Genomic DNA, 1,110,510 nt, shown 5'->3' on the forward strand with positions numbered 1-1,110,510 from the left:
GGGATGTTACTGATAGTTCATGACAAGAACTACTGTCGAGGGTATAACAGATGTTTATATTACCCTTCTAATAATCCCATTTAATCGAAAGAAGTGCTTTGATATTACCAGGTCTTGTATTTTGTACTAGCAGTGTTACTGCCCATGATAGGTTCCGGAGCCGGGTCCTCACCGTCTGTGGCATATCTCGCTGTTAAAGCAGCAAATTTCTTCTTCTGAAACTGTGGGCGCTGACGAGGAAAATCGTCGTTTCTCCTTTCCGTCAGTCTGACAAGGTTGCTCACGTCCTTGTGGGGCACCTGAAACTTGTCAGGAGACCTAATTCTTGCACGGTCGTGCAAATCGTAAGTGCGCTCAGAAGACTCGGGTACCGGTGATGCTGTACACGACCCTGGTTTCTGTTGTTGCTTCCCCTGTTTTTTATTTATTCAATTCATTTTTGGAAATGTAGGACGGTTGTCTTTAGTAGACTGCGCCGTCTGTGTTTGCTGTTGTGCTGGTATTCTAGCAAAAGGCTTAACAACTAAACTATTGCGTCCAATGGTCTTGTAAGCATCTGCAATAATTTTTGGAAATTTGCGGGGCTTATCATCCTCTGGGACAAGGCGCAAAGCATTATACACTTGAAAGTTAACTGCATCTCCCTTGATGTTAGCAAGGATTAGATCAGCAACTACGTCGAACACTCCAACCAACCTCATCCCCAACTTCGCATACACCGCCGTGAACACTTTACCCCAATTTTTACAATCGGTTACTTCGAGTATTACGTCTTTCTGCAAACTAATTGTTAAAATCCTATGTTTTTCCACAGGAGGGGTATTTGGAAATACCGCTTCCACCTGGTCAAATTTCTCAGCAAGCCAGTAAGGTAAATCATCCTTATTCTGTGGACACTTGCCCATAACCAAGTTAACCATGACGGGACTAATAGTCAGTCCGCAAGGTCCAGCTGGTTGCGCAGCAACCCCAGGTGCCCCCACCTGTAGATTGCGTGAGACGTATTGTACTTGAGCCCTATGCACCTCGATTAAGCTGGTGTTCAAGACACGCAGTTTGTCTACTGGGACTGCTAGAGAATGTGGATGTGGTGTGTACCCGACCAAAACTGGCCAAGTGGCCCCTGGAATTGATAAAGGGCCTAAACTGCCTGGAGTCACTGAATGGGGTAGGGCGCCATTAACCAAATACGGTGTTGCCATGCCGAAATTGGAACTTCGAGAGTCCCATAAGGCCGATATACATTAGGTGTTGCAGTGGGAGTGTATACATGGAATAAGTTATTATCTCCATTCACTGCAGGAAAGGTTACCCAAGAATAAAACACCTCAAAGTGGAAAGCTGGATCATATCCAACTACAAAAATAAGTGCGATACCCGCGTCAGGCACTCCATATGCGTTCAAATGACGACGGAGCGGAGCGCGGCTATTTGCCGCAATATGGACATCAGCCATAAGGACTGAGAAAGAATAACAACTTAATGCGTGGCAGCGCAATAGGGTAGTAATTCAAAAGAAAAAAAAAACATTTAATTGTATCAAGCTTAAAAAACCTATAAAAACATTAATATAGGTAGGTTATGCCCTCACAGAGGTTTTTCCGGAAAACAGAAGCGAGGGTATCGTGGACAAGTGCAAGTATTACTAAAGTGCCTCGCATATAAGTACCAGACCAAACGTTAGGTGCGCCATGTTGCAGGGATTCTGCGCATACACAGAACTATGCGCAGGAAACCAGGACCTTGTGTGTAGTGGTGTACCTAAAAACCCACCTCGGTGCCCAGAACCCCAATCCGACTAGCTATAGTGTCTCATTCATTCTCCGTACTAATGCAAAGCTACCAATAATTAGACATCCTAGAACATGATACTTCGATCCTCTCAGGAATCGTGGGGACAAAAAAACTCATTTGTTCAAACACTCATACTTGTCCACAACATGATTATACAGAGACACTGTATAGTTTAAAATGTTTCTTTTAACTAACGTGCTCTATAATGCAGTACACGAGCCAATACTAGCAGCAAAATGTATAAGAACAATATAATCAGCATTGTTGCAATTCCATAAAGCACAAAAGGGGAAACCATATTATAATGACTGTGGAAACAGGACTACAGTGCCTTACCACCCTCCCTGTGCTAAGAGCTAGTTTATTATAATTATAGAAGACGTCTAGGCTTTGTCAGGGGGACCCCATACCGCCAGGTTTAGATGCAAGGATTTACATCCCGGACAAACACAGCTCTTCTTCATTGGAATGATTTTCTCCAAGTGCCTCTACGCGCATACAATGCCATATTAAAAGCACCGGAGTTTCAGTAGTGCAGCTGTGTTCTATGTTATGTCTATGGGCGCGGGACTGACCAAAGTGAATCAACAGCATACATTGTTTTTCGACCTTGAACACGCTGTGCAGAGGAGGAGCACAGTGTACAGCTAGATGTGTGAAAAGCAGACAGTTCTAATGTGAAAAAGCGCAAGCAGCGTATTTACGAGAACAGAGCCATGTAGTAACGCGTGCAAAAGCAGCAAAATGGCTGCCAAGGAACTACTAATTTAGGCTAACTTTAGCAATGCCTGCAGCTAATCCCATACAGCTCTTTGTTGACATGCTTGGATGAGGTTCACTAGGTTCTGCAGCGATGTACAGGCTTCACTTATGAACTTGCCCTTTGAGAGAGAAGGCAGAATGCACTTTGGAATGCTTTAAGTATAGCAGAGCTAGAGCACCAAACAATTTCTGCACCAATTCCAGCTATTCCAGAGGGCTGTTATAAAGGCTGTCAACCTTCCCAGCCAAGGATGCAGCACAAAGCCCAGTCCATTTGGGGCCACAGAATGCAGGCAACATGCAGGTCAGCAGGGTCACCAGCCCTCCAACTTCTCTTATCTTCCTACAACAGCCTTTATTTTGCCTGTCAGCGGCACATGCCCAATCAGTGGAGGGCAGGATTCACCACTTCCTTCCAGGTTGACAATTCATCACATCCAGCAGATGAGTTTTGCAAATTGTTCAAATAGGCTATGCTCAGCCTTTTCTCTCAAGCCCCACCCATACAGGAATGAATTGCAGCAGAACATCTGTTGATCCTGCTACAAAAGGTGTGCCTTTTTCTTGCAAGTGTGCTATTGAGAGGGTGCTCGATTCAGAGAAAAGCAAGGGTTGTTGCTCTTGCTATTTCCTGGTATGGAAAGAGGACTGCGGTCTCGAAGGCGTTACCTTCAGTTCAAGTTGGCCCAGGAACATTTTCAGTTTGCTTTGATCTCCTTCGGCCTCACCAGCACTCCTCGGATGTTCACAAAAGTGATGTTGGTGGTCCCTGCCCATCTTCGGAAGTCGGGACAAACATCGATAACTGGTTGCTGAGGACAAGTTCGTCGGAGTTAGTAATAGACCACCTCTGGATGACTGTGCTTTTAACAAATGTGGGTATCACCATAAATGAGCCGAAGCCCCACCTGATTCCCTCACAGAGGTTTATGTTAATTGGGGCAATCATGGACACAGTGGAGTTCAGGGCCTTTTCTCTGCAGCAACAAGTCCAGGATATTTGGGCTATGATTTCGATGATCCATGCTAGTTTGTGGATCCTGGTGAGGGTGGCTTGGAGGCTTCTTCGCCTCAAAGCTTTATGTATTCTTCTTGTCAATCACACCAGTTGGAACATGAAAGCCCTGCAGTGGAGCCTTAAAGTCTAGTGAGGCCAGCATCAAGACCAGTTTTCCAACACCATCTTGGTCTCGTAGAAGACTGCTCAATATATGGTAGCTTACCAATCGCTCTTTTTCCTGCTGCAGTCTCTATTCCCATCTAGAGCTAACAGTGGTGACAGATGGATCACTACTGTGCTGGGGGAGTGGTGATTTGGGAAAAGTGGACATCAGAGGGCTCTAGTCTACAGTGCAGGAGTGGCTCCACATCAGCCTACTGGAGCCAAGGGACTTTCATCTAGCCCTGAAGGCCTTCTTTCTGTCCATCAAGGTTAGGTTGATACAGATTCGCACACACAACACCAGTGCCATGTGTTACTGCGACAAGCAGGGCTGGAAAGGGTCCTTGTACTTTGTGCCTTGCTAGGAGACGTAGTACAGCTGGAAAAGAATAAGGGACCCCTGTATGCCGTCTCACAACTACCTCTCCTGCCTTGAGTTCTAAAGAAGATCAAGAACAACTGAGTGGCTCTGGACTGTGGATTGGGCCATGAGAGTGTGGTACCTGGAGCTCCTGTGCATGAGCATCTGTCCACTGTTTAAGCTACCACTTTCGGAGGACCTCCTGTCCCAGCAGGATTATTCTTAATTTGTATTTAATTCTGATATTATATAGCAGTAAAATAATCAATGGGGGAATGGATCACTTGTACCTGTACTCCCAGGGTCCGGAGTGGTAACCAACTTTAAAGACCCTCATTCACGTACAGGAGCGATCAGAGCGGTATATCTTGATTCTCCACTTCTCTTAGAACATGAGAGCATCATCATCCGTTTGTTTTGTAAAATGCTGCCCTCCACCTGGAGGTTGACCCACTGGTTTTGACAGTGGGTCAACCAGTAGTAGTGATCAGAGATTAGGTGAAAAAATAAAAAATGAAGGGATTAGGGTTTCCCCACGGTAATTGCACCCCCATTGGCTAAGGAGTTGTTCGCACCCACAAAATTGAAATTGGCACAAAAGTTGCACACCTGGCTTCAAGCCTCAGAACACCACTGGACTTGGAACAAACTGAACAGGGACTGCTCCTGCTGAGCCTGTGGGCCTCAGAGAGAAACTTTGCACCCAGCAAGACTGCACCTGCTGCACCTACTGAAACAAGACAGGACTTCAGAAAGAGACAGTCTGCTCTTGTTGTTGAACCGATCATGAGAGACCCCAAGGGCAGGACGTGCTTCCTCTTTTTACAGTGACCAGTGAGTGGGCTCCAAGGTCTAGTGTGCTAACTTCCTGTTTAGGTTTAGGGACATCAAAGCTAAAGAAGCCTGCAACTGCAAAGTGCTCAGCTTACTTGTGGATAGTGGACTTTCTGTGGACTCTACTGGTGTATCCTGTGAAATCAAGTCCTAGTTCCCAAGAGGTGCCTTTCAGGTCCCGGACACTGGTTGGTGCGAGTGTACTCTTTATCCCCACAGAACTGCAACTTGCGAGTCAAAGGCAAAAGATAACAGTTTTTGGACACAGAATCCAAGACTTCTAGTACTAAAGCTACTGTCTGGTTCGTGGGTAGCTTCGATCGCAGTCAAGAACCAAGAGTTCACAAGATTGCTGGACTGTTCATCTACATCAAGCTCAATGCCAGACTGAAGCTGCAGAAGACCCTGCCGACCTCACCATCAATGAGAAAAAAACAGAAAAGTTTCTAAGTGCGAAGGTAAAATCGTGGCTGGCCTAAAACTTTGACTTTGCCTATGACCCTCATGTTCAAGCCTCATAGACTAGCACTAAGAGTGAAAAGCAGTGATTCACAGACTTTAAAAAACTTTTTATAGTAAAAAGAAATGATATATGAAAATCTTACAAAAATCATAACTCCAATTCCCTTCATCTTATTTTTGTTGTTTTGGTGTCTATTTAAAGATATACATATACACTATTTCTATAAATTAGAGTGGGAATTGTTGTGTTTCTCACTTATTGGCTGTTTTGTTACTCATAAATACACATGTTGTCCTTTGAGTTAAGCCTGACTGATCTGTGTCAGAGCTACCTAGGAATGAGCTATGGTTTGATTTAAAAACCCCTGACTGCATCTGATACAGAGAAGTAACATTATTACTTGGTGAGGTCTCACAATCACCCCAACTAATAAACTGCTTTCTCACATTGAACATAACCCTTTTCTTTGTGCAAATACATGCCACTTATATTGATAAATTCGGACATCAAAATTGTACTCAAGGAGTTTGTCAGAAGACTGACAATAGTTATTGCATTGTGTTAAACCAATTACAACCAAGTCGGTTTCGTACCAGGCTGACCTAAAAATCAGCTCTGGATGCTTCTACATCTGATGTGGCAAGAAAAAGATGATTGTCACTGTAGAATCCCTCTCTTCCGAGGCTCCAAAAAAGGCTTCTGATTTGGGGGAATTGGGAGTTCTCCTTGGATTCCTAGAAAAAGCAGGCCTAGAACCAAGCTTTATCAATATACTTGAGTGCTTAGATCATGTACCCACTGCCCTGATAGTTTGTGGTGGATTCACATCAGACCAGTTCTCAATAGGCGGATGCACACAATGATGCTCTTTTTTGCCCCTACTATTCTTGATAGAATGGGAACCACTAGTGGTTGCCATACATCACTCAGAAATCATCAGAAGCATTCCCACTGCTACTTTGGAGTTAAAGTTGATGCTGTATCCCAATAACACCTTGTTGTTATTTCTGAATCGTAAGTAATTAGCATTGGCTCTACTCTCAAAGGATATAGATCATAGTACCACATCAGTGACAAACAGAGACCCCCAAACTGTAATCATTGAATGAGACCCTATCATTGGAGACCAGGGATTCAAAATCCTATACTGTCTAAAGTAGTAGTGCATTGGTCTGTCCAACTCAATACATCTAGAGATGAGCTACATTTGGTAATCATAAAGAGCTGAAGGTGGGTATCTACCTAAACCCAATAGTTATTAAATTATATTTCATATGATGAATTAAAAATGTTACAAAACACACCCAGGAAACCTTTTTTGCAATACCTTCCAACTATCATTGAATGATCTTAGCATAGGTGCACAGCCACTATTTTTGCATTACTGAATTGTGATCTTAAATGTGAAGGCATGGTAAGAGAATTGCCCACTTACTGCTTTTAGTTCGTGCCTTTCTAAGCAATGGGTTCTTAGAGGCAAAAAGTAGCAGGATCACTAGTTCTGTGGACCCCACCTGAGTATCTCCGGAGTGTCCCAGTGACAAATTTTGCATCCCTGTGTGATGCAGAATTTCAGCTAGCTGTCTGAATTGTGGTGTATTGTCCTCTAGACTTCTGTTTTTTTAAAGTTATTCTCTTACCGGTATAGCATATACATCTTCTAGCAGTGGAAGCTTTTAATGCAAAAAACATAACCAACATTAAGCAAGAGAGTATCAGAGTCTATCATATATATATAAAGAAATAAAGAAATCAATAGTAAAATAGGAGGATGTAGGTTTTCAGGAGAGAGGGGGTAGTTTAAGTCTCAGGGCAGGGGTTTGGGGCTGTTTTAGGGCAGGAATCGGGATACTTTTTAGGGGAGGCATAGGGTAGGTTTTGGGGCTTTGGGGGGGGATGGTTGCACAATTTTTAGGGCCTAGGGTTGGGTGGGGTAGTTTTTAGGGCTTGGGGGCAGGGACGTTTTCAGGGCTCGAGGGGGGAGGGGGTAGTTTTAGGTCTCAGGGCGAAGGCACTTACCTGAAAGGTCTGAAAGTATTGCTAGAGTCTAGTCTCTGTGTTGTGAGGCTGGGATTCGAGAAGGCACGAGGAGACAGCAAATCGGTCCATAGTGGCATGAAGTATTAATAGCAACTCAGAATGATACTAGAGCCGGAAAGTGCTTTGGCATCCACTCTCAAGGTGGACAAAGGGCACGATTATGACACCATCAAGGGAGGGTGCATAAATTGAGGCCTGCCAAAACCCAAATACCACGCTGTGGAACAAAGGAGATCCTCTCGTGGGTGGTATTCCCTTTCACTGCTTAGCCTCAGTGAAATTTGCTGCAGAACACTGGTTGTGGGGCGGGTCGGACGGGCAGAAAAAAAAACACTTGCCTGTGAACGCTCGCTGCCTCTCCTCCGTCCTCTTCTCTTCCTGACTCCCGGCAGCATGGAAGCACACAGGCACCCAGACTCCCCTAAGCCAATCATGACGCTGCTGCCACCACCATGACAGCAGCGTTGTGATTGGTCTGAGCGACCTGTTTGACCACTCAGGCAGTGCGAGGCAGCGAGGCAGCAGTGTGAGCTGGGAGAGTGAGAATTCTCCGAGTTGGCATACTGCAGGCGGGAAAGCGGGTACAACGGGGCAAGCAGCGCTGCAGTACTCACCATCAATAAAGTAGAAACTTACAACCCGGTGGGTAGAGGGAGAGTACGGAAGAGTAGAATCTCGTCCCAGTTCAGACTGCTGCCTTTAGGAGCCATTACGATGATAAAAGTGCTGCATCCAGGCTGGTAAGAAGATTCAGCATTCGCGTGAATTGGTTGTGAGGGAGGTAGCAGAGGGAGAAAAACTGAGGCAGCGGCACAGGGCCTGTCATGTCCCGATGTCCAGCAGGGTAGAAGAGGGCCGCAGGAGGACCCGTGCCAGCCTCCTCAATAGCCGAACCAGGCGGCTCCCCTGGGTATCGGCCATGTCGTCTCGGAGTCCCGGAAGTATGGGGATCTCGTCCCGGATCGATCGGTCGCCATCAGGAGCCCGCCGACGTATTCAGATCTTCGCCAAGGCTGATCTAACATCGGCAGTCCATGGCAATTCGTTCTGAGGGCAATATAAGAGGCAGAAGAATAACAGCAGCGGGACGAGGGATGCCATGATCCGATGTCCGGCTGGGTAGGTGTTGGCTGCAGGACAAACCTGGGCCAAACACCTCTTTAGCCGAACCAAGCGGCTCAACCAGGCATCGGTCATGTCCTCACGCAATCCGCTGTTGATTACGGGGTAAATTATGGGTATAATGAGGGATTTTGAGTGAAAATGGCATTCCCAGTCCGGGAGCTACCGGCCGGAGCTCGACACCTGGCGGTCATCTTGCGTTGTGTCAGGGGTGGTGCTACCGTACCTTCTGGCCCACAGCATCTCACCATATGGAATGCTTATTTTGGTGTTTCACGGGTGAAAACTAGATGCGTGCAAGGTCATATTTCCAGCAGTCTCCTTCCTGAATAACCTCGTTTCAAGCTTCCTGTTACCTATGTACACTTCCAGGTGTGAGAATGTGACACTTGTTTTACTTATATGGTGTGTGTAATGTAAGTTCAGGTTGTTGGTCTTTATCTCCTAGGAACAACTCAGCACTCTCTATAGATCCTCTCCACACTTCAAAGAGATGATCTATAAATCTCATCCAAACAATTATATGATTGTCCCATGCCCACCCGTGATTTCTGAGCAGCACCTGCTCCTCCCACCGGCCCATGAGTAAGCAGGCATTGCTGGGGGCGAAACAGGTGCCTATCGCAGTCTCACGGAGTCGATAGAACATTATTTCCAAAACGACAAAAATTGCTCTCCAAACACCTCTTGGTCAATGCGAGCAACATTTATGTATGCTTATATAGTTTTACCTGGTGACTCTGCAAATATTAATGCTAAGGCTATGGATGGTGACTGTATTGTGGTCAATTTTGCCAATCCCTTTAGAGTGAGCTATATTCTGAGGGAATTTTCGTCCATCTCTTCCTCACCTAGTTCAATCACTGTGCTTCCCTTTGGCTTTTTTTTATAAATCTCCTAGCGGTGTGGAAGTGGTTAGCCAGAAGGAGATATTTATTGCTTCCCGGAGGGTGGTATGATCTAATACGGCTCAGATACAGAGCCATTCCATCCTCCTGCATAATTATTTTGAAGCTTTAAGTGGATAGAATGAGCAAGATTGACTAGGATCTGAACTGGTTGACCCGCTCCACCTAATACGAATGCTAGCAGGACCTCTAATTTGCTAAAAATTCTGAGCTGGTATATAGTGGGGGCTCAGGGTAAATCAGGGGACCCTGAATTATTACGTTTTTTTTTAAATCACACAATATTATTAATCTACAGGAGACATGGAACTTGAAAGGGGAATTTTGTCTAGAAGGCTATGTGTCCTTTAGTATTAAGGGCATTCCATCCACAAGTGGCCGAGCTAGAAGGCGCCTAGTTACACTTGTGAAGTTAGATTTGGCACGCAATCCCAAGATGATTCCCATCAATTCCCACATTTTCTATGTGTTTTATTGAATTTTGATCATCACCTAACCATTCTTTGTATTAACATCTACAATCCTATTCATGGGAAAGAAAATTCTGAGGTTTTCGAGGACGTGTGTAGGTTTTTAGAAGCTTTCTTCCTTTCTACTCCAACCCAACAGAATGAGTTGATTATGTCAGGGGACTTTAATTTACACCAGTGTAGGGACTGCTTTTTATATGATCCCAAGGATTCAGAGGGTTCTCCAGTGGAACAGGCCCACCTTTAGCATTCCTTTCAAGGAAACATCCTAAATGATCTGGCTGCTGAATATAACTTATTTAACCTATTTTCTATACGAGAACTCAAGCTGCCGGAGGATGTCCCCACTTCTAAGGGCCTTGGAGCGGTGACTACTATTGACTATATTTTTGTATCCAGGGGACTTTTTAGTTCTCTGCTAAGTTTTTCTCTGGAATGGAACCCAAATAGTGATCATAATCCCCTGATCACAATTTTACATGGGAGGACATGTCCTGGGGCATAAGCAAACTCTATAAAACCCTGGTCACCACCAAAAATAGAGGACTTAGGATCAAATGGGGAGATATTATTTCTGGGGAATTTAATGCAAATATGTTGTTGTCATATCAGGAGGAGGTTAGAATCTGCCTTGATGATGAGGCCTCAGTTGCCCACATTTTAAAGCTTTTGACTCCATTTGCGAGTATATAAACCTGACACTTACTAATTCAGACTCACATGGCCCACCCAAGCCTTGTACGTAGTTTGATTAATACTACACCAGGGCAAAGAAGGAGCACTTAACACCACTCAAAAGTGCCCCTCCCGATAGGGTTGAGGTCAAAAGTTGTAGGGCAGATTTTAAAGCAGCAGTTGGTAACCAGAAGATGCAGCTTAAGAATGATTTGTAGAGTGACCTGGTAGTGGCCCACACATTGAAGGATAGCAACAAGTTTTGGGGTGTCCTGAATCATTCTATTTTAAAGAAGCACGACTGCCGGACCAGGCGGTCTCGGTCCTGGCTCAGGCCTGAGTAAACCACTTCCCAGTCCTTGGCTGTGAGGGATCTGAGCCTCTGACTCCTTCTACCAATAATACTGATATGTTTACAATTCATTGGCCCGTAATAAAAGAGGAAATTATATCTTTACCCCAGGGAAAGGCAACCTTGACTCTTGTGCCACTGATTAATGAGCCATTAATATTGTTTTGTATATATATATATATATTCAATGAAAAAACCATAGGTTTCAGGGGTGTTATAGTTAGCTGGACTTTTCACTTGTACAAAACCATTGAAATTCCCCCGTTATAGTTAGTTCAGCTAACTATAACTCGCGCGCCCGCAATGCACTGCTGATGACGTCAAATATTACATCACTCATGACATGGTCAGTGACATCACTCATGACATCACTGATGACATCTCAAATGACATCACTGATGACATCATCCAGTGAATGTGTGTTTTTCTGAAAATTAAATATGTTTTATATATGTATATCTCAAGGTCGATGGAAGAATAAATGGGTATATAAGTGTCTAAATGGATGATTTGTTTTTGAAAAATTGATTGTGTAACTGACTGATTAAGTGTATCATAGTGAATACATGGCTTAGTGAGTAATGTTTAAATATGTAAATATCTGTATCAGTCTCTCACTTTGTGTATAAGTGGCTGCATGGGTTGGTGAGTAGCTACATGGGTGTCTATATAGGTTATTATTTGGTTTTTTGAGTATCAGTCTGAGTGTCTGCATGGTTCGGTGGGGGGTATTACGTAGTGCATAGGTGCATGAATGAGTGACTCACTCTTTGTATGTGTTGAAGACAGCATGTGTGCAGGACTGTATGGGTGGATGAGTGTGTGTTTGGGTGTGTTAGTGAGTGAATGACTGCCTCAATACTGTCTTTATGAGTAACTACATATGTTTTAAACTAGTATATGTGACTATTGGTGTATATAAGTGAGTATATGTGAGAGTGAGAGATTGAAAGAGTTCCTGTATGAATAAGTATGTGTTTCTATAAGTGATTGTTTAAAAGACTAAGTATGTGTAAGTTTCCATAGAAGTAAGTGTGGTGGTGTGTGTATAACTGTATATGCAAATAAATGTATGTTTTATTCTTTATTAGCATGAGTGACTATGTGTGTGAGTAACTCTATGGATGAGTGGCATTGTGTAACAGGATGTATAGGTGTATGAGTACATATGATGAGTGAATACATGTATGAGTGACTGTATAGGACTGTTGGTGAATGAGTGGATGTGTATGTGGATCTTAGAATTATTGAAGAGGTTGTTGTAACTGGTATTGGTATGTCCATTGTTTTGAAAAGTTTAGTCTCTATTTTTGAATGTGTGTATCAAAGGTTATATTAGGGTGAGAGGAGGTCTGCCACTCTATCACAAGGATGATGTCATCAGTGATGTCATCGGTGATGTCATTTGAGATGTCATCAGTGATGTCATGAGTGATGTCACTGACCATGTCATGAGTGATGTAATATGTGACGTCATCAGCAGTGCATTGCGGGCGCGCGAGTTATAGTTAGCTGAACTAACTATAACGGGGGAATTTCAATGGTTTTGTACAAGTGAAAAGTCCAGCTAACTATAACACCCCTGAAACCTAGGGTTTTTTCAGTGAATTTCTGAGGATTTTTAAATGCTAATTCCTAAATATAACGTGCCTGAAACCTATGGTTTTTTTCTGTGAATTTCAAAGGTTTTTTAAATGCTAATTTCTAACTATGCCTACAGAGATAGGACATGTGAAGAAAGAAGAAAAAATGCACAGAAAGAAAAAAAAGAAGTGCAGAAAGAAGCAACAGAAGTCCTCAAAGACGAAGAAAAGTGCAGGAAGAAGGATAACGTGCAGAAAGAACAAAAAGAAGAGCAGAAAGAAGCCTTGTTGCAAAATCATCCTGTACCCTCAACTTTTTCAGACGGATACTGGTGGTAACTGAGTCTGACTAACCAGTCCTAGAGCCAGTGCTATGGTAAAAGACACTTAGAATACAGTGAAAACACCTACATACACTAGGGAACATTATGCGTTGGGGTCCCCCTGTGATTAGCATGACCTCCTCTGTAAGCCCCTAGTATATAATAGGGCAGGGGGATTAAAACTACCTCTTAAAACAGGCCACAGGGCGTTTTTGCACACGTTAACTGAGGCCCCGTCCCCTCACTTCACCACTGTGTAAACACGCCCTGTGTCCATTTTTAGTTGGGAGATTAAGTTCATTTGAATCCTGAGGGTCCCTAGGGTCCAACTAGCCCACTAGGTACCTCCAGTAAGTGCCACCGAGCTGCGTTGCAGAGAGGTGTAAAAAGTGGCACGGCCTGGACCACCTCTCTGCAATGCAGCTCAGTGGTGCTTACTGGAAGCACTTGGTGGGCTAGTTAGCCCCCAGGGGCCCTCAGTATTGAAGGAAAATTATATCCCCAATTTAAAACGTGCCATAGTGCGTGTTTGCGCACGTCACCTCAGGCCCCGTCCCCTCCCTTCACCACTGTGTAAACGCGCCCTGTGGCTGTTCTAAGTTGAGAGATTAAGTCCCCTTGAATCCTAAGGGTCCCTAGGGTCAAACTAGACCACTAGGTACCTCCAGTAAGCGCCACAGAGCTGCGTTGCAGAGAGGTGTAAAAAGGGGCTTGGCCTCAGAACACCTGTCTGCAGCGCAGCTCCCTGGTGCATACTGTAGATGCCTGTTGGGCTAGTTGGCCCTCAGGGACCCTCAGTATTGAAGAGGAATTAAGTCCCCAACTTACAACTCGCCAGGGGGCGCGTTTGCAGAGGAGGGGCGTGGCCTCCGGCACGATGCCAGTCTTTTATTTATTTTAATTTTTTAAGAAGGGGGGCTGTGTGGTTCCCCTCCTTATTCTAATTTATTGGCCCTGATGACCCCATCCCCCAGGGCCTGTCTCCTAATTATATTTTTTTGACCCCAATCCCCAGGGCCGGCCACTGTTTTTTATTATTTTTAAAAAATATATATTTATAGACACACCTAGGACATGCTGGACAAACCGTACATACCTATCACCATGACGATTTGCGTGATATTCATTAAAAGGCGACTATGCATACAATGAATCCACGTGGAATGTATTTACACCACTAGTGAAGCTCTGACATGTCTGATGCCCTACCGTGCCTAATCCCGGTAGACACCCTTGTCGTTTATTTATACAAACATGGGTAGCTATTGACGGGCACATTTAATACACATGCACACCAAGCCATTCAAAGGGGATTCGACAAAAATTCGACCAAAACTATGCAAGAAACCCCCCTCACGGTTAATAAAACACACATCCACTGCCGGATGTGTAATACTTTTTATTTTACTCTCTGGAAAGGGGACGAACATCACTTGAGAGTCACAGCGCGCTCCTGGCAGAGCCCAATGCTGTGTTACACCCACCATTGCCTGCTGAGTGCCACACACCTCTGTGTTGTATTCCACTAGCTAGTGCATATGCTATGACACTCTCTAGCCCATGTGCACTGTAACACCACCCCGTGAATATGTCATGCCACACTTGTCTTCGCACGGGTTATATTGCCCCATCTAACGTGCCTTCCTCGATGCCTATGTTATAACGCACAGTGCTATGCCATACATATTACAATCTGGGATCCATATCTTTGTCACAGTGCATATGCAACGTTACACTCCCCAGCACATATTTTATATTACAACTTTAGAGACTAGTTAGGTTGCACAACACTGCCCTGTGCATATTACACTCCAAGGCGCATATCGCATAGCACGTGCTAGTGCCTGTGCTATCTCGCGCTCTCCAATGAATCTGTCATTGCGCACAATGTATTGCATATTATATTTCACGCCCGGTTCATCTTATATCACACTTTTTGGTGCATAGTTTATACCATACACTATATCTAGTTTTCATTTTCAATCGTGCTCTCAGGACTATGTTCTATATAACACTGTGTTCACCTACCCTTTTCACGGGCATTACATTTTGCGATAGGGGGTGGAGGGTCAGGGGGTGTTTCTGCCAAGTGAGCCCGGAGTCACAGTCACAAACGTCCTCTTCTTCCTGACTAAAAGTGAGATTATGCTGCATACTTGTTCATATTTTAAGTAGTTCGCACAGACACACGTTTTAAAAACAATAAAGTTCCTAATACCCGCCTTCTCTGAACAGTTAGCTTGCTGCCCCATCCCCCTCCTCCCTATCCTCTGTTGTGTGAATCCATGGACTAGCCTCCTCCCTCCTGCCATGCATGGTCTGATGTGCTGCCACTGCCCTCAATTTAGTATGATGTACCAGTCCACTCCTCCTGCCCTCCATTGCCCAATTCTATGCCCCATCATTGACCTCCTGCTTAAACTCTGTGCTTAGCTTGCTGCCCCTATTCTCCTTCCCCCTGCCCTCCGATGTCTTTGTGTATGCCCCTGCTCCATCCTTTTTGCCCACCATGTTCCATGGACCTGCCACTCCTATCTACTCTGAGCGTTCTGTTGAGCTGCCACTCCCCTCCCACCTGCCTAGCATTGTCAGATGACTGTAACCTGTCCCTGCCACCTCCACCCTGCCTGTCCAAATGCCATGCTCCTATCCTCTTCCTCCTGTCCTATATGGTCCATTGTACTGCCACACCCTTCTGCCCTCCCTGGTCTGTTGTGCTGCAACTGCTCCTCCTGCCTGCCCCGTGCGGTCTGTTGTGAGGCCCCTTCCCCTGAACTTTCGTGTCTGTGCACAGGTCCTGACCCTCCCTTCTATCCTCCATCGTCCTTTGTGCATGCCCCTGCACCCTCCTTCTTGCCCATCATAGCCATTGTGCTACCACTAACCCTCCCACTTGCCATGCACGGTCTTCTGTGCTGCCATGGCCCCTCTCACCTTCCCTGTGTGGTCAGTTAGCTGCCCCTGAACCCCTCCCACCTTCCCTCCATGGTCTGTGTGTAAGCCATCACAGTCTCACTGTTGCTCTTCATGGTGTGTCTTGCTTCTAGTGCCCATCCTGCCTGACCTCCATGGCTATCTTGCTGCCCCTGCCCTGCCCCCTTGCCCCCAGCCCTCTGTTTACATGTGCAGACCCCTACTCCCTCCATCCTGGCTTGTCTGTTCCATTGTAATACCCCTGATCCATCCCTCCTGCCCTTTATGGTCTGTTATGCTGCAGCTTTCTCTCCTGTCTGTCCATTATGGTCCTGCCTCTTGCCCCTCTGTTCTCTGTTGTCCATGTGCATGGTCCTGTCCCCTCCCTCTTGCTTTCTATGGATTGTTGTGCTGCACTCCCGTCCCGCATGCCCTGTGTGGTGTATTGTGCTGCTGCAAACCCTGATGCCTGCCCTGCAGGGTCAGTTTGGTGCACCTCTCCATGTCCTTCCTGTCCTCTGTTATCCATGTCCATGTCCCTACCCCATTTCCTTCCATGATCCAATATACCATACTTGCGAACATTTTGAATTGGTAAGAGGGAGATTTTGAAAAAAAACTGGGGTATTGATTTTCCCCTTTGAGTTACATTGAAAAAGAGGAGATTGTAGACAGGAGACAGATAAAATAAAGCCCATTTGAGCTTAAAAACATTGGACGTTTCCTGGCTGAATCGGGTCTGTTGGCATGTATGGTTGTACTACCATTGCCTCTTCCTTCTGCCCACAATGGTCTATTACATTGCCACAGCCTCTCTTGCAAGTCTTGCATTGTTGGTTTGTTGCCCCTGCCCCCCTTTCCACTGCCCTCCATAGTCTGTTGTGCTGCCACGGCCCTTCCTGCCTGCTCAGTGTGGTAAAATTGTTGCCTTTGCACCCTCCTACCTGCCTTCAATTTTCAGAGTCCGTGCCCCTGGCCTCTGCCTCTCAACAGTATCCTAATGAACAACTAGATTGCTAACATTCTATATTTATTACAAAAGTGTGGAACGCCTGACGTCATCTTGATGTAATCAAAACTGTAATACCTAGAGCATTTCCTTTAGAAATTACATATATGAGAGGATCTTATTGGCATCAAAATTATGGTTAGTGCTCTAAAAGACTAAAATAAGGACATATTTTCTGAGTTTTCAAATAGCGAGAAAGCACTTTTAAATTATTTGTTACCTTTATGTTTTTTTATCCAGTCGACCACTTGATTAAATCTTGCACTTAGGGGAGAGGATGTGGTGTTACTTCCAGAACTGCAGACTTTGCAACTGGGGAACCAGGTTGGAGTTTCTGCTTCAGCTCGACATTCTGTGATTCTGATCAAATCACTTAGTCTCCCTATGTCTACAACCAAAATGAATTTGTTCTTGTGTGATGTAACCAATGCTCATGTAAAGCACTCCAATACCTGACAAGTCTGCACTATATAACACTGCAAAAACACAAAATAATAAGTGTTTTGCACACTTCTGTCATTGGGCTATATTTGGGCTACATCTGGGTGATTTTGGGCTACATTTGGGCTCTTTTGTCTCCGGTGGCCATCTTAGGAGATTTATTTGTTATGAAGTTTCCTAATTTCCTCATGTACTGCAGTCTCCTCAGTAGGAAAAGCTTTCATTTTTTTACTTTGATTCCATCATGAAGGTATTCAGATATGTCACACATTTGTTAGCACTCTAGTTGCTCATTAGATCACTGTAGTAAAACTACTGTTCACCATGGAAGTCTGCTCCTGGTATTAAAAGTGCATGTTTCAGTCTGCATGTCAGAATTTTTTAATGAAATAGAAGAGGATTTGAGAAGTCACTCAAAATGTGCCCTCATTTTCTTTCTTCAGCATTAATCATAATTTCTATGGCAAAATGAACCCCCTCATTGTGTTCCTTTTTAAATTAAATGTTTTAAGTGTTACCAGTTTATTCCAATCAAGATGGCTTCAGGTGTGCCATACTTTTGTGATAATGAAGACAGTAAGCGCTCTAGTTGTTTTTAAGAACACTCTGGGGCATTCTGTCATTGGGCTATACTTGGGCTACATCTGGGTGATATTTGGGCTACATTTGGGCTCTTTTGTCTCTGGTGGCCATCTTGGCAGACTTATTTGTTATGAAGTTTCCTAATTTCCTCATTTACTGCAGTCTCCTCAGTAGGAAATACTTTCAGTTTTTTACTTTGATTCCAAAGGCATTCAGATGTGTCACACATTTGCCATAAATTCAGAATGTTAGCACTCTTTTTGCTCATTAGATCACTGTAGTAAAGCTACTGCTCACCAGGGAAAACTGCTGCTGGTATTGAAAGTGCATGTTTCAGTCTGCATGTCAGAATTTTTTAATGAAATAGAAGAGGATTTGAGAAGTCACTCAAAATGTGCCCTAATTTTTCTTTCTGCAGCACTAATCATACTTTTTATGGAAAAATGAACCCCCTCATTTTGTTCCTTTTTAAATTAAATGTTTTAAGAGTTACCACTTTAATCCAAGCAAGATGGCTTCAGGTGTGCCATACGTTTATCATAAGTAGGACTGTTAGCGCTCTAGTTGTTCTTTGGAACACTCTGGGAAGCTGCAGTAGAACACAAAGGAATCAACTGACAGTCTCTGCCCTTGTTGGATGTACATGTTTTACTGAGAATGTCAGACTTCATTCTCATATGACTGAGAAAGATAATGTGAATTTACAGAAAATAAGCTCTCAGTTTAGCTTATAGATCACCTTCCAAACCTCTGTGGGAAAAGCATGAAACAAATATTTTTCTCTCAATCATGATATCCCAGCAGAAGGCTTTTTCACATGGTGAAATCACCTTAGAACATACCACAATTCCTAAAATGAGTATGGTACCATCAACAAATGATTTATAATGTAACTAAAGTCTTAAAACCTTCTATTAACTGCAATGCTTTTTAATGAGGTGCTATCATGTATATTGGTCCCAAGATGGCTGCCAACACTTCTTGGATGAAGTGCTGACAGCCAATCAGATCTCAGGATGAGATGTGTGGTTAGGCTCCGCCCACATATATATATGATTTTACTTTTGATTTTCTCAGGAACTAATGAACAGATTGACACCAGACCTGCAAAAGGCACATCCCTGACCTGAGGACTACCTCTCTGCCAAATTTCAAGTAATTCTGTTCAGCCGTTCGGGCTATACCTTGGACTAAAGGTCCCTATGGAAAATTGCATGGGGAAAATGCGTTTTGGGACCCCCCTTTTTTCTCAGCCCCCGCTTGACGAATCCCCCCGAGACTTTCAGGGTAGGAGCGGAGCGGAGCGCCCCACCTATTTTGAAACTTTTGTGAGAATTCGTCAACCGGCGCCAAAGTTATTCAAAATAGAATGTCGCGGATTTCCTATTGAAACACGGTCCTAACTATAACTATCTACTGGCGACTGCCAGTAGATAATATATATATATATATATATATATATTATACATTTGTATGTATATATATATATATTCACTGAAAAAATCATAGGTTTCAGGCACGTTATAGTTAGGAATTGGCATTTAAAAAACCTTAGAAATTCACTGAAAAAAACCATAGGTTTCAGGGGCGTTATAGTTAGCTGGACTTTTCACTCGTACAAAACGATTGAAATTCCCCCGTTATAGTTAGTTCAGCTAACTATAACTCGCGTGCCCGCAATGCACTGCTGATGACGTCACATATTACATCACTCATGACATGGTCAGAGACATCACTGATGACATCTCAAATGACATCACTAATGACATCACTGATGACATCATCCTTGTGATAGAGTGGCAGACCTCCTCTTCCCCTAATATAACCTTTGATACACACATTCAAAAATAGAAACTACAATGTTCAAAACAATGGACATACCAATACCAGTTACAACAACCTATTCAGTAATTCTAAGATCCACACACACATCCACTCATTCACCAACAGTCCTATACAGTCACTCATACATGTACTCACTCATCATATGTACTCACACACCTATACATCTTGTTACACAACGCCACTCATCCATAGAGTTACTCACACACATAATCACTCATGCTAATAAAGAATCAAACATCCATTTACTTGCATATACAGTTATACACACACCACCACACTTACTTCTACAGAAACTTACACATACTTAGTCTTTTAAACAATCACTTATAGAAACACATACTTATTCATACAGGAACTCTTTCAATCTCTCACTCTCACATATACTCACTTATATACACCAATAGTCACATATACTAGTTTAAAACATATGTAGTTACTCATAAAGACACTATTGAGACAGTCCATCACTCACTAACACACCCATACACACACTCATCCACCCATACAGTCCTGCACACATGCTGTCTTCAACACATACAAACAGTGAGTCACTCATTCATGCACCTATGCACTACGTAATACCCCCCACCGAACCATACAGACACTCAGACACTCATACTGATACTCAAAAAACCAACTAATAACCTATATAGACACTCATGTAGCTACTCACCAACCCATGCAGCCATTTATACACAAAGTGAGAGACTGATACAGATATTTACACATTTAAACATTACTCACTAAGCCATGTATTCACTAAGATACACTTAATCAGTCAGTTATACAATCAATTTTTCAAAAACAAATCATCCATTTAGACACTTATATACCCATTTATTCTTCCATCGACCTTGAGATATACATATATAAAACATATGTCATTTTCAGAAAAACACACATTCACTGGTTGATATCATCAGTGATGACATTTGAGATATCATCAGTGATGTCATGAGTGATGTCACTGAACCATGTCATGAGTGATGTAATATGTGACGTCATCAGCAGTGCATTGTGGGCGCGCGAGTTATAGTTAGCTGAAGTAACTATAACGGGGGAATTTCAATGGTTTTGTACGAGTGAAAAGTCCAGCTAACTATAATGCCCCTGAAACCTATGGTTTTTTCAGTGAATTTCTAAGGTTTTTTAAATGCTAATTCCTAACTATAACGTGCCTGAAACCTATGGTTTTTTCAGTGAATATATATATACCTACCCCAATTCCTCCTGCCTACCATGATTCAATGTACCATACTTGCGAACATTTTGAACTTGGTAAGAGGGAGAATTTGCAAAAAAAACTGGGGTATTGATTTTTCCCTTTGAGTTACATTGAAAAAGAGGAGATAGGAGACAGATCAAATAAAGCCCATTTGAGCTTAAAAGCATTGGACGTTTCCTGGCTGAATCGGGTATGTTGGCATGTATGGTTGTACTACCACTGCCTCTTACTTCTGCCCACAATGGTCTATTATATTGCCACAGCCTCTCTTGCCAGTCCTGTATTGTTGGTTTGTTGCCCCTGCCCCCCTTTCCACTGCCCTCCATAGTCTGTTGTGCTGCCACTGCCCTTCCTGCCTGCCCAGTGTGGTCAAATTGTTGCCTCTGCACTCTCCTACCTGCCTTCAATTTTCAGAGTCCGTTCCCCTGGCCTCTGCCTCTCAACAGTATCCCAATGAACAACTAGATTGCTAACATTCTATATTTATTACAAAAGTGTGGAACGCCTGACGTCATCTTGATGTAATCAAAACTGTAATACCTAGAGTATTTCCTTTAGAAATTACATATATGAGAGGGTCTTATTTGCATCAAAATTATGGTTAGTGCTCTAAAAAACTAAAATGAGGACATATTTTCTGAGTTTTCAAATAGCGACAAAGAACTTTTAAATTGTTTGTAATCTTTATGCTTTTTTATCCAGTTGACCACTTGATTAAATGTTGCACCTTGGCGAGAGGATGTGGTGTTACTTCCAGAGCTGCAGACTTTGCAACTGGGGAACCAGGTTGGAGTTTCTGCTTCAGCTCAACATTCTGTGATTGTGGTCAAATCAGTTAATCTCCCCATACCTACAACCAAAATGAATTTGATCTTGTGTGATGTAACCAATGCTCATGTAAAGCATTCCAATACCTGACAAGTCTGCACTATATAAAACTGCAAATACACAAAAAATAAGTGTTTTGCACACTTCTGTCATTGGGCTACATGTGGGCTACATCTGGGTGATATTTGTGCTGCATTTAGGCTCTTTTGTGTCTGGTGGCCATCTTGGGAGATTTATTTGTTATGAAGTTTCCTAATTTCCTCATTTACTGCAGTCGCCTCAGTAGGAAATGCTTTCAGTTATTTACTTTGATTACATCAAGAAGGTATTCAGATATGTCACACATTTGCCATAAATTCTGAATGTTAGCACTCTAGTTGCTCATTAGATCACTGTAGTAAAGCTACTGCTCACCACGGAAATCTGCTGCTGGTATTAAAAGTGCATGTTTCAGTCTGCATGTCAGAATTTTTTTATGAAATAGAAGAGGATTTGAGAAGTCAAAATGTGCCCTAATTTTTCTTTCTGCAGAACTAATCATAATTTCTATGGCAAAATGAACCCCTTCATTTTGTTCCTTTGTAAATTAAATGTTTTAAGTGTTACCACTTCATTCCAATCAAGATGGCTTCAGATGTGCCATACTTTTGTCATAATGAAGACAGTAAGCGCTCTAGTTGTTTTTAAGAACACTCTGGGACATTCTGTCATTGGGCTATACTTGGGCTACATCTGGGTGATATTTGGGCTACATTTGGGCTCTTTTGTCTCTGGTGGCCATTTTGGGAGATTTATTTGTTATGAAGTTTCCTAATTTCCTCATTTACTGCAGACTCCTCCGTGGGAATACTTTCAGTTTTTTATTTTGGTTCCATCAAGAAGGCATTCAGATGTGTCACACATTTGCCATAAATTCTGAATGTTAGCACTCTAGTTGCTCATTAGATCACTGTAGTAAAACTGCTGCTCACCAGGGAAGTCTGCTGCTGGTATTCAAAGTGCATGTTTCAGTCTGCATGTCAGAATTTGTTTATGAAATAGAAGAGGATTTTAGAAGTCAAAATGTGCCCTAATTTTTCTTTCTGCAGCACTAATCATAATTTCTATGGCAAAATGAATCCCCTCATTGTGTTCCTTTGTAAATTAAATGTTTTAAGTGTTACCACTTTATTCCATTCAAGATGGCTTCAGGTGTGCCATACTTTTGTCATAAGTAAGACTGTTAGCGTTCTAGTTGTTCGTTGGAACACTCTGGGACATTCTGTCATTGGGCTATACTTGGGCTACTTCTGGGTGATATTTGGGCTACATTTGGGCTCTTTTGTCTCTGGTGGCCATTTTGGGAGACTTATTTGTTATGATGTTTCCTAATTTCCTCATTTACTACAGTCTCCTCAGTAGGAAATACTTTCAGTTTTTTACTTTGATTCCGTCAGATGTGTCACAAATTTGCCATAAATTCAGAATGTTAGCACTCTAGTTGCTTATTAGATCACTGTAGTAAAGCTACTGCTCACCAGGGAAGTCTGCTGCTGGTATTGAAAGTGCATGTTTCAGTCTGCATGTCAGAATTTTTTAATGAAATAGGAGAGGATTTGAGAAGTCACTCAAAATGTGCCCTAATTTTTCTTTCTGCAGCACTAATCATACTTTCTATGGCAAACTGAACCCCCTCATTTTGTTCCTTTTTAAATTAAATGTTTTAAGAATTACCACTTTATTCCAACCAAGATGGCTTCAGGTGTGCCATACGTTTGTCATAAGTAGGACTGTTAGCGCTCTAGTTGTTCCTTAGAACACTCTGGGAAGCTGCAGTAGAACACAAAGGAGTCAACTGACAGTCTCTGCCCTTGTTGGATGTACATGTTTTACTGAGAATGTCAGACTTCATTCTCACATGACTGAGAAAGATAATGTGAGTTTACAGAAAATATGCTCTCAGTTAGCTTATAGATCACCTTCCAAATCTCTGTGGGAAAAGCATGAGAAAATAGTTTTCTCTCAAACATGATTCATGATATCACAGCAGAAGGCTTTTTCACATGGTAAAATCCCCTTAGAACACACCACAATTCCTAAAATGAGTATGGTACCATCAACAACTTATTTATAAACCAACTAAAGTCTTAAAACCTTCTATTAACTGCAATGCTTTTTAATGAGGTGCTATCGTGTATATTGGTCCCAAGATGGCTGCCAACACTTCTTGGATGAAGTGCTGACAGTCAATCAGATCTCACGATGAGATGTGTGGTTAGGCTCCGCCCAGATATATATATGATTTTACTTTTGATTTTCTCAGGAACTACTGAACGGATTTATACCATTTAAGCAAAAGGCACATGCCTGACCTGAGGACTACCTCTTTGCAAATTTCAAGTAATTCTGTTCAGCCGTTCGGGCTGTACCTTCGACTAAAGGTCCTATGGGAAAATGCATGGGGAAAATGCATTTTGGGACCCCCCTTTTTTCTCAGCCCCCGCTTGACGGATCACCCCGAGACTTTCAGGGTAGGAGCTGAGCGGAGCGCCCCATTGGTTTTGAAAATTTCACGAAGATAAGTCAACCGGCGCCAAAGTTATTCAAAATAGAATTTTCAGATTTCCTATGGGAACTCGGTCCTAACTATAACTATCTACTGGTGACCGCCAGTAGATAATATATATATATATATATATATATATATATATATATATGTGCACTTAGCAATTGAAGACTATGTGACTGGTGGTCTGAACTTCAGAAACGCCTTGTACAACTCTGTGATCATCCGGACAATGGTAAGTAACTGTTCTGCATGAATGTTTCCACGGTGTCGATGCGTCCCTTTAACTGAATAGTGATTCGGTGTAGAAAGGATCCGGAAGCTGGCTGTTTAACTTCATTGTCATCATAACAGTAGCTACTGTGAATCACAAGATCACTGGGAGCATTGCTGGATAACAGCTAAAAAGCACAAACTTCCAATTAATACTTACTCAGTGGGATGTGTGCTAAACATTGTCATTAAAATAGAAATATTGATAAATCAATAGCGTGCCTTATGACAATTAAGAATGCAAGCTTTAAAGTTAGTAATAGATGTGCTAGTGCCACATATTTAATTAGCAATGTGAGAGGTTATAACAATGGCTTCCAGAAGTGCTAAACAATTGGACTACATATCACAGAATGCCATTAAGTGTATAAAATCTGTGGCATAGAATAATGAGTGAAAACAGACTATACCACAATGAAGAAGACGGAACAGTCAAAACGCGTCTGGTGTCTGGCGCCAAAGTATTTGACAAATAAATGAAGTTTGCCTTATGAAGAATCTGGGAGTGCAGCGTCATCCTTCCTTTGTATGCAAGTGGCGAGGGTTGTGGTCTTAACCCGAACGCTGGCACCAGCAGTCAGTGCACACCACTTTCTAGACTATTTGCTTTGGGATTTAACATTAGCCTTGGCACCAGGCATCGGTGGCAGTTTTCAAGAATTACGAACTGTGACGGAGTGGGTGAGGAGATACAAATCTCCTGTGTGTGGACTTAGCAACTGAAGACTACGCGACTGGAGGTCTGAACTTCAGAAACACCTTGCACAACTCTGATCAGTAGGACAGTCTTATCAGGACAATGGTGAGTAACTGTTGTGCAATCATTTTTCCACAGTGTTGAAGCAACCCTTCAACTGAATAGTGATTCAGTAGAGAAAGGGTCTGGAAGCTGGGTGTTTAACTTCATTGTCATCATAACAGTAGCTACTGGGACTCACAAGATCACTGGCATTCCTGTCTAATAGCTAAAAAGCACTAACTTCCAATTAATACTTACTTGGTGGCATGTGTGCCAAACATTATCATCAAAATGGAAATACTCATAAATAAATAATGTGCCTTATGACAATTAAGAATTCAATTTACCTATTTGAGTTTTAAAGTTGAAAATAGACGTGCTGGTGCCACATATTTAATTAGCAATGCTGAGCCCATGATCAAAAATGCTGGTGACCCCCTTGCAAAACCAGGTCATTTGTGACAAATAGGGGAGCACCTGCGTTTTCTGGTCCTGGACTCAGCAGCCATCTAGAGAAACCTACCAAACAAGATATTTAGTAAAATTATACACCTGAGGGAGTCCAGGGGGTGTGCCTTGTGTGCATATCCCAACGTTTTCGTACCCAGAATCCCCTGTAAACCCCAAAGCTACCTAAAAAGTCACATTTTCCTCGCATTTCTGTGTGCGAGAGTTATAGGTTCACCGCACCGGCACAAATTTCCTACCACCCAGCGTTCCCTTTGGTCTCCCAAAAAAATGATACTTCACATTTGTGGCTGCCTTTCTGGGCAGCCTCACCCCTACACTAAGAAAATAATTGTGTCTATTGGGGTTTCTGCCCCCCCAAAGGGGAAGATCAGGGACTGCTGCCCATATCTGCCCCCCCAGGGGGGACAGAAAGACTGTGCTAATTTTTTTGGTGGGGAGGCACTGGCATTCTGGGCAGCCCCCACCCTTAAGCTACAAAAACAAATACCTAGTGCCTAGTGGACTTTATGCCCCCTGACTGGAGGGGGGGGGGCAGATCAGGACCTATTGCCCACATATGCCACAGTGGAGCAGAATGATCGTGTCCATGTTTTTTGGAAGTGGGTTGGGGTCATTAGCATGCTCATTCTAGGCAGCCTCCACCCCTACACTTTGAAACAATAGTCTCTAGTGCCTAGTGGGCTTTCTGCATATTGGGAGCCGATGCCATACCTGCTCCCCAGAGTGGGCAGAAAGACAGTTAGTTTTTTCTTGGCAGGGGGTGGGGACATTCTGGGCTGCCCCCAACCGTAAACTGCAAAAATTGTTTGGCCCCCAGGGGAGGGGGCAAAAAGACTGAATTGCTCAAAAACAGGAGGCAAAAGCGCTGGGCCAAGAGGCCGCTCCCCCCTCCCTGGTATCTGGTGGTGGAATCCTGCTTGGGGATCACCCTCCTGTGGTGATTCCCAAGAAGGGATCCACCAGGGAAAAGTACCATTGGAAAGGGAAGTTTCTCCCCCTTCTAATGATCCTCGAAACAAAATGGCTGCCTCCTGGTGAGCTCTGTTTTATCAGCCCGATTTTTGACAAATTACTCCGATATTTTCGGCAGAATTTCCTCCCTGATGAGGTAGCTGTGCCCCGAAGCGCTTACCTGCTGCTGTGAGGCTTTTCCAGGAATTTCTGTCATCGGAAGTGGTGTTTCTTCCATTCTGTTCCAGCTCCCAGCTCTGCCTCGAGGTATCGCCCAGCTTGTCTGTCAGGGGGGTGGAGTAAGTGTTCAAGAGAGGGTCTGGCGGGTGGAGCGATTCTGGCGTGGTGTGCATGAGGTCCTGCGAGCGGTTACGCATGTCGCGCTGTTGCCTGAAGCGAGGAGATGTTTGCTGAATGTGTGGGAACTGACCGATTACTCGGTTCCGCAGACGCGATGGGTGACTCTGGGCTATATGGTGGCTAAACGGGACGTTGCACAGCTGTGGGGATCCCAGAGGTCCCCGGCGGTGTCGGCCTGGAAAGAACACATGGATTGGTGCATGTTCCGAGAAAAGGTGGTGTATGTGGCGCGGGGTAAGCCTGGGGCATGGGTGAAGATATGGGGCCCCTGGAACGCCTACCGCGGGATATCTGCGAGCCGCCGTTGCTGCCTCCCGCTTCCCCAGCTCCATCCCCCTAGTTTACTCCCTCCCTCAGTTCCGAGCACAGTATTCTCCCAGTCCCGGACCTGTTTCCCTTCCCCTCTCGGGGGTTTTCAGTGGATGGTTTGGGGTCCCCCATTTGAGGAGCACGTGCTGCCACTTTTGATCGTGGGTTGCCTTGCGGGTGTGTGTTTATTTATGTTGTTGTGTTGTATAAAATGAAACCGTATTGTGGGCTCAGAGCCATATGGCCCGCGTTGTGGATACCTCCTGCCTTAGTGTCTATGTAAAGCTAAGTGCCTCATTGTATGTATGTCATTTGTTATCGTCACTTTAGCGGCCGGCCGGAAGGTTGTAGGCCCATACCTGTATATATTTGAGATTGCAATAAACGGTTTCAAAAAAAAAAAACAAAAAAAAAAACAAGAGAGGGTCTGGCTTTGGCCTACCCACTCCCACAGTCTGTTTTAGCTGCTGCACCAATCGTTTTTTCAAGCATTTTATCTGAAGTAATCACATTTTCTTTAATTTTGCATTTCTCTACATCCTTTACTCTTAAAAAAGGAAAATGGAAAATAAAAATGCACAAACACCTCATTATAAAAGGAAGCAACAGGTTTCTCCACCTCCAGTTAAATCTAAAGTGGTGGAGTCAAGTGAACCTTCTTTGACATTAATTCTTGATGAAATTCAAGCACTTCATGCTAACACAGATACAATTGCGTCAGAGATTAAAAATTTGCGCAAAGACATGGCTCGTATGTCAATGAAAATTGCAGATAATTCAATTAAAATAAGACAATAAAGTTAAAATTGATGCATTTACTCCACTTGTGGTGAAACTTTCTCCTATGTCTTCCCTCCTTCCTGATATGGAAAATCGTAACAGGCAATATAATTTACGCATTTTTAATTTACCAGAGGATGTTGAAGGTTCCAATTGCAGATTATATTTAGAGAATCTGGTTCCTGTCCTTCTAAAAATCACATTTCCGGAGAAATTTGAAATTGATAAAGCACATAGGATTCATCTCATCGTAATCCTCATCACACAAAACCACGACAAATGATTTTTAAAGTTTTACATCACCATCATTTGGTCTTGATAAGGAAAGCAGAACGAGAAATTCCTTCCTTAATGGTCAATGGTAATAAAATCTTTATTCACCAAGACTTTGCTAAAGATACTGTTATGATTCGCATGAAATTCACTGCTTTTCGCCCTCAGCTAAGAAGTCTTGGATTTAAATATGGTCTTTTTGACCAGATAATTTTTCAAAGTCCTTCCATCGACCTAAAGACTTAAGATTGTACCTGGATCAACATTCACAGCATTCAATGGATACACATGATTCTGCTACTTGATTATTATTGTTATGTATATTTCCGAAAAATTTACTGTTTATTTTCACATTGGGCTCCAATGGTTTCGGTCATGCTTGTAAATCATGTGTGCGTTTCATTCCTGTTCTTGTTTAATTGTTGTCGTCTTTTTCATGTTTATAGTTTCTTTTTTTTACTCTCTCCTTTTCCCCTGTTCTGGAGCTACTATTCTTCATATTCTTTCTTTACGTTTTTCTCCTCTTCTTAATTTTTTCCTTCTATCTTTTTTTCTATGGCTAATATTCATAAAGTCAAGATAATCTCTTTAAATGTCAAGATGTTAAGTCATCCTGTTAAACGTACAACATTTTAAATTATTTAGGAAGTTGTAAAGCAAATATTTGTTTTATATAGGAAACACATATTGATGACAAAGTCTTAGATTATATGAAAAAAGTGGGTTGATAACATTATATCTTCTCCTGCAAATGGCAAAAAAATGGTGTTGCCATTCTTTTTGCAAAAACACTACATTGCCAAATGTTGAGTAAATCTTCAGATACAGAAGGTAGATAGGTTATAGCTAAAATTAAAGTTCATGATTCAGTCATGTTTTCACTAAATGTATATGGTCCAACTGCTGATGATCCTATATTTAGGTCTACTCTAACTACTGAAGTACTCAAGTTGGGTAACGTTCCTCTCATAGTTGGAGGAGATTTCAACATTATATCTGATCCTTTATTAGATAGATTCTCTCTCACAAAATTTCGACCACCTAAAGCATTTTTTGCTTTTAAATATTTTCTTCAAACTACAAAGCTGGTAGATATTTGGTATTACACTACAGAAAAAATGTTTATATTTTTTCCTAATCCTCATAACTCTCACTCTGGACAACTAAACTGTGGTCACTCCTACTATTGCTAATATTGATATTTCGGATCATGCCTTCATTTCTTTTATTTTAACATTGAATTCAAATTTTACAATGCAATCCAGATGGCGAATGAATACTAGTATTGTTCTTAATGAACAAAATAAACCAAAACTCTTAAATGCTCTTCATGATTACTTTCTTCTCAACCCAGAAGGCTCTGAGATGGGATGCTTTTAAAGACTATATTAGAGGAGCCACTATTTCTCTCATGGCATATGAAAATAAAACTTTAAGTGCAAAAATTAAAGATTTGGATAAACAAATCACAAAATATGAGAGACTTTTTATTACATCTAATGATCCTCAATATAGATCGAAATTTCAAAAACTTAGATATGAGTTTAATTCAATCCTTAGCAGAAGAGCTGGTATTCAACTTTCAGACTCTAAAGGCAAATTTTGTTTTCCTGCTAATAGATCAGGAAGACTTTTAGCCAATTATTTACGCATTAAAAAAGATAAGACACAAATACATTCAATTCATGGCTATAATGGTAACATTGCTCTATCCCAAAATGATATTGTTAATGAATTTCTGGATTTTTATACTAGTTTATATAACAAACCTAACTTTGATGATTCTTCTTTAATTGATTCTTTTTTCTGTAAATGTGGATTGTCCAAGATTTCCCAATCAGATAAAACCGAATTAGATTTGCCTATTAATCAAGATGAAATTTTAATAGCCATAAAGTCTCTTAAAAAAATAAATCCCCAGGACCCGATGGTATTCCCGCAGAATTTGATAAAGAATTTCAAATACAGCTTATTCCTCATTTATTTCAACTTTTTACCTTTTTTGGTTCTACTGAAGTTACCACAGGTTCTTTTACTGAGGCTTTAATTATTGTATTACCCAAACCTAACAAAGACCCTACACTTGTGTCTAATTTCATCCTATCTCCTGAATAAACCAAGATTGTAAACTTTATGCCACTAGATTAATCTTTGTTTTAGATTCTATTATTCATCCAGATCAATCTGGTTTTATGAAGAATAGATATTCTGCCAATAATACAAGAACATTACTACATGGTATAGAACAAGGATCCACTCTATCTTTACCATCAGGAGTTCTCACATTAGATGCTGAAAAAGCTTTTGATCAAATTCATTAGCAGTTTTTATTTCGCATTTTAATAACATTTAATTTTGGCGACCTATTTATCCGTATGATATCTGCTCTATATTCTTTTCCTACTGCTCGTTTATTTATTAATGGCCAAACCTCGAACCAATTTTCTCTTTTCAGAGGTACAAGACAAGGATGTCCTCTCTCCCCACGTTTGTTTCTTCTTGGTATCGAACCCTTACTTGTTTCCCTTAGAAAATGTGATAAATTTACTGGAATCAATATTAAGGAGGTTAACTATTAAAACTTTAGCATATGCGGATTAAGTACTTTCATTTATTAGCAATCCTTTATCCTCATTTCCTCCCTTATTTGAAATGATTTCATCTTATTCCAAAGTTTCTGGTTACAAGTTAAATACTAATAAAACTGAATTATTTCCTTTAAATATCTACTGTACTCCTGATATGTTACCCATGAATGAAATCATTTGGCAAAGAGAACAATTTGAATACCTTGGCATTTTGGTTTCTTAATCTATGAAAAGAACAATATCATTGATTTGTGATTCTATCTTAAATTATATTAAGGATAAAATATCCAAATGGTCTTCACATTATTTATCATGATGGAGTATGATGGACTCTATAAAAATGATTATCGCACCGAAATTCTTTTATACCCTTGCCATGATTCCTACTCAATTTCCTTTAAAGTTTTATAAAGCTGTCGATAAACTCCTTTCCAAATTTCTTTGGAACAACAAATCACCTCGTATTAGTTATAAAAAAATAAAATTGCCTAAATGTAATGGGGGGTTTGGCTTACCAGACTTTTTTTATTATCACAAAGCTTTTATATTAAAACAAAGCTCTCTTTGGTTTATTCATTCTCATTTAAGTAATCCCCCTACATGGCTTTCTATAGAAAAAAACTTTAATAGAACCATTTCCATTTACCTACTTTACTAACCATGTCCAATAAATCTCCATTTTTTTTTATAAATCTGTTATTTTAAAATCCACAAAATTAATTTTAAATGATTTTGATTTAATTTTTCAATCACCCATATCCACTACTGAAGACATGTCATTATGGTATAACCCAAGCATAAAACTTAATAGAAATGTTAGATTTTGGCAATCATGGATTAAAGCTGGCATTTTCTACCTTAAAGATGTTTACTACAATATGCTTTTATATCTTTTGAGGCTTTACAAACAAAATTAAATTTACCTCATGATTTTCTCAAATATGAATTTTTATGTAATTCTATCTTAGATTAATTTCCTCATAATATTCCTTCTAATGTTAAATCAGATCTGTTAATTTATATTCAAACTGTGTCCACTCTATCTCATGGTGTTTCTATATTATATAAAAAAGGAATCTCTCAAGTAACTAATATTAATGTGATCTCAGCATTCTGGAATAGCAAACTTTCAACCTCTTTATCTATGATACACAGAAAATTAATTGGCTCAACAATATTTCTGGATGGTTACCTGTTTCGCTCTATCGAACAAACTCATATATTTTATATAATTGTTTATGGTCTCCATTATGTTTATTTCAAGCTAAACTTCTTCGGACTTCAAATTGTTGGCACTGCAATTTACATACTGGTTCGCTAAAACATATGCTTTATGATTGTCTTGTTTTTAAATTTTGGACTGAAGTTTGGGATATTATAAAAAAAATACTTAATATTCATGAAGATTTTTCAATCAAATCGTTAATCTGCAAATCTTTTTAATTTTCTGTTATCAGCAGCTTTAAAATCCGTTACAACTTTTTGGAAAGATGTTTCATTATTATCTGTTCACGTTTGGTGGTCATGGGTTATTTTTACCAGAAGAGGAGCTCATTTATCTTTGAATGGTATTAATCATAATTCTAATTCTTATCATTCATTTTGGACACCTGTTGATAATTATTTATCTTCTTAAATACGTTACTGTTTCTACTTATTTATTGCTATTATATTAGTCAAGTCTTTACTTTATAGTAGCTCTACTTTAATCATTATTAATAATATATTTACGCAGGCTTCTTCTCCTCTCCTTTTGTATTTCTAGGAATATTATATTATATTGTTTTTACCTGTTGAAATTTAATTGCTTTTCTTAATATTTTTCTATTGTAAGTGGGTATTTTTACGGTACTATTTTTTATGTTGTCATTTGTTAATTATAAAATTTAACAAACTATTTTGAACACTAATGATCCTCTCCCATGTGTTTTGGTGCTTGGGGGGCTGAGATAGCCCCGCGAGCACCGAAGTAGTGAAAGTGAAATGAGACGATCAGCTCATTTCACTTTCACTATTAATCAGTGCGCCACACACGCGATAGTCATTACATTGAACAAAAATGCCTTGGGCAGCAGGGGAAGCTCTTCCCCAGTTCCTGAGGCTGAAAAAGAAAAAAAGATCCCTCTGCTTTAAACAGCAGAGGGATTTCCTGGTCGTGTGCAGAGGATTGAATGGTTCTGTCACCACCACACGACCACCGTGGATGGGGACGGAACTGTTGCGTCCTCAGCATAGTAAGGGTTAATGAAGACATTATTGTTCTCAGAGGTAAAATGTACACCATCAGCACGATATAGGCCAGATTTTGAAAAGATCATGTTTAGGTTATATATATTGAAGACATGGTGTGATCTATTAGAAAGGCAGACACTGTTTTGTTTATATGTCTATGCGTTTTCTCATACTTTCCGACATCAGCTAACGAGTACTTCCATTTAATCTTTTGACAAATATTTGAATCCACTAAATGGGTATGAGAAAATAGAATCCTCAAAGATGTAAGTGTCCCTTTCATCTCTATGTCAATTCGAACACCAGTGAGGTGACCAATATCATTGATTTCACAAGGAATAATTATAAATTGGGGAGGCTCACAATCAATAGGAGAAGAAATGCGAGGTAGGATGTTATTCCACCTTAAACCTCTTTCACCGAAATTATGCTCAATTCCACACTTTTTGACATACTCTTGAGCTCAAAATGTCCAACGATCCACACACAAACCAATTTTTGGGAAAAATATCACCATCCTTCAGGAAACAGTCACTAAATCTAGGAAAGTGAAACATAGATGTACTAGCCGTAAACACTTTTGAATTAGATACTATTTAATATATTCCATGTGTGAAAGAAACAGTGTGATTGGTTATATGGGTGATTGGGCTACTAACAGCCCAAACAGTAGTAAAGAAGCATATTAGATACCAACTAGACTAGACTATACAGTTTAACTATCTTCTACACTACCTACAACTATTTGAGTGATATTTAAGGGCATATGACCATGTAAACCAAAACAGTATACTATTAGAAGGGAGATCGACAAAATATATGTTATGTACTGGGTGCTTTTTTAAAACCAGATTAAAAAGAGAGAAGAACTTTGATTATATCATAACATCAACTCATACTATGCCACCTAATAAGCACAATTCAGATGCAACACAGATTGCTTTTAAAATGTCTTTAAATTAAGCTATAAATGTACACCAATACTACAACATTTATGCAAACAGTATTTACATTAATTGCAAAAATGCTTTGTGATTTCACAACACATTTTGGATGTACAAATATAAAACTAATGACACCTATTTGAGTGATAGTTAAGGTCATATGACCATGTAAACCAAAACAGTATACGATTAGAAGGGAAACCCATCGTTAATTGCTGGGTGCTTTCTTAAAACCAAATGAGACAGAGAGAAGAATTTTAATTATATCATTATATTAACTCATAATGTGCTGCCTAAAAAGCAAAATTAGGTTGTAAAACAGATTCCTATAGTGGATTTTTTTGGCAATTAGGCTATAAACCTACACCAATATTATTACACGTATGCAAACAGTATTTGAATTACTTGCAAAAATTGCATGATATTTGACAACACAATTTTGAATGTAAAAATCTCAAACCAGTGATGACAATGATGTTGCTTTTGGAAATTTCAACAGTATTAAGGAACCAAAACATATTGCAAGCCCAACGGGAGGAATTTATGTGAAAAATGTAGTTCGGTATTAAGAATTCCTTTTGGACTTTAAGGACCAGAATGAGGGCTGATTTGCATATAGCTGGGTCCAAAATGAGGTGACATATGGAGGAGAAGAACAATGGGTTGGAGCGCTACCCCCAGCTATTGCCAGTGTTTACACTGCTTGTAAGCAGGCTATCATCACTTTTTGTGTGTTTAATTGACTGTCCTTAGTGGGATAAAGTATGGCTACACATGGCTTCCATGCTCACTGTGTCACTAAAACCAAACTGTCCCCGGATGACGACCCCATAACTAGGGGGAAAATGTTACTGGGTTGCTTCAGTTGAGGTTCAGGAGGGACCTGGCTTAGCAGTTTGAGGTGGACTGTTTGTATGAGGAGCTTGGTCAATTCGAATTTGCATATGGCTGGGTCCAAAATATGGTTTAATCGTGAGCAAAACAACAATGCCTTGGACTGCTACCTCAAGCTATTTCCAGTGATTAGACATACAGCTACCAACCTCCCATCACATTTTGTATGTTTTACATACCGCCATAGATGGCAAGGGTATAGCCACACATGGGTACCGTGCTCACTGTGTCACTGTGGCTAAGCTGTACCTGGTTGATGAACCCACAACTAGGGTGAAACCACAGCTGGGATGCTTATGTTCTGGGTCAATGAGGACCCTGTTTGGCAGTTCAAACTGCACTGTTCACATCCGGAGTAGGGCCCAGACTATTTTGCATATGGCTGAGTCCAAACTAAGGTGGTATGGTGAGCATAACAATGATGGTTTGGAGTGGACCCTGACCTATTACCAGTGTTTTCTCTAATTTTGAAGCAGCCTCCCATTACCCTTTATGTGTTTTAGATACCGCCCTAAGTGTCATGGGTATGGCATGTGAACAAATGTGGAGATAATGTTTAATATTTTACTGTTTAAAACAAAGTTACAAAGGCACATTTTCATTTTAACCTCTTAAAGTACTACTACTTTTTATACATACCAACATAGTAACTTACTCTTCACTTACCTTCTCCTTTACTCTTCTTTTGTATATTATACAGCCTTCTCCTGTAAGTAAAAAAAAGTTATGATAACAAGCAGCCCTTTATTATAGTGAACTGCAAGAGAGTTCTGAGAGAAATCTTTTTTTGTTCTATTTTCTTTTTTAAACTATAGGTCAACCCTACCAACTATAAAACAAAAAAAACACACACACCCAACATGTCACTATAAAACATGCAGGTACAAAAAAAGAACTCCAGGAGTTTTGGGGAGGGCAGCGGCGAGTTATTACAGGCACCCAATGGATGTTAAGGTCTATCTCTCTAGCGACTATTACTGTTTGGTAAGCTAAACAGTAGGTGGTGGAGTGGTGATTGGTGCAGAAGTGCTTGCCGGTGGGAATACTTGGGTGGCAACGGCTGAAGTGGACGGTTAAGCTGGTGGGATATCCCGAGTTCCGGCAGATGTTCTCTCCACCAGTTTTGTCAACTCCAGCTCTTTTCGCCTTTCTGACTGAGCCAAACGGATAGAATGAATAGCGTGAAGGTGTTTGTGCATTCCTGTTGTTCTTAAGGAGTACTGCTGGGCGCCTCCATGGGATATCACCTTGTGACACAATGAAAATGTCACATGACGGGCGTTCACTTTTTTCTCACCCTTCCGGAAGAGTGAAGAACTGCTGTACCACTGACTATTTAAGTAGTTTTCGTTAGTCTAGTTCTTCCTCCTCAACAGCAATGGCCATCTCTCCCAACCATTGCAGAAGCAGCAACGGCAGTGGGTTGTCCTCCTTCTGTCATGATCAAGATTTTGACCCAAACCCCGCAAAAGCAGCAGCAGAACTGTTGCACTTCTGAACATGTCAAGTGTCAAGTGTAACAGTATGTCCAAGATTGTACTGCAGTAATGGCGAAATTAAAAAACAAAACAAAAACCCCAAATATTATGCACAATCACACTGGACAACCCCTTTCTCCGAATATAAACAATTTTTTTTATTATAGAACATAACAGTACTCAACAATGTTTAGCTAAAAAAATATAGACACCATACATTAGGCTACACTGGTGCAGCCCAATTCTACGAAGCCAAAAACCACACATCTTTTAAGCTATTAACATTTATATACATATTTCAATGACATCCATAACATCCGAACATGTGTTAAATGATTACAACTTCTAAAAACCCATTAATTTCACACAAAAAACCTAAAGGATACGACTAAGCTATAGTTAGAGGTTATTATAACACTGCCCTACAACGCAACACATTTCAAATGTGGAAGCTTTATAAATACCATATTTAAAGTTCATTTTGTGTGTCTTTAACCAAAACATTATTTGGAAAACTTAGACTACGACCCACAGCATGATCTCAAATTTAAAAGTCACTCATACACTCAAACAATCATATCTCGCCAATTGTATGTGCATTATATGGTATATGAAATGATGTGTTTGAAGAAATGTATAAATTTGGGATTTTGGTGTACATTAGCATATACACTAGAAAAAAGATTCTTGTTCATGTAATATCAATATGGCGAGTTATAGTTGCTTGATCTATGTTTAAATTTGAGATTTTGCTGTGGATAATAGTATAAGTTTGTATCAATAAGTATTCCAAAAGAGGGTCTTAGGGAAAATGTTTATAGACCAATAGTGTTCTGTTCCCCTGCCGAAATAGTCACACAAAAAGAAGAAAACTATGGTCTCTAGAGTCAGCCAGAAAATACTGAGTAGAATGAAAGAAGTTTTTAGGGAAGCAACGGAGTCCCATCACCCACCGAAGTGGCCTGCTTCATCATTTGGGATATACACTCCAATGCATGCCCTCATGGAAACAAGGGTTGCAAACTTCTCAAAAGTAGAAGGGAGTTGAAACAGGTGTTTCCATAAGTGGCCACTATGATATCAAAAAGAGATGAGGAGATGGTTTGAAAATTAGGAGGATGATGGTTGCAGTGCTAGTGATGTATTAAGGTGAAAGTCAAGTGAGGTTAAAATTAGCTATCAGGATACTATAAGTGATGTCACTGGCCATGTCATGAGTGATGTAATATGTGAGGTCATAAGCAGTGCATTGCAGGAGCACGAGTTATAGTTAGCTCAGCTAACAATAACTGCTGAATTTCTCTGGTTTTGTACGAGTGAAATGTCAGCCTCGCTGTAACGTCCCTGTAACCTTGGTTCTTTCAGTGAATTTCAAAGGTGTTTTCAAATTATATTTCCTAACTATAACGGACCTATAACCTTTGGTTTTTTAGTGAATTTCTGAAGTTTTTTTAATGCAAATTTCTAACTTTAACGTCTCTGTAACCTTTGGTTTTTCCAGAGAACTTCTATAGTGTTTTAAAGTAGTAGTCATGTTTGCAGAGTGGTGGAGGGGCCTCCATCCAGCTCTCAGGAGTTCCTCTGTGTAGGACTTACAGAAAGTACCAGGAGGGCTTCTTGACCCCCAAGGGCCCTCAGGACTGAAGTGGACTTCACCCCCCAACCGGTAGTGCACCAGGAGCCACATTTGCGGAGTGGTGTAGAAAGGGGGCGTGCCCTCCGAACACCTCTTAGCAATCCCACTGTGTGGGACTTACTGGAGGTAACCCCCAAGGAGCATTATTATTGTAGAAATCTATATTCTGGATACAATATTTTGGCTGGACAATATTTAAAACTTGATATTATAGTAGAAGGTCAACTACTCCAAAGCAAAAGACATGGTTACTAAAAACAATGCCGGAAAAAGCTTTATGGATACAAAATGCCTCCACAAGACTAATAACAGACACAAGTGCCCACAGGCAAAAATTCGATACTGGCAGCTATAAATCATCTCAATTCAGTTTGGACTATCATTCAAACAACAGCTTTAAATTTGATGTTAAATTGTAATCACTTTTTTTTCAAACATTTTCATACCTGATTCTCAAATAAATATTGTGTAATATCAGGTATGGATAATCCATATTGGGTTAAAATACTCAATGAAAAACTTGTTTAATTCTTTAAAAAAAGCTAAATTAAATTTTTGCCTCAAAGATCAGTTCTCATGCATGAGCCCCAAGTCACAGCTAGTGGATTTCCTAGTACAAATTACATTACATTGACTGAGAACATCCACTTGCCCAGGTAGTAACATCATATGCCAGGCATGCCCACCATAATGCCAAAGATGCCCACCATTGTGGAGGGGCCAAAATTGTGTTCACAAACACAGAAAGGTTTGCAAAAAAAAACACTGCAACAGGTTGAAAAAGTGCTAATCCATTTAAGGCTTCAGCCTTTGTGTGAAGTGTACTATACCTCTTCTGACTGGATAGAGGTCTCTCAAAGGAAACATTAGTCCATGTTAAAACTGTCCTATCTACTAAGTCAGTTAGACTGTACAGGCAATTTGCAAAATTAGGCCAATAGTACCTATGATGGAAATGTAAGGCAGGCTCAGTTTGTTTACTTTTTGAATACATTGAATTTTGTAGTTCCCATTCAACACACATGCTACTCTGTATTTCCTGCATCATTGTTGTTTTGGGTTCCCATCAGTCCCTTGGTGATTTGACTGCTACTTTGATCCCTTGATTGATTGCCTGGAAGTTTCCTTCCCTTCACATCACTTTCTATAGAGACACTTGGAAGTCCCTGGGCTCCATGTTGTAAGAGGTTTTGTGAATTTTATGTTTTTGTGCATTATTAACAATGCTCAGTACGTGAATTTACTTCTAAATCTTCTTGTATATGCTGATATGATGCTAGTGCATTTGAAACAGATTTGCTGTGTCTTGTTCAAGTGTGTTTTTCTTGCTTCAGTTAACTAGGCCTCAAATAGACCTATTTCTCACCCTATACCTCTAGCAATATATCCTCTGCCTCTACTCTCTCATTCATCTTAAACACCATACTACTACTATGAACCCCCAAATACCCCTTTCTTGTCTCTTCCCTCCTCTACCCTCTACCCCTCCTTGCATCATCATCTCATAACTCTTTTACTATTCAGAACTCCCAAAGAATCTTTTCTAAACCCATTCCTCAGATTCTTCCCCCTCCACCTCCCTTTTATTCATCCCAAACCCCTCCTACTGCTATGAACTCAACAAAACAAAAAAAAAAGATTCTAGACCATATTCCACCTTCCCTCTTCTATCCCTCCACTATTCCTTGTCAATCCAAAGACAGAATAACACGCCCACCACTCAAATTAATTCCATATTTCCCCATACTAACTCCCCTCCACCTTTATGCACCCCAAACCCCCTCATACGGCTAGAATCTGCCCCCCAAAACAATTTCTAGACCCTTTCCTCTTCTTTCTCAGTCCAAATAACTGACTAACATATCCACCCACTCAAATTACTTTCATATTTCACTATACTAATTCAACAGTGATCCTTTACGGGTTCCGGAGTAGCGTGCTACTCACTGTAAAAACACTTTGAGGCCTCATTAGGGGTAGTTAGCGCTATAAAAATACATTTACAATACAATACAATACAATGAACCCCCCCCCGGGGGTTGAATGGCTGTTGCTCCATTTTTGGGGTGGGGGCATGTCCAAGTTAGGCTTCCACTCCCCTCCCCCCATGGCGAGGCAGATCGGGGGTAATTAAATCAATTTGCCCCCCAGTGGTGGAGGCAGAGAGACTGACATTGGATGAGGTAGTGGGAGCACAAACCTTTGCCCAAGAGGCCTACCTCTCTCCCAAAATCCCTGGTGTCTAGTGGTGGATTCCTGCTTGGGGATCGTTCTCCTATGGTGATCCCATGGACAGAGATATCATTGCAAAGGGCAGATTCTCCTCTTTCCAACCTTACCTCTCCCAGGAAAATCAGTGCTCAGGGGGCTGAGATATGGCCCTGATTCAGTAAAATTAAAATAAGCCCATTGCTTCCTGAGCAGTCTGAGCTCAAATTAAAATAAAGGATCCCTTCTGGTGCTCTGCTACAGAGGGGCCTTTATAACACTCCCCAGGGTCAGCCAATGATCGACAGATGCACTAGTAGGGAGTGTGGGTGTTGGCCGACACCTAAAATTAAGAAGTTACGGGTATTTGGTCTGAAGAAAATATTAATTTAATATTTTTTCTCTCTGGATGAAATTATCGATGCCAACATTTGCAAAAAAAACACTCAATTCATATATCCATGTCTGTAGCATTAGAATGTGAGGCTGATATAATCACAGTATTTCACAAACTTGCATGGTCCTGCCATAGTTAATATCCATCAATATCCAAGTGTTTGACCTACGGAAACTGTACCATAAGTAATCCTAGTCCTCCACCCCCTCCCATCTATGCATCCCGACTTCCCTTACAGATTCCTATATGCATCCCACTGGCTCCATACTTTTCCCCATTACTTTGGGCAGCCTCGACTCTCATAGATTGTTTTCTCCACTGCACAACACTAATCCATGTACATTTTCCAACGCACCACTGTCGGTAGTTGGCTGGCTACCCAGGCCCCGGCAATATTTCTCTTGGCCACCATTGCGGCCACTAGCAACCAGAAGTTTTTACACTTAGGCCACGTTTGTTCCCCAGTTACACACAGAACATGCCACCTTGCCTCCATAGGTACCAGGAGTCCAAGGACCTCTGACATTACATGCGTCACTTTCCTTCAAAACTGCTGTATAATCAGACTGTCTCACATTGTATGGAAGAAGTAGCCCTTCTGCTTACAGCCCCTCTGACAGTCCTCTGTGAGAGTGCGACCCAGCCTGAACATAAGTGTGCTAGTGGAGTAAGACCTGTAGAATATTCTCAACTGGACCAGTCGGAATCGTGCCCTGATCGCAACCTCCCTAGGGCTTTGCACAGCTTCCATTCAGTCATCATCTTCAAGTAAACCTACATCTGTCTCTCATGCCTCCCTTAACTTCGTGAGGGGGGTCTGGTGAATTGTTTATGATTTTCTTATATGTGTAAGACAGTGCCTTTTCGGGGATCGGATCCAAAAGTAGTCTATCTTCAAGTGGGCTATATTCGGGGAGATACTCCCCCTCTTTTATTGCCTACGCAACGCATGTCCCAATTGTAGGTATCTATACCGCTCTGATTCTGCTAGTTGAAACTCTTTTTGCAGATCCGAGAACGGGACCCGGGCCTGTCCCCACCATATATCTCCTAGACGTACTATATCTATTAGTTTCCATTTACCAAACCCTTGTAGCCTACTGACTTCCCTTAGCATATCACTATCCAACAGGGGGGGTTCTGTTTTGTCAGCTTGTTAACCCACCCAAGGAATCTAGTGGCTTTTGTCCACACGTTTATCAAGGTGCTAGTATGTGATGGCATGTGTTTAGTGACCTCATGCATGTATAGCACCCACATGTACCCTCTTGCACCCCTGCCCCTGTGTCCCACACGATACGCTGGATCATTCCTGTCCAGAAAAACCTAATCATTAATAACCATTAACTACGATGCCCAATAGTATTTCCGAATGTCCAGTATGGCCAGGCCATCGTCATACACGCCTCTCTGTAGCTTAGTTAATGCAATCCTTGCACCTCCTAGACGATACTTTATTAATTTCCAAATCACTACAAGGCCTCCAATCATTGCTAAATGACTTTCTAAGATTTTGCAACGAGTGGGGTTTGGTTTTAAATGAGGCCAAAACCGAATATATGGGTCTTACCAAGAGAAACGCAAAACATAAAAAAGTCTGTTCGTAGGAAGCACCCCTTGGAGCAAGTATCCGCTTTTGATTACCTTGGTATCCGCCTCAATCCTAGTCTTAATTGGTCACCCCACATTGATAAAGCAAAGCTAATCCAGCAGACAGCTCACATTTCTAAAATACCCAAAAAAAACAGTGTCAAGAAAGGTGGCTCCCGCACTGGAGATCTACAACATCAAAACTCTGGGGGGGTGGGGGGGAGGGGGGGTTCTATATGAGGCAAAACTATGGGGTAGTGGAAATACAAACTCTCTTTTTGCTGTATAAAATAGCTTTTTAAGATCTCTTTTAAATCTACCCCCTAGAACACCTTGACTTCTTTATACCTGGATTTTGCCCAGAGAAAACGGACTCACAAGCTTGAATATAAATTACTTATGTTTTGGAATCACCTGTGGTATATTGATGAGTTAGCCCAATACAGAGCAGCATTGACATGCCTTTTGCACTATTCCCAGATAAATTCGATCCCCTGGTTTAATTCCTTGAGATGACTGCTACGGCTTTTAGGGCTGGAGTCTTATTGGTTAAATCCAGACAGTGTATCGCTAATATCAAAAGGCAAAGGTCAAATCGATCTGCTGGGAAAAAGTTGTGTGGAAGGAATATTTTAATTTGGTGGGTTGCTTGACCAGGTTTTTTTTTTTTTAAGCCAACTGCGTGTTATGAAGAAACAATTGATGAAATTGTGCCTCCTCTGGCTCGCAAACTATTTGTACAATTTCGCTATAAGACTCTGCCAACCAAACTGTTTTGCAGTACATAGAGCTGTAATGTTACTCTGGATAACTATTGGCCATCCTGCAAATCAAGTACAGAATATTTAGTCCACTTGCTTTTCTTTTGTCCTCACTATCAAAATCTGAGGGCTAAATGGATTATTCAACTGTGCAGATTGGTTGGTCCCAGCCATTACTTGGAGGTGCTAAGAATCTTGTCTACTGATACAAACAGGTTAATTGTTTTTGCCCTGGCTAAATTCTGGTATGCTTTTTGGATAAAGCGCGCCAAATGCATTGTATGAAATATTCCACACTTTTATTTGTATATACTGTATCTTATGATTTTATGCTTTTTATTGTATCATTTTTATGAGATGCTATTTACTTTTTAAGATCTATATATGATCGAAAATAAAGATTTCTGACTGACTGGTAGACTAATTTATCCTGACCAGGATCTTGCCCATGCTTGGATTCCCATGCAGAATGGCATTTCCATGCAGTAAGAATATGCATTGGAAGCCCCACTCCCCCACACACGAAGATAAAGCCTTTCGACGCACGAACCTGCGGCTCATTGGTAGAAGGGCTGCCATGTCAAAGGTTTCAGACACATAGGGCCATATTTATGAGTCTGGTAGCGCCGTGCAGCACAGCCAGACAGATTTAACCCAGATCTCTTGACTGGGGGTTAGTTGTTGGATATGTTTCACATTCCGTCTATCATTTGTGTGTCTTTTGCATTTTCACCCTGAGTGCGCTGGGTGTGCCCGGACGTGGGTCCCAGACTCACTGTGCCACTGGATTCAAGCTAGCCTGGCTGATGAGGGGTGATACCCCAAAATCAGTCCCAGGATGCTTGTTTCTGGTCCAGGGAGGACCTGGCTTGGCAATTCAGGTTAGACTGTTAACATGCGGAGCAGGTTCAAGACTGATCTCCATATGGCAGGGTCTAAACTGGGGTGGCATGGTAAGCAAAAGAGTGATGGATTGAACCCAGATCTCTTGGTAAGGGGTGAATGTTTGATTATTTCTCCATTCCTTCCATCATGTGTTGGTCATTTGTATTTATCCAATATGGCACATTCCTGTCCTTTCCCCTTGCGCTGGCGCTGTTTTGGCAGCCTAGCACCAACTCACGAAGCGGCACCTTCCTGAACAAAAACAAATCTGAGATGCTTTTTCCTCTTTGTATGTGTACTGCAGAGTAAATGCAATGCAGCGATTTGTGCTGCGTTACATTACTCCAGATTTTTTAAGCCTATCAAAGCCACGCAAAGTTGCTTTGCGTGGCTTTATAAATGACTTAAGGTTTGCGTCACTCTTGCACCACGTTGTCTAGTGCAGGCGCAGCACAAAACCCGATCATAACAATAGCCCATCGTTGTTCCCCACACTTAAATAAGGCGGAGGACCAATTCACGGTAGGTCTCCACCTGGGACATTCCCTAAAGGAGGCCCCTAATCTCGGAAACAATTCTTAAAAAATGCATTCTTTGCAAAACATACTTTACATTAACCACAGTTTCAAAAATTATAATTTGAAGCCAGCCAATTGATTCAGAATGAATGATATCTCTAACTGTAAATGAAATCGTTAACTGAGGCCCAAGTATTTGCCTCTCTAATTAATGGGCATCTTGAAATGAGGCCTTTGGTAGGTGGCACGTTCATTGTGCTGGTAAATGCTAAATCAGTTGCCAGGGAAAGGCCAACGCTGGCACTTGGCACGTGGAACAAAGCTCCGATGGGCAGCCTTACAAGGAAGTGAAGCGTCGTTCTGTTCGTTGTCTCTCGTGGCAGAGAAGGCTCCGAAAGACTGCTTGGCTGCCAGTCGCACTCACTCCTTCCAATGGTCTAATTGCAGCTTTCTTTCAGATTGTCTTCCATATCCTCATTATCATGTCCCGCTCTATTATAAGATCAAGATTTTTGTCGTCTCTCTTGTTATTTTATATTCTACTGATTCAAATTGTGATAGAGATGCAAATCCAAGTAATTAATGGAATTGGCATGGAGATAGGCCCTCGAGATAAGAGGCCCATTTAACGATCAAAGGCACCAATCTAACATGCTGCCATTAACAACAAGCACATGAGTGTTCTCGTGAGGCTAGAGGCTGGTACACGCCGCATTATATTACATTCGTCGTATAAGCGTCCCTAGAGGTGTTCATCTCTTTTCTGCATGGGGCACACCCAGTGCACTGTACCATGTCGTTTCTATTTACTGCTATTGTTATTTCTTTTGCATGTGAACACTGCAAATTTCCATTATCGTCTATTGAAGTAATCATTCAGGGCGTAATTCTTTTGTTTATAACATATTTTATTGGTTTTCTCCAACTTAAATAAAACACTATCCAAAGGATAGTTCCATTCCACCCCCACCCCGACACGTCTTCGTGTAGAGAGGAGTAAATAGTTAGTAAGAACATGTTACCAGTGGTCACCACCGATCCCCTCTCTCCACCGGGTTACATTTCTTCAAGTCCCCCCACTGCCCCTTTCGATTCGTAAACTGGATTTCGGCTTCAGGTGTCACTGACCCATGCTCCGTCTATCATGCGCCTAAGTGAAGTAGTGTTCAGAGACATTGGCATGGTTCTGTACTTGGTCCAGTTGTCCTACATTTTTACGTGTTTTGTGGGCAGCCCCTAGATTTTGGTCCATGCATTTATCTGGGTCTGCCTTTCAATCTGCCAGGGATGGGCTGCCTTCCAATATCTGGCCATATCTCGTTTTGCTACCACAAGACCCAACCACAGTAGAGCTCTTTTGTATCTGTTACTGTCTAGGTTATCCGTAATGTGTAGGAGGACGTGTTTGGGGTCATCAGGTAGATGCCACCCCAGGACATTCCTGAGACACAAGTCATGACCCCCCATCCAAAAAGACCTTCCATTCCCAGGTTGTGTGTAGGAGATCCCTGTGGTGTGTAGCGCACCATAGGCGTAGCAGAGAGGTAATCACCCCAGTTTGCCATAGCCAGCTGCGGGTGAGGTAGACCCTATGTAGGCATTTGTATTGTATGAGTCTGAATAGAGTGGTGATGGCAATCATCATTGTCTAGCGGTCCTAGTTCCTGTACCCACGACTCTCATAGTGTATGGAATGTGTCATGGTGCATATAGCTAATGATTTATATATGAATGACAATTTATGTTTTACAGGTGGGGTTAGTAGAACTTGGGCTTCCAAAGGGCTGAATTCTGGCAGCTCTGTCAGGCTGTAGACGTAGAGTGCAAGTACTTGTCTGATCTGAAGAAAGCAATAAAACTGGGTTTTATGGAGCCCGTATTCCTCTTGCAGGTCGGCAACAGATTTGCTGGTATTTCCCGTTGTTAGAACTTGGCTTCTTTTGGTGTGGTTTACCCTAACTTTTTGACTTCTGACCTCTTGTTTTTGACTGTGTGCTGAACTTCGTTTTTGCAGGCTTTAGGACTCTGTGCACTTATCCACTGCTGACCAGTGCTAAAGTGCATGTACTCTCTGTCTAAAATGTAATGGCATTTGGTTTTTCCATGATTGTCATATCTGATTTACTGATAAGTCCCTAGTACAGTGCACCACATGTGCCCTGGGCCTGTAAATCAAATGCTACTAGTGGGGCAGCAGAACTGATTGTGCCACCCACATGAGTAGCCTTCAAACATGTGTCAGGCCTGCCACTGCAGAGCCTGTGTGTTGATAATCAATTTTATTGGTTTTAAAGAGCAAGCAAAACGTCAGCACAAGACATTTCCGCAAGAGGCAATTCAGAATACTGGTACTGGTAGATTATTGGTCGAGCGAGCCACCTAGACAGAAGGACAGTATACATAGGTATGGGAATGTGCGAGGGATACATTTAGTCCAGTTGGTTTAGCCATTTGCCCCAGACCTTGTTGTATTTGGCCAGGCATCCACGAGCCTCAAATAAGGTTCCTCTTAAGCAGTGCACCAATCCACCCCTCGGCGCCATTTTGCTAAGCGGTGTCGCGCTTGGCCACGGCATTTGTCGTCCTGAGGAATACTTTGTCTGATCTAGAGCCATCAAGGCCATCCAACACCCCAAGGATAAGACGTAAGGGGTCGTGGGGGATCTGCCAGCTCAGGATCTGCGTGAGTTCAGACTCTATCCCTGTCCAGTACAGGGTAAGCTAGGGGCATGTCCACACCATGTGATAGGAATCTGCAGGTGCATGGCCGCAGCGCGTATAATCCGGGAAGAGACGCAAGCCTGCTTTATGTAGGCCGCTGGGGTGAGGTAAGCCGTGTGCAGGTAGTAGAGCTGAATGAGGCGAAGTTTGGCCGAGGTCGCAGTGGTTTTGGGAGCCATAAGGGCATTGCGCCAATCCTCTTCCTTCAGGGGGCCCAGACATCCTTCCCAGCGAGTACGGAGCGGGTCAAGAGTTGTCGGGCCGTTGTTGACCAGGATGCGGTATATCCGAGATACCCCTCCCCTCCCCAGGTTCCCCATCATTACTTGGGCTTCCAGCAGGCTGAATTCAGGGAATGACGTGCCTGTTGAGATGTGTGCATTAAGGGCATGGTGGAGTTGTAAATATTTGTAAAATTGGGAGGTGTGCAGGGTGTAGTGTTTCTGTAAGTTGGGGAAGGCCCTAATATGGTCCCACACCCAGACATCACCTAGTAGAGATATCCCTATGTGGTCCCAACGTCGGAAGCCCGTGAGGTTTGCTACTTCCATTAACCATAAACCTTGCCAGAGAGGCGTGTGTTGGCTCAGTCGTTTATCCCACCGCGTGTGCCGCAGGGCAGTACTCAGGCCACGAGAACCGCTCTAGTTATCTGCGGCATCGTTTTGTTTATTAAGGACCCGTATAAACATGATTGTATTTGGGGGAAGTCCAGGTCCTTGTGCTCCATTTTTTAGGCCAGGTCAGACCAACCCCCGGTGAACCAGTCGTGGATGACGAGGAGTCTGGTAGCCAAATAGTATAGGTGGAGATCGGTCATAACCATGACTCCATCAAAAGATGGGATTCTGCAACGGGCGAGGGCGACACGCGGTCTCCTCCCTCCCCACAGAAACCTTGTAACCACCTCATCCATCTCTCTAAACCAGCTGCCTGGAAGGTGGAAGGTGGTGTTCTGGTTGATATATAGGAAGCTGGGGAGAATCATCATTTTGAACAACGCCACCCTCCCAAGAGGGCTGAGTGGTAGAGTCTGCCAGCGTTTGAGATCGGCCTTGGCTTTCTTGACCAGAGGGGTAATGTTCAGAGCCCATTCCAGCTGCGGGAGCAAGGCCATCCATATCCCAAGGTACTTGAACGATTCTCTCCTGATGGGGATGGTCGATTGCCAATCGAAGCACTCCCTAGAGAGATGAAGGGGGACAAGGGTGAATTTAGCCGGGTTGAGCCGGAGACCAGAGACGTTTTCAAAGGCTTGGAGCAACTCAAGGCATCTAGGGCCAGAGCTGGCTGGGTTCACCAGGAAGAGCAGGACATCGTCCACGTGGAGGGCGATTTTGTCAACGTGTTGGTGTCCCCAAGCCCAGCCCTGGTGATTGTCCCGAATAAGGCAGTCCAAGGGTTCCATCGCCAGCGCGAATAGTAGGGGTGAGAGGGGGCACCCCTGTCATGTGCCTCTCTGGATTGGAAATGCCTTCAAGAGGGCACCGTTGGTAAGAATTCTGGCTCTGGGATTGGAGTAAAGGACTCGGACAAGAAGTCGGAATTGGTGACCAAAACCCATGGCCTGAAGGACGTCGTCCATATACCGCCAGTCTACTGTATTGAAAGCTTTTTTGAAATCGATGAGGAGGAGCATCAGGTATGGTGTGAGGAGCTGGCAGTGTGCTAGGGCGAGGTGAAAGCGCCTTAGGCAATGTCTGGTGCCACGCGTTGGCATGAAGCCACATTGGTCCGGATGGACCAGCTTGTGTAGAAGGGGGAGTCGCCGTTGGGCCAGCACTGTGGCGTATATTTGCATTTCAGTATCAATGAGAGAGATCAGGCGGTAGTCCGCACATACAGGAGAGGGTGTTTGGGGCTTGGGGATCACAACAATTGTTGCCACATCGGTCTCGGGGGGAAAGGAGCCCACTTCGGCGACATGTTGATAGAGCTCAACAAGGTGAGGAACCAACAGGTCCCTGTAGGCCGCATAGTACTCTTGCTGAAAGCTGTCCAGCCCTGGCGTTTTCCCGACCTTCAGCAGGGAGATAGCACCATGTATCTCCTCTGGAGTAAGGGGGAGATCTAATTCTGTTGTTTCCGCCTCGGTGAGGCAAGGGAGTTGGGTCTCTGCCTGGCCTAACATATCCGAGAGGTTGGCCTCTGGTTCGCGGGCGGAGTATAGCCGGGCGTAGTAACCCGCAAACTCTTGCAGGTGACGTGCGTTGACTTATAACCGCGGCGTCTCAGACTTCAGGTATGATCCTGTTAGCTAGTGGGTAGGAAATTAGATTATGCAACAACTTCCCATTTTTATCGCCACATCCATATACTTGGGCCATAGAGAAACACCATAGCATCATGGCAGAGTCAAGTGAAATCTGTCTAATTTCTTCACGAATAGCCGCGAGTTGCCAGTCCAGGTGAGCGTCAGAGGCCCCCGAGAGGGCTGTCTCCCGCCGTGTGGCTTGAGCCTCAAGCAGGGTCAGGCGGTCGTTCTGTGCCGCCCGCTTTGCGTGTATCTGGCCTTTGGCCACTCCTCGGATAGTGGCTTTACTGGCCTCCAAGAGAGTACCTGGGGAGGGAACCGAGCCCGATTAGTAAGGAAATAATGATTTAGTTCCACCTCTATCACTTTCTTGACCTCCTTGTCCTGTAAGAACCAAGCGTTCAACCTCCATGGTGCCCGATTTGTGTTTGAGGTTCCACCCAAGCGCAAAGACAGGGCAGAGTGATCCGAGATTCCCCGGGGGAGGATGGAAATAGTAGAAACGTTCTGGCAATCGGGGGCCGGCAGACGGAGCAGGTCAATGCCGGAGTGTGTGTGGTGGGCCGCTGAGGGTCGAGGAGAGTGATGCAGGTGGGACGTATACGGAAGCCAGGTTCAGGGTATTCCCCACAAACCAACCCTGCAGGTCCGTCACAATGCGGTCAGGGGTGAAGGGGAGCCCCCGGAGTGTTAGGATTGCAATCCCTCATGAGCCCTGTACAAAGCCAGAATGCCATACCCTGTCAAAACCATATTGTGCGAGGAAGGGAAAATGGGATTCCAGGAGGTGCGTTTCCTGAAGCAGGAGTACATCAGGCGCATGGCGCTGGGCATACTTGAGGACAGCCGTTCGCTTGATGCGGTCTAATAGCCTGTTCGCGTTCCAGGACAGAACATGGAGGGATCTACCTATGGTGGACATCTGAGTCGTGAGTGGTGTGTAAAGGCAGTGGGTCAGTGGGCTTTGGCTCCCAAGGGGACTGATACATTTCAGCATAAACGGGCAGGCGTGGCTCGCGCGATGTGTTGTACTGTCGTGTGGTGTCAGTGCAGTGGGCAAGTGTCAAGGTGCTGTAAACAATAAAGAAGGGTGACCAGAACATGGTCAGGACTAAAACAACTCTGAGGACAATGGTACCATCCTACCCCTCCAGCCCCCGCCACCCTATACTTCGGAACCGAAGCATCTGTCACCCTGAAAGAAAGAAAGTCAGTTAACAATAACAAGTAGCTAAACTGAAATGCTTAGCTGGGCACTGCGTGGTAATGGTGGGCCCCTCCACATTAGCGGATATGATAGTGTCTTTAGGATGCCTTGGCAGCTGCTTTGTCCGTGAGGCATATCTGCTCTCACTGACCAGTCAAGATCTCTGCGGTCTATGCACCAGCTCCCCCTACAACTCACTAGATCGCAGGACTCTGGAAAGATCGGAGTCTGAGGCCGCGGTGTTCGGAGCACCGGAGGGGGTCGGACTGCGATGCTGATCCTCGGCGCTTTAATGGCTTCGGTACCGGGGGGGGGGGTCAGAGGGGCTGCAGTGATAGTGGGCCCTCTAGTAACCAGGCCAGGTGATGCAGATCCCCCCTCATGCTGTCCTTGCCCCCTGCCGGACCGTGTGCAACTCTTCTGTTGCTTAGGAGGGAGCAGGCCAGTCTTCTGCGAACCAGACAGTTCATTGAGGGAGGCCAAGCGGACCCACAGGGGCCGCTCCTTAGTCAGCCAAGTCCATGCAGACTGTGGGGTGTAGAAAAAAAGTGTCTTGTTCTGGAAGACCACTCTCAGGCGGGCCGGGAAGAGAAGGCCATACCACAGGCCCAAGTTACGGAGTTTTTGCTTGACCTCTATAGGAACGACGCTGGTCCTGAACCTCTCTTGTGTAGTCCAGAAAGAGCATTATAGTGTGGATTTGGAACTTTAGGGGACCCTGAGCCCGGGTCGTGTTCAGGATAGCATCTCTGTCCCAAAGGTTTAGGATCCTCGCGATGATTGGACGGTGTGGGGCACCAGGAGGTGGCTTAGGGGCCAGGGAACGGTGGGCGTGCTCAATTGCAAACCACGTTGAGAGAACATCTTTGGGCATCCACGATTTCAGCCAGGTTTCCACGAAGGGAACATAATCAAATGCAGATTGTTGCGGCGCAAGCGATTCTTGACATCTTCAGCCCTGTGGTGTAGATCCGTAGTGCGTGTCTGCTGGTGGGCTACCTGCTCCTTCAGCTGGCCGAGCTCATCATCAACTGTGAAAATACAGGACTCCGCTTCTGAAATCCGTGCTGTGGCGTTGCGCAGGTCCTGGCGGATAAGGGCCATGTCGACCTGGACTTCACCGATCTTGATCTTCGCGGAGGCCAGAGAGGCGCCGATGGCCTGTAGGATGGTCGATAGGTCGCTCTCAGGGAGGGAGGGACCCCCATGCATCTCCTCTGCCGGATTTTCTTCGGTTGTAGTATACTTGTCCATTTTGGTTTGATTCTGCGTTGTGGATGCCTTAGGGACGTGGTCCTTTCCCATCGTGGCGTCAGGTGTGGGGGCAGCCTGGGGCGTCGGAGCGCGCAGGCACCAAAGTCAAGGAGGGAGGGGGAATCCCCCACCCAAGGGCAGCCCGTGGGTAGTGACGGCCCAGTGGGCCTTCGGGGGTCTGGGTCCCCCTGCGTCCCAGCTGTTGGATGGAGTATAGCCCACAGAGATTAGGTGCAGGTAAGTGCCGTTTTCACCCAGCTCGGGCGGCGGTCTGAGTCATCAATGTCCAGAAGGGTTCACGTGGGAGAAGAAGAGGGGGGCTCCTTCCCAGAACCCCCTCGCCGCTCGATTAGCATGGCCAAGCTCACCCCCACCGGCCCACTGCTGCGCTGGTACTGGGACTTAGTACTTAGAGGAAAAATTTGCAGATTGGGTCCCCGCTCAGCCGCTGGCAACACCCATGGGGTTGTCCCGGGGTCCTCCAAGGCCCACCCATCATTCCAAAGCACCCCTAGTCGCCGTCTATAGAGGGGAAGGGAACGGAAGACAGCGCTGGAGTCTGTCAGGTAAGAAGTCGGAGCACACGAGCCAGCTCACCAGCCATTGGGCCACCCCCGGCGTTACCACATCTCCAGGAGGGGTTTGGCGCCCCGCCCCCTGGCCTCAGGTCAGCTCGCTATTCAGGGCAAGTGAGGGAGGAACGACGAGGAGAGGGGGTAGTCTGGTTCAGGAGGCAGTCCCACAGGGCAGTACGACGGCCCAGCTCGGGCCACTGGACGTTGACCTCTCCGTCACCTGGCCCTGCCAGTGGGTATCGGGCAGGGAGAAATATTCCAGGGCCAAGGCTGCATGGGCACAGGTCACTCTCCAAGGCTATTCCTGAGCTTCAGGCGAGCGCCACAGGCATCATGTCTTAGGCAGCCTGAAGGAGTCACTACATAGGACGCCAGTCACACAGTATATGCGGGGCACCACTTGGGCATCCCCCTCCTCCCCACAGGGGAACATCAATCGGCCTTGTTGCGGACTGAGTTTCCAATGGATGGTGATGCCGCACTCCCCCGGCGGTTCCTGCCGGGTCCTCGGGCCAGTCACCCCCAACAAAGGGCCCGGATTGTGCCACACGAGAGGGGAGGGAGTCCTTCAAGGAAGGGCCTCCGCTGCGCGATCCCACAGCCCATCCCCTCACCGCCCGCCGTCCTGTGATCTTCACTGCACTATGCCACTGGGATCAAGCCAGTGTGCCCCCTCTGGGAGACCCACGGCCCGAAGGCCAGTCCATCCAATGCGTCTGCAGCTCCATCACCCACCAGGCCGTGGCACTGCGAGGCCGAGCGTAGCGCGGGTCCACCAGGCCCTGGATCGCAGTCCGAGGCAGCGGAGTGAAGCAGGCCCAGGAGTCTCACCGGCCCGAGAGGGAGGCGGGGTGGGGTGGAAAGGCTCCTCTGATCCCCTTGCTGCCCGAGTGCGACAGCCACAACACCTTCCCGCAGCCCCCCGGTCACAAGGTCGATTGGCTATGGGGTCTCGGGGCCTCCGGTGACTCAGCGCCACAGCGGGAGCCTCCAAACAGGGCAGGCTCCACCCCTCACCGAACATCACCGTCCACCCGACTCACCAGGCCATTTGATTTATAGGTGCTCCCGTGTGCCTGCGGCCCGAAGTCCCGCCGCTGCCGGAGGTGATGGGCGGTCGCCACACCGGACCCTCAGCGCGAGACTCCGGTGAGTGCAGACGGGGCTCCTAGGGTGCAGGAGTTCCGCCACAAGGGGGCAGAAGCGCCAGGAGCCCGTCCGTGCCGGCGGGCCTGGATTCCTGCTGCTGTCGGATGCGAGGGCAGCCGCTGCACGGGACACTCAGCATAGGTCGTGCCTCTCGGGGCTCAGGATTGTTTGCTGCAGAGGGCCCCACCACGCGATGTCGCTGCCAATCCACCGGCCCTATTCCCGCAGATCGGCTGGTGCTGCAGCACTGGCGCCAAGTGTCTAGTCGGAGGGTGGGGAAAGGCCTAGGCCGCAATGCCGCACCATCTCTCTCCTCCTTGGGTCACCAAGGTGCCCTACGACCGCAGCCCTGCGGCTCGGGGAGCACTCCGCCCCGCTCCAGCACTCTAGCCCCGCAGCGGAGCTCGGACCAGGAGGACCGCGAGCCACCACACGGATGCCCACAGGGCTGCCTCCGGAGCCAGGTGCATGTCCAGTTACACGGGTGCCACCATGATGGAAGATGGATATTTCAGAGGCCCAGGCGGAAAGTTCATAGATGCCCTCAGCTGCACGATGCCACGGCAGTATCAGGTGGCCCAACTGTAGTATGGCTGTTGGGAATGAGGCACAGCAAGAGGATGGCTGCCGATGGCGATATATTTGGAGCGGATGACGGAGGGGTCCGGAGCACTCTTAGAGTGTGACCACCATCTTGACGCTCCAAGCCACGCCCCCGTGTATAGTTTTAACTGTAATTTCGACCTGACAAGATAACCTACTTGTCATGTCCAAATCTTACTTTTAATCTCATATCAGTGACCCCTAAGGTAGGCCTCAGGCAGCCACACAGCAGGATGCAGTGTATTTAAAAAGTAGGACATGTACTTTAAGACTTTACATGTTCTGGTAGTGAGAAACTATTAAATTAGTTTTTCACTACTACAAAGCCTATCACTCACATAGGTTAGCATTGGAGCTGCCTTGTAACATTTTACAAGTGCAACTCACAATTGGAAAAAGATAGGAAAAGTAAGTTTTGTGTCTCTGGACTCACAATTAAAAAAAAACACTGATGTGCAGCAGCAGCCGCTACTGGGCCTGGGGACCGTGTAATGGCCTGGCGGAGAGCTCACCTGTGAGTGACAGCGGGCTCTTTGTTTCCACTGTCCAGGGCTTGTTGATGTGGGAACCCGCTCAGTGCTGTGCCGCTGCTGCCTCCGTATCTCTGTTGTGTTCGCCACTTAGGCTGTGCCCCAGGTCTTTAGGGCCCGTGTGGCTCCCAGGCCAGAGTGAACAATGACTACTGATCTCGGCTATGTCCCAGCTGTAGCGGGTAGATGTGGCATCCAAAACTAGGTTTGCTGTTGGATTGTGATGATTCTGAGCGGGGTGCTTGATGGAGCTTAAAACATTGCGGCCACTATCTTCTGCGGCTAAGCCACACCACTTCATGGGACCATAACTAAACAAAATTATTGAGGCAGCAAGACATACAGAAAATATACCATATAATGAAAGTACTATAAAGCTATTGGTGGACAGCACAAAACCTGGTTTAATTTAGGGTCTTATATAAATCATGGCAAATGATCCTTTGGTCTGCCATATTTAGAGATCTTTGCTTCTTTGCCTGCCTGGTACGGATCTCTATACTATGAAGGTAGCTGAAGTCTAAACATGTTTAGTAAGCAAAAAAAATCCCTTAAAGAGATAATGCTTTACTTCATCCAAGATATTGAGAATTGAATTCTAACCCCTCCCTGGATTTACCCACTTTAAGCAGCAAATGAAAGGATACACATGAGAGAAACCGAAACTGTATACAGTAGGCGTTAGCAGGTGCGGGGATCATTTTCATAAGAAATAAGAAAAATACCTTGAAAAAAAGTACAGATTACAAAAAAATCCTATGCGCTGAGCTGGTTATTTTGCAAATCCTCGCTTGAAGGTGACAGATGAAACAAGCATTTGCAATGCAATAGGTCTCGCATTATAAAAGTGTGAGCAGCTGGCATTGCTAATAATAATGCAACACTAGCTATTGGCTTTGTAAATGATAAATAAATGCCATTATGTGTTTGTTTTATAAAATAGATTAAAAAAGGCATTGTCATGAACAATGCCAATAGCTTAAACTTTTGCAAATGCGAGACCTATTGCATTGCAAATGCTTGTTCTGTGTGCAGCCCTAATTTCCTTTCCTCTGCGTGGGTAAAGACAAGCCAGCCATCTGTTCTGGGAACGTGGTCCTACGTAAACATGTCACCTTGCAGTCAACGTGGCGCTGGCTGGTTCCTGAAGAGCTCTTCTTAGGAAAGCACTCGCTGCTTCTTCAAATGACCAACTTCTTTTCTGCTAATTTTTATAGGTTTAGGGACGTTTCGTAAGAAATACTGTTCTTGTATATTTTTCTCTTTCCAGTTATTGAACCTATTATTATTCAGAGATCTAGGCAAACGTGTACAGACTAATGGAAAATTATGTACTTGGAAGCATCAGTGCTTTAAATGGAAAAAAAAAAAATGCAGGCACTAACTAAATGTAACAGAAGGGGCGAAGCTAAGGGCGTGGCTTGGAGACAAGCAGTTAATTTGATATGTTCTTGGTGTGAAACGGTGCACAATTACGCAGCAACAGTTCTGCTATTTGTAGAGCATTCTTTTTGTCTATGTATTTGTTGTTAAATGCATATAAGTGCACAAACATTGCAATGCACACACATTTTTATATTCACTGAATACCAGCGTATGCCCAGGACATTTGACAAACCATGGAAATATTTCTTGATTAAAATATTTTCCCTGATCTTTAAGGTGGAAATGTCCCTGGTTAGCTCAAAAAGGCACACAAACTCACACTCTCAGATATTCACCAAGTGGTATGCAAGCAAAATAAGCATACACAGATAAAAGCACAGATACTCACCCAATTATATGCGTTTCCACACAAGCCGGTACAGAAAAACGAAAGGAACAGAGGGCAGAAAGGCACGAAAAACGAGTGGCACAGAGGGCAGAAGGGCACAAAAAAACGAGTGGAACAGAGGGCAGAAAGGCACAAAAAAAAAAGAGGGAAACGAGTGGAACAGAGGACAGAAAGGCACAAAAAAAGAGTGGAAAACGAGTGGCACAGAGGGCAGAAAGGCAAAAAAAGAGTGGCGCAGAAGGGCACAAAAGACGAGAGGAGCAGAGGGCAGAAAGGCACACAAAAAACGAGTGGAACAGAGGGCAGAAGGGTACAAAAACGAGTGGAACAGAGGGCAGAAGGGCACAAAAACGAGTGGAACAGAGGGCAGAAGGGCATAAAAACGAGAGGAGCAGAGGGCAGAAAGGAACAAAAAGAGGGAAAACGAGTGGAACAGAGGGCAGAAAGGCACAAAAAACGAGGAAAAACGAGTGGCACAGAACAAGAGCGCACTGAAGCTGACGAGGAGGGAGTGGGAGGGGGGAGTGGGGGCGGGCGCAGTGGTGCGGGCGGCAGTTGTAAAAGGCAGGGAGAGGGTGAGATTGAGGAAGGGAAAGATAGGGATCAAAGGAAAAAACAAGGGGGTGGCAAATGGTGTGCACTTTGATGTCCTCAGTGGCCCCGCGGCTCACTGAGGACATCAAAGCAAGTGAACAGGCAGTGCTTTTCAGGCTGTCAAATGGTGCGCGCGCCCAGGGCACATGCACTGTATTTGGAGGCCTGAAAAGCACTGTTTGCACTTCCAAAACTCGCTTACTATAAGTCTCGCCAGAGCAGCGCTAAAGCGCTGTCTCAGACGAGACCTAAAAAGATCCTGAACACGTCAGAAGTGGGAAGACTCAGCAGGTCTAAGTATGACATTGGTGTGCAGCATAGTTGCGGTTTATACAACATTGTTTTCTTTAATATGTATTATAAGATAGTATAAATCTTTGTGATGAAAAACTAGTTCAAAGCCATTGCCACGGGAGCTCCCTTTACAGCATTGAAGGTTTGGTGAGTGGGAACCATGCTTAAAGCACTTGCTAAGAAAACAGTCTCTCAAAGCAGGACTTTGTTTTCTTTGAACAAAAAGGAAATGGCCTTGACTTGGAGGAAGCTTTTTCTTTATCTATCGGGGAATTTCTGGCATACATACAGGCGGAGAAAATGAGTGACATTGCCCTGCGCATTCCTTCCGCTACGCCAAATCCTAAATGAGCCTGCACAAAATTCTATTGGCATTTGCGGATTTAGTTGGCAGTGGTCACTTCTGAGCTTGTAAGTGAGCCTTTTCATATTTGTAGAGCCGATAATAGTGGAGAGGTTATTGATCAAATTGTATTACCAGAAATTTGAAGCAGTTTATATAGGTTTAAAAAGGTGTGACAAAGAATAAAAGGAGGAACAAATCTAGGACGTTGTTATATAGAGATTAAGGGGCTTATTTACAAGCCTCTGGCACCTCCGGTTTGTCATTTTTTTAAATGGGAAAAAGTGACGTACCAGCAGTGCCAGGGGCTTGTGAATAAGCCCCTAAATATTTTGCAAGCATACATCATTAAATAGAAAATAAGGTGCATTTGCATAAAGTACAAATTGTAGTCCTCGATCAATGGTGGTTGGATTGCGCTACTCTTTGAGCATATGTAGATCATGGAAACTGATGGGACTCTACCATGACACAATTATATGGACATTTATCACTCTTTTAAGTTAAAGTGCAAACTCATGAGTGCATCATTCCAAGAAGGCCCTGAGCTGCTCACAGAGCCCATGCTCTAAATAGAAGCCCTGAAGATAAGTATAAATGTAACATATCTTGGATACCCACTAATCAATACATTTCAAGGTTTTGTTCTACCTCTAATTACAGTGTTGAGAAAACCTAACATTGTAATCCAGGTTGAAGCAGGCACTGACGGAAAACAAACCCACACACAGACACCTGGTAGGACAAAAGCAGGGTCCTTCAGCAACCAGACAGGGGATTCACAAGAATTGCCTTGACACGCTATTCACTCTCTTTTAAGTGAGACCCAAGTTTTACATGTTTCTAAACAGGCCTGTCAATCAGAATTCGACACTGTGCTGTCAAAATGAGGCTCGCAGCCTCCACCCTGCATATTCTCTTAAGCTCAGAGACATCATCTCTGCATATTCCAGTCAGCCTATTGTTTGTGTGTGGGAGGCATTTCATGCCTATTTCATGCCTATTCAAGGCCGAGCGCAGGCTGAGAACTGGCAGAGGCTTATGCTAATGAGCCCCTGACAGTTCAGGCAGGTAAAGGGTAACTTTCTAAAAGTTACTTTCCCTTTATATTTATTACAAATCCAACTTCACCATTGAACTAGATGTTTAATAACTATTACATATAGTGGTTTGATTATTTTTCTAGCTGGTTCCATTCCAGAGAAACATTATTAATGTTTTAATCTGGTTTTCTACATAGGACACAGTGAAAATAGCTGTTTGTTTCTTGTCACTGTAGGGACATGAGAGCAGATGTATGAAGTCTTTTCTTGGTCACACTAAAAGGCATTTAGGTATTTACAAACCACAAAATTGCAATTTGGTAGCAAGTTACTGAATCGTAATTTAGGTTTGCAACAAATGTCTGAATCAGTATTTGGAAGGGGCGTGATTAGGGCATCCCTTCCAAATACTGATTTTCAGTGCTAAACATTAGTTATTTGCAACTGAATTCCAGTTGCAAAACAGTTTTTACTGAAATGTAGTGGTAAGGCAAAAACAGAATGGAGTAGGTAAATGTCAGTGTGCAATTTGTGACTCCATTTACTGAATCCAATCTTCATACATCGAGCCCTAGGTCACCCCATTTTGTCATCCTTATGTAGGCCTTGCAGGTCACAAGGTAGGGTTCATGGTACTTAAAAGTAGAATATGCAAAAAATGTATGTTAGCTAGTGCCAGATGTATGAAGAGGTTACACAGGTTGTAGTGCATGGCACAATAGGTGCGGTAGTCCACTAGTGGCATTTAACTTCCATGCCCTGGGTGCACTTTCTTCACAACATACTAGGTACTTGTAGGTAAATTTAATGTGCTAATTAGAAAGAAGCCAATTCAGCTATGTTTAAAGGAGGAGCACAGGCACTCTAATCCTGGTTAGTACAGAGTTCTAAAACCTGTAAAAACATAATGTCCAGCAAAAGGTAAAATATCTGGAGTTGCTATACAGTAATGGCGGATTTCCTACAATGTTATAGTTAGGTGTTGAAATAAAATAAAAACGAAAGTTTCAAAAACAAAAAAACACTGAAGATCACCGATTATAGTTTACTGAGATAACTATAGATTGCACCCCCACCATTCATCGTTTATGACCTCAAATATTGCATCACTAATGGCATGTTAAATGACATCATTGATGACTTCAATGATGACATCTCAAATTATATCATTTCCATTGAAGCTACTGCTTCGCAAGTTACTCTATAAACCACTAGAATGTTTTAAAAAGCAAAGTAGGTAGTAAAGGGCCCACAATCTTATACAGCACGAGTTGACTGTATGTACATGTGTGCATGTACAAAATAGAAATAATGTAGTCCTGGAGACAAGTCTGATTCAGGTGGGTTAAATTTAGATTGTGCACACTTTAGCCACCAGTAGAGTTTTAAGGGCAAACAATACTTTATTTAAATAAGGTAGAGACTGAGCACAACTAGTGTGACTTGCACAAATATGTGTCAAATACTTATTATCACAAATATGTGAGAACAACTAAAGCTTCTCCCTGCAGTACATTATTCATTTGTGGATTTCTGTGTACATGTTGGAGAAGTGTAATTTTGATCCCATCAGAGATACTACAGGAGCACAGCATGAGTAGTAAGCACTCAAATATATTCTGTGTGCTTAATGTTATTAAGGAGAATGGAGTATTGCATAGTTAAACTACTCCACATGAATAATTTGTGTATAGAACGTGACTAATAAAGGTCTATGAAACATTTATATATTAATGTGACAGGAAAATTTAACATAAAATGAGTCTCATTGTGAGGTTAACACAATAGAATGTGTATGTGCAAACAAATGTTTAAACATTTATTTGTGTAACAAGAATTATTTCCATGCAGGTGTATTAAGACATCTTCGTAATTCTTCACAATTTATCTATGTGTTAAAAAGCTGCATTTATTATGTGTGTGGAAATGTGCACTTATTCTGTAATCCTGTGCACCGCTAAAGTTGACAAGAGTGGGCCTCGAGAAACCAATTCAGTTGAAGCTCACGTTTGAAGTCAAACATGTAATTTGTATTTAATCTTCAACAGTGGCGGCTCCTCGAGGGAGTGCTGTGGGGTGGGGAGGCGGGGTGGGTTAGGGGCAGGGTGGGGGGTAGTAAACTCTGGAATTGGGCCGAATGGAGTTGAGTAAAGAAATAAATAAATAAAGCGAATTACATTGAGCGCTGCATTGACGATTTGGTGTTGCAGCACACGCAATGTAATTCGCTTTATTTCTTTATTTCTTTAATCAAATCCGTTCGGCCCTATTCCGGAGTTTACTACCCCCCACTCTGCCCCTCCCCCGCCCCACTGCCCCGCAGCACTCCCTCGAGGAGCCACCACTGACCTTCAACCTAGAATTCATTTGCTTGTATTTTGTTTCCACTGCAGGTATGGACAACGCCTCATTAGTTGGCATAGAAGAGTTTTTGTTTTGATTAGCAAGGTGTGATAAGACAAAGCTGGCAAAGAGAAGAGCGGTAATGAGCAAAGAGGTGAGTTCTCATGGAGGAAGAGAAGGATGACCAAGGACGAATGAAGTTGCAACTTATCGATGTGGAAATGTCGTGCAAGTATCCAGTTGTCTTTGAAAATTACTAGTAAGAGTCACGTGGGACTATCTACACTGAATGCAATTGTTATTTTATGCTGAAACTTAGTAATGGACAGGAGAGACATCTTATAACTTCACGGAAAGCTCATCCATGCGTCTGCTAATGTGGCTTTATGTTACTTAACCCATGCTTGGAGTTCCTTCTACAGAAGACTCCGACAGCTGACACATATTTCTGATTTCACCTTTGCTAAATGCTTCTTAGTTTAGGGTTACCCCTTTTAAGGTAGTGTAGGGAGAGATACCTTGTTCATGCTTACTTTGGAGAACCATTTGATGCAGTTTAATACTCAATTCTTTTTCCTGATTATTTGCATCACCATCATGGAGTTAGTGGTCTGCTTTGTAGTCTATTGGGTAAATCTCTTCAGGAGATTTGGATTCATTTTGTTAGTCCTGGATGTCTATATGATAAAGTTGAGGTTGGTCTATATCGATTTGTTTCTAAATTTATAATTACATGCTACTAAACTCAGATTAAAAGTTGGCAAGTGAATCATTTTGTGACCACAGTATTTACACTGTATTGGGATGTTAACAAGTGATTGTTTTCCTTCTTGACCTCTCATGCTGCTATCAAGTCCATTCGTCTGGAGATACATGTTACAGTGGGCCCAAGCTCCAGCAATGCTAATGTTTAGGAGTTGGAATGTAGTGGTTTCAACAATTCTACCTAAACTGGAGATTTATTAGATGCACATATATATGTGTGCACAGACGTTCAGTAAAAAAAATTGAGACATTATGCATTCTTCGAGAATGTATAATGCATGAATGAGTCACAGATAGTTTAAGGTATAGTCTGATTGTGGTGCGTAGCCAATATGGTGACAGACAGAGTCACATAGTAGTGAGCTCCACTCACGGGGCTCTTACTTGATGATTTTGAGTCAATTCTGAAACCCCTGTGGAGACAGGAAATGGGGCTCGGCTGCCACAAAGATTATGGAGCTAAATTAGACCCCCTGTTTGGTGGCAGGAATTTTGAACTCTGGCCAGGTAGGGTCCAGTCTGCAGGGAGGCTAGTGACCACAGCATATGGTGAGGGGGGCTGCTCTCTGGGTGGGGCCACACCTGCTGGAGCATCCAGAGGAGTATAGCAGTCCTGCAATGGAGCACTGAGCCGACTGGGGTTTAATATGGATGTGGTCCCTGATTCAAAATAGCAGAGGGGGCAGCAGTGGCGGCGGCAGTGCTGTGCTAATGAGCTGTTGGTAAGGTGAGGCATTGGCCCAGGAGCAGCAGAGGCCTGATATTGGAAACTGCCTGCTCCTCCACACGAGCATAAGAAGCCCATGAGTAGTGGCTAAAGCGCGACGGCATCAGAGCTACATGGGGTGCTGCAAAACGCTATAACTGTTTGTTAAAGATGTTTCTCAGCTCCTGCCTTCATAAAGATAGGCATAGGGTGTTTAGGCGACTTAAACATGGTATACTAATGCAGGGTTTTAGGTTTTACGGTATGCGATGGCGCCCACAATGTATACGTAGAGGTTTGGAGCTGAAGAGTAAAACGGTGCAAATAGGACGAGGGGAAAACAAACCCTAAACCCCTCCAGTAGACCGGAGTCTAAAATAGGAAACAACATAGAATGCCCATGCACACGTTACGAGTAAGTACTGTATCAATACAGGAAGTAATGGTAAGAACAGCAGTATAGACACAAATTACAGAAATCCAACACGTTTCTTTTTCTTGGTTTAATATGATTCCGTTGCCCAGCCAACACGTGTTTCGTCCGGGTGTAAGACCCACGACTTCTTCAGGGCTAAAAAAAACACACAAAGATATGTTGTAGACACACAACATTTACAGCATGTCTCATGAAAACAAGTCGCATAATAAGCGTCAGACACCGTGACCGACCGCAGTCACCCAAAATTAAAAGGATTTTTGTGACAGATCCAAGGAAAGACCCCAAAAGCAAGGGATATGACATAAAGATTTCAGAACTAGTATTAATCAGTGGAAAAGATCTGCATGAGAACACATAAATAATTACAAATCAGTACATAGAGGAATATATCTTAAGAATACTTGAGGATCATAAATTGCCCGGAAAAAAGGATTCAAAATTTATTAGTGAAACATGAGCTTAAATACTCATTCGGATACAGCAAGTTAAAAACGTCTCATGACTAAAAGGGCCAATCCTAGAGAGTGCATATGGTTCTTAAGGGAAAAAGAAAAAGAAAATGGAGGATGAGGAAAAGACAAAAAAACATAGTAGTGGACAGATAAAAAGAAGTGTGAACACAATCCGATCATATAGAGGGGAAGTCAAACGGAATTACTGAATCTTACCATCAGGCGCAACGTGAACAGTAAGTGGATCTAGACATATAGGAGAAAAGTGTAGACCTCAGTGAAGCATAAATACAATCTATAGCCTAGAAACTACAGTTAATGCAAAGTAGGAAAACACCGGCTCACCTCTCCGCCGGTTATAATTCCGTCCCGGCTGTACGGGAAAAAAACATGTAATGGTCACTAATTGGACGAGTTACACAGGGGTGAGTAGCCCAAGTGAGTAAGGACCTAAAGAAAAAATAACGGTACATGAGTCTTCGGGTCACTTCATTATAACAAAAATGCACCTTGCCTTCTACCCTAGTGTCAAACTCTATAAACTGCCAAGAAAAATTAGAAGGGCTCCTGTGACTGCAATTGTTGGTTTAAAATTACAGAAGGAAAGCCACGCTAATCCGTGATAATACACGGCGCAAGATATGCACGAACAGAAAGAGAGTTGTGATGGTAAAATCAATAAATCTATCAACACCACGTCGCTAATTGGTAAATCATGGCTAGCGTCGAAACAAACAAGCATAGTTAATGTGGTAATGGCAACAGTAAATCCGAATCAGTACTGTGACTGCAATTTTTGGTTTATAAATAATTATGGAGAGTCACGCTTATACATGGTAATACAAGACGTGAAAAAATACGACGTGGTGATACACATAAATAACAAAGCCAGTAAAACTATCCACACACAGAGGTAACTTGCAGCAAATATAAAACTCATAATTTGTAAAAGGCGTCAAAAAAGACATACATAATCACTAGGGTAATGGCGTTAATAAATCGGGATCCCGTTGCCGTCAGTATTGCTCAATTATCAAGTCAAATACCATCCTCAATCAAACCAACTACGAGATAACAAACTGGGAATATGCCAGAAATCCCAAACTTGTAAGGTATTCATAAACACCATCCGTGAACAGCCGCTAATTTACCTGTGAGACGAGTGCGTCTGGGAGTGTAGTTGGAGTCCGGCTCGTAAACAGATCGGAAGTGACATGTCATGCCCGTTATAACGTGAAAAGAACATCAGAAAAACTAGACCGTGTATAGCGGTTAGCAGAAAGCACCGGAAGTGAGGGAACGGGAGCCATGTTAAGTCTGCCGATACCACAGCGTCCAACGGAAAGGATTAATGATGTTACAAGTTCCCAAATATCCAAAATTGCTATATTGTGTACAGAAAATAAAATTCCGGCTCATAGCGACGGTACATGTACTCAAAAAGAGACAATAAACAGAAATTATATTGTCATGTGGTCAGTACTTTAAAAGACCACATCCCCTACTTATATATGAAACGGATTGTTGCCCGGTGGTGTGTGCCAGCGGGGAAAAGGAAGGAAAAGACATGGCTTATAGGTATAAGGCCATGAGAGAATTAGTAGAACAGGAGAGCATACATTACAAAAAGGAGCAAGGCATAGAAGTTGAAGAGTCAAGCATAATGAAATTACAAGGCATTTGAGACTCAGATTCATCAATGTACGGAAGCTACAGCGAAAGCCCAAAAGGAGGAGCTGGATATATAGACATTCACTTACAAACAGTGCCGATTCCAGCATATTAGGTATAGTAAAACAGCGATTACTCAGAAGTGCAAGTTTGGAAAAAATTCACTAGTTGAGAGAAATACAGATATCTCGAGTAATCTAACGTACGTTTAAGAATAATTAATTGCCATCCTCATTGTATTTGATGCATGGATATTAAACATTCAGCATATGGTATTGGTATAACCAAATAGAGCACTTGGACATAGAGCAGATGAAATACATACGGCCTAGTAGATGGAAGAAACCTTAAGTAAAAAGGTGGAAAAGTCAGGCAAAACAGCACATTAATTGCCCAAGAAGAATTGCAGCTCATGGTCTGTATTAAGACCCTGTTCCACCGCATTAAGACGCATGATCCAAGTGGCCTCAGAACGTCGTAATGCTAATTCTCTATCTCCACCCCTGGGGTGTGGCAGAGTATGTTCGATACCAAAAAACGTAAAGCATTTGTATTGGCCCTGTGCCGCACAGCTGTTGGCATGCACAGCCAGAGGGTATCTGCCATCATTCTGTTTAAGCGCCCTTGCATGTTCGCTAATGCGCTCTTTCAACATCCTGATTGTGCTACCCACATATTGTTTTTTACACATACACATAATTATATATATGACAAAACGAGTAGAGCAATTAATGTTATGTCTGATAGTGTACTCCTTCCCATCTGGTCCAAAGAAAGTTTTCTTGTTTTGAGAAGCCCACCTGCACACACCACAGCAACCACATTTGTGAAAACCAAGTGTGCGTTCGGTGAGCCAATCACTTCTTTCAGTCATTCTAGGTATAGTCGGGCTAAGTATGGACCTCAAGGTAGTACCCTTCCTAAAAGTAACTAGGGGTCTATTCGAAGTAACTGATTCAATGGTTTTATCAGCTCTGAGTGTGTTCCAATGTTTCTTCATACTCTTGGTCAAAATTTGTGTTTTCTGATTGTAGTTGGTTATGAGCCTGATGGATTGCTCATGTTTGTTATCAGTTTTTCTGGTCGTAAGTGTATCTGTTCTAGGCAAACCCAAAATGCGCTTTTCTGCCCTCCGTAGGGTAGTTTGTTGGTATCCACGAAATTTAAATCGGTTCTTCATGGAGTCTAAACAGGAGTGAAATTCTCTCTCTTCGCTACAATTCCGTCTGGCTCTCGTAAATTCACCAAAGGGGATGGCCCTAATCTGGTGCTGTGGATGTGCACTGGAGGCTTGTAATACTGAATTGCATGCTGTGGGCTTTCGGTGTAGTTTACTATGAAGAACACCATCTGTGATGTATAGTTCAATGTCTAAAAAGACTAGATTTGTTCTGCTGTGTTGATGCGTGAATTGAACACCTAGGGTGTTGGAGTCAAGATATTGATAGAAGTCATGTAGCATGGTTTCAGTGCCCGACCAAAGTAACAGACAATCATCAATATATCGCCCCCAATAGACGATATACTGACTAAAATGACACCCCTTGTCACTCCACAGCCATTTGGATTCAAAGTACCCCATGAAGAGGTTAGCAAATGACGGTGAAAACTTTGAACCCATGGCAACTCCTCGTATTTGTTTATACCATAGGCCTTCAAATAAAAAGCAGTTATTTGTTAGAATGAGTTCAGTCATGGCTACTAGCATTTTAGTGTGTTGCCATTGTGTAGCTGGTAATTTGCCAAAATGCCATCTCAGAGCTTCCATCCCTGTATTCGGGTCAATGTTTGTGTAGAGGGAAACTACATCTAAAGACACTAGAATAATGTCATCTTGCCAAGTTAGGTCAGATAGTAGGCTAAGAATGTGTTTGGTGTCTTTTATATATGCAGGGAGATTCTGAACCAAAGGTTGTAAAAACAAATCAACATATTCCGCAAGTTTTTCAGTCGGACCCCCTATGCCGGAGACAATAGGTCTACCCGGGGGGAAAGGTAGGTTCTTATGTACTTTGGGAAGAGTATAAAGTACAGGAAATTTGGGTCTGTTGACTTTAAGGTACAAGTATTCCTCCTGGCTGAGAAGTCCTTCTCTAAGCCAGACTTGGAGATGTTTGTTGATGAGTGATGTGAGGGTACCCATTGGGTTGCTTGTGAGGGATTCGTAGCATGTAACATCATTAAGTTGGCCCTTTATTTCCTTATCGTAATCTTGTTTGTCCATAACTACGATATTCCCTCCCTTGTCAGCCTCCCTGATAATAATGGAGGTGTTAGCAGAGAGGAGTGTCAGTGCCTTACGTTCCCCTACAGTGAGATTAGTATGTGAGTAGATCCTACCTGAATTACTCCTAGCCTCGTGTTTGTCAATGTCTTGTGAGACAAGCTTGTGAAAGGTGTCAATAGTATTGCCCCCTGGTAACACTGGTGTCCATTTTGATTTAGGTTTTAAACCACTGGCTATGGTATAGTCCGTATCAACATTAAGATCTAATAACAAATGGGTTAAATCATCGGGTGACGCTTCCTGATTGGTAATGGAAAGAAGTAATTGGGTATCATATAACTCCTGAATACTGAGAATATCAGATGCACCACAGACAGGAATGTTCTTAGTATGTTTATTACTACTAGGATTAGTTGTAAACATCTTTTTCAATTTGAAATTTCTCGTGAACTTAAACAAATCAACTTTCATTTTGCACACATCTCCCCTATCTGTGGGACAGAAGTTTAATCCTTTTTTGAGGAGGGAGATCATGTCATCAGAGAGTGAAAAAGAAGAGAGATTTATAATATCCACCCCCTTCTCCTGTATGTTGCTCAGTTCCTCTTGTCCCCTGACCTCAGGTTCCTTAAACATGGTATTTCATGACAAACCAAAGGTTGTTAGCAGCATATTGTAGTCGGAATTTGACCTAGATTAGAGGGAGCTGGATACTGCAAATTACTGCCATGGCTGTAAGTAAATTTATTGACCGTTAGATTAATTAAAATCTTTACAGTGAAATAGTCATAAAAATTGATTGGCTCAACCTCGCCAGCCCTCCCCATCCCTCGACCCCTTGAGTCACATGGCATCTTTGTGAGAAGTTGGCCTGGTATATGATGTTCACTAGTTAAAGTGACCACCTTGTACCATGCCAAGCAACCCTTATGGTGTGGTTGTAAGTCAACCTTTTCGGACTAGCTGCCCTAGTGGTAGCGTAGGCTAAGCAGTCTTTGAGGCTAAACTCGTTAAAGCGTGTTAAGCAGGCTGTTTTACCAAATGCAACCCCCCTTTTTACCAATGAAAGGACACCACACAGATATATATTGAAAATATATATGTATTTATTTCTCAAAGTATCCCCTAGACTCTTTATGAGCACAGGAGCACAAATCGTTAAACAAGACAACGTTATAATATACAGAAGTTGCACTTTATATGGATGGGCCCTGGTGGCCACTCAAACCATATACTAAAATAGTGGTATAAGTACCACGAACAGGAAAGTGAAAAGGCCTAGGGCCTCTAGAATCGCTGGGCCTACAAGGAGCTAACTTCAGTTAGTGACCAGGAGGTCCACGTGTTGCGTGTGCAGTGAGGAAAGTCACACGCGTGCTCCCATAGGTTTTCAATGGGTGCGTAAAAGTTAAAAAGTTACTGCAGAAAGGGTCTTCTGGGTGGACTACGATCTCAAGATTCGAAACACAGACACTAGAGATGATTCTCTACACTTGGGCACCGGAGTGCCAGCTTTACCTCACCCACAGGAAGCAGGTGCATAGGTCTCGAAGTGCGTCGGGTTTCTTCTATCGATTCAATGGAGCCTGATGACAAAGATGCTGCAGGCGGTCGGTCCAGAAGAGATGCGGTGGATCCAAGGGTGGATCGGAGTTGTAGAAGACCTGAAAGCAGAGGGGACAGTGTTCACAGTCACTAGCCAGTGACCGGCGTGGCACCAGGTAGGTACCAGGCGATGTCGGGTGCAAACAGGCAAAGAGGTGTAGCTTGTCTCCGCAGCCTCGTGGTCCCTGAAGGTCGACGACGTCCAGGAGTCGAGTCACGAGCTGTCCCACGCAGGCTCTTGCTATCGGCGGTGTTGGCGACTCGAAAGAAGCAAACAAGCCTTGGCAAAGGCAGGAGTCGTGGAAAGAGAGGAAAGCTGATTGTTCTGACCAGCGAGGTCAGAGGGGCTGCTCTTTTGGAGAGCAGCTAGGGCCAGTCTGGAGCAACCAGACCAGCATCGTTAATTTCAAGTTTCGTCACCAAAATGGCCACTAGCCAACGGGCCAGGGACCGGGCAGGCGCATCGAGATGCAAAGTGCAGAGGGGCCCCACGCAGATCGTGGAGATGCTGGAGGGCTCACCTTTGGTGCAGATGCTGCTCGATGGTTGGGCTTCTCAGGACCCAAAGCACAACTCGGAGGGAGCCTCTGTCGTTGCGCTTGCAGCTTGTCGTCGGTCTTCCAAGATGGCTGGCTCCACGTGTCTCGGTGCCTCCACGGGTTCCTTCTTTGCAGGGACTGTGGATCGGGCTGTGAGAGGTCTGGAGGTCCAGGTCTTGTTGGGCTCTGGGCTGGGGCTCCGGCAGGAGGCAGCGGCAAAGCAGACGTTGAATAGCTGGTTGGTGCTTGCATTAGCAAGATGGTCACTCCCTGACCATAGGGGAGATATCCTTCAGTCCTCTGTGCAGCAGAGCGTCGAAGTTCCCGTCTTCTTCTTGTGGTTAAGTTGATTCCAGGATGTCTGAAGTCTTAGGACACAGCTCCTACCTTTAAGCGGATTCTAGGGGCCGGACTACCTGCTAGGTCCCTCCCTAAGGGTGGGACCAGGAAGGGGGTGGTTACACCCCCAATCCTTTGTCCAGCTCGCCCCAGGTCCGGGGCTGGTGTGCCCCAGGACCGGTTTGAACTGGCATATGCACCGAGGCTCCTTGTGAGCCTCAGGCATGTCTGGTTCCTTTCAAGCCCTACCTGACCAATACACAAAATCCTGTCTGGGGTGGTGCTCGCACCTCCCCTGGCAGGAAACCCTTTGTCCACACCTCCCAAGCTGGAAGGACTCCCAGCAGCAGGAGGGCAGACTTGTGTCTGTGGTGGCAGCATCCATTTTGTGGAGCTGAGGCTATGTCTGATTTTACCCGGGTTTCAGGTACTGTACATGTCGTGTCCCTCTAGAAGGGTGGAATGCTAACCCCGTCGCCAGAATTGGCGAGGGGTTAGTATTCCAGTTCGTATGACACCTTACTCGACATGTTTTGATAAAGCCAAACCAAAGATAGCATTTAACCGCGAGGTTCATAATGCACTTAAGAGTATATGGTATGACGATATCTGGAAACGGTAGAAGGAAGTTGTTCCGACCACTGCAGACAGGCTCAGCTCATGCCAGAGCACCATCTCACATGGAACCAAGCGCTCTGCCTTCAGGATTGTTAAGGCCTGCCATAGGAGTGACTTATAGGTTAACATGTGTCCCATTTAAGGTTAGGTATAGGTATACTACACCTAAGTAAGAGGTGGTTACACCAACTTACCCCAGCTGATTGATCAGCCAGTTGTGTCAAATTTGTTAGGCCAGGCCAGGGGTGGCACAATACATGCTTCAGCCCCTGGTAGGCCTTAGATACACCAATGCCCTGGGTACCTAGTGTACACTGGTACAGGGGCTCACAGGGTGATCCACTTCCAATTGGTTATGCACCTATAGTGCATAGTGTCAATTTAGTAGAGAGAACAGCAGGCTGGGGGTCTGATTAGCAGGCCCACAGCCTCAATATGTCAAAAACCAGTGAAGCAAAAAGCAACAATTTGGGGTGACCATAGGATAGCAGACCCTACTCTCCTACAATCTTGGACCCGTTATTCATGAGTTCTCACAGAACAAAACAAGATTTTTTTATTCGCATCTCTTAAAATTAAAATTAGGGAACCTAAAAATAATTAATTAGTGGGCGCCATTAGTGAGAATGACACCCTTCCCAGGATTGGGACGTATTTCTCTGCCACTCAATTGCTCTAGTGCAAAAAAACAAAGAAATAAAGTGCTATGTTCTCACTCCTCGGGCCACTTGTGATGCCTTGACAGCCAGCCAATGTCTGCCAGATGAGCTGATATATGGAGAACAGCTCTTCTTTTCTTATATTGTATGCTCCAATGGCATTTCCTGACAGTTCTCTGTTCCCGGGCTCTGTCAGCTTGATTTTTATGCAGATCGTCTCAGCGTTTTCCCCAATTTATGTCTTGGGAAGTTACAGGGCTATAGAGGCTGTGCCGCATTCATCAGTGCCAGTCTGATTGAGTGAGTGAACTTAGCCGCTCTTACAAGGCTGCAGGTCTTTATATCAGAGATGCACCAGTCCGACGCCTACTTGCAAGTATTCGTGTCCTTGGCCCTAAACATGGGGTGGAGCAGCCAATGATGCTCTCAGGCCAGCTTAGGACAGTAGCACAGCAGGTGCAACCAGCATTCCTTATAGTAAGAGCATCACCGGCAGGTGACTACTCTATCCTTACTGGCATGCCTGATTGCCTCCCGCCCATGCACAAACCAAAGTTTCACGTTCCATTATCTTGATCAACCTCTCAGCCTGTGGTGAGGCTTGAAAGTGGCGCCTGAGCACTTACTGGAGGCACATATTTCTGGGTGAATTGGACACTGCAGTGCATGGTGCCCCATTCATCTATTCCTCGTCGGAGGACCTCCCCTTGGGCAGTCAGGCATTCTATTGTGAGGGGTCAGGGTTCTGTTTTTCTCAATGCCACATGAGGCATGGACATGGTTGAATACCAAAAGGGAGGTGCCTCTGCTGGGTGTCAGTGGCTGACAGGATAGCTGGCTACTCGTCAGGGGTGCTCAGTGCTTCTCTTGCAGACTGCGAAGTGCTCCTACAAAAGAACAGGCAGACTGAGAAAGATCACTGGTGGTGGGGGAATTGGAGAGGTCTGGCTCTGGAGGGTCGGACACTGTCACGGCGCACTCCGGGTGCCGCAGAAGAACACTGAAGAGAATCGCAGTTCCGTGTAGACGGAAGCATTAGCTTCGGAACTACACATCCTATGATACCATGGGAGAATGTGCCGTCGGTGACGTCACGACGCACGCTGGATGCCAGGATAAGTACTTCCTGGGTTTTGAAGACCGGTGCCGTTAAATCTTGGAGGTTACCTGCGGTGGAGAAGGCGTCTAGGACCTGGTAAGGGTGCGTCTGCACCGTTTCCGATTTCCCCTTCTAAACACTCCCCCTGTGCTTCGCTCCGTTCCCGAGCTGAAGTTGTTCAAAGCGGCCCCGTTGGACGAGCCGGGGTTTTGGCTCCTGCGGGGTTGTCTTCTCCCCCGTTCTTGACAATTTCCGAAAGCGCGTTGGACAAGCGCGCCCTGTAGCTGCATCAGGAAGTGGGCTCTGCAACCCCATTGGAGGAGCTAAGCTTGGCTCTTGCGGGGTTGCGAGGTGTTCCTGATTCCGTCCCTATGCTCTAGCCCTCGACTACAGAGGGACCTCGCACGAAGGAAACAGTCGTGCAGCCGCGCAGCGGCCCTCACCTTATTGTTTGTTCTGCCACAGTGGCGTCTTTGTTGCTGGGCATGTATGATGGTAATACAGCCGAGACAGTGGAGACGAACATATGATACATAAGCTGGTTTCTTGTGGAGCTTGAAAACTATTGTACTTGCTGTAATAGCTTCCTGATGGTCGTTCATAATAGTGATGGCACAACAATGAAACTGCTGAGTACCATAGGAGAGACACAGAGTGTTTGATTCTAGCTACGTGTTGTGTCTCTTATCGGACCGAGAATAATGATACCACTGTTTGTTTATTGCCTTCTATAGCAGGGGCTTGTTGAGCTCCTCGGATGACAGCTCCAAATCCCCTGTCCTAAGCCGCTACGCGTCTCTAGGTATGCTATGTTTATGACAGATACATCAACTTCATGCAGGGCAGCGCTACCATGCCTGCAGTAAAGTTGTTCTTCTATCTCTAGATCAAGGTAGAGGCAGTGGCTTAGCAGAGGCTATATCCTGGATAAACATGCCATTATTTTCCTTTACAGGTATTTGGGAAGGGGACTTAGTCCTGTGTGTATCATATAATTGCTGTTCATAGTACATTTCACGGCTGGGTGTATTTTGCTTTGTGTGCTTCTCGTTCCAGATCTCCCTCCCTGCTGCGGACCCTTCCTTTCCTTCCCTCACCTGATCACTCAATAGAGTCTGTGGCTATATTCAGACCTTTGAGCTATCAGGAGGTGGACCCCCATAGAGCATCGTACGTCTCCGAAGATCCGAGGCCCTGACAGACACCCATGGTTTAAATGAAGCTGTAAAAAAAAAACTATAATACATACTAATTGTGGTGATTTCACAGATATGCTTCATGTCCTGCTTGTTGCAAAATGTTACACCCATTAGCACTACAGAGCTAATAGAAGTTTGGATCTACAGTGTAGCTCCTTGAACACCATCTAGTATGAAATGGGTATAACCTTTCGCAACATGCGGGACTTGAAACATATCTGTGAAAGCATCCATAGTTTCCAAAAAATACCTTACACATATTCCTGAAATGAGCAGACCATTATCACAATGCTTACAATCATACTGTGACTTGAACCGTTTGTCAGTCACCCATCATTATACATTTTTTAACAATGTATAAGGTCTTACAATTTTCACTGAACAACTGGAAATACATTTCTGCACCTTATAAATCTCCAGTTCATATAGAAACTCTTTAATGTCAACATGTGTACAAAACTCTACAGGTGAACACTGTATTTTAAAGATAACGTTTAGTTTCTCACATATTTTGGCAAGAGGACTTTGATTTATGCCGTAACTTATTTGTAGCAACTCACACTAGTTGCGCTCAGTCTCTCCCTTGTTTAAATGAAGTACTGTTTGCTTTTAAAACTTAACTGATAGTTAAACAGTGCACCATATTCACCATACTAAATCAGACTTGAATCTAAGACTACACTATTTCTATTTTGTACATGATCAGATGTGCATACATTCTATCCTGTCTATGTTTGTGGGTCCTCTATTACCTGCTTTGTTTTCTAAAATTATGTTGCGGTTTCTAGAGTAATTTGAGGAGTAGTAGATTGGATGCGGTCATCAGTGGTGTCATCAGTGATGTCATGAATGATGTTATTTGAGATGTCATGAGTGATGTCATTTCGCGATGTACTATGTGAGGTCATAAGTAGTGCATGGTGGGATGCAGGTTATATTTAGCTCATTGAACTATAACTAGCAAATTTTAGTTTATTTTTTAATTTTTAAATGTTAGATTTGAACTTATTTCAATACCTAACTATAATATAACTTTAACCTTTGTTTTTTCTAGAGAATTTCAGGGTTTTTTTATGAAAGGGAAGATCATATTGCCATATCTAACTATAACTACTGTTTAACCTTTGTTTTTTCAGTGAATGTGTGGGGTTTTATGATCATACTCAGCCAAAACACCCAGTGCACCCAGCCATGTGCAGCAAGGGGTTGGCCCAAGCCCACCCCTTGCAGGTAGCTGACCCACCATTGATTTCCCTCTGTGGTGATTTTGCTGTCCCTGTCCTGTCCCGCAATGCCTCCATTCTCAGTCTGCATGCCCCGGCACCCTTATGTTTGTCCTCTGTGGTCTGCTTACTGCTCCTGCCCCCTTCCTTTGCCCCCACTTTTCAGTGTGCAATACCCTGGCCCTCCCTCTCTGGTCGACCGTGCTGCCACTGCTCTTTGTTGCTACTCCTACCCACCCTTTTCTGTATGTGTAACCCTGCCTCTCCCTCCCTGGTCTGTTTTGCTGCCACTGACCTGGTGCTGCCACTGTCATCTTTTGCTGCCTCTGCCCCTGTCCGCACTGCACACCCTCATTCTACATGTGCATGTTCCTGCTCCCTCCCTCCCTGGTCCATTCTGCTGCCACTGTCCTTTATTGCTGCCCCCCTCTCCACATTCTCTATTTGTGTGACCCTATCTATCCCTCCCTGATCAACTGTGCTGCTACTGCCACTGTTCTACTGCTGCTCTTTCACATGCTCCCATGCACCTTTCCACCAGCCCCACTGTTCTCAATGTGCATGCCCCTACCCCCTCACTCAATGATTTTTTGTGCTACCACTCCCCTTGTGCTACCACTACCCTCAGAGACTTACCCTACCCCCTCCTCCCTGCCCTCCATTGTCTGTGTGAATGCCCTTGCCCTCCCGCCCTGGTCCATTGTGCTGCCACTGCCTCTATCCTGCCACTGCCCTCCATTGCTGCCCCTGCCCCACATACCTGCCCCACGTTCAGTTTTTCTGTGTGGAAGTTAGAGAAAACTCACTGCCAGTGAGAGGTCTACATCAGCAGTATCGGACTGCTGAAGAGATTAAACTTGAATAGAAAATTGAGACATTTACTTCTAAAAACACACAAATGTTTCATAGAAGACCAGAAGAAGAAGATGATTTTCTCTAACGGGTATGAGCAAAATATCTTTCCCTAAACTACCTTTACAAGGGCAACCTAACTATAACATTTGGGTACGGGCATAATCAGGAAAGAAAGAACGGTGTCAGCAATCAGAGTCTTCAGTAGAAAGCACTCAGACAATGGGTTCAAGTAGCGTAAAGCCGTCCAAGCAGAAGTATAGGTCAGCTCACTGAGAAAACCTAAGATTGACTCTCACCCTCACTAAGCACAAACATAATATCAACTGCAGTAAGATTGACTTCTTCTTTGGAAAATGTCCATAGCTCTGCCACAACTGGATACTTTCAGTACATTTCCCACCTAGATAAGACAATCTCTTCTCGTCCTTGATCATTCTTCTCCTCTCCAATGAGAACTCCTCTCCTTGCTTGTTACCGCGATTACCTCGTCCGACTCCTTCTTCCCAGGCTTTGCTATCTATTACGACTTATCCACACCTGCAGTAGAAACAAAATGAGAATAAACATTCTGCAGCGAAGGCTAAAGACAGACAAAACATGAGCTTGCCATGAAACAAAGAACGTCAAGTTAAGATGAAAAAACATATGAAGTTAAGCTAACATACACATTAGGCCGCAATTTAACTGTTGAGTTTGGCTAGTGCGTTGGATTACAAGCACGTTCCCATTTCTACAAAATAACTGCAGCTTCTTATAATGATGAATATAATGCAACAAACTATGAAAGTCACATTATATTTATACTTACACATGATTAGTTTGGGTTATACATATGAATTTATCAAATACTATTTGCACACACCACAGTTAAATATCTCACAATAAGACATAAAGGGGCAGATTTACTATTTTTACACGTAGCGAACTGCAGCAGCCGCAAATGCTGCGCTGCACCAGGTGTAAAGGAGCGAGGAGGAGACCGTCCTATTTACTAAAATAAGGCACTCTCCTCCCATCTCACTAGCGCCGGCGCAGAAATTAGCTGCAGGAGACACACATTGCGCCATGGTGCAAGGGTGTCTCTGTGAGTCTAGCATAGGTTTTGCACTGGAAGAAACCCTTCCAGTACAAAATACTATGCACAGACTCACTTTAACCATTTACCCACTTTGTATGTGTGCTGTAAAGTGCAGCACACATGCAAAGCCAGAAAAGGAAGGAGAAATGAAAGCATTTATCCTTTCTTGCACCTACTTGAAAAGGGCGCAGTTTTCTCAGGCTAAACTCAATCTACTTTATTTAGTAAATTGAGTTTAGCATGAGAAATGTTGTGTGGTTGCATGAGAATGCCCATGCACCATCTTTGGTACGTCCCATGGCGCAAGGAAAGCAAATTGGGAAAAAAGATTTTGCACAAATTCGCGTCACTTTTTGTGACACAAACACTGCGTAAAATCTTAGTAAATCTCCCCCCTTCGTGTTAATTTCTCCCACCACATTAAGATATAACTTGTGACATAACGTTATTAATCACGTTCTAAACACATATATTTTGAATGAAGTACTTACGGTATGCAATACTCCACTTTATTTAATACATTAATTGCAACAGAGTATATTTGAGTGATGGCTATGCGAGTATGATGCACTCCTACATTATCTCTGATGGGATCAAGATTACACTTCTCCAACCGCCACTGATGGTGAATCAAGCCATCACAGAATCTCTTATCTTATCAGATTAACCAAGTTAAACCCTTGTTGTGGCAATTGCTGTTCTCTTGAACTCCTCCAAACATTGCATTTCATTGTAATAATCATCCTGTTTCCTTTCATATTTCAAATCCTTTCTTTTCCTTGAAATCCCACTCTGTTTCCAGTATTGTTTGTACACCTCTACTCCCACAATTAGGAATACTGCACAAAGACCAATAATCAGCAATAGTCTCAAGACAGAACCCAATATACCACTCTCTAAATCTGCAAACCATCTTCCTAATGAACTAAATCCATGTCCAACTTTGTCCCAAACACCCTCTTCTGCCAATCCACTCAATTAATTGTGCAAGTCCATAATATTCTTTATGAACTTCGGCAAATCGTTACTTTTGTTTGGGACTTAAGTGCAACACTGTTGGACCGTTGACATCCGGCAGACTCCGCCCTCTTTTTCAAGCAGTATGTATAATGCAAACCGATTCTGCATAACCATCTCTAATAGCAACCATTTCTGTATTTACAAGCAACAAGGAGCCAGCTGTATTAGAACACAACTTACCAACTACAGAAGTAAGCTTTCTAATCTTAATGTCATTCAGTATCACCCCTGCATTTGATATGATCGCTCCAAAGATATCTCCCACAATCTCTCCAGCACTAGCTCCACGTTTCGACCTAGATTTTTTCTCCCAGGCAGGATGATCAAAGTTCTCCACATGATAAATCTTTGGAAACACCATTCCAAAATAGCACATATCATACCATTTATTCAGCAACTTAAGTAATCATTCTTTCCACAAACAAAATCAACTCCAGGAATTACAGGATTTGCGTCACCCAAAAATAACTTCCAAGATCCGTTAACCTCAAAGGTATGATCACACTCACTTTCTCCAACAGGGATAGTATCATGTATATTCTTATCATCATGAATGCATAATTTCCCCTGGTGTTGCCAAGTTAATGTCAACGATCCCATGTTTCTTGCAGTCTTGTGCTGCACTTCTTCTTGTGACCAACTGACAATCTTAACTCCTACTGCTGCTTTTGTCTTTACTATTCTATATCTATCTTCTACTTATTCCAGGAATTTCTTTTCCACATTAGTAACAACACAAGTCAAATTATATCTGTTCGCATAAGCCGTATCTAGTGTTTTAATAAGTGCAAAATATCCACTGTTTCTGCATTCTGAGCATAGGAATGTTTGCCCAAATGTTTGAACAGTGGAACTTCTAAAAACACCAAATCATAATTCGAGTAATAGTACTGGAAATGAGTCTGGCCTTAGAACATGCTCAACAGGAGACTACATTTAATGCCAAACGTCAACGGTATGCGATGATGGATAATACCCTCAGCCACTGAAGAAGTCAATTGCATGCAAACATAACAATCTCTAGCTTCCATAGTCTTAATATACTCATAAAGCAAATTAGGGTATGCATTTGATGTATAATCTCCTCTTGATGAATCAGTATATAAATGTCACCCTTCTACTGAATACAACTCACCACCTTGTTTACGTTCTGGCTTCTGTACAACTGTGTGTTACTTTTCTTCAATTTTTGTTGGACTCAAGCATAATCCTACAACTAATGCTATTAGACCTATCACTAACATTATTAGTGATGTAACTATTATGTATCTACATCCATGACTATTATTACTATTATTATATTTCATACAATTTAGATTCAGACTAAGTGGGCAGAGAGATAGCAGCAACCGAATCCTCTCTGTCAGTCTCCACTGGTGAAAATTGCAAACAGTCTTTAATTTGTGAATCAGTCTCTTCATTACAATTTTGTTTTACACTTCATACAATCTTTGTGTGGTTTTCCTAACCCTATCCCATGTTCTTCAAAATGTAATACCTACTTTTATTCTTCTTCCACTTGGACCTAGGTATTTTTCTTTTAAGCAACAATACAATGTTAATTCATCATCTCTGATAAAGTTCAGTAATGAGCATCTTCAATAACATTTCTCTCAGTTCAGCAACTTGCTCAGGAAACTCCTCCAAATTCAAGTGTAAAAATGTGGTTTCATCCAATCTTAAGTTTCTTAAACCACTCAGTCTTGTCGGGTACTGAAGAGGAAGTGTAAGAAGAATGTGCAATATCGTCTTTGGAAGTCTCAGCAGAACCTCTACTATTAGTCCAGAACTCCCATTCCTTTCCCTCGTTGTCATTATTAACCAGATAAGTCCACTCAGGAGAAGGGATTTTTGAAGACTTGACCCTTCCCCTTCATCTTCACTCCGATTCACCTGAGGCTTCCGATATGGGTGCAAGCGCTCTTTCCAAGACAACTTCAATCTTCTCCTCTCCTTACCCTTTGGCTAGCTTTATTCCACCATTCCAGGTCTCACAATACTAGCTTCTTCATCGAGGTCAGAATCTTTCATTCTTCAGCACAGCATCCGCAATTTCAAGCTTCAGATTTGTTGAGACCACATTCAGATTGTCCACGTACTGTCCCCGACTCTGTCTGTTCCCCCACAGCTTGACTTGCCTTTTCCCTGGGTCTTTCGAGCACTGCTGGCATCTCTTCTAGAAGAGGCGCTGTTTCTTGTTCAAGTAGATACAGGACTCTATGAGAGTGAGACGGATGCACCAAACTCGGAAGACCACCACACTTCTCAGCTGTTGTAGTGACCAAGATCACCTGGCATGGACCACACCAACAAGGCTCAAGACAGTTCTTCCTCATGTGTTTCTTCATCAAGACCCAGTCTCCTGGACTAAGGCTCCTGATGTAGCGGTGCAGTAGCTGCTTAAACTTGATGAGACACAGAATGAAAACCACGTCAGCCAACCCCTTACCGTAATTGAGCACCAAACTGTCTGATATTTATTAATATGTTGGCAGGCACAGCAGGCAGTCTCATAGCCCTCCCATTATGATCTCATGGAGCGAGAGTCCTGTTTTCTGATCTGGGCAATGTGAAGACTCATCAGCACAAGAGGTTAAGCATCAGGCCATTTCAAAGTTGTCAATCACATACTTTAGCAATTCTAGATTTCAAAGTGTTATTGATTTGCTCCACAATACCTTAGGCTTCTGGCCGATAACTGCAATGTAATCTCTGCTCCACTTGTAATGCTGCACATAGCATTCTCAAGATCTTCGTTATTAAAATGTGTTCCTCGGTCTGACTCTAAAGAGTATGGAAATCCGAATCTTGGAATAAGTTCCATCAATAGCAGCTTAGCTACAGTGAGGCTATCACATCTCATATTCGGATAGGCTTCCACCAAACGAGAAAAGATGCATACAACCACTAAAATGTACCTCAGCCAATTGCATACTGGCACCTCTTCAAAGTCCAATTGCATCCTGTTGAAAGGAACTCCAGATCTACCTTCCCACATTCATTTGCTGACAAATCACATACCGTTAACACAATACCTCAGCCATTGCTTGAAACTTCTTATTAAACCAAGTCTGTCTAGACAATCTCACCATGGCAAATCTTCCTACATGCATAGAACCATGGAGATACCTTGCCATCAGGGGCATCGAGCTATTAGGCAATACTGGTCTCCAATATCCTGAAATCCAAATGTCATCGTCTTGTTTCACACAACCTGCTCTTATCCAACGTTTTTTGTTCTTCCTCACTAACCTCCTCTTGCAATCTCTTCACTTCATCCCATGCATCAGCAATTGTCATCAAAAGGTTGAAATGGATTTTATCTGTTTCCTCATTTTTGTATTCAATATTGAAAGTACAGACATTAAGTGCACAGTAACATGCAACATTGTCTACACAATGATGGCCAAGTGTCACAAAATCATTTCCTTTACAAGGGGCAGAACACTTGACAACAGCAACTTGGGCGGACATTTGGAGGGCCTCTAACAGTTTTCTCATGTTTTCTCTATTGCAGATGGGGGAGCCTGATCAGGTCATGAAACCCCTCTGAGATCATAACTGTCTGAAGTTGTGAACTACACAGAACCCATACTGGATATCGGTGAATATTGTCACTTTTAGCTGGTCTGTAAAACAGCATGCTCTGGTAAGGGCAATCAATTCTGCCACCAGCGTGGAGAATACTCCTTGAAACCAGGCAGCTTCCACCACTCCTGTAATAGTACAGACAGCATAGGCAGCTCTCAAGTTTCCATCATTATCCCTGAGACAAGAACCATCCAAAAACAAGGTGTAATCAGATTCAGGTAATGGCTCATCAGAAATGTCAGAATGGGGCTTTGTGCACAGTTCAGTGACATCGAGACAGTCATGTTTTACTTCAACTTTATCCACATAACAATCAGGTAAAGGCATTAGAGTAGCAGGATTTAGCATGCAAAATCTCTTCAGGTCACGTTCTCTGCTGCTGAGATTAATTGTTCGTACCTAGTGAGCCTACTATTATTTAAGTGCTCTGTATGAGTTCAAGTTAACAAAATTCAACTGAGTGCGGAACATATACAGTCAAAGGATGACCCATCAGGATGCTTTTGCATATCTCTATGCTGACACCTGTGGCAGCATTGGATTTAGGACATCCGGGCAACGCTGATGCTACTGGATCTAAAGTAGCAGAAAAATAGATCACTGGTCTACAGGCACTACCATGTCAATACTGAGAGCACACAACCTTCTTGTTCATTACAAAAGAGCAAAAAACGCTTTGTTATAATCAGGCATTCCTAGTGCAGGAGCACAACAGAGGCTTTCTCTTAGCTCTAGGAAGGCGTTCAGACAATCATTGTCCTAAGGCTCTAGATCAGACACATCCATGTGTATTAGCCTCTGTAAAGGCTTGGCCATTAGGTTAAATGTGGGTATCCACTGACGGCAGTAGCCCACCATTCCCAGAAACATCCGGACTTCTTTCTGTGTATGAGGCAAATTCATTTGCATGATCGCTGAGATTCTTTCTTGTGACACCTTTCTCGCACCTTTCACAATGGGATATCCTAAGTAAATAACTTTTGTCCTATAGTACTGCAACTTGCTTGGAGACATTTTATGTTCATTCTCAGCCAGATGGTTCAGCAGGGCTATTTGTGTCAGTTTTGCAAGCCTCTCTAGTATTCGACACAATCAGTATGTCGTCGATATGTTGAACCAAGACAGAATTGTAGGGCATACCCAGGGACTCCAGATTCTTTTATAAGATCTGGTTGAATATGGAAGGACTCTCTCTATACCCTTGTGGGACACGGCACCATGTTAAAACACGATCCCCATGCCAGAAAGCGAACAAATAGTGGCTATCCTCATGGAGGGGAATGAAGAAAAAGGCCTGACAAAGATCAATGACAGTAAACCATTCAGCCTCACAGGGAATCTGAAACAATATCACAGATGGTTTCGGTACCACGGGACAGCAAGGAGCCACTATGTTATAAACTTTTTGAAGATCCTTCACAATGCAGTTCTTCCCTTTTGGCTTCTGTAAGCTCATAATGGGTGAGTTACATGGACTTCCCAAGATCTCCTTCAAAATGCCTAATTCAATAATTGTTTTAATCACAGGTGTAATTCCAGCAACTGTTTCTAGCATCAGATTATACTGTGATGTTCTCAGATATTCTGCATTTGGCTTAACTTGGATAAGGACTTGCTCAACCCCGCAGTGAGTCTGATCCCCTTTCCGGAAAAAACCTAAACTAGGTCTTTCAGTGCATCTCTGAAATCTAATGGTATGTCTTCCACTATCAACATGGGGAACAGTCAGACGCTTAAGTTCTGATTTGTTAGCTTAACGGTAATGTCCTTATCTTTTGTTTGAAGTTCTATTCCTTTTGGCGTACAATAGATGGTGCAATTTAACTTGCATATTATCCTAAAAGACATACTGGACTTTAATCACACACCACAAATTAATGATTATCTTCAAATTTCCCTATCTTTACAGGTTCTTCTTCAGTAAGGGGATTTGACAACTATCTATTTGCAACTCCTACAACTTAGATTGTTTTTCCAGAGAGGGGTAGGTTTGAAGCCTCTGTTGCAGTAGGGCGGGAAGCACAAGTGTCCATCAAGAAGGTGACATTGTGACCCTCTATTGAAGGAAGGAAGGAAGGGACCTTCCCCCCTCAGTGGAAGAAAGCGGTGGTCAAACCTCTTTTAAAAAAATCCACACTTGATCCGGGTGTGCTTAAAAACTTTCGCCCCATCTCGCTGCTCCCAGCTCCCGCCAAGATGCTGGAAATTCATCTAAATAAGCATCTTGTCGACTTTCTGGAAACCCATGATCGGTTAGACCATTCACAGCACGGATTCAGGAGAGAACACAGCACCGAATCTGCCCTTACCATCGTGCTTGATACCATTCGCACCAGGGTTGACAAGGGACTGACCACTCTCCTTATTCTGTTGGATCTCTCGGCTGCGTTCGATACCCTGTCTCCCGCAGTTCTAACATCAAGGCTGAGAGAGATAGGGGTGGAAGGAACGGCACTTAGTTTGCTGGCATCCTTCCTGAATCAGAGGGAACAGAGAGTAAAGCTTGGGGAGTTTTTGTCTCCATCCCTTCCTGTGCATTGTGGGGTCCCTCAGGGGTCGGCATTAAGTCCGACCCTTTTCAACATCTATGTTACCCCACTTGCCAGGCTTATTAGATCCTTTGGGATGGAGGTAATCTCTTATGCCGACGATACACAGATTCTGCTGTCTTTTACCCAACCTGCTATCTTGGCTGCCTCTAATTTTAAAAACTGTATGAAGGCAGTCGCTCAATGGATGGTCTGTAATTCATTGAAGCTTAATGGAGAAAAGACAGAGATTCTGGTGTTTGGGGGAAAGGAGGATTTTTGGTCGGCTGATTGGTGGCCTTCCACTATGGGGGTGTGCCCCTCACCGACGACTCTGGCCAAAAACTTAGGTGTCTTGATCGACCCCCTCCTGAGGATGGATCAACAGGTAAAGAGGACCATCTCCATCTGCTGGGGCCTCATAAACATCCTACGGAAGATTAGGCACTATTTGTCTTTCCAGGCCAGGAAACAAATAGTCCTGGCACTGATAGGTTCCAGACTCGACTACTGTAATGCTCTTTATTTAGGCATTAACAATGGCCTGGTAACCCGTCTCCAAATGGTGCAGAATGCTGCCGCTAGACTGGTTCTGGATCTGCCCAAACGGGCCTCTGCTCACACGGCAAGAAGGACCCTACACTGGCTTCCAATTGAGGCCAGGATATCCTTTAAGTCCTTGACTCTGATTTACAGAGCTCTGGCCACTAATCGGTCCGGAGGCTTGAAGGATTTGTTGGTCCCTTATACACCTTCTAGAACCCTCCGGTCGTCCAACAAGTTCTTGCTTCTAGTTCCCAGGATACGTAAAGCTAAGTGGGGAGGCAGAGCCTTTTCAACTCTCGCTCCTAAGCTGTGGAACACTCTGCTCTTGGAGATTAAATCTCTTCCTTCTGCGCAGGCTTTTAGGAAGGCCCTTAAGACATGGTTATTCGCCAATGCCTACGCTTAGACATGATCTGCCTTACTTTTGAACTGTTTTGGTTAGGAGCCTTGATGCCTTCGGGCTAAGTCGCGCGTTTACAAGTCTCCTTTCATTCATTCCTTCATTTCATTCATTCTCTACAATCAGCATCGACGGATGGTCCACTCTGGTCTATCTCTAAGTCTGGTCTTAGCATACAGTCTTCCTCCCCCCTCAGGCACGGTCATGAGGACTGATCCGACCCGTCCTTATTTGCTGCTTCAAATATGGGAAATTGTTGGCATAGACAATTCTGATGGGATATGTTCCAATTCCCACACATGTCTATATTTTGATTAAATCCTGCATTATTTGCAGTATGCAGTGGCATCGGGAATGGGGCACTTCCATCATAAGATCTTGAGGACTGGCTGAATTTTGGAATCTCAACCTGGGCTCATTCTGAGGTTGCATGACATTACCCTGAGACTGATTCAACCCCCCATTCTGTTCTTGATTTGCAGGATTAAAGCAGCATTCTTGCTTCCAATGCCCCATCATATTGCAATAGTGACATGTGTTTGATTTATTTAACATGGCAACATCTTCTTCTGTCTTGGGGTCTATAGAAATACCTCTTCCTCTTCCTTCTCTCTGAAATGCTCCACTCTGCTGCACTGGACTCCCTGCATAGGGGTAGCATTTCCTACATAAGACTGTCCCTGACCCCTTTAAGCTTCTTTTATCTGAGCTACCATCAATTTCTCTTTCAGCTTTTTATGCTTCCTTTCAATTTCATCACAGCAGTACTCTACCAACAGATCAAATGCTGCTGTATCATCATACTAATTTCAGGTCTCAACCCTGTCACCAATCATGATACAAACTGTCCCATATCCTTAGATTATAAAGTGTCCATCTGACTGTACTACTTGTAAGCCTGCAACAATCTTTCATAAAAAGCATGAATCGTCTCTTTGGGTTCTTCGGTCATCCTATCTATCTACACACAATCAATATCCTGCTGTGGCACCTTTAATTTCAACTATGTAATCACCTGCTCATACTTCTTCAATACTACAGGTGAATGACTATGTGTCACTGGATCTCTTTCGAGCTCACCTTCAAGCCAATCTATAGCTATTTTACATGCTGACCATAAATCATAAGGGACCGCAATTTCAAACAACGTGTTCAAATCTATCCACAACACCTCTGAGATTTTCACAAATCGATCAACCTGCTTGGACAACTCTACAGGTTTCTCTCTCCATCTCAGGAAATCATTTGTAAAGGCGGCAAGATCCCCACCACTCCAAGGCACATGCACATAACCTCTGCTCGGCACTTCCTACAAAGGGAAAGCTTTGACACTCATTCTTTTAGAACTCTTTATTTTCACCCATCATTTTTCCCTTTTGTTTAATGTGCTCCAAATTCTAATGTTTAGAATTAGCTCATGCATCTGGGTCTTTAATCTTGGCAACCTCAGATTTTCTATATTTTGATCACTCAATGCAAGTCTATGATTTCTCTGTAAAACCTTTGTTCGTTCCAAATCAACATCATATCTCTGAGCCAATTCAGATCATTTCTCATGAGCCTGCCTTGCTCTCCTCCTGACATCTTTACTCATGAATAACAGTTCATTCTGTTGGTATCATTTTGGTTAAGCTCAGAACTCCCAGGTATCATTTCATCCAATTCAGTTTTCAATGTAACCACATCTGTTAGATCCATTTTCACAGCTGATGTTATTGTTCTCTGACTCACCTTTGTACTTGGTTCCCATTTGAATCATTACGGCTATGCTCTTTCAACTATTGCACTAAATCCTGAACATCAAATAAAGGCTGACTCTCAGATGCTTCCTTGTATGCAGTACTATTTTGGGGCGTACTATTTTGTACATTATGAATAGTTTCCCATACGGGGGAATCAATGCCTGCTAGTCCAGGAAAAACCCTTATGGGTCTAACCCCATTCTGTAGTACAGAAGGATCTGCACTTGCTGCACTTAGTGAGCTTTCATTAATTGGTATCAAACTGTTTTTTCTGATTATCTTCTCCTCTTTTTGGTACCGTAGCTTTTGTAGGGGTGACCACCCTCTGACTCTCATTTCCTGTATGACTAGGGTTGTACATAGATACTATAGGCCCATTGGTAACCAGTACCGTAAGAGCATCTGGAAGTGTGGAAGCCAAATTTGTGCTACCAGTTCGGGCTGGACTGTTCCCATTGGGTGCATGGTCAAGACTGATTTGCATATGGCTGGGTCCAAACTGGAATGGTGTGGCATGGTGAGCAAATATAACTATGGATTTAGGCCCAGATCTTTGTAACGGGGTGAATGTATGACATTGTTCTGCATTCTGTCCATCAATTGATCTTTTTGCATTTGTCACCCCGAGTGAGATGGGTATGCCCAGACGTGGGTCCGGTGCTCTCCATGCCACTGGAGTCAAGCTATCCTGGCTGATGAGGGCTGAAAGCCCGAAACCGGTCCTAGGATTCTTGTTTCCAGTCCAGGGAGGACCTGGCTTGGCAGTTCGGGCTGGAATTTTCCCATTGGGTGCAGGGTCAAGACTGATTTGCACATGGCTGGGTCCAAACTGGAATGGCATGGTGTGCAAAAAAACGATGGATTTAGGCCCAGACTTTTGTACTGGGGTGAATGTATGTCTGCATTCTGTCCATCAATTGTTCTTTTTACCATTTTCTGAAGACACAGTTTGTGTCACACCAGTTGATATGGCCATTACAACACCAGGATTAGAAGCAACCGGTGCTGAAGCGCTTCCAGAACTACTAGTAAGACCAGCATTTTCCCTACTTTCCATTTGTGTCTGATTATATGGAGGTGGACGTTCAGCTAAGAATCTATCCAAAAGACTGTCACTTGCGTCACTATCACAGTCTGCATCTCCTTTCTTCTTTTCCCAACTTCTCTCAGCTTCATTTCCCTCACTGGGGTATAATCTCACTCCCCCAATCATATCTGCTCTCCATCTCTTTTGTTGTTCATCCCACCTCACATCTGCAAATGCACTCACTTCTTCATCTTCCCTTGGTATCTGTCTCTTTGCTTTACATACACTGCACGCTCCCATGCATTTAGTGCTTCAAACTGTGTAGGTCTAGGAAATAATTTCATTGCAAAAAATATCCCCTCAAATGATCAGTTATTCTCAAATTGAAAGTACCATCACGTGGAAACATCAATGCACCTCCTTCCTCTGTGATATTGTGCCAATTCTTAAGTCATTAATTTGTATGGAGCCCTACTTTTGTCGCCATGCATGAGCTGTTGTGTCCTGCATTGGCACTTCCTCGCCAGTTCTAGTAACCATACCTACATCTCCTTGTATCATTTCTCTTTTGCTCTAAAAGATCACATTTTTCAACCTTTTTATTTCCACAATTTCAATTTAATCCAAATCAAAAAAAAATCAAGTTCCGCTGCAATACAATTGTTATATTCCATATAGGTACCCTAATATAGGCTCAGGTAACATTGTTACCCTTGACCTATATTCTTCCCCACATTACGGGTTTACAGGGACTGACCTTTTACCAAGATACAACACTGCATTCAGAACGCGGGTTTCCGTAGTTTGAAATCTCATAAATTATACATGAGGATTCTTGGAAGCACAGCAGGACTCACATCTCCTATATAATATCTTATGTACAAAGTTCATGCCCGACGTCATCCTTAGTCCGACACAGTGATACAGCGAGGTAGGATCCCTGAGGAGACCTATGGGTATATATACATCACATCTTGCTAAGATAGACAGAGGGGACCAAAACTTTCTGGCCAACACACTGATCAGAGACGCTGAGGTTCCATGCAGACACTCCAGCTCACAGTGGTCTAAAAGATCCCTCACGGGGTGTCCAACTCGAGACCAGGAGGGGGTACCACAGTCTCTCACTTCAGGAAATGGGGTTGACTTTATCCTAGAGGGATTCTTGGCGTAACACCTACACACATGCTAGGTACACTTAGGTACATCTAGTTAGGGAGGCATATTAGGAGTACGCATCTTTTTATTATCATGTATTTTATATACTTGTATGTATTCATGATTACAGCAAGATGGTAGAGCTTTACCATCCGTTTACGTTCATAGTACTGCTAATCATTTATATCTTTTACTGTCTAACGGTTGTTGCAGCTCATCTATTTTACACCAGAAAAACAACTGTTCAATAAATACTTATTGAAAACGCCCAGCCCGTTAATTATGTGTAACTATCTAAGACAGACTAAGTAAGCACGAGTGACTGAGCGAAAGGTGGTATATTGTTTCCATGATTCTGAGGGATCAGGGTTGTTATGTTCAATGGTTTCCAAAAACTATTCTCTCCTTTGTAAGAGGAGATTCTTGTGGCACTGTGAGCTAGCTGGTACAGAAGGCCAACATACCCGGTAGGGATGTTCAGAATCAGTCTGACACCAATCCTTCAGTGTATGCTGTCCGAACGTGCAGATTCTATATGGTTTTATAGGAACTACACAACACAATTGCCAATAATAGCTCAGTAGCCAAGAAACAATTTTAACCAATCCCAACGCGACATTACACCAACCAACCTATCCCAGCATGGCACACTCTGACATCATTCTCACTCCTCGCAGAAGTTCACCCTCCATCACAATCTTTCCCACACTCCCTCTCTCTTTCACTTCTGCTTATACTAAAACATTAATTAACAATTGTGTGTTCCGCTAAAAGAATCGATAGAATCACTCACTCAAAGAACATACATTCACAAATAAGACCTCTACCAGCGCAAATGTTTTGACCGCACTAATTACAACTGCTCTTAAAATACATACAAAATTTCCCTATCCAAATTGGGCCGTTGATGATGTCTCATTACAACCCAACCAAACCTTAGAAAATTACAGAACGGTATTCTCTGCACCCTTATTATATTTCCCAGGATCTTTAAACAACTTCAACTTAACACCACATTCACACGACTCTCACAACATCTCTGCCAAACAAGGCACGCGACTAGAACTCAGTCTATTCTCCACATCTCGATCCTGGATTCCGAACTAGGGACAATAGGGTTGAGATCCAGATTTTCTAGAACAAGTTCTAATTCTTTTCACTTCACTAACTAACTAACCTTCCAATAATGCTACCAGCTGTCAAAGTCTAGTCCCAATTACACTATTTCTTCGGGAGGACAGCTCTTTCTAGAAAAGCGAGCGGCGAAAGGAAAAAATCATGAATTTGCATCTCGATACAGTGCAACCAGTGTGGCCACAAATGAGACAAAACATTCCACATCGAAGGCTAAACACAGACAAAACATGTGATTGCAACATGAGCTTACACTGAAACAAAGAACGTTAAGCTAAGATTAAATAACATATGAAGTTAAGCTAATATACACATAAGGGCGCAATTTAACTGTCGACTTTGGCTAGTGTGCTGGATTTCAAGCAGGTGCCCATTTCTACAAAATAAATGCAGTTTCTCATAACCATAAATATAATGCAACAAACTGCGAAAGTGAGATTATATTTATACCTACACATATTTAGTTTGGTTTATACATATGAATTTGTCAAATACTATTTGCACACATCCAAGTTAAATATCTTACAATAAGACATTACATGTTAAATTCTACCCACACATTAATGTATACATTTTCACATAGCTTTATTAATCACGTTCTAAACACTTTTACTTTGAATGAAGTACTTTCGGTATGCAATATTCCACTACTTTTAGTACATTACTTACAACAGATTATATTTGAGTGCTGGCTATGCTTGAGTATGATGCACTCCTACATTATCTCTGATGGGATCAAGATTACACTTCTCCAATGGCATCCTAATGAATACCAACAACTGTCTCATCGCAGCATTAGCATGATCATTTTATCAATTTTTGTCGTTTGTCATTTGTTGTTGAGCCAGGATTGCTCAATCTGTGATATATTAGACAACAGAGATGATGGAAAACAGTGTGCCTCCGCAGGCAGGAGAACCGCAGGAGAGAGTATCGGGAGACTCAGTCAAGGCAGCGTTTAGGAGCCTGTCTGTGAATAATGAAGACAGAATATGATATACACGTCTGAGGCTCTGATGCAGTGATTTAAGCACAGGAAGCTGGACCCCTGCTCCCCTGGTTCAGCCATGGAGCACAGGCCTGCATCATGTGTAATATGATGACAAACGACGACAGTGCCTGCTGCATTGTGTGGTCCATGCTAGGAAACCAAACACCATAATTGGCTAAAAAGGCACCTTTGGGAACAACCGCGCAGGACAACAAAGCAAATGTACACATTGCTGATGACTGCACGTGATGGGAGTATTTATAGACAGTCGCTTGGCACACAGTGGAAGCTGGGCGACGAAGAGGAGGATGTTTGCATTTCTAAAGAAAGCCTTTCTCTCAATAATAGAGAGCATCAATGTCATGGGAAGCCTTCCCACCAGTGCACCATGCCAGTGCCAATGGCTGAATGCTGAAGGGAAGTCAGGTGCGGTTTAGTGCTCTTTCGGTTTCTATCTTGCTCGTGTTCGAATTAGTTACATGCAACGGTAAAATACAAAAGAAGCACCTGGAAATGTAAACAAAGACTGATAAGTATCCCTCTTGACCTCTATTTCTTTTACTTAACAATTAATTTCGTGTGGGTTCACATGAAAAAGAGACAAACAATTGTATTTGGGCATTTCAACTCATATATTTATTTTTTGTTTTTTATATAGATTATTTTTATGATATTTACTTGCTCATATACATTTTTTTATTTACATACATTATTTACAAATGTCATCTTATTCCTAAACACGCCTTGTACAATGATATATTCAATAACTGTGCTTATTGCATATTCTCAACAATATACTTGGAGATATTCATTATAAAAAAACCTCACTCCTGTGATTTGAGAGAGATCCCCACAACAATCACTCCTCTGTTCATACCTCATGCATTTCACTATCATACAACACATTCACACTCCACCCCAGATGTGCACCATCGATGTTGCTGGACTAGCCAGAGCTGGGCTAATTACTCAACCCTTAGATTATGGTGCCAATTACTAGGGTGTGACACTCTGTCTTGGTCGACGCACGTTTCGGTGGATCTGATTTCTTTTCTTGCCACCTTCTTCAGGACCTTTTTGTTTGCGAATTTATCGCGGGCAAAGATGAGGGGATTAATATTCTGTGAAACAATTGGAGAATATCAGCGATTAATTTCATACATTTATGTGTCCCACAGGAGAATGCTGGCTTCATTCTCCAATAGCTACAATTAAAAACCAAGAATTTCCACTTCTGTCAAGCTTACTAGCGTGCCTGTGACTACATAGCTCTCTGCTAGATTGAAAGTAGTATGTAGTGAGAGATCAAAGAGTAGAAAGATTAGATATGAGTGATGTATACTGCAGGTAAACGTCATTTTAAACAAGGAGTAATTTATCTCTCTCTATGGACCTGTGTCCTCTATTACGAGTCTTACTGTGGTCTCCATAATCTATTGTGCACAGTCATGAAAGAGTAACGGATTCAAAACTACCTGTATTCTAGTGTTGCGCACGTAGTGAGAGTTTTCCCACAGTCAATGTTGCTGATGACGTTCTTTTCCTTTTTGCAATGTGATCAATACTGCAAGAAGATATTATGTTATAATTATTCCATGTTCTGTTACTTCTATAGAGACCCGCTTCATTCAACCTGTGAGTATTGTACTGGAAATGTAACCAAGGGGCATATCAACAAGGGCTTTATCTATGCTTTTTTGGCTTTAAAAGCCAAAAAAGGAGAGATAAAACTAGCGCCCTATCAACAACAGGGTGCTAACATGCAAATTTGCATGTTAGCACCCTTTTACTCTACGCTTCCCCTTGCATCTCTAATGAGATGTAAAGGGGGCATTCCAGAGTAAAATAATAGGTGAAATGTCACTAAGCGACATTTCTCCTATTATCAAGAATGTCGCTAACCCTGTTAGAGACAAAAAAAGCAGCGCTAACCGCGGTTAACGCTGCTTTTTTACATCTGGTATTTTTCTGACTTAGCCATGATATACTATGGAAGGAGGATATCATGGCTAAGTTTGCCTGTCCCTATCAACAAGGTAACATGAGATTATCGCTGGGTTTCCAGCGATAATCTCACGTTAACCTGTTAGCGTGAGGATTTTTATCGCTATTGAGATAAGCGTTGCTAATAGCACGCTATGTCAGCGATAAAAATTCACGCTAGCCGGCGATAATTATCCTAGCGCTAAGTGCGCTTAGAGATAATTATCGCCGGTTGTTGTTGATATGCCCCCAAATTCGTAACGTCATTTCAATGCTAACAACACTGCAAAAAGAATATTGAGACGGTGTGATCCCTGAGACACCATGCAAGAATATGTGATGGAAGCATGATGAAATGAAGACAACAGCGCTGTAAGTTGGAGCTGCATTTATTGTGTCTAGCAAACTCCGAGTCCCGGCAGCAACTGCCAGACCAGAACCTACATTCTACACTCCAAATGAGAATGGAACCTGACCACCAGCACGAGCACACGCACGAGCCAGGAGCAGATCGCAACACACACCCCTTCCTACATAACAAATAACAAGAAAGCCAAAGTGAGGAAAAGAAAAACAAAAAAAAGAGAAAACCAGGAGGAAGAAGGAAGAAACAGCATGAGAACAAACTGGGCAACCTAAAAGGAAAATGGGTCACAACATGTAATAAACAGAAGAAATCCAACTGGAATAACAAATTACAACATTTTGTAGTCTTGAAACTTGCCAGGAAAAAATTTCAACCTGGGAGAAGTTTCCCTCATTAGTTGGTCCAACACCAAGAGGGGAATGAACGTTGAGCCTCTTATTGACACGTTCAAGCATTGGCTTGGCACAATGGAAATGGTACTCTTGTTTCAAATTCCCGCATCATTCAACACAACAACATGGTCTCTTACATCGGACACTCTCTTAGGAGAAAAAAACCGAGACTCCCCCTTGCGAAGAAATCCAGGTCTTTTGATCCTCACCCAATTCCCTACATTGATTTTGAGCGGACAGAAAGGGGGGGGTCTAGTGTCATACTTGGCTTGGACAGCAGCCCTGACATCGGTCACAACTGATAAACTTTCAGCATTCACAACTCTCCTGGACATCCATTCCTTGTTTAGTTTGGAACCAGCAACTCTTCCCAGCAACAGAGTAAATGGAGCAACCCCAGTTGAAACATGTGGAGTAGTCCTTATTGCCCACAACATATCACTGACAGCCCGGCGCGCATGCAAGCCATTCACCAAAGCCAGTTGAAGGTGTTCCTTAACAACCCGGTTGAAGCGTTCAACCAAGCCATTGCTGTGGGGATGATAGAGTGATGTAAGAATGTGTTTAATCCCAGCATCCTTGAGAAACTTTGCCATTTCGGAAGAGACTAACTGGGTCCCATTGTCAGACACTATTTCCTCCGGGAAACCCTCCCTGAGAAAAACATCTTGCAAAAAGTTAATGACAGCAGAAGAGTTATTATTGTCAACAAACCTGATTTCTGACCATTTGGACATATAGTCAATTAAAACAAGGGCATACTTAGGAGAAGTGCCAATGAGACCCAAAGGACCAGCAATGTCCAAAGCTAATTTGGACCAGGGAGTATTTTTCACAACAATAGGTTCAATTGGAGAAGGGTGAGTCACCTGAGACTTGTCGCTAGTAACACATGTACAACAATCACAAACAAAATGCTCAACATCTTTGTCAAGAGCTGGCCACCCAAAATCCTGTCTCACCCTGCGTTTCATTGCTCGGATACCTGGATGTCCTTCGTGAGCTAAATTTACAATCTTTTTACGAATGGGAAGGGGAACCACTAATAACCCTCCCCTTCTCAGCACTCCATCCACAACAGATAACTCATCCTTGACCCTTTTATAGGGCAGCAGCTCAGAGGGACAATCCTTGTCACACGGCCACACACCACTCAGGAGATCGATGACTCTTACAACATCAGCATCCAGAGTAACGCCCTCCAACCACTCACCTTCGGAAAGAGTACAACCCAAAGTATCGTCTAAAGAACAAACAGCACAGACAACCTCTAAGTCATCCCACTCAGAAGCATCATCAACGTCAGAGAGAGGGAGTCTGGACAGGAAATCAGCTACTAAGTTTTTCGTGCCAGCCACATACTCAAGCCGATAACGAAATTCCTGTAACCTAAATTGCCATTTCGAGATCCGTGGGGTGGCTCTACCACCACCTTTGGTAGTGAACAAGTCAACCAAAGGTTTGTGGTCAGTCCTTAAGATGAATTTGTTCCCCCACAGAAAATTTTTAAAGTGTTTGACACCCCACCACATGCCCAGGGCTTCCTTCTCAATAGCTGAATAAGTGCTTTCAGCACCCCTCAGGGTTCTGGAAGCGAAAGCTATGGTTTCTTCCCGGCCGTCGCTCCTCCTTTGCAGAAGGACAGCCTCCAAACCCACATTACTGGTATCAGTGGATACAATACATAAGTCATTGATATTGAACAATTTTAGGGGGTAAGCACATACAATTTCTTGTTTGATGGTTTCAAAATTGCTATTGAAGTCATCATCCCATACAAATTTGACATTTTTTTTAGTAAATTACGCATGGCAGCCGTTTTGGTGGAAAAGTTTCTGATGACCTTGGAGTAATACTCCACCAACCCAAGGTAAGAACGAAGATGATCCTTATTCAAGGGGGTGGGTGCATTCTGAATAGCTTCGATGATTTTAAGTTTAGGCTCAACTCCCTTGTGAGAGATATGATGGCCAAGGTAGTCAACTCCTTCCTGTAGGAATTTGCATTTGTCCTCCCTTAAAGTTAGACCAATGGCTCTTATAATACTCAAAATCTGCTTGACTCTCTCATCATGCTCAGACTCAGTCTTCCCATGAATCAGGATGTCATCTTGGAAGAAAACAACTCCAGGAATGTCCTTAAATAGATTTGTTCATTAATCTTTGAAATACAGCAGAGGCTGAAGCAAGGCTGAAGAGCATACGGATGTAACGATAGGCGCCCTCAGGGGTAACAAAAGATGTAAGGTGTCTGGACTCCTTGCACAGTTCAATCTGATGGTTGGCAGATGAGATATCAAGAGAAGTAAAAAACTTGGCACCTTCTAGAGTGGCCAGCATCTCATTGATATTCGGAATTGGTTGACGATCAATCCAGACAGATGTTCGCATTGAGATCTGTGGTAAATAATTTAATTACCGGTACTTAATTTGATGCGGAAAATTAATAAGAATAGCTCAGTAAAATAAGAGGCAGAATCCGTGGTATTTAGAGATTCAGAACGGGCTTTATTCCTATACAAAGGAACATAATTCGAATTATGGGCCTTCTATTCCATCACCACGAAAGTTCAGGAAGGAAGGAACAACACATTATTGACAGGTAATCATTTTTATAGAAGAGGTATTACAGTGAAACAGATGCAGGAGGCGTAACAGTTGATAACAGAGATAAAGACATAAATGCGTAACTAAAATGGGTGTAACTAGGCGTAACTAAAGAACGTCATTAGGTATGATGTCACAAATGGGTGGTTCCATGAAAGAATTTCGCAATGTCAGCAAAAATACTTGGCAGAGATGCGCGCGCAGCAGCATGACGTGTGATTTGACGTGCAACTAGGGGGAGAATGGGACTTGACATTTAGCTCTACATGTGGAGACAGAAGTCTGGGGTTATGTCAACCTAATCCCAAATCATATCTAATATCCTATGTTTAAAGAACTGTGTTATCCAAAAAGAGAGGTCTCTTAGGATAGAATCTTATTCTATACTGACTATACTGAATGTTAGTGCGTGTACAAGCGTCTAAGTGTCTACACTAGATGCGAGGGGGTAGGAATATTCCATGGTAACAGGGCTATGAATCACTTGCATGAGGGCAGCGAGGCCTGGCCCTTTGCGCGGTAGCTGGAGGAATGTTTACCTAAACTACTAGACAGGAATGCATTGGATGAGGGGCGGAGGAGATAATCTTGAAGGTGAAATACAGTTTTCTGGCAGGCTACGGGCTGGATCAGGCACCGTTAGCCGCGCAGGGAGTAAGACAAAGTTCATGGTCACAGATGCAGGCTCAGACTGGAGCTTTCAGAGGCAGAAGGCAGGAAAAGGCTTGGTGGCAGAATCAGGGCCTACTCGCCTGGACTGTAAAATGGGATAAATGAACCATATAAAGCCGGTGGCCTTTCATACTTAGGAATAGAATATCCGGCCCATTCATGGCGGATCTGAAAGAGGACATGTTGACGGTGGACGCATATGTATTTGCGTCTTCATAACTGGAACTGGAGGGAACATACATGTACTTGTGATTTATACATGAAGCCGTTGGGGTCCAAGATAGGGGACATAACCGACCATAAAAATCCATATTTCCACATTCCCTCCTTGTCCCCTACTTGCCCTTAGGAGATATCAATCTTCATCAATCCATCGATCTGTTCATATAACATCATTTGTTCTTCTTTCTTCTTCCGGGATCTCGAACGAAAACTTGGATGTGGGATACACGAGGTGGCACACAGACCACAAATCGCTGGCCCACATTGTAGACATAAGCAGCAACTGAATAGTATGAGAAAGCCAATACCTAGGAAGGAGAGCATTCTCCATCCCCAGGCTGACAACACGCCCCAGAACCAACCGGACCAAGTCCAGGTGCCTGGACTCTGGTGTATCTGGCTTACAATCTTATGAAGGCGGGTTATGGCTTTATATACTGACGGTGAATTTTCTGGTATGAAAATGCAACAACTTGATCCGATGACCCTACAAGCTCCGCCCCTATCGGCCAGGATGACGTCAAGGACAAGACGATTTTGAAGCACAACAATCCGCATAGCAGACTGCTCTTCTGTTAAATTGCCTAAGGCGGAAATAGTTTCGTTCACTACTGCTTCGAGGGTTCTGGTTAATCTACGTATCAACTTACTATTAGTGACTGTACCTATATAGGGGAAGAAACCTTTATTGAAATCTGTGTATTTTTCCCATGCTGTTTCAGTGTAATCGACAATTGGGAGATCTCTCTGCTGTCTATTGTGTACTAAATGGGTATTTCTGTGATAATCAGGAGGAGCTAGGAAAACAGGTGGTAGAAGGAATGCTATGTAACAGGTACCATCCCAATCTAGAGGTAGGCGTATATATGCGGTCTGGCCACATATAAAGTAGGAATGACGAGAAGCTCTAAATGTAGACTTGCCTTGATCACTGAATTTTATCACAGTGGTGCATTTACTATGGCCCATGTGTATGGAGCCATTCTTTCTTATACATAGTTCCCCTTTTACTGGGAATACGGACATGGCGGACAAGATTGGTGTAGCTTCAGATTCAGCGTTCAGGATCATGAGGTTAAGTGTAAAATTACCTAATCCATATACTTCATTTTCTAGATCAGTTCCTGTTCTTTTGGGAAGTCCCTCCTTGTTAGGGTAGCAGACTTTAAGCAAAACTAAGTTCAAGTTTCCCCATACCCAGTTGTCTTGATAAACTGCGGAATTCGAATCTAGGGAATTGATCAAACTAAACCATGCTCCACAGGAGCCATTGTGTGTGAACGGATAGGGAAAGAGGGGCAAAACTCCCTTATAGTTCTGATAGGGAGGGAGTCGGCCACATATCCAACAATTTGTAGCATTGCTAGTCTGATGGGAATGATGTAACATACTAATAAAAGTGTTATTGCGCAGCGCAAATCTATAGGACAACTCATGCGGGGGTAATTCACTAAAAGAATGTTCGGCAGTAACATTGTAAACATGTTTAGAAATAGGATAATATATGTGCAACAATATACTTGCAGTGATTATTAAAAGACTTAAGAAAAACAAAATTAATAACGTCACTGTGCAATGACTACGCAGTGATTTACAGTACGCATGTCTTTTCAACAGCATCTTTCCGTTTCTTTCTCTAGTCAGGTCTAGGGGATACATGTCAGAGACAAATTCGACCGATTCACCTTGGAGAGGACTTAAACAATCAAATTGTCTGACTTTTTAGACCGTAATTTTAGTTTGTATAGTTCCTTATCGTTTTGTTCAACCAAAGGGAGCTTTGAGTCAATCGGTGAAGACACGCGAGGTGTAACGTTTACATCAGACGGTAGTCCATGAAATTTCTTGATATGACTTGAATGTATCCAACCTTTGCGACCTTCGATCTTCACGGCTGTCCTCGTGGTGAGTAGTACAAGTCGAGGCGATTTCCACCTAGGATCCAGCTGAGTCTTCCGGTCAAAATTACGCACTAACACCAGGTCCCCGGGAACTACGTCATGGGGTTTCACCTCGGTGTTGTCGGGAAAGGCTGCAGCTACCTGTGAACGACAAGATTGTAGTGCAGACATCAAGGAAGCCAGGTAATCTGTCAGCATATTACAGTCAACATCAGTTATTTTGCGTGGTATAGGCGTCCCCCACATATTTGGTGGTCTACCGAAGATCACTTCATACGGGGATAGCCCTGTTCGAGAGTGCGCTACCATTCTCATGTAAAAGAGTGCAACTGGTAAGGCTACTACCCAATCAACACCTTTCTCTCTACATATTTTGGACAATCTAATTTTCAGAGTTTGATTATGTCGTTCCACGAGACCTGCTGCCTCGGGGTGTCGTACACAGTGAAATCTCCATTGATAACCTAACAAAAGTGAAACGTGTTTCATTAGTTCGGATGAGAACGGCTGGCCGTTATCTGAGTAGACAACACGTGGTAAACCGTACCGTGGGAAGAATTCTCGAACTAACTGTTTGGCAGTAGTCGGGGCAGTGTAATCTGAAACCGGGTATGCTTCTGTCCAACGGGAAAGAGCACAGACAACTACGAGAACATATTTGAATCCTCGACATCGTTCCATCTGGATATAATCCATCTGGAGGACTTCAAAAGGGTGATCAGGAGGCTGAAATCCACCCTGTTCTACGGGAATGCTTTTACCTGGGTTAAACTGACAACAGATCATACAGGTACGAACTTTTTGTTTAGCTGCTGCTCGTAAATGTTTGTTGAACCAAATGTGTTGAATGCTGTCTAGCATAGCTTTTTCTCCTAGGTGCGCTGGACTATGTATTGTATTAATGATAACTTGGACCATTGAGTCGGGAAGAAACCATACAGATTTTTCTTTCGTCATCCATCCCTGATCTGTTTGGATCCCTCCTAATTCAGTCCATTTCTTTATTTCTTCTGGTGTAGCGTGTGTCTGTATATCAATTACATCAAGGGCGGGATCCTTAACTGTCATGCAATGTGTTGGTGTCAGAACTATTGTCTTTGTCATGTCAGACGTATGAGTTTTATTCTGAGCAGTCTGTTTAGCTGTTCTGTCAGCTAGGTCATTGCCTTGGGAAATGATATCAGTAACTTTCGTATGAGCTTTACATTTCATAATTGATATTGCAGTGGGTAGATGTATTGCATCTAATAAGGCATGAATGAGGGGTCCGTGCTGAATGTGGGCACCGTGAGAAGTTAAATAACCTCTCTCTCGCCACAGCACGCCGAAGTCATGGACGACTCCGAAGGCATAACGTGAATCTGTGTATATGTTGACCTTTTTGTTTGTGGCTTGAATACAGGCTTGTGTCAGAGCGGTGAGCTCTGCTGCTTGAGCTGACAAAGTGTTAATACAATTTGTTTCAATGACTTCAGTGTCTGTTGTGACTGCGTAAGCGGCCACTAGCTCTCCTGTACTTGTTCTCATACATGAACCATCTACATACAACGTCAGGTCTGGATCTGACAATGGGACGTCTGTCAAGTCTTGTCTGGGTTTCGTCGTGATAGTAATAACTTCAATACAATCATGTGCTAGTGGGTCTGTTCCGTTTACTGGCAAAAGTGTGGCAGGATTCAATGTACTACAACGTCTGATTTCTATGTGTGGCTGAAACAATGTCAATTCGTAACCAGTAAGTCTTGCTATAGTCAAGTGTTGTGTTTGCGTTCGGTTCACAAGAACCTCTACTGCGTGTGGTACTTGTACTGTCAATGGATGTCCTAACACTATGGCATCGCTTTGTCTGATTGCTAAAGCTGTCGCTGCCACTGATTTCAGGCATGCAGGCAGAGCCTGAGCTACGGGATCTAATGTACTAGAAAAATAAGCACATGGTTTGTGTGATCCTGCTTGTTCCTGTGTGAGTACTGACAAAGCAGTACCTTCGCGTTCTGTAACAAAGAGTGTAAAATGTTTATTGTAACATGGTGTTGCTAAAACAGGTGCTTGACATAAAGCTTTCTTTAGGCTTTCAAAAGCTTGTGTATGTTCCTGGGTCCAAGGGGGGACAGTCGATGTGGCCGCCTCCTGTGTTGTCAACTGAATGAGTGGTTTTGCTAGAAATGCATACTGAGGGATCCACTGCCTACAATATGAAGTGAGGCCTATAAAAGCCCGTACCTCCTTTTGTGTCTTGGGTATTGGCATGTTAGCAATTAACTGGATGCGATCTGACGTAAGCTGCCTTCCCTCCTTGGACAGCGAGTGCCCAAGGTAAACAACTCGCTGGACACAGAATTGCAGCTTAGAAGGGGACACCTTGTGCCCCTTTTCGGCCAAAAATTGTAAAACCGTCAGTGAAGCTTTTTCACATTCAGTTTCGCTTCTAGCGGTGATCAGCAGATCATCGACATATTGAAGCAGGGCAGTGTTGACTGGCATGTGGATACTGTCAAGTTCTCGTTTCAGTGCTTGGCTATAGATGCTGGGGCTTTCTGTGAATCCTTGAGGTGCGCGTGTGAATTTAAAGCTTCGTCCATTTAAACTAAATCCGAACAAGTATTGGCTTTCCGGATCTATTGGGACGCTGAAAAAGGCATTCTTGAGATCAATTACAGAAAAGAATGTTGCTTCGGAATCAATAGCTGTCAGTAATGAAGAAATGTCTGGGACTACGGGGTATTGTGGTACGATACATTTATTTAATTCGCGCAGATCAATAACCAATCGATATACTGGCGGGGCTTTTGGATCAGTTCGTTTAAGAATCGGAATTATCGGGGAATTACATACATTGGAGTCGGTTTCCACAACCACTCCTTGGGTAATAAGCTCGTCAATGATTTGCAGTAAAGCCACTACAGCATCTGGGGGTAACTTGTATTGTCGTATTCGTGGTAGTACCACTCCTGTCTTTAGTGTGACTCGATATGGTGTAATGTTCATGCAACCAACATCTGTAGGGCCTTGTGCCCATAAATGTGTGGGTAAAGTCTGCAGTCGGTGATCCATGTCTCGGGACACATAGTGCCCTTTGAAATCACGTAAAAACAATCTTACTCCTTCCGGAGAACAACATATTATAGCTCCTAGAGCTTTCAGTGTTTTTATACCTAACAGGTTTTCTGGACATGATTTAGTAAGTAATAAATCTGTAGTTCGTGTCAAGGGACCAATCGTAAGTGGAAGAGGCTGTGATACTTCGTTAATGATAGGTTTTCCTGAAAAACCAAGGGAAATATTCTGTGAGCCTGAGAGGGGTGCCCCTGAAACTTCACTACGTTTTATGGTTGTTCGGCTTGCCCCTGTATCAAGTAAAAATTTTCTATCTTGACCTAATAGTTCACTGTGTACATAAGGTCCTTCTTGATCCACAGGGACCTCGATAAGGGGTAAGCCAACTTCCCTCTCTAGGCTGTTTCATGAGTATCGTTGATAATCAGGGTAGTCATACTGTGCGGTCTGGTACATCTGTCGTGTCGTTGTTGGTGTGGCAGCAATAGGCTGCGGTGGTGGAGCTGACATAGACTGTTGCGGAGCTGGCATGGACTGTGCATGCTGCGGGGCTCCTTGTTGGTTCTGATCCTGTCTAAGTGGCCGTGGTCTTTCTTTTGTATTACCTATGGCGATATTATGTTTTAAAACTGGACAATCGTGTACATAATGACCTGGCTGTTTACAATAGTTGCATGTCCCTTTTACAGAACCTGCTGAAACACTGGACTGTGTCATACCCTTTTTATGACCGTCAGCTGGAACTGTCTGGGAAACTAGCATTTTCATTTTCGTGTCTTTCATGCGTCTTTGTTCATGTTCTTGTTCCTCTCTAATTCTATTGTGATGGTACTGTAGCATTTGTAACATTTGTGACGGAGTGTTACCTTGCCAGGTACTCTCGAATTTCAATACTCTATTCTTAACTTGGGGCAAGGCATTTTCAACTAATTTTGTCACAAACAGATGTGGATACGATTCGCTACTTGCTTTTATTCCACTATTTATACCAAAACATTTTTCGAATCGGGCATAGAAATCACTAGTGTCTTCATCTTGCTTTTGTTTGCAGGCTGAGATTGCACCCCAGTCTTCCTTTTTCGTAGTTAATAAACGTGGCAGTACCTGTACTAATAAACCTGGTAGTATTCTGGTCTTTTCCCCAAGCCCTAAACCTGGACCTCGAGCTGTTTCTTCGTTTTCTAATGCTGTCCAATCTATCTTTTAGTCTCCCACCTCCCAATCCTTTTCTTTGAGTTTTTCGTAAATGCCCGCAGGCATTAATACCTTTAATATTTTCATAATGTCGGGATAGGTATACTCTCCCATGAGCAACATGTCTTTAATTTCACGGTGGAAACCCGCTGGGTCTTTGTCATGACTGGGTACCACTTTCTTCATTTCTAATAGTTCCATTTTAGATATGGGTGTGTATACAAACACACGTTTAAACTGATTGTCATCACCTTTTATCGGGTGCACTTCGCGTAAGGGATTCTGTCTATCCATATAATACGTCGTTCTTTCCTTGATGGGCAGTGAGACATGTTCGGGGCATACAAAAAGAATGTACTGCTTTCTGGATTCTAGTATTTCTCTAATTAACTCAGTACCTGAACCTCTCCATTTATTCGTGAGTAATTCAGTCAATATATCAGGTAAGGGACCAGGATCGGAGTGTTGGCTTTTATATAATATAAGGAGTTGTTGAATCATGTAGATACCAGCTAAACGCTGTTCATCTGGGGTGAGGTTCAAAAACGTGTGCGCTAGTGTATCATCATTATATTTTCCGGGACTGTCAACCCAGTGAACGGCTGACCTGGCTAATTCTTGTTCGTCCATAGAATCTAATATATGATAACCCCTTCGTCCTCGGAGTAATTTGTCAGCGGCTTGGAACGAATGTTCGGGGGACCTTATATTTATTATAGGGTTTTGGAAATTTCTGTTATTATCTGGACGTATCGGACGTATCGGATCAGTAAAGCCTCTAGTATTATTACAAGATCTTCCTCTACCTACATAGGCCATGGTTTCTAACTGTCCTGTGGGCAGTTCTAATTCTTCCTCCTCCTCGTTTTGTTCAGGCTGGTCTACCGCCAATCTTTCTTCGTGTATTCGTTCTACTTCTTTGCGGATCTTTCGGCACATAGCTACTATACTTAGTAGTTTATCATGTCTCCCCTCTGATATATTCCGACTCCATGTGGTAAGAATTCGCATTTCTTCCGGATTTACCCCTGGTCGGTCTTGATTTCTGATCACACAATTTATGAGGAAACGTAACAGTTCCCCCTGTATCTCCACTTTCTGGTACTCCATAGCTCTATTAACACTCTCAGAATCTCGCCCTGACTGGACAAAGTGATATATATTTTCTAAATGTGTAGTCATTCCTGGTAGCCTCCCTAAATATATTGCAGCTCGTCGGATACGTAATGATGCCAGCAGCATTTCGTCCTCTTTGCCGGGCACAGGGTCATATCTACAATCTACTAGAAGTTCCTTAAGCATGTCGGGAGTTACTAGTTTGGGCGTACGTTGGTGGGCTAATTCTTGAAAGGAAAGTTTATTTACTCTGGGTGGCGTGGAAAAAATGTTTGTTGTACCTCCTGTAGCACCGCCTGGGGTGCTGGATGTGAAAGGATTCGTTGAACGTGATATAGCAACCATAGGTGTGGGTACAGCTGTAGAAACAGATGTGCTTGCTGGAACTTGTGTCGGAGTTTGTTGTTGTGGAGGTACAGACGGAGGGTCTTGGCGTTGAACCCCCTCGGCAGGCGGTCTATGTGGTGCAGTATTAGCATACTCGGGGGCTGCGTCGTCTAAATAAGAGGAAAGGAAAACATCTTCTGCGGTTCTGGGATGCCCTTTGGGATGTGCTTTTATCGGAAACAATGGAGGTGGCAAGTCTTTTGGTATCTCCGGAGTAGCTTTAGGTAACCCTTCGGCCAGAAGAGGATACATACCATTCATAAGGGCATTTCTTTGTCCGTCTACTTGTTCTGATTTTGCTCGGGTACCCTCTTCAATTAATAGATTTTCTCGGACTTTATTTGAATTCTCCTTACTTTTCTCTTCCTGTCTGAGTGCTTTTTCTATACGTCTATATGATTCTTTACGCCATAATTCAATGGCATCTTTCTGTGATTGTCTAGCTTTCTTTTTCCATAATGCTTCCTCTACCTTCATGATGCAATCTGCATCCCAGGTCCCAGCTGCGGGCCACCTCTGACTTTCTGGTAATTCCTTAGTGTAGTCTACCCATAAATCAAGAAATAATATGGCGTCTAGGCCATGTTTATGATACATGAAGTACCCTGGAGTGTCCCTAGGAGGAATGGGAACAGCTTCTTCGAGTACCCCTTTTCTAGTTTTGATCTGTCTTAATTTCGAAAAGAGCGGCATATTGAGAACTGATCTGAGACCTAATTTTGAACACGTATAATACAACAAAACACAATAATGAACAGTCATTCACACCACAATATGCAGAACGTATTTAAAACATCTAACATTTAACATAATAATGAACAACAATGATGGCCATTTAAGGAACTAGTCACTAAGCATAATACTCGGCACTAACTAGGTAATTCTGAATTATATACTAGACATACTAGATATACTGCTAAACAGTACAGATACACTGCTGAAACAGTGCAGACCGGATTTGTGTACCCAAACCCGTCTTGACCGGCACAACCTATGTGCACGTCAGAACGCCTCCCCGGCAATGGTACTCACCGGGTAGCTCGGAACGGAAGGCCTCGGAACTGAACTTGAACTGGACTTGGACCGGACTGGACTCGACTCGAAACTTCGGAACTTCGGAACTTGGTGGGCCTCTGTATACCTCGGATCTTGCTCTCTCAGCTAGGCTCTGGTCGGGATACTTCGCACTTCTCACCGCCTCGTCTGGGTGTTGATCGCAGCCTCAGTTACCCCCGCTCGGCAGGAGGGAGATACAGGAAATCCTGTAGGTACGCGTTGTTGTCCGTCCAGCTGTGGCAGGAGACCGGGCCTGCAACGCACCTCCGGCGCGTGAGATGAGAAAGTGTCCCTGTTCGGGCGCCATATATGTGGTAAATAATTTAATTACCGGTACTTAATTTGATGCGGAAAATTAATAAGAATAGCTCAGTAAAATAAGAGGCAGAATCCGTGGTATTTAGAGATTCAGAACGGGCTTTATTCCTATACAAAGGAACATAATTCGAATTATGGGCCTTCTATTCCATCACCACGAAAGTTCAGGAAGGAAGGAACAACACATTATTGACAGGTAATCATTTTTATAGAAGAGGTATTACAGTGAAACAGATGCAGGAGGCGTAACAGTTGATAACAGAGATAAAGACATACATGCGTAACTAAAATGGGTGTAACTAGGCGTAACTAAAGAACGTCATTAGGTATGATGTCACAAATGGGTGGTTCCATGAAAGAATTTCGCAATGTCAGCAAAAATACTTGGCAGAGATGCGCGCGCAGCAGCATGACGTGTGATTTGACGTGCAACTAGGGGGAGAATGGGACTTGACATTTAGCTCTACATGTGGAGACAGAAGTCTGGGGTTATGTCAACCTAATCCCAAATCATATCTAATATCCTATGTTTAAAGAACTGTGTTATCCAAAAAGAGAGGTCTCTTAGGATAGAATCTTATTCTATACTGACTATACTGACTGTTAGTGCGTGTACAAGCGTCTAAGTGTCTACACTAGATGCGAGGGGGTAGGAATATTCCATGGTAACAGGGCTATGAATCACTTGCATGAGGGCAGCGAGGCCTGGCCCTTTGCGCGGTAGCTGGAGGAATGTTTACCTAAACTACTAGACAGGAATGCATTGGATGAGGGGCGGAGGAGATAATCTTGAAGGTGAAATACAGTTTTCTGGCAGGCTACGGGCTGGATCAGGCACCGTTAGCCGCGCAGGGAGTAAGACAAAGTTCATGGTCACAGATGCAGGCTCAGACTGGAGCTTTCAGAGGCAGAAGGCAGGAAAAGGCTTGGTGGCAGAATCAGGGCCTACTCGCCTGGACTGTAAAATGGGATAAATGAACCATAAAAAGCCGGTGGCCTTTCATACTTAGGAATAGAATATCCGGCCCATTCATGGCGGATCTGAAAGAGGACATGTTGACGGTGGACGCATATGTATTTGCGTCTTCATAACTGGAACTGGAGGGAACATACATGTACTTGTGATTTATACATGAAGCCGTTGGGGTCCAAGATAGGGGACATAACCGACCATAAAAATCCATATTTCCACAGATCTCTCAAGTCAACACACATCCTGGGGCATTTATCGAATTTGCGTGCCAAAACAATGGGGGCGAGCCATTCGGAACCCTCAATGGGTTCGATAACTCCTGCAGCACATAGACGTTCCAGCTCTTTCTTGAGTTCAGGACGCAAACTCATAGGCACTTTATGTACCTTTGGGGCTACCGCTTTAGCATTTTCCTTGAGTACAGTATGATGCTGAAAACCTTTAAGCTTTCCAAGTTCACCATTGAATACTTCAGGAAACATCTGCGCCCACTTGACAGTGGAAATCTGGGTAACAGTCTGAGCAGAAGGTGCACTAGAAAGAGTGGAATTATAAAATTGGCATAGAGCACTGCGGGACACAACCATGTCAGGATGGTTGGGATCCAGAACAATATTTAAAGCTCCTTGTTCATCCCAACCTAATAAATTCGCACCATCTTTGACCACAGATACAGTTCCAGAGGTGTGATCAGAATTGAAAATTAACTTGGCAGAGAATTTTCCAAGTACTTCTACCCTTTTTCCACCATATGCAAAAAGATTTAATGTTAGAGGGTTCTAACTGTGCACCAACAATTTTATCGAAATCGACAGCATTGATGAGGGTAAAAGGAGAACCAGAATCAGCGAGAAATTTGAGATTAATATCATTGACAGATATACAGCAAGAAGGGGATTTCCTTTTGTGTAGTCTTTTCAACGAAGATAGTTCAACAACCCCTGCGCTGAGAGACGAAGAGGGAGACAGCATTAACAGATCATAACACTCTTCGTCGGAATCCTTAGCGATGGCCTTCACCGTTTGTGTTGTACTTTTTTTTACGAAAGCAGCTTTGCACATCCTAGAATATTGACCTTTGTTTCCACACTTATAACATGTTTGGTTGATGGCATAGCAGAACTTGGCATTGCCTAAATGCGACTTACTACCACAGCGACAACACATAAGTTTTTTTTGTTCAGGTTTGACTTTGATAGGGAGAGACGTGGTAGAGCGGGAAACACTAGTTGCGGGACCTTAGACTTGGGAAGTGGTCTCGAGTTCAATAGTTTTACTTCCGTGGTAGAAGGAGTAGAACTCATTTCCTTTACACAAAACTGCAAATGCTCAATGTTTTTAGCTAATGTGAGTGCAGTCTCTAAGTCAGGATCACCAGAGGATAGTAATTTTTCTTGAATCTTTTTGTTACATGTTCTTTCAATCAATTGATCTTGTATAATTTGATCCCTGAACTCCCTATAGTTGCAGTTGATGGCAAGAATCGGGAGAGCTGCCACAAAATCATCAATAGATTCGCCAGGAGTTTGAGCACGTTGAAGGAACTTGTGACGTTCCAGTACGTCATTTCTCTTAGGACAAAATCTTTTATCTAAAGTTTTTACAAGAGAGGCGTACTTATCTAGTAAAAGGGAATCACCGTTGTCACCACCGCTTACTGAAGTACTCACAACTTTAAGCGGTAAAGTCTTCAAAATGTTCCTACCTTCAGTGCCAAGGTTTTAAATTAAGAGTGCTCTTTATTTTTTTCAAGTAAAGGTTTCACCATCGATGGCCTCTAAATACGCATCAAAAGTGTCTTTCCACTGCTCCCATGGCACAGGTGGTGTGCCAGCTGACTGTAAGAAGGGAGGAGGTGCCAAAACACGATCCATGGTCAAGCGTGGGTGAGTTGCTGCCCCACACCAATACAAGTTGTATCATAGAACACTTAAAAACACAGATGTGGTCAGTCAAACAATAAATGTATTATGCAGACCAATAGAGCAAAGGCACAAGAGAAAGATGAAAGGAAAAATTAAAAATGATGAAAAACGCTGATGTGTGAATGCTTCATGGACATAATAAGTGTGTGCATCACTGGTTAAGGTAAGGTAAGGTGTGCGCATCACTGGATGCACAAAGTCAGGGTAAAGGTGTGCGTGTCACCGTTTGGCAAACACAGAATGATAATTATGGCAAGAGCAAGTAGTTGGGTAAAGGGTGTGCACAATTTCAAGAATATCAGCCTTTAGCGTAACAAGAAACTGCTGGTCTCAATATAAAAGGGTGTGCGCATCACTGGTAATGCGCGTATCCATGGAAACCAGACGCTCGCAATAGCAACTGCCAGACCAGAACTGCCAGACCAGAACCCACATTCTACACTCCAAATGAGAATGGAACCTGACCACCAGCACGAGCACACACACGAGCCAGGAGCAGATCCCAACGCATGATTTGCATATTTAAATCCAGCGGTCACCAGTATCGATTTAGAACCAAAGTCTGGCAGCGTCAGTTTAAATCACATTGCAAGTGGGTGAACCCAAGAGGGAAAAGAAGCGTCGCACATGTCTTCTCATCCATGTGGCTTTGATCTCTCTCTAAAATGAAGGTGAGAGGGAGCCATGAACTACGACTTCTTTTAACTGATCGATCTTATGTCCTTCCTGCTGCAGTCAATGATGCTCTGTCCTATGTGGGGCCCTCAGGCTGACAGCATAGGGCTTGGTGATGGCAATTTGGAAGTGACCCTTTGTTGAAGTTTGATTTGTATCCAAGGCTGTGGAATATCTAGCTTTTACCTTCCACTCCTTTCACCAGTTTAGCACAGCTGTGGGCAATCAGTCAAATGGGAAAATTGAATATCTCGTGCAAAAAGATCAGTATATAGTGAAAAACATGTACAGCTTCAAGTCTGACAATGTTATGAATGAATGAAAGAATACATGACATATGTATAAAGGGCACATTCACAGAAAGATATATTGCTCCTAATTCGTGATGTGTTTAATCTTTGCATCACAAGTTTTGACGAGTCAAACCTGAGTTTAAGATGTGAATACCAAAAAGATTAAGCAGTATTTTGTATGTGTGACATTAGGCACATTTTTTGATTGATGCATATGGAGTTTTTCTATTATTATTATATGGGTTTGTAGAGTGCATAGCTTCCCCGCAGTGTTTCCCAGCACTAGATATATAAGGTAAGTGACTTAGCCAAAAACAAGCAAGAGTTAGAAAAGTCATATTTTTAGAAGTTTACAAAAGGCGATTAAGGATTGACAACTTCTCGCTGGTCAGTCAGCGTGTTCCAGAAGTTAGGGCCCAGATAAGAAAACGAGCGACCGTTCTAATGTTTTTAAACAAAATCTGTGGACCTTGCAAAAGAACGGCTGGGGCAGTAGGGTTTCACTACCTGTTGCAAATAGTGTGGAACTGCATTAGACATGCCTTTATGCATGTAGCATAGGGCTTTGAACTGTATGCGGTTTTTGATTGGGAGCCAGTGAAGGTCGCAAAAACGGCTGGACATGGAGGTGTGATTTGGGGAGATGCAATAGCAGTTCTGGATCACTTGTAGGCATTTGATTGAGGTCTTGCAAGCCCAAGGTAAATAATATTGCCGTATTCTAACCTTGATGAAATCAAGGCCTGGATGACGTACCCTGAGCAGAAAATGGAAGCATCCAGATAGTTTTCTTTAGCCACTTTAGGACTAAGAAACAGATAGAGGCTATGTTGAAAATTTGTGTTTTCCTAGAAAGTTTGTGGTCCAATCAGAAGCCTAGTTTCTTTACCTTAGAAACAGGCATAGGAGGGGCTCCAGAGGATTTCAGGCCAATAGTGAGGCACTCACATTTGGGGGGTTTTGCCTATCACCATAAACTCGGTCTTTTCACCATTTAACTTCAAGGAGTTGCTGCTCATCCAGGTGGAAACCATTAGGAGTGAGTTCAGGATCTCATGCCATGACCTTCAACAGATGACAGGGAAAAGATGATCTGAGAGTCATCGTTGTAAGAAAATAAAAAGAGGCCAAATCCTTCAACAATGTCAGCTAGGAGACACACGTGGACATTAAACATTAAGCTCAAAGCAGAGCCCCGAGAAGCTCCAGAAGAAAGAGAGTGACAGCTAGATGCAGAATTGGTGGAAAAGACCTGAAAGATCTGATCCTGCTGGAACAATGTCACCCAGGCTAATGCTATGTCTTGGAGACCCATGTTCTGTCAGTCTTTTCAGGAGTATTTTGTGAGACACAGTGTCGAAAGCCACACTCAAATCTGGCAGAATCAGTGCAGCCATGTCCCCACTATCCACACTTTCTACTAGGAGAGAAGAGGAAACCAAACTGTTCTGTTTGTGCTTTGGGGTGGTATTGATGGACCATCGATCCTTGCAGTCATAGAGTCGATTGCTAAGATTGTCTATAATGTCAGGCTTTTCTCTGTCAAACAGAGTGAGGCTAAGCCTGGGCAATAGGCAGGGCCCAGAAGCAGACATTTAGGGTGCAAAATAGTGTTTAGCCGATAAAAAATTTTTGTGGGCAACAAAGACTGTTCTTTACGATCAGTCCGTCCCAGGGAAATTTTACTTATAAAAAATCCTGAAGTGATAAAAATATCCAGTGAGTGGCTTTCCTCTCTAGTTGGCCTAGCCCAAAGATCAAGATCTAGTTAAAGGTTTCAGGGATAGAGGGAATCTCGACCCAAAAGTTAAAGTCATCAAGGATCACTGTAATGTCTGCATCAAGTGTGATCTGACCTTACACCAGTCAAGCGAAAGACACAGAGTTAGCGGCTGGACCACGACTTCTGTATATTAAAACAAAGGTAATTGAGAAGTATGTGTGTGATGTCAAGTAACTGATTTGAAGGGTTCCCTGAGCAAAGCAAATACACTTTCTTTAAATGCAATATCAACTTCCCCTCCACTCTGATAAAGATGGCCACTCCATCAGATTTTATATCCCTCGGGGAAAGCAATGGCAAGAGGGGCCACACACCTCATGGAGCCACGTTTAAGTGATAAACCAGAGGTTTCTTGATTGACTAAGATAAGGGAGATGAAAGTCCCATTTGGTTTGAGGACTAGACCGAGCATTCACTAAGACACACATGAAAGGGCTCAGCTGGGGACTGTGTGGGACAGAAGATGGAGGAGTCAGAGCTGTTGCTGGTTGACACAAGCTATATTCAGCACAGGTATTTCATCTCTGGAGCTGAACTTCATTGTAAAAGATGATAGATAGTAAAGAAAGTGTTACTATGGGAGAAGAGCTTTCTGGAGATTTAGTAAAAATCGTGAATCACAACCTTGATTAAAGTTTATTTATTTGCCCCACTTCAGTGAGGTCAAGATAATGTTTTCCCCTTAGACTTGGATGTCCCACATGAGAAAGGTGGAGCTTAAGGTTGTACGGACCTGGCTCCAGGTTTTCCCTACTTCCACACAGGGAGGCCCCTAGCCTGAGTGACCGGTGGGAGGCTCTGCGGCCCTGCCTGCCAGAAATCCCGCCCTAGTACTGCTGGTGAGCTGGGGCCAGGACGAGATGGAGCGGTTAGTTGCCCTGTGCATCAAGAGAAAAAGTTTTATCATCATATATATATATATTTTTTAGAAAACTTGACCAGCTTCACATTTCAAGAGAACAGTGAAATTAAAACACAAATATGTGAAGACATGAAGGATAGAATTTGAAATTCAGCAGACCTCTAGCAGTGGACACGCCAACCTAAGGGGCTTATTTACAAGCCCATTGCACCACCAGTGCGTCACTTTTTTGATGCACTGGCTTTGCAGTGTGCCTGGCATTATTTACAAGGCCACAGAAAGTCACCCTGAATGACTTTTCATGGCATTGTAAACATGGGCCCCTTTCATGCATCATCCATGGAACCTGACACATTCCCAGATTTACAAAGTGTCGTAAACCTGGGAATGCGTCAGAATCCTACGCCTCCCCAGAGGAGACGCTGGAGTGGCACAGCCAGGAGAAATACTTTTATTTCTCCTCATTTTTTTTGCTCTTTCTATGTGTACTGCATTAATACCATTAATGAGTGTTTTTTTGCAGGAAGTTGTCTCTCCTGCACATCAACAATCAGTCCTGCATCGCAGGCACCCTTGCACAATGCTGCAACGGTGTCTGCCTTGGCGCACGGCTACTGTTTGTGCACCAGCACAGGGGAGAAGGACAGGAATGTGCCATATCTTGTGGACACGGTGCAGCAGGAGGCCTTGCTGCACTGCCGTGCGTCAAAATATAGTAAATGAGGCCCTGCATTTTTCCTTTTTTTTTTTTTTTTTTTTAAATTAAAGTTTTTATTCTGCATGATGATTCCCGACAAGCTGCTAGACTGACCCCTGGCACATCAAAGTGTTAGCACACCTCTCCTATTCTTTTTTTTTTTTTTTTTAATATTTTTTATTGGTTTTAACATATTTATTCCCCCCCCCCCCCCCGGACAGGTAAGCATTCTGTACATTAATATCATGTACTTTATGTATGTCAAACTTAAATAAGCATTAAAGGATATTTTGCAAGACATATTCAAGGCTTCACATGGAAGAAACCCCCAAACCAAACAATAACATAAATACATTGTGGCATTGATAATAAATCAGATTTGTTGCTCTCGCCAAGATGTGAGAGGAGACCAGATATTCATGCCCCTTTCACGTCTCCTTTTCCCTTTCCGCTTATATATAGCTATCTCGATGTTATGCACCGCTAGTAGCCTAGCTAGCCACTGTTGAAAAGTGGGTGGTAACGGGTCTAGCCAGGCCGAGGCTAGACATAAGCGCCAGACGGCCATGGCAACAAAAATAAAATCATAGCCGTTTTCAAGTTTATCTGAGTTTTCCACCCCAAGTACCATTACCTCTGGTGACAAGACAACTTTTCTATGAAGAACAGCGGTTAAAAACCTCTCTATATCTTGTACCAGAGGCATTAGCACTGGGCAAGAGGCGAAGATATGGATAGAGTTTGCTTTAAATAGATTACATCTTGGACAGCAAGTCCCAGTACCAGTTCCCCATTTTGCAATCTTGTTAGGTGTATAGTAGAGAAAAAAACAGGTTTTATTAAATTGTGCCAGAAGTTTAGTCGAAATAAGAAGTGTTTGTGCTAATTGGTAAGAGCCAAAAAATCCTTCTTTAGATATATCAAGTTTACTTTGCCACCTTATTGCCATTTTATCTAGATCGTCAGGGAGCTTGTCCAACAATAGCTCATAAACTCCACCAATCGTGTGTTTCCTAGAATGTATAACTGTCTCTACTACAGTAGATTCTTCCCATAATGTTTTTAATCCAAGTTTATGAGTTAGGAAGGCCCTGATCTGAAGATATTTAAAAAAGTCCTGCCAGTCTAAGCCAAATTCTCCCTTCAAAACTTCGAAAGATTTAATACCCTGGTTAGTATAAAAATCACCTAGTTGTGTTATTCCCAAATTAGACCATTTATTAATGCAGTTATCTTTAAAGATAGTTGCTGGAAGTATTGGGTTATTTAATACTGGGGTGTAGTATGAGAATCGTCCGATTCCTAGTACTTTTTTGACAGCCTTCCATGCCTTAAAACAACTGTAGAGAGTCTTAAATTTGACTTTTTTATGGTAACTGTCATGTATGTATTTCCAAAAATAGCCATAGCAGGAATTCCCCACCAATAGTTGAAAAATTGAAGCGGTATGTTCCTCTATGTTATTTGGACTTTGTAATAATTCCTTACTGTACAATAATACACATGACCAATAGTATCTCCTTAAGTTGGGGAGTGCGAGCCCTCCTCTATCCTTTGCAAGGGTAAGATATTTATATGCCCGTCGGGGTTGAGCATAAGACCATACAAATCTAGAAAAGGTACGTTCCATTACTGTAAACCACTGATTAGAGATTTCTAGGCAAACTGCCCTGAATAGATACAATATCTTAGGAAAGTACACCATTTTAATTGCATTAGCTCTTCCAATAATAGACAGGTGGAGATTATCTAACCGTCGTAGATCTTTTTGTATCGTATTTAGTAATGGCTTAAAATTTAAGTCCACAACTTCCTCTAAATTGGAGGAAATTGTAACACCCAGGTATGTCGCTCCCTTCACCACCCTAGGATCGTCCAAAGAGATTTTTTGATTTAGAACAATTTGTGTCTTTCCTTGATTTAATGCATAGCCAGAGACCAACCCAAATTTCTTGGCTTCGGCCTCTATGATCAGCATTGCTACTCCGGGGTCAGCAGTAACTATAGCAATATCGTCAGCATATGCTAATGTTTTTGTTGCATACCCCTGTGATATAATAGGGGTTATACGATTATTTTTCTCCAAATAGCGAATGAAGGAATCAATGTATATTGCAAAAAGCAATGGCGAGCAAGGACATCCCTGCCGAGTTCCCCTGGAAATTACGATTTCCTTGGTTAAACTTCCATTAACAGATACAACAGCTCTAGGATTATTATACATTTTTTGTAATGCCTGTATGATTTTAGTTTGAAATCCCACCGTCGCCATAGCTTTCCAGAGAAACTGCCAGGAGACTCTATCAAAGGCCTTCTCTGCATCCAGAAGTATCAGGGCCATAGGGTCTCCGGTAGTTTCTGTTCCGTCAAAAAGTGTAATGACCCTCTGGATATGATTAATCGTTGACCTTCCAGGAACAAAACCATGCTGACTTTTAGCGATGACTTTATGTATTATAGGTGCTATTCGATTTGCCAAGATTTTGGAATATATTTTTGAATCGGCATTTATAAGGGTTATTGGACGGTATGATCCTAGCTGTTCTAGTGGTTTCCCCTTTTTGGCAAAGATGACAATTTTGGCTTTAGACCAAGAGCCTGGAGGTTCTCCCCCAGAGAAGATATGTATAATTAAGTCCCTAAGTATATGTTTAATTTCTTCTATAAATATACTATAGAATTCTGATGGAATACAGTCCAATCCTGTTGCCTTTCCTTTAGGGAGACTTTTGACTGCAATCAAAATCTCTTCCATGCTTGGAGTTTCCTCTAGAGCCAGCTGTGTATTTACCTCGAGCTTTACAGTTTCACAATTCTCTAGGTATCTTTCTATTTCTATAATATCTCCATTACCATTATCCGTATATAGTTCTTTATAGAACCGCCAAAATGCTTGTTTAATCTGTTCTGAGTCTTTTAGCTGGCCTTCTACTGGATCTACAATCTCCCTTATTAGATTAACATTGGCCTGCTGTCGTAATCGCATTGCCAATTGATGTCCCACTTGCTCATTAACTTCATAAATTAATTCTTTTCGGGCCGTGGCTTTCCGAATTGCCTTCTCTGAAAATATATTAGTAATTGCTGCTTTGGCGACTGCTACTTGAGCTAAGGTATTAGAAATATCCCCGGATAAGTCTGTGTTGCTAGTAGCACTAATCAGTCCTATTTCTGCTAACTTAAGTTCATCCTGTACCCTCAGTAGCTCCTCTTTCTCTCGTCTGTTTGCTCTGAATGAATATGAGATAGTTTCACCCCGGGCCCCTGCTTTCAATGTGTCCCAAACAACCTCTATTGATGTGCTATTAATGTTTTCTGCTAAGAACTTGGGTATCCAATCTTTCATATGAATACGATACTGACGGTCATTCAGTAATGCTTTTTCAAATGACCACAGAGTAGGTTCTGATTTAGCTAAGCTGATAGTCAATGTGCAAAAAAGAGGATTGTGGTCAGATAATACCCGGGGCAATTTAAAAGTTTGAGAGTTCTTGATTAATGAGTTAGAAAGTAAGATATAGTCGATTCTGGTATGCGTGCGATGTGGGTTTGAATAAAAGGTATAACCAAGGTCGCCAGTGTTAATATTAGAAGTCTGCCAGCTATCCACAAGTCCATGTACAAGACACATATCTTTAAGAGAGCGATATACTTTAGGCTTACGTCCTTTATAGACCCAGTCATCTTTTAAGGACCAGTTGATCGGAAGGTTTATATTGAAGTCCCCACAGATCAAAGCCGGAAGAGGCCAGTGTGATAATTTGTTTGAGACCTCATTGAAGACCCCGGGGTCATCTTTATTACTCCCATAAATAGCACAAATTGTTATATTTTGTCCAGTTTCATAGCAGCAATCGGTGATAGCCCAACGGGCATGTTTATCAGTTTTGGAATTCTTAAACATCAATCCCCTCCCTTTAGCCAGGATAGCAACCCCCCGATTTTTAGCACCTTGTGAGGTAGCACACACCAATTCATACCCTAGTGTATTTAATAGCATGCTCTGGGACCCTTCAATATGCGTCTCCTGCATACATACGATATTAGCTCCCCAGTTTTGTAGCCCAATCGCAACCATTTGCCTTTTCTTAAGATCATTCAGACCGCCAATATTCAGAGATAATACTTTTATCCCAGCCATGCTGCTATAATAAAAATGCCATGTTTTGTATCCCAGACGATCTGGTTTCCTGTAGTCCCTGCTGTCGTATCCCTATTTATTCTTGACATAGATTTGCCATCTTTTATGTCTGACCTGTCCGGCCTTCCCCCTTCCCCTTCCCCCCCCCCCCCACCCCCACTTTTGAAGGTTACCTGGGCCGGTTTGGTCCAGGGGTGTGACATCTGCGCAAACGGGTCCTGTGAGCTAGGCTAATTTGATATAGATATATAATATGCTTTTCTTTTATAGTTGTCACAAAGGTTATTTTACCTGAGACTTTTAAATTTCTATAGCCTATCAAACAATAATTCCACAAATTCCCCACAATATACCTTCTACAAAATACACATTGTAATAGTTACTTACTCTTATGTGTTCTTTTCTTTACTGCAAATGATATCTGGTTTAGATTATTTCCCTGATTTTTGAGAAACTGTCTCTGAAATTTCTCGAAGATAATCCTCCGCCTGTATTTCACTATTAAAGTTTCTTGTTACACCCTTAAATATAATTTTTAAGCGTGCCGGATTTTGGAGGAATACTTTCGCTCCGATTTTTTCAAATGGTTCAATTAGCTGACGCATTTTCCATCTTCGCTCCACAGTAGTATGAGCAAAATCTGGCCTGGCGAAGAATTTAAACCCCTTGTGCTCTCTTTGGGTGGTAGGTCTAGCAAGATCATAGATTTTTTCACGGAGGAGAAAGTTCCCAAAACAGACCAGCATTGCCCTTGGATATTGATTTTTCTTATTAAAGTTTTTTGATGGCATTAGGGGAAAGCGATGGGCCCGCTGGACTTCCCTTTCCATGTCCCAAGCATCCAGTTCCGGAAATGATGTTTTGAGTATGTTGATCATTGCACCCCGGGCATCGCTTCCCTCAAAATTCTCCGGGATACCAAGAAACCTTAAATTATTTCTTCTGGATCTATTTTCATGATCCTCCACTTTGGCCATGAGATCCCTTATTATTCCATCTTGTTCTGTTTCTTTTTTTTGGAGCGTCGCAACATCGGTTTCCAGGTTCTCAGTACGAGTTTCTACGCTGGCCATTCTTTCTGAGATCTCGGAGCAGATACTGCCCACTTTCTTCACAGCGCCTTGTAATTTTTCAATAGCCATGCGGTTCTTTTGGCTCTCTTTTTTAACATCCTCGTGAAAGTCTTTTATTGAGGAGAGCACCTGGGACAACGAGGGTTCAGTGGTTTTTTCTTGATTTCCCTGTGTACCCGGGTTTTGACATGGTCTCTCTTCTGGTAATTTATTCTTTGGGCTTCTCCGAGGGGGATTAGGTCTACTGCTGGCGTAGTCCGTGTTATTACCAGGGTCTGTAGTTTCCTCGTTCAACACGTTTCGCTCTCTTTTGTGTTTTGACCTTTTTTTCCCTTCCCCACTTTTTTTTTTCCCCTGCATTTTTCCTAGGTGCATGAATGTGGTTATTATCGTGGTCAATCGTATTCATTACATCAACCACAGGAGAAAGAAAGACAGATAATTTTGTTGGACGACCTGACCTTTCTATCCTTCAACCGAAGACGTGCAGGTCTCTCTACAGATAGCTGAACTATTGTGCTGCAGTGTTCATTTAATAAAAAATGCTATTTTGTCTTATTATCCTGCTTCAGAGTGCCAGGGTAGCTGAATACCAGGCCTGACTAGTCTTGAATCTGCCCCATGATGCTTTAATCCTGCACCCTAATCTTCTTGTCTCTTTATTTCACTCTGTTAGGTTCATATTCACATCTTTTGTCTCAGTTTCTTTCTCTTCCTCCTTATTTCTACCTTTCTGCCTCACTCGCTTGCTCTGGACAAGACTCTGATGGTGGAAGATAAGTCTCAGTCCCCAAAAATAAATTCCGGTGCCCACCACCTATAACCACCTTCACAATGAAGCACTGATCATTTGTCATCTGAGAGCCATAAAAGGATTATAACACTCCTATATTTATTTGTGTATCATTCATTTAAAAGTCTATTCTAGTTTGAATGCCCATATTTAAAAGCATCAAAAAACGAATTGCGGGGTAAAGCATTTCTTAACACTGAGAAGTTAGAACACCCCTGGGACTCCTGATCAAGAAACTGATTATCACGTTTTCTGGATTAAGGTCAAGAAATTCCATGCTTTTTGAAGATCATTTCTCTATTTTTGAAGTCCAAATACTTTCAAGTTGTGTCACAACAACGGCAGAACAACCACATGCACACAAGGAAGAAAGGTAGCTTGTATGCTGAGCCTTTCTCATTATTCCTTATTCATAATTTCCCTGAGTTATTGCTCTTGTTCTTCTATTAATGAGAGAATTTGCCTCGCAGCACACTGCTGCTTTTATCTTTCATGTCCCTAGACTGTTCCCCAGTTCCTGCCCAACCCCACCTCCTGCCCGTCCTACAGGAAGTGATTGCTCTTCTGGATTCAGTTTCTGTATGTTTTCTGGGCCTTACAATCTCTGACTCAAAGGCAAGCCTTCCTGCGCCCATCCGCAACCCACCTGCAGCCTGTGCCAGGAACTCTGGTCCTCCGACCCGCCAGTGCTACGACTCAGCAACACTACACCCACTCAACCCTGGAAGAAACAACATCTGCCAGCTGCCAACACCGAACACTACTCAAGGCCAGTTCTCCTGCCGACACTGCTGCCGCACCTTCACCCACCTCCGGACACCCACCACCACCACCAACCCACCAGACGCCAGAGCACCCAAACCCCTGAGCTGCATCCAACTCAATGTTTGCTCCCTGCACAGGCACGCAGTAGAAGTCTGGGACCTGCTCACCACCCTCTTGCCTGACGTCACCTTCCTCACAGAAACCTGGACCAATGCCAGCTCCACACCCGAAATCGCAACCGCCGTCCCTGATGGATTCAAGATCCAGAGGAAGGACCGCCCCAATCACCCTGGAGGCAGACTCACCATCGTACACAAAAACTGCCTCAGACTCACCACATCCAGCACGAACGACTCCACGTCCCCCATGGAACACCGGCATTTCCAGATCCAGATCAACCGCAGAATGACTCTACATTGCACCCTCACCTACAGACCTGCCGGACCACGTGCCATGTATGCCATCACCATCGCAGACCTCATCGCACCCCACCCCATCGCATCCATGGACTAACTATTCCTCAGAGACCTGAACTTCCACCTGGACAAACCCATAGACCCCAACTCCACCACCCTCCTGGACAACCTCTCCAGAATCGGTCTGAGACAGCTTGTCACCACCCGCACCCACAAGACGGGACATACCCTCGACCCCATCTTCGCTGGAGGACACAACATTCGCTTCAGCCACACCATGCAACCCATCTGGATGGACCACCACTGCGTTCATTTCTCCTTCTCCGAGCCCACTGCACACAGGCCCACACCTCACCCCCATTCAGGAACTGGAGCAAGATCACCGACGAGCACCTCAACTCTGCCCTCAACTGCGCTCCTCACCCCGCCACTACCGACACCAACACCACGGCCAACACACTCCACAAATAGTGCTTTTGCCTTCTTTTCTTGTTATTTCATTTATTTCTTTTGCTGGGCCTTTTTTCCCGTTTTACCGCTGCTGCTGCCCCTCCCGCCTCCCAGCTGTTCCTGCCCTCCCCCAACCCCTACTTAATGGCGTCCGCTGTGCGCTGAGATCGAGCAAAATCCCCTGGGCTCTGCTCTCCCAGCATGCAGCTCCTCCTCAGCTTTCCCGCCGCAGCTGCCCCCGGGGTCCCTCCCAGCAGTTCCCGCCCTCACCCTTCCACTCCAAACTCACAGAAATCAGCTGCGGAGTACCATAAGGATCCTCACTCAGCCCCACGCTCTTCAAGTCCTCGTCCTCAGACCCACCCCCTAAGCATGGGACAATACCTGGAGGGCCTCACCCTCGGAGAACCTCCCACACCCACAGACCTCGCTCACAAACCCCAGAATCATACTCAACTCCACCCTCACCATGCGCCGACAGATCAACGTCGTATCCTCCATTTGCTTCAACCCCCTCTGCATCCTCCGCAAGACCTTCAAATGGATCTACCCCGATTCCAGAAGGATCGTCACCCACGCACTCATAACCAGCAGAGTTGACTATGGAGACACCCTCTACGCTGGAATAAACAAATCTCTACTCCTCAAACTCCAGACAATCCAGAATGCCACAGCTAGACAGGTCTTCAGCATTCCACAACAACACCACATTACCCAACACCTACGAGAACTACACTGGCTCTCCGTCAAAAAGAGAGTGACTTTCAAGCTCCTCACTCACGCCTTCAAATCCCTCCACAACATCGGACCCCAATACTTCAACGAAAGAATCTCCTTCTACTCACCCAACAGAAGTCTCCGATCCACCGATCTGGCCCTAGCCAAAATCCCACGCATTCGCAGAGCCAGAGAGGGGGGCAATCCTTCTCCTACATTGCAGCCAAGACCTAGAACGAACTCCCACTCAGCATCAGACAAACCCCCTAACAGCAAGCTTTCAGGAAGAGCCTCAAGACCAGGGTCTTCAGTTGAGTGGAAGCTGCACGTAACCCCCTTTCCCCTCCCCAGCGCCTTGAGACCCTCGACAGTGAGTATTGCGCTTTACAAATTCCAGATTGATTGATTGAAATCTTGGTCATCAATTTTAGGGTCCTACATTGGAATTCTTATCTCTACCTTCTGCCCTTACATTAGGTCTGCTGGGCACTTGGATGTTGTACTATGTGGTGAGGGATAATAGGCCCTCAGAACTTGGCAGAGTGTAAATCCCCAGTAGGATCCTGGTGTTTCCTCTTGCTGGACTGTTCGCTTGAGTGTACACATAAATCTTCCCATGACACCGTTGACTTTGAGCACAAAGGAGTGATGTTACTGTGACTAAAAGCCATGTATTCTCCAGACTTAATGATGTCTTGGCTGCTGAATGGGGTCCATTAGCCGTCTTTACTGTTGCCAATATTTCAGATGTGGGGGGAATTTATTCTAGCACTGGAATCACTGTCCCGGCTCTTGTTGATGAGATCTGCCAAACCGATCATGAAGAAAAGTGTATTCATCCATCAACACTAACAGGTTTTTCCTGGGGGGTTAAAGGTAGAAAGAAATTGGAGGTAACATGTTCCCATGCACGTTATTGAAGCTTGCACATTTGTAAAGTAGCTGGTGTTGTGGCTTTGGATGTGCAAACCTAACATAGCAAACAGCATTTTTTAATGTCTGTTCTATCAAAATGTCCAGATGAAGGTACCACACACTTTCTGACAGTGCCTTCTTTGTAGCCACACTTCCTCAGTGACCTTCATGAGCAATGCTAACTAGCTCTTGTCTGAGTGTTCTGGTAAGGTAATGTGGGTATCCCTCAGCATGAATCCATTTGGAGTTATGGTAATTTCATCATGGATACACTTGAACCCGACCAGTTCCTCTGCATCTACGCCTATTTTCATCTTCCTGGCATCAATAGCACATGTGCAGATCTGTTTTTCGATCAGGTGCTTGGTGAGAACCACATTGTATTATCATCCACTGTTTCCTAAATAATTCACTTAAGTGACACTTGGGTGGTGTGGTAACTCTTTGTCTTTACTATGAGTTGGGCAGATGAGATACTCCGTTAAATCGTGACAGATATCCTGTCAACCATATTACAAGTGTATAATACACTTGTAACAAGGCGGACGGATAATTCACCTTGTTTGTGGCGAAGTATGCAGTGCACCAAACTCTAAATAAGGCCCTCAGTATGGTCTTTAATTATTCCTCAGCTAGGGAAGGTTGCTCTCTCTCTGCTGCAAGATGTTGTCTGCTGGTTTGTGTTCCTTTCCCATTTTATGGATGATTGTGTAATCATTCTCCTGCAAACGAATTCCCCAACACTGTGGTGTATTTTGCCTTCAGATTTGGAATGATTGCTAACAATTCCTTCTCATCAGTGAGTGAAGTTCTTCCAGTACTGGGAAAGATGGTAGTCCTAACATGCGTATACTATAGAAAGGTTTTCTTTCTCAGGTTGTGAGTATGCTTGCTTTATATTACACAGACGCTTGCAAGCATATGAGATGATGGCCCTGGGTGCATCTGGGTCATGCTTGAATTGTGCTATAGTTGCTCCTAGTCCTACCAGGCTGGCGACTACAGCTAGTTCCATGTTCCAAGAAGGATCAAAGTCTGGCTGGTGATCTGCTTTGGACACTTCCTTTTTAATTGTTTTGAAAACTTAGTTGTAGTCCTACAATCAGATATTCTCTCGTGTTTGTGTGGCCAGTTTCTGCAGTGGGGTGGCAGGTATGCCATTAACATACCTGGCACAGTAACTGGCCATGCCAAGGAATAATCAAGGGGAGCCCACACTTTGAGGAGGTGGTGCCTGCCTCTATGCTGCAAGTTTGGCTGTGTCTTTCCACAGGTTGAGAATTTATGGCCATAGAACTTGAGATTTGATTTGTAAAACTACCACTTCTCAAATTTTTCAGGTAAGTATGGCTTCTTGCAGTATAGTGCACACTCTGTTGTGTGCTTAGTCATTCAATTCTTCACTTCAATCACCAGAATGTCATTACTGTAGTTAAACAATCTTATTAACGGTCATATAATCCTATGAATAGCTTCTTGAAAAATCTCATCTGCAAAAGAGACATCACAACTGAGATGCTTAGATCTGAAAAAAACAAAATGGGTAGTGAATGGTCTGAGATATCAAATCACTCAAGAAGTGAACAGGAAGGGAAATTAGCAAAGAAGTATATCCTCGTATCAAAAAATCACAAAAAATACTCCTTGCTAATCATCAGTAGATCAATGGAAACACCATCCAGTTACATGCAGTTTAAGGGCAAAAAGCCCTACTCCATTCTCACGTTTAGTGAAGCATGAGTATCTGAGCTTCAATCTCTTTCTGAAATCATTAAGCAAGTTTCCCCACTGGTCGTATGGACCTTTGATAGTGGACTTGAAGCATTGTTATGGAGATAACATCAGAAATACATTTCCCTCTGTGTGAAGCCTATGTGACTCCACAATAAAGACCCAGACTATATAAATTCAACCTTAAATTTTTTTTTTTAACATTAATCCAACTAGTATGCGTACAAAATAAAAACAGATTCAAGCAATATAACAACACGGTCTGAAGCTCAAAATGTGCTAGTTAGTTAAGCTGCAATAAATTGAGATTCAAAATGGTAACAGCCACAATGCAGAGGAAACAGATTGTCAAAATCAGGTGTTCCATAATATATTTTTCCTTTCTAATCTAACCATGAGCTAAGCAAAAAGAAAATCTCAGAGTGACTTTCTAAAGGGGGAGCATAGAAGGTGTAAGCATGAGTTCGAGCTTGAGTAGAAGTTCAAAGGGAAATGGAAGAATGCTCAGCATGAAGCCTTACACCCGAGAAACCCAGCAAGGAGAGATATTTATTCCCTCTCGAAGTCAGAAGAAAGTATGTCTAACTAACTATAAGACACAAATAAAAAATGCAATCAGCAGTTTCTTGAACATCTGCAACTGAGGGCTAGCATTTGAGGGGAGTCAACATACTCCCTAAGTTCCGATCTCCACACAGTTAGGTACGCAGCTGTTAACCTTGGATGTTGCATTGTCTTGGTACACCATGGACAGGAGGCCTTCTCTCACTGTAAATTCTCCACATTTGTTGCTAACTCTCCACACACACGCCTCTCTATCAGCAGTCTAATACATAACAATAAGCCTTCCACTAGCTAACGAGGATCAGAATAGCACACGTGCAGAGGAAAGATACAGCAATACTGGCAACGTTTAAAGCAAGCAAATTCAGCTAAAGCCTTTTGTCAAGCTAAGTTAACTTGAGAATCAAAATGGATGCACGTTACAATATTATAAATCAATGGGAAGCAAACAATCAATGTTAAACGTGAGTATATATTGAACATGACTACATCAGTCTATGAATTAGCCTAATACAGTTATGTATGAAGTTCTAACAATTGTTATGGTTACAAATGATTAACTCTGTCAAATGCACCACACATGAATAAAATTAGACCACGCTTTGAATATAAATGTCGTATTATAGGTGCATAAATGTAGATACATGGCGTAGGTAGGATGGAGTCAAAATAACGCTACTACAATCTTCCCTCTGATATCTGGGATAACCATCACATTAATTTTTCTCTTGAGACCAGCTAAAAATGTAGGGCCTCATTTATGAGGTTTTGCCGTAGGGAAGCGCAGCAGGCCTTCCTGCTGCGCTTCCCTACGGCAAAAGAAAAGGGCAGGGATGCGCCGTATCTATAAAATGCGGCGCATTCCTGTCCTTTTCCCCTGCGCCGGCGCACAATGGGCTGCCTGCGCCCATTGGTGCCAACGCAGGCACCTCTGCACCATAGTGAAAGGGTGCCTGCGTTGCGGGGATGAATATTTTTGTACAGGAAGGGAAACCTTTCTGTACAAAAATAATCACAAGAGGTTTTTCCTCTTTGTATGGGTGCTGCAGAATGCAGCACACATAGAAAAAGAAAAAACGAGGAGAAATAAAGATATTTCTCCCCGTTGCGCCTCCCTTACGCCTCCCCTGAACACTGCGTTAAAGGGACTGATATTTATGAGTCAGTATTAAGCCAAAAAAAGTGGCTCAGTGCTGCCTGATAAATATCACGCAGGCTTCTGCGCCATGGAACGTCACAAAAAGTGACGTTCCGATGGCGCAACGGGCCTCATAAATCTACCCCGTAGTCGTCTTCAGCATCTTACCCCTTGTGTTTTCCAGGTACTTCATCTCATCATAAAAACTACATTGGCTTTCCTCCAATTCTACATCTCTTCTCTTTCTTTTGATTCCCTTTCCATTTTCTTCTTTCATTGACGTCATTCACTTTTATCCCTTAAACATAACAAACCAACAAATTGCACAAATTTCGATGTGTAGGAAAGTAGGATCTGCTTTCATGGTCACCCTCACTTTTTGCTGGTGCGATTATGTTTTTCTAACTAGTCTGACATGAATCCTGCTAATCAGGACCACAGTCTCTGTGCTTATTCCCTACATTGGAAATGGTGAGTACTTAGGTACACCACAGATTGGCTACTTGTGTATCCTTGTAAGTCACTAGTATATGGTACTAAGGTACCCAGGGCATAGGTACACCAGGGGTCCCCCATGGGATGAAGCATGCATTATGCCACCCATGGGAGACCACTCAAATTGTGACTACGGCTTGCCATTGCAGCCTGTGTAAGCTGGTGCTAGCACCACTTACGACAAATACGTTCCCTTATATCGGAGGTCACTGCATAAGTACCCCTAAGGCAGGCCTTTCAATCTTGAAGGCAGGGTGCTCGGTTATAAGTGTTAGGGTGCCCCTGCATGAGCAGGACGCCCCTACAATCCACGGAGTCTATTCTCCCGGGTTGTAAGTGCATCAGCCATTAAGATACATGGCCATGGCCATGCGTCATTACGTGATGGCTAACTCCAAGCTGGCTGTAAAGAACCCTGTTGTGTTTGGTATCAAACATGTTGGAATCATACCTCCAAAACCGTAAACGGTGTTGGCGGTATGAATCCATGCACTGTAAAGCTCCTCTGGGAGGCCCTCAGAGCTCCCGGTACCAGTCTTTTAGACCAGGTCTACAAACTATGGCTGCTGCCGACCAGAGACATGAGTCTACCCTCCTACTGCTGAGCCAAGCTCGAGCAGCGGAAGGTAGGACAATAGGTTTCCTGTCACAGGGAGGTGTGACCACCTCCCAGACAGGACTTTGTGTATTTGGACAGGGTGGGGGCACTTGTCACCGCCAGTAGACTCCTTTGAATGGCACATTTGGTGCTTTCCTTGCATATTCCAGTTGGAACCAGTTCAGGGAGCCATTGGATCCCGCTCTGGCGTGAAACTGGACAAAGGGCATGGGAGTATCCTCTGCAAAAACAACAGTTGATGGACAGAATGCAGAACAATGTCATACATTCACCCCAGTACAGAGATCTGGGCCCCCTTTGGTATCGCATGGGTGTATCCTCCCCACTGTCCAGCCCCCCCCTGAATCGTCCCAACCCTTTCCTTAGGGAACATAAGGTTGTACCTCTGGGTGGTTCCTTAGAATCATCATGGGACAAGATTCATATCTGAAACTACTTCATCTTCAACCGTCTGGGCACTTTGGACTTCGCTGGACTTCGCTTTGGAAACTGAGACTGCTACTGGGAAGACTCCTGCGGATCCTGCTCTTGTCGTCCTGCCAGTCTTCTGGGTCATCTGTGCTTGTGCTCCATACAGATTCTTCTACAGGCCTGGGGACATCCAAGACAACTGAAGGAATCTACCTTGAAGTGAAGCAGTCACTTCCCTGTTCTACAGGCACCGCTACGAAGCTGACAGGTCTGCTTTTCCTGAGCTCGCATGGACTCTGAAAGGTTCAGCAACACAGGTGGTGGTTCTGCAACTCCCTCGAGGCATGCACTGTCTTCACAGCAAGTTTGAAGCCAGTATCCCTTGTCGAAACAGCTGGAGAAGTGCCCCTGTGCACCGCATTGACTTGCCGTTGCCAAGGCTTGTTGACCCTTCACCAGAGATCCTCGGGCTCCAAGAAGCTCCAGCCTCAAGCATCTTCTGAAACCAAGATCTTCATCCTCACCACACCTTGGGCCTTCATCCTTGGTAAACTGCTTGAGGTCCCTTGCGACTCATGTGCCTCCGGCCTGTGGGTCCTCTTGCGTGTCTTCTTTGGCTCGAATGGGCTCCCCTGCTTGCTCAGTCCTGCTCTGACTTACCTGCTCATAGTAAGTCACTTGGACTCGATGGACACCGACCCCCTGGCTTTTGACATCCGACTTGGGACAGCTCGTCAACGTCTCCTGGTCTTCCACAGAGTTGCTGGGTCCGCACAGCTGCAACTTCAAGGGCATCGTCAACTCACATGCATCTCCGACATCGGTGGGCCTTTGTCTTCCGTGGCTCCTGCTCATCCTGAGTGGCATAGGCTCTGTCCCCTCCGCTTGCAGGTACCTCTCATCTTGAAGCGACCTTTGGGTTCCACCGGACTCTTTCACTTTCTTTGCTAGCTGCATCTTCACTGAAGTCCTCCATTGTGGTCTATGGCGGTTTCCGACATAACTTTGCACCTATGCACCCGGCTTCCCTGGTGTAGGTATCCTGGTTCCCGGGGTATCCACAGGTTGGGTGACTCTCCAACCTTCCATCTTCCACTGGGTTTCTTCGGGTCTACTGGGAAGGGTCCTTCTTAAAAACTGCAACTGCGACTTACCCATTGACTTGTATGGAGCACTCGGTCGTGTTCCCACGCTGCACACGGCCTCGGTGGGGTTCCAGGGTACATACCTTGGGTGGCTCCCTGGGTCCCCGGCTCTTCTACGTCTTCCTGGTTTAGTCTCGATTTGGGTCATGGCTTGCATTTCACCATTTTAATTTACGGTTTGGTCTACCCCTGGAGACCACTGTGTATGTGTGCTACTTATGTGTTCTATTATCAAAGTATGGGTGTAATGTAGGTATATCACCGGGTAGGAGAAATTGCAATGTGTTAGTGAGTGTTTATAATAAATACATATTTTTATAACTACAATGTGTTGTTCTTTTTCACTTAACCTGTACATATGGGGGCCGATTCACAGAACTAATCTGAGACAAAATCCTAAACTTACTACTTTTGTTATTCACAGAAGGCATTTAGTAGTAGTAAAGTTTGGATTTTGTCTTAAGTTGACTTAAGACAGACTTAAGACAGACTTAAGACAACATCCTAACTTTACTACTACTAAATGCCTTCTGTGAATACCAAAAGTAGTAAGTTTAGGATTTTGTCTCAGATTAGTTCTGTAAATCAGGCCCATGATTAAGTACTGGTAAAACAAGCTTCTTTACACTCCTTCTGGACTAAGCCTGTAACCTGCTCTCCACAGCTACCACTTAGAGAACGTTCTAAGGTTGTCTAAGACCACTAAAATCACCATAAGGGTTGTCTGGATTAATGCAGGGTGCTACACTTACATAAGTGCAAAAAGAACAATTGATGGACAGTATGTAGAATAATGTCATTCATTCACCCTAGTACAAGGATCTGGGCCTAAATCCATTGCTTTTTCTCTCCCCATGCCATTCCAGTTTGAACCCAGCCAAATGCAAATCAGTCTTGACCCTGAACCCAATGGGAACAGTCCAGCCCAAACTGCCAAGCCAGGTCCTCCCTGGACTGGAAACAAGCATCCTGGGACCGGTTTTGGGGTTTCACCCCTCATCAGCCAGGATAGCTTGACACCAGTGGTATGGAGAGCAAGGGACCCACATCTGGGCATACCCTTCCCACTCAGGGTGACAAATGAAAAAAGAACAATTAATGGACAGAATGCAGAATAATGTCATACATTCACCCCAGTACAGAGATCTGGGACTGAATCCATTGTTTATTTGCTCCCCATGCCATTCCTGTTTGAAGCCAGCCATATGCAAATCAGTCTTGACCCTGCACCCAATGGGAACAGTCCAGCCCAAGCTGCCAGGTTAGGTCCTCCCTGGACTGGAAACAAGTATCCTAGGATCGGTTTTGGGGTTTTACCCCTCATCAGCCAGGATAGCTTGACTCCAGTGTCATGGAGATCATGGGTCCCACGTCTGGGCATACCCGTCCCACTCGGGATGACAAATGCAAAAAGAGCATTTGATAGACAGACTGCAGAATAATGTCATACATTCACTCCAGTACAGAGATCTGGGCCTAAATCCATAATTTCTTGCTCCCCATGCCATTCCAGTTTGAAACTAGTCATATGCAAAACAGTCTTGACTCTGCACCCAATGGGAACAGCCCAGCCCAGCCCAAACAGCCAAGCCAGGTCCTTCCTGGACTGGAAACAATCATCCTTACATAAGTGAGCACCATATACTGAGCCAGTCTCATGCAATGGTGGCAGTGATAGTGTCCTTAGGGCCAGGGAAATTTCCTTCGATACTTCAAATCTGAGCAGGATAGTCCCTCCTTACCAGAAGGGAGATGACATCTATAAATGGGTCACTGCTTTAGAGAGGGCCTGTAAAGTTCAAAAGCTCCCTCAAGGGCAGTGGGCAGCTATCCTATGGCTCTCCTTTGCTAACAATGGTAGAGACAAGCTTCTCACTGTTAGAGAAGAGGATGCTGACAATTATTCAGTCCTGAAGAGTGCATTAATAGATGGGTTTGGCTTAACCACTGAGCAATACAGGATTAAGCTCAGAGACACCTAGAAGGCACACATCCCAGTCTGGGTAGATTTAATTGACAGTGCTATTAAGGCTCTTGAAGGCTGGCTTCATGGAAGCAAGATACAGAACTATGAGGGATTGTACAATTTGTTGATGATGGAGCATATCCTTCATAACTGTCAGAACCAACTACTGCACCAGTACCTGTTGTACTCTGATCCGACCTCTCCTGAAGAATTGGGAAAAAAAGGCAGACAAATGGGTCCATACCAGGGTTAAGCAGAAAAACCATGGTGGTGGAGATGACCAGTAGAAGCAAGATTCTTCTAAATCCCAAGAGAAGGGTGGGGGGAAGGTCAAAGACAAAAAAGGAATCTTCTCAAGGTCCCCAAAACCGTGCATATAGGGGTGGGTCCCAAATCTCCAAGGGTAAAAAGAAACCTTGGTGTTATTTATGTAAAGTAAAGACCCATTAGACAAGAGATGCTGATTGTCCAAAGGCCAAGGAACCTACTACCACTGCCCCTAAGGCAACGGCTCCCCCTAGCACCAGTTCAAGTGGTAGTACAGCAACCAAAGGATAAGTATGATTAACCTTGGGTTCTGAGGTGGGTTCCGGTCTAGTCAGATCTCTAACTCAGGATGTTCTTGTCTGTGATGGTGGCATAGATCTTGTCACCTGGCTGGTAAGTCCCACTAACTTGGGCAAGTACAGACAACAGCCTTTAATCAATGGAAAGGAAGCTATGGCTTACAGGGACACGGGGGCAGTGTCACAATGATGACAGATAAACATATGTTCCCTGAACAGATCGTACTTGGTCAGCTGTACCATGTAACCAATGCTAGCAATGTCAGGACTGATCATTCCATGGCAGCTAGGGAGGGGTAACGGGCCCTAAAATAGTTGTGGTTTCTCCAGACCTATCTGTATATTGTCTGTTGGGCAATGGTGATCTAGAAATTTCAGCCTGGTCTGAAGTAGAGTTCAGGACTCATGCAGAGATGATGGGCATCTCTGCCAGTGTATTTGCTGTCACCAGGGCTCAGGCTAAACAGCTTAGCAATTGCTTCCCATGCACCTGTAGCTTCCATCTATCCAAAATTGTCCTTTCATTCAGTAATGTTCTTGATAAATTTCTTTATCTCCTCACTCTTGTACGGGATGTAGGTACAACATTGTTGAACCTTTAACATCTTACAGACTCCATCCTCCTTTGCAAGAAGGCTATCTAACGCAAAGCAGTTTTGTAGAACCATAGACCTTATAGCTTTCATTTTCATCAACAACCAAAAATAGCTCCTAATATTTCAGAAGCACTACCACTACGTTTTGGCCTACCAGGAAATACCAAAGCATAATCATCTAAATGGTCTACATGATAGATTTTCAGAAAGACCATAGCCAAATAGCAAGTGCCAGACCAATTTCTGGGTAATTTAAAACATGCATGAGCTCTGCACACATAATAGACTCCGAGGATAACAGGATACCTTCCTCCTACAATTTAGTCTGTATGTACTCCAAATTGAAAGGTGTGTTCACACTCACACTTTCCCATGTGCCTCGTCACCACTGTGGTAAATGAAGATGCAGGGTAGCCAGTAGTAAGGTGATGACAGGTTAAAGTTATTCTTTAGAATGAGCGGCTTAAGTTACAGGAAAAGCTGGTATGAAAAAAGTCCCACCAGGAGCAGCATCCTTGCTGCTCAGCCAACGCATTTCAAATGAAACTTCTCAAGCCATGCACACATCAGCATTTTATTACCTCATACTCGCACTGGTTGAGCAGCAGAGGACATATAACTTAAGAGAGAATGTATGGCGAAGACATGGAGATTCCACAACTACACTCAGACCTCTATGTACAGACAGCTTGCCTTGATGTTGCCAATCTAAAGTAGATGTAGGTTGAACCCCTAACTCTTTGTACTCCAGCACTTCCTTAGCCCACTTATCCTTCCCTAGATCTTGCCCTGTTTTCTTCCTTTCCTCAATCACCCTTCTTCTATCTTCCAACTCAAATCATAATTTGAAAAATAATACTCAAAATGACCTTCTGTATATAAGAGACTGAGAAAAATAATGCATAAAATAGAATAAGTGAGAGAAATATGGTGGTAGGTGATCCCCTCAGTTACTGAATCAGGTAATTGTGTACAAACATAGCAATCCTTAGCATCCATATTCTCAATATACTCCTAAAGTAACCTAAACGAAACGTTGGAAGAAAAATCTCCCTATGAAGCATCTGTGTGCAGCAGCTCATAATTGAAGGGATGCAAATTTCGTACAGAAAAAGCAGTGTGCTCGGAATAGGTCTAGGTTAAGATCTATTGGGACTTGAAGGGGTTGGTGAATGTAATCCTACAAGCAAAATAACTAGCACTACAATGACTATTGTTAATATGCTAACCACTATAAATGTATGACTATTTGGGTTACTGGTTTCCATGACTTCACTACAATCAGACTGTTTTGAGTAGAAATAGCAGCAAACAGAATTTCTTTGTACGTTTCTATTTGTGCAGTGGTAAAAGTGAGTTCAATGATGAATGTGATTAACTGATTTACATCAATGTTCGTGCATCATCCCTATCCCTACTCCATCTTCTTCTAAAATGACACCCTCATGCTCCTTCTGCAGTTTCGGGCCTAGGGAATCTTATTAATTCTTAAAACAAAGTTCATTAAATTGTCACAATTCAAAGAAAAAGTCGAAGTTCAGTCTCAGAACCAAGCAAAGACACAGTTAAGTTCAGTTCATGCAGTGGTAGGAAAAGTTGAAAGCAACACCCCACGATGAGTTCAAGTTCACAGAGGCTCAATTGCCACTGCACTGTCACCATCCAAATCATACAATACTTTGTCTCCGTCATAGACCGCAAAATAGGTCCACTCAGGGCTATTTACTAAAAGGCACTGGTGCTTTTTTCGATCTCCTGAGTGTGGTCTTTTCATTCTCACCACCATTTAGATAATTAGCTTCAGTTTCCTCAGTGACAGTATGTGGTATGTGGTCAATACACAGACTTCGTCTCACTCTTCCTTGCCTTCTCGGCTATTGATCTCCAAGCTCCAACTCGGCTGGCCACCCACTCGTTCCTTCGCCATGATCAAGGTCGGCCACTACCTGTGCCAATGGCTAGGACCCTTTATCTGTTTTAACTACAGACATTGACACATTAAGACCCTTCTCTTGGGCCAAGTGTGTGCTACTCTAATCTCTCGTTCATTCTCTGAACCCCCCTCTGGTTCTTCCGGGTTCTCTTTAACTGTGATTTGCTCTTCAGGGTGAGGCATTATCACATCATCAAAGGAACACTCCAATTCTCTGGGTGTGTGAGGCGTGCTCCCAGTTGGGTAGGAGTCCACACTCAACAGTGGTGCTGGTCACCAAAATAGCTATAAAAGGACCCCTTCAGCGAAGGTCCAAGCACATTTTCTGAATATGTTTCTTCACCAAGACCCAGTTTTCGGCACTGAGGTCATGGCACTGCTCCTGATATAGGATAGAAGTGGCAGTTCCAACCTGATGAGACACAGAATGTACCACCTCAGTCAGCCCTTTGAAGTAATAGAGATTCACACCATCTGAAATATTTACAAGTGCATTAGCAGGCACTGCAGGCAATCTCATTGCTTGGCACATGATGATCTCATGCGGAGTAAACCCTATCCTCCGATAAGGAATACTGCAGAGATTCTTCAGCACCAAAGGCAAAGCATCCATCAACTTCAGAGACATTGACGCACACACATTTGGTAAACAAGATTTCAGCGTGCCACTAACCTGCTCTATGATGCCATCAGCTTCAAGTCGATAGCTGTGTGCTGCAGTCCCTGTTCCACGTTCATACCACATTTTGGGGATTTATTTATTTAAATGAGTTCCTCAGTCTGACTCCAACGACATCGGGAAACTGAACTGGGGAATTAATCCCCTCAACAACAGTTTGGCCACAGAAATATTTCTCATTGTTGGGTAGGCTTCAACCCAAGTTGAGAAAATACACACAACCACTAGGACATGTCTCAGCCTGTTACACACAGACATCTCTATGAAATCCAGTTGCATCCTGTTGAACGGACCTCCTGGGCTCCCTCTGTGACTCATTGTCACTGGGGTTCTCCTTCCTTCATTTACTGGCACACAACACATCTATGACACAAATTCTCAGCCATCAACCTGAACTGGGGATTGAACCAATTCTGTTGGAACAACCTGTCCATGGCATCCCTCCTAACACGTGCGAGACCATGAAAATACCTACCCACCGGGAACAGCAAGCTGTCAGGCAACACAGGTCTTCCATCTGTCCATTTCCAAATTTCATCATCCCTCTTTACACAACTTGCTCTGATCAAAACCTGCTGTTATTCTTCTGGCACTTCTTCTTGCAACCTTTTAACTTCTTCCCAAGTATCAGCCACTGTCAACAAATGGTTTAAGTTGATCATTTACATATTCTCCATTGAAGGTTCTGGACCCATGAGGCAATACCGTGCGACCTCATCAGTATAACGGTGGCAGACGGTCACATAGACACTCCCGCTCCTGTGTGCGAAACACCTTACATCTGCAATTTCTTTAGGCATTTACAATGCTTCCAACAACTTCATTACATATTTCCCATTTCTGATGGGGGACCCAGATTGCATCATATACCCCCTTAGGACAATAACTGTCCAAAGTCATGGACTATGCCAAAGCCATACCAACTATCAGTAAAAATTGTCACTCTCAGTTGATCTGAAACACAGCAGGCTCTAGTAAGAGCAACCAGTTCAGCCACTTTTGCAGAGGCTACACCTCGGAGCCAGGAGACTTCCATTACTCCCCCCACAGTACAAGGCCTGGGCGTGAAATTCTGCTCCGCTTGCATAGTTTGCAGAGTTTTTCCCACTCCACGCTCCGCGTGGCGCACGGAGTTCCAAAAATCTCTGCTCTGCGTAGTGGAGCCGAGTTTTTTCCTCATTCGCACTTGACAACATTAAGTTCACGAGCGAGAAAAATCATACTCCAGACAACCTCCCGGTGAGATTTCTCAATGCGGGCGGTCACAGATGATTGCTAGAGTTGAGAAACCTTACGTTCGCATTGAGGAAGCTACAGCTTGCATGGAACATCTGCTCAAGCGTCAGAAAGAGGCAGCGCCCTCTCGCACCTACATGATGCCGTTCATGTTCATGCTGATTTTCCAGTATTGGACAAACACCCGACCTAACACACTATGCCGTGTAGTGCGGCGGAGTTCTTTGGTCCCTTCTCCGCGAGCTCCGCCCAGGCCTAAGTACAACCCACATAGGCAGCACTCAGCATTCCCCAGTCTTCTCTAAGGCAAGAGCCATCAACAAACAATATATAGTCTGACGCTGCCACAGGTTCATTTTGAATATCTGGTCTCAGCTTGGTGCGTAGATCCGTGATGTCCAAACAGTCATGTTACACTTACCCATCATCATTTTCATCTCAGGGCAATGGCAACAAGTTTGCAGAATTCAGCGAGGCACACCTACTGATGGTGATATTCTCAGCTGCAAGTATAATCTGTTCATTGGTCAACCTGATATTTGTCAAATGCTGGGTGCGAATATGTGCCAATAAGATCTCAACTGAGTGTGGTACTAACAATGTAAGAGGATGTCCCATAACAATGCTCTCACATCTTTCAATGCTGACACCTACTGCTGCTACAGCTTTGAGGTAACCAGGCAGTCCTGCGGCTACAGGAGCAAAAGAGTAGCAGAAAAAGAAGCCACAGGTCTTCAAGCATCCAAATGCATTTCTGTAAGCACTGAGAGAGCACAGCCCTCCCTCTCACTGCAGAAACGCAGGAACGCAACCACCCATTTGTTGTCTCATGGTAATGGATCAGACTCATCCTTGTGTATCAGCCTCTGTAAAGGTTTAGCTAATAGCAAAATGTTGGGTATCCAATGGCAACAGTAGCCCACCATTTCCACAAAAATCTTGATTTCCCTTGATGTAGTTGATGGGTTCATTTTTAGAATCACAGAGATTCTTTCTTATGACACTTTCCTTGCCACCTTTTCAATGTGGTTTCCGAGATACAGGACTTCCCTTTGATTATATTGTAATTTACTTAGGGACACTATGTCCATTCTCAGCGAGTGATTCAACAACGCATTAGTGTCTTGTTTACAGGCCTCTAGAGTATCCAACGCCACCAGCAAGTCATCAATATACTGGACTAAAACAAAAATACAGGGCATTACCAAGGACTCAAGATTCTTCTTGGAAATCTGAGTAATGATCGAGAGGCTCTATGTATACCCTTGTGAGACTCAGCACCATGCCAAAAGACGGTTCTAGAACCGGAAGGCAAAAAGGTACTGACTGTCCTCATGCAAAGGCATAGCAAAGAAAGCCTGATACAAATCTACCACAGCGAACCACTTGGATTCACATGGAATCTGAAACAGTATCTTTGCTGTATTCAGCACCACAGGACAGCTTGGGATAACAATGTTATTAATCTTCCTAAGGTCATTCATGATCTCAATCAATCAATCAATCAATCAAATAATAATTTTTAAAGCATGGCAAATCACCCCTGAGGGTCTCGAGGCACTGGAAATGTTGGCTGCTGTGTGGTGATATGATCATTTGAACATCCATACCTTTAGCTCTTTACTGAATTGCTGGAGCGATGGTGTGGTCCTGATGTGCAGGGGGAGGTTGTTCCATGTCTTGGCTGCTATGTTTGAGAAATTGCAACCTCCACTGTTGGTTCAGCCAATCTGTGGGGAATATGTGAGGGAAAAGGAAGAGGAGTGAAGGTGTCTGGTCAGTTGGGGGAAGGTCAGGCATTTGTTGATGTATGCTGATCCTTCATTGTGAAACCCCTTGTAGGCTTGTGTCAACATCTTGAACTAGTGTTTCTTCTGACTCAGGAGCCAGTGAACTTTCTTGAGATGTGGTGCGATGTGGGTCGATCTGGGGAGGACGAGTATGATTCTTGCCACTGAGCTTTGAATTTTCTGGAGTCTTTTGGGTGTGTTTCTGTAGTCCAGTCTGCTGGTGATGAGGGCCTGCGTGCCTGTCCTTCTGGTGTTGACTGGAAGCCACATGAAGACCTTGCAGGGCATGTGAAGTGTGTGGAAGCAGGCGGAAGTGACTGCGTTGACTTGTTTCTTCATGGATAGCTTGCTTTCTAGGTTGGTGTCGAGGTTGCGGGTGCGGTCTGTTGGGGTGGGGGGCGGTCCGAGTTCTGAAGGCCATCATGCATCGTTCCATGGTGAAGTGTTGTTCCTAGAGAAGAGGACTTCCATCTTGTCCGTGTTGAGTTTGAGATAGTTGTCCTTCATCCAGTCTGCGACGTTCATCATGCATCTATGGAAGACAGATTTGGTGGTAAAGGGGTCTTTGGACAGTGAGACGATGAGCTGGGTATTGTCGGCATATGAGATGATGTTGATTCTGTTTGATTTGACAGTGTTGGCCAGGGGGGTCATGCAGATGTTGAAGAGGGTGGGGTTGAGGGACGATCCTTGGGGGACTCCGCATATGACCTTCTTGGGCTTCGAGGTGAATGGTGGGATATGGATACTTTGAGTTCTGACGGTGAGGTACGAAGTGATTCATTTGAGTGCTTCTCCCTGGATCTAGATGTGATGGAGTCTGTTGATCAGAATATGATGGGAGACGGTGTCAAATGCGATGGACAGATCCAGGAGGATGAGGGCTGCCGTTTCTCTGTGGTCCAGGAGTGCTCTGATATTTTTGGTGGCTGCGATCAGGGCTGTCTCGGTGCTGTGGTTAGCCCGGATTGGGACTGGTTCCGGAGGTTGTGGACTTCTCGGTGTCTGATGTGTTGCTGGTGGATTGCTTTCTCGAGGATTTTGCTGGAAAGGGGAGAAGAGAGGTGGACTGGTAGTTTTTTATTCAAATTGGTCAGTGAATTATTTTTTCAGGAGTGGCCTCACATCAGAGTGTTTCCAGTCCTCAGAGAAGGAGGCCACGGTGATGGAGGTGCTCATGACCTTCCGGAGCTCAATTCTGATTGTCTCGCTTCCAAGGTTGAAGATGTGGGGAGGAGGGCAGGGATCCGTGGGTGCACCCAAGTGCATGAAATTCTTGATGGAGATAGTGTCTTGCATGGTGAGGAGGTTCCACTGGGTGAGCAGTTGCTTGCAGTTTGTATTCGTGAGTGTGAGCTGGTTGATGCTGTCGGCAGCAGAGGGTTGCCGTTCGAAGTTTCCGTAGATGACCGAGATCTTGTTGTGGAAGAAGTCAGCAAGGTTGTTCATCTGGTATCTACCGTCTTCTGCAGGCCCATAATGGGTGAGTTACATAGACCTACCATTATCTCTTTTAAAATGCCTTGTTGTATCATTGACACAATTACTGAAGTAATCCAGCTATCATTTCAGGAGTTAAATTGTAGGTGTTCTAGAGTACACAGCAGTGGGTTTAACACTTATTTGAACAGGTGCAGCTCCTTTTACTAGACCTATCTCTTTTCCTGAGACGTCCCAGACTTCAGGTTTCACCTTATCCTTAAGATCCGGCAGTAGATCATCTGTACTCATCAAGGGGTACAGCCCAATGGCCGTACCTTGGCTTGCAAGTTTAAAGTCAATATCTTCACCATGAATCTGAAACTCCACACCTTTAGGCATGTAATAGATGGAGCAGGTTGATTTACACAACAAATCGAGACCCAAGAAATTAACAGGATCGGAATTACACACCACAAACTTGTAGCTCTCTTCAAATGATCCTATTTGAACTGGAACTTCCTGTGTAACAGTGTTTGTCATTTGCATATTAGCAACTTCTACAACTCGGATTCTTTTTCCCGAGAGGGGTAGGTTTGGAACTTCCGCTGTTCTAACAGTAGAAGGGGTAGCACCTGTGTCAATAAGAATGACACAGGTGGACATTCACCTCGCCCTCTACGAATGGACCTCTCTGATCTACCTCTAAGACTGAGCCAAGTACGAAGTCTATATTCCCCCTTCAGACACCGTCATTGTGAATGGTCAGAGCCTTAGCCCTCAAATGTGTCAAACATGGAGAACTGTTGGAACTGTTTGTTTTTTTAATAACAAATGTTACTATGTTATCTCGCAATATATAGGGGTCGCAGCCCCACCTTGGCCACAGCGATGTAGGTATAATTTGTATCAATAACCATATTTCTAACAAATAACAACACCTACCAAACATATAGGTGTCAAAAACGATAAACTTACAGACAGGTTCCGGTCTCCAAATTTGTGCAAGGGGTGCAATCATCACAGTGTGCCACATTAATATACTACTTACACATGTTTTTAAAAAAAACACTCATTGGGGATATACCGATACAGAACAACACAACGAGACAATTCTCAGGGGTCCAATTCAGGCAGGGGGGAAGGTCAATACCGCGATAATCCGCCCTTGGAATGGGTTTTGATTTTAACCTTGGGTCCTGGTTAGTATTAAACCTAGGACCATTCTTAATTTGCTGAGACAAAGAGGTTTACGGAACCTACATCTTTGGAACTTATGGCATGTTAGGACAAGCACTCTCTGCGCTGACACATTGAGTGGTTGGGTTGAACTACCAGTTTGAGTCTGTGCAAACCCCTAATTCTGACCTTGGTTTTAGTTCATTCCCCTATTGGGGTTCAGACGAAACTCACGCTTCCAATGCCCCAACTTGTTGCACTAATGACAAGAATTAGATCCGTTCAACCTGAAGTATTAATCCCAGTACTCAGGTCAATCAGAACACCACAACCTCTACCCCGAGGAACTCCATTTCTACCCTGCATCACATGTCCTCCCTGTGGGTATGCCGCTCCTTGCATTCCACCCACATTTCCTACATACGACTGATTCTTGCCTCCTCTTTGTGCCGCCTTCCTTGAGTAAACATGAACTTTTCCTTCAATCACTTTTGCTTCATGTCCAGTTCATCACCACAATATCTAGCATACCTCAAAATTTCAACAATAGACTTTTTCTGCCAACAAATCAAACGCTGCTGAATCATCCTACTGATCTCAGGCAGCAATCCCATAACAAACCTAGACACAAAACCTCCCATATCTATCCGTTCTGAGTTATTCATCCATTAAACACTAGCAACAACCTCTCATAATAAGAATGTGCTGTCTCTTTAGGTTCTTGTGTGGTTTTGTCAATTTTTTCCCAATCGATATCCTTTGTAGGCATTTTCCATTTCAGAAACGTAATCAACTGTTGATGCTTATTTCATCACCTCAGATGCACAGTGTATATTGGATTCTGGTGAGGATCTTTTTCTGGCCACTGAATAGCCACTTTACATTTGGCCCATGGATCACTCAGTAAGTACCACAATGCTGAAAAAGGTATTCAAATGAATCCACAACACATGCGAGATTTGAAACAAAACTTTCACCTTGAGTGTACCACTGAACAGTATTCTCTCTTAACTCTGGGAAATCCTTTTTAAATGATGCAAGATCACTCCGAGGCACATGTACATAATTTCCACCTGCCACTTTCCTCAATGGGAAATTCCACATTCCCTCTTTATCTGGGAAAATAGGGCTAGTTCTTCCTTTTCCCCTGGGGTAGACCCTACCTTAGTTCTCTTTTGGTCCTTTTTTTTTGGGTCATCTGCGTTCCCACTTGTCCAACTCAATCCATTTCAGTATACTGCCAATCAGTTCCATGATTTGCAGCTTCATCCTAACACTCTCATAATCAATATGGCTTCATCCTCAAGCACACATGATAACTCTTCTTTACAGAGTTATTTTTGTTGAGGTCTATGTCATGCAGTTGGGCCAGTTCTAAAAGTTTGTCATGGGCCTGGCCTGCACGTCGTGTAACGTCTTTATGTATATATATCAGTTCATTTTCTTAGTAAGTGTATATGCAGGAGAAATCAAGATTTCCTGTAATCAATTATTCTGATTCCAACTTTAACCTGACCACATCTATGAATTTCACAGCCTCCAGATTACACATTAAAGAATCGGACCAAATCATCTATATCCTGTAAATTATCAACGTTTTGAGTTCTGGGAGTATTAAACGTTATTCCGCCTCTTGGGCTACTATTTGGAAGACACCGTGGTGAGGTATCGGGCAGGCTCCTCTATAGAAGTGAGTCCTAATGTGCCTAACTTCGAAGAGGCAGAGGCATTATACGGTGGGGCTGTCTTAGCTGGAACTAAAGGAGTTATTCCGGTGGTCCCCCACGTTAAAGGTTCAGGGCCATTGTCCGGAGTACTCACTCCGTAGGAACTGTCAATGAATGCGTTGTTCTCCCAGGTGATTCTGATTTATAGAATAACCAAAAACTATTTGAGCAAAAGGTCAAACTGTCCTATTGAGTTTTTGACTTATAAAAGCAGAGGATCATCAAAAGGTTTTTGAGAGGTCGTCTCACCCTTAACGTATCTAGGCATGCTTCATAATTTGACGATTTCTTACACTGGGGTAGGAGCAATGCCACCCCAGCGGATCAACTGAGGGAAACTATTTTTTACCATGGGAGTTCTTATAAATCGATTATCAGGACAATTTATTGGGTACTCTTTTTTGGCTAGAAAAAATAAATTAAATACCTAGACGTACACTCAAAGAGTTTCTTTATGAGCAAGTACCTCTGGTATGATTAAAAACATTAATGCTAGTCATAAGGTGAAATGAAATGAATCACTAGACCTGAAAGCATCCTATAATTACCAACATGTTTCGACCCCTGTATTTGCCTCTAAAGGTCACAGGTCTTCTCCAGGGTAAATTAATTTAAAGCTATGGTGTACACTCAAACCATGCAGATAAGGTAAATAATTAAACCTTACCACTCCCTCAATCGGATAGAAGAGCATAAAAGGTAAAGTGCACAAAGGACAAAGGCAAGTATATGTGAGCCACTCCCAATAACCTAACCCAAAAATGTGTTAGAAATATATGTTTTGACGAAACATCCTAGTGCACCAATTTATCCTAAACAAATGATAAGAAATTAAACAACAAAATAAATCAAACAACCATATAGCCAGTCGACACAAGATAGACTGTCAACATCTGATTATTCACTGCGCCCTATTTTGGTAGGAACTGGAATAACCCTAATGCACTATCATTAACAGTAGCATTTTGTTTAATAAAAATATATGTATATAAGTCAAAACGGACCTAAGACATGAATTTTGGTTTAAAAAAAACTTTTTTGAATAATTTATCTTGTATCTGCATGCATTTGTAGATTGTCACTTACCCTATTCATACTAAACTAGTAACTTCATGGCAAAGTGTGGGGGACGTCTCCTTCATAGTCACATTGATAACCTAAAACTATTTTCACACAAAGAAAATCAAGACTCAGGTATTACCAATGACAGTGTAGCATTCTTTTTATATAGTGTGTCTGAAGCAGAACTGCTCAAAAACTTTCAACATACCAATCACATAGTATTTGGTGTCCATAATCCATCATTTGTGCTTGCGTGAATATTGTGCATCAACAATTAATACACTTAGGCTTACTCATGGGTTTATGCCATACACACTGACATGCTAATAGGTGTCTTACATTTATCGTACCAGGATATTACCAAGATATGCGTATCATGTTTATAATGAAATATGCACTGGCGCTCACCCATGAATTGGTGCAGAACATCCTCACATGCCTGTGATAAGTGTGCCTTCTAACATGATATCAGGCGCAAGCTGGAATTGCAATGTGACTCGTGTATCACACCCATAAACAGACACTTCATCTGAGGCGGGTGAAGGGATGATGTGTCTCACTATGATGAGTTTATTAATGCGCCGTGATATAATATGTAGTTATTTACAGACGTACAATGATACTCCATATGAGTAGGGCGAGAGGGGTAGCAGTTTTTTTTTAAAATAAGTGGGGTTTGGGGGGAAACCGAGCACCGCGAGGTCTGCCCCTGGGCAGATTGGGAGGGGGAGGGGCTGGCCGAGGAGCGGCCATTTTGGGATATTTTGGGCTACATTGGGATTAGCCCAATTGTAGCCCAAAGCTGGAGTTATAGCCCAAAAGTATATAGGGGTTTTTGGCGCCTTCCCAGCCACCATTTTAGGTTTGGTGACCTGGTGGCTGGGAGTGCTGCGCAGTTTAGGTTTTGTCAGGGCCGATTGGCAGTAGTTTCCAGTTTCTTGCTTTAATTAGCTTTGTTGGCGTTTGTAGAGGCTGCGTTGGCTGGGGAAGATTACCGCATGTTGGAAGCGGTACGTTTGCTTAGCGAGGCTGGCCGGCTCGATTTGCTGATGTTGGAAGCCACAAGTTGAGCGTGCCCTGTGAGGCGCACGTCGGTGGGGGTGGCAGCTGCTGTCACGGCTTGCTCGCCCCCCCGGAAGGCGGTAAAGTCTAAGGTGAGTTTTAGGGGCAGAGCGGACGGCATGTGCGTGGCCCCGGGGGAAGGGTCTGGGGCTTGTGGTGGCAAGCGGGGGTGTGGCACGCCTGTGGGGATTGCCGGCAGGGCCTGGTGGGGAAGCGCATCTCGCGTCTCCTCGCCAGGCTCGCAAGTGGTTGGGGGCCGCTCTTTTGTGAAGAGAGCGGCCCAAGAGAGGAGGGCAGTGGACTGCGGTGGGACCGTGCGGAGGGAGAGAGCGAGGCCCCGGCGTTCGCGCCTGGGGCTCGTGAGTGCAAAACAGGGGCCCGGCGGAGGAGCGCGTCCCGCGTCTCCCCACCAAGGCCTCGAGAAGACAGGGGCCGCTCTTATGTGAGGAGAGCGGCCCGCGAGGTTCTGGCAGTGTGGCCCAGCAGCTACAGGCCCCACCTGCTCGCGGAGTCAGCGGCCCCACACGGGAGGGAGAGTGGTTGGGAGCAGGATTATCTGGGCAGTGGGGGGTACAGGCGGAGGTGCCCCCGGCATCCGGGCAGGTCTCAGAGGGGTTGAAGAGAGGGGATAAAGGCAGGAAGGCACAAGAGGGCTCTGTGCAGGCGGCTGGGGGGCACCCTCAGTTGGGGCGGGATGTTTCAGTTGTAGGTGGGGGCAGTGAGGCGGTAGACCAGGCAGGGGACTGGTGGGGTGAGGGAGGTTCGTTGGGGACGGGGCAGGTGGGAGAGGTAATGGGAGGGAGTGGGGTTTGGGTTGTGGGGGAGGGGGCGGTTTCCCCCTTGATATTAGAGTCGGAGGAGAGTGACAAGGATTGGGAGGGCCTGGACATCTTTGCTTCATGGGCAGAGGAGGTCAGGGGTCAGCAGGGGGAGGGCGGTTTGGTGGGGGGACACGGGAAGGATGGGTTGACCACTTCGGGGGGGCGGCCGAAGGGTTTCCGTCAGAGGGTGCCAGCGGGGGAGTGTCGGGGGAGTTGGCATTCGGGCGAGGAGGCTGGGCCGAGCTGGCCGGGTGGGCCAGGGCACTGTGTTTTGGAGTGGAGCGATGGGGAGGGGAATCTGGGGGACACTGAGGAGGGGGTAGATCTTAGCGTGGTGGGGCGGTCAGGCGTTGGCGGCTAGCATGTTCGGAACAGGCAGGAAGCGGAGTTGGGATGGGAGAGAGAAGAGAGGTGGGCCCAGCACACCAGACCATGCTTTTCTTTTTCAGGAGACAGAGCAACACGGTGTGCCAGACTTGGTAGAGCTGGGAGCGGCCTGTTGGCAGCAAGGAGAAAGGAGGATGGAGCCTCGAGCGGCGTACCCAGTACCGGCGGGGGATCCAGTCGTGGCTGGCATACGTAGGGCCAAGGTGGGCTCGCCGACCCCACCACCCACTGGGCCTCTACGGTCCGGGGGACATCGCAGAAGCAGGAGCGACAAAGAAGATCTGTTGTATATTTCTAGGAGGGTGCAGTCTGCACCCCCGGCGGTGAAAGCCGGTGGTTCCAGGGAGGAGGAACTGGATTATGAAGAGGATAACATGGAGGAGGGAGAGTTGAGGGACTTGGGGGGCAAGGATGAAGGGGGCTGAGTAATGCTGTGCTTAGTGTTTTTCAGGTGTCACGACGCCAGGCGAAGCCCACGGGTCGAACATCACGCTGAGAGGAGAGGCCGGCCCCTTTTTCAGGACGCACAGTTGAGCGACGGGCGGATTCCTTGGCGCAAGGTAAATGGTGTTGGTGGGTGTGGGTGGGGCTGACAGGGAGGGGGTAGCGGGTAGGTTGAGTAAGGGTACGTATGTGGTGGATGTGGGAGTAGGGACAGATGACCCAGGAAAGTGTTCAGTGGAGGGCACAGGTAAGGCATCTGGGAGCTCTGGAGACAGCGTGCCTGACAAGAAGGTGACGGTTGAGATACCGACAGAGGAAGCGGAGACAAAATTGGTGAGTAAAGAGTTCAAAATAAACTGGTTGCCTTACATGGGCGTCACTAAGCCATTGGGCGCGCATTTAATGCTGACTACTAAGGAACGTATATGGAAGGGTGAATATGTTGAGATATTTAAACTCCTTCACAGGGAAGTTAGGGCTAAAGAGGGGTCTAAAGAGGAGGAATTTGAGTTGGCAAAAAGGCAGAAGTTGCCTTTGACGATAGAAAACTGGACGGCGGCGTTCCTCTTTCATGCCAGCGTGTACTGTGAGAAATACCCAGAAAGGTCTGTGGCCATGTTCAAGTACATGGACGTGATAAGGAAGGCCCAGATTACTGGGGGAGGTTATGCATGGGCACAATATGATGAGGAGTTTCGGGCACGCATGGCGTGGGACCCAGAGGCCAAATGGGGTAAGCTGGACACGGACTTATGGCAACACACGATGGGGCTAGCTGGGTCGGGAATAACCATCTTCACAGCCAGCGGGCTCCCGCTTGTTTATCGGCCCTTTCAGGGGCGCTCCACCCTGGGAGGGGTGGGGGGAGCAGGCAGAGGACAGGTGGGTTCAAAAGGGGCTTGCTGGGATTACAACAAGGGTTTGTGTACTCGGGAGTACTGCAGGTTCAGGCACGACTGCTCAGGGTGTGGAGACAGGCATGCTTTGGTCAATTGTTGGGGGGAGGACAGGGGCAGCAGCAGAACCAGCAGTGGCAGGCAGGGGGTTTAGGACGGGGAGTCAGCAACAGTAACTGCTTGCGGGAGGGCCTGGGCCAAAAGGCTCGTACTCAAGTTAGAGTTGACAACTTGATTGCAGCCCTGCAGGAGTATAATGACGTAGAGGCTGCAGAACGATTGTGGGTGGGTTTTTTGGAGGGGTTCCGACTGGGGTACGACGGACCTAGGACAAGAAGGTGAGCGGACAATTTGAAGTCAGCAAAAGAGCACACGGACATAGTACTGGAAAAACTGGATAAAGAGGTGCGTGAGGGCCGCATGGCGGGACCATTTGAGGATTGGCCTCTCAAAAATTTGATTGTGTCACCCATAGGAGTGGTGCCGAAGAAAGAACAAGGACAGTTCCGCCTAATACAACATTTGTCGTGGCCTGAAGGGGGTTCGTTGAATGATTTCATCGACGAACGTGAGGCCACTGTGTCCTACTCATCAGTTGACGTAGCCATGTCACTGGTAGTGACCGCGGGCGCAACGGCAATGATGGCAAAGTGTTACATAAAGTTGGCTTTCCGGCTGCTTCCAGCCCATCCAGATGATTGGGACCTTTTGGTTATCCATTTTACCGGTCACTGGTACGTGGACAAAGCATTACCGATGGGCTGTTCTATGGCTTGCGCACTTTTTGAATGCTTCAGCACGTTCCTTCAATGGTTGTTTACGGAAAGGACGCGTCACCAAGGAGTAACACACTACCTGGATGACTTTTTCTTTGTGGGCACCTCAGACTCCACAGACTGCCAGGAGGGGCTGGACAGTTTCAATGAGATCATGAGGGAACTGGGCGTGCCGTTGGCACCGGAAAAAACTATGGGGCTCAATTGTCCTCAATCGATGGGGGCGCGTCTTCCGGTGGACAAAAAGCAGCAAATGTTGGGGCTGTTGGCGACAATGTTGTCAAAAAACAAGGTCACTGTGAAGGAAATTCAGGTGCTATTGGGCCACCTTAACTTTGCTTGTAGAGTGGTGAGAGTAGGGAGGACTTTTTGTAGGCGACTGGGCAGGGCACTAACAGGACAGAGACCTCCTCATCCTCATGTGCGTCTGTCGGCGGGGGTGAGAGAGGACTTGCGAATGTGGCAGTTTTTCTTACAGAACTTCAATGGCATCCCCTTGATGCGGGAGGGTGACATGGTTTAGGATGTGCAAATATTTTCTGATGCGGCAGGGAGCAGGGGCTTTGGACTGTACTGGCAAGAGAAATGGTGTGCGGAACAGTGGCCTCAAGAGTGGGTGGGGGGGCCAGGAGCATAGCCTTTCTGGAATTCTTCCCTCTGGTGGTTGCGGTCACTCTATGGGGTGAGCAGCTGGCACACAAAAAGATAACCTTCAGAATTGACAACATGGCGGTAGTAGAAATTGTGAATCGCCAGTCAGCCAGGGATGAACAAGTATTGAAATTGCTGAGGGTGATTGTGTTGGGCTGCTTACGGAATGATATTGCCTTTCGCGCAGTGCATGTGCCAGGAGTGGACAATGACATAGCGGATGCCTTGTCTCCTTCACAGTGGGGGAGATTCCGTGGGCTAACCAAGGACGCGGACAGGACCCCGACCAGCATGCTGCCGCATTTGTGGTACGTAGGCAACACAGGATGGTGCAGCTGGTTTTAGGTTCCCTTGCACAATCCACGAAAGCAGCGTACAGGACAGCATGGGAAGAATTTTTGCGCTCAGGTGCTAAGCGGCGGGACTCACCGGCGCTCCGACGGGAGGACGTGATTCAGTTTATTCTGGATATGATTGAGAGGGGATTTACTAAGGTTACGATAGCGGGTAAACTGGCAGGGATTGCTTTCGTGGGGAAATTATTGTGGGGTTATGCGCCATCCGCGGGTGAAATCGGGACGCGCATGCTGGAAGGTTGGGCCCGTGAATATGGCTGTGCAACCAGGGTAAGGAATCCCCTGTCTTGGGATATTTTGGAGAGGGTTATGCAGATTTTGCCTGGGATATGTACGGACGGTATTGAAGTTTGTCTTTTCTCCACGTTGATGTCGTGGATGTTCTTTGGGGCCTTTTGGGTCTCTGAACTGTTAGGATCAAAATCTGAAGAGGGGCTGTTATGGAGTGAGGTGTCCCTTTGCAGGGATGTGATCAGCCTTTGGCTTAGGAAATCTAAGAAGGATCAGAGGCGAGGGGGTAAATGGGTTTCTTTGCAAGCTGCCGATCCGCAGCTGACTTGCCCATGCAGGTGGGGTGCGAGGTGGAGGTCCTTGTCCCCCGATACAGTTGGGTTAGTTTCCAGGCATGCAAACGGGCAGGGTGCGAAGGCTTCCCAGCTTTTGGCTGTGTTGAGGAAGGCGCTGGACAGGCTGCGGATTGAGGGGAAAGGTTTTGGGATGCATTCGTTTCGGATTGGGGCAGCATCAGAAGTGAGCAACCGGGGTTGGGGACGAGGGGACATCATGAAGTTGGGTAGGTGGTCCTCGGATTGCTACCAGCGTTATGTGCGCAGCGCATCTGGGGTGTTGTAGCACGGTATGTTGTTTTTCCTTTTGTTCATTCATGTTTCTCGTTTCAGGTTCGGTGATGGGTCCCCTCGCCAGGGAGATGTCTATATGGATTGTTGGACATTCCTTTGTGAAGTGGGTACAGTTATTTTGGGGAAAACCTTGGTTTTAATAAAGAAATGTTTAAAGTTTGTTGGAGGGGAAAGAGGGGCATGAGAAGGAAGGAGTTTCTACAGGTTTTATACGTGATTTTGGTGGCTGGTAGGTGCCCCGACGTGCTGGTCATTTATCTCGGGGAGAATGACATGGTGAAGGAAACTGGTTTGGCATTAATGAGACATGTGAAGCGTGATTTATCATTGATCAGGCAACAGTGGTCCGGTTGTGCTGTCATATGGACAGAATTTGTTCCTTGTAGGGTCTGGAGAGGGACGGTAAATACAGGGGTGGTGGATAAGGCCAGGAGAAAGCTCAACACAGAAATGGTGCGCTTTTGTCGCCATTTGGTTTTTTTAGGATCACTTACAGGGACATCAAGTATGATACGCCGGATTTTTTCCGGGGAGATGGTGTCATTTATCCAGGCTGGGCATGGACTTGTACTTACTAGAACTTAGGGAAGTCCTGGCCAGGTTGTTGGGTGTGCGAAGACGCTAATGGGGTTCAGACCTAGGAGGCAGGGGGGCAGGAAAATGGGGAGGCGGCGTTTCCCCCTACCCTCCGGCCTTTTCCTGGGTGGTGGGGTTGTTGAAAGTTGGCCAAGATTGGCTGTAGTTTTTAGTTAAGTGTTGGTAGTTTGTGAGCAGGAGCAGGGAAAGGGTAACCAGGTAGGCTAAGTTTAGAAGAGAGGTTTGTTAGTTACAGTTGCACAAAGGCAGGTAGGGGTTTGGTTCATTGGAGGTTAGGATTTGTAAATGCTATATTGTGTAAGATTGTGTAATATGATTGTTATGCAAAGTTATTTTGTATTTGGCAGGGTGGAGAATTTGATGTGGGGATCGTAGGGGTGGGGGGGAACAAGGGGTCAGGTAATTTATGTATAGTGGGGTTTTAGTTTTGTAAGGCAGTTGCCAGTGTTAATAAATTGTGATATGCACCTGTTTCAATAAAGCGGCCTTTTACACACACAAAAAATTGGTCTTGGTTTGGCTTGCCCCCCTCCCTCCCAATGCTTAGTGCACCATCATAAAGTGCAAGTATTAGCCCTGTTTGATGCCCGCACTCGTGTTATATGGGGGTTGAAAGTCACCAGGAAAGGCAATTTGAAGGCCCCCGTAGAGTGCTCTTAATGAGGAGGCCATATCATTCTCCAGACGCTGCCAAACCAAATGAGTATATGCTGATAAGGAAAATTCTGAACCTGCAAAGTGTCTACGCGTAACACTGAGCTAAAAACACATGCTCTGGCCAACAGCTAACTACTTATCACTGACTTCGTTAGAAGGATGGCGTATCACAGACACCTAGCTGAACCCCGTCCACTGCTGTATTGTGGGAGGCGGACTCTGCAAATGAACTGTTTAGGTAGCTTCCATGTCTTCGCAGGTGCGTTCTAGCTGACGCGTTAACCATGCAGCAGATTTCAGACAGACTACAACGCAGATGGGAGTTGTAGTCCAACGGGACTCAAATGAAACCTGCCAATCTCCATAGCCCCGTTAGAACAAAACAACGGTGTTCATGAGGAAAATAACTGAGTAGTATGGGCAAGTTGCTATAAAAAGTTTAATAAAAAATGTGTGAGTTCCAATATTACAACGCTCTCAAAGGACAAGTTGTCTATATGAGGGAAGCCACTCCTCAAGGGCTGTTTTATGTTGAGTAGTGCAGAAAAATATATACACATATCTAAACCTTATTGTGCCGTTTATCAAAAAAGCATTTCAACTTTTTCTAGGGGGTCATACTGCCTTTTCTAGTAAAAAATATACATGATACCCTTACTAAAGTACGCTAAAGAGTGTGTTATAATCCAAAGTAGGAGTATGCTAACTCACTGTTGGGGAAAATAAACGGAAGGAAATAGCACACAGGGAGAATATCACAAGGGTTTTTGGCATTTTACCAATACCACAGAGTTGCCAGCTAAACACTTCTTTTTGTAACATGTGATTTCAGTTCTGGATATTCTCATAGTTAGAACTCTTTCAATTTAAAATATTCTCTTAGATGGAACTGCATGGTGGTAATATAGCTAAAGTTGTGCCCATTGTACTTCAGTTGAAGTGCACATTCGAGAGATCCACCCCTGTTCTACCACAAACAGTTTTTTATGTTGTCATCCTTTGTTGTAATCTGTTCAATGATTGTCCACTCAAAGTAGTTTTCGGAGTGATTGTTCTCCTCAAAATGCCTCATCAATCTTGCTGTAGTTTTTTAACACCTAAACGTGCTCCTATGTTTAATTATCGGCACTTTGGCCTTTCTTGTGGTCATACCCACATATCTTTCACCGCAGATGCATTTGAGAAGACATACGACATTTGTGGAGTCACAATTTGTAAATCCCTTTTGCACCCAGTGGGTTCTGAGGACCAGGTCCAGTTGTTTAGTTCTTTCTGTAAGTGCACAGTGTCCACGAGGGGCATGGCCAGTTAGAGCTGGTAAGTTCCACAATTTGGTTAACTTGCTTTTTATCATCTGTGGTTTTCGACGGGTGTGGACCAGCTAATCCTTGATTGAGCTTCCTCATCTGAATGAAAACATAGTGTTTTTTAACTCTAGCGAACCTGATGTCAAAATGTTCCAATGTTTCTTTAGGATTTTCGGAACTGCGCTTGAGTGTAGGTCAAAGGTAGTTACACAAATCAAATGTTCTAGAGCAGTTCTTGGAAGCTCAGATATAATACTTATCAGCTGTGTTTTAAACTTTTTATAAAACTCCCCTGGAATCAGGTCCGTACCTACTGCTTTACCGGACGGTATAGAGTCGATTGCCTTTATTATCTCATCAATAGTAATTGGTGCTTCTAATCTACATCTCTCCTCAGGGGAAATCTTCGCTACATTTAGCCCAGCGAGGTAGTCACTAAACTCTTGATCCCCTATCTGTATATCATCAGTATACAGATTCTGATAGAATTTTTGAAAAGCAGAAAGAATATCTCCCGGGTTCGAGACCATACCAACAATGGGGTCTTTAATTTCACTAATCCGAGTTTGGATCATTTTTTCCCGCGTACGAACTGCAAGCATGTGACCAACCCTTTCGTTACTTTCGTAAGCCCTACTCCGCCAAGCCATATATCTACCAGCCGCCTTTTGAGTTGAGATCTCTATAATAGCTGATCTAAAAGATATAATTCTAGATTGAGCTAACACCGGGTCACCCCCGCTAGACAGAGTCTCACTCAGATCAGCATCTGCTTTTGCCAAATCGTCATATAGTGTCTGTAGCCGTTTTTTATCTTTCCATTGCGTTTCCCAGCCAAACTTAGATGTTTCTCCTCTGATGCCAGCCTTTAGAGTGTCCCAAACCATACAAATACTGGTGCTACCCAAGTTCTCCTCAATAAACCTAGGGATCCACTTCTCCATGTGTAGTATATAATCTTCCTGGCTTAATAGAGCTCTATTAAATGTCCATCGAGACAGTGGAGTTTTTATCTGAATGTTTACTTCTAACACCAGCGGGTTGTGATCCGACATAACTCTTGGAAATTTTCTAACTCTACTTCCTTGTAAGAATTCCTGTGACACAAAAAAATAATCCAACCGTACATGTGTTCTGTGTGGCGCAGAGTAATGCGTTAAACCTGGATCATTGGCTTCTTGTTTATCCCAAACATCTACCAACCCATGCAAGGATTTTAATTGTACAATGGATCTATATACTTTTGGTTTACGACCCTTATATACTGCGTCGGACTGATTGGAGATCTGACAAGTCATATTGATATTGAAATCCCCGCAAATTATAAGGGGTAAAGGCCAGCGTACTAATTCTGTCTTGAGCCAATCAAACAGTACTGAATCATCGAACACTGAACCATAGACTGAACAGAGTGTAAAGATGGTGTTTTCCAAACAGCATTGTATAATTATCCACCTGCCCATTTTATCGACATAAGATCGTGAAAATCTGGCAATCCCTTTTCTCGCCAGTATGGCCACCCCTCTGGTCCTGATATCCTGTGTAGTACTAGCAATCAGCTGATAACCAGCAAACTCCAAAAGCCCACATCTGCTGGCTTCCATATGTGTCTCCTGGAGGCAAAGAATATCTGCCTGCAGGAACTGTATATCCAGGCTAATTCTCCGTCTTTTTTTGGGATTATTCAACCCGCAGATATTAATTGATGCTATTCTTAATTTCTTCATCAAAAGATATAATTACCCATCCGAGGAATTGTCCAGCCATAACAGATACCAATGTGTGAAGAGAAAAAAATAAATAAATAAATAAATCCTCTGCCCCATTCTGCAACCCCCTCCCCCGCCCCTGACCCCTCGCCCATGCAAAAAGGCAAAAAAGGTCCGTAGACCCTTGTGATGCCTCCTGTGTCAAGCCGTGCCCCTAGCCGTTCCCTGCCAAGAGAACATATCACAGCGTGATAATCAAACAATCGAATTGGATAAAAGCCCCCTAGAGAGAAAAAAAGAAAAAAAAAAACAAGAGAAAAATATGGAAAAGGAGAAAAGGAGAGAAAAAGGCCCCTATTTCTGAGAGAGTTCCTGCATGTATTCCTGTGCTTGTATTTCTGACGTGAATACTCTACTTGTGCCTTTAAGCGTAACCTTAAGTCTAGCAGGGTTCATTAGAAAGACCTCACAACCCAATTTCTGGAAAGGGGTTATTAACTGCCGAAGTCTCCATCTCCGCTCTACGGTAGTGTGACAAAAATCCGGGCGAACGAAGAAGGAATATCCTTCGGCTGATCGTCTCGCATCCGGTCTCGCCTTCTCAAAAATAGACTGGCAAAGTAAAAAATTTCCAAAAAATACAAGTATGGCTCTGGGTTTCTCCTCCTGACCAGCTCTCTTCTTTAACATCAGCGGAAATCGATGTACTCTTTGGATCTCCGCTTCCCAGTTCCATTGAGTCAGTTCGGGAAAAGCACTCTTAAAAAGCTTAAGGACAAATCCACGGATGTCATCTCCTTCTGCCTTTTCAGCGATCCCAAGTAAGCGGAGATTATTGCGACGCTGTCGATTTTCAAAGTCCTCAAGTTTCCACATCACATCGGACATCCTGCTATCATTTGACGCTATTTGTTGTCCTGTGTTATCGGCCCCTGCCTCAAGTTGAATGATACGTTCCTCAAGTGCTGTAGTACGCTCATTGATTTCGGAGCATGTTTTGTTAACCTTGCGGATAGCTCCTTGAAGCTTCTTAGTAGCTAGATGGGCTCTCTTATGCTCATGTCGAGCTTCTGTTTGCATTTGTTTTAGCGTTGAGTAAATTAACTCCATCGACGGAGGCAGTTCCGGACTAATTTTACTTTCTGACTCCCCTGTTGTTTTTGGGGGATCTGACCGAAAACCATTTTCGTCCGTTTCTATCCCAAAATGAGTGGTGGAGTAATCCCATTTTAATTGACTATTGTCTGACTCTAGACTTTTTTCCCTGTCATGAGTGCTTCGCCTTTTAGTGCGAATTGGTAATCGCCTTTGGGTTTGGGGTTTTAAAGGAGGGCTACCACTATCCACTCTAGAGAACTCATGATCAGAGCCTTCACTCTCGCTGTTATTAGTGAGTTCAGAGTCATCTGTCAACGAAAGAAATTTGTCTCCTTCTGGAGTCCCAATATGTTTCCGATCCATCTGGGAAGAGACCATGTTTTTTAACTTTGAGTCTCGGTAGCCGCCAGAGTCAGATATATTAGCAATGTCTCCTTGTATTTCAGTGTTAACCACTCTCTCTTCCTCTTCACCTCTATTTGTATTCAAAGATTTGGCATCCGGGTCACCCAAGTCCGACTCTTTACTGTCTGTATTAATAAATGTTTTAGACATTGTTCCTGCTTCCACAGTTAAGTCCCCTATTATAGTTTCCGACATCTTAGGGATATTTGTTGTCTTAAATAGATTATTCTTAGATTTGCTCTTGCTCAGAGACTTTTTCCCCAAAGAATCCACCTTTGCCTGCCCTGCGAACAAACTAGGAAGTGTCTGCTGCTGCTTTGGTCTAGTTGTTGTATCGAGACACTTCTCCCCCAGAGGCGTCGTCACGTTTGGCCCCTCCTCGCTCTGACCAGCTGGGAGCTGTGTTCGGACCCCCCGGAGCAGCGTGAACACGTCGGAGCGGAGCAGCACCTCTCCCGCTGCCGCCAGCTGTCCCACAGTCCTTCGGCAGTGCCTTGATCCTTGGCGGCAGACTTTCGCCCTGGAGAGGCACCAAAGCCTGCACGGACCTCTGAGCCCAGCGAAAAAGCACCAGCCTCGCCCCGGCTGCTGAGAGGCAAGCTCGCTTCACTACACTGGCGGCAACTGCAAGCAGAGTGTTGGCCGCATAAACCGACTCGATCCGCCTTCGTCCGAGGTTCTCCAGAGTGTACCGTCTCCTTCCTCTTCGCTTCACACCACCAATAGGAAGTTTAGTTTTAATAGTTGAATCGTGACTTTCCGGGGCTATTTCCTATTGAATGAAAATCTGCTTTAGCCGGTAAATACCAGCATTAATCCAACGGCAGGGAGAGCGGCTCCGACAGCATTCACACAGCCGCCATCTTGCCTCCCAAAACAGAATCTTATTGCGTAGTTCTAACTGTGATTCTTTATGCCCTTTCTTAAATTCCGGTATTCCTGCCAAAATTATTACATAAGGGACAGCCTCAGGGGTGAGATTGATTATAGGAAGACAGGATTGTTGAGTCACACAACCACCTCCCCCTGCATTCCCTATAGCAGATGGCAGGGCACTTGTATCATTAACGGTTGCATTTCTGCCTGTTGGTAAATTGCGGATTGGCGGCGCCCTCACAATATTGGGATTGTTCTCCTGCGAACTTTGGGATGATAACCGGGCGAGCCCTTGTCCACAGGCTGGAGTCCCTCCAATGACATTTACACTGCTAACTTCAAGATTTAGAAGAGCTCGATCTGGAGGCAATTTACTAACTTTAGATGGCTGCAATACCCGACTGGGAAGTGATTCCTATATAATAGAAAGCCCATCGTTATGTAGGAAAGCTGTAGGATTTGCCATGAATTCCTGGTTAGGGTGGGCTTGCGGTAAGTTCTTGATGAGTGCAAGGTTCTGAAGACGTTGGAGAATGGGGGCGATCTCTTCCCTCACGATCACTCTACACTGGGCTAAAAAATCGACCATTAGGACTTGGGCCCAGGGGGTATAGGTCTGGTGAAGCGGGGACTTGTGAGAATTAGTCAGAGGAGTTCCACTATCGGTTGACCTCACAGTACCTCCCCTTGTTTTTTTCCCTTTGGGGCCCCCATTATTACCATGTTTTCTTTTCCTAGATTTACGGCCCTTAACAGTAGTACCTTCAGTACTAGACTCAATGCTTGGTGTGGAGATATGTTCAATATTAGATGGAGCCACATTTTGACAATCATTCTGTTCTAAAGAGTTCGTTGGATCAATTAAGGGAAGTGGCGTCAGAAGAAAGCAATCGGGCGTAATTGAAAGACGTCTTTCAGTCTGTTCTATTTCAGATGTAACAACTCCTATCGCCTTCTGGAGCATTAAGTCAATTGCTGTGGGCACTAATGGTGAAGGTTGATTAGGCTTTGGCCCCGACCGCTTGACTGCACAAGCACGTCTCCCCTGGATACGTAAAGGGGGATTTGGGGGAGCCATCACAACAAAAAAGAGAATAGATGATAGTTGCACAGACAGCGGGCCAACCAAGCAGCCTAATAAGACTCACAGTACCTTATATTTAACGAAGAGATATGGAGCCCAAGGATCCAGGGGTTAGAGGGTAAAGCCCAGCCCAGCCTCTTCCAGGCGACGACGGGCAAGGACGGGCCCGCTCCTGGCCCGGGCTTCGCCCGCGCGCGTCCCACGCTGCGGGAGCCCTGCAGGAGATTTAAAGCGCCCCCGGCGCATAAGGATGATGCAGCAAGTAGGCGCCCCCGGGGACTTTGGGAAATGGAGTCGCGGGCGCTTTTGGCAGCGTCGCAGTCCCCCGTGGACTGTTCCGGTATGGAGCGGCAGGCTAGCGTGGCAGTAGGTGATTTTAGCGTCTCGCGCTGCGGGAGCCCTGCAGGAGATTTAAAGTGCCCCCCCCGGCGCAGAAGGATGATGCAGCAAGGAGGCTCCCCCGGGGACTCTGGGAAATGGAGTCCTGGGTGCTTTTGGCAGTGTGGCAGTCCCCCGTGGACTGTTCCGTATGGAGCGGCAGGCTAGCGTGGCAGTAGATGATTTTAGCATCAAGTTTAGCCTTCTCTGTCTCACAGGCCTTGATTCACTTGCAACCTCTGCTCTTCTTCTCTGCACCCGACCACTTTGCGCACCAGTTCCCTCAGCTTTCCTAGAGCCTGAGCGCGACACAGGCCTTCTCTCAGCTCCAGAAAGGCAGCCAAACAGTTGTTATCCAATGGTACCAGATCACTCCCATCCTTATGTTTCAACCCCTATAGACGTTTCACCTTCAGTGAAAAGTTGGGAATCCACTGCCGACAATACCCAACCATCCCCAAAAACATCCTAACTTTTTTTTGTGTGGTAGACGCAGTCATGTTCATGATCGCCTCAATGCGGTCTGGTGACACCTTCCTCTTGCCTTTCTCAATGCGATGACCCAAATACTGAACCTCAGTCAAACAATACCGTAGCTTGTTCGGGGACACCTTGTGTTTATGCTCAGCCAGGTGGTTTAACAAGGCAACAGTATCGATCCTACAAGCGTCTTCTGTCTCGGATGCAATCAAGAGGTAATCAATTTACTGCACAAGGACTGAATTCTGTGGCAGTGCCAGACTCTCAAGATTCTTCTTCAAAATCTGGTTGATACCCTTGGGGACACAACACCACGTTAACACACTATTTTCCAGCCGGAAAGCGAATACAAATTGGCTTTCCTCGTATAAGGGTATCGAAAAGAAGTCCTGACACAAATTAATCACGGTGAACCATTCAGCTTCACACAGGATTTGGAATAAAATCATCGATGGATTTGGTACCACGGGAGAGCATGGAACCACAATCGTGTTGATCTTTCGCAGGTCCTGCACGATTCTAAACTTACCACTCGGTTTCTGCAGTCCCATTATAGGGAAATTGCATGGTCTCCCCATTATCTCTTTCAGTTCGATAATTCAATTACAGGCTTGATTCCTGTCACCGCTTCCGGAATCAGATTGTACTGAGGCGTTCTTGGGAATTCAGCATTTGCCTTGATCGGAATCTTAACTGGCTGAACCCTTTTGATCAACCCTATCTCTTCTCCCATAAAATCCCATACATCCAAAGAGACTAAGTCTCTCCAATCAAGTGGTAGTTTTTAAACTGTCAATACGGTATACATCTCTGTACAGAAGTTCTGGTTTGCCAGTTTGAACGCAAGATCATCATCATTGGTCTGCAACTCCACTCCTTTGGGCGTGCAATAGATGGTGCAATTCAACTTACACAAAAGATCACGACCCAACAAGCAAACTGGACTTGAATCACACAACACAAATTGATGTCGATCATGGAAGTTTCCTATTCTCACAGGTATCTACTCGGTCAACGGATTCGTCATTCTCTTTTTAGCAACTCCAACAGATTGGATCGATTGTCCCGAGAGGGTCAGGTTTGGGGCTACTGCAGATCTCACAGTAAAATGGGTAGCACCAGTATCAATCAAAAAGGTTATGGGATGACCGTCAACATCTGCATCCACATACGGTCCTCTCTGGTCTACCTCTAAGACTGCTCCAAGGGCACAGTCTTCCTCCCCCTCAGGCAATGTCATTGCAACGGTTCTGAATTGAAGTCTTCAAAAGTCTCAATGAATGGCATCTGTTGATACGTCCGATTTTCTTGAGGGATTCTCGGACATTGGAGAACCTGCACTTGTGGACTCAAATCCCCTCCATGTACAGATCTGGGCCTAGTCACTGTATTCACAACCTCTGGTGTTTGTACTACTTCCTCATCTTGAACCTGATTAGCGGGGTTTAATCGACACTCGCGCTTCCAGTACCCGATCTTGTAACAAAAGTGACATGCAGTAGTTTTCTTCAAGGTACCAACGTCAATCCCTGTCTTGGGATCTATGGGTGTCCCTCTTTCCTGACCCGCAAAATTCAACGCATTATGGGTCCCTCCATGATTGTTTCCCTGCCTTCGTCCTAACGTTCCCCCACTCAGCTTTGCTTGGTCCACCCTGTCTGCATTCCTCATTTGGACAAGCATCAGCTTATCCTTGATCTTTCTATGCTTCGAGTCAACTTCATCACTGCAGTATCTGGCATATCGCTGAATTTCATCCACAGACTTGTTCTGCCAGCAAATGAAATGCTGTTGGATCATAAAGCTAATCTCTGGTCTTAACCCTAGGACAAATTTGGAAACAAACTGCCCCTTGTCTATTGAATCTAGAGTATCCAATCCACTATACTGCTTGAAGGTTTGCAAGAGCCTTTCATAGTAAGCATGAACTGACTCTTTGGGTTCTTGGGTGGTTCGGTCTATTTTAACCCAATCGATATCTTGTGGTGAAATCTTGGACTGTAACCATGTGACTACCTGTTCGTATTTTTTCATAACCACTGGGGAATGACCATGGGTTATGGGATCTTGTTCGGGTTCTGAAGTTGGCCACTCAAAAGTAATTTTACATGCAGACCACAATTCACTTGGTACTACAATTTCAAACAAGGTATTCAAATCAACCCACAATACTTTTGAAATCTTGACAAAACGATCAATTTGCTTGTACCACTCAACAGGCTTTTCCCTCAGCCGAGGAAAATCATTTGTAAATGCTGCCAAATCACCCCAGCTCCAAGGTATATGCACATACCCTCAACTCTGTACCGCTCACAACTGGTAAGCCTCTACTCCTGCTGTTCCTTCACCAGGGGGGGGGACGTATATCCTTTGCTCTTTTTGACACTCTTTTTGTTTGACCACCTCTCCTCCCATTTGTCAAGCATGCTCCATGCGCATATCCCTACAATTAATTCTCAAATATGTGTTCTCAAACCTATTACCCTTTTCTTTTCTAGTTCTTCATCACTGTAATTTAGCTTATGACTTCCCTGTAACACTTTCTTTTTAGACAAATCCACCTCATATCTCAGTGCTAACTCTTGTCAATTTCTCATGGGCTTTCCTTGCCTTACGGGTCACATCCTTTGCCACAAACAACAGCTCATCTTGTTTATAAAGCTCCATCTCACTCATTTCCGCTTTTAACTTCACTACATCTAACAACTTGTCCCTAATAGCAGCTCTAATCATCCCCTGACTTGATGCACTACTCAACTCTCTGTTGTCACTGCTCTGATTTCCCCGGGGACTCCCTTTATCTGTACCCCAGGGGACATCCTGACTCCCAGAAGCTCCTTGATTAATTCCTTCTGCAGTCTTCCCCACGGGACCACGAACTGGGACTTCCCACATCCTCAAGTCAGAACGTGAATCTACCAACGACATCGATGTTACCGCTCTATGTTCAATAGGTCATCTAGAAGAGTCTGCAGTGATTGGCAATGGAGTACTAGCCTCTACAGGTCTCAAGAAGGGACCACTTTTGTTCATTGTAGCGTTTCCTACCGAACAAATGCCTTTTCCCACTATTGACTGTATTTGACTACTGTTTTCTACCTGACTCGGATCGTACACTGACACAATGGGACCAATGGTAACCGGCACCGTAAGGGATTCCGGTAACCGTGTACCAGCATTAGCTCCCTGCGTAGCAGCATTAACTCCATTTGTTTCTGCACTCCTCAATGCTTGTATCCCCCTTCCTTCGGAACCTGTCGAAATCTTTTCCACCACCCTTGCACTAGGACTCGCCTGTGGCTCTCCCATTTCCCCCATCAGTGCTCACCTTCCTTCTTCTGAGCTTGGATTGTATGGAGGCAGACGCTCTGCCAACAACCTGTCTAACAAGCTGTCATCGGTGTCACTATCGTCCTCTTCCTTCCTTTTCTGAGTGTCTCCTACCTTCGCTAATAGTGGGAATAATCTCTCTCCCTCAATGGTGTCTTTTTAATCCTTTCTTGACTCCACTCCTTCTTCTTTGCCTGTGCTGCTCTCATCCATGCATCCAATGCCTCAAACTGTGTTGGTCTAGGTGGAGGTCGCAATTAAGTCATCACTGCCCTTAACTGATACAGCACGTCTAATCTAAATGAACCATAATGGGGAAAGGCCAATTCTCTCTAATTTTTGGTAATCTTATGCCAATTTAGAAGCCAAACTATGGTATGAAGTCCAACACTTGTGGCTATGTAATGTGTTGGTGTATCCTTGGGTGGTGCATCCTCACCCACTCGAGTTACTACTAACCTATCTCCCCTACAAAGGTCTCTTAGCATCCTAAAGCATACTTGAATCTAACTATTTTACCCACAAGATGTTTTTGTTCCACTTCCTTGTGACTTTCCACCAATGCCAGTGCGTCTCTACACCAACCGACCTATTCTAGTGTAGAACACTCCCATGTCACTTTTTCTTCCTCACACACACACACGCAGCCGTTCATCCTCCTTCACAATCTCTTTCTTACACATTCACGCACTTCACTCATAGAATCTAGCAACGGTCTGTCCACTAAACGACCGGACAGTTACATATCCGATTGTCTGTCCACGAAACGACCGGACAGTCCCGAGGAATTGTCTGCCTCACCACTGGCAACCGTTTGTCTGTGAAACGACCGGACAGTCACCTCAGAACATCTGCCCATGAACAGGCCAGACAGTCATATAAATAAATTGATAGGATCCACACTCTCAATTACTTACACACTGTGACCCATGACCTGCATTGGCCACTCAAATCGCTGTGGTCCGCTCTTGTGCACTAGCTTCTGATACGATTCTAACAGGCTCACTCACATATGTTCCCTATCTCCAAACAGGTCATCAATAGCGCTTCACGACTCCCACAATCACTGGTCAGACCACTACATCACTCTGTGTCTTCTACACCTCAAATCTATCTTCTCATCTCTTCTCCTTCCACAACACTTGGGGCTCTGACCCTAATTCAAAATTCAAAAACACAGGACACGCCCACTATTGCATCAGGATCACCTCATCCTCCTGGGCACTTCTCATGGCTGATTTTCCATCCAGCTCGATACTCCCAACTCCTGGCTCGATGAACTTGATTCCCAGGCCTCCTCCAGTGTGAAAGAACACAGTCTCCCAATTATCAGCATTCTTTGCATAAAAGTACCCTCTCCTCTCCAGGCCTAACTCCTAAATCAAAAGGCGTTATTATAACTAACAAAGACAACTTTCTCCACCTGCAACAGAAATGTGAGAAAGAACAAATCCAGCATGCACATACATTTCAACTTACCACCTCTGCTAGACCCATCAGGGAAATTACATTTCAGGCCTACAGAAATTGTCCAACATAAGAATAAGGCACGCAGGGCCTACGAATTACACATAAGCAGACATTTATATATGCATTTCCAAACTATCTTGTTACATGAGCCCATTAATAAAAGACTCGTTATGGGCAACCTATATTATTCTACGCATTTAATCTCAATTATCCACATCATGTGCCACTTCAATATGGTGCACATTTATCTATGCATTACATTATACATGAGCAGCTTCGTTAATCGTTTGCAACAAAAGGTAAAGGTTACATTATTCGAAATGCAACTGCCACATTTAATTCTTTACATGGCACATAATAATTCCTCTTTCACATTGTTATGACCAAATAAATTTTTCTAGCCACATGTTAATACGACAATGAATAAATGTAGGTGCAGACTACTCGTGATTACAATGCACCCCTAGAAATTTAAAGAGCACCATCACCCTCCATCAGTTGCATTGATGGGATGCATGTAGCTATATGTCCCTCCTCAGTGAATGAGTACATTTACAGGAACAGGAAATTATACCATTCACTGAATATACAAGTCATATGCAATTCCAAAAATATCATCATAGACATAGTGGCAAGATTACCAGGCAGTACGAATGATTCCTACATCTTCCGACACAGTGGCATACATACTCGTCTCCTTGGGGGTGAATTTGACGAAGGATACCTGCTCAGTAAATATATGTAACACTGTCTTGCTGACTATATGGTAATTGTATAACATAGCAGTGAGTTATCTGTTGCCTTCTACCCTGTAGGTGACAGCGCATATGCTGTGCGCTTCTTCATACTGATGCCATACCTAAATACAAGTACCCCAAGTCAGCAGTGTTACAATGTAGCGCACATTTCTACCCGCAATGTGATAGAGAGAACCTTTGTCTCACTGGCGGTAGATTGTAGTACAGGCCAGATACCTGCTGCAAAATTGTGGCTACTTGTGCCATGTTGCACAACATTACAACTTCAAGAGGCATACCCCTGGAACTATCAGACAGCAAGCCTGAGTAAGACAATCAGCCAAAACAACCACCACAAGCAGCATGAAGGCTGAGTGCAGCAGAGTTGAGATAGAAATAACACAGAATTATTTTTAAGGTGGGTAATGATGACACAAGACACTACATGGTTTCATTAAGTATGTCATTTATTCCAAAGAAATATCAGGTAGTGTTAATGTACACATACCAGGTGAAAACGTGCAGTGTGACTGTCAGAATGCAAAAGTATAACATTGCCATGGAACTTTAACGTCATCCCTGACAAATGTATAATACTGGTTACCTCATCAAAGTACATTCCTTTTCTGAATGCCACACTATTTTCTGCAGCTACAAACTCCTGTGTGCTATCCTGTGGGCTCTGTCACATCCCTTTTGGAGCCTTCTGATGCAGAAGTATTTCTTGTACTGCGCCTCCTACATGTGGTTATTTGTGCCAAGATACTACTTAGGCTGGAGGCCTCCTCACTATCCTCTCCACCCAGTACATTGCTGCCCCCAACTGAAGCATTTTGCAATTGCTTCACAGCATTGGTGACCTGTATGATTCCCCTGGCCACGTCACCACAGCAATGGGTCATTTCAACCTTCATGCCCACAGCACGACGGGACAGCAGAGCTGTTTTGGTGCTCAGGTGTTCGATAGCCCTAGTGTATCCATCTAAGCGCCCAAGTAACTGATGGTGCCTTTTGCGGTGGGATACATGGTTTTCCTGCATCACCTTGCATAAATCCTGGAGGGCTTGGGTCACATTCCTAAAGTTTTCATTTGTTTCCCTCCCTCCTTCCACCACTGCTGTTGTGAGCTCCTTCATGCTGTCCCTCATCTCTGCCATGTTTGTTGCAAATGCTCCAAGTTGTGCCTGCATTAAACGCATGTGTTTGCAACATTTGGTTCTCCATCCCACCAAAGCCTGTTGAACCATCGCCTTCTTCAGCTCCCATTCGAGCCCTTGCCATGCACCTCCTGATGAAGACATTTCTGCGCCGCATTTGGATTGGGGTCTAGGTGTGGGGGTATTCCCAGCCTGTGTTGTCTGAGGGTCAGGTTGGCTCTCCTCTTCTATATCAAATGTAGGTAGTGGTGCGTAGTCCTGTGTCTTGTTGGTGCAGGTATTGGGGGTGATGGGGCCGCTCCGTTCTCATCTCCTGACTGGGCCTGAGTCTCCAGAGTGTCATGGTCTTCACATTCATCAGACTCCTGCGCAGCTGCATCTGTGATGTTAAACGGTGGAATTTCAGTTGTTATGTGTGTACATGTATGTCACATAGTTCATGGTTTTGTTTAATAAAGATATTTAGCAACACACACGGTGTCTAGATATTTCACTTGCTTGTTGTACTTGAATGCACCTATGCTGTTTGCATCCATCCTTGCCTTCCTTTCCTATTGGAGTTGCTGACTGCTAATCCCATAAAGAATTTGTGTGTATTGTGCAAAAGTTGGTCGCACACTGCTCGTCACACCAGCAAGTTGCCCCAAAGGACTGTGGTAAATGTAGTGGCGACGGCGGGTACGCCTATGCCACGATGTGTAAAAAGAACAGTATGTGTTGCGTTAGCCATCCCTGGACACGTGTTTCGAGGTAGTTGCCTCTCGTCAGCAGGGAGCAGGTCAGTGTAAAGGGGTGCCGTGTGGACTGCCAAAATTTAATTAAAAACAGGTCAAGTACCTCTCATGGCACGCAGGTGCAGATCCATGGCTCGTCAGCCCGTTGGCTCAAGGGAGCCATAATAAATTGTGCAAAAGTTGGTCGCACACTGCTCGTCACACCAGCAAGTTGCCCCAAAGGACTGTGGTAAATGTAGGGGCGACGGCGGGTACGCCTATACCACGATGTTTAAAAAGAACAGTATGTGTTGCGTTAGCCATCCCTGGACACGTGTTTCGAGGTAGTTGCCTCTCGTCAGCAGGGAGCAGGTCAGTGTAAAGGGGTGCTGTGTGGACTGCCAAAATGTAATTGAAAACAGGTCAAGTACCTCTCATGGCGCGCAGGTGCAGATCCAAGGCTCGTCAGCCCGTTGGCTCAAGGGAGCCGTAATATATTGTGCAAAAGTTGGTCGCACACTGCTCGTCACACCAGCAAGTTGCCCCAAAGGACTGTGGTAAATGTAGTGGCGACGGCGGGTACGCCTATGCCACGATGTGTAAAAAGAACAGTATGTGTTGCGTTAGCCATCCCTGGACACGTGTTTCGAGGTAGTTGCCTCTCGTCAGCAGGGAGCAGGTCAGTGTAAAGGGGTGCCGTGTGGACTGCCAAAATGTAATTAAAAACAGGTCAAGTACCTCTCATGGCGCACAGGTGCAGATCCAAGGCTCGTCAGCCCGTTGGCTCAAGGGAGCCGTAATAAATTGTGCAAAAGTTGGTCGCACACTGCTCGTCACACCAGCAAGTTGCCCCAAAGGACTGTGGTAAATGTAGTGGCGATGGCGGGTACGCCTATGCCACGATGTGTAAAAAGAACAGTATGTGTTGCGTTAGCCATCCCTGGACACGTGTTTCGAGGTAGTTGCCTCTCGTCAGCAGGGAGCAGGTCAGTGTAAAGGGGTGCCGTGTGGACTGCCAAAATGTAATTAAAAACAGGTCAGGTACCTCTCATGGCGCGCAGGTGCAGATCCAAGGCTCGTCAGCCCGTTGGCTCAAGGGAGCCGTAATAAATTGTGCAAAAGTTGGTCGCACACTGCTCGTCACACCAGCAAGTTGCCCCAAAGGACTGTGGTAAATGTAGTGGCGACGGCGGGTACGCCTATGCCACGATGTGTAAAAAGAACAGTATGTGTTGCGTTAGCCATCCCTGGACACGTGTTTCGAGGTAGTTGCCTCTCGTCAGCAGGGAGCAGGTCAGTGTAAAGGGGTGCCGTGTGGACTGCCAAAATGTAATTAAAAACAATCAAAAAAATGCGAAGCAGTGCACGCAACGAAATTCATTTTATTAATTTATATGTTAACTTACCTGTAAACCTCCGTAATCCATAGTTTACTACCCCCCATCCTGCCCCTCCCCCTCCCCACGTCACCGCCCTGCAGTTACTCCTACTACCGACCGCGGCTGTTATATTGTTCAGTTTTATTTTCTCTGAAACTATTGAATGGAATTGCACAATATCTACCTTTCTGCCAAATTTGGTGTAATTCCATCCAGCGGTTTGGGCTGTAGCTTTGACAACGCGTTCCAATGGGAATTAACATTACAAACGCACCCTTATTTTGGGCCACTATTTCTCGATCCCCACTGCACAGATAACCCCAAGACTTTCCGTGACAAACAGAACCTACGTTGACACTTTTTGGGGAAAATTTCATGTATATTGGTCAAATGACGCCAAAGTTATAAGCAAGTAAAAAATTGCTTTTCCTATGGATACTGGGTCCTTCATATAACTACCTACCGGCCACACACCCTTTCTCCACCACTCTGCAAACGCAGCTCGTGGTGCACTGCTGCTTGAGGGATGAAGTCCACTTTACTCCTGAAGGACCTTGGGGGCCAAGAAGCCCTCCTGGGACCCCCTGCAAGTCCTACGCAGCGGGATTCCTGAGAGCTGGTCAAAGACCAGACCCCTTTCTCCACCACTCTGCAAATACGACTACTAGTTAAAAAATCATAGAAATTCACTAAAAAAACAAAGGCTACAGGGAAGTTATAGTTAGGAATTAGCATTTAAAAAACCTTGAAAATTCACTGAAAAAAACAAACGCTACAGGGACGTTATAGGTAGGAAATGGAATTTTAAAAACCTTGGATAATTCACAGAAAAAAACAAAGGTTACAGAGAAGTTATAGTTTGGGTGACATTTAACTCGTACAAAACCAGAGAAATTCAGCAGTTATAGTTAGATGAGCTAACTATAACTCGCGTCCCTGCAATGCACTGCTTATGACCTCACATTTTACATCACTCATGATATGGTCAGTGACATCACTGATGACATCTCAAATGACATCACTAATGACAATATCTTTTTTCTGCTTGTATCCTTTTAATTTACATTGCATATATTGCTGGGTTTGTGTGTCTTTTAGTGTGATTGTGTCAGAGGGTGAATGGAAGGATGAGTCAGTGGATTGATGATTGGATGCATGAGTGCAAAGATAGTTAGTGACAGAGTGTGCATATGATGACTTATTGAATTGCACTATCATTCATAAACCAGAACTATCAGCATTTCCAATGCTAGTTTCTTTGAGTGTTCTCAGGAGTGTGGAAGGCTGCCAACAGGCCCGTGAGGATGAGGAGACTAACTTCTCCTTTTCTCTGAAATATGCAGGATGTCATCAGCAACTTTTAGGGTTACAGTTTCAGTGCTGCCTCCATTTCTAATGCTCATTTAAGGTACTTATCTATAAAGAAAACTTTGAGTTGGACTTTCACTAACTCACTAGTACTTTGTCCATGAATTCTAGATTCGACATTAGGTGGAAGTTATTCAGGTCCTCTGGATCTGAATACTATTTTTAGGAGAGAAGTGATCTGTCCAATTTGTAGGCATCCAGGCATGATGATAGGTTTTGTTTATGAGGTTCTGTCAATAGAGTATGATGGAATGACTGATCTATTTTAGTAGAGAGTGGTATGGGTCCAAGAAGCCCTAAGATGGTCTGACTTTGAGTATGATCTTAGGAAATGTATCTTGAGTGATTTCTTTAAAGGCAGAACAGCAGACCTTAGGGACTTAAGATTGTAAGGCTTTCAGTCTTTAGACTGTCAGAAAGGGAAAGTTCAATCTTTTTCATTTACTCTACAAAAAGGTGGAGAATTTCTAAAATGTTTGTCACTAAAATAGTAAAACATTACACACACCAACGCAAAAGAAATGGAGGACCTGATTCATCTAAATAAACTTACATTGTAGTGTAAGTTTATGATTTTTTTGTAATTACAAATGAATTTTACTACTAGTCTCTTTAGTATGGCTGAGCCCACACTCTCATGGTGTAGACTCCACAAATAAAAAGCTAGGCCTGTCCGATTTTTTTTATGTGTGGAATTTACGCCACGAGTGCGGAGAATCTGCAGTCCTAAAGCTACTACTTGTAACATTCGTTCACGAATACCGAAAATTCATAGACTTACACCAGAGTGTAAGTTTACCTTTGTGAATCAGGCCCATAATTTTTGTAGATCGATTTTTTTTTGCTTGGTCTTTTTTCTGCCACAATGAAGGATGCACTGGACTTGGGAATGGGTTTTTTGTATTTGTTCCTTCCTAGATGAAGTAGGGTCAGGTTAAAGTGAGGGTCTTGCACCATATTTGTTCTATGGTTTTGAGGTGTCTCCTTTCATCATAGAGTTCCTTTGAGAACCATGTTGCTGATTTTTAACTTCTTGCCTTTTTCAGGATGTCGGGGTAGTTCTGTATATTATATTTGAAATATTCTCTGAGTATTGATTTATGAGCTCATTAATTTCCAATTATACTGGTATGCCATTCCAGATATTGCCCCATTGGACTTTATGGCTCCATTAGTAGCCTGGGAGCTGGAGCATTAAATTTACCAACTGCCCTTTCCCAAGTGGTTTTGCTTGCTCCATACTTCTTACATGTCTAATGGGAAGAAAAGGCGGGAAGTTCTGCTTCCGTGTTCTTTTTACTTGCCAAGGCACTCTTGTAAGGTGTTTTTAGGATTAATGTTTCTACAGTGGTGTAATGCAAAATGATGGGCCACCCTGCAGAATATCAGTGACCCCCACCTAACCCACATGGAGAAATACATTAGCCTTGAGCTGAATGGGGACTCCTGAAGGCGTGGGAGTCCCTTGAAGGCTTGTGCCACCCCCCTCCCAGCTGAACTGGGGCTGCAGGGACCTGCCTTACTCCCCTGGTTTCTAATTCAAACCTATATCTATTGGCTTTACCAGTGCTTGGATGCTGTGCTCGCATCAGTAAAACAAATAGTGAAGGACCCTTTCTAGGGCCTTTTTGGCTTGCAGTAACTATGAGTGCCCCAGATATGGAAGGGATGGGACTTATCTTAGGATATGGCCTGGGCTAAAACAGATGCTGGGACGAGCTTTCCAGATAATATGGGAGAACTGCTTCACTCCCTTATGGTGTACAGGATTTATCATCATTTCCTTTGACCTTGGAAGCCCTCTTGCCTGAGTGGCCACTCAAGGACACGGGAAGTGTGTCATTGCTATTTCGAGGAAAGGAAGGATAATGCTCTGCTGGCGATTAGTTGACTCGAGTCCTGTTTAGTTGTCAGGGTTCTGTGGCTGGAGCCGGAGATGAAAGAGTGTGATCCTCTGACACATACAAACAACAATGGCTGCCATCTGCAGCCAAACACTGGCCGTGCTCGCGTACAGGAAAAGAAATGATGATAGCTAATTATGCGCCATTAGCACCCATCGAGTCATTTCCTTCCCACCTAGAGTAGCAAGGCCTCGGCGGGAACGTAGACCTGTTTAACCTTTGTGGCAAATAATAAATAAAACAATGACTGGCTGAACAAACGAGTATTTAATAATTAGTCAGTGCATAAAGCGCCATAATATGAACAGTATTCTTCCTAATAAGTAACATGGTGTTAAAAGAGCTACAACTATAGAGTAGTCTAAACCATTGGCTGGTCCTTCATAAACATGCACATGCATTTCTGAATTGTCAGTGAGAAGATTCGAAGAACGATATAAACGGTGACATATATAAATAATTTGAATGAAAGAATGAATGAATAAAAAAAACATATATTAGCCAAATCACATGTGATGAAATTTCATAACAATGAAGCTGGGAATTTGTCAGAAAGCCTGTAGGTCGCAGATTGCACATTGTTTTCTGAATGGGCCGCTCAAATCACCTAGTTATATGTAGGATACACTGCAGAGCCACTTTGATAAACTCATAGCATGTTACAGCAACACTGTCCAATTTCAGGCAGCTGTGTTATTACCAGAGCACATAATAATTAATCTTGTTTTCATGCATGATATTGTTCTCATGAGCTGTATCCCATCTCGAAGGTAATAATGACTTATTTTTAACACAATACCCACTTGCAGCTTTAGTCACCTCTTATGTCCATTGAAAGCGTGTTACTCAGTCCCATGTTGTCCATTTTGACTACACCAGAAGAATAAAAGGATGAGTCTGCAAACGTGGACTTTGAATCTGTGGCCTGTAAGCCCCCCCAGCAAGCAGCGGGCTGCCATGCATCACAGCGGACCTTCCTGTGGAATGGACATGAGAGTCTATGAAGAGGATCCACCAGGATGCACCCCTATCTAATTAACACAGCCATTGTGATGGACAGTGGGACTGTGACTCGGCCTTAGTAGCTTTCCAAGCACCTTTGGGGAGGCCTAGATGACCCACTAGATCCCCAGGTGCAAGTGGCGATACCAAGGGCTAAAAGGAATCCAAAGCAAAACAAGCACTGGCAAAGCCAATATATTTGGGCAGCATTTTGAGCTCCGACTAACATTAAAAAACAAAGAAATTACAAATGCTTTCTGAGTACAATGTGCCTGTGAGATAAAGACTTTATTGCACAATATTTCAATGTAGCTTTAGCAGTAAAATAGTTCTGCATACATTGGCGGTGCAAGCGCTCCATAGCAAGCTTAATATTACACCAAACTTCAGATAGCAGGAGGTGAGAGAGATGTACTCATGGGTGGAGCCAAAGCCCACTTTATGTTTATTTTAAAGAATTTGTAACAATAGGCGTTGCAGACAGCTGTGCTGTTAAACCAGTCCTAAAAAACCTGGGGTGGTGGAGGCCTACAGGTGCAAGCTGTAAGCAACAGACCATGCATTACTCTCCTCTGTAATATCATGTGTTGCTCTTGATGAGCGTGTGCGGCGCGATAACCAATGTCATGAATAGGGATGAGATGCAGGTTTTTCCTGCACCCTGGGGAACAATTCTTTCACATGACTTGCCATTTAGCTATATCATGTCCCATGTGCCATGAAGCAGCGCTAATTTTAGCTTGGTGCAGTAACATCATTTACTTCCGAATTGCAATAATGTGGACGAGATAGTTTTTTAATTGCAAATAAATTAAATCCTTTTACTGCTTTGGTACACAATCTACAATGACACGGATTAAAATCCTTTTGTCACGGGCTCATGAATAAACAGTGCAATTTGTCAAATACTCTTACCATGGTCATATATAAAACTTTAAAACAAACATAAAGCTTAAACATTGGCCTACATTTTTCCATACTGCAATTCTTTCTATTTTAAATCAATTTAAAGGTCTTTCAAACACAGCCCTCGGCCATCTCCGTAAAACAAGAAGTTACATACATTGTTGTATATAATCCAGAAATGTACAATGATAGTTAAGGTTTAATCATAAGGACCTAGATATCTGAGGATCAGGGAAGAAAGTTTGCTAACATAATCATTACAGTCGCAACAGTGGGCTGCTTCAATAGTATCCTAGTGAAAAAGAGTCTTGATAGACCAATATTTAGTCAATATTTAAACTGGGGTTCAGTCATATTCATGGATTCACGGTGCTCTTTCACCCCATGTTGTCCATTTAATGTCCAGAAATATTTGCATACCTCTCCTGCATCACTTTGGTATTCAGTCAATATTGCTGTTAATAGGCCATGGCACAGATGTAAACATTTCCAATATCTCGCACCATCAACATTTTTCAGTGAGACGTGTTCGGATGTTACTGCATCCTGTTCTCTTCCAAACTCTAGTCTATCCCAGCCTGTAGAGCTGACCTGCTCAGGTTACTAAATGTACCTGGTAGCCAAGGTTTTAATCCGCTTTGGTTAGACTTTCCTACTAGATGGGCCCAGCATATAAAATAACTGGCAAACTCTGCCCAATGTACATAAAGAACTGGAACTACTAAGCTGCCAACTAATTCACAATTAATTTAACATGACAGGCTCCTCAGTTCTACCCTCAAAAACGCTTCCTTTTACCAACACCGTGGTGCTGATTTACAAAAGCAAAGGATAACTACAGAGGGACTCTTTCACATACTCTTACGCGCCTATGCCAATGGGGTCCAAAACGCACAACTAACTGCCTATCAGAAAAAGCTGAAAGAGGGCTCGGTCCTATCCATTTGGACGACTTATATATGAATATTCACTGAATGTTTCCATTTTATTCCCGTTTCAGATGCTCTCAAGCCAATTCACGAAGGCTCGTAAAAGAAGGTGAACAGTAGTACTTGGGGACCACTTCATATACTTGCCTTTGTGAACAGACCGCCATCATGTTGGTTTTCGCAGCATGCATGGCTAATACATTCTCCACATTATACTTCTGTGCTCTAAGGGGCTTCTGTGGTCTACCTTTGGCTGTATCACATACATTTACATCAACAGCATACATTTGTGCACTTATATGTAAACATTACCAGGCTGATTCACAAAAGCATTTATGAGCACGGGAAGCAGTACTACACGAGCACATTTGTATGTACTCTTACATGCCATTGTGAATCCATTCTGAAATCTCCAATCGCCTCTTTGTGAAGTGCAAAAACTGCAGTCTACTTTCTAGTTGTACTAACTGTATATGATTATTCCCTAAATATTCCCATTGCATCCCCATTTTAGATGTTTTGGGGCCGGTTCACTAGGCGCATAAACGTACATACAAGACTACTAAACTACTACCTCCACTACTCAACAATGCTTTTATGAATTGGACCCTTCATTTTCAGCAGAAAATGTGCTTCTGATAAATTATTTTTCAAATAGGGCATAAATAAATTAAACAGAAGGGGCAGTAGTATCTGTTTAAACCAAAAAATGACTTAATTTGCTAAGTGCACTAGTCCACATTTTGGACCTTCAACTGAAATAAGTTCTTAGAGTGAAATCCAATTAACAGAGTTAAAAGCTCCCCTTCCCATTGCGCATTGGTTAGACCATAACAAGCCCATAACAGTCAATATAAAGGCAGTGCTATGATCAACAGAGCAGCTATAGTGTTCTAAGTGGGAGAGGTGTGGGAAGCGGCCAGAGCGGTTGACTCAGAGGCACGGGGCTCATGGCTCGATCCCGGGCACCAGTGGCAGCTCAGTATTATATGACTCTGGGCAATAGCTCACGTAATCTCCCCAGTGCCTGGATACTCTTAGGAGTGATAAGTTTTCACTTTGCAAATGTGGATTTATTAAAATTATTTTTCAACTGAGACCTATTTGCGATATTTGGTCTCAAATGATCTAACGTAGACTTAGGGCCTTATTACGAGTTTGGCAGTCCTCCAGCGGCGTCGCCATCGTGCCGTCCACTGCAGGACTGCCAAAGCTGTGGTGCGCCCGCCCGCTGGATTTTGAGTTGAATCCAGGTCTCACGGCAGTGGTCTGTTAGGCTCATAGGAGAGCCTAACATGAAGATCACCACCGTGAGAGCGCTTGCAACACATTTCTGCATGATGTGGTATGCCATACCGTGCAGAAACTGAGGTGCAATTCCAGGGGGCACAACATGTGCCACCCTGCAAGCACCCCCAGTCCCAGGAGAGGCAGGGGGCCCTCTTAGCACCCATTTTTAGTTGCATCTCTGCCACCTTTTCATGGCAGTCTGCCCGCCATGATGAGGGAGGTGGACAGGCAACTCCTAATATGCTCGGCGGTGCACCAGCGGCACCGTCAGCATATTAGTACTCCTGGATCCCCAGCAAACGCATTGGTCCTGTGGCGGTTCGACCACCACACTCATAATACTGCAGGTGGGCCTGCAGTGTGGCATCACCACCACCACCACGAGTGCAGCAGTCCTTTGGACCGCTGTACTCGTAATAAGGCACTTAGACTTAGCTCGACAAAAGATTGTCTGACAAAAGACAAAGGTCTCTCTATCAGTTTCCTAATTTGCCTATTTCTATATGAAATGTTGGCAAATACTTTTGCCTCAACATCTGACAGGGTGATCCAAAAGCAGTTTAATTGATTTAATTTCTCAACCTTCTCTAAACTGTTTTAAAAATCCAACATTTCAATAGTCCTAGATGCGTATCCAGTTCCCAATGAGTGTAAGCAAAGGAGCTAGTAGTCTACACCATCTATCTAGGGCATTGGTTAGTTTCACAAAACAATATTTTTTTAACTTCCTACTTGATAACACAGATTTCGTGAGCCTCCCTACGTTGTAGCTGAATTTCGTAAGACCCGTATATCTGACATTGCTTATTCAGAAACGTTTCTGCAGCTTTCAAGGATAAAATCTGCTGGTCCTTGTGAAAACCACTTTTTATCCATTTAGTACGAAAGCTGAAAATAGCTTACAGTTTCTGCCTGTAACAGCATCCGACATTTCCTCCAATGTATACACTTTATGGTATGTTTCCGTTTTTGTGTCTAATTCTTATATTTCTTTAGCTTCCGTGGCATATCAATCAATCAATCAAAAATTAGTAGAGGGCACTACTCACCCGTGAGGGTCTCAAGGCGCTGGGGGGAGGGGTTGCTGCTACTGCTCGAACAGCCAGGTCTTGAGCAGCCTCCTGAAGGTCAGCAGGTCCTGGGTCTGCCGCAGGTGGATGGGGAGGGTGTTCCAGGTCTTGGCGGCAAGGTGGGAGAACAATCTGCCGCCGGTGGACGCTCCCAACATAATACAAATAGGATGCTTATTAATCGATCACTTTTTTATTTAAATGTATATTTCTATAATTTGCTGATTGTCCTCAATCCAGTAACCTGTGTAAATAAACCTAAAAACCCACCACCCTTTGAGTGATTTGCTCAATCGTATATTGAGATATTTTATCATTGCCGCCCGATATTTTTCAAATAAAGTTCCCCTGGCTTGACCATCTGCTAACCTTAAAGTCAGAACATAAAAATCTGTCCACGCCAGAACTCCATTTAATTGCCCTTACTCTTCAATTGGAAATCAATCTATCGGTTACAGATCACTGATACTCCAAATCTTTCAGATTTTCTCACAACTCAGATTAGCTTTAATACCATCCAACATGCAATTGAAAAGGAACTGCACAACATACATATTTTTTTCATGCTGCAGATATGTAGTCTGCAGTAGTTTTGCCCATATGAGAGTGAATGAGACACTTCTCTGGTATTAGTGGCCCAAATCACCTATTAAACGTACAGAGATCAGGCATATTTAGGCAAGTGGCAAAACTGGTCTCGTAAAAGGAAAATAAAATCCAGCATGATGACGTATACGTAAATATGGATCACCAGGCATGCCCATATGCGTGGTGATGCTATGACAGCCCACAACGAGATTACACGTGCAGGCATCGCCAGGCATTTGAATGCTTGTGTTGTGACGCAGTGGCCACTTTGTTTTCTTATTTACTGTTCCAAATTTGCAGGAGCCCATCTTGGAGCAGCAAATGAAAGCAAAAAATGATCCGAAAATGTACATTTGAAGAAAGGGGAAGCCTAGATGCAAATTGCATCTGCCGAGCATTCCTGAAAAACAAAATGGGACATGAGGGAAGAAGAGCAAAGATTGGGTTGGGGTGAAGTTGGGGCATCAGGCAACTCCACCGACGAGAATGAGGGAGGGACGAGGAACAAGGCAGAGCCGGGGGGAGGGGAATCATTAATTAAAAGATGCGCCGGACGGTATGGGGTGGGGAAGCCAGATTAGCTATGAGGTGGGAGCAACACGGAAAGGTCGGAGATGTTGGACTGTAAAGGGGGACGAAGCAGACCATGAAGAGGGAGTGAAAGCAAGTAAGTAAGTGAAAACATGCACTCTCCCGGGGGGCTGAAAGCAAATGACACAGAGTAAATTGAAAAAGGCAAAGGAAGTGAATCAGGGGCAGCATACTATGAGCACCAGCAGCACACCATTCGCATAAACTAGCAATCCAGAGGGCACCTTCACGCACTTCTAACTGTACGTGCCTTGTACTGAACACTCTAATTCCTATTCTGCTGATCACAAGCAGCCAAAAACACACCCATCTTGCAAACACAAGAGAAAAAATAGGAAATTGTCTTACAGGGCACATTTTGCAGGGTCGAAAAAGTACACTGTTGATTGCCTTACTTTGCCAATTTGTAAGATTCCAATGTTTATTTTTCAAGTTTTAGCAATATTTACTATGGCTTGGAAAGTGTCCTATTTCCGGGTGCTACTCCACCGGGAGACCTATAACGGAATCTTCTTTCAAAAGCTGCAAAAGTTGAGGGAAGCTGATGTGTTTGTAATCAACGGTAACCCCTTGTGCAGGTTTCCTGGCCTCTCTTCCTTGACAGCATTATCCAAGAATTGCAGGAAATAATCCTCCCCCTTCCCTTTCCCAAGAAGGGCGACAGACGCTGTGGAAAAAAGTACTTCATGCAAAGCTGCAAATATTGCTGTTAAAGGGGCGGTCATGCTACGGGGCCTATTCACAAGCTGCATTTTGTAGACATTCACACCTAAAGCACTACAAAATGCTATTCACAAACCTACAAATGCATTCCTCCATCACCACCTCTCCCATCTTTTCTGTGAGGAGATCCTCACAGATGTAAGTTTACTACTTAGGGCCTGATTATGAGTTTGGCTGTGCATGGGCGGACTGCCACGCCGGCGGCCTGCTCCGGCACCGCCAAACCCGCGTGTGCCCCACCCACCAGATAACGACATTCCTTGTGTCTGGCAGGCTTTTTGGGGCGGTCCCATAGCAGTGCCCCTGACTGCAATGGGAATGCCAAAAATATTTCCTGCATGGTATGGAGTGTAAAGTGCATGCAGGACCAGACTGGCAGTAGTGGGCTTCGGGCATTTTCCCTGGAGTCTGGAAGGGTGGGGGCCGGTTTTGTCACTGAGGGCCGGTTTTGCAGCGGTGTTCAATATCAGCTCCCAGTGACAAAAGCAGCATTGCTGTGGGGCGGTTTTGTTAAGGAGCAGTGCTTCATGTTTGCCCCACACTCCCGGGGTAGGGACCTACCCAACAGAATTGGCAGGGCTGCTTTGGGTTTCCAGTCTGGCCTTGGGTGCATGCACACGGGGGGCACATGTTGTGCCCCCCTGCATGCATCCTCATGTACTTGAGCAACAAGTTCCCTCTAAGGCCCCCTTTGTTTCAGGGCACCCCCCAGCATATTGTCAAGTCCCTGACCACCACGCCACCGGCAGGGACCGGCGGTTCACTGATGATTGCGGCTGAGCAAAGTTGTAATTGGGCAGTTGGAATGAATTCTAAGTAGTGTAATTACATTTTTATAAAACCTAATGGTATATTATTTTATAAATTCCAAAAGGATTGTTAAAATATTTTATATTTCCATAATAAATATATTTTATTTTTAGATATTTTTGACATTTAATATTATTGATTAATAGTTGTAACTATTTTAACTCATTTAAATGAACATTATTATGGGGTACCCACATAATTTTCAATTGTAGGATGTTGTAGTATCAGTGGTTGACCATGTGTGGTGCTACTTAGGGCCTGATTATGAGTTTGGTGGTAAAGGAGTGGACTGCCACGCTGGGGACCCGCTCCCGCACTGCGAAACCCGCGTGCGCATCACCCACCACATTACAAGTTTCCCCATGATTAGCAGACTTTTTTGGCGGTGCTGCTGACAGCAATGGGAATGCCAAAAACAGTTCCTGCACGACACAGAGTGTAAAGTGCATGCAGGGCCGGACTGGCCGTAACGGGCCGGACTGGCTGTAGCCGGCATCAGGCATTTGCCTGGGAGGCTGGAGTGGTGGGGGCCGGTTTTGTTACTAGTGGCCGGTTTTGCAGCGATGTTGCAATATCAGATCCCAGTAACCATAGCAGCAGTGGTAGGGGTGTGGTTTTGTTACGCAGCAGTGCTTTACGCTTGGCCCGCACTCCTGAGAGTGGCGACCGATCCGACAAAATTGCCAGAGCTGCTTTTGGTTCCCATTCCGGCGCTGGGTGCATGCACACAGGGAGGCACATGTTGTGCCCCCCTGCATGCATCCTCATGTACTTGAGCAACAGGTTCCCTCTAGGGCCCCTTTTGTTTCAGGACCACCAGCCTTTTCATGGAGTAAAGACCTCCATGACACTGCTGGAAGTCCTGAAATTTCTAATATGCATGGCAGAGCAAAGTTGCAATTGGGCAGTTGGAACGCCAGTGCGGCGGTGGCTGGACCGCAACCGCTGTGCCCCTGCGAGTCTGGCGGTCATCAGACCGCCAGACTCATAATTAGGCCCTTAGTAGTAAATGAGGGAGGGGCCGGGTCTAGAAAAAGGGGCATATTCACTACTAAATGGGAGAGGTTTAGATAAGATCACCACCCGCAAAAAGATAAGCACATTGCTATAAAAAAACTCAAATTTTATAGTATTACAGCCAAAAAGGGACGAAAACTTTTGTAAATTTCTCAAGCTCGGAGCTGGGGTAAGTCCAGCACCACACATGATTGACGACTGGTACTGCAGCGCCCTTGCATGGAAAATAATGGAGTTTGGGACTTAAAACCCTATAGAAAAAAATGTGGTAAAGTATAGGAACAGTTTAAGAAGTTTATTAGCTTTATAATATGTTAGTAAAAATATTTTTATGTTTAATATTATTGTAAATGAGTATTATATATTTATTTCAAATTTAGAACAAAAGAAAAACGTGTTACAGCACTATTAACTCAATTTTGAATTAAACGTTCATGTATTTATTATGCATTGATACTTTTTAAAAGTGATGTACAGAATGAATTCTAAGTAGTATAATTATATTTTTATAAACCTAATGGCATTAAATTTATAAATTCCAAAAAGATTGTTAAAATATTTTATATTTTAATACTAAATATGTTTTATTTTTAGATATTTTTGACATTGAATGATAGTTATTAATAGTTGTAACTATTTTAAATCATTTAAATTAATATTTTTATGGGGTACCCACATTTCTTTTAATCGTAGGATGTTGTAGTATTAGTGATTGACCATGTGTGGTGCTGGATTGACTGCTCTTTCTTTTTTGCAATAGTAACTTACACTCATTCATTTGACCTAACAACGTTTTTCAAGGGGTGGAGATGTGCAAGTTTACACTTCTGAGTAACTTTACACCGTGATTTTGTGAATAGCCAAAAGTAGCAAAGCTACTCAAACGTGAAAATGCAGATTTACATGTGTAAATTACTCACAAGTGTAACTTACCTTTGTGATTAGCCCATACATCTCTCACATGCACACATCACCCTTTCGTTTACACTCATATAACACGTTGTCGAGCGCACAATGCTTTTACACACAGAAACACATGAGAATGTGGTAATATTGATTGTGCTGGCAGTAGTGGTGTTGATGATGGTGACAATAGTAGTGATGATGGTGGTGATGGGTGGAACAGTTATTAGTGGTGATAGTAGTGGCACTGTGTCCATGGTGATAGTGCAGGTGGTAGTAGTGATGGACTAGGTTGCAGGGGTGCTGACGTTTTATCCTGGTACATGTGGCTACAAGAACACTTTCTAATAGGGAGGTCTGTGCTTATTGACACCCAACCCAGTACCATGCTCTTTACCATCCACCATCTTCATAAAATCAAGCTTAATTTATAATCTATTTTATTTCATAACAGAATGTATCATGAAAAGGAAGCCCTGTCCTCCTTTCGAAAAGCAGTAAACATATTGCTGATTTGTATTCAAGAATAAACACTCAAGGAAGCATGAGGGGCACTTTTGGGTCCAAAAGAAGGAAAGGTTGGTGTTTTTCTTCCGTTTTAAAGGTCAGAGTGCAAATATGTTAATAATAGAAGAGATCACAAAGGCAACAGATTTGTAGCTTGAGCTAACTTTTATTCATGCACTAATAAATTAACTCTTAATGAGAAACCCTGGAAAAAGGCTATTAAACGGTTCCAATGTTTGATTAAAGCAAACCCAGTACACAAAGGGCCAGGTCTGCTTTGCACTAAAACACATTCTACAATCTCTGTCACTGTGACAACCACAAAAAATAAAACTAATTAAGAGGGACGTGCACTCCCTACTGCAACTCTGTTTGTCCATGTCTCCCAAAGCATATTTCCATTCCCACTGAGTGCCTCCTTGAAAAATTCAAAAGTGCCTCTGCAGGAAAGGTTTAGGACAAAGAACAGCCATAAAGCAGCAGGCGGGTGGTGAGCAGATGACTTGCCTATGTAATGCCGGACTCTCACAAAAGTGAGAAAGGGAACAAAATATTGTGTTAGCAAAAAGAAGAAAATAATCTTTACAGCAAAAACTAAAGAAATAGTGTCTCACTGTCCCGGGCACAGAGAATAACTTTTTTAGGTGGAAGTGCACAATGTACACAAGCAAAATGCAGTCAAAGTCAAGAGAACAAATAGCTGAAGTGTGATGACCCAATCTTTTTTTTAAATATTTAGTCAGGACTCAAAATTTAAGCGCGACCGATTGGCTTTACCAATGCTTGTTATAGCTTGAAAATACTCTTTTTTGGGCAGACCATACTCATATGTGGAAATATATGGTTGCTTGCTTCATAACAGCAGTGAAAACATACATTGTTCTACACAGTGATCATCAGAAAACCAATTTTTTAAATTTTAAAGTCATTGGGTCTGATCAGAATGCTTTATGCACGTGTATGTTTCACTTACACTTGCAAAAGGCGAGGTTTCCTATAGCAAATTATTCACAAAAAGAACATTGCAGTAGGAAACCATTTCGCTCCTGTACAATATTAACAACTTATGGTGGAACATTATGCAGGAGAATGAAAATGCCACGCCATGGGGCGGTTTGCCTACAAAAGTTTAAACACAAAAAAAATGTGTAAGTTGTTGGTATACACAAACTGCTACCAGCGCGTGCCACCCGAGAAAGGGTTGGAATGCCTCTGGCAAGCAGGTCTTGGATGTCCTTTTTAGACCATCAGGTATTTCCCCGAGAGCTGGAAGTATTTGTGGCCGGTTTTAAGGACCCCGGGCTCCCACTGGGCTTTCAAAAAGACAGTTTTTTGCAGGAGGCACAGTAGGGTGAGCGAACAGGGGTGGAAGGAGAGACTGCACAGATAAAAGGAAGAAAGAGAAATGCTTGTGGCTGGTTTATAATTGTTTCGCCATGGTTGCTTTTAGTTCCCAATCCGGCCTTGCCAACAAGAAGGGAAAATCAAATCACCACACGTTTCCAGGATTCTCAATTGAATGCTAGAACTGGTGCAAGTTTCTAGGCCTAACAGGAACGCTTTGTGAATTCCTAGAATAATTAAAACTACACCTGTATTTTGGGTGAGCTTTTATGCATTATTTTGTGAATGAGAACCGTTGAGTCCAGAGCCCACTTTCAACCTCAACTGCTCCTATCAGTTTGGAACAACATCACATCTGTAGCATGCTTTCATCAAAATCAGCCAGGTACTGGAAGTGATGTCATATACCCAGACCGCCCAAATCCCCTGGTGACATTGTTATGTTATTTAATGTTATGTTTCTTATGTTATGTCACTTCCAACTGGGGCCTCAGAGCGCATGGAAAGAATTTAAGGAGATAATGTCAGCAAAGCCTTGAATGTACATAACCCCAGAAGTGATGGACTAAGCTTCTGAGTGGCAGACGTTTTGAAGATTGAGAAAATGGTCCAGGGGCTGAAGCTATCTGAAAGCCAGGGAGAAGAGGAAGCTGTTTAAGAACTTCCTGAATTTATTGTGAACCTGTTCCAGTCTAAGGTGAGTAGGTAGATCATTCTATAGGGAGATACCTTGGTGAAGAAGAGGTCAACTGCTTTGTCTTTTATATCTGAAGTTGTGAGGTGTCAGTAGCCTTTTATCAGCAGATCTGAGAGACCAGGGTGGCTCGTAGGGAACAAAGAGGCTGGAGATGTAGTGTGGAGCACAGTTATTTAACCCCTTGCATGTGCAGCCACGGTGTTTGTGTCAGCAGGACGGCTCCCGGCAATCCTGGCACATGGCACCGGAAATCCCTCTGGTGCAGGCACCAGAGGGATTTCTTTTTCTTCCCCAAAGCCACGGGAGCTGGGGAAGATCTTCCCTAGCTCCCGAGGCCCCCCCCCTGGTTTGTATGAAATGACGATCAGCGTGCATGCCGCGTTGACGTTGTTTCATAGAAACCGAAACTGAAATTAGCCTTTAGGCTCATTTCAGTTTCACTTTCTATGTGATCAGGGGGCTATCTTAGCCCCCTGAGCACGTAGAACGACAGGAGAGGTATCATTGGAAAGGGGAGAATCTCCCTTTTCCAATGGTACCCCTCCCCAGTGGATCTCTGCTTGGGGATTGCCCCCACTAGACACCAGGGAGGGGCTAGCCGCCCCTTGGGAAAGGGCCTTCGCTCCCCTCAAACATTTGGCCCAATTCAGTCTTTCTGCCCCCCCCCGGGGGAAAGAAAGCCCACTAAACACCAGGGATTTTTTTGGGGCAATTGTTTTTAGGGTGGGGGCTGCCAAAAACGTAAATTACAATGCCTTCACCACTGCCACAATAACAGCCTTTCAGCCCCCTTGGGGGGCAGATTCCCATCTGCCCCCCCGGGAGGGCAGAAAGCCCATTAGATGGCAGGGATTTTTTGGGGGAAATTTTAATTAGGGTGGGGGCTGCCCAAAACAGGCATGACAATGCTCCCACCTCACCACTATTACAGCCTTTCTGCCCCCCTGGGGGGAAGATGGGTGCAATAGCCCCCAATCTGCCCCCGGGGGAGCAGAAAAGCCCACTAGACACCAGGGATTTTTTGGGGGGCAATTTAATAAGGGTGGGGGCTACCCAAAACGGGCCTGCCAATGCCCCCAACCCCCGCCACAATTACAGCCTTTCTGCCCCCCAGGGGGCAGAAGTCCCAATCTGCCCCTCATGGGGTCAAAAAGCCAACTAGACGCCAGGGATTTTTTTGGGACAATTTGCATTAAGTGGGAGGCTGCCCAAAACGGGCATACAAATGCTCGTACCCATGCAGCAATTACAGTCTTTCTGCCCCCTGGGGAGCAGATGGGGGCTGTAGCCCCCAATTTGCCCCCCGGGGGGAAAGAAAGCACACTAGAAACCAGGGATGTTTTTGGGCAATTACAACTAGGAGTGGGGGCTGCCCAAAACAGGCATGCCAATGCCCCCACCCACCCTGCAAAAATTACAGCCTTTCTGTCTCCCCTGGCGGGCAGATGGGGGCAGTAGTCCCCAATCTGCCCCCCGGGTGTTCAAAAAGCCCACTAGATGCCAGGGATTTTTTTTGCCAATTTGAATCAGGGGCGGGGGCTGCCCTAAATGGGCATGCCAGTGCACCCATCCCCCGCCTGCAACAATTCCAGTCTTTAAGCCCCCCTGGGGGGCATATGGGGGCAGTAGCCCCCAATCTGCCACCCCCTGGGCGGCAGAAAGCCCACTAGAATCCAAGGATTTTTTTTATTTATGTAGGTGTGGGGGCTGCCCAAAATGGGCATGACAATACCCCCCTGAGAAATTCCAGTCTTTCTTCCCTGCCTGGGGGGGGCATATGGGGGCAGTGGCCCCTGATCTGCCTGCCGGCAGAAAACCCACTAGGCGCCACGTTTACGATGACTTTTTTTATGCGTGGGGGCTGCCCAGAATGGGCATACCAATGCCCCCACCCCCACAAAAAATAGCCACAGTCTTTATGCCCCCTTTAGGGGCATATCGGGGCAACCCCTCCCCCGATCCCCCCCACAGGACGGCAGAAAGCCCACTAGGCACTGACTTTTTTTTAGCAATGTGCCTACCTGTGGATTGTGGGCCCTAACACAGCTGGCATATAGGGAAACCTAGCAAACCTGTACATTTGTGAAAACTAGACACCAAGGGGAATACAGGATGGGGTGACTTGTCTGGCTCTCACCAGGTTCTGTTACCCAGAATCCCTTGCAAACCTCAAAATTAGTCAAAAAACATATTTTCCTCACATTTATGTGGTGGAAAGGTCTGGAATCTGCATGGATCCACAAAATTTCACCAACCCCGCATTCCCCAAAGTCTTCCAAAAAAATGGTACCTCACTTGTGTGGGTAGGCCTAGTGCCCGCAACAGGAAACGGCCCAAAACGCAACGTGGACACACCAAATTTTCACAGTGAAAACTGACCCTTTTTTTACAAAGTGCCTAGCTGTAGATTTTGAACCCTAGCTCTGCTGGCACCTAGGGAAACCTAGCAAACATATACATTTTTAAAAACTGGACAACCAGGGGAATCCAGGATGGGGTGACTTGTCTGGCGCTCACCAGGGTCTGTTACCCAGAATCCCTTGTAAATCTCAAAATGTGTCCATAAACAAATTTTCCTCACATTTCTGTGGTGGAAAGTTCTGGAATCTGCGTGGATCCACAAAATTCTACCCAACCCATGTTCCCCAAAGTCTTCTGAGAAAAATGGTACCTCGCTTGTGTGGGTAGGCATAGTGCCCGTGACAGGAAACGTCCCAAAACGCAACATGGACACACCACATTTTCACAGGAAAAACTGACCCTTTTTTGCAAAGTGCTCTGACCTGGTGCAAAGGCGCACTACAACCGGCACCAGATAAGGGAGCCCAGTCCAGAGCCACACCTGAAGACCAACAGATGCCATGGAGCCACTGATCATGCAGCTCGGATCCCCAAGAGGGCCACAACACCCACCACCACTCACCCCCAGACCACACCCCACCGCCCCTGGACCAAGAGATTGCACATCAACATCACGAAATCATAACAAAGTCATTTGCCTGATGCCGCAGAATCACAACAACTAACAGTCATGTGAGTACAGAAAAAGCAGAATCAATCATTCACTATTGAAAGTCCAAACAAAATATCACAATCAAATTTCTCTCCAAACAACTATTCGAAAGAGTCATGGCGGGTCATCCCTGGACAATCTGTAAGTGACAGCCTGTAAGACAATATCCAAGATAAGAAGGTGTTTCAGGCACTCATCAAAGGACAGAGAAAGAAAGAAAGAGAGAGAGAGAGAGAGACTAAACAAGGAGTGCAAGGACAATCGGGCCCTTGGCTCATACATGCCAACTGTTGCGTGTGTTTCGCAATTGGTGCACCCTAAATCTAAGGCCTGGCAACAATTTCAGCGCAAAGGCCGTATCACATTTCAGAAATGAAAGCAGTAGTCAGACTAAAATTAGGCATGAAAGCTCCTTTGTCTCAATACACAAGGCTGAAGGACATCCGAACCTCCGACCTTAGTCTTCAATGCGTCCGGCACTCCCTAAAGTGGGATACCATACCAGACTCTGACGACTCCCACACCACGAACTGCGCTAATGAAAGACCAACGTGTCAAAACCCCACACACACTTGTCCCTGCTCGAGGAACACCTGCAAGGCATGGCCCGACATAGTAGTTTAAAAAACCCATAAGACCAAACATTGAACGCACATACGACTCATTGCTCAAAGACACCAGCAAGAGAGCCAACTGGTTCACCCCGGAACTCCTAGCGTCAAAGCGCACCTGCCAGAAGTTGGAGAACATATGGCACAGTGAGAAGTCGCTTGGCAGCCACGCAGCCCATAAAAAAGCCATACACAACCACCACCACCTCATCAGGACCGCCAAGAGGACCTCCTTCAAAGACCGCCTCGACAACAACACACACAAAAGCAAGGAGCTCTTCAACGTTGTGAAGGAACTCTCCAACCCCAGCTCCAACGCCAACGACATCCCTCCGTCACAAGCCTTGTGCGACTCCCTCGCCACCTTCTTCCACCGCAAGATCGCTGACATCCACGATAGCTTCAACCCCTGGATGACCCTAACAGGCACCAACACGCAGGAACCACCACACCCCACCGACTACGACCCCCTGACAACCTTGGCCAACATGAGCATTGAAGACACAATCAAGACCATGGGCACAATCCACTCAGGCTCACCGTCTGCCCCTTTTCCACACCACATCTTCAACAAAGCCGGCAGCTCCATCGCACCCCACCTGCGCAACATCATCAACCTCTCCTTCAAGACTGTGACCTTCCCTGAAAGCTGGAAACACGCCGAGATCAACGCCCTACTGAAGAAACCCAAGGCGGACCCGAGTGAACTGAAAAACTTCCGGCCCATCTCCCTGCTTCCGTTCCCAGCTAAGGTCATCGAGAAGATAGTCAACATCCAGCTCACCCGCTACCTCGAAGACAACAGCATCCTGGACCCCTCCCAGTCAGGTTTCCACAACAACCACAGCACCGAGACCGCCCTCATCGCCGCCACAGATGACATCAGGATCCTGCTGGACAACGGCGAGACAGTGACCCTCATCCTCCTGGACCTCTCCGCCGCCTTCAACACCGTCTGCCACCGCACACTACGCACACGACTCCACTGGGGACTCCCCCCGCACCCACCAACCACGCACGTAACCTGGGAGTCATCCTCGACTCGAAACTCACCCTGACCAAACAAGTCAACGCTGTCTGCTCCACCTGCTTCAACACCCTCCGTATGCTCCGCAAGATCTACAGATGGATCCCAACAGACACAAGGAAAACAGTCACCCAGGCCCTAGTCAGCAGCAGACTCGACTACGGAAACGTCCTCTACGCCGGAGCCCCAACCAAGCTAATCAACAGACTGCAAAGAAACCAGAATGCCTCTGCACGCCTGATCCTCGACGTCCCGCGCCGCGACCACATCACCCCACACCTGAGGAACCTGCACTGGCTCCCTGTCGACAAAAGAATCTCCTTCAAGCTCCTGATCCACGCACACAAAGCACTCCACAAAACCGGCCCAGCCTATCTCAACAGCTGACTCTCCTTCTACGTACCCAACAGGAAACTCCGCTCCACAGACCTCTCCCTGGCCACTGTCCCACGCATCTGTAGAACCACAGCCGGAGGCAAATCCTTCTCCCACCGCACCGCCAAGACCTGGAACACCCTCACCCTACGACAAACCGATAACCTTCTAATCTTCAGGAGACAACTCAAGACCTGGCTGTTCGACCAGTAGCAATAGCACCCCCTTCCTCCCCTCCCTTCAGCGCCTTGAAACCCTTGCGGGTAGGTAGTGCGCTTTACAAATTGACTGATTGATTGATTGATTGCTCCGAGCTGTGGCATATTGTCCACAGAACTGCTGCCGGTCTGAGGAGTGCCGGTGGTACGAGACCAACAAACGCAATGGCAGGCAATCCCATTCACATGCACAACCCCTGTCGTGTGGAACAGTACCGTGCACAAATGCTGCATCTGTTGGGAGCTCTGCCAATGGCAGTTTTGCGAATCAGTTACCGTCTGATTTTCCGGCTTACGTACGTCACATGCGTCCAGCCCTGGTTCCACTATCGATCATGCACATTCGAGTGGCCCATGGTCTGATTATCCAACACCACGGTAGCTGAACTGAATTATGACTTGTGAGTGTGTGCCCACTGTTGGCCCATGAACAGGGGTGCAACCGGGATTCCCGTGCATGGGACACCCTGATCTTTGGCGTATGTGCTGGCAGTAGTGAATGGGAGATTGCACAAGTCATCGTGTGCAATGACCACATCGGGGCGCTCCCCTATTGGGCTGTGTTGCGGATTGGTGAAACGTCATGGATGGAGCATATCTGTCCGGACCAGTTAATGGATTGGCTCTCCCTTGTGTTCCTTGAACTCGAGAATGACGTTCTTCTGGAACTGATTGTATATGAATCTGCGCTCGCATTCATGGACGAGTAACTACCTTCCTGCAGCCACAACTGATTGACACCCAGAGCACAGGTCCCAACACCGTGTTGCATCGTGGAGGAATGGTCACACATCCCAGGACAACAGTGGACATGTATGCATTCGCCCGTACTCTGAATGCATGTGCGTGCACCTACGCATATTGTCTCACACCTGTGCAAGGTGATGCAGCCCCATGGGCGGAGCTGCACAGCATCGTTTGGCAATGTTCCTAAATCTGACACACTGCTGGAGGGAGACTACATAAATAGCAATGTAGCACGACATGTGATCTTGTTGGTCCCTTTCACCTGCTCACTGTCAGCAGAGCAGACAGTCAGGGCAGTCTGGGGGCACAGCACTAGGCAGATCCCATGGGCTGTGAGTCGTGTCCCCTGACACGGGGCAATGAGCAGACACCAAACATCACATGACTCGACCAGCAAGGCAAGGTGGGCTGAGACCGTAGCCATCCGTAAGGATATGTGTTCATTTCTGCCTCCCCATTTCTTGCACCTCGACACGTTCCCATTCTGCCTGTAAGTGTCTTAAGCATTTGTCTGCCTGTTGTGGCCCATTCCTTGCTCGTACTGACACGCAAATGCTAATAAAGTCTACGCAACTTCACAAGTCTACAACTTTGATGAGTCTTGATTAGTATGACAAATCCTGTGCCTCAATGAGCATTGTCCGTACACAGGGAGGGACAGACTGCCGCATGTACATTGGTGCAGAATCCCTATTGGCAGCTCCACATCTATGAGCCAGACATTGCGTTTGGGATAGTTGCTGGTAGACCTGTGCTATTATGTGTCTTCAGCAATGTGAGTATGGTGTATAAATTCTTGCCATGTGGATCAATGTGATCCATTAATACAGACTGTGTCCACACTGATGTGTGTGAGTAGGTCATGCGAAGAGATGTTTTGTAGCCACATGCGATGGGGGACACTACTTCAGGTGTGCTACCGATTTTGACATTTCTACACACAGCCCTATATAACACATGGACGTGGGGCTACGTTGGGGGGGGGGGTTGTGAGATTGTTGTTCATGTACAATGAGGCCACAGCTAGTTCACACCTTCACAGTCATCTAACTGGCCATGTGGGTCAGGGTCAAACATGCGCATTTATGACATTTACCAGGGAGTACCTTTTTGAGCAATCAATGTCCCTACATTCATTCATACTTGTAAACGTGAGTGAACATAGACATGACATATCTGTGTGATTTGGGATGTTTTATTCACATTCTGGGGAGTGTCGGAGCTGGAGGGGTGCATGGCCAGTTCAAGCCCACATAACGTTGTTGCCCAGGGGTGGGCCAACTGCAAGGTTGATCTGAAGAGGAAGAGTTTAGTCTGCAGCCGGATTGCTGTGTCATTGGTACCGGAGCAGATATGGTAGTCCATGTCGGGGTCCAGGTGAATGTCACAGAGTGTTCCAGGGGACAGTGGGAGGTGTTGTTCCAGGGCATGATGCATAGGGCTGAACCAGGCAGGGACAGGCCATGTGGCAGGTACGGATGCTACTGCCTCCTTCCTCACACAGCGGTACAAAAGGGGGTGGTGATGGACGGAGCATCAGAACCAATCAATCACTCACACCCAGTCAACAGATCTGGGTTTGATCCATCACCGTTCTTTAGCCCACTCTGCCACCCCAGTTCAGACATGGCCATATGCAAATCAGTCTGACCCTGTGCCTCATGGGAACAATCCAGCGCGAACTGCCAAGCCATGCCTTCCCTGGACCGGAAACAAGCTTCCTAGGACCGGTTTCTGGCATTTCAGCCGTCTTCAGCCAGGCTTGCTTGAATCCAGTGGCAAAGTGAGCAAGGGACTCACGTCTGAGCATACCCTGCCAACTTATGGCGAACAAAGCGGTACAAAAGGGGATTCAAGAAAGCCTGGCTGAAGACGGCTGAAATGCCAGAAACCGGTCCTCGGAAGCTTGTTTCCGGTCCAGGGAAGACATGGCTTGGCAGTTCGGGCTGGACTGTTCCCATGAGGCACAGGGTCAGACTGATTTGCATATGGCCATGTCTGAACTGGGGTGGCAGAGTGGGCTAAAGAACGGTGATGGATTAAACCCAGATCAGTTGACTGGGGGTGAGTGCTTGCAATGTTCAACACTCCGTCCATCATTTCCTTTGGTTTTTGCTTTGTTCGCCATAAGTTGGCAGGGTATGCTCAGACGTGAGTCCCTTGCTCACTTTGCCACTGGATTCAAGCAAGCCTGGCTGAAGACGGCTGAAATGCCAGAAACCGGTCCTAGGAAGCTTGTTTCCGGTCCAGGGAAGACATGGCTTGGCAGTTCGGGCTGGACTGTTCCCATGAGGCACAAGGTCAGACTGATTTGCATATGGCCATGTCTGAACTGGGGTGGCAGAGTGGGCTAAAGAACGGTGATGGATTAAACCCAGATCAGTTGACTGGGGGTGAGTGCTTGCAATGTTCAACACTCCGTCCATCATTTCCTTTGGTTTTTGCTTTGTTCGCCATAAGTTGGCAGGGTATGCTCAGACGTGAGTCCCTTGCTCACTTTGCCACTGGATTCAAGCAAGCCTGGCTGAAGACGGCTGAAATGCCAGAAACCGGTCCTAGGAAGCTTGTTTCCGGTCCAGGGAAGACATGGCTTGGCAGTTCGGGCTGGACTGCTACCATGAGGCACAGGGTCAGACTGATTTGCATATGGCCATGTCTGAACTGGGGTGGCAGAGTAGGCTAAAGAACGGTGATGGATTAAACCCAGATCAGTTGACTGGGGGTGAGTGCTTGCAATGTTCAACACTCCGTCCATCATTTCCTTTGGTTTTTGCTTTGTTCGCCATAAGTTGGCAGGGTATGCTCAGACGTGAGTCCCTTGCTCACTTTGCCACTGGATTCAAGCAAGCCTGGCTGAAGACGGCTGAAATGCCAGAAACCGGTCCTAGAAAGCTTGTTTCCGGTCCAGGGAAGACATGGCTTGGCAGTTCGGGCTGGACTGTTCCCATGAGGCACAGGGTCAGACTGATTTGCATATGGCCATGTCTGAACTGGGGTGGCAGAGTGGGCTAAAGAACGGTGATGGATTAAATCCAGATCAGTTGACTGGGGGTGAGTACTTGCAATGTTCAACACTCCGTCCATCATTTCCTTTGGTTTTTGCTTTGTTCTCCATAAGTTGGCTGGGTATGCTCAGACGTGAGTCCCTTGCTCACTTTGCCACTGGATTCAAGCAAGCCTGGCTGAAGACGACTGAAATGCCAGAAACCGGTCCTAGGAAGCTTGTTTCCGGTCCAGGGAAGACATGGCTTGGCAGTTCGGGCTGGACTGTTCCCATGAGGCACAGGGTCAGACTGATTTGCATATGGCTATGTCTGAACTGGGGTGGCAGAGTGGGCTAAAGAACGGTGATGGATTAAACCCAGATCAGTTGACTGGGGGTAAGTGCTTGCAATGTTCAACACTCCGTCCATCATTTCCTATGGTTTTTGCTTTGTTCGCCATAAGTTGGCAAGGTATGCTCAGACGTGAGTCCCTTGCTCACTTTGCCACTGGATTCAAGCAAGCCTGGCTGAAGACAGCTGAAATGCCAGAAACCGGTCCTAGGAAGCTTGTTTCCGGTCCAGGGAAGACATGGCTTGGCAGTTCGGGCTGGACTGTTCCCATGAGGCACAGGGTGAGACTGATTTGCATATGGTCATGTCTGAACTGGGGTGGCAGAGTGGGCTAAAGAACGGTGATGGATTAAACCCAGATCAGTTGACTGGGGGTGAGTGCTTGCAATGTTCAACACTCCGTCCATCATTTCCTTTGGTTTTTGCCTCCTTCCTCACACAGTCATTACCCTCCACATTTTACTTCTATGAGACGTCTTCTGTGTCTGGTGTGTCAGGTGTGCGTGGTGGTGTTATGACTGCATCATCGTGGGGCACTGACACATCAGGGTGCGAAGGTGATTGGGCTGCATCACTGTGTGCCAATGACACATCAGGGGGCAGAGATGTGTGTCGAAGTTCCAGCAGCAGTTATCTGAGACAGGCTCTGTGGCAGCAATGGCAAGATGAGGATATGAAAGGCATGGAAGATCCCAACTACATCTCACTGGTGTTCAGCCGTGGCAGCCCTACTTCTAGCTTTGTCCAAATGGAAATTTTAGAAATACAAGTGCCAATATAGATGAATTAAGCTGGATAAATTTGTTTAATAATAAATTAATTCCTCAAAGCCATCTTATAGAGGAGTCTGAATGTCTTGACCCCAAATGTAAATTGGAGCAAGTTGAAGGGTGTGACCCTCTTGGTGTAAGGAATACACCAGGCTCTACTAATATTAAGTTATGGTCGGTAGACAAAGTTAAAAAAGTTTTACTTAAAATTAGATCAAATGGAGCACCTGGCCCTAATGGAATGCCGACTGCTATTTTTAAAGTCAAAACTGAGTATTGGCCAGAGTTATTAACGGTCATCTTCAATGAAATTCGTAAGACAGGCTGTATTCCGGATTCATGGAGGTGAAGTATAATACAACCGATCTACAAAAGTGGGCCCCAGGAGAATCCTGCAAATTATCGTTTAATTACCCTCACAGACGTAGATGCTAAAATATTTGCAAGTTGTCTGTTAGAGGAGTTGGAGTCTTGGGCAGAAAGAGAAGAATTGATTCCAATCTTTCAGACAGGATTTAGGAAGGGAGAATCGACTCTTACCAATTTGATTTTATTGTCTTTATTAGGAGAAAGAGCCATATGTAGGAAACAAAAATTGTATATTTGTTTTATTGACTTAAAAGCCGCATTTGACTCTGTACCCAGAAATATTCTTTGGAAAAAGTTAATGAATTGGGGTATGTCAGAAACTCTTTTAAAAATGATTAAATTATTGTACTCAAATACTTGGGTACAGGTCAAAATCGGCAATGGTAGACATACTACCCGCCGACTCGAAACAAATCTTGGCTTAAAACAAGGATGCGTGCTCGCTCCTTGTCTTTTTAATTTACTTATGTCTGATCTCCCAACCCATTTTAATGTCGTAAATTCAAATTACCCTTCTGTAATGGGTAAAGAAATTAAATACTTACAGTATGCTGATGATACTATTTTACTTAGCCAAACTATGATAGGACTAAAACGATTAATACATTCTTTTAAGATATATGTAACCCAAAATGGGTTAACAATTCATTTAAAAAAAAAACAAAAATAATGTTAATAGGAAAAGGCAATCCTGGGGTAAAGGATTTGTGTTTCAATGGTTTGTCTGTGGACTGTGTAAAAACTTATAAATATTTGGGAATTACATTTGATGATCGGCTATCATTCATACAGCAATTCAATAACTTAGAGGCTAAAGGTTCTTCACTTGCCTTCGCATTTCGAAAATTAAGAGATAAATTAGTATGCCCCAATTATGATCATCTACTTAAAGTCATGAAAGCAAAACTTATCCCCTCCCTGGACTATGGGTCTATTATTTTTAAGGGTAAAGATGTGAAAGTATAGGAGGCCATAGTTGCAAGGACATATAAATCAGTCTTTAGGATTCCTAGGCAGATTTCCTGTGCCAATTTAAGACTGGAATTTGGCTTACGGAATCAGCTCCTTGTGCGTAAAGCATCATTTGTAAAAACACTATTGGCATTATCTCGAGTCAAGGAGGGCACGCTGGCCAATATGTATTGGAGAGAGATTTCGTCCAGTGAATACTCTAGAAGCTGGCAGGATTATTTAGCTGAGTGTCTCCTAAAATTTGATTGTCCCAAATTGGAAGACGAAACAAGGAGTAAAATGGATTATAAAAAAATAATTAATTCAACCGTCGCCTTGCTGTCAGAATTGTTGGATAAATACGAGTTGAGAAAAAAACCCACTTTTGGTCTATTGCCAATTGCTTTGACAAAATGATGGCCCAAACTTATTTACTTTTTTATCACCAACAACCCTTAATTAAGAAGAAATGTATGTTATTAAGGTTTGGAATTTAACCAACCAAAGATGGAACCCCTAAATGGGAGACCAAATGGGCATCGAATATTTGTCGGCTTTGTGGGCAGTATGACGAAACCTTGATGCATATGGTAACACTGTGCCCAAAATTGATGAAGGAATGGAAAATAATTTTAAAACCTATTTTTAAAAAAATGGGACTTAGGACTTGGATATCGGCATTAATATTTTGCCTAAGTGGTGTCAATGTTTATATTATTCACCAATTTGTAAAATTTATGTTTATAGTAGAAAAGAAATTATGCAAGGTTGACACCCAAAGTAAATGTTAAATTTGTTAAGACTGTGAATTATTGATGTTGTTGCTTTTAAGGTGATGATGAATTAATTTTATGGCACTTTTTAATTGTTTGCTTTCATAGTACTACTTTAAGATAATGTATTAATTGTCTGTTTTTAGAGTACTATTCTTAGATGATGTTCCATTTATAATGTTTATTATTTTTACCAAATGGCACACGTGCACTTTATCCCTGAAAATTGTCAAGTCCTGTAAACTATTTTAAAAATTGAATTAATAATTTTGGATTATCCGGAACTGGAAAAAGTCAATTGATTGTGGTTAATTTTATGCATTGTATCCAGGAATGTTCAATTAGGTAAAGTGTGTGGTTTGTATTTATTTTGTCCTTTTTTTTAATGGTTTTAATTATTCAACAAATAAATAAATAAATCGAAAATACTTCCAGCCTGCATCGGCTCCATGGTCTCCATTGTCCTCCGCATCTGTGCCAACTCTGAGCTGTTATCGCTTGAGCCTGTCTGACTAGGCAGTTCTTGTATCCGAGTAATGGCCCAAGTGAGGTCAGCCAAGGATTGTTGGTGAGCATTGTGCGGGCAGTGGGTGTCCGTTAGGGACTGTAGGTGGTCGCTGATGGGACTCAGACACCCACGTATGGCATTGAGTTTGGCTGCCATGAGGTCGAACCCCACCCGCAGCTGATCAGCCATCTTCTCCTGGCACCCTAACACACGGTGTTGGAATTCCATGTGTTGGTCGTGGGGGTCCTGTGAGCCAACCGTGGTGGTGTGTGCTTCCTGTTGTGTAGTCTGTGCAGGGTGTGGGGTCACCGCGACGCAACTGGGCTGCCCTGCTCCTGGGGGTGGGGTGCGGAGGCTGTCCACGAGCCATTGCAGGGTGTCTGGGCAAATGTGCAGGGTGTCCTCTTCATCATCACTGTAGAGATGTGTGGTCTGCTTTGCAGAAGGTGTCGATTATCCCTCTGCAATGGTACGGGGAGATGCAGGTTAACAGTGTGTTCCATGTATGTTCACGCATTGGAGATGTTTACATTCAGACTGCATGACAGTGTACATTTTGGCAGTTTTGGTGAAGCTGGCAATTTGATAAGAGACAGTGGACATTTCGACTACATGAAGGAGGTGAGGTTGTACTCGTACATTATCATCGCAGAGTGTCATGCAATGCCAGATGTGATTCGCCAGTTACTACGCACGAGCGACACCAGTTGTGTCCTCTGTCCTGTGGTGTTCAGGTTGCACTTTGTATGACATTGTCATCAATGTGGATGTACTATGATTGCTATGTGTGTGTGCTGCATTGTTGGCGAGTCTCCCCTGCGGCTCTGATTTGGCAGCCCCTTATACCTTTGAGTCGGTGTGCCTTTGACTTGTGTGCTTTTCTGGTGCTGGGATGTTTGCGACCTGGGTCATTTGTGTTCTTGGATGGTTTTTGTACTCTTTTGAATTGTTTGTCTGCAGATGTGTTTTTGACGTCATGGGTTGTAGGTGCACGTGGATGAGTCAGAGTGTGACCTGCTCCTTTACGGATGTGGTCCACACTCAGCCACCTCAAAGTCGTCTTGTGCACCATGGCATGTATTGTGACTGCAGCCATGCTATCTGTCATGCAGTGTCACTTGCATTGTCAGTGTGGCTCACAGAGCCGCTTCTTTTCTGGATTCAGCACATGTGCATGGGTAGGTTGGGCCATTGGTGATATGGAGGGGGGCCCATTTGTGCACATTGTGGACGGGGGCCTACTTGGTGTTTCTATGTGTGCTGCAGTGTGCCAAGGGTATCAGGGACATGTTCCACACTCATTTTGGGTGTGCAGTGTGCTGCACATGGTTGTGCATGTGTGCAATTGTGCCCATCTCCCTCCGTCCCCCCAGTCCCTGGTCGTTACTCATCCTGTTGCTGTTGGGTCAAGTCATATCGAGCTGTATCCAGACCCCCAACTCCTTGCACCGTCTCCATACTGATGACTGTGGCCACCATTTCCTCCAGCTCATCCAGCTCCTCCTGTGGCGCAGGACTCCCACCTCCAGTCGCCTTTGCTGCCTTCCTGTTAGCAGCGAGTTTCTCCTTTTTTTGGGTGTGCACTTCATGCCAGCACCTCTTGACCTCCTCCATTGACCTCCTTGACACTCCGACTGCATTCACATTGGTGACGATGGACTGCCATATTTCCGTTTGTGTTGCCAATGGCGCAGTGAAGGCGATGAACGTTTGTTGGTAGTGTTCTATCGCCTCCGTGACGATGATCCGGTCTTCCTGCGGACTGAACCCCGTCTTCCTCTTCTTCTTCTCCTTGCCCTTCCCCGACCCCGGGGTTCCTGGCTGGTCCTCCGTGGGGCTTGTAGGGTTCAGGTTGTCCTCTGCACTCGGTCCGGGTGCATCCATGGTGCTACGCAGTGAGATTTAGTGTGTTTCTTTTTTGCTTTTATAGTGCAATTTTCCACATGACGTGTGGGAGTTGCAGACCTGTCGCTGGTTGTCGCTGATTTTTGTATCTCGATTTGGGGCATCGCAACTTTTTTCGCGTTGGTGGAAACCTACCCACACATTTCTGAAAACTAGACACCCCGGGGAGTCCAGAAAGGTATGCCTTGCGTGGATCCATCAGCGTTTTCCTACCCAGAATCCCCTGCAAACCTCAAATTTAGCTGAAAAAAATCACTTTTTTTCTCAAATTTCTGTCTGGGAAAGTTCTGGAATCTATGTAGATCCAAAAATTTCCTACCACCCAGCGTTCCCCCAAGACTCCCAATAAAAATGATACCCCACTCTCGTGGGTGGGTCAAGTACCCGCGACAGGAAAGGGCCCAAAACGTATTGAGGAGATATCAAAATGACCTACCACAAACAACCTTGTTTTGCAAGGGGGTCACCTGGATGTTTTGCTCCGGGCTCAGCAGCCATCTTGTTAAACTACCAAACCCACACATTTCTGAAAACTAGACACCCGGGGGAGTCCAGCGAGGTATGGCTTGCGTGGGTACCCCTGCAAACCTCAAATGTAGCTGAAAAAATCACTTTTTTCTCACATTTCTGTCTGGGAAAGTTCTGGAATCTATGTGGATCCACAAATTTCCTACCACCCAGCGTTCCCCCAGGTCTCCCGATAAAAATGATACCTTACTCACGTACCCGAGACAGGCAAGGGCCCAAAACTTATTGAGGAGACATCAAAATGACCTATCACAAAACAACCTGGTTTTGCAAGGAGGTCAACTGGGTCTTTTTGCCCCTGGCTCGGCGGCCATCTTGGGAAACTATCAAACCCATACATTTCTGAAAACTAGACACCTGGGGGAGTCCAGCGAGGTATGGCTTGTTTGAATCCGCCAATGTTTCCCTACCCAGAAAGCCCTGCAAACTCAAATTTAGCAGGAAAAAACACATTTTCCACATATTTTTGGATGGAATCACCATGCTGGCACAAATATCCTACCCCTCGCCGTTCCTCTCAGTCTCCCGAGTAAAATGATACCTCACTTGTGTGGGTAGGGCAAGGGCCTGTGACTGGGAAGAGCCCAAAACATAGGGATTTAGGGTATAGCACCAACAATTCTAAGTGCTACATTTTTTTTAAAAAGTGTTTTTAGCCAATTCTGCATTGGACACCCACACAAGTGAGGTATCATTTTACTCGGGACACTAAGGAGAATGCTGTGGGGTAGGACATTTGTACCGGCACGGTGATTCCACTCAAAAATATGTGGAAAATTTGTTTTTTCCAGCTAAATTTGAGGTTTGCAGGAGATTCTGGGTGGGGAAACGTCAGGGAATCCACACAAGCTATACCTCGTTGGACTCCCTAGTATCTAGTTTACAGAAATGTGTAAGTTTGGTAGGTTTACCTAGATGGCGGCAAGCCCGGGGCCAAAAAACCAGGTGCCCCCCCAAACTAGGTAGTTTTGTTATAGGTAATTTTGAAGTCTCCACTGTATGATTTGGGCCATTTCTTGTTGCAGCCACTATGCCTACCCACACATGTGAGGTACCATTTTTATTGCGAGACCTGGGGGAATGCTGGGTAGTAGGAAATGTGTGTCAGCCCGGTGATCCTACAACTTTCTCATACAGAAATGTGAGAAAAAATTGATTTTTTCAACAAAATTTGAGGTTTGCAGGGGATTCTGGGTAGGGAAATGTTGGGGGACCCACACAAGCCATACCTTGCTGGACTCCCCCGGGTGTCTAGTTTTCAGAAATGTGTGGGTTTGGTATGTTTCCCTAGATGGCCGCCCAGCCCGTGGCAAAAAACTCTTGGGACCCCCGTTGCAAAACCAGGTTGTTCTGTGATAGATAATTTTGATGTCGCCTCAATTGGTTTTGGGCCCTTGCCAGTCGCGAGTACTTGACCCACCCACACAAGTGAGGTATCATTTTTCTAGGAAGGCTTTGTGGAATGCGGGGTGTGTGGAATTTGTGGATCCACACAGAGTCCAGAACATTCCACCACAGAAATATGAGGCAAATGTGTTGTTTATACAAATTTTGAAGTTTTCAAGGGATTCTGGGTAACAGAACCTGGTGAGAGCAGACAAGTCACCCCATCCTGGATTCCCCTGGGTGTCTAGTTTTCAAAACTGTATAGGTTTGGTAGGTTTCCCTAGGTGCCTGCAGTGCTAGGGTTCAAAATCTACAGCTAGGCACTTTGCAAATAAAGGGTCCTTTTTTCACTGTGAAAATGTGGGTGTGTCCACGTTGCGTTTAGGACCGTTTCCTGTCGCGGGCACTAGGCCTACCCACACAAGTGAGATGCCATTTTTCTCAGAGGACTTTGGGGAAAACGGGGTGGCTGGGATTTTGTGGATCCACGCAGGTTCTAGAACTTTCCACCACAGAAATGTGAGGAAATATGTTTTTTTGACACATTTTTAGGTTTGCATGGGATTCTGGGTAACAGAACCTGGTGAGAGCCAGTCAAGTCACCCCATCCTGGATTCTCCTGAGTGTCTAGCTTTCAAAAATGTATAGGTTTGCGAGGTTTCCCTAGATGCTGGCAGGGCTGGGATTCAAAATCTACAGCTAGGCACTTTGCACAAAAGGGTCAGTTTTCACTGTGAAAATGTGGTGTGTCCACGTTGTGTTTCGGGCCGTTTCCTGTCACGGGCACTAGGTCTACCCACACAAGTGAGGTACCAGTTTTCTCCGAAGACTTTGGGGAATGCGGGGTGGGTGGAATTTTGTGGATCCACGCAGATTCCAGAACTTTCCACCACAGAAATGTGATGGAAATATGTTTTTTTGACACATTTTTAGGTTTGCAAGGGATTCTGGGTAACAGAACCTGGTGAGAGCCAGTCAAGTCACCCCATCCTGGATTCCCCTGGGTGTCTAGTTTTCAAAAGTGTATAGGTTTGCTAGGTTTCCCTGGGTGCCGGCAGAGCAAGGGTTCAAAATCTAGAGCTAGGCACTTTGCAAATAAAGTGCCAGTTTTCACTGTGAAAATGTGGTGTGTCCACGTTGTGTTTTGGGCCGTTTCCTGTCGCGGGCACTAGGCTTACCCACACAAGTGAGGTACCATTTTTCTCAGAAGACTTTGGGGAACACGGGGTAGGTGGAATTTTGTGGATCCACGCAAATTACAGAACTTTCCACCACAGCAATGTGAGGAAAATGTGGTTTATATTTTACAAATTTGCAGGTTTGCAAGGGATTCTGGGTAATAGAACCTGGTGAGAGCCAGTCAAGTCACACCATCCTGGATTTCCCTGGGTGTCTAGTTTTCAAAAATGTATAGGTTTGGAAGGATTCCCTAAATGCCGGCAGAGCTGAAGTTCAAAATCTACAGCTAGGCAGTTTGCACAAAAGGGTCAGTTTTCACAGTGAAAATGTGGTGTGTCCACGTTGCGTTGTGGCCCGTTTCCTGTTGCGGGTACTAGGCCTACCCACACAAGTGAGGTACCATTTTTCTTAAAAGACTTTGAGGAACACGGGGTGGGTAGAATTTTGTGGATCCACCCAGATTCCAGAACTTTCCACCACAGAAATACGAGGAAAATGTGTTTTTTAAACAATCTTTTGGTTTGCAAGGGATTCTGGGTAATAGAACCTGGTGAGAGCCAGGCAAGTCACCCCATCCTGGATTCCCATGGGTGTCTAGTTTTCAAAAATGTATAGATTTGCTAGGTTTCCCTAGGTGCCGGCAGAGCTAGCGTTCAAAATCTACAGCTAAGCACTTTGCAAAAAAAGGGTCAGTTTTCACTGTAAAAAAAGTGTGTCCACGTTGTGTTTTGAGTTATTTCTTGTCGCGGGCACGAGGCCTACCCACACAAGTGAGGTACCATTTTTATCGGGAGACTTGGGGTAACACAGAATTGAAGAGCAACTGTTATTACCTATTGACTTTTGATGCATTTCTGCCTTCCAAATGAAAGACAATGTGTAAAAAAGAAGTCATTTTGAAAAATAACCTACAATTCTCATGCTAGTATGGGTACTCACAATTTCGGAAATGTGCAAATATCTACTGTTTTGAAACTCTATATTTTGTTCCAATTTCAGAAATACATAGGTGTCTTTCATACCGATTTTTCCATGTATATAGTTTCCCAAATGAATTGCTATCTACCTGGTACATAATAAAAAACCATTGCAAGACACTGCTCAGTTATTGGCTTTGGGTTCTTCGGGTTCTTGGTGAACCTACAAGTCTTATATATCCCCCCAACCAGAAAGGTCCTGCGGATGTAACGGTATATTGCTTTCAAACAGCTGTCATAATTAGAAGATGTTACAGGTGAAAACGTTGACACAAATGGGTGTTTTCTTCAACTAATTAAAAAAAAATCCTATATTCAACTGTTAGTTTTTTAAAAATAGAAACCTTGAAGGATCCACACAAATGACCGCTTGCTGAATTCAAAATTATGTATACTTTTGTAAAATGTATAGCTTTCCAGGATCCATTATTGCTTTCATACTCATTTCTACCATTAACTGGAAGGAGGTTGAAAGCACAAAAATTAGCAAAAATAGGCTATGTCCCAGAAAAATGCCAAAACAGTGTAAAAACATGTTGGTTTTCTGACAAAAGTCTACTTGTCCATGAAAGCTGGGGAAATAGTGATTTCAGCCCCACAACCCCTTTGTTGATACCATTTGCAGGGAAAAAAATCTGACGCTTTCATCTGTAGCCCTTTTTCCCATTTTCCCTGAAATATCAAAATGTAGCTATATTTTGGCTAATTTCTGGGTCCCCGCCAGGGGAATCCACAAACTCTGGGTACCTTTAGAATCCCCATGATGTTGGAAGAAAAGGACGCAAATTTGGCGTGGATACCTTATGTGGTCAAAAGTTACAGGGGCAGAAGCGTGAACTACCCCAAATAGCCAAAAAAAGGCTTAGCACAGGGGTGAAAAGGCCTAGCAGCTAAGGGGTTAAAGCCTTATGGATAAGGCAACAAGTTATAAAACTGGTCCTTTCCTGTATTGGGAGTCAATCGAGGTATATGACAGCAGGGGTAACATGGTTGTGTCAAGAGAGATTGTAGACCAGTTGAGCGGCAAAGTTCTGTAATTGTGGAGTTTCTTGGTGGAGGTGATTGGAAGGCCAATGTAGAGACTGTTGCAATAATCCAAGCATGACGTCACCACTGCAAGTATTGAGGCAATTTTCTGAGTGCAGTGCAGCAGGGAGAAGATCCCCTTCATTTGCCAGAGGTAAAAAAAATCATTTCTGAAGAACACATTTATCTGTGGGGCAAAGGAGAAATCGCTGTCAAACAGAGCACCCAGGTTGCATACTTGCATCACCCGAATGGGTGAGGAGCCTATTGTATCAAGGCGGGCAAAGGGTAGTGGGGGTCTGACCGAAAGGAAAAGCAACAGTTTGGTTTTGTCCCAGTTGAGATACAGACAGTTATTTTGCATTCTACTGTGAATGTTTGAGAGGCCTTGAGAAAGCATGAGGATTTTGGAGTCTCATCATATTTCAAGATGATATGGGTGTCGTCTGCATACGTATGGTACCCAATTTTATAGGAGTTCAGGATGCAAATGTCAAATAGGATGGGAGACAGTACTGATCCCTGGGGCACACCAAAACTGATTTTCACTCTAATAGAAAGGAATGGACCCAGTTTTACTTTGTGTGTGTGCTTCTCAACAAGAGAGGAAAACCATTCAAGGGCCATGCCTCTTATGCCTGAGGAAGATGCCAGTCCATATAAGAGTATGTTATGGCCAATGGTAACGAATGTGGCTGAGAGGTGAAATTGTGTTACAGAAAAAGGAATTCTCTGTTTGGATAGATTCAACAATTATTTTTGTTAACAATAATCATATTTTATTGGAGCGGCATTCTTATTTAGACAAAGAACATTGTATTGGGTTTCTGATACATACAAACTTAAAACCTATCTTTTCCCTTAATTCACTTTAATCAGCCTCACTCTAGCTAGTTCTGACAGCACTGGGAAGCCTGTTATCATGTAGCCATGCAGTTTATTAAACAGGTGAATAGAATAGTGTTGTATAGTGGAGTGGGGAGGACTGTCGTAAAGTAGAGTGTTTTGGAGTAGAATATCATAGAGCAAAGTGTTGTAGAGTGGAGTGGTGTGGTGTGGAATGACCTTGAGTGGAGTACCTGAGAGTGGAATGGAGTAGGGCATCATGGAGTAGAGTAGCATAGTGGTTAGTAGCATAAAGTGTCGTAGAGTGAAGTGGGGTAGAGTGGCATAGAGTGGAGTGTCGTAGAGAGGAGTAGAATGGTGTTTCTTAGACTTGAGTGGTGTTAAATGGAGTGGTTTAGAGAGGAGTGGTGTAGAGTGCTGTAAAGTTTAGAGGTGCAGAGTGGCAGATGAAGTAGAGAGTCATAGAATGGAGTGGCATATAGTGGTGTAGAGTGTAATAGAGTATTGTGGAGTGGAGTAGAGTGTCGTAGGTGTGGCGTGGAGTGGCATAGAGTGGTGTAGAGCATCTCCTGTGCTGTTGAACCACTATAATCCTATGCCTTATTAAGAGGTGCAACAGGACGGAAGACACTACAATTAATGTACATCAATTGTAGCAAGTTCCGTGCTGTTGCGCCGCTATAATCCTATACCTTATTAGGTGATGGTGAGGATCTAGTTTGACGTTGTCGTGATGGCGGTAATATGGCGTTCATCTCCAGTAGATGCATGGTCATTTCCCTACCGTTCAAGGAGCATGCTTCACAATTGATGGTGTACACACAAGTGCCCAATCACCCTATGGGGTATATTCACAAGATCGTGTGATAACTACCGCACGAGTAGCGTAATGCAACTTTCAATATCGCGGGAAAATAACCCCGTGACAACGCGGGATTCACAACAAGGCGGTAGCATGCAATAGTCACCAGATAACGCGGACAATGTCTGCAATAAAACCACCTTGATGGAGATAACAGGGAAGGGCAAGGACAGGAAGACGAGGAAGACGAAGTTCAGGCCGCAGGCAAACAGAATCATAGTCACGGAGGTGATGGAACACCATCAACAACTCTTCGTCACCACCAACGTGTCACTGGGCACCAAAACTGCAATATGGCGGGACATCGTCGACAAGGTGAATGCCGTCAGAGACCACAAGAGGACAATGGACGAGGTCAAGAGGCGATGGAATGACATCAAGCAGAAGACCAAGGAGAAACTCTCCACCAACCAGAAGGCAGCAATGCAGACTGGAGGTGGGGGCCCAGCGCCACAGCTGGAGCTGGATGACATGGAGAAGCTGGTGTCGACAGTCATCAGCGTGGAGACTGTGGCCGGAGTCGGGGGACCGGACACTGCTCGACAGGACACAACACAACCGCAACAGGGTGAGTGACCACCAGGTACTGGGGGGATGGGTGGAGATGGCCACAATGGCACACATGCACAATCAAGCAGAGCACAGTGCACACCCACTATGACTCTGGGTCATCGCCCAGATCTACAGACTGTCACAATGTACAATGCCATGCTGTCCGAATGTCAACCTGTACCATGCGTCTACACACATGTGGACACATTGTAATACACCCTCTCCCCTTCACATCGCAGGGGCACCGTCAACACCTCCTGCAGAGCAGTCCCAGCCACTCTTCACGGATGACGAGGAGGACAACGCCAGCATCGACATCCAAGACATCATTGACCTCATCCGCCACTCACCTCCAGGCACCACCTGCCCTGAGCAGCCCAGCTACATTGATGAGACCCCACCCACCACCCAAACCACCCAGCAGGAGGCATCCACAGCCCCAGCACCCTCCCAAGACCTCCAGGAACAACACATGGCCTTCCAACGCCATGTGCTGGAGTGCCAGAGGGAGACAGCTGAGCAGGTGCGGTTGGGCTTCGGCATCAAGGATGCCAAACTGGACGCCATCCTTGGGTGTCTATGTCCACCCCATGGTCTCCAACGAGCCCTGACTGACATCGCTGGAGTCATGACGCAGAGAGTAGAACAGCTGTCCGCTCAGAGTGGCTCCAGCGATACCAGCCGTGAGCTGGCACACATACGGAGTCTCATGGAGAACATGGTGCGTATGGAGGCGGAAAGGATGGCAGCCACCGCTGCACATCATCGAAATGTAGCTGGGATCTATCATGCCCTACTGACCTCCACCATGGCATTGCTGCCACAAGGTGTGGTACAGATTAATGCTGGTGCCACCACACCATCCATATCCCCGCCCCCTGCGGTGTCAGTGCAACCCAGTGCAGCAGCCGGATCCACTCAGGCCCCTGATGTGTCAGTGGCACACAGTGCGGAAGCCGAATCCACTCAGGCCCCTGATGTGTCAGTGGCACACAATGCGGCAGCCGGTTCTGCAACACCCACAGGTGGGGCAGGGCACACACCCGGGGACGAGAACGTGGATGGGACTGTGCTCAGAAGGACTTTGGTCAGAAGGACCAGGCACCTGCCACCTGGCCTGTTTCTGCTTGGTCCCGCACATGGCCTCATGACCTTACACTGACCCATGACACACTCCGTTGCACTCACCTTGGACAGCGACATGGACTGCCACTTCCGGAATGGTGACCAATGACACGTCGACCAGGCTTGTGGCTTGCAGCAGCACGTGGTGGGACATCCAGTCTACACGCCAGTGGCGGAAGGTGAGCAGAGGCCTGGGTGTGCATGGGCGGGCATTGTCCGTGGGCGGCGGTTGCCTTTGTGATGCCTCTGCCTGGGTGTGCATGGGCGGGTAGGTGATGTTATCTTGTGCAAGTGTGTGTACTGTGCCAATCATGTATCTGGACTCTGTTTCAGATGACAGCTCTGACTGCGTGTCCTGGTGTACTGCTCTACATTTTGTAGAAAAGGTTGAGGCACTCTACGGATCCTTTCCCCAAGACTCTCGGGCGCAGTACCCTTCTAGTATTAAGCTTAATACTGCTCCACAACTTCTTTCTATTCGTGGTCCTAATCTAGAGGAGTTCAAAAAATTAACTATGAAAGTTAGATCAGGTTCCCCTACGGACCCTTTGGGCCCTACTCAATTCCAAGAGCTCGAGGAGTCCTGTTACCCGGCTATCCTTGATCTTATTAACCTATCCTTTGAAACAGGAAGTGTACCAGTCAAATGTAAACAAGCAACCGTTGTCCCTATCCTGAAAAAACCCTCCCTGGACCCTTCCCTTCCCGAGAGCTACCGCCCCATCTCCCTTCTCCCCTGGGTTTCCAAACTAGCGGAATCTCATGCCAATTGCGTTCTGTCTTCCCATTTGTTGGAAGCTAACATCCTCGACCCATCTCAAAATGGGTTCCGAGCACACCATAGCACCGAGACCGCTCTCCTTGCGGTAGTGGAGCAAATTAGAAAGTTACTTGACAGAGATCAAACGGTAGCGCTGATCCTGCTGGATCTCAGCGCTGCCTTTGATACCGTCTCTCACTCTGTTCTCCTCCAGCGACTCTCGGAAGCCGGGGTTGGCCAGATCGCTCTCGATAGGTTTCGGTCTTTTCTTACAGACCGATCCTTTCAGGTGTCCACGCCGCCTTTTGTTTCCGCCTCCCGTCCTATCTTGCAAGGTGTTCCTCAGGGGTCTGCTCTCAGCCCAACCATGTTCAACCTATATGTCCCACCACTGGCTGAGGTAGCCCAGAGATACGGTCTCACCATGGTGTCTTACGCTGATGACACCCAGCTGGCGGTGGCACTTAATGGTGAGTCCGCAATGGACGCCGTTGCCTTTCAGATCGCTCTACGAGGAGTTACGGGATGGATGTCGGACAACAAGCTGCAGCTGAATGCCTCAAAAACCGAGGTCTTAATCTTTGGGAAAAACACCGACCTCTGGGGTAACCAGTGGTGGCCCCCTGAGCTTGGTTTTGTTCCGGTGCCTGCTGACGAGGTCAGAAATCTTGGGGTGTGGTTCGACAGCAAGCTGTCCTACATTCCCTATACTAAAAGATTGGCTGGGGTCTGCTTTGGCACTCTGCAGTGTCTCAGACCAATCTTCAAATTTTTCGACCCTACCACCAGGCAAATCATAGTTCAAGCTATGGTCCTGAGCAGACTGGACTATGCCAGTTCGCTTCTACTAGGAGTCAACAAAGCGGAGCTTTTTCACCTCCAGCGCATTCAAAACGCGGCGGCCAGGATGCTGGTTGGCCTGCCAAGATTTTGCTCTGCCCGCCAAACCATCCAAAATCTGCATTGGCTCCCGGTGGAGCAGAGGATTAAATTTAAGGCACTCTGCCTCACTTTTAAAATTCTAAAGTTGTCCACTCCTCCCATTCTCGCCCAGACCATTTCCCCTTATCTCCCGAATAGAGCGCTTCGCTCTGCGGGGTTAAATCTGGCTATTGTCCCCCGCTTCAAAAGAGCTAGAATGGGCGGACGCTCTTTTTCGGTGCTAGCCGCCTCACTCTGGAATACCCTCCCCCCCTTCGCTCCGTTCCATCCCCAATCTTCTTCCTTTCAGGAAATGTTTGAAAACCTTCCTGTTTTCCACGGTTTAGGTCCTTCACCTCATCTGCGATTAGTATTTCTTCGCCGTTATGTTGTACCATCTCCTCAGCGCCAGGACGCCACTTTGCTGCGGCATCTGCGCGCTTTACAAAAATAAATAACATAACATAACATAACATACCGGCACGTGGTTGGAGACACACCGGTGGCAGCAAGTGAGCAGTGTGGCCTGGGTGTGCAGGGGCGCCTCTCTCTCTCTGTCTCTCTCTCTGTCTCTCTCTCTCTCTCTCTCTCTATATATATATATATATATATCTCTCTCTCTCTATATCTCTCTCCCTCTCTTCTTCTCTCTCTCTGTCTCTCCCTCTTTTCCTCTCTCTCTCTCCTTCGCTCTCTCTCTATCCTTTGATGTGCGCAGGACACACCTTCTCATCATGTTTTTTTTCTTGCAGGCTGTGACCTGTGGACTGTCCGGCGGGGAGACGCCATGTGTCTTCATTTCATTTCGGTGTTCATGTTAATAAAGTTTTATTTGTTTCTTCGAAAGTGAATGTGAGATGCTCATTTCTGTGACGACACATGCATTTCAACTGTTGTAATTGTGCGACATCATGCACAATATTTTTTACATGTTTTTGTGTAGCTGATGTGGCATGTCTTTGTTGGGGGGGGTGCCAGGGAGGGGTGGTCCGGGGGGTGGTGTCGGTGGGTGTTGTGGCTCTCTTGGGTGTCTGGGCCCCATGATGGGTGGCTCCATGGCATCTGTTGCCCTTCCGATGTGAGCAGGTGTAGATTTCCTGGTGCTAACGCGCTTTATCGCCTGTTTTGTGGTTTTATCGCCGATATGTCTGGTCGTTGAGAATGTTGAGGTGTGGTGTGGTCGCGGCTTTTCGCGCTGGAACGCCCACTCTGTTTCTCATTAGCGATGGTTGCGGGGGTCCTCTGTGGCGATGTTTTTTGCGGCTGCTATAGCAGGTAAACTGGTGCTCTGGGCTGTTAGCACCAGCTTGTGAATGGGTAGGTACATTTATCGCAACTTTGGCTGCGATAAAGTGCTGTTAACTCGGCAATAGTTCCTTGTGAATATGCCCCTATGTTTTAAAAATATGATCAGTGCTAGTGTGGGTAAAAGTAATAAGGCACGTCCATGCCCCAACCGCCATTAAATAATATGACCTTCCAGTGGACTTGAGCACTACCAGAAAGGCAAACTGGTAACAATGGAAGACAGACTACCATCACTGAACACGGACGGGTAGTCAAAGTCAGAAAAGACATCCTCAGCGTTTGCTGGCCCCAGCAATATTGGCATTTAAAGTGTGAGTGCAACGTCACACAAGACAGTTGTTATAAGTAAAAATAAGAACACTCATGCAATTTAATAAAAAACGATGCTTTAAAACTGCGATCAGCCTTAGTGAGGGCAGGGGCGGGCTGGCTACCGAGTTTTCCTTAATAAACAATGCAAAACAAATGTTTTAAAAAGTACGCTTTAAAGCTATTTGTTTTGCATTGTTCATTTAGAAGCACCTGCAGCTCCCCAGCAACAAAATCGGCCCCTCAGCATTGAACCTGGACCCCACCCTGCCACCCCAGCAAAAAACACCTCGTAACCAGTCCAGCCGTGAGTGCGGGTAAAAGTAATAAGTCACTGACTTACTCTACTCCACTCTTCTCTACTCACCTCTATGCCAGTCCACTCTACAACACTCCACACCACTCCACATCACTCTGCTCCACTCTGCACCACTCTACTCTACTCTACGCCACTCCATTCCACTCTAATCCAATCTACGCCACTTCACTCCACAACAGGCTAGTGTACAACATAGCTAAAACACATTGGCAAAGCCGATACCTCTTGCACAGGCTAGACCTATTGGTTTAGTCAGTGCTTGTTAAGGAAATGGTAAGTGGTGCTTACTATATGCAAGTAGCACATTCCCTATAGGTGAGTTTATGTAGTAGGGCTGTGCTTCTGAGGTTTCTTTTATACAACCACCAGGGGTCAGAGATCCCTGGTGGTGTTGCGACAGTCTTGAGGCCACAATATACTTGGCGGGGCCGCAGCATATTACAAGTTTCCTCTCCGCCACGGTTTTCAGGGCGGTGAGCCTGTCATGAAAACTTTGGCAGAGAGGAAACAAATGGCGGCTACAGGGCCGATTGTTGCCTCCACGCCAGGGGATGCATGCAGGGGGGCAGATAGTGTGCCCCTCTGTCTGCATGCAACCCCAGTTCCTGCAAGGCATAGACTTGGGGGGGGGGGGGGGGGGGTTCCAGGCAATGACTATTTTTGTCTTTTGGCGAACACCAGACCGAGGATTACAAATACAGCACTTTTTTCCTTTCATCTAGGCTTGGGCATATGTCTGGGCCTAGTAGGCCTGTTCTCCCTATTACCTTTTCTAGGGTCTTAGTGACGTAGTTGACAGACTAAGCGATGGCGGGCTCCATCGAGCGATCGCCTGTTGGTATTCTTCCTGCTCTGCCGGGAGTGCAGTCGAATAATGCCCTTCTGAATAATATGGCATGTATAAACTTTTGTGCATGTGATGCATTAGCTGTGTTAAAGGAACACGACAAACAGCGACTATGCTTAATGAACAAGGTCTCTGAGCTTCCCCCCAGGAGATGCCACTGGCGTCTGGGAACACTCGAGCTCTCCAGCTCTCACAGGCTGCACGAGCCCTAAATCTCGGCGCAGTGTGATGTCACGTCCTTGGAATGCTCCATGTCCAGCCTGCTAGGGGGAAGGCACGCAGGAATAGTTACTGACTGAGTCACTTCCCACAGCCTCAGTGCTTCACACACCCCACTTCCTCTATGGAAGAGGCAGTCTTCCAGGGTTCATGTCACAGCAGGTGGAGTAACAATAGTGTAAAAGGCGAGATAAAATCCCATAGCACAATTGAAATGCAGCTGTGGTGCGTGCGTAAATTCAATTGGTCGACTGAGTCCTGCATCTTTCAGAGATTGAGTTTTATCATCACACGTGTGCTATAAAGCATTATGAAGCTGCCAGACTCCCAATTAAATAGGGTTGCTATCCTGACAGTAGTTTACTGATATGGCATGCATTTTCAACATATGTCTGGTAAATAAAAATAATGAAAATCTACAAAAGTAAGTATTTTACCCCTTTGAGGCCTAAGCTTAAAGCTACATATACATGATTTAAAATGATTTGTAAACAAAAACTAACCAGAAATGCTATGTTAAAAAGTATACAGATTCTTTTTCCCCCCAGAAATGTGTATTTAAGTACCAGCTCCTGGCACTTCAAGAATCTCGAAACTGGAAGAAAAAATCAGTATCTTTCTCTGAGATAGGTGGCAACCCTACAATGAAAAGATTTGTTGAACAATGCCTGGCACTATGGGATTAATGCTTATGAGGTTCGAGGAAGGGCACAGGGCTGGACTAGACTTTGTACTGTTTTGGCATTTTCCTGTTTGCCTGCGTGCTAGAAACCAAGGGCCTCATTTATGAGAAGTAACGCATCCTGCGTGAAAGCAGCGATGCGTCACTTCTCAGTGCGCCCTCCTTGCGACATAATGGATGCGTCATATTTACTGTATGACGCATCATGTCGCAAGGAGTTGCAGATACGTCAATATTTCTGACGTGTCTGTAGGCGCAAAAGTGACGCATTGCTGGAGTGTGTCACAAAAGTGACGCAACTCCAGCAATGTGTCTTTTCACATGGGGAAAGCCCAATGTGAAAGGGCCTGCGTCAGTCTTACGCCTGCTGTGAGGCAGGCGTAAGATATTGACGCATTTGCACCCGAGAAGTGGCGCAGTGAAATCTCGTAGATTTCACTGCGTCACTTCTACAAGGCTTACTTAAGTGGGAACGCCCACCCTGCATACATTATACCTGACGCAGGTATAATGTAGCGCAGGGGTTTGCAAAGTGACACATCTGCTTAGATGCGTCACTTTGTAAATAGGACGCAACAGGAGACATGTTTTACGCCGCCGATGCGTCACGAAAAGTGACGCAACAGAAGCGCAAAACTGTCGCAAGGCCTCATAAATAAGGCCCCAAGCTTCAGAGCAGGATGGGCTGCAGTGATCCAACCATCACTCCTTGGCCCAATTCTAATGGCAGCATGGGACTTGTTTGAACATTTTTACAAGGGATCCATTTGATTTCCAGTCTGGTCCTGTAGAGGATGGCATTTAAGATGTCTCCTCCTTGGTCAGACCTCTCCTCCCCACTGTCTCTGCCTCCATACTTATGATCTCTCTTACCTTACCCCTCTGCCTCTCCTGTCTATCACCTCTCTCTTATGCTGTCTTCCCAACTGTTCAGTCAGACCACTTACCCCTCACTCAGAACCGTAGCCAGCAAATGTAGAGGAGAATTGTGGATTCGAAAGTACAAGAGCGCACTGCCAGTCAACAGCATGATGTAGAATTTAAAGACCACTTTATGGGAGCAAAGGAACTTGAGCTTCTTTTGTAAGACGGCTTGGTTACAGTAGGTGGCATCTTCTGCATTTGTAAACACATCAGGCAAGCAAAATTTGGCAAAAGAAGGTACACATTTCGGGGGGATGGGTGGAGAGGCATTTTTATATACGTTTTTTGTTGTTGAAGTTTTATACAGCGCGAATATGACCCAAAGGTATCAGAGCACTTTACATGAGCACCAGTTGCGTTACAGATGGACACATTAATTTTTGTTAGGTTTGGGGAAATTAAGTGATTTTCGTGGAATCACAGGATGTTGAGCTTCCCTGCCGAGACTCGTACCCCGTTTCCCAGCTTAGAGGTCGACCGTTCTAGCCATTAGGCCACATCCTCTCCACTAAAAAATATATTAACCAATAGTGTATTTCTAAGAACATATGGTTTTAAGAATTTCTCAGAACATATGGTTTGTTTGGCTCTAAAGGTACCATCCAGCATAGAGAAAAACACACAATTCTATTGATCTAGTTCTTCGTCTATAACAATCATCAACAATGGGCTTTCTAGCACTTTGCTTTTTCAGATGTATTATGACTTTGAAGGCTATCTCGCAAGGAGGAGATTGTGTATGTCTCCAAGTTGCTCGTCGTAAATGGTGCATATGTAAGCATGTTATGACAAAAAGATTGTCTAAAATCAAGGAGAATTTAAAGGCTACTTTACAGGGGGCTAATGTTTCTTGCTGAGGATATTTATGGGGACTTTACTGGCAAATTGCACATATTTATGTAGATTAGGGCACCAGATCTAATTTAAATGCCTGAGCAAAGGAGTCAAGAACAAGAGATTTCAAAAGATGTGCGGTCTGTCCAACTATTCGCATAAATAGTAGAGTCAAACAAATTAGCGGTCAAGATGCCCAGTATACAAACGTCACTAAGGGATGACTCTTCAGTGGAACTGAGGTATTATCTACTGTTCAGTCGGATAATAGTGAGAGCCTCTGAAACTCTGCAAAGGGCTATGCCAGATAGAGTAAGCCCATTTTCAGGCTCTGTCAGGCATCAGCTTACTCTGTCCTAGTCTAACTGGTTTTTCAGTCACTTTATGCTGGATCACTAACATATTATATAGACAACAAATTTCGACTTACAGAATTATTGAAAATGTAATATCATTTACAAAAAAATCGAGTCCCTATACTTAATTTAAAAAGTTACTAATTAGGGGGCAGATTTATGATGCCCGTTGTGCCATCGGAACGTCACTTTTTGTGACGTTCCGTGGCGCAGAAGCCTGCGTGATATTTATCAGGCAGCACTGAGCCACTTTTTGTGGCTTAATGCTGCCTCATAAATATCAGTCCCTTTAATGCAGTGTTCTGCGTTAAAGGGGCGTGCAATGGGTGTTGCTGGGGGCGTTCCCAGCAACATCCATGGCCTTTTGACACTGCCCCAGATTTACGAGAAATCGTAAATCTGAGGCAGCGCCAAAAGCTTACGCCTCCCCAGGGGAGGCGTAAGGGAGGCGCAACGGGGAGAAATATCTTTATTTCTCCTCGTTTTCCTTTTTCTATGTGTGCTGCATTCTGCAGCACCCATACAAAGAGGAAAAACCTCTTGTGATTATTTTTGTACAGAAAGGTTTCCCTTCCTGTACAAAAATATTCATCTCCGCGATGCAGGCACCCTTGCACCATGGTGCAGAGGTGCCTGCGTTGGCGCAGGCAGCCCATTTTGCGCCGGCGCAGGGGAAAAGGACAGGAATGCGCCGCATTTTATAGATACGGCGCATCCCTGCCCTTTTCTTTTGCCGTAGGGAAGCGCAGCAGGAAGGCCTGCTGCGCATCCCTACGGCAAAACCTCATAAATCTGCCCCATGGTACACATAAATATCGATGTCAAAAATATCTAATCTAACATTTAAAAAAAAAAACATATACCAGAAACAAAATTATCATGTCTTATAACTAACTGCAGACTATGTCAAAAATATCTAAAGATTATGAGTCTAGGGTTCCAAGGACTGCCAGACTAGCAAGGGTGCTGTGGTGGCGCTCCAGCCTCTGCCATACCGGCAGTCCGATCGCCCTATTAGGACTTTGGTTGCCGGACTGCCATTGCACTGCTGCAACCGCCAGGGAAATGCATGCACTGGTGGTCCTGTGGTGGTATGAGGGCTGCAATATGCTGGGTGGTGCCCTGAGGCCAAGCATATTCCGACTTTCCTCACTGCCAGTGTTGTCAAGGAGGTTCTTCCTCCATGTAGCTGCTGGTCTTGAGGAAAAAAAGGGGGCCCTACTGGGCCCCCTCTTGACCCTATGCACAGGGGTGCATTCAGTTTTGCACCCCAGTTCCTGCACTGGCATGGTGCATTCCTTTGTGTGCCAGAATGTGCAATGGTGGTCCTGCGGGGGCGCTGTTTAAGGCTCACAATGAGCCTTTAAACAGCACTGCCACAGGACCGCCATGTACCTAGCCCTCCAGACCACAAAATTACTTGTAATCTGGCGGGTGGGTGGTAGCGACTCTTGGCAGTGCGGGGTGCAGCGGTGGCATGCCACCAGCTCCCACACCGTCAAAAGTTGTAATCAGGCCTAAAGTCTAAATTATTAACTACATAAATACCATTTGAACAAGTAATAAGTAGCAGTAAAAATTACAAAAAAACACAATATTTAAACAAACAAACAACAAAAAATATATTCTACAATAATAACTACGATATATAAGTAAAGTATAATATTTTACTTAACCAAAATAATACATTTAAAATATATCAACAGAAATCTCCTCTAAATTATACATTAGACATATTTACATCCCACTTACATACGGCACATTATTATTTATAGACAATATTATTTCTTTACTTAAAATAAATACATATAATATTAAATAAAATAAGTTATCTCAAATACGAGCATAAAAAACATTAATTGACGTTTTCCAAATAAGGACATAACTGAAAAAACAAATGAAATAAAGCTAAAACAAACAATAGTACTAACACATGCAAAACTGTAACCAATAAAATAGCATAACAAATTAAACAAACAATATAAAAGCCAGAGTAATTAAATCAAAAAATAGCTCAAAAAATGCCAAACATTTGAAGAGTAAAAAACTCTGTCGGATTTTCCCTGCAAAAGAGAAGCCTGCAACATATACAACTGTACATCCGCTTCTACAAGTAAATAGTAATTATATTTAAAATATGAAGTTTAATAATGTAACTTTATTTTTTTTTATTAATAACTAATTACTAACACAGTTTGTCTACAGATTATTCAACCTTCTGTTGTGTAGTTCCTATAAATCTATATAGGATCTGCATGTTTAGTCAACATAAACTGTGGGATTGGTGTCCAGACTGATTCCAGACACCCCCACCGGATATGTTCGTCTGTATGCAGGTTAGCTCACACTGCCACTGTAAACCCCTCTTGCCAAGGAGAGATTAGCTCCTGGCAACTATGGAACATGACAACTCTGTCCCATCAGGGATCATGGAAGCAGTACAGTACTTTTCGCTCTGTCACTCGTACTCAATTTATCTCGGAGTAATACACAGAATAAATGGTGGGGACGTTTTCAATAAGTATTTATTGAGCCACCGTCATTCTGGTGTAAAATAGGTGTGCTGAAACAACCATAAGACAGAAACAGCTAAACACAATTATAAGCACCAAGAGAGTAAATGGATTGTAAATTTCTACCATAGTGCTAAGACCATGAATATATGCAAGCATATAAATACATGACAGTAATAATGCATATGCCTACGATTCAAGCGTAACTAGATGTACCTAAGTGCACCTAGCATGTATGTAGGTGTAGAGCCTCCTTGTAAGTCCTAGAGTTAAACACGGAGCCATTGTCAGAATGTAATGTGCCAACTGCATATGCCCCTATGAAGACTCACAAATATTTTATAACAGTTCGAGCGTCAGCCGAGCGCTGAGGCCAAACCCACAGGAATCTTGTGTTACCTGCTCCCCGCCGTTACTGCCTCCTAGGTCTCTGCACTTCCGCTCTGCTAAAGCATTCTAGTGCCCAGGGGGAAAAAACTGCTGGCACGCAGAGCTGATTGGTTGGTGGGCAGAAGGGAAGTAGCTAAAAAGCCACGCTGGAGCGGACGCGCGCAGCGGGCGTGCTGCTGGCGCATTGAAGGAGCGCCTAATGCAAGCCCGTCTGCGCCCATCTGCGTCCGACCGGGGCCAGGGGCCAGAACCCTAGGTCGATTTCGGACTTACACAGGGGCAGAATTGCAGACTATAGCCTCAAGTTGTCACGCCCTTAACAAAAAGGTAGCAGAGAAGCTGAGAGCTGAAAATCTGCTGAGAAGTAATGATGCAGGAGGACCTATCACCCCGCGCCCAGTCCCCCATAACATCACCACACCTAGCAACCCACCAGGCCTGAAAGTGGCAGTCCTTAATACGCGCTCCTTACAGAAGCACCACCTGGAAGTCTTTTCACTCCCCCAGGATGGAGACATAGACATCCTAGCACTCACTGAAACCTGGTTGGGTGACTCTTCAGTCCCAGACATCATCACTGCCCTCCTGGGGAACTTCGACGTTTTCTGTCATAATAGACAAGGAAAGACGCGGGGAGGGGGAGTAGCCATTCTTTTTAATAAGAAAGATAATGGTCACCAAAATAGTGGCAGATAGCATTGATAATGCAGACATACTAGGGGTCAAAATCTCATTTAAATCATCCTGCCTACTACTGCTGGTAGCCCACCGCCCCCCACGGTCACCCCCAGCTTTAACGATCTGTTTGCAGAAGTTATTACTGACCTCTGTTCACGATACAAACGACTTTTAGTGGCTAGCGACTTCAACTATTAATGGGATAAAGCTCCGAAAGAGTCGCTCGCCAGCCAGTTTGAGACAGGAATGTGCGCGATGGGACTCCACCAATTGGTGGATGCCCCTACACACTCAAAACGGCACATCCTGGATCTTATCTGGACCTCGCATGGGCCAGTCTAATAGCCATCAGCCCCTGTGCACGGTCGGACCACGCGCTACTTAGCTGCTGGGTCCCAACAGACAGCCAACTATGGCAACCACCCCCAGAGTGGAGAAAGGTGCAAAACTGGAAAAAAATTGAAGCTGATAATCTAGTAGAAGCCCTACTTAGGCTCCCCTCCCCTAAATTCAAATCAGTGAATCTCAATCATGAGAGTGAAGCCATGACTAACACTCTACGCTGAGCCATAGACAAAGTGGCACAGGGGCGAAGAGATAGAGTGGGAGACAAAGGGAAAGGGGCCCCCTGGTTTAATGAGACTCTGAGGGGATGGAAGCAAAGCCTCCACCACGCCGAGAGGTGGTGGTGGAAAGCTTATGACCCAGCAGAGCTGGCACCCTATAAATCGTTACTTACCTCGTATAAAAAATCCATCATTGTCAGGAAAGCTGAATATTACAAGGCGAGAATCACAGACGTGCCTAACAAGCAGAAAGAGACTTTCAGAATACTCCAGACTAGACTACGGCAATGCCTTATACATCTGCCTTCCTCAAAAGCTTATTAAGAAACTACAGGTGGTACTGAACGACGCAGCCAGGTTGATCTTAAGGCTGCCAAGACGGCCCCACGCCTCCCCTCTGCTGTGCAAATTGCACTGGCTTCCCATCAAGCAAAGAGCTAAATGTAAGGGTCTCTGCATTGCCCATAAAGCAATCTATGGCAAAGGCCCGGCCTACATTAAGGAACGCCTGAAGAACTATGTTCCGGGCCGCATATTGCGGTCTTCTGAGGCCTGCCGCCTGGCCACCTCAAGATGCAATACCGCATTCAAAGGGGCCTTTTCCGTTTTGCTCCCACAACTATGGAACCAACTGCCCGATTACCTGCGCAAGGAACCGGCACTCCTCCCATTCAAGAAACAGCTTAAGACGTTCCTGTTCAGGGAGCCCCTGGACACTGTTTAACTGGCCTTACTGTGCGGCTATGCACCCATTTACGACCTCTGTCAACTCTCTCATAAGCGCTTAGAGACCCGCCGGTGATTAGCGCTATATAAGAATCAATTAACAATAACAACAATAGCAAGATATACTTGTAAGCCCCATCAGATTGTAAGGGGCCGCAGTGGTCCAAATAGACACAAGCGAGAGGTCTGTCTGATATTAGTAGTGGTGTTTGCGCTGGACGTGCTACAGTGAAACCCTTCATCTGCTGACAGATGTCGCACTTAAGGACAAATGCATTTGTCTGTTTAATTAAACCTGGCCAACAATAGCGTTGTTTCAGTAGAGAAACTGTCACGGTAATCCCTGTGTGTGCAGAACCCAGACCCTCCTGTGCAGCTAGAACCTAATCTGGGATCCATGTTTGGTATTACTCTATTCCCCACTCCTGGAATTTGAGCATGCAGAATATTTTTTGCTTCTGACTTGTAGGAGTACTTTTTTTTCTAAATTAATTTTTTTATTGAAAACCATAAATACAGACAATATTAATTACAAATATACATCTTAAAAGCTTCATCCATTATATCTGAAGGAATAAACAAGCACCATCAAAAATGTACTTTTAATACTTATTTTGCAGAAGGCTTAAAGGCCCTAAATTAGAACTCCAAAAATCTTGTGACAGTATCATCTGATTCCAGTAAAGCAGTTTGAATTACGTTAAATAAAAGATTTCATATTTAACAAATGCCGAAAAACATTTGATTCTTAAAACTATTATGACACATTTAAAGGGGATACAAGCCCCTATATACTCAGTTTACAAATGACAATCAAAATGCGATGACCAGATCTTCTAAAAAAAATTCAGTCCCCCGATACGTATCGCATAGATTCGTTCACTTCTTTTTACCTGACCCATTTTCTGAATCCATTCCAATTTGGTCGGAATTAAATCCGTTTGCCATTTTGGGAGAAGGAGCAATCTGGCGACTGCCATACAGATATATAAAAATGTAATCAATATCATGGGGAGGAGTAGATCTGAATCATAACCCCACACAATTAATCGATCATTAAACCCAATTGATAACCAACATTCTAATTCCTAATATTCAAAAATATCATTCCAGAACTTCTGGAGCAAGGGGCATTGTAATATTATATGAGACCAGTTAGCTACCGGGTGCGTATGGCACCGGAAGCATTGTCCCGATTGATTAGGATATACTTTGGCTACAAAAGAAGGGGTTCTGTATAGTAGCCACTTGCTAAAGTATAACATCCTCCTCCAATTGGCCCCTCTGATCAAACTAAAATTCAAAATATTAATTGTGGACCATGTATTTGAAGAAATTTCTAAATCCTCATTTTTGCCCCATTTTTTTATTGCTTTAGCCGCCAAATCAACCCCTTTAATTACGGCTAGGCGCTTCTTCCAGGCCCCCGGCTTTTTCACTACACTGTCTTCCAATAGATCAAAAACAAACTGTTTCTGACCAATGATCCGAGGGAGATCTAGATTAGTAAAAAATTTACTAAGGAGAAGGAAGTTGTAGGAGCACTTGAGTGGAAAGCTTTTCGGCAAGGCTTTGCTGTTTTTTCATGAAGCAATGACAGCTACCATTATGTCCCTGTCTATTCTTGTACTAGAACGAGTGATTGCAGCTACGGCAGCAGTTCGTACTGCCCCTTGCGGCTTCATCAGCCAATGAATTATCTTCGACGTGAACGCCATCACGTTGATGACTCAGCGCATGAATCACGTGAGCCTGCAGCAAGTCTTTTTTCAGCTCTGCCACTTGTTCCCAAAGCAATTTGCGCTTTATTGTGCAACCTTTTGAGTCTTTAAATCCATTCTGACCCGAGTAGTGAAGATATTCATTGTAAGATTGAACAGAGTAAAATGAATCGCACACTATAAGTGTGGGGAATTCCTGATCCGTATTTATTAGTGCCAGTAATAGAGGTTTTAATTTTGCCAGCTGTGCCGTGCAGTCTCCGAGAGACTCTGTTCTCGTTCTGCTAGGATGGAGCTTGCCTTCCTGCATACATCCTTTTACAATCACACAAGCTGCGCTGTATTGTTGTTTACTATCAATGGCAGGCTGAGCAGAACCGTCAGTGTAAATAATGTATTTATACTGATCTAGAGCCATTTTTTCAGACGGGAGAGGATATTCTTGTTTGTACTCCAGAAATGCTTGTTTTTTAATGTAGAATCAAATTTGTAGTCTACATCTGTTGCAGTGAGAGAATTAGCCCATTGTATCCATCGTGGCTGTAGTGATTTTGCGTTCGGAACACTAGCTTTTGCAACAGCCTCTACGGCCGGTACTGGAGTTACAACAATTAGCTGTTCTCCCTGTGTCAGTGCTCTTTCTCTCACAACAGCAGTCTGTACTGCTGTCTGAATTGTTTCTGTAGAAGCAAAGCGCATTTCAGCATTTGTGTACAGGTGTGATTTGTATGCTATGGGTACCGTTTTGCCTTCATTTAAGGTTAGGTAAGTGTAACCCGATTGACCCGCGATTACACGGATCACCAGATTTGTGGTATTTACAGGTGTGGGTGCGTGAAAGCTATCATGTCAAAGTGTAAGGAACATGGGATATCTGTGTGTTCCTATGTCCAATGTCTCATTGACAAATCAGGTCTGATTAAATCGTATACAGGTTTCACTTTTTCTGCATAATCCAAAATGTATGTTCTGCCAAAATGTAGGAATCCTAAAATGGATTGTAACTTTTTCAGAGTCTTTGGAGGTTGAAGTAGTGCACATTTTTCTAAAAAAAAAAAGTAGCTGCAAGGCTTTTCCCTTCACTTGATAACTTGTATCCCAAAAATAGTACATTGAGGTGGGCTATTTTTGATTTTTTAAAGTTGAATTTGTAGCCCTCAGAGGCGAATCCCAAAATGATGTTGCTCACCGTAGTCAAATGATCCAATAAATCTTCATCCGTCAGATAAATATCATCCACATAGGACAATGCCTTCTCACCAAAATTTTGAAGCAACTTGCTGAGAACAACCCGGGGTTATTCCTATACCCTTGGGTCAGTCGACCGAACTGATGCTGAAAGCCTAGGGCTGAGAATGTTGTCAAATATTTGCTTTTAAGCACTATATTTTGGCAGAAAAATCCATTTGAGATATTTAGTGTTGTTTTATATTTTTTCTGCACAATGTTATTCATTAATGCGGCACTGTGTGGATTCTGTACTATAAATGTCTTTATAAATGTGTTCAGATGTCTGTAGTCTAAAATTAGACTGTATGAATTATCAGGCTTCATTATGGGAAACAAAGGATTAATCATTAAGGAGGTACAATTCTCAATTATACCTTGGTATTCAAGTTGATCTAAGATCTCCCTGACTTATTTTTTTGCTTCTTGTTTTATTGGGTACTGTCTCTGTGGAGTTGGAGGAGTTTCTACTGGGATTACATGGTGTGGTAACTCAGTATCCCACCCAACATGGTTGCGATATAATGCTGGAGCAATTGCTACCGTACACTCCTGCGCGTATTAATATTTTAGTGATACTGGAACGAGGTTGGAAACAGCCGGTAAAAATACTGTTTCTCCCTTTGGGCACTCCATAACAATCTCAGATAGCCAATCTTTTGCAGCTAAAAGAATGTCGTAGCCATAAGTTAGGTTCTCCCAAAAGAGACCTTTGATTTTTCTGGGTTCATCCCCATCCATTTGGAGTGTTATTTCATATAACGGGTGCGGGACACGGGGCCTAGTATCAGGTGTCTCCACTGTGATACCTTCATTCAACGCCGCTGTCACAGAAATTCCATCAGGTTCTGGCGAGCTATTGTTACTTCTGCTGCGCTGTCTAGCCCCTGTTCAGAAGCTGAGTCCCCAGTATCCTTGGCACTTCTAACTTTAAAGCCAGCTACCTTCTTCTTCTTAAATAGAGGTTTTGATTTTTGTTTATCTTCTTTCTTGGTATTATACTCCAAAGTATGATGTGTATCTCTGAACTTTGTTCGTTCTTCTTGCCTGTTTTCTGACCGTCTTTCCCTCTCTGAGTGTTTTGATGAACCCTGAAAGGAACGAGAGGAACGTGTATCAGTATTCTGATATCTGTCAGTTTTTTTTATGTTATCACGATTCCTAAGGTTGTAGCTCCTTTCGGAGGGCTCCTGTTGAGGAGACCCAACCTTTGATTGTGCTCTATTATCTCTATTCTTTTGTTTTTTATTCTCCCATTTCTTCTTAGAAGAATCAGGTGCTTGCTTGGTGTTATCCTTTTCAGGACCACCTATGAGTTGGGGTTTTGATGCTCTAGCTCCCAAATTATCTCTACCTAATTCAGCATATGTGTCTTTGATAATTTTAGGAAATTCACGCTCCTGTTGTATAGGAGTGAAATCCCTGAGGCGTTGGCGTATTGCCACTGCTGCTGCCTCCCCTTTTATGTTAGCCAACATAATAGTTGAGACCTGGGAAACATTTCTTAACAATTTCATCCCTAAGTTTACAGAAGGTTTTGCTCCATATGCGTTCTATAGCTGTCTCAATACATCTGCTATTACTGCTATTGAAGGGATACCATGAGTTCTATTATAAATGGCAGCGAAAACTGTACCCCAAGAGGTACAATCCTCTATCTGGGGAGCTACCCCATTGGCAAGCATATTGTTAGCATTCTATGTTTTTCTTGAGGGCTTGTGTGTAGAAACACTGCCTCCAACTGTGTTATTTTCTGAGCTATTCAGAATGGCATTTGCTCACACTTACTGGGCATTTTACCCATAACTGCGTTTAGTGATTGTGGAGTTATTTTTTTTTGCAGACCCATGAATTTTTCCTGTTGGTGTAGCTCTTGTTGGCTGAAGGGTGAGTGTTCTCATAACAAATTGTGTTAGATATCTGTAAAGTTGTTTTATTTCTTTGTGTAGTGGATGTAAGTCAGCTACTGGCATTGTGTCAATGTCTGGATGCAGTGTGTAAGCCGCTAGGACCGGCCAAGTCGCTCCGTCTCTGCCGAGCGGACCGAGTCTCACTTTAATTGTTGTATGAGGGAGGGCACCTTTAAACCAGTTTATGTGCTCCTGGTAGGTGGGTGAAACTTCAGTGTCCTCATATGGACAGTATTCCTCTGGTATTTCATCTTCAATATAGAAATGAAATGTGTTTGTACATGCATCTGCTGGTGGGAATCTGACCCATGAATAGAATACCTCTATCCTGTATGACTCGTGTGCCTCAATCACAAAGGTTACTGTCCCACCTCTTCCTATGACTCCGTAGTATGCTAGTTTTAAAGTAATGGCAGTTCTAACATTTTCTGAAATGTTTATCGCTCCTTCCTGCTTTTCCTCCTTCGCTGTAGTCATATGTAATATCACTGCAGCGTCGTCTTCTTCAGTCATTGTTGAAAGAGTTTTGAGGAAACTGAGATAAGGTTTTATGCACAATAGGGAACTATTTATCCTTCAAGCTTGAATACCTACGGCCAATACATAGGATATGCCTACTCAGCTGTGGCGGATTTTTCCCTTCCCACCCCAGACATCACTGGGTAAATGTGAGAGGGTGTCTCTGTGAAAAGCACGACTGAACTACTCAGATTTGACCATTAAATAAGAATCAAACCAACGTTGGCTGCGCCATGTGGTGTAGTTCCTATATATCTATATAGGATCTGCGCATTTAGACAACATAAACTGTGGGATTGGTGTCCAGACTAGTTCCAGACATCCCCACCGGATATGTTCGCCTGTATACCAGCTAGCTCACAGTGCCACTGTAAACTCCTCTTAGAAGAGAGAATAGTTCCTGGCAACTATCGAACATGACAACTCTGTCCCATCAGGGAGAGTAGAAACAGTACAGAAACAGTACAGTACTTTTCGCTCAGTCACTCGTGCTCACTTTGTCTCAGAGAGATACACAGAATAAATGGTGGGGACGTTTTCATTAAGTATTTATTGAGCCAGCGTCATTCTAGTGTAAAATTGGTGTGCTGAGACAACCATAAGACAGAAACAGCTAAAAACAATTATAAGCACCAAGAGAGTAAATGGACGGTATATTTCTACCATAGTGCTAAGACAATGAATATATGCAAGCATATAAATGCATGACAGTAATAATGCGTACTCCTACGATACAACCCTAACAAGATGTGCCTAAGTGTACCTAGCACGTATGTAGGTGTAGAGTCAAGAATCCCCCTAGGATGAGGCCAACCCCAATACCTGGTGCAAGAGAATGAAGGACCCGAGATGGACACCCCGCGAGGGATATCAGACCACTGCGTGCTGGAGTGTCTGTGTGCAGGAACCTCAGCATCTTGAGTCAGTGTGTCAGCATGGAGGTCTTCTCTTCTTCTCCTCTGCCTACCCCGACAAAGATGTGCTGTATATATATACCCAAAAGGTACCCTCCGGGGATTCTACCTTGCTGTGTCATGTCGGTCGAGGATGACGGTAGGGATGACCCTTATACATAGTTATTATGCAGAAGATGGTAATCCTGCTGTGATTCTGAGAATCCTTATGCATAATTATTGAGGCTAGTTTTCGGGGAAAACCACACAACATTTTATGCAGCACTTAACTAGGTAAAAGGTCAATACCAAAAAACGTTTTGTAGTTCATTGGTACGGTAAATGTAGGTGAACGGTTAGGTGACCACTTAAGCCTATATTGGGGTACGCTATGAAGCACAACACTTCATCTAAATTCCATCAACAAGTACACATCAAAAACTGCAAAAAACGATATACAAAATACTGCTTTAAACATACTAAGGGCCTGATTATGACTTTGGTGGTCCTACAGCAGACGGTGTAGTGCACCGTCTGCTGTAGGACCACCAAAGCCGTGGTGCTGCTGCCCGCCAGATTAGGAGTTAAATCCTGGACTGGCAGGCGGTGCTGCACCAGTCTGACGGCGGTGGTCTGTCAGGCTCATAGCCTAATATGCAGACTGACACAGTCAGAGCTCACCTTCCTGCACGGTGTGGCATGCATGCCATACCATGCAGGAACTGGGGGTTCAAATCCAGGGATGCAGTACATGTGCCCCCCTGCATGCACCCCTTGGGCCCAGAGACATCAGTGAGCCCAATTAGGGCCCATTTGTTGCCTCACCAACACCCTTTTCATGGTAGGCTCACTGCCATTGAAAGGGTGGTGGTTTGGCAACTCAGAATATGCTTGGCGGTGATGCTGCTGCACCGCCAGCATATTCCTGCCTCAGACTGTCAGGCCGCAGGATCTTGGTTCCCGGCAGTGGTCATGTGGTGGTCTGACCACCATACTTAGAATGTGGCGCAAGTGTGGCTGTGATCGGACTGCCACCGTGAGTACGCCGGTCCTATAGACTGCCGTACTTGTAATCAGTCCCTAAAATAGCAACAGTTAAATGTCAGAATAACCTAAACATCATTAAATATCAAAATTAATATATATGCAATAAATAAAACTACTTTTTCAAGAAGAAGCTGGCTGAAGAAAAGGTTTCCAAAAATACAAAATTTCTCTTAACAACATACAAGTAAGTTTTGAAAAAATAGGAAATTTACATTTAACTGTATATTAATAAACAACATTTATTAAATGACTGTTTTTCTATATTCATATTATTACAGTAAATAAAGACATAATGACAGAAGGTTTAAAATGTATAACATCACAAAAGGGAAAACGAATATTGTGTTAAATGGGATACACCATAGTAATTAATGTAAAAATAGTATAACCACCCTCCCAATGTAACAGAAATATGAGTGAGAGACGTATTAGAAAAAATAAGAGAAGCAAGCACTAGTACCCAAGAATCCACAGCAGAAATACATAAAGATATACTACCTCATGTACCAGAACATATAACAGGTCAGTAAACATGCAAAACAAAGAAACAGCGAGCCAGAACCAAGATTGCACCTCCCTCCTTATCACCAGTTCATTTAAAATCAAATATGAAAAAGAAATATTGCGTGCACAATCTCTGCACCCGCTGTTTCAAGAGGTGAGACCCCTAAAAGGTCAGAAAAGTTCAACAAATGTATGTGAAGTGCACCGCACAATTAGTATTAAAAACTATTGATACAATTCCGTTCTGTTTTGTTCAAAGTATTCTTTATTTTTTTTGCAAAAGAAGCAGAACAGCCAACGCATTTCGTTCACTACATTTGAATTTCATCAGATCTTGAGTATTATCCTTCAAGGTATATGTATAATAGGAATATAATTCCAATGTACGTAATTAATTCATTTTCAATAAGACCCAATAATATTGTGGGCGAATGCTTTGTCTTATCAATGTTGTAGGAAAAGAATGGGCCACTGATAATGTTCAAATTTAAACTGGCAGTCATTGATTAGGGAGGACAAATCCTTTTTTTTCTCTCTCTTTTATTTTAATTTTTATATAAGGTACATACAAGAATCATAAAGCAGTTAAGTGGGTTAACCCCCTTTGGCATAGTCACAGTAGTACAGTGCATTTTGTGTGGTTCTCCCCTTGCTGGCTCGATTTAGGTAGAGGAGTAGGAGTAAGGAGGAAAAGTATAGGAAAGTTAGAAGTAAGCGGAGGAAGAGGATAGGACAGGCAAGAACAGGTACATACCATCCTGACTTAAACAAAAGAGACCTCTTAGTATCCGACATGCCCGTTGCTTTTAATTTCCCACCTAGCGCTGCAGCAAGAGTCGGTATCTGATGGGGGCTCGTACGAGCCCAAGGCCTTGTCCATAACTTCCCAGAGGAGCGGATCGCTTGGCGCTGCAATACTGTCCCTGGAAAGGACAAATACTTTTTAAAAGTAAAGAGGAAATGTTCAATAATGCAGTAAAAGAAACATGTTCTTGATGTACGTGTTTTATACCAAAATCATCCCAGTCCTGATCTGAAGAACGGTCTAGCGGTTTCAAAACCCTTTAGCGACTTCACTGTACTTTTAAAATGTTCATGTCTGATTTATGACGGTCATATGTACTTCTGTGAAATGCACCTGGCCTCAGGGACAGTCAGCTTGGACAGCAGGAAGATGCTCATCCTTGAACAAATAATCGCCCAGGAACTATCAGCTTTCTGAGCTGCCCGCCCTGCTCCGACCTGCACTGTATAACAGTGATGGGGCTGAAGCCTCCAGTGCAAAAATGTCCCAGTCTCCTGTCTCCTGTGAGGATGCAGGCTGTGCCCATGAATCTGCCTTAGGCAAGCAGTTGTCTCACCTCCTTCCTCCTCTTCGCTGCCTCCTCCACTCTCTCTGCACACTATCTCCTACCTCCCTTCCTACCTCTTTGCACGCCGTTTCCCACCTCCCTCCCTCTCTTCCCCCATACTTCCCCACATGTCTCCCCTCCCCCTACATTGTCTTTAACTCCCAACTATCTCCCCTGCCATATCTCTCTCCCAACTGGTTCACCTTTCATACACACCTTTAAGACCCCCTTACTTCTCTACTGTCCACAGGTTGACCATATCCACATCCTATCCATCGTCCTTTCCGTTTCCTTCACCCATCAATGGGAAAACAAATGTAGTTGTTTAATTTAGTTTTATTCAGGTAATGTCTTTAGCCAGGCCAAGATTAAATTAGTTAGGAAGCATAGGAGAGAATGAATTAATGAATCACTTGTAAAGTGTGACAGCTACCCAAAAGGACACCCAGGAGCTATTGTAAGTTGGAAGAAGGTACAATGAATGTATGTGAGCACAGGTTCAGCAGAACTAAAGAGACACATTTTCCATTGCTTTTTAAGGAAATCTCGTTGTCTATGCCATATAAAATAAGAGGAAGGTAATTCAAAAGTTTTGCTGCCAAACGCACCACCTTTCCTCACCCAATTGATCCTACCAATTGTCCACTGGCTTGCTTTTAATGATCTCAAGTCCCTGATGAGACGAAAATGTCTTGCGCGTTCAGATACCTGGGACCCATACCATGAAACGCCCGGTATGTAAGGACTAAGGTATTAATTTGAATTATTATGCTCGCCCGCAGCCTGTGTGGGAACCTTAGATGTGGTGTTATATATTTTGATGACGCAGTATCTTCAAAATCGGTCTTGCTGCAGCATTTTGCATTAATTGAAGCCACTTAAGCCACTTAATCAAATACTGAGGAACAGTGAGATAAAGTGGGCTAGCATAATCCAATGTGGATGTATCCAAGGCATACACAATTGTCTTTCGCACTGCAACAGGCAAGATGGCCAAAAATCTCTTTAAAGGCCATTACAAGGAAAAACAGATGCCAGCAATGGATAATGTATGAGGGTGGAAAGATAACTGGGCATCAAATTTGACACCCAGATTTTGAGCCGGTTAAGTCGGGCAAGAAGAAACTTTTAATTTATTAGGCCACCAGTCAGGTGAACAGATGGATTTAAGGGCACTAAAGACCAGAATCTCAGTTTTCTTCAATTTCTTTTATAAACAAATGTTTTTCATTCATTGGTCAATCTGGATAAGAAATTAGTGTAAAGGCTTTTCTTGGAAATAGCAATATTTTTATCAATGGAGACTATCGTCAGCATACAAAACCACCCTGAGGCCTTAGGACTGAGCAATTGTAGGTAAAGGGGGCATATAAACATTAAATAATGTTGGGCTCAATGAAGCGCCATGTGGCACTCAACAATTTAGCTCTTTAGATTTTGACCTATAGGAAGAGATCATAATCGATTGGCTACTGTTAGAAAGGAAAGATTTTATCCTACTGAGGGCCAGGTAATTGACACAAAAAGATGTGCAAGCAAAGTGGAGTGCAACACTGTGTCAAGTGTTGTGGATAAGCCAAAGTGAACTTAGTACATTTGGTACTGTCAAGCAGTGTTAATTCCATACTGTGAACTGGACAAAAACCGGACTGGGTGAAATGCAGAAGCCTGTGTTGTTTTAGGTAGGCCGCTGGCTAACTTTTTTAGCGGCTTTGAGGCTGCTGGAAGCAAAGATATCAGACAGTTATTTGGTAGGATGTTAGGGTCCGCCAAGGGTTTTTTTTTAAAGTGGTAGAACATAGACGTTCTTCCAGCATTCAGTATCAGTCCTGGTCTCCAGTGATTGGGAAAAAGTATGCTTTGCTTCAGGTTGATGATCTGCAGTAAGTTATAAAGCACTCACTTGGGGCCAGGGTGAGGATGACAGCTGGACCTATACTTAAGCAAAGCTGCAGTAAAAGCAAGGTATTGTGGTAAACAAGGTAACCGGGAAGCAAAAACTAGGGGAGTTGTTTAACATCTCCATGGACAACTGGAGGGCCTATGTATCAACTTTATATGTCGACAAAGCCTCTGTCCAGAAGGCTTCTCATGTACCGCACTCTGATGAAATGCTCAGCCTTGCATGTGATCCCTCAATCCAAATCAGGACAATATGATCCGGAATGCATGAGCCTCGATCAGCCCTGCAGGTGCCCCTGGTCCTAATGGCCTTCCAGCGAGTGTTTTCAAGTTAGCAATTGACAAACGGACAACCTACCTGACACTCCTGTTTACCAATTGCTTACAGAATGCGATGGTGCCGGAAAACTGGCGAGGATCATGCCTTGTCTAAATCCATAAGAAGGACGCTTTGGATACCCCAGAACATTTTAGACTCATAGCCCTGCTGGATGTGGAAGGTAACTGTTATGCAAAAATCCTACACAAGGAATTGGAGGCCTGGGTGCAACACAACAAAATAATTCCCGCCACACAGACTGGATTCCAAAAGAGGCAGGCCACCGAGATCAATCGTATGTATGTCAATCTTAATCAATAAAGTGACTAAGAGGGGGGCTGGTCAGCTTTATTGTGCATTTATTGACTTTGCAAATTTTTTTAAAAAGTGGACAGAAACCTGCTTTGAGCCAAATTGGCCATACGGGGTATCCCACTGCACCTATTGGTGGCTACAAGGAGTCTTTATACTTACACTTGTGTCAAAGTATGAATGTCTAGCAAATGGGCCTACTCAGCCAAGATTCATACCAACCGGGGCCTTAAGCAAGGTTGTATTTTGGCCCCCTTACTTTTTAATTTGCATCTTGTGGACTGAAACAACCATCTTGGCAGAATAAACTGCTCTCCACCGAAATTCCAAGGAAAAAGGGTGCATATGTTACAATATGCTGACAACACAGTACTTATGGACCAAACTGCAATTGGTCTTCAAAGAACCCTGACATGCCTGGCCGAATTTTGCAAGACAAACAAACTCAGTTCTTAATCGCTTAATCTTTACAATCTTAATCTTAGGGATAAGAGAGTCAAAATAGGTGCTTGGTGTATAGATGCCCAGAAGATCGAAAGAGCACCCAGCATTAAGTACTTAGGAGTTTGGTTTAACGAACACAGCCTTCCAACTAAGCATCTCAAGGCTTTGGCTGCACATGCGATGGCTCTTGCCTTTCCCTTCCAGCGCCTCCTCCAAAAACTCTCTGGGCTGGACTTCACAGCTATCCGCAAAGTCATTGAAAGCAAATTGATGCAGACACTTGCATATGGAGCATTTGTTTATTTAAATCGAATTTCAAGAGGGTTTGACAGGGCACAATGCCAATGCTACAGGCATTTATTCAAGCTACCAGCCTGTACTGTCCAAGCACAGATTCGCTTGGACTTTAATTTGGCATGCCAGTATTATATCTTATATGCCAGCTTTCTGTCTTGGTGCTCTACGTTTGCAATGGCTGAGCGGGGATCACTAAAAGGACTTTTGTGGGACATTACACAGGATCCGAATTCAGATCTCTACAAGCTTATTCAGGCAACTATGAATCGACTTAATGCCAGCGATCTCATGAAGACTGCACTGCCCACAAACATTCTTTCAAAGTAACTGATGAAGCAAGCAAGGCTTTTATCAGCTGAAGAGGATTTAAGCATCAAAAAATCTAAGAAGCTTGCTGATTTGAAAATTCAGCCAATGACACTGTCAGCATATTCATCACTCCCTATACATTTTAATGTAAAGCTACAGCTGTTGCGCTTGAGATTCGACCACAAACAGCACAAAGCGTAAAAGTATGGGCACTTGACTGGCACTCAGGACGCTTCATGTAGGAGCTGTGGTTCTCGTCAGGAATCACTCTTACGTATTTATTGTGCCTGCCCGTTTTTACTTCTAATCAGACGCTATTATCTTTTTCCAATTTTTAGGCAATTGAGTATCAGTGCGTGTAACACTAGGGGGGTATTGAATGTTTGGAAGGTCACTTGTGCCAGTTGAGTGCTAGATTCACTAGGTTCATGGTGAGTGACGCATTAATACTAAAAAATGTCACACCATGAAAGTAAAGTTTAGTACTCACTTTACAAGGCAACAAGGCACAGGCCAGGTTCAGCTGGTTTCCCATTTGATAGCGTTAATGGCCCAGTGGTCAATAGGTAGCAGCACGTTTTGCATTTTAACAATGGTATTTGCAGGACAAGTGTCTTTCCCCTTTGTGGATGGCATAGATCGGCAAACATATTTTTCTTTGCACTTTTGTAGCCCACTAGCGATCTTCTGGTTGCTGTGAGCTCGAATGGGTACCTCTCAGCTGCTTTGCTAAATAGTTTTAATAATGTAATGATGTTTATTTCTCCTTGTTTGAGGTCACTTCCTTAATTGGTATTGTGTAGTTTTTCTTCTTTTTTTCTTTTGTGTTTTTTTGGTTGATGTGAGTTTGAGTGGATATATTTCTGCTGCTATGCCACATATTTTTAATTATACAATGATGTTTATTTCTCCTTGTTTGTGGTCACTCTTTTTAATTGTTATTGTAGTGTTTTCTTCTTTTCTTGTGTATACTTTTTGCAATGTTTGCCATGATTTTAATTAATCGTGCAACTGTAATAATGTTTAAACTTAAACTTAAGCAAAGCCTGGGCCCAGTCCGCCAGCAATATGATGTTCAATCGAAAGAGAATTTTCTCTATAGTGCCATGAGAGAACTCAAACAAGCATTCACAAAGGTCCAAGAAGAGAGTAGTGGCAGGGTTACATCACCGAGCATTTTACTAAGATTTTACAATTGTGAAGCGTTCCTTAGGGCAGTTTGGAACCTCATACATTTTTTGTGTGTAAAAATCTGCCTGTGTCTTCCTGATAAATTGATGATACTTTTTAACACCTCCTAGCAGATGATTTTATCAGGGAGGAGGTAATTCTGTCTCCATTTTCATTCAAGCGCTTTACAGTTGCTTCTCTCTTCCTGCAAGGCCTGTGAGAACCATGGGCCTGATATGGAGTGGCAACCTGAAGCTTTCACTTTAGGGAGGGGACAAGGTTAATAAAAGCTGAGGAGAGCCAATTATTAACACAGTTGACATTATCTTCAAAAGAGCTCTCCAGTAAGGGAAAGATGTGACTAAAGCTTTAATAAAAGAATGTTTACAAATCTTGCTCAAAGCATGAGACGGTTTGAAATCGCAGTGTTGCAGGGGCTGGCTGTTATGATTCTTAAAATGAAGAGGCATTAGAAAATAATCCGATCAGTTAATCAGGAGAGACATGACAACTATATACATGGCCTGTTTGAAGATATCAGATCAAGGGTGTGTCCCACTAGGTAGTGGGAAAGCTGGAACCTGTCCCCCTCAATGGATCTTGTTGTGCAGCATGAGAGGTAAATAGAAAACTCCTTTTCATAATATCTATAACTGGTGCTCATGTAAAGTGCTCTGATACCTTTGGGTCGTGTTTGCACTATATAAAACTCAAAACAAGCATTTGCAATGCAATAGGTCTTGCATTTACGCAAGTTTAATCTATTGGCATTGTAAATGACAATGCCTTTTATTTATGTTTTAAAAACAAAAACAAAAATAAAAGGCATTGTTATTTGCAATGTGAATAGCTCAAACTCGCGTAAATGCGAGACCTATTGCATTGCAAATGCTTGTTTGTCCATTGCCCCATTACCTCCCAGCGGTACACAGGTCTTTTGTCTGCCTGTGCCTCAGATGTCATAGCCACCAAATTCTTGAAGCGCTTAGAAACACCCTGAGTGTTGGTATGGAGTTCTCTATATAAAGAACTGGAAATGTAGTTTTGCCGTGGATTTAAAATTGCTCACCAGTGGTTGGATAGGAGCGGAGCTGTGTACAGTGCCGGTACAAGTGTTCTAGGTACGAAGGAGTGCAGCTTTCTGTCTCATTGCACAAGTCGAGGAGCTAACTATTCATAGGCCCTTTTAAACCCACTGCCAAGGATTGCAGTGCTCCACGGGGCATGCTGCCCGTCCAGAAATACACGCACATGACCATGAAGGTCCCATGCAGAGCTGGTCCTACTGTGCGAGCTCATTGTCCCAGCCCAGGTTGGACTCCCTTGGAAACGGAGATACCTCCAGTCCGCATCACTCCGTGTTGCTGGTGAAGAAGACATTTAAAAACATACCGCGGCTCGGAAGGCTTTTTTCTTGCTTGTTCTTCCGATTGCACTGAGAGGTTTGAACAAATGGGGCACCGTCATGGCGCCGCTTGTCTTTCTTTTTTATGTCACACCGATCCTGCCACGCCGGCCGGTCATTGCGGTGGTCTCAGGGGCTTGCTTACATTTGCCCACCGGAAATAAGGGGTGCGAGGCAGAGCTGTCATTTCGTTAGGACTTTTCTCATTTGCTGGTTTCTGTACACCCTTGCAGCTTCTGCCGTGCTCAGAGCCCTCTATATTTGTTGAAGTTTAAATCCTGGTTCCCCTGTTTGTGTGTCTTTTCCTTGCCGCTGGCTGTGTGCAGACAAACGCTGCCAGCTGATGTCCAGAAGACAACTGAAAGAACAAGCTGCAGTGAATGTGATCGCTTTTACATTGCTATAACAACGAAAGCATTGCAAGATGGCGTCAGGCTGTCCACAGCCTAACGGACACGCGCATGCTGTCTGCTATGGACAGATGGCGAGAGCAGCCATGTTTGTCTATGGCGAGAGAAGCGCATGCGCTGCTTTCGCTAGGCGAGACCTAAAAAACATAATGATCCAGTCAGTGAGAAAGAGCCTTAATAAACACCGGTCTAAACTCTGGGTGGATGACGGTTCAAGACTACAATGGGACACACCCTTTTATTACCTATATGAAATTATCTCCAATAACCCAGTTTACTGAAAGCACCACAGATGAATATTGAGTGAGAGTGGCTGTTGATGAAAATACACAAGATTGTATACAGGTAAGAGGAGCAACAGATGCTCATTTGGCCTTAATAGAGCATGATCTATAAGATCCAGGGGTAGAAAAAATGCATGTTTTATATGTGAATTATTTTCTTTTAAAAGTAAGTTTGTGTGTTAGCTTGATGGACATGTTTAACGTAATTATATATAATTATGTACGTCAATATTCAATATCATTTCTCAGTGCAGTTTACAGAGGCCCCTGAGAAAGGGTTTTCCTTTGAAATCACCACACAGACCCTGGCCACCCTCCCTGTCCATCACACTGGAAACGTATCTACACACAAAACACGCACACACACACGCACACACACACATACACACACAGTGTTTTTCACATTTCCACATCCCACAACACTTCTTCCTCCTCACTGTACACACCTGTGCTAACAGGATGCCGTATCCCAGTCACTTTAAGGCAATAGATACCCTCACATGCTCCAGCTATACTCCCCCATATCCCAAAGTCCAAATGCACACTCTGTCCACCATCAGTTCATCACCTTATCTCTATTCAACGCACATCCACTTCTGCTTCTAATCCAGACCCTTAGGCAAAATAACCTTTCAAAGTTTGATCTACACATCCCTCCACTACTGGTAACTTCTGTATGGACAAAACACAACCCACGTGAATTCCCTACATCTCTTATACTGACCGGCACCCCTCCATACTCAGAATACCACACACCTCATCATTTGCATTCCTACAACACAGCTCTTATATTCAAAGCAATGCAATCTTCCCCAGACCCATCCTACAATACAATTCCTTTCTCTCAGTCAGACATGGAATCATCAAACTTTCTCACGCAGTACACCTTCGTCATCACCATGTTTCAAATTATTCTTCCCTTCATCATTCTCCACAGGACTCCTCTTACTTGTGCACTAATCCATGCCTTCAGAACTCGTCACAACATGCACACTCACAGGAATTGTAATCTCCATCACATGCCCAGGCTCTCAGAATTGCAACCATTACCCTAAAAACCTTTCCACCCTGCCTCCCCACCGCAAACATTCACCACTACTGCTCCATTAGAGTTCACACATCTACCTGTGATCCTTTCCAAAGCTCTAAACGCCACAATCACCTCATAGTCCATACATCAGACAGCGAATCCACTTTGGATTTGTCTTTCTAATTGTTTGTGGGCCTCTATTTCCCGCTTCTCCCCAAAAAGCTGTGAGCATACCTGCCTCTATCTTACTTTATGAAACAGCTTACTTCCTTGTCTGCAATTATCTGTAGGAATCACTATCAACAGTTGTGCAGATGTTCCAGCCATCCCATCTCTCCCTTCAGGTCTCCGGGCCTGCCCACTGATTTCCTGATGGTCCATGGAACTCCCAAACGCCGTCTGTCTATAGATTAGATCTCCTTCTTACCCTTGCCTTTCCATTGACCTATGAGCCTCAATTATTCTCCTCTCTCGGTAAGTCTGCGTGGGCATACCTGCCTTTGAGCTGTGGGCCTATCTACTTCCTTTACTTCAGGGTTCAGGGGTTTGTTTTCTGTAGGCTTGTCATTCTACTTGTCTCGGTACCTCTACTGATGTGTGGACCTAACGCCCTCTCTGTAGGTCTTAGGACACACCAGACCCTATCTCTCTTCGACTGTAGACCGTTATGCCACCTCATCTATTTGCATAACTCTGTTGGCCTCTAGCCTTTTGTCTTTGAATATCTGTGTGCCTGCCTACATCTTTCTCGCTCTGCAACACTGTGGGCTACCTCCTTCACTCCTGCGTCTGTTCCCTTATTGCCTCTTTTTTTACAGGTTTCTCTCTGTATTGGTGGACCTGCCTGCCACTATCAGTCAAAGCCTCTGTGGATCTAACTATTTTTTTGGCAGACTCCTAAGGGCCTCTGGCCGATAAATCAATCTTTCTGTGTTTTTTTCCACAAGACAGTTTTCACTGTAGCTTCCTTGTTTGTGTCTTAGTTTGCATCTTTCTATTTTTAAATGAGTATGCAATCTAGCCTGCCATTTTGCTTGTATGCGGCCATAAGCCTGCCTAACTCTTCTCCTTCTATATGTGACCGTGGGCTTCCTGTCTTTTTTCTTTCGATATCATGAAGTTTTCCTGATGCTGTGTCTCTAAATAGTTTTGGGCAGCTCTTTCTCTCACCCTCTGTATGTGAGTCTCTCTCTCTTAATCCCCATGTGGAAATAGGCCTTTGTCTCTCCTTGCCTTTCTTTGCATGACAGTGGACCATCTGTCTTTTTAGCCCCTTGTAGCAAGAGGTCGCCCTCCATGTGTCTCTCTCTGAGGCTGAGAGGCCTGCTGCATATCTCTCTATTTTAGTGCATAGTTTTGTAGCATGTCTGTTGCACATTCTTACCCCCTGACAAATCCCCAGATAACATTCTGGTAGGTGAGTAAGGATCTACTCGGTTTATTGTGTGTGATCACTCAAAAGTATTGATTGAGGTGTCACCTATGTGTAGTGTGTTATGGTGTTGTGCTTGACACACTTTGAATTTGCTCCAGGCTTTGCATTGCGGTACGTAGCAGCATAGTATACGCACTATAGCATATCATAGATTGATCGAATTTCAAATGGAGTTGAGGGATAGCTCTGCACGGTGTGTATATTAAGAAGTCTGACTTGTCTGAAAATCTGCTGGGTTCTGGTTTTGGGAGCAGACAGATAAATGTTGCCCCCATGCCCTCCTGAAATCAGATTGATGTCTACTTTGGAGTGTATCCCACACAGCGCCAGACTGGGAACCCAAAGCAACCCTGGCAATTTTGTCAAACCAGCCCCCCAGCCCTCTCTCCTGGGATGGGATGCAAGAGTGCAGCACTGCTGCTTTTGTTACTGGGGGCCGATATTGCAGCACTGCTGCAAAACTGATCTCCTGTAGCAAAACCGGCCCCCACCACTGCTAAACCTCCCTCACCCTACCAGCCTCATGGGGAAACGCCAGATGCCCGCTATGATCAGTCCAGCCCTGATTCCACAGCTTGCAGGCCTAGATCTAGAAGGAAATTTTACAAGTATAGGTTCTTAATCCACCCAGAAGAAAACGAAGTCAAACCATTGGAGGTCAGCCGCGGACCATGCAGGTAAGAGCGGTGAGGCGAAGCGGCCGGGTGGTGGGGGTATTTCGAGGGACGATGCAGAGGGAAAATTGATTATTTATTTAACTTTCCCTCTGCATCATCCCTTAAAATACCCCCCCCCCCCCAGCCCCACCGCTGTTACCTGCTCGGACAGCGGCTGCTGAGGTACTATTAGGCCACTGGTAAACACTATAATAAGTACACCTCGAACAACGCAAGGCCAGGACCTTGAGGAAATTTTATACAAGTAAGTACTCTGCGTAATCCGCAGATCCTGGAGGCACTGTTAGGGTTTCAATAAATACTAGATGTTGCCTCACACAAATAAAATATACTGAACCTCTGGAGGCACTTTTAAGCCACCAATAAGAATTTTTAGAATCAGTACCAGTAAAGGGTCTGTGGGGTCAGTGCAGGAGTCTCTAAGGCACAACATTAGTTATATTAAAGAAAATACATCAATAGAGGGCTTGCGGGGTATAGCAAGAAGGGGAATATGTATAAGAAAGTGGCAGAGCATGGAATAGCTCAAAAATTGCTAACGCCACGCTCTGTTACTTTAGAAATGCAGGAATGCACCGTTTTTTCAATAATATCGTGCACCCCTGCGTTTCTCCCTGCTCTGGCACCTAAATGCAGCTGCCTAGCACCAAAGCATACATCCTTGCACCATGGTGCAAGGATGCCTGAATTGGGTAAATTAGTGTTTATATGCAGGAAGGTGTCCCTTCCTGCACATAAACAATACAGAATGGCGATTTGTAACTTCTATGTGTGCTGCATTATGCAGCACATATAGAAGTTGCAAATCGTCATTTTTTAAATGACTGTGCATGTGCAGGAAGGGACACCATCCAGCACAACAACAATCATTCATGCAATTTGCTCTTTCTATGTGTGCTGCACAATGCGAAACAAGCAACAGTTTCTCAACTGGTATCATTAGAGAGGACAGTTAGGCAGGCATGTGCAAGACATTACATGAAAGAAAGGGAGACTCTCGGTAGGTTTTTCGAGAGATGTGCACATGGCATCATATATTTAGAAACAAGTTGTGACAAGGGAAAAGAAAAAGAAAAATTACAGTACTGACAGCACACATAAGAACAGCAAAAACGAGTAGAAAAGTTTTGCGATGTTAAGACCAGGTTTTCCCTGGTCTTAATTTTGGCACTGTCTCCTATTTAAGCCACCCTTGTAAATATGGTGCAGCGTCAAAATCAATGGGTGTTGGGGTGGAACGTCAACCACAACACCCCTTGCACGCCCCTTTCACGCTAAGTGTAGCGTGAAAGCGGGCCTTATTTACAAGGCGGCGTTAAGCCACTTTAAGTGGCTATACGCCGCCTTGTAGATAAGGCGAATGGTTTATATCCACAGGAACGTCACTTAAAGTGACATTCCTGTGGCAATAGGGGCTTGTAAAGATGCCCCAATGTTTCCTAGGTGTAATCCAAAGAGCATTATAAGAAATGGAATAACAAGAGAATAGTTGTAACTGCTGTCAGTAGTGGGCCTTTGGGGTCCACACAAAAGTGGAAACTATGCAACCTATGAATCCTGAGAGACAACTCAGTAGTGAGTCTGTGGATTCATGAGAGGCATTGCCCACAGGAGGGTGTGCTGCTGTAGTGGCAATAAGAGGAGGCAAAAATGATTGTCTTGCATAAGAATGATGTGATTAAGCTTAAAAAGTAGTGAGGTGAAAAGTGGGATAAGGAGCAAGGTATACTGGTGAGAAAGAAATAAGTTCTGGTTCATGACCCATGCAGGCCCAAGTAGAGAAGAGGCCACAGGCAGACACCATAACTATCTCCTCGTTGAGACACCCAGAATCAGAAAATATTACAATACAAAAGAGAGAGAAAAACACTAAATGTGTATAAAACAATGTAGCTATTCAATCTATTGGTATATTTGGGTAATAACTAAGTGACGCTTCTTTATAAACTATACTATAACTATCTCCTCTTCATTTCGAAGTTTCAACAGAACCATATTTAATCAAATGTTTTAGTTTGTTAAAAAAAGTCTACTCTCATCCTAATGTATTTCACTCTAGCTAACCAGATCCTGGGATGAGGGGTTTCTTTTGCCCTTCAGTTTTTTGCAATTATGGAGTGGGCAATTAAGGAGCAAAAGAAAAGGGCCATTTGGAAATGATCTACATGGGATAAATGGCGTTACCAAACAAGGCTAAACTGGGATCAGGAGGGACTTCATTCATGTAAATGTTGATCATTTGTGTGAAAACATGTCCAGTAATTTTCTAATTCCCAGCAACACCATAGAGTGTATCCCCAGTCTACAATCTCATTATGTCATCACAAGCACCTGCTTCAATATTGAGGTGAGAATGTATGCAGGTGAGCAGGGGTATAATATGACTAGAACTCAAAGTAATATTGAAACCTTTGTCATTTGGAGCTCACTCAGAGTGCATGCATGGATTATTTTATTTGTGTCTATTCCTATTGACTATCTCTTTACATAGAATCTGCTACAATTTAGCCTGTATATGACATGGTCTACTTTACCAAATACATACACAAATTCGTAAATTGTGTTTTTATGTCCCCCTTATCTGGGACTTTGCGAAACACCTTATCTAAAACTGCAGAGGAGTGTCCATAATCTATTTTGCCAAAGAGATCCAGTTTTCGGAGATGTATGTATGAGCTATTTCCATAGCACAAACATAGCCAAATCGCAACAGAGAATTGTATAGGGTTACGTTGCTGGTAGATAAAGAAATTTACTTTATGCCTCCGGTCAATTTGGGTCTCTGTCTGCCCCAAATATTTGATATTTTCGGCCCAAAGTAATGGAGAAGTTTCTCTGATGTCTTTCCTTTCCCACTCCAAAGGTTGACCAGTCAGTTTTTTTGAAAGGTTAGAGTGCTTCCACAGTGGAAGACTCCCAGACTCCCTATATAACTGATGCTTCTATATAACAACATGTAAGTCTGGCTCATGAATTGCAATGTGGTTTAAGACATTCTGTGTTTAATAAGGTAATATCTAGGTGTAAATCTGAACGGCCCCAGTGAGCCTACCATCTTAGGATAATTTTTAGAGGATCTTAAGATAATTTCAGAAAACTGCTGGGCAAGGCATTCTAATGGTTGTTCCGCTTCAGCTGGGTAGTGACGTTCTAACATGAGGAGTGGCCATCTGCTATACTCCTTTTTTGCACATAAATTAATTCTTGAGACCCTGGGGTTTTTACTTGCCCACATTAATTTAGTTTTTGACTCATTTAGTTTCTGACAGAATTTTGGCTTTATATAGCAAGATAGTGCTTGAACAGGAATAAAACAGTGTAGTTGAGTAATCATTTTAATGATGTTTATTCGACCCCTGCATGAATACCTTTGAGAGCAAGTGAGAGAGGTTCCCTTCAAATGGGTTAAGAAACACAACTTCACAGACTTAGAAAACGCACAGACAGGTTATCTCTGGAAGACTATATTCTATATTTGGAAAGCCAACACTACTTAATGATATACATCAGTGAATACTAAATCAAGTAAGCATGCATGGGAGCACAAAATTAAGCATAATTTACAACTCCAAGATCAAGAGTGCCTCTGTTAGGATTCCTGCCACATCTCACCTCGCTTGACTATCATAACATACCAGCATGACTCACACTATTACTCCAAACACTTCTGAATGAACAAATGTCTTGCACCCTGACTTTTGACCATATTACATGCTGTTGGTCATAGCTAGCTGCCACTGGTGTATCCTGTTTTTCAGGTTTCAGGCTCCACGGAAACATCCAGAAAATCCACCAGAATAAGCATCAAGCAGCCGGCAAAGATGACCTCAACATGAAACTTCCGGAAGACAGCCTTCATAAAATTAATACCCTGCACCTGTTCCTTGCTAAAAGCAATTAGAATGCGACCTTTGTGAACATTCTGAAACACCTTCTATAAGGCAGCCTCATCAAATTAATCATCTGCACCTGTTCTTTGCCATAAGCAATAAGAATGCGACCTTTGTGAACATTCTAAAACACCTTTTAGAAGACAGCCTCCTCAAATTAATTATCTACACCTGCTCCTTGCTATAAGCAAATAGAATGCAACCTTTGTGAACATTCTAAAGCACATCCTAGAATGCAGCCTCATCAGGTTAATTATATGTACCTGCCCCTTGTTACAAACAATTAGAATGTGACCTTTATGAACATTCTAAAGCAGTCCTATTTAAAGACTGTCCACACTCTTCACCTTTGCTTAGCCTCTTTGCCTGCCACTTACCTGGTTCCCGGCTTCCAGGACTCGGTCTTGCCAGCTCCCTCCCGTTTCAACCTCACCGCAAAGAACCTCCCGCATTAGTCTCGCACCTGGATGTAAAAAAGAACAAGAAGAAAAAGAAAGATGCATTAACAGACTTGATTATACTACACGCATCATGTTGCAAACAAAGGTAACTAGCTTTTTTGTTTAACTTGTACATACTGTTGGCAGGGTTCTGTCAGAGAGAACTTGGGTGAAGCTAAACTGACCAAATTCACTTGTGGGTTTGATGCTGAAATCATACTCACTATAGTTTTGAAAATTTTGATAAACAAGCCTCTATGAACAATCTAAATGAAAACAAAACAACAACATGCTAAAGGTTGGTTGACATTTAAAATTCCTTTGTGAGGTGATACCTCAGGATATGCAGTTGATACTAGACTTATGCCTTATTATTTGTTTGTATATAGGTATCATAGCTGCTGGTATCATTCATCAGACTGGTGTGAATGCCTGCTGCAGTGTTGCTGTTGATCAGACAAGCCGCAGCATCTTTGACCCGACACACACTCTCCATCCCAACCCCTTCCCCCCTGGATTTGCCACCGGAGCAGTGTCTCCTACCGTAAACTAAGGGCAAGAGGATTCTGGAACTAGCATTGCCGCCCCATTGGAATCATCTGGGATCCAGGTAGTTGGCTTATGACAATCTCCCTGCCTTTCTGACTCCAAAAAAGTGAGCATGTCAGGCAGTGTTTGACCTTCCCCTCCTGCATCGACTCCATTTTGTAACTCAGTGGAGAGGGGGTTTTCAGATCCAAAATGGAGACCTGATAAGGAACTTATAACACTGGAAACAAACCCCAGAAATCCATTAATTTATACATAATCTACGCAACCATTTTGCCACTAAGCCTCTGACTGTCAATACACGCACACTCAATAATCTTTTCCCACCTCTGATTAATTACAACCAGACTAAGAGAGAAACCTGTAAATTTCAAAATGGACAGTCCATAGAAAATAAAGCACTTTCCAGAGAGAGCTCAGATCTGTAACCACGTGGGCCCTAACATGCCTCTGCTGCAGCCTCACTTATTTCCCCTGCATCTTGCCTTCCTGATCCACATTTTAAGTAGCAGTTTCAGAATCCGTCATCACCCCCTCTTTTAGAGTGTGTGAAAGCTCCCTCGGAGTGATTGACATTGAGGTGACTTCAGAATCTGATTCCTCAAGTCCTGGAGAAGGCCGGTTTTATTCTCAGCCACTGCCTTTGTTTCTGTAAGAGCGGAGGAAGTTACAAGGTCTTTCAACTGTGTTGCTGCTGCCCGGGAGCTTTGGAGGTAATCTTGCTTGTTGAAGACTTGGGATACATCTATTTCACCAGGCAATGCCATCCCACTAGAGCATACATGCAAACATACCTGATTCAGGGGGATTTGTTAGGCCAAAATGGCTTTCTATTGACTCTGCTTCAATAGAAGTCACTGGGGGAAAGACAGTCTCCTAATTATTTAGGTCGAACTTAGAGACCTGCTGTATATAATTTGTACAAAGCAAACCCATGGAGATGATGGACGGAGCACTGAAACTTTTCAGACACTCACCCCCAGTCACAGATCTGGGTTGAATCCATCATCATTCTTTAGCTCACTTTGCCACCCCAGTTCAGACTCACCATATGCAAATCTGTCTTGACCCTGTGCCTCATGGGAACAGTCCAGCCCAAACTGCCAAGCCAGGTCTTCCCTGAACCGGAAACAAGTATCCTGGGACCGGTTTCTGGGTAACACCCTTCATCAGCCAGGCTAGCTTGAATCCAGTGGCAAAGTGAGCAAGGGACCCACTTCTGGGCATACCCTGCCAACTTAGGGCGAACAAAGCAAACGCAAGGAGATGTCACCCCGAGTGGGATGAGTATGCCCAGACGTGGGTCCCGTGCTCTCCATGCCACTGGAGTCAAGCTATCCTATCTGATTAGGGGTGAAACCCCAAAACCGGTCCCAGGAAGCTTGCTTCCAGTCCAGGGAGGATCTGGCCTGGCATTTTGGGCTGGACTGATCCCATTGGGCGAAGGGTCAAGACTGCTTTGCATATGGCTGGGTCCAAACTGGAATGGCATGGTGATCAAAAAAACAATGGATTTAGGTCCAGATCTCTGTACTGGAGTGAATGCATGACATTGTTCTGCATTCTGTCCATCAATTGTCTTCTTGAATTTGTCACCCCCAGTGGGACGGGTATGCCCAGATGTGGGTCCCGTGCTCTTCATGCCACTGGAGTCAAGCTATTCTGGCTGATTAGGGGTGAAACCCCGAAATGGGTCCTAGGATGCTTGTTTCCAGTCCAGGGAGGACCTGGCCTGGCAGTTTGGGCTGGACTGTTCCCATTGGACGCAGGGTCAAGACTGATTTGCATATGGCTAGGTCCAAACTGGAATGGCATGGTGAGCAAAAAAACAATGGATTTAAACCCCGATCTGTGTACTGGGGTGAATGCATGACATTGTTCTGCATTCTGTCCATCAATTGTTGTTTTTGCAGATTATACAAAAGAGTTGACACTATTTTGCAGTTAGAGAGATGGGTGCGCTCTCTCAGTTTTGACACAAACACTTAGCGGATCTCAAAAACCTGTTGCATATTATTCTACTACCCTTGACCCTGTAGCTGCAGGACTTCCCTGTTGCCTTAAAGCAGTGGCCACGGTAAGTACCAGTCTTAAAAAGAGCATGAATATAGTGATGAGATACCCAATAACTGTCATGGTCCCTCACTCTGTGGAGCTGTTGCTAGCCAGAACAAAGACTCAATTCATTATAGGTTGATGAAATAGGAACAAAATATTTTATCCTCTGAAAATGTTTTTTTTAAATGTTGCACAGTGTTGAACCCTTCAAATGTATTGCCTGTAAATGATGAAAACTTAGATGAAAGTGATCATGACTGTCTAGATGTCACGGAATTGTGCACCAAACGTTGCCCTGACATTAAGGATAAACCCCTGATTGAGCCGATCCTGTGTTATTCGTAGATCGCTCATGCTTGAGAGTTAATGATGGCACATTCAGACCAGCACATACCGTGTGCACCATAAAAGATGTGTTCGAAGCTTCATTGCTCCAAACACTGTTTTCTGCCCAAGTTGCTTAATTGATTGCTCTTACTAGAGCCTGCAGTTTAACGGCTCTAATGAGAGTCACCATATTTACTGACAGGCAGAATGGGTTTGGTGTAGTCCATGTTTTTAGACAGTTGTGTTCACAGCAAGACTTTCTTGCATACTCAGGAACCCCCATCAAAAATGGGATGCATGCCAAGAGCCTACTGGGTGCACTACAGTTGCCAGGAGAAATTGCTGTGGTAAAGTGCTTAGCACATAAAGGAGGAAGTCGATACTTTGCCATGGGCAACCAATATGCTGACTCACTAGCCAGATACTGTGCTCTGATAGCCTCTTCATTTAATGGAGGTTTCACATGTGAGTCCGAGGAGGAGACTTCTTGTGCCATGTTAATGAAAGTCACTGATACATGGGATGAACGGAAGAGGGTGCAGGGAAATGTGTCAGTGGCAGAACAGAACAGTTGGGAAAAAGCAGGATGTGAGAAAAATGCACATTATATCTGGATGTTAGCAGATGGGAGACTGGTACTAACAGACAGCTTGTTGTTTGACACAATATTACCATGGATACACACATTTGGGGCGAGAAGCAATGGTGAGACTTTTCAGACAGAATTGGTACATTCAGGATGTTGGCAGAAGAGGTTTGCCATAGGTGCATAACTTGTCAGCAGCTAAACATAGGGAAACAAACACATGTCACACTGACACACTTAGGGAGATCAGGTGACCCATTTAACAGGATGCAGATTTTTTTTATTGAGATGCCTGTCCATATGGGCTGAGATATATCTGGGTGATAGTGTGTGTCTTCTCAAGATGGGTGGAAGCCTACCCAACTAGAAGATGCAACAGCCTCACTGTAGCAAAATTGGTATTGTGTGAATTGATCCCCAGGTTCGGCATGCCAATTTCTCTTCAGTCATATAGAGGAACACACTTCAAAAACAAAGTTATGAAGATGATCTGCACAGCCATACAGATCGATTACACTGCAGTTGCAGACCAGCAGCCTCTGGTATTGTTGAACAGATAAATGGTACCATCAACTCTAGATTGGTAAAAGTCTGTGCATCCACCTTTATGAAATGTCCTGATGCTTTACCATTGGTCCTGGTCAGTATTCGGATTACACGTGACAGGAAGACAGGGTTACCTCCTCAAGAAATATATATGGGCAGGGCAATGAGATTACCTGCTGTTTCCGCAAATGCTTTCTTGAACATTACTGATATTATCTTGGATTATTGTGAAGAACTGGCTGATGTAGTCCATTCTATCTCTCATCAGGTCTCAGCTGCCACACCAGCTTCACATAAATAGTGCTAGGACTTCAATCCTGGTGATTGGGTTGAGATCAAGAAGCACATTTGGAAGACTTGCCTTGAACCCAGATGGAAAGGGCCCCTTTAGGAGATCCTTACTACACACACAGCTGTTAAGTGTGCTGGAGTCCCGAACTGGATTCATGCCTCGCACACCAAAGAGTGAGCAATCCAGAAAAAGCACCTTTGGTCTTTGATCCTGAGCAAAGAGCATTGGTGGTTGCACCACCATTTGAGAGACCACCTAGACCAGCAGCACTGTTGCCAGTTCAGCAAGTCAGAGACCAAAGGGGTGAAGAACAGTGGACAGATAATCAAGTACAAGTATCAGAAACAACCTAGACTGGTGTGGAGATCTCTAATGAAAGAGAAGCAGGGATCAAATCACCAAGAGAAAGTGCTTCAAATGTGGCTTTGAGAGATGAAGTTCCAGGTAATGGAACTCACACTGGAATAAGAAGAAGCAATCGACAAGCAGAATGAACAAAAGGCTATGAAAACAAAAATCCGAAAAGTGCTTCAATTGCTCGAATTTCAGAAACAATACCTGAAGAGACTGAGTCTAGTGATGAGAGTAGCCTAGACCCAAATCAGAAGATCATAAAGAGTACAGGTGCCTTGCTGCAGGTATTCAGCACCTGAATGGTCGTACGTTATGAACACTGCTTTGAATGTTACATTGGAAGATCTGTGCAACATGAATCTAAACTATTTAAACCTCCCTGAATTATTTTACAGGAGAGTAACCTAAGTCTGAGTTGAAAGTTACAGAAGGGTAGGGATAACATTTTAGAAGAACACGGAGTAGGGCTAAGGATTCTCTGAATTGGAGCTTAACTGAAGGAAAAAATAAGAACTACAGTCAGAAACTATTCACTAAACTTCATCACCAGCTATTAATCTTAGGGGTCTATTAGAATGGCGGGCGTTGGCACCACTGCGGTGCTGGCGGTGCGGTAAAATGCATTTTACCGCCCACGAGCAGCGGTACTCACGGCTGCCATATTAGCATGGCCAAACATAGCCCATTTCCCGTCCGCCGCGCTGCGACGCATAACGCCATCAAAGTGCGCCCGCCACCGCGGCGGTGGGAGCCAATGGAGATTCACCGCCGTGCGGAATGACGTCCGCCCCGCTCCACAAATTAGGATGATCCAAACAAGCAGATGCACCACAGCGGAGAAACCGCCCAACCAGAGGCGGCGAAAGCTCGACAGTGGAGCGCGAAACCAGAGTCTTGGTCCCTTCCACCCGGTCCCGACCGCCATGGATCCAGCTCTACACGTTTTTCTGGTGCTGCACCTGCTACATCACCAGCAACTCATGGACCGCCACGGACGCCGCCGCAGGTACGCAATAACACAAACACAACACATGGGCTGACACAGGGTCAAAATCCACATCAGACACCCTGTTGGGGACAGGAACACATCCACAAGGGCACCCACACATGACCCACCTGCCATCAAGTCACCCCTCTGCATCCTGGACACACATATTCCGCGATCATGCAGCAATGTCCCGGTCACGTCACCGCAGCAGTGAACATAAGGGAATACTTGCGCACAATGCAGAAGGCAGAGCCAGCGCCAGGCATGGGCAGGGCACAAAGGCCATGTGCCCCTCCTGTGCACCCTCATGCACAACAACAAGCCAGGTGAATCCACACCCTGCACCACACAACAAACAACCAGGGAGACAGCCAATGCAGGAGTGGCTGCACAGGAACACACAGCACAGTAGCACAGGGCCAGGGAAACACACACACCACAACACCACAACACTCAGGGCAAGAAAAATGAGTACAAGCACCATATGAACACACATACATACAAGGAACAAACATCCCACTGGACACACAGCCTGCCGAGTCACACAGACATACCCCATACTGACACACAGACACATACACACACCACATACCAACAGCAATGGAGCACAACAAATAGGAAAGCCAAAGTGGGGTGCACACAAATGGAAGGCCATGGAGACAAACAACAAGCATGTATACATCACAGCAAGACAAGGAACATAGACAAACACCCTCAGACCATCAAAGCACACATGGCTGGCACAGTGAGTGAAGTCAAACCACAGACAGCTCAGTGCAACAACACAGGGAGACAGCAAGGCAAACCATGTATAGGCACAAGGATAAAAGGAAGGCCCGGAAGTCAAACTGTGAACAGCCACACATGTATACAACTACTCCATAGGAGTACACCAGCAGCACACAACACCAGTGTCAAACACACTGAAGGCTGGCAATACTTGACAGTCAATGCACAGACAAACAATCACACACCCTTGGGCTAGCCACAGACATCACACACACACAGGGATGCCCGGACAAATGTCTGCACAAAAACAACAGACAAACACATAACCCAACAGAAACACACACAGAACCACAACAAGAACAGACAGGCCCTGTGCAGCTAAACTGTGGAAAGGCAATGGGAGCACAGACACAACAGGAGTGCACAACCTCATCACTCAGGAACAATGCACAGACACCATACCACAACAAAGACAAGAAGTGCACCATCACAGAACAACACGGCCACATCAAACAAACAACAGATGCACAGGCAAATAAATCACATAGCAAACACAGCAGGACATCAGGGGATGCACACCAGGCAATGACAAGGCAAAATACACACACAGCACTGAATGCACAACAAGTAGTGTGTGCACACCAAGCATACCAGCCACATACAGACATGAGTGACAGAACATCAACCCGCACAACACCAATCAGCACAGCACAATGACAACAGCACACCCAGGAAGTGAAGCAATACCACAGCCAACACACATACATCCAACACAACACCAACAGATGCACAAGTCTGGTACAGAAAGGTGGAAACGACTTGAACCAGAGGACTGGGCAGCACACACAGTTGAACTGCATACCAACCAAGACTGCCAAACAGCACAAGAACATCACATACAACCCATTGGTGAAATGCCCTGAGTGACACATTGATCCTGGCCAAAAAACTGCACCACAAAGCACAGTGGCACAAATGAAGTGATGGGGAGGCACACACACATGTAAACCAAGGGGACAGCTGACATCAAAGTGAAGTGTACTGCATGTCAGTAGGGGACATGGCAGGAGTGTACCATACACAAAGAGAGGGAGTGCAGACTCACAATGGGTAGGTGTTTGAAGCACAGATAGAGGATGGAATGACAACACACACAACATGCCATACTGGAGACAAAAAGGCACCATGTGACAGCAATGCATGAGAAAACACAACCACAATGGCAGTGTGGAGTAGCAGGTCTGCACAGTGAGTACAAACAGTATCAAGACACATGGATGAACAACAAAACACAACACTGACTTGCCAGTCACACACTCTGGATACTCACAAGTGACAAAAACAACAAGTAGGAGTCAGCCAGAACTGCAAGGACACACCAACACACTGCACAGTGCACAACATACAACTCACACATGTGCATACAACCACATCCACAGGGCTGAACAATCAAAACAACAGGCATGCAACTCCTGGGTGACACATGTGTATAGTTGACAATGCAGAGGCATGCACACATCAACACTCCCGACAAACTCACCCCCTTCACACTGCACACTTCCTGACCATCAAAGGGCACATATTGAAAGTAGGCCATGGGACTAGGATGACTGGTCATCACAAGATGACCACACACATACACCACTGGGCACACATAAAGGAAGAATACACATACATGATGACCCTGGCCAGCCTGCTTGCAATACTGTGGATAGAATCCCACTCTGTGCTGCCTTCCATTTAAAACTGACATCATTGCTCCCACAAGTATCTGGGTCAGGAAGAACTGAAGTCCCTGTCACCCCTGTAAAAAATTGAGTAAGTGAGCCAAGACATTGGCTATGTTGAAGTGGCACACAGACCATGTGGCACAGTAAACCATATACACACAGCAAAATAACTTTATTCAGTAAGTACACTGACAAAACAGACAACAGGAGCAACAGTCTTTATTCACATATTGCACAGATAGGCACCATGAGATGAGAAGAGCAAGGCACAAAATGCAGAGCATGTCTATGAGAAGCTGCACAGGCAAGGGCAACACTGCAGTGAACAACAAGGCCAGTGGCCAGTCCAGGGTGCAGAGCATGTCCATGAGAAGCTGCACAGGCAAGGGCAAAACAGCAGTGAACAACAAGGCCAGTGGCCAGTCCAGGGTGCAGAGTATGTCCATGAGAAGCTACACAGGCAAGGGCAAAACAGTAGTAAACAACAAGGCCAGTGGCCAGGGCAAAGGGCAGAGTATGTCCATGAGAAGCTGCACAGGCAAGGGCAAAACAGCAGTGAACAACAAGGCCAGTGGCCAGTCCAGGGTACAGAGTATGTCCATGAGAAGCTGCACAGGCAAGGGCAAAACAGCAGTGAACAACAAGGCCAGTGGCCAGTCCAGGGTGCAGAGCATGTCCATGAGAAGCTGCACAGGCAAGGGCAAAACAGCAGTGAACAACAAGACCAGTGGCCAGTCCAGGGTGCAGAGCATGTCCATGAGAAGCTGCACAGGCAAGGGCAAAACAGCAGTGAACAACAAGGCCAGTGGCCAGTGCCAAGTGCAGAGTATGTCCAGGGATACTTGAACACAGCAAAGAGCAACAAGCCCAGTGGCAAAAACAAAGTGCAGGGTATGTCCAGGAGAGGCTGCACAGGGAATGTGTGTGACTGTACCTTTCCATGGTCAGCAACACAGTCAGGGGGTAACAATATGCAGTACAGGACCACCTGTGTGAGAGACAGGTGTGTGAGGGTGACTACCACTCAGACGTGGCTGTCAGGCAGACTGGGAGATGGCTGTGTCTCGGGGACTGTCTGGGCACTTGGCCGGGGAGAGAGCGGTCCAGCTGAGGTAGAGCTATCAGTGGCTTGCAAAGCCGGAGGGCTTCTTGGACCAGGTGGTGTAGTGGCACGTGGAGGCGGAGTCATGCAGACCTGAGACACAGTGTGGGTGGGAGATTGTGGAGGGGTGCCTTTCCACTTCTTGGGTATTCTAAATGGCTTGCCTGACTTTGGACCAATGGGAAGTATTGTGGACACAACAGGCACACTCAACACCAAGGCTGCAGCAGGTGCAGATGCTGGCACTCCCTATGGGGACGTGATGGATCCAGTGGAACGCTTCGCCTGGCTTCGCCTTTGCCATTCCATGTCCTGTTTACCAGGTGTTACCCCTACAGTGCCCTCCTCCACCTGCTTAACTGGGCTTGGAATGGGAGTCGAGGTGGTGGGTGAATCTGCCTTGGAGACCTTCTTGGGTGTACCCTTGCCATGCACCACCTTCACAGTGGGCACAGAAACTGTATGCTTCTCTTTGCGAGATGCTTTAGTGACAGGAGAGTCCTTGGCTGGGGATGCCTCTGCGGCATGTGAGCCTGAGGTCTGCTTCTTTGCTTTTTGGCCCCTGGTGTCGCCTGACGCGCTTTTGTCTTTGCGCTCTGGGGTGGCTTTAGTCTTCTGTGGGTGGTGTCTGTGCCCGGGACCGCTTGGGTTGCTGCTGCTGTGTGCTTCATGTGCTGTATCGTGACTTTGAGGTCTGTGGACCGTGGTCACTATCGTCAGACATAGCTACTGTCAGGGGGGTGGAGAGTATGTGCCTGTTGAAGGGCTGCTGTCATGGTGGAGGACAGAGACTGGACAGTCCGATGCAGCCCACCCACGTCTGAATGTATGCCCTCCATGAAAGCAACCACCTGTGCCAATTTTTTGTCGAGGTCAATGAAGGCATTGAGGAGAGCTGTCTGGCCTACACACAGCTGGCGTAAACGGTCCACAGACTCAGCACTGATGGCAGAAGGGGGGACAGGGGCAGGGGCAGCGGTGCCTCCAGCAGACTCCTGTCCCCCTCCGAGGCGCTGGTCACATCTGTGTCACTGGGCTCCTGTGCAGCTGTTCTGCTTTTTTCACCCCCACTGGTGTCCGTCTCCTGTCCCTCCGTGACCACAGGAGATGCTGCATGAGAGAGAGAGATGTAGGATCAGTTCAGTGGCAGCAACATTACAAACATATGCAAGCAAAGCATCACAGAAGATGACCAAATCTATATGTTGTACACCAGCCTATGCAATCACATCGTGCCAACTCACTATATTGACTCAAACAGTGCATGGGAACTGGAAATTCAGGCATAAGTGATGACCACACAGCACAACACCCTACTACAGGCTCCGTTCAACCAGACACACATCTAGCTCTGAGCACACCTAGGGACATGATGGGGGCACACTACTTGTTGTCACTGCCAGATCTGGATGGAACAGGAGTGGACAACACAGACACAGACTACAACATGACATTCCACAATGGCCATAATCCCATGCCATCCACTATGTTGTACTTTGGGGCCCAAAGACTGGTGCACATTGTTGTCAGATGTCTAGGCCTCCCAAATCTGAGTGCATGCAATGGACGCATTGATGAAGGCACACTCAGATCGGGCACACTGCCGTTCCCTCCCATGGGATTCCCCAGACTACCCCAATGCAGACGATACCTGAAGACCACGACTTAGAATGCAATGGGAATGCACAGCATTCCAATTACCTTTGTAAGTACAGGTAGGGCAAATGTGTAATACCGGCACCCAGCCCACCAGCCGCTTACATGCCACTGCATCACACTACCAACATCACATAGGCTAGCGCTGGCACAGGTTCTGTACACATGCAGCCACTCCCAGCCAAAGTAACCCTCCCCGAATGCTCACCCCTGGCTTGCTGCTGATGCTCCTTCAAACATGCATCCTACTCAGGCTGTGTCACCACCAAGATGCGGCCCATTAGTGGTGTCATGCTGCGCCGTGCCAAACACCCAATGTGAGGAAGCAGCCCCAAGGTCATCTAACCACGTTTTTTGCCAGCCGGCTGATGTCGTCCCACCTCTTGTGGCAGTGGGTGTCCCGTCGGTTTGAGACACCCAGAGCACGCACCTTGGCAGCAATGGCCCTACACACGGCCTTACGCTGGTGTACCTTGAGCTGCAGGAATGGGAGAGAAGAGGGGGAAATGATCAGTGACACAGAGTTATGTACCTCCATCTCTCAGTCCAGCAGCAAGATACAAACTCATCACAAAACCAAAGATATGTCTAACAGGGACAAGAATACATCTCACATGGTACAGCTGGATGGGAAAAGCTGATGTAAATGTATGCAGGTATGAGGGGGAACACAGACCCTGCACATCTCACACACATGCAGGATGCCATCACTGAAACCCCTATGTAGCCTGCCCACATCTCTAGTCCATTTTTAGGGTTGAGCAACACATACATCACATATCAACCTGTGTTTGGGGGTAGACTCACTGTGTCCAAGACTGTGCAGCCCTCAATATCCCTGCCCTGTGAATAGATAACTGTGTCATGGATGTCATATTGAGGGACATGATCTCACAATTCAGAAATCCGCATCACAAGGCCGGTCATGTGCAATCTACAGTGCTGAGATGGCTCTTAGCTGGAGTGCAATGAGAAAAGACTGATGTAATACTCTGTAAGTGAAGTGATGTCTCCTTGTCTTATTGGGCGGGGACTGTGCAGGCCAGCTGGGCCCACACTGAGATGGACAACAGGGGCACACACAGCCATTCAGCCAAGCAATCACTGTCCTGACTCCTGCATGAACAACTTTCTGCATCAATGTATGGCTGACAACACAACACAGGTCACTCATACATACATGTGCAGGCAGGGAAACCTGTGGCATTGGGTACACACACCTTCCCCCTGGAGACAGCATTTTAGGCAGTGCATGACACAACCCCACACTCTCAGGCACATACTGCATCAGTCCAACTACATGTTTGCCCTCCCTCTCTCCCCCCTACTGTTGAGGACTTACCACGACATTTGGGGCACCATATAGCCTTGGGTACTGTGTGAGCACCTCATCCACCAGGACCTCCAGCTCCTCGCTTGTGAAGAGACTGGCACAGATCTTCTCTGTCCTTGCCATCACTGTGGACATGACACAACAGCGGCGGAATTGGGTGGAGAGGGGTCTCTGGTAGCAGTCCCTGGAGGCAGCAGCAGGTGAGTGGTCACTGGCAGCAGTCCCTTGAGGCAGCAGCAGGTGAGGGGTCTCTGGCAGCAGTCCCTGGAGACAGCAACAGGTGGGTGGTCATAGGCAGCAGTCCCTGGAGGCAACAGCAGGTGAGGGGTCTCTGGAAGCAGTCCCTGGAGGAAGCAGCAGGTGAGGGGTCTCTGGCAGCAGATTTTCAAGATTGCATCATGCCACCGCAATCAAGGTTCTCATTGACTGTAAGGGTATGCTCCATGGTGGTGACACACCGCTGGTGCTCGGTGTGCGCTACTGCAATGGTGCATCTTTCAAATGCATCCAATGACCGCCTCCGCAGTGGCGGAGCACGCCTACCGCGATTTTCAAGATTGCATCATGCCACCGCAATCAAGGTTCCCAATGGCTGTAAGGGCATGCTCCATGGCGGTGACACACCGCTGGGGCCCGGTGTGCGCTACCGCGATGGTACATCTTTCAAATGCATCCAATGACGGCCTCCACGGTGCCGGAGAACTCCTACCACGATTTAAAATTACATGATGCCACCACAATCAGGGTTCTCATTGGCTCTAAGGGCATGCTCCATGGTGGTGACACACCGCTGGGGCCAGGCGGTAGCTACTGCGATTTGTGTGCCATACATTCACATGAGGCACCGCGATTTGGGCGGCGGAGCATGCCAACCGCCATTTGGGCATGTCTCCATGCCTATCACTACCGCACCTGTGTAAATGGGGGGTGCTGGTAACACTCCGCTGGGGCCAGGCGGTAGCTACCACGACTTGGGTGCCATACAATCGCAATGGCCATCTGGCAAACATCAACAGTGCACAGTGCCCACATGGTCAATGGCACATGATTGTGCACACAATGCCAATGTTCCATTTACTCCACTGGTGATTACACATGCCATGTTTGTGTATGTGATTTTGTTGATTAGCCTGTACTCCCTCACATGTCACTTATTATATTGATGGTTGTGTATGCAGGACAGTGTTGTTCTGGACTCTACAATGTGTACACATGTCAATGTGTTGAGGTGCAGTGACAATCACAGCAATGTCCGTCTCAATGAATGATGATCTTTTTTGCATGTCCTCATATGTCACAATCGTCATTTCTGCTCCGACTGTGGTCATTGTGTTGTGGATGTGTGCTAGGTTCAAATGATGCATGACGGTGTGTCAGGTACAGCAGCTAGGTATGAGACAGTGGGGTTGATTTGTTACACATATGCTGGATGCTATACTCCCAGGCGTGCTCATGGTAAATGTGGCCATATCCCTATGTGCATTCACATTAACCGAGGTGGTGTTTGAGGTATTAATTTTGTGTAAGTTGACAGGTGTGCCACTTGTGTAGCTGAAGGTGTCCCTACATGTAAGCTGGTCTGTAACTCAATTTTGATGACAGTAATTGTTGGCGTTGTGTCATCCAGAACGTGAGATGCTGTGCCCATCTCATGATGTATTGCATTGACATGTGTCCACTTTCATCTCAACTAGAAAGAGACCAAATCTGCTTCATCACTTGACAGTGCTGGACGACATGGAGGATGTGGCGATCATCCAGAAATGCTGCCTGGATAAAGCCACCCTGAAAACCCTTTGTGATATGTTGGAGCCCCACCTGCAGCCTCGCAGGACATATCCCACAGCTTTCACCCCAACTTATAAGGTGATGGCGGCCCTGCATTTTTTTGCCACAGGATTTTTCCAGCACACGGTGGTCAGCACAGGTGGGATGTCACAACTGATGTTCAGCATGGTGCTGCCCGATGTTCTGTCTGCCATGATGATATACAAGGACAGATATATCCATTTCCCCAGGGATCCGGAATTGGCAGCTGTGAAGGGAGATTTCTATCCCCTTGGACAAATCCCCCATGTTGTTGGTGCCATTGATTGCACCCATGTTGGGCTTGTGCCACCACAGGCATGTGAGCACATTTACAGGAATCGTTAACATTACCACTCCATAAATGTGCAAGTGGTGTGAATGGCAGATATGATCATCTCCCACGTGTGTGCCAAATTCCCAGGTTCAGCCCATGACTCCTACATCCTGCGGAACAGCTGATGGCTAATCTGCTTCCCGAGCGTGCACGGATTGTGGGTGAGTATGCCTAGTCGTATGGCGTGCTGGGTGTGTGACCTGCTGCCCTCTACCTCAGCGACATTGCAATGTTTATTTGTGTTTGTCATACCTAGGTGACTCTGCATATCCCATCCGTCCCTGGTTGCTGAGCCCACTGCAGAATCCTAGGGCCCTGGCTGAAGTCCGCTACAATGATGCCCATGGGAGGACACGTCGTGTGGTGGAGCGTACTTTTGGTCTGCTTAAGTCACATTTCCGCTGCCTGGACAAGACTGGAGGTGCACTGGCATACTCTCCCGGGAAGGTGTGTCAGATTGTAGTGGCATGCTGCATGCTCCACAACCTAGCCATTCGAAAGGAAATTCCCCTGCTCCTGGATGATGATGAGGACCCATGGCCCCTGCTGGCAAACCAACCTGTGTCCAGTGATGAGGACAGTGGAGAGGAGGAAGGTGTTGACCTGCGTCAACAGCTCATCATCCGCTACTTCACTTGAAGGTGGGTGACAATGTAAAACGTACCTATTGTCTGATGATGTTGCTGTTGTCGTGAAGGGGTATGTGAGAATTGTGACAGTAGCCAGTTGTAGACTCAGTGGTGGTTGGCAATGTTTCTGGGACAGGTCATTTAGGAACATCTACAGGATGTGTATGTTGACACATGCTGCCCATTGTGACGTGTGCATGTTGGATTATCTTGATGGTAGGTGTTGTGTGATGTCTGTGATGCCACACCCAGACCAGTGAATGTTGTTCTTTTGTGTTTTCCTACGTGCCTTCAACTTCTCCTTGACTACATACATTCCATACTCCTGGTACATTGTGATCATGTTGAAGACTGTACATCCTGGAATAAAGACGGAGCAGACACAACAACATGTGTGTAAGGATTTTTTGTTTACAATGGTGACATATGAGGGGATGTACATTTACATTGAGGTGGTGGTGGAGCAGTGAGTTGACAGTTATGGTAAATGAGATAATCGAGTAGTCATCACATTGATGTGGTGAACCAGTCCAACAGACAGATGCCATTCACAAGGCAGTGTGGGGAAGGACAGTCCAAAACGTCAATGCAGTGGTGAAGAGGGTTGCCATCAGGGCTGGCTCCGTGACTGGCGTTTGGCAGGTGCTTGGCCTCCAGATACTCCCAGGGTTTTCTTAGGACGGCCCGTTCGTCGCTTGGCAGGGGGGGGCCCTGCTGTAGGGCCAGTGGGGTCTGAGGACTCACCCCTCTCTGTGGGCGCAGGGGAAAATAGTGAACTGTCATCCTGCGGCCCACCAGTGGGAGGTGGAGGTGTTGGTTGTGGCGCAGGCTTGTCCCTCATTACCACCACTCGCTAGCCCAAGAGGTCCACAATTTGTCCCATGCGGGTGTCAATGGACCTCATCAGCAGGATGAGCTCGCATAACAGTTCGTCCGACCGGCCCGTTCGTCCCTGGGCCTGTTCATATGCGCCAAGGACTCTGGTGATGTGGTCCAGGGATTGGGTTCCAGCCTCTTGGTGTCTGTGGGTGACCCTGCCCCTCCCACCTACCCTGCTTCCACAGACCTGTTGCCTCACCACTGTGGGCACCCGCATCCTCTCCCTGCCCTCCTCAGTCGGTGGTGTGGGGTGGTCATCCTCTGGGACAGGGAGGGTGTTGCAGGCAGCACTGGTGGTGGTGGTGGCGGTGGACGCACAGGCCGTAACAGCAGGGGTCTGCAGTGACGTTGTTATTACAGCAGATGTGGTGGGGGGAACGATGGGGTCCTGGGACCTGTTGCTCCCTGGCACACCAGATTGGTCAGCTTCGAGCTCATCGTCCAGAGAATCCTGGGAGTCAACATCCGAGAGTCCATGTACCGGGGGGGGGGGGGTGACTGGCTCTGCAGGTTCCTGGTGTTGTCCTCTGAAGTGAGTTCTCGGTCACCTGTGGGTCAGATGGGAAATGATCATTGTAGTGCATCCCGTAAGCTTTGTGTTAGCTGTGTTTCATTCACTGTTTGTACACTACACAATTGACTGATCATCACATTGTTTTCTATGTGCACTACTGTGCCTCCTGACATGATGCAGTGGTACATGCATTACTTGTCCATGGTGTGAGGTGTCAATGCATACCATGCGCCACATGCATAATTTATTATTACAGAGACCTGTTGCCATCTAGGGACTGGCACACAATTTTATTTCATTGAGGACTGTTTGTTGATTTGTCTGACCTGGCAGACGTCACATCTGGCCATGGACTGGCCATTGTCATCTCCTGCATACCTTTGTCCTGTCATGTGCATATCTTGATTTGTACCACCAAACATGCTTTCTTATTTTTGGAATGGTCCTTGTTGCTCTGGCCCCATAGCACTGCACATGTCAATAGGTGCTGTGCTTGATTGTGCCCAGACTTTCTTCTACATGTGCATTGGTGTGTCACACTTTGGTAGCTGTGACAGATTCCTTTGCTTACCTGTGTGCACACTGTGCATGGCAATGGGGTCGGTGTGCATATTTGTGCAATGAGAGGGGTGGTGTTCTCATATGGCACCATTTTTTTGTGGCAAATGTGTGGGCGCACGTACTGGCTACTTACCTGTTATGTGCTCACATTTGGCTTTGTTATGTGACACATCTGTGTGTGCGTGGTGGAGGCTTACATCCTGCTCAGTGGTGTCACAAGACAGAATAATATGTCTACCTACCGGTTAGTTTGTTTGAGGCGGGCCATTATATACTACATGCATCTGGGTGGTATGGAGAGCTCCATCTTGCTGTACTGGGGACAAGGGTACATGGTGGGGGTTGTGGTATAGGCCTCCCACCCACAAACAACCTCCCAGGGAAGATGGCTACCTACCTGTAAGTTTGTTTGGTGTACTGCAATGGCTTCCAACTCCTTCTGGATGGGGGAGTGCTCCATCTTGCTGAGGTGTGAGACATGGTGCATGGTGGGAGTAGTGGTACAGGCCTCCCACCCACACACACCCTCCCAGGGAAGATGGCTACCTACCTGTAAGTTTGTTTGGTGTACTGCAATGGCTTCCAACTGCTTCTGGGTGGGGGAGATCTTCACCCTGCTGAGGTGTGGGACAGGGGGCATGGTGGGAGTAGTGGTACAGGCCTCCCACCCACAAACACCCTCCCAGGGAAGATGGCTACCTACCTGTAAGTTTGTTTGCTGTACTGCAATGGCTTCCAACTGCTTCTGGGTGGGGGAGTGCTCTGTCCTGCTGAGGTGTGGGACAGGGGCATGGTGGGAGTAGTGGTGCAGGCCTCCCACCCACAAACACCCTCACTGTGAAGATGGCTATCTACCTGTTAGTTTGATTAGGGTAATGTAATGATTGACACATGCTTCTGGGTGGGGGGAGGGATGCATCTTGCTAGGCTGTTGGACAGGGTGCATGGTGGGAGTAGTGGTACAGGCCTCCCACCCACAAACACCCTCCCAGGAAAGATGGCTTCCTACTTGTTAGTTTGATGAGGTTAATGTAATGGCTGACACATGCTTCTGGGTGGGGAGGGGAAGAGCTCCATCTTGCTAGACTGTGGGACAGGGTGCATGGTGGGAGTAGTGGTGCAGGCCTCCCACCCACAAACACCCCCACAGGGAAGATGGCTACCTACCTGTAAGTTTGTTTGGTGTACTGCAAAGGCTTCCAACTGCTTCTGGGTGGGAGTGAGTGCTCCATCCAGCTCAGGTGTGGGCCAGGGTGCATGGTTGGAGAAGGGGTACAGGCCTCCCACCCACAAACACCCTCACTGTGAAGATGGCTACCTACCTGTTAGTTTGATGAGGGTAATGTAATGGCTGACACATGCTTCTGGGTGGGGTGGGGGGAGGGCTCCATCTTGCTGATGTAGTGGGACAAGGGGGCCTGATGGGAGTTGTAGTGCTGGCTACCTGTACACATGCCCCCATGGTAATGTTGCAAAAACAACAATTGATGGACAGAATGCAGAACAATGTCATACATTCACCCCAGTACAGAGATCTGGGCCTAAATCCATCGTTTTTTTGCTCACCATGCCATTCCAGTTTGAACCCAGCCATATGCAAATCAGTCTTGACCCTGTGCCCCATGGGAACAGTCCAGCCCGAACTGCCAAGCCAGGTCCTCCCTGGACTGGAAACAAGCATCCTAGGACCGGTTTCGGGCTTTCAGCCCTCGTCAGCCAGGATAGCCTGATTCCAGTGGCATGGAGAGCAAGGGACTCACGTCTGAGCATACCCTTCCCACTCGGGGTGACAAATGCAAAAACAACAATTGATGGACAGAATGCAGAACAATGTCATACATTCACCCCAGTACAGAGATCTGGGCCTAAATCCATCGTTTTTTTGCTCACCATGCCATTCCAGTTTGAACCCAGCCATATGCAAATCAGTCTTGACCCTGTGCCCCATGGGAACAGTCCAGCCCGAACTGCCAAGCCAGGTCCTCCCTGGACTGGAAACAAGCATCCTAGGACCGGTTTCGGGCTTTCAGCCCTCGTCAGCCAGGATAGCCTGATTCCAGTGGCATGGAGAGCAAGGGACTCACGTCTGAGCATACCCTTCCCACTCGGGGTGACAAATGCAAAAACAACAATTGATGGACAGAATGCAGAACAATGTCATACATTCACCCCAGTACAGAGATCTGGGCCTAAATCCATCGTTTTTTTGCTCACCATGCCATTCCAGTTTGAACCCAGCCATATGCAAATCAGTCTTGACCCTGTGCCCCATGGGAACAGTCCAGCCCGAACTGCCAAGCCAGGTCCTCCCTGGACTGGAAACAAGCATCCTAGGACCGGTTTCGGGCTTTCAGCCCTCGTCAGCCAGGATAGCCTGATTCCAGTGGCATGGAGAGCAAGGGACTCACGTCTGAGCATACCCTTCCCACTCGGGGTGACAAATGCAAAAACAACAATTGATGGACAGAATGCAGAACAATGTCATACATTCACCCCAGTACAGAGATCTGGGCCTAAATACATCGTTTTTTTGCTCACCATGCCATTCCAGTTTGAACCCAGCCATATGCAAATCAGTCTTGACCCTGTGCCCCATGGGAACAGTCCAGCCCGAACTGCCAAGCCAGGTCCTCCCTGGACTGGAAACAAGCATCCTAGGACCGGTTTCGGGCTTTCAGCCCTCGTCAGCCAGGATAGCCTGATTCCAGTGGCATGGAGAGCAAGGGACTCACGTCTGAGCATACCCTTCCCACTCGGGGTGACAAATGCAAAAACAACAATTGATGGACAGAATGCAGAACAATGTCATACATTCACCCCAGTACAGAGATCTGGGCCTAAATCCATCGTTTTTTTGCTCACCATGCCATTCCAGTTTGAACCCAGCCATATGCAAATCAGTCTTGACCCTGTGCCCCATGGGAACAGTCCAGCCCGAACTGCCAAGCCAGGTCCTCCCTGGACTGGAAACAAGCATCCTAGGACCGGTTTCGGGCTTTCAGCCCTCGTCAGCCAGGATAGCCTGATTCCAGTGGCATGGAGAGCAAGGGACTCACGTCTGAGCATACCCTTCCCACTCGGGGTGACAAATGCAAAAACAACAATTGATGGACAGAATGCAGAACAATGTCATACATTCACCCCAGTACAGAGATCTGGGCCTAAATCCATCGTTTTTTTGCTCACCATGCCATTCCAGTTTGAACCCAGCCATATGCAAATCAGTCTTGACCCTGTGCCCCATGGGAACAGTCCAGCCCGAACTGCCAAGCCAGGTCCTCCCTGGACTGGAAACAAGCATCCTAGGACCGGTTTCGGGCTTTCAGCCCTCGTCAGCCAGGATAGCCTGATTCCAGTGGCATGGAGAGCAAGGGACTCACGTCTGAGCATACCCTTCCCACTCGGGGTGACAAATGCAAAAACAACAATTGATGGACAGAATGCAGAACAATGTCATACATTCACCCCAGTACAGAGATCTGGGCCTAAATCCATCGTTTTTTTGCTCACCATGCCATTCCAGTTTGAACCCAGCCATATGCAAATCAGTCTTGACCCTGTGCCCCATGGGAACAGTCCAGCCCGAACTGCCAAGCCAGGTCCTCCCTGGACTGGAAACAAGCATCCTAGGACCGGTTTCGGGCTTTCAGCCCTCGTCAGCCAGGATAGCCTGATTCCAGTGGCATGGAGAGCAAGGGACTCACGTCTGAGCATACCCTTCCCACTCGGGGTGACAAATGCAAAAACAACAATTGATGGACAGAATGCAGAACAATGTCATACATTCACCCCAGTACAGAGATCTGGGCCTAAATCCATCGTTTTTTTGCTCACCATGCCATTCCAGTTTGAACCCAGCCATATGCAAATCAGTCTTGACCCTGTGCCCCATGGGAACAGTCCAGCCCGAACTGCCAAGCCAGGTCCTCCCTGGACTGGAAACAAGCATCCTAGGACCGGTTTCGGGCTTTCAGCCCTCGTCAGCCAGGATAGCCTGATTCCAGTGGCATGGAGAGCAAGGGACTCACGTCTGAGCATACCCTTCCCACTCGGGGTGACAAATGCAAAAACAACAATTGATGGACAGAATGCAGAACAATGTCATACATTCACCCCAGTACAGAGATCTGGGCCTAAATCCATCGTTTTTTTGCTCACCATGCCATTCCAGTTTGAACCCAGCCATATGCAAATCAGTCTTGACCCTGTGCCCCATGGGAACAGTCCAGCCCGAACTGCCAAGCCAGGTCCTCCCTGGACTGGAAACAAGCATCCTAGGACCGGTTTCGGGCTTTCAGCCCTCGTCAGCCAGGATAGCCTGATTCCAGTGGCATGGAGAGCAAGGGACTCACGTCTGAGCATACCCTTCCCACTCGGGGTGACAAATGCAAAAACAACAATTGATGGACAGAATGCAGAACAATGTCATACATTCACCCCAGTACAGAGATCTGGGCCTAAATCCATCGTTTTTTTGCTCACCATGCCATTCCAGTTTGAACCCAGCCATATGCAAATCAGTCTTGACCCTGTGCCCCATGGGAACAGTCCAGCCCGAACTGCCAAGCCAGGTCCTCCCTGGACTGGAAACAAGCATCCTAGGACCGGTTTCGGGCTTTCAGCCCTCGTCAGCCAGGATAGCCTGATTCCAGTGGCATGGAGAGCAAGGGACTCACGTCTGAGCATACCCTTCCCACTCGGGGTGACAAATGCAAAAACAACAATTGATGGACAGAATGCAGAACAATGTCATACATTCACCCCAGTACAGAGATCTGGGCCTAAATCCATCGTTTTTTTGCTCACCATGCCATTCCAGTTTGAACCCAGCCATATGCAAATCAGTCTTGACCCTGTGCCCCATGGGAACAGTCCAGCCCGAACTGCCAAGCCAGGTCCTCCCTGGACTGGAAACAAGCATCCTAGGACCGGTTTCGGGCTTTCAGCCCTCGTCAGCCAGGATAGCCTGATTCCAGTGGCATGGAGAGCAAGGGACTCACGTCTGAGCATACCCTTCCCACTCGGGGTGACAAATGCAAAAACAACAATTGATGGACAGAATGCAGAACAATGTCATACATTCACCCCAGTACAGAGATCTGGGCCTAAATCCATCGTTTTTTTGCTCACCATGCCATTCCAGTTTGAACCCAGCCATATGCAAATCAGTCTTGACCCTGTGCCCCATGGGAACAGTCCAGCCCGAACTGCCAAGCCAGGTCCTCCCTGGACTGGAAACAAGCATCCTAGGACCGGTTTCGGGCTTTCAGCCCTCGTCAGCCAGGATAGCCTGATTCCAGTGGCATGGAGAGCAAGGGACTCACGTCTGAGCATACCCTTCCCACTCGGGGTGACAAATGCAAAAACAACAATTGATGGACAGAATGCAGAACAATGTCATACATTCACCCCAGTACAGAGATCTGGGCCTAAATCCATCGTTTTTTTGCTCACCATGCCATTCCAGTTTGAACCCAGCCATATGCAAATCAGTCTTGACCCTGTGCCCCATGGGAACAGTCCAGCCCGAACTGCCAAGCCAGGTCCTCCCTGGACTGGAAACAAGCATCCTAGGACCGGTTTCGGGCTTTCAGCCCTCGTCAGCCAGGATAGCCTGATTCCAGTGGCATGTACCGCTTTGTTCGCCATAAGTTGGCAGGGTATGCTCAGACGTGAGTCCCTTGCTCACTTTGCCACTGGATTCAAGCAAGCCTGGCTGAAGACGGCTGAAATGCCAGAAACCGGTCCTAGGAAGCTTGTTTCCGGTCCAGGTAAGGCATGGCTTGGCAGTTCGGGCTGGACTGTTCCCATGAGGCACAGGGTCAGACTGATTTGCATATAGCCATGTCTGAACTGGGGTGGCAGAGTGGGCTAAAGAACGGTGATGGATCAAACCCAGATCTGTTGACTGGGTGTGAGTGTTTGATTGGTTCTGATGCTCCGTCCATCACCACCCCCTTTTGTACCGCTTTGTTCGCCATAAGTTGGCAGGGTATGCTCAGACGTGAGTCCCTTGCTCACTTTGCCACTGGATTCAAGCAAGCCTGGCTGAAGACGGCTGAAATGCCAGAAACCGGTCCTAGGAAGCTTGTTTCCGGTCCAGGTAAGGCATGGCTTGGCAGTTCGGGCTGGACTGTTCCCATGAGGCACAGGGTCAGACTGATTTGCATATAGCCATGTCTGAACTGGGGTGGCAGAGTGGGCTAAAGAACGGTGATGGATCAAACCCAGATCTGTTGACTGGGTGTGAGTGTTTGATTGGTTCTGATGCTCCGTCCATCACCACCCCCTTTTGTACCCCATGGTAATGTTGGCAGCTACGTTTGGGGTGAATGGGAGTGAGTGAATGTTGGATTTGTGAGACATGTTTTTGTGAGTGTGTGGTGCAGATGAATGGGATTTGTCCTAGGTGGTGTCGCTTTGTAGTTGTGCAAGACAGTACATATCAGTGTGGTGGTAGTCATTTGTTTGTACTTACCAGCCTCCACTCCCCCGGCTTCTCATGTGAGACTCTCTGGATGCAGTATGGCAAGCACCTTCTTCTCCCATGGTGTGAATGGTTTTGGTGGAATGGGAGGGCCACCGCCAGTCCTCTCAGCCAGCTCACGGTTCTAGCTTCTCCTCTCTTTGACAACCCTCTTCAGATCATGCCACCGCTTCATGATCTCCTTTTTGGATCGCGGGGTGGTCCCTACTGCATTGACCCTTTAGACTATCCTTGCCCACATTTGTGTCCTTGTGGCTAATGGTGTCTGTTGGACCAGGCTACCAAACAGTTGTGGTTCCAGTCTGACTATCTCATTTACCATGACTGTCAACGCACTCTCTGTGAATTTGGGAATTTTATGTGTTGACATGGTGTGTGGTGTGCAAAGTGGTTGTGGGTGCAGGGGTGTGAGTGGTGGGTGTGGTTGTGATGTGTATGGTGTGTGATGTGCAGGGGAGTTAGTGGTGCAGGTGTGGTAGTGATGGTGGTGGTGCTGGTGATGTGTGTGTGCAGTATTCTTTTGCCTCTCCTCACTAATCTGGTGAATGCCCTTCTCTTCTGGAGTGTTGCAAAGGATTGTGGTCAGGGAAGGGGCTGGTTTTATACTCAGCTATGTGGGTATGTCCAAATGGGGTATTGCTGCCAGGTGTGTTGTGTGTCACTGGGAATTGTATTTTTCTTTTTGCCATGTGGTTGTGTCATCGGGGTGTGTTTTGTGTTTTTGGGGAGCATGGCTAGTTTGCTTTGTGCACTTTTTGGCCTGATTGTGGGTTTTTTCATTTGTCCGCCATATTTTCACGAATCGTCTGCAGCGGTGGCTATGCTGCAGCTCTTCCGCTGGCTCTCCCATTCATCCCTGTGTGCGACCGCGGCGGTCGGAAATTGCGTTATGTACCGCGGGACCATCAGGGATATCCTAATTTCCCGTGCGGTGTCTCCGCTATACATGCGGCGGGTTGGTGTTTTTCCGCTGCGGTTCCGACCTCCGCGGACGGATTTTGGCCATCTCTGCCCGCTACGGGCGGTTTTTCTTGGCCACGTTCCCCCGCGGTCTGTGTTTTTTGGCGGTTGATCCGAATTTGGTCGCCGGTATCTCCACGGTACAGGCGGGCGGTTGTTTTCTGCTTCCATGGCGGTCGGGGTGATTTTCCGACCGCCATCCTAATAGGCCCCTAAGTGCTTTGAACTAACTCAGAGCATGTGTTTGTTAGAAATGGGGATCTCTATTTGGCAAAGGTATTTACCTTTGTCCAAGTAGGGACCCTTACTTATAGTCAGAGTAAGGGAGTTGCACACTTTAGATTAAGGGCAGGCAGAGAACTCCGCTCCGTCAGCAGAGTGTGCAGAGTTTTGCCTACTAAACACTCTGCTGAGAGCGCAGAGTTTAGGCAAAACTCTGACTCCTCAGCGAAGCAAAGTTAGCCAGCTCCCAACATAAAAAGGCTCCTCGCCTCCACCTCCTTAATAAAAAATATTAAAACACAAATTTAAAAAGAAAAAAGGCACTTACCTGTACTGTGGTGTCTCCAGGCTGCCCTCCTCCTCCTCGCCGTGCTTTCTCCCGCAAACCCCTACATCCGACGTACATCTCACGAAAACTGCGCACTGCGCATACCTGAGCTCTGACCAACCTTGAAATGTTTGCCTTTCCTATAACTATGAACATTGCTCTCTTGTCCTCTAATTTGGTTTGAGCTTTATGGACAAACAAATACAGATCACTGACAAAATATCGATGGACAAAATATTGTGTTCCTAAAATATCGGGACATAAATATCGATGTCAAAAATATCGACATTGTATCTTCATAATGGTAAGTACTAAAATATCGAGAAAAAAATATAGGGGCCTATTAGGATGACGGGCGGATTGCCCCCGCCGGGCCGGCAGAGGCGATCCGTCCGTCATCCATGCCAGAATGACCCCCCGGCATATTAGGATGGCTGGGGGGTCCGTGGCGGACGGGAAGTCCGTCTGCCGCTTTTCCGCCCATCGACAAGTCGACCGTGCGGAAAAGGGGCATAATATGTGTTGGATAGCGGAGGGGAATAATTTACGATTCCCACTCCAAGAAGTACAACAGTAGGGAAAGTGTTGGATAGTGGAGGCATAAAAATAACTATTCCCACTCCAGAGAGTGCAACAGTAGGGAAAGAGTTGGATAGCGGAGGGATACAAATTATTATTCCCACTCCAGCAAGTGCAACAGTAGGGAATGTATTGGATAGCAGAGGGGAATAATTTACTATTCCCACTCCACTTCAGGGAGTGCAACAGTAGGGAAAGTGTTGGATAGCGTAGGGGTAAAAATTACCATTCTCAATCCAGCGAGTGCAACAGTAAAGAAAGTGTTGGATAGTGTAGGGGTAATAATTATTATTCCCACTCCAGCGAGTGCAACAGTAGGGAAAGTGTTGGATAGCGGAGGGGTAAAAATTACTATTCCCACTCCAGCGAGTGCAACAGCAGGGAAAGAGTTGGGATAGTGGAGGGATAAAAATAACTATTGCCACTCCAGAGAGTGCAACAGTAGGGAAGGTGTTGGATAGCGGAGGGGATAAAACCAAAGATTACAGCTATTAAAGCTAAATACTCAAACACAATAAAAACAAAACATATTTATCAATTAATAAATTAATATTAATGATCAACTAATGATTAATTTATTTAAACTAAATTTGTTTCCACCCTCTACCCCAATAAACACCAAAAAACACACCTGAAATATTTACACAATTCCCATAACGAATTTCACATAAAAACATTAATAACAATTAACAACAAATCATAAATTAATTCTAAAAAAATTGTTCCCAAAATTTACAATTATAAACCCCATAACTCAGACATCAAAATATTCCACAGTTAGCAATTGTTATATTTAATACATTAATTAGCATTAATTAACTATTAATTAATTAATTAATTAATTAATTAAAAATAATTTACCTCCCACCATATTCACCTATAAATGACACCACCAATGTTGTAAAAGACGACACAATTAACATAATTAATTAACAGTTAATTAATTAATTGATAACACTTCACAAACAAAATAAAAACCATTAATAATATATCAATTTACACAACTAGCATTTTAAAATAACATTTAAAAATTGTATATTAAAAATATAAAAAAATGTATTACAATTAAATTACCTCCCACCCTTCTGCCATATCAACCCACAACCCACTCTTAAACAAATTACACAATTATCATAATTACCAATTAATTATATAATAGTTACCAACCAATAAATAAACAATTAACAAGAAATTAATTACCACAATTACCAATACAAAATATTAAATTCATAATTATTATTTAATAAAATAAATAAATTAGTTAATTATAATTAAATTACTTCCCACCCTACTCCCCTATCAACCCACAACCCACTCCTAAACAAATGGCACAGTTAACATAATTACCAATGAATTATTAATAATTGACAACCAATTAATAAACAATTAATAATAAATTAATTACCACAATTAACAATACAAAACATTAAATACATAAATAATAATTCATAGAAAATCTTAATTACATCATTATAATTAAATTACTTCTCACCCTACTTCCCTATCAACCCACAACCCGCTACGGAACTAAAACACAACATTTAATTAAAATAAGAATAATATCTTCTAAAAAATGTGTACATATATTAAAAAACAAATGAAATACTTAGACAAAAAATAACACTTTCATTTAAAATACATACTAAACTATATAACACGAACTAAAAAAACGATATTTTTAACAATTATATTTTTGCAAACGATATTAATGACTTCGATATTTTTTAAAACGATATTAATGACTTTGATATTGTTAAAAACTTTAGACTCGATATTCTGTACCCCGATATTCTGACAGTCGATATTTTTGTATCCCAATATTTTGCACTCGATATTAGTGCAAGTCGAAATAAAAAACTCGAAATTCTGTCTCTTTACCAACAAATACATGTATTTGTGAGCATAAATCAACAAAGGTAGGGGGGGCCAAAAAGGGCTTTTGGTAAGGTCCAGCTAAGTGTGCCCAAAGTATATAAACAACAAATGACAGAGCTGTTCCTAAAGGGAATGGGAAGGGATGTACCATGTAGGAAGGTAAATGTTGTGGATATTGGAGCCCTCACACAGCCATCGGGATATTGTGAATCACATACCCTTCAGGATGTAACGTAACATCATCGGGCTGCTCCTACGTCGAGTCGGCTGGTGCAATACCCGACGGGCTCTTGTTTAGAGAGCACTCTTGTGGAGATCTTCTATATCCACGATAGCCGGTTGTTCAACTTGAAGAGTGTGGGGCGTGGTGATAATGTAGATGAATGTTAAAAAGGGGAGGGAGTACTATCTCAATTGTTTATTACGATGTCTCCTCACCTGGTTAAAAAACATGAGGTAAAGTGATAGAAACTCAGGTCTATGTTCTGGGTTATCTACACTGCCTCTTCATGGTCAACATGTTTCTCACTGTAGTTGAATAGTATTCAAGTGATTCTTCAGGACCTTGAAATTCTATCTACAAGTCTATCCAGACAAATAAAGTGATAGACAACAAGCGTTAATGTGTATAGCTGGTTTCATTACCTGCGTCTCGGTCTACCTGTGTAGAAAGTGGGAGACCAAAATTCGTTAAAACACGCTTCTTCACAAAATAGTTATCGTACATGGTGTGGGTATAGCGTGCATTTACAATGAAAGTGCACAGGCTGTGTAGGGAGGGGTAGGGAAATTAAAAACACACAAAACCACGTGAGGTGATCACTCTAAAGAGAGTTGTGACAGTGGTAGTTGCACTTACCCTATCTATTCCATAGGATAAACCACTGCAGTCCCTGGTAGGCTTACGCAAGGAGTTCCTTGCGTTCTGTATGTTAGTGTATGAAGGCAATATTTAAAAAGGTTAAAGGAAAGACAGTACTCCAGGGTCATTAACACCCCTTCTCTTAGAAGTCACATAGTTCACAAACATGTAAGAGTAAATACAATACTCCAGGGTCATTGACACCCCTTCTCTTGGATCAATATCAACTCAAACAGTTACAATATTAATCAGTGCCTATGCATGGAGCAGTTATTGGTGAAGTCCGCTTTCTTTAAGGATAAATCAAAGAAAGCGTAATTAGGACTCCCGCCAAACGGAAAATAGGGGCGTGTTTCCTTTAAATGCTTGTCGTTCCCATGGTATAGCGCTGTTGATTCCCGTATACATGGGCTGGTCTCGAATTAAAATGAAGGAGAGAACCTGGTGACTAGGCATAACACGACCATATGTTGATAGAAGTGCGTGATAAGGTATCTAGTGTGATATGGAGATCTCCCGCCAAACTAAAAGTGTGGGCATGTTTCATTTAAATGTTCCTTGTCGTTATCATGGTGTAACTCTTTTGGTTCCCGTATATGGTGACAGGTCTCGAACTAAAAGGTCGAGAAAACTAACGTCTAGGCATAGCAAGGCCATATGGTGGTCAAGGGTCAGTAATACCTAGTGGATCCGGTGTTGACCATAATACATACGTAAAGACCAGTAAAAACAGATTTTACTTACTGACACGCCGAGTCCGTGTCGCTCGTAGACCTACCCCGCACTACCAGGACTGGGGGGCGTGGTTCTAAGGTCTCGTGTGTGTTATATGCATCGCTGTCCGGGTTAGTCTAGGACGTAATATCCACTCGGAGGAGTGGCTCGAGTTAGCCGCCATCTTGGGTGAAGTACGAGGTACAAGTAAAATAAGCGATTAGTAGGCAACTGATTCTTTAATGCTCATAAATGTCCGTCTTGGCCTATAATGTAATGTGCATTCGAGGGAGTGGCTAGATTTAGTCGCCATGTGGGGTGAAATACGAGTGGGGCACTCGGTTACTGTATTCAAGAGAGTGGCCATAGCAACAGAATCTTAAATAGTCAACTGTGTCCAATGTTAAACACGCCTGCATAGTGCGAGTTCCTTGTTTCCTCCTATGTATTTACCTGATTGTTAGTGCTTGGTGTGGAAAAACCTATGTAATACAATTAAAATTAATCGGAGATCAGGGTAGTGATTACAGAGCCTCGTATGCGCTATGTTATGGTATGTGGTCTCAAAAATGGTGTTATTTACTTATTCCAATAGCAGACACTACCTCTATGTTTGAGGAAGTTAACAAGGTGGTTTAGGAGCTTGGTGTATCCTAAATCTCAGGGGGGTTTTAATGAACACCATGGAATGGCATCGTTGAGTCCTGTGGTATCTGTGCCACTTTTATATACCCACCGTTGTTCCTTAATTAATAAGGCTTCTTTAGTTATGTTTGGAAATGTTTCTAGAATAAGCCATCGGAAGGAATCAGGGGGGTGTCCTTTCTCTAGAAAGTGTGCACACATTTTAGTATTCATTCTTTTACAGCGGAAATTGCTACGATGTTCTATGATGCGTGTCTTGACAGGACGTGTTGTCATGCCTATGTATTGGAGTGTACAAGGGCATGTAATCATATAAACACAGTTAATGGTGTTGCAATTGGTGTTCTCTTTCAAACGCACTAGGAACCTCAAGGACTCTATAATACACACCCGTCCACGATCACAGAGCCAGACAACACAGAGAACACTATGGGAGCTGCCCCCTGTGACCGGACATTACCCATGTGGCTCTTGTTCTGTATGTCACCTCACTGACATACACAAGACAGTTGACATCAACGACAATTACAAGTGGGAACTACGACGTCACACCAATTGCAACACCATTAACTGTGTTTATATGATTACATGCCCTTGTACACTCCAATACATAGGCATGACAACACGTCCTGTCAAGACACGCATCATAGAACATCGTAGCAATTTCCGCTGTAAAAGAATGAATACTAAAATGTGTGCACACTTTCTAGAGAAAGGACACCCCCCTGATTCCTTCCGATGGCTTATTCTAGAAACATTTCCAAACATAACTAAAGAAGCCTTATTAATTAAGGAACAACGGTGGGTATATAAAAGTGGCACAGATACCACAGGACTCAACGATGCCATTCCATGGTGTTCATTAAAACCCCCCTGAGATTTAGGATACACCAAGCTCCTAAACCACCTTGTTAACTTCCTCAAACATAGAGGTAGTGTCTGCTATTGGAATAAGTAAATAACACCATTTTTGAGACCACATACCATAACATAGCGCATACGAGGCTCTGTAATCACTACCCTGATCTCCGATTAATTTTAATTGTATTACATAGGTTTTTCCACACCAAGCACTAACAATCAGGTAAATACATAGGAGGAAACAAGGAACTCGCACTATGCAGGCGTGTTTAACATTGGACACAGTTGACTATTTAAGATTCTGTTGCTATGGCCACTCTCTTGAATACAGTAACCGAGTGCCCCACTCGTATTTCACCCCACATGGCGACTAAATCTAGCCACTCCCTCGAATGCACATTACATTATAGGCCAAGACGGACATTTATGAGCATTAAAGAATCAGTTGCCTACTAATCGCTTATTTTACTTGTACCTCGTACTTCACCCAAGATGGCGGCTAACTCGAGCCACTCCTCCGAGTGGATATTACGTCCTAGACTAACCCGGACAGCGATGCATATAACACACACGAGACCTTAGAACCACGCCCCCCAGTCCTGGTAGTGCGGGGTAGGTCTACGAGCGACACGGACTCGGCGTGTCAGTAAGTAAAATCTGTTTTTACTGGTCTTTACGTATGTATTATGGTCAACACCGGATCCACTAGGTATTACTGACCCTTGACCACCATATGGCCTTGCTATGCCTAGACGTTAGTTTTCTCGACCTTTTAGTTCGAGACCTGTCACCATATACGGGAACCAAAAGAGTTACACCATGATAACGACAAGGAACATTTAAATGAAACATGCCCACACTTTTAGTTTGGCGGGAGATCTCCATATCACACTAGATACCTTATCACGCACTTCTATCAACATATGGTCGTGTTATGCCTAGTCACCAGGTTCTCTCCTTCATTTTAATTCGAGACCAGCCCATGTATACGGGAATCAACAGCGCTATACCATGGGAACGACAAGCATTTAAAGGAAACACGCCCCTATTTTCCGTTTGGCGGGAGTCCTAATTACGCTTTCTTTGATTTATCCTTAAAGAAAGCGGACTTCACCAATAACTGCTCCATGCATAGGCACTGATTAATATTGTAACTGTTTGAGTTGATATTGATCCAAGAGAAGGGGTGTCAATGACCCTGGAGTATTGTATTTACTCTTACATGTTTGTGAACTATGTGACTTCTAAGAGAAGGGGTGTTAATGACCCTGGAGTACTGTCTTTCCTTTAACCTTTTTAAATATTGCCTTCATACACTAACATACAGAACGCAAGGAACTCCTTGCGTAAGCCTACCAGGGACTGCAGTGGTTTATCCTATGGAATAGATAGGGTAAGTGCAACTACCACTGTCACAACTCTCTTTAGAGTGATCACCTCACGTGGTTTTGTGTGTTTTTAATTTCCCTACCCCTCCCTACACAGCCTGTGCACTTTCATTGTAAATGCACGCTATACCCACACCATGTACGATAACTATTTTGTGAAGAAGCGTGTTTTAACGAATTTTGGTCTCCCACTTTCTACACAGGTAGACCGAGACGCAGGTAATGAAACCAGCTATACACATTAACGCTTGTTGTCTATCACTTTATTTGTCTGGATAGACTTGTAGATAGAATTTCAAGGTCCTGAAGAATCACTTGAATACTATTCAACTACAGTGAGAAACATGTTGACCATGAAGAGGCAGTGTAGATAACCCAGAACATAGACCTGAGTTTCTATCACTTTACCTCATGTTTTTTAACCAGGTGAGGAGACATCGTAATAAACAATTGAGATAGTACTCCCTCCCCTTTTTAACATTCATCTACATTATCACCACGCCCCACACTCTTCAAGTTGAACAACCGGCTATCGTGGATATAGAAGATCTCCACAAGAGTGCTCTCTAAACAAGAGCCCGTCGGGTATTGCACCAGCCGACTCGACGTAGGAGCAGCCCGATGATGTTACGTTACATCCTGAAGGGTATGTGATTCACAATATCCCGATGGCTGTGTGAGGGCTCCAATATCCACAACATTTACCTTCCTACATGGTACATCCCTTCCCATTCCCTTTAGGAACAGCTCTGTCGTTTGTGAGCATAAACACAGAGACAGGGAGAACAGGCAGTGGTTAATTTCCCATAACAAAATAACCACACCTTGGTAGTCAGTTACTAAAAACTAAACAGACTACGTGAAAGCATTTATGAAGATTTTTTTAAAGCAGGTGGGGGGTTGGAGGCAATGGGGGCTGAAGCTAAGGGAGCAACGTGGTTAGGAAGCATCACAGGTGAGGATGGAGTTCACATAAGCAACAAGGGGAGGGCAGGGAGATACGCAACCAACATGGTAAAGATGGGAGAAGAGGAAGCAACTTGGAGGAGGGCGGGGGTCACAGAAGCAACACAGGGGAGGGGGGTTGGATGCAGCATGGAGAACTTGGGTGAGTGCTGCAGTGAGTGAAGTGAGGAGAAGCACACAAGGACAAGCTGCAGAACAAGTGGGGAGAGAAGTATATGGCGAGAAGACTCAAAAACATATCCAATCTCTGGGAGTGCTTATACAAAAAGAAAAAAGTAGCTCCCTGACCTTGAGCACAGACACCAGTCAGAACCACACGTGGTGAAGAAGCAGTCCTCTGTGGGAGGGACAAACACAAGATTGACAAAGTGGGACACAAATAACAAGCATTGGCATAGCCAATAGGTCTTGCCTTTGGGACCTTGTGGGGCATATTCATGAGGAAGTGGCGGTGAGAGGCGTTAGCCTCCTTGGCTTAATGCCTCTCACCGCCACTTCGGAAACGCCAGGCTGCACCCTATTCTCAAGAATGTGGTGCAGCCTGGCGTTTTCCCCTGCGACGGCGCTAAGTCTCACGACTTAACGCCAACCCAGGCACCCTTGCACCAGAGTGCAAGGGTGTCTGTGAGCAGGGAGGTTTGTTTATGTACAGGAAGGTGTCCCTTCCTGCATATAAACAAACCTATAATGCTGTTTAGTAACTTACATGTGTGCTGCTTCATGCAGCACACATGTAAGTTACAAAACAGCATTTTTGAAAAGGTTTGTTTATGTACAAGAAGGGACACCTTCCTGTACATAAACAAACCATGGCATTTTGCTATTTCCATATCTGCTGCACAAGGCAGCACACATGGAAATAGCAAAAACGAGGAGAAATTAAGCATTTCTCCTCGTTTCGCCCCCTTAAGACCATGATTTTTCTGGTCTTAAGTTCGGCGCTGCCACCTATTATTGCCGCCCATGATAATAGGTGGCAGCGTCGAATTCAATGGGTGTTTTGCGGTGGTACGCCCACCGCAACACCCACTGCACGCCTCCTTTCACGCTAAGGTTAGCGTGAAAGGGGCCCTATTCTCAAGGCATCGTCAAGCCACTTAACTTGGCTTTAAGCCACGTTAAGTGGGTTAACGCTGCCTTGAGAATAGGGCGCTGGCCCTATCGCCACGGGAATGGCAAAAAAAGTGACGTTCCCGTGGCGATAGGGGCTTGAGAATATGCCCCTATGTTTTTAGCCAGAACTTTTGGCTATGTTGTAGAGCATTGTGGCTGCTGTGCATCATGTTGAAAAGTTATAATAAAAAGTATTAAGCATTTTTGTTACCCTTATACAAACCAAGAAAACATTACATACAGCTGAACGACCTGATTGATAAAAGAATTAACACCAAAAATGTCTTCTAGGTTTTTTGTACTTGCACTGCTGGCAAATTCTTCCTGCCTGTTCTCATGCTTGTTTGTTGTAAAAAAAATTGTTATGGGGGAGCGGGACATAATCAACAGGGGAGTGAAGCTTGGAAAACAGTAATTTAATTAGAACACGAGCAGCGGACGGACACTAGGGGAGAATCAACAGATGCCAGATTCCGAGGGCGGACTGACGTGATGCTTAGGTGATGTTTAGGTAATGCTTAGGTGGTGTGCTGATGTGAAATGGTGGTGGTGAGTGATGTTTGGTGCTCAGGTGGTGCCACTACATGGTGTGGATAAGAGGTACGTTGTGGATTGTGGAGTTGTGGAGTTGTGGAGTTGAAATATGTCTTTTGGTGTGTAATTACATACATACATACATACATATATTGTATAGTGTGTATTGAAAATGTGTGGAGTTCAATTGTGTGGCCTGGGACTGTGGTGTTGAGTGAAATTATGCTTAGTGAAATTGTGTCATGGTGTGGAGTGCATTTCTGTTGATTGTTGGTATGTGGCCTAGAGTGCATTTATGTGGAGTGTATTTATGTTGCATTTAGTAGAGTGTAATTATGTGGCGTGTAACTATGTTGCACTGAGTAGTATTATATGGAGTGTATTTATGTTGCATTGAGTAGAGTGTAATTATGTGGTGTGTAATTATGTGGCACTGAGTGGCATTATGTGGAGTGTTTTATGTTGCATTGAGTAGAGTGTAATGATGTGTCGTGTAATTATGTGGCACTAAGTGGTATGATGTGGGGTATTTTTATGTTGCATTGAGTAGCGTGTAAATATGTGACGTGTAATTATGCGGCACTGAGTGGTATTATGTGGAGTGTTTTATGTCGTGTGCTGTAGAATTCCGTGGCATCAAATTGTATTTTGTGTGGAATTATATGGTGTGGATTTATGTGGTATGTTGCAAAGTTGAATTTATTTTGTGTAATGCCAGTTAGCGTTGTAAATGACAATGTTTTTTACCCATGTGTTATATATAGAGTGAAGTGGACATATATGGTGTGGAGAGGAATTATGTGGTTTGGTTTGGAATTGCGTGATGCGTAAATGTGTACTGTAGAGTGAATGTGTGTTGTGGAATTATGTGGCATGGTGTGCTGTGGAATTATGTGCATAATTGTATTTTGAGTATAGTGGAATTATATGGGTTGGGGTTGTGTGTTGGAAAGACTGGAAGTGCTGGGGCAGTGTTAATGGAGTGGCAAACCCTGCTTGCCATGCTGGATGTCTGCCAAATGCATTACACAATTTTGGTAAAACTGTCTTGATGTTGGGAGTACATTTTGCAACACTGAATGGAACGCTGAACTTTCATTGTGAAATTACCACAAAAATGGTTGAAAATATTTAGTCAAGAAACAAGACTTGAATACTGCATCATGGACTTGGTATCAGTGTCTAAATATGAAGAAGTTTGATAAGCTTCTAACCATTTTTATGTACAATCTTAAGTAGATGTGCCCATTGTTCAGGCGTATAAAATGTGAAATGTGCATATTTATTTAAACTTCGGGATTATGGAAAGTTAACCAATTCAGTTGGATGTGGGAGAACTGTTTATATTTTGGAGTTAATCTTGGTTTATGTCATTATTAATGTACACTTTTCTTCTTTTACTGACTTATGCAGGGGTCACTTTTCCTTTGGAGGTTTGGTATTGAGTAGTTAAATAAATATCTTAATGAACAATGCAGTTGTATTGCTTGTTAATCCTAATATTGTTACAATGCTTCACAGTTTTAAAAACATGGAGTATATCACTTTAGCGACTCTGTCATTGCGGTTGCTTTTAACTGCAACCCTACTGTGTCCACCGTCATAATTAGGTCGTAGTTCCACTTGTTATTGTTTGGTAAATCGCCTCTTTTAATCCTGAGAGCCGATCCTTCAAGGCTACAGCAATGTGGGGGTGCACTTACATGGGGGCGGTGGGTGCAAAGGGGTGGTAGGCACAGGTATTGATGGCATGGAAAAATAATTTAGCTGGTTCAGGTTGTAGTCCTTGGATGATGAGTACAGGGATTCGGGTAGTGGGAGGGGCTGCTAAAGAGAACACAGTTGTTCAGCCCGGTTCGCCTGTTGTGCTGTTCCTCTGCAGACGGGCAACAGCAGGTCGAGCTCCCCCTTCCCTCCCCTGTCCTCTCCAGATTGCCCTACAATCAATTGGGTCTGCTTTCCCTGTAAACAGCCAAGGCAACCCCCAGAGTACGAAAGTTCATGCTATCTTTGAGTTTTTGTGTAAAAATAAATGTTTTTGTAGGTGTGCCAAAAAGAAGCAACATGGTCTACCCGGAACATAAAAATTAACATGGGATCTTCGCTTGTAAGTTTTTTTTATTTTATGTCCCATTAACTGAAAACGCCTAGGCACGATTACTTTAGCCATACATAGTACAATTCGCCTAAACGTATGTAAGGTCCATATGTCTATATTTTTGTAAATTATAGAAATGCTGTTTGCTACATTTTACTGTGGGTCAGCTCTGGGAATTAAAGCTATCTGTAATGGCTATAAATCAGCCCCAAGTTTTAAAAGAGTGCTGATTAAATGTACGGGGAACAACAGGGGGGTAAGATTTGAGCACACAACAGAGGGGGCTTTTGAAAAAAAATAGAAGTTCTGGTTAGTTAAGAGCTGGCGATGAGGGCTACTTAAGATGGTGTTCTGGTGGTGTCTAATGCCGCAGTGGTAGTGACAATTTAATTTTCCGCTTCCAGCTATGGCATAGAAGGAGAAACACAACCCAGCGACCGCTCAAAACAAAAGACAGACAACAAGCATATGAGAACACACAATCATGGCTATTAAGGCATGCACTCTCAAGGTACACTGAAAGGGCTGCTACGGGCTCCTAATTCTGAAAGGTAGATAGGTCCAGGTCACGGATCACGGCTACACATTGTGATGAATATTTAAGTAATTATAATGGGAAGGTAGCTGAAGCAAAGATGGAGTACACGGGCCAATTTGATTTAATGTACAATATGGGAAAGACCCTCTGTTAAAAGTAAACTAACTTTATAAAGCAAACCTATTTGCTTTACTGTCCGTGAAAATGCCTTAAGAAGCTTTGGAATAAGAGCTATGCACTGTGCCCCCTTGCCTCGCATGCTGCCTGCTCTAAACACCTCATGGCTGAGCTCTCATGCTCCGAGGCGCTGTCCCCGCTTTGGGCTCGCTGCCTGCTGCTCCCTTTCCCAGCGCTCATTTGACTCACCCAATGCTGCACACAATAATTAGTTCAAGAGGCTGGACCACCTACCGTCCACCTCCTCTCCCCAAGGGTGGGGGTGTAGATAAAGCAGTAGCTGAGAATGTACTCTGCTTGAGGAGAGCCTTCCCAATGTGCAAACAGAAAAAGAAGTGCAAAAACGAAACTAAGGGCCCGATTACGATGCCGGTCGGAAGGCCAATCGTGGTGGTGGCGGAAAACCGTCATGTTTTCCGCCACAGGTGTGGTCATTGCGACCAACAAATCACAATGGACCCACAGAGGCCATTGTCGGTCCTCCACCGTCTGTCAGGCACCGCACGTTTTTTGCGCACGCAAGGGTTCTGGACGGAGCCAACAGGGCAGGACCGGCGTACGGAAACACATTCCGTCCGCCAAGCAAATCACTATGTGGCAGACAGCCCTTCCCACCGCTGTGTAAAAACCACCACGTTGCGGATAGTGGAAATACAACATCGGAGAGGAAGAGCCGATACAGTACCCATCAAAACCCCTGGACCTGTCATGGATCCTGCGCCACAGGCCTTCCCGCAGCACTACCGGCTGCACCTCCGGCAGACAAGACGCCACCGCACTCAACAGCAGAGGTACGTTTCAAACATCTTCACGCATGCAACCTCTCAACAACTACAACTCCCAGCAAGCTGCGACCGCACCCCTGCAACTTTACAGTGGGGCCAATGCGTGTCATGGTTGCAAATACCAGCTAACGCGCATGCGAGCACATATTGCATTTGCATTGTCGCCCTGCGAATCACATCACACATCACAACTCATTTCCCAAAGTGATTGGTGAACCCCATGTGTTGTGCGGCAGGAGGCCCTCATGCATATCGAGTAACCACACAGACACCGTACATGCATAGGAGAACTGGCCCAGGGCACGTGCTTCCGGACCCGTTTGTTGGCAGGGTCACAGGTTCAGTGACACCTGTACTGGGCAGCTGTGGGGTAAGCCAGCCCTCTGGGAGTGGCTGGTACATCGGAACAGTGACCAGCTGCTCACTACACTGTGAAGGAATGAGAGAGTCTGACCCATGAGCCAAGTCTTCACACACATGGAATGTCCAAGGAAAGGAGAGTGAAATTACATACATAGCCATGCCTCGTGGCCAGATGGACTTAATTGAGGGAAGGAGTCAAAAAGGACAAAGGTCTCCCGCACTGTACCAATGTTGTGTAATGAAACATCCAACCTGTGAACCACGCTTGAATATCCTTTGACATCAGACTGGCGTCTCTTGGCCAGGGTTCGAATTGTTAAGGGTCAGTGGCGCAGGCAGACAATCAGAGGTGTCCATTGTCTGCAAATCAGACATATGTGTAATCCCTAGCACACCCAACACACGTACTGGTGTGGCGCGCAGTGTGCCTAGCTGCCACTGCCTGTAAATGTCCCCACACACGTCCCGTCAGTGCTCCTCCAGACCAAACGCCCTCAAAAATCCTGCCCACCAGTATGGATGACATGTGATTACCACACCTTGCAATCCTCATTGGCTCACGTGACATTGCCTGTTGACTGATGTACTTACATACTTGCATGACTGATTGTCCCTGTACAATGTGTGCGTGATGTAAAGCACTGTCGCACCCCACACTCATATCAGTAGTGCCATACAACAAATGAAATGCACATGAGCCATGGAGAGATGAGGGCCGATGGACGAGAGTGGCAGAGAGGGAATCCGCGGAGGAGGGCATGAGAAGTGTCACTTGCCTGATACTTCCACCTCAGGAAACCTCCACCTCCCATCAGGAGGACCGTCCAAAGAATAAACACACTTCCTGAGAGTGACAACATCAAGCAAGAGAATTTGGAAGGAAAGAATGCGTCTCCCTGGCCCTTGAACAACTGAGGAGAGACAAAGGGGGGCCATGAAGCAGGCCTGGCGAGAGACATAAGTGACAACACGGGCACGCAGTGGCCCACTCCAATGCATCGTTGAACCACACAAATAAAGATTCCTGGAGCTGGCCCTGCGTGGGCGGCATCCTAAATGTTGATGGCAGGCATTGGTGGCACACACATTGGCCTCGTACCGCCACAGGCAAGTGAACCCGTCTAAAGAAACCGCAAACACTACCACTCCATCAACGTGCCAGTGGTATGACAGGCAGAGTATCCTGGGTCGGCACATGACTGCTACATCTGGCGGACCAGCAGCCTCACCCCGGCATCCAACCCCCAGATGCCCAGTGACGATGGCAGTGGTAAGGAAGAAGTCCTTGACCAGCGTCTACAGCTCATCGTCAACTACTTCCGTTGAGTGTGATGCAACAATGAGCGACCATGACTGTGTCTGTGTGCCTTGCTGTCATCTCACAGACTCAGACAAATTACCCTGAGATTGCGTGCCCATACCGGACTATGCGCCAGATTTGAAAACACATGCATGCAGAGACTGAGCACCCCTAAGCACCACTACATACAGGACACAATTGCCATACTGCCTCACTTGCTCCCCTACTCACTCTGAGGCATCCAAGTGCATGTGCCCAAGCAGACAATTTGAAGACAAGAAATATTTTCAAATGTGAAGTTTTTACTACAGTGTCAAAGGATGCTAAATTCATGCCACAACAGTGTGAAAATGCATAAGTACCTAACCAGTAACCACAGTGACATATCCATTTAACATGAAGCAAGATGTGGCATCAATAAACCCTCTGGACGTCGAAGCACGAGCATATCTCCCCACCCTTTGCAGGAAGGAGTCATATGGAATGTCCCTTGTCTATGTCCTTTGTCAGCAGAACCTATTGCCCAGACTATACATGGTGAGATTACACCACATTGGCTGTGTCACACTCATCAATGGATGCATGACCCTCCAAGTGAGGGGCATCTGGCCCACATTTCCATGTCAATCAAAGGGGATCCGTGTCCTCTAGCAGATGTGAGACCTTGTTGATTTGGGGTGCTATGGCCTGAACAGACCAGAATGACAATGGACAGGCTTCTCCGACCACGGACAGAATGTTCAGACAGTACTCCTGGACTGCGCAGTGAACAAGCTCTGCAGACACCTCTCATGTGACAGACATGTACTAAGGTACTTGCAGGGCACAAGTCCTAAACAATGAAGTGGGGGGACTGACCAAGTAAGACAAAATGCAATTGAGCACACAACGGCCCGAAGTAGCGCTATGAAAGAAGAAAATGAGTGTGACTAACATGATTTGTGCTAAAACTGGGACAGACTAACCCATCTGACAGTCTTACAGTGTCTGCATTGATATACAGAACAAAGGCAAAAGCATGCCTCCCTTAAGTATGTATGTAGAGATGGCAAGCTGTGTGCACATGTTCCCCTCTGTGGCATCTACATTCAAGTGCAAGGTTCAAGGCAGACCCCAGTCAGCATGTACCAAAAAAAGGAGGCCGGATGGCCCCTTTACTTAGGCCCGGCTGGAGTTGAAAAAAGGCACACTCGCTGCATGCACGTTGATGCTGGGAATGGACAGCAGACAACATGCAGGTGCTGCAGAACGTTTCCCGGTATCTGGACGGAACACCGGGACAAGTTTAGCATATCCCTGTGGGCACCAACATCCTGGCAGGGGGGACGCCGTCAGACCTGTGCAAAGAGGGGGGCGCCATGTACCTGAGTGTACCCCCGACTCGAGCCCTGGGTACGTGCAACACAACAACACCATGTAATATTTGTTTGCTACAGCTGCATGATAGAAGTCGGACTCATGCCAGATGTAAATGTCCACGATGGTCAGATGACAGACTCCCCCTGCTCAGGTCTGTGGTACCAAGCGGAACAGACCGCAGAGCTCAGCATAGACCAAGCCAAGGCAGACATTGCGGAAGTCAGAGAGCTGGATGACAATTCGTGTCAGTAGGCGTGAAGAAAGGGAAACGATCTTTGAATTTGTCACCAACAGGTCCTGTTGCTGTTCAGTAGTTAAGAATCCAAGAAGGCACAGGCAGCTTCGAAGGCAATCAGTTCCAAAAGACGATCCAATTCATCTTCAGCGAAGAGGACCGCCATCCAATCCAGCAGAATGAAGGAACAGATGTGCTCCTCGCACCACCTGGTTGCAAGTAGCATCCCATCGCAATCAGAGAGAGGTTTGATGTAGGCATTGCACAGGAGCCATTGCGCAAACTCACAGGCGCAGCTGTCAGCCTGTGTGACACATTGTAAGGCAACCCATAAGCATGTCTCACCGAAGCAGTCTTGCACGGGAACCAAGAAAGGAGTCACCCACAGCTCATGATCCAGGTCAGCAAGGTTTGTGTTTGAAAGGCAGACATCCATGGCCCACTCATACAGACATCTTCGGCATGAAAAGACTGGTTGCACGCAGGTGAAATACGCATACCAGAACATTAAGCTGTAACTGGTGCACAGCACAGACAATGGGACACATCCGAAGAGAAGCTGTATGCAGCACGGTACACTTGCAACTGACCGTGCTCGGCCAGGGCCACAGGATGGTCAGACATGGCGTGAGGACACTCTGAGGAACAGCGCTCAGCTGTACTGCAAAAGTAATGATCTGTACCTGCTCAATGCAGTGTGCAAATTGGAGGAATGGATCCCAGTGGATCTCCCAGAAAGGCATGGCAGGAAGGGACAAGGCCAGAGCCCACAAGTCTGATAAGAAGTGTGCAACGGCCTTCAGTAGCAGATGTTCTCAATACTTTGTGTGTCAGAGCCCATTGTGCATGCACTCTTATTAAAGTATGCTTTCGCTGTGGGAATGTGGGGGGGTTTCAATGTTCGGAGCAAGCCATAGTTACTGCTTCTTTATAGTATGCAACTGACAGACATTGACAAAGCCAGTAGTCCGGATTTGTAGTAGGTCTCATGTGACTTGCTTTATCATGGATCTGTGTGCAATGGCAGTGACAGCAAAATGTTGGTCTGGTAGATCAATATGCTGGGCACAGATTTATGGCTGAGGGTTTTCAGGCCACACCCTTAATTGCATTGGCCACGCCCCTTTGGAAGACCACCTTGTTGTTTCATCCCACTTATAGCCCTGAGTACCTGCATTGCTCAATGGCGATGTGGCGTGGCTGAGGGGCCTTTTTCATATGTACAGATATTATATTTCCGAGGACTAGTCCTCTGGTGCAAGCTTGCTGGTCTTCCGATTCGATTTCTGCTTGGACATTTGGGTATTTTCTATGTGTATCTGACTACTATGCTGTGACTACATGGTTTGTGTTGTGCTTTTTGTGCTTGCCTCCTGTGGTTTGTGTGGGCTGACAGAGTTTCCATGTATGTGTTTTGTTGCGCCGAGTCTTTCTGCTTAGAGGCCATTGGACTTGGACATTGGCTTTTTGTGGTTGCGTTCTTGTGTTCTGCTCTGCTGTGACATGTGACTTCATCATTCACATTGTGACTCATGTGGCCTATCAATGGTTTAAGCTGTGTGGGCAAGGCCTGGACTTATGGTGTGTTCCAGAGTTGGCTGACAAGTGCGGGATAAGGGGGGCATTTGGCTCCATGCTGTTTGTGAGGGGAGACAGAGGGCCTTGTGGGAGTTGTGATCTTGCTGCAAGGTCTCAAAAGCCCCTCCCCAGTGGAAGGGCTAGCTATCTGTTAGGAGGCACTCCCGATGGTGTTGACTGCCACATGGCTGTGGGGTGGGGAGGGTGAGCTATGCTGTTTGGGAGGGAGGTTGTGTTGCATTGGCTGACCACCTACCTGTGATGCTTGGGCCGGCCCTTGAGGTCGCGACTGCCTCCTGATGTCACGAACGGTGCATAGGTTAGTCCCTACAGCATTGACTTTGCTGTGGATCCTTGTTCACATCTTATTGTTGCGCGTAAGTGGGGAGTGTTTGTCCAGATTCACCAGGAAATATGGGTCTCCCCTGATTGTCTCACCTACCATCACTTTCGAATCTGAGGCTGAGGCTGAGAATTTGGGCATTTTCTTTGTAGGAATGGTGCAAATGGTGAGGGGTGCAGGGTGCAAGGTGGTGGTGGAGATATTTTTTTTATTTTTTTATCTTACGGACTTTTATATAGCGCAAACTTGACCCAAAGGTATCGGGTATCAGAGCGCTTTAAATAGCACCAGTTGCGTTACATGACACATTTATTTTTTGTTAGGCACGGGGAGATTCAGTGATTTGCCCAGAATCACAGGATGTTCAGCCGATAATGCCGAGACTCGAACCCAGTTCCCCAGATTCAAGGACGACTGCCCTAGCCGTTAGGCCAACTGAGGTGTGTTAGGTGTGTGTGAGAGTGTTGTTGTGTGGAGATAGGTGGGTGTGATGTTGTGCTGTGTGAGTCGGTGGTGTCCTGTCTCTCCATCTCGGCTTGTGGTTTGCAAAGGATGTTGGTCTCGGGACAGGTTGTTTTTGGACTGTTGTATGTGTCCACATGTTTGGTAACCTACAGATGTCTCTTCCATGCTTTGCATGTCTTTCCTTGCAAGGGCTAGTTGTGGTGTATCATTGTGGCGTGTGTGTTGTGATTGAGGGCAGCAGGGGGTGCAGGCACACGATTGGCATTGTTGTGGAGTTGGTTGCGTCTGCCATTCATTCGGCCTAAATGCATGGGCGGCGGTCGGACGCAGTAATCGGTCCGCAATGCCCACATTCTCTTCATAATTGGCCGTGCGGTCATACCGCGGCAGGAGCGGCCTTTCCAGGCCATTGGACGGCTTTCCCCAACCGCTGAGGTCGGATTTGCAGCTTTCCGTCCGTGGTGGACAGTGTTTTGCGTCACCATGGCAGACGGACGGCTTTTCCGTCCGGCATCGTAATCGGGCCCTAAGTGCACATGGGAGCAATTACACATGTAAGGGGGCAAGTCGCCAGAGACAGGAGCCACCCACCGAAAGGAGGGACATTTGTGGAAGTTAGCCATAGAAAGCTAGGGATTTTAAACAAACCCACAAAGGAACCAATGGAAAGCGAGAGGCTGGATCAATGCCGATAGACTGAATACACCATGCCTCGCAGAGCAGCGAATGCACGTTGACTCTAGGCTCAACCTAAAAAGCAGGTAAGTGAATCTGAAAAGATAAGCCAACCAATGGTAAGCAATGGGTGGGCTACAAGCCCCCCTGTGTTAATGGTAAGCCAAAATATGCCTCACTACATACAGTGAATGTGCTGTTTAGTAGACTCGACCTACCAACATCCTTGCAACCACACACCCTTCACAGAGGGGCCACTCTGTGTGTGTGGAAAAGCTCTTCAGAGCCCCACATAGAGGTAATATTTTCTATACAGTGCTACAATACTATACATGAGCAAGAAGCAAAGGGCTCACTACAAGAAGAGAAGAGACATTGGGCAAGGCATGATAAGGAAGATGCACGGAGGAAAGGGAGGTATGAGAAATCGCAGTCGGAAATCTGAAGTGGGATTGGGAAAGAACGAGCATGAGCTGTTGGGGGTACGGGATAGAGAGAGAACAAGCATTGGCATAGCCAATAGGTCTCGCTTTTGGGACCTTATAAGTATTTAGTTATGCAGCACAATATCCTTGGTGCAACAACAACTGTTGCATGGCTAAACACTTATAAGTTCCCAAAGGCGAGAGCTATTGGCTATGCCAATGCTTGTTCTCTTTGTATGTATGTGTTTTATGATGGCACGTGCGTCACGGCTAAATGATGAAACGTCGCTTAGCCCCGAGTGAAATATCACTTACCAGGTATGCTTCATACTAATTGTCACTGTCCTGTCAAACATCACAACTGGAATCATACACACGTGGACAGGTTGATAGACACGTACGTTTAGACATGTGTATTCTAACTCTATAGCTAAACGCACGTTTTTTTTATGTGAGAGTAATATCGTGCAAACTCGAACTTTTGGGTTAGGCCCATTTTATGTCATAGATATTTTACTCATTCGTATGCTGCTTGTTTAATTCCAATCGCTGGGTTACTGATTCAAACACAAACATCTTGCGGGACTCGGGAGTTGTGGGCCGCAGCTACATGCACTGTGCTAGCAACAATTACCGCATCAATTACAATCAGTGTGGACAAAGCATGTCTCACGCGATGACAACACTCACGACTGCCTACACGTAATTCTTATAAGAATTCTGCTTGTCTTGCACAGAAAAATGTACACAATTCTGCCCATCCCTGTTTAACAGGCACACTCACACACACACACACCAAGACAGAAAGACATGCAGAAAGATATATTTCCAAGTAAATAATCCATGTAGAAATACATGAAGCCTGAAAGACATACAAAACAAGTAAAAGTAACGGCCGCGCGGCCATGAAAGCGAAAGTAATCGCGATCGCGATCACAGCGATAGTGATCGCGATCGCGAGGACGGGACGCGCTGTGTGTCAAGCACGCGAGTGGTGCGCGTAGCAGTGATTGGCGGCTGCGCGCGTGCAAGCTCGCGTGAAGGCAAGCGCTAGGCCAGCGAGGTCTGGTAGGTAGCACTTTGGAAACCCGTATACTAAATGTCGAGCAACAGCGCATGCGCTGTTCTAGGCTTGACCTAAAAAGGAGAGTTATAGAGATGGAGAATTAGAACGGGAGTGCGCAAGGGCGACAGAAACAACAAGCATTGGTATAGCCAATAGGTCTCACCTTTGGGACCTTATAAGTGTTTAGCCATGCAACAGTTGCGAAAGTGATCGCGATCAAACATCAAATCGGTCGTGCGGCCGCGAAAGTGAAAGTAATTGCGGTAAAAGTGGCGCGCGCGCCCGCGCACATGCCCTGTAGCTCTAGTCTGGCCTGGTAGCACTTTTTGGAGCCCTCTCAATAAGTCTCGCCAGACCAGCGCATGCGCTGGGTCAGGCGAGACCTAAAAAGGCAGGGGCACAGAGTGAGATGTAGAGGACAAGACAGATAGACGGCCTCAGCACAATACTTTCGCCCGAGAGTTCCTGATAAAATTCAGAACGGGGCCCCTCCATGCATCTTGCAGGGGGGGGGGGGCTCAAATTTCGTTACGCCACTAGGGCAGAGAGAGAGCGCGGCAGGGGCAGAGAGAGGCAGAGACAGTGGCACTGACAGAGTAGAAAGCGAGGAACAGCAAGACAATGAGACAGAGAGAGAGAACAGAGAAAGCCAAATGTCACACTAAAAATTCTTCTGTAATCCAAGGTGTCTTGGTATGTTTGTGGGCGCGCTTTTCTTTCAGTCTCTGCTGATCGGTCTCTGGGTACGGCTGCCTCACTGGGAGATGGTCGACCTGTCTGTCAGGCTCGGTCAATAGATCTTTGGGTCTCCTTGCAGCAATAGGCCTTACATCATCGCCGTCGCCCTCTACGTGGCTGTGGGTCAGTGTTCTTGTCCACTGCCATGTGGCTCTGGGAACACCCACCTGCCAGTATTTGTCTGCCGGGGCCTCTGGTTCTGTTTTTATTTATTTTTTGCATATTTATATAGCGCGAACTCGACCCGAAGGTATTGGAGCGCTTTACATAGCACCGTATTTACATTACACATTCAGGCACGGGGAGATTAAGTGATTTGCCCAGAATCACAGGATGTGGACGCGACCTCGAGACTCGAACCCTGGTTTCCTGCACCAGAGGCGGCAGCGCAGCTGACGGACCACATCCTCTCCCCATCTGTCTGCCACGCCGCTTCTCTCAGTGGGACCATCTCTCTGACTGTTCTATCTGTAGCCTACTGGTGCCTACGTCTAGGGTGACCAACTGGCATTGGGGCAAATTCAGGACGGTGAGTGTAAAAATCAGGACAAAGGGTCAAAATCCAGGACACAAATTCAGGACAGGAGGTCAAAATTCAGGACAAAACTTCAAGACAATAGATACGTTTTACAGACACATCAGAGGAGGTCGTGCAATAGTATATAAGTAAGCCCACATATTCAACCATTTGCAAACCTATCCATCATGTATCCTTCCATTTATCATTTCACTCATCCATCCCTTCATCCACCCTTTCACCCTATCCATCTGTACACTCATCCATCCACTCTTCTACCCATCCATCCATTCACTCATCCATCCAGCCATTTACCCTTTCACCCATCCAGCCATACTTTCACTTACTCATCCATCCACCCAGTCACTCATCCTTCCACCCATCCACCCTTTCAGTCACCCATCCATCCTCCCTTTCTCTCTCCATCGACCCTTTCACTTAGTCATCCTTCCTTCCATCCATCCACCCACCCACCCATCCATCTACTCATCCACTCATGAATCCATCCATTGACCCTATCACTCATCCATCCTTTCTCTCATCTATTCATCCTTTTGTCCATCTACTCTCCCTTTCACTCACTCATCCATCCTTACATCCACCCTTTCACTCATCCGTCCATCCATTCACCCTTGCACTTATCAATTCATCAATCCATCCATCATTTCACCCATCCATCCACCCACTCACTCACTCATCATCCACCTTTTCACTCATCCATCCTTTCACTCATCCATCCTTTCACTCATCCATCCACCCTTTTACCCATCCAGCTACCCTTCCACTCATACATCCAGCTATTTACCTTTTCTCTCATCCATTCTTCCACTCACTCATCAATTCATCCATCCATCCTCTCTCATTCGTCATCTATTCAATCTTTCATTCATCTCTTCACCCTTTCACTAATTCATCCAGCCATCCACCCATCCCTTCACTTACTCACTCGCCCACCTTTTCATATTAATTTTGAGCTGAGCCTTTTTGAGAAGAGACCCATCAAGAACTTCACCCTCGCTGCAGGAGCCATTTCAGGACTGGGGCCGAAACCCCCCAGGGCGGAGACAGGATCCACCACAGGGGGAACAGGAGCCATCACAGGCGGGGGGGGGGGGGGAGGGGACGGAGCCACCACAGGGGGGGGACAGGAGCCATCACTGGGGGGGGGGGCAGGAGCCATCACAAGAGGGGGAACAGGATCCACCAGGGTGGGCACAAGGGTAGGGCTCCTCACCCCCTCCTGGACAAGACAAGGAGAAGACAGGCTCTCTTTCCAAAATGTTAGTTTTGCCATCCCCCACTGTGATGTACAGTACTTAAAGGAGATACTCCAAGAGAACTGATTTAACTGATTGTCCTCCATACTTTGTTCATCAGTGTGGGTGCGATTGTGCCATTTCTTTATTTTATTACATTATAGACTGCTTGTTTGCAGAACCGAGGTTTGCTTACAATTTAGTGACAGTAATTAAGCGCTGTGAAGAGAACCACGTGCTGCCTCGGCCCGGTTCTAGGATGTTTGGGGCCCTGGCCAGAAAGGGAATATGTGAGGCCCCTCTAAATTGCAGAGACATGAGACATTCAGGGCTGTTTGCATCTGAATAGATGCCCCTGCGCCTGAAGCTGCAGCCCCTTCCTCTCAGTCACCTTCAAGCCCCTCTTAATAGCTCATCAAGGGCTGAAGGTGTGAGGGTTGCCATCCCGCTGTGCCTCTCCAATGCTGCTGGGGATCTGAGCTTTGGTACTGCATCGGAGTCTGTTACACCCACCTCAGCAGCGTCGGAGTCTGTTACACCCGACCTCAACAGCATCGGAGTCAAGAAGGGAGGTGGATGGAAGCTGTGCCGGTTTTAGGGTGGTGCGATCGGTTAAAATTACGGACTAATGGCGTCCGTTAAAGAATCCTTCACGGACAACGGACAGACGCCCGAATTTACGGACTGTCCGTGAAATTTACGGATGGTTGGTCACCCTACCTACGTCTCTGTCTCTATGTGATGTGGGCACACGTACCTGTCATACTCTGTCCATGGACCTGCCTGCATCTCTGAGTGAGATCGAGGACTTCCTGTCTGTTAGCATCTATCTACGGCCTGTGAGCCTTCCCTTCTAGTAACCCCTGTGCGGCGCGGGTCACCCCCTCTCGCTCCCTCAGTCTGTCTGTATCTGTCTTTACCTCTGTTTCCGAAACATGCAACGAGCGCACTGCTTTTCCCAGATGAATTACAAACACTTTCAAAGATGATGGAATAACAGACAAGAACCAATATTGACAATTCGGTATTGTTTGCCTCGCAATCAGCAGAGAGTAAACAGCACTCTCGGTGTTGAAATCAATTAGGAAAAGGGATGAATTGGCACCCCCAAGAGAGACAGATGCACTTCTGCTGACGCCGCTCTCAGGGAGTCTGAAGAAAGGACACCCAGTGCCTGAGAGGCGTCCACAAAATGAACCCCTTCATTGGAAGATTCCTCCGCCTCCTCATTTGGTGGCCTTTGTGCTGTCTTTACTTTCCGAGTTAGTCATGGCCACTGGAATAATGTGATTCTTTTGTTTCAATGTTTTCTGCATAGTGACGGATTTGCCACACTTGGAAAAATATCCACCATCTGATGCATAATTTAAGTATTTCAACAAAAAAATATTTTTCTAGCTCAAATGGATCAAATGTACCTCAAAACGGGTCAGTGCCACACCGTGGAAGACCATTTACACAGATCCACTAGTCACCTTTCAGTTGCTTATTGCAAAAATAATTTGTTAAACTGATGCCAATGAGCTGAATCTTTAACACAAACAATATTAATATATGTTAAAATAACATAATACGAGAATAGTATGTGTTATGCCACATATTTATTCTTTTCGCGCAGCATATTTCCTGTGGTTTTGTGTAGGTACAGAAATATCACCTGTGTGGTGCACAGGAAACAACCTTTACAACGCAGTCATTACATCGCACTACATTTACAACGCAGTCATTACATCGCAACATCCTTTCCAACTCATGTCACTACAACGCAGCCATTACATTGCATGTCACTGCAACGCATGACACTACAACACATGTCACTACAACGCAACCATTACATCGCATGTCATTACAACGCATATCATTACAACGCATAGTACCCCTACATTATCCAACACTTACCTTACTGTTGCACCCCCTGGAGTTAGAATAGTAATTTTAACCCCAACACTATCCAACACTTACCCTACTGGTGCACCCCTTGGAGTTAGAATAGTAATTTTTACCACTACACTATCAAACACTTACCATACTGTTACACCCTCTGGAGTAAGAATAGTAATTTTTACCCCTACACTATCCAACATTTACCTTAAATGCAATGTAATGGTATCCATTGTAATGGTATGTGTTGTAAAGGTATAATGCGATGTAATGGAATGCATTGTAAATGTAGTTTTAAAAAATTTGTTGTAGTGGCATGCGATGTAAATGTATGCTTTGTAAAGGATGTTGTGATGTAAAAACTGCGTTGTAAAGGCATGCATTGTAAATGTATGCGTTTTAACATCATACATTCGTGGTGCACAGGTGTGTTTCCCTGCTGTGAGTGCCCAACTGCGTGTATAAGGTATCCTGGTGTTTGATTTTGACCCCAGCCGCACACTAACGTAGTGAATGCGCAGCGGCCTAGACCTGCTCCTAAAATGAGTGCCACCTAGGCCTGTCGTGTAACCTGGAGGGCGTGGCCTCATTGTATAGACAATGGACTACTGTCCGTGCCATGGGTTTAGTGCAAAGTACCGTGGTGGCAGCATACTGTGCGTTCCACTGGAGTGGATGTCTACTGGCTGACTTGTGTAAAGTTCTGTTTTTATGTGCTTACCCCAATTGTAACGCTAACATCTTAATTGCATGTTGTATATGTTTGTGTGTAGCATGTGTGGTACACGTATAGTGTGTGAGTGACGCAGAGTCGTGGAGGCCTGTGGGATTCATTTTGGATGCCTGTGATTTTTTCCAAGATGAAAGTGAGAATGTTTTCCCAGTGCGTGTGTACTGCTGAGATTCCTCTTGGTAGAGAGAGGAAACCTTGACACTCAAGTGAGGGAGAATTATTCTAAATTCCTTTAGATATTAGATTATCCTTTCACTGAACAAGAATCTGCTGATTAGTCTCCCTGAAGCACTGCTGTTTGGTAGATGATGGGGTGAATGGGAAAAGACCTTTACTTCGCGGTCATTACACCGCGATGCCATTACAACGCGGTCGTTACAAAGACCGCGTTGTTACCACGCAATGCCATTACTACGCATGTCATTCCATCGACTTGCAGTAGATGGCGCGCTAACATAAGGAAAAGTATAGTTTACTATTTCAACACCTTCCGTACTGTTGCATAGGCTGGAGTTGGAATAGTAAATTATACATTTCTAATGTTAGCGCGCCATCTACTGCAAGTCAATGTAATGACTTGCATAGTAATGGCATTGCGTGGTAACAACGCGATCGTTGTAACGACCACATTGTGAAGGCACTTGATGTAATGACTCGTGAAGTAACAAATCATAATCGCGGTGAATGGTGGGACTATTGGCTCTGTTGTACAAAGTGAAGGGGATCCCTTAGGTCAGCCTGCATTTTGGCTTCCCTGAAGACTTCTTCAGCTCGGCTAATGACAGTCAGGTGCAGAAACCTCAGACCTTTGTGCCTCTGTTGTGAATAATCGGCTGTGAAAAGCATCACTCTACACAGAAGCTGTCTGGAGAGCAGCCTGGAAAGGTCAATTGAAAGAAGTACTACCTCAAACCGGTCATGAAAGTATAGACAGTGAATACACCTTTTTATTTCTTTTTACTGAATACAAGTGTGCCCCATTTGCCCACTTCTTGTTCCAGTTCCAAATTCTCTATCACCAAAGAAGAGAGTGCTATTAAGAGCACTCTGAGGACTGTTATGACACCAGAACTAGTGTCTGCCTGCAGCCAACTTCCCAGAGATGAGGGGACATCACATAAGACTACCACTTGCTGAAGAGCCCTGCACCGAGTTCAGCAAGCCTGCCTGGTTGTTGAAAGAGGGAAAGAGCTTGCCAACCTTAGACGATAAGTAACTGTCCAGAAGCAGCAAGATGCAGCGTGAATCCAGTGCAGTGGGTCTGCAGAAGAAGACTGTGAAGAGTGATCTGCATGCCCCTTTGTTGACTGGCTCCAGACTCTCCATTGTAGTTTCTTCTGGGAATCATGAAGTTGCGCTTTGACCTGAGCCACTGTGCCAGAATCGTGAAGCTGTGGTGGGACCTGAGCCTACATTTTGAAGCTGCAGTATGACCTGAGTGTTTGCACGACAACCTCAGTGTGACCTGACTATGGACCCCATTCAGACAGGGAGGTGTGTGTGAGGCCTTACCTCTTGCTCGAGCCCAACATGAGCCTTATTAGGATCCGAGTAGCCCAAGTAGGGCTGTACTGAGCGCCCACTAGACCAGCTGTGAGAGATCCTGCATTTCCTGGAGCTACCTCCCAAACAGTCAGAGCTGATGCATCATTCACTACAGAGGCCAAGAGGAACTGCTGTTTTGTGCTCATCCCACAAGTACACAAGCAGCGAGCAGATAGCAGAGGAGGAGTAGGGCAGCCATCTTAGAGCACCAATCAATCACAGAGTGAGAGACTCATTGGGTGAGAAACAGTGATCAGAAAGAAAGACTTCACAATAATCAGGGGTAATCTGCACCTGAGCCTAATTACAGTAGGTATTGATCCATTAAGGAACAACAGGTGCATGGTCCCACCCATCCAGGGGGACATACGACAGACCTTATTTTCCGCCGGATGGTCTGATAGCGATAAATGAGGCTATTCCTCTGCATTGGACTTACCATGAATTAATATCCATCCATTTACATATTCAGAAATTGCATCCCATGAAGAAAGCTACAATACCTGGGTCTAAGAGTAGGGCATGGCATAAACTCACCAGGCCTTCTCATAGGCCTGTTTCTGCAGCCTCCCATTTTATGGACCTTATTAAATCAATAGAAACGAATTGCTCAATTTTTGATAAAGAAATGACTGCAATTTTAGATAAAATGATTCCCTTTACTAAGCAGAAACCCCGCCACCGATTATCCGCCCGTGGTCTAATGAGTCTCTAATAACAACAAAGTTAGTGTGGAAACAATTGGAAAGAAAATGGCACAGGCACTATACAGCAGACTAAAGCTAAAGACTGCCTTGAATGGCTTTTAAAGTGAGGTTCGAAAAGCAAAAGCTAACTTTTAGACAAATGTAATTGTAGCTGCCTCTAACAGTGCAAAAAAGGTATTTGATATTTTTCAATTTCTGTCTAATCCCAGTGTTTGAAACAAGACATAATTCCCTCACAGAAACTATATGATGATCTGATGGTCTTCATTGAAAGATGATTAGCATGATATTGGAGTCCCTCTTAAGGCAAATCAGCCATCTCCCAACGAAAACATTTCTATGGTTGTAGCCTCTTAACCCAATACAGATGACTTGGAGATGCCTAGTCATAAGAATGGGAATAGACAGGATTTTCCTATCCCCTAGTCTCATATAGATGACTTAGAGACTTCTAGCCCCAAATATAGCAGCAGGCTGGACTCATCTACGATAGTAACCATCGATTTGAATGTTTTGATCCAATCTTTGAGAAAAGCTTCTGCGATATTGCTATGGCTTCGAGGTCTGGATCTACTCTAGGCCTTCTCCCCCCAGAGAATGGAAAAAGTGGGCGGACAAGCAGAATGGAAAAAGTGGGTGGACAAGCTAATGCCACCACTGTTCCCACTTTAAAACCAATCCCTGAAACCCAGGCTGGTACCTCGAAGTTGGAAGAAGGTCATAGTTAGGCCCCTACTGAAAAAGTCATCAGCAGATCTGGCAGTTCTACGCAAATATTTCTCTCCTCCCTTTTCCAATAAAAATTCTAGAACACCATGTCAGCAGGATTTTATCTCAGTATTTGGAGTCACATTCCTTTTTAGAAGAGGAGCAATTTGGCTTTAGACCTGACCACAGCACAGAGGCAGCTCTATTGAGTGTCATGGAGGTAGATAGCAGCCAATCTACATTACTAATTTTGCTTGACCTGTTGGCAGCCTTTGATACAGTTAATCACAACACCCTGCTAGCAAGACTAGCATCCCTAGATGTTGGTGGTACCCTATAAGAGTGGATGAAATCTTATTTGCAGGATCAATGCCAGGCAGTGGCCCTACCTCCTCCTTCTATTCGGACTTTAGATGCACAATAGTCGGCGCTTAGCCCGATGGTGTTCAATATCCATATGAATCCACTAATCACCCTAATAAAATCGTTCAAACATACTTTGATTAACTATGTGGATGATACACAGCTGATCCTGTCACTTAACAACAATCAACAGGATGCTGTAACGATCTTTCAGAATTGTTTAGTGGATATCGTAAAATGGATAAACGCAAACTCCCTTAAATTGAATAGGAATAAAACAGAATTTCTCTGCTGCTCGGCGTATAAGATTCCAATGCCTTTACCCCCAAACTTTTGCCCACTACCTACAGAGATGGAGCTGTGTTCAACGGAAGCTGTACGTAGCCTCATAGTTACCTTTGATGAACATCTTTCCATTGAGAAGCATGCCACTAAAGTGGCCGGGGTTTGCTTTGCATTAATTTGTGGTCTCAGAAAGTTGTTCCCAGTGCTACTTGCACATGCTAAGTCCTTAATTGTACGGAGTGCTATACTCAGTAGACTCGACTACTACAATGCTTTTCTCCTTGGAGCCCCTGACTATCTGATTGCAAAGAGTCCAGATAGCTGAGGCTAAACTGGTACTAAATAGACTTCAAAGATCCTCTGCATCCAATGCCCTTAGGGAACTTCATTGGGTCCCCGTGGAGAAGAGGATTAATTTCAAATCCATGTGTATTGTGCCTTCTCAGTGAAAGCTGCTCAGTCATGAAATAGGCTTCCATCTACTGTGAGAGTGCATATGGGGCTGTTGAAATTTAGGAAAGCCCTGAAGACCTAGTCATTCCCAAAACACTAGATGCCTGTACTGGATGTACTATCTCTCTGCTATCTTTCTCCTTGAACAATCTATGCTCAGTGCCACAAAACCAGTCTGGTCACCGTGCGCTTTATAAATACCACAGATTAATACAAATAAATAATAAATATAAGGAAGGGAACCACCTGGGCCTTATGGGGTGGAGGCCGGGGTCAATAGTGGAAAAGGAGCATAAATACTCCAGCTCTAGGGTCCGAAATTGCATTGTGTATATTTCATATGTGTGGTATTTAGTTCCAGTGTGCCTAAAGTACTTTTCTTCTTGAAAGTCAAGCACTGGTGGGACAATCATTTATTATACTAATGTTTGTTTGCTAAGTGCTGATCTTGAGCAAGCCCACACTAAATCCCTAAGAAATCTGTGACATCTAGCTTATGCTACCGCTGAGAGTAAAGTGCTGAAGGGTTTCTGCTTATCCCAGTCCGTAGAGGGATAGTATGACGGACCCTTGGTGACAAATTACCCCAACTTCCAAGATTGAGGCCCAGTAACCCTTGTTTGCCCTCTGGACTCTGAATTGGGTCTGACAATTGGAGGCAAGAGGAGTGATCCTTCTAAGCTACTTCCAGTGTTCAACAACAGAGTTATAATCTCTCCTTTAACACTCTAAAACCTAAACAGCAACATGCCTGATAAAAGTTTGTAGGGGTATGCCTTGACTCCCTATCCCTAGAACAGCTAAACCCTGAACATGCAGTTGATTCTTCGGACAGCCATGGGTGAAGTACAGAAGAAGGTCAGGGAGTTTGAGAGGGAAAAGCTGAAATGAGCACACCAGGATCAAGAGTATAGGAGGAGGTAGAGACAGGAAGAAGAAAGCTAAAGAGGGAATGTGAGGAGCGGTACAGGCAACGGCAGCACAAGAGAGAATTTAAGAGAGAGAGAGTGCGAGAGAGAGAGTAGGTTTAGAGAACAAGATGCTCAGGATGGCAGCTGAGACTTCACTTCTGGGAAAAGTGATTAAAGGTCTAACTCTTCAAGAGTTCCTGCTAATGTTCCAAAAAAGCTTGTACATATGTATGCAAAGAGACAATATATTTTGGAATGTTTTGTGAACTTAGAGGTTTCTCCTAAGGCTCTGACTTTGAATGTGTCTACGGCAGCTACTCTCATGACTCACTGAGTGTCCCAATCACCTTAGACAAAGAAAGATGGGAAGGAACTTCAGAGTCACCTCACAAGGATGCAGTCGACTATGTGATTGGCCTTAGGAGGTTGATGGCGCAGCATACAAGTCAGGTAAAGCAAAACTTTCAGGTTAGCCAACATCTGATGAAGAAATAGTATGACCAGAAAGTGACACTGACTGGGTTCCAGAAAGGTCAGAAAGTGTTGGTGCTGAAGACCTTTTCTACATAGGGTGCTGGAGGAAAAGTGGTTGGGCAATGCAATGCAGCACCAAAGTGTTCTAAGGTTAACAACTTGGTGAACACAGATCTCATGAGGGGGCCAAAAAGGATGTTTCATGAAAAAAGGCTTAAATCACACCTCTGGACAAACTTCACAGTAAGCATCATGGGAAGAACTGATGATGTTGAGGAAGACGGAAAGCCTCTTCCCGAGCTACTGCATGGTTTTGTAGAGGATGATTTGGTGGATTGGGTACACCTTGCACCTGAGCTAACTCTGAGCAGGAAAGAGAGTATAAACAGGAGGATTTTCCAGTCGCTTTTTTCTGACTTCAGGTTTTACATCTCTTTGTGTGTATGGCGTAGGCAGAGGGGGCAAGGTTTACAGGAAGTCTGACCAAGTCCATGAGTTCATACAGCCAGAGGTTTTAAAGATGTTGGACTTGAGGGGTTACTATTCCTGTAGCCCTTGCGCCAATCCAGGGAGCATTGGTGTGCAATTAGGGGTCCACAGACTAGTGCTTTTGTGTGTATGACCAGTCCCTCAATAAGGTAACCAAGATCAAAGTGCTCCTGATTTCCAGAACTGATGAGGTAGTAAACAATCTCTCCCAGGGCTGGAAGAGTTCTGTGTGGCCCACTTAGCCAATATTGCTTGCATCAGCAATTTGTGGGAGGACAATCTGAGGCACTGTAGTGCTAGAGGCACTCTTGTGGTCTGACACCCTGTGATGACCTTTGACTACCATTATTTTAATTGACTTTGTTGTGTTATTTTATCCTAGCTTGAATGTACAACGTCCTGCATATGCTTTGCTTCTCTTAAAACTTTCTTTCTTGTAATCTTGCAGTCTTTCAGTGGGAGCTGTCATGGAGTAGGACAGCCTTGCCAAGAACAGAACGTGTGGGAAGTGCATTTGAACGCATGAGAGAGAGAGATAGGTGTGGAATGTACTTTTTGGTCTCGAGTGCAGTTTTATGAGCAGTGGTGCACAAATGTGCTCTTTGTTGTACATTGAGAGATGAAGTATGTGATGCTATAAGCAGCGGTGCACAAATGTGCATTGTGTTGTACAGTGGAAGTATTGTGAAGTTCTTACTATTGGCTTTGACATGGCCTCATGTCATCCTGTTTTCTGACTCTGCTTGGCTTGCGCTTTATCCGCCTGCAAAGCAACGTTTGCAAGTTGTTTGGGTTAATCACGTTCAAGGATTGTTTTTGTGAGAGATTGTTTAATGTACCCTAGAAGGCTTTTGTGAGCTTCTTCAAGATAAAGGCTGGAACATGCGAGAATGGAGAGGGAACATGGGAACTCCTTCCTGCCATGGAATGCTTGCTTGGAAGCTGTCCAGACCTGGTAAGATTCCTCTGGCCCGGGGGGAAGATTTCTCTATCCTTCCAGTGCAAGTTTTGAGACTATAAAGCTATGGTTTGTTGATAGTTGGGTTGGGCGCTCACTTACAGAGTAGACGTACTGCTGTAAGACAAACGGAACTTGAGCCCTGGTTGAGAGTCCAAGCCAGCTGTGAACGGGCCCCCAGCGAGAATTGGCAAGGATGTCAAGTGAACGATCGGTGAGGTGATTTCTTTCTGACTAGTGCCATTGTGAAGCGTGGTTCCAGTGGTTGTGGTCATTTGAGGTATTTTTTTGGTGATGTGTGACTGGGTGAGGTGCACATCCAAAGTAATCATTTGATGTATTCAGTGTATATATCTTTCTGATCTCTTGCAGGACGTCCAGCATATTATATTTGCTTGAGTCTTATTCATAATTTTTGCTGCTTGTTTATTCATCAGTATTATTCATGCATTTAACTGTTGCATTTACCAAGTGTGTTATTATTGCTTGCATCTGGGAAAGCCTTTCTGTTAGAGAGCATTGTGTAAAATAAAACCCCAAGCCTTATTCTAAAAAGAGAGTCTTTGCATTTTGTAAAATAAAACCCTTTTCTAAAGGTGTTGTTTGTTTTGTGGTAATGTCTCCTGCCTCACCGAGTGTTGAGCCACCGTGTGTGAGATTCTGTATCATCTGAAAGGCAAAGCAAGACAGGCACGAAGAACAGTTGTGTGTCAGGGTACAGGGAGCAATGTTGACTATCAAGGCAACCAATTTCCAGGTGAGGCAGTCCTCCGTAGTGTACTTTGGACACTAGGTGGGAAAGAGGAAGATTTTCTTGCTGGATGCCATGATACTGTCTGTTTTGGGGTGAGAGGTTCCCAATACCCAGTCTCAAGGGAGAGCATTCCTAAGACTTACTGTCTATTACAGAAACTTTGGGACTAGATGTGGGACTATAGGTGTGTCTTTGACAGCTCGGACATCCAAGAAGCAGCCTAAGAATTTGATCTGAACTGAGGAGTATCAGAAGGCCTTTGTGGCCCTGAAGACAGCACTAGGTAATTCACCTGTACTGAAGGCATTTGACTATGTTCAATCTTTCAATGGATAGACTGATGCTTGTAGTGGTACTGGCTCGATCTGATGACAAAGATAGAGGGTTTCCAGAGGTCTTTAGCTGCCACAGAGTGATTCCTATGGAACAGTATTGGGCAGCCATTTAAAAATAATGTGTTGCAATAATTTGGCAATGCTCAAGAGATTAATGACAATGAAGGATGAAAATTCCAAATTACTGAGATGGCCTAGTTCATTATAAGACATAGATTTCACAGTGGAGTACAGATCCACAATGAATCATGGAAATGCAGGTCAAGTTTCTAGCTGATTTTGCTGATCTGACGACTGGACTTCTCCAGTGGAGCAGTAGAGATCCAGGTACTCAGATCTGGGAGGGGCGTCTGTTAGAATGAGGATGTCCCCTGCATGCTGAATAAACATGTTCCATGTCATGAGTGTCTGACTGCATGTGAAACCGGTATCCTGTCTTTCATTTGGCCCTGGCATTACACTAATGTAGTTTGGGCACAGAGAACTAGGTTTTGTCCCTGACAATACGAGGTGCAAGGCATGTCCTGTGGTCTGAAGGAGTGCAGCAAGCATACCCTCATAGTAAACAGTGGCCTACAGTCCATGTCCCAGGTGTAGCACATAAAGCTGTGGTGGCAGCATGCAGAGCCTGATTCACAGAACTAATCTGAGACAAAACCCTAAACTTACTACTTTTGGTATTCGCAGAAGGCATTTAGTAGTAGTAAAGTTAGGATCTTGCCTTAATTCTGACTTAATTCTGTCTTAAGTCTGTCCTAAGTCTGTCCTAAATTTGTCTTAAGTCTGTCTTAAGTCTGTCTTAAGTCTGTCTTAAATCAAACTTAAGACAAAGCCCTAACTTTACTACTACTAAATGCCTTCTGTGAATAACAAAAGTAGTAAGTTTAGGATTTTGTCTCAGATTAGTTCTGTGAATCGGCCCCACTGTGTTTTGTGAATCTTTAGTGCGACCAGACTTTTTGTCTGTTTCAGTGAGTGAGTCTTTAGAGTATGGAGAAGTGTGGCTCAATGGTTAGAGTGGCAGACCTTGGTGCAGAGCTCTGGTCCGGGACCAGGGTTCGATTCCTGCCGCGGCGGGGTCTCGGGCTAAATAATTCCTCGGACCTGATATTCTCGCCTCAGTGCCTATTCTAATCATGGATCCCACGCTGCAACTCTGGGCAATAGCTTGCTTAATTGCCCCAACAGTGCTGGGATGCCTGGCTTCACCATGGGGGTGCCCAGGAGTGGACACTTCACAGGGAAAGCCAGGAAGGGTTCCTACAGCGGTATGAGTTACAGAGCCGAGATGCCTCAGTGGTGAGTCGTGCGCTATACAAGTACCAAGTTTACATACCTTTTTATCTGTTGCAATGAGACGGTAGCCTACTGACCCCTTGTCTGTACAGTTCCATTGTTTTGTGAAACTCAGAATCTTGCCCTTACATCAGTGAGTATATCCAGTGTATGTGCATGTATAGTATGCATGTAGTACATATGTGATAGTAGGACACAGTGCGTGGGTGAGTCTGTGTACTGAAACAATTGTGATCCATTGTACATGCTCCTATGTTGTAGCATGGCACAAAATGAAGAATGAAGATAGCTTCTCCAGACAGTGCAGGCACGTTGCCTACATTCCCATGACTGCATGGTGGTGGCCCAGATACCGAAGAGAGGAGTATGGAGACAGGGCTATCTTTAAAAACTCCATGGAGTCTTTTTTAGCACGGCAAGGAGCTGTTGATTATTTTTTTTCTGAGCTCTGTCATTTTGTGTATGGTATGAGTCAAGAATGGGACTGCAATTTCTGTAGTTGAAGTTTCTAGTCCAGACCTGCCCTTTTGTCTGTCCCTGATAATTGCTTCAGAAAGGGTAAAGACAGCTTTGTGCAGAAAAGTCACACTTCATTATGCCTATGTTGTGGGTGCTCCTGCTTAGACATAGCCCCAGTGCTGCTGCAGTGAGAAGCATCATGTTATGCAAAAGGGAGGTCTGGAAAGCAACCTGAGAAGGACACTTAAAAGAGAAACACCCCAAAATGGTTCAGGAGTTAAGATAGTGGATGTGTATAAAAGGGGGATCCAAACCAATCCACTTTGCTCTAGTCCCAATTGCTTCTTGACCACAAAAATGAGTATTTGAAGAACTGTGTACTCATGACTCCTCACACAGCAGGCAAAACTCAGGGAAAAAGGAAGGTCTTCAGCTGTTTCCTAAGACTAAAATAATTTGATTCCGAGCGAATATACTCAGGCAGACGATTCCATAACATGGCTACATTGTATGAGAATCAACGACCTCCTGAACGAGCTCGCTTGATCCTAGGCACTTTTAGCAAATATTTATGCTTGGATCACAGCATCCTGTTAGGGACATAGAGTTGGACCAGCGACTGGATCAAAGGAGACCCTTTCCCAGCGATGGCCTTGTGAGCAATACACAAGGCTTTAAAGCCTATTCTGGCTTGAACCGGAAGCCAGTGCAGGGTGGCAAGTGCTGGTTTAGCTGAACTATGTCTGGGAATGTTCATGAGTAGACGGGCAGCGCAGTTCTGAACAATTTGCAACCTGTTGGTAGTGCCCTAGGGAGCACCAAGGTACACTGCATTTGCATAGTCCAGTTGCGAGAGTATCAGCGCCTGGACTAACACCCGTCTAGCATCAGAAGGAAGAAGGGGGAGATTCTTCCTTATCATCCTGATCTGTCCATAGTAGCTAGCTGCCACCTTACACGCCTGCTCTTTTAAATCAAGCTTGCAGTCGAGCCAAATTTCTAGGCTCTTAATCTTTGTTTTTGGTACTGGTGGCGTACCCAGACAGCTGGGCTATGAAGCATCAATACTGGTGGTAACATTATGCCCAAGAATCATAAGTTCAGTTTTTGCCCCATTTAGCTTCAGAAATGACTTGTCCATCAACTCCGAAATACTACCCAAACAGGATATGAGACCCGGTTCGGTTTTGCCCTTCGGGCTCAGAGACACCACTAATTGTGTGTCATCCGTATAGGTGACAATCTGGAACCTCCAAGGATACACCAATTCAGCTAAAGATCTCATATAAATGTTAAACATGGTGGGGCTAAGAGATGATCCTTGGGGAACTCCACTCTGCAAAGGAATGTACTCTGATGTAACTTCACCCTCGAAGACACAAAAATACCGGCTCTCCAGGAAGGACTGAAGCCAAATAAGCGCCAAACCCACTACACCCACCTCCCTAAGTCTCTGAATCATAAGTTGGTGGTTAACGGTGTTGAAAGCTGCGCTAAGATCCAATAATATAAGAGCTGCGCAGCCTCCGTCATCTAAGATCTTCCTAGTCTCCTCAATTACAACAATGAGCGCAGTCTCAGTACCCTGTTGGCATCTAAAGCCAGTCTGGGAGGGATGCAGGCACTCATTACTTTCGAGAAATGAAGACAAGGCCGAGTTGACATGTTTTTCAGCAAGCTTGCTGATTCCCGGCAACAAGGAATGGGCCGATAATTCGCCCAATTCTCTGGGTCAAGATTAGTCTTTTTTAATAGTGCTTTGACCCCGGTCTGTTTCCAGAGAGGAGGCACCACTCTACTACACAAGGAGGAATTTATCACATCCCGTATAACCGGGGAGACTATGTCCGGGATTAGGCTTAGAATGGACGGAGGGGCCGGATCAGTGGGAGAGCCTGATTTCAACTGCCTAAGAAGTTCCTGCGTAGAGGATAAGGAGAGAAGAGGAAACTCTTCCAACAGAGTTTGCTTTTCCACAGTAACACTATCCTCCAAAAGATTGAGATTTGAGAATGTATTATAAATCATATGTACTTTGGAGGAAAAGTATTCTGCAATTTCATCAGGGGCCAAGATAGAACTAGGGGAAGTAAGAACGGACTTAGTCATTTAAAAAATTTCACGGGGAGAATCGGCAGCCAGAACAATCTTATCCCGATAAAAACTTGATTGAGCAGCCTTAATTTCATTTTTATACATTTTAATTGCCTCTCTGTATTTAGCTTTTTTACTCACCCAGTAATCCCTTCTCCAATTTCTTTCCAATTTTTTACACAATTGTTTCAGTTGCCTCAGAGTCTGGGAATACCATGGCTTTTTATTAATACCCACACGATGAAGGGATTCTTTCCTGGGAAGCACTGAATCATGGGAGCGTTCGAGCCAGCTGTTACAGTTGTTATTAGCAATAACAGGATTAACCTGAGGTAGGGGAGCTGAATTATTTAACTCAGTAGTCCACTTTTCTATGGGTAGTTTGGACCAAATACGACTGCATTTCCTGATTTTTATAGGTGGCAGCAAAGGATCAGACAGTGTAAGTGTCATTGAAAGTAAGAAATGATCGGACCAAGGAATCGGAGTAAGCTCCGTTACCCTAAGATTTTGCAAATTCCAAAAAACAGGGTCAAGCAGATGTCCACGATCGTGGGTAGGGCCAGTCACTAATTGTTTAAGTTGAAAGGTGTCCAGATCATCGATGAACTCCAGAATGGCATTAGAGGACAGTTCATCGAAATGTAAATTAAAATCACCCATTATAGAAAAGTTAGAAAGGGAGCTCGCTAAATTAGCGACGATATCTGGAAGCTCATTACAAAAGTTGGATGATACCCCAGGAGCGCGGTAAATTAAGATTCCGGAGAAAGTGTTGCTGGGAGAAAAACTGATTGAGAAAGCCAAGCTTTCACAATGAGGCAAAGGATTAGTAGTGGACCTACAACTGAAATTGTTTTTATAAAAGTGTAGCATTTATGGATAAGCAATATGGACTAACAGTACACCAGTACTTCCTAAAAAAGTGGCTTGTTAATGTTTTTGTTGACCGTTTGTACGCAGCGCGTAGACAGTAGCAGTGTGAGGCAGGTCATGTGGGCTCAAAGGTGTCTTATACAAAAAGCTGCAAGGTAACGTCACATGTGCAAAAATAAAAGACACAAAGGTAAAATGGTTGCATGGCTCGGGCTAACTATGCAAAGGCTAGAATGACCATATATAACTATTAGTGTCTACTCTACTACTACCTGATTTGTACTAGTGATGTATGTTAGTATTAACTCATTTTTCAACCTTGCTACTGATCAATAGGGGGGAGGTGTATATGACGCCTAATAAATGTGTAATGTTTTCTAGGCGCACTACCGACCACCATTGCCGGGGCCAGCGAAGGCGAGGCGGAGGGAGAGGATGCGGCAGTTGCTGCAGATACCAACGGAGCGGTAGGGGAAGTGGCAGCACCAGTGGTGGGCGGTGGTAAATTAGATTCATAATCCTTAACTATTGTTGAACTTGACAGTACACTCACTGCAAGGGTGTACTGTATGTATACTGTACTGTTGAGACTTAGGGCCCCATTAGGATGGCGGGCGTATTGCCCCCGCCGGGCCGGCGGTATTCACTGCCGACACCGCAGGGGCAAACCTCCCGCCATCCCTGTAGAAAAGAGTCAGACCCCCCACATGTCGACCAGGTGGAAAAGGGTTCAACATGGCGGTGGTGTCTCTCTGAACACACCGCCAGCCATATAATCTGCATCTTGGAATGCCTTTGCGTGGCGGCATTGCCGTCCGCCACGGAAAGGCATGCAGACATTGCAGAGTATGCTTGGGGGCCCCCATAGAGGGTACCTACCTATGCTATGGTACCCCCCTGCCTTTCAAAGCAAAACGTGACAGGCTCCATGCGGGGCCCGTCATGTTGTGCTTGGAAAAGCAGCACAACATGTATTTTTAGCATTGCTTTCGGCACCGCCAACCAGAATGTAAAAAAAACAGGATGCACCCGCCACTGTTCCGGGCGCATCATCCTAATTAATTGTCCACACGGGACCCCTACCCTTTTTAGCGTGAGGATGGCGGGCGGACAAAGTCCGCCCGCCATTCAATGTCGTAAGTAAGTATGAGTTGTTGTGAACGTTTGAAGAGTGAACTAGAAGAATAGAATCCCTTTAATTGGCATAGGAGTGGGAGTATTGAGTAACCAATGGCCTCATCTATCTGATTTCAACTCCGCTTTGAAAGTTTTATGGAGAAGAGCACCTGGTGCACTGTTCAACTAAAAAGTGAAAGACGGGTGGAAGGAAGAAGGACGGGCGAGATTTAAAATATTATGTACTACTGTGCTTTATAGTGCTACTCTACCATGCCACTATGTGTATAAATAATAACTTGTCCTACTGTTTTTCTAAGAGTATATTTTACAATTGTCTTGTTTTTTTCTTTTTGATACACAGCTACTCCTAAACTCAATCGAAAGGAGTTGGCCGCCAAGGCACGGCGCCGGAAGCTGGAGGCACTCCAGCGTGAATACCGGCGGCTGGTGGTCTTGGCAGAGGAGGAGAAGGAGACTGCAGCAGCAATTGAAGCCTCCTCCAATGCCCCGGGCCCCAGCCACCACCCTCCAGCGGTACGGCGCCACCATCTGGTGGCTGCCCGCCGCCACCGTAGTGCCATCTCTGGTGCCCCCCCCCACTGTGGCTGCAACTGCCGAGCCCTCAGACGCCGCGTCGCCAGTTTAGAGGAGCAGATGCGTGTCCTCCTTGAGTCCCACCCCACACCTTAGTCCCTGTCATCAAGTTCTGCCCCTTTTTTAATTCTTGTTTGGGTGGGTGGGAACTGGTTTGGGCGTTGGGTTTTAGCTTTACGGACTTTTTCTCCTGGACTTTCCTACAGACATTGGTTGGTGTTGGGGAGGGGGGTGGGTCAGCTTTTGTGGGTTTAGTTTATTTTTGTTAGGGTAAATTAAATATATTTTTCAATGTTACATGCAATGTTGTTAATGTTTTGTAGGTGGGGTAACTGTTTTACATCACACTGTTTCCTTGCTGGTGCAGGGCCGCCCATAGCCTGGGTTTTATTTCAATAATTGGCTGACTGTGTAAGACACAAACAGATAGATGCGACACACCTCACTGATTGACCTGTCCTTCTAGTACTTTCAGTCTGTCTTCTAGTCTATGCATTCTTTATCTGGACTGGTGTGTGAAATTTAAATCATTGAAAACATGTCCATTATTAATTCTGCCTCCCCCAAACTTCTCTCTTACCTGTGCTTGATGTTTATGTTTAACTTAGGCACAGCAATGGAGCCTGGTGAAGATGGTTTCCTTTTTCTAACATGCCATGATTGGGGTGGTGGTGGTGGTGGTAGTATAGTAGTAGTAGTAGACACTGGCAGGGCGGCAGCATTTGCAAAAAAAGAAAAGGAGACAGTCTATCACCTTTGAGAGACTGTTAGAGGAGTAGTAGAATGAAGTACAGCACAGAACTTACAGAGCAACAATATAATGCTAAAATATTTTACAACAAAACATAATGGTGGTTGGGAAGGGATAGCCTACTAGACAGAGTTACAAACTATAGTTGTGTTGAGTCACTTGACTAGGCCTACAGCCTAACAGTTAGTGCTGTGTATGAGGAATGACAACAAACAAATCCAATCAATGCTGGCAATTAATGCTGAGGTATATGTTCCTTTGTTAAACAAAATAACATGTAAAATATCCTACTCATGGGTGGGCAAGCAGAAGAAGATCATCGCTCTGCCTTGAAATTGAAGTAGTGTTGCTTTCGCCACATCCGACCCAGCAAGTGTGTGATTAAGTATTGGTGTACATTTAATTTAGTCACACCTCGACAATAAGTCACACAGCCCGGGGGAAGAGGGTTAGGGTTTGTTGAATGGATGGGAAGGGGGGTTTTGGGAAAGGTTTGACATTGAAAAACAGACAGTATGCATGGACAAACAAATGACAATCTTTGAAGACTAACATATCCATATGTTAAGGGAGAAAAAGGAAATGCATGCATGATGATGAGAGACCAGGATTACATACACTTCTTGTTCTGTTGTTCCGCCCTTAATACTTTTACAGATAGCAAATAGAAATTTTAAATATTGGTAGGGAAGAATCGTAAACAGAGAGCAAACCTAATGATGATAATATCAACAACAAGAACACACTGTTGTAAAGATTGTAAAAAACAAATTATTCAAATTATTTAAAAGAAGATAAAAGTTGATACTGTTACTGTGTTATTCTGGTAAAAAATGTGGACTGGATTTGCATCTCGGCATTCCTCTTGGTCCTCTTGTCCACCAATCTTGGGTGTGTTGCCTCGCCACTCGCCACTGCCCGGCTGGAAAAAAAATGTCGATTTATTGGTAAGGTAAGTGTGCATTGTAATCTTTTCCAAAGTATAGGGCAAGGCCCGGCCTGTAATTGTAGATGGAAAACCAAAGGGGATATTGAGAAACAAAGTTGAAACAAATGCACAAGTTATGGTGTAGTGCAACAAGAACACTTTCCGAGGTGGCATGTATGCATCATCTCTAGTCTCTACTCTAGTCTGTTTCCAGCATTGACCTTCAACAATAACAGGAGAGAGCAGGCCCACAGTGACAGGCCTGATGGCACGTTACTTAGCAGTAGCACATCCTACGTTTAGACTTTACAGTACTTTTTTTTTTTTTAAAGAGTTGGACAAAGGCAAAGCACATTATCCATTCCAAACATAGCATTTTACAGTTTAAGTTAGTAAATCAATGCACCGCAGTCATCCCACCGCTACACTCTATTCCACTTCTACACAGACATTTGGGTCTGCTGTGGTTGTTGTTGACGTGTTTACCTTTAGGCTTTTAAGTTTTATGCCACTCATGAAACGTCCTCCTGACTTCATCATGATCTCCGATACTTTTACTGACTGACTGTGAAGATCGGCCTGCAGTAGAAGTACAATTTTTATTACACAACAAAAGTAGAAATATTATTGACTTGAGTCAGTCTTTAGTGTGTACAGAAAGATAGATTACTAGTACACTTTGACTTCACTTTGTGCACAACAAACAAACAACGAAAACACAAACACCAATCGCTCAGAGTCAGGTGTCCAATGCATGACATTAATTGTCATTACCTGTTCCTTCTCATCTTAAGTTAACGGGCCGTCTATTTCGCCATCATCATGGACGGTGCTGTTGTGTCAATCATACTCATTGCGCAGATCGAGTGAGTCCCCTTCCTGTATTGAATTAAAAGCAATGTATCACCAAGCTGCAGGAGAAGTACAAATTTCTTATTTGCAAGAAGGGGAAAATTGAATTCACCTTAAGTTAAGTTTAGTGTGTTCTGTAGAAAGATGATTAGTGGCAATGCACAATTACATAACTTCATGCACAACAAACACAACAAAATCATTCAGTCTGCGACTCTGCGTCCAATGCATGGCATCAATCATTACCTGTTCCATCTTATTTTCAGTTAATGGGCAGTCTCTCTCGGCTCTGAAAGGAGGATAGCTATAGTAGTCATCTGATTTATGCTCCACTTCTTTTCGCAGGACTAGGAAAGTTTGAATTTGTTCTTTTAGTATTTTTACCATCATCCAATCATCAGTCATGAGGGCAATGGATTTGGGCGGGAGATTCAGTATGATGGAGCGGAGGAGCTGGATTCGGAGGACTGTACTGTCAAATTGCAGAGACCTGAAACTTGTATATTAAATAAGAAGAGTAGAAGACGGTGGTAATGGATTTGTTGTGATTCACAAGTTTGTAACCGGAACGACAGACACACAAATAAAGGGGGGAAAAAAGGGAGGAAGACAGTAAGTGCAAGCCTAATTGTCAGGGTAGTATAGCTCATCCTCAAACTTTGGGGGGTCAGCCAGTAGTAGGTAATCATCATGTGACACACTACTTCCGTCACCTGAGCCGCTGTCCTCATCTTCCTCCATTGCTTCATGTATTGTGTAATTCGGTGGTATGAAGTGCTGATTCATTTTGATCATTGTTAACCTCTCCACGTTTTTGGGCGAGAGACTGGTCCTTCTCAATGTTACAATGGAACCAGCAGCACTGAAAACACGTTCGGGAGAGACACTTGCGACAGGGCAAGCCAGATAGCTTATCGCCAGCCTGCTGAGCAGTGGCCATTCTGACCTTTTCCTATACCAATACTGCAATGGGTTTTGATCAATGTACACCTCTGTTGGGTCGTCCAGATAGGCCTGTACCATCCGCTCAATGTTCAGGGGTGCTGCTGGTAAGCTTTCGTGCTCTTTTCTCTGTGCATCAGCACTGTGCTTATTAATGTCTAACTGTACATACCAATCGTCTAATGATTGTACTGAGCCTAATGATCCAGTTATTGTTGCTGTTGTCGATAGTGATGGTGAGTGTTGTGATCCAAACGCACTGCCCTCAACCGACGAAGTTGCACTTGATCCTGCATGGCCTGCTGCAGTACTGCTTGTGGGTTGATCTTGTGGGCTTTTAATTAGCAGCCGTTCGTTTTCCAACTTACTGGCTGCTTCAGCTATACAAGTTTTGTAGCGGGCAACATCAATCTCGGAAAAAGCAAAGAATGTCTTCAGTCCAAATTTTGCATGTGGATGCAGAATTGTGGCTCAAATGTAATGTTCTTGTGACAAAATTGTATTTTGCATCCTTACATTTTCAGCTAAGCGACGGGCTAAGCTCTCCACCAAGTGATAGGCTTCCCTTTTGTCCTCTACACCTTTGTATGATTCAGACACATTCTTCAGCCGATGCTCTATCATTTGCAATAATGGGATAGCTTGGCCCATTGTACAGTCCTCCTTGCTTACTTCACGTGTGAAGACCTCAAAAGGACAAAGCATCTCAGTCAGGCATTTAATTAGGCTCCATTGCTCCATCTCAAGGTTCATGCCTTTAACAGTAGCATCCCCTCTTCTTTTCCAGACATATTCATGGAGTGATCTGTACTGCTCATACAGACGATCAAGAATGTAATACGTTGAGTTCCAACGTGTTGCCACCTCCTGGATGAGTGCCTTGACTAGCATCCTATGTTCACGTTGGATGATCCTCAGCTGTTTCCGAGCTTTAAAAGAATGGCTGAAATGAGTGCATATTCTTCGGCAGATGGCCAGTAAATTGCTGACTATGGGTTCCTTTTTCTTGAACTATAATGTTTATGCAGTGCGCCAAACACGGAACCCTGAAATAGGAACCAAGTTCCATGGCCTTAAGTACATTACTGCCATTGTCTGTGGCAACAAAACCAATACTAAGCCCTCTTGGGCGCAGCCATTCCAAAACCTTGCAGCGAAACTCGTGTAAAATGTTTTCAGCCGTATGAGATTTCTCCATGGCGAACATGGCTACAGTTGCATGTTTCCGAGTACCTTTAAAAATCGCAGCTGTGTCAACAGCACCTCATGCAGATAGCTTATCTCTAACCCCCACAAAAGAGACCCAGTGTGCAGTGATGCACATGTAATCTGTGGCTTGGCAACTGGTCCACATGTCTGTTGTCAGGTGGATATTGTGAACAGCACTCTGCTGCAAAGCTTGTCCAACCAATTTCAGCACATCATGATGTAGTGCTGGAACAGCAATTCTTGTGAAATAGGACCAGCTGGGAACCTTCCATTTAGGGCAGACGGCTGACACAAATTCAAGGAAACCCACCCCTTCCACAAATGAAAAAGGAAGCAGGTCCAGCGCTAACATTTTAGCCAGCTTCGCATTGTACAACCGTGCCGTTGAGTGGTTGCGTTGGAACTGCCCCTCCAACCTAAACATGCTCTCAATGGTAGGCTGGATTACTTTCCTTTGTGGTGCTGTTTTCATTAACCCACTTAGGCTCAACAACACAGTTTGTCTCATTGCGGTACTCGGTCGCCTTGGTGTCTCAGCCTGACTCTGAGTATGGCTCTTACTGCGGGTGCCACTCTGATGTTACTGAGGAGGATGTGGGCGGTACCACTGCACTACTGGGGACAGGGCTAGAAATGCCTCCCTCTTCTTCACCTTCCACCGCAATAATATCGCTCCCTGATTCTTCCTGACCAACTTCAATGCGTTGAGTTTTTCTACTTTCTTTTAACTGGAGTAGGTGATTCACCCAGACGATAGTGTGGTGTATTCTGAGATGACTTGCTTGTCCTCCGGTACCATAGTTTGTACCAAGCTTACCACGCCGAACACCTTGCCGAAAATTGAGCATATAGCAACGTTCTCCTCCTTGGTGCTAACAGAAAAGAAGTCCCAAACTGGGGAGGAGAACTTTCTGGCACTGCTGGATGTGCCACTTTCAATACCAAATGAACTGGAGAGTGTGCTTGAAATGTGACCCTGTGTACCTAGACTGTGACTTTTACTACCACTACCTACTGAGATGGTTGAGCTGGATGTAGGTCCCTGCCGGACCTTGGAAAATATGGCACCTGGAGGTAGTGGTGGTGTAGCCTGTGTTGGTGATATCTGTGCTACATCCCGCTCTGTAGCAGCCTTTCTGAATAGGGTGAGAATGTTGGTCTCCAATCCCTTTGGGGCGGGAGTAATGTGCGTGATGACTGGCTCGTCTTCATCAACATCAGCATCACCCCCCTCTTCTACATCTACCTCCATAACTTTAAGTTTTTCTGGGACCTTCCTTTTCAGAAGCATTGTCTTGTGGCGTATATCACTCTCAGACTGAGCTGGTGGCTGCCAAGTGGCATCACGATCATCAGAAGCGGGGCTTGAAGAAGAAGAAGATGGACTAAGCCTCCTTTTCCTTGCTGGTGGTCTGGAAGACAATAGATCTCCTGAAACAGTGGTTTGACTTTGCTCCACTTTGTCTGCAGGAAGCTCGATTTCCTGAAATGCCCCTACGTCAGGAGCAACAACTACTATGGTGGGCTGTTGCGTCTGCTGCTGTTCTTGTTGCGGCTGCTGCTGTTCTTGTTGCGGCTGCTGCTGTTCTTGTTGCAGCTGCTGCTGTTCTTGTTGCGGCTGCTGCTGTTCTTGTTGCGGATGCACACTTATCTGCTGAGTTTGCGCCTGCGTTGATTGTGTACTACTTTGCGATAATGACATTTCTTCAACATCGCTGCTTGTTAGTAGACTGGCTACCTCTGCGACACTAAAGCCCTTGGGCCTAGGTTGGTGGGGTTGGACCGCTGTGCTGTTCCCAGCTTGGTTCCCGGACAACGCTGCTACAGGCGTAACTTTTTTGGTGCCAAAAAAAACATTGTCCGGCACACCACCAGTCGTGGTTAATGGCACTTCCTTTTTCTGTTCCTTCTTCTCACCAGCAACTTTCTTGGTACTGGACCTGGTACCTTTCTTTGGGGCCATCTTCTTCAGATGTCAGGCAGGATGCAGATGCACAACAAGTTCTGGTCACATGTGGACGTGATGCGCAGCAGGACTTCTGTCTGGCAGGCAGTACAACGGGTAGCCGGGTGATGCTGATGACACCTCCTCCTCTGTATTTTGTGCACCTAAAAGCAAATAAGCCAGGAGAAGAACATCAGTGAAATGTTACATTTGTTGTTGTGGTTCAGTTACTTAGTACTGTACTAGTGCAAACAAAAGATATAGTCTAGCCATTTATGACCTTTATTGAACAAGGGCTATGTTATACTACTGTGTACAGTCAGTCACACACTACACTCTCAGGAAGCAGAGGAAAGTTAATAATAACCACCAAAATAAAAATGTAATGGAAGTGGGGTGGACCCTATTTGCCATTAAATTATTTGAACATCTCAGCATCCATGGAGCTGCTGCTGGCAAAGGGGGTGGATGTGGATGGAAGCAGTAAGCCAAATAGCCAATAGGAAAACCATGCAGGCCTATGGAAAAAGCAGGACACTAATAACTCCCAGTCCAAACACAAAAAAAGGCCACCAGCCACATGGACACTCACAAATCACGAACAAGCAGGGGGCCTGGGAAACACCAGAAGCTGACAAAAGGCCTATAAAAGCCAGGTAAAGGATGCATGCTAAAGCACACTGTTCTGCCTTTTTAATGCAACAAAATGCAAATACGGACATTCACAGGCCCCAAAAAGATCTGCAGGGTGCATGCATTGCACACCAACACACCAGACACATACAACAAAACATGTCTTTAAGACAACCAACATCAGAAAGCCCACCCCAAAAAAACACACTTCCCCAACTCAATCTAATGCCATCCATGCCCTAAATGATGTCTAAATTCAACAGACCACACAGAAAACACTTGATTAATAAAGCTGTGGCTACCTGCTCTGATCCTAGTGGATGAAAGCAGGCCTGTTGGTAGACAAGGCCAGGCAAGCTTGCAGGCCTAGGCTTCAAAATGGCCACCAGCCACATGGCCAGGCTCAACAACATCAGAAAGCCCACCTTAAAAAAACACACTTCCCCAACTCAATCAAATGCCATCCATGCCCTAAATGATGTCTAAATTCAACAGACCACATAGAAAACACTTGATTAATAAAGCTGTGGCTACCTGCTCTGATCCTAGTGGATGAAAGCAGGCCTGTTGGCAGACAAGGCCAGGCAAGCTTGTAGGCCTAGGCTTCAAAATGGCCACCAGCCACATGGGCAGGCCCAACAACATCAGAAAGCCCACCCCCAAAAAACACACTTCCCCAACTCAATCCAATGCCATCCGTGCCCTAAATGATGTCTAAATTCAACAGACCACACAGAAAACACTTGATTAATAAAGCTGTGGCTACCTGCTCTGATCCTACTGGATGAAAGCAGGCCTGTTGGCAGACAAGGCCAGGCAAGCTTGCAGGCCTAGGCTTCAAAATGGCCACCAGCCACATGGCCAGGCCCAACAACATCAGAAAGCCCACCCCAAAAAAACACACTTCCCCAACTCAATCCAATGCCATCCATGCCCTAAATGATGCTTGAAAATGAAATACATTCAAAAAACACCAAAGGAACAGTTGCACACACCCATAAGGCCATGCCCATGACTAGCTCGGGCCTACTACTGACTACTACTACCCACAACATTTTAAGAAAAAGGAATGATGATAGTTACCAAAAATAAATTGTAGTTACAACAACTGCTTCCTCTTTTGTTATTTTTGCATTTAGTTCCTTTCCCCCCTCACTGGTTAGGACTGGAAGGTTCTGGGCATCCAAAAATAAGTTTATTTCATCTTTATTAGGGTTACAATCTTCTGTATAAAGATCTACGAAAAAGGCTGCAAACTCCGTCTTATTACAGCTTCTTCTGAGCTGGGACTACTGGCGTTTCGAGGGTCGATGCTGGCTATTTTGTTTCTAGATTGGTCGGTCTTGATTTTCCATGCTAGCATTTTACCACATCCTTCTCCGTATTCATAGTGGGCCAGTTTACTAATCTCCCATTTTTTTCTTAAGTTTCTGTTAGATATCCTTTTTGTTTTAGTCTATCCTCCTCCAAGCGCACTCTATTGGAGGGTATCTTTTCGGCTAGGAGCTGTAGATCAGGGGTTTAAATGTTCGTTTCTAAATTGCAGATCTTCTGTCTAACCCCCTTAGATTTATATGCAGCCAGATTAAGAATTTTTCCCCTAATTACTGCTTTATATGCATCCCATGTGGTCTGAACTGAGGCTCCCTCTTTGTTATTATCAAAATATAAGCCAGTTTCTCGCTTAAGCTGCTTAATAATCTCGGGATCTAAGAAAATGGTACGATCTACTGTCCACCTTGAACTTAGGGATCTATCTCTCAGTTGTATTGTAATCTGAACTGCTGAATGGTCCGAAAGATGTGCTGGACTATGGACCACCTTCAGTGTTCTATCCACTAGACCCTGGTCGACCAAAAAATAGTCAATCCTAGATTGTATGCCCAGTTTTTTATTCTTGAATGTAAAAGCATATTGCTTGTCACCCTTCTTCTTCCACATATCCGCTAGACTTAAATCTCTCATACATAGTCCTAACCAATCTCTCATTTTTGGCAAGCTAGTTTGTCTTCCTCGTGGAAGCCGGTCCACCTTAGGGTCGATAATAATATTGAAATCCCCTCCTACTATTATTGGGATAGTAGCTGTAAGTAAATGTGTATATAGGGATTGCAGGGGAGTAGGATCGTCTATATTTGGGCCGTAGTATCCTGCAACCATGAAGATGTCACTAGATATCCTTGCTTTAGCAACTGCCCATCTACCCTTTAAGTCAGTCTCCGCTAGCTTCACCCTTGCTTTTAACGATTTTTTGAATAAAATGGCAACCCCCTTAGTAACGTACACTTGATTAGTGCATATATATGTATCAACCCGAAGTAGAGGAAGCTATAACAAATCTTAAATGTGGCAAAGCTGCTGGTCCAGCTGCCCTTCCAAATGAGTTCTTCAAGAAACTGAAAGAACCATTACTTACCCCTATAACAGCCCTCCTGAATAAAATTTATTGGGAAAAAGGTGATCTTCCTGACTCATGGAATGATGCTACAATCTCCATTCTTCTAAAACCAGGAAAAAGTCCCAAGAAAATGTGAATCGTATCGCCCAATTTCTATTTTGCATTGCGACTATAAAATCTATACGCAAATTATGGCAAAAAGACTGGGGAAAATAGTAGGCTCTTTGATTCATACAGATCAGAAAGGCTTTGTGGCAGGAAGACACTTACAAGATCTAATACACGAATTAATTGGGGCTATTGACTTAGCAATTAATGAAAATCTTCCCCTATCTATAATTACTATCGACGCGGCCAAAGCGTTCGATAGAGTCAACTGGATCTATCTAAATGAAGTATTGAAAAAATTTAATGTGGGGGGAAACTTCCAGAATATGGTGAGCAAGATCTATAATTCCCCCAGGGCAAAAATCTTAATAAATGGCAACCTCACAGAAAACATCCAGATAAAGAGAGGAACAAGATAGGGGTGCCCCCTCTCCCCTCTTCTTTTCAATCTATATATTGAACCTGTGCCAGAAAGCCTTAGAAATCAACTTTTAATACCCTCCTTTTCCTACCAAGGCTGGAATAAAAAGATTGCCCTGTATGCAGATGATCTTATGATCTTTACCAAGGACCTTAGTAAGTCCCTTAATGTAATAGAAGAATCTCTCCACAATTTCGGGAAAATTTCAGGATACCAAATTAATCAATCCAAAACTGAGACTATGAGCTGGAATGACTCTTCAGCTAGTCCTTATGATAAGGATAAAATAAGGTATCTAGGAATAGACCTTGTTAAGGACCTGGATAAAGTAGCCCAAATTAACTTACAAAGAATTGAAGGGGAGATAAAAAAGTTGCTAAAAGTATGGGTAGCTCTACCTTTAACGTTTTTGGGAAAGTCCAACATAGTAAAAATGGCTATTATCCCAAAATTTACCTTTGCTTTTAGCGCTATTCCGTTGGAATTTAAGAGAGAGACAATTAAAAAAATCCAAGGGGAACTTATAAGTTTTATATGGTCAACAAAAGGATCTCGAATTGCATGGAGCAAAATAAGAAGGAAAAAAGAGCAAGGGGGAATTGCCAGCCCTGATCTCATGTAATATTGTAGAGCTTAACAATTCAAAGCTAGTAGAACTTTATTAAAATCATATGACAATTATCCAATCTATCTACAAGCAATTACCAAAAAAAAACTCCCATTATTTATACAAATTTGGTCATCCAAAGTACTTTAAAAAAGTGAAATTAAAGAATTTGAAATCCGCCTCAAAATTGTGGTATCATAAAGGTGCATTCTGGATATTCCTTATTATAATGATTTGGCACCGATATGGGACTCGCCGGGGACACCGGAGTGCCTTAAAGACAAACTTGCTCTCCCCCTTAAAACGACCTCAATAAAAAACTGGGGACAACTGCTGACAAAAAACAAAATAATGGATTGGGAATTACTAACCTTGATAACCAAGGCATCATTAGCCAAATTTAAATATTATCAACTCGTAAGTTGGGCAAAATCATTAAAAGAAATCAGAAAAGGAAACCCAAAATTGGAGACTGATATGCAAAAAGAAGATCCCTTCAATAAGGAAATTTCCCATTGGTACTGAGCTTTTATTGCAGCAGGCGAGGTAAACTTCCAGATTCAAGTCAAGACGTGGGGGAAAGAACTGCCGACGTTGGATGTCCACAACTTATGGCAAGTATCTATGAATAAATGCTGGTCAATTGTAACATCTGCCGCTTTAAAGAGGAACCATCTATTTACTGTTCATAGAGCCTATTGGACCCCGAAAAGACTATCCAAATTTAAGGGGGCCTCAGTGAAGAGTTGCACAAAGTGTGGACTCCACAAAGCTGACGATCTACACATGTTTCGGCAGTGTCCTCTCCTGGATGGTTTCTGGAAGGATGTGGGTAAGACACTAGATGAAGTACTAGGAAGACACCTAAATGTAAGTATTGATTTGGTCTTTTTTGGGATAACGGTCTCTAATGTCTTGGAAAGAGTATCCAATTCACAGGAAAATTTACTATTTCTATTGTTATTACTAGCTAGAAGAGAAATTTGTGTGAAATGGGTGAGTCAAGTCCCTCCCCTTCATGGAGAATGGCTAGCTTCAATATTAAGAATCTATAAATTGGACAAAAGGAAAATGAATAGTAAAAAGTATAAATTTTGGGAGATATGGGAAAATTATCAAAGAAATTAAGACTGTCTACACTTCTGGTAATTCTAAAATAAAAATGGTCGGTACAACCTCTCTTTCAGTCGAATGATTATGCGATAGCAATAAGAAATCTACTGAAGGTTGTCTAGAGTAGCCAGGATGGCTAGCTCAACTTCATTCCGATTTAACACCTTCAGAAAAGTATTGGAAATAAGGGGTGTCAGTCTTCCTTAAAACCGCAGGGGAACTGCCTAAACCCAGATCCAAAGGCAGAGATAGACCAGGACTAGGGAGAAATGGGCTCCCGAAATACTCTATACTAATACTATTGCTAAATGAGGACTAAAAAAACAAAAAAAAACAAAAAAAAAAACAACTGCAATGCCCACAATCCAACTGACACAACAACCACTTACTTGTAAAATATCCAAATCAAAAAATCCTCAAATCCAATTGCAATGATGCAGCAGACAAAAAGAGTGATCTTTCCAGCTCAAAATCCAAAGGCAGAATAAGCAGGAGATGGACAAAGCACTGGGAGGAGCCTGCTGGACAGGAACAGGAAGTTGGAGATTCTGTGTCACTTCCTACCTCTCCCCACCTTTTTAAAAAAGGACTCCTTGCACAAAAAAGGACAGCCAAATGTCAATCTGAGGAGTTGTTTTCATCCAAAATCATCATTTGCAGAAGGTTTTATGCTGCTAGAGCTGATATTCTTCTCCAAATTGAAAATTTTACATGTTCGAGTTCTCAAGCTTCACATTACTTCCGGCGTGTCGAAAATGACTTGATCGCGTTCTCTCGCTCCCTGTCACGTTGGATATGACGTGTTCGGGGTCTCTTTCTCCTTTTCACGTTCGATTAGACGTGCCCGCGTCCTCACTCTCTCGCTTGCGGTGGAGAATGACGTGTTTGAGATCTCAATCCTCTCATACTCGCGCGGTGCATGATCGCGAGAAGAATGACGTGATTGCGCAACAAATGATGTGATCGCGTGACAAGTGACGTTAATGCGGGCGCAAACGGTTGCGAGACAGCGCAAAATGGCTACCAACAATCCAATATCTCGTGGAGAATGCGACCGGGTCGGGAAAACTTGTCGGCGAACGCGGGGATTCAGGTAAGGCGATCGCACGCACGCGAGAATGTATTTTTTTACAGCGCGAGCAAGAAACAAATTACCGCTAAGATGCGGATTGCGGAAATTTTGACATTTTCGCGCTTTCCGCGGAATGCGAAAATTTCAAATTATCGCAATTTACGCGAACGGAACGGAATTTTGGCCCAGGCCTATACTCTTGTCACTATGGCTGTGGTAGGTTTAAAGTTTCCAAACGTCAGCATGTGCAAGACAGCGAATAGTTTGCCTGTGGCAGGATGTTGGTGCAGCACTGAGATGGGTGCAGCCTTGGTGCAATCTGGTGCAGGAGGCAGACAATGGCCTCCCTCTTGAGCCTGAAGTGGGCAATGATCTCTTCCTGCAAGAGGTCAATGAAGGTTATCTTCTGGCTCCCTTCTTCTGCGCTGCCCCTGTGGTGGTGGTGGTCTCCTTAGCGCTCCTAGCTGAAATAACAGTAGATCCATGGCGTAGTAGAGCTTGCCAAAGTAATTTAGGTTTGCACTGCTGATATACCAGTATACTAACGTCATTTTTAAGACCAGCTTGTCCCTAGCGGTAAAAACATACCGATAAATGGACCTAGCAACACTTTTTAATTATTAGCAGCATTTCCAAAAATCCTTGTACAAATGGCGGCGTCAGTTTTGCAATTGTTTTTCCAAGGGAACACCTACCTTGCATATTATTTTCAGTAAATGCCGCTAGCTGACCTGGCATTGTGAAAAATAGGCAATAGTGGAAAAGTGACGCTAGAGTGCTTGAGCATCCCTTTGTAAATATGGGGATAAAAAAAAAACTGCAGCGTCAAACAAATTACACTATGGCAGCGTTAAATCCTTGTAAATATGGCCCAAAGACTCAGAGATAGCCAGGGTCATGGTCAAAGAGAAAGGAAAAAACTTAGGAATATAGTATTGACAGAGGTAAAGAAAAAGCATGAAGAATAGCAACTAGATAGGCAAAAAGAGTCAGTGGTGGCAGAAAGGTACATAAGAAAGTTCACTGGAAAAGAGTGCGAAGTACTGGATGTAGGAAAGTAGGATCTGCTTTTAGGGTTACCCCCACTTTGTGCCTGGTGTTATGCTGTTTCTGACTAGTCTGACAAGTCTGACTGGGATCTTGCTAATCAGGACACCTGTCTCTGTGCTGTCTCCCTTAAATTAGTTATGGTGAGTACATTCCAGATTGGCTACTGGTGTACCTTTATAAGTCCCTAGTATATGTTACTGACTTACCCAGGTCATAGTTACACCAGGGGTCCCCCATGGTCTGAAGCATGTATTATGCAACCCAGAGGAGACCACTCAAACTGTGACTACAGGCCTGCCATTGCAAACTTATATCTGTTGTAAGTGCTAACACCAGTTACGACAGATATAAGTTTGCTTATATCTGAGGTCACTGCACTTAAAACCTATAAGTCACCCCTAAGGCAAGAGTTTCAATTCTGAAGGCAGGGGGCTCGGTTCTAAGTGTGAGGGAGCCCCTGCATGCACAGGACACCCCTAAAATCTTTGGAGTCCATTCTCCCGGGTTGTAAGTGCATCAGCCATTATGATAAATATTGGCCTTGCGTCATTACGAGATGACCATCTCTAAACTGGCTCGAACTAACCCTGTTGTGTTTGGTATCAAACATGTTGGAATTATACCCCCACACCTTTATGGTGTGGGGGTATGATTCCAAGCCCTGTAAAGGCCCTCCATTAGATCCTCAGTGCTCCCTGTACCAGTCTTCTAGACCCGGAGAGCACAACATGGCTGCTGCCGACCAGAGACACGATTCTGCCCTCCTGCTGCTGAGCCAAGCTCAAGCACGGGAAGGCAGAACAATAGGTATCCTGTCACATGGAGGTGTGACCACCTCCCAGACAGGGTTTGGTGTATTGGGACCGGGTGGGAGCACTTGCTAGCACCACTGAGTCTGCTTGAGTGGCACATTTAGTGCCCTCGTTGCATACTCCAGTTCAAAGCAGCCCAGGGAGCCATTGGCTCCCGGGCTGAGGCAAAACTGGACAAAGGACATGGGAGTATCCTCCCCACTGTCCGACCCCTCCCCTGGGAGTGAACCCTGAATCGTCCCAACCCTTTCCTTGGGGTACTTAAGGGCTTACCTGTGGGTGGGTCCCTAGATTCGTCGTGGAACAAGATTCATATCAAGAGATCACTTCTTCTTTGACCATCTGGGCACTCTGGACTTCGCTGGACTTTGCCCTGGGCACCAAGACTGCAACTGGGAAGACTCCTGCTGCTCCTAGTATCGTCGTCCTGCAAGTCTGCTGAAACGCCTCCCAAGGCCTGTGGACATCCAAGACACCTGAAGGAATCTCCCTTGAAGTGAAGGAGTCACTTCCCTGCATCTGCAGGCACTGCAACAACGCTGTCCAGTCTGCTGATTCTGGGCTCCCACAGACTCTGGAAGGCTCAGGAACACATGTTGTGGTTCTTCAACTTCCCTGAGGCCTGCACTGTCTTCTCACCAAGTTTGAGACCAGTATCCCTCGTAGTAGCCACAGGAACTGAACCCCTGGGCACTGTGTCAACTTGCCGTTGCAAAGGCTTGTTGACTCTCTGTAGTAATGTAGTCCAGACAGGGAATACAACACTCTCTTCCTCAGAGATCTTCGGGCTCCAAGTAGCCTCACCTCAAGCATCTCCTGTGACCAAGATCTTTGTCCTCACAGCATCTCTTGCACCCTGGGCCTGCATCTTTGGTGAGCTGCTCGAGGTCCTCTTGCGACTCCAGTGCCTCCGTCCTGTGGGTCCTCCTGAGAGTCTTCTTTGATTCTAGTGGACTCCTGGATTGTTCGGGGCCTACTCTGACTCCCCTGTTAGTGGTGAGTCACTTGGACCTTGCTGGTCCCGACACTTCACCTTTTTTGTCTTCCATATTATTTGCTGTTGCCAAGGCTTGTCGGTGCTCTCGACGGACACGGACCCCTCAACTCGACCCCAGATGTGGGGCAGATCGTGGATGGCTCCTGCTCTTCCTCAGCATTTCCTGGTCCACACAGCTGCAGTTCCAAGGACACTGTCATTTTTCCTGCAACACCCGTCATCGGTGGTCATTTGTCTTCCATGCCTCCTGGTCACTCCTGAGTAGCATAGACTCTGTCCCCTCTGCTTGCAAGTACTTCTCATCTTGAATCCACCTTTGGGTTCTACTGGACAATTTCACCTTCTTCGCAAGAGGCATCTTCATGAAGTCCCCAATTGAGTTCGCCTGCGGTTTCCGACGCCACTTTGCACCTATACACCGGCTTCCCTGGTGTAGGTATCCTGGTTCCTGGGGTATCCATGGGTGGGGTGGCCCTCCAACCTTCTGTATTCCATGGGGTTTCTTCAGGGTCCAATGGGAAGAGCTCTTCTTCTTTAAAATTACAACGACTTACCCATTGACTTGAATTGAGCACGCGGTCGTGTTCCCACTCTGCAAACGGCCTCTGTGTGGTTCCTGGTTACTTACCTTTGGTGGTTCCTCAGGTCCCCAGCACTTCTACATCTCCTGGGTATAGTCTTGACTTGGGTGGTGGTTCGCATATCTCTATTTTAGTATATGGTTTGGTCCCCCCTGGTGACCACTACATATTTGTGCTACTTACCTGTTTTCTTTGCAAAGTATTGTGTGCATTGTGTATATCGCTGGGTAGGAGAAATTTGTGTTAGTGAGGGTCGTATAATAAATACATATTTTTATAAATGCACTTAATCTATACTAATAAAATTATGTTCCGGTGAAACAAGCTGCATTACACTCCTTCTGGACTAAGCCCGAAGGCTGCTCTCCACAGCTACTACTTAGAGAGTTTTGTAAGGTTGTCTAAGACCACTAAAATCACCATAAGGGTTGTCTGGATTAGTGCAGGTTGCTACACTTACATAAGTGAGCACCATATACTAAGCCAGCCTCCTATACTGGATAAGGAACGAAAGAATGCATATAGATCGAGCTGGAGGTAGGAAATGAACGTGAAAGATTTAAAAAGAAAGGAGAGGCAGTCTGAGTGTTAAAGAGAAAAAGTACTCACAGTGTAGATACCACGAGAAAGAGAGAGAAAGTCTATGAGCAACAGAAAGAAGGAAATAATCAGCAATGTAAAGTAGGAAGTGAAAGAGACAGAAGAAGAAGGGTGCAGGTCAGAGAGAGAGACATTAATGTTTAGAGTGTATTATAAACACGTATGATACAGAATTTGAGAGATTTAGAAAGAGGCCTAGAAACAGTTGGAGAAAGAGACAAAGTATAAACACATCAAGTGACAGAGGTATTTAGTCACAGTGATAACAGGAAAGATGAAATGACTTCAGTCTTACTCTTTGAAGTGAAGATGAAGCTGGTGGTATCCAGAGATAGATAGTTTGATATACCTAGGCCTTTAGTCACCTGCTATGCTTTGGATTGGGACACTCAAGGCAGACGCCCTTATCAAACACTCATGCTCAATGCTCTCAGGCTGTGAGTTTACCTATTTCCAGAAGCAGCATTCTAAGTACTGTTTTAAATAGCATTCAATCATTTTAAAGCAGAACCTACAATATATGTGGGCCATGTCTTTATCTGCAGATACAGTCCAACAGCATACCGTGAATGTGGTTGGCAAGTTAGGACTTTCCTTGTTAGACATGAAACTTTAGTTTTAACTCCAGTCATTCCCTAAGGTATGCTTCAAGCTTGTATGTATGCTGTATTGTGAAGATCAGTTTGAAATCAAATGCTGTGGTTGGAAGATGGGCTGAAGGTGCCCCATCCACTAGTCCCCACATCCCTTTAGATGGAATCACTATTAGAAGTGGCAACTTGCAGGTAATAGCAGCTCTATTTTTTTTAATAGCCCCTCCACCACTTGTACATAATCCAGCATTGCACTTGAGCTCCTAATTCAGCTTCCTTTGTTCAGTGTTCCATAGAGACCCTTGCGGTCTCATTTATAAATGGGTGGTAAGAGGAAATTCTTTGATTTCATGAGAAAGTCCTCAGTGAAGAGGGGAATTCACAGGTTGACCCTCTGCCCCCTTAAAAGCCCTATGGAGGTCAATCTGCTAGTAAAACATATCAATTCCGCACTGGCCTCCCACAAACCATGGGAATTTCTTTTGCCATCCAAATCTAAATTTGTTCCATAGTCATTCATACATTTTAGAATTGCCTATGACTTGCCTGCATTTTCATTGATTCCTATTTTGAATCCAATCCCTTGTTCAATGTCGTCTCCATTAGCCATTTTTGGATGGTTGAACCTGTTCCTTTGCATGTTCCGAACACCCTTTGCAGTTTTTAATCAGTTTGCATCAATTACTTAACATAGGTTCCTTTCTATGACCATGGCAACTTATTTTCATTACTTATTCTTTATTCTTTAAAGTGTACTGCTTATTTGAGAAGTGTATGTACAAGCAGTTTTACAACATTCAAACCGCACTTAAATAGATGAAAGAACGCTTTACACAGGATTATGTTGTATTGATACACAGGTTTAAGCAGGATTACATTGATTATTGTAGAACAAGATGAATATCATCAGGTAATACTGGCTAGAAGTCAAAATATAGTGGTATAAACAAAGTAAGTAATAGAAAGTTTACAGCATAAAAAATTAAAGGAAATTTGATTTTCAGAAAACGTATCAATATAGTTGTTAGCACTTTGTTATTAATATCAGTAGATCTCAGCTGTGTTGGATCATTTATAGGAAGAAGTATCATTGGAACATTAAGGCTTTCATTTCCTTCTTGAATGTTAAACAGCTGTCAGAACAGAATTCTAGACTTTGCTTGCACTTCTTAAAACAGCTTGTTCCATCATTTTTTGTTACTTGCACGTCAGGGTTTCCATCAGCAGTGTCCAAACCTCACAGAGCACCATGACAGTGTGAGATGTTTAGTTTGAGGGTGAAATAGTTCTGAGTCCCAGTGGAGGGAGCTTCTAATATGATACAAATTTGAATTTGTTTCGTGGTTTTAGTGAGGCCCATCTTATTGTGACCATCAGAGGTGTAAAGTGACTATATTTTTTCACCCCAGTGACCAGCCCAGCTGAAGTATGAAGCCATGCCTTTAGAGAAGGCAGTTGCATTTCTTGAAGCTCGGAGTTACCATAGCCCAATCTTAAAGGCTGCACTCACTTGCTTGAAGTCATCTTCAGGGATTAGATTTTTATGTTTCAAAGTATTCTCAGATGGTAATGTACTCATTTGGCTAGAAGATTTATATATCTAGCACATTTATGTGGGAAATTACTCTAGTTGTAGGTGTTAAAGTCAGCTATTAAAATCCCAACTACATTAAATTTGAGTTGAAATTGTCAAGGTACTAATGTTGTGCTGTGACAATACCAAAAATGTAGAATAGTAAAAGCTGTTTTTATTATACCCATTCTTTAATTTATCTGACTGTACCCTAATAACCCTTTAGGACTCATTAATGCTTTCCATTCCTGAACCATTAAAGTCCCAAACTACTCCTTAACGCTACTAATCCCTGAACCTTACCAACCCCTTACTACCTTTTAACATTATCCTTCCCTGAACCCTAAAATCCCCTTACTATTCCTTTGCACACCCTTCCCCAAACCTTAAAAACTCTTACTACCTTTAAGAGTACCCTTCCCAGAACCTTTAAACCCCCAGTAACACCTCTTAATGCTATCCTTTCCTGCTATCCTTCCCTGAACCCTAAAAAACCCTTACTAACCCTTTATACTACAGTTCCCTAAACCTTAAAAAACCCTTACTATCCATTAATGCTGCTCTTCTCTGAACTCTAAAAACCCCTTAGTATCTCTTAATGCTACCCTTCACTAACCGGAAACATCCTTTACTTCCCTTTATTGCTACCCTTCTCTGAGCCCGAAAAAACTTCACCCTTCCCAAACCTCATAAAAACCATAATACGCCCCAACCCTGAAAGCTAAAAACTGTGAACTACCCCTTAATGCTGCCCTTCCCTCAACCCAAAATCTCCTTACTACTACCCCTTAATACTGCCCTTCCCTGAACCCAAAATCTCCTTACTACACCTCAATACTACCCTTCCCTAAACCTAACTCTTTTGTGTTACCCATCACTGAACCTTAAATCCCTTACTACCCATTAATGCTACCCTTCCCTGAACCATAACAAATCTTACTTCCCCTGAAGGCTACTTTTCCCCAAACCCTTAAAAGAACATAAAACACTGTTACTGGGCTTTTACCCTATCCATATTTGAACCTAGACTACCCCTTAACACTACGCCTCCCATAAACCTGAAATCTCTTACTACCCATTAGTGCATCCCTTCCTGACCCCTAAAAACCCTAAATACCTACCAATCCCTGTACCTTACCAATCCATCACTACCCTTTAATAATACTCCTACCTGAACCCTTAAAGTCTCTCTGCTCCTTAACATACCTTTGCGGAACCTTAAAATCCTTTACTATCCCTTAACTCTAACCTTCCCTAGACCTTTAAAAACCCAATACTATCCCTGGTTGCTACTCTTCCCTGAACCCTCCAAATCCCTTCCTACATGTTAGTGCTACAGCTCTCTAAACCTAAAAATCTCCTACTGCTGCCCTTCTTTGAACCCTAAAACACCCTTATATGCCTTTATACTACTCTTCCCTAAACCTCAAATACCTTTACTACCCTTATCGCTACCCTTCTATAAACCCTAAAACACCCTTACCATGCATTTTTTGCTACGTGGCCCTAGACCCTACAAACCCCAAACTTCCCCTTCATGCTACTCTTTCCTGAACCCTAAAAACGAATTGCTATCCCTTAATACTACAGATCCTTAAAACCCCTAAACACTTTCATTAATCATTAGCTCCTATGTTTGGTACATTCACATTATATCACAAAGTATTCATAGCTGAGCACCAGCTGACACTTAATGCTATCACTCCCTGAACCCAACCAGTTCCTTATCATCCCTTAACCCTAGCCTTCCCTAAAACCTAACAACCCCTTTCTATTCCTGGCCTCCATCCCCTCCCCACTCTTGTTGTAGCTGAAATCGAAGTTTATTTGTAGGGGTGCATTATAATCACAAGTGCAGAGCGCTCCCGCTTATTATCCTTTGTATTAACGTGAAGTGTTAGAATTTTGAAATGTAATAACATGAAACGTGATGTGTTTAGGTAATTGAATAGTAACCTGGAGAATTAATGTAGAAAGTGTATGTGACTAGCAGCAAAATCAATGTGAAGAGTTTGTGTGTTGTAACTGACAATCATTAATTTATTAAATGTGTTTATTAATGTGTTGTCTACATGTAGATAAATGTATTAACTGAATGTACAATATTTTCCTATGCAAATTCGTAAAGTTCATTTTCTAGTTTCTTATGTTAGCTGAATTTTGTAGGCCCCGAAATGCATTTCCCTGGAAACTCTTGCTTTAGAATTAATAGCAGAATTTCATGTGTGCTGTGGAATTTGTTCTTTCTCACGGTTTGTGTTGCAGGTGAAAGAAGTGCTCTGGTTATCTAGAATAATGTCTTTGTTTTATTATTCAGGCAAGGAGAGAAAAAGTTACAGCACCTGGTGTGAATCGATAAAGGAAGGCCGTTGTCCTTCGCACAGGAGAAGGCTTCGGCACCAAAGACGAATGTGGTGAGAAGAAGAACATAGCTGTCCCATTAAAAACTACCTTTAGAATGGTACCCAGATCGGATGGTGCGACCTGCAAAGGATCCTGGGAAAGTTCTCTTCAATATTATGTTGCTGGGAGTAGGGAAAGCGCCGACTTCTCCTTCTGCCTTCGGAGAGAGAGCACCTTAGAAAAAGCTCTAACTCAATAGATTCATTCTATTTGGCCCACGATGGTAGAGAGACTTCTTAAGAAGACTCCACATGCTGACACCTTTTATTTTTTTCCCCTGAAGATGCTTAAGTAGGGATGTCATTTTAGCGTTAGTGTAGGGATAGATGAATGAATGCTTCATATTCATCAACCCTCGATGCAGGGAAACTTGAACTCATGCTTTCTGATCCTCTGTATTCTGATTCTTGAGTTAATTGTTTTGTTCATGCTACCTTTTTTAAACTGGATACGCAGGTTTGGCTTTATGCTGAATCCGATGTATTTCTACACTCTCATCTTGAGGTGTCTTTATTTCCAGTTATTTTTGGCTTTGTAATAAATTAACTAACCTTACGTAGTTGTCTGTGTTCATGCTGCTAAAAAGAACCATCGGAATGTGATTCTAGAATAGGTCCAGAACTTATGGGCCCTGGCCTTCCAGTTGGTAGCAGAGTAGGATGGTTAGCACATGAAGCATGGGGAGAAACCAGAAATTAATCTAGAAAAGTGGAACCTAGAACCCCAGACCCCCAAAATAGAGCCAAATGACCGAGAACGGAAAGCGACGGAATTCAGCGGAGACTTGAGGAGTCTGATGTGCGGTGAGATCAGTGGGGAGCTGAGGAGTATTAATAGGGAGTATGTCGTGTGTTAGATTGCGGAAATGAATTGATTGTGTGATGTCTGGCAGAGTTGGTGTGAGAGTCGAGTGAATGTGGTTTCAGGCAGGACGTGGTCCAAGGATTGAGATTTAAGTTTCAAGTCCCGAAGTGGGCTAAGATCCCAGGATGTATTAAATGGTGCAGAAGACATTGGTTCACCACCGACCTCCAAGAATCCAGACGCACCTGCAGATGTTTCGAGAAGAATATGAGGAACAGCAAATCTTTGAAAGACCGCACCACATTCAAGAACGCCGTGACAGAACACCACCAACTCATCAGATCAACCAAAAGAACCTTCATCCAGAACAAGATTACCACCAACTCCAGCAACTCGAAGGAACTCCTCAACATCATCCAAGAATTCACTAAACCCCCCAGCGAAGCCACGGAAATCATTTCCTCCCAGGACCTCTGCAACAAGCTCAGAGCCTGCTTCCATCTGAAAATCAAGTCCCTCAACGACAACTTCAATGAACTGTCACCGGACGGCAAAACCACGCACTCCCCCAGCTACGCCAGGCAACCCACCATCTCTGCCTGGACACCAGCCACCATAGAAGACACCGAATCAACCATGAAAGGCATCCACTCAGGAGCACCCACAGACCATCGCACCGGAACTACAATGCACCATCAACACCTCCCTCATAACCGGCATTTTTGCAGAGGACTGGAAACACGCAGAAGTCAAGCCCCTTCTGGATAAACCATTGGAAGACCCTTCGAACCTCAAGAACTACCGACCCATCTTCCTCCTCCCCTTTGCAGCCAAAGTCACAGAGAAAACCGTCAATGCCCAACTAACGAAATTCATCATAGAGAACTCCATCCTCAACCCCTCCCAATCCGTATTCTGCAGCAACCACAGCACCGAGACTGCCCTACTCACAGCCACAAACAACATCGGCACCCTCCTCGACCAAGGCCACACAGCGGCCCTGATCCTACTCGACCTCTCTGCAGCTTTCAACACCGTCTCCCACCGCACTGTCGCCACCAGACTCCACGACACTGGCATACAGGGAACCACCCTCAAATGGCTCCGCTCCTTCCTCACCGGCAGAGCCCAAAGAATCAGACTGCCACCCTTCATCTCCGAACACACAGAGATCAACTGCGGAGTACCTCAAGGATCATCTCTCAGCCCGATGCTCTTCAACATCTACATGGCCCCCCTAGCTGCCATTGTTATACAGCACGGACTCAACATAATTTCCTTCGCTGATGACACCCAGCTCTTCCTCTCCGTCACCAAGTATCCCATCACCACCAGACTCAGCTTCCAGGAAGGAATGAAGGACGTCACATCCTGGATGAGCGGAGAAGACAGAGGTCTTCATCCTCAGACCCTCTCCCACTGCATAGGACAACACCTGGTGGCTCACCGCCCTCTGCAACCTGCCCACACCCATCGACCATCCTCGGAACCTCGGAATCATACTTGACACCTCTCTCTCCATGACCCGACAGGTCAACGCCGTCACCTCCATTTGCTTCAACGCCCTCTGCATCCTTCGCTAGGCCTTCAATTGGATCCCTCCAAATCAAGAAAGGCCCGTCACCCACGCACTCATAACCAGCAGACTGGAATACCCTTTACACCGGAATCAACAAGTCTCTGCTCCACAAACTCCAGACCATACAGAACACCGCAGACTCGTCCTCTGCATCTCTCGACAAGAACACATCACCCAGCACCTGCGAGACCTCCACTGGCTCCCTGTCGAGAAGAGAGTACTCACCCATGCCTACAAATGCCTCCACACAACACCGGATCCCAATACCTCAATGAAAGAATATCCTTCCACTTACCCAAGAGAAACCTCCAATCTACCGACCTCTGCCTTGCGGAAACCTTGCGCATCTGCAGCACCACAATGGGTGGAAGAGCCTTCTCCTACATCGCAGCCAAGACATGGAACGAGCTCCCGGTTGACATCAGACACGCCCCCTCTCTGCACATCTTCAGGAAAACCCTCAAGACTAGGCTCTTCCTGGGTCTGGTGGCTCAGTGGACTAATGCATCCACTGAAGGAGCCTGTGTTCAATCTCATGGTCACAGGTTCAAATCCCAGCGGGTCCACTCAGCCTTTCATCCATCTGAGGTTTATAAAATGAGTACCATTGAGTTGGGTAACAATAAACATCTGTTATTCAGCGCCAAGATGCCTCCGGGGGAACGTGCGCTTTACAAATACATATATTATGTTTGACTGACCGGAGCTGCTTAGCCTCATCCCCCTCCCCTCAGTGCCTTGAGACCCTCATGGGTGAGTAGTGTGCTTAACAATTCCCTGATTGATTGATTGATTCTGCCCGCAACTCAGAGCTAGTTCAGTATATTGATGATCTCCTCATTGCATCTGAAACACTGGAGGGTTGTGGGGACGATACTATCGCCTTACTAAACCATCTGGCTGGCAATGGGCATAAAGTGCCTCCAAGAAAACTGCAGTACTGTCTGACTGAAGTTCAGTACTTGGTTCATCAAATTGAGAGAGGCAAGAGGAAGGTGTCACTAGAGTGAGTGGAGGCGATCATAAAAATTAATCCGCCTGCTACCCAGAAAGAGGTCAGGGTGTTTTTGGGAATGGTTGGCTACTCCCGACAATGGATTCCGATTTCTCCTTGATGGCAAAACCTTTGCAGATGCTGATCCACAGGGATGTGAGTGATCCAGTACCTTGGCTAAAGACTGTTTGGTTGCTTTCGTAGAGCTGAGACAGTGCCTTTGTCATGCTCCAGCTTTAGGAATGCCTGATTACAACAAAGAGTTTTTGCTGTTCTGACACAAAAGGGAGGGTTGTGCTCTTTCTGTACTCACCAAGACACCTGGAGGTGCCGGTATATCAGTGGCCTATTTCTCAGCGACATTAGATCCAGTAGTTTCAGCGTTACCCGAATGTCTCAAGTCTGTTGCTGCAACAGGTGTCAGTATTGAACGATGTGAGAGCATTGTGATGGGGCATCCACTTACTGTATATGTACCGCACTCAGTTAAACTCCTGATGACGAAAACCAAAACACAGCATTTGACTAATAACAGGCTGACAAGCTATGAACAGGTGTTACTTGACGCAGAGAATGTCACTCTGAAGCACGGTTCTGTGTTAAATCCTGCTTGTTACCTGTTCCAACCGCTGATGGGGAGATTGTGAAGACCATGAGTGTCTGGGGGTTACTGAGCTTTGCACCAAGCTGAGAACTTACATTATCGATGAACCATTGTCTGCTCCCGATCAGGTCCTTTTTGTTGATTGCTCATGTCTAAGAGACAATGAAGGTAATTTGAGAGCAGCGTTTGCTGTATGTACCATCTCTGGAGTTGTGGAAGCTGCTTGTTTACAGGGAGTTCACTCTTCATATGTAACTGATATCATTGCTTTGACACGTGCATGTCTTGTCTCTGAGCAGATCTTAGTCACCATCTATACTGATAGCCAGTATGGTTCCGATGTAGTTCATGACAGCTACGGTCGCAGAGAGGGTTCCTAACGTCATCATGCTCTCCCATTAGGAACGGGGAATATGTGAGACAATTGCTGGAAGCATTGTAGTTACCAAAGGAAGTGGCAGTCGTTAAATCACTGCCCATGGGAACGGAGATTACTTTGTCACGACAGGAAACCGCCGCGTGGATGAAGTTGCTCGCTTTTGTGCTACACATGCATGCATTTTCAATGGGGAATATGTTGGCGAGAGTGCAGAGAAGACTGAACTGAACATGATACTAGCTGTTGCAAACACATGGGATGAAGTTAGATGTTTACAAATGAAAGCAATAGGTCAGGCACAAGCGGGTTGGATCAGAGCAGGTTGTGAGAAAGGAGAAAGTGACATACAGGTTGCAACTGATGGTAGGGCAGTGATACCTGTCTGTCTGTTAAACCCAATAGAAAGGCAGATTCATGGAACAGCTCTCGGAGGAAGGGATGCAATGGTGAGATTATTCAAGCAAACTTAGCTCAATCCGAGATTTCGTGTGATTGCTGAAGCAGCGTGTCATTGGTGTTTCACGTGCCAACAGATGAATGCTGGGAAAAGGACGGTTGTTGCTCTGAGTCACATTGGGAGATCAGGGGGTCCCTTCAATTGGATCCATTTGGATTTTGTTGAGATGCCTGTGTGTAATGAGCTGAGATACATCTTGGTTGTTGTGTGCATCTTTTCTCGGTGGGTAGAAGCTTATCTAACTAGAAGGTGTGACAGTCTCATAGTAGCAAAGTTATTTTTGAGGGAACGTGTATCTAATTTCGGATTACCAACTACAATGGAGCCAGATAGAGGAACTCACTTCCACAGCGAGATCAGGAAGCTGTTGTGTACCGCCTTGAGTGTGGATCAAAGACTGCATTGTAGTTACAGGCCAGAGGCATCAGGCATTGTGGAGCAAATTAATGGGACTTTAAAGGCGAGGCTGGCAAAAGCATTTGTTTCAACATCTTTGAAATGGCCTGATGTATTGCCCTTGGTTCTAATGAGCTTGCACAGCATGCCTGACAGGAGAACTGGGTTATCGCTGCATGAAATTCTGATGGGAAGGGCAATGCGCTTACCTGCAGTGCCAGCGACCGCTTTGAGAAACATCACAAATGACTTGATCCTTGACTAGTGTAAAGGATTGGCTGATGTGCTTTGTTCTGTGTCTCATCAGGTTGAAGCGACAACTGCATCAACATTGAAAGACCTTTGCCACCACCTGAGTTCCGGGGACTGGGTGCTCATCTAAAAGCATGTAAGAAAAAACTGTCTTGACAATTGGTAGCATGGGCCATATCAGGTGATATTGGTGACAAAAACTGCTGTGAAGTATGGAGGAGTGTTGAACTGGATCCACGCTTCCCATACCCGACAAGTCAAAGGACCCTCCGATGAAACAGCTTCTCTCCCAGTTCCAGTTCCAGTTGTGATCAAAGAGTCACCAGAGCGGGCAAGCCAAGCTGTGGAGGTTCCTGACGAGGCTGGATACCCACCAGATCAAGCTGAGAGGGGTCAAGCTACACAAGGCCCAGGTATGGATTCTGAGGGAGACTGTGACATTGCGAGTGGTGTAGAGTCTGACTCAGTAGAAGAGACTGGTGGGGAAATCGAGTTTGTGCAGTCAAGAAAGAAAGATGCCGCATATGAATAAAAGAAGAATAAAAATAGGGACTTTTCAATTTAGAAGAAGAAAGAGGGCTAAGGAAGTCTACCAAGCTGTGTAAATATTGTGCCAAAGACTGATATAAGAACTTTCCAAGTTTAAAAAAAAGAAGTTGCACAAAGAATTTTTTAGCTGGGGCATAAGAGGCGAAGAAAAGAGACTCTGTGTGTTGATCCCCTTACAGCTACAATCCGAGCCACTTTAAAAATGGAGTCTGGAAACTTGAATTTAGACACAGAGGAGTAATCATAGGGATAGCTGTAGTAATTACTGAGCCCATTTTCAGCGCACAGAAAGTTGAGGAACGGGGAGTGGGTGTACATGGAACATCCATAACTACCACTGCTGCCTCAAAAAAGGGTACACTAGGATCTGATAAAGGCTTAATTGAGGAAACTAATCACTTTCTGCATGTAGATTTGTCTAAAGGTGATTACACATTGAATGCTTATGCTAATCTGCTGTATGAGTATGTGAATACTATGGATGTGAGAGATTGTTATGTATGTATGCAATTGCCTGCTTCAGTTCAGGAGGCGATCAGGTATCATCACCTACCTCTGGCGTATGGTATTATTTGTAATTTGCTCCTTATTATGTATTATGGAAAGAGTCATTATAGGTACCATTTCTCGAATTATGATTTGGTACTCTCAGAAATACCGATCTATAAACACCTTAACAGATATGATTATGACAAGCAAGAAGAGTATTTTGTACCCACAGTAACACTAGAAACAGCTTATGCGCATAGACATTTTTTTTTTTAAATTAAAATTATTTTTATTTAAATTTTGATACAGAACAAAAAGTACAAAATAATTCAGAGACACTGCTTCAATAAGATGCGCATAGACATAATCTAACTTGCACATTACCAGACATAGAAAATAAATTTGTAAATCAAGTAGAGGATAGACATAGAGGTTGAACTGTTAAACTTAACAATAGGGAGGGAAACTTTGAATGGACAATGGAGGCGTTAGCTCACAAGTCTGAGGGAAGCCATGGTTTTATAGCTCTAGATTGGGAACAACGAGGCAAGCTTTGCATTTGAAAGGTACAGACCCATTATGATACTATTTTTGTGAAACCGAGTGTGTGTGATTACACCTTTCTAATTGATTTTTCTTCAATGAAGTTCCTCCAGTGCAAGTGGTGCTAGGAGTATATTTTGTGTGTGGGAAGAATCCATGTGTTCGTCTTCTGAATAATTGGTATGGTACTTGTTATGTGGCAGCTGTGTTTCCAAAGATATATCAGGTGGAGGATTTGGAGAGTTTGGAGGGAAAATAGAGAAAATAGAGAAAAGCGTCAACTGAGTGCTGGTGAAATTGTGGGAGATATATTTGGAGTGATGATACCTAGTTTGGTTGTGGTGTTGAATGACATCAAAATTGGAAGGTTGTCTACCATTGTGGATAAGTTGTCGGTTAACACAGCTCAGTCATTGTTGCTCATAGATGGAGAAATGGTTTCGTTAAGGGCGATGGTGATGCAAAATCGTCTTGCTTTAGATGTGTTATTAGCCAAAGAGGGTGGAATCTGTCGGATGCTGAAGGTCCAACAGTGTTGTACTTACATTCCTGATAAAAGTAAAGATCTGAGAGGATATAAAAGTAACATCACTGAGATACATCATGAGATACATGAGAAGTTGGTTTGCTAACCTAGGAAAGGGAATTATTGGATATATCTTGAAAACAATAATAATTGTTGTAGTCGTGTTATCATCTTACTAGGTATGATAAGAGCATACAAATGGAACAAGGCAAGGCAAATGGAGGATTACTTCTGGGAGAGAGAAAGGAGGGTGGAAAGACTGCAGAACAGTCATTATGAGAATCTGAAGTGGTTGGAGGAGTTCAGACAGAGGAGACTAGCTACATCATCTGTTTAGATCGGTCTACTCTACAGGAATTTAAAGTGTTTTGTGATGACTCAACGTCATCAGAGGGGGCAACTGATGTAGCGGTAATCGAAGTTTATTTGTAGGGGATGCATTATAATCACACATGTAGAGTGCATCCGCATATAATCCTTTGCTGTATTAACGTGAAGTGTTAGAATTTCAAAATGTAATAACATGAAACGTGATCTGTTGAATAGTAAACGGGAGAATTAATGTAGAAAGTGGATGTGACTAGCAGCAAACATCAACGTGAAGAGTTTGTGTTGCATAACTGACAATCATTCATTTATTAAATTTGTTTATTAATTTGTTGTCTACATGTAGGTAAATCTATTAACTGAATGTGCTTTATTTTCCAATGCAATTTTGTAAAGTTCATATGCTGGTTTCTTATGTTAGCTGAATTTTGTAGGCCCGAAACGCCTTTCCCAGGAACCTCTCACTTTAGAATTAATAGCTGAGTTTCATGTGTGCTGTGGAATTTGTTCTTTCTCAAGCTTTGTGTTGCATGTGAAAGAAGTGCTCTTGTTAGCTAGAATAATGTCTTTATATTATTTGTCAGGCAAAGAGAGAAAAAGTATCATCGTACAGTCTGAATCGATAAAGGAAGGCTGTTGTCCTTCGCACAGGAGAAGGCTCGGAACCAAGAACTAATGTGGTGAGAAGAAGAACACCGCTTTCCCATGGAAAACTACCTTTAGGATGGTACCAATAGTGGATGGTGTGACCTGCACAGGATCTTGGGAACGTTCTGTTCAATATTGTGTTGTTGGGAGAAGGGAAAGTGCTCACTTCTCCTTCCGCCTTCGGAGAGAAAGCAACTTAGGACAAGTTCTGTCTCAATAGCTTTATAATATTTGACCCATCGATGGTGGAGAGACTTCTTAGGAAGACTCCACATGCTGACACATTATATTTCTTTTCCCTGAATATGCTTAAGTAGGGATATCATTTTAGCGTTAGTGTTGGGATAGATTAATGCTTTATATTCATCAACCTTCGATGCAGGAAAACTTAGACTCATACTTTCTGATCCTCTGTATCCTGCTTCTTCAGGTAATTGCTTTGTTTATGCTGCACCGTTTAAACTGGATATACAGGTTTGGATTTATGCTGATTCTGATGTATTTCTACACTGTCATCTTGAGGTGTCTTTATGACCAGTTATTTTTGGCTTTGTAATAAATTAACTAACCTTACGCAATTGTCTGTGGTTACTATATGTCCAGAGAAATTCCTGTTGAATTGATTGGCAATAATAACAACATTCTCCCCTCTACGCTTACATGCTGCTAAAAAGAACCAGCGGATTGTGATTCTAGAATAAGTCCAGAACATATGGGCCCTGCCCTTTCACTCTAAACACTCCTCTCTCCTTTAATAGGAGGATGCACCATGCCATGGCATCCTGGACACTTATCTTTATCCTACAAAGCACAACATTTATTTTTGGAGCCACAACTATTTTTCATTCTATGTTTTCAATAGATGTCATTTTTGACACAACTTTCTGTCTTTCTACTCCCCCCCCAACATTTTTACTGCAAAGCATTGATCCATGATGCTTAACGCTGAGGTTAAGTTTGAATGTTGTCCAGTGCTATCGGTGGGAGAGAAAATAAAAGTTGTAGTAAGTGTTTGATTTGCCTCTTGAAGGTCTTTTGGCAAAGGTGTTGGCAAGCTTAACAATATCATTCATAAGTGTTATTGTCACTCTCTTCAGAATTATATAGGCTTTTGGGGACATTTTGTTGCGGTCTGATTAAGGATGCGCTAAGTATGTAGACAGCCAACGTAACTTTATGCAGTCTAAATAAGACCATAAAAGTGCAATAGACATAAATAAATACACAAAGTTCACACAAAGAATAAAGCATTCCAAATGCTATGGCAATAAGCCCCTTATGTCCATAGAAAAATAAAATTCAAATAGTGTACCAGGAACTTTATTGGTAAGTGAGTTATGTCGATAAAAATTACATTAAAAAAAACTATACATCACATCTACAAAATTAAAAGAAGCATATCTTAAAATACAATTACAAAGGACAGTAATAATATAAATTATATATCCATAAACAACTATTTCCCAGAATGACTAACAGCAATTACATGTCAACACTCCCTTCATCGAACGACTTTCTCAACCTCAGAGACGAGGCAAGAAAGCGAGCTATAGCATACGTGGAAAAACCATCCAGAAGTGACTGTAAAAATAATAGTGAAGGTTTTACTTGTACAAAATGCAAAGCTTTTAATAATGGGATTCGATACATTCTTCGGGGGCGTTTCAAAATAGCCACAGAAAAAAACAGAAAGTGCGATAGGTCCTGGGGAGAAAAATTATCACAGGTACAGGGACTTACCTTTGTACTCCAGTCAGCAGTTTTAGGAACAGCTAACAACATATGAAACTGGTTAAACCTGAATCTGTTAAGGAGAAATCTATGATGCACATTAATAGTAGCGAGCAAATACAAACTCAATAGCAGGGCCTGTTCTTATTAATGCATAGCCACGTATTCTAGGCTTCTCCAACTCCACAATAAAAAGTTATTCCTTGTACAGGCAATATCAGCTTTATAGATGGAGGAGGGTAAATCAAACAAAGTAGGCCTACCTAACCTAACACAGGTGCCCTTAATATAAGTCAGCCATTTAATTGACTATCTATCTATCTATCTATCTATCTATCTATCTATCTATCTATCTATCTATCTATCTATCTATCTATCTATCTATCTGTCTGTCTGTCTGTCTGTCTGTCTGTCTGTCTGTCTGTCTGTCTGCCTGCCTGCCTGCCTGCCTGCCTGCCTGCCTGCCTGCCTGTCTGTCTGTCTATCTGTCTATCTATCTATCTATCTATCTATCTATCTATCTATCTATCTATCTATCTATCTATCTATCTATCTGTCTATCCGTCTATCCGTCTATCCGTCTATCCGTCTATCCGTCTATCCGTCTATCCGTCTATCCGTCTGTCTGTCTGTCTGTCTGTCTGTCTATCTATCTATCTATCTATCTATCTATCTATCTATCTATCTATCTATCTATCTATCTATCTATCTTTCTATCGATCATAACATAAGCTATTTGGGCAATCTTATTAAAACAAGAATTAGACAACAGTTTGAAAAAGAGCCTTTGAAATTAGAGATTGTCATTTTCTTTCTAAACTGATGAATAAACGCATGGGAGGCAGTCTATTCCAAAGGCATGATAGAAACAACGTTACATGCTCCTTTCCTCTTGGACGTGAGCGGGTCTAGTAGCTATAATTTGTTTCGGATCCCACTTGCAGTAGACAACCTGAACTGTCCCAGAGTACCTCACATCTTTACACAATTGTACAGTATCCATCATGCCTTTTGTTCCATTGTCAATATGTCTCATGACAAAGTACATCATCTATCAGTAGCTTGTCCTTGCATACAGTATGCAAATGTGTCACACCAGTGCACATCATCTGTCAGTTATCTCACACCAGTGTGCGTTGTGTCTCAGTCTAACAGCAGTGTTTAGCATGTGCCAGTTGTCTTGTTTATTGTCTAATATGTCATCTGTCTTACACTTTTCTGTAGCATCTATCTGCCAGTCATCTTGTCCCGGTTTACAGTATGTAATGTGTCTCACGCCTGTGTATAGTGTTTATCAGTCATCTTAACAGTGTATATCAACCAATCAATCAATCATAGCATTTATAAAGCGCACTACATACCCGTGAGGGTCTCAAGGTGCTAGGGGAGGGGGGGACGCTGCTACTGTTCGAAGAGCCAGGTCTTGAGGAGTCTCCTGAAGGTAAGGAGGTCTTCGGTTTGCCGCAGGTGGATGGGGAGGGTGTTCCATGTCTTGGCGGTGAGGTGGGAGAATGATCTGCCGTCGGCGGTCGCTCTTTGGATGCGGGGGACGGTGGTGAGGGCGCGGTCTACGGAGCGGAGCTGGCGGGTGGGGGTGTAGAGGCTGAGTCGGCTGTTGAGGTACGCTGGTCCAGTGTCGTGGAGTGCCTTGTGTGCGTGGGTGAGGAGCTTGAAGGTTATCCTCTTGTTGATGGGGAGCCAGTGCAGGTCTCTCAGGTGAGGTGTGATGTGGCTGCGGTGAGGAATGTCGAGGATCAGGCGTGCGGAGGCGTCTGGATGCTTTGGAGCCGCTTCAGGAGGTTTACCGGGGCTCCTGCGTAGAGTGTGTTGCCGTAGTCCAGTCTGCTGCTGACAAGGGCCTGGGTGACCATTCTTCTAGTTTTGGTTGGGATCCACTTGAAGATCTTGCGAAGCATGCGGAGGGTGTTGAAGCAGGAGGAGGAGACGGCGTTGACCTGCTTTGTCATGGAGAGGGTGGATTCGAGGATGACCCCTAGGTTGCGTGGTCGGTGAGTAGGGGGGTGCTCCAAGTGCAGTCGGCCACCAGGAGTCACCCCAGGCCGAGGAACCCAGGATGAGGACCTCCGTCTTGTCTGAGTTTAGCGTCAGCCGGCTGTTTCTCATCCAGTCGGCGACGGCCTTCATTCCTTCGTGGAGGTTGGTTTTGGTGGTGCGCAGGTCTTTGGTGAGGGAGAGGATCAGCTGGGTGTCGACGGCGTAGGAGATGATGTTGAGGTCATGTCGTCGTGCGACGTGGGCGAGTGGTGTCATGTAGACGTTGAACAGAGTAGGGCTGAGGGATGAGCCTTGGGGTACGCCGAAGATGATCTTGGTGGCTTCGGAGTGGAAGGGGGGGAGGCGGACGCTCTGAGTTCTGCCGGAGGTGGTCCAGTCCAGGGCCTTCACTTGGATTCCGGCGTCGTGGAGGCGTGTTTGTAGTGTGCGGTGGCAGACCGTGTCAAAGCCGGCTGACAGGTCCAGGAGGATGAGGGCCGCGGTTTCACCGTAGTCAAGCAGGGTCCTGATGTCGTCGGTGGCGGCGATGAGGGCAGTTTCGGTGCTGTGGTGGCTGCGGAACCCGGACTGGGACGGGTCCAGGATGTTGTTCTTGAGGAAGCTGGTCAGTTGTTTGTTGATGTATATAATGTGACTGATATCTCACAACACTGCACAGTATGCATAAGCCATCTTGTCTCTGTGTGACTGTATCAAATGTCTCAGTCTAGTGTGCAAGTGTGCAGTATGTTAGATGTTTCATTTCAGTGCAGTACGTCAGAAGTCTCACACCAGTATGTAGGTTGCCTCACACCTGCGCATATACTTGTTATTTACCGTGTCCCTCTGCACGGTGCGCGGCAGTCTTCTTGGCTCAGGTCACAGTATACATCACACCTCTTTGTTGTTTATCATCCAGCGTGTCATAGGCCCTCACGTGCAGTCTGTGCAAATGAACGCACCTCCTGCCTGTTTAATTTCAAATAAGTACACGCTGAAACATTTAAAGTGATATATGTGGTGACGGCAGTGTGGTAGGTCATTATAACTTCCCTGAATGGCAGGCAGAGAGCCAAAGACGTGTCATCGTGCGTAAAACCATCCTGGAAGACGCGGCCTTTGTCCCCAGAGAGGCTCACAGGGCGGGGAAACCTGTTCTCTCCCAGTCTTTGTTTAACCTGGGGAGACAATAATGTTTTTATTGCTTCAGTCTGCTTTAATCAATTGACAATTTCACGCAATGTGCTCTCTATTCAGGGTGGCTCCAGGGACCCGCTGAGGCGAGGTGGGACGGGACGGGGAGACTTCTTGGGTGGCATCCAAGGCGGTGAGCATGGCGGAGTTGTGACACTGCAGACGGGCTGTCCCCGTGCCAGAAGCCATGACACCTCCGGGCCTTGACTCTCAAAGAATGCTGCCCTTCACGGGGCGTGACCTCAGTGAAGGGAAATGCAGTGCTGCCAGCTTCCTTTGTTTCATTCACATTGAATGACCTGCGGGTGAGGTTCAAGCACAGTGTCAATCGGGTCATTGACGCCTAATGCAGATGTTGTCTACACAGCAGCACTGCCTCCATGCTTGGAGAGAGTAAGCAAACAAACGTGTAATTCAAAAGAAGGTCCTCTTTATTTTCTGTTGCCACAGGTTAGTTAACACTGGATTTCATCCTAGACAACGAAGGTAAGAGTATTCAAATTATAAGAGTAGAACTGTGGAGTAAAAGCTTAGATAAAATCAGAATTTTAGCATCTGTAAAATATTTTCAACAATCATATTTTGTTTGGAACTCTTGAGTGTGATGTGGTTGGTACACTTTGAGAAGAACTGAAGGGTCTGACATCAAACACATTCGTGTTGTTACAAGTAAACGATATAGGAAAAATATAAAGAGTAAAAAAAAGGAGCAATGGCAAAGACAATAGCTCTAGCTAATGTGCCACCGCACAGGCATTCACAAATAGTTACATGTGTTGCGTGCATAAATGCTGTTCATCACATTAAAGCCTTCCCGATTACTTTGCCTATGCTGGAGTAAAAGTAGCAAAAATGATTGCTATAGTATAGAACATATATAGGAGCTAAAGAAGTGCATGTGACAAAAAGAATGATGACTTGTACTTTTCAGATGTCAAATACTCCCTTGCACAGTACAATGGAAGCACTTCCTGCAAGGCGGAATGATATACCAAAGACCCAATAGGATAAGCTGTGAGAGTTGATGATGCCAAAGGCCAATCTATGGATATTTGGAAGAACTGATAACAAAATGTCAAGCAAACATCTGTGCGGTCAAACCAGGTCTAAAAATATTGCCCTTGCGCCGCTCCACCTTAATATTGTGCAAACAATATTGTCAGTCTTTAATGTTGTTACTGTAACATTGTGATGTCATTTATATCCTAGGATATTATATTGGAGGTTAGAAGATATTGTATTTATATACTATGCAGGCTTTCCTGTTTTCAGTTTCTATTTTTTGTAAATTCTGATGGGGCTTTTTCAGTGTTTTCAATACCTTCAAAAACACAGTGGTTATCAGTGGTTACACATTTTCGTGCCATTAAAAACAACAGAAACTGTGTTTTTCTGGTGTTTAAGGAAGGTTTTGCTTTTATTATTGCTTGCTTTCTGCACTGATAGTGCAAGTGTATAGACAGTGTGCCTACAGGGTATATGAGGTCCAAATACATTTTAACAAATCAAACTTATTAAAGTGCACCATACAATAATTCTTTAGTGAGTCTTTGGCCATGTGCGCTCGCTCTTTCCTTCCCATGTAAACATTTATCTGTGAAAAGGCCCTCGCAACATTGCCACTTGGGACGGGCAAAGCCAAAGCATCCAGTACACAAGTTGCTAACTCTGGCACTGACATAGTTTTCCACACCAATACTGGTGCACCTGAAAGTGCAATTTTCTGGAACAGGTTCTGCAACATATACGTTGAACAGGGCACATATGTCCACAGTTCAGCCGCGGTCTGTGCAGGTAACAGCGGTGGGGTGGAGGGGCCGGGTTGGGGGGATTTCAAGGGACGATGGAGAGGAAAAATAAAAGAAATAATTAATTTTAGCTCTGCATCGTCCCTGGAAATCCCCCCAACGCGACCCTACCGCCCCACCGCTGTTACCTGAATGGACTGCGGCTGTCACAGTTATTGAAGCAGTAAAAGATTAAGCAGTAAGTTTGGAGAAAATTCTCCTTCACGGAAGGGATCTAGAGCTTGTGCAGAGTACCTCAGTGAGGCTTAATTGACTTCAAGTGCCATGGTTGGTGAAGGGGCATTTCTATGCATCATTGCAAGCCATTTCTCATGCACTGTAAAATAAAATGTCCTGAATTGCTCCTCAACATTTGTTTGCTTACCAAGTGGCAAGAATTCTAAGATGGAACATGTTGCAGTGCCAAAGTCACTCAAAGTGTCGCCCAGCCTACACTCAGGGAGATGTTCCACATCTACACCAATTACACTGAACACTTGGTAGACAAGGGTGTTTTCAGACTCCAGTTTTTTTATTTTGTCCACAACAGCAGTCATGTTGTCCTGTAAAAATCCTCACATTTCTAGCCTTTGGCATCATGACTAGGTAAAATTTGTATAAACGGTCGACCACTAGCATTCACAGCCTCAAGGACTGAGAACAACCAGCTAAATGACACAGTGGGGATGACTCTTTCTTTGATGTCATACAGGGCACAAAATGAGTAATATTGGAGTTTTAGTTCCCACACATAATGAAACAGTGCACCAGAACAGACTTCAAAGTCAATAGCATTCTTCATTAACGCTGAAGATTGTAAAGAGGCTTTCAGCATACCATCTAGCAAGTGGCAAGGACCTCTTTCAGGGAAGCACTTCAGCCAGGTATCGATTTTGACAGGTCGCCAAACAACTTTGTCCTATATGTAGCTGAATTACTGCAAATATAAACAATATTACTCCAATCTTTGTTGAACTTGGCAAGGACGTTTTGCAGCAGCATTCCAAGGGACACTGCGTTTCATGTTTTCCAAACGTCTGGTGTCATGTTTTCAATACTATCCCAGATGCTTGGTGACAGTACTCTTTTCACATATACCTTTCACTACACCTTGCATTGAATGTTTAAAGCCTGAGGTGTTTGGCAATTCACCTACTATCAATACTGACTCGCTAAAAAAAGGGGGCTGCTGTATCAAAGGGTTTTACCCGTTCTATGTCTTTGGGTAAATGTGATGGTACATACTGGGAAAGATTCTTATGAAACCACCCCTTTTACCTATCAGTGAAAGAATCGAACGTAATCAAATTATCAAATATGATTTTGATATTTCCTGAGTCTCTACAGTTTCTGACATAATTAAATAAGACTTAAAACATGCTTCTAAACCCTGCATCTTTAGACCAAAGACCACAAAACTGAAAAAATCAAAAGGAAAAAGAAACAATATTTTAGTGACATCCTTAAACAACAAAACTCAAGTAGAATAAGGTTATCCCAGTCTTTCTTGCTGCTGCCTTGTATAGCAAAGTTATTTTGCATTTGCCCCTTCAGAAAGCAATAACAAGCATTGGCATAGCGAATAGGTCTCACCTTTGGGACCTTATAAGTGTTTAGCCATGCAACAGTTGTTGTTGCACTAAGGATATTGTGCTGCATAACTAAATACTTATAAGGTCCCAAAAGCAAGACCTATTGGCTATGCCAAGGCTTGTTATGCACTGGGACCACCTCCGCCCCTAACCAGGAATCAGGAACTTGTGCACCATTCAAAACAGGATTAAAACAAAGTTTGAGGATAACACTCCATACATTCACTTCAGAAGGGAAAAGGTCACCAGGGATTTATCTAGTCCAAGACCCTTTCCTCTCTGAAGTGTGGAAAGGGCTAGCCTAGTTTCCTCCAAATTCCCGTAATGGATTATCTATCCACAGTCCTGTTTGAGTCTCTTCGGCGTAAAGTGTACCCAAAAAATGTTACCTAGGATATCGGTTGGACGTAATAATCTTCATCTATAACCTGGCTCCTACTTCCCTTAGCCACAATATGCCAGAACTGCTTGCTGTCTTTGCTTTTGGCTGCTATAGATAGATCTCTCTATTGGCATTCTTCCCATTCTCTTTTGCCTACATTTTGGACCTTGTTGGTGCCGTAAGGGGGTCAATACATTTTTGCATCATGAATTTATGGCTCCCATACCAGAGGTAAACTTGCAAATACCTCAAAAACATGTTCCATTCATGTACAAATATATGAAAACCACCTCCCTAGAGCAGAGACAGGACCCCTACCATAAGTCAATGGGATATCCCGTGGTGATACGGATTAATAAAAATGACTTGTACAATCTAGGAAGACTGCAACCAAAAAGTTGAAACCCCCTTCTGACCATCACAGGCAACCCAAAATGCTTGCCACAAAGGTCGGAGTATAAACATACCCTCCATCAACTTTGTACACTGGTGATGCTCCTCAAAGTTACAGTGTGAAAATATGCTAAAAACGATATAATTCAAATGGTCATATCACGAGAAGCTATTAAAGCATAATGTCAAATGGGGCACATGCATGTCTGTCTCAAATAAGAACGGGGAATTCTAAGTGTGCCTAACTTTGAGCTAATTTAATGCATCACAACCCACATACGTAAGAAGGTATTGGTGATTATGTTTGGGCGCCATCTTGGGAGGGGTAGTGACGCTTTCCCAGCGCCATATTGAGCGTCCTAGTGGGGCGGTTCTCACCTCACCTGGCGGCCCTACTTAAACCAGTCGTCTGCGCGCAGCGGGATCGCGCAGCGGGTGCGCCCTCGCTGTGCCTGAGTCTTGCCAGAGTCCTGCCCGTCTGCGCCCGTCAGCGTCTTGGAGGCGTCGGAGCGGCGGGTGGGGTCGGCTTTGTAGGATTACGAGTGGTGCTATTAGGATGGTATGTTATTCGTCGTTGGAGCTGCGCTCCTTGCAAAAGGTATCGGGCGCTTGTCATACAGTTTTTCCTGGCCGTTTTAGGGGTAAGAGGCATTGCCCGGCCTGTGGCTGGACACCAGGTAATGTCCCGACTATCCAACTGAATAGGGGAGTGGGCAATCTGAAGCATCTTTGCCTGCTTTTAAATACCAGATCTGTGCCCAGACATGCTCAGGAGATCTTTGATCTCATTGTTACGGAAAAACCTCTTTGTCTGATGTTGACAGAGACATGGCTTGGGGATCTGTCCAATCCCGATATCGCCACAGCAATTCCTCCTGATTATAATATTTTCAGGCAAGATAGGTTGGAGGGGAGGGGTGGAGATGTGGCACTTGTAGTGAATAAACTTGCCGCCTGTTCCATTATCCCTATGGATGCTATTACAGGTTCGGAATCCCTCGCCTTCTCTATCGTACTGGCCGCCCATCAAGCTCTTAAAGGGCTGTTGGTCTATAGACCCCCTGGACCGGCTGGATCCTTCTTCGAGGAGCTGCAGTCAGCTATTTCGATGCTGGCCTTAAGAGCGGAGCATTGTGTGTTGGCTGGAGATTTCAACTTTCATATGGATGAGGGAGAGGACCCTGAGGCGATTAAATTGATCGATATTACGGCCCCCCTTGTCCTTGTCCCTTACCTCCCCGGTCCAACACATGATAGGGGCCACACCCTGGATCAGGTCTTTTCGACGCTCCCCTTAGAGGGGCTAGAACTTCTACCGGTGCTCTGGTCTGATCACAGATTGGCCAAATTTTATGTGCCAGGTTCGGAGAAACCCCCTAGTACCATCTTTAGACAGCAGGGACTAGGATCGAGGGCATTCCATCGGGTGACCCCAGAGATGCTAGCTCAGGCTTCTCTTGATCATCCCTGCCCCCTTTCGGGCGACTTGGAACGGGACCTGGAGTCTCTGCAGGCGTGGCTGACGGACAGGCTAGATGATCTAGCCCCTGTGAGGACACCCCGAGCAACATCGAAGCGGGTTTCTGCCCCTTGGTTTACGGAAGCACTGTCAGCTTCTCGCCGGCAGTGCAAGGTGGCTGAGAGGGCGTGGCGCTCTCATTATGACCCGGCGGACAGGCTGGTTTATAGGACCGCGATTAAAACATATCATTGCGATATCCTCCTTGAGAAAAAGGGTTATTTTGCCAGGAGGATAGAGGCTGCCTCCAACTCCTGCAAGGAGATTTTCACCATTGTGAGGGAGTTTACGACTCCACGCTCTAATTTAACCCAGGCCGCGCCCACCGAGTCGTGGGTTTCTGCTCTTGCCAACTTCTTCACGGCTAAGATAAAGTTGATTCAGGACTCCTTTCCCTCAAGGATGGTGGAAGTGTGCCCCAGCTTCATGGACGGGCCAGTTCCATTGGCTCCCGTGGAGTCCATCTTGGCCGATTTTCCGCCTATTTCAGCTGCGTCGTCATTGGCATTGATGGTCAATCTTAAATCTGGGTCGCCTCTTGACCCATGCCCTGCCAAATTTTTGGCGAAAATGGCGGCGGTGGTAAATCCTTTGGCAAATCCACTCTTGAATCTCTCTCTGTGTGAGGGGGTGGTCCCGCAGGCTTGGAAGCAGGTGATGGTGATCCCCCTCCTCAAGAAGCCTGGCCTAGACCCTGAGGCGTTGGCCAATTATAGGCCAATCTCTCTCCTTCCTGCGCTGGCTAAAATTGTGGAGAAGCACGTGCATACCGTGCTCTCTGGCTTTTTGGAAACCAACGATCTGCTTCATCCCACTCAATCTGGCTTCCGCCCCAATTTAAGCACCGAGACAGCGCTTTTGGAGGTGTTTGAAGCCATTAAGGATGTACTGGATTCAGGAGGTAAATCTATGCTTGTCATGCTTGATTTGTCGGCGGCCTTTGACACCGTCCCCCACGAGGGTCTCCTCGTCAGACTTCATGAGATCGGTCTGAGGGGGACGGTACTCAGCTGGTTTAGATCATTCTTAGCGGGCCGTCGACAAACAGTCTGAGCCTCCTCAAGCTCTGCCGTGATGCCGCCTGTGCGAGTCGGAGTCCCACAGGGCTCTGTGCTGAGTCCGACTCTTTTTAACATCTTTATGACTCCATTGGCCGCACTGGCGGAGTCCTTGGGGGCCCAGATCATATCCTATGCCGATGATACCCAGCTCCTCTTTACGTGTGGGAAAGGAGAGGAGTTTGATGGAGAGAGTATTCGTGAGTGCCTTGGGGCTGTTTCCAAATGGTTCCAGCTGAACAGCCTCAAATGCAACTCAGATAAGTCGGAGGTACTCTTCTTCGGCTGTACCTCTGATCCTGATTGGCAGGAATGGTGGCCGATTAATATGTTTCCTCCTGCACATTCCTCCCAGCAGGCAAAAAATATGGGAATTAAGATCGACAATGTTCTGACGTTGAGATCTCAGATCCTCGGTCTTATGGGAACATGTTTCGGCCTCCTGAAGATGCTCCGGAAGTTTCTTCCTTTGCTTTCAGAAGAGCACAGGAGGATCACTGTGCAGGCCTTAATTGGCTCCAGATTGGACTATTCTAACGTCCTATATCTGGGCCTACCGGAGTATCTACTACAGCGCCTTCAGGTGGTGCAGAATTCGGCCGCTCGGGCTATCTTCGGCCTTTATAGGCGAGCCAGAGTGTCTGGCCTTTTGCAGTCGCTTCATTGGCTGCCTATCCGGAAGCGGATAGTCCTCAAGGCGTTGACGTAGGGGGCCGCTCCTTCAAGCTGAAGGCATCGCAGCTTTGGAATTTTTGCCATTGGCTCTACGTAGCACTTCTAATTTGCTGACCTTTAGGAAGGGCCTTAAAACTTGGCTCTTTGCCCCTTAGCATGTTGCCTCCTTAGTTTTGTTGTTTTTCTTTTATCCCACTGTGTTATGTTTTTATGCTTACAAGCTGCCAATAAAAAGCGCCGGGACACTCCAATGGAGTAGCCGTGCGCTATAGAAATCAAAAATAACATAACATAACATAACATAACATTATAAATCACCTGTGCAATTGTATTATTGTGTTGAGTATCAATTAATCCCTGTCAAGTTGCATCTAAAAGCGGGACTTAGAATTTCGCAAGCAGGCAAGTATTTAGTACTGCGAACCGTGTTCATCAGAATCTAACAGACCGAGGTAGTTTAAAGAGGCGTATATAGGATGCATTTTGTTTTTGGGCCTTGTGAATGTCGAAATGTCAACACGTATACTGCTAGGTAATAAGCTAGCAATCGAACAAACTTAAACCTACACATTGCAATCAAGTAGCCAAGCAGCTACATTAAAACCTTTTTTAAGTCGCTTCCGCAAACAGCACCGATGTAGTTAATAAAGAAAACAATTGTAAAAATAAGACCCAAAAGGGAGAACAGAACCAATCCTTATCATAATGCAACTGGGTCTGGAGGGTACTGACGTCTGAATTACATCACTCAATGAAAGAATACGTCCTGCAAACGAGTGTGTCTGGTCCGAGCTCCAATAAAGGTGCGCATAAAAACACATCACCCCTAAAATAACGCAGATACGAAGTGATAGTGGAAATCCGGTCACAACAGCTGGCGAACTCCTGTGGTTAAGGCAGTCCCATCGCGGGCACAAGTGTGCAGCAATACCATCAAGAAAAGAGACGCCCAGCAACGGGGAGGTGGCAGTGTGCAGCGATCGGCATACCACGCCCACTGTTAGAAACAAGATTACTTGCCCTTGCAAAAAGACCACTTTTTGCAGCCTCTTGTAAGGGAAGGAATGCGCTTTCACAGATCCTATAATTGGCTCGGAGAGGGGATCTCTTCGCAGGGAGAGAAGGCTCAATGGCCACGGGAAGAGGGGAAACTGTTACAGATCGAGTTCTCCCATAAGGGTGACCTTTACTCTCACAATCACAACACTCACCTGACACAGCTCTTAAAGGGCGCTTTGCTGGTGCCCCGTCGGTCTCATTCTATGACCGCCACCGGGCCTCAGCGTGCTCAGCCCTCCTCCCCCATGGCTCACTCTCCGCAGCTATCAGCAGCTCGAAGCCCGCAGCAAGGCCGCGTCACGTGACTCCACTGTTTACCGTGCAGTGGCCAGGAAGTTCGAGCGTGCGAGTGTGGGAAGGGCACTGAGCACGCGCAGTACAGAAAGTTGGAAAGGTGCGTGTGCATGGGTCTGAAGAATCTCCATTGCTACAATTACACTTTAAGTTTAGCCCAGTTACTCGCGATTTTATTATTATGTATTATATTTATTTTTTAAGTTAAGGTGCGATCAGGCCAGACCACGGTACAGAGATTTGCAATATATATCCGTTGTTCATTACAAACATGTCAACAGGCCAGTTGTATTGGAGGGCTCCCTTTGTTTTAGAGCAGGAAATACATTTATTTCAGTGTCATAGCTGCCAAGGTTTCAGATTGCGAGGTGTGACTTTTTAATAATTTCAGAGTAATTAGGATTTCAACAACTATGAGTGACACTGCCTCGTAAGCAATATCAAGCAATGAAAACGAGGGAAACAATATCAGAAATGGCACGCATTTGAGGAACGAGAAGCTAAGTTAACTGGTGCAAAGCGTAAGAAATGCAAGCACGGTCCGCTTTCACTTTCGTCCGTTGTGAAAGCTTTCTTGTCCTTATGGGGCCATGTGTTTGAAACACATGGCCCCATAAAGATAAGAAAGCTTTCACGACGCATGGAAGGCAGACGAGCCAGTCCAAATGAGACGGCTCAAAAAGCCGAACAAAAACGTCAGGAACAGCTCTTTTCCAATGGCTGGCCACTGTTTAGCATAAACGGTGACGCCAGCCAATGGAAACGAGGGGCGGGGCTTAATGCCCTTTACAGAAAAATACCCAAAACATTAAATCTCGCCAGCGAGACTGTGCATATGTGCAGCCCACGCGGGCGAGACCTAAAAATGACTCACTCATCTTTTCCTTTCTTAGAATGGCATTTAGTTTGTGGTTGCAAAGGTGTTTTTTCAGTGTTCATATGTTTACATTGGTGAGGGGTATTTTCCTTTCAGTGGGGTTTTATCAGTTTTTATAGGTTTAAACCTAAAACAAAATAGCCTAATTATATATATATTTTTAAATGTTGTACATAATGTGGCTTATAGTACAACTGTTTTATTTATTTTATTTTTTATTACATTTAATATATTTTAGCCTATATAATATTTCTAAATTATGTTGCAGTTTTTGTAATTTAATTTTTGGTATTTTTTATTTTTCCGTATTTTTTTTTATAGTTTGTGGTTTGATTTATTTTGTATATATTTATTGAAATTTGAATGTATTATTTTTAAAAGTGGGTATTTTTGTGAATTTATACATGTTTTTATTTTTTTAATTATTTATTATTTTTATTCTTAAATCTTGAAATTGTTGCTGTGGTGCTTTGATTTAGAAAATTGTTTTTATAGAATTCATACCGACCCTCACCGACCACTATAACCACCTAATAGAGGAGTTTCAAATTTGAGCCATCACAAACACTCAGCAGCATTTCCCAAATCAACGCACCTCTCTTCAGTCCATAGATCTGAGTAGGCCTCTTAAAAGCATCATCATGTTGATTTCTCTTTAAAGTCAATACGTTCCTTCTTCTGGTTGTTGAGGTAATCCACCCTGAGTCCTCCCTGTTATTGAGTAATAAATCAGTCTGACTCCGTCCCAACCGAAATGAGATTGGGAGAGATAGACCTGTAGTGCACTGTTGTTGATGAACAAGAAGAGAAAAAGGTTCTTTGAGACTTTTTTGTAGATTCGTGTTTGTTTACGAAACTGACTGGTCTGGTCTCTGAATAACCAGAAAAAAAGTACAGCAAGGAGTGGGCCCTGCAGGCAAATCTTGCTAAGTGTGAAAGGGCCAATCACCTTCTGGAAAAATCAGGCCCAAAACTTTGCAAATCATTGAAATCAAGTTTACAGATTAGTTGAACAGCACCCCTCACTGTCTGCCACAACATGAATCATCACTCACAATCACTCAATAATATATCACTCATTGGTGCAATAGTCACCTCTTTCAATCCAAGCATGATGGTACACAATTGTATCTCCTCTTTTGATGGAAGCAACACATTGGCAGGCTTGTAAATCAAATTATATTTACTGGGGCAGCCTTGCTAGGGAAAGAAACAAAGAAAGATAGGCATGACAGAAGCAGACAAAGTCTCCAATGTCCTTGAAGGGAATAGGGGGGCTTTTTATCTGCACACTGGTCAAACTTCAATCCGGCCATACATCAGCCTAAAATGGTGAGACTGCATAAGTTAAACACAGACCAAATATAGAATGTTCCTCTAGCTATATCTGCTTTTTTTTTTAGCAAAGCAGTTTGACTGTAAATAATTAAAACGTTCTATGGTGGCCTACTTAGGGAAGTAGAGTTTGTCCTCAAACTCAGATGGTTCACCCAGAAGTTGGTCAGCTAAAACATTTCAGTCTTACCAATCAACCACATCCTCGTCGTCCTCCTGTGGTATTTCAGGAACAATGGAATTGTGTGGTTTCAAGTGTTGGTTAATTTGGATCATGGTCAATCTCTCTAAATTTTGAGGCAAGAGACTGATCCTTCTCACTGTGACAATTGCACCAGCTGCACTGAACACATGCTCAGCAGACACAGTGGCTACTGGCAAAGGCAGGTACTTTATGGCCAGCCTGATGAGCGCTAGCCATTGGTGCATCTTCCTACACCAGCAGACCAATGGGTTTTGACCGACATAGACCTCTTTTGGGTCATCCAGATAGTACTGGAACATCCTCTGAATGGTCATTGGTGATGCCATTTGCTTGACCTCTTTTGCCTTTGCCTCTGAACTTGACTTACGCCCTGCTACTTAAAACCACACCAATGCAGAGTCTGAGCCCAATTATTCTGTTCCTGTTTTGCCAGTGTTTTGGTTTCTGGTATTAGCTGCTATGAGACAACAGCACCACCCTCTCTAGAAGATGAAGACTGCACCCTAGAACTTCTGCTCAGGACTATAGTTTTCAGCCGTTCTCCTTCCAGTTCTCCCGTTTGATCAACAATCCTCGTCTTGTATCGTGAAAAATCAATTTCTGACAAAGGATTGAAAGTGTCCTGTATTTTTTTGTACTGTGTATTAGGTATCATGCTACAGATGTACTCTTTGGACCACACAATGTCTCTTTGCAGCCTTGACTTAACAGCCAAACGAAGAATTCAGCTTTCAAGCAAGCAATGCACTTCTCCATTGCTGTTCACACCTGTGAACCTTTGCGACACCTTTTTTAACTGGTCCGGTTGCAAATGCAACAACAGGATAGCTTGAATCATCGTACTGACCTCCTTGCTGACTTCCTGTGTGAAAACCTCAAAAGGAAGTAGAATCTGTGTCAGGCATTTGACTAGGCCCCATTTTCCACCTCCATGGTCATTCTTTTCTTGATTGCATCCCCTCCTCTTTGAATGACACAGTCATTGATCGGTTTGTTCTGCTTAAATAGACGTTGGAACTAATAGGTTGAGTTCCAGCGTGCTGGCATCTCCTGTATGAGTGATTTAACTGGTACTCTAAAGGCACACTGAATGATCCTCAACGGCTTCCATGCTGTCAAAGAATGGCTGAAATGAGTGCAGATAATTCCTCAGGTGGTCAGTATGTTCCTAACAATGTCTTCTTCTTTGAGAAAGTCCTACACAATCAGGTTGATGCAATGCGCAAAATGTAAGACCCTGAAATAGCCATCATCTGTCATGGCCTTAACTATATTACTGCCATTGTCCGTGGCAACAAACCCAATTCTGGGATCTCTCAGTCACAACCATTCAAAACCTTGCTGTTAAAGTCTTCCAAGATGTTTGCAGCTGTATGGGATTTCTGTATGTCAAAAATAGCTACTGTTGCATGCCGCTGAACGCCCTTCAAAGTTTCTTCAGCTGTGAGACTAGATGTTGCCTAACCCCCACAAGAGAGATCCAGTGTGCAGTGATACACATTTAATCAGTGGCATCACAACTGGTCCACATGTCAGTCATCAGGAGGATAGTGTGAACAGCATTCTGCTGCAAAGCTTGTCAAGCCAATTGCAGCACATTGTGATGGAATGCTGGAACAGCAACTCTGGCAAAATAGGTCTGGCTGGGAACCTTCCATTTTGGGCAGATGGCCCCCACAATTTCTAAAAATCCCACTGCTTCCACAAAAGAAAAAGGAAGGAGGTCCATTGCTAATATTTTATCCAGCTTCCTGCTGTACAAATGTGCCGTTGGGTGGTTGCATTCATAAGACCCTTCCTGCCTAAACATGCCCGTAAGAGAAGGCTGGAAATGTTTCTTTTCTAATGCCACTGATGCAGACGACTTCCGGAGAGAAGAACCAGGAGGTGGTAGACTCAATATGCATCTTGGTGCAGTCACTGTATGCTGTGTTGTCTCCATATGATTCTTGTGTATATTCAAGGTTTCTGAGGCGGTTGATGCTGGCGCACTGCTGGGGACGGGCTGTTTGTGTTAAGCTGTGACCCTCTTCTTCCTCATCACCTCTTTGAGAAGTTGGCCTGGTATATGCTGTCCACAAGTTGTAGTTGGCACCCTGTACCAGTCCAAACAACCCCTTATTGGTTATAGGTTAAAGACAACCTTTATTGAAAGCTATCCTAGTGGTAGCTATGGAGAGCAGCCTTCAGGCTAAGTCTTGAAGGAATGTAAATCAGCTTGTTTTACCAGTCTATAATCTCTTGAGTGCCTAAATGAAAGATAACCACACCAGGTATATATATAAAATATATTTATTTATTTCTAAACACACCCTCCTAGACTCTTTATGAGGCTAGAGGTCAAAACACATAAGTTACACTTCAAATAGGACAGTAATCAGCACAAATACACGTCAGGCCCTAGGGGCGAGCCAAAGCAAATACTAAAATAGTGGTATAAGAACAACGACTTAACTAGACACAAGGCCTACAGCCTGTAGAATCGCTGGGACCCTAAGGAACCACCCAAGGTAGTGACACAGGGGACCCACGGGGGCCGTGTGCAGTGTGTGAACACAGCCGCGAGCTCCCGTTAGCTTCTATGGGGAAAGTCGCGGTTAGATTATTAAAGATTAGGGACACTTAGAATTGAGTCAGGACCAAACCCTTTGGAACTTAGGAAGTTCTAGGGTCAACTCCCACGGGAGCACTGGAGTACTCGTGTTACCTCACCCAGGGAAGCCGGGTGCATAGGTGTCAAATGGTGTCGGGTCGCGTCGTGGATTTCAATGGGAGCTGGCGAAAAAGGGCTGCTGCCGGGAAGATGCGAAGTGTCCGAAGAGATCCAAGCCTGGATTGAAGAGGAGAAGAACCTGAAAGCAGAGGGGACAGAGTCTGGGTCACTAGCCAGTGACCAGGAAGGCACTAGGCAGATGCCCACCGATGTTGGGTGATTTCAGGTGAAGAAGGTGAAGCTTGACTCTTCAGCCACGAGGACCAGGAGGCGTCGAGGACAACCAGGAGCTGGATTCAAGCTGTCCTATGAAGGATGTTGAGTGCTGCAGCATCGGTGCCCGGATTGGACACAACATGCCTTGGCAACAGCAACCCACACAGAAACGAGAAACATGCTTCGGTGCAGACCAGCAAGGTCGGTGGGACTCACCACTTGATAGGGAGTCGGGGCACGTCTGGCCCAACCAGGGAAGCCCAAGGAAATTCAAAGTTACCCCCTCAGGGACCCACCAGTTGACGGACCAGGGATCGCGAAGTGACCTCAAGACGAAACACAAAATGGTGGCCCACTCGGGGTGACTAGGCCAACAATCTTCGGTGAAATCTGTGCTCGAGGTAGGGGCTACAAGTCTGCCCAAGCATGACTTCAGGAGATGTCTAGAAGTCAATGCACTTGCAAAAGTGCACGGTGACTAGGAGTTCCGGTTCCACATTACTCACAAGGGCTGCGGGTCTCAGCTTTGCTGTGGACTCGGGTCGGCCTCTGAGATGTCTGAAAATCCTCTTCCTGGGCTGTAAATACTTCGGAGTCCGGCGGGAGCTTCAGAAATGAAGACCGGCAAATTGTTTTGTCGGTGCCTGCCAGCAGGGGAGTCACTCCTTGACCCCAAGGGAGATTTCGTCAGTCCTCTAGTCTTGATAGAGCATCGAAGTTCCAGGATTCAGCTTCAGAGTTTTATCTAGGGATATCTAAAGCTCTGGTTACAGCGGTTCCTTACTTATACCTAAGGAAGGGGTTGGACTAGCTCTGGGGACCTACCTATGGGAGGGTTTGGAAAGAGGGGTGGCTACACCCATTTCCTTTGCCCAGTTTCGCGCCAGAGCAGGGGCTGGAAGCCCCTGAACCGGTTTGAGCTGGACTATGCACAGGGACACCAAATGTGCCCCCAGTGCAGGACTTCAAAGCACTCATAGAGTGCTCCCACCCAGCCCCAATACACATAACCCTGTCTGGGAGGTGGTTACACCTCCCTGTGACAGGAAACCTATTGTCCAGGCCTCCCCTGCCGGAGTTTCGGTCAGCAGCAGGAGGCCAGACCCGAGTCTGTGGCTGCAGCATCCATTTTGTGATGCCAGGGCTCTATTAAGTTTCTACAGGGTATACCAGTGCTATCATGTCTCTCCCTCTAGAAGGGTGGGATCATACTCCCACACCAGTTACTGGTGTGGGGGTATGATTCCAAGGCGTTTGACACCAAACACAACATGTTTCCATGCAGCCAGTCCAAAGTTAGCATTTACCGTTGGGCTATAATGCACTTAAGAGTATATGGTCAGGCTGCACTACAAACAGCATCAGAGAAGGGACTCTGAACGCTGCAGAGGGGCTCTCCTCATGCAGGGGTACCCTTTTACATAACAACCAAGCACTCTGCCTTCAGGATTGACAAGGCCTGCCATAGGAGTGACGTATAGGTTTATATGTGTGTACATAGGTAGTGATATAGGTAACCTATATCACAGTAAGGGGTGCATGCACCACCTTACCCAGGCTGCAGTAGCAGACCTGTGGTGTCAATTTGGGTAGCTTTCCAGGGGTGGCATATTACATGCTTCAGCCCCTGTTAGGCCTCTGGGGTACCTATGCCCTGGGTACATAGTGTACCATATACTAGGGACTCACAAGGGTACTCAGGATCCAATCTGTGGTGTACCTAAAGTACATGCAATCAATTTAGAGAGGAAGCAGCTAGGCTGGGGCCCTGGATAGCAGGGTCACAGCCAGACTAAAGTCGAATAACAGTGAAACACCAGCAAAAAGTGGTGGTAAACATGTGAAGCAGATCCTACTCTCCTACACAACTCCCCCCCAAATGCAGGGACATTAAACTAACCTTGACCAGTTGAGTCTTCATGTTCTAAGTGGAAATATCTGGAGAGTCCATCTGCATTGGCATGGTTACTCCCAGGTCTATGTTCCACTGTATAGTCCATCCCCTGTAGGGAAATGGCCCAGCTGAGAAGTTTGGGGGTTTTACCCTTCATCTGTTTTAGCCTTAAGAGGGGCTTATGGTCTGTCTGAACAATTAAGTGAGTACCAAACAAGTATGGCCTCAACTTCTTCAGAGCTCAAACCACAGCAAAGGCCTCCCTCTCAATGGCTGACCAACGTTTCTCTCTGGCGGTCAACCTTCTGCTTATGAAAGCTACTGGTTGATCCTGACCTTCATCATTCAACTGTGACAGTACAGCCCCTACCCCCAACTCAGATGCATCTGTTTGGAAAATTAACTTTTTGGAGTAGTTAGGACTTTGCAGAATGGGAGCAGTGCACATGGCCTGCTTCAGATCATCAAATGCTTTTTGACAGCTAACTGTCCACTGAAACTTTTTGGGAATTTTCTTAGCGTTTAAGTCATTTAGGGGTGTCACTATTGATCCATACCCGTTGACAAATCTTCTATAGTACCCAGTCAGATCTAAGAAGGCTCTCACCTGAGTCTGGGTAGTGGGAGCAACCCAGTCCATTATGGTCTGGATTTTGCTCTGCAATGGTTGAACCTGGCCTCCACTTACAAGGTGGCCCAGGTACACAACTTGACTCTGCCCTATCTGGCACTAAGTAGCCTTGATAGTTAGGCCTGCTTTTTTCAGGGCCTCCAAAACATTCCTCAGGTGGACCAGGTGATCCTCCCAGGTGGAGCTAAAGACAGCAATATCATCTAGATATGCTGCACTATAATCTTCCAGGCCTGTTAGGACTTGATTCACCAACCTTTGGAAAGTGGCAGGTGCATTCTTCAAACCAAAGGGCATTACCACAAATTGATAGTGCCCACTAGGGGTAGAAAATGCTGTCTTTGGCTTTGCATCATCAGCTAGTCTAATCTGCCAGTAGCCAGCTGTCAGGTCAAATGTGCTTAGAAACTTTGCTGAGGCCAAAGTATCTATCAGCTCATCTGCCCTGGGGATGGGATGGGCATCAGTCCTAGTGACTGCATTGAGACCCCTGTAATCCACACAAAACCTCATCTCTCTCATGCCATCTTTGGTGTGAGGTTTAGGTACCAGGACTACTGGACTAGCCCAAGGGCTATCTGAGGGTTCAATAACTCCCAAATCCAACATCTTTTGGACTTCTGTCCTTATACAGTCCCTGACATGGTCAGGTTGCCTGTAGATCTTATTCTTCACAGGCAGACTGTCCCTAGTGTCTACGTCAGAGGTCTTCAAACTTTTGGATGCCGAGACCCCCCTGTCAACATTTTGAGGCGTAAGGACCCCCTCTTGACAAAAATGTCTAAACCTGTTGACTAAATTGCGTGGGATGAAAATGTAAATAAGGTTATGTGATGCCGCGTATTTTGGGATAGCATTGCTTCATTATTTTGATATTTGTTACACACAGTAACGCTGAGGAAAGATTTCACCCAATCAGTACCCATTTATAACCAAAATACAGCAATTATCATCAGAAAGATTTCAAGTCAACCTTTGTGAAGGGCCTTCCACTCTGCAGCAATACGTGCTGCCACATTAGAAGCTCACCTGGCCCTGACCGGAAGAAGCAGGGGTCCCTTAAAACCCTGGCGGTTTTGTGTAGAGTTAAGCCTTTTACCCATGCAGCTTTCCTCTCACCCCCTCCCTTCCATCCCTCTCTCCTCTCCTAACCCCGGATCCCTCTCTCACTTTGCAGGTCATTTTCTTTCACCCCTTTTTACAACTTCTGAACTCTCCCCATTCAACCTCTCACTTCACCTTTAATCACCTCTTGCCATTCTGTCCTATCACTGCCCTCATCTCTAACAGTCTCTCACATTTATCTCATGGCCTCTCTGGCCCTGTCACCTCCCGTGCCCCTCAGCACTTCTCATTCACCTCGTCTCTTCATTCAAATTTTTCTCTATTTATATCTTACACCTCTCCAGTCCCCCCATTCCTCTTTCACATCTCCCCTTTGTTCTAACAGAAGCCCTCACCTTTGGATCACACTCACTTCTTGCGTGTCCACACTTCTCTTCGGCAATTCACATTTCTCCTCATCCCTGACCTCTTCAATCAAATTCTCTCACTCCCTTGCTGTCCTCTCTCATTTTGGGTGCGGATGCAAGTTCAGAATGGGATGAATGAATGTATGATTACTGATGGGCTTGTTTGAGTGAGTTGCATATTGAGTAGTGAGGGGGACAGGTGAGTGAAGTGTCACATGAGTGCAGGATGAGTAGTGTACTCGTGTGACTGCAGGTTGAGGTATAGTGTGAGCAGGACAAGTGCATTGTGAGTGCAGAGTGATCACTGTGAGTGCAAAGTGAGCGGGTGAATGGTGCAAGTGCATGGTGATCAGTGTGAGTGCATTGTGATCACTGTGAGTGCAAGGTGAGCGGGTGAATGGTGCAAGTGCATGGTGATCACTGTGAGTGCAGGGTGAGCGTGACAATGAAGGGCGAGAATGAGGAATGAGTTGTCTGAATGCAGGGTGCATTCCCAGACCCATGAAGTAACTCAGCATGTTATTGACGGGGGCGTAGACTTTAATATCTAAGTTAAACTATTGCGGCATTAATCGGGGATCGAGGGTGAAGGAAATAAATAATGTGCTGATCCTGCAACAAACTTCCAGTCCTATGGTTAGGGTTGCCAGCAGATTATTTTGGTGGCCCAGTCGGTACAAAAAAAAGCAGTCACCTAAAGCGGTATTTTCAGCGCTTATCTGTGCATACTTCCCAGGGCCGGCTTTAGTGCTGGTGGTGCCCTGTGCGACAATGTTTGTTGGCGCCCCCCAATGACCACCCCCACCATGGATTCTCTCACTAGCACCCTTTAACAGTGACCAAGTCTCCATAACCCCACACTCTCAGATGCATTGAATTAGTTATATAGTGCCACTCATACCAGTGTAGGGTGTCCGAGCACTTTGCATCACACACACATTACACAGAGACAATCAATCATAAGTGTGTAAATCTGTGTATAGGAAATGTTACATAAGCCAAAGGACTAAAAGTATAGGAGTCACATGTCATCCATACTGGTAGGCAGTATAGTTCAAGAGTGCTTGGTGTGGAGAAGCACAAACTCAGAGTCGAAAAAGAAACAGCATAGTTGGGAGTTTCCTTTAATAATAAGAATTGATTTCTAGCCAAATTAACCCTTTTTGCAACATTAATCAATGGTCTAATAATGTATTCTTTGTAGTGTGCATGCTGTTCTAGGATGAAAGTTAATAGCTCACTATTCTCTATTAGGACTTTAAGTTATAAATTGCAAGTAAAAAAAGGATGTCTCTTTTGAAAGCAGTAACCTGCTGATCTCTTCACATCATACGCACTCTGTAATCTACTTGGTACACCTTCTTTGCAGCAGGCATATTAACCCTCTGCACTAACATCACCCAAGTCAAAACCTCAACTATACAACATTCTGATCTCTCTCCAGGAAGATAATTAATCACACAAGTTATCTTCACATTTATGTGAGGCCTGGTAATTGCCGGGGAAAGAAACGCTGCAGCAGGTGCTTCAAAAGCACAATAAACTTTCACTCACGGCGCCCCCAGGAAGCCAACTTTGTATTCCTTTCCATGAAATGCATTCTCACACTATGGCAGTGAATGTAAAATCCAAATGTAAGGAATAGGCACAGTGGGGACCCAGGGGGTACTGGAACCAGCAAAAAAACCTAAGCCTCTGTAAGCAGTTTACAAAGGCATGTTAAATGGTCTTTAAAGACCTGTGAAAAAACACGGGGGTGCCGGAGATAGGAATCCAGACACTGCCCAGCTGAGCCCCCAGCAGCTCAAGTTTCACTGCAGCAGCCCGGGCTGACTGGGAAGGCGCGACCCCCTTTGCATCACTCCACGGCCCCCCTGGGGGTCGCGCCCCACAGTTTGAAGACCCCTGGTCTACGTCATGAGTGCACCAGGTGGTCTGACTTGGAGTCAGAGGAAACATATGTCCGAACAGGCTGAGAAGTTTTCTGCAGTCAGTTTGCTGCTTGGCAGTGAGGCTGCCTGCCAAGGCTACACCATCAACTGACCCATCATCAGGGTTCTGAGAAAGCAGGTCAAGGAGTGGGTCACTCTCTTCCTTCTGTCCTTCATCAGTAACCACGAGCAAGCCCATGTCTGCCCTGTCAACATATGGTTTAAGTCTGTTGACATGAAGTACCCTGTGGGGACTCCTAGGGGTTCCAAGGTCTACCAACTAGGTGACCTCCTCTTTCTGTTCAACAATTGTATGGGGGCCACTCCATTTGTCCTGGAGGGCTGCTGGAGCAACAGGCTCCAACACCCACACTTTCTGTCCTGGCTGGTAAACAGTCAGTACAGCCTTTTGGTTATGCCAGGCTTTTTGTAATTCCTAGCTAGCCTCAAGGTTTTTGGTTGCCTTTTTCATGTGCTCAGCCATCCTGGTGCGAGGGCCAGGTACAAAGTCCACTATGCCCTGTTTAGGGGGTTTGAGAGGTAACTCCCATCCCTCCTTCACCAGACACAAAGGACCCCTAAGTTCAAAAGGGCTGTAACCAACCCCCTTTTGTGGCGCCTCCCTGTAGGCAAACAAAAGGCAGGGCAAAAGTATGTCCCATCTGTGCCTAAGCTTCACGGGGAGACCTTTAATCATGTCCTTTAAGGTTTTATTGAATCTCTCAACTAAACCATTGCATTGTGGGTGATAGGGTGTGGTGAACTTGCAGTTCACTCCACACTCCTTCCACATAGCAGTCATGTAACTAGACATGAAGTTTGCACCCCTGTCAGAAACTACCTCCTAAGGAAAGCCTACTCTTGAGAATACACCCAAGAGAGCTCTTGCCACCACAGGTGCTGTAGTGGTCCTTAGGGGAATTGCTTTTGGGTACCTGGTGGCATGGTCCACCACCACCAGTATAAACCTGTGCCCAGATGCTGTCTGAGGGTCCATGGGGCCAAAAATGTCAATCTCAGCCCTCTCAAAGGGAACCCCCCACCACAGGTAGTGGTATTAGGGGGGCCTTTGTGGTTCCACCTGCCTTGCCACTGGCTTGGCAGGTCACACAGGAGTGACAAAACTCCTTAGTGTCTTCAGACATGTGGGGCCAGTGAAAGTGAGGGACAATTCTGTCCCAAGTCTTGTTCTGGCCCAGGTGTCCTGCTAGGAGAATATCATGGGCTAGTGTCAATAGGAAGCCCCTAAACTTCAGAGGTATAACCCACCTCCTGGATGCACCAGGCTTGGGCTCTCTACTCTCTGAGTAAAGGAGTCCATCATCCCAATATATCTTATTTGTGCCGCTAGCATTCCCAGCAGCCTCATCAGCAGCTTGCTTTCTGAGGGGTTCAAGAGAGGGGCAGGTTTTCTGCTCCTGACTCAGATCAGACCTGGAAGGGCCCCCTGTCCCCAAGAACTCAACCTGGTCAGATTCAAGCTCCTCTGTGACAGTTCCTTCTTCAGGCTCAAGATCATCTCCCTGAGGAGACTGATCTGCATTCTGAGTCAGGGGGGAAGGCACTGCCTTAACCCTACTGCTCCTCCTCTTGGGAGGCACCTAGTCCATTATTCCAGAATCCAGGGCCTGTCCAGTGTTAGACATTTTCACCTGTGACCTAGTCACAGCAAAGACATGAGCAGGGATCCCTAACATTTCTGCATGTGTCCTAAGATCCACTTCAGCCCAAGCTGAAGTTTCTAGATCATTGCCAAGCAAGCACTGTACTGGTAGGTCTGCGCTTACCACAACCTTCTTAAGGCTAGTTACCCCTCCCCAGGAGAAGTTAACAACTGCCAGAGAATGGTATGTTCTGACATTGCTTGCATTGGTCACTTGGTACATTTCACCAAGTATAATCTACACAGGATCCACAAGATCTTTTGTCACCATTGTGACACTTGCTCCTGTGTCCCTGAATGCCAAAGCCTCTTTTCCATTTATTAAAGGCTGTTGTCTGTATTTGCCCAGATTACTGGGACTCACAAAGGAGGACATATCCATGCCTCCATCACAGACTAGAACAGCCTGAGTTGGAACTCTGACTAGGCCAGAGTCCATCTCAGAACCCAGGGTCAACCCTACTACACCCTTATTCTGAACATTACCACCACCAATTGTAGCTGTTCTAGGGGAAACAGTTGCCTATGGGGCAATGGTGACGGGAGTAGATCCTTTGGACTTGGTGCAGTCACTGGTCCAGTGAGTTTTCTGCTTACAGATTTTGCACCACCAGGCAGACCTATCATAGCAGGCATCAACTCACCGTGCTCCAGGCTTGGGGAATATGTTGATAGAAAATTACAAGGACTCATGAAGGAGATTCCATCCTTTATCCAAGACACCAAGGACATTCTAGACAAATTACAAGACATTACCTGGGAACCGGACTTCATACTGGTTTGTATAGATATTGTCAGTCTCTATACATCTATCCAACATCAGGACGGACTCAGTGCAGTACAACTATCACTATGGACACAATCGGCAAACCTACTAGAAAGTAACAAAATGACCTTGGAAATGCTTGACTTCTGCTTGAAAAACAATGTTTTCAGTTTCAACGGAAAAACATACCGACAGACACGCGGTACGGCCATGGGAGCCAAATTTGCGCCGCCGTACGCTTGCATCCTAATGAGCCATGTGGAAAAATTCTGGCTGTGGGACCCTGAATTCGCTGAATACACCGCCCATATCGTAATGTGGCGACGCTATATAGACGACATCCTCTGTATCTGGCAAGGAGATGAGACATTGCTCAAAAGATTCTTGAAGCAATTAGATAAAAACCCATGGGGAATAAAAACAACCCATACCTTCTCCAAGGAAGAGATTAATTTTTTGGATGTAACTCTCTATGTCAAAGACAATACCCTACAAAGTAAACTTTATCGGAAAGAAACAGCTGCCAATTCCATTCTACGCGCCGATAGCTTCCACCCACGACACAACATAAGAAACATCCCTAAGGGAGAATTGCTAAGAACACGCAGAAACTGCAGTGAGGACGAGGTCTTCAGGATGAAAGGAGAAGAAGTGGTGTCTAGACTCACACAACGAGGATATGAACAATCAATGCTTAAAAACACAATGACTACAGTTGCCAAAATAGAAAGAAAACAGATGTTTAGACAAAACAAAGGAGAAGCAAAAAAGAACGATTCAGCTATACGCTTCATAACTGATTACAACAACGGCCATCACCAAATCAGACAAAGCCTCAAGAAACATTGGCACTTGTTACAACAAACACCAAACCTCACTCATGATCTAAAAACATACCCAGAGATAACATTCAGACGCGCCCCTAATCTAAAGGATATGCTGTGTAAATCAGAATTTGTGGACAAACGGAACATGGTCACTACATTCCTGGACAGACCTCCAGGATTCCATACCTGCAAAAATTGTAGCATTTGCAAACTAAGCTGCAACAAAACAACAAGAGTCCAATTAACGGAAGGACGAGAATTCATTATAAAAGAATGGATTGACTGTAACAGTAAATTCTGTGTCTATGTGATAATCTGTCCCTGCAATCTTCCGTACATCGGCAGTACAATCAGACCTCTACGGACCAGGATTCAGGAACATTACCGCAACATCCATAAATACCCTTCAGGCCATCCACTCACTGAACACTTTGCAGACCATCATCCTCACAAAAAGGACTTCCGCTTTTTTGGTTTGGAGGTTGTACACCAAACAAAAAGAGGGGGAGACCGTGAACTCAAATTACGAAGACGCGAAAGTGAACTGATAATGAACTATAGAACCACAAATCTGGGGCTCAATAAGGATGCGGAAATGCATATATGGCTGGGAGATGATTAGTTGCTCCCACACACTGATCCAACCGCTATCCTTAACCCAAGGATAACACTACCTGTCGCTGTCAACAATTCTCAACCGAGGTTCCCCCTAGGCAACCAGAGAACATACAGTGTACCCTCCTGTTGAATACAACTCTTTTAAATATGTGCACATACCAGGTGGCAAACCCCATGACCACTGGGCTTTTTTGTGTGAATTTAACATAATTCTGCCCCCCATATTTCGATTCTTGTTATTCTGCTTTTCAGAGTTATTTGACAAATGTGCTGTAAATACAAAATTCTTGCATTGTTTCAATGGGTTACATGCCTGACACACTATATTACTTTCCTTTAGTGTCAACCTTCCTCATACTTCTACCAACATAATAACCTTTTTCTTCATCGCTTCAACTCCTTTTCTAAATTGACGATCGATATTCCCATCCCGTCTACCCCCCTGCAATCTCTTTAGGCATATACCCCAATCCAATATGGCGCCCAGTGAAAGCACCTTTTTACTTCCGGGTCACGAACCGGAAGTTCTCACACACGACTCCTTTTCACTGCTCGCCGCTACGGGCTGTCATTACCACCATAACACGGACACCAGCAGCACCTGGCATTAGCCGAGACCAGAGGTAAGAGACACCAACCCCCGCTCCCGCCTTCCCCCACCCCGCTTCCTTGCATTATCTGACTCCCTCCCGCTTCCACGATTCTATGCTTGTTCCCCCTTGTGCTTTCTCCTTATTTTAGTAATCTTCGGGTTCACAAACCCCCGCTCAAAAATACCACTTTACCTGAATATCTGGTAAGGAATTCCTGATCCTGCTTAATAACCAAATCGAACTTGCTCACCTTACCGTTTTAGAGCATGCGTTTGCCTTGCAATATTCTCAACACTGTTTCGAACTCCGTATAGGTTAGCATTCACGTTTGGTTTTGACTACCTACAATGTATAGAAAATCTAAGAGCACCGCTTTCACTCGGCGATAGATCCACTTTTTAAATCATGTGCTTACTTCTTTGACAGAGATCGTACCTACCGACGAACTATCACCTGTATAACTTAACCTTTCTGATATTTTGCATGTCACATTATCCTTTTTTTAAAAAATGTATAAAACTAGACTTTGTGACCCTTGACGCGCCGGTACCTCGAACTACACGTAGTCACTGATTCACTTTTCGGCACCACATACCTTTCTACCCGTTGTCACATTCCCCTTTTAAAAATGTTTAAAATATATCTTGTGACCCATGACGCGCCGGTACCTCAAACCACACGAAGTCACTGATTCCCATTTTGGCGCCAAACACCATCTTATCCATTCTTATGAAAACATGACTAATGCCAACTTTCCTCTCTTTTATTTTCGTGCCTGACCCGGCAACCTTGATGTGGCTTTCTCAATTCTTACTGTAACTATATTTTTATCTTATATCTTGCATTATAATTGACACTCTGCCTCTTTTTTAAACATACACCCGTAATGCTGAATGTGAATATCTACTACTTTCCTAAAAAATGTTGATAACTGATTCTATACGTTATATGATCGCGTCTTTTCTTTTCAAACCATGGAAACGTTTAATGACTTAAAATTAATACTGTTGACTTAATTTGATCACTCTGCTCCTAATTGACCTACAATTCCTTTTCTATTCTTTCTCCATATGACCGCTTAACGTCGAATTTAAACTATGTAATTGATACTATGGTTTTTTTTCGCAAACATACACCCTGATAACCGGGAATTGTTTATTAAATTGTAAAATGTACTTTAAATTGTAAAATGTTAACCTTCTCCGCCAAATATACCCACTTCTCGTTTTCTACTCTCAACATTCTAATCACATCGCTTATCCTTTCATACCAAACTTACTATATTCTATATTCCCATTTTACTATACTTCTGTCTCCCTCACCCATACACTTCCGTTCTTAAACACGCCACACATATTGTTTTTCTTACTCTTGTTAATCCACCGCACGCCTACCCTGATCCCCTTCTCACTCTATTTTCACTCTCTCTTCCCATACTTATTTTTCCTCCCACTTAACGCTTTGCCTCTATACCTACCACCCCCTATTATGTACATGATATGCACATGACTCGCCACACTGTGCTTTTATCAACCATTGGTTTCACATTGTATATGTACAGCCCTGAGGAAGCCCCAGGCCTGATGGCCAATTAGGGGGCGAAACACGTGTTGGCTGTGCCATCCTTTCTTCTTTTTCAGCTACAAATAAAAAAATACAAATATTTGATTCTCATCATCTGATTTATTTGCATCAATTGGATTTTATCCCAATCAACGGAAATTTACACTCTAGCCCAGAAACACCCACAAAAAACTCGCTTCAATTTAGGGGGAAAGGGGCATCTCCCCCTGCTTCTGGGCAAGAACCAGTACAAGAAGGCTACTTGCTTATTAAATGATGAGTAAGGGATGAGGATCTTTTTTCCCCTCGCATACATACAACAGATTTTGCACCATGGTTTCTTTTGGCCTGTCCCCTTGTTAGACTGTGAATCCCCACATGAAGAAGATGTTTGGGGGCCTTGTGAAGACTTCTGGTCTTTACTCTTCTCCCCACCCTTGTCAGAGATTTTAGGATCTTGCTTCTTGGGTTCACCACCTTGGTTCTGTACCTTCTGCCTCATCCTGGTTCTGACCCACTTGTCTGCCTTCTTTCCTAATTCTTGGAGAGAGGTCAGATCTGAGTCCAACAGGTACTGGTGCAACATCTCATTCTGACAATTATTAAGGATCTGCTCCCTCATAATCAAATTGTACAATCCTTGAAAGTCATGCACTTTGCTGCCAAGCAACCAACCTTCCAGAGCCTTAGTAGCACAATCTACAAAGTCTACCCAGTCCTGATTATGTGCCTTTTGGGTATCCCTGAACTTTAACCTGTATTGCTCAGTGGTTAGGCCAAACCCATCAATCAAGGCATTCTTCGGACTGTTGCAATCATCTGCCTCCTCCTCTCTAACAGTGAGAAGCTTAGCTCTACCTTTGTCTGCAAAGGAGAGCCATAAGATTGCTGCCCACAGCTCCTGGGGGATCCTTTGAACTTTACAGGTCTTTTCCAGTGCAGTTATCCATTTGTGAATGTCATCCCCGCTCTGGTAGGGAGGGACAACCTTTTCAGGTTTCTATGGTCATAAGACCTCTCCCTATCTCTAGGGATGTTGCTGCCACCATGGGACTCTAGTCCCAACTTTTTTCTAGCTCTGTAGAGCTATAGGGCCTCCTTATCTAGGGCTACCTGCCTCTTTCTGATTTCCAGCTGAGCTTCCTCATACTTAAGCAGTCTCTCCCTCCTCTCCTGAGAGGTTTCCCTCCTATGAAAGGAAATAGAGGTCCCTATGAATGAGTAAGAATGGTTAGACTCCACTGAGGGAGATCTAGACCTTCTAGGCCCACCACCAACTCTTCCAGGAGGGACAAAGAGGGGTTCATTGTGGTCCTCTCCATCACCTTCTAGGGGAATTGGATTTTCCAGGTCCAGATCATTGTCATCTGCCTGGCCAGCCTCAGAGGTTAGGTCATGGGGAGTTCCACCCCTAGGCCCTTCCTCTGGTGCTGTCCCACCCACTCTGCCTACCCCTTCAGACCATATAGGTCTTCTGAGATCATCCAGTCTGAGTACCTCTATGAGATGCTGGGTGGTTCGACTTTTGCCTGTCTTCAGTTTCCTAGCTGTGCATAATGCTCTCAGTTCCATGAATGGGAGGTTATCATACTTGGAATCTAGAAGCCCATTGTCTTCTGGCAGGGACCCACTGGTTCCTGGCCTTGAAGACATTACTAGTGAGGTGTGGTGTATTGCACTACCTACTCTAGTGTGGCCTACTAAACTCTCTTGAGTTGTAGAAAGGGTGTGCTAAGCCCTTAACACACAACTCTAAGTTCAGTAGAACTTACTGTATTCTAAAGCTTGTATTATATGTACCTAGGGTACCTTTTGTGGTTTTTCAGTTAGTCACTCAATTGAGATTATCTGGTAAAACAATAGCAAGCTGGAATCCCACCGCTGCCACCAATGTGAGAAGTTGGCCTGGTATATGCTGTCCACTAGTTATAGTGGGCACCCTGTACCAGTCCAAACAACCCCTTATTGATTATAGGTTAAAGACAACCTTTATTGAAAGCTATCCTAGTGGTAGCTATGGAGAGCAGCCTTCAATCTATGTCTTGAAGGAATGTAAAACAGCTTGTTTTACCAGTCTATAATCTTTTGAGTGCCTAAATGAAAGATAACCACACCAGGTAAATATATAAAATATATGTATTTATTTCTAAACACACCCTCCTAGACTCTTTATGAGGCTAGAGGTCAAAACACATAAGTTACACTTCAAATAGGACAGTAATAAGCCATAAATACACGTCAGGCCCAAGGGGCGAGCCAAACCATATACTAAAATAGTGGTATAAAAACCACGACTTAACTAGACACAAGGCCTAGAGCCTGTAGAATCGCTGGGACCCCAAGGAATCACCCAAGGTAGTGACACAGGGGACCCACGGGGGCCGTGTGCAGTGTGTGAACACAGCCGCGAGCTCCCGTTAGCTTCTATGGGGAAAGTCGCGGTTAGATTATTAAAGATTAGGTACACTTAGAATTGAGTCAGGACCAAACCCTTTGGGACTTAGGAAGTTCTAGGGTGGTTGATTTCAATAGGAGCTGGCCAGGAAGTGCTGCTGCTGGGAAGATGCAAAGTGTCCGAAGAGATCCAAGCCTGGACCGAAGATGAGAAGAACCTGAAAGCAGAGGGGTCAGAGTCTGGGTCACTAGCCAGTGACCAGGAAAACGATAGGCAGATGCCCACCGACGTCGGGTGATTTCAGGTGAAGAAGGTGAAGCTTGACTCTTCAGCCACGAGGACCAGGAGGTGTAGGGGACAACCAGGAGCTGGATTCAAGCTGTCCCACAAAGGATATCGAGTGCTGCAGCGTCAGGGCCCAGATTGGCCACAACAAGCCTTGGCAACAGCAACCCACACAGAAACGAGAAAGATGCTTTGGTGCAGACCAGCAAGGTTGGTGGGACTCACCACTTGGTAGGAAGTCGGGGCACATCTGGAGAAACCAGGGAAGCCCAAGGAAATTCAAAGTTACCCCCTCAGGGACCCACCAGTTGACGGACCATGGAACGCGAAGAGACCTTGAGACGAAACACAAAATGGTGGCCCACGGGTCACTCGGGATGACTAGGCCAACAATCTTCAGTGGATTCTGTGCTCGAGGTGGGGGCTACAAGTCAGCCCAAGCACAACTTCAGAAGACGTCGAGAAGTCAATACACTTGCAAAAGTGCACGGTGACCAGGAGTTCCGGTTCCACGTTACTCACAAGGGCTGCGGGTCTCAGCTTTGCTGGGGACTCAGGTCGTCCTCTGAGATGTCTGAAAATCCTCTTCCTGGGCTGCAAATTCTTCAGAGGCTAGCAGGAGCTTTGGAAATGCAGACCAGCAAATTGCTTTGTTGGTGCCTACCAAGCAAGGGAGTCACTCCTTGACCCCAAGGGAGATTTCTTCAGTCCTCTAGTCTTGAGTAGAGCATCGAAGTTCCAGGATTCAGCTTCAGAGTTTCGTCCAGGGATATCTAAAGTTCTGGTTAGGGGTGGCTACACCCATTTCCTTTATCCAGTTCCACACCAGAGCAGGGATTGGAAGCCCCTGAACCGGTTTGAGCTGGACTAGGTACAGGGACACCAAATGTCCCCCCAGTGCAGGACTTCAAAGCACTCGGAGAGTGCTCCCACCCAGCCTCAATACACATAAGCCTGTCTGGGAGGTGGATACACCTCCCTGTGATAGAAAACCTATTGTTCAGGCCTCTCCTGCCGGAGTTTCGTCAGCAACAGGAGGCCAGACCCGTGTCTGTCGCTGCATCATCCAGTAACTGGTGTGGGGGTATGATTCCAAGGTATCTGACACCAAACACAACATGTTTCCGTGCAGCCAGTCCAAAGTTAGCATTTACCGTTGGGTTATAAAGCACTTAAGAGTATATGGTCAGGCTGCACTACAAACAGCAGCAGAGAAGGGACTCCGAACGCTGCAGAGGGGCTCTGCTCATGCAGGGGCACCCTCTCACATAAGAACCAAGCACTCTGCCTTCAGGATTGACAAGGCCTGCCATCGGAGTGACTTATCGGTTTATATGTGTGCACATAGGTAGTGATACAGGTAACCTATATCACAGTAAGGGGTGCATGCACCACCTTACCTAGGCTGCAGTAGCAGACCTGTGGTGTCATTTTGGGAGGCTTTCCAGGACTGGTATAATACATGCTTCAGCCCCTGGTAGGCCTCTGGGGTAACTATGCCCTGGGTACAGAGTGTACCATATACTAGGGACTCACAAGGGTACCTCAGGATCCAATCTGTGGTGTACCTAAAGTACATGCAATCAATTTAGAGAGGAAGCAGCTAGGCTGGGGCCCTGGATAGCAGGGTCCCAGCCAGACTAAAGTCGAAAAACAGTGAAACACCAGCAAAAAGTGGGGGTAAACATGTGAAGCAGATCCTACTCTCCTACAACTCCACCTCCCACAGTGATCGGAGCTTATTCCTTTCTCTCATCACCACCTGCAGCAATTTATTTACGGTGCACCTCCCACCTGATTGTGGGCTGTTTTTTCATATGGGTCGTTTGGTCTCCATAACCATAGTGTGAACCAGGCTTACCTCGACGAACACATGCATGGCAGATGGAGCATATCGCAATGTTATCGTCCTTCTTGCTAATCGTAAAGAAGTCCCAAACTGGGTAGTAGAACTTTTTTAGTGGGGCACTGGTGCCACTGCCAATGCCCAAAGAACTAAGGCAGGTGGGTGTGTCATCGATTGCCTCTCTGCAGTGTTTACTTCGACTGAGGTAGTAATGGATGCAGGTCTCAGGGAAAGCCTTACAAATATGGAAGCTGGCAGTGGGGGTGGTGGTGGTACCAGTGCCACATGCCTCAGAGTAGGTTGAATAGGAGGGGTAATGTCGATGTCTTCTGAGCAATCTTCAATGACAATGACTGGCTTGTCGTCCACATCCCCTTCCATAATTGTAAGGCTTTCAGGAATTTCCCTTTTACCCTATCTCTCCTGGTGGGTCTTCTAACTCAGTCGGGCCCAATCCATGTCCAGATTATCAGAAGGGGGGTCTTGGAGAAAATAGTGGCATACCCTACCTTTTTCTTGCTGTAGATGTGGAAGCCAATGGATCAAGAAGATGTCCATCTTGTTCAGAAGGAAGGCTCAACCTCCGGTTCAGCTCCTACTTCAGGAAGATCTACTATTGCTGGCTGCAGCTACTTTTCTCCACTTTGCTCAGTTCTCTGTGACGATTGGGTACTAGTTTGCGGCTGAGACAAATCCAATTCAGACTCACTGCTTGCTCCCATGATTGCAGTGGCTGCCTCGCTTAGAGCCCTGGCCTTGGGCTTAGGTCGGGGTGGTCGCAATTGATGCAGGACTGCTGCTCCCAGCTTGCCGCCCGTAGGACGGTGTGGCAGGCACCCATCTCCCTTGAAAAAGGGTTGGGGAGACATGCCTGTGGTGGAAATTTGCTTCTACTTCTCCTCCTCACTTGCGTCTTTCTTGGCAACACCTTCCTTTGGGGGCATCTTGATATTATGTCATTTGACAGTGGCACTTAGCTGCACAAGTGGAAGAGAATGGAGGACTCACATGTTATGGTCATGTCACTTTGGCCCGGCCTTCTGTCTGGCAGTACTGTGGGTGATGTCTCTTGTGCACCTAAAAACAAACAGGCATTTTTGCAGTTTGAATTATTTATAGTACAGGCAATATAATTTAGTTTGGTTACTTATTATCCTAAATAATGTATCCATTCCACCGTGAAACCACACCACCATAACATAATAATTCATTTTCATTCAGGATAACAACATAAGAATGTAACTTTTTTGCTTTATGTGCTTCTAAGGGGAGACACCTGTGTCAGTCAGGGAGATGCAGAAGGAAATGGACTGATCCTTAAAAAATTAATGCTGGTGTGCACCTATAGCAGGCAGGGGGTCCAGGGGAAAATTGAATAATCCTTAAAAAAGTGAAGGCTAGTGTGCGGCTGTGCACCTATGGCAGGCAGGGCGTCCAGGAGAAAATGAGTAATGGCAATCCTTAAAAAAGTAATGCCAGTGTGTGGAAGATGCCTATGACATGCAGGAGTTAGATGGAAACAGATGTAAAAAAATAAAAAAAATAAAAAATTACAGAAAAAAATAATAATATTGGTGTATTAGGGGACCATGAGAAACCCATTGGGAGGCAAGGAGGTGCAGGGGAAAAATGCATCTAATATTAAACACTGTTCATATATACATATACTACAATGATCCTCAAACATATTAAACTGATATCAGGGAAAAGTACAAAAAAATGAACAGAAATAAAAAGGCATAGCCTTCTCCTATCAATCTCCGTACAAAGTGGCTTAAAAAATTGGAAAATAAAGGATTTACACAGTGTCTGACTGTATAAAATGCTTAACCAACAACAACGAGCAAGGAAGCATGGCCACAATAAAGAGAGCATGCAGGGCTATGGCAAAAGCACACTGGCTGGCTACATAAAAAGGCCACTGGCCAAATGGTCAAACAACAGAAACAAATAAGGAGGCATGGACAACAAAGAACGCATGCAGGCCTATGACAAAAGCACACTGGCTGGCTACACAAAATGGCCACTGGCCAAATGGTCAACAACAACAACAACAAGCAAGGAGGCATGGCCGCAACAAAGAATACATGCAGGCCTAAGGCGAAACCACACTGGCTGGAAACTCAAAATGGCCACTGGACACATGGTAAAACAACAACAGCGATTGAGGAGGCATGGACACAACAAAGAACACATGCAGGCCTATGACAAAAACACACTGGCTGGCTACATAAAATGATCACTGGCCACATGGTCATAAAACAACAAGCAAGGAGGCATGGCCACAACAAAGAACGCATGCAGGCCTATAGCAAAAACACACTGGCTGGCTACACAAAATTGCCACCAACCACATGGTCAAACAATAACAGCAATCAAGGAGGCACGGCCACTATACCGAACACATGCAGGCCTACGGCAAAAGCACTCTAGCTGGCTACACAAAATAGCCACCGGACACATGGTCACACAACAACAACAAGCAAGGAGGCATGGACAACAAAAAACAAATACAAGCCTATGGCATAAACACACTGGCTGGCTACAAAATATGGCTGCCAGTCACATGGTCAAACAACAACAAGCAAGGAGGCATGGCACCAACAAAGAACACATGCAGGCCTATAACAAAAGCACACTGGCTGGCTACACAATATGGTCACCAACTACATGGTCAAACAACAAGCAAGGTGGCATGGAAAACAAAGAACACATGCAGGTCTATGGACACTGACTCCACAAAATGGCCCCTTGCCAAATGGCATGGAGAAAAAAGACAAATGGTGGCCTATGGCAAACACACACGCACACTAGCCAGACAAAGGAGGCATGGTAACACTGAAGACAACACAACTATTAATTAAGCAATGTCAAAAACGAAAATAAAGTGAGCTATACAAAGTTTACAACAACACACATCCTCCCAAGGAATCAAATATTAACCAACCCAAATACACTTTTTGTAAAATAAAACGTGAAGTGCAGAAATCCCCATATTTTTTATTTAATCCAATGCCATCCCTGCCCTAAGTGATGTTCTAAAACAACATATAACACAGAAATAGTTGTTTCATGTACCCATGATTAGTACTGGGTCTCCTAGCTGGATGACCCGTGGGCAGTCTAGGCCATATAGTACAATAAATGAATAGTGCAAATTTAAACAAACATAAAGAAAATATACTGAACTGTGCAATATTTTCCCTTACAAAAGATACAAAATTAAATGCAGTAAAATAGCTAGGCCCATACTGAAACTCCAGGCCACTCACCACAATCAAACTTTAAAATCGAATAAAAGTACAAATAAATACTGGGGCATGCCCTCTATCAAACAAACAACACCCTTATTCAAAAGTTTTTCAAATTACTTGTGATTTCACAAAAACAAAGGGGCAGATTTACAAGGACTAGCACATCCGTATATCAGCAGGGATGCGCCAGGTAAGGTGCGTCACGCAAGTTTACCCTTACGCCACCACAGATGCGCTGCATTTACAATTCAGCGCATCGTGGCGCAAGGATAAACAGATGCGTGATGCATCTGACGGCGTAAGGGCGGCGCATTGCTGGAGTCGTGTCGCAAGCACGGCGCAACTCCAGCAATGCTCAGGGGCTGCCCATACCTAACATGCTACATCATGCCTTCGCCTGCTTCAAGCAGGCGCAGGGTTTTGACGCAGCGGCGTCGGAAAAGTGACTCCGTGAAATCTTGTAGATTTCACTGTGTCACTTTTCCGAGACATTTTCCGACGGAACGCCCACCCTGCATACATTAAACCTGACGCAGGTTTAATGTGGCGCAGGGCTTTACAACGTGACGCATCTCCCTAGATGCGTCACGTTATAAATAAGACGCAACATGGCGCATGTTTTACGCCGCCGCTGCGTCACAAAAGTGATGCAACGGCGGTGTAAATGTGTCGCAAGGAGCTTGTAAAGGCAGCAGACAAATGTAGTGATCCTTCCACCTTGAAATCCAAATGAAAAGTGACCAGGAGATAGACAAAGCACTAGGAGCAGCCTGCTGGACAGGAAAAGGAAGTTGGAGTCTCTGTGGCACTTCTGTCTTGTTGAAAAAAAAAGTAAAATGAAAACCAATGCTTTTTGCAATAAAAAAACAAACTGATTGGTCTGTTGGAGTGGAATATTAACTCAAAAACATCTTTTTGAGTAGATTTAACGGTTTCTTTAGTAGAGAATCTGCTCGAAATGCAACTGTGCCCGCTTGCGCTCTCCAGTGTCATGAAAATGGCACTGGAAGGCTCACGGGAAGCTGTGCTAGCGAACAACAAATCTTACATGCGCTCACTAGCGGCTGGCAAATCTCATTGCGCTTGCCAGCATGCATCAAAACAAGTTTCCAGTGCACCAGCCGAAAAATAATTCCGCCACGCGCGTGATGGCGGAATTTAGCGGGAACTCCATGTTACAAGCATAGTGCAGAGTTCCCGAATTCTGGCAACTCAGCGAGCAGGCCTATATAAAATTTGTAGAAATTGTATGCTAAGGTCTGGAGACACTTATATATCGGTTCTAGATATCCAAAAGGCTTAGAGTGTAAGGATTTATATAGAGCAAGCAGGAGCATATTCATGAACATCAGAATGATCAGCTGGCCTGGAGATTATCATAATACTAAATCCAATGTAGTTCTATCTCCTGTGACCATAAATGGCACTGTCATGACACATTCTCATTACATCCAACTGTAGTTCTTTAAACAGCACAAAGATAGCCTACAGACTAAAATATAATGTATTTAATAAACACTATTAATGCACTTTGCATACATATATATATATAAAAGGGCCACGAAATGGAATACATTTTATGTAGGACTGGAAGACCAGGGAACTATGGCTACTTGGTATTGGTGAAGCCTTAATTGTTAAAGATGTTGTATAATGCAGTAACCTAACCTAAAGAAGGGCATGTATTGTCCAACAAACTCATTCACTACTGCATGGCTCAATGATTACACTGTGATTCCATCTATTCCAGGACCTTCATTTAGAACCACTTCCTTTGCTCATTTAACAACCCAATTCTCGATTCATCTTATGTTCCAGTGATGTATATTCTACATTTGGTTCATATTTTTACTTAAATTATGTAACTCATTGAAAAATATTGAATTGTACTATTATGTAATTATTTGCTCTTGTAACTTTCATTATTGTAAAACCTAAAAAGAGAAATGTTTAAAAAAGAGATTGAGTGCGCGGCTATTAGAATAGCAAGTCTGTGCATTTGTAAATATATTTGACACACTACTGAGAGCATCCTGTACTGGTATGTTTAGATCTGTAACTGTGGCTGAGCCATTCCGAGATTTACTGTGATTTGCCAGGAAATACACAGCTGTCTGTTGATATCTCTATATATCTGCTTGCTGTATGTATCTTTCCCCGAGGTTGGGAAAGAATGTAAGACAAGCATTGGCAAAGGCCTATCTTTGTCATATGTAGAAATTATTAGGGAACGTGGCCAAGGGGGCAGTCACATTGGACACCTTTTAGCAAGCTCCATTCTGGGCCCGCTCAACATCCTCAATTCGTCTAGGTCATCGGGCAGACTCCACAGATTGCCCAAGCTACCTCCCCCAGGGCGACACAGGTTAGAGGGGACATGAAAGCGCTGAGCAGTCAAACCAGGCAACCTGAGAGTGCGGCCGGCATGCAGGGCCCACGGTGAGACATTGAACTTAGCCATTCTGGTCCCGCTGTGACTGTGACGTACGGGGATGATGACTGGGGAGCAGGTGTGCTCATTCCACAGGGGGACCAGACCATCCCAAGGAACTTACCTGCTGTGCCCCGACCTGACATTAGCTCCCTTCCTGCCTCGTGGTGTGCCCTGCTGCTGCAGAGCCCCGTTTTTAGGTCTCGGCTGCGAAGGCTGCGCTTGCGCAGTCTCGCTCCGAGATTTAATGACTTGGAGAAGAGGGGCTTGAACCCGCCCCTCTTCTCCCCTGTTCTCCATTGGCTGGCCTCGTAAATGCTGGCCAGCCATTGGAGAAGAGGTCAGTCATTCCTATTAGGCCCCGTCCTTTTCGGATCGGGGGTCGTGTTTTTTGCGAGAAGTCTCAGGGAGGAGACAACAGCAAAACACGCCCCCCGAATCCGAAAAGGACGCTGCCTTTCTCCGAGGCATTTCTGCTCTGCCTCGGAGAAAGGCGGTGGTGTGTCCTGCAGCGGCCCCTACCCCCACACACAGCCTTCCGGTGGGCCTATCCGTGCTCACCCCTCCCCGCTGCAGCCTGGGCGGACCTGGGGCCGCTCCTTCCTTCTCTCCTCCCCTGGCCCGAGTGTGCGCTGCCAGCGGCAGGAGGAGCTGCAGCATGGCGGCCGTGGAGAGCAGGCGAGTGTGCGAGATGCAGGGCTGCTGCAGCCAGGCCAAGCTGCAGTGCCCCACCTGCATCAAGCTGGGCATCCAAGGATCGTACTTCTGCTCGCAGGTAGGGGAGGGGATGGATTCGGGCCTGTGGGGGAGCAGTAGGGTGCGTGCATGTGAAGCCCAAGCACAGGCACTCACGCTGTCAGCAGTGAACACCCTGCCGGGGTTTGATTTGGCTGATATGCCCGGGCACGAAGCTTGCCTCGTCTGTGTAAGAGGGCGGCACCAGCTCCACTTTGAGACGGGTCCTGCTCCTGTGCAGGTGCAGAGGGGCCTAGCCCGTAGCTGCGATCAGGTGGTGCGGGAGTTGGAATGAGTGTCGGCGTTTATTTATATAGCCCTTAAAATATGGGGTTTGACAGAGCAACCCTACACCTTTTATGCAGTTTGCGAGTTGCACATAAGCTCGCCCTTCGCCTTAATCTTTCTTAAAATATAATTTGGGTTCACAAGTTTCATTTAGGATTTTCTGCACGTCTCTGATTCTCTATAAACCTCCATCTTTTTACAACTTTGTCCTGCTCGCCGCGTTGCCACAACCTCCGCTATCTGCAAGTCAGTCTCTCTGCACGTGGGTCCCATGCCTTTTTTTTTTCTCTCCGTTTCCTGACTTTATTTCTACCAATCTTATTATTCTTTTATTTCTAATGTATTTCAAAATGACCTTGCCCTAAAAAATAATTTGATATGTTGTACTGTTCTGCGGGGGGTTAAGTTAAAAAAAAAAAATTTATTATTATTTTTTATTGACCCTTTCCCTAGTCGTTGCCCGTTACTTACAGGGACGCTCTGTGCCACCGGCATCATTACGAAGATCTTTAGGCCAGCAGTAAAGTAAAGGACAGCCTTTCTTTCGGGTGTGTTGCAGGAGGTTTTGAGGCCTTCAGTAACTTCTGAGATTGACACATGACAGCACTTTATGCAGGGTTAAATATAGTTAAACGCACCTCCGTGTCATCACGCACTACATGAAAGCACTTCCCACGTATGCTTAAAACAACAAGCATTTACAATGCAACGGTCTCGGCATTGTTAAAGTTAGAGCTATTGGCCTTGCTCATGACAATGCCGTTTCTTTAAATGTTTTAGAAACAAAAACATAAACAAAAATAATGTCATGAGCAATGCCAATAGCTCTAACTTTACCAATGCCGAGACCATTGCATTGTAAATGCTTGTTTAGGTGACTGGTGGGGGAGTACGCTTCAGGGGTGAATGCAACCCCTCCTCCGATGCCTGACGTTGGCTATGGTGACACTGTACTAGGTGCCTTCCTGAGGCCTCGAGACCTGATCCAACTTTGCATGGGCACATGAGGAGGCCGGCAGCATCTGGAACACGGATGGCCCCCCGCTGCTAGGCCCTGCATCTGCCGACTCCCACTGGAAGGGAGACTGACTTGGAGCTGCTCTGGTGCCAGCATGTGGGAGGCCCCATCAGGAACTGAGTTCACTGGGGCCTCCCTTTACAACTTCCCTCATGCCTACTCCTTCCCCTGCAGTGGCGATGTTGGCCCAGCAGGGCCTATCTACTAAGGAGGGGCCCTGGAGACTGCGTCCAGAACTCACACGGTTAGCCAGGGGCCCTAAAGACACTGACTCCTTCATCTACAGATTTCTGTGGAAGACTGAGCACACGTGGCTCTTCCTGGGTGGCCCCTTCCCTCTGCTCTTCCTTGACCACTGGATTAGGGCCCATTGGACTGAGGTGGTGTGGGCACTGACCTCTGGAGTCTTACAGCGTTGCCGACTGACCCACACCACGGTGCACTTAGCTGTTTGCAGCTGGCTGGCTGGTCTATTGACTCTGCCCCATGGTCCTTCGAGTAGTTAGACCCATCACTCATTCCCCTGCCAACAGTCTGTACTTGTGGGGTGCTGTAGAGGGTAGAGGCCTGAGGAAACCTACAAAACCCTCAGGATATGCCTGGCAGTGCCATATCCAACAGTATCATGATGGTGAAACCTAAACCTACCAAGAACCAGACTCCAGGCCCCATCAGAACCAATCTGTCTCCTGTCTCTGCAGACCATGCATTGGGCGCCTTGAGCCTCCTAGAAGCCACTCGCAATGCACTCACTACTCAATTTGTAAAAGTGCTTCATGCAATTTTGGCCACCAAAACAAAGCTGAAGTCTAAAATTGGCGTTGCCTCCATAGATGTGAAGATACTTGGGCAGACCACCAAAAACTGTCTGGCAGTGCCTAACTTTACTGTTAGTCTGGAGTGAGGTCATGGGCATCATCACAAAACTTGCAGAAAACACCCTCACACCCACTCCTGAGACCACAGGACAGAAGGAGGGCGCTGGGAGACTTACATTAAGAACATTGAAGTGAAAAACGAGACCTGCCCTCCCTGATGGACACACCGTTTTCAGTTGCAAAGGGACACGCTCTCATAGACTGGCGAGCAAAATACCTGTCAGCGGCACAAGGACACAACCAAGACCTATACACCGGCGGGATGTCACAACGCCTGGAGCCCTGCCCCGGGGGCTTGAAGGATGGAGAGACCCAGGTGAATCACTGAGGAGCCCCACAGAGTGTAATACATCCTCAAGCTACATACACTCACCAAGTTATCGGCCTTCACCGCCCTACCCTGCGACAACACCGAGCCCCAGCGCAAAGACACCAGTGCTCGCTACCCATGATTGGACCACAATACTCATGACGCACACTTGCGATGACCCCTAGACTCCCGGACACCCAACATGTTTTGGCAACATCATATAGAACGAAAAAATTATGGGCCTCATTTATGAGAAGTGTTGCATCACTGCGTGAAAGCAGCGATACAACAATTCTCAGTGCACCCTCCTTGCGACATGATGGATGCGTCATATTTACTGTGTGACGCATCATGTCGCAAGGAATGACAGTACGTCTGTATTACGGACGTATCTGTTGGCGCAAAAGTGGCCCATTGCTGAAGTTGTGTCGGAAGCGTGACACAACTACAGCAATGTTTCTTTCACATGGGGTGAGCCCCATGTGAAAGGGCATACATCACCCTTGGCATAAGATATTGACGCATTGGCGTTCTAGAAGTGGCACAGTGAACTCTTATAGATTTTACTGCGCCACTCCTACGACGCTTTCTTGCGGGGGAAAGCCCTGGACTGTATGTGATAATAAAAGTATTTTTCTCATGTCGGTCTTTCTGTACTGTGGTAATAAAGTCAACATTGACCTTTGCACTGTAGTGAGAATGTGTGAATGCATGTTTCTTAGTACAGTTGCTCTAGATGGAGAAGTGTGGCTCAATGATTAGAGAGGCAGACCCTGATGCAGAGGTCTAGCCCGGGACCAGTGTTCAATTCCCTGCCTCGGCAGGTCTTGGGCTCAAAAATTCCACAGACCTGATAATCCTTGCCTCGGTGCCTATTCCAATCATGGAGTCCCACTCTGCAACTCTGGGCAATAGTTTGCTTAATCTCCACAACAGCCCCCACAACGCTAAGGATGCCTGACCTCCACCTTGGGGGTGCCCAGGAGTGGACGCCTCACAGGGAAAGCCAGGATGGGTTCCACAGCGGTATTCGTACAAGCGCCTTGAGACCCTTGCGGGTGAGTAGTGCGCTATACAAGTATCAAATTTACATTTTTTTTTATTTTAGATAACATGGGGTTTTGGGCACAATTATTTTACTTTGATGGCATAAACATATATGATTACTTAGACCTTTAGAATAATAATATGGAATTTAAATCTTGAAGAGCATTGGAAGCAAATTAAGAGGCATTAAAAAAGAAATATATTACTTATATATGCATTTTTAATTATTAATAAGCATTCCGTAACTACATAGTAGAATAGGGCTAGTAAAGTAAAAAGAGAGTAGTTGTAGTGTATTAGTAGAAACGTGTGAGTATTTTTAATTTTAGTTATATTAAACAGGGTTTAAGTGTTAATAAGTGTTGGAATTGATAACATTGGAGTATATTTTATTTAGAGTTAATGTTTTGAGGTAGAGAGTAGTTGTTCTAAGAGTGCTGATAATTTTCTATTGGTATGTTACTGCAAATTACATTGAGTGTAAAGAGTTATGCTTGACGCCTGCCAATTTGTATGATGTGTGAATGTAAGTGTGTTTATAGTCTAAAGGGATAGAATGTGATGAGTATGTGATTAGTGTGTGTGAATAAATAGTGAATAGCACTGTGTCCTGATAGCAATCTAAAGTACCCAAACAGCAGCACTTCCTAAACAAGCAAAATATCAATATAACAGCAACAAATATGTAATCATCTCAGAAAAGTGAATACATCAAAGAACACACTCTGGCTGTCTAAGAACTACTTGATGCTCGTTACCAGAAACTATTGTAAACTCAAAGTGAAGAACCTAACCCTCCATGAAATGCCAAGGACTTGATGAACAGTAAATCAAAGCAATAGTAATCCATGAAAATTACATGAAAGCCAATGGCTGAAGAGAGTGATCCAAGGTTTCCTTTCTCTGTACGCCTTTCCATTGTGCTTATTTAGCTGATCTGATGACGTAAGATCCTCCAGAGATCTAAAGCTGCCTGTAAGCAGACCTTAAAAAGGTGACCTGTGTTATACTATAGGTGTACTGTAGGTGTACATGACACCTTTTTGAGGACTCTGTTTTCCAGTGATACTACGAAAATCATAATACAATATTTAGGTAGCTGTGGTCTAGAAATCGCACATACAGAACTGTCTAATATCAATGATGACCCGTAGTGAATGATGCTGCTCACATGGTATCTACATCCTGCAACCATGGGGTGTGTGGATATCGAGAGCTGAAAGGTTTATAATTCACTGAATTAGAAAACAGTGATACTTAAGCACACAAACACAAAGTTCAGCATATGAGTCCATGAGCTGTTTAATGCCAACATTTCCAGAAGTATTTACTCTAACTTCAGTCCAAAATTTCACTTGGAGCTGGATTGTGAACTTTGCTACACATCAAATGGCAGCCGACACGTCTTTCGTCACAACAGACTTTTTCAAGGCTTTACGTAAATCATCTAACGCACTAGAAACTGTATTAGAAAAAACTAAGTTCCATCTACACATGATGGGTAAAATGTCTCTGAAAAGAAGTCAATGACACTTAAAATGAATAGTAAGTGTGGAAAATCTTCACGCCATGCGTAAATGGTGATAGACAGGATGAGCAAAAGGAGTGCGCCCGGGTTTAATACAATGCAGACTTAAAGAGTAAATGTTCTAGTAAAAGAACAGGTGGCCATGATAAACCTCCAACTATGTGTATGATGAGCATCAGGATACAAGTAAATAAACCCTACTTAGAAATTCATAATAGAAGCACTAATTCACCTATTCATTTTGCTCTTTCTCAAGCAAACTGTGCAGTGTGGGTTTAGGTGCAAGATATTTTGCTGTTGATGGGGGCCACTAATCCTTAAAAACTACTCCTTAGGTACAATCCCATGCAAGAGGAGAAGCTGCTCCAAATAGATGTCTCATAGATGAAAGCTTCTGCACGTGTGAGAGCTTTAGTCACTCTGACCATTTTCAATTTCTGCTGCATGCGTTGCAAGATAGTCCTGATGACTGTTGCTCTGACTTCAAATCTCTTTGTACGAATCTTGGATTGTAGCTTCCAGTACAGGGCCTTCTTAATATTTCTCTGTATGGTCTCTGTATAAGTGCCTATATTCTTCACTGCTCCCTCCTATGTTGCTGGTTCTCTTTTAGGTGATTTTCCTGTCTAGTAATCTAGTGCCCAGTATCCAAGTAAGCAAATGGGCAGCTAAACCGAACAGATTGTTATACTGGCCAATAATGTCAAGATAACTATGAAAAGTACTTCTTTTTGGGTCAGCAGACTTATGGTTCCAATACTCAGGCTAGGCCGTGTAAGGGAAGTGTGCTGCTAGCCCGGGGTCTGTTGCTGTATCAGATGATGAGAGAGATCAGCATCATCAGGGATGCTTTCTGGGCTCTATAGATTAATGATTGTTAAATCTATCCAATGGCACATAGGACTTTTAGAGCAGAGGAATGGCAGAACTGAAAGTTAAGTCATCAGCATAATTGTAGAGGTGTAAAAGTGTGGTGGGGAAAGTCAGGCAGGCAATAGCAGTTAAGCCAAATTCACCAGTGATGGAAGGAGATCTGGTACGGGACAACAAGGGTTAAAACCTGTACGCCATACTTTCCTTTTTGACATCTTTTCAAGTAAGCGTATACCGTGCACAACATTTTTAGTAACCCTGGGTGTAAAACTCCGCTCCGCTCGCGGAGTTTGTGGATTTTTGGCAACTCCGCTTTCTGTGTACAATGCGGAGTTGCCGGAAAACTAAGAGATAGAGCTGAGTTTTTTTTGTGTTTGTGCGCCCAAAATGCGTTTTCGCGCACGCAGGAGTGACTTACCGTGTGCCTGCAATCGCTGACGAGATTTACCATCTGTTCACGAGCGCCACAAGTTTTGCTACGTGGCCGCATGGCCCCGTGAGAGTTTGCGATCGCAAACTCATCATTCGGGCGCGCCATTGGAATTCCGGCAGAAGTTTTGTGAAGAACGTGATACCGAACATGCAGAATCTGCAATCTGGAGAAGGATCTCTCCCGAGCAGCATCAAAACCTTCTCAAAATGATGATTTGGATTAAAAGAAACTCCTCAGATTGACATTTGGCTGTACTGTTTTTCTGCAAGGAGTCCTTTTTCTGTTTCTGTTCTTTTGTGCAAGGAAGTGCCCCAGAGTCTCCAACTTCATGTTCCTGTCCAGCAGGCCACTTTCAGTGCTTTGTCCATGTTGCACAGTTCACTACATTTTCTCCAACTTTTGAAATCAATTTGCAATATTTATTTAATTCACTAGCCCAGTAGTCTGCCAATAGGCCTTTCAGCCAGTAGGCCCAGAACTACTCATGGGTGCTTGAAACAACTGTTTCTGTGGTGTCTGTTGAATTTTAAACATTATTTAGGGCATTAACCGCATTGGATTGAAATGCAAAATGTTTTTTTTTTTTTGGTGTTCCACTTCTTTTCATGTGTGTTAAATAAATGCCTTTGTTGAATGTGTGTGGTTGTTGTGTAACTTGCAAACCTTTTTCAGCCTTGTGGATTTTTGTTTTTGGCATTGTTGCATTAAGGCTGTGTTGTTGAGCATGCTTCCTTTGTCTGACCAGTATGTGAGTGTGTTTGTAATAGTGGGCCAGTATTTGCCATGGCTGAGCCTCCCCATGTGGCCATGGGCCATTTTGTAAAGACTGTGTCCATATAGGCCTGCTTGAGTTTTCCAGGCCTCCTTATTTTTGTTGTTGTGAGTGACCATGTGACCGGTGGCCATTTTGTGGTGATGGTAGTTAGTGTGCTTTTGCCATAGACCTGCATGTCTTCTTTCCTTTGTTCCTCTTGGCTTATTGCTGCTTGTTGTGGTAGCCTGGCCTTGTGGCTGGTGGCCATTTTGTGAAGGCAGTCAGTGTGTTTTTGCCATATGCCTGCATTGTCTGTCTTCCCTTTCTTGTTGTTCTGGCCTGGACATGTGGCTGGTGGCCGTTTTGTGAAGGGGCAGCCAGTGTGCTTCTGCATTAGGCCTGCAAGCCTTCTTTGTGGTAGCCATGCCTTCTTGCTGGTTGTTGTTTTGTATGCAATTTTTTCTTCTTTTATCCAGCAAAAATGTAGCACAGTTCACTACATTTTTAAATAAATTTGCAATATTATTGGTTTGAATTGATTCACTAAGTGGCCTTGTATGCCAATGGGTTTTCCAACCAATAAGCCCAGAGCTACCCGTGGGTGAAGGAAACAAATGTTTCTGTGGTGTCTGTTGAATTTAAACATCATTTGGGGCATGTATGGCATTGGATTGAAATGCAAAATGTTTTTTTGCAGTATTTCACTTTTTTTCATGTGTGTTAAATAAATGCCTTTGTTGGATGTGTGTGGTTGTAACTTGCAAACCATTTGTAGCGCTGTGGATTTTCGTTTTTGGCATTGTTGCATTAAAGCTGTATAGTTTAGCATACCTCCTTTGTCTGACTAGTATGTGAGTGTGTTTGTAATAGTGAGCCAGCATTTCCCTTGGCTGAGCCTCCCTATGTGGCCAGGGACCATTTTGTAAAGTCTGTGTCCATATAGGCCTGCTTGAGTTCATTGTTTCCAGGCCTCCTGCTTGTTGTGAGTGACCATGTGGCTGGTGGCCATTTTGTGGTGGTAGTTAGTGTGCTTTTGCCATAGGCCTCAATGTCTTTCCTTTGGTCCTCTTGGCTTATTGCTTCTATCCATTGTCAGCTGCAGCTCCCTGAATGCTGCATCCCACTTGATGCACAATGCCAAACTGGGTCCATTACATTTGCATTTTTGTTGATCTTCTTCTTCTTTCTTATCCTTCCTGAGTGTACTGTACAGTACACCAACCATGAAAGCCCTTGTTGTTGTCAAAGTCTCACAAATGGCTACACTGTATTGTTATGTTTTTTTAATAACTGAGGTAATAAATGTAATAATATTAATAACACTAACAAGTATGACCACACACTGCGTTATATATTATATTTGTTTGTTTTTACAAGTAGTAATTGAACCACAACTATGAATGCCAAGTTTACCTGATGTTCTTCTTGCTTCTTTGCTTTTAGGTGCACAAAAGAGGAGGAGATGGCATCACCCATTGTACTGCCAGACAGAAGTCCTGCTGCGCACGACATCACATGATGTGTGACCACAGACATCTGTTCAACTTGTGTCACTGCGTGCTGCTGACATCTTCAAGATGGCCCCAAAGAAAAGTACCAGGTCCAGTACCAAGAAAGCTGCCTATGAGAAGGCGGCACTGCCACTTACCAAGACTGGTATGTCGCCCAAGACCTTTTTTGGGAAACCAAAAATTGCGCCTGCAGCAGCGGTGTCTGGGGAGCAAGCTGGGAGCAAGCTGGGAGCAGCACCCCTGCATCAGTGGACCCATCCCACCAACTTAGGCCCAAGCCCAGGTCTGTCGCAGAGGAAGCCATTCTAATCACGAGTCCTACGCCGACAAGCAGTGGTGTTGAAATTGACCTATCGTTATCGCAAAGCAGTACCCAATCAATGCAGGAAACTCAGATAAGTGGGCAACAACAGCCACAACCACCCCCAATAATAGTTGTTCCTCCCAAAGTAAGGGCAGTTCCGGAGATCGAGCTTCCTGCAGAGGAAGAAGAAAAGCAAGCGACTCTTTCAGAAGATCCATTGTCTTACATATCCCCAGCAAGGAAACGGAGGGTTAGTCCATCAACTTCTTATCCAAGCCCCCCTTCTGATGATCTAGACACCACTTGGAACCCGCCTCAGTCTGAGTTGGAGACACGCCACAACCACAAGACAAGACTAGGAAAAAGGAAGGTTTTAGAAAGCCTTAGAGGTATGGAGGTAGATGTAGAAGAGGAGGATGATGACAAGCCAGTCATAATGGACATTAGCCCCGCTGCAGTGGAGACTGACATTACCACATCCCAAATTGCTGTGAGGGATGTGGCACGGATACCACCAACAGAGATGATACCACCAACACCACCTCCAGCTTCCATATTTCGCCGGCCTCGACCTACATCCACCACAACCAACTCAGTAGAAGTAGGTACTGCAGGGAGTCAAACTTCACGCCCACCTACCAGTTCATCTGACATTGCAAGTAGCACAAGCAGCGCCAGAAAGCTGATATCCTCATTTTGGGACTTCTTTTTGGTTAGCAGGAAGGAGATGAACATTGCTATATGCTCCATTTGTGGACAAGGTGTTAGTCGGGGTAAGCTTGATACAAACTATGGTACCGGAGACCAAACAACCCATCTGAGAAAACACCACTTGATCCAGTGGGAGGTGCACCTTCGCGGCCAAAAAACTGCACGTGTTGTTGGTGGAGGGGATAAAGAAGAAGATCCGATCACAGTGGAAGGCGAGCAAGGGGGAGACATTTTCTCATTTACACAGCAGTGCGGTGGTACCACCCACATCATCATCAGTAACATCGCAATGGCACAAGAGTCAGGCTGAGACACCAATGGGTCCGACTCCCAGGTAAGTGACTACTGCAACGAAAAAACGTGCGTTGAGCCTAACATCTGGCGTCAAGAAGTCACCTGAATCAGTGGCACTATAAAAGAAAAAAATCCAGGCTTCCATTCAAAACATGTCTTGGTCAGAGGGGCAATACGAACTCAACCACCCAATGGCACGTTTGTGCAACATGAAGCTGGCTAAAATGTTAGCACTGGACCTCCTCCCTGTTAATTTTGTGGAAGGGGTGGGTTTTCTTGAATTTGGGGCAGCAATCTGCCCGAAATGGAAGGTTCTCAGCCAGTCCTATTTTGCAAATATTGCTGTTCTAGCACTACATCACAACATGCTGGAATTGCTTGGGCAAGCTTTGCAGTAGAGTGCTGTTCACACTATCCACCTGACAACAGATATGTGGACCAGTTGCTACGCCACTGATTACATGTGCATCACTGCACACTGGATTTCTTTTGTGGGGGTTAGAGAAAAGATATCTGCAGCAGGTGTCGTTATTACTACTGAGATTTTTAATGCCGCTCGGAAACATGCAACTGTAGCCATGTTCGCCATAGAGAAATCTCATACTGAAGTCAGCTAGGAGGACTGTACTATGGGCCAAGTTATCACATTTTTGCACATGCTACATGAACAGCTGAATTGGGTGTCTGCAATGTAAGCAGGTGTGGAGGAAAAAAGAAACATATGTGTTGGTGGAGAGCTTAACCCTTCGCTTATCTGAAAATACAAGGGTACAAACAGGCATTGTGCCATACAACCATTACATTTCTGCCACAATTCTGGATCCACGGTAGAAACAAGTACTGAACACATTGATTCCTTTTTTAGAAGGGGATGTGCCAAGTACAAAACTTGGATAGCTGCGGAAGCCAGTCGTTTAGAACAAGAACGGATGGGAATTAGAGGCCTGATACTCCAGGCCACAACAAGTACTGCAGTGCAGCCGGCGTCAAGTTTAACATCAGAGCCTGAGGGCAGTACGGTTGGCTCACAGCAGTCAAAACCACCAACAACACCAAGAATAACATCAACAACAACAAGAACAGGAGCATCAGCCCCACCAAAATCGTCACAGGAATGGTTTCTACAGCATGGGCTTGGTATGTCCAGTGCTGAGGCAAAGGCAAAAGAGGCCGAGCAAAGCGGAGCACCCCTGAACATAGAGCGGATGGTCCAGGCCTATGTGGATGACCCAACAGAGGTCTACATTGATCAAAACCCATTGGTGTATTGGTATGTGAAAAGGCGCCAATGGCCAGTGCTCAGCAGGCTGGCGATAAACTATCTGGCTTGCCCTGTCGCAAGGGTCTCTTATGAGCGTGTTTTCAGTGCTGCTGTTGCCGTTCTGACAGAGAGAAGGACCAGTCTCTCGTCCCAAAACGAGGAGAGGTTAACCATGAACAAAATGAATCAGCACTTTATACCACCTGATTACACCACACCTGAAGTAGCACAGCAGGACGATGATGACAGCGACTTAGGTCATGGAAGTAGTGTGTTAGATGACCTACTTCTGGGGGAACCACCAGAGTTTGAGGACGAGCTCTACTTCCCTGACAACTAGGCGTTTGACTTGTTACTTTCTTTCTTGCTTATTTACTTTTATTACTTGTGTGTGTCTCTGTCTTTCTGGTTCGAATCACAACAAACCCATCACCACCATCTTACTCTTTTATTGCCAAATTGGAGTTGTAACTGTGTGCAGTCAGTGAAGAAGTAAGTCCACTCCTCCGAGTCCTGCTCCAGTCCACTCCTGACTCGCCCTAAATCCATTTCCCTCAAGCCAGACATCGGATGGAGAATAGTACAAGAAATGTGTGCCTGCCTCGTCGAGTCCCTCCAAAGAACCTGACTATAGCTATCCTCCTTAAGAACCGGTAAATGATGGCATGCTTTAGACGCTGACTCTGAGTGATTGGTATTTGTGTTGTTGTTGTGCATGAAGTCTACTAGTATTATCTACATGCAAAAAAGGGACTCAAGGCAATTTTTCCCTTCTTGTTGTTTAATAACAAAATTGTACTACTGCAGCTCGATCCATTGCCTTTTTGATTCTGGAATCTCGACTCACTCGGTACACAACAGAGGTGGACACCATGATGACCATACTATACTTGCAGTCAGTCAGTAGGATCGGAGATGATTGATGGAATAACTCGGGGCATTTCATGAAGTGACCTAAAAGGTAAACAAGTCAAAAACAACCACACCAGACCTACATGTCTGTGTAGTGGTGGAGGCGAGTGTAGTGGTATGACTGACAGCGGTGCATTGATTTAGTTACTTAATTTGGAAAATGCTATGTTGCTGTATATGTGTGCTCAGTGAAGTCTGGCTCAAAATCTAAGCTAAGTGGAGGTTGGGGGGGTGCCGTGGGCCTGCTCTGTCCCGTTGTTGTTGTCGGTTAATGCTTGAAACAGAGTAGACATGATTTAACCATGCTGCCTCTGAACGTTTTCTTGTTGCACTCCTTCTTAATTTAAGCCTTTTCACTTTAATTTTCTCTTTGATTTTTCAATATCCCTTTTGTTTTTCCATCTACACTTACAGGCCGACCTTTACCCTGTGCTATACTGGGAAAAACAACTCACACTTACCTTACCAATCCGCATCCACCAGGCAGGCAGTGGCACCCAAGATTGATGGACAGAGTGTCCATGGAAGGAAAGAAGGACCAAGAGGAATGCCGAGATGCAACTCCCAATTTGACCATAACATAGTAACTTATAGTATCATCATCTTTTAATTTGATTCATTTTTTCTCTTCAATCATTACAACTGTGTGAGTTGTTGTTTATTATGTTTGCTTATATATTTGACCCCTACAGCTATTTTTTAATTTTCTTTGCTAGCTTTAAAAGGAAGCTCAGTACAACAGAACATAAACTGTATGTAATTTGGGTCTCTCTGGGGGCAGACAGGCAAGGCAATTGCATAATAATAATAATTAATGATATACTGCTGCCTTGTATTACTAGTCTAGTACTACTCATCGTGAACCATCAAGTCATCATCATACATGCATTTCCTTTTTCTCCCTTAACAGATTTATGATGGTCGTCTGCCAAGATTGTGTGTTGTCCATGTGTAGTGTTTGTTTTTCTCAAAAGGGGTATTTATTACCTCAAATACCTCTTCCCAACCATTCATCAAATCCTAACCCTCTTCCCTTGGAGTGAGTGATTTATATGCCCACCTATGCTCAGTAGTATTCGCTATTCTATTTTTTTTCCAGAGGAACATAGTTAACCCATTATTAATTATTCATTGCCGGCATCGATTTATCATCCTTCCATCACTTAAGGTTATGCTTGTCCACTTCATAGGTTGAGTCAACTTCAGTTTGTTGTAACTTGTACTAGGCTATCCCTGCCACCATTATATTTTATTTTACTTTAGCGTTGCTTATCATTCATTATCTGGTTTCTTGTTTGGCAGTCTTCTTCTTGTATACTTACTGTACTTCTACAACTGGTTCCCTAGTCTCCCTCAGGTGACTGACTGTCTCATTTTTTTTGCAACTGTCTACTACTGCTACCATCACCCACCATGGCACCTTAGGAAACCAAATTATCACCACGCAGCCATCGCTTCACCTAAACATCAATCACAGGTAAGAAGAAGTGTGGGGGAGTCAATGGGGGAGTCAATAATGTATATACTATGGAAATTAATTGTCACACACCCACATCCTTCCGAGTACATACTACAAAGGGGTTTTAGTTGCAGAATACATAGACTATGAGGAGAGACTGGCAGTAGTAGGACAAGTTAGGGTATTGCATCTATGTGTTGGTGTGTTACACTATTGGCAGAAGGAGGAAACAAACAAGGTGATGTAAAAGAGTAAGCCCCCAGAAAAGATTTGCATCATACTTATTGTAAAACTATAAATAATGTATTACCCTAACAAATATAAACTAGTAGAAGAACAACCCACAACACCTGACCCACCCCTCTCCCTAACCCCAACCACTGTCCAGTAAATTAAATAAATGTCCATACATGATTGTCAATGTCCACGTCGAAGTTCAAGAAAAGTAAACCCCAAGTTTCCCCAACTCCCAACATTCCACCCACCCACCCACCCAAAAAAAAGGATTAAAAAAGGGGCAAGGGTCAAAGAGTAAGGTCCAGCGGTGGTGGTGCCGGCTAGTTCGCTCCAGGACCTCCTCCAGCTTGGCCTCTAGGCACTCCATCCAGAGGAGCATGCGGTGCCGAAAGTTACTGCAGGAACAACAGGGGTGGGCAGCAGTGGATGATGTTGATGAACTTGATGATGGGTGGCTGCCAGAACACAGCGCCGTACCACCAGAGGCACGGGGGCCTGGCTGGGGCTCGGGCATTGGAGGAATGTGGAGGAAGCTGCAGCTGCCGCCTCCTCCTCCTCCTCCTCCTCCACCAGGACAACCAGCCGGCGATATTCGTCCCGGATGGCCTCCTACTTCCTTTGCTGGGCCCTGGCTGCTAATTCCTGCCTGATGGGTTTGGAAGGAGTAGCTATATCAAGAAAGAAAAAAGACAATTGTAACCAATACTCTTAGCAAAACAGTAACACAAAATTATACACATAAAAATTATAGTGGCACAGTAGCACTAGCAGTTGTGGTATCCTCCTCACTTCCTCTGCCCCTAAGATTTGGATGTGAGGATGATTACACTTTCAAGCACTGGGCACTATGGAGTAGAGTAGAAGTATTCTTCTTCTCTCTTTTGTTTAGCACAATTAATCTTGAAAGCATGCCAGCTCAGTCAGCTTGTGTTGTGCCCTTGAAAGACATACTCGTGTCGCAGACTCATGTTACTTTACTACTGTCTACATGTGGGGCAGCAGTACTACACAATTATATATTTTTCTATTACGGCCATACTCTGTTAAATCAATGGCAAATGCTCAGACAATTTCACTTTCACCCTGACTACTTCAATAAGGTACATGATTATGATGACATGCTTATGAATTATGATATATGGCGGCACGACATCATGTCACTCATGTGATGATGATGATGATGACATACTGATTTGTAAGTACTAGTTACCATGCAGCCGATAGGCCACCCATGGCTGACACAGTCAAGAATGACATGGGTAGGGACTGGAGCGGAAGTGGGCCTCGGAGTAGGAGGGAGGTGATTGATGATGAGTGGGTAGGGTACATAATACTAGTCATGCACTATTTATATGTTGTGCTTGCAAATTACTGTGAGTCAAGGGAGTATTCCATTCTGAAATACAACCTCAAAACTTTGAATCAAAAACCTTGGGAAAAAAAGTCCTTGTTCTTCCCAGGGTTTCTTTCATTTATCATTGCATTGCTCTTCTAGCATTATTATTTTATTATTCACCCTTGACTTTGGTCTTTGGTACTCTGGCACAGTTTACTTTTCTTTTACATTCTCTTCATCCAGTCTGACTCTGTCTTCACCTGCTATCTATGATACGATCCAGGCATCCATCCATCCAAACATGGCTAGCATAAACCTTTCACCGACAACATACATTTGTCATAAATATAACCAACCACCACCCATGTGTCCTTGCTTGCCTTTGAGTTTGACCCCTCAAATCCCCTGGAGGATCCCTTTCACCCATACAGTTTCACCCACCAGTCAGGCATCCTTTCTGCTTTCTTTCACCTTTCACCCATCCTTTAACTACCCATGCATCCTATCCCCTTCATCAGCCACCTTTATGCATCCCGGGGCCCCTTCCTTCACGCACGCATCCTTCTCTGCCTGTCATATATTACATGTCATCTGACTCTTTGTGTTCATCATAAAACTTTCTCTGCTGAGTTGAAGATAGAATAGAATAGGCCATTAGTTACTCAACCCCCTCTGCTAATGCTAATGTTAAGCAAAGGGTGTCTTCTTCATCTGTTCAGTGTTCACAACAACTTAGTCTCAGAAGTACAGTGTACTACTGAGTGTACACCCTTGCAACGAGTGTATTCATCATTCTCAATAAGTAAGGAATATGACATACCACTGCTCGCCACTGCTGCTAGCTCACCCCCTGTAGCTGCCGCATCCGCTCCCTCCGGAATGGCATGGCCCTCACAGCTGGCCCCGGCACTGGAGGTCTGTACACCTGGAAAAAACATTTCACATTTTTTCCTTGCCGTATACGCCTCCCCTATTTATTTTTTTCATTAGCAAGATTGAAAATACATAATTAATAATACATACACCACACATATCACTATCTACAATTCGGATACTAGAGTTGAGTAGACAATATTGTCCTATCAAAAATAACCAAATAATATCCGGTTGGGCATTTTGTTGGTTGCAGTTTTTTAAAAGCCCCTCAAGAAGAGGACAACCCAAAGGACTGGACTCAGTGGCTAGAGCTATTGGTGCATCTCATTTTTTTACAAGAAGGAAGAGTGGACAACTTGGCAGACATGAGGTCTCTCTTAGTTGGAAAATAATGGTGCCGTCCTCCTACTCATCATACTTCCTTCCAGCCATGGTGCACGGTAATCAGTTGCTCAGTGTTCGCCATCAAATGCAGCTAATACAAAAAGTACTAGGCCTGGATTAGAAAAAATAAAATACACCACTTTGGGGTGTCCAACGTGAGTGACTACCATTTACTAATTGAGCATGATGAGACAGTAAAAGAAACTAAAGCCTTCTCATCTCACAAACCTGCGTAGAATACCTTAATTGGGCATGCAATCTGCAAAGCAGATTAGTGCTACTAGTTCTAGTAGTAGTAAGGAGTCCTTACTGCTGCTAGTACTGGTAGTAACCTAGGATCAATGGGTTCTCTGAGTCTTACAGCACTACTACTAGGCAATCCAGATATAAGGGGAGAGGGAAAGCTGAGTGGAAAGAAGCCCAGAGGAAAGCAAGCTACAGACAGACTAATACAGAGTCGGAGCAAAGGTTATTCAGATGCAGTTTGATTTGATGAAAAAAAAATAAAACAGACACTAGAAACAATGTTTTCACTCGTACATAGTAGTTGGTAATGGAGCAAAAACAAGAATTTTGAAAGAGGATTTTGGAAAAATTTAAATTAGGAAATGGAAATAATAGAGGGGTAAAGTTTAGGGAAATAAAATATATAACAACACTAGGAGGACTTTCGGGGGCTAGCAGCAGAGCCATCTGTGCCTGAGGCTGATTCCTGCTGCTCCTGGGAGGCCCCTCCAGCTCCCGCATCCGCTTCAGAACTGTCAGCAGACCCAGTCTTCTTCTTGCCCCAAGATGCTGCTCATGTAAGACATAATTAAAGAGACAATAAATAATTTGTGTTAAATGAACAAATATATTTGCTCCAAAAATATTTTTAGACAGGAAACAGCAATTGCAATAACATTGACCTATCCTAAATCAGATCGACTTATTCGACTAGTAGTAGTCGACTAGTAAGTATCAAAGTCGAGTACCATCTGATCATTATTATTCTACATTTCAATTCCGATTCCAGAATCCTAAATATACCTAGCCCGTCTATTCCGCACTTTGGAATGAATAGCAAAGAAATTATATATTTTTTTAAGTTCCAATCTCATTCCCAATCATCTCTCAGTCTCAGCTCCAACCCCCTTTGATGGAGTCTGCATTTATTCTTCTTAATGCATAGATGGACGCATGCATATTGCATACACCAAAGTGGTTGGTTGCTATTCACTCACTATGCGAACCAGAAAAGATTCTACTAGGACTGAAGTCATGTGAGAGGACATGTCACACAGGCCGCTAAATTGCCAAATAATACTAACTAACTACTACCACTATCTTAGTGACAGGAGACAGGACCGCCGGACAGGACAAAGGAAAGTACTGGAGTCTTTTCTATCTGCATTACCTAACCTAAATTCTCTAACCTCTCTTACATAACTAGCCCAAGAGAGCGCAAAGTTGCAAACAAGTACGATTAGTTATTAGCGCCGAGCACAAGCACCTGTCCGAAAGTAACAATCACATAAAATAACATTTTTAAACATAAGTTACCTGCATATAAGCCACAGCAGCATGTTAGCTATTTGCAAAAAAAATAATATTCGCAATAGCACAGAACAGAAGAACACAATAGTAATATAATAAGCTCCTCACCAAGCCCCGGGACCTCAACACCTAGCAGGTCCAGCAGGTTCTGCTCCCGGCCCAGGATGTTGGACTAGCGCTGTGCCAACTGCTGATGGATGCGCCAGGCCCCAGAGCAGCGGTAAACTGCCCGGTGCACCCTCGCCCAGCGCTGCTGGCGTTCCTACATCCCGTACCCGGACCCAGGCCTGTCGCCTGCTGCTATGGTGGAGGGGAGGTGGAGCTGGATATAAAAAACGAGTGCTGCCACCTCCACCTTGAAAAACAGGGCACGGGTTGCACCCCTGCCTGGCGCCACCTTCCGCAAGGTAGGCGGCCGCGCCTAGGTGTGCCCTTATCTGCCATGGGGCTGGGGGGAAAGAGAGAAAAAAAAGAAACGGGGAAAAGAAGGAAGGAATGAGTAGTAATAAGGAGGGAGGAAAGCAAATAAATAAAGTACAAAACTCACCAAAAACACACAGTAAAGTAGAAAAAAACACAAATACTCACTTAGAAAGACAAAAGGTGAGATAATAAATAAAAAAGATGGGAAAAAAGTTTTAAAAGCTCAGGATTACAGAGATTAAGGAAGGATGAAAACGTAGGCCCCAGCAACATAAACAGAGTAAGAAACAAGATGGATACGCCCATGTGCGACCACGTGGTGCAGTTTGTGCAATATTTCCACCCGAACACGCAATCCGCGTTGACGTACGGCAGAAAACGTCACGTGAACGGGCGGGGCTAGCAAGTTTGCGCGCTCGCAGAACTCCGCGTAGCACCGCTACGCAAACTCCGCCCCGGCTTAATTTGTAGCTATTTCAATGATAACGAGTAACTGAGGTCTGAGGACTGAGGACCTCCACTTGCACTTTTCTTATAACATGTTTATATTCTTAGAATGATTTGGGACTGTTTTCTTTTTGATAAAAGAAACACTTCCTGGTGGAAACCATGATATTCCCTGGCATCCATAAAACGCAGGCTGCAGGTTTTGGCATTTCTTTCCGTATTGCAGATGAAACGCAAGTATGTTACACTTATTGAATCCATACATTAGAGGCTAGCCTTTATTGTCTGTATCCCCTCATCCATAGTCGGTGTCTGTTACTTTCGGTCCATACATTTTGAGTGTTCATTTTCCATGCCCGGGAAGTAATGTCACATGTCCAGCTTGTATGCTGACCTCTCGAGAGGTTGCGGTCCTTTGCAGATGGTCTTGCAACGTTATACAAATTACTGCCTCTTTTTTTTTTGTTTAATATTTTTATTAAAGGAGGAACAGCATAATACACAACTTCGACAAGCCAATTCATGTGTAGGATGTCATTAGACTAAGGGCCTTATTAGGATCTTGGTGATTGGGTTACTACATCACAAGGGTGACAGATATCCATTCCGCTGAACTATAAATCCCATTATATCCCATGGATTTATATTTCAGTGGATGGGATATCTGTCACCATTGTGACGGAGTAACCCTTCCACCAGGATCGTAATCATGCCCTAAGAAGTCAAATAATGCAACATGTTCAAAACAATATATAAAGATAATAATGCTTTGCTTATAACATGTGTTAACGGAAAGTGCTTATGAGAATAAGTTTAAGAGGAAAAAAGGGGATAGTAAAGGAGGAAGAAGATGAAAAGAGGGAAGAGAGAGGAGAAAAGAGAAAAAGAGAAGAATGCAAGAGTCAATAGTAACTAAACAGTGTGGGTGTTATTCGATAATGAAAACGTGAAGAAAACAACCTGGAAGATATGCAGAGTAATATATACAAAGCATAAACTCTAACCAGGCAATTAATTAGGCTTTACTACTTACATGTAGGGACAAGTATCCAGTAAGTGGTTTCCACAATGCTTCACATTTGGCAAATACAACAGTAGAGTGTAAATTGTGCCGATCCAGATGGTGGTTATGACAGACCAAGTTCCACCTCTGTTGGAGAGTAATAGTGTGCAGAGTTCCAGTAAGAGGTGATTAGCTGTAACCCAATTGGGATCATAAGGTCTACTTATTTGCCTTGTAATCTGTTATGAGACCAAAGACTACTCAAACCACCTAGAAATAAAGCAGACAATGAGATCCCAGAATTGAGAAAGGTTACAAAAAGACATTTAAAACATGTGAAGATATGTTACAGAGTTTGTATTGCAATACCAACACATATCTCTTTAGTTTGAAGAGATGTGCCGGAGATATAATAAAGGCTATTATAAAAATAGTATCGAGTTTGAGTAAGTTTAACAGGGCATGCAGTGTTGTGAATTTGTCACATATTTTTTCCCATAATGTTATAGGCCAATTAAATTGTAATTCTGATTCCCAGATGAGTTCTGTTTTCTATTTGGGTCTGTCAGTTGGAATATTTTTTAATGTTTTACATATAAAAATAGCTGTGGGAGGATTGGTAATGGAGATGGGGGAAATCTGTGGCCCATGACCTGTTATAGGAGAGGATGAAATGGAATGGAGAGTAGTCGTGAGCATAGCTTCCAAAAATTGATATTGTTTCAGACATTTAGGTGGTAGTTTAAAGAATGAGGAAAGGTTCTCAAAAGGCATGACTACCGTGTCATGATGTAGCAATTGAGAGATCGTTAATAAACCCCTGCTCAACCAATCTCGCTAAAACTGTGATTTACCATGTTTTGAGAGCCACACCAAATAGGACTTTTAAAAAGTGCTCATATGAGGATGGGTGAGCTACCAAATATGGACTGAGTAATGAACAGGAGTGGGAAATAAGTGAAAGTATCCACTACTCAGAGGGATGGGACAAATAAAAGATGTGCATCAAAGTGAAATTGAAGGGAGAAATAATGGCAATCTTTAAATGATGCCACAATTTGGATGAAGAATGAGAGCGACCGTGAAAACAGCCTTGGCTCTGCTTAATACTGAAAGCTTTGTGGTAAAGGGAAAAATCATGAAAATTAACCCCACCTAAAGACTTTGATAACTTCAGCCTATGTAGTGAAATATGAGGAGGGTTCCCAATTCAGAGAAATTGCGATAAGAGCTTATCTATAGCTATGAAATATTTCGCAGGAACTTTAATAGGTAACATCGTAAAATTGATGATTGATAATAGGAAGAATCATCATTTTGATTATATCAAGGCGACCTCGAAATGACAAAAATAGTGTCACTAATCCTGTGTCAGATTATTGATTTTTGATTTTAAGGTATCTCTAAGACTGTTATAGTACCAGGCCCCCAGGCATTTTATTTTGTCAGGATTCCAGGAGAAGCCCATTCCCACGAAGAGGGTTTAGAAACATAACGTATTCAAAGGTATCACTTCAGCTCTCGCCATTAAGTTTATAACCAGACACCTCAGAATATGCTTTTAACTCTTTAAAGAAATGTGGAAGAGAAGATTCCGGCTTGGAGATATAAAGGAGGATATCATCCACATATGATGAACTAAATTTAATGTGTACGTTGTTTAGGTGGAAACAAGAAAAGTAATCAGAATGTTTTAGTCGACACAGAAAGGGTTCAATGGCAAGAATGAATAACAAGGGTGATAAGGGGCAACCTTGCCTCATGCCTCTATGTAAAGGGAACTATGGGGACTGTACTCCATTAAAAATAACAGAAGAATGGGGTGAATAATATAATATGGAGAGTAGTTGTAGAAAAAGTGGGTCAAATCCATGCCAAGGAAGGGCAAGCATTAAGAATACTCAATCAACTATATCAAGGCTTTTTCAGGGTCTAAAACATTTGTCGCAATAGATTTCTTAATCTTGGGGCTTTGCTTAGAATATTTAAAAAACTATGCTAATTGTCTACAATATTTCTATTCTTAACAAAGCCAGATTGTTCAATATATATGAGATCGGGCAAGAGATCATTAAGATGAAGAGCTAATGCATTAGCACACATTTTACAATCAGTGTTTATCAGAGATGGGACGAATTTTTAAACTGAGTTAAGTCACAATCTTTTTTTGGAATTAGACTGATCATAGCTTCTGTAAAGGAACCTGAGGAGTTTTTCATGGCGAGAAAATGATTGAGTTATCAAATAATTTAGAGAACAGCAATTTGGAAAAATGCTGATAGAATTCAATAGTGAAGCCACATGGACCAGGTGCTTTACCCATGGGAAGGCGTTTGACAGCTGAAAATAATTATTCTATGCGCAATGGTTGCTTGAGAAAGGTCAAATCAGTGTGTGTGGACTTATGCAAGGTGGGGTGAGAAAAGAATGACTTAATGGACTCCTCACAAGGCATGAATTCAGGAGTATATAGGTCTTGTTAGTAATCAGTAAAGAAGCTAGCAATATCTGCATCATGAAACAGGTTCTTACCCGATTCATTAGTTACTGATTTGATGGAGGATTTTCTTTTCTACATTTCAAGTAGTTGGCCAACAGAGTACCTGTCTTGTTTTTGCCTCATAATATCTAGTATTGTTTTTTAAAAGAGTACCACGTGCTTTGTCTGAGGTTGATTGATTGAATTGAATCTTTGCGGCTACTAGAGCATCCAAGTCAGCGTTGTTGTTTTCAAAAGTGTAGTAATTGTGTTCTAATTGTTTTATGATATAATGTAAACTGATTCCTTCTCCATAGCTTTCCCTTTATTAGAAGCATAATTAATTATGAATCCTCTAGAGGCAGCTTTTAAAGTATCCCGTACAAAATGAAAGGAGTTCTCTCCTTACGTAAGCTTTATACAAAGTGAGGGATACCTTGTCAGATAGTACGTTATTATTAAACCTCTGGTTAGATTTAGAAGAGTTATCCAGGAAGAATATCTAGATCAGTACAGACCGGGGCATGGTCCGAAATCAAGATGGAATCAAACTTTAAATGAATTAGATGCTGGGACAGATTTTTACTGAGAAATACATAATCAATTCTAGAGTGGAAACTGTGACGTGCCGAGTAAAAGGAACATTCTTGGAGACTGGGTTAGCTAAAGTCCTCGGGTCGGTTAGGGCATTGTGAGTGATAGTGTGCTTAAATGCATCATGGGCCTTATGTGGGAGGAACTTCGTAATTGAATATCTGTCGAGGAAGGGATCAAGGATTTGATTTCAATCACCACCTAAAATGAAATTTACAGTGTAATATTGTGCTATCTTTTCAGAGCTATTCTTCCAAAAGGTTGGGTCAGGGTGTGTAGGACCATAAACAATAATAATTGCAAAAGTGATGTCATCAGTTCGGATTGTACTAAAACCCATCTGCCTTCCCTGTCATTCTACTGGGATCAAGTGAAATGTTTAAACATTTATGATGCAATATTGCCACTTCATTTTTATGCAACACAGAATGTACAAAGTATAGTTCCCCCACCCATTGTTTCTGACATTTAATAATATCTGCATCAGTAAGGTGCATTTCTTGAAGTAGAGCTAATTAGTATTTTAGTTTAGAGAGGTGAGACAAAACACGTTGGCATTTGATGAGATTTTTTAAACCTTTGATGTTTCATGTTATTTGTCTGAGGGGCATTCTGGAAGAATTCATCCGTATACATATAAATAGTATATAGGCATTGTAGTTGTGAACATAATAAGTATCCACTTGAAAAACAAATTAAAGAGGGGAGGACCAATAGGAACAAGAAGAAACAGATAAGAAATAATAAGGGAGTAAAGTCCCTAAAAGAAGATGGAAAATAGTGGGTAACGTAGGAACACAATTCCTTGGTTGCAAAAATATCACTAGTAATGATAGAGACGATCCTGAGGGATGTGAAGGGTGTGGAGCATCTAAATAAGATGGAACCAGACTCGGCCCTGAAGTGTAAGATAATGAAAGCACAATGAATTACAAAGAGATGTACATCATCACTAAATCGGGATTTAAAGGACTGGAGTGTGTAAAAAATGTGAAGCAGTTACTATGAATGTAAAAACAGAAGGGTAAATAGTTTAACAGAAAAACCCACCATGAGGTACAAGAGGAGGGGGCCAATAGGAGCAGTGCACATTGACATTGCTTCAAGGAGGACGAAGATACATACATACTCCATATGAGAGTACTGAAATACAAAAGGGAGAACAAAAAGTAGGTTAAAAGGGAAATTGATCAGAAAGAAAAACAGTACTTAAATAAGAAAAGGCAGTCTGTTACTCAAAAACAAGCTAACTTAGCAAAAACAAACATTGTTTTGGCAGTGGTGCCAATCTCCATATCCTCATGACGATGTTGGTGTAGAAAGACCTGCAATTTAGATGGGTCTTAAAAAGTCTCACTGATATCTTTGTAGGTAATCTTGAAGAAACAAGGGTGAACTAAACCATATATTATGTTCATGGACTTAAGTTGTGGACGAAGTTCAAGGAAGCATTTACTTCTGGCAGCTGTGGCATTAGAGACATCCTGTGAGAAATATGCCCTATAACCAGAGTGCTGCAAGGGCCCTGTGTGCTTGGCTGCAGAAAGAATGCAAATTAAGTAAGTATGCTGTGTGATGAGGAAAATGATGCCTCTGGATCTGGAATGAGGAGTCCTAGCAGAAGGTTTAGGGCCCAGGTGGTGAGTTCTTTCAATGCTTAGTGGGTTGTGGTCTCGTAGATGGACTATGGAAGGGATTGCCTGTTGAAAATGAGATGATGTTGGGACCTTCTGAGTTCTCCGGTATACCATAAAAACGCAAGTTGTTTCTACAATTTCAGTTTTCCAAGCCTTCAGTGATCCGCTTGAATTGTTTGATTTCTTTTGTAACGGGGATACATCTGGGATGGAGTCCTCAACATCACAAATACGCTGCTCCATAGCTGTGATCCGTTGGTCATCAGTGGATTATTTCTCCTCCATACATATAAAGGAATCATTAGCTTCCACAACAAAAGGTTTTCGGACTTTGATTTCTTCCATAATGTCTTCTAATGTTAGAGGAGTTGGTGATTTGGACGAAGATTCCAAGGCCTAGATTCTCGAAGGTTGCGCGTTTTGTTAGCATTATTTTTTTAACACTAACCCGTTGCTAAACTCGTTTTGGGATTCATAAACCAACGCAGATGAATATTTGCGTTGGTTTGTATGGTAAATAATTGCGTTGGTTTGTATGGTTAAGTAATGCAAAGCAGCGTGAAACACTGCTTTGCATTACTTTGCGTTAAGGGGATGTTACATGGGTGGTACATGGGCATTCCCATGCAACCACCCATGCTTATTGACACTAAACCCTATTCACTAACATCAGTGGAAAGGATTTCATGACAAAAATTAATGCAGCTGAAAAGCAGGCCTTAAACGGATAAATGTTTTCCTACTTGGCATGCATGCTGTACTGTGCAGCACACATACAAAATAGGAAATGCTTTTGTACATCTCTAGACATAGTATTTTGTATAGTAAGGGTTACCTTCCTTTCCAAATCTATAGTAGACACAGGCAAGCACCCTAGCACTGTGGTGCTAAGGTATGTGTCTGGCTCACGGCTGCTGAAATCAGCGTTAGTACTAGGGAGAGGGGAAGGGAGTGACATTTCTCTGTGAATATGGTGCTCTACTATACTCCCCTCACGCAACACAGCGCAGCCTCCCTCCTATGAGGCTACGCTGTGTTGCGTGAGTGTTCAGAATATGGGCCCAAGTCTTTCTTATGTCTTTTGACTGAAGCAGAATGCTTTTTGGGCAGAGATGTAGAGACTGACGTAGAGCCTACCTTCCTAAAGTCATTGGTACTATCCATCAGAACTGAGAAATTCTCATGGCCAAGTTCCAGTTGGCGATTTCTTTGGCAAATAGTAATCCTGGATGCAGATGGGAAAGATGTGCCTTTTCCCCTCTGCTTCAGAGGTCTGTCCAAAAAATGAAAAATTCAAGAGAACAACTTGCGAGTGTAGGGAAAATGCATCTAGGCACACCAGAAGGAGAGGACCCACTGAGGTGACAAAAACAGTTGTGCAGTGTACCCTAGGGGACCTGCACCACTTTTGACATAAATACTGTGCAAAGGATAAATAATTGCAGGACTCCACGTGGCAGGGAAAAACAGACAAAGTAACAGCACCAGCAATGAGGAGATGTGAGAAAGGCACATTCATGCAGTAACGCACAGCTGCAGGAAAAACAAAATGCTGTATTGCCAGTAAATTCTTCTAAAGTAACCAGGAAGCCTCTTACTTTGCAATAACCTGCAAAGTAATCTTGCCCAGGACGTAAAGGGAAACATCTCCAGTCACCATATAAAAGCATTCGATTCCCCGCAGAAGCCTGAAATGTCGGCCCTCACGACGCACGCAGCACACCATGATGGAAAAAATGCGCAACTCTGTTAAAATTAAGTACAAATGACAGGATTAGGAAACGCATACCTTCTCACCACTGAATCTAGTGGTTTTAGAAGGCAACAATGCAGGGAAGAGGCAATAAATTAAGAATTCTCCAGTGCCGCTCAAACTCGTTTTTTAGGTTTCACCTGCACAGCGCTGTGCTTGAGAAATCTATTGTATTCAATATAATCTTAAAAGGGGCTAACATCTTTATTTTTTTTATAGCGTTTTATATAGCGTGAACTTGACCCGAAAGTATCAGAGCGCTTTACATGAGCACCAGTTGCGTTACACAAGGACACATTCATTTTTGTTAGGCAGGGAGAGATTAAGTGATTTGGCTAGAATCACAGGATGTTGAGTGTCATTGCCGAGATGCGAACCAGGTTCCCCAGGTTTGAGGTCGACCGCCCTAGCCATTAGACCACATCCTCTACCCCTTGCTTTTCATTGGTTCCTGTGCTTTTTGCTTACTTTTCCTCCATTTCTATTGGCTGTAGCATAGTTTCCTGCATTTACCAATGCTTATTCCTTACTTGCTTCTGTTCTCAGTTTTCCCTCCTCAAAGTACTATTTCCTTCCGCTGTTGGGGCACTTTTTTTTATGCAAACTTTTGCTTATGGCCATTTACTTTTCCTAGCTGCATGCATTTATCTCTTATTTTATTTTAACTTCTTTTGGTACGCATTTCAATCTTGCTTGTGTACCCCTGCCAAGACTCGAACCATGCTCCCCAGCTGCAAGGTCGACAGTTCTGGCCATTAAGCCACATTCTCTGTCTTGCCCCATTACTCAATTTTTTTTCCATTTAATCTGTACCACTCCAAACAAGTGCGTGTTTTTGCAGATTGTTCTTCCCTATTGCAACCCCTAACGTTGCTGACATCCATCTCCAGCCTCCATCCCCTGCCCTGGTCATTACTTTCACCCGCCACCTGCCACCCCTGCCCCGTCATTGCTTGTTTATTTAGCAAGCTTGCCTTCCTCTATATTCACTTTTTCTTTTATCCGTGGCTTATAACCCTTTGGCTCTTGAGCCTGCAAAGGGATTTTTCCTTGTCCAAATGGGCCAGGCCCTTTTATATCAACACTGGAGTCTGTCTCTTACCAGGTGGGTTAAGCAGAGATTATCTCCCATTGTTATCCTGGCCCTGACTAGAAATATAAATATAGTTTTTATTACCGTGTGTAGCGCGGCGGGCCTGGGAGTGATTAGGCCTCAGCAGCGCTAAATTAGACACATGAGACTGTAGCTTTCACTATCGTGGCCGGAAGACCCCGAGTGGTGTCCGGCCGTTTATTTATCCCCTCGGGTCGAGCCCGCCCCGAGGGGTGTGAGGATGCATGTGAATGGCAACAGTGTAGTGAAGAGCCCGAGTGGCTCTCTACATCCCTCCTTTCTTTCAGTTCTGGACCATCAAGTCCTCTCAGTTCACGGAGTCATATATACAAAGTCTTTCAGTCTCTGACTTGGTACAGGATTTGGCCGGAGACCGTACTTCTGGCTCCGGGAACTAGGACCGGTCTGAGCACTGGACAGGATACTCTCGGATGACTCAGTTGCTGTGCTTTGACAAGTCGACCTGGCAGCGTCACTAGACCCTTGACTAGCCTGCCATGGTGTCTCTGATGGTGGGCTCCCCATGCTGGGAGAAGCAGGTGGGGAGAAACTCGGAAGGGTGTCCTGATGGTCAGATGCTTCTTGGTCCAGCTCCCTCTCGGATATCTTCTTAAAGCTGGACACATTTCTCATGACAGAGTGCTGTCCCCTTCGAGCAGTAACCATGGTCCCTTGAACGCCTACGACGACCCATGCTTCCGGCTCATAGGGCGTCTGGAACTTTCAACCGGGGTGTCGGTCTTTAATCACCACCCGATCTCCTACTCTCAGATGATGTTCCTGTGCCCTTCGGGCTTCGCTGGCCTTTCGATTTGTTATCTCTCTCTTTGCTTGGACTGCATTGTTGTCCCGTTCCATGGGCATCCACGTCAGGTCAGACGGGATGCTGTCTCGTGGTGCCTTTTTGAACAATAGATGGCGCGCACTTGGTCGTACTGTGTGGGGTCTTTCGATATGCTCACAGAAATTCATCGAGGGCCATTTCAGCGCCTTCTCCCCCATCCACAGCGATGCGCAGTGCTCGGTTGAGAGTCCTCATTAGGCGTTCTACTTCCCTATTTGCTTGGGGCCATAGCGGGGTGATCTTCCGGTGCTGTATTGCTTTGTATTCAAGGTACTCCTGAAAGTCTCGGCCTTGAAATGGAGGTCCATTGTCGGACTTGACCTCCTCCGGTAGCCCTATCATTGAAAAAGTTCTTTCGAGGACCCTCTTCACTTGTGGAAATGCCGTTGACGCAACTATTTCCACTATGGGAAACTTCGAGAAGGAGTCGACGATGACAAGCATGTGACGTCCATCCGGGAAGCTCCCAACGTCGAGACTGATTTGAGTCCAGGGGGCCGTGCTCGGCTCTTCCGTGATCACTGGTGCCGGTGCGGGATCGCCTCCATTGATTGTGCAGGTATGGCACTGCCTTACCATTTCATCCACCATAGAGTCCATTGCCGGGAACCAGACCTTGGCCCGCAGCATGGCTTTCGTTTTCGCCCTTCCTTGGTGGCCAGCATGTGCCAGCGTGAGGATCTTCTTCTGTAAACCCTCCAGGACCACTCTGAGGTGACCTCTCAGAGCTACTCCTTGCTCACCCACGCTGAGTTTGTGGTGTATTTGCCACAGCTGCTGTCAGGCGTGACTGACTTACGGCCGGAGGACGCGGGCCCCATCCATGAAGTGTGTCCATCCGTCGTTCTCAAGTGACTCCTTTACCCGGGACAGTGTGTGATCCTCCTGGGTTGCCCTGCCAATTTCTTCCAGCATCATGGCCGACGGGCACGCCCCTTGAGACACCATATTCACGAAGGCCTCTGTGTGTCACGCATCTTCCGACAGGTCTGACGCCCTTGGGGGCTCCGGATGACGAGACAGGTAGTCAGCCGGGTTATGAGCGCCGGGACGGTAAATTACTTTAAAGTTGTATGATTGCAGCTGCACCGCCCACCGATCTTTCCTCGGGGGTGCCAGCCGAGATGAGCTTGCGAACAGCGGTAGCAGCGATTTGTGGTCGGTCACAACATGAAACTCCTGGCCACACAGATACCGATAGAAGTGTTGGCACGCCCACTTGATGGCCAACGCCTCCCTTTCTGTTTGAGCGTACCTGGTCTCCGTGTCTGTGAGAGCCTTACTTGCGTAGGCAACTGGATTCCAGATCTCCGAACCATGTTCTTGCAGGAGGACCGCCCCTAGGCCGACCGGACTTGCGTCTGCGACAAGCTCCGTGCGCCGCTGGGGGTGGAAGTAGGCCATTACCATCTTGTCAAGTAATCCCGCCTTGATGGCGTTGAACGCCTTGTTGACAGCCACCGTCCACTCCCATTTGTGATCTTGACGTGTGAGGGTCCGAAGTGGTTCTGATATGGCATCAAGGTTCGGGATGAACCGCCCACAGTACGTGTCCATACCGAGAAAACTCCTCACCCCCGTTGGATTCTTCGGGGTGCTGGCGGCACGGATGGCCGCGGCTTTCTTGAAGTCTATGAGCAATCTGTCCCGGATGAAGGTGTACCCAAAGAAGTCGACTGTCTCTTGATAGAATGAGCATTTGGACTTGTGCAGGGTCAGGCCACAGTCTGTGAGTCTCTGCAGAGCAGCTCTGAGGTGAAGTTGATGGTCTTACAGAGTGCTTGAAAACACCAAGATGTCATCACTCAGGTTGATTACTCCCTGCAACCCGGAGAGTGCTTCCCTGATGGCGTTTTGAAAGACTTCAGCTGCCGGCGACACCCCAAAACTGAGCCGTTTATATCTTCGAAGTCCAATGTGGGTCGAAAAGGTCGTGATATACCGGCTCTCCGGCTCCAGTTCAAGCTGATGGTAGCCAGCGTTGAGATCTAACTTGGAGAACCACTGGGCTCCATTCAAATCAGTCACTATGTCGTTCATTGTGGGCGTGATATGGCGTTCTCTCTTCACGGTGGTGTTTGGCAGCCTCATATTGACGCAGAGCCGAATGGCTCCGGGTTGCTTGGGTTAAGGGGGTACGACCAACGGAGAAACCCAGGGGGTTGGACCAGAAACCTTTTCGATTACATCCAGTTCTTCGAGTTTCTTTAGTTCTCCCTTGACCTGTGGGCAAAGCTTGAATGGCACTCTCCGGTGTCTGAGGGCTACTGGTCTGACTGAGGGGTCGATGTGTAGTTCAAACCTTTTGCCTGTGAGCTTTCCTAATCCTTTAAAGAGAGCCGGGAACTCCTGCAGTATTGCTTCAGCGTGTGAGTCATGGACCTGATTCTCGAAGAATACGAGTCCTAGATCCTCTGCCGTGTGGCAGCTCAGCAGGGTCCCTTTTCATCCCTCCGTGATGTAGAACCGTGTTTTCGTTGAGTTGTTCCCGCTCATGACTTTTGCTTGCATGACCCCACGGAGAGGAAGCGGGTCAGTCCCTCCATATGCGTATATTCGGTCTGTAGAGGGTGTTGGCAGGGGACGAGGTGACAGGCGGTCATATTGTGTTGAGTCCATCACATTGACAGACGCTCCGGTGTCGATGAGGGCTCGTACTTCTGTGCCCTCGACGGAGACTGAGCACATGGGAGGTGGCCGCCGCCGCCGATCTGTTCTGCCTATGTACGACACTATAAACACCTCTTCATCTTCGTACATGCCGTCGCCCCTGCGGCTGATTGTCCGCGACCGTTGTGCCATGCTCCTGGACCTCAACGACGTCTGCCTTAAATGCCCACCATGGCATACTTTGGCATAGTGGTTTAGCCTTCCGCACTGGGAGCATGTCTTCCCTTTTTCCCCACAGACGGCTGTCGCAGGGTGGTCCTCTCCGCAATATCCACACGGTCCCCCTGATGCCGGTTGCGGTCTGGGCGATTGGCTTCGACTTTTTCCTCTTTGATCGGCGGATGTCGGGATGCAGATAACGCGGCGACCGGCGTGTGTAGAGCGGCCTCTATCTCCTGCGCTCGGATGTCCGACAGTTCATGGGAACGAGCTAGGACCAAGTTCTCATCCAGCGAGATTCCAGGTTGCCGGAGGATCAGCTTCCTCAGGTGTTTGGAACTGCATCCCAGGATGATTTGGTCTCTTATCTCCTCCCTCTGATCCGTGAATGTGCACGTGCTGGCCAGCCGGCGCAGCCGTGCGTAGAACATGTCGACTGACTCTGAGTCAACTGCCACGCCCTTCTGAACTTGAACTTCTCAAAATCTGGGTTGAGTTGCGGGTCGAAGTGCCTGTTAAGTGCAGTGACCGCCGCGTCATAGTCGTCGTCAATGCCCGTGTTGGGGAGCATCTCAAAGAGGTCATATATCTCCGCACCGCCATAGTAGATGAGGAGTGAGCGTTTAACGGTGCCGTCCATTTCCCTTGTCCCCTTGAAGTAGTGGTTGAGCCATCCAACCCACGCTTTCCATCTCGGCTCGGCAGTGGCAGGATCTGAGGCTTCACTGAAGGGAGGTAGAGACACAACTGCCATGTGGCTGTGTCCTGGGAGAGGCATATTGGCACCCCACATGGATTATTCGCTCCATCCTGCTGAGCAGCAGCACCAGCTGCCGGCGGGTTGCTCATGGTGGCTGTGCACTGGGGTCCTGGCACGAGTCAGAGGCCTGGATGTCAAACTTGGTGACTGGGTGCGCGTGCTAGCTCGTGGCCACGTGCCACTGGCTGTCTTGTGGCAACACGTGCGTGCGTGGGAGGCAAAGTGCCCTCTGGCACAGTCCCGTGGTGGAAGAGAGGCGTGGGTGTAGCAGGCGTCTGTGTGCCCTGATGTCCACTATTGCCACTTTTACTTATTATTTATTTAATTTTCCTTTCAGGTGTGTGACCTCCCCTCCACTCTTCTGTTGTGCCCCCTCCTTTTTTTTGTGTCAAGAGACTCAGGGGCCAAGAGCACGCGAATAGGTGCTTTCACCACAGTACACTCTGCAGGCATGTTGCACAGGAAGAGGTTGTGTCCCTTTTTTGTCTTTGTATCTGCAAGCTCAGTCCCGGTGGGGCAGACAGTGTACAGGGCAGCCCAAGTAAAGGGGGCCTCGTCCTCGAGGAGCCGGTGGGTCAATCACAGGGCAGGCAGCAGGTGCAGGAGCGGACACGGCCGTAGGACGCGCTCCGTGTGGGCGGGGCAATGGGCACTTACCCCAGGATGCAGTCAGCCTCCGCGAGCGCCGCCAGCTGAACGCGCTCCCGTTTGGGCAGGGAGACGCGTGGGCGGGCGCGAGCAGAGAGGCGGTCTCAGAAGGGCAGGCGGTGCAGCCGCAGAGATCCCAGGGCCAGAAGGAGGCAGGCGCCGACCAGGACGGAGCTGCGTGGGTGGCAGCAGAGCGGAGCAGGACCACGCGGGTAGGCACCGCATGCTCCCAGCAGGAGCTGAACAGGTGAGCTGGCACGCGTGGGGGTGACCGGCCTCGTCGCCAGTGTAGCGCGTCGGGGCCTGGGAGTGATTAGGCCTCAGCAGCGCTAAATTAAACACACAAGACTGTAGCTTTCACTATCTTGGCTGGAAGACCCCGAGCGGTCTCTGGCCGTTTATTTATCCCCTCGGGTCGAGCCCGCCCCGAGGGGTGTGGGGATGCATGTGAATGGCAAAAGTGTAGTGAAGAGCCCGAGTGGCTCTCTACACCATGGTGCTCTGATTTTATTGTGGGTTTTTGTTTAATTGCATGACTTTTTTTAATTTCCCTGACTATAGCCAATTACTCCTTGGGAGCTAAATGCAGGGCCGGATGCACTCGCTACTCGGCCTGTAACAACGCTTTTCCTTCCCGAGTGGACCACGCCTCTTGTCACACCCATAGGCATGCCGGTCGGCGAGGACATTGCATGATGGGGGCATATGTACCTATTTTTCCCCTCTCGTCTAGGTTGAGCCGGCGGGCTCTTCATTCATTATTGTGGTTCTCTGATAGAGAGACCCCTTGTTAGGTTTCACCTGCACAGCGCTTGCTTTGGATATCCCGAGTCGGCAATGCTGCGAGCGCAAAGTAAGTGCTTTTATTTCTTTCTTTCTTTACTCTCCACTTCCCCATCGTATGTCACACTCCACTACCCCTCCCAATCGAGCCCTGCCCCTCCCTGCCTCGCCGCCCCACAGCGTTACCTGTGCGAGCCGCCACGTCGCAAAATGACGCCTTTCACATTATTGGTCAGTTCACAGTCAGAAGGAATGGGCACCAGGTTGCTGACAGTGGCCCCGATTCACAGAACTAACTTAAGACAAAATCCTAAACTTACTACCATTTTGGTATTCACAGAATGCACTTACTACTTCTGGTATTCACAGAATGCACTTACTACTTTTGGCATTCACAAAATGAACTTACTACTTTTGCTATTCACAGAATGGACTTACGACTACTAACTTTATGTCCGCACTCAGGCCAGAATTTCCGACCCCGAAGCGGAGATTTCGCACCCGGAGCGGGAATTCCGCTGCCGGGCCGGAATCTCTGCTCCCGGGCCGGAATCTCCGCTCCCGGGCCGGAGTTCACGAACTGTGGCCGTTGATCATTTTAGCCAAGGGTAAACACCTGTCCAAGTGCCTACCATCCCCCACCATGCATCAGCTGACACACTGCAGCCAATCCTAGCTCTGCAGCATGTATAACTGCAGAGCAGACACACACAAACCCTTTCAACATGTCACTGAATGTGTTTGTTGCGCTGCCCCTTGCCATGCGGCAAAACTACTTGAGGAGGAGGAGGAGAGCAGAGAGGATCTTCAGACAGAGGATCAACCTATTTGGAATGTCCAGCCAAGATGTAAGGGCCAGGTACCGTTTCCCTCCAGAAGTCATCTTGGATAGGGTATGTGAGTGGGAGCAGGAACTTGACTCTGTGACCTGCTGCTCACATGCAAGTCAAGTCAAGTCAAAAGCTTTATTCGGTATGTAAAATACAACCATATAAGCACGACAGGTAATAAATAAAAACTTAAAATACATAGCGGGCCAAAATATCTTATACAATAAGCACTATACATTTATATATATAAATACAACCGTTGCCATACCAAACTTGTAGTCCATTAGAATTATTTTGGCAAGTGCAAAAATCAGCAAGGAATAACAAGTATATTGTAACTATGCACAAAATACTATGTGCAAAGAGGCAATATTAAAGTGCGATATGCATCCGTAGGCAACTCAAAATTGAAGAAGCGTAAGAGGGTTACTAACAAAACTTCTTTAGAATTAATTTAAAAAGTGCAAATTCTGCATAAAGTGACGAGTACTTTATAACTGTACAAAAAGTGCTGAATGAAGAGGCAATTTTAAAGTGCGTTAAGCATCCATGGACAACTCAGAGTTTAAAATGCATAAAAGGGTGCAAGCAGTACATACTAAATGTGCAAAATACGCAAAACAATGGAAGCTAAGCAGAACAGATTATAGACTTCCTTATGTTTATACACTTTAACACATATGATGCAACAAAAAAGCAAATATCAGGGCTTTCCAAAGTCATTAAAAGCTTCATTGCTAATTTTGTGGATCTAACATTGTATTTTAAAAAGATAGGTTTAAGATAAAACTTCCTAAAATAACAATAAAATTTGAAGAACAGTAAAAAGTGACAGCAACTTTGCTTTGAAATATTATCACAAGGGCACAGTGTATTTGATTTAATTTTCATGTGCGGGAATGAAACTAAGTGATGGACAATCCCGAGCCTTAAACGGGTTAGGACAAATCGATGGGAATTACGTGTCACAGTCGTAAGGTAAACCTGAAAACCTTTCCTCAAATTCAAATCATTATAAGATGCTACGGTTATTACATTACTAGACTGTCTCTCTCTAGCCGCATTCTTATATGCTAGAAACCTCAGTTTTAGATCTTTCTTTGATATCAATGCAGCTGCTTCTGGGTTCAAACGAATGTTACAATCATATAGGAGATTAAACCAGTAGTAAATATAGCTCAACCATGGTATACGTGATAAATTGTCAAGCCTCAAGCAATCTTTAATGATTGATTGTGTGAATATTGTCTCAGTTTTAGACCAGATGGAGCGCCAGAGCAATAGTGGGCGTAATGCGGCTAAATCCATAATGAAGTCAATACCGACTTCCATGTGAGTTAACAAAGTCGAAGCTGAGGGGGGGGCACATAATAACTTTTTCAAAAACTTGTTTTCATCATTCTGTAAACAATTAACATGATGGTGGCCCCACACGCCCGCCCCATACAGTGCCGATGAGACACACCTGGCTTTATAAATGGCCAACATTTCTTTTATCCTCCTTTGCCCCAATTTAGCTGCAAATCTAAAAATACTACTGGTATTTCTGTTCATCTTCAATTTCACATTCTCATCCTCGTGTGTCCATTTCCCATCTCCAGAGAATGTTATCCCCAGATAGCAAAATCTATTGACCGTTTGCATCTTATCTTTATCAATGTAGAAGGTAGATTTTGATTTTACCTTCCTACCGCAACTCATAGCAAATGTCTTAGTTTTATTGACTACCAGTTTCCTATCTTTAATAAATAACACAAATCTGTCTATAAGGCGTTGTAAACCAATCTGTGTTCGTGATAAAAGTACAGCGTCATCTGCGTATAATAAAATTGGGATGGGACTTCCATCAATCATAGGGGCATCTGAAGATAATTTACTTAAAATCAAATCAATTTGGTTAATAAATAATGAAAATAAAAATGGCGCCAAGACACAGCCCTGTCGGATACCTCTAGCAACTTTAAAAAAGGGTGTACATTCCCCCAAAGGACCATAACGAACTTTAAATGATAATCCAGAATAGAGCCGTGCCAAACAATATACGCACTCCTTTGGGGCACCAAGTTTTAGCAGGATATCCCATAGGATTTTATGATCTACAAGATCAAAGGCACTACTCAGGTCTGCGAAACAGAGGAACAGGTTACCTTCCTTAGCGACAGTGTATTTATGAATAAGGAGGTCAAGATTAACGCACTGCTCCAATGTCCCCAGACCTTTTCTGAAGCCATATTGTGCCTTTGATAAAATCGAATTATCCGTAGCCCAGGTTTCAAGTCTTTTTAAAATTATTCTACTCATAATTTTTATAGAGGAATCCAGTAGGGAAATGGGGCGGTAATTGCTTGCCTCAGATTTGGAGCCTTTTTTGAAAAGGGGAATAATCAAAGACTGGCCCCAAGAAATAGGTAACTGGCCCTCCGCAGTTGCATTAAAAAATCTAGTCAAAATAGGGGCCCACAAATGTAATTCGGATTTGTATAAATCCAACGGGACCCCGTCCGGTCCGGGTGCTTTACCGCCTTTACTGTTACTTAGACCCTCGTAGACCTCATCAAGACTTATAACTAAGGGTAATCTTGGCCATGTATGATCATTGTCCTGTGAAAAATCTAAAACTAACCTATCAGGATTAAAAATATTTAAAAAGTGTTGCATCCATGAATTGCAATCTACGTGCGAGGTTATTTCAGGCACACTATCATTTTTCAAAAAGGGGCTATTTATAGTTTCCCAATACAATTTGCTATCATTTGTGTCTACCGCTAGGTTGAGGTTGTTCCAGGCCTCTTCTTGTAGTGCTCTTTTCCTCTTAACGAGGGATGTTTTATATTTGGCACGACAGTTTTTAATGCTAGTGGGGTTTCGTGGTTTAGTACTCAAAGCTTGTTTTAAGTCATGCAAGGCATGAGTACAACTTTTGTCGAACCATCCCGTGTTAAATTCTTTTTTCCCCTTGTATGTTTTAGTAAGTAGACTATCTATTGTTTCATTAATTGTACGTAAATTATTAAGTATATTATGCGAATTCACCTCCTCGCCAAGACAATAATCTATCTCCTTGTTACATTTTCTTAACACCTCCTGCAATAATTTATGTGGAACAATCCTTGACCACCTAATCCTCATTCCATTTGGTCTTACGGCTTCAACATGATTAATATGGTTATTAACGTCCATTTGTTTATTACCCCAACAATGCAATGATATGGAGATACTATTATGATCACTTAGTGTTTGCTCGTTAACCCATAGATTGGAATAAGCAGTGTTATTAGAAAGTAAAATGTGATCAATGTAAGAATTAGCACCTCTTCCTGTAAAAGTTGGGCAGTTAGTGTTTTCCCTGTTTTTCATACAACTTAACATGTCCAAGTCAAACTTGGCTAACATCTTGTTTAAAGCCATACCATATGTACAGTGTGGAAAGTGTAAATAGTCTACTTCCTCCGTGTTCCCGCACTCCCTTCTTAATCCACACAAATTGCTCATGGCATAAAGACATGGGCTTATGTTGAAGTCGCCCAACCAAAGGATAATCGACTGGCAGCCTGATAGTACCTGAGTCCTCTCAATTTCTTTTTCCAACTGAATCAGAATTTTACCTCTATCAGCAGTAAAAACATTATTATAAAAATTAATCAATACTAAATCTTTGCCTTTATCAAACTCTAAACGTAAAACCTGAGAGTAAACATCCACTGAAACGCAACTCTTAATTTTACAGTAGTTGAGTTTGGTGGATAGCAGAAGCAAAAGACCTCCCTTAGCCCTTCCAGCAATTGAGCTGACCGCATTCAAACAATATGAGGAATATCCCTCAACAAAAATAGGCTCCTCACACCAGGTTTCTTGAAGGCATATTATATCGTAGCCTATATTAATGAAGTCCTTCCAAAAAGGGGTGTCCAGTTTGCTGTTTAAGCCTGCAATATTCCATGTGACAACACTGTAGCCTGAATTAAAGTCACAGTTAGCTACTGTACAGCCATTTGACACAACCTCAGTAAATTCTGAGTTTAAAAGAGTATCTGCCGTAGATAGCTTTGCTATGGTCCAGGTAGAATTGGATCCCTCAGCTACACTATCGACTTCTGCTGTATTAAGTTCAGATATAAGGGGTACTTGAGCAGCTACTATATTAGGTAGATAACAGGTATCCTGATTACCGTGGGTCATTTCTCCCTTCCGTTCATTAGATTCGACACTTAATATAGGCCTTGTAGGATAATTGACCTGTACTGGGTTTTTTGACAAAATATGTCAGTCAATGTCCTCCAGGGATTCAAAGATCTTTAATCTGTTATATGTTGGGATACAAAAATTATGGCGGGGTCTCATGGTTTTTACAAAACCGGTGTTACTTGGGTAGCTGGGTTCCAATAAATGCCTATAAAAGTAGCCTAATGGTAATAAGGTAGTATTAAATTCCCAGGCTGATGGTAAAGGCGTATTTATAAGCGTATTTTTGTCCCACAGACAAGTTTTGAAATTTATTATGACGCAGTCACCCTCAAAGTTTTTTCTAAGGGGACCTACCCATCCCACTCTCTGCGCTAATCTGATCTGGCTGGCCCCTTCCATGGGGAAGTTACAATTATTAGACAACCAATGAAGGATTTTATTCTTCAGTTGATCGTGGTTCTCTACTTGCCCGTTTTTTAATTTAGGGATATTAACCAGCACTGCTAAGTACGCGCTACATTCCGGTGGTAGGTTAATACAAGGAGGGGTCTTACTGATGTTTGATGAAATCGTGTGTACTTCCTTATCCTTACGTGTTTGTTCTATTGGTAAGGTTTTTATATTAGGTTGCCCTCCCTGTATCTCACTTGCTATTGTATTCCCTTCTGCAGGTAACTGCGAACTTATGACTGGGTCGCCCCGAAGCTGACTTTTGGGGAGTTTACTTTTGGGCACATTGGTTATACCAGCATTCCCAACAGCAGTACCCTCTGATATAATTAGTCCTTCTACGCCTATTGTCTTTAAATCTCGCATCCCAATTTTATCAATGGATCCTTTCAATTTGTGAACCTCCCTGGCCAAATTATCCACTTTATCATGCAGTGGCCTAATGAGCTTGACTAATTTATCAAAAATTGCTTCCATGCTAGGGGTTTCCACCGTATTTTGTTTAGCCCTTGTACGTGTGGTAACCTTATTCTCTATTAAAGGTAATTTTTTTCCCTTTTTCTTTTGCATGGTACTCTGCCCTATAATTTTTTTCCGCGCCCCTTTTTGGTTTACCAGAGGAGATATTAATGGGGCAGGGCTATCTTCTATGGCAGATAATCTGGGAGTATTCGAAAGTATCGACTGAGTACTGACATTTACATCCTCTCTTTCTAAAGTAATCGAGGCTATAGGTGTTTCGGCGTTGTGGGCGATAGTAACGCTAAGGTTACCTTGGTTAATTGGTAGTAGTGCGCTTGAACTCATAGATAGTCTTTTTTCAGTCCGATCTATTTCTTGAGTAAGAGCACTAACTGCTTTTACTAGGTAGGTGTCGATGGTATTACATGCTGAATCAGCTAAAACTTTGGCTCCTCGCCTAACCATGACCAGAGAAGGTATAGGGGAACTCCTTTAAGAACAGTGTCACGAATAACACGATGCACTAATTATAACTTGCGACAGGAATTATCTCAATACTTTACATGTCCAGTAGACACAAACTACCAGTCCAAGAGGGTTGGCCCGACCCGACCTCCTTCGTCCTCTGACGGCCTCAGACGGCCCGCCCTTTGCCCGGGCTTAGCCCGGCGCTGCCCGCGCGCGGACCCACGAGGCGGTGGCTCTCGATGCTTTTGAGCGCCTCCAGGTGCGAAAGTACAGTGGGCGGGTTCAGGTTCCGCTTCCCGTCCGCTGCAGAGGAGCCTGGGAAGGGTAGTCCCCCTCCGCACAGCGGCCGCGTTTAGAATGGCAGCAGCGGGAGGGAGACTGACGATGACCTCAAGACAGCACCCAGGGACACGAGCAGGTAGGATTGGATTTTGCCTCCACAACAGGGTCAGGATATCGCCCGCTCTGCCAGTGGCTCTCGATGCTTTTGAGCGCCTCCAGGCGCGAAAGTACAGTGGGCGGGTTCAGGTTCCGCTTCCCGTCCGCTGCAGAGGAGCCTGGGAAGGGTAGTCCCCCTCCGCACAGCGGCCGCGTTTAGAATGGCGGCAGCGGGAGGGAGACTGGCGATGACCTCAAGACAGCACCCAGGGACACGAGCAGGTAGGATTGGATTTTGCCTCCACAACAGGGTCAGGATATCGCTGCTCACATGCAATACCAGCATATCTCAAGATCCTTTCTGCACTCCATTTCTTTGCCACTGGGTCTTTTCAAAGGGTCTCCAGTGACCATGTGGGCATATCCCAGGCGAGCCAGTCGTGGTGCCTGCATCAGGTACTGAGATGCATCACTGCTAGAGCCCACAACCACATACAAATGCCACATACACTGGCCCTGAGACAAAGGGCAGGACAAGATTTCTATCTCATTGCACAATTCCCACGTGTGCTGGGTGCAATTGATTGTGCCCATGTGACCCTTCAGCCACCCCACCGCATTGCACACATCTTCTGCAACAAACACCGATGGTATTCCATCAACGTGCAAGCTGTCTATGATGCCAGTCGGAGGTTCATTAATGTGCATGCGGTGTTCCCAGGCAGTACCCATGACAGCTTCATATTCCGCATGTCACCTCTTGCGCGGTGGTTGGCTGCGGGAGAATTTGGCACCATGTGGCTATTGGGTAAGTACCAAGCATTAAAAATGAAGGAAATGTGTTGTTTAAATGTCTGAATGCCCCCAACATTAACCATTGTACAATAAGAATCATAAATCTACATATATGGGCCCACAGATACTGCATGTAATAAAGTATAGATCATGTCCTGTGCAAATCAAAGAGGGAAATGTAAACTGCCCTTTCTTCACTCCTCAGGCGACGCTGGGTATGCACTCTCCCCACATCTCCTCACCCCTTAGAGACGTGCAAACACTGTACCACAGCGTAGGTACAATAGGGCACACATACAGACTCGAGCCATCATAGAGCGCACATTTGGTCTGTTGAAGTCGCGATTCAGATGTCTCGACCGTACAGGGGGTGTGCTGCTGTATTCCCCAGAATTAGTGTGCAAGATCATATTAGCCTGTTGTGTTTTGCACAACATTGCCCTAACGCATGGCTTACACATACCGCTGGAACCTCGGCTATCTCTGAATCTGGGAAACCGGGCCATTGCACATAACCGAAGTCAGGGCATGCAAGTCCGTGATCAGCTCGTTGCCACGTTTTTCACATGAGCAACCTGTAGTGTCATGGACAAAATGTTGTTTACTGTCTGTTGCCAATGATGAAACTAGCATATACACGACTGTGTCAATAAATTCCTTCCTGAGACGACTTTGCAAGCCACACTAACTGCATGTAAATCACAGTTGTTGACAGTAGTCAAAAGGTTGAGCGTGCTTCAGCTCATGTGCCCATGTCAGCGATTAGTGTAGTGGATGTCCCTAAAGAATCTATTGACGCAGATGAAAAACGATACATGTTCTGAGAGACCTAGCTGGACCTCATGAGGATGGGTAACTTAATCACAAAAGGCCATAACCATTGCATTGTCGGGCCAGTGCCCTAAACAGATTTGACTCCCCCACAAATGATGGGCCCACAACGTGAGTGAAGATGGCATGGGTGAATCAGGCACCATGTGTCTGTGATATATCCACACTGCTCCACCCCAATGTTGCGTAACACATCACACAACTCTGGTAATGAGCATTCAATATGGACTACATGTATCATAATGCAAAGTAGGAGAAACTGAAACTGGGGTTTGATGTTGTGTCAGCCCCCCCGTCCGTGCAGAAATGTCATTAAATGGTCTTTTCCCCCTTTTGTTACATATTCATAATTCTCACCTGCACTGTCATATCATTTTTTTCCACAACAGAACAGCAGGATGTCAGTGGATTTGATATCTGATGGTGGATGGATCAGGATGAATACAAAATGGCTGCCAACTATTTCCTGTGATGTATTTCTTGCCTCCCACTTCCTGTAAAACATTAACTGTTTTAAATAATGTGTTCCGGGTCATTTTCGGAGTTTACGGCCCAAAATCGGAAGTTCCGATTTCGGAGAGTAATGCACGTGTGCGGACCTGCCGCTCCTGAACCGGAAACTGCGCTTACGGGCCGTAAACTCCGAAAATGACCCGGAACACATTATTTCATACAGGAAATGTTTTACTGGAAGTGGGAGGCAGGAAATACATCACAGGAAATAGTTGTCAGCCATTTTGTGTTTATTCTGAGTCATCCTCTATCACAGCTCAGATCCTCTGACATCCTGCTGCTCTCATCTTTCTTATTTGCCCCAAAATGGCTGAGGGTTATGAAGAGAAAGCACCCCCTTTCACTGAAAGGGAATTAGACATCTTGGCTGAGGGGGTGCTGTCCAAATATCCTCAGCTATATGGGGATCCAGAACACCAGCTGAGCAATGCAGCCCGGGCCAGGCTATGGGCCAACATCGGGGAGTGCTGCAGTGCAGTGGGAGTCCACACCAGGAGTGCTAGGGCATGCCGCAAGCACTGGGAGGACCTAAAACACTGGTCCCGGCACACGGCTGAGGAGCTGGTGGGCCTATCTTCCCAGCACCATGTGCATCGTCCACGCCTCTCCCCACTGTACAGGAGGGTCCTGCAGCAGCTTGGCTGACCCTCCATGCTCAGCTGGAGGAGCATGAGCAGCAGGGACCTGGTAAGTGCATCATATGCAATATGTGTCTGGAAGTATGATGTGAGTGAAACAGTGCTGTACCATTGTGTGTCCCATGCCTCCATTCACCGATTCCGTGTCAATGCAGCAGTCAACAAGATTAAAAAGGCACACTGTGGCATATGGACTGTACAGGGCAGAGTGCATTTTGGGAGTTGTAGTTTCTTCATGACAACTGGCTAAATGAGCCACAAATGTGCATTCAAATTGAAATCTGCTCTGCCAGCACCACTACAATTGGAACAAGGAAATCATAAATAATGTGTGCATTGGATGAGCAATGGTACAGACACTGCCCAGTGTGCGCATGGCAGGCCAAAGTGATTGGATGCTGTGACTTGCATTGCATTTGTAGAGTTTGGGTTCCAATTGAGACAGATCATCATGTGCCATGGAGTCAAGACAGACTTTGACATCCTTGCATCACTCTTAAGTGCTTCTAAATTTGCAAGGTGTGTCCACTGACAAACATCTCACCCTCAGTGGCCTGTATGACATTTCACATGTACAGGTAGCTGTCACAACAATCCCCCACTGTTCACCGGTGTACTGCACTACCTTATCAGTCACCAAAGCCAATATGTACCACTGGATTGTCAGATTATCTGTGGGGACAGCAAAAGGCTAGATTCACAATGTAGCTAAAGAAATAGCCCAGACCCTATGTGGATGTGTGACCCACATTCGGCACTTGTCTTGTCCCATACAATGCTACAAAGCAGATGACACTTGTCCAGACGTTAAATAGCTGCGACTCCATATCAATGGCCAAATTCAAATAAATCTGGACTCTTCATGTTCTCCTTTGGTGGACTGCTTTTGGAACCTGCCCATGTAGCAGTGACAGGACACACAGATCACAAGAATGAAAAGGTTGAGGGTTGGCCAATACAGTTGTGTAAGCCACAAACATTCACGTGAGATGTCGATGTCAGTCTCAATTCAGTAAATGACAGTGAACATACATGTAATGTAAGTTCATAGACACGGACAACTGTAGAGTGTGATCAGAGGAAAACAAAGTCTGACCTTGGCTCATCTATGTATGTGTCTTGTCCTGCATGAAACAACCACCACATTAGGATTTTGCTTACATTTCAGCAGGCACAGCTGGTGAAATGGAAGGACAGCAGGACCAGGTCCAGAGCGCGAGGCCATCAGTGCGGCGGCGGCTACACCCTCTTTCCACCAGCGAGGAAGAAGAGGATGAGGAGTGAACCTCAACATTAGGAGGCAAGATTATTGCACCCACCCGGACTGACAAGGAACACCCTGATGCTGGTGCTACCTCCCGGGTGGAGGCTGTGGACATTGAAGGGGGGGAAGAACCCGACACCTCTGCTCATGATGTGGTGGAGAGCTACTCTCCCCCAGACTCTTCACCTGTGGGTCCTGAAGAGGTGTCCCCGGGGCAGGCCAATACACAATCTGGGCCTGCCATCAGCCCCTCCCTATCTCTAGAGTCCCCCATTCCATCGGGGGCTCCAGCTGCATCCCCTGCAACCAGTCCCCCTCATCGTAGCTGCCAGCTCGACCACAACATTGGCTCCGGATCTGAGGCACCACATCCCTCCTGTCCCCCCAGACCCACCCGGTGTTGTTCCTCCTGTGGCTGTGCCAGGGGACTTGAGGTGAATGTGTGAGGGTCAGTCAGACATGTCCGCTCGCATCATGCTACAAGTGTGTCTGGAGGTACGCATGATGCGAGAGAACATTGTCCGATCTCTGGCCACCCTCACCACCAGCATCAATTCAATGGCCACAGTCATGTCGTCTCTTGTCTCCCAAATCCCTTCCCATACCACCGTCAATGTCTCCCCCTGTCCGTTGCCCCACACTGTTTCCCCCTGTACTCCTTGTGTGTCACGAACACAAGTGGTTCCTGTTCCTGCACCCGTCAGCCATGTGCCTGCATCAGACTGAGGATCTGGACATTGTGGTAGTAGAGGATGACCAGAAGAACACTTGACTTTTGACTGAGACGTCGTCCTGAACAATTATTTCATTTTCCCCTTGTAAATAGACTGTTTTCCCTGACGCTCCCTGACGTATTATATTTTTGTTGCCCCACCGCAATTCAAGTTCCCTTCTCCATCTGCATTAAGATCATCATTTGTTTTCCTTTCTCCCTTCCAAACGGACGGTTGTTCTTCTGTTCATTCATAAATATCTTTGAGGAATTCTAATTACTTTAACTTGTTTGACTTCATTTTGAATGTCTGGTTCAGAATATGGACACATATTTGGTGAGTCATCTGCTATGCACATAATGGCTTGTTGCAATGATGGGTTACACTTGTAACTGTGTCACAAACACACATACCTCCTCACATCTCTAGGCCACCTACATTGTTACACAGGACATGATACACAACAGAATCTTAGTTTTGTAGATCTTTATTTTTTCAACACACATATTCACGTGGTTAATTTGTCTTGGGGTTCTTGTCACTGGCGATCGTGCTTGCGACATCGCAATTTTGGGGGTGATGATCGCTCAGAGGGATCAGGTCTGGCTCGTCGCTTATGTGTAGGTGGGTATTGTCCTTGGGCCTGTACAGGGTGATCTACATGTGCTGGGGCAGATGGTGTATGCTCATTTGATGTTTGTGCCTGGACAAGGGCTAGTTGTGCATGTGGTGGGAGTGCTTGTACAGGGGTTGGTGGTGGTTGTACAGGTGGTGGTAGTGCCTGTACAGGGGTTGGTGGTGGTTGTGCAGGTGGTGGCAGTGCCTGAACAGGGGTTGGTGGTGGTTGCGCAGGTGGTGGCAGTGCCTGTACAGGGATTGGTGGTGGTTGTGCAGGGGGCAGGAGTGCCTGTACAGGGATTGGTGGTGGTTGTGTAGGTGGTGGCAATGCCTGTGCAGGTGTTGGTGTGGGAGTGCCTGTTCAGGCCGCCGGTGTGGATGTGTACCTTTGCTGTGGTGCTGTGCAGTTGGTGGTACTGGTGTGTGGATGTGCTGTCCTGTAGGCAGATATGATGGCTCCCCTCTCTGCGTTGACCGGGAAGGGAGACTTTGGATCACTTTCAGCATGCTCTACATCATCTTCATGGCCAAGACATGGTGTCTTGCAATCTCTTCCCTTTGGATGGATATCATGTCTCTCACATTCCTGGACATGTCCTGCCACGTTCTATCCATCCTATCCAAAACTTGGCTCAACCTGTCCACCACCTGAGGGAATTGGACCTTGTCCTGCAGGGACTCAGACATGTCGGACAGGGTAGCCCCTATGGCACGAATGTCCTGCCTCACATCTGTCTGCTGTTGGAAGAAGTCCTGCTCCCACTGGCCATCATAGCCAGGTGCAGGCCCTCTCTGCAGGTGTCTGCCATGGATGGGACGAGCAGGTCCAACAGCAGGGGAGAGGGTGGCAGGTGGGAGCCTGTGGGCAGGAGAATGGTGCCTAGGGGATACCTGCACCACAACAGGGCTGGTACTTCCCCCAGATGGTGGAGAAGATGGCAGAGATATACTGTATAGGGAAGAGCAAGTAGGGGAACCACCATGTCGGTCCTGGATGTGAGGGCTGTGAGGGAGTGATGTCTGTGTTGGGATGCGTGGGAGCTGTAGCTGGTTTGCTCGATGCTAGGGACAGGCAATAGTTTGCTTGGGAGGAGGCTGACGAACGTTGCTTGGCGGAGGATGTGATGCCCTGACAGATTTTGGCAATCTGGCACGATAGCTCTCATTGGCATCAGTATTGTCATCCCCGGAGTGGATGGACATGTAGTCATCATCATCCACCAAGTTGACGTTCTCAGGAAATTCCTCCTCCTCCTCTTGAGCAGTACTTGCTGCCGACATAACTGCTTGGAGGATATGGGGATTCTCCCCTCTGATTCCCCATCGGCCCGCACTGGCCAAAGGTCTGTCATCCTCAGCATGCCCTGGAACACAGAGGTTGCAACCGTATTAGTGATTGACCTGGTATTACATGTGGTGCAACACAAGGGTTGTATTAACTGTACTTTGCATCAACAGATGAGGATCGTGTGACTTGTTTAGGGTACCACCACAAATGACAGCTCACACCATAGCACTGAGGTGTTACACAGAGATGTACATGATACAAGCAAACTCACTAGCTCCAGCCACAACTTTCTGTCCCTTCGTGTCCCCCCCTAGTGTCACCTGCTGAACCTGTCTCCTCATAGCTGTTGTAGACATAGCTGTCCCTGATCCAGCAGCTGTAGAGGGAAGTGACAACATTCTCAATGATCTGCATCACTAATTTACAGACAGGCACATGACACTCCTGATTTGTATTTCACTTTGTAAACAATAACTGCTGATTCCATGCAGAGGGGGATCTTGATCTCTGTCATGGCTTAGGAATCTAAGCTAGTGACACACCTCATGCAATAATTACCTGAAGGACAGGTGCGCGAGGGTTTCACTGCTGCAGCCAGGATGTCATGCAGTCCCTGGGATGGTGTCCTCTGCTGTGGTGTCATCCTGTCAGCAGCTGTGATGAGACATACATGTCCATATTTTTGTACAACAGATGGTAGCTCTGAGCCAACATGTCATTCTCAACCATTTGCGGGTAATCCAGGACAATGTGGAGCATGTTTACCTCATGGACTTTACATGTGGGCACCTGCTCACATGCAGCATTTGCCAGCTGTTACCTCCACGCAGCACTGACATCAATAAGATGACACATCAACAGACACACCTCATGCCAGAATTACCTGAAGGACAAGTGCGCAAGAGTTTCACTGCTGCAGCCAGGATGTCATGCAGTCCCCGGGATGGTGTCCGCTGCTGTGGAGTCATCCTGTCAGCAGCTGTGATGAGACATACATGGACACCAGCGTAGGAGTGTGGAGTCGGCTAGGAAACCTTCTATGTCCCGGCAATCGATTGGACTACTATTGAAGCTTTTGAGCCCACCAGTAGGTATATACACAAAGCAGGAAATTATTTGCCATAACTCCAGTGGCAGGGTACGATAAGCGATCTAGAGAAGGAAACAAGCAGAGGTTGTCAAATCCTGTGCATCATCTCTTAATAAATAATAACGGAAGGAAGCAAAATTAAGGGTGGACGTACCTGCCACACTCTTAATGATCGTGTGTGGGTGGTTTTAAGGTGTCTCAACCACCTCTATAAAGGAAGAAGAGAAAACATATTTCCCCCTCTCCCTTGATCATTGATAGCTATGACAACGGATATTTGGGGAGATACTGATTTATCACATTAAGCCTGAAGAAGGTGGTGAATCGAATTGTGCCACCGAAACGCGTCCTTTGCTCTGTGTTCATCTAGCACCCAAGTATTCCTAGGGGTCACTAACAACAAAGAAAAAGTGTTAATCTGTATATATCTAATTGTCAAACTCGGTGTGCTTCTTGGACAATATTGATGTTTATATCCCCAATCAACTGTTGTTTTTAAATATTCTTACATTTGTTTTTTATTATTTGATGTATATTAATGATGTGGATTTTATAGTAATAGCATTTCATTATGAGAAAACTATAAATTAAAATAAATCATTTTTATATCACTTTTGTTGTTTTCGATTGAATGCTGGTGATGTGGATGGTGTATGGTTAGTGGTTGAAAATATTGGTATGCTTTATTAAAGGTGCCCAAAGGGATTTTGCCTTGGACAGATGAGACATACATGTCCATAATTTTGTACAACAGATGGTAGCTCTGAGCCAACATGTGATTCTCAATAACCATTTGCGGGTAATCCAGGACAATGTGCAGCATGTTCACCTAATGGACTTTACATGTGGGCACCTGCTCACATGCAGCCTTTACAAGCTGTTACCTCCACGCAGCACTGACATCAATAAGATGACACATCAACAGACAAACTTGTATGAGAAGGTTACTGATATTTCAAGGAAGGGGATAAATGACCCGGACTCCTCCGCATTACACTGATTTCCCCTTTGCCATTAAGACTTACATTTTTCCTGAGTGTAATGTTGTCTGTTGACCAGTCAGAAAGGGGTTCATGTGTGAGATGTGCAATAGTCAGGGACATGATGTTGCTCATTTGTGCTTCCCTACGCATGAAGTCACACAGCTCATTTTTGAATGAGAGAACACAGATTTCTTATGTCCATCCTTTGAGTGTCCTCTCTTTGCATACTCTATTTCCAACATCATGGTACTACTTAGCTGACAACGATTGGTGTCTTGTACAGCAGACATCCAAACCTCATATGTCAAACACTCACCTATACATGTGAATACGGTAGGAGAGGAGGCAAGCAGAATGTAACATTTGGTTATGGTCACACATTGCGGATAGGCTGAGAAGCTTTGATGCCTTCCGCCTGCACTGGATTAGCGTGTTGCTCTTCAGCCAAGTTATTTTGCAGGTGTGACTGCATGAAGATTCACCTTATCAGCTCCTACATCCATCTCAAAGGTACACAACTGGCATCAGTGTTGGCCTCAGCCATACCAATTTCATTATGATTTAACCATATATATTTTGCTAGGGATTTTTTCCTATAATTGAATTGCAAGCCTGTTGTGTTTTGGTCACTTCATATGACACATTGTACTATTGTATGTCCATTCTGCACTCACTTGGCATACATTTTGTGTCATCCTTTCATTAGCCACCAGGGTCTGATCTTGCATGGGTTCAAATGCCATATGTGAGCATATTGTGATGCAGGACAACAGTGTTGTACAACACATACAACATACGGTGGAGGTGAAAGGCACATTTAATGGACATTCAGCCTGATTTATTCTTGGGTTTACTTCCCTTGACCCAGCACCGGAACAGTGTGTGGTCCCTGAACAGATGTCACAGCCAACCTTGTAGCAGAAGTCAGTGTGTGTCTTTGATTCTGGGAGGACCTCGTTGTACCTACAATGATAAGTGTGTTTTGCAACTTTACATTTCTGCAGCCACATGTGATGCACTAAATTTCTGACACAAAGGATGAGCACAAGCAGTTGTGGGCACCAGCGTTGCAGAAGTGTGTTATACTTAATATCATGAGTGATCCCACATATAACTTAGAATGGGCCCACTACCTAGATGCAACCTATATCACAATGACATGTCTACGAATCCTGAGGTAAGGTCCACTATCGTGTTTTGTTGATGGCCAACAAAAAAGCCAGCCAATGTAAGAGGTACATGACCAGCTGTGTGGACTGGGGATTTAATCATTTTTAACGTTTATCGAATTAATAACTAACTGTTGTTGCGGTCATCACTCAATTAGCCACACAGGGCCAAATGGTGGCAGACTGTCACAAGCGCCTGTGTTGACAATTAAGTGCCAGTGCCAAGCACCGGAAACCACTGGGTCAAATTAAGCACTGAGTGAACAGCGTGTTTAAGTCTGTACAGCACTGGAATGCATACACTGCTGAACCCCACTGGTGCACATGCAGAAGCATTCACAATCTTGGTGAGTTTTCAGGCCTGTGCCCGATCATTTGTGGGGCAGGAGTGAGTTAATTGTTGATTGTGCACATAAGTGTGTTCATAATTGGCGACAGTGGATGCACCTTCCATGATCAGCTATATCATTACCAGATTTGGACAGTACATTGAACATGTACATATTAGTAATGAGTATACACAGTATAAATGAATGTAGTTCACTGGCTTGGGTGCATAACACAGAAACGCGTTAAGTACATGTTGGTGTGTTGAGATCTCGGCTGTGTACCCTCCACACAGGAGCCTGTTCCTCTAGCCTGGCCATGGTGTGCGTCCATGATTGGTGAATGTTCACAGAACGCATAAGTGTTAACAGAATGTTTAGTGCATGTGTGAGTTATACCTATCATTTCTTTCATATGCCAGATGTGTATGGTCGTTATTGGAGACAGAACACATTGTATGTGCACTACGAGCATGACTGCAATGATTGGTGAGCGCATCATTAACAACTGTACATAATTGTGAAGTGTGTGCACTTTTGGTGAAAGAGTACTGGGTGTAGGAGTGTGCACAGCACGACTCATGACTGTGTCCATCTAAATGATGTATAAACGCTGCTTTCAAGAATGTGCACATAATGTGCCACTGTGCACGTTATTCGTTAGCCTGCCCATTATTAGTGCGTGTGCACTGCATTCACTAATTTACACACTGGGGAGTGTGAACAGAATACAGGAGCCATGTAGCAATCACGTATTTTCTCAACGTGGGTACATTAACAGCATGTGCTGTTTGCACAGTCACTGTTAAATAGGCATTTCATTAGGGATCCCCAGTTGTCTTGTACACTGTGTGTAATAGTGTGTGAGGGTACTCTTTGAAGCTACAGGGTTAATGACTCCACATGCATAGCTGTTGTGCACAACTGTACAATTCATTGGTAAGTGCACACACAACATACACTCATTTCCACACAATCGACACATGTAAACAATACTTGAATATGCTCTTTGTCGTGCGTACAGTGCACGGATGAATGCACGTCGTTGGCAGGTGGATACACAAATGACACAGCATGCAGGAGTTTACAGATCACATGTGAGTGAACTGTTTGTAATGTGTTCACCATTGAAGAGTAGGAAATTCAAGTGGAAGGAGTATAATCAACAGGTGTCTACTAAATGCTTAATTAAGCGTGTAAGACATGGAAAGATGTCCTCATTCATGAGTGAATACATTGAGTGTGCACAGAGCTGGCTTTAGCGCTGTTAGCGCCCAGTGCCAGTGCGACAATCATTTTTGGTGCCCCCCCCATGACCACTTCCTCTGATTCCCTCACAACCACCAGGCAAAAGTGCCCCCATCTCTCCATAGCCCCTCTCTCACATACATTTCATTTGTTTCAAAGCACTAGCAAAGGCTGACTTTACTAATAAGAACGTTTATCTACCCAAACAAACACTTTTTAGCAACATTAGGAGCATATAATGAAAGACTGGGGGCAAAAAGCATAACATCCTAACCTATTTTATGCAGTTTGCATGCAGCACTTTGATGACAGCTTGTAACAGTCAATATTCCGTATTAGGATTGTATTTTATGAAATGCGGTTACAAAAGGATCTCTGTGACAGAAGCAGTAATTCACTCAGCTAGCCACGTAAAATACAGGTCTGTGATCTGCACAGTACACGTTCTTTGGAGCAGGCATATTAACCCTCTGTACTACTTTATGGTGAGTGGAAACAGCCCCTAAACAAAACTCTGATCTCTCTCTCTAGCAGGAACATGAATCACAAGAGTTATCTTTACATTTTTAATGCTGCCTGAAAACTGGATGCACATGGAACTCTGCTGAAGGTGTTTTTTAATCGTAAGCTATTGCTAAACACAGTGACCCGCCACGAGGTCAGCTCCCCCTCCCCAGGTCAGCGCCCCAGTGCGCCAGAGCGGCCGCACCAGTCGCACTGCCCTAAAGCCAGCCCTGATGTGTGCATTTCATTCTTGTATGTGCACTTCATGCATCAGTGTGCTACATAGTTGACTGTTCTTATCATTCTTGGTGCCTACATACAACATAGATAAGTGTGCACGCATTGGTGTGTTCATAACATGTGAGATTGTGCTTCTCTAAAGCGCGTGCCCAGCAAGCATGAGTGCGCATGAATGGCAAGTATACAGAAACATTTACATTATTTGGGAACATGCACAGAATAGATGAATTAACTTCATTGACAAACATTCCCAGAATGAATGAGAGCAGAAAATGCAGAAGCTTGCACAACACAGGAACTCGTATCCTGCATGTAAGGAGTGTGCACACCACAAATGATTGGGAACTTCCTATAAGAATATGCCCATTAAAGACATTTGTGCACTGAGTGCAAAAGAACGCCTTGTGCATAAGAAGATAATTAGCAGGTTTGCATAGAACACACAAACGTACACTTCCTCGTTTGTTGTGCTCTGTGTGCATGTCATGGAGACTGTGCACACTACTGGAGAGAGGGTACTTTGAGAAGTGACTTACATGCATAAGTTAACACATACTTACTGAATCTGCACTAAATGCACGAACATACACATTCATTATGAGCCAGAGCATGTACGTTTGGGCAAATTACTGGTGAATGTGCACTGTAGTGGGGCATGTACACACATTATTTGTGTGTATAACATTCAGTTATGTGAAAACAATACATATGTGCATCAGTGAATATATATTTTTCCACCTCCTTCATGAGTGCATACTGTGTTCATGTGCAAATAACTGGCCATTGTGCACTGCATAATTGGCAAGTTCTTTTCATAATTGTCATATGTACATATAAGTGACGAAAGTGCTCCTAATTACTCAATTCACTTTATTGGTCAGTGTGCAGCCCAAAGAAAGTGTATGAGATAGAACAGTATGTGCATTATTGGTTAGTTCACAGCATTGGTGATTTCACATGCTTAGCTTCTTAGCACAGAATGCCTGAGTGCAGATGTTTAGTTAATGCACAATGCCCCAAAGCTTGCACAAGGCAGGAAAGTGTAAATCCCATGCCCACATCACTGGTGAACACACCATGCAGGGATTTGCTCATCATTCACTAATCCTGTTTGGGTTCTGGAGTAGCATGCTACTCGCCAAAAAGCGCTTCAACACCTCATCAGGGGTAGCAAGCGCTATATAAATGCAAACCTTTCCCTCTCCCATCTCTACACTATCCTTTTCAATCCAAATAACAGACTAACATGTCCACCTCTCAAACTAATTTCATATTTCCCTAGACTAATTCACCACCAATCCTTTTTTGGTTACGGAGTAGCATGCTACTCACCTATATAAATGCAAACCTTTTCCCTCTTCTATCCCTCCACTACCCTTCTCAATCCAAATAACAGACTAACATATCCACCGCTCAAATTAATTTCATATTTCACTATACTCATTCACCGCTAATCCTTTATGGGTTACAGAGTGCCGTGCTGCTGGCTGAAAATAAGCTTTGACGCCTTGTCAAGTGTAGTAAGCATTATATAAATGCAATTACAATATAAACTTAAACGGGGCCTCCACTCTTTCCTGGCTTTTCATTGGTTCCTGTGCTTGCCACTTACTTATCCTCCATTTCTGTTGGCTGTAGCATATTTTCCTGCAATTACCAATGCTTTGTGCATAGTCCAACACGTGATGTTCCAATATACATGTTTATTTATAAAAACTTTGCAACTATGGAGATTTATGTTGACTGAGATGTATTAATTTGGCCTTGGATTGTACCTTTCAGTCCCCACTTGAGTGGGATGTTTGCCTGCGAATACCCTGCTCTTTCTCACATGCAAATGAAAATTCTGGGGGCCGCATCTGGATATTGGTCCCTTATGTGTACATCTTAAGTGCTGTCTTCAGCCATAAAGACAGCACTTAGAGAATTGTCTAGTTATCAAAATTACGGTTACACAGGCTACGAATGGACGGGACGCCGAACAAAGGTCGTCTTAGTTACAGACAGCAGGTAATACCTGCTTTTTGGTGCTCCCATTTTAATGTTTGAAATGTGTCCACACTTTGGTGACAGAACAAATAGATGATTGTTCACATGAGCTCCATGGCATGTTAAAACACCACTCCCGCCGAGCTTTTAACCCGCCATGTCCTCCTTACTGCTCCTTGTTTCACCCACTCCCTTTATATTACCACCGGTTACTTCACAATATATTGCCTTTTTCAGTAAACAAGCCATAACGCTTTTATGGACTCTCTTTAAAATACATTGCACAACTGCTCACCAAGCTAAAATGCAGAAAAAAAATATTATTAATCGCAAAGGCGAAACTTAATGCATTTACCAATGCTTGTTTTAAACAGAAGCTTTTAAAGCTCACCAGCTTCAGCACTAGCCTGTTATGTACACATACCTCTTGCCATTTCACTACCCCTTCACAGGCAGTGGGACATTGACACTTTTAGGAGCAATATAGAACTCCTTGGTGGCAGTTCCTTCTGGCATCCTGCAGGGAAGTGAAAGCTGGCATCGGCAGGAAATGGGCTTGGGGTGCTTTTTCTTCAGGAACGCTGTTCCAAGGGCGTGACGCAGGACCCTACAGTCCCTCTAGCGCAGGGGGACCCCAACTCTTCCCGGGGACTCCATTCACTCCAATGCCAAAGAATATCAGTGAGATATGGGAGACTCAGGGTTCCCTCCTCATATTTTACGGGGGCAGGGGGAAGTGGGGGGTGGGGGGTGGGGGGTGGTACACCACTACAGCATGTGCGATTAAAACTACAGGCCAAAAACAGGGCAGATTTTGGTGTTAAAGATCAGAAAAAAGGTCAAAACGTCTCCCACCGATAACTGCACAATAAGTCACATAACAGCCATTCAGTGCACTAGACGTTACATGATGCATTTAATAATTTGGAACCAACTATTCAATTTACAAACATTAATAAACGTTCATCACTCTTTTCTTCTCTTCCAAAACTGAAGTAACTTTGGGATGCAGAAGCACAGTGGATTGAGCATTTGCAGAGATCCGCAAACAACAATCATGCCACAGATACGACACTACTCATTTCTTCATCCTTTTCATCACACGAGTGCCATAGACCTGGGGGTTCGACATGTTCAAGCTGCCAGTCAGTGACACCATCAGCTATGCAAACATGCCATTATTATCCTCCTGGTCTCCTCCATCTGAAGGGAAGGGGCGATGCTATCCTGGCTGTGATACTTTGTATTATTGTTATTTTCAAGCTAGGACCAACATTTCAATTGATAAAGATGGTGGCAATACAAAATATACATTTCACATGGAGTCGTTGTCTCTTATATCTAGAATTATGACCGAGATACCTGCAGATGACACCGCTATGATTTGCAGAATCATGGCGCGTGAACCGACGTCCTGTAATTACATCGCAGATGACGCGTGTGCGAATATGCATGTTTACATATAGAAACACATGCATATCTACATAGATGGGCCTCTCGGGAGTGGGCAGAAGTGGATTCAGCTGGTGCTGAAACTGCTACCATAGAGACAGGACGGTTGCTAAGGATGTCATTAGCACCGCAATCACAGTGGCTGGGTGGTTAATTGGTGCAGCTTCATTCCTGTCTTTGGCTGCGGACTGCCTGCCAGCTTGAGGATTATAGCACAGAGGAGAAACATTGGTCACATATTGCTTCTTTCTTTGTGGCTCCCTTCCTTCATTTTCTACTTTTAATCCTTCGTTTTTTTAAATGCATTTGTTTTTCCATCCTTCCTTCCCGATTCTTCCTCCCTTTCTTTTTTTCCATCCTTCTTTATACCACTTCTTTCCTTTCTCTGCTTCTTCTATCTGTAATGCACACGTCATGTGTAGGTTGCTGTTAATGCTGTGTTATTTTACCCAGTTTTTGCACAGAGAAGTTTAAAGTGTCATCATCCTCGGTCATGCGGTAAAGCACCTGTTGTTTCCAGGTTTGCATCTGGTTCTCGTATGCCTGAAATGGTGTCACATGACCTTGGTAAATGTAAGTGAGCCAAGGAGATTTGTACAATAATTTAGTGCAGAAAGGAGGCTTCGGTGTTTTGTCTCTGGCTAAACAAGACTCGGCTATTGTCAGGTCAACTGTGCCCGTTTTATGCCCAGTGTTAACCGTACTGCTGATTTTTATTCCCCGGGTTTGCAAGGGGGGCTTCATGAAGCACGGGAAAGCCTTTGGAAAAAATTAGTGCACATACACAGGTGGCACAGAAAATGGCAGCATGCACAGAGGCGTGCACAAACAGTCTGTGTGTTATTTGTGCATGCCTTAGTTTGCTCTCCGTAGCATATTAAAGACAGACCTCTTGGCTGTACCAATGCTTGCTTGATCTTGCGGTATCATTTTCCCAGAGCTTTCTTAGCCCAAATACGATAAATCCAGTTTTACATAAACACGCTACAGTAAAATATTTTAACGCAATCGGGTCTCGTGCAAACGAAGGGATCATGCTATGGATTTTTTCCCGCCTGCCCGTGCCCCTTCTCTAAGCGCCCCCTGCTTGCACTCTTGCATTCTCTGTTAACACTTCTTTTCATTGCTCTATTTGTCTTAGCTCTGGACGTTTTTGCCTCCGTGCAATTTCAGCCCAAGCTTCAGCCATGAAACTGAAGAATGCTCGGGGAAATGAGCTGAAATACCCGGGCGGAAGACAAATAGCCCATTGGCTCCCGGGGAAAAGAAATGCCCCGTAATAGAGATTGATGACTCGCTTTATGCAGGGCCTCAGAAAGGAATCATTGAATTTAATATATTCAATTACTGTTTTAAAAAACAGCCGTTTGGGGTTCTTGGCATTCTGTCGAGTATTTAGTTTATGTGTTGATGAGCCATTCATTCTCCCCCTAACGAGCGAGGACGTATTTATTCCCGCGCTCCCTGCTGCTTCCTCTCAAATAAACGCCTCCCTACTTAAAAACAAATGGGGCAGGTACAAATGGCTTGGCGCTAAATCCAGTTTTGGAAATGTCTGGCTGCAAAAATTGGAACAGCGAGAAAGGGAAACAAAACTTGAGTCATTTAGTAAGAAATGAGTTCACTGTGTGTTCTTAACATCAAGGTCAGCGTTTGATCCAGAGATGGCTATTACGCTGGCCAGTTTGAAAAGCTTTTTTTGTGACTGGGAAACAGTAGGTTCAGTAAACCATAACGGTGTTCAAAACCAGAAGCCATGACAAAAGGCTGTTTAACCTAGGCCCAGAGAGACCCCGCCAATAGAATTTTTTTCTGACATGGGATGTATCTGCTGGAACCATGTTTTGAGCCACTCCATCACCACATGCCGGTTTCTGATCTGACATCACATCTTGCTTAGATAAGACAAAGGAGTCCGAGACTTCCTGGCCGACACACTGACCAGAGACGCTGAAGTTCCTGCATGCAGACACTCCAACTCGCAGTGGTCTAACATCCCTCACGGGGTGTCCATCTCAAGAACAGGATGGGGTCCCACAGTCTCTCACTTCAGGTAATGGGGTTGACTTAATCCTAGAGGGATTCTTGGCTTAACACCTACATACATGCTAGGTACACTTAGGTACATCTAGTTAGGGAGGCACCGTAGGAGCACGCATCTTTTATCATGTGTTTTATATATTCGTATGTATTCATGATTATAGTAAGATGGTAGAACTATACCATCCATTTACCTTTATCGTATTGCTAATCATTTATATTTTATACTCCTAGCGGTTGTTGCAGCTCATCTATTTTACACGAGAATAGCAACTGTTCAATAATTCTTATTGAAAGTGCCCAGCCTGTTTATTCTGTGTATTTCTCTGAGACAGACGGAGTAAGCACGAGTGACTGAGCGAAAGGTAGTATATTGTTTCCACGATCCTGAGGGATCAGGGTTGTCATGTTCGATGGTTGCCAAGAACTATTCTCTCCTTGGTAAGAGGAGATTCTAGTGGCACTGTGAGCTAGTTGGTACAAAAGGTCAACATGCCCGGTGGGGGTGATCAGAGTTTGTCTGACACCAATCCTACAGTGTATGTTGTCTAAACGCGCAGATCCTGTATACTTTTTTTTAGGAACTACACAACAGTTCCTGTCATTAAAAAGCCACAAAAGGACTTGCGAGCTTCATCCATGAGCTGGAACAGGCTGGGAGGCTCCGCTCACCTCATGGTTGATTGTAAAGGCTCTTGTGGAAGAAGGACTTGCCTCTAAAGATGGAGACCATAATCCATCTCAACCTATCATAGCAGGTTGGGTAACTCCAATGGTGTTTCGATAGTTCACCAGTTTGGAAGGGACAGGATAGCTATTTTAAACTGTGACCTTACCTTCCCATGTATAGAACACAGCAGATGTTAATTTTACCCTTGGCATGCACATTGACTCAAAGGGGTAGCCTATTATAATAAAGCCTCACACTCAATGCTGCGGACTTTGAATGGGCTTGCAGAAGCATTCCCACCTGGGTGGCTTGAGCCATGGATATTCCTAACAGCGCATAGTGAAGGGGCTATTTGTTTTGGCTGTAACTGCAATAGGAAAGTGGAAATGAATGGAAAGGTGCATTATGGGCTGCCTTAGAAATGGGAAGTCCAAGGAGACCACAGAGCTGATCTGTAGGGGTTGTGCTAACCCTGCATCAAAGATAACTATCAGATTTCTGACCAAGGAAAGCACAGATTGGAGATGCACATGTGTATAAATGCTGTGAACAGGAGACAAACTCTGCTTTGAGACTTAAGACATGTTCGAATGATTTAATGCATCATAGAATATCTATAATGTGACCTTTATTCTATACTACAAAGTACCTAATGGCAATATCGAAGCAATATATGTGTGTGTGCGTGACAAAGGCTGCTTTGTTAAATGGTAGCGGCAGTCGTAGTCGATAACCTTTCAAGTATTGCCCGGCGGTAATCGCCTCTTATACCATTCGATGCTAAACCAACAAAGAGGCAGGCGCCGGAGACTGGAAGGCAGGAAACAAGGTTTTATTCTCTCCGGAGGAGAACACATCAGGTCAGACAGCAAGGTATCGTCATGAGGTGCTCTAACTGCATCTCTGAGGCCTGGCCTCTTATACACAGGTTTATGACTTTATTGCAGGTTTATCATACATGGCACATTCTTGAGATCGCTTTGATACATGAAAGAACATCCTCAGAATCCCCACTTCAAGCTCGTTCCCACACATATCTACAGTGGAAGTCCCCACCCCACCCACAGTAAGAGATGGCTATCACACAGCTGGACATTCCGCCAATTCCCGGGGGTGTGTGTGACCGGTCGGGTCTCAGGGGGTGGGGGGGCCTTGATCTACTGTAATCCCTTTGATGTGGGGTGTTTCCCTTTCAGTAGGGGCAATAAACTGCATCCGCAGGGCTAGGTGATGGCCTGGGATCGGTTCGGACAATTGAGCGCAGAGGAAGGGGGTTATCAAAGAGATGCATGACCATGTATGGGATGTCGGTCAGGCGTGGGATGTGGTTCCATGGCAGGGTCGCGCAGAAGGAGAGGGTTTATGGCCTGTGTATGAGAGAGCGGGGGTGGCCGGCGCGCGGGGGATTGCTCGCAGCGCCAGGGGGACGCGCTGGCGATCGGCAATGAGCAGGGAGAGACCAGGGTGCCTAAAAATGGCTGCCGTGCGCTTTCCTGTGTGTCGCGCTGGGGAGAGACAAGATGGCGCAGATAATGTTCAGTTCGCAAGCTAAATTTCCACAGTCCTCCCTTTTAACATATCTCGCCAGCTTGTTTTAGTTCGGATCTATCCCCATGATACTACGAACTTCCACCTCATAAAAAGCTTTCATTCGCTCCGCTTCAAAGTTCCGAGTTTTAGGGCGGACCAGGGGCGGCTCTAGGCTCATGGTGGCCCTGTGCAGGGAGCGCAGGTAGGGGGCCCCGGAAGAGGGGGTCCGGGTGGGGCAGAGCTCAGGAAGGTGTTTTAATAAAACGTCCAGAAAAGGCGTTAGATGACCAGTAACATGGTAACAGAAAAACAACGTTTACTTTTTGAGTGCTCATCACTTGGATACTTTGTTTTAGAATCTGGGTCTCTGGAGGGACCCCTTTCAACAAGAAAAACACGTTGCGCGTCCGTAAGAGAGTTCGTGCAACAAAGTAGGATCCCTCCAATCACATAAATCATATTCAGAACACAGGTCTGTAACATGGTCTTGCTCTTTGGCTTCCTTTTCAATCCCAGCATCATCCGCCTGTAAACTCTGAACCTCCTTCAGAATGCCAGATGTTGATGGACCGATGAATGATGTTTCAGTTTCTCTGTCTGAGAGTCTTTTGTAATAATCCTCATCCTGAGTTGGTAATTGCTGCATGTTTGTATCAATTTCAGAGTCACCTTGTTCATTTTCATTGGTCTGCTCATGAGTATCATTCTGCTCATGGATATCATCATTTTTTTATTCTTCTTTATGGTCGTCAGCGCCTGTTTTACAGTGAGTCCTAAGGCTATGAAAAGGCACTAGAGGTTCACTGAAGCAAAATTAATATGCAAGGAACATCCAGTCAGGAGACAACTTTCAAGCAGACGTACGAATCACTAGCACAGCGTACCAACGACCCCATGGGCCGTGGCATAAGCAAGGAAAATGGCCCCTTTGGCTGCTGCTCAGGAAGTAACATATAGCAATTATCAGGGTTCAATGGGCCCCTGAGGGTTTTGGGTCTCAGTACCACTGTACTTGCTGAACCAATGGTAACTATGCCCCTAGTATGGACAGAGAAGGCTGCTTCACCAATTGCAAACTGAGGACTAGTTAAACTAGTTTTCTCTGCTAGTCAGATGACAAGCACTGGAATGTAATTAAAGAAATGATCAAGAAGCCAGTCTCCTACCAAGGTCTCTGCAAAAGGGCATTAGATTGAGTTAACATGGGTAGGCACTGCCATCCTATTCCAGGCGTCCATCCATAGGTGCTTGCATTTCATGTCTGCCTCAACACCATATAAACAGACATAACCAAATGCCAAGTACATTCGAACACTCGATGTTTTAAAAGATTTGTGCAGGCAGATCCACTCATTAGATCACAAGTATCAGCTTCATACTCTGTTTTCACGATTGTTGATAAGTAATTGTAATCATTTTAATGAATCCTTAACATTACGTCTAACACCTCGTACCCTGCTCTCCTCTTCCCCCCAATACGACCGTGCCTCCCAAGTTACACCTCCAAAAGTCACCATGCCTCCCCTCAGCCACAAGTAAACACCGCCCCTGCACTCCTGACTCACTCTTCCCTCAACATAGAGCGCCGATCTGTACCACTCCCTACCCCTGGCGCACGGTGACCACCTCTCCGACCCGCTCCCTCTCAGAGATGAATCGTGAGAGAGAGGCTCTCTCTCATGATTCATCATGCCCTCCCTTCCCATGACCACCAGAATACCTCCAGCTCGCCACCTCACATGGCTTACCTCCACCCAGACCCAAAGCACACACCATCTACAATAACATCCTCACCCAACCTTCCCCACGCCCCTGGCTCCTCACCCCCACGAGCTGGGATACATTCCTACGCCTGATCTGCCCTCCTCCCCAGGGCTCCCCACACCCTCGTCCAATGGCTCACCTTCCCTCGGGTTCTCTCTGCAGTGGCACACGCTGACTCACTCCCCCTCCCCATGCCCTGACCCTCGGGCTGCTCACCTCGCAGCTGGCACCAAAGGTTGCACACTGGCATGCTATCCTCTGCAAGGCGGCCTTTCTTGCCCAGGGTCTCTAGGCGCGCCGGTGCATGGCCTCGGCCGGTCTCGGTGCTGCTCGCTGCACGCCAGGCACGGGTGCTGCCACCCCTCCTGCCGCCAGTGATGCGTGGTGCTTCTGTAACCCCTTTGCTGCAGGACTCGCGGGCACTGCGCATGCGCGCGCATGCGAGCATCCGGAGGTGCCAGATCTGGACTATTAAAACAAGCTCGATTCTCCTGGAAAAAAAGTTCTAAACAAGCACAAGACCTACCAGAAGAGCCCGAAACAAGGCCGACCCCACACAAAGACGAGACTGGGTTAGAAAGGAAAAGAGTATAAGAACAACCATTCAGCGTGCATCACATTGGATTTAGCACGCCTCAGTCGTTCATGCGCCAACCCGCCACGAATATGTATTGTATCCGATTCCTCGTGGTGGCCCCTGGGGTTTGGTGGCCCTGTGCAGGTGCACAGCTTGCACATGCCTAAGGCCGCCCCTGGGCGGACGGGAATAACCTGACACATTTGTACATAATTACATGTAGCTGATGGGATAGGCGAGGAGGCAGTGCATACAAAATTACATCAGCTGCGCCACATGTCAGACCCAGAGATAGGAGGAGAGAAGCTTGCTCGAGCACAAACATGATACCGTAAAGTAAAAAAAATGTTTCTGGCAAAACAAGGGATATTTCGTATATTACTTAAGGCCCAGACTTCGTGTGGATCAGAAATAGTCAGCATAGTCATGTGAACGGCTGGTGTTATACAAATGCCATTATACAAGGTTAGAGTTTCTTAACTTATCAGTGTACAGTTGGAAGTGACTGATGCAATATCACGAAAACTTGATTGGAAGATAGTCAATATAAAAGCGGTTGGGAGAGGAATTCAACTTAACATGAGTTTACAGTCAGGGAAGGGAGTTCTTCTTTCCAGTGTCCTATTATAACGAGCCATCACTGGTAAGCTCTTGTTGTTGTTCTTCTTTTGTTGGCACTGTTAAGCACCGGCGGTGGAGCTAAGGTCCAGCTCAAATCCAAGTTTTCACGTAGCAGGGTGTGACCATCCTTTGTTCTTGGATCACAGTCCAGTTCTGTCCTGTCCCTTGACTGGTCTTATCATAGGTACCTTGAGACGGGGTACCCGCTTCTCATTTTTCTTTTGTAAAGTCAATGTCAAAAATAGGGGTGCTTTGGGAGGCTGAGGGAAGAGGGGGTGGAGTGGGATCGGATCAAAAAGCGGACCAAGGAGAGCAGAATCTTTCAGCACTGGGCCCATCAATCGGGCCCGACGGGTTGGGACTTCAGGCACGCTGGTCAGCGAGCAGGGGGCTTCGGGATAGCCTTTCGTTCTATTGCGTTCCATGCTGTGAATGGTGCCTCGCCCTGCATCCCTATGCTTTGTGGCTCCCCCTTGGTCGATGCCATAGATGTGCCATGGCCCGTAGCCAGGCTGTGCGTCACGTCCGACCCCTCTCTTCCGATGGCCGCAGGTTATCTTGGAATGAGTACAAGAAACAAAATCTTAGAGAGTTGGCAGGGAAGACATTTACACACTTCATCCTCTCTCCCAACCACTGAGTAGTTGGGGAAATGCTTTTATCGGTATGTCTATTAACTCTTATGTCGGTGTGTGTTACTAATTTATTAATCATTGCTGTGGTGCAGGTTTCTGTGGGTGTTCCTGTCCATCGTCTGGCCTGCTAGGTGTCGATTCCTGTGCCCTATAATCGTGGCAGGAAGCCTGACATCTGTCAACTTTCTGGTCTATCAAAAATTCGAACCGGCTTCTCCGGTAGAGACTCGTTCTTCTTTACACAAGTTCTGTTAATACACATTTCCCTCCGAGGACTGCTAAGTTTATGAAAAAGTGCGAGGTGCTACTGTCATGGATTCACAGATATCTATTTCGGGGAGGGACACAAGCTAAACATTTTTCTTGCTGGAGACAATAGGTAACCCTCATCAGCTTAGGCGATGTACCTTTAGAAAATAAAGTCATCAGCTGTTTTGTTCAAAATACTCTGGGACGGCTAGTACAGAGCTGGGGTGATTCTGGGAGGACGGGGATGGTGTCGTTAGAGCTCTAAAACGAAAACCACTGACATATAGTCCCCGGGATGAGGGCCAGATTGGGAGACATCAGTCGTCTTACCTGTCCTTTCTTTCTCAGCCAGTTAAGTCCAACATTTTACAGAAAGGAGAGGTAGTAATGTGGTAAAATATGGTCGTTTTGCTTCTGTCAATTTGTTCGAACACTGTCGTGTTTGAGGCCAATTATACACATACTGAGGAGGTATAGTGTCGTTAATTTATTCAAAAAGAGAGAGAGAGCAAGAGAGCCTTCAGTGAGGGAGAGAGAGAGAGAGAGAGAGAGAGAGAGAGAGAGAGAGAGAGAGAGAGACGTGCGCATCAAGTAGGCTATTTGGTACAAGTACGACATAAAACGAGAGAGAGACATGGGTATGATAATAGGCTACTTGGTGTACACACAACATGGAGTAGCACGGGTCAATTCTACGTGAGAAAACACAAGCGGGGGAAAAACATAAATTCGGCGATCACGTACACACAAATACCGGGTAGGGCGTAACAGTACATACATCAAGCGCAGGAATTAAGACGAAGACAGAGCTACGTTAAGTACGGGGACCTCTCCTTTCCTGTCCTCTTTCCTATGCATGCTGCGTATTTTCAGTATTTTCCGTAATTCATTTTGGGGGGGGGTGTCGGACTTTTCACTCCCCTCCCTTTGATCGATAGACAAGCACTTCAGTCATACGATGACGTTCTCTTCCAGCGACCCAAGCCTATGAAATGCATACACATTCATACCGTGTAATCAGGGCACATACGCACAGTCATACCATACAGTTTTTCACGCTCCCAGTGGTGGTCTGCGCTTCACGCACCATCCCACAACGTTTGTCTATGTTTTTCCCTACATTGAGCACAGTGCGGTCCATGTCCACTCCATTCTTCAGTCGGAACTCCGATGTGACCTATAGAGAAGAAAAGAAGGGGGGTGTGCAGCATTCAAAGCACATCAGCGCGCATAGACACGAAAAAGTTCTACTTACCACGTACCAGGCTAGCGGCAGGAGCGGGTAATACCACAGTCCTACTATATCCTTCCTTTCGACTATACAAGATGCTCCATTTTATTCGTCTCCTAAATTCGGGTTCCCTTGTCGTGCATTTGTTTCTCAATCGGTCGCGTATTATGGGGCAAGGTACCGTACCTTGCATTCGGCAGATACCTTAAGCTATAGTCAACCATTTTCCAACAATTCTGAAAAAGACAGGCGTGATTGGTACAAATTTCATCAATCCAAAAATTCAGGCAAATAGGGTCTGCATTATCTGCTTTCTATTGCTTGGGAGTAACAATCATTTATTCAAAAACCTTTACCAACCTAGATGATTTGTCATGACGCTGATTCCGTAATTCCTTTAAGAAGCCCTTTATTTAAAACAATGTCAGTATACAAATACGGGCCTACAACCGCTACAGGCCGGCCACGGTGTGAAAGGCGTCGAGTATCATGAGCAACACTACTTTAGCATAAATTCAGTACCCTCCCCGTCCCTCCAACCATCATGTGTGGAAATATTGCATACATAAATGTCAAGTAACCGGGACGCCATAAGGAGTTGCAGGCCCCTCCTACATTGGCGCCATTTTGGGGCGAGGTCGGGTGGGTCCAGTGCACAGTCTGTCTTCACACTAACTAGCTGCCGGACCAGAATCCCTTTCGGTAGTTCGAGAACTTTCGTTAGCGTCAGCTTGCGTCAGCATGGCGTCACCGCGATCTTGTAGCAATGCCGTGGTCCGTTCTTGGGGCGGGGCAGCAGGCGGGTTCTTCCGCCGACGCCTTGAATCAGTCTTTCTTTTACGGCACCAAACGTAGGCAAGATGGCTGCCGCCCGGGGCAAAGACAAGTTAATGTGGAATAAGCAAGCAAATAGCGGCGGTTGCCCCCACCGGAAGCCCACGGGAGTCGAATGCCAATGACTCCCGCAGAATCTGCAAAGTTGAGAGGGTGTTTTTCAAGGGTGGGGCCCACGCCCGAGCAGACAAGCTTCCGAGTCCAGGGCCGCCTTTCGGTGGGCCAGGCCTCGATCTGAAGAACCGACACCCAGAGTCCAGAGGCAGCAGCAGCAGCAGCTCTTCGTTACAGCCACCGGGGTGGGTCCCCCGATCACTCGGCTGCGGGGACCCACTTCTCGAGTCAAACGCTAATGGCAATCTTAGTGGACCTGCGCCTGAGTGGTTGCCCGGCGGGCGAGACGTGAATGGCTGTCCTGCTGCAGCTGGCCGGTGAGTGCAGGGGCGCCTACTCATCTGGACAGCGAGTGAAACGGCTGGGTGCAACCCAGCTGGCCGGCGAAAGAAACAGCAGGGTGCAACTCAGCTGGCCGGCGAGTGAAACGGCAGGGATGCCTTCTCTGCTGGTGAGCCTCCACCTGGGGAGGCGGGGGAGGCCCGGCCGCGTCGCTTCCCCCCTGCCAGGGCACCCTTCGCTGCCGGTCGAAGCGGAGAATGGGAAGGCCAGTACAACGTGGTGGACTCCACCTTGGCGCTGCCAGAGCCTCGGCGCTGCATGTAGCCTCCGGCCTATTCGCACAATTGTCCGCCACTGATGTCGATGGATTTTGCATGGCTTTTATAGCCCAAAGCCGACTAAAAGGACCGCCCAAAACAGGCCAATGTTGCTATTTCGAAGAAGGAGGGGCGAGGACTGTCATGTAAATAGTTGTTTAAAAAATGTGTTTTAATGTGTTTACCCTGTTGGCGTGTTGTTATACCTATAAGTTATTAAAATGTTATAATTGTACTACTTTGTTGGAGTGTTGCATATATTTGTAATCCGGCAACGAGCACGAGGATGTTACTGTGCAACCGGAAAATAACATAGCCCAATTGTGCGCGGTCTAGCCCAGTTCGGTGACATCGATAGTGGGTACCGGCAGGCTTCCGTTGGTGCAGGATTTTTGTCGCGTTTACTAGGCGGGGTGGGCAGTAAGGCAGACATGTTTTAGGCAATGAGAGCGGCGGAGCCGAGCTACCTCGTGGCTACCTCGACCGTGGGCTTGGCTCCTCCTCCTAGTTTCATATTCCTCGTAAAGGGCTATTTCCTAGCGTTTCTTGTGTTGGTAGGGTCGAAAAGGGTCCCCTCAGCAGTCTACTGGTCTCACTAGATTATTTTTGTTTCTTTATAGCGATTTTTATGCCCTAGCTTGCTGTAAGCTACGGCGACTAGTCCATATTTAGTGAACATGTCCTTATTAGGGGTGCCCTCCAGTGGAGCCGGATGGTTCACCTCTAATAAGCGGTCCGGGCAGAACCAACTACCAATCAGTGGGGAGAAGATAGGCATGACGGGTTACAACGGGGACAAAAGTCAGCACTACCTATCTTTTCACTGCTTGCAAAGACTAGATAGAATATCTCTATTCCACGTTATTTGCAAGCAGAGAATACCTCCAAAGAACCAATATCGAACAACTAGTGTTCGGACAATCAATCAATCAATGGTGAGAAAGAGATAGGCACGACGGGTTACAATGGGGACAAAAGTCTGCGTTACCTACCCTCACTATTTGCAAAGACTAGACAGAATATTTCTATTCTACGTTATTTGCAAACAGAGAATATCTCAAGGAGCACTATCCTTCAAAACAATCAATATTCGGACAATCAATCAGTGGGGAGATAAAAATAGGCACGACGGGTTACAATGGGGACAAAAGTCTGCGTTACCTACCCTTCACTATCTGCAAAGGAAGAGAGAGAGTATTTCTACTCCTCCCCGTTTGTAGACAGCGAATATCTCAAGGAGAACAATCAATAAGCAAATACTAGTATTTCAATCAATCAATCAATCGTTGCGCAATTTGTCGTGTTTCACGACCTTACCCGGACCGCGTGGAGAGTTTCTCGTCTTCCGCCTCCAGCGCCCGATCGTCCTCTACACTCCGTTATTGCCACGGCACTCCTGATGGTTCCCAGTCAGGACCGTAGATCACTCCAGAGAGGTCTGCTCGGAACCAGTGAAGTTCGGATGATCGGCTGCCAGGCGAGGGTCTATCGGGCAGGAGCTCTCCCGATCGTTGCAGTCGTTCACTCTGTCGTTGGGACCTCTCCCACTGGATCCACGTGTCGCTGATGGGCCCCACGCTTGGGACGCCAATTGTTAAATGGTAGCGGCAGTCGTAGTCGATAACCTTTCAAGTATTGCCCGGCGGTAATCGCCTCTTATACCATTCGATGCTAAACCAACAAAGAGGCAGGCGCCGGAGACTGGAAGGCAGGAAACAAGGTTTTATTCTCTCCGGAGGAGAACACATCAGGTCAGACAGCAAGGTATCGTCATGAGGTGCTCTAACTGCATCTCTGAGGCCTGGCCTCTTATACACAGGTTTATGACTTTATTGCAGGTTTATCATACATGGCACATTCTTGAGATCGCTTTGATACATGAAAGAACATCCTCAGAATCCCCACTTCAAGCTCGTTCCCACACATATCTACAGTGGAAGTCCCCACCCCACCCACAGTAAGAGATGGCTATCACACAGCTGGACATTCCGCCAATTCCCGGGGGTGTGTGTGACCGGTCGGGTCTCAGGGGGTGGGGGGGCCTTGATCTACTGTAATCCCTTTGATGTGGGGTGTTTCCCTTTCAGTAGGGGCAATAAACTGCATCCGCAGGGCTAGGTGATGGCCTGGGATCGGTTCAGACAATTGAGCGCAGAGGAAGGGGGTTATCAAAGAGATGCATGACCATGTATGGGATGTCGGTCAGGCGTGGGATGTGGTTCTATGGCAGGGTCGCGCAGAAGGAGAGGGTTTATGGCCTGTGTATGAGAGAGCGGGGGTGGCCGGCGCGCGGGGGATTGCTCGCAGCGCCAGGGGGACGCGCTGGCGATCGGCAATGAGCAGGGAGAGACCAGGGTGCCTAAAAATGGCTGCCGTGCGCTTTCCTGTGTGTCACGCTGGGGAGAGACAAGATGGCGCAGATAATGTTCAGTTCGCAAGCTAAATTTCCACAGTTTCAGCTGAAACGTCTTGTTTTGCACTAATAAAATATTTGTGGATAGAATTGGTGTGCCGCTTTCTCTCATTCAGGATTGGATTCCATGGATATATATATATATATATATATTTTTTTTTTCTTGGCCCCCGCTTGACAAATCACCCCGAAACTTTCGAGACAGGAGCTGACCGGAGCGCCCCATTAGTTTTGACCATTTCACAAAGATTCGTCAACCGGCGCCAAAGATATTGGCAAAAGAAAAAACGCTTTTTTAATAGAAACAAGGTCCTAACTATAACTACCTACTGGCGACTGCCAGTAGATAATATACATATATATATTAGCAACGGTTTCTTATACTGGCCATACACACATGATGGTATTTGCAAATAGCAACTTTAGTAATCCGATTTCTTTTAAAATACTAAGTAACACCAGTGGCAATATTACTTAGCATCTTTAAAAAAGTGTGGAAGCCTTGCGCCAGTCCTGCTGCACTACTGCCTGCCTGCCTCATGGATAACGCTTTGAGTCAGACACAGGTGCCAGACAGGGCAGGAAGTCAGGCAAGTGAGCATTTGTCACATAAAAAGATTTGAGCTGAGCTCTGTAAACCGGGCTGACTTGGTGACAGCCCTGAATTAATTGTTTTGGGGCCTTTGGGAACCTCCCACAAATGACGTCAGGCAATGCCATATTTCCAAGCAGCCTTGGGCGGGTATGGTATAAGACCTTTACCTCCAGAGGCTGCTAATTTGTACAGCTGCCTGACAACCCCGCCCTTTCCAAAGTTGTCACTGGATGTGGTGGGGTCATGAAGCATAACTGACCTCATCTATCTCGGTGACAAGATGGGAAAGAGAGAGTTCATTTATTATAATTTTTTACAGTCTAAGCAACATTATTAGAATAATCACTGCACATTGTATTGTGCTGTGTTTACTGTAGTAACCCTGCACTTGCATTAAAACCAATATTAACATAAACTCACAGAATCATGAGACTCAGCTCATCACCCTGTAACGTCGAGTCACATCCTGCATGCACACGCTTCTGCTCAGTGTATTTCTGTATATAGTATTTAAGCCGGATTCGCAGAGTAGAGCTTTTACTTTCAGCTGGGACTCGGACACCTCCCTCAGTGACAGCCACAGGCAGCACACCAACCCTGGACTCATCTTATCAACCTGCAGGACTGAATGGGACAGAGGCCCTCAAACAGAAGTTGCCAGATAAGGTAAGTTTAAAATATGAAATATTTAATTTTACCGATCTTCCTTTTCCTTCACAATTTCACATTTAAGCACATTTCATTTAGAATCCCAACTGTACAAAAACATAGTCATTTGATTAAATAGACTAATGTTTCTTTTGGTATAAGAATCTCGCTAACATACAGAGTCTACAAGACAGCTGTCTTGCCCATTAGTGCATTAATGGCACTGTCCCCATGGTGGGGACAGGGACAGAATGATTCTAAATTCATGTTTAAACACTATCACTTTTAATAATGGTTTCTCAGTGCAAAGCCATAATTTGATGTGATAATGTTAAAAGAATGCTAAAGAGGCTACTCCTGTCCACTCCTCTTGCTTTTTTAATTGTTGCCTCAATCACTTTGTGTGTGTACCTCCTGCTCAGAAATCTTTCCACAATCCTCTTCTCTTCTGTGTGATAGGTTTGTATAGTGCTGCAATTCCTCTTAGCTATCTATATATATATGTATGCATTACCCAGTGGAAGTCAACACTGGATAGTTATAGTTAGGTCAGCATTCCAATGGGAAAGGCATTTTATTGTGCTAATAACTTGGCACTGTTTGATGAATCTTCACAAAACGTTCCGAAAAAGTGCTACTGTTTGACTAGTTTGGGCATGCAAAGTTTCAGGGTGATTCATCAAGCAGGAACCGTCAAGCAGGAACCAAGACAAAAAGCAGTCCCAAAACACTAAATTCCCATGCATTTTCCAAAGATGTCTTCAAAAAGCACTACCGCAAAAACTGCAGAACAGAATTACATCAAATTTGAAAGGAAGCTAGATCTTGGTCAACAGATTGTGCTTTTTGTGATTTGGTATAAATCCATGCAGAAGTTTTTGAGAAATTAAGTTTAGAATATATTTGTATATCTAGAGTACCTCATACCCAATTTTGAAAAATAGAGCATTCTGATTAGTCCAGGGACCTTTTTTTTCCCGTGGGCCAGTTCGCTCATGCAGGAATCAGACTCCCACGGGAGCAAGCGCTTTGATTCCATCCCTGGGGCGTGTTGCATTTTATAAGGGGAGGGAGGCCACCATCTCCAAGTTGATTTGGGCCCCAGGGACCCCATCTCCCGGGTCCCAATTCAATTGTTATGGGGAGGAGGGCACACAGCCCCCCTCCCGAGCCATATTTGGCCTTGGGGACTCCATAGCCCGGGGCCTAATATATTTTTAAGGGGAGAGGGACCGCACAGCCCCCATCCCTGAGCTTTTAAAAGGCCTTGAGGACTGCATCCCGCTGGGCTATGATTTTAAATATAAAGGAGGGGGGCCACACAGCCCCCCCCTCAGCAATGTATGGCCCCAAGGACCCCATGCCTCAGGGCTAGCTCATATAATGTGCCCTAGGGAGCCCATCCGCAGAGCACAGCAGTTTCCCTGCCTGTACCAGGAGGACAGGGAAACTTGTGTTTGCTCCCTCCTGCTGGGAGCATTTTCAAAAATTCCTACAAACGGGAGCAAACACAAAGTCTGCTCTTAGCCAGCGGAAGTTTTAAAAATGCTCCTGCTGACTGAGAGCAGACTTAACATCTGATTCCCTGCCCACACTGATGCAGGATGGGAAACAGATGATGATATTGCTCCCGCCCGCAGGGAGCTGCATAAATAGCTGCTCCCTGTGGGCGGGGGCAATGCTGTCCCCTGGAGCACGTGGTGAGCCAGCTGGGGCCGTGGTGGCCCTGGGGATTTGCCTGCAGCCCCCACATATTGATTGTGGGTGCCCTGGATGGACACCGGGGTACCCACCTTTATAAGATAGATGCCCCAGGGCCAGATTAGGCCTGGGGAGGGGGACTGCCCATCCCCCATCCCCATAAAAACACAGCCCTGGGAGATGGGGTCTGCAGGGTATTTTTAAGGTCCAGGGAGGGGGTTCACCTCACCTCCTAACCTTAATTAATAGATTGGACCCCAGGGAATGGGATCCCTGGGGAGGAAAACAGATCGGGAGGCGGGCCATGAAGCTCCCACCATTTTGAAAAAAATATGGCCATGGGGGCTTTGTTCCTCAGGGTCTTGAGATGCTGAGGGGGGGGGTGCTTGGCAGCCCTCTACCTGAACTGTTTTTGGCGTCAGGGATCCTCGAACTGGGGCACAATCTGTTAATTATGGGGCGACGGCCACGTGAGGTCATAAGCAGTGCATGGCGGGGGTGCAAGTTATAATTAGCACTGCTAACTAACTATAACTTGTGAATTTCACCTAAAGAGATCTTTTTATCACACCTAAGTATAACGTTACTTTAACGTTTGTTTTTTTCAGTAAAATATATATACATATTTTTAATTTAAAAAAACAAAGGTTAAACCTTTGCTATAGTTAGAAAAATGTATTTATTCTTTCTATACAAACCAAACCTAAAATACACAAACATTACACGTTCTTAAGTTATAGTTATGCTTTACATTTTTAATGTACACACCACCATAGTGTTGTTGAGCGGAGCATAGTTGAGTTGCATGCAATGGAGTTGAGTGGAGTGGAGGGCATATAATAAAGTAGCGTAGAGCGGAGTGGTGCACATTGGTGTGGCGTAAAGTAGAGTAGAATACAGTGGAGTGGCATAGAGGGGAGTGGAATAGAGGTGAGTGGTGCAGAGTGAAGTGGGGTAGAGTAGACTGGAGTGGCATACAGTGGCCTATCATACAGTGGCATGACGTACAGGGGAGGAGCGTAGAATGGAGTGGCATAAACTGGAATAGCATATATTATAGAGGCATATACTGAAATAGCCTAGAATGGAGTAGGGTACAGTTGAGTGGCATAGAGTGGAGTGGCACACAGTGGAGTCGCGTAGAATGGAATAGAGTCAGTTGAGTGTTGTAAAGTGGAGTTGTATACAGGAGAATCGCATACAGTGGAGTGGCGAAGAGTGGAGCAGCGTAAAGTGCAGTGGCATAGATTGAAGCACCGTACAGTGTAGTGAGGTACAGCATAGTACAATACTGTAAAGTGGTGTAGAGTGGAGAGGCATAGAGTGGAGTGGAGTAGAGTGCAGTGTCACAGAGTGGAACAGCTCAAAGTGGAGCACCGTACAGTGGAGTGGCGTACAGTCAAATAGTGTACAGTGGACTGATGTTCAGTGGAGTGGCATAGACTGGAGTGCCATACAGTTGAGCAGCATACAGTAAAATAAGGTGGAGTTGATTAGAATGGAGTGGCATACAGTGGAATAGCGTACAGTGGAGTGGCGTAGAAGGGAGTGATTAGAGTTGAGTGGCATGCAGTGGAATAGATAACAGTATGGTAGCATACACTGAAATAGCATACACTGGAGTAGTGTGAAGTGGCGTACAGTTGAGTTGCATAGGTTGGAATAGTGCACAGTGGAATGGTGTAAAGAGTGGAGTGGCATGGAATGGATTGGCATAGACTGGAGTGGGGTATAGAGAAGTAGCATGCAGTGGACTAGCGTACAGTGGAGTAGTGTACAGTGGAGTGGGGTAGAGTGGAGTGGCATAGTGTCGAATAGCGTAGACTTGAGTGGCGTAGAGTGTAGTGGCGCACAGTGGAATATCATATAGTGGAGTGCCGTAATGTGGAGTGGGGTACAGTGGAGTGGCGTAGAGTGGAATGGCATACAGTGGAGTGGTGTGCAGTGGAACAGTGTACAGTGGAGTGGTGAAGAATGGAATGGCGTAGAGTGTAGTGAGGTAGAGTGTAATAGCTTACAGTGGAGTAGTGCAGAGTGCAATGGCGTAGAGTAGAGCGCCATACAGTGAAGTGAGGTACAGTGTAGTGGCATACAGTACAATAGCATAGGGTGGAGTAGTGTAGAGGGGAGTAATATAAAGTGGAGTGGTGTAACATGAAATTTTGTAAAGTAGAGTGGTGTACAGTGGAGTGTTGAAGAGTGGAGTGGCGTAGAGTGGAACAGCATATAGTGGAGTGGCATAAAGTGGAGTGGTGTAGAGTAGAAAAGCGTATAGTGGCGTGGTCAGGGGAGAGTAGCATACAGTGGAATAGAGAAGAGTGGAGTGGCCTAGTGTGCAGTGGTGTAGATTGGAGCCACATAGAGTTGAGTGGCATAGAGTGGAGTGGGCTAGAATGGAGTGGCCTAGAGTGTAGTGGGGTAGAGAAGAGTGGTGAAGAGTGGAGTGGCGTACAGTGGAATGGTGTACAGTGGAATACCATATATTAGAGTGGCGTACTGCGGAGTGGCATAGAGTGGAGTGGAATAGCATAGAGTGTAGTGTCATACAGTGGAGTTGTGTACAGTGGCATAGAGTGGAGGGCCTAGACTGGAGTATTAGTATACAGTGAAATAGCATACAGTGGAGTGGATTACAATGCAGTGACGTACAGTGTGTTAGAGTGGAGTGGCATACAGTGGAGTTGCATAGAAAGGAGTGGTGTACATTGGAGTGTTTTAGAGTGGACTGGCATAGGATGAAGTGAGGTACAGTGTAGTGGCGTACAGTAGAATACCATAGACTGGAGTGGTTCAGAGTGGAGTGGTGTAGAGTGGAGTATTGTAGAGTGAAACTGGGTAGAGCGTAGTGGGGTAAAATGTAGTGGCGAACAGTGTGAGCGTGTATTGTGGAGTGGCGTAGAGTGAAGTGCTGTAGAATGGAGTGGCGTACAGTGGAATAGCTTAAGAGTGTAGGGGTGGAGTGTAGTGGTGTAGAATGGAATGTCATACAGTGGAGTAGCATACAGTGGAGTGGCGTAGAGTGAAATAATGTTGATTGTTACTGATGTGTACAGTGGAGTGTTGAAGAGTGGAGTGGCGTAGAGTGGAACAGCATATAGTGGAGTGGCATAAAGTGGAGTGGTGTAGAGTAGAAAAGCGTATAGTGGAGTGGTCAGGGGAGAGTAGCATACAGTGGAATAGAGAAGAGTGGAGTGGCCTAGTGTGCAGTGGTGTAGATTGGAGCCACATAGAGTTGAGTGGCATAGAGTGGAGTGGGCTAGAATGGAGTGGCCTAGAGTGTAGTGGGGTAGAGAAGAGTGGTGAAGAGTGGAGTGGCGTACAGTGGAATGGTGTACAGTGGAATACCATATATTAGAGTGGCGTACTGCGGAGTGGCATAGAGTGGAGTGTCACAGAGTGGAATAGCATAGAGTGTAGTGTCATACAGTGGAGTTGTGTACAGTGGCATAGAGTGGAGGGCCTAGACTGGAGTATTAGTATACAGTGAAATAGCATACAGTGGAGTGGATTACAATGCAGTGACGTACAGTGTGTTAGAGTGGAGTGGCATACAGTGGAGTTGCATAGAAAGGAGTGGTGTACATTGGAGTGTTTTAGAGTGGACTGGCATAGGATGAAGTGAGGTACAGTGTAGTGGCGTACAGTAGAATAGCATAAACTGGAGTGGTTCAGAGTGGAGTGGTGTAGAGTGGAGTATTGTAGAGTGAAACTGGGTAGAGCGTAGTGGGGTAAAATGTAGTGGCGAACAGTGTGAGCGTGTATTGTGGAGTGGCGTAGAGTGAAGTGCTGTAGAATGGAGTGGCGTACAGTGGAATAGCTTAAGAGTGTAGGGGTGGAGTGTAGTGGTGTAGAATGGAATGTCATACAGTGGAGTAGCATACAGTGGAGTGGCGTAGAGTGAAATAATGTTGATTGTTACTGATGTGCAGTGTAGTGATGTAGAGTGGAGTGGCTACATCTAAAATGGCTGAATGGAATGAAACCAAATTTGGCAGAAAGCTAGATCTGATTGCAGAAAGTGTGTTGTCTGTGATTTGGTGTCAACCCGTTCAGTTATATTTGAAAAGTTACGGTTAAAAAAGTTTGAATATCATTCTGTTTAGGATCTGTGGAGCCGACCGATCTCTACATGAGATCTGAATTGCTGCCACCACATAAAGAAAGATGTGGCAACAGCCATCTTGGGACTCAGGGACACAGTCTTTCATGCTAGATCAAAGTACAAAAGAAAGTATATAAGGGAGCAGGGTAGAGATTTACTGCCCCGCTCGGCAGTGTTTATTGCTGCAGCGGATCCGTGGTCGCACTTAAAGACATATTATAAATCCCCCTCCCCGCCCCGGATGGGCCATGGTCCAAGGGAAGCGCAGTTATATTTGTTGGGGATGGGGTGCATGGCTCCCTTCTCCGGTCCTCTATGAGGCCCCAGGGACCCCATCCCCGGAGACGTAGATTCAAAATAAAGGGTGGGGCAACACAGCCTCTCCTCCCCAAGCCTCTGTGAGACTCCACATGCCCAGTCCCCCGCGGCCATATGTTTAAAGTAAAGGGAGAGGGCTCACGGCTTCCAGTCATGTCATCCCCTAGGGATTTAAGTTTAAAATAGGTGAAGGGGGTACACAGCCTCCTTCCCATGCCTGTGTGAGGCCTGGGGGACCCCTTCCCCTAGGACCATAGCTATAAAATTGGGCAAGGGAGGCATAGAGGTGTAGCTCGGACCTTGGGACCCCATCTGTGGGGCCTGTTCTAAGCACTGCCCTGTGAACCTCAGTCCCCAGGACCCTGCTCTTTATTGCCCAGGAATATGCAGGCATACCCAGTCCATACTCTCATGGGCAGAAAATGTATCTATGCTCCTGTCCAGGTGGGAGTAGTGAATTCAGGAGTGGGGCTAAAGGAGAATGGAGCCAGCTCCTGCCAGCACAATGGGTGCTGGCTGTGTTGATGGCTAGGACTGTGGAGGCCTTTAGTCCCCCCAATGGCCTCCAAATTTTGCGCATGTTTTTAAAATGGATGTCTCTCACCATTATGGTGGCTGGGGAGACGGCAGGTGCTGCGTAGGCTCTGGAGCTCCCCCATGACCCCCAAGGTTTTGCAAGATGTGGGTGTCCCAGGTGGTGTCCAGGGGCACCCCCTTTAAAAGCAAATAGGTGGTGGCTGGGGGCTCACCGGGACCGTGGGGATCTGAGGGGTTCCCCCCCACAGCACCCAACATTATAACAAGCCTTGGCAAAGCCAATAGGTCTCGACTATACAAGAGCGATTGGATTTTGCCAATGTCGTTGAGCTATGTTGAAAACAATATATTGAAGAGAATGCACATTAGCTCTTTTATGTGAGACCTACAAAGGATGAAATAAGAAATTAAGATAAAGAACAATGTAGAAAATAGTTTATTACAATGTACATTCCACAAAAATCAATCCCAGTGCAAATATAGATATAAAGAAATATTAAAGCTGGGTCCTCTTCTCCTCCCCCACTCCCCTGCAATGCAAAGTCATGGGCCAGTGCACAACAGCATCAAAGGGGTTATCCATATGGCTAATGTGCTTGTGCCGCAGCAGCACTTTTCACGTAATTATAGATTTGCCACATAATGCATCATCTGCTGCATGATTTGCACATTTTAACAAAAAAAAATAGTTTTTAGCTCAAGTGGTTCAAAAGTTACTAAAAACATAGCGACACATGTTTTCGCGCAGTCAAAGGCCATTTACAAGGATTGACTGGTCACCTTTCTGTAGCTTATTGCTCTTTTTGGGTGTTAAGCTGACACTAATGAAGAGCAGCCAATGCTCAGACAGTGTCAACAATTGAAAAAATGAAAAATAATGCAATAATAACATCAGAAAATGTGCCACATTACACTGCATAATTTGCCTTGTCTGGCCCCATAATTTACTCAACCCTGCCACATAATTTAGGCCTTGATGATGATGATGAAAGTGACTTGTATTGCACACACGTACTTCGCAGAGTGTCCCAACGCACTGCACAGGTCGAAAAAGACCTGTCTAAAATGCCAGGTTTTCAGACTTTTTTCTAAACATTGCTGAATTACTAACAGCATGGAGTTCTAGAGGGAGCTTGTTCCATGCTGTAGATCCCAGATAAGCCAGAAATCTGCCTCCCACTCTAGTCTGCCAAATTCTGGGAGTCACTGCCAATAGTTTGTTGACAGACCTCAGGTTTCTTGATGGAATGTGAAAACTGAACTTTGCTCTACGATATTCTGCGATGGACAGATATAATGCTCCATGTGCTAGCACTAAAGCCTTAAACAGGATACTCTTTCGAATAGGAAGCCAGCACAGGGCGACTAAGCTCTAACTGGCAAAAGGAAACGAGCTGCTGCATTCTGAACCGTCTTAAGCCTCTCCAACAAGTACTATGGCAGGCCAAAATAAAGAACATCACTATACACCAGCCTTGATGTTACCAGGGCCTGGATGTCTGTTTTTTGTGCAGAAAAGGACAGAACATGTAAAAACTTTTCCAAAGAGAGCAATACCCCAAAACAGGTGCCCACCACTGACTTAATTTGTGACCTAAATGACATGCAGTCATCAAATTTAACTCCTAAGTTCTCAGCAATGCCTTTCAGAGGACCTGGAGGCAGGGCATTTTTGGGCCAAAATGTCTGCTAAATATCAAAAGGGGTATTGCCAAAAAAGAATCTCACTCTTTTCCACATAGCATTTAAACTGGTGTATAGCCAATCAATGAAAGATAGCCATCGGTCAAATTTTGATCAAACTCCATGGAAACTCTTCTCCCTTGCCACATGAGAACAACAGCTGAGTATCATCATCGTAAGATATGACTTTTGCACCCAGGGCCTCTGCTAACTGAGCCAGAGGGGGAAGATATACATTAAATAATGCAGAGCTCAAAGCAGAGGCCTGGGGCACTCCCACTGTCTACTCATGTGACTCCAAGGAGCGTTCCAAGAAGGAGGCGAGCCAATTCAGTGCTTGAACCACTATTCCAATTGATTGCAGGCCCCCCAGGAGACTGGAGTGTGGGACGGTGTCAAAGGCTGCTGATAGGTCTAACATAATGAGCGCAAACTTTCCTCCAGCCTCTAATGTGCCTTTAATGTATTTACTAACCTCCTTTAGAGCTTCCCTGCTGCATAATGCCAGTGGTCCTGGACATGATGAACACGAGTCTCGGGAGAAAGTTATAAACATTTCTCAAGGCCGCATGAAAGAAGGAAGGATCCGGCCAATGCACACATTCATTGCAGCCTTACTCCCTTAACCAAACCCATGGGAGATGACCCCAAGCCTCTGGAGAAAAATGAAGATCTCCCGAGGTCACTAATGGCAGATTCCGGCTAGCGCATGAGTTCAATCCAGCTTTGTCCCATAGTGTGAATACTTCGGGAGAACAAGAACCAGGGACAAGAGGAGGTGGGGAGAAGAAACACTTACGAGGGCGGGTGGAGGGAGATGGGACAGGGGCTAAGAGTGGAGACAAAATGCAGCGCAGCTTGAAAATGTGTTCTGGTTGTAACCCATAAAGTAAGCCAGACAGTTCTACTGTGATTTTTTCTCCGTGCTGTCTTTGTAGAGGAGAGTTTGTAAAAATAACCAATAAGCTGACTGTCACTGACTCTGGTGCTCTGGACTCACTTTCTGCCATCGCCACAGTGTTCCTGGTCCCAGAGTGCATTTCTTTTACATTTCCAGCACTATCCTCATCATGCAATGCATTCAATGTAATTAAATCATTAATAAATTATATTGAGCGAATTAGATTTTCCTTTCATATTAGCTACTCCCTGAAATCTGAATTAACCAGAAAACACCCTATTGTCATTTCAACCATGACGCATTTGTAATTTTGCTCACAGAAAATGTACTGTTAAAGTAAAAAGTTAAAGTACATGTGATGGGTAAAGGTGAAAGGACAGCTACAAGGGAGCGCGGGGTAAGTATGGGGCATATTCGCGAGACAGGCGATAAAATTATTGCCGCTTTAGCTGCAGAAAACTGCCGCTAAAACGGCGATAATGGGCTTGATAATATGCTCTATGGAATTCCAATTGAAGCCCATGTTAGATGTGAAGGACATCTAACATGGGCTTCAATTGGAATTCCATAGAGCATATCATAAAGCCCATTATCGCCAATTTAGCGGCAGTTTTCTGCCGCTAAAGCGGCGATAATTTTATCGCTTGTCTTGATAATATGCCCCAAAGATCCTTGGCCCATGTGTTTTGGTCACACACACTGTCAATATCTGGAAATATCCCTACCTCATTGAGAAGGAGTTCTTTAGGAACCTCAATGCACAGGGGCTTTTTTTGGAAACAATTATTTAAACAGTGTTACTTATATCACTTCATTTTCAAAATGCTTTAATTAGTTGGGGGCATATTAACAATGCGGCGATAGCAAATTATCGCCGCTTTTGCGGCCGTTTCGGCCGAAAAGCGGCGATCATTTTATCGCCTTATCAGCAAAGACACGCTATCGCGTGTTTTGCTGATTTTGCTCCCGTTTCCAGCACGCCTAACTTTGCATCGCTAATGAGATGCAAAGTAGGCGTGTCTGTGGAAACAACTTGGGTAAATATCACGAAGGCAGCTTCGTGATATTTACAATGCGGGGAAGCGATTATTTAAATCGCGTTAAGTATGCCTTAACGCAGGAATTTAACGTCTGTTAAATTCCTGACTAAGGCATACTTAACATGGGGGGTGGATTGTGTGGCTAAGACCACAGGCCCCTATTATCAAGGGTATCGCCGTTTTCCATGGAACATCGCTGGAAAACCAGCGATGTTCCATGGAAAACATCGCTATTGCTAGGATAATTATCGCCATTGCGCTGAGCGTTGTTAATACAGCGCTAGCATGGCGATAATTATCTGCGATAGCCGGCTTTAAAAATTTTAACGCTAAGAGCGGCCAGCGATAATTATTGCTGGCCGTTGATGATATGCCCCTAAGTGTTATTATCACTCAATAAAATGGTACCCAATATACCGACCTGTGGTAGATGAATGCCAGATTTGGCTTAGGTGGGATTCGAACTCGTGATCTGCAGCTCACGGCAGAGGCCAACGATGACCAACACTTCATATCCCTGCACCCCAAAAGAATAAAATAATCTGCAAAGTCCTAACACATACACACATCCATGCACCTAGTACCCTACAGAAGCACATAACAGAATCCAGGCAGCGCTACTGAACACAATCCTTCATTAAACAATGCATTCATTACTTCATTCGAACCTGGCTCATCTATCCGATATCAGGGTTCTTGAAACAACACAAAGAATATGTAAGTGAAAAGTTGACAGAACACTCCCCCAAACGAGCATCTCAGCATTGTCAAGGATTCCAAAAGGGCTTCTGTGCTATATGGATGGTTTAAATGAGCTATCCAAATGTATGTAACAACATATTTTAGAACAGATATGCCTACACCCTGGTACATATTATTTGCTATCCACAAACGTTATCTTGAAGATGTCTATTTAACTTACAAACCACATGCTCTGTCCCTTCGTTTGAAGCGAAACCCTGTTTTTTTACTTATAACATATTCTTGATGTACGGCGAGATAAACTCCAAAGATAAACAGCATCTGTGAAAATATATGCTCATACAGTAATAATAACTAACACTTTGGGGCATATTGTCAAGGTCCGGCGTTAAAATAATCGCCGCTTTAGCGGCAGAAAGCTGCCGCTAAAGCGGCGATAATGGGCTTGATAATATGCTGCAGAGAATTCCCATAGAAGCCCATGTTGACACCAGAACATGCGCTTCTATGGGAATTCTCTGCGGCATATTATCAAGCCCATTATCGCCCCTTCAGCGGCAGTTTTCTGCCGCTAAAGCGGCGATAATGTTAACGCCGTTTCTTGATAATATGCCCCTAAAATACTAGGGTGACCAGAATTTTAAAGCCAAAAACCGGGACATTTCCCAAACGTAGAAGAAGGACTACAATTTTATTTCAACCCAGCGCAAAGAATGACAGCGCTCCTTAGCAGAGAATTACAGCAGAGTCAGTAAGAACATACATACAGTGCCGTTTTTAATTGCTTTCTTATGACAGCTGCTAACTATCCCTTCTTTTTAAAACATGAAACGATACCTCTTACCATTTTCAGCTGACCCCCTGTGAAACCCGGGACATGGGCATAATTTCCTGTAATCTGCCGGGACAGCTGGCGAAAAACCAGGACTGGCCGGGCAAATCCGGGACGCCTGGTCACCCTATATTAAAATGCACAAACAGCACTGCGCTGCAAACAGCTGCGAGAAAAGTAAACACACAGCAAAGTCTGCCCGACACACGAGTTCATTACAGCTTTGTCCCGAAACAAGAAATGGGGACGAGCGGATGTGGAAGAGAATAAACAGATACGAAGGTGGGTGGAGAGAGATGGGATGGGGATGTGTGGGTGTAAGAAGAAACAGGAATGAGGGGAGGGATCTAATGGACTTTAAAAAAAATAAGCAACACCCCATGATGGTGGGAGAGGTATGGGGCAAGTAGTCAGTGGGGCACAGGAGGGAATAAGAGACAGCAGGAGTAGGTGATTGAAAGGATATGGTGTGGGGGGGAAGTGATTTAAGCTCTATGGACAAAGCAGTAGGGTGCTCGCATAGTGACCCCAAGTTCAGCATTGTATCTTGCACATCGACTCTCAGGAGCAGCAGCATTTGTGATGAGATAAGAACAAGATTTCCAGCCCTGTTTCCAGCGGATCTTGGAGTGACTAAAAGGAGGATCGCTTGTATGAAGTGCTCCAAATTAAAGAAAAAGAAGTTCCGACACCAGTTGCTAAATGGGCATCACTGAATGGATAGTAGTAATTGGTCGATGCTCTTGGGGAGGGCTAAACACAGGAAGAGGCATGCATACCATGGACAAATGGGGAGAAAGAATATGAGAGCGATGATGGAGCCAGCAAATGGAAGGCCCACAAAGTACATACAAATCAAATAACAACGTCTCAATGATAAAAGACAATTTGAAAAATATGCACAATATTCATAGGAAGGAAGAGACAGGGAGGTAATAATGGTTATTGCAACAAATGCATACAGCGGTATACATTTGGAAACAGAATAAACAAATTAAATGGCGGCACTATATTACAATAGATGTACATGTAACCTGTACAAACATGTGCACATTGGTGCTTGTGAAGAAAACAAAGTGAGCGGCGCAGGTGACAAGTGGAGCAGCGAAAAAACGGTGCAAAGGAATTAGTAAAGACAATGGGGCAGATTTATGTTTCCTGGCGCATCCCTGCAAATCAGCAGGGATGCGCCAGGGAAGATGTGTCACGCAAGTTTACCCTTGCACCACCACAGATGCGCCGCATTTACAATGCAGCGCATCGTGGCGCAAGGATAAACAGATGCGTGACGCATCTGATGGCGTAAGGGCGGCGCATTGCTGGAGTTGTGTCACAAGCACAACGCAACTCCAGCAATGTTTAGGGGCTGCCCATACCTAACATGCTGCGTCAATCCTTACGCCTGCTTCAAGCAGGCGCAGGGTTTTGACGCAGCATGGCCTTAAAAGTGACTGAGTGAAATCTTGTAGATTTCACTCAGCCACTTTTAGGAGGCGTTCCTGCGCCGTAACGACCCCCCTGCTCCAGAACGCCTACATGTGGCGCAGGGCTTTACAACGTGACGCATCTGCCAGATGCGTCACGTTGTAAATACCCCGCAGCATGGCGCAGGATTTGCGCCGCCGCTGCGTCACAAAAGTGACGCAACGGCGGCGTAAATGAGGCGCAAGGGGCTCATAAATCTGCCCCATTATATACAAGAATTATTTGGACTACTCTAGGTGTTCAAATTAATTTCAAAGAGTTTCAGTAATTTGCTGAAGCATAGAGGCTGTGCCAACAATTGCGCTAGGTGTTCGACAGCGTTTCGACCTGTGTTTAGCTCAGGTCATCTTCCGGACCAGGTTACGGATAAAGATAAAAAGCTGTCAAAGACAGGAGGGAACAAAAGTCAGGGAAAAATGAAGACCGGCACATACTAAATTAATCAGGGGGATGGGAAAACTTATGTTACCTTTGTGGTTGTAGGAAAATAACAGTTGTGAACCGATCAAAGGTAGCACCCGGGGATGGGTGTGTAAGGGTCTGGAGAGCACAGCGTCTGAGGTGGTGCCCAAGAATAAAACTAGAAGGGAAAAAAGGGGGTGGGGGTAGATAAACTATTGAGGTTTATGCCGTCCAAGCAGAAACCTTTTGTCGAGTGGACCAAAAATAGTGCAGGATAACTACCGTAAACAGAGCAAACTCACCGGTAAATGCAGTGAAAATGAGTGATGTCTCAGATTGGAGTCCACGGACTTGGACGAATCGTCGGGTGTACCAACAGGTGGACTGGGGAATTATGGGTGGAAGGACACGGTGACATGGTTCGGGCATCTAGGGAAGACGTCCGGAAGTGAAGGCTGGTTGGGGGACAAAAAGTGGGGGTTAAGAGAAGCGATAGTAAAGCTGCAGGACGGGTGCCTCGGTAATACGCCGCCGGCGGGTCCTCACCTGTGTGTGGATCCCAGGAGGGGAGACTAACCCAGCTGAATGAGCGCAGAACCGCAGGGGAAGGCAGCGAGGATTCCCAGTCGGAGTCAAGGGGGGGTTTTGTTGGGACGTCCGTTTTGGAGCCTAGAAGGGAATTTAGAATACCTGCTGATCTGATACATTGGCCAGACATCTGTGAAAAGGTAGTGGAAATGCCCCCCAGCTCCCTCTTCTACAGCTCCCTTTGGCAGATAATCAGGAGCACTGGTTCTTCTGAGTGGCGGAGTGGGAACTCTTCTTAGATGGACCCGAAGTTAAAAATATCTTCTCCTTTTAGCTTGCTTCCTCTTACCATAATGGGAACCATGAAAAGAATAGAGCTGATTCTTCACTTTATGTGGAAACTCATGATTCCTGATATAAATGCTTTAGTGATTATAGCCTTCAACTTCTCTCTTGTAAATTCAGTCCTGAAAATGACATTTTGATTACGTTATCCACTCCACAGTGTCTTAACCATAGTTGACTTCTGGCCAGAATCCCTCCCCTGCCGCCATGGAAAGCAATCTAGAATGCCACTCAATGCTGACTATTGGTTGTCAGCAGTCACCTCCTTCCTGCATTATTTGTTTCAAGATCTCCCGGCCCTTTATCATTGACATAGTGATATACACTGAATAAATCCTTGCCCTCATGGCAAAATGCTTTGCTGCATCAGCATTATTGAGTCAAGCCTCTTTTTATCCACAATATCCGAAGAAGACTAATCCTTTGGATTTACAGACGTCTTCCCTGCCTTAATTTGGTGAATCAGAGTATCCATTTTCCAAAAGATACCGTTTTGGAATGATTCTTGATTTCCTACAGTGTTCAAGATCTTTCCTCTCTATTAATTGCCCCTATTTTCAAAGATGGAGGAAGTCTGAATGAACCATGGTAAATTATTTTTCTTTTTTGAAGAAAAAGCAATATTGGTACACCTGTAAGTTTCAGTGTAATACTGTAATAGAAAGACATATACAAGGCACCAAGGCCATGATTCATAAAGGTTTAGAGTCACTAAACCGGTGCTAAAACATTTTGGGGATTAACAAACCAACGCAATTTGGTATTTGCGTTGGTTTGTATTGAAAATTAACACAAAGCAGCGTAAAACACTGCTTTGCATTACTTTGCATCAGGGGGGAACAACATGGGTGGTACGTGGGCGTTCCCATGCAACCACCCATGTTTTTTTATGCTAAACCCTATTTACTAACATTAGTAGACGCCTCCCTCAACAGCTAAGTGGCAATACTGCTGCAATCAGTCTGAAAGGCTCTCCCCCAACTACAGGCTACGACTGGTACACCTAAAAGTCCTGCACAGATTGTATCGCACGCCAATGGCCCTTCACCAAATGGGCCTAACTGAAGATGCAAGATGTGCACGATACTCCGCGCGCGACACGCCTCGTTCCTGCACCTGGCCTTGTCATGCCCAGGAGTAGCAAACTACTGGCAAGACGTATGCGTAACCATTAGTGCCGTTACTTCCAATCACATCACACCAGATATGCTTACATGCTTGCTTGGCTATGTTAAAGAAATTCCCGATGCTTGCTGCCGATTGGTGGCAATGCTGCTGGCCAATCGCAGGATGACGAACCTTTGGGGTCGCAGACCAGCGCCAAGGGCTAAGCAGTGGCTTGTGCATGCTGCACACTACCAGACACACCTGACTGAGTACTGGGACCTTATGCCCCTTGCCCGCCGGCCTCATGATATCTGGGCCCCCCTGGTCACATACCTCTGATGTCTAGACGACACTGAAGAACAACCAAGCTCCCCTGTGGAGCCTTCTCAAGGCACATCACCATGCGCAGCCACAGCGGAAACACATTCACAAGCCCCTTTCCCATGATGCCATACATCATACGTTGCAGACTGTCTCAACCATGCTCATATAGCCTACTACAAGTTCTGTTGCTGTGTACTTATGATATGTTGATGTCTCAAATGTATACTGCCAACTCTTTTGTCATAAAATGTACCAACTTGAAGCTACTATTGTAATGTGCATTGAGTCCAATAACGTTTTTTGGTGGAAAAATGTAAAAAATAAAATAATAATCTTCAACGAGTTTAGAGGTTTATAGTATGAACATCATTATCACTTCAGAGGCAGCACATTTTGTTTGCCTTTCAGGGCTTATTTTGAGGTCACTAAATTAGATCACCTTGTTTCAACAAGAATGTGAAAATCTGCTCAGAAAGAGGCAAACACCTCTTGTGATTGTTTTTGTGCAGGAAGGTTCAGCTTCCTGCAAAAAAACTTTCACCCCTACAATGGCACCATGGCGCAAGGGTGCCTGCGTTGGTGCATGGCAGCCCATTGTGCGCCAGCGCAGGAGAAAAGGACAGGTATGCTCCATATCTTGTTGAAACAGCACATTACTGCCCATTTCTTTTGATGAACTGCAGCGCAAAAGGAAGGCTTTCTGTGCTGCCGTGCATCAAAATTTTGTAAATGATGCTCCAAGATTCTAAAAATCTATTATTGCGAGCATGCTGACCCTAATCCTTTACCTTACCCCAAACAATTACAGCCTCTGCCCTCCGAGCTTCCTGCAGTCCAAACCATGTAGGTTCTCCAGGTTTAACAGGCAGCAGGTAAAATAAAAACTTCCAATGAGGCTGTCTAACCATGTCCAAAAGTGCTCTTCAAAGACCCCAGCAACACTCTCAACCCTTACATCAGAGCTGCTCCAAACCTTAAGACAAAATGTCTATTTCCAGCACTCTCACATGCTTTAATAACCTCATGCTGTTACATCCAAAACAAAGTTATAATTCTCTGAATCTTCACCTTGGTTATGGAAGTTAATATCCTGAAATTATTAAAAAGCTTGAAGTCCATAATATCCTGCCTGATCACTATTTATGCTTCAGACCTATCATGGCAAAACAAGACCACTTAGGCAGCCGTCAGTCACACCCCCTTACCTAACGCAAGAGAGGACAACCATGAACCTTTACTGACATTGTATCTTCTGTGGCCTAGAATATGGTGAGCCATGAGATCCTCCCTGACAAGCTTGATGAATGGAGACAGATGACAAATGTGGCTTTCTAGAATACAGTTACCAAAATATTGAGGAACAAAATACTGAGGAGGTAAATACATATAGGTAATTATAGATCTTTTATTCTAAACCCTACATCAACATACCTTGAAGATATGTATGTATGTATGTCTTAAAGGTACACATACATGGAGTTAGGTATAGAAATTTACACTAACCTATATAAATATACCTGTCAATATTTTGGTCATCAGTATTTTAATCACAGTAGTCTTGTAGCTCATCACTCTGTGCACAATACTCTGGGCCTACAACAACATAAAATATGGAGGCCTTTCAATGCATCTATTGAGCCTAGCCCATGGAGATAAACATTGCCCTCACTTTAAACCAGTGCTCTTAAAACATCTTAATGCCACTCCCCACGTTAGAAAAATACAAATTATGATCAGACCCACCCCCCCTTACTTTTTCACAATTATTTGGTTAAATTAGCAATGTATATATCTAAACATATTCAAACATATCAGTTGAGGTCTTGCTAAATCTATTGTTTTAATATAAACTTAAAAGGAGCTGGCTTTTCATTGGTTCCTGTGCATGCGACGTACTTTTTATTGATATCTATTGGCTGTTTCATATTTTCCTGCATTTACCAATGCTTGTTCCTCATCTGCTTCTCTTATCAGTTTCCCATAGCCGAAATACTGTTAACATCTGCTTTGGAGGAACAATTTTTTCATAAAGTTTAGCCTCTTTTTGAATTTTTGTCTTGCAGCAGATTTATATAGCAAGAGGTTAAGTGATTTGCCCAGAATCACAGGATGTTGTGCCGCTGAGACTCGAAAACGATCCCCAGCTCTTGCGTCCTCAGTTCTGGCTATTGCACCACATCCTCTCCACTCCTGTGTTACTTGTTAGGGAGCACTTTTCTTCATCCGGGACGATGATTGATAAAAACAGCTTTTTATTATTTACTTTGGCGAAACCGATGCATTACCAATGCTTGTTACATATACTTCCAGGCAGGCTCAAAATGACAAGAGATGTTAGGGATGGCCCATTATAAAGTGGCTTATTGCCGCTCATTTTCCATCACTTAAACAAGGCATGATGCCACCAGATCACTTGAGCCACTCCCGGGTGCCCACCATTCAGTTTGAAGACCTCTGCTTTAACCTATCCTATGGTTCACCTATAAGGAGGATTGAGAGTGCCTGTGATTTAAATTGCATCAGGCGTCCTATGGAAGTAACTGCTGAGACTTTGCAGGCCACTTCCAAGCCAGGCAATAATAAATTAGGCCCTCATTTATGAGATTTTGGTGTAGGGCAGCACTGCAATGCAACTTGCAGCCATGTGACTTCACACTTGGATCTCCAGCTGCGCAGACAAGCTCGCCCGCTAAGCAACTCTGACAGACAGCGTCACAGGAAAGCCACTTGGTTCACCGCTGACCTCCAAGAAGCCAGACGCACGTGCAGACGCCACGAGAAGAACTGGCGAAACAACAAGATGTGCGAAAAGCACACCACCTACAAAGACGCCATGACAAAATACCACAGACACATCAGAACCACCAAAAGAGCCTTCATCCACAACAAAATCCGTGCCAACACCAGTAACACCGAAGACCTCTTCAGGGTCATCCAGGAATTCACCAAACCCGCCAGGGAAACCACGGACATCACCCCCTCCCAGGACCTCTGCGACAAGCTTGGAACATACTTCCACCTCAAAATCAAGAACCTCTACGACACCTTCAACAACCTAACACCTGACTCCGCAACCCCCACATCCCTCCAGCAGCACCAGCCAGCCCACCATCGCCTCCTGGACACCGGTCACCACTGAAGAGACCGCCTCAACCATGAAAGGCATCCACTCGGGGGCCCCCAGGGACCCCTGCCCACCGCACATCTACCACAGAGCCACCACCACCAACGCCCCAGAATTACGGCACATCATCAACGCCACCTTCATGACCGGCACTTTCCCCGATGACTGGAAACGAGCTGAAGTTAGACCCCTGCTCAAGAAACCCTCAACTCCATCCTTGACCTCTCCCAATCCGGATTCCGCAGGAACCCCAGCACTGAGACCGCCCTACTAGTTGCCACAGATGACATTCACACCCTACTCGACCAAGGCCACACCACAGACCTGATACTAGTCGACCTGTCAGCACCATTTAACACCATCTCCCACTGCACACTCGCCTCCAGACTACATGACGCCGGCATACAAGGAAGCACCCTCAAGTGGATCTGGTCGTTCCTCACTGGCAGAAGCCAAAGAATCAGACTGCCACCTTTCCTCTTTGAACCTACGGAAATCAACTCTGGAGTACCCCAGGATCATCACTCAGCCCAACCCTCTTCAACATCTACATGGCCACCCTCGCCACCATCGTCAGACAGCACGGCCTCAGCATAGTATCATACGCCGACGTCACTCAGCTCATCCTCTCCCTCACCAAGGACCCCACCAACACCAGACTCAGCCTCGTATTGGACTCCTCACTCTCCATGAACAAGCAGGTAAACACCGTAGCATCCAGCTGCTTCAACACCCTCCACATCCTCTTAAAGACCCTCAAATGGATCCCCGAGTCAAGGAAGACAGTCACCCACGCACTCATAACCAGCAGACTGGACTATGGAAACATCAGCATCAACAAGTCTCTACTCCGCAAGCTCCAGACGATACAGAACACCACAGCCAGACTCATCCTCGGCATCTCCCGACATGAGCACATCAGCCAACACATACGGAAACTTCACTGGCTCACCGTCGGGAAGAGAGTCACCTTCAAGATACTCACCCACACCTACAATTGCCTCCACAACACATGACCCCAATACCGCAACAAAAGAACCACCTTCCACCTACCCAAAAGAAACCAACCTTGCCCTCGCTGAAACCCCACGCATCAGCAGAGCTAGAACAGGGAAAAGAGCCTTCTCCTACATTGCAGCCAAGGCCTGGAACTAGCTCCCTATCGACATCAGACACGCCCCCTCCCTCAAAACCTTCAGGAAGACTCTCAAGACCTGGCTCTTCGACTGAACGGAACTGCTGTTAACCCCCCCCCAGCGTCTTGAGACCCTTACGGGTGAGTAGTGTGCTTAAAGCATCCCGATTGATTGATTGATTGATTGCTGCGCTGCCCTGCGACAACGTGAAAGGGCAGTAATGCACCGTATTTATGCCAACGTAGGCACCATTTCACCATGGTGCAAGGGTACCTCTGTTGCATGCAGAATTGTTTTTGTGCACGAAGGAGCACCTTCCTTCACAAAAACAATCCTAATAGGCATTTTTCTCTTTCTATGTGTGCTGCATAATGCAATAGAAAGAGGAAAGAACGAGGAGAAATAAACATATTTCTCCTTGTTACACCTCACTTGGGGAGGCGTAGAGATTTGGCGTTTCCCAAAGTTTACATGATTTTGTAAATCTGGGGCAGCATCAAAATCCATGGGTGTTGATTGGGAAAACCGATCGCAGCGCCCATAGAAAACCTCCCGGGCGCAGAGTAATGTGACGCAGTGATTTGCGCTGCTTTTCCTTACCTAAGATTTAAGAGTTCACTCAAAGTCACACAGGGTGAATTTTGTGTGGCTTCATACATCGGATTGAAAGCCCTGCGCCACGCTTGTACCACTTTTCATGGTACAAAAGTGATGCAGGGCTCTCATAAATAAGCCCTTGAGTTTGTCTAAAGATCAGCTAGAACTGCTCCATTACGGTCAGCGCTGGACGTGTTGTTTGATATCAGATTGGCCTCACTTGTGACCCTTTTTAGTTTTTTCCCTGAACATCTTTTTAATAATTCTACAGTTAGTGCTTAATTTGCAAAAGATTAACTGCTGGGCCCATAGTTTTGCTAAGAAGTAGTGTTGATTCCACCTCATGCCTCTTTCATCCACCACGAGTCACTCCCTGTCCCTTCATCTCATTCTCGCAAGTTTCTTTTTCGGCCCTTCCCTCACCCTTGGTCCTGTTTTTCCGTCTTTCCCTACCTGCTGCTTTCCCCGACTGTGCTTTTCTATTTTGCTCTGGGTAAAAGTCTGATGTGGAAAAATGACCCACCTACAAGCAGTGACTCAAACTAAGCACTGCCTATGATTGATCTATTAAGGGTGCAAATATTTCCACCGAAGTTCGAGATTCGAAACTAGTGTACAAGAGAATTCTTGCGCTATGAGAGTGCACTGAGAATGTCTGTGCATGTCTAAAATCCTTGAAATTATACTCTGTCTGCTTAAACCATGCAAAGCTGGGGCTAAGCTGAAAATACCTCTAAGGGGCATTTTTACAAGCCCCTATCTCCATCACAACATCACTTTCAGTGATGCTGTGATGGCAATAGGAATTTGCCTTATTTACAAGCCAGCGTTAAGCCACTTAACGTGTCAACGCTGCCTTGTAAATAAGACACACTTTCACGCTGTATTTAGCGTGAAAGGGGAGGCCAATGGGTGTCGCAACACCCATTGATTTTGATGCTGCCTCCTATTTACAAGGGCAGCGTAAATAGGAGCCAGCACCAACAGTAAGACCAGGGAAAACCTGGTCTTAAACAGGCAAAACGAGGAGAAATGCTAAATTTCTCCTCGTTTTTGATGTTTCCACATAGAAACAGCAAATTGCCTATGATTGTTTATGTGCAGCAGGGTCCCCCTTCCTCCACATAAACAGTAATTTTAACAAAATGCAGTTTTGGTATCCTGCTCTCATTTATGTTTAGGTCTAGTCCTTTCTCTGTGCTCTGTACTCTTCTGCTCAGCCAGCGTAAGTGATGTCACAGAATGTTCCCTGTGTGTATGTTTGAGTGGAATTGTCAGGTGCTTTATGTGGGCTGAGCAGCAGGGATGCTGCTCCCAGTGGGGCTGATACTTCCGCTGATACTACTACAACCATCTTATCCTCTAATGTTCCTGTCCTGATTGTACTGAAGAATAAATCTACCTTTTGGATACAACTACATCTCAGCGTACTTTCATTCCTGCATTTCACACTTCTATGTGTGCTGCATTAAGCAGCACAGATAAAAGTTTACAAAACAATCTTCCCCTCAACACAGGCACCCTTGTACTATGGTGCAAGGGTGCCTGCGTTGTCGCTAAAGTAAGCGCCAGTGCAGGGGGATACGCAGAGCTGCACCATATCCTTGTGAATATGGTGCAGCCCTGCGTTTTGGAAATGGCGGAGCTCGGCGTTAGCCTTCTAGGCTTAACGGCAGGCTTCACCACCTTCACTGTAAATATGCCCCTAAGATCTTTTTTCAACGACAAATGCACTTAAATGTTGTTCCTTCTTTGCCAACTTCCTTTTTGGGAAGTCTCTGTTGATAATTTAGGGCTTCCTGCAAAAGTGAAGAAATGCCTTCTATGTGTAGTAGAAACTGGGACTGCTCCACGTGATTTACATTATTTCAACTACTTGAGCAGTTTAAGAAAATTCAGCTATTTCCGTTCAAACATTTATGGCTTCCGTTTGTCACCCAGATGAGGCGATCCCAGATGTTAGGGGCGAGATCCAGCTTTCTCTCAAAGATGTGAAACGTCTCCTTCACAAGAAGACGATGACGACTAAGATGGGAGGGCAGTGTGAAAGTAATATACAACCCTCCCTTCACCGTCTGGAGGATGCCTCTTTCTGCCACCACCGGCAACCTGAAACAACATACCTGCCACTGAAGGCGCTGTTTACTGCGCCGAGTTATTACCACAAAACGAAATAAAGTTGTTAAAAATAGTTTACACATTCTAGGATTACTGCTAGACAGAACAGCGCTTGTGTCATGCAACTTCTAGCTAATTGAAATGCCCGGCCTATCTTCCGTTCATCCTTTCCTTTGAATGTAAACTTTTGTGATACATCATTCTGACCACGCAAGCCTTGTGACTTCTAGTGGCATTCATTTAAGCAGCCCATCTTTAGAGAGACAGTCTAGTCTTTCTTTATCACTGGTGGGGAATGTAGCCCCAGGAATGGGACACAACACTTGAGATGAGGCCTCAGCAGCGTTGTGTAGAGTCGTTACACAGCATCCATTTTTGACGTGCAACGTCACTACTCACAGAAATCCTAGAGCCTATTAGAACCTAGCAGAAAGAAGGCACTGGCATGTTCTGCCCGCTCTCACCCATTGACTCTTTGGAGAATGCTTGATTCAGTTGAACTACAACTTCAAACTTATTAAAGGTGCAGATATCTTTACATAACCTAGGGCTAGATGTACTAGTGTCTGTTTTACCAAATCGATACTTGAGAAATCACATTTTGCGGTTCGCTAAATGGAATGTACTATCGCATTTATATTCCTATTTGTTGTTTCTTAGGATTCACTTCCAAAAAATACAGAATTGCTAAAAGCAATTTATCTTTGTTCACAAATTGCAAACAACACCCAGACACATACTGAGGACATCACAATCAAAAATGCATTATTGCACTGCCATTCTTAAACACAGGAGCTTGCAGTGACGACCTGTTTTGACTTCCAACTACTTTTTTGAAACATGCAACTCAGGAAAGGTAAACAGAGGACTTCTCAAGAAACAGCGGAAGCACAAGTTCTCAAATGATGAGATAGCTATACTTGTAGAGAAGTGTGTATCTAACACAGAGCAACTTTTTAGAAAAGTATCCCAAACTGTGCATGATGCCACAAAACAATTGCAGATTTGGAGTTGTATCCAAGAAAGGATCAATGCTTTGGGTGTAACAACTTGCTGTATTTCCGAAACATCTCAAGCGGTGTTGTTAACTCCTTGTACTTGCATTGAAGTATGGGCTCAAAGCCCTTGCAATTAACGCATAAGCACTGTCACCTACTACACAAATGAAAAATACAATGAAAACCACTCCAATATAGTTTGAAATGATTATATATACATATGAAATGTAGAAATACCTAGATGATAACATCCCGAAAGTCTCTAATTGCAAGCCAGTTGTATAGGGCACAGTGCCGAAATATGTAGGAGTCTTGGGTGGAACCAGGAAATTTAGCCACAAGGTCAGTAAATAAAGCGCAAACATTGCAAACTGTTTGAATGTTTCAGGAGTGCTGTCTCTTCCAATTCTTATACAAAGCTCTGTAACACTTGGAAGGCAAATTAAGATGGGTCTCATCAACACATCGTATATAACCTGAAGGAAATGTGTCAAATAAAGAAAATCAAATTTGGTTTGCTGTAAGTCTTGTTGTGAGTTTGGAAAAAATGAAATATCTATGAATATTTAGCAGCACTGAATCTTAAAAATGAACACTTTAGGAAACCCACCATAGTAACAACCCCTTGATAGCTTCCTATCGTGGGGTGCGATGGCGGTGCTGGTTTTGTTGAAGATGTGGTGCGGGCATGGGTCTGACGGGGATCCGGAGTGGACGGTGTTCATGAGCTTGATGATGTCGTTGTCGTTTATGCTGGTCCAGGAGAGCAGGCGGTTGGTGTGGATGGTGGTCGTGGGGGCGGAGGTCTCAGTGGTTGTGGGGGCGGTCGTGTCATTGAAGCTGTCGTGGATGTTCGTGATCTTACGGTGGAAGAAGGTGGCCAGTGAGTCGCTCAGGTCTTGCGAAGGTGGGATGTCGTTAGTGTTGGAGCTGGGTTTGGAGAGTTCCTTCATGATGTTGAAGAGCTCTTTGCTGTTGTGTGCGTTGTTGTCAAGGCGGTCTTTCAAGGAGGCCCTTTCACTGAGTGCACCATCAATGTAATTTATAAGCACTGGTATGATTTACAGTCTTGCACAAAAGAGAAGCTGGTGTAAAGTATGTTTGATGCTCGGCGTTTTGCAGGTGGTTCTTCAAATGTCCCTTCCTGCAAATCTGATGAAGGAGATTATAGAAAGTACTTTTTCACCAGAAGCAGTGTTGGGAGTAAGAAACATTGACACATCAAATCATTCACCATCAAACAGAGGTTAGAAAGTCATGTTATTTGAAAAAAATGAAAACACACTTAATTGGGTTGTTTTTAATCATAAAATAATGTTGATTCCCTCTGTGAGATATACATTTTGAACGTAAATGTAGAGGTAAATTCTTATTACCAGTATCCACAAAATGAGAACAGCAAATCCCATAATGCAATGCTAAAGCAATCATTTGTAACACATAGACATATTTCAATTTTCTACTAAGTCTAATACTTTAAATATTAAAAATACTCTCAAAGTATGCCAATTTGTGTATGTTTGGATGCATATTATGGGTCATGCATTTTACTATATGCAAGTGAAACCATACCGTAATTTATCTCCACACCTACAAAATATAAATGGTATTTCTCACCAGAAAACACTCCTGCACTAGAGAGTGTTGAAAATGAAGAAGAAAATGTTTAAAATGTCAATGATGAAAAAATGGGTGAAACATCTGCTATCCAACATCTCAGTAGCACTTTACAAGCAGAAGAACCATCAGAAATTTCAGATTAACCACACAGACGTATAAAATTACAAATTGTAAATTACAATACATCCAACTATGCAGATAATTTGAAATATTACTCCTTCAACAAGACACATTATGCGAAGCAGATTGTTGTGAAATCGTAGAGCAAATGTAAGGCCAAGAGCAGCAATGTCTTTTAATTTAAAAACATAATTACAATCTGCTCAAGCATTTCAAAAGATTTAGAAATCTATGCTGCAAGTACAAAAACAAAGTACAGCAAATAAGGGAAATGTGTTCTTTTTGGGACCAAATTACGTGCTAATGAGGAAACTCTGACATCTGATTCCATACACATTTGTGAGTCACATGAAGCTATATGTACTAAAATCAGTGCATTACCAGAAGCCGTATTCACACAATGTGGAATAATGAATGCTGATAGATGTGCTGACAGACATCAGCATAAACATTTAACTAATCGACTGCAACGCCTTGATAGGTCCGTAGATCACCTTGCTACCACTACCTGTCTTCTATCTCTAGGATCCCTAAATTTACAAGCATAACTAGGACATTTTAATGCAGATGTTGCTAAAGGCCTAGAAAAAAGTAGTAATGTGCTTGATAAAATGGAAAATAGAAATGCAAGAAGTGCTAAGGGATGTGTACTTGAAGTAAGAGAAGAGGCATCACACCACAGCAGTTTGCCTGTGCAAAGGCAGACAAATGCAGTTCTAGATAAACCCCAGATGTACATGCAAGTAATACACCAATATTTAGTGCCAGATTTACAGAAATGAAAGGCAAAAAAGAGCAAGGCAGAAAAGTTTTAACTGTTGTTGTATTACCTCTTTGATTTGTTTTCAGTTACATTCACATTTGCAAAAGGCTATTTGAAAGGAAAACATAACTTTGTTTTTCAATGATCTGTGAAAAACAGAAATATTGATTGCAATTTAAAAATTATTCTTTGTGGAAGGCAAAAATGTCAATAATAAAAAACGTACTTTAAAAGTAGTTGCCGGTAATTTGTGTTCTATCATTCCTCCATCAATGGCTCTGTTGACATCTGCATCTTGATGTGCACGAGATCGAGGTGTTTCGTCATCATCACTATTGCCCTTTAACGTCTCTATAAAGAGGCCGCTTTGTGTTGCTACATTATGCAACATAGCACAAAATGCAATGATTTTAGAAGAAGCATCTGGTGTTTACTGCGGTGCTCCCCCACTCTTATTTATGTAGGCATCTTAATCATAACGCTATAGAAATACTTTTAAATTCATAGTGTATTGCATACCCAGAAGAAAACCCTCGCCAAGCTGTCCTGTAGCCAGACAGGTGTACAACCACATTTGTGGAACACATAGCAATCATGGGTACTGCCTGGATAACGTGCTACAGTGTCAGTTATTATACATTCACTATTACACGCTACCTGTATATTTAAGAAGTAATTTTTCATATTTTTATACAAAAATTCCGTTAGAGATGGTTGACAAATTTCAATTTGTGTTCCATTTGAGGGACCGATTCACAAAAGTAATCTGAGATAAAATCCTAACTTTACGACTTTCGGTATTCATAGAAGGCTTTTAGGAGTACTAAAGTTAGGATTTTGTCTCAGATTACTTTCGTAATTTGGTCTAGTTTAACTGAGACAAAATCCTAACTTTACGACTAGTATTTTGTCTTAGTTAAACTTAAGTCTGTCTTAACTTAAGACCAAAATATAAGTATAACTGAGACAAAATCATAACTTTAGCACTCCTAAATGCCTTCTGTGAATACTGAAAGTCGTAAAGTTAGGATTTTGTCTCAGATGACTTTTGTGAATCGGGCCCAATGCAGCCAATTACCTGAGAGTATTGTGCTACTCTGAAAAATGCTACCATGGTGTCTAGTAGGTCACCTGGTGTATGAAGAAACACAATGTAGATATTGATTTTGAGCAACATGGCTTCAAGAAAATGTCTGGAAACCCGAGAGAGTACACTGGGTGAAATGCCTCCTGCCTCAGCCCCAGTGCTTCGGTAACTCCCTAATGCCGGCACGTGAATGTGTGAGGGAATGGCCTGGGCTCTATGTGTGTCTCTTAAGGATGCATTTAATTTGTTAAATCTAAAACGAGTAGTTCTGTACTTTGTATAAATCTCCTGCTCTGTTTGGTCAAGAGTTTAACTTTGACATTATAGATCCTTTCTTGCCTGTTCCTTCTCCTTTGTACTGCTGCCAAAAGAATCCTACTCCTCACCACGACATACAACGCAGCCATTCTGAAAATAAATAAAACCTTCTTGGCCCCTTTTTAGGTCTCGCCTGAACTAGCGTATGTGCTGCCCTGCGAGACATTTAGTAAGTGGATTTTGAATGTGCTACCACAGGCTTTTTCTGGCCTCAAGGTTGCGGTTACGCACGCGAGCACGGGCACCGCCGCCATCTGTCTTGCCTCCATCACGGGTCATTAAGTGCATCACGATCGTGATCACTTTCACTTTCTCGGCCACGCGGCCGCGTCACTTTCACGGCCGCACGGCCAATGCTTGTTTTCTTTTACTTTCTTTTTACTTTCTTATACTTTCTTTATCTTTTTACTTTTTTATGGGCACGCACGCACCACTCACGTGCTTGTTTTCTTTTACTTTCGCGGCAGCACGCCGCGTCACTTTCACGGCCGCGCGGCCACTGCTTGTTTTTTATTGTATCCTCTGCAGCGTCGAATTGTTGTGAAACAGAGGTTGTGCTAATGTGCTCTAGATGTCATACAACATAAAGAATGACGTTCACGCCAGATATTAAAGCCGATATTATACCCTTGAAAAACTCAGATGTCCGGGTTAATCAGCGTCAGCTGGCAGGTTTTCACATCACATTGTATGTCCTACAATGAAAAACTAAAGTAGCTGGGTTTAAAATGACAGAACTGTCCACACGCATTGTCAGGCGAATTTAAAATCTAGTTGCCTGCCGCCTCTTCTTTAGAGCAGCAAACCGCGGCTCTCTTTTTTATTCTGCAAAATCTGTGTATTGGAAGATTACTGCACACACCACTCCATTATATAAAACTATAGCATTAACACAGTTTTCCTCAAGAACTAGGCTTCTTGTGTCCGATTTTTCAATTTCTACATTTAAATCGTGCTTTGATATTTTTTCTCTTTCATCCTGCTAATTTATATTGTTTATTGAGAACACTTCCATAGCAAGATATTTTTTAAAGGATTATGACAGAGCGAGGTGGGTCTTTGACAGCAGGCAATGCCAACGGTGTTGTGCTCATGTTCTGATAGGTGGTGACTTATGCTAAGAGCTGAAGACAGTGGAGTTGCTCGGGGCCAATATTGACTGGTATAGACCTTCTGCTCAGACATTCCAAGGTTGCCTTTCTTTTTCTCCCTTTTTAATATATACCATTTTACCTTCAGTGGATGGACTAGACCTTCAGCCTCGGGCTTTAGCGGTTGTTAAAGACCCTCTAGCTACCAGCCCCCATCACTCTGGTTCAGGACCTTTAACAACAAGTGTAGTCTTAGACAGTGGGCTATCAAACTTTATTAAACATTGTGGAGTTGCTTTTATAATCCATAACCTGATTATTTAATCTCACAATTCTTTACTACTAGAACATGGTATTTCATTTTTAATAACAAATCTCTTACTCAGCCTTTGAAAAAATAAATAAACATGGCATCGTATTGCAACAATAGTAAGGAATTTACAGTTGCATTTATAAGACAGTTACATTTCGCAGGCAGTGGATTTTTGGAGATATTCTACTGTTTGTTTACCTCTATACCTCTCTCTCTCTCTACCTCTCTCTCTCTCTCTACCTCTGTCTCTACCTCTCTCTCAACCTCTCTACACCTCTCTACCTCTCTACACCTCTCTACCTCTCTCTACCTCTCTCTCTCTACCTCTCTCTCTCTATACCTATCCCTCTACCTCTCTAACTCTCACTCTACCTCTCTACCTCTCTCTCTCTCCCTCTCTCTACCTCTCTACCTCTACCTCTCTCTCTCTCTACCTCTCTCTCTCTCTCTCTCTCTCTCTCTACCTCTCTCTCTACCTCTCTCTCCACCTCTCTACCTCTCTCTCTCTACTTCTCTCCACCTCTCTACCTCTCTCTCTCTACCTCTACCTCTCTCTACCTCTCTCTCTCTGCCTCTTTCTACCTCTCTCTCTCTACCTCTTTCTACCTCTCTCTCTCTACATCTCTCTCTCTACCTCTCTCTACCTCTACCTATCTACCTCTCCCTCTCTACCTCTCTATATATCTACCTCTCTCTCTACCTCTCTCCCTCTACCTCTCTACAACTCTCTACCTCTCTACCTCTCTACACCTCTCCACCTCTCAACCAGTTGAATTCCGGGAAGCTCAAACCATCAGTATTTCAAATCTGCGCGTGAAACGTGGGTAGTATGAGTCGTGCAGCTCAGAAAGGGATGTTCTTTTTACATAATTTGTATTTAATAGAATTGGAAAGCAGGAGAACAGTCTCACAGTTCAGATAGGGATTCACATACACTGGCAACCGCCTTTGAATTGGCTTTAAAACCATTCAAAGGTGGCTGCAGCGTCTACGTGGGATGCGGTGGACTAAGTGGCAGCCGGAGCCCTATAGCACTGCTTGTCCTTAAAAAAAAAAACAAGCATTGGCATAGCCAATAGGTCTCCCCTATAGGACCTTATAAGTGTTTAGTTATCCAGTACAATATCCTTGGTGCAACAACATCAAGTGTTGCATGGCTAAACACTTAGAAGTTCCCAAAGGCGAGACCTATTGGCTATGCCAATGCTTGTTATAGTTTGCACCCAAGTCCCCTGGGCGATAAATTGCGAGTGCAAAAAGCTTGTTTTGCAACTAATCGCAAATTGTGAATGCTTTGAACGTACAAATGCTAAATCGCTAAATAGACTGCGATTACCTATTTGCGATTCACATAATCTTGACGCAGTAAAAAAGTGAATCAGTAAATATTACATTCGCAAAACTAACATAAGAAATGTTACGATTTAACACTTCGAACATACCGAAACAACATTTTAGTGGTCACCAACAAGTTTGCACTGGTTTGCGAGTTATACGTTTTTTTATCATATGTCAAAGAATTGAATGCAATTGCAGCAGGTAAGGTTTTCTTTCTATATATTATGAAAAGGGCCCATAATCTGAATATGATGATCCTGGGGTAGGAGGGCAAACTCTCTATCCCCTGCATCCTATTATCTCCCTGCTGCTCTCCCTGCTGCTAAACCTTTGATATAGTGTAAATTAAACATACTGTCATACGTGGACACACAGGGGTCTATTAGTATGGCGGGCGGAGGCACCACCGCGGTGCTAGCGGTGGTGAAAAATGCTTTTTTCCGCACGCCAGCAGTGGTCCTCACGCCCGCCATATTAGTATGGCCAAACATAGCCCATTTCCCGTCCCCCGTGGTGCGACGCAAACTGCCATCAAAGTGCGCCCGCCACAGCGGCAGTGGGAGCCAATGGAGACTCACCGCCATGCGTAATGACATCCTGTCCGCTGTACAAAGCAGGATGCCCCAAACATCCAGTTGCACCGCAGCGGAGAAACCACCCAACCAGAGACGGTGTAAGCACATCAGCGCAGCGCAAAACCAGAGTACTGGTCCCTACTACCCAGTCCCGACCGCAATGGATCCAGGTCTACACGTCTTCCCGGTGCTGTACCTGATACATTACCAGCAACTCATGGACCGTCGCGGACGCCGCCGCAGGTACGCAAACACACAATCCTGCACACAACCACAACACACAACTACAAAATTTTGGGTGTAAAGGGAAAAGACCTAGCGCTCCAACAGGAATCCACAATATAAATAACTAGATTCCTTAAAAGTATCTGCGGTGTTACCAAACTAGGGAATAACACCCCATTCCCTCAAAAGCTCAATCATTGATTGATTAACTAACGATTAATGTTGATGCACACACAATTATTAAACACAAAGTGAGAAAATTAAAGAAAAAAACACTATTCGTTTTAGGCTTCCATTCTTCTTTAATCTTCATAAAGTCTTCCACTCCCAACGCGTTTCGTCGCAATAGGGATTAACCCAAACAACTTCCTCAGGGCTGGAAGTAATGCAAAATTACAAGAATGGAATCTTCCATATTTTAACATAAATTAGCTTAAGTAAGCCCAATATACAAGCTTGTGTAGAGGAAAGATTAAAGTGCATATAGAAAGACATGCAATCCTTGTACATTAGCTCCATATTACACATGTTAACAGATCAAAATTATATCATTCACATGCAGTAATACCTAAGTAACCAATCATTTTGTGTGTGGGGCCAAAGTGCCCAGTAGGCTTCAATTATAACTCCCTAGTTATTTCATCATGAATCCATATTGGTAATAACACCCGAAACTTGTGAATTGCATGCTATGTAAGTTATCTCTTGATAATTTCATACCTTGAGCTCTTTTAGTCCAATACTTCCTATAGTGATCAACATTAAGTTTGTGTTAACAACTGCGAGACACATAAGGCACAGATAAGTCAATCACAAAGCGGTTTGTCCGCTATCTAACCCGTTTCCTCTTACCTCCTTATCTTTCCAAAATGAGTCAAATTCCTTCCAAGTTCTCAATATTTAAGCCACTTTATAATACTGCCATATAATTCCTAAGAAAAACAATCATGAAAACTAATAAAAGATCAATGATGACAATAGCTAAATCCACAGTGATCAGAATTACTGACACTTATGCTTTTGAACACCTCTCACCTCACATAATCCGAGAGATCGGCCACTCCAATTCCAACGTAGATCATAACAAATAGGCTCATAAGTTACCACTAGGGTATCAGGACTGTAGTCTTCAGTAACCTACGAACAGTATAAATGCATTGAAACAGTCGTATATACTAAAAACCGTTTAAACTTGACACAAACCACTGATCCTGAAATCCACCTTACCCCAGACTCGCGTATTAGTATGCACACAATGACGTTCCAATCTCCGGTCTATTCGCTCCAAATTCAATTTCAAGTAGGTACCCTGAAGTACCGGGACCTACGGAATAAATATAATATTCATATCTAACTGCCTACTTCCTTGGTAATCCTAAATTATTACGGGAGATTTCAAACCCGCTTACCTCTCCAAACTTCTGCCCCCGAATACAGGTACGCATAGGCAATCACGTGACACCGCCGTCGTGTTATGTAGGCATAAGAATCAACGAGGTGACTAACTCTGGTCGCCATCTTAGAAAAGTATTAGCTTTCAAAACCAAAGTGTGCTCGTACTGCTCCCAGTACTATCTCCGTTCCAATTTATGATTGGATACGACTCAAAATCGGACCATATATGCGCCCAGTATTAAAATAAAGATTGAAGTGACCTGTATGGCCAAGTTTTAGGAATGCGTGTGTGCAATTAAAATAAATCAAAAACAAGTATAAACATCAAATAGATGATTCCCACACAGTTTAGCATGGTCGCCATCTTGGAAAAGTTTTAACTTTCAAAACCAAAGCGTGCTCGTACTGTTCCCAGTACTATCTTCGTACCAATATATAATTAGATACGACTCTATATCGGACCATATATGCGCCCACACATTCTTATTAACCTACATCAAAGAATATAAAAGCGCTTCTAATGTAGATCACACTACAAGAGAAAGAGGGGTTCTATTGAACCAACATAATTTAAACTCTTTACCTATAGGCATCTGGTTACTAAAATATATTCAGAAGCGAATTTTTTTGTAAGAAACATCTAACTTCAATCTTTATTTTAATACTGGGCGCATATATGGTCCGTTTTTGAGTCGTATCCAATCATAAATTGGAATGGAGATAGTACTGGGAGCAGTACGAGCACGCTTTGGTTTTGAAAACTAATCCTTTTCTAAGATGGCGACCAGAGTTAGTCACCTCGTTGATTCTTAGGCCTACATAACACGACGGCGGTGTCACGTGATTGCCTATGCGTATTCGGGGGCAGAAGTTTGGAGAGGTAAGCGGGTTTGAAATCTCCCGTAATAATTTAGGATTACCAAGGAAGTAGGCAGTTAGATTTGAATATTATATTTATTCCGTAGGTCCCGGTACTTCAGGGTACCTACTTGAAATTTAATTTGGAGCGAATAGACCAGAGATTGGAACGTCATTGTGTGCATACTAATACGCGAGTCTGGGGTAAGGTGGATTTCAGAATCAGTGATTTGTGTCAAGTTTAAACGGTTTTTAGTATATACGACTGTTTCAATGCATTTATACTGTTCGTAGGTTACTGAAGACTACAGTCCTGATACCCTAGTGGTAACTTATGAGCCTATTTGTTATGATCTACGTTGGAATTGGAGTGGCCGATCTCTCGGATTATGTGAGGTGAGAGGTGTTCAAAAGCATAAGTGTCAGTAATTCTGATCACTGTGGATTTAGCTATTGTCATCATTGATCTTTTATTCGTTTTCGTGATTGTTTTTCTTAGGAATTATATGGCAGCATTATAAAGTGGCTTAAATATTGAGAACTTGGAAGGAATTTGACTCATTTTGGAAATATAAGGAGGTAAGAGGAAACGGGTTAGATAGCGGACGAACCGCTTTGTGATTGACTTATCTGTGCCTTATGTGTCTCACAGTTGTTAACACAAACTTAATGTTGATCACTATAGGAAGTATTGGACTAAAAGAACTCAAGGTATGAAATTATTAAGAGATAACTTACATAGCATGCAATTCACAAGTTTCGGGTGTTATTACCAATATGGATTCATGATGAAATAACTAGGGAGTTATAATTGAAGCCTACTGGGCACTTTGGCCCCACACACAAAATGATTGGTTTCGTAGGTATTACTGCATGTGAATGATATAATTTTGATCTGTTAACATGTGTAATATGGAGCTAATGTACAAGGATTGCATGTCTTTCTATATGCACTTTAATCTTTCTTCTACACAAGCTTGTAAATTGGGCTTACTTAAACTAATTTATGTTAAAATATGGAAGATTCCATTTTTGTAATTTTGCATTACTTCCAGCCCTGAGGAAGTCGTTTGGGTTAATCCCTATTGCCACAAAACGCGTTGGGAGTGGAAGACTTTATGAAGATTAAAGAAGAACGGAAGCCTAAAACGAATAGTGTTTTTTTCTTTAATTTTCTCACTTAGTGTTTAATAATTGCGTGTGCATCAACACAACACACAACTCATGGGCTGAAATAGGGTTCCTGTTCACACCAGACACCCTGGTGGGGACAGGAACACATCCACAAGTGTACCCACACCTGTCCTACCTGTCACCAAATCACCCCTCCGCATCCAGGTCACCCATCTACCGCGATCATGAAGCAATGTCCCGGTCACATCACCGCAGCGGTGAAGACGCGTGAAAACATGAGCACAATGCAGAAGGCAGGGCCAGCGCCAGGCATGGGCAGTGCACAAAGACCACAGGGTCACACCTCCACCCTCCACACACTAGGCCCCACAACATGAAGGGACATGCCATGTGCCCCTCCTGTGCTCCCCCATGCACAATAACCAGCCAGGTGAACCCACACCCTGAACCACACCCCAAACAACTAGGGAGACAGCCACAGCAGGTGTGGCTGCGGAGGAACACACAGCACAGAAGCACAGGGCCAGGGCAACCCACACGCCACAACAATACCACACTTATGGCAAGAAAACTGAGTCCAAGCACAAAAGGAACACACACACAGATAATGAACAATCACTCTACTGGACACACAGACATACCCCACACTGACACACAGCCACACACACAGACCACATGCTAGCAGCAATGGAGTACAACATATAGGAAAGCTAAAAAGTGAGGTGCACACAAATGGAAGGCCAAGGAGCTAACCACCAAGCATGTGTACATCACATACAAGAGAAGGAACATATAACAACACCCTCAGCCCATCAAATCACACATGGCTGGCACAGAGAGTGAAGTCAAACCACAGTCACCTCAGTGCAACAACTCAGGGAGACAGCAAGGCAACCCGCGTAGAGGCACAGGGATGAAAGGAAGGGTATGAAGTCAAACAGTGAATAGCCACACATTTGTATCCAACTACTTTACAGGAGTATGTCAACAGCACAACGCACAGGGCCCATTGCAAAACTCCATGACTGTCAAGCACAAGTAGGAATCTTCACACATACCCCCATCACACCTGCAGCACACAACACCAGTGTTAAACACACAGAAGGGTGCCAATAATGTCCAGTCAATACACTGACAAACAATCACACTCCCTGGTGGGTATCCACAAACATCACACACACACAGGGATGCCTGAACCAATGATTGCACTAAAACAACAGCCAAACACATAATTCAACAAAAACACACACAGAACCACAACATGACCAGACTTGACCTGTGCAGCAAAACTGCCGAAAGGCAATGGGAGCACAGAGAGAACAGGTGTGCACAACCTCATCAGCCAGAAACAATGCACAGACAACATACCACAACACAGACAAGAAGTGCACCATCACAAAACATTCATGGACACAAACTGGGAGAAATGGGCCTACAATGACACACAGACAGACATACCACACCACCCATCAAGTCAACATAGTGTCACAGTGTAGCACATGCCTGCACATGCACAAGAATGACAAGAGACAGCTCAAATATGAGCGGAGAAAACCCCAAGGACGCACCTAACACAAGCACAGGAGCTAGAATAGACCTAAGTTCATGTGACAGACACACAAGTAAGGCACACCACACTGGCAACACTCATCTGAACGAAACACCCCACACTGACAAAACACACACACTGACATGCAAATAGAACACCACACACAGAGCATCTGTCAACTGCAAGAGACAACACAGCCCAAACACTGCACACAGCCACATCAAACACACAACAGATGCACATGCCAATACATCACATTGCAAACAGAGCAGGACATAAGGGGATGCACACCAGGCAAGGACAAGGCCACATACACTCACAGCACTGCATGCACACCAAGCAGTGTGTGCACACCAAACATAACAGTTCCACACAGATATGAGTGACACACCATGAACACCCACTACAACAATCAAAACAGCACATAGACGACATCACACTCAGGAAATGAAGCAGGGCCTCAGCAAACACACATACAGCTAACCCAACACCCACAGATGCACAAGTCTGGGACCCCAAAGTGGAAACAACATGACTAGAGGACTGTGCAGCACAAACAGTTGAACTGCATATGAGCAACCATGACTGCTAAACAGTACAAGAAAATCACATTTAACCAATTGGGAAAATGTCCTGAGTGGCACATTGCTCCTGTGCACAGATCTGCACCACAAAGCACAGTGTTACAACTGAAGTGATGGGGAGGCACGCACACAGGCAACCCAAGGGGACAGCTGACATGAAAGTGAAGTGTTGTGTACGTCAGTAGTGGACATGGCAGGAGTGTACCATACACAAATAGATGGAGTGCAGACTCACAATGGGTAACCATCTGAAGCAGAGATAGGGGATGGTATGACTCCACACACCACATGTTTTATCAAAGAGAACTAGCTCTGGAGTGGGAGCTCCTAGCATATGTTTGTTTTGGAAAAGAAACACATTATGTTTATAGTAAGGCCCTCAGGAGCTTCATGGCTGCTGAAGTAGGTACCAAGAAGGGTCCTAGACTTTGCTGAAAGTGTGACTACAGGTCGGGCCCCCACATGGAAATCATGGGGCACTTTCCGGATATTGTCTGAGAAAGCTCCACTAGAGGAAATCCTCCTCTACCACATATCACACCTTAGTGTGTGTGTCACATATATGGCTTTTTAATAACACATTTTTAGACCACTCACTTTGCACTACATATAGGTCCTGAAGAAAGCCATACCACTAAGAGAGCATGGCTGAAATATGTTGACCGACTAGGATAATGGAGTTACCTTAAGATCTCCTTAAATATCCAACTCTCGTTTTTATTAACTGCCATGGGCCCACTCCTTAAAATAGTCATTTTTTATCCCAGGGACCCTTAGGACATCTTTTTTAACATTCACTCACTTCCTTTCACTGCACTCTCATGGCACAATACCAGCTCTGCTGTATCCAGGCGGCTCGGGTGGGGCCGGATGATGAAGCATGTCACCAACTGTGTTATGTTACGAGATTTGTAAAGCGCATGGCTGCCCCAGCTAGGTTGGTGAGTGAGGGCCTTACTATAAAAATAATGTGTTTCCTTTGTAAAACAAACATACGCTAGGAGCACCCACTCCAGAGCTAGTTCTCTTTGATAAAACATATATACGAGGGGAAGTGAACTGACTCCAGTACCTTTCCTCCCTCTCTTTTTGATTCTTATTACCACACACCACATGCCATACTGGAGGCAATAAAGCCCCATGTGACAGCAATACATGAGAAAACACACCCACAATGTCAGTGTGACTGAGCAGGTCTGCACAGTGACCACAAACAGTATCAAGACACATGGCTTATCAACAAAACACAACACTGACTTGCCAGTCACACACTCTGCATACTCACAATTACCAAAAACAACAAGTAGGAGTCAGCCAGAACTGCAAGGACACACTAACACACTGCACAGAGCACAACATACAACACACACATGTGCACACAATCACAATCACAGGGCTGAACAATCACACAAACAGGCACTCTACTCCTGGGTGACACATGTGTGTAGTTGACATTGCAGGGGCACACACACATCAACACTCCAAACAAAGTCACCCCTTCCCACTGCACACGTATTGACCACCCAAGTGCACACATTGAAAGTAACCCATGTGACTAGGATGACTGCCCATCACAAGATGACTATACACCTACACTGCTGGGCACATATAAAGTAAGATCACACATACATGACTTTACTGGCCAGCCTGCCTGCAATCCTGTGGCTAGAATCCCACTCTGTGCTGGCAGTGCCTCCAAACCTGCATCAGAGTCAGGAAGAACTGAAGTTCCTGTCACCCCTGTAAAAACTAGAAAAAGTGAGACAAGCCATTGGCAATGTTGAAGTGGCATACAGAGCATGTGTCACAGAAAACCATACCCACACAGAAAACACTTTATTCAGTAAGGACACTGACAAACCAGACAACAGGCAAGCACAAAGTGCAGAGTAAGTCCATGAGAAACAGCACAGGGAATGTGTGCGACTATACCCTGCCATGGTCATCAACACAGTCAGTGGGTAACAATGGGCAGTACAGGCACCGCTGTGGGCGAGACAGGTGTGTTAGGGTGACTACCATTCAGACTTGGCTGTCAGTCAGACTGGGAGCTGGCTGTGTGTCAGGGACAGTTGGAGGACTTGACCGGGGAGAGAGAGGCCCAGCTGAGGTAGAGACATCAGTGGCTAGGGAAGCCGGAGGGCTGCTTGGACCGGGTGGTGTGGTGGCACGTGGAGGTGGAGACATGCTGCCGTGAGATGCAGTGTGGGTGGGAGAATGTTGAGGGGTGCCTTTCCATTTTTGGGGGATTCTAAATGGCTTCACTGTCTTGGGAGTAGTGGTAAGTGGGGTGGGCACAACAGGCACACTCTCCACCAAAGCTGCATCAGGGGCAGACGGTGGCCCTCCCTCTGAGGACATGCTGGATCCAGCTGTTTGCTTGGCCTGTCCTTGCCTTTGCCCCTCCATCCCTTGTTTACCAGTTTTACCCCCTACAGTGCCCTCCTTTCCCTGCTTCACAGGGCTTTGGATGGGAGTTGAGGTTGTGGGTGAATCTGCCTTGGAGCTCTTCTTATGTGTACTCTTAGCAGGCACCACCTTCTCAGCGGGCACAGAAACTGTCTGCTTGACTTTGCGAGGTGCTTTTGGGACAGGAGAGTCCTTGACTGGGGATGCCTCTGAGGCATGTGACCCTGAGGTCTGCTTCTTGCCTTTGTGGCCCTTGGGGTCGCCTGACAGTCTTTTGTCTTTGTGCTCTGGGGTGGCTTTAGCTTTCTGTGGGGATGGTGTCTGCACCCTGGACCTCTTGGGCTGCTGCTGCTGTGTGTGCTGTATCTTGCCCTTGATGTCTGTGGTCACTATCGCCAGATGTGGCCACTGGCAGGGGGGTAGACAAAGGGACTGGAGCTGGATTCCAAGATTGTGCCAGTTGAATGACTGCCGTCACTGCGGAGGACAAAGACTGGACAGTCCGGTGTAGCCCACCCACGTCTGAATGTATGCCCTCCATGAAAGCAACCACCTGTGCTAACTTTTTGTCGTGGTCTAGGAAGGCATTGAGGAGAGCTGTCTGGCCCACACACAGCTGGTGCAAAAGGTCCAGAGACTCAGCACTGATGACAGCAGGGGGGACAGGGGCAGCGGTGCCAGGGGTGAAGGACACTCTTCCCTTTGTACTGTTGCGAACACAGGCAGCACTAGTGTAAGTAACTGGGAGGGTGGGCACTGTACGCTGTGTGGTGGAAGAGGAGGCAGAGTCACCGTTCCCGCCAACATGGATGCGTCACTGCTGGCGTCAGATGACGTTGAGGTTTGCGTCTCTGGCTGTGATTCCTCAAGCAGACTCCTGTCCCCCTCCAAGGTGCTGGTCCCATCTGTGTCACTGTGCTCGTGTCCAGCTGTTGTGCTTGATGCCTCATCACTGGTGTCCGTCCCCTGTCCTTCTGTGCCCATGGGAGATGCTGCATGAGAGAGAGAGATGTAAGGTCAGTTCATTGGCATCAACAGAACAATCATATGCAAGAAAAGCATCACTGAAGATGATCAAAGCTACATGTTGCACTCCACCCTGTGCAATAACATTGTGCAACCTCAATTTTTAACTCAGACATTGCGTGTCAACAAGCAAACCAGGCATAAGTTAGCCATGTGATGACCGCACAGCACAATATCCTGCCGGTGGCTCTGTTCAACCAGACACACAAATAGCTCTGAGCACACCTAGGGCCCTGATGGGGGCAAAGATGAACCCCACGATATGTTGCCCCTGTCATATCTGAATGGAGCAGAAGGGGCAGCACAGATACAGACTACAACATAACAATCCACAATAGCCATGAGCTCATGCCATCCACCATGTTGTACTTTGGGGCACAACTACTGTTGCACATTGGCATCAGATGTCACAAATCTGAGGTCAGGCAATGCACACATTGATGAAAGCACACTCTGCCGTTCCCTTCCATGTGATTTCCCAGACTACACCAATGCAGACGATACCTGAAGCCCACGACTCAGAATGCCTTGTCAATGCCCATTACTCAAATTATATTAGGAAGTACAGGTAGGGCAAATGCATGACAGCTGTACCCAACACAAAGGCCACTTACAAGCTACTGCATCACACTACCAACATCACATATCCCAGCGCTGGCCCAGGCTGTGTACACATGCAGCCACTCACAGCCAAAGTCACCCTTCCAAGAATACTCACCACTAGCTTGCTGCTGATGCTCCTTCAAATGTGCATCTAGTTCAGGCTGTGTCACGGCCAAGATGCGGGCCATCAGAGGTGTCATGCTCCGCCGCGCCAACCTGCCAGTCTGAGGGAGCAGCCCCAGCGTCATCTCCGCCACGTCTTGCTCAGTCGGCAGATGTCATCCCACCTCTTGTGACAGTGGGTGTACCGTCGGTTTGAGAGACCCAGAGCCTGCACCTTGCATGCAATGGCCCTCCACATGGCCTTGCGCTGGTGTACTTTGAGCTGCAGGCATGGGAGACAAGAAGGGGAAAACATCAGTGACACAGTGTTATGTACCAATATCTCTCAGTCCGGTAGCATGATAATAACTCATCCCAAATCCACAGATATGTCTAACAGAGACAAGAACCTCACATGGAACATCAGCATGGGAGAACCACATGTAAATGCATGCAGGTGTGAGGGTGGACACAGTACCTGTCCATCTCATACACATGCAGGATGCCAGCACAGCAAGCCATGTGTAGTCTGCCCACATCTACTGTCCATTTTTAGGTAGAGCAAGACATGCATTATATATCAATATATGTTTGGGGGTAGACTCACTGTGTCGAACACTGCACAGCCTTCAATGTCCTTGCCCTTTGAATGGCTCACTGTGTCATGGATGTCACATTGAGGGACATGATCTCACAAACCCACACCCTTCTCACAAGGCCCGTCGTGTGCAATCTGCAGGGCTGAGATGGCTCATTAATGGAGAGTAAGGAAAAAAAGACACATGTAACACTCTGTACATTCAGTGATGTGTCCTTGTCAGATTGGGCGGTGACTGTGCAGGCCAGGTGGGCTTACACTGAGAAGGAGAACAGGAATCCACACAGCCATTCACACAAGCAATCACTGTCCTGACTCCTGCATTACCAACTTGCTGTGTCACAAAACAATACATGTCCCTCAAATCTTGATGTGCAGGCAGGGAAACGTGTGAAATAGGCTACACACCCCTTTTCCCCAGAGAAAGCATGCTAGGCACATACTGCAGCAGCTCAACTTAATGTGTTGCCCCTCTGCACTCTCACTGACACTGTTGAAGACTTACCACGACATTTGGGGCACCATATAGCTTTGGAAACTGTGTGAGCACCTCATCCACCAGGACCTCCAGCTCCTCGCTGGTGAAGGGACTGGCCCGGATCTTCTCAGTCCTCACCATCACTGTGGCCAGGAGACAGCAGCAGCAGCAGTTGGTGTTGAGGGGTGGCAGGTAGCAGTCCCTGGAGACAGCAGCAGTTGGTGTTGAGGGGTGGCAGGCAGCAGGCTCTGTGATCTGTGGAAATGTGAGGCTCTTCCCCATACATATATAGCCCCCTGGGCTAGTTTCAGTGGTTCTAATCTGCTGCAATTGGTGTTCCAGGTCAGCCTTTTTCAAATGCATCCAATAACCGGCTCCGCGGTGGCGAGCACGCCTACTGCGAGTTGCAAAATTGCATTAGGCTACCGCGATTGCGGTTCCCATTGGCTGTAAGGGCATGATACATGGTTGTGACAGACCGCAGGGCCAGGTGGGCGCTACCGCAGTGGTGCATCTTTCAATTGCACCCAATAACCGGCCCGAGGTGGGCGGAGCACGCCTACCACGATTTTCAAAATGTGCATTAGGCTACCACAATAGCGGGTCCCAGGGGCAGGGGCCAGGTGGGGTCCAGGAGGTAGCTACCATGATATGTGTGCCATACATTAATTTGAATGACCGTGATTTGGGTGGGGGAGCATGCCAACTGCCATTTGAGCATGTGTATATGCCTATCACTACCGCGATTGTGTTTTGGGCATTGGTGGTGACACACCACTGGGGCCAGGTGGTAGCTACCGTGATTTGGGTGCCATACATTGACATGAGTGACCGTGATTTGGGTGGCAGAGCACTTTGACAGCACCTATGGACACATCATGCTGTGTCAATGGCCAATGGGTAGTTATCAACAGTGCACAGTGTCACATGATTAATGTCACATCATTGTGCACACAATGCCAATGTAACATTTACCCCACTGCTGACTACACATGCTATGTTTGTGTATGTGATTTTGGACATTGGCAGGTACTCCCTTACATGACAATTGTGATATTGATGGGCATGTACACAGAACAGTGTTGTGATGGACTCTCAAATGTGTACACATGTCAATGTGTGAAAGTGCTGAGAAAATCAAAGTGATATATGTCTCAATGAACAATATGCATATTTGACGGTCTACTTTTCTTGGCTCATGCACATACTCGTCAATAAACGCACAGTCTTGGGTCATTGTGTTGTTGATGTGTGCCATGTTCAACTTACGCCTGAAGGTGTGGCAGGTACAGCAACTAGGTATGAGACAGTAGTGTTGCAGTTTCACACATATGCTGTATGAAATACTCTCAGGCCTGCTCATGCTAAATGTGGCCATATCCCTTTGTGCATTCTCATAGTCAGATGTTGTTTCGGAGGTACTTGCTGTGTGAAAGGGGACAAGTGTATGAGTAGTGTAGCAGAAGGTGTCCCTACATGTAAGCTGGTCTGTAACTCAAATGTGATTACAGTCATTGTTGGCATTGTGTCAGTCAAAACGTAAGATGTTGTACACATCTCATGGTGTATTACATTGACATGTGTCCACTTTCATCTCAACTAGGAGGAGACCAAATCTGCATCGTCCCTTCACAGTGCTGGCAGACATGGAGAGTTAGGAGGTCATCTGGAAATTCCGTCTGGATAGAGCCACCCTACAAAACCTGTGTGCTATGTTGGCGCCCCACCTGCAGCCTCGCAGGACATATCCACCTGCTTTCACCCCAACATCTAAGGTGATGGCGGTCCTGCATTTTTTTGCCACTGGATCATTCCAGCACACGGTGTCTAGCGCAGGTGGGATGTTGCAACCTATGTTCAGCATGGTGCTGTGTGATATCTTGTCTGCTATGATGATCTACAACGACAGATATATCCATTTCCGCAGGGAGCGTGAATAGGCGGCTGTGAAGGGAGATTTTTATGCCCTTGGACACATCTCCCATGTTGTTGGTGGCATTGGTTGCCCCCATGTTGGTCTTGTTCCACCACAGGCATGTGAGCACATCTACAGGAATCGTAAACATTTCCACTCCATAAATGTGCAAGTGGTGTGCCAGGCGGATATGATCATCTCGCAGGTGTGTGCCAAATTTCCAGGCTCAGCCCTTGACTCATACATCATGCGTAACAGCATTGTACCACAGCTGATGGCTAATCTGCTTTATGAGCGTGCATGGATTGTGGGTGAGTATGCATAGTCAAATAGCATGCTGTGTGGGTGACATGCTGTCCTCTGCCATAGTAACATTACAAGGTTTCTCTGTGTTTCTCACACCTAGGTGACTCTGCATATCCCAACCGTCCTTGGTTGCTGAGCCCACTGCGGAATCCCAGGACACCAGCTGAAGTCCGCTACAATGATGCCCATGGGAGGACACGTTGTGTGGTGGGGCGTACTTTTGGTCTTCTGAAGTCACGATTTCGCTGCCTGGACAAGACCAGAGGTGCCCTGATGTACTCGCCCAGGAAGGTGTGTCAGATTGTAGTGGCATGCTGCATGCTCCACAACCTGGCCATTCGCAAGGAGATCCCCCTGCTCCTGGATGCTGATAAGCAGCTTAAGGCCCCCTCCTGCAAACCAAACCATGTCCATTGACGAGGATAGCGGAGAGGAGGAAGGTGTCAACCTGCGTCAACAGCTCATCAACCGCTACTTCACTTGATGGTGAGTGACGATGTACAACTGACCCATTGTCTGATGATGTTGCTGTTGTAGTCAAGGTGTATGTGAGCTTTGTCTGCAGCCGGTTGTTGACTCAGTGATGGCGGACAATGTTTTTGGGACAGGGTAGTTTAGAACACCTACAGGATGTGTATGTTGGCACTGTTGCTCATTGTGATGTGTGCATGATGGATTAGCTTGATGGTAAGTGTTGTGTGATGTCTGTGATGCCACACCTAGACTAGTGAATATTGTTCTTTTAAGTTTACCTAGGTCCCTTCAGCCTCTCCTTGCCTACATACATTCAATACTCCTGGTACATTGTAATCATGGTGAAGACTGCACATCCTGGAATAAACACGGAGCAGAAACAACGACATGTGTGTAAAGAGTATTTATTTACAATGGTGACATGTGAGAGGGGGACATTTACATTGAGGTGATTAGTGAAGCAGTGAGTTGACAGTTATGGTAAATGAGAGAATCGAGTAGTCACCACATTGATGTGGTGACCCAGTCCAACAGACAGATGCCATTCACAAGGCAGTGTGGGTAAGGACAGTCCAAAACAGTCAATGCAGTATTGAAGAGGGTTGACATCATGGCTGGCCCCGTGACTGGCATTTGGCAGGTGCTTTGCCACGGGATACTCCCAGGGATTTCTTAGGACGGCCCCTTGGTCGTTTGGCAGGGGGGCCTCTGCTCCAGGGCCAGTGGGGTCTGAGGACTTGCCCCTCTCTGTGTCCGCAGGGGAGGATGGTCAACTGTCATCCTGCGGCCCACCAGAGGGAGGTGGAGGTGTTGGTTGTGGTGCAGGCCTGTCCCTCAGTACCGCTTCTAGCTGGCCCAAGAGGTCCACAATTTGGCCCATGCGGGTGTCCATGGACCTCATCAGCAGGAGGAGCTTGCGTGAATCTTCCTCAGCCCGGCCCCTTCATCCCTGGGCCTGTTCATAGGCCCCAAGGACTCTGGTGATGTTGTCCAGGGCTTTGGTCCCAGTGTGCAGTTGTTTTTTACTTAACCTTGCCCTCCCACCTGCCCTGCTGCCACGGACTTGTTTCCTCACCACTGTAGGTACCCGCATCCTTTCCCTGCCCTCCTCAGTTGGTGGTGTGGGGTTTTCATCCTCTGGGACAGTTGGGTGTTGCAGGCATCACTGGTAGTGGTGGTGGTGGTGGAGGACGCACAGGCCATTACAGCAGGGGTCTGCGGATGAGGTGGTATTGCTGCAGATGTAGTGGTGGGGACGATGGGGTCCTGGGACCTGTTGCACCCTGGCACACCAGATGGGCCGGCTTTGAGCTCCTCGTCCTCAGAATCCTGGGAGTCAACATCCATGAGTCCATGTTCCAAGGGTTGGAGAGGACTGGCTCTGCAGGCTGCTGTTGTTGTCCTCTGCAGTCAGTTCTTGGTCACTTATGGGACAGATGGAAAATGGTCATTGAGGTGCACCCCTCAAGCTTGGTGTTAGATGTATCTAATTCACTGTTTATACACCACACAGTTGACTAGTTATCACATTGTTTGTATGCACACTACTGTGCATCCTAACATGATGTTGAGGTACATGTATTAATTGTCAATGGTATGTCGTGTCTATACATACCATGCGCCACGTGCATATTTTGTGATTACAAGGACATGTTGCCATCTAACGACTAGAGCAACGACTAATTTATGTGTATTCTCTTTGTTGATTACTCTGCCTGGCAGACGTTACAGCTGAGCATGAATTGGACATTGTTGTCTCAGGCATACCTTTGTCATGTCATGTACAAATCTCAATTTGTACTACCGACCATGCTTGCTTTGTTTTCATATGGTCCTTGCTGCTCTGGTCCCATGGCACTTACACATGGCATTCAGTGCTGTGCGTGATTGTGCACAGACTTTCTTCTACATGTGAATTGGTGTGTCACACTTTGGTTGCTGTATCAGTTTCATTTGCTTAGCTGCCTGCACACTGTGAGTGGCAATAGGATTGGTGTGTATATTTGTGCAATGAGAGTGCTGGTGTTGTCATATTGCACCATGCTGTTTGAGAGGAATGACTGGGTGCACGTACTGGCTACTTACCTGTTATGTTTTCACATTTGGCTTGGTTTTGTGACACATCTCTGTGTGTGTGTGGTGGAGGCTTCCATCCTGCTCAGGGGTGGGACAAGAAAGCATAATATGTCTATCTACCTGTTAGTAGACAGTGCAATGACTGACACATGCATCTGGGTGGGAGGGAATTTTGTCTTGATGAGCTGGGGAACAAGGGAGCATGGTGGGAGTAGTACTGCAGTCTTCCCACACCCAAACCCCCATCCCTGTTAAGATGGCTCCCTAACTGTTAGTTTGATATGAGCAATGAAGTCCCTGCCACATGCCTCGGGGGGGGGGAAGTGCTCCATGTGTGGGACAGGGGGCGTGATGGGAGTTGTTGTGCAGGCCTCCCATCCCCAAACAGCCCTCCCTGTGAAGATGGCTACCTACCTGTTAGTTTGTAGTGATACAATGGCTTCCAAATGCTTCTGGGTGTGGAGTGCTCCATCCTGCTCAGGTGTGTGACAGGGGGCCTGGTGGGAGTTGTTGTGCAGGCCTCCCACCACCAAACAGCCCTCCCTGTTAAGATGGCCACCTACCTGTTAGTTTGATGTGAGACATGCAATCTCTGCCACATGCCTCGGGGGGAGTGCTCCATCCTGCTCAGGTGTGGGACAGGGGGTCTGGTGGGAGTTGTAGTGCAGGTCTCCCACCCCCAAATACCCCAACCTGTGAAGATGGCTACCTACCTGTAAGTTTGTTTGTGGTGATACAATGGCTTCCAGCTGCTTCGGGGGCGGGAGGGGGGGGTGTTGTGCAGGCCTCCCACCACCAAACAGTCCTCCCAGGGAAGATGGCTACCTACCTGTAAGGTAAGGGTGAACCATACAATGGCTGGCACATGCTTCTGGGTGGGGGGAAGTGCTTCATCCTGCTCAGAAGTGTGACAGTGGGCCTGGTGGGAGTTGTTGTGCAGGCCTCCCACCCCCAAACACCCCAACCTGTGAAGATGGCTACCTACCTGTAAGTTTGTTTGGAGTGATACAATGGCTTCCAACTGCTTCTGGGGGGGAGTGCTCCATCCTGCTCAGGGGTGGGACAGGGGGTCTGGTGGAAGTTGTTGTGCAGGCCTCCCACCACCAAACAGTCCTCCCAGGGAAGATGGCTGCCTACCTGTTAGGTGAGGGTGAACCATACAATGGCTGGCAAATGCTTCTGGGTGGTGGGGAGTGCTCTGTCTTGCTCAGGTGTGGGACAGGGGGCCTGGTGGGAGTTGTAGTGCAGGCCTCCCAACCCCAAACACCCCAACCTGTGAAGATGGCTACCTACCTGTAAGTTTCTTTGTAGTGATACAACGGCGTCCAACTTCTTCAGGGGGGGGGTGCTCCATCCTGCTCAGGTGTGGGACAGGAGCCTGGTGGGAGTTGTTGTGCAGGCCTCCCACCACCAAACAGCCCTCCCAGGGAAGATGGCTACCTACCTGTTAGGTGAGGGTGAACCATACAATGGCTGGCACATGCTTCTGGGTGGGGAGGTGCTCCATCCTGCTCAGGTGTGAGACAGGGGGCCTGGTGGGAGTTACGGTGCAGTCTTCCCACCCCCAAACACCCTAACCTGTGAAGATGGCTACCTACCTGTTATTTGTAAGTGTACAATGCAATGGCTGCCACATGCATCTGGGTGGGAGGTAGTGCTCAATCTTGATGATCTGGGGAATAAGGGGGCATGGTGGGAGTAGTAGTGCAGTCTTCCCACCCCCAAAACACCCCCCCCTGTGAAGATGGCTACCTACCTTTAAGTTTGGTTGTAGTGATAGAATGGCTTCCAACTGCTTCTGGGGGGGTGCTCCATCCTGCTTAGGGGTGGGACAGGGGGCATGGTTGGAGTTGTAGTGATGTTTGCCTGAACACATACAACCCTGTAAATGTTGGCTACCTTTGGGGTGATTCAGATGAAGTGAATGGTACATCTGTGGGACATGTGTTGCATATTGTGGTGCATATGGATATACTTGGGCCTCTGAGATGTAGCTTTGTAGTTTTGCTGGACAGTACATAGCTGTGTAATGGTCTACATTTGTTTGTACTTACCAGCCTGCACTCCCCTAGCTATTCCTGTGAGACTCTCAGGATGCAGTATGGCAAGCACCTTCTACTCCCATGCAGTGAATGTTTTGGGTGCAATGGGAGGGCCACCGCCAGTCCTCTGAGCCAGCTCACGGTTCTTGCTCCTCTTGTCTTTCACAACCCTCTTCAAGTCATGCCACCACTTCATGATTTCCTTTTTTGTTCGCGGGGTGGTCCCTACTGCATTGACCTTATCGACTATCCTTGCCCAAATTTGTGCTCTTGTGGCTAATGGTGTCTGTTGGACCAGGATACCAAACACTTGTGGTTCCACTCTGATTATCTGATCTACCATGACTGTCAACTCACTCTCGGTGAATTTGGGCATTTTCTGTGTTGCCATGGTGTGTGATGTGCAAAGGGGTTATAGGTGCAGGTGTGGAAGTGGTGGTGGTGCTGTGTGTGGTGTGAGTAGTGATGGTGTGTTGATTTGCCTCTCCTTTGTGATCTGGTGTTGGGCCCTTCAGTTGTGGAGTATTGCAAAGGATTCTGGTCAGGGAAGGGGCTGGTTTTATACTTAGCAAAGTGGGTATGTCTAAATGGGGTATTGCTGTCAGGTGTGTAGTGTGGGTTGTCCTGGGATTTTTATTTTTGTAGTTGCCATGTGGTTGTGTCATTGGGGTGTGTTATGTGTTTTTGGGGGCATGGCTAGTTTGCTGTGTGCACTTTGTGGCCTTGTTGTGAGTTTTTTCTGTCGATCGCCATATTTGGCACGGAGCATCCGCAGCAGTGGCTATTCTACAGCTCTTCCGCCGGCTCTCCCATTCATCACTGTTAGCGACCGCGGTGGTCGGAAACAGCGGAATGTACCGCGGTCACATCGGGGATATCCTAATTTTCCGTGCGGTGTCTCCGCTGTCATGGCAGCGGTTTGGTGATTTTCCACTGCGAATCCGACCGCCGCGGACAGATTTTAGCCTTCTCCACCCGCTACGGGTGGTTTTTTGTTGCCTCGTTCCGCCGCGGTCAGATTTTTGGGGCGGTTGATCATAAGCCGGTTTTTCCGCGGTACCGGCTGGCGGTTGATTTCCGCTACCATGGCGGTGGTTTTCCGACCGCCATCCTAATGGGCCCCACAGTGCGCACCTCAACTGGTGTGTCTTCATCTCTTTTTATTGACACAGGTTCAATAGAGTTTAAGTGAGCTGTTTTTGTTTATACAAGGGCAAATACTACATCCTGCCACTGTTTACAGTGTTTCCCCAAGATTCAGGAGGTGTGGCAAAGCGATAACTACACACAATAAGTGATTTCGCTTTCCAGGCCAGCGAGAGAGGCAGGATAGTGAAATGCACTGAGTGATAATGGGATGAAATCTGCAAACATTACAGGGTAGAGATCTACCCCAGATAAGTGGCCTGGGGTCAAACCTATTACATGATGTACGTCGGGCAAGGAATGGTGCCAACTGTGTGCAAAGATCATGAAAGGTGCTTGGAAAGGGGCAATTTGCTTAGGAATATCAGTTTATAAGAGAGTTGTTTACAATTGCCCCTCACTTTATAAAACTTCAAGGGTACATGCACCTCTTATAGGCCTGCCATGGGATTCCCTTAGCTCTGGCCTTCTGATTAGGTAGACACTTAGACCTCTTTCGTCCCTTGTCCCTGCTTTTATGCATTTATTAGCAAGGAGACAATGGAATGGACCAAGCAAGATACTATACCAAATTGTTTAATACACACACATACATATTCATATATATATATGAGGTTGTGTTCCTGTGTTTCTGCCTGTGAGTGAATATTGGGTACTAATTGGTATTCAGTGTTCCTCAAAGGTAACTTCAGTCTAGAGATGGAAAGGAAGATCCATGCATGTAAGTGCAAACAACTGTTCAGCATACTGAGAAGTGGTTCGAACAGGCGTGATATGATGAACATGATTTTTTCAGAAGGTCTCGCATTTGTTTCCTGTGCTGTCTTTTTGCTAAACTAATTGAATGATTAATAAAGAATCAATTTGCAGAAGACATTATGATATTTTGTCTATTAAAGGAGTTAGTAGAAATAAACTGAAGAGTTAAATGTAATAATGCTTCTCCTTTGTCAAGCCAGTCAGATGACTTATCAGTAAAATAACTGGTCCCGATTCACAGAACTAACTTAAGACAAAATCCTAAACTTACTACCATTTTCGTATTCACAGAAGGTACTTACTCATTTTGGTATTCACAGAAGACACTTACTCATTTCGGTATTCACAGAAGTTAGGAGTCCTAAGTTTAGGACTCCTAAATGCCTTCTGTGAATACCGAAAGTCTTAAAATTAGGATTTTTCTCAGTTTAGGAGTCCTAAACTTAGGAGTCCTAACTATACTACTACTAAACTGAGAAAAATCCTAATTTTAAGGCTTTCGGTATTCACAGAAGGCATTTAGGAGTCCTAAAGTTAGGAGTCCTAACTTTACTACTACTAAATTGAGAAAAATCCTTATTTTAAGACTTTCGGTATTCACAGAAGGCATTTAGGAGTCCTAAAGTTAGGAGTCCTAACTATACTACTACTAAACTGAGAAAAATCCTAATTTTAAGATTTTCGGTATTCACAGAAGGCATTTAGGAGTCCTAAAGTTAGGACTCCTAACTTCTGTGCCTTCTGTGAATACCGAAATGAGTAAGTGCCTTCTGTGAATACCGAAATGGTAGTAAGTTTAGGATTTTGTCTTAAGTTAGTTCTGTGAATCGGGCCCATTATGTTTTGTGAATCTTGAAACTATAAGTTCTTGAATGGTCAAGGATGATAATTTATGATCAAGAGCTGAGTTCAATACAATTGTTTTGCAATTAATTGAAGTTAAGTTAATATTGTTGACGTATTTGTATGATTGATTTTCCTCATGAGTAAACCATACATTAATTTCCTTGAGATTGCGGTCAATCTTTTTCTTTGAAAATATCTCAAAACTTTTATGGTAGTGGAATCTTGAGTAGTGAATAAAAGTGAAGCAAATTATACTTTTCAATTTGGTTGTGACGAATGTTAGTCTTGATGGTTGATTATGTGGGAACCTACCTTTCAATGAGCGATAGCTTAATTCATGTAATAAATTTAACATATGTTTGTTGTTTATTACCTTGTCTTGTATACTTCTAATACCCTTTAAACCATGCTTTCTAAAAGCGATAACTCATTGCAAGTGAATCACAACAGTAGTTAACAAAACTCATAAACCGGTGTGATGTACTACAGTTCCGTGACCTCACTCATTGGGCTGTTGGCTGCCAAAGAAGGAAGCCAACAAAGACTAAACAAACCACCATTATGCCTACTTTCTAACACTGCACTTAAAAGGCAAACTGTGAATGATTTGGCAGATTGTGACAATGTCAGACTCAGACAACAACCAGATGTGTCTTTAAAAATAAATCTCAGGAAAGGGGGTCAAACAAGAGTAAATACATTAATTAGCAAAGTGCATTTTAGTAGGAAAATGGCAGAAATGGAAAGGCCATCAAGTTTTACTTTGCAAAGATGCAACATATAAACAACCTACCAGAATAAAGGAATAAAAGGCACCCAAAAGCTGTTAAGTTATGAATTTAAATGAAAAGAAAACAAAATATTTCAAATGCATATATCTTCAGCTACAAAGAATGACAAACTGAAGGCCGTTCATGATAGTAAAAAGGTTTTAGAAGGTAATATAACATAAAATGATATATGGATAGCCGTCAATTAAGGGGATGTTTCTCACCTGGCGTTCTGAGTGACATAGACAACTCGAGCTTTTATTCTCATTGTCTATAATGTCACTCATAAACCCTTGGTGAAAAACATCCCTGTAATTGATGGCTACCCATCTAGAATTCTATATTTTATTAACATAGGGGGTTAGAGGCAGACAGATATTCCAGATGAATCTGCTGCTGAATTCCCCTTAGATGGATAAAATAAATTTTCATTAAAGTTACCCGTTATTGTAATCACACATTGAGAGTATAGTTCCAAAATTTTACTTTGCTTTTAGTTACTTAGGTGAAAAGTAAACATTTTCTAGCAATAGCTGGATTAGGTTCCTGGTTCCAAAGAGGAATATAAGCATGTAATTTGATCTTGTCTGGATTCTAGAGATGTTATATTCAAATTATTGTTTATTAAAATTGATAGTCCACCACTAGGACGGCCAATTGTTCTTTTTGAAGTTTGTATTTCATATGAATGAAAATTTGATAGTGTGTAAGGCTCAGTTTCCCAGGTTTCTTGAAACCAAATTAAGTGATATTGATTTATGAATGCTATTACATTTTTGCTGCTTGAATTTTATGTCACTCAATGTTATGTTATGTTATGTTATGTTGTAGAGGCTTATAAAGCGCACTGCTACCCAAGGCTGTCCTGGCGCTAAGCACTATCAACCTGGTACCCGCCACCCCTGACCCAGACTGAGACTAAGCTGTGAACAACCAAGTTCAGATCTTTCCTGAACGACATGAGCTCCATGGCCGTCCTAAGATATAACGGAAGGTCGTTCCAGGCATTGGCAGCTCTTAGGACAAAGCTCCTTCCAACCCAGTTAGCTTTTTTAGCTCCAGGGACGATCACCCGCTTTGCATCCATTGATCGCAGCGTTCTCCCGGGGTCATACAATTGAATGCGATTTTTAGGTCTTCTGGGCCGCTTCCCATCAGGGACTTAAAGACCGTACAGAGAGCCTTAAATTGAGCTTGTTGTTTTATCGGGAGCCAACGAAGGCCATTTATGACTGACATAAACCTTGGAGTGCCGGTGAGCAGCCTGGATTTGTAATCTGTTAAAATGTTTCTTACTAATAGTCAGATACAGGCTGTTACAGTAGTCTAGATGGGACAGAATGAGGGCTGAGACAACTATTCTGAAGCTTTCTTCAGTGAGGAAGAGTTTTATTTTCCTAAGGGTTCTCAAGATGAAAAAGCTTGTCGACACCACCCCGCTAACCTGGTCCCCAAACGTGAGTGTGTTGTCCATGATTATCCCCAAATTCTTGACTTGCAGAGAAGGGAGTGGGGGGTTGCCCATGTCGTTAGGCCACCATGCTGGAGACCAGAGGTTGGGGTTGTTCCCAAAAATAATCACCTCAGTTTTGCCTGCATTCAACTTCAGGCAGTTAGCAGACATCAAGTCAGTTACTGCTACCATGCAGTCATGGCAGCTAGGGACCTTATCCGCTTCTTGCCAGAGATGTTCCAGGAAAAAAGGTGAAGTTCATCCACTTGTGATGTTTTAGTTTTTGATCTACTACTAGGAATGTAGTGATGCAGTTAGGTTCAAATTACTATATTCCTCGAAGTAGACGTTACTGTCACATTACGTACCGATGATGATTATTATTGATGTGAATAAGCACATTTCTAAATGTATTAATGTCTGTAGGACCATCAAAGAGAGTTGCTGTGTTCAATGACTAAAGAGACAGGTTAAAGTCTTGTGTCTGGTCTGAGTGTCTTAAGATATGTGCATATTTTGTTTTTGCTACTTTTGAGGCTGAGATTCCGCATGCGGTGACATCAGTTCATCTAGCCCAAGTTTGTCAAGAAACAGTGTCTGTTGTCCAGGCTGTTTGGGTAACATCACCTTCGGAGTTTATACCCCTAATAAACCAATCTCTAATTAAGTGACTCAAATCTAGTTTTTCAATCTCTGGGAACTGTTTTAATACTTTCAGAATGGTCTGACGGCTTAGAATATCTTGATTGCTTTCTGATCTGTAATTGGAGATTAAGGGCCTGATTGAGATCTTAGCGGATGGGTTACTCCATCACAGTGGTGAGGGATATCCAGTCTGCCAAAATATAAATCCCATAGGATATAATGGGATTTATATTTCGGCGGACGGGATATCCATCACCTTTGTGACGGAGTAACTCGTCTGTCAAGATCTGAATCAGGCCCTCAGTCTAAACTCACAGGATCCAGATTGAATGAATTTTGGGCATGTGGTATGTCTTTACCATATTACAGCATAGTAGTAATACTCATGGCGGTGACAGATGGAAAGCGATTTAATAAATTGGGTGACATGGAACATGCGTTTCCAGTATCAGTCTGTTTCGCTCGTTCCAAATTGTTATTTTGTACAACAGTGTCCTTGCAAGGAGGGAAAAGCTGTTGGCAATATGTTTAGCTAAATTCGAAGAATCATTTGAAGAGTTATCAAGGTGACAAGTGATATGGTCTAAGAGGGATGTGTTATCTGTTGATATGAAGTTGTGTGTTTCAACTTGGGTGATACAGCGTGTTGGTTATGAGATCCTTTAATTGGAGCTGATGGTATGGTGGGCTGGGACTTCCTGACCTCCAAATGTACTTTGTGGGACTGCTTCAATATGCCGCGTTGTGCTGTGAGGAGCAATCTAACTGGAAGAAATGGCTTCTGGAGAGATTAGTGCCCTTGGCCAATCTCCTATGGCTCCTGAGCAGAGGGCAGTGGACCCCGATGGGCAGACCATTCATAGTTGTACTTGTGGCACCGATTTGGGAGAGGGTGGTGACAATTGTGCTGAAAAGTGCACCATACTCAAAGATGCTTCCCCTTATTTGGCTTAAGCCCTTTTTACGCCTAAGGGCCACCATGAACGTACGGCCCTGGATTGAAGGGTATTGTCAAACCATGGGTGATTTATATCTTAATGGCATCTTCATTACATTGGACGAAGCAGGCAAACTGTTTGGGATCGGCCCGGGCAATTCTTACAATATGCAACACTATTGCGCACGGCCCGGGAGGTGTGGACTGGATATTTAGATGAACCAATGGAATCCCAGGCTCTGGGAATCCTATTGGACCCAGGTTCACAGAAGGGCATAGTTTACCGTTTGTATGTGGCCATGAAAGGAGATAGGACAACTGATATAGTAAAGTTGCATTGTAATTGGTACGCGGATCTTTAGGTCCCTCTGACTGATGCAGAATGGCATAGAGCGAGGGCACAGGTGCGTGAGACTGCAAGTAATGCGACATTTAAATGTGTACATTTGTATTACCTCCATAGAGTTTACTTGACACCTGAGCACCTGAGTCGCATTTACCCTACACCAGTGGCGGATTGTGTTAGATGTGGGTTTTCCCCAGCCGGGTTTACCCATGTTACATGGGACTGTAGACTGTTGAGGCCGTATTGGGGAGAGGTTAGTTCCACGGTGATCCGGGTGACAGGGGTCCGATTGGCTCTCACTATTAAGCACTGTCTCTTGGGCCTTCTACCCCTCCCTAGGGAGGGATGCAAGATAGGCTTTATATTTTCAATCTTAGCCCCGGTAGATGGCAAGCGCCAGATAGCTATTCATTGGGGTCGAGTGAAACCCCCAACACACGAAAAATGGAGATCAGACCTATTAGAATGGGCTGTTGCAGAAGCAGTTCATCTCCGTAGAATCCGTACAGATGAGAATGTGGATAGAGACCTTGAACGGTGGGACGAAATGATTGATTGCATAGAGGGGGGTCTCAGTGGGGAGCTGGGGGACTCTGACGGGGACCCCTCCCGCTCCTCCACTGCTTCTTTCAGATTATGGTTGGTGATGCGGGAGATATGTGGCTACTTTATGCTCTGCATTGGCGAATGTATACCTTGCTGCAACTGTGGGATGTAGTCATAGTTCATATATTGATAGTTGTGGCATTGGCCCCTTTTTGCTCTTCTGTATGGGATCTTTACTTGGGCTACAAAATGAGTCCTTTCCTTCCACGGCTGGTGGACATCATGTTATTGTTTCATTTGATTCTGTACCCCCCTCCCCCTTTTCACCCCTTCTTGTACCTCTCCTAGGATAATATGATTCCTTTCCTTGAAAATTGAATGTACCGTAATGTATCCTCACATATGATTATTGTAGAAATCTGCTGTCACCATCCTATGTCTTTACACTGTAGTTTGTTCTTTAAAACTGTTAATAAAGACATACAAAAAAAAAAGGTATATGTTATGGATTATAAGATTAGGTGTTCTCTCATCCATAGCTAAAATCAAATGTTTGTTATGTTACAGTCCTGTTTTCTTATCACATACTTACAACCAGTGTTTAGTGTGATTTAAGTCTTACAATCTGTAAAAGATAAAAAATAGGAAAGAAGAATATGTGAAGAATATGTTCGTGGCTGCTCAAGAGTGCACAATTTGTACAAGGGGATTCTGGGATTAACAAAAAACATGCTTCTGGTTCTATAGTTTCCATACTGCTTATTACACAACATCTGGGATGGTTCCAGCTGTGAGACTCAGGGACTACGCTCACCGAAGAAATTCAACTTTATTGTGGAACCTGTCTAGACATTTAAAACAGAGTTCACAACCAGCCTATTTTGGCAAAGTGGTAAAGCCAAGATTATATTTCAAATCTCCTAGTGCCATGGCTAATACTTTCTAATTGTATCACAGATAGTGGTGGAGGTTGGGTCTTTGTGCCTGCCCAACTCAGTGGATTGCACCTTGTTAGGGGTCTTTGTCAAGGATTTTTATAGCACTCATCATCTTAATAGAACCTGTTTCTAATCACTCATAAGGTTTCCGGATAAGGTTATAAAGGCATAAGGCGATTGAGAGGCCTATGATTCTATTTCATTCCTTTGTGCACTTGACTCGCTGAAGGTAGCAATAGCAAGCAGTGAAGGTTTTCTCCAGGGTACGGTAGAGGTATAGCAACCAAGTTACAGATTAACACATTATTGTTAAATCCATGTCTCTTCTAGAGACTTAGGGGTCTATTAGGATGGCGGCCGGACTCCTGTCCACCCGCCACCCTAGCAGTGCAGGTACTGGCTGCCAGGGGAGCGGCGGTCCAGCACCGCCAATTAGAATGCGACCGCCACGCTGGTCGCATCCTGCATATATTGCATTGTGGTGGGAGGTGCTGTAAGCAGCACCAGCCATAATGCAATATAAGCATGTTGTGCATTGGCATGCACAACGTGACAGGCACCGCGCGCTGCCTCCCACCTTGTGTATGCCAATGTTGGGGTGTACCATAGGTACCCCCCCAGTGCATTATTCCCCTTTAGTTTGACTTTTCTTGCAGCAAAATTTTGCAGGCTCTGCTGCTTAGATTGGTCATCCACAGCTGCAATGAATCCAGTGGTCCTGACTAAAACGGATTTGGTCTGCTTTTGTATGTTTCTTTTTTTTTGCTTCAGTTTATACTTATCATATTAATTTTCACTTTATTAGTGTGACTTCTTGTAATCTCATTAAGGTCTGAGGCCATCAGTTGCAGCAGCCATGGCTCATGGGTGGGGGGGCGGGCACAGGGAGTCGCAGGGGGAGTTGCGGGGGGATCGCGCGGAGTGTTCGGAATTAAATTTGAAAAAAACTTCTTACCTCGAGCTGGGTCCCACATCTTCTCTGCTCCTGCTCTTCTGTCTCAGACAGGAACAGGAAGCAGGCAGCCAGGCTCCCTCCCCTGACCAATCATAACGCTGCAATGCAGTGTTGCGATTGGTCTTAGAGCCGTGACACGGCGCTCAGCCAGGGGCTAGTGGGGTGAGCATGTTCTCCATGCTGCACGGAGAAGAGTAAAGTGCACATGACTGGTTTGGGCGGCCCGAGATTGCCTACCAAACAGTTATTGCGCAGTCAGGAGTGGGCAAATCACTCCTCCCCAGCCCTGCTAGGAGAGCAGAGGAGCCCCGCCCTCCCACCTGCCACAAAGCAGCAGGACATGAAACATAAAATGACAATAACTCTGCTGCTGTTTCTCACTGCTTAAAAGCAGTGGGACGACACTCCATAGCAGGAGAGCCGCCCCTGGAGGCCATGTGAAATCACTTGCTATGATGTCATGGGGGGAGTCAAAGGGTGCATGATGTCATTTGTGGGAACCAATGCATTTAGTGCATTGACACCAGCAGCATTTAAGAGAAAGGTGCCATCAATTTCCCTCTACATCGGTTCACTGATAGAATAGCCATTCCCAAAATATCCCCATACATAAATATCGATGCAAAAATATCGATGTAAAAAATATCGACATCCTATATTTAAAATTGAAAGTACAAAAATATCGAAACAAAAATATTAATGTAAGAAATATAGATGTACAAAATATTGATTTTTTATTTAAATAAAAATTAATGTTAAATATATTAAATAATAAAATTAACTTAAAAAAATATTTAGATTTAATATACATTATAACAAATATAATAAACATTAATTTAATTTAAAAAAATATTTTAACATACATATAAAATGTAATATATATATATATATATATATTTCCTTTAAAACAAATAATGAACTATTAATTTTAATTTATTTTATAATTATATAAATATATACAAATTTACAAATAAATATATATATATTTACATACACTTTTAACTTAAAATCTAATTTAAAAAATTATATCATAAATTAAAACATTAAAAAATGTAATAGTCTTTAAAATTACATTTTGCACTCCATTGAGTGCAACAGTAGGGAAAGTGTTGAATAGCGGAGGGGTAGAAATTACTATTCCCGCTCCAGTGAGTGCAACAGTAGGGAAAGTGTTGGATAGCGGAGGGGTAAAACTTAATATTCCCACTCCAATGGGTGCAACAGTAGGGAAAATGTTGGCTAGTGGAGGGGTAAAAATTACTATTCCCACTCCAGTGAGTGCAACAGTAGGGAAAGTGTTGGATAGCGGAGGGGTAAAGCTTAATATCCCCACTCAAGTGAGTGCAACAGTAAGGAAAGTGTTGGATAGCGGAGGGGTAAAAACAACTATTCCCACTCCAGTGGGTGTAACAGTAGGGAAAGTTTTGGATAGCGGAGGGCTAAAAATCACTATTCCCACTCCAGTGAGTGCAACAGTAGGGAAAGTGTTGGATAGCGGAGGGGTACAAACAACCATTCCCACTCCAGTGGGTGCAAGAGTAGGGAAAGTGTTGGATAGCGGAGGGGTACAAAGTACTATTCCCACTCCAGATTGTGTAACAGTAGGGAGTCAGTTCAAAATTAAAAACAAACACATGAACAACAACAGCACAAAAGATTTTAAAAATCAAAAAAATAAACATATATAAAAGTTTTCAATATTACAAAAGATAGAAACAGATTAGAATGTTAAAAAGACCTAATACCTAGAAAGATTATTTAAAAAAAATCAAAAATAATGTGAAAACAAAAAACTATTTTAATAGAACTTTTTTTATAAACAAAAGCATTATTTATTACATAAATGTAATATTTTTTATTTTATACCCTATAAGACCACACAATTCACAACCCATATTTTATTTTAAATGTACCTCCATAATTAACGTAATGAATTATCAAATAAACAAATAATATTAATTTTAAATAATGTAAACAAATAAAAATGAATTTACTCCCCAAATGTTACCCTTATAAAAACAAAACACACACACAAAATAACAATAAACGCTTACCATAAATATTTACCAATTGGTAAATTAATATTAATGATCAACTAATTATTCATTAATTAAACATAAATTACTTTCCACCCTCTACACCAATAAACACCACAACCCACAACTAAAAATCATTACACAATTTCCATAACTAATTTCACATTAATAAATTAATATCAATTAACAACAACTTAATAATAATTTAAAATAATGTACTTAGTACTCCCTCATCTCCCATTCCAGGCAAGAAAAACCATGGTTCAAGCCCTTATCCTGTCACGGCTGGACTACGGGAATGCCCTTTATTTGGGTGCTCCAATTGCGACCCTCTCCAAACTTCAGATTATACAAAATTGGGCAGCCAGACTTTTTCTGGGTACTCCTAATCATCAATCAGCCAAACCTGCTTTGAACTACCTCCACTGGCTTCCCATCAGGGAAAGAGTTAACTTCAAGGCGCTGTGCATCGTTCACAGGTCATTAGCCGGAAACGGCCCTGCCATTAACCACACCACCATCCAGCCCCATCGGGCTAACAGACGTCTTCGTTCAGATGACTTGAACTTGGTTACTTTTCCCAGGATTAAGAAAGCCAGAAGTGGGGGCCGGCTATTCTCATATAATGCGGCCAGGCTATGGAACTCCCTTCCACTCCATCTTCGAAAGGAACCTAATCATTTGGCCGTCTGCAAATTGTTAAAGACTTGGCTATTCCCTTAGCCTGGTTGGTTTCCTTACTATCTGCTGCTACCAGCGCTGGGATGCCTTCTGTTAGCCATGCGCTCTACAAATGCATCTTTCATTCCACTATGAACCCCACAATTTATATCAAAAATTAAATACACAATTGCCATGTTTTAATTTTATTTAATTAATTAGCATTAATTAACAAAACATATTAATTAATTATAAATAAATTACTTCCCCCTCCTATAAACCCCACCATCCACTCCTAAAAAAATGACACAATGAACATAACTAATTACAAATAAATTAATTAATAATAATTAACAATAATTTAATAAATATTTAATAATAAAATAACTCCCACAATTAACAATATAAAATATAAATTGAATAAATAAAAAATTATTCATACATTTATTATCATTAAATTACTTCCCACCTTATTCCCCTATAAACCCACAACCCGCTCCTAAATAAATGACACAATTACCATAATTGCCAATGAATTAAATAATAATAATTAACAGCCAATTAATTAATAATTAAAAATAAATTAATTCCCACAGTTACCACTATAAAATCCTAATAAATAATACTAATGCATAAAAAATTAGAATTAATTTATTATAATTAAATTACTTCCCACCCTATCCCCTATAAACCCAGAACCCGCTCCTAACAAAATGACACAATATCGTGATATATCTGTATCACGATATATAAAACTCGATATTTATGTTTGTCGACATTTTAAACTCGGTATTCTGTCTGTACACCCTCTGCATCATGATTTAGTTACATTATCTTACATAGTTCACAGGTTTATAGAGAAGGATGTTATGCACCACTGTGACATCAGGGTTGTAGGTACCACCTTATTTACCTCCATCTCCTTTGCATTTAAAATTGTATGTTAATCCTTTGCATGAATGGCTACTAACTCGATCCATAGATTTAGATTGCCATGCATATGCCGATGATAACCAAATATTTTTCTGCATTTGAGTGCCCTTACAGTAGATAAAACGGCACACAATGGTGAATACATGGCCACAAACAAAGGATCTAAACCAACTGTCGAGACCTCAAAGGCTTAAAAATTGAATTTACGGTGTGAGGACAGGCCCAGATTAAGCGAGAAGGCGTACTTCGGGGGGCAGGCACGCAGTGTTGATCTGTCACAACGCTCCGCTCCCCTTCAGGTAATGTTATATAAATATCATACACACAAATCACCTATACAAAAAACTAAATACAGTGAGTCAGTAAGAGAAATTCCTGAAAATAGAAAATCAGAAAAAACTCACCAAAAGTAACCAAGATTATTATGCCAGCTAACTCTGAAGAGGACGTCAGCTGTCTGTGACTTATGATGTGTTTGTAGGAGTACAGATTGCGTTTCTGCAAAAAACACTGTCCATATCAATATACACTGTCATAAAGCTACCAGAGCTTGAAGAGCTCTACTGGTACCCTTTCCATCACTACCCAGGAAGCTACTCTCCGGGGACCACGATGTGGTGTAGCGCCCGTGCCAAATAACAAATACAAATTTATAAGGCACTAAAGCTGTGCGTCAACGTAATTCAACGTTTATTTTTCACAATAATTTCCAGAAGTATGTCTTGCTTGGAATCTAGGGTTTCGCGCTAAAAGAAATTAAAATAAAGTTGAGACACGATATTGGATAAGCAAGGTGTTCAACAATTATATGATATTTTAAATATATAAAAAAGGAGTTCTTCCTAGAAATTAACTAAAATACGAGAGCAATCATTCCTATTGCCCAAAAAGGAAAATCATTTTGGTACAGTAAAATTAAAGGATTGATTGATTCATTGATTGATTGGCTAAAATGTACGTAAATTATACAAGCAATTTTCAAAATGGTAAACAACGAGAAAAGTATCTGTATAAATAGGATGCACAATAAAAAACAGATTGCAGCTTTCTTTCAAATGGGGAGGAAGGAAGAGAGTCAGGAGGAGAGAGGGCGGTATTCGAGAGGTGCAGAGTATCACAGTAGCCTGGCATGAGTAGTCCGAGAGGCATGTAGTAGTGGATGGCAGTCAGTCAGTCTGAGATTTGGGCCAAAGGGGGTGTAGCACAGACCACAACCAGCTTGTTAAGTGTGAAAAAGGCCGCTTTATTGAAGACAGGTGCACCTTACAACAAATATCCTTGGCCTGTGCCGTACAAAACTAAACCTCACTAAATATTTTCTTCCTGCCTTACCCCCCACCCCCACCCCTAAAGTTTCCCCATTTGCAACCATTTATAAACCCCCAACTCTGTCTTCCCTGCTGACTCATTAAACGTGTAACGTCTTATCATTTCCTAAAATAACTATCTATGTAACCTTCCTGTGTTACTTCCCCTTCCTGCGTGTACCCGGAGTGACATTTTCCAACCAATCAACTTAAACTGTGAACAGATCTACCAACTATTACTAAGGCGAACGCCACTCAGAAAATTCTGGCCCCCAGACTTTTCTGATCTCCCAACTAGGGACCCTTTTTTTTAAATTCTATTTTATTTTATATGCCCCATCCAACCTCCTGGATTTGTTTGCAGTCTAACTCCAGTTCAGAAGCGTGACCAGTGTGCCCCCATCTTTCCAATGAAATGAACCGCAGCATACTTAAGCACCGGAAATTCTACTCTCCCTGTGCCCCCTCGTCACCAAGGCCCGTTGAACCACCTCCTGGCCTTATCTAGTGCTGCATGCTGCTCTACCCCCCTCTGGTGCCTTTGTGAAGTGAATTCTGTCCATATTCTGCACAATCTGACCCCTGCTGCCTGACCCCCAGAAGGTCCGTCTGCCTTCCGTGCACAGTGCTAAGCCTTACACTGACCCAGGTCATGTCCCCCCAGCTGAATAAGCAAACGAATATAACCCTGAATCATTCTGTGTACGTATGAAACAATTCGTGCCACTTCCATACACCCGTACCGTGCCAGGAACAATGAAAACCACCATGAGACTAAACCCAAATCCAAACCTTTCCCTTCGAAATTCATAACGCTCTGCCCATATGACAAAGGAATGTCCCACGATCCATATGGAGGAGGCCACCCCGGCAGGCCCTGCTACCGCACCTGAAAAGACACATATATGAGACCCAGAAATGAGCACTATGTCACCCCTTCCCCGGAGCCCCGCAGCTGAATGTATGTTATAACGCAGCCCGACTTCCCACGTCCTGCACGCATAAAGTCAACCCACCAAACACATTTCTTTTTTTTTTTTATAAAGGCTTGCATCGCCCTGTTACTGCCCATACCATACGTTTTGCCCCAATTTGCGGCGTCTATATTCACCCCAACACGAAAAGGAATGAGGCCCAACATGGCGAAGAGCCTGTTTTTGCTTGTGTGAGCCGCGCACCCACCCCCGTCCCTCAGGGCAACCTCCCCCCCCTGTCCACCCAGCCATTCTGAAACCTGAAATGCCCACAAGTGCATCCCAGACCGCAATATGACCGGCGACACCCCTTCCTCTGCAACCCGGCATAATCTGCCGCAGGACCCACTACAGCCGGCCAGCAGCCCCACAGACAAATGCCTGGGGCCCGCCTCCCCTTTCACGCGCCCAACCGTCGTTACGCAACTGCCCCATTTTCCCGTCGAAGGCACCCAACTCCCACATAATTTGCCCATGAAGGTTATGCCCGACTGCATACCTGCCATAGATACCGTAGACCAACCCTTGCCACTCATGGACAACATAAACTGCCTCACCTGCTCCTCCCTTTCCCTTGCCCTGCTCATCGCCTTGGGCCCCCCTCATGAAGTCCCTGCCAACCTGCTCTGATGGCCTCTGTGTGGCCGCGGCCAGGGACCCCAACACTAACCGTATTACCCTTTGTCTCTGACGTACCACATCCCCGCAGGGACTGGCGTCCTGCCCTTGTCCACTTCCGTGACTAGCATATGCAACCTCCACCACATAGAGAGAGACCAAGCATCCGCTGTGTACGAGCCCACTCCCGGCCCATGCCTGGCCCAAAACCGGATACCATGGTCCAAACCTCGCCGCACAAACCCCCACAACCTCTGCACCCGGGGCTCCCAAGTTAATGGTCTGTTTACCCCTGTATTACTGACATGGTGTCCACTACTAGAGATCGCTTTCCCGAGCACCAATATCCTGGCCCATAATGCCACGGCCATCACCAGTGTAACGAGTTCCATAAAGGCAAAAAAACCCTCTTCCCGTTCTTCCAGGGTTGCGGGCGCCAGTAAAACCCAAAGCCTCTCTCCCCAGCCGCGGCTGCAGAGATCATGATCTTCTCCATCCTCCGGCGTCGCCATGGAAATGCCGTTGACAAGCCCAAGAAATCTGCGCCACCTGCGCAAATCCCCTCTTAGTAAGGATGGAGCATTGACACACCTGCCCTCGTCTCCCCCTACTGAAAATCTGCCACCACCCTACAGCTAAAATGGTGGCGTCCCAACAGAAACCATACTACCATACACCACCCCAACTGTCACCTCCATTGTGGCCAGCGACCCATCGATTCACATCAGCATGTGCAGTTGCTTGTGTATCCGCAAGCGGGCTTGTATTGCCCCACCACCAAATCCATACCAATAAAGTGACAAAACTGCACTAGGACCTTGTGTCAACTCTGCTGCCAAGTGCACCCCAGGTGACCCGTGGGCTCTAAAAACTTGTCAGTTGCTACTGATAGTCCGCAGAACCGGCCGGCCCCCCAGGAAAAGTCATCCAAGCTATGTGTGACCATCTGTGTACAGTGCACCATGATAAACCCACCGGAAGCTAGCGAGAACGCTCAAGTAGTGCACAGGATAAAGCACCTCCGGCTGCAGTTTTGTCTATAAAGACGGAACCACCCACCGAATGCCCTCCTTGCCAGGGGAGGAGTGGGCCCAACCTGTAATGCCTGCGTCGGCCTGTGGCGCCCCCCCAAGTGTATAAATGAGCAGTTAGCCAAGGGGCACCCGCAAAACGGGTCCACCATGCGCCCTTCCTGGGGTTCCTGGTTCCCAGCTGCTCGCACCACGTCGTAGCCATTTCCAGTTGCAAGTCATCAGCCCCCCCCCAGTGGCCCGGGACTGTCATAATCGAGCCGGAACCTTCCTCAGGCCCCCGCAAGAGCCCTGCGTCCACGGTCCGTGGAGAAGACGCCCGCAAATGTTCCCCAAGGCCCCGATTCGTGTGCGGACTAGCCTTTCCCAGATACCCCAGAGCCCTGCTGCCACCCCCGCCCCCGGCGGTATGCTGTGGGCCCTGTTTGGACCGCTGCCCCCGATAAAGCCTGTCCCATCGCGGTGCACCAAGGGTGACAGCCAGAGCACTATGATCCACCATGCATAAACTAGCCGTACTGTCTGGCCCACGTGCCTTCAGTGGAGTCCCACCATGCTCCCAGTGCCATCCGCCATGTACCCCTACCCCCGCATGTGGGGCGGTTCCGAAAGGAGGCGCCATACCAGCGGCATCCGAGTGCCTTGTGAACTGCCACTGTACCCTCCCCATGGTCACTGGTATAGGTCGCCCAGCACAGTGGTGTTGGACAAAGGCTCCTATGAGGCGCCTAAAAGTATGCATACATATGTTACAAATTTATAACCGTGTAGGTGGTTCCTTCAAAGACATCCTCACTTCCCCGGCCTTTACTGGTTGCAGAAGTAGGAAGCGTCCCCCTGTGCTCCCTGGGAGCTTGCCAGCTTGGTCTCAGAGGTAAAGATTGGGGTGCCTATCCCCCCCACTCAGCTACCGGGTCCCAAGCCACCCGCGCCTAGCAACTCCACCATCATAGCGTGACCACTTGCCGAGGCTCTTCGGACAACGTCCATGAATTTCAACACGGGGCGGGCCCGTCTGGATATTGCACAGCATACCCCTCCGTATATCAATGAAGGCAGCCCACCAATCCGCAATGCCATGGCCACCCCGGCTGCTTGGCCAGCTCCCACTCCTCTTCGGCGGACCCCCCCATAAGCACCTCGCCGAAGCGCACCTTACCAAAGCCCACAGAGCCCCTCCCCTTCGTGTGGCGTGCCACCGCCGCCCACGTGTACACCGGTGCCTTACCTGGCGCCAAGGTCGGTGTCCTGCTGAAGCGCGCCGCCTAACCAGTGGTGAAGGTGGGGGAGGCCGGCACTCCATCCGCCACTGCACGCCATCTGTGAGAAGTTGGCCTGATGTATGATGTCACTAGTTATAGTGTACACCTTATATCAGTCCAAATACCCTTATGGTGATTGGTTGTAAAGTCAACCTTATAGACCAGCTATCCTAGTGGTAGCATGGACAAGAGCAGTCTTAGGCTAAACTCTGAATGGCATGTGAAGCCAGCTGTGATACCATATATAATCCCTTGAATACCAAATGAAAGGACACCACAACAGATATATATATAAAATAAAGTGTATTTATTCTAAGCAAACCCTCAGCACTCTTTATGAGTTTAGAGGTAAGTACAACACAGTCTTATTAATGCATACAGTAAGTCACACAGGTAAGTAATACAGTTAGGCCCTAGGGGCCACGCAAACCATATACTAAGTAAGTGGTATAAGAACCACTGTCACGGAAATAGAATAGGCCTAGGCCTAGGGAATCGCTGGGGCTACACTACACTAGCGTTAGTTAGGAAGTGGGAGGCCCACGGGATTCGTGTGCAGAGTGGAAACACTCACGCGTAATGCGTAAAAGTCAATAGCAATGTTACAGTTTAGAAATAGATAGATTTAGGACACTTCCGGAGTAGCTAGGAAGTTGAGGCTTGAAAACTAGACACTAGGATAGTCACTATCCTGATGAGCACCGGAGTACCCAAGTTACCTAGCCCACAGGCTGCGGGTGCATAGGGGTGAAGATGCGTCGTTTTCGTCGTCGACTCCTATGGATGCCTGAAGAAAGATGCTGACAGGCAGTCAGGGGAGAGTGTCCGGTGGATCCCAAGGCTGGGATCAAGAAGAGAAGAAACCTGCAAGCAGAAGGGACAGAGTCAAGGTCACTAGCCAGTGACCACGTGGAACCAGGAAGGAACCAGGCGATGTCGTGAAGAGTTGCAGGTGAGGGTGAAGCTTGTCGCTGCAGCCAGGAGGACCAGGAAGCGTCGAGGACGACCAGGACCAGGAGGCGAGCTGTCCCACGAAGGCTCTTGCTGTCGGCGGCGTCGAAGTTGGACTAGGACTCACCAAGCCTTGGCAAGCGGAACCCACGAAGAACAAAGGACTTGCTTCTGGTGCAGACCAGGAAGGTCTGGGGTGCTTCTTCTTTGCAGAGAAGCGGGAGCCAGTCTGGAGGAGCCAAACCAGCGCAGAAGATTTCAGGGAGCGTCGTCACAAAGGCCACTAGCCAGCGGGCAAGCAACCGGACAGACGCGGCAAGCAGGAAAATGCTGAAGGGCCCCACGCAGGACTCGTGGAGTGTGGGGGGCTGGTCTTCGGTGCAGATGGTGCTTGGGGTTGGGGCTTCTCAATCCCCGGTGCACAACTTCGAGGGTACCTCAGAAGCTGCGCTGTAAGCTACTAGCCACTTTTCCCAGGTAGCCGGTCCCACGTCGCTCGTCGCCTCCACGGATCTCAGCTCTGCTGCAGATGTGGATGAGGGTCGGAGAAGTCTGGAAATCAAGGCTCTGGTCGGGCTCTGCAGTCGGTTCCTCGTCGAACGTTTCACAAAGCAAAGGGTAGTCACTTGATGGTGCCTGTTTGCACAGGGTAGCCACTCCTTGGCTACAAGGGAGATTCTTCAGTCTTCTTCTTTCGTCGAATGTCGAAGGTCCAGAGTTTCTGTTCAGTTTTGCAGGTTCAGGATAATCTAAAGTCTTGAGGCCCAACTCCCACTCTTATACTAATCTGGGGGGCTGGGATACCTGCTAGGTCACGCCTTATGGGTGGGACCTGGGAGGGGGTGGTTACACCCACTTCCCTTTGTCCAGTTTCGCGCCAGAGCTGGGGCTGGAGTGCCCCAGCGCCGGTTTGAACTGGACTATGCAAGGAACACCTTGTGTGCCCCAGGCATGTCTCATTCCTTTCAGCCCACCCTGCCCCAATACACTAAAGGCTGTCTGGGGAGGTGCTAGCACCTCCCCAAGCAGGAAACCTATTGTCCAGGCCTCCCTGGCTGGGATCACTCCCAGCTGCAGGAGGTCAGACTTGTGTCGTGGCAGCAGCATCCATTTTGTGATGCTGAGGCTTTGGTCAGAGGCTAACAGTTGAAGTATGATTTTAACATGTCTTTCCCTCTAGAAGGGGGGAATAATATTCTCATGTCCAGAAATGGCATGGGGGTATTATTCCCGAGTGTTAGACACCTTACACGACATGTTTTGATAAAGCCAAACCATAGTTACCATAACCGTCTAAGATTATAAGGTACTTTAAGAGTATATGGTAGGCTATATCATAGAACAGCTATAAGGACATGGTTCCGAAAGCTGCAGACAGGCTCAGCTCATGCTAGAGCACCATCTCACATGTTACCAAGCACTCTGCCTCCAGGATTGTCAAGGCCTGCCATAGGAGTGACTGATAGGTACCCATGTGTCTATATGTAAGTTAGGTATAGGAATACTACACCTAAGCAAGGGGTGATTACACGACCTTGCCCCAGCTGAGTGATCAGCCAGTTGTGTCAAAATGGAAGGCCAGGCCAGGGGTGGCACAATACATGCTGCAGCCCCTGGTAGGCCTAGGGTACACCTATGCCCTGGGTACCTAGGGTACACTGTACAGGGGCCAATAAGGTGATCCTATCCAAATGGGTTATGCACCTAAAGTACATAGTATTAATTTAGAGAGAGAACAGCAGGGCTGTGGGTCTGATTAGCAGGCCCACAGCCACATCTAAGTCGTAAACCAGTAAAGCAAAAGCAAAAAGTGGGGGTGAACATAGAAAGCAGACCCTACTCTCCTACACAACCCCCCCCCCCCAAACTTAGGGACATTAAACTAACCTTGACCAGTTGAGTCTTCATGTTCTAAGTGGAAATATCTGGAGAGTCCATCTGCATTGGCATGATCAGTCCCAGGTCTATGTTCCACTGTGAAGTCCATCCCCTGTAGGGAAATGGACCACCTAAGAAGTTTGGGATTTTCACCCTTCATCTGATTTAGCCACAAGAGGGGCTTATGGTCTGTCTGAATCTTGAAGTGAGTGCCAAACAAGTATGGCCTCAGCTTCTTCAGGGCCCAAACCACAGCAAAGGCCTCCCTCTCAATAGCTGACCAACGTTTCTCTCTAGGGGTCAGCCTTCTACTTATAAAAGCAATGGACTGGTCTTGACCATCTACATTCAGTTGTGAAAGAACAGCTCCCACACCTAACTCAGAAGCATCTGTCTGGACAATGAACTCTTTGGAGTAGTCTGGACTTTTCAGAATAGGTGCACTGCACATGGCCTGCTTCAGGTCATCAAATGCTTTTTGACAGCTTGCTGTCCACTGAACTTTCTTTGGCATCTTCTTGGAGGTCAAGTCATTAAGTGGTGTCACTATGGACCCATAGTTCTTAACAAACTTTCTGTAGTACCCAGACAGGCCCAAGAAAGCTCTGACCTGAGTCTGGGTAGTTGGAGGAGCCCAGTCCTTTATGGTCTGGATCTTGCTCTCCAGTGGTTGAACCTGACCCCCACCAACTAGGTGGCCCAGGTATACAACCTTGCTCTGCCCTATCTGGCACTTAGTGGCCTTGATAGTGAGGCCTGCCTTTTGCAGGGCCTCTAAAACATTCCTCAGGTGGACCAGGTGATCCTCCCAGGTGGAGCTAAAGACAGCAATATCATCAAGATAAGCTGCACAATAATCATCCAACCCAGTAAGGACTTGATTCACCAGCCTTTGGAAAGTGGCAGGTGCATTCTTCAAACCAAAGGGCATTACCACAAATTGATAATGTCCTCCTGGGGTCGAGAAAGCAGTTTTGGCCTTTGCACTCTCAGCTAGTCTGATTTGCCAGTAGCCTGCTGTTAGGTCAAATGTGCTCAAAAACTTAGCAGCTGCCAGTCTGTCAATGAGCTCATCTGCCCTAGGTATTGGGTGGGCATCTGTCCTAGTGACAGCATTGAGACCTCTGTAATCCACGCAAAACCTCATCTCTCTCTTACCATCTTGGGTGTGAGGTTTTGGCACAAGGACTACAGGACTAGCCCAAGGGCTCTCTGAAGGTTCAATGACTCCCAGCTCCAACATCTTTTGTACCTCAACTTTTATGCAGTCCCTGACATGGTCAGGTTGCCTGTAGATTTTACTCTTCACAGGCAGACTGTCACCAGTGTCCACCTCATGGGTGCACCAGTTTGTCTGACTTGGGGTCAGAGAGAACATATGTCTGTAGGCCTGCAGAACTTGTCTGCAGTCCTGTTGCTGATGGACAGTGAGGCTGTCAGAAAAGACCACACCATCAACTGAGCCATCATCAGGGTTCTGAGTCAACAGGTCTGGGAGAGGGTCACTCTCTTCCTCCTGCCCCTCATCTGTAGCCATGAGTAGCCCCATGTCTGCCCTGTCAACATATGCCTTCAATCTGTTGACATGAAGCACCCTGTGGGGGCTTCTGGGAGTCCCAAGGTCCACCAAGTAGGTGACTTCTCCCTTTTTCTCAACAATAGTGTGGGGTCCAGACCATTTGTCTTGGAGTGCTGCTGGGGCCACTGGCTCCAACACCCACACGTTCTGCCCTGGCTGGTAAACAGTCAGTACAGCCTTTTGGTCATGCCAAGCTTTTTGGAGTTCTTGGCTTGCCTCAAGGTTTTTAGAAGCCTTCTTCATATACTCTGCCATCCTGGAGCGGAGACCAAGTACATAATCCACTATGTCTAGTTTGGGTTGTCTGAGAGGTCTCTCCCATCCTTCCTTCACCAAACACAGGGGTCCTCTTACAGGATGCCCAAACAAAAGCTCAAAAGGGCTGTAGCCAACCCCCTTTTGTGGGACCTCTCTGTAAGCAAACAGAAGGCAGGGTAAAAGGATGTCCCATCTTCGCCTAAGCTTGTCTGGTAATCCTTTTATCATTCCCTTTAGGGTCTTGTTGAATCTCTCAACAAGCCCATTGCACTGTGGGTGATAGGGTGTGGTGAACTTATAGTTAACACCACACTCCTTCCACATTGCAGTCAAGTATCCTGACATAAAGTTGGCACCTCTGTCAGAAATGACCTCCTTTGGAAAGCCCACTCTGGAGAATACTCCAAGCAGGGCCCTTGCCACAACAGGAGCTGTTGTGGTCCTCAGGGGAATTGCTTCTGGGTACCTGGTGGCATGGTCCACTATCACCAGTATGAATCTGTGCCCAGATGCTGTTTGTGGGTCCATTGGTCCTACAATATCTATGCCCACTCTTTCAAAGGGGACCCCCACCACAGGTAGTGGTATGAGGGGGGCCTTTGTGGTGCCACCTGATTTGCCACTGGCTTGGCAGGTGACACAGGAGCGACAAAACTCCTTAGTATCTTCTGACATATGGGGCCAGTGAAAGTGAGGGACAAGCCTGTCCCAAGTCTTGTTCTGGCCTAAATGTCCTGCAAGGGGAATATCATGGGCCAAGGTTAGAAGGAAGCCTCTGAACTTCAGTGGTATGACCAACCTCCTGGATGCACCAGGCTTGGGGTCTCTAGCCTCTGAGTACAGTAGCCCTTCATCCCAATACACTCTATGGGTACCTTGAGCATTCCCTGCAGCCTCAGCAGCAGCCAGCTGTCTGAGGGGTTCAAGAGAGGGGCAGTCTAATTGAGCCTGCCTCAGATCTGCCCTTGAAGGTCCCCCTGTCCCAAGAAACTCAACCTGATCAGGTTCAAGTTCTTCTAGGACAGTTCCTTCAGGGCTCTCAGAATCATCCTCCTGGGAGGGCTGATCCACCACCTGAGGCAGGGGGGAAGGCACAGCCTTAACCCTACTGCTCTTTCTCTTGGATTGTGACTGGTCCATAGTTTCAGGATCCAGCACTTGTTCAGTGTTGCACTTTTTGGCCTGTGACCTGGTCACAGCAAGGACATGTGCATCTATCCCCAGCATTTCTGCATGGGTCCTATACTCCACTTCAGACCAAACTGAAGTTTCAAGATCATTGCCCAGTAAACACTCTACAGGGAGGTCTGAACTAACAACAACTTTCTTGAGGCCAGTTACCCCTCCCCAGGAGAAGTTAACAATAGCCACACTATGGGAGGTAGTGGCATTGCTAGCGTTGGTCACTAGGTAATTCTCACCTAGTATGATCTGTCCAGGGTCCACAAAAGCAGGTGTCACCATTGTGACACTAGCCCCAGTGTCCCTGTAGGCCTGAGCCATTCTTTGGTTGATAAAAGGTGTCTGTCTGTACTTGCCCAGGTTACTGGGGCCTACAGTAGAGGACAAAGCTAAGTCCCCATCACAGATCAGGACAGCCTGAGTAGGTACTCTGACTAGGCCAGAATCCTCCTCAGTTCCCAGGGTTAACCCTACTACACCCTTTTGCTGGGAACCACCACTTACAGCTGAACTAGGGGGTACAGTTGCCTTAGGGGCAATGGTGGCTGGGGGCTTATCCTTTTTGGTGCACTCACTAAACCAATGTGAGGTAGACTTACAATAGTTGCACCATGGTTTCTTTTGGCCTTCCTTCTTCTTATCCTTTTTGGAACCACCCTCCCCCTGAGCCTTTTGGGGGCCTGGTGAAGACTTCTGGTCTTTTTGTTTCTGCTCATTACCCTTCTGGTCTGCCTTTTTCTGATCACCGCCCTGGTTCTGGTTTTTCTGCTTAACTCTAGTCCTGACCCATCTATCTGCCTTCTTTCCCAATTCTTGGGGAGAAGTCAGATCAGAATCAATCAGGTGTTGATGCAATAGCTGGTTTTGACAGTTGTTAAGTATTTGTTCTCTCATGATCAAATTATACAATCCTGTATAGTCCTTAACCTTACATCCCAATAGCCAGCCTTCCAGAGCCTTAGTGGCACAATCTACAAAGTCAGTCCAGTCCTGAGTCTGTGTCTTCTGGGTATCCCTGAACAACAACCTGTATTGTTCAGTGGTTAGGCCAAACCCATCAATCAGAGCACTCTTCAGGACAGTGTAATTATCTGCATCCTCATCACTAACTGTGAGGAGCTTGTCTCTTCCTTTCTCAGAGAAGGAGAGCCACAAGATAGCTGCCCACTGACTTTGGGGTACCTGCTGTACTTTGCAAGCTCTCTCCAAAGCAGTTATCCATTTGTGGATGTCATCCCCACACTTGTAGGGAGGGACAATCTTGCTCAGGTTTCTATTATCATAGTGCCTGTCTCTATCTCTAGGAATGTTGCTGCCACCAGTGGGTTCTAACCCACTTAACTTTTGTTCTCTAGCCAGAGCAAGCTTTTCTTTGGCAAGGGCAAGTTCTTCCCTCTGAATCCTCAGATTAGCCTCCCTCATTCTGGCTGCATGCTCCTTTCTCTCAGGTGAAGTCATTCCCCTGCGAGAGGAAGCATTAGAGATGTTAGAGACATGGGAGTGGATGGATTCCCTTGAAGGGGATCTGTCCCTCCTGTTTCTCTGTGAATGTCTACTTGTGGGTCTGTATGGGGGGACCCCATGCAAACTCCCATGTAAACTTAAGTTAGCCTGGCTAAGTCTCCTTACTTGGCTCTGGCTGTCTACCTCCCCATCTGAAGCCCCATCTGACTCCTCTGTGGTGGGTAGACCCTCCTCTGTGCCTAGGGCACCTTCCTGTGATGGCCTCTGAGCATCATACTCCTCTAGGAGTTGTCTTAACTGAAGGAGGGTAGGGTTTGCACCCTGTTTTATTCCTCTGGAGGTACACAATTGTCTCATCTCCTGGAATGTTAAGGTATCATACCTAGAGGGGGTCTTCTGCAGACCTGCCCCTCCTGAGAGAGCATCTACTTGATCTCCTCCCAGAGGCATGATCTAGTGAGGGTGTGGTGTGTGCACCTACCTACACTAGTTGTATCTACTAAACCTTTCTAGTAGTTGTAGTCAGGGTGTGTTATTCCCTTCAACCTACAACTACAAAGTCCAGTAGGACTTAAGTATAATAATCTATGTTATATGTACCTAGACAATATCTGTGTGATCTTTCAATTTAGTATCTCAAGATTACAATGGTATTACAACAGCAAGCTCAGATCCCAACCGCTGCTCACCAATGTGAGAAGTTGGCCTGATGTATGATGTCACTAGTTATAGTGTACACCTTATATCAGTCCAAATACCCTTATGGTGATTGGTTGTAAAGTCAACCTTATAGACCAGCTATCCTAGTGGTAGCATGGACAAGAGCAGTCTTAGGCTAAACTCTGAATGGCATGTGAAGCCAGCTGTGATACCATATATAATCCCTTGAATACCAAATGAAAGGACACCACAACAGATATATATATAAAATAAAGTGTATTTATTCTAAGCAAACCCTCAGCACTCTTTATGAGTTTAGAGGTAAGTACAACACAGTCTTATTAATGCATACAGTAAGTCACACAGGTAAGTAATACAGTTAGGCCCTAGGGGCCACGCAAACCATATACTAAGTAAGTGGTATAAGAACCACTGTCACGGAAATAGAATAGGCCTAGGCCTAGGGAATCGCTGGGGCTACACTACACTAGCGTTAGTTAGGAAGTGGGAGGCCCACGGGATTCGTGTGCAGAGTGGAAACACTCACGCGTAATGCGTAAAAGTCAATAGCAATGTTACAGTTTAGAAATAGATAGATTTAGGACACTTCCGGAGTAGCTAGGAAGTTGAGGCTTGAAAACTAGACACTAGGATAGTCAATATCCTGATGAGCACCGGAGTACCCAAGTTACCTAGCCCACAGGCTGCGGGTGCATAGGGGTGAAGATGCGTCGTTTTCGTCGTCGACTCCTATGGATGCCTGAAGAAAGATGCTGACAGGCAGTCAGGGGAGAGTGTCCGGTGGATCCCAAGGCTGGGATCAAGAAGAGAAGAAACCTGCAAGCAGAAGGGACAGAGTCAAGGTCACTAGCCAGTGACCACGTGGAACCAGGAAGGAACCAGGCGATGTCGTGAAGAGTTGCAGGTGAGGGTGAAGCTTGTCGCTGCAGCCAGGAGGACCAGGAAGCGTCGAGGACGACCAGGACCAGGAGGCGAGCTGTCCCACGAAGGCTCTTGCTGTCGGCGGCGTCGAAGTTGGACTAGGACTCACCAAGCCTTGGCAAGCGGAACCCACGAAGAACAAAGGACTTGCTTCTGGTGCAGACCAGGAAGGTCTGGGGTGCTTCTTCTTTGCAGAGAAGCGGGAGCCAGTCTGGAGGAGCCAAACCAGCGCAGAAGATTTCAGGGAGCGTCGTCACAAAGGCCACTAGCCAGCGGGCAAGCAACCGGACAGACGCGGCAAGCAGGAAAATGCTGAAGGGCCCCACGCAGGACTCGTGGAGTGTGGGGGGCTGGTCTTCGGTGCAGATGGTGCTTGGGGTTGGGGCTTCTCAATCCCCGGTGCACAACTTCGAGGGTACCTCAGAAGCTGCGCTGTAAGCTACTAGCCACTTTTCCCAGGTAGCCGGTCCCACGTCGCTCGTCGCCTCCACGGATCTCAGCTCTGCTGCAGATGTGGATGAGGGTCGGAGAAGTCTGGAAATCAAGGCTCTGGTCGGGCTCTGCAGTCGGTTCCTCGTCGAACGTTTCACAAAGCAAAGGGTAGTCACTTGATGGTGCCTGTTTGCACAGGGTAGCCACTCCTTGGCTACAAGGGAGATTCTTCAGTCTTCTTCTTTCGTCGAATGTCGAAGGTCCAGAGTTTCTGTTCAGTTTTGCAGGTTCAGGATAATCTAAAGTCTTGAGGCCCAACTCCCACTCTTATACTAATCTGGGGGGCTGGGATACCTGCTAGGTCACGCCTTATGGGTGGGACCTGGGAGGGGGTGGTTACACCCACTTCCCTTTGTCCAGTTTCGCGCCAGAGCTGGGGCTGGAGTGCCCCAGCGCCGGTTTGAACTGGACTATGCAAGGAACACCTTGTGTGCCCCAGGCATGTCTCATTCCTTTCAGCCCACCCTGCCCCAATACACTAAAGGCTGTCTGGGGAGGTGCTAGCACCTCCCCAAGCAGGAAACCTATTGTCCAGGCCTCCCTGGCTGGGATCACTCCCAGCTGCAGGAGGTCAGACTTGTGTCGTGGCAGCAGCATCCATTTTGTGATGCTGAGGCTTTGGTCAGAGGCTAACAGTTGAAGTATGATTTTAACATGTCTTTCCATCTAGAAGGGGGGAATAATATTCTCATGTCCAGAAATGGCATGGGGGTATTATTCCCGAGTGTTAGACACCTTACACGACATGTTTTGATAAAGCCAAACCATAGTTACCATAACCGTCTAAGATTATAAGGTACTTTAAGAGTATATGGTAGGCTATATCATAGAACAGCTATAAGGACATGGTTCCGAAAGCTGCAGACAGGCTCAGCTCATGCTAGAGCACCATCTCACATGTTACCAAGCACTCTGCCTCCAGGATTGTCAAGGCCTGCCATAGGAGTGACTGATAGGTACCCATGTGTCTATATGTAAGTTAGGTATAGGAATACTACACCTAAGCAAGGGGTGATTACACGACCTTGCCCCAGCTGAGTGATCAGCCAGTTGTGTCAAAATGGAAGGCCAGGCCAGGGGTGGCACAATACATGCTGCAGCCCCTGGTAGGCCTAGGGTACACCTATGCCCTGGGTACCTAGGGTACACTGTACAGGGGCCAATAAGGTGATCCTATCCAAATGGGTTATGCACCTAAAGTACATAGTATTAATTTAGAGAGAGAACAGCAGGGCTGTGGGTCTGATTAGCAGGCCCACAGCCACATCTAAGTCGTAAACCAGTAAAGCAAAAGCAAAAAGTGGGGGTGAACATAGAAAGCAGACCCTACTCTCCTACACCATCTGTCCTGACCTTCTGCAAAACTAGACACCACATTAGTGACCCCTCCCTTCCCTGCAACCCAATACCAATAGCCAGGGTCCGTCCCCTCTCCCCCCACATACTCCATCCAGTGATCCCACAGCAATGGGCCGTCCTCCGTGGACTCCAGCCCGTGATCCCAGCGCAATGGGCCGTCCACCGTGGACTTCAGCCCGTGATCCTACAGCAATGGGCCGCCCTCCATGGGCTCCAGCCCGTGATCCCCACAGCAATGGGCCGTCCTCCGCGGATTCCAGCCCGGGATCCCCAGTTCACAATAACACATTATGGCTCAGGGAAGGGCATTGCCATCAGTTATGGTAATATTTGCCTCCAGACAAAGCGGATCAATCCCCCTACTACTCCACACTTCCGCAGCGGTACCGCAAGCCCATCCGTTGTATCCTGCTGTTGTTCTGGACCCCCGTGCCCCCAGAGGCCGCAGCGACCCACTGGGCCGTATTCCGTCTAGTAGGTCCCACAATGGGGCACGCCGCCCGCACGAGGCAGAGCCTGCCCATCCGCTCGGTGGGTGGAGCCACATGTAACTCACCCGAGTGCCACGCCTGCTGCCCCTGCAAAGAAAACAAGGAGTCCGACATGCCGGGGTTATTCTGCCTGCCTGTCCCTGTCACCCTTGGGTACCCCCACCAGGGCCCCACCGCTCTCCGCCCCAAGTCCACGAAACGACTGATGACCGCCCACCCCCACCCCCCGAAGTCACCACGGCCCGCGTCCGGCACCCCGAAACCCAACCCCAACCCCCCACTCCCCAAACCCTCCTCCACCCCAGAGCCCCGGTCCGACACCTCCCCCTCCTCGCGCGCGCGCTCCTCCTCAGCCCGCCTCCAGGCACGGCATGAATACCCCCACTCCACCAGCCCCAGCCGGGCCCATCCTCCCACCAAGTGTAAGCAAGGATAACACAGTTACAGACCTGAATATGACAATGTGGACAGCTGGTCAAAGCTTCACGATGGCACCCGGACAGGATGGGATGTCCATGTAACATGGAAATCCCTGAAAATTACCTTTCCATGGCACCCGGACAGGATGGGATGCCCATGTTAACAGGCACATCCCTGAAAATTCTCTGTGTATGCCAAGCGCTGTCTAAATGCGGGGTAAAAGACAAGCGTACATGAGAAGGGCTGCTCGAGGGGCTGCTGCCTTTGGAATTAGCCCCCCCCCTCCCCATCCATACCGGTTGCTATAGAGGAGGTGTGGCTTACAGAGGAGGACTTAAGGCCCTACCTGAACAGAGGTGCACGGCACCTCGAAAGCGAGGGGGTCTCAGTGCTGGAGAGGGCAGCAAAAGGTGTCACGTTCTGCTTCCTGCAGTTTTTACCCTGCCCTGAAGAGGCTGTGCGCAAAATTTCCTCACCCGACTAAACCCCCAGGCCGGCTGCCGTGTCACCCCACTGAAATGGTGGCTGGTGACCTAAAATGGCCGCATACATATCCCCCCAGCTCAAATGTAGCCCAACAAGCCCAAATGTAGCCCAACAAGCCCAATTGGGCTCCGGGCTGCACCACCGGCCCAAAAATCCCCAGGGGAGGCAGGCCTCCCGTTGGTCGACTGCCTCCCCCAAAGCCCTATTGTAAAGGCAGGAAAGAGAAGATGGTGCGGTCGTAGCCATCCTGAAGTTGACGGGGAAAGCCCCGATAATAAGATGAAGTCACCAAGGGAGGTGGTGTAGAGATAGAAGTTGGGGGCACACTGTAGGGAGCCCCGGGGGCACCAACTGGCAAATGTTAGGATAGTGATTTGAGGGAGTAGTCAGTTAGGCAGGAGCATCAACAGTCAAGGGCAAGGCATGTGATGAAGAGCGAGGATAGGGCGGAGATCAATGTGGGGAGTTCCCCGGTATTGAAAGACACCAAGAGATTGAGCAGAATAAGAATGGAAGATAGGTAATCATGGTAATCAGAGAAGATGAAGATGTAGGCTAGTGTAGTCTTGGGGAGGGAGTGAACAGAAATGAAGTGAGTATTGTTGGAATCTGAGTGGTGTGATCTTCGAGGTGAAGTATGCACTAAAGAAATTTCCAGCAAGTGACCATACGATGTTTGTTTTTGTTGAGGGAAGAAGGCGACCAGTGACTGTGCCTCTTAGGACTTACCTGTGGCAGGACAGTGATTGGGGTTAGGTTCTAGGTGTAGGCAATGTTTGTAACATCTAGTGCTATGGATGCTGCCATAATAGAAGATATCAACATTTTGTGGACCTCCATAAGAAACTGATTTTAGGCGTTGACCTGTAGGTGGGGCCTAAAATGCCTTGCTTTCAACGTATTTCATTCACAATCAGTGCTCGGCTGATAAGAGCATGTTTTTGTGAAGTCTACCATGCTTACGGCCTCTTAGGAGGAGCATGTGTTTCCACTTGAGGTAGAACTACTTGAATTCTCCAATGTTTGAAGATGAAATAAATCTCAAGAAAATGGCCCTCTTGTAATAAGACCCTTGTGGATCCATTTCGGACACCTTTGCGAGGAGTCAGTAAACTCTGTCCTTTCTTTGTGAGAACTACCTGCTGCTCAGGGACTTATCAGAAAAAATCTCCCTCTTAAGGTTACTTAGGCCTGGCAAGATAACATACGTAGGCACATAGTTGTGACAGGAATGCTGCAGGGCAAGGTGATATCCTTGATTAGTGTGTTTGTGCCTCCACTTTGACATTGTCTTTTCTAGACTCTAGGGAAGTTACTCACACAATTATCCCTGGGACCATGGATTTTGGGGGAGATATGAATTGAGTAGTAGATTAGATTTGAGACCACTTGAGTACGGGGGCCTAAAGTTTCTGGCCAGGTTCCTGGGTGCTCGCAGGATCTTGGATGCCAAGAGGGCTCTTTACCCTTGTGAAAGGAATTTCACCTATTATTCTAAAGCGCATTCGACGTTCTCATGTCATGATTATTTTTTGGATGTATGACGTTACAACGCACACTTTTACAACGCATGCACTTACAACGCATTTTTTACAACGCATAATCCATTACAACGCATGACATTACAACGCAGGACACTACAACGCATTTTTAAAAAATACCTTTACAACGCATTTCCATTACAACGCATACTACCTTTACAACGCATACCATTACAACGCATAATATTAAATTGCATTTAAGGTAAGTAATAGATAGTATAGGGGTTAAAATTACTTTTCTAACTCCAGGGGGTGCAACAGTAGGGTAAGTGTTGGATAGTATAGGGGTAAAAATTACTATTCTAACTCCAGGGGGTGCAACAGTAGGGTAAGTGTTGGATAGTATAGGGGTAAAAATTACTATTCTAACTCCAGGGGGTGCAACAGTAGGGTAAGTGTTGGATAGTAAAGGGGTAAAAATTACTATTCTAACTCCAGGGGGTGCAACAGTAGGGTAAGTGTTGGATAGTATAGGGGTAAAAATTACTATTCTAACTCCAGGGGGTGCAACAGTAGAGTAAGTGTTGGATAGTATAGGGGTAAAAATTACTATTCTAACTCCAGGGGGTGCAACAGTAGGGTAAGTGTTGGATAGTATAGGGGTAACAATTACTATTCTAACTCCAGGGGGTGCAACAGTAGGGTAAGCGTTGGATAGTATAGGGGTTAAAATTACTATTCTAACTCCAGGGGGTGCAACAGTAGGGTAAGTGTTGGATAGTATAGGGGTAAAAATTACTATTCTAACTCCAGGGGGTGCAACAGTAGGGTAAGTGTTGGATAGTATAGGGGTAAAAATTACTATTCTAACTCCAGGGGGTGCAACAGTAGGGTAAGTGTTGGATAGTATAGGGGTAAAAATTACTATTCTAACTCCAGGGGGTGCAACAGTAGGGTAAGTGTTGGATAGTATAGGGGTAAAAATTACTATTCTAACTCCAGGGGGTGCAACAGTAGGGTAAGTGTTGGATAGTGTAGTGTAATATTATGCGTTGTAATGGTATGCGTTGTAATGGTAGTATGCGTTGTAATGGAATGCGTTGTAAAGGTAGTTTTTAAAAATGCGTTGTAGTGTCATGCGTTGTAATGTCATGCGTTGTAAAGGATTATGCGTTGTAAAAAATGCGTTGTAAAGGTAGTGCGTTGTAAAAGTTGCGTTGTAAAGGTTGTTCCCCTCATTTTTTTAGTGTTCAATTCCGAATTGAATAATGTGGTGGAGGTCCACATGCTGGTCTTTCTGATCACTCGTCGCTAGAAATTAGATGGCAAATGGGAAATGAGAGACATGGTGGTCTGTCTACCCAGAACACAAATGCCACATGGTGGGGTCGATTGCCAAGCAATATTGGCTTAGTGGACACCTGGAAACATCGGGACATGAATATCCAGCTGTAAGTCAGTTGGTTACACAATGATGTGGAGTTTTGGGCAGCCCACCTGTTGCTTCTCCTGAGGTGGTCAGGAATATTTAAGATGGTTGTACATCCTCATTTGCGCGATCAATTACAGAATCTAACTAATGAAGTCCTGCACAATGTCTTTACCAAGATTAATACAATCTTATGGGGAGTTTTGTTGAATAATGGAATACTCAAGATTGTGCTACTAAAATACTCTACTTATGAAGGTGGAATAGCAGTGGCCAACTTCACATCATAATATAGGGCGTCTCAATTGGTGATCCTTAATGACTGGTGGTATGATGTGCTAGTTGATCCCACGTTTTCCTCAAAGAAGTGGGCAATGCATGGAGGGAAGCTGTGTCATTTACTATATTGGGCGGCAACCCATCACACACTTACACCAGTGATAAAAGAGGTACTCCAAGTGTGACATGACACTATTAGAAAGCCTGGGGCAAAAAGAGACTGAGGTGCCGATCACGATCCGGTAAAAACCGGGTACGAACCGTTGGACGGAGCACATTCCCCGTCCGACGCGTACCCGGTCGTCAAAATATACAAACATGGAATTACGATTACAAAACCCCGACCGAACAAAATAAACGTACAAATGCGATCCGGGAAAGCGCCGACGTGACGTCGGGATGCACGCAGCCTGCCATTCACGAACCAGGAATTACGATTCGCACCGACGTCATCCCGCACGGTGAATATTTTCCGGCTGCCAAAAACTGGCGGGAAATCAGGACGACGCGAACAAGGAGGACCCGTACGCGACGGACAGACAGGACGACGCGAACAAGGAGGACCTGTACGCGACGGACAGACATGGACCCGAACCTACGTGTCATCCCGGCCCTCATAGCAGTCGACCTCCTCTACAGGTTACGCCGCAGACGCCGCAGAAGGTCAGAACAACACCCATGGGCAAAGGGGGGGGGGCAGGGGCAGGACACATAACCCCCACCCAAGTCACACAGCACACATGCCCTGGACATACCTGACCCTCAGGCCCTGGTCACTACGAGGGGGTGGGGGCGTGTCCAGCCAAGCCAGCGACCGCCACAACGGAAGTTCTTCACGACGCGAACCGGCAACACAACCATACAGGTACGTCCCGTACCCACGCCTTAAGAGCGTGGGTACGAGTCGTACCACGCCCACACCTACGTCACCCCAACAATTGCGGGACGGCACGTACCCACGTGGCAAAGGCCTGGGGACGGCCCGCACAAGCATTCCACAGCGTGGGTACGGCAATGTACGGACCGTACCCCCACCCGTGTATGCATGGAGCGTACCCCCCACCCCAACAGTGTAAGTACGACACCTACCCCCACCCGCATACGTACGGAGCGTACCCCCCACCCCAACAGTGTAAGTACGACACGTACCCCCACCCGCGTACGTACGGAGCGTACCCCCCACCCCAACAGTGTAAGTACGACCTGTACCCTCACCCGCGTACGCATGGAGCGTACCTCCCACCCCAACAGTGTAAGTATGACCCGTACCCTCACCCGCGTATGCATGGAGAGAACCCCCCACCCCAACAGTGTAAGTACGACCCATACCCTCACCCGCGTATGCATGGAGCGTACCCCCCACCCCAACAGTGTAAGTACGACACGTACCCCCACCCGCGTACGTATGGAGCAGACCCCCCACCCCAACAGTGTAAGTACGACACGTACCCTCACCCGCGTATGCATGGAGCGAACCCCCCACCCCAACAGTGTAAGTACGACCCGTACCCTCACCCGCGTATGCATGGAGCGAACCCACACCCGTGTATGTTCGAAGCGTACATATTGTGAATTAGGAGGGGTGTGTGCAGAGTCCCCCCAGCAGTGCCCAGAGACAGGAGGGGTGTGTGCAGAGTCCCCCCAGCAGTGCCCAGAGACATGAGGGGTGGGTGGCAATCACACCCAGCAGTGCCCAGACGCAGGAGGGGTGGGTGTAGAGTCCTCCCAGCAGTGCCCAGACGCAGGAGGGGTGGGTGTAGAGTCCTCCCAGCAGTGCCCAGACGCAGGAGGGGTGGGTGCAGAGTCCTCCCAGCAGTGCCCAGACACAGGAGGGGTGTGTGCAGAGTCCTCCCAGCAGTGCCCAGAGACAGGAGGGGTGTGTGCAGAGTCCCCCCAGCAGTGCCCAGAGACAGGAGGGGTGGGTGCCTATCACTCCCAGCAGTGCCCAGAGACAAGAGGGGTGGGTGCAGAGTCCTCCCAGCAGTGCCCAGAGACAGGAGGGGTAGGTGCAGAGTCCCCCCAGCAGTGCCCAGAGACAGGAGGGGTGGGTGCCTATCACTCCCAGCAGTGCCCAGAGACAGGAGGGGTGTGTGCAGAGTCCCCCCAGCAGTGCCCAGAGACAGGAGGGGTGGGTGCCTATCACTCCCAGCAGTGCCCAGAGACAGGAGGGGTGGGTGCAGAGTCCTCCCAGCAGTGCCCAGAGACAGGAGGGGTGGGTGCAGAGTCCTCCCAGCAGTGCCCAGACACAGGAGGGGTGGGTGCAGAGTCCTCCCAGCAGTGCCCAGACGCAGGAGGGGTGGGTGTAGAGTCCTCCCAGCAGTGCCCAGACGCAGGAGGGGTGGGTGTAGAGTCCTCCCAGCAGTGCCCAGACGCAGGAGGGGTGGGTGCAGAGTCCTCCCAGCAGTGCCCAGACACAGGAGGGGTGTGTGCAGAGTCCTCCCAGCAGTGCCCAGAGACAGGAAGGGTGTGTGCAGAGTCCCCCCAGCAGTGCCCAGACACAGGAGGGGTGGGTGCCTATCACTCCCAGCAGTGCCCAGAGACAGGAGGGGTGGGTGCAGAGTCCTCCCAGCAGTGCCCAGAGACAGGAGGGGTGTGTGCAGAGTCCCCCCAGCAGTGTCCAGAGACAGGAGGGGTGGGTGCCTAACACTCCCAGCAGTGCCCATGGAACGCAAAGGGTGGAGTAGCCACAGATACCATGCCCACAAATGTCAGTCAGGTGCACAAAGACCCTGCAGTACATGTACCACATGTGTGCGAGGCTGGGAGTATACGCATGCATAGCGCCAAAAAGAAAACATGTCCACATGAAGTCATGTCAATAGTCCACACACACAAGTACCATGACTACCAAGGATGCCACGAATGATGCAGGTGGAGACATCGCTCAGCATGCATGTGCAAAGTTGAAGGAGTCCATCACACACCCAGCTGATGTAGACACAGCTCAGCACCACATATTGGGAACACCCTGCAGGGAAGATGTCAGGGTACACAGAGGAAGGAATACACCTTGTGACAATTTCACCATGCAGCAACTGCGTACATGGACAGAGAAACCTAGCTAACACCGTGTGATGCTTTCATGTGGTCATAGGAGGTCTGCATGGCGGTTGGTAGGTCGAGCAGGGTGTCTCTCCCTTCGCTCAGGAATCGTCCCCACAACCCGGCCCCCCAATCCTTCTGCGGGACCCGATGGGAGGTCATGGCGACCTCGTAGGCCCGGAACCACTGTTGAATGTCATCGTTTTGTAATATTCTTTGACCACATCCTTGGGGATGTGGACCTTCTGCTCCGCCGGGGAGGCCACCTCTCGGTTCCCCGGGGGCCGCGCTTCTTCGCTTTTTGCTTTCAGCTCCATTTCCTTCAAGCTGCGTTCATGTTCCAGTTGAAGTCTCCTTCCTTCGTGTTCCCGTTGGAGTTTCTTCTCTTCTAGTTCTCCCTGCACTCGCAGCTGTTCCACCGCTAGCTTTTTCTCGGCTAATTTCAACTCGCCCTCAATTTTGAGTTTGGCTAATTCGAGTTCGTGATGGCGACTTCTTTCTCTGTCTGTGAGTTCCTCCGGGGATAGGCCCCCGTCTGGTACGAAGCCTCGCACCTGGTTGCTGCTGCGTTCTCCCTGGGAGGGTCCAGCTTCGTCGTGGGGCTCCCCCGCTCCTTCTGGGCGGGAGGCTCCAGAATCCACCCAAGCTTTCAGTGCCTTTTGCATATCTTCTTTGGTGTTGAGACCAGTGGTAGCGATCTTGAGTTCCTTACAGAATTGCTTCAGTTCTTTGTGTGTGTACTCTTCCAGCTGTTCCACCTGGAACACGGTACTGGTGTCGTTTTCTGTGAGAACCACGGCGTTTCCTTCTGCCATCTTTGTCGGTAGTGCGTCAGCCGTTCACGGTACGATCTCTAGATTATGGGCCCGAATCCCGTCGCTTGCCACCAATGTTAGAAGGCGACCTCAGAGGGGCCCAGACGGGGCCCTGACTGTCCTGAGACCCACCCTCGAAGTATCGTAGCCGGGCACTGGCGGGAGACTCCTCAGGGGAGAAATCTCGTATCCAGGATCGTACACTCGGCACTACACGACAAAGAGACACCACACCGAGAGTTCTTAAGACTAAATCTTTATCAGATCGGAGTTGTAGGATCTTTATAACCAGCAAGGCAAATATATACAAGTGGAGCGCGGGCTCACAAAGTCTTGGAGGTGGGGTAGGAGGTAGCGGGACAGTCTTTTGGGGATATGGATCAGATGCAGGAGCGTACCCGGCGCGCAGCTCACAATCCTCGAGCTGGGGGATACGCTTGTCGTCGTGGAGTCCGGCGGGACCAAGAGAATCTGGGGGAGCCGCGAGTCACTCAGCAGGGCTCAGGTACAAGTTCGGAGGTCTTACGATCTTCAGGGAGCCGCGAGTCACTCAGCAGGGCTCAAGCACAAGTTCGGAGGTCTTACGATCTTCAGGGAGCCGCGAGTCACTCAGCAGGGCTCAGGGGTTTTCCAAGGCGAATCTCCTGGACAGTCCCAGAGCACCCCTTGTTATAGGGCGACTCCTCTTTGATGTCCGGAGTCTGTGCAGGCAGGGGTCTTGTCACCGGGGGGTCGCTTGTTGGGGTTTCCTGCCATTGTCCTTTGATCCTTTCAGGGCCGGGTCGGGAGGAGTCCCAGACACCCAGCAGGCGTGGAGCCAGCCTTTGGGGAGGCCGGCGGGTCGATCGAAACCCACCTTCCCAGGGAAGCGCAGAGGTGTGATGGAAACTGCTCCTCCCTTTCTCACCCCAAGGGGAGCGCGATGTCCTCCAGCCGGAGTGGCGCCTCTAGGCCAGGGACGCGCTGGGGCCGGGCGGCCATCTTGGTGCATGAAGTGGGCACGCGGGCCCGGTGTGGCCGAAAGGAGGGAGGCCACGGACGGGGAAGTCCGGGTCGGGTGTGTGTGTTCTGGTGGGAAGGATCGGCTAGACCGTGGGCTTGGGGGCTGGTGTGAGGTGCAGGGGTTAGGTCTGGCTATGTTACGAGGGCCGGGTCTAACACCCAACACATGATTACCACCCAAAATCAGGTCGCAGCCCCACCAACAGCAACATCAGAAAAGCAGTTGTGTTCAAAGGAAACAAAAATGGCTTTAATCAGCATGATCTTAAATAGTGTGTTAGTAGAAAGTTCAATATTTACAAAGCCCATAGAGCAGTCCATGAGTCACAGCTGGATGGGGGACACAGTGGGATGCGTGTCCCCTAGCTTGCCTGCACAGTTACATTCCGTCGTCTTCCACAGGGGTGAGGGCATCATGTGGGGGGGAAGGAACAGGCACCGCAGGGACAGGGGGCCGAAGGGTAGGCGACGTGGGTGCAGGGATGGAGGACTCCACCACAGGGGGTGGGGCAGGGCCAAAGGTGGATTCTAGGAGCGCGCTGCACAACTTAGCAAGGTCCTCCAGGGACTCCCCTGCACCCGAAGGAACCACAGGCCACAAGGAGGGGGGGGTCAGAGGGATGGGTCGCAGCGCCACTGGGGGAGGGTGTGGACAGGGGGGGGGACTCAAGTACCCTGACCGTGGACTTCCTTGACCGCTTGTGGGGTGGTGTCACTGTGGGGCTCAGGGACAGAGCGGCCATGAAGGAGTCTTTGGGGGAGATGTGGCCAGGAGAGCTGAGGGGAGGGGATTTGGAGGGAGTGGATTGGGTGGAATGCGGACTCCCACTCTGGCTGCGTGTCACACGTTTGCCCCCCGACCCAGTGGGTGTGCCTACTACACCCTGTGTGTGCGTGTCAGGAGGTGTGCGGCGGACCTTCCCTGCTGGTGTGGTGCCTGTGTCTGTTGTGGTGGGTGCATGCTGACGTCTGGGTGTATGTGGGACAGGCATGGGAGTCGGAAGTGTGGAAGGGGCAGGGGTAGGGGGTGGGACGTGGCGCTGCAGGAGACCCACTGCTGCAGTCAGGGTCGAGTCTATGGACCTCAGCAAGTTGCGTTGGTCAGCCTGCGATGAATGAATGCCCTCCAAGTATGCCTCCATGTTGTTGAGGACCTGGCTGTGGGCATGGAGGACATTAAGGATCGCAGTCTGACCAACCTGCAACTGCCGCTGGATGTCCACAGACTCGGCATTGGCGGCAGCAGTGGAGACAGGGGCAGGGGGTGCGGTGCCTGGCAGGAAGGAGACATGCGGTGACTGGGCACGCAGCGAAGGGACACGAGCACGTGGGAGGTGGCTGATGCCAATGGAGGGGGCGGTGCGAGATGTAGGGCTTCTGTCAGATGGTGGTGCAGCCACCGCCCACTCGGAGAGATCATCCTCGGACCCGTCAGCTTAATACTCTGTTGTGCCAGTCGACAGGTCCCCGGCTTCACTCTCCTCCGCCTCAGTCCCACTCGATATGCCAGCCACGATGTCACCGCTGGCACTGGTGCTCGGTCCCTTTGCGCCGTCTGTGTCCATGTCTCCCTCCGTGTCCCCCGACGATGCTGTGGGCAGGGTGAAGAGACAGAAATTAATCATACACCTGTATACATATGTCACATGAGTCCAATCTACTTAGGTTACAGTGCATAGCCTGAAACAAAAGAAGAGTTACAACTAAAAAACAAGGTACATATGTAGGCCCTGTGTTAGACGGCGACCTCAGAGGAGCCTGGAAGGGGTCCTGACTACCCTGAGACCCACCCTCAAAGTATCGTAGCCGGGCACTGGCGGGAGACTCCCCAGGGGGAGGAATCTCGTATCTAGGATCGTACTTCTGGCACCACACGACAGAGAGTGACCACACCGGGTATTCTGAGAAAACAATCTTTATCAAGTAGGTTATCACTGCAAATATGTACAAGGTGAGCGCGAGCTCAAGAGTCTCGGAAGGGGTAGGGGGTAGCGGGACAGTCTCTGGTAAAGGTTCAAAGCAGGGACGTATCCGGCGCACAGCTCACAATCCTCGAGCTGGGGGATACGATGTTGTAGTTGGGGTCCGGCGGGACCGTGAGGGTCTGTTGGAGCCGCGAGTCACTCAGCGGGCTCAGGTACAGGTTCGGAGGTCTTACGATCTTCAGGGAGCCGCGAGTCACTCAGCAGGGCTCAGGTACAAGTTCGGAGGTCTTACGATCTTCAGGGAGCCGCGAGTCACTCAGCAGGGCTCAGGTACAAGTTCGGAGGTCTTACGATCTTCAGGGAGCCGCGAGTCACTCAGCAGGGCTCAGGTACAAGTTCGGAGGTCTTACGATCTTCAGGGAGCCGCGAGTCACTCAGCAGGGCTCAGGAGGGTCCAAGTTCCAGGAGCCGCGACCACGTCGGCAGGCTCTCGTTGTTCCAGCGTCGAATCTGCCGGACAGACCCAGAGCACCCCTTGTTATAGGTCGACCCCTCTTTGATGTCCGGAGTCTGTGCAGGCAGGGGTCTTGTCACCTGGGGGTCGCTTGTCGGGATTTCCTGCTATTGTCTTTTGATCCTTTCAGGGCCGGGTCGGGAGGAGTCCCAGACACCCAGCAGGCACGGAGCCAGCCCTCAGGGAGGCCGGAGGGCCGATCGAAACCCATCGTCCCGGGGGAGTTCAGAGGTGCGATAGAAACTGCTCCTCCCTCTCTCATCCCCTGGAAGCGTGATGTCCTCCAGCCGGAGTGGCGCCTCTAGGCCCGGGTCGCGCTGGGGCCGGGCGGCCATCTTGGTGCATGAAGTGGGCACGCGGGCCCGGGGTGGCCGAAAGGAGAGAGGCCATGGACGGGGATGTCCGGGTCGTTGCGTGTGTCCTGGTGGGGAGGTTCGGCTGGGCCGTGTGCTTGGGCTGCAGGTACCAGGTTTTTGGGCTGCAGGTACCAGGTTTCGGTGGTGCGGGGGCACGGAGGGCCTTTCTACGAGGCCGGGTCCAACGCGCGTCCCCCCCAGCTGAAAGCCGGAGAGAACTGCCCATCAGCTTGGGGGGTTCTCTTCGCTGAGGCGGAAGAACCGGGAGAGGCCGTCAGCATTGGCGTGGTCCGTACCAGGGCGGTGTTCTACGGTGAAATCCATCCCCTGGAGGGAGATTGACCACCGCAGTAGCTTGGGGTTTTCTCCTCGCATCTGCATGAGCCATCGCAAGGGCCGATGGTCAGTTTGGACTCTGAAATGGGTGCCGAACAGGTAGGGTCGTAGCTTTTTGAGTGCCCAGACCACGGCAAAGGCTTCGCGCTCTATGGTGCTCCATCTCTGTTCTCGGGGCAACAGCCGCCGACTGAGGAAGGCGACGGGCTGGTCTAGGCCTTGGTCATTCACTTGGGACAGGACGCCCCAATGCCATGCTCGGAGGCATCGGTCTGGACTATGAACTCCTTGGCGTAGTCGGGAGCCTGGAGGACGGGGGCAGTACACATGGCCTTTTTTAGGGCATCGAAAGCTTCCTGGCAGGCAGCCGTCCACTGCACTTTCTTTGGCTGTCTTTTAGACGTGAGTTCTGTGAGAGGGCCGACAAGGCTGCCATACCCCCGAATGAATCTTCGGTAGTAGCCCGTGAGTCCCAGAAAGGCTCGGACCTCCGTTTGGGTGATGGGTGGTTCCCAGGCCAGGATGGCGTCGATCTTTGGCTGTAGAGGGGCGACCTGGCCGCTCCCGACCTGGTGCCCCAGGTAGACCACGGATCCTTGCCCGATCTGGCACTTGCTGGCTTTTACTGTGAGGCCTGCCTGGCGCAGGGCGGTTAGCACCCTCCGGAGGTGCTGGAGGTGCTCACTCCACTCTGAACTGAAGACAGCGATGTCGTCCAGATAGGCCGCGCTGAACTGTTCTAGCCCGGCCAGGACCCCATTCACCAGTCGCTGGAAAGTGGCCGGGGCATTTTTCATCCCGAAGGGCATTACGCGGAAGCGGTAGTGCCCATCGGGGGTGGAGAAAGCGGACCGCTCCTTGGCCCCTTCGGTGAGCGCAATCTGCCAGTATCCGCAGGTGAGGTCGAATGTGCTGAGGAACCGGGCTGTCCCTAGTCGGTCAATGAGTTCGTCGGCTCGTGGAATGGGGTGGGCATCGGCTCGGGTAACGTCATTGAGCCCCCGGTAGTCCACGCAGAATCGGAGCTCGGGGGCGACACCGGGGGCCGCTGCCTTCGGGACCAGGACCACGGGGCTGGCCCAGGGACTGTCAGAGGGTTCGATCACCCCCAGGGTCAACATCTTCGAGACTTCCGCTTGAATGCAGGACCGGACCCGGTCAGGAACCCGGTAGGCTCGGTGTCTCACCGGCGGGCTGTCCCCGGTGTCCACGTCATGAACACACCAGTTGGTGACCCGGGGGGTCAGGGAGAAGAGGTCGGAAAATTGTCTTAGGAGCTGTCGGCAGTCCGCTTGTTGCTGGGCAGTGAGGGCTGGGGAGAGGTTCACTCCTTCCACGGAGCCATCCTGCTCCTTGACACACAGGAGGTCCGGGAGGGGATCCGACTCATCTTCGGCCCCGTCATCAGTGGCCAGCAGGAGGCTCAGTTCTGTCCGCTGGAAGTGAGGCTTGAGGCGGTTCACGTGCAGGACCCGGAGGGGATCCCGAGGCGACTGGACGTCCACCAAGTACGTGACTTCACTCTTCCGCTCAACCACTTTGTAGGGCCCAGTCCATCGGTCCTGGAGGGCGCCAGGCTTCACGGGGGCCATGACCCACACCTGCTGGCCCGGCTGGAACTCGACCAGAGTGGCATTCTGGTCGTACCAGCGCTTCATCTCTTCTTGACTTGCCTCCAGGTTGGCCTCGGCCAGTTCTCTGAACTTCCTGGTCTGGTTCCGGAGGGCCAGGACGTATTGGAACACATCTCGGGGGGTGGTCTGGGGTGCGGCCTCCCACCCTTCCTTAACCAAACTGAGGGGACCTCGGACGGGGTGTCCATAGAGTAATTCAAACGGGCTGAACCCTAAGGACTTCTGGGGGACCTCCCGGTAAGCGAACAAGAGGCAGGGGAGCAGGACGTCCCACTTACGCCGGAGGGGCTCTTCTAGGCCAGCGATCATCCCTTTCAAAGTCCTATTAAACCTTTCTACTAGGCCGTTCCCTTGGGGATGGTACGGGGTGGTGAACTTATAGGCCACCCCACATTGTTGCCACAGGGACGTCATATACTTCGAGATAAAATTAGTGCCGCGATCGCTCACGACCTCGCGGGGAAAACCCACCCTGGAAAAGATCCCCATCAGGGCCCGGCCCACCACGGGGGCCGTAATGGTGCGTAGGGGAATAGCCTCAGGATAGCGGGTGGCGTGGTCCACTAGGACCAAGATGAAACGGTGGCCTTGGGAGGTGGGGGGGTCCAGTGGTCCCACGATGTTGATTCCGACTCGTTCAAAAGGGGTACTGACGACCGGGAAGGGTTGGAGGGGAGCCTTGCACTTCCCCCCACTCTTCCCACTAGCCTGGCACGTGGGGCAGGACTTGCAGTGGGCTTCTACCGCTGCTCTCATTCTAGGCCAGTAAAAATGGGTCACGAGACGGCTGTAGGTCTTGTCCTGACCCAGGTGGCCGGCGAGGGGGACGTCGTGGGCTAAGCCCAGGAGGAAATCTCGGAAGCGGAGGGGTACCACCAGTACCCGTCCGGATCCCAGCTCCACCGACTTCTGCTCACTGTACAAGATGTTATTTTCCCAATAGATTCGGTGTGTCCCGGTCTGGTCACCTGCGGCTTGGCCCTCGGCCTGGCGCCGCAGCCTGACCAGGGAAGGACAAGTGGCTTGCTCCCGGCAAAATTCTTCCCGAGTGGGCCCGCCCTCGTGGCGCCAATGGGCCAACTCGGGTAGATCTCCTAACTCGGGGACCAGGGCGGGGTCGGATGGTGCGGGTTCGTCGCGGGCGACGGACCCTTCTGATGGGGGGACGGAAGGACCCTCGGCGGGGACTGTACTGGTCTCTTCGATCGGGGTGCTCTCGACTTCTCTCCGGGGAGTGAGTCGGGCTGACATAGATCGGGTGGTGGCGCACACCCACTCGGGGAGTCCCATCATTCCTAGGTGGGCCTTGCGCTCGACGTGCTTCCAGGGAGAACTCTCCAGGTCGTTCCCTAAGAGGCAGTCGACCGGCTGGGAGGTTCTTACGGCCACCTTGAGTTTACCTATCACCCCTCCCCACTCAAACGGCACCAGAGCTACCTGACACATACTTTCTCTATTGTCTGCGGATATTACGGGGCAAAAGACGTTGGGGAGGATCTGCTCCTCGGGGACTAGGTGCCTGAGGACACCGGTGATACTGGCCCCGGTGTCCCGCAGGGCCTCTACCTGGTGGCCATTGATCTTGACGAGCTGCCCGTATTTCTGTGTGTTGGAGGGTAGGAGGCTACCAGGGATCATCTCCCTATCTCCCAGGGATACTAGGGCCATCGCTGCGGGTTCCCACTCCTCGGCTTCCTCAACCTCCTCCCCCAGGGCTACGTTGGCTATCTGTCTCGCAGGGGTGGTAGGGGAGACTTGGGTGGCCATGGGGCACTCTGGGTCATTGGCGTAGTGCCCGGGTTTCTGGCAACGGAAACATGTGACGGTCACCCGGTGTCCCCGTCTCCCAGGGGGCCCTGTCACCGGTGGGGGGGGCGCCGGGAAAGGTGGAGGTTGTGTCTTCGGGGGGCTAGGCTGGGACTCTCTCGGCCCTCCCTGGTTTCCTCCCCCTCTCTGGCGGGGTGGTCCCTGACTGGCTCGGGGGTACTCTCCTACCATGCCCCGGGAGACCCGGGTGTTGGTCCAGCGGTCGGCCTCCACAGCCAGCTTCCGGGGATCTGTGAGCTTGCTGTCAAGCAGATGCTGACGTAGTTCTATGAAGCAGTTCGCAGCCAGATGTTCCCACAACATGAGGTCAGTGAGTTCGGCAAGGGTGGTGACTTTGCTGCCCTTGATCCACCCATCGAAGGCCCGACTGAAAAAGTTTACATACTCCACCCAGGTGGTGCCCGGGATCTTCCGGCAGTCCCGGAATCGCTGACGGTACATTTCTGGGGTGAGGCCGTATCTTGTGAGTAGAGCCTCTTTCATGTGGCTGTAGGAGGTCTGCAGGGAGAGGGGTAGATCGAGCAGGGTGTCCCTTCCTTCGCTCAGAAACCGCCCCCACAACCCCGCCCCCCAGTCCTTCTGCGGGATCCGATGGGAGGTCATGGCGACCTCGTAGGCCCTGAACCATTGCTGAATGTCATCGTTTTTATAATATTCCTTGACCACATCCTTGGGGATGTGGACCTTCTGTTCCGCTGGGGAGGCCGTCTCTCGGTTTCCCGGGGGCCTTCCTTCCTCGCTTCTGGCCTTGAGCTCGATTTCTTTCAAGCTGCGTTCGTGCTCTAGTTGGAGCTTCCTTCCTTCGTGCTCCCGTTGGAGCTTCTTTTCTTCTAGTTCGCCTTGTACACGCATTTGCTCTACTGCTAGCTTTTTCTCCGCTAACTTCAATTCGCCCTCGATTTTGAGTTTGGCTAACTCGAGTTCATGATTGCGGCTTCTCTCTCTGTCCGCGAGCTCTTCCGGGGATAGGCCCCCGTTTGGTACGATGCCTCGCACCTGATTGCTACTGCTTTCACTTTGGGGGGGTTCGGCTTCGTCGGGGCGCTCCCCCGTGCCTTCCGGGCGGGAGGCCCCAGTCTCCACCCAAGTTTTCAGTGCTTTCTGCAAATCCTCTTTAGTGTTGAGACCAGTGGTAGCGATTTTAAGTTCTTTGCAAAATTGCTTTAGCTCTTTGTGTGTGTATTCTTCTAGCTGCTCCACCTGGAACACCCTGTTGGCGTTGGTTTCTGCGGGGCTCACGGCGCTTCCTTCTGCCATCTTTGTCGGTAGTGCTTCCGTTGCTCACGGTACGATCTCTAGGTGATGGGCCCGAATCCCGTCGCTTGCCACCAATGTTAGACGGCGACCTCAGAGGAGCCTGGAAGGGGTCCTGACTACCCTGAGACCCACCCTCAAAGTATCGTAGCCGGGCACTGGCGGGAGACTCCCCAGGGGGAGGAATCTCATATCTAGGATCGTACTTCTGGCACCACACGACACAGAGTGACCACACCGGGTATTCTGAGAAAACAATCTTTATCAAGTAGGTTATCACTGCAAATATGTACAAGGTGAGCGCGAGCTCAAGAGTCTCGGAAGGGGTAGGGGGTAGCGGGACAGTCTCTGGTAAAGGTTCAAAGCAGGGACGTATCCGGCGCACAGCTCACAATCCTCGAGCTGGGGGATACGATGTTGTAGTTGGGGTCCGGCGGGACCGTGAGGGTCTGTTGGAGCCGCGAGTCACTCAGCGGGCTCAGGTACAGGTTCGGAGGTCTTACGATCTTCAGGGAGCCGCGAGTCACTCAGCAGGGCTCAGGTACAAGTTCGGAGGTCTTACGATCTTCAGGGAGCCGCGAGTCACTCAGCAGGGCTCAGGTACAAGTTCGGAGGTCTTACGATCTTCAGGGAGCCGCGAGTCACTCAGCAGGGCTCAGGTACAAGTTCGGAGGTCTTAAGATCTTCAGGGAGCCGCGAGTCACTCAGCAGGGCTCAGGAGGGTCCAAGTTCCAGGAGCCGCGACCACGTCGGCAGGCTCTCGTTGTTCCAGCGTCGAATCTGCCGGACAGACCCAGAGCACCCCTTGTTATAGGTCGACCCCTCTTTGATGTCCGGAGTCTGTGCAGGCAGGGGTCTTGTCACCTGGGGGTCGCTTGTCGGGATTTCCTGCTATTGTCTTTTGATCCTTTCAGGGCCGGGTCGGGAGGAGTCCCAGACACCCAGCAGGCACGGAGCCAGCCCTCAGGGAGGCCGGAGGGCCGATCGAAACCCATCGTCCCGGGGGAGTTCAGAGGTGCGATAGAAACTGCTCCTCCCTCTCTCATCCCCTGGAAGCGTGATGTCCTCCAGCCGGAGTGGCGCCTCTAGGCCCGGGTCGCGCTGGGGCCGGGCGGCCATCTTGGTGCATGAAGTGGGCACGCGGGCCCGGGGTGGCCGAAAGGAGAGAGGCCATGGACGGGGATGTCCGGGTCGGTGCGTGTGTCCTGGTGGGGAGGTTCGGCTGGGCCGTGTGCTTGGGCTGCAGGTACCAGGTTTTTGGGCTGCAGGTACCAGGTTTCGGTGGTGCGGGGGCACGGAGGGCCTTTCTACGAGGCCGGGTCCAACACCCTGCAAGACACAGTTGTTTGACCCACCATGCCACGGAAAAACTATGGAGAGCATGACACAATAGCAAATGAGATGACATGGAATTTTGACTGAGGAGCAAGGCCCTGGGGACAATCCAGCACTGCATCTGCACCACACAGCGTGGCAGGAAATAGGGATGAGCAGGGACCATAGCCAGGAACTAGAGGCACATGCAGCATAGGTAATACTGATAACATGCCCACCCTGACTGGCACACTGCACCTTGAGTGTATGTCCAGACAAACATCACACACTGGCCAGTCCTAGCAAGGAGATTTCAGGTCTTGACATGTAGGCCATGCCCGCACCACCCACCCCCTACATGAGACAATTCTTTGGAGACACAGGAAGCACGTACATCTCTTAGTCTGGGTGAAATACACATGGGATGCAAAAATTCAATATTGCACACAAAATAACCAAGGTGCGCCTGTCCAAATAATCATGTACAAATGGGCATCATCAGATGATTGTAACAAGACACACAGGCAATGGCCACCGTGAGTATGTACTTGGAAAATCAGGTCAGGCTGGACAGTGGACACTTGTACTACATTTCACGTCAATATACATGGTGCCAGGGGACAATGGCACAGAGCACAACCTATGCTGTAGACACAGAGATTTTCGGCATTTTCGGATTACACACATGATACCTAGGTAAAGATGCCCCTGGGGACAGTAGTGGCCACACAACTCCATGCTCCTGAATGGGAATGACTGCAACACACGCTAACATCCCTGCACTATGCGTACCGCACACTCATGCACATCATGTCACAGGCCACCACATAGGACATGCGTGCTGGAAGGCCTCGCACTTGAGAGATTAACTCCCATGTCTGGACTCAGCATTAGTGCCAACTGACATGGAACCCACAAGTCCAGAACTGGACAGGGCACAGGCAAGGTCCCAAAACCTGTTACACACCACCCCCACACATGATGCTGCAGGCATAGTACACTTGGAGAAGGTGCCAGGCTACATAACCTTGTGACGGAGTGACTACACACAGACCAGGGAACACATTGCAAGGAGGGGAAGGGAGGCAGGAGAGCACTGCAATACTGTGGGTAACAGGATCTGCACAGCACCATAAAACCCTGGCAGTGTATCCATGGAACAGTGCACGTACAAATGCTGGTGAAACACAACAAACACACATGTACCTACCCCCTTCCTGCTGCTGCATCTCCTGTAGGCGCCTGTCCAAGTCTGGAAAGACCACCGCCAGCACACGCTTGTGGATGTGGGAGAGACGGCGGCGCCCGCGGTTCTTATGGCTCTCAGGTGAGTCCCCCAGCAGGACCCGTGCGATCCTCTGCGTCCAGCACCGGATATCCTGCCAGCGTTTCCTCACCTGGGACAGGCGCCGCTTCCGACCATCCGCACTCCTCACGGCGCTGACGGCGGTCAGCCATATGTGCTCCTTGGCAGAGGCGTCTACCTGTGAGGATGAACAAGTGACACTACATCAATACACCTGGCACATGTCACAGAGACACATATTAGAACACATTTGCTGTTTACAACAAGGCATAGTATGCATCCAACGCATTGCACCTTTGTCATAGGGACATGATCCTCTGGGGAAGGCCAAAAGCAGTACGTGCCATTGAAAGGACACAGGTGGAATGAGGGCAACTACACAATCAATGATCCAGGCTCACACTGTGCATCACACCCACCCCTCCTGTCTCTGGGCACTGCTGGGAGTGATAGGCACCCACCCCTTCTGTCTCTGGGCACTGCTGGGAGTGATAGGCACCCACCCCTCATATGTCTGGGCACTGCTGGGGGGACTCTGCACACACCACTCCTGTCTCTCGGCACTGCTGGGAGTGATAGGCACCCACCCCTCCTGTCTCTGGGCACTGCTGGGAGTGATAGGCACCCACCCCTCCTGTCCCTGGGCACTGCTGGGAGTGATAGGCACCCACCCCTCCTGTCTCTGGGCACTGCTGGGGGGAATCTGCACACACCCCTCCTGTCTCTGGGCACTGCTGGGAGACATCAGGCATTCCCCCCCCTGGGACCCCACCTACAGTACATAGCATGTGTGTCACACCTGGACACAATGGCAGAAGTCACAGTCACAAAAAAGGGACACAGTCTGTGCCAGTGGACACTACACTCACCTGATAACCTGGTCGCCCATACAGCATGGGGTACTGTGGGAGGATCACATCCACCAAAGCCATGTTCTCCTCCAGGGTGAATGGCTGTGACCTCTCCACAGCCCTTGACATGGTTCCAGGGAATCAGTAGCAGCAGCTGGGTCGTGGAATACAGAGATGTGCAGGCAAGTGCTCCCTCATGGGACCTGGCTGCCTTATATCTGCCTTGCTGGCCCATTTCATGCACAGGAGTGCAGAGTGATTGGTCACTCACATTTGCATCCTATGTTTCCTCCAATCCCTTCAAACCTAGCAGTCAGTGGGTTCTTATTCTGTTTTTTTCTTCAGCATGATGTCAACCCCACAAACACATTGCAACAAAGTAGATTAATTCCAACTGACTTCTGCTGTGCACCTTCCAGAACAAAATCAAAGTTTAAACTTGGTCTCCATGACAACCAGCATGCATGTAGGCCTTAATACTTGTCCCTCATGTGTCCCCTATGTAATTTTGAGCTTCACACACAGGTAAGGTGCGTGCCGGGGCCCTAGGGCACCCCAAATGCATAGCAACGGCCCGTACACGCGTGCGTACGTTCACTATCACTATGGGTGTCCTCGCGTATGCGTACTCGTAGTGGTACGGCCCGTACACACGCCTGTACGCTCCCTATCACTATGGGTGTCCTCGCGTATGCGTACTCGTAGTGGTACGGCCCGTACACACGCCTGTACGCTCCCTATCACTATGGGTGTCCTCGCGTATGCGTACTCGTAGTGGTACGGCCCGTACACACGCCTGTACGCTCACTATCACTACTAGTACGCATACGCGAGGACACCCATAGTGATAGGGAGCGTACAGGCGTGTGTACGGGCCGTACCACTACGAGTACGCATACGCGAGGACACCCATAGTGATAGGGAGCGTACAGGCGTGTGTACGGGCCGTACCACTACGAGTACGCATACGCGAGGACACCCATAGTGATAGGGAGCGTACAGGCGTGTGTACGGGCCGTACCACTACGAGTACGCATACGCGAGGACACCCATAGTGAAAGTGAACGTAGGCACGCGTGTACGGGCCGTACCACTATGAGTGTTCTTGCGTATGCGTACTCGTAGTGGTACGGCCCGTACACATGCCTGTACGCTCACCATCACGATGGGTACACATACGGTAGCACTCCCATAGTGATACGGGAAGGTACACAGGCCTTCTTAGCAGAAGTACGGTGTTTTTCACACATCACAGTGGTGACAGGCAGCACACAGGAAGGAATAGGGCTGACATACTTGTCCATGGATGGACATCAAGGCATTGTCTGGGCAGTACTACATGTGTGGGGCACAGGTGTGAAAGGCTGTGATGTGGCACAATACTCCTGAGTGGAGAAGGCACCATATGTAATGTGTGATGGTGCAATGTGTGCCAGGCATGCCCTTGACTCCTTTGACATGTGTGCATGTCGTACTGCACACTTGGCATGAGCGTCACTGGCATGGCACGGACAACAACACATGCAAGTGTCCCCTGAGGCCCGGTACAGGGGTTACCACACCTGACATCTCATTACCCACGGTGCACGATGTGACTATGTCATGTATGTGTGGGGGGTTCACATTAGGTAGATGTTTGAGCTCCCTCAAAAGCTGCAGCCGTTGCAGCAACCAACATGTGTCTGTGTGTAGATGGCCATGGCACACTGTTCCGCACACCATGCCACATGTGGTATCGGATGTGAGGTGCGTATGTATGCATGGGACACGGAGTAGCGTAACAAGGACATGTCTGCATCCTCTCTATGAATGTGTGGTGAGTCATGACATGTGCACCTTCATGGCAAGGTGTGTGGCCTGTCCTAGTGTAATGTCATGTGACCTGTGGCTCTAGTGTTCCGCTACCAGTCTCTGCAATCGACATCCTACTTCTGCTGATGTGTGGGTGTATGTCACTCCTGTCTTGCGTCTGGCTGTTCAGTTGCACTGGGACACAGCTAATCCCATGCCATGGCATGTGGAGGTTCTCAATCTGCGTGTGTATCTGGGTCTTGGTAGGAGTGTCACCTGCCAGCCATACGTGTCCAGGGCATGTGGCACATACCAGACTCCGTATGTCGCATATGTGTATAGACAGATTAACATGTGCTCAGGACAAATTATTTGTTGTTGTGGTGCACTCACTCTTCCTTGTCACTTCCAAATTACTGCAGAGCGCCGGCTCTTTCCCGACCAATTCCGGACTTGGCTGCCATGCGGGAGAATGATTGTATCGGGTGCTACCGCTTCCCCCAACGGTTGATTCTGGATTTGACGGCGAGACTGGCACCACACCTGCAACCGCTGCACAGGTATCCTACGGCACTGACACCCAAGCTGAAGGTAATGGCAGCCCTACATTTTCTAGCCACGGGTACCTTTCAAAATACCATAGCTCATGTTGGTGGCATGTCCCAGAGCATGTTCTGCCGTGTGGTGCATGATTTCTTAGAGGCCATGTTGATTCACCTGGATGACTTCATACATTTTCCTACCCCTGAAATGTTGACTGGGGTCAAGCGTGGATTCTATGCCCTGGGAGGGATGCCCCATGTCATTGGGTCCATAGATGGGACACATGTTGCTTTGGTACCACCACACGCACAGGAGGTAGCGTACCGGAATCGCAAGCACTACCACTCCATCAATGCCCTTGTGGTGTGTCTGTCCAACATGGTGATTTCACATGTCTGTGCTCGTTTCCCAGGATCAGCACACGATGCCTACATCATGTGGCATAGCAGGATGCCTGAAATGATGACGCAGCTGCGCAACGAACGAGCATGTGTTCTTGGTGGGTACAGTCTGTCTGTCCTGTATTTTGCGTAGACTTCCAGCACGACCGCTTCTCCTGTTCTAACGATGTCCATGTGCTTCCCATGTAGGGGACGCTGGCTATCCCAACATGCCATGGCTGATCACACCTCTCCGCAACCCCATCACGCCGGCCCAGCTCCGCTACAACACCGCCCATGGCCGGACAAGGCGAGTGATAGAGAGGACGTTTGGCCTGCTGAAGAGCCGATTCAGGTGCCTACACAAGACCGGTGGCGCACTCCCATATGCCCCGGCGAAGGTCTGCAAAATCTTCATGGTCTGCTGCATGCTGCACAACATGGCAGTTGAGAAAGCTGTGCCACTCATCCTGGATCAAGATGACGAGGACCATCCACCCGTGGAGGACGAAGGGCTTGGCAATGGGGCTAGTGATGTGGAGGATGTGGAGCCGCAAGAGGACATCCGGACTCGGCTCATACGCGACTTCTTTGCTTAGTGGTGAGTACCAGTGTCTGAGTGTGCACGCATTGGTCCCCGTGTGGCATGTGTTGTGATGTGTGTCTCCACCTGCATGTATGGCACGTGAGTCAGAGGTATGTGTGGGTGTGTCACTGGAGTGATGGTGCCAGTGATGGTTGTATTTCCCCAGTCATAATTGTGACCTAGCATGTTGTCATCCATACATGTGTCGAGTAAATGCACATGCAAGTGGCTGTGCTTTTTGTGGCTGACTTCTTGTGTGTCTCTCTTCCCCAGGTACTTGCGCATGCCGTCTGCTGCTTGCATTGTTGTGGCACTGCTATTCCTCATGGACACGTCATCGTGTGCTGACTCAGCGTTACAGGCACGGACACGTTTGGAAGTCTCCTTAGGGTAAGGGATGCATCAGGGGTGTATTGGGTGTGGCAGTTGTTCACGATGTATGCACACTGCCCCTGTCGATGTTTGGTTCCTCTGCAGCCATGTTGCATCACCATGGTACACATGACATGCAGCTGGGTACACCTGAATAGATGGTCAGACTTGTTGACAGTCATCAGTGATGGGTTAGTGGATTGTGATAATGTGTGTAACACTGCCCTCGGACACATACGGTTTGCATTGGCTTGACATGCTGTGGGACTTCCACATCAGCGGATCAATGGTGTATGGCAGGCTCTCCGTGAGCAGCTGTAGGTGTTTAGCTGTTAGCCGACACTTGTGTGCCAGTTCCATGGCTATCACGCATTTGTGCTGCAGAAGGGGGGTGCCAGTGTTGGACCCACATGTTACTCCACATGAAGTGTTCATGTGTACTTCAAGTTGCCTCTGCAATCCCGAAAACATGACTAATAAATGTGTCCCTATGCCTCCAAGGTGCCTCTTCTCAGTCAATGCTGGTGTGTTGCCACGGTGCATCCAGCATGTCTGGCATGGTTTTCACTGATAGTGGCTATGTGTCTATGTGTCGAGTAGCAAGATGCAAGCTGTGTGTGTGGGGATGAGACTGTGTATTGTGCATGATGTCCATGACTGTGTGGGTATTGTGACATGTGCCATCCCCATGCATCCAACATTGGCCAGGCCCCCATTATCTGCATCCACCGGACTCAAGCTTGCAGGACATGGTTCTGTCACCTGTCTACACATACCTGAGTGCCCCCCAGGACACTGGACATGATCCCTGACCTCTGCGCATGACTGTTGCTGTACTCAATATGTCTGTCAGCACGGTTGTGCGGCCACCCCCTCAGCTGGTTGGGCCCATCACGGGTGTGTATGGTGCTCCATGTCTGTCTTGCCTAATACACTGTGACCCGTGTGTCCTGTGCCAGACTCAGGCCCCAGGGTGTGGATGGTTGAAGTCAAAAGAGAACTCAGGCATGTTTAGACTTTTCAAGACACATGTAAGGTAACAATGCAACAAGCAGGCATCTTCTCTTCATGGTGTGACTTTTTATTTTAGTGGGGGGGGGGGTATGACATGAGGGGCTTTCCGGTTGTTTGGAATCCAAAGTTCAGTAGGGGAGTTGGTGTCCTTGCCATTTGAAATCCTCAGAGTCCATGCCACAGTCTTTGTCAACATTGGTCAGACAGTGACCAGCAAGGCCATGTGGCAGAGAATGTCTTTTGATGCTGTGCTGCTGTTGCTCCAGTGGGCCAGGTGCCAGGCCAGGTGTCCTGGGAGATGGTGCTGTAGCGCCGACCCTCACGGTCTTTTCCGTGGACGACCCGCCCTCCTGCGGGGACCCTCAGAAGCAGGCCGTGACGATGTTTGGGATGCTCCATCGGATGTTTCCTCCTCCTCCTCCTGAACCCTCCCTGTGGGTGGTGATGTTCTACGCCTTCTGGCACAGGGAGGGTTGCCCATGTTGTCGGCCATCCGACGGAGTGTATCGTGAATTCCCGTGTACACCGTCACGAGCTCAGCCTGTCCGTCCTCCATCCTCCGTTGGTGTTGCAGTAGACAGGCATGTAGCTCCGCATGTTGCTGGGCCTGCTGGGTCTTGATCCCCTCGAGGACGGACACAACCTGGGCCAGGCCCGTGGTGTCCTGCCGGTATGTGTCCAGGATGTTTCGGACATGGGAATATACCGGATCCCCAGCCAACTGGTTAGGCTGGCGCCTCCGCCGTCCTCCACTCCCACCACCCCTGCCCACTTGCACCTGGCCTGCCCTTGTGGGCACATCGGGTCTCCGGGACCCCTGAGGGGTGGCATTGGCGTTGTCGCCTGCCTCCTCCTGGGTGCCCGGGACACCGTGTCCCTCCTGGCCAGCCTGGCTACTTTGTGGTGGTGGGGCAGGGATCCTGGGTGTCTCCTGGGATGTGGCAGGAGTGGGGGTGGTGGTTGGCCCCGTTGTACCTGACGCAGGTGCTGCAGGTGGTTGGACACCAGAGGGGCCAGGTTGGTCGGGGTCGTCCACAGAGTGGTGAGAGTCGTCGCTGCCGGTGGGATCGGCCTCCCGCAGAGCCGGGTCCTGTGAGTCTTCCCCCCAGTGTTGGGGGGTGAACCACGAGGTTGACCTGTGTGTGAGAGAGACAATGTTAATTTTGGTCCATGCAACATCCATGTTTCATCAGTTTCAAAGTTGGAACATTTCCTCTGGGAATTTGGATCTGTCTTGCATTCCACTCACAGTGCACTTGTGCATGGGTGTGTCCCTTGGGCATAGCTTTGGCGCCTTTAACTATGTGTGGCACAGTCTTACTTGCTGCGTCAAGTGTGACTGCAGTCAGCAGTGGAGTGGGCAGGTGTGGCGAGCCGTGCATTGGCGCCTTCCGTGTTGCACTGTACGTGAGCACATGAAGTAGTTACACACACTTATATGATGCAGGAAGCTGTCGTTGTGCTCGTGCACAGGTTGTGACATGGCCCTGTGTTTTGCCATGGAGGAGAGGGGGGGTGCTGGCACTGGCCACCCTTGTCTACATGCACGCAGTCCACCTGCTGACGAGCAGACATTCCCACACACCACATGGCTGATTTGCTCTCCCTGTGTCTCCCTCCCTCTCTGTCCCCCTCTCCCTCCCTCTGTGTGTCAGCCTCCTCCCTCTGTCCGTCTCCCTGTGTCTCCCTCCCTCTCTGTCCCCCTCTCCCTCCCTCCGTGTGTCAGCCTCCTCCCTCTGTCCGTGTCCCTGTGTCTCCCTCCCTCTCTGTCCCCCTCTCCCTCCCTCTGTGTGTCAGCCTCCTCCCTCTGTCCGTTTCCCTGTGTCTCCCTCCCTCTCTGTCCCCCTCTCCCTCCCTCCGTGTGTCAGCCTCCTCCCTCTGTCCATGTCCCTATGTCTCCCTCCCTCTCTGTCCCCCTATCCCTCCCTCCGTGTGTCAGCCTCCTCCCTCTGTCCGTGTCCCTGTGTCTCCCTCCCTCTCTGTCCCCCTCTCCCTCCCTCTGTGTGTCAGCCTCCTCCCTCTGTCCGTCTCCCTGTGTCTCCCTCCCTCTCTGTCCCCCTCTCCCTCCCTCCGTGTGTCAGCCTCCTCCCTCTGTCCGTGTCCCTGTGTCTCCCTCCCTCTCTGTCCCCCTCTCCCTCCCTCCATGTGTCAGCTTCCTCCCTCTGTCCGTGTCCCTGTGTCTCCCTCCCTCTCTGTCCCCCTCTCCCTCCCTCCGTGTGTCAGCCTCCTCCCTCTGTCCGTGTCCCTGCGTCTCCCTCCCTCTCTGTCCCCCTCTCCCACCCTCCGTGAGTCAGCCTCCTCCCTCTGTCCGTGTCCCTGTGTCTCCCTCCCTCTCTGTCCCCCTCTCCCTCCCTCTCTGTCCCCCTCTCCCTCCCTCTGTGTGTCACCCTCTGTCACCTCAGCCCAGCTTCCTGGGCACACACTGTTAGCAGATCTTTGAATGGCCCTTGGCTTGTTGATGTGAGTTTGTTTCTGATCTCCAGGCACCCATTGGGTGTAGTGTGTGTCTCTGCGCTGCCGCTGTGGTGGTGTGTGCTGCCACTCTTTCACAATGTTGGCTGTTCATTAGCTGCTGTCATGTGCAAAACAGTGCCTTCACCCCCATGTGTTAATGCAAGGCGTCCGCCATTTGCTGGCGAGTCTTTTCTGTGTGGGGACACACTGTTTGTCTGGCTGTGACCTAGGCCATATGGGCAGAGGGCATTGTTGTCTGCTTCTGAGTTGCACTATGTGATTTTTTGGGCCCACCCTCCCGCCATCCGGGTTACCGTGTCATGTGTTGGTGTCTTCTGTGGCCTGTGACTTGACATTGTCCAGCTGGGTGCATGGGGCATGGTGGCGCCAGTGGCATGTGCGTGTTCATGGAGTGTGGTTGAGTCATGCGATAGCTTGGGGTGGTTGCGTGCCTGTTTGTGAGTTTGGTTGTGGATGACGTTCCCCCCATGTGAGGTGCGTTGTTTGTGTACTCACCCGGGTCTCGGAGTCCTCCTAATCCTGCGACTGCCTCCACCGGCAGTATGGCCATCACCCTCTCCTCCCAGGGATGGTAGTGTACGGGTCTGCGGGACGGCCCTCCTCCAGTGACGTTGGCCTGGTTGTGTTCATCCGTCATCTTGGCTCGGACCCTCCTCCGCAGATCGTACCACCTGGCTTGGCATTCCTGCTTGTTCCTTCTGGTGTCCGCAACAGCATTCACAGCATCGACGATGGTCTGCCACATGGCTGTTTTTTCTGAAATGCTGGTCTGTCTGACCAATGTTCCAAAGAGCTGTGGCTCGACTCTGAGGATTTCATCGACAAGGACCTCCAACTCTCGGTTACTGAACTTTGGATTCTTGTTAGTGGGCATGGTGAGGGGTGTGGGTGTGGATGGTGGGGGGGGGGTGTGTGGATGGTTGTGGGTGTGTGGGTGTGGTTGTGCAGGTGTGTGTGTGAATGTGATGAGGGGGTGTTTGTGAAGGTGGTTGTGTGAAGGTGTGCAAGTGTAAGGTGTGGTGAAGCTTCTAGTTTGGTGCTGTAGGTTGTCTGTGGGGTCTGGCAGCAGTGAGTCTGTTGCAAAGGCTCATGGTTTGTGTGTGTGGGCCCTTTTTATTGGTCCATTGGTGGGTGTGGCTGTGTTTGAAGTTTGGGTGGGTGTGTTAGAGGGAGAGGTGGTGTTTTGGGCCTCTGTTTATTTTTGGCAGTTGCAGGTCAGTGAATGTGTTGTTTTGGTAGTTGTTGGACATGTTTTGTGGCTTTGTGCCGTTCGAATGATGTATTCTTGTGTCGTTTTGGTTTGTCCTGGTTGTGTACGTGCGGTTTTTGGCGTGTATACGGTGTGTACATGGCCCATTTTGTTGTACAGTGCTGTCCTTGTGTGTGGCTTGGTACGAGTCGTACATTCGGTTGTAATGTTGGGGCCTGGGGTGCGCTCCGTCCTTAGGATGTTGTGGTGGGGGTACGCTCCATGTATACGCGGGTGGGGGTACGACTCTGACGTACACGGGTGTAGGTACACGGGGGTACGACATGTACAGGGGTGTACATACACGGGTGGGGCTTCAACAGGTACACGGGTGTACATACACGAGAGGGTACGACACGTACAGGGGTGTACATACACGGTGGTACGACACGTACAGGGGTGTACATACACGGTGGTATGACACGTACACGGGTGGGGGTACTACTCGAACGTACAGGGGTGTACATACACGGTGGTACGACACGTACACGGGTGGGGGTACTACTCGAACGTACAGGGGTGTACATACACGGTGGTACGACACGTACAGGGGTGGGGGTAGGACTCGAACGTACTGGGGTGTACATACACGGTGGTACGACACGTACACGGGTGGGGGTAGGACTCGAACGTACAGGGGTGTACATACACGGTGGTACGACACGTACACGGGTGGGGGTAGGACTCGAACGTACAGGGGTGTACATACACGGTGGTACGACACGTACACGGGTGGGGGTAGGACTCGAACGTACAGGGGTGTACATACACGGTGGTACGACACGTACACGGGTGGGGGTAGGACTCGAACGTACAGGAGTGTACATACACGGTGGTACGACACGTACACGGGTGGGGATAGGACTCGAACGTACAGGGGTGTACATACACGGTGGTATGACACGTACACGGGTGGGGGTAGGACTTGAACGTACAGGGGTGTACATACACGGTGGTACGACACGTACACGGGTGGGGGTAGGACTCGAACGTATAGGGGTGTACATACACGGTGGTACGACACGTACAGGGGTGTACATACACGGTGGTATGACACATACACAGGTGGGGGTACTACTCGCACGTACAGGGGTGTACATACACGGTGGTACGACACGTACACGGGTGGGGGTAGGACTCGAACGTACAGGGGTGTACATACACGGTGGTACGACACGTACACGGGTGGGGGTACTACTCGAACGTACAGGGGTGTACATACACGGTGGTACGACACGTACACGGGTGGGGGTAGGACTCGAACGTACAGGGGTGTACATACACGGTGGTACGACACGTACAGGGGTGTACATACACGGTGGTACGACACGTACACGGGTGGGGGTAGGACTCGAACGTACAGGGGTGTACATACACGGTGGTACGACACGTACAGGGGTGTACATACACGGTGGTACGACACGTACACGGGTGGGGGTACTACTCGAGCGTACAGGGGTGTACATACACGGTGGTACGACACGTACACGGGTGGGGGTACTACTCGAACGTACAGGGGTGTACATACACGGTGGTACAACACGTACAGGGGTGGGGGTAGGACTCGAACGTACTGGGGTGTACATACACGGTGGTACGACACGTACACGGGTGGGGGTAGGACTCGAACGTACAGGGGTGTACATACACGGTGGTACGACACGTACACGGGTGGGGGTAGGACTCGAATGTACAGGGGTGTACATACACGGTGGTACGACATGTACACGGGTGGGGGTAGGACTCGAACGTACAGGGGTGTACATACATGGTGGTACGACACGTACAGGGGTGGGGGTATGACTCGAACGTACAGGGGTGTACATACACGGTGGTACGACACGTACACGGGTGGGGTAGGACTCGAATGTACAGGGGTGTACATACACGGTGGTACGACACGTACACGGGTGGGGGTAGGACTCGAACGTACAGGGGTGTACATACACGGTGGTACGACACGTACAGGGGTGGGGGTACTACTCGAACGTACAGGGGTGTACATACACGGTGGTACGACACGTACACGGGTGGGGGTAGGACTCGAACGTACAGGGGTGTACATACACGGTGGTACGACACGTACACGGGTGGGGGTACTACTCGCACGTACAGGGGTGTACATACACGGTGGTACAACACGTACAGGGGTGGGGGTAGGACTCGAATGTACTGGGGTGTACATACACGGTGGTACGACACGTACACGGGTGGGGGTAGGACTCGAACGTACAGGGGTGTACATACACGGTGGTACGACACGTACACGGGTGGGGGTAGGACTCGAACGTACCGGGGTGTATATACACGGTGGTACGACATGTACACGGGTGGGGGTACTACTCGAACGTACAGGGGTGTACATACACGGTGGTACGACACGTACACGGGTGGGGGTACTACTTGAACGTACAGGGGTGTACATACACGGTGGTACGACACGTACAGGGGTGGGGGTAGGACTCGAACGTACACGGGTGTACATACATGGGTGGGGGTTCGACACGTACACGGGTGTACATACAGGGGGGTGTACATACACGGGGAGTACGACTCGAACGTATGGGTGCTGGGGGGAGTGTTGGGCGCGTATGCAGGCACATGTCTCCATGGTTGCTATGGGAGTTCGGTGCGGACGGTGTTTTTACCATACGGTTGTAAGATCGGACGCACGGGTTGGATCGTGATTCCTCGGTCGGACTTCACTTTTCACATTTGTACGGTAAATCGTCCGAGGACGTGTCGGACACATTTTCCGACCCGAGGACGTGTGGGGAATAATTCCCAAGGCGGTTCGTATGGACTTTTTACCATGCGAATCGTGATTGCCAGTTTGTACGGCACTTGTACGATTCGTACGGTAAAAAGACCGGATACGAGTCGGACGGGCCTTTTTTTTACCGGATCGTGATCGGCACCTTAGTATGGAAATGCCACTATAGGTTGGGAGTAGGGTTCCTCAGGTGTCACAGTTACGAGTAGGATTTGATTGCCATCTCCAAATTACATGATGTTATGACTGGTATAGTGATGAAATCTTTCTCGACTTTGCAATAAGGATTTGATCTCCACTGCAGTTAGTTCTTCAAATACTTGGAGCTTTGTCATGTTCTCAGGCTATATTTATCAGTCCTAATGGAGCTCCCAGACTTAAGGATGTTAACGGAAGAATTACAGGAACACAAACTCTTGCAGATCTAATGATCTCTTGTAAATAACACTTGACTCCCCGTTACATCTATGAGAGACGTGGGTATGAGATTTGGGTCCACTCACAGATGATGATTGGTGAGAGGGCCTGGGCTTCTTCTAGGGAGGCTGCCATAACATCCCAGTTTAGAATCATTCAGTTGATGTTTTTGCACCAAGCCTACTTTACCCATCACAGACTCTAGAGGATAGAGGTAATAAAGTCTCCACTCTGTCTGGGATGCTTCACAGCTGATTGGGATCTGCTCCATTTAGTGTGGCGTTGAGGTGTGGTTACTGTTTTTTTGGGAGGAGGTGCTCTCTTCGCTGGGGGTGGTATTGGGCAGGTGCCTTCCACAGGACCGTAGAATGGCTCTACTGCATATAAGCATACATTTAGATAGCAATAGATATAAGATGGTCTTATTGTGGTTTAGCCTTCTGGTTGCACAAAGAGATATCACTCAACAATGGAAGGAGCCAGGTACCCACCCCTTGAGGGATGAAACAAATGTTTAGACCATTGTATGACATTAGAGAGGCCCATATTTCTGGCCATAGGATGCCCACAAAAACATCAAAAGCTGAAGGGCGGCTGCGGGGATACAGGGCATACTACTAGAACTTTGCACACAGAGACATTCAAACTCGGATTCGGATATTCACACCTTCACCATAGGATAAAAGGATGAATGTGATATCACTGGGGGGCATGGGGAGCGCAAAAGAGGTGTAATGGGAGGGAGAGATCGACATGTACAAATGAAAGACCAGATGTTTGATGTATCATGTCTTCTGTTTCTCCTGATTTTCCATTTTTTGCTAAAAAATAAAATAAGACGTGTTATAAAAAAACTTTGATATCAGCAAGAAGATGCGGTCCCTTTATTGAATATTACACAGTTGGACCCACCCCATTAGGGTCTTTGCTTAATTTAAAAGATTATGGGCCTCATTCACTATGGGGCTCCGCAGTCGTGGTATAGGCCACGCAGTCGTCGGGGAGTCTCCACGCTCGGGCGGAATCTCTGCAATGATAATCTCATTTAGATTCCTCTCTGAGTGCAGGGACTGCCCCACAACTGCGGAGACTCCACAATCAATGTGGAGGCCCTTTGTGAATCAGGCCCTTTATCTATAAATAATACCTATAGATTGCACATACCCTAGGCTCCCATCTGGATTGCTGTCGCTAGTCATGTGTTTTTTCTTTTACCATTGTAGGTATACTTTCAAACATCTGTGACGACATGCAGTAGTAAGGTATAATGCAAGGGAACCCCTGTAGGATATCTTCGTTCTAGGTTTCTGCTACAGAACTTGTAATATGCAGATTTTGCCACCAAAGTGGTCCCTTGACCCCACAATTGCATCATATATGGGCTGCTAACAGTTCCTGAGTCATTAAGAGCCCTTTGCTAAGAGAAGCTTGAGTCCTTATTTAAATATCTATGTTTGAGATCAGAAAGGGTAAGTTAGGGGTTACAATTTTGAACCTATTTTTGACTCCCTATATGATGCCTCTGCCATGAACTACTGTTCACAGAATGCCTGCTCAGGACAGAAAGGAGGTTGGGGTGGTTGTATGACACCATCACGCTGTCCTTTCCCACGTGTTCCTTAACAACACAGGGGGAACAACGAATGCTTCTGAACCATGCATTCACTTTACAACGCAAGTCGTTACAATTACTTGACTCAGGGGGGCGTTGGACTTTGGAATAGTATAATTTACTATCCCAACTCCAGTCCCCACAAAAGTAGGGAAAGCGTTGTACTTTAAAGTCCAATGTTGCTTTACCTAACGCATGTCATAACGAATTGCGTTGTAAATGGAATGCATGGTTTAGGCTCATTCGCTGTTCGGCGGTCGTGGTATTTGCTGTTTCCCATTTGGGGTGCCCAGTGGGTCTGTATCTCAAAATTGGTTGTGTCTAGTGGTGTAGAGAAGGCTCATGTGGAAGTTAAGTCTTAGGCGGGATAAGGGCCACTGTGGAGGGGTTAAAGGTTACACTTGTGATCTGTCTCATAGCCATTTAAAGGCTCCCCTGTTTATCCAGCATTCTTAACATGCTGCTGCCAATAGATATGAACGCTCTTAGAAAATTAAATTGAAAATAGCTGTGTCGCAGAAAAAAATCAATGGCGCTGATTTCCTGTCATTTGTTTCCTTCCTAGAGTCCTGAGTGCTTTATCAAAATGTATCATAACCTGCAACTATTTTTGCCAGATTTTATTAGTTTTGCCTACATTTTCGGATGTTGCTAAAAACGGACGTTCGCGGGCGGGTAGCCCGTGCTCTTCAGCGGTGTGCTCACCCGTCCCCCCCCCCCCCCCCCCCCACAAATGGCCAAATGTCGCCCTGAGGAGTTGGAGTCTGTCAAGGCAGATTTCTTTGCTAATGTCAGCAAGCCTGGCCCTTTGCCACCCAGCAACAAAGGCGACAGACGGGTTGCCTAATTTAAGACCTGTAAAATAGCTGAGCTCTGAATTAAATTAAAAATTGTCCTGCTTTGCATACATTTGGACTATTAACCTTTAGCTTCGTGTGCACCCTCGGGGTCTCCATTAATTCTGCGGCTTGGTGCGCAGAATACCTGATCGCCGGGATGTCGCTGAAAGCAGAAATTCCAGTTCCTGCTAACTTTGCTGTTGGTATTCCGTTGTGTTAATTACATTTATAATCCATTCATGGAGGTCTGGAAGGGAAGGACGCATGCCATTAATGCTAGCTGTTCCTTCCCTTCACAATACATAGGAAGCATTCTCCAAAGCCCTCGTGAGCTGGTCCTTCTCAAAGGTCTACGTACAGAATAAATACATGAACCAGTGATGTTCTCAGCACTGAGCTGCCAGCCTGTCACAAGCAGCACCTTTACAGCAAAGTGTACATCCAAGAGGCCATGAACTAATTCACATATGCTTTTAATAAAAGATACTGGGCTGGGGAACAAGAAAAGGACCTGCATTCCCCTTAAATTCAGATTAGGGATTATAGGAAGGATTGCCTCGTGTTCTTTTATGCATTCTTTTGCAGGGCATAATGAAAGAGCCTGTCTTGTGAAAAAGCGCCTTTCTTGCAAAACGCCAGTTTCGGGGCGCTCTTGTACAGAGCGATAAAAGCAGAAATGGAAACAGTGAGCACCATTTTCAATCTCACATGATGGTCACCAAAGATCAGGAATATGTAGATGTACTACAATATCACAACACAGTCTGGATATTGGCCTACAGACATAGCGTGCCGATAATTTCAACTTTACAAATATCGGCATGGCGGAGTTCAATATAGTAAATCTACCCTTACTTTGACGATGATGTGGGAGTCGATATCATGGTCACGGTATATGTGCAGCTTGATATTTTGGGGATCAATATTGCGACATGCAACCAACATGGCACTCTATGGGCCAGATGTACTAACATTAGGAATTGCGATTTCCAAATTGTGATTCTTACCGAATCGCTATTTGAAAAACGCAATTCTAATGTATTAAAGGGTTACATGTAATTTAGAGATTCCTAGTGTGTCGCAAATCAACCTGCCTTATGAATATTATTGAGGCAGGTCTCAATTTGTGACCCAATAGGAATTGCAGCGACCACAGGAATGGTGGCCTGCTGGGGTCAACAGAGCACCATATCTGTGATTATTTTTCAATAAAGAAGACTTTTTTTAAATACAGCCCTTTCCTTTGAAGGAAACTCTAAAGTTAAGAGAGGATGAGGGAAATACATATTTGGATCACCTCCAACATTGACATGATGATGTCTAAGCGAGACAGAAGAGAAATTAGTAATTTAACGAAAAACCTCATTAAGATACTTTTCTGCAGGATGTACTGGTAATTGGGTCCAGAAATGGCCCATTAAATTGGGCCGGAATAGGAACCTGCATTTGTTATTTTGGGCAGTGAAACTAGCCCTTTTTATAATCCAATTGCCAGTGCAATAGCTCGTAAATGCCAGATTTCGATGTGGAGATACCGACCAGAAATGGTAATTCTGCCCACCTAAATCTGGCTGGATCTTGGACATTATGTTCACAAAGTTCTGTCACGACTTAAGGCTTCAAATAGAAGACCAGGGCCCATAGTTAGCTTTGCATTGCACTGCTCTTGCATCATGCATGGTGTTGCATGGGCAACGCAATGTTTGTCAGTTTTGTCAAGCAACGCAGGACCACCTTGCGTGGCCCTGCATTGCATGGTAAAGCAAGGTTGCACAAGCCTTGCGTTACTTCTCCCTAAGAAGGCATTCCATGGGTGGAGTGTGGGTGTACCTTCCTGCCCAAAACAAATCCTACCTGCAACACAGGCCCCCTTGCACCCTGACTAAGGGGTGCTTGAGTTGGCACAAGGCAGCAGATTGTGCAGCAGCACAGGCAGAGAGCAGAAATGAACTACATACTGGTACATGTGGTGCATACCTGCCCTCTCCCTTTAGCGCAACCCAGCAAGTTGTCGTGCTGCGTTGCATTCAATATTGACGAATCTGGCCTCAGGTTTACATTGTGCAGAGCATCAGACATGTTGCTACGTTTACATTTTATCTAAAAAAGACATTTATCGCGGTGCAAATATTAATCTTCCACTTTTATGTCTAGAGAATGCACCTTGTTTCCTGTTGTGAAAACTCTCTTTAGATTGAGCTATCCGGCTTAAGCTGTCTGGAAAGCCCTCGTGTCACCACTCCCACCCCATAGAGCTCACAAAAAACAGCACGGCATACACATACAATATAAACATAGAAATACAATGAAGAGGACTTTGGGTCAGCCCTGTTCAGACTGTGGCTTGTTTTGGTGAACCTACTTCAACCATGAACTTGCTGGGTTTTCCATCACATTTAGCGCCCTCCCACAGCATTCTGCGGATGTGACGTTTTCCCATGCTTAGTTTATATTGCTGGGTACTAAGAAAACAGTTGTCTGCGGGCGCATTCTTGTTATGATAGCTCCGCTCACCTCACTTTGGAGTCGGCTCAGTGACGAGTTGAATGAAGGGGAGATACTGCGTGAAGCACTGATGGAGGAGGGAGTTTCCATCGCAGCAGGGGCCGCTGTTTAAAAATAAACAAGACCTTTGCGCTGGCTGATTGACATGCATTCATGGCCGGCAAAACACATACCTGCCAATTACAACTTGGCAACTTGTCAAACCGGAATATGCGTATTGACAGCTCACCCAAACATCTGGTAAATGCAGTTTTGCTATTCAGAAAGTCATTGTCGCATACTCTTTAAGCGCCCATCCCATAATATGCCGTCTCTTTGGGCAGAGCCTTCTGCATGTTCACCTCACCCATATCTCACTGTCTGTTAAATCACTGCTCTGTTCCCAATGGGCGTGAAGTCCTAGCATGCTGCAGCCAGGTAGCTCTGTTCCCAATGGGCGTGAAGTCCTAGCATGCTGCAGCCAGGTCGCTCTGTTCCCAATGGGCGTGAAGTCCTAGCATGCTGCAGCCAGGTAGCTCTGTTCCCAATGGGCGTGAAGTCCTAGCATGCTGCAGCCAGGTAGCTCCCAATGGGCGTGAAGTCCTAGCATGCTGCAGCCAGGTAGCACTGTTCCCAATGGGCGTGAAGTCCTAGCATGCTGCAGCCAGGTCTCTCTGTTCCCAATGGGCGTGAAGTCCTAGCATGCTGCAGCCAGGTAGCTCTGTTCCCAATGGGCGTGAAGTCCTAGCATGCTGCAGCCAGGTCGCTCTGTTCCCAATGGGCGTGAAGTCCTAGCATGCTGCAGCCAGGTAGCTCTGTTCCCAATGGGCGTGAAGTCCTAGCATGCTGCAGCCAGGTCGCTCTGTTCCCAATGGGCGTGAAGTCCTAGCATGCTGCAGCCAGGTAGCTCTGTTCCCAATGGGTGTGAAGTCCTAGCATGCTGCAGCCAGGTAGCTCTGTTCCCAATGGGCGTGAAGTCCTAGCATGCTGCAGCCAGGTAGCTCTGTTCTCAATGGGCGTGAAGTCCTAGCATGCTGCAGCCAGGTAGCTCTGTTCCCAATGGGCGTGAAGTCCTAGCATGCTGCAGCCAGATAGCTCTGTTCCCAATGGGCGTGAAGTCCTAGCATGCTGCAGCCAGGTATCTCTGTTCCCAATGTGCGTGAAGTCCTAGCATGCTGCAGCCAGGTAGCCTCTTTGCACATTTTTCAGGGACTAGTTTCACCAAATGCACTGCAGCCAACGCGTGCCTGTGTGTGGTGGCGGGTGGATACAGAAGCCCTGATGGCGCTATCTGTGGACTATGGGCCACATGTTTCATTATCACAAGTAGCGTTTACCTAATTTCGATTTTCTGCGAATCTCAATTAGTTAATCACTAATCCTAATGTATGAAACTGTTTTCAGTTTCACTAGCGATTCTTAATGGGTCGCAAATAGACCTACCTCATGCATATTAATGAGGTAGGTCGCGATTTGCGAGCCATTAGGAATCTACGCCATCACAGGGATGGTGGCCTGCTGAGGTCAGCAGACCACCATGTTTGTGATTACTTTTAATTAAAGCAGTTTTTTTTGTTTTTAAATGCAAACTTTGCAGTTTCATTTTTTAAGAGTAGGCAGTGGTCTGTGGGACCACTGCCTGCTCTTAAAAATACTTTTACAATCATTCACAAAGGGGAAGGGGTCCCTTGTGGACCCCTTCACTTTTGCGAATGGGTTACCACCTACTTGCAGTAAGTGGTAATATGCGAATATTTTGCGACCGCATTCACGGTCACAAAACATTCACGCACACTGTTAGGATTCAGTATTTGGAAGGGACGCCCTAAACACGCCCCTTCCAAATACCGAATCGCAAACCCATTTCGCGATTCAGTAACAGGTTACTGAATCGCAAGTTAGGATTTGCTGCATCTAAAAAGCATTTTTTACGTTCGCAAACGGGTCGATTCTGAGAATCGTCCCGTTTGCGAAGGCAATAATGCTTGATGCATGTGCCCCTATGTCTTCACCTGCATCTACAGCCCCTTGGGTATGGAGGACACCGGTGAACTCCTCATGGATGTAATCCTCCTCACCAGACGCAGGCTTTGCTGCAGATGAGGACCACCGCTGAAATACCTGCCCCTGGACCTCGAGTACTGGAACAAAGGAGTTAAACCTCTTGTCAGAACTAGTAAGACAGGGTTGCGAAGTAGTGTCATTACTGCCTTTTACAACAGAGGGAACATTTTTAAATACTCTACCAGCTTCCTACTCCACAAATCCCATGCACCACACAACCAGCAAAGTAAATGTGCCTTTGCAGAAATGAAACATATTCACTGCATAATGCTCATTCCTGCAACCCTCTGATAGCCTTCTTTTCCGAACCCTGCTACATTGTTTGCTTTCTGTGTATACAATGCAGTTTCATGCTTTGGTACATGCCTGAATAGCGTGACTGCACTTCTTCACATGAGACTCCTTGCTGCACTTTGAGATATTTCTGAGCCCCAGACAATTTACTGAATGAACACCGTTGTGACACAAAGTCAGAAGGGATCATGACCAATGTTCCCTCTAATTTTTCTTTCGAATGTGCAGCAATAGATTGCTGGTGTGCGCACTTTTCTTGATTGTGTGCGCAATTGAGTGATAAGATGTACAACAAGGCAAGTCAACCAGCTACCACTTAAAGGTAAATAACAAGCATTGGCCCACCCATCCACCCATGGATTTTGGCGCATTCCCAGATTTATCATTAGTAGTAGACCTGGGGATGCATCAAAACGCCTCCCCAGAGGAGGAGTAACGAGGTGAAATACCTTTATTTCTCCTTGTTTTTTCCTCTTTCTACGTGTGCTGCAGAATGAGGAAAATGCCTCCGAGGATTGATTTTGTGCAGGAAAGTGTCTTTTCCTGCTCAAAAACAATTCTGCCTGCAACAGGGGCACCCTTGCACCATGGTGTACGGGTGCCTGCATTGGTATAAGACATCCAAATTGTGCCAGCCCAAGGAAAGGACAGGAATGCACCGTATAATGTTAAATATGACGTATTCCTGCCCTTTCACACAGTGCAGTAAGGTGAAGGCGGCAGTGGCGGCTCCTCCGCTAAGGCGGAGGATCTTTGCACCAGTGCAGTGCAGCAGTGAAGGAAAGGAAACATAAAATGATAATAACGTAATTGTTATCCATTTATTTGTTCATGCTGCTGCAGCATGGGGGCGGGAATGAGCTGCTCTGCTCACAGAGCAGTGCAGGTGAGGAGCGGTGGGCACACTGAAGTGCACATGTTGCTTTGGCCGGCCATCTCAGTCATGTGCACTTAGCATGTTCTCCACCCAGGCTGCATTATAGCCTGGGTGCAGTTCTTAATTTGTGCCGGTGCTTGCCGGTGCTTAGCACCGGCACTTATTTCTAAGGGCTGGGTCTACACTCTAATTTAGTCCACGGTCCACATGCAATATGAATAATAATTGGCTGCGCGCTGTTTAGTGCAGGTGCCACCGTTCCTGTCTTCCCCCATCCCCGTGGAGAGCTGATAGGGCATATAAATGCTTGAGCGTAAAATATTTCAAACTGAATGCAGCAGCTCGTCTGCCTACATAGGAACCACACACATCACATTACCGCCAGAAACGGAAGCTTCACCAACACCGTCACACCCCACTTTCATTTTTTAGTCATTCATTGGTAACGTGCTTGCGTAGTGCACTACAAATAAACGATTGCAAACTATAGTAGTTGCCTGGCCCCGTCCCTCCTTGGCGAATCATCATGTTTGTGCGCGGAATCGGACCAATGAGTACTGTTTTCACCCTCGGCCTGCCCAGCACACTGCGCAGCTGCGACGTTAATTAATCATAATGCAACAACAGAAGCAATCAGCGTGTCGAGCAGCAGGCCTCCTCCCGTGCAGATGAATTAAAACTAAAAAGTCTATCCTGCAGAGCCTGTAAGTAATGCCTCTCACCAGCACTATATTTTTCTACAATTTCAGCTTTTGAATGAATGTATGATTATGCTAAATAAAGTTTTATAGTGTGGGGTCCTTGGCTGCAGCTCTTCATGTACTGCTGCTGGCTTTTAACTTTTTCGGAAGAACTGCAGCCATGGGCCCCACACGATAAAACTTTACACTAGTACACAGCTGATGGCAGAAAAACAAGACTATATGAACGTGCCACCCGACGCAAAATTGCTCCGAGTGTCACATTCAGGTAATCTTGTTTTTCTCTAATCAGCTTTGTGCCAGTGTTCAGTGTTATATTTGTCTACCAAGCCTTCATGTGGCTGATTATGCTAAATAACATTTTATATTGTGTGGGGCTAAGGGTTGCAGCTCTTCCCCAATGCTGCTGGCTTTCAACTTTTGCAGCAAAATAAATCTTTTTCTAAAGTTAAAAGTCGGTAGCAGTGGCGGAAGAACTGCAGATGTGAGCCCCACACACTATAAAACGTTATTTAGCATAATAAGCCATTGGAATACTTTATAGGCAGAAATAACATTGGCACACAGCTGATGGCAGAAAAGCAAGATTATCTGAACGTGCCACTCGAGCAAAATTTGCATCGAGTGGCACGTTTAGGTAAACTTGATCTTCTGCCATCAGCTGTGTTCTAGTGTTCAGTGTTACATTTGACTACAAAACATTGAAATGGCTCATTATGTTAAATAACTTTTTTTATAATGTAAGCCCACGGTGCAGTTCTTCCTCCACTGCTGCTGGCTTTTAAGTTAAAAGAAAAGAATAATGTATTTTGCCTTGAGTGGGACATTCAAGTAGTCTTGTTTTCTGCCATCAGCACATATTCTTGCAATGTTCTAAAGTAAAACTAGAAATCCTACAACATAATGTGCTCTGCTAGTTCTTCAAAGCCTTGTACTGGCTAATGATAGCACACATTATGGGTCCAATTGGCCACTATTGAGGACAGCTCACCAACCTAGCCGTACCATAATGCTGCTACATAGACTGCACAGGCAGTCGTCACTTACCAGAGTGCATGTTCCCATCCAATGGTGTGCTTAACTGAGTGTGGCGGAGTGGTTTTGGAAGTGGTGAGCTGCCAACTGGTAGTGTCTTGTCAACTGCCTCTTTTGCCAGTCTTTAATTGTTGTAACAAAAACAATGTCTCAACAGGGAAAATAAGTCAGGGGACCAATCGATACACAATTTAATCAAAAGAAAAAGGAGGGACAAGAGAGACCAAGAAATTGAAAAAAGGAGACAAATTTTATGATTAAATACACAATTGGTATGTACAATTTAGAGTAACCATAACGAACATATGTGCACTGACAGTGAAGTGAACAAGTGAACGACGCAGTGACATAAGTGTTAAGGTGACAACAAGGTGCGGCAAAATAATTCGAATAAATTCAGGGTCGAGGAGGAATATATACAATGAACAGTTTGCAAATAATTTTTAAGGTCACAAAGGACCCTTTAACAAGCCGCAAATAATGCTGTCCAGTCGACGACGTTTCAACCTCCTTGCGTTGAGGTCATCATCAGGACTATGGTTATCAAAATATTTAAAAATACCTATGTGTAAAAGAAGAAAAAAGAAATAATGAATAGTGAAGCCCAGAAAAGCCAACGACGTAGAGCACAAGGAATAAATTCCTTGTGCTCTACGTCGTTGGCTTTTCTGGGCTTCCTTGTGCTCTACGTCGTTGGCTTTTCTGGGCTTCACTATTCATTATTTCTTTTTTCTTCTTTTACACATAGGTATTTTTAAATATTTTGATAACCATAGTCCTGATGATGACCTCAACGCAAGGAGGTTGAAACGTCGTCGACTGGACAGCATTATTTGCGGCTTGTTAAAGGGTCCTTTGTGACCTTAAAAATTATTTGCAAACTGTTCATTGTATATATTCCTCCTCGACCCTGAATTTATTCGAATTATTTTGCCGTACCTTGTTGTCATCTTAACACTTATGTCACTGCGTCGTTCACTTGTTCACTTCACTGTCAGTGCACATATGTTCGTTATGGTTACCCTAAATTGTACATACCAATTGTGTATTTAATCATAAAATTTGTCTCCTTTTTTCAATTTCTTGGTCTCTCTTGTCCCTCCTTTTTCTTTTGATTAAATTGTGTATCGATTGGTCCCCTGACTTATTTTCCCTGTTGAGACATTGTTTTTGTTACTACATTTACCCGGTCTCAGCTGGGTTAAAGGGCCTGCTCCTGTTTTTCTTGTTTATAGTCTTTAATTGTTGGCCAAGACAACTTTGGATTCAGGGAAATAGGTGGGCGGAGCCAGTAGAGGAAGTGGGTGGAGCCGGGGACCTGGGTGTGGCCTCCTACAAAAATTTGAGCACCTGGTTAAGCACTGCCTGGGTGGGGAACATGCCCAGGTCCCCAAGGCCCCGTTTGAGCGCCAAATTACGGCACTCAGACCAATCACAACGCTGCATTGCAGCGTTGCGATTGGCTCAGGGGACCCTGGCTACTTCCGGTTTGGCCAACGGAGGAGAGACAATGTGGGACAGAGCAGTGAGGAGGTAGGTGTATTCTTTTTTTTTATACTCCCTTTTCTTCCTCGCCCCCCCATCCCAGGTCCGTGTCAGTCGCCACTGGAAGGTGGCTTGCTGCGTTGTGCTGCGTAAAAGAATGATAAATATGGGTCATTGTGTATAGCTCCAGCTTACCAGCCGTTAGAAGTATGTTGGCCATCTAGCAATGGTAAAAACAATGATACAGAGTGGATAATATCATTCCATGAGTGTGGCACAAGTAGTCAGTTAGCACTGGTTTTGGAGCTATAGCTCCAAAGAGGAGAAGGAAAGAAATAAAAATTAAAGACTAAAAGAAAGGCCTACCAGATTTGACACTGAAGCACACTCATTTTCAGACAGATGTGCACTTGCGATCAGACACATTTCGTCATTTACAGGGCAAGAGACCCAATGATGTCATGGACAGAAGGAGGAGAGTGTAAATGACAACCATTCAGACCAGCGGCAATCGAGGTCTGCCCAAAAGCTCCTCATTATTTATATATATAGTAAAATTTAAATTATAAATATATTAGAAAAGCAGACAATTAAACCTGTCAGGTGTGGTCTTTTAAAGATTATTTTTTTGGGGGATGGCTAGCGAGTTCGCCGCAAAATTAATTAGCCAAAAGTTCCCAATCCAAAACATGGTGTCAAGTAATGAATAAAAGGAAATTGCTTCTGGAAAGGCATTATTTATTCTTCTCTGAAGAATATGCTGAGTCACATTTCGGGAGAAGTAGAGGCAATCTTGCTAAGGGATTCACTGTGTTACACTGCCTCGGATCACCACTGCAGGAATATTAATTTTCACTTACTGATTTCATTAATATTTCAAAAGTTTCTGCACTAATTCACTTATCGTCGTATTCTCTAACATGCTAATTTTTTCAGTCACCACTTCAAAATCCTGGTCATTTGTTCATTCACACACTTCATGCTTCACTCACTTACTTGTTTATTCACTTGCTTAAAACTCACACTCACTAAGTCACACTCATGTGCTCAGTCACTCATTTTCCCACTCCTGAACTCACCTCAATCACTTGCTTAATCATTTACTCACTTACTGACATCCATTTCCTTTTGCTTGCTTTCCCACTCACTTACTTGATGGGCACCCTTTAATTGGTTATTTGCTTGTTTATTCACTGACTAAGTTTCAGACTTGCAAATCCAATCCCACACTGCTTCCTCCACATACTCATTCCCACATTCAACTGCTTGCCAACTCACTTGCTCAATCGGTTGAACACTCACTCCTCATTCATTAACCTGTTCAAGCACTGTTTCACTTATGTACTCACTTGCTCATTCCCTTACTCGCTTTCATAGTCAGACATATGCTTATTCAAAAACCCACAAATCCATTCACTTGCCCATTCACTCATACATTCGCTCCATTTCTCATTCTTTGAACACTTGCTGTTTAACTTGCATACTCACTAATTCATTCATTCAACTAGGTACTTTATAAAGATTATGTTTATTTAAAATATTTTGATTTGCAAAGCTTCTAATGGAAAGGATGAATACAGTATATCTTTAGCTCTTAACGTTCGTGCCCACTCAGCTGTGAATATCGTTGGGGTGACGATATTGCACTGTGGTGCATCTCCTTTTTTAGAAAGAACTATCTGATCCTACAGTGACCTGGCTGAAATGCCCCAGAGGGTGACATTGTCACTTCATTGGAATGAACTTGCAGGTAGCATGCCGGGGGCTGGGCCAGCCTCGGATTGGATGGCCAATGGGGCTGAGGTTGAGGCTCGTTGGTGGGCTGTTTTTTGTGTGACTGTCTCAGTCGCCACTGCAAGGGCACATCAAAGGCTGTACTTAAAGCCTCTGCATACATCTAAGCATCTTGACACGATGCACATTAAGTCAGGCAGTCTCATTGTCAGAGGCAGAATGACAATGGGCGGCTCCGGCTGTCACAGCATGAGGTGTGTCTGCCCAGTGGTTCCCTCCAGGTGTGACAGCTGCCTGAAGGAGCTGCTGATGGGAAATCATTAGCACTTGCTTTGCAACGCACTGGGGCTGGAGAGATGACCGGAACGGGTGGTGGGGGGTTGGTGTGGGCCAGCAAGGTGGGTCTTCGTTTTTTTTGCCTGCCAGAAATCAATTCCTGCAGTCAAGAGGAAACGGTTGTGGCCTTAACTCACTTTGAAACTGGGAAACCGGGTTTGATTCCCAATGTCAGTTCAACATCCTGTGATCCTGGGCAAATCACTTAGTCTACACTGGACAGATTTTTTAAATCTCTCCCTCCATAATGTTATCTGGTGCTCATGTAAAGGGCTCCAATTCCTCTGGACCAATTTCATGCTATATAAAACTGCATGTATGTGAGGAAAGTGACACTATTTGTTTTTATTTTTGCATTTACACACTAACCTCTTTCCATTTGTCGGAATTTGTCGAAATTTACGCGTGATGCTAGCAGCAGCTAAAACAAAATCACTGATGCACCTTTCACCAGTCTCTGAGCATTGAAGGGCCTCTCTTAAGAGCTGTAAAAACTAAAGTGAATATCTAAAAAGCCCAGGGTGAGTGTAAAATGCAGTCAAGGTCTGTGCCTTGTCCTGTTTCCCAGCGGACATTAATCAAACCATCCACCGCAATTTTAAGGTTAAAGTTCCGAGTATTTTTTATAACTCAGCTTCCAAGGTACATTTTTTCCATTGGAATGTTAATTTCCAATGTAAGTACTGGACCTATAAGCCCTGAATTACATTAATTACAGCAAATGTTTGACAATGTTTAGCTCCATGATCCTAATGAAGAAGTATTGTGAAAGGTTGAGATCTGCGAATGCGGGCCCCTTTTCTTTTGGCTGCCCGGGCCAAATTGTGGCCCCAATCCAACCCTGTGATTGGCCTTCAGGTTTCCATTGTGGGCTCTCTTTGGGCTTACTAGTTATATCTTTACAACTGTGAAGTCTCCACAAGACTCTACAGTCATACATATATTACCAGTAAAATACATTTGTGAATAGCAAACAATCATGAAATTACACAAAAAGTGCATGTTTACCTTTATGAATCAGGCCTTATATGTTCCTGCTGGTTCTCCCGACACCACCTCGTCCAATCAAGCAGACAAAGTGTTCCAAATATGTTGAAATATTAATATTTCAGTCTTTTGAGCAGCCCTGCAGGTCAGAGCTACTTTTTTCTTTAACTGCAATAAGGGATCTTAATTTCACCAGTGTTTTGTGGTCAGTTTCATCGTTTGCTCAGCCTAATCATAATGGCAAGTGCCCAATAACCTCATAGCGGTCGAGGCTTTGGCAGCACCAGTGCAGACCCTATTTTTGATTTTTGGGATATTTTGTGCCTAAGATCCCAAAAGTTTTTCCATAAAAGATATTCAGGCCAAATTTGTTTCCTTTTTCTCACAGATGATTGACTTTAAATGGGATGGGATGGTGGATTCCACTTTAGGTAACCGAGAAAAAGCCGAAACGTAGCAAACTTAGTATTTTTCTTTTAAATGTGTAAAAGTACGGTGCTTAATAGCATCAACAAAAGGTTTGCCGGATTAAGAAGAGATCAATCAATCTGAATTTACAAAGTTCAACACTTTCACCCCTAGTGGTATCTGGGTGCTGTGTCTCAGTCGAATAGCCAAGTCTCAAGTCCTTTCCAAAGTCAGCCAGGTAGGGGGCTGTGTGGAGCTAGAGGTAGTTACAGGTCTTGGCAGCGATGTAGGAGAAGGGGCAGCCACCGCTGCAGTTGCAACAGATGCAGGATGTTTGTGCAAGGGCGAGTAAAGAGGAGTGCAGGTGTGTAGCGGGATGGTGGAACTTCAGTCGTGGTTGAGGTAGGCAGGTACTAGGTCATGGAGGGCTTTTAGGCGTGCATGAGGATTTTGAACTGGCATCTCTTCTGCATTGGGAGCCTGTGGAGGTCTTAAGGCTGGGGAGTGATGAGAGTTAATTGTGAAGGTCCAGGATTATTCTGACTGCCGCGTTTTGTATGGTCTGGCATCTTCCGAGGAGCTGGGTGGAGGTGCTGCCATAGAGGGTGTTGCCGTAGTCGAGGCGGCTGGTGTCGAGGGCCTGGGTCCATGGTCTTTCTAGTGTTGGTTGGGATATATTTGAATATTCTGTGAAGCATGCAAAGTGTGTGGAAGCAGGAACAGGTGACTGCCTTGACTTGTTGCTTCATGGTCAGTTGGCTGTGGAAGATGCTGCTGATGTTGCATGCATGGTCTGACGTGTAGGTGTGGGTACGAGTTCTGCAGGCCACCAGCTTTGGTCCCATGCTGAGGTGTTCTTCCTAAAGATCAGTGCTTCAGTTTTGTCAGAGTTGAGTTGGATGTAGTTGTCGCTCATCAATTTGGCTATGTTGGTCATGGCATTGAAGAATTTAGTTTTGGCGTTGGATGGGTCCTTGGTGAGCGAGAGGATCAGTTGAGTGATGTCTGCTTAGATTATGTTGAGTCCATGGGATCTGACAAAGTCCGTGAAGCGGGTCATGTAGATGTTGAACAGGGTGGGGCTGAGGGATGATCCTTGTGGTACTCCGCATATGATGTCTTTGGGTGTGGAGGTGAAGGGAGGTAGTCGGATGCTCTGTGTGCATCCTGAAAGGAAGGAAGCAAACCATTTGAGGACTTCTTGCTGTATACCTATGTTGTAGAATCTGCTGATGAGGGTGTTGTAGGAGACTGTGTCCAACACTGTAGAGAGGTCGAGAAGGATCAGGGCCACAGTTTCTCTGCCGTCGAGGAGTGTTCTAATGTCGTCTGTGGCGGCAATCAGTACGGTCCCAGTGCTGTGGTTGACATGGAATCCTGAATTGAGAGGCATCCAATAGGTGGTTCAATTCCAGGAATTTCGGGACTTCTGGTTGATGGCTTTCCTGAGCACTTTGGCCAGGTAGGGGAGCAGGTAGCTCAGACAATAGCTTTGGAGGTTGGTGGGGTCAGCTGAGGATTTCTTTAGGAGGGGTCTGATATCTGTGGGGTATATTCACAAGAACGTGTGATAACTACCGCAAGAGTAGCTTAACGCAACTCTCAACATCGCAGCATATTGTGGAAAAATTACGCCGTGCCAACCAAGTATTCACAACGCTGCGGTAGCATGCGATAGTCACCAGATAACGCATCAAATGGCCGTGCAAACTTCAACGCCATGCCGCAAAAATGCGAAACGCAAAAAATCATGATGAGGCCAATCGCGGTACAAAAAGTAGCGAAAACCAGCCACAGGCTGGCAAATCCCACGCGTCTGGCGGGAAAATGCCCCATAAAAACCACAGAAACAACACACCAGAAACATACCAAAGCACTTAGCAACATGGATGCACCCTGACCGAGCGCAGAGGCCAACACAAACCCCACAACCCCCACAGACCACCAGCAAGGAACAACGGGGACAGCGACGGCCGTGAAGAAGAGGTAGAGGAAGACAGGGATCAGTCCGCAGCAAAACCAGATCAGCGTCACGGAGGTGACAGAACACTACCAGCAACTAACCCACAAGTAGACCACCTGGAATGCAGTCGGAGTGCCGAGGAAGCCAAGAGGTGCTGGCATGATGTGACTACCTAAATCAGGCACAAACTCGCTGCCAACAGGAAGGCTGCACCGGCGACAGGAGGTGGCAGTCCTGCGCCACAGGAGGAGCTGGAGGAAACCGAGGCCACAGTCATCAGAATGGAGAAGGTGCAAGGAGTAGGGAGTACGGACACATCTCGAGAGGACCTGACACAACATCAACAGGTAGTGTAACGAACAGGGACTGGGAGGACGGGGGATATGGGCACAATGGCACACATGCACAACAAGGTGTAGCACAATGCACACCCACAATTACCCAGGATCATGTCCCTGATCCCCTTGGCACACTGCAGCACACACACATAGCAAGGACAGCACACCCACATTGGTACAATGCGCAAAGCAGACACTGCAGAACAGAGGACACAACTGGCTCCGCACATGCACAGAAACATGCCTACTACATCTGACAGAGCAGGAAACTGTGAAAAGGAAATGTATGCGTACGACCTCACATCCGTCATGTAGTCCAAATATACACTGTCCCGCAGCAGCATTCAGTACCTCCCAAACAGTCACAAGGTACATTGTCATACAGTCTGCATGTCAACCAGAACAATGCGCCAACATAAATGCCAACACAATGTCAACATGCATCTCCCCTTCACATTGCAGAGGGGCACACAACACCTCCAGCAGAGCACAGAAGACAACACATCTGTGATGCCGGAGAGGACCACCACACTTTCAACACCGATGCCCCACAACAGCCCATGGACATCTCACGCAACCCACCACCAGGACCAGGGCAGCCACGCTACTTAGAGGAGAACACGGAGCCTGCAACAGACCACACAGCAGGAAGAACCCGCAAGCACAGCTGGCTCACAACACTTCACCCCCCCACACATGACACCCCAAAGCCATGTGTCAGCACGTCAAAAGGAGGTGGCCGAATAGGTGTGGGTGGGGTCCGAACCCACAGAAGGTGAACTAGATCACATACGTTGGTGTCAATTACCTTTCAGGGACCACCTACACCTCACAAAGGAGACTCACACTACCATAGAGACACATGCAGATGCACATTTACAGTACAGAACCACGTCCAGGGGCACGTACAGTCACACACCCATGCTGACTCTGCGTATGATGGCCCAGGCCACTCCCCTTACGAATTATTATTATTATTTAGTGTTTGATAGAGCGCAAACTTGACCCGTGAGGGTATCGGAGCGCTTTACACGGTTTACAGAGGTGAACAAACAAAAAGTCTAAAGTACAGAAAATATACAAAATGGTTGGCGAGGGGCAGGGGTGCTGGGAACAAAGGGAGAAAAGAGGACACAAGTGTATGGTTACAGTTATAGTTAGAATCAGTAAAAACAAAAGCCCCACATTTTCTCGGCGGGGTGAATTGATGATCTGAGGAAGAAGCCATAGTCCTAGATTCGTCAGGCACACTGTGGTGGTTGAGGGCAGGCCTTAGACGAGGAATTTATCCATGAGGAAAGTTTTGGCCTCCTTCTTGAAACGTGTTGAGAAGGGATTCTTCTGATGGCGGGTGGGAAAGAGTTCCAAATTCTTGGTGCTGCCCCGGAGAACGCCCTATTATAGGTCATTTTTTCAGAAAATGGGCAGGTTGGAGCAAGAGGTTTCTAGCGGACCGGGAGTTCCTGCTTCCTCCAGATACCACTAGTTTCTGTGCCAGATAAGCAGGGGAGTTTGCGTATAGAGCCTTGTGTGTAATGCATGCCAATTTCAGCTGTATTCTGGCCTCTAGAGGGAGCCAGTTCAGCGCTTTCATATGTGGAGAGATGCGGTCGAACTTCCTAGTGCCAGTGTGTAGTCTGGCGGCCGCGTTGAGGCAGGCTTTTAGAGGTGCCAAGGAGATCTTGTGTAATTCCGTGAGGGTGGAACATCCATAATCCAGTCTAGAGATGACTAGTGCTTGGACTGCCATTTTTAAGTCAGGAGCATCGATGAAAGGTTTCAGTTTCCACAGGTAGCTCAGATGGAATCTGGCTGATTTAGCCATCGAGTTAATGTGGTCTCGCATGTTCAGGTTACAGTCGAGGATTATGCCGAGAGATTTGGCAGAGTCCACAATGGTCGGCGGGCAGTTTAAGGCTGTGATGGCCTTGATCCACAACTGAGTCTCTGGGTTGGCTTTTGAAGGAGAGATTAGAAGAAATTCAGTTTTCTTTGCGTTGAGTTTGAGTTGGTTAGCGGCTAGCCATTGGATAGTCAGTTTCAGGGTCTCATTCAGGGAGAGGATCTCCTCGAGCGATGAAATATTGATGTATATTTGGGTATCGTCCGCGTACATATGGTAGGAGATGTTGGCGGTATGAAGAACTTCGGTGAGTGGCTCTAAGTAAAGATTAAAGAGGGTGGGGGACAGGGTTGAACCTTGGGGGACTCCAACCGTGACCGGGGTGGGAGCTGATAGGTTGCCGTTAATGAGGAATCTCTGAGATCGGTTGTGGAGGAAGGAACTGAACCATTCTAGGACAACACCAACCAAACCAATCCTGAGTTTGAGGCGTTCAAGTAGATTTTCATGGTTGACCGTATCGAAGACAGAGGATAGATCTAAGAGGATTAGAAGGCAGGTTTTGCCTTGGTCTAGGGCTTGGAGGGCGTCGTCCTTGATGTTGAGCATAGTGGGTGACGACAAAGCTATATATCCAAGCTCTAACCCGCTGCCTGCAGTGACATGTCTGCATCCGCTGTACACAGCACAATGTAATGTCCTAGGGCCCAGGGCCCTCATGCATGCAACATGAACACAGGGACACACGCAGATATTATGTTTAACTGGCTACAGGCACATGCGCCTTGCCCCTTTATTGGCAGGGCCACATGTACAGTGACGCCGGTGCTGGATGTGTGTGGGGTGAGTGTAAGCCAGCCCGCACGGAGTGGTTGGTGCTGGCAACCACTTGAACAGTAGACACCAGTTCAATGGAAACTGAAAACACCTGCATAACAGAGTCAACTGCTTAGCAACATGGAGGGAGCCAGAGAAAGTCCAGAGGTCACACAACATGCAAACAGAAGTGTCCGTGAGTTGCAGTGGACTGAGGTTGGGGCACTACAGCTGATTGCGCCCATGTGAAGAAAGTCTCGGATTGTGTCCCCTCAAGGGTGCCGATCACGATCCGGCAAAAACCGGGTACGAACCGTCGGACGGAGCATATTCTCCGTCCGACGCGTACCCGGTCGTCAAAATATACAAACATGGAATTACGATTCGCACGGGTACACCATTACCGTACGAATCGTAAAAAAGACCGACCGAACAAAAAACACCTACCAATGCGATCCGGGAAAGCGCCGACCTGACGTCGGGACGCACGCAGCCAGCCATTCACGACCCAGGAATCACGATTCGCACCGACGTCACCCCGCACGGTGAATATTTTGCGGCAGCCAAAAACTGCCGGGAAATCAGGACGACGCGAACAAGGACCACCAGTACGCGACGGACAGACGGCGACGCGAACAAGGAGGACCAGTACGTGACGGACACACAGGACGACGCCACCAAGGAGGACCCGTACGCGACAGGACGACGCGATCAAGGAGGACCCGTACGCGACAGGACGACGCGAGCAAGGAGTACCAGTACGCGACGGACAGACATGGACCCGAACCTACGAGTCATCCCTGCCCTCATAGCAGTACACCTCCTCTACAGGTTACGACGCAGACGCCGCAGAAGGTCAGAATAACTAAGGGAGGGGGGAAGTGGGGTGGGGTGGGGGTGGCACGACCAGGGCAGGCCACAAAACAACCACATGAGTGACACACTACACATGGCCTGGACATACCTGACTCCCATGCCCTGGTCACCACGAGGGGGTGGGGGCGTGTCCTGATAAGCCAGCGACCGCCACAACGGAAGTCCGTCACCACGCGAACCGGCAACACAACCAGACAGGTACGTCCCGTACCCACGCCTGAAGAGCGTGGGTACGAGTCGGACCACGCCCACACACGTCACCCCAACAATGGCGGGACGGATCGCACCCACGTGGCAAAGGCCTGGGTACGGGCCGCACAAACATCACATAGCATGGGGACGGATATGTACGGACCCTACCCCCACCCCGTATGCAAGGAGCGTACCCCCCAGCCCAACAGTGTAAGTACGACCCGTACCCCCACCCGCGGACGTACGGAGCGTACCCCCAGCCCAACAGTGTAAGTACGACCCGTACCCCCACCCGCGGACGCACGGAGCGTACCCCCAGCCCAACAGTGTAAGTACGACCCGTACCCCCACCCGCGGACGTACGGAGCGTACCCCCAGCCCAACAGTGTAAGTACGACCCGTACCCCCACCCGCGGACGCACGGAGCGTACCCCCAGCCCAACAGTGTAAGTACGACCCGTACCCCCACCCGCGGACGCACGGAGCGTACCCCCAGCCCAACAGTGTAAGTACGACCCGTACCCCCACCCGCGGACGCACGGAGCGTACCCCCAGCCCAACAGTGCAAGTACGACCCGTACCCCCACCCGCGGACGCACGGAGCGTACCCCCAGCCCAACAGTGTAAGTACGACCCGTACCCCCACCCGCGGACGCACGGAGCGTACCCCCAGCCCAACAGTGTAAGTACGACCCGTACCCCCACCCGCGGACGTACGGAGCGTACCCCCACCACACCAGTGTCAGTAGACTCGTACCCTCACCTCTAATGCAGTGTGCGTAACCCCACCGTGTATGTGCCAAGCGCACATATCCAGAAATCGGAGGTGTGTGTGCAGACTCCACCCAGCAGTGCCCTGAGACAGGAGGGGTGGGTGCCCATCACTCCCAGCAGTGCCCAGAGACAGGAGGGGTGTGTGCAGAGTCCTCCCAGCAGTGCCCTGAGACAGGAGGGGTGGGTGTGGAGTCCTCCCAGCAGTGCCCTGAGACAGGAGGGGTGGGTGCAGAGTCCTCCCAGCAGTGCCCTGACACAGGAGGGGTGGGTGCAGAGTCCTCCCAGCAGTGTCCAGACCCAGGAGGGGTGGGTGCAGAGTCCTCCCAGCAGTGTCCACACCCAGGAGGGGTGTAACACATGTGTGTGATGCCACAATTACCCACATCCATACTGCCTACAAGGGAACATGTCCCCATGAACTCATGTCAACTGACTCCACACACAAGTACAGTGATCACCAAGGATGCCACGATTGTTGCAGGTGGAGACATGGCCATGCATGCATGGCCAAAGTAGAAGGGCTCCGTCACACACACAGCTCATGTAGACACAGCTCTGCGCTAAACATTGGGAACACCCTGCAGGGAAGAAACTGGGTACACAGAGGAAGGAATACACCCTGGGACAATTGAACCATGCAGTAACTGCTGACATGACCTAAGGAAGTTAGCCAACACCTTGTGATGGCACACAGATCCTAGGGTGGCCCCAAAGAGCAGAACACTACTACAAATCCCACACACCCAAAGCCTTAAACACCACCCAAAACAATGTAGCAGCCCCACCAACACCAATACCACCATAGCAGGAGTGTGATAATGAAAAAAAAAATAAAGCTTTAATCAGCATGAGCACAATGTCCGTGGATCAACGGCAGTTCAAAGTCAACAAAGGCCATAGGGCAGTCAATTATTCCCAGCTGCATGGGGGACACAGTGGGATGTGTGTCCCCTACCTTGCCTGCACAGTCAAATGCCATCGTCTTCCATACTGGTGAGGGCATCAGGGGGGGGGAAGCAACAGGCACCGCAGGGACATCAGGGCAAAGGGGCGGCGTTGTGGGTGCAGGGATGGAGGACTCAACCACAGGGGGTGTGTCATGGCCAAAGGCGGAGGCCAGGATGGCACTACACACCTTAGCAAGGTCCTCCAGGGAGTCCCCTGCACCCGAAGTGACCTCAGGCCCCAAGGAGGGGGGGGGTTCAGAGGGATGGGTTGCAGCGCCACCGGGGGAGGGTGGAGACAGGGGGGGAGACTCAACCACCCTGACCGAGGACTTCCTTGACCGCTTGCGTGGTGGCGTAACTGTGGGGCTCAGGGACAGAGCGGCCATGAAGGAGTCCTTGGGGGAGATGTGGCCAGGAGAGCTGAGGGGAGGGGATTTGGAGGGAGTGGATTGTGTGGAATGCGGACTCCCACTCTGGCTGCGTGTCACACGTTTGCCCCCCGACCCAGTGGGTGTGCCTATCTCACCCTGTGTGTGCGTGTCAGGAGGAGTGCGGTGGACCTTCCCTGCTGGTGTGGTGCCTGTGTCTGTTGTGGTGGGTGCATGCCGACGTCTGGGTGTACGTGGGACAGGCATGGAAGTGGGAAGTGTGGATGGGGCAGGGGTAGGTGGGGGGAGGTCGCGCTGCAGGAGACCCACTGCTGCAGTCAGTGTGGAGTCTAGGGACCTCAGCAAGTTGCGTTGGTCAGCCTGCAAAGAATGAATGCCCTCCAAGAATGCCTCGATGTTGGTGAGGGTTTTCCCGTGGGAATGGAGGACATTCAGGATCGCAGCCTGACCAACCTGCATTTGCCGCTGGATGTCCATAGACTCAGCATTGGCGGCAGCAGTGGAGACAGGGGCAGGGGGTGCGGTGCCTGGCAGGAAGGAGACATGCGGTGACCGGGCACGCTGGGAAGGGACACGAGCAAGTGGGAGGCGGTTGGTGGGAACTGAGGGGGCGGTGGCAGGTGTTGTTCCACTGTCAGCTGCTGGTGCAGCCTCCGCCAACCCTGAGACATCCTCCTCGGACCTGTCAGCTTCGTAGTCTGATGTGCCAGTCGACAGGTCCTCGGCCACACTATCCTCCGCCTCTGTCCCACTCGATGTGCCAGCCCCGATGTCACGGCTGCCACTGGTGCTCGGTCCCTCCGCCTGGTCCGTGTCCATGTCTCCCTCTGTGTCCCCCGACGATGCTGTGGGCAGGGTGGAGAGACAGAAATTAATCAGACACCTGTACACATCTGTCACATGAGTCCAATCTACATAGTCAACATTGCCTAGCCTGAAGAGGCAGATCCCTAACATCTGCAAAACAAGGTACCGATGTAGGGCATGAAACACAGTTGGTTGAGCCACCATGCCACTGAAATACCATGGAGAGCATGAGACAATAGCTGATGACAGGAAACGGAGTCTGACATAGCACCCAGGCCCTGGGGACAATCCTGCACTGACTCTGCACCACACAGCGTTTGTGAAAATACCTATGACCAGGGACAATATCCATGAACTTGAGACACATGCTGCATAGGTAATGCTGCAAACATGCCCAACATAACTCGGTCACTGCACCTTGCGTGTGTGTCCAGTAACATCACACACTGTCCAGACCCAGCAATTAGGAATCAGGATTTGACACATAGGCATTGCCCGCCCCAAGCAACCCCCACACGATGCTAATTGCTGAGACACAGGTGGCACCAACATCTCATAGTCTGGGTGATAAACACAGTGGCAGGCAAAAGGCAAGATTGGACGCAAATCAGCAAAGGTGCGCCTGTACAAATAATGAGGTACCAGTGCCCATCCTCAGATGAGTATAACAAGACACACAGGCACTGGCAACTGTGAGTATGAAGAGGGACAATCAGGTCAGGCTGCACAGTGGACACCTGTACATAATAGCACGTCTATATACATGGTGACAGGGGACAATGGCACAGAGCACAACCTACGCTGTATACAGTGAGAGTGTCCACGTTGATGATGACACAAACAACACTGAGGATAAGGTGCCCCAGGGGACAGTATTGGGCACGCAACTACATGCTACTGAATGGCTGAATGGGAATGACTGCTACACACGTCACCATCCCTGCACTATGCGTAGCGCACACTCATGCACATCATGTCACAGGCCACTACATAGGACATGCGCGCTGTAAGGCATGACACATGAGAGACCAACTCCCATGTCTGGAGCCAGCATCAGTGCCAACTGACATGGAACCCACATGCAGTGAACTTGACAGTTCACAGGCAAGGTCCCACAACCTGTTACCCACCACTACCACCCATGATGCTACAGTCATTGTTCTCGTGGACAAAGCGCCAGCCTACATTACCTTGTGAAGGAGTGACTACACACAGACCAGGGAACACATTGCAAGGAGGGGAAGGGTGGCAGGGGCGCAGCGCTACACTTGGGCAAACTGGATGGGCACAGCACCTTTAAACCCTGCCAGTGAATTAATGCCACTGTGCCCGTACAAATGCCGGTGACACACAACAAACGCACATGTACCTACCCCCTTCCGCCTGCTGCATCGCCTGTAAGCGCCTCTCCAGGTCTGGAAAGACCACCGGCAGCACACGCCTGTGGAGGTGGGTCAGACGGCGGCGGCCGCGGTTCTTGTGGCTCTCAGGTGAGTCCCCCAGCAGGAGCCGTGCAATCCTCCGCGTCCAGCACCGGATATCCTGCCAGCGTTTCCTCACCTGGGACAGGCTCCGCCTCCGACCATCCACACGCCTCACGGCACTGACGGCGGTCAGCCAGATCTGCTCCTTGGCAGAGGCGCCTACCTGTGAGGAAGTACAAGTGACACCACATCAATACACCAGCCACATGTCACAGAGAGACATATGTGAACATAATAGCTGGTTACTACATGGCATGTAATGCAGCCAACGCATTGCACCTCTGTCATAGGGACATCATCCTCTGGTGAGGGAAAAGGCAGTACGTGCCATAGTGGGTACTCAGGTGGAATGATGGCAATGTCACAATCAATGATCAAGGCTCACACTGTGCATCACACCCACCCCTCCTGTCTCAGGGCACTGCTGGGAGGACTCCACACCCACCCCTCCTGTCTCAGGGCACTGCTGTTAGTGATAGGTCCCCACCCCTCCTGTCTCAGGGCACTGCTGGGAGGACTCCACACCCACCCCTCCTGTCTCAGGGCACTGCTGGAAGGACTCCACACCCACCCCTCCTGTCTCAGGGCACTGCTGTGAGGTATAGGCCCCCACCCCTCCTGTCTCAGGGCACTGCTGGGTGGACTCTGCACACACACCTCCTGTCTCAGGGCACTGCTGGGAGGACTCTGCACACACCCCTCCTGTCTCAGGGCACTGCTGGGAGGACTCCGCACACACCCCTCCTGTCTCAGGGCACTGCTGGAAGGACTCCACACCCACCCCTCCTGTCTCAGGGCACTGCTGTGAGTTATAGGCCCCCACCCCTCCTGTCTCAGGGCACTGCTGGGTGGACTCTGCACACACACCTCCTTTCTCAGGGCACTGCTGGGAGGACTCTGCACACACCCCTCCTGTCTCAGGGCACTGCTGGGAGACATCAGGCACCCCCCCCCTGGTACCCCCCCGACAGTACATGGCATGTGTGTCACACCGGGTCACAATGCCTGAAGACACAGTCACAACATAGGGACAGTCTGTGGCAGTGGCCTATGCACTCACCTGATACCCTGGTCGCCCATACAGCATGGGGTACTGTGGGAGGATCACATCCAGCAGAGCCATGTTCTCCTCCAGGGTGAATGGCTGTGTCCTCTCCACAGCCCTTGACATGTTTCCAGGGAATCAGTAGCAGCAGCTTGGTCGACAAATGCAAAGATGTGCAGGCAAGTAATCCCTCATGGGACCTGGCTGCCTTATATGTGGCCTTCTGCCCAGTCTCATGCACAGGAGTACAGAGTGATTGGTCACTCACATTTGCATCCTATGTTTCCACCAATCCCTTCAAACCTAGCAGTCTGTGGGTTCTCTATCGGTTTCATTCTCCTGCATGATGTCAGCCCCACAAACACATTGCAACAAAGTAGAAGAATTCCAACTGACTTCTGCTGTGCACCTTCCAGAACAAAATCGAAATTTGAACCTGGTCGCCATGACAACCAGCATGCATGTAGGCCTTAATACTTGTCCCCTATGTAATTAGGAGAATCACACACAGGTACGGTGCGTTTCCGGGCCCTAGGGCACCCCAAAAGCATGGCAACGGCCCGTACATGCATGCCTACGTTCAAAATCACTATGGGTCTGCACGCGTATGCGTACACGTAGTGGTACGGACCGTACACACGCATGTACGCTCACTATCACTATGGGTCTGCACGCGTATGCGTACACGTAGTGGTACGGACCGTACAAATGCCTGTACGCTCACTATCACTATGGTTCTGCACGCGTATGCGTACTCGTTGTGGTACGGACCGTACAAATGCCTGTACGCTCACTATCACTATGGGTCTGTGTACCCGTAGTGATAGTGAGCGTACATGCGAGTGTACGGTCCGTACCACTACGTGTACGCATACGCGTGCAGACCCATAGTGATAGTGAGCGTAGATGCGAGTGTACGGTCCGTACCACTACGTGTACGCATACGCGTGCAGAACCATAGTGATAGTGAGCGTAGATGCGAGTGTACGGTCCGTACCACAACGAGTACGCATACGCGTGCAGACCCATAGTGAGAGGGCCGTACACTCGCATGTACGCTCACTATCACTATGGTTCTGCACGCGTATGCGTACTCGTTGTGGTACGGACCGTACAAATGCGTGTACGCTCACTATCACTATGGTTCTGCACGCGTATGCGTACTCGTTGTGGTACGGACCGTACAAATGCCTGTACGCTCACTATCACTATGGGTCTGCACGCGTATGCGTACTCGTTGTGGTACGGACCGTACAAATGCCTGTACGCTCACTATCACTATGGGTCTGTGTACCCGTAGTGATAGTGAGCGTACATGCGAGTGTACGGTCCGTACCACTACGTGTACGCATACGCGTGCAGACCCATAGTGATAGTGAGCGTACAGGCATTTGTACGGTCCGTACCACAACGAGTACGCATACGCGTGCAGACCCATAGTGAGAGGGCCGTACACTCGCATGTACGCTCACTATCACTATGGGTCTGCACGCGTATGCGTACTCGTTGTGGTACGGACCGTACAAATGCCTGTACACTCGCCATCACGATGGGTACACATACGGCAGCACTCCCACAGTGATTGGGGAACATACACAGGCCCTCTTAGCAGCAGTACGCCGGTTTGTACACATCACTGTGGTGATAGTCGACACACAGGTAGGAATAGGGCGGACATACTTGTCCATGGATGGACATACTTGTCCAGGAATGGACATCAAGGCATCGTCTGTGCATTACTACATGTGTGGGGCACAGGTGTGACAGGCTGTGATGTGGAACATGCCTCCTGAGTGGAGAAGGCACCAGATGTATGATGAGATGTGTACAGGTGTACTGTGTGAGGGTGCAATGTGTGCCAGGCATGCCCTTGACTCCTTTGACATGTGTGCATGTCGTACTGCGCACTTGGGGTGAGCGTCACTGGCATGGCACGGACACCAACACACGGAAGTGTCCCATGATGGCCGGTACAGGGGTCATGAAACCTGACTTGTCACTACCCACAGTGCACAATGTGACTATGTCATTTATGTGTCCGGGATTTACATCAGGTTGATGTTGTAGCACCCTCAAAAGCTGCAGCCGTTGCAGCAACCAACATGTGTCTGTGTGTAGATTATCATTGCACACTGTTCCGCACACCATGCCACATGTGGTATCTGATGTGAGGTGCACATGTATGCATGGGACACGGAGTAGCGTGACAAGGCCATGTCAGCATCCTCACAAGGAATGTGTGGTGAGTCATGACATGTGCACCTTCATGGCAAGGTGTGTGGGCAGGCCTAGTGTAATGTCATGTGACCTGTGGCTCCGGTGTTCCGCTACCAGTCTCTACAATCGGCATCCTACTTCTGCTGATGTGTGGGTGTATGTCACTTCTGTCTTGCGTCGGGCTGTTCACTTGCACTGGGACACAGCTATTCCCATGGCGTGGCATGGGGAGGTTCTCAATCACCGTGTGTGGCTGGGTCTTGGAAGGAGTGTCACCTTGCATCCATACGTGTCCTGGGCATGTAGCACATGCCTGACTCCCTATGTGGCATGTGTGTATTGGCAGATTTACATGTGCTCAGTAGACATGCGTTGTTCTCGTAGTGCACTCACTCTTCCTTGTCACTTCCAAATTACTGCAGAGCGCCTCCTGTTGCCCGAAGAATTCCAGACTTGGCCACCATGCAGGAGAATGACAGGATCCGGCTCTACCGCTTCACCCAACCGTTGATTCTGGAGCTGACGGCGAGACTGGCACCACACCTGCAACCGCAGCACAGGTATCCTACGGCACTGACACCCCAGCTGAAGGTAATGGCTGCCCTACATTTCCTTGCCACGGGTACCTTCCAATATACCATAGCTCATGTTGGTGGCATGTCCCAGAGCATGTTCAGCGGTGTGCTGCATGATTTCTTGGAGGCCATGTTGATTCACCTGGATGACTTCATCAAGTTCCCAACCCCTGAACAGATGACTGAGGTCAAGCGTGGATTCTATGCCCTGGGAGGGATGCCCCATGTCATTGGGTCCATAGATGGGACACATGTAGGTTTGGTACCACCACACGCACGGGAGGTGGCGTACCGCAATCGGAAGCACTACCACTCCATCAATGCCCTTGTGGTGTGTCTGTCCAACATGGTGATTTCACATGTCTGTGCTCGTTTTCCAGGATCAGCACACGATGCCTACATCATGAGGCGTAGCGGGATGCCTGATATGATGATGCAGCTGCGCAACGAACGTGCATGTGTTGTTGGTGGGTACAGTCTGTCTGTCCTGTATTCTGTTTGGCCGAGCAGCACTACCGCCTCGCCTGTTCTAACGATATCCATGTGCTTTCCATTTAGGGGACGCTGGCTATCCCAACATGCCTTGGCTGCTGACACCTCTCCGCAACCCCATCACGCCGGCCCAGCTCCGCTACAACACCGCCCATGGCCGGACAAGGCGAGTGATAGAGAGGACGTTTGGCATGCTGAAGAGCCGATTCCGGTGCCTCCACAAGACCGGCGGCGCACTCCCATATGCCCCGGCGAAGGTCTGCAAGATCTTCATGGTCTGCTGCATGCTGCACAACATGGCAGTTGAAAGAGCTGTGCCCCTCATCCTGGATCAAGATGACGAGGACCATCCACCCGTGGAGGACGAAGGGCTTGGCAATGGGGCTAGTGATGTGGAGGATGTGGAGCCGCAAGAGGACATCCGGACTCGGCTCATACGCGACTTCTTTGCTTAGTGGTGAGTACCAGGGTCTGAGTGTGCACGCATTGGTCCCCGTGTGGCATGCGTTGTGATGTGTGTCTCCACCTGCATGTATGGCACGTGGGTCAGAGGTGTGTGTGGGTGTGTCACTGGAGTGATGGTGGCAGTGATGGTAGCATTTCCCCAGACATAATTGTGACATAGCATGTTGTCATACATACATGTGTCGAGTACATGCACATGCAAGTGGCTGTGCTTCTTGTGGCTGACTTCTTGTGTGTCTCTCTTCCCCAGGTACCTGCGCATGCCGTTTGCTGGTTGCATTGTTGTGGCACTGCTATTCCTCATGGACATGGCATCGTGGGCTGACTCAGCGTTACAGGCACGGACACGTTTGGAAGTCTCCATGGGGTAAGGGATGCATCTGGGGTGTATTGGGTGTGGCAGTTGTTCACGATGTGTGCACACTGCCCCGGTCGGGGTTTGGGTCCTCTGCAGACATGTGGAATCCCCATGGGACACGACATGCAGCTGGGTACACCTGAATAGATGGGCTGCCTGGTTGTCAGTCATCAGTGATGGGATGGTGGATTGTGATGAAGGCATCAATGTGTGTGACACTGCCCTCGGACACATCCGGTTAACATTGTCTTGACATGGCGTGGGACTTCCACATCAGCGGATGTATGGTGTATGGCAGGCTCTCCGTGAGCAGCTGTGGGTATTTAGCTATTATCCGACACTTGTGTGCCAGTTCCATGGCTATCACGCATTTGTGCTGCAGAAGGGGGGTGCCAGTGTTGGAGCCACATGTTACTCCACATGATGTGTTCATGTGTACTTCAAGTTGCCTCTGCAATCCCAAACACATGACTATTAAAGGTGTCCCTATGCCTCCAAGGTGCCTCTTCTCAGTCAATGCTGGTGTGTTGGCACGGTGCATCCTGCATGTCTGGCATGGTATTCCCTGATTGTGGCTATGTGTCAATGTGTCGAGTGGCAAGATGCAAGCTGTGTGTGTGTGCTGAGACTGTGTAATGGGCATGATGTCCATGACTGTGTGGGTATTGTGACATGTGCCATCCCCATGCATCCAACGTTATCCATGACCCCATTCTCTGCATCCACCGGACTCAAGCTTGCAGGACATGGTTCTGCCACCTGTCTACACGTACCTGGGTGCCCCCCAGGACACGGGCCAGGATCCCTGACCTCTGCGCATGACTGTTGCTGTACTCAATGTGTCTGTCAGCACGGTTGTTCGGCCACCCCCTCAGCTGGTTCTGACCATCACGGGTGTGTATGGTGCTCCATGTCTGTCTTGCCTAGAAAACTGTGACCCATGTGTCCTGTGCCAGACTCAGGCCCCAGGGTGTGGATGGTTGAAGTGAACAGATGACTCAGGCATGTTTAGACTGTACAAGACACATGTTAGGTAATAATGCTACCAGCAGGCATCTACTCTTAATAGTGTGATTTATTATTGGGGGGGGGGGGCCAAGTGAGGGCCTTTCCGGGATTAGGGAATCCAAAGTTCAGTAGGGGAGTTGGTGTCCTTGCCATTGGAAATCCTCAGAGTCCATGCCACAGTCTTTGTCAACATTGGTCAGCCAGTGACCAGCAGGGCCATGTGGCAGAGAATGTCTCTTGATGCTGTGATGCTGTTGCTCCAGTGGGCCAGGTGCCAGGCCAGGTGTCCTGGGAGATGGTGATGTAGCAGCCACCCTCACGGTCCTTTCCGTGGACGACCCGGCTTCCTGCGGGGAACCTCAGCAGCAGGCCGTGACGACGTCTGGGATGCTCCGTCGGATGTTTCCTCCTCCTCCTCATGATCCCTCCCTGTGGGTGGTGATGTTCTCCGCCTTCTGGCACAGGGAGGGTCGGCCATGGTGTCGGCCATCCGACGGAGTTCAGCGTGAATCCCCTGGGACGCCGTCACTTGCTGAGCCTGTCTGTCCTCCATCCTCCGTTGGTGTAGCTGTAGACAGGCTATTAGCTCCGCATGTTGCTGGGCCTGCTGGACCTTGATCCCCTCGAGGACGGACACAACCTGGGCCATGCCCGTGGTGTCCTGCCGGTATGAGTCCAGGATGTTTCGGACATGGGAAAATACCGGATCCCCAGCCAACTGGTCAGGCTCGCGCCTCCGCCGCTCTCCACTCCCACCACCCCTGCCCACTTGCGTCTGGCCTGCACTTGTGGGCACATGGGGTCTCCGGGACCCCTGAGGGGTGGCATTGGCGTTGTCGCCTGCCTCCTCCTGGGTGCCCGGGACACCGTGTCCCTCCTGGCGAGCCTGGCTGCATTGTGGTGTTGGGGCAGGGATCCTGGGTGTCTCCTGGGATGTGGCAGGAGTGGGGGTGGTGGTTGGCACGGTTGTACCTGACGCAGGTGCTGCAGGTGGTTGGACACCAGAGGGGCCAGGTCGGTCGGGGTCGTCCGCAGAGTGGTGAGAGTGGTCGCTGCCGGTGGGATCGGTCTCCTGCAGATCCGGGTCCTGTGAGTGTTCCCCCCCAGTGTTGGGGGGTGCAGCACGACGTTGACCTGTGTGTGAGAGAGACAATGTTAATTTTGATCCATGCAACATCCATGTTTCATCCGTTACAAAGTTGGCACATTTCCTCTTGGAATTAGGATCTGTCTTGCATTCCACTCACAGTGCACTTGTGCATGTGTGTGTCCCTTGGGCACCAATTTGGCCCCTTTAACTATGTGTGGCACAGTCTTACTTGCTGCGTCAAGTGTGACTGCAGTCAGCAGTGGAGTGTGCATGTGTGCCGAGCTATGCATTTGCGCCTTCCTTGTAGCACTGTACATGTGCACATGGAGTGGATCCACACACTCATATGATGCAGGTGGCTGTCCTTGTGCTCGTGTACAGGTTGTAACATGGCCCTGCGTTTTGCCATGATGAAGAGGGGGGGTTCTGGCACTGGGCACCCTTGTCTACATGCACGCAGTCCACCTGCTGACGAGCAGACATTCCCACACACCAAAGGACTGATTTGCTCTCCCTGTGTCTCCCTCCTTCTCTGTCCCCCTCTCCCTCCCTCTCTGTCCCCCTCTCCCTCCCTCTGTGTCCCCCTCTCCCTCCCTCTGTGTCCCCCTCTCCCTCCCTCTGTGTCCCCCTCTCCCTCCCTCTGTGTGTCAGCCTCCTCCCTCTGTCCATCTTCCTGTGTCTCCCTCCCTCTGTGTCCCCCTCTCCCTCCCTCTGTGTGTCAGCCTCCTCCCTCTGTCCATCTTCCTGTGTCTCCCTCCCTCTCAGTCCCCCTCTCCCTCCCTCTGTGTCCCCCTCTCCCTCCCTCTGTGTGTCAGCCTCCTCCCTCTGTCCATCTTCCTGTGTCTCCCTCCCTCTCAGTCCCCCTCTCCCTCCCTCTGTGTCCCCCTCTCCCTCCCTCTGTGTGTCAGCCTCCTCCCTCTGTCCATCTTCCTGTGTCTCCCTCCCTCTCAGTCCCCCTCTCCCTCCCTCTGTGTCCCCCTCTCCCTCCCTCCGTGTGTCACCCTCTGTCACCTTGGCCCAGCTTCCTGGGCACACACTGTTAGCAGATCTTTGAGTGGCCCTTGGCCTGTTGATGTGAGTTTGTTTCTGATCTCCAGGCACCCATTTTGTCTGCTGTGTGTCTGTGCGCTGCTGCTGTGGTGGTGTGTGCTGCCACTCTTTCACACTGTTGGCTGTTCATTAGCTGCTGGCATGTGCAAAACAGTGCCTTCACCCCCATGTGTTGATGCAAGGCATCCGCCATTTGCTGGCAAGTCATTCCTGTGTTGGGACACAGTGTTTGTCTGGCTGTGACCTAGGCCATATGGGCAGAGGGCATTGTTGTCTGCTTTGGAGTCGCACTATGTGATTCTTGGTGCCCACACTCCCGCCATCCGGGTTACCGTGTCATGTGTTGTTGTCTTCTGTGGCCTGTGACTTGACATTGTCCAGCTGGGTGCATGGGGCATGGTGGCAGCAGTGGCATGTGCCTGCTCATGGAGTGTGGTTGAGTAATGCGATGGCTTGTGGTGGTTGCGTGCCTGTTAGTAATTTTGTTTGTGGTTGCAGTTCCCCCCATGTGAGGTGCGTTGTTTGTGTACTCACCCGGGTCTCGGAGTCCTTCTACTCCTTCAACTGCCTCCACCGGCAGTATGGCCATCACCCTCTCCTCCCAGGGATGGTACTGTACGGGTCTGCGGGAGGGCCCTCCTCCGGTGGCGTTGGCCTGGTCGTGTTCCTCCTGTCTCTTGGCTCTGACCCTCCTCCGCAGATCGTACCACCTGTTCTGGCAATCCTGCTTGGTCCTCCTGGTGTCCGCAACAGCATTCACAGCATCGACGATGGTCTGCCACATGGCTGTTTTGGCTGCCTGGCTGGTGCTTCTGACCAATGTTCCAAAGATCTGTGGCTCGACTCTGAGGATTTGATCAACAAGGACCTCCAACTCTCGGTGACTGAACTTTGGATTCTTGGTAGTGGGCATGGTGAGGGGTGTGGGTGGGGATGGTGTGGGTGTGGGGGTGTGTGGATGTTGGGGGGGGGTGTGGATGGTTGTGTGTGTGTGTGAATGTGATGAGAGGGTGTTTGTGAGGGTGGTCGTGTGAAGGTGTGCAAGTGTAAGATGTGGTGTCGCTTGTAGTCTGGTTCTGTGGTGTCTGGCAGCAGTGGGTCTGTTGCAAAGGCTCATGGTTTGTGTGTGTGGGCCCTTTTTATTGGTCCATGGGTGGGTGTGGCAGTGTTTGAATTTTGGGTGGGTGTGTTATAAGGAGTGGTGGTGTATTGGGCCTCTGTTTGTTTTTGACAGTTGCAGGTCAGTGATTGTGTTATTTTAGTGGTTGTTGGCCATGTTTAGTGGCTGTGTGCCTTTCGAATGGTGTATTGTTGAGTTGTTTTGTTTTGTCCTTGTTGTGTACGTGCGTTTTGAGCGTGTGTACGGTGTGTACATGGGCCATTTGGTTGTACGATTTGGTCCTTGTGTGTGGCTTTGCACGACTCGTACATGCGGTTGTGATGTTGGGGCATGGGGTGCGCTCCGTACTTAGGAGGTTGTGTTGGGGGTGCGCCAGGAACGTACTGGGGTGGGGGTACGACTGGAACGTACTGGGGTGTACATAGACGGTGGTACGACACGTACAGGGGTGGGGGGGTGTACATAGACGGTGGTACGACACGTACAGGGGTGGGGGGGTGTACATTGACGGTGGTACGACACGTACTGGGGTGGGGGTACGACTGGAACGTACTGGGGTGTACATGGACGGTGGTACGACACGTACAGGGGTGGGGGGGTGTACATTGACGGTGGTACGACACGTACAGGGGTGGGGGGGTGTACATAGACGGTGGTACGACACGTACAGGGGTGGGGGGGTGTACATTGACGGTGGTACGACACGTACTGGGGTGGGGGTACGACTGGAACGTACTGGGGTGTACATGGGCGGTGGTACGACACGTACAGGGGTGGGGGGGTGTACATAGACGGTGGTACGACACGTACAGGGGTGGGGGGGTGTACATTGACGGTGGTACGACACGTACTGGGGTGGGGGTACGACTGGAACGTACTGGGGTGTACATAGACGGTGGTACGACACGTACAGGGGTGGGGGGGTGTACATTGACGGTGGTACGACACGTACAGGGGTGGGGGGGTGTACATTGACGGTGGTACGACACGTACAGGGGTGGGGGGGTGTACATTGACGGTGGTACGACATGTACAGGGGTGGGGGGGTTTACATTGACGGTGGTACGACACGTACAGGGGTGGGGGGGTTTACATGGACGGTGGTACGACACGTACAGGGGTGGGGGGTGTACATTGACGGTGGTACGACACGTACAGGGGTGGGGGGGTGTACATTGACGGTGGTACGACACGTACTGGGGTGGGGGTACGACTGGAACGTACTGGGGTGTACATGGACGGTGGTACGACACGTACAGGGGTGGGGGGGTGTACATTGACGGTGGTACGACACGTACAGGGGTGGGGGGGTGTACATTGACGGTGGTACGACACGTACTGGGGTGGGGGTACGACTGGAACGTACTGGGGTGTAGGTAGACGGGGCTGTGACACGTACTGGGGTGGGGGTGTGGCTCGAACGTACTGGGGTGTAGGTACACGGGGGGTACGACACGTACTGGGGTGGGGGTGCAACTGGAACGTACTGGGGTGTACATAGACGGTGGTACGACACGTACAGGGGTGGGGGGGTTTACATTGACGGTGGTACGACACGTACTGGGGTGGGGGTACGACTGGAACGTACTGGGGTGTACATAGACGGTGGTACGACACGTACAGGGGTGGGGGGGTTTACATTGACGGTGGTACGACACGTACTGGGGTGGGGGTGCAACTGGAACGTACTGGGGTGTACATAGACGGTGGTACGACACGTACAGGGGTGGGGGGGTTTACATTGACGGTGGTACGACACGTACTGGGGTGGGGGTACGACTGGAACGTACTGGGGTGTACATAGACGGGTGGGGGTATACATATACGGGGGGTACGTGTCGGACGTACGGGGGCTGGGGGGAGTGTTGGGCGCGTATGCGGGCACATGTCTCCATGGTTGCTATTGGTGTTCGGTGCGGACAGTGTTTTTTCCATACGGTTGTAGGCTCGGACGCACGGGATGGATCGTGATTCCTCGGTCGGACTTGGATTTTTACGTTTGTAAGGTAAATCGTCCGAGGACGTGTCGGACACATTTTCCGACCCGAGGACGTGTGGGGAATGATTCCCGGTGCGGGTCGTATGGACTTTTTACCATGCGAATCGTGATTGCCAGTTCGTACGGCATTTGTACGATTCGTACGGTAAAAAGACCCGATACGAGTCGCACGGGGGAATTTTTTGCCGGATCGTGATCGGCACCAAGATGTCCCTGATGCAGATGTAGTGGGTTGTGTTAGACCTGCATCATCTTCCTTATCAACGTCCCAGGTCTCCCACACTGCTTGAAGTGACATTGCTGCGCAACCTCTCCAAAACATAAAACTCAATCAGTAACGGGCGATGGCTTGCGGTGCACTGAGTCAGTGGCACCTGGAGTGCTGAGCAGGGTATCAGTCTGAAGATGGCATCCACGACAGGTGTGAGCATCTCCGTACGTCTGTCAGGACCACTGTTTCGACTCTGGCAGATGGCAGTTGGAGGTGGTCCTGGCGGTGGTGGCATGTGCCTCCTGCGGTGATGCGACATCCGGGCCAGTCAGGACTCGATTTGATGTGTGAGCCCTGGTGGACCGCAGTTGAGGCCGGAGGCAGCGGACGGCGCAGGGACACAGACACATGGCATTGATGACCCTAAGGCCATCGCCTCAGAGGCCATCCAATATCTCAGAAGAAGGGGTCCCGGACATGACCAGCACAGAGTTAGTGGCCCCGGATGCACTGCAGCCGGCACAGGCACCCAGCCACGGGACGGTGACTTGCGGTGCAGTCAGATGGGCAATGCGACCTGAGCGGGTCCTCATCAATGTCCGAGGTGTATGTTGCGGAGGGTTGCGGGGGACAGTGGAAGGTGTCCTCCAGGGCATGATGCAGAGGGTGGAAGCTATCCAGGAGCAGCAAATGGAGGGGTGGAATGCCACAGCCTAGTTTTTGCCACAAAGTCAGTATCACCGCCATGATGGCGACGACAACCCCAAGTCCATGGACTCAGTCGCCACCAAAGTCCAACCAGAAAGTGTCCATGGGTCTCGGAGAATAGACATAGTGGCACCGGTGCTGAAAGGGGATGCAGTCTGCGATGAGGCCTGTACAATGACATCAAGTCTGACATAAATAAACCAAGGCTGAATTCGAAGGTGTGTGTGACCTATTCGACTGCACTGTAGGGCGTGGGGCAGCGGTCATCAAGGGCACACAGCCACGTGTCGTTGGGATGCTATTCACATGGTTGCTGCCACCTGACCAAAGGGAGTACAGTGAAGTAGAATCTTCCTTTTGTGCATACACGGACAATGTATGATCAAGACTCAGTTCCAAATGTGTGACCTACTTGTCCATAGTGTGGGCCGAAGGCAGTAGTCAACAAGAGACCACACCCACCTGTCGTTGGCTCGCGATGCACAGAGTTAGTGACACCAGGGCAGTTGTCGGTAGTGTTCGATCACCTCCGTAACGATGATTCTATTCCCTCCGGACTGCAACGCATCATCCTCTTACGCCTCTCCTTGCGTGCGATGATATGTATTCTGCCTTTGAATAATCGATTTTCAGTTCCAATTCTGTGACCTACTCGTGCGCAGCGTAGGCCGAGGGTAGTAGTCCGCATAGGCCCACAGACACATGTGGTTGTAATGCTATGCACAGACTTGGTGGCACCACATCGAAGGGAGTATAGTGACATGAACTCTGCCTTAAATAATGTTCACTGCCATGGTGTAAACAAGACTCAGTTCCAAATGTGTGACCTACTTGACCGTGGTGTAAGCCGGAGGCGGCAGTAGAGTACGTCAACGAGAAAAGTCTACAGTGGGCCTGTGTCGTGGAGGTCGTGATGGTCTGAGAGGCTGCCAAGGTCGCTGGCTTCGGGCTTGGAGCTTGCGCAGGCACGTGGTGGGCTCTCCTTGACACACGCCGGTGTCAGAAGGTGATCAGTGTGGCCTGGCTGCGCAGGGGCGGCCTGACGGGTTCGGGGTCCAGCGAGCCGGGGTACGGCAGGCGCACAGGATCGCAGACAACTCAGCTCACGAGGACGGCGTCGGGCTCGTGGCGTGGTGAGAGGCGCCGCCCTGGCAGAGACGTTGGGGTTTCGAGAAGAGGACCACACCCAGGGCTACATGCTTTTTATTCACACCCCCATGCTGGCCTGGCGTATGCCGGGCCATCCCACTCCGCTCACGCTTACGGGGGGGACGTAATAGGCAACATTTCCGTGAACTCCCCCACTGGCTGGGGTGATATGGTTGCGTCCACTGCCCACTACACTCCATACACCAGCGATGTGTGTCGCCATGGATATGGGAGTGTTCGGCATACTGTGGTCTGTTCAGCACATCCCTGTGTACTTTCCCAATCATGGTTATCCTGCCTCCTTCACAGATGCCTGGTTGCCACCCCTCCCCACATTCGGCTAGTGTGTGGCTGAGGTGCCACACCGTTGATGGCTCATGTTCACGGCTTGCCCAGGTTACAATTGTGAGTTGTTCTGTCGTGTCTGGTGGGTGGGCATGTTGTTTTGAATGTTGGTTGTGATTTAGTGACGTGTGCATTGCCAGAGTTGTGAGTTGCATGGTTGTGGAGTTGAGGTAAGTGGGGTGTTCATTTGGAACTTGCCAAGGGGCTGTGCATTTCCCTTGGTGCCATCCTGGGAACACTGGTTGCTGATGGACTGTCGGAGGATGAAGGAATCATGCACACTGGTTGGGTATTTGGAGGCGACATTGGTGGAGGTTCTACGGTGTTCGATTGTTGCCTGCACATTGATGTGAGACGTGTGCTTTCTGTTGCGGTGATTGTGTGCTGTGTCACCAGGGGGCACAAGTAGGACATGTGTGCTGTGGTTTGCCCCCAACATGTGCATGCATCCAGCTATGGCATATGTTCCTTGCTTGGTCTCCAGTGGATCCTGCACATTGTGTTGGATGTATAGGGACTGGGGTACCAGGCTGATGGTGATGTCCAGGACAGGGGTGAGGGACTTAGATGTGGCTGGCTGTGTGACTCCTCTGACTCTGGCGGGTGTTGGTTGGGAGTACTAGGGGCCAACAGGTGCAGCACAGCCACAGCTTTGTGTGCTGTGGGATGTTGGTTGTCCACTGTGTTGGTGCTGTCGGTCTGTTGGGCGTTGCTGGTCAGGATGCGTACAATGGTTGTCCTTTTGAGCCTGAAGTGGGCAATGACATTGCCAGTTGCTGGGTCTGTGAGGCTGGTGCGTTTCCTGTGGGTCCGCTGTCTTTGTCTGCACTGCCTCTGTGGTGGTCCAGGGGGTGTCTTCCGGGTGGGGGTTGGGGTCCTGGGGTGGTGGCAGTGGGTGTTGTGGCCCTCTTGGGTGTGTGGGCCGCATGACCAGTGGCTCCATGGTATCTGTTGCCGTTCCGATGTGGCTCTGGGCTGGCCTCCCTTTTGTGGTGCAGGCTGTGGTCTGACTTAGCACCAGGTCAGAGCCGGTGTTATTTTCCTGCTGGTAACGCACCTTGTCATCTGTTTTGTGTTCTTATCGCAGGTCTGGCTGGTTGTTGTGAATGTTGTGGAGTGGTGTTGTCGCAGCTTTTGGCACTGGAGCGCCTACTCTGCATCTCATTAGTGATAGTTGCGGGGGTCATCTGTGGCGATTTTTTTGCGGCTGCTATCGGGGGTAATCTGGTGCTGTGGGACATTAACACCAGCTTGTGATTGGGGTGATAAGTTTATCGCAACTTTGGCTGCGATAAAGTGCCATTAACTCGGCGATAGATCCTTGTGAATATCCCCCTGTGTGTTTCCATTCATGTGGGAAGGTTGCTGTAGAGATGGAGGTGTTGAGCATGCTGGTGAGTCGTGTGCAGATAGTGTTCCTTGCGAGGTTGAAGAGGTGGTGGGGGTATGGGTTGGTGGATGCCCTGGAGTGGATGGTCAGGGTGGTGAGTGGGACCAGGTGGTAATGGTTTGGCTGGTGTGCGCTGGTTGCTTGAGTTTGTCAGGGTTGAGGGAGTCGGGTTTGATGTTGAAGTTATTGTAGATGTTGATGATCCTGATGTGGAAGTTGTGTGAGAGGGTGTTCCAGAGTTCTTGGGAGGGGTGGATGGTGTTCTCTACGGCTATTGGGTTGGTGAAGTCTTTCACTATTTTTAGAAATTTCTATGTGGGGTTGGATGCTTTCTTGGCTTCTTTCATGTCCCGATGATAGTAGCTGAGCGCTGTTTTGTGAGCTGCTCTGTCAGTGGGGTACTTGGCGGTGAAGTTCTTGACAGCCTGGTTGAGGTCTGTTGAGACCTCGGGTTAGGAGGTGGTGAGGGCCTGTGACCACTGCGTTTTGGTGACCTTGCTCCAGCTGTGGTGGCAGGAGATCTGATGCCTGGTGATGGTGTGCTGGTCACTGGTGATGGCAGAGGCGTAGCTAGAACTTGTGGCGCCCGGGGCTATCCCTCAGATTGCTGCCCCTGGGGAGGGGGGTTGCTGGGGAAAAAGGACGGCGAGCACTTGAAAGAGGTCCGAGAGACACGTAGTATCGCCGCTAATAGTTACCTCAATCATGCAAGTTACATGCACATACATGACACGGTCCAAGGCTACACAGTTGAATACACCGGTGACTGGCAGTGACTGGCAGTACAAAAGAGAACACACAGACTGCATGATCTATCTGGGGACTCAGAAAAACCACATGTGACATCCATCAGAGAGCTGCGTGAATAATTACCTGGTAATCCCCTCAGCACAATGCAAACATGCACATACATGACACTGTTCAGGGATCCATCATCTACAGCTGACATTAAATGACCATTCATCATGGTCCCCCCATTAAAGCAGTGCACTTTGTGATCTGCATGGTACATGTTCTTTGCAACAGGCGCATTAACCCTCTGTGCTACCTTTCCAGGAGTCAACCCTTCCACTAGACAAAACTCTGATCTCTCTCTAGGAAGAACATTAATCACCGAAGTTATCATGACATTTTAATTGTTTCTGAAAATTACTGGAGGCCAGGAAGGAGGCAGCAAGTTTTTTTAAAACCATAATATACTTGCAAACACTACGCACCCACCCGAAATAGGTACCCAGTGCGGTCACACCGTTCACATCGCCCTAACCTGCTCAAGGTTCATGTGACCTCAGTGACAGAGTCACAGCGACTGGATCAATGTTGCTCTAGGGTGTGCTGCTTCGTAGGCCTGCCCGCAAGACTGGAGATGAACTTCAGTATGGATTGTGGTGGACAGGCCTTCAAGGTTAACCCACAATTGACACCACTAGGGTACACCTGCTTGTGCTAAGACATCAAGCCTTCTAAGGTCTAGTGGGACCTTCTAAGGTCTAGCATGGGAATGTGCTCCCTCAGTAGAGTGGTCTGGTGGACTGGTCATGAAGGCTGAACCCGGTTCCCCAGTTCCAAATTAGACAGCTCTGGCCATAGTGCCACATCCTCTCCCCCACTGAACACCATACTTTCCCACTGAGAGAAACTCGCACTGCCTTCAACTATAACCTAATTGTGCCCGCTATAAACACTTGGATTTGGCTCAATTCAAATTATGCACTTGATAAGAGTAATATGCTGCCTAAAAAAAAAAGTAAAAGCAACCACTCATAGAGAATGCAAGATTAAGTAAAGCATGTGAAATGTAAGCAGAAACAATATGGTTACCTTAACAATCTCTCACTCGCTATTCAGAAATCAGCAAGTGGTTTTACCTGAAAAGTTAAGGACATGCCTAGAGGGCCCTGAAGGAAACCTAAGCAGTATGGGTTAAAAAGACCACATCCATAAACACAGAGCCATGGTACACATTTTGTTTTCCAATCCACCCATCAACCAGGTATTGCTGTACCTCCAGGAATGGTACACATTCCCACCTGGGAACAACAATGCTGTTCAAAGAAAGACGAGAAAACAAAAGTAGCGCTTCACTGGCAAACTCTGTAAAGTGATGCTGATGTATTTGGATGTAAATAAAACCAATCTGGCCTCTTTGCAACCACTCAGTCTTGCTTTATTTAGTTATGTATTTATTTTTCATATTTAAAACCTTCTATTTCTCTCCATCCCGCTGCACTTTGGAATAGAAAAATGTCAGGAAAAGGGCATTTCTCGCAAGAGTGTTTTTCTTTTTTGGATCCATTTTACAGGGAAGCAACTAAATGAAAGAAGGAAAGAGAGGTTGTGAACCGTTTCTTCAAGTCACGGTTTTCAGTAAGTGAGGAGCAAGACAGAAAGAGAGGGAATAATAGGAAGAGAGGGGTGACAGCTGGCAGCACAAAAAAGAAGAGGACATTGCCCAGTCCTATTCCTTCTCTGCCCGTCCCCGAACGTCCACAAAAGCAAGCCGAGCCTTATCTGAATGCCTTTGTCCTCCCCCAAAATAGTGCCGCCTGGGGTGGACCCCCCCCCCCACCCCACCCTAGCTACGCCACTTGGTGATGGTAGTGTACGATTGTGTGATCAGTCAGGCTGGGTTCTGTGGTAAGGCTGAATTTGCTTCTGTTGCTGGAGGTAAAATGGGGTTGAGTATGTTTCGGGCTTTGAGCATGGAATCAGTGACCAGTTGGGTGAGGCCAGTGTTGCTCATGTTCTACAGGAGGGTGAAGGAGTTGGCATTGTTGGGTTCATCTATGTGGAAGTTAAGGTCGCGCAGAAGGACGTAGAGTTGAGAGTCGATTCCTTGGGGCAATGCGGTTGTGGATGGCCTTGCAGAAAGTTGCTCGGGGTCCCAGTGGTATATAGATGAGGGTGCCACTTATACTGGTCTTCGTGTAAGTTTGTATTAGGAAGTTGAGGTGTTCCATGAGAGGTGTGAAGTCGTCATTGGTGATGGTGCATCTCATGGTTTCCTTGAAGATGATGACGATGCCACCGCATTGTTTGTTGGTACGGTCTCGGTGTAGCCTTCGGAAGTGGCAGTGGTGATGTTGGGGTTCGAGGAGGGGTTGAACCATGTTTCAGTAATGAAGGCAACATTTGTGGAGAGGGTGGTGATGGTGTCCCAGATTTCCGTGGTGTATTTTCAGAGTTAGCAGCCGTTGAGCAGGATTCAGTGGAGCTTTTGCGGGGTTTTCTTGGTCTTGTGGGCAGGAGTGGTGCGAGATCTTCCTTAAGTTCTGTCAGAGGAGAAGTGTCAGTGTCAGCAGGTGAAGGGCCCTTTAGTGGATCTTGGGAAGGAGGATAGATGCTGCTGTTTTGGTGTCTGAGGTCCAAAATTTCCTTGGGGGTCTACCATTGGGTGGTGTGAGGGTCAGGGGTCCTGGTGCTGGGTGTTGACCAACTGCTGGTGCATTGGCAGCAGTTCCGCTGCATGCGTCCGCTGCGTGGCTATGCGGCGGTCTCCATTGGAGGTCCTGGTGGGTGGTCTTAGTCATCCTGGGTGCCAGGTAAGGATCTGTAGTGGACAGTGCAGGAACAGCAGGCAGGACAGGGATGCACTGCAGCAGTTCAGGGCAACAGGCAGCACAAGGATAGGGACAGCCGACAACTCAGGAACAGCAGGAAGCACAAGGACAGCAGGCAGCAGGAGAAATACTGTCCTTCCCTAATATCGTACACTATCCCACTCGTTCAGGATAGCTCCTTCGTGCTCAATTCAGGAAATTCCAAGGCTTCAGTGTGAACAGCTCAATCAGAAGGAAAATCCAATGCTGCAATTATCTCCACAAATTAGAGGATTTCAAAATATGGTCAAACTCTAAACCAGACCCTTGTGTTGTTCCCTAAAGTTATTCAGGTCATGTATCAAGACACTGCAAGACACTAATCTGATACCAGAATTAGGCCCAACTCCATCAATTTTCAAGGAATGCAAGGTTGACACTGCCTTCCATCAACATTCCCACAGATTCCCAAATATTCTTCATAGCATATTGGTTATTAGCTAAACATATTTCTGTTCCTATCTGCTGCTGTTATTGGAAATCTCCGGTTGCCACGGGGTGTCCCGTTTGTTGTGGAGAGAGTGGTTTTTACTTGCCTCTGCTTCCGGCTGGCCGCCATTGTAGGAGGATGACGGTCCAGCCTTTCTCTCTGCCTTTCTCTGGCATTTCTGGTTACGTTCTTTAAACAGGATGGAAACCAGGTGCACAATGGGTGCACCACTAGCGTGCTTAAGGCGAGCCCGTCTGCACCCATCTGCGCTTGGACATCGCCTGGACATCTCCCTCATGAAGCCTAAACTTCAGTATACAAGAGACATTATAATGAACCTGAAAGGGTCAGGTAGGAGCTGTCCTGGTCCATGCACCTCTCATTGCTTGATAATATATCTATCATCCCCACTGATCCTGCCAATGCGGAAGCGAAACTTGTAATATCATGTGTACTCATTAATGCGAGGTCGCCAGTTAAGAATGCTATTGCATTTCATGAACTTTTAGAATCCGATCAAATCGAATTTGCCTTTATAACGGAAACATGGACAGATGCTTTCTTTGACCCTGATTTACTTCTGGCCATACCGGCAGGTTTTAAAATTCATAAAGTTGACAGAGTAGGAAGAAAAGGCAGTGGCATAGTTCTTATTCTCAAATCAAGCTTTAAATCTTGTGTCAAAGTGAATCTGGACAATGGGGATTGTAAAGCTCTGGACTTTAAAGTTGAATTAGATGGTCAATACTCCTTCAATGGCATTCTACTTTATCGTCAGCCTAGTAAAAGAGGCCTAGTTTCTTGACAACTTAGGACCCCTCTTACCACGCGAAGCCGAACATTCCAATTTTTACATGTTAAGCGACTTTAACTTCCACTTGGAAAATGCCACTGACCATGACACTGAAGTGCTAACTGATCAGATGGCCAGCGTTGGTTTATGCCAACTTCTAAAGGGTTCGACATTTATCGCTGGACACTGTCTAGATGGAATTTTTGCTGATAACCCTCATCTAAGATGGACCAGATCCCTGCCTTTGATTTGGTCTGATCATAAGGCAGTCCTCTTTGGAATCTTACTACCTCATAAGAAACGCCACAAAGTCCTCAGGGAATCTCGTGTTAGTGGCTCATGGAACAACTTAGAGGCCAAATTGCTAAATCCACTTCTTCTAGAAATGCTGCCGCCCACGTCCACCGACCCTGATCAAGCGGCAGCTAACTAATGTTTCTGGCTTGATTCAGCTATGACGCAATTAGCCACTCCTAAAAATTGTCGAGGTGCCAGGTGCTCACCTTCCGAACCCTGGTTTAATGATATTCTTAGAGCTCAGAAACAACTATGCTGCAAACTGGAGAGGAAATGGAGACTTGAGGACAACTTACCCACTAAAACTGAATTTAATTCATCCCTTCAAATATACAAAAAACATATCCTCGACCTCGCCAAACCCTCGCACATCCGCAGAGCAAGAACAGATGGGAGAACCTTCTCCTATATCGTGGACAAGACCTGGAAAGAGGTCCCAATCAACATCAGACGTGCCCTCACCCTTAACATCTTCAGGAAGACCCTCAAGACCTGGCTTTTCAACTAACCGGAGTTGCTGCCCCCACAAACCCCAGTGCCTAGAGACCCTCACGAGTGAGTAGCGCGATTAAAACCCCCCTGATTGATTGATCCGTAGGGAAAAGTCTTCCTACTTTACAGAGAAAATCAGAGCGGCCAATAGATGCCCTAAAGCTTTATGTACCGCCGTAAATAAGTTCCCTCAAATGCCTGCTATGCCAGGCACTAATGCCAGTCAGGGGTTTTGTAACTCCTTTGCTGAATCATTTCAGCACAAGGTTAAGTCTGTGTTTGACACCTTGGTGCTCCAGGACAACTGTTTGGCTCAGACTCCTGCCCAACTCAATAAGATACAATTCACAGTATATTTGGCTACCCCAGTCCTCTCATCCTTTACTGCTTTGACCGTCAAACAGACTACCAAAATTGTTAGTGCAATTAAATCAGGTTCTCCCTCAGATCCCTGCCCCCCAAAAGTTCTACACCTGTCTCCGGAAATCATTGCTATTCCCCTCATGGCTATTTTTAATGGCATGTTTACATCAGGGCATTTTCCAATGGAGTTGGAGAAAGCCTCCATACTTCCCTTAATAAAAAAAAACAATTTGGATAATAAGGAGACCCTTAACTACAGACCTATACCGAGACTCCCCTTTCCTGCTAAAGTGGTTGACAAGACCATTAACACAGAATTGTCTTCCTTTATCAGTGATAATGCTATGCTCAATCCTTCCCAATTTGGATTTTGTGCTTACCATAGCACAGAGCTGGCCCTAATCAAAGCTACTGAGGAGCTCAGTCAGACTTTGGATAGCGGGGGGACTGCTGCCCTGATCCTTTTAGACTTATCAGCAGCCTTTGATATGGTTAATCATTAACTGCTGATGGTCCGTTTAGCTTCCATTGGGTTCAGGGATAAGGCGCTCTCCCTGCTGAGCTCATTTTTGTCTGAGCGGTCTCAGCTGGTTGCTCTAGGAAACTAAGTTTCACCCTCCTTTTCGATGCCGCGTGGAGTCCCCCAGGGATTTTCCCTGAGCCCAACGCTTTTTAATCTGTATGTTACTCCCTTGGCCAACCTGGTAAAAAGTTATGTTTTTGCCCATGTATCATATGCAGACGATACTCAGATCACGGCCATCAGTTTCATGACTGTATGGCCAATTAGATGACAGACAATTGTCTGAAGTTAAATTAAGACTGAGGTTTTGGTATTTGGCAACAGTCCCTCATTCTGGACAGATAGCTGGTGGCCGGTTCAACTTGGTCCATTACCTACACCTAAAACTAAAAACGTAGGAGTCTTTCATGACACTAATCTGTCCTTTGAAGCACAAACCAACTCCATCACCTCTGCTTGTTTTCTTATCCTTAAAATTCTGAGGAAGATACTTCCCTCAATACCTATGGATTTATGAAAAATTGTATCTGTACTAATATCATGTAGATTGGATTATTGCAATGCTTCTTTTACCAGTGCCACATAACGCAGCATCCAAAAACTACAGACTCCTCAAAACTCGGGAGCAAGAGTAATCCCAGGAATCTCTAAATTTGATTTTGTCTCCTCAGCTTTATCCTGTCTGCACTGGTTGCTTGTAGTTAAATCACTTTGCATTGCTTTTAAATCACTGAACAAGTTGGGGCCAACGCAGCTGGCAAAAGTTCTTGAGGCATATATGCCAGCAAGGTACCCGAGGTTCCAAGAGTAAGTAAGGCTAGGTGGGGTGGCAGGAGCTTCACTGCCACAACAGTAAAACTGTGGAACTCCCAGCCAACTTCACTCAAAAAAGAGATGAACTTGTTAAAAATTTTGAAAGGGATTTTTAAGGCATAACTCTTAAACTTACTCCAGTTCGATCTGTAAGTGCAGCGCCTAGACACCTTAGGGTATTTGTTGCACTTTATAAATACATCTTCATCATCATCATCATACCTGGGAAGGTGCACCTAGCTCAGGTTACTGGGAATTCATGTAGCATAGTCCGCGGGCTTGTATTCCCCTGTTTGTGAGGAAATCTACATAGCATTGCACTAAGTACAACAGGATTGTAAAAATCCACATTTTTCTTTTCTTTCTCTGCTGCAAAAACAATTTCCCTGTGGAGAATGCTCTTTTACTACACCCTTACTAAATCTGGGAGCTATCTTTCCCCCTTCCCAACCTGGAAGGGAATTGGAGTAAATTTCCGATCTTTTCCAGAATGGAAAATGGCTGGATTGGATTTTGAAATGTACACTTTTTTGGCTTTCCCAAACAAAACAAAACTAACCGAGACTTGTAATGCCCACTTTCCGTCCTTCGTTTGGAATTTACCAGACTTGTGACAAGAAATCTGAAATTCTAAATCCATTTGCATCTGCCGGGAATCCTTTTGAGAATTATTGTCAAGCGAAAATGAGGTATCTTTGGCCATGATTGAACATTTATAGTTAAAAGTACCTTTGTGAATAGGATTAAAGGTTTTTTATGTGGGTTTTCCGCCAAAGTATTGTCCACAGAATATCATGAGAGACAAATATTGTATCCTAAACATTGTGATGACAAAAATATTGTGGCTCAGAATGTCACAGATCAGAATATCATGTTTTTTACTATTTTTCTAATATCGTTAAAAAAATAATTATGGGTTATTGTGATTTAAATCCGTTTTTTAAGTGTATTTTATTTATGGTGCTTTGTATTAATATATTGTATATGTTTTAAAATGTTTTTTTCTGTGTAATATCTTTAGGAGTGGGAAGTTGGGTTTGAAGGATATGGAGTAAATTAAAAAATGTATTTTATTAATCTGTGTTTAAAAAATTTTGTGTGAATTTTTTAAGGATAAAGAAATTTCAATATTGTTTACCAAACATTATGGTGCCGATTCCGATCCTGTAAAACCTGGGTACAAATGTTCGTATGGAGCGTTTTCTCCGTACGACTCGTACCCGGGAATTCCACCGTACAAACCAGCAAGTACGATTCGTACAGAAATACCATTTCCGTATGAATCGTAAAAAACACCGTACGGCTAAAAAATACATACAATTCCGATCCTGGACAGCGCGTACGCAACGTCCGCACAGAGTCAGGCAGCGTTTTACGGACCAGCAAGTACGATTCGTACCCACAGCACTCCGAACAGCAATATTTTTGCGGGAGCCAAAAAGTGCCGGAAAAGCTAAGTACGCCGTGATGCACGAGGAAAAGGGGGCCCGGTACGCGCCATACACGCCATCACCCACATTGTATGTGTCATCATGTACGGTGCGTACCCCAACATTGCATATGTACGGACCGTACCCCCAGCCCCCTCGTATGTATGTGCCGTGCCCCCAGCCCCGTATGTACGCTCCGTACCCCCAGCCCCCCCGTATGTACGTGCCGTACACCCAGCCCCCCCGTATGTATGCACCGTACCCCCAGCCCCGTATGTACGCGCCGTACCCCCAGCCCCCCGTATGTATGCGCCGTACCCCCAGCCCCGTATGTACGTGCCGTACCCCCAGCCCACCCGTATGTATGTGCCGTACCCCCAGCCCCGTACGTACGCACCGTACCCCCAGCCCCCCCGTATGTACGCACCATACCCCCAGCCCCCCGTATGTACGCGCCGTACCCCCAGCCCCGTATGTACATGCCGTACCCCCAGCCCTCCCATATGTACGCGCCATACCCCCAACCCCGTATGTACGCGCTGTACCCCCAGCCCCCCGTATGTATGTGCCGTACCCCCAGCCCCGTATGTACGCGCCGTATCCCCAGCGCGTAGCGCTGGGGGTACGGCACGTACATACAGGGCTGGGGGTACGGCACGTACATACGAGGCTGGGGGTACGGCGCATACATACGGGGGCTGAGGGTACGGCGCGTACATACGGGGGGCTGGGGGTACAGCACGTACATACGGGGCTGGGGATACGGCGCGTACATACGGGGGACTGGGTGTGCGGCGCGTACATACGGGGCTGGGGGTACGGTGCGTACATACGGGGCTGGGGGTATGGCGCGTACATACGGAGGGGCTGGGGGTACGGCGAGTACATACGGGGGTGGGGGGTACGCGCCGTACATACGGGGGTGGGGGGTACATGCCGTACATACGGGGGTGGGGGTACGGTGTGGACGTACACGGGAGGGGTGGGAGGCTGGGGGGGGTCGTATGACTCATACCCCGGGCACAAGTGTACCCGGGGTAGGGGTCGTGCAAAGTTTGCTCCGTACGGGATGTTTTCCATACGCTTGTGTATTCGGGACGCCGGTATGGATCGGACTTGTGTGCTCGGACTTCAGTTTTATGACTCGTACGTAAAACTGTCCGGGGACGTCTCTTAAACTTTTCCCGAGGTCATTCGTATGTATTTTTCACGTACGAATCGTACTTCGCCGTTTGTACGGGACTTGTACGATTCGTACGTAAAAAAATACAGATACGAGTCAACGGTAACAATTTTTAACGGATCGGAATCGGCACCTCTGTGTAAATTTGATTTTTTATTTTTATTTTTTAGCATATAAAATTCCTTTTTTATTTATTTTTTATTATTATCACTCTAAACTCTTTATAGTTATACGGTGATCTGCTTACAGGTGGACAGATGCTTACTGCAGGAGGTCACAACAGCCCTTGACAAATTTGGTAGGATATCTGGGCTACACATTGACTGGGGAAAGTCATATTCGTTCCCCTAGGTGCGGACTCCGGAGGCACAACATCACTTGAGAGGGGAGGACCCCCTGCAATGGCAGTATGACTTCATTAAATATTTAGGGGTATTGATTTATCATTCAGACTTAGTGGATGGCAACCTAGGTGAAAGCATTGATATCGGTCTGGCAATCACTTCCCTTTTGGACACAGGTTCCCCTTTCACCTATGAGTAGGCTTTCAATTGCAAAATGTTCGTCCCTCGACTTCTCTACATTTTTTCAGCTTTGCCGATACAATTGAAGAAGCCCTTTTTTTACAGAATGGCAAAGTCTGTTAGCCTTCCTAATAAGTTGTTCAGTACGACACATGGAGAACATAACTACATTGCCGTAGGGGGCCCCTAGTTACGAGCGGCAGCACAACTTCAATGGCCGATGTGTTGGCTTGGGGACGCGCCAAATCTGGACCAGGAGATGATTAGCCAGGAGCTTATTGATAGGCCCTTGTGGCTCCTGAGCTCCCCATCAGGTAGGGGCCGTAGTAACTCACTACTGCGAGTGGCTACTTGGTGTTGGAAGAAATACACCTATATTGGCAGAAGGGTGGTGCCATATGCCCCATAACTACCGTGTGGACCTCCCCTCAAGCTAAGCGATCAGCAAAAACATATCAGACTAGGGGATGGATTGTGGCGGGGAAGGAGACTTGGGGAGACATGGATACTGAGGTGAGGTTATGCCCTATTGAAGCTTAATTGCTGGACACTGTTTAGACCAGGGCAGTTTCTTTTATATTCAGCTCTGCATGGGGTGGCAGGTGATAAGTGGGGGTCAGAATCAGAATTTCCACCAGCGGCAGGGTCAGCTACCTGTGGTCTTAGATGTAGGTTGGACGAGATGGTTGGTTTCTGGATTCTATAGCCCGATATTGTGGGAGCCATGGTACCCAACAGGCAGGCTCTGAAGGGGTGGTGGGAAAAACGCTTAGCGATGGAGGATGAGAAGACAGGTTTCTGTCAGGATGGTCTCTAGGAATGGCCTTTTCCACTTCACACAATTTAATTATGTCCATTGCACATATCTTTCAGTCAATTGTCTTGTGAGAAAGTATGAAGGTGCCAAAACCTGTTTTCCCTGCGTTGCAAGGCTGACCCAGCTGATTTTATTCATATGGTATGGGCTTACCTGTTAATTGTGGGGAAGTTTTACAATATATATCAGAGGTCACTACTTCCATACTACCACAAGACACGCTGCGCTACCTACTTCACACAGGGGTGGTAACCAAGCAGATGAAGCCAATGGTTGGGTTTCAGAATTCAGCTATGGTACTGCCTAAAACTTGAATAGTCATGTCCTTGACGGCTGTGCTGGTTCCACCCATTCACCTGTTGCGGAAAAGTGACCAGAAGGGTGTCAGCTGAAATGGTAATTCATGCATATGCGATGGCAAGCGATGGGAGCTCTCGACAGCGGGAGCAATGGAAGATTTAATTAGAGAAACTAAATGGAGTACATGACAAATAAGCGAATGAAATTGCGACCATGTAATGAGCATGGAGATTACGAACATCTGAGGGTCCAGTCCGCTTTGCAATATAGCGGGCTGGTCTGGTGAGGTGAGTGTAGTGAGGGGTACTTTTTGTTGGAGTTAGTCACTTAGAAAAGGCCTACCAGAAGTGCTTACAGACATCCCACAATTATATACATAGTAGGACGACGAACAAAGTGATTCGTTTCTATAGAGGTGGGTGGGGTCGTGGGTAGCAGACAACAGCGACTTTTTGTTTCCTTTGAAAGGTGTTATGTAAGTTTGTTTCTTCGCTAATAAAACTGTTTGATTTTTGTGCACATCGACTGGAGATATCTCCATGGTAAAGACAATGGCTTGGACCTTTGCTTCTTGTGTCAGGAGGTATGCTGTGCACTAATACCGTATCCCTGTCCCCAAGGCCTCTGTCATTGTATTTGCATTACTTTTAATGTGAAAATACAATAAAAATATCCTTTTAAAATTAATGCATGTCATTAATTTGATTACTTTTTTTTAAATACAATTATTTTACTAATTTGTGTTTTATTGGTAGTGAAAAATGTGTCATTTGATTTTATAGATTCGAATATTGTCAAATTTAGAATACATATACTTCATTTTTTACTTATGAATGTATTGTTATTTGCGCTTTAATATACTTATAATTTATAAAGTTAGAGTAAATATTTTAAATTCTTTTGGCACTACTCCCAACTTATCTTCTTTATGATATGTGGGTTGCTTTTTGGGATAATTAAGATAAATTCACGCAAAGCATTATTGGTAGTGTAATGTCTATTCTAATTTGGGGGAAGATTTAATTAGGAACCCTTACAGTCCAGCACTATCCCAAATGTGGTTAAGTTTGGAGTGGAAATACTAAATCTGAACCTTTCCAAAGTGTAACACTATCCTCAGTTTGGTCAACTTTGGAGTGGGAATTATATGTTAGAACCGTTTGAACCACCCAAAATCCAACACTTTCCCCAATGTGGTTAGGTTTGGAGTGGGTATTGCATATCTGAACTCCCCAATGTCCAACACTTTCCCCAATATGGTTAAGTTTGGAGTGGGATAGCAAACTCAGGCTTAAGGAGGAACATGAGCTTGCTGACTGGAGAGTGCCACTGATGCTAACGTTGCCTACTGCCTCGCTCCTCTCATTGCAGAAACCGTTATTGGAGCTGTGTCAGAGCCTTGCCAGTTCACAGCCGCCACTGATTACCTCTCATCACTGCTTACCTCTGCTTGCTACCGCCGCCTGCAACCTGCTGCCTGTGCTGGTTTGGTCAGGGAATTTGAAGGGCTTGTGTACTTTAAGCCATATTGCACCAGCATTGCTTCTCACATGTGGGGTCCTGTTGCCCTCCCGCACATCAGTGCTCCAGTGTGTGCAGCTCTCTGAGCCTGATCCTGGTTTCCACTCTACATCATTCCCGCAACCTTATGCTCAGAGAGAGGTGAGAGGAGTGAGAGAGGAGAGAAGAGGTGTGCAGCAGACAGTGTTCTTTTGGACGTTGACACTTGGTCATTGCATTTCAATTGGCATCCTGACCTTTCTGGGCCAACTTAAGGTGGTATTGTTCGATGCAGAGTCCTAGGGGCGTAGGAAGAGCCATTAGTGATTTTTACAGAGGGTAGAGCCGGTGGAGCGTGGAAGCAGCCCAGCTAGGTCTGCGGTGCAGCTTGCTCTCCACTGTGTCCTCCCCCACTGCTGGCCCGACTCTTAAACAATTCCAGAACAAAGGGCCACAGTGCTTTATCAGTGCATCAAGATGACTTCTCAGAGACTTCTCTCAGGTGGTGTCAGAAAGGGGGCTCTCTAGTTGGCAGAGGTAGGTACCTTTGTCCAAGTAAGGACCCTTACTTCTAGTCAGGCTAAGGGGGATAGACACTTTAGATAACCCCTGCTCACACCCTTGGTAGCTTGGCACGAGCAGACAGTCTTATCCCAAAGGCAATGTGTAAAGTATTTGTACTCCAAACACACAGTAACAGTGTGAAAACACTACACCAGTTTAGAAAAATAAAGTATCTTTATCAAAACCAAACAAGACCAAAATGACAAAAATCCAACATACATCAAATTATGAATTTAGAACAGTTATTGCAAAAATAGAACTTGTAGGAAAAAAATAGTTCCACCTAGGGCTATTACGACATCCAAAGTATTGCGCCGTCCCCCAAACAACAGTACCCTGGAACGAAGTCTTTGGAAAAGGCATGGCGTCGTGGAGATGAGGCATCGGTGCCAAGGTCAAGGCCGGCTCCCCGGCTTCCATGGGCGAGGCGACACGCCCTGTCCTCTACGAGGCGCTGTGTTGCGTCCAGGACAGGGAAGTCGATTGCATTTGCGGTGAGGCACCGGTTCCAGTGAGGCGATGCAAAGTCGAAGAGTTCATGAAGTCACCCTCATTGGTTATCAGCTTCACGATAACGGGATGCAGGCACTGGTGGTGACGGCCTAAGTGCTTGTAATAGTATTGGGAAGGCTGACATCTGCAGATGTCGAAGGGCATTGGAGCTGTGGTGCAGGCGGGCGGTGGATCTTGCATGTCACAAGCGGTGCCCCTGGCCTCAGTGCAGGTCGCAGCATCACTGGCAGAGTCGCTGGCAGCATCGTTTATGGCGTCAGAGTTGTTTTTCTTGCATTCTTTAGGTTTCTTCCAACTCCCAACAGCAGGAAAAACCTCCAGAGGCCCAAAACAAGAATAGGCACCTCCTGGCAGGTCTGAACTCCCAGCAGTGGATTTCATGGGAGCTGGTGCTGAAGCCTTTGTGTCCCTGAGACTTCAGAACAGGAGGCCAGCACATGCAAGACCTTGGAGATTCTTCTTCAAGCAGGTTTCTGACCAAAGTTCCAGTCATTGTCCTTTCCTTGGCAGAAGCAGCAACTGCAGGCCAACCCAGCAAAGAACACAGCAAAGGGGCAGTACTCCGCCTCACAGCTCTCCAGCTCTTCTCCATGGCGAAGGTTCCTCCTGAGTCCAAAAATGATCTACTTCTCTGGGTTTTAAGATCCACTACGTATACCCCATTTTGTTTTTGTTCCCTTTGTGGCAAGTGTCTCAGAGCCCAGTCCAAACCAGTTCTGTCCTCTCCAGTGCAGCATCACTACAGGAGGTGGAGACAGCATTGCGCAGAGGAGACACTGCCTATTCAGTTGTAAGTGAAACTCAGCCCACCACTCTAATTGCAGACAAGGTCAATTCAGCGCATCTATGAGTCATCCAGGAAAAGCAGGACACACCTCAACCACCCCTTATGGCTGTCTATAGTGAATGCAGATCCCCAGACCCTGTCACTCCAAAACCAGACAGTCAATATACAAACCAGCAGAGGCACACAGAATGGTTAAACAAGAAAATGCTTACCTTCTAAAAGTGGCATTTTCAAACACACAATTAAAAAAACATCTTTACTAAAAGATGTGTTATGAAATTCTGAGTTCAGAGAGCCTAAACACCATTTCTCCATCTTGCCCCAAAGGAAAGTTATGCTTGTAAGATGCTACAAAGAAACTCCCATGTTAGCCTATAGGACAGATAGCCTTTTAATAGTGAAAGTGAAATTGGCAGTATTTCACTATCAGGACATGTAAAACATACCAGTACATATCCCACCTTTCACACACACTGCACCATGCCAATAGTGGTACCTTGGGCCTACAGGAGGGGTGCCTTAAATATAAGGAAGAGAAGGCTAGAGCCTGGCAAGTGGAAGCACTTGCCAGGTTGACATGGCAGTTAACAGCTGGGGGCGCAGACACTTCAGTGGTAGGTCTGAGACACATTTACAGGGTTACTCATGTGGGTGGCACAACCAGTGCTGCAGGCCCACAAGTAGCATTTGATTTACAGGCCCCGGCACACATAGTGCACTTTACTAGGGACTTACCAGTAAGTCAAATACGCTAATCATGGATAACCAATTATAATCATAATTTACACAAACAGCATATGCACTTAGCACTGATCAGCAGTGGTAAAGTGTCCAGAGTCCTATAGCCAACAAAAACAGGTCAAGAAAAATAGGAGGAAGAAGCACAACGTTTGGGGATAACCCCGCAACAAGGGCCATTTCCAACAGGTAGACTGATCCCAACAAGAGCTTTTAAAAAGACAAGATCCAACCCACTCAGAAATAAGGAAGTGCAATTAAATCTCATGAAGGGCTCAAGCTCGATTTTTTCCTTCTTCCAGAAAGAGAATGTTATGCATGGTGATCCCTGTCCTAATTCAGAGGTTCTCACTACTCCTGCAGCAGCAGGGTTAAATGTATATCTCTCTCCTTCTCCAGCTCAGCATTCAACTTCCACATGTATTGCAAATTTGGTGTCTGGGGAGACCGATAATATTCATAATGAGGATTTCACTCAATTGGATGGGGATATTACTCTGAGAACCTGTACACCAATGGTAATTGGCTCCCCTAGGACTCCACCTGGCCTATCAGAGGCAACTGGTTTGAAGCTATTTGGTAGTACTCCATCAGAGCTATCATCAATATTACTAAAGACTTCAGTGACACCCAACTTAGAAATGCTTGGGAACCTGTCCTGTGACCTCCCTCAATATCTGCCAGTTTCTGAAACTCTTAAGTGTGTGGAAAGAATCGTGTTGTCCATTTAGCTCTTCTAGAAAAATCTGTGAGCAATGTGGATTACATCGAAGATAGTTTATTGATAATCCTGAAACTGCAGATGGGTAAAAAGAGTGAGGGATGATCCCCAATCAGTCACTACAAACAGCAACAAATGAGGCATGTGCATAGCAGAGTCTTATTGATTGTGACCCACAAGTTGGGGCCCCCAAGCTCCAGGAGACTGATGGCACTATCCAACCACTCCAATAATTGGATCAGGGGACGCAAGCTGGTAAACCTCAAGTTATGTCAGTGACAGTTTTCAGCAAGTAGTGGCAGAATGTAGAAAGTTCTTCATATTCATTAAAAAAAAACCCTCGACTTGGGCTGGCCAAGCCCTGCAGTTCCCAGCTCACCGATGAAGGCCTCTTGGTCCAGGTTTGAGGCTTTTCCTATTGTCAGGCCTCATGACCAGGCTATAACAAGCTCATCTGTCGATGTAAAACCTAGTCCGCCTGCAAGAAAAGCCAAGGCAAAAAAACAGAGCCAGCAGAAACAGAAAAATTGAGAATCTCTAAGAAAAGTGCAAGAAAACTGTTCTTCCACGATACTGTCAGCATTGGTGTTTCTACTTCAAATGCTACAGTGGAAAACCCAGCTAATCCCCTTTGTAACACAAGAATCTTAGGAGTTACTGGAAAGTTGCAGAGTAGGATCTATGTTCCACAATAAACCCTCTGGCTAATAGAGAGATTGGTGCATCTAAAGTAGAATTACTATCCACTAACCCGGAGTCAAGAAAACTAAAGCCCAGGGCTGAACACTTTTGTGTTGCACCAAGAGAAACCATGCACCCTACATGGATTTGTGGAAATTAGATTTAATCCTCCTCCCTCACTGCAGATGCTTTATGTCAGATTGTGTGGCTTTATTTGACTATGATTTAAATATGAGCCATTCTTTTTTATTCATTTGTTTTGCAGAGATTGAAAATTTGGAGAGGATACAAAGCAGTGACTTTTCTCCTTTCTCCCTAACACATTCACCAGCAGTGCTGAAAACAAGAGTTCATTTCCAATCCAAGATTGTTGTAAACTTGATTCTTCAAAATAGTGACTTTCTCCAATGCAGAGGGAATGATGTAATCCCCGTACCTAGGGAAAATAGAATCGCCATACAGCAATATGATATCTTGAAACCAACAATTTCTCAGTATCATCACATGCCCTTAAACTAACTATCTGCTGAAAATATAAACCTTTGACAGGTCTCTGTAGTGAATGGAGGAAGATCTGTAAGGCATCTATGGGTCTCGGGTGCCTGGGCGCTGTCCCGATACTAAGGAGGATGAGTGCATGAAATGGAATTGGTTGGCCGGTACACTTAATGGTGCCGGTGTATCAGACTCTTTATCGAAGCCTTATAATTAGCAGTTATATAAAAGTGGTTTCCTGGAATGCAGCCGGTTTAATGAATACTCCGGTGAAATTGGAATATTTTAATAGCTTAAAAGCTGACATGACCTGCATTCAGGGAACATTATGCTCCTCGGAATTTCTGTGTAACGGCTATTTTGTACTAAGATGCAATGCTATCCCATCCAAGCAAGGACACGCAAAGAGAGGGATTGCGATTCTGTTAAGTAATGGCATAAATTGGGAATACAAAAGTCGCCTCTGATCTTTTTCAAGCTCTAAAAATTGTCACAAAAGTAGATAATATATTCCCACAGACAAAAGGTATGATAACATGTTATGCAATATTTTCTCCCTGTTATCTAAAGCTATAAACAATGAGGGTAAACTTCAGGTTTTGATTGTTGGAGACTTGAATTGCAAAGTCTCCAACCACTAAGCTATACTTAGATGTGGAAAAAGAAGAACATTTCAAATTCCACTATTACTTTTTCAGCCAAACGATAAAGGAGGACATTTACTCCTTGGCCATTTAAGAAACAATGAATACGCAAATGCAAATGGACGATTCAACCAAGACTCTCATGCTCAATTTACCCATAAATCTCAGCAGGGATATTCTGTCATTGATTACAATATTGCTTCCTACTCTATTTATCATCTTTTGATCAATTTGAAGGTTGTAGATTCTCGGCATGATGTTCATAGACTACTTGTCTTGTCTCTAGAGATCAGTTTGCCTTCTGTAGGATCATGGAAAATTGATGGACCCAGCACATTATTTGATAAGAATTCTGGTAAGAAGCAGCGGTCCCCCTCTAAAATCTTTAATTTAAAAGGGCTGTTGGAGAGGGTCATATATGATTTCGACTTTTGGAACGTGGACATATTCAACTTCTTGTACCAATTTATGAAGCAGATTTTAAAGGATGATCCTTCGATGTATTCCAAGCATTCTTATAAATAATTATGTCATCCACTGCTTTCCTTGAATAAGGAATTTACTAGATTGATTTGAATGTAGATTGTTTCCTTCTCAAAGGAAAGTGAAAGACTTATACCTCTATTGAAGAGGAGAAGAAAGTGACTGAAGGTTAGAATAAGAAAGCAGAACACCGTTCGTGGGTGGGATGACTTAATAGAAGTTGCATATAAGAAAAATGCTAGAAAATTCTGAGAGATCATTGCCGATTGTTGTGAATCTAGAGCGATGTCTTCTCCCTCCCCCATTCCTGAGGATACATGGAGAGGTTTCATTTCAATACTATATGCAGAGGACACAGAAGCTAAAATTCAACTTGAAGATATGCCTGGTGGCCCATAGTTGGTAATGGCTAACTACGGCCCTACTTTGCTGGGTGAAATTGAGTCTCCGATCTGCGCAATGTGATCCTCTGGTGCACTGCGACCTGATGAAGTACCAATATCAGTAATCAAAAAGGAGGCCACTCTCTGGGCAACAATACTTTATCCGGTCTTCTAATATTGTTTTCTTAATGGTACAGCACCCCCCTTAGTGGACTGGAAGTGTCATCATCCTGCTATATAAAAAGGGGGATAGAAATTTGCCCACTAATTATCGCCAAATTGCCTTGTTAGATGTAGTTGGCAAGATCTTCCCTAAGTGTTTATTAGATCAAACTTAATACCTGGGTGCAGAGCAATATGATCATTCCATTAGAACAAAGGGACTTTAGGAAGAACCATAGTACTTTAGAAAACATCACCGCCCTGCAGCTTATTCATGAAAAGTATGTAACCATCAGGGGCTTCTCAGTCTATTCCGTGTTTATCTACTTTTCCACAGCCTTTGATAAAGACGATCATCCAACCCTGTGGATAAAGTTACTTAACCCCTTGCATGCCCGCCCCTTTCCCCGCCCAGTGCCGCGCTTTTTATTAGCGGGCGGAGTTCATGACGAGCTGGACTTGTCATGGGCACAGCGCCACCGCAGCCCATGACGAGTCCAGCTCGTCATGGGCACTGAAGGGGTTAAACTTGGCATCCCTGGAACCCTGGTGCATTTAATTATTGCTGTACACTTACTTTATTTGTAGTATTTAGTGGTTCTTTGAAATGATGACGTTTTCTTTTGTAGAATCGCAATTTGGCAAAATGATGCTGTCCTTCTGTCATTGTTCCTTAGTAGGCATTTTGCTGTGAATTTGTGTGCCCTTGTTATATGTTTTTCAGTGTAAAAGCATTTCTATTTGTTAACTCTTTGAAATTGAAAGAGGGAGGGAATGCGGCCCCATCTCCTGGAGCCATTAATGGCCCTGGGGACCACCACCCCTCAGAGACAGCTTCCTATGTCCCAGGGGTGAGAACCAGGGACATAGCTGTTTGCTCTCGCTTGGCTGATTCCATGTCATTTGAGATGTCATTGGTGATGTCATCAGTGATGTCACTGAACATGTCATAAGTGATGTGATATTTGAGGTATAAGCAGTGCAATGCGGAGGGCGTAAGTTATGTTAGGCTCAGATAACTACAACTGCTGAATTTCACTGGTTTTGTACGAGTGAAATCTGAACCTAACTATAACGTCCCTGCAACCTTTGGTTCCTTTAGTAAATTTCTAAGGTTTTTTAATGCTGTTTCCTAACTATAATGTCCCTGTAACCTTTGTTTTTTTGTAAGTGAACACATACACACAAACATATATATATATATAAACAGTCCTGTCCGCCCTCTTCTTTCAGCGGAACGACAGGCACGGACCTCCCGACTAAAAAATAAATTGCAGAATTCCACAACACGGAGGTGGGTGAAGCAGTGACAATTTATTTGAAGAATTCAAACCGTGAAATTCACAGGACCAGTGCCTGCCATGATGCGTTTCGCTCCTCGCAGGGAGCTTGATCACATGATATATATATATTTTTTTATATCATTTGATTATTTGATTTATATAGAATAATGTTGATTTTCCAGCATTTAATATTTTCTTTTACATGATTGTGGTTATGTTTCTTTACTTTTAACATGTAGGTTATATTTGGTATTTCTTTATCTTTGTCTTGATAATATTGTATTTCTTGGGTTGCTTGTGTTCCGATTCAGGGAGGACCTGGCTCGGCAGTTTAGACTGACCTATTCCCATTGATAAAGACTGATTAGCATGTAGGTAGGTGGGTCCTAAACTGAGGTGGCATGCTGTACAAAATAACAATTAATTGAGATGAGGCCCTGAGTAATTACATTCATCACTTTTTGTACACTTTAGTGTGTTGCCCTAAGTGGGAAAGGTATGCCCAGACATGGATCCTCTACATACTGTGTCACTGGCAACAAGCTAGACCTGGGTGATGAGCCCATAACAAGGGCACAACTGGTCCTGGTTGCTTGTGTTCTGGTCCAGGGAGGACCTGGCTTGGCCGTTCGGGATGGACTAGTCCCAATGGAGCAGGAGCAAGACTGATTTGCTTATAGCTGGGTCCAAGCTAAGGTGACATGGTGTGCAAAATACCTATGGCTTGGAATGCTGCACTGAGTAATTAGAGCCAGAGATTAATTCAAGCATTCTATGCATTACTTTTTGAGTACTCCAAGGAAATGACAACATGGAGTAAATTGCTCCTAGCATGCCTCACAGAAGACAGAAGAATTCAAGAGCAGCGCAGAAAATATCAGATTAAGGTGTGGTTTACCCCTGTACAATTTCAGGCTAACTAGTTTGAATGAAAACTGGAAAAATATTTTTCAATAAACTAAGCTACAACCAATTGATAGGCTCAGGGTTTGTTATGAGGATAGAGTATTTTATTTCATAGCTTATCAGTAGTACTCAAGATATCATTGGTGGCTGGTTTGATGAGTTAGTGGCCTCATTACCATTGGCATTGTGTGGACTCTAGCTACCAAGCCAACACCACATTTTTCGCTGAGGAGTCACCATGTTGCTAGTTGTAGCTGAAGAGCTAAGTGAGAGGAGAATGCTTCTCTCCGTCCTCACTCGGGCACAGCTGATGCTCAGGTGTGAGTAGTTGAGAGTAAATTCTAGTGTTTCCATCCAGCCCACCGCCAGCAGTGTTTAACTTCACATAAAAGGGCTAGAAGTTTACTTTTATAATGATTTATTGTTTATTGCTACAGCCTACTTAAAAGAGATATGCTGAGTACAACCGGTATTGCTGGTAACTGCTCGGCGCTGGTGTTTGCGTGGAGCACAAGAAGTTCATTGATCGTTGCCCCATCTGAGCATCAGGAACGTGCTGACAACCTACAAGCAAGGACAGAAGCTAATTAAAATCAATGTTTCCATAGGCAGACATTGCTTAGCCTTGGCCAACAGGGACCCGTAGGAGGAATGAACATTGAATGCACCCGTGTGCTGTATAATTTCACTTCATCGGCAATTGACTTGAATACCAATAATCCCAATCTGTTTGGTCAATAGAAAAGGCGTATGAAAGTGTTACTGTTCTCTCTAGATGATGCCCTATAGTTTTAGTTTTCTTTATGTTTGAAAGTTTTATTCAAACAAGGTTCTGGGGTCCTGGGGCGGGTCAAATCACCGCTGTTTCTACAGTCATCACAGATTCTACAAAATATTTGAGTTGGCAACATTGCTACAAGAACAATCGGGGGATTGTAGAAGTTCAAACTCAGTTGGATACAAAGTGAGCATGTAGTGTCAGTGCATGCTCACGATCACAGATTTAAACAAAGAGCAAGAGCAAAAACATATTGGTATTGCACTTGCACCTTCTGAGTCAGCAAATGAATCACTCTGAAGAGTACTTAAAGCTACAACGTCTCTTAATAGTGATGTGGTCATTTGAAAGTAAGGAGGCAAGATCTCGTGAATGAAGGCATTTTTTGAGAAGTTGTGATTTCAGGGAACACTTAAAGGTTGAAGGAGTTAAGCAACCACCTGGGACCTCTTGAGGAGCTCTGCAGCCATGTCCGCCACCAAAGAAGGAACCAGCCATGGAGGAGTTATTCTAACGCAATGTTGCCTTTTTCTCTGGAACACAACACAAACTGTGTTGGCCAACTCAGTGGTACTCATTTCATCTAAGTATGAAAGGTTAAATGAGATTCAGATTGGAAGGCTTTAGATACATAGGGAGACTGAGCGCAGAGCTCAACACACTCAACAACTTAGTCACAGACTTTAGGACTGAAAACTGTCAGGGCGGTGGGGTTCCCAGTCATCTCAAGGGTTGCTATGACTATAAATCTGCTAATGCCAAGGTCAGCCATGTGGGCATACTTGGAAGTTGCTTTTATTTAAGATATATTGGGAATGTTTCCGTGCCTGGAAAGCTCGTTGTGTACTTTGTGAACCTGCAGTAACTAGGAAGGAAGATAGGGCTTTGCTGAAGGTTGTATTTTTCATACAAATAGTTATGCAGTGATCACATTTCATAGTCTTACTTTGCTCTTGATAGAACAGTTGTCAGGCAAGGTATGAGGCATAATTTAGGATGTTAATTATGGATACGAAGTGCAGTCCAGGAGCGACATTCCCCATTAACAAAAGCATACTGGATTAGATGACAGGTGCACCCTCAGTTAAGTTTCTCTGTTATGGCATTTTTCATGGAAAGTCTCTTGGTACCGAGTGTATGTGGAGTATAGGTGAAAACACCTAGGACCTCATTTACAACTTTTTGGTGCTGGGCAGCGCCGCCTTGCTGCGATGACCTGTGTCAAAAGGAAAGGGCAGTTATATGCCGTATTAACGAAATACGGTACATTCCTGTCCTTTCTGCTTGTGCCAGTGCACAAATTGGTGCCTAGCGCCAACGCAGGCATCCTTTCACTATGTGCAAGGATGTCTGTGTTGTTGTCACAATTGTTTTTGTGCAGAAAGGGACACCTTCCTGCACAAAAACAATCAATGGATGTGTTTTCCTCTTTCTATGAGTGCTGCAGAATGACGCAAAAGTGACGCTCCGGTGGCGCAGGCCTCTTGTAAATGAGGCCCCTAGTTGAACACCAATGAGTCATCTCAGAGATTCAGTGATTGACCCCTGTGCTCTGAGTGATCACCCATGCCCTACTGGGTGGTTTTGCTAAGCTAGGAGGCCTACTTGGTCTGCGGCCATCTGCCAGTTGTAGCGCCTTCTTCCTCCCGGTACTGGGGTGCAGAATAAACACAGCAGGAGTGACCAGGAAGATGCCTGAAGTCCTGCTGTCAAGAAAAAAGACAAGGACAGCCAGACAAAAGTTAACCTCTCTCTAAGGTCCCCAGTTGATGTGCTAATTTCACCAGGGGGAATTCCTTCTGATGTGTCGACAGCCAATGAATTCCCCACGGTGGAGCGAAGAAGTCTGTCTCGTCATCAGCACTAGAAATTCCAGGGACAAAAAAGTTGTTGCTTAAAATTTCTGGCATGTTCATTCCTGACACACGCAAATATATAACACAGGGGAACACCAGGAACCATTCACCTTAATTTGAGCATCTTGTATCAGTGCAAAAAAGCCGAGCTCCGGTATGTGCAAAGTGCACACAATCTGTAGGTTTGTGATTCATGGAGTGGGGCAGGGGATTGTAAAAGGGTGGAGTAGACCCTGTGCAGGACTAAAATGTGAGATCTCGAAGCTTCCAAACATCAGTCACCTACTAAACCCATTGTCTTGACTGTCAGGGTTGGAGAGTCCGCTATTGGCGGCACCACTGCTCCAAACATCAGAAGGTTTCACCCACCAGGTGGAGGCCAAAATCTCTTGGGACAAGAATATTTCTGTCACGATGCGGACGCAATGATTTACTTCACCCAAATGATGACCAGGCGGAATCGGAATACATTTCGCTTCTTGCAAACCCGCGACAAATCCCAGTCTTGCAAAAATTGTGACGCCGGAGAATTTTGTAAAAAGAGAATCCATCATGACAAGGACAGATCGGTTTCTGACCATAACAAAATGCATTAGCTGAAAAAAGAAGCGATACACAAATTAAATTACCCGACCCACACTCTGCAAATTAGAAACAGCGAAATAATTCTGATTAGCGGAATGGCGAATCAGTAGAGTGGGAAAGCTTTGGTCTGACTCGCAGATGGCTTCCCAGATCCAAAAACATAACACCTCGCCAAGACTTAAAATCACATTTCGGAAACAAGGCAATGACGCATGTTTTACCACGAAATATCAAAACAATTGTGTATTTCATATAAAGGAATAATGCCATGTGAATAAACAAAGAACATCAGAGAAGAGAAAATGCACCTGCCTGTGCACTATGCATAGGACAGGTGTTTTGCACGTATATGATATATGGGTACAAGATCTAATGGGGAATTGTACACATAAGCTAGTTTCCAAGTAGCATTACAAAGTATGACACCTATGAGGCACATGAAAAAGAGATGCTAAGAAGATGTAGTCCAGAGACTGTGTTTTTCCGAGGGGGCACACAGCGCCTCTTCGATGGATTCAGATGATCAACACGCAACAAAATTGTGTGGTCTAGTAGAACAAAGCAGGCTATCTCAATATTTAAGACTGCATAAATCACTCATTCTAACCACGCATTCGCAAATCAAAAGAGCCAACATACTTATTTTTTTCGTCAGCGACCGCATATCCGATAAAAAGCCCTTCCGGTATTTGTGGTGCAATTCTAGAAATACTTTCCAAGATCTGTAGCCAAAGTAAGAAAGCCTCTGAAACGGAGCCTTTTTTTTTATTTTAACGAAAAGAGATATAAAAGAACAAATCCCTCTCACAGTCAAACTATACGACAGCTGCTTTCCATACCAAGTCTAGGCTTGTGCTGCCATCTGCTGGCAGCTGGAGATTTAAATTGATGAAGTGTACAATTTTTAAGTCGAAGGCCACCGGACAGCGCAGCTGTCTGGTTCGTGACCATTTTTTGTTGTTGCAGATTTATAGAGCGCGAACTCCACCCGAAAGTATTCTTATGAGCATTCTGAAAGCTTCTCTGGGAGTCCATCCCGCCCATTGCTGACCATTGCTTTTGTGGTTTGTAACTCACAGTTGCTTGTTTTCTATTTGCTGGCTTTATTTGCTTTAGGCTGTCCAGCTTGAGTTCCTTCATCTGGTAGAGAAGAATTTGTTTACTGTATCCTTCCGAGTACTTGTTTTCTGTGAGCAGGACTTTGAATCTTGTTCTGATCTTGTCACATTTGCTGTGCATTCACAGATAGAGGTCAAATGTCAGAGTTTGTCTTCCAGGGATCTTGGTGTTTGCATTTCTTCCTATGACTTTAAAGTGGGAGAATGTACGTGACAAGCCTGTTTTTCTAGCACACAACAAAAATGAACAGTGCTAATATTTCAGACCATATCAGAATTATAAAAGTACAAATGAAGTTTATTTATTTGTATTTCTGTAGTGTGGTGGAAACAAATATTTGAATACGATCAGTACACTAGGTGATTACATGTCCACACATTATCTTTTTGCGTGCAGTAACATTGCATGTCTGTGCAAATGTAAAGGCCATTTAAATTGAAATTCTGCTGTCTGTAATGGCAGTACGCTATCACACCATGCAAAGTTCACTTTATACGACTTCATTCTACAAGTCCCCACTCTACAACACTCTACTCCACTCTCTGCCCTCTACTCTAAGCCACGCCACTCCATTCTATGACATGTCACTCCATTCTCTGACACTCCACGTCTCTTCACTCCACTCTCCCACATGGCATTCCACTCCACTCTGCTCTATGCCACTCCACTCCACTCTACGCCACTCTACTCTACAGCCTCCACTCTACAGTGTACAACCCTCCATTCCGCACACTCCACACCACTTACCTCAATCCACTCCAATCTACCCCATTCAACTTCACTACAATCCACCCCAGTCTACCACATTGCACTTCACAACAATCTACCACAATCTACCCCACTCTGCTCCAATCTACTTCACTCCACTCCAGTCTGCCCTACTCCACTCCAGTTTACCCAAATCTACTCCACTCCCCTCCAATCTACCCCACTCTGCTCTACCTGAATCTGCCCCATTCCACTTCAATCTACACCACTCTAATCCAATCCACTCAATCTACTCCACTGCACCCCAATCTACCCAATTCCACCCCACTCGTCTACTCCAACTCACCCCACTCCACCCCAATCTAGCCCACTCCACTCCAATCTACCCCACTCCTCTTCAATCTGCCATAATCTACCCCACTCTACTCCAATCTACCCATCTCCACTCCAATCTACCCCACTCCACCCCAACATACCCCACTCCAATCTATCCTACTCCAATCTACCTCACTCCTCTCTAATCTACCCTACTCCACTCCAATCCAATCTCCACTCAACCCATATCTACCCCACTCCACCCAAACCCAATCAACACCAATCCAATCTACCACAGTCTACTACACTCCAGTCTACCACAATATGCCCTACTCCATTCCGAGCTACCTCACTCTACTCAAATCTACCCCACTGAAATCCACACAATCTACTCAACTCTACTGCAGTCGCCATCAGTCTACTTTACCCCATTCTGCCCCAGTCTATCTCACTCCACTCCAATCGAACCCACTCCAATCTAATCCACTCCAATCTACCCTACTCCACTCCAATCTACCCACTGCATCCCCAAAATTGATTTGTTCACAAGAAATAATGCGTAAAGCACAGACAGTAATGAAGGGCAAATAACACAATTGTAAAAGCTTTGTGATTACTTTCTGGTAATCATTTTTGCACTGAGTCTGAATCTTTCCTGCCCTAATCCTTACTCAGCATAGCATTCAGGGTCAAACTGGCCTAAAGGGTAATCAAGTAGTTTCAGAAGGGCTGATCACACAGGTTGTTGGCCTGTTTTATGATCTGGTGACCTGTCCTTACTGTAGATTTCTCTGCTATTACCACACATATTGCTTGCAACAAGCATACATGCACTTTGACTCACATACCTTGCAAAACACCTGTACGGTATGTCTTTGCATGTACAAATCTGCCTATTTGCAAATCTGGGTAACTTTTTAAGCTAGCTGGTTAAGTAAACTGGGCCAGTGGCTACCACCACTAACAAAGGGTGAGGGAATGTGGGAGGAGAACACGGGGGGCGTGTCAATCATAATCAAAAATAACTTACCTGAAGCCACCGGCCGCCTCCTGTGTTGCGTCACTCCTGCTGTCCTCTTCCTGGTCCCAGTAGTCACTGGGACAGACTCCCATCCAATCCCTATGCTGCACAGCAGCGCGGGGATTGGCCTGAGTGGGCTGGAAAGATGCTCCACTCAGGCAATGGAGTCTGTGGGGTTTCTCCAGCCCGGCTGCTGAATGCAGCCGGGCTGGCGAAACCTAAGAGCACATTTGTGTTTAGGTCAGCCTGAGACAGCCGGTCAAACATACGTGCACATAGGGAGAGCACAAGCAGTCCAACTCCCCCCTCCCATGCCACACCTCCGCCACCACCCCTGCACTAGGTGGCGTATTGTTTTATTTTTCAATTGTTGGCTCTGCAACAGGCAGTGGAGCAACGCTCCTCCGCCATTGTGGAGGAGTCATCACTGAACGGTGCCCGTTTTATTTTGGTTCCTGGACCTAATATCTGTTCCACTGTGACCCTGATAGTATTTCCAATCCCATTCTCATTTTTTTTTTTTTTTGCAGAGTTTTATATAGCGCAAACTTGACCCAAATCCAATCAGGTATCAGAGCGCTTTACATAGCACCAGTTACGTTACATGAGGACACACATTCATTTTTTGTTACGCACGGGGAGATTAAGTGATTTGCCCAGAATCACAGGATGTTCAGCGACATTACCGAGATTCGAACCCAGTTTCCCAGGTCCGAGGTCCAGCGCCCTAGCCGTTAGGCCAACTCCTCTCCCCATTTATGCACTTAGGGCCTTATTTATGAGGCCTTGTGACAGTTTTGCGCTTCCGTTGCGTCACTTTTCGTGACACATCGGTGGCGTAAAACATGCCTCCTGTTGCGCCCTATTTACAAAGTGACGCATCTAAGCAGATGCGTCACTTTGCAAACCCCTGCGCTACATTATACCTGCGTCAGGTATAATGTATGCAGGGTGGGCGTTCCCACATAAGTAAGCCTCGTAGAAGTGACGCAGTGAAATCTACGAGATTTCACTGCGCCACTTCTCGGGTGGAAATGCGTCAAAATCTTATGCCTGCCTCACAGCAGGCGTAAGACTGACGCAGGCCCTTTCACATAGGGCTTGCCCCATGTGAAAAGACACATTGCTGGAGTTGCGTCACTTTTGTGACACACACCAGCAATGCGTCACTTTTGCACCTACAGATACGTCAGAAATACTGACGTATCTGTAACTCCTTGCGACATGATGCGCCATACAGTAAATATGACGCATCCATTATGTCACAAGGAGGGCGCACTGAGAAGTAACGCATCGCTTTCACGCAGCGATGCGTCACTTCTCATAAATGAGGCCCTTAGTCAGTACTTAATTTAAGCCCGTGGTTGCCGGTAGGGGCTACCAGCACTTATTTTTGGGGACCAGCACTTTTTTTCCCTCATCAGAAATTTACAGAGCTCAAGAGAGGGAAATACAAACAAAGTGGAACGGCGGAGGAAGAGAAAGACAGGAAAAACCATTCCAAAAGGAGAAAGCAGAGGCAGGCTAGAGTGGGATAAGGGGGCATAAGCCAGGCAGGAGTGAGATAAGCGGGCAGGGTGTGTTTGGAAGTGGATTAAAGAAGCATGCAGGGGATTCAAGTCTATGCAGCCTTGCTATTTGTCTCACCAGCATTTAACAGCACCGGCCGCAGCCGTCTGAGCACAGCTTGGGGCACCAGCACTCTTTTCTTTTACAAATTCACTACCGCACTTAGCCATTCTTGATGATTAACAACACGCCTTTCCTCCCTTGAACTAAACCGATTATTGTAATATGTACAATATGTGTTAACTAAACCTCTCCAGGAAGATGCATCAATTGATCCGCTTTCAATGTATTGTCCGCCCCACACGGGTTGCATTGCACATCCCAGAATCAGAGCACACTCTGAGCCATGCTACATCACTCTCTGAAATGTAAGTCATTTCAATGACTCGTTGAGTAACAGTACGTCCACAAGTGTATTCAGAATGCGCACTGCTATGTGCACCTTTCTCCTCCTATCCCTAGGCGTCCAAACATACTCCCACAACCCAGTGGCGTAACACAAACTGATGCTCCCCCTCCCCCCTGCAGAATGTGACGTGGGGCCCCCTAGTCTCTCATAGCTCACAGACATTATTTGGCCTTGATCTGAATGGAGCCCCTCGAAGGGCTGGGGGCTTCTGAAGGGTTATGGACCCTCTCCAACTCAGGGTCCGAAGGCTCCTGCATAATGCATTGCGCCCCTGCCTGCCAAAGCCACGCTCCCAAATACACACTTCATCCTCCCTTGGAGTTCCGTGCCACCAGCGGCACAACAAGCCCTTCAGCGGAGTGTCTCTCAAACAATCCATTTAAGAATTACTACCTCCTCCTTTTGCTTATAAAACACCTGCTGAAAATGCAATGAGATCATTTATATTACTGAACACTTTGATGCTCCACCCCCTATTTAGAGCAATTTCTGAAAGATAAAAAGTCACAAAATCACAGCGACATCCGCTTCATTTAACACATATATTGCAACTTTCACAACCACATTCCAATTAAAAACACAGCAAGGTAGGTTTCTGCCTCAAAAGCCTATCACAACTCTTCCTACCACGATACTAGACCCTTCACCACCTGCTACAACACTGATCCATGGCAGTATGGCCATCACCTGGAATCCTAGGGCCAGTCTGCGATGACTGTGACTCTGTAGTACAAACCTTATCATCCAGCACCCCACGCATCCTTTCAGGAGGCTTTGAACTTGCTAGATCAACCATCAGTTGCACCCAAACCTCTTTGCTCATATTTCTGCTCCACCACTCTCTTTTGAATACTCACTCTCTTCCAACACACTCGTGGCGAAAAACTTTATCTTGTCCGGGTCCACAGATCTCTCTCTCCCTCTCCCTCCCGCCCAAACCAGCATTAATACATTTCCTTTGACCCGTGACATCCTGCATGTCAGTAACCAATCTGCTCCCACAACCAACAGTCCTTTCGCCTCATCGTTCCTCTCTATCACACAGTCTCCCCTGTCAAAACCAGATTTTGCCTCATACATTTCGAAAGTCACCAACACTAGATCACCCTTGATTGGCTCTTATCTTCCTCAGCCCCCTCATATTTTTCACACTAACTTAACTTGTTGAGTTAAACCTCGCATTTAAGAAAGAGAATAACCTTTTGCGCAATTTCTGATCTTTTCAGCCCTCAAATCATCAAACCCCTCGCCCTCTCACCATGCGTCCTATCCTGGCATGGACCACTCTATAACCATTCTCCCAACCCTGGTATATACGCATAGTGCTTAAAACTGGCACTAACCCTACCTAAGAAACCAAGGGCCTATTTATAAAATAGTAACTTAGCGCAGCAAGACACCCTGATGCACTGCGATACAGGAAAGAGCAGGAGTGTACTGTGTACACTACAATACGGTGCATTCCTGTCTTTTGCCCAGCGGTGGCGCACAATGGGCTGCCTAGCACCAATGTAGGCACCCTTGCATCATGGTGCAAGTGTGCCTATGTTACATGCTGATTTGTTTTTGCCCCTTCTTGCACAAAAACAATCCTCAGAGGCATATTCCTCAATCTATGTGCACTGCAGAATGCAGCACACATAACGAGATAAAATAACGAGGAGACATTAATATATTAGCGTGAAAGGAAAGCCTGTAGGTTGGCATTTCTTTCTAACACACAACAAAATTGAAATACCTGTAAACGAACTGTACAAATATTTCAAAGTGGATCAACAGCAAGGAAAACATAAGGCAGATTTTTTATTCTGAAGTGTGATGGAAATAAAGATATTATTAGGACTTAAACAAATCAAGACACTTTACTTGGTGGTGCACAATGATATTCGTTGACACCTGTTTTCCACACATCACTTGTGAGCTATATAGTCTTATCAGTAAACTGTATGGGACCGATTCACAGAACTAACTTAACCCCTTCAGTGCCCGCCCCTTTCCCCGCCCTGTGCCGGCCGTTGTATTGGCGGGCGGGGTCTATGACGAGCTGGACTCGTCATGGGCACAGCGCCACCGCGGCCCATGACGAGTCCAGCTCGTCATGGGCACTGAAGGGGTTAAGACAAAATCCTAAACTTACTACCATTTTCGTATTCACAGAAGGCACTTACTCATTTTGGTATTCACAGAAGACACCTACTCACTTCGGTATTCACAGAAGTTAGGAGTCCTAACTTTAGGACTCCTAAATGCCTTCTGTGAATACCAAAAGTCTTAAAATTAGGATTTTTCACAGTTTAGGAGTCCTAAAGTTAGGAGTCCTAACTATACTACTACTAAACTGAGAAAAATCCTAATTTTAAGGCTTCCGGTATTCACAGAAGGCATTTAGGAGTCCTAAAGTTATGAGTCCTAACTTTACTACTACTAAATTGAGAAAAATCCTAATTTTAAAACTTTCGGTATTCACAGAAGGCATTTAGGAGTCCTAAAGTTAGGACTCCTAACTTCTGTGAATACCAAAATGGGTAAGTGCCTTCTGTGAACACCAAAATGAGTAAGTGCCTTCTGTGAATACCAAAATGGTAGTACGTTTAGGCTTTTGTCTTAAGTTAGTTCTGTGAATCGGGCCCATAGTCTGTTCACATTTAGGAGACATCATGCTGTTTTAGTGATATGTTTGAGTGTGGGCTCCATACTGCGTCACTGGACACATTCCATACCCATACCACTCTCCAGCTGAATGGCTGTGGTTCATTTGCTTCACTTGTTATTTGTGTGACATTTGGATTTTTCACAATCCTATGACTTTTATGATGTAACATTGATGGCAGCACCCTCACTCTGAAAATGGTTCCAGCATAACTGCCACCACAACAGTTGCTGAATGTAGTAGGAGGCGATACTTTAAACAAAAACAGACACTACCCTGCCATCCACATTAATTTTCAATGCTTTTCTTTGCAAAGCAGTGTTCTTTACGTAAAATATTTAAATCTGACTTTGTATATGCGTCTGTACATAGCTATATGTTTTGACATATAGCTATATACACATACAAAGCCAGATTTAAACATTTTAAGTAAAATATCATCAGTGTTTGTCATAAATGATGTCATTTAAAATGTTACGAGTGATGTAGTATGCAAGGTCTCAGTCTTGGGGCGGACGTGCGGAAGCCGAAAGTTTTGTTCCGGAGGCTCGTACTTTATCAATCAAGTATCTTTATTCGGTTACTTTAGAAAAATAACCATAAAAGCACAATACAATTCATAATAAAAAAATAATTTCAATGCCACATAAATATATAATTCCAATTCACATAATAATTGATAACAGATGCAATAACAAATTCATTTTCTAAGAATTGCAAAGCTATAAATGCAGGTCGACACTGTTTAAGTCCATAATTCTTTAGAACAGGGATGAACCATCTCCTTCTTGGTATAACATAAAATTTACAGAAAAACATAATATGAATGGTTGATTGAGCGGAAGAATCGTCACATGGGCATTTACATAGGACTCTAGCCCAATCGTTAACTTCGGGAAAACTTAGAGATCTATATAAAATGTTCATTCTAAAACGTACTAGCAGAAAACAGTCATAGTCATTATCTAATACAGATATATACGGCTGAATGGTTGGAGTCAATAGAGTTAGAAGGTGAGTTTGAACCGTAGGTTTACTCAATTCAGTAGTGGCTCTAATTTCACCCAAAAAACTCATACAAATTGCTTTGAGAGCTTTTCTTGATACAGTAAACATTAATGTGGGCTCAGTAAAATATTCCGGATATCCTAATTTTAAAAGAAACATTTTCACGTATTTCAACCATCTTATTTGTCTAACACCCTCAATCCTTAGTGCATCTGCCAGTATATAACGATTAAAACCAGTTTCTTCTGGCGTCCAGATTCTGTGCCAAAGGAGGACAGGTTGAATCTTAATAGTGTCCTCCAGAAATGTCATACCCAATTCCTGATGACAGATGTAATTTGAGGTACTTTTTGGTAAAGCCAGGAGGAACTTGATGAATCTATTTTCAGCGCTCTGCAGTATATTAACATCAGCGTAGCCCCATATACCTGCTCCATAGATAGCTATGGCTACACATTTAGCTCTATAGATATATAAGAGTTCTGTCGGTGGGCGTCTTCCAAATTTACGACTAAAATTAGCTAATGCCATTAAAGGCTTAATAAACAACAGGCGTCTAGCTTTAATTGCCTCCAACCATAATCTTGTCCTGTCGAAAAGTATTCCCAAATATGAAAATGTTTTTGTGCACTCTATTGGCCTCAAGTCTAAGTAGAGAGGTTTTATCCTTTTATTTGATCCGCATCCACTATTCATTGTAAACGTTTTAGAGCAGTTGAAAGTAAGCCCTAAATTTGACATAAAATTACTAAAAGAGTTAGCAATCCTTTGGAGACGAAGTGATGTGCGTGCCACTAAAAACGCATCATCTGCATAAAGGAGTGCAGGGATAGGACGCTGCGCTGCCTTGGTAAGTCCCTACACTCCTTAATTAAAACAGATTCCAATTTATTAATATAAAGGGTGAAGAGAAATGGGGCAAGGACACAGCCTTGTCTCACACCTCTCCTCACCCTAAAGTGACTCGTGCATTCTCCCACTAGCCCATAACGGACCTTAGCCTTTGCCCCTGAGTAGAGTTGTCTTAAAAATGCAATTATTAAAGCATCCACTCCCAAATCTTCTAAAATAGACCACAGCTTATTGTGAATAACGCAGTCAAAAGCTGCTGTTAGGTCAACAAAAATCATAAAACGTTTTCCCCGTTTCGCCCTGGTATATTTATCCATTAAGATGTGTAAATTGAGGCCCTGTTCAACTGTACCGAGTCCCTTACGGAACCCGTACTGGAGATCACTTATAACATCCTCTTCCTCATCCCATACTTGCATTCTGTCACCCTTTTTAAAAATAGGGACAATTACGGATTCGCAGCAAGTTGGTAAGAAACCGCATGTGCTACATGCATTAAAAACCTGTGTTAAAAGAGGTCCCCATAAAACAACATTTGATTTAAAAAGATCGACAGGAATACCATCGGGCCCAGGGGCCTTGCCAGCCAGACTTGAATTAATTGCCGCAGTAACCTCACTAAGTATAAAATCTAGTGGAATATCTTGTGAATTATCATCCATGTTATTTATAGTTCCCTGGGCAACCAATACCGAGTTATTATATAGCTTTGAGTAATGTTGTATCCACTCTATTTCAGTGACGGCAATTTCAATGGTTGCTATGTCATTATCAACTAGGAAGGGTGCATTAACAGCTTTTCAAAAGGCAGAAGAATCACGAATTTCAGAAGCGTCGTGCAATGCACGCCATGCTTCCTCTTTTAAAGCAGTCTTTCTTGCTTTAAGTACCAGGTCATAATTTCTTCAGACCTCTCTGATATGTTCCTTATTTTTCACTGTGGCATTAGAAGCAAGTTTGAGTTGGCATTATGCCTTTGTACAAGCAGTGTCAAACCAACCTTGTTTAGTAACAGATTTCCTCTTTGCTTCTACAAAGAGTGACTTTTTATGTAGTTAGAAATGGCCAAGAAGTTTTCCATAATTTCTTGTCTGGGTGAACTTTCATCCAGACACAAAAGAAACATATTTTTACAATTCGACTACATTTTTGCAATAAATTCCTCTGTATCCACGCTAGCCCATCTTAGTGTGTATCCATTTTGCCTACTCAACACAACATTGTCTACAATATTGACGTTGTTGGTACTGGCAATAAAGCCCTGTCTCTACAACATCACATCTACAATTAGAGGGAAATGATCACTAAGCACCATCTCATGAGTCTTAAAATTTTTAACATACGAAGAATATCTACTTGAAGAGATTATTAAATCTATTGTCGAAAATGTGCCTCGGCCATGAAAAGTAGAGGTAAAAGGAACCATAGGCAAACACATATGATTAGCAAACCCTAAATCAAACATACACATAATTTCATTAAGAAAATTGCCATACGGTGTATGGGGGAAATGAGCAAAGCTGGTATTGTTCCCAAAAGTCAATCCACAAACATCTTGATCAGAATATTTACATATTAAAGAATTGAAATTCTCACCCCAGACCACGAGAACCTCCTTCTTTAAACGCATATGTACGTTGTGTAGATGGTGGCTTAGAGATTTCAAAATTTCTTTAATCACCTCATGCGTTGCATTATTATAAAAATTCAATATGACCAGGCAAAAAGTACCATCTATGTGTAAGCTGAATATATGGTAATGAGGTTCAGTTATGATTGCCTCAATTATCCCGATGTTCAAATAGTTTGAGATGTATGTACACAGCCCCCCTTTAGCTCTAACATGTGGAGATGTAATAGCTGGGGTGTGAAAAGTTTTATATCCGCTTATGTGGATAGGATCTATCACCCACGTTTCTTGTAAGCTAATGATATTAAAATTTCTCACAAACTCAATCCATATGTTGTTAGTCACCTTAGGTTTTAATCCTGCTACATTCCAGAACATTAGCTGGCATGTGTCACCCTGTTCTTTTCCACGGTCCTTACTCCTCCCGGTCGCAAAGTCGTTTAAGTCAATTTGCTGAGTAGGGGAAACAATAGATTCCAGCATGCTGTTATGTGCCATATGATTTTCAGACTCTGCACTTTCTATCCTAATGGAGCCATGTTGAATAATTTGATTATTATTATTATTATACAATGATCCCTGTGTTCCTTGTGGACATGTAATATACGACATGCCCACACTACTAGGTGTTACAAAGTACTGTTGTTCCCTCGATCGTGGTCAATCTACTAAATCAAGATTATTAAAAGTCTCAAAACGGTTAGAAGTAGGCACCGTAAAGTGATGTCTGAGGCCCAATAGTTGAAATTCCCTAAAATTAGGACCAGCATTGCCATTCGATGGTTGATAAAAGTAACCCAATGGTCCTACATTAACCCCCTGCTTTATGATTGTATTGCTTCCAGTTCTATTCAGAATTAGTTGAACTAATTAGGGTGTTTTAAACGACAGTACCACACAATCCCCATTCAAATTCTTTCGACCTCTGCCTATCCACATTACCCTTCTAGCCATCTTAAATTCTTCCAATAATCTCTCGGTTAGGTCTGTTCTAGAACCCAACCAATGTAGCGATCTGTTCCTGAGACGCTCCCATGATTCTGACTCCCCCATCTGTAGTTTCGGAACATTAGCTAACACCACTACATAAGGAGTGGTGTCTGGTGGGAAATCAAGATGTGTTTTATGCCACTCACCTTTGTTGTCATTCGGTGAGCTAACAATATTACAATTAGAGCTTGGACGATGAGGAAGATTTAATGAGGCTAAGGTGGTTAAATTATGGCGGGTCTCATGATTATTATTAAAATGTTTCTCAGCTCTTATCTGTGGGGCACACACCAGATCCTTATTACTATCTGGATTGAGGGGGAATGGCATGCTGGCTCAAGCTGCTCAAGCTACTTTCACGTTGGACTTGATTAATCCTATGCTCATTTTTTGATTCTGGTGCCGAAGGTGAATTTTTAATAGTGCCTCTTCTATTTTTCCAATTCTGCTCATTAAGTTACCTAATGTGTCTCTAAGAAAAAAATCCGGATAGTCCAATTTAAAAACTTTTATATTGGCCATTTCAGTCTGGGTGCGAGTACTATCGCTACCAGTCAATTTTTCTCTACTCTGTGCTTTGTGAATCACAGGGGGCAAGCATTTTTTAGTAGCCTTTTTTCGTATTTTTTGAGGAGTTGCCTTTACCGGCGAGACTTTATCTTCTGTTAAATTAGGTAACTTATCCGGATTTCTTGCACGCTTTAGAAGTGGTTGACTATCATATTCTTGATCACTACCTGAGATGTGACCTGAGGTGTTTACAATACAACCATTTGAGCTATACTGTGGTGCATCTGGGTGTGAGACAGCACACGTCTGAGCTATAATATCTATAACCGTGCCCCCTCCCGATGTTGGATTACCCATATTTAACGACTCTTCAACAGTCATGATCTGTTGTTCGACGGCACCCACAGCTCCTGTTAAGTAGTTAAGTAAAGTTTGACGAGTGCGTACCTCAGGCTTAGCCTGCTTATTACTCTTAGTAGTTGGTGCTTTCCTTTTACCCATTTCTAATTTAAAAAAGGGTACAAATACACAGTAAATATAAACAATCAAATGTAACCCACCGTTAGTCAAATAAGAAAATTAAGACAGGTTCGAATCTCAAATCTCAACAGATACAAAGATGGACGTCAACCCAACTCTACAAAATGCACATATGAACTTATTGTACGTTTATGCGTTTATCCTATAGTATATTCAATCAATCAAATAATCTTTATTTCGGTCAGAGACCCTCAAAGATACAAAATTTCAACAGTAAAATAGTAAAATATCAAATACTGGCAACATTTGTAAAAAGCACAATATAAATGTTGTGTTATACAAGTTACAATTAAGAACTGAAGCTAAAAAGCTAAAAAGAGCAAATAGGCAACTCTGCCTGGATTTAGAGAAAAACTAGTAAGTCTCATGAATTTATAGAAAGGATCTTCTCCTGCGCCACATAGCATTACTGAAACGTGAAACCGAAAAAACTATGGGCGTAGAGGTATTAGTTTGGAGTATTCTAAGTGCCTGTTTATAGTTGCTAACCCCAAGGTTTCGGCAAGGTGGTACAAGCCAGCGTTGTCGTATGGGTTTATACCCCATGCAAAAAAAGAAGACATTGGCTACAGACTCTTCCTTACCCCCAAAGGCTTGTATTCCATGGACTTGTCGATCGACCATTTACAGGAAAAAACCCTAAGTGGGAGTGTGCCATATCTGAACTGTAAATAGAGTTTTCTCGCAGAGATAGGTAAGATCTCGTCAAGGAACGTCTCCACTCTGTAAACAGTTTTTAGGTTCAAAAAATCAAGTGTAAGCACACCCAAACCAGGGTTACTAAGAATAGTCGAGGCACTGCACGTGCAATATAAGTTAACCAAATCAGCACGGGACAGCTCGGCACAGGATAGGGCTGGTCCAAAAGCCTGGGATGCCCAATCTCGTGCTTTCATTCTTTATAAAGGCAAGCTAGGGCAATTTGTGTGATCCCAAAAGGGCCAAAATCTCTTGGGATTCATGTCCAAAGTGCAACAATTATGGGGTGACCCAAAGTCTACGCCAATATAATAGAGGCCATAAAGTGACTGCTTCTTCAATGGATCTAATACCCAAATCCATTCTAATGGGTATAAGAGGGGTGCTAGGAGGTAGAGCCAGCAGTGATCTAAAAAATGCATTTTCAGACTTATAAATGTTAGATATCGGGGAGCGGCCCCACAGTTCTGCCCCATACAAAATAGCACCACATGCTTGAGCTCTGTCAATTTCCAAGATGGAAGCAACTGGCTTAGAGGAGGACTCTCTATGAAGTCTTAAAATGCCACCTGTAGTTTGTACCAATCTTAATTTGGCTTTGGCCAGTTGTGGGCCCCACTCCATTCTGTCAGTCAGACTAATGCCCAGATATTCAAAGACATTAACCCTGTCCAGTACTGTACCGTTCAAAGAGGGATTGGGACATCTGGTCTTGGGTGGATTACAGACCATGAACTTAGTCTTTTGGGTATTAATCTCCAACCCCCTTATAAGACAGAAGTTGGCAAAACTGTCCAGGGCACGTTGGATACCCATAGGCGATTTGGACAGTAGGAGGGTATCGCCTGCAAACATTAATGCCACCACCTGATCATTAAGTAGCCTTGGAGCATCAATGTCTTTGACCCCTTTAAGGTGGGAAATCAGTGCATTTACAAAGAGACAAAACAGAGTGGGGGCCAAAACACAACCCTGTCTTACTCCTCTCTTAACTGGAAATCTAGTTGTTAGGACACCCCGTTTACCACTCCTCACTTGTGCAAAGTTGTCCAGGTGGAGCCGCCTAATGATGTTAAGAAGGTTAACTGGGACCCCCATGTCCTCCATCACTGCCCATAGGATTTGACGGGGTACCAAGTCGAAGGCAGATTTGAGGTCGACAAAGATTAAGTAGAGGCTGCCACCCTCTACTCTAACGGTTTTCCAGTATAAAAGTTGGAGCCTAAGTAACTGGTCGACCGTAGATGTCTTTTCCCTAAAACCTGCCTGATATCGACTAAGAATCGACTGGTCCTCCATCCAAATCTGAAGCCAATCGAGTATAATGCGTGAAAAAAGCTTTTGAAATGAAAATTGGTTTTTATAGAGCGCGTGTTTGCCTTGTCATCTTAGCGCTTGCTGCCATTACGTCAGGACAAAAGAAACCTACGATATTTTGGGGATACAGTTGAATAGCCAAGTTTTTAGTCCCTTTCTAAACTGTAACAAGTCACTTTGCATTCTAAGATGCAAAGGCATAGTATTCCAAAGCTTAGGGGCCAGATGTCGAAAACTTCTGCCACCACACTTCAGCGTCTTTACTTTTGGAACCACAAGCAGATGGGCTGTCGCAGAACGCAGACTTCTCATTGGGGTGTACCGTTTGCAGTATTGACCTATCTGTGAGGGTCCCATATTATGCAAACTCTTATGTAGCACACACATTGACTTAAATTGAATCCTCGCGGATATGGGTAACCAATGTAGTTGTTCTCGAGTGATTAGGCTGATGGGACTAAATTTAGGTAGGTCCAATAGCAGCCGAGCCGCCGCATTCTGCAGGGTCTGGAGTTTTTGGAGCACGCTTTTTTTTGCTCCAATATAGAGTGAGTGGAAGTAATCAGTTTTTGACAGGATCAGTGCCGTTACAACCATTTTCCTCAAAGGCATAGGAATAAAAGGAAGAATTTTCCTAAGAATTTTCAGAGTATAAAAACAGGAGGAGGTTATACTATTTGCCTGGTCCGTTAAGGAGAGATGGTTGTCGATAAGGACTCCAAGGTTTTTTACCCTCTTTACGGGCTGGGGACATGGTCCTGCTATGTCGGGCCACCAGTTTAGGTTCCAGAGAGATGTGTCTCCTCCTAACATAACAACTTCCGTCTTCCCGGTATTCAATTTTAAACAATTATTTTGCATCCAGCAAATAATCTGACTCATGCAGAGCTTAAAACGGTCCGCCACGGTCTCTGGATTTGTGGCTAAAGAAATAATGATTTGTGTATCATCTGCGTAACAAATGGCCTTGAAACCGAAGGAGCGAATAAGTTTAGCCAGAGGGGAGACGTATATATTAAATAGAATGGGTGAAAGTGCCGATCCCTGGGGCACCCCACATGGCATTACAAAGTGAGAGGATGTATGCTCATCTAGCACCACAGCTTGTTTCCTATTATTCAAGTGGGAGTAAAGGACATCTGCGGCTTACGTCGATCAAGCTGATCGGGCGATAATTGGACGGTAGTAAAGGGGATACTTTTTTAAAAACTGGAATAATCTCGGCTCCCACCCAGGTATCCGGTAATTTAGCACCCATGATTATAGCATTGAACAAATAGCACAAATATGGAACCCAGATCGCCAATTGATCCTTATAGAGATCACCAGGGAGATTGTCGAGACCAGGCGCCTTACCTACAGGGAGCCTTTTTATAGCAGATTCAACCTCCAATAGAGTGACTCTAAAATAGGAAGCTTCACTGGATGTGTGTGGGGAGTTAACGAGAGAACGTTCTAATGCCTTGTCGACATTCTGGCGCGGTAGATGAGCGAGGGGATCAAGAGAGGAATTAGGTGCTATCAGAGGAGCATACAAGAGTCGATAATGCTCAACCCATTTCTCTGGTGCAATATTGGGGTCATCTGCCTTTTGGCCGACCCCGCTACCATTTCTAATTATTGACCAGAATTCCCTCATATCTCTATTCCCAAGGGCAGATTTTATAGCGTCCCATTTGCTATTGTCCCATTTCTGTTTCGCCTCAGTTAACACTTTCTTATAGTGCAATCTCATTTGTCTGATGGATGGTCTAGTCAGAGATTTGATAGCGTCCAGGAGTGCCCCCTTTGCAGTCTTGCAGTTGTGGTCAAACCAGGTAAGGGATTGCTTATTCTTCCTAGGTTTGGACAATGGAGGATTTAATAGATCAGCAAGAGCAGTCACTAAACCTGAATGAATGTAGTATATCTGTTGGATATACGATTCCTGGCCCTGATCTAAGTAAGCACTTACTTCTGAGAGTGCCTGGTGAACAACTTGATATAGGACAGTCATTTTATCAGGAGACCTTTTCAGGATTGGCCATTTAAGCCTTCTTCTATCATTAGACAGAAGGGGGATACCACGGGGGTCTGCTATTTCCTCAGCATTTAAACCCGTCTCAGGGAGACTTAGGTCAAGGACAAGGGCATCATGGTCACTATCGTGGCGTGAAAAAATCGTGAAGTCAATTACCCTAGGCCAAGTCCTAGTCTCTACCAAAACGTAATCAATACGAGAGGACTGCCCAGGGCGATTAAAAGTTGATCTACCCTCCAGATCAGATTGAGAGCGACCATTACAAGCTCTCAGAGAATGTGCCATAGTGATAGAGTTCAGCTGGAGGGCAAGAGGTGTCCATGACTTAATCAGGGGGACTTGAAGATCAGGGATGGACCAAAGTGAGTCCTCCTCAGAGGTGATAGACTCCACAATGCCCGGCAAAGGTTCGAACTGACAGTTAAAATCTCTAGCAATTATCAAAATAGTTTCTCCCTGTACTGTAGATATACATTTATCTAAAGTATCCAATAATGGCGATTCTTTATCCGACTGAGCGGGCCGAGAATAAACATTAATAAAGGTCAAACTACATTTAAGAGAAAAAGAAAGTCTGACACATTGTAGGTCAGGGGAAAGAGTATCTACTTGGGACACAGAACAGCCTAGATGAGAACCAATTAGAATAGACATACCCCCAGAAGGTCTACCCCTCTCAGCGATTAGAGCCAGGTTATTAACAGATAAAAAACCCAACCTGAAAAAATGCTCCCTAAGCCAAGTCTCCTGAAACAGGCAGACATCAAATTGGTCAATAAAAGATCCCCAATCTGACAAATCCATCTTGTTGTGGAGTCCTGCCACATTCCACGATAAGATGGAAAGTTTGTTAACAGTTGCCGGTGATACAGGGCCTTTGGTGTTTGGGGATCTTAACTCCATGGGTACAACAGGGGGAGGTGTAATGGCCATATCACTTCCTGATTTAATAAGGCCGTTCACCATCTGGGGACTTGCAAGGGAGGTAGGTAGGAAATGAGGAGAACCCACAATCACATCAGACCTTGTTGTATCTGATTTTATAGGAGTAACAATGGGGTCTAAAATGGTACTAATCCCCAGAATGCTATTGGAATGGGCAGGATAGGTGGATGTAACGGGGAGGCCAGAATAGTAGCAACCTACCTTAGCCAAGGGATCTGAATAATGTCTGCCTGGATACGAAACATCTAGCCTGGTGAGTCAATCTACTTCCTCCAGTGGAGCGTATCGATTGGCTACGGGAATGTTTAAAAAAAAGTAGAGCGGTGTTGCAGGCTGGCAGGTAAAAGCTGGGGAATCAACCCTCGTCCTTCGAGGTTGATTAAAGGCTGGGGGGCACCCGTCCTCCGGGGACATGGATAGAAGAAATCAAGAGTAAGGGCACAGATTTTCTTAGATAAGTCCCTATTGGTTGGATGTTGCATTATTAAACTGCAAATGATTTCTGGAGATCTAAAATGTATAACCGCACAGTCCCCATCAAAGGACTTATGTGTAGGACCCACCCAGGCAACCCGCCTTACCATCAAGATGTCACTTGCCTTGCTATATGGAAATTACATATTTTTAGCCAACCAAAACAAACTCTTATTTCGTAGTTCCAGATGAGAATTTCTATGATCATGCTTCAATTCAGGTAATCCTGCTAGTATGATTACATAAGGAGCATCTTCCGGGGGTAGGTTAATTGTAGGAAGACAGGTTTGTGGCAGGAGATGACTTACCCCCCCCCCCTACATTCCCTATGGAAGATAGAGAAAGGCTTTTAGCAGTGTCAGATGCATGTCTTGTTGTGGAAAGATCTTAGATTGCTATTTCACGTACAGGACAAAGGGTATTGTCATGTGAACTATGAGTGGTTAAGCCAACCGGTCCCTGACCATCAGTTAAAGTAACACCGGAGTTAATACTACAAACTTCAGGGTTTTGAGGAAGTCGATCTTTAGTCGTTTTGGAAGTTACATGTGACTGCAAAGTCAGGGGAGGAGGTAAGTTCTGTGTGTTCAGGGGCCCAAGGTTTTGGGTGAAGGCTGAGTGAGTAGGTATAGATTCCTGAGTGGAATAAACCTGGGATATGTTATTAGTAAGTGTGATGTTTTGCAGATAAAGGAGAACAGGGGCAATCTCTTCCCTCACAATCGCTCGACACTGGGCTAATACATCCGCCACTAGAGCGTGAGCCCAGGGAGGATAATAATGAGGTGGGTGAGGTTTGGGAGAGATAGACGTACTACCTTGAACAGATCTTCCTCTTGGTTTCTTCCCTTTAGACCCCCCTTGAGTGACTGATTTTTTCTTCCTAGGTCTAGAGGATTTGAGAGTAGTGCCCTCAATTACAGACTCAGGATTTAGAGATAAGGGAAGGTCAGAATTAATAAGATCCTCATTTTGGCCATAGTTCAAGTCTATAAGATTCACCCGGTCGTTCGAGGAAGACTGGGTGAGATGGAAACAGTCTGGAGTAGTTGAGAGGCGTCTTTCTGTCACTTCAATTTCAGAAGTAACAACTCCAATCGCCTTCTGCAGCATTAGGTCAATAGCAGTGGGCAAAGCTGGGGAAGGTGGATTAGACTTTAGCCCAGGGCGCTTTGCTGCACATGCACGTTTCCCCTGTATACGGAGGGGAGGGGCTTTAGTGGCCATCACAACCCAGGAACAAATACTGATAAAATGTAGACTCAGATAATCGGATTATGATTCAGTACCTTAAGGCTGATGAGCGAGTGTAAAATCCAAAAGTCCAAGGTTTAGAGGGTTGGCCCAGCCCAGCCTCCTCCAGGCAAAGACGGGCAAGGACGGGGCCGCCCTTGGCCCGGGCGAGCCCGCGCGCGTCCCGCGCTGCGGGAAGCCCTCGTCGCTTAAATGGGCCTCTGGCGCCCTCTGGTGACGCCCAGTGCGTTCCGCGCACAGCCCCCTGGGAAAGAGAGTTCAAGTCCGAGCCGTTCCCCTCACGGCAGTGGCTACAATCAGGCAAAGAGCAAAACAACCCAGCTGGCAGCAGAGAACCAGAGCGGCAAGGGTAGGTGCCAGCCGTTCCCCTCACGGCGTAAATGGATAAGTAAGTAGCGCGTCCTGCGCTGCGGGAAGCGCTCGTCGCTTAAATGGGCCTCTGGCGCCCTCTGGTGATGCCCAGCGCATTCCGCGCACAGCACCCTGGGAAAGAGAGTTCAAGTCCGAGCCGTTCCCCTCACGGCGGTGGCTACAATCAGGCAAAGAGCAAAACAACCCAGCTGGCAGCAGAGAACCAGAGCGGCGAGGGTAGGTACCAGCCGTTCCCCTCACGGCATAAGTGGATAAGTAAGTAGCGCGTCCCGCGCTGCGGGAAGCGCTCGTCGCTTAAATGGGCCTTTGGCGCCCTCTGGTGATGCCCAGCGCGTTCCACGCACAGCCCCCTTGGAAAGAGATTTCAAGTCGGAGCCGTTCCCCTCACGGCGGTGGCTACAATCAGGCAAAGAGCAAAACAACCCAGCTGGCAGCAGAGAACCAGAGTGGCGAGGGTAGGTACCAGCCGTTCCCCTCACGGCGTAAGTGGATAAGTAAGTAGCGCAAGAATCTTGAAAAAAAAGTAAGGATCAAAGTCACAGTACCTCCTGGCAAATTTTCAAATTCCGTGGCCCAGCCCAGTCTATTCCGGTCTATGACGGGCTAAGACGGGCCTGTCTTGGCCAGGTCTTCGCCCGGGCCAAACCCGGGCGCACCCCTGCGTGCGTCCCGCGCTGCGGGAACGCCACCAAATCTTTAAATCCCCCTCCAGGGACCAGGGCTAAAGTGCTGAGTGCTCGTCAGGGTCCAGGGTCCAGGGGCAGCATCTGTGTTTGCTTCTCCGTTTGCGGTCTCCCGTGCTGCGGAACCACCGCCAAATCTTTAAACCCCCCTCCAGGGACCGGGGCTAAAGTGCTGAGTGCTCGTCAGGGTCCAGGGGCAGCGTCTAGGTTCGCTTCTCCGTTTGCGGTCTCCCGCGCTGCAGGACCGCCACCAAATCTTTAAACCCTCCTCCAGGGACCGGGGCTAAAGTGCTGAGTGCTCGTCAGGGTCCAGGGGCAGCATCTGTGTTTGCTTCTCCGTTTGCGGTCTCCCGCGCTGCAGGACCGCCACCAAATCTTTAAACCCCCCTCCAAGGACCGAGGCTAAAGTGCTGAGTGCTCGTCAGGGTCCAGGGGCAGCATCTGTGTTCGCTTCTCCGTTTGCGGTCTCCCCGCATCAATATTTAATCATATCAACCTCTGAGTGCCGGACCTAATATATCAATTTTTGGTTCAAAAACAGCTCGGTGACACAGCACCACGTTGTTCAAGATTTGCGACATCCCGCATTTTCTACGCATCTGATACTCTACAAACATTGGTCTCCACATTTGAGACACACAGTACTCTACTATCATCCTGTTTGGAGATTTCGCCTGTATTTCTCCTCACCAGAGCTAGTGAGATTATCAATATACTTTTGATTTTAAAATCTTTAAGCTTATATCTGTTCTGATACCTGAATTATCGCTGATGTTTTGACGCACGATTCAGGTCTCCAAAACATTTAAGAACCTACATTGTCCCTTCTCCATGGCCAATTTTTTCCTGACGAAGGCACTTTGGTGTGCCGAAACGCGCGTAGAACATTCTAGTCAATCAAATGTGTGCCACATTGTTTTTAATTGAAACTGTTTCTAAAACATTTTTTGTCATTGATGAATAATTTGTTAATAAATATAATGTCTTTGTATAATTGAAAGTATGATTGGAAGTATGTATGTAGGACATGCAAGTGTTTGAAGGAATATTACAATTTCTGATTTTTCAATTCTTAATAAAAATGTAATTCGTTTTTTTGTCATAACTATTGTTGTCTTTGGTTTAATTTGACAGTATATGCATCATTATCTATTATTGTGTTCATTGGTTGCCTTAATTCTGTACAATTATTGTGATTTTCCCTCCGTTAAGGAACCAGATCCTAATAGTAGGGGGCCTCTCTCTTTACATTGGTATGCAAGGTTATAAACAGTGCATGGCAATGGTGCAAGTTATAGTTAACTGAGTAAACTGTAAATGGTGAATTTCAGTGTTTTTTTTGTTTTACAGCAATCGTTTTATATTAGTACAAGGACTAACTATAACAGCACTTTAACATTTGCTTTTTTCAGTGAATTCCTAGGGATTTAAAAAACTAAAATTACATAATTCTACCATACCTAACTATAACATCACTTTAACCTATGTTATTTACTAAATTCCTTCTTTTTTATTATAATCCCCCAACTCTCTCACTGAACATATCTTTTGACCATGCACAGTAGAGGGTTGGATGTAGGGGCTGACCCGACGCGAAATCCATTGGGAATTTACGAACCAACGCAAATTGGTATTCAGGTTGGTTTAAAAGAAAAGTAACACAAACCTGTGCCAGCTACTGCTTTGCATTGTTCTGAATCCAGGGGACAGCTCATGGGTGGTACATGGGCATTCCCATGCAACCACCCATGGTTTTTGATGTTAAACCCTGTCTACTAACAAAAACAGATAGGGTTTGCCCCAAAAAATAACAGAGAAATAGTTTAATTTCTCCTTTATTTTCTGGCTTTGCATGTGTACTGCACTGTCCAGAAGAATTACAAAGTAGGAAAAGTTGTTTAGTATATCTAGGAGTAGCATTTCAATTGCAAAGGTGCCCTTCCAGTACAAAATCTATGCTAGACTCACACAAACACCCTTGCATTAAGGAGCAAAGGTGTGCGCTTGGTGCACGGCTACCTAATTGTGTGCTAGGGAGAGGGGAGGACAGTACCATATCTCTGTAGCTATTGCGCTCTCCTGCTCTCTCCTTGTCTACAATGCACCACAGCAACTTTAGGTGCTGCGCTGTGTTGCCTGGCATCGTCATAAATCTTGCCCCAAGTACTTCTCTTTTGAAAAAAGTGACCCATTTTCCCTTTTACAAAGCTAAAACACTCATATTTGGACTTGTGCTGAGCAACTTAGATTACTCAAACTAATATAACAAGAGACTATATACAAAGTAGTTACAAACGCCAGAATTAAAGATTGTGGAATTATCAGTCAGACAGAGAGCAAAAGAACTGACTTCTAAATATCATATTTTTACTGCTGCCCTCTGCAACGACTTTGTAAGTAATCTTTCACCGTTAAATTTGTGTTGAACACTCCTGAAAGGCAAAGCTACACATTTGAAATTCTGGGATGATGGTGCCATGCTGCAAATGCCATAAAACACTCTGTGTAATAAGGTCTTCAAAGGACCAAGCCAAATACAGATCAAGGAAATAACATACTTTTGCATACCCTGCACAAAAGAGTTATTTATCTACCAGACTTCTACCAGACTTAACAGATAGGTCTGGGAGACCTAAAATAACCTCTCCCAGAATTATCTGATTCTCTGGGTGGACCTGGATTCCTGGCTTCAATGTTTGTCTGGACCTTAATGACGAACTGGTTCTTCTTGATCTGTTATTTTACCTGTGTTGTGGTATTGTTTCCACCGTAACTATTTCCATCTCCACCTAGATGTCTGAAGTGGCTGCATGGTGACATGCAACCCTATATAAACTTCTTTAATAGTATGAGAGAGATACTTAATTGTTTGCATAGCACTGTATAGATAAGACTTTGTTGAAATTCAATATAGTTGTCTTGGTGGCCTAAAGGCTGTAGCCACCCTTCGACATGCAAAGCACATAGTGAGTTGCAACTAATATGTCAGGATAAGTAGAGGGACTGTTGAAGTGGGGCAAGTCTATCTGCGGTGATCAGGTTTACCTCCTAGCTAGAAGCAGAATGACTCTCTGAAATTATGGGAGTTTTTTCACAATCTGAGGAATGGCCTTCAAAAGCACAGAACCCGAGGCAGAGAAGCACCTTCCACCAAATGTTTGCACCAGGCTGGGCAGATGGTTAGTAGATTCTGAGCGACCTTGATTTTAAATATTTACAGATGGATGCCAAGACCATGATATGTTCTGAAGGCATGACCTCTACTAAAGGCCTCATGCTCGCACACCCAAAGTAAGATAAGAGGCATTTCTAAATCAAATGGAAAAAAAAAGTTGTGTTTCATATTGAACATTTTTAAAACGTTTATACTGAAACTATTATTAAAAGGGAGGGCTACTTGGTGTCAGTACCCAAAGACATTTCACAAAATGTTTTCTTTTCTACAGCAAATTTAGCAAACTGTTTGTCATGGCAACATATTTTAGAGAAGGAACCTTGAAAGCAGCTTCTTTTTGTATGATAATAGTTTTCAATGGAAGATGCATCACTATGAGAATGTGTAGAGGCATAAATATAACAAGTGTAATTGATGATGTAAAAAGCATGAGTATCAAAATATGTTAAATGGTATTTCAACCCTTCCAATATGTCTGCTGTGTAAAGGGGAATCCAGCCGATGTACAGCATAAGTCCATTTTTTGTTTCCGTAGCACTGCTGTCTACCAATGGAATTTGATGTATTTAACACGGAAGTTATGTGTGTGCAATTGACATTGACATAGGGCAGGGGCCGCAGCACGTCTGTCAGGTGTTGTTGATGGCTGGCACATGTGAAATTAAAAAAAAAACTAGAATGTTATAATATGGAAATGGAAGAAAAAAAACCTTAGAAATTCACAGAAAAAACTAAAGGTTAGAGAGACGTTGTCGTAAGGCTTAGGTTTGACTTACACAAAATCAGAGAAACTGAGCAGTTATTTAGCTGAGCTAACTATAACTCGCGTCCCTGCAATGCACTGCCTATGACCTCACATATTACATCACTCATGACATGGTCAGTGACATCACTCATGACATCACTGATGATATCTCAAATGACATCACTCATGACATCATCCAGTGACTGTGAGTGTTTAAAAAAAGTTTCTGAGTGTTAAATATAAATACCAAGGTGTATTGGTGAATCAGTGCGTGTATGAGTGCCTGTATAGATGATTCATTGGGTGAATGATGACTGTATAAGTGAGTGATTAGGGCGTGGATGAATGACTAGGTTGTGGGAATATCTGTCAGTTGATGTCAAAGTGGCTCTATGGGTTGGTGAGTGGGTACGTGAGTGTCTGTATGGGTAATTGATTGGTTGCCCGAGGACCTGTATGGTTTATGTGTCTGTGTGGGTGGGTGAGGTGGTGGGTGACTGCCTGCATGGATGAGTATGTGGGTGAGTCAGTGGCTGTATGGGCGAGTGACTGCATCTGTGAAGGGCTTTATGAGTGACTGAGTGTGTGTATGGCTGTGTCGGTAAGTGAATGGATGTTTCAGTGGTATATGGGTGAGTAACTGCATATGTCAAAGGCAGTAAAGGAGAGTGTTGGAGTATATGAGTGACTGTATGTGTGAGTGAGTGATTGTGAGATTGGTGAGTGTGTGCTTGTGTCATCAACTGTATAGGTAAGTGAGTATGTGTTAGTATCTGCATGAATAAGTGAGTGGGTGTGTGTATAACTGTATCAGTGAGTAAGTGGCAGTGTGATTGACTCTATGGGTGATTGAGTAGGTGTGTGAGTAGCTCTATGGGTGACTGACAGTGTGTGAGTGGCTGTATGGGTGGATAAATCATTGACTGTAATAATGTGTGAGTTGTATGAGTGGCTGCATGATTGAGTGGATGTGTGTATAGACCTATGAATCAGTGAGTGGGTGTATAAGTACTGGTATGGGTGTGTCAATGGTTTTGAGAATGGAAGTGTGAAAGTTGGATTGGGTGTATGAAAGGTTATTTTAGGGTGTGATAGGGTGCGTCAGAGATTCTGTGGATGATGCCATCAGTGATATCACTTGAAATGTCATCAGTGATGTCATGAGTGATGCCACTGACCATCTCATGAGTGATGTAATATGTGAGGTCATAAGCAATGCATTGCAGGGGCACGAGTTGCATGCAGCTCCCTGGATCTCAAGGCAATGTGCCTGTTTTCCTGCTCACTTGACAGCGGGCAGGGAAACAGACATGCTCTGCTTTAAGCAAGCAAGAGCATTTTCAGCTCTCATTTGCTGAAAGCAGAGCAGGTTTGCTATGGCTTAGTGGTAACGGTGCTCCCATCAAGCCATAGCAAATTGCAATGTCACAGGGGTGGGCACACCGGGACATTGCTGGAGCTGGGCTAGGGGAAGGGGTGGTCCCTGCGGCAACAACGGACCCCCTTCATTATTGTGTTTGTGCCCCAGGGAGGTGGTGCTCCTCGGGGCTTTGGGGTGGCCAGGCAGGCCCCCGCATTCGTATTAAGTGCCCCGGGGAGGTGGTGGGCCCATGGTGCTGTGGGGGGTCCAAGCGAGCCCCATCTGCATTCAATGTTCATTGCCCAGGGGAGGTGGCAGTCCTCGGGGCTGAGAGGGGCCAAACGGCCCCCCTTATTTTTATTGTGTACAGCCCCGTGGAGGTGGCGTCCCAGAGCTTTTTATACGCCTACAGGAGGGCCCCATGAACCCCCCTCCCTAATGCCCCTGGGATTTGGCCCACCAAGCGGCTTTACAACAAAAAAAAAACACGAGTCAACAACAAAAAATACTTTTTACTCCCGGCAGGATTCCTGAGGGACCCCTCCACCATATCTGGGGGGTGTGGGTATTTCTACCCTGCCCCATTTTCTTTATTTTTTACTTTGTTTGTAGGACGTCCAAGGATGGCTGCCAACACTTCCTAGTTGTAGTGATGGTAGCCAATCAAATTTTAGTAGGAGCCACAAGTCTACAGCAGGAACTCGTGTCCCTATATATCTATATTTTTTTAAGTTAGACATCTCAAAAACTACTGAAATGATTTTCACCAAATCACAAAAAGCACACTTTCTGGTTCAACATCCAGCTTTCTGCCAAATTTCGTGTAGTTCCATTCAGCAGGTTGGGCTGTAGTTGTGTTCAAAAAATGAAATACCCCAATAGGCATAACATGGGGAAAACGCATTTTGAGACCCTCAATTTTTTCTTGACACCCGCTTGACAGATCACCCGAAACTTTCAACACAGCAGCTGAACCAAAAAGGGGAAGTTTTGTGAAAATGTCATGGAGATTTGTCAAGCGGCGCCAAAGTTACTGGAAAATAGAAAATGCTCCTCCGGGGGCAACTTTGATCCTAACTATAACTACCTACTGGAGGTTGACTCTCCAAAGCAAGAACAGTCAGCATTCACAAGGAAGGAAGACATTCTCATTTAAGCACCACGAGTACATAAACAGATGCATTTTGACAAGTGCCTTTGTCAATATGTATGTATATATATGTATATATCCCAGTCATCCATCCAACTCCAAAGAGAAAGTGGCACGTACTCATGATCGGTATGTATAAGGCTAGTTTATTTTGTTCAAGTCTCCCACGACCCTGCAATAAAAGAGAGACGCGTTTCGCCTGCACAGTAAGCTGTATCAATCTACTTTGGCGCCGTAAAAAAAAATAATATATATATATATATATATAATATATAGGTAAATAAAGCAGTCTCATGTGGCATGCACACTCCAGCCGGTGCTTATGTCAGAGACCGATCTGTCTCCACTGTGTATTCGTCTGCAAAGATAACATGTAGCACTTGAGATACTTTCGAAATCCAGGCATTCTATTGCTAACAAACAGCCATGTCTCAGCCAGACACTGAAGCGTTTCAACTACAAGTCTTGCGCTGGTGTACTGCTTGTTATTTTTACAGAAGAATATATATAAGGGCTTTAGAACATTTTCTAGGAATGAGACCATTGGCTTTTCCGGAACCATACCAAGATGTTATTAGAAATGGTCAAAATGTGTCTTGAAAATAACTGTTTCTTCTTTGGAAAACAATTGTACAAACAAATGAGAGGTACAGCTATGGGCACCTGCTTTCACCCAGTTATGCAAATTGTAAATGAGCTGGTGGGAGGAGCAGGTGCTCAGGCAAGAATTTCAAGAGAATTGGAATTAAAATGTGGTTTTGAGGTCGAGGTTTATAGATGATTTGTTTATAATTTGGAAGGGATCTGAGGAGAGGACTTCGAAATTTGCTCAGGACATAAATAACAACCAATTGAACCTCCACATCATGAGCACAATCAGCAGTAAGTCAGTAGTCTTTCTTGATTTACTAGTCTTTGAAAAAGGAGGCAATTTACACTTGAAAGTCTATGAGAAACCCACAGCCAGTAACATGGTATTACATGCCAATAGTTTTCATCCAAACAGCTTGAAAGCCAGCATACCCTATGGTGAGGCATTAAGATTGAAATGATTTGCAGTGATGATGCTGAGTATAAAAAAGCTATCAAAGACATGTCTAGTGGATTTAAAGAATGGGGGTATTTAGAGGAAATAATTAAGAAAGCAATACACAAGACAAGCAACCTCAAGCAAAAAACAGTATTATTTAAATCAGGCAAAACACAATACACAAATAAGAAGAGATTCAAAATGAGGTTTATTACACCCTTCAATACACAACATGACACCATCCGAAAGATGCTTAATAAATTCTGGAATTAGTGAGTAGTGATCCAATTATTGAATAACAGGTACCGAGAAGGCTAGGCATAACCTACAAAAGAGTGAGGTCCATGAAAGATGACCTAGTAAGAAACACTCTAACAGAGTTGAATGCAGGAACCTGGTTGAGGGCTAGTCAAGGCTTCCGTAAGTGTAACAAATGCAAGGCATGTGAATATGGATCCAATAGAACACATTACATAACATTGTTAGAAACTTGGCCACATAAAATCAAAGAAGCCTTGAACTGTAAAATAGATTATGCTATCTATGTCTTGGAATGACCATGTGGACTCCAATACATAGGTGGTACCAAACTCTCAGCACACAAACGCATTTTACAGCACATGAGAGCTATAAAAAAACTCTTATGCACTAACTTGACATTTCTCAATCACACATAATAAAGAGGATAGGCTCTTGAGCTACTTTGTGATTGATACGGTGCCAAGTTCATTGAGAGGAGGTGATCGAGAAAGTAATTTGCAAAAGCTAGAATGAGATTCAACAGCAAGGTCCCAACAGGTTTAAATATGGATGAAGAATTATATACACAATTGTGAAAAAAGAAAAACCTAAAAGTGAGAAAAGAAAAAAGACACAAGATAAAAGATATAGAAAGAAAGGGTAAAAAGAAAAGACAATTCAGTGTGAATGCCCTCCAACCTGTCACTAAGGTTTTTTTTAGTGCAGTAGTTTTAATTTATAGAATATGTATATATTTCTCTCTTTTCAGACTTGCCTTCTTTTTTTGAGGTAGCTGCTATAATACAATAGGGGCCAGATGTATCAAGCCTTTTACCGGTCGCAAATGGGCTGATTCACAGAATTGGCCCCTTTGCAAATGGTAGAAAGCCATTTGGAATGTATCATCCCAAAAGGCATTTGCAAAATTGGGAATCACAATTTTGGGAATGCCTATTTTGCAAATGCATTTAGGGAATCGCAATTTGCGATTCCCTAAATGCAATGCAGGAAGCAGGTAAAAACTGCGATCTTGCTTTAAGGAATCGCAAATTACCACCAACTTCAAGGTGGTGGTAATTTGCAAATTCCTAGAAAAAGGCAAATGTTTCCATTTTTCTAAGTGCCATGTGGTGCACACACATGCCCTTAGAGCATGTATGTGCACCACATGTGCACACTTACCTGTTTTGGGATTGCATCAGGGTGGCCTTTTGGCCCCCTATCACCCTTGTAATTGCATTCGCAATTTGCGATTACCAATTTGGTGATCGCAAATTACTAATGTCTTCCAATTCATTCCTATGGACCTCTAGGCCCATTGGAATGAATGGGAATGCATTCCTTAATTCCTTAATAGCAATTTGCGATTTGCTTTTAAGGAATATGTAGGAATGCAATTTGTTTGCGAAACCTACATACATTGCATTTTGCGATTCCTTAATAGCGAATCAGTAAAATTCGCTATTATGGACTCGCCAAATTCATTGTTGATACATCTGGCCCTAGATTAGCTTGGCAGGTCACCATGTACAGTAATGAATTTGTATTAATTATTTCCAAGGTGATGATGATTTTGAATGAAATATTAATTTGTTAATTATATACAGGGTATAAGCCCACTGGGGCACAATTTTTTATAATTTAATACTCATGTTTAATTTCTATCACATTTTGAAGAAACTAATATAGTTTTATAATTGATGAAAACTTGATTTGTCATCAGAAGGGTTTTAATTTATGTAAATCAATGAACTTTAACAACAAAAGTGTGCACAAAAAAATCATAAAACAATATTGTTAAAGCTATCATAGCAATGATAGAAGACAGACAATTCATGCAGTATGTTTTCACGTGATCACATGACATTGCCAGGATATACATTCACGTTAGCAATGGCGGCACTCAATATGAGATCATGGCTTGTTTGTAAGCCGAAACACATTTTGAGGACGATGAATTAATAAATTGATCTGCAGCAGTAACCCGCGATTGGGACTTACGTAGTGCATATGTATAAATATTCACAAAAAAAATAATGGTTACAGGGACGTTATAGTTAGGTTCAGAGTTTACACTCACAAAACCTTAGAAATTCAGCTGTTATAGTTAGAGTTATTTCAAGTAACTATAAATTAGGCCTTAAAGTAACGATAATTCACGCCCTCGCCATGCACAGTTTTCTCATCAATAAGTTTTCTGCAAATGTTACAGTGATATCATCAATGATGTCATAGAATATGTGATGTAATATCTGGAGTAATTAGCGGTGCATGGCAAGGGCACAAGTCATAGTTACCTTAGGGCATGAGTTATAGTTACTTGAAATAACTCTTACTGTAACAGCTGAATTTCTAAGGTTTTGCACATCTTAAATCCTAATCTAACCATAAGGTCCCTGTTTCCTTTGTTTTTTTAGTGAATTTCTAATTTATTTAAAGATTGTATGTCCTAACTATAACATCTCTGTAACCTTTCTTTTTTTCAGTGAATTTCTAGTTTTTTTTGTGTTAAGTAAAATGCCAATCACAGTACACGGTGCGGCTGTGGAGTTGGATGCTGGGCTTGGCCTGGCATTGTGCTGACCCCACCTGAGCTTGCTGCTCCTGCCCCCCTCCTTCTTGCCATCCATTGCCCAAGTCCATGCCCTGGTCTTTCACTACAGCCTTGTGTAGCCGCTGTGTGCCACTGCCCTTCCCGACTGCCATGAATAGTTAACTTGATGACCCATCCACCTTCTCCCTATCGCCTGTTGTCTGAGTCCATTCACCAGCTCCCACCCTCCTGTCTGCATGGTCCAAATTGCTGCCAGTGCCCTCCATTTAGCTTGATGTCCCAGCCCAATTCTATGCCCCGTCATTCCCCTCATGATTAGCCTCTGTGCTTAGCTTGCTGCCCCTACGCTCCTTTCCTGCCCTCTGATGTCTGTGTGCTTACCCCTGCTCCCTCCTTTTGCTCACCTTGTTCCATGGACCTGCCACTGCCCCTACTACCCAGTCTGAGTGTTCTGTTGAGCTGCCACTGCCCCTCCCACCTGCCTAGCATGGTCAGTTGACTGCTGCCTGATTGTCAGGAACTATGTGAACGCCATTACTCTAATTAATCATTCTCAGAAGAGACATCGAGTCATAGTGAAGCCTTCTCTTTTCAATTGTTGGTCTACCGTTCCTGTTAGTTCGACCATTACAAGATGGCCGCCTAGTTTACCCCAGTACTGTGGGAGTTTTAAGTCTCGCGGGAAGTGAGACTTCGCGCGCAGTGGAAGAGCGTTCCACAGCGCACTTCAATTCGCCAAAGTTTGAGAGAGGTCGTGTATTCTGGATACTCCTAGTAATTCTGGTCAGAGTGCCAGTTTTGTACCCTCGCGTGTATTCAAGCGGTAGGGACTCAAGGTTCCCTGCCTTACACTCCGAGTTGCGTTAAGTTGAGAATTGACGCGTCGTGGTGTAAGAAAGTTCCCAGTCAGAGAACTCAGTCAGTCCCTCTCGCTGGCTGAGAAGACCTATTGCTGCTATCAGTTGGAAGTGGCATTCGCAGAAGTTGATAAGCTGAGTCCTGAAATACAGACTTTCGTCTGAACACGAAACTACAGCGGACAAGGTAACTTAGTGTCTCCTTTACTCCGGTAGGCTTACCGTCGAGAGAAGGAGACTGAAGTATATCTACAGACCAGGTTATGACAAGAAGCAAGTAAGCACGAGACTGTTTGTGGCAGCGTATTCCTTGCTCTTTGCTTCAATCTAGGATTGCGTGACTGAGAAGCGTTCAAGCCTGCTTTCACTGCACTCCTTGCCTCCCTTGCGCTTTTCATATTCTTTCCTTACCGTTTTCCTTTCCCTGTCCATTTTTGCGCGTTATCCAACAGTGAAGCAGTGCAATTGCGGAACAGTTGGTCATAGACCAACAGAGAAACCTTATGAACTGAGCACTCATCTTTTGGACTACATCAAAGTACTAACAGAAAAGAGGTAAACGATAGAAAGACCAGAGAATAGGTAAGAGAGAGAGAAGAGATAGAATAGCACAGTTAGAAGAGAGTGTGAGAACTAGAATAGGATCACGTTACCGGTACATTTATCCCTCTGTGCATTAGGTCATCCACTCGGTTTAATCAGAAGTGGACCTCTGGTCTTAAGAAGAGAGGCAGAAACTCCTGTAGAAACCTGTTAGGCAGAAAAAGGGAGAATAAGAACCATTAGAGATTCTGGGGTAAGTTGAGGTATAGATTGATATGTTGTTCCCTTCTGTGCATTAGGTATCCTTCGGAAATCTATACCTGACTGAGGAGGGAATCCAGGCCAGCATGAGTGTCTCTTCTCTGTCCCATTCCCCTTTTCCCCCATCTGGAGCAGCTGCTCACATGCAGTGTGTTCCGGAGAAGGGGCAATGGAGTTGAGCGTCATTCTGCCTCCGTGAAGAGAATTGGTGCCGCAGTCCTGACACTGATTCTGCAACCTCTGCCCTGCCTGTCCCAGTTCCATGCCCCTATCACCTCCTTCCTGTCCTCCATGGTTCAATCTGCTGCCACTCCCTTCTGCCTTCCATGCTCTGTTGTGCTGCAACTTCTCCTGCTGCCTACACCCTGTGGTCTGTTGTGAAGCTCCTTCCCCTGCCCTCTCTTGCCTGTGTCCAGCCCCAACGCATCCCTTTGTCCTCCATGGTCCTTTGTGCATGCCTGTGCCCCCTTCTTCTTGCCCACCATATCTGTTGTGCTGCCACCAACCCTCCTGCTTGCCATGCATGGCTTTTTGGGCTGCTACATCCCCTCCCAACTGCCCTGTGTGGTCAGCTTGCTGTCCCTGACCCCCTCCCACCTTCTTACCATTGTCTGTGTGTATGCCATCATAGTTTCACTTTTGCCCTCCATGGCCAGCTTGCAACTCCAGCCCTGCCCCCTTGCCCCCTGCCCTCTGCTTTTCATGTGCAGGCCCCTATCCCCTCCCTCCTGCCTTGTCTGGTCCGTTGTTGTGCCCCTGCCCCCCCCCCGCCCTTCATGGTTCGTTATGCTGAAGCAGTCCCTCCTGTTTGGCTAGTATGGTCAGCCTGCTGCCCTGGTTACTTTCCCCTCTGCTCTCTGTTGTCCACGTGCATGACCCTGTGCCCTCCTCATGGCTTTCCATGGTCCATTGTGCTGCAATGCCATCCTGATTGCTCTGTGTGGTGTATTGTGCTGCTGCAACCCCCACGCCTACACTGTAAGGTCAGTTTGGTGCCCCTACCCATCTACCTCCTGCAACCTGTTATCCAAGTCCATGTCCCTACCCCAATCCTCCTGACCTCAGTGATCCAATGTACCATACTTGCCAACATTTGGAATTGGTAAGAGGGAGATTTTGAAAAACAAAAAACAGGGAAATTGATTTTCCCTATTGAATTTAATTGAAAAAGAAGAGATTTTAGGCAGGAGACAGATAAAATTAATCTCCTTTGGGCTTAAAAACATCAGGAGTCCCTTGCCTGAATTGGGTCTGTTGGCATGTATGGTTGTACTACCACAGCCTCTTCCTTCTGCCCTCAACGGTCTGTTATATTCCCACAGCCTCTATTGCCTGTCCTGCAAGGTTGGTTTGTTGTCCAGACCCCCTTTCCCCTGCTCTCCATGGTCCATTGTGCTGCCACTGCCCCATCCTGCCTGCCCAGCGTGCGCAACTTGTTGCCTATGCACCCTCCTCCCTGCCCTCAATTATTAAGTGTGGCATGTCTGATGTAATCCTGATGTAATCAAAACTCTAATATCTAAAGCATTTCCTTTAGAAATATTTTGCAAAGTCATCCAGTGCCCTGGGAACCCCCCAACTTTTTGCTGACTGGAACTGGTGGTAACTGACTGACTGGCCCTGGGCTCTGCCTAACCAGGCCCAGGGCCAGTGCCAAACTGAAAGGAACACATTAGAATACAGTTAAAACACCCAACATACACTAGGGTACACTATGGTATGGTGGAGTACCCCTGCAATTGGCATGACCTACCCCATGACCCCCTAGTATATAATAGGGCAGGGGATTAAAACTACCTAGAAGTCCCCAGTATCCTGGGGCATGGCAGTTTAGAGGCCAGCAGCTTTTCTGCCCTTGCATGTGTGCTCTGCTGAAGCCTGGGGTCAGTTTAAAACCAGCCCTGGCTGCCAGGACTGCTTTTAAAAAGTAAAGAGCTGCTCAAATTCGACTTTGATGCTAGAAAAACTAGTTATGGAGGATCTGCAATATTTCTGCAGATTCAGAACCCCTAAAGTCTCCCTTAGTTGCACAGGGGGTGGGGGTCCTGTAGAGATTATGGAACTACTTATAAAATATGTTTTTATAAGCCCTGGTGCTAGAAAACTGTCCCAAGTCATTTTCCCCACTGCAAACCCCATGGCCTATAGGTTAACATGGTAGGAAGTTATTGATTAATACATATTGATAGGAGAGGACTAGCCGGACCATTCAAAGACTTCCAAGAATGGTAGTAGTAAATCCAACAATATTATATTGTTGAATTTCTCCTAAAGTGTACATACAAGACTTTTTTGTTTGTAAGACCAAATTCAGCCTTCCAGTGGTCTGCCCTGATTGGTCAGAGTTAAGTGGATTAGCCAGGCTGCTTTGAAGAGGTGATAAAGAACCACTCTGCTGGGAGGGCAGTGTGCTGGTCAGGAATGCAAGGCCAGGAGGTGGAGTCGTAAACTATGCTCTTCAAAGGCAGAGGGGAGGCCTGGGTTTCAGTTTCACTCTGACACTCTTGACCCAGAGTCAGGGCTAGGCGTAAGGAAGGTATGTGCAGATAGTAGGGAGAGAGTCCATGGGAAGAAGCCATCCCAGGGGTGTGTTTAGCCAGCTCTTACCTCCTTGCTGGAAAATCAGACATTATGGATTTGGAAGAATGATGCACTCTGGGACAACATAATGCCACACTCTACCGGATGTGGTCATAACTATGAGGAGTTACCCTGCTTTCATTGGTCAGAAGTGACCTGTGGCTTGACCCAGAGAATTTTGAATAAGTATCTGAGAGGGGCAGAGCCCTCCAGATCTGCTGCGTGAAACTTACTGAAGCAAGACGTGCCCTGCTGCCAAGTTCAGCTGTGCAAAGACTTCTAAGGCCTGACCTCTGAAAACTGCACCATCTGAAAACTGCAGCCCTGTGAATTATCTTGCTACAAAAGAACTAAGAAGTAGACTCCCTGCAAGCTACAGGTTAACAGAGTTCACCTGGACATCCCCACAAAGAATCCCCAGCCTGGAGTACCAGAGGATTTGAAAGGGTTTTGTTCAAGTGGATTGCGGAATTGAAGTTTCACACTTTTAAGGACCCTCTTGGAGATTCCAGAACCGTGGACTGTGTGTTGGATACTTTGGGACCCGCAAGCAGAACTTCAGGAAGGAGTTCTAATTGGACCCGCCTGCTGGAGAAGGCGGCACAACACAGTGGTGAGATATTCTCCAGAACAGTTTCTAAAGGTGTGTCCCTGTCAGAGAAAACGAAATGACTAAAAGGGGCACTGTTGGTTTCTAAGCCCTAGAAAGTGACTAATCTTTAAAAATTCATATCTCTGGTTCCCTACAGTGGATTTCTTTTGTTTTGATGTAATTTGAAAGATACAAATATTACCTATGTTTATAAATTGGTGTTGGATTTTTATTTTGTGTTGTGTTTTAATTATTTACTGAAATGGTGTTTTTAAATGCTTTACATACCTGTCTTTGAAGTTAAGCCTGTCTGCTGGCAGCCACGTTACCAAGGGTTGAGCATAGGAATAATTTTCTAAGACCTATTCTGGGTCCTATCATGTGTTAGTGGCCTTATTGCCAGTGGCAGACCTACATTTGCCCCTACCAATAACCCACTTTCCAACAGAAGTTATAAAAATGAGAGTATCTTAGTCCCATAGAAATTATGATTAGTGCGCTAATAAAATAAAACGAGGACATATTTTCTGAGTTCTCAAATAGCAACAAAGCATTTTAAAATGATTTGCTATCTTGATGTTTTTTTTATCAAGGTGATCACTTGATTACATGTTGCACTTAGGGGAGAGAAGTGGCGTTATGGCCAGAGTTTCAGAATTTGCAAATGTGGAACCAGTTTCGAGTGTCGGCGTTAGCTCGAAAGCCTATGTTTCTGAACAAATCACTTAATCTCCCCATGCCTAGAGCCGAAAAGGAAGGTGTCATTATGTAATGTACTGATGCTCATGTAAAGCACTCCTCGGGTCAAGTCAGTTAGTTGCACGTAAAAAGACCAAGAAATTATTTATAGAATATATTGTTCTTTTGTAGCTCACTGACTTACTCGAGTTGTTCTCAATATCATTTGCTATACATTTTCTATGTACTTTTACCACTACTCCCTAGTCTGTGGACTGCTGATATTAAAAAATAGACTATTTATTTTGTCTGTACAGCATATCCCAGTGACTCCCCAATGTAGGAAGGTGGATATCTGACTATGGTTACCCCCAACTTTTTGCCTAGTGTCTAGCTGGTTTTTCGACTTAGTTGGCCTGAGATCCTGCCATTCAGGGTCTCAGGCTGTCTGCTCTCTCTTTAAAATGGACTCCATGTACCCTAGGTACATACCCAATTGGTAAGGATCACCTTATTGGACCCTGTACAGTGTGCCCTAGGTACCCAGGGCATAGGTGTACCCTAGGCCTACCAGGGGCTGCAGCATGTATTATGCCACCCCTGGCCTTACAATCCGACACAACTGGCTGATCACTCAGCTGGGGCAGGGTCGTGTAATCACCCCTTGCTTAGATATAGTATACCTATATATACACTCACAATAGACAAATGTGTACCTATCAGCCACTCCTACGGCAGGCCTTAACAATCCTGGAGGCAGAGTGCTTGGTAACATGTGAGATGGTGCTCTAGCATGAGTTGAGCCTGTCTGCAGCTTTCGGAACCATGTCTTTATAGCTGTTCTATGATATCGCCTACCATATACTCTTAAGTACCTTATAATCTTACACGGTTATGGTAACTATGGTTTGGCTTTATCAAAACATGACGTGTAAGGTGTCTAACACTTTGGAATAATACCCCCATACCATTTCTGGTGATGAGGATATTATTCCTCCCTTCTAGAGGGAGAGACATGTTAAAATCCTACTTTGGTGTTTAACTCTGACCAAAGCCTCAGCATCACAAAATGGATGCTGCTGCCACCGACACGAGTCTGACCTCCTGCAGCTGGGAGCCCTCCCAGCCAGGGAGGCCTGGACAATAGGTTTCCTGCTTGGGGAGGTGCTAGCACCTCCCTAGACAGACTTTAGTGTATTGGGGCAGGGGAGCTGAAAGGAATGAGACATGCCTGGGGCACACAAGGTGCTCCATGCATAGTCCAGTTCAAACCGGTGCTGGGGCACTCCAGCCCCAGCTCTGGCGCAAAACTGGACAAAGGAAAGGGGGTGTAGCCACCCCCCTTCCTGGTCCCACCCATAGGAGGGACCTTGCAGGTAGCCCAGCCCACTAGCCTAGTATATTAGAAGGTAGCTGAGCCCTGCAGAATTAGATTATCCTGAAAACCTGCAACTTGAACAGAAACTCTGGACCTTCGACATTCGACTACGGAAGAAGACTGAAGAATCTCCCTTGTGGCCAAGGAGTGGCCACCCTGTGCAAACAGGCACCATCAAGCGACCTGCCATTTGCTTTGCCTAAGTTCTACGAGGAACCGACTGCAGAGCCCGACCAGCGCCTTGACTTCCAGACTTCTCCGACCCTGATCCACATCCACAGCAAAGCTGATATCCGTGGAGGTGACGAGAGACGTGGGACCGGCTACCTGGGAAAATTGCCTACTAGCTTCCAGCGCAGCTTCTGAGGCATCCTCGAAGTTGTGCTCTGGGGATTGAGAAGCCCTAACCCCGAGCACCACCTGCACCGAAGATCAGCCCTCCACACTCCACGAGTTCTGCGTGGGGCCCTTCTGCATTTTCCTGTTTGATGCATCTGTCCGGTTGCTTGCCCGTTGGCTAGTGACCTCTGCGACGACGAACCTTTGACTTTCCGCTGCTGGTTTGGCTCCTCCAGACTGGCCCTTGCTTCCCTGTGAAAGAGAAGCACCTCAGGCCTTCCTGGTCTGCAATAGAAGTGAATCCTTCATCCTGCGTGGGTTGCGCTTGCCAAGGCTTGTTGAGTCCGAGATCGACATCGATGCCGCCGACAGCAAGAGCCTTCGTGGGGCAGCTCGGCTCCTGGTTCTGGTTGTCCTTGACGCCTCCTGGTACCCGTGGCTGCTGTGACAAGCTTCACCTCTTCACCTGCATCTTCACGACATCGCCTGGTTCCTTCCTGGTTCCTTCCCGGCTCCTGGCTGGTGACCTAGACTCTGTCCCCTCTGCTTGCAGGTATCCTTCTTCTTGATTCCATCCTTGGAATCCACCGGACACTCTTCACTGACTGCCTGTCAGCATCTTTCTTCAGGCATCCATAGGAGTCGACGACGAAACCCGACGCAAGTTCACACCTATGCACCCGCAGCCCGTGGGCTAGGTAACTTGAGTACTCCGGTGCTCACAAGGGTATTGACTATCCTAGTGTCCTAAAACTCTTAATTTCTAAATACTACTATTTCTATCGACTTTAAGGCATTACGCGTGAGTGTTTCCACTCTGCACCTGAATCCCGTGGGCCTCCCACTTCCTAACAATTGGTAGTATAGTGTAGCCCCAGTGATTCCCTAGGCCTAGGCCTAACCTGTGTTCGTGACAGTGGTTCTTATACCACTTACTTAGTATATGGTTTGCGTGGCCCGTAGGGCCTAACTGTATTCATTACCTGTGTGACTTATGTATGCTTAAATAAGACTGTGTTGCACTTACCTCGAATCTCATAAAGAGTGCTGAGGGTATTTTGACTAGAATAAATACATTCTATTTTTATAATATATCCATTGTGGTGTCCTTTCATTTGGTATTCGAGGGATTGCAAATGGTATAACGGCTGGCTTCACATGCCATACAGAGTTTAGCCTAAGACTGCTCTTGTCCATGCTACCACTAGGATAGCTGGTCTATAAGGTTGACTTTACAACCAAATCACCATAAGGCTTGTTTGGACTGATACAAGGTGTACACTAGAACTAGTGACATCATATATCAGGCCAACTTCTCACACCCAAGATATGTTTCACAAATAAGATATGACCTGAGCCCTCCTGACAAAATGCAGCTGTGAGGAGGATGGAGGGAGCTCACGTCTCACTGTCAGACTAGCACATTGCTGCAGGAAGAACCGAGGCTTGCTACAGACCCAAAGGGTGGTCATGGTTTGAAAAATTCTGCTCCTGCAAGGAGCTAAAACTACAGAGTTCTTTGGCTGGTCCCACAAAGACATGCACAGGCATTTTAAGGTCTGCATTGTGCAGGTAGGCATTTATCATTAAGAAAAAGAAACATCCCCTGTGCTAAAGTTAACATTGGAGGAAGGCCACACATCCCCCCTCTAGGAGGCCTAGTTGGCCCTGGGGACCGCCACCTCCCAGGTCTGGCTCCAGCCTAGAATGGTCAAGAAAATTGAAAGATTCTTGCCGGCTGACTTACTGAAAACGGTGGTCATTGCCTTAGTTCTTTCACGTCTGGGCTATTGTAATAGTCTCTATAGCTGCCTCTCCAAAGGCTCACTTAAAAACCTGCAGACCATTCAAAATGCAGCGGTGTGGTTTCTCCTTAGAGTCCCCACACATCAGTCTACAAGGGTCTCTATCAGGCAATTGCACTGGCTTCCAGTCTGCCACCGCATTTCTTTTATGGCTCTCTGTCTAGCTTACAAAACAATCCACGAAAAAGCACCTGCCTCTTCAAAGGCAAATCTGGTGCGCTACTTCCTCAGTAGAAATCTTCGGTCTAGCTCAGCATACCTGTTGAGGGTTGCTCCCTTGAAACGTGTAACTTGGGGAGGTAGAAGCTTCTTTAGAATTACAGCTCTACTCTGGAACCGCTTGCCCCTGGAACTGAAATTAGCACCCACGCTCAGGGCATTTAGAAGGAACCTGAAAACTTGGTTCTTTAACCAGTGTTACGGTAGCCCATGGCCCGACTCCGCCCCGTACTACACACACTGGCTCAGCCAGCAGCTGAAAAATAAAACGATAATAAAATATTGTTTTATTTTTCAGCTGTTGGTTCTGGGCTAGTGAGGCACGCTCCTCCGCCATCGCTAAGGAGCCGCTGCTGATCAGTTATGATATCACTCAGAACATCTCAAATGACATCTCAAATGACATCACTGATGACATTACCCACGCCTCGTTTTGCCGCATATTGCTCTATAAATGACTATGGTATTGGAGGCTTGACAGTAAGTACAAAATAGCTCAGGAGAAAATCAGCCATCATTACTGCCTTCACAGACACAACTCCCTTAGGTGTAGAAAGCATGCATTATGGACAACATTGAGCAGATACCATACACTTTACAGCTAGCATAGTTCACAATAACAATCAACCTCAGATATATAGGAAGCCCTCATTGAGTATGGGTTTTAATCTGTATCCAGCTGTTCAGCGAAAGGCAAGTTCCTTAGAGAACATACCACAGAGTATTAAAAAGTATTTACTAAGAACAGTGTACGCTCTATGCAACAGTTGTCAAAAAGACACTATTTGCTACAAAAATTAAGATCTGAAGGTGCTAAACATCCTACTATTTATACTGTCTTGAAAAGTTTACAGATAGCCCATCTTTTCAACCAAAGGATTGCCCTCTGCTTTCAGATGCCTCTCTCAGATGATGGGTATGCCTAGTAGAGTATGGAGAGGGACTAGCCTCTCCTTTCAGACCCCTTTCTCAGATTACGTCTCTGCATAGCAGGGTGCAGATAGGGACCAGCCTTTCCTTTTAAACCCCTCTCTCAGTTGACGGCTGTGCATAGTAGAGTCTATGGAGGGACCCGCCTCTGGTGAGACCTCTCTCGGTAATGATGGGTGAGCATAATAGGGTTTGAGGAGGGACTGGGCTTTCCTTTCAGACTTCTCTCCCAGGGGACAGATGTGCAAGTTAGGATGTGGGGAGGGACTAGCCTCTCCTTTCAGATCACTCTCTAAGGTGACAGGTGTGCATAGAAGGGTGCAGTTAGGTGAGGAGCCTGTCAATTCAGACCTCTCTCTTGGATGACAGGTGTGCTTAGTAGTGTGTGAGGAGGACAAGCCTCTGCTTTCACGCCCCTCTCTCAGGTGTCGGGTGCACATAGTGGGGGCAGGGAGGGATTAAACTCTCTTTTCAAACCCCTCTCTCAGATGACAGTTGTGTGTAGTAGGTTTTGTAGAGGGACTGGCCTTTCTGCTGCAATCTCTCTCTGTAATGAAGGGTGTGTGTAGTAGGGGCTGGGGAGGGACTGGGCTCTCCTTTCAGCCATCTCTCTCAGATGACGGGAGTGTGTAATAGGGTGTGATGAGAGACTAGCCTCTCATTTCAGACCTCTGGACGGATCACCCCAAACCTTTTCAGGAAGGAGTTGAGGTGGATGAACTTTTTTGGGGGAAAGTTTTGTGATGATTTGTCATATGGGTCCAAAGTTTTTAGCCAACCCAAAAATGCAGCGTCTATGGAAAATCCATCCATCCATCCATCCATCCATCCATCCATCCATCCATCCATCCATCCATCCATCCATCCATCCATCTATCCATCCATTCATCCATCCATCCATCCACCCATCCATCCATCCATCCATCCCCTCTAAAAGAGGTTTTACAAACTTTGAGCAAAATATTCTCTTTATTGTAGATCTTATAAATTGTCTTCCATACAGTATTAGAAGCCTAAATAGCATATGGTTATTACATAATAATTCTACGCAGATCACACTGCGAATCCGAATTCATATCTGCAATATAGGCTAATGATTTGCTTTATGTTGGAGGTCGGGAAGGTAGCTGGTGACAGAGGTTTTCTCCTTCGGAAATCTGTCCATAGTTTTCACAGGCTAATTTTATGTATTTACATACAAGTTTTTAATAGTGCAAGCAGCAGGACCAAGGACTGTGCCTCTGTACCTGATGCAATCCATCAACCCAGGGAGCATAACAGTCTTAAAAACAAACCTATGCAAACAAACATTACATCCAGTTTAACATCATATAGAATACTTGCCAGGGATATTGCCTGTGTTGTCGCAGTTTATGCCCAACAGAAAGGTGTCACACTGGGAGAGGGCAAAGAAAGACAGCAACAGGGAGGTGTAACCCTTTCAGATATTTCTCCACCAGCATGTAGAAACCAGCATGTCATATTTAATGAATGGTTGCCGTGGCAACAGAACAATAGCACACGGCACACACCTGGGCAGGCATTCAGCTCTTTTCTCTTGTACTTAGCGGTCTGTCAAGGCCGTAATGCCAGCACCCAGTCAATGACAACAAAGGAGACCCCAAAACACGACCAGCGAAAGAGAGTGAGGAATGGCAGACATTAGGGGCCAAAGAAATGAAGGAATTAAGTTGAAACAAAAGACCAAGCAGTATTAACAGAGCATGTGCGTGGAGGCGTGACGACAGCATGTATCTGCTCATGAGGTACGAATTACATCCAGCTCTCTGTGTAACCGGGTGTAACTCCCATATCCCGATATGAAGGGGCTTGTGAAAGAGTGTAAAATACAGGGCTTGGCTCGCTAGGCACTGACACGTCACGTTTAAGTCTGGGGGAAGTTTATTAAGATGCACCTCACAATTCTTATCTCTCGCTCCAGCTGTATGCTACACATGCTGTATCTCGGGGCAACAGCGGGGGCGCCGCAGCTACTGCACACATCTTGTTTCTATCATGTTTGCAGTCAGGTTAGATTTTTCAATGGGGTTATTGTTGTAATACAAATGGCTTTTGTCTCAATAGCCAGGATCCCGCGGAATGCTTAATTTCTGTGATTTACGGGTTTTAAGCCAACAAGAAGTAAACACAATTCAAACACAAGTAACGAGCTTTGTGGACCTCTAAAGCCGCAGCAAGTACCTAGTGATATTTACAGTGATCCGGTTGATCCCTGCTCGCCCCCACATCACGGCGGCCAATCATGTTGCTATTAGTTCCACTCTGAACTCCCTTCTCAATGGCTCCCTGTGCCAATCCACTGTTCCCAGCGGTGGGAAAAGGGCCAAGCTTATCCCACTGCTGAAAAACCCTTTTGCTTCCGACTTCAACCCTTTAAGGTACGTGTTCCCCCTGCGCTCCACTCTGAGCCCAAAACTGTTTAATGTTTATATGACTCCCTAGTCCCCTGGCAGTCCTGCTGGAATCATTTGGTGTGCAAGTGGTGTTGTATCCTGAGGATACACAGATTCGTCTCACCTGGGATGATAACATTCCCAATATACACAAGAAATGTGTTGTATGTCTGTCAGTGGTTTTCCAATTGATGTGTGAGAGCAATCTTCAATGTAACACCACCCAAACTGAAATGTTACTTTTTGGCACCCCCCCTCCTTCGTGGGAAGGGGAAGTTTGGCCCAGCTCGGTTCCTTCCTTGTCTACCCCTGCCACAGTTGTACACATCCTGGGGGTATAGTTTGACAACAAGCTGTTCTTTAGGTCCCAATTGGATAGTGTGGTAGGAGTGTGCTTTGGTCTTCTCAGATCCTTAAAAAAGTTTTTATTTTTCTCCCCTCACATTGCCAGAAAGAGGTAATTCATGCTTCAGAGCCGAATATGCGATGTTACATTACATGCGCTACAACGCATGCGATTATAACGCGGTTGTTACAATGACCGCGTTGTTACAACGCAAGCCATTACATTTCAAGTTGTTTCTACGACTTGCTGATCGGGGCGCGCTGGACTTAGGAATGGTATCATTTACTATTCCAACTCCAGCGTATGCAACAGTAGGGAAGGTGTTGGAATAGTAAATTATACTATTCCTTTGTTTAGCCTGCCCCCTACAGCAAGTGGTAGAAACGACTTGCAATGTAATGGCTTGTGTTGTACAACACGGTCCTTGTAACTACCGCGTTTTAATCGCATGCATTGTAGGCATGCAATGTAACGCTGTTTCCATTCATAGCCTCACGCCTGGATTACGCCAATGCTCTATACTGGGGTCTACTAGCATTCCAAATTAAGAGACTCCAGTTGGTGGAGCCCAACTTCTTTTAGGGCTCGGTAAATTCAATCACATTTGTCTGCACCATAAGGAATTGCATTGGTTTACAATCTGTTAGCGAGTTCATATGAAGGTACTGGTGCTTGCCCATCGAGCCCCCTAACAGTCAGGTCCCCATTACCTAGCTAAAATAGTTGTACACTAACTACCAAGAAGAACTTTGCATTCCTATGATGCTTTGTTGTCAGTGATATCAAAAACCTACAGGAAGAAATAGGGCGGCTCCTCTTTTTCGCTCTGGTTGCCCCTAGATGGACTTCTCTTGCCCTTGATCTGAGGACCACCAAAGAGGAAGGTTCAGTCAAATGCAGCCTTGAAACATGGCTGCTCAAACTCGCTTTTTGAAAAACTAGCTATGACCAGTGGCTAACAGTTCCTCGTGCTGGGACACTCTTTTGAGCAGCTAACGCTATACAAAAACCCAATAACAGTGTGTTGGGAAGACAGAGGACAGCTCTCCGAGCTGGCTCCTTTAATGTAAAAAAAAAACAATTGTGCCTCATGCAATATAAATTGTGCCTCATGCAATATATAAATAACTTTGAGACATGCAATAACTACATGAGAGACAATAAAGATGCTGCAAGTTTGGGCTCAACTTATATTTAAACATTTTGAAGCGCAAAGCCAGATAAACAGAGTAAATGTCCCTTATTAGTGAACATATGGTTGCTGGACCACTTATCTTAATATTACAACCTTACACCAAGTCGGATGTCTGCTAGACGGCTGGCAGGGAGGGAGTACCTACTGGTGGTTCTGCCTCGTGGCTCTGCCCGGTCTTATTCTCGGTTGGAAATTAAACTTACGATCTACCCCAACCCCTCACCTAGATTCTCTTTTGGCATGGTGACTTACAAAGCCAGCTAACACAACAAACATTAGCTACTGCACACTGGAATGAGGTGATTTACTAGTGCTTCATTAAAAGTAATACAATTTAGAATTTGTAAGAAAAAAGACATCGAGCCCTCATCCACTCAGGTGGCATGCTTCATCATTTGGCCCAGTCCTCACTGCAGTCTGGATTTGTTGACCTTGGAGGGCTCCTAGTGAGAAGAGATCTTTGCTGAGGCCTGTGGAACATCCCTCGAGTACCTCGAGTACCTGAGAGTAAATGTTCGGGCTCTTATTTGATGGAATGTGTTGCTTGGGTACTCAAGGTCACAAAGTAATGACACTTTCAACACCAAAAGGATATACCTGCCACATAACAGACACATTATATTTTATTAGTGTCTCTCTCTTTCAAAAGTTCAAACAAGGCAACTTGTTAAGACCCTGAGTTTCCTTTCTGTCAACATGTTTTCCATCATTGAACTCTCCTGATCAGGGGTATTCTTCAGGACGGTGATTTCCTCTTACCTACACAATCAATGACTGCCTGTCGGTGCCCGTGCTACTTATCGCTCTGGCGTATAGGTAAGTAACTGCTTTGGCAGGAAACTGTTACTTACCAGATCGAGGGGCAAATCAGCAACAACCGACGATAATTATCGCTAAGCGCACTTAGCGCTAGGATAATTATCGCCGGCTAGCGTGGATTTTTATCGCTGCGATAGCATGCTATTAGCAACGCTTATCTCAAAAGCGATAAAAATCCTCACGCTAACTGCCTAACGTGAGATTATCGCTGGAAACCCAGCGATAATCTCACGCAATGTGGCGTTAGCTTGATGATGGGGACTCACAAACTTAGCCATGATATCCACCTTCCATAGGATATCATGGCTAAGTCAGTCCTGAAGCAGGCGTAAGGAAAGTAGCGATAATAGGGGTTATCGCTACTTTTCTTGCCGCTATGCTTCATAGCGTGGGGCTTGATGATAGGAGAAATTTTGCTTAGCGACATTTCTCCTGTCATGTCAGGTCAGGAACGCCCACTTTGCATCTCATTAGAGATGCAAAGCTGGGTGTTAGGAATCCCCACGCTAAAGCAAGGTTTCACGCGTTAGCGTGGCCTTGCTAATTAGGCGATAAAATTATCGCCGCTTTTCGGCCGAAAACGGCCGCAAAAGCGGCGATAATTCTATCGCCTCGCCTTGCTGATATGCCCCATTGTTATTTGGCACTATATTTGAAGCACAGCAAACACCCAGATCAGGGTACCATTACTGAAAAAAAACTGGAAATAACCAACTCTTAAGACACTTCCTAAATTTAAGCAAATTACATTCAGAACAGAAGTGCAATGATGGATTCTACCTATATGTTGGCAGTATCTCATGAACAAGGAGCCTTTATCAACTCATAGGTCAATTGCTCTCTAAAGGCTGGTGACACTCTGACCCTAATGATGCCACTTGGTCATACCCTAAAAAGCAAATCTTTATCTGATCCCTTCTGACATCTTTTGCACTTGTTGTAAAGCACTTTCAAAGGACGTATAAGAAACAGAACTAAGGGTCATTTTTGATGGAATTTGTGACCAGTACATAATTTCCTGATGTGACCTATGTACAAATAAGTCAGTTTGGAAAATTCAGATTTGGTGTGGGTCGTAATCTGACCTACCTCATTAATAATCATAAGGTAGGGTGCAAATTGCCAGTCTCTCAGATTGGAGGCTAATTGAAGGTGGATTGGGGCGCAATGTCGAGTGGACTGCTGAGGTAGGCAGACCACATGTCTATCATTGCCTTTCAATATATACAGATATATATATATATATATATATATATATATATATATATATATATATATATTTGTAAATGCAGCATGTTTTTCCCAAAGGAATCAGGACTGATGCTAAAAAAGAAAAGTTTACTTTTTTTTAATTGTTTGTTTGCAAGGCACTGCCTACTCCCCCAAAAACATTAGCACTTCTATTTTGGTCTAAACCATTGACTCGCTGCTTGGAAGGGACGCCTACAACATGCTCTTTTCAAATAGGGATTCTTTTTCTATTTACACACTTTTAGGAGTGTGAAAATGTTACGTACTCCTGAAATGCATTTAGTGCATTGCAAAAAGCATTGTTGTGGTTGCAAACTCTGAATTAGAGTGTTTTCGATTACAACCACAAAAAAGCTTTAAACATCTGGCCTAAAGATCTGTGCCCAATAAGGTAATTTATTCATCAATCTTATCTCACTAATCCTATTACTATTTTCCTGCATGTAACAATTTCTTTATCGGTCCTGTCCACAAATATACATGCATCAATCTGTCTTTTGTCCCTGTGAATTCATACATGCCATAACAACTCCATGACAATTTCATTAAGAAATCATTATTTTATACGACTATTCGATTTGATCTTCCTTTCACTTGACGTTATCATTTTTGGATTGGTTTTAGATCAGCATTAAGTCAAGAAGTTGACTTAGTAAGTTATACTTATTATCAAAATAATATTTCCTTTTCTTTCATTGCTTGTCACAATTTTGATTTTAGTTGCACATGATGTTGGTCTCTGAAGTCAGATATTTAGATATAACATTCAAACTTGGAGACTTTTTTATCATCACTTGACCATTGTTTGCATTTTTATCTTTCTTTTCTGTGTCATACCTAGACGACATACTGCTTGGATGGATTCCGACATATGTACTTACCTATTACAGCCTTGCAAAACTTCTGCAAAGTAATGAAACAGTTCTTTTACAACTTGTTCAGACATAAAACCCCATTTGAATCAAAGCACAGTTACAAGAACTTACAACACAAGAAATTTGGAGTTTGTACGACTGCGTAAACAATCCCATGTGACCATGTGAATTTGAACCGCTTGGATTTATAGACACTACTATTTATTGAATACAATCAGGATATCATAAGGATACCAAAAACATTTTACATCAAATGAGATGCAACATAGGCTTTGTAAGCCAGATGGCGCTTTATACAAACCCTGTTTGTTAAATATATCACAAGTGCATATGTTTTATGTTGGTTTTCTGCAAATGGCTATTTCTAGGTTCATATACTTCAAGGAATGCTACCACACTCTTTAACCATTATTAACAGCACTCCATTCATAGCACCATGCATGACAGATAAAAGGGAATTTCCCATTCCCTTATCCATTAACCAAACCTAAGGGGGGGAGACAAAAAAATCTCTTATTAGCCGTGTCACGAGGAACAAACTGGCTCATTACCTCATGTTCCTTCTGTAGGGTAGCATGTAACAGAGTGGGCATTTCTCCACCTGACTCCAAAACATCTCACAACTTAGGAAAAATGTATCTAAATTTGCCAAGCTGCCAAACCGGTGGAAATAAGGAGCCCTGGACATGGGGCATGAGGAATCATGAAATGCTGGTTATGTGTCTGTGTGTGTGTGTGGCATGTGTGAGTGAAAAAAGGTGTGCATGATATAGGTTAAGTGTAGGGGTGGAATGTCAAGGGCATGGAATCAAATCATTTAGAAGACGGTGTTGGGGATGAGTAATAGAATACTGCCCATTTCTCTTTGGACTATCTTCTTTTTGTTTGAATAAAAGAACTGTTTTGTAGCATAGCACATCGTGTTCCTGAATATCTTTCACTGGTGATGAGCAGGAGCAGAAAAAAGTCTTTCGCTTTTGACAGGGTCTACAGGACCAGGAGCAAACATAGTGGCTGACCTAATTCAAGAGGACAACTTTGGAGCCATCCTAATACTTGTAAGGTCGGTTACTAGTTGTGGGTTGAAAGGTGATGCTTGTGTGAGATCAGTACCTGATGCACTGAGCCCTATGCTCCACCTGTGGTGGATCAGTGCATTGGTTATGCTTCTATGCCATGTGCACTGTGCATCTACATAAAGTGTCAAGTACATTTACCACAATGCATCTGGGCTAAGTGTGTGCTGGTATACCAGGCAGTGTGCTTCCTCCTCCTTTTGCAATTGGCTCCTTGATGAGTTATTGGGCTTTTGGGTTATTGCAATTGAGCTCTGGGAGTGGTTCTAAACCTGAGAAGACTGTGAGCAGCATTGCCAGCACCCACCCATTTCACTTCTTACTCTCTACTAAAGAAGGAAAACAATCCTAAAACATGTCTAGAGCTATGCAGCACTTCCTGCACCAACAACAGTGAATACTAAAGATGTTCAACTGGAGTGAGTGTTATCATGCTCTGAATTTGCCACAATGTACCTGGGCTAAATGTGTGCTGGTATGCCCGGCAGTGTGCTTCCTCCTCCTTTTGTGATGATTGGGTCCTTGCTACGGTATTGCGATGACGATCTTTGTCATGCATCAGTGATCTGGGAGAGGTAAGACTGTGTGCAGAATTGCCCGTACCTGCAAATTTCACTTGTTACACTCTACTGAAGTAGGACAACAATCCGAAACATGCATCTAGAGATAAACAGCACTGGCTGCACCAACAATGGTGCATACTAAAGACTTTCAACTGAACTGAGAGTAATCATGCACTGCTTTTACCACAATGCATCTTGGCTAATACTGTACTGGTTTGCCAGGCAGGGTGCTCCCTTCTCTTTTTGTCATTAGCGTGTCTTCACAGGGCAGTCATCTTGCTTCAGGGCATTTGCATGCTATTGGTTGCTTAGCAATACATCTGTCAGTTGCAGTGGTGGCTGTTGCGGAACAGAAGTGGCGAGGCAATGCATGAAAATAAAAAAATCAAGATTACTTACTTTCCAGCTGCCGCCTCCGTCCTCTTCTTTTCCTGTCGACTCCCTGTAGCACGCAGACTCCCAGACTCCCCTAAGGCAATCATGACGCTGCTTTCATGCTGGTAATAACATTACCAGCATGACAGCAGCGTCATGATTGGTCTGAGTGGCCTGGTTTGCCACTCAGACAGTGCCTGTGAGCCTGGGACTAGTCTCTACCCAGTTGGAGAAATGTTAAGTGCCCACCACTCTTCCCCCCTGCTCCATCACAATAGCTTAGCCCACCCCCGCCCCACCCTACAATTCCTCAGTGTTGAAAAATAAAATGAAAATAACATTGTTTTATTATCATTTTATTTTTCCAGTTTGCACTGTTGAGAGCAGCAGGGTGACGTTCCTCCGCCTTAACAGAGGAGATACCGCTGCTGGCCAGCTGCAGTACTGGAACAGGAGCTGCACCTGTGAAGAGGCTCAGGTGATATCGTTATGGAACCACTTACATTAGCAGAATACAGTGCTTCAGGAACTTAATTCAATAAGAAAAAGAGTGAAACATTTTAAAGTTACCATTTTATCCTTGAAGTATGTTTTATTATTTACTGTGATTCACCAATTTCTCAAGCAGCGCAGTGCAACAGCTGCAAATTATGTTCTGCGTGAGAAGGAGAGAGCAGGAGAACTACAAATTTATGGAACTATGGCATGCTAATCATCACTCTCCCAGGCACAGGCGCTGAAATTAGCTGCTGTGCGCCACGGAGATACCTTTGTGCTATAGTGCAAGAGTGTCTCCATGAGGAAAGTATAGGTTTTGTACTAGAAGGATAACCTTCCAGTACAAATGACTGTTCTAAGACCAATTTTAAAAATGTTCCCACTTTGTATGTGTGGTGTACAGTGCAGCCCACATGCAAAGTCAGAAAATAAAGGAGAAAAAAGGATTTTATTCTTCATAGCGCCTGGTTGAAGGGTGCACTATTTTATGACGCTAAACTCTGTCTACTTTATTTAGTAAATTGGGTTTAGCATCAGAAACCTTGGATGGTTGTATGGGAATGCCCAAGCACTACCCATGATAGAACCCCCTTGGCGCTAAATAATGCAATGCAGCGCTATGCTCTGCTTCACGTTATGTTTGTGTAAGAAAATCGGATAAAAAGATTTTGCACAGATTTACGTCACTTTTGTGATGTCATCATGGCATAAAATCTTAGCAGAACTGCTGATAAATATATTATTTTGGTTCCTGCATTATTCTGATTATCACATCATGTTAAACTGTTGGTATTTATAATTTCCATCCAATTGGTCATTAATCCAGCATCAGCAGAACACAGAGACCACTTTTATTAGTTCAGTTTGTTGTTTAAAACAGAACACTCTTCAACATAATCTATCATCTGTTGAGATCAGGAGTATCAATGCACTACTGTGACTATATTATTTATTTTACTTTGGCATTTAAAATAATCTAACAACATGTCTAGTCCACTTCCGCCTTCACCTTTTTTTGCCATTAGTAGGCAAACGCCCTGTGGAATTAAACGTATGGGGGCTTATTTGCAAGCCCCTTGCGCCGTTGGTGCGTCATTTTTAAAATGGGAAAAAGTGACGCACCAGTGGCGCAAGGTGCTTGTAAATAAGCCCCATGGTTTGAAGTCTTCTTGGTTTAAATGGCGGTTTTAGAAGATCAATGGTCAGCCAAAAGAAAACTGCCTCTTCTGAAACATTGGGTAGCGTGAGAAAGATTAAAATAATTTAAATTATCGCCTGATTTGGAGGGTGAAACCAACAGGAATTTAAATAGTTTTGACTATGTTAGAAAACAAATGGGGTTAAGAGATGGCAAGAAAATAACCACAGTAATTGAATGGTTTAAATTTTTCTTCTGAAAACAAAAGACTGGGGAGAAATTAGAAGAATATGTAGCAGTATGAAGATCGCTCAATACTAGCTGCGATTTTGAGAATATCTTTTTGGGACAGGTTTTAAGAGATCAAATTTTAATCTAAACTAAAAGTAAAAAGGCGCGGTAAAGACTATGGGTAGGAAGTAATTTAACTTGAATTGCTACAATTGACACAGAGACAGGCATGGAACAACTGGAACAGCTTGTGGAGGACATTAGAGGTCAGGCAAGTGCGGCGGTCAATGTAATTAATAAGATAGCTGGTAGCATCAAGGTTTCAGAGAACGTAAATATTAATTTTAATTTTAGTGAAAAGGCAACTAAATCCTAAGCATCCTCGAATAATTGGGTGAGTTAAGGAAAAGTTATAAAATGCAGAACACCTATATCCCTGAGATGGAGACGAGACAGTCGGGTGTGCCTATTAACACAGTCTCTCATAATCTGAAGTGATATCTGATGCTCCTCAGCATCAGGTACCACTTCTAATGCTACAATATTCTGGTGCCACAGGTAATTCTATTATTTTGTCTAAACACCTGAGTTGATGCATAATTAGAAAAGAGAAACCAGAAAAGGTTTGGGCTGTTGATGGGACAGAGTTATTTGATGGTCACAATCAAAAATAGGGATTGTTCGCTTTAGATACCACACATACTAAATCAGGTACAACAGGCTAAAATGTTAAAAAATTTAGATCTGTGGGGAGCTTACTATCTTGTCAACGTACAAGAGGGTGATGAGTGGCAAACAGCTTTCTGCACCAAGTTTGGAATGTACAACTATTGCATCATGCCTTTCAGACTCCACAGCATTCCAGTTTTTTTTAATAATGAGGTCATGAGAGAATGTCTAGATTCTTGTGCCATAGTATAAAAGTATGACATATTGATGTATTCTCAAACAGAAGAAGAACATGATCAGAAGCTCAGGGAGCACCGTGTGTACACTAAACTAGAAAAGTGATCTATTAATGTTACTTCTATAGAATTTTGAGGGGTTATCCTGTTCCTACTAGTTTGAAGATGGATGCAAAAAAAAAGTGGAATCAGTTTAAAGTGGTCAATGACCAAAGGTGTTAAAGATATGCAAAGCTTTTTGGGAATTGCAAACTTCTACCAAATATTTAGCCCGAATTGTTCAGATCTTTACACGTATAACTCGATTGTTAAATAAAGATGTGAAATTTGAGTGACTATTCTAAGCAGATACGGCCTTTAATGATCTAAAAGAAACTTTTGGGGTTTTACAACATCCTAATCCAGACTTACCAAACATTATTGAAGCTGATGCTTCCTCTTAGACCTTGAAGGGAGGGTTATGTCCCAAAGGAATCCAGAGTTTGCACAACTTCATCCCATGGCTTTCTTTTCAAAGAGATTTCTTATGGTAGAGATAACTGAACGTGAATTGTTTGTAATCAAGAGTGCTTTCCGAGAACTGAGACATTACCTATTAGGAGCTAAAGATACTGTGGCTATCTATTCTGATAGTAAAAATGTAGAGTTTCTAAGGTCTGCACATGCTCTATCATATAGACAACTGGGTTGAATGACCTTCTTTGGAGAATATGATTTTGACATTGCATATAAACCTGGAAATAAGAACGCAGATGCTTTATCAAACTTGGGGAACTTGATATTGAAGTGCAACAGTGGCCTTCCCAAACAAATATTACCCGAAAGGTCTGTTATTAGAATGATAGATTTGCAAGTCTTATTGCAGGAAGTTCAGGATGATAAAATAAAATCCTCAGGAATGGGTAAAAGGGGGCCTGAATATACCATTGAAAACAAATTGTTAACAAGAGGCAAGACAGTGTGTACCTACCTACTAACAAACTTCAGAAAAAGCTCGGAACGTAAGATTTCAGACAATTTAAAATGCTGGTTTTGGTGGGAAAATAGATTGATAGATGTGCACCACTTTCTTCTTGAGTGTGCAATTTGTACCCAAAATAAATGTTCTGATGCCCATCTAGCTAGTTTGCTTTGCCCTATGCCAATTCCCCCTAAATTGTAGCATACTAACACCATATATTTCATTACTGATTTACTTCATTATGGTAGTAGTAGGTCTTTTAACAAAAGTTTGTCTTTTTGTTCCAACTTCTAAAGAACTAGCAGATTTCTTCCTAAGTAATGTGGTTTACTTACATGGTCTTCCATCTGTAATCATTTCGAATTGGGGGCCACAGTTTGTTTCCAAATCATGGAGAAATTTGTGTACTATCCTGGACATTGATGCTCTTCTCTCATCCACCTTTGATCCACCAACAGATGGTCAAACGGAGACAGTGAATCAGATACTTGAACAATTCTTATGTTGTTTACTTTCCACTGTGACTGCTGATTATGTAGAATTATTAAGTATAGCAATATTTTTATCTAAAAATTCAGTACACACGTCCACTAGAAAGTCACAATTTTTCTGCCTGAAGGGGGTTCATCTTAAAATAATACCATTTGATTGTGAAAAGACTGACTATTGAGTCCTTTCATTTCAAGAGCATCATATTAATAAAATGAAAATTTGGCATAATGTTCAACTCCAGTTAGAAACACATACCGGCTCCTCTAAGGCAAGGTCCTATCATGGGGTTCGCAATATTCCCTATGGAGCAGCATGCTTCTGATTTTGTGGAAAAGTATATTGTCTGGGTTGGGCACTGTGCAAACACAGTCATATACACTTGTGCCCCCTAAACACCAGCATTAAAACCCTATGGATTCTGTCATAGCACACACATATAATCTGCATTTTCCCATGTTCAGATCTCAGCACAAAACAGCTAAGTTACCTCCTACAGAATGATGAAAAATATGTGATGGTCCTCGAAATAAGAACCAGTGCACACCGCCGGCAACCACTTGCACCAATTACACACTCATGTTAGTCAGTCAGTCAGTCAAAGTACTTTATTTCGATAAATAAATATCATAAAAAGGCATAGAAACAGTACAATAAATATTACAAGCAATCAACAATTCATACTTTCTAAAATGTTTAAAAAGAGGTCAGTTAAATAAAACATCCTAAAAACATCATTTAGCACATTAAGTTTATATTCACTCAGATTCACAGATGGGGCATTTCATATAAAAAGTTAAGTATTCAACCATTCATAACATTGTAATATTCGGAATAATAGAAAGCTTCCTTTTCTTAACCCTAACAGCACCCACTAAAAAACTAGCGACATGGAACATGATCCTAGGGGTCTGCAGTAACTGTAAATACAAGAGGGCAGGTTTAACCTGTATAAATCCAGCCTCCTTTAAGATTGGGATCAAGTATTTCTTTCTTAATGCCGCGTAATGGTCACAGAACATCAAAAAATGCATTGTGTTCTGGGTCGAAAAATTGTCACAATTACACGGCATTTCTTTTTCGGGAATACACCAAGTTGGAAAATGGCCAAGGGTTAAATGAATCAGATTGAACCGAAAACATGTAAGGAGAAACCGGTGAAATGGTTGATTTACAATAGATAAGTATAATTCAGGGCCAACATGAGTACTCAAAATGATACTAGCCCTCACCGATGGTTTCTCATATTCTACTTGTTCTCTTTCTAGACATAACAAATCTCTCATCATGCCTTTAATCAGGCCAATATCTTTGACAGTTATCAATTCCGGGGAATAGAAAAGGTCTGGTCTCCCTATTTTAACAAGGCAATTTTTGATGTAGACTATCCAAGCTATTTTATTTACTTTATCCAGCTGCAGGCAGTCTTTTAAAATGATATGGTTGAGGGGAATTTCTTGATTCAACCAAGTCTTTAGCCAGGCTAAAACGGGGGCCATTCTAATCAAATCTGAAATGTAACCCACACCAAGTTCAGTATGAACAATATGTGTGGAAGTAGACTGAGGGAGAGAAAGGACAGATCTTAAAAATGTGTTCTCCGTGACCTGTATCCTTTCCATAGAGCAATTACCCCATATCCCACTTCCATATGTGGCAACAGCAAGACATTTTGCTTTATAAATTTTTAACAAAGTTACAGTAGGCCTTGCTCCTAGTTTATTCATAAAACCCTGAAGAGCAGAGGATGATTTAACAAGGGCACCGTTTCTATTTTTTTATCTGGGGACACCAGGAACCTTTCTCGTCAAAAGTGATCCCCAGATATGGAAACGTTGCTACTCTACACAATTCTTGCTTCCCACAAATGAAAGTTTTGGAGAGTTTATTTTTGTTACACTTACCCATAATCATTACCTGAGACTTTTTAACATTGATCTTTAAGTCCAAGGAAGTCATAAAGACCTCAAAAGCGTCCAGTAATCGTTGGAGGCCAACACCAGTACGGGAAAGCAAGACAGCATCGTCCGCGTATAGGAGAACTGGGATACCAAGTTCTCCTATACGTGGAATGTCATGGGTGGCATCTTTTAGTGTGTGTTCCAAGGCATTTATGTAAATAGTAAAAAGGAGGGGTGCCAAAATGCACCCCTGCCTAACTCCCTTTTCTGAATTAAAGTGGCTTGTGCATCGCCCCGCAGTGGTAACTCTAACTGAAGCAGTTAGATCGGTATGTAGATCTGCTAAGAGATTAACAAGAGCCTTGTCCAGTCCCAAGTCAAGCAGAATTTTCCATAATTTGGAACGGTTTAAGGTCAAAGGCTGACGAGAGGTCCATGAACCCCAGGTACATGGACCCCTCCCTAGCCTTCGTGTATTTTTCTATTAATAAATGCAAATTCAAGCCTTGATCTATAGTGCTCCTTTTCGGTCTAAAACCATACTGAACGTCTGCTAGGACCCCTTTCTCTGTAAGCCAATCATTCAGTTTTGTTAAAATAACCCAGCCCAATATTTTCACTGATGAATCGATCAGTGAGATGGGTCTATAACAGGATGGGTCTTGCCTATTCCCCTTTTTAAAGACTGGTATAATTATAGATTTCTTCCAAGAAGGCGGGATTTTATCAGATGAAAGAGTATTAAAAACCTTACATAGTATTTTAGACCAAAATTTTGGGGAACTTTTAAAAACGTCCCCAGGTACCCCATCTGGGCCCGGGGCTTTATTATTCAAGGTCAGGTCTATAGCCCTTTCTACGTCTGCTACTGCAAAAATAACAACATCCTCGGCAGTGCAGATTTCCCCGACTTCGACTTCTAAGATGCCAGCAGGAGGTCCAATATTACATGTTTCAGAGTATATCTGACTAAAGTGTTAAATCCAGCCCTCATCTGGGATGTTTGCCTCTAAGGGAGTATTAGTGTCATCAGAAAGGAAGGGCTGATTTATTATTTTCCAGAATAAACCACTATTTTTTAGGGTTTCTGGATCTAAAAGTTGAGCCAAAGCGTTATCTTTCAGGACCCTCTTTCTTTCTAAAATAGTTTTTTGTACACATTCCTAGCATTTGCTATGTCTGCTCGATCTTTAGGAATTGTTTTTAATGCTTTTAGTAGTACTCCATGCGCTTTAGAGCATTTCTTATCAAACCATCTATTGCCCACTAGCGCCTTCTGGCTAGATTTATCCTGGAGACTACGATTAATTTTTATGCAGATATGATCAAATGCTGATATAACCTCCTTGGGATCTGGACTTTCCGCTAAACATATAGAGACTTCAACCTCCACTTTGGATAAGACCTCTTGAAGAAAGATTTCAGGGACTATTTTTGTCCACTTCAGCCTACGATTCTGGTCTTTGACTTTAAGGTTCAAGCCCCCGCTAACTTTTACTGATTTGAGAGAAATTAGTTCAGTATTCTTTAAAACAAGTAGGACAGGATTATGATCACTAAAAACTGACACCTCAGTATAATAATTTAACACGTTATTTAACAAAAAAGAAGACAAGAAAATATAATCTATAATGGTACCCTTATCTTTGCCCTTAAACGTAGGGGACCTATGATTTCCATCTCCACAACCAGACTCATATAAGTTCCATTTTGCAAGAAAAAGCTCAAGATAATCACCCTGCCTAGTGTGTTCTGGGTGAGCAGTTGAGGAAAGGGGAGGGCCTTCATCATCCCTCCTATTGCATGGTAGGGTACATGGGTGTATATTAAAGTCCCCTAATACAATTAATTCAAAGGTGTTTACATTTATACTATAGACTGACAGAAATGTATCCAAGTCATCCAAATTTTGACTGGTGCATTCATTAGCATGAGAGTTATAAAAATTGACAAAAAGAATCTTGGCCTTATCCTGGGTAGAAAGCCCAACAATTAGACAATTTTCGGATCCCGAGGGGCACTGAGTTAGAGTACCCTTAATATCCAGTTTGAAAAGGCTTAACAGGCCCCCCTTAGATCTTCCTGCCAAACTACTAGTGGCTGGATTACAAAAATGACAATAGCCATCCAAGGAAAAACTGTTCATTTGATCCCAAGTCTCTTGCAAAGCAATAATATCAAAAGATTTTAATGTCATTTCCCATTCGGCTATCCCAATTTTGTTCTTTAGTCCAGCGATGTTCCATGTGGCGATCTTGAAGGACGATGCTAAAGGCTGAGTAGAACTCCCCAAAACATTGGGCAGTCAGTCATTTTCCTCCAAAGAAGATAGAACAGTATATCGATTATGAAGAGGTAAAGTGTTATCGAACTGCCTATTGTCCAGCTGAACACGATTTGGCTCCCCACTGATTTGAGACCGGGACAAATTCACAAATACATTTGGGGTACATCCAGCCTTCCCTCTTCCATTCTCATTTAAAGGATACCTTTGTACATGGAACAGGCGACATTGGGTATTATCCAGATGGTTATAGAAAAAGCCAAGGGATCTAACACAAACCGAGTTATCCAGGGTTGGCAAATTGGCAGCTCTGAGGAGAACTGTTGCCACATGTTGTGGGTATTTAAAATTTATGATAATACAGTCTCCTCTTATATTTTTTGGGCCATTGCCAATCCAGCTAACTCTACGGGTAAATAATATATCATTAGCAAGGGCACATGGAAATCCACAATTCTGATTCAACCAGGCAAGCGTTTTATTTTTAAGAGCATCATAAGTTTCTAGCCTGGGATCATTCAAACGGGAATCAACCTCTGGGACATTTGTTAGTACCACAATATATGGAACACACTCCGGCGGGAGATTAATAAAGTTATTCCTCCTGGATTTACTCATCCCAACAGTGTCACCCCCTACTATAGTGTCCTGACTACTCCTTTGTACTATTTGTGGTTGTCTAGATGTGTTGTGTGCTCTAGCAGATCCTACTAACGATATGGTCGAGGATGGGGCATTCTGCGCAATGACAGCTGATGGAGCCTGAACAATTGACCCTGAACCATCAACCCTATTACTGACTAGAGCATGTGTAGCTGGACCCACTAGATGATTACCCGTGGAGCCCAATGCGCCAGAAAGAGGGCTCGACGAGACGGCGGACCGGGTCAAACAAGATTCTACAAGACCTTCCAGTCTGGTAACCCTAAGAAGCACTAATTCTACCTTTGCCACCAGGGGACTAATCAATAGTTCCAGTTTAGACTCAAGGATGGTAACCAAGAGATCAATCTGACTTGAATGCAAAGTACTTCCCTTTATACTATTTGTAGGCTCAGGAATATTTCCCCTATTGAGAGTTATTGAGCCAGCTTTTTTCGGCTTCCGACCCCCTGCTTTCTTAACAGGACCCTTCCGACAGGCACGCACCGCTCTCCTTGTTGGAGATTGAATTGGAGGGGACCTTAATGGAGGTGTCAGGTTCTGTACTTGAATAGGTTCGATACAACATTCCTGCTGTACCACGGGTCCATCATTTATTGAATCATCCTCATTATTGGAGTTAGCCAGGGTACTAAGAGGCATTGATGAGGGAGATAAACACTGCCTTGTGGGAGATGTTTCTGGGCTGACCCTACTTAATGATAATCTCCTATCTTTGTTAATTTTACTAACTACTTTGACAAGATAGTTATCCAGAGTCCTTGAGTCATTGTTTGTGACCAATTTAGAGGACCTAAGTTTGGACATGATGGAGCCAGCAAACACAGGCTACCTAATCAGTAGTACCACAGTAACTTGACCGTTTGCCTGTCCAATTGTTTAGATAACCCTCAAGATAAAACAAAGCCAATAATTGTAGTATACACAACAAAAAACAATATTAAATATATACGTTACTACCAGTCCGGGATCCAAGTTGCTATACGACGATAGTCCGTGGCCCTGCCCTGCCTCCTCCTGCCCCGGACGGCCACAGACGGCCCGCCCTTTGCCCGGGCTTCGCCCGGCGCGTCCCGCGCAGCGGGCCTCTGGGCGATTTGTAGGCGCCTCCTGGCGCTCTGGCGCCGCGTCAGTTTGGCGCGCCGCCGCTGGGGCTGCCGGGAGTTGGTGTCCCGGGGTGGCGACGCGAGAGATAGAACTTGCTGGCGCAGGAAATGGCTCCCCTGGACTCTTGGCAGTGGCGGTGGCGGTAGTGGCGTGGTTCAAGTGGAGCCCGTCTCCACAGGTAAGTTTAGCAGCTTCCCCCCCGCTCCGCCGGCCTCTGGGTGATTTGTAGGCGCCTCCTGGCGCTGGCGCCGCGTCAGTTCGGCGCGCCGCCGCTGGGGCTGCCGGGAGTTGGAGTCCCGGGACGGCGACGCGAGAGATAGAACTTGCTGGCGCAGGAAATGGCTCCCCTGGACTCTTGGCGGTGGCGGTGGCGGTAGTGGCGTGGTTCAAGTGGAGCCCGTCTCCACAGGTAAGTTTAGCAGCTTCCCCCCTTCCTTCTTCCTCTTTTCCACTGTTACACTCAGTGACACATTATTGCACACAGCCAGATAATGTCATTCCTGCTCCACACTTTTCCTACATCATGATATTGGGCAGCAAATATTAATCTGCAGAGCAGAACGAGTTAGTTGAAAACTTCAGTAACCAGAGACCTACATTTGATTCCTGCACCCCCACTTAAGCAAATTACCAGGACCTGTGCACATTTCTTTGGTTCCCATATTTGGGGATTCTATAGGGAATTAATTTTGCAGTTTGTCCTTTATGTGAAAATTATAGGAAAAAAAAACTTACAGAAGACACAACTGTTTCTATGACTACCAGAGTTGATGATTGGGGCCGATGTGTAGGTGGACGAGTGATAAACAGTTTTGAAGCGTAAGCAAGAAGGAAGCCAGAAAGGGCCACCAAGGATTGGCTTGCAATTGCTTCATCGAATTATGGGTCTTGTTTTTATCATTCTATTGTCTGTTTAAATTATTTTCATGTTTGTGGGAGAATTCCAGTGAAAGGAAGTTGTCACTGACTATTAAAAGCAATATTTATATTTTCTGTAATCTTAACCAATGAATGCTCTTTTTTAGGATTCTGCTGAATGACACAACATGATTTGTGATTGGATGTTGAATGATGTTTTGTTCTCCTAGGGGGTCTCATTCCTGCTGATTTACTGATCACAGGAAGGCAGTCATGATAGACCACAGAACTGTATCCCCAATGTGTGCCTCTTTATGTTAATTATGTAATAGGGTACGTGCTTCTTTATGTTATAAGATAAAATGACTTCTCATTTGTGTTTCAATGTACTGATATGGAAAATCTAGTATGCAATTACAAGTATGGCAAGGGAGCAAAGCACACACAAGGAGATGATGGACGGGGCGCTGAAACTTTTCAGACACTCACCCCCAGTCACAAACACAAATGCTTCCTGAAACTTAGATTTTGGCACTCCAACTCATCGCACACTGAACACATTTCCAGTAAAAGGGCAGTGCCGACCATAAACAACAGACGCTTCCTCGCAAACGATGTAACGGGGAAAAAAACTACAAAGCTCTGACTTATAGCAAAGTAAGACCCCCATTTGTATTTTAGCATGGAAGAGAGGTTACAAAATAAGATGTTAATTATGATGTGAGAGTCATGATGTTATCGCAAAGGCAGAACTGCTGACAGCTTTAACAAACTCAAGACGTCTTTGCCACCCTGCTGTCCTACTGCAATGTATGGGCGGGAGTAAGTGGGTAAGGGTGATAAAGGTCGCCGGAGTGTGCCAAAACTGCCAGCAGCAGCAGAGCAGCGCGCCTTCATCTTTGTCTCGACAATTCGAGACAGACATGACAGGCGTGAAGAGTATTCGTAGACTTGGGCATTAGCCCGCTAAAGGTGGCGTCCCTCGCCAGGGCACAGGGGCGCAGGAGCAGTGACTGGACGCCAGGGATGTCGGTCGGGAGGCTCAGGACGGGGGCCAATCAGGCATGAGAGCCACTGTGCCCTAGCCCGTCACCCAGCCACGCCGTTTCTCCCCCGAGCACTGTGCTTGTCGCAGTCTGCGGGAGTCGCAGCAGGTGACGTATAAGCAGGCCGTGCTTCACATGTACTACCAACTGGATCGTGAAGAATAAAACTGAGCAGCCCCTTAATAAACAAGCATTTGCAATGCAATAGGTCTCGCAGTTACGAGAGTTACAACTATTGGCATTGTAAATAACAATGCCTTGTATTTATGTTTTTAAAACAAAAATGAAAGGCATTATTATTTGCAATGTCAATAGCTCAAACAAGCGTAAATGCGAGACCTATTGCATTGCAAATGCTTGTTGTTCAAAAGCCATCCCTCCAGAGTCTGCATGGTAGTGGTAAAGCCAGCAACCATTAATTCGATGTGCTGGTGATCGAAGTGCATGCCCCAAAGTATGTGTCAGTGTGTGTCTGTTTAAGATTAGGGCTTGCTTTTACGTGACATGGTGAGACCAGTGCTACTCCGGGTGTACAATGGAGTGCATGCAGTCATGAAATCTTAGCTGGACCTGCAGAAATGTAAGAGTGGCACCTTCCTCCATATGTACAGGGTGGTGTAGATGTCACTGGATCTCAGAGAGGCCAGTCATTGTGAGTTGTGCAGGCATGTGTTGCAGCGAGTGCAGTGCTGTCATCCTATGGCTATGAGAACAGTGCCTCACGTGTGGTGTGCACGGCAGCCAGGCGGCACAGAACAGTGGTAAAAAACAGCGATTGGAAACGTGCTGCTTGAAAAAATGAAAGGCAAAGGAGACACGCTGTGTTACGTTGTTATTATATCTCCTTTGAAAGCACCATGGGGGAATACTTGTGAAATCACGTATGGCTCATGTTAGAGGGCAAAAGTATAATGTGCTCATATGCACTGTCGGGATTAGCAACATGCCTTGAACAGCAAACAAGACTAATTGCGTGCCGCATTTGAGCTGCAGCAAATAAACGTGACAGGGCTCGCATATTGACAACGCCCTAAATAAGCAATTTGGGTCATATTGATACTACTAACAGTCTCCAGTTCTGCAGGCCGGGACTACATGTCCCATAGTGCCTTAGTGTTGTGAAAATATTGGAGGAGAACGCCTGCACAGCCACTGACGTTCGTTCTTTTCCTGATAAACACGGGCGCTGCGCTTGAAACCAAGGGTGGGCTGGGTAGAGGAGGGGAGAGCAGCGAAGCAGAAGCGCGCGAGGGCAGGGGGGGACAGGGAGTGCGGAAAGCATGTAGTACAGTGAGACCTCACAGAGGCAACATACATTGCCAAAATCATATTTTTTTTAAAGCGTTTTTTTGGTGTCAGAAGCTAACTTTAAAGTAGTCGCTCAATTACAGATCTGCAAGTAGCCCCAAGACAAGCAGTGGAAAGAAAAAAAACAAGACAAGCAGGAAGTTGGATAAGGGAGGGGGTGGCAAATGGCGTGTACATTTCGCGGGCGCTTTGATGTTCGCAGTGGCCGCGCGGCTCACTGAGAACATCAAGGCGCCCGTGAAATGTACACGCAGGCTGCCAAATGGTGCGCGCGCCCGGCACACATGCACTGTGTGAAAGTGATCGCGATCACATCAAAGCGGCCGTGCGGCCCACGAAAGTGAAAGCAAACGGTGTGCAGGCTGCCAAATGGTGCGCGCGCCCGGCGCACATGCACTGTATTTGGAGGCCTGAAAGCACTCGTTTGCACTTCCAGATCCCCCATTTACAAAAGCTCTTGCGAGAGCAGCGCTAAAGCGCTGTCTCAGGCGAGACCTAATGACTAGAGACGGTGTGAGCAGGTGGGACTCCACCGCCATTCATGGTCCGGGCGCACACAGCACTGGCTGCACGCTTGGCATTTATGCCCCTTCATCAGACTCCAAGGATGTGGTATCCATGTGACGTGAAACTGCACATCGGATGAAAGCAGAAGAAGTCGGGAGACTTGGCATTTCTTATTGCAAGGAGGGGTTTCCAGATTTCATCCGAGGACAGGAGCAACGTTCAGCATTCCTATGAAAGAGTTCACTTGGGAAAACGTATGGAATATTAAATCCCTGTCTATAACCACTATATATAGATTAAAACGTTTTAGATGGAATTATTGAAGAGCTGGTTTTCAAATATTCAAATTCCTCGCTGGACAATATCAGACCATTTAATTACCTCCAAAGAACCATAGATCTCAAAGTGGGATCCCACTGGGATATGTCAGTGCCTTTACTACCTCCAGTACCATATTCTTCAGTGCCCATATAATGATATTACCACCTGCCTTTTTTCCATTGAAATCCTTATAGGTGTTATCCTTCCATAGTTTGAATAAGAAATCCTTCCAAACCAAATACTGCAACATTTTGATAGCTTGATCATTAGAAATAGTGGGAGAACAGTCAGACTTGGCCTTCAACCCACTGTTAGATTTACTACCTCAAGCAATCACATAATTTGTGGAACTCTCAAGATCATTTTCTTATGCTTGGTCTCTGTAGTGGTACCGGGTGGCAAAAGTAACTGGTCTGGATGGTGCCCGGTGAAGCATACCAGTGTAAGAGATCAATTCAAACATTGCAATCATCGCTTTTGTCCTTCAGCTATGGAGGCCGCTGCCCATCACAGCAGTGTTTAGTAAAATCCAAGATTGCCCCTCAGTCCAGCTCCTCCGGCTTTAGCACCTTGACTTCTACCTGCTTCACTACCAAACCATTACCGCCATCTTACGTACATTCTGTGCCTTGCCCTTTTTAATGTAACTTATCATTCCTGCATATAGCTCACAACTTTTCCTCCATGCCTACCTTCTGTGCCCTGCTGCTTCTTCCTGACTGCATTTACCTGCTCTCTCTGCTGCTGTTGGCTGCTTCCCTAGCATTCCCTTCGCCATTTTACCACTTTCGCTTTCCAGCTCATTCATGCTGTCTAGTTCCAGTCTCCTCGTACATACCTGGGCTTTCGGTTTCTGCTGCTTCTACCCTCCACCGCTCTTCAACATCCCCACCAACTTTCTACAAAGGATATCAACTTCACCTTCTTCTTCGTCTTCCTTTTCTTAAGCCCCTTATGATGTCCCCCCACTTCCACGTACTATCCCTACATTCCCTTGGGCCCCTCCATTTCTGCTCAAGTTCTTTCCTCATTCCTCATCACCCCACCCCATCTCACATTTCTTCTTTCACTTTCCTGGCATAGTACCGCCAGCTGTGTTCAAAGTAACCCAGCTCCCTCTCTTTATTGCCTGTTCTCCTTTGACTAAATTAGTAATTTCCTGATGATCCTCGTTGCACAAACTCTATCACCTCTTACTCTGTCCCAATGTTTCTGAGTGGCTGCTTGCCTTTACCATTGTACCTTATAGGGGGGCTTCTTTCATTATTAAACATCCCTCATACTCCATGCCAGTTTCCTCCAACACCTCTTGCTACATTACGGGATATCTCCTTCCACTCTTTATTTGTTACAACACTGACTCTCCTCATTCCGTTTTTGACTGCATTTGTCCACACATTTAACCGGGAACATTCTCCTTTCTCCCCTCTGTAATTATATCCAGTTGTTCTTGCGCATCAACCAAGTTCTTATTCCTGTTAGCCACCAGCATCATATGCTGGCCAGGTAGGAAGGTATCTGTATTTTGAAAAAGTGCCACATGTCTTTTCCTTGCACCCAGGGATTATTAGCTCAGGAATGGAAGACAAGAATGAAAAAGAAGCACGAAAATGGGTATCTATCCCTCACCGCTTGAACCACTGCCTCAGGCTGGGGCTAAAAAATGGCCGGATGGCATTGAATACACACCTAGGCAGGGTAAAATTGATGTCTCAATGCTTCATATCCATAGCATAACTAGACTTGGTCCTAACCAGGTAGTCCTACACCTCATTTCCCCTCACACTATACTGTGCCTCAATCTTTGCAGTTATCTATCTCCCGTCCCTCCTCTTCTGTTTCCAGCACTTTAGAAGCCGAAATTATAAGCATCGAGATCATCTTGCCCTGCTTCAGCCCCAGGTTGCTGGATGATCTGATTCCTCTTGTTACACCACTTGACATCATTTGATTTCTTTGGGACCTACTCAGAAAGAGTGACGAGCACTCACAACATGTGGGGCACCCGCCAAGCAAAGCCTCACTGCAACCAGACAAACCTACAGCAAGTTGGCACACGACTGAGGAAATGTAACATAATTTACATTATAAAACGGGTCACACCAGTCCCCTCCTTGTCATAGATTTGATATAAATTTAGGACATCAAATATGACCCTTTCTGTAGGGACTGACTGTCCCAATAAAAGAGAATCCAAGTGGATCAGTGGTGGTGATAGTGGCAGTGACACGTGTTAGGGTGGCTGTAGTTCAAGTATTTGCTTGTATGAGGATGGGTGTCTCCACAAATAAATTTACTAAGTGTTGAGTGTTTTTTTTACCTGAGGTTCGTAATATATTCCCATTCCCTGATAAGATGTTTTCATGATGATGCTTTCTTTTCAAGGGGTCAATATTGTCTCATCTTGTGAGATCTATCCTAGACCTGGAGATACAAAACTTAATGTAGTTTTAATGTCGGCCCACAAAAGTGCCCTGGAGGTCACAGATCAGATGGGGACATTAGGACAGTAAGAGGACCTTTGCCCCCGTGCCTTACAAAATCCCTTTGGGTCTAGTACATTTGTGCAGGGAGACTGAAGACTTGCACACACATTGCTTACTTCTGCATCATTAACAAGCATTTGCAATGCAATAGGTCTCGCATTTATAAGAGTTTGAGCTATTGGCATTGTAAAATTATAATGCCTTTTATTTATGTTTTGGTTTTAAAACAAATAAAAGGCATTGTCATTTACAATGTCAGTAGCATAAACTCGCATAAAAGCAGTGTGTGGAGTGCAGCAGTGTGCGGCGTGCAGAAGTGTGCAGCGTGCAGCAGTGTGCGGCGTGCAGCAGTGTGTGGCGTGCTGCAGTGTGAGGCGTGCAGCAGTGTGCGGCGTGCAGCAGTGTGCGGCTTGCAGCAGTGTGTGGCGTGCAGCAGTGTGTGGTGTGCAGCAGTGTGCGGTGTGCAGCAGTGTTTCATGTAGCACTGTGAGGCATGCAGCACTGTGTGGCATGCAGCAGTGTGCGGTGTGCAGCAGTGTGCGGCGTGCAGCAGTGTGCTGCATGCAGCAGTATCGTGCAGCATACAGCAGTGAGTAATGCAGCAGTGTGCAGCAGTGTGTGGCGTGCAGCAGTGTGCGGCGTGCAGCAGTGTGTGCCGTGCAGCAGTGTGTGGCGTGCAGCAGTGTTTCGTGTAGCATTGTGCGGCGTGCAGCAGTGTGTGGCGTGCAGCAGTGTGTGGTGTGCAGCAGTGTGTGGCGTGCAGCAGTGTGCGGCGTGCAGCAGTGTGTGGCGTACAGCAGTGTGTGGCGTGCAGCAGTGTGTGACGTGCAGCAGTGTGTGGCATGCAGCGGCATGCAGCAGTGTGTGGCGTGCAGCAGTGTGTGGCGTGCAGCAGTGTGTGGCGTGCAGCAGTGTGTGGCATGCAGTGGCATGCAGCAGTGTGTGGCGTGCAGCAGTGTGTGGCGTGCAGCAGTGTGCGGCGTGCAGCAGTGTGAGGCGTGCAGCAGTGTGTGGCGTGCAGCAGTGTGTGGCATGCAGCAGTGTGTGGCATGCAGCAGTGTGTGGCGTGCAGCAGTGTGAGGCGTGCAGCAGTGTGAGGCATGCAGCAGTGTTTCGTCTAGCAGTGTGCGGCGTGCAGCAGTGTGCGGCGTGCAGCAGTGTGCGGCGTGCAGCAGTGTGAGGCGTGCAGCAGTGTGAGGCGTGCAGCAGTGTGTGGCGTGCAGCAGTGTGTGGCATGCAGCAGTGTGTGGCATGCAGCAGTGTGTGGCGTGCAGCAGTGTGAGGCGTGCAGCAGTGTGAGGCGTGCAGCAGTGTTTCGTGTAGCAGTGTGAGGCGTGCAGCAGTGTGCGGCGTGCAGCAGAGTGCGGCGTGCAGCAGTGTGAGGCGTGCAGCAGTGTGCGGCGTGCAGCAGTGTGAGGCGTGCAGCAGTGTGAGGTGTGCAGCAGTGTGTGGCGTGCAGCAGTGTGAGGCGTGCAGCAGTGTGAGGCGTGCAGCAGTGTTTCGTGTAGCAGTGTGAGGCATGCAGCAGTGTGCGGCATGCAGCAGTGTGAGGCATGCAGCAGTGCACGGCATGCAGCAGTGTGAGGCATGCAGCAGTGTGAGGCGTGCAGCAGTGTGAGGCGTGCAGCAGTGTGTGGCGAGCAGCAGTGTGTGGCATGCAGCAGTGTGTGGCATGCAGCAGTGTGTGGCGTGCAGCAGTGTGAGGCATGCAGCAGTGTTTCATGTAGCAGTGTGAGGCGTGCAGCAGTGTGCGGCGTGCAGCAGTGTGCGGCGTGCAGCAGTGTGAGGGGAGCAGCAGTGTGCGGCATGCAGCAGTGTGAGGCGTGCAGCAGTGTAAGGCGTGCAGCAGTGTGTGGTGTGCTGAAGTGTGTGGCGAGCAGCAGTATGTGGCGTGCAGCAGTGTGAGGCGTGCAGCAGTGTGAGGCATGCAGCAGTGTTTCATGTAGCAGTGTGAGGCGTGCAGCAGTGTGCGGCATGCAGCAGTGTGAGGCGTGCAGCAGTGTGCAGCGTGCAACAGTGTGAGGGGTGCAGCAGTGTGAGGCATGCAGCAGTGTGAGGCGTGCAGCAGTGTGTGGCATGCAGCAGTGTGTGGCGTGCAGCAGTGTGAGGCGTGCAGCAGTGTTTCATGTAGCAGTGTGAGGCGTGCAGCAGTGTGCGGCATGCAGCAGTGTGAGGCATGCAGCAGTGTGAGGCGTGCAGCAGTGTGTGGCGTGCAGCAGTGTGTGGCGTGCAGCAGTGCGGCATGCAGCAGTGTGCGGCGTGCAGCAGTGTGCGGCGTGCAGCAGTGTGAGGCATGCAGCAGTGTGTGGCGTGCAGCAGTGTGTGGCGTGCAGCAATGTGTGGCGTGCAGCAGTGTGAGGCGTGTAGCAGTGTGAGGCGTGCAGCAGTGTTTCGTGTAGCAGTGTGAGGCATGCAGCATTGTGCAGCGTGCAGCAGTGTGCGGCGTGCAGCAGTGTGAGGCGTGCAGCAGTGTGCGGTGTGAAGCAGTGTGAGTCATGCAGCAGTGTGAGGCGTTCAGCAGTGTGAGGCGTGCAGCAGTGTGTGGCGTGCAGCAGTGTGTGGCATGCAGCAGTGTGTGGCGTGCAGCAGTATTTCGTGTAGCAATGTGAGGTGTGCAGCAATGTGAGGTGTGCAGCAGTGTGTGGCGTGCAGCAGTGTGTGGCAGGCAGCAGTGTGAGGCGTGCAGCAGTGTGAGGCGTGCAGCAGTGTGAGGCGTGCAGCAGTGTGTGGTGTGCAGCAGTGTGTGGCGTGCAGCAGTGTGCAGCGTGTAGCAGTGTGAGGCGTGCAGCAGTGTTTCGTGTAGCAGTGTGAGGCGTGCAGCAGTGTGCGGCGTGCAGCAGTGTGCGGCATGCAGCAGTGTGTAATGCAGCAGTGTGTAATGCAGCAGTGTGCGCAGCAGTGTGTGGCGTGCGGTAGTGTGCGGCGTGCAGCAGTGTGCGGCGTGCAGCAGTGTGTGGCGTGCAGCAGTGTGTGGCGTGCAGCAGTGTGTGGCGTGGTTTGTAAACAACAAGAAAAGCAGACATCAAAGGAAGGGTGGGAGGGAACGAGCATATGGGGTGTGAGTTATAACGAAAGTTAATTGTTGTAAGAGGGGATGCAGTGAGTGAGGCCGATGCCAGATGCCAGCTTCGCGTTTGAATGCCTCACATGCACTGGCCATAAACCGCATTCCTAAGGTCTTGTGCCCCTTACTAAATCGCTCTGAATGCGTGAGGCGACGCACGCGCAGGAAGTAGCTGGTGGCAAATGGAATGCGCGTGGTTGTGCGCGTAACCGCCACCCGATCCGCCTGGGAAGCCTTTGGGAGCATTTTCTGAAGCCCCTACATAAGTCTCGCCTGGTGATCGCTTACGCGATAGCCAGGCGAGAGCTAAAAAGGGCACATTGTCCCCTTCAGATATTATTTGCTTTTGAGATGTGAGGACCAAGGCCTGGTGCCTTATGCATTGTCCCTAAAAACAGCTTAAGCACCCTTGATCCGGCTGAGATCAGTCTAGTGCTTGCAGGGCTCATTGCTGAGGGTGTTCATTTCATTTCAAGAATCCCAGGCTCTTCAAAATATTAATCTATCCCTCTCTCCTCCACAAAGCTCTCCCTCTGATATCCTTCCTCGCCCACCATGCATTGTCATCTCTTTCCATCACTGAAACAGGTCCTGCATACATTTTCAACTGGCCTTCTGACTGCCACTCAGAACTGTTGCTTTGGTCAAGATCTCCGACGTTCAATTCAATAGTAGGCAAAACACTCAAGAAGTAGCCATATTACATCAAGAACATAGGTCATAATGGATGGGCTCGTAGTAAGGAAAGAAATTGCTATACTGTATATTAAAACATTGGACTGTTGGAAGCGCTATTGAAAACAATGGAGTAGCTCTGGGCTTTTAATGGCTGGTATAAGCCCGGAGCTCCAACATTCCAATGCTTCTTTGTTCACAGCTGCGGCTGTGAACAAAGGCTTCAGGGAGCCTGAGGGAATTTCAATCCCCACCGTTCCCTAAAGCCTTTGTTTTATTTGTTAGAACATTCTGCCTTCTAGTGGCAGAATGTTTTAATAGCCTTACAGCCCTTCGTAGCTTGGCTATACCAGCATTTAAAGTCAGCTCGAGCATTTAAATTCGGCTCTGGCCTTTGACGCTGGAGCAGGCCTTTAATAGACGGTATAGCTCGCTACGGCGGGCTATAAGGCTATAGAATGTTATGGCAAAGGTAATCTAGGAAAAGATAGCCTCAGTCCTTTGTACCAGAGTCAGTGTTCTTTAATATTTCCACAGTATATTATCTCTAAGTCGCATTTCATGCTTTTCCATATGTTTCTACTTCCAGAGGGGTGATGCTGCGCCTGTGGTTGATCTCCTTCCTCGGGATACTGGCTCATGAGATTCTCCGTCGACAAGTGCAATGTGATGGGTGAGTGTGCTTTTATGAACAACAAATCAAACAAGCACTGGCAAAGCACGTGGAGTTTTGCCTTGGCAAGTCGCCAAATTGTTTTATTTCTTTTTTTTTTACAAGAGACATATATATTTATTTATTTTGCCATGGTAGTGAAGATAAATGTGGCCCAATAACATGTTATTTCGAGCAACTGTACTTCTAATCATACATTAAGGCATTTGTTACTACAGTTCAAATGTAAAATTCGAGTTTACTTTCACACCAGAGCAAAGCTGACAAGAGGAAAGCACTTTTTGCTGCCTCACAGATTGCATGTAACAGTTACTGTATCTGAGGAAAAAAACTAGTATTTGTCACAGATCTCTTCAGTGTGATTCTATCATACTGCACCCACGTTATGGAATTGGGGGGCATATTTGCAATAAAAATGATGGAGTGCAGCGTTATTGGCTTAACGCTGCGCTCCGCCACTTCTGAAACGCAGGGCTGCACCATATTTACAACAATATGGTGCAGCCCTGCATTTCACCCTGTGCTGGCGCTAAATTTATCTGCCTAGAACCAACAAAGGCACCCTTGAACCATAGTTCAAGGGTGTCTGCGTTGCAAGGGAAGATTTGTTTATGTGCAGGAAGTTGTCCCTTCCCGCACATAAACAATCTTTAAATGGCGTTTTGTAACTTCTATGTGTGCTACTTAATACAGCACACATAGAAGTTGCAAAACATCATTTTTTTAAATGATTGTTTATGTGCAGGAAGGGACACCTTTCTGCACATAAACAATCAATGGCGTTTTGCTGTTTCCATGTGTGCTGCACAACGCAGCACACATGGAAACAGCAAAAGCGAGGAGAAATTAAACATTTCTCCTCTTTGCGCCATTTTAAGACCAGGTTATCCAAATAGTACGACTTTAACTTGCAAGCATTTCATCTTAGAAGGTCAAATCTTTCCGACAGTTAAGCTCCATTTACTAACAGGGACTACTAAGCCTTTCATCCTTCTGAGGTTGATAAGATTTGGTTTAGCAGCTATTAAGGCTGACCTTGGATCTACTTTGCCAGGTTTATATTCGGACTTACCTAACATCTTGAAATTCTGTGCTAAACACTTAATCTTCCAATTCCTAAAAAAATGTGTAACGTCTCATTCCCATTTGAAGTTCTTTAAGGCCCTTGGGCGACCTTCTCTCTGAATAAAACTACAAAAATAAAAAAATAAGTAGACGAATGCAGCATGGTCGCCCTGGGGTACTGTATGATGTCTAATGTACCATAACGTGCACATTCACTGAGAAGGTATATTGACGCTGAATAACAGATTCTCCTTGTTACCCAAGTCAATGTCATTCATTTAATCTAGCACGGATGGATGAGAGACTGAGCAGATCTGCTGGGATTTGAACCTGTGCCCAGTGTGCACCTTGAATGTCAGATCCAGAATATCGAGGCCTACAAATATGGAGGACAAAATATAAAATCCAAAATATCGAAAGTTATTTTCTATATCTAGCTCTACATATATGTACCCTGGTTATGTATGTATATCTTCAAAGTACGTAGATGTGGAGTTAGAAATAGTAAATCTATACTTCCCTATATGCACTTACCAATCGATGTATCTTGCCTCTTGTTATTCTTGTATGTCAATATTCTTGGGCTCGATATTTGATAGTACAACCCTGTGACCATGGGATTAAACAGAGATCCCTGTAGTGGATTCAGGAGCGTAGCTTGGTCAATAAGATTGGCGGCGTGTAAGCTTCAGATTTTCCAACAATCACACTGGCACATAATGTTAAAATACATTATACAACAAGCAGGGCTCATATGAGGAGGGATTAAGGGGCAGTGAAAAGGGAGAGGAATGCGGATAGGTAGGGGTACTAAGTAAGAGAAAACACAATATTTTGTGAAATAACCAGCATTTTTAAAGTCTTACCAAACAGAGAAAGGGAGAGAATGTGAGCCAGTTTTTGTGTGTGTAAACATCTCTGGTGAAATCTGACAGACACCTCACCATACCTGACTGAAAGCACCTGTACCCAACTATTTATCACAAAAAACATTTTTTATTAGGGAGGGTGTAACACCCCAAATACCCCCCATGAAGCAACACACCTGAGTGGATTTATTAGCTTACTAACCCACTGGAACCAGCAATATTTGTTGTGACCCCACAGTCCAAAGTATGTACTGTACAGAAATCGCTTCTACAGTGGGGAACTGTCCACTCCCAGGCATATGTTGTGTGTGTAGGCCTTAATCTGTGTTATGTATAGTGGATAATTCTACAGCGTGTGGAAAACTCCTAGTCATTTATTGTGTCAATGTGGTGAACATGGACCAAAACCACTATTATTATGTGGACACAGAGAATACTGGAAAATTCGTTTCTTGCTGCATTTGTCAATTAACCCATCTTGCACAACCCAATTTGCTGAGGTAGGGAAAAAAGCACCCTCAAATAGATCAAAGTTACAAGTTGTGCTGCATGAAAAATGTAATGCAAACCCAGATACTTCCCAGATGTTATCAGTTTCCCTTTCACCTATGTTCATATCTCTCTAGCTACCTGAGACATCCACGTTATAGATGATGGCAGTTTCTGGGCAATGTTAACATCTCATAAGCAGAGCCACTGGAGTTATATGATTCTGTGACTGCTGCATTTCCCAAATAGTTTTATGCATTAGCTGCACTAGCTACATAGTCCACCATTTGCGCAAATTTTCAGACGTCAATAAAATAATTTTTCTAACTCAACTGAAACAAATTTAACTGAGACTCTACATGAAACGCATCACTGTGCAAAGATTAACTGACCACCTTTGACCAATTCATTCCAATATTGAATCATGGGTTTAACATCCTAAATTGCTGAACTCAGAAAAGTCCTTTATCAACATCTGCAAACATTAAATCTCACATATTAAACGTTACGCCAAACAGGTTGGAAATAATGGTTTCTTCCTTTTTACGAAAATGTTTTCTTTACCTTTTCCTGCAAATTCAGGTTTACATTGCATTGTTTTCAAAGCAGCAGGTATTTGAAATTAGTGCTCTGAATTTAAAAGCCCACAAAAGAAATTACATGTATTTTAAGGCCTGATGTTTTGAGTCTTTCTGTGACCCCTGGTTTGACACTAGCTTAATTTGTGTTCAGGTTACAGTTAAGCCTGGGCAAAGCACTACGCTACGCTCGCGTAGTTTGCGAAGTTCGCGCTACTTCGCACTACGCGAACTGCACGTAGCACAGTGCGAACACGCGTAGCGTAGTGTTGCGTAGTGCTGCGGTAATTTTTTGCTTGCTCGCGGTCCTCAACATTAAGTTGGCGACCGCGAGCAAGCAAAATGACATCCCGGCGAGACTTTTTCCTTGTTCGCGATCAGCAACATCAAGTTGGCGATCGCGAGCATGGAAAATAAACCTCCTGGCGAGATTCCCAACGCGAGGAGGTCAGGTTTCTCATTGCGAATGGTCGCGTATGCTCGCGACCCCTCGCGATGAGAAAATACCAGTTCGCGTTGAGAAAGCTGCAGCTCGAGTAAAAATCTACTCGAGCAGCAGAAAACTACAGCTCGCACTGTGCAAGATGCCATTTTCAATGATTGCACAGTGCCGGTTGCTTGTCCGCACTGTGCAATCATTGAAAACGACATCTGGCACAGTGCGAACAAGGTACTACGCAGTTCGCGAAGTGCTACGCGTAGCTCGCGTAGTGCAAACTGCACATTGCGTAGCTTCGCGAAGTGCTACTTCGCGAACTAGGCCCGGGTTAGTTACAGTGCCCCTCACCAGTGTTGTTTCTTTTCGAAAATAATCCCTTCCAAACGAAAAAATATTACGATCTGGATAAAAACTCAAAACTAAGCCCCAGAAAACAGGAATGAAAGCATAGTTGGGATGCCAAGAAAACAGAGGCATCGTTTTACTATGTAAAATGTACATATAGGCTTGTTTTCTGCAAAGTGGAACACTACATACGTTTTCCACAAAATACTGTGGGCGATTGAAAGAACAATGTTAATAAAACAATGTCCTTGTTCTGTAATGTAGGGTTATTATTGTTTGAAAACACATTTTGGATTCCATCTGTTGAATTTGTGGCATTCAGAAGCTACTGTAATGTCCCATAGCAATGGGATCTCTTTCTTTGCATCAATGGTTATGTATGTTAAATATCAAATTAGCTGGAGAAAATTGAAACTGAATATACAGATAATATAACTTAAATAACATGTTATGCAGCATAATGTGTTTTTCTTTCTGCATCTGAATAAAGTATAACAACAACCATCTTGTTATGGTTTTTGTTACGTGGCCACCTTTCAGTGGATTTTGTTATAAACTGGTGGTCATCTTACAATGGTATTTATTAAAAAGTAGGACAAAATACCTCACTTAGGTTGCCACCGGTGTGTACATATGCATGTGCATGTATGAGCAGCTATCTTTGATTGGGTTTTTATTAAAGTGTGACAAAAACAATTCAAAGATGGCTGCTCTCATGTGTGTAGTCATGTGCATCTGAATGCATTTTTTGCACAGTTTTAAAGATCATTTGAAAATGTGTGGTCATTTAAAGATAAGTTGCACTGCATCGTCCAGCATGGCCCAGCATCAGTATCTCAGTTGCCTGACCTCTGAAAAAAGAATCATAATAATTAAAGAAGGGCAAAATCATTTATTTTCAAATAAAAAAACACAGCAGCCACCAATCCCTGTAGTGTCCTAGCATGGACACGTTCTAGTGTTCACATGTGTAAGTCATACACTTTACACCCACCCACCACCTACGTCACTGGGTCAGGTGACTAGGCTAATAAAAGGGCCGAGCGCACGTGCTCGTGGCCAGTTAACCCACTATCTAAGCATGTGTCCTGTGTCCGTCATTCCCAGCATGAGGGCCTAGGGCCCCAACATCACATCGGCGACGAGGATGGGATGTGCCCTAGCGTGCAGCAGCCCAGCAATCTAAAAGGGGGAGAGGAGATGCCGTGGAGACTTTCCCCCAGCTGGCGAGGACAACGCCTGATAGCCTGCGGGCGTGCGAAGAGCCCCGGCGCGAAGCGAGTTGTCTGAGAGCCCACCTCACACCTCATGTGCCTGATTTAATCAGCCCCCTGTGTGGCAGAGCCCTGGGGGAGAAGCGGACCGATCGGAGCCCACCCGCATCGGCCGCGACGAGCCCCCGGTGAGTGAGGAAGGAGCCGCGGGTTAAAATGAACATAACCCCATCCAAAGTGGGAGCCCACCCCGCGTGAGGATCGTCGTGATCGGAGGTCTGGGGGAGCCAATCACGGCCCCGAGATCGTTGCTGGAGCTAGTGGGGGGGGGTGGAGTAGCTAACCACCCCCAACCCATTGCCAGGACGAGCGGCAACGCGGAGCCCACCCGCAGTCAAGGAGCGACACCGGCACCCCTGCCCGCCGCGCAGCACATGAAGGGTGAGACGGCTGCGGCGGGGTGAGAAGACAAGGAAATGCTTGCGGCCCGCGGCCTGTCATCGAAGCGAAAGAACCCCCCAGCGCAGCACCGACGAGAAGGTGGCGAGTGTCCCGGCGCCCCCCCCCCCCCCGCAGCGTGTGAGCTCTGAGGCGCTGCTGCGGTGGGATGGAAGACGCAGAAACGAGAAGCGGAGCCCACCCGCGAAGAAGGAGCAGCGTGGTAAACGGGTGCCTACCCCGCATAAGGGAACACGCCGACACCCCTCCCTGCCGCGCGAAGACTGCAAGAAGCTGCCGCGGGCAGGGAGGGCGATTGCAAAAAGAAAGTATGGCCGCCGCCGACCATCTGAGCATGACCCCCACCTTGCAGGACCCCAGCGGCACCAAAAGAACAGCAGGCAAGCGGCCAGTGCCGCCAAAGGCAAACCACAACATGTGCGCGAGGGCCTTGCCTGCCAATATGCCCCATGGAGTGATGTCTCGTCACCGAACAGCACAATGACTGCCCACATGCCCACTGAAGCCCCGAATGTACCGGGAGAATCAGCGGGAGGAAGCCACACCCTCCCCAACTCGCACAAACACTGAACAAAGCCTCTCCCTCTGAGCAGTCCCCAAGCCTGTGCCCCCTGCCTCCAAAGAAAGTAAATGAAAAACTTACCTGCTGTCCAGCCCGTGTCCTGCCCTCCACTGCTCTGCTGTAGATCTGGCCCGTCTGCACTCTGCCTGGAGAAGAGAAAGGGACAATAAAGAAAACATGTGCAGCAGAGAAGGCTGCTGCTGAATGAAGCAAGTGAAGAGCATACCCTGCACTGCCACCCAGTGGCCACTGGTGGTACTGCAGCAACAAAGAAACAAACAAGCCTGCAGCAAGCCAAGGGCATCCAGCCACAGGAGACCGACTGATCGCAGCGCAAAGAAGAGGCAGCAAGGCACGTACTGCAAGGCTGACTGATGCGCAATGGGGAGCGCACGGGAACGCGAAGGAGGCGCACAGGAATGCGCCAGAAGCGCAGGAACGCGACAGAAGCGCAAAGGAGGAAGAGACAGTGTGCCACAGGGATGCAGCGCCATCCCACAGCGACAAGGAGGAAGACAAAGGAAATGGTGTCAAGCCACATCCACCCCAGCAAGGACTGCGCTGTCGCTGCATCAAGTGGAGCGAACCCTCGAGCGAATTAAAGGACTCAGCGCAGATGTACCCCGGACGCGGAAGGTACATTGCAGCGACTACAGGAGAGGAACCCACTGAAGAGGATGGGCGCAGCCAGTATCCGACACTGGCGGGCAAGGATGCAGAGCAACACCCAGTGGCGCCAAGAAGCCACCACATCAAGAGGTCATGGGACAAGGAGCAACGCTACACTGAAGATGTACCACGACGGTACGAAGAGTAGCACGCACCAGCGCCTGACAAAGCAGCGGACACAGGTAGTCACACGACGTGATGCACCTCGTGAAGCCGACCAGCCAAATGGTCGCACCACAAAGGCCAAGCCGACCTGCCAAATGGTCGCACCACAAAGGTCAAGCCGACCAGCCAAATGGTCGCACCACAAAGGCCAAGCCGACCTGCTAAACGGTCGCACCACAACGGTCAAGCCGACCAGCCAAATGGTCGCACCACAGAAGCTGACTCGCCAGGAGTTGCACAAGGAGGTGACCGACGCACGGGTCAGTGAAGCTACAAAGCAAGAGGTCTGACGACAAGACCGAAGATATCCTGCCAGTGATCGGCAGCGCGGACCGTCAAGTGGTCCAAGAAGCTCAAGAAGAACCGAAGTGACTGGTGAAAAGGAGAAGAACGAAGCGGACCATGAGTATGGCCCCACGGACTTCAACCAAAGTAACTGGTGAAAAGGAGAAGATGAAGAGAAGGTCACGACCCTAACTCGGAATGCTGAGGAAGATGAAGAGAGTGTTCTCGGACGAGGACAAGACCAGGGGGAACACGTGCAGAGTGCGCGCGCTGCATGGAGAAGCCTGGCCAGACCAAGAGGAGAACACGAATGGTCCAGAGTGGGTCGTGAAGGGAAGAAGATATCTGAGTGGCACGTTTGCCACTACAAGAAGAGAAGGAAGATGACATCGGAGTGGCACGTCTGCCACTAAAAGGAAAAGGGAAAGAAAGAGATCTGAGTGGCACGGTTGCCACTGCAAGAAGAAGGAGAAGAAGTCAGAGTGACATGACATCCTCACGGAGAAAGAAATAGAGGAAGGAGAGAAGAGTGTGGCAAGACTACTCACACCTCAAAGACAAGGAAGGTGACAAGCGTCAGAACACGGAGTGCAAGTCCTGAAGAACACCCGTGGCACGGAGAGAGAAAACCATCTGTTTGACGATGCTTTCAGCACACCCGGGATCTGCAGAGGTGAGCAGGCCGGACCATTCGAAACACCCACCTTTGGGGTTACACGGACACTGGTCAATGCCAGCCGTGGTGACTCAGGGGCAAAGGCCTCAGGGATGCCAGTGAGAGAGAGCATCCCCGAGACGAGAGATGGTCATCAGCCGCCCTTCAGCAAAGGTCCCAGGAGGATGAAGACTTCGCGTGCTAAAGACAGGAGCCAACAGCCACCCTCCAGGTCTGACTGCGGAATCTGAGGTGAGACCTGTCGTCTCCTCCGCACCCGCACTTATCGGCATGGGAGTAACACGATACAGGACACTTAACCCAGGCCAGATCTGATGAAGAGGGCCTCAAGGATATCCCGTGGCAGGGGAACACCTGTGAGAGGGGCATCCTGGTGAGAGGGGTGTCTTGCGAATGACCCGTCTTTCTGCAAAACAGAACACACACCACAGATAAAGAAAAGGACTGGACTAAAAGATAAACGGCAACATCTAGCGGTGAACCACAAGAACTCAACTGTGTTTGTCGCCAAGAAAGTAAAGCGAAGAAAAGACTGTGAGAACAACTTCAAGGCAGAGCCGTCAAACAGACTGAATCCATCGAGCACCCAGGCTGGTGCCACAGTGAACTGGTGATCGTCCGCGACAGGAAGAACATCGTCCGCGACAGGAAGAACATCGTCTGTGACTCCAGGCTGCTGAAGCGTGAGCGACTCGGCAGAAGTTTAGTCACTGTATTACATCTGTATATATATTTCTTTCTCCCCTAGGTTGGACATTGACTCTGGGTTTTTGTTATTAAAAATTGGGAGGAATGTAGTGTCCTAGCATGGACACGTTCTAGTGTTCACATGTGTAAGTCATACACTTTACACCCACCCACCACCTACGTCACTGGGTCAGGTGACTAGGCTAATAAAAGGGCCGAGCGCACGTGCTCGTGGCCAGTTAACCCACTATCTAAGCATGTGTCCTGTGTCCGTCATTCCCAGCATGAGGGCCTAGGGCCCCAACATCACAAATCCCTAGCACCGAAGGGGAGTTTTTTCTATTTGAATGATGACATTGTGCTTAGGGAGAATGCCGTCACTCGCGTAGAAGGGAGCCAATTGCTGGAATAGCATAACCCACTGCTCATGCTGTATGCTCTGGCAGGTGGAAGCAAAATGTGAATGACACTACAACCTACCTATGAATGAAGAGGACCGACTAAAAAGGCTGCATGAGCATGTATGCATTTTTAACGATTTTGTCGGGGTAAAAGAACCTGGCCAAAATGAAACCTAAAAAACAATGTATAGACATTTAGAGCAGGATGAAGAAAATGATTACATTAACCAATAAAAGGCATAATAACAAATAAAAAAACATGAGATGTATACACCCCATGCACAGGCGAATATCAATCACATTGTACTCTGTCATAATTGGTCTGTTTTTAAATGATGCCATTCTTATTCCTTTCAAAGTGTTATTTTTGCTTCTGATTCTAACAGAAAAATTACGATTTGAAAATACTAAATGTTTTTACACTTGTCTTCACAATCCCTCATGAATCTTGCGGTTCGTCCCAGCAGAACACAAACATATCATACATTTACCTGACGTAAACGTGCTAAGGCACTTCAAAACATATTTACGAGCTTCTTTACACCGCTCTTGCACCATGCAATGTGGTGCAAGAGCAAAGCAAATAAAAATTAGATTTATGAAGCAATGCAAGCCCACCTTGCCTGGCCCTGAGTGGCTTCATACATCTCAATTAATACAACGCAGCTCTAATTACTGCGTTGCATTACTCTGCGGCAGGTGGGCGTTTCCATGGGTATGGCATGGGTGTTCCCACACAACATTCACGGATTTTGACCTATTCCCAGTTTTACCGCAAGTGGTAGACCTGGGAATGTGCCAAAAATGTACGCCTCCCCAAGTGAGGTGTAATGAGGAGAAATATGTTTATTTCTCCTCGTTTTTCCTCTTTCAAGGTGTGCTGCATTCTGTAACCCACATAGAAAGAGGAAGAAGCCTCATGGGATTTTTTTGTGCAGGACGATGCCCCGTCCTGCACAAAACAATCCTCCTTACAATGCCAGCACCCTTGCACCATGGTACAAGGGTGTCTGTGTTGGCGCCAGGCAGCCAAAATGGCGCCAGCTCATGAGAAAAGCAGGAATGAGCCGTATTGACTTAAATACAGGGCATTCCTGCCCTTTCCCTGTCACACAGTGCAGCGCAGCGAAGTATTAATCCACATTTGTAAAGCGCGAACAATCACCCATAAGGGTCTCTTGGCGCTGGGGGCCGTCGGGAAGATTAAGCAAGCTATTGCCCAGAGTCACATGGTGCTGGGCTAATCTGCCGCCGGCGATCGAACCGTGATACCCAGATTCCGGAGTCAGTCGCCCTGGCTGCTGCGCCACACCTCTTCCTAGTAAGGTGACTTGCTGCACTGCGCTGCGTAACCTGGCCATACATCTGGCCCTGTATGTATTCACAAAGTGATTTACTCAATCACAAAGTGATGTATTCAATCATGCTATTACATTATTGTGGTATAGCATTACATGTTAACTAATCTGCTCACAGAGGGTAGGCGTTATGTTGAGGATCACGTCTGAGTTTGCGGATATCCGTAAATCTTTGCAAGGTTTGTTCCAACCAATAACACAATCAAAGGTTTAATCCCAGCTGCAAAATTCATGCATAACTTTTAACTTGCATAATTTTTCCCGCTTTGCTATATAACTGCTTACAATAGAGACGTGGCCTAACGTTAAGAGACACTAACTTTGGATCTGGGGGCCCAGGTTCGAATTCAATCCTTGGGTCATCATTCTGGGCAATTCAGTCTCTCTGGCTCCTTACAAAAATATGTGTAATGTCTAGTTCTCACTTAAAGCACTATAAATGTCCTTTAGCTATATGAAACTGCAAGGATTATACGTATAATCTTCCAAATTCAGCTGTCCCTCTTTCCAAAAACAAAAACTATTAAAACCTCACGGCATCATTTTAGTACACATACAAGAGAGCTATTTTGAAGATCACTTTTGGGGAAGGAGGTGTTGCAGATAAAACACTGTGTTATACAAAAGTTAGGTTCCTCAATGTGATGACATGTTTGGGAGGGAAACTCTCCCGGGAAGTTTAGTGGGGGCACTTCCTTTCAGGCAGTAAAATGGCTGCCCTCATGTGCCAAATGACATTGAACAGATGTGTCCTCCACAGGTGTACAGTATTTCTAAGTTACAGCCCTTCCTTTGTCTCAGGTAGATCCTTGTTGCTGCAATTAGTGGATTTGCAAAATGCAGAACTCTCCCTTTCACATGAGACTCCTTCAATTAAACAGGAGGCCTATTGTTATCAGATATGGAACACTGATTCAGGTTATGGATTTGAAGAAGTGCAACCTGGGGCACTTCCTTTTAAAAAGTCCCTCTGCGGCAAAAGGCACAAGTCTTCATCATGAGCTCATCTCTTAACTCAGTAAGAGGACCTTTATTTGATGAGTGCAGTTCTCTTTTTCACTTTTTTACACACAGCCCTCGGGGATGTCTTTGAGTTCATGAGGCCATTGCTTGTTTACTTTTCTTTGCTGTTTAAGGAAAAATATGCCAATCATTTTAAAATGTGACTTTTTCAAATATGCAGTGTTACGTAGATGTGCCAATGCTGGCATTAGAAAATTAACTCTTATAAATCACTTCCCTGTACCCTGAAAGCTGGCGTAAGTTCACTTACGCCAGGCAGAATTCATATCTCCATAACATAACATATCATAACATAACATAGCATAGCATACAATAGTATAACATAATATTACATTACAACTGAATTCCTCCTCGCTCTAGGACAAATTAGACCAATCTAGTCCAGACACTCTGAATCCTGAGGGCATCCCTCCTTCCCTCGCTCCCACCATAAAACCCCTCTGATTCAAGATTGATCCAACCCTCACACTGAACCCCACGCACTTACAAGATTGCTAAAGCTGCACCAGTCCAGTTATGTTCTGTTAAAATCCACCACCTTCCTCCTCCGGAACTCCTGAAAACAGCTGTCAATGTCTTGTTCATAGCCAGATTAGACTTTGGAAATGCCATCCTGGTAAGAGACCTCCAAACATCAATTGCCACACTGCAAAGCATATCTGCATTCAGTGGCTTAGCTTGCCAGCACTGCTAGCAAATTTGACCACATCACACCCTTACTTCTTGACCCCCCATCGACTCCCTATAACAGTGAGAATCTTCAGCTGCAACCATTTCCATCTTTGGTGGCTCGAGATGCCTCAAGAAATAGGTCACAGAAAACTTCCAAATGTAAAGTTGCCCCTGTTCCTTGATCACTGTTTTAGTCATGTTAAAATACTAGTACCCACAAATATATCTAATTATTCCTTATGAAACATCCTTCCTTGTGAAGCACCTAATGCCTTTTTGGTCCAGGGAGCTATGTAAAAAACATAACACAACACAATCCCAACTTCACAAGAGCATTTTTACTGCATTAAATATGTGATCGCTGACTCACAGTGTTTATGTGATACCCTATGTAAAGGTATGGAATTGAGTAGGCATGACAGCTTACACTAAATACAAAAGGTGATGGGAGCAATGCTTGCAATTTGTCTGAACCATTGGAAATCATTCCAGTAGCGTTCTAACCCATAATTGTTTTGCCCACAGTGACACCTCAGTTTAGACTGAGACATGTGCAAATAAGTATTGACTGTGCTCCAATAAGAACAGTGCTGCCCAAACTTCCAGTTCAAGTCCTCGTTAAACCCGAACACGAGCAACCCAAGATGAGTTTTGCTTTGATTGGGGATCATCATTCGGGTGTAGCTTGGTTCAAGTGGCCCAGTGAGCAAGGGACCCACATCTAAGAATACCCCTACCCCTTGGGGCAGTACATAGAACACCCAGCATGTGATGGGAAGAATGCTTGCAATTTATCTAACCACTGTCAACTGCTCAGAATAGTATTTCAACCAATCATTCCTTTGCCCACTATGCTACCTCAGTTTGCACCCAGTCATATGCAAATCAGTCTTGACCCTGCTCCAATAGGAATAGTCTAGACCAAACTGCCAGGTCTGATCCTCTCTGAGCCGGATTTGGAGCAGGGTGAAGACTCTTTTGCTTATGGCTTGGTCCAAACTGAGGTGCATCTAGTCAGTCTCTATGCCCCCAACTGAGTTATTATCTTTGAGGAAAAAATCCTCATAATCCAGACTAACTTGTCGGGGGAGAATAACATCCTGGTAGGGTTGGAGCTAGAAGAACCAGTGAATTGAATACAGCATCCGTCACTGGCTGCTTTTCTGGTGCCATCGGTGGAGGATGTGAATGCCTCTTTTTTGGACTGCAGGTCAGGGTCCCCAATGGATCCAATACCACCACACATATTAAAGTTAATTTTGGACATTATTACTCCCATGTATCAGCTGTTTGCTAGCTCCCTTGACACACGCATAATATCTGATAACTGGAAAAGAGCTAGGGTGATTCCCCTATTAAAAAAGGCCAATGCTGATCCTGAATGCTTAGCAAATTCCATACCAGTCTCATTGCTGCCATCAGCATCAAATGTGCTGGAGAAATCGGCAAATGGGCAACTTACCACCTTTCTGATGAAAAACAAGAGCCTACCACAGCATAGAGACCACATTATTAGTGGTCTCAGAGTCCATTAAGTTCAATCTGGCCTCAGGCCTCAATGTGGCTCTGGTGCTGTTGGACATATCATCAGTATTTTATACTGTGGATCACAACATCTTGCCGCACAGGTTAAAACACCTGGGAATATCGGGCTCTGCACCGAGTTGGTTGGGCTCCTTCATTGAAGGTCACAAGCGGGTGGAGTGGATGAAGTCATATGCTTTGGGAGGGAAAGAGTTGAAATGGGGTGTGCCGCAAGGTTCCTCTCTTAGTCTAACACTCTTTCACATCTACTGGTCTCCCTTGGAATATTTGGGGGAATCCTTTAATATCAAGATCATCTCCTATGCTGATGATACCCATCTCCTGCTCTTGTATGAGGGGGAGCCTGAGATGGCAAGGGCAGCCTTCGACCAATTGTCTGGTGCCACTGCTAGATTGGCTCAAGACTAATAGATTGCAGTGCAACCCTGATAAGACGGAAGTCTTGTTGGTCGGGCATGATCCCCTTGCCGGCTGGGTTGGGGCCTGGCCTGACTGTGTTTCTACACTGCCCCCTCCAACTGCGGTAGCCAGGAATCTGGGTGTTGTTGTTTGATACCGCACTTTCATTTGGAGCATAGATGGCAGCAGTGGTGAAATACTGTTTTTAGATTTTTCGCATGTTGAGGAAGTTACTTCACTTGCTTCCTCATGAGCCCAAAATTACAGTGGTAAGATCACTGATTTTATCTAGGTTGGCCTATGCTAATGTCCTGTACCTCGGTCTCCCGGAATATCTGATCCAGCTCTTATAGGTCATGCAGAATATGGCAGTCGGTTTAACAAAATTCCGAAATACACTTCAGGGTCATCTTTTTTAGCAAACTTTACTGGCTGCCAGTTCCTCGGCATATTAGGTATAAAGCTCTGACCCTAATGCACCAATCCCTCCACAATAGGGGACCTAGGTACCTAAATGAACATGTCGAGGCTTACTGCCCGGAGAGGCTGTTGCACTCCAGCTCTGCAGGTCTTCTTGTGACTCCTCGTTTTCAGAAACAGCGGAGGGGAGGTTCCTCCTTCACTGTTAAGGAAGCTATTCTGTGGAATAAACTGCTGGATTACCTTAGATGGATTCTTGAAGAAGCTAAATTCAAAAAGGAGCTGAAATTAGCGGGGAGTATGGGGAATGCTCTCCTGTTGATTCACCTTTGGCATGCCGAAAAGCGCCGGGACACTCTTTTGAGTAGCTGGGCACTATAGAAATATTTTATTGGGGAACAACCTTTATAACGCAACTTTTACAACTCACTACACTTACAACGCAATTTTTACAACGCAACATCCACTACAACGCATTCCATTACATCGCATGACACTACAACGCATTTTTAAAAACTACCTTTACAACGCATTCCATTACATCGCATACTACCTTTACAACGCATACCATTACAACGCATAATATTACACTACACTATCCAACACTTACCTTACTGTTGCACCCCCTGGAGTTAGAATAGTAATTTTTACCCCTATACTATCCAACACTTACCCTACTGTTGCACCCCCTGGAGTTAGAATAGTAATTTTTACCCCTATACTATCCAACACTTACCCTACTGTTGCACCCCCTGGAGTAAGAATAGTAATTTTTACCCCTATACTATCCAACACTTACCCTACTGTTGCACCCCCTGGAGTTAGAATAGTAATTTTTACCCCTATACTATCCAACACTTACCCTACTGTTGCACCCCCTGGAGTTAGAATAGTAATTTTTACCCCTATACTATCCAACACTTACCCTACTGTTGCACCCCCTGGAGTTAGAATAGTAATTTTTACCCCTATACTATCCAATACTTACCTTAAATGCAATGTAATATTATGCGTTGTAATGGTATGCGTTGTAAAGGTAGTATGCGATGTAATGGAATGCGTTGTAAAGGTAGTTTTAAAAAATGCGTTGTAGTGTCCTGCGATGTAATGGAATGCGTTGTAGTGGATGTTGCGTTGTAAAAATTGCGTTGTAAGTGCATGCGTTGTAACGTCATACATCCTATTTTATTCATTCATTCACATAGTGGGCAAAAGAATGATAGGTTTGAATGTTTGATGACAGCTTACACTTCATGTCTTTGCTTATTGTTAAGAGATAAAATCACCTCCATTTCATTTATCAGAGTGATGAGGAGTAGCAAGCAGTATCTTATTCATATTACTTGTAACTCTCTGGTTTTCACTTCTGTACTCTGCAGTGCCTGGATTTCTTACTAGCCATCTGAATGAACTCAACTTCAGTCTTCCTTTGTCCCAGTTCTTTCTCTTTGGGGTCGAATTTGCCTCTGGCGACAAGCAACTAATTTGCTCCTTTACAAAAAAGAAATGTTTCCTTAGAATCTCAAACATTTGATTTTAACTAAGTTCCACTCCCGGTAGCCACAAAAGTTCATTGCACCCCTTCCTCTACCTCTACAATACCAATTAAGGCAATGCAAGGAACAAAGACAACAGCAAGAGGAGTGAGCAGGTGCATTACAGCTCTGTGATGATGAAGATGTGAACTTGAAGTAATGAAGTAAGTAATTTAACCTTACTACATCATCCGTCTTCCTTGTCACAGTCCTTACTTCTTGAGAATAAATCATACACCAAAGAACTCGTGTGCAACCTTCCACAAACCAGCCAGAGAACCATGATACACATTAATGTACTTGTATAAGGAACAGCAAGAATCAGAGTTGTGCAAAGGGAAAACCACAACTGCAGGAATGGCCACAGCAATCAGATGATGTAGGAAGCTGGCTCTGTATATACTATAACAAAGTAAGGTATAGTGTGCACAGAGTCCAGGGAATCCCCAGAGGTGTAGCAGAAGCTAAATTAGATAATCACTAACAGTGTTCTTTGTGGTAGAGTGGGCAAGCAGTTAGGCTTAGCAGGAGGGTGTGTTAAGGTAACCGGCCAAGATGGCGGGCGCACTCTAGCGCGGCTCCGTCACACGGCCCGATTATACGTTTTTTCTCCTGTGCACAGACATGCCATCGTAACGCCAGAACCAGCCAGTCAGGCTTGGGGAGCTGGTGTGCACAAATGCAGTGGGTTTGGAGGTGCCAATAGCTCCGCAAGTTGAGTTATGGCTGACTGCGCAGTGGGGATGCAACGACCTTGAGTTGGGAGCCGTGCAGCGGCGCAGGCTCCGTGTGGTCACAGCCACGACCAAGCAGCAGTGTCCCGAGGTGAAGCGCAGCAGATCACCAGCACAAGATGTAACCTAGGGAAGCCAGAACCAAACTTTGCCTGGGCCTTGGGTGTGGAGGTGGACTGGAGTTGCTATCCTGATCGCATGTAGCTGCGAGAAGCTGAGGCAGTGTGCGGCCCCTCTGCGAGTGCTGGACGGGACCGGTCAACCGAGTTTGGGGTGGCATGAGCGGAGGCACCGAAGTCTTTTTTCCCGCACCCCTAGTGGCCCTTATCCTCCCTCTTTCCCCCCTCCCCTCAAGAGACTGGAGAAGAACGGAGTGGGCCCTCCTCTCCTTGCCGGACACGAGCAGAGAGCGATGTAGAGCGAACCTCCCACCCGGTGTTCCATAAAAACAGAGGCGGTGTTGCAGGCTGTGTTGGAGGTACGTGCAGACAAGAGGTCTCGGGAACTGTTGTGAGACCTGTTATCGCGCAATAACCACTCCACGCAATCCGTTAGCGTAAAAGGCCATTTATTAGGACAGGGTTGAACAACCATTACAAAACATCAATCAACTCCTCAACAATCCCCAACAACATATCTCTCATCCTTCCATTCTTCTCCCATACTCCAAAAACTCACTCCCGCATCCCACAGCAACCTCCTCACTTATCCCATTCGCTTCATCACTTCTCTTCCAAACTCCTCCATCATCTCCATTCATCGCACTCCTGTATGACGCACCCCCACCCTGCACCAGTAACCCCCTCCCCGGAAGGGTGAGTATGCCCGTCATGGACTCCCCCCACCTCCCAAGTACCGCCACACACACTCTCAACCCGTCCTAAACTGGCACGCTTATAACTTACACCCAATCCTTCCATCCAAATTGTAGGGTGGGCGGGTGGCCAAAACAGAACTCCTAACCCACCCGGGGCGCTGGGGACAGGAAGAGGAAGAACTTCCTCTCCCAGCCCCCTTTATCACCTAACCTAAACCCCACCCCTTATCCCACCTCTAATTCCCTGTCCTATTCTCGCGCGAACACCCCAGGGGAAGACTGGTCTGTCGACCTCACTTCCCCTGGGGGCCGCATCGCGCAATAACCACTCCACGCAATTCGTTAGCGTAAAAGGCCATTTATTAGGACAGGGTTGAACAACCATAACAAAACATCAATCAACTCCACAACAATCCCCAACAACATATCTCTCATCCTTCCATTCTTCTCCCATACTCCAAAAACTCACTCCCGCATCCCACAGCAACCTCCTCACTTATCCCATTCGCTTCATCACTTCTCTTCCAAACTCCTCCATCATCTCCATTCATCGCACTCCTGTATGACGCACCCCCACCCAGCACCAGTAACCCCCTCCCCGGAAGGGTGAGTATGCCCGTCATGGACTCCCCCCACCTCCCAAGTACCGCCACACACACTCTCAACCCGTCCTAAACTGGCACGCTTATAACTTACACCCGATCCTTCCATCCAAATTGTAGGGTGGGCGGGTGGCCAAAACAGAACTCCTAACCCACCCGGGGCGCTTGGGACAGGAAGAGGAAGAACTTCCTCTCCCAGCCCCCTTTATCACCTAACCTAAACCCCACCCCTTATCCCACCTCTAATTCCCTGTCCTATTCTCGCGCGAACACCCCAGGGGAAGACTGGTCTGTCGACCTCACTTCCCCTGGGGGCCGCATCGCGCAATAACCACTCCACGCAATTCGTTAGCGTAAAAGGCCATTTATTAGGACAGGGTTGAACAACCATAACAAAACATCAATCAACTCCCCAACAATCCCCAACAACATATCTCTCATCCTTCCATTCTTCTCCCATACTCCAAATACTCACTCCCGCATCCCACAGCAACCTCCTCACTTATCCCATTCGCTTCAGCACTTCTCTTCCAACCTCCTCCATCATCTCCATCCATCGCACTCCTGTATGACGCACCCCCACCTTGCACCAGTATCCCCCTCCCCGGAAGGGTGAGTATGCCCGTCATGGACTCCCCCCCCCCCCCTCCCAAGTACGCCAACCAGGGAACCCCCGGAGGGCGGTTACCTGCCCCACCCCACTCAAGTGCACCTTTCGTCCTCACTCCGGCACCAAATGGACTTGTTCCACAACGCACTGATGACATCCCTCAACTCCATCATATAATACACATTGCCCATGTACGAAAGGTGCACCCCGTCGTCCCTAAAAAGAAGGGGCTCTTCGAGCCGCAGACCCGTGTGCGCAATCATCTTGATTCCAGTGTTCCCACAAAAGACACGCATTGCCCTATTGAATTTTCTCCTTGCTCGTTCAACAGCAGCGGGCTTCAATGCCCCCCTCCAAATCCGGCGTGGGATGAATTCAGTCCATACAATGCAGGCGCCAGCCAGATTGCGTCTCATAGCCTCCAAGTCCCTTTGCATCAAATGAAGCAACGACACCCCGGATTGTTTCACCAGATCATTTTCCCCCGAATGGATAACGAGCATGTCCGGGCAACCCCTCTGCCATACTTTCTTTGTCAGCCAGGGCAGCAGTGCTCCCCAGCGCATCCCACTCTTGCCTCACCAATGTACCTCATGATGACTGCTCCGCAGGCCAAGGCTACGACCGTACACCTGCCTATTTGGAGGCCCAATGCACAAATGAATGTCCAACGATCCAGGTAACCGTCTTGGCTCCCAGACCATCCACGCAACCTACGAAGAGAAAAGAAATTAGAACACAGAAAAAGATCCCCACCGCTCCAGCAGCCTTCGCGCACCTTCGCGCTCGCCAGCCCTACTTTCGCACATACCGCTCGCAACAACGCGAACTCCACCTACCAATCCACCTGATCTTCTCCCAGGACCACCCCAGCCGAGCTGCCGCCGTTGCTGCGCAAATCCAAAATGAGTGCGTCCCTTACAAAGCAGGGTCCTTGCCTAGGCGCTTCACTGCCATTCGTAACACTGCCAGCAGCTGAAACGCTGTGACCCTCCTGGCCGAAGCGTGACAAAAAATCTCCCCCTCTATACTACCCGCCTGCCTGCAAAATGCTCTCCACTCCTGCACCGGGCAAGCCCCTGCCCAACCCGACTCACACAACCATACCCACTTGCCCCTCCCTGCCTGATCGGTTTTAGACTGCCCCAACCAGATACCCAGCCGTGCCCCGTCCACTCGCACGTCCTCAAAACGCCTGCCAGGCGCACCTCTTGTCCCCAACAACTCAGACACCCTGAACGCCCCAAAAAACATCCATGTCATGCACAAACGAAACAAAGCCAACTTAGCAGCATCATAACAACAGTGCCGCAATTCCACCAATATCTCAACTAACAGATCAAACGTGATCGCCTCCCGCAAAGTCCCCCCCCCAACTCCCCCCTCACCCTACCCCAGCCTTTCAAAATCCTACTCAACAATTCACTCCTCGCTGGATCAAAACCCAAATACACCATGCCATAAAAGGAAATGCCCGCTAACTTCCCCGCAATCGTAACTTGCGACAGACCTCTGTCCATACAGTCCAACAAGAACTTCATCACCCCCTCCTCACAACTGCCTCGCGACATATGCCAATTCGCACTTGTCCACCCCAAAAACGCTCCAAACTCAGACCATGCCAGCCGATACACTCGCCTTGTGGAGTCCGCAATAGATTTCTCAACCAGATCCACTACTCTCACTCCCCCCAGCTCCAGATACCCTCCGGCACCTTGATCTTGCAAGCCTCCACTCCCGGTGCCAATTTCCTGAAGCGCTGCCACTGCGAACGAGACAATGCATCCGCAATGTCATTTCTAGCGCCTGGCACATGTTGCGCGCGAAACAGCACATTGAAACGCAGACACAGCAGCATAAAACTTCGCAGTAAGCGCAGCACCCGCAGATCCCTTGCCCTCTGATGGTTCACCAAGTCCACCACCGTCCTGTTGTCCACATGGAACAAGACCGATCTGTTCTGAAACTCCAAACCCCACACGTGAAGTGCGACCAGCAAAGGAAACAACTCCAAAAATGCGATGCTCCTGCCCTGCGTCAACCAATGTTCCGGCCACTGCTCTGCACACTACCTCCCGTCCCAGAAAAAGCCGAAACCCTTTGCGCCTGCCGCGTCTGAAAAGATATGCACTTGCCACACCATTTTGTCATCCACAAAATCCAAAGACACCCCGTTGAATTCGCTCAGAAAAGCGTGCCAGATCCACAAATCTGCTCGCACGCCCATTGATATCCGCACTCTGTGATGAGGTAGCACCGCCCCGGACATGGCCATGCCCAACCGTCTGCAAAAAGTCCTGCCAGCCTGCACCACTCGACATGCGAAATTCAACAAACCCAACAGCCGTTGCACCGATCTCAAGTCAATCCTCCGCTGCCCCACCACGTGCAACAGAAATTCCTGCATCTCCCCCGCCTTCTGCTGGGGCAACCTCGCCACCCATGCCACAGAGTCCAATTCGATACCCAGAAAGGACAAACAACAGCTAGGCCCAGCTGTCTTTTCCGGCGCCAATGGAACCCCAAAGTCACAGGCCAGTCGCTGAAACTGCCGTAGAGCTTCCCCACACTCCCCCATCTGCCCGTGCCCCACAAACAAAAAGTCATCCAAATAGTGGGACACCAGCCGGTGTCCCGATCTGTCTGTGAAAGCCCACTGTAAGAAGGAACTGAATGTTTCGAACAGCGCACAGGTTACGGCACAGCCCATTGGCAAAACCTTATCCACAAAAATCGCCCCCCCAAACTGCATTCCTAGCATTGCGAAATCCGCCGGATGAATAGGAAGGAGGCGAAACGCAGATTTAATGTCATGCTTTGCCAATTCCGCTCCCCGGCCACAGGCCCTCACCAAACCGATCGCATCATCCACGGACGCGTACAGTACCCTGGAATCCTCCACCGCAATAAAATTGTTCACTGATGACCCCTCCGGCCAAGACAGGTGGTGAATCAGACGAAACTCCCCCTGATCCTTCTTAGGTACCACCCCCAGTGGAGAGATAATGAGTTCAGGCATCGGCCACGTGTCAAACGGGCCCGCAATTGTACCCTCCAGCACTTCCTTCTGCAGCTTGGACTCCACCACCCCCGGCAATTCTTTTGCTGACCGCAAATTCTCCGCCCATCTCTGCTCCCGAGGACCCTGGTAATCCACTCGAAAACCCTCTGCAAACCCCCAGTAAATTTTTAGCGCGGCCTCCCTGTCAGGGTATCTGGAGAGCCACGGACCCATGGCCTCCACCTTAACCGGCGTAGGAGCCCTTTGGCCCAGCCTGTCCCCTTTCTTTAGTAATCCGCCACTGCTCAGAGGGAGTGGCCAGTGTGAAACATTGTGTGACCGGGTGACGTCCCCCGCACTTAGAACACTCGTGTTTGAATTTGCACGGATGGCGGGTGCAGAAACCCTTGTTAAAGTTCCAACATGCCCCTGTGGTAGCTCCCCCACTCTTACTTGACTGTCCTGAGGCCGCAGAAGTGGAGGCCTGCCCTCCCGCACCCCCGACACCACCTTGTCCCCCTGCCCCGGCTTGGGCGGGACGAGACTGAAAGGACCGATACGTTACCGGAAGCCCACTAGCCGTGTGCGTAGAAGCAGAGGACTGCGTGGAAGACATCCACTGTACCCACAGTTCCTGGTCCACCTCACCCCAGGGTTTGTCGGGGTTAACACTGATTCTGGCCCTAAACTCCTCGTCGTAGCTGAGCCAAGCGAACCCTCCAAAGTGCGTCTGCGCTTTGCGTATAATATCCATATACTTCAATAACGCGATAGCCCTATCTTGGTGCTTTTCACAATATATGCTCGCATAGATCAAAAAGGCCGACGTCCAATTCTCTATGTTCACTGGCACCCGATGCCTCCTCGTCAACTCCCACTCCTCCTCCTTCGAACCCTCCTTTGCCTGTATCTCCCTATGCAACAATTTGAACACGTCTACATATTCGTGCTTCCAAATCCTCGCCCTCATCTTCTCCGATAAATGCGACCCTAAGGGCATAGCTAGTCCCATGTATGGCAACTTCTTCTTATGCTTATCCCCTACCTCACCCTTCCCTTCTGGCTCCCCCGGCTTGTCCGTCTGCACGCCAGCCCCCATGAACCATTTCCCCTCCTCCGCCAATTCTGCCCCCTTTTTTGGCGCTCCCACCTCCCGCACTAACCCCTCACCGACACCTACCGACCTACAGGCCTTCTTCCATCCCTCCATGCCCCCAAACTCCCACGCCTCCCACCAAGCGCCCTCACCTGCAAGAGTCACTGGCACCTCCCGCTCCCGTCCACCGGACACTTGGGCTTTCTTCCTCTCCGTCTGGGTCCCACTGCTGCTGACCTGCGGCGCCTGCAAAACACCAATCCTTCTGGTTGTCGTCTTCCCCTTCCCCTTGTACACCTCACGCACTGTAAGGGTGCTCAGAATCTTCTGCAGGAGCGTCAGGAACCTGAAGATATATCTCTGTCTTCCCCTGCGGCCTTCCGTCTCTATCAGACCCTAGAGAACCGGATGACACGCCAAGGGAAAACAGGGTGACAAAACAAGGGAAGGAGGGTGTGACTTCAGAGGTAGTGTTGAGGAGGGTCCAAGGAGGTGGGTCTTCTCTGGATACACACTGTAATAGAAAACCTAATCACTCTTCCCTCTGGCACATAAACAGTAAACCACGAACATCAGCAAGCCCACCTACCACTGGGGTCTGGAGTTCTTTGCAGGACGGGGAATCACCACTATTGGAAATACCAGGTACACAGGAGAGGACAGGCATAGAATGATCAGTTTTCCTAAATCACATAAGCAATAAGTCAGAGGAAATTATGTAGTGGTGACAATATTCACATCAGAGCTTCTATAGGTCCTTCACTCACTCATGGAGACCACTCCAACTCCCCTTCCTGGTATTTACCAATGGCCGGTACAATGGAACTTCTTAGGATGTGGACTACGACCTAACAGGAAAGCAGCAGGCAATAACTATTCGATTCACTCATACTTAAGGTAACTGTAAACACATAAGAAAATGGAGCGCGTTGCGCTGTTACCGTGTTTCAGTAGTGCATCGGCTCTTACTTCGTGGTTCACGCTAGCAGCCCCCTTGTATTAGTGAAACTTCCAGTCTCCGAGGAGAACTATCCCACCATTCTTAAGGAGGAGGAATAAATCAGGGTAGTGAGATATGGGGGTGACTGATTGTGGGACTTGGTGGATCTTCCAGATGCCGTTGGAATGTGAACTAGTAAATTCCCATTAAAAGGAAGACAAGGAAATTGACGGTTGAGTGGGAATGAACGGTGCAAGGAATAGCTGAACCCTCAAATAATGTCAAAAACAAGACGTATGGACAGAGTGGGGGAGGGCACCGTTAAAGAAAAGACAAGCACACTATATACAAATATCCTACCGCCACCAAGGTGCTCGCGCTGCGTCTGAGAGGCAGCACTGGGATACGGAAAGGGCGTGCACTCACGCGAAGTGACGCTGCCCCGGGATGGACGACAAACAATAGCAATACACAAGCGAGCTCCAAGGTGGAACAGGAGAGCTCGCAACGGCAATTCTTTGGCATCTTGCAAACACGCCAAAACCGCTCGAAAAGAACCCGCAAGGATTCACGCTACTCCGGAAACAGGAAGCAATCTTTCCGGAAGTCAGGCATTCAACACTCGGACCAAACCAGGCAACTAAGCTAGAACGCTAAGCGCGATCGTACGCGCCTAGCCTCCTTAAATACTGGTTCGTCTGTGGATCAGAGTTCGAGTCCCGGAGCATGACACGCACTTCACCCTCTTCCAATTCCTCACTTTCAGACTCATAATCCAGCTCCTCCTCAAACTCATCCTCAAACTGCACCTTCTACACCTCACTCACCACTCTCTTCGCACCCTTTCCTTTCATACCCGGCACAAATTCACACTCCAGCGCCGATGATGCCCGCTCCCGCGACGGAGGACAGGCCGCCGCGGACCCCCGTGCTGCTTCGCCCCGGTGTTTGGAGGCCGTCTTGCGCCCCGCCGGCCCACCCTGGCCTCTACCAGCATCCATCGCCGGTTTGAACCCCCACCCCCCCCGGACCGGCACAGCCCGAGGGGGCCCCAGCCCACCAGGTCTCTGAGACGTCAAGTCAGTCCCTGCCTCTTCTACCCATACCCACTGACCTCGAGCCTTAGGCTGTCCCCCGCCCCTCCTGCGTCCCGACGCCCGAACTCCCAGCCGCGCCGGTTGACAAACTCCCGAGGGCACCCCCTCTCCCCCACCACCTCCCTCGCTGCACACATCTCCTGCCACCTACGCTCCATCTCCTCAATGATCTTGCACTGCTCCCGAATGTGCTCCTCAATGGTCAACCCCTCCCACCTGTCTCCCCCGTGCCTCAGTCCTGCCCCTGGGGCCCTGCCCCAAGCCCCTGGAGGGGCCCGGGGGCTCCCACCCGTCCCCTGACGCCCCCCTTGCGCCACCGCTGCCTTCACTGGGCCTTTGCCCTTGCCCCTCCACCCCACACAACTCCCTTTGCCCCCTCTGGAGAGGTCCATAGGCTGCTCCCCTCACGCTCCCTCCCCCCCACTGAATCACTCCCAGACAGTTGCAGGGTAAACTCATCCCCCACCTGGTCCTCACTCTCCCCCTCTTGTTCACTGCCCTCACTAGACTCAACCAGGCACACCCCCTGCCCTGATATGCTTGCTCCCTCCATCCCTAGTTGTGCCCCCTCTCTGCTCCCCCCCAGGGGCCTCTCACTGTCTTTGCCAGCCTCCAAACCACTCCCCCCCACACACGGCCCCCCCACTGGCTCACCCGACGCGTTATGCGCTAGCGCGGGGAGGCACAGACGCCGGTACCCACGCTTCAATGCCTCACCCTGCTTCCTGCCCCTCCCCGCGCCAACAAATTAGCCCTCGCCGGTGGCGGCTCCTCCTGGTAAGCCGCCACTGCAGCCGCCACACCCGCGGATGCGGATCTCGGCGTTCGGGTCATACCGACCCACGCCTGCTCCAGCACGCCCGGCCGAAGGAGATCAGATCTCCCTACCCGGCCGAGCAATTGCAGCGCAGCGGGCACCGCTGCCGCATCGGGCTTCGCCCGCCTTCTACCTCCATCATCGCACCACGCGCTCCGAACGATCCATTTGCCAATGCCGCTCCAGCCGACAGACTGGGCCTCTACGAGTCTCCGCTACCACTGCTACCTCCAAAACAGAACTCCTAACCCACCCCGGGGCGCTGGGGACAGGAAGAGGAAGAACTTCCTCTCCCAGCCCCCTTTATCACCTAACCTAAACCCCACCCCTTATCCCACCTCTAATTCTCTGTCCTATTCTCGCGCCAACACCCCAGGGGAAGACTGGTCTGTCGACCTCACTTCCCCTGGGGGCCGCATTAGCGGAACCCATACTACGTCTATGGGCCATGATCGGGTGATTTAGTGTGACGACTGCGACTTCAGCTGTGGATTTGAGTTCTGACTGTGCGGGGAGGTTCCGGCGAAGGCCTGTGGTCAGGTGGGAGCATGACCACGGTGACATGCAACGGTAACTGCACACGGCCTGGTCGTTTGCTCCGGACATTCAGTGATCGGTCGCTGACCCAACGAGTGATCCAGAGGCCTATTTAGTAAACCCAGTGCAGGGTTGGTGAGCTGAGCAGGACAAATCTGCGATTATCCCCTGCCACCCACACATGCGATCCAGCAGAGGATGCCGCCCACTTCTATCTGAAACGTCATCCTCCATTAAGGAATCAAGAGCCTAACGCAGAGCTGCACACCAGCAGTGAGTAACTAATAACGCGCCAGGAGCGCCAGTGGGCTATTCCGCAGGCTGCCATTGTGACACATGTTGGAGAGGTGGGTAGGCTTGGCACACGTGCCGCCGCTGGGCTTACAGAGACACTAGACATCCCCATTGTGTAGGATACAGTAGTAGTGGCACTCACATAAAACCTCAATAGGGTCTAGTGGCCCCGGACTACAGCGTAAAGGCATTTAAGAGGCAGTTGCATTCTTGGCGTACAGCTGCCCAATAAACTGGACGTGTAGAACTCCCAGAGGGGCTGGCAGATGCTGGGGGCTGCAGTGCCCTAGTCTATCTTCGAACACAGCGGCCTCATTGCTTTGGCGCGATGGGTAGGCAGCGCACAGTTATGGGATCGGCAACTTCACGATCAGCGACGGGCTCAGCTCAGTCCGACCATGAATATGGGACATCGGGCGACTCCAGAGCCTCCAGTTTGCAGACGAAATTAGACTCTGAACTACAAGTGGTAACACAGATTAGCGAAGCACTGAGGCAGATTTGCACGTCACTTGAAGGCCGAATAGATAAGGTCACTGCAGTCTTTAAGCTACTTCATGCTGACCATCGGCAACTGGCAGGGAGAGTCAACAAACTAACTGTTGAGGTAAAGGAGATCGCCCTGATAGCCAAAAAAGTGACCAAAGAAGTCTGTATTCTTACCTCTAGGCTGCAGCACCTGGAACGTAGGATGGACGATGCAGAGGGCCACTCCTGCAGTAATCATGTGCGCGTGGTGGGTCTGCCGGAGGGTATGGAGGAAGGAGATGCGGTGACCTATACCAAGACCTGGTTGTGATCCCTGCTGCCGGAGGTCACACTACCCGCTTTCTTTGCTGTGGATAGAGCACACAGAGTACCATCGAAACGCCCGCCGCCTGGTGCAGGGCCACGGCCTTTCCGGTTTCGTCTTATGAACTTTAAGGACAGAGACACAATACTCCGTGAAGCCAAGAAAATGAAGGCGATCAAGGGAGACAACTCGCAGGTTCTTTTTCCCAGACTACGCCCTGGGTGTACAAAAGCAGTAGAGCACCTTCCTTGCAGTTAAAAGGCGCATGCGGGATCTAAATCTGAAATACTCTCTCATGTTCCCTGCCGGACTGCGTGTAGTGACTGGCGTAACCACGCAGTTCTTCAATACAGCAGAAGATGCATGGGGCTGGCTTGAAACCAAGGGACATCACACCTCTCCAAGCCAGATGCACACCAACGTGGGACCACAAGTGAGATTACGTAGGACTCGTCGCAGCCCCCAACCGTGAACAAGTACTGCAAGAGAGGAGAGATGCACTGCAAGCAGTAGCGAACTAAAGGACAAGACAAGATAGCAGAGATGCAGAAGCTTCCTCTGAACAGTCGTTGAGTTAGGACAGTTCACAGGCGGTGTGGACAGTCCATGAAGATCTGCAGTCGCTCCCTGATGTGACTCCCCAAACTGCAGATGATCTAATGTAGCAGATATCTGCATTTTATGCTCACACAAGTTTAAGAATGTAACAGTATACCCAAATGGGATGTATATGTTTCGCACATATGTAACCTCTAATTGCGCGTTTGTGACCTTGCCGTGTCAGAGTACTGGCGCTAATACACACGTAGTTCACGCTGCAGGGAGCGCACACATGGCGCGAGGCGTAGCATCAGTGCACACACATCAGGGAACACAACGGGCCTATGCACACCCTGTCTGGTCACTTGCAGATTTACACCCACCCCCACCTTTTACTAAGCTTTAAGCAGCATACCTAGCCACGAATTGCCGTATGGCACTGTTACCTGTTTGGGCATACACATGTTGTCTCTCTGCTCCTTCCCAGTTGCACCCCCAAAGTTTGTTATTTACATCCTTAGTTATTAATGGCAAGCTCACACACCTGCGAATTTTGCAAGCACATCTCACAAGTATACAGCACTCGACATGCCGTTGTCTCATGACTCGGGCGACATGCCGTTCGCACGACTCACCACCTTCTAACAATACCATATGCCACCCACAAACATAATTACCAGGAATGTCAGGGGAATTCACACTCCAGCCCGCAGATGCAAAATGTATGCATTCCTTAAACGCCACGCAGCACATGCAGCATTTCTGCAAGAAACGCACATTTCACAGCTAGAAGTCCACAGGCTACAGCAGAGGTGGAAAGGCCAAATACTGGCCTAGGCTAGGGGGGCACTAATATGGATTCAGCCTGGCACCCATTTTGGGTCTGAGGAGACAGTAATAGCCACATATGGTTGATATGCCTTTGCAAAGGGCCACCTGAAGGGACAGTGGCTCCATATATGCCCCAAATACGGACCAAGGCACTTTTTGGCATGCGCTAACAGACCTCTTATCGCGATGGTGTTACGTTCCCTGGCTGCTGGGGGGTAACTTTAATTCGGTCTTAGACACGACAATTGATAGATCATGCCCACCACTCCCGCGAACAGTAGCAACCTCTAATGCGAAACATCTGGGAGAATGGCTGCTACACTGGGACTTGGCGTATGTGTGGAGAACCCTCAACCCGCAAATGCGAATATACTCATATTACTCGCACCCACACAGGCTACATGTCCATATCGACCATTTTGTTTCAAGCACGCCACTTCTTGCTCAGTGTCTCAGTGCAGATTATCTGGGAAAAACGCATTCGGATCACAATCCACATATCATGACATTACAGGGGGAGGACAGTGGTCCCGGCAGGCATTTATGGAGGCTCCAGCCTCTGTCACTGGAAGACCCCCCATTCAGAACAGCAGTAGTCACAGCGCTAGACGAGTATTTTCCTAACAATGAGGGGTCAGTTGCAGACACGGGCATTCTGTGGGATGCAGGCAAAGCAGTGGTCAGGGTGCAATGCATGGGGTTGAATTGGTGCATCAAGAAGCAGCTGGATAACAAGATAAAATGCATTGAAGAAGACCTGACTCGACTTGAAGCTGACTTGGCACAGGGTGATGCAGTGCAACCAAACATAGATGAGCGGCACCAACAACAGGCTGTGGTATTAGAGCGGCTGCATTGTTTGAACTATGCATCTCATGCCGCGTGCACTCATGCAGGGGCAGACAGAGCAGGCAGATTGCTAGCGCGCATGATCCGGCGAGCGCATATGCACACACCGATACTGAGGTTACGGCCCGCAACTTGGCCGGTGCTCACAACACAGAAGGATATTCACGGCGCATTCACCACACATTATACCAGAGTTTACCGGTCATCACACTGTGCAACAACAGTAGACATAGACTCCTTCCTCGCTCCTTTAGCCCTGCGTCACATCACAGCAGACCAGCGAGCTGAGCTTAACGAGCTGCTTACGTTACTGGAAATAGAAGCTGCCATCAGCTCACTTGCTACAGGCAAGTTGCAGGGGCCGGATGGGACATCCGGCTGAATTTTACAAAGCTTATCAGCAGACCTTAGCGCCGCGACTCCTTGCTGTATATCAGAACCCATAAGAAACAGGCATATTACCGGACACGATTCGCGAGTCCCTATTGGTGTCCTTGCCCAAACCTAACAGGGATGTAGAATTGATCGGTTTTTACCGGCCACTGGTAATAATAAAAACAAATGTAAACAAATCAGGAGGGTGTGTTAAGCATTTATTGTATTCACTCAATCAAGGACTGATTGCACACACTCAGAGACAGAATCCAGACCAATTGCATAAGTATAAAAAAGGTATACTTATGTTTTATTTCTAGAACCAAGCAGGGCTAGGTACAGGTTGGTAAAAGGTACTTGCAATTGTAAAACTTTACAAGGTAATGCAACTGGGAATTAATTTGCAATCATTACAGGTTTGTGTATGCTTTGAAAACAGTTTAAATTACATAGAAATTACTTTTCATTACTTTTGCGTTACTTTTGGATTACATCGACTGCTACTCACATGTGGGGCTCTGTTGCCCTCCCGCCACATCAGCGCTCCAGTGTATGCAGCTTTCAAAGCCTCAGCCCGGTCCTGGCTTTCACTCTACCTCGATCCTGCAACCTTATGCTCGAAGAGAGGAGAGCAGAGGTGTGCGGAGGACAGTGTTCTTTTGGACGTTAACACTTGGTCATTGCAGTTTGGCATTTCAATCAGGCTCCTGACCTTTCAGGGCCAACTTAAGGTGGCAGTGTTCGGTTGATAGTGGCCTTTAAAACATCAGGCCTGTTTTGAGTCCTAGGGGGGTAGGAAGAGCCATTAGAAATTTTTACCGAGGGAAGAGCTGGCGGAGCATGGAAGCAACTCAACTAGGTCTGTAGTGCGGCTTGCTCTCTGCTGTCTCTACCCCCACTCCTGGCCTGTCTCTTAAACAATTCTAGAACAAAGGGCCACCATGCTTTCTCGGTGCATCAAGATGAACTGCCCAGAGACTTCTCTCAGGTGGTATTAGAAATGGGGGTCTCTAATTGGCAGAGGTATGCAACTTTGTCCAAGTAGGGACCCTTGCTTCTAATCAGGGTTAGGGGGATGCACACTTTAGATAACCCCTGCTCACCCCCTTGGTAGAATTGGCACGAGCAGACAGCCTTATACCAAAGGCAATGTGTTCTGTGATTCTGGGCAAATCACTTAGGGGCATATGTATCAAATTCCGTTTTTGCGATTCTCAAATAGCGATTTTTAGGGAATCGCTATTTGAGAATCGCAAAACGGGATGTAATAAAAAATTCGCAAATGTTTTGCGATTCCTTGGCATTCCTTAATTGCGATTAGCAAATTGCTAATCGCAATTAAGGAATACCTTCCCATTCATTCCTATGAGCTAGGAGGCCCATAGTAATGAATGGGAAGACATTCTCATTTTGCGATTCACAATTTGAGAATCGCAAAATGAGAATGCAATTTCAAGGGTGCCAGGGTGTCAAAAGGACACCCTGTTGCATCCCTGAAATATGTATGTATGCACATGTGGCTCACATACATGCCCTAAGGGCATGTCTGTACGTCACATGGTACTTTGAAAAATGCCTAAAAGTGGATTGTTCAAAGGAATCGCAAATTACCACCAACTTGAAGTTGGTGGTAATTTGCGATTCCTTACGGCCAAATTGCACTTTTTCTAGGCTTCATACATTGCATTTGCGATTCCTTACATGCAATCGCAAAATAGAGAATCGCAAATTTTGCGATTCTCTAATTTGCAATGCCCTTTTGGGATGATACATCCCAAAAGGCCTTTTCCCATTCGCAAACAGGACGATTCTGAGAATCGGCCCGTTTGCGAACGGGAAAAGGGCTTGATACATATGCCCCTTAATCTCCCCGTGCCTAACAAAAAATTAATGTGTGTCCTCATGTAACGTAACTGGTGCTATGTAAAGCACTCTGATACCCGATTCGGGTCAAGTTTGCGCTATATAAAACTCTGCAAAAAAAAGTGTTTGTACTCAAAGCACACAGTAACACAGTGAAAACACCACAAATGGACACCACAACAGTTTAGAAAAATAAAGTATCTTTATCTAAACTAAACGAGACCAAAACGACAAAAATCCAACATACGTATATTAAATAAGCAACAGTTACTTGTTGAAATAGCACTTGTAGAAACAAATAGCTCCTACTGGGGCTATTACGACATTATGACAGGCATAAATCCAAAGTATGGCGCCAACAGTGAGGTGCGAGGCATCAGGCATGGAGTCACACAGACCCCCAAACAACAGTACCTTGGAAAATGAAGTCTGTGGATGATGCACGGCACAATGGAGGTGAGGCGTCGGTACTAAGGTCGAGGTCGTTTCCATGATTGCCACGGTGGAGGCGAGGTGTTGTGTCCGCGAGGAGGTGACGTGTCGTGTCCATGACAAGGGAAGACAGTGGCGGTGAGGAGTTGGTTCCAGTGAGGCGATGCAGAGTCGAAGAGTTCGTGAAGACACCCTCGTCAGTGATCAGCTCTGAAATTACTGGATGCAGGCACTGGTGGTTAGGGCGTTAGTGCGAGTACTGGCATTGGGAAGGGGGATAACTGCAAGCATCGAGGGGCGTTGGAGCTGCGGTGCAGGCCGGGCGGTGCGTTGTGCACTTCACGAGCAGTGCCTCTGGTCTCGGTGCAGGTTGTGGCGTCACTGACAGCGTCGCTGATGGCGTTTGAGTTGTTTTTCTTGCTTTCTTTAAGTGTTTTCCTGCTCTCAACAGCAGGAACAACCTCCAGAGGCCCAAGACATGAACAGGCACCTCCAGGCTGATCAGAACTCCCAGCAGTGGAGTTCAGGAGAGCTGGTGGTAAAGTATTTGTGTCCCTGAGACGTCAGAACAGGAGGCCAGCACACACAAGTCCTTGGAGATTCTTCTTCAAGCAGGTTTACTGCAAAGTTCCAATCTTTGTCCCCTTCCTTGGCAGAAGCAGCAACTGCAGGTCATTCCAGCAAAGCACACAGCAAAGGGGCAGTGCTCCTCCTCACAACTCTCCAGCTCTTCTCCTTGGCAAGAGGTTCTTCTTGAGACCAGAAGTGAACAAATTATCTGAGGTTTAAGGTCCAATACTTATACCCCATTTTGTATTTGTTCTCTTTGTGGAAAGGATCCCTGAACCCAGTCCAAACCAGTTCTGGCCCCTCTGGTGCAGCATGACCACAGGTTGTGGAGACAGCATTGTGCAGAGGAGACACTGCTTATTCAGGTGTAAGTGAAACTCCCCCCACCACTCCAAATGCAGCCAAGGTCTATTCAGCTCAGCTCTGAGTCACCCAGAAAGGCAGGACACACCTCAACCTTCCAGTGGCTGTTTACAATGAATGCACATCCCCAGTCCCTGTCACTCCAAACCAGACAGTCAATACACAAACCAGCAGAGGCACACAGAATGGTTAAATAATAAAATCCCTACTTTCTAAAAGTGGCATTTTTAAACACACAATTTAAAAACCATCTCCCTAAAAAGATGTATTATTAAATTGTGAGTTCAGGGAGGCTAAACTTCATTTCTCTATCTTGTCCCAATGGAAAGTTATGCTTGTAAGATGTTACAAAGTAACTCTCATGTTAGCCTATGGGACAGATAGCCTTTTAATAGTGAAAAATTAGAACATGTCAACCACACCAGTACATGCCATACCTTTCACATACACTGCACCCTACCCATGGGAGTTCCTTGGGCCTGCCTGAGGGGTGTCTTACATGTAAGAAAAGGGAAGGTTAGGGCCGGCAAGTGGGTGTACTTGCCAGGTCAACATGGCAGTAAAAACTGCATGCAGACACTGCAGTGGCAGAGCTGAGATACCTCTGAAAGGCTACTTGTGTGGGTGGCAAAATCAGTGCTCCAGGCCCACTAGTAGCATTTGATTTATAGGCCCTGCCACACAGGGCACTTTACTAAGGACTTACCAGTAAATCAAATATGCCAATCATGGATAACCAATCATAATAACAATTTGTTCAGGGAGCACTTGCACGTTGGCACTGATCAGCAGTGGCAAAGTGCCCAAAGCATCTAAGCCAGCAGAAAGCGGAGGCTCTTTACCCTGGAGTCCAGAAACCTGTCTGGTGGTGGCAAATGGCAGGCAGCCATCAGGAACTGCACCAGGGATGTTCATTTTTCAGGGAGCATTTCTAAGATGCCCTCTGAGTGCATTTTACATTAAATTCCACACTGGCATCAGTGTGAGTTTAATGTGCTGAGAAGTTTGCTACGAAACTTCCCAGGTTTCAGTAAAGCCATTATGGAGCTGTGGAGTTCGTAATGACCAACTCCAAGACCATATACCTTTTATGGCTTTACTGCACTTACAATGTCTATGAATGGATTACACACTTTAGAGGTACAGTACTCATGCAACTGTACCCTCACCCGGGAACTAGTGCACCTACCATGTCGACTCTTCACTTTTCTCTGCACCTAAACACGCAGCCTGCAATCACAGTGTGTGGGTGTGAAGGTGCAAGGCCTCTAAGGGTGGCACAATAGGTGCTGCAGGCCTTCGAGGCCTCCCTTGGTCACGGTGCCCTTAGTATCCGTGGTACCTCTTTGGCACCTGATTGGCAGGGACTCAGGGCACATCAAGTCAAAGTGCATCAAGTGTCAGGCAAAAAGTGAGGGGGGGTTACTGCAACAGAAACCCACTTTCCTACAGATGACTGGTGGAAGACCAAAAAATGCTGATGCATAAGTGAAGGTCAACAGCCAAGAAAAGACACCCCAATCAGGGAGAATATGCAAATGAGAATCAGGCTGGGCCACAAAGGACCAAAACACAGCCAAAACATCCCCGAAGGAACAAGAGGACAGCCAAATCAACATAAGAGCCACCCAAGGTGCATGCAGCAGAAGCAATACAAAGAACAATTTCTATTGGCAGACCTACCACTTCACAGTAAATACAGGAATGTCATAGGCAGTCCAGCTACCAAGAAACTCCCTGAGCATAGAAGAATGACCCACAGTGCAAGGCCCCACAAAATTCCATGGAGACACTTTACGGTGGGTTGCAGAATGGCAGACTGATGTCTGATATGTGTCAAGGTGCCAGGCACCTTAACAATATATAATAACATAACAACACTGACAGGAGGCCGGATCCTAGCCAACCCAGATCAGCCTGCCAGTAGGAACAAAAACAAAGTGGCAAGATGATAAAATACCCACTCAGAGCACCACTTTTAGGTCAGAGCAACCCCTGACCAATCGCAAATGGATGCATGGAAGTAGCAGCCAGTGCCAGGAAATCTCAGAGATAGCTAAGGACAACATTGGGGACTAACCAACATATCACCATTCACTGAATGCCAGTGGTAGAAAAAACAAATATCAGGCAGTCATGCTTGACTACACTAAGCATGGCTAAACAAACTACAGCAAAACAAAGAACAATCACTAAACCAAAGAAGAACAAAGGCAGGATCCTTAGCAAACACACCCACTAAAGAAGGATGATTCCAAAGTGTAAAAGACAAGCATTGACAAAGCTAATAGGTCTCACCTATGTGAGATTTATTGGCTTTGTAAATTGTTTTATACATGTTGCATAGGAGCGTGAGCCGGCCAGCGTTGATCAAGTCATAGCCCTTTTTTTAAGACATTGCACAGTAGCCGTGCTGCTGAGCAGTATGTTAAAAAAAAGTGTACAGAGGCAAGCCACTCAAGGGAGGTATGGTGAAGGAGGAGGGAGCAACAACAATAAACAGCAGGGGGAGGAAGCAACATGTAGAAGGAGCGGGAGGAGGGTAAGAGTAGCAACAACGGAAGGAGGAAAAGCAACACAAGGAGGTCTGGGCAAGGGGAGGAAGCAGCAATAACCGACATTGAGAGGTGGAGTTATGAGGAAAGCAAATGAGGGAGGTGCGGTGGGAGGGAGGTAGTACCAGAAGAGGAGAAGCAGCACAGCATGGGGTATGTGGGAAGTGAAAAGAAGCTCCATGCACAAGGGGGAAAGAGAGGAAAGAAATAAGAAATAGTACCTCAATCACCATGCAAGCAGCAGATGGCCACTAATTAAGTTGAATCAATCTGTGTTTAGTCCATGCTTCACTGAAAGAAAAGGAAGTGACGCTTGGCAAGCATTGACCAATTATGAGTCAGCAAAGAAGAGTGACAATGAAGCCAATGAACGGTTAGCTTTGGGCGGGGTCCATACCCTTAATTGTAAACAGTAAATCTTGAAAATGATAGCGCATGCAATGCATGCGCTGCTGTAGATTCGAACTAAAAACAAAGGTTCAAGTCCTCCAACCTCACCAGGATAGCATCCATCACTTGGAACCACCCCCTGGGGCTGGAGCCCTGCCTAAGATCAGAATAAACTGACATATTCATCCACTGGGGACAACAGCTAAACCAGCATCCCACAGCAGCACATTGCGATAATGCTAGAGGACACACATGCTCAAACTCTTTGGAAGACCCTCCCCCTACATGCTGAAGCACACGTTCCCCAAGCAGGGCCAGACAATAGGCCAACCAGCAGGGTGCCAAAAAGGGCACAAAAAGTCCAGTTGGAGACCTATGGCGGCAGCAGGGTTGATACTCCTAACAGCCAAGTGGAGGAACAAAGGCCTGAACCAGTAGGGCATAAGAGATGTGCTTCAAAAACCCCAACACAACAAAAGAACACAACAAAAGAATCATCTAACCCTAAGAATTAATAAAAATGAGCAGAAAGGCCGGATCTAAACCTCAAACTCCATTGCCCAGAGTGTGGGCGCCACTGGCAAGCAGGATAAACGTGGCAGCCAACCACAGAGGAGGCTCCCCCCACTACAGGGGCAGGTAAAGAGCACAGTCTGGTAGCATACCAGAGGGGAAAGTAACAAAACCTGAGTTGATTAAAGAGGGTGGAATTGTACCCCAGGCAGGCGGAAACATCCATCAGAGCAATGGCACCAGAAATCAGAAGAAGCTAAGCTGAAAAAAAAATTATTCTAGAAGATAGCTACCAAAACCAGTCATTGAAACTCACTCTCCTGGGGGGGCTCATGAACAATCGCCTTCCGTGGCTCACAGGATATGGAAATAATGCAACACTGATGCACAAGCCTTGATAATACAATCCTGAAGAAGACCATACTGGATCCAAAAGAGCTGACACATTATAGATCTAGTATGAATCTTCTGTATCCTTCTATGTTATTGGAGAGAGTGGTTTTTCAACATACACAGGCCACTGTGGGCAGTAATAAAATATTTGCTCAGTAGAAGGCAGGAGTTTGTCCTCACAAAGACAATGAGTCAGTAATTCTTTCAACATTGAACTATCCTAGAACAAAAGATTACCAGAAAACACCTGCCTTTGTATTGGCCAATCATGTCCTTGTGATGGATTGTCTTTATTCTATAACATTAGATGGTCCTTGAGTGGGCTATATTTGTTCTATACACCCAAACATATACAGTACCAATTACTCCTTTCGTTTCCACGTCTAGAATCTCTACCTCAGGAGCTGCACACGGCTCCTCCTTACCTTATAAAACCTGGAAGCCTGTTCACTGAATGTGCCTTCCCTGACCCACTCTTTGGCTTTCCAGTTAATGATGCTCAATTGTCATCAATATTTACTCTTTGTTTCCTGCTTTAGTGCTGGATGAATAATAGTTCATTGAAATGTAATCCTACCATCCCTGAGGACTTAATTATGACCCTACACCAGAGATCTTCAATCTGTGGGGCGCGACCCCCAGGAGGGCCCTGGAGTACTGTCGCGCATTCCCCAGCTTCACTTGTCCCTGCAATCCAAAAGTTTTGCTTTCCTTTTGTAAAAAAACAGCTGCCCTGGGACTGCAAATTTAGATCGTTATCAGCTGCTTGCCAGAATGAAATGCCAATCAGTTAATCTGCAAGTGTAAAGGATGAGCAGTTCTGGCTTTAATTGATCAAAAACACCAAGGTTTGTGATGACAAAAAAACAAATCTTTGAGTGGAAGTTAATTAGGCCGGGAAGTGCTTGCTTGTAATTTTAACTGCATTTACACAGCTCTTAATACCCCTAAAGATGTGTTGAAAAAAAAATTGCATCACATACGCCCTAGTATTGCTAAAATCTACATTTTGGAAGCACCATTTTATAGTAAAACTACTTGCACTTTTTGCAACATTCTAGCTTATTCTGTGTGTAATGGAAGTATAAAACAATGACTTGCATATTCACAGTGCTTTCTGTCACAGGCTGGGACCTCGTTGCACTAAAAATACACATCACTATTCTCCACTGTACCAAACCAGATGTAATTCCATGGCTCTCTGGTTACAGACAGACCTCTGCAGTGCATTAACTCATAGAAGTTTCATAATGTACTGCAGTTTATTTCCCACTGAGTAACAACTTTTTTATTTATTTTTCATTTACGCTTCCCATTATTTTATATGTAGATAGCTGATGATGAAAGACCTAAAAAACCTACAGACTATTGTGGTGCTTATTTATGAGAGGCTTGCAGCACCGGAGCATCACTTTTTTTGTATGCTCCCATGGCGCAAGCGTCCCAACCATACCTATGAGGTGGGGCAAAGTCACCCTGCATGGCTTAACATGGCATCATTGATATAGAGTAAGACAAAACAGAGCAAGTCACTGTGTTGCGTTGCCGTCAAGGAGGTGTTCCAGGGGCTTTGCGTGGGCTTCCCACGCAACACTCATGGATTTGGATGCTACCCCATATTTCCAAAATCACGTAAACCTGAGGCAGCTCCAAAACAGACTCCTCCCCAGTGGAGGCATAATGAGGAGAAATGATTTCCTTTCTCCTCGTTTTCTTTTTTCCGTGTGCGCTGCATTCTGCAGCTCACATAGAAAGAGGAAAATGTCTCTCTGGATTGTTTTTGTGATGAAAGGTGCCCCTTCCTGTACAGAAACAACCCTGCCTATGTTGGTGCTAGGCAGCAATTTGTGCACCAACGCAAGGGAAAAGGATAAGAATGCACCGTATTTCATAAATATGGTGCATTCCTGCCATTTTACATTGGCATAGGGCAGTGCCGCAAGAAGACTTACGGCACTGCCCTAAGCCTATTCCTAATAAAGGAGGCCCTTTGTTTTTAGCTACACCTTTGACTACACCCCCACGCTCACTAACCTTTGATTTGCTAAACACTGTTTAATATTATTTCCCCACCGTAAAAAGTATTTGCTGTGGGGATTGGGGGCTTCCATGGTTATAGATGATGAGGTGTACCAGGTTCTAGAAAAAAAAGTTCAGAACGGGGTCCTTACATCTAAAAAAAGTTTGACAAGGGGTCTCTGCATCAAAATGTTTGAAGACCTCTGCCCTACACCATCTCTTTCAAATTCTACATTTGTGCTCAATATTCTATCGTCTTACTGCCAGGGCTTAGACCAAGAATGTGTAATGGATACAAAATGTCATTACTACCCCAGATCACTGCAATTACCAAGAACAGTCTTTGGACTATCAAAAGAATCTATGTCTCTCCTACCTTACCTAGGAGGCAAACCTTGCTTTGGTCTTGTAATATTTGGACTGAAATATGCCCACCTCGGCCTCTCATAGTGTTTGATGAAAGAACATTGTGCGTTTTTTCTAAATAATTTGCATGGTCTGATTTACGTTTTCAGCTCCTGTACTTTTGTTTTCTATCTGTGTACAGTGGAGCTACTGCTTTTGTTTCTCCACTGGTACATTTGGTCTGTCTCATGTCCTGGAGTGCAGGGAGTGCTCCCTTATATTATTTCATTTTCACTGTCTTGTGCGTATTTCTGCTTGGATGAAAGATCTGGATGTCTGTTATTAATTTTAGCTACTGCAATTTGTGTCACTGCGGGGTGTTTTATTATATCCCTATTTCAGATTTTTGTCTTTTCGTAGTTTCCCCAAGGAACTGTATTCAGGGTATATTATGTCTACTGATGATGGGGAGGCACTTGATTTCTCTATTATCATGTCTCCGCACTTTACACTGGGGCGTACACTGGTGTACAGACACCCCCAGCCCCACTGGAGCCTTCTTGAAAGCTCTTGATGAGGTAATTGTCCCTAGGGCTCTACGCTTTTTAAACTTTTTCTTCTGGGTGATTTTAATATCCATCTGAATTGCGCGGAGGCTAGTGACACCAGGGAATTGAATGACTATCTTAATTTGGGGCAACTTACCCAATGGATTAGCTCTCTGTCCCACAGTGGGGGGCACATTCTAGACCTGGTCTGTTCCAATTTTGCTTTATCCATCAGGAAACCACTTCAAGTGTCTTGGTCACATCATTTTCTGATCCAGTTCTCTTGGACCATTGTGATGCCTTTCTTCTTTAAGGGAAGACCTTCGCAAAGAATAGATACCTCTGCTTTTTTGCAGGGCTCTGTCAGACACACGTCCTCTTGCTGATACTGATTGAGATGGAGCGTTAGAGAGCCCCACTAACTGGATTTCCCAGGCTATTGAATCTCTATCCCCACCCCTTTCCAACAGGCAAGCAAGAAATGCCCCTTCTAAACCCTGGTACTCCAGCAAGCTTAAGTAACTAAAACAACTATGTAAAAAACGTGAACGTAGCTGGAGATAGGTATATTGCCCCCTGGCTAAAACAGCACCAAGGAAGGCTCAGAGAGACTACTATGCTGCTATCAGGGAGGCTAAAAGCAGTTTTTATGTGGAATGCACAACTCTAAGGACATTTTTGCCATCGTCCAGAGTTTTCTAACGCCTATAGCCGAGCTCACTGTCCTTCCTGCTTCTGTGGAATGGTGTGAGAAGTTATCATGCTTTTTTATCAATAAAATCCAGGCGATCCAGGACAGCTTAGGGACTAGTTCTATTGGGTGGACAGAGTCTCTTATCTCGAATAACTCAGTCTCTACCCTGTCAGCTTTCTCGCTGTTGGAGTTCGCTCCCATTGCCCCGCTAGACTCATTGACCATTCTTAAATCGTTGAAGTCAGGCTCTCCAACCGATGTGTGCCAGGCTAGGCTGCTAGCGGGGGCTGCGGAGGTAGTTAATCTAGAGGTGAATACCATCATTAATCTGTCCCTCCTGACTGCCACTGTTCCACTGGAATGGAAGCAGGCCAAACTATTACCGGTACTGAAAAAGCCCTCCTTAGATCCTGCTATACTTGCCAGCTACCAACCAATCTCTCTTCTTCCGGCTGTAGCAAAGGTGTGCGAGAAAGCAGTCTTTAGACAGCTGGCCATCTTTGTTGAGTCTTCTGGCACCCTCCATCCTGCTCAATCTGGATTCAGGGTGACCTATAGCACAGAGACTGCTCTCGTTGAAATGTCGGAGGCAATAAGGGACTGCCTGGATGCAGGCGGCGTAGCGGCTGTGATTTTATTGGACCTCTCTGCCACCTTCGATACGGTGCCACATCATCAACTACTTGCTCGTCTCTCAAGCATTGGCGTATCTGGACGTGCTTGGGAGTGGCTTAAATCCTTCTTAGAGGATCAAAATCAGCAGGTTTGGTTGCCACCATTCTCTTCGGCCCCCAGAAGGGTGGACACGGGAGTCCTGCAAGGCTCTACACTCTGAGCCCTCTGCTTTTTATTATTTACATTTCTCCCTTGATCTACCTAGCAGAGGAGCTGGGAGCTAAGATCATTGCCTATGCGGATGACACCCAGCTCCTCTTCACCTGGAGGGAAAACAAATTGTCCCCGACTAAAGCTAAGAACTGTCTTTCTGCCGTTTCCAAATGGCTTGCATTGGCGCAGCTGAAATGCAACGAGGACAAGTCAGAGGTCCTCTTGTACGGATACTTTCCCCCGCTTTTCAGAGAGGCTTTTTGGCCCTCAGAGTACCCTCTGCCGAATTCGGTTGGCAATCCTGCCAAGAATTTGGGGGTCTGGTTCGGCCAGGACCTTAGGTTCTCCATGCAGATAAACAAACTTGCTGGGGTGTGCTTTGGCTGAGATCGCTAAGGAAGTTTCTTCCTCTGCTACCCAGGCCAGCCAAAGAAATGGTGATCCGTGCCCTCATTATGTCACACATTGACTATGCCAATGCTTCGTACATTGACTTGCCCGGTTACAAGTTAAAAAAACTGCAAACAATACAGAATGCGGCAGCCAGGGTTCTGCTGGGAATTCCTGGAAGATCAAGTGTGAAACTAAATTTGCGGGATCTTCACTGGCTTCCTGTGGCCCAACGAGTCAAGTTCAAAGCCCTCACTCTGGCTCATAGAGCACTGCATGGTATAGGGCCGATCTACCTCAGGAGATGCTTTGCCTTCTATGTCCCTCGCAGATGTCTGCGCTCTGCTGGGCAGCGGCTGGCAGTGGTCCCGTGCTTTCACCTCACTCGATTGGGGGGCAGCTCTTTATCCGTTAAAGCAGCAGAAGCTTGGAATTCCCTTCCTTTGGTACTACGGCACATTCATGACACCAGACTGTCCAAGAAGCATCCAAAGACCATACTTTTTAATTAAACTTATTTAATCTCTGAATTTCTGCTTTCACGTTGGCCTCCCGCGCCGGGACACTCTTGAGTATCCGCACGCGCTACAAATGCATTATAACATAACATAACATACTGTATCTCTGGAAAATAAGCTCAGGGGATGCAATGGGTTTGCTTCAAACCATACCGCTTCGTAGTGGTTTAGATCTTCGTTATATCTGCAATGTCCTTTTGAATCTTTCAGCTTATTGAAATGTAATCCTAGCTTTTTTTTGTTTTAATAAGTTTCCAGCCCTCAAAAAACTCTGGTGAGTGTCATTAAAGTTCAAGTGAAACAATGCTGTATCATCGGCATTTAAAACTCACAAGACCCTTCCAACAGGTCCACCATCCTAGATGAAAGGAAAACTCCAAATTACTGGTGAGGAAAGAAACAAAAAAAAAACCTATTTCTAGAAATCCCCAAACTCAAAACAAGACATCTAAATCCAAAACCTCAAAGCAAAACGTCGAATCAAACCTTCTCCTACCTAGCTTGCAGATGGAGGATTCTGATTTCGGATTATATCACACGGGATCCCAAACTCCTTGCATTCAGACTGGATCTAAAATCTCACTTCTTCAGATTATGCCTTCCAGAGTAAATGGCGTCCTCTGTTTTCTCCTTTATCGCTAATTTTGTACCTATTTTTTAATGTTACCTGCGTTAGTGGTAAAGTGCTCCACTATCCTTGTGAATTGGTTTGTGGTATAAACATACTTCAAACAATTAAATAAACATAAATACCTGAGTCTGTGCCCTGACAGTAAACATTTAATCCTTGCAGCAGCCAGATCCATACTCTGGGGAGTTGATTCTCGACACCAATGCTCCTTGGAGGGTGGCAGCCAGTCTAGGGGCTGGCTGAGCTCAGCTGAGAGTAGCCGGCGAATATGAAGGGGGCCACTTAGGCTTTCAGGTCTAGCAGGCTAGTCAGCAGTCATCCCCAAAGAGCTCGGTCACATTATGTCTCTTTACCATCAAGATAGTGTAGGAAAGTGGCTCTGTATATACTGTTCCCAAATATGTACAGTGTGTACAGAGTTCACAGTCCCCAGAGGTTTGGCAGAGGCTAAAGTTAGATATAACCTTATTCTCTAAGGAGGTAGCTCGGTCGAGCAGTAAGGCAGTATCAGAAGACAGTGTAAAGCATTTGTTGCACACACTCAGTCAGCAAATGGTCTCACACACTCAAGAACTGAACTCTAGGCCAATCGTTTTTGTATAAAAATAGGGAGTTGTTTTTATTTTAGAACCAACAATAGGTATCAAAATATACTTTCTCAGATTGAGATGCTTTAGATAAATGCTTTTCAATAGGCAATAGACTTTTGAATATAATAGTTACAGTGGTTGCAATAGGCAACACAATTTCAAACACAATAATACATTAAGATCAATGGGAATTTCAAGTTAAATGCAATTAGTTACTTTAAGGATTACTTTTCTAACTCTAGGACTGGATCCTAGATTAAGTCCTGGGACAGTTCCTCTAAACAGGTGACTAAATGTGATTTAGTTACAGTTGTGATTTTTAAGCAATATTTTGGTATTTTAAAAGTTGACACTTAGAAACTTTTTCTAATAGAATCACCATTGTTATCCTATGGGAGGAAATTCACTTAGCAGGTAAGTGGGGTTATTGTTACTTTTTCTAGTTCAGTGTTGGATCCTGGATCCAGCGCTAGTGTACCACCTGTAAGCAGTTGAGAGAATGCGTTTAGGTTATACAGGCGAGTTTTAACAAATATTTGTAAGTTTGCAAAATCGACACTTAGAAGAAATTTCACAGAAAAACAGTCAATGGTTTCCTATGGAAGAAAATTCAAGTTCCAGGTAAAGTATGTTCTTGTTACTGTTGTAATCCAGTGCTGGGCTCCTAGGTTCAGCACTGGGACATCTATCTAAAACAGGTAATTACGTTTTCACAGTTGGCGCGATTTTTAAAGAATATTTGTAGTTTGCAAAAATCGACAGAAGAAATTTCACGGACAAACAGTCAATGGTTTCCTATGGAGAAAATTGTGTTAGCGGTAAGTATGGTTGTAATTACTTTTCAGGGTCAGGGCTGGGCACCAACATTCAGCACTGGGATCTCTCCTGATAGCAGGTGAGTATTTTCGTTTTCGTTACTCGGTTGATTTTAGGTGAATATTTTAAAGTTTAGAAACTCCACACTTAGAAGAATTTTCAAGTGAAACCAGTCAATGTGACCCTATGGAAGAAAAGTGAGTTATCGGCTTTTGGGTAAGTACTCGACTGGCAGAGTTAAGGTTCTGGTCATAGACTCAGGGGTCTCCCAGGGTCAGGTAAGTACAGTTGTTACACCCTCAGCGGCACAGGGGCAACTGGGTGCAGAGTGAGTTAGGCCCAATGTTATCCTATGGAAGGCAGGGGGCCCTTGGTTGGTGGCTGCTGGCTAGCAGGCCACGCGGCTGTGGGAGCTGGGCTCCTGGTCACTTGCTCAGGGCAAATGGGGAAGCAGGTTGGAGTAGATGTTGCACTGCCAGGGGCACTCGGGCGGCTGGGTGCAGGGTGCTTTTGAGCCGTCGGGCGTTCAATGGATTGCAATGGAGAAGCTCAAGAACGAACAAAGGCTGCAAGCTCGGGGACAAAGATTCTTCAGGTGCGACCACCACTTCGAGAGGTAAGTTGGTTAGTTGGAGGATAGGTAGGCACCCAGGAGTTGGGCACAGGCGGCCGCAGGGTGCCGGGTTCCGGGGTGCCTTTTGGTGTCGGGAAATCTTTCCCTCTGTTGATCGCGGTTGGGGGGTCCCTGGTTCTGAGGCTGCAGGCGTCATCAGGAGCGTCGAGGTGGGTCCTTGGGTGCTGGATTCGGGGTCACAGTCGCCGGGGGAACGTCCTCGTGGTCTTTGTCCACTCCAGCACAGGCCAGGCTTGGCGGGTGCAGAGTGTGCAGGGTTTGCAGTTCCTGGCTGATGCCTGGGGTCAGTTACTTGCTTTTGAGCAGTACCACTGCTCGTGGGAGTCCCAGATGCTTAGAGTCACAAGGTAGCCAGGTCCTCTGGGGTTTGTGAGGTTGCTGGCCACGGGAGATGCCGGGATTTAGCAGGAACAGGTTCGAGGGTCGACAGGCCAGTAGGGCTGGGGCCAAAGCAGTTGGTGTCTTCCTCTTGTTAGAAGCTGCACGGCAGGTCTTCTTGCTTCTTGATCTGCTTTGCTGTTTCAGAATCTGGATCTAAGGAAGGGAGGATCAGGGTGCCCCTAAATACTAGATTTAGGGGCGTTACAGGTAGGTAAAGGGCAGGGACCAATGGGTCCCTGCCCTGGGGTGGGTACACCACCTATCCTGCCACTCTCCTGTGGGAGGGGGGCAGTAGCCTAGTCCTGATTGGGCAGGGCTTCCCATCTTCAAGATGGCGAGAGCCCGGAGATGTGCTTCACCTCGCCTCCCCCACCTGAGGAGTGGGGTTGGCAGAGGCTGGCACACCCCCTTTCCTTCCTTGGGGTTTCCGGCTAGTCTTCCTGCCAGAGTGGGGGTCAGAACCGGTAGGGGTCAGTTGCTGAGTACAGCAAGTGGCCTGGAGAAGCTCACAAAGGCAGAATGCCTTTGAAGCTTCCCCTGCCCATCCCGGGGGAGGAGACCTAGCACCTCATCCAGGATGTGCATAGTTGCAGTCCCAGGAGAGCGGATGGCTCTCTACCCAGGGGTCCAGCAACATGTCTGCTGTGTGGCAGCCTAGGCAGCCCCTCAGACAAGACGTGGATTGTTGGTTAGGTTCAGGGGGCATCTCTAAGATGCCCTCTGTCGTGCATTGTACATTAAATCCCAAACTGGCATCAGTGCGAGTTTAATGTGCTGAGAAGTTTGATATCAAACTTCTCAGTCTTCAGTGCAGCCATCATGGTGCTGTGGAGTTCGTGTTGACGATCTCCCAGCACCATATACTCTTAAATGGCAGCACTGCACTTTTAGTGCCCAGGAATGGACCTGGGTACTGTAGGGGCACAGGGATCATGCACCTGTGCCCACACCACTGGCATAGGGCACCCAGCTAGAGGGAAGGCTGATGTATTCCTGGGCAGTGTGTGTTGTGGCATGGCACACAGGGATGTGTGCCCTGTCGACTCTCTGTTTGGTTCTGCACCCAAACATTCAACCTGCAAAGGCAGTGTGTGTGTGTAAGGGTACAGGGCCCCTAAGGGTGGCACAATAAGTGCTGCAGCCCTTAGGGGCGTTCTCTGGTCACTGTGCCCTGGGTACCTATGGTACCATTTACCAAGGGCTGACCTGTGCCCAGAGATGCCAATTGGGTATAGGTTGTCATGCAGTTTTAGGGAAGGAACACAGGCCCTGGGTACCTGATTGGCAGGAGCCCAGGGCACACTCAGTCAAAGTACATCAGCAAGTCAGCAAAAAGTGGGGGGGGCATACCATGCAAGAAAGATGGCACTTTCTCACAGATAGAGATTGGAACTAATTAATGTATAGGCGAGTGGTGGTGCCAAGGTCACATCATGATGCATGTCTCTCACAAATACTTTTTCTGAACGAAGCTAAACAAAGTATGGTTGCCTCAAGGGATTTTGGATCTTCTACTTTCAGTGATATGACATTTAAAAAGCGAGTTAATTGGTAAGAGCATCTAGTTTCAGTCGTGCTGATGAAATATTAGCCAGGCAGCAATAATTTAAGAAAGCGAGGATGGCTACCACTGTTGGAATGTTGGGGTTTAGAGGAGACCACCAGATGAACCACATGACATGTAGACAACACAAAGGGGGAGGTGCATAAAGGGAATGCTACTTCACTAATGCATCACATATATTTGGAACGAGCTAGTTCTCTTTTGTGACAGGTTGTATGTCAGGAAAAGGGGTTCATTTTCCAGGGGCTTAGGCATGGAGATGTATATGTGCTGCAGAGCAGTAAAATCCAATCAATATTTATAGGACAAAGCAATGTTGCAGTGTAAATGAATTGTATGCTACATCAGGGCCATGGAATCTTACATGATGTGTGGATTCTGAGAATATGACATTTAGTAATATACTCAGTCCATGTTCATTATTTGCCTGTATCATCTTGCATAATGCGCCTCTATCGGAACAGCACCATGACCTGATCTCCAGCCGCCAATGGACCTCTGTCATGTCCTATCACACACCCTGCTGTCCCAGTACCAACTTCATCCACAGAGCTCTTACAGTACACCTCTATTATCTATCCCACATTCATAGAACTCTCAGAGTGCACCTCTATCCTGGCTTGCCGCGCAAGTACGGAGACTTCTGCATAGCTCTCATTATGCACATCTACCCTGAGTTGCATCATAAGATGGGCTGTAGGTGCTGAAACACCAAAGCTCTCATGAATACAAATATATACTCGCCTGTGGCTTGATAGTGTATCCCAGCACTTAGACACACACACAGATGTGATATTTTGTTCTATTTCAGTTTGTAGTGGCCTGTGCTTTTTGAAGCAGCAAATATCAATGTTCTTCTAATTGACAATAGAGGTAAAATAAAAATGTTCCTGCAAAGAACAGTGAAGAGCACTTCAAAATGAAGAAGAGTAAAAAAAGCACAACCTAACAACATGGAATATTGTGGTAAGTAAGACTTCAGTGCAAATTAATTTCAACTGGTAGCAGAAAGGTATGGGCAAATAAATATATTTATGGCTATAGTCACTTTCTCTTCTTCCCCACTAATAAATAAAAACAGAATAATGCTTTTAAAGTATATTTTGTCCTCGCATTGTTTACAATCACCCACACCAAAAAATGTGAAATGCACAGATGACTGTTGGAATTCGGTTTCCACTTACCTACCCTTCCCGCACCCCATTTACAGCAACAAGCAGAAAAATCTAACTTTAAAATTAGGCAGTGGGTATGATCCTATTCTGGCCTCCCCTAATAAGCCGGCCCTGTAACAACTCAAAGAAAGAAAGCACTGTTAGAACATCAAAAATTATTCGAACTAGCACCCCTTAAGTGGGCCAGCTGTCAGGGTACATTTTTTAGGTCGAGCCTGGGTAGCACATGCGCTGCTCTGCGAGGCATGCTGTATTGGAGTATGCACTTGAAGCCCCGCCCACTCTCCGTCCATAGCTGTCATTGGCTTGTGTCATTGTCCTTCGTATATGTTGGCTTCAGATTCGTAAACAGGCTTGTTAGTCCCTCCTTAGCACCGCCTTGTCTTCATTTGTAACCTCGCATGAGGACACCCCTTTTACATGTGTTGTTGCTCGGTAGGCTTTAATTGCAGCCTCCGAGCACTATTTCATTTAATAGTTTTTGCATGGCTGCTGTTGCAGGCAGGACACGCTCTCTTACAACAGCTTTATTTTATTTTTTTGACATAGCACACTGCGCCACACTGATAGTGGCAGCGTGCCTTTGCTTTACTTGCTGTGCCAAACGCGGCCACACATTTTTTTTATTATTATTTATTTTTTTTTTTTTAAATGCCCCATGCTGCACTTACACTTTAATGTCGGCCGCACCCCTTTCCTTAAACAAGCTAAGTCTAAGAAAAAGAAAAAGAGGGAGCCCGCCATTAAAATGAAAGCGCTGCATGGGGCGCTTTTACAAAAAAAGCGCCCCATACCCAGTTTTCACTATAGAGGAGGTCACGCCCCTTTCTTTAGACCTGGCTCATCTAAAGAAAGGGGCGCGACTAGCCTTTGTAATGCAATAGGTGTTGCATTTACGAAACTCTCCTAAACGCGAGGTCTATTGCATTGCAAATGCTTGTTGCTTCTGTACCATGTTGTCTCCAGAGATCTAAAAGCTTGATGGGGTTGGGAAGGACTAAAGTGAGCACTTCCTTGGCTGAAAGGGTCGAGTCTGCATGAACCCCTGCACTGGTTGCACCAATGCACTTATCTGATCGAAAGGTATCTTGTAATGCCTGCCTGCCCATAATTATTGTAGTACCCAGATTCATTTTTTGCAGCATTATATTAGAGATGTGACTTCCATTGATGTCATTTCCGCAAGTCGTTTTGTCTCAGGTCCCTTGCCCCCGCCTCCTTGGACATTTGTAATGTGGCTCCTGTGTTTTCCAGTGAGAGGATTGTTCATTGCCTGTACGAGTGAATATTCTCATAACCCGGGCGATTTGGCACCGCGAGTGTTTTGATCCGGGGCCTGCTTTAATTTTTCAAGCATAAAAGTAACATGTCTGTTTTATCACCACTTTGTAGCCCTGAGAATTACAGTGAATATCTACTAATGCCTTTAAATTGCTGAGTCAAAGAGACCAGTTAAACCATATCCTCTGTGGAACAGCAGAGAGACTTAGATTTAAGCTCTTTTTCAAGAGCTGAGAATATTAATTGCGCCCTCCGAGGCCTCCCACACAAAACAGGCTTCCGATTGATTTGTGCGCAGAATACCAGCCCCGGCTAATTTAAGACGGGAGAGCAGATTAAATGCACAGCAGAACATTTTCCAAGGTCAAACACGCCATAAAGAGGGCCTAGACAAAAATATATGCAGCAAGGCTAAATATCGAATTCATATTCAGTTGCATGGCAGACAGGTTTAAACCTCTCCCTGTTAATACTTCGACATCCGAGGCCCGTAGCTTCTTTCGAGCCGACCAAGGCAACGCTATCAGAGGTCCGGGTTAATTTTTCCATATATGAGCAGCTGTTGCTTTCATACAAAAATGTATTTAATGGTATATTTCGAAGAATTTTACTCGCTGAGCTCAGTGATATTGAATTCACCTTTGCAACCCAAAAAAAAGAAGCTCGCATGAGGCTAAATTCACCAGAAAATTGAAAATGTCCTTGGGTGTTAGGCGTAAATTTCTGATTATCTTGGATTTCACAGAGCAGAACATCCACCGGGCTTCCTAGAACTCTTGATGAATTCCAAGCAACTCATATGATGAAGCTCTTTACGCATGCGTAAATAAGCCACCCACGTACAACAGCACTTTCTTACTCTTTTTGTTCTTTCATTGAAAAATACGTTTCCCTATGAACACTTACCTTCCACGACCCCCCGAAAATTGCAGGAGTGCTCTCTTCCTGTAAATTGTTCTACTCCTGCCATTGACAGTGGTAAATAGCCAACCAGATCCAGGGTGGCAATAGGAATGCCAAATGTTTGTCAATGCCCCCAAAAAATGCAAGGTTGTAGATGTTCGCTTATTCACGCAGGCATTTATGCCCTTTATCACCCACATAGGATGCTAAGAGCTGATTTCCATGCATGCAATGCTGAGGTAATTTTGCCTCTGAGTTAAACCATAGCAAACATCTGATTATTCTCAAAAGCCTCCTAATTTCATCCTAAGTGTGCACTGTCCCTTTGTAAATCAGACTCATAAAGAGAACAAGGGCAGTATCACATGAAGTGAGTGCTAGGAGTGCCAAGGTAAGACACAGTTTTGGGCTAACTGATATCTTAAGTAGTGGGAGACCTGGAGCAGTACTATTTTGCTACCTTTGACAGTGGTAAGGGGTTGCTTTTCACAAGAACGTTCAAGACATGCTGCTGTGCCTGAAACTATAAATAAAACAAGGTGATGGTTGTAATGCTTGAATTAATTTCAGCCACAGGCAATCGCTCAGGCCGCATCACAATCCATCGCTTTTTGCCTACTATGCCACCTCAGTTTGGACCCAGCCAGATACAAATCAGTCTTGACCATGCTAATTCAAGCATTCCATCAATCACCTTGTTGTTGTTGCAGCGGCTCAAATATAGCAGCATTTGTTGAAACAACTAAATTAAGGAAAAGAACATAACACAATAGCTTACAACATAGCAGGGCACATCACAATATAATAGTTAAAACATAACACAATAACTAAAGTACAACACAACAACATCACTGTGCAATAATGTAGCACAGACACAGCAGCACAAAAAACACATCATCACTAGACCAAAATGCCACCAAAAATTACACAAACAGTCTTGCCACACATTGCCACCCACAGAAACTGCTTTCAGAATGCGATGGTAAAAGGTGTTTGCACCAAGCACTACGTTACTTACCACCACGCGGACATGAAAGAGCGCCACTCAAAAATATTTTGTGATCTGGCTCCAGGTGCTGCGAAGGTTAAATTCTAAAATATGTATGGAAAATGAGAACAGCAAATTCCAACAGTGCTCAATTGATTCCCCAAAAGGACAAGGGGATTTATTTGACCCATTATTTTCAGTACAAATGTGACCTTGTGCACACAATTCAGTGCAGACTTTGCATACTGTGGTCTAATCACTATAGCATTTAGAGATTTACTATATTTTGCAACTAGAAGTAGAAAGATAAAATGGATTTATTCTATGTTCCCTCGTGCATGCTGGTCTTTACAACTAGATGGGATTCACTGACAATTAAGCGCAGTAGATGGTAGGTTTATTTATTTGGGGGTCATGGAAATCGAAAGTGTACTTAAGCAGAGAGGTGCGAAGACGAGATGGTGGGAGATGAAGGTAAAGCAGAAAAGGCGGGATTTTGCAGCGGTTCTTAACCTTTTAATGTCTGTGTATTCCCAATTAATCATTACTGAAACACAAGGGCCCCCACTGAATCATTATTAGAATCCGGGAACCCCCACTAAGTCATTACTGGAAGCCAGCAACACCGGTCTCAGCATTATTGATGATTTCCACCACAAAACAACACTAGCATTTATCAAAGAAATGCACAAATGCCGAATTTTTTATTTAATTTAGCAAAAATTATAAAGAAATCAAAATTTATTTTTTATTTTTGTTGAAAACATATTTTATTAGATTTGAGTACCACAAGGGTAAAAGCCCAACAAAATCCACATGCAGATACATTATTAAGAGATTACCATGCGTGGAAATATTAATTGGTACAATTTGTATAGATAACAAAAAATAATAATAATACACTGAAAACTGCGCACATACTTTCCCACCCCACCCACAGTGGCAAGCAAATGTCAATACCTCTACACACCCAGATAGATGAAACAATACTATACACAGTGTAGTCTGCAAACCTCCCACAGAACAACTGTTACAGGGATTGTGAAAGTAGAGGAGGAAGATCAATACCTGGGTAGGTGGCCCAACGAGACCACATTTTTCTATGGTTTTGGGGGCAGCCCCTCGCGTGAAAAACCCCCATTTCTGCACCCATGCATTTATCTAGTTCTCTTCGCCCAATCGTCATCTGTCAGATCGAGAATGTCATCCTGCCAGACCCTTCGTGTATTGTGTAGGGTTGTGTTGGAGTGCGTCGTCAGCATCTGGTCTATCCGTCTTATTTGTGGGCTCCTAGATCCCCCATAAGAAGTTGGCCTTCCAACGGGTGAAATTCGGGAAGGTCAGGCAGAGTTGCAAGCCAGGGAGTCAAGGCATGATGCAGCTGGAGGTACCTATAGAAATGGGTTTTGTGAAGGTGGAAATCCTCCTGTAGTCGCTGGAATGATTTAAGGACGGTGCCCGGCATAACATCCCACAAGGTGGAAATACCAATCAGCTCCCACTGACGGAACCCTGCCAATGCAGCCACTGGATGCAAATAATTCCCGTGCCATCCCATACGTCGAACCGTGTACTTCCACAGCCTAATCGTTTTTCGACTGGCGTGTGGCAAATGGTCAAGGCTATGCGCACTGTAAAGGAGCAGCAGGAGGGGAGTCCTCCCCATGGTTGCATGCTCTATTGCAAACACAGGGTCCGTAGGTGAGTTATACCACCAGTCATTAATGATTAACAGGCGAACAACAACATAATAGGAGTATACATCCGCAGCCGCGATACCACCGCAGTAGGTGGATGGCGTACAGGTCTGAAGTGCCACCCGAATCGCCCCTCCCCCCATAAAAACTTATTGTGTAAGGCGTTAATTTGTGAAAACCACACCCGTGATATGTGGTCCGGGAAATTCTGAAGACGGTAGAGAACCTTGGGGAGAGAGACCATTTTAAAAATGGCCGACCGCTGGTATAACGAAAGTGGTAGAGATGATCATACAGCTGTCTCATCACGGAGGTTGGCGAGGAGTGTGTTAATATTGCAGGTCCAAGAAATCTGCGGACAGGGGGACACAAATACTCCCAAATATTGAAACCCTTCTGTGGCATGTTTTAACTGGGATGCCCAGGAGCCTCTACCCTGATGGCCACATACCAGGAACAGAACCGATTTGGTGAGATTGGTATGAAGCCCAGAGTTCTGGCCAAAAACCCAAAGAATCTGCAAAATATGGGGGCCAGAAATCCAGGGGTTGGTCATAAAAAACAGGACATCGTCCGCATAGAGCGAAATGCGGTCCGGTTGTGAACGGGGCCAGTCAAAACCTCTGAGTACCGGATCCCTACGAACCCACACTGCCAGGGGCTCCACAGCCAAGGCAAAGAGGAGAGGGGATAGGGGGCAGCCTTGACTTGTGCCTCGGCTGATAGGAAAGAAGGGAGAACGATGGCCGGCTTTACGTACAGAGGCCATAGGTTTGGTATAGAGGAGGCGCACATAGACTAGGAAACGTGGGCCAAAATGAATCGCTTCTAAGAGTTGGAAAAGGAACTCCCAGCTAAGAGAGTTGAATGCTTTATCTATATCTGCCAGGAGTAAGGCCGCGGGACATCCCACTCCGGAGCCATCACCATAGCATTGTGAACCCGGCGAATATTATGTCGGGTGGCCCGATGCGGTATAAGGCCAGATTGGTCCAAATGAACCAGGTCCTCAGGGCTTCAAGGCTTCCCACAGAGTAACTATTGAAGGAGCAGAGTCCACGTTCAGGGAGAGATAATTTTGGATCGCCGTAGTGAGGCACTCCTGATAATCAGGATCATGCAGATGCCACAGGGACATCTGCCATCTGAGTGGGGGCTTTCGAAAATTTAGGAGGAGTGTTGACATGACAGGCGAGTGATCAGGCAACCCTTTCGGGGGAGGTGAGATCTGAGAAAACCTGTGGACATAACTCCGTGGTGTAAACAGGTAGTCTAAGCGGGATATGGAGCCATGTACCACCGAAATGTATGTGTAACCAATTTCTGCGGGTTGGTATGCCCGCCATAGATCCGCCGAACCCAGTGTTCCAGCAAGCAATGACAGCTTAGTGGTACCCGCAAGGGGGGCCACCCCGGATCCCCGCCTCCTGTCAAGTGATGTCATAATGTCATTCCAGTCGCCACCTAAAAAAGTCAGACCCCCAGGAAGTTCACCCCACAGCCGAGTCAGACATTCCACAAACATAGCCTTAGGGGCGGGGGAGCATATACACTGCCCAGCGTTAGCGGTTCACCATAAAGCGTCCCCTCCAGGAGAACATACCTGCCGCAAGGGTCCACCCAATGTTTAGTAAGAAGGAAAGGGACACGGGCATGAATAAGAATGGCGGTTCCTCGGGAACCCCCTGTGAAGCCCGCATGGAACACCTGTTGGAATCTGAACCTAGCCAGACACGGAGCTTTGTTACCTAGGATATGTTCAGTAGGAGGATGTCGGCCCCATAACGCTTGGCCTGCCTGAGGATGGCCCCCCGTTTCACTTTATTGAGCAGTCCTTGGACATTCCATGTCACAAACGTCAGTTTGCCTATATGGGAATCTGTTACTGGATGAGCCATATATCTAGTCTGGGTCCAAGAGCAGTGGTCTGCCTAGTGTAGAGTGGGATGTGCGTCTGACTGTATAAACAACTGTGAGAAGTTGGCCTGGTATATGCTGTTCACTAGTTCTAGTGACCACCTTGTACCATGCCAAGCAACCCTTATGGTGTGGTTGTAAGTCAACCTTTTTGGACTAGCTGCCCTAGTGGTAGCGTAGGCTAAGCAGTCTTTGAGGCTAAACTCGTGAAGCGTGTTAAGCCAGCTGTTTTACCAAATGCAACCCCCTTTTATACCAATGAAAGGACACCACACAGATATATATTCAAAATATATATGTATTTATTTCTCAAAGTAACCCCTAGTCTCTTTATGAGCACAGGAGCACAAATCGTCAAACAAGATTATCACAGAATACACAGAAGTTGCACTTTATATGGATAGGCCCTGGTGGCCACTCAAACCATATACTAAAATAGTGGTATAAGTACCACGAACAGAAAAGGGAAAAGGCCTAGGGCCTCTAGAATCGCTGGGCCTACAAGGAGCTAACGTCAGTTAGTGACCAGGAGGTCCACGGGTGGCGTGTGCAGAGCAAATAGTCACACGCGTGCTCCCATAGGTTTCAATGGGTGCGTAAAAAGTACAAAGTTACTGCAAAGGAGATCTTCCGGGTTGACTAGGAACTTAAGATTTGGAACACAGGCACTAGAGATGTATTACTACACATGGGCACTGGAGTACCAGCTTTACCTCACCCACAGGAAGCGGGTGCATAGGCCTCAAAGTGCGTCGGGTTTCTTCTATCTGTTCCGTGGAGCTTGAAGACAAAGATGCTGCAGGCGGTCGGTCCGGGAGAGATGCAGTGGATCCAAGAGTGGATCGGGGATGTTGAAGACCTGTAAGCAGAGGGGACAGTGTTCACAGTCACTAGCCAGTGACCAGCGTGGCACCAGGTGGGTACCAGGCGATGTCGGGTGCAAACAGGTGATGAGGGGTAGCTTGTCTCCGCAGCCACGTGGTCCCTGAAGGTCGACGACGTCCAGGAGTCGGCTCACGAGCTGTCCCACGCAGGCTCTCACTGTCGGCGGTGTCGGCGACTTGATCGAAGCAAACAAGCCTTGGCAAAAGCAATTGTAGAAGGATTCGGAAATCAGCTGTTGGTTCTGACCAGCAAGGTCAGAGGGATTGCTCCTTTGGAGGGGAGCAAGGGCCAGTCTGGAGCAGCCAGACCAGCGGTGTTTGTCGTAGATTTCGTCGCCAAGATGGCCACTAGCCAGCGGGCCAGCAACCGGTTAGGCGCGTCGAGTGGCAAAATGCAGAAGGGCCCCACGCAGATCGTGGAGATGCTGGAGGGCTCACCTTTGGTGCAGATGCTGCTCGAGGGTTGGGCTTCTCAGGACCCAAAGCACAACTTGGAGGGAGCCTCGGTTGTTGCACTTGTCAGCTTGTCGTAGTCGTTCCAAGATGGCTGGCTCCACGTGTCTCGGTGCCTCCACGGGTCTCCTCTTTTCAGGGACTGTGGATCGGGCGGTGAGAGGTCTGGAGGTCCAGGTCTTGTCAGTCTCTGGGCTCGGGCTCCGGCGGGAGGCGGCGGCAAAGCAGACGGTGATTCGCTGGATGGTGCTTGCGTTAGCAAGGTGGTCACTCCCTGACCACAGGGGAGATTTTCTTCAGTCTTCTGTGCAGCAGAATGTCGAAGTTCCCGTCTTCTTCTTAGTTTCAAGTTGATTCCAGGATGTCTGAAGTCTTAGGACACAGCTCCTACCTTTAAGCGGATTCTAGGGGCCGGACTACCTGCTAGGTCCCTCCCTAAGGGTGGGACCAGGAAGGGGGGTGGTTACACCCCCAATCCTTTGTCCAGCTCGCCCCAGGCCCGGGACTGGTGTGCCCCAGGACCGGTTTGAACTGGCATATGCACCGAGGCTCCTTGTGAGCCACAGGCATGTCTGGTTTCTTTCAAGCCCTACCTGACCAATACACAAAATCCTGTCTGGGGTGGTGCACGCACCTCCCCTGGCAGGAAACCCTTTGTCCACACCTCCCAAGCTGGAAGGACTCCCAGCAGCAGGAGGGCAGACTTGTGTCTGTGGTGGCAGCATCCATTTTGTGGAGCTGAGGCTATGTCTGATTTTACCCGGGTTTCAGGTACTGTACATGTCGTGCCCCTCTAGAAGGGTGGAATGCTAACCCCGTCGCCAGAATTGGCGAGGGGTTAGTATTCCAATTCGTATGACACCTTACTCGACATGTTTTGATAAAGCCAAACCAAAGATAGCATTTAACCGCGAGGTTCATAATGCACTTAAGAGTATATGGTATGACGATATCTGGAAACAGTAGAAGGAAGTTGTTCCGACCACTGCAGACAGGCTCAGCTCATGCCAGAGCACCATCTCACATGGAACCAAGCACTCTGCCTTCAGGATTGTTAAGGCCTGCCATAGGAGTGACTTATAGGTTACCAGGTGTCCCATTTAAGGTTAGGTATAGGTATACTACACCTAAGTAAGAGGTGATTACACCAACTTACCCCAGCTGAGTGATCAGCCAGTTGTGTCAGATTGTTAGGCCAAGCCTGGGGTGGCATAATACATGCTGCAGCCCTTGGCAAGCCTTGGGTACACCAATGCCCTGGGTACCTAGTGTACACTGGTACAGGGGCTGACAGGGTGATCCACTTCCAATTGGTTATGCACCTAGGGTGCATAGTTTTAATTTAGTAGAGAGAACAGCAGGCTGGGGGTCTGATTGGCAGGCCCACAGCCTCAATATGTCAAAAACCAGTGAAGCAAAAAGCAAAAATTTGGGGTGACCATAGGATAGCAGACCCTACTCTCCTACACAACCCCCCCCCCAAACGCTGGGACATTAAACTAGCCTTGACCAGTCTCGTCTTCATGTCCTAAGTGGAAGTACCTGGAGAGACCATCTGCATTCCCATGGTCAGTACCTGGCCGGTGCTCCACTGTAAAGTCCATCCCCTGTAGGGAAATGGACCACCTAAGCAGTTTGGGGTTTTCACACTTCATCTGATTTAGCCACAAGAGGGGCTTATGGTCGGTCTGAATCTTGAAGTGAGTGCCAAACAAATATGGCCTCAGCTTCTTCAGGGCCCACACCACAGCAAAGGCCTCCCTCTCAATAGCTGACCAATTCTTCTCTCTGGGGGTCAACCTTCTGCTAATAAAAGCAATGGGTTGGTCTTGACCATCTACATTAAGTTGTGACAGCACAGCTCCCACACCCAACTCAGAAGCATCTGTTTGGACAATAAACTCTTTGGAGTAGTCAGGACTTTTCAGGATAGGTGCAGAGCACATGGCCTCCTTCAGGTCATCAAATGCCTTTTGACAGCTTACTGTCCACTGAACCTTTTTGGGCATCTTCTTGGATGTCAGATCATTAAGAGGAGTCACAATGGACCCATAGTTCTTAACAAACTTCCTGTAATACCCAGTCAAGCCCAAGAAAGCTCGAACTTGAGTCTGGGTGGTTGGAGGGGACCAGTCCTTGATGGATTGTATCTTACTCTCCAGTGGTTGAACTTGGCCTCCACCTACAAGGTGGCCCAAATATACAACCTTACTCTGCCCTATCTGGCACTTAGTAGCCTTGATAGTGAGGCCTGCCCTTTGCAGAGCCTCAAGAGCCTTCTTCAGGTGGATCAGGTGATCCTCCCAGGTGGAACTAAAGACAGCAATGTCATCAAGATATGCTGCGCAAAAGTCATCCAACCCAGTAGGGACTTGGTTCACCAGCCTTTGGAAGGTGGCAGGTGCATTCTTCAGACCAAAGGGCATCACCACAAACTGATAATGCCCACCTGGGGTTGAGAATGCTGTTTTGGCCTTAGACTCCTCAGCTAATCTGATTTGCCAATAGCCAGCTGTCAAGTCAAATGTGCTCAAAAACTTTGCAGAAGCTAGTTTGTCTATGAGCTCATCTGCCCTTGGAATAGGGTGTGCATCTGTCCTGGTGACAGCATTGAGTCCTCTGTAATCCACACAGAACCTCATCTCTCTCTTGCCATCTTTGGTGTGAGGTTTGGGGACCAGAACCACTGGGCTAGCCCAGGGGCTCTCTGAGGGTTCAATGACACCTAATTCCAGCATTTTATGTACCTCAGCCTTTATACAGTCCCTGACGTGGTCAGGTTGTCTGTAAAGCTTGTTCTTTACAGGCAGACTGTCACCAGTGTCCACAACATGGGTACACCAGTCAGTTTGACTAGGTATCAAGGAAAACATATGTGAAAATGATTGTAGAACCTGTCTACATTCAGTCTGCTGATGGGCAGTGAGGTTGCCTCCAAGGGTCACTCCTTCAACTGAGCCATCTTCAGGGTTCTGAGACAACAGGTCTGGGAGAGGGTCACTCTCTTCCTCCTGTCCCTCATCTGTAGCCATGAGCAAGCCCATGTCTGCCCTGTCAACATATGCTTTAAGCCTGTTAACATGGAGTACCCGGTGGGGACTCCTGGGAGTTCCTAGGTCCACCAAGTAGGTGACCTCTCCCTTCTTTTCCAGGATTGTATGGGGTCCAGACCATTTGTCTTGGAGTGCTGCTGGGGCCACTGGCTCCAACACCCATACCTTCTGTCCTGGCTGAAACTCAACCAAGACAGCCTTTTGGTCATGCCAAGCTTTCTGTAAGGCCTGGCTTGCCTCAAGGTTTTTGGATACCTTCTCCATATACTCAGCCATCCTGGAGTGGAGACCAAGTACATAGTCCACTATGTCTAGCTTAGGCTTTTTGAGAGGTAACTCCCATCCTTCCTTCACCAAACACAGTGGGCCTCTCACAGGGTGCCCAAACAACAATTCAAAGGGGCTGTAGCCAACTCCTTTTTGTGGGACCTCTCTGTAAGCAAACAGAAGGCAGGGTAGAAGGATGTCCCATCTTCGCCTGAGCTTTTCAGGTAATCCTTTGATCATACCCTTTAGGGTCTTGTTGAATCTCTCAACAAGCCCATTGCATTGTGGGTGATAAGGGGTGGTGAACTTGTAGTTGACACCACATTCCTTCCACATAGCTGTCAAGTATCCTGACATAAAGTTGGTACCTCTGTCAGATACTACCTCCTTAGGAAACCTCACTCTGGAGAATACTCCCAGCAGGGCCCTGGCCACAACAGGAGCTGTAGTGGTCCTAAGGGGAATTGCCTCTGGATACCTGGTGGCATGATCCACTACCACCAGTATAAATCTGTGCCCAGATGCAGTGGGAGGATCCATGGGACCCACTATGTCTATTCCCACTCTTTCAAAGGGGACCCCCACCACAGGTAGTGGTATTAGGGGGGCCTTTGTTGTGCCACCTGATTTGCCACTGGCTTGGCAGGTGACACAGGAGCGACAAAACTCCTTTGTATCTTCATTCATATGAGGCCAGTGAAAGTGAGGGACAAGCCTGTCCCAGGTCTTGTTCTGGCCTAAGTGTCCTGCTAAAGGAATGTCATGGGCCAAGGTAAGAAGGAAGCCCCTAAATTGCAGAGGTATGACCAACCTCCTGGTTGCACCAGGCTTGGGGTCTCTAGCCTCTGAATAAAGGAGCCCTTCATCCCAATACACTTTATGGGTACCTTGAGCATTCCCAGCAGCCTCAGCAGCAGCCAGCTGTCTGAGGGGTTCAAGAGAGGGACAGGATAACTGAGCCTGCCTCAAGTCAGCCCTTGAAGGTCCCCCTGTCCCCAGAAACTCAACCTGATCAGGTTCAAGCTCTTCAGGGACAGTTCCTTCAGGGTCCTCTAGATCAGCTTCCTGGGAAGGCTGATCATCACTCTGAGGCAGGGGGGAAGGCACAGCCTTGACCCTCCTGTTCTTCTTCTTGGTAGGTACTTGGTCCATTGTTCCAGGATCCAAGACCTGAGGTTCAGTGAGGCACTTTTTGGCCTGTGACCTGGTCACAGCAAGGACATGTGATGATATACCTAACATCTCTGCATGAGTCCTGTACTCCACTTCTGACCATAGAGAACTCTCTAGGTCATTGCCCAACAAACATTCTACTGGGAGGTCTGCACTAACCACAACCCTTTTGAGGCCAGTTACCCCTCCCCATGAGAAGTTAACAACTGCCACACTATGTGAAGTAGTGGCATTGCTGGCATTGGTCACCAGGTAGTTCTCACCTGGTATGTACTGTCCAGGGTCCACAAAGCCTGGTGTCACCATAGTGACACTGGCACAGGTGTCCCTGTAGGCTTGAGCCACTTTGTCATTAATTAAAGGAGTCTGTCTGTACTTGCCCAGGTTACTGGGGCTCACAGTCAGGGACAAATCAATGTCCCCATCACAGATCAAGACTGCCTGTGTAAGGGTTCTGTCTAAGTCAGAATCTCCTTCAGTTCCCATAGTGATTCCCACTACACCCTTTGTCTGGGGACCAACACTGCTAACAGTAGTACTGGGAGCAGGTGCCTTAGGGGCAACAGTGTTGGGGGCTCCACCCTTTTTGCAATCCCTAGTCCAGTGAGTTGTATTTTTACAATGATTGCACCAGGGTTTCTTCTGACCTTCTTTCTTCTTCTTGGACTGTTGGGACCCACCCTCCTTAGCAGTAGTTTGGGGCCCTGTTGAAGACTTCTGGTCTTTAGGTTTCTGATCTCCACCCTTTTGGTCTGTTTTCTTCTGATCACCCCCTTGGCCCTGGTTCTGGTTCTTTTGCTTAACCCTGGTTCTGACCCATTTGTCTGCCTTCTTTCCCAATTCTTGGGGAGAGGTCAGATCAGAGTCAACCAAGTGTTGATGCAGTTGCTGGTTTTGACAGTTATTTAAAATCTGTTCTCTCATCATCAAATTATACAATCCTGTAAAATCAGATACCTTACTTCCCAGCAACCAACCCTCCAAAGCCTTAGTGGCACATTCAACATATTCAGACCAGTCCTGAGTCTGTGTCTTTTGGGTGTCTCTGAACATTAACCTGTACTGTTCAGTGGTTAAGCCTAACCCATCTACCAGAACACTCTTCAGGACTCTGTAGTTTCTGACATCCTCTTCTCTAACAGTGAGGAGTCTGTCTCTGCCTCTTCCTTCAAAGGAGAGCCAGAGGATTGCTGCCCACTGGTCTTCAGGAACCTGCTGTACTTTGCAGGCTCTCTCAAGAGCAGTTATCCATTTGTGGATGTCATCCCCACTTTTGTAGGGGGGCACAACCTTAGACAGGTTCCTATTGTCAAAGACCCTATCTTTGTCCTTAGGGACAATGCTGCCACCAGTGGGTATAGACCCACTCTCTCTAGGTTGCCTAGCCTTGTTCAGTTTTTCTTCCATCAGGGCTACTTCTAGCTCCTGCTTCCTGATCCTCAGCTGGGCTTCCTGCATTCTGGCCTCATGTTCCCTCCTCTGAGGGGTGGTCATCCTTCTCCTGGAGTGACCTTGAGAGCCTCTAGAGCCATGGGAAGCATTGGAGTCACCTGAGCGATTCCTTTGCCTTCCAAGCCCTGTGTTAAGTCCACTGGGGAGATCCAGTGGGGTGAACCCACTGTCAGTCCCCAATAGCCTTGGTTTAGCTGGGCCAAGTATAACACTTGGCACTGGGCTAGTTCTCCCTTCATCCTCACCACTGTCTGTATCCCCCTCACTTTCCTCCTCTGTAGTATGGTTTTCATCTAAGGGATGGCTATTGGAAAGGGGTACCTCAGTGGCATCTTCAGAAGGGGGGCCTCCTGTTCCTGTCCCTAAGGGGGCTAACTGGGAAGCTCTCTTGAGCTCTCTTTGATTCTCATCCTCTTGCAAGAGTGCTCTGAGCACAGCAGAGGTAGGGTTCTTGGGCTGTTTAAGGCCTCTAAGAGTTGCCAACTGCCTGAGCTCATTCTGATTAAGGGTAGCAAAGATGGATGGTGCCCTCGGGGGGTCACTCTCAACAGAGATGGGTACAGTGGACCCCTCTGCCCCAGCCATTGCTCTTAAGTGTGGGTGGATGTGTTGCAATCTACCTACACTTGGGTTTACCTACTAAACCTATCTAGTAGTTGTAGTCCGGGTGTGCTACTCCCTTTGCTCTACAACAACTAAGTTCAGTAGAACTTATGTATATCTAATCTTGTTTTATATGTACCTACAGGTACCTATGTGATCTTTCAATTGGTAACCAAGAGATTACAATGGTAAAACACAGCAAGCTCAAATCCCACCGCTGCCACCAATGTGAGAAGTTGGCCTGGTATATGCTGTTCACTAGTTCTAGTGACCACCTTGTACCATGCCAAGCAACCCTTATGGTGTGGTTGTAAGTCAACCTTTTTGGACTAGCTGCCCTAGTGGTAGCGTAGGCTAAGCAGTCTTTGAGGCTAAACTCGTGAAGCGTGTTAAGCCAGCTGTTTTACCAAATGCAACCCCCTTTTATACCAATGAAAGGACACCACACAGATATATATTCAAAATATATATGTATTTATTTCTCAAAGTAACCCCTAGTCTCTTTATGAGCACAGGAGCACAAATCGTCAAACAAGATTATCACAGAATACACAGAAGTTGCACTTTATATGGATAGGCCCTGGTGGCCACTCAAACCATATACTAAAATAGTGGTATAAGTACCACGAACAGAAAAGGGAAAAGGCTTAGGGCCTCTAGAATCGCTGGGCCTACAAGGAGCTAACGTCAGTTAGTGACCAGGAGGTCCACGGGTGGCGTGTGCAGAGCAAATAGTCACACGCGTGCTCCCATAGGTTTCAATGGGTGCGTAAAAAGTACAAAGTTACTGCAAAGGAGATCTTCCGGGTTGACTAGGAACTTAAGATTTGGAACACAGGCACTAGAGATGTATTACTACACATGGGCACCGGAGTACCAGCTTTACCTCACCCACAGGAAGCGGGTGCATAGGCCTCAAAGTGCGTCGGGTTTCTTCTATCTGTTCCGTGGAGCTTGAAGACAAAGATGCTGCAGGCGGTCGGTCCGGGAGAGATGCAGTGGATCCAAGAGTGGATCGGGGATGTTGAAGACCTGTAAGCAGAGGGGACAGTGTTCACAGTCACTAGCCAGTGACCAGCGTGGCACCAGGTGGGTACCAGGCGATGTCGGGTGCAAACAGGTGATGAGGGGTAGCTTGTCTCCGCAGCCACGTGGTCCCTGAAGGTCGACGACGTCCAGGAGTCGGCTCACGAGCTGTCCCACGCAGGCTCTCGCTGTCGGCGGTGTCGGCGACTTGATCGAAGCAAACAAGCCTTGGCAAAAGCAATTGTAGAAGGATTCGGAAATCAGCTGTTGGTTCTGACCAGCAAGGTCAGAGGGATTGCTCCTTTGGAGGGGAGCAAGGGCCAGTCTGGAGCAGCCAGACCAGCGGTGTTTGTCGTAGATTTCGTCGCCAAGATGGCCACTAGCCAGCGGGCCAGCAACCGGTTAGGCGCGTCGAGTGGCAAAATGCAGAAGGGCCCCACGCAGATCGTGGAGATGCTGGAGGGCTCACCTTTGGTGCAGATGCTGCTCGAGGGTTGGGCTTCTCAGGACCCAAAGCACAACTTGGAGGGAGCCTCGGTTGTTGCACTTGTTAGCTTGTCGTAGTCGTTCCAAGATGGCTGGCTCCACGTGTCTCGGTGCCTCCACGGGTCTCCTCTTTTCAGGGACTGTGGATCGGGCGGTGAGAGGTCTGGAGGTCCAGGTCTTGTCAGTCTCTGGGCTCGGGCTCTGGCGGGAGGCGGCGGCAAAGCAGACGGTGATTCGCTGGATGGTGCTTGCGTTAGCAAGGTGGTCACTCCCTGACCACAGGGGAGATTTTCTTCAGTCTTCTGTGCAGCAGAATGTCGAAGTTCCCGTCTTCTTCTTAGTTTCAAGTTGATTCCAGGATGTCTGAAGTCTTAGGACACAGCTCCTACCTTTAAGCGGATTCTAGGGGCCGGACTACCTGCTAGGTCCCTCCCTAAGGGTGGGACCAGGAAGGGGGGTGGTTACACCCCCAATCCTTTGTCCAGCTCGCCCCAGGCCCGGGACTGGTGTGCCCCAGGACCGGTTTGAACTGGCATATGCACCGAGGCTCCTTGTGAGCCACAGGCATGTCTGGTTTCTTTCAAGCCCTACCTGACCAATACACAAAATCCTGTCTGGGGTGGTGCACGCACCTCCCCTGGCAGGAAACCCTTTGTCCACACCTCCCAAGCTGGAAGGACTCCCAGCAGCAGGAGGGCAGACTTGTGTCTGTGGTGGCAGCATCCATTTTGTGGAGCTGAGGCTATGTCTGATTTTACCCGGGTTTCAGGTACTGTACATGTCGTGCCCCTCTAGAAGGGTGGAATGCTGACCCCGTCGCCAGAATTGGCGAGGGGTTAGTATTCCAATTCGTATGACACCTTACTCGACATGTTTTGATAAAGCCAAACCAAAGATAGCATTTAACCGCGAGGTTCATAATGCACTTAAGAGTATATGGTATGACGATATCTGGAAACAGTAGAAGGAAGTTGTTCCGACCACTGCAGACAGGCTCAGCTCATGCCAGAGCACCATCTCACATGGAACCAAGCACTCTGCCTTCAGGATTGTTAAGGCCTGCCATAGGAGTGACTTATAGGTTACCAGGTGTCCCATTTAAGGTTAGGTATAGGTATACTACACCTAAGTAAGAGGTGATTACACCAACTTACCCCAGCTGAGTGATCAGCCAGTTGTGTCAGATTGTTAGGCCAAGCCTGGGGTGGCATAATACATGCTGCAGCCGTTGGCAAGCCTTGGGTACACCAATGCCCTGGGTACCTAGTGTACACTGGTACAGGGGCTGACAGGGTGATCCACTTCCAATTGGTTATGCACCTAGGGTGCATAGTTTTAATTTAGTAGAGAGAACAGCAGGCTGGGGGTCTGATTGGCAGGCCCACAGCCTCAATATGTCAAAAACCAGTGAAGCAAAAAGCAAAAATTTGGGGTGACCATAGGATAGCAGACCCTACTCTCCTACAACAACGAGAAACCAAACCCTACAATTCTGAAACCCCCCGTCAACAACCCCCCGCCCCCACCCAATACTGCCAAGAACTAGAATCATCTGGCGCGGCAAGGGGAACCTCAGGACCCAAAACATGGACCCCAAGGATCCCCCTTGAATGGATCCCACCCACCTCGAAAAACATGAACCTTGGGGAGCTAGTGGCTGTGCAAGTCAACCACCATGCGAACAGCCAACTCTACAAAATTTACATTTTAATGGGAAAGTTGGAGCTTTTATAAATTTAATTGAGGCCAGTCATCATCCATACTATACTCTGTTTGATGCACTTGAACTGTTCCTACGGATCAATCTGAGGATATATACCTAGGGGCAGATTTACTACTTCTGGCGCATCTCTGCTAATCAGCAGGGATGCGCCAGAAGAGTTGCGACGCATCTGCCCACCCGTGCGCCACCACTGATGCACCGCATTTACAATGCGGCGCACCGTGGTGCACGGATGGGCAGATGCGTGTCGCATCCCCCCGCGGAAAGGCGGCGCATTGCTGGAGTTGCGTCGCAAGCGCGACGCAGCTCCAGCAAGGCTCGGGGTGTCCCTATCCCTAACATGCTGCGTCAATCCTTACGCCTACTTCAAGCAGGTGCAGGGTTTTGACGCAGCATGGCCGTAAGAGTGACTGAGTGAAATCTTGTAGATTTCACTCAGCCACTTTTCCGAGGCGTTCCTGCGCCGGAACGCCCCCTATGTGCAGGAACGCCCACATGTGGCGCAGGGCTTTACAACGTGACGCATCTCCCTAGATGCGTCACATTGTAAATAGCCCGCAGCATGGCGCTGGCTTTGTGCCGCCGCTGCATCACAAAAGTGACGCAATGGCGGCGCAAATCTGGCGTAAGGGGCTTGTAAATTTGCCCCCTAATTTTTAGCCCTCAATTTAAAATGTCTTCACATTTGCAGATTTTTTTTAGAATTTTCAACTTTACATTTTACTTCTTTATTTATATTCACTTTAATAATCTGCTGATATTATTTAATTTTCTAAGCAGTCGCAGACCCCCAGAGTAGGCTTTGTGGACCCCTGGAACCTCTGGGCTTAAGGATTGCAGCGGAAGGGCATTAACACAGGAGCAGAGTCACTCATTCTAGAGATTTCCATAGCCATGTTAAGCACTGAGCGAGGCTTCGCCACCCAGAAAATATTTTACAAAATATCACTTTGGAAAGTCATGTACCACCTAAAGAGTTCATTTAAAGGATGGTGGATACAGTGTTTTTTATGTTTCCCTGTTACACATAGGAAATAACATTAAACAGAAATGTGAAACATTTACAATTTGAGTTCTCCCACTCTTACGACATATTTCTGTGGTGTTACTTGACTTGATGTCCCAAACCATGATTGTGAGATTTCAGATCTCTGCACCCAGGGCTTTTCTAATCATCCTTCTCCCATTTTACCACTGCTCTTGTTTTTACATTTTTCATATTTTTATTGCTTCTAGAACATTGAAGCACTTTTGTAAAGTTATCTCATTTTCTCCAGAGGTCTTTCCCGCTTCTACTCATCCAAGTCACCAAAAAGACCCTACACATTAACAAACACTTACGTGCATCATGGGAATGTTAAGTTAATTACTCTATTACCCCAAAAATCCTGCCAATAGCGAGCAATCATTCATCACCAGTGGTGCAGCAAGGGTGCAATGGTCCCTGGTACAAGCAATGAAACTGGACCCCCTGTCTGCTGGTTGGGTAGTAAAATACAGCCATAATTATTTTTTTAAAATTCTTTTTATTACAGTGTTTTCTAACAACAATATATCAAAATACAATGTCAAGCATCTTCTGTCATACCTTGATTTTACATTTAGTCATACATTAGGTAGATAATGACAAATCTACATTACAGGCCAACAGTCTTCACTCATTCTCCTCTATAACCCTCTATAACGCTGCCAGTTACCCCAAATCTTCACTCATTTCTTTGGGCAACCTCAACTCAAATAAATTGTGAGTTCTTTGTCAACACCAAGATCCTTTTCCCAGTCCTCTGTTTTTAGCAAGGCCTGGGCCCCCCAATTCCTTGTAATGTTAGGGTTTGCCACAACTGCAGCTAGTGCCAGCCATAGCCTTGTGTATTTAGGCCAGGCCTGCTCTCCAGGAATCAGTGGCAGAAGCCACTTCGGCTCTACGTGAGCCTCTACCCTCGCAACCTGTGCCATAATCCTCCCAATTGCCTTCCAGTATCTCTCTATTTCCTGACATTCCACAGCAGGTGGTACAAGCAGTAGCGGCCCGTGGAGGGAGTTCGGTGGGGCAGTGAGGCGGGGCGGGGGAGGGTCAGGGTGGGGAAATGTAAACACCGGAATATGGATGAACGGAGGTAAGTACACATTTAAATAAATAAAACGAATTTCGGGGGTAGTATATTCGATGGATTATTTTTAGTTGAACTAGCCGAAATTGAGAACGTATTGTTACCTCTCTCGGACCCTGCATGTCCTCTATCCACTCATCATTTTCCATATGGCCTATGTCATTTTCCCAAGCTGTTCAAATATAGCCATAATTTAAGTTTGGTGGTCCTCGGAGACCTCTGGGACCCTATGCTAATGCACCTGCTCCACTATTAATAGTTACACCCCAGATAATCTACAGAGTTCCAGTGCTCAACACGTTTGTAGGGACTCAGGCCCTCATTTATGGGAATGTGGCGTAGGGCAGCGCAGCAAGTCACCTTGCTATGCTGCCCTACCCCAAAGTTGAAGGGCAGGAATACACTATATTTGTCCAATACTGTGGATTCCTGTCCTTTCCTCCTGCGCTGGCGCCGTTTCAGCAGCTTAGTGCCAACGCAGGCACCCTTACACCATGGTGCAAGGGTGCCTGTGTTGCAGCAGGATTGTTTTGTGCAGGCAGGGTCACCTGCCTGTACAAAAACAATTCTGGGAGGCGTTTTTCCACTTTCTATGTGTGCTGCAGAATGCAGCACATAGAAGGAGGAAAAACGAGGAGAAATAGAGATATTTCTTCTTGTTATGCCTCTTGTAAATCTGGGAATGCGTCAAAAAACATGGGAGTTGCGAGGGGAACACCCGCCGCAACACACTTGGAACGCCCCCCGTGTGCAGAGTAAGGCAACATAGCGATTTGCATTGGGTTGACTTACTCAAGATTTGAAAGGTAGCTTTGCGTGGCTTCATAAATCTGACTCAGAGTCTTGCAGTCATGCATGTACCACTTTGCGTGGTGCATACATGAAGCCAAGGCTCTCATAAATATGCCCCAGGTTACCTCAAATCTCCTTGCCACTTTCTAGCACCTTTCTCAGTTCTGCATCCCTTGCGACTGTGAACCCCGATCAAACTACCATTTTTAATATGTTTATAGAGGGAGTTACCTGAGAAAGACTAGGGGTAGCCTATAAATAACTTGTTATTCTGTACTTCCGTGCCCATAATAAGACTCTCTCCAATGGGGTTTGTGTTCCAACTTTCATTTCCGATCCCAGTGATATTTCTAGGGAGAGTTGAATTGAAAGTTAGTTTCAAAAGTCAATTATCAATACTGAAAAGTGCAAACTATTCGTCAATCTCATTTAATATTTCCATTCCTGTCACATTCACCATGTACACCAAGATCTGAACCCCTCTCCTACCACTTTAGTGAAAATATATGTTCTTGAGTTGCCTTACCTGGCAAACGTGGTGCCACTTGTGCTAATTTAGTTTGCTGCGGATTCTCCTTTGTTTGATTCCAACCATCACCTCTTCAGTGTTTCCTTGAATGGTAGAATGCTCTGCAAGTGGTGCTTCATATATAGCACACCCATAGACCCTATTGATGGCATTTCCAGGCTTCTGATTGCATCCTTCTTGCCATATTCATCCAGTGGTTAGCAACTAAGTCCACATATCGTCCTGTCATGTACACGTATCCCGTGCCTTGGACTGGCTTAAATGACATACTCATACCTTTGGTGTCACCGTGAACTTTCTCAATTCCAGTTTAGTTATATTCTTCAGGAATCCTTGCCAATACTATAAGACTTGTACTTCAGCAGTGTGGCCTCTTTCACAATTTCTTCTTCAACTATCATCTACAAAGGTAAAATACACCAACGCTTATCATCCTTGGTTGAGTTTTCAATACTATTCTTACAACGCACCTTTTTACTGTCTTTTTTAAATCGATTGGTAGTAGCTCCTATACCCATAGTTTGGAAATGTTATTGATCTGCCCGATGCAAATGTCATGAATGAACATAAATTATGGATTTCTGACATCATATGCATGCATCTGGGAAGAAAGATGGGTTCCACATGACTACAATTTTGTTGTCTTAATGTAGGGAGAGGTTGTCCTCTTCCCTTCCTGCCCGCTTGAAAGCAGTTAACGTAGGGTCCTACCCAACTGATCTTCCAGCAGATCAAGGGGCATATTATCAAGCACGGTGTTAAAATTATCACCGCTTTAGTGGCAGAAAACTGCCGCTAAAGCGGCGACAATGGGCTTGATAATATGCGGCAGATAATTCCCATACAAGCCCATGTTAACACCAGAGCATGGGCTTCTATGGGAATTCTCAACGGCATATTATCAAGCCCATTATCGCCGCTTTAGCGACAGTTTTCTGCCACTAAAGCGGCGATAATTTTAATGCCGTTTGTTGATAATATGCCCCCAAATATCTTAAACATCGTGTCTGTCAACAGGTGGTAGCTATAACCCCCTCCAGGCGGCGAGTCTCCCTTCCCTGCTCCCCCCATCATTCAAACCAACTGCGCTCTACTACCTTAAATTACCACAGACAACTTTCTTGGGTGCCTGAAAAGGTCGCAGTCTATTCGTAAAACAAACAATTTATATATATTTGTATCACATTGCTCATGGTTATGTACACGTTGCATTGCTGGCCATGTCATATCTTCTGCTCGTTTCGCATTGCCTTGCATTATAGACCCAGCCTTCTCAATCACCTGGGAGGGGAGGGACCCCTTCTTTGGGTTTCTGATTTACAGGTCTAGGCTTCAGCTTGCTACCGATTTGGCGGGTTTCCGTTTGGACCTGTCCGGGCCGCAAGTGTCGTCCTGCTCGCCCTGTACCCTTTCGTGGGCCCTCCCTTCTCCCAGAGGTCCCTGCCGTGTGGCATCCCAAGGACCTATCTTGAGCCTCTACTCTACTTTCTTGCGACTGGGTCCTTTGCTTTCTTCTCCTTCTGAAACCCCTGCCGTGAGGCATTCCAAGGGTCATGGGAGAGCATTATGTCTAATCTTTGATGGCGGCATGCTGCCCACGGGCTCCCTCGGTGCCCCTGCCGTGCGGCATCCCAAGGACACTGTGAGAGCCTCCCATCTATCTTCTAGTGAGTTCTTCCATTTTTTGCTAATTTACTTAGGTTAGCTCCGCTACCCTCCACCATGTGGCTGCGACGCCCGTCTCTCAGGTGTGGGTGGGTGGGTTTCTTCTTTCTCGGTCCCAAATGCGGGGGGGGGATGCGTGTTTCCAATAGGGCCGTGTGTCCCCTTTTATCCCCCCCTTGGCCCCTCCGCTCGCCCCCTGATTGGGGGGCTTGTTAACGCCAACAGGGGCCAATCCTGGCCCCCGTCGGCCTAGCCGCTATGCTAATGTGAAAGGGGGGGCGGGCGGGAGATGTCCTCAGCCCCCGGATGGCGTTTTGCCCGGGCCTCTACTGGGTCCGGCTTTGCCTACCCGGCCCGGGTCCTAACCCCCTCCAGGCGGCGAGTTTCCCTTCCCTGCTCCCCCCATCATTCAAACCAACTGCGCTCTGCTAGCTTAAATTACCACAGACAACTTTCTTGGGTGCCTGAAAAGGCCGCAGTTTATTCGTAAAACAAACAATTTATATATATTTGTATCACATTGCTCATGGTTATGTACACGTTGCATTGCTGGCCATGTCATATCTTCTGCTCGTTTCGCATTGCCTTGCATTATAGACCCAGCCTTCTCAATCACCTGGGAGGGGAGGGACCCCTTATTTGGGTTTCTGATTTACGGGTCTAAGCTTCAGCTTGCTACCGATTTGGCGGGTTTCCGTTTGGACCTGTCCGGGCCGCAAGTGCTGTCCCGCTCGCCCTGTACCCTTTCGTGGGCCCTCTCTTCTCCCAGAGGTCCCTGCCGTGTGGCATCCCAAGGACGTATCTTGAGCCTCTACTCTACTTTCTTGCGACTGGGTCCTTTGCTTTCTTCTCCTTCTGAAACCCATGCCAGGAGGCATTCCAAGGGTCATGGGAGAGCATTATCTCTAATCTTTGATGGCGGCATGCTGCCCTCGGGCTCCCTCAGTGCCCCTGCCCTACGGCATCCCAAGGACGCTGTGAGAGCCTCCCATCTATCTTCTAGTGAGTTATTCCCTTTTTTGCTAATTTATTTAGGTTAGCTCCACCGTGCTCCCTCTGGTTTCTCGATCAGAGGGAGCTCCCCCCAAACTACCCCTGCCTTGCCCTACCGTTATAGGAAACCCCTCTGCTCTAGTACCCCCACAATATTCAGTAGAAACATATCCATGCCCACCCCTGTGAGGTGTACTCCGTCATCCATGTGGTACCCCGGGTATCTGAGATTTATGAACCCATGCCTTACGAACCCCCACCCATTGGCCTTGCATACTTTGGCCATAGTAATATTGAGTTTCCTTCTGGATTTCTCCACTGCTCCCAGGTCTATTGCCCCCCGCCAGGCTTTCCTCGCTATGATCTCTGAATGGATTATTTCCGCAGGGCGTGCCAGGCGCGCCACTGCCGTGAGGCCCTTCTGCATTTCCTCCAGGAGTGCCCTCCGCCCCATTGTTGTCAAGTCATTGCCACCCAGGTCTGCTACGCTACCTTGCTGTAAAGCTTCCCGCACCGTGGGCAGCAGTTGTCCCCATTTCATCCCGGGGCGCCCCAGCCATTCTATTTCAGTGTCCCGCAGCCATATTCCGCCAAAGTCCCGTCTGGCCGCTGCCCACCTTTTTGCCCACGTCACGTAGCAGTGCCCCACGATCCACACCTTCTTCCGTGAAGTGTCAGGACCTGGAGAGGGGAGGGGGGGGAGAAGTGTGGGCTTAGTACATCGTTGGGCGTATGTAACGCTTGTATGCGCCGGATGCCCATCGCCCTATCCCCTTTATCACCCCCCCTGTCCATGCCTAGTCCTGCTGCCGTGATGGCGGCCCCTATTCTAAATGAATGTGACCCATATTCCCGAGCGGGGAGCCCCAATGCCCCCAGGGTCTTCCTCATTACTGCTATGAACAGAAAGCGGCTGAGGAACGACCCATCCCTATGCTGGAAAAGCGGCCCTTTCTTTCCTAGCCCGCTCTCTAGGTGTTCTTTCAATAGACACACCGGGCAGTGAAAAGCGTCCTTTCTGCAGTGTAATCTGGTCCATCTCCCCTTGCCTGCCTGGTCCGTCTTGGACCGCCGTAGCAGTATGTCCATGTGGCCATTCTGCATGTCCACTTCGCCTCTGTGTATGCATGCTGATCCTGGATCCACCACTGAAGGGGCTACCAACTCGCTGATCCTGTATGCCCCAAAAAATGCCACTGCAAACGCTGCCCGGAATAATGTGACTTCCTGTCTTGATGAGCAGATCCCGGCCAGGGCCCCCAGCATCTCCTGAAGCAATTTGAAGTGGATGGGACGCCTAGCGTCCTCTTTTGCCCATTGTAGCCTACCCCACCCTCTCATAGCCATTTGAAATTCAAACGCCTTAGTTGGGTCTTCCCGCCCTGCCATCTTTGTATAGTGTGCTACCGCACTTAAATGTGCTTGGGTCCATGCTTTCAACTTTCCTTCCAGGAAGGCCCAATCAAAGAAATTCTAGGACTTCCTTCTGAGTGGCCCATTGACCCCTCCTTAGCCCTGTCTTGCCCCTGAATGTCTCCCAGCATTTCCTGTAACGGATGTTGGTCTTGGGGGCCAGTGCGTTGTCCAGTAAAAACCTCAACCCGGTTCCACCCATGCCCACGCTTCCTCCGGCATCGGGGTCATCCTTCTGTCTGCGCCTGGGGCCAGCTTCCTGAATCTTTCCCATGAAAACGAGAAATGGCATCCGCAACTAAGTTTTCCACTCCCGGAATGTGTCTTGCCCTCAGTGCTATGTTGCCTCTCAATTGGCAGCCCACTAGATTCCGCAGCAGGGTCGATACTGCTGGGCATCGCGCAGCTCCCGTGTTGATTGCTTGCACAACTGCCTGGTTGTCAGACCATAGCGTGATTTGTCTATTTGCTAGTTGGGGGGCCCAGATATGGAAGGCTACCACTATGTGGAAGAGCTCTAACAATGATATATTTGTGGTTAGCCCGGATGCGTGCCAAGCCTCTGGCCATTCCCCCGCTGACCAAGCATTCCCTAGAATTGCCCCGAAGCCGTAGCCCCCTGCCGCGTCAGTGTATAGTTCCAGCTCACTTGCCATTACCCAGCGGGCCCGCCATATCATAGTGCCATTGAACTCTGTCAGAAAACTCTGCCATTGGCCAAGGTCGTCCCTCACTCCCTGTGTGATGCGGACCCTGGGGTGCCTCTGTGTCATGCCCCTCGTGAGCCAGGCTAAGCGCCTGGCGAACGCGCGCCCTGCGGAGATTACTCTTATGGCAAAGTTCAGTTTTCCTAACAGCTGTTGTATCTCCCAGTGTCGCTTTTGTTTGTTGTCTCAACCTCTTTATGTCGCTGAGCATGTCGGCTACTTTTTCTGGTGGCAGCTTGCATGTCCCTGCTACCGAGTCTAGCTCTATCCCCAAGAAAGTCAGCTTAGTTGTGGGACCCTCTGTTTTATCCTGTGCTATGGGGATGCCGAGTTCCTGCGTCATCACCATGAAATTACTAAGGAGAGTAGCACAGTCTCCTGTGTCTGCCCTTCCCACAAACAAGAAGTCATCCAGGTAGTAGACTCGCCCCCCTCTTGGTGCGCGTTTTCCCAGTTCCCATTTCAAAAAACTGCTGAAGGCCTCGAAATGTGCACATGATATTGAGCAGCCCATCGGGAGGCACTTGTCATAGTAATAACCCTTATCTAATTTAAAACCCAATAGATGGTAGCTGTCTGGGTGTACCGGCAACAGTCTGAATGCTGACTGTACGTCTGCCTTGGCCATTAAGGCCCCTGTCCCTTCCTGCCTTACCAAGTCCACTGCATCGTCCACCGAGACATAGGCAACCGAGCATGCCCCCTGTTCTAGGCAGTCGTTGACTGATTCCCCCTCTGGGTATGAAAGGTGATGAATTAAACGGAATTTACCCGGCTCTTTTTTGGGCACTATCCCCAGCGGGGATACTATCATGTCCTTCAGTGGTGGCGTGTGCAAAGGGCCCGCCACCCGGCCCAGTCTGACTTCCTTCTCTACCTTTTGTTTCGCTACCTCGGGGTTGTCCTTAACTGATTTTAAGTTCCTGCTCTCCCGTGCGCCTTTGGGGCCCTTGTATGGAATTGGAAAACCCTGTGTGAACCCCTCCGCTAGCAATTGCTTGTCTTCTGTTTTGTGGTAGCCGTGCAGCAGGTGTAGTAGTCTGCCTGTTTTTATGGGCGTTGGGAGCGTCCGCCCTCCGCCCCCTTCCCCCCTGCCCCCTTCTAATGGGGCCCGCTTCTCATTTCTTAGGGCCCGTCTTTGGTTTTTCTGCCACTGGCCCTGTGGCTCGCCAGCATCGTATGGCAGGGTGGTTCCCCCCACATGACCCACATGCATGCTTGAACCTGCATGAAGCCCCCCACTTACATTCGTCCTTGTCAAACTTCCAGCACGCCTTGCTGGACTTGGTGGCTGCCTGGCTCCTCCCCTTGGGATCCTTTCCTTGGCCCTCAAACTTGCCCTTACTCCCGTAGGGACGAAAATTACTCTCCTTTGCGCCAACCCCTTCCCTGGCTGCCACCATGTGCTTGGAGTAGTCTTCCATGTCTTGGCAGTCCCAGCCTATCGTTGGCCACACTTGCATTTTTTCCCTGAAGTCTTCGTCATACTGCAGCCATGCATCCCCCTGAAACTGCTGCTGCGCCTCGTGCACCTTCTGCTCATAAAGGATCAGCGCTGCCGCACTCTGTGGGAATTTTTCAATAAAAACGCATGCCAGTGTCCTAAAGGCTTTTAGCCAGTTTTCTATGGTTCTGTCCACCCTGGGTTTCCTGGGGCCCCTCCTGTCATCATCCTTCTTGTCCTGTGTTGTGAGATCTAAGCCTGCCTGCCGCACTTCGAGCAAGGAAAAAATGTCTATAAATTCCTTCCTCCAAATTCTCTCCTTTATTGTGAGTGGGATAAGGTTGGCCAGTCCCAGCAGCCTTGTTGTTGTGGGAGGGTCGCTTGGGGATGGGCGCATGTACTCGCTCGCTGGTTTTCCCTCTCCCGCCCCAGTTGTAGATGCGCCCTCCCCTCCCAGGGTCCCTGTGCGTTCCTGTGCGGCAGGCTCCACCCCTGCTTTCTCACCCTGTCCTGTCTGGCTTAACCCCGTTGGCTCCTCGCTCGCTGTCCCGGCTGCCTGTACCCTTGTGTTGGCAGTTGTGTGGTTTTCTGGGCTCTTTACCGGACCCCCTGTGCCCCAACGTGTATTCCCCGGGAATGAGACCCCCCTTCCAGGCCATTGCCATCAGGGTAACCATGGTGGTGGCTGCATAGACCCCTCTAGCCAGGCCTCCCCTTGGAAGTCCGTTTGCCCCTGTCCTGTACCTGTTTGCCATGGGAAGTGCATGGGCCATGTACTCTGTATTGCCATATTGCCCCCACCCCGTTGGAGCCCCGCGTTAACCTGCTGCCCCATTCCGTTTTGGGGCCCCAGACCCCCTTTGCGCCCCCGCGTGCTGCGCGGCATTCCGTGCTTACCCTGGGCGCTCTTCTGGTGTCCGTCCTAGGGGGCCGCCGTGCTGGCTACAGACCCCTCGCCATCGCTGCTGTCCTCCGAATCGGAGCTGACCGCCTGTTCTGGTGCCGTTGGGACTCTGCTTCCGGACGCCTGGGGGGGTCGTCCCTTGCCGCTTGACCCAGCTTTGCTCTTGCGGGGGGCTGCCATTTTGGCTGCAGGCCCCCCCTTTGCTGCTTTCTTTGGTGGTGGCGGTGTTGTTGATGCTTGTCGTTGCCTCTTTCCTTTTCCCAGGGCCCCTTCCTTGATTTGCTGGTTCATCCAGCTTCGGCCTTTCAATGCCACCAGGGCCCTGGCTTGTTCCAGCATGTCTTGCAAGTCGTCGTCCAAGTCGTGTTCCTTGCGCTTCTTCGGGTCATTCTTTGCTGCGGCTGGCTTCTCCTTCACCTCCCTGAAGCGGGCCGGGGGCTGTTTCTTCCTCCCCGTTGCCCCTTTCCGGCTTGCCATTTTTTTTATTTATTTTTATTTATTTATCCCCCGTCTGTCGTGCCGGTTTCGTGCAGCTTTTATGGGCCACCTGCTTCACGCTTCCTGTGCCCTCCAGCGCAAAGGAAAGCTATTGATGTTGAGACCACGCTAGCAGAAAGGGATCCTGCCCCTTTAAGGGGGCGCGCCACCCTTGGGCGGGCTCCTCCCTGCTTCTGATTGCCTCCACTCCCCGTGCTTTGGCGCCGATCCGCTGTGCTGAAAACAAATGCCGGGGGCGGAGAGGTCGCGGCTGTTGCTGCCTCTAGCGTGCTTCAATACACGGCCCACGGCGATGTCGCTCGATCTTGTGCTTCCCGCTTCCCGCTTCCCGCTGCTGTTGGTGGTGGAGGCTCCTCTCGTGCTAACCCGGCAGCACGCTGCTCGCTGCCGGCGGTATTTGGCCGCCGGATGCCCCGCTCCCTTGAAAGGGCGAAGGCGGGTGGGGGCTCCTGCATACACTGCCCTGGTCCTTCCGCAAGACCCAACGCCTCCTGGCGGCGCACTGCGGACGCCTCACTCATTGCCGGCGCTGCCGTCGGAGGGAGGCCAGATGCCTCGGCCCCCTTTTTCTCGGACCACGATGGCGGGGGTGGAGGCTCTCGTACACGCTGCCCTCGTTCGTCCGCTGTTGAGGGGGCGCCGTCACCGGTTCGTGATCGCTTCTGGTTTCCAAGGATGCCCTCCGCCGCCCCGCAATCCCGTTGCCTGGCAGAGCTGACCCGTCGGCTGGAACGTCGCCTGGGGCCGGAGTCCTTGCCGCGACGAAAAGTCCGATGAACGCCTCCAGGTATATTCCGCCATTTCTTCTTTCTCGGTCCCAAATGTGGTGGGGGGGGGGATGCGCTTTTCCAATAGGGCCATGTGTCCCCTTTTATCCCCCCCCTCGGCCCCTCCGCTCGCCCCCTGATTGGGGGGGCTTGTTAACGCCAACGGGGGCCAATCCTGGCCCCCGTCGGCCTAGCCTCTATGCTAATGTGGAAGGGGGGGCGGGCGAGAGATGGCCTCCGCCCCCGGATGGCGTTTTGCCCGGGCCTCTACTGGGTCTGGCTTTGCCTACCCGGCCCGAGTCCTGTCTCCTTGTACTTCCCAGGTGATGCTGGAGGCGTTCGTTTAGACATGTGACTGTCAAGCTCTCTAAAGTCCACGCGGGCACTATGAGTTTGTGCTGGAGCCCTCTGTGCCGGTCAGAGCTGGATTCAATATGTTTCAGCTTTTGGACATTTTGCAACTTCTGTGTTTGTTTTGGTCACAGTTACAGGAAGAATTCAGACCTCTTTTCAAGATATGATAAAACCTGGAACAAAAAAAATACATTCTTCTATCTTTAGAATAGGATAGTTGCAAACTTGCTTAATTTGCTAATAAAGCAAATAGAGTCATTGTTTCGGCTTTCTTCTTGGATATATTTGAATCGTATTTTCATAACCTAGAATTTATTCTCGCGGCTGAAGTCTCCACTGCAGGTTTTATTAGAATTATAGACAGATGTTACACTTTATAGGCATCCAACAGCAGACATCAGAAGAAAAATATGACTCCCATAAAAAGCAAATCTACTGTGACATCTATGTATAAATCCTAGGGTGTTAGAGAAAATATATCGGAATTTCAAAGCACGCACACGTCCAAGATCAGTGCTCTGTGAAGTGGCTTCAATCTTGTTTAATGGGCTTACATAAACACATAATAATGTTATTGCTACCATTTAGCCACATATTCTCACTATGTAGATTCGCCATCATGTAACCCTTCCCCAGATTTACTACACAAGGGGAAAACTATCAGAAATTAGGATGAGACATAATGAGGAACAAAGTAGAGAGGACACAACATCCATTTTCAACCCACATACAGTGAACATATATGCATACAGAATCGGCATTAGCAGCTCTAGTTATGTATAAGTAAAAGGGGCTGGGTGAAAAAGACCCTACTTTAACTTCCTTATGAAACTTTGCTCTCCACTGCAGACAAATACGTTTTTAAGAAACTGGCATTACAAAAATGAGTCAGTGAGCTTTGATGGATTCAGTAGCGGCCGGCACAGGTAAGAGCGGTGCAGCGGTGAGATGGGGCGGGGGAGGGTTGGGGGTCAGGTTAGTCAACATACACTGGGAGAAATCAAAATTAAATTTAAAAAAAAATAAAACCCCTTACCTTGTACTCGCAGCATCGCCGACTCGGCAATATGGCGAGTGCAAGGAAAGTGTTTCTTTTTTTTTAAATTTAAATTTACTCTTCCCGTCATATGTCGACTTACCCAACCCCCACCCACCCCGATCCCGCCCTGTTCCACTGCCTACCGCTCTTACCTGTACTGGCCGCCACTGAAAGGATTAACAGGTATTTGGACTTTCAAACCTCGGATGGTTCATAAACCAGTTAATGAACTATCTGCAGATCCAAATAAAAAAACTAAGTACATCTGACTGGACAAGGGAGCATTTAATACCGTCATCCACGCTGGGTATTTGAACCCCAATACAGGTTTTCAAACCCAAACTGTCTTTGCCTGACCACAAGAAAAGAATGTTGTTGGTGCTGCCATTTTAGGAAGCAGGGCATGGTGTGTGCACCTGGAAAAAAACGTAAAAGGGCACATAAGGGGGCAGGGTGAGCACACACCACCCCTTGGAAGGGGGAGCCCCCAAGAATCCCCTCCCACCCCCAATTTAAATGTTTAAAAAAAGAAGTTTAGCCCACTGGATTCACAAACCTTTGTCTCAAGGTTTATGAGCTCAAGGCAGGTCATGGAACCTGGTGTGCACAAACTAAGTTCAAAGTTTGCAAATTTTAAGCCGAGTGTGTGTGCTAAAAATACTCATGGACTGATTTTGGATCCCCTGTCAAAGTTTGTGAACTGTGAGACGAGTTAGCTTACTACAAAACTTGAGAAATAATGTTGGGGCAGATGTAAAAGTTCGAGAGCTCCAAGCAGAGTTTGCAGACCACGCTCACCACTTGGTTGTCTCCACTGCTGGCAAGGTTTCAGATTGCTTATGTGTGACATTTTCATAACTTCAGTGTAATTATGAGTGGCATTCAACAACTATGAGTGACAATTTCTGGCATACAAAATCAAGCAATGAAGTCCAGGGAAGACCATGGAAACGGATACATATCAGAAATGACCCCATTTGAGCACTGAGAAACTCTAAGAAGATCTTGAAACTGCTGAAAAGCACCAGAAATGGAAAGCCACTAACCAGGTGCCCCTGTAACCTGATCCATGTTCTTTGCAGTGGGCATATTAACCCTGTACACTATTTTATCATTATTCAGCAGAGTTAGCTTGACATTTTTATTGTTGCCTGAACACTCCTAGAATCAAAAGGAATTCTGCACCATGCCGCAGAACTTCCACAAGTAAACAAAAGGATATCTACGAGACAAGCAATAACTTGCTGCTATCGTCATATAACATGGTTTTACAAATATACGTGCTACATGTTCTTTGCAGCAGGGATATTAACCCTCTGTGCTAGTACATGGTGAGTTAAAAACGCCAGTAGACAACACTTTCAGCAGGAACATATGATCTGCCCTGCCAAGTACCACACATCAGGCATTAGTTCACGCTTTTTAGTGTGTTAGCCCGTAACACCGCACTAAAATGCATTAGTCACGCATTTTTCGCGCACTGACACTGATTGCGCGCTGCGAGGGAGAAGCTAGGCTAGGAGTGACTGCGACCACTGGAGCTTCATTACAGCAGCACAGGGAGTGCTGTGCAGACGGTGCTGCTAAACGTGTACTGGCTGCATAATCAGGTCTGTGTGTTAATAAATTGGCTGACACATTGATTAAACATTGTTATCAGTTATAGCGGCCTGCAACTCAGAACTGCTATCCCCCCGGACGCCGAGCTGGAGTGGGCTGGGCTCAGTTAATTGGACTGTAAGCAGCTGAGACCCAACCACGGCGGCCTCAGAGGCCACACCATGTCACGTGGCCTGTAGTTCCTTTCATCCTGTGCTAGTAGTTGACAGCTGAGTCAATTATAGGGGGTAATGGCAGCCCAGTGTCACTGACAGTGTCCAGTCATTTTGGCGGCTTCAGGCAGTGTGATGGAGATTATGATGGGCATTATCACTACCGTTATATTATCTTCAGCGCCTTGTGCCAGAGTGGGGGCACTGGCGCCTCTCTCAGGTCAGTTCCACACGGACAGGACTTTCACTATCATTATGCCAGAGAGAGTCCGGTCAGCTCAGGCTGCGGCAGGAAGTTATCAATTTCAATTTCCTGCCAGCACGGGCCCTGGGAATGGCTGCTGACACCTGGTGCTGGAGTTAAATTATGGGATGAAGTGCCAAAATAAAGAGGTGTTAGGGTGGGTGGAGGGGGAGCACGGGAGGGGAGCGTGCACGGGTGGGGGGTTAATAGTAAAAGAATATATATATAAACACCTGGAGCTGCATCCTAACTCTTGCGTCACGCCTCGACCTTCTTGGTCCCAGCAAGCACTGGGGCCATGTCACGGGCTCCCTGCAATCCCTGCGCTGCTCTCATACTATAAGAGAAGCGTGGGGATTGGCCTGACCAGGCTGGAAAAATGCTCCGCTCAGACCAGGGAGTCTGTGGGGGGTTTCTCCAGCCCGGCTGTCCAATGCAGCCGGCCTGGAGAAAGCTAAGTGTACATGTGTGTTTTGGCCGACGTGAGACTGCCGGCCAAAAACAAATGTGGACTTAGGGAGTGCACATAGCACTCCTCCTCCCAATGCCCCGCCCCTCCCTGCACGAGCTGGCTCAGAGCCAGCAAATTAAAAGTAAAACGATGACATAATTTTATTTTTCATTTGCTGGCTCTGAACCAGGCAGTTGGGTGACAGTCCTTCGCCATTGCAGAGGAGCCGCCGCTGCACAGCTGTTTCCAGTGCAATCAGCTGAGCCCAGCCTGCTGCAGCACGGCACCCAGGGTGAGAGCAGCTCTGAGTTGGAGGCTGCTGTAACGTTTAATAATGTTGTTTAATCAATGCGTCAGCCAGTTTATTAACACACAGGCCTGATTATGCAGGCAGTACGAGTTTTGCAGCACGGTCTGCACAGCACTCACTGCACTGCTGTAATGAAGGTCCGACAGTTGCGTCACTCCTAGCTTCTGCCTCACAGTGGTGTCAAGGCACTAAAAATGTGTGACTAATGCATTATAGTCAGGTGTTGTGGGCCACCACGCTAAAATGTGTTAGTCTAACGCTTGATTCGTGGTACTTGTCAGGGCTGGTCCACTAACTCAGAGGGAAGACATAGAACTTGAGACACATTTTAGCTTTGAACGCTTTTAAAAAACTGCGAAATAAATTATTTCCTCATTATATTTATAGTTTTAGAGTGACAGGTGTTACAATGTATCTTAGGGGGTTTATTTATAGGGACTCAAACTTTTTTAAAGCCTGATGAGACTGCAGACTCGAACTCGGGTCCATTGACTCAACACACCTACGGGGACAGGACTTTCTCTGGAATACACATATTTGGAGCAGGGTCTGCATAATTCTGGTAGGTTTAAGCACCTGCTGAGGTTTTGACACTTTATATAGCTTTCCACAAAATCAACATGCCTGTTTCATATCTTCAGGGGCCATTTTGTGAACAGCAAGAGACCTTTGCAGTTCCCTATGAGACTCAGTGCTATATTCTCAACTGACAATTGCTGACACAGCTGAAAAGGAATTTCCAAGACCAACATCCACTTATTTACTTGATAAAGAGGAGGAAGAAGTTGTGTGCGCTGGGGAGACTGTGGAACCTGAAATACACATCTAGGTTTCCTTAGTTGGGGTGTTTTTCACTCATCTTCTTGCATCTAAGAAAGTAAATGCATTGGGGGTATCCTGCAAACCCTGAGGACAGAAGTTGAGCAAGGAACAGAGAGGCATGCATTCCTTTGGAACTTTTAGAGTGACAAGACATATGAAGTTGAAGCATGAAAAGGAGTACCTGAAATATGAGTACAGAAAAAATACAGACATCAATTAGTCAAGGCACTGAAACACCTCAAAATGTGGACAGGTGCTGCAGGAAATAGAAGAAGAGAACAATCCCTACTTCATCATCTTCGAGCAGCATTGTATGGAGTTGCAAACAAATGTTTTGTGCGGAAAACATAATCCCGAGAGTGAGAAAGATAAAATGGAAGACACTCCAAAATATACCCTGCAATCATTTAGAACAAACATTTACAGTTTAAAGAGACTGTTTGCCTTCAGAGATGCCCCAAAGTCCAGAATAACAAATCCGAAGAAAATACCAAAAACAAACAGTTCTTCTGACTAATACCTGCGAAATGTAATAAAATACTTTGTCTCTATTTAGTCCTAGACTCATTTTTAGCCAGAGAACAGAGGATTTGTAATTCACTGTGGGACAGCTTCAGGTTTGGCCACACTTTGTTTGAATTATATGTATTATTAAATGCAAAGAGTAAATTGTTCATTAAAATAAAGTTGCAAAAATTCTGCAGTGGTATTAGACGAGCCACTGACGGAAGAGGATTGGACAGCCTGCTGTACGCTGATCACATTACTCACACCAAACGGCAATTACGCATCATCCATTACAAGTACATACACCAAACGTATCACACTCCAGTCAAGCAGTGTAAATATGGGCTATGCGACGAAGCACACTGTAAAAGATGCGGTACGGATCAAGCAGATTTTGTGCACCTGGCGTGGAACTGTGTTAAGATACAGAAATATTGGGAGGATGTGATTGGCCACCTGCTAATTTCATGTACATTGCCATGTTCCCCCCGGGTATGCTTATTAGGCCTTGACATACCCCTGAGATCAAAAAGGAAGAAATTGGTTGCCATAATGTTGTTACTCGCAAATCCCAGGGTAGCGATGCACTAGGATAGTAAGACATCCCCCACTCTGACGAGTTGGATACTGGACGCTATCTATTGCAGAGACAATTTTCAGATATATGCAGAAGAACTACCAACTGCTTCTAAGCCCTGGGATATTTGGGAACCTCTGACTATATATCTGAGCGCCCATCCGTATTTATTTAAAACTAATACGTGAACTACCATGTTTGCTCTCTGAAATATGTTGTAGGCATGCTGTATAGACTGCTCCACCATGTGTTGATGGATATTCTGGCATACTAGATACCCTACTGTAATGTAATCCACGGTATGATATCACTGTGTCACCTACTGTATACAATTGTAAGAACTTTGAATGAAACTAATTAAAAAAAAATTAAACAAAGAAAATTCTGCAGTGTCATGCCAAACTCCATCTTCCCTGTGCCCAAAAAAATAAATGTGGAAAAATACTTATAAAATCATTAGGCAACAAATGCAGATAAATACAGGTGCGAATGCCTAAACAATAAATATCCCAAAACCGAGATCCCTAATCATACACCAACACATTCACCATCAGGGGCCGTATTACACATTGTGCCCGAAGTGCATATGGAATGTGTGCCCGCTTTGTTTATGCCGGGGTAAAATTGTGTTACCAAAGGGGTCACAGATGCGCGTGCATCCCCCTCTGTAATTCTGATAGCGCTGGTGTACATGTAGCTCCAGTGCTATCATGAGAGCGTGTTCCCTCATTTGCATGGGGGCCATGTCTCACTGCAATTCCTGAAATCAGAACAAACCCCTCGACCTCTGCATTTAAAAAACAAGTCAAAGGATTGCTCCTGAATAGCTACCTGCGACAATAGACCTTTAACCATACAAACTAATTTTAACTGCTTGTTTACATCATTGACCTTCCTTACCTACTATACAATGTGCATCTGGTGTAACCGCTTATATGTCTATTATTTTCTTCTTCACCAGCGTAACCTATTTGCTTCGATGTACTTCGCTCTGATACCCTGACGGGTCTTGTTGGCACTATATAAAACTTTTCATGTAAATAAATCAAATAAAATTACCCTGTGCTGTATTATAGATGTGGTCACAGACGCAAACAGGCCATTAGGAGGTGCACTCACAGTGCACCACATAAAGGTGGTGATTTGTCAGTGCGCCTCCTGAAGCCTACACTGTTGGGGGGGGGGTAGGAGGGTCTCATGGATCCCCCAGGCATCCCCATGCAGGCAGGTGAAGTCACTCATATGCACAAACTAACAGCACACACCAACACACCTGTTAGACAACCATACTGCCATGTGTATACACACTCACCAGCATTTGTACATATAACCAAAATCTGATTACCAGACACTCACCATCATATGCTGACACATCTACCACCACATACAACCATCTCTTTTTAAGGTAATTTTGCTAAGCTTCAACCAATTTCAAAACTCTATTACATGGCCAAGCTACTAGAGAAAGTGTTTTCTAATTAACTAAATGCTCACGTAGAGAGAAATAATTCACTCTTCTCAATGCAAGCTGGCTTGATGTCTGGTTGTAGTACAGAGACTGTGGTGGTGGCTTCTTTGGAAGACTCTGCTCCGTTGATTTGCTGATGACCATCCAGCAACTTTGATTATACGTGATGTGTCAGTAGCCTTTCATACTCTAGACCACCAGATTTTACTATCACGTCTGGAGGGTTTTGGTGTCTAGAAAACTGCATTAGTCTGATTTTAATAATTGTGAACAATAGGACCTTTAGTATTTTTGCAACATCTGAGTGCACCACCCATTTTCGACTTGTGGTGTACCAAAAAGTTGTATGCTCTCAACCATTATTTTTTACTTATATATGATACTTTTGGTGCACCTCATTATTCTTTTGGATTTTCACTTTTTAAGCATTCAACTGACACACACATTGTGTTAAATATTTCAGGAAATCTTGAAGTATATCCTTATAAACGCCTTTACTGTCCTGCAAATGTGACATCTGGATGTGTTTTAATCAATTTCAATTGAATAGTGACAAGACCAAAATACTTTTACCCTTGAAACCTCCTCCGTTCTGTGAGCTCTCGTTTTGGCCTCAGTCACTTGGTGCTAAGCCAAAATCTACTGCATGTATGAGAAACGTAAGAGTAAAGTTTGTTTCTGAGTTGACCCTGACTAACCAAATTAATTCACTGGTCTCCTCTTACTTTCTTTCTGCTGTGGTCTCTGGAAAATATTTTAACCTTTTACTCTCTGGTGGACTTTGCCCTTTTAGTAAGGTCTCTCACAGATTTCTGCCTTCCATTGCTAAACTTTTTTTGTTGGGATTAGCACTTTTTCCTTGCTAACCAGTGGAAAAGTGCTTGTGCTCTCGCCTTGCAACATGGGAAAAATGACCTACACCCAGTAAATTTACTTGTACGTCACAGATAAATGGTACTACAGGTACCCAGGGCCTGTAAGGTAAATGCTACTAGTGGGCCTGCAGCACTCATTGCGCCACCCACTAAATTAACCTTTTAAAACATATCTCAGGCCTGCCACTGCAGCATGTAGTGCAGTTTTAAACTGCCATTTTGACCGGGCAAAATAATCTTTTTGTCAGGCTTAAACTTTTTGCCAGAACCTAAAGACTCATAGGGCAGGGAGTATTGTATTTAAAGAGAAGGACCTGTGTACTTACATTTTACATGTCCTGGAAGTGAAAAACTCCGAAAGTCATTTTTCACTGCCTGTCTCTCCAATTGACAAGTGATAGCTTTGGATTGGGAGCAGATAGAAATACACTGTTTACATTCAAATAAAATGTCATTTAAAATCCTTTTTAATGGTAATATCACATGTCAGGTCACAATTCTGAACATGCCTTTTTAAGAAAGTTAGCAATTTGTTGTCTATCCATTTGTGCCTTCAGCCAGTGTCTGAGGTCACATGTCTGTGAATGGCTCTGCTGTTGGTGTTTGTGCATTGCGTTAATAGAGTACACAAAGGGGGCCTGGATGTGGACTTCCTAGCAGGAATGCATACACAAAGGAATCTGACACCAGGCCTACCCTGTCTTTCCAGAAACAGATGTGCGGGTAGAACATGGAGTCCCCCACACAAAGGCTGGCATCAGGTATTACATTTGGACCTCCAGGGCTACTCATCAGAACACACCTGGAGCTGTGGACATTACAGAAGTAGGACTGCCCTGGCCCCAGAGGACTACCCTGCTGCTGAGGACGGCCTTGTTGTCTGAAAATGAAGATTGGACCTGTTTGCCTTCAGCCCAGGCTAATGTGAGTGACTCCAAGGGTCAGTTGGCTGACCTCCTATGTGAGCTACAGAGACATAACATGCTCCAGTATCCTTCCTGCAACTGCTCAGCTGCCCTGCTGCACTGGACTGCCTGGACCTGCAACAGGACCTGCCCAAACCCATCTGGCCTCTGCTGGAGTGAGCTCCCAATCCCCAAGAGGTGCCCACCAGAACCTGGACCTGGACCTGGCATCAGTCTGAGATCCTCCAAAGAAGAAGAGGAGAAATCCTGAACTTTGGGCCCTTCGCAACCGTAAAGAGGCCCCTTTGCTCTGAGACTTTGCCGCCCACAATGACCACCAACATAAAGCTCCTGTGAGACCTGCTCTTTGCGCAACAGCAACCACCAATGACAATCGACAATTCAGGTTCTGCTCTCCATGCTACAGCAGCAACAGCCCACAGTGACTGCCAATATGAAGTGCCAGTTATGACTATCGACGATGCCTGACCGGCTCTTTGTGATATACCAAAGACAGCCCGTGATGCCTGGCCTGCTCTTTGTGCTACTGTGACGGCAATTTGCGATGCTCTCTCGGGTTCTCATGGCTTTCTCCACGGTGAAGAAACTTTTTGTGCAGGACTTTGAAAAGTACACAATTTCAGCAGGGATAACCTTGTCTCCGTATCTGATCCATGCTCCATCACAGTAGGGCTGAACTTGTGACTTTCCATGGTTTAGCACAAACCAGATGAATGAGTGGCTATTTGAGCTTTTAGGTGCTGTTTACACTAAAAACATCAAAATTGAATAGATCCAGTCGTACTGATTGGATTTTTGTCATTCTGGTATAATTTAATTTATTAAAATGTACTCTATTTCTCGAAATTGGTTTGATATTTTCCTTGTGTTATGTTTTCACTTTATTACTGTTCATTGCCTCTAACACAAGCTTGACTCCTATGTGTCAAGCTACCAGAGGGTTAAGCACAGGTTAATTTAGTGACCTTTGTGGTTCACCCAGACTAGGGTTGTGGTTGTTGCCTGAGTGGGGCTTCCACCCTCCTCTAAACATAACCCAGTTTCTTACACTCTGTTTCTCATAAAAACCAAATAATGAGCTCATTCATGTATGCACTTTTAGTTTATTCTAATGTGGTGGATTTCAATATGCATTACAATAACTTCAGTTGGCTCAGAAACCAGCTTAACTTGTGATTGATCTGAAAAGTGATCTCATCTCTTCAGCACAGTTATACCCTATATTGCCCATCAGTGAGGGAACGTATTTCCATTGATGACCCAATGCCTTCCATCCTCTTTTTGTTTTAAATGGTAAATTCCCTGTCATTGTCTTAGGTCAGCAGTGACTTTTATTCTCTAAAGAAGAGATGTATGAAACACTGGTCGCAAAATACCATTTGCAAATTGCAACCAGTATTTTTGTGACTATATAACTAGGATAAAGAATTTAAAAAACCTTAAAAATTCACTGAAAAACCAATATATATATATATATATTATCTACTGGCGGTCGCCAGTAGATAGTTATAGTTAGGACCGAGTTTCCATAGGAAATCTGAAAATTCTATTTTGAATAACTTTGACGCCGGTTGACGAATCCTCGCGAAATTGTCAAAACTAATGGGGCGCTCCGTTCAGCTACTACCCTGAAAGTCTCGGGGTGATTCGTCAAGCAGGGGCCAAGAAAAAAGGGGGGTCCCAAATCGCGTTTCCCCCATTCATTTTTCCATAGGACCTTTAGTCGAAGGTACAGCCCGAACGGCTGAACAGAATTACTTGAAAATTGGCAGAGAGGTAGTCTTCAGGTCAGGGAAGTGCCTTTTGGAGGTCTGGTGTCAATCTGTTCAGTAGTTCCTGAGAAAATAGCATTTAAAAGCATATAAATATTTAGAAGCGCGCACCGGGCGCGCACCGTGCGCGCACCGTGCGAGCACCCTAACGTGCGCGAGCGTAATTCTGATTGGTGGTTACATGTTAGTCAACGTTCGAATCGGTCGAAATCAGGACGTGTCGGCCGCCATTTTGTTTGTTTTCAGTGCGAGAGTGAAAAAGGAAGGTGGCGAATGTGAAAAGATGGCAGGGTAGAGGGTAGAGAGTTCCTGACCCCCTAGCCTTTGTCAGGGGGTCCCTGAAGGACCCCGAAGGCAGATATTTTTTTTTTTAAATCGCGGGGGTGCGCGAGTTATAGTTATCTGAACTAACTATAACGGGGGAATTTCATTGGTTTTTTACGAGTGATATATCCACCTAACTATAACATGTGTGAAACCTATGGTTTTTTAAGTGAATTTGCAAGGTTTTTTAAATGCTAATTCCTAACTATAACGTGTGTGAAACCTATGTTTTTTTCAGTGAATATATATATATATATATATATACATATTACGGGAACTCCACATTCGTCTTTTGTCGTGAAACAGATGGAGCGTGGACCACTAAATCAGCGAATTCTCAGCAGAAATGTGTGGCAGCCATTACAGGTTTCAGCCCCGAAGGGCCTTGATCATCATATATATATATATATATATATCAATACCAGTCGGGTCCTTCCGACTGGTATCGTTACTCCAAAGACGCTATTTGTTTGTCAATGCAATACGTGTCACCCTGGCTGACAAACGCGTTTTGGCGTCCTGGCCTTTCTCAACATTGAGAGGAGGGAGGAGGAAGCTGCGTTGCAGAGTGGTGGTCCAAGGCCACGCTCCCTTTTTTACACCACTCTGCAACGCAGCTCTGTGTCTCTTACTGGAGGTAGCTGGTGGGCTAGTTGGCCCTCAGGGACCCTCAGGATACAAGGGGACTTAATCCCCCAACATAAAACACGCCACAGGGCATGTTTTCCCCTACCTGCAACACAGCGCTAACGCGCCCTGTGGCACGTTTTAAGTTGAGGGATTAAATCCCCTTCAATCCTGAGGGTCCCTGGGGGCCAACTAGTCCACCAGGTACCTCTTGTAAATTCCACAGGGCTGCGTTGCAGAGAGGGCTCCGAGGCCATACCCCTTTTTACACCACGCTGCAAACGTGGCTTCTGGTGCACTGCTGGTAGGGCAATGAGGTCCTCTTGTGTCCTGAATACCTCAAGACACAAGTGGACTTCATCCTCTGAGCAGCAGTGCGCCAGAAGCAGTGTTTGCAGCGTGGTGTAAAAAGGGGCGTGGCCTCAGAACACCTCTCTGAAAACGCAGTTCTGTGGCGCTACTGGATGTACCTGGTGGGCTACTTGCCCACCAGGGACCTTCAGGATTCAAGGGGACTTAATAGGGATGTCATAGTTAGAAATTAGCATTTAAAAAAAACATCGAAATTCACTGAAAAAAACATAGGTTTCAGGTACGTTATAGTTAGAAATTAGCATTTAAAAAACCTTAGAAATTCACTGAAAAAGCCATAGGTTTCAGGGATGTTATAGTTAGCTGGACATTTCACTCATACAAAACCATAGAAATTCCCCGTTATAGTTAGTTTAGCTAACTATAACTCGCGCACTCGCAATGCACTGCTAATGATGTCACATATTACATCTTCATGACATGGTTAGTGATATCACTGATGACATCACTGATGACATCTCAAATGACATCACTGATGACATCACTGATGGCATCATCCACGTGAAAATCAGATGCACCTCCTCACACTCTAATTTAACCTTTGATGCACCCACTGTAAAATACAGACTACACATACAGCTGTTACCACTTGCACTCTTGAACCCATACACCCAGTGAATGAACCACTCACACATCTATGCACAGAGTCATACACCTCCCACCCACCCACACGCTCAATCTCCCCAAAAAATACTCAGACAACCAATCAATAACCTATATAGACACTCATGTAGCTACTGACCAACCCATGCAGCAGCTTACACAACAACAGACAGACTGATACAGACATTCACACAGTTTAGTCACTAACCCATGCATTCAGTAAGACATATTTAATCACTCACTTATACAGTCAGTTACACACCTACTAAATCCTCCATGCAGACACTCATACAATAAATAAATATCCATAAAAATACATAAATATGTATATACATAAATGCATAGGTACGTGCATGGATTGCATTGCTGTTTCAGTCTATAGTTTCACTTCTCTATAAACTGATTATGTACAGAAACTCGCATTGATTAATTCAATATAATCAATAAAATTAGTACCATGCTTGAGTATAACTGTATAATACATTCACCATGTTTCCAAATATCAGCATGAATGCTGGATTGCAATACTACAATACTAAAAAGATTATTTTATATATGTGTGTGTGTGTGTCTGTGTGTGTGTGTGTGTGTCTGTGTGTGTGTCTGTGCCTTAAAGTGCTTGCTGGGGTTATCAATGACTGTGTCTGTGTGTACCTTAAACTGTTTGCTGGGGTTATCATTGACTTAGTAGAGTGGCGTTAACACACAAAGTGAATGTATTTATCACCCTTAAGTCCCTTTCAACTTCGGTTGTATAGGGAATTTCTTTGGGTTTAAAAAAATGAAATTTAAGAAAAGTAATAACGTCATATTGTGTTAAAGTCCCATTCTGAAAGGTCAACCTTAACTACTACACCTTGTCTTGCACGAGAAAGTTTAATTTGAGATGTGTTTGAGATATATTATGTTGTTCAAGGTCAAAGGTTGAACTGTGTGTTGCAATTATATGTGTGGGCAGTGTAGTGTGGTGGTGGTGGTGGTATGTGTGTGTTGAGTGTGTAGACGGATTAAGGTAGCTGATTTGATAGGTTGTAGTTTAAGATGGGTTTGTCTGTGTATGTGCAGGTTTTCGATGGTTGGATACTGATCTGAGGTATTTTTGTTGCATTATCTGGTGCTGTACTTGCCTGTAATGAAGGAATTTGTAATGATTTGTATTATGTGATGTGTTGACGTGCATTGGGGTACGTGGGTCAAGGTGCTGTACCAGGAGATGGGATGGTATAAGTTTTGGTGACTCATGTAGTGTGGTGCAATCAGTTGTGAAGCCAAGTGGTGCGATATAGAGTGAGCGTGTACCAAATGGTATGTTATAGGTGGTATTGCAATGTGGTTTATTGTAGTGGTGTATGACGATAAGGACTGTCGGCAGTGCAAAGTAGGTAGGGGTCAATTTTGAAAATGTAAAAAGTTTAGAACAGAATCTAGTTGAAAAGGCAAGTAGGGTCCTTACTTGCTCACTCGCATTATTTCCAATATTAACAGGTATAATGTATTTAAAGGTTGTTTTTCCAAATTTCGCAATAGAGATTATTTTTCTGTAAATAAAACCTTGTTAGAATAATGTGTGTGAATAATGATGCCCTGTCAAATTAGTGTTAGGCACAGTCTCTAAAAACATAACGTCTGTCCTGTTCAAACCACATGTATTGGAGTTTTTTTTAAGCCCTTTCAAAGAACACAAATTTTATTATAGCTCACCTTTTTTAGGCAAATGTGAACTAAATATTGCATTCAATTTTGCTTTAAAAATCATTGAATTCTCTGGTATTGCGGTGTCTGTGGAGAGGCAGGGAGGCAAACTACATTCAGAGCTCTAGTCAAATTGCTCTTAATATAATGCTAGACTGTAACTTGTGAACAGTTGACAGAAACACCTGGTACAACAATATAATGTGTACTTACTTGTCTGAATTGGTGCAACAAGTAATAATAAAAGTGTAAAGTTATAAAAAATGGCAGTCGCGTTTCAAAGTAGGAAAAGAAAAATATTACTTTTTAAGCCCTAAAACATTAATCAACACTCTTTTATGAGCCACCGACCTCCAATATTTCTTGTATAAACATAGGCCCTCATTTACAAGCACAACTGGACCGCCGGTGCATCACTTTTCGAATGCACCGGTGGCGCAAAGGGCATGCCCATATTTACAAGGCGACATAAAGTCACCCCCCGTGACTTTCTTTGGCCTTGTAAATATGGGCTCCATTCACGCATTACTCTGCATGAAAGGTGCGTTCCATGAGTGTTGCTGTTGGTGTTCCCATGCAACATCCATGGAAACTGACACATTCCCAGATTTACAACTTTTTGTAAAGCTGGGATTGCGTCAGAAAACTTCACCTCCCCAGGAGAGTCGTAGGGGTGGCGCAACGAGAAGAAATACGTTTTTTCTCTCCTCATTTTCCCTCTTTCTATGTGTGCTACATTCTGTAGCACCTATAGAAAGAGGAAAATGCCATCAGTGATTGTTTCTGTGCATCCCCGCAACGCAGGCACCCTTGAAACATGACGCATGGATGCCTGCACTGGCGCATGGCAGCCAATTGGGCCCCAGCGCAGGGGAAAGCACACGGATGTGTAGTACTGTTGTTAATATGATGTATCCCTCTGCTTTTAAATAACGCAGCTCGGCACACAACATGGCTTGCTGTGCCGCACTGCGTCATTTTGTAGTAACTGAGGCCCATAGTACCTGCCAAAGGCCCAACTCTTCCATATGGAGACATAAGACATCATGAGAGAGAGGTATCAGATACCACCCAGTGGTGGCACGAAATTATTTCAAATGGCTGAAAACAGGCCGTGTTTAATTTCAAGCGAACAACCCAGCGGCCACATTTCTATTTTGCTGGGAACATGGAAAATCCCTGCATTGTTTATTCCAGCCAAAAATATGACCCTGAAAACCTCATACAACCTGGCCTTAAAGCAACAGTAATGAAGGCTCCAATTAGTTACTCTACTATGTCCATATCACAGTGTACATGCAACGAAGGGATTTTGTTTTGACCCAGTTCTCTCTCGCATCGTTATGCTCTCACTTCAAAATGTCATTACATAAGCAGTTTTCCTTAACATGAGCTCTTTGGGTTTTCATAATGAATATTAATTTGTTCAATGTATATATAAAATGTTCCTGACTGCGACTTTATTTGCATATTCAATTTTTACTTTGAAACATGTAGATATTAGGTCGTTGAGAACAGCCAAGTAGTATCTATGGGCCAGATGTACAAAGCATTTTTCCGGTTGCAAATGGTGCAACCAGAAAAATGCTTTTTCTGATGTACAAAATACAATACAGGAGAAATTTGCATTTGTGATTCAGGTTTTGGAAGGGGTGTGTTTTGGGCATTCAAATACCAAATCGGTATGGTATGTATACCGGTTGCAAAACAGTAATACTTTACCATTTTAAAAGTGGCATAACTTATTTGGTAACCCTTTGGTACCTTTCCCCCTTTGAGAATGTTTAAAACATATTTTTTAGGAGCAGCCATTAGCCCCAAGGACCACTGCCTACTCTTAAACAAGCATTGGCATAGCCAATAGGTCTTGCTTTGTGACCTTTTAAGTGTTTAGCAAGAGCTATTGGCAATGCCAATGTGTTAAAGTTAGGTTGTAGAAAAGTGTGGCTGCTGTCTAGCATATCGAACAATTGTAATAAATAAAAACAATAAAAATGTGTTGGTTCCTCTGGTCCACTTCGTAAATGGAGAGCCTGACATTGTCCTTCTGGCTTCTGCTTATGTTACAGTTCACTGGTGTACATTAGTGTAAAAATTGGTGGTGCAACAGCAAAGTTAAATATTGTCTGTTGAATCGCTCCATTACATTGGATTGTGGCTGTTCTTGCCCAGCTCATCCAATTCTGAAGTCAGTGCACATATTTTTAGTCGCCCTCATTGTTTGTTTATTTAATTAATTTATGTATTTTAAAAAACTTATGAAACCTGACATGACTTTTTCGGTGAACCCATGAAGCCTACTGCACCTACCATTGGCTTTACACCTTATCCAGGGCCACTGCAATTGTGAGACGGAAGAGGACCAAATTATGTGGCAGGGTTGCACAAATTATGCAGCAAGAAAAGGCAAATTATGCAGCATAATTCGGCACATTTTATCATAGTTTTACTTCAATACTTATACACCTGGCAATAGTGTCTGGGAATAGGGTGCATGTTATTAGTTACAATTTAACACCTGAATACAGCAATAAGGAACTTAAAAATGCCAGTCAAATCTAGCGAAAAGCATTCCGGTGCATGCACAAGAATTCGAGTTGCTATAGGTCTTGTAACTTTTCATCCGTTTGCAACATAAAAATGTGTTTTTATTACAATCTGCGGATGATGGATGACGTGGCAAATGCGGCAAATACAAAATTATGCGAAGTTTGCCATTGCAGCAGAATCGCACAATTCCAGTGGCCCTGACCTTACCCACTACCATCCTTTTCAAGGGCAGAGTTAAGGAGGCATAGCTGGGGAGGAGGGGAGAGAAAGGCCCTGACGTGAAAGAGGGGTGCAGAGAGGGAACGCAGGGGAAATGAGGGAGGGAGAAAGAAGGAGTAGCAGCATCTGGGTGTCAGAGAGAGGGCTAGTAGACGGGCGAGGAGAGAGAACAATACTCTCTCACTGTGACATGGAGAGCAGGAGCGTGGGGTAGTAGATGGGATGTTAGAGCGAGAGGGAGAATTTGAGAAAGGGATAATTAGTAATAGAGACAAAAGAAACAAAAGGGTTATATTAGATAGAATTAGAGGGTGAGAGGGAGAACAGTATAAAGTCGATGTGATAGAAAGAGAGAGAAAGGGGTAGCAGAGAGGATGGAGAGAGAGAGACAATGAGAGAAAGAGTGAGCGGAGAGGGGTAGATGGGATGGGAGAGAGAGGCATAGATGGTGGATGGCAGGAGCCGCGAGAGAACGAGGACAGAGACTAAAGTGAGGGCACAAAGGAGGACAGAGAAAGAGGGGAGCGGCGAAAAAGAAATGCAGACTGTTACTGTCAAAGGAAGGAAGGACAGACGGGCTAGAGGAGGGGGAGACAGAGGGCAGAGAGAAAGAGAAGAGGGCAGTGAGTGAAGGCGGGAGGGGGTCTGTCAGAGGGAGCCTGGCAGAAGAGCTGAGAGAAAGGGTGAGAGGGACGGCAGGATGGGAGAGAGAGAGTGAGGGAGATGATAGGATGGGAGAGAGAGGGTGAGAGATGACCGGATGGGTGAGAGAGATAGCAGGATGGGAGAGAGAGATGGCAGGGTGGAAGAGAGATGGTGAGAGAGATAGCAGGATGGGAGAGAGACGGCGAGAGATGGGAGGATGGGAGATGGGGTGAGGGAGATGGCAGGATGGGAGAGGGTGTCAGACAGACAGCGAGGGAGTGTGAGGAGGCACCGGCGGACAGGAGCGGGAGAAGCAGTGATGCTGTTACGGACAGAGCGAGGGAAGGAGGGAGAGAGTGACGGGAGGGACGAATGGCCGCGATTACTGACACTTCAGGAGAGAGGGCGCGTGAGGAGAGCAGAGAGTGACAATGTCAACAAAGGACGGGAGTGCATTACGAAAGGAGACAGGGAGAGAAGAATAGAGACAGCCATTGGGGAAGGGCCAGAGACACAGGGTACTGGGAGAGAACGGCGACATTGGCAGGGAGAGAGAGCAGTGACGGAAACACAGTTCATTAGACACGAAGGGAAAAGGATGTGAGGTTGGAGGGGGTACCAGGTGCGACCACTGGTTGTGGGGTGGGTGGGGGGGGGGGTGCGAGACGAGGTAGAAACAGAGAGAACTCCACAGCTAGTGGAAGAAGATAGGGCCAGGGTAGAGGCGAGGAACAAAGGGAAATTGGGTATAGGCAACAGTCCATAAAAGGGCGTGAGTGCCAATCCATCCTGAATAACAGACAGCAAGGCCCAGCTGCAGCCCGCCCTGGCCGGGCGCCAGCCCCAGGAGAGGGGCCTGCTGTTTCTGAGAAGTGTTCGTAGTCTCAATTAAAAGTATTACACCACCCTTGAAAAGTGTTGGTACTCTCCCTGTCAAAATAAAAGTGCTGGTACTCCGTAACGGCCCATTCAAAGCACTGGTGGTAGTGAAGAAAAGAAGAGCCACCCACATTACGGAGAAAGGTTAGATGAGAATTTGACCAAGAGAAGGACACCGGTGTTTTGTGTGCACAAGATTTCCCGCACTGAAAAGTCCGAAAACCTTAGAAAGAACCAAAAATAAATGTTGATTAATCTCCTAAATAAGAGTCCTTCGATCCGAAGAATATCATAAAATCCTGATTGACATGGCATGAAAATTATGAGGCCCATAAGTTGGTAAGATACCTCAGTTTGTTAAATACTAGTTGGTGACGCTTTCTGGGACCAGCAGGTCTAAAGCCGACAAAGAAAATGCAGACTTCCAGCCTCCCAGGGTTAGTCATTTGAGACGCTTCACATTTTGCCGCCCTGACACGTGTTACTGCACTTAAAGAAACTTTGCAGAAAGAAGCCACATCTAAAAGAGATTTATTAGTGGTTACTCCTTTGCTCTTTCTTTATTTGCAAGACAATAACATAATAAAGAAAATTAATATGAATGTTCATTAAAGGCTACCTAGAATTGTGTTCATCAGAGAGCATTACTGACAGCTCGCAAATATCAGGACCAAAATCTTATCAGATATATAAATTGATTTTATGAGCAATCCACAAGAAAATGAAGCTTGTGGATTACATTTTGACTGCTGTAGAGGAATAAATAACAGCCCAATCGTTTTTCCTTAACAAGCACGAAAGTGAAAGCAATTTCAAAGCCAAGCAAAGTAACGCGGCTCACTAAGAACATCAAAGCGCCCGCGAAAGTGATCGCAAGCGCGGCCAGCGCTGCGCTTAATGAGCATGAGGAGGAAAGCCATATGGCGCCTCTGCTCATAAGCGGGCGCCCGCGCACGTGCACTCACTATCTAGGCTGGCCATGGTAGCATTTTTTTAAGCCCTTACTAAAAGTCTTGCCAGATCAGCGCATGCGCTGGGTCAGGCAAGACCTAAAAATGGAACTTTAAGGAAAACTGGTTGCATTTAAAACAAAATAAAAATTGCTTTACTAAAAACAATCACAGACATGGTGGTCTGATGAGCCCAGCATGCCACCATGCCTGTGATGGCAGCAAATCCTAGCAGGTTGTAAATTGTGACCTACATCATTAATATGCATGAAGTAGGTTTATTTGCGCAGCATTAGGAATGCATACATAAAGATTAGCGGTTTCCTGATAGGAAATCAAATTAGGAAATTGCTATTCCTAATTTTCATACTTCTTTCAACATTTCTTCACAAACTTCAAAGCACTGGTCTCGGTCATCCAGTTAAAATGACCTTGAAACCACTCTTATTTTTCAAATAATTTTTAGATACAATTTCTACATTGGTTACGTCATTACGTGGCCCTATTTTTGACATGTTCCACTGCCTTCGTCCCAGTCTTTTTCAGAGGGTTATCCTTCACAGCGTGGTACCAAATATTAAAAAAAGATAATGGTGCTTTTAGCTCTTTCACTATTCCTGTTATTTGAAGAGTTTGGAGCTTTCAAACATATCAGTGTCAAATGTCAAGATGGCCTGGTGGACGTGGTCCACACCGTATCCATAGCCACGCAGCTGTCTTGGCCAGATTCGGAGAACTTATGTAGCCCAAAAAGCCACTAATCCGATCCTGATGACAATGGGTACAAGGGGTACCAGCCGGGACTGAGAAATATGAGTGAGGTTGCCTGAATGCTTAGGGAAATCAATGAGCTCGGAGACCCGAGAGACAAGCAAGGGTCCCTAAGATGGCGCCGCGGGCTCTGGAGAGTACAAGACACTTAGTCGTAGTCGGAGCAATGCAGACACAGAGCCCGCGAAGCAGCAACCAATAAGCCCAAGAATCACCCAACGATCCCCCGGTACCTGCGGAGAGTCCGTGACAACGCGAGATGCAGCATCACCTGGTGAACACGCCGGGAGCTCGCGGGAGACGGCTCCAGTGACGCGAGGGTCCCGCATGCCAGCAATCCAAATGGGAGTTTTAAGGACCAAAGGGTGCCTGAATTAAACCCCCATAAAAACGTTGCTAGTATTTTAAAGCGGGATATGCTGCGCCTGACCCCAAAATGGAGCATGCCAGGTAAATGCCACCGGAGAGGGAGGATGACCAATCATCGGGGTCCCGATGTATAAACTGGATAAAAGGCATAGCAGAGTAAAAGTAATCACAGAACCAGAGGCAAGACCAGCTGTAGAGTCACGGGGATCAACAGATTCCTATAATCAGCGCTCTTTACTGGGGACATAGTGAGACCTGCTAATTGAAGGAAAGAGCAGTCCCGGGCTTGCCTGACTCTAAAATGGCGCCCAGAACAATTCTGCAATGTCTCTTAGGGTCCTATAGAGGACTAAAATCTGATAAGGATCAGGTTTCTATGCACAACTCCTCCACAGTTTCACTCCCGCCAAGAGGGCTGAAGGCAAGAACAATGGGTTGTCCCACAACTCTGCATACTTTGGAACTGTCCCTTGCACCTCTCCTCTCCCCACTCTTCACCTGGGGGTGAGCTGAAGGACGAGGGGAACGGTGCTTCCCAATAACACCAGGACCGGTGCTTTCGATGGAACAATGATGATCCCCCATGGGCGGATACCTTAACTGTTTGCACTCACCGTGGGACCTGAGCAATCTTGGCCGATGCCCGGTGGAGCTGTCCTATGCAGCTATAGAGGAGTTTGGCTCTGGTTCACCCCCTCGGCCGTCAACTACCCAGCCGGACATCTGACATTGTTTTCCTCGTATCCCCGTTGTGTTTCCCTACCTCCCCCGCCTCCTCCCTCCATGATTCATATTATTGTGTAATCTCATGTTTTTCTACCATGTGTATACTAGGCTCCTGTAATTGATGTAATTATGTAACATGTAATTCGCTGAACCTCATGTAAAGCGCTCTGATACCTCCGGGTCTAGCCAGCACTATATAAAACTTTGCAAATACATAAAATCTCCTGATGATACGATATATTGCTTCTTTCCTTATTCCATGACTCTATGAATTGTAATGTGGCCATAAAGAAATACATATCATCTTGCCTTTGACTATTGACTTGATTCATGCTTCCAAATTCACACTGTTCTGTCAGTGATATTTCATAATATTGATATTTTATGCAACTGAACAAAACAGCTCACACCCCCCTCATCATGGCCTGATGAAGTGTTTTATTAGTTTTTCTCCATAAAATATACCTTACCCAGGTCAATGCTTAACTGTTTGTTATATGTTATAGGACAATGAAAAATCATGACAAAATGGCTTTGTTAATATCTTTTGATGATAATAATGGCTAATCATCCAATTTGGACCATATCACAGCAGCAGGATCTGTTTTTAAAAGGTAATCTCAGTAAGCAACTTCATAAGTGAGACTGTCAAAAGTAACACAGATTTATTTAAATGTTCATTTACATGTTTCCAGAAAGATTACAAAGTTGGCCTTTTTGGCTACACGCTGATCATACCGAGGACTTTTTTTTCTGTAACGGAAAGCATCATTTGCTTGAAGCAAAAATCAACTGAAAGTAATTTATGATATGGAATGTTTCACTTGCACCTCAACAGTAAGTATCATGTAGGGCATATTTACCATATGATCAAACAACGTAGCAAGCCACCTTGCTGCACCGCATGAAAGGCAGAGGGCAGGAATGTGCTGCATATAACATTACACAGCGCATTCCTGCTTTCTGCCTGCACTGGCACACAAACTGCTGACCAGCGCCAACCCAGGCACTCTGTCTGTGTTGTAGGCAGGATTGTATTTGTGCAGTTAGGAACACCTTCCTGCACAAATTCAATCCTCATGGGCATTTTCCTCTTTCTACGTGTGCTGCACAAAGCAGCACACTTAGAAAGAGGAAACAACAAGGAGAAATAAAGATATTTCTCCTTGTTTCGCCTCTTGTGGGGAGACATACAGTCCTAATGCATTCCCAGATCTACGAGTGTTACTAAATCTGGGAATGTATCAGAAGGGACACCCCTTCTCCCCCCATGTCATGCCTCCCTGCCGCAGAGCAAAGCAAGGTAGTGATTTGCGCTTCCTTGCGTTACTCTAGATATATCAAGCTATGCAAGGCCCTTGCATGGCTTGATAAATCTTATTTTATGTTTTGCATCACCCTGCGTCTCCTTGCATGGTACAGTATGACGCAAACCCTTTCATAAATTTGGCCCCAGGTAACTGTGCTTTCTTATATATTACTTTCTTCAGATAGATTAGCTCTATTGCATAATTACCTGTCTCGTTTGCTTTCCAGAGTGCAGAGAGAGAATGTGCAGGGGATGCTGGTCCTCGACACAATGGAATTTCATTCCAGAAGATCTCCGGCAGGGTATGACTACACCCGGTATCACCCGATGGAAGAGGTGAGGCAAAGAGCAAACTCTACCATTGATCTAGCGCTGGGGCAACCTGTTTTTTTGTGTGCACTCAGGGGCTTAGCTACCAGTACTTCAGCTAGTACAAGTCAGGCCTCTTCCCATCTGACTTCAACAGCCGCTTGAGCCCTGACATGGCACCTAGGCACTGGACGTCGTGTCCATCTGGCTCGAGCTTTCAGTGGCTCACCCACCTCTATACTTTACTCTGGGTATTCTGTGGCTGAAATAAGCTTAGATGCTGCTACCAATGTGATTCCCATTTGTATGTGAGGCTATTGCACTGCTGCTGACCATCCTATACTTGTGCTTCATGTGAGGATAACTTACACTCCTGCCAAATGCTGCACATTGTGTGTGTGTGCTTACACACAGGCTTGGACAGCTGCTGCAGATGCTGTCCATGTTGTGTACACATGAGGGAAGCTTGCATTATTTCTGGCCAGATAGGTATGTGTTCTGGGGGTGTTTGGGAAGTGCGTACCTTTACCCAGTGTAATACCTATTTTGTGTGCGGAAATATTGCTATACTATAGAGTCAAGTTTTCAATCATACACCCCAGTGCTTATTCTTACACTTGCACCAACTCTGAAATGCTTCTTACTCGTTTTATGTAAGGCAGGAATTAAACGGTGCTGCTCAGTGCCATACTTGTTCCATGTTTTTGAATGAAGCTAGCGCTGGCTGGTCCTGCAGTACCATATTTTTCCATGTCTTTAAAGCTAGCTTGCGCCGGCCCTGCAGTACCACACTTGTTCCATGTCTATGCAGGAAGCTTGTGCTGGCTCTGATGTGCCACACTTGTTCCATATCTTTGAATGAAACTTGCGCTGGCCGTATAGTACTGCATTTGTTCCATGTTTTTGAAGGAAGCTTGCTCTAGCCCTGCAGTATCACACTTGTTCCATGTCTTTGAAGAAAGCGTGCACTGGCTCTGCGGTGCCACACTTGTTCCATGTCTTCGAATGAAGGTTACACTGACCTATAGTGCTGAATTTGTTTCATATTTTTTAAGGAAGCTTGCACTGGCCTTGCAGTGCCACACTTGTTCTATGTCTTTGAAGGTAGCTTGCACTGGCCCTACAGTGTCACACTTGTTCCCATGGACATCATTTGGGAGTAGTCAGAGATTGGAACTGTGACCTCTAGCCTTCTCCCTACTTCTGGCACTTCGTTTGAGACCCCTGGCTCACAAAGCAAAGCTTTACTCTTTCATTTTTTTTATTGAAGCGCATTCCATCCACATTTAGTTGGCATACTATTTTCTTCTTTCTTTCTTTCTTTCTTTCTTTCTTTCTTTCTTTCTTTCTTTCTTTCTTTCTTTCTTTCTTTCTTTCTTTCTTTCTTTCTTTCTTTCTTTTTTTCTTTCTTTCGTTCTTTCTTTTTTTCTTCTTGCTTTCTTTTTTCTTGCTTTCTATCTTTCTTTCCTTGCACTAAAAAGGAAACAAACACTTTGTTTTTTATAAGGCAAGGGGGACTTTTTGTTTGATGCCAAAACTTGTACCAGCAAAAGTCCACAAAGATCATACTCACATAGCCTGCAGAGCTGGTCCATGCGTGGCTGATGGGATATTTGATAACCTCAGTGTCCATTCAGGCTTCAGTGTAGCTTACCTCAACAGATTTGAATTGCACTAGTGGACTGACCGGTGCACCAGATATTCAACCTGTGCCTCCTATGCCACCATCTGTACCAACTCTGCTGCTTGCTAGTAAGCAATGTACCTTTGTGTGAGCAGTGTGCTTGTCTGAGTGCAGAACAATCCCCTTGTTTTGTGAATGCATTTTGAGGGATGTGCCTGTGTGGATGCAGGATTACCATTGTATTTTGTTAGCCGAGGACAAACAGTCTGTAGGTTGAAAGTTGTGCCTCTGTGAGTGATGAGTGAGGCATATGACTGCATGCTTGCAGCATGAGGGGTGTATCTATGTGAAGGCAGCAATGTGAGTGTAGGGTCCCTGCATATTTTTGTGTGCATGCATTTTAAAAGGGTCAAACCTATTGGCTTTGGTAAAGCTTTTTAAGGTTATGGCTTTAACTTGCAGAAATGCGGTGCATGGAGTGGAAATCCAATAGTGTGTATAGGAGAATGCTACTGAGTTTTGAAATTGGACATGCAGACTAAATTGAAGGAGGTTAAGGTATGTTGAGAAGAGCTGACAAACTGAGATATCTCCCTAGTGAGGGGGCTCAGATACTTTGCTTGCACTAGGGCCCAAGGCAACCCAGCTACACCACTGGTAGTGATAGCACTGTCCTTGTCTTTTATAAAGATTCATTGATTAAGGTAATCAATTTGAATTAAGTGATGTAATTCTGACCTAGAGAATTCCATGAAAGACGTGGTTTCTACATATTTCACTGACCTAAGAAAGGTAACATTAATGATTTTCATGTGTATTAAACCCCATCTGCAGTTACACATTTTTAAAAGCTTATGGCCAATTCACAATTTTTTTCAGTACATGTGACTTATTCATAAGTTTGATTTACTTCTGACATTCTATCACTGATTTGCTCAAAAAGAAATGCTTTGCGAGATATGTCACCAATTGATAAACTGAATGTCATTTTCAAATCAGGAGTGAGATTGAAACACTCAGTGAGCACTAGTGAACAACGTCCACATTATGGCTTGATAACAGTTGGTGCTTTACAAAACAAAACAACCTACACAAAGAAATAAAGTATAGTTTGATCTAATAAAAAGTCTGCGTAAATAAACTGTTGCAAGAGTTCCATACACAGCCAACTACCTGACAGTGTGCCAAATTCCAAAGAAATTGTCAAAACTAACAAAGTGCAGACGTGCAGAGCAGATGCAGAAATGCGATTTATGAGAGTCAACTTTTGGTTGTCACTTTGCTGTTGTTTAGTTCATATAACACATTAAGGACCTCTTAACATGAAGAGCTATTAAAACTGTGTAATATATGAGGATTTGTGCTATTTCGCTTTCAGTCTCAAGATCTTGGGTTGTTAGTCAGTGAGACAATTTTACCTTGGAACTGAGGAATGGTGAATGGATATTTCAGTCAGTATTTGGAAGGCGTGGCACTATCACCCCTAGGGTATCTGGGTGCTGAGGATGCTGTGTCTCTGTCGAAGATCTGGATCTTGAGCTTTCTTCTGAAATCTGCCAGGGAGGGTGCTGTTCAGAAGTAGAGGGGCAGAGTGTTTCAGCTCTTGGTGGCAAGCTAGGGTAAGGTGTGCCCCCTGCTGCGGCTGTGTTGGATGTGGGGAGTGTGAGCAAGGGGAGAAAGCAGAGTGTAGGTGCCAAGAGAGCAGGTAGAAGTTCAGTCAGTGGTTGATGTAGGATGGTCTTTGGTCATGAAGAGCTTTGTAGGCATGGTTGAGGATCCTGAACTGGCATCTCCTCTGGATGGGGAGAAAGTGTAGGTTTCTGTGGTGTGAAGTGATGTGGGTCAGTTTGGTAAGGTCTAGGATGAGTCTGGCAGCAGCGTTCTGTATGGTCTGGAGTCTTCCGAGGAGTTGGATGGAGATTCCAGCATAGAGAATATTGCCGTAGTCAGGGCGGTTGGTGACGAGAGCCTGTGTGATGGTCTTTCTGGTGGTGATTGGGATCCATGTGAATGATCGACGGAGCGTGCGAACGGTATAGAAGCAGGAGGAGGTGACTGGGTTGACTTGTCATTTCATGGTCAGTTGGCTGTCGAGGATGATGCTGAGGTGGCATGCATGGTTGGTTGGTGTGGGTCCGAGTTCTGCTTGCCACAAGGTGCCGTCCCAGGTGGAGGTTTTCTTCCCGAAGATCAGAACTTCTGTATTGTCGGAGTTGAGTTTGAGGCAGTTGTCTCTCATTCATTTGGCTACATCGGTCATGGCATTGCAGAAGTTGTTTTTGGCATTGGAGGGGTACTTGGTGAGCGAGAGGATTAGTTGAGTGTCTTTTACATAGGGGATTATGTTGAGTCCATGGGATCAGATGATGTCTATGAGGGCTCTCATGTAGATTTTGCATAGGGTTGGGCTGAGGGATAATCCTTGTGATACACTGCATATGTTGTCCTTGGGTGCAGAGTTGTAGCGGGGCAGTCGGGTGCTCTGCGTGCATCCTGTGAAGAAGGAGGCAATCCATTTGAGGATGTTTTGTTGTTTGCCAATGTTGTAGAGTCTGCCAATGAGGGTGTGGTGGGAGACGGTGTTGAATGCTGCAAAGAGGTCAAGGAGGATCATGGTCACAGTTTCTCCACAGTCAGGGAGAGTTCTGATGTCATCTGTGGTGGCGATCAGCATGGTCTTGGTGCTGTGGTTGTCATCTGTGGTGGCGATCAGCATGGTCTTGGTGCTGTGGTTGGCACAGAATCCTGATTCAGAGGTGTCAAGGAGGTCGTTGTATTCCAGGTATTCGGTGAGTTGTTTGTTTTGGCTTTCTCCAGTGCATTCTCTGGGTAGTGGAGCAAGAAGATTGGTCAGTAGTGTTTGAGGTCACTAGAGTCACCCGAGGGTTTCTTTAGGAGGGGTCTGACCTCTACAGATTTCCATCTTTCCGGGAAAGTTGCTATAGATATGGAGGTGTTGAGGATGCCGTTGAGTTCTGTGTTGATAGGGTTGACTCTGAGCTTGAAAAGGTGGTGGGGCAGAGGGTGGTGGGTGCCGCAGAGTGGATGGAAGAGATGATGGCTATGGTGGTCTGCGTGGTGGGTGTAGACCAGGTGGTAATAGTTCAGCTGGTGTTTGCTGAGAGTTTGAGGTTGTCGGGCTGAGTGAGGTGGGTTTGGGGTTGAAGTTGTTGTAGATGGTGGCGATTTTGCTGTGGAAGTGTGTCACAGAGATCTTGGGAGAGGTGGGCGGTGTTCTCAGAGGCAGTCCGGTTGGAGAATTCCTTGACTATTCTGAAAAGCCCCTTTGAGATGGCTGTTCTCTTGGCTTGCTTAAGGCGCAGGTGGTAGTTGCTAATGGCCTCTTTGTGAGCGGCCCTGTCGGAGGGGCTGTTTGTGGTCCGCTAGGTCTTCATGAGTTGGTGGCAGCTGCACTTGGTGGTTTTGAGCTCTGTGGTGAACCAACTGGATTGTTTTGAGGTGTTGTTGGCCTTTTCTGGTTTCAGCAGGGCGACTCTGTTGGCGCAGTCGGTGATCCAGGTGGAGAAGCCCTGGAAGCCTCGGTTGAGGTCAGCTGAAGTTTGGGTTGTGTGGTGCTGAGGGCCTGTGTCCATTGCATGTCAGTTACCTTGCCCCACCTGCAGTGGTGGCATTGTGGTGCATGGCGATGGTGTGCTGGGAGTCAGAGATGGTGAAATGGACAATGGTGCAGTCGGTCTAAGTGAGTTCTGTGATGTGGTTGAATTTGATTCTGTCACTGGCGGTGAAGATGGCATTGAGTGTATGTGCGGCGGAGTGTGTGGGTTCGGCGACCAGTTGGTTGAGACCAATGTTTTTCAGGCTTTCCAGGAGGGGGACGGAGTTGGCGTTGGTGGGTTAATCGAAGTAGAAATTGAGGTTGTCGATTAGGATGTAGGGGTGGGAGTTGATGGCCGAGGGGTGATGAGGTTGGACATGGTGACACAGAATTCCGTACAGGTTGACAGGGGCCTGTGGGCGAGGGTGCCTCTAACCATGGTCTTAGGATCAGTCTGTTGAGGGAATTTGAGGTGTTCCATGAGAGGTGTAGCATCGTCATTGGCTGAGGGAGGAAGTCACCTGTTGTTCCATTGAAACAGATCTCAGATCCACATCACCAGGTGTGGAGGCAACCCAGAGGAGCTCATAGAATTCGGCCAGGAGAATAGGTATTCATAGGGAACAGCTGTACAGATTGGCCTTCAGGAGGTCAACCAGCCCGTGTATGTTCCAAGGTTAAACCAACTGTGATCCAAAGCACAGGTCCAGGGCACACTCGTGAGTGCATCAGAGGCAGCAGAACACAGGCTGTACCAAATGAAGCCCTACAGGCCGGAAAGACAGAAACTCATCCAATTCTTGAAGCAGAGGCATGACAAAGAAATGCACCATGCGTTTATTGCACAGCAGGACATGAGGCAGTGCCAGCTCCATTTGTACCTGAACTATGACATCCATTGTGGAGAAAAAACTAAAGCAGTAACCATGTAACCAGGATAAGGACCAGCAGTGGCCCTCCAAAGATGCTTCTGAGAATGGAGTGGATGAAGGATGAAATGATTCCAAACACCATCAGGGAAGTGCTAATTAACCCAGAGCCTATGCTTATGAAAAACCCTACAATTTCAGTCATATTAGACATGTTGAAATACTAGGGACAAGCTCCCCAAAATGTTGTGGGAAAGTAATATGGAAAAGCGCCTCTATCTCCGAAGAGGAATGCACCACCTGAAGATCAAAAGTCTCATTGGCCAAAGTTAATGCTGCATCTTTTTGAAATAATAAGGCTTTCAGTTTGCTCAGGGTGCCAAAGAGCACGTTGGTTGGAGTAATTAAAGGCCACAGCGTGTCATCCCTAAATACACGGGTAGAAGGAAATAGGACTTGTGTGCAACAAGTTACAATGGAAGATACGGTCACCACATAGGCAACACCTTACTTCATTCCACAGCAATCCTGATTGTTCACCATCAGGTAACTCCCATTTGAGAGTAGTCTGAAATTCGGACGTATCACGGCCACTGGAGACCCTTTCAAGTGGTAAGAAAGATTTGCCATGAACACATAGCAGGCCCCATGCAAAGAAACGTCCTTGCACACCAGGGGACCACTTATGGTACTTTTACTGTCCAAACCACTGAGGAAAACTGTAGTGCCCATATTCCTGCAACGGAACCTGAAAGGAAGTTCCCATTGTTCATGTATGAACTCTTCACCGAACGCTTCTTACCTGCCCACTTGATGGTCGGCAGTGTTATGTACCCATGTATTAGCCAATCAAAGGTTGCTATCTCTGCAAGGGTAAAAGGTAATTTCTATAGCTTCTCAATGTGTACCATTGTATATTTAGCATCTTTCCTTGCCAATGCTATTTGTTGTTCTGAAAGATGGCAAGGTGAAAACAGATCTGTGATATTAATGTTTTACCAGGGCACGTGGCCAGAACCTAGAATCTGTAATTTCCAGCTCAACAAAAGAATCAACCTAAGCTTGGACTGCCCATGCTGTAATGCCGACAACTCTTGCTGTAGCACATCTATTGTGGATGAAACAATGATACAAAGGGAATAAATTCTAGATGATAAGGTGGTCATACCATTGTCCACTACTGCCAGAGCTTGTTCTAAATTAGACCTGTCAATCTCACACAACCTTTCAGAAGCTTCTTGTTGAGATATTTTCCATATCTCATTATAGAGATAGCATATAGGAAGCGCTTTTGACTTGGTTTCCAAGGACCTAATAGAACGTCTAGTAAGTCCAGGTCATCAGATCAAAGGACCAGTGTTGTCTTACCTGGACAGTGTTGAGGTTCTTAGCAAATGAAGGCACAGCTTACCTACACTGTAAGTTGTTACCACCCCCAAATGTTTATCTTGTACATAACGCATGTCTGGCCTAACTGCACTAAATCCCTTGATGCTACCTAGGAATCTGTTGGACACTTGTTAGTATCTAATGGCCATATGAACCATCCATTCCAAATGGGATCTGATGAGTTATGCCTGCTCTTACGCAGCATTGTATCAATATTGTGTTCATCATACGGTGTTAATTGCTGCCAGTTGTCAAAGTGTGTAAGGGTGGGAACCCATGGTGTGTTTAAGTCTTTTATCTTGGTCAGGCCAAGAGAGGTAGTCTGTTGCATAGTGTTGTTCAGGAAAATCATTTGCTGTGGTATTAAGCAGGCCCTAAATAAAGCCTCTGTTCCCTAAACTTGTCAATCCTTATTTCCCCAGTTAGATTTTACATCTACGGAACCCCTCCGAAAGTCGAAACCATGTACAGAAAGTTAGTAAAAAAAGGAAGCAGAATAAATCAGCTTAGTGTCAGTTCAAATGTTTTTCTTTGCAGGTGATGGTGCAAGCCTATAATAAAATGAGGCTAGGTCAGATGCGTCATAATCATAAAAATAATACAATTTTTGTGCAAACTCTTTGGTGGTGTAGGGCAACGTTCCCATTGAGGTAAAGTTAAAGTCCTCACAAAGTTTACTTGCTTAATGCAGAAAATGGTCACTGTAATGCTGATAACAGAACATCTCTTCAAAGTTAGCTGTATCATCATATAACTCATCAGAAGAAAACACAGTTGAATGTTTTAGATCTTCTAACATGTCATATATAGTATGAATATCACAATCATTAGAAATGGTGCAAGGGGTGATAATGTCATTCAATGAAATTTTAAACAAATGTGGAATTTGCAACAGTTCAGTGGGACCATACACATCAAGCCATACCCTGTCTCATACAATCCCAGCTGGAATGTTCACCACGGAGAAGTCTCTTTCTTCACGGTGTGCTGATGTTTGTGGCTTTAGAACCAAATTTACGTTGTGCACTTCAGAATGTTCTGGGACAAAGTCCATTCAAGAGTAAGAAGAATACAGTCATGAACCAATTATGCCTGGGCGGTGAACTCCACTCCATTTGGGAAGTTTGTGGAGTGCAGAAAACTCAGCTCTGAGTAGTGATGCAGAGTTTTTTGCCCGCTTGAAAATGGTAAGAATTTCTACCCGAGCGGCAGGAAGATCAGCACGAATGGCAGTTTGCACTGCACTTCACCATTTGCTGAACTCCGCAGAGTTTTTTTGTCACTCCCCGTAGCAAATTCTCTGTGAACTACGCCCAGGCCTGGAACCAATCCAAAGTATTAGGAAAAGTACCGCAATTCTAATTTAAAGGTGTAACCATGGTAATACAAGGTATGTTCTTTTCAGCCAATGATAGAAGACACGCAACTTCAGATCGAAAAGCAGGGGTGGTGGAGGCTGTGGTACCTCCGAAGCGTCGTCGGAGAAGTCATCAAAGTCGATGAAATATCCAGAAGGTGTGCATTCTATCTTGGGCAGCTCTAAAACCTGGTTCTAATTAGAAGGAAACAAGATCTGTGGTCTGTTGACATAGGTCTTGTTCTTGACTTAAACAAGCAAATGGCAGCAAGGGAAACTGTTTGCCACACAACTACACGTGTTTGACTTCTGAAATACACCAGGTCAATCAACTAAATCTCCAACAAATGCCCACCTCTAAAGGCCAGCCACCATCAATGGCCTTTCATTAATCAACATATATACAAAATAAGAGAGGCACAAATCAAGAGAAACTCCCACAGTAAGTACAATCAGCGATTGTGATACATAACAAAAAAATGATGCAAGAGGTCTTTTATTCATTTGTATCTTGTGCTTATTTCATTCCATGTCAACAGACACAAAGGGGCAGATTTATGTTCCCTGGCGCATCCCTGCAAATCAGCATGGATGCGCCAGGGAAGATGCGTCAAGCAAGTTTGCCCTTGCGCCACCGCAGATGCGCCGCATTTACAATGCGGTGCATCATGGCGCAAGGACAAGCAGATACGTGACGCATCTGCCGGCGTAAGGTTGGCGCAGTGCTGAAGTTGCGTCGCAAGCGCGACGCAACTCTAGCACTGTTCCAACCTACCCTATCCCTAACATGGTGCGTCAAGCCTTACGCCTGCTTCAAGCAGGCGCAGGGTTTTGACGCATCAGCGTTGGGAAAGTGACTCAGTGAAATCTTATATATTTCACTGAGACACTTTTCAGGGGCGTTCCTGCAACGGAACGCCCCCCCTGAGTAGAAACGCCCACATGAAACCTGACGCAGGTTTCATGTGGCGCAGGGCTTTACACCGTGACGCATCTCCATAGATGCCTCACGATGTAAATGGGGCGCAACATGGCGCAGGGTTTACGCCGTCGCTGCGTCACAAAAGTGACGCAACGGCGGCGTAAAAGTGGCGCAAGTCTGATATAAATCTGCCCCAAAGTTTTCTGAACAGCCAATGCGTTTCGTTCCACAATTTGCGCTTCTTTAGGGCATAGTAGGACTGGCTAGTTCCCGAGCTCCGAACAACAATCCAACTTTAAAACACCAACTGTGTCATACTTCGCATCCAAGGCCGTTGTATGGCCATGACAGATCGTAGAGAGTCGGTGTGTGTCCCAATTCTATGAAGAATTTTTTGGAGCTCATGTACACTACCTTGTACAATAAATTAAGATTTGGATCTGACTAAACGTGTAATATTATGCAGTAGAAGATGCCTGTTGTGTTCGGGAACCAGCCAGTCCTACTACGCCCTGAAGAATCCCGAATTGTGGGCAAAACGTGTTGGCTGTTCAGAAAATGTCGTGTCTGTTGACATGGAGTGAAATATAGAAGCACAAGGTACAAAAGAATAAAAGACCTCTCGCATCGTTTTTTGTTATGAATCACAATCGCTGATTGTACTTACTGTTAGAATTTCTCTTGAATTGTGCCTCTCTTATTTTGTATATAGGTCTTGTTCGTCTCTGGATTACGAATTGAAATCTGTGTTTCTGTACTGGTGGACTGCACAGTAGTCGTTGTTTTTGAAACAGGTAGAAGGCATACTTAATTGTTGTTCGTCATTGTCTCATATGAAGAGAAAAGGCTTTGCTTGTAATTAAACACTCCATAGGAACTTCCTGCTTGGCAGCGAGAGGAGATTGGTAGCTACCCAGGACCCCCCACAGCTGACTGTTGAGAATTGGTCAGAACAATGAGGCCAGTGAATTCCCAGCAATATGTACGCCAACACGTTGATGACTCAGTGTATCAATGACATGAGCCCGTGGTAAGCATTCTTTCAGCTTTGCTAACCTGTTCCCAAAGTATCTTGTTCTTCACTGTGCAGCCTTTCATATCCCTGAATACATTCTGATTCCAATAATGATGATATTCATTATATGACTCCACACAATAATAGGAATCACATACTATAAGTGTAAGGATTCCAGCATCCAGCTTGTGATAGGGAAGGCTCCATCAGTATGGTCATCGGCGTGGTGGCCACAGACTCTGGAACCCACCCCCACGCCCTGTGAACAGGCTAATAACCTTGGGGTATGGCTGGATACCAAGCTCTTGTTTGAGTATCATACCAGGCGGGTGGCAGGCGCCTGTTTTGGAGTCCTGCGGGGCCTATGGAAAACCCTGGATGTGCTGCCTACTGCAGCCGGAAAAACAATGGTGCATGCCCTGGTGACATCGCGCCTGGACTATGGTAATGTACTGTACCTGGGTGCTACCGCTAAATGCGTGCAGCGACACCAAGGTATCCAGAACGCAGCTGCTCGTTTGGTTCTTATGCTCGCGAGGAAAACCTCTTCTAAGAGGGCGCTTGCTTCCCTCCACTGGTTGCCAATCAGGGAGAGAGTTCTGTTCAAGGCGCTGTGCATCTGCCACCGGGTCATACATAGGACGGGCCCCTCCTACTTTTTTGGTCTACTTACACCCTACTCACTGACCCGGCAACTCAGATCGAGCGGGACTGGTCAGGTGTGTGTTCCTACCATCAAGACAGCAAGGATGGGTGGCCACTCCTTTCGTTATCTGGCAGCACAGCAGTGGAACAAACTCCCTTTGAGCCTCCGGTTGGAGGTTTCAGAGGCTATTTTTCATAAAAAACTGAAAACTTATCTCTTTCCCTCCACATAGTCTCCCTTCCAGGGTAGGGCATTCTCGCTGCCGAGGGCAGATTGCACCGCAGCGCGGGGACACACTAGTTCAGTGTAACCAGGCACTTTAAAAGTGGGATTATTAATTATTATTATTAATATCCATATTCTGTAGTGCCAGTACTAGAGCCTTAAGTTCTGCCAACTGTGCCATACAATCACCAAGTGACTGCGTGTAGATTTTTTCAGGATGGAATTCTCCATCATGCATTTTGCCTTTTATGACTGCGCAGGTGGCAGAATATTGCTGTTTTGTCCCTATAGCCGGTTGTACAGAACCATCAGTCTAAATGATGTAGTCATAGCGTTCAAGAGGCGTTATTTCATTAGGCAGAAGATATTTTTGCTCGTACTGGAGAAATGCTTTTGTTTGTCATTTAGAGTCAAATCGGTAGTCTACCTCTGTTGCAGTGAGGGAATTTGCCCATTGTACCCATCTTGGATGTAGAGCTTTTGTGTTTGGAACACTAGCTCTGGTAACCGCCTCGAAGGTCATTGCAGGGGTCACAACATGAATTTGTTTCCCTTGATCCACGACACTCTCTCTCACTACAACAGTCTGAGCTGCTGTCAGATTCTTTTCAGTTGTTGCAAAACGCATTTCAGCAATTGTATAGAGGTGGAATTATTTATATGCAATTGGTACTGTATCACCCTCATTTAACATGATATATGTGTATTCTAATGTACTAGCAATTACACGGATTACCAGGTTAGTAGTATTCACACGTGTCTAAGTGTTCAGAAGCTATCATATCAGCTTGTACGGAACGTAACATTTCCATGTGTTCTTGTGTCCAGTGTGTCCATATATGTCCGTAGAATAGTTTTACCGGTTCTGCGTAATGAGCAATTAATGTTCTGCCAAAATGTAAAAATCCTAATATGGATTGTAGCCTTTTCAGAGTAGTTTGAGGTTGAAGCAAGGCATGTTTTTCTAAAAAAGGGCTGCCAGGCTCTTGACTTCACTTGAAAGCTTGTATCCCAAAAATAAGACACTGAGATGGGCAATTTTTGATTTTTTAACAATTGAATCTATAGCCCATGTGAGCGAACCCCAAGATTATGCGGTCCGCTCTGGTCAAGTGCTCCATCAGGTCATCGTCTGTTAAGTACATGCCATCAACATATGATAGTACCTGATCATTCAAAGTTCTCAAGTAATTCCGTGACTCTGGCTGAAAATAGTCCAGGGCTATTCCTTCACCCCTGGGGCAGTATTGTTTCTGTGAGCCTAGTGCTGTGAAGGCAGTCGAATTCCTGCTTCCTGGCGCTATGTTTTTGGCAGATGAATCCATTAGAGATAACTAGCGTTGTTTTATATTTCTTTCTCACAATGTTAGTCATTAGTGCAGAACTGTGTGCATTTTGTACTGTAAATGTGCGAGTAGATGTGTTCAGGTGTCTGTAATCTAACACTAGACCACAGGTACTCATAGTACGGCCCGCGGGCCGCTGGCAGCCCGCCCGACCTTCATTGGCGGCCCGCGGACCTTGTTGCCATACGAGTCCTTCCTGTAAAGTTTAAACAGAGAAGATGGCCGCAGGAGCATATCGTTTGCTCCTGCGACCATCTTCTTTGCTTATCCTTGCCTCTGATTGGCCTGAGCCTCTGAGACGTCACACCCGGCACCCAGCGCGAAGCACAGGCCCTAAAAATCAGCTGTAACTAGCGCTTTTACAGCTGACTTTTAAAGGACCTTTTAAGAAGCTTCCTGTGTCCGTGGTGTCAACGTCCTCGCAGCCCCGGAGAATCTTCACTGCAGCCGCTCTGACACCTTTGTAAAATAAATGAAAATAGTTACAAAGTTTAAAGTAAGTAAATAACACCCGGCCGCCCCCCAGATGGAGCAGAGCATTGAGGTATAGATCGTCACGATCTGGTGGTCACACATATATATTAAAACGTCGGAGCCCTCTTAAAGATTCAGGTCTGAAGACGCAGTTATCACACTGCACAGCGGGTTTGTACGCATCACAGATCAAACATTTTAATCTGATTTCAACACAATTTCAACCAGCAGCGGGTTGAAGCGAATGAGTCTAAACATGTATGTACTGAATCACACTCTATTTTTGCTATCTTTCAGTTTCACACTTTGAACGGCTGTTATTTTGAAAACTTTTGTCATATTTCTAAGAATGTCTTACTTTTTTTCGATTAGATCCCTTGATATTAATCCAAATTTCTTTACTGTCTCCAAAAGTACTGTTTTTTGAATGGGGGCTGCATTGCCTGCTGGTGTACGTCATCTTGAGGTCATATCCGTGTTCCTGTTTTTCAGTGCATCAGTGACAGCTGTTTGCGTGCCATTTATATTTGAATGCTATTGGAACTGGATGTTCAATGTTTGTGTTTCTCTCTGGCATGTCAAGTGCTCCAATGTCCTCTGCGCGTGCCTCTCACTATATATTGCGAACACACATAAAATAACAAGCATTGGCTTAGCAAATAGGTCTCGCTTTTGGGACCTTATAAGTATTTAGTTATGCAGCACATTAACCTTGGTGCAACAATATCAACTGTTGCATGGCTAAACACTTATAAAGTCCCAAAGGCGAGACCTATTGGCTATGCCAATGCTTGTTTAGAATGGATTCTAACCCAGGGTACCCCCCCTGACCATGTTAATGTGATTGAACAGCTGAATTTTGCGCCCCAAATTCCTATTAATCCACTGAATTACCTTATTTTTTGGCTGAGAGTAATGTTCAACAGAATTTTCTTTCAAGGGGGAAAACTTGACCAAAACAAGAAGGTAAGGTGTGTCAGCAGAGGTTCAATTAAAACTGGGAGGTGTGGGTAAAGATTTTATAGAGCTAACTGGCCCCTTGCTATTGGGACATACAGCAAAGTTGATTGTGGAATAATTCACAATAGAACTATGGCAAGGTGGAATACTGAGAGCAGCAGCCTCTGAGCTGAACGTCATGTGGGCGGTAATTGTGTCCAATGCTCCGTTTGTAGCCCCATGGTGGCCACCTGCATGTGCTAGATCAGGGTTACTCATAGTACGGGGAGAGAGACAGGGAGAGATAGAGGGAGGGAGACAGAGGGAGGGAGACGGAGGGTGGGAGACGGAGGGAGGGAGACGGAGGGAGGGGGAGGGTGGGAGAGGGAAGGAGTTGGAGGGAGACAGAGGGAGGGATGGAGACGGAGGGTGACAGAGGGAGGGAGGGAGACAGAGGGAGGGAGAGGGAGACAGAGGGAGAGAGACAGAGGGAGAGAGACAGAGGGAGAGAAACAGAGGGAGAGGGAGGGAGAGAGACAGGGAGAGATAGAGGGAGGGAGACGGAGGGAGGGAGACGGAGGGAGACAGAGGGAGGGAGATGGAGGGAGACACGGAGGGAGGGAGACGGAGGGAGACAGGGAAGGAGGGAGACGGAGGGAGACAGAGGGAGGGAGGGAGGGAGACGGAGAGGGGAGAGAGAGGGAGACAGAGAGGGGGAGACGGAGAGAGACGGAGAGGGAGAGAGACGGATAGAAGGAGAGAGGGAGGGAGACGGAGGAGGGAGGGAGACGAAGGACGGAGGGAGACGGAGGAGGGAGGGAGATAGAGAGAGGGAGAGAGAGAGATATCTGTATGCCGGGTCCGGTGGCTCAGTGGACGAAGGCGTCCGCTGCAGGGACCTGTATTCCACCTCATGGTCACAGTTTTTTTTTGTTGCTTTAGCCCCGCCCCCTCCCCCAATGACCCCGCCCCCAAGGTGCGGCCCTCGGCCACAAACGACACTGTAAATTTGCCCCCAAGAGAAAGTTTGTGAGTACCCCTGCACTAGACAATGTGATTGATCTGGTTTCATTACAGGAAACAGAGGATTATTCATGGAAGATGTGTAACTTTCAATCACACCTTGATATTCAAGTTGTCTTAGGATCTCCATAACTTGCTATTTTGCTTACATTTTTATAAGGTATTGTCTCTAATGTTGTGGGGTTGTCCTCAAGGGTATGTTATGATAAGGTGAACCATCACCCCACACCACATGTTTGCAGTATAATGCAGGAGCTAGCGCGAATGCCCAGTTCCTGGCATATGAGTGCTTAATAGATTCTGGAACTAGGTCAGAGAAGGGTGGTAATATAACCATTTCCCCATTTGGGCAATCCATTACGAAGTCTGGTTGGCAATCTTTTTTGGCCAGTGAAATGTCATTACCTTAAGTGAGTTCCTGCCAAAAGAGGACATTTATAAATCTAGATGCTTTCCCTTCCAGCCGTAGTTGGATTTCGTATAACCAATGTGAGACACTTACCCAAGTATCAGGTGTTTCCACCGTGATACACTCACTCAACGCTACCCCCACAAGACAATCCACCAGGTCCTGGTGAATTATTGCGACTTCTGATGCGCTGTCCAGCATTGTTAATTCCCACTCCCCGTTCAGAAGCAGAGTCTTCAAAATTCCGACATGCCTGACCTTTAGTCCGGCTACCTTCTTCTTTTTAAATTGAGGTTTTAATATTTTAGGTGTAACTTCTTTCTTAATTATGTATTCAGAAGAGCTGTATGGGTCCTTTCTTGGTTTCACATGTTCTTCAGATCTCCGGTCTGATTGTTCTCCTCTCTCTGAACGTCAGTCAGATGTATCCTGAAAGGAACGAGAGGAACGTGTATCAGTGTTCTGATACCTGTCAGGTGGTTTAACATTATCACGGTTATGTAAGTTGTATTGTTTTTTGGTAGATTCCTGCGTAGTTTTTTTTTGTATCCCACTTCTTCTTCATGGAAGAGTTGAGTGCTTGCTTAGAGTTATCCTTCTCAGAATTAAGCTTTACCTGTGGTTCCCCAGGTTCGGCTTCCAAATTAGCTCTACCCAGTGTAGCATAGGTTTCTTCGTTAATTTAAGGCAATTTGCTCTCCTGTTGGGTAGGTGTTAAATCTCTCAGGCGCTGGCATATAGCTAAGTCTGCTGCTTCCCCTTTTATCTTGCTCAAAATGATGGCATAAAATTGCCCATCAGTTTCATCCCTAAGTACAGGGCAGGTGTTACCCCGTGAACATTCTGTACCTGTTTCAATACCTCAAGCAGAACAGCCAAAGAAGGGATACTATGTGTTCTGGTATAGACTGCAGCAAAGACTGTACGTCAAGTGGAACAGTCTTCTATTGGGGGAGCCATCCCCATTAGCAAGCAAATTGTTAGCATGTTATGCTTTTCCTGCAGGCACGTTGGCAGATATACTGCTTCAAGCTGGTTTGTTTTTTGTGCACTCCAAAATTGAATTTCTTCCCTTTTGGTGGGAATCTTTCCCATTACTGCATTTAATGTTTGAGGGCTGATGCCTGGTGTAGCTCATTGTGGTGCTACCACTTGAACAGTCCACGCAGGAGTGAGTGTTAATGTTCGCATCATGAATTGTGTAATGCTTCTGTATATTGTTGCAAGACTATTATATAATCCCAGTATCTGACCTACAGTCAGACGGTCAACATTTGGATGTCGCCCTCTCATTGCTGAGTGGGCCCAGTCTCACATTTTGTATACTATGAGGAAGGGTGCTTTTGAACCAATTATGTTCTTGGAAAGCTAGAGGAATTTCTACCTCCTCGTAGGAAGTGTATTTGCCTGATATTTCACCTACTTCATATTTGAAATTAACAGTGTAGCGTCATCCACAACAAGGAATTTAACCCATGAGTAAAATACCTTCATCCTAAATTCCTTTTGCGCCTCTACCACGAAGGTAACATCTCCACCATCTAATGTGAGGCCATGTTGAAGTGGGAGAAATTTTCTTTCAGGCTTGAATTTACTAACGGCCAACACGTAGGATGTACCTACTCAGCTGAGGAGGATGTTCCCTATCACCATTGACATCTCCGGCTTAAAACGTATATAGGGATCTTTGAGGAAGCACGATTGAACTCAGTTGATCCATACCGAACAAGAAACCAACCAATGTTGTTGGCGCCATGTCATGTAGTTTCCGAATCAGTAGGAACTGCTCGTTTGGGTGCAACAAAAACTGATTCCATGCATCCCCGTAGGATATGTTGTCCCTTTTACTGGCAAGCTCGTAGTGCCACTACCAGCCCCCCTAAACCTGAACAGGGAGCGAACAGTTCTGGCAACCACTGAACATGACAACTCTGGTCCCTCAGGAACCGTGGTGACAGATTTCAAACGTTCGCTCAGTCACTCGTGCTTTTTCTTGCTCAGAGAAATATATGAAAAATACACAAAGGGGCAATTTTAATATTTATTGATCCAGAGTTATTGTTGTATAGAATATATGAGCTGTGATGATTCACATACAGAAGCAGATAAAAGTTATAATAAGTGTCAACACAGAAAATAAAATGAAGAGTTTCACCATCTTGTTGAGACACGTTATATATGCATACATTTAAAGGATTATAACAATCGAGCACACTCCTAAAAAGCTAACCATAACTTTGCATGTCTATGGTGGGCAGGTGTGTTCTGCCAAGAAAAAACCCCTTCTGGATGATCTTACCCCTTCACCTGTCGGTTAAGAGTGTAGGACCCCGTCTTGGTCACAGCAGCTAGGCGAAGCTTCAGCATATAGGGACCCATCGAGATCAGCAGAAGTGTCCCCTCTGATTATGTTAGGAAACAAAAGGCTATATATATAAAAAATGGCGTCCATGCCTTGAGCTGAGATTGTAATCTGGCAACCATTGTTTGTGTTTTACTGATAGCTGTGTCGCCATATGGATGTAATAATAAATCACATTTGTATTATGCACGTGAGAGACCTTGCACCAAATGCGAAGCCAGTGTGAAAGGATTCTCAGTAAGTGTTCTGTGTCAGCAAGATCGGGGTTTCTGTGAAAACCAACCCAACCATCACAAACGCAAAATGTGTGTCAAACGTTAATCTGGCAAAGAGGAGGCAACTTTAAGAAAAGATTTGTGTCTACGCAATTTCCTACCAGACCTAATTCAGGCACAAGGCACTATGATGCAAGGTGGAAAGGGTTCCCGCAACAAGGTAGAGGTTGTGGTGTTCCAATTGATCTGAGTACTAGGATTGATGTAGCAACTATGAAGAGATCGAATCGTTCTCCTTCTTGGAATAGGTTAGGGCATTAGAAGCGGGAATGTCCTCTTAATTACAACAGATTGATGAATGAGAACCAGGTTCAGAATTCAGGGTGTACACAGCCCCAGAGTGATAGCCCCGTGCAGTCACAGAATGTACCAAGACTGAGAATGCTAAATTCTAATGTGCCCCAAGCTCCACTGATGCAGAGTACAAAAGCCCAGATAAAGCAGCGAAATGCATATGGTACCCAATTTAATACAAATCAAGTCCCAAATTCAAATCAGAATTCCTTCCAAAACCAGAATGAATTTCCACAATTTCCTATATTTGATACGTTTCAGGGCTACAGCTTTGATCAGTCACAATGATGGTGCAAGAGAGGGGAGAAAAATTGTGCAGTTGGCGCAGTCTTAGAGGTAGACCAGAGTGGTCCATTTGTAGAAGGTGAGGTGAATTCCAATTCTGTATCATTCTTGATCGATACTGGTGCTACCCTTCTACTGTTAGAACAGTGGTAATTCCAATCCTACCGCTCTTGAGAAAAAGAATCCAGGTTGTAGGAGTCATACATAAGCAAGTGGCAAACCCTGTAACAGAAGAAGTACATGTTAAAATAGGGTTCTTTGAGGAGAATCACCAGTTTGTAGTGTGTGATTCAAGTCTTGTGAGCTTATTAGGCTGTAATTTATTGTGCAAATTAAACTGCACTATCTATTGTACTCCGAAAGGAGTAGAATTGAAGACCCATGATGAAGATTTAGGCTTTCAATTGATGCACTGAGGGCCAGAAGATGGGTTGTATCCAGTAATGACATCCGAGGATTCACCACTGGATCTTAAAGATATGGTGAAGCCTGAGGTCTGGAACTTTACAGGAAAAGATATTGGTCTCATAAAGGGAGCTGAGCCTGTTCGCGTAAAAGTAAAACTAAATGTTGAATACCCAAGAACCCCACTGTATAATCTGACCCCTGAAACAACTGTTGGGATTACTCCAGTGATTAAGTCAATGATACAGCAAGGCATTTTGAAAGAGATAATGGGCAGTCCATGTAACTCACACATTATGGGCTTACAGAAGACGGTAAGTACTGTGTAGTGGAGGACCTGAAAAAAGATTAACAGAATTGTTGTTCTCTATTGTCCTGGTGTACTTAATCCAGCTGTTATTTTGTTTCAAATTCCATGTGAGGCTCAGTGGTTCACTGTCATTCGATTTTTGTTAGGTATTTTTTTCTGTTCCCTTGCATGAAGACAATCAGTACCTCTTCGCCTTGATTTGATTTGATTTGATTTCTGATTTGCCTTTCTGTTCCCACAAGGGTATACAGAGAGTCCTCCAATTTTTAACCAGATCCTCAAATAGAATCTTGAGGCTTTAATCAAACCCTGTAACTGTCCTGATTCAGTATACTGATAACCTGTTAGTGGTGTCAGATACTCAAGAAGCTTGCAAATGAGACATAATTGCATTGTTGAACCACCTAGATGAGAATGGACATAAAGTGTCCACGAGTAATTTGCAATTTTGTCAGAAGACAGTCCTGTATCTCGGACATCACATTAAGAAAGGAGTGAGGTAGATGTCTCAAGAATAAATCTATGTGATTCTTAAAATGAATACGCCAACCACCCAGAGAGAAGTCAGGATGTTTTTAGGAATGGTGGTCTGCTCTCTGCAGTGGAATCTTAACTTTCACATTTGGTCAAGCCTATACAGAGGCTTACACATAAGGATGTATCTGATCCGATACCATGGGATAATTATTGCTTGATTACCTTTCTAGAGGTGAGAGAAAGTCTCTGTCATGCCCCAGCCAGAGAAATGCCTGATTACAATTATGCTTTTACTTTTTTCTGCAGTGAGATGGAGGGCTGAGCTCTCGCAGTCCATACACAGACACCTGTGGCCTATTTTTCTGCTACTCTTGATCCTGTAGCCGCAGCGCTTCTTGGATGCCTTAAAGCCATGACAGCAGTTGGTATCAGCATAGAACGGTGTGAAGTTATTGTGATAGGACATCCTCCAACTGTTCTTGTGCCCCAGTCGGTTGAGATCTTGTTGACAGTCACCCACACACAACCTCTAACAAACAGTCACTTGACAAAATGTAAGCAGATTTTACTTGCAGCGAAAAATGTCACCCTTAAGAGTTGCGCTACTTTGAATCATGCCACTTTAATGCCTCTCCCATAGAATGAGCATGATGAGGGGAGCATGATTGTCTCGATGTCACTGACCTTTGCACCAATCCAAGACCGGATATTTGAGATGAGTCACTGGTAGAGTCTGATTACACACTGTTTGTGGATAGGCCATGTTTAAAAGACAATGATACAATGAGAGCTGCATACGCAGCATGTCCAGTATCAGGGGTAGTTGAATACTCCTAGCTTTGAGGGGTGTTCTGTACACAAGTGACTGAATTGCTAGCTCTTACTAGGGCTTGCTATGTCTCTGACCAGCTGAGAGTGACTATATTTACAGATGGTTGGTATAGCTTTGGTGTCGTTCATGACCTGGGACAGTTATGGTCACAAGGAGGATTTACAACATCATCTGGATACCCGATCCACAGGTCATGAGACACTACAGCTGCCTGTAAAATTTGCAGTTAAGAAGAATCCCACTCATCGCAATGGTGATGATTATGTGACAGTGGGCAATCTATATGCTAATGAGGTTGCATGATACTATGCTCATGGGACATGGAAGTTTAATTGTGAATTTGTGAATGAACCTGAAGGTGAGACCAACTATAACCTTTTACTGTCAGCAACTTATACCTTGGAGGAAGTGACAAGATTGCAGGTTGCTTAGACTGCATTGGTTTAATCCATGATTTAAATTTCTGACTGATGAATTGTGCCAGAGATAAGTTGTGTGTCAACAGATGAATGTAGGGAAAAGAGCTCCAGTGACATTTTGTCATTTAGTAAGATCAGGAAGGCCATTCAACAGAATACAGATGGACTTTATTTAGATGCCTGTGTGCAACGGGCTGAGATATGTTGTTGAGGGAGCTCATACCAAGGTTCGGTTTCCTGACTTCGCTGGAGCCAGACCGAGGGACTCATTTCAATAATGAGGTCTTGAAAATCTTGTGTGCAGAGCTGCAAGTGGAGCACAGATTTCATTCCAGTTATCAGCCAGAGTGACATTGTGGAACAGGTCAATGGTACGTTGAAAACCAGATTGGCCTAAGTATGTGCATCAACATCTCTGAAGTGGACAGATGCTCTACCTCTTGTGCTAATGAGTCTTTGCAGTGTTCCTGACTGAAAAACAGGATTGTCCCCTGTTTGAAATGGGGGTCTTTAGTTGGCAATGGTTTGCACCTTTGGCCAAATAGTGTCACTTCCTTCTTGTCAGGGTAAGGGGGATACATTACTGAAATATCCCCTGCCCAACCCCTTGGTATTTGGCATGAGCAGTCAGGCTTATCTCAGAGGCAGTGTGTGAAGAATTTGCACATAACACACAGCAATACAGTGAAAACACTACAAAAGGACAACACACCAGTTTTAGAAAAATAGCCAATATTTATCTGTGCAAACAAGACCAAAACCTTAAGGACCAACATACAGTAATCCAAAAATATGTACTTTGCATGAATAACTTTAAAATGCAGTTCACTGAAGCCAGTAGCTCCGTCTGGGGCTACCATGGTGCTGCAAACAACAGAATACAACAATTCCGGCTGACCTCATTTGTGCAGACCAGCGTTAGTGTTAGCAGACCTGTATACAGTACCTTTGGTTCCGACCGACCGCGTAGGTGTGGGCCAGTCATGGCAGCCATTGCAGTTGCGATGTGAAGTGTAGCGGTGCGGTGCCCTCAAGTCGCAATGCAGGTAGCGGTTCAGTGACAGTCGTCCAGCAGCATCGGTGAGACCAGGGCTGCGGTACGGAGTGAGGTTGTGCTGATAGGTCACGGTGCATGCAGCAGTGTCAGTTGATGGATGCTAGCGTTGGTCGGCCCAGACTGCAGTGTGGGACGGGGCGGTGCATCATGTGATTTACGCATGGTGCCCCCAAACCATGGTGCCGTCATGGGTGTAGAGGTCAGCATGCAGCGACGTGCAGAGAGTGTCTGTGCTCAGACCACACCGGTTTGGTCCTCTTTGGCCCAGCTTCCCAGCTGGAGGTGGAGACCACATTGTCCAAGGCAGACCAGGCCCATTCAGGTGTAAGGAAATCTCCTAACTCTACTCTAAATGCAGCCCAGGTCTATTCAGCCCATTCCTGACTCATCCAGGAAAGGCCGGACAGACCACGCACCCCTCTGTCGCTGTCTGTAGAGAATGCTCATCCCCAGTCCCTGCCGCTCCAAAGCCAGACAGTCAATCCACAACCCAGCACAGGAACACAGGCTGGCTAAGCAAGAAAATACCTACTTTCTAAAAGTGGTATTTTCAAACAGAGAACATAAAAATTATCTGTACTAAAAGATGCATTTCTACATTGTGAGTTCAGGCATACTAAACTCCATTTCTCTATCTTGTCCCAATGGGAAGATATACTGATAAGATGTTACAAAGTGTTCCCCATCCTATTCAATGGGACAGTAGCCTTTCAATACTGAAAAACAGAATACAATGTATTTCACTATCAGGGCATGTCACACACACCAGGACATGTCCTACCTTTCACATACGTGGCACCCTGCCCACAGGGGTACCTTGAGCCTACCTTAGACGTGGCACATATGGAATAAAAGGGAAGGTTAGGGCTTGGCAAGTGGGTGCATTTGCCAAGCCGACACAATAAAAACTGCGTGCAGACACTGCAGTGGCAGGTCTGAGAATGCTTTGAAAGACTGCTCTTGTGGGTGGCACATGCAGTGCTGCAGGTGCACTAGCAGCATTTGATTTACAGGCCCTGGCACTCTCAGTGCACTTTACTAGGGACTTACCGGTAAATCAAATATGCCAATCATGGAAACACCAATCCATAATCCAATTTACAATAGGAGCACTTGCACTTTAGCACTGGACAGACGATACTGAGGATTCTGGCCTGAGTGACAGTGCAAGTGAACAACCTGTACTCAGGAGACAGCTAGCGTCGTATGTCGGAGGTACTCATCCCCTCAATAGACATATTTTACTAATAACGGTTGTGGTGAAGGGGAAATCTGTGATTTTGGGGGCAAGAGAGAGATCCCAGTTGAGCCTCCGTGAACCAGAGCTGGAACCTGCATTGAATTTAAACTTGCACTCTCATTAAATGAAGCAATTTGAAATACTACTGACACAATCATTTGAACTGAGCTTTGACCTTGCTTTGTTAGAAATAATAAAAAGGACATTGTTTAAAGAATTAAGAATATTACCTACGTCCGAGGCTGCTGAAGGAGCGTAAGGGTGTCATTTAGAAGAAGACAAGGTAGGGCTAGGGAAGACTCACAAAGACTTTGTAAATATGTCACTGCGTGTTGTTTGAACTTTGTTTTGCCATTTGCACATGTGGAATATAGAGAAGTTGGGGAAACTAATAACACAAATAGATGTAGAAATATATTAGTAGGGGTGTTGTTTGACATTGTTCTAGTACTAATTGTTCTTCTGGTAGGATGATATTCACTGACATTTTCCACAGTAGCCGGGCTTAAGCCTAGTTTTGCCCCTAACACCCCAAGTCCTACAGACAATAGCTTGCACACAATAGATTATAAGGCTTTGCATGTAGATCAGTGGCGGCTCATTCATTATGGTGGAGGAGCGTTGCCCCAATGCCTAAGCCAGCACTTAAAAACATGTGAAGTAAAATGATAATAAAGCAGTTTTATTATCATTTTATTTTTCATGACCGGAGCCAAGTTGAGTCTTGGGGGTGGGGCCATCCTCTGATAGGCAAGCATGGAGGACACTTGCAGTAGTGGGCACTGCAAGTGCACATGATGGTTTGGCCAGCTGTCTTAGGATGGCCAAACCATCATGCGCACTCAGATGTCTCCAGGCTTCCAGTCCTTCTGGGAGCGTAATAAAACCAGCCCGCTCTGCCCAATCCGGGAGCTGCTCTTATGCTAGGTAATAGTAGGACCAGCATGAGAGCAGTGTATGGATTGGTGCAGGGGAGTCTGGCAGTCTGTGAACAAGAGAAGAGCAGCAGGCAGCAGGTAAGTTTTAATTTTAATTGTTTTATTATTGTCCCTTGTGCTGCCCACCACTTTTCCCTCCTGGCAGCCGCCACTGATGTAGATGCATCTAGAGGAGATCATTCTTTAAATGTCTATTTTAAATTGCTTTATGAATATATTGACAATATAAATGCAAGGGACTGGTATGTCTGTAAGCAGGTACCTGCATCAGTGACAGAGGGAATTGTCTATCACTATATTCTTCTTATGTATTGTGTAACATGTAGCCTTCTGTTAAGTCTGTTTTATGTAAAGGGACATTTCCAATATTATTATTATTAAATATGATTTGGTACTTTCTGAAGTCCCTTTGTTCGTGCATTTGAATCGCCATCCTCATGCAAAGACAATGGAGACAGTTAATTTAGTTAGACTGAATTTGAAACTGGACACAGCTTATGCTCATAGAAACAATTCAACATGTTCTTTAACTGAGGTTGAGAAGAAATTTGGGTATTTGACAGAAGACAGGAAGAGAGCAATGGATGTAAGGGGGAAAACAATTTGGCATCAGAGATATAAAGGACTGTGGGATACGGAAGAAGCGAGACATCAAGATTTAGGAGTTACTGCTTCTAGATTGACAGCACAAAGGGAAATTATGTGTGGTTAGAGATAAATCTTCCCTTAACACTAAGTACATGGGTAGAAGTGATTGCGACCACATTTTTTGAATATGTAGGACTTTGGCTTCTGTTCTTGGGAGGACAATATCCTTTTAGTCCAGGGATTTTTATTATATTTGGGAAATGTGCATACTTTAAATTGCTCTGGGAATAGTATGGTACGTGTTATTTAGGTTTAGTTTTACCAAAGATTTATCATGTAGAACATTTGAATGATCCTGTGTGGGAAACGAAAATTAGAATTAAATGAGGTAGTGGTGGTGCTAAAATTATGGGAGACATTTTTGGTGTAGTAATTCCATCTGTAGGTTTGATCTTAAAAGGGAAGCACAGTAGATAAGGGGAATAAGGAGAAAGAGGGAGGGTGTAGAAATGGAGGAGAATCAGGGGAGAGTTTTTGGTGCCATGAAACACCTGGAAAATACTAGATGAAAGATGTTGAGAATTTCAAAGCGATACCAAAGGGGATGATGGACGGAGCGTTTGAGCAAATCAAACACTCACCCCCAGTCATCTGATCTGGATTTAATCCATCATCATTCTTCAGCTCACTCCACCACTCCAGTTCAGACATGGCCATAGCAAATAAGTCTGACCCTGTGCCTCATGGGAATAGTCCAGATCGAACTGCCAAGCCATGTTTTCCCTGGACCGGAAACAAGCATCCTGGGACCGGTTTCTGGTTAATAACCCTCATCAGCCAGGCTAACTTGAATCCAGTGGCAAAGTGAGCAAGGGACCCACGTCGGGGCATTCCCTGCCAACTTAGGGCGAACAAAGCGATATCAAAGGGGATGATGGCCCAGATCTATGTACTGGGGTGAATGTATGACATGGTTCTGCATTCTGTCCATCAACTGTTGTTTTTGCAGTTGAGAATCTCAAGGCATTGATTTGATCTCCCCTGATAAGGATTCATATGTGTGTTATTGTGATGGCTAACATCGCCATCAGAGGGGAGATTGGAGGAGCATAATTTAGGCTCCACCCTTATAAGTCACAGAAGTGCAACTATATATGTGCACCTGATTTTGTATTTACTGTGCCTTAATAATATTAACATGTGTGACACATCTAAACACATTACAGATATGAATTCGTAGTAGAAACTTAGAGATTTATAAATGTGTGCACTAATGTTCAGTTTAAACATGAATCATGTATTCTTTATTTACATTTTACACTTACACTTCAAGCTATGATTGCATATGTAAACATGTATTCTTTTGCTCATGTTTTGCAGTTTCATTAAAGGTTACACGTGTGCATGGATAACCAAATAATCTAAGTGCACATTAAATGCTCTGGTAAAGTTAGTCTAACTATAGGCCTTCATTTTGAAAAGTAGTTTGCTTGGTCTTTCTTTTGCAGATGCATTCTCAAGGTCTCATTAGCTAGAGAAAGGAGTATTGTTGTATGTATTAGATAATTGATAGCAATGTCTGAGAAGAGAAATCTTGACAGGAAACGTGAAGACCTAATCAGCAGATAAAGACTCCTTCATCGTGTATCAGGAACGAGTGTTATGCACCCCAATGTACCCCAATCTAGGCCTAGGTAGCTACACCTTTTACCTACATTTGTCTTACCTTGCTCTACATAATGGTCCTAGCACTGACCTTTTACCCAGTCATGTGTTGAATAAATGTTGTTCGGTTTCCTTGAAACTAGCCTCATTAATTATGCATGAGGGATTCTTAGAAAAGTCCCTGCACATGCCGTACATAGCAGGATTAACATACTGTGTATAAAAGTCATGGTCATCTGCATTCTAGGGCGAAAGAACTACTTTGCATAATTGCATGTATTGATTTAGGCTCATTTACATAATCGTACTCACAATATATTGATTGTGTAAGGAACCCCGAGAATATCTTTATGGTATAAATGAACCATACCAACACTAGATAGGCAGAGGAGACACTTCCACACTGACACTGGGGTCCTGCATGCTGAAGCTTCAACACGCAGCTGTCTGAGATCCTTTGCGATGTGTCCAACTCATGACCAAGATGGGGTCCTTCATTTTCTCCCATCAGGTAATGGGGGTGGCTCTTTCCTAGGGGAATCTTGGCTTTACACCCACATACTTGCTTGGTACACTTAGGTAGGGTCCGCATCGTAGGAGTATGCTTGATTACTGTCATATATATATGCCTGCATATATTCAATGTTTCAGCATCATAGTAGATTTCTACCTTTTATTTACTCTGTTGGTGTTTGTAATCCTACACATTTACTTTTGTCTAATGATTGCCACAGCACACATGTTTTATACTAGAATGAGGCTGGTCCAATAAGTGCTTATTGAAAACTTCCCCATTGTTTATTCTGTATATCTCTCTGAGACTAAGTAAGTACGATTGACTGAGCGAAAAGTACCATACTGTTTCCACAATCCCTGCAGCATCAAGAGTTGTCATGTTCAATAGTTGCCAGAAATTTTCCTCGCTCCTTGGTAAGGTTAAGGGGCTTATGGTGCCACTGTGAGCTAGCTGGTCTAAAGGCTAACATATCCTTTGGGGGTGTCTGGAATCAGTCTGGACACCAATCCCTTAGTTTATGTTGTCTAAACGCACAGATCCTATGTATTTTTAGGAACTACACAATACATGGGGATGCTCAAGTTTGCAGTAGCTGATCAAGTTCTGTGGGATGGAAAACTCAGGGGATGATGCAAATGCACACCATGAGAAGTGAAATGATTGGTTCTTGGTGGGGTCGGAAGAGATACGAATGTTGTCGAAGTTTCTGTTTCTTTTAATTAATGGTTCACATTGTTAGGAGACATCAAATTTTCCTTAGACTTTGAGGGGTACAGACCTCTCTGCTTTCTTTATTCTTACAAGTGTTCAGCTTCATGCTAAACACTTATTCTAATTTTTGAAGACTTCTACTGGAGTCTTCACTATGCTGACACCTTGCATTTCTGAATTTCCTTGAGACGCCACTCTAGAAACCATCTTTATTTATTTTAAACATAGCACTTTGATTAGATGATCTTAGAACGTATTCATGTTTAGGGGAGAGAACCGGAGTTTCTTTAGGAACACTTAGTTCTGATTCTCAGTTGATGAGGCTGTGATTAATTTGTATCTTATCCTACTGAGACTGAACCAACTGCATTGTTTAAGCTTGCCAGCTGTAATCGTGCATCGTTTTAATATTCTTGTGACATACATATATGTTGGGCTGACTATTAATTGAAAATAAAATTCCGTAACAGTCACCAATTCCTGGTTATTATTGTGGAGCCAAATGAATCACAAAGATTGTTTTGTTTTACCATTGCAAACTCCCTTGGCATCTCAGTCAACGTAAAAGTATTCATCACATGAGGGATTGTAAATCACACACCTGTGCGCTCTCACATCATCGGAGGGTGAGGATGTCCCTAAGGTAATCTGGACATTGGGTGGCATCAGTCCCGGATATGGGTAGCATGAGGGATCTGTTCGTTGAACATCCTGTACATGCTGCCATCAGATCACAGATGCCAACCCAACAGCAGCGTTCTCGCTTTGTGCGACAGGCGCTGAGTATCGCTGTGCAGATGTCGCAGCGTGTTTTTCTTCTTTGAGACATCCGCTTGGAAATGCTAATGTCTTCTGGCCCATGTTCTGACGGAGGGTACATTAATGGACTGTGGTGAGGACAAGGGAGAAATTGTCAGGCATTGTAGCCATTCAAGGTATGTGTTAACGTAAGACATGATATTTGCAAGACAACAATGAGAACCAGTGCAAGTCCCATATTCACTCCCACTTGCAGCCATTTACAAATGTATTTGCAGAGACCCTATTTCGTTGTACATGCACATTTTTGAAAATGCTTTAATCCGTCGGAACTAAAAAGATGGATAAGGGATAGTAGGAAAGAGGTAGAGCTTAGATAACAAAAAAGAGAGGTGAAAAAGTAAAGTGAGAAAAGAAACAAGAAAATAGAGATAATAAAATGGAAGCATGGTGGTACAGCAAACAATGGAAGTAGAGCTGTTCCTAGTGGCTGGTGCACCGAGCAGGTCTGAAGCAGAAAAACACCTGCGCTCTTTTTGGAACAAGGTGCATTGATTTTAGATCTTCTTCTTTTAATCCTGGCAAACAGCCATTAACACCTAGAGATTACTACTTGGTTACTCCGACACGGTGTGCAATCTCCAATGAATTTAATTTATTTATTTATGTCCTTAGGGCATTTCTAGAACAAGAACGTGGCCTAAGAGTGCAGACTGAGTAATATGTAGCCAAAGGAATATATCTCTGCATTTGGGGTCACAGCGCACACGCAGAAACATTTTCACAGGTGTGCACAACTTCAGGGGGGTGTGAGGAGGACTTGGAATGGAGGAGAAAGGGAGGAGTCAGTCAGTGGCCGAAGAGGGTAAAGAGAAGGTCTTCCCTGAATATGTCTAGGGTTGGGTGGGAGAAGGTCAGTCCAAAGTCGCGGGCATGTGAAAGGAAGGCAGTCGGTGGTATGAATCTTGCTTGGTAGGACTGTTCGATTTCTTTTTGTGTATAGCCTTGTACATTACACCTATCTGAAAAAGAAGGGGGAGGTAGAGGTAAAAAACACAGAGCGGGGGCAGGCTATCTCCAAAGGCAAGGGAGTAGCCTTGAAGAAATATTGACTAAAGGCATCTCTCCCCCCCATGAGGCCTGAGTTTTGGCTGCCTACGTATCTTACAGAAACTTTACCAAATGGGTTCTGTATGTATATGTATATTTTTATCCACTGGTCTAAATCAGAGTGCACTCAAATTTGAGTTTTTTTCGACTGGACTGGTATCAGGGAGCATTCCTTGGTCCTGAAAAAAGCCTTGGGGTACGGCTTGAAACATGTAGACCACAGAAATCCATGTACATAATTGCATGATTTTCAAATGTGTCCCCACTTTTAAATCATACCGGTTAGAGGCCAGAATAAAAAAGTTTTCCTACTAAGTCAGGTAGTTTTAATTTTGCCACTAAAACATCCCCCACTCCTATTTGTCTCTCCATTCTTCATAGTATATGATCAAAGTGCTCCCGCCCTGCAGTGGAACGGGAAGAACCCAATGATGAAGCATGCTACCCTGGTGGGTGAGGGCTATTTAAATAAACTGTCTGTTTTCCACTGAACATTAGAAGTGGAAAGATAGTTCCTTTTAACGGGCTCTCTTTGGTTACTGCATCACTTGTACATCACACATCATGGTTTGATATGGATGATTGCTGGAAAGGGTACCTGGGAAGATGTTTCAGGTTGGGGTGATGGTCAGTAATCAAGCAGAACCCAGCACACATGGTAGCATTTGAGATGCCAGCCTGAAGTTTGCATTAGCCTGAGTAGCAGCTTTTCGATAGAACAAGACCTGAGGTCTTTATAGTGAGTTGAGACTAGGCCATCTCTACTTTCTTTTTTACATGTTATTTGAGCAACAGGTTGGTGTCAAAGATGACCCAACTGTCCGAACAGGAACGCTACAGGTATAAATTCCTCCACAAACACAGATTTAGGACAGAATTGAGTTTTTTGCGTAGAGGAAGGTAGGAGTTTGAGATGCTGCCTCTGGAACATGGTTGGTGCATTTATTGCCATATGTCAGATAGTTTGACACGCTTCAGATATCTATGTATGTCATCAGCCGCATTTTATCCAGTTTAGGAAGGTGGAACATTAAAAAGTGTCTGTCCATCAAGCCAGGTGAAAACTGGTGGAAAGATTCGATAAAATGCCCAGTCTGCCTGACCAGCAACTAACCTAATGGGAAAGAATACTAACCATGAGGTACTGCTCACATAACACAAATGGTCTCTAACCTTGCTACAGCAAGGTCTTCCAGTCCAGGGCAGCTTCAGTCTACCTCATGGTTCATGCTAGCAAAAGTAATTAACACCCTTTTTCTCTCGCTCTCTCTTTCTCTTGGTCTCTTTTATGCAGTTTTCTGTTCCTTCATTTTCATGGGGGTGTTTCTGTGAGATACCTTTGCCCATGCACCTGTTTAAAATTAAATTAGAAGCACAGAGAGGAGGAGACCCACCAGGGGCAGGCTGAATTTACTCCTAATAGAAGGCAGCACCCAGTGCAAAGACCCCACCCTGCTGAAGTGGAGCCATGGAAACCCTCCAAAGGCAAGGCAGGGGTGTGCCAGTGGAGACACTCACAGTGCAACAAGAGCCCCCTTGTCCTGTCTTTGCATTCACACCCTTGCACCGGCCTTTGAAGATGCATCTGAAGCCGGCATAGGGCGGGTAAAGATGGGCCTTAATCCACTCTGCCTGTGTGCTGCTCTCAAGGGTCACAGAGCCACTTGAAGACAAATACAGAGGAAAGGGTGAACGTGTGCTTCATGCTTCTTTGCTGTGCTTTTTGGTTAGTACGCAAGCTGGAAACAGGGACACACTACTGAGAACCAGAGCCATGTGCCCAATATATATTTGGACCCGCCACCCCAGGCTCAGTGCTTAATTTGAGCCGGTGGTTGCCAGTGGGGGGCCTCCGGCCCTAATTTTTGGGGACTAGCACTTATTTTTCCTCATCCAATATTTCCTGACAGCAAAAGAGTGAAAACGCTCAACGGAGAAAGAGAAAGATGGAAGAACCGTATCAAAAGGAGAAAGCAGGAACCTGTAAGAGTGAAACAAAGGGGCAGAGAGTGCCTGGTGGTTCATCAAAGAGGCATGAGGTGGATTTCAGATTATGCAGCCCTGCATTCTGTGCCAGGGTGTCGGCCGCCGGCTTCTGAGCTGAGATTTGGACACCGGCATTAATTCTTCAATAAATTAAGCACTGTCCAGCCTGGTCCAGTTGATAAATATACCTCAGACCAAAGAACTATACATTTTAGTAACAATTTGTGAGTGAAAGCAGAATTTGAAAGCACTAATGCAAATTCACTAACTGTACTAAAGTATCCGCATGAGCTGTTCCTTGCCCGCTAGAGTTTTATGACTGAGGGGAGACCAAGGGCCAAATTAGGAGTTCTGCAGGCGGGATGCTGAGTCACAAACACGGCGAATATTCCAGCCTTCGCATTACAAGTGTTCTATAGCCTATGGTACTTGTACTCCGACGGATGGGATATTCTCTGCATTTTCACGAAGTATCCCACCCGCCAAACCCGAAACAAGGATTAGTGCGGTGACGTTAAATGAGGAGGGTCCTAGTACAGGTTCAACCGAGGGTTTGGTGCAGAGACACTCAGGGGTATTGAGGCAGCAAGTTGTGTAGCTAGTGTTAGAGGTGGTATTCATTAATCAGATCTTAACCAATACTACACAGTGAAATCAGGCAAAATATGTACTGCTATTATGATCCTGCTGCCTGAAAAGTGAACAAGATACAATTTAAAATGCTATCACCTGGGTATGGAAAAGCGATATATCTGTGGTTATATTTTCACAGCAATTGAGATAGACCATTACTGTTACAGATTTACCAGTGGATGGATGACCTAGAAAGAATGTACACGCAGTTAGTGACTCAACACAACCTGGGGATGACCTATGAAACCCGGCCGATGAATTACCTGAAGGTGAGTGAAAAACATTTATGCTATGAAAGATAAAGAAGGCCTCTCCACGTGCAGGCGGAGATACTCACAGCGCGGCATGTGCAGAGCTACTCACAGTGCTGCATGTGCGGAGATACACACAGTGCTGCATGTGTGGAGATACTCACAGTGCTGCATGTGCGGAGATACTCATAGTGCTGCATGTGCAGAGTTACTCACAGTGCTGCATGTGTGGAGATACTTACAGTGCCGCATGTGCGTAGATACTCACAGTGCGGCATGTGTGCAGATACTCACAGTGCTGCATGTGTGGAGATACACACAGTGCTGCATGTACGGAGATACTCACAGGGCTGCATGTGCGGAGATACAGTGCGGTATGTGTGGAGATACTCACAGTGCGGCATGTGCGGAGATACTCACAGTGCTGCATGTGTGCAGATACTCACAGTGCTGCATGTGTGGAGATACACACAGTGCTGCATGTGCGGATATACAGTGTGGTATGTGTGGAGATACTCACAGTGCGGCATGTGTGCAGATACTCACAGTGCAGCATGTGTGGAGATACTCACAGTGCTGCATGTGCAGAGATACTCACAGTGCTGCATGTGCAGAGTTACTCACAGTGCTTCATGTGTGCAGATACTCACAGTGCTGCATATGTGGAGATACACGCAGTGCTGCATCTGTGGAGATACTCACAGTGCGGCAGGTGTGCAGATACTCACAGTACGGCATGTGCGGAGATACTCATAGTGCTGCATGTGTGGAGATACTCAAAGTGCTGCCTGTGTGGAGATACTCAAATTGTTACATGTACAGAGATACTCACAGTGCTGCATGTGCAGAGATACTCCCAGTGCTGCAGGTACGGAGACACAGTGTGCCATGTGCGGAGATACTCACAGTGCTGCATGTGCAGAGATACTCACAGTGCTGCATGTGTGGAGATACTCACAGGGCTGCATGTGTGGAGATACTCACAGTGCTACATATGTGGAGATACACACAGTGCCTCATCTGTGGAGATACTCACAGTGCTGCATGTGTGCAGATACTCACAGTGCGGCATGTGTGCAGATACTCACAGTGCGGCATGTGTGCAGATACTCACAGTATGGCATGTGTGGAGATACTCACAGTGCTGCAGGTACAGAGATACAGTGTGGCATGTGCGGAGATACTCACAGTGCTGCATCTGCAGAGATACTCACAGTGCTGCATGTGTGGAGATACTCACAGTGCTGCATGTGTGCAGATACTCACAGTGCTGCAGATGTGGAGATACACACAGTGCTGCATCTGTGGAGATACTCACAGTGCTGCATGTGTGCAGATACTCACAGTGCTGCATGTGTGCAGATACTCACAGTGCAGCATGTGTGGAGATACTCACAGTGCTGCATGTGTGCAAGCACATGAGCAGGAGACAGGGACACACTGGTGAAAAACAATATCATGCATACCAGCAGGGTGTGCTTCACTCAAAGGCCTAGTGCAGCAGCGCACAGTGCAGTGTAACCCAGGGAAGCAACATGAGGGGTGCTTTGTACCCTAATTTAGCAACTTTCACTACCAAAACAGCAAAATGGGACACATTTTCTTTTTCTTGCATTAGGACACACTTGTTACGCAACTGACTGCACTTCACACTCTTGTCTCTTTTTTACAAGCGGCACCCTGTATTTGATCATCTAGTGTGTTTACAGTTGGACCTTGCCTTTTGTGCTGGTAGTAGTGCTATATTCTTCTGGATTCTCCACACACTGGGAGCACAGCTGGGCTTCTTCTTGGTTACCTCTCCTCCTGCAGGGACAGGTACTCTCTTTCCCTCTCTGAGAAGGCAGGCAGGCAGGCACGCTTCTTATCTTCATCCCAGCCTACACCTGCCGGGTTTGTATTAGGCCTTTCAGCCTTAGGGTGGTCTTCCCCTCAACCTTTTGCCTTCCTCACCCATTTTTGTACTGATTTAGTTTTTACTGGCCTTAGGACTCTGTGCACTTTATTAGTGTTAACCATTGCTTGAGTGCTTGTGCCCTCTCCTCTAATTATGTTAACATACACTTATCCCCAATTGGCATATTTTACTTATAAGTCCCTTGTAAAGTGTACTACAAGTATCCAGGGCCTGTAAATTAAAAGCTAAGCTACTTGTGGGACTGCAGCACTAATTGTGCCCCCACCTAAGTATTCCATTAAACATGTCTCAGGCCTGCTAGTGCAGAGCCTGTGTGTGCAGCTTAAACTGCCATTTCGACCTGGCAAAATGAACCTTTTGCCAGGCTCAAACCTTCCTTTTCAATACATATAAGTCTCCTCTAGGGTAGGCCATGTGTAGCCCAGAAAGCAAGGTTCAATGAATTCTAAAAGTAAGACATGTACTTTTAAGTTTTACATGTCCTGGTAATGAAAAATGCTTACATTTGTTTTTCACTACTGCAAGGCCCATCTCTCCCATAGGATAACATCGGAGTTGCCTTATTACATTTTACAAGTGTAATTTCAAAATTGGGAAGAGATTGCTAGTTCACCTTTGGTGTCTTTGGAATCACAATTTGAAATCCTAACTTATGGTGGAGTCGGATTTTAAATTGCTATTCAGAAAATTCCACTTTTAGAAAGTTACAATCAAAAACAGGGGTTGGGTTAATACTGCGGCAGCAAGGCTAGGCCACTAAAAACTAAGACAACATAACAATTGCCAGTGCTGACCATCTTCTCATGCCTTTAATTAAACTCTTTGTGATTGCAGAGCTAAATTCCTGCCAACACCATTTATTTTCAATATTTTCAATAAACATTTGAAAGTTCTTTCCATGACACCATCAGAGCTAGTTGACCAACAAACACGGAAAACAATATGTCAAACACTTCAACTGCTGGATACTCTTCTTGTGAGCTTTTGTATGTATCTCTGGCTCTTTCAATTATCTCTTTTGTGTGAAGAATTCTGAGAACCTTCACTCCAAACGGCTGCAGATGCGCTGCCTTCTGCATGAAATCAAAGTAACTTTTAGAAAGTTGGCATTTTCCTGTCTTAGACATTTAGTGCCTTTAGCCTGAACCTGAGTCACATAACTGGGTGTAGCTGACATTTGGGCTTTATGTAGGCCTCCTAGAAAGCCACAAACAATAGGGAACTTACTTGTGCCTGGATGGACCATCACTTGCAGGATGGAAGGGAGGAGCTGGGCACAGCCCCACTTAAACCTGAATAGTCTGTGTCCTGACTCCATGAAAAGGGCTGGATACTCCCTGTAGTCTGGAACCATGACAGTGGAGGAAGGATGCCTGGGTACATTAAAGGGAAACAACTAGAAGCTTCTCCCCCACTTCAAATACTAGACCTCAGACGTCACCACTTCAGTATACTTCTGGACCTGTGGATACTCTGCCAGGAAAAAGGACAGCTGTGCTGCTGAAGACCTGCCTCTCTGCTGGACTGCAGTCTGCTGGACTCTTGCTTTGATGTGCTGTCATATCGCCTGTTGCCCCCTTCCCTGGGTGAGAAGGACTGGACCTGCATTTCTTAAATCCGGAACCCAGAGCAACTCCAAGGGCTAGTTGTCTGGTCTCCTAATCTGAATACTCAAGGACACAGGCTTCCAACAACCTTGCATCTGCACCAGGGTTCTGCCATTGGTGAGCCTATCCTGCCAAGTAGTGCTACCCTAGTCCTGGACCTTTGGAAGTGAGCTTAAGGTGCTTTACCAGCCTCTGTGGATCCAGCGAAACAAACACATCTCCTTTGCTATGCGGCGCAACCTCAAGCAGAACCGATACATTTCAGCTGCTACGTGCAATTGACCCGTCGTTAAGTCCCCCATCACCGCTGCAATGCCTTCGGAACCGCCACTGCATGATGCATCACTGCTGTGGGCCCTCTCATCAACCATCGGTGGTAACCTCGATGACAACACCGGACTCCGCACTGCTCATCTTTGGGAGCGATGTAATCCCCCGACTGTGGCCCTCATCCGAGATGCTGGACTTCACATAGCAAGCCCAATCACCAGGATCCTCGACTACAATGCAGGCCCTCGCACCACAGCCTGATCACATCTCAAAACCAATACATTACTTCTTCTGCATGGTGCATCGTTGGCACGGATTAACGTAATGATCCAGAATCCAGGATTTAAAGTATTTTTGTTCAGCGGGCCTAACTTGGTCCCTTTAGCCGGTCCGTGCTCTATCGTGGTCAGCCTCAACTTGCAACTTTGTCCTGGTCTGGCGCAACCAGATGTCCACAGTTGGTGCTTTATGCCTTTTGGTGCTATTTTCTCTAGAAACTTTAAATATTTAATATCTCCAGTTCTACTAAATGGATTATTGTCATTTTGGTCTTCTTTTATTTAATAAATTAAGCTCTATCGTTCTAACTTGTTTTGGGATCCTTTTTGTGTGGTGTTTTCACTGTTTTACTATTTGAAGTGTTCCACAAAAACTTTAAAGATTGTTTCTAAATTAAGCCTGACTGATCTATGCAAAGCTACCAGGGATTGAGCACAGGTTAATTTGGGGTTTGCTTTTGCCTTATCCTGACAAGGGTTGCTGCTTGACCAGGGCTCACATCCCAGTCAACCATTAACCCAATTTCTTACAGTCTGGAAAACATCCTATTTAAAATCATAACACCACTAACCATCCTACAATTCAGAAATAATCTGGCCACTGCCTCTGCAAAAAACTCCCTTCCTTCTGCAAGAAGAATGTGGAACTGCAACAAAGTGGGATGAGTTGGGCCTTACATTTATACTCATTTGCCATACAGGAGATGGATATCCACTTTTTAAGTTCCTGGAACTCGATTAGGGTGCTTTCCTTTCAAATGTCATGCTCTGGATGGAGTCCTGTGCAAGGTGATGCCTCTCACAGCTGGTACTGATGAATGCTGTCTCCTGGCAGAAATAGCCAAATCACAGGCACAACGAAGCATATGCACCTAGCTATCATCTGCCTTTCTGAAGTAGCAACCATGGACAGACAAAAAGTTAGGTCATGCCCAGAGGCTTGTTCTCCCTTAAAAACAGAATCTGCTGACTCATCCTCTCTCCACTACTATCCACCAAATTCGGTGCACAGGAAAACCTAATAAGTAATCCCTTGCCAAAAGGTCCATATAGAATTTTTAAGAGTAGCCCTGTTTCCATGTTCTCCCACAAGAGCATCTGGATCTCCCTCCAGACCTAGGAATGCAGGCAATACACTTCCACTGTCTGGGGAAGCTGTATCCACTCTTCATCTTGTGCCATGCTATACCAGGGGCAAAATGGATTCCAAGCAATCCCTCTCTCATATTATATGGAATCTAACTGCCATACATGTGCCACCCACTCACCATTCAACATGCACAGGGAAGATTAGGGTGTTACATATAAGCAGAACTTTACATGGGTGAGGCTGGTACACTGCTCTCCTCTCTAACACAGATAAAAGATTTGCTCATGACTATTGGTTGACAAGTCAGTACACTGCTACCTCCGAATAATGGACACTAGTCTCATGTCAAAGAAAGGGATTGCTTGATACACCCGTCCAGGCCACAGAACTGCTTCCGAACCTTGTTCTCATCATGGGCAAGATGAGGTCATAGTGCACACACTAGCTCAGCATCTAAGCTGAACCTGTAACAAGTCATGATGCCTGTTTCACATGCAGCCACTCGGGGCACCAGTACATGCCCATATACCATGCAGGGGACATTCCCAGCCAACAGGTGATATTTTGAGTTGTGAGCCCAGGCCGTGGTGCCGGGACAATATTTAGACTGGAGGTGCTGCCATTAGTGTTACATCACCCAAGTCATAGGGATTGTCAAAGGTGCAAGCATCGCAAAAAGAACAGTGTAGCAAATGAGCCATGCCCATTCAGTAGGAGAGCAGTAAGGATGTGGTATGTGTGGTATGTAGGAGGGAGGGGTCATTTTGGATCATACTATCACTAAAATATTTTTCTTTGAAATGGGCATTACTGATAAAATTATAAAGAGCATAAAAGATAATATGTGGAAATCGAGTTTCAGTGAAATGTTGGCACATCACTCGGGGGCATATGTATCAAGCAAATTTTTAATCGCAAACGCTGCGATTCGCAAAATACAGCGTTTGCGATTAAAAATTCGCAAAACGGGATGTATAAGGCAAAATCCCATCGCAAAATTAAGGAATTGCTAATTTAGCGATTTCTTAATTTTGCGTAAGCATTTAAGAAATCGCAAATTGCGATTTCTTAAATGATATGTAAAAAGCACCCAAATTGTGGGAATTATCCTTAAGAAATCGCAAATTACCACCAACTTCCAGTTGGTGGTAATTTGCGATTTCCTTTCAAAATGCACTATTTTTAATTTTGCAAACTGCCATGTGACGCTCATACATGCCCTTAGGGCATGTATGTGCGCCATATGCACACACATGCTCATTTCAGGGGTGCATCAGGGTGTCATCATGACACCCTTGCACCTTTGAAATTATTCTCAAATAGCGATTAGCAAATTGCGAATTCGCTATTTGAGAATTACTTCCCATTCATTCCTATGGGTCTCCTGGCCCATAGAAATGAATGGGCAGGTATTCCTTAATTGCGATTTCGCAATTAAGGAATTTTAAGAAATCGCAAAAAGTTTGCGATTTTTTAAATACATCCCGTTTTGCAATTCTCAAATAGCGATTCTTTAAAAATCGCTATTTGAGAATCGCAAATGGTGATGTTGATACATATGCCCCTAAGTGTCTTGATTTGTCTTGATCCTATTCAACATGTATGTTTCCATCACGCTCCAGAATTACAGTGAAAGTGTGTCATTTGTGCTTTTTTAACTGCTGATATATTTTGTGAAATATTTGTACAGTCCATGTACAGGTATTTACATTTTGTTGTGTTAAAAAAATAACATCCTACAGCCTTTCCAAATCACACTCCCTGTACTCCAGCATGATTGTCACATAGTTCTCTTTATAAATGCCTCTCACTCCACTGTCAGAGAATGAAAACTAAACACAAGTCTCCATGTTAAACAATAAGCAACACTCAGTTAGAAGAAAAAAGTCTGACATTAGACCTTTATCTTTGAACATGCAGCAAACAAGACAAGATAAAGACAAAATGTAAAGACATTTTTATTAAGCATTCACCTTCTCAACTTCAGCACAGTTATTTCAGGGGATGCTGCAGCATTCCCTCACCTTTACTTCCAGAGCCTATGAGACTAGATAGAAAACCCAAGTCCATGATTTGAGGCACAGCAGTTGAGCAACAAACTATGTGGAAAGTATTTATGCAGGGATGTCTCACTCGAAAATACTTTATTTAGACAATAAAGTCTGTCAAAGTGCCTAAAATTACAAATAAAATCAGAGTAATAGCTGTTACCACAATTTTTCCAGTTCCCAGTCCTTCTGTGGACAATTCATAATTCAACCTCTGTGTTTCACACAGGTAAAAATTAATTAAAATACTTATTCAATAAACAGCTATCAACTTAATAAAAGTGCCTTTGATTAAGAAAAAGGAGATGCAGTACAGTCTGTCAGATTAAAGCGGTTTGTTTTTAGGACTGCTGGTTTTCACTGATTCCCCCCTTCTTCGTTTTGTGCTTCTGAGATTGATTTGAGTTGCTTCTCCGCACACCCTACAAATTTTACCAGTTTTGTGATAACTTGCGGCTGCTCATTATTCAATAAGAAACTGCAGGGATGTCAATAATACAGTGATCCCATGACACCCACAAAAATAGATTATGGTAATAGCATGCTCCTCAGCAGTACACTTTATATATATGTGCACCAAAAAGATTTACACACCAGGTGTGGGTAATAGCAGACATATATATGGTGGAGAAGGCAAAGCTGTCATAACACTAAGAGCACATTGAACACAAATGTAGCAAAGAAAGCCCCTTATTGCTTCATCACTGACCAGGATACGTAAGACCCTTCAACCTGAGGCACATGAACAGAAACAATGGAGGGCGAATTGGAGGTGGGGCACAGAAGATCAACCTTTATTCACCCATCACACACTCCTGGGTGCACATGACAGGCAATCACTAACACCAATTTAATTTAATGACTGATTGATGGGGCTATTTAGAATTCCTTTTAAGTGCTTCTTTGGGGATTACCTTTAAAGATAAGAGAGATGACAGCAGCGTTCTATGTTCTCCCATTAGATCAGCAAACCATCAGACACAGCCAAGAAAATCATTTGGATGGACTGTGGTATTCACGCCAGAGAATGGATCACTCCAGCCTTTTGCCAGTGGTTTGTAAACGAGGTGAGTTTCCATGACCAGCTTGTCTGTTCAGGCAGTGGGTTTCATTTGAGCAAAATTAAGGAGGCAAATGCTGCCAATAGTAATTGTCCAGGCATATAAGTGTCATGAATAACCACCAAGATGCAGTGTTGGTACTTTTTTGGGATTACTAATCTGCTATAGACATGTTATAATGTTTGCTGTCTCAAGACTAGTGCAAAGGGCAATCTGTCTGAAGAAGTCTAGAAACCTGTGTCACATCCCATAGCTTGATAACAACTATGTGCCCACCAATTGCAAGAGAGGATCAGTCAGTAGGAAATTACCGTTGGTGGAAGTTAACTAAAAATCTGTGACAAAATCTTGTTTAAGCATGTACTGCACTGGTGCGTTATCTAAACAAGATTTAAATTGGTGGTTGGCTTAGTAGGGTTCTTATTTCGAGTCTGCCAGTGCTTCTCTTAGACAAATTTAGAGGCATATTAACAAGGGCTTTATCTCTGCTTTTTTGGCTTTAAAAGCCAAAGAAGCGGAGATAAAAATATCGCCCTATCAACAACAGGGTGCTAACATGCAAAATCGCATGTTAGCACCCTTTTTCACTACGCTTCCCTTTGCATCTCTAATGAGATGCAAAGTGGGCGTTCCAGAGCAAAATAATAGGAAAAATGTCGCTAAGCGACATTTCTCCTATTATCAAGCTTCACGCTAACCCTGTTAAAGACAAAAAAAGCAGCGCTAACCACGGTTAACGCCGCTTTTTTACGTCTGCTAATTTTCAGACTTAGCCATGTAATCCAATGGGAGGTGGATTACATGGCTAAATCCACCATGGGCTATCAACAAGGATATCCCTATCCTTGTAGTTTTATCGCTGCATTACCAGCGATAACCTCCCAAAATGCCACTATCGATGGATTTTTTATCGCCTAGGCGGTTAGCATTGTTAATAACGCAATAACGAGGCGATATTATCCAGCGATAGTGGGCGTTAACAAAATTAACGCTAAGCACCCTTAGCGTTAATTTTCCCTGTTCCTTGTCCCTCAGATCTTCTACTTTATTTACAATCGGGGAAAGTGCCAGGATTGCACTTGTGGAGCCTCCATTAGTTTAGCCAGGGTGAACTTCTCACCTCGCAGTCTGTCCACCAAGAGGCCACCAGGTCCCAGTGAGGGTCGACCCGCTTAATTGAGGATGAGGCAACATCACTTATTTTTCCAGTCCATGTCTGCCAGGCAATCCATTGCAGCCATGCCAGAGGAAAATGCAGAATAGCCACATGTGCATGGAAAATAATCAATGCATGTTTGACGATTTTTTATTTGTTTAGAGAAAACAAACCCCCACTTTGGAAGTTTGTTTTCTCTTTAAAAAAAAGAAAAATCCGAGGAGGTGTTCAGTGCTGGTAAAGCAGCCATAGATGTTCACTTCACAGCACTGAGATCCCTGCCAGGCAGACAGAGGTCTCTAAACGGGGCAGGTGGTCCTCCGCACATAATATAAAAAGCACATATCTGTCTGGGAGATATTCCTGATTAGTGCCTGGGTTGGTGCAAGACTACCGCTGGGTAGGATGGGACCTGAGGAACGGGGGTGGAGTAGAGGGGCCTGCAAGAAATAGGGAAAAATCTGGCACAGACAGGGTTTGAATGTGTATGAAAAAGGTTGAACGAGCTGGCCAGCTTAGCATCTGACGGAAAGAGCCCAGGAAAGTAACTGAATCATATATATGCATTGTGATCTAAAACACAGTGCCCAGATAGGCTCACGACACCGTAGATAGATATAGCATGGAAGGCTGTACGGGAGTATGGATTGTGGTTGTTCAGAGAATGAGTGAAATAGTATTGATGGGGCCGGGTTCCCTTTTGTCAATGTACTCTGGAACCCTAGGTCAATGGACCGTTGGTACCTGCTTTAGAAGCGTAGAAAGGAGAAATAACTCATTAGATCAGACTCACACATTCAAAGAATCATGACTCCGAAGAATCATAGACTCCAGGTTCTAAGCTAGTGGGTTTATTACAAAGCCAAAAATAACTGGGCATACAGACACCTCAGGAGGAGGTTGTAAAAATACATTGGAACTAATACAAAGCCGAACTTGAGTGCGAAATTCAGTCTTTGGAGCATGAAAATAATGACATATTCCCAAATCAGAACACAGCAATTAGAGCCCCAATGTTAAGATCAGACTTCATCCGAGGTTTGTGGGTAAAAAGCATTAGTCTGTCCCTACACTACAAGTAATGTGGCATCCCTACTTAGCATTCCCCCGGCAAGTGTAGGAAAAGGTCTCAGCATGTGAAGACTTCCTAAGAAGTGCACTCACGTTGTATGGGTCAAGTAGCATAAAGCTACAGAGATCATTCTAAGATGCTCCTACTCCCTCCAACAATCTCCTGTCCTCTCCTAACACAACCCCCGGGGCACTGTCCCTAATTCCAACACCAACATTATAAAACACGCCCACTTCACATCATCCGATCGCCTCATCCCGCTGGACACCTACTCGTAGGTGATTTTCCATTTAGCTGCGATACTCCCACCCTCTTCCGCGATGACCTTGATTCCCAGGCCTTCTCCAGTGAGAAAGAACACTGTCCCATATTATCAGCACACCTTGTACAAATGTATCCTCTCCTCCCTGAGCCTATATCTTAAGACAAAAGCGCTATTCTAACTAACAAGGATGACTTTCGCCACCTGTAACGAAACGTGAGAAAGAACAAATTCAAAATGCACATGAAATTCAACTACCAGGTCTAACATGAGAGTGTCCAGGCAAAATGCATTTTGGGCCTACAGAAATCAGCCAACATAAGAAAGTAGCACATAGGACTTATGACACCACAGGTAAAATAACCCTTTTACTAAACATTTCTAAATCACCACATTACGTGAACACACCAAATACATGAATAATTGTAAGTAACCTACATAAATTCTGCACGTTAGGGTTTCAGTTAAACACACACATGTGCAGAGATTAATATGGTGCACATTTAAATCAATGCGTGACATCTCAATAAATGAACTTCATTAGTCCGTTCTAACTAAACACTGGGATTGACACCATTCAGAACACAACTGCTACGTCAATTTCTTCACATTGCACGAAATAATTCTATCACTTCACCTTTACATATTATTAAATTTCACATTCTAATGACTAAATATTACCACGACAAAATAAATGCAGGTGCAAGCTACTCATTGTTATGATGCACCCCTACGAATGAGAAGAGCACAATCATGCTCTATAAGTATGATAGGACAGTAGCCAAGGAATTGAGTTGTGGATGGCATCTCCTTGCTGACATAGCCTTACTGTGGACTACAAAAACTTGCCATGAAGCAATCGCCTTCATAAAGAACAGAAGAGAGGGAAAGAGAGAGAGCAAGAGAGGAGAGATAGGGAACAAGCAGTCAACAAGGGCAACACTGATGCAAGCACATGGGGCTATTAGCACATGTAGTAGAAGGAGTATCAGACTAGCAAATAAGACATTGGGAAAAAAGAGATGAGATTAGTATCAGAGGGACAAAGAACATGATGTGGGGCAATTGACTAAATATATGGGAGAAAAGGTAGAGTGTTCAGAGTTATGACTGATCTGGAAAGTAAGGGATACATATGGTCGAAGCATGGAAACTGTGTTGGGCAGTGGAAATATGGAAAGGCACATAGGGAAGGAAACATCAGTGGAGCCACGGGAGGACTTGTCAGTGGTTGTAGGATTGAGTAAGAAGATTTTGCTCATTGAAGACCCAAATAGTGGATGCTACTACATAAGGGAGAAGAAAGGTTAGTGACTAGGCAGAAGGGTAAATGGGAACTCCAAAGTGCGGATGAAGGTTAAAAAGGAGATCACATTATATGACTATTATGAGACAAAGGCCACAGAACATTTAATGAAAAATATGACGGAGGAATGTTTGCTGATTTAGCAGATAAGGGGCAAGTAGGGTCACTTTAAAGAGGATGAAATTGAGCTTGCATACAGGCTGAGAGGGGTCATAACCATAGATAATTGCATATCTATGTTCATTATATGCCAGTGTACTGCAAGAGTTCCTGAGAAGCGCATAGCATTGATTGGAATCCTGGCTATGATCAGGAAGGTTCAAGTCAACATGTTGAGGTGATGGGCTCAGGTAGGATTAGTTTTGCTGTTCTGTTCCCACATGGAAGAAACCATTCTATTGTTGTGGGAGTAGTTAGACATGACGCAACGGCTCCAATAAACATCACCGATGACAATGGTTAAGGCACATTATACTGCTGCTATCTCTGGTGTCCTTTTTGAAAAGGTTGAATGGGGATTAGATGTAATAGTTTCACACAAAAATATCATCTGACATAAATACTGTCTTCTAAATCTTGCATATAAAAATATTGGGGCATATCAACAACAACTGGCGATAATTATCGCTAAGCACACTTAGCGCTAGGATAATTATCGCCGGCTGGCGTTGATTTTTATCGCTGAGATAGCGTGCTATTAGCAACGCTTATCTCAATAGCGATAAAAATCCTCACTCTAAGTGGCTAACGTGAGATTATCGCTGGAAACCCAGCGATAATCTCACGTTAGCTTGTTGATAGGGACAGACAAACTTAGCCATGATATCCTCCTTCCATAGGATATCATGGCTAAGTCAGAAAAATACCAGACATAAAAAAGCAGCGTTAACCGCGGCTAGCGCTGCTTTTTTTTGTCTCTAACAGGGTTAGCGATATTCTTGATAATAGGAGAAATGTCGCTTAGCGACATTTCTTCTATTATTTTACTCTAGAACGCCCCCTTTGCATCTCATTAGAGATGCAGGGGGAAGCGTAGAGTAAAAGGGTGCTAACATGCAAATTTGCATGTTAGCACCCTGTTGTTGATAGGGTGATAGTTTTATCTCTGCTTTTTTGGCTTTTAAAGCCAAAAAAGCAGAGATAAAGCCCTTGTTGATATGCCCCATTGTCTCATTGAGTGTTTTGGAGGTGGGGTGTTGTGCCAGGAGGCATTTTGATTTACAATAAGTTAATGCATTTGAATGCTCGAAGTATGGCGGTAGTTACATCTGGAGAAGTGCCAATTCTTGAGCAAGTGGACCATTTGGAGTTGGGAAAAGGTGGGGGTGGGAAAGCTGTCACGAGAGAAAAGTCCGCACACTGCTTATGGTGGACAGATTGAATGAATGGCTCGTATATTATGCAGAAAACGTGGTTATGTAAAATGTGAATGATATTTCACCGAAAATTTCAGATTACAAATTAACAGACTAAAAGAAATGGGCAGAGTGAGACCAGTTTAGAGCGGGGGTGAGCAAAATGGAGAAAGGCATACAGGAAGCTAGGAAGGTGGGGCCATTTGATACAAAGTGAAAATAAAAAATCAATGTAAAAAACAGGGTAAACATTACGCATTTGGGGTACAAGAGGCAGGGGTGTGAACAAAATGTAAGGCAAGGAAGGATCTATGTAATTCTGACCCCAAACCCAATTGGCAAATTACATTTTTAGATAAAAGGCATTAACTAGTTTACTTTTTCAAATTGTGTAAATGTTGCAATTTAGTAAAAAAGATTAGAAGTGGGTTCACAGACATGGTTTCCACCAAATTAAGTATTCTCCAAGGTCACTTACAATCACAGCCTATACAGAATCCACGAGGAGCCTAGTGTACTCTAAACTCAATGAAGGGATGCAGTCTGTAGAATATTCAACTTAACGGCTTTGTATATTATACAGAGCGCTCAATAAAATGGTGTACTCAATGACAGAAATAAAGAGTAAGTGTAACCTTAGCACGCCAATGCTGTGGTTGCGTCTCACTCAACAGGAACTGTTACATATAGTGCACTTAAAAAGGAGCTGTTCGCTATTCACATTGAATGAGAAGGTGCAGCATAACCGTTGAATGAGACGGTGTAGTCTATAGCAGGAGTTCTTAACCTGTGGTCCAGGTACCACTGGGGGTTCCACGAAACCTACACAGGGGGTCCACGACTGCTTAGAACATTAAATAAACAGATTAATAAAGTGCAATTAAATAAAGAAGCAAAATGTTCTTTTGATGATGGAAAAACATTCTGTAAATGTGAAGAGACATCAAATTGGAGGCTAAAAACTAAGGGCCTAATTTACAAGAAACTGACGCATCGCTGGATGAAAGCAGCGATGCGTAGGTTTTAATGTGCCTGCGGGAGAAACTCTTGCACCACAATGGATGTGCTGTATTCACAATATGGCGCACCATGACGCAGGGTTTTTTGGCGCATTGCTAGAGTTGGCATGAAAACCAACCCAACTCCAGTAGTGGGTCAAAATTAGAGGCGATGCTTCAGTTTTAACTGACGCATCGACTACTGAATGGGGACCAATGTGTTGGAGAGTAAAAAAGTGACAAAGTCACTTTGCAATCAAACATATTGGTTCTGGATGTGATGCATGCAAGCAGGCATAGTGCCCACTTGTATTTGTGGCATCAGCACTTAAGTCACAAATTATGACATTACGTGCATATACTTACCTTAGGTGGCCCACTTACATTGTGACTTGATTGCATATTGCAATAAAGTCACTACAGCTGGTGTGATCCCTTGAGCACATTCAATGCATCATCCCTATACCTGGGTTTGGCAGGCATATGGATTGTGACGCATTGGAAGCGCAGCTAAAGGCTTCGCCCCCAAAAAAAGTTGTAAATATCATTGCGCTATTATCAAGGTAGGCGTTTCCGACGGAATACCTACCTTGCATAAATTTAAATCTAAGGGGGTGCAGGCGATTTTCACGCAGCCTGTGAAAAAGGGACGCATCTGCATCCATGTAAATATGGGGCAGATTTAGTGCCGCCGTTGCGTAAAAAATGTGACGCAATGGCAGTGAAAGGAGGCGCAAGGGGCTTGAAAATCTGCCCCTATAGGTTTATATTCAGAATGATTTCTGGGAGAAGTTCATCAAACAGTATATAGTATGGATAATAAGTCTCAAACATTCCTATTAAAGTTATATTTGGATTTTTTTTATATTTGTATGTGAATTAAATAAAATATGTAGTCATTTGTGTATTTGTTTCTTGAATGCTTATTTCTGTATTTTTCTGTATTGTTTTGTGGTTCTAATAATTGAAAATGCCTACGCAGGGGTTCTCGGCTTCCAGTAATGACTAAATGGGGGTCTCCGGATTCCAATAAGGATTCAGTGAGCAGTCCTCTGTTTCCACTAATGATTAAGTGGGTTCCACAGAAGTTAAAAGGCTAAGAACCACTGGTCTACAGCACACTCTCAAGGGAGCAGCAGCATACATGGTATCGCTGCTTATGCTACTCGTGTAGATGCCTCGAGGTTAAGGATGATTTCCCCTTAGCACTTAATTATCCAGACTTTTTCATCTTGGTCGAATCCCTCATCCTGCCTGGGCCTAATATTCTCGAATATATTGTGTGAGTGTTTAGAAGTTACTGGGAACTGCACAATAGAAAACTACCGTTCAGTCATCCATATTGAGAAACACCAATTATATATATAAATATATATATTATCTACTGGCAGTCGCCAGTAGATAGTTATAGTTACAACCTAGTTTCCATAGGAAATCTCAAAATTCTATTTTGAATAACTTTGGCGCCGGTTGACGAATCCTCGCGAAATTTTCAAAACTAATGGGGCGCTCCGTTCAGCTCCTACCCTGAAAGTCTTGGGGTGATTCGTCAAGCGGGGGCCGAGAAAAAGGGTGGGTCCCAAAACGCGTTTTCCCCATGCATTTTTCCATAGGACCTTTAGTCGCAGCTACAGCCCGAACGGCTGAACAGAATTACGTGAAATTTGGCAGAGAGGTAGCCATAAGGTCAAGGAAGTGCCTTTTGCAGGTCTGGTGTAAATCTGTTCAGTATTTCCTGAGAAAATAGCATTTAAAAGCATATCAATATCTATACACGCGCACCGTGCGCGCACTGTGCGCGCACCCTGCCGTGCGCGAGCGCAATTCTGATTGGTTGTTAGATGTCGGTAAACATTCGAATCGGTCCAAACCACGAAGTGTCGGCCGCCATTTTGACTCTCGCAGTCTGAGGGGGTGAAAAAAAAGGTGGATAACGTGAAAAGGTGGTAGAGTGGACAGTTCCTGACCCCCTAGCCTTGGTCAGGGGGTCCCAGAAAGACCCCCAAGGGCGAAAAAAACTTTTTTTTTTTTTTTAAATCGCGAGGCGCGCACGGCGAACCATGGGAGCTCGGTGCGCAAAACGCACCGAGCTTCCACAGTGTGCGCACGGTGCGCGCACGGTGAAAAACCTGAAAATAAAAAATTTAATAAATACATAACTTAGCATTTTAAAAAAACGTACAAATTCACTGCAAAAACCATAGGTTTCACACACGTTATAGTTACGAATTAGCATTTAAAAAACCTTGTAAATTCACTTAAAAAACCATAGGTTTCACACATGTTATAGTTAGCTGGACATTTCACTCGTAAAAAACCAATGAAATTCCCCCGTTATAGTTAGTGCAGGCAACTATAACTCACGCGACCGCAATCCTCTGCTGATGACGTCAGATATTACATCACTGATGACATATGTGTCTTTATGAAAAATAAATATTTGTAATATATGTATAGCTAAAGATTAATGGAAGAAGACATGGGTAAATAAGTGTCTAAATACAGTGATGTAATATCTGACGTCATCAGCAGAGGATTGCGGTCGCGTGAGTTATAGTTGCCTGCACTAACTATAACGGGGGAATTTCATTGTTTTTTTACGAGTGAAATGTCCAGCTAACTATAACATGTGTGAAACCTATGGTTTTTTAAGTGAATATATATATACACACACATACATACATACATATATATAGAGAGAGAGCTATAGACATATATTTAGAAAATATTTTGTAACTGATCTTTCTATCTTTCCAACCAGCCTTTGGTTGTAAAGTCTCCTGGAGGCAGAGTATTCCTGCAGGTTTGTTTGAGAAGATGATCAAAGAGCACGGGATTGCACAGGAACCTCTGTCTTTTTAACTGCATCAACTGCAGGAAGTCAATTATCCTGGGATGAGAAGATTAAGAACAGACTTCCTGTCTCTCCAGCCTTTCGCACAGAGCCATTTGCTGATTCACGTTTTGTAATTGATCTGTAGCAGGCAGCCTGCTGTTCTAATGTACCCTTTCCATTTCCAGATTGTGCAAAACCACCAGCATGACCCGAAAATAAAAATGTTGCTCCAGAATGTAGATGTGTATGTCCTACCGGTGTACAACGTTGACGGCTATGTGTATTCATGGACAACTGTAAGTACACTCGGGCGCCTTCCAATTATTCAAACTGTGATTTCTTTTGGTGTGTTATATGCAAGAAAATGAACTGTGACAGTGATAAACAAAATGGACAAATGCATTTTACAATCAACAGTGCTTGAAATAAAGTTGTGACATATCAAAGAACATGTACGACTGATTCATGAACTATGGGTTGGTTTAGATTCGCAGATTCAGCCGATAATTAATATTTTGCCTAGAAAACAGCAATGCAATTACTTCAGCAAATCTCTACACCGTTAAGCAAAACTTCAGTAGTTCAGAACAGGCTGTATGAATTAACATCAACACATCGCATTAAACCCACATATCACACAGATCACATTAAACCATAGATCACATTATACAGAACACTTCTCAAGCATTACCTCCTCGTAAGTCTTCCTCGACACATGACTAACAAAGTGAGCTTCAGCTCCACACCAGAACCCTCCAAAGCAAAAAAGTCAGCCTCCCATGCCTCCCATCCCTTCCCAATATGGCCGACCTATTACACCCTTGACCTCTAAAAGAGGCGGGCCGGCCCAACCCTTCAGTCTGTCTTTTTTGGTTCTGCGCACGTTTCTCTCCAGTTGCGCTAGCAGGTACGTGGGTCTGGGAGTGGAGGTCCTGCTCTAGCGGGCCCTAGGATCTGGGACCTCTTTCCCCCTTCCTTCCCCCGGTTTTGTAGGGCCGGTTAGGCTCTGCCCTAGCAAACCAAGGGTCAACAGGGGGGGCGGCCGGGGTGGCCCGGGGCTCGTTTTCAGCCTCCTTAATCCCCGGCCGTCAGTTTGGCTCCGCGCTGTCTGGGACGGCTTCTCCCCGAATCTCCAGCCTGCCCCTTGGGGGCTTTTATTGGGAGGGAGCATCCCGGCGCGTGTTGTAGCTTGGCTTACTGGGTGGGGACCGGTGATCTGTGTGTCTTGGCCGCTCCCCCTCTCTTTGCTTGCCGGGTGTTGCGTGGCCCTCCGGCCTCGCTTGGGCTCACGCTGACCCTCTACCCCTCGAGGGAGGTGTGGCAGTCAGCTGCAGTGCTTCGCGTCTGTTTTTTCCACCCTCCCTGAACGCTTACCGGGATTAGGAGGTCAGGTCCCCGCCACGTTGTTCTGTCTCCTCTGACGGGATTCCTCGCAGGGACGTTGGACGTCTGGCGGCTGTTTCCCTGCCCCGTCCTCCGGGGTCCTTATGGGGAGTGAATGTAACACAGCAGATGGATCTGCTGACTCTAGAGCTGGTATTCTGGTTTGTGGCGCGCCAGCGCACCATACTGTGGTTCAGGCAAGTTTCGTAGTCTCTCCCGGTGTTCTTTACTGCAATATTGCATTCCTTCTCCCTGCGGGCTGCTTAGCAGCATCCCCGGTTCTCTGGCGTCACCAGTGGGGGTCTCAGGTCCTCCTATGGGGCGGGGTGCCGCTTTCCGCCGCGTTGCTGGTGTCCGTCCTCCGACGGGCGGGGCGGGCCTCGTCCAGCTTCCCACGCGGCTGATTTTCCTCAGTTGCAGCTGTTCCTAACTTGGTGTCCTTCATTCGCCAGTGCTCTTCCTTGGCCGTGAGGCATTTGCTGGTCCCTGGGGGGTTGTCTACTGCGTTTTTCGCCCTTTTGGAGTCTCGCCTCCGGTGTGGCTGGTGCGGGTTCTCGGATACCCGCTGGGGCCCTTTTCTTTCCAGTCCTCTCGGGCTGTGTTTCTGGCTATGGCGAGGAAGGCCTTCGCTGTGCACCTGGGGGTGGCTGGGACTTTTCCCCCATGCATCCTCATCTGCCCCTCCCCCCGGCCTTAGTTTTTGTTCCGGTCCTGGTGCTTTTGGCGCAGGGATGCGCCGGTGGTGTTTCCTGGCGCCCGGTGTTTCCAGACTTGGGTGACTTTTTCCCCCGAGGTCCGTTTTTCTCGTGGCAGACGCTGCATGCTGCCATACTGCACTGGTGGCTCACGTCCAGGGCCCTGTGGCGTTGGAATGGCTGGTCGTTTCCTTCCTCTGTTGGTGTGATTTCAGAGGTTTCTTCTGTCAGTCCCTGACTAGGTACCTGGGTCCCTCGCTCTGCTTCTTCATTCCAGTAGGTGTTGGTTCCTTACATACCTACTTCTTCGGACGGGGTTGTGGGGAATTTGGGCCAGATATCAGGAGAATTTTATTTTCCCATTGTCTTCTGTAAGTGCTATTTCACGCGGGAGATAGCTATAATTTTGACTTTTTGGTGGAAAGTTCAGGAGTCTCCCGCCTGACTCAGTTCTACCTGCATGTTGGTGGTTAGTGTGCCGCTGGTATCGTCTTTCCTCGGTGGCTGCCCATGCGCTGCGCTGTCCGGGTCTTCGCTACTGCGTATCCTCCCTCCGGTTAAGGGGGCTCGCTCTTGGCTGTGTGGCCGCCTGGCCTGATCACTGGCTTGGTAAGCGTGCTTCTCCTCGGCTCCTGAATGTTGGGCCTCTGTTGGGGGCTGTCTTTTGCCTCTCCTTGCGTCCTGGGTGCCTTCTGTCTCGAGATCATGGTTCCTGCCTCTGCCTTGCCGCTCCCCTGCCTCCTGTTGTCAGTTGTGGGACTCACTTGCTCATGCTCGGTCATGGTTCCTTGTGGGTCAGGCTCCTGCTTTTGGTGGCATTTGCTGTGTCTGGTCGGGGACTCGGCTCTCGCCTTTTTCATTGTTTGGTTGGGTTGCCTGTGTTTGCTGTGGCGCTGTTGCTGTCTTTCGGCTCTGGTGGCTCTATCCTCCCGTGTTCTACCTGGGGCCTGTCCCTCTTCCGCTCTTGGTCTAGGCTTGTTTCGGGGGGGGATTTTTTCCAGTGCCAGGCACTCCCCCTGGGTTTGCCCCCTGCCTCACTTGCTTCCAGGTCCAGTCTGGTTCATGTGGTTGGTGGGACTGGTGTTTGCTTGGTGGTATGTCTTGTGCCTCTGGTGGCTCACGTGGCACAATAGTTCGTCTCCTGCCAGTGCCTTCCTCAGTTCCTTTGTGGTTGCCTTCGCCCATCCCGGTGGTCTCCTAGCCCCTCGGGTTCCGTTCATCTGCTGGATAAGTGGGGGATTCTGGTTGAGTTGGGGATCATTCACCCATTGTTAACTGGTTTGCATTCGGTGATCTGGTGAGGTGGTTGGGTGTACCCCTCCTTCCTCTCTGTGGCACCCTCTCAGGTGTCTTTGTGCACGAAGGTGTGGCTTGCTGCCACAGTGTTGGGGTGCTGTGCCTTGGCATTTGGATTTGTCCTCCTGCTTCCCGTACTTAGTCTTCCAGGGCCCTTTGGCCATACGGCCCTGAAAGCATCTGATCCCGTCTGATCTAAGTAGTTAGGCAGGGTCTGGAATGGTTGGCACCTTGATGGTGTCTGCCTGGGACTGCCAGGTGCTGTAGGCTAGGTCTCCTGTGGGGCCCTAGTCTTGTGTGTGTTGTGGCTCTGCGTCTTCGGACGCTTCTCTTTTGGGCCAGTGGTCTTTCTGTTCTGGTTTTCCCTTCCCGGGTAATGGCGGCCTTTGCCGTCCTTTGGGGCGTGCGTAGGTTCCCGGTCAGTGCTGGGTCTATTGGTCTGCCTTCTGTCAACCGTTCCTTGGCTTATCTGGGATTTGCCCTGGCCCTGCTGGGGCTTCTTGTTGCTCTCCTGGGCGGTTTCTCCCCTGCCTCATGCACCTGGGGGTTTGCGGGGTTCGCCCCTGTTGTCTTTTTAGCACGATGCTGCTGTCCTTGCCTGGGTCACTTTTATTCTGGTTTGTGTCCCCGGTGTTGGCTTTTCGGCCTTCTCGTCCATGATCCCGGCTTTGCGCTTTCCTAGGGTCCCTTTTCATCCAGGGGTTCTGGGCTTGTTTGGCCTAGCCAGGGCATTTGTCCTGTTGGTGGTGCTCGCCTGGGTGCTTCTCGATTGGTGTCTGCTGCTGCGGTTGGTGGACTTGGGAGCTGTTGCTCAATGGTCCGTGTTCTGCCTCTGTGGGTGCAGGTTTTGTGTCCTGCCCCTGCTTTATGGATTTCCCTTGGTGGTTTTAGTTTCCAGCAGTGCTCTTGGGTGTCCGGGGGTGCTGGGATTCCCGGATCTACTCCCCCAGGCGGGACCCAGCACTTCCGGTGTGGATTTTGTATCCTCTTCTTCTTTGCCCCTGGTTTTGGGGTCCTGGGCCCTGCTGGCTCGGGTTGCTCCCTGGGAGTTTTGACATGGCTCGGGTTCTTTTCGCCCAGCTCTTCTGTCCTTCTCTCCTTTGGTGTGTTTCTGCCTGTGGCTTTTACTCCCTGTGCGCTCCTGTTCCCGTCGGTTCTTCTTTGTTCGGCTGGGCCGGGCCTGGTTTTTGGCTGGCTGTGTGGCCGCCTGGGTGCTCGCTTCGGCGGCTCGCTTCCTTCATGTGGAACGGTACTGGTCTGGTTTGCTTGGTCCCTGTGTGGGGCAGTCTCGCTCCTCCGTGCTGCGTTCCCCTCCCTGCCAGGCTCTATGTGCTTTCTTCTGCATGGTGGCCTCTGGTGGGCATTCGCTTCCTTTCTGGTGGCTTGGCCTTGGGCCTGGTCCCTTCCGCTCTTCGGGCTCCGTGGGCAGCCTTATGGGCTTTCCGCTTTTTGCTGTTGACGGGTTGGGTTCCCTTAGTGGCCGGGTCTCTTCAGAGTCGTTTCCTGCGCATTCCTGGGTCTATTTTGCCTTGTGCCTGCCTGGGTTCTCTCCTTGGTGTCGTGCTCCCTTCCGGGGGACCTTTGTGTGACTGGTGTCCATGTCCCACCCTTGTGGGTGGGATTTTGGTGCCCTTAGTTTTTTTGGTTGTTCGGTTGGCGTGCTGGGTTCCTTCTGCACCCCTATCCATTCTTGCGGCTCCTGCCAGTCTGTTTGGTTGCATCTGGTTCTGCTGCCCCGTTCCTCTGGTGGTTTCGGCTCTCTTGCGGTTGGTGGTCGACCGTGCGGTGTTGCTGTGTTTCTGTCGAACTGCGCCTCTTTTCTGCTGTAGCTTTTTGTTGGGTCACTGTGGTGGGGATGCCCACTGTTTCTTCGGTTCCTCTGTCTGGGCTTTTGCTCCCTTCTCGCTTTTGGCTGTCTGTTGGGCAGTCTTGGTGTGTTAGAACCGGCTTGCTGCTTTCTGTTCTGGGGCCTGTTTGCTGTTGCTTTTGGCTCCGTGTGGTCTGGTTCCATGCCTTCTCTGTCCTCCTTGGGTTTATGGTTTGGGCACATTTTCTGGCAGCCCTACGTGTCTCTGGGGTCTGGGCTTTTGGCCCTCCCGGTGTCTCTCTGTCCCAGGCTGGTTCTTCCTGCTCGTGGTTGCCTCTCTCCCAGGTGGTCTTCTGCCCTTCTGGTCTTTTGGGTTTGCCCTCTTTCATGGGCGTCCCATTCTGGTCCATTGGTTTCTTGTGAGTTTCCATGAAGCTGCTTGGCTTTGGTATGTGCTCACTTTGTTAGTCATGTGGCGAGGAAGACTTACGAGGAGGTAATGCCCCGGTTACTTACCGGTCATCTTCATTACTCCGAGTATAGTCTTCCTCACTACATGAGTTCCCATCCCTCCCTCCCTGTCTGGCTATCGGCTTCATGTTTGTGCTTGGTAGTTTCAGGCTGAAGGGTTGGGCCGGCCCGCCTCTTATAGAGGTCAAGGGTGTAATGGGTCGGCCATATTGGGAAGGGATGAGAGGCATGGGAGGCTGACTTTTTTGCTTTGGAAGGTTCTGGTGTGGAGCTGAAGCTCACTTTGTTAGTCATGTGGCGAGGAAGACTATACTCGGAGTAATGAAGATTACCGGTAAGTAACCGGGGCATTCACCACAGCAAGCATATGCCATACATTTGATCATTAGGGAACTTACTCACAACAGCACTAACCACTAATAGACAACACACACAAAATTAATTTACACCGCACATAAGACAGAAAATATCAGACATTCAATAGTGCACAGATGTGTAATATAGTTGATTATCAACATGACACCCCAGCACAAACGATTCAGAATCGATACACACAAAAACCATCCAATAAAACATACTAGACAGAGCATCTTTCACATGCTAGAAGAGAAATGCTATAACAGCATACTCCCTCCTTACCATGTTACTCTATGGGACTTTCAACAACAGAACATGATAAAACTCTCTACAACTCAACCCAACTCATCTAAGCTAATGAATTGATATTATGTCTCCCTAACACCACCACTATTCCATTGAACACACTTGCATGAACACAAGTGGGGCAATGGGCAGGCCAAAAAACCCAGACAGCAGACACAGGCTTTGGAAAGCAAGATAGCCCAATCTACTAATTCTTATGACAACTATTTTAAACAACAATCCCAGAACAAACATACTTCTGACGTAACCACTAAAACCCGAACTAAACTCTAGTCTGTATCATAATCCTCCAAATCAGGACAGTAAGGTAAAATAACACAGTATAAGATTGGTGTTGGCAATATTGGTATATGTTATGTTATGTTATTTTATGTTATGCTATGCTATATTATGTCATGCTATGTTAAGAGGATTTATACCGCACATGACTGACCCAGGCTAGGGTTTCTGAGTGCGCTCCTCCTCCTACTGTAACACAACATAAAAATCATCCTAAACCGAGAACAACCAGGTCTTCAACTGCTTCCTAAAGTTGAAGTTATTATCTACTTTCCTTAGATGACTGTGCATTTTATTCTGTAGCATCGGAGCTATGACACGAAAGGAGTATCCCGTTTTGTGGCCAATTTGAAATGGGAAAGCACAGCCAGATTGAGGTCTGCTGATCTTAACGCCCTAGTGGGATAGTAGGACTGCTGCAGAGAAAGCAGGCTAGGCGCACCCAGTTTATTATTAATACTATGTGCCACACGCGGTGCTTTAACCTGGATATGCTTCTCCACAGGGAGCCCATGCAGAGTGCAGAGTTGCTGAGAAACTGAACAGAATCTTGGCAACTGACACAGTAATCTTGCTGCCACATTCTGGAGAATCTGCAATTTGTTTTTCAAGAGCCCAGCGGTACCGAGATACAGGATATTGCAGTAATCTGGGACGAGATGATTAAAGTGGGGTTAATCATCTTCCGCACTTGTGGGCAAAAAAAGCCTATGATTTTTTTTAAGGCCTCTTCATGTGCCAAAACAGCCAGAGGTCAAAGCTTTAACTTATGGTTCAAAAGATAAGGAGTCATCCATCCACACACCCATATTTTTTTTAATTGCTTTGGACTCAGGAGGTGACCTCAGCAAGTTGGGCTACCAGTAGTCACCCCATTCTTGCAAATGTTTTCCCAACAGGAGAACTTCTGTTTTGTTAGCATTCAAGTCAAGTCGAAATTCTTTATTCGACATGCAAAAGCATTATCATAAAAGTACAGTAAAAACACATTAAAACATCATAAAATGAAATAAAAGTTTTAAAAAAGTGATAGTGAACATATCAAATTCAGTTAATGGGCATAAAAGCAATATATTCTTTTATGGGTGCATAGAAGCCCTGGTCATTATGATCTTTTTTAAATAAAGAGAAACCACTGCGATTGCTAGAGGGCTGTCTAAAGCTTTCATTTTGAGATAGGCTGCCCTGCAGGAACGAAGTCCCCAGGATTTGAGCAGCGGTTTCAGATAAGTAACCCTTGACAATTGATAAAATTTACAAAATAGGATGCAGTGGATGTTGGACTGTGATGACAGGCCATCACATGGGCATTTCTCTAAATTTCTCGACCAACAGTTCTGATTAGGGAATGTCAACAGTCTGAAGAAAGTATCAGTGCGGAAACGGGTCACGAGCATACGGGAAAATGGAGAAGGAATTACAGAAAGATAATGTTGCATCCCTTCAACAGTAGTGCAGAGTTGATGCTCCAGCACAGTATACTTGGTGTTTTCAATGATCCAGCGTCGATTTGCCAGGTGGCTGATGGCCAAACGTTTTAAGGTCACTCTAGGGATATTATTTAGGGTGGCGGGATCAGTGAAAAATTCTGGATGTCCCATGTCGTGTAGCATATTTCTGACATAGTTCAGCCATTTGAATCAATCCGCGTTACTCAGGCTGAGACAGTCCGTAATAATTTCCCTGTTGAAGTGTGTTTCAGGAGTAGTCCACACTTTATGCCATAGTATAATGGGTGCAGATTTTATCATGTCCATAATATATGTAAAACCAAGTTCTTTATGCATAACAGAAACAGAAGTGCCAGGTGGTGTGGCCAAAAGGTATCGTAGGAATCGGTTCTCAGAGCGTTGTATGAGGTCTGCCTGATCAATACCCCAAATCCCAGATCCATATATGCCTGTAGAAACACACTTGGCACGGTAGATCTGTGATAAGGGGATGATCGACCGTCCCCCTAGTTTTTTCGAGAAATTAATAAGTGCTCCTATAGCTTTAGAAAAGGCAACTCCTCTAGCTTGGGCGGCGGCCCGCCAGGAGCCCTTCTTCTCGAAGGTAATACCCAAATAGGGAAACCTATCAACACTTTCAAGCTTGCTGCCATTTATGAAAATGGAGCATTTTCTTTTCCCTATTCCCAGGCCACAAGACATGGTAAAAGTCTTTGATGCATTAATTTTTAAACCTCGGTGTGACATGAATTCTGTAAAATCATTTACTGCGCTTTGGAGGCCCATGCGGGTCTGTGACATAATTGCAGCGTCGTCCGCGTAAAGTAATATGGGTATGGGTTTCCCATTTATAGTGGGGTAATCGTGATAGATTCTATTAAGATACTGGCCTACTGAGTTTATGTAGAGAGTGAACAGTAAGGGAGCTACAATACAGCCCTGCCTTACACCTCTTTTGATGTAAAACCTGTCCGAGCACTCTCCTTGTCTGCCATATCTAACACGTGCTGATGCTCCCCTATACAGCTCTTTAATAAAGGCGAGAATGGGGGGCTCGATGCCAATCTCAACCAGGGATTCCCAGAGCAACTCGTGGTTGACGCAGCCAAATGCAGAACTGAGGTCTACAAAGGTCACGAAAAGGTTCCCCTTTCTTGCCTGAGTATATTTTGCAATAATAAGGGTCAGATTCAGACCTTGCTCGATAGTGCCTCTGCCCTGTCTAAAACCATATTGTAAATTTGAAATTATGTCTTGTTCACCCAACCAGTCATGCATCCGATTTAAAATAATACGCCATGCGACTTTCATAAGGGAGTCGAGCAAAGAAATAGGGCGGTAGTTAGAGGGGTTGTTCCTATCACCCTTTTTAAAAATCGGGACAACGACCGCTTCGGGCCATGTGTCTATAAAACCTGTTTTATTCAGGGAATTTAGGACATTTGTTAACAGGGGGGCCCATAAGTCCAACTGTGCTTTAAAAACGTCAATAGGTACACAGTCAGGACCGGGGGCCTTCCCAGAGGGGCTTTCTGTCAATGCCATGAGCACCTCAGTGCAGTCAAAAGTGAGGTCTAAGGGAAAGAGAGAGGGAGCGTTCAGCTCTTTATCTTGGTTATGATGGGGATCCAGACAAGCTGTAGGGACTATATGGTCACTTATATCGTATAGTGTGCCAAAATGGTCAACCCAGATATCAGCGGGTATAGCCATCTCAAGTTTAGTATCCCGAGTACCCTTCAGGAAAGGTGCATTAACAGCTTTCCAGAAGGCGGTGTTATCCCTATTGTTGGAGGCTTCCTGTAACGCTTGCCATGCCTCTACTTTTAACTGTTTGGTTCTTGCCGCCCGTGCTGCACGGTATTTTTGTCTGGCATCCCTGATTTCCTGCAGGTTACGGGGTTTATTTTGCAGGCTTGTTTTTAGATGTTTCAGGGCCTTTGTACATGATCTATCAAACCAGCCTATACTGCTCTGTGGAATTTTCTTTGGTACTCTAGAGAGTAAATTCTTAATCTCCGTTGAAATAATGGAGAAGGCATTTCTAATTGCCTGTGGGCTTTCTGAGGTGGACAGACATGTCTGGATATGCTCATATGTATTGTTAATCAGAGAGTTAAGGAACACTGGAGGGACCACTTTGTCCCATTTAAGGTAAAGTCCCATCGTGCATCCCAAAGTGATGGGCGGGGTATAAGACGGGTTTACCCTTAAATCGTCCTTTGATGTGATAACTGTTTTAATAGATGCCGTTAATGGGTAGTGGTCACTGATGGCACAGTCCAGTGTCTCCCAATTGGTAATAAACTCTGAATACCTGGAGGATATCAAGATATAGTCAATTGTGGAGTGGCAACCTCTCCCATTATAAGTTGGTTTAAAGTCTTTCGGAGGGCTACACAATTCATTCACATATGACACATTGAAATGCGATATTAACCCATTCAGAAGGTCACCTAAGGTCGTATGCAGGAAGTGAGAAGTGGTGTCGCTTCTGATAGAGTCTAGACCACAGGTGCCACCCATACTCAATGGACACAGGGAGCAGTTAAAGTCCCCTGCCCATATAAGCAGCATATCTGTTTGAAGATGGGACTCAACTTTAATTAAATCTGCCTTTAAACCGTTAAGGACCATGTCATAACAGGGACTAGGTATGTTATTGTAAAAGTTAACCAAGGTAATGTTATTATAACGATTACCTTTTAAAGAGATAATCTGGTAATTTTCAGTCCCAATAAAATAAGTAGATGATATGCCTGATTCTACAGATATGTAAGTCACTAATCCACCTCTACTCCTACCATGCGGGCTCGACAGTGCTGGAGTGTGTAAGGTCTTATATCCTAAAAGATGGAGTTCATCAATAGACCATGTTTCCTGTAAACAGATGATACTAAAAGTGGAGACAATTTGGATCCATGAAGGGTTCGACAATTTATCGAGGAGACCTGCCACGTTCCAGGACAAGAGCCTTACGGCCAAAGGTTTATTGTTGATGCCGATATTACTACTCATAGCACCGTTGGGATGCTCAGGGGTGTCATTTAGCTGACAGGGAGCAGATGGATCTAATGGACATACCATAACATCAGTCTGATGATGATTCAAGGATGTATTTAAGCCATCACGTGAGGGACTGTGCTCAGAGTTTAAGGAATAAGCATTGGTGGATGTTGCTATATTTGTTTCAAGGTTTCCAGGGCTCATAGTATTAGTCTTAAGGTGAGAGCGGTCTACCTCTAAAGAGGGTTGAAAAGGACTTTGGATAGCAGTTTTACTCGGCTCGTTATTCAGCTGAGAAAGTCAATCTAGGTCGTCCAAGCTCGAGAAGATGGCAAATCTATTTGAGGTAGGGAAAGATGAGTAAAAAGGTTGAGCGTTGGGTCTGGATGAGATGTGTGAATTTGGGGGATTTAACAGAAGAGAACGTGGGTAGAAATAACTTAGGGCATGTGTCGAAATACCTGGGCCACTAGTAGAAGTATACCAATCTGCTATGTGGCGCAAAACCCTGCGGTCTCTAAAGTTTATAATAATTACGTCTCCCTTGATATCCTTTGGCCTAGAACCAACCCATTCCAACCTTCTTACATGTAATATTTCCCCATTGATGTCATTGGGGAGAGTCCTGTTTTTGGTGAGCCAATATACAACCTTATTTTTAAGTTCCTGATAGGTCTCTGATTTGTCCCTAGTGAGTACAGGAACACCAGCAAGAATCACCACATATGGAGCTGCTTCTGGCGGCAGGTCGATGTGGTCGGTCATTCGCTCCGGGCCTAGCGAAAGTGACTGTGTGTTGGCATAGCCATTATTGGGATCTATCAGGTTATGCTTTGGGATAGCTGTGGGATGCTTGCTAACTAGGGCACTATTTTCCTGTATGCGCTTTGCTGGAGGTAAAGTTGCCATTCTAGGTGGTGATGTTACCTGGATTAATTTTTGGTCTGAGAAGGTATGACCAGCATTTGATGAGTCAATGGGATTTTTTGGAAGACTAAAGTTGGAATCCCTAATGGGTGTGGTAAGCAAGCTGACAGTTGTTTCCAGGGATGTTAGCTGGACAGCAAGATTTTTCATTCTTTCCACTAAAGGGGAGAGTAAAGATTTCACCAAATGCTCAATATCTAGTAACAATTTAGGGGGATATGGTGGGCATGTCTGGATATCGTCCTGCACAAATTCTACAGGTGTTGGGGTCTGGACAGCTGAAAGGGTTGGTTTAGGAAGAGGGACATTGATATTTTTCTTACGTTTGGTGATTTTAGTACTCGTAGGTTTGTTCCTAGGGGGATTTTTCTTAACTTTCTTGAGGGTTTTAATCGGAATCTGTTCCGTTATTGAATTGTCAGTGGTATATGGGATATCGGAAGTATACCCGTTGTTAGTATTTGGCACGGTTAATGTGTCCGTGACGGCAGGGGTCTGAGAAATGAGATTCAAATCAGGTACGGAGGGCACAACAGGGTTAGAGATAAAGGTGGTAGGAGGTGAAGGTACGTCCACGATATGTCCTAACGACGAGCGTTTTTGAAACAAGGGCTCTTAGGACAGACGACGTTCAGCGATGGCTATCTCCTGCTCCAAGACGGTAGCAGCCCTGGTAATGAAGTGGTCTAAGGTCCCCCTAACTGATCCTCCCACCACGGATTTCCTGCCTTGGCTTGCGCGGGTAGTCATGGTATTTCTATAATATATGGGGCAGAATGAAAATAAAAATAAATAAAACAATGGCAAAAAACGACGTACTGCGGGATAATAGAATTTAGATGGCCTAGAGGCAAGGGCAGTACTCTGCAAACGGGGCCGCAGCCAAACGCAGCCAACCGTGGACCGTGATCAAACAGAATGAGCAAAGAATAAATAAACAGTGATAATTACAGTTCCCGTATGAGCCCGTATAGTCGGGGTGCAATAACAATTTCAGTTGCAGTCATCTCAAATCAAATATCTCTCGAGCAAAGTCCTGATGAATAGTTGGATGAATTCGAGGCTACCGTCACGCAAACATATGTCAGCTACAGTACATATCTGATAACAAGAAACGGTACCTCCAGATCGATGGCAAGAGATGTGGCCCTGCTCTGCTTCTTCCTGCCTCTGAGGGCCACAGAGGGCCCGCCCTTTGCCCGGGCTTAGCCTGGCGCCCGCCCGCGCGCGTCCCGCGACGCGGAGGGAGCACCGATCTCTTATGCGCCTCCGGGCGCGTAGGTGTCGTGAATAGGCACCGGGGCACCTGGAAGGTGTAGTTTGCACCGCTTCCACGCCGCGGAATGGGATGGCGGCAGCGGCGAGCCTGTACCCAGCAGGGAGCACCAACTGAGCCTGCAGTGAAGGGAAAAGGGCAACAACAACAGCCCCGTCCAAAAGGCAAGTCACTCTGGCAGGGTTTCACACTTTCACTGCTGCAGAGAAAGCAGGCTAGGCGCACCCAGTTTATTATTAATACTATGTGCCACACGCGGTGCTTTAACCTGGATATGCTTCTCCACAGGGAGCCCATGCAGAGTGCAGAGTTGCTGAGAAACTGAACAGAATCTTGGCAACTGACACAGTAATCTTGCTGCCACATTCTGGAGAATCTGCAATTTGTTTTTCAAGAGCCCAGCGGTACCGAGATACAGGATATTGCAGTAATCTGGGACGAGATGATTAAAGTGGGGTTAATCATCTTCCGCACTTGTGGGCAAAAAAAGCCTATGATTTTTTTTAAGGCCTCTTCATGTGCCAAAACAGCCAGAGGTCAAAGCTTTAACTTATGGTTCAAAAGATAAGGAGTCATCCATCCACACACCCATATTTTTTTTAATTGCTTTGGACTCAGGAGGTGACCTCAGCAAGTTGGGCTACCAGTAGTCACCCCATTCTTGCAAATATTTTCCCAACAGGAGAACTTCTGTTTTGTTAGCATTCAATTTCAAGCAGTCTAAATGCATCTATTTTGCAGCGGCAGACATAGAGATCTTAGAATTAGCAAGACCCACCTTTTCCCCGGCAGACAATGATAGAATAAACTGGGTGTAATCCACGTATGAGTCTAGCGATATTCCAAAAGATTTCACAACTTCTGTTAGTGGTTTTACATAGATCTAAAACAGGGTTGGGCTTAAGGCCAAACTTTGAAGAACTCTGAACTCAAACCTACATGTGGTATATGTAAAAGGATGAGATATCAACTGAAAGGATCGGTCCTTTAGGAATGCGGTGAGCCAGGCCAATGCCTTGCCCGAATCCCAATAATGTGCAGTCTGTCTAAAAGCACCTTATGATACACAATGTCTAAGGCTGCACATATATCTAATAAAATAAGCGCGGCAGAGCCTCCCTTATCAGCCACCTTCCGAAGCTCTTTCATTACTTTAAGAAGAGCAATCTCTGTATTATGGGATGCTGTAAGGCCATTCTGTGAGGGATCCAGCACTTGATGATTTTCAAAAAAATCCACTAAGTGATTGTTTACTTATTTCTCTACCACTTTTGCCAAAAAAGGCAGAAGAGAAATTGGCCAGCAGTTTTCGGGTGCCTGTCTTTACTGTTCAAATAAGGGCACAAAAGGAATACACATTCAGTAATTCAAACTCAGTAAGACAGACAGTGGCAAAATTACCACCTCCAGACTAGAGCACCTGGGGCTCCAATTGTCATCTGAAAAGTGAGAATATATATGTCTTTAACTTTCTTAATAAAGTAATTAGCAAGCCTATTACTTTTATCATTTGAGGCTGCAAAAAGATGCAGATTAGCTTTAGGCTTCAGTGAGCTTTGGACAATAACATGGATCTCTTTAGAAGGGTTACCACTCCTCTCAATGTTTTCTGCAAAAACGTCAACGTGTGCCTTTTCAAGTCGAGCCGAGCTGCAGCGAGCATGCACTGCTCGCTTTGCAAGACTGCTGTAGTAGAGTATGCTGCGCCCACTCTCCTTCCATATTTTTTATTGGCTTATGTTATTGTCTTTCGTAAATGCTGCCATCAGATTTGTTAATAGGCTTGTTAGTCCCTCCTTAGTACAGCCTTGTCTTCATTTGTACCCTCCCATGGCGACTGGCCCTTTTACTTCAGTTGTTACATGGGACCAGTTATTTAGTCTGTAAGCACTATTTACTTTATTGAGTTTCTCTTACTGCAGGCTGGACATGCGCTGTTTCAGCTGAAACCGCTTGTGTTTTTTTAAGCAGCACGGCCATCCCCTAGAACACGGGCGCCTGCTTTCAATTACTTTAACCCTGCATTATCTCGTGTCTGTTTCAACCCGCCAAGTCAAATGGCTTTAGAAATGATTAGCAAATTATGTTATGTGAATTCCATGTAGCATATAATCCTGTGCTAATGGGCTGAAGCTGACAACAGCAGATCTGTGTTACATATCATGTGTACTAAAGCCACCTGACGGGTTGTTTTCAAAAGCCTGTTTTATTAACAACAACATCACCACCAATACCTCCACTATCAATAGCACCACCTCCACCAATACCACCACCATCAATACCACCACCACTAATACCACCACCAATACCACCACCACCGCCAATACCACCACCACCAATACCACCACCACTAACACCACCACCATCAACACCAACAATACATCTACCACCACCAATACCACCACAACCAATACCACCACCACCACCAATACCACCGCCACCAATACCACTACCACCAATACCACCACCAATACAACCACCAACAATACCACCACCAATACCACCACCACCATCAATACCACCACCTCCACCACCACCTCCACCACTACCACAAATACCACCTCCACCTATACCACCACCGCCAATACCACCACCACCAATACAACCACCAATACCACCACCAATACCACCACCAATACCACCACCACCAATACCACCACCACCACCAATATCACCACCAATACCACTATCACCACCACCAATACCAGCAATACCACCAACATCAATATCACCACTACCACCACCAATACCACCACCAATGCCACCACCAATACCACCACCAGCACCAATACCACCACCACCAATACTGCCACCACCAACAATACCACCCCCAATGCCACTACCACCAACACCACCAATACCACCACCACCAATGCCACCACCGCCACCAATGCCACCACCGCCACCAATACTACCACCACCACCAATACCACCACCTCCAATACCACCACCACCAATACTACCACCACCAATACCACCACCAATAATACCACCACCAATACCACCACCAATACCACCAACACCAATCCAATACCACCACCAATATCACCGCCAATACCAATACCACCACCAATACCACCACCACCAATACCAATACCACCACCACCAATGCTACCACCACCACCAATGCCACTACCACCAAAATACCAGCACCACCAATACCACCACCACCACCACCACCACCACCAATACCACCAATACCACCACCACCAATACCACTGATACCACCACCACCAATACCACCTCCTGAACGCCTCTTGCTCACTAGTAATAGCAGGGGCACTGTACGAGGCCAGAGCTGCAGCCGAGGCCGTCCATCTCTCCCTCCCTCCATACCTGCCATAAAGCACAGCCCGCCTTACACCAGGAGGTGAAGCCAGGGCCCTACTACAGCTGGAGTGTTTTTTTATTAGGCCAAAGATAGCAATGACATAAAGCAATGCCACACTGCATACTCAAATCACAGAGAGAACAGGAAATAGCCCCCCTTCCCGCTCTTCCTCCTGAGCCGCAACAGTGTAATCACATCGCGAAAGTTGTTGGAGCGCTGTGTTAGTGTTTATAGTTTGGATCACGTGTAACTATCACTTCACACTTTATTTCTGTGTAATTTACAACACTTACACATCTTCTTCACTGCACCATTTATCACTACTTTGAAGACGTCGCAGGCTGGTCTCTTCCTCTGATATTTACAATCTAACAAGCGGTAGAGAAGGCCCTTTATTGCAGTGCAATAGGTCACGCATTTGCGAGAGTTTACGCTATTAGTATTGTAAATGACAATGTCTTTTATTTATGTTTTAAAACCCAAAACATAAATAAAAGGCATTGTCACTCACTATGCCAAAAGCTCAAACTCGTGTGAATGCTAGACCTATTGCATTACAAATGCTTGTTGATCATGTTGTGATATAGTTTAATGGCATTCATGTAATTCTTTTTTGCCTCAGCCTCATTAGCTTTCCTCCAGATGCAGTCCAGCACCTTACACCATTTTATTTTTGCTCAATTAGTTACTAGTTAAACCAGCGAGCGGATGGCTTCTTTTTCTGCTTACTAGTTCTCATGGATCAGAGCATCCAAATCTTAAACCAGCCAAGAATTCATCTTCTGTACTGCCACAGAAATATTTAAGCCAAATCCAGGAATGCTCTCCTGTAGCAGAATAGAAATGTTAGTATTTTCACATTTAAACTATTGTCTGCCCACATATATTTCACCTTCTTCCACCACAACATAAATGCAGCTACCATGTTTATGGGGCCATGTAGTGGTCCGACTATACTACTGGAAAAAATGAGCACCAGCAAATTTGGCACGTTGGAGAATACAGGATCCAGCAGATGGTCCACCACATGTGTAGGATCAGGTACTTTTTGGGTCAACTGGATAGACTGCAAATCCCTGATTAAATTCAATATTTGGCTGGAATTATCCCCTTCTAGATAAAAATAAAGATCACCAATCATATTAAAATTAGACAGCTTCAAAACAAGCGGCGAGCTATATTCAGCCAGAGTTTCCTGGAAACGTTTCTCAAGGCAAGGGGTTCTGTAAACCAATAATCGTGAAAGAGTGAAGTTATTATTCACTTGAATCTAAACCAGATCATTCTCACACTCTGGGATGTTGAATTGATGTAGTAGGCACGCATTTTGATCTTTATGAATGATAGCAATTACCCTTCCACCCGTATTTCTATAACACTTTTTAATATTATAGCCTACTGGAAGAGCTAAAGTCACCCCTGCTTTAGCATAATGATTGAGCCATGATTCTGTTAGGAACACTGCATCAGGGGCATGGTCTGTAATAAAGTAAAACATTGTTGGCGTGGTGGTGAACCAATGAACGGCAGTTAATGCTGAACATGCAGAGATTGATTGGCCTACTTCCCTTCATCCCAGAATCATACTTCTCAGCAGAGTGAATTGTAAAACTGCAGTGCTTGCATGCAGAGTCTCCCTTCCCCAAGTCCATAGAAATAACGCTTTTTGTTGATGCAGCGGGGTGCAGGGCAAGCAACTAGGAGGAGGTGTAGCAAAAAAAACCTTTGCTTGTCCAAACAGAAGAATTCCTGGCCCCTGGCGCGGCCGGGCATTAACGGTCTTGCCTTTGACGCATATATTTTCACTAACAGACTAGTGAACAAACAACATTTGCTCCTACAGGGCAAAAATAACAGCTGCATCTTAATGCTGGTGCAAAACATAAATTTTATCACAGTTCGGACAGAGAGAAAATGTCATTTTTAGGTTTTGCCTGCACAGCAGTTGTGCTGTTGTTGTGAAATGTATTGTACTAAATACATCTTAAAAGAGATATCATCCTGCCTTCACTTCTTAGTGGTCCTTGTCACTTTACTATTCCTTGTTTCTATTGGTTGTAGGCGTTCAATTTCCTGTTCTTCATTGTGTGTTCCTCTTATCAGTTTCCCATTGGCAAAGTACTGTGTTCATTCGCTTTGATGGAACTTCTTTGAAGCGTCTCAAGCAATGATCGGGAAAACAAAATAAAAACAATAGCTACACCTTTGCTTTAAAGTTCCAGAACCACCCGAGTGCCATGGGCTCAGCACTTGGAGACCTCATAATCCCAATTCTGCATGGTGGGACACCAAGCCCTGATTGCAAGGGCATTCACCAGTCCCCCCAGGGCAACTTGCACTCACCAGTCCCCCCGGGGCCAAAGCAAGCACTCACTCTAGTTCAATTTTCTTGCTCTCTCTGTCATTTGAAAAAAAAATTACTTCATGTTTCCTTTGACTAGTAATGCACACCGTGCTATATCACTTGATCAGCGTCACTTGATCAGCGTGGCACGCCGCTCTTTATTTTTAAATATGGCGGCCACCCACCATTCATTTGTTCTGCACAGCAAGACCCTCCCACCTCAATTTTTTATTCTCTTTTTTTTATTCTGTGTTTGTGTTGCACAATGTAGAGCATCTTTCCTGGAAGTGCACCATACACCTTGGTCCCAGACCGGACTGCTTCTGACTCCGCTTCACTCAGGCGTGAAGGCTGTTTTTAGGGTCATAGCATGGGTTTCGTCTGCTCTGCTTCTGTGCAGCAGCAGGGTGCCCTTTCAACCAGGACAAACAAGCAGGATCTGCGTGCTAAAATGGGCTTGGACTGCACCCAGGGGACAGGGTGCCACGTGAGTCAGAGGGAAGCCCCGGGCAGTGAGTATCTGCCATTTTCTATTTCCATTTCATGTACTGATGTATGGGGAATTGCTTTTGTCGTCCCTAGCAATCTCTGCCTTGTCTGCTGCTGCAATGCTGAACATGCCTTCTCCAACTCCCTCCCTCCCTCCCTCCCAGGCATCCCTGAAATGCCAGCTTGGGGATGAAGTGCAGAGGCAGGCTGGAGTAGAGTGGTAGTAGCCACACATTGTTTCTCTCTGTTTATAAATTACCTTTTCAGAAATGCAGACTTTTCCAAACCACTGGATGTATACAATAGACTGGCCCGTAATACATCTCCCTCAGCAGTGTTGTAATTTTTTTTCCACTCTCCTGGGGCAGTGGCCGGTGATGTTTGCCATTAACCCACCTATTTGCAGTGAAAGTAATGTAGAGAGAGACATGCTACCTGGGAGAGTTAACTACCCTACCAGGCCCCTGCACTCCTTAGCCTCTTCATTCCCTTACCTTTTACAACGAGTAATTGTCTCTACTGCTCTAACTCTATAAGTGGTGCATGGACTTCTCTGTCCGCTTCGTAGACTCAGTTTCAGGTTTCTCTAGGGATTATTTGTCTCTACTGGACGGTTTTCCACACCTGCCATCTGTGAGTATTTTCCAAGCAGTCATTGTTCAATGCATTCGTCCAATTAACATTGAATCTAATCTACAAACTCCTCTAATGAGCAGTTTTAACTAACTTCTGCCAGAAAAGATAACCTTGCTGTGACTGTTGCACCACACCTAGTGAGCTGTGTCGAAAAATCTTTGCCAAGCTGGACCATGGCCATGGTGTTAGACACTTGCATGACAGAAATCACTCGAGTGTTAAAGATTAACTTCATTTTCAAAATCCCCGTTCTCTCACAACTTCACTAGTCTGGTTTTGTTTTGACGACGTCTAAAAGAATCCTGTTTATTACCTGCCCTGCAGTTTTTTTTATTTAAAAAAAATCCATAACACACATTTTTACGTTTTTAATATTGTTCTTTTGCATTCAGTTTTTGCAGCAGAAGCTATGCCTGTTTCCTTCAGGTATTGGATTGCAAATGTAAAATTAACACTAGTGATTTAGAGTTCGTAGAAACGTTTCAACAAAGGTATAACGCGCTATCAGAAAGGTTGTGTCAAAAGCTCAAACTGACGTATGCATGGCTGTTTTTTAAAAACAGCACATTATGTCCATATTTTAGTGCAGATTGCAACTGCTCAATCACGGGTTGGTGTATGTTCTGTGTCCTCAGTGCATGTATTTAAGACTGCCGGCATGAAAAAGCAGCTCCGTGATGACTGGTACGTCTCGTACATATTACATCACTGAATGAACGCGTCTGAAGTAACATTAAGCAGTGGCTGGCACCATTCACATCAAATAATCACAACCCACTTCACAGGATTAGTTAGGTAAAAAAAAGCTCACTCTGCTGTTCTTCACTACCACTCTTACTCACATTTTCTGTGCATTATTAAGAGATGGAGACAAAGGAAGATACCAAACTGCAACTTCCACATCTCTGTCAATGGAATTGTCCAGTTTTGATGCCCAACTTTGGAGTGTAGGTATTTATCAGTCCACTTAATTTGCTGCTTTTTAGGTCTCGCGCCTGTGTTGCAGTGCGCAGAACTGCTCGCGCAGCGAGAGACCTCTTGAGGGGGGTTAGAAAATGTACCTAGGAATCGCACACGCTCGTGCGTGTACTTTTCCGTTTGTGGCACGATATTGGCTTTTGCGTGCGTCTTTTTATCAAAGACAGCACGCAATTGGCCAAAGCCGGGCGGATTGATCCGCCCCTGGCCTATTGGTGTCTACTACGCGCACCGGCCATCATATGGTTTCAATTATCGTGCCCAGACACGGGCGCGATAATTGAAACCACATGACTCGCTGTGGTGCGCGCGCGCACCCTGCTCGCAGGCTTCTTCTTTTTTGGATCCATTTCCAAGTGGCTGTATCTGTTTTACACAAACTATTTTTCTCTGGAAGGTAGGCAGGATAGCGTCAATGATCTGGTATACATCTGCTATCAAACTAGACAAAATTATTACTTATTGGAGAATACATTTTGAATGAGTATGAAAGGCTGAATGTGCACTATTTTCTATAGTGCTGTGTGAGTTTGTATATACGGTTTATAAAAGTCACAATAGCCTGAAAATAATGCCACAGAACGTGCCACATAATTTGTCATTAACTGCTTAATTTAAAACATTATTTGCCTCAGCATTGATGCACAATTTAGTCGATTCTGTTTCATAATATTTACCTTCGAGGCTGCACAATTCCAGTAGCCCTGACTATTCCCCACTTCCATCTTTCTACCCTATACCTTTCTTGTCTCGAGACTCGTGTGCCACTGCCACGTTCATATCCCGTTTATCCCTCAAAGCTTTGAATGTGGCTTCGCACACGTTATGCCCTATAAAATCCCAAAACAAGAGGCCTCGCAGTAACAGCCGGGCTTCTGGGCAGGGTCGGACTGAGACAGAAAATAGGCCCGGGCAAAAAAATAAATGAGATAGCTGTAAAAATTGCCAAAGTTTGCACATTGGGGCGAGGTAGAATTTGTAAAAACATGCTGTGTTATGTGTTTGCAAGGTATGAAAGACTGCAGGGATGGGAGCTTGCTTCAGGCAATGTTTGTTTTAATTGCAGTGAAATCATTTATATAGCGCTTCCCAGCCCTGGCAAGGCGCTAGCTAAAGCGTTTTGAGGACAGGTGGTTGCAAATTACTCTGTGGTAAGTTCCAGAGATCATATCTACATCACCTGTCTGGAAGCAGCACTGAACTCCCCCCCCCCAATTATTTAATACCAGCATTACTGAACACACGCGTCCTGACAGGGCTCTGTTTACAGTATTTGTATTTGGTTTCCAGTAGTAGCCCTGCAGCCGGTTTCCCCTCCTCCTTTGCGGCCCTCTACACCTGTATCAGGTGCCCCGCCTCTACCCTCCACAGCTCAGCCAACTTTGACCTCTGCCCCCCTACACGGGGCAGCAGGGCCTGATCTCACCCAGTCCTCCCACTTCCACCATAGCAGTGTTCTCTCTCTCACAACTTTCCCCACTCCCCCAGGCCTGCCAGCTGTGCCGGGCCAGGATGGCACCCACTCACCCTATGAGATAGGCCAGGATGCCAAGCTGGACCAGCCTGTTCATCAGCCCCACCTTTCAGCTATTGATCAGCATGATGCGGGGGGTGTCGTACTCGAAGACGAAGCCGTAGAGCTGCGCGCAGCACGAGGAGCCCCCGCCCGCCATCCTGCCTGGTGCCCGCTCCCCAGACCCGGCGGTCATATGATGAGGCTGAGCTCCGCGCCAGGAGCGTGAGGAGGTGGCGGAGGAAGAGTAGGGCAGAGCACCCGCCCCGGGAGGAGGGCCGGGAACTTCCATACACCGCGGCCTCACCGCAGGGACGCACACCTGAGCCGGGGGAGCGACCACGCGGCGTCCTGTGGGGCACGGTGTCTGGAGGAAGAGGGGGCGGAGCGGGCGCTGCACCGGGCGAACTTCCACACAAGCACACCCACCTTTCATGAGGTGGCAACTGTTGTCTTAGTAGAATGGCTGTTGTTTGTTCATGTCTTGAGACTCTGGGAGGAAGGGTCATTGATTGCACCTGGCTAGGATTCTGGATCAAATGCTCTGTTATGTTTGGCAACATGACAAGCATGTGTGCATGCTTTAAGTAAACTTATAAGAATAGTTTAGAGTACTTCCTTTATTTTCCATTTCAAGTGGGAGAAAGTACCAGCATTTGCAGATTTGTTTTCCTTCATTTAGTTCACTGGCCTTGACATGAAAGCATTGGCTGCATTGATAACTTGCTGGCCGGGTACGTCATGTGCTCACCCTGTGTGCTTCTTCCCCACTTCCCTCCATGATGTTCTCACCCATGTGTACTCCTCCCCACTTCCCTCCGTGATGTGCTCACCCTATGTGCTTCCTCCCCACTTCTCTCTGTGATGTGCTCACCCTTGTGTGCTTCCTCCCACTTCCCTCCGTGATGTGCTCACCCTGTGTGCTTCCTCCCACTTTCCTCCGTCATGTGCTCACCCATGTGTGCTTCCTCCCCACTTTCCTCTGTCATGTGCTAACCCTGTGTGCTTCCTCCCCACTTCCTTCCGTGATGTGCTCACCCATGTGTGCTTACTCCCACTTCCCTCTGTCATGTGCTCACCCTGTGTGCTTCTGCCCCACTTCACTCCGTGATGTGCTCACCCATGTGTACTCCTCCACACTTCCCTCCGTGATGTGCTCACCCTTGTGTGCTTCCTACCCACTTCCCTCCGTGAAGTGCTCACCCTGTGTGCTTCCTCCCACTTTCCTCCATCATGTGCTCACCCATGTGTGCTTCCTCCCCACTTCTCTCCGTCATGGGCTCACCCTGTGTGCTTCCTCCCCACTTCCCTCCATGATGTGCTCACCCTTGTTTGCTTCCTCCCCACTTCCCTCCGTGATGTGCTCACCCATGTGTGCTTCCTCCCTCTTCTCTCTGTCATGTGCTCACCCTGTGTGCTTCCTCCCCATTTCACTCCGTGATGTGCTCACCCTGTCTGCTGCCTCCCCACTTCCCTCTATGATGTGCTCACCCATGTGTACTCCTCCCCACTTCACTCCGTAATGTGCTCACCCATGTGTAGTCCTCCCCACTTCCCTCCGTGATGTGCTCAGCCATGTGTACTCCTCCCCACTTCCCTCCATAATGTGCTCACCCTTGTGTGCTTCCTCCCCACTTCCCTCCGTGATGTGCTCACCCATGTGTACTCCTCCCCACTTCCCTCCGTGATGTGCTCACCCTTGTGTGCTTCCTACCCACTTCCCTTGTGATGTGCTCACCCTGTGTGCTTCCTCCCACTTTCCTCTGTCATGTGCTCACCCATGTGTGCTTCCTCCCCACTTCTCTCCGTGATGTGCTCACCCTTGTTTGCTATCTCCCCACTGTCCCTCCTCGCCAGTCATCCTGCACCTCTAAGTCCAAGCCCCCTCTCTAGCATCTCCTCTCCTGCACCAGGGCACAGTTTTAGACCTCACATCCTCTCCTCTCTTCCCATTAGCTTCATTTCCCACAAAATTGGATTTGCTTCAAGTAAATAAAAGGTGTTGTCATTTACAATGCCAATACCTCAAACTCTAGTAAATGCGAGACCTATTGCATTGAAAATGCTTGTTGACTCTGTGATTTAAAAGCTCTGCAGCTGGAGGACAGCAAAGGAGATCTGTTTATTTATAGCACGTTTGTATTTTATAAGCTGTGCCTATCTTTATTTTCTGAGCTTCCACCATTTGTTTTTTCACCTGCTATTTTAATTGCAGTCATTGTTTAACCCTCACCACTCGATACATGCAATATATTTGAAAATAACATGTCCTCGCTGGTATTTATTTTGCTTGCCTAAGGATGTTGAAATGCTGTTGTGTCCCAGAATCCTCTCAATGTGGTTCGATGGAATTAAGAACTTCGCATCGCCGTCCAATTCCCTTTATATTCCAGACAGTGGATAAATCTCTCTTTCACAACATCACTCGAAAGTACAGGACCGCTTTATATAACCCCCAGATACTGCACAAAATATTGCTTTGCTCAAACAAGAAGTCAAAACACGTTTACAGAGATTCTTTAACTTATATTGCACATCTGCTCACCAACTTAAATCTAACCCCAAAAAATGTTTACTAATCCCATAGGCAAAACCAATGCTTGTTTTCACTGCACTGTTATTGCAATTTCTGGTGCGAGGTGTCACAGGAGTAATGAGCCTGACTACATTATTTGTTTCAGATGACCCAAAGAAACGATAGTGGAATTATAATGCCATTACCCTTCCACTGTGTACAACATTTATTTTAGCCTTGGAAGGCATTTAGAGCATCATTTTTAGGTCTGGCCTTTGAAACAGTTTTAGCTATTTCTCTAGGTCACTGACTTTGCACACAAATCATACTCACTGTACACAATATCGGGGTTGTTGATCAGCAGGTTGCACCTATTGGTCAATTAAATTGTCATTCACATTTAGTTTCTGTCCACCACAGCATAGGACGATAGATCTTCCAAATTTAACCACTGGCTCCCATCACTTTGAGTGACTGCACAAAGTTTGTGTACATTATCCATATTTGCTTTAAAATTGTTCCTTTTTCTACTGTGACAAAACTGGTTCAAAGTGTGCTCTTTAAGTTTTTTTATGTTATTTTAAAATAACAGCTATTTGTTTTGCTGGACTTTGAGGTGGCCATTTAGATGGGTATGTGCTTCCTATATCCTTTTTAAAGGTGCTGCAATAAAGAGGCCAAGTGCCACTGTAACATTGTATCTACCTGTGATTTGAGTGCTTGATTGCATGGTGATTTCTTCTTGTCACTTCACAAAAAATTATAAGATGCATGGAAAAGCTGAAAGGCATCTTCTTTAAAAAAAAAACATTGCTAGGAAAGCAGAGACATTACCGAATGTATTTTAAAATGTACATTTTTTATAGAAAGCATATGAGAGCATGTTTTGTTTTTATTTTTGTGACGTGCCTGCAATACAAAAAGCAATACAATATTGTCACTTTTTCTACCCCACTGCATAGATGATTTATTTCCCATTCCTTATCCTTTAATGGAAGCAGTCTGACTATTAAAATAAGGTAGTAATGAGAATCCTCATAAAGACAGTACTAACACTTTATGTCCATAATCCACACAGGCTTATTTATTTCTTTATTTTGTTTTGTTTTGTTCTAAAACAAAATATACACACCCCTGTACGCACTATCAGAATTATTTTCCACCTTGATCTCGATTATGGCCATGTTTTTGAGCAATTCACATACCCCTATAATTATGGACAATATAGTGGCGGTAACTAGCCCTTGGCGGTCACTGCGTTTGCCAATCGCGACGGCCGCATTGAAGATTGGGGGGGTGCTGGCCGTCTCTGCATTGCCGGCTGCATGTAAGGGGGGGGAGGCTGCTGCCCCCAAAACTCGTGCTGCCCGGGGAGGACCGCCCCCCCCTGCTACGCCACTGGACAAATACTAGCATTTAGTAGCAATAGATAAATACATTCACTACCTCCTCTCATATTGTGTTCTAGCCAATTGTCACACCGCCAGGAACCTCATCTACTTTTGACTGGAAGCCAGCGAAAATGCCTTGTGACTCTAGCAACGCAGGCCTCCAATTTAATGGTGTGGGGAGAGCTTTAAGCCTTGGTTGGATTCTGCCAATCCTCAATATATTATCAATGTGAAATATCAAAGAAAAAAAGCTGATGGGAGGCCATAGCTGTCCATGTTGCAATGAACTAATTAAGGCCATTTTCTAGGGGACGCCTAGAGGGCACTGACGATGAAAAGACTGGTGGCAACCAACCATTGGCCATGTGAACATGAGCCCTTTGCAGGGAACACGGATCGACACCTTTTCAGACACTTGAGTAGCAGAGAGTCAGTCATGGCTAAAAAAACACCAGACTAGAATGACTGGGTTGATCATGTTTGTTCCGGTAAAAACCCCTTACGAGGATAGTTTCATTCTTTAGGGATTTAGCTTACAAGTTGACTGTTTGATTCATGTTTTAACCAAACATTTTACATACGACCTTTTGTGAACACTGTTAGTAAAGATGTGCTCTCTTTGCTTCGTTTTGCTCCTTAGCTGATACAGTTGGAGTTTCAAACAATCGAATTCTTTTTCTCCTCTACTTTTGCATGTGTTGCATTACTTTGCATAGGAGATTTTTATTAGTCCAGTTTTTATGGGTAAAATATTTTTAGAATATTTTAAATGTATTTTCTGAGTACATATAAAAAGATGAACTTTATAGCAGGGTAAAGATATGCTCATTAGGTGCACATTTTTCTTTCATTGCATGCTAAGTAGTACTCACATCATTCAGGGAGGCTATGATGAAAGTAACACTCTTTTACGTGCTGCTCCCAGAAAGATATGCATCAATTTCTTCCTCTCTATGGTCCCTTTCTAGGTTCTCGCTTGTCCTTTTTTAGGATATTCACTTGTCCTTTTTCACATCTTGCAACCTCCTCCCTTTTCTGTTGGGGTCATTTTTAGGTCTCAGCTACAGTTAGCTTTTGCTGTCTTTAAACAGACCCATTGTTTCCAATACATAACCCATACCTAGGCTGAGCTTTGGATCCGTCCCTTGCACATGATTAGATGGCTTTTTGTTTATCATAGTTGTTTCCTCTTGATTCAATGGCTTACCTCCCTTATCATGTGTTTGTCCCGCTCAGGTGCATTACAGTCCCACAGTTTTCTGATTGGTTGACTTGTATCCTTCCACTGCTGGCATTGCTTGTCTTCAGGGTGCTAATTGTTTCTTTTTCTTTCAGCACTCCATGGGAGCAAATATGTTTTCTTTCTCACTCCAAAACCCGCTTTGCACTCTGTCTTGCATTTTCCTTAGCTCATCCATTGCTTTTCCCGCCCCTCTCCATCCTGCTCATTTCTTTTTTAATATTCTCCCCCCAGTCCTCCATTGCTCCCTTGCCCTACACTTTGCTCTCCCTTTTCCCACCTTTCTTTCCTACCACTGCTTCTCTGCCGCTCTGTATTAACTGCTGATATTGGCTTGGCCAAAGTGGGATGCTCCTAAAATACTCCAGCGTTGGCGAAACCAATATCAGCACCTAGACATTTTAAAAATATAGAAAACATACCAATTGCATACGTTTGGTGGGTCGGCGGCTTAGCCATAAGATGGCAATCCGCCGTTTTGCAAGCACCAGTCTTAGGAGGACAATCTTCCTGCTGAGATTTTTATTCTTGGGCAGGGGCAGCAAAGTGCACTCCTGTACTTGTGGAATAATTCAAAAGGACTGCCCTGAACCCTAGAGCGCTACCCTGCTGCTATTAGATGACTGCCATGCTACTTGAGGCCTACCCTCCTCCCCAGAGGACTTTCTTTGAAGGAGAGAAGATCATCATCTTGAAGCCAGTACTACCAGAGTGATCCTAAGGGCCAGTTAGCTGGCCTACTGTGTGAGCTACAGGGGCATAACAAGCTCAGGAGACTGTGGACCCTGCAACTGGCCTTGGTCCTAACCCCTCAAAACATGCCCCCAGGTCCTGGACACTTGGAAGTGATATTAGAGATGCTGCTCCTGCCTAATCGAAATATTGTGACTTAAAACATTTTCACCAAAAAGTACCAGAATAACTGTCCCCAAAATGCATTGCTGGTTGCAGGGGCGTAACGGAGAGTCTCACAGCCCCCGCACTACAGTGCCCTCTAGGGTTCCTTGTTTTGGAGGGGGATCCCTCACCTCCCAAGACCACGGCATTGCATGCCTTGCAGAATGCATGCAATGGCATGGACCAAGAAATTGGTAAACGCTGGGAAAAGTCACTCAGCTTTCCTGAGCAGGCCATCTGCTGCATAGGGGAGGACCGACCCTTTAATGGGACCCCATTGAGCACAGAACCAATTGATATCTGTACGATCTGGGAGACAACAGGGCCCCTCATCACATTGTGCAGGGGAAGGGCCCAATCATTTTGTGTTACGCCACTGGCCAGTCAGCCGAACTTTATACCAGCTTCCACTATGTTCCTCTCCACAGCAGCAAATCTTGTTCAGCAGGACCTGTAAGTAGCAGAATCTGGCTCGTGCAGCCTTTTTCTGCTACAGCTTTCAGCTGTGTCCCACTGTAGGTTTTCGACTTCCAAAAAGTTATGTAAGTTCAAAGATAACAAATCTTCGTTGGGCTCGAAGGCGACACGTTCCCCATCGACAAAAAGCAGGCGTCTCCCACTCTGAGCTTTTTCCCGCCATGTTAATCAACGGCTTCATAGAGACCTAATCCAGCAATAGCAGGCAATCATGACTCCTCCTCAGACACAGCCAGCTACCTTGTCTTGCAGAAATCTACTTTCCCCTGGACTTTTCTTCAAAAACATTTCTACGCCCGAAGGTAAGCTGAAACCGGGCCCCAACCACCTTGTGTATCCGAACCACAGGCCATTGCAGTCTGCATTTAACTTTTGACTTTGTCTCAGTGTCATACAACCAGATACCCGCTGTTGGCGCTTTGATCTTTTAGGTGCTAGATTTCACCAAAAATTTAAAAAATCATAACATTTTATTTAATAAAATTCTCTCTATATTATTTTAATTTCTGCTGGATTTTTATTGTGTTGTTTTCACTTTATTACTGTTTGAGTGCTGCATACATACTTAACACACTGCCTCTAAGTTAAGCTTGACTTCTTTTGTGCCAAGCTACCAGAAGGTTAAGCACAGGCTGATTTAGTGACTTTGGTGGTTCACACTGACAAGGATTGTGGTTGTTGTTTGAGTAGGTATTTTCACCCCCACCCCCTCAATCAAAAAACCCAATTTCTTACAGAGATCTTAACCTAACAGTACTCCCTCGCACCCCTTTTTGACAGGGGTTGCTCCCCGTGAGAACAGGGAGGTCATGGAGCCGGTGTTGGAAAAAGTTCTCAATCCAGCCTGCTACTATGGAGAGTGTGTGAACTCTGTCTTTCAATTTGCTAGAAACTCAAAGGGCTGAGAAGTGGTATATCTTGTGGCCTTGAATGACTGCAATCATTACTGTCATTTTAAGAAGAAAAGGAAATATGTTTAGACTGGATGGTCTGTTTGGATCTGGTGGACACTTGGGCCCTCATTTGGAATAAAGTGGGCAGGTTAATTTAGACATTTCTGTCCTCAGACATCGATCCCACAGCAGAGCTGCCACACTGGTGGCTCCACTGTAGACTCAGTGAAATGTTGGGTGGGCACCTAAACTGAGAAAAATCCTAACTGTAAGACTTTCGGTATTCACAGAAGGCATTTAGGAGTCCTAAAGTTAGAAGTCCTAACTTTACTACTCCTAAACTGAGAAAAATCCTAACTTTAAGACTTTCGGTATTCACAGAAGGCATTTAGGAGTCCTAAAGTTAGGACTACTAACTTCTGTGAATACCGAAATCAGTAAGTGCCTTCTGTGAATACCAAAATGAGTAAGTGCCTTCTGTGAATACCAAAATGGTAGTAAGTTTAGGATTTTGACTTAACTTGGTTCTGTGAATGGGGCCCATAATTCATAAATAAGTCCGATTTTTGCTCCCTTCGGTATTCTATCTTTTGAGTAAATTTCCAAATTTTGGAAAGATGGTAAAGCACAGATTTCCGAGGAGACTCCTGGATTTTTGTGTAATTTTGCTTATTCGAGAATCTGCTAGCAGGTGCAAATGCATGTATTTATTGTGTTTTTTACATTTTTCTTCATGGAAGAAAATTTAATTTCCCATAAAGGAAACACTGCCTCTGCAACACCACTATTTTGAGGAGAGTTACCTGCCCATCCCCATCGTGGTTAAACTTTATTCTTTCCCTTGACTGTAGTAAACGTACGACCATTTTAAGTGTGGCTATTGGAAAAGACGTATCCACAAACGTACAATGTTGTGGTTGTGCACAGGCATATCAGATCATCCCCCACCTTGTGGCATCAACTCTGTGCCCAAGGGAGTACATTTTTTCCTGATAATATTATATCATGATGTATTATGCACAAGTGTATTTATGAGTGTAAATTTGTGTCACTTTGAAAACGTGCACTCATAAATAAAGGCATTGCCACATGTAAATCGAACACGTATGAATAAATGGTTCTGTGAATAGGCCCCTCGTGGCTACCTCATCTTTTCAGTGAGTCATAATGTTTTACTTCAGTGGAGGAATCATACTTACACAATTGTAAGTTCTTGAGGCTTCCCTACCTATTATTATTTTATGAATAATGACATTTGCTTCTGTTCAACGCTAACTGTAAGTGCAATTTGAAGGCACCCTGTTACACTTGGAATTCAGTCTATGAGGATGATTTATTGTTCCCCATTGCATTGGAAAGAATTTTTTTATGAAAGTGTCTGCTCTTAAAAGGAGAGAGAAATTTTGACGAAACCGCATTGTATTTTCTCATAAATTGTTTCTGAAAACAAAAAGGAAATGCTCCTGGCGTTCTGGGAGTTTACCTCCCATCTGTAAAATAACTATTTTCTTACTTTTCTGCCTGGATTTTCTTACTTTTCTGCCTAAGGGCGGCCAATCTGAGCATGGCATACCTGAGCAGGAAAAAACACCATTGGAAAATCTGTCCTAAGTAGGGATGGTCTTCAGATGTAGTGAAGCTGGGACCTTGTGGCATATGGGTCGCCAGCTGGTCATTTATGACTTGTCCAAAGCAGGACACTTCTTGCTTGATGCTAAGTGACCACACGTAGATCTGCACCTGTAACGTACATTTGGTTTTTGCGTCCTTCCTTTTCCTTACACTTTTTTGCCAATATACTGTAACTGAGTCTGTCATCCTCCTTGTGAACCATAGTGACCTGGAGATGTTGCATGTCTGCTTTGCACAATACTAGACCTCTGGTTGATCTCTTCAGACTCTTACTGGTAGAAACATCTTTTTCAAGGCTCGGGTTTTTGTGACAATGATATTTTTGTGAGCTTTGTTACAAGAAGAGCGCATGATGTCCTGGTCACGAGTCATTTTATTGAGGTCTTTGCATGAACATGTGCTTGCAAGCACTGGCGGCTCCTCCGCTAAGGCGGAGGCGCGTCACCCCACTGCGTTGCAACAGTGAAGGAAAGTTAAAATAAAATGATAATAACTTGATGTTCTTATCATTTTATTTGTTCCTTCCTGCTGCGGCAGCATAGGGGTGGGGCGAGGCGGGGTGGAGAGGGGCGGGGCGGAGTGGAGCGGGGCTGCTCTGCTCACAGGGCAGGGGAGGAGTGGTGGGCACACTGAAGTACGCATGACGCTTTGGCCGACTGTCTTGGGCAAACCAAACAGTCATGCTCACTTAGCATGTTCATCATCCAGGCTGCATTACAGCCTGGGTGGAGAACATGCCCAGGCATCCAATCCTCATCTGAGCGCCAAATTATGCCGCTCAACCCAATCACAACGCTGCAGTGCAGCGTTGTGATTGGCTTAGGTTATCCAATCACTACGCTGCTTAGCAGCGTTGTGATTGGCTCAGGGGAGCCTGGCTGTTTGACGGTCAGCTGACAGAGGAGAGACGACGTGGGAGACAAGCGGCGAGGAAGTACGTGTTTTTTTCCTTTTTTACACCTCCTTACCCCATCGCCCACTACCCTCCCACCCCAGATCCGTGCCGCCCGCCACTGCTTGCAAGTATCCTAAAAGTCACCACATATGCCTCGTTAAATTCACCAAGTGCCTGGTAGCGGTAATAGATGATCACACTCATGGTAGTGTCAAAGCGTGACTGCATCCTTTGCTTTGCTTAAAAGCAGAAGTCCAATACAACTTAATTTTCATCTCTTTTAATGGGAGCAATGTAATCAAATAACTTCATATCTTCCACATCCAGAGGATTGCAAATAAAAGCTTGTTTCGTGACAGGACTGAAACGTTTTATCCATTGGAACCAAGCCAATCACTACACCCATGACACTCTTTGATCCACATTGTCATGGGTGGGGGACCAAATCTGACCTCCCCGCTTTCTTGCGCTTTTTCCCTTGCAATTATATAATGCTCTCTCCATAGTATACATGCTCACTCGCCAGGAAAACCACTGTTGTACTGTAGGTGGTTCACAATCTTTCTAGGAAGTCGCTGTCAGAAGATGGGCCAATGCCGTGGAGATAAACGTAAAATATAGCTGCCCAGCATCCCCCGCAAGAGAAGAATCAACTCCACATAGCAACAGTGATAAGCTTAACCGTATCTTTCTCCGAAAAATCCTGCTCTAATAACCCTCATTGCCCTCTTTCAGTACAGCTAACTTTGCACAATCATAAAATATATGTCCTAAATCAGCGGGCGCCTTCCTGCACCGAGGACATTTGGCATCAGCCCTTCTGCTCCAGCGAAACAATTTGGCCGGCGTGTAATATAAATTAAAAATTGTTTTATAATGTTGAGCTTTCAGGCTTGCAGTCAACAGCACTTTCATACCAACCGCTATTGTGGTCTGGATATCTAAACCCTGAGTCCCAAGTTTTTCCGTCCAGTTAACTTCTTGGTGGTCAAGGTCTTCCACCGCCATATTGTTCAGTAGTGCATAGATCTACCAAATCTTAGTACCCTGGCCCATAATCAAATGCAGGAGTGGAATTTTTTCGATTGAAAAATGCTCATTCGTCAATTTTTTCAAGCTATCGCTAATCTGTAAAAATAAAAAAAGACCCTCCTTCTAATCCAAAATCCTGTTGCAAATTTACAAAGCAGCACAGTTGGTCCCAGAAAAACAGATCACCCAGACGGGTTATCCCTGCTCTTTCCCACCTCCTTCACGTCCCATCATAAAACACCACTGTGAATAAGGGGAAGTGCTCTAATGGAGTAAAACAACTATGCTTAGTAATTTCAATCTTTTTTTTTTTACCCGGCTCCAAATCTTTACTGCTGCTCCCACAACCTTAAACTTAATCTTTTTGTAGAATCTGGGCTAGATGTGTCTGAAAAAGTACCCCCTAGCTTCACCACTTAAAGCTTACTCTCGGCAATCCAGATGGCTGAGTATAACCTGTGGCTGAAAATAAAGCTAGCATATACTGCAAAAGTGCAGCCCATTAATATAAAGTGAGAAACTACCCATCACCCACGGGCCCTTGGGAGAACCATACACTTTAAGGACCATAGTGCCCTTGAGTATTGCCACATAAAATTTGTACACATAGCTTCAAGCTTTTTTAGCCACTTCCCTCCCAGTTCCAGGTGTTTGGTTCTAAATAAATATAGAATATATGCCAAGAAAATCATTTTAAAAACATTACACCTGATGGCTAAAGTGAGATGCAACACATTAATCCATCTCAGGTCTTGACGAGCCTTTCCTAACATCGGCTCTAAATTTATTTTATAGATAGAATCAACCTCCACTGTAATTTGTATTCCCTAGATATACTTCAATATCAACCCTCCGGTTGTCTATCAGATCAATAGTATTAGTACAGATCAGTTAGGGTGATCCAAACTCCCCGGTCAATCTTTCTACTTTTGGGAGGGCTGTCTGAGGGTCCCATGTTTGCACTGTTATATCATCCGCGTACGCTAACACTTTGGTTTCAAAACCATTCACCCTTACTGACTTGATTACTTGGCTGTTTAGCTTCTGCGCTATATGGGTGTTGATGTACAGGGAAAACAGAATAGGATAGCAGGGGCAGCCCTGCCTTGTACCATGCGAGATGTGAATCTTTTCTGATTCTTGGCCCATAATTTGTACCTGAGCAAAGGAATGGTGATCTAATGCCGGCCTTCAATATGGCTGGCCCAAACCCTTTGCACTCATGGGCCCACCAGAGTTACCCCAAGGCCACTCGATCAAATTCCTTCTAGGCATCAAGAACGATCATAGCCAAGGAAGTGCCTGTAGTTGCAGCAATGGCAAATAGAGCAAAGACCCGACTCACAATGGTCTGCTGTTCCCTGGCCTGAGATAAACCGGTGCTGCCAAGACAAAGCTAACTTGGCTATGATCCTCCCCATATGAGTCAGTAAGATCTTTGAGTACACCTTTATATCAGCGTTAATCACAGATATTGATCTACATGACCCTGGATTGCTTGGAGGCTTTCTCTTTTCCTAAAACCTATAATATTAGTGCCCTCCCAGGAGCTTGATGGAATCCCTTCCAGTAGAACCCCATAGAACAGTTCCCATAGATCCTTAGCCAGTTTGGGAAAAAAGTTAAACATTTCGAAGGAAATCTGGTCCAGGCCTGCCGCTTTCCCTGTGGCCAATGCATTTATAGCATTACCTACTTCCTCCATAGAGCATTAGGGAAGCCAAACACAGAACTGGTTTCCAATTAGATTTATGACAGCATATATAGTAGGAGGATTGTAAAAAATGCACACTGAACTGGAAGAAGGGGTCACCAAATAACACCAACATCACACAAAGCCACTTCCCCCAGATATGTTACACGAGTGAAGGACTCAGCCAAAAAATGTATGGATGTTGTAATTCCTGTCACAATTCAATGAATGGAGAGGGTAAAATCAGATAAAATAAAATTAATGTGGTCTCCAGTACACTGCTGCCAAACCTTTCAAATATAGATCCACACAGGTACACCAAGGAACTGTCCCATCTTGAGATATTGGATGGGTGAGGAATCCAGAATTGGGATGCTGGGCATGTGACATGCAGTGTACTGTCAGGAGAATAGTGTCCACCCACCCATTTGTTGAAAGGCGGTGGAACATACGGACAGGAACTAAGCATGTGTGTGTGCCACAGTGGCATGGAGATTAGAGCGCCTTCCTCCAATTTCCCATGGCACACACTTCATCGAGGGTATGCAGTGCCATTAACTGGTCAGCACTAGAAATGGCACCAGCATCTGCCAGCGGCTGATCTGGGCTTCAGTTCCCATCTCCATTGCCAATTTAAAACATGCAGTAACAGTCTATTCATCAAAAAGGAGCACTGACAACTGAGAGATCAGAGCTCAACTGTCATAGAATCTTCATGACAATAATAGAGTGCAGCCGATTGGGCTCCTTGAACCTGCCGGAACCTATTGTGATGTGCTCGGATGGTACCCTTAGAGAAATGGAGGTCATCAGCTTCAGGAGACTCACTTTTGAGCAGATGGAGTGGCCCTGAGTATGGCACGAACAGCACAGATGGGAGCCTGGCCTGAGTCATTGAGTAGCAACCTTAAATTCCTATAATTTCTGAATAATATATGTATGGAGACTGCTCTTTCCTCCCTTCTTTCTTTTCCTAAATTCCTCCTGCCTTTCTCTTGTGTGGGTGTGGGGTGAGTTGGCGACAGCATACTTCATTTTTGATCATTTGCATGTTGGATGGGGTGTAGTGGGAAGGCGGGGGCTGTAGGGACCAGAGGAGTGGGAGCTTGAGCGGCACTCTAGGGGCGTTCCCTTGTGGCTGCTATCAGGTACTGATCTCTAGCGAAGCGTGTCATTGTTTGTTACTTGTATTCTTGGTTTGATAAGCATACAGGACAATGGGTATGGGGCGAGAGCCACAGGTTCATGCACTGCCTAGCAATAGACAGGACGAGCTTGAGTTACTGCCCATGGGAAGGGGGGAGTTAGTGTGAGATGAAGTTGCGTTCGTTACATTGCTTAAAGGGAAAAATGGCTGCTCATGTGCATGGATGATGGGATATGTGGGGTGGATGAGTTTGGTTGAAGGCCGAAACCCCGTGTTGATGGAACGTAGTTATTGTTATTGTTATTGTTATTGACAGAGAGTGTATGTGTACCTCAAACAATATTGTGTTTCTGTGGCCTTCTTGTAGTAAACGCATGTATGGGTGATTGTGTTCCAAGCTTACGCAAAAGGTCGAGGGGACAGTTATATGCAACATCGTACTCTGGCTATGTGCAGGGTGTTATGACCTGGGTGGTACCTGGAGTGCCTTTTCAACATTGGGGACATGTGGTGGATCTGGAAGGACATTTCGTCATTCTGTTTGGAGTCTTAGGTGGGCGAGAAGTGTTCTTCTTGAATGTATATGCTCCCAGCACTGACTGTGCACACCTCTTCACTAGTGTGGCGACTGCTGCTGCTCCCTATTTGACAACTGAAATTATACTGGCTTGTGATTGCAATTGTGAGCTTGATGGGATGCTTAATTGGAGAGCCCCCCAGGGAGAACACAAAACCACACATGACTGGACAACTGAGGGAAATGATGCAAAGCTGCAGTTTTCTTGATGTGTGGAGGGAAAGACACCCCGGGTCCAGGCAGTTTCCCTACTATACCCCGACCACGGGCAAATATAGTGGGCTGGACTATTGCTTTATGACCCCTGGATTGACCCTACAACTAGGAGGTTTCCTATTTGGCGCATTATATATCTGACCATTCCCTGTGCCTGGTGGGGGGCCGCACACGCCCTTTAGTGCTGCTGTGGCATTTGCGCGCCAAGGCGCTGACAGACCCACCAATTGCGGCTACACTGCGGGACGAGATCACTCATTATTTCCAGGATAATTGGGGTCGTTCTAGCAGCAGGGCCCATGGCTGAGATGTGGTGAAGGTGGTGATCAGAGGGGTCAGTCAAAAAACCATGTATGGTGTTTGGCAACAGCTGGTCCGTGACCTGGCCAGTAGCAAATCCTGACTGCTCGACTTAGAACAGGGGCTCCCCTCCAACCCTGGAGACCTGGAGACACTCATAGTACATTACTAGATGACTGGCGTAGGGTGGAAAAACATACTCATACGGCAAACCAACAGAGACTACATGAGGGGGACAGGGCAGATGCCATGCTGGCACGTCCGGTGAGACAGCAAGAGTCTTAGGAACCAATATTGGCATTGCAGGATAGTAGTGGCACATTAGTTAACTCCCAGGCACCCGTAGATGTGGTTTCAGGGTTCACCTGAAGGGGATATTTGCAGAATGGGGGATGGACCAGACATCCATGAGGCGGCGATCCTGGCAGATTTTCCGTGCTCAGGACAGCCGGGTACCGTCCTGAGACACAGTGGGCGTGTGCACAGGACGGCTCTCAGCCGTCCTCGCACATGCCTACTGAAATCCCTCTGGTGAGGGCACAAAAGGGATTTCTTTTTCTTCCCAACAGCCTCAGGAGCTGGGGAAGAGCTTCCCCAGCTCCCAAGGCTGACTGTTTGGTGTCCCTGAAATGAGGATCAGTGTGCACGTTGACCTGACAAAATTTCAGTGGAACCGAAACTGAAATGAGCCAAGTGGCTCATTTCAGTTTCGCTTTTTTCCACATCATTTTACAGTATAGATTTTAATTTTTGGTTACATGTATGCGTTCAGATCATTTGCATACTTTGTTGGGCGTCTTCGTGACATTGCAATGCTGAGTACAGTCACTTGGTATGTAAGCTAGTGGTCCATGACACCATTTTAAAACCACAATAATTTCAGATTCGCTTTCTACATACTCAGGGGGCTATCTCCGCCCCCTGAGTAAGTCAGGAGAGGTATCATTGGAAAGGGAAGATTCTCCCCTTTCAAATGGTACCCCTCCCCAGTGGATCCTTGCTCGGCGATCCCCAAGCAGAGATCCACCCACTAGGCACAAGGGAGGGGAGAGTGGCACCTTGGGCAAGGGCCCTTGCTCCCCCCAAATTTAATTGGGTAGGTTCAGTCTTTCTGCCCCCCTGGAGGCCATATGGGGGCAGTAGCCCCCAATCTGCCCCCGGGGAGGGGGGGGCAGAGAGCCCACAAGATACCAGGGATTTGTTTTCACTGCAGTTAGGGGAGGGACTGCCCAATATGGGCATGCCAATGCTCCCCCAAAATTACAGTTTTTCTGCCCCCCCGGGAGGACGATGGTGTCAGTAGCCCCAATCTGCCCCCGGGGGGGGCAGAAAGCCCACTAGACACCAGGGATTGTTTTTCACTGTATTTATGGGGGATGCCCAAGATGGGCAAGCCAATACCCCCCCACAAAATTGCAGTTTTTATGCCCCACTGGGGGGCAGAAAGCCCACTCGATAACATGGATTTTTTTATCACTGCAATTTGGGGTAGGGGCTGTCCAAGATGGGCATGCCAATGCCCCCTCTGCCCTGCAAATTTGATTGATTGATTGATTGATTGATTTGATTGATTTGATTTCTTATAGAGCGCCTGAGTCACCCCCAAGGGGTATCTCCGCGCTGTCAGATTGCTGCTACCAGCCATATGTAAAGGTGTGTTAGAACAGAAGGCTGTTAAGGTGTTTTCTAAACTGTAAGTGATCCGAACAGAAGGGGCAGGGAGGAAGTTCAAGGGGGGCAGTTAGCTGCCAGACAGGCAGCCGTGCTCTGAACTACTTGCAGCCTATTCAGAGACGCTTCATTTCCTGAAATCATCAGGGAATTGCAATAATCTAGCCAGCTTAACACTAGTGCCTGGATAAGTGTTTTCCGCGTGTGTAGTGGCAGAAAGGGGAATACCTTCCTTAGAAGACCAAGCACGTGAAAGCATGACCCACAGTCGATGTCAGTCGCTGTTTCATGGTCAACTTCTGGTCCAAATGGACACTCAAGTTTTTTGCCGCTAGTTTTGGTGTAGGTACGGTGCCCATTTCTTTGGAACACCACCCAGGAGACCGCCTCAACATTGCCTCGTCACCTGCAGCCTTTGACACCATATCCCACCACATACTGATCGAAAGACTCCACCACTTCGGCATCGAAGGGGACGCGCTCAGGTGTATCACCTCCTTCCTCACTGGGAGAACCCAGAGGATCCACCTCCCACCTTTCACCTCTGAACACTCTTGAAAGCATATATGACCCTGCTGGCCAACACCGTCAGATCCCATGGTCTCAACATAATTTCTTATGCAGACAACACCGAATTCATCCTCTCATTCACTGACTACCCCACCACCACCAGAACCAACTTCCACAGATGCATGACAAACGTCACTGACTGGATGAAGAGCAACTGCCTGCAGCTGAAAATAGTCAAGACAGAAGTACTGATCTTTGGCAACAGCAGCAACACATGGAAGGACTCCTGGTGGCCATCAGACCTAGGACCACACCCACTCCTTCCAACCACACCAGAAACCCCTGACTCATCATTGACAACAAGCTGACCATGAAATCACAGATCAACGCCATCTCCTCTGCCTGCTTCCTCACTCTGTGTATGCTAAGTAAGATCTTCAAGTGGCTACCCCTACATCCGAGACGCACCATGACACAAGCTCTCATCACCATCTGACTGGATTATGCAAATGCCCTCTACATAGGAATCGCCGCACACCTTCTACAGAGACTTCAGCCAAGCTCATCCTCGGTCTTCCCAGATGAACCCACATCACACCCTGTCTCACGAAACTCCACTGGCGCTCCGTACAGAAGAGATGCCAATTCAAGTTGCTGACCCACGCACACTAGGCTCTACACAACCTCCACCTGAACTTCCACTGACCATCGAGAAGACTACAATCTGCCTCCCTTTCACTTGTTCATACTCATCGCATCTGCCAAAGCATAAGTGGAGGCTGCTTCTTCTCCCACATCGCAGCAAAGCCCTGGAACAGTCTCCCCAAGCACCTCTGGACCATCACCTCACTTCCCGAATTCTGAATGGCCCTCGAGAGCTGGCTGCTCGAATAAACCTCCGAGACCTGCAAGCACCTGAATACCCAATCGGGTAATTAGCCGCGCTTTATAAATCCTGATTGATATGCAGATGATGCCCTTGTGTACCTGCATAACCCAGAGGATTCCGTTTTGATCATGATAGATGCTCTGGGAGGTGTCAGAGCTGCATGTGAACCCTCATAAGTCCCACTTATTGCCGTTAGGTGGCCTGTCTAAAGTAGACCCTGGTATGCTCCCACTGGTTGGACTGCCATGGAGTCCCAAGAGTATACAATATCTAGGTGTAAGGATTGCCTATGGAAAACAGCACTTCTTGGATCTTAATATAGGCAGAATATTAGAGAGCTTATGTACGTCAGTTTGGGTTCTGGAGAGACCTTCCGCTCTCTAACTGAAGCGCAGGGTTTCACTGCTTAAGATGGTGGTACTACAGCGGTGTTTATATATTCTTCAGCACACACAGTTTGAAATCCCCAGGAGATACATCAAGGAGCTGGACAGTTTGACCTTAGACCTCCTGTGGATCTCCAAACAGAAGCGGATAGGTCTGGGCATACTGTGGCAGACATGGGAGGCATTGAACTTCAATATGTGAGCTCGGTGAGGAGGACAACTGGGAGAAAAGGCTTCTGAAAGGCAAGCAGAGACGCTTCTGGAGCAAATCATGTGCGGTGCACGAGTTCCGGCGACTAGATCGTTTCTGATTCGACAGATGAGCCGCATATGGGAACAGGTGGTTACGAGAATGCTCCATCACCCGCCTTATGTGTGCAATATGCCGATCTGGGCATTGAAGCCATTTGCGGGCATAACTGATGTGATGTCTGTGCAGAAGTGGTGAGACGGGGATGCCGACGTCTTGGGAGATCTATATCTCGGTGGACAGTTTATCACACATGAAGATGTAGTTGACTCATTTGCGCTAGGTACATGACAATACCTCATTACACCAAAATATCAGCTACAGCCCGTGGGATTTGGCCCTGTTTTCTGGACGAATCACTTCCCTTGCAGATGCTGACCAGACTATAGGACACGTCCTGAGGTCGCCGATTAATATCGCAGCTATATCGGGCACTTCGGGAGGATTTGCTGAGGATTGTTTCTTGGGTGCATGCAAGTGGGAGGGGATTATATGTGAGGTCATCCCTGCGCGAGACTCTAAAAAGTGCATATAGGGGCGTGTATTGTAAGTTGGAATGCACGCTTTAAGCTCCTACAATATAACTACAGGCACTAGGCATACATTTCGCCCAAAATGTTACATGCCATCTACCCTGATCAGTCTAGCGGATGTCTGCGATGCGTCACCCCGCGGAAGTGAATTTTGGACATTTGGGGCCTCATGTAGGTAGCGAAATACCGGTCGGTAACGGCCGATTTTCGGTAAATATGCCGTTACCGACCGGTATTCAGACAAGTGAGATGTAGGAGTCCAAAAACCACTTTTCGGTAAATATGAGGCGGTAAATACCGATTCATAGTTACCGAATTCCAAAATACCGATTCATGTTTACCGAATACATAATTAACGAATCGGTAAATATGAAGTGGTAAATATGAAGTGGTAAAAATTTAAAATGACATGTAGGAGCAGGCGGTAATTAAGAAATCCAGGAAAATCGGTAAATAAGAGTCGGTAATTAACACGGATTGAAAGCAGGTGGTAACCATCAACAATGCACATAAGCAATCCCAAAATGCAACAGCGTGGACAACATGGCCGCCATGTACGTCATTGCAAGGCGCCTACGTCTACAGGCAGCAGGACTGAGGGTGTGGCGACGGGAGGAACAAATCTACAGACAGCGCATCACACTATTACAGCTGACTGATGCAGAGATACATGAGAGGTACAGGCTACACCCCGAAACCATCATGGACCTGATAAGGGACCTGCACCCACTCCTGGACCAGCCAACAAGAAGGGCGCACGCCATACCACCACATGTGCAGGTGCTCTGCAGCCTACATCTACTGGCATCCGGCAGTTATCAGGTGGTGATAGCTGCGGTGGGTGGTGTATCCCAGAGTTGCCTGTCCCGTTTCTTCAGGAAGTTCCTGGATGCCATGATGCAGAGAATGCACCACTACATAAGCTTCCCAAACACACAGGCTGCACTGCAGAAAACAAAAACAGACTTTTATCACATGGCACAGTTCCCCCATGTCATCGGCTGTATTGATGGTACACACATCCCAATCTGTCCACCAGCTGATACAGAGCACATCTACAGGAACAGGAAGTCCACCCACTCCATCAATGTGCAGGTGATCTGTGATGCAGGGAACATCATCACAGATATTGTTGCAAAGTTTCCTGGGAGCACCCACGACTCTTACATCTTCCAGAATAGTGGGATCTACACACGACTGAGTGCCGGCGAATTCGGAGAGGGATACCTGCTGGGTAAGTAACAGTGACGCCCCTTGAAACCTGCAAATCAGAGTGTATAGAGGCATGTAACTGATGGTTCCCTCTTACTCATCCAGGCGACAGTGCATATGCATGCCGTTCATTCATCCTCACTCCCTACCTACACCCAGCAACCCAGAGTGAGAGACGATACAACGTGGCCCACAAAACAACACGCAATGTGGTGGAGCGCACGTTTGGACTACTGAAGAGCAGGTTCCGCTGCCTCCACAAGAGCGGAGGCGCACGCCAGTACAAACCCATCACCTGCTGCAAGATTATTGCCACTTGTGCAATGCTGCACAACCTTGCCACGAAAAAAGGTACAGATGTGGAACTAACATATTTTGAGGACAACGAGGATGAGTCAGGCCAGCCAGAGGGCAGCGCAGCTAGAGTGCCAACTGCAATCGATGGGAGAGAGAGACGGGCAGAGATCACATGCAACTATTTCTGAGTAAGTGAGGGGACACAGCGAGTTGTGAGAAGTCATGACGTAGTTTAATGTGGCACCACGCCATGAACACATGAACAGGCCAATCTGGCAATATACCATCTATACAAGGAGTATGTCCAGGGTTACGTCACCCAATGGGAAGTGGCTAAGCAGGGCCACATCAATGTTTGCGCATACGCGCTGCAGTGGTGGATTGCACGGCCTGTGCATCCTCACTAGAGCCAACCCCAAGCCGCCTGCTGCTCCTGCGTGCTTCTGGGACGGGGGGTGTGATGCTGCTGCTGGTGTCGATGCGCTCCGCAGCATCCCCTGCAGCAGTTGTCGACGCCTGACTAGTCAATAGCACCCCTAGTGCACTTGTCACCTGCACCATCCCCCGAGACAGGTCGCTGCAGCACTGTGTTAGGCCCTCCTGCATCGTCACAGAGCGCCGGCAAAGTAGGGAAGTCGCAGTTGCCAGACGGTTGAGTGCCCTGCTGGTAGTGTCCCTTCTCTGGCGTTCCCGGCGCCGTGCTTCGATGTCAGCATCTAATTTGCTGCACAACTGCTGGATTGACTGGGACATGTCCCGAATGCCCGCAGCCATGCCGCCAATGTTTGTGTCCATGTTGACTAAGCTTGTCTTCATCACCCGCATGTGCCTCTGGACTGACATAACTGCCTTTGATTGCAGGCGCTGTTGCTTCAACATTTGGCCCTCGAGCCCCAAGAAGACACCATGGCCGTCAGTGGGTGCTGGTGGACTCTGGACACGCGACCTGCGGCGCCCTCTTGCTCCCGTCTGTGCTGCCTGTGAGGTGTGGGGCACAGTGGGATGGCTCCCTTCCTGGTGCCCGGTGCGGTCTTCTGGGCCCATGCTGTCGTCTGACGAGGTGTCGAAGGCTCGTAGCCTGGCTGCTGGACGCCTCCTCATTCTCACACCTGCAAGCGGAGATGTGGCCGGTGATTCGAACATGAGTGGCGATGCTGGCTGTGGTTGTGGTGATGCTGGCTCTCGGTGAGGTGATGCTGGCTCTGTGTGCGGCGAGGCTGGCTGTGTTGGTGGTGCGGCTGCCAGTGGGCCTGCTCCCTGGTCTGAACTCGTGCTGGCTAGAGGTGATTTTTGTGGCAGGTGTGCCGTCTCCCCTGCAGCATGCCCTGTACTGCATGATGTCACATCTGTGGACAGAAAAACAACATTGGCTCAGTGTCCCCGAAGGGCTGCATTGCAAGCGTCACAATAAATCATTTCACATTCCAATCTGTCCTCTGTCTCCTTGTGCCTCGAGTGCGTGACATGCCCTGTTGCCCTGTGACATTTACGTCATGGTTAGTGTTGCCCTGACTACATCTCCCGGAATGCATTGCCTGTCTGCACTGACACGTGTGGACTGCAGTGTGATTCTCGTTTCACAATGGGGGATGTGGGATAGGGGTAGGGGGGGCTACATTGCTGTGCTTTCGTCTTACCTTGGTGTGTTGCGGCTCTGGCAGAGCTGTCGGCGTCCCCGAGACCCACGACGCTCTCTTGCTCGATTGTGGCCGCCACCAGCTCCTCCAGTTCGGTGAGGGCAGGTGCCCTGTTGGTTCCACCTCCGGTCTGGCTGGCCTCCTTCTGGATGTCGCCCATCTTCCTCTTGGTCACAATCCTCAGGTCATACCAGCGCTTTTTGAGGACCTCAATGTCCCTGTGGGTCACTCCCACAGCATTGACCTGCGCCTGGATTGGCAGCCATATGTTGCGCTTTTCGGCCTCAGGCACTTGCAGGGATTGCCTCCCAAACAGCTTCTGGTGCTGCTTCACCACCTCCTCCACCAGCACCTGGAGTTCCTTGGGGCTGAATTTGAGCTTCCTCCTCCTTTCCCCTCCGTCTTTCTGTGTTCTCTGGCTGGACATGCTGTTCGTTTCCCGCTCGCACATGCAACTGCTCCCTGCCTCTCCTCTGCACTCCAAGCCTCTCCAGGGTCGGCTAATTATGTACACCTGCCTGGGTGTGGCCACGTCGGCTAATTGTGTACACCTGCCTGGGTGTGGGCAGTTCCTGGTTGGGTGGGCTGTCGTTGCACAGGATTAGCTGTTTCGTCAAGTCATGTGCTGTTATTTACCGAATCCGTACATACCGATTCGGTATTTTCCGATTCGGTGGATACCACCTCGGTCTTTTCCGAATCGGTAGATACCACCTCGGTATTTTCCGATTCGGTAATTATCACCTCGGTATTTACCGATTCGGTGAATTCCGATTCGTATTTACCGAATGTTACCGAATCGGTAACTGTTACCGAATTTTTACCTACATATAACTTACCGATTCTAATTTACCGATTCGGTACGGCTCGGTATTTAAGAACCGGTAAAATTTATTTACCTACATGAGGCCCTGGGTGTGGAATTGCTCCCTAAAAGTGTCTTACTGGGGAGACATCTTGCGTAGTTTAAATAGGGCAATGGAATGGCAGGTCCCGTGTAACCCATGGGAGGTACTGCTGGGCCTGGTAACTGCCCAGTCAAAGAAGAAACTTAGTCACAAATTCTTGATGCTGGGCTTGGCACTGGCAAAACGGCAGATTGCTATCAAATGGATGGGTCTGCACCCCCGTAGATACACTGAGGGGTCTGAGCGATGTGCTTGAATGGGCAATGGCAGAGGAAGTCAGAATGCAGCATGTGAGACTTGAGGAGCGCTTGGAGGATGACTTGGCAGCATAGAGGCAGATGCTGAAGGACCTCAGAGGTGATGAGGCGGCTGCCAGTAGGCCCGGAAATGTGTCATAAACGAAAATACATTGTATGTGGGTAATAACTAGTCAACATTAAAAGTGAAGGAACCGTGCAACTTTGCTCCAGTGGGGCAGCAGGACCACAGACACAGGACTGGAAAATTGTATTGCATATCTGGTCTACTGCACGGAGATTCAAAGTCATACCACTTGCTTCTTGATTTGTGAATTAATTATTGTACTAAGGTTTACTGCATCACCATAAGAGCAGCCATGGATTGGGGGGGGTTGTGGATTATGTATTTCTCCATGATGTTTTGGTTTGAGCCTGCGTTTGTATACATGTCATAATGTATCAGATATTGTTGTGATGTACAACTTAATTGAAAATCAATAAACAGTATATTAAAAAAACAATAATAGAGAAAATGGGTGTGCATGCGCACTCACAAAAAAGTGAAGAAGGACAAAGGGAATGCCGTCAAGAGGCATAATACACACGCTACAGCGGACTGTGAAATAAATCATACAAACAGGCTAAAATGTATAGATACTAAACACTAAGGGGCTTATTTACAAGCCCTTTGCGCCACTTTTGCGCCACTTTTCCCATGTTAAAAGTGACGCAAAAGTGGCGCAAGGGGCTTGGAAATCTGCCCCTAAATTTCCCCACCCCTAAATGAGGCGGGTGGAGGGGTGGTGTGGACAGGGAAGTTGGTGTGGACAGGGAAGTTGGTGATTTTTGTCAGAACTCCCTTGTCCACCCCAAACGAAATAGTTCCCTAAGTCTTGTAACAGTCATTCAGAAGCAACAGTAAATTCAAAGATTGCATGTGAAGAACTGCCTCACAAAGCAGGAATTGAGACATATTGGTGGACTCAAAACAAGTACTTTTTTTTACTTTTTTTCTGTTCCCTTCACTTGTAACCGAGAGAGGGATCAAAATCTGGCACTATAAAGCTGTGAATGAGGGTCTTCTTGCTAATACGGTTTGTTAAGTATATCTTCTGCTTCATCATGATACAATGTATTGGTCGTGAGATTTGTTACTATTACCTACAAAAAACAATAACAGTTCTGTATACTTTGTCCTTCCTTAGAACGCCATCTAAGTCTTGCAAAAGAGTTCAGTGTGCCCGGTCTTAGGGTCTGAACTCTGAGGCCATATTTCCAAGGTACACTGGTTGGTTTGATGCATCATGATACACGTTTTTAGACTGCCATGTAACATCGTTGCGTGGGAATTCTTGGCTTCCATTAATTTTTCCTGCATTCTATGTACTCATTCCAGATATAATGTTCCAGACATACCACAAAAAGAATCCTACTCTGGGGACAACACATTTGAATTAGCCTGCTAGGGACCTGGGAGATGATTCCTTGTTCCCTATATACCAGCCCTCCTCTGTTCAAAATTGTAAAACAGTTTTCTCTCTTAACACAGGGTAAACAGTAATCATCACAGGCCATTGTATAAATTATGTTTTCCTTCTTTTTTTTTTAAACCACTTTTATTAATTTTCCATTAATACAAACATGGGTAACATGTCAACCTGTTTGGCATCGTATGAGAAAGCATTGTGCTCAGATAATATTTGCTAGGGGTTCTTGTCAAGGCATTGTCCTCAATCTCGGTTTGTTTAAAACAAACAAACTTGTAACATTTACCAGTCGCCTGGTCTCTGCCAAGCCTGCTCAGAGATATTCCCATTCCAGCTGCACTACAGTTCATATGTTCTTGGCCATACAACATAGTTCCCTCTCATCAATATTGTATAAATGATATTCTATCCATATAAACAGGTTGATTCAGAGCCTTGAACATTCACTTCGCCATTACTTGAAATAATCTTCCTTTTTCTCTGATATCCCAAAGAGATCACCTTAAATTTAGAAAAACACTGAGACGTGTGTTCATGTGGGTGGAATAATTATGCCATGGGGGAGTACTTTCCTCCCACCATGGCGAGGGCACAACGTCGGCCATATTTAGAGATGTCCGCTGCCCCTGTGGACATCTCTGGCATTTCAAGGAACTACTGTCACAGCGGTACCTGGAAATACATTGTAAGTTTGAAAGATGGAGCTGTCCGTCAAACACAATTATTTTTTCAAAAATAAAATTGCAAAGATGGATCTCCATTTTGCAAATTTAAAAAACACATTTCACCCCCTTGCCATGGAAGCATTCTCCTATGTCTTGAATTGTATTTAAACGTTTTCACTGCCCCTTATCCCATTGATTTTCATGGCAGTGAAAACTTGTCAAGAACCCGTCCACTCTAAATCGTTTGGGCAGACACATGGCCAAACCTCAGACATACTCTATTCCAACGGGCCAGCCGAGGAGTGTGTGTAGGCTGTGGAGATGGAGTAGTGTCCGCCGTCTACTCACTGAAGGTCTGCCTATCTCTAAAAGAAGTGGGCGGACCATCAGGATGGCGGAAACGGTACTGCGTCACCATTGCGACAGAGTAACCTTTCCGCCAACATATAAATCAGGCTCTTAGTGTCCGCTGTCAAGCTTCCTACATTAAATGAACTGTGCACAGAGACTCTTTTAGAACAAGTGTTTTATAAATAACTAAACAATAATAAAAAAAAAAAAAGTATTGTGCACTTAATTCTTGGGAGCACAGGACATCCTGAAAGTTACTGTTTGCATTTTCTTTATTTTCTTTCTTAGGACCGACTGTGGAGAAAATCAACAGCGCCAAAAAACAAGGGAAGATGCCTTGGGACAGACCTGAACCGCAACTTTGATGTCATGTGGGGCAGTATGTCGGAATCATAAAATAGAATGTCTGTCCTGTGAATGGGTTGCATTGTGAGAATATTGAGGACAAGAATATCTACCTACCAACGTATTATGGGGCATATTATCAATCACGGCGTTAACATTATCGCCGCTTTAGCGGCAGAAAACTGCCGCTTAAGCGGCGATAATGGGCTTAATATGCCCTTGAGAATTCCAATAGAAGCCCATGTTGGCACCAGAACATGGGCTTCTATTGGAATTCTCTGCGGCATATTATCAAGCCCATTATCGCCGCTTTGGCGGCAGTTTTCTGCCGCTAAAGCGGCGATAATTTTAACGCCGTTTGTTGATAATATGCCCCTATGTGTTTTAAAATATCAAGTACAACGATATTGTGAAGGTAAGTATAAGAACGTATAGATTTAGTATTGTAAACTCCACATCTACGTACCCTGACTAACAATAGTAAATATATACTTACCATCAGGCTAATGTGGTACTCGATATTTTGGCCACATATTTCCTCAGGTCGATATTAAGATATCAATGTTCTGGTAGAATAACCTATAGGTGAACTTTGCAGCAATTACCTTTAGATCAATTCAAGTTTGTGCTCTGAGAAATTACAGCAAACTATATCATTCTGCTTACTTTTTCAGAGCACTCCTATACACGATGACTATTTGGTACTATATATAGATATTTTGATGTTTTCATTCTATAAGTCTGGAGGGGGGCACACATATTTTTAACTTCAGCTCTCAATGGTATGAGACCACCAGTGCCTTCAGGGTGTGACCCTCTGCCAAATTAGACATGAACACAAAAGGGACTTCCAAAAGTAAAGATTTCTGGAAATTATGACAACATTTTTTAACAGAACTTTGGGCAGGTCTAATTATTTCTACCATGTTTTAAAGTTGTTCAGGGACTGTATTTACATAGCTTTCGCTTTGTGTATATATTATATGTTCCCAGACTCCAGAGGAGATGCTGGATTGCACTCTCTAAAAATTATATGTTATGTCAGATTCACCACGGTGACTTACTTCTTTCCTAAAACGATGGCTTATTGTTAAACAATTCAAAGTGTTTTTAGATACAGGGTACTCTGTCAGGTTGGTGCTCGGGTGTGGTCTCCCGAATTGAGTCTATCCCTACTACTAGTTAGAAGTGGAATGATCAGGCCGCTGTTCCAATAGCCAGCTAATTTTAATATCGGAATGAATACTTTTCTTCACATGGCATGTTGTATGTTACACAGGCACAGGGTCAAGACTGATTTGCATATAGCTGTGTCTGAACTGGGGTGGCGTCGTGAGCTAAATAACGATGATGGATTCAACCCAGATCTGTGACTGGGGATGAGTGTCTGAAAAGTTTCAGCACTCCGTCCATCATCTCCTTGTGTTTGTTTTGTTCGCCCTAAGTTGGCAGGGTATCCCCAGACGTGCGTCCCTTGCTCACTTTGCCACTGGATTCAAGCTAGCCTGGCTTATGAGGGCTGTGAGCCCGAAACCGGTCCCAGGATGATTGTTTCCTGTCCAGGGAAGACATGGCTTGGAAGTTCGGGCTGGACTGTTCCCATGGGGCACAGGGTCAAGACTGATTTGCATGTAGCTATGTCTGAACTGGGGTGGCAAAGTGAACTAAAGAGTGTGACTGGGGTGAGTGTCTGAAACGTTTCAGCGCTCTGTCCATCATCTCCTCGTGTTTGGTATGTTACAGTCTTACTGTTGGACTTGGCCCATTTTATAGGATCATCCCTGAACTTTTTTGCCTTCCTCCGAGCCTTTTTTCTGACCTGGTGTTGGTGGTTTTAGGACTCTGGGCACTTTAGCACTGCTGTCCAGTGTAAAGTGTGTGTGCTCTCTGTGGTAAACATGATAAGATTTGTCTACACTTGTTTGGCATATTTAATTTACTTATCAGTCCCCAGTAATGAGGTATCTCATATACACGAGGCCAATAAGTTAAATGCTACTGGTGGGATTGCAGCACTGCTTGCACCAACCACCAAAGTAGCCTTTCAAACCTGTCTCTGACCTCTGCCATTGCAGGACCTGTGTGTGCAGTGTTACTGCCACTGTGACGTGGCACCTAAAGTGTGTGCAACATCTGCCACCCCCCTTTTACTGCATATCAGTCACCCCAAGGGAGGCCCTAGCTAGCCACATGGGCAGGGTGCATTGTAGGTAAAAGGTAGGACATGTATCTTAAGTGTGTGCCATGTCCTGGTAGTGACAAACAGCCATTTTGGTTTCTCACTGCTGTTAGGCTCCCCTCTCATAAGGATGCATTGGGGATTCCCTGATAAGTGTTTCAGTGGTAATTGCTGATATGAGAGGAGCAGCGTGGTCAAGTTTGGTATATTTGGAATAGTAATAATAAATGCTGCGCAATGGTGTGCGCAGATTTATTATTACTATTTTAGAAATGCCACTTTTAGAAGTTGGCATTTTTGTGTGCTATGTGTCTGCCTGCCCGATGTGTATTGCATGTCTGGCTCTGGAGTGACAGGGACTGGTGAGGTGTGTGGCTCAAGGGAGGCCAGGGTAAGTCAGCGCAAGGCTGAATGGGCAGATCTGCATTTGGAGTAGTGGGAGGAGTAGTCCCTGCCACTGAATAGTCCTGGCCTGCCAGGGTGAATGCTAGCTCCGCCCCCCTGTGGTGTGTCTGATGACTGAGCCCAATCAGACAAAGGAGGGTGGAAGCCTGATAAACAGAGTGCTTCAACACCCCCCTGAACCAGTTGAGACTGGTTCCCGCAAGCCCTGTGCCAGGGCAGAAAAGGAGAAATGCAGTATATATACTGGGGCTGTGACCCCATGAAAGGCATGCTTTTTAGGTTTGCCGTTTGGTGCTTACTTGCGGCTGGCAGGGTGCCAGCCTACCAGGAGGAACCGCCGCTGGGGATGGACTGGCTGCTCTGCTCGGCAGCTGAGGGTTCTGCTCGCCTTGGAGCCCCAGCGTGCTGGCCTGCCTGCTGAGTTCTTTGCCAAGCTTTGGCTGTTTTTGAAATGCTCTAGGTCGAGAGGAGCGTGTGTGCTCTTCAGCGCAGGGCTGCCAGAGCGTCCTGAGGGAATCCCAGCATGGGGATCCCCCTGCATGGAGCTGGAATAAAGAGTGAGCCCACCCCGCATTGTGCTGCAGGAAAGGAGGTCCAGCGGGAGCCCACCCTGCATGTGTGTGCTTTGCGGAGTGCAGCGGGAGCCCACCCCGCATTCTTCAAGACCCCAGAAGCACCGCACCTCGCGCGGCGTCCCCGGAAGTCAGGCATTTGCCTGGTGTAAGGTGGGGCCAGGAAGCTGACGAGGCAGCCAATTGCTGAGCGGCCGGAGAGGAAGTCAGGCCACAAGGTGCCTGATGTGAGGCCGTGCTCCCGTATCGGTGAAGGAAGCCCCGCATGCCACAGAAGAGTCGGGAGCCTTGCGGGCTCCATTACCACCCCCCGTCTCATGGAGAGAGAGAGAGGCGGGTCCCTGGAGGCTGGATCAGTGCTTAGAGGCCCGGGGAGAGTGGCCGACCGAGGCACATTGTTGGTGCCTGAGAACCTGCTGCTAAACCGCCCATAGGAGTCAAGGAGAGCTCCGGTGAGCGGGTCTGATTGTGGAGCCGTGCCGGAGCTCCCAGAGCACAGTTGGTGCCGAGTGAAGTGCACCGGAAAGAGCCCCGTGAACGGAGCTCCCTGAGGTACTGCTAGTTGCAGTGCGTGCCTCTCCAGCTGCACAGCGAGAGCGTGGGCAGCTACAACAAGGAGGCACTTTGATTTGGCTTAGTCCCGGAGTGGGGCTTCAAGGGCACAGTGATGCCAGGGCTCATTTTGCACAGCTGACCTGCCTGTTGGAGGGCAGCTGCAACGTGGGGGCAATTTTGTCACCAGAGTCCCGGAGTGGGGCTCAGAGGGCACTGGTTGATGGCCACAGCTACACCGCGAGAGTGTGGGCAGCTGCACATGGGGGCATTCTTACTTTAGGATAACAAGGGTGAGTTGCACCCCTCACCCCCCAATTAGAGCACGGGTTGGTGGAAGCCATGTGTTCATTTAGCCCCCTGACTTTCGTGGACAGAGGGCATTTGGGGACAGCCCAGACGGGCCCCAGGGGAAGGCCAGTTGGCTTGGGGTCATCATTGTGATATGGGTAGAGCGTAAGGCCCTATAGAGATTTCACAATGTGTATATGCCTAATGTTATTGCATAATGTGGTGATGCCTAATGCAAATGTCATGCTATGATGTTTTTGCCCAAAGCGATGCAGACATAATGCGTTTAGGTTGCTGATGCTGAGTACAGTATTTGGCCAGTAGTTACTGGTTGTGTTTTATTACTTGTGCTTTCTAATGGTTCTGACCGTGGCCCGATTGGCCTGGTCATGTATATAATCCCCTGTAAATTACTACCTGGTGCCAGTTGGCACAGTGTATATGTGTGGTTATGATCTAATGTTTTTGGGATAAAACAAAGGCTATTTTTTTATATAACCTTGTGTGGAGTTTCTTTTGTAGTGTGCCTAGTGTGTTGCTGCTGTGTGTGTGTGTTGCGCAAATGCTTTACACAGGATAAGCATGACTGCTCGTGCCAAGCTAGCAAGGGGGTGAGCAGGGGTTATCTTCAGCATGTAATTCCCTTGCCCTGACTAGAGTGGTGGTTTCTGCCTGGCTTAGGGGCAATCCCAAGCCAACCAGAAATCCCATTTCTAACACTTACCATAGCACAACGGTCACACAATTGGTCCTTATAAATCCTCACGTCCCAGGAGAGTTATGATTTTTGGTGGGGAAGGTGATCTGTAAGGCCTACCAATCTATATGGCTCATCAACAATTACTTGTTCAAGTATGTGGACTATTGTTTTTACCATTATTTACCTTTATGCTCCATTATGTACCAACATTCATGTCAATAATCTCATACATGTGGATCTTTATGGCATACATTTGCTGTCAACAGACCTAGATATTGAAGCATCCTTGAAAACCATTTGAAAGGTAAGGGGATGTGGTTTGCGGAGGAGATTGCATACCACATCAGTATGCTTTAATGTCATTTTTCCCATTGATCTTTTTAAACTAGTTTCTCCTGTTAACTTTCACCACCACAATAATATAGTACCTGAATGATCCTCTTTATTGTAGCTCATGGGCAGTTGGTAACTGGTAACAAAGGTTATCCATCTCTCTCACAACCCTCTTAGTCCCATTGTGCCTAACGTCAGAAGAAAAACATGATGCTAGAAGCACAGTTCTTGACTTCTACTCCTGAAACAGCCATTCTTTGATGGGTTGCAGTATCTATAAGGAGTATATCAAGGGAATGTGGACTTCAAAGGAGAAGCCATGTCTTCTAGATCACTTCTCACTGACAACACCAAATTTAGCAGCACCACAAAAGAAATGCAATCCGTGAACAAGCAGGCAGGAGTGAGGTCCCATTCCTCTGAAGTGATGCTGTAAGGATCTGGCACCGTATTATCCTCAGAAACTTTCAAACAAATGCAATATATCTTCCAGGTGTTGAAATTGCCAATAAATTGATGAATTGTAGCAGGAAAATTAGTGTATTTTTTAATGATAAGATCATCACAGAAATAAGCCACTAATAGAAAACACTTCACATGGACTTGTTAATAAAAAGAGAAAACACAAAATAGAAAAACTTCACAATAGGATTTATAGAACAGAACTTAAAGAGGGTAAGCTTTTGATTACCTGATCAGAGGTATAGTCAGTCCTTTCGTAATGACCTATGAAAGGTTTAGCATCTGGATATTGGGGAAGAAGGCAAACTAGAGAGTACATCAACAACAGACAAATACATCATACTTCCTTAATTCATTTATTGTGCAAAATCTTGTTTTCAATTCTTCTATTTCAAACACTACTTTGCTTACTTGGTGGCCTTTGAGTTGAGCAAGAAAAGCCCTTCCAAAACAGAATTCTTGAGTATTCAAGTGATCAAATATATTCTTAAAGACAGAAGAATGATTCCTCCAGTAGGAAAGTCTTCTCCTCCTTTGGAAATTAATTTAGCTCTTTGCAAATGAAGCATCCTCCTTTTGAACCAATGAATAAACCATCTCTTCAAAATTCATCTCGACATGTAGCTTTTTTGGTGGCCATTGTATTTTTTTAAATTTTATTTAACATTTATATGGCGCAAAGAATCATCCCCAGGGGGATCTCTCGACGCTTGGCAGCACACTAGCAGGACCCTCGCCCTCACCGACCCCCTAAAACAACCAGGTTTTTAGGCTTTTCTTAAAGTGTCCCAGAGAGGTGCAGCGACGTATCTCTTCCGGCAACATGTCCCAGTGAAAGGGGGCAAAATGGGAGAAAGCACGCCCTCCCATTCTTGATTTATTGATCTTATACGGAACTAACAGGTTTTGATTGCTAGACCTCAACTGACAACCCGGGACATAAGCCCTTACCTTCTTCCTTAGGTATACTGGTCCCCGGCCTCGCCTAGCCCTGAACACCAATGTAAGAAGTTTAAAGACTGCTCTCTTTCAGACTGGCAGCCAGTGTAAGGCTTGCAGCAGGGGTCGAGATGGAGAGCGTCTAGGCTTGTTCAAAGCCATTCTTGCAGCAGTATTTTGCAGTACCTGGAGCTTGGAGAAGAGCTCTTCCCTGGCTCCTACCAGTAGTGCATTGCCATAATCCAGCCTGCTCACAATAAGCGCCTGAATAAGGGTCTTTCTTGCATCCAAAGGGATCCAAGGAAATACTTTCCTTAGCATTCTCAATATCTCAAAACAGGTGCTCGACAGTGCCTTTATATGATCTTCAGATGATAATTTATTGTCCAGCAGGACTCCCAAATTCCTGACCTGTTTTGTGGGGGAAGGCGGCTCCCCCAATTCTGAGGTATTACCCAGGAAACTGAGATATAGCTCTCATACTCTTATGAGCCTTTAGCATCCCATTTTCTTTGAGAACTCTTTATTCTGACCAAAAGTAATTTCCATATCAGTCAAAACATTTGTCTCCTGGTTTTCTTTCTAATGCAACTTCTCCAGTTGTTACACCTCTTGTATAAAGAGGTGTGAAAAGTTATTTTCCAGATGAAATAATCAGAAAAGTAGACAGCTAGTTAGCACATACTGGGTAATACCTTGATCAGTGGTAAGTTTCATCTATCACATCATGCTTCCAGAAGGCCAAGAGATAATTTATTTATTTTTTGTTTATTGGCATTTTGCACTTTTACACATACAGGAGTACATAATGAAGCAGCAGTTTCAGCATACAGAATATACCTTCTATTCGATAATTAGCATTCTGGTTTGTTCATTTCACATTCTGTCTTATATTTTACAGATATTCCATCATCTGTCATTTTTTTCCATTGTATGTCTTTTTGTCTGTCATCACACACTTTGGCAAATGTATTTGATACAACAAAACATTAACAGAACCTCCCAAGAACTCCCACCCACTCCCATTCAGTGCCAGTCTGGAACTCCTAATCACCTACATATTTGTTTCACATATTTGTATGGATTATTGTGTTTTCCTAGATTTTATCTTAATTTGCCTTGTGCTATTACGGGCATTCCCTTGCTGAGGCCCCCTGGAAAGCCGACTCCTGACCCCCTGTAGGTCCGTCAACATAGAGGCCCATGTCAATCTATCTTCCTCAGCTGTTTCATCTTTTCTCACAGATCTCATTTGTACCAACTCTGCGGTTGCCCACTCGCTTAGATCTCTCATCCAGTCTACAAATTTCGGTGACTGGGGTGGCATCCATGCTATCAGTATTCATCTTTTGGCCAAAACCAACCCTAGATTAACAAAGCGTCTGCTAAGTTTTTTATTTGTGGGCGTGGGTAGTAATCCCAATAATATCTGTTAATGTCTTTCGGTATATTCCAACCGGTAGCTTCTCCTAGGCGAGTTAGAACCTCCTCCCAGTAAGGGTTTAACAATGAGCACTGCCAAATCATGTGGAGGAAATCTGCCCCCTGGGCCTCACATCTAGGACATCCATCCGGGCGTGATTGGTATATTATAAGTAATGTGCGTGGGGTAATATGTGTTTGATGTACTATATTATATTGCAGGAGTTTAAATAGTGCATTTGCACTGACCTTTTACACACCCTTATGTACCCTTTTCCATTCACCTTCAGTCAAAAGTTCATTCATTAATGTATCCCACTTTTGTCGGAGTCCTAGAGGCCCCATGAGCAAGTCCTCACGGAGTGCCCGATTGAGGTGTGAGATGAGTCTTATCCCCCGCGCCATGGACAGTAAATCTTGTAGTGTATTAGTAGTGGGGGGTTCCTTTGGGAAGCCCAAGCAAAGTTCCTGCGGTACGCTAGATATTTTACCATATTGGAGAAACTGACCCGGTCCCAGTTCAAAGGTGCCTTGTGTCTCCTCCCGGGACATGAACTGCCCATTTACGTAAAGGTCTCCCAGTAGTTGGCAACAACCATCTTTCCACCATAGAGTCTGCAATGGCTGCAAAGGGTCAAATCACCCATAAGGGCATGTCAGGTGCATACGGAGCGTGTTGTATAACTCTTCTCACTACATTTTCCCATACTCTTGCCACATGTCATATTATATATGGATACTTTTCGGGAACTCCACCCCCCAACATCAACAGCTCAGCCAACGAGCCACCTCCACAAGTTCCGGCTAGTAGAGACTTCTCCCAGTTTTCCTCGCTGTCTAACCAGTGGACTGCGTGTTGCAGTTGAGAAGCCATATAGTAGAATTCATGACTGGGTACCTCCAAGCCTCCCTGCTCCCATGTTCTCTGGAGAGTTGTTAGTCAAACTCTTCTACGTTTTTCCCCCTCAAAAGAACCCCAATGAGACTTTCTATTATGGTGAAATACGACTGAGGAGTTATATAGATGGAGTGTTGTAGTGCATATAAACACCGGGTAAAATAATCATTGTAATGATTGCTATGCGTCCCATAAGGAATAACGGTAACTCAGCCCAGAAACAAATCGATCCTTTTACTCCCTGCATTGAGCGGCCGATATTAGACTCATGATATGCTTTGGCTGTGTCTGTCAGATATATACCTAGGTATCACTCTCCTTCTTCTGCCCACGGTAAATCAATGGGCGGTCTCAGCTCTGGTTGGACTGTAGCCATTCTATCCATTGGGACAACGCTGGACCTTGTGCGATTAATAAGGAGCCCTGATATCTCCCCGAAGCTTTGCATTTCTGTCAACAGTACTGGGAACGCACCGTTACAGCTGTGGCCGGTAGACCAGAGTTTCGTCTGCGTACAATGTGACCATATGATTAGTCTCTCCCAAACGTATTCCCCATGGCTCCATCACAACTCTCAGCCGAATGGCTATTGGTTCCATCACTTTTGCAAAAAGCAAGGGTGAGAGCGGGCATCCCTGCTGGGTGCCTCGTCTTAGATGGCCAAGAGACCACGTGGGTATTCATTGAGGGCAGTTTACACGAAATAGCACAATTACTGATGCTTGCATGAGAATTGCCCCAATCAGGGAAATCTGCAATGAGGCTACCAGGAGACCAGCCTAGTCTTTTGCTAGTGATTAATCTTTTACTAGTAATTAGTGCCCCCCTTTAGAGATTTATAGAGCTTTATGTTCAGTTCTGTTCTATTCTATGCTTAAAAGGGTTAGGGAGGCTCTAATGGAAAGGGTTAAGTTACATAATTTTAATGTTCGATTTCCACAAGGGACATCATCTTTGAATTCCTAAACAACCACCTCCACCCAATAAATCAGGATAAAGGTGGTGACATTACTTAATAGGATCATTTTGTTGACTTTCCCATCAAAATATTATTATCTGCTGATGCGTCACTACATTTTGGGACACTGGAGGGCTTGGCTGCATTGGAGTGGCACTGCTGTTTTTTCCTCTGGTGATGTCTCACTGGAGTGGAAGATTGAGAAGGAAATTCATATTGCTACCGATTTAAGAGGCTTCAGATAGGCTTTGAAAAGTGAGATTGCTGTTAGGATTAATGGCCCATGATCCCATTCCTGAGAGGATTTGTTCTAGACTTATGAATTCAAACAAGATAATGTCTATGGAGGACCAGGACAAAAAACAAGCAAGTCTTACTTCTTCAACAGTGTTTGGATGGCCATTGAAAATGGAGACAGTTGCCAACTTAGAAAACAGGAATCGTTACAAAGGTGGATGAATGGAAAAACATGATGGAAGCACTTCCATTTTAGGAACGAAATCGTAATAATTCATCTCAAAAGCATCTCTCCAGAAATTGGAATGTCAATAGTGTGACGCTCTTGGGTTCCACTCAAAAAACAAACATTGGACGTATATATTGTTAGAAATGGCGATTTCTGGTTGGCTAAGGCTTGCGCCAAAGCCAGACAGAAACCACCACTCTAGTCAGGGCAAGGAAGGTACACGCCAAAGATAACCCCTGCTCACCCCCTTGGTAGCTTGGCACGAGCAGTCAGGCTTATCTCTGAGGCAATGTGTAAAGCGTTTGCGCGCGCACCCAGCAACAACACCCAAGGCCCACCACAAAAGAAACTCCACACAAGGTATTATATAAAAATAGCCTTTGTATTACCAAAACACATTAGATAAAATCACACACTTTACAATGTGCCAACAGGCACGGGCAGAGTTTACAAGGGATTATATGTACAGGGGACAGGGCCACATGGACCACTGTCAGGAATTAGCACTTGTGGAAATTAGCACTTAGAACATAGGAATAATACTTTAGCACATAGCACATACAATCACTGTAGCGCTAAAATAGAACATGTAGCACACAACCAGTAACTACTGTTAACAGGTAAGTACCACCTACGCAACCCTAACCACCTTAGGAAAATATCGCGCAGGGAACTAGGACCTCACTAGCACCACCTGTACTAGGAGAAAACAAACAACCACCTAAGTATCACAATACCTGTAGGGGTAAACGCACATTACACATGATGCCTAAAACATTCAGAGGTGTAGGACAAGAATAGCGCCAAACTCACATTAGCCACCACTGTGGCAGTCCCTAGGCCAACTGGCCGTGAAGGGGCAAGGACGCCCTGTGTCCAGCAGAGTCAGGGCACGCCTGCGCAGGCTGCGCAAACCAGGGCGCACAACCTAAACGTTGCAGCTGCCCACTAAGTGCTGGGCAGCTGGGAAAAGGAGCGTGGCTACCACTGTGCCCTTTGAACACAAATCAGTCACGTGGGGCCTCTCGGGACTCTCTAATCCAAACAGTGTGCCTTTTTGGAGCCTCGGGGCTCTAAACAACAACACAAGCCCCCTAAGCCTCTGTGGCTCTGTAACTAATGTGGGGCAAGGTGGGAGTGGCCCGCTGCCATCTGGGGCCACTCAAACACGTAAGAAATGCCCCGGTAACGTTGGAGCCCTCTAGGCTCTGAACAAATATCTGCCGTTCGTTGGAGCCTTCACGGCTCTGAACAAATATCTGCCGTTCGTTGGTGGAGACCTCCTGGGGCTCGAGAAACAAATGACAGGTCCCACACGGGGGACTCTTTGGGATGCGGGCCTCGTCTTCGGAGCGCACTAGCGCTCCCAGCCAGTGCGCACACGGAGTCCCCCCCCCCCAGCCCTTCCGCACTCACCGGGCTGTCGCTCCGGGGCCGGCAGCGCTCACCGTCACTTCTCTCGAGGCGGGGCTGGGGCAGTCACGGCGCTGCTTCCTCTTCTAGGCAGAGTGCCCCGGGGCGCAGGGTAGGCTCCTGCCGGCTCCGGGGCTCAGGGCAGCCGCGATTCATTGGAAGGAGGCGGGGTAGGCTCCCGCCCTCCTAGATCCGTTTCCAGTTGTCCCGGAGTCCCGCCCTCGGCCTGCCTGACTTCCTGCAAGCCCGGCCGCGGCGGTGATCTCCAAACTCGGTCCACAGAGGGGTAGGCTCCCTCGTTAGATGTGATATATGGCGGGGTGGGTACCCGCCGTAAGTATAATCAAATAAGCGGGGTGGGCACCCGCAAGCACACCACAATGCGGGGTGGGCACCCGCCAATTAAATAATTAAATGAGCGGGGTGGCTCCCGCTCGGTCGGTAAAGACGGGGCAAATGCCGGGTGGGCACCGGCTGGCAGTAATAAAGCTCTCCTGAGCGCTAAGGGCGAATAAAAGCGCTTCCAAGCGCTTTGGGGACACAAATAAAGCGCTCCCAGCGCTTTAGGGACAAAAGAACCACAAAGTCCGGCAAAGTTCTTCCCTGCATGCAGCAGGGCAGGGGTGGGGGACAAGGCTGGACCCAGAGCCAGCTCACTGGGCCTCCAGGCAGGGAGGTAGTCCAAGTGGCGGTCCTCTGGTCCAGCAGCAGCAGCAGCCCCCCTCAGGTAAGATCCTGGCAGAGAACAACTTCTGTGGGGACACAGCCCCATTTTTATACAGTAAAACCCTTTGTTCTTGGTGCAGGGTGAGGGGGAAAACCAGTCGCAGCTTGTTGGGGAGCACCCTTGATGTGCTCAGCCCCTCACTCTATTCACTGGCAGGGCTAGGGTCGTCAGTCGCACCACAGGGGGCGGAGCCAGCATTGTGTGGGGAAAGCCCTGCCCTATTCAGGTCCAGGGTGCACTCCTCCCCAGCCATCAGCATGCTAATCTCCCTATTCACCACCGGGTGACTCCTCCTGACTCTGGGGAATCCCTAGCCCGTCACATGACCTCAGCCAGCCAATCACGCGACAAGGCACACATTTTACACTGCACACCGAAGTGCCCACTTCTAGAAGTGGCACTTCCATACTAGCTACACGCACGCTGCACGCATCATTGCGCAGCATTTTACCACACGAATCTGTACATACCAGACTCGACCATGCACACCCCACGCATCAGGAACTACCAGGGATGCATACATTCCCCATGCATTCCTATGGGAGGGCAGGCCTATCTCACCACATGCACTCAGAGTGCGCACGCACTTTACCCTGGGACACAGGGAAAGTGCGCAGAAACCAAAAACCACTATCACCAAGTCACCAATAAAAGCAAAAAAAGTTTTAGGGGTGAACCCGCCAGAAGGGCCAAGTCCAACACATATGATGGAACTTTGATCAATCTGAAAATCTTCCTATCAATGATTACCAAGAAATTATTACAGCCATAGAAGTATCATGTCAAAAAATAAGGATAAAACTAAATTAAGATTTCCATCTATTGGAACAGATACTTTGTGGTGCTAGGTACCGTAACACAACATGCCCTTGACAGCAATTCACCTTCCAGGAGTACAAATAATATATTTCAATGGAAAGAACATATTTGGCATACATTTAGATGTTAAGGGTTTGTAGAGGTAGATTTGTTTGCAGGAGCAGTAAAAAAATGCCCAAGCTTCGCAACCAGGTTCCACGAGCCAAAGCCTTTGGGGAACGCCATATTTTCAACTTGGTCACTAAGACAGGTGTTCTTCTTTCCTCCCATTCCACTTGTACCCAAAGGGATTAGGAAACCCAAAATGTCACCAGCCCCAGGCTGATGTCTTGTTACATCCACACCCAGACCTCACCAGTGGTGGCAATCCTTCAGATGAAGATGTTGCTCTCTTTGTACATTTATGCAGCGTGTTTCAGGATGCTGCACTCATTGCATGTTTGGGCATCAACACGTATCAGAAGTGATTCATCGTCCAGAGGGGGGTTCCTGCGAGGAGCATCAGGCAAGAGGGGTGGTAGTGGGACTGCAGTGTTCTTCATCAGAAGAAAGAGATTAAATATGGGCTTCTTTCTCGTATCAACACTTTGTGTTAGAGTAGAGAGGGTTGTGGTCAAACCATATGAACTGCTCTTTTGAAGATGGCGGTCAGTCCAGAAATTCCAAACTGAGGGGCATATCAGCAACAACCGGCGATAATTATCGCTAAGCGCACTTAGCACTAGGATAATTATCGCCGGCTAGCGTGGATTTTTATCGCTGAGATAGCGTGCTATTAGCAACGCTTATCTCAAAATCCTAGCACTAACTGGCAAACGTGAGATTATCGCTGGAAACCCAGCGATAATCCCATGAAGTTTGGCGATAGCTTGCTGATAGGGCCTCAAATGCTTAGCCATGATATCAACCTTCCATAGGATATCATGGCTAAGTCAGTTTCAAAGCAGGCATAAGGAAAGTAGCGATAACAGAGGTTATCGCTACTTTTCTTGTCGCTATGCTGCTTTGCGTAAATAGGAGAAATGTTGCTTAGTGAAATTTTTCCCGTTATCCTGGGGAGGAACGCCGACTTTGCATCTCATTAGAGATGTAAAGATGGGCGTTCGGAATTCAGGCGATAAGGCAAGGTTTCACGCGCTAGCGTGACCTTGCTGATATAGCGATAAAATTATCGCCGCTTTTCGGCCGGAAACGGCCGCAGAAGCGGCGATAATTTTTTATCGCCGCCTTGTAGATATGCCCCTGAGTTTCCCAATCCATGATGAAATTTAATCTTTTCCTGCGTTCACTGAAATCTTTTCCTGTGAGTTTGGTGCTTTTCTGATCCACGTCTGCATAATCTTCATCTTTTATAAAGAGCAACAAGATTGCCAAATTGTTTTTTTTTGGCCCTTTGTGGCTTTTTCCTTCTAACTGAGACCCACTTAAAGAGACAATTGACACCTTTCAAGAGTACTGTTACGTGCAGGGAGGAACTGTGACTACTTGGAGGAGTCTCCCTTTCATTGGGCAATTGAGAAGGAACTTGAAACCTTCCCAGCGCCCTTTCCTTGACATGCTTATTATCCCAGTTTTCCTTTGCTAATAGATCGGTATGAGGCTTTAACGCCGGATCCCGCCTGCCAATGGCATTTCGCTGCCTGCACTATACTACCTTAAAAAACACAATGCAGGAGATGCACGTAGCAAAATGCATCAACAGGGTGCAAGAGGGAACAGGGCTATACGTGGCACACCTGTATCAAAATTAATTAAATAAATAAATAAAAAGAAGCAGTTGACCTCATGTCCAGGAAAAAGACGTGATGTGAAAAAAACAAGGGGGCAGATTTACAAGGACTGGCGCATCCCTGCATATATCAGCAGGGATGCGCCAGGTAAGATGCTTTCCACAAGTTTACCCTTGCGCCACCACAGATGGGCCGCATTTACAATGCGGCGCATCGTGGCGCAAGGATAAACAGATGCATGACGCATTTGATGGCGTAAGGGCGGCGCATTGCTGGAGTCGTGTCACAAGCGCGACGCAACTCCAGCAATACTCAGGGGCTGCCCATACCTATCATGCTGCATCACGCCTTACGCCTGCTTCAGGTAGGCGCAGGGTTTTGACGCAGCAGCGTCGGAAAAGTGACTCAGTGAAATCTTGGAGATTTCACTGCGTCACTTTTCCGAGGCTTTTTCCGACGGAACGCCCACCCTGCATATATTAAACCTGACGCAGGTTTAATGTAGCGCAGGGCTTTACAACGTGACGCATCTCTCTAGATGCGTCACGTTGTAAATAAGGCGCAACATGGTGCATGGTTTACGCCGCCGCTGCGTCACAGAAGTGGCGCAACGGCTGCGTAAATGTGTCGCAAGGGGCTTGTAAATCTGCCCCAAGGTGTACTATGTAAACCCACACCAATAGTCAGGTCGCTGTCCACGAGGAAAAAAGTAGCCACCCGGAAAATAAAGAGTGGCTTACCATGCGCCACACAAGAAAATGAGTGCGTGGAGAACGGCGAGGCAGCGGGGGCCGGGAGGTGCATGAGCAAAACAGAAAGAGTGTATTGGTGTTTGTCCCGGGGTGACATATCTGCAAGTCTAGTAGACATAGAGAGTATAGAACTCTTTTATGGCATTAACAAAGTGGGCCTTTCAAGGGGCCCGTATTAAACTGACAGTCGCTAGTCCCAATGTAACAATAGTGTTCCTTGACATGCACATTTTACAGAAGCTTATCTTAGTAAACCCTCGTGCTCTCAAGAAGTTGATTGCATTTAAGGTAAAAAATAAAATAACCATTTTATCTTGTCTTTCTCCTTACTTTACCTCATCTCTTATATCTCAACCCACTCTATCTCTACCTATCTCCATAGCTCTATGTACCTACCCCCACACCTCTCTCGGTCTCAGAACTCTCTACATCATGTTTATCTACATCACCTCCCACAAACCACCTCTCTAAATCACTCCAAAAAACTCACCTCTATCACTCACATACTTCTTTTATATTACCTCTCTTTTTATGAATACCCTCTTTCTCTCTCACTCTCTCACCTCTTTGCACCTCCTTCTCTACTTCAACTCACCCTCGCCACTTCACCACTCTCCTACTTCTTTCTTATATATATCTTTTTACCTTGCATTTTTGTCTCTCTACCTCACACATACCTCTCTCCCTTAACGTCTCTCACACTCTACATCTTCATTAACTTCACCTTTCATTCAGCACTTAGGGGCATATTATCGAGCACGGCGTTAAAATTATCACCGCTTTAGCGGCAGAAAACTGCCGCTAAAGCGGCGATAATGGGCTTGATAATATGCCGCAGAGAATTTTAATAGAAGCCCAGGTTGACACCAGAACATGGGCTTCTATGGGAATTCTCAAGGGCATATTATCAAGCCCATTATCGCCGCTTTAGCGGCGGTTTTCTGCCGACAAAGCGGCGATAATTTTAATGCCGTTTCTTGATAATATGCCCCATTTTCTCTACGTCTTCGCTTTTCCCTCCACACCTCATCTCTCTCTATCCTTTGTTCCTCTTTTTCACATTTATTCCCTATGCCTCTTTACTCGAACTGTCTTTGTATAATCTTTTCATTCTGCACCTTTCTCTACCTCACTGCACTATCTCTACATTGTATGTTTCCCTGTTCCACTCACTACCTCACCTTCCTACCTGTTATCTGTACCTTCTTCTGGCTTTACGTTTTCTCACTCACCCCTTTTCTATCTTACTTCACTCTATGCCACCACTCACTCACCGTACCCAACCCTCTCTCTGCATTTTCTCATCCCTATCTCTAGCATTCTGATCCTAACTCTACTATCTTAACTATCTCTCTTTCCCTCTCTTTTTATTCCTACCTTTTTAGGTCTCGCCTGATTCAGCGCTTGCGCTGATCTGGCCGAGACATTTTGTAAAGAGGCTTTTTCAAAGTGCTGCCTGGCCTAAAGCTACAGTGCACGTGAACGTGCACGCGCGCCCTCCGTTGCACGCGATCGTAATCGCGATTGCGATCACTTTCACTTTCGCGGCCGCGTTGCCAAAGCTTGTTTTGCTAATACCATACTCCCTTTTCAGAATAGACGGCCAGTACCAGTTGGTGTCTGCGAATGGGCACTGTATTTGTTCAGCTGCGCCTTCATGTCTCAGCTTTTGAACCTTGGATTTTATTCTGTTCAGTACGGTGTTTGTCCAACTGAAAAAAACCTTCGTGTCACTTTATCATACAAGCATAACTTCTCAAATTTATACTAGCTGATAAAATAGCTTTCCTCTGATGTTTGCTTCCTATCACTTCATAACTTATCTCCGGATGTCGGTCTCAAGCTGAGCACACTGTCTTGAAGTGGCTTTTCCTCCCAGGCTCATCGTGCTGTTTGCGGGCCCCTAAATGCCCCAGAAGCTATTTTTCTTGGCAGGAAAACAAGCCGCGCGCATTGCAGTTCCAGGAGGGTCTAATGCGAGTAACCATTAAAAACCTAGGAAGGTGTATTTTACTGCTAGCCGCTCCGTGCCCACTGCCAAGGTTGGCATGTGTGTATGTCATTTCTCTTAACATAAAAATAAAAGTAACTGCTGTTCGAGTTGTGTTTGACAGACCCCTTTCAACCTTGAACCCTTTCTTCTGATGTCTGACAGCCACACTCCTGCGAGACCGCATTCAGCTGTCAGACAGCTGAGAGAGTGGGGCGTGCTAAACATTTTTCATATACATAATCTGCGCGAGAGCAGATAATAACGAACGATTTATCCACGTGTTATTGTTCCCGTCCGCCCATGGTCCCTGCTTTCCGCGTCTTCCGACGCAGCTGCGAACAAAACTGGTCTATCATAACATCGAAGTTAAATAAATATCGTCCTGCACTTATATCGTCTCAAAAATATTAGACTCCGACAAATCGTCACAAGGTAAGGAGTTAAGAACAATAGAACAGCTAGCTGTGCGTTCCTACCCAGGCTCAATGCGCGAACTAGACCCCGTAGGAATTTCCATAGTTAAAAATGTGAAACCAATTTAGTTACAGGTGAATTGATTAGGGGAATAGCTATCAGTAACGCAGCATACGTACTTGCACCTGAGATCCATGGTGTGAACAGTCTTAAGCACCACAATTATGCCTATATTTCAGTGGCTAACAAAGGGAAAGGCTCTCCATTTTGGTAGTTGGCATTAGGGTTCCTGGCATTCTTCTTGTGCCACGAGAATTGATGCATTATTAGGTACAGGGCCATTACTCCCTTCAATGTTGATATTCAGGCTCCATGGGTTAAACTGAAGGAAAACAAATCCTGCTTACGTCATGACAGTTGTCATTATGAGAAAGTGACATATTCTACTAATTCTCCTTTGAGGTACTGACCAGAGAGGTGGGCGCTGCTGTAGTTCTGTTTCTCTGTAATCTTCCACAGGTTGTAAACAAATTTTCCGGCAGAATTTCATAGTGGTGTTTCTCGTCGCCACTTGTTGGTGCTGCTTCCTTCAATGCTTCAAGTGACTCTTTAATGAACTACAGCTGTTTTGGGAGCCATAGTTGTCCGCTCTTCTGTTACTCAATACATCAATATTATTAACCAATCCGCTCGTGGCCACCTCTAGGCTTTGGCCCAGAGAGGTTTCCTCATCTACTTCACTTTCTTAAATCCTTAATCACTGCCCACACAGTTTCATGTCTATGTCCCTGAAAGAGCATCATATTCTGAAAAATATATTGTGTATACTGCCTGGGATCTCTGCCAATCAAAAAGGAGACAAAACCTTTCAACAGATGTGAAAAGTTGCATTTCTGCATTGGAGAAGACAGACATGTGGGGTGGTAACAATTAACTTTTAATTTAGTTTTCCAAGAACTAAGCATCTTATTGAGGGTGTAGAGTAGAATACATAATAGAAGTATAACTAGATACCAAGGTGGAGTGGCTCTAACACCTTAAGAATGTACACTATTCCATACGTGATGATGTAGAATCATTTATAGGGCACTGTCAGTGCCAGCATGTTTACTCATGCTTAAAATTGGTCATACTTTCAGACTCATAGAGACAGATTTACAGAAGCAAACTTCTGTTTGTAGAAACAGGGATCAACTGTAGATTGAGAAAAGGTGCATTCTGTGCATGGTCTGATTCCCAAACAAAGAAAGCGCCATAGGTGTGTGCAATTGGCACTACACAGTCACACTTCGTTTACACTAGCCTACATGGCTAGATGTATGGCTTGCTCATTGTTGTGAAAGGTTTTCATTCACTAATGGAAAAACTTCCTTCAGCACTTTCATTGCTTTCTGTCCTGCTGCACCCGTTGGATGTGGTGCACTGTTTGCTGTGTGCTGTATACCGCTGTCCTACGTAAACAGGTTATAAAACACATAGATTTTGATGGCCATGTACTACCTAGCTGGTTGTTTGAAATTTCCAAAATTAGTAGAATTCATTAAGTTGACAAATCCAACCTGAAAATTGTCCTATGATATCAAAAATCTTCTCAAGACCAAATCACTGATGGTCTCACTTGGTTTGTTTTATTTAGGTTTTTTTAGAAGGATGGTATGCCCAAACTATCCCCCTTTTCCCTCTTGACCCTTACTCCCCCAACAACCTCGAATCCCCTTGTTCTTGCCCAACTTGCGTGTCTTTGTTGTTTAGGTCGAGCCTGCGAGCCATGCTGTGTTGGAGTATGGAGTTGAAGCTCCGACCACTCTCCATCCACATTTTTCAGTAGCTTTTGTCATTGTCCACTGTAAACTATGGCTGTTCATTGGTCAAAAGGCTTAGTAGTCCCACCTTAGTACCGCCTTGTCTCATTTTGTAACCTCCTATGTCGACACCCCTTGTTATGTGTGTTGTTGCTCGGAAGGCTTTAATTACAGCCTCCAAGCACTATATCGTTTAATGGTTTTAACATGCCGGCTGCAAACGCGTCTTCACGGCTTCCCTGGCATCAGCAGCAATGACATTACAAGGCTAACAAGCATTGGCATAGCCAATAGGTCTCGCTTTTGGGACCTTATAAGTATTTAGTTATGCAGCACAATATCCTTGGTGCAACAACATTAACTGTTGCATGGCTAAACACTTATAAGTTCCCAAAGGCGAGACCTATTGGCTATGCCAATGCTTGTTATCTTAGTATCTTTCCTTCTAACTTCCTTACCTCCCAGTTTTCTTCCTACTACACCCATTCTCTACCTTATCTCAGTCTCTAACTTTCCCTCTCTGTTCTTCTTCTGTTGCATATTCAGTCCCCTTTCTCTTATTCATCAGAGTCAGAGGTCACAGTCTAGCCGGCGAAGTGCATAGATAACATACGAGAAAAAAAGAGGACAAAAGGGACAAACGAGAGGAAGAGAATTAAAACGAAAATTATCAGATTTCACTTATGTTAATGGTGAAAATACCCAGAGCACTGATTTTATTTTCACAATTGCAACGAGAATGTCTGTTGTGAAGGGTATTTTCTTAATGATTATGATTGTTGAGCACTTGAAGATACGGGCCCCTATTTATGAAAGCTTGCGTCACTTTTACGCTGCCGTTGTGTCATTGTTTGTGACACAGAAGCAGCGTAAAGGGTGCACCACATTTTGCCATATTTATAAAGTGACACATCTAAGCAGATGCATCACTTTGTAAATGCGTGCGCTTCATTATACCTGCGTCAGGTATAATGTATGCAGGTTGGGCATTCCACGTGAAAAATCCTAATAGAAGTGGCGTAGTGAAATCCATCAGCTTTCACTGTGCCACTTCTAAGACTCTACTGCATCACAACCTTATGCTTGCCTCACAGCAGGCGTAAGGGTGACGCAGTGCAATGGGAATAGGCCTCCCCCGTGCATTGCTGGAGTTGAGTCATGCTAGCGACACAACTCCAGCAATGCATGGGTTTTTGATCAACATATATGTCAGAATTCCTGACGTATCTATCACTCCTTGCAACATGGTGCGCCGTACAATAAATATGGCGCATCCATCGTGCCGCAAGGAGAGCGCACTGAAAAGTGTTGCAACGCTGCTTTCATGCACCAATGCAACACTTTTCATAAACGAGGCCCATAATGTCAAACTCTGTGCGCATTTGTTTTATTGTGATAATATGCTGTTTTCCATTAAGCATCCACAAAGTCACCCTTACTGTATCTTCCTGCTTTTGGAGTAACAGTCTGATTAGACGCTGAATTCCAAGAAAAATAGTGGTGCGAGACAAATAGTTTAAGCATTCGTTTGGTACTGGGTGGCTGATGGACCCCAGGCCGATTTTTTTGTGTGCCCCCATTTTTTAAATTTCATTTTAGGCTTCATGACAGTTTAAATTAGATGAACATTGGTAATAATAGACCAGAGGGCTCTAAAATATGTTTTGCAAAGGACCCCAGAATTCCTTCAGAGTTCACAGTTGCCCTGACTGGAATCCTTGGGGCTGAGAGGCACACATTTGGACATGCGTGTAACTAGCATCATTGACTTACTCAAAGGCCAATAATGCCCAATAATGTGTCAGTGGTGACACTGAATCCCCTATGGTGTCTACACTAACCACATTTTCAGGAACCTGAAAAGCTCACCCTTTCGACGATCGCATGTTGCAGCACCAACAATCTTAGAATATATTGGTGTAATTAAATGTAGTTTACTAAAGAAATGCAATACTTAGCGAACTTGCATTACAAATTGATGAAAATAGTTTGGGAAACCGTTAAAAGAATGCGTTCAATGCGGACTAAAAGCACATTTTTTTGTAATTTATGATGAGCGTGGGACCACTAAGCTAGAAGCATAAAATCATTTTATAGTCACTAGTAGGAAACGGAGAATTAAAGTGTTTAATCATCGGATAGTAAAAAACACAAAAATTGCAATATGTTAGGCTGATAAAAGTATTACCCGGGGAGGATGGGTTTTAGAGCAAAGGAACTTTGCGGCTGATCTTAGTCACGAGCTCGTGAATTGAAGGTGAGTGGTGCAAAATGTGTGTGTCTGTGGATATGTACGTGTGATATAAACATCAATAACCCGTTGTAGGTTTGAGTTTTTAAGGTGATTTTTTGTATTGATTGCTAAACGTGTGTGTGGTTGTGTGGGTGGGTGAATGCGAGAATGAATCAACAGTTCGATGGGTGCGTGAGTGCATGACTGGATGGCTGGATGAATGCGAGTACGTGAATCTCGTACAGGTTACACCAGATGTACTGGCTGCGGCTGCAGGCAACAGTAGTGATGTGAAAGAAGCCAGAAAAGAACAGACTGCAAATGTTACATTATGTATGTTTATATTTGTCCCATCACATTTGCACATGGATGGGAGTAAGGGTTTGCCAGTGGGAGGAAAAGACTGGGAGGCCAGGCCTCAAGGGGATGGGCAGTGGTGAGAGAGAAAGAGAGAAAGGCAAAGAGCTGAGAGCTGGAAGGGGGAGGGAGAGAACGGTTGTGGGTGAGGGAGGAATGGCGAGTTACCGCTACCAGTGTCCTGGTTGACGTACCACGACTGAGGATGGATGATGATGGCTAGCTCATGCGCAGTGGGGAGGAGATAGGATTAGGCGAGGCCAGGGCTTCTTAAGAATACCTGAACATGTGGGACAGAACTGGAGGAAGGAGGCCTTCACAAGAAGTAGAGAGTGGCGAGAGAGGGCAGGAGAGAGAAGATTTGTGATGAGCAGTCCATCAGAGCCTTTAGGCTTCAGGTCCCTGAGAGAGCGGGATCACTGGGAGGAAAAGGAAAAAGGAACATCCTTGAAGTCACATGAATCTAATTGTGTGACCTTCTCACTTCCTTCAAGGTGTTGACGTTGCTCCAAATTGCACTTCTGAAGAATTCTGTGGAACAAAACCTGCATCCGAGCCTGAGACAAAAGCTATGGTTAATTTTGTGAAAAGCAAGAAATCTGAAATCATCTGCTACTTGACCATCCACTCCTTCGGCCAGGTGATCCTGATCCCATACGGGTACTCCGGGAAGGTCTCAAGAAACTACAAGGTGATGGTAAGATGGTGTTTCCATGACAACGTGCATTGACTTTCAGGGATCTTTTCTGTGGACTGGTAAGGTAGGCTTTACAGATGCTGTAGTAAAACCTTTGGTGACTTTATGTGTATGCGTTGTCAGAAATAGAGGAAGAGGGGTTGCAATGCCTTCTTCACGTTTTTTCTGTTTTAGATCAAAACCCAAATAAATGCAAAGCAAAAGGAGATGCTTGTAAATATTAGTTTTTTCCAACTGACTCCATACATGGGGTTAATCTTCTTTTTAAAATTTAAGGAAACTGAGCAAATGGAGATAAAGTGATTTTCCCAGGATCAATAAGTTCGGTCAAATGAGGAGGCCAAAATTAGAATTTACTTCATTCAGTTTTAATGAGGTTGCTAATTTTTCTTGTCACCAATTCCCCTTCGACAGTGAAGGAGGGAATCTCCTCGAAGTAAAAGTTTTAGATTATTGTATTGTACACGTGAGAGATATTCTTTAGTCTTGAAGAAGGCGGTCAAAACCAGCACTATACCACTGAAACACGTTGATGGCAAGTATGTTACTGAATTTGTGGCACATACTGTTAGATTGGATGTATATTCTTACAATCATGTGTTTTTGTGGTTGATTTGCACAAATGAGCATGTAATGAAGACAGAGTGCATTTTCTTTTGTGTTCTCTCTGTTGCTTATTATTGATATGTAATATGTTGATTTTTTTAAATCGTGTGGTAGTCGTCATTTTTTTACAAAAGAAAATATAAGTTTTTAACTGGTCATCAATTTTGCACCTGGATGGCCCATTGAGTACTTATGAAGTAATATTATGAGATTTTTATTAAAGATTTGATATTGTTCACATGTTTGTGGCACTATACTTAAATAGTCTTAGGGTAATGAATGTAATGTGTATGAAACTTAAATGTATGTATGACGAACAGTACTGAAGAGATGTGTATAGTAATTAGTGGACCCAAATGGGAAATATTTGTGACTGCACTGTTTATTGGAAATGGCAGGTGATGGATCCACATGGTCCAGGGAAGCCAGGCCTGATCTCAGATCACAAAAGATTTCTTTTTTTTTTTTTTAAAGGAACATCTGCATTGGAAGGAGAGGTATACAGCCTTGTGCTAGAGTCAATCTTGGCAAACTCACAAAATAAAATGATGGACGGAGTATTATAACTTTACAAACACTGACCCCCAGTCACAGATCTGGGTTTAACCCATCGTTATTTTGCTCGCCATGTCACCCGAGTTTTGGATCCAGTCATATGCAAATTAGTCTTGACCCTGCTCCCCATGGGAACAGTCCGGATCGAAATGCCAAGCCAAGTCCTCCCTGGCCTGGAAACAAGCATCCTAGGACCGGTTTCAGAGTATCACCCCTCATCATTCAAGCTAGCTTGAATCCTGTGGCACAGCGAGCCAGGGATCCATGTCTGGGCATTACCTTAGCCACTTGAGGCGCACATAGCAACATCACAAAATAAAATGATGGACGGAGTGCTATAACTTTACAAACACTCACACCCAGTCACAAATCTGGGTTTAATCCATTGTTATTTTGCTCGCTGCATCTCCCTAGTTTGGACCCAGCCATTTGCAAATCAGTCTTAATCCTGCTCTCCATAGGACCAGTAAAGCTTAAACTGCCAAGCGAGGTCCTCTCTGGACTGGAAACAAGCATTCTGGGACCGGCTTCGGTAGTATCACCTCTCATCAGCCAGGCAAGCTTTATTCCTATGGTGCAGTGAGCAAGGGGCACAGTGCCCAGCTATTCTTACCCCTAAATAGGCTCTGAAAATGTTTATTACTGGAGTTACCCGCAGTGTGTCAATCACTTTGCCTTTGATTGCGTGATACATGCCAAGATGTGGCAAATTCTTGAGGAAATGGAAGTCGATCCTGCCATTGTACTCTTTCTAAGGCAACTTTATTCAGGGGCAACGGCCAAAGTTAGATTTGGGTTGAGAGGGGAGTGCACTGGGCCCTTCAGGATAGAAAAAGGGGTTAGACAAGGGTGTGTATTGGCCCCCTTTCTTTTTACCCTTTATACGAATAAACTTGCGGAGGAACTGCTCGCTTGTAAAATAGACTCCCCAAAGTACTGTAACAAGTCAATTGTATCGCTTCTGTATGCGGACGACGCGGTACTAATGGCGAGAACGAAGGTCAGAGCAAAGAAAGCCCTTACAAAATATCTTGAATTTATGGAAGAAAGGGGCCTTATGATCAATGCTAAAAAATCATATGTGATGCAGTGTGTTAAGGCTCGTCCAAGCTGTAAAAATCTTAGAGCATCGGAGCTTGTAATTGAGCATACTAAAACTTTTCCATACCTCGGGGTTATAATTGAGGGTTCCGGCTCCTGGGTGCCTGAGGTCAAGAATAGGACCCTATCTTTTAAACGCACCATAGGAGCATTAAAGAACTTTGCCGCTAAGCTTGGCAAAAGACCCCCTGAGGTCATGCTAAAGATTTATAAATCTAAATGCACAAGTGTAGCGTTATATGGGGCAGGGATCTGGGGGTACCAGGATACATCGGCGATACAAGTTGAAGAAAATAACTTTTCCAGATACTTATTAGCTCTACCGAAAGGTACATCAGTCTTTAATTGCCATCAGGAACTGGGGATGGATTATATATGCAACCTGTCCTACTCTGGCGTAGAGTATGGGTCTCAGTGGCCCTTGGCTTAAATCAGGAAATAATGAAAGATGTCATAGGACTAGATAACGCCAAGAGTATACCCTGGCTTGAGTATATCAGGAAAATATTTACTGATATCCAAAGGCCGGAGTTTTTCAGCATCCCAGCTTCAATTTTGAATGTCTCAAAATCAGAATTAAAGAGGCTATGTATGGCCCATTTTGAACTTCTCAGGTGTGTAGGAGAAATAACAAAGAAAACAGTGAGTGAACATCAATTGTCACTGACCACCTGCACAATCCAGCCATATCTAACCATGTGTAACCTGGGCTTCGACCGATTCATTTTGACAAGATTTAGGTTTAACCTATTTCATTGTTTACTTACATATCCAACCAAAAATGACTGGTCTAGAGCCCTGGTGCCTTGCCCTTGTAATAGTATTTCTGCACAATCCACCTTCCATGTAGTACTGTTCTGTAAATTATATGGGAGTGAGCGTAATAGGTGGATCAGACAGTACTTGAAGCAAGGTGCTTGTCGTCAATGCCGTCCTGCGTTCCTTAGTCTGCAGCGATTGGGAAATGCTACCTGTACTATGGTTATGTCCGGTTTTTTAAAAAGAGTTCTTAGAAAACGGAACTTGGAGATTAGCGAACTCGTCTGAATTGATTTAATACTGTTTTAACTAAATGTTATTTATTGTAATGATTTGTATTGATATGTATATATATGAATTGTCGCTTTTATGATTTTATGTAACAAAAATCGAATAAAGCTAATCTACTACTACAGTGCTGGTCCATCTTGAAAAACGGCACCTTGCCCGATAGGCCACCTTCCACTCACCCCCAACACCTCCCCTCCTACTTGAAGGCATAAACCCTCCCCATAGCTGACAACATGCCAAAAGCAAAATTAAAAAAAGGGTGACGTATAATGGCCACACTGTTAAAATTCCTCTCCTGTAATCCCTACCCAGCCCTGTTGAAACTAAAGTGCCCATTTGTGGACTGCACAAATTGCCTAAAATACCTAAGGAACGACCCAGAATATTTGCTTTCTTAGAGACCCCTACTTCTCATATAAACGGAAAATGTAGATTATAGTTCATGGTCTACCAAATAATAATAATTTAAAAACAATACATTTTATTACTGTGGTCTTTGAATACAAGGGAACCAAAAGATGAAAGATATTCACTCGTGGAATCATTCAGCCATCACTCCTTTAACCTAATAACACTTCGAGAGCTCGGCATTGCCAGCACTGATCTTACAGCCCCATTTTTTCCAAATTTGAATTATGAACCTGAAACTGTGTTTTGGTTTGGAGTTAACCTAAACAATAGTAGGCTCAAGTCTTTGTCTGCTGTGCCTGCTCTACTATAGGGACATATAGTATGGTTCACAGAAGAAATTCTGCACTGCCTTCATCTTGGTCAACAGGTCATGAAGTCCTGCATGTGAGTTTCACACTAGTGGAAATTCCACATAGGCAGCTGGCTAGGCGCCAAACTCTGCAGAACTGGATTTTCAAACTCCACAGGGCAAAACCATGCTGAACCATGGCTCTCTGAATAGGCGGATACAGCAATTCTGGGAATATTTACAACTAATGATATCCTAGCTCACGCAGGCCTTTGAGACCAACCCACACCTTTTATGATACAACATTGCTTCCTTTCTCTCCACCCCGGGCAGGGACACACCTCTTCTTTCTCTCTTGATGGGCACCGAGGAGTGTTCTTAACCTACTCTGGAGTGATATCACTATTCATGGTGACTTGGCATGTATATCCTGAGAGCAGGTATGAGCATATTTCCCTCTGAGTCTCTCTTGGGTCCACCTTAGTGAAAAGACACTGGAAAGTGTGAGGATTCAGTGATGACTGTGGGCCTCTTAGTAGGGCCTGTGTTACCTTTCTTCCAATGACTTGGGCTTACAGAAGGAGTTGGGAGCTCCTCATGATGTCTCACCTTTCCTCCCTCACTAATGGCCCAGAGCCTGACCATCAAGTCCTTGGGTCCCCTTGGATCAAGTTCCTCCTCTGGGCCTGTCTGTTTTCCATCTCTTCCCTGTGAAGAAAAGAAAACATTTTACGAGAAAGAAGGAAAAAGCATTACATTTTATAATGAGAACTCCAGCTTACCTGGAAACAAAATGTTCAAGTGTCACAAAACAAAATGTCCAACGACAATAGACATTTTAAAATGCAGGCCCACATTAGCTACAGTCCATCTAAACGTGAATGAACATGAGTTCTCTTTACAAATATCATTAGCGTGTCTTTGCGTCAATGTCGTGTTAATGCAAAACATTTAACTCCAAAAATGTCTCCACCTCTGACCCTGTACAGTCTCCTGCTGGCTCTTGGCTGGGTTGATGTTATGCACATACATCCCACATGCAAACATAGATATTGATAATGATTGCAGCAAGCTGCTCCGTTACATGGACCGGCCCTTGATTCAGAGCCGTCACCTTTATTGGCAAGAAAGTTCATCTGTGAATAGCGTCAAGGCTGTGTACTGACCTCCTGCTTTCAATTCTAGATCCAGCCCTCAACATTGACCTGCATAGCATAAATTGCACCACCCCATGGTCCAACGATCTGACACCTTTATTTATGTGGCTGCCACAGTTCTCTGAGGGCAGGCCTGATGTACCTTTTAATCTTGCAGTTGCAAAGCCTCTGATTCTGAAAATCATAGGGACTGCAAATGCAAAATACATTTTTACTGTGTACAAAATCCCTTTTACGAGTCAGAAAAGTCCTTCATGGGGATGTTGCAAAAAGGAGGGGCATGAAAGCAGCGCCCCCGTCCTATTTGCGAGTTGCAGACCGTCGATCTTCCTGACAACCGAGTTGGGATGGTAACTGATTGGCACATGGGCAGTGGTCCCATGTCAACATTTGCTTTTCAAAAGCAGCATCTTTCCTTTTAAGATACACGGGCACCTCTCAACAAACATACATTTTACGATGCAACTGGTAACTACACAGCCACATTTCAAAATTGTGGGATGGTGGCAAACAGTTGGTGCTTCATTTGCACCCACTCAGTGACATTGTACGGATTTGTGGGAACCTAGACAAGATATATTGTGAAGCCCCCAGCCTCCCACTCCCCATTTGGAGCAACTTTGACTTTATTACACCTTTTTAGCTCATTCAGGCCCTTGTGATGATAAACAATACTGAATTATATGTAGAACCCTCAGAAATGAGTGTTCATGGTGCCTGATATCCATCAGTCCAACAGTACCAAAAGACAACTTGAACAAGCATTGCTAAAGATATTTTTTGTGTGTTTGTATCTAGACTATTTTAAAAGTAACAACGACATTTTATGTGGAATTTAGGCCTTATTATGATAGCCGTCGGTCGGATCGCCACCCACTATTGAGTCAGTCAGGAGACCGGCTGACAAGCAGACACCAGTCCTACTGCCGCATTTTGATGTGCCCAACGTGCTGGTGAACAGAATGTGCTCCATACCACGGCAGCTTGTGCTGCGGCCAAGGAAAAAGGGGCGCAGCACAAGCATCCATGGTATGGAGCACCTACTGCACCTCCATGCACCGTGTGCCATGCACCGTGTGCCATGCATGGTACACGGTGCATGTAGGTGAGTGCGGGAACTCCTTGTGCCCCCAGAGCCACTTTACATTGGCCCATGACGGACAGGGGCCCTGTTTGGGGCCCCCAAATACCGTTTCTGACAGCCTTTTCATGGCAGTCTCCTCGACATGAAAAGGCTCTTGAAACAATATATCATAATCCCGATGGTGGTGCCTGCCTCAGCAGCGTCGCCATTCGGGAATATTATTCCGATCGCCACCCCATCTGAATCACTGATCCCAGCAGAGGTGGCGGTCTCCCCCCTGACCGCTGTGGTTCAACTTACTGGGACTGTAATCCGGCAGTCAGATCGAAGGGCTGTTGGAAGTCGGACCACCACCAACGGGCTGTCGATGACGGTCCAACCACTTCCGTAATAAGGCCCTTAGTCTCTAATCAGCTTCTTGCTCCCATCACAGAATAAAACATGCCGGGAGTGACTTGTTATTTAGCAGACTAGTGCAAAATATGAAGACATATGGCTTGAAATCATAACTTTAGTTGCAATCACAAATATATCCCGTTTTTCTACAAGCATTCCTGCTGCAGAGTGAAATTAAAGCACTACTTTAGGGATTTTCACTTTTACATTGGTTAAAATCCAATTGATTTCTCCTAATTTCTCTTCTCCTGCCTTGTCCCTATTTTCCTCTTTATGTGTATGGTCTACCTATGCTAGATATTTGCCTGTGACCCTGCTGAAAATGGATCAGGGCATGGTACAAGATATGGACAGAAACATAAAGAGAAAATTATAGCAAGAAATATGAAGTAGAGGGAGAAGGACGGAAAAGGATGATGTAAAAGGATATGGCAGAGTAGGGTAGAGAGAGAAGTACAGTAAATAGAAACATGTGAGTAGTCATAAGGAACAAAAAGGAGAGCCAAAAAGAGGAAAATGTAGTAGAGAAAGAGAAGAAGAAATAGGTTTGGATTTAGAGTGTGGTAGAGAAGTAGAGAGAGAGATAAAAAACTGGGAGAAGGAAATGTAGAGAGAGACAGAGGAGTACAGTACTCCACTTTGTGATGTAGAGAGAGGTATTGAGAAAAAGTGGTGAATCAGCTAGAGGTTGAGGCAGTGAGAGATACATGAAGACAAAGAGACTAGAGGGTAAACGGAGATACAAGATACAGAAAGTAAAATGAGAAGGGGTATAGAAAACTTGGTCAGGTAAAATACGGATGAAGGGTAGAAAGAGAAATGTGGTATTGAGCTAAAATAGCAAGGTGAGAGACATATTTAAACTTGAGAAGGGGGAATGAGGCTTATAAGGAGGTAAAGTGTTGTGAGAGAGAAAAAGAAGTAGAGATGGTGAAGTAGAGAGATGTATATTGAAAGAGATTAAGGGAGATAGATGAGGTGGAGAGAGTGATTTGAAATGGAGAAGGAGGTCCAGAGATATATATTTGTTTGTGTGAGAGAGCAAGATGAGCAGAGGAGTTGATGATAGAGAAAAGGTGGTAGGGGTAGACAAATAAAGGTAGCCAGAAAGGAGTGAGATATTGAGAGAGGTGAATGAAAGGGGACAGAGGCAGATTGAGTGAGGGAGGAGGTGGAGAAGTTAGCTAGTGAACTAATGGTGAGGTTTATTGAGAAATTAAGTAGAGAGAGTAGTGACAAGAGAGAGTGGTGGCGAGAGAGAGAGAGAGATGAGGCAGTGAGGGAGATGTGAGGGGTAGAGACACGAGACAGAGAAGTGAGGGGAGTGGTGTGGTAGAGAAAGGGTAAGGTAGTAGTGACAAGGAGGAAGAAATAGAATGGTGAGGTAAAGACAGAGAAGAAGTTGGGGATCAAGTGAAGTAAATAGAGGAGAGATATCGAAGGTCAGATGGAAAAAGTGCAGTGAGGTACAGCAATAGGACACTATTCAGGTCTTGCCCAAGAATACATCACACCCTTAGACTACACCTTATTGGTATTCTGTATTTACCTATTGCAGTATCACAATTTATGCATTAAGGTTTTTGAGTATAAATAGGTCAAACCTACAAAAGCATGACATGTACCTCGTTTTGGACACACTAATATTTTAAAAAGTAATATTGCTTTCATACTTGGGAGTTTTAAGAAACTCCAAATATGATTTAGGCACATTATTGCTCAGATTTAGGCCTCAATTATGAGTGCCTCAGAGTAAGTGTGGTTTGTTTTCTTTTTATCCTCATTCGCCACCAACCTCACTTCAAATCACACCCTAGGTGTTTGTACCCACTCTCAGCAAGCTGAGGAACCTAGGCCATTGGAGATGGAGTCCCGCCTACTGGTACCAGACCAACTTGGGTATCAATGAAGAAACCAACTGAGATACCTCTTCTGCCAAGCTCCAAGACCTAGATGACTCTCTTCGTAGGACTACCAGAGAAACTTCCAATACCTGACTTAGCCCGAAGAGTATTAGTGGCATGATCATAGGTCTCAGGGAAGAAACAAAAAGCACTCAGCCCATCATCTCTGAGCCCCATCTGAGTTGCAGAAAGTTCCAATGCTCTCTTCTTTTTACTGCCTGATCTGGCAAGATCCAACTTAGAAACCGCCAAAACTGAAGTCTGCCAGTCTAGGAAAGAGGGGGGGGGTTGATTCTGTCCATCTTATACAGATTTGCCTCCTTGCTAGGAGGATAGTATAGAAAAGCAGAGCTTCAGCAGGACAGATAACTTTATTTGCAGAGCCGAATATAATTAAGGGTAAGTCGATGTTAATAGGGCATCCCAAGGTGCTTGTCAAAAAGTTTCCAACACTTTCCCAAAAGGAAGCCAAGGCTGGACATTCCTTGAACATGTGGATGTCAGAGGCAGAAACCTGCCCACATTTCCTGCAACTTACCGGTGGCCCTTTATTAATTTTTGACAGTTTGTGAGGAGAGAAATAGGCCCTGTGGATGGTAAACAGGTGGTCCCTTTTTAACCAGGCTAGTTTCACTACTTCATGTAAGGTCTTACAAGAATTCTGCCACATTTGAGCACAGTCCTGTGTCGGTAAGGAGCCACCCCACAATTCCTCAGCAAGATTGAATTCACCGTCCACATCTTCAAGCATGGCTTGATACCAAAAAGAGACTTCCTTCTTCCCTGGGGGTTTGGTCACAAGCTGGCGTTCTAAGAAGCTACCACAACCCGCAGCGTTCTTACAATTTAGTTGTGGGTGGGATTGTACCCAGCTTACCAGTTGAAGATATTTAAATCTGGAAATACCTACTCCAACCTTTCCCTCAGGTTGTTCCCATGAAACAAGGGTGCCTCCAGGGAGCAGGCCCCCCCAAACCGCTAACCCAGCTTCTCTCAAAGGTATTGCCAACCTGTCCTTTAAACACTCTGGAGCCCCCGGGGAATCCCAGAGGGAAACCAAGCTGAAAAAAATAACCAAGCACCACTGAGCCCCTCAATTTGGCCCAGGTTTTAGCCAGACCCTTCAGCTTGACTTTTTTTTTAAACTTCGGATACCCGACTTTTAACAGGAAACCCTCCTCTGAAAATTTGGTGCCTCTAAGCATAGCCAAAAACATCCGCCCCGCACCAGTGTTCACAGGCATTCTCAACAGCATACGTGAATGTGAAAGTTGGAAAGCCCAGGCATACAGCTGGAGATCTGGTAAAGCTAGGCCTCCCTTTTCTCTCCTCCGCCTCAGCTTTTTCCAGGCAATCCTGGGTGATTTGTACGCCCAAACAAATGAGTTGATTTCCCTCTGTAACTTATCGATGGTAGATTTTTCAAAATGAAGGGGGAATACAATTAAAAAGAAAGGTGATCTTCGGGAGTATCGACATCTTAATCAAATTGACCCTGCCTATAATGGAAAGGGGAGTAGGGCCCAAGATTTCATTAGCCTCTGGCAGTCCCTTGCCACCATAGCCATGTTGGTCTCGGCAATCTTAGTGATGTCTTGAAGAACATTGACTCCCAAGTATCTCATTTTGGAACTGATCTGGTGCTGAGTCCCTTCAAGATTCCAAGTCATTATTTCCGTCTTTGAGGCATTGATTTCATAGCCTGAGACAGAACCGAACTCCAGGGCTAGACTAATAACAGCTGGAAAAGCTGACTGCAAATTAGCAGAAAGAACTAAGATACCGTCAGCGTACAGGGCTACCTTCCTCTCCCACTCCCCATACTTAAAAGGCTGGATATTGGGATCATCTCTAAGCCGTTGAGCGAATGCCTTAATATATAGATCGAAAAGGAGAGGGGAGAGTGGGCAACCCTGTCTGGTCCCTCTTGTGATCTTAAAGGAGTCAGTAATATTCCCATTAACAAGGAGTCCGGCAGTTGGATTCTGATAAATCGACTGGACCATTCAGCAAAACTTTTCCCCTAGGTTAAATTTCCTCAAGACCTCCGACAGATAGATCCAATTCACTCTGTCGAAGGCCTTGGTGGCGTCCAAAGTCATGGCTACTAATGGAAGGGAATATGCAGAAGCCAGATCAATTGCTCTGATGAAGTCATAAGTGAGGTCAGAAAGCTGCCGGCCCCTGACGAAGCCCTTCTGATCTGAGTGGAGGATATCCCCCACCACGAGACCCAATCTTGCTACTAGAATTGAAGTAAAGATTTTATAATCTGCGTTCAAGAGTGATATAGGTCTATATGACCCGCAGCTTGATGGAGCTTTCCCAGGTTTCAAGATCAAGATCATTGTGGCATCATTCCATGAAGCTGGGAGCCCTAGGCCGGCCTCTAACACCTGATTAAAAAGCAACGTGAGAGTGGGGATGATCTTATCCCCCAATATCTTATAGATCTCAGCTGGAAGGCCGTCAGGGCCCGCTGCCTTCCCGTTCTTACAGCGTTGAATAGCTTCTCTGACCTCGGTCTGAGTAAAAACCTGATCTAAATGCTGTTGTTGATCGGGCTTCAGGGAGGGAAGAGGGATATCTCCCAACCAACTCTGGGCACTAAGAATATCCAGGCTTTTATCTTCCCAATAGATGTCCTGAAAATAGGTCTGAAAAGCCTGATTAATTTCCCCATCTGAAGAAAAGGTATCATTACCCCATATAATTTCTTTAATATGGTTCCTCACCCGGTCTACTTTGGATTTCCACGCAAGGAGCTTGCCTGCCCCCTCCCCATACTCGAAATGGGCAACTTTACTGGCCTCCCATCTACGAGTAAGCCTAGAGTGCAAGATGTTCTCTAACTGGCCCTTTAGACTAGCCCACTTAGCCTTTCGTTCTTGCTGGATTTCAAGGGAGGCTTGGCTGATTAATTCGGCCTCTGTGTCCTTCAGCTTTCCTTCAATAGATAAAACCTCTTCTTTATATCTTTTATTTCTAAAGCATGACCTGCTGGTTATTTGGCTGTGCAAAAAAGCTTTTAGAGAGTTATAGGAGTTGACCATAAGTTTGTTTTCAGAAATCATTCGGTTTCTTGTTGTAAAAAAGAGATCTCCTCTTATTCCAAGAGTATGGAACAGTCAAACGACCATATCCTGGTAGGACAAGATAATTGACAATCTAGACCCAAAAGGATACCTGAATGATCTGAAAGATGGTCAGCCAGGTATGAAATTTTGTTGACTCTGCCTCTTAGCGAGTTACTTATCAGCACGTAATCTATTCTAGATTGGTGCTGATATTTGTAATTTTGAAACGATATGCCTGGCTGCTGACCTGATCTTTCCCTCCATATATGTGAGAAAGCAAATTGTTTCATTGCCTCTAATAGGAAGTCCCGAGATTTTGAAGGGACCATGGCTCTACTATTTGGAGTGTTATCCAATGCAGGGTTCAAGATGATGTTAAAGTCCCCAGCTAGAATTATCGGTTCAGGAAAGTCTAATAAATGAGAGAAAATAGTCTTAAGACAGGAGAGGTCGTCTTGATTGGGTCCATAATAATCAACCAAGGCAAACAAAGTCCCCATTATCATAACTTTAATGATAGCCCATCTGCCACCTAGGTCAACTAGCTGCTGTAAAATGTACGCTTAGGCTGATTTCTTAAATATAATTAGGACCCCTCTGATATTTACCTTGTAAGCACTCCTGAGGCGGAAGCCGGGAGGTTTGTCTGTAAATCGTTTTTAAAAACTTTGCTTTTCGTTCTTGTTTTAATCTGAGCACTTACACCCTGAGCACCCACTGACCTGCTAGCCCTGGGAAATCGCGAAGCTCTGCTCTGCTGTCCCGAGCGTTGCTGTGGTGAGGAAACGCGCTGACTCCTTCGCGCGCCCGCTACCGCTGACACGCCCACTTGTGAGGCCACGCCTACTTAGGCCACGCCCCTTTTCCTGCTTATATACTCACGCTGATTGACAAGCGCGCCATTTCCTTGTAAGCACTCCTGAGGCGGAAGCCGGGAGGTTTGTCTGTAAATCGTTTTTAAAAACTTTGCTTTTCGTTCTTGTTTTAATCTGAGCACTTACACCCTGAGCACCCGCTGACCTGCTAGCCCTGGGAAATCGCGAAGCTCTGCTCTGCTGTCCCGAGCGTTGCTGTGGTGAGGAAACGCGCTGACTCCTTCGCGCGCCCGCTACCGCTGACACGCCCACTTGTGAGGCCACGCCCCTTTTCCTGCTTATATACTCGCGCTGATTGACAAGCGCGCCATTACCTTGTAAGCACTCCTGAGGCGGAAGCCGGGAGGTTTGTCTGTAAATCGTTTTTAAAAACGTTGCTTTTCGTTCTTGTTTTAATCTGAGCACTTACACCCTGAGCACCCACTGACCTGCTAGCCCTGGGAAATCGCGAAGCTCTGCTCTGCTGTCCCGAGCGTTGCTGTGGTGAGGAAACGCGCTGACTCCTTCGCGCGCCCGCTACCGCTGACACGCCCACTTGTGAGGCCACGCCTACTTAGGCCACGCCCCTTTTCCTGCTTATATACTCGCGCTGATTGACAAGCGCGCCATTACCTTGTAAGCACTCCTGAGGCGGAAGCCGGGAGGTTTGTCTGTAAATCGTTTTTTAAAACTTTGCTTTTCGTTCTTGTTTTAATCTGAGCACTTACACCCTGAGCACCCACTGACCTGCTAGCCCTGGGAAATCGCGAAGCTCTGCTCTGCTGTCCCGAGCGTTGCTGTGGTGAGGAAACGCGCTGACTCCTTCGCGCGCCCGCTACCGCTGACACGCCCACTTGTGAGGCCACGCCTACTTAGGCCACGCCCCTTTTCCTGCTTATATACTCGCGCTGATTGACAAGCGCGCCATTACCTTGTAAGCACTCCTGAGGCGGAAGCCGGGAGGTTTGTCTGTAAATCGTTTTTTAAAACTTTGCTTTTCGTTCTTGTTTTAATCTGAGCACTTACACCCTGAGCACCCACTGACCTGCTAGCCCTGGGAAATCGCGAAGCTCTGCTCTGCTGTCCCGAGCGTTGCTGTGGTGAGGAAACGCGCTGACTCCTTCGCGCGCCCGCTACCGCTGACACGCCCACTTGTGAGGCCACGCCTACTTAGGCCACGCCCCTTTCCCTGCTTATATACTCGCGCTGATTGACAAGCGCGCCATTACCTTGTAAGCACTCCTGAGGCGGAAGCCGGGAGGTTTGTCTGTAAATCGTTTTTAAAAACTTTGCTTTTCGTTCTTGTTTTAATCTGAGCACTTACACCCTGAGCACCCACTGACCTGCTAGCCCTGGGAAATCGCGAAGCTCTGCTCTGCTGTCCCGAGCGTTGCTGTGGTGAGGAAACGCGCTGACTCCTTCGCGCGCCCGCTACCGCTGACACGCCCACTTGTGAGGCCACGCCTACTTAGGCCACGCCCCTTTTCCTGCTTATATACTCGCGCTGATTGACAAGCGCGCCATTACCTTGTAAGCACTCCTGAGGCGAAAGCCGGGAGGTTTGTCTGTAAATAGTTTTTAAAAACTTTGCTTTTCGTTCTTGTTTTAATCTGAGCACTTACACCCTGAGCACCCACTGACCTGCTAGCCCTGGGAAATCGCGAAGCTCTGCTCTGCTGTCCCGAGCGTTGCTGTGGTGAGGAAACGCGCTGACTCCTTCGCGCGCCCGCTACCGCTGACACGCCCACTTGTGAGGCCACGCCTCTCTGTCCTCTATCAATGTGCCCTTTCCGAACGCGCAGCGGCCGAGCGCAGCGGGCGCGCCGGCATCGCGCCGAAGTCGAGCCAAAGTCAAGCCTGTCTGCGCCCGTCCGCGATCGAACGCGGTCCAGGGCCAGACCCCATGCCCCCCGGAACGACCGCATAAGATGGAGCAAGCAGGATTTACTTGCCTTACTTCGTACGATCACCGTGTCATGCATGCACAAGCTACATGTAGAAAACACTACAGGTTGTGAACACTGCCAATTTCACTATGTCCTTGACAAGAACCCGGCCACCAGCGACCACATTATACACTGTGGACTACTCAACGTGCGTTCACTAAGGAAACATAAGTTGGACCTACATGATCTTCTCGCTGAGACTAAATGGGACCTTATGTTCCTTACAGAAACATGGCTAGATCATGAGTCTACAGCCGATGCACTTGAGGCATTACCAGAGGGATACACTATATATAGACAAGACAGAACCACTGGCAGAGGAGGGGGCATTGCAATTATTGCCCGCGAAAGTCTGCAATGCCAATTTGAAAGTGCCCCTATTCTGGATAGCGAGGCTGGGAAATTCACCATTAAAGTGAACAACAGCTACACGCTAAAGGGCATGCTAGTTTACAGACCCCCTGGTCCCATTGCCAAGTTTGAGGAAAGCCTAATAGAAGGTATCATGGAGACTGCTTTATGCAACAATAAATTTCTGGTACTTGGTGATCTCAACTTGCATTTCAACAACCCATCAAACAGTACAAGCACGAACTTCAGCCAGGCATTAGGTGCTCTCCAGCTGACACAAATAGTGAACGGCCCTACACATCAGCTGGGCCATCTTTTGGACCCAATATTTGCAAATTGGGAGGAAGTAGAATCTAAATCCCCTATTCCCATCCCCTGGTCGGATCATTATTTAGTTCCCTTTACTATTCGAATCCCTGGATATAGACCTCCGCAGCCGGCTTTGCTATATCATCTTAGGCGTAACTGGGCCACCTTCTCCCAGAGTAAATTCGGCGAGGCACTGGTTAAAGGGGGAAGCCCAGGGGGGGCTGACGCAGATTCAGCCAACACCAATCTATGCTTACGTATCACTGAGGCACTTGATTGCACGGCTCCTCTTCAAAAATCAAAAAAAACGAATTCCGGGGGCCGTGTACAAAAAACAGCTCCATGGTTCAACGAAGAACTTAGATCCTTGAAATCTGCACTGAAGAAACTCGAAAGAGAATGGCGCAAGACCTTCTCCAAAGAATCTAGAGCCGCCTACCTAACCGAGAGGCGACTCTATCACGGTCAAATTAGAAAGAGCAAAACTGCATACTATACGCTTAGAGTTAGTGAAGCCAGTAATTCTACTAAAGAGCTGTTCTCACTTTACAAAACCCTTTCGAGCGGGAAATCTTCCAGTGTCCCAGATGACTGTTCCCCTGACGCGTGCAATAGAATTGCTAATTTTTTCTCGGAGAAAATAGCAACAATTTACGCAGCGTTCCCAACACAACCCAGAGCGGGTGCAGAATTCATCGAAAGCCCCAGGGAATGGAACAACAGAATCAGACTGACCCACTTTGCTATCCCTCCACCTGAAGACCTCGTAAAAATCTGCAAATCAGTGAAGTCGGGTTCTCCTCGAGACCCCACTACCCCTAAGCGCCTGGCAGACAGCCTAGTGGTATTAGAACCCTATATCAGGCACCTACTTAATACATCTTTTAGTATCTCCACTGTACCTAAAGACTGGAAAAAGGCGGTGGTCCTACCCCTTAGGAAAAAACCGACCATCAGTTTCGAGAAGCTTGAGAATCTTCGCCCTATCTCCCTTCTCCCCTACTTGGCCAAAGTAGCCGAAAAACTGGTCAACTCACAACTGATGGACTTTGTCGAAAAAGCGGCATTATTGCACAAGACGCAATTCGGTTTCCGTCCCCGTCATTCCACAGAATCTGCTCTCTTAACTGCAGCGGAGGCTCTTCGTCAGGGGGCGGATGAGGGTCAGACTATGGCCCTCATCTTATTGGACTTGAGCGCAGCATTCGACACTGTAGCTCACGCCAACTTGCTACAGTGTTTAAATGATGGGGGAATATCTGAAGCTGCACTCTTATGGATCCAATCCTTCCTGACTGGAAGAAGCTTCCAAGTCCGCCTGGGCGACCATTACTCTAAAGCCATGGATCTGGGACAGGGCGTTCCTCAAGGATCGTCCCTGAGCCCGACCCTATTCAATCTTTACATCTCCCCAGTGGCTTCGATTGCCGCGAGTCATGGTGTGGAAATCGTGTCATACGCAGACGACACACAACTGGTCATCTCCCTATCGCGAGAACCCGGACTTGCTTCAAGTAGTTTTAAGGCTTGCATGCAAGATCTTGCTACTTGGATGTCTACCAATTGCCTTAAACTAAACGGAAGCAAGACAGAGGTGCTCGTGGTGGGGGGGAGCCCCTCCGCCTGGTCATCTGCGTGGTGGCCCCCCTGCCTGGGGGAAGCTCCGGTACCTCGTCAGGCGGTCAAGAACCTTGGTGTATGGTTTGATGCTGAGATGTCCTTTGGTCCCCAAATAAACCGGGTAGCGGGTGTCTGTTTCAGCGTCTTAAAAATCTTACACAGGGTCCTTGCCCTCCTCCCCATGTCCGCCCGGAAAACGCTGGTACATGCCCTTGTGACATCTCGCCTGGACTATGGCAACCTACTTTATCTAGGTGCCACCTGTAAGGCAGTAAAACGCCTCCAAGTATTACAGAATGCGGCAGCCCGCCTCATTTTAAAACTCCCCAAAAGATCAGACTCCAAAGCGGCTCTTCATAGCCTTCACTGGCTACCTGTAAGGCGCAGAGTGGAATTCAAGGCCCTCTGTACATGTCATCGCATTCTTGCGCGGAAAGCGCCGGTACCGCTCCAGAACCTAGCCACCAAGCACGTACCCTCGCGTGCTTTGCGTTCCTCTCACAGAGGTCTATTGGTGGTCCCTAGAATCAGAAAGGCCCGTATGGGTGGACGCTCTTTCCGCCACCTGGCAGCTAAATGCTGGAATGCTCTGCCTCTTAATCTCCGCCTTGACCCCTCGGAATCCAGTTTCCGCAAGAACCTAAAAACTCACCTCTTTTCAATGTAACTGAACCCCTCCTCTCCTCTGTTCTGAGTTCTTGCAAGTGTAGCGCGAGGACACGCTTTTGCGTAACCAGGCGCTTTATAAACTTTCCTAATAATAATTTGCTGTCTGGCTAGTGCAGACGTACGAGCCCACCCTTCTTTTATTTTTTAAAAGAGAGACTGTCTCTTCTTTAAGGAGATGTGTTTCCTGAAGAATAATGACCTGAGCTGGTGAATCTTGTTCCTTCTCGGTCTAGTACGCAAACCATTGACATTCCAGGACAAAATCTGTAAAAGACTCATGATAGGTTAACCGAGAAACCTAACATTAAAATAGGAATTTGAGTTTGGAGTGACCAACACCAGCACTTAAACCAACCTAGTTCCAAAGCCATTACTTTAGAAATGACATAGGTACAATCAAAATAAAGGCAAATGAGGATTTGATTTGTTTTTTAATCTGCTGCACCCACCCCCTACCCCTACCCCGGTGCCCCCCCAACCCTCCCCCCACCTCTGGGAATCCTTACCCCAATTATCTGGACAATTATCGCATTCAACAACACTTACTTTGTCCAGAGTAAGTGTTGTTGAATGCAATCATTACATACCAATATCTTGGTGTTTGAAAGAGTTAAGGAGTGATTGATAACACCTATTAAATAGTTTACTGCTTAGTAACATTACATTTTGATGGTTTCCTCACCGGAATCTGTATGTTCTAGTATCTAATGTGTCTCTACACAGGTAAATATCTGTTGATTTAATCTGATGATATTTTTGTGGGGGAAACCCTTCAGAGGTAGGAAGACTCCCACAAACTTCTACTTACGACACTCCTGCAAACCACCTGTTCGCACCCATATCTAAATCTACCCCATCACTAGCAATTGAGGCCTTAATATGGAGGACCCAATTGTCTTAAAGTGGACTTGAAAAATGTTATAATGCATATAGTGAATGTTAGAAATGGGGGTCGAAAGTTGGCAACGGTTTGCATCTTTGTCCAAGCAAGTAGGGACCCTTCTTCCTAGTCAGGGTAAGGGGGGTACACTTCTAAAATAATCTCTGCTCACCCCCTTGGTAGCTTGGCACGAGCAGACATACTTATCTCAGAGGCAGTGTGTAAGGCATGTGTGCACACATGCAGTAATACAGTGAAAACACTACAAATGGATACCACACCAGTTTAGAAAACTAAGTCATCTTTATCTAAACCAAAACAAGACTAAAACGACAAAATACAGTACTAAAAAAGGTATGACCAGTTCTGTTCCAAGAAAATTTTGGATTTAACACTTTTACACAATGTACCTTGTATGCATTGAAAAACTGCGGCCCTTGTTATCAATCTCTTAGAACCAATATTTCGACTATTTATTTTTTCTTCTCGCTATTAGGTTTGGGGTTCATGATGAGACTTATAGAGACTACCATATGGGAGATGTAGACTGAATTGACTCCTTAAAGATATCATCATTGAAAGGTTTTGGAGCACACTGAGTTTGGCCACATATGAAAGGTCTTCACCAATAGCCGCATATTGTAAATATAAAAGTTTTCAGAAATACCGGTTCTAAGGGATTTTTAACAAGGACCTCAGTTTAGTTTTGAACAATGGGTTTGGCTATTACCTGCCAAACTTAGGCCCTGAAGAAGTCCCTATGTTAGGGACGGAACATGTAGGTTGTGTCCATGTCCATAATAACTGTGGAAACAAGAAATAAAAGAAAGAATACAAAATACAGATATGGTGTTTTGTGCTTCTCTAGATTTGAATTATGACATGCTATAATCTTTGTAATTTAAAGTGAAGAAATTGAAATGATCTTTTCTTTACTATAAAGTGCTTCTTCCGCTACTGTGTTAACTTTTGCTTTTGTGGTGTCGTATTCGGTTGGCCCTGGGGCTGAGCACTAGCCAATAGGAATTCATAGGAACTATAGAGTGTGCAGCAAGATTAAACCACTAGTTTTTTCCAGTTTTTTAATCTATTCTGCAGAGTCTTGTCCTGATAAAAGTAATTAATTCTTAAACAGATAGTTTTAAATACCATTGTAATTTATTTTGAATGGGGGTGCTGAGAAATGTTGTGTTTGTGTTTCATGCAACATCCTTAAAAAAAAGTTTCTTTTAGATCAAACCAGGTCGTCACAAATGAGAAATGGGGGGGGGGGGGGGGGTCATAGAGATTATTTGCATTAATATTAGTGAGCTACTGTTGTGTTGCAATATTGAAAGCACACACCACTATCCCTGAATATTAGATGTGAATACATTTAGAATTTGATTGTGTGTCTGTGCACTGTCAGTGACGTGGCCAACTGGGCATGAACAAGCTGAAATTGGATCATAAATTCAAAGCTATCCTGAAGAGGGTCCAAAATATGTCTGGCCAGGGTCCCTAAAATCCATAAAATGTCCCTGTATAATGCACTATGAAGACGTCAGGTATGAGCCTGGCTGTTTTCCCCAGCTGCGACAGACCTCTCTCACTGCTTCATGCAGCAGCAGGATATTTCTGCCATGCGAGGGATTCCTTTTTTTGGGGGGGGGGAAATATCGAAATTAATAATTTGGAGGTTACACACTGGCTTACTTAGGGTCGGTTTCTAGGAGCCGAGAGACTGGGAGATGAATTGCTCAGCACTTGCCACAAATGCTTGCCAAAGTCACTTCCTGCTTTCTCAAATATGCACTATTTTCTCAATCTTTTTTCAAACATTTCTAGGAGGGAGAACCCCCCAAACCCCGATTATGATGGTCAAACTCGCCACCAGGCACTCTTCTAGGACTTTTACGCGTCACCACTTTCAAATGTCACCAGCCGCCACTCTCTCCCATATTGAACCATCCCATTAAATATTCCTTTTTGCTTTCCTAGTTTGTTTTCTAAGGTTACTTAACAATGAGGGAAGCCCTATCGGAGCCATTTCTGCTCACATTATCACTCCATTTAGTTAGGTCACCGTATTGCAGAGGCAAGCCAGAGGTTGATTAGATGTTTCAGGATATTGTTGTAAATCCTACTGTTGTTCTCTACTTTCGTGCTGTTATATAAAAGACTGATGTATTACAATTCTGGATTCCTTTACTTTGATGACATTGTGCCAGTTTGCCAACTAAGCATCTAACTTAGTATCAAGGGGTCTCATTACTAGTCCTATGCTAATCTCGGTTGGACTGTTAATAAATTACCAGCCATCAGGATTACGATAGCTGCGATAAATCGACATAATCCACAAATCCATGGTGAGTCCCTCTGATGCATAGACTGATGAAAGCAGCCGAAATCTCTAGATGAAACTCCATAGAAAGATGGGAAATGTCTGGGGGGCTCAGGAGTAAAATTCCCGATTCCCCATGTAATTCCTCATTGCTGTGAATACACTCACAGTCAACTCAACATCCCACTGAATTACTCTTCCTCCTAGAATCGGTCACTCTGGGAAAGGGAACACTATGTCGTTTTATTGTCCACTTGTGATAGGGCCCTAAAAGTTGATGGTCATGAGGCGAAGTGCGATTTTGGGCAAAAAGGTACAGCTTTCTGTGCTCTTTTTTCCTGAATTTTCTTTCGTTTTTTACGGCGGTTTATGGTTAACAATTGTAGAGAGTAACAGAAGAGAGTCGGAGTTTTATACCAACTCTTAAAAGTATAGTTTGATCAATTGTAAGAGTCCTTGACAGGTGTGCGTTTCCTTCCAACAGATGGACATTGCTGAAAAGGCTGCGGAGGCGCTGAAACAACATCATGGCACTGAATATAAAGTTGGACCTTTCTACAGTACTTTGTGTAAGATCTAGTCACGTGGCTGCACTCTGAATCTTAAGCTATGAGGAAGACAATATTTAGTGGGGGTGGTGGGGGGGGGGGGGGGGTTGTAGGGAGCCACGGTCCGCAGGTGGGCTCCAGGTGGAGTGGCAGCTGGTGGATTCTGAAACTGATGTGCGGTCAAGAATGACTGGAATGGAATGCAGGATGTTAGCAAAACTCAGGGATGGAGCTTGAGGGGGAGTCACCCCAAAAAAGTGTGATGTAATGTGACAAAATGGGGAATTATACAGCCCAGGTCTAAAAGAAATTGGCAAAAAGCTATACGGTTTAAAAGTATTTATGAAATAAACAGCCATGATGTACCAAAATGCTGCAGTCATTAAATAAGTCATCTGCGCAGGCAGTTGGCATTGCTGAAAAGAGCCGCGAGCCTCTGAATGGTCAGTAAGAAAGGGGGCGCGTGGGTGAGATGATGGATCCCACAGTACATTCTGTTCTGCGCGATCACTTTTTTAATTTCTTTTAGAAAAAACCCATGGAGTAGGAACTTTGGATATTTTGAGAGAAGTAATAATACTAATACTTATAACAATTGTACCAATAACAATGGCAATAATGTCTTCTATGGGGCCTGCCCCCATTCTGCCAAGCTTTGTATAGCCTTTGTTGTAGTCACGCTCAACTGCAAAGCCCTGAGGAAAAACTCAGAAAGCAAAGACATTTTCCAAAAAGCTGGGTATTCAGAAGAGTGCCAATGGGGTCGCTTTTAATGAGCCTCCAGTCTGACTACGGGGGACCCCTGCCAGTGGCTGCCATTAGAAATCTAAGGGTAGGAGGCTCACGAGTGGCATCAGAGGTTGCTGCTGTCAGACTCAAATCTTTTAGGGCCTTCTTAATGAGGCCTTGCGACACTATTACACTGCCGTTGCATCACTTTTTTTAACGCACCGGCAGTGTAAAAAATCCGCCATGTTGCGCCCTAGGCAGATGCGTCAACCTGTGCCACATTATACCTGCGCCAGGAATAATGTATGCAGGGTGGGAGTTACCCCGCAAAAAGCCTTCAAGAAGTGGCGCATTGAAATCTATAAGATTTCAGTGCGCCACTTCTAGGACGCTATTGAGTCAATATCTTACCCCATATGAAAGGACACATTGCTGGAGTTGCGTCTGTTTTCAGACACACCCCAGCAATGCGCCACTTTTGCACCTACAGATACGTCAGAAATGCTGATGTATCTGTAACTCCTTGCGTCATGGAGCGCCGTACATTAAATAAGGCGCATCCATCCTGTTGCAAGGAGGGCGCAGTGAAAACGGGTGCATCGCTGTTATCATGCAGCGATGCAACAGGTTTCATGATTGAGGCAGTTAGTGGTTAGAGCTACCTGCAGCCAATCCCGTCCTATGGATCGTATTAAAAACAAACTGCCTGCATAACTTACACAACCATAGAAATGACCCTGCAAAACCCCGCAAAATAACAGAATTATGGGGGAGATTTACATACATTTGTGTTGGGTTAGCGTTACAAAAGTAACGCTAACCAGTGTGAAATATTTTTTTGCTATTTACTTCGCAGCACAAACTTGTTTTACACTCGGAAATGGAAAGCACCCTTAAAGCAGCGCAAATCAGCGAGAGTCACTGCTTTGCATTACTTAACACCAAGGGGGTGTTAAATGGGTGGACCATGGGCGTTCCCATGCAACCACCCATGCCTTTTGACGCAAAACCATATTTACAAAGATTTGTAGTCAGGGTTTTGCACCAAAAGTTATGCTTTTATTTCTCCGTGCTTTTCCGATTTTGCATGTGTATTGCACTGTGCAGCACACATACAACGTAGGAAAAGCATTCCATCGTATCTATTCATCGTATTTTGAATACGAAGGGTACCCTTCCTGTACAAAGCCTATGCTGGACTCATGCACACACCCAAGTGCTATTGCGCTAAGGTGTGTGCATGGTGCACAGCCACTGAAATCAGCGCCGGCGCAAGGGAAAGAGAGCCATATGAAATTAAATGAAATGAAAAATACATTTTTAAAGTGCAATCCAATTACCCGAGGGTGTCAAGGTACTAGCTCATCCAGTAAACCTGTGTCGTAAGATCTTAGCTCAGAATCAGAGGTTAAACAACCATGTCTTCTAGCACCTTCCTGAATGCCAACAGTTGAGTCTCGTCTTTTAACCTTTGGGGAAGTGAACTCCAGAGTGTGGTAGTCCCGACTAGAAAGCATCTACCACCCCAGGCACTTTTCTTGAACCTAGGGATCACCAGATTGTGGGTTTGAACTGAGCGTAGCTAACGCGCAGGGACATACAAGTGATGAATTTGCTTGAAAAAGACTGGCCCTATTGTCATGAGTTGCTTTAAATGCAATGCACAGGACTTTAAACACAATCCAACGTTTCACTGGCAACAAATGCTAATTGTCTTAGAGCTGCAGTGGCCTATTTATGTTTAGGAATATTCAACAGAAGACAGGCTGCAGCATTTTGCACGATCTGTAGTTTAGTCAGGCTTTTGGACCTGAGATTGATGAAAAGACTGTTGCAGTAATCGGCTCTGGATAGAACCAAAGCAGAGATCACCAGCTTACGAAGATCACAGGGATGAACGGGAGAATCTTTCTCAGAAGTTTTAGCATATAAAAAGATGCTGAGGTAATCTGGTTCACATGACTCAAAGGTGACACCTAGGTTTTTTTACTTTCTCCGAGGGGGTGGGCAGAGGGTCCAATTCCGATGGCCAAAGGATTGGGGACCAGAAGGTGGTGTTATTGCCAAAGAGTAACAACTCGGTTTTGTTGGAATTCAACTTCAAACAGGTGGTAGCCATCCAGTCTCCAACTTGATGGAGGCAGGTATAAAACGGTGATGCCGTATCTGAGAGTGTCCTGTCACCGACACCAAGATTTGGGTGTCGTCAGCATAGGAAATTGTTGAGAATCCCAGTGATCTGATAAGCTGCGCCAATGGGGCAACGTAGACGTTACAAAGGGTGGGGCTCAATGATGAGCCCTGAGGGACACCACAAGGAGGTGTGAAATTATGTGACGTAAATTCAGAGAGCGCAACAAATTGTTTTCTATCGGACAGAAAGGAGATAAGTAAGAAGAGAGTTTTTCCTTTTATGCCTATCCTCTCAAGGCATTCCAGTAATGTTATATGATTGACAGTGTCAAATGCAGCAGAGAGGTCAAGCAGCACAAGTGCCTATTTTGTTCTGACGCAGATATCAGTGCCAGTTCCGTACTGTGGTGTTTCCGGAAGCCAAACTGAGTGGCATCTAGGAAAGCATTTGTCTCGATTTCTTCAGATAATGCTGTGTTCATGGCCATCTCAACTATCTTAGCTGGCAATGGAAGTCTTGAGATAGGGCGGTACTATTAGGATCGGCCCCATCAAGATTAGCTTTCTTTAGAAGGGGAAGATCTGAAGCTAGTTTCCATTTACTAGGAAAAATGCGTGAGGAGAACATTTGATTGACAATGAGGTCAATATAGGGAGCAATTGTTCCTGATAGAAGATGAAAGAACTTTGGGGGGCAAGGGTCTAGAGGGGATCCCGATTTGGTAGATAAGAGTAGTTTGATGACCTGATCAGCTGTTAGGAATGGGAAGTATAATAGTTCTGGAGGCTTCATAGAGTTTGGGGTTGTTATCATGCCTTCTTCTATAGAGGTGACCAATTTAACTTGTGAAACAGTCACACATTGAGACAGGGAGGCAGAGAAGCCACTGTAAACTAATTTAACTTTATGCTGGCCAAGGAGTCACAGAAAGTCTGGCTTTCAGGTGTATTGGCTATTTCAGGGGGTTTGGCTAACTTTTTTACCGTAGCAAATAATTCTTTAGATGAGTTCTTAGCTGCTAATATGGCTGAGGAGAAATATCGGGTCTTCTCCTCCTGTATTAGTCGTTTATAGTCTAGTAATGATTGTTTGTACAAAAATCTATCATTCGTATCATAGTTGGACCTCCACTTCCTTTCCAGACGACGACAGTTCTGATTTTGGAGTCTAAGTTGTTCGGTAAACCAGGGCTCGGAGTGTCTAGCTCCTTGTTTAGTGATAGATTTCTCAGGTAGGACCTGGTCGATAGAGTTAAGAAGCCATTTTTCAAATGCAACTGCAGCTATGTTGGGGTCGTTATTGTGTTTAGTGGGGTTTAAGGATAGAGAGCTTTCAAGAGTCATAAGTTGGATTTTGTTCCATGGTCGGAAACGTCTAGTATGGTTATTTCTTGAGTTTTGAAACCCTATTTGATGAGGAGAAAGAGAAAATATAACAGCTTTGTGATCTGACCAGGTAAGCGGGAGCGATGGAAGACATTGCAGAGCACTATTGTTGGAAAAGATGCCATCCAACAAGTGCCCTGCTAGGTGAGTGCTGCCGGTTACTTGCTGAGTAAGACCTAAGCTGTTCATAGTGTCAGTAAACTGTACAGCGAACCTGTCTGCTGGATCTTCAAAATGTAAATTAAAGTCACCTAAAATGGTGAAGTCAGATGAATGAGATAACACATCCAGGGACAGCCCTACTGTATTTAGAAAGTCTGCCCTGGGGCCTGGCCGACGATAAAACAATAGGCCATTAAAAGAGTACCGATTGTCTATTAAGATTTTAAATAGGGAGATTCTAAAGTTGACTGATTATTTACGGTATTAAATGTCTCTTTCCAACTACTTTGATGTATTATAGCTAGCCCACCTCCCCTTTTTCCTGCTCTATCTTGCTTAAAAATAGTGCAGCCCCTTGGGACGGCAAGGGCCAGGTCTGGGCCAGAAGCAACATCTGCCCAGATTTCAATGATAAAAGCTAAGTCCACTGTTTGAGCTTCCATGAATATAGCAAATTTAAAGGCATGTTTTCATAGGGAACGTGCATTAATCAAGGTGCAAACTCTGAAGATAAGGTGCTCTCTTTCTTCCTCCCTGTTGTGTAACGCAGCACAGTCTCGTGGGGGGCTGTGCTGCGTTGCGTGCTTTTTTTGTAAATCTCCCCCTCTGTATTTTAAGCCTTATGACAATCTGTTGAAAAGGAAGGTTCATTTAATTTATAAATATCCCCCTCTCAAAAGCAATGCTTTTTTTTGTAACATATTTTTTCATTGACATTTTCACAGTTCACATACTGTACATTATACAGATCCATCGAGCTGTTATGCCATATAGTACAGCATGCGGTATCACACATCACCTGCATAGACTAGTGAATCATCAGCGGGAGAAAAAAAAACGCTCAAATACATCATGATGTGTGTACCCTATTTGCTCTGATACATGATATGTCACGTGAACTGGGGTGTAACACAGGTATAAACTAGGGGATGGGCATGTCTCTCAAAAGCAATGCTTACAACACTATCATCTCAACTTTAGCTATGCCAGGCAATCAGGGAATCTGTTTAAGGGGCAGAAGGAACATGACAAAGAAATAGAATAGGAATTTGCACTCTATGCATTAAACTTGGCAATGCTACCCGGGCACCTGTAGTTACCGCTTGTGGTCTTTTGTTTAAATTTTGTAGATCCCGCCACCGGGACCTCACAGGACTGGGTGCATGACCAGGGTGTCGAATTTGCTTTCACCATTGAGTTGCGAGACAAGGGCAAGTTTGGATTTCAGTTGCCCGAGGATCTGATCCAACCCACCTGTGAAGAGGCTGTTGCAGCTGTGATGACCATCATGGAAAGTGTCGCTGAGAAGAAGCTCCCAAGCACTAAACCAATGACCACTTCCTCCACACGATGACATACAATTGTAATAAAGAGCCAAGAAATTAGAAAACTCCATCAAAGTTGAAATACGCTTTTCAGGTATTATTGGTTGACTCACAAATAAATGTACAAATCTCACACTTATTAAGTAATTTGTTAGCCCTAGAAAGCAAGGACTGCAAATAATTTGGTCTGCAACACTGTACAGAATGTGTCACAAACTGGAATTTAAACAAGGACTGACATTGCCAATAGGTATGGTTTTGACTGCCAGCCTTTTGGCTTTGCCAAAGCTTGTTTTGTTATGGTTTTCTTAAAACTTCATTGTGCTAAATGTGCCCTCGACAATATAAAAAAAAATACAAGTTAAAAGCAAATATTTTTTTTAGTCCCATAAAGAACACCTTGCCATAGTAGTTCTTGGCACTGACAGGTACTACTTTGTGCACGGATGTGGTTCTTGTGAAAGAGCAGAATGCTGTGATTCACAGTGAAGTTAGCAAATGGCTGAAGTGGGTTGGCCTACTGCCTCATTCTGTATGCTGTATTGGGTGGAATCAAAATATGAATGACACAACAGCAGGCCAATGAATGAAGAGGACTTGCTGAAAGCCCCAATAACTAAACATTTTAGTCCCTATAGGTTAACATTTTTTATGTGTAATTTTAGTGAAATCAAAAGGAATTGGCTTAAGAATCCTAATATATGAACAAATACAGAAAAACAGATTAGAAGTGAACAACGTAGAGGCTGGAAACAAAGTAAAGCTTTACACAATTGAATTTCATTCATAGTGGTAATGCTTTGTAAGGATTGCAGTAAAGACAGTGGGCCAGTCTCACTGATAGGATCTGTGAGTGAGTTATGTTTACAATTTCAAATTAACTGGTGACCAAAGTTGAAAGTTTCCTACAGAGCCCACATTAATGTTTAATAGCAGTACACATTCAAGGTATCTCTCAACTACCAGGGGAACAAGATACCTCTTGGCCCATGAGCATCTCCATTAATAAAATGATAGTTCAACAGTCGGGTAGCCTGCCCTTAAATGTAGCATGGCTTCCATCTGATTATTAATGAGTGGCTGTGGCAGTAGTGGTGGACAGTGGCTTCCAAGTGGCATAAGTGAGGTTATTTACACAGTCTGTGTTGCCAAATGTTTTCTAAGAACCAGACTGTTAATGAAGCTTGCTTAATAACCCCATCCACACCCATGATATTTGCCCTTAAGTCATGCTAGAGTCGTTGAACAAACTCTACTTCAGGGTAAAGTGCACATTTAAAAGCCCAGAAAAAGAAACTCACTGCTGATGAATAATGGCTGCTAATTTCTTTTATAGAGGCTTTTTTTGTGACTCTTTTTGATGCAAACTTGCCAGTAGCTCCTCTTTACCACAGTGTTCTTCAAGAGAAGGAGCATCAAATATCGATGGGGTGACCATGTGTTCCTCTAAACCTGGGTATCATATACTGCACAAAACAAAATTGGTTCTGTCAGATAGGCCAGTTAGGTAGAACACTTGTAATTTGGTTATACAATTAATCGTATACAGAGTCGCTTCCATGGCTAAATCCCCTACAAAAGTAGCAATAAAGAAACATTGAGGTCAAGACAACTCAATTACGGAGAATGATGTATTCTTACTTGATCCGATTACATCAATTCAATAAATCAAACATTGAGGTGCTCCATAGGTGATAGGTGATGAAAAGCGCTTGTCCAGTGAATCAAGAAAATAGTGACCAAACATTTATACAAGAACAATTCATATCTTTAATGGTCCTGTCCAATATGTTCAAATCTGTAGTCTCGCATTGGTGGGCTAAGTTTATCAATCCTTAATTTGCCCAAATCCTGACTTTCTTAGCACAGGCTCAGTGTAAAATTGTTGATGTGTAGAGCATCTTCGGAAGTGTGTGCTTTCTTTACATTCAAATGGGTCTTCATCAGGACTGAAAAGGAACCTGGAGTCAGGGAAGGGCTGTGAAGGACTTCTCCCTTGAATAAGGTCCGCCTGTATTGGCAAGTGGGCAATTCCCCAGATTGTCAGTTATGACGTCATGAAATGCACATCAAATGCACCCTTGACAACCCCAGATCCTATATGATTGTATGCCAATTTAACATATACCTTTCAATTTGTCTAACTTGTTCCAAGTGGAATTCTCCCACTGAATGGAAATCTTGTTTAAGGCACCTAAAACTTGGCATGCAGTTCTTCAGATTTGCTGCGCGTAGACCTCTGACAAGAGTGTAAAATCCGATTCTCTCTCTTTAATATCCTGGGCTTGTCCCATGCAATGCTTTGTAGCAGTTCAAAAGAAGGAGCAGCAGCTACTCACGGGTTGACCATCATGAACAACAGCTGCTTTAAATGATAATTATCATCAACAGGATCATCCACTATCTCTTCTTCATTCTAGTCATAACATAGGAAGTGATGAACAAGTTACTTACCTTTGTAACGCTTTATCTGGTGGATACATTATTGACCTGTGGATTTCTCACCTTTTGAATATCATCATCATAAATAACTTTATTTCAGCATAGCCATAAAAGTAGATAAATAACACAATCTATATACACAGTAACCCGGTAATGGCAAGTATTCATATCAAACGACTTATGTGAGTCCATGTTAGGCAACAATCACTATTCACCTAGAGCACAATGCATTGGAGATAATGATCCCTATAAAAGATAATTAACAATCATGATACAAAGTATATACAATCAGTTAAAACATTTAAGAAACTTTAGTGTTATTAGCAGCAATGGTATCCCTCCTTTTCGCCTACATCAGGCTGAGGAAATTGACAGTGGCAGAGACATACAGCGATGAAGTGTAAGTGTGTAAGATTCTGAAGGCTACAGGGTAGCTAACAGTACCCATCTGCCTACAAACTAGTGCAATCCAGGCAGAACGGAGCTTAGCATACAATGGGCACATAAATAACACATGCAGGATGGTCTCTTTTTTGTCCTTCACAGAATGGATAGTCCACCCTGTCCCCAACCTTTCCATTTTGCAGGGAATGCATTCACAAGAAGCGTACCCACTCTAAATTGATGGTAGAGCTTTCTATAGAGTGGATTGTTTATCAGATCCCAGTACTGCTCATTCCTGTGGGTAAACTTAAAATTTAAGAATTCACTGGAAAGTGAGGCATTCCTAGCCCTCTCCTCTTCTTTCTGCAGGACATAAGCCCAATAATACTTTTTCATTACCTCCTTAGGTGGAATGTTTTCTGTCTCTGGGTGACAGCCAAGCTCACCTAGGCCAATCAATTTCAGTAACTGTTTTACAGAAATCAGCCAAGGTACTCTGTTTGATTTATCTAATCTAATCAGTTCTGCCAAAGCTGCTACATAATGTGCTAGCTCCGGGGTTACCAAATCCTATGCCAGTATATTGAGAGACGCAGCTGAGCCTTCAGGGTTACCTTTTTCATGCCCATATCCATAAGTAGTGACAGCGTGGGGTACTCATTGGGAGCACAACAAGTTCTCTAGCAAATTTGTGCTCAGATTTTGCCAACCCTGTTGTGTCTCCACACCCCTACAGCTCAGCCCCATACAATGCGACCCCCCAAGCCTTTACTTCATAAATTCTCCAAGCAGGGGAAATGGGCCTAGTGTAACTAACGGATAGTTCTTTCAATATGACTTCTGCTCTTTGTTTGTGTTTTAGCGTAGCCACATCAATCTGTTTGCTCCAGGGTAAGTTAGATGATCCCTAGGTATAAAAAAGATTCAACCTGCTCCAAAAACTCGCTAACTAGGGATAACTTTCCCTTACATTTTTTACGATTACTAAAGATCATGAATTTAGTCTTGTCGACATTGATCTGCAAACCCCGCTCCACACATAAGTCACTAAAGCTAGCCAGAAGTTTCTGGAGGCCACTCAATATTTTTAAAATTAGCAGAATGTCATCCGCAAACAGCAGCAAGAGCACTTTGCCATTTGCCAAACTTGGAGCATCAGCCCTGGTATTTAAAAGGTGATGTGCCAGCCCATTCACGTATAGAGAAAATAATGTAGGAGCCAGGACACATCCCTGGCAGATGTGCTTCATTACTGGGATTTTTTTCAGTACCCAGGCAACGTTATTTTCATGTAATCTGACCAGTAAAGATGGTATGTCAGAGAGGACATCCATTTCTACGTCATCCGCCCAAAGCTTTCCTCGTGGTATAAGATCAAAAGCCGATCGTCAAAGGCGACATAAATATCACCCTTGCTGATCAGGACCGTCTTCCAGTAAATCGCAGCAAAATGAAATACCTGGTCGATCGCTGAGGTCTTGGGTCTAAACCCTACCTGTAGATGGCTTATTACATCACTACTATTCACCCAGTGTATGATCTTGGTCAGTTACCATGCTGCAAAAAACCTTCTGTAGGCAATCAATTAGGCTAATTGGCCTGTAATCAACAGACAAACTCTTGTTCTCTTTTTTTAATAAATCGGGACCACCTCCACACCCTGCTACGATGTCGGAATGGGGGCTCCCATAGCTCTCTCATTCGCAATGACCAATATGTATTGGGCCCACACATTGGTATCATACAGGAAAACATCTACAGGCACACTATCTCTACCAGAACAGTTTAGGATATCCTACATGCAGAAGGGTGATGCTGTAAAATTGACCATGTGAGGTACCAGTAGTGCCTTGTTCAGGAGTGGGGCCTCTTCCTGGTATAAAGCCAGAAAGTGGATAAACCATTCCTCTGGTGGAACACAGTTCTGAGGCTCCATCCCAGAACTGTGTTCCCCTTTAGCCAGTAGTCTCCAGAAAAAGGAATCATCTTTTGATGCACAGGACTCCAATAGGTCCCATCTTTTGATGCACAGGACTCCAATAGGTCCCGCCACCTTGCATCGTCCCTGTTTTTTTTTTTAGCTTTACCCAGCACCTGCTTATACAATTTTCACAGTAGGATTTTTCGCTTTAATAGCCTTGGCCAATAATCTCCTTGCCTCTCTGAAGCCTTTTTTTAAACCACCACCTCCCTTCAGCCATTTTTTACCTATATGTGGGAGTAAAAAATAGGCGGCAATGTCAGTGAAAAACTTTGTGTGCATTTCAATAACCTCAGATTTAAGTGCAGGTTTGCCACTGATATGTCTCCATTTTAGGTGACGTCTATTCGCAGTATGTTCAATATTTATAGTTCTAATTGAAGTTATATGCCACTCCCGAAATTATTAAACAGATCTACCATTGTAAGGCATAAGGGGTTGTGATCGCTATCCTCCCTTTCTAGTATGATCATATCGCCTATGGGCTGCCACAATTTCAAACAGGCCACAATATAATTAATGCGACTTTTGGATCTGCTATTAGAAAAAGTACAAGCCTCTTGTCTGTCAGACTTAGACATCCAATTTATCGCTCGTATGCCAAATTCGGTGATAAGTGCCTTAAGCTATAAAGCAGCCCGAGTCCACCTTTTAACCGGGGCAATCTCCATTTGAGGAATACCCCACCTTTTGTCCTCCCGAGTTGTAATTCCAATATCATCCCTATCATCCCTATGAAGGAGCTTGAAAGTGGTGTTATAGTCTCCAGCAAGAATCAACTATGCCCAAGGAAACTGCCTGTCCAACAGGATCTATAGAAAATCAGTTGTTGCTGATCTAGCTCCACCCACTTCCCCTCTTGCATAGATGTTAAGGAATAGCACAGTGGGCTTACCATCCACACTCACTTTGATGCCAAGTATGTTGTCATTCGCTATATTTACTTGTCATGTTTTATAATTTGTGGAGGACTTAATCTATGTTATCAGCCCATCCACTTCTCTCCCCACTTTTGAATATTCTGATATGCCAGCATTCCACAGCAACTTTTCTTTACAGTATTCCACATCGACGAGGACGTCATAATGCCATGGCTCCGCATGCAACTATATGTGTTGTAATCGGAGCCATAAAAAGACCTTGTTGGTGTGCTGATGTCAGTTTCCACACATTTTTTATCGTGCCTTCAAAGCGAACGGGTGAAACCAACTAACCATATGCCAGAGCAGGCAGTGGAGCTCAAACAAAAACACACACATATATAACCATATATAAATAACACATATCATATATACATACTCACATTCATGAGCTACACAGTATTCATGACTAGAAAAGTCATACATAAGCTATACACAACATAGTCTTCGGTATATTCAGACAGTCAAAGGTGATGTGGTGGGTCAGTGACAAATCACAGGTAGATACTGTATCCACCAGAAAAAATCTTACCAAAGCTAAGTAGCTTCTTCTTCTGATGGATGCATCTACCTGTGAATTCCTCACCTTTTGAATAGAATCCCAAGCAGTCCCACACTCGGAGATGGGTGTCTGCCTGCACCAAAATGATCCTGAAAAACTGAACAGGCAAAGTGACCGTCCCTCCTCACTTCTAAATCTTAGCAATAGTGCGGAGGGAGGCCCAAGATGCTGCCTTTCAGATATCAACCACAGGAACACCTCTAGCCAAGGCAAAAGTAGAAGATTTAGCTAAAGTACAATGAGCTCTGATACCTTCAGGTGGTTCCTTATTAACCATGGCGTAGCAGATCTTTATGTAGAGGATGATCCACTTAGACAAAGTCCTCTTGTGTACTGCTTTCCTTCTTATCTTGTCCACATATCAAGCAACCAACTGGTCATTCAGCATGAACTCACAACTTCTGTCCATATAGATTTCACAAACCACTTAGGGTTCAAACGATGGAGCCTCTCCATGATGGATGCGGGGGAGGATAAAAAGTAGGCAAGGTGATAGACTGTCCCAAGTGGAATGGAGTAACCACCTTTGGCAGGAAAGCATCCCTGGTTCTAAGCACCAACCTTTCCACATTGAAGGTCGTGAAGAGAGGCTTAATACTAAGGGCCTGCAACTCACTCACTCACCTTCCTAGCTGATGTTATTGCTACCAAAAATATAGTCTTAAAAGTAAGGGCCTTAACGGGCAACTATGTAGGGGTTCAAACGGGGCACACATAAGTTATGTTAGTACTCGATTAATATTCCACTGAGGCATAAGGAATGGAGTGGGAGAGTATTTGTTAGAAAGTCCTTTAATAAACCTTAATACTTTAGGTGTTTTAAAAAGGGAAGGTTGGTCAGGTAAACAAAGGAATGCTCAGAAGATGAAGGAACTGAATCAGGGGGGACATGGCGCTGGTTCGGATCTAGACAGCGCAGAAGAGGGGTCTTTCGGTGCCGGAAATACTGATCGTACTTCCTCCATTGGCAGCTAAGCTATCTGCTCGGCATTGGCAGCGGCCGGAGTCTTCGACATTAAGGGCACAAATGGGACCTGCTGGTTGTGTGTCTTTTCCTGAGTGTTTGAGTTTTAATAAGTCTATCGGAGGGGTCCCCATAGCCAGAAATTGTGTTGCACCACTTCCGGATAAAGACACCACTTGTGATCTGCAGAACAATGTGACTGAGACTGCCTGCACGCACATTCAAAACTCTGGCCAAGTGCTTTGCCAAGATGAAGATCTGATGCTCCAGTTCCTGTCTGTTAAGACTTGAATTGAATGACCATGAAGGGAAGGAAGGAAGGCTTGAGAGCCAGATATATTGCCCACAATTCCAAAAGATTGATATGCAAACATCTTTCATCTGGAAACCAAAGACCTTTGTTGAGCTCCCCGTTCTAGAGTGGAAGCATCCATTATTACTGTGGGCACCGGAGGTGGAGGGTGAAATGGCTTGAGACAGATTGCCGGCCCCACCCCACCACTGCAGGTCCGCTGTAGTGTCGATGGAGATCATGATCGCTGCTTGAGATCTCCATTGTCCTGAAACCACTGCCTGCACCAATGAAGAGCCCTCGTGTGCCAGCTTGCATGGTTGACCAACAGAATGCAGGAGGCTATCAGATCGAGCAGACTAGAACCAAAGCTCTATTCTGAAATATCGGAATCATAGCCTGAATTTCCTGAATCCTCTGAGGAGGAGGGAAGGCACTACCCACTGTAAGGTCCAGTACTGCCCCTATGAACAGGGTGCGTTGAGTGGGTTCTAGGTGAGACCCGGGCATATTTATTGAAAAACCCAGGCTGAACAACAATTGCGTTGTCAACTACAAACAGGGCATTACAATTGCTGGTGACTTGGCTTTGATCCGCCAATCATCCAGGTAAGGTAATACTGGTATTCCACATCTTCTGAGATGTGCCGCAAGCATAGCAATCACATTTGTAAAGACCCGAGGTGCGGAAGTAGGATCAAACAGGAGGACCACAAACTGATAATGTTGAGACCCCACTGTAAAATGGAGATACTTGCAATTCCAATGCGATTTCAGAATTGGGATGTAAAAATACGTATCCTGCAAATCGATCGAAACCATCCAGACTTCGTTCACCAGCACAAGAAGCATCTGTACTAGGGTCAGCATTTTGAACTTTTCCTGATTGAAGAACAAGTCCAAAATTTGGAGGTCAAGGAAAGCTGTAAATGACCATCCTTTTTGGGAATCAGATAGTATTGTGAATAACATCCTTGATTTCCTTCCTGCTTTTGAACCATTCCACTGTGCCCTTCTGAAGCAGTGTTTGTACCTCCTGTTGGAAGCACAGAAGATGCTCTTCTGAACAAAAACCTGTTGGGGAGGAATGGGAGGGGGTACTCCTGGAAGGGTAGAGCATACCCATTTTCTATGATATTTCCAATCGTGACAGACCTCTAGTGAGGCAGAAAATAGGCCAATCATCCTCCCACTGGGCAAGCATGCTCCAAAATGGCCGGGGAGGAAGAAGAGGAGGAGGAGGATGGTTGATAGGCAGAACCGCGCTGACGGCCCCTACCCCGTCCCCTTTAGCGCCCGTAAAGGAGATTAGAGGACTGCTACTGTTGATGGAACTGACTTACGGCCAATCCATTGGAACCTATGAATTGTCTAAAATCCTTAGGTTCCAACTGAAGGCCCAATGACCGGGCAGTCACCTTGCTGTCCTTAAACTTCTCCAGAACTGAATCAGCCTTGCCACCAAACTGCTTTGATCCATCGAAAGCCAAATCCAGCAATGTCGCCTGTACATCCGTTAATACTCCCTCAACCAGGCATGTCTCCTTGTGGCAACAAAAGAACCCATCACCTTTGCTACTGAGTCAGTGTGTCCATGCCTGATTGTATCACCTGATGAGCAGCAGCCTGAGTGTCATTCAAGAGCTCCGAAAAATGTCCCTGGACATCCCCAGGCAATTTTGGAATGACGGGCCATATTATCAAGGACGGCGTTAAAAATTATCGCTGGTTTAGCAGCGATAATGGCCTTGATAATATGCCCTTGAGAATTCCAATAGAAGTCCGTGTTCTGGTGTGAACATGGGCTTCTATTGGAATTCTCCAGGGTATATTATCAAGCCCATTATCGCCGCTTTAGTGGCAGTTTTCTGCCGCTAAACCGGCGATAATTTTAACGCCGTCCTTGATAATATGCCCCCTCATCCCTTGCTAACTTCATTAATGCATGAATCTAACACCCCAATAGACATGTAGCATTGGTGGATTTCAGGGCCATCCTACCCGAGGAGAAGACTTTCTTGGCTGATTGCCCCTTTCTTTTAGACTCCCTGTCAGCCAGAGTTGTTTGGGAAAGAACCAGGTGTCAGTTTTGTAGAATAAGAAGCCTGTAGCACTAAACTTTCAGGCGTAGGGTGCATAGACAAAAACAACAGAACTCCTGGATCAGGCTTGTACCTTCTAGTAATCGACCTTGAAACTGCTGCTGAAGACATAGGCTTTTTTTTCATATTTCAAAGTAGGCTCAGTAAGAACCTTGTTAAATGGTAATAAGGACTCAGAAGTGGATGTTGAAGTATGACGCACTTCAGTCAATAAATTTGGCTTCAACTCAGTAAAGGACAGTGGTAACTCTAACATCTCAGCTTCCTTTCTAATCTCTGAGTGATATGATGTCACCGCAGGTGGCGCAATACCATTTATAGATAATAACACCTACTTTGGAGAGGTATTCAGACCACTTGCCACCTTCAGCCCTTCAAAATTAGGATCCAAAGCCACAATTTCACCTTCTTCCATATCCTGACTTTCCCCATATAAATACTGCTCCTCTTCAAAAGCCTCTGAGTCTCTCTTCTGAATCTTATCTTCAGCGCCGGTGTCAGAGGAGCCATTAAAAACGTTGATGACTTCAGTAACGACGGTTGCTCAGAAGATGAAGGAATTGAATCAGGGGGGACATGGCGCTGGTTCGGATCTAGACAGCCCTGAAGAGGGGTAATTCGGCACCGGAAATCCTCATCGTACTTCCTCCATTGGCAGCTGAGCTATCTGTCTCGGCATTGGCAGATGCCAGCTCACCGGAGTCATCGACATGAAGGGCATAAATGGGACCAGCTGGTTGCGTGCCAGAAAACCTCCTAAAGAGTAAGAGAGTGGACCCATGGGGCCAGCCGGTGAACCAGATGGAGTAGCAGCCCTTGCAAAAATGCTGTATATCGCATTTAAGAAACCTGACAGATCCGACCCCGGAGCTGGGAATACCGGATACTCCTGTTCGTGCCTAGGCACAAGTGGCTGTGGAGGCTGTGGAAAAACCGGATCCAAAGCTGGCTCCAGTTCACGGCAACCAGGAGGAATCACAGCCCTTGGAGTCAAAGAGGATGCCAGAGTAACTTCGGGAGATGGAATCAGAGAGACCTCACCTTTTTCCCCACGAGTCCTCGGGCTCGGGGACACCAACTTTGGTGAAAAATTCCTTGAAGAGAGACATCGAGAGCTATAACTTTGCTTCTTCTTGTGCTTCTTTTTGGAGGATTTTAAAGAGTGGGGAGACGGTGATGCCGATCGAGGCTGAGACCTATGACAACTTCTCTTCTCCTTTTAGTCCATTGCCATAAAGAGCTTTGCCTCCTTTTTCTTCAAGGCCTTCGGGTTCATCTGCTAACATGAAGAACAATCGCTGACATCATGAACTGGACTCAGGCACCATAGCAATCATCTAGTGGGTCAGCAATCAACATTTGACCCTCGCATTCCTTGCAAGGCTTGCATCCGAACTTCCTCTGAGGAAACTTCTTCACTTGCAACAACATTGCACCTATCAAAAATGGAAGATAACTCTTACAATAAAGAGAGCCTAGAAAAACCATTAGGCATTGAAAGTGCAGAAAAAAGGGAACTGACCACAGCACACCGATGAGGTCTCCTTATGGCTCCGATGGCGACACATGGAGTCGCACGCGGAGCCGTGGCATTGTGACTGCCTTGCTGACTTGGGAGAGCTGTGAAGAAAAGTTTCCATAGAATGCTGGCACATTGGGATGTTCAAAAGGTGAGGAATCAAAAGGAGAGAAATCCACATGTAAATGGTGAATTGAAGTTCCTCCCACCTTCTGAGCAATCAAGAGGGCTAGGAATTGACTGTGACCTCCTGTTTTGTTTCCTATTTTCCAAGGGACTGGTCTCCAGGGATGAGGTGACTGCCATGCAGCAGCCTCACTTTTTGCTCTTCACACTTCTCTGTGGGGCTTAGAGCATCCAAGAGCACTACATAAGAACAGCAGATGTGGAGGAATGATTCAGATTCTGACCTGAAAAAGCTTAAGCAGCCTTAGCATTTCTATGTTTATCAGGACCCTTTTGAAACCTGTTCTACTGCTGCGGATCTCGGCAGTAGAACAGGTTTCAAAAGGGTCCTGATCAACAAAGTCGGTCAGAACCGCTGCCGGAAATCTCTATAGGGGGCATTTGCTGCAACTCGCAAGCTAATGCTTGGAGAGGCAATCCCCCTCCCACACGAATGGCACCTTAGCGCGTGCAACACATTACAGATCACACACTCACTGTAAGTGTAGATCTCACTCTCACATAGCTTAAGGTCCTGAGGAAAGCCAGTATTAATTAAAGGCCTGGCTGAAACATGTAGACCACCCACCGGATGCAGGAGTTCCTAACTATCACTCCACCTACATCCATTGCCTTGCTTTTATTGCTATCAGAGGCCCAGACATTAAAGATAACCCCCTGGGCACTGGGACCACTGAATAGCTTTTAAACTTTCACTTCACCATCACTACACACTCAGTAAAAAACCTGCTCCGCTGTAAGACAGGCGTTGAAGCACACCCGGGACACATTCGGTGTCACTGGGTGAGCCCGATAATGAAGCATGCCACCAACTAGATTGGTGGGTGAGGGCTTCATAAGGAAACCAAACAGTTTATTTTCCTTCCCCATACAGTCATGAGTCCTGTATCACATATAAATAGGCTAGTCCTCACTTGATTACATATAATAAACCTGGGGATATGGACTGGCTACCCAGTCCTCTCTCTCTTTGATAATTGAATAATTAAACATGTCACATAGCTCCCCATAATAAAGAATTGAAAAAAACAACGTCTAGACATGCAAGAAAAAGAAGATCAAGAAAATTATACAAAAGAGACAGTAAATTGCAACATTTTGTAGATGATGCATGGGTTGGTAGTAGTTACCATTTGACCAGTGAGAAAAAAGTAAGACAAATGACCAGCTTTCAATTTTGGCAGTGAGATGGAACAAGCATATGAGTTGATGCCAAAGCCGATTTAGACTTGAGCTTTTTAATCCTACCTATACATGGGTATTAAGAGAGAACGGGAGTGTGACCAGAACAACAAAGGTGAAAAAAGGCAGTGAATAAATGAGCCCAAATTCAGAAATGACTTAGACATTACTTATGCGAGTGATGAAAGAGCCCCAAGTATTGCAAATCTATTGCAAATGTTGCAAGGTTGACAGAAAGTAAGTCTCACCACTTTAAAAAGCCTTGTGAATCATTGGAGAAACAGCTGTTCTCCTATTTTCTATAAGTTCATAAAAATATCAACAAAGGGTCAGCAGGGTATGAGGAGAAAGAAGACGCCGTCATTAATCCCAACAACTGCGATGCTGTGAGAAAATGGCTGCTGCGCCCCACTCCTGTGATGGGATCAGTGGTTGCCACCCCATTTATAGAAAATTGGTTGCTGAGATGAAGAAAAAGGTCATAGTGCACTTCCTTGCATTGTTGAGAGGACACCGCAGACCTGCTCCTTCCTCCCAGAACTCAGAAGACAACTCCGGCGGTATTAGATAGATGGCACGGCACAGAGCTCATACTTTAGGTGGCCATCTTTGGTGGTGGCCAAAGTACGCCCCACCCCCAGCAGTTTTAAACGTCTAACTATGCATTACATTTTTACACTGGCTTACCAGTGTACTGCGAATTTGCAGTAGTAGTATTTACCTAGCTGAGGTTACCAAAATATTTTAATAAATTCAGGTAGACATGAAAACAGACTTGATATCTTCCTACAGGAACCAATAGATGTTTAAAGTATATATTTTTAGTTCATGTGGGAAAATAATTCGTTCTCTCCCATTCCGCAAAACTGAATTTTAACTGCACAAACCTATTCAGACAATTACAATTGACTGAAACAGTAGTCATTTATTGAAACTTTAGGGCAAAAGCAGTTTTCTTTTCAAAGCAGAGCTCTTGAGCTTGGTCAGCTAGCATCAGCTACTCTAGAAGTCAAAATACAGTATGTTCAGAGTGAAAATAATGGTGGCAAATGGCAAAATGGATGAATTTCATGTCAAGGCCAGAGGCTAGCATTATGCATAAAACTTTTATTTTATTGCCAGCGCCTTGCAGCACTTCAAAGTATTCCATCACCATTACCAAAAATTCCAGAACTTTGAATGTCCCTTAGTCCTATATAAACTCTGTCACAGCCGCCATCTTCCTCTTTTATCTGCTGCTCTTTGACAGATAAGTATCGTAGTTGAAGGTTAATTATTTTAAGTATGTGAATGTGGTTTAATGATAAAGGCTAGTAGTAGGGAAATATTTTAAATGTTTATGGTTACAGAGTTTTTTGTTTGTATGTAGTTTGACATTTATTTAATATCCGATGTATGGGAACTGCTTATGAAAACCCAATTTATGGGTTCATGGGTGTGTTAGGCATTAATTTGGGCTTAGAGTACTTCTGGTGTGTAAATAGGGTTTTTAGCTGAAACAGGGTAAAAATGAGAGAATTAAGAGATTACCTTTGCGCAGAGAGCGTGTCATACGTCAGCTCGTGGCGTATGCGGTTGAAGGGGCCCAAGCTCGATGCACGATGCACAGTCAGATCGTGTTGTTTGTCGACTGGCGCAGTTTATCCCTTGAGGGCCCCTGTAGGCATGAAGGCTTACGTGCATGACGACTAACCGGGGGACATTTTGAGTAAGGTCTGCAGCCTGATGGCTTGAAGCTAGGGTTCAGCCATCAGAGTAAAGTGTGGAGCGAGTGTTGGCCTGCCAACTGCCAAGAAGCTGATTCAGTCAGCCGGCATCGTAGGAGGCGGCACAATCGAGATATTTGTGGTATTTTACAAATGTATTAGGTTAAGAAGTAGAAGTGGAGGCTGGGATTTTAGGAGATAGAGAGTAGGAGATTGTTTAGAGTAGGAGGAGGAAAGAAAAAAGAAAAAAAGGAAATAAATAGAAAAATATATATAATATAAAAAAAAAGTAGAGGGTGTACTATTAATTTTAAGATTTTAAGAGTAATTAGGATATTATGGAGATAAATGAGGGAGCACAGTATTCAGGTTAGGGGGATGCCAATCTGAGAAAAATTGTGCAGGAAGAGGTTAAGAGCTGTATGAAGGAGGTTTTGCAGAATGTTTCAAGAAGAAAAAGAAGAACAGTGGAGTGCCCAGAAGATGAGTATTGGTCAATGGAAGAAGAAGAGGGAAGTGGTGTGAAAGGTTATGGTAAGAGACTTAAGAAGACTAAGAATATTGAGGTTGGAGTTAGGTTTCTGGCAAGAAATAAAGGTGTGTCTTGTGCCACAAATGAAGAAGGTGTCCAACATGGCACAAAAGAGGGTGTCCTTGGCGGTACAAATGATGGTGAGAAATCACATGAGGGTGTTTTGGAGCAGGAATATGAAGATGAGGATGATGAGTTTATTTTAGGTGATTATTTTGATGATGGATGGGATATAGATACGGACAAAGTGGAAAAGGAAAGGAAGGAGAAAGGGATTGTTAAGGATCGTCAGGGAGAGGACATGTTCAGTTCTGAGATGATTAGGCACCGCAGAAGCGCAGACTGGTGGCCACTGCCTCATGTGGCAGACGTTTTGAAGCTCTGGGTAAGGAGCCCTTTAGAGAAGGAGGCCAGAGCTGTAATGAGAACAGAGTGCTCTCGACCTGTGGTTGAAAATAAGACCTGTATGACGCAGGATCTGGATCCAGATTTGATCAGTTTTCTGTTCAAGATGAGGCGTTATCCCGGGAAGGGTTTGGAGAGGGCTCCTAAGCAGAGCCAGGATAGTTTACTAGACGTGTTAGGGCCATTGGCCAGTAGTTTGGACATGACGGAGGAGGCCAAAATGAAAATTGTCCTAATAGACAATGAGCTAGTGAGAGGTTGGTCGCAGAGAGCAATTTGTTTCCTCGGGAACACTAACGCATATTTGTATGCATAGAGACGCAAAGCTGTTCAAATGAGGATAAGTCCTAAGTTAGGGGACTTTGCTAAAAATCAATCAATCAATCAGTGACACTTGTAAAGCGCGCTACATACCCGTAGGGTCTCAAGGCGCTGGGGGGGGGGAGGGGGGGGTGCCGCTACTGCTCGAACAGGCAGGTCTTCAGCTTCTTCCTGAAGGAGAGGTGGTCTTGGGTCAGGCGCAGGTCGGTAGGGAGGGAGTTCCAGGTCTTGGCGGCCAGGTAGGAGAAGGACCTTCCTCCTGTAGTCGCTCTTCGGATGCGGGGGACGGCGGCGAGGGCGTGGTTGGCTGATCGGAGGTGGCGTTTGGGAGCGTGGAAGTTGACTCTGCTGTTGAGGTAGCTCGGGCCTTGGTCGTGTAGGGCTTTGTGTGCGTGGGTGAGGAGGCGGAAGGTGATTCTTTTGTTGACGGGGAGCCAGTGAAGGTCTCTCAGATGTCCGGAGATGTGGCTGGTTCGTGGGATGTCGAGGATGAGTCTGGCTGAGGCGTTCTGGATCCGCTGGAGTCTCTTCTGGAGCTTGGCGGTGGTACCGGCGTAGAGGGCGTTGCCGTAGTCCAGTCGGCTGGTGACGAGGGCCTGGGTGACGGTCTTCCTGGTCTCGGTGGGGATCCACCAGAAGATCTTCCGTAGCATGCGTAGGATGTTGAAGCACGCCGAGGAGACGTTGTTGACTTGCCTGGTCATGGAGAGGGAGGAGTCCAGGAGGAAGCCCAGGTTGCGTGCATGGTCTGTCGGTTTGGGTGCGGTGCCCAGGGCGGGAGGCCACCAGGAGTCGTCCCAGGCGGAGGGTGAGGAGCCCAGGATGAGGACCTCCGTCTTGTCCGAGTTCAGTTTCAGGCGGCTGGTCGTCATCCACTCGGCTACCTCTTTCATCCCTTCGTGCAGGTTGGATCTGGCGGCGGCGGGGTCGTTGGTCAGGGAGAGGATCAGTTGGGTGTCGTCGGCGTAGGAGATTATGCTGAGGTTGTGTTTGCGTACGATGGCCGCGAGGGGGCTCATGTAGACGTTGAAGAGGGTGGGCCTCAGAGATGATCCTTGAGGGACGCCGCAGGTGACTTCGGAGGCCTCTGACTTGTACGGTGGTAGGCGGACTCTCTGTGTTCTTCCGTCGAGGAAGGAGATGATCCAGTCCAGCGCCTTGTCCTGGATTCCGATGTTGCTGAGGCGCCGTACTAGGGTGCGGTGGCAGACCGTGTCGAATGCCGCAGAGAGGTCTAGGAGGATGAGGGCCGCTGTTTCTCCATTGTCCATCAGGGCTCGGATGTCATCGGTGGCGGCGATGAGGGCGGTCTCGGTGCTGTGATTGGCTCGGAAGCCGGACTGTGAGGGGTCGAGGGATCCGTTTGTCTCGAGGAAGGCGGCCATCTGCTTGTTGACGGTCTTCTCGATGACTTTGGCTGGAAACGGGAGGAGCGAGATGGGGCGGTAATTCTTGAGGTCGGTGGGGTCCGCTGTAGGTTTCTTTAGTAGGGCGCTGAGTTCGGCGTGCTTCCAGCTCTCAGGGAAGATGGTGGTGTCGAAGGAAGTGTTGATGATGTCTCGCAGGTGGGGTGCGATGACAGCGTCGGCCTTGTTGAAGACGTGGTGAGGGCAGGGGTCGGTCGGTGATCCGGAGTGGATGGAGTTCATCGTGCGGATGGTGTCTTCGGTGCTGATCGGGGTCCAGGCGTGGAGGGTGGTGGTGGGGGGTGGTTGTTCGGTCATGGTGTGCGTTGGTTGGTTGTTGAAGCTGTTATGTATGTCCGCGATCTTGTTGTGGAAGTATGAAGCGAGGGAGTTGCAGAGGTCTTGCGATGGGGTGATGTCGTTGTTTCCTGCGCTGGGGTTGGAAAGCTCTTTCATGATGTTGAAGAGTTCCTTGCAGTTGTGTGCGTTGTTGTCCAACCGGTCTTTGAATGCTGTTTTCTTGGCGGCGCGGATCAGCTGGTGGTGTTTCCGGGTGGCAAGTTTGAAGGAGGTCCTGTTGTCTGGTGTCGGTTCCCTTCTCCAGACTTTCTCGAGGGCTCGGCAGTTCTTCTTGGAGCTCTTGAGTTAGTCGGTGAACCATGGGGCCTTCTTGCTGCCGGGTCTGCTAGGCGGGGTCCTCAGTGGGGCGAGTTCGTCCGCGCAGTTGCTGATCCACTTCGTGAGGTTGTCGGCGGCTTGGCTGGGGTTCGCTGAGCTGGCAGGAGGGTGCTGGTTCAGGGAGGTGGCGAGCTGGTCTGCTGTGATCTTGTTCCAGCTTCTGCGGGCTGCCTGTTGCTGGTGTTGGTGGGTCGTCGTTCTCTTGAAGGTGAAGTGGACGCAGCTGTGGTCCGTCCATTGAAGCTCTGTGGCGTGGCTGAAGTCTATGTCTGTGCTGGATGAGAAGACTGCGTCGAGTGTGTGTCCGGCGAGGTGGGTGGGGGTGGACACCAGTTGCTTGAGTCCCAGGTTGGCGAGGTTGTCGAGCAGGGTGCTGGTGTTGCGGTCGTTGTTGTTCTCCAGATGGAAGTTGAGGTCTCCCAGGAGGATGTAGTCGGCGGAGGGGAGGGCATGCGGGCTGACGAAGTCGGCGATGTCCTCGCTGAATTGTGTGCGTGGTCCAGGGGGTCGGTAGATCAGGGTGCCTCTGAGGGTGGTGTTCGGGTTGGTGTGGATCTGGAAATGCAGGTGTTCGGCGCTGGTCAGGGTGTTGTCGGTGCTGGTCGTGAGACGGATGGTGTTCCTGTGGATGATGGCGATGCCTCCTCCCATCTGGTTGGCGTTTCGGTCCCTCCGGACGACCTTGTAGCCCTCTGGGATAGCGATTGCGATGTCGGGAGCTGAAGAGGCGTTCATCCAGGTCTCCGTGAGGAAGGCGACGTCAGGGGCTGTGGCGTCTAGAAGGTTCCAGAGTTCGATGGCGTGTCTGTGGACGGAGCGGGTGTTGAGCAGGATGCACTTGAGGTGGGTGCTGCTGGTATTCGACTTGGTGGGTGCTGGTGCGAGGCTGGTCCGGATGCAGGTGAACTTGCAGGCGTGGCAGCTGAAAGGTCCGTGGGTACGTCGTGGAGTGGCTTGATGGCATTCTGGGAGTCGGCCGGTGTTGAGTGCGGTGAGGGTGGCGGCGGAGTACGTCAGGCGGGTCGGTCTGGATCTTCGTTGGCCAGGGGTCCTGGCGCTGGGCACGGTCCGGTCGCGGACGGGCGCAGACGGGCTTACCTTTGGCGCGCCTTCGGCGCACAATCGGCGCGCCCGCTGCGCGTGACCGCTGCGCGTTCGCACGGTCGCCATATAAGGCGAAGTGCGCGGGTGGGCGGGGCAGCTGGGAGGCGGGAGCGGGGAGGGAACAGAAAGGAAAAAGGGGCGTGGTCAGCGGTGGTGGCGGGAAGCGGGGAGCGGGGAGGGAAGGCGGAGGGCGGCGAGGTAGGCGGGCAGACAGGCAGGAGAACGCAAAGGGCTGAAACTGACTAGAAAAAATACAGGCACAAAAGTCAGACAAAAGCTGCTAACACGGGAGGAAAATGCAGTTCAAACAAGCACAAATGCTAGACAAAACAAGCACAAAAGTCAGACAAAAGCTGCTAACACGGGAGGAAAATGCAGAAACTGACTAGAAAAAAAAAAAGGAGCTTCAGAGGACCCAAAGGGGTACTTGTTTGGTGAAGCACTGGTGAAGGGAGTTGGTAAGTATGTTTCAACCATTACCAGTCTGGACAAGGCCCAGTCATCTTTGAGAAGGGTCTTTGGAAGAGGTGTTTTTGACTGGTCCAGGGCGAGTTCAGGGGATTTCAGTCCGCAACAGGATTTTACTCCCAAAGAGGAAGAGGGGGCAGGGTATGCCTGGCAAGGGGACAAGCTCAGTTCGCTCACGGATCACAAGGTGAGTACGAAGACTGTTTGTGGTTCTACAACAAGAAAGGTAGGGGGAAGGTTAAAATGGCATGTAAAGAACTGGGAGAACCTAACGGAGGACAGATGGGTTATTCTAACAGTACCAGTTTATGTTTTGGAGTTCTAGGAAAGAAGCAAAGCAGTTGAAGGGACTTTAGGCCATATGTACGAACACATTTTCCCATAGACACAGAATGGGTAAATCCCTTTGATACATCTGGCCCTAAGTCAGTTGATTTTTCAGCAAGAGTTGCAGGATGTTGTAGGAAAAGAGGTAAAGGAGATGTTGCAGAAGGCAGCAATAGAGAAAGTGTCCGAGAGAGATCGGGGATTTGTGAGTACAATTTTTTGGGTGAAGAGGAAGGACATAGATCGGTGACCTGTGATAAATTTGAGAAGGTTGAATCAATTTGTTGTTTACAGACACGATGGTTGGGACTGCTTTATCGGTTTTCTTGCCTCCCGTTTGGACTGGTGTTAGCCCCATGATGTTTTACAAAGATGTTGAGGCCAGTGGCCAGGTTTCTCAGGGAGAGAGGAATACATATGATCATGTAATTGGAAGACATTTTGTTAATGTCTCAGAGTCAAGAGGAGTTGGAGAAGCAGCTGCTCTTAACTATGGATCTTTTGGAAGGATTGGGTTTTTTAATCAACAGGGAGAAGTCGGTTTTGAAGCCCAGTCAAAGTTTAGAATTCTTGGGATTTGTGGAGAACACAATAGAGAAGATACAAAGTTTACCAGATAAGAAGGTGGTAAAGATAAGGTTACAGGTGAAAGGTATGTTAAAGAAAGAGCAAGTCACTCTGAGGGTTTTGGCAAGGGTGATTGGCTTATTTTCCTCTTCTATTCAGGCTGTTTTTCCTGGTCCGCTTCATTACAGGGCTCTGCAGAGATTGAAGGAAGAAGCACTGAGGAAAGGCTTCTGGTATGGAGATCACATTTTACTTTCAGTAGAAGCACGAGAGGAGCTGATTTGGTGGTAGGAAACCTGGAGGCCTGGAATGGCTGTGCAATATTTAGAATGTGTGCAGATTTATAATAGAGACAGATGTGCGTCTCTTTGGTTAGAGGGCATGTTTGGAGGATTAGGAGACAGGCAGGAGATGGTCCTTGGATGTGTAGTCAAAACACATAAATGGTTTGGAGATGAGAACATGTCTATATGTTTAACAGAGTTTTGGAAAAAAGATAAGGAATTTCAATGTTCTATTCATTTTGGACAATGTTTTGTCGGTTCGTTACATAAATGACTTAGGTGGAAGCAGGTCGAGGAATCTGACATGGTTAGCAAAGAGGATTTGCAGTTATTGTCTATAGCAGAAGATAGGGTTACAGGCGGAATATTTTCCAGGTCAGGCTAATGTTGTGGCAGACTGAAATTCAAGGTATCTCACAGATTTCAGCGACTAGAAGCTGAATGTTCAATATTTTAGAGGGTATTTCAAGTTTGGAGTCCGCTGGAGGTGGATTTGTTTACGTCAAGGCTGACATTCCAGTTGAAGTGGTATTACATTTGGAGGCCGAATCTGTTAGCAGAAGAGGTGGATGCATTTCAGCAGGATTGGAGGAAGATTCGGGGGTATGCATGTCCCCCATTTGCAATGATACAGAGGGTTTTGTTAATGGTGAGGAGGTAGAGATGTCAGCTGGTTCTTGTGATGCGTTTTTGGGCAGGACAGGCATGGTTTCCAGGTCTGTTGGAGATGGCGATGGAGGAGCCATTCTTGGTACCAGAGTCAGAGGACATTATTCTGGGGGCAGAAGGAGTTTTTCATCCTTTGGTTTTTGAAGGTGCGTTGAGCCTTCTTGTTGGGAAGATTTCAGGGGAGGAGTGCAGTTTGGAGGACTTTCAGAGCAGTCTCAGGAGTTACTCAGGGAATCTTGGGCACCAGGAACTAGGAAGAGGTATGGTGGAGCATGGAAGAAATGGGTTTGTTGGTGCATGGAAAGGGGTTTGGATCCCATGGAGGCATCTGACATAGAATTGTCGATTTGTTCTATCTTTTTTGTTTCAGAAAGGCTTGAGTTACAGAGAACTATTAATTGTTATAGGTCTGCAATTGCTGCAGGGCATGATTTAGAAGGTGGTTGTTCCAAAGCTAGAGAACCGCTAATCTGTAGGGTTATGCAAGGTGTTAAGTTTTGGAGACCACTAAAGACCTAGATACAATTGCTTGTGGGATGTGAATATGCTTCTTCATTTGTTTGAGGGGTGGCTGATGAATATGTTTTTGAGTTTGAAGCAGTTGTCAGGGAAGTTGGCAACTTTGTTGTGTCTGATTTCGTTCAGGAGAGTTTCTGATGTTAAAGCGTTAGATATGAGGAACAGATGTTATGATGGAGTGATTTTTAGAATAACTAAGAGAATGAAGCATGCCTTCTTCGATATTTTGTCCAAAATTTGAGGAACATCCAAAGTTGTGTGTGGTAAAATGCTTGAGAGTGCATGAGAATAGATTAAAAAGTTCAGAAGGCATGGTGATAATCAGTTGTTTCATATGTGAAGATTTTTAGGCCAGTCACTTCGATGACAATTGCTCGATGGGTGAGGTGTTGTTTGCTTGAGGCAGGTGTAAGTTTGCAGGAGTATGGTGCTCATTCGGTGAGGGGAGCAATAGCAAGCAAGATTTTTATATCAGGTGGACGTTTGGAAGAGAGTTTGCATGTGGCTGATTGGTCAAATGCTGATGTGTTTGCAAATTTTTATTTGAAACCTTTGGGTCACGTGTTGTCTGTAGGTTTATCACAGCTTTGAGCATGCATAATGGTAGCCTCCTGTCTTGCCATGAAATGTAGACTCTCCAAGTTCATGTGGAGAGAATCTGGATTTCATTGAAGACACGGCGGCTAGCATTATCCCTCCCACCCTCCCAGGTAAGAGTTTAGAGGGAGGAGTTGAGTTTAGGAGGTATGTCTTGTTTATATATGAGGCCTCATTGAGGAACAATTTACATTTGTGTTTTTGTTTGTTTCAGATAACCAATAAAGGGAGACATGAGGAATATTTTTATCATTTGGATAAGTTAAAGATTTCTAGTTTTGGGACTGGAGCAGCTTAAAAGATGAAGGTGGCTGCTGTGATGGAATTTATATAGGCTTAAGGGACATTCTAAGTTCTGGAATTTTTGGTATTGGTGACGTAATACTTTGAAGTGCTGCAAGGAGCTGGCAATAAAATAAAAGTTATATGCATAATGCTAGCCTCCTTGTCTTTAATGAAATCCAGAGTTTCTCCACACAAAATTGGAGAATCTACATTCCTCACACTGCTAGATAATACTATTGGCTCAAGTATAGTATCAAAATTACTACCAGAAAGTAGATGAAATAATACACAGAGATGTTTATGATCACTTTAAAATCCAGAAATCATTCCATTTAATCTACTCTAGCACAATCCCTTAGGTTTACAAATATTTAATTACTTCTATTTTGTCAGGAGCGGCCAATACATGTTATGTGCAATGGGGAATCTCACTTCCTAATCTTACTAAGTCAACACTTCGAGACTGCCAATGTATCTAGTAGCAGCCCTAGCTTCTTACATTTTATTCCTGAAGGCAACATAAATGCCGCATTCTGTGTATCACACTCCAAGGCCCTGCCATCTCAGTTGACCAATTCATCACTGAAGTCACACACTAAAATCTTATATAATCTTTAGCATTACATTAATAGGTAGCACTATTACCTAAAAGGTGTCCAGCTTTGGACTAACCTCTAGTTTTGAAGGTGGATATTGAATTTATAGTCATTAATCAAGTCTATCACTGCCATCCAACCTTAGTTAATCACAAATATATTTCAGTAAGCACTTCAATATGTGGATTCTACCTTTAGCAGGAGATTACTTGATATCCAAATTACAAGGCTTCCAGGAAGACTGCCATGAAGCCCCTTATTTTCTCTTACACACTACCTGTATATCCTTCTTAGTGACATATGACATACCTAGTCCGGTGTAAACAACACTTTTGTGTCTGAGTAAGCTGATCTTGAGTGTTATCCAATTTGTCCGAAGCGAACTAATTCTATGCCATTGGAAATTCAAGCTGCTTGTGTAGGAAAGGACCTAATTTAAAACTATACTTCACAAAGACCTCCTCTACCATGGTCCCAGCTATATCATCAAAACTGTCACACTTTACTGTCCGACTAGATATCTAAAGTCCGCCTATCACTATCCATTCACAGTTTGCCCTGTGAAGTACAAATATTCAGTAGGGAATTAGATTGCTTCATTTACAAATCTTCCTTTGGTCGAAAGATGCCTAGCCTCGCTTCAGCCAATGGTCCTGCCGCAAATTAATCTCTTCCAATCGGGCATTGCACCGCTGATAAATTTGGGTTTTGATTTGCTGACTTCAGAGTGCAATAATTAGTGGATCGACAGGACCGAGGATGAAAGGGCCTAGGCTTTACCCAGAGCTAGGTGACCTTGAGTGAATCTGATCTTATTGCTGAGCTGAGAGCACTGACTGTGTCCTTTTTTACACACATGCTTTGAGCCGTTTTCCAAACCTGGCCACTCAGAAACACATGGACTGTCCACAAACCTCTGGTTTTATTGGACCAATCAATTTAGGGACCAAACCATAAGAGTGCACATCACTTGAATTGCAATCTCAAGTCTATTACTTAGGTCCTTAGAGTGTTGATAAATTATTTTCAAAAGTCCCAGATGAAGACACTTAAGGAGGCTGTAGTTATTTCATTATTAACTTAGGATAATTTCAGGTGACACCTGTTTGGTAACACTGTCACTTCAGCATAGCTATAATACAATAGATAGAAAGAAGAAAGGAAAAATATTCTGGTCAGTGTATGTTTGCACTCCAATTAAAATCATGCCATGATTTATTATGAATGAGATTTTAAATTCTAGGAGAATTAAACCACAAACCTGCGTTAAACCACAAAGAAGAGTACTTCAAAATTTTGCAAAACATAAAAATGTTTTTAGTATTAAAAGATGACTAATATTTCTTACTTTATAGGTCAAACTGTGCTCAATTAAAACTTATTATCATATCAAAGTTAAGAGACAAAATAAGTAAAAATATGTTACCGAACGATTCATTGCACCAGTAAATTTATATCAGGGGCCTTAAGAAGTTTATCACGTTTTTTGTCATGAAATCTGTCCTTATAATGTTTATTTTAGTGCATACTGATCTCTCAATTCCTAGAATTTGTTTTACTACATTTACTTTGATTATTTCCATTACATTCCAGCCTTGTAAAAGTGGGGAACAGGTGTGGGTTTAGGAATAACAAAGCATCAACAATAAAATACTTACCATTGAACAAAATCTTTAAGTGCCTCCGACTGGTATTTTATTTATGATTTTAGTGAGTTGCCAGAACTACCAAGCCTTCTTCTTCCTAGCACCCTATGGGTTGGTCTAATGCTACTATAAGCAGGATTCCTATATGTTTCTCTGTATTTTTATGGCAGTTCCTCTTGTATTGTGATGTAAGGTAAGGTAAGGTGGCTTTGTAGAGCGCCGCTAGTCACCTGTAAGGGTATACAAGCGGATTAAATCATATCTCTGTGATTCTCGATAGTGTTAAATCTTTTGTTATCAGTCTATATTCCTATGCTGGTGATAGACAGCTACATCTGGGGTTGTTTTTCAATCCAGGCAGCATTAGTCGATGCTCTTAAACTGACTAAATTTAATCCAAAATGCAATCCCTGGCTGACTTCAGGTTTCACCCTAAAACTGAGGCGATACGCCTGGCCAGAGACCTCTCTTTAGAACCACATTTAAACACGGCCAAAAGTGAGTGGAGTCATCAATGTTGCTGCCACAAAGCCTCTATGATGTCTTGATAAAGCCACACTAATAGTGTCCTTAAAATGATCAAACGTGGACTACGCAAATAATATCTATCAGGACCCAGAAATGTCCTTCAAAAGCGTGGCCCGAGATTAGATCTTGGTAATCATTCAAAGGGAGGTGAACTGCCAAACAATGTTCTCAACCAGACAGTCTGGGCACACTGGCATGCGCAATGCCATCTCAGAAAAGTACCTCCCGATATATGTGCAGTAAATTATGCAATTAAACTACTCACTACTGCCTGTGATACCCAACTGGTGTCTGCTTACTTTCTTATCAGCTAACCAAGCAAACAAAGCCGCACAATTGCGCGTTCTTTCAGTAGGAGGCAGTGGTTGCTTAACTTGTGCAGGGTGGTTGGTTGTAGGGGGTGGGCTCGCACACTCATTTGTGGGGTCAAGAACTTATTTCTCACCATCAGGCTTTGATCCAGAGCAGCAGAGAGAGATGCAGGAAATAGAGAAAGGCAAAGATAGAAAATAGGGATAGTAGGAAACAGCCTGGACGAAAAACCGTTCCAGAGTGAGAAAAAGAAGCAGGAAATGTAAGGTGGGGAAGAAAGGTACATAAAAAAAAACTACATGGCATACCATAAGCCCTAAAATCCTTTTACTCTCCCGCATTTCGTGAACAGGCTGTTTAAGGCAATTACTGTAGGATATACTATTTCCTGGATGAATGTAAGACAATTTGAAAGTCAATTTTCATGGCATTTAAAAAGTCTCAGCTGAGCTGGATTTATTTAACTTGTTAATGTAGTTGATAAGTGCAGAATTTTTTTTATATTTCTTCAGGAATGTTACCGAACACAAACATCTTTGCAGTCATCAGAAAAGTTCGTCAGTTGAAGCAGAAGAAGGAATAAGGAATCTGTTATTACCTTTTCATTTTGTGTTAGTGGTATTCAGTTTATAAACATGTTTTCTTCATCAAGTTTACTGCAAGGAAAATACGTATTTTTGGTAATATGGTTAAAGTTTGTTTTTTCTATGTATTAAGAATTTTGCCCCAGTCCTTCGATGTAGTAGCAGAGTGCAATACCAGCCAAAGAGTGGACTTTTTGAGAGTGACGAAAGTATGCAAACTCAACAAACCTCCCTACTTCCTCCTTGGGATTTAAAAATACCAGCTAGTAAGTGGGAGAATTAATTGGCCATTACATGCATGCCAAAACTACTGATTTAGGCAGGACACTCCTTATTTTCTAAATTATTAATATTATTACTTTCGCATTTCCTCTTGAATATTCATCCACCACAATGCAAGTTAATGGGGAAATTAGTTTGTCCTGACTTCTTTCTCTAAATCTTCTTCTTAGGCGTCCCCAAATGTTGCCATGTAAAGCATTATATATAGTTAAGCTCACAACATGAATCCATGTCATCAAGGACACAGTCCTCCTAGTGTAGTCATTTATCTAACAACCTAGGGGCATATTTACAAGCCCCTTGCGTGACTTTTGCGCTGCAGTTGCGTCCCTTTTTTTACGCAACAGCGGCGCAAACAATGCGGCCTATTTACAACGTGACGCATCTAGGGAGATGTGTCACGTTGTAAAGCCCTGCATCACATTATACTAGGGTGGCCGTTCCCACGCAGGAAGGCCTCATAAAAGTGACGCAGTGAAATCTACAAGATTTTACTGCGTGACTTTTAGGATGCCACTGCGTCAAAACTTAGGAGTGACGCAGTGTATTGGGAATAGGCCGCAACACGCATTGCTGGAGTTGCGCCGTGCTTGCGACACAACTCCAGCAATGCGTGACTTTTCCATCAACAGATGCGTCAGAATTTTTGTCGCATCTATCAATCTTTGCGCCATGGTGCGCCGTATTGTAAATACGGCGCATCCATGATGGCGCAAGGGTTTTGCATGGTGGCGCAGGGAAAGTGACGCATCTCTACAGATGCGTCACTTTCTTGTAAATCTGCCCCCTAATGTTTTCTGGGAGTTGTAGTCCTGTTTCTCTTCAGTTGATCCAACTAAACACACATTAAAGCATCAATTTGCTAAAAGTAAAGTCCAGGACTGGAGCACTGCGTCCTTGGTGACACGGAATGGCCTTCTGGCTTTGATTATAATAGGGGACTGATGACCTCCTGCACTGCCTCAGAGATCAGTATGCACTCTACCACTTGTTATACATCTGGAAACATCAGCTTGCCAACTAATTTGATTTGAGGGCACACAATCTCTCCCCTGTGTTGTGAAAACTCGCACATTCCTTATTGAAAGGAGTTTCAATTAGAGATCTGGTTTTCCTGAAGGTATACTCCGCAGTAGGTAGGGGGCGCAGATCTCTGTTTATTATTTCCTCTCACTGAAATTAAGAGAGAGCACCTTCAGGTGCAGAATTAAAGAAACTGCTTCCCTTGCAAGGAAGAAAAACCACAGGAGTAAAACCCATAGACCAAACTGAGATCTGGGTGAACACAATGTAAATACAACAATATCTCAGCTGGATTTATTAGGATTAATTCAATATGTATATCCAAGATATTACGACAAAGAAAAGAAACGAGAGGCTTCACAATAATTATTCAATGTGCTCTTGGGCATCATATATTTACAAGAAGATCAAGAATTATTATGTACAAAACAATAGTTACAGCACTAAAAAGTGACTGCGCAAGTGACAATGTGAAAGGACAACAACAGCTGGTGGCGCAGAAAATACAAAATATAAACAAGATTTAACGGTACGCCCCCCCCTTTTTTCCATCATGTTTTACGATTTGTTCTCTCCTGCTACCTTCCTCTGCCCTGTTTCATTTTCTCCTAGCCGCTCACAAACTTTCTTTTGATTTATACAGCACTCTTTTCAACTAGGCCACCCAGGTCCTGATGATGATCCGTAAATAACCGGATCGAAACGTCGTCGACCCTTGTCCACCAGCTTACATACGCCTTCGGCGCTTCTTGAATTTTGGTTCTCCTCAAAATATTGTAAATGACAAATAATGTATTGTAAATAATTTTTGTATGAACCGTTTAATCTTGTTTATATTTTGTATTTTCTGCGCCACCAGCTGTTGTTGTCCTTTCACATTGTCACTTGCGCAGTCACTTTTGTGTCACAAGCACTATGTACACTGTTCTTTAGGGTTGTCTTGGCATTTATGCCTATTAGTGCTGTCACTATTGTTTTGTACATAATAATTCTTGATCTTCTTGTAAATATATGATGCCCAAGAGCACATTGAATAATTATTGTGAAGCCTCTCGTTTCTTTTCTTTGTCGTAATATCTTGGATATACATATTGAATTAATCCTAATAAATCCAGCTGAGATATTGTTATATTTACATTCCCTTGCAAGGAAGGCAGAGGACCCTCTGCTAAATATTAGACTGCATCAATAAAACCCTTCCAGGAGCCACCCCTTGATCCCAGGCTCTGGCTCACGAGCCTGCAGAGAAGCTGTCAATGTTGTTCATGTCCTGGGACCTGTTGGACACATTGTCCATTCACTAACTGATGTTCAGCATAACTTGTATGAATTGGTCATATAAATAAGATTTCAATCCTCTCTTTTGCTGCCATGTGACAATTTATTTTTTAGATATCTATAAATATGAGATTGTTTTAAAAACGTCCTTGAACATATTATGCATGTAATGCCTGTTACTTGCTGGAATATGTTGTGTTACACTCTGCTTCGATATCTTGATATTTCATATATCTACATACATTTTCTGTTTAAGAAGTGATGTCGATGTTGTTACATTTTGGGTGTGCACCAGGGTGACGCCTCTTACAGATAAGTAATATCGCACGTACCTGTACCTTGCGTTGGGTAGATGTGGTTTTGTTACATTATCCTACAACATCGGAATCACACACACACTCCTGCAGCTTTACCTGTTCGGTGTGAATCTGTAGTTCTCTCCCCTTTGAAGCCGGCAAATGGCAGAACAACTTCAGCATCCGCTAATGACATCGGAAAATGTTAGGGCAAAAGGACAAAAACCACTGACGAATTATTGGATAGAATAACTTAACATGACAGACAAAGTGCACGGTAGCTCCAAGATAAACTAGTTAAAGGAAACAATATGCACGAGGCGAACTCATTAACACTGTTTGAAATTACGACATTATTAGATCTACCTGTAAAAAAATCCGCTGGTTGCCGGGCCTGCAATTCCCTCAATTTTAAGTCAAATAAAGAGTTGTTTAAAACACACAGAGCAGCACTAAATGGCTGCCGTGTTTTATGCATCACACAAAGGTAAAATGAATGCATCTTGTTTTTACTTGCTTAATAACTGTTCTCCCACCATATAAGAGCGTTACAAGGTCTCATTTCTTTTTAAAGTTTAAAAACTGTATTGAATATAGAAGTCATGAAAAGAAATTAAACCAGGTCGCATTATAACACAAACAATAGTTGAGGCTGAGCAATCCTGTCTCATAAACAATACAGCAGCATATTATTGATGGAGTAGGGAAACAAAGATTAAGGAAATAAAGGAAATGGAGAAAGAAAGAAAACAAAAACATAGTTAAACAGTGTCAATATTAAAATAGTCAATACTGTAAATAACAAAGGTATTTGCATAATATAATACAGCAATTACATAGAGTACCAAGATATCAATATGTAAATGTATATGAGCAAATATTTAGTGGCGAGCTCTGTAATCTATGAATTCAAAATCCAAGCATCTCTTCTGTAAGTCTCAAGGAGGCTCAAATACTCAGTCATTAACTCGTTTTGCATTGCCTTTACATGATATGACATAAAGGGAGACCATGAAAGACACTGTTTGATGTATACACTAGAGGGGGAATCACAACTTAAATCTATTCTATGTTTTATAACATTATGCATTCCATCAACCTCTATATGAATGTTTTGAAGTGCCCTGCCAAATAAGTGCAATTTTTTGCAGAGCTTTTGCTAAAAGCAAATCCACAATTTTAGATTTGGTAGGAGAGTTTCTCCAATCCAATATTAAACTTCCCAGAAATATATTTTGTAATGTGCAAGGATTTTTTGGTTTCATAATATCGTTAATTAGTGTCTAAACCTCAAGCCAACTTTAGAGTTATGCATTGTAACATTTATATAGCACTTACTACACCTATGTGAGTTGCTGAAGCGCTTGTCCATTTGCGTAGCACACTGCATCATATGGAGTGTATGGTTAGAAGTGTATTGCCTTTGTTTTGCCCCAGTGTGTAAAGCGTTTCCATATTGTGCATCATGACAAAGGCTCCAAGGGGGATATTCACAAGAACGTGTGCTAAACATCACCAAAAAATGCTAACACAACTTTACACATCGCAGCCTATTGCGGGAAAATAACCCCGTGTCAACGTGGAATCCACAACAAGACGGTACCATGCGATAGTCTGCCGAAACCGCGGCTAATGTCCGCGATACAACCACCTCGACGGAGATAAAAACACAAACCTCAAAGCGAAAAAACATGCAATGGGCCAAAGTACAATGAGAAAATCAGCAATAAGCAGCGCCAGGCCTGCAATCCATCATGGCAGGCAGGAAAAATCACTACAAAAGTAGAAAAAACACACAAACACAAACTGACCAACACCCAAGCACCATGGAGGCAGCCAGGCCAGTCGCAGAGGTCGAGCGCAACCCCACAAGCACCCCGGATGACCAGCCTGGGACCTCGGGGACAGGGAAGGCCAAGGACAAGAAGAGGAAGACGAAGTTCAGTCCGCAGGAGAACAGGATCCTAGTCACGGAGGTGATGGAACACCATCAACAACTGTTCATCACCTCCAACGTGTCATTGGGCACCAAACATGGAATATGGCGGGACATTGTGGACAAGGTGAATGCCGTCGGGGAGCACAAGAGGTCAATGGACGAGGCTAAGAGGCAATGGATTGACATCAAGCACAAGACCAAGGATAAACTCGCAGTCAACCAGAAGGCAGCAATGCAGACTGGAGGTGGGAGCCCAGCGCCACAGCTCGTGCTGGATGACATGGAGGAGCTGATGTCGACAGTCATCTGTGTGGAGACTGTGGCCGGAGTCGGGGGACCAGACACTGCTTGACAGGACACAACACAACCGCAACAGGGTGAGTGACCACCAGATACTGGGGGGACGGGTGGAGATGGCCACAATGCCACACATGCACAATCAAGCAGAGCACAGTGCACACCCACAATGACTCTGGGTCATGGTCCTGATCTACAGACTGTCACAATATACAATGCCATGCTGTCTGAATGTCAACATGTACCATGTGGCTACATACATGTGGACACATTGCAATACACCATTGTGAGAAGTTGGCCTGATATATGATGTCACTAGTTCTAGTGTACACCTTGTATCAGTCCAAACAACCCTTATAGTGATTGGTTGTAAGGTCAACCTTATAGACCAGCTATCCTAGTGGTAGCATGGACAAGAGCAGTCTTAGGCTAAACTCTGTATGGCATGTGAAGCCAGCTGTTATACCATTATAATCCCTTGAATACCAAATGAAAGGACACCACACCAGATATATATAAAATTAGAATGTATTTATTCTAACATATACCCTCAGCACTCTTTATGAGTTCAGAGGTCTAAGCACAACAATTTCTTAAGTAGCATACGTTAAGTTACACAGGAAAAATACAGTTAGGCCCAGGGGCCACGCAACCAAAGAACAAGGGGCAACCCCTAGTAAAATGATACGGGTAGAGAAACAGGGGAAAATAACCAAGCAGAAACACAACAGAATATACTCTACCCTTATTATTGAAAAATGTACAATGTATCATATGTTTAAATGCAAACAAAATGACACTCTGGCTGGATTAAGGTAGTATGACATATATATACATATAGACACCCAGAAGAATTTATAGAAAGACAGAAACAATAAGTGTTACAGAATTTTTTCTTTTTTATTTCATTATTAATACTTCTTTTTAGTATATATAAATAAAAAGTTATTGAATTCTTTATCAAAGTGATCACAATGTACAAATCAAGTGTTTTGTTCATATAATAAAATGTTTTTAAACACACAATATATATCAAAAATTCATACAGAAGAAATACACAGCAAAATATCGAAAAAACAGGTTCCCAATCAAGAGAAAAAAGAAGAAGAAATTATTTTTGATCAAACATACATTCATTCAAATCCAGACAGCTTGCATTCATACAACGTCACATAAACACATACTTCATTTCTTAAGTAGCATACGTTAAGTTACACAGGAAAAATACAGTTAGGCCTAGGGGCCACGCAAACCATATACTAAGAAAGTGGTATAAGTACCACGTCACGAACAGGGAGTAGGCCTAGGGCCTAGGGAATCGCTGGGGCTACACTACCCTACCAATGGTTAGGAAGTGGGAGGCCCACGGGAAGCGTGTGCAGTGTGGAAACACACACGCAGGTTACATTAAAGTCAATGGGAATGTAGCAATTAGAAATAGGAAGAATAAGGACACTTCCGAAGTAACTAGGAGGAAGCAACTAAAGACTTAGACACTTGGATAGTCAATATCCACTGGAGCACCGGAGTACTCGCGTTACCTCACCCACAGGAGACGGCTGCATAGGTGTGAAGATGTGTCGGGTGTCGTGGCTGGATCCTATGGATGCCTGAAGAACAGATGCTGGCAGGCGGCCAGGAGGAAGATGTCCGGTGGATCCAAGGATGGATCTTGAAGGAAGAACACCTGCAAGCAGAGGGGACAAAGTCTGGGTCACCTGCCTGTGACCGTGTGGAACCAGGAAGGAACCAGGCTATGTCGTGCAGAACACAGGTGATGTCTTGAAGCTTGTCTCTGCAGCTGCGTGGACCAGGAGGCGTCGAGGATGACCAGAACCAGGGTACGAGCTGTCCTACAAAGGATCTTGCTGCTGGCGGAGTCGACGTCCCGATTGGAGTCAACAAGCCTTGGCAAAGGCATCCCACGCGGAATGGGAAATTTGCTTCAGGAAGGCCTGAGGTGCTTCTCTTTCACAGGGAAGCAAGGGCCAGTCTGGAGGAGCCAAACCAGTGGTGGAAAGTCAAGGGTTCTTCGTCACTGAGGCTACTATCCAACGGGCAAGCAACCAGACAGACGCGTCAAGCAGGAAAATGCAGAAGGGCCCCACGCAGAACTCGTGGAGTGTGGTGGGCTGATCTTCGGTGCAGATAGTGCTCGGGGTTGGGGCTTCTCAATCCCTAGAGCACAACTTCGAGGATGCCTCAGAAGCTGCGCTGGAAGCTACTCACCAATTTTCCCAGGTAGCCAGTCCCACGTCTCTCGTCCCCTCCACGGATCTCAGCTTGGCTGTGGATGTGGATCAGGGTCAGAGAAGTCTGGAGGTCAAGGCGCTGGTCGGGCTCTGCAGTCGGTTCCTCGTAGAACTTAGGCAAAGCAAACGGCAGGTCGCTTGTTGGTGCCTGTTTGCACAGGGTGGCCACTCCTTGGCCACAAGGGAGATTCTTCAGTCTTCTTGTCGTCGAATGTCGAAGGTCCAGAGTTTCGTGTCTAGTTTCAGTTCAGGATTATCCAAAGTCCTAGGGACTCAGCTCTCACTCTTATACTAATCTGGGGGGCTGGGTTACCTGCTAGGTCCCTCCTATGGGTGAGACCAGGGAGGGGGGTGGTTACACCCCCTTCCCTTTGTCCAGTTTCGTGCCAGGACTGGGGCTGGAGTGCCCCAGCACCGGTTTGAACCGGACTATGCATGGGACACCTTGTGTGCCCCAGGCAGTGTCTTGTTTCTTTCATCCCTCCCTGCCCCAATACACTAAGCCCTGTCTAGGGTGGTGCTAGCACCTCCCAAGGCAGGAAACCTATTGTCCAAGCCTCCCTCACTGGAAGGACTCCCAGCAGCAGGAGGTCAGACTTGTGTCCGTGGCAGCAGCATCCATTTTGTGATGCTGGGGCTCTGGTTAACTTTAACCGGGTAGTAGGTTTTTAACATGTCTTCACCCTCTAGAAGGGGGGAATACTATCCTCATCACCAGAAATGGTGTGGGGGTAGTATTCCAAAGTGTTAGACACCTTACACAACATGTTTTGATAAAGCCAAACCAGAGTTACCATAACCGCGAGGATTATAAGGCACTTTAAGAGTATATGGTAGGCGATATCATAGAACAGCTAGAAGGACATGGTTCCGAAAGCTGCAGACAGGCTCAGCTCATGCTAGAGCACCATCTCACATGTTACCAAGCACTCTGCCTTCAGGATTGTTAAGGCCTGCCATAGGAGTGGCTGAAATGTTACCCACGTGTCTATATATAAGGTAGGTACAGAAATACTATACCTAAGCAAGGGGTGATTACACGACCTTGCCCCAGCTGAGTGATCAGCCAGTTGTGTCATGATGGGAGGCCAGCCAGGGGTGGCATAATACATGCTGCAGCCCCTGGTAGGCCTAGGGTACACCCATGCCCTGGGTACCTAAGGTACACTGTACAGGGCCCTATAAGGTGGTCCTTACCAATTGGGTTATGTACCTAAAGTACATAGTATGAATTTAGAGAGAGAACAGCTGGGCTGTGGGTCTGATTAGCAGGCCCACAGCCACATCTAAGTCGAAAACCAGTGAAGCAAAAGCAAAAAGTGGGGGTGACCATAGGAAGCAGACCCTACTCTCCTACAACCATCTCCCCTTCACATTGCAGGGGCACCGTCAACACCTCCTGCAGAGCAGTCCCAGCCACTCTTCACTGATGATGAGGAGGACACCCCCAGCATCGACACCCAAGCCCTCCAAGACATCATTGACATCATCCGCAACTCACCTCCAGGATCAGGGCAGCCCAGCTGCATCGAGGAGACCCCACCCACTAACCAAACCACCCAGCAGGAGGCACCCACAGTCCCGGCAGTCTCCCAAGACCCCCAGGAACAGCCCATGGCCTTCCACCACCGTGTGCTGGAGGGCCAGAGGGAGACGGCTGAGCAGCTGCGGGTGGGGTTCGACATCATGACTATCAAACTGGACACCATCCATGGGTGTCTAGGTCCCATCAGGGACCAGCTCCAGTCCCTAACGGACACCCACGGCCCACTCCACGATCTCCAACGAGCCCTGCCTGACATCACTGTAGTCATGACGTGGAGAGAAGAACACCTGTCCACTCAGAGGGCCTCCAGCGATCCCACACATGCGGAGGCTCATGGAGAACTTGGTGCAGATGGAGGCGGAAGGGATGGCAGCCACCGCTGTACATCAGCGAAATGTAACTGGGATCTACCATGCCCTGCAGATCCTCATCATGGCATTGCTGCCACAAGGCGTGGTGCTGATGAATGCTGCTGCCCCCACACAATCCACATCTCTGCCCCCTGGTGTGTCAGTGCTTCACAGAGCGGCAGGCGTATCTACTCTGGCACCTGATGTGTCACTGCCACACAGTGCGGCCGACAATCCTCCTCCGGCCCCTGATGTGTCAGTGGCACACAGTGCCGCAGCCGGTACTGCAACACCCAGAGGTGGGGCAGAGCACACATCCGAGGACAAGGACATGGATGGGTTTGAGTTCAGAAGGAGGCACTAGCATTCATTTTCGCCACCTGGCCTGTTTCTGCTTGGTGCCGCACATGGCCCCATGACCTTCCACTGACCCCCGATACACTCCGCTGCACTCACCTTGAACCGTGACATGGACTGCCATGTCCTGTTTGATGACCAATGACACGGCGGCCAGACTGCGGACTGTACCCTTCCTCTTCCTCTTCCGGATGGACTCTGGCTGGCCCTCCACGGGCCCATATTGTGAAGTGTGCTTGGCATGTCCCTGTACCGCTCCAGCTGCAAAACTCCACTGGATGTGCAATAAACATCCAGTAATGCACTTCTGTGTCATGTCTTTCATCATTCATGTATGAATGTGTGGATGAATGTAGGGACAGTGATTCCCCTCACATCAATGAAGCTCATCTAGTGGGATGCCAGTCACAGTGTGCTACATTGCCTATTTTGTTCCGGGTGCCATGGACACTACAACAGGGGCACACGCATTAGTCACTTCCTTGTCCGGACATGGACTGAACCACGCCCAGAGCCCCCGAGTCATTGTTTCAAGCCCTGCGCTGGTCCGGCGTACGCCAGGCCAGACCACTCCGCTTACGCTCCGAGGGGGGGCCCACATAGCTACCTGTCGGAGGCTTACTCGCTGGTGGTGTGCAGGTCACTGGTCTAGTTGTCAGCATGTCACGGCCACTCCCTGAGGGGAGGTTTGCGCACACACCACACCCATCCGGCACAGGCGTCACAGGCCATGTGACCCCGCAAATATAAGGGGCCGGCAACGTCACATTCCCCTCTGCCGGTGGTGATTGGATGACGGATGCTCCACGGTTCTCAATCATAAAGGGCCCATAAGTTGTTGCACACAGGGTCAATGGCATCCGAAGCCTTGCGACCGTCACGGGCCTACCACCATGTGGCACTGACTGGCGTTTCACAGGGTTAGTGGCACCGAAATAGCTGAGCAGGTGTGCAGCCTGCAATGATGACGTGTGCGCTGATGTGGTCTCCGCCATTGATGACTCAGAACTCAGCGTCATGTGTGGGAGCATGATGTGGACCATGCCATGGTGCCGGGACTGGGGCCTGGAGCTTGCAGGGGCACGTGATGTGCCCACTGGTGGACACACCGGTGGCAGCAGGTAAGCAGTGGGGCCTGGGTGTGCAGGGGTGGCGGTGTCTCTCTCTCTCTCCCTTCCTTTCCTTCTCTCTCTATCTCACTTTCTCTCCCTTCTCTCTCTCTCTCTCTCTTTCACTCTCTCTCTCTCTCTTCCTTTCCTTCCCTCTCTTTCTCTCTTCTCTCTGGCTTTCTTTCCTTCTCTGTTTCTCTGTGTCGCGCTCCTTTGATGTGCGCATGACACACGTCCTGATTTTGTGCTTTATATTCCAGGCTGTGATGTCGAGATTGTCCCTGACGGACCCGGCAGGAGTCTGCCGCATTGGTGTTTTGTGTTGTATTTCAATAAAGTTTTTGGTTGTTACTTCATTGCTGTGTGACTGTTTCTCGTTCTTCTGGCCACACGTGTGTTTTTTTTGGCAATGTGCGTCATCATGCGCTTTTTGTAGCTCTTGTGTCGTGCACGGTATGTGTATGTCCGTTAGAAGTGAGGAATGAAGGATTGTGAGAGATAGACATGCAGTTTATGAATTTCGGTAATAGTGACTTCGAGCAGCTCTGCATGCCCCCATACTGTACTTCTTATGTTCATAGCCCACTTCGCTAGTTACTGCACTGGGTTGTCTATTTTTGAGATGTTTTGTTTAGGATTTATGGTACTGAGCAGGCATAGGTTAAAGGGAGAAATTGTTGAGATATGTGCTGGGATGGACTTTGTTAATATACCATATCTAACTGCTGTTGTAAGATGCCAAGAAGCGTTTATAGTATTTACCTTGATTAGACCTGCAGTGGCGGACAATATTAAAATCTCCAGTTGGCTAGCAGCATGTAGCAGTGCTCTTCAGTTATTTATTACATGTTAATTTGGTGATGGGTGTTTTATTTGCTGTGGACTGGTACAGTACTGGGTGATGGATGTGACCCTTAACAGTTTTGTCTAATGAAAGTGTAAGAGTGTCATGCAGTAAAAGGGAATTATTATGCAGCCTGTGTAAACTACAATCAACTGCTCAACTACTGAGTTTGATGGTGTTAGCATTAGTGTGGCTTACATATTGTGTTGTAAAAGAATTTATATAGCACTTAACACCCCTGACAATGTATTGTAACGATTTACTCTGGGAAGCATGCTGCTCCGGAATCCGAGGTTAGTAGTTTTTTTGCTTATTGGGATTAGTTTTGTGCTCGTAAGGAAACCATGCCATGCATTTACTTCAGTTTTTATGTGGCAGATTAAATGAATACAAGTTTAGGTGTAATCTTTAGTGGGAGAGGGGGATATGTGAATTCATGCACTGGTTGGGATATAAATAGATGAGCTACAAGAGACTAGGGGGGGGATATGTACAATGAAGTGGCGGAGCGTGTCGTTAGCCTCCTGGACTTTGGAAACACAAGGCTGCACCATATTTACAAGAATGTGGTGCAGCCTTGCGTTTCCCCCTGCGATGGCGCTAGCGCCAATGCAGGCACCTTTGCACCAGAGTGCAAGGGTGTCTGTGTGCAGGGGACGACTGGTTATGTGTAGGAAGGTGTCCCTTCCTGCACATAAACAATCCTAAAATGCCATTTTGTAACTTTCCTATGTGCTGCTTCGTGCAGCACACATGAAAGTTACAAAATGGCCTTTTTTTAAAAGGTATGTTTATGTACAGGAAGGTGCACCTTCCTGTACATAAACAAACCATGGCACAAGGCAGCACACATGGAAAAGGCAAAAACGTGGAGAAATAATGCTTTTCTCCAAGTTTCGCCAACTTAAGACCCGGATTTTCCTGGTCTTAATTTTGGCGCTGCCTCCTATGTACACCTCCCTTGTACATAGGGAGCAGCGTCAAATACAATGGGTGTTGCAGTAGAACGCCCACCACAACACCCACAGCACGCCCCTTTCATGCTAAACATAGCGTGAAAGGGTGCCTTATGTACAAGTTAAGTTTTAAGTTAAGGTTTATTCATGCCAGATTTTAGAAATATTGTTGAAGCTTTTTGAGATAGCATGCAAAATTGTTGAAAGAAACAACATTATTTTTATGTGTTTTAATATTGCTGCACGTCACAAAAACATCAGTGCATGTGCACACACCATCCCCCACGGGTGAACAGAATTAACATAGATGAGGTTTAAATTCCCCATCAAATCAGATAGAAGGAAAACCCAAAGCAGGAATGTTGTATTTTAAATGTTTGCGCTAGAGGTGTTCTTCTTCATTCCTTGTGATGACCAGGACGGGATGAAGGATAACAGAGTGTTTTAATGAATTTGTGTAAAGTATTGCTTCTGAGGGCAGGGACCACTGGGGCTGTCTCCAACCTGGAACACCCACAACATAGGCACAATTAAGTGTAAGATCTTGCATATGCCTTCCGGTAGCTGTGATCAGACCCAAGAGGTACTTTTGTATGGAGACTCAATCCAAATCACCTTAGCTGCTGATGTAGTGGAGGAAGTAAAGGGTAGTATGAGATGGATCAATATCTTTCCTGCCTGGTAAATCTAGCCCCCTCTCTCTGTAGGATCAACAGTGGTCTTGTCAAGTAGACCATAAATTGGAATAACACCTGCAAACTCATCTCAGTTGCAGTAAGGATTGCCACATCGATCAAAGGCTGCTAATCTCTCCTTCACTAGTAATTAGCAATCATCCTGAATTGACAACTAGTTGCTTATCTCGACTCAGTTTATTTTTTCTCTTCCTAGTCCCAGGTGATATTTTTTACCTCATTATGCATAATTTTACATCCTCAAGTGTCTACAGGTGACCTTCTTTAACTTTCTGGAGAAGTTGACTTCTGGTGGTCAAACTCACCTTGCATCGCACTGAGTCTGTCTACTCTTATTACACATTGACTTTCACCTTATGTTGACCTAGTTCAGAGAGACTACAGAAAACAATTGAGGTAACCATCAACAGATTGTTAGCTACCTGAGAACATTTGTGTGCCATAAAAGTTTTGCAGATTTTCCCATCACAGACTGACTGTGGCTATCAGTAGTATATTGTGATCTGTTCTCAGTACTGGTGTGAAGTCAATATAGTATTGTGCACAACTGATCTATCATTTTGGCATAAAAAATAGTTTTTTGTTGTTCTTCAGCTTAGTGTGCTATGGATTCAACCAGTCAGACTTAGTCCTGTGGGACTTGTTGACGCTTAACAGCATTCTTTCCTACAACACATTAAATTTGTATCCAATTTTTTAATTTTGTCTCAACGACACATGAGAAAGTTTTTCTAACTGGTTTCTGCCCACTCTAGAGCAGCTGCATCCTTTAGCAACGAGAGTTTTACTGCAATAGGCACACTGTTGCATACTTGATACTGTGATGGTTAGCAAGAGTGTCCTGCCCACCGTACAGCCATTCCAATTCTAGTCCTGTAGGTTAGTGCAAGCATGTTGCTCATTCATCACTCTCATCATGTTAGCCACCTAGGGGCATATTATCAAGAAACGGTGGTAAATTTATCGCCGCTTTAGCGGCAGGAAACTGCCGCTAAAGCGGCGATAATGGGCTTGATAATATGCCCTTGAGAATTCCAATAGAAACCCATGTTCTGGAGTCAACATGGGCTTCTATTGAAATTGTTATCAAAAAATAGGGGGGAAATAGAGGTTGACGGTTAGGTTCACCCTCCAACAGTACATGTATCATAAACAACCTGAGCTAGTCAAGTCAAAAGAACCTAACCTAAGGGAGATGGAGGTGTCAGAAATCTATTGGATTCTGAAGTTCACCAATTAGAGAGAAAGGAAAAAATGATCTCTTTCTTGAGTCCCCTCACTCACCAGGGTTTCCCCACGGTGACATGCTTCATCATTGGGGTCCTCCCAGTCCTCTACGGACTGAGGCGTGCTGCGACTTGCGGATTACGTAGGAGCACTGAAAATGGTTTATGTGTAGTGCAAGTGAAAGTGTGGTGGAGTGGGATAAGGTAAATTAAAATAATCAGCTAGTGGGCCAAATATATTTTATTACTGCTCCTAGCTAATTGGCTTAAAAACGGGGTGATATGCTAAAGGCCCTAACTATAATGGATAGGTGTACCTAGCATATGGTCAACTAGTTTCGAGCTTCCCCAGCTCTTCTTCAGGACTACACCGGGACCAGCCCAGTGTGAAAGCACCACTCCTAGTTAACCTGATTAAGGTGCAAAAGTGAGACGCTGCAACTGTAAGGCATGCGTTACAATCAATACATACGTAATGTACGTCAGGCAATATATTTTAAAAAGCAACAATGTGCCTCATGGTCAACGGAGGGGGTGTGGCGATCTTGTACACTTGTACGTGGACAACCACACTCACGAACACCTACTGGGGCCAAAACCTCACGGACCGCATTTTCAGTGCTCCTACGTAATCCGCAAGTCGCAGCACGCCTCAGTCCGTAGAGGACTGGGAGGACCCCAATGATGAAGCATGTCACCGTGGGGAAACCCTGGTGAGTGAGGGGACTCAAGAAAGAGATAATTTTTTCCTTTCTCTCTAATTGGTGAACTTCAGAATCCAATAGATTTCTGACACCTCCCTCTCCCTTAGGTTAGGTTCTTTTGACTTGACTAGCTTAGGTTGTTTATGATACTTCTATTGAAATTGTCAGGGGCATATTATCAAGCCCATTATCGCCGCTTTAGCGGCAGTTTTCTGCCGCTAAAGCGGCGATAATTTTAACGCCGTGCTTGATAATATGCCCCCTAGTTTTTTAGCACTGATTTGGCTTAAATGTATTCCTCCTACAGCCACATTCGATCTGTTTCACTGATAACTCATCTAAGTGTGTATCTCCCATGAGTGTGACCAGGTAAACACATTAAATATTTAAGAACTTTAACATTCCGCACATTATTTCACCTTTTTTATTGAGTTAACTCTTGGCCCTAAGCTCTTTTTTGATTAATTGATGATATATTCTTGAACAGCAGCTTCCATTTGCAAGACTGTTTCCCAAATGCACAGCAAATTGTGTCTCAGTGATATTCAAGCGACCCAGTAAACAAACACGTTTTTCCCATTTTCACCCATTTATTTATTTATTTTATGTAGGTCACCTAGTCAGTTTATAGCAGTGAATTCCTTGAAAGGAGTAGGAACAGCTGGGGTGACTAAAAAAGGCAAAGACTGTAAAAAGAGGCCTAGGCCTGTAACAAAAGCCTTTCTTTTTCTGCTAAGGGAAAAGGAGGAATAGAAAGAGAAGGCAACACACAGACGGGGGTTGTTCTACGAAAATCATCGTTTAGTCAAGCTTGGATAGCCTTGCCATTCTTTTATTCTTTGTTGCTCTTTCCCAAGGGTACGTCGACTGGCGGTCTTCTGTTTTCCCCTTGAAGGGAAAAGAAATAAACAAGGCCCATTAATGATGGAAAGGCATTGAGTCCAGCATAAGCTAACTGCCCAAGACAATGGAACAAACTGAATATAAACTATATTGTTTTTATTTTAAGAGAAGTAAAAGCAATTATTGCTAAAAGAAAAGAAACAAACCTTGTTTCATAGGGTAAAAGACCTACCAGGCCAGTGGTTAAAGTCAGAAATCATGAGTAAAGAGGAAATATTTTTAAAAAATAAGCCTGGAACACTTTTTAAACTCTTCAAAAATGCCAGTCCTGCTATGGATTAAACAGCATAGGAATTTGACTTTAACCTCAGACGCAGAAATTGTGTCGGCCTTTAATCAAGTTGAGGAAATGAGATCTGCGAAAGAGGAGCTTAATACCATGGGGGGAACAACTAGTCTGGTGCAAGAGGGCTTGAACCACCCTTGTTAAGGCCCTTGGTAAGGCAAATAAAAGAGTTGTTCCACAACATTCCAGAGCCAAGTTTTAAATGTAGAAACTGAGGACGCATTACAAGATTTTGTCCTCAAAGCGAAGAAGAACCAATGGAGATAGGGGTCACCAAGAAAGTTCTGTGTGTTGGTGAACAAGACACATCAAAGTTTCACTAGTAACTAAAGTGAACGGCCAGTCAGTGGAAGCAATCATGGACACCGGCTGACAGCCGTCTGTACTGAATCTCCTGGTAACGGGTGTTTCTAGGCTCTTTTTAAGTAAATATTAGGATAGCACCATGTCCATGGAGAACAGAGAAAATATTCCGGCTGACAGACGTCTGTACTGATCTCCAGGTAACATGGATGGATTTAGGCTCTTTTAGAGTAAATATTAAGATAGCACTGTGTCCATGGGGAACAGAGAGAATATCCCCTCCCTTCAAAGCAGGGATACCCAGTAAGGAGAAACAACGTACTCCATTTAGGGTAGGGTTGTTTCCTCAGTTGCCAAATTACTTATTTTAGGAAAGGATTATCCATAATTTAGGAACCTCTTACAAGCGTGATTGGGGAAAGATACCTTGTGACGACTAGAACATTGGAAGATCTCCCCATAAAAGAGAGGAAGAGTAAGAAAGTGTGCCAGAAGGCGAAATATGGGGGGACTCTGACAACTCTGGTCTTAACTATTACAGACATTTGGGAAACTGACAGAAGCTTCCCGGCCGCTCAGAGGGAGGATTCTCTCTTACAAGAAGCATGGGTTAAAGAAAACGGGGATTACACTTATTACAAGCTTATTTTTTTTTTAAAGGGTTAGAAAAGGGGGAGGCAGTTACTGGCTGGCCATTTTTGGATAGAGAAAACAGAGAAAGCAATACTAACAATGTGCTTTTGGCAACGTAGGGGAACATTCTGGGTGTTCTGAATGGGGGGAGGAAGAGGAGTGGGAGTTAATGTCTCTAATGTCCAGTCCTTGCTTTAGGAAAGGGGGGTGTAATAGTGGAGGGTCCGATGTCTTCAATCATTATCACTGTATTTCATGTATATCTATTGCCTCAGAAAAACTAAATTGTGGTGGGAAATATGCACTTGGAGAGGCGTGGTTTAAGGCACAACCCAATTCTTAAACAGTCAAACTAATTAAACTGCTTCCTTTGCCCCATCTGAAAATCATGCCATCTTATGAGGTGCAGTCAAGTGACCTGGAAATGCTGTCAAAATTCAGTGCAATATGCACAGAGCACCTGAAGATACTGGGGTTTCATTCCAACCATGAATGTAAAGTTTATTTTCGCCACACAAGGATAAGAAATAATACACAATTTGTTGTGTATCACCTCGGAACCCAAGAACCTCGGATCACCCAAGTACATCTTCTGCGGCATCCCTCAATACTCGTCCCTCAGCCCAATGCTGTTCAACATCTACATAACCCCCTTGGCCAACATCATCAGAACCCATAATTAAACATCATATCCTACGCAGATGACACCAGGCTCATCATCTCGCTCCCAGAAGACCTCACAACCACAAGAGGCAAATTCTGCAGGTGTTTGATGAGCGTTGTTGACTTGCTAAGAAAAAACTGCCTGAAACTCAACACAGACAAAACCGAAGTGAATAACTGAGACCCTCACCCACATCCACAGACCATGCTCTTAACGTCAGCATCATCCTGGACAGCAAACTCACCATGAAAATCCAGATCAATGCTATCTCATCCACCTGCTTCCTCACTCTTCGCATACTGTGGAAAATCTTCAGGTGGCTCCTCATCAACTCCAGATGAACCGTCACTCAAGCCTGAATCACCAGCCGCCTGAACTATGGCAACGCACTCTATGCAGGAATCACCACTCACCTCCTGAAGAGAGTGGAACCAGACAGAATTCAGCAGCCAGGCTCATCCTCAACCTCCCGAAATGGACCCACATCACCCCCACCTCAAGAAACTTCACTGGCTCCCCATACAGAAGAGTGGTCAATTCAAGATGCTGATCCACACCTAAAAAGACTGCAAAACCAAGGGTCAGCCTATATCAACCACCATTTGAACTTCCCCAACCCTCCAGACACCCGTGCTCTACCTCCCTATCCTTCACTCACCCACCACATCCGCCATAGCAAACGTGGAGGATGCTTCTACTCCTACCGCCTAGTTAAATCCTAGACCAATCTCCCCGTTCACCTCCGGAACTTCACTTCTCTCCTAGAATTCCAGAAGGCACTCAAGACCTGGCTCTCCGACTGAACCCACCTGAAGCAGATAGACCATCAGCACCTGGATACCCTCACAGGTGATTAGCCATGCTCTATAAATCCTATTTGTCTATGGCTGAAACGTTACCATCCAGTAAGCCTCTCTTGAACTATGATACCCATGAGTAAAAAAACCTAATTGTGCAGCTCGTAGGTACAGGCTGCATGGGTCTCTTCAGGGCTTCACTACTTGTGGGTCCAGCAAGAGCGGCTTAATTGTAAGCTTTTAGTGACGTGGAGAAGTTTGCCTCATTACTCATCCTCCAGTCATGTGTGCCACTTAGATTCATGAGGTGTTATACACCACTCTCAGTACTGTTGGTGTAGGGTGCAGGCACAGAGGTTTTTATGCACTTATGAAGGGCTCAAATAGCATCAGTCTTTGTATGAATGGCCGCACAGCAAATATCAAATTGTCATAACATTCACAGAACCTGTGCATGAAGATAGAGGATAAAACCTTGAAGCAATGTTGCATTCTATGGCAATTCCAGTCCTGAGCCCCCATGTCAAAAATACAGACTGCTACATTTACTTCTTTCAAAAGGGTAAAAGGAAATGGCTTCTTGTACTTCTAGAGACATAGGATCATTCTGTACTACAGCCAGTGGCGTCCGGTAAGTACAGCTTAGGAGGGGTGGGGGGCACACACACACATGCACACTCACTTACACCCATGCATTCACATGCAGACACGTGCACACATCCATTCACAATACTCACTCACACATATATATTTAAATTCACTCATGCATGCACAAAACCGTCAATTAAAAACACAATAATTAACTGCTGCAGCTCTCGGGGAGGGACACCTCTGAGATGCCAGAAGGATTGGGACTGCTGCCTCCCCTTGTTGGCTGACCTTCGGGCATCCAATGAGGGGAGGCAGCAGTCCCTACCTTGTCACAGACAGGGATGGGTTCAGTGAGACTGCGGACTCCACCCCACTCTGTGACGAGGTGTCAGTGACAAGACACTTGGCCTTGGGCACTTCAGGGCTTAAAACTGAAGCCCACAGAAGCTGTGAAATCCTCAGCCCAGCAAAGCTCAGCTCAGGTAGCTAGGCACTTGCACACTTAGTGCATGTCTAGCTCTAGGCTGTCTGACTTGAAAATAGTTTCTGTCAGGCTGAACTTTGCTCAGTCTGACAGACACTCTTTATGTCCAAAAGGTGTGGGAGTGAGGACCCTCCGTCCTTATGGACGGCAGATGCTGACTACAGCCCTCCATATTCTATCTCTTAATGAGATATAAAAAAGCTATTACAAGTATAAGAATGTATCAATGTTATTAATAGCTGTACATTCTGAAATTCTGGCCCACAGTACAGAGGTCTACACAGATCTTCTAGATAAGCATGTCTAGCCACATGACTATCCAGAATCTGGTGCTAAATGAGCCCAACATTTAGGGTCAAACAAAGGGGTGATAGTACATTTTGCTTCACTTTTGAGCTAACGTCTTAGAGCCATATGTACAAACACATTTTCCCATAGACACAGACTGGGTAAAAAACTTCGATACATCTGGCCCTTAGGATGAGGAGTTCTCCCTTGGAAGTTTGAAAATGATTCTGAACAAGATGCACCAACACAAGGACATACGTGGATATAGATAAGAGGCTGCTTTAATTTCTTCATTTTCTATAGGTATGCTAACTTGTATAGGAGCCAAATATCAGACAGAAGGTCTAGAAGGGGCAATTCATCTTTAATAAGAGAGGCTCCTTGTCTTTCCAGAAATTCTCTACTCATTGAAATCCTTAAACAGAACTTCAGTAGTGATATCTGTACCGGATCAGTCAGCAATGGATGCACAACCAGCTTAAATGAAATGAAATGAAATCCAGTATTTAATAAAGCGCACAGCTACTCAAGCTAAAGTGTCCTGGTGCATAGACAGCGGGGAGAAATGAGTGGAAGAAGCCAGTTATTGATTAAACAGCCATGTTTTTAGACTCTTTCTTAACAAAAGTAAGATTGCATCAAGCCTCAGAGTTACCGGCAGGCTTTTCCATAGTTTTGCACCCAGAAAGCCGAAATATCTACCGCCAGTGCGAACAAGGCGTGTTTTGGGCACAATGGCCAGATTAGACTAATCTTCAAAAACGTGCCTGAACCACTAATGTAAGGCAAATGTATTCACCTCAAGTCAGTGGCGTTGAGGACTTTTATTTGGTTGTGAAACAGCCATTGAGGCCTAAAGTTCAAGAAGAACTGACTGTACAAGCAGAGACTTCCACCAGTTTGAATTTGTGCTTTTAAGATAAATGGATACACCATGTACAGACTGTACAGATTTCAACTAATCCATCTTCTCATCCAGATGGCTAGACTCCTTCAACCAGAGCTTTGTTCTGGAACGCTTCCTAGCTATTTTGTGCCTGGTTTGAAGGCAACTTGAAGTAACACATTTTACAGAAAAATTCTCTCTTAACAAAGTGGTGTAGAAAAAACAAAATCAAGAAGAGGAAGCCCATGTTTTTTAATGACAGTGCCAGGTCACTGCCTAAAACTTCCAACTGTGATGCTTAGAGAGCGGGTCCATATATCCAATACATCCCCAGCTACAGAAATCACATCTTTACTCTTTGCCTACTCCACAAACTATTCTTCTTTAATGGTTACCATATTTGACTTTGACATAACGGCCTACGTATGGATAAGGGATCTCACTCTGGATGGACTCTGCATTCGAAGAGTGACCGCCAGCGGCAGATCATTCTCCCACCTTGCCGCCAAGACATGGAACACCCTCCCCATCCGACTGCGGCAGACCGAAGACCTCCTAACCTTCAGGAGACTCCTCAAGACCTGGCTCTTCGAACAGTAGCAGCGTTCCCCCCCCAACCCACTAGCGCCTTGAGACCCTCACGGGTATGTAGTGCGCTTATAAATGCTATTATTGATTGATTGATTGATTGACTCTGCAAGGACAATTTAAATAAAAATGATCCAACTTTAGATACCTGACAGCTAATTTATAAATCTCCCACTTATATCACAACAATGTCAGAGGACTGTGGCTCCTAATGCCATGTGCAGATTCAAATGGACTTTTTTTTTTTTACCTTAGAACAGCTTTGCCAGATTGATACTGTAGGTTTGGATCATCCAAGCTCTGGTTCTGCAGCTGTTCTGTAATTACTGTTTCCAGGGTGGTTGTCCCTTTCACATGGCTCTGGCTGTGGATAGCATTGAAGCTTCCGAGTCCTGCTTGGTCACTTTTACTCGCCCACTCATGGTAACAGGTGACACAAACAATGTCACATGGAAAAAATAAAGATTGAGTTAAACTTGCAGAATGTGAATCACATGGAGTGTGTGCGTGGGGTGTGGTTGAGAGTGTGTCTGTTGGGTCTGTCAGATGTGTACATCAGTGTGAGTTTATAAGGTCAGGAATGTGTCTGTTTTATGAGTCTATGTCAGGAGTCTGAGTCTTTCAAGACTGCGTAGTCAGGAGTATGGAGTCAGAGGTGGGGTTTAGATGTCGCCAGAGACGCGGAGATCTGCCAAAGTCACCCCAATATATGTATTTATATTAAATGAAAACAAACTATGGCTGGGAAATGAACAAGACGCCTTCTTATCTATGTTAGGCTTGCCTTACATGAATGAAACTTAAAAGACTGTCTTCAGTATCCATGTATTTGATTTACATAGTGCAAATGTAGCTACAAACAAGGGCAGCAGAGCAGGACAGTGAGGAGGAGTGGGCATCGAGGGGTCAGAGGGTGGGGACTGCAGAGCGGATATAGGGACGCTGCTCCCTGTTCTTAAACAGTTCACCATTGGTGCAGTTTTATTACACGTCTTTGTTGCTCAAAGGAATAGATCCTCAGCACTTTCCATAAATGGAGCTGGGGTAAGGCTGGAGGGTAGAAGTTTTTTTTTTTTAGCTAGCCTAAGCTCTAAGTGAGTGCAGGGGAGCAATGTTATGTTATTGTTATTTATAGAGCGCACATTCTCCAAAGGTCTCTTGGCCCTTTCAACAATATTTCTTCAAGTGAAACACAAAAAGATATTTTTGTTAACTTAGGCCCATTAAAAAAAAAGCCAAGTTTTGAACAGTTTGAGAAATGTCCCAAAGTCCTACTCGTGCCTTATTATATCTGGTAGGGCGTTCCAAGTGGTGGGAGCTGCTATTGAATAACTCCAACCACTTAATCTTTCTTTGGGAAATTTTGGAGCAACAAGGCAATTTGCATGGTACAAATTTGGGAGCTGTTCCATTCATGCTTTTTCCTTTTTTTTCTTTTTTAAAGGAAGTTGTATTAAATGTTATAATTTTATACAATAATAGAACATATGACAGACCTGTTTCACACTACAGAACACGTTTTTGACACATGCACTTCGTGTTACTTTTCATTGTAGACCACAGTGTGCCATCAATTTCCCCCATACCTTATGATATTTTTTTAGACATCCCCATGATTTTTAAATTGGTTGTTCGAGTTTCGCACACCAGTCCATTGCCTAACTTCAGCTTGTTAGTGTCGAAGGTTAGGGGAGCACCAGCATCTGACGTTGTCACGCTTGGCTATCACTGTCCCAGTTCCAAGTAGTGTGTGATCCCCCCTTTATCCAGCATAGACCACCGCAATAGCAAGTAGGGCTATTCTTGAGGAGGGCTCTAAAGCGTCTCCCAGCAATCAAGGAAACTCCACAAATACCCTTCACCAATATCCCTGAATGATAGGACAGTCCCATGTGACCTGGTAAAAGTGGGACTCTGTACTTTGGCAGCGATTACATGCCAGTGTGGCCAGCTTGTTAGCCCGCCATTAGCGTAGCAGTGTGAGATAGGTAGCTATCTGAACTGGATTAGCTGCATTTTGGTTGGGATCACCAACACTCTCGGGGACATGCATGCATCCCTCATGTCCGGTTCCTCAAAAGGGCCCACCCACTGTTCCCATTTGACATTTGTGTGCTGGAAAGAGCTAGGGAAGTTGTTAATTAGGAATTTATATATCCAGTAGACGCCTCCCCTTGCTATGGGACCCATAATAATTTGTGCCTCGAGGTGGCTGTATTCTGGAGCAGATTCCAGGAGTGTGTAATGGGGTGGAGCGCATGCCCCACATGTAGATATGGTTAGAATCGTGATTTATGTAAGGAGAATTCACTTTGAAGATTGACAAAAGATTTTAGTTGTGATCCCTGCCATATGTCGCCTACTTTGTTAATCCCAACGAGCTCCCATTTCCAAAATCCACTGCTGATGATGTCACATATTACATCTACTAGAGGATGCCATCAGTGATGTCATCAGTGATGTCATTTGAGATGTCATAAGTGATGTCATCAGTGATGTCACTGACCATGTAATGAATGATTTAATATGTGACATCATCAGCAGTGGATTGCGGGCGCGCGAGTTATAGTTAGTAGAACTAACGATACCAGAGGAATTTCAGTGGTTTTGAACGAGTGAAATGTCCAGCTAACTATAACACCCTTGAAACCTATGTTTTTTTCAGTGAATTTTCAAGGTTTTTTAAATGCTAATTCCTAACTATAACATGTCTGAAACCTATGGTATTTTCAGTGAATTTCTAAGGTTTTTTAAATGCTAATTCCTAACTATAACATGTCTGAAACCTATGGTTTTTTCAGTGAATTTCAAAGGTTATTTAAATGTTAATTCCTAACTATAACATGTCTGAAACCTATGGTTTTTTCAGTGAATTCCAAAGGTTTTTTGAATGCTAATTGCTAACTATAACATGTCTGAAACCTATAAATGGAAAAAATATTGAAACTCTAATTTTTTTTGTTTTATATATTTTTTTAATATATTTATATTATTTTCTTTATTGTTTTTATTTTGTTAATTTTTTTTGGGGGGTGTCGCGCACCCAAAGCGTACCTTTCTCGATCACTGCACGGAACCTAGCCGCCATGTTAGGATTGTTGTGTAGGATCCACGTAGGATGTGCGATGGGTGCGTATTTTCCTGCGCGATTGCTATGCGACCGGTACGTGACTCCAGGTGCATACGCGACACATACGTATTACTTGCCCGTGATGTCATATACATGTTCAACGTGTTAGGAGTCGCGCACCCAGCGTGTGCACACCAGGGAGCCACTCTGAGCGCTGCGCTGGGTGCGCAACTCCTAATTTGCCCGTAAAAAATATTTCTGCACCTATCACTAATTTCTATTCTCCCCGGGGACCCCATCCCCCGGGGCCTAAAAACAATGTTGGGGACCGTTTTGCACACTTCTGTCATTGGGCTACATGTGGGTGCTGCATTTGGGCTCTTTTGTCTCCTGTGGCCATCTTGGGAGATTTATTTGTTATGAAGTTTCCTAATTTCCTCATTTACTGCAGTCCCCTCAGTAGGAAATGCTTTCAGTTTTTTACTTTGATTCCATCAAGAAGGCATTCAGATATGTCGCACATTTGCCATAAATTCAGAATGTTAACACTCTAGGTGCTCATTAGATCACTGTAGTAAAGCTACTGCTCACCAGGGAAGTCTGCTGCTGGTATTGAAAGTGCATGTTTCAGTCTGCATGTCAGAATTTTTTTATGAAATAGAAGAGGATTTGAAAAGTCACTCAAAATGTGCCCTCATTTTTCTTTCTGCAGCACTAATCATACTTTCTATGGCAAAATGAACCTCCTCATTTTGTTCCTTTTTAAATTAAATGTTTAAGCCGCTCGTAGGCTTGTCATTGTTGCTCTCTCGCCTGGGATTGAAGTCGGACATTGGGGCTCTCCCGAGGAAATCTCCGTGGACGCTGTGCAGAGTGGGGTGATTTTAACTTTGAGTGTTAACGGTCCGGGACTGCGAGGACCAGGCTGCTTGGCGAAGTTACCAGCTGTTCCCTCTTCCCGGCCCCTCCCCCGCAGGTACATAACGCCTCGCGGCCCCCGCTTCGCGGGAGCCGCTCGTAGGCTTGTCATTGTTGCTCTCTCACCTGGGATTGAAGTCGGACATTGGGGCTCTCCCGAGGAATTCTCCATGGACGCTGTGCAGAGTGGGGTGATTTTAACTTTGAGTGTTAACGGTCCGGGACTGCGAGGACCAGGCTGCTTGGCGAAGTTACCAGCTGTTCCCTCTTCCCGGCCCCTCCCCCGCAGGTACATAACGCCTCGCGGCCCCCGCTTCGCGGGTGCCGCTCGTAGGCTTGTCATTGTTGCTCTCTCACCTGGGATTGAAGTCGGACATTGGGGCTCTCCCGAGGAAATCTCCGTGGACGCTGTGCAGAGTGGGGTGATTTTAACTTTGAGTGTTAACGGTCCGGGACTGCGAGGACCAGGCTGCTTGGCGAAGTTACCAGCTGTTCCCTCTTCCCGGCCCCTCCCCCTTCACCTTATAGGCGAATTCTCTACCCACGCGCAAGCGGGACGCGCGCGGGGCATAGCCCGGGGCTAAGCCTGGGCAAAGGGTGGGCCCTCTTAGGCCCTCAGAGGCCGGAAGAGGCCGGGCAGGGCTTGGATATTAACAACTTAAGTATCACGACATATTACCACTGAATTGGTCATGAATGAAAACAAAGTCCAAGGGGAGAAGACAGGAGGCGTGCTAAATGGTCCCTTAGACAGCTACTTTAAGAGGATCAGTATGGATGAAAAAGGGGTACTGTATTGGCTGAACGCAGAACTGAGCGTCGTCGCTCAGTTGAGAATATGAAACGTAGGCCTCTCGAGATCTCTAGTCCCCAAGTTCTCCCGGGAGACGACGGTAGTATTGATACCCATGATGCCCCTACCACTCAAGACAGTGTTCCCTTTTTATTACGCGATTGCTCACCAACTGATTGTGCTCCTAGTGTACATGTTATTAGCGACTCCCTTCCCATAAATTGTATAGATAGCTCTGTGGCTCCCAAAATACAACTGTTACGCCGCGTAAAAACAATAGGGAAAAAGGCTAAGAATTTGGTCAAGGGGAAAACTCATGGCCCTCCCCCAAGGAAAATAAGACGCAAGGAGGGGGCAGGCCTGACTAAACCTAGGATCAACCATTCAGTCTTTGGCCAACACACTAAGGCTGCAAATGTAAACGATTTGGGGCCAGATATCGGGCCAGATAATAGTACAAAACTGACTTCTCTCCCCCCTTCTACAGGCTCTGCTATAGTAGCAAATAACCCCTTGATTGAAGTGTTCCCCGATGATTCAACCCAGTCGGTGGCTCTTTTTACCGCTCTTCAATCCAAACTGGGGGATTTGCTTAGGACTCTTATAGCACCTATTACTGACAGTCTGAGAAGGTTGGAGCTTAGGTTGGAGGATGTTGAATCCGCACTGAGAAATATGAATGTTGCGGATAAGACACAAGTGAATAGGCTAACTTCCTTGGCCCCGCTACCCCCCACTAAGGTCTCATATGAAATTCCCCCTGTTATTAACAACATACCGCAGGCTTCAAATCACTTAGTATCTGATAATCACAGGGAAGGGTCTTTAGCAACTGAGAAACATTTAACTAATAAACCCACCACTGACACTTTAGAGGGGATTACCATTGCTGCGACGGGGATTAAACATCAGGAGCAGGGAAGCGCCAGTTGGAATGGAGGTTCAGGGATTCACGGTCCTCAGGTAGAATTACCTCCCGAAGCTGTGCCCTTGGTGGTGGTCCTGACGGGGGTTCCGACATTGACAGACAATAAAAGAGAAGACTATTATCAGTTGAAAAATAAAACTATACACTGGCTAAGCATACATAGACCAATAACTAAGAATTTTAATGGAGAGATATTGCATGTTAGACGTCTCCCTTGGCTTGGTAGCAAATGTAAAGATATTGAGGGTGATATAGTTCTGATTAATTTTAGAGACCCAGGAGCGGTGGATTTCATATTGAACTGGCCCTTGGGAAATAGTAATAGTCGAATTAGTCCCAGAGCCTTGACTTATTTCTATCCTAGGTCCCTAGTGTTCCCTCACTTCTATGCTAGGAACACGGCCAGTGCTCATCAAATTATTCCTACAGTATTACATGGTAGGAAAGTGCTACCTGACCCTCAAGGATGGACTACGATTCCTCCTAGAGGTATTAGGATTAGCGACCAGAGATCGAAGTACGTAAGACCTTTTACACCTCTGGAGCTAGTAAATAGGTTTGATGTTTTTTCGGGCATGGACGACTGTGATTGAAGCCTAAAGACCGGGAAGGGTAACTGGGGTAGTCTAAGTACCACCAGGGTAGAGGGTATTACAAATGTGTCCCGTGATGAGGTTATTGAACCTCCCTCCAGGGACATCACTCCCCCAGTTCTTAAAAGTGTGGTTGGAACCAGGTCTTATGCTATCACTCACCCACTTCCTTTGGACCGATCTAGTAATGGAAGCCATTTCTTAACCCCTATAGACCCCCCTGAAACCTCTAATGAAATGATTTCACGGGTTTCGTTTGGTGACAAGGGAGTCATTCTTCCCGAACCCAGTAGCGGTAAGGAGGTTATTCGTCTGATATCTTGGAACATAGCCGGGTTAGGGAGAAAGTTGGCCCTTCCTGAATGGAACAACTTTATTGAAAAGTTTGATATATGTATGTTCCAAGAAACCTGGAGCTTATTACCTTTATATAAAGATGGATATGCAACCTTTTGGGTACCCGCTTATAGCTGTGGCAAGGGTAGACCAGCTGGGGGTCTTCATGTATGGATAAGAATAGATTTAAATTGGAACATTTCAACACATGACCCGGGTTGTAGGGACATACAACACCTTTCATTCGATGGTCAAACGAAGGATAGTAGGATTGAGCTATTTAATATCTATGCCAGAGGGACTCCGGGAGACAAATCGTCTTGTACTTTTATGTTGTTAGAACAGGCATTAACTAATTGCCCCACAAACTCTAAAATACTGGTGGGGGGGGATTTTAATTGCACTTTTGAACCCCTAAGTGGGGATGATCCCCTGGGCACAGAAGAGGAGGATGCTAGTTGGTCTATCCCCACATTGTTACTACCCCCGATTAAAAAATGGTCAGCAAAGGCACTACAGATTAATGCTCTTACCGTGGATTTTAATTTAAGAGCATTAAATGGCAGATCATCCTCTGATCGAGACGGTGCCATGACGTTTAATAGACTTAGTGGCCCGTCTAGAATAGATTATATCTTAATGGATGTCACCATGTGGTGTGACTTAGTTGACATGGAGGTGATTCCTTCGCAGGACAGTGACCATAACCCCCTTTGTTTGACATTAGGTTGGAGCAATTTAAAAGGTGGCAAGAATCTATCCCCGTTGAAGTTAACAAAAGAGGTGGTCCCATATGATGGTAATCGTAGACTGAAATGGGACAAGGTTAGTACCCACCCAGATAAATTGGCAAGGATAAAGGTACACATTGATGAACTGATTGGAGAGTTGGGGGGATTAACTTTAGGATCCGGGGATGCTCAGGAGTCGCCCTTTCCCATGGTATATAAAAATGCCATTGAGGAAGTTGGCAATTATTTTTTATCCCAGAGCTCCAAATCAAAATTCCACAAACCCAGTACCCCCTGGTACTCCGCAAAGTGTAGGTTAAAAAGACGGGAGCTAACAGTTGCTTTACGCAAAAGGAATCAACCCCTAGTTAGATTAGCTAGGAGGGAATATGCGAAGGAACAAGCGCGGGCAAAAAAGGAGTGGGAAGAACAGTTCTGGCAGGACCTTAAAGATGCATCCAAACTGAAAAATGCCTCGCTGTTTTGGGAATTGATTAATAAGGCCAGAAACCTTAATAGGCCCCATTTGGAAAATCACATCACTAGCCAACAATGGTATTCCCATTTTTTACATATTTACGGCGGACAGGATGCAATTAATACTCCCCCTTATGTCCCTGGTGGCAGGGCCCCTTGTTTATCGACACTTGAGGAGCCATTCCTGACTTCGGAGGTATTACTAGCCATAAGACACCTAACTCCAAAGAAGGCTGCTGGTCAAGATGGCATCCCGGGGGATCTTCTCCTGAAAGAACCCATAGCTTGGGCCACACTTATTGCATCAATAATGAATTTAATCTCCAAAGGACATCCTGTCCCAGACTCTTGGAAGGGCGCAGAGGTGATCACCGTTTACAAAAAGGGCGACAGGGATGACCCTGCCAACTACAGACCGATTAGTCTGATTGACGTGATCCAGAAAGTGGTTGGCAGGGTCATCATCCTGCGAGTGGGTGTATGGATGGAGGAAGAACAGATTCTTTCCCATTTCCAGGCCGGTTTCCGGAAAAAAGTGGGTACGATGGACCAGGTCTTCCGCCTATTTGCGATCTATTGGAAAACGGTGAAAATCAATCATGGTAGCCTTTACCTGGCCTTCATAGATCTCAGAATGGCGTTCGACCTGGTCCCTCGGGCTAGGTTATGGGATATTTTGGAGAAGATGGGTTTTCCGGGCCCTCTTCTGGACCTTATAGTAAAGTTACATGAGGGGAACTATGCGAGAATCAGATGGGGCAACCAAGGTCAATTGACCGAGAGGGTGCCCGTGAGAAGGGGAGTTCGCCAGGGATGTGTTATGGCGCCGACTCTTTTTTCCCTATTTGTGAATGGTGTGGTGGACTATCTGAGGGAAGAGCCGACGGACGCACCATCCCTGGCAGGGAAAAAAACTCCAACCCTTCTCTTTGCAGACGACACCATCCTGATCTCGAAATCCCCAGTAGGTCTGCAAAAGTTATTACATCGCTTTAGTGAGTTCTGTAACGATAGGGGACTCACAATTAACACCTCCAAAACCAAACTCATGGCCCTATCCCCTTCCAAAAAATTTAGGAATAATCTCACCCTCAATGGCGAGACCCTGGAGATGGTGGACTCATTTGACTACCTGGGTGTTAGGGTGAATAGCCGGATGAGTTGGAACGATCATCTGGCAAAGATGCAATTAAATTTTAAAAGAGTTGCTGGGGCGGTCATGCGAGAGCATAGAGCGTCTGCGAGTAAACCTGTAGCCCCTGCCCTTGCAATTTATGAAAGTCAAATCTTACCCACTGCCCTGTATGGTTCTGAACTCTGGGGGTTTGAGAACACCCCAGATTTAATTATTGCAGAAAACAAGTTCTTGAGGGATCTGGTCGCCCTCCCGGTTTCTACCCCATTAATACCATTACGGTTAGACATGGGCAGGCGCCCATTCAAAGAAATTGTGCGCCTTCGCCCTTTACTTTTTTGGGTACGACTGAGAAGGACTGATGAGCTCAAAAACTATGCAGCTGCCCTGGATGAACTTATTTTGCTTGATAAAGGCAACAGGATCAAGTGGTTGAGCAATTTGAGGCAGCTGATTAGTTACATAGGCTTAAGCGACCTCTGGAAGAGCCAATCCCCGCCACCTACACTTGTTATTAAGAAGATGTACTGGGAGAGGGTCCAGCAGGAGACCTTGTGTAGAGACTCAGGGGGTTCTCTCACAGAGCGTTTCCTTGAGTTTAAAGGGACTAGGCAATTTGAACCATTCCTTGATTTTATCGAGAATCCCCTGGATAGATTACTATACTTAAAAGTCAGGTTTGGGATTCTCCCGGTAAATGCATTTACTTCTGGGTGGAATATTCAAAGTGGATTATCAAAGGCTTGTCCGTGCTGTGCAGCCCCTATAGAGTCCGTGGCGCATCTTATGTTCGCTTGCCCAGCATATAAGGTACCTAGGAGAAGTTGGTTAAAACCTTTATGCAAGGGCTTGGGCCTTAGATGCCATATAATGGCCATGCGGGTTCTATGTACTGACACATCCTCTCCTTCGTTAGTATGTGGTGTTGCCAAATTCATAGGAAGTGCTTGGAGGATAAGGATGAGAAGACTGAAGTCCTAATACACCATGTAGATCGGAGTACCTTTAGGAGGGTAGATCCCACGGGCATGTTAGTCGTCTCTGACAGTAATAAGGCAGGGGTGGCGTGGTCTTGTTGAGGAAGGCAGAGTAAGCATGAGGAGTTCTAACTGTTTCTTAAATTGTGAAATATTAAGATGTTTGTCAGTCCAAGTAAGGCTGATGTATTATTGCCTTTTTATATTATGATGTTATATAGGTTATGATTTTGTATTTTTACTTTTATGATGAAAAAATTTTATCGAATAAAGTATATTGACTGACTGACTGAATTAAATGTTTTAAGAGTTACTACTTTATTCCAATCAAGATGGCTTCAGGTATGCAATACGTTTGTCATAAGTAGGACTGTTAGGGCTCTAGTTGTTCTTTAGAACACTCTGGGAAGCTGCAGTAGAACACAAAGGAATCAACTGACAGTCTCTGCCCTTGTTGCATGTACATGTTTTACTGAGAATGTCAGACTTCATTCTCACATAACTGAGAAAGATAATGTGACTTTACAGAAAATATACTCTCAGTTTAGCTTACATATCACCTTCCAAACCTCTGTGGGAAAAGCATGACAAAATAGTTTTCTTTCAAACATGATTCATTATATCCCAGCAGAAGGCTTTTTCACATGGTAAAATCACCTTAGAACACACCACAATTCCTAAAATGAGTATGGTACCATCAACAAATGATTTATAATGTAACTAAAGTCTTAAAACCTTCTATTAACTGCAATGCTTTTTATTGAGGTGCTATCATGTATACTGGTCCCAAGATGGCTGCCAACACTTCTTGGATGAAGTGCTGACAGCCAATCCGATCTCACGATGAGATGTGTGGTTAGGCTCCGCCCAGATATATATGTGATTTTCTCAGGAACTACTGAACGGATTAACACCATTTAACCAAAAGGCATGAGTGTGAACCAAGGGCTACCTCTTTGCCAAATGTGGTGTAATTCCGTTCAGCAGTTCGGGCTGTAGCTGCGATTAAAGGTTCCTATAGAAAATTGTATGGGGAAAACACGTTTTGGGACCCCCTTTTATCTTGGCCCCTGCATGACGAATCACCCCAAGACTTTCAGGATAGGAGCGGACCGGAGCGCCCCACCAGTTTTGAAAATTTGACGAAGATTCGTCAACCGGTGCCAAAGTTATTCCACATTGAATGTTGTGGATTTCCTATGGATAATAGGTCCTAACTATAACTACCTACTGGCGACCGCCAGTAGGTAATATATATATACACACAAACATATACACACACGCATATATTGACAGACACGCATACATATACAGGCCTTGAAAAATCATTAAAGAAATTCTAGACTTGCAGGTCTAGCACCTTAAATAATCTACTTACCTAATTTTAATGCTCTTAACGCATAAACTGGTTTAAAATTATGTGATCCTGGGCAAATATTTGAATTCACTGAGCCACCATTTTCTTCTTTATCACTAACGAGACCACCTTGAAATATGCAAGTTCAGCAGGTCTGCTTCAAATCAACACTTGTTTGATATAATAGACTAAATTCTTGCTCCATATATATATATACAGATTTTGCTTCATATAGGATATGCAATGCCGCTGAATTGCCTCTTAGTTCATTAACTGCATCCCCAGTATTCACCCCTGTTTTTAAACACACCAACTAGGAGCAAGAATTAAACATACACCCACTAGTTAGGTATTTGTAACCATTTTTTCCTCACTCCACATCACTGCACTACACATTTATTTCACATAAGTGCTCCTACGTAACTTCGCAAGTCATAGCACGCCTCAATCCGCAGCAGATTGAGAGGACCCCTATGATAAAGCATGTCACCAAGGGGAAACCCAGGTGAGTGAGGGGACTCTAGAAAGAAATTCTTCTTTCTAATCAGTAGACTTTTCTACTCCACATGTGCGGAAGTCTCTCTTTCTCCCATAGTTAGGTTCTAATTCTGGTATTTCAGTCTTTTTGTGTTCCTAACTGATTAAGGAGGGTGAACCTAGCTAGAACCTCTACCTGCCCCCTTTTTCTGAAAGAAAAGTAAACACCATTTTCCAGGATAAGATAAGCAACAATGAGTAAAAAGACAAACTGATATCTGACCTCTGTCCTTAAACAGACAGCAAACGTGTTACGATAAAAACAAGATTTTAATATTTATTGCTCATTCACTTTCTGAATGAAGAGAACACCTCTTCCTTCCAGCTTAAGTACACTCAGCAGAGCAGAGGAGTAGGTGTTAAAAATAGGTCGCCCTGATAAAATCTGACTCGCCATAGTGTATATTTCAATATATAAATATAAAGATACAAAAACTACATTTATATACACATACATATATATATTACCTTCACAACCCCAAACCCTACACACCCTAAACCTTTATAATACCCTTGCCACCCAAATACCCCTACCCACCCTAAACCCTTAAAATGCCTTTGCCTCCCAAATACCCTTACCCACCTTAAACATACCCTTGCCACCCAAATACCTTTACCCACCCTAAATCGTAAAAATGTCCTTGCCACCCAATACCCCTACCCACTCTAAACCCTAAAAAAAACCTTGCCACCAAAATACCCCTACCCACCCAAATGCTAAAAATAGCTTTTCCTCCCAAATACCCCCACCCACCCTAAACCCTAAAAATACCCTTGCCACTCAAATACCCATACCCACCCTAAACCTACCCTTGCCACTCAAATACCGTGGCAGCAGCAGCCAACCCACTGCAGGCAGACACCCCCATGCTGCAGTTAGGCCCTGTGGCCGACAGCCCATATGTAGGCAACTCAGGAGGCCAATTATGGGGATCTCATGGCCCTGGGCCCAACCAAATAGTTCAAGGGGAGGGGGGCAGAACGGACCCCTGCCTGGGCAGATTTGTGCTCTGGGGTCTGGCTAATTAACAAAAGGGGAGAGGGGGCACCCCCACTCTCCATTCCAATTTCAGCCCCTGGGACCTTGTCCAATCACTCAAACGGGAGGGGGGCCACGTGGCCCACCTCCCTAGGCTAATTTCGGCCCCGGGGACCCCATCCTGAGGCAGATCTCGGCCCTGGGTACCCCATTCTGAGGACTATTTTAGCCCCGGGGACCCTATCGCCTGGGGCACGGCAAATTCATGCTGGATGCCCTGGTCCCACCCAGGGTACTCAGTGTGCACTGTTGAGGGTTGCGGGAGGAGCCTTAATGCCCCTGCTGTCCTTGCCGGCTCCCCACCTCCAGCGAGAGATGGCATTGCCCCTGCACGCAGGGAGCCGTACAAAATGCTGACTTTTCATCGGTTTTCCTGCCCGATAGACAGCGGGCAGGGAAACAGATGAAGTCTGCTCTCAGCGGGCGGGAGCAGTTTTCCTGCTCCCACCTGCTGGGAGCGGACTTACTGTTTGCTCCCGCGAAGTGAAAGCAAGCATCTATGTTCTTAGGGTGCGCACATTGGGACATAGGTAGCTGGCCCTGGAGGATGGTGGTCCCCGATGCCGAAAATAGCCCAGGAGGAGAGCTGTGCTGCCCCCTCCTCATTCACAAAATTGGTGTGCCCCAGGGAGGTGGTGGTTCCTTGGGCCGAAAGTGGCAGAGCGAGAGGTCTGCACAGTCTCTCCTTCACTTCCAACCACTAACCTTGCCCCAGGAAGGTGGCAGTCCCTGGGCTAAACAGCCTAGGGAGGGGCAATGCTCGCCCCCCCTTATGAAAAAAATAGGCCAGGCCTCGGGGAGGTGGTGGTCCCCAGGGTCAAAAAGGGCCCAGGAGTGGGGTCCATGCAGCCCCTCTCCCCTTTCAAACATGGGTCTTCTTCCAGGGAGATGGCAGTCCCTGGGCCCGTAAATGGCCTGAGGAGGAGGCCCTCCCCAATATACTTATATAGATTTATTTCCAATACCTTGCCCAAGAGGGGTCTGAAGTAAAAACAAGTCCAAGAGACCGTGCTTGTTTTTTTTTTCTGGCAAAAATTTAAATAAGACTTTTGGTCCCAGAGGTGTCCCTGTGGGACCCCACCACCAGGCCTAGGAGGTCAAGGTATTTCTACCCTGCCCCTTTCTCTTTATTTCTAACTTTTTTGGGGAGGATTCGGCGGAGACCGATTGCCAAAATGGTTCAAACCCTTCCTATTTGAAGTGTTGACAGCCAAAATCAGATCTCAGCATGACATCTGTCCAAACTGCATGGGATTAGCGTCCCTAGATATCTATATTTCCTAAATACCTCCAAATCTACTGAAGGGATTTACACCAGATTGCAAAAAGGTTTCTTTCTGGGCCAAGAGCTAGCTTCCTACCAAATTTGGTGTGATTCCGTTCAGCGGTTCAGCCTGTAGTCGTGCTCAAAAGCCCTACGGGACATTGCATGGGGAAAATGTGTTTTGGGACCCGCCCCTTATTCTCAACACCTGCTTTATGAATCACCCCAAAACTTCCCAGTAGCAGCTGAACTGAGGTGCATACTAGTTTTTCATATTTTTTTCTCTCTCTCTCTCTCTCTCTCTCTCTCTCTCTATATATATATATATATGTATATATATATATATATATTCACTGAAAAAACCATAGGTTTCACACACGTTATAGTTAGGAATTAGCATTTAAAAAACCTTGCAAATTCACTGAAAAAACCATAGGTTTCACACATGTTATAGTTAGCGGAAATTTTACGGATAAAAAACCAGTGAAATTCCCCCGTTATAGTTAGTGCAGGCAACTATAACTCACGCGACCGCAATCCTCTGCTGATGCTAATACTGTATTTAGACACTTATTTGCCCATGTCTTCTTCCATACATTTTTAGCTATACATATATTACAAATATTTTTTTTTCATAAAGACACATATGTCATCAGCAGAAGATTGCGGTCGCGTGAGTTATAGTTGCCTGCACTAACTATAACGGGGGAATTTCACTGGTTTTTTATCAGTAAAATTTCCGCTAACTATAACATGTGTGAAACCTATGGTTTTTTCAGTGAATTTGCAAGGTTTTTTAAATGCTAATTCCTAACTATAACGTGTGTGAAACCTATGGTTTTTTCAGTGAATTTGTACGGTTTTTTAAATGCTAAGTTACTTTACGCCATTCGTGGCGTGCATGCCCACTTAACGCCACCAAAAGCACAGGGGGTGGGGTCAATGTGGATAGTGGTTTTTTTTTTCGTTTTTATATTTTTATTTTAATTTAATGCAATTTTTTTTTTTTCCATTTTTTGTAAGCCTTTTTTTAATAATTTATGTACTATATCCTGCATTATCGAAAGGTTTTTTTTTATGCATTTTTTTCCGTGCGCGTACGGTAAGCTGACGCTACGCGCTTGTAAAATACGCGTACGGTAAGCTGACGCTACGCGCTCTGGACGTAATTAGTGCAGCGCGCCTACGTGATACGTGCGTGCCGTACGCGTATACCCGGAAGCAACGTCGCGGTTACGCAGGGGCGTGTAATGCGCATGCGCGATACGTGATACGTGCGTGCCGTACGCGTACACCCGGAAGCAACGTCGCGGTTACGCAGGGGCGTGTAATGCGCATGCGCGAAAGTGACGTAAGCGCTGCGTAAGCGCACCGTAAGCGTCACGTGCGCGCACGGTAGGCCATGTCACTTACAAAGAACACTTTTTATTGGTTGAAATTACTTTCACTTCCAGAAACTTCCCACACCACACCCATTCCCCTCTTTACTGCTTGAAAGAACACTTTTCATTGGTTGATACTACTTTCAGTTCCAGATTCTTCCCACACCACACCCATTCCCCTCATTTCTGCTTGTGATTCTCTAGGAGCAGGAGCTGGATTGACATTGGGATACAATGGCAGAACAGCAGAGCTCTTCTGAGAGTGAGGCCAGCAGCACCACCATGATCCAGAGAAGGAGGAAACAAAAGACTTCTTTTGTATGGGAGTATTTCACTTTTCCAGAGGGGGAGAAAAAGGTCAATGCTCCAAAGGTCACTTGCATACTTTGTGATCGTGTTTTATCAAGAGGAAATCCAAGTAGGAAATATTCCTTTGGAAATCACTCTATGATGAGACACCTTCAGGACAAACACCCAAGGACCTTTGCTCGACATACTGGAGAAAACTCTTCAGTAAGTCACCAGAGCCCAGCCTCAGATGCTCAGCCGAGTACATCATCGGCAGCTCAGCTGAGCCCTTCCTCTGTTGTTGGAGCATCACCTTCTTCTTTTCCTTTGGACATCAACCCTCGATTTGCGAGTGTTGAAATGAGGTGTACAAAATGTGGTGGTCTTATTGTTTTTGGGGAGGTCAGTCTTCCCCTTATTAACAATAAGATAGACCAGCATGTTTGTAGACGCTCATAATACTCCCATTCTTTCTTTCCTCCATCCCTGTATGAACCCAACGGCTCTTATAAGAGCCAACCTTACCTCACAATTTTTTTTATTTTTTTTTAAGCTTCCCTTTTCGCAAATTTTTTTTTTCCGTGCGCGCATGGTACGCGTAATTTCGCAGGTCGCCGTGCGCGTACGCTACGCGCATACGGCGATTTTTCGAAAAATAATTTTTTTTAATTTTTGCCCTTGAGGGTCCTTCTGGGACCCCCTGACCAAGGCTAGGGGGTCAGGAACTGTCGAGCCTGCCCCCTTTTCACATTATCCACCTTTTTTATTCACCCCCCTGACAGTTCGAGAGAGAAAATGGCGGCCGCCGCTTCCTGGTTTCGACCGATTCGAATGTTTACTAAGATCTAACAGCCAATCAGAATCGCGCTCGCGCACGCCGGCGTGCGCGTACGGTAAGCGCACGGTAAGCGCACGGTAAGCGCACGGTAAGCGCACCGTAAGCTTCCACAGATATATATATTGATTTAAAGGCTATTTTCTCAGGATCTACTGAACAGATTTACACCAAACCTACAAAAGGCACTTCCTTGACCTGAGGACTACCTCTCTGCCAAATTTCTAGTAATTCTGTTCAGCCGTTCGGGCTGTAGCTCGTTCTAAAGGTCCTATGGAAAAATGCATGGGAAAAACGCGTTTTGGGACCCCCCTTTTATCTCAGCCCCCGCTTGACGAATCCCCCCGAGACTTTCAGGGTAGGAGCGGAGCGTAGCGCCCCACCTATTTTGAGAAATTCGCGAGGATTCGTCGACCGGCGCCAAAGTTATTCAAAATAGAATGTTGCGGATTTCCTATGGAAACGTGGTCCTAACTATAACTACCTACTGGCGACCGCCAGTAGGTAATATATATATATAGATATAGATATAGATATAGATATATATATCTATCTATCGCTCCCAGTCTCTCTTCTAAGAAGAAAAGAGTGTGACACGGCTCCGGGGGTTCAAAAGTAGGATTTAATGTTGTAAAAGCGCTGGCAATACAAGGGTCCCTGAAACGCTAGGCAGACGCGTTTCAGCCATTGATCGGCCTTCCTCAGTGCCCATTTCAGCGTCCTCGATATTCCAGGGAGTCTGTTTCTCAGTTGTTTAAAAGTGATCACACCCCATCACGTGTTCACTAGCTCCTCCTATGCCTCACAGCTGCAAGGCACCTCGCACTATTCCTGCTGCTGCACTGCATTCTGGGCGTTGGAGTCCACCTTTAGAGCCCAATGCAGTGACGGGACTTCTAATATATCACGTATTGCCTCCAAACAGTGTTGGCCGGTGCTCCCTCGCCGCTGCAGCCGTTCAGCAGGTAAAGTCCTTCGTTTGTCCCCCTTAGTCAGGCAAAATAAATTCTGCCTCCTCTCTCCCCAATGCAACAAATTCCACCAAGTGGGGCACTGGGGGGGTAACGCGTAGAAGTTTTATGCGCAAACCAAAGTTTACAGGTAAAACGCGTTGCTCCAAACCGAGAGGGCAGTCACAAGCCAGCACCTGCAAGCTGGCAAAACATCGCTACCAGTGTCTCTTCTAAGACGAAAATAGTGTGACACAGCTCCGGGGGTTCAAAAGTAGGCTTTAATGTTGTAAAAGCGCTGGCAATACAAGGGTCCCTGACACGCTAGGCAGACGCATTTCAGCCATTGATCGGCTTTCCTCAGTGCCCATTTCAGTGTCCTCGATATTCCAGGGAGTCTGTTTCTCAGTTGTTTAAAAGTGATCACACCCCATCACGTGATCACTAGCTCCTCCTATGCCTCACAGCTGCAAGGCACCTCGCACTATTCCTGCTGCTGTACTGCATTCTGGGCGTTGGAGTCCACCTTTAGAGCCCAATGCAGTGACGGGACTTCTAATACATCACGTGATGCCTCCAAACAGTGTTGGCCGGTGCTCCCTCGCCGCTGCAGCCGTTCAGCAGGTAAAGTCCTTCGTTTGTCCCCCTTAGTCAGGCAAAATAAATTCTGCCTCCTCTCTCCCAATGCAACAAATTCCACCAAGTGGGGCACTGGAGGGGCGACGAGTAGCAGTTTTATGCGCAAACCAAATATATAGATAGATAGATAGATAGATAGATAGATAGATAGATAGATAGATAGATAGATAGATAGATAGATAGGTGTGTATATATATATATATATATATTTATACACACACACATATATGTATATATATATTAGGACCTTGTTTCTATTCAAAAAGCGTTTTTTCTTTTGCCAATGTCTTTGGCGCCGTTTGACGAATCTTGCGACATTTTCGAAACTAATGGCCCGTTCCGGTCAGCTCCTGTCTTGAAAGTTTTGGGGAGATGCGCCAAGCGGGGGCCAAGAAAAAAGGCGGGTCCCAAAATGCGTTTTTCTCATGTTAATTTCCATAGGAAAAATTGGAACAGGCTACAGCCTGAACTGAGCACCGATGAGGGTTTGCGAACCCTCCAGGGCACAAGCTTCACTCTGATTGGCTGTCAACACACCAAACCAGGAAGTGTTGACAGCCATCTTGTGACTCGGTGACCAAGTCACATGAAATCAGTAGAAAAAATTTTGAAAAACAAGAAAAGGGGGCAGGGTAGACACACCCTGACCCCCTAGGCCTGCTCAAAGGGTCCCACAGGGACCCCCAGGCCCAAACAAAATGTTTTTGTTATTTAAAAAATCAGCAGAATTTGCTTTTGGTGCGCAAATCCTGCCGAGAAACTTTTTAAAAAGCAAAGCGCATGCTCCGCGCTTCATTATCAGTAAGCCCCCGGGTGGGCCAGGTCCTGGGGGCAATGTCAAATTATATAGCGGGGCCCGTGGGGGCCCCTGCAGCCCTGGGGACCGCCACCTCCCCGGGGCTATACTAATTATATGTGGGTTCACGCGGCCCCCCGCAGCCCCAGGTACTGCCACCTCTCTGGGGCTTGTTTAATAAGAAGCGGGAGGCCTCCCAGGCCCCCTTAAGCCCTGGGTACCGCCACCTCCCCGTGGCTTTATTTAAATATGCACCGGGGCATACGACTCCCCCGCTGCCCCGGGGACCGTCACCTTCCTGGCTTAAATGTTTTTTTTTAAATGTGGGGGGGGGGCCTTACCGACCTTCCCAAGCCCCGGGGACCACCACCTCCCCAGGGCTTTCTTCAATTATGTTCAGGGGGCCTCATGGGTCCCCAAGCACTGGGGACCATCACCTCCCCGGGGCTATGTTAAATGAAGGGAGGGGGGCCGCACCGCCCCCTCTAGGAGCCCTTGATGGCCCTGGGGACTGCCACCCCCCACAACTGGCTCCTGTAATGTCCTGGGGTGCCCACCCCTGGGACATTGCTGTATGCTCCCGCCATGCTCCCGCCCTGCCATAGCAAACTGTGCTTTGGTTTTTGGAGCGTCCAAAAACCAAAGCAGATTGTTTTTGTACAAGGGAAGCTGCATGTCAGCAGCTCCCAGTGTGCAAAAGCAATGCCGGCTTGAGGGTCATCCCCGGGGCCAATAGTGGCCTAGGGAAGTGGGGGCCACGCGGCACTCCTTCCCAATAAATACATTTAAAAAAGGAGGCCATGCCCCAGGGGATGGGTTCTCAGGGGCCAAAATTAAAGTCAGGAGGGGGGCCGCACAGCCCCCTTTCAGTTTTTTGTTGTTTTTTTTAAAAGGGGTCAGGCCCCCAGGTCCCCAGCACCCCAAAAGTAGTAAAAAAAGGGGGGTCACACAGCCCCCCTTCTAAAAATAGTTTTAAAAAAAAGAAAGCCGGCATCACGCCAGAGGCCCCGCCCTCTCCCTGATCCACTCTGCAAACGCACCCCCTGGCGCGCTGTAAGTTGGGAAATTAAGTGCTCATGAATACTGAGGGTCCCTGGGTGCCAACTAGCCCACCAGGTACCTCCAGTAAGCGCCACATAGCTGGTTTGCAGAGAGGTGGTCCGAAGCCATGCCCCTTTTTACACCACTCTGCAAACGCGCCTCTTGGCGCACTGCCGGTGGGGCGATGAGGTTCTCTTGTGTCCTGAGGACCTCAGGACATAAGTGGACTTCGTCCCCCAAGCAGCAGTGCGCCAGGAGCCGCGTTTGCAGAGTGGTGTATAAAGGGGGTGTGGCCTCGGTGCACTTTCAGCAATCCAGATGTGTGGTGCTTACTGGAGGTACCTGGTGGGCTAGTTGGCCCCCAGGGACCCTCAGGAATGAAGGGGACTTAATACCCCAACTTAGAACGTGCCAGGAGGCGCATTTGCAGAGTGGTGGGGAAAGGGGTGTGGCCTTTGTCCACCTCTCAGCAATCCCACTGTGTGGGTCTTACTGGAGGTAACAGGTAGGCCAGTTGGCCCCTAAAGGACCCACAGCAGCGAAGGGGGCTTCAATCCCCATCCAAGAGCGCCCCAGAGAGCGCGCTTGCAGAGTGGTGGGCAAAGGGGCATGGCCTGCTATGAGAACTTAGCAATCCTGCTGTGTGGGACTTACTGGATGTAATAGGAGGGGTAGTTGGCCCCCAAGGTTGACCTTGGGGGCCAAATACCCCTCTTGTTACCTCCAGTAAGTCCCATACAGTGGGATTGCTAAGAAGTCCTCAGAGGACATGCCCACCTTTCTCCACCACTCTGCAAACGCACCTCCTGGCAGACTATGGACTGGGGGATGAAGTCCAATTCACTCCTGAGGGACTTTGGGGGGCCAAGAAGCCCTCCTGGTCCCTTCTCTAAGTCCTAGGCAGCGGAATTGCTGAACGCTGGTTGGAGGCCCAGCACCCTTTCTCCACCACTCTGCAAACGTGACTACTACTTGAAGCATCTTTCTGCACCTCTGACTTAGAGGTAGTTTTAACCCCCCCCTGCCCTATTATGTACTAGGACCTTACAGAGGAGGTCATGCCAATGACAGGGGTACCCCAACACATAATGTTCCCTAGTGTATGCAGGTGTTTTCACTGTATTCTAAGTGTCTTTTAGCATAGCACTGGCTCTAGGTCTGGTTAGTACCCGTCAGCAAAAAGTTGGGGGCACAGGATGACTTTGCAACAAGGCCTCTTACTGCACCTCTGTTGGTTCTTTGTGTACATCTCTTGCTTCTTTCTGCACCTTTCTTTGTCTTTCTGGACTTCTGATGCTTCTTTTCGCATTTCTCTTGCTTCTTTCTGTGCCTTTCTTCCTCTTTTTCCACATGTCCTACCTCTTAGTTAGATATAGTTAGAAATTAGCATTTAAAAACCTTTCAAATTCACTGAAAAATACATAGGTTTCATGGACGTTATAGTTAGAAATAAGCATTTAAAAAATCTTTGAAATTCACTGAAAAAATCAAAAGTTTCAGGGACGTTATAGTTAGAAATTAGCATTTAAAACATACCTTAGAAATTCACTGGGAAAAGCACAGGTTTCAGGGATGTTATAGTTAGTTGGACATTTCACTTGTACAAAACCAGAGAGATTTGGCTGTTATAGTTAGTTAAGCTAACTATAACTCGCGCCCCCACAATGTACTGCTGATGATGTCACATATTACATCACTCATGACATGGTCAATAACATCACAGATGACATCATCCACTTACTATCTGATGCACCTCCTCACGCCCTAATATAACCTTTCATACACCCACTCTAAAATACAGTCTACCATTTTCAAAACCATAGACACACCAATACCAGTAACTACATACCAACTCACTGATTCCTAGGTCTACACACACATCCACTCATTCCCCCATACAGTCACTCACACATGCAGTCACTCATCAATACAGCACTATCATATGCACTCATACAACTATACATACACTCACATATTGCTACTCTCCCACAGAGTTACTCACATGCCTAGTCAGTCATGCAAAGAATCAATCAGACTCCCATTTACTCACCTATACAGTTATACACACACCACCTCACTTATTCATACAGATAGTAACACATACTTACTCTCTCATACAATCACCGATACAAACACACACTCATGCATACAGGCACTCTCACAATCACTCACTCTAACATATAGTAATGTATATACTCCAACACTCACATATACTGTCTTTCATATATGTAGTTACTCACAAATGTACCACTGAGACATCCATTCACTCACCAACACACCCATACACACACTCACCCACCCATATAGCACTTCACAGATGCACTCTTGAGCCGATACACCCAGTGAATCACCTACTCACACATCTGTGCACAGAGTCACACCCCCCACCCACCCACACAGACACTCAGGCACCCATACAGATACTGAGACAACCAATCAATCACCCATATGGACACTCGTGTAGCTACTCACCAACCCATGCAGCTACTTACACACCAACTGGCAGACTAATACAGACATTCACACAGTTAAGTCACTAACCCATGCATTCAGTAAGACACGATTAATCACTCACTTATGCAGTCACGCACCTACTAAATCATCCATTCAGACACTTGTACACCCACTCATTCTTCAAAACACCTTAGCGCATATATATATATATATATATATATATATATATATATATATATATATATATATATATATATATGTATGTATATATTAACCAACAAATTGCCCCTGAGCTCAGGAGTGCACACGCAGGTAACGAACCATCCATTTTTCTTTTTTCGACATCTCACTCGTTTTAGTTCTAGGTTCAATAATAAGACCTGACGCGTTTCGAGGATCTCCCTCTTTTTCAAAGGTCATCATGGGAGTCTGGCACACCGGAAGTTCTGCATGCATGTATATTTATACTTTGCTTAGCGCATTTAATTTAAGTGCATGATGGGACTTGTAGTCCAGTTCAGAACAGTAATTCTTCTTATAGTAAGTACCGTGTGCGCGACCCACACTGTTACTTTATTCACCCTGAGTGGGCCCCAGACCTCAATAAGCAAGTTTGTCACCTCATTGCCTGTGCTGCTTTTCAGGCTCGAAGACAGTTCCAAGTTCGCAGCCTCCTCGCACTCCAAGGATGGTGCCACCCCTCACGGCAGGGCCGCTCTGTCCTTATTTCAACCAACAAATTGCCCCTGAGCTCAGGAGTGCACACGCAGGTAACGAACCATCCATTTTTCTTTTTTCGACATCTCACTCGTTTTAGTTCTAGGTTCAATAATAAGAGCTGACGCGTTTCGAGGATCTCCCTCTTTTTCAAAGGTCATCATGGGAGTCTGGCACACCGGAAGTTCTGCATGCATGTATATTTATACTTTGCTTAGCGCATTTAATTTAAGTGCATGATGGGACTTGTAGTCCAGTTCAGAACAGTAATTCTTCTTATAGTAAGTACCGTGTGCGCGACCCACACTGTTACTTTATTCACCCTGAGTGGGCCCCAGACCTCAATAAGCAAGTTTGTCACCTCATTGCCTGTGCTGCTTTTCAGGCTCGAAGACAGTTCCAAGTTCGCAGCCTCCTCGCACTCCAAGGATGGTGCCACCCCTCACGGCAGGGCCGCTCTGTCCTTATTTCAACCAACAAATTGCCCGTGAGCTCAGGAGTGCACACGCAGGTAACGAACAATCCAGTTTTCTTTTTTCGCCATCTCACTCATTTTAGTTCTGGGTTCAATAATAAGACCTGACGCATTTGGAGGATCTCCCTCTTTTTCAAAGGTCATCATGGGAGTCTGGCACACCGGAAGTTCTGCATGCATGTATATTTATACTTTGCTTAGTGCATTTAATTTAAGTGCATGATGGGACTTGTAGTCCGGTTCAGAACAGTCATTCTTCTTATAGTAAGTCCCGTGTGCGCGACCCGCACTGTTACTTTATTCACCCTGAGTGGGCCCCAGACCTCAATAAGCAAGTTTGTCACCTCGTTGCCTGTGCTGCTTTTCACGCTCGAAGACAGTTCCGAGTTCGCAGCATCCTCGCACTCCAAGAATGGTGCCACCCCTCACGGCAGGGCCGCCGTGTCCTTATTTTAACCAACAAATTGCCCGACAAATCAGGAATGCGCATGCCCGACCGCAACACAGCCTACTTAAGGTATCTAAAGACAGTGCATAATTATAAATTAACTCTTGACCTTACTAAAAGGATGTTATTCAAAGTGCATCTCGGACTATGAGTCCCAGTATACTTAGGTGTGACGGTGCACTTAGCACACGGCCACTGGGGGGCTTGTTTGAATAAAATGTCGGAAATGGTAGTGATGCAGTCTTCGAGTGTCATTTCAGCAGCCCATGAGGAAGGAGTGGTTCCCTGGAACGCGTCGGGCACTCTAATTGAATGATGAAGCGGGAAGGCATGCAGAGTTTCAACCCGGAGGGCAGAGAACTGTTGAGTGCCTTCCAAGATGCTTAGGGCACTTTGTTGGATCAATTGTTTACACGGCGGTCCCGCCGTTTGGGAGGCACCATCACCTGCTGGTATGAGGAATGTTACTGCCAGCTGGGCGAGGCTTGAGTTCCGAACGGATTTGAACTTTTTGAGCACAGGACTCTTCAGCAATGTGCATGCCCGACCGCAATACAGCCTACTTAAGGTATCTATAGAGACTGCATAATTATAAATGAACACTTGACCTTACTAAAAGGATGTTATTCAAAGTGCATCACGGACTACGAGTCCCAGTATACTTAGGTGTGACGGTGCACTTAGCACACACCCACTGGGGGGCTTGTTTGAATAAAATGTCAGAAATGGTAGTGATGCAGTCTTCGAGTGTTATTTAAGCAGCCCATGAGGAAGGGGTGGTTCCCTGAAACACATCGGGCACTCTAATTGAATGATGAAGCAGGAAGGCATGCAGAGTTTCAACCCGGAGGGCAGAGAACTGTCGAGTGCCTTCCAAGATGCTTAGGGCACTTTGTTGGATTATATATATATTCACTGAAAAAACCATAGGTTTCAGGGGCGTTATAGTTAGCTGGACTTTTCACTCGTACAAAACCATTGAAATTCCCCCATTATAGTTAGTTCAGCTAACTATAACTTGCGCGCCCGCAATGCACTGCTGATGACGTCACATATTACATCACTCATGACATGGTCACTGACATCACTGATGACATCACTGATGACATCTCAAATGACATCACTCATGACATCATCCAGTGAAATTGTGTTTTTCTGAAAATTACATATGTTTTATATATATATATATATATCTCAAGGTCGATGGAAGAATAAATGGGTATATAAGTATCTAAATGGATGATTTGTTTTTGAAAAATTGATTGTATAACTGACTGATTAAGTGTATCTTAGTGAATACATGGCTTAGTGAGCAATGTTTCAATATGTAAATATCTGTATCAGTCTCTCACTTTGTGTATACGTGGCTGCATGGGTTGGTGAGTAGCTACATGAGTGTCTATATAGGTTATTAGTTGTTTTTTTGAGTATCAGTATGAGTGTCTGAGTGTCTGTATGGTTCGGTGGGGGTATTACGTAGTGCATAGGTGCATGAATGAGTGACTCACTGTTTGTATGTGTTGAAGACAGCATGTGTGCAGGACTGTATGGGTGGATGAGTATGTGCATGGGTGTGTTAGTGAGTGAATGACTGTCTCAATAATGTCTTTATGAGTAACTACATATGTTTTAAACTAGTATATGTGACTATTTGTGTATATAAGTGAGTATATGTGAGAGTAAGAGATTGGAAGAGTTCCTGTATGAATAAGTATGTGTTTCTATAAGTGATTGTTTAAAAGACTAAGTATGTGTAAGTTTCTGTAAAAGTAAGTGTGGTGGTGTGTGTATAACTGTATATGCAAGTAAATGGAAGTTTGATTCTTTATTTGCATAAGTGACTATGTGTGTGAGTAACTCTATGGATGAGTGGCGTTGTGTAACAGGATGTATAGGTGTATGAGTACATATGCTGAGTGAGTACATGTATGAGTGACTGTATAGGACTGTTGGTGAATGAGTGGATGTGTATGTGGATCTTAGAATTACTGAATAGGTTGTTGTAACTGGTATTGGTATGTCCATTGTTTTGAACATTTTAGTTTCTATTTTTGAATGTGTGTATCAAAGGTTATATTAGGGGGAGAGGAGGTCTGCCACTCTATCACAAGGATGATATCATCAGTGATGTCATCAGTGATGTCATTTGAGATGTCATCAGTGATGTCATGAGTGATGTCACTGACCATGTCATGAGTGATGTAATATGTGACATCATCAGCAGTGCATTGCGGGCGCGCGAGTTATAGTTAGCTGAACTAACTATAACGGGGGAATTTCAATGGTTTTGTACGAGTGAAAAGTCCAGCTAACTATAACGCCCCTGAAACCTATGGTTTTTTCAGTGAATTTCAAAGGTTTTTTAAATGCTAATTTCTAACTATGCCTGCAGAGATGGGACATGTGAAGAAAGAAGAAAAAACGCACAGAAAGAAAAAAAAGAGATGCAGAAAGAAGCAACAGAAGTCCTCAAAGACGAAGAAAAGTGCAGGAAGAAGGATAACGTGCAGAAAGAACAAACAGAAGAGCAGAAAGAAGTCTTGTTGCAAAATCATCCTGTACCCTCAACTTTTTCAGACGGATACTGGTGGTAACTGAGTCTGACTAACCAGTCGTAGAGCCAGTGCTATGTTAAAAGACACTCAGAATACAGTGAAAACACCTACATACACTAGGGAACACTATGCATTGGGGTCCCCCTGTGATTAGCATGACCTCCTCTGTAAGCCCCTAGTATATAATAGGGCAGGGGATTAAAACTACCTCTTACAACGCGCCACAGGGCGTGTTTGCACACGTCACCTCAGGCCTCGTCCCCTCCCTTCCCCACTGTGTAAACACGCCCTGTGGCCGTTTTAAGTTGGGAGATTAAGTCCCCTTGAATCCTGAGGGTCCCTAGGGTCCAACTAGACCACTAGGTACCTCCAGTAAGCGCCACAGAGCTGCGTTGCAGAGAGATGTAAAAAGGGGCACGGCCTAGACCACCTCTCTGCAACGCAGCGCAGTGGCGCTTACTGGAAGCACCTGGTGGGCTAGTTGGCCCCCAGGGTCCCTCACGATTGAAGGGGAATTATTTCCCCAACTTAAAACGCGCCACAGAGCGTGTTTGCACACGTTAACTCAGGCCCCGTCCCCTCCCTTCACCACTGTGTAAAAACGCCCTGTGGCCATTTTTAGTTGGGAGATTAGGTAAATTTGAATCCTGAGGGTCCCTAGGTTCCAACTAGCCCACTAGATACCTCCAGTAAGCGCCACAGAGCTGGGTTGCAGAGAGGTGTAAAAAGTGGCGCGGCCTGGACCACCTCTCTGCAACGCAGCTCAGTGGCGCTTACTGGAAGCACCTGGTGGGCTAGTTAGCCCCCAGGGGCCCTCAGGATTGAAGGGGAATTATTTCCCCAACTTAAAACGCGCCACAGGGCGTGTTTGCACACGTCGCCTCAGGCCCCGTCCCCTCCCTTCCCCACTGTGTAAACACACTCTGTGGCCGTTTTAAGTTGGGAGATTAAGTCCCTTTGAATCCTAAGGATCCCTAGGGTCAAACTAGGCCACTAGGTACCTCCAGTAAGCGCCACAGAGCTGCGTTGCATAGAGGTGTAAAAAGGGGTGTGGCCTCACAACACCTGTCTGCAACGCAGCTCCCTGGCGCATACTGGAGATACCTGTTGGGCTAGTTGGCCCTCAGGGACCCTCAGTATTGAAGGGGAATTAATTCCCCAACTTACAACTGGCCAGGGGACGCATTTGCAGAATGCTGCAAGGAGGGGGTGTGGCCTCCGGCGTGATGCTGGTCTTTTCTTTATTTAATTTTTTTAAGAAGGAGGGCTGTGTGGACCCCCTTCTTTTTCTAATTTATTGGACCTGGGGACCCCATCCCCCAGGGCCTGCACCCTAATTGTTTTTGTTGAAAAAAATTCATTTGGAAGGGGGCCACGTGGCCCCCCTCCCAAGGCTTTAATCGGCCCCGGGGACCCCAACCCCCGGGTCATGGGCGTTTTTTTTTAAATTCTTTAGGCGGGGGGCTGCGTTGCCCCCCTCCTCAGGCCACTTATGGCCCCAGGGACCACATCCCCCCGGGCCGGCCTTTGTTTTTTATTATTTTAAAAAAATATATATTTATAGAAACACCTAGGACATGCTGGACAAACCGTATGTACCTATCACCATGATGATCTGCGTGATATTCATTAAAAGGCGACTATGCATACAATGAATCCACATGGAATGTATTTACACCACTAGTGAAGCTCTGACGTGTCTGACACCCTACCGTGCCTAATCCCAGCGCCCCCGCCGGTGGGTACTCTCCAAGGAGACACCCTTGTTGTTTATTTATACAAACATGGGTAGCTATTGACCGGCACTTTTAATACACACGCACACCAAGCCATTCAAAAGGGATTTGACAAAAATTCAACCAAACTACGCAAGAAACCCCCTCACGGTTAATAAAAGACACATCCACCACCGGATGTGTAATACTTTTTACTGGAAAGGAGACAAACCTCACTTGAGAGTCACTGCGTGCTCCTGGCTGAGCCCAATGCCGTGTTACACCCACCAGTGCCCGCCCAGTGCCACACACCTCTGTGTTGTATTCCACCAGCTAGTGCGTATGCTATGACACTCTCTAGCCCATGTGCACTGTAACACCACCCCGTGAATATGTCATGCCACACTTGCCTTCGCACAGGTTATATTGCCCCATCTAACGTGCCTTCATCAATGCCTATGTTATTACGCACAGCGCTATGCCATACATATTACAATCTGGGATCCATATCTTTGTCACAGTGCATATGCAACGTTACACTCCCCAGCACATATTTTATATTACAACTTTACAGACTAGTTAGGTTACACAACACTGCCCTGTGCAAATTACACTCCAAGGCGCATATCGCATAGCACGCGCTAGTGCCTGTGCTATCTCGCGCTCTCCAAAGAATCTGTCATTGCGCATAATGTATTGCATATTATATTTCACGCCCCGGTTCATCTTATATCTCACTTTTTGGTGCATAGAATATACTGTATCTAGTTTTAATTTTCAATCGTGCTCTCAGGACTATGTTCTATATAACACTACGTCCACCTACCCTTTTCACAGGCATTACATTTTGCGATGGGGGTGGAGGGTCAGGGCGTGTTTCTGCCAAGTGAGCCCGGAGTCACAGTCACAAACGTCCTCTTCTTCCTGAATAAAAGTAAGATTATGCTGCATACTTGTTCATATTTTAAGTAGTTCGCACAGACACACATTTTAAAAACAATAAAGTTCCTAATACCCACCTTCTCTGAACAGTTAGCTTGCTGCCCCATCCACCTCCTCCCTATCCTCTGTTGTCTGAATCCATGGACTAGCCTCCTCCCTGCTGCCATGCATGGTCTGGTGTGCTGCCACTGCCCTCCATTTAGCATGATGTACCAGCCCACTCCTCCTGCCCTCCATTGCCCAATTCTATGGCCCATCATTGACCTCCTGCTTAGCCTCTGTGCTTAGCTTGCTGCCCCTATTCTCCTTCCCCCTGCTCTCCGATGTCTTTGTGCATGCCCCTGCTCCATCCTTTTTGCCCACCATGTTCCATGGACCTGCCACTCCTACCTACTCTGAGTGTTCTGTTGAGGTGCCACTCCCCTCCCACCTGCCTAGCATTGTCAGATGACTGTAACCTGTCCCTGCCACCTCCACCCTGCCTGTCCACATGCCAGGCCCCTATCCCCTTCCTCCTGTCCTCCATGGTCCATTTTACTGCCACACCCTTCTGCCCTCCCTGGTCTGTTGTGCTGCAACTGCTCCTCTTGCCTGCCCCGCGCGGTCTGTTGTGAGGCCACTTCCCCTGAACTCTCTTGTCTGTGCCCAGGTCCTGACCCCTCCCTTCTATCCTCCATGGTCCTTTGTGCATGCCCCTGCACCCTCCTTCTTGCCCATCATAGCCATTGTGCTGCCACTAACCCTCCCACTTGCCATGCATGGTCCTCTGTGCTGCCATGGCCCCTCCCACCTTCCCTGTGTGGTCAGATAGCTGCCCATGACCCCCTCCCACCTTCCCTCCATGGTCTGTGTGTATGCCATCATAGTCTCACTGTTGCTCTCCATGGTGTGTCTTGTTTCTAGTGCCCATCCTGCCTGACCTCCATGGTCATCTTGCTGCTCCTGCCCTGCCCCCTTGCCCCAGCCCTCTGTTTCCATGTGCAGACCCCTATTCCCTCCCTCCTGGCTTGTCTGTTCCATTGTAATGCCCCTGATCCGTCCCTCCTGCCCTTTATGGTCTGTTATGCTGCAGCTTTCTCTCCTGTCTGTCCATTATGGTCAGCTAGCTACCATTGCCTCTTTCCCCTCTGTTCTCTGTTGTCCATGTGCATGGTCCTGTCCCCTCCCTATTGCTTTCTATGCATTGTTGTGCTGCACTCCCGTCCCGCATGCCCTGTGTGGTGTATTGTGCTGCAGCAAACCCTGATGCCTGCCCTGTAGGGTCAGTTTGGTGCACCTCTCCATGTCCCTCCTGTCCTCTGTTATCCGAGTCCATGTCCCTACCCCAATACCTCCTGCCTACCATGATCCAATGTACCATACTTGCGAACATTTTGAACTTGGTAAGAGGGAGATTTTGAAAAAAAATTGGGGTATTGATTTTCCCCTTTGAGTTACATTGAAAAAGAGGAGATTGTAGACAGGAGACAGATCAAATAAAGCCCATTTGAGCTTAAAAACATTGGACGTTTCATGGCTGAAACGGGTCTGTTGGCATGTATGGTTGTACTACCACTGCCTCTTCCTTCTGCCCACAATGGTCTATTATATTGCCACAGCCTCTCTTGCCAGTCCTGTATTGTTGGTTTGTTGCCCCTGCCCCCCTTTCCACTGCCCTCCATAGTCTGTTGTGCTGCCACTGCCCTTCCTGCCTGCCCAGTGTGGTCAAATTGTTGCCTCTGCACTCTCCTACCTGCCTTCAATTTTCAGAGTCCGTGCCCCTGGCCTCTGCCTCTCAATAGTATCCCAATGAACAACTAGATAGAGAACATTCTATATTTATTACAAAAGTGTGGAACGCCTGACGTCATCTTGATGTAATCAAAACGGTAATACCTAGAGCATTTCCTTTAGAAATCACATATATGAGAGGGTCTTATTTGCATCAAAATTATGGTTAGTGCTCTAAAAAACTAAAATGAGGACATATTTTCTGAGTTTTCAAATAGCGACAAAGAACTTTTAAATTATTTGTAATCTTTATGTTTTTTTATCCAGTTGACTACTTGATTAAATGTTGCACTTAGGGGAGAGGATGTTGTGTTACTTCCAGAGCTGCAGACTTTGCAACTGGGGAACCAGGTTGGAGTTTCTTCTTCAGCTCAACATTCTGTGATTCTGGTCAAATCACTTAATCTCCCCATGTCTACAACCAAAATGAATTTGTTATTGTGTGATGTAACCAATGCTCATGTAAAGCACTCCAATACCTGACAAGTCTGCACTATATAAAACTGCAAATACACATAAAATAAGTGTTTTGCACACTTCTGTCATGGCTACATGTGGGCTACATCTGGGTGATATTTGGGCTGCATTTGGGCTCTTTTGTCTCTGGTGGCCATCTTGGGAGATTTATTTGTTATGAAGTTTCCTAATTTCCTTTTTTACTGCAGTCTCCTCAGTAGGAAATGCTTTCAGTTTTTTACTTTGATTCCATCAAGAAGGTATTCAGATATGTCACACATTTGCCATAAATTCTGAATGTTAGCACTCTAGTTGCTCATTAGATCACTGTAGTAAAGCTACTGCTCACCACGGAAGTCTGCTGCTGGTATTAAAAGTGCATTTTTCAGTCTGCATGTCAGATTTTTTTTATGAAATAGAAGAGGATTTGAGAAGTCAAAATGTGCCCTAATTTTTCTTTCTGCAGCACTAATCATAATTTGTATGGCAAAATGAACCCCCTGATTTTGTTCCTTTGTAAACTAAATGTTTTTAGTGTTACCACTTTATTCCAATCAAGATGGCTTCAGGTGTGCCATACTTTTGTCATAAGTAAGACTGTTAGCGCTCTAGTTGTTCGTTAGAACACTCTGGGACATTCTGTCATTGGGCTATACTTGGGCTACATCTGGGTGATATTTGGGCTACATTTGGGCTCTTTTGTCTCTGGTGGCCATCTTGGGAGATTTATTTGTTATGAAGTTTCCTAATTTCCTCATTTACTACAGTCTCCTCAGTAGGAAATACTTTCAGATTTTTACTTTGATTCCATCAAAAAGGCATTCAGATGTGTCACACATTTGCCATAAATTCAGAATGTTAGCGCTCTAGTTGTTCTTTAGAACACTCTGGGAAGCTGCAGTAGAACACAAAGGAATCAACTGACTGTCTCTGCCCTTGTTGGATGTACATGTTTTACTGAGAATGTCAGACTTCATTCTCACATGACTGAGAAAGATAATGTGAATTTACAGAAAATATGCTCTCAGTTTAGCTTATAGATCACCTTCCAAACCTCTGTGGGAAAAGCATGAGAAAATAGTTTTCTCTCTAACATGATTCATGATATCACAGCAGAAGGCTTTTTCACATGGTAAAATCACCTTAGAACACACCACAATTCATAAAATGAGTATGGTACCATCAACAAATAATTTATAATGTAACTAAAGTCTTAAAACCTTCTATTAACTGCAATGCTTTTTAATGAGGTGCAATCATGTATATTGGTCCCAAGATGGCTGCCAACACTTCTTGGATGAAGTACTGACAGCCAATCAGATCTCACGATGACATGTGTGGTTAGGCTCCGCCCAGATATATCTATCTATTTAACTCTAATTTTCTCAGGATCTACTGAACGGATTTACACCATTTAAGCAAAAGGCACGAGTCTGAACGGAGGACTACCTCTTTGCCAAATTTGGTGTAATTCCGTTCAGCAGTTCGGGCAGTAGCTGCGTCAACAGGTCCTATGAGAAAATGCATGGGGAAAATGCGTTTTGGGACCCCCCTTTTTTCTCAGCCCCCGCTTGACGAATCACCGTGAAATTTTCAGGATACGAGGGGACCGGAGCTGGCCAAAAGTTTGGAAAATTTTGCAAAGATTCGTCAATCGGCACCAACGTTATTCCAAATAGAATGTTGTAGATTTCCTATGGAAAATAGGTCCTAACTATAACTACCTACTGGCGACTTCCAGTAGGTAATATAGATATATATATATATCGAAGAAACACATAGACTCTCCAAACCTCCTTTCGGTGAGAAGAGAGACACAAACCACCAGGAAATATGGCACTGTTCTTTTTAATCCTCAGTTACATATATACATATGTGTATATATCATATTTAAACTTTACAGAAACACACAGTCACTAGATGATGTCATCAGTGATGTCATTTGAGATGGCACTGATCATGTCATGAATGATGTAATATGTGACATCATCAGCCGTGCATTGCGGGGGCGCGAGTTATAGTTAGCTTAACTAACTATAACAGCCGAATTTCTCTGGTTTTGTACGAGTGAAATGTCCAACTAACTATAAAGTTCCTAATACCTGTGTTTTTTTTACTGAATTACTAGGGTTTATTAATTGCTAATTTCTAACTATAACGTTCCTGAAACCTGTGGTTTTTTCAGTGAATATATATATATATATATATATATATATATATATATATATATATAGAGAGAGAGAGAGAGAGAGAGAGAGAGAGAGAGAGAGACATTACATTTTGCCAGTCGCAAGTAGGTAGTCATAGTTCATTTAATATAGGCCCCCAGGTTGGCCAGGTCTGGGGGCACATGTAAATAAGTATGAGGTGGGCGCATTGGGCCCCTCTCCTAGAATACCTAAAGCCCCATGTTGACTGCCACCTTCCAGGGGCACCGTTCATTGTTTATGTGGGGGTTGCCCTCGTGGCAACCCCTGAGACCTGGGGATCGCCACCTCCCCAAGGCTAATGTGTTAATGATGCAGAGGGGCCCGCACAGCCCCCCCCTGCAGCCCTGGGGACCACCCCCACTCCGGGGCTAAATGCACCAGAAAAGCTTCCCTGGGACCGCCACCTCCCAGGGGTACATACATTATTTAAAAATAAAAATAAACAGGGAGGCCATATGGCCTGCACCCCGGGGTCTGTCCCCTCCCCAGGGCTAAAGTTAAATTTGCAGGGGGCTGCACTGACCCCTCCTGGGGAACTAGATGGCCTTGTGGACTGCACACCCCCAGGGCCAGCTCCAGCAATGTCCTGGGGTGCCCATCCCCAGCACCGCTCCCACCATGCCATAGCAAACTCAGCTCTGCTTGCAACAAGCAAGTGCATTTTCTGCTCTCGCTTGTTGAAAGCAGAGCATGTTTGTTTCCCTGCCCGCTGTCAAGCGATCAGGGAAACTGACATTGCTTTGAGATCCAGGGATCTGCATGTTAGCAGCTCCCTAGGTCTCAAAGCAATGCTGGCTCCTGCAGGATGTGGAGAGCCAGCATGAACCGTGGGGGAATTGAGGCTCTCTCCATGGTCCTCAATGTTTGAAGAATGGGTGCCCTGGATGGGACTAGGGCACACACAGTTCAGGCCAGGTTCCAAGGGATATGGTCCCCAGGGCAGACCTCAGCCAGGAAGGGGGGTGCATGGCCCTAGTACCTTGTTTTAAAAAAAAAATTAAAAAGGGACAGGCCCCTGCGAATTTCAATTATATATATTAAAAAACAAAAAAAAGGGCCCAGGGGAATGGGGTCCTTGGGGCCTGAATCGGCCGGGAAGGGGGCCACGTGACCCCCCTTCCAAAAAAATAAGGAAAAAAGCCACAACTTGCTGGAGGCCCGCCCCTTTCTCCAGCCCTCTGCAAACATGCCCCTGGTGTGCTGCTGGTTGGGCAATGAAGTCCCCTTGGCTGATGAGGGTCCTTAGGGGCCAACAAGACCTTCTGTTACCTTCAGTAAGCCCCACACAGTAGGATTGCTGAGAGGTGGTCGGAGGTCCACTACTCTGCAAATGCACCTCTCGGTGCCCTGCTGGTTGGGGGGATGAGGTCCTAAAGTGGACTTCATCCCCCAAGGAGCAGTGCGCCAGGAGGCGGGTTTGCAGAGGGGTGGAGAAAGGGCACATGGCCTTTGACGACTATTCCACAATCCAGCTGTCTGTGTCTTACTGGAGGTAAGAGAAACGCTAGTTGGACCACAAGGACCCTCCGGAGCCAAGTGGACTTCATCCCCCAACTAGTGGTGCGCCAGGAGGTGCATTAGCAGAGTGGTGGAGAAAGGGGGCATGGCCACTAAAAAACTCTCAGCAAACCCGCTATGTGGGACTTGCTGGAGGTAAAAATTGCAGGGCCGTGAGTTATAGTTAGCTCACTAACTAGAATGGCTGCATTTCTCTGGTTTTGTACGACTGAAACTTAAGCCTAACTATAACATCTCTGTAACCTTTGTTTTTTTCAGTGAATTTCTAAGGTTGTTTTAATTTTATTTCCCAACTATAACATCCCTGTAACCTTTGCTTTTTTCCTTGAATAGATAGATAGATAGATAGATAGATAGATAGATAGATAGATAGATAGATAGATAGATAGATAGATAGATAGATAGATAGATAGATAGATAGATAGATAGATAGATAGATAGATAGATAGATAGATGTATAAAGGCTTTATACTTACCTGCCAAATACTTACATTTTTGTTTCAAAGGCATACGTGGTAAAGGCATATATATGGTCAAATTTTGTGTGGTAAAGACATGCAATGTGAAGGCATATGAGCTGCAACAAATGTGTGGTAATGGTATTGCATGGTTACGGCTGCGCAGTAGAGGCTATTTTCCCCTTGAATTGGATTTGTACCTTAATAGGGAGCAAACGTATTTTAATTGAATAATTGAATCTCAATGTAATTGAACCATCAATCAGAACCCCTATATTATGTTGTCTGAGTTGGTGCTGGACGAAGTTCACCTTGCCAACAGAGGTTGTTCCAACAAATGGTTCTGTTATTCCGTAGAACTATTTTAGCCTTGTTTGCGATTAACTTATTTTGATTAATTGCCATCCAGCTGGCGATAAATGTCATGATGCTTTGAAATTCTTCATAGGATGATGGGATATTATCTACATGAAATAGCTATTGGGAGTCATCTGCATAGTTGTATACACTGCAGTCTGATGCGGTCAGCCCTTTTATCAACAGCTTAATATACTGGTTAAATAAATGCAGCCACAGCGATGAGCCTTGGGGAACTTCACATACTAGCCCAGTTACTTCAGCTGAAAAATCTTACCAACTGCATTTGATTCTCTAAGAAGGATGTGATCTAGTCTAAGGAATAGATTTGCCCCCCCTGCCTCCCTCTTAAATTCATCCACAATAGGGGAGAAGATGTGGCCTAACGGGTAGAGAGGTCGGCCTCAGCTGGAAAACCGGGTTAGTCACCGCATGGAAGCTCAACACCCTGTGATTCTGGGAAAATCACTTAATGTCCCCATACCTAACAAAAATTAATGTGTCCATCTGTCACCCAACTGGTGCTCATGTAAAGCACTCTGACACCTTCGGGTGTAGTTTTTGCTATATAAAACTCCCCCCAAAAATGTAATCACCGCTGCAGTGCTGTGAAAAGATCTATATCCATTTTGGGCAAGCTGGAGCAGTGATCTGTAGATGTCTCCATAATTCTTGAGCAATGTGAGCCTTTAATAACTTAGCTGGAAATGAAAGCAATGAAATAGGACGGTAGTTTTTCAATACCATTGGATCCTCCCATTGTTTCTTCAATACAGGAATTAATCCGCTTGTAAAGAGGTTTTAGGCACAACACCTCTTTTAAGTGATTTATTAAGTAGCTTTATCAATGCTCTGTTCGTTACTGTTGCGATTGTTTTTAGGATAGCTGGTGGACAAGCGTCCTTTGGATACCCCGATTTGACCTTAGCAGTTAGCTCAGCAAATTTATTTTCATCAATTTTATAGAACCTTGTCGATTTTTTACTATTAGGCTTCTTCATAGGCTCCCGAATGCCACAACTGATAGTTAATACTATCTTTAATTCTCTTTATTTAGTCTATAAAGAAACAGTTGAGTTATCACAAAAACATGTGAAACTCTCACTTTAGGGTTATCTTTTTTAGAAGAGGTGAGGTCTTCTAAGATCTTAAAGGTTTCTTTCTGCTTATTTCTTACATTCATAATCCTATTGGCATAATAGTTTGATTTTACCAAAGTCAATTTAGCATTATATAATCTGTTAGTCTCTCTTTAAATTTGATTTTACATTCCTCTTGATACTTACTATGCCATTGATATTCAATCTGGTGGAATTTGAGTTTGGTCTACTTTAGCTCTTTTGGGGAACTATGGTGCAGGTTTTGCTCTTTTAATTACCCTCTGTTTTTGCAACAACACAAGCGTGTCAGCTACCAGTTAACCAATATGGAAACTTACTTTTAGCCTCAATCACTGAATCACCTAATATGGGTGTTCAACTGATTCCACTTCCTTATGTTTATAATTTCTGGAGAATTACCATTTAGCTTCTTAAATATAGGAACAATTAGTTACATCAGGTAATGGTCAGATGAAATGCATGGTTGTATATTAATATCGGATACCTCCAAATTTAGTGTCCAAACTAAATCCAAATGATGAACTTTAATGTGAATAGGTTACATTATATGTTGTAGGAACTTACGCATGTCATTGAATCTATAAAGTTCTGACATTTCCGAGTCTGAATCCTGTGAGTGTATCTAGAAATTAAAGTTTCCAATGACTATTGTTTGTGAAAATTGGGCAGTCAAAGGACAATTTCGAACATATATTGACTAAAGGTTGCTGTATACTGGGGCAGATGGTACATAAGTAGGCAAGTGCTGTCGTACTTTAATATTCGGGACCGCGTAGGGGACAGGGCCCTACCCCTGTCTATCTTGGTATTAGCAAACCGCAAATGGTAAATGCGGCATGTACAAGTGCTTTATATATCGTTCTAGCTATGAATGCACTGTGTACACGTTATTCTGCTTCACTACGCGGGTTCCATTTTGGAAGCAGTGGCCATCTTGTCATTGCCCTCACATAGGCTATAATGGAGTAAATACGGGCCTCACAGTACATGGGCTTTCCCTCTGACTTCTCTGTGACCTGGGCAGCTGACTCTGCTGCCCCAGGTCAAACCGGTCTCACGAGCTCCCCTTCCTCCGTCCACCTGTGATTAGCATCAGGGCTTGACCCATCATAAAAACCTTTCATTCTACACAATCCTCCGGCTAATCTCTTTCACACCTGCTTGTTCCTGCTTTATGACTTGTTTCCCAAAACAGGAGATGCTCATGTTTATTGGGGGGTCTATTGACATCAAATGTGGGATCTGAACCTTGCTGTGTAAATCATTGTGGGCTGGCCAAACTGGAATGTGGGATGGTCATCATGACTCTGCTTTTTCTTTTGTAATGTATACTTGTAATGGCCATATCGTAAACCAAGGAATGTGTGCCTGAAGCATGATATTTTGTACTTAAGGAGAAGCCCGTTCCTATGATTTTCAGCAGTCTCCTGAGAACATACACGCTGTTGTACTTCTAGGATACCTGTAATTGGTCTGCAGCCAATAAACGAATCTTTGACTTCACCCAGAAGACTCTGTGTTTCTGTAGGTCTGGAACAGGGTGAACCCAGAAGTCATAGGGTGTGTGCCCCTGCACCGCTGGGTCTAAAATACCCAGTACTTCAGTTTGGCGCCCAACTCGGGACGATTTCAGCGGTACCGGTCCAAGCCAGAGGTTCGTGAGGAGCTTCGTGTGGAAATTCTGGAGGAAGTCCGCCACTTCATCGACCCCTGCATGTCGACGTGGTCCGAAAGTCTTTTCTGCGAGGTTCTCCGCGTCCCGACGGCTACGAAGGACTGCTGCCCTGATTAATCGACCTGTTTTGGACCCTTGACGAATTTGAGAGAGCGAAACAATCAAGAGAGTCTTCTGGTGACGCCATCGATCAGCAATATTCAGTTAAGTATAAGTGGAGCGTCTCCTATTTGTTTTTGGTATCCTTCGGGATCGTTTGATTTGGTAATTTGGTACTTTGGAGTTTGCAAACGCCAAAGCCAGAGGACTCGTGTATTCACGAGAATATCGTAATCGATAATCCTTTGACGTTTGGATCTAGACTAGTGAGCAAAGATGCCTGGTTCTGGACTATTTGGTAGATTATTCTGTTTGGGTTGTGGAAAAGATTTCCAGCTAGAGGAATCATGTCCGGTTCCTCCGGTTGGAACTCCAACTTATGAGCTCTATGTAAAACATGGCGTAGGCCCCATTGCATATAACGAAGTATGGATCCACTACACTAGGAAAGACGGTGTTTTAAAATGGCCCCAAAATGGTAGTTTTGATACCGATATTTTAGATAATTTGGAAATTAAATTGTTTAAGAAGAAAGCCCGGCCGGCGATGTTTGACTCTTTCCGCTTATGGCGAAAGGAAGCCAAACAAAAGGAAATTAAGTTAGCGAAAAAGAATAAGAGAGAGAAAGGTATGACAGTAATGCAAGCAGCTGTGCAATTTAAAGACAATGAGGAGGAGCAGATGAGTGAGCAATTGCACAGGCAGCGCAAGTTAGGGATTGACAAATGTTACCCAGCTTTACCACATTCTAAGCAGAATGAGTTAGAAGAAAAGGAGAAAGATCCCCTGATGTCACATTTGTTGAGTTCGCCACCCCCGTATGCTCAAAATGCCACGGCACCTCCCCAGCTTGTGAATATGCCACCTCCAGTGAATATACTGCAAGCCTTGCCGCTACCGCCAGCTGCTTTGCAGCCGGTTCCTATCCCTATAGCGCAGCCCTCTCAAGGGCCGCCAGTTGTGCTTCCAACTGCCCCCGCACTTCCTGCGACTTTGCCTAATACAGCAGCTGCCTCTTCTGACACTCTTCCTTGCACCACTCCAGTACCTGTTTCTACATCCTCTTTTCTCCCCTCTGTTTATCCCCCTGTTTTCGCCTCAGTTTCTCCTTCAGCGCGACAGCGCTTAGCTAATGTGGTTACTACATTAATGTCTCCTCTCTTTGAGTCATCTGGTGCGACTCCTGGTTTACAGCGTAAGCAATTGCGTAGCCAATTGCCTAACCCCGATGAGAAAAAGGTAATAGATAACATGGCGCGTAGATGGATTGTTTTCCCTTCACTGTATGATGTGGAATCAGTGGTCAACGTTTTCCATCAGTGGGATGCCCCAAAACAGAGATATGTGTTCGAGAAAATGTGCGAAATTCTCTGTGAAGAATTGGAGGATAGTGGTAAAAATCCGAGCCCGCAGGAATTGTGTAGAGTGAGGTTCGATTTTGGAACTGGTATAATTGTGGACCGCGAGGTAGATAAAGCAGTTGCGGTTGTATTGTCCTTCAGGAATGATGATTGCCAACAGTCATTGTTTGAACAAGATGTCCATGTGGGGAAAAAGGTAAAAGCGGGCCAATACCCCATGAGAGAAGTTCCCCCGGTATGGAAGGAAGCAGTAGCAGCTGATGCTGGTGCCGGTATCGCCGCTGTGCCAGCGCATTTCCAGCGTGTTTGGGTGCATGTTCCATGGAAGCGCTCTGAGGTGTTAGCGCTTAAGCAGTCATTGCCTGATCCCCGTAAAAACCCAGCAGGTTATTATAAGGAGTTGTCACAGACGGCAGGGTCATGCATTATGAATCTGGCCGACAGACATGTTGTTTGGTAATGTTGTTCCACAGCCTCTATGGGGATCAATTCGTAATGTAGATCACGATGCAGAACTAGGGGATACATGGGCTAACATTATTGCTGCTGATGCTAGACAAACTGGTGGCGCGAAACCAGAACCTTTAGTAGCTGAACTGCCTGGTAGAATCATCACGTATATGAAGACAATAATGCCTGCAATGCGCGTAAATTGGGACAAGTTATCTGCATGCAAGCAGAAAAAAGATGAGACAGTGTCAGACTTCTTTACCAGGTTTGAAGAAACGTTTATTGATCACAGTGGGCAAGATATGAGTACTGAGGGTGGCCAACGGTTGTTTGTGGATAAGTTTGTGCAGAATTTACTCCCTGACCTGTGTAAAAAGTTAAAAGATTCAGAAAGTTCTTGGGCTGTTTCTTCTTCTGCGCAAATACTGGCTACTGCCCAGTATTATGAGAATAGAGATAAGGACGAGAAAGATAGAACAGAGAAGAAAACGAAGGAACTAAAGACAAAGGTCCTTTTACAGCAGGCCTATCCGCCACGTGGAGGTCAGAATAATTATAGGCAACCCCAAGGTGTCTATCACCAACCCCAACAATTCCAGAACAACCAGCAAATGAACGGGTATTATCAACCACGTGTCCCTGTAGGTCCCAACCAATGTTCATACTGCAAAGAGGAAGGTCATTATAAATATAGTTGCCCTAAATTAATGCAGCGGAACGGTAATGCGTATGGCGCAAGAGGTAGGGGTGGTCAGCAAGCTCCTAGAGGCAGAGGGCGTGGAAGTGCTCCCCAGAACGCGCGTCCTCTGCCGCCTCAAAGTACCATTAATAGCTTTGATCAGCAAGCTAACGCGACTAGTAATACGGCCCAGTATTATAATAATGATTATTATGCAGAGGACGGCGATGCAGAAAGTAATGATTACTAGGACAGCCATAGACAGAGAGAGGGAGTTGTTTCAGTGCCAGTGGATCAGAGCGGACCGTATGTTGAGGTAACTACAGCAAATGTAACGGAGCCTTTTCTGCTAGACACTGGTGCTGCAAAGAGTTCAATCATGCATTCAAAACTCCCTGGCGCACCTTTGTCTGGCGATATAAATGTTTCAGTAGGTTTTTCTGGCGCCCCGGTTAGGAACCCGATTTCTAGTCCCATGTCACTTTCTGTTGGACCTTGCGAGCTGAAAGCACCCCTGATTCTGACAACAGGTTGTGGTGAGAATTTGCTGGGATTAGATTTGTTGAAAAGATTGCATGCTACACTGTATTGTTCTCCTTCAGGAGTACAACTTACATTAGGCAAGAAAGTGATTTCCCCAATGTATTTGTCTAAAAATACAATGCCACCTGAATTGTCATCCCTTCCGGATGCCCTTTGGGCTACTGGTCCCAATGATGTGGGCCTCTTGGAGATACCACCATATGTGGTGACTTTGAAAGCTAATGTCAGACTGCCACGTATTCCCCAGTACAAGCAGCCTCATGCATCAACCCAAAATCCAGTCGGTAAAATACCGATTCGGTAATAGCTCCCGGTATTAAGTAAAAAATACCCAATCCCAATGCATCAACCCAAAAGCAGAAATCGCTATTTAAGGAATCCTTAAATAGCGATTCTTTAAATAGGGATTCCTTAAATACCGATTCCTTAAATAGCGATTGCATTTAAGGAATCCCAAAGTGAGATTCCTTAAATGCAATGCATCAAAGTTAAAAAATTAGCGATTTCGCTAATAGGGGGAGCAAATTACCATGAAGATGAACTGCATGGTAATTTGCAAAAACTTTGAAAAATGCACTTTTGTGCATTTTTCAAAGTTTCATGTTGCGCACACACATGCCCTTAGAGCATGTGTGTGTGCAACATATGTGCACATATCATTTTCAGGGGTGCAACAGGGTGTCCTTTTGACACCCTGGCACCCTTGAAAGTGCTCCCGCTATTAGCGATTCGGTAATACCGAATCGCTAATACAGACTGGCTTTACATTCATTCCTATGGGCCTCCAAGCCCATAGGAATGAATGGGTAGGTATTCCTTATTACCGATTCGGTATTACCGATTCGGTAATAAGGAATATTAAGGAATCGCTATTTGAATAGCGATTCCTACATGCATAGCCTTTTGCTATTCCTTATTAGCGAATCCTTATTTTTCGCTAATAAGGAATCGCAAATGCTAATGTTGATGCATATGCCCCAAGATCTCTAATGAAGGCCAGAAAGCATTGTTAGACATTGTCAGCGACTTGATTAATAAGGGTGTGATTGAAGAGACAAGAGGCAACGTTTGCAATAGTCCGATTTTACCTGTCTTAAAACGAACGGATCCTTTACAGCCACCTGTTTACAGATTTGTGATTGATCTCAGAGAGGTTAATAAGATTGTTGTGCCACAGTTTCCGGATGTCCCTGATATAACTGCCTTGTTAACGATGATTCCAGCCTCTGCTGCATGGTTTTCAGTGATTGATTTAAAGAATGCCTTCTTTAGTATCCCAATTGCAGAAGAGAGCAGGGACATTTTTGGTTTTAGTCTGGGAGGCCGAAGCTTCCGCTTCAAACGCGCTCCCCAGGGCTACTGTGAAAGTCCATCAATATATAGTCAAGCTTTGAAAGCGCAGCTTGATGCACTTGTTTTACCTAGTGGCGCTATCCTGATTCAGTACGTGGACGATTTACTGATCGCTGCGGATACTGAGAAGATTTGTAAAGAAGCCACATTGTCACTGTTGCGCCATTTATCTGCTTTCCATCACAAAGTGTCTCTCTCTAAGCTGCAATATTGTCGACAAGAAGTGACCTACTTAGGTCATCTCTTATCGAAGGAGGGAAGGAAACTGACCCCAGAAAGAATTCAAGCCATTGCACAGTTGAGTGTGCCAAAAACACAGAGAGAAGTGCGTGCTTTCTTGGGCATTACTTCATACTGTAGGCATTGGATCCCTAGTTTTTCTTTGTTGGCAAAACCTTTGTTAGCCTTAACATGCAAAGACACACCGAATCCTATCCCATGGTCTGAAGAGTGCCAGAGAAGTTTTGTGGAATTGCGTAATGCATTATGTTCGGCTCCTGTGTTGGGTACCCCTGACTACAGTAAGCCTTTTACGTTGTATGTTCACGAGAAAGATGGATGTGCGTTGTCAGTGTTAACACAGCCTTTTGGCGACAGACCGCACCCATGCGCATATTTTTCATCAACCTTGGACCCTGTAGCGAGGGCATTGCCAAGCTGTCTGAGAGCGACAGCTGCTGCAGCAATGTCTATCCGACAATCTGCTGGTTTGGTAATGGACAATACATTGATTGTTATGGTTCCACACGCTGTAGACACATTATTAAATAGGACCAAGACACAACACTTGACTAGTGCGCGATTATCAGGCTATGAGCTCACACTGTTAGCAAATCACATACACATAAAGAGATGCAATACGCTGAATCCAGCTACATTGTTGCCAATTCCAGCAGACTCAGATGAGATTGAGCAACATGACTGTCTGTTCAGAACAGAAGAAGAGACGAAAGGGAGAGTAGATCTAAAAGATACTCCCCTGACTGAGTGTGATGGCACTTTATGGGTGGATGGTTCATGTTTCAAACTCCCTAATGGTGACACGACTGCTGCATATGCTATCACGACTTTACACACGGTCGTGGAAACTGCACGAGTGCCACATAATTCGGCCCAAGCAGCGGAATTAATTGCCCTCACGAGAGCATGTGTGTTGTCTGAAGGAATGAGAGTAAATATATACACAGATAGCCAGTACGCCTTTGGCGTGGCTCATAATTTTGGGCGACTGTGGAAAGAGCGTGGGTTCCTGACGTCACATGGAGCTAAAATTCAGAATGGCAAGTTGGTGAATGATCTCCTTGAGTCACTGACCCTACCGTTGCAAGTTGCGATCATGAAATGCAGTGCGCACAGGAAAGTCACAGATGATGTTGGACGTGGGAATGCGTTTGCTGATGAGACCGCGAAAGAAACAGCACAGAATGTAAAGACTAGAATGTATGTTGCAGGCCCCGCAAGATGGGTTAATGATGTGGGAATGTGTGAGAACACAATAGAGAGTGTGAAGTCGCTTCAAGCTGAAGCCACAGAGGAAGAGTTAAGCACGTGGAGAGAAAGTATGGGTAAGTTGGATGAGAATGGTTGTTGGATTGATCTGACAGAACATAGGCGATGGTTATTGCCTGATGCATATGTGCTTCCAGTGGTTACTATGGCACATGGAATGACACATATCAGTACGAAAGGTATATGCAAGTTGTTGGCTCCAGTATGGCAGAATGCTGGGATTCCCAAGTGTGCAGAGAATGTGGTCAAGAATTGCATAGTATGCTTGAAGTACAACCCTGGTAGGGGAACCCCAACTCCAGCTGGTCACTTTGCACCCCCATCATGTCCATTTGAAGTTTTGCAGCTGGACTTTATTCACATGGAAAGATGCAACAACCTGAAATATGTACTGGTGGTTGTTTGTGCTTTCTCAAAATGGATAGAGGCTTATCCTCTGAAAGATAACACTGCCCTATCCACAGCCAAAGCCCTTGTAAAGGAATTTTTCCCTAGGTTTGGAATGCCAAGAATGGTGTGGTGTGATAATGGAAGTGAGTTTGTGGGTAAAGTGATGAAGAATGTATGTGAAGGGCTAGGGATAAAGCAGAAGTTCCACGCTGCAAATCACCCCCAATCAGCTGGATTAGTAGAACGCTACAATGGAGCCTTAAAGCTCAAGCTGGCCAAAATCCAGGCGAGCACCGGTCTTAAATGGCCTGACGCTCTGCCTTTAGCACTCCTGTCCACCAGAATGACCATACACTCACGAGTGGGACTTAGCCCTTACGAGGTCGTTTTTGGCCGCCCGGCCAACGTATGGGGTGTACCGAGGCCTACGAAGTTCAGTGAGATCGAGCATCCAGTACTACTCGATTACCTGTATGATTTGACTGTTAAACTGCGTGTTTTGCACCAACAGGTACATGATACTCTTCCTCAAGCTTCTGAACCTCCTGGACACCCCATCAACCCTGGCTCATGGGTCCTGATCCGAAATTTCCAGCGTAAGAGCAACGACGAGCCTCGCTGGATCGGCCCTCACCTTGTATTCCTGTCGACAAGGTCAGCGGTGCGAGTAAAAGGGAAGAAACACTGGATCCATGGTACCCACTGTAAAGTAGTCCCCTTTGCCTCTGCCATATGACCAGTGGGTCAAGGAGGGTATCGCCGACTCTGAGACAGACACTGTACCTCGTTTTGTACCATTCAGTGACGCACGCCTAAAAGACACAGTTTCAGACCAAGAGAGTGACAATATTCTGCAAGAAGCTGTGCCACCATCAAATCGATTGGACACCACTGAGCCTGAACTTTTGTTTCAAGACCAAATAGCACCTGGCCGTCTCCGTTATAATTTGAGACCTAGGCCCATGGACAAATAAAGATTTCCTCACTATTTCCTTTTTAACATTTTTGCTCTCCCATCTGAAGGACTTTCTTGATTTTTGTTTTTCGAACCACCATCCGGGTTCTGCCGCAGGGTCGCGGTGCCAAGACTTTGGGGTACAGGCCGAAGACGTTAGGTCAACGGTTCTGGTTGGTCTAGGGCGTTTCCCTGGACTGACAGGCGTACTCCTTAGCAGAAGACACTCATCCGCCGCGAGCGGCCCGAGTAGAGGATGGAGTTTTTTAAGATGGAGAGACCGATTGAGGAAATGAACTTTAACACAAGGATGTGTAGAATTGTAAAAAGTAAATGTTTTGTATTTTTGTGCCTTTTTACACTGTGTAGTATCATGATGTTTATTGTAGGATTTGTGTTCTTCTCCGCTCAAAAGCCCATTGCACCCACTCAACAGCCTATATCTCTTTCTACTGCCTCCTCTCACTCTTTTCACCCTTTGCCTGAGCACGAACAGACCAGACGATCGGAGTTCGTAAATAACTCGTTTATCCAGCTCTTGCACCAGCACCAACTGGTAATGAATACGACCAATTGCTGGGTGTGTGGGTTAATGCCACATACCATTAACAAGGGTATTCCCTACCTGGTGCTGCCGCATAGTTACAATGGATCGTCATGGGCATTCCAGACCATGTTTCTCTATGCTCTAGATACATACTCCCCTCGTCAACCGCGTTCCATCAGACCTATCACCAATAATAAGGCTTTGATAAAAGGAGTTGCCGATATGAGTAGGGATATCGATGCATACTCATCCATTCCCAAAGAAGAGCTGAGGCCTTATGTAGGATGGAACGCGACGGGGTATAGTATTAGTCTGGGTGAAAGACAGCGAAAAATCTCATCCCCAATCTGGGTCGTACCCCACATGGGTCGGTTCTGCTTACAGGGTAATGGTCAGAATCCTAGAGCTCAACTGGGAAGAAGTGACTGTACTGAAACGTACACTTTCCCGTCACAGTTTTCCCCTGCGTTTTTGGCTGCCAAGGGCACATATTTCATCTGTAATGACCGAGCATATACATGGTTGCCCCCTGATTTCTCGGGCACATGTTATATTGCGAACTTGCTACCGCCTACATTTACTGCCGCCTCTGACTATCACAAGACCAGAGTTGTGAGAGGTGTGATTAGTAAGGAGGACACTGCGGGTCAGGAAGCGGGAGACTTCTTTCTGGGTTTCCTGCCGTTTTGGGGACCTATGGTCAATAGTAGGAACCTGAGACAGCTGACTCGTGTGGTTGAATCCACTGTCAATGTAACGGCTGGTGCCCTTGGTAATCTGACAGCTGAGCTCCAAGCGGATCGCCTTATGACTTTGCAGAACCGCATGGTTCTAGACGTTATTCTTGCAGACCGCGGTGGGGTATGCAAGGTCATCCAATCCAGTTGCTGCATTTTCATACCAGATAATGCTCCAACAGTGTATCAAGCCATCTCCAAACTCCATAAAATATCTGAATCCATACACGTGGATAAGGGAGACTGGTCACTGGTGGGGTGGTTCTGGGAATTGATATCCGCCTGGGGATGGAAAGTTCTGATGGTCATTAGAATGATCTTAGCCATTCTTTTCCTGTTCTGTCTGTGCATACAGTGTGCTCCTGCGATATGTGGCCTCTGTGCTACCTTATGTGTAAGGAAACCTGTATCGAGGGACGAGCTAAGTAATAGGATGATGCTACAGCAACATCTCCATGATTTCGTGAACATCGACCTAGACTCGGATTAAGATGAGTATAGTGATTGCCTATGTAAGGGCAAAAGGAGGGTCTGTCGTACTTTAATATTCGGGACCGCGTAGGGGACAGGGCCCTACCCCTGTCTATCTTGGTATTAGCAAACCGCAAATGGTAAATGCGGCATGTACAAGTGCTTTATATATCGTTCTAGCTATGAATGCACTGTGTACACGTTATTCTGCTTCACTACGCGGGTTCCATTTTGGAAGCAGTGGCCATCTTGTCATTGCCCTCACATAGGCTATAATAGAGTAAATACGGGCCTCACAGTACATGGGCTTTCCCTCTGACTTCTCTGTGACCTGGGCAGCTGGCTCTGCTGCCCCAGGTCAAACCGGTCTCACGAGCTCCCCTTCCTCCGTCCACCTGTGATTAGCATCAGGGCTTGACCCATCATAAAAACCTTGCATTCTACACAATCCTCCGGCTAATCTCTTTCACACCTGCTTGTTCCTGCTTTATGACTTGTTTCCCAAAACAGGAGATGCTCATGTTTATTGGGGGGTCTATTGACATCAAATGTGGGATCTGAACCTTACTGTGTAAATCATTGTGGGCTGGCCGAACTGGAATGTGGGATGGTCATCATGACTCTGCTTTTTCTTTTGTAATGTATACTTGTAATGGCCATATCGTAAACCAAGGAATGTGTGCCTGAAGCATGATATTTTGTACTTAAGGAGAAGCCCGTTCCTATGATTTTCAGCAGTCTCCTGAGAACATACACGCTGTTGTACTTCTAGGATACCTGTAATTGGTCTGCAGCCAATAAACGAATCTTTGACTTCACCCAGAAGACTCTGTGTTTCTGTAGGTCTGGAACAGGGTGAACCCAGAAGTCATAGGGTGTGTGCCCCTGCACCGCTGGGTCTAAAATACCCAGTACTTCAGTGCTATTTTTCAATTCCATTATTATAGTTTTTTATTCCACCTTAAACAGAAGTAAATCTACATTTTAAATAGAGTTAAAGTAAAGCTGATGAATTTGTAGTTGTCTGTGTACACTGGCTGCCACACCATACCCTCCTTAGTGCCTTCTCTAATCTTATATAATAATAAATAATCACCTGGGATTGCTTCCAATTATTCTGGCATAGAGTCCTTCCTTAGCCATGTCTCGCTAATCAATATTAAGTCAGGTTTTGTCTGCTCAATGTAATCCTTAGTTTCTAGCCTGTTAACTAAATAGCGCATATTAGGATATGCCACTTGCGGAGATTACGCCATTGGATCCCCACTTGAATTATTAATGACCTGAGTGGATTGCTGCCTGGTAATGCCCACTCTCAACTCTGTGAAGTTGAGGTTAATAACCCATATGATTTCAGAACTCTAGTGAGCTCCAGGGGAAGAGTTATGCTTACCTTGTTGAATTGATACAACTCATTATGACTGGCCCCTGGTCCCAGCCAGGTACACATCGGTATGCCAGTGCCGCGGAAGCACTGCCCCTCTGTTTAAATACCCCTGCTGCTGTCTAATCATAGGCACCTGTGGAGCTAGAATACATGACCGTGATAACCGCAGAGTCAATAATGGTGGCACCCAGAAGTGGGTGTAAGCCCTGCATAAATGTGCAAATGCTCGGTATCCAGCAGCGCTGTTTCCTCCCCCCCCTTTAACAACTCATCATCCCATCGGTCTAAAAACACTCTAAAAAGTTAAAATAAGCACATATCAAATTTAATAAAAGGGGATTTTTAACATGGTTTTCGTCTCAATCATACGAAGTATTGTCACCACAAGCCAAGGATAGCATAGCTTATTTATTTATTGTTTCTATTCTACATAATTAAAATTCAGATCACAAGATGTGAGCATGTAACCGGGAGCACAGGGACATAGAGCAAGGGGTGAATAGGCCATACTTAGAGTATATTCACAGAAAAGACATAATGTACATTGTTGTAATGACATAAGCAGGGCAGTCAGAATAGGGGGTCTAGGACAGAAGGGGTTCAGATTCTGGTGGGCGCATTGCCAAGTCATTACGGTGACATTCAAATACATTTTTAAGGGAGGGATGGAGTCCCAAAAAAGTTGCTATTTAGAATCAACCATGCACTGGTGGCCCAATATTATATCGGCTGAGTAAACGGAGGGGATGAACTGCGCTTTTGTTTATACTAGAGTCACGCAGCGTTACCTAAATTACTAATGGACTGTGATGGAGAATTTCAGGAAGTTTGGAAATCAGTGTTGTTAGCTCCTCCTTGTTAGCGGATTCAGTCGCACCATAACCACACAGTGTCGGGAAACTACAAAACAAAATCAGGAGTTGGCCAAATAAGGAAATCGCCCATCAAGATTACTTTTTGTGTTTTTTACGTTTTGTCACACTGCTTATAAAAAACAAAACCCTGAAACTGAAAAGAGTAGTGAAAGAAATGCAGAGATCTGAAATCCATTAAGCAATAGAACAGATGCCATTTCTCATGGCAAGCAATAGCTCGCAGGGAGTGTCTGAAATCAATACTCCAGATAAAACCATAAATCCCACATTGTCTGATGGTGAAAAAATGCAGAGCAACAGGCCAAACACATCACATGGATGGATAGTCAGTTGCTTGAAACAATGGTGAGCTGATAAATGGGGCGCAGAAATAAACTTCGAGGGCTTTAGAAGAGAAATCTATATAGGTTTGATGACATTGGACATTCCAGCTTTAAAGGGCAGCACAGCACACATTTCTAAGACTGATCAAATGTAAACAAACATACTAATGTTGATGATACATCAGCTCAGAGATATTGACATGGAGTGTAAAGGTATGTGAAAAATCAGTGATAACGACGGCATGATTGTAATTTGTATACTGCAAGCACATGGACACAAAAACATGCACATCATGAAATTGCATACTCATGAGAAGAAACCTACACATTCCAACACATGACGAGCAAACCTGCCATACACCATGGCATACACCTTCAGGCATGCAGGCAACCTCAGACAAACACGTACTTATGAACACAAGCCACCAGATCTCCCTGCATCTCTCACACAGACCATAAGACATAAAGTCACCCATGCACACAGACCAACTGACACAGTTATGCACACAAACAGGCAAACACAGACCACTCACATACAGTTTTATATATGTATATATACATATATATATTACCTACTGGCGGTCGCCAGTAGGTAGTTATAGTTAGGACCACGTTTCCATAGGAAATCCGCAACATTCTATTTTGAATAACTTTGGCGCCGGTCGACGAATCCTCGCGAATTTTTCAAAATAGGTGGGGCGCTACGCTCCGCTCCTTCCCTGAAACTCTCGGGGGGATTCGTCAAGCGGGGGCTAAGATAAAAGGGGGGTCCCAAAACGCGTTTTTCCCATGCATTTTTCCATAGGACCTTTAGACAGGGCTACAGCCCGAACGGCTGAACAGAATTACTAGAAATTTGGCAGAGAGGTAGTCCTCAGGTCAAGGAAGTGCCTTTTGTAGGTTTGGTGTAAATCTGTTCAGTAGATTCTGAGAAAATAGCCTTTAAATCAATATATATATCTGAGCCAGCTTACGGTGCGCTTACGGTACGCTTACCGTACGCGTACGGTGGCGTGCGCGAGCGCGATTCTGATTGGCTCTTAGATCTTAGTAAACATTCGAATCGGCCGAAACCAGGAAGCGGCGGCCGCCATTTTCTCTCTCGCACTGAGAGTGATGTTTAAAATATAAAGCACAAAAACATGTAAAGGGGCTGTTTAGACAGCTCCCACACACATAGCAATGTTGAGGGAGTCCCCCAAGATCCCCCAAGGCCAAAAACCGAATTTAACTTTTTTCGCTAATTTCGCCGATTACGCTTACCGTACGCGTACGGTAAAAAATTATAAAAAAAAAAAAATTATCCACACTCTCCCCACCCCGTGTGCAATCGGTGCCCAAAGGGCACCAATTGTGCATGGCTTTTTAAAGATGAGTTAAACTAAAATATTTAAAAAAAAATAATAAAAAAAAAAATTATCCACACTCTCTCCACCCCGTGTGCAAATGGTGCCCGAAGTGCACCATTTGTGCATGGCTTATAACATATACGAAAAATTAAAATATTACCTTTCAAAACGAAGTGCATCATATGTCCTCCATGTGCGCACGGTGCGCGAAGCGCATCGTGCGTACATGGCCCATCTAGCGTAACGTGGGCACGCGGTGCGCGTAGCGCACCGCGTGCCCACCGTGCGTGCACGGCACTAACTGCGTAAAGTGGGCGCGCGGTGCGCGAAGCGCACCGCATGCTCACTGTGCGCGCACGGTGCGTGAAGCGCACCGTGCGTGCACAGAACGAACTGCGTTAAGTGGGCGTGCACGCCACGAATGGCGTAAAGTAACTTAGCATTTAAAAAACCGTACAAATTCACTGAAAAAACCATAGGTTTCACACACGTTATAGTTAGGAATTAGCATTTAAAAAACCTTGCAAATTCACTGAAAAAACCATAGGTTTCACACATGTTATAGTTAGCGGAAATTTTACTGATAAAAAACCAATGAAATTCCCCCGTTATAGTTAGTGCAGGCAACTATAACTCACGCGACCGCAATCTTCTGCTGATGACATATGTGTCTTTATGAAAAAAAATATTTGTAATATATGTATAGCTAAAAATGTATGGAAGAAGACATGGGCAAATAAGTGTCTAAATACAGTATTAGCATCAGCAGAGGATTGCGGTCGCGTGAGTTATAGTTGCCTGCACTAACTATAACGGGGGAATTTCATTGGTTTTTTATCAGTAAAATTTCCGCTAACTATAACATGTGTGAAACCTATGGTTTTTTCAGTGAATATATATATATATATATATACACACCCACACCTTCTCCTTTGTTCTTGGCAAAAAGTACACTGGCGCAGGCTGTGTGTACAAACAGGTTTATTCCATGAAACATGCAGGCAAGAGGCTCACACTCCCTACGCGTTTCAGCTCAGCAAGCCTTGGTCACGGGAAATGTCTATTTTGAAAATGCCCACGTGGTATTTAAAGGCAGGCCATATTTCCTCTTGAGAGCACGCATGGGAAAAGTAACTTCAGGTGAGTAGCGTTATTCAATATATTGCTCCAATGTTCTACGCTAAGCAACCACGTTTGTAAATATCTCCCATTGCGCAAAAGAGATTTACAAACTTGGTTGCTTAGCGTAGAACATTGTCATTTACAAAACCTTTGAAATTCACTGAAAAAAAACATAGGTTTCAGGCCTAATATAGTTAGGAATTAGCATTTAAAAACATTTGAAATTTACTGAAAAAACCATAGGTTTCAGGCTTGATATAGTTAGGAATTAGCATTTAAAAAACCTTTGAAATTCACTGAAAAAACCATAGGTTTTAGGGGTGTTATAGTTAGCTGGACATTTCACTCGTACAAAACCATTGAAATTCCTCCGATATAGTTAGTTGTACTAACTACATCTCGCGCGCCCGCAATCCACTGCTGATGATTTCACATATTACATCATTCATGACATGGTCAGTGACATCACTGATGACATCATCCACGTGACAATCAGATACACCTCATCATACACTAGTATAACCTTTCATCACTCACTGTAAAATACAGAGTGCCATATTTGAAACCATTGACACACCAATACAAGTTTCTAAACACCCACTCAGGGATTCCTAGATCTATACACATCTAATCACTTACCTATAGATTCACTCATACATGCTGTCAATGATCAATAGAACACTATCAAATATACTTATACACCTATATCAACATTACACACCATCCTAATCACTTATGAAGTCATCCTATTCACTTATGCAAACAATGGATCATACTTACTTTTACTTAGCTACACACTTATACAACCACTTCATCTATTCATATAGATAGTAACTCATACTTAGTGTGTTATAACATCACTATTACAAGTATACAGTTATCCATACAGTCACTCATACAATCACTGAGTCTTATGTATACTTATTTATACACAACAACTGACACATACACTGGCTTTTATTTTTCTAGTTTGTTGGATATGTACCATTGAGACATATGTTTGCTCATCACCACACCCATAAAGATATTCACTCACCCAAACAACTGTTATAACATGTAGTTTTAACTTCATATACCTACTGAATCAACTATTCACACATCTTTGGGCGGTCACACCCCCCCCACCGAACCACACACACAATCACTCTCCCATACAAATACTCAGTTAACTAATCAATAACTAATATAGACTTTCACGTAGCTAGTAACCAACTGGTGAAGCAGTTTACACAACAACTGACAAAGTGATACAGATATTCACAGTTTAGTCATGATCCAATAGATTTAGTGAGACACTATAAATTAGTCAAGTAAACAGTCAATCACACTGCTACTAAATCCTCCATCCAGATGTTTATGTTTATATATCCACTCATTCTTCAATGCAAATTGCTACATATATATAATACATATTTAAATAACGAACCAAACCACATTCACTGCATGATGTCATCAGTGATGTCATTTGAGATGTCATCAGTGATGTCACTGACCATGTCATGAATGATGTAATATGTGACATCATCAGCAGTGGATTGCGGGTGCGCGAGATGTAGTTAGTACAATTAACTATATCGGAGGAATTTCAATGGTTTTGTACGAGTGAAATGTCCAGCTAACTATAACACCCCTAAAACCTATTGTTTTTTCAGTGAATTTCTAAGGTTTTTGCCAATGCTAATTCCTAACTATATCAGGCCTGAAACCTATGTTTTTTTCAGTGAATATATATGTGTGTGTGTGTGTGTGTGTATGTATGTATATATGTATGTGCGTATGTATGTATATATAAATATACTCCACTTTGTCCCCATGCTTTACCAACGGGCAGTCACAGCACTGTATATATATGCTCACTAGCAGTCACCAGTAGGTAGTTATAGTTAGGACAAAAGTTTCCATAGGTAAAGCGTTTTTTGTTTTGCCAATAACTTTGGTGCCGCTTGACGAATCTTTCCAAAATTTTCACAAAACTTGTCCTTTTTGGTTCAACTGTTCTGTTGAAAGAAAGTTTCAGGGTTATCCATCAAGCGGGGGTGGAGGAAAAAAGGGGTTCCCAAAACGTATTTTCCCAATGGTATGTCTATGGGTATTTTTCATTTTTTGAACATGACTGCAGCCCGAACGGCTGAATTACACCAAATTTATAACACCCCTAAAACCTATGGTTTTTTCAGTGATTTTCTAAGGTTTTTAAAATGCTAATTCCTAACTATATCAGGCCCGAAAGCTATGGTTTTTTTCAGTGAATATATATATATATATATAAATATATATATATATATATATATATAGTGATAATAAATATGCATACCATCAGGCAGCACAGAAGATGGTATGCATAACATAGACAACTGTTGGTCAGGCAGATGGTTTAACAGACATATGGGTGGACATAAGGATGCTTAATCAGTGTCTAGGAGATCCAGGTTTCATGCCCACTTCTATTTGTTTATTTGAAAAGTTTTATATAGGGCCAACATAACCCTTGCGGGTATCAGAGCACCTCACAAATGAGAAAGAGCTGAGAGATATAGAACCAATAATGTCATAATCTAGAACCGTACCCCTCCCCAGATGAGGGCGGTGTCACCTCAATGTTAAGACAGAGAGACCAAAAAACCTAAAAAAAAGACAATAGTATAACTAGCGAGCAGTAATAATAGTGACATAATCTAGAATAGTACAAGATTAGCCAACACCCCAGATGAGGGCGGTGTCACCTCAATGTTAAAACAGATCAAAAAGACAATAGCATAACAAGCAAGCAGCAGTCATGATATGCTCGGAGAGAGGAGCTCCTTGGGCCCAGGGCACACATTTGTTCATAAATCATAGTGAACTTCTTTCTTGTAAGATGTAGTTGAAGGATTCAGTCTTGTTTCAAGGGAAAGGGAGTTCCAAATTCTGGAGACAATGCCAGAGAAGGCTCTGTTGTAGGTTGTCTTTTTCAAGAATTTCTGCGGTTTCAGCAGTAAAGTGTTGGAGCTTCTAGAGGATATGGAGCCTCCGGAAAGTTCAAGCTTCGGAGCGAGATTGCTTGGGGTATTGAAGTGTTGTAGGTAATCGCATCAAAGGGGGAGAAGTGGTGAAGTGTCAATGCTCATTCAGTTATTGGGATCTCTTTGGAAAAGTGGCTTCTAAAGAGTGATGATGCAATGTCTTAAAAATCATAATATGCAACACATTTATATATTTAAACACACGAAAACGTAAAAGTATACTTTGCACACGTTAAACACAGTGGCAGATGAAACCAAGACAAGTGTACCAGAAGCACCGTAAAAGCGCACTTTAAAATGTAAGATGAAAAAAACATACAAAGTAATACTAATTCATATAAACGAATTGCACTAATGAATTTGGCTTTGTTAACATTTATTGATGGATTGTTGCTGTAAATAAAGTAGTCTAATGTTTTGTTAGAATGTACAATTTAGAAAAGTCGGTGAAAAGATTTGTAGAAACTAGGTAAGATCTTGAAATTACGCATAATTATACTAGAGATACTATAGTTTATGATAAGTGAAAAACTAATTTTGTGATGTGAAATTAGAAAATGATACACTAATATGAATGTTGAGAAACATTGTGGTAGTAGGGCATTTCTACAGTTAGCCATTTTTATGTAATAATTGTTTGATGAAAATTCTACATACTCCTTAATTTGAATTGATTTTATTACAATATATTTGATATTGGTTTAGAATTTATTTCATTTAAAATGTATAGTGCCAACTTACAGGCTTTTTCAAAAATGCTTTTTCTTAAATGCAGACCATTTCCCTGACCTAATAAAATGGTCCATTTACAGCGAGTGAAATGTTGCTTTATTTGTTCTGTACATGTATATTTTTCAACATTCCTAAATGTTTCCTCAATGCTCACAGTGAAATGTTTCTGTGGGAACAGGATTTCAGCTGTTGCTATAGAGGGTTACTTTGTATTCTTTTTTCACCAATGTTAGGCATATGGGGACTCCTGAATCTTTCATTTCTCATGACTAGTATGGGAAAGCATCTCACTGTTGCAGGTGTCCAAGGTGACATTAGGTTAACCTGAACATATGACAGTCTTCCGATGGTGGTGCAATGCTACATCACAGGGTCGTTGTTAAAGACTTTATAAAAGAAGAAACTCAAAGGAGGGGCATCACCATTCACCATACTGTTTCTTTCTCCTTGCAAGATGCTATGCTGATCGATTTTTGATGATTACTAAGAACTATTCTTTTACTTTTGGACTGCTTTACTGATGCTACAGTTGGTAGCTGATGGGCTGAAACCTCCCTTGCCGAACCATTTAATTTTTCCTTTACGTCTTTTGTTCTATGCTAATGGACTTGCCCTTATTAGACTTCAAAACTAAACCTTTCACCCCTTCTTCAACGGATCTAAGCAGTTAGACAAGTGAACCTGCCTTTCATAGTAGTGTGAGTCTAACTGAATTTTATATTAACCATCCGATAAAACCTTACCTAAATGTTTGACGCCTTAGTGCAAGCTGTGATATTCTTAACCAAAATTCTTGAAAGACTGTTTATTGCTATGAATATTGAATCTTTAACACAATAACCAAATAATCTAAGATCTGTCTTAGTCTATTATTGAGTCCTGTTGGTTCCTGCATTTAAACTGTGCGATGTTACTGAGGTCTTAAATGCATTGTAGAGAGAATCACGGAGCTCTGTCAGAACATCAAGTATAACTTCTTTTGTTCTGTGTGGCTGTTGCAGAGCTGTTGGTCTGTATTATTCTAGTCTGAATTAACTTCTTCAGGAGGTTGGGTCTCCCCGTTGTAATTCTTTATTTCTTTAGCATAGTTTTGAGAGTGGTGTACCTAAATCTTATCTCAAATTTGTGAGCTAGCTGTCAAATTAATGGGCGTCATTGGACAGCTAATGTGGTGTTTGGCCACCCTAATTTCCACCCCTCTTATCGGCGGAGAAAGATTAATCAGAGGATAGTAGTAATGGTAGATTAATCAGCCTCTGTAGTAAATGGAAATGTTGCAGATTGTCTATCGTAAAAGGGCCCAGTACGGTTAGAGGAGTAAAGAGAGTAAGCGCATCATAAAACTTGACCATGCTTCCACTGCAACATCAGTGACGGAAAAACATTTATAGAAGTATTCAGTGCTCGACCTATTTGGAATCAAAGTTATAGGTGACTACATAGCACACTCTGTATGCCCCAAATACTATTGGCTTGGTCATTGAAATGCCACATACGGAGTACTGCAATTTAGTACTTTTAATGTTAATGTTATGGGGAATTTGCAAAGCGCACAGCTACTCCGAGGAGTGTCCCGGCGCTAAAAGGTCCCCCTTGAAAAGAGAGACAGTAGGCACTCCAAATCCTACACGTCCCCATTACTGATAGAACAGCCAGGTCTTAAGTTGGCGCCTGAAACTAGGATGCTCTCGATCTTGTCTGAGGGAAAGAGGCAAAGTGTTCCATAGTCTTCCCACCACCACCTGGAAGGAGCGTCCCCCCTTCCTGGTCCGGATGAATTTTGGCACCAATAGCAACATAGGTCACATTTACCAATGCTCGGTCAATCCATGCACGCTTAACTATATATATATATATATATATATATATATATATATATATATATATATATATATATATATATATATATATATATATATATATATATATATATATATATATATAATCTTGTTGGATTGCAAAATTCATAATGGCATGAATGCGGACGAAGCAATGAGCATACACCTTTAACCCTCTTTATAGAGAAACTGTATAATTGTGTATTAATAATCACTGAATTAATGTAAAGTTGCTGCACACTTTGAAATCCTTGAAACAATTCACGAATTACTTTTTTCCCCCTTTTCTCCGACTCACTCTTGGTTTTGTTAAAAAATTATTTTTGGATTTTGGTTTGAGATTACGATTGACATTAATAGACTCACTGAATTAGGTTAACTGACTGTAGAATTCCAACAAACCACTGCCCACTAGGGCATAATTGGGTAGGAACTACTTAATTGTTCTACGCACATGTGTAGAGTGTTTGATGGACCAGTTTTTGGGCAACTTGCTCACTATCCGAATCAAGATATTGTATTAAATTGGAAGTTTTATTTATATTTTCCTTTAAAAATGAATTGATGAGTTGGACAGAATTGATTATATTCAAATATGAGAAAGATGTAATCCAAACATTTGTTATCATTCAATTTTGATAATATTTGACAAGTGGTCTGTTTTCTTTTTTATTGTGAGTCAAAACAAGTATTTAATTTAAGAATTCTTCTATGTCTTTCACTGACCTTTTGGTTGCCAAGGGGACCCCTTGTGTTTTTTTCACGAGTGTTTGAAAACTTTAAAGGACCTCACTTGAGTGATGCCAGACACAGTGAGCGAGGCGGACTTGTCCGCCGAAACGCGTCTGGGTTTTAAGCGTTTGGAATAAAGAATCTTTTTGAAGTCATCCCACGGAGTCAGTACCTGTTTCTTACCGAAGGAAACCAGGATTTGATGCAATGTATGTATATATATATATTCCCCCGTTATAGTTAGTTCAGCTAACTATAACTCGCGCGCCCGCAATGCACTACTGATGACGTCACATATTACATCACTCATGACATGGTCAGTGACATCACTCATGACATCACTGATGACATCTCAAATGACATCACTGATGACATTATCCTTGTGACAGAGTGGTAGACCTCCTCTCACCCTAATATAACCTTTGATACAAACATTCAAAAATAGAGACTAAAATTTTCAAAACAATGGACATACCAATAACAGTTACAACAACCTATTCAGTAATTCTAAGATCCACATACACATCCACTCATCCACCAACAATCCTATACAGTCACTCATACATGTACTCACACATCATATGTACTCATACACCTAAACATCCTGTAACACAATCCCACTCATCCATAGAGTTACTCACACACATAGTCACTCATGCTAATAAAGAATCAAACATCCATTTACTTGCATATACAGTTATACACACACCAGCACACTTACTTTTACAGAAACTTACACATACTTAGTCTTTTTAACAATCACTTATAGAAACACATACTTATTCATACAGGAACTCTTCCAATCTCTCACTCTCACATATACTCACTTATATACACCAATAGTCACATATACTAGTTTAAAACATATGTAGTTACTTATGAAGACACTATTGAGACAGTCATTCACTCACTAACACACCCATGCACACACTCATCCACCCATACAGTCCTGCACACATGCTGTCTTCAACACATACAAACAGTGAGTCACTCATTCATGCATCTATGCACTACGTAATACCCCCCACCGCACCATGAAGACACTCAGACACTCATACTGATACTCAAAAAACCAACTATTAACCTATATAGACACTCATGTAGCTACTCACCAACCCATGCAGCCACTTATATACAAAGTGAGAGACTGATACAGGTATTTACACATTTAAACATTACTCACTAAGCCATGTATTCAAAAAGATACACTTAATCAGTCAGTTGTACAATCAATTTTTCAGAAACAAATCATCAATTTAGACACTTATATACTCATTTATTCTTCCATCGACCTTGAGATATACATATATAAAACATATTTAATTTTCAGAAAAACACACATTCACTGGATGATGTCATCAGTGATGTCATTTGAGATGTCATCAGTGATGTCATGAGTGATGTCACAGACCATGTCATGAGTGATGTAATATATGACGTCATCAGTAGTGCATTGCGGGCGCGCAAGTTATAGTTAGCTGAACTAACTATAACGGGGGAATTTCATTGGTTTTTTACGAGTGAAATGTCCAGCTAACTATAACATGTGTGAAACCTTTGGTTTTTTCATTGAATTTCTATGGTTTTTTAAATGCTAATTCCTAACTATAACGTGTGTGAAACCCATGGTTTTTTCAGTGAATATATATATATATATATATTCAGTGAAAAAACCATAGGTTTCACACATGTTATAGTTAGCTGGACATTTTACTCGTAAAAAACCAATGAAATTGCCCCGTTATAGTTAGTTCAGCTAACTATAACTCGCGCGCCCGCAATGCACTGCTGATGACGTCACATATTACATAACTCATGACATGGTCAGTGACATCACTCATGACATCACTGATGACATCTCAAATGACATCACTGATGACATCACTGATGACATCATCCTTGTGATAGAGTGGCAGACCTCCTCTCACCTTAATATAAGCTTTGATACACACATTCAAAAATAGAGACTAAAAATTTCAAAACAATGGACATACCAATACCAGTTACAACAACCTCTTCAGTAATTCTAAGATCCACATACACATCCACTCATTCACCAACAGTCCTATACAGTCACTCATACATGTACTCACTCATCATATGTACTCATACACCTATACATCCTGTTACATAATGCCACTCATCCATAGAGTTACTCACACACATAGTCACTCATGCTAATAAAGAATCAAACATACATTCACCTGCATATACAGTTATACACACACCACCACACTTACTTCTACGGAAACTTACACATACTTAGTCTTTTAAACAATCACTTATAGAAACACATACTTATTCATACAGGAACTCTTTCAATCTCTCCCTCTCACATATACTCACATATATACACCAATAGTCACATATACTAGTTTAAAACATATGTAGTTACTCCTGAAGACACTATTGAGACAGTCTTTCACTCACTAACACACCCATACACACACTCATCCACCCATACAGTCCTGCACACATGCTGTCTTCAACACATACAAACAGTGAGTCACTCATTCATGCACCTATGCACTACGTAATACCCCCCACCGAACCATACAGACACTCAGACTGATACTCAAAAAAACAACTAATAACCTATATAGACACCCATGTAGCTACTCACCAACCCATGCAGCCACTTATACACAAAGTGAGAGATACACTTAATCAGTCAGTTACACAATCAATTTTTCAAAAACAAATCATCCATTTAGACACTTATATACCCATTTATTCTTCCATCGACCTTGAGATATACATATATAAAACATATTTAATTTTCAGAAAAACACACATTCACTGGATGATGTCATCAGTGATGTCATTTGAGATGTCATCAGTGATGTCATGAGTGATGTCACTGACCATGTCATGAGTGATGTAATATGTGACGTCATCAGCAGTGCATTGCGGGCGCGCGAGTTATAGTTAGCTGAACTAACTATAACGGGGCAATTTCATTGGTTTTTTACGAGTAAAATGTCCAGCTAACTATAACATGTGTGAAACCTATGGTTTTTTCACTGAATTTCTAAGGTTTTTTAAATGCTAATTCCTAACTATAACGTGTGTGAAACCTATGGTTTTTTCAGAGAATTTCTAAGGTTTTTTAAATGCTAATTCCTAACTATAACGTGTGTGAAACCCATGTTTTTTTCAGTGAATTTGCAAGGTTTTTTAAATGCTAATTCCTAACTATAACGTGTGTGAAACCCATGGTTTTTTCAGTGAATTTGCAAGGTTTTTTAAATGCTATTTTTTTTTTTTATTCTTCATTTTTTTCAAACATATTTTTAATTTTATTTTCTTACCTTTTATAAAGACTATGCTTAAATTTTTAAAATCCTTAAATATTTTTTTTATATATATTTTTTAAAATAAACATGTAAAATTTTTTTCCAGATTTTTTTTTTTTTTTTTTTTTTTTTTTTTATAGTACGCGTACCGTAAGCCCACGGTAAGCGTACGGTTTACGCAACGTCCGTAATCTATCTACGCTGCTTGCGTATAGTTACGTACTTTGCGTAGCCGCGCGTACTGCGCGTGGGACGCGTGCGCGCTTACGCCACACGTGCACGTTACGCGGAAGTGCCGGGGAGTGACTGTTATGCGCATGCGCGGAAGCGCGTGTCTTTTTTACGCGCATGCGTACTTTTGCCGTAAGCGCACCGTAAGCGTACCGTAAGCGTACGGTAGGTCATGTGATCATGAAACACAATTTTTGATTGGTTGAAAGTACTTTCAGTTCTAGAACTCTCCTACACCACACCCATTCCCCTCATTTCTGCTTGTGATCCCTTAGGAGAAGGAGCTGGTTTGTCTTTGGGATACGATGGCAGAACAGCAGAGCCCTTCTGAGAGTGAGGCTAGCACCAGCAGCACTGTCTTGAGGCAGAGAGCGAGGAAAGTAAAGCCTTCTTATGTTTGGGATTATTTTACTTTTCCAGAAGGCCAGCAAAAGGTGAATGCACCCTTAGTTACTTGCAGGCTGTGTAAGCGTGTACTTTCTAGAGGTAATCCTGACAGGAAGTATTCCTTTGGGAATCACACCATGAAGAGACACCTCCAGGATGTACACAGAAGGACACATGGTCATCTTTTTGGAGGTAACTCTTCAGAAAGACGAGCCAGTACATCCACAGCAGCTCAGCCTGGACCATCATCTGCAGAGCTTACTCCTTCTTCTGCAGGTCAGGTGAGCCCTTCATCTGTGGGGGGAGAATCTCCTTTTGCTGGCCCTCTGGAAATGAACCTTCGATTTCGGAAGGTTGATATTCATTGCACATTTTGTAAAGGTCTAATTTGTCATAGGGAGACCAGTGTTTCCCTAGTGAACAACAAAATAGATCAGCACATTTGTAGCTTTGAATGATTTTCCCATGCTTCCTTTCCTCTGTCCCTGCATGAACACAACGGTTCTTTTAAGAGCCAACCTTATCTTTCATCTTTTTTTTACATGTTTTTAAAAACTTTTTTTTATTTTTTTTTTACCGTACGCGTACGGTAAGCGTACCTTTTTTTTTATTTTTTTAAAAAAACACTAAAAATCATTTATCACATTACAAGGTCCTTGAGAGACTACAATTATTATTATTGACTTACCATACTCACTCAAAAAAATATTTATTCATTTGTTTTTTTAAAAAATAGTTTTTAAAATGGTTGTAGTTTCCGAAAATTTTCTATATCGATCTGAAAATAAAGAAAAAAGTATTAATATTTTTAAACCATTTTATAATACAGTACACATATTTACATTTTTTACCAAAAAATATTTTTGCCTTATTTTTGCTGTTTTCAGAATATATTGCATTTCACTATAAATTGTGAAAGCAATTGCATTCATCATTTTACAGCGGGCAAAAAAAATTAACAATCTCAAAGATTGTATTAAAAAAGCCCAGAATCTCTTCTCACTTAAACTTATCATTACAGAAATGCATATTATTCTAAAAGAATATCATCTAAAAACAATACTTTTTTCTTTAAAATACCGTCTGATATGTTTGTTTGAGAAGTATAAGCACAATATTATATCTCAAATAACTCCAAAATACATCTGATTTTATTTCCTTTAGGCCAAATAGTATTTTTTTTTTTTCCTGGAATAAATTTCCAAGGGAAATCCATTAAAATTCTAAAGTTTAATCTGTCCAGATCTCACCGATTCTCTGTAACATTTTGGTTCACGAAAATTTTTTGAATAATTTATTTAGTCCACAATAGAATTGCTTACTTTTCCACATGGCCAAATAGTAATTTTTTAAATCATTTTAGAAAAAAATTCCAATGGCAGTCCAATAGCATTCCAAAATTTAAAATGTGCAGAAGTTACCGATTATCTCTAAATTATTGGTTTTTCAAAATTGCATTAAAAATTAAAAAAGTCCACATTACAATTGGTTATCTTTCCTTTAGGCCAAATGATAATTTTAAAAATATTTTTTCTACAAAATTGCAATGGTAATCCAGTAAAATGGTAAAATTGTTTTGTCCAGATCTTGCCAAGTCTCTCTAAAATTTAGGTTTCAGGAAGATTAGATAGGAATTTGCTAAATCAAAAGGCAAACGTTGTTTGAAAATCAATTGGGAATCATTACACAGTGTCCAGCCTTTTTCACATTTTAGATAAACTGTGTAATGTCCAGAAGTAACAGTAGGTCCATCATGGAAAATTATTGCAACAGTTACAAAAGTTTTTCCTGAAATTGATAATTGCTGTCCTGTAAACTTCTTTATTAAAGTATCCAATTTTGATCCATCAGCTCTACATCGTTGCATCATTAAAATTACATACTGTCCGTATTCCCTTAAAATTAATGTTGATAACATGTCAGAATTACACTCACCACATTTCATGCTATGATTAGCATCTTTAACTAATTTTGCAAAAGTGACTGTTTTACTCTCTGGCAATGTCAAATAAATAAACCTTTCATTATCAACAATAGAGCCACATATATTATAACAATTATCACAACTATGTTCCCATTTATAAGAGAGACCAAAAAAAATGTCAATGGGAACTCCTTCTTCTTCCACTACCTGAAGAAAATACATCAAAAATTCGTGTGCATCTTGCTGTTCATTTTGAGAAAACTGTGTTCGTCCTGAACATACATCTAAAAGTTTTCTAATGTCAGTAGCACTTTCTATTTGAGTTTTATCTTTACTCAGCTTTTGAAAAAGGAGACTCAGCTCTGAACAGAATCTTTTTCCCTGATTTACTATTATCTGCTCTTGCAAACTTTCCAGATAAAATGCAACATTCAGCACTACATTTGCGTAGCAGTTGACACCAGAGCTATTTTCAAAATGACATCCTACAACCTGTTCTTCATTTTCCTTTTTCTTTTTGCTTGCAATTACATCACTCCTCTTTTTTTTCCTCTTCTCTATATCTTCATTACAGATATTCTCATTTCTCCTTTTACGAGAAACTACACGTTTCTCCAACACAGGATACTGACCTAAATGAGGAGCATAGCTTCTTCTTAATCTATTATACTCCTTTACACAGTTTGTATCAGCACTAACTTTTGAGTCATCAAAGTCTATCATGAATAAACCTGATAATGTTTTGACTCGTGACAAAGCTACATATGCCATACCTTCTTTGAACACAGTTGAACCAATGTTCACAAATGCACAATCTACAGTCAATCCTTGAGACTTGTGGATAGTTACAGCATATGCTAGTGAAAACGGAAACTGCTTCCTACGTACATATAAGTCTTTCACAAGCATAAAACGAACTGTACAACGACAAATATCTTTAACTTCTATCTGATCAAATTTTATTTTTAAACATTCAATTCCTTCTTTTTTCTGATAATTAATAAAACCCACAACTCTTCCCATCGCTCCATTCACTAAGCCTTTCTCAACATCCAAATTTCTCCTTAAAAACACTCTACAGTTCATGCAAACATATAGATTTTTTTCTAATCCTGCTGTTTTGGAGATGTTCTTCTCTAGTGAGTCCAATTTATTTTTCAGTTTGCCTGTTACTGTGACAGTAATTCTTCCATCCTCAATTTTGTCCACTGCTTCCAATTTCCTGATGTCTTCCTTTTCCAATTTCAAAAGCTCCTCATTAAATATTGAGCATTCACGTAGAGTTGGCATTAAGCAGATGACACTTTTGTTTTCTGCAATATTCTTGTATATTTTCTCTGCAACTATTTCTTCCTTTGGAAATAAATTATGTAGCAGCCGACTCTGTAATGCTTTTTTCCCAACTTCTGTGAGTAGTCCAATCCTGATATCTTTCAGAATACTTCCATATTCTTCATCGTTTGCTTGCCTCATATTAGTTGTAAGTTCCTTGTACTCAAAGAAGTACCAAATATTTGTATTTCCGATGCTTCCCAATGACTTCTTCGTGTCTTCATGTGTCACAGTATTAAACACTGGTTGTCCTTTAACTGGAGTAAGTTGCAAAAGATCCCCAAAAACGATGACGTGTTTTCCACCAAATAACATGTCATAGTCTGTCTTCAAAATTTGCTGCATTCTTAAATGCACAAAGGCAAGCATTAAGTTTGATACCATGCTCACCTCATCAATAATGAGAACTTGCATCTTCTTCAATACTCTTGAAACTTCCAAGGATGCTTCTCCAGTTAGCTTGTTGAATTGTATTTTGTTCTCATGCTCCACTGGTAACATTAGCAAACGATGTAAGGTGATTCCTTTTATGTTATATGCTGCTAACCCAGTTGGAGCAGTAACCACACAAGACAAAGTAGAATCCGTTTTTTGCTTTAGGTAGCTTCTGATGACTTTAATTAGGAAACTTTTTCCAGTGCCAGCTTGTCCGCTTACATACATCCTGATTGGATGAAATGATGTGCATGAGCACTCTTTTTTGATATGTAGAAATCCGTGATCAATTTTGTTTTTGATCTCTTCATAAATTTGTTGCTGCTCTTGATTCAGTTGTCTTTCCAAATTTTCTAAGTCTATGAATTCTTCTTGACCTTGATTCATAGCCGTTTCCACTTCATTCATGGCTATTGATGCTTCATTTTCAACGATTGGTTGTCCTAGGGGATCTTGACTGTATGTTCCTGAACTTTGGCTGTCCTGAGAACTGTCTCTAGCTATTTCTGCTGCAATTGTAGTTTCCTGTTCAATTTCTTCATTTAACATTTGCAGATAAGTTGAGAATGTACTGCATTGTATGCTGTCTTTGCAAGCATTAAAAGAATCTTCATAGCTCTGGAATTCTCCCAGTAGTTCATCCTCTGTACGCCATGGTTTAAACAACTGTAAAAGAGCCAAGTAGTAAAATTCTTTCTTGTCGGTAGTGTCGCAACTCAGCTTCCGGTGATTTATCAAACTTCCTTTGGTTTGCTTCACCAAACATCCTTCTTCACCAACAACTTTATATTTTCCACTGTTGATGTCTTCTGCAGCTTTCCGTGAATAAATGTAGTTCTGTAACACTTCATACAGACACATGTTCTCCAGATGATGACTTCTCTTGGGATAATATGTGTCCAACATGTTTGTTTTCAATATATCTGTACTTTCTGGGTCATTCTCAGCCAAATATTCAATTTCTCCAACAGATTTCAGTACCCGATTTCTCATTGCTGCAAGGCCTAAACTTGCCCAAATTATTCTTCTTGACTTCGAGTAGAGACTTGCAGAAGATAACCTATCTGAACATTCGTAGGATCCAATTTCTCGATGCGATAACATCTTCAAACTGAAACTGTACAGCTTCTTACTGACAGTCTTCTCGTGAGAAATCTCTTCCCACATTTCCTTCAATTCTGTTTTTTCTGATTTCGTAATGTAAGACGTTACATATCGAGCAACAGCAATGGAATTGTCAGCAACATACTGTATATCCATGTTAGCGTTCCACATGGATAAAATGACTGGGTTGTAGTCATTTATATTTTTTGATTCTTCTTTTCTTTTAAGGTTGTAGGTATTCTTAGGTGATTTTCTTGTGATAGTATGTCTCACAGCTGACATAAAACTGTTGACTCTTCCATTTGAAAGAACAGGTCTAGGAAATCCAAATCGACATTTAGTGTAGTATTTTTCTTTGCTCTTGTATTTCCGTCGACAGTATTTTCCACACCGATGACTTTGGAAACGTAGAACTTGCTCCTTTAACTTGTTCTCTTCTGTGCTTTTAGGTATAGCACATGTTGCATATTCTTCAATGTAAGATAACACTGCTTCATCAGTATCTGTTCCAAACTTTGGGGCATCCTTGATCCACAGCAGCATATGAATATGAGGAGCACCTCTTGCCTGGTACTCTTTTCTCCAAAAGAAATCCACTACTTCTCCAAGGGGTGGATTTTTTTTATTGCAGATGAAGGATATCATAGCCTCAAATCTATGATTGAAATATCTGCAAACATTAACCGGATCCAATGAGCACAGTTCTCCTGCTGTCTTGTATTCGATGTTTTTAATGTTTGAATTGGCCTCTCGTAGAAAATCCAGTAAATCATCCCAAGCGTACTCGGCACAGCTTAGGGTAAGGAACCATGTTGGTGTTCCTAAATTGCGTAACATGCATTTTAGTTCACCATGGCGTCGGTACCAATATTCATTTGTCCCACGCTGACAAGCCATCAGATTGATCAGTTGTGTTTCCAAATGATCATCTCGGTGCTGCACTTTCTCCATAAAATCCTTAGCAGACACATTTTGTAAATGTACTCCACTTTTTAAAATGTGATTTACTGCATAAGACAGTGCAGACAAGTCGCTTTCAAATAAAAGATGGAACAAATAAGGAATACTTTGTCGAAATCTGGGATCTTCAGCATATAGTCTTGTAGTTCGATACTCTGAAGCTGGAATCTGTTCTGGACGTTCATCGTATCGTCCTCCTTTTCCTTTAGGAAACAGCTGGGGAAAACATCGAGCTTCCAAGCTCTCCTCCCATACACTCACGGGATTTCCTTTTGCTTTCTTCATCTGAAAGAGATCAAAATTGTCTCCCATAACTTCTTTCGAATGGAGAGGATGTATGCTAAAATGTTCATAAATTTCTTCTTCCTTTGACTTGTCCACTTTTTCAATTTGTCCAGTTGGTGTTTCTGTGTCTCCTTGTAAATCTTCTTCTTCTTCTTCTTCTTCTATATAAATTGATTCATACCATTTGTTATTTTTTTTCAAATACAAATTTGCTCTTTGTACTTTCCGCACATCTACCAGCTCCTGCCAAATCTTCTTATTCTTTGTAGGTACACCATTAACCAGAATAATTAATGGTTCAGTTTCCAAAGTATCCGCATCAATAGTTTCCATATTTTTTTTCAAATCCAAGGGCAAATACACCACTCTACCTTTTAAACCTCTCAGTAAATCTGAAGGAGGTAATTTACCAGTTTTGGGCTCCATACGTACTATGGTCTGGAACGGATGAACACATTGAATGAGTATAGACTCATATGTATTTAATTCAGAAAGTTCAGCAGGAATAGCATCCAATTCTAAATTATTATGTACAGCTCTGGTCGGCATTCTATTTTCCTCTAACTTGTTATAACAGTATTTACAAATACGCTGATCTTCACCCAATTCAAAACAATTTTCTAGAAATATATATGTGGCAAAATCCTTCCACTTATAATTATCTTCATTTTCACTCTTTCTGTAGAGATCAACATTCCTAGTTTGTTTTCTATAATGAGTTCTGCGGCAACAAATACAAGTAAAATTTGGTCTTTCATTAGAGACTATTGCAAATTTTGTTATGTGATCATTAAATGTGTTACTTACAGAGGGTTCTACATTGTCTTCCACTTCTGCCTCATTTACTGTGTCCTTCTCTGCACTGTTTTGTTCAGGACCAAAGTAACAAAACTGAATTTCATCAACAACCTTCTCTACATCTGATACCGTTCCTCGGAACAGAGCCCTATTCAATTCATTTAACTTTATTGCTGGACTTTTGGCAAAATACAACCGTCTCACAAACTTTCTCATTCCAGTATGATGAACAGCCAGCATCCTAAAATGATGGAAAACACTATTGCACACTTTTCTAGATAGACAAGCAAGAGAATGACCCTGCAAACCAGTATTCTCTCTCACTCTGCATGGATCCAGACTTTGAAGCACCTTAATCTTTTGTTTTACACTTTTTTTACTATATTCTCTTAGAAACTCTCGAAATCTGTCAATAGATTCCTGACGCACAGTGCAAATACTACTACAATTCCAAGTGTACACTGGGGCTTTAGGACGTCTCCCCATTGCCTCATCTGCTATCACTTGTACCTCATCTCTTGGAACCATTATCTCCTTCTCCATTATGCAACCATTTTTTACTTCGTATGAACGACCTCTGGTGTCAACTGCATGCAGCAAACTATTACTTTGAAAATAGCTCTCTTCATTAAAAAAAGGTTCACTACTTGAACTATGCATCCACTTTCCTAAAAACACTTTACAAAAGTTTGTTCTGTTCACTACTCTTTTGCTTTTGCTTTGTGATTTCAGTACATTAACCATTTTATCTAATGTACGCATCCTATTCAAAATTAATATGAATAGTTTCCTTTTTAATTCTAATGCTTTTGCTGCAATGGCTTCAATTTCTTTTTTTCTCTTGTAATATTTAGCCTTTTGCTTATATTTCTTTATATCCTTTATCAAATTGGACATAACTCTTCTCTGAAACATTTTTCTACGTATCTCTTTAAATGCTGTTTTTCTGTTTATGTTAAACTTTTCAATTGCAGAAGGTATATTTGCATTAACAAAATTCTCAATTTTTTGCTGTTCTCTATGTTTTGTTACATTTTTCCGAGAACAGACATTTTGTACATTTTTCTTTGTTTTGAATATTTTGTTTAGAAATTGTTTTTTTTGCTTACCAGAAGATTTTTTCTTTTTCCCAACATCAGCATCTTCTACTAACTTTGGTCCTCCAGTTGTCTTCAAATATAGTTTTTTTTTTAGCGTTTTTTGAACTCGAGATTTTGTAGGCATCTTAAATTTTGTTCACTGTTCTTCAGCAATACCTGAAAAAAACTAAAAAAAAAATCTATTATTGTATTTAAATATATTACTACATTTCTTTTCACAATAGTCACAAAACGAAATTTCTTTGCCAATTTGAATGCACACAAACTGCTCTTTTTTTTGGGCAAGTGAAAATCTCTTTTACAAACTGTCACATTATGAAACCACTTTTCAGATTTTATAAAAAGCCCATGTCCACAGTGCTACACTCCACCAAGGGCAACCAGCCTTAGTGATGCTGAATGTATTTGCATTACAGACTTAAACCAGAAAACCCCACTGGCTTGTAAATACTGTGCATGACTATACACGGCAAGGACATGGGTGTGTGCTAAGCCTCTGCTTCTTCCCCCAATAATTCGCTCCCCCTTTCCATCTAATGCAACTGTGAAATCACCAGAGCAAGACGCAATAAATCTCTGCCTATAATTCTTCTATGCACACAGAGTCATGTTTTCACATTAGTGCCAAAACGAAATTTCTTTGCCAATTTCAAAGCACACTTACTGCTCTTTTTTTTTCGGGCCAAGTGAAAATCTCTTTTTACAATTTGAAATCACTTTTACAGACTGACACATTATGAAACCACTATTTTTGATTTATTTAATTGCACGTGTCCAAGCTGTTTTTTTTTCAGACCACCACCATGTGCATTCTCTGTGACTGCCTACACTCCAGCAAGGGCAACCAGCCTTAGTGATGCTGAATGTATTTGCATTACAGACTTAAACCTGAAAACCCCACTGGCTTGTAAATACTGTGCATGACTATACACGGCAAGGACATGGGTGTGTGCTAAGCCTCTGCTTCTTCCCCCAATAATTCGCTCCCCCTTTCCATCTAATGCAACTGTGAAATCACCAGAGCAAGACGCAATAAATCTCTGCCTATAATTCTTCTATGCACACAGAGTCATGTTTTCACATTAGTGCCAAAACGAAATTTCTTTGCCAATTTCAAAGCACACTTACTGCTCTTTTTTTTTCGGGCCAAGTGAAAATCTCTTTTTACAATTTGAAATCACTTTTACAGACTGACACATTATGAAACCACTATTTTTGATTTATTTAATTGCACGTGTCCAAGCTGTTTTTTTTTCAGACCACCACCATGTGCATTCTCTGTGACTGCCTACACTCCAGCAAGGGCAACCAGCCTTAGTGATGCTGAATGTATTTGCATTACAGACTTAAACCTGAAAACCCCACTGGCTTGTAAATACTGTGCATGACTATACACGGCAAGGACATGGGTGTGTGCTAAGCCTCTGCTTCTTCCCCCAATAATTCGCTCCCCCTTTCCATCTAATGCAACTGTGAAATCACCAGAGCAAGACGCAATAAATCTCTGCCTATAATTCTTCTATGCACACAGAGTCATGTTTTCACATTAGTGCCAAAACGAAATTTCTTTGCCAATTTCAAAGCACACTTACTGCTCTTTTTTTTTCGGGCCAAGTGAAAATCTCTTTTTACAATTTGAAATCACTTTTACAGACTGACACATTATGAAACCACTATTTTTGATTTATTTAATTGCACGTGTCCAAGCTGTTTTTTTTTCAGACCACCACCATGTGCATTCTCTGTGACTGCCTACACTCCAGCAAGGGCAACCAGCCTTAGTGATGCTGAATGTATTTGCATTACAGACTTAAACCTGAAAACCCCACTGGCTTGTAAATACTGTGCATGACTATACACGGCAAGGACATGGGTGTGTGCTAAGCCTCTGCTTCTTCCCCCAAAAATTCGCTCCCCCTTTCCATCTAATGCAACTGTGAAATCACCAGAGCACGACGCAATAAATCTCTGCCTATAATTCTTCTATGCACACAGTCATGTTTTCACATTAGTGCCAAAACGAAATTTCTTTGCCAATTTCAAAGCACACTTACTGCTCTTTTTTTTTCGGGCCAAGTGAAAATCTCTTTTTACAATTTGAAATCACTTTTACAGACTGACACATTATGAAACCACTATTTTTGATTTATTTAATTGCACGTGTCCAAGCTGTTTTTTTTTCAGACCACCACCATGTGCATTCTCTGTGACTGCCTACACTCCACCAAGGGCAACCAGCCATAGTGATGCTGAATGTATTTGCATTACAGACTTAAACCTGAAAACCCCACTGGCTTGTAAATACTGTGCATGACTATACACGGCAAGGACATGGGTGTGTGCTAAGCCTCTGCTTCTTCCCCCAATAATTAGCTCCCCCTTTCCATCTAATGCAACTGTGAAATCACCAGAGCAAGACGCAATAAATCTCTGCCTATAATTCTTCTATGCACACAGAGTCATGTTTTCACATTAGTCCCAAAACGAAATTTCTTTGCCAATTTGAAAGCACACTTACTGCTCTTTTTTTTTTCGGGCCAAGTGAAAATCTCTTTTTACAATTTGAAATCACTTTTACAGACTGACACATTATGAAACCACTATTTTTGATTTATTTAATTGCACGTGTCCAAGCTGTTTTTTTTTCAGACCACCACCATGTGCATTCTCTGTGACTGCCTACACTCCACCAAGGGCAACCAGCCATAGTGATGCTGAATGTATTTGCATTACAGACTTAAACCTGAAAACCCCACTGGCTTGTAAATACTGTGTATGACTATACACGGCAAGGACATGGGTGTGTGCTAAGCCTCTGCTTCTTCCCCCAATAATTCGCTCCCCCTTTCCATCTAATGCAACTGTGAAATCACCAGAGCAAGACGCAATAAATCTCTGCCTATAATTCTTCTATGCACACAGAGTCATGTTTTCACATTAGTCCCAAAACGAAATTTCTTTGCCAATTTGAAAGCACACTTACTGCTCTTTTTTTTTTCGGGCCAAGTGAAAATCTCTTTTTACAATTTGAAATCACTTTTACAGACTGACACATTATGAAACCACTATTTTTGATTTATTTAATTGCACGTGTCCAAGCTGTTTTTTTTTCAGACCACCACCATGTGCATTCTCTGTGACTGCCTACACTCCACCAAGGGCAACCAGCCTTAGTGATGCTGAATGTATTTGCATTACAGACTTAAACCTGAAAACCCCACTGGCTTGTAAATACTGTGTATGACTATACACGGCAAGGACATGGGTGTGTGCTAAGCCTCTGCTTCTTCCCCCAATAATTCGATCCCCCTTTCCATCTAATGCAACTGTGAAATCACCAGAGCAAGACGCAATAAATCTCTGCCTATAATTCTTCTATGCACACAGAGTCATGTTTTCACATTAGTGCCAAAACGAAATTTCTTTGCCAATTTGAATGCACACTTACTGCTCTTTTTTTTTCGGGCCAAGTGAAAATCTCTTTTTACAATTTGAAATCACTTTTACAGACTGACACATTATGAAACCACTATTTTTGATTTATTTAATTGCACGTGTCCAAGCTGTTTTTTTTTCAGACCACCACCATGTGCATTCTCTGTGACTGCCTACACTCCAGCAAGGGCAACCAGCCTTAGTGATGCTGAATGTATTTGCATTACAGACTTAAACCTGAAAACCCCACTGGCTTGTAAATACTGTGCATGACTATACACGGCAAGGACATGGGTGTGTGCTAAGCCTCTGCTTCTTCCCCCAATAATTCGCTCCCCCTTTCCATCTAATCCAACTGTGAAATCACCAGAGCAAGACGCAATAAATCTCTGCCTATAATTCTTTTATGCACACAGAGTCATGTTTTCACATTAGTCCCAAAACGAAATTTCTTTGCCAATTTGAAAGCACACTTACTGCTCTTTTTTTTTTTCGGGGCAAGTGTAAATCACTTTTACACACTGACACATTATGAAACCACCATGTGTAACTACAACAAAAACAATTCCCATTTCTATTATTCATTTCTTAAGTTACCACATACATCCCCTCTCAAACTGTAAACTCACCTTTAAAATTAGTTAGTTGTGAAAGAAATGTGACACTCAAACAGCAGATTATCAGAGCCAGGATCTCTGTTGTGTTCACCTCTCTCCTCTCAGCAGAACCAGATAATGGCAAACTTTCCCTCTATTTTTCCACACATATACATGTAAGTTTCAAATCTCAGTGCTTCCCCCTTTTTTTCACATGTATTCACACATTTCTATTGGTTGAAAACGAACCCTTTTCCAAAAGTACCCTTCCCCCAACTTGACTTCTGCCTGCTACCATAGCAACAGCTCATGGAACACTGCTGTGTTCAGTTAGGTCAGAAGTTCGACACACAATGTTTCAATTCCACAGAGCAAGAGTGCTTGACTTTTCAAACCTAACAGCAAATCCATAGTACTGTTCTTTGGTTACACATTTTTTTGTACCAATACAAAACATGCTTCTATTAATTTTCACATACAGCCTAGTTTTTATTCTGGAATGGTATGAAACAGCCAATCAGTTCTTTTTGTTTTAAAAAAATATGTATGCCTCCATTTCCAAACTGTCTTTCTTTTCATATTGCCATTCTACTGAAAGACACCTCCTGAGTGCATCCAGTTCTCCTTTGAAGATGTTCACAGTGTGGATTGTAGGGCACAGCTATGTCTTCTGGAGTGAAAAGTTTGCAGAGAAAACAGATATGGTGAGAGACCTTGCTTTGCCAAATGTAGACATTAAATGGATTGGTCAGAGAGGGTTAAAGTGGCACCAATTGATGCCATTGGTGAAATCCTTCATTCAAATCCAACACCCTGACCTCATAATAGTGCACTGTGGTGGCAATGACCTAGGCACTTTGACTGGGGTAGGTCTGGAAATGCTTGTGAAGGACACCTTTGCACAACTGTTTACACTTTTCCCTAAAACTGCCTTTGTGTTTTCCAACATATGCCAAAGGCAAAAATGGAACTGGTCCAATCATTTCTGTCCACAGATTGACAAAGCAAGAAAGCACGTCAACAAATCTGTTTCTGCTTTCCTCCGTGACTATGGTATGGGTGCCATTTACCACAACAACTTGCGTTATGACATGCAAGACATTTATAGAGGAGATGGTGTGCACTTCAATGATGAAGGGAACAGAGTCTTCCTCTTGAACCTTAGACTCTGCATCGGTACTTACTTGTAGGTACCACTAAAAAAATGACTTCATAAACACAACAGCTCTTTTTAGAGCTCCCTAATTTCTAAACTCTTAAATCTGCTTTTCATTTATTTATTTTTATTTTTTTTACCGTACGCTTACCGTAAGCTTACCGTACGCGTACCCCGTGATTTTTTTTAAAATCAATAAATGTTTTTTTTGTACTTTTCTGTCCTTCTTTGACCCCCTTACAATTGTTAGGGGGTCTGTAACTCTCCTCATTGCCCCCTTTCCTTGTTTTCACTCTTTTTTTTCAGAGTGAAATACACAAAATGGCGGCCGCCGCTTCCTGGTTTCGGCCGATTCGAATGTTTACTAAGATCTAAGAGCCAATCAGAATCGCGCTCGCGCACGCCACCGTACGCTTACCGTAAGCGTACGGTAAGCGTACCGTAAGCGGGCTCAGATATATATATTGATTTAAAGGCTATTTTCTCAGAATCTACTGAACAGATTTACACCAAACCTACAAAAGGCACTTCCTTGACCTAGGGACTACCTCTCTGCAAAATTTTGAGTAATTCTGTTCAGCCGTTCGGGCTGTAGCTCGTTCTAAAGGTCCTATGGAAAAATGCATGGGAAAAACGCGTTTTGGGACCCCCCTTTTATCTCAGCCCCCGCTTGACGGATCCCCCCGAGACTTTCAGGGTAGGAGCGGAGCGTAGCGCCCCACCTATTTTGAGAAATTCGCGAGGATTCGTCGACCGGCGCCAAAGTTATTCAAAATAGAATGTTGAGGTTTTCCTATGGAAACGTGGTCCTAACTATAACTACCTACTGGCGACCGCCAGTAGGTAATATATAGATATATATATATATAAAAAATCCTGGGCATTCCTTTTGAAAATAATTTTAAGCAAATAGTGAAACAAACAATTGCTACCAGTTGCAGAATAAAATTCCAAATTATTTAGCTCAAATGGAGATCTGGCAACCCTAGCGGCAAATTGTCCTTTCCATGCTTTAAGTGTGCCAAATTCAATTTTCAACACTACATGTACATAAGTAGCTTGAGATGGTAACATTTTCACGCCATTTTATTTGTCTTGTATGAAATTATCATTGGTTTAGCATCTTTAGCAAACTTTATATGTACAAAAGGATTGCTTTTCTTTTAATCTCTGTTTTACCATGTTTGCATTTCACTAGTGATTTAACTGCTGCAATGTAAGACAATATTTTAAGAAGGCTTTGAGAAGGAGCTGCTGACCCTCATCAAAAGGGGTGAAATATTAGATAAGTCATTGCTTCAAGGCAGCCCCAGGCCGGTTCAGCACTGGTTGCAGAAAATGCATTTTGCTTCAATGCAGAGATAACTTAGATCCTACTGGCTGGCCTAAATCTTTGGGCACACCCACATTACCAATAAAAACAGTCTGAAACCACCAGGAATTCGTGTAGTAAATATGCAATAGAGAGAAAGCAGGTCAAGTCGCACATCCCTTACTGATTCACACATATACGCAGGGGAAGGTGTTTAAGACTTTACAGAACAAGGCAGTGTAGGCTAAGGACGGTAGGCTAGTCCAGTAGCAGGTGACAGATACTTTCGGGTTGGACTTGCATATCCGAGTTGAAAGAGGCAACAGGAGTCCTTAAAATCTTCAGTCTATTGAGAGAGAAGAGCCTGTCAACAATTTGATTTGTTGTATAGAGTCTTCGCTTGCCACTTAGTTTGTTACCCCGGCCTCTTGTTCCCCTCCCTTTGTTGTTTCAACTCTTTTTTGATCCTTGGGTACTTTAATTCCTGCAGATGCATCTGACTTCAACCTTAACTCTCTTTTCATCCTATTCTGGTTTTCTGTGAGTTCTGGGTTGGTGCAAGGGCCATCGATGTTACATCTGCCATGGAGTTAGGTAAGTTACACCAACCAGACTGGCATTTATTGCAGATCTCACTCATCAGTATCTGTTAATAAGCTTAGGTTTCATTTCTCTCACTGTTCCACCTCAGGTGACTCTGTGTTCGAAGATTCTGTGACTCCTCACAGTGCTACCCAGATGCCAAAGACTCTGTGAACAGGTCATGCTCATAACTGGCTTATGTGTCTCATTTCCTTCCCTATTTTCTCTGTGTGACTCCGTCAGAAGTGTTAATTCCTTTTTGACTTCTAACTGGAGGGCAGGTAGGTGGGACTCACAACGAATCCATCTTCTTCGGCTGAGCTTAACAGGAGCTTTAGAATGTCATCTGACATTGAACTTATCTTCTAACTGCAAATAAACACCGTCACTAAACCTTTACATCTGCTTAGAGGAGCCCTGCCTCTTCCTCCTCCTTCCCAAAAATTACGTTAGTCCATGCTGTGGTAATGTTCGGTCTAGTTTACTCTAATGGCATCTGCGCAGTGGAGGCCAAGCAACCCCTTTCAAAAAAACAAAGAGTTCAGAACCATGCTGCTTCACTACTATTGTGTACTACATGATATAACCACATCATGTCAATATTAAAGTACATCTACTGGCGATCGATAAAAGAAAGACGTTTCAAAACCCTCAGCCTCGTCCACAAAGCTTTACATGGTCTCTGTCAAAATTGCCTTCCCATGAAGTCTTTTCCATATCAACTATATGGAAGCCTATAGCCAGTGTTAGACCTGGGGGTCTCTAGTTGGCTGAGGTAGGTACCCTAGGCCAAATAGGGACCCTTGCTTCTAAGTCAGGGAAAGCAAGGACACCTTCTCAGATAGCCCCTGCTCACCCCCTCAGTAGCTTGGCACGAGAAGCCAGGCTCATCTCCAAGGAAAAAGTGTAAAGTATTTGCAACAACGTTCTCAGTAACCCATTGATAACACCACAAATGGATTCCACATGAGTTGCATAAAAAACAATTATATGTTTATATAAAAAGATATACGATGGGACCACACGATAAGGATCCAACATGTGCGTATTGTATTGGGGTGCCGCTCGTGTAGCGGAAGAACTGTGGACAGTGTTTCTGGCCATTCCTGGGGAAGTAACAGCAGCGGAGCCCTTTCTAAGACCCTCTGCGTGACCTGGGAGCATCTCGGCTCGGTCACCTCGGCTGGGGGAGTGCCTTAGACGCCACCTGCATAGGGAGCGGGACTGCGAGGTCCAGAAGTGCTTGCGCCGTCCACCGCGCGCACCTGGTTCCTCTTCCCGCCCCCTTCTCCCTTGGACCTCCCTGGACCCTCCTGGTGGTGTATTTAACTCCTCGCGGCCCCCGCTGGCGCGGGCGCCGCTCGTGTAGCGGAAGAACTGTGGACAGTGTTTCTGGCCATTCCTGGGGAAGTAACAGCAGCGGAGCCCTTTCTAAGACCCTCTGCGTGACCTGGGAGCATCTCGGCTCGGTCACCTCGGCTGGGGGAGTGCCTTAGACGCCACCTGCATAGGGAGCGGGACTGCGAGGTCCAGAAGTGCTTGCGGCGTCCACCGCGTGCACCTGGTTCCTCTTCCCGCCCCCTTCTCCCTTGGACCTCCCTGGACCCTCCTGGTGGTGTATTTAACTCCTCGCGGCCCCCGCTGGCGCGGGCGCCGCTCGTGTAGCGGAAGAACTGTGGACAGTGTTTCTGGCCATTCCTGGGGAAGTAACAGCAGCGGAGCCCTTTCTAAGGCCCTCTGCGTGACCTGGGAGCATCTCGGCTCGGTCACCTCGGCTGGGGGAGTGCCTTAGACGCCACCTGCATAGGGAGCGGGACTGCGAGGTCCAGAAGTGCTTGCGCCGTCCACCGCGCGCACCTGGTTCCTCTTCCCGCCCCCTTCTCCCTTGGACCTCCCTGGACCCTCCTGGTGGTGTATTTAACTCCTCGCGGCCCCCGCTGGCGCGGGTGCCGCTCGTGTAGCGGAAGAACTGTGGACAGTGTTTCTGGCCATTCCTGGGGAAGTAACAGCAGCGGAGCCCTTTCTAAGACCCTCTGCGTGACCTGGGAGCATCTCGGCTCGGTCACCTCGGCTGGGGGAGTGCCTTAGACGCCACCTGCATAGGGAGCGGGACTGCGAGGTCCAGAAGTGCTTGCGCCGTCCACCGCGCGCACCTGGTTCCTCTTCCCGCCCCCTTCTCCCTTGGACCTCCCTGGACCCTCCTGGTGGTGTATTTAACTCCTCGCGGCCCCCGCTGGCGCGGGTGCCGCTCGTGTAGCGGAAGAACTGTGGACAGTGTTTCTGGCCATTCCTGGGGAAGTAACAGCAGCGGAGCCCTTTCTAAGACCCTCTGCGTGACCTGGGAGCATCTCGGCTCGGTCACCTCGGCTGGGGGAGTGCCTTAGACGCCACCTGCATAGGGAGCGGGACTGCGAGGTCCAGAAGTGCTTGCGCCGTCCACCGCGCGCACCTGGTTCCTCTTCCCGCCCCCTTCTTTCCTCCTCTACTTTAACCCCGCCTGGAACGCGTACGCGGGACGCGCGCGGACGAGGAAGCGGGCGAAGACCGGGCAAAGAGCGGGCCGTTTTAGGCCGTTAGAGGCCGGCAGAGACCGGACCGGGCCACCCCTCTAACGTTGTCCCTGTGGTAAGGTTCTTCCCCATACTCCATCAGCCTGTAGCTTTGACTGTTCCTCTCGCCATGGCTACTAGAGTATCCAGGAGTAAGGCTGCCCAACAGTGCTCTAGCACACTGGATAAATTCTTTCCGAAGACCAGTGTTGCGGCTAGCAAAGGCCGCACAGTATCAGACACTCTCCTTGAGGTAACCTCAGAAAATGTATCAGTTTCAGTGATCCCCTCGGACTCTTCCTCCATCGATGTTAGTACTCCAATACCCTTTGACGCCACCCATCTATCTCTCATGGATAGTATTGATCAGACAATCGAGACAGTCCTTCAACAACTTAGGACTCCGTCTAATCCACTGAGGGATAGCGAATCTCTGCGTCCCTCGGGGGTGGTGGAGACCACTCCGTATATGAACTGTGCGGAAACGTCTAAGGCGCTGGTTGAAGGGCAAGTTGCAGCGCCAACAGATCTGGTAGGGAGTAGAGTGGACCAACCTCCGAAAAGGAAAAGGTCAAGGAAACTTAGAGGGGCAAAAAGGGCCAAAGTGGATAAAACCAACCCAACACTAGATGTTAGCTCAGACATCCCAGCTTCTCCCGTGGTTACTTCCCCGGAAATTGGGTCTGATCAATCAGACTCGCCATTAACCACAGTGGTACCTGGGTGTTCTGGCACGTTTATATTCGGTGGTAATCCTCCAAATGCGACAGAGGCTCTAATTGGCTCTTTTAGGGATATCCTTAGGAGCATGTTGGAGCCCCTATCTGTGAAATTGGATTCCATAGCTGCTAGACTCAGGGCTATAGAAGACGCACATAACAGGAATAGTCCTAGCAGGGGGTTGGGTCCAAGTGCACAGACGGCTCCCCGGGACTCTGTAGGGAATAGACCATCTACTGCTGGAATAAGCACACAGGCCCCGGCTGGGGCACAACACAGTGTTACAGGTAGTTATGCTCCCCCACTGCCCTCGTTACAAATGTCTAGGCCCCCTGTCCCTGCACCTAGAAGATCTAAGCAACTAACACTACCCCTTCCAACGAGTGGGGGGCGAGTTAACAATGAACATACTGGTCGCCCTACTAGTCCCAACACTAGGCGCAGGGCGGTTAATTTGCCCCCTGAGGCTGTGCCTTACACAGCGATTATGGTGGGAGTCCCTGAGCTCACTGGCGACACCAGAGAGCCACAGGACTCACTCCGTAATAAGGTAGTTAGTTGGCTTAATATTAACAGGCCCCTCCCGCCTAACATCAAAGGTGATGTGTTGATGGTCAGAAGGATCCCATGGATCGGAATCACCCCCAAAAACAGGGTAGGGGACTGTATCATAATTAGTTTCAAAAGCCCACTGGTTGCCCCTTACATTTGCAACTGGCTGGTAAGGCCGGATAAGTCCAACATAGAATTAGTGTCCCTCTCACACTTCTACCCAAATGTTTCCAACTTAGTAGTGGGGAGGGAACAGAGTTGGACCAGAGTGGGCTTTGCCGTAGATGGTTCACGGTACAGACCCAAGCACAACACACTGCCCGCCCATGGCAATTTTGTCTTTCAGAATAGATTCTCCTGCCTGGACCAAGTAGATTGACCAACAAGGGGGGACATTCCACAACACCCAGTAAATTTTGCCCATGGGTTTATACTTAGGGGGGAAGGTACATCTGTTTCCGTAAATGAAAAAAGGTCCCTGGCCCCTGCAAATGATGGGGGGACTACCCTGGAAAGCATCCAAGTTTTAGATGAGGATCCACCAAACATATTAACTGTTCTTACAACGCAATTGGTGGAGCTTGCTGAATTACCCACCCAGTCGCCCATTACTACTGGTTTGGGTGACCTGGGTAATTCTGCACATGACATCCCGTCTGCACTAAGTGAAGCAGGTCCCCAATTCCAAGGTCCAGGCCTGACTATCCTTTCCTGGAATGTAGCTGGTATCTCAAGTAAGGTGGATACCCCGGAGTGGGAAATTTTGGTCAGTAAAAGTGACATCCTCCTCCTCCAGGAGACATGGGCTAGGGCACCACAGCTTAGGAGGGGATATGACATTTTTGAAATCCCGGCAAAGTCGAATGGGAGAGGGAGACCCTCGGGAGGTTTAGCAATCTGGGTGGCGAGCCACATTGGGTGTCAGGTGGATAGAATGGACACACTTTCACCGGACATTCAGTGTGTGCTCCTCAGATGGCCTGGTAAAAGTACATGGGCTATTGTTAATGTCTACTCTCGACCAGTCGCTGTGGGTAAGGAATCCCCCACCCTAGTTGATCTTTCATCTTTTCTAGGGCAACTGTCAGGTGACCTGAAAATAGTGATGGGAGGAGATTTTAACTGCCACTTTGAACCCCTGGAAGGTCTAATGGAGGGTGCCTTTACTGCCGAGGATGACCACTGGGGAGTCCCACCTTCTTCCTCACCTTACCCCAAAGCTTGGTCTCCGTTGGCAGTACAACTTACCTCTCTCACTCTGAACTTTGCACTGAGGGCGTGTAACGGACGTACCCCCTCTGACACTCCTTCGGTGTGTACTTTTAACAAAAAGGGCCATGAGTCAAGGTTGGACTACATTTTTATAGATATTTCCCTGTGGCCCAAAGTTCAAGATTTTAGAGTGATCCCGAGGACAGACAGCGACCACAATTCCCTTCTGTTGGAGATCCAGCACCCAGCCCCTGATTTAGGGCCGCTAACTACCGATTCTGGAGTCGACCAGGGAGACATATTACTCACTACATGCAGGCGCCGAGTGAAATGGGGGAAGCTAGTTGAAAAAGAAGAAGCTCTAAAAAACCTCTATGGCATAGCACTCCCCAGGTTCCAGGAGGTGGATGCTCTCATTAGTCAATCTAGACCTTCAGACTACAATGAGAGACTACTTGGCATTCACCAGGCTTTAGTGAGGGACCTTGCAGATGTCTTCAATCCGGCCTTACCCACTAGAAGGAAAAAGACTCGCGCTCCGACTTGGTACACCTCCACTTGCAGGAAAACTAAGTCTGAGCTTCTTTCCGCAATTAAAGAGGGTAGCGATAAGGTGAAGATTGCAGCCCTTAGGAGGGGGTACAAGTTAGTACTGGCCAACGCAAGGGCAGAGTGGGATTGGAATCACTGGCATGAACTGTCTGAAGCCCTCAAATCCAAAGACTCTAGAAAATTTTGGGCTCTGGTAAACAATGGAACAGGGGATCTGCTATCTGCAGTAGAACCCAATATTGCCCCCTCTATTTGGGAGGCCCACTTTGGGACACTATATCAAGAAACCACTCTCTGGTCGGAAGGGATGGTGGTGGAGTCCCCCTGCCTGCCAGATGTGGCCTTGGAATTTTCCTTGGGGGAGGTGAAGCTAGCACTGGAGCGCTTAGCTCTGGGGAAGGCACCGGGGTTGGACAAGCTACCCGGTGATTTGTTCAGATACCACCCTGACATTTGGGCCCCGTACTTTCTTGTTCTTTTTAACGCTATTTTGGGAGGTATGGCGGTCCCTTCCTCTTGGTTAGGGGCTGAAATAGTTCCAATTTACAAGAAAGGGTCCCCTTTGAGTCCGGCAAATTACAGGCCTATTAGCCTGATAGATGTTCCCCAAAAGCTTTTTGCGCGCCTTATTTTGAACCATCTATTAGATTGGGTGGAGGAAAATGACATCATGAGTCCCCTGCAGGCAGGCTTCAGGAAAAACACGTCGACCATGGACCAGATCTTCCGCCTCGTTCTCCTCTACTGGAAGACGGTGAGGATCGAGGGCGGGAGACTGTACATGGTCTTCGTGGATCTGAGGTCAGCCTTTGACCTAGTCCCGCGCAGGAAACTTTGGGAGGTGCTAGAAAAGCTAGGAATTCCCCCCCAGCTACTAAACATCCTGGCTAGGCTGCATGAGAACAACTATGCGCAAGTCAGGTGTGGGAAAGATGGCAAACTTTCATCCAGGTTTCCTGTTCGTCGAGGTGTGAGGCAGGGTTGTGTCTTGGCACCGACCCTGTTTTGCTTATTTATTAATAACGTCATCTCACACCTGGAAAACGTCAAGGACAACGACGCCCCCTGTTTGGCAGGTAGGAAGGTACCGGCAATCATGTTTGCCGATGATACCCTCCTCCTCTCAAAATCCCCCATGGGGATCCAGAGGATCCTGGACGGATTTGGTCTTTTTTGTCATCAGCATGGGTTGGAGGTGAACACAGAAAAGACCAAGTTCATGATCTTCAACCCACCAACCAAAACTAGGCCCAATCCCACCCTGGGGACCGCCAGCCTTGAGAGGGTGTCCACCTTCATATATCTGGGGGTAACACTGCAGGAAAACTTAGCATGGGACCGACAGATAACACGATCTAAGGCTAAATTATCCCAGCTGTCGGGTGCAATCCTGAAAGTGGCTAACACTTCTTCCTTCAAGCCCATAAGCCCGGCCCTTGATACTTATAAGACCCAGGCCAAGGCTGCGGCCATGTATGGCAGTGAGCTATGGGGATACAAAGCGGTGAAGGGCTTATCAACAGTGGAAAATAGCTTTCTAAGGCGCCTTCTAGCCCTCCCAATTGCCACGCCACTTCAGCCTCTGAGAATGGACATGGGTCTTCCCCCTATTGCAGAGGAGCTTGTGTCAAAGCCAGTGAAATTCTGGCACAGGCTCTGGTCTACGGACGAACTTCATCATTATAGGGAGGATCTGACCCATGTCATGAGTTTAAACTGCAGCGGCAAAATCCCCTGGCTCACCTTTGTGGAAAATGAACTGTCTGCCATTAATCTCCGTGTCCTGTGGGAGGACCCCATGCGAGGCTGCCAAACAATCTCGCGCAAAGCCCTGGCACAAATCTACAAAGCCAGGTCCCTTGCTCACTTGATGGACGCTCAAATAGCGGCACCCTAACTTTGCGATTTTTAGAATCCAAAAATTCTTATGCTTTTGAACCTTTTATGGATTTTATCTTTCCTATCCTGGCGAGGAAATTGTATGTTCAATGGAGGCTTAGCACACTACCCATTAATTCATACACCTCCAAGTGGACAAATGGGGGCGATAAAACATGTCCCTGCTGTAACAACCATGTGGAAGATGACCCCCACATCTTGTTTGTGTGCCCTGCATACCAAAGGCCCAGAGAATACTGGATAGCACCGCTCTGTAAGAACCTGGGGTTCAGAGAGTATGCACAGGCATACAGGATTTTGAAAACTAGCACCCTGGGCCACATTGTCTTCGCTGTTTCCAAATTCCTTATGGCCATATGGTTGATCAGAAAGAAAAAATCGTCTGAAGCCCCGTGAACTTTCTAATGAACTTTCTAAATGCAATTTTAAACCACTCCTCGCTGGGAGAGCTGATTCTATTTAAATGTGTTTTAAAATAATGTTTTAATGTTTGTAATGTTCGCATTGCATCTTTTATGGTCTATACGGCCGAAATAAAGAATTGTTGGAATTGGAATTGGAATATTTCACCTGGCCGGTTATTAGGCCAGCAAGCCCTTGTAGGTTCTTGCAGTATTAATGAGCAATTCTTGATGATCCAATGCAGTCCTAATGCAATGCTATGCAGTTCGTAATGCAAGAATCAGGCACTTGATAATGTACAAATAATGCAGCTCGTTATGCAACCATCAGGCAGTTCGTAATGCCAAAATAATGAAAATACTAATGCAACAATCAGGCAGTACGTTATGAAAAAATAATGCAAAGTGTAATGCAACAATCAGGCAGTTCGTAATGCAAAAATAATGCAAGGCGTAATGCAACAATCAAGCAGTTCGTAATGCCAAAATAATGTACTCCAGCACCTATCGCGGTGCTATGGACGGTCTCAATGACACTCTGAGTGACTTGCGGTCAGCTACTGCCAAAATATGCCCCCAACACAGTTTATGATGGAAAACAAAGTGTAGCTCCACACTCCGGCCCTGGTACTGCCACTCCTCGGCAAGTACGGGCCGCAATACGAACTTCAGCGGAGACTCGCGCTGCAAGTTGAGGAAAGGCCGAGAGCGTTTCTCTCGTAGCCCGGACCCCGCCCCGGGCACAACACACGCACGCTCGCTCACAGAGCGCTACCTGGGGGGTATGATCTCACTCGCCTCTCCTCTTCCTCGCAGCTAGGGCCTCAATCACTCAGCAGGAGATGGAGCCATTGTTTTATGGTGGCAGCCCAGGCCTCTTCACCTCCAGGGGCTACTCCTCCCCCCTACACTCCAGATGCAGGTCAGCCTGTTGCTGTCTAACCTCCTCCCCTGGGTCAAGACATTCCCCGGATCCTATCAGATTCAAATCCAGACAGTCAATTCACAGCCAGGCAGAGACACACAGAATTGTTAGAACACAAAAACCCAGCCACTTCTAAAAGTGGGGTTTGTAAACACAATGCAAAAACCACCTTCACAAAAAGATGTTATTAAATTGTGAGTTCAGGCACACTAAACTTCACCCTGTCCATCTTAAGCCAATGGGAAGATAGGCTGGGAATATATTACACAGCCTCCCCCATTCTGTCCTATGGGCAACATGGCCTTTCAACAGTGAAAAACGAAATGCAGAGTAGCTCACTGTCCAGACATGGTACACACCTCAGTACATGACCTACCTTCCACATACACTGCACCCTACCCAGGGGTGGTACCTTGGGCCTACCATATAGGGGTGTCTGATGTGCATAAAAAGGGAAGGGTAAGGCCTGGCAAGCAGATGCACTTGTCATGACAACAAGGCAGTTTAACAAACTGCGCGCAGGCACTGCAGTGGCAGGCCTGAGTTCCCTCTTTAAGGCTATTGGTGTGGGTGGCACAATTAGTACTGCAGGCCCACTAGTAGCATTTGTGTCACCAGCCCTGGCACACATAGTGCACTTTACTAGTAAAACAAATATACCAATTATGGACAATCAATTACCATTACACTTTATACAGGGAGCACTTGCACTTTGACACTGATCAGCAGTGGCAAAGTGCCCAAAGCATCTAAGTTGACAACACGCAATCCACCACAGCATCAAAAATAGAGGAGGTAGAGGCAAAAAGTCTGGGGTATCACGCCAAGAAAAGCCAGGTATAACACGTGTCCCCTCCAGCCGTAAAGTGGAGGGGAACTACCCACCCTCATGGGAGTTCTCATCACTAAGGTGGAAAAATCTGGACAGACCATCAGCATTGGCGTGTTCTGTTCCAGGTCAGTGTTCCACCGTGAAGTCCATTCCCTGTAGGGAGATGGACCACCTCAACAGTTTTGGGTTCTCACCCCTCATCTGCATCACATATCTGAGGGGCCTGTGGTCTGTCTGAACCAGAAAGTGAGTCCCAAACAAGTAAGGCCTCAGCTTCTTCAGCGCCCAGACCACACCAAAAGCTTCCCTTTCAATTGCACTCCACCTCCGTTCCCTGGGAAGTAGCCTCCTGCTAACGAAAGCTACGGGTTAGACCAAGCCCTCGTCGTTCAATTGTGACAGTACTGCTCCCACACCATGCTCTGAAGCATCTGTCTGCGCCACAAACTCTTTGAAGAAATCAGGCGCCTTGAGCACGGGTGCCGTGCACATGGCCATTTTCAGGGCATCAAAAGCAGTCTGGCAAGCATCAGTCCAGATCACCTTGTTGGTCTGTTTCTTTGACGTCAGTTCTGTCAAGTCGGCAACAATGGTGCCATACCCCTTCACAAACCATCTGCAATACCCAGTGAGTCCTAAAAAGGAACTCACTCCCGTCTGGGTCTTGGGGTGTTCCCAAGCCAGGATGGTATACATTTTAGTCTGTAGGGGCGTCACCTGGCCGCTCTCTACCAGGTGTCCTAAGTACACCACAGAACCCTGCCCGATCAGGCACTTACTTGCCTTGATAGTTAGGCCTGCCCTCTGCAAGGCCTTCAACACTTCACAGAGGTGTCGCAAATGTTCCTCCCAACCGGAGCTGAACACAGCAATGTCATCCAGGTAGGCGGCGCTGAATTCCTCCTGCCCACTCAGCACCTGGTTAACCAGTCTCTAGAAGGTGGCAGGGGCGTTCTTCAACCCAAAGGGCATAACTCTGAACTGATAGTGCCCCTCTGGCATTGAGAACACTTACCTCTCTTTCGCCCCCTCAGTCAAGGCAATCTGCCAGTACACAGATGTCAAGTCAAATGTACTGAGGTACCGGGCAGCTCCCAGCCGATCCACAAGCTCATCAGCTCTGGGGATGGGGTAAGCGTCAGTCTTGGTGACCGCATTGAGCCCACGGTAATCCACACAGAACCGGAGTTCTGGGATGGCACCAGGCGTAGCAGCTATTGGCACATGGACCCCTGGGCTAGCCCATGGGCTACTGGATGGCTCAATCACCCCTAGCGCCAGCATCTTGGAAACCTCTTCCTTGATGCTGGCCCTGACCTTATCAGCTACCCTGTAAAGTTTTTGTTTTACAGGCAGGCTGGCTCCAGTGTCCACATCATGGACGCACCAATGGGTGACTCCTGGGGTCAGGAAGAACAGGGAGGCGAACTGACACAATACCTGGCGACAGTCCCTCTGCAGTTCCGGGGTCAGGGTAGGCGAGAGGTTCATCCCATCCACTGACCCATCCTTCTCCTTGTCTGACAGGAGGTCAGGAAGAGGTAGTCAAGGGCATGGTCACATCAGATATCTCAAAGTGTGGTTTGAGGCGGTTCAAATGGAGGACCCTCAAAGTGTTCCTAGGAGACTAAGTCAACTAGGTAGGTCACTTCGCTCCTGCGCTCCACCACCTCATAAGGCCCAGTTCACTTGTCCTGGAGCGTGCAAGGATCCACTGGTGCCATCACCCACAGTTTGTGCCCAGGTTGAAACTCAACCAGAGTGGAGTGGCATTCTGGTCATACCACCGTTTCATTTCTTCTTGGCTGGCTTCCAGATCCGCCTGAGCGAGTTGCCTGAAACACCTAGTTTGGTTCCTGAAGGCCAGCATGTAGCTATATACATCCGGGGGGGAAGGGGGGGGGGGGGGGGGGGGGGTTACTCGGAGCCTTCTCCCATTCCTCCTTCACCAAACTCAAGGGTCCTCTTACAGGGTGCCCATACAGGAGCTCAAAGGGACTGAACCCTAAGGACTTCTGTGGCACCTCTCGGTAGGCAAACAGCAGGCATGGTAAGAAGACGTCCCACTTACGTCTCATGGGTTCCTCAAGACCCATAATCATGCCCTCAGGGTCTGGTTAAATCTCTCAACCAGACCGTTACCCTGGGGGTGGTAAGGCGTGGTGAACTTGTAGGTTATGCAATGTGTGTGAGCCTGGAGCACACCTTTCCTTTAAATTCATCATTGTTAGTCCATATTTAATAGTTTTTAGCGTGCATGCACTCTATATGCGCTCCGTCCCTTTTGCGCATAGGAAAAATCAACATCGGAAAGTGACTAGCGAGTTTGCAAGTCAAAGAGTTGCACAGCTGCATTCACATTTGTGTTTCAAATAATCCACATATTCATCTGATAGTTCAAGGTTCATCCATTTTATTCCAAAAGTAATCCAATTCTTATTCGTCACGTCAAAGATGCATAGTTACATTTATTTTATGCGTTTTACTGCTCAAGAATTGCCCATCCGGGCCTATTCATAGGCACAATCTGCAACTTAGTTCCTCTATCACAACAATTTCACCCAATGCATTTCGGTCCTCCTGGACCTTCGTCAGGGGTATCTATGAAGTTTAAAAAATGTATGTCAATTATATGCTCTGAAAATGTGTAGCTAATACATAATAGATAAATGAAAAACAAATTCTATTAATTGCAAACAAACTGTGCCCCCGTTAAATCAATACATTGCCATCTAACTTTTGTACCAAATCCTGATGTCTCCCACCAATGACGTACCCTTTAATGGAAACAAATCAGTGCTTTTATTAAATGTGAAATATGCCGTGATCTTCACTAGCAATAACTTATCTCACCCTCTAATTCAAACTCTGCTGAATGTTAATGCGCTAACCCCTCTTTTCTATTCTCTGTCCCAATGGCAAAGCCTCTCTCATAATCATACCTGTATTTGTCAAATCGAGTCTTTTAGCAGCATGAACACCTCGCTCCTCCTTTAGGGCCAGTTTCCTATGAAACTTCCCGCGCTCCTACTTTAAACTGCGCGTCTGATTACCCACCTGTGAGCCTTGTGTAGCACGTGATTTAAACCCCACCCACCTAACTCCCAGTGTACCCACCCTCAACCTTCCCTTTACCCAAGTGGGCCGAACATTACGTGATTTTTTTTCAACAAACAAACAACTTTAAACAAAAAGTCAAAAAAATAAGTCCAAGATCGTACTGATTTCCACACGATCTTCTAGCATGTAATTAATACGTATTTCAATGGTGACAGTTTTTGGAAACTTTGACGTGACCTCTTCATTTACATGTTCATATATGCCTTGTCTCATCAGGGTGCTGAACAGGGTTGGAACGGCTACGAAAATATGCAATGTGTGTGAGCCTGGAGCACACCTTTCCTTTAGATTCATCATTGTTAGTCCATATTTAATAGTTTTTAGCGTGCATGCACTCTATATGCGCTCCGTCCCTTTTGCGCATAGGAAAAATCAACATCGGAAAGTGACTAGCGAGTTTGCAAGTCAAAGAGTTGCACAGCTGCATTCACATTTGTGTTTCAAATAATCCACATATTCATCTGATAGTTCAATGTTCATCCATTTTATTCCAAAAGTAATCCAATTCTTATTCGTCACGTCAAAGATGCATACTTACATTTATTTTATGCGTTTTACTGCTCAAGAATTGCCCATCCGGGCCTATTCATAGGCACAATCTGCAACTTAGTTCCTCTATCACAACAATTTCACCCAATGCATTTCGGTCCTCCTGGACCTTCGTCAGGGGTATCTATGAAGTTTAAAAAATGCATGTCAATTATATGCTCTGAAAATGTGTAGCTAATACATAATAGATAAATGAAAAGCAAAACTTGTAGGTTACACAGCACTCCTTCCACAGAGATTTCATATACCTCGAAACAAAATTAGTACCCCGGTCGGACACCACCTCTCTGGGGAATCCCATGCAGGAGAAAATCCTCATCAGCGCATGGCTCACCGCGGGGGCTGTCACCGTCCGGAGAGGGATGGCTTCCGGGTACCGGGTGGCATGGTCCACCAAGACCAGGATGAACCTGTTGCCCATGGCTGTCTTGGGATCCAGAGCCCCCACAATATCAATGCCCACCATTTCAAAGGGGGTGCGGACTACAGGGAAAGGTTGGATGGGAGCCTTGTGCTTCCTTACAATCTTACCACTTACCTGGCAAGTCTGACAGGTCCTGCATTGAGTATCAGAACTCTTGTGCATTTGAGGCAAGTAGAAGTGGGTGACAAGCCTCTCAAAGGTCTTGTCCTGCCCTAAATGTTCTGCTAAAGGTACATCATGAGCCAACCCCAGTAGGAAGGCTCTGAAGCGCTGGGGTACCACCAGCGCACGGGTTGACCCAGGCTCAGCAACCTTAGGCTCACTATAAAGTAGATCATTCTCCCAGTAAATCAAGTGTGACCCGGACGGATCACCTGCTGCCTGGTTTGCTGCCTGTTGACGCAAACCTACAAGAGAAGGGCACTTTTTCTGCTCCTCACAGAATTCCTCACTGGAGGGCCCTCCCTCCTGCTGCCATTCGGTCAGCTCAGGTAGGTCCCCCAGTTCAGCTACTTGCTCCCCCGTAGGCTCCAGGGCATCCCCCTCAAGGTTTGCCACCTCCTGGACCATGGGAACTTTGGGGGCCGGTTTCCTACGCCCCCTGCCTCTTTTCGTTAAGGCAGGCACCTGGGCCACTGTTTCAGGCTCCAGGTCCTCTTGAACGCCTCTACTGGCTGCCTTAGACTGAGTGGTCACACAAGCCCACTCAGGCAGACCCAACATCACCAAATGCGCCTGGCGCCCCACCTCCTTCCGGGGGGAACTCTCCAGGTCATTCCCCAGCAGACAGTCTACAGGCATGAACAGACTTACAACGACCTTCAAGGAACCTGAGACCCCTCCCCCCCCACTCAAAGGGAACCAGCGCTACCTTGCAGAGGCGCACAGAGTTGTCTGCTGCAACTACAGGGTGAAGTACATTGGGAATTACCTGCTCCTCAGACACCCACTGACACCTGACAGATGTCAAACTGCTCCTGTGTCTCTCAGAGGCTCCACACTCCTTCCATTGATGGTCACCCACTGCCTGTACTTCTTAGTATTCTCAGGCAGAGAGACTTCCTGGACCATCTCTCGATCTCCTAATCAGACCAGGGTCATAACTGCTTGCTCCTCCCCATTCCAAGGACTCAATTCCTCCCCCAACGCTACACACACTAAACCCGGTGTTGGAGCACCAGTGGGGCTGGTGACTTCTTGGGGCATTTAGGGGCAATATGACCCACTTCTTTACAGAAATAACAAGTTCGAGAACCTCTGTTGTCCCACTTGACCTTATGGGGCCAGGACCTCTTAGCCTTGGGGGACTGGGACCCTTTTACCCGGGAACTATTTTGGGGCCCTTGTAGTTACCCTTCTCCTCCCCCACCTTATGCGGGGACCCTGTACACCTTTGGTAGTGGTACCTCCAATCCCCTTGTGGACCCTGGTGCTGGTCCAGAGGTCCGCCTCTTCACAAACTTACCGGGATCAGTCAGCTTACTGTCCAAAAGATGTTGGCACAGCTCTGGAACACAACTAATTAAATCGCATAAGCCCTTAAAATCAGTTACCTTGCTGCCCTTCATCCAACCATCCAGTGCACGCATGTACACATTCACACACTCAACCCAAGTACTGGATTCCAGTTTCTTGAAGTTCCTGAATTTCTGCCTGTACTGTTCAGGAGTGAGCTCACACCGGAAACATAAAGCCTCCTTCATATCGGCGTAGGTCAGGATTCCCACCCTCACTAAAGGGGGTAAAAACATCCTCCCAGAAGTCTTGAAGTGTTTCCATAGGCTCGCCCCCCCCAATGCTTCTCAGGCACCTCATTCATCCTCAGTGCGATCTCATATGCTGTGAACCACGCATAAATATCATCACCCCTTTGGTAATCTCGCACTAAGACTTTGGGAAAGTACACCTTACCCGCTGGCACTGGTTGTGTGCTGCCACCATTCGAACTGGGCTCCGCCTGTTTAACCTTCATGTCCAGTTCCCTCATGCTTAACTCATGAGCTAAAAGAATCTTCTTCTCTTCCAAGGCGAGAGCGTTCCTGCTCTCCTCTGCTCGCTTTTCACTTTCAATGAGCAGCGTCTTCTCTTCTGCTTTAGCTTTAAGTTTTAAAACCTCCAACTCATGCTCTCGGACCCTTTGGTTTTCCTCCAGCTCCTCTGGGGAAAAACTCCTCCCTGAATGGTTACTACCAGCCCCCGAGGCTGGTCCTTCCACTGGAAAATCCTGTGGACCAAATCCATTCCCGGGGTCATCCTCATACACCTCAACATCACCTGTCTCCTGAGCCTCTTTGGCTTCCCACCAGGCTCTCAAGGTCTCTTGCAGCTCCTCCTTGTCGCTACTTTTCATGGGACAGTCCAAAGCTCTGCAGAATTCAATGTTGAACTCCAATTCTGCAACCTAACTGGCTACATGACTCCTCTGAGACATGATGTGTGGCTTAAAGGTTGCTAAAAAATAGAACCAAAAATCTAAACACAATATGTGGTTGTGTCGTGGTCTGCGCTAAACTAGTGATGTACACCAATCACTGTGAGTGAATTTAAAAATACACGTTCAAGACCTTCGTAAGACCTGCCCCGTGATCGTGTGCATCCGGAGTCCAAATGAGTCTCAGCGACGTTGTGTGCGTGTGCTTTGTGCAGCCTGAGACCTTTGTGAGGATTTTCCTGTAATCGTGTGCACCCGGAATCCAAGTGAGTCTCAGCGATGCTGTGTGTATGTGCTTCGTGCAGCCTGTGACCTTCGTGAGGATTGCCCTGTGATCGTGTACACCTGAAGCTCAAGTGAGTCCGGCCCCGGTACGGTCACTCCTCGGTAAGTATGGGCCACAATACGGACCTCAGCGGAGGCTCGCGCTGCAAGTTGGGGAAAGGCCGCGATGCATTTCTCTTGTAGCCCGCACCCCGCCCCAGGCGCGACACGCACGCTCGCTCGCTGAGCATCACCTGGGGGTACGATCTCACTCTCTTCTTGGCTTGGGCCTCCGATGCAACTTCGTTGATCTTGGGCAGTGGAACACGGCACCCCCCCACGGGGTTGGTTTGAGGTCCCTTCTTGGCAAAGGCAGGCTCGGGCCGGCGGCACAGCTCCTCTGGGGATGCCGGTCTGCGCCGATGGCAATGACGAAGGTCTCAGGCTGCAACAGGGCACACGCACACAGCGTCGCTGAGACTCACTTAAGCTCCGGGTGCCCACGATCACAGGGCAATCCTCACGAAAGTCTCAGGCTGTACAAAGCACAGACAATAACCGTCACTGAGACTCACTTGAGCTTCAGGTGTACACGATCACAGGGCAATCCTCACGAAGGTCACAGGCTGCATGAAGCACACACACACAGCATCGCTGAGACTCACTTGGATTCCGGGTGCACACGATTACAGGAAAATCCTCACAAAGGTCTCAGGCTGCACAAAGCACACGCACACAACGTCGCTGAGACTCATTTGGACTCCGGATGCACACGATCACGGGGCAGGTCTTACGAAGGTCTCAGGCTGTAAAAAGCACACGCACACAGCATCGCTGAGACTCTCCTGGAAACTTTTATGTTCCTGATTTTCCACAACAGGAATTCAGCTCTGCTCGGTCCTGTGGGGACAAGTTACTTCAGGACACAGCAATGTCCTTTCAAGCAGGGGGACACAGCACACAGCAAAGTCCCTTAGCCTCTCCTTGGTTAAATCAGCAAACTGCAGGCCAGCCCCAGAACACACAGCAAAGGCCAGTCCTTTCCTTCAGTCTCTTCAGCTGTTTCTTCCTTGGCAGAGGTACCGCTTGACCACGAAGTAGTTTCAATCCTTTTCAGTCTTGATCAGTCCAACGTTCAGGGGTTTCATCTCAAGTAGTTATACCCCTAAATGTCTGTGAAGTCTTTGGGTTTAGGGGGGCACTGACCCCTGTCCAAACCAGTTCTGGGTGTCTCCCTGCCAGTGACACCTTCTTCCTTTGATAGTGGGGGTCTGGATTCTCAATCTCTCAGCAGGAGATGGAGCCATTGTTTTATGGCAGCAGCCCAGGGCTCTTCACCTCCAGGGGCTACTCCTCCCCTCTACACTCCAGATGCAGGTCAGCCTGTTGCTGTCTCACCTCCTCCCCTGGGTCAAGACATTCCCCGGATCCTATCACATTCAAATTCAGACAGTCAATCCACAGCTAGGCAGAGACACACAGAATGTTTAGAACACAAAAAACAGACTCTTCTAAAAGTGGGGTTTCTAAACACACAATGCAAAAACCACCTTCACAAAAAGATGTTATTAAATTGTGAGTTCAGGCACACTAAACTTCACCTCTCCATCTTAAGCCTATGGGAAGATAGGCTGGAAACATATTACACAGCCTCCCCCATTCTATTCTATGGGCAAGATGGCCTTTCAACAGTGAAAAACGAAATGGAGAGTATCTCACTGTCAGGACATGGTACACACCTCAGTACATGGCCTACCTTCCACATACACTGCACCCTGCCCAGGGGTGGTACCGTGGGCCTACCATAGGGGTGTCTGAAAAGGGAAGGGTTTAAGGCCTAGCAAGTGGATGCCCTTGTCACGACAACAAGGCAGTTTAATAAACTGCACGCAGGCACTGCAGTGGCAGGCCTGAGTTCCCTCTGTAAGGCTACTAATTAGTACTGCAGGCTCACTAGTAGCATTTGTGTTACCAGCCCTGGCACACATAGTGCACTTTACTTGGGACCTTACTAGTAAAACATATATACCAATTATGGACAACCAATTACCATTAAACTTTATACAGGGAGCACTTTGACACAGATCAGCAGTGGCAAAGTGGCCAAAGCATCTAAGTTGACAACATTCAATCCACCACAGCATCAAAAATAGAGGAGGTAGAGGCAAAAAGTCAGGGGTAATCACGCCAAGAAATGCCAGGTCCAACAGTCAGCATAATCATAATTGACTATACCGTAGACCGGATACAATACATTTGGTCAGAAGCTCCCTTTGCGCAGAATGTGTAGAATACTCCACTGCACATCTATAGTTCAAAAATGTCTTACTGATACTTAAAGGTTCTCTAAAAAAACTCCATTTATTACATCCATGTTGTAAACTGGCTGTTCCATCGAGTGAACCTCAAATGCTATCTTCCTCCCCTGCTGGTCAGATGCAACACTTGCCCCCAAGAACAATTACAAGGCATTTGCAATTTGGCTTTTTTTTTTTTTTACTCACACCCAAGGAGCCACGCTTTTATCAACTAACTCGAAACCTCGTGCCTTCGATCTCTTCTTATTTCAGTGTATTCACCAAAGCGGTCACAAACAAACCCAAGTTGTGTGCAGCAATTCCCAAAAACCTAAACAAAGAAAATAAACACAGAAACTCGACTCTAATGCCCGACTTCAGTGTTTTATTTTCGCGATGACATCACCACTCTGCGTCACCACCAAAGAAATCGGCAGATGTTAAATTGTAATCCAGCACAGACCATTCTTTAAGTTAAAGACTGTTATACCTTTATCACTCAAGCCAAGCTGGCGGTTTCACCTGCTGCGTCCTAATCACGTTTTTCTTTTGCACGAAGCAACATTTCCTAAGCCAAACTTTCAATCCTCGACTTTGTTCACTCTGGACCCTTTGCATAGCGCTGGGGAATGGGTGACATTTTTTGCAATTTTCACCTCTCACGGCTGCAAATGAGGCCTGTGGTGCACTGTCACCAGCTTGCTTTAGGCATGCATGAGTCATTCAAGGTTAAGCTTAGAAAAGACATATCAAGTGATGGTTTTTGGTTGTGATTTATTCTTACTCCTTTTAGACCCTTAAATCTCTTTCGTGAAATGCCCTTCACTGCAAACATCTAATGAGGTTTTAGGCTAGAAATGAAATATTCCCCAATCAGAAGTTATGCCCATATCCAAAACACGTCACACATTAAGTATTCTGGGCTCAAGTGTTCTGCGGATTGCATTAGCCAACAGGGCACAGGAAAAAAATCCATGATCCGCTGATGTTTTAAAGCTTTTTTTGAATAAACTTTACGAAAAACAATCCAAACTTTTTCAAAGTTCCGAAAAAATGACAGAGCAGTTTCAGGCCAAGATGAAGTTATGCAGATCTAAACCTCTAAAGAAAGCTGACCTGCTTCAAATGATGTTCAGGCTGACACTTAAATCCTGTACTGCAGTGTAGACCCTAAAAAATATTTTTTAACCTGTTCTGTTTTCTTAACAGCCATAGTTTTATGGACCTATACAGTAAACCATGTTAAAAAGATGCTGCTTCTAACCCCCAATGAACGGTTAATTTAATTATGATCCTAGATGCTTGTATGGTATCATTTGTGATCTTATAGTTATACTACGTACAGTTTCACACATATCTGAATAGTAAGCCACTAACTCGTTTACAATGCGCTTGTTTTTTGTGTTCCCCATACACAACGCACAGTAAAGACTGAGCCCGGCCAAGCTAGCAAAGGAGGCAAGATCAATAATTTAAATAGCCTTTGACCATCCTTTGTACATGTGTGGATTTGGGTGTGGTGGAAGCTCCTTCAAGGCAAATAAAGCTTTTATTTTTTATTTCATCCCGCAGTGAAGAGAGAACTTTTCTATTTACTTCTTAAAAACCTTCATGCCTCCATAAACATATCCACATTACTATGTTATGATCGCTGTGAGGGAGACAGAGTCCTAAAACATGATTATGGGGAAAAAGTACTTCTTGTGTAACCATGGTTGGGTGACTGATAAGGTTTCATTATATGATTCATTAAAAAGGTACTGGAAATTCTAAAAGAAATATGATGTTGGGAATCTACCTGCGGGTCAATACCTAACACAAAAGAAATACAGTTTCCTCACATTCATCCAAAAACGGAGCGAGTTTATTCGTGCTGGAACAGTCTTTATACAGTTAAATACATTTGCAGAGACAATTCAAATGAAAACGCACTGTATGAGCGAATCAACATTTTCATAATTATATCAGTCAACATTGCAGAAAGATTATCTGTCTGCATCTGAAGACAGACAGTTTTATGCTAGAGTGGCAGAGGATATAGAGCGCACACTCAGCAGCCAAGGTATACTCACAAAAGAAATTTGCCTGCAGGGATAATATCTGTGAAGATCAGAAAATAAAGTGGGCAACAGATTCTTAGATCGGGCCCTTGCAGTAGCCCAAAGGGTCATAGCATTAGGTTGGAGGTCTGGAGACGGCAGGTGGAAGAGTGCTATTGGGAACTGGGCCACAGCAGAAGGGGCGGTGCTCCGGAAGGAGGAAAAGCGGTGACTCTGTAGGGAGCCCATAGAGGCCCTATGGCTGGAAGTACTCACGGCCTTTGGAACTAGAGATACCGGGGTAGGGGAGCGACAAACGAGATGACCAGGGGGGCATCTGGACCACAGTCCGTGACAGCTTTTATTAACTAATACTCAAAGCAAGCTGGATAATCTGTTGAATTCTGGGCCATACATTCTTCAGTCCTGGGGTCTGGAATGGGGTGGCGAGCCATAGAGTGCGCGTCATTGAGGGGGCATATTGGAGTGGGCGAGGACAAGAGTTAAAACAGTTAAGCAGCACACACTTGTTGGGGCTGGGAAGGGGTGGTGGTGGTGACGTTTCTTACACAGCAAATATGTTCCAACAACTGCGATATTATACAAAAATTGCATTGGCAATATATGCATGCATGTATGGAACAGCTGTTATGTTATCTGCATGAACAGAAAGCAAAATCAAGAACAAAACCAATAAAAAATATTCTACAGTTGTAGACAAAGTACTTCTTAATTGTTGGGTTTCAGAGTGAACCTTCACTGACAACGAGAGTACCCACAGAAAACAAAACAGGTTCCTTCAAGATAAATTTGAACATTAAAGTGATGTAATGTTATCTCTGGCTATAAGGGTATCAAGAAAATGTATGTTTCTTGCGCGAAAACGCCAGCAGGGATGGGCGGTAAACCATGACTTGGGCATCTCTTCAGTGTCCACACCAGCTCTCGAGCTTCCAGATGAGGTAAGGCAGAGAATCCCACAACCAAAACTTTATTATAGTTCTAGGTGTTGCTCAGAAGGTTTCAAGTCTGGAATCTGAATAGTATCCTGGGCAAAGATGTGGGATTTGAGGAACACAATTCTCTCTTCCATCTTCATTTTCTCAAACTCCTGTTCATGGACCTTTGAAAGCAGTAAAAAAAAAAATAGTTTAGGCCTCAACTGCTCTGCATGGTTAAAAAACACAGAAAATCATTATGCTCAAATAAGAAGATGCATGCTTAGGAGTTCAAAATAGTGGATAATGTGGTGCTTGTTTAATTTTCATGTGATAGCCAAACCAAAGCAAAAATAAATAAAATAAAACGACAGAAGGAGGGAGCTAAAAGTGTGTATTGCCAATGCCTCCTCAACATGAAGGGACAGGACAAAATTGGGCCGGGTAGATTCTCTAAATGAAGTATGGAAGAGTGCAGAATAGAGGGCGAGTAAAAGTAAGAGTAGGCGGAAAAAGATATCAGCTTCCAATGTCAAGAAAAGGCAATAAGACGACCAGAAGAAGGGGGACGGGGGGTGCGCTGTGCATCAATACACTAATGAAAAAAGGATTGGAAGTCAGTGTTCAAAGTGTAAAAAGGAAACCAGGAACAGATATGTGGAAGAGGGTGAGTCCACAAACCAGTGATGGACCTATGTTATAGGAGAAGGGGTATTTGGCTTCAGAGTCAAAAATAAAATGCACATTAACAAATAATTACAGTCAGGAGCAAGCCTTAAAGACAACAGGGGGCTGGGCTAAGCATTAATGGGCTAATGGATTTGGGCAGTACTGGGAAATTAGACAAGGACGAGACCCTTCACAGGAGTCCTTATGAACAATTTCCAGGAAGATTTATGGAGAGAACGAATAGAGCACCTTTTTCGTCATTCTTTAGTTTAATAAGTCTTTCTTGGTGCCAGAAAATAAAACGTGGAGGTGCTAATAAAATGCTTCAACAAACTCTCAGCATAAAATTGAGGACTTGACCTATAAAGGTGTTTAGTTGTCGAAAAGCCTGTGAATAGCAAAAACAGAGGGTTTTCCCCACCACAAACCACCTTTATAAAATGTACAAAGCAACTTATGCAACCCTTTTCTGAATCGCAAAAAGGGGGGTCGTCAAATGCCCCCCCCCCCCATTTTTAGCGAATAACATAGGAGCACATATCTGCTTTGTAACCACAATTGAAGCAAAACTATTTATCAGTGAATATAACCCAAGTTGGGGTGATAACTGATTCACAAAGTGGTAACTGTCACAATCAATCAGCTTCCCCTTTGGAACTGTGTCAGATAACCTCAGGGAGAATATGCAGTGGGCCTGGGGACCATTGAGTGCTCCCCCTGATGTCGCCTCTGTATGTCAATATTTTAAACAAGCATTGGATAAGCCAATAGGTCTCGCCTTTGGGACCTTATAAGTGTTTAGCCATGCAACAGTTGCTGTTGTTGCAATAAGGATATTTTGCTGCATAACTAAATACTTATAAGTTCCCAACAGCAAGAACTATTGGCTATGCCAATGCTTATTTTTAGTTCGGCATGGGGGGATTAAGTGATTTGCACAGAATCACAGGATATTCAGCGCCATTGCCGAGACTCCTCTCCTGAGTACATTTGACGTGTTATTTATCCGTCACCGTAACAGATAAACGCGATCAGAGAAGGCTTTGGAAGTCTGAAAAGACTTGCAGGTCGCTTGTTTTAGTCCTGGCAGCGCAGTTTACTTCAAAGTTTTAAATTAAATATTTGATGGAGGTGGGTATTAGCATCACCTCCCATCTAGACACAAAAAACACATCCTCGCCAAATTAAAAACGCCATCTGCAGATTGGCTTGTGTGGTTGCGTGCTTCCTGAAGATAATTCATTAAGACATTAATTCAACACTGAACTGCAGAGCTCCTCCTATTCATTGTGCATACAGCACTAAGGAAGGTTTTTTAAATTCGCTTATTTTGTTATATTTTAGGGAGAGGTTCTGCGCGATGAGTTTTTGAGATTTGTTTGCAGTTCTCCGGAATTCCCAGTGAAGGTAGAGCGAAATCTGGAGCCGCAAACGTCACATTTCAGCATGGCCTACCGTCTGCACCCATTTATTAGTTTTCAATGCAGGGACTGTGTGAAAAGCAACTCTTATTGCTGCCCTGAGAACACTAATCCCTGGGTGCCCCACGGGTTGACACCGATGTTAAAATGCTAAGAACGAGTGAAACAGGCTAAGTACCGTTCGTTGTTAAGTGAGTTATCTGGGGGCTCACGCTGTTCTAGGCATTGCCAAGCTTCGTCTTTGCACTGGTGGTTTAGCCGGAGCCCGTGGCCTGGTCCAGCTGGGCAGAGCGGAACCCCCTCACCCGCCCGTCGCCTCCTCCTTCGTGCCTCTTTGTGAACTCTTCGCACTTTGAGATTACCGAGGAAGTGACGTGGGCACGAATCTCCCTGCAGCAGCCGCAGACCTGGGGACAGGAAGGTGCCCAGATTTAGTCCTGTGAGGGGCTGCTGCTTCCCGACTGTAGACATCTGCCCTGTTGCAGCGGAGGAAAATGGCAGCAGTTCAGTATCCCCACACTTCCCAGTAGGCGAGACGGCAGTGCGAGGGGCAATGGGAGGAAGACACGTTGTAACGAGCGGCTTCTGTCAAGAGTGCGTGCAGAGAAAGTATGTAACCGGTGCTCTGAGAGGCGCGACAGAGGGGCATGAATGAAGGCGGCTGCTACCTGTCAGCCCCAAGTCATGTGTGAGTGATACCTAGACCCAGTTCTGAGTATTTAGCAGAGAGTACTTTGCATTCTGGGATTCTTACTATCTGCCTTAGCTTTGCTAACATTAGTTTACAAATGAGCGTATGTTAAGTGCTTTTATAACAAGACCGGGAGCGAGCAGCAGCCGCGGCAGAAGTGTCATGTGACCCGGCATGGCGTGATGGAGTGGGAGGGGAGGAGTGCAGTCCTCTAGGAGCGAGCAGCAGCAGCCAGCTGGCAGCCTATGCACCCCTGCTCGCTCCCGAGAACCATAGGCTATGGAAGAGAACATTTAAAGAGAAGGCGGGACATACCCGATACTTTGGCCATTTGCGCGCTTTCTTCTGTGGAAGCCTTACGCAAATGGCCAATCAAATGCGTGGCCGGAAAAAAATACACAAGTAAAAGATGTGCCAGATGGAAGTCTTTACTAGAATGCCTCGCAGAGCAGCGCATGCGCACTGGCTCAGGCAAGACCTAAAAAGGACCACCTGCCCTTCAAATGACACGGGCTGCTTAAAAAAAAAAAAAAAAAAAATTATGTGTAGAGAAGGAAAATGCAGGATGGAGGTCTACCGAATAGGTTGAGAGGGAGAAATTGAGATAACCTTGGCAGGGGGACGAGTGAAGTTGGAGCTTGATTGATAGGCTGGAGCTGGGGGCGTAGTGCCCTTTTGTTTCGTGCACAGGGCCACTGTGGACTTGGTGCCAACACTACCTGGATGCTGCTTGGACTGCAAGGGGTAAGCCACCATGTCGAAAGGTCGCTGGGGACTCCATCTCCTACAACCCCTTGCACTCTGCGGATCTGTTCCCACTGCAGCCTGTTTAAACATTTGTGATTCCCTGCTGCGCAGGACGAGCCCGGGCCAAGGTTGTGCTTGTCCTTGCCAGGAAGAGGCAGGTCAGGGCCACCCCCACTTGAATTTGGCACAAGACATCCTTGTTGATAAGCCTAATTTTGTTATCAACCTGTGCCTTGACCCTCACTGGTTGTTGTCTCATTGCGTATGGGATTGATTTGATATTCACACTCTAGCAGCCGCGGCCCGTGTAGGTAAGAGCAGTGGGGCTGGCTGAGGGGTGGTGGGGGGGGAATTTTGACGGACGATGACGAGGGGAAATAATTATTTAATTTTCCCTAGTCATCATCTGTCAAAATCCCCCCCCCCCCCCCCCCCCCCCCCACTTAGGAGGCCCCACTGCTCTTACCTGCACGGGCCGCGGGTGCACTCTATAGAAGAGAAGCGTATGGTGAACCAGCGGGTGGTGTGCTTTGGGTCCCCAGACGCTACTACAGTCATTGTTCTACAGCGCATGGGACTGATTGTGCCTCAGACTGTGCATTTAATGAACCCAAGGAAGCAGTCTACTAACCAGTATTATTGATTTAACTTTCTAACTGAGAGTGGCACCCTGGGGACCGAGAATAATAGCTCACTTTCCTGCAAGTCAAGGTTTTTGAACTTGTGCACTTACTATGTCTGATTGGCACTTGGTTGTGGTCACACATATATATTAACTGACTATACCAGGTGTTGGGTGTTTGTAATTGCGTGCTGCGGTTGGATGCCAAGACATATAAAACTAAATTATCTAGCCATAAATAGAAGTGAGGACACACCGGGCCAAGTTTAAGCAAGGGCTTTAGCAGGGTGTACTCTTGTTGAGGTGAAGGGGGTGGGGTTCATTTCTTACTTACATTTCGTTACACCTTAATGGGGAATTCGTATGGAGTCCGAGTATCAGGAATTAAAATTGCCTCTTTGTGTGCTAAGGTTACTTTGGTAATAAGGGGAAACTGAAGGTGGTTGACCCGCACAAGGTATTGCCAAGTATAGTATAGCTACTCGGCGAATTGACAGCCAAACCTTAAGCGAACTAGATCAGCTAATAGAGAAGGTGGAGTCTACCATAGGGGCTGTCTTTGCTAAAAAGGAAGATGTTACCACTAAAGCCAAAATGGGAGCTCAAAAGTTACTTTCATAAAACAGTGATACCACGCTCCAGCCAATGTTCAAGATTTGTGCAATTAGAAACATCAGGGGTTGTAGCGCCACCTCTAGCTTCACCCACAGCATTGTATTGTACTGTAAATGCATTTATATTGTTCTTACTACCCCAAAGAGGCGTCAAAACGCTTTTTCGGCAAGTAGCATGCTACTCCGGAACCCATAAAGAATTAGTGGTGAATCAATATAGTGAAATATTAAATTAATTTGAGTGGTGGACACTTTAGTCCATTATTTAGATTGAAAAGGATAGTGGAGGGATAGAAGAGGAAAGGATTTAGAAATCTTTTTCTTCTCCGGAACCCATAAAGTATTAGTGGTGAATTAGTATAGTGAAATATGAAAGTAATACGAGTGGTGCATATGTTAGTCAGTTATTTAGATTGAGAAAGATAGTGGAGAGATAGAAGAGGGAAAACGGTTTGTATTTATAGAACGCTTGCTACCCCTGATAAGGTGTTGAAATGCTTTTTTCAGCAAGTAGCAAGCTACTCCAGAACCCATAAATGATTAGTGGTGAATTATTATGGTGAAATATGAAAGTAATTTGAGTGGTGGCTATGTTAGTCAGAGTTCTGGATTGAGAAGAATAGTGCTGGCTACTCCCAACGAGGTGCCGAAGAACCTTCTCATCGAGTAGCACGCCACTCTGGAACCCACAAAGGATTAGTGGTGAATTAGCATACTGAAACATGAAAGCAACTCAAAATCGGGTTCTTCCCCTGATGGAAGAAGATGGGGGTGGGGCACTGTTACACTGCTAAAGCTAGGAGTAAACTGGTGACTGGCCCAATACACGCTATTTTATTGACCTCCGATACAGGCACTTATCTCCCTCTTATTATAGAGTTGAAAGCTGAGGTTAGAGAGTTGAAATTGACACTCGGTCTTATGGGTAAAATGGACCAGATCTTGATCCTAAAGGGGACATCGACGTTTAGGTCTGGAAATGTAAGAGCAGCTACAGCAGTAGCACCCGTGCACAGACCTACAAATAACTTAAGGAAGAGTCTGTTCAGGCCTGTTTATTTGACCCAAGTAATCGCAGACCCATAGATCTATGCTTAAACCAAATGATGAAGCGAGCCACTTGTCGTGGGTGATGGGAATCTTTCTCATGCATACACATACCCATTGGGACACTTTTGGACATTTTTGACAGCAGTTAGATTTGTATCAGTATTCACTGAGTGGTAGCGTTAAGGTCACAAAACTATTTTTGACTCACAGTTTTTCTTATATATACTAGGCATGTTTTCCTCAATATCAACCCCAAATAAAAGGAGCTAGTAAAGTTACATGTAAGTGTAATAGCGATCAGGCGGTGTCATGGAGGGGGTGAGGGCAAAAAATATGTAGAGTGACGAAGAAGTTGGAGCCTGTATTAGCTGAGAAGGCAGAAAAACCTGTAGAGGATTATAATACTCCAAGAACCACAGACATGCAGATATCCTATGAGAGTAGCCCCATTTGCATAGGAAGGGCCCAAGATGTGGGGGAACTAACATCTTCTGCTAACGTCCAGATAGCATCTATTTCTTCGAGTGCCCTAGAAATCTCCACTGAGGACACAAACTGTTACTTAATTAGTCCCTTTAGCAGTGCTCCGGTTAATCACCTTTCATCATTAACCTCATTAATCAATCAATCAATCAATCAATCAAATAAGCTTTATTCGAAAACACATAATGCATCATAAAAGCTACATAAAATAACATCACTGAATTAAAAACACACAGTTAAAAAAAGAATAAAAGCAGGTCACTTAAAAGAGAAAATAAAAACACAATGAATAGAAACAAAAGGTAGACCTCCCGTGAAAACAATAACATTTCTACAACTGAGTCCTACGTCTTATAACAGCCAATAAGTAGCGTTACAGTGCAACGCATGTGTACAAGCTCGGTAGCGATTGCAAATAGATAAAAGCTGGGCGCCATTGCACAAATCCAAGTTGTTTTAGCAGCGTCTTAAAAAAGCTTTAAATCAACTCTGTGTAAAACAATAAAAAAAACAGAATATGAATAGTGCTTTGCTTAGAAACGTTGTCACATGGGCATAACTCGGGATCAGAGGCCCAGTTATTAATATTTGGAAAGGTTGTTAAATAATGAAATATATCCAGCCGAAACCTAGTCAAGATGAATCTGTGCTGATGGTTAACATTAGCTAGGTAGGGTTGCATATCATGGCTGGTCAGAATTAACTGGTTCTTCCGCACCGATGGATTCCTAATCTCAGTAGTTAGCCTCAAATCCTCTAATAGGGATACGCATTTTAGTTTAAGAACTTTCCTTTGAATACTGCCAATAAGATCCGGATGTCAAAAATCTCAGAGCGGCCAATGTCGACCATAAAGTCACATACAAATCTGAGCCAAGGGATTTTTAGAGCCAATGTAGATCTGAGGCAGTCCTCTATAATAGAGCGATTAAGCACAGTATGTTCAGAGGACCAGATCTTGTGCCAGAGCAAAACCGGATGGACCGTAATCATATCTGTAAGGTATGAAACTCTCAATTTGGAGTGGCAAACTTAAGTGGAGGTACTTTTCAGAAGAGCAAGGAGATTCCTTAAGAGTAGGTTTTCTGCACGCTTTAGTATCTCCCCAGAGCTCGGACCCATACGTAGCAGTCGGTCTACATTTGGCCTTATAAATGTACAGCATTTCCCATGGTGTTTTATACTCAGTTTCCTGGCAAAGTCCAGCAGAGCTGTAGTACTTTTGACAAATTGAAGCCTCCTTGACTTAATTGCATTTGACCAACTCCCATCTTTGTTCAATAAAATACCTAAATAGAAAGATGTAGGTGTAGATAGAATCTTAGAGCCCTCTATAAAAATGTCTCAACAGTTTGAGAACCTGTTCCCGTGCTTCTTAATGAAAGTTTTACTGATGTTTATTTTTATGCCCAGACCCAGCATGAACTGGGCAAATTAATCTAATACTCGCTGTAATCCTAATGGGGAACGAGCCATTAGTACCACGTCATTGGCATATAATAGTGCTGGGATTGGGCGCTGTCCTACTTGGGCTAAATCGGTGCATTTATTTGCAAGGGTGCTGCCTAAACTATTAAGGTAAAGATTAAACAAAAATGGGTCGCGTATGCATCCTTGGCGTACTCCTCTTTCTATCGGAAATGATTGGCTGCATTCGCCTTTCAGGCCATAAACTGTTTGCCCCTACCCAGTCCATATAAGTCTCTGAGGAAATTTACAATAGTGTGGTCTACTCCCATACTAACCATGATCAACCATAGTTTATCATGTACCACAAAATCAAATGTAGAGGTTAAATCTACAAATGCTAAAAACAAACTCCCTTCTTTAATAAGCACATATTTCCCTATAAGTAGATTTAAATTAATAGCCTATTCAGTAGTCCCCAAGCTTGGGTGGAACCCGTACTGAAGGTCGGAAATACCACTATTGGATTCTGCCCAGTCTTGCAATCTCCTAAAGAGAAAGCGTCCTGCCACTTTAATTAGTGAGTCCAGCAAGGAAATATGTCTATAATCTCTATTACGATTGCCTTTCTTAAATATGGGAACTATAAGAGACTTGGGCCAGGTATGTAAAAAACCTTTGCTCTGACAGGCTCTAAAAAGTAGGGTTAAAAAGGGGACCCCAAAAGTTGATATTGAATTTAAACAAGTCAATGTGGATCCCATCAGGGCCCGGTGCTTTACCACCTTTACTCGCCTTTAGAGCCATAACTACCTCATCTAATGAGAAATCAGGATAGGTCTGATCAAATTTAGAGGACGTGTAAGAAGAAATACTCGTAGATGTGGAACTAGGGAGGGACATTTTGAATAAAGAGTAGTAAAATGATTAGGCCATTCGGCTTCTGTGATGGCAATCTCCATGCGAGGGCTAGCAGCTACATTAAAAAAGGGAGAATTAATGATACGCTAGAAGGTTATATCATCTTTTGACAAGCTAGCCTAGAGTAGTTGGTTCCAAGCCTCCTCTATCAAGGTCTTTTTACGATGTTTAATAGCAAGCCTGTAGGCAAGTCTACACTCTTGGATAGACCTTGGTTGTTTGTCTAGTGCTAGCTTTAAACTTCTCAATGCCTTCAAGCAAGTAGTGTCAAACCAACTGCAAATCTCTGATCCAGCTGTATTACAATTGACAGTAAGGCCTTCAGTAATACATTTTTTTATTTGCTCAAAGGCCATAATGATTTTATCAGCAGCTGCATACTCATCTTAACAGGTACCAAAGGCCGCCTTCTGTTAGGAAATTAACTGTTCTAGAAAGGTATTAGGATAGACAAGAGACAATCTTAAGGCATGCCCGTTGCACTGAGAGATCTCAATGTTCACCATAGTTGACACACGTTGAGTGACCGTCTGTTGAGAAAGTAAATTAATATTCATAGCTACACTTTGGAAAGCGATCACTGATTGCATTGTCATAGATGGAAAAGTCTAAGACCGACTCGGAGTAATGTAAAGGAAAAAACTAAAAAATCAATAGCGCTATTCAAACCCCCTACCGTTAAAAGTACACTTTACTTCAATTGAGGGATTAGTAAACTCATTACAGAAGGACAGATTATATTTTAAAAATAGATCATTTAGCAGGTCCTCATATTCAGTATATAAAAAATGGGTAACATCACCGTTATCAATCGCAGCTATCCCACAGACCTTGTTAGAGGGCTGGGGACATGTACATAAATTAAAATCACCACCCCATAAAACAATAAGGACCTTTCATCAATAACCTCATTAATCTATTGGAATGCTGCAGGACTCGAGGGTAAGCTGCTACTTCCACAATGGTGCTATTTTATTGATTACTTTGATATATATTTCTTTCAAGAAACTTCGTGTACAGGCCCTCTACACAGACAGCGTTTTTGGACGGATTTCATCCTGGCAAAGTCAAGTAAAGGGGGAAGACCTGCAGGTGGATTGATAACATTGGTTAAATCCTCCCTGAATTGTAAAATGTGACAATTGAAAATCAATAGCAAGGATATAATAGGTACTGTAGTAAGCTGTGGCAGGAAGGCTATTGTGTCATTTTAAAACATCTATGCCAGTGGGGAAATGGATGGGATTACCTTGCCAACAATCCAATTCCTAGAAGCCTTCTTGGATAGATGCAGCCTGAGGTCCATCTGATTCTATATTTCAACACCACATTTGAGCTCCTTGATAGGGAGGATGTTGAAATCACAGCAGAGAAGGATGAAAGATGGGCTATCCCTCAAATGGAGATTGCCCTGGTTAAAAGATGGGCATGGACCTCCTTTCAGCTAAAGGCACTCACTACTGAATTAGGCATAGGAACGACAAATGGGAGGACTAAATCTGACCATAAGGGGGCGAATATTTTTAACATCCATAGATCTAAAAGTCGCGCTGATTATGTAATGGTTGATCTGAAATTGTGGCACCTAGTTAACAACATGACTGTACTAGAAAGGGAAGAGAGTGACCACAACCCTTTATGCCTCATGATGGAGGATTTGTTTAATAAGTTCTGGGTTGATAGCTCAACTCTTACTAGACCAAGGAACACCGAACATACAGCAGATAAACACTGCCTTAAATGGCGGCAAATTAGTGGGAAACCGGAGCTTTTAGCTACTATAAAGAATGACATTCTAGATTTTCTGCCTAAATTACTGGACTGCAGAGATGTAACTAAGGATAAACATGAGGTTATTGAGATGCATACAAAGTTCTTTGAGGATATTGCCACTCACTTTGTAGCTCCACGTGCAAGTAAAATGTCAGCCCATAGCGGAGGGGGTAGCTGGTTTAATAACAAATGCAGAAAGCTAAGGCACTTATTAGATGAGGCCATAAAAGCAAAAAACTCCCCTCTGATAGCATCCACTAGGAAATTGTATAAATTGGCATTGGCCAGGGCAAAAAAAGAGTGGGACGACAAGAGATGGCGAGATTTGGTGGAGACGTGTGCATCCAAGGATGACTTTCGGTTTTGGAGGCAAGTGGCCAGAGGACAGCATACAGGAGGGTTTGAGCCCTAGAATCATGTCCTTTCTGTGAATTGGTTCAATCATTTCTCAGCACTATATTATGATGAAGCCACAAACCAGGGCGAACATTTTTGATTGTCAAATTGATTAATTTTAATTTGTCACACTTCTCCAGGGAGGATGTTTTTAACTAGCTGGACACCTTTTTTAGAGGGAGAGCTCCTAGCTTAGCTAGCATTCCAGTAGTTGTCTATCTCCAGGATATAGATGTATGGCTAAACTACATACTGTTCATTGCAAATGAGATAGCTATGAGAGCTGCCATTTTGGCATCTTGGCAGGAAGTGGAGGTGGTTCCAGTGTATAGAAAGGGGTACAAGAGCCAGCTAGCCAATTATAGGCCTTAATCTAAGTGACTGCCTACCGAAAGTTATCTGCCGAATGGTACTAGTAAAAATCCAACAATTGGTAGAAAGTAACGACATTATAAGCCCGTTGCAAGCAGGTTTTCGACTTAAGACATCAACAATTGAAAATGTCTTCAGATTTACTATATTATACTGGAAGATGGTCTTGATTGTCAAAGGCGACCTATATATCACCTTTGTCGATCTTCAAATCTGAGTACTTGTTCCTACTTTATTTTCATTATATGTAAACGGAGGCTGATGCCTCATCCATGGCAAAGGGGAAGATACCATTATTGTTGTTTGTAGACTACAATTTGATGGGTTCTAAAACCCCAAGCAGTCTGCAAAAGCTTATATCTAGCTTCAGTGATTTTTGTTTGGAGAGTGTCTTAGAGATAAATGTTGAGAATACTTAATTTATGGTATTAAACCACTGTAAAACGTTTAAGGGAAAGCTATACTTGGGGAGTGAAATACTGGAACAGGTAGATTCATTAACATACCTGGGCATTAAACTTTCACCAAACTTATCTTGGGGCCAACATGTTAACATTGTTACCATAAAACATTGACAGAGAACTGGTGTAATTTTAAAAGAACAGCATGCCTCTTACGCTAGGCCTGTCGCACCCGCTTTGAAAATCTACGAAGCCATAGCTCTAGGAGCTGACTTGTATGGCGCGGAGCTCTGGGGTTTTGGCAACATTACGGGTCTGGCAAAATGTGAGAACAAATTTGTAAGAGAATTGGTTTCACTTTCAATTAGCACTCCTGTGTATCCTTTATTTTTGGATTTGGCCATGAAAAAAGTAAATCTTTAAGCCTATTTGCGGCCCCTCCTATAATGGCGTAGGATTTGGGTCACTCCGGAGCTGGTGCATTATGCAGTGGCCCTAGAGGAGGTAATCAGGCTGGATAAAGCAAAACAAGTTCCACGGTTGACCTCAGTAAAGCAGCTATTGATGGCGATTGGCTTTGGTGACCTAGGCCTTCATTCCAAGGCTGAAAATCCCTTCAAAGGGTGTGTTGTAAAAACACAACTGGACTTACACCCTACAAAACAACAAGTGCATGGCTGGGGATGCAATGTTCACTGGCAAATGTTTTAATTGTAAGACCGTACACGTGCTAGAGCAGTATTGGGATTTAGTCACTATTCCATCTGATAGGAAGTTGTACCATCAGTTTAGTGTGTGTACTCTCCCTGTTAAGGCATTCACTATGAAATGGAAGGTGCAGCTAGTGAGTGTTGTTCATTTTGCGAAGGCCAAAAAGAGACCATTCCACATGTGCTATTTGTATTTCCTGCGTATACTAGTTTTTGCCTGCTTTGATCACGCCAGCATGCAGGCTGCTGGGCACCTCAAGCCATTTGGCAGCATTAATAATATTACGTACTGACCCATTTTCTCTGTATGTTTGCGCAGTTGCAAAATTTTCGGGATTGATGTGGGCAAAAAGGAGGGCCATTATTGCTGCAAAGTGATTTTAAGTCTTAGTCTTTTTATGTAGTGTACACAGTTAAAATGATTTTAATCGTGCTTTTATAGTTTGAATTTTGTTTTAGCGAACCTTACTGTAATGGAAAATTGATTTTGTAAATGTGGATGTGGTTATGCTGTTTAATGTGATTATTTTGATATTATTACTGTGCTGTGTGATTGAATGTATTTATTTATTGCTCACTTTTATGGCTTAAGCTGAGATAAAGCTATTTTGAATAACCTTGGCAGTGACAGGGGAAGAGGGTTGAAGAGAGACATAGGAAGAGTGGGTGCACACAAATGTATTAATGAGGAATGGAAGGAGAAAGGGAAAGGGAGGCACTGAGACCGGGAAAAGCAGACTAAAGTAATGGAAAGATAGTAAGACGAAAAGTAAGGGGAATAAAAAAACTGGGACTAAGCCTATAGAAGGAGTCGCTCAGGATTACAGCAGAAAGTGCTAGCACAGGGAAAGATCATGAACACATGCATGAGCCAGGCATAGCTATTTTGGGATGGTTTGCGAATTATGAGATTGCATGCAAGGCTCATTGGTTGAATGAAAAATCGAAGGCCATGACTGAAATGAATTGTTTTCTCATTAAATAAACAAAGGTCATTGGAAGAATCTTTAACAGTGATAATTTAAACTATAAGTACATGAAGGAACCTCTGATCAGATTGCTTGGGCTGAAGCCAGCTCAGTACCTTCAGAGATTCTGGAAGAACCAGAAAGCAGAAGAGGTTCCCTTTGAAAACTGGATCCATGATGTGTTGCATGGTTGGAATGACTAGGTGAAAGGGATGGAAGTGAAGGATTACCAGTTGGTGGTGGCTGTGGGACCCAGATAGGTGTCTCTAACCAACTGAGACATGGTAGAGAGGAACCTAGATAAAACAGAGAGTAACTTAGATGATCTTGCTGTGTTGGTGAGCCAACCAGGTAAACAAGAATCTGGAGCAGCATAGTTCTAAGTACACTGCGGACACAGCTCAAGCGGAAGGTCCCGGGGTCCCAGCTGTGACAGAACCTAAAGAGAATTGGTTGCTACTCAGAACCAGCAGGGCAGTATGCCAGAATACAGTTGAAAACATATCCTGTCCTAACCATCATTTACAAAGTATTGCTCCACTGCGTGTAGATTTTCTATTCATAATTCCAATGCAGTGATATTTTTGCCAGATAGTTAGTCCATGATATTTTGGTACCATATCCCATAAATGAAAGGAGAGACTGAGGTTTCTGCTGTGCCCAAGGTAATGACAAGTGCCACAAAGAAAGATATTACAAAAGGATTGCACTATCAAGAATCCCCTAATAGGCAGTGCTACCTGTGAGGAAGGGTACTAGTGATGGCCCTGTGACACTCAGCCTAAGTCAGAGCCCAGAAAGACCCATATGCTCTCGAGTACATTCACCCAAACACCACAGGGTTTGTTAGTGAGGCGGGTATCAATAATAGGAAGATTCCTTCCATGAGGGATACGGACTCTTACTAGACTTTGACTGAGAGGAAGTATCTGTATCCTGAGGAGATTCTCCCTGGTTCCAGAGGCATTGGCCTTGTAGCCAGTGCGGACGACATGGAGTACTTGCTGGCCAGAGTTGCCGTGGAAGCCCCAGGCAAGAAAACCATGATCACTGTTAGGGTGCAAAAGAAATAAGGTGCTGGATGCCTTTTTAGTGATGACCTAATTGCATATGAAATAGTCCCTGAGTCAGAGTTCTACTTGTCCTGGACTACAGTGTGCTTACTAGGGCAGAGGCCGTACACAATGTTTAAATTCTGTCAAACTCCTAATTCATGAAACATTTGGGGATAGATACAAAAACACAGAATGTTAGCACATATTCATTTTGAGGGTCAGATAACTTACATTTTTCATTTCATTTCAAGGGCAGTGAGCAACATTTTCCTTTCAAACTGCCCTGTATTTCAGGATACACCAACGTCCATTTAAAGACGTTTGCTGGGTCAATATTTCTATGTTGTCCAACTAATAAAGAAAAACCGGTCTGCTGTATAGCTCTTTGAAAATCTTTTAGAGCTAGCTTCTATCAAAGGAGGACTGTGGTGTTTCGAAACAAACCAGTGAGCTGTGTTTTTTTTCTTATTGACTTTTGCAAGGAGTACCTTTTCTTAACAAAACATTTAATGTAATTGTACGATAAATCATTAATTACATGATGAAGTCTTAGGACAGTATAAGTAGCCCTATTTTTAGGTTTGGTTTGACAGCAGAGCTGTCACCAGATGTAATGTGATTAACCGAAAAATTAATTTCAGGAGTACTACAGAGAGGGGTTATTGCTCCACCTACATGTTGGTAGCCAGGAGTACATGTTTTGATTGGGCAGAAGTTATATGCAGAGAAAATAAGTGGCTTCCTACCATGAGGCTGTGATTATTGTTTATTTATCCATCTGCCTGAGCCATCAGCAGTATGGCGGCTGCCTGAGCTTGAACTTTCAAAAGCCCACATATGACATTTTAATGCTGTTAAAGTGTCTTCGATGACTAGATAATTTATGATGTATAGTTTTGTCTAGCAGCTGCACCGATGGGAGTGGGAGCAGTCATGATGAATGCATTGCAGTCCCATCATTAACTTCTGAATTTAGAGTGTAGTTTTCTGTTTGAGAGCAGTATGGGGTGCCTAGGGTAACACTAAGATGCAGGGCTTAACAGTGCAACCATCAGCTTTTTTATGTGATCAGCAAAAACAGGTTTTAAAAGCACCACTGCACTGAGAGAGGGGCTTAAGCTCTACCCACGTGTTGGTTCTCCTCAGTACAGGATTTGATTGGGCTTTTTCACTAAAAAGACAGCTTGATTTGCATTCTTTGGCTTGTGGCACAGCTTTTACTTAATACAGCAGAACTGAGTTGGTTATTGTGGCATGACGATGATCATGGCTATAGGGATGATCGTGTTATTATGAAATATTATGATAAAGGCACTAGGTACAACAGATATATTTTGAAAAGAATATGTCAAAGTCAGCAGGCATTGAAGTGTGGTTTGTTATGACTCTATATTAAAGCCTACAGATATGTATTTTGTTACAAGCAATCTCACAAATTACTGTAGGAGGCAATGGTTTTGGTTACTCCGTGTGAAGGTTTGCTCCTGGAGAATCTTTGTTAGTCCTTGCAAAAGAGAAAGTATTTTGCTTGTGTGCCTGATGGTTGCACCTTGTGGAAAAGATTACATAACAAACTGCAGGCCTGAGTGAGTTATGTTGACAAGCTATTTGCCTGATTGCTGCACTGGGAAACGTTAAGTCAGATGCCATAGGACTGGTCTGCTTATTATGAAAGGTTGTGACAAGGGCAGTTGGTCTAGCGGTAACTGTAAAAAACATTTGTTTAAGCCAGTAAGCGTTTAACAGTTGATTCTTATCACATTGCTGTACAGTCTACATTCCTGTTACATGTTATTTGTTATATGTAGTACCTTACTAGGTATGGGTTTTTGGGGTTGACCATCCACTCTGATTAACTAATGTGGTATCCACTCTGATGATTGTTAGTCCCTGTTGAGCGGGGTTGTGTATTGTTTTGCAAGCTCTATTTTTGCATGCATGTGTAATTTTATACCTTTATGCAGGATGGTTCCAAATGTGTTGGTACTTATATAGGGCGGTGTTCAGTAAAGTGTAAAGCCTATGGTAAAGGTTTCAGGCTTCATTGGGAAAAATTATGCCAGATATCACAGTTTTAATCTGTTTATTATGAAACATTATGACAAAACCAGTAGGCTTGACCTACTTAGTGTGAAGAACAGGCTTCTAAGGACAGCTTGGTATTACACTATGCTAACGCCTGATGGTAGGTATTTTGTTATATGGAATGTAATACATTACCGTAGTAGGAAAGGGGTTTGGTGTTGGTGATCCACCTGAACAAACTGTGGAGATACAATACATGGACTACAATAATCTTTTTTAGGCTCTCTTAGGAGAGAGAGACTTTTGCTTTGTGCACTTTCATTTTGTATACCTCTGTACTTTTATCACTGTATGCCAGGTGGCAGTCTTGTTGAAAGCTTACACTCAGTACAGTAGACTTGAAATGGTTATGGTGGCAAGCCAATGATATAGGCTATAGGCCTCACTGCTTATTATGAAATGTTAAGATGAAGGCAGGACACCTCTCTAATATGTTGTGAAAAGCACATGTTAAATTCAACAGCCGTTTAAGGGTGAATTGTTTACAACAACACTTGAGACCGGAGTTTATTTAATCCAT

The 1,110,510-nt window shown here is 45.6% G+C and overlaps 2 protein-coding genes across 8 annotated transcripts in view; one reads left to right on the forward strand and one right to left on the reverse strand.

Annotated features, from left to right (window-relative positions):
• Positions 1 to 448,592: 448,592 nt before the first annotated feature.
• Positions 448,593 to 972,047, forward strand: CPO (carboxypeptidase O). Of its 5 annotated transcripts, XM_085648890.1 has the most exons (12): positions 448,593 to 448,797; positions 675,001 to 675,110; positions 695,664 to 695,747; positions 796,857 to 796,965; positions 829,763 to 829,864; positions 838,020 to 838,124; positions 847,289 to 847,399; positions 895,877 to 895,967; positions 918,845 to 919,041; positions 940,114 to 940,198; positions 945,718 to 946,006; positions 971,909 to 972,047. In XM_085648890.1, the coding sequence occupies exons 3-11, from the start codon at positions 695,671 to 695,673 to the stop codon at positions 945,939 to 945,941; spliced, it is 1,101 nt and encodes a 366-aa protein (XP_085505016.1). In that variant the 5' UTR covers positions 448,593 to 448,797; positions 675,001 to 675,110; positions 695,664 to 695,670; the 3' UTR covers positions 945,942 to 946,006; positions 971,909 to 972,047. The 5 variants fall into 5 exon arrangements, with proteins under 5 accessions (XP_085505016.1, XP_085505012.1, XP_085505013.1 ...); XM_085648886.1 differs by lacking the exon at positions 675,001 to 675,110 and having other exon boundaries at positions 448,641 to 448,797; positions 918,845 to 919,047; XM_085648887.1 differs by lacking the exon at positions 675,001 to 675,110 and having other exon boundaries at positions 448,641 to 448,797.
• Positions 972,048 to 1,092,470: 120,423 nt separating this feature from the next.
• The window catches only part of FASTKD2 (FAST kinase domains 2), a 307,901-nt gene continuing 289,861 nt past the window's right edge, over positions 1,092,471 to 1,110,510 (reverse strand). For all 3 annotated transcript variants that reach the window (XM_085648896.1, XM_085648894.1, XM_085648895.1), the window contains one exon: positions 1,092,471 to 1,093,790. In XM_085648896.1, coding sequence (XP_085505022.1) covers positions 1,093,662 to 1,093,790 — 129 coding nt within the window. In that variant the 3' untranslated portion in view covers positions 1,092,471 to 1,093,661. The remainder of the gene's footprint in view (positions 1,093,791 to 1,110,510) is intronic.

This window comes from Triturus cristatus, chromosome 3_2 (genome assembly GCF_964204655.1).
Source record: "Triturus cristatus chromosome 3_2, aTriCri1.1, whole genome shotgun sequence".
NCBI lineage: Eukaryota > Metazoa > Chordata > Amphibia > Caudata > Salamandridae > Triturus > Triturus cristatus.

Bases quoted from the DNA above. Each gene is read 5' to 3' on its own strand.
- CPO (XM_085648886.1), top strand. From the start codon at position 448,760: ATGGGACAGAGGCCCTCAAACAGAAGTTGCCAGATAAG. The intron at 448,798-695,663 runs GTAAGTTTAAAA...TTCTACTTCCAG, and splicing joins AACAGAAGTTGCCAGATAAG to AGGGGTGATGCTGCGCCTGT. The intron at 829,865-838,019 runs GTGAGTGAAAAA...TTCTCCCATTAG, and splicing joins GGCCGATGAATTACCTGAAG to ATCAGCAAACCATCAGACAC.